This window comes from Anabrus simplex, chromosome 8 (genome assembly GCF_040414725.1).
Source record: "Anabrus simplex isolate iqAnaSimp1 chromosome 8, ASM4041472v1, whole genome shotgun sequence".
Classification (NCBI taxonomy): Eukaryota; Metazoa; Arthropoda; class Insecta; order Orthoptera; family Tettigoniidae; genus Anabrus; species Anabrus simplex.
The window spans coordinates 23820221-24973653 of record NC_090272.1 but is presented as its reverse complement, the minus strand read 5'-3'; the positions used below and the strand labels follow the sequence as shown (position 1 = coordinate 24973653).

At 40.6% G+C, this 1153433-nt stretch overlaps 3 protein-coding genes and 3 non-coding genes across 7 annotated transcripts; 3 read left to right on the top strand and 3 right to left on the bottom strand.

The window, feature by feature from the left end:
• Positions 1–45011: 45011 nt before the first annotated feature.
• sv (shaven) lies at positions 45012–228796 on the top strand. The gene is made up of 10 exons (XM_067152819.2): positions 45012–45105; positions 104651–104816; positions 131793–131990; positions 178266–178546; positions 210618–210703; positions 211844–212051; positions 214385–214483; positions 220837–221055; positions 223205–223324; positions 228624–228796. Exons 1-10 carry the CDS (start codon positions 45051–45053, stop codon positions 228794–228796), a joined length of 1605 nt encoding a protein of 534 aa, XP_067008920.2. The 5' UTR covers positions 45012–45050.
• Positions 228797–407375: 178579 nt separating this feature from the next.
• Positions 407376–407448, top strand: TRNAS-CGA (transfer RNA serine (anticodon CGA)). The gene has a single exon. It is a non-coding gene; the product is annotated as a tRNA-Ser (tRNA).
• A 51144-nt stretch (positions 407449–458592) lies between these two features.
• Positions 458593–1101814, bottom strand: Hgsnat (Heparan-alpha-glucosaminide N-acetyltransferase). Of its 2 annotated transcripts, none has more exons than XM_068228844.1 (13): positions 1101713–1101814; positions 771101–771246; positions 610354–610481; positions 584638–584777; positions 575869–576064; positions 557946–558053; positions 548083–548179; positions 547834–547998; positions 532718–532839; positions 526698–526867; positions 506664–506850; positions 492008–492120; positions 458593–458877 (listed from the first exon to the last, which is right to left on the bottom strand). In XM_068228844.1, the coding sequence occupies exons 2-13, from the start codon at positions 771239–771241 to the stop codon at positions 458696–458698; spliced, it is 1749 nt and encodes a 582-aa protein (XP_068084945.1). In that variant the 5' UTR covers positions 771242–771246; positions 1101713–1101814; the 3' UTR covers positions 458593–458695. The 2 variants fall into 2 exon arrangements, with proteins under 2 accessions (XP_068084945.1, XP_067009150.2); XM_067153049.2 differs by lacking the exon at positions 1101713–1101814 and adding an exon at positions 905980–906206.
• A 19212-nt stretch (positions 1101815–1121026) lies between these two features.
• Positions 1121027–1121098, bottom strand: TRNAG-UCC (transfer RNA glycine (anticodon UCC)). Its single transcript has one exon. It is a non-coding gene; the product is annotated as a tRNA-Gly (tRNA).
• Positions 1121099–1121303: 205 nt separating this feature from the next.
• TRNAK-CUU (transfer RNA lysine (anticodon CUU)) lies at positions 1121304–1121376 on the bottom strand. The gene has a single exon. It is a non-coding gene; the product is annotated as a tRNA-Lys (tRNA).
• Positions 1121377–1121577: 201 nt separating this feature from the next.
• Positions 1121578–1148024, top strand: LOC136879231 (caspase-1). Its single transcript, XM_067153039.2, has 6 exons — positions 1121578–1121653; positions 1121989–1122107; positions 1122348–1122598; positions 1136540–1136715; positions 1140916–1141039; positions 1141143–1148024. Exons 1-6 carry the CDS (start codon positions 1121651–1121653, stop codon positions 1141382–1141384), a joined length of 915 nt encoding a protein of 304 aa, XP_067009140.1. The 5' UTR covers positions 1121578–1121650; the 3' UTR covers positions 1141385–1148024.
• The last annotated feature ends 5409 nt before the right edge of the window (positions 1148025–1153433 follow it).

Here is a 1153433-nt window from a genome sequence, read left to right as displayed (position 1 = left end):
TCTCGCTATTCGTAATATATGTGCTGTGGGTCAGTATTTCTCCCAGAATATTATCACATAGAGGCTTTCGCAGGCGCAACGGTGATATACTTCTCTCATGCTGTAATTCAGCATACATTTTAATTGCGTGAGACTTGCAAAAAGTATTTCTCTCCCCCCCTTCCTCCAGGTAAAGTTAGTAAGGCAATAACAACTTCCATTTTTAAGTAACTGTGGGTCATCGTTCTAACAGGAAGTTTTATCCACTTACTTCAGGTAAATTACGGCCGATCATCCGTTTTACAAAGCTTTCCGTAAGAGTGGTGATGGTGATCATTGTTTTGAAAGGAACTACAACAGGCCCACAACCTTCTATTAACACTAATCAGGAGGAAAATGGAAGGGTTCAGACATTTCAAAAATGAAGGTATCGGCAAACGAAAGATAAGGGCTACGAAGGGCGTGAAAATGAAAGACTCCCTAGGCCTCGAAATCTAATACCCTAGGAGTCGCAAAAGGACCAAGGATGACCAGCAGAGGTCGGGTAGGAGAGATGGAAGCGAGGAGCCTGACACAAGTATAAGTGGAACTAATTTCTGGACTAAGCTAAGGGTCCTGTGATCGCAACCCATGCTCCCAAGTTGAAAGCCCTGTCAGGAAGTGTATACCGTGGATGTCGTTCTACCGCCTCCACCTACAGAACGTCCCCCCTAAGAGATTCCCACATTTTAAAGGTGGATGTTAACATCAAAACCCCATTGTCACTGATTCTTCTCTTCCAACCCTCCTTGGTAAACCCTTGCTATGTTTCGACCCGGAAGGTTTGTGAAGCCTAAGGAGTTTTGATGGGTTTAACTGCTCTTTCTTCCTGATCCTTCAAAGAATTAGTTATTTGGAACTAGAATCACAGACATTCAGCTACACTTCCTCAGGTGGAGAAGAGGGCTAAGACAAATAACACGTGATTCCTGAGTCAGTGACGGTGGAAGGCCCCTCTTCAAGCACAGAAGCTGGTCATCATCTCTAAATAAGTGTTGTTGTGAGATCCGCCTTCTCTGGAGCCTTATTGGCTATTCAAGTCTTGCTGGCACTCCTCCATCATGTAGTCGAGCCATTCGCCCTCAGTCAACATCTTCTTAATAGCTTGTAAACATAAGATAAGCGATACAAACAGCACACGGATCAGTATCTACATTACCTGTAATGAAACGGGCAATTAATGGGCTCGCTTCACAAACAACTCCTCTTCCGTCCACCCTCCTCCGTCAAGCTCCTCACAACAGATACTGGTATCAAATTAAAGAAGATAGATTTTTCAGCAATGCACAATGTAGCAAAAAGAAGTTGTAAGAAATTTCCCTTTTGGAAAATCAAATGAACATAAATACGTCTTTCAATAAAATAGTGACGCAATGTTACCTAGCAATCGTGCAGGCTGTGATGTAAATTATTCACAGATGGCCATGACATACAGATCTATGGCCTGTGTAGCTCTCAAGGTACTGTATCTAGGCAACATCAACTCATACATTTTGTTACATATTATTTCCTTACACAAATTTTCGGATGTCTCCGAGCTCTAAGATATATTTTTATCATAATAGCATTTTACACTTCATATACTGAAAAACATGTGGTACTATCTGTTGTGTAGCCATTCTTGACAAGTTAACTTTTGTAACTGCAGGATTTATTTATTTATCTTGTAGCAGCTATATTAAGAATCATAGACTATTAGAAAACATTTCACACAGGTATAGGCCTATAAGGGTTGCCCCTAGGTAGTACCAACGTCGTTGTTCCAAGAAAGAGAACATTGTTCATGTGTCGGTGCACGGCTGCGAATGTCGTATCGTCCGAAAGTTTTAATGTAGTGTTTTTACGTGCGAAGACAAACTAACTAGGTACGGTTTCGCCATAAATTCGTCCAAAAATGCCCAGAGTCTGTTACAGTATTTAGTTGATGGTGCCAGATGTTGGCGGACATTTACCGTCGTATGGAGAATGTGTATGTATCATGCTGTACGGTGTTCAGATGGTGTTGTGAACTTCATCATGGACGTGTAAGGTCTTGGCAAAACCAAGTCACGATCAGTGGACAGCTTGGTGAAAAAGAAAAAAAGAAATCAAAACAAACACTAGGTGATGTCGGTTCGCAAGCACGAACGTTGTAAGCTTGAGGAAGGCCTATTTCTCATCAAGTGGAATTCTGGGACACTCGCTTAAATCAACAAGGCGAAAATATTTCGGCAGATATGTCAGCCATACATCACTCCTTACTTCCTGCATGTTCACGTATTACAAACAATTAACCATTACAACAACCAACAAACGTCTCGACAGTTTAATTTAGACAACCCTTCCTCTGTATTTCCCTCCAGAAAGTAGTAACAGTCCGTGTGTTCGATATTTTGAGATGGGACTCCTCCGTCACACACAGAATGACCACACGAATCTTATTAAGTATCGACCATTTTTTTCTCGTCAGGTCAAACCTCAACTCTGAATGATGCAGAAGGACAGAAGTTGTTCTTCTCCTGAGATGAACTCTTCTTTCCACTGGACAATAAATGTAAAATTACTTTCCGCCAGTTTTTTAGCCTGGTGCAATAATAATAATAATAATAATAATAATAATAATAATAATAATAATAATAATAATAATAATAATAATAATAATAATAATAATAATCGTATGCCCTCAGTCCGGCTCTTTGGATGAATGGTCAGCGTCGAAGCCTTCGGTTCAGAGGGTCCCAGGTTCGATTCCCAACTTGGGCAATGACTTCAATTGTGTAATTAATTTAGCTCATGGACTGAACGTTTCTGTTAACACACTTCTTTTCATATACAGTACTTGCCATACATCATACCACAAAACACCACAGAGAAACACAATAGTGAATACTTACCTCCATTAAGGTTGCAGTTAGGAAGGGTATCCAGCTATAAAACTGGTTTAAAACAATAAGGGAAGAAGAAGTATATATTCAGTTACAGCGTGCAGGCTTTTACACCTTTTAGACTGCCTGATCCTAACTGCCCAATACAAGACCTCTGCCAAGTGTCCGACTCTGTACCACTGTTGTACAAAGAGAGCAATGGTGATGATGATGATGAACAAGAAAGGGCGGCGCGGAGCACCTGATGGCACCGCCGTCCCGACGCGTGACGCTGACGGATGGCCGCGGTGTACGGGTGGGAGGGAGCAGGGCCGCGAAATTAAAACAAGTCTTTCCCCGGCCCTCTCCCGGGACCCGACGGGACGCGCCTCATATTTCACGGGCAGTGACTCCATCTCATGAGCAATCAAAAAACGGGAGCACCCAGCGTCACGCATATATCATGTGGTGACATTTCATAAGCATCTCCTTACTTACCAACACACTTCGTACACTCGCAGACAAAACAAAAACTGTTTTATATGGACCCTCTATTATTCGGTAACTTTCCTATCACGGGAAATTCTTCAGTGCCTTCATTTCGACAAAAAAACTAATGAATATCATTCTAGAATGAGGGGAAACTGTCAAACGCGGACACGGAACCCAAAATATCCCTTTAAGGGAAAACCTTTTCTCCATTTCAGCCCTCCTTCTTTCATGCATTATTCCTTTATTTATTTACTCGTATGTCGTGTTTCTCTGCTCGTTTTCCCCATTCATTTTACTTTCTCTTTCTAAATAATAATAAATTAATAATAATAGTAATGTTATTGGCTTTTGGTCCCATTAAGAACTTTTACGGTTTTCACCGACGCCGGGAGGCCGGAATTTAGTCCCGTATAAGTTCTTTTATACGGAAGTAAATTGCACCGACGATCCGACACTCTACCACTGGTGTACAAAGACTGCTATGCAGCACTTAATGGCACGTGACGATGACTCATGGCCGCGGTGTACGTATTTGAGCACCTTCAAATAGCACCGGACTGAGCCAGGATCGAACCTGCCGAGTTGGGGTCAGAAGGCAAGCGCCTCAACCATCTAACTCAGTCCAGGTTTCTCTTTCTTCTCCTCGTTCCTTACCTCCTTTGGTTCTGCGATTCATCCATTTTACTTTTTCTCCCTTTCCTCCTCTCCTTTCTTTGTTCTTTCCTTTCCCATTCCTCTTGGTTGTTCTCCTCCCCTTGTTTCTTTCTTTAATCCTTTCTTCATACATATTCATATTTCTTTACAACTATTTTCCTGTCTTTGTGTCTGATTTCTACCCATATGTCTCTGGTTCGATACCCAGTGAAGAAATATAGTTCTCCTCTCGAATGTCGGCCAACGGCCATAGCCGTGTTGAAACACCAGATCCCGTGAGATCTCCGAAGTTAAGCAACATTGGACGTGGTCCGGAGTTGAATGGGTTGCCACGCGCTGTTGGTGGGGGGGGGGCGGGCTAAGGGAATGGAGGAGCGGAAAGGAACTGGGCACCCGACCGTACGTAAAATTCCGGCTCAGTCACACCTCTGCGGAGGTTCGGTCCTGCCTTCGAATGTCGTGAGTCTTAGGAAGAGAACCCATCTGCAAATGCAAGGCTAGGTCCAAAGTGAGCCAGGGAAAGCAACAGTAGCAAAGATAAGTGGAAGATCTGATCTACTTTTCAATTACCCATTTCTTAGTTTTCTTTCCTCACTCCATGTCATCCCCAGGATTAAATCAGGAGGTCTTTTAAGGCCTTCCTTCTCGTATTACTGAAATAGTCTTATCAGTGACAGATTCTCACCCCGCAAGTGAACTACGTATATGTGAACAATGTCACTTGAGAGAGACTAGTTGGTGTGGTTTACAGCGAGACACGAACCCTTGCCAAAGAGGTGTTGACACGTGTCACACATGTTGGCAGGCTCTGAGCTCCGCCGAGCGTATCGCCAGTGTGTGAGGTCTCTACGTCTGGTTCACATCCAAAGGGCCTAACCAACTACTCGGAACCAATTTTCTGCTCGTTTTATGGCTGCCTGCTAGAGCGGCGACATTCGCCTTAAAGACAAAATGTTGTATAACTTATGAATGTAACAGAGTCTTTAGTAAGGCTGCGCTCATAAATCTCACGCAGGCTAAATGTACACTTCCTTGTCTGGAAGCCACTGCCAAGATCGCACTTATACCTCAAGTCGATACGGTGAGAGCCCTCGCGGTTCGGCTGAAGAAGATTAGTGTACATTTCACATCCAGGTGGTACGCCAGGTGCGACGTGAAGTACATTTCTGATCTTCACTTTCCGTGAAACAGTGCCCGTAGGCCGGTATTATTTAATTCATTTCACCGTACAGAGTCACACAATCTCTGCATTGTACCCATAATTATTGGAGTTGTGAAAATATTTACTAAGTAGTAAGTCATAGTTTCCAGTGTCGAATGAATTAAATGTAAGTTGAAAGCCCTTCAGTGTATCGAACACACTACAGCACACCTGTAAGAAAAGACACTATTAAACAAAGAATGACATATTTCGTTCTTAATAGAACATCATCAGATCATATAAAGCCACGCTCAATATTTTGAAATATTTATCTCTATTTCTTTCTAAACATCTACGAGTTTGAAATTTGGAACTTATATTAACGACGTCCTGCCTTGTCTCCCCTCCAGCATTCCATCTGACGATCTTGTTTTAAGAACGAAACGTCATACTTGTGTCTTTTTTACAGGTAAATTATATTGAACTTATGTGTTACACAGACTGATAAGCTATTAAATTAAATTTTAAAATATTTATGCCAAAAGCTATTAAAATGCAACCGGTAGGAGTTCTCATGTGGCTTTCAAAAGTATCAAAATATCAAAAGTATCAAGTTTTGTAGCAGAGATTACGTTCGTGTCAAAGTGAAATTTCGCTCTTAAATATTGACAAGACTAAGTTATAGCGCATGCCTGTACTTTCCGTGTCACATTCACCATGAACTATTGTAAGTGAAATATGAACCTATTTATGTATTATATGTTTCAGATATCTATTTGTGCATTTTAAATGATGTTACGGCAAATAATAATTGTATATTGTGATGAAATAGTAATAACAGTAACAACTATTTACACGTTGTGGTCTTCGTTCCTGACAAGAAATCTGACGGGAACGATACACCACAAATTCAACCCTCCAAAATCAACGTTGTCAGTTGTGTACCTTCTTTCTCTGTGGACAATGGTGCTGTTACGAAGGCCTTCAGATGCTGCTGTAATATCCGGGAATGTGCATAAGGAGAAAAGGAGAGGGACATGAAATGTGGCAATAACTGGAAACATTTCCCTAACAGCACTTGTAGCTGTATCAGTGGAGGTTTCTTATGTCGTGAAACGGAGTCTTTTGACATAAGTATGTCCTATTGCTGGAGGTCATCCGAAAATTTGTGTATCGTGACGCGACAAAATGTGTGACGGAAGCGTAACCATAGCAACCGTTGCAGGCTATGTCTTATGGCTGGTTGCCATCTCAGATTGTCAACAGTTGATGGATGACAAAGACCGGGAGATAAATTTACTACCATTTCACTTTTTCAAAGGGCAAAGTGATTTCTTTTTAATTAAAAATTTATGTTATATTAATGAAACAACAACATTCGAGTTTAATCACTCGGTAGTGGACACCAGGGATTAGTGGAAGTTCCTATAGAAAGTAACGACTAGATTTCGAAAATAAAATGTCCAAATAAATTTATTTAATTTTCACGGACAACTTCTTCATTTTAGCGCAGTGTTTTCATGAAAAGGTGTTTCGAACGCCCTGAGGTGCTGACATTTTATTACTTACTGGACATGACGGCCACGTATTCAGCATCTTCAATCATACCACCGGTCTGAGCATCTTAGGCTTCGGACATGATGGCCCTGATCCACAGAGGTGTGGTCTACTGCTACACAGAGATTTATTGTACTTTATTACTTCATTCTTACATCTGTACAAGTGAATTCTCATTGTTCCGTTTGAAACAAGCAGTATTTGCCAACCTGTTGTAACCTTTATAGATTTCTCTAACAGTAAGAAAATGTTAATATCTTCAAAATACCAGTGCGATTTTAATGCACTTTTGAGTATGCAAGTCCTAAGGATATTAAAGGAGCATATGACAACATTCAAGGAAGTATATTGATTAAATATATGTTCTAGTAATAGTAGTAGCAGCAGCAACACTATACTTGTGTATACAGAAAGGATAAATTTCCATTTAGGTTGATATTTAAACAGGAAGGACTTGCAGTAGAGATTAGTTCGCCTCAAAAAGAAATATGGCGTTAAAATATTCACAAATAAACTACAAACAATTTAAATGTGTATTATCACTAACAAAAATACCATACTGCATTGTGGAAAAGCTAATAATCCTGCAATATAAATGTATTACCGAGGAGGTGTATGTAACCTAATTTAAACCGTGGTCTCGCTTGTCAAAGTTCATGATACATTTCAATGACGACTCTTGTAAATTTCTTCTAATACGTTATTAGCAATGCGCATTATTTTGGGGAAAATAAAGTTACAACTCAACACCTTACAAGAACCTTTACAAATATGTAAGGAGGTATTAAACTGTACGTTTGCGGAATAGCGTCTAGCGTTCTACGGCTAATCTTGGTAGATAATTTATTTGTCCTGGCAAAGTTATGGACAGCCGTCTCGGTCTTACGCTTAACCGTAACATAATCAGAACGAAAAACAACTAATAAAAATCATTAAATGTAACCTATCATAGACTGTGTAGCACTACTGAGCAACTACTTGTATCCTACACTAAAATTTAAAGGCACAATATTACATAAAATGAGTACCGCTTTCAGGATATAAGGTTGTAACATAAAATGAATTTTGCGAAACAAATCTACTGAGGCCGCAATTTGGAACTATACCAGTGCGGGTAGCCCCGTCTACAACAAGACTTTTACTTGGGGTTGGTCATGTAGGTAGAAACGGCCCACATGGCTGAAGCACGTGGTCGGCGCCGAAGACAGGAGACGGCCGGCGAGCGTGACTGTGACGCCTATGGGGAGTTAGTGATCCAAAGAGTGATCATGCCAGCCACCGTGCAAATATCACAGCGACTGCCAGCTGGGGTGAACTCAGTCGTGTTCCTAAGTGTGCTGTGAGTGCACGTGTCTTTCATATTTGTACGTAAAACTACTCAATTGTCTCGTGTGTAACCCTATCGACTGAGCTACATTCACTGGCAGAGATCTGCCAACAAGTCTTGGACACAGCGAGGTGTCTCCGTAACTTAGCAGTGCAGCCAATCGTCCGACAAAAGAGGAATCGAGTGTGACCTTTCATCGCTTGGAAGGTAGGAACCTGTTTAACGTACATTGTCATGAATATTACTGCATCCTAGGAAAATAATAATAATAATAATAATAATAATAATAATAATAATAATAATAATAATAATAATATCATCGTCATCACCATTATGGGTCCGGCTCCATGGCTAAATAGTTAGCCTGCTGGGTGTTGACCCAGAAGGTCCCGGCTTCGATTCCTGACCGGGCCGGGGTTTTTTACCTTACTTTGGCTAACTCGTCTGGTTCCGAGGTTGGGGGAGAGTGTGCCGTCTTCATCACTGGAAATCATCTTAGACGGGGCCACATCCTCACAGACATACAGGTAGCATATGGACCGTCTATTAGAAAAAGACCTGCAAAAGGTCTCTCCAGGGTCCATTATCATTATCGTGGTTCTTTCTGCTCAATACTTGGTCATAATTTGTCCTATTCTTACGGTCGGATGCCCTTCTTGACGCCAACCCTATGTGGAAGGATGTAATTACGCTGACATGTTGGTAGTGCGAAGTGTTTTGTGTAGATTATGACATGTGTATTAATGCATACCGAAACACCCAGCCACCAAGCCAGTGGCGCAGTTAAAATCCTCGGTCCGTTCGGGAATCGAACCCGGCCTCTCCCGATGCGAAAGACTCTGCAATGAACATTCAATCTGGAAAGCGGACTACTCCCACCATTAACAATGATAATAATGACAGTGATTATTTCCTTTGCCATTTCACCACTACGAGTTGATCCTGTAACTTTGAGGCTTCGAATGCTCTATTACATTGGTATCGGAAAAGAACAAGAGTTGACCAAGGGAGGTTGTAATTGAGAAGCCTGGTGTAAGTAATTTGAGCGCACATAACAAAACCGACTACCAAAAATCCAAACCAAACCAAGCCCCATGGCGCAACAGCCCCGAGGGGCGATGGCCTACCAAGCGACTGCTGCTCAGCCCGAGGGTCTGCAGATTACGAGGCCTCGTGTGGTCAGCACGACGGATCACCTCGGCCGTTGTTCTTGGCTGCCTAGACCGGGGCCGCTATCTCACTGTCAGATGTTTCCTCAATTGTAATCACGTAGGCTGAGTGGACCTCGAACCAGCACTCAGTGGCAGGTAAAAATCCCTGACCTGGCCGAGAACAGAACCCGGCGCCTCCGAGTAAGAGGCAGCCACGCCCCTACACCGCGGGATCGGCTACAACCGACTACACTTTAATTCATATGAAATTGGTGAGTGTGTTGGGTTTCGTTAAGGTTCTTATGTTGTAAACTATTAGACCGAATGTTTGAAATCACTGAATAATCTCTACTTTACGACTGGGCAAGTATGTTAAACGGTAAGTAGGTACATTGCTTGTAAGGTGCCGCTGCAGGTGACTGGTAGGACACACTGTACTGCATGGTGTTGTTCTCACGTAGGCACAATCATTTGCATTGCGTTACAAAATGTCTTATCAGTGACATGGTCCAATAATCTCGGCTCAGAACAGTTCCACGAAGGCTCGTCGCCGACTAATAAGAAGAAAGGGAACAGTACACCCGCCGTGTAGAGATGTCATGTGGGAGATAAGCTGGCAGACTACATGCAAAGTGAAGAGTCCCTAAAAACTTTCTCGTGAACTTACGTCACGTTCATCTATTGTTAAATCTCTCCGTCAACGGGACGATGATATCTTCAGAAAAAACTAGTGCAGTGCTGTAACACTTGTCTACCAACTCATAAACAAAACTATAAATTCTTGTTAATCGAAGAAAGCAGCATTTCACCCAGGGTGGCAGCGAGCTGCTCAGTTGCTGTTCAGGGAGCACCAGGGGAGATACCGTCGTTTTGCCCGCCAAAAACCACTATGCGAAATATTTGAGTTTACAAGATTGGCCTTTAATGTTCTGCCATCGATGGGTCAACACTGTGCGAGAAACTTCAAATAATTCTTGCTCTTAATGATTGTGTGCTGCGGGTCAGTATTTCTCTCACAACATTGTTTTTACAGGCGTTACGACGATAAGTATCTTCATTTGTATGAATGCCCGCCGTAAGTTTCACATTAAATCTGAAGTTCTCAATATGGAACTACAATTTAACCTCAACAATTATGAACATTTTATCAACAAGAATGGAAGTGATGTCTCAAGGACACACTGACCGACAATGTGCTGGAGAGGTTTGGCAAACCAGACGATGAGCCCACTGCCACTCTGCGTGGAACACTGGTATTTTCACGATTAATAACACCTAAAGATTTGAAAACTTCCCATTCTAGTTAATAATTTATATGGTAGCAATGATATTAAATTATGGTCCCCTAGGAACATATTTTTTTATCAATATAATTTTTCTTTTAAACTTCAAATTCTTACTTCATCCTTCAGTTATATATCGGATTAGATTTACTGAAATCGAGTGTCGGCTCATTTCAATTTGCTTTTGTTTGTTTGTTTGTTTGTTTGTTTGTTTGTTTGTTTGTTTGTTTGTTTGTTTGTTTGTTTGTTTGTTTGTTTGCATGCTTGTTAAGGCATCATGGGAATATTTCTCGAAGCACGCTCATTAAGTTGGTGTTGCAAGTTCTGAGAGGGTTCAAAGTACAGATTGACAAATCTCTTCTTAAGTTGTCCAGTGCACGATTTACAATCATTGAACTCATAAGTTTTTAACGTGCGACGAATAATAAGGTAGATATTTGCGAATAATATACTTCCAGTAAACTTTCAAATACCTCCGCAATTATTACTTCTGTTTGTCCGGCTCCATGGATAAATGGTTAGCGTGCTGGCCTTTGGTCGCAGGGGTCCCGGGTTCGATTCCCAGCAGGGTCGGGAATTTTAATCATCATTGGTTAATTCCGCTATCATGGGGGCTGTGCTGTCTCCATCATCATTTCATCCTCATCACGAAGCGCAGGTCGCCTACGGGAGTAAAATCAAAATACCTGCACCGGGCGAGCCAAACATGTCCTCGGGCACTCCCAGCACTAAAAGCCATACGTCACATTTCTGGAAATATTGCGAAGGAACACTAAAACATTTGAAACGCTGAGACAAATGCCACAGTATGCATCGCATTTGTGCTGAATTCTACAGCAATAGGACACTTCTACATTATGCTGTGATCTGCACCTTGGTTATCGGCGGTCTCTTAACAATTCATTCTCGAATCAAACCTCCTAATATCGTTGCCATAAGACCTATGTCTGTCGGTGCGACGTAAAGCTAATAGCAAGAAAACCTCCTAATTCCCTTGTAGAACAATAGCCGAGTAAGAGATACGTACTTTTCTATTTCGACTGCTTGGCAAACCTCTACACAGAACTCATTAATATAGTTGTCATGATGGCGAGTAAATCAGAAGGGCAGCCATGCAGAAGTGCACAGCATCTGCTCAAACACTCGGTGTCTGTCGGGGAGAAATTCTGCTTCAGAGTTCAGCGACGTACGTAGGACAGAAATTTATGACGTCATTTCACTTGCAATTCTTCATACAGTACAAATTTAGCCATAGCCATAGGAATTGTCATTACTCTGGATACTTATTGTGAAAGTATTATTATATTAACCTTCGAGTTTCTCCTATTAACAAACTTCTAAGTAAAACCTATTTTCTCTAATATTTATTTGTATTATTTTGAAGGAATCAACTATTTGTCTTGCCACAAAATGAACTAGAAAGAAAATTATTCAAAATATTTTTCCCTACTAATTTTGTTATATACGCCTCCTTCTAACAATTATCCGTTGTCGAGATTCCTCTCTATGTTCAGTAATACTGTAATAATTTTTCTTCTAGTTTTCGTTCCAGATTGCCTTCCACTCAAATACCAACTTTCATGCCAATAAATTTCAGCAGGTTTGGTGTGATGCTTGCACAAAGGGGCAACATTGAAATTAAAGTACTGCATTGGTCAGCCCATCACATAAAATAATAAAAATTATATTTAATTTATACCATAATATTCCAACAACGTATATCCTTATTAATTAATGGCTGATGATCGCATTAAGAAATCACGACAATAGTCCAATGTTGGTGCAGAATTGTAGCTTTTCGGAGATCTGTGTGAACCTTGTTCTGTTTTATTAGATTATTTTACCCCTAATGCATGATTTATTCCCATTTCTCTATTTTGTTACTTCTTGTTCTCGGCAATGTGATGGTTCTTACCTTTGAAATATTATATTCTCTCACAGTACACACAACGAACAGGTATAGCATCTTATTCTCTCATCTAATTCCGTACATTCCATCACAAAACACGTGCTTTCTGAAAAAGTGCCTAAATTTTGGAATGGCTTGCTAATATTTGTAAATGCGTAACTAATACAATACCTGGCGAATCTCAATGAAAACTCAATGAAAAGACGTGAATTAAACACAGGTGTTCGGAGGAAGCAGTGTCTGTGTTTCTAGGGCAGAAATATGGTGAATGTAATCTTCAACTTTTGACTCGTATTGTACTAGCCAAAGCTTTGAAATGTACAAACAGAAAGGAATTGTTGTGCAAATAATTCAAATAATGTTTCAAGGTGGTAATATTCTCCAAGTTTTATCCCTTTAAACCGCTTATCTGTCACTTCCCCATGGAATTTATCATACAAAAACCCGATAGATGATTGCCAGGCATGTTGTTTCGAGGAATGACATCCGCCACTCCTTCTTAATGGTGGAATCTCATCTTCAAGCTCGTGATTGTCTTATCTGCTCATCAGCGACTTACACCTGTCGCTGCCTGTGAAGTGACCGTTTGTGTCTTGTCCGGGTAAGAATTCAGATGTGTATTTTTATAATTACACCTTCTATAATGTGGAGCCCATTACTTGATGTATATCGACACTTCTCGTCCACCATTAGTGGGCGATGACGCAAAGCGTAACACGGCTGCGTGAATGAGAGGGGTCACAACAGGTCACTTACAACGGCCTGAGAATACATTTAATTTGTATCGATCAAACATTAGGTCCACCTTTGAAAGAGCTAAGAACACTTTATTTTTATTACATAAAATTCCTGTGAAAACCAGGTTAACTAGATCAGTCTTTTATGGACAGGAAACTGAACAGAAATACCACATATATGGCAGTGTAATTGTATTTAGTTAGGTATTTCGAATTGAACGTCCATGCATTACGTGTTCAAAAGCAAGCAAAGGTGACCTTTTGGTACGCGAAGGTTGACATTATAATAAACGCCAATGAGTATATGGTTTTACGTGGAATCCGAACCACCTGCACGTCAGTATCTGTTACAAAAATCCCACATGCGTTAGCTGGGCTTCAAACCACGACTACCTTGGTGAGAAGCCAGTACCTATGCCCTTGAAGTATGTGTTAACACACAGTCTGATTTTGATAGTTTAGATCTTGTTCGTCTGCCGGATTTAATGTCCTGTCAGTATCTGTCCATGTTTTCACTTCTGGAGATGCGCATTGCCTGAGGTTCACTCAGCCTACACCGCTACACGTAAACGCACAGAATTATTCACATGTTTCAGGGGCTTAGAAGACAAGAGATCGAGCACAGATTATTTGATTGTTCCCCTCTTAGTAGCCTCTTACTGCATGCAGGGGTACTCCACCCACAGGGGAGAGAAATGTTTCGATAAATCAAAATAAAGATGAGCGTATCAACAAAAGATTGATGAGGCTAATGCATTGTGAGAAAATTAAAAACATCGTTCTAGAGCTCGTAAATATAATGCTTAATCAAATTATTATTATTATTATTATTATTATTATTATTATTATTATTATTATTATTATTATTATTATTATTATTATTATTATTATCTTCTTAATCTGTTTACCCTCCACGGTCGGTTTTTCCCTCGGACTCAGCGAGGGGTCCGACCTCTACCGCGTCAAGGGCAGTGTCCTGGAGCTTCAGACTCTGGGTCGGGGATACAACCGGGGTGGATGACCAGTACCTCGCCCAGGCGGCCTCACCTGCTATGCTGAACAGGAGCCTTGCGGGGGATGGGAAGATTGGAAGGGATAGACAAAGGAACACCACTTCCAGGATGGCTGAGGTGGGAATCGAATTCATCTCTACTCACTTGACCTCCCGAGGCTAAGTGGGCCCCGTTCCAGCCCTCGTACCACTTTTCAAATTTCGTGGCAGAGCCGGAAATCGAACCGGGTCTCCGGGGGTAGCAGCTAATCACACTAACCACTACACCACCTTCCACTCCTGAGAGGTACTTGATGACCTATACGCAAGACTCCTAGCAGTGCAGGAAGAACAGACACTTCTCGTCATTCTTCAACTTTAATCACAGTGAATCCCGTGTGTCGCAGATGTTACTACAGACTGTGACTTTTCGCCTGGGAACTACTTGTCATCAGTAGATACATTTTTTCACGAAGTGTCGCAGCGTTACTCTTATCGATTATTCTGCCAACGTCTCGAGAGTTTACGACAGACGATAAAGATCGAGTAAGTCCGTCTGCCAATAAAAATGAAAAGTATTGGATTAGGATATCAGCATCCGTCAATACACAATACACGTGGGAAAACAAACAGGCAGCACATATTAAAACGTAGGGCCTACTGCACCGCCGGCGAACCTCGGCCGGGAGAAAGCAATGATATTTCAGATGCCTTATAATATTATTAATAATCATTATTCGAATAATAATAATAATAACAATACTAATAATAATAATAATACTTGTTTTATGTCTCACTAACTATATGTCATTTTCGTGGTGCCGGAATATTGTCGTTCAGTAGTTCCTTTGTGTGAAAATAAATCCTCTAATAAGAGCTCGACGTATTTGAGCACCTTCAAAACACCACCGCACAAAGCCAGGACCTGCCAAATTGGGCAGAGAAGGCCAGCACTCTACCTCCCGAACTACCCATCCAGACTCATTCCTCCAATTCAGCCAACCTCTTGTTTTTGGTTCCTTTTTTTCATTATGGATGTCTCCAGTATTTCTTCATCCGTTGACTATGTTCTTTTCTTCTTTCATCCGACCAGACAGCCGCACGCTTTCTAACTTTCTCCTGAAAACCCCTGAACTTTCGAATCATATTGCGAAATGTTAGCCTGTCTAGAATTTATGTTTTCGTATTCTTCATTTCTGCTAAATTATTTTCCGTTTGGACAAATCAACTTATTAGTGTTTTGGGATTTTGTCGAAATATTCAAATATATGTTTTTAGTTTCTCTTTCCGGATTTATTCGGACCAAACGCCCGTGAAAAGAAATTCTTCGGTAAGGTAACTGTTGGCATGTTGGAGATCAAAGTTCCTGGAACATCCCCTTATTCAATTTCCTTATTACCTCTTCTCTACTCCCAGCTTTTCCTGGTCTAAGTATCCTCCTTAGCACGTAACGTTCCTTTTTCTCCAATTATTCAATTTTTCCGTGTAACTTTAAGGTTAATAACTGCTCTGTATAAAGAAATTTAGGTTTTATATTAGTCTTGCAGAGTTGGATTTTTGTTCTTATAGAAAGTAATTTTTCGTTGTGTTACGTTAGTTGATAAGCCAATTCTGTTCCCTGATCTCTATATATGGAAAAGGTACCATTTATTAATTTATTAATTACAACAGTTTTAATCTCTTATTAGATGCATATAGATAATTCTTAACATTATTTATCCTGAGTTAGTTTCGACACAGTAAAGAACAGCTATGGATAAACTAAGTCAACTGAAAATAAATGGTTTCCACTATACAAATCCTCGAGAGGCAGTAATATCTTTGTTGAGCGTGTTCATCACCCAAAGCTCACTTACAGATGATAACTTTAATCTAATCTAAGAAGTGGAAAAAGGAAAATTGTATAACCGTGCAGACTTGAACCGAATTCTCCGGACATCTGAAGACTCCGACTTGATTTACTGGTAACACTGTCTAGATACTTATCTTCATAAATATCCAATTCACCGGGCGAGTTGGCCGTGCGGTTAGAGTCGCGCAGCTGTGAGCTTGCATTCAGAAGATAGTGGGTTCGAATCTCACTGTCGGCAACCCTGAAGATGGTTTTCCGTGGTTTCCCATTATCACACCAGGCAAATGCTGGGGATGTACTTTAATTAAGGCCACGGCCACTTCCTTCCAACTCCTAGGCCTTCCTTATCCCATCGTCGCTATAAACCTATCTGTGTCGGTGCGACGTAAAGCAAATAGAAATATATATATATATAGGCCTATATACAATTCAGTGCCAAACAACTCAATGGGATACCGTCTATGTTGGTAAAAACGTAAAGTCGTGTCCACACTCCCAGTGGAGATGAGCTGTATGCACCATTTCAAGCAGACACACTAGCATTCTGCCATTCTTAAATTTCTGGCAGTACTGGTAATCGAACTCGGGCCCCTGAGGATGATACCTAATAACATTAACCGTTAATAATTTCGTGTGGCTATTTCTAGCCGGGTGCAGCCATTGTAAGGCAGACACTAAGATGAGGGTGGGCGGCATCTGCCATGTGTAGGTAACTGCGTGTTATTGTGGTGGAGGATAGTGTTATGTGTGGTGTGTGAGTTGCAGGAATGTTGGGGACAGCACAAACGTCCAGCCTCGGAGTCATTAGAATTAACCAATGAAGGTTAAAATCCCCGACCCGGCCGGGAATCGAACCCGAGACCCTGTGAACCGAAGGCCAGTACGTACACTACGCTACGGAGATGAGCTGTCATTTTCACTGAAACCTTTAATGGGAAGGAAGGTTTTCAGTTCAAATTCCAAAGATGGTCGTATTTTCAGCCCCTTTACAGCTTAAGCTACCTGTTAGATATTCAGAATATCTGTATTCTATTCTGATCCTTAGAGTCCTAACAAAATAACCGCTGAGAGACGTGACAAGTTTGATGGTCAGATGTTTGACGATGGAGCCGCGCCGCCAGCTCATGGTTGCGTAAGGAGCGAATATCCGCCGTACATGGCGATGGGTAGGGTAAAAATACACAATCTCGCTGAGCGAGAATAAAGATCAATCAAAGAAGATGAGTATCGGTCAACATGTGTTCCAGGATCGTGATCCAGGTAGGCGCCAAGAGCAGATAAGGTGGCGCTCTGCGGCAGGAATACTGTTACCCAATTAGCCGGCAGTGGGTGGACTCACGTATCCAGGTTACCGCTCACTCTCATTGTTAGTTACTGAATGGCTGAGTTGCCGGGTTCGTGACGTAAATGAAGTCCTCCGGGACAATATTTCTATACCTGGGCACCGCTTAAAATATGCATCAGTTACAGAGATGTTAAATAAACTAATAACATAATTAACGTAGAACAGGTTTCCTCAGGGGAATTATTTAGTCAAAAGCAACACACACACTGCGTTACCGACAGCGTGAATCCTGCCGTGGTCATAGTTATCATTAACCATTGTTAAGTACAAGTTCGTAGTGAGAAAAACAAGCCTCTTTGAATATTTCGTTCTATGACGTAATTGCCTTCTTCCCGCACTGTGCGGAAAATGAACTGTCATTACTTTCCGACTAGTTGAATTTCGCTTCACAGTGACGTAACCTCTCCGCCAGATTGCAGCACCATATCAGCCTTCACCAAAATTGGTGTCTCTTGGGTCCCTGCTGACAATACTCACTAATGTATTGTATTTATTTCCGATATTGGTGTACTCAGCCGATTAAAATACGAAATTTCTCGTGAACTGTTGAAGACTATTTATCATGCACTAATTGAAAGCCACCTGAATTACATGATTCACATCTGGGCATGTTGCAGTAAAGAACAATTTGAAAAGATCAGTATCTTACAGAAAAGAGCACCGAAAATACTCTTCAACTTACCCACCTTAACACCAACCGCACAGGTCTACCAGTATTGTAATGTGCTGTCACTAGATGGTCTTCGTAAAGAAGCTTCAGCTATTATGTTGTATAAATTGAAAAATGGACAAACTCATTCGAACACACTTTGCAACTTGAATTCTGATATACATTCATACAGTACAAGAGGATCTAATAAAATTCACTGTAAATCATCAAGGTCTACTAAGTATGGCACTAATTCTTTATGGCATTTCTCTGTAAAGTTTTCCAATAGCCTTCCTGAGCATATTCGAGAAGCCGTTAAATTACCCATCTTTAAAACCAAGCTTGTTAATTTTTTAAAAGTAAAAATGCCAAGCCTATAGAGTATTGATTTAGTATACTATATCACTGCTGTTCATATTTGATTTATATCACTATGATACCTGATTATTATTATTATTATTATTATTATTATTATTATTATTATTATTATTATTATTATTATTATTATTATTATTATTATTATTATTATTATTATTGCCAACGGCCGTAGCCGTGTTGAAACACCGGATCCCGTGAGATCTCCGAAGTTAAGCAACATTGGGCGTGGTCAGGAGTTGGATGGATTGCCACGCGCTGTTGGTGGGGGTAAGGGAATGGAGGAGCGGAAAGGAACTGGCCACCCTACCGCACGTAAACTCCGGCTCAGGAAAACCTCTGCGGAGGTTCGGACCTGCCTTCGGGCAGAATAACCCTTACCCCCTATTATTATTATTATTATTATTATTATTATTATTATTATTATTATTATTATTATTATTATTCATTGTATAGTGTATTATATTTTTGTCCTAGAAGTTGATGTTCTCAAATCTCATCTTTGTTGCCAAATGTTATTATTATTATTATTATTATTACTATTATTATTATTATTATTATTATTATTATTATTATTATTATTATTATTATTATTATTATTATTATTCAGTGTACAGTATATTATATTTTTTGCCTAGAAGCTGATGTTCTCAAGTCTCCTCTTTGTTCCCAAATATAATTAATTGTAATGCACCATTATGAGCCTTGGCTCAGCTGCCTCTTTTGAAATAAATAAATAAATAAATAAATAAATAAATAAATAAATAAATAAATAAATAAATAAATAAATAAATAAATAAATAAATAAATAAATAAATATCACATATATCATACTGTAGAATACCATTACCATTTATTTATTTATTTATTTATTTATTTATTTATTTATTTATTTATTTATTTATTTATTTATTTATTTATTTATTTATTTATTTTCCAAGAGCCTCCGTGCTCAGGCGGCAGCGCGCCGGTCTCTCACCACTGGGTTGCGTGCTTCAAATCCCGGTCATTCCATGTGAAATTTGTGCTGGACAAAGCGGAGGCGGGACAGGTTTTCCTCCGGGTACTCCGGTTTTCCCGGTCATATTTCATTCCAGCAACACTCTTCAATATTATTTCATTTCATCTGCCATTCATTACTCATTGTCCCAGAAGAGTGCGACAGGCTTCGGCAGCCAGCACAATTCCTATCCTCGCCGCTAGATGGGGGCTTCATTCATTCCATTCCTGACCCGGTCGAATGACTAGAAACAGGCTGTGGATTTTCATTTATTTTCCAAAAATTAATTCAGGTACGAAGGACCATGTTTACGAATCCGGTAGCTTACTGTACTGTACTGTTGACTGTTGATTAAAGTAACATTAATTATGATGTTGTATTAACACATAAGTTAACTCCATGTACACAGCTCCTATATCTTATACAAATATTGGCCTGTGATTTATATTACAACTACTACACAAGCTTTCCTTTCGTCCCTGAAGGGGCTCTAGACGGTAACGCCGTCTCTCTGGCCAGGAGATCAGTTACGGAGAAGGAGATACTCGGAGAAGGTTAGAGTGTTGGTGGCCGTGGCCTATACTAGGAACTGTCCAGACCTTCGCCTTACTGCAGGAGAATGGAAAACCCAAGATAAAAAACATTCTCAGGACAGTTGACGATGGGGACCAGCCTCTCTTCGTCTCCCGAATTCAGAACCTGTAAGCCGCGTCTACTCAAGGACGTTTCATTTTGTTTGTACATCTTGTTTAGTTCAACGTAACTTTGTGCACTAACTTCATTCAGAACTACATTAGCAGATGAATGTTAAAATAAAGGCTCTTATACAAAATCCACTTCTGAGTTTCACAATAAGAGAAAAGTGAACGCGAAATTTATATTTTCCGAACTGTCTGTAATAACTTAATTCCATGTGTATTTCAATTGTTCACCTCATTGGTGTAGTTGTTAGTGTGATTACCTGCCACCCCCAGAGGCCCGGCTTCGATTACCGGTTATGCCATGAAATTTGAAAAGTGGTGCGAGGGCTGGAACGGAGTCCACTCGGGAGGTAAACTGATTAGAGAGGGGTTCGTTTCCCTCCTCAGCCATCCTCGAAGTGGGTTCCAGTGGGTTCCCACTTCTCCAGCAAATGCCGGGATGGTACCTAATTTAAGGCCACGGCCGCTTCCTTTCCTCTTCCTTGTCCATCGCTTCCAATCTCCCCAACCCCACAAGGACCCTGTTTACCATAGCAGATGAGGCAGCATGGGCAATATACTGGTCCTCCTCCCCCGTTGTATCCCCGACCCAAAGTCTCACGCTCTAGGGCACTGCCCTTGAGTCGGCAGAGGTGGGATTCCTCACTGAGTCCCAGGGGAAAACCAATCCTGGAGGGTAAACAGATTAAGAAAGAAAGAAAGAAAGAAAGAAAGAAAGAAAGAAAGAAAGAAGTGTATTTGAATTTCCTTGTTTTTACTGTTGAATTAACTGAATTTTCAAAAATATGCTGAATTGCAATTGTTTAAAGAGAGGATTATTTCGCAATATACTAACTTCTCAGTGGATCACTGAAGCACCTGGATTGTCGGCTCCAGAGTCGAGTGTTCGAATAGTGAATCCTGAACGGAGCATAGCAATGTTTGAATGGTGGGAAATGAAATTAGCATCAAAATGTGACAAAAGCGTGTCACGTATTCATAGCTCAGTGACACCTCACTTTGGCCCGATATGACCTAACCTATACGGTGTACAGATAGATAAGTACATGGTGCTGATGGCTTCCACAACAAACGTGCTAATTGTGGTGGGCGGTTGTAACACTTGTCGCGGTATATTTCTGAGAGACAGATGGTCCTATTTCTCAGTCACGCTCGGCGGGCCGCACACATGCGTGAAGACGCGCTCCCTGTACCATTACCCAACTGACTGAGTACCTGTCTCAAGACTCTATTAAAACTAATAAAAGCTACCGCAATCACAGCTCTTTGAGCTATTGACGTCTGCTGCACCGCAATGGCTACCCAAATCACATACTTGCTGTAGATATGTATATCTCACGGCCGTGTAGCTGTTAGCTAGCATTCACCAGATGGGGGCACCTCTGAGGATGGTTTTCCGTTGTTTTCCATATTCATAGTAGGCTTTACATTAATCAAATCACTGGTCATTTTCTTCCTCCCAGTCGTCCAATCCAATAGTTGCCATTAGGAATCAGTAGCGAAGAAAAGGGTAGTTCTCTAGATGCACTCAGACGTCATCCTTCTGTTCTGAAGATAATGGGTTCGATCCCAGATGAGATCGGAATTCACTCTGTGTCAGCAGCTAACAGAACACGTAAGGAACAAACCAGACTCTCATCACCTTGCTGTCTCATAAAATCTGCAGCAATTTATGGTATTTTCAATTTAAAATTGCATTATTATTATTATTATTATTATTATTATTATTATTATTATTATTATTATTATTATTATTATTGTTGTTGTAATTATTATTATCATTATTCAGACTTTCGAACACCTATGGGGTCGCGGATGCGAACCGTGTCCGCGTGGATTTGACCCTGTTTCACTGCCGCATGCCCCTCTCGACGGCAACTCTAGCTATCATTATTGCGTGTTTCTGTGCTGGTCGATAGTGCCGTGTGTTGTCTGAATATGAAGACGAGAGTATAGGGGCAAACACAAACACCAGTCCCCGGGACGGAAGAATAAATCGGACTCGATTAAAATCCCCGACTCGGCCCGGAACCGAAGGGGAACCCTCTAAATAGAAGGTCACAATGCTGACCATTCAACGAAGGAGTCGGATATTATTATTATTATTATTATTATCATTATTATTGTTGTTGTTGTTGTTGTTGTTGTTGTTGTTGATGTTAACGTGTGCAATTTCCTAAGCTTTTGCAATCGTGATATAACCACCGTTTCTTCACAGTGTGGCAGTGTGCAAGTACAAATCTCTCCTAGCGCACCGTCACCGCACTGTCCTACACGGGAGTGTCTCAATGGCACACTAGCAATCAGCGTCTTTGGAAGTTGTAGCGATCCAACTGATAATATAGTGACGATCCGTCAAAGAGCCCATAAAATTATTATCGTAATATTCTATATTTTTCTGGTGGTTCCTCGTAACTCGTCCCCTGAATAGCCGTCACATTCCCAACATAAACATTATTTTTTATCAGCGGATATAGCCCTTTACAAGAAGAAGACATTGCAATCTGTACAAGAGACAAGAAGCTAAGAAATAGCTGTCATTTGTCTCTGCAGTAAGGCCGACAAGAGAGCATTAACAAATGAGGAGACACTCTCCCGCGGTCACTCGACGGTGAAGAGGATGTCAAAACACTCACATTGTTACGATGAAAAATCAAATATGTCCATTAACAACATCGCTCGTGGTAAATAGAGCTTTAAGCTGGCCCAATGATTGCTGAGCGGTTTATCACTAACTGGCATTAACAGCCGCAAAGTGACAGCTTTCTTGACTTGAAGTCAAAGGTTCTGGACACCCTAATAAGTGCAAAGGAACGCAGGTTCAATGGCGGGCCTTAGATCAAGGAAATGACTACAGTGAAAAATCAGTTTTCAATGATATTCCTCCGGTTGATGAGAACATGCTGCTTAAACTGTACATTCTCGATAAATGGGTAGTGATCCCCACATAACAGCAACGAAAATTCAAACTCACACACGCCTGACATAGGCCTACGTCCTGGAAATGAAATAATAATAAGAAGAAGAACAACAACAATGAAAGGCCATGAGGAAAATTCTTGATCCAGAAAAAACTGAGGACAGATACCGACTAAAATCCCCAAAAAACCAAACCCCATGGCACTACAGCCCTTGAAGGGCCTTGGCCTACCAAGCGACCGCTGCTCAGCCCGGAGGCCTGCAGATTACGAGGTGTCGTGTGGTCAGTAAGACAAATCCTCTCGGCCGTTATTCTTGGCTTTCTAGACCGGGGCCACTATCTCACTGTCAGATAGCTCCTCAATTCTAATCACGTAGGTTGAGTGGACCTCGAACCAGCCCTCAGGTCCAGGTAAAAATCCCTGACCTGGCCGGGAATCGAACCCGGGGTCTCCGGGTAAGAGGCAGGCACGCTACCCCTACACCACGGGGCCGGCTGAAATCCCAAAAAGCAACAGAAAAACAGCCCAACCTGGCAGCAGATATTAGAAAACGAAGATTGAAATTTTATGGACACGTTCAAAGACGCCCAACAACAAGGCTTACACAGAAGATCAAGACAGAGAGCACCTTCAGTACCATTGCAGGTAGTGAACTGGAATCGAACCCTGCAACTCGGGCTGAGAAAGACTGTCCTTCAGCTACTCAAACCGGCAACAACAGAAAAAAAATCACCAGGTTTTCCTAATGCGGTATAGCATATTACTAGGCAGTTCTCGCAAGGCAAGCACAGCGGCAATAGTTGACCTTCAGCTCGGGTCCGAACCTAACTGACAATGTTTAATGATGTTTAAGTCCATGCTGCATTTCAGAACTTTTAAAATTTGATTGTACCTGTTGAGAAGTATGTTCATACTGAACTTGTCTGAATACCCTATCATTTGATGAGGAAATCCGAGACAGATTGTTTAGAAGCAAGCGATCAAATGTGATGCGCATTGCTCAAGGGCATTTGGAGGCAGAACCAGGGTGAGTTTACTGGCAGTAATGCATGCCAGCCTTGAACAATGTATCCAGCTGTAGTTCGACAAGGGCAAACAGACAGGCGGGGAGAGAAATGTCACCCTCTAACGCCGGTGCACTGTATAGAGGTGGCTAGCTGAACAGTGCCATGCCTCTGGAATCGATCGCAGATAAAACAAAGAAAAATTCAACTTGTAATTATTCGTGATTGTGATATCGTGATTGCTGCCACTTGATAAAGCCTCTAAACACTGACCGCAGCTTGAGTTAACTTGATGATTAACATCGCAATGTATTCGATATGTTTACAACCGGCAAATAATGTACACAAAACCATGACCCAGTCAAACACAGACCGAATATATGTATATTTGGTTTAAGAGGCCTAAGAAGATTCTACGAGAAAGTAAGCCTTAAAGTATGTCCCTTAAGACAACTCTTCATGCTAGTCACGTAGTCTAGGGGTAGCCAGTCCGATTCTTTCTCAGAGGCCCTGAGTTCGATTCCCAGACAGGTCAAGGATTTCCGTCTGAATAAGAGGTCTAGTACGAGGTCTATTCAGCTTAGGCTACATAATAGCAATTGAAGAGTTACTTGACTGTGAGATAACCCTGCCGATCTATGAAGCCAAGAATGATGACCGAAAGGATTCGTCACACTGACCACGGATCACCTTGTAATCTGCGGGCCTTACAGTTTGATCAAGAGATCCAAGAGTTCATGATTACCACAAACATTATTAAAATGTAAATAATGCAATCAGTCTCGAATATTACAGTGTTTGAGGAAAGTTCAAAAGAATGATAGAAATAATTGGTCAAAAATGTTACTGTCATTTCAATATCTGAGTCTATAAATCTAAGAATAACGGCCGATAAACCTTTCTGGTGGACCTAGTGTTTACAGTGCATCATGTCCTATGATATAGGCCAGAGCAATCTTGTTACTTTCATTGATCTCTCTTACTCTAATCCTTGGCTTTAACAATATGAAAGTGACTGAGGTATGAGTAATGCTAGTAATACCATTCCTTATGCAGCCAGTCCCATAGGGTCCGCTGATGCATGCATTTCAGTGGGATTGGCAGACTGAGCAACTTCTGGCTCGGTGGGGAAAGCAACTAGAAACTACCTCACTCGTCATTTCCCTACTTCACCTCTTCAGTGATGCCTAGTCCATCTATGACACCTAAATGAGGAGCTGTTGAGGATCCAACCAACCTTCGGGCTGAGGACTGAACGTAGCGCTGACAACGTCTCTGGTTCTGCTGGTTGCGTATACTGGAAGCCTTACAATTTCTCTCCTTCAAGAGAATTCTTGGCCTGTGCGGAAATAACTTAAACTTTGAAAATATAAAGAATCTCCTGTTAAATATTTTGATTTAGTATTTAATAAATGTCACTGCATGGCATTCCTTCGTTTCTTTATTTTCAACTAATTATGTCTACGTGTAATGTTGAGCCTACAATTATTTATAATGCATGAAAAGGAATTCCCCCTCAAGATTCGGTCTCAAGACGAAATTATTCCCTTCCGTCACAATCTCGAGTGTAAATTGAAAACGAGAGAATTCCGTGAGAACTGAAGGTGCGGTGTGTGCCTAAAATAGCTCCCAGATGTATTGTTTCCTAATACATAGGTGTGGCAGATGGAGCCAGGCGATACGGACATGGACAAGAGATTCCATTTCGTTATGTGGTAAGTGGAATATTATTAAGATATTTTTTGCAGCCTCGCCGGTAAAAGTGAACAGGCGCACTCGTTATGCATGGTCTATTAACCAACAACTTTCCAAAACGTTCAAAAATCATTTTCTGTTTCTGCTTGATTCAGGTGGAGATTTGCATGCCGTGGTCCCTTTGTCGTGATGACGGATTGGCTGGCCGGAGTCAATCAAGCGAGTCAGCGGCCGGGTCAGAAGCCTTCTGGCACGTTCTAGTCACACGTATCATTACTAGGTCAATTGAATAGTGGAGCATACTACAGGGGGCGAGGTCACTCCGCTCTCCAATTAGAGCTAGTGCGTCGTTCTTCATCATTACGTTCTGACAAGTGACTGCAAGCTACAACGTTAACTTACACACACGATTTGCTCTCAAGGAATGCAGACAAGGTAAAATTTCATCAAAGAATAACGTCATGATCTGAGGTCACCCAAGAGTTGGCTATATCACTGGTAATGGACCTTTAAGATTTTTCACAGAAGACTGAGTGAACATATGAGGATAGATGGTTTGACAGCATCAGGGTGGTAGGCGACACGATGGTACTACATGGCAGAAGATCGCCCAGACGTTAGAAAATCGTGGATGAGAAGGGAATAATTAACTTTCAACTCCAGATGACCGAGTGAAAGATCAACGTATTGCAGCTCGGTTCAACGGACCGCCGGTTCGTTACCCGCGCGAACCGACGATTTCAATTGTGTGCGGTTAATTCCTCGGATTCGGGGGCTTAGTGTTTGCGATCATACACTACTAAACGTACATCACTCCACTTACGATTGCTGCGAACAAGGACATCCATGTGTAAAATTAGACTTAATCGACATTAGTAATGCATATTAGGAATCTGAAAAATTGAGGCAAAATGTCAACACAACGACAAATTACATTGCTACCATCCTTCAAGGAACAGTTCGATATACATGCCGACATGCTGTAGTAAAAGCTATGGCTGGTTACTTTTCTTAAAGACAAGCTCACATACTCTTCAATAATAGTTTTGTCTAATACTATAGATAGTTGCTTATATTAAAGACAAGCTCGCATATTGTTGAATTAAAAGTTGGTCTGAAGCTATGGATTGTTTCCTCATTGAAAGACAACCCCACATATTGTTGAATTATAAGTTCGTCTGATGCTTTGCCGAGTAAAGTCTCTTGATCCACAGTCAATAGAGGCTGACAATGGAGGGGTAGATCTGTTATTGTTAGTCTAAAGGAAAACAGACGAGAGAAAAATAAGGCAAGCCAGCACTTAATGCAAATTGTCTGCTTCCGAAAGTTTAATTTGATTAATGTCATGTGAGAGGAGCTGCGTCAAGCGGCAAATAATCGATGTTGTGGCGTTCAATTAAAGCCGACAGCACTCGATTGAGTCAACAATCGACCCTGCAGGAGGTGTCATTAAGGGGTACAGCTCCATGAACTGCAATTACTTTGATATATACCAACCTCATATATTGGAAATTAATTAAATAATAATAACGGAAGAGTTCTCGGTTTGAAACTGGACAACAACAGTAAAGACTTGGACTTAGCTGACGTTCACTTACGTACGGTAGGCTGACTATCTCCACGTCTATGGAACCAAGTACTGACACGTCCCTATCTGGGCTGGTGTGATATACAAATAATAATAATAATAATAATAATAATAATAATAATAATAATAATAATAATAATAATAATAATAATAATAATAATAATAATAATAATAATAATAATAATAATAATAATGTTATTTGTTTTAAGTCCTTCTAACTATTTTACGGATTCGGAGTTGCCGATGTGCCAGAATCCCCCCCCCCCCCCAGGAGTTATTTTCCCTGGCGGTACACCTACCGACACAAGACTGGCGTATTTGAGTACCTTCAAAAACCACTGGACTGATCTTGGATCGAACCTGTATTACGAAAACACGAGACTTGTGAAATCGTAGTGTTAAGTTCAAGGGCCAGAAATAAAAGGACTCAACTCGAGAACAAACAGTCTCTCAATATCCTAATAAGAATATCCTCACCGTGATACGTCCACAGAACACATGAATCACAAGTTACAAATCTACAGTTAAGTACAATGACTACCACTTTTTGTTAACTATGCTAATTAAAATCCACGTTTGAAGCCAATAAAGATCTACTTTTGTTCACACAAGTCACAAAATAGGTAGTATTTATGACTTCATACTGAGATAAAGAAGCAACAATCCAGGAAGGAGTGAGACAAGGTTGCAATTTGTCCCCCTCCTTTTCAATGTTTATATAGAACAGGCGGTAAAGAGGAATTTGGAAATGGAATCACAATCCAAGGAGAGGAACTCAAAGCCCTGAGCTTTGTTGATGATATTGTTATTTTATATGAATTTGCGGAAGATCTTGAGGAATTGCTGAATGGTATCGACAGAGTCTAGGAGAAGGAGTAGAAGATGACAATAAAGAAATCCAGAAGAAAAGTAATGGAGTGCAATTGAACGAAGTCAGGTGATGCAGGTATTGAAGTCTTTAACGAAGTAGGTGAATATTGTTACTTGGGTAGTAAAATAACTAACGATGGCAGAAGTAAGGAGGACATAATATGTGGACTATCACAAGCAAGGAAGGCGTTATTAAGAAAAGAAATTTACTGACTTATAACATTGATATAGGAATTAGAAAGATGTGTTTGAAGACTTTCGTCTAGAGTGTGGCATTGTATGGAAGTGAACATGCACTATAACTTGCTCAGAAAGAGAATATAAATTATTGAAATGTGTGGTACAGAAAAGTACTGAAGTTGAGATGGTTAGATCGAATCACTAATGAAGAGATACTGAATCGAACGAAGGAGATCGATTTGGCTAAATTTAATAATAATAATAATAATGTTATTTGTTTTACGTCCCACCAACTACTTTTTAAGGTCTTCGGAGACGCTTGGCTAAATTTGACGAGAAGAGAAGATAGAACACATCTTAAGACACCCAAGACTTTTTCAGTTGATTTCTGAGGGAAATGTAGGCGGTAATAACGGTAAGATATGAATATGACGAACAGATGGACGATATAGTAGTTATGTGGGAATCAAAGGGTTAGCACGAGATAGGGTGGCATGCAGAGCTGCGTCAAACTAGTTTATGTGCTGATGACGCAAGCAACAACAAAAACTGAGATAAATTGGCTCTTAGCAAACAAATGTAGCCTAGTGACAATTTAATAAACATTCAAACTTTGAGATAGTTGTATATTTCTAGTTACTGGTTATAACACCGAACCCATGGTTTTTGCCGTATATCAGGCTAAACACACCATGTCGGTGAAATGTAAGCATGAATCCATTGTGGTTGACTATCACACTCAGCAACGGGGGTTGCGGGCTTGTCGAGCTGATGCTGAAAACAGCGAGTATCACGTGTCACAGCCAGGATTATCCCATCACCCTCTTGCTCGCAGCATTAAGCTAGCTTTACAAGTGCGGTGAAATGGTAGTTACATCTGAGCTACCCCGAAGAACAGCGCACCACGTCCTGACTGCGATAATCCTTAGTTCTCACATGCGAGCTTTGCCGTCTGGGTAGGTATAACAGAGGAGACACTGAAAATGTGAAAAGTGATCAAAATTCACATTTTAAAACTTGATTTTTCACTGCTTTGAATAGAAGTTTTCCTCAATACAATAACATGGAAATGAAAATTACCGGGTCAGGAATGGAATGAATTAAGCCCCATCTAGCGGCGAGGATAGGAACTGTGACGGTTGCCGAAGTCTGTCGCATCTGTCGCACTCATCTGGGGCAATTATTGACAGGTGAAATGATATTGGAGGGTGTTGCTGGAATGAAATATGGCAGGGAAAATCAGAGTACCTGGAGAAAATCTTATCCCGCCTCCACTTTGTCCAGCACAAATCTCACATGGAGTAACTGGCATTTGAACCGGTGAGAGGCCGGCGCGCTATTGCCTGTGGCACGAACATATTAACTCTAGGGAAGGAGAGAGCTGAGGAGTGTACTGGGACTCACAACAGAAGATCATGGCGCTGTGCGAACAACAGGGAGACCTGACCCGCATGGTCTCAGCAATAGGATCCTGACTGCGACAGGTAGAGGGAAGGAGAGAGCTGAGCAGTGTACTGGGACTCACAACAGAAGATCATGGCGCTGTGCGAACAACAGGGAGACCTGACCCGCATGGTCTCAGCAATAGGATCCTGACTGCGACAGGTAGAGGGAAGGAGAGAGCTGAGCAGTGTACTGGGACTCACAACAGAAGATCATGGCGCTGTGCGAACAACAGGGAGACCTGACCCGCATGGTCTCAGCAATGGGATCCTGACCGCGACAGGTAGAGGGAAGGAGAGAGCTGAGCAGTGTACTGGGACTCACAACAGAAGATCATGGCGCTGTGCGAACAACAGGGAGACCTGACCCGCATGGTCTCAGCAATAGGATCCTGACTGCGACAGGTAGAGGGAAGGAGAGAGCTGAGCAGTGTACTGGGACTCACAACAGAAGATCATGGCGCTGTGCGAACAACAGGGAGACCTGACCCGCATGGTCTCAGCAATAGGATCCTGACTGCGACAGGTAGAGGGAAGGAGAGAGCTGAGGAGTGTACTGGGACTCACAACAGAAGATCATGGCGCTGTGCGAACAACAGGGAGACCTGACCCGCATGGTCTCAGCAATAGGATCCTGACCGCGACAGGTAGAGGGAAGGAGAGAGCTGAGCAGTGTACTGGGACTCACAACAGAAGATCATGGCGCTGTGCGAACAACAGGGAGACCTGACCCGCATGGTCTCAGCAATAGGATCCTGACCGCGACAGGTAGAGGGAAGGAGAGAGCTGAGGAGTGTACTGGGACTCACAACAGAAGATCATGGCGCTGTGCGAACAACAGGGAGACCTGACCCGCATGGTCTCAGCAATGGGATCCTGACCGCGACAGGTAGAGGGAAGGAGAGAGCTGAGGAGTGTACTGGGACTCACAACAGAAGATCATGGCGCTGTGCGAACAACAGGGAGACCTGACCCGCATGGTCTCAGCAATGGGATCCTGACCGCGACAGGTAGAGGGAAGGAGAGAGCTGAGCAGTGTACTGGGACTCACAACAGAAGATCATGGCGCTGTGCGAACAACAGGGAGACCTGACCCGCATGGTCTCAGCAATAGGATCCTGACTGCGACAGGTAGAGGGAAGGAGAGAGCTGAGCAGTGTACTGGGACTCACAACAGAAGATCATGGCGCTGTGCGAACAACAGGGAGACCTGACCCGCATGGTCTCAGCAATAGGATCCTGACTGCGACAGGTAGAGGGAAGGAGAGAGCTGAGCAGTGTACTGGGACTCACAACAGAAGATCATGGCGCTGTGCGAACAACAGGGAGACCTGACCCGCATGGTCTCAGCAATAGGATCCTGACTGCGACAGGTAGAGGGAAGGAGAGAGCTGAGCAGTGTACTGGGACTCACAACAGAAGATCATGGCGCTGTGCGAACAACAGGGAGACCTGACCCGCATGGTCTCAGCAATAGGATCCTGACTGCGACAGGTAGAGGGAAGGAGAGAGCTGAGGAGTGTACTGGGACTCACAACAGAAGATCATGGCGCTGTGCGAACAACAGGGAGACCTGACCCGCATGGTCTCAGCAATAGGATCCTGACTGCGACAGGTAGAGGGAAGGAGAGAGCTGAGCAGTGTACTGGGACTCACAACAGAAGATCATGGCGCTGTGCGAACAACAGGGAGACCTGACCCGCATGGTCTCAGCAATGGGATCCTGACCGCGACAGGTAGAGGGAAGGAGAGAGCTGAGCAGTGTACTGGGACTCACAACAGAAGATCATGGCGCTGTGCGAACAACAGGGAGACCTGACCCGCATGGTCTCAGCAATAGGATCCTGACTGCGACAGGTAGAGGGAAGGAGAGAGCTGAGCAGTGTACTGGGACTCACAACAGAAGATCATGGCGCTGTGCGAACAACAGGGAGACCTGACCCGCATGGTCTCAGCAATAGGATCCTGACCGCGACAGGTAGAGGGAAGGAGAGAGCTGAGGAGTGTACTGGGACTCACAACAGAAGATCATGGCGCTGTGCGAACAACAGGGAGACCTGACCCGCATGGTCTCAGCAATAGGATCCTGACCGCGACAGGTAGAGGGAAGGAGAGAGCTGAGGAGTGTACTGGGACTCACAACAGAAGATCATGGCGCTGTGCGAACAACAGGGAGACCTGACCCGCATGGTCTCAGCAATAGGATCCTGACTGCGACAGGTAGAGGGAAGGAGAGAGCTGAGCAGTGTACTGGGACTCACAACAGAAGATCATGGCGCTGTGCGAACAACAGGGAGACCTGACCCGCATGGTCTCAGCAATAGGATCCTGACTGCGACAGGTAGAGGGAAGGAGAGAGCTGAGCAGTGTACTGGGACTCACAACAGAAGATCACGGCGCTGTGCGAACAACAGGGAGACCTGACCCGCATGGTCTCAGCAATAGGATCCTGACTGCGACAGGTAGAGGGAAGGAGAGAGCTGAGCAGTGTACTGGGACTCACAACAGAAGATCACGGCGCTGTGCGAACAACAGGGAGACCTGACCCGCATGGTCTCAGCAATAGGATCCTGACCGCGACAGGTAGAGGGAAGGAGAGAGCTGAGGAGTGTACTGGGACTCACAACAGAAGATCATGGCGCTGTGCGAACAACAGGGAGACCTGACCCGCATGGTCTCAGCAATAGGATCCTGACCGCGACAGGTAGAGGGAAGGAGAGAGCTGAGGAGTGTACTGGGACTCACAACAGAAGATCATGGCGCTGTGCGAACAACAGGGAGACCTGACCCGCATGGTCTCAGCAATGGGATCCTGACCGCGACAGGTAGAGGGAAGGAGAGAGCTGAGCAGTGTACTGGGACTCACAACAGAAGATCATGGCGCTGTGCGAACAACAGGGAGACCTGACCCGCATGGTCTCAGCAATGGGATCCTGACCGCGACAGGCCTCCTAGAACAAACAAACCCACTACAACCCTGAAGGGCAGTGGTCTACCAAGCGACCGCTGCTCAGCCTGAAGAGTTGCAGATTACGAGGTGATGCATGACGCATGACCAGTGCGACGAATCCTCTCGGCCGCTATTCTTGGCTTTCTAGACCGGGGCAGCTATCTCACCGTCGCATAGCTCCTCAATTGTAATCACGTAGGCCGAGTGGACCTCGAACCAGCACTGAGGACCAACTTGACCTGGCTGGGAGTCGAACTCAGGGCCTCAAGGTGAAAGACAGACACGCTTCCACTTGTTTGAACGTTCAAGTTATGAGTCGAGCGCGCAGACCGATGTTCCCACAGAATACTGTTGACCGCAATCTACCGGCACCTTCAGATATACAACTGGCGTGAATAGGCATTGCAGAAATAAAATATCTAGTTAGTATGAGCTTGAAATGTTACTCTTCACGATTTATTTCCCAATTCTACATAAATATACTCAGGTATCTCCTGTTCCAAATAATTTTCCCCCACGGAGGCACATTTATAGTTCTGTTCTGACAACTAGCGCCTGCCTCGCTGGGCAGAAGGGAGTACGGGTGCGGTTGCCATGGAAACGTGTCTGCTGTTAGCGTAGAGTCGCCAAACCTTTCACTTCTCAGTTAGATACAGGATATAGCGTTCTGAACGAGCACAAGAGGGAGAAGGAGAAAGGAATTTGGCAACACAGCGCAACGTCACCACAGTAGGCCCTCCTTCTGTGCTAGCTGTCAGAACGCTTCTTTCAATATCAAGACTATACATGTGCTCCAGACGCGCGGGACAAGTCTCACCATGCTCGGCCACCTTGATTTTTGAGACACTCTCAATAAGGGATTACTCGGTGATTGTGGACGTTTTGGAATTCTGCTAAGCTGCGCTATTCTCTCAAATACGTTTTCCATAAATTTGAATCCATGTATTATCGATATATGGCGACATTGCACATTGCAATTCTTCACAGTATAATTCTCACAGATTTCAATAAATGATTTAATTTTGCCATACAGGCTACGTGTGTAATCCTTTGACAAGTATCACACAAATATGAAACCGTACTGGAGTCCAGTGCCACAATGGTGCGCAGCATGGAGATTTTAGTATCTCAACATGGCAGCTCTCACACTGGTTCTTCCTCTATAAAAGTAAATATCAAACAATACAGTCGCAAGCATAGTATAGACACTATTTTCATTTTAAAACTTCATTATTGTTAATAATAATACTCTTATTGAATTTATGTCTCACTAACAACTTTTACGGCTTTCGGAGACTCCGAGCACTTTCAAATACCACCGGACTGAGCTAGCATCGAACCTGCCAAGTTGCACCTTAATTAAGGCCACGGCCGCTTCCTTCCCAGTCCTAGCTCTTTCCTGTCCCATCGTCGCCATAAGACCTATCTGTATCGGTGCGACGTACAGCCAATAGAAAAAAAAAATGCCAAGTTGGGGTTGGAAGGCCATGTCTCAACCGTCTGAGCCACTCAGCTCGGCATTTATTTCTGTAGTTTGAATCCAACCGTAGGCAGCCCTGAAGATGGTTTTCCGTGGTTTCTCATTTTCACACCAGTCAAATGCTGAGGCTGTATCATAATAAAGTTCATAGCCATTACCTTTCCAATCTTAACCCTTTCTTATTTTCTTGAAGAACCTTCGATGTGTTAGTATGATGTTAAACCATTAACAACTACAAAAAACGCTTTGTTTGTAGTGCAGACCAGCCCATGTCAAAATAATTGAACATATTCAGGAGCTGTAAAGGGTTAATCGAGAGCGCGTGTAAGCTCACCGTCAAGACTTTATTCCCTGCTAGCTCTCGTCCAGAACTTGAAATGGGCCTGCTTGGCTTTCAGCCCTCCCTCTCCCTGTTACTTCCTTTATTGCCACCCTCACCACATAAACATTCCCACTTCTGAATGAGCTCTCCATCCTCATCCCTCGCAAGTCAAACGTCATTATTGCCTCCCCTTCCCCGAGAACACGTCTTCAGTTCTTTGATGTGTTCCTCCCCTCCCAGTTCGGCTCGCAAGCAGAAAATTCTTTCTCAGTGTTGTCTCAAAAGAGATTCTGTTTATGGAACGTCTCACCTTTTCTCCCGTAAAGTGAGTTATTCGCTCACTTTTGTCGAGGTAACATGACAACGGATTATTTTCTCGTCTTCAAAATTTATGTTCCACTCCTTTTCAGCTTTGGTGATCTCTCGAAATCTTAGAGTGCAGTCAACATGCAGCATTTGAAGTGTCAGACCGTACGAGTGTGTATTAGTCTTGTAGTTATTGCAAATTAGCTCTCGTTGACGGGTTAGTTGTTATGATTGAGTGACCGCACAGCCCAACTAATAAACATTATCCATCACCACGTTAATGACAATCAGACAGTCTAATGTTCAACTTGTTGTTAGTTAGCAGGGGGTCATCCGTTAATGCATATAACGAAACAGTGTGGTGTGACGGAAGTGTTACCTAGCAACAGTACTTTGAGAGCTGCACAGGCCATGGAACTGTATGTCATGGCCGTCCATCAATACTTCATATCACAGCCTGCACGGTTGCTAGGCAACATCGCGTCACACATTTAATGAAAGACGTATTTATGTCATTTAATAACAGTTGATATGTGTAACTTGATCTTTACATTAGCATATCTTTAAAACCGAGAGACTTGGCCGTTCAGTTAGGGTAGGATAGCCGTGACCTTCCATTCTGGAAATGGTCGGTCAGCAGCCCTGAAGATAGTTTTCAGTGATTTTTCCATTTTCACACCAAACTTTACCCACTACCTTTCTGATCCTAGCCCTCTTCACTTCTTGCGTCGCCGAAAGCCCCCGATGTGTTGGTGCGACGTAAAACCTCTGGGCGAAAAATAAAAATAAAGAATGCGTGATCGTTGCAGTTGGTAAGCAAATAAAAACATCGAAGTGGAAGAGATAATTTCAACCTTGGTTTTGTAATACCCAGACAGTTCGTTACAACAAGGACTGAGTAATGTTACCTCTACATCAGCGACGCTCGTCCTTGTTCTTCGCACAACTTTTACTACCGTACGTATAGTTCTTCAGTTCAGCGGAGAAACCTGACTGAACATTAATACCGAGTTTATAGGTGTTCCCGTAACAAACATACCAACACATAAACAGAAACAAACAAACACAGACAGGCAAACGAGCAAACATACAACAAAGAAAAAACAGACAGGAAAACAAACAAAAGCATACAGACAGGCAAACGAAAATAGAGAGGCAATCAAAAAACAAACATAAAAACAAAAACTAGGAAACAAGCAAACAAACAAACAGACATGCAGACGAACACACAATCAAACAAACAGACATACAGACAAACAAACACTCACACGAACAAAGTGATACAGGTCTATAGACAAACAATCAAGCAAACAAATTGCAAACAAAGAATCAATCAAACAAACAGACGTACAGACAAAAAAACACTCAAACAAACAAAGTGGCATAGGTCTATAGACAAACAATCAAAAATTCACATCAAGAAACAGACAGAGCTACATTTCACGTCTTATATCGAATCCTGGATGAAAATAAAAATGTAGGCCTATGAAGCAAGAAATTGACGTGATCTGATGAAATTATAAATTTATTTATTTATATAATCAATATCATGTTATTCGTGTTAGATCAAAAAGTATCTTCCTAGTTATTGCAGACACCAGATTAGTAAAATGATATTCTAGCTCAGAAAACCACAATTGATGAGACGTACAGAAATTATATTCATATATTATCATCAACATCGTCATACTAATTTTTTTTTAAATTGACAGATATCACGTGCCTTCCAAAAATAGACACTCAGTGCGCATGGCTGGTCAAAGAACATCACTCATCAAATGTATCTAAAATAGAAAATAGTTAGTGATTTTTTTAAAGCTAACATGGAAATTTTTCATTCACTTTCCCACCAAAATCCGATGTTCTAGAAGTCAATACTCTTAAAACTGGGATTATAAAACCGTATCGAGATATTTCATTTTACTTGATCGCCGGCAATGTCGGTGGCTTCACTACCCTTGCATCATTGATGATGCTGCTGGAGAATGAGACAAGGATGGGAAAATCCAAACCACAATTACACGCAATACAAACAAGTCTAACCCGATACTTCCTCGTCGGCCTCTTGAGAATGAATTAGCAGTAACCAGAGCCCCCTGCGAGATACTTGAGAAATCACCTTCTTATTGCTCTGTTCTGTAACCGAAGAATAGGGCACATTAAGAGGCCATGAGAAAGAGCTTGTAGCAACAACTTCTCTTTCCTTGCAACAGTTGCTAAAAAACTCTTTATACCTTCTAAATTCTACAGCTGCAGCTTACGACGTCTTTGGGTATTGGGTACACTTGCCATTTGATTTAAAGTCCAGAGGCACACTCATACGATTCAGACACAACTTTGGAAATAAAACTTAAATACTTACGAGAGAATGACACTGTAGTTGCATAATCTATGTAAGAATAAAGCAATAAATGCACAATAGGCGAGGAAGGTCAAAGCATCTCCTACCCATAGCTTTGACACTTAGTAGAAGAGATTTGTAGGATGTATTTTCTCCCTGAAGTCAGCCTGGCACTCATCAGTGTGAGACATCCTCTTAGGATATGATAAGAATTCAGCTTTCTCTCTTGTAATACAAAACCAGTAATTTATTTAAAATAGAAGAATATATAAATAAATAGAATATAAAGAATATAATAATTAGTTCAACATGGCGCCAGATTGCGCAGTTGTGTGATTAATGTTTGATTGTTTTCTAAAATGAATGACGTTATCGTTTCCTTCTTAGTACACTTACAAAGCAACGTGAAAGAGAAAAAATGAGGGCGTTCTCAGTCTCGAATTACCAATCAATAAATTAATACGTATTCTCAGCTTAGTTGCGCACTTTCACAGGTTCCCTTTTCTATAAATATGCTTTATATTCTTCTCCGTAACCACACTGCAAAGGTTTCCAGCAGACTTCTACCTTGTACAAGCTTTATACCGAACGAAAGAACGCCGTGGACTGGACATAGTTCATAACGTGTCATTTTCTCTATTTTCTTCACATTTCAATACGATAACATTCAATATATTTCTACATAACATATGTAGTGTCTTACAAACGTAAATACGTTCATCCTTATACACTCTTAGGACTTTCAGCGTTCAATCTGCAAGCCGCAGTGAATTAACTAAACACCTCCACAATCCCCTACTATTAATTAACTCTGCACACTCTTATCGTCAAATCATTTAAAAATCTAACCACCCTCACATTGGCCTTCCTCTACGTCTATTACTCTCCGAGGATGTGTCCATTATTGTCCACGGAAACCTATCCTCCTTGATACGCCTCTCATGATCTCACAACCGAAGTCGGTTTACACGTAGGTACATTTCCACCTATCCTGTTAGTTCCTTGTCTAAACTTTGTCTCCTCATTGCGAGTCTCTCCTCCCATTATTTCCACCTGCTTATACTAGTTATACTTCTCTCTAACTTATTGAAATGACTGCCCCCTTCTTTCTTTCTTTCTTTCTTTCTTTCTTTCTTTCTTTCTTTCTTTCTTTCTTAATCCGTTTACCTTCCAGGGTTAGATTTTTTCGGACTCAGCGAAGGAATCCACCTCTACTGCCTCAAGGGCAGTGTTTTGCAGTGTGAGACTTTGGGTCGCGGGGAATACAACTGGGGAGGTGGACAAGTACATCTCCCAGATGGCCTCACCTGCTATGCTGAACAGGAGCCTTGCGGGGGATAAGAAGATTGGATGGATAAAGAAGGAAGAGGGAAGAAAGCGGCCGTGGTCTTAACAGGTACCATCCCTGCATTTACCTGAAGGAGAAGTGGGAAACCACGGAAAACCCCTTCGAGGATTGCTGAGGTGTGAATCGAACTCTCCTCTACTCATTTGACATACCGAGGCTGAGTGGAACACAGTTCCAGGCCTCGTGCCAATTTTCAAATTACGTGGCAGAACTACGAATCGAAGCCGGGTCTCCCGGGGTAGCAGCTAATCACACTAACCACCACAGCACAGAAGCGGAAATAGTGTCCTTAATACAGAAAACCTGCCCGTGTTGGGACAGAGTATGAGCATTTTAAGTTACTATGCCACACTCTATAAAGCAACTCGTATGAATTTCTCACTATCTTTAATTCTTAACGTAGGTACCCAAGGTGGGCGCGTGCTCTGCAGCTGTCCGAGTTCGATGATGTGTCTCCGCTACTGAATTAAGTCCTCTCCTACACAGCGATACGTTTATGACGATAATACTCTCTTAATAGACAACTATGCAGGTAGGTCCCAGGCTGGCCCACGTTACAATGGGAGCTGCTTCACAATGGTTAGGAACACCTTTTGAAACGTTTGACAATAACAAGAGACTGGCGGAGTCAAGTCTATAGTCCAAGGTGACTGAGGGTTTCCAATACTCAATGACATTGTGTAGGGGGCGAAGAATGTAGCCGCAGTTCATTATACTGTGTACAGCTTGGCCGGCTCATCAGCTGGACCCTAGCTCGGTAACTGCTGGCTGCATTTAGGTTACCGTTCATTGACATTCTCAGAAACACAGACAGAAGTGCAGGGATTAAGTTCAACTACGTCCGAAATGCTACATTTTCAACATTATTATTATTACTAATATTAATGTTATGCGCTTTACGTCCAACAAACTACTTTTACGGTTTATCGAGACGCCAAAGTGTCGGAATTTAGTCCCGTAGGATATCTTTTACGTTACAGTAAATCTACCGACACGGGGCTGACATATTTGAGCACTTTCAGATACCACCGGACTGAGCCAGGATCAAACCTGCCAAGTTGGGGGTCAGAAGGCCAGCGCCTCAACCGCCTGATCCACTCAGGCCGTCTCTTCTTCTTATTATTATTATTTAGGATGTGTATTCTTCCAGGATGGTAGTAAAGTATAGTAAGGGAGATTGAATCAAGGTGTAGTAAATCTAATGCAGTGAGCTCTCAGTTGCCATCAACAGTAAGTTATTCGGTAAGAAGAAAGTGAGCTCCCGGACGAAATTATCTTTACATCGGTCTGTTTTCAGACCAACTTTGCTTTACGGGAGCGAAAGCTGGGTGGACTCAGGATAACTTATTCATAAGTTAGAAGTAACAGGCACGAAAGTAGCTCGAATAATTGCTGGTACAAACAGGTGGGAATGTTTCCAGGAGGGTCCTCGGAAAGGCTAAGTTAGGAACGAATTCAGTGAATGAAGGTGTACGTATGTATCATCTTTGGTGGTCGAGTCATATGAGGTGAATGGAGAAGGATAAGTTACCTGGAGAATAATGCACTCGGTCATTGAGGGTAAGAGAAGTAGAGGGAGACCTAGACGACGATGGTTAGGCACAGCTTATAAAGATTTTAAAATAAGAGGTATAGAACTAATGAGGCCACAGAACAAGTTACAAATAGGGGATTGTGGAGACGTTTAATCTATTCACAGAGGTTTGCAGACTGACCGCTGAAAGGCATAACAGACTACACTGTATATGTATTATTATAATTATAATATGTTCCGCTTCCTGAGTGAATGGTCATCGTCGTGCCTTCGCTCCAGAGGATCCTGCGTTCGACTCCCCGCATTCGGGTATTTTATCCGTGTCTCGTAAATTCCTTTGGCTCGGGGACAGGGGGTTTGTCTAAATACACACTCCTACATATACGTGCAACACATCACAATACCAACCACCACAGGAGAGACGTAATTGTGAGCCAGGTAAGCATATGCTATATATTTCGCATCTGAGATCCAAACAGATTGTGGCAATAATAATAATAATAATAATAATAATAATAATAATAATAATAATAATAATAATAATAATAGAATAGCCTAAGCTATTGTGTGAAGTTTTTTATCTGATACTATTTAGGCTACCTGTATGTCAATTTCGACATTCTGCAATACTCCACAAGATGGCAGAAGAACAGAGATTCTATTTGGGGACCAATAGCTGAGTTTTCCTTCATTTTGTGTAATGTGTCACCAGAAATCTTTAGTATGCCGTCCTGATGCCACAAGGGTACTGAAGTGCCGGTACCTCAAACTCAAAACTTCCAGTAATTCTGCCGGCTTCATCTCGTGATCTTGGGAAAAGGTTGCCATCACGCATTACGAAATCTGAGTTTTCCAGTTGCCTCCAAGCAGCCGTAGGCCTACTTCGAATTAAGAAATTCTTAAGAGAAGTCGGAAAATCGAACATGGGTCTATTTGTACAGAAACAAGGAAGAAGTTGTTCTAACTCATTAATGAGAAGCTGGTATTGTACCCTCAAAGACACTCCTGGAAAGTGAGTGTTGGCCTAGGAAAATTTAACCAGGTCTACTTCGTCACAGAATTACACAAGAATGGAAAAAAGAAAATAAGACACGTGTCCTGAGAACGAAGAAGCCGTGAAATATTGGAATCTGGTGTGAAAGAGGGACCGTGAACAAAGCCAAGCCCTGTGGTCGCCGAGTGTGTGTGTGTGTGTGTGTGTGTGTGTGTGTGTGTGTGTGTGTGTGTGTGTGTGTGTGTGTGTGTGTGTGTGTGTGTGTGTGTGTGAACTTCCTGACCACATGTCCTCCTCCGTTCTCCCACAACGATCAGTGTCCGTGAGACGATCACACCGCGAGCAGGGGAGTAGGGCTGGTGGCCTACCCCGCAGGTACACGGCCACTATCAGAACTTGACTCCGCTGACACTAGTGATGGCTAAGATAATAATAATAATAATAATAATAATAATAATAATAATAATAATAATAATAATAATAATAATAATAATAATAATAATGTCGTGCGTCTATTGCCAGCCTCTTGCAGACCTTATAAGGTAGACTCTCCAGCGAGGGTGGACAGTGTCTGCTGTGTTTTAAACTGACGGATAGAGGACAGTGTCGTGTGCAGTGTGCAAGTTGCAGGAATTCTGGGGACAACCACTCTGTCTCCAAGGCAGTGAAATTAATCACTTCAGATTAAATACCATTGAACCCAGGGCCCCGGGGACCGAACGCCAGGACGCTGACCACTCAGCGAAGGAGTTATACAATAATAAGTTGACTGATGGTCATGTGCCTTTAATAATAATAATAATAATAATAATAATAATAATAATAATAATAATAATAATAATAATAATAATTATAATAATAATAATAATGGCTTTACATCCCACTAAATACTTTTACTGTTTTCGGAGACGCCAATGTGCTGGTATTTAGTCCCACAGGATTTATTTTACGTGCCAGCAAATCTACCGACATGAGGCTGACGTATTTGAACACCTTCAAATACCACCGGACTGAGCCAGGATCGAGCCTGCCAAGTTGGGATCAGGCCAGTGCCTCAACCGTCTGAGCCACTTAGCCCGGCAATGTGCCTTGACTTCGCTAGACTGGGTCCATCAGGTGTTCTAATGAATTTCTATACACAAAGTGTCTAGCCCGGAAATATTTTCACGGAAGCAGAACGTCATCACTGAAAGGCACTAAACTCCCTCTGGTAGAGTGTCGGCCTTTGAATCAAAAGATCATAGCTTCGAATCTGGAAGAGGTAATTGAATTATTGAATGACGTAAAGAAAATTTGATTTAACACTCCACGTCTGCGCTGAAATAAACTCTGGTATTAAACTCGATGTTTGCTCGAGAATAACGAATAAAATGCAGGTTTCTCTGCCATCTGCTGGACTCAAACTGAACGTCGATATTGACACTATGCAGCCTAAATGCTGTCAAATCCAAATGCCATTACACAGTAGATGAGACATTATTATTATTATTATTATTATTATTATTATTAGTAGTAGTAGTAGTAGTAGTAGTAGTAGTAGTAAATTGGAACGATCAACGAAGTTATCCTTGATATTTGCTGTGCTCCTCCACTCACTAGTACGTACTATTTCGTCAAAGAGACAAAAGTAAAGGACAGACACTCTTGAAAGTAAAGTAATAAAGGGTAAGACATGTCGTAGAAAATGAGGACAGTATGGGTGGTTTCCACCTTTCTGTAAGAACAGCCTTCAAATCTTAGTGCTTAGTCCAGGAGAAGAGGAGGTCGACCTTGCCACTGGGGATGTGCTGTAACAGGTAGCTTGGGAAGAACTGCGGCGGTGCGGTGTGCTCTTGAAATCCACACCGTGTGCTGCCAGCCTGCGAGACTCTCACAGTAACACTATCCCACCTTCCGGCCACCCACTCTCCCTGCGTCCACATCTCCCAACCTCACGCTGGGTTCGTACCTCGGCACTACATGTCAAATTTGTGTGGGACAAATTTACAATAGAAATAGGTTTCTCGTAGATGTCACAATATTACTCCCAGTTTTGGCACTCTCTCCGAAAATATATTTTGAAAAAATCGTGAAATGAAAAGAACAGGATTTTGAGAGTCTTCGTAACGAAACCTGGACTTTTCTTCCAAGTTGTAACTTGTCGTAGTTTTATGTTTCTAACGCTCTAGTAATATTGCCATTCTCTTTCTCCACTCAAATAATATACAGTTTTTAAAGAGTACATAAGAGCGAGATCCCCTGTACGTGTTGACATGGGAGTTGTCAAATCAGCTTGATGATGAATATTGTAATATTTCCGAATTGTACTTGTTCTCTAACAGTCACTTAAATAAACTGAGAGTTCACTAGAAAAGAATGGAAAAAAGATAGGCATTTCTCTGAAAGACCTCCTAAGACACACGGAAATCGGTTACAAGACCGTATTGAAGGACATTTGAAGAGAAACCTGGGATAAAAGTGGATTTGGGCTAGTCGAGAATAGTTTTCACTACCACCTGATAGTGGAATTTCACTGTAACTCCTCATCCTTGGCGCTGCTCTATATAGATCGCCGGGCTGAGTGGCTCAGACGGTTGAGGTGCTGGCCTTCCGAGCCCAGCTTGGCAGGTTCGAACCTGGCTTAGTCCGGTGGTATTTGAACGTGCTCAAATACCTCGGCCTCGTTTCGGTAGATTTATTGGCACATTAAAGAACTCCTACGGGTCAAAATATCGGCACCTCGGCGTCTCCAGAAACCGTGAGAAGTAGTTAGTGGGTCGTAAAGCCGATAACATTATTATTACTATCTAAGGGTCCAAGGAACGTCCAGTCTTAAGACTTAGCACACAAAAGGTAATAAGTATATATTATGCATATAGCACCTTCCCCCTGACTGCCCCCCCCCCCCCATTTAATTCTTTCATACTATCATTCATCGAGGAGTTAGAATGTTTGTTCTTCCTACTACAGATGTTAAGTTGGCCTATTGATCACGTTAATTTCAGCCTTTAAAAACGATCGGTCATATTTATTGTACGAACTTATCTTCTATCGTTCTCCCCCATCCGACCTCTGTTGATCTACTCTTGACGTTAGGGATTCTGAACTGCTGTCTTTCATAGTTCTCCCCTTATTCTAGTAGACACTACTGCTAGTGACAATCCCTGAGCGTTCAGCTCACGTGGTGGCTGTGGTAGTCAAGGATACAGCCCCGCCCTCTCAACAACCCCCGAGCTGATCTTTGACTGCGGCCAGCCAATGGCGGCGTGCTCTCTGATGTGCGGCAGGCAGCGCGCGCCGCTGTCCCCCCTCCCCCTCTCAACCCTCCACAACAATATCATCACGGTATATACTGGTATAACCTTATAGCATGGCGGGCAGGGTTTGGGGATTGGCGGAAAAAGACGACACTGTTGCTGCTTCAAGGGTGTAAGGGGGGAGAATATTACGGTCTCAGAAAGCTTTGCACCACTACTACAACACTCTGTGTCTGTGTGAGTCAACTAGGCGAGGAGATGGGGAGGTTTTGGTTTTTATTATTATCTGGGTATGTGTCCCCCCCTTCGCTGCCTCCCTCTCCCGGCCAAGCCGCGACTCTTGGCACGGCAGATCTGACACACACTCAGCAGTTCAGTGCATGCCTTCGGAGGCCCAGCTCGGCCTGGTCACGCATTGAGTGACGTCACGAGGGGGTAGCCGGGCGCCCACGCCACGCGGATCAGCACACCTTAGCGGCGAAACCCTAAAGGAGCCAAACAACAGGTACACGGTGCCTCGGGACTCGACAGTGAAATTAGTGTGCTCATGGACCACGTGTGTTTCTCTGAACCGCACCACACCTGGCGTAATGTGACACTGTTTGAGGATTAGTGTTTGACATTATTTTGTGATCGGTGGAGCAAAAGGACGGACTGTTTAGTGTTCCACGGAGTTGACGTATTGTGGGACTCGGGTAGTGCGTGTCCGGCGTCGGTCAGGCGTCGCTCTTAGTCGCCGTCAACCCGTCAAGTTAAGCCGCCGTCCACGCTGGATCCGTCCAACTTCAGCCTGTTCTCTTTCCGGCCGCCAGCCATGGACCTCACCACCGCCTACCGCTACAACCAGAACATGATGGAATACTACACTTGTGAGTTGACCTTCAGTTGTCTTCTTCCTCAAACACAGGAAGCATAATAGAAGCCCCATCACATTATAAAATAGCAATTTGTTTATTTTGTATTTATTTAGCTGCGCCAGTGGCTCGGACGGTGGAGTATCCCAGCCTCGTGTCGAAATATTTACCGAAAAATTAAACAAATTTTTCTAGACTAAATTACGCACCTCGCGTCTCCGAAAACGAAAGAAGCTGTTAGTGGTACACAAAACAAATAACATTAAATTTTACTTACTTATTGATTATGAAGATAAGCGGTCAGGCTACAAAACCTTGTGCCTTCCGATGAGATTGCCAATAACTATAAGTTAATCAAAGGCTGCTTTAAAAGTTTAAGCTTAAATCTCTAGACAGGTCCCAAACTGACCCCGAGAATTCCACCTCGACAATATAAATATGACACGGAAGTGCAATTAAGGAATTTATTTATTTATTTATTTATTTATTTATTTATTTATTTATTTATTTATTTATTTATTTATTTATTTATTTATTTATTGGTACAAATAGATGGGAGCAATGACTAAAGGACACTCGGAATTAGGGATGAAAATGAGTGGATACTTTACCGGAGAGAATAATCGGCATGATCGTTGAGGGTAAGAGAAGCAGAGGGAGACCAAGCTGCTGATGACTAGTCCTCGTTTTTAATTATATTAAAGATACGCCTGTGGATCTGGACGAAGTGATAGAGCTAGTTGTTAACAGAGGGTTGAAAAGCGGCTCCATTCTTTGGCAGAGGTTTACTAATCCATAATAAATAGTGATTTATTTATTTATTTATTTATTTATTTATTTATTTATTTATTTATGTATTTATTTATTTTTTTATTTATTTATTTATTTATTTACCAGGAAGGGTAGATCCCAGGCTTGCAATTCCGCGGACATCAATTAGGACTCCCAATCGAGAGCAGGAGAAATTTCGTCCATAAACCTCCATTTAGGTACCAATATTATGCTTAAAAATTACAGTGAACCTGTGTGTGTAAACACTATGAGCTGAATTTCCTATTTAGTCTTTACGAAAAATAGGCGTTTGGCCATCTTCATGTCCATAAACTCTATTTTTGAAATTTACATTAATAAATTGCAGAAGAGACCTATGGGAACTATTATGATTACTCTGGAATGAGATGAATTATTTCTAAATTGCCTTGAATAACTTGGAAAACACGGACTTTCTTCTTTGCATTCATTTCGAAGTAAATAAAGACAAAGAGTGTGTTATGTTCTTCAAGCATATTCACGAATCGTGACACTCTTAAATGTTAGACTAAGAACTTATAAAAAATATTTATCTTATTCGCAGAAGCTGGCAGAGTGAACGCTGAAACGTATAGCAGTCTAGGCCTATTGGCCGTAATGATGATGTTGTCGATTGGAAGTACTTTAGACCTGATATTATTATTATTATTATTATTATTATTATTATTATTATTATTATTATTATTATTATTATTTCAGATAAGGCCTGCTAAGGACCACGTGTTAATTTCAATTCAGTTCTTCATACTTTGTTGTTTTCTCTTCCGTTCCTTCCAATATGTTTTCATCCTTTCACTATGCTCTTTCCTTCTGTCCTTAGACCACTTCGCACCAGGCTTCTTGTTCAATCTTCCTTGGAATCCTGCCATACTTATTACCCTATTTCTAAAAATTTCTCTGTCCATAGTTTCTTCTTCTCTTATGTTATTTCTTTCTAAATCTTTCTTTACTTCTTGAATCCAGCTAGTTGTTGCCTTTTTGTCCCAAAGGTACTTGAAATTCCTTTTTGTTAATCTGGAATCATCCATTCTGTAAATATGTCCAAAAAATTGCAGTCTCCTTTTTCTTATGGTTTCTGTTCTGTTATTATTATTATTATTATTATTATTATTATTATTATTATTATTATTATTATTATTATTATTATTATTGGTGGAAGTAGCACTCCTAAAGTTAAGTAATGAAAATCTTTCTCCCCTCTCCTTAACACAATGTTTCAATGATTCTAATTGATTTTATTCTTGTGATAATAAAACACATGAAAGTTATTTTTGGCGAGATTATACTTGTCCTTCAATTTGGACTGGTGCAGATATTTCAAATACATTATGAAATACTAATAACCGATTCATATAAATTATAAGGTGAGAGATGACGTTCGAAGTCACGCTTCTCTTCAGAATCACTTTAGTAAGAGATATTATGGCCTAAGGATAAACTGCTCTCAGAAGGAATAACATATTACTGTCTATCCAATAGTTTTCTATGAATATACACACTGCTATGAAGTAAATCGCCAAAACTATGTCAAAGTAATTATTTCTTACATATGAAAGATTCGCAGTCCCGTAACGTTTTTCTTACTTTTCAGAACCTACTCATCTACACACTTAGGTGAAGGTCGTAACGAAAACAAATGGGTAAATCTGAAACGACCTTTTGATTATAAATTAAAGATATATATTAAAACAATTGTGGAAAGTAAAGGAAAGTTTCTAGCAAATCCGCCGTCCGGCCCCATGGCTAAATGGTTAGCGTGCTAGCCTTTGGTCACAGGGTTCCCGGGTTCGATACCCGTCAGGATTAGAAATTTTAACCATTATTAGTTAATTCCCCTGGCACGGGGGCTGGATGTATGTGTCGCCTTCATCGTCATTTCATCCTCATCACGAAGCGCAGGTCGCCTACGGGAGAGCCGAGCATATCCTCGGACACTCCCGGCACTAAAAGCCATACGCCATTTCATTTCATCAAATCCGCCTTGAAGTAATCTTACACGGCACGATCAAAGGTATGACATAATCGTTTCGAATGTTGGAAGTTTGTAAGTGAGGGAGAGGTCATTTAAAATCCATACCTTTTTAGATTTTTCTACCGGAAATGTTCTACGAACATGGAGAGAAAGAGGAAGGGCGGTCATTTAACAATAAATTATGGAATTGGCAAGTAAATTTACAAGAAACTATAAACACATATACACACTCGACTGGTAGAACTCTGCATGCAAACACAAAGATATCGCTGTAGCCATCTTTGTACTTTTGGCTGCTGATCACGATCTGCTAGTTTTGATCCTAGAATGATAATTAACACATCTCCCGAGTACGTATCTCTAGATCTGCATCTTGTTTTCTTCCGAAATAAATTACTCTAGTCACAAATTTCCCGTTTCTTACAGCCTGGCCTAATGGTTTTCTGAAGTTCAGTAATTGATGTTTTTCTTACATCAGACATGTTTAAAAAGCCTTGTTTTATTTCACATCTGTCCACTCAATTTCAGCGTTAATCTCCAAATCCTTTAGAAAGTTTTGTCCATCTTTCGCTGTATGAAACGAATGTTACACTCCGGCGAAATGTTCATTTAAAGATATCTTCTTAAGTTTTATAATTGAGTTCATACTGCGTTATAATCGAGAATATGGCCCTTACTATCACAAGATCTTTCTTTCAAGGGCCATTACTCTAAGCGTACACATAAATTTTGATGAACATAATGTCACAGAAAATACTTTCAAAATGATGAAAAATGGCATGTACTGTATATCATCGCCACTGATCAATGCTCAGGTGTCCGACCCGTTGGCTGAACGGTCAGCGTACTGGCCTTCGGTTCAGAGGGTCCCGGGTTCCATTCCCGGCCGGGTCGGGGATTTTAACCTTAATTGGTTAATTCCAGTGTCACGGGGGCTGGGTGTATGTTTTGTCTTCATCATCATTTCATCCTCATCACGACGCGCAGGTCCCCTACGGGAGTCAAATACCAAGACCTGCACCTGGCGAGCCGAACCGGTCCTGGGATATACCGGCACTAAAAGCCGTACGACATTTCATTTCATCACTGATGTATCCTACTTTATATCGGATATCTTACCACAAAAAAGCGTGTTATTATCTACAGCTATATTTGACACCTGCATTGAGATCCAGACTTCAAAGATAATAACGTATCCGTACTCTAACAGATGGAGATTGTAATTGTGAAGATGGTTAAAATAAATTAAATTGACGATTTTCATCGATGCTAGACAAGACTAAAAGCAAACAGATTCCTGTTAATGTAGACCGACCTGTGGACGAAACCATTTGTCAAGATTGTGCAGATTTTACTTCTTAGTCGGTTGTAGGTACCAAAAATCTTCTTGTTTCTCTCATTTTTACACAGTTATCATTACTGCCAGCAAACGACGTTATCGTGTTACTTTATATAAGAATTTTCACTATTGAACATCGCTTACCGTTGTTCTTCATTATAAGGTTCATAAGTGTACACTCTGGGCAGTAATCCAAGAGCCACGTGCTGACTGACGAGAGACACAGAGTACGCAGTGCCGCTAGGATAAAGAAGAACGTGTGTTGATACATCTTCTCTCCGATAACCTTAGCCTTGGCGTTGTCGTGCTCATCCTCGCGAGGCTGTCAGACTAACTTCCTTTGAAACTAAATTTGTTTGGTTTTTATTCTTTTCATGGAAACTTTCATTCATTTTTACCATCTCTTTCAGTATGCTTTAAACATGCCTTACTTTCTTTATTTCATCAATCATAACATATCGTGAACATCTGAGAATTTTTCCAATCCACCCCTTCGTATGTAAATCATTTCTATATAAATAATGTCTTCTTACATTGAAATTACGTTTTTCCTTTCTAGACTCCATACATTCTTCTATATCAGGAATTTGTATAAATTAAGACAATATCAGGTATGTTATTTACCAAAATACGAAACAGAACTAGAAAGTTTCAAGCTGAAAAATGACTAGCGATCGTTTGTACTTATTTTTAGATAAACCGCTTTTCTTGTTAGGAACACATAACTCACGTAATGCTGCTTCACATCTCATCTTAAAATATTAATTTAATGAATGTCCACTATCATCTCATGAATAAGTTACTGACAGTTTTAGGCATTTATTCCTTCGTACGCATGCCGTCAGTCACTTCAAAACTCCAATCATGCGATGTTTGGTAACAAATCCCTTGACTTCTTGTAGTCAAGTTCACGAGATTCCATTCATATAAAGAATCATTCCTTATATAATGAAACATCTATGGATTACAACAGTTTGGAATAACTATTGTATAATGAAGAATGATTACACTAAAGAAACCGTTGCTTTGTCCATCTCAAACAGTTCAAATAAAAATTAACTCAAATGTTGAGTTCTTGCGGCTCAGTTTTGAAGTCGTAAAACTATTCCAAAGGCCTCAATCCAAGGATTACCTGCCAATGTTTCCGAATTATTAATCAATGTATTAATTAGATTAATTAATTAGTTACTTTTGTATTTGTATATAGACCGTTCGTCTACAGTATCTATGTAACTTATATTCAACGGAAAACTATTTCTTTACATAAAAATATGTGAGCAAATTATTTATGTGGTATTGACTTTTCTAATTTAATAATTATGACTGGACGATCAAATCCACTGCACTTTTGCCTCTTTGAAACATTTCCAATTCTCCGACTAGGCACCTAAATGAGTAGAAATATGAAAGTAAGTTCTAATAATTCTTAACATAGGAATCCGTCCTGACATCCTTCAAAAACTTTCAAAGTAACAAATCAAATGTTCACACGGGAACTGTAAACTTGAAAGCTTGTTGCTAAACAAGATCCTCGACAGACATACGCTTCACCCTCGAGGTTAATTCACAGTTTCCCTTTCTTTCGAAGTCTAGTGTATCTTACAAGCCCTGTACAATTTTCACTCTCTCTCGACGCATTTATTTTCGTCTATGTCCTTTATATTATTTTCTGTGATGTTACACCAAGTAAGAACATATAGGATGACATTGTACATTCTCACAGCCTTCCTTCCTGCAGCACAACTGATGTCCTATTTGAATCCTGCTAGAGTTCTTCTCCTTCGTCTTCTGTGTACTGTGGCCAGTCTCCCGAATGTTGAGATCACTATGCAAACACTTCTTATTTATTTGAACATTACATCAATTCAATATAAGTCCATACTTTGATTATTGTGGCCCGTTTGCACGGGAATTGTCCTTCAGTTACGTCTTTCGAAATAAATTTAACGATGAAAGTTTTGTCGCAACTATGCAGATATGACGGAGAAGACTTCCTTTTAGTTATTTCCGAAACAAGTTCGAGTACTCTAGACAAGCAGGCGTGATGACGATAGATCGGGCGTGAACCTGCCGATTACTGGACTTCATTCCACATTCTGCCGTGCAGGGCGCACAGCCTGTGTTATGCCCAGTTTGAGCTTTTCTTGTTCCAGCAGAAGCGAGGCGACGCGACGCAAGACGAGGCGAGGCGTCGGTTCTTTAACGCAATTACGAGACCGTCGCGGGCCGTTGTTGAGCACGGGCGTCCGCGCTGAAGAAACAGCGGAAGAGCGTCACACTGGGCTGGACGCACTTCGCGCTCAGCGGGCTGCACTTGGTTAGGACCGCAAGTTCTCCAAGTAACTGTGTAGCGGGGTCTGTTCTTCTGCTCTGCGTTCGATCCCAGCTGAGATATGTCGAAGTTGAGGATGTTTGAGCCCATAACTCTGTTTCACGTGCTTCTGGCGTGTTATAGAAATAATATGAATAAAATTCAGATATTCCTACTTCCCTTAAAATCAATAACAAATGAAACGACTGTAAAGAAATAGTATTTTGTTTTACGATATTATATTCTGGTCAACCAGATTTTGTAGATTATCTTAGGTTTAGCAGTTTTTGTACTTCGAAGAACCACACAGTATCTCGCGGGATTCCTAGTCAGTTTATATCTCCATCCTAAACATTTAATTTTATTGCACGTTACAGGATTTATTTTTATCCAAGTGACATCGTCATTTCCTTTGATATATCGTGAAATTACAAATAAACAAAATTTACTTTATATGACTCAATACAATGAAATTAAATGTAACCAAATCCAAACTAATTTCGTTTGATCAAATCTGAATCGTTATATCGATATCGCAAATAAGTTACAGGTATCTCCTAAAAGGAAATCTTGGGTATTGTTTACAATGGCAGCGGCGGTAGTTGTTGCTCAGAGGAAAATATAAACAACCAAATCAACAAATAAAGAAGAATGAGTTGCATTCTCAAAGAAGGAAGGTCAATGCTAAACAAGGGAAAAAATAAGCAAAGAAGGGTTCCCTACAGTTCGCAAATTAAATAACGCAGCGTTCGATATAAATTATGGCAGTACTGGTCAATAAATTTTGAATACAAGAAGTTAAACTAATATCCTTAACACAAGCACGCTTGACAGGAGGCTCAGTTTCAGCCAAATCTCTGAGTCTGATGTTATCTGCAGAAAATTTATTTAGCTATGAGCCACATTGTTGTCGCGAAAATATTAATATTTAATTAATTGATTATTTAAGATTAATGACGCACGAACTCAGAATTGTACGTGTAATACTATGGAGTTAACTCAGGATAATTCTAGATCCCTGTCCTGTCGTAAATTATATTGGATGGAACATCAACAAAAATATTAATGCATGATTCAACTTATCTAGCAAAATCATAGACTTACAAATGACTTTGTAAACATAGATAGGGAAGCTTAAATTCGATTGTATAACTCACGCAAAAATAAATAAGGCTATGCAGAATGTTTTCATAGCAACTAACCGAACAAAATTGACTTCAAGATTCTTCGTTACTTTAATGCTCACAAAAACTAGTTTGAATAAAACAATCGTCATTTATACTATCGTTAATTCATTTTTCCTTGATAAAGAGCTCAGGAATTGGAAGAAAGAAATTCGTTGAAGATATAACTAGGTACGTAATCAAAATGCTGGGTAAACAAGTGGGCACTCAGTGCGCTGCAAATCACAAATTTCATTTTTATATTTCAGTTTCTTTGTTTACAAATTCTGTAGGCACACTTATAAATTTCTTGTAGTAGTCTAGACTCTTGCGGTTACCTTGGATATCACGTACATTTTAAAAATCTTATATAATTTGTATAGCGGAGTTCGGTCAGATCGGCCGTAGTAAAGCAAAATTTGAAGAATGGCACATTTTGAGAATGATTTTCACAAAACTTATGTATTTACTGAAACAACGAGTAATTACCTATGTTTATTTAGTACATCAGAACAATATTACATATATGTATTTATTTAGAACTAAACGAACACTTTCACCATGTGGAGGCTGCCAAAATCGACGACGCATATTAAGGTCACATGTGACAAGTCAAAAAATCTAAATATTTACAAGTATATTGTAATGTTTGTCTATTAGGTATAGTCGACACTACGAATGTATGTTATGTCACAGCATCGACAGAGACCCTTTCAATGAATACAGGATTAATTTGTGTAATGTGGACAGTTCCTTTGCCAGAAAAGTATCATACTCCAACCCAATCACTTCGACATTTCCTAATCCATACTTCTGGTGATAGAATTGGATGGCAGGTTCCTAGATTTACTTTCTTTATTCATTGACGTCATTTGATTGGTTGGAGCTGGATTCGAATCTATTATGTAAGCATTCCAATTATTGTTGAAGGCGATCATATCAATCCGCCGGGAGCTTCTGTTCCATGTGCAGAGTGCCCGCAATGCCGCTACGTCTGGTATTGCGTATCAGCTCCCGTGGCGACAGGACCCAATTAATTAACTTAACATTACTTTTAATACTTGGAGCAGTCCGGGTTGTTCTACAGCAATTCTGAAATCGTCCCTGAACTCACTGGCGATAACTCTGAAAATAATACAACTTCAAAGTAGTAATAGTAGCACTCACCGTCAAGAAGCCTGTCTTCCAAACACAGCGAACTGGGTACTGGATGGTGCTATTAAACGTATTCACTGCACATTTCACAACCTTGACTAAATATGTAAAGTAATGTTCCTCAATCCCTTTTGTAAATGAACCACCTCACGCTTCAAATATTTGTGAAACGCACCCATAGTAAATACCATAATTATAACAAAAATTGATTTTAAAGCGTAAAAACCGTCATTAGAGTTACTATTATAATAATTGACATACTGTATTAATTTCATTAAATCATGACATTCAAAAAGAGGCCCCGGGTTTGATTCCCGCTCAGATCAGCGATTTTTACCTGATCTGACGGCTGGTTCAAGGTTCCCTCTGCCTACGTTATTACAATTGAGGAGCTATCTGACGGTGAGAAAGCGGCCCCGGTCTAGAAAGCCAAGAATAATGGCCGAGAAGATTTGTCGTGCTGACCACAGGACACCTCGTAATTTACAGGCCTTCAGGGGGTTTCTTGGTAGGGCATGGCCCTTCGGGGTTGTTGCGCCATGGGGTTTGGTTTGGTTCCTTTTGGTAAATAAAATTACAGTAAAGTTCGTTAAAACTGAGTAATTAATACAGTGAAAAGAAGGTAATGACAAGTAAATCTGGGCCTGTTTTCGTAATATAGCTGATTTGATCCATTCCTATTTGAACACCTTCTAGGTTTGAACGCTTCAGTTAGATACGAGAGGAAGGGAAGAAGTAACGTCCAAGCGATATCCCGGAGAAGGTAGACGCTTGCAGATTGTATCTAACGTGTTTCTCATTATTCTGTACATTTTCTCCTTCATTTTACTGTTTTGTTCCGGACTTGTTAACTGAGCTTTGCGTTCTACCTTCATTTTATCTTGTACAAATCTTTCATTTAGCTTCGTTCTCTCAAGTTTTATAACACTGCGGAATATTTCTGTAATAGAGAGGTACCAGCCCAAACTTATCCACTGATGAAGACACAAATTGATTGATAAATACATAAATAAATATCCTGGGATGAAAGTTGTACTCCTTCAGATGTCTTAGAGGACGTAACCTCCCTCCCCTGTAGGGCAGTAGTTAAACAGCTTGTGAGCGAGTCGTCTCACTTTCCTCAATTTCTGCTCTTTTCTGTTATTTGAAGTGTGATCCGTCTTGAGTAAACACGGTCACTCAAGCAGAACAATGTGCAGCGAGATAGAGGAAGAAGCTAGAAAACAAAACCAAGAAGGAATTATTGTTTAATCAGGTTTATCCTCTGTATGTGAATTGAAGCGTAAGACAAGCCACGATTTTACTTGCATGAAAAGTGGAAAAGGCCAAAGAATTCTAAATGAATACATCGTTATCTCCCAGTCTTACGTCATAGACCGACAGAATGCTATTTTCGAGTTTTTATAGATTCAGATCTGCCGACCAGCCAAACAAGTTGCAGAAGGGAATTCATGGGTCCGTTGATTGACCCGTGAGATGTTGTCTCATATAAAGGCTGGTAGCTATAATTGCGCCAGTTATCTCTATTACCTGGTGAACATCTTACCCCAGCTCACCTGATTATCATAATGGGTAATCGAACATTCCTCGAGCATCCCCGCTACAAGTTCAAGAGGTCAGCTGTGAACACAATATGCAGTAGAAAATAAAAATATCTGATAAGCGCACTTCGGAATCTCCACAGTTCACAGCTAGAGTCGAGTATCCTTCTTCTTCTACCTGGCCGTCTTCTGTGGCAGTCGCTAATGTGAAGATTCCGGCTTCATGACTAAATGGTTAGCGTCCTAGCCTTTGGTTACGGAGGTCCAGGGTTCGATTCCTGTCAGGGTTGGGAATTTTAACTATAATTGGTTAATTTCGCTGGCACGGGGGCTAGATGTGTGTCATCTTCATCATAATTTCATCCTCATCAAGTCGAGCAGGTCACCTACGGGAGTCAATTCAAAAGATCTGCACCTGGCAATCCGAACCTGTTCTTGGACACTCCCGGCACTAAAAGCCTTCGCCATTTCATTTTTTCAGTAATGTGAAGTAATTCCACTTTTACGTACCGATGTCATTCGTTACACGACATCTACTACGAATAATGTAAAGAGAGGAATTCAGGAGACGTGGTTAAAAATTTTAAAATCGAACCCGGAGCGCTCGGAACTAAAACCACTAGGCTCCAAGGTGCCGGACCGGAAGTACAGTGAAGTATCCGAGATAATTAAAAAAATCATTAGATTTTACGTCACACTGGCTTGTTTTGTAGTTTTCGGAAACACCGAGGTGCTAAAATTTTGTCCAGCCAGAAAATTTAACAACACCTATTTGTCGTAATTCAGGACTTTCACATACCACCAGACTGAGTCGTGTTGAAATCACCCAGCTTACGCTCAGAAAGCCAGCGTTCAGTCGAGATAGACTCTATTTTAAAAATGAGAACATGGTATTGTATAAGTTTCTCGCTGGTACACGTTTCTCAGAAACAATTGTTTGTTGTACGTATCTACGGAGTGTTTGTTTGCATGGTAGATGAGTTATATTTTGATAATGACTCAAATTAAAATTAAATGTAATAAAATACATGGGCACTTCATGATTCTTTTCGAAAGCCTATAAATCATTGACTTAAATACGGCCGAATGAGTTGCTTGTTCGGTTACGATAGGGCAGCTGTGAGTCTGCAATCTGGAGGTAGTCGTTTTTAACCACACTGTCGGCAGGCCAAAAGATAATTTTCGGTACCTTAATTGATGATGATGATGATGCTTGTTGTTTTAAGGGGCCTAATGTCGAAGGTCATCGGCCCGGTACCTTAATTAAGGCCACGGCCACTTCCTTCTTACCCCTAGCCCTTCCCTATCCATAAGTCCCATTTATTTTGGTGTGGCGTAAAGCAACTTTTAAATGAATGACTTTGATGGCATAACGCTGGTTTTATGAGTCAAAATTGGTGGGTTCGAACCCACCTCAGTCAGGTGATATTTGAAGATCCTGAAAAGCGAGCTTTGAATGGGTAAATTTTGCTCCACGTAAAAGAATCCAACAGAAGAGAAGCTTGGCACCTCGGCATTTCTGAAAACTGAAAACATTGTCAGTGATATTTCAATCCAATAGTATAAATAATATAATAATAATAATAATAATAATAATAATAATAATAATAATAATAATAATAATAATAATAATAATAAAAAGCCTCCGTGGCTCGGGCGGCAGCGCGCTGGCCTCTCACCGCTGGGTTGCGTGGTTCATCCCAGTCACTCCATGTGAGATTTGTGCTGGACACAGTGGAGGTAAAACAGGTTTTTCTCCGAGTACTCCGCTTTTCCCCGTCATCTTTCATTCCAGCAATACTCTCCAATAGCATTTCATTTCATCTGTCAGTAATTAATCATTGCCTCGAAGGATTGCGACAGGCTTCGGCAGCCGGCACAATTACTATCTTTGCCGCTAGATGGGGCTTCATTAATTCCATTCCTGACCCGATTGAATGACTGGAAACAGGCTTTGTATTTTCAACGATTAATAATAATAATAATAATAATAATAATAATAATAATAATAATAATAATAATAATAATGTAATTTCGTGTGGCTATTTCTAGCCGAGTGCAGCCCGATGAGAATGGACGGCATCTGCCATTTGTAGGTAACTGCGTGTTATTGTGGTGGATGATAGTGTTATGCGTGGTGTGTGAGTTGCAAGGGTGTTGGGGACAGCACAAACACACAGCCCCCGGGCCACGGGAATTAACCAATTAAGGTTAAAATCCCCGACCCGGCTGGGAATCGAACCCGGGACCCTCTGAACTGAAGGCCATACGCTGGCCATTCAGCCAGCGAGTCGAACAATAATAATAATAATAATAATAATAATAATAATAATAATAATAATAATAATAATAATAATAATAATATGGTGTCAGCTATCGAACTCATTGTACTTGAAGATCCTGAAAAGCGAGTTTCGAATGGGTGGATTTTTCGACACGAAAAAGGACTCCAATAGGACAACATTTTGGCACCTAGGCATTTCTTAATTTTAATTTAGGCTATCTGGTTGTCAGTTCCCACGTTCCGTTTCACTCTACCAAATAACAAATTAAACCTTATCTCTGTGGTTGAGTTCAAGTAATTTTGTTGGATAAACACGAAATGTGTCACTAGAGATCGTCTACATGGCGACCTTGTACAGGTTGGTGTGTTCAACCTCTGCAGGATCTGAACGTACGATCTCGGAGTCCGGAAGTCTACCACATGTCCACAGTCTCCAATGTGTTCGTCCCGCTGAGCTGACAGCAGAGTGCGGCGGTCCTGCCGAAGAAAGAGCGCCAGTCGGAATGGATCTTGGGGGAAAGAAAACCAGACCCGGCAGATCTAATTTAGTGGAACAGGGGATGTACTTATTGGTATTCTATAGCGCTGCTCGCACATAATGGAGAGCGGCTGTATATCTAGATAAGAGAGGGGTGGCCATGTTCTCGATCTGCGAGATAAGACTGCCAGCTCCTATCATAATCACGAGTTGGGTGACCAGTCGGTAAAAATATGTGTTGTCAAAACATTTACAGCTCATAACTGCCCAAGAATTCTTGTGTGATAAACTTCTCACCCAGCGCTATTGATTTATTTCCGTGCCTGACCATAATTTTCAGTTTGTAGATTTCTGAAGATTTTGCACTGAGGTACACTACAGCTGTACTTTCATTTATTTCTCATTCCCACATACTCATTTCTACATTCCTTTCATTTTATTTACTTATTTAATGCGTTATTATCCTTCAGAGTTGGTATTTCCCCCGGACTTAGGGAGAGATCCCACCTCTACCGTCTCGAGGGCAAACATTTGGTCCGGCTGACGAGAGTGGGGAGGAGGACCAGTACCTCGCCGAGGCGGCCTCACATGCTATGCTGGTAGGAATAGGCAATGATGAAGAGGGGAGAAAGTGAGCGTGGCCTTAAGTTAGGTACCATCTAGGCATTTGCAAGAAGAAAAAATGGGAAACCACCACTTCAAGGATGGCTGACGTGGGAATCTTTATTTTTTATTTTTTATAAATTGCTTTACATCGTACCGACACATATAGGTCTTATGGTAACGATGGTACGGGGAAGTGTTAGGAGTGGGGTGGAAGCGACTGTGTCCATAATTAAGGTACAGCCCCAGCCGTGGAAATGGGAAACCACGGAATACCATCTTCAGGGCTGACCCCGTTCCAGTCTTCGTACCACTTTTAGAAATTTTGTGGCAGAGTCGGGATTCATACCCGGTCCTTCGGCGGTGGTGGCAGCTAATCACACTAACCACTACATCGCAGAGTCCTTTCATACTTTGGTAAACCATTAAACCTATATAACGAATGAGGCGACTTATACTGCATTCTTTTTTTAAAAGAGCCGAAGCTTTTGAGAGAATTTGTTTTAACTCTAGTTGATTTTGGTACCATTTACGAGTTCCTGTATAAAACATAGTACTATGAATGCCTCTCTTCCTCACAATGTTCAACAAAATCTCACTAAATATATTATTTCTCATTGTTTCCAATCGCAATATTTTTCATAAGGAAATTTTCACTCAGTGTCCTTACTCAAAACAGAACTAAATTGATTAAGAGTCTTTTCCTAAAAAACTCCTTTTATGCACATAAATATAGTCTATGTATAATATACGTGATAATATTTCAGCTTAGAACTCTTACCAGAAAGGTTCTGTCATCTGAGGTTCTGTGCTGCGGGTCAGTATTATCACATAGGTCTAGCCTATTTCCAGGGGCAATGACGATACATACTTGGCTGTACAGCAAACGAATAATACAATAAAAGATTTTATTTTTAAATAATATTTCCTTGATATTTTACTATTATTTCACTAAAATTTAGATTTAGTTTAGTTAAAACTATTTTTATTTGAATCAACAGTTGTAGGGAAAGCGTTTAGATATTAATAGATTAGAATGCTAGCCCTCACAACGGTTCTGCAGTGAGATATGGATTATCAGAACCCCTAAAATGTATACAACACACCGACAAAACTACTGAACGTACTAGATGATGCTTACGAGTTGCTTAAATACGTTTGCGTTGTAATCTCCCTATTCACCAGTCAAAAGGGATCTGTAGAAGCAAACACAGACAAAAATCTAGCTAAAGCAATATAAACTGCATTTGCTTAGCAACTGATGGTTGATGCAGTAGCTGCCTGTCTGCGATAAGCTTCCGTACAGCGTACAGTGTGATTGTTTCTTATACCGTAATAATTGAACGGTTTATTCCGTTTGATGGCTTCTGAATTAAGTATTGAACAGCGTATTTTCGTGTTCTGCATTTTAAAATGCAATTCGCTCCGAAATGTTGAAGATTCATGAGGCCGAATTGCAGAGAGCGACCCCGAATATCAACACACGGTACAACGCTTATCCACAGGCTGAGGAACATCATTATCAACATTCAGTGTAATGGTGCAATTTTTGTTGTTTTCACATAAATATGTCTTATGGCTAGGGGTCACTCGAAAATTTGTGTAACGAGGCGCGACAAAATGGGTGACAGGAGTGTAACCATAGCAACCGTGCAGGCAGTGATGTGAGGTATTCTTACCTAGCAACCGTGCAGGCTATGTCTTAGGGCTGACGCTCATCTAAAATTAGCAGACGTTGGTGTACCGCCTTGACCCTGATAAAAATGTATGATCATTTGATTTTTGAAAAGGGAAAAGTGTTGTTTTCCTACCTGCTTTTTATCTAATTATTTATTAAAGCTGGTGATATTTCTTCGGGCGTCCGGGGACGCCGTAACGGAGATCACGTGCTCGTTTACCGACAGGTGGCGTGCAGGAAGTACAAGCTGTTTTATTTTCTTATATTATTTTTGTAATTCTTGCATTCTTTCTATGTATCGAAAACATCTCAACTCTTAGGTAAATCCTCACTTCCTTGTAATATAAGTAACTATTTATACATTAGATTATAGCCTCCTAAACCGTAAGAATGTCACCGCCTGTGTAACTTTATGGCACGACGTACTCCACAGTTTGAGTAATAGTCTTGTACTCCATATTCCTGATAGACAAGCAATGCTTTCGCCCAACTTCTTCTATCGTGAGGAACACCCCGAGTCTGCTGCCTGCAAAGGGAGTCCTATAACAATGCCCCCCTTACGTGATGGAGTCACCAAACCAGATGCATTCACATGTCATTGGCGGAGAGAGATATGGGGGAAATTCTTTCACCCTCCCTGTACAATCCTCAGTACATCAAGGTTAACCAGTGAAGAGCTGCACACTCAACATCTGTAGTTAGAAAGTGAGTGAGTTCATAACTTTCTGCCAGCAGATTAACGAGTGGTAAATGTAAAGAGTTGACGTAAAGTTGAAGATAACCGCCGAAGTGGTATTTGCTAATGTACTTTGTAAAATAATACAGTGTTTTCAGCTCGAATGTTGAATTACGATACCAAGGTAAGCACATTGCTCTAAAATACATGAATTCTAAAGTAATAGTAATAATAATAATAAGGATGTAAAACGTGAGAACATGATTCTCAGTTGATTTTGGTTATCTAATGAACGTAGTTAAATATAACATTACACAACAACATACCTGCAAAAAACATTATTAAACATTATGTACTTTTATCCCTTGTTTATATTTAACCTGTGTGTTCGACAGGCTTAAGAGCTTTTAAGTTACATTTTCTCTAGAATGTCATAAGAAGTGATAATGTTTGTTTGTTTATTTTGGTGATGACAGAAACAGAGCTTTGACGACCCAAGAAAGATTTCATAATGGTTATTAGTGCTTTATCACAGTGTGATGAATACGGTTTCATTCATTAAAATAATGAAAGTGGAGTCTTGCAGTATTACAGTTGCTTATAGAACTCAAATGTTACCAACATTTCGTCAGAAACATCCTTCAACGCATGTAAAACATTTACATACCAGATGCTTACATAGTTATTGACCCTTCTGTCCGATTCGAGGTTGGTCTTCAACAAGCTGAGGAGGTGGATAAAGAAATGAAAGCTATCCATGAATCTATCGTTAATCATTTTAAAGACAGATGTAAGCTCAAATGTAATAGGTCTACTCAGAAGAGCACGAAGTGCTATACCTCGGTTTTTCTTTGAGAAGTTTCGAAAAATATATCATATTCCACTTGTGTACGATATGCGACAGTCATCATAGTACTAGGAAATAGTTTTCAAATTCTGAATCACCATCTTAATCCACACTTCCAGGTGTTGTTTGAAATTCATATCAGATTATTATATTTTAATATTGTAATTATAATTTTAATTATTATTGTCATGTGGGTATACTGAGTCCTTTGGGGCTACCTCCATTGGGAACCAATTTTGTAAATAAAAAATATCGAATCACTCTTGAATGATATTGATTCTTTCATGGATAGCTTCGATTGTTTGAACTCTCACCGTCGCCACTTGTGACGTGATAAACTACTCTGAATGACATTTAGACTCGTAACCTAGTAGCAGATTGATGCGTCCCTCAGGAACTGAACTACGTAGATGTCAAGAACCATTCCAATAACGTATTTATCTCTCTACTCCCTTCTTCCTTATCATAAGGAGTTTATTTTACTGTGTCCAGAAAGAGGGATGTACGTCTGCAGATACATCGTCACTGACTCATTGGTTGCCAATACCGTGTCAAAATTAGGGATGAAGTAGTTTGCGCAACCCCTGTGTTGTATCAGTCGGCGAGACAGCGTCTTAGCGGGCGCCGCGACGCACAGTGTGGTCAGCTCTCGCAGGTGGTGCAGGGTGGGGGGAACGTGCCCGGTGTGAGACTCTTTCAATCACAAGACGATGGTCTAGTCTGTGTTCGTGTTCCTCATGGCGAGCTGTCGTGATGTCAACACTCCACCTCCTGCTGACAGCTACTACTCGTACCTACTGGCGCTGCATCGCACCCTGCTCAAACTAGGTGACGTCAGTTTGTTTTACTACGTGTTGCATGTTAAAACCGCATAATATTGCATCCCTCTTTTTCTCGAATACATCAAATAAAACTTCACGTGGATACTTCAAGTATCGAAACCGTATATTCTTCGAAATGTATTTTGAGGAAAAACTCGTTTGTCTGGTAGATCAGATTATAGGTCGAAAACAATATCACATTTATAGCTTGTGATTTACTTCAAATTAAAAAGAAGTTTGTATTTGTATGCATTCACATGCACTATTTAATGTTTGCTTTAAAATTAATTTCGCCTGTCCAAAATATTTAGAAAAGTCTCTGTTGTTAATAGGTCCCGAGGATAAATGTTACTGAGGAATTTCAGGTTGCATTAACAGTACACATTCTTACTACAAGTTTACTAATACATATTTCTGGAATACTTAATATTTAAATTTTAAAACGTTGTACATCTATAATAATTTGTTTAGAAAATGCATGTTGGTTTGTAATGTTAACATTAGTTTCCTTTTGCATTTTTAGTTGCTTGTTATGTTACTGAGATTTTTTCCCTCTAATTATGTTTATTATCTTTTTAGTCTACAGTTTAAGAATGGTTGTCTTCGGAAACAATCTAATGGAATTTGGTGGGCAAGTTTAAAGGTGTATTTCCGTTTCTTAAACTATAAAATAAAATATTAATAGGCATAACCATAGAAAAAATCACAGAAAAAATATGGGAACATAGCTTTTCAGTAGCTTTTGGTGCAAAGAATGATTAAAAAAAATCTGTACGATTCAAGTTGTTCCCCAGTGGAAATCAAAGAAACATTGTTCAATATTATTTCTTCTCACAACAACAAACGGTAAGCCTATGTGCAACAAATAATGTCTACATCACTTCATGAGATTAAAATTCAATATAAAGCAATGTTTTGTTTACGTATATATAATTCTTGTACACTTATCACTGTTATATTTTAAAACCAAGGATTTTTCAGTGTAAATGTGTGACATATTTGCGTCTTATCCCTCAAACATCTTCGGACTCAATCTCACTTCATTTGTATGATATGGTTTCAATTATATATAAACGTTTGCCCATATCGGCTTTGAACATAGTTTTGTTGTTACAACTACCTTAGTTGGATGTCCAAAACCATACTTACAACATCGCGATTCTTCATGTTTCATTTGTCCCTTTGTCAACATTTTTTGTGTCTCCCTTCTCTAACAACATTTCTTCGTATTCTGGTTACAATACTCCTCCATCATTCAGACAGTTGTTTTGGTAACTGAACATAAAATTAAGAAAGAGATAATAAAGCTTTAATATATTACAGTTTTTCAAATATTTACAACTACAACATTGACACATTGATCGTAATTATCTGAACTTTACTAGGAAATTAACATAAGTCTGTAAACGTGGAACTTGAAATGGTATAAATTAGAATGAAAAATGAAGTCTTCATACGATTTTAATCAATTGTTTCAGAGACGTTAAACAATAGAGAAAAGAAAACAGAAAGAAAAACAAAACACAGCGTTAGTTTTCTGTGTGATTATTATGGCACTTACCGTATATCTCGTATCACACCAAATGTCGTCAAAACTTCCCAATTTTAGGCTCGTAAACGACAAAAATTTGTATTAAGATATACCCGGATAAATGATGCAGAACTCAACAAGGAACACAGCACGTTCTTAAAATTGTTCACATTGATTTATGACTATCCTTCAAAATCACATCACAGAACTGAAAATTCAATTTTGTCCTTATAGTTTATTTTGTGCAAAAATTGTCTTCACTTCCTTACACACGATCAAAGTGCAAGCCAGGCTGAAACAAGTAAAAGATATTAAAATTACTTTTTTCTTCGAAGTGTTATTTCAAGATCATCTACTATTTAAACAAACACACTGATAATTAATTATCTGATTTATGGCTGAGGAAGTTATTTTGAAATTCAGAATACTTTCAATCAGTTCACATCGTTCCCCACATTTTTTTCGCTTATGTTTCCATGGACTTCACTATCCAGGAGCGACGTGCGTTGTTGGAATTTGTGTTCAAATTTGGCGACAAGCGGACGATGACATGACTTGTGAGATTGGTGCCGACATCAAAGTGAGAGTTTGTTGACAAGCAAATATTTATCCACTGAAAACATAACTATGTGTTGTTAACGTAATAAAAAGCTTCTAAACAAGTCGTATACTTGTGAGTAATTTGTATTGTTATTCAATGGTGCAATTCACTGACGTGCATGAAACAAACAAAAGGTTTGAAATGTTTTAGACATGCCTGCAATAAACTCGTCCTTTCAAAATGTTGTCTAGAACGTTGAAAATGTTCTTATGCTAATATTTTTTGAAATATCCACAAAAGTAAACGCATTAAAGTGGTAATGGCCTAGTAGTGAGTTTCACTTCAGTTTAGGATAATGTACAATAATATGTTGTTGTCATATCTTCAAAGCACTCTTGTAACTAAATGGAATACCTTGAGACTCAGGCACTTTTGAAGCTACGTGGCATAAGTATACATTGTCTATGAACCTAGAGGAAATGTTTGCGTAGCACTTCACATTATAAGGAATTTTTATTTACCTCTGCATACAATTAGTTTATCCCTTTATCTTCGGTACTTTGTGTGTTTCCTGCTCGCTTCTCCACACACCGATGTGTTATCGTGGAAATTATCTTACCTATGTTATAAAATTCTTAAATGTGTTCCTGTGGTAAGTAAATTATCTTCCATAGATAGGAGTGACTATAATGTTCAAATTTTGCACGATGGATATGTTCAAACAATTTTTTGAGTTTTGTTTATGCAATGAGGTGCATGTCAAGTATAATTTAAAACTACATACACAAAAATGAGACATGAAACATAATATATTACATATCTGAGTTATGCTTTGTATGTAATTAAAGTATTGTAAAAATAAAAGGCGCTTGAAACGTGCCGATGATCGGGTTTGTCCGTGTTGCTCATGACAATGTAATGCATGTGCAAGTGAAAATAGCACCTTGTGAACAAACACTCCTCAGATGAGAAGTTCTGCAAATAGAATTTCCTACATTTTACGCTTCATGCATTTTTGCCGTACAGCAAATAGCAGACTCTCTTGCTAAATCTCGGTCGTTGTGAGTCATTCAATCAGCCATCACTGACGGGTTGTATAACCAGTTGTAAATAAAAGAGAATTACTTTAAACTCGAGGATTGTTATTGTCCTGGTTGTTATTCAAAGTAGGTGGCCGATGAGAACTCCATTAACATGTGGTCGCATGTAATCCCTCCTCCACACCACATGGCTGCGGATTATTTGATAAAAATCAGCACTCGAACCCGAGATAAAACACCAGATATTAATGAAAGTGTAGGGGGAGTATTGAGGCTTGTTGAAGGGCGAGGATATTGTTAGTGACATTTAGCTGCCTCATAACATTCACCAGAAGATAATCTCTACTTTATCCTATCAGCAAGTACCAGCCCCTAGGAACAGATGGAGTAAACTACAAGTGTAAAGAGGAAGTTTCTATGTAGAATACTTTGTAATAGTGATAAAAGAGAAGTTTAAATCACGAGTGATTCGTTCAGTCATGAATTGCATTATTTCTTTCATCATTCGAATATTTGTGAAAACCAGAATTTCAGTTAGTTACTAAAAATGTAATTGCGAAATTTAGTTGTATGCAGCATGTTTGGACACGTTCATGAAATGTGGTGGTAGTAAGTTTTAGTGGTTACTAATGTAACGATATTATCAAGAAACCCATCATCAGCTCAATCTGAATTAATTACACACTTGCAAAACCAGTCAGACTCGTGATTCACGATTTAAATTAATATTTCGGTAACAGTTAATGAAATTTAACAGAAAAAATGTGATTTCAAAGCTTTTAGTAATTCTGAGGTAACAATTTGTTATGTAGCTTTTTTTAATACTGTGAAATATTCACCTTCATTTTGTAGGTGTTGTAGTTAATGGTGACAAAAAGGAAGTTTGTCTAACAGAATACACATTTTGAGCCTTGAAGGGCTGCCTATCCAACAGGGTGTGTCTCCTGTCACATACAACCAGGTGGTGAATCTCAGGTGATGTTGAAGATACTGAATATTGCCACGAGGACGTAGTGGTGGTGGTTATTGTTTTAAGGCGAAGAACAGCTGGGCGATGAGGGGGAAGGGGTTTAACACATGGAACAATAAAGGTATCTGTACAAGGAAGGGAAGATGGACGGACACCTCATACCACCAGGGCAGAAGAGAACATGATTTGACAAAGACAGGTCAGACAGCAAAGATGAAAGTGAGGAGTTGGAACAAGAAATTCAGCTATAGGCTAGGTGAAAACCAACCCGCGCTCCCAAATCGATAGCTCCTGGGTGTTCCCTTGCAGTAGACTCTTTCGGCAGGCAAGTGAAACCCCACTCACAGGTCAGTGTTCTTGGCCACCCCGGCCTTGTCATATCAGGCAGCTCTTCAGCTGGCTTCACAAAGCAGAGGAAACCCGTTCCAGCCCTCAGTTCAGAATTAAAACCATTGGAGAAACCTCCTTTCAAGAGACAGACAACACTCCGACGGGCACATATATGATAAAAGTCTGCATGATTTACTTATAAGGATGTGGGTACGATTTACTGTCAGGAAGTCGGCAGGAAAATACGGCATTCCGTTTCAATCAGACATTATGTATAAAAAAATTATAAAAATCAATGTCAACATGGTCTAATATCTCAGAAGAAAGGTACAGCTTATCAGTTGACATCAGCCGTCAAAACTGTCACCTGTGAATAAAGGATCAGACCTACAGTGTTACTTGGAATTCAAAGCGAGCTAGTTTATGCTTACAGATTGTTGAACAACTTACAACCATATAGTTAGCAGGAGAAGTTAATTAGACGCCACCATTTTCGTTAAGAACATTTCAGATAGAAGTAATACAACTCCGAAGATATTGGAAAGTTAGTAAACATGTAATAATCGCAATTACGAAGCCGTATGACACACAAAAGAATCATGACAAAAACCACCGCCAGTGGAACAATATTTTCATGTCAGCAATGCTCGGCGTTGATATGAACTTAGCAACAAAAATTGAAATTCATGACTATCCTTGTTATCGTAGACGGTGCGGTAAAAATGTATAAGACATATCGATGGCTTACTTCTAAAACCTCGTATCTCTCAATGCACTTCCTACCCATTTTCATCCTTAAGACTGGTCACGCCTCCCAGCCACATATGGATGTACAGTCCATCCGAACAATTTTCGTTGTGTTTATTTTCCTATGGTAATGTGTAAAGGAAAATGAACCTCAAATACGTTAAACTGTAAGAGTGCTTAAATTCGCCACGAAAACAACATCCCTACAACACTGTATGGTAAGGTCTATTTTCCTTTACACGTCTGCACAGGAAATGAACACTACGAAAATGGTTCTGATGGATTGCATATAAAAATGTGGCTGGGAGGCGTGACCAGTGTTAAGGAATATAATGGGTAGGAAGTGCATTGAGAGATACGAGGTTTTAGAAGTAAGCCGACGATATAATTCTATATAACTTTAGTCATGTAGTATTTATCGACAGGACCACTAATAACATAGATATTTGAGAATTAAATTTTAGGCCTTCCCCTAAATTACCATTTCGCTCAGCATAAAATTAGTTATACCCGACACTGTAGTGCCTCATTCCCCGACTTTAGATACTGATTTTCATTTGATTATCTTCATTCATTTTCTCGTGATGCGCGAACATACATATAGACAGACAGAAAAATGAAAATCCACAGCCTGTTTCCAGTCATTCGACCGGGTCAGAAATGGAATGAATGAAGCCCCCATCTAGCGGCGAGGATAGGAATTGTGCCGGCTGCCGAAGCCTCTCGCACTCCTCTGGAGCAATGATTAATGAATGACAGATGAAATGAAATGATACTGGAGAGTGTTGCTGGAATGAAATATGACAGGGAAAACCGGTGTACCCGGAGAAAAACCTGTCCCGCCTCCGCTTTGTCCAGCACAAATCTCACATGGAGTGACCGGGATTTGAACCACGGAACCCAGCGGTGAGAGGCCGGCGCGCTGCCACCTGAGTCACGGAGGCTCTCCAGACAGACAGACAGACAGACAGACAGACAGACAGACAGACAGACAGACAGACAGACATGATGGAAAATTAAAAATGCATTTCTTTATTACCGTGGACACGTCGGATATAGAAATACCATTATTTTTTTATTCTGAACAATGTAGAGACAAAACTCTTGTTTAATGTATAGCTATAGTCTAACTATTGCCTTTCCTTCAAGACCTCACTGATATTCGTCTCTCGCTATGAAGCTGCCACAACGTATCATATAAAGCCGTCTCGGGAGCGTAATGAAAGTTATCACATGTGTGCCTCCTTCCCTGAGTGAGACTAAGTGGTTGTGAGCGCTAAGCCAGTCGCACGAATCATTGCCGTGAGTTCGAGCGGTAAGGTAATGGTATTACCGTGTGGTGTGCTGTCAGGGGGCGTTACAGACAAACTAGTGGTAGGAAGCGAGAAATTTGTAAAGTACTCCCCAGTGCACCTCTGTCATCCCACACCGCATCGCAGCTGGCAGCGCTAGCGACTGGTAAAAAGTGAAGAACGCTACGCGAACGTTGTATGAACCAATCAGGATGCAGAATGAATATTTCTTGCAGTTGTGCCCCACACGGACACTGATGTGAGCGAACGAGCCGTCTACGCGATTTGACACCTGCTGGGGATCGATCGCGTGACTCGAAACTTACGTGAAAAGGGATTTTTTGTGAACAATTTGCCGCAGGCTTAATTTATCTAGCACCCAAATTATAAGATGCAGTAGGTGAAAGGACAATAATGCATTTTTTCAACCACGAAATATGGCAGAGCCACCGATATTCGAACATTGGTCGTGTGGGCAAACCTCCATCTAATCCTTGTGCTAAAGACGCCTCCAATAATAATAATAATAATAATAATAATAATAATAATAATAATAATAATAATAATAATAATAATAATAATAATGTGTTTGTTCGGCCCTAAGGCTGGTTGGATCCTAAACACCTCCACCATTATCTGTTATTAGCTAAATGAAGAGGCGTACTAGGGAAAATAGCCATGAGGCGTTACTTTCCTCACTGAGCCAGAAGTTGCTATTAGTCTACATATCAGTCTGCCAATCCTACTGAAATGCATGCACCAACCGACCCTATGAGCAACATTTTCACACAATTAATAACAGGGACTGGCTGCATAAGGATTGGTATTACTAGCATCTTTCATACCTCAGTCACTTTCATATTGTCAAAGCCAAGGATAAGACTGAGGCAGATCAATTTCTGTAGCCTATACAAGAAGGCATAGTGCACTGTAAACACTAGGTTTTGCTAGCAAAGGCACATAATAATAATAATAATAATAATAATAATAATAATAATAATAATAATAATAATAATAATAATAATAATAATAATTTGTTTTACATCCCACCGACACAGACAGGTCTTATGGTGACGATGGGATGAGAAAGGCGTAGGATTTGGAAAGAAGCGGCCATGGCCTAATTAAGTTACAGACCCCAGCATTTGCCTGGTATGGAAATGTGAAACCAGGGAAAACCATCTTCAGGGCTTCCGACAGTGGGGTTGGAACCCGCTATCTCCCTAACCGCACGGCCAACTCACCCGGTGAGTAACGTACAACACGTGGCTACGCAAGCTGACAAGGTTGCGTGGTCAGTAGGCTGTTTTTGTTATAAACACGTTTATTTTATTTCATAACACAATATTTTAAAACAGGGAAGTACTCCTTTATTTTGTGTTTTCAAAACATTTCTTTCCAATAAACATTGCTGGGACCATATTGATTACAAAACTAGCAATACATACGACAGCGGACAATGCAGCATATTACCGGGATTACAATTGAAATGCAAATCGATGTTCTACTTTCAGTGAGAATCTGGTGCGGATAAATTGATTAACATATTAACACAAAGGAAGGTTCATACAGGGACAGTGCTCAGTGATTTTGTCCTAAAACCCAATAAGCAGAGGATGCTATGGAAGTATTATCTCCCTTTCCTCCAGCGGAAGTAAGTTTTTCACTTACTAACTGTTGACGAGTTAGTTACAATTCAAATTGCAACAGTAATGTCACCTAACGGATACTGAAGAGACAAAATATGCCTCAACTAAGTTTAATTTTATTGTTGATAAGTTTTGGGGTTTAGAACATTGTAGGCCATCATGTTTGTTTTCTTCCGGCTTGATAATATGACAGCATTCCAGACCAAAGTTTCCCCTCCCCTCTCAACATTCTTGGAGTTATCATTCTTTTGAGCTTCTCCTCTCTATTATTATTATTATTATTATTATTATTATTATTATTATTATTATTATTATTATTATTATTATTATCTGTTAGACAAGGCTGCAATATTTCTGCTTTGTTGTTTATAATTTACGTGGATCATCTGCTGAAGGGTATAAAGCGGCAGGGAGGGACGGCTTAGTCTTAAAGGTAACTGTGCAGAAAGCCTGCAGTCTACTGTGTTGGAAGTTGAAAATATGTGTAATGGGTACGATACGAAAATTAGGACTTCCCAGACTAAAGTGATGCCAGTAGGTAAGAAACGTATGAATGTCAGATTCGGAATACATACCTGGAACATGTAGATCATGTGTATTCTTCCAGGTTGCTCAGATGGCTGCGTGCCGGCCTCTCACCGCTCGGTTACGTGGTTCAAATCGCGATCACTCCATGTGAAATTTGTGCTGGACAAAGCGGAGGCGGGATAGGTTTTTCTCCCTGTATTCCGATTTTCTCTGTCATCTTTAATTACAGCAACGCTGTTCAATATCATTTCATTTCATCCGTCAGTCATTAATCATTGTCCAGAGCAGTGTGACACCCTTCGGCAGCCGGCACAGTTTCTCTCCTCGCCGCTAGATGGGGGCTTCATTAATTCCATTCCTGACGTGGTCAAATCACTGGAAGCAGGCTGTGGATTTTCATTCTTCCGGGATCAAGATGCAGCAAAGCTATCGCAGTGAGTTCATAGTTGTGATCAACAGCATTCTGTAAGAAATAATTCATCTCCCGGACAAAAATGTCTTCACACCGGTCTGTTTCGAGAACAACTTCGCTGTACGGGAGTGAAAACTGGGTGAACTTGCACTAACATTATTAAAGGTTGTACAGCTCTGAAATTATGCATTCCAGGACCAATGTTGTCCTGCACTTTGCTGTATAAGAGGAATCAATTCCTGAAAGTTTGCGCGTCAACTTTTGAGACATTCTGTATACAGGGTAGAACAATAAGGTAGGCCAAAAGTTTTCCTCACGATCCCCGAATCAAAGCATGTATCAATGTTAACATGTTGAACACGTGGTGTCCGTGCGTCTTACAGCCCGGTTATCCTTGAAATTAAATACTGTACCGAGTTCGGATAAATTGTGTTCAGTGGTTTTCCCATGACTCCATAACAAATAGGCAGACAGATAAAAATTAAACTGAATTTATTTGCAACGTTCTATACGTAATCGGAAATATGAACGAGGAATGGGACAAAAATTATTATTGTGTCTCTCTTCTCGGCCTTCTTTGTTGAATGATGAGCCTTCGGTTCAGTGATCCCCGGGTTCGATTGCCGGTACGGTCAGGAATTTGAACTTACATGGTTAATTCCTCAGGCTCGGTGTCTGAGAGTTTGCGCTCGCCTCAGTTCACATCTTCAGTTGCATACCGCACACCACAAAACTAACCACCACATTACATCTCCTCACGCGTCAGAAAAGACATCCGGCCGTAAATCAGGGCCAAATACACACACAGTACCGAGCCCAAGAAAGGGGTAAATGATTTAGAAGTAATAATAATAATAATAATAATAATAATAATAATAATAATAATAATAATAATAATAATAATAATAATAATAATAATAATAATAATAATAATAATAATAATAATAATAATAATAATAATAACTGTTACCGTGGTTTGGTGGATCGGCAGAGGTAAAAGAAGGTGCTGGGATGAATAGGTCTCAATATACGAAATTAAAGTTAATTTAAAATTTAACAAGGTTATATTTTCTTTTCAAGATCAAGAAATAACAAATATAACAGGTACTTAGTAGCCTAGCAACAAATCGAGAATGTACAATTACAGTGTTACAGGATTTGGGCTCCGAGAGCCAGACACACAATTCTTGAGCAATTAGCCCAACTTTAGCCAAATACCAGGTTTGACAAAGGGACAGAAAACCCCAATCATGCCCAGGAGCACTTGCTCCCTATTACTCAGTAAAGCCTGCTAGAGGCACACAGAAACCAAATTTAAGAAAGAGCAACCCGCTCTCAAAGTTCAAGCCTATCTAAGGCCACACCAAACTCCACCTTCAAGCTGTCCTCCAAGCACATGAAAACAGGGGTAAAAATACCCAACCTACTGAGGCCTATTCAATAAAGAAACAAGACAAATTACATGGCCCCCAAAATACCAACTTGAGAGGAGGCGTAACTGCACTCCTAACACTTCTTTAAAACCTATTTGGCACTAGGCCGCTTATGCAAGGGCTAATCCCATACTACGGAGGTGACACGATAGAAAAATGTTATGACATTACGAGTAGAAGGGAAACTGTTATAAAAACGAAGTCACCTCAAAACAAAATGAATGGGAGCTCGAGAGGGCTAGGCACTCTCTATCCCAATTTGTAGTTTAAAGAGACAGAATTTACACCAAGAGTCTTTTACATTTTAGAGGAAAGTTACATGGTAAAGGCTTCGAACCTGCCCCGAGAGTTAAACTGCTGAGCTAGCAAGGAAAGAAGTTATTAAAAGGCCATTACCTTATTGGTGAACTGCTGCCCGACGAAAGAGGCGCTTCCCGCCCCCTGCTACATAATTACACTTTGAGAGATGTTACTGAAGTGGCCCGGAGACCAGAAAATCAGCAGTTTATATACCCTCGTGGAACATTCGAGACCTTTCATGAATGATAACACCCGCCCACAAGCTTTTTATTGGACGGCCAAAAGATTACATGTCAAAACTGGAGAAGAAAACCAGGATTGATGGAAAATTAATTACAGAAATTTACGATTGGCCAATTTCAAAACTGGCGGAAAGAACGGATTAACATTGCCAACTTAAACAATTTAATAAAGAACAAACTTATGAATAGCAAATTTCTTCAAAAAAAAGGTTCCTTCACTTCGCACTAGGGTGCACCCTTGTAGTTCTTAAGTAGTGTCATCTAGAAGAGAATGTTCACACTTCTTGCTACAGAGAAAACAAAAATGAATCGAAACTGACACAGTTCAGAACACTTCAAAATTTACAATAGCGACATCTTCTGATAAACTTTAGAATTAACATGGTTGTTAGAGTTCAGGCTTCCTCCAGAAGAGGAGTTTCAACTGGCGCAAAGTTTGAATAAGCGGAGCGGAGGTGTACCACCTGCTACAATAACAATAACAATAATAATAATAATAATAATAATAATAATAATAATAATAATAATAATAATAATAAAATTAAAAGCAACTACTAAATGGGTAGAAGAAACAAAAAAGATATGGAGGAAGTTGTTATTAATCCAAAAGAAATCTCTAACAGAGATATGTTTCGAGCTAAATTAGATAAATTTTAGGGGATCCCAGGAAAAACAGAAAGTGAAGTCCAAAAATGTAGTCAGAGGAGGGGAAATGATGAAGAAGTTCTGGGAGAATAGAAAAGGACTAACCAGCAAGTCAGCTGTTTACCGTGGTCCAAAGTACGCGAAATCGAATAAAGAAAGAAAGAAAGAAAGAAAGAAAGAAAGAAAATAATAATAATAATAATAATAATAATAATAATAATATTGATAATAATAATAGTAATAAAAAGTAATAATTATTATTATTATTATTATTATTATTATTATTATTATTATTATTATTATTATTATTATTATTATTATTATTATTATTATTATGTTATCTGTGTTTGGGTCGCACGAATTATTTCTACACTCTTCGGAGAGGCCGAGGTGCCGGAATTGAGTCACGCATGAGTTCTCTTACGTGCCAGTAAATCTACCCACACGAGGCTGAGGTACCACCGGACTGAAACTGCCAAGTTGTGGTGAGAAGGCCAGCGCCTCAAATCAGCCCGGCAGAATAATTATGTCAATCTTAAGTAGTGGGTGAATAAGATTATTTGTCTCATTATGCTCCAATAGATTCAAATTACGTGTAAGGTGAAACTGGGTGCATCTTCTCCTCTTGCAGGGATAGCGGAACTGTTGAAGATAGCCTATCATTTAGACTGAAAGTCGGAGCACGTGCTGAGATGTTCCCCTAAATCATTGAGTAATGGAACCGTTATAGGTAATAGCAGACGAGAGTGTGATAAACACTGGAGATAGTGGTGTGAAATTATCTGGTAATTATGTTACGTGCCTTCTCCTTGCCCGTGATTTACAAACATCTGTTACCGACAGCTGTTGTGGATTAGCAGCGAGCTCTCTCCAGTACTGCGCCGCGTATGCTAAGAGAATCGCAGTGAAGGAATTACAACAATCAGCCTCGTCTGATACTGAAGTAGTTACACTCAGGAATACCAATACCTCACACACGCCACAGTACCTACTATGGCCTGAAGCCCACTTGTTTTGCGTCTTTTCCCTCTTCTTACTCGTTGCTTTCCATTGTTATTGTCATTCCACTCTTATACAAACGTTTGGACCTCGTATGTCTAAAATTCTCCTCCTACCCTAATGACGGGCCATGGCCCCAGCCACAGTTCTCCGGAACACTTTTCGTTGAACTTTAAATACTCTATACTGTAGGGGTTCGTAAATACGTCACCAAACATTCCTGCAGTACGGGACTGTAAGGTTCATGTTCCTCTATACATTACCAAAGAGAAATGAACACAACGAAAAACCTTTCTCATTGAATTCGTATGTGGATGTGACTGGGAGGCGTGACCAGACTTAAGGAAAATAATGGATAGGAAGTGCAATGTCTGATACGCGGTACTAGAACTACACCGTCCAAATATTTATTTTACGTGGGATGTTATCATGAAGCTGCCCTCAGAGAGAGTTACTTCGCATTAAAACCGTGAGATCTTTATTAGCGAACAGTCTCAAAGAAAAAAGCGTTGAGCTTCATGAAGAAGTCCACTGTGCAGTAAGTAACCGTCGTATTGATATAATTGTCTTCAAACGGAGACAAAACAAAGCAGAAATCATTAACTCTACGATAAATTTTGAAGACTTTATTTCCCAGCCTGATGACGTAGATAAAGAAAAACAGGATATATGTTCGCCAACAATACCGTACCTCCAGAGAGCCTACAGCGTCAGCGTGCTAGAGGGACCATCCCCAGAAATGTTGTTGAATGGCGGAAATCGTACACACTGGGCAGAAATATTCAAGACAAAAGTGTTACCACGATTGTGTAATTCTCAGTAGCAATAATATGGAACCATTTCTATTTATTGGTGTAGGAATAAATAAATAAATAAATAAATAAATAAATAAATAAATAAATAAATAAATAAATAAATATGTGTAATTCCATGCTTTCCGTTATCATGTCTCCAATTTTAGGAACATTTACTCTCTAACAGGAGAGAAGTTAAAACATCTCTTTATCTAATTAAACAGTTTTCCGTGACAGTTGAAAGACGAGTGGGCATGGTATTTCCTCTTAATTTCTAATTTCTAATCGCGCCCCCGTGTCTCGTACGTTTTATCTGAGCTCATCAGCCTAGCGGTACAAATCTGGGGGAGCACAAGGCTGTGTTATCAGTGGCTGCGATCACCGGTGTAATCAAGAGCCGGTGTAATTAGCACGTGTTAGAGAGAGCGCCCCTATTACCGGGAACATTGTGGAGATCACACACACTACTGGCTAGCGTCAACATGGCCCCCTCGGCCTCATACGCTGAAATAAAGAAGTGAATTCCCTGAAATTACCAGTTCCTTCGCCTCTAGTCCAAGGCTCCATTGGTTCACCTCACCCTTTCAGACTTAACTGTACCGGATCCTCAAATCCAACCTTCCTTGGTCATTTTCTGTTCTTTTCCTACACTAACGATAGCAGATCTTTGAGGGCTAGGGAATCGTTCATCTTCGGCGCCTTTCCCATTGCCTCCCCATAATCTCATTATTTAAAGTGTCGGACCTTTTCCTTTCTGATTACAGTTAAGAGATGAGCGTTGCTCAGTTGTACTTTCTCGTCAAACGATAACCACAACTTCCACCATCACCACCACCACAACCACCCCCTCTACACACATTTGTTTTCTTACCTGGCTTCATTTAAGGGGCATCTAAGGAAAAACGGGCCACCTCCCAGAACTCATGATCACACAATCACAATCAGCCAATTCTATCAGTGAATGACGTGGTCTGTTGAAGTCTGCAACTCAGATAATTGTTTTTCCTCACACAGCGGTCTTGAGTAGTGTTTTGCTAGATTACTCCGGCCATCTTTCGGACGTCCTTATCCCAACTATCTGACAGCCTTCGTCTTGGTGTCTGTCTGTCCCTTGGGGTCTACTGGTCCGTCTATCGACCTTTCTTCGGGCTAGCTGCCCTGCCCACTGCAATTTCAAAGTGTGCACCCTGTTGATAATGTCACCAACCTTTGCGACTGCTCTTATACCATCAGCCTTCATTCCATCATTTCCTGTAAATTTGAACATTGACCTTTCCATGCCTCTTTGGGCTGTTCTTAATTTCCGTTTGATAAATTAATTCACTGCCGGAAGTATAGTAGACCATTCCATATCTCAAAATTAATCACCAGAACTTTCTTCAGGTCCCCAAAGACGTGAAAATCGCATGGAAGATCTGCTCTTCAGGGAGGTTGCTGAAGAGTTTCTGAAAGATATTCCTCACGGTGTTGGGAATGTTGGGGTAGGCGTTGTCACGAACCGGGACAATGCCGGGACGTTTTGACTTTAGCGTGCACCTCACTTTCTGTGATATGTCTTCACTCCACTCTGGTTTGATTGTGGCCCCTTGGTGCCGTTGAATAAGGACATTCGTGGACATCGGGTTGCATCGGTCGCCGACATGTGTGACTAGGTACAGAGAATATGGTTTCGTCGATACCCCAGCAGTTCTTTTATGACAAGTATTGAGTATCTCAAGCTCACTTGTCCGCAAATAAGAAAGATTTTGGAAGATATTCAAGGTCACGGCGACATATCGTCCATCTCGAGAGCGTGTACCGAATACACGTTATAACTCCTGTCAGTGAAATAAAAATAATTTTGTGCAGAATATAGTGAACTAAGTAACGGTGTAGGGTTGTCATCAGGAAGGGTGTCTTGCCGTGAAACTATATTCCTAATTTTAGAAGAACCGTTCTGATAGCTAGAGCAGGGGCGGAGGGAGGCATTTACTGCCTGCTGGCTGGACAGCAGGAAGTAGGGGTATGGTTGCTATGGAAACGTGGATGGACCCACTGCGGTCGCCATGGAGACGAGCCTTCTGTTCACTTGGAGTTCCCAGCAACGACACCACAGTAGCCCTTCCCTTCTGCGCTAGCTGTCAGAACGCTTCTTTTAACACTAGGACCATATGCCAAATCCATATTAATTGCCGACCCCAATAAATTTAGGAAACATCCAGGAAGAATAAGATAACGTGTTGGCTAACAAAAGAGGCGATGTGATGTGTTCTCTCTTTCTTATTTGATACACATCATAGAAAAGAGAACCTACGTGGTTACAGTGGGTTTAATTCCAACTGGTGCAGGTTCACCTGATGGTGGCTTCTTTCCATCCATATCTCTTGAAATACCTTCTAAAATCACAAGGGGTATGTGAAGTAAAAGCCAACTCCAAAACAGAATGAAGTCATGGTCACCACTGGTCATATTATTCTGGACATCCTTAAAATCAAGGAGGGTTGTCCTTTATTCTTTTCAATTTTAAAGAGTTTTTCATGAAATAATATTTCGTGCAAACAACGGGCATTACACTTACTTCTATACTATTAAAGAACGCATTAGTTGTATCATCAGTTCCGTGCACATTTTTCTGGTGATCCAGAGTATATTTGAGAAGCATTTTTTGAGTTTCTTCTACATGAGGTTACATCATGTGAAATCAGAGTACAATTATGTTCTGTGACACAGTGGAATAGGCGCTAGTTCCGCTGACAGAGCCAAGTGTCTGCTAGAAGCTCTCTGCTAAATGATGCTTGGCCTGCTACAATTAAAGCTAACTCCGTAATTAGTGTTTGAATTAAATAGCGTGGACAGCGCTCCTGGAGGCAACGCTCTTCACCATGTGTTGCACACGTCCCTTCTACCGGATAATAATAATAATAATAATAATAATAATAATAATAATAATAATAATAATAATAATAATAATAATAATAATAACATTAAATTCAAGCAATGTTAATGGTAAAGTAGAGCGTGGATTATGCTTGTGTCCTGCAATTAGCGTAATGAATTCAGCGTAGAATATTTAGCGTGGACAATGTGGTAACCAGGCAACCAGTGTTCGTCATCTCTTTACACTGCCTGCTATATACAGGAGGTACAAACGGCGCCGTGTTTTGAACGAGTTTCCACTGTCTCCTCTAGGTCACAGCAAAGCCCCTCACACGCGATAACGTCACCAAAGGCAGCGGAATTGTTCTCATAATACGTGTCTTGTGAATATTTACAGCCATAACGTTGTATGTTGGATCAGCTGCCATATTTTTGAACGTAGATCATGATGCTACATTTATGTTCGATTTATCGTAACTATTTATCTCCCCTGTGAGTGGAGTGAAAGGATGCGTTATCTGCATCCCCGGCGCGTTGTAAGAGTCTACTAAGAGGGGAGCAACCAAACAATCTGTACACGCGCTCTCCTTCTCTAAGCCTAAAAACATACCTATGATTCTATCTTTTTGCGCATAGTGGAGAAATATTTTACAACAATGCAATGACACTAACAAGCAAAATATTTACAGCATGTTATAATCGGACTTAACTCACTCCGTAAAGGAACATTCACTTATCCCAAGCAACAAATACCGAGAGGGAAAACTCGGACGTATTTTAGTCTTCATTCATATTTACAATGTTCGGCTCTACGGCTAAATCGTTAGCATGCTCTCCTTTGGTTCAAGAGTCTGGGTTCAATTCATGGTCGGGACGGGGATTTTAACTCTGCTTCGTTAATACCCACCGCTCGGGGGCTGTGTTATACGGCGCCAGCTCCAGGTCTCTCCGGACGCCGCATGCCATTATTATTATTATTATTATTATTATTATTATTATTATTATTATTATTATTATTATTATTATTATTATTATTATTATTATTAAAATAACGTTTACAACGTTTTTATAATTATTACTACCAGTATTAAAATGGTATTTTCTAATGTAGTTACTATTAATGCTAATACACGCGTAAACATCCTTATTTCTCACTCTCTGACGTTTTAAATACACTAACACTGGCTTCTGGTAACAACGTAGTACACTCAGTTTTGACCAAGGAGATTCTCAGGAATACCATATTCTACGTTAAAGCGTTCTTCTCCCTCTCAATGGTGTGTCTGCTTTCCTTTGTGAGTCGGCTGTGTGGACAGTGCACTATTTCATCTGGCTGGAGCAAGAAGCTGTACGATAGTCGGCGGTGACTTGTAGCTACAGGGGGCTTTGTTTCCGGGCACCAGCTCAATCCAAACAAATGGTCTTACCGATATGTAGTGGGGATAAGCTTCTTGGAACGTGGTGTTATCGGAAGAAATTCGTCATGTCTCCAACCTCCACACATCCTCGTGCCTTCTTCATCCCAGAACAAGAGAGGGTGCATGGTATTGTACTGTACATTCCTTACATTTCGTATTTTATCGGACTTAATGATCAGCAAAATCTTATTCAACCTCCATGTAGGCACAAAGGCCCCGTGGTGTAGGAGTAGCGTGCCTGCCTCTCGCTCGGAGGCCCCGGGTTCGATTCCCGGCCAGGTCAGGGATTTTTCTCTTGACCTGAGGATTGGTTTGAGGTCCACTCAGCCTACGTTCTTACAATTGAGGAGCTACCTGACTGTGAGATGGCGGCCCCGGTCTCGAAAGCCCAGAATAACGACCGAGAGGATGCGTCGTGCTGACCACACCGCCCCTCGTAATCTGCAGGCCTACGAGCTGAGCAGCGGTCGCTGGGCACTCCAAAGCCCTTTCAAGGGCGTTAAGTGCCATGGGATCTGGCTTGGTTTTATGTGGGCACAAACCCTGCTGATGCCCGTAAAAAACATTATTTCTGTAGTTCTAATTTCTGAAGAATATTGTACCTGCGAGGTAGGCCTACTTATACAGTACCACAGGTATGCATGTGGGAGTCATCAGAATATTGTACCTGCGAGGTAGGCCTACTTATACAGTACCACAGGTATGCATGTGGGAGTCATCAGAATATTGTACCTGCGAGGTAGGCCTACTTATACAGTACCACAGGTATGCATGTGGGAGTCATCAGAATATTGTACCTGCGAGGTAGGCCTACTTATGCAGTACCATAGGTATGCATGTGGGAGTCATCAGAATATTGTACCTGCGAGGTAGGCCTACTTATACAGTACCACAGGTATGCATGTGGGAGTCATCAGAATATTGTACCTGCGAGGTAGGCCTACTTATACAGTACCACAGGTATGCATGTGGGAGTCATCAGAATATTGTACCTGCGAGGTAGGCCTACTTATACAGTACCACAGGTATGCATGTGGGAGTCATCAGAATATTTGTGTAAAATGATGCGACAAAACGTGTGACCGAAGTGACGTCACATTACTCATTACCGTAGGCCTTGGTCCCCAAAGATTCTGACGTAGAGTTGCAGTGAGTTTCATTTACTGAAAGACATAATCATGATCATGAGATTTTCGCAAAGGGAAACGTTTTTTTGGAACTATACATTAGAAATGTATTGCGCAATTTTGTGCATTTCCTGTTAGGTAAGTGATATTGTCACATATTCATGACAAAACTACTACTGGTAATTTTGAATTCCTAATTTAGTTAAAACATGAAGAGAAGAATGCAGGTCTATTCCTTCATCCCATTTTTCTAGTATAACTCTTGTTCTCGCCCTGGGATGGTACAGCTCTTTCCAGACATAACTCTAGAGGAGGTGGGGCAGTTTTAACCCTCGTGCCATTCATAAATCTCTGCTAGTACCGGGAAACAACCCCCGATCACCGAGAAGCGTAACTTAATAGCGTTGGAGGCGGAATATAATAGAGCTTAAAGTTGGACACTGAGTTACAGTAACTACACTTCTACTGTAACGGTGCGTGAATACATCACAACGCGGTACGGCAAAGTCCAATTTCTTTTACTGAAAACCAAATAAAACGAACATTGTTCTGATGGACTGGCTGGGAGCCGTGACCAGTCTTTGGATAGGAAGAGCATTGGGAGATACGTCGTTTTGCTGTTACATGAAACATACTAATTTTGTGAATTATTATCAAAGGATTCCAAGCAAACAAGCTTAGCATGTGTGCCCTTGTCAAGTAGGACGGTAGTATAGAATAGGAAACTCTCGATCGTGCCGTGTCGTAACAACACACCATTGTCTCTATTTAGGTCATTTCGGGTGAACAATCGCGGTGTAGCTAAAGTCGATTACAAGTAATTAGTGGGATTGGCGTAGCGGGAGAAATCTTTGGTTCCGCTCAGCCAGTTACGCATCTCGTGGTTCGTGCAAGATAATTCTTGTTAAACCGTAGTCCAAGTTCATCGATCAGCTGTCCCATATCAGCAGATCAGCTCTCGAGACGGCTTCCTGTCTTCATAGATCCTCAACTCGATGTTGGTCTGTTATGGCACGAATTCAACTGACAGAGCCCGTCTGTCGTGGCAAATCAATATTTATACAGTAACTGGGCTATAGGGCTGCTAGCGGCATTACCTACACTATGTATAGGGTCAGAAGTTAATAATACCAGCTACGCCAAAGTTAATACAAATATGGGAATATTAGTCCATTATCAGCTCTAACATGGTCATTTATTTATTTATTTATTTATTTATTTATTTATTTATTTATTTATTTATTTATTTATTTATTTATTTATTTATTTATTTATTTATTTATTTATACCCTTTATTCACAGTATGCTCCATTACATGACAGTAATACTACATGCTTTGAGTAATCATATTAATTACAAATGTAACTTATTCTAATTAAATGTGAGATACATCCTTCATTTGATGGCTGTTATGATATGCATAAGTAAACAAAATAATGATATAATGTAAACAAAACTACATACTTTTTTCACCGTTGTTCAAATATAATTCATTTCGTGAAACGTCAGAAACATGCAAAATAATTTTCGACTAACCTCCTTTTGCTCACTCGCCATTACACTATATCTAAAATATCTTGAATTAAAACACTTCTTTCTCTCCCAAGTATTCACAATGAAATAATAAATAAATAATCAGGAATAACATTTCACGCAACATAGTTTCTGTTAGGCACGTAAATGAGCGAATGATGTGGGTAGATTTGGCAGTTGGAGGTATTAGGACGAGAATTGTCTCAGTGTATTCACCATGTGAGGGTGCAGATGACGATGAAGTTGACAAGTTTTATGAAGCATTGAGTGACATCGTGGTCAGGGTCAACAGCAAGGATAGAATAGTGCTAATGGGCGACTTCAATGCGAGAGTTGGAAATAGAACTGAAGGATACGAAAGGGTGATTGGTAAATGTGGGGAAGATATGGAAGCTAATGGGAATGGGAAGCGTTCGCTGGACTGCTGTGCTAGTATGAGTTTAGCTGTTACGAATACATTCTTCAAGCATACACAATGGACGCTAGGAGTACCAGATCCATAATAGACTATATCTTAACAGACTTTGAATTCAGGAAATCTTTTAGGAATGTACGAGTTTTTCGGGGATTTTTCGATGATACAGACCATTATCTGATCTGTAGTGAACTAAGTATCCCTAGGCCTAGGGTAGAGAAAGTTAAATCTGTCTGCAAACGAATAAGGGTAGAAAATCTCCAGGACGAGGAAATTAGACAGAAGTACATGGATATGATTAGTGAGAAGTTTCGAACAGTAGACAGTAAGCAGGTTCAAGATATAGAAAGTGAATGGGTAGCATACAGGGATGCTGTAGTAGAAACAGCAAGGGAATGCCTAGGAACAACTGTGTGTAAAGATGGGAAAATGCTAACATCTTGGTGGAATTATGAAGTGAGAGCAGCCTGTAAACGTAAAAAAGAAGGCTTATCAGAAATGGCTCCAAACAAGGGCCGAGGCAGACAGGGATTTGTACGTAGATGAAAGAAACAGAGCGAAACAAATAGTTGTTGAAACCAAAAAGAAGCCATGGGAAGATTTTGGTAATAACCTGGAAAGGCTAGGTCAAGCAGCAGGGAAACCTTTCTGGACAGTAATAAAGAATCTTAGGAAGGGAGGGAAAAAGGAAATGAACAGTGTTTTGAGTAATTCAGGTGAACTCATAATAGATCCCAGGGAATCACTGGAGAGGTGGAGGGAATATTTTGAACATCTTCTCAATGTAAAACCAAATCATCCTGGTGGTGTTGCAAACAGCCAAGCTCATGGGGAGGAGGAAAATGATGTTGGTGAAATTATGCTTGAGGAAGTGGAAAGGATGGTAAATAAACTCCATTGTCATAACGCAGCAGAAATAGATGAAATTAGACCTCAAATGGTGAAGTATAGTGGGAAGGCAGGGATGAAATGGCTTCATAGAGTAATAAAATTAGCGTGGAGTGTTGGTAAGGTACCTTCAGATTGGACAAAAGCAGTAATTGCACCTCATAAGCAAGGGAATAGGAAGGATTGCAACAACTATCGAGGTATCTCATTGATTTTCATACCAGGCAAAGTATTCACTGGCATCTTGGAAGGGAGGGTGCGATCAGTCGTTGAGAGGAAGTTGGATGAAAACCAGTAGGGTTTCAGACCACAGAGAGGCTGTCAGGATCAGATTTTCAGTATGCGCCAGGTAATTGAAAAATGCTACCAGAGGAATAGGCAGTTGTGTTTATGTTTCGTAGATCTAGAGAAAGCATATGACAGGGTACCGAGGGAAAAGATGTTCACTATACTGCGGGACTATGGAATTAAAGGTAGATTATTAAAATCAATCAAAGGCATTTATGTTGACAATTGGGCTACAGTGAGAATTGATGGTAGAATGAGTTCTTGGTTCAGGGTACTTACAGGGGTTAGACAAGGCTGTAATCATTCACCTTTGCTGTTCGTAGTTTACATGGATCATCTGCTGAATGGTATAAAATGGCAGGGAGGGATTCGGTTGGGTGGAAATGTAGTAAGCAGTTTGGCCTATGCTGACGACTTGGTCATAATGGCAGACTGTGCCGAAAGCCTGCAGTCTAATATCTTGGAACTTGAAAAGAGGTGCAATGAGTATGGTATGAAAATTAGCCTCTAGAAGACTAAATTGATGTCAGTAGGTAAGGAATTCAACAGAATTGAATGTCAGATTGGTGACACAAAGCTAGAACAGGTCGATAATTTCAAGTATTTAGGTTGTATGTTCTCCCAGGATGGTAATATAGTAAGTGAGATTGAATCAAGCTGTAGTAAAGCTAATGCATTGAGCTCGCAGTTGCGATCAGCAGTATTCTGTAAGAAGGAAGTCAGCTCCCAGACGAAGGTACTTTTACATCGGTCTGTTTTCAGACCAACTTTGCTTTACGGGAGTGAAAGCTGGGTGGACTCAGGATATCTTATTCATAAGTTAGAAGTAACAGACATGAAAGTATCAAGAATGATTGCTGGTACAAACAGGTGGGAACAATGGCAGGAGGGTACTCGGAATGAGGAGATAAAGGCTAATTTAGAAATGAACTCTATGGATAAAGCTGTACGCATAAACCGGCTTCGGTGGTGGGGTCATGTGAGGCGAATGGAGGAGGATATTTTACCTAGGAGAATAACGGACTCTGTTATGGAGGGTAAGGGAAGTAGAGGGAGACCAAGACGACGATGGTTATACTCGGTTTCTAACGATTTAAAGATTAGAGGTATAGAACTAAATGAGGCCACAACACTAGTTGCGAATCGAGGATTGTGGCGACGTTTAGTAAATTCACAGAGGCTTGCAGACTGAACGCTGAAAGTCATAAGAGTCTATAATGATAATGTTTGTATGTATAATAAATGGTCAACAGTTTGATCACTGGCAATACATGGACATGTAGACTCATTAAAATATAATAACTACAACTACCTTATTCACCAAATGTTGGTGACAGCGAATATTCTTACAAGTAACAACTGGAAAATCGAGTTCATCATGATTAAGGTTTACGCTGGTAACTACAGTAACGACTCGGGGACCATCGGGCCATGGAAGCAGAGTACGGCAGTGAGATTAGCGAGTGTTACAGAAAAATTCCTAAAAGTGTTTTGATTAAGGATTTGGGAGATGAGACCTTAAGATAATGGCAGAGAGAATAGTATGAAAACACGAAGGGTTCAGTAACAAAATAATTTTTCCCAATGTAATAGACACACTTTCCCAACATAATTATTTAACGCCAAATTTCACAGCAACGGTAATGGGTCATGTTATCGCTTATTGTTATCGTTTTAAAATGTTAGATTGTCCCATATGTAAGGGCTGTCCAGCATATACAATGTCCTTATTGCCCAATGCTTCACTGGATGGCTCCGTATGTGAGGAAGAAATGTCTGTTCAAAAGGTATTATTTCCACTTCAAATATTTTCAGTATTTCATCCACAAGCATTTCAGTATTTGAATATCGAATGGCATGAGCAATCCAGAGCAGGAAGGTATAATTCCTTAAAAGTGGAACCAAACGCGATCATAGGTACCTTTAATTATACGTTTCCTTGCGGTTTGCACAACTTTCTTGGGGTGGAAATTGTCCCTTTTCAACAGATATTCCTCAAATCTAGTGTTGTTTTGCTGTTTGTTCATGCGGAAGCAAAGTGACTAGGTACGGTTTTGCCATGAATTCGTGCAGAATTGCTCAGCGTTAGTTATTCAGTTTTGACTGCAGATGGTGTTACCATCGTATGAAGGATGAGTGTGGATCTCGCTGTACAGTGTTGGGAACTTCATCATGGATGAGTAAGGACGTACCGAAACCAAGTCAGGCGCAGTGGATAGCCTGGGAAGAAGGGATGCAGCTGAAGAGTGGTTCCAGCACGAACCACTGACGTTCACTTGGGTGTCTGTCATAAGGTGCGACTATATTTTAGCAGATGTATCACCCATACTTACTTCGCGGATGTTCAGATAATCCAAACTATGCACTATTACAGAAACCAGCGTGCCTCAGTTTCATTTGCGCACCCCTCATACTGTCTGTCTGTCTGTCTGTCTGTCTGTCTGTCTGTCTGTCTGTCTGTCTGTCTGTCTGTCTGTCTGTCTGTCTGTCTGTCTGTCTGCCTGCCTGTCTGTTGATTACTTATCCCGAAGGCTGATTGTTTGCTCAGTGTCTCCATCATCATAGTTAGCTCAGATGTCAGTGAAGGGACGTACTAGGGACATAGGAGTGAAGATTTTCCCGTTACTTTCCTCACCGAGCCAGCTATTGTTTTCAGTCTTCCAGCCCACTGAAATGTAGACACAAGCTGACTCTTATGTGCGCAATATTCATACCATCCATAAGAGGGACTGCCTGCATTAAGAATGGTGTCACTAGCATCGCCCACACCTCAGATGCAATAGAAAAAACGATCTTGATTAGCTCATACCTGGAGACCTGTAAACACTACGGCCAGCCTGAAGTGGCAGATCCACTGACACTATCAGCCACGGACGGCCTTGGCCCGTCCAGCGATGCTGCTCACCCCAAAGGCCTGCGGGCTATGCCTGGTGAATTCTTTCGGCTTTCTAAAGCGAAACTGCCATCTCACCGTCAGATAGCCTTTCGCGTCCAGGTAAAAATTTCTGACATGATAAGGAATCGAACCCGGGTTCTGCATGTAAACGGCAAGCGGTCTACCCGTACAACATCGAGCTGGCTTTTATCAGTCCATTAACACCCAGTAAAGTAGTATTTACAGTATATTAAGATATCAAGAAGACGACGGTGGTGGAAGTACAATTGGACAACATTAGCGGGTGTGGTGATTACTGTTTTAAGGGGAAGTAAAATTGGGTAACCATTAATATTACTCAGAAAGAGAAAAATACTCTCTAGGTCTTGAAAAGCTAATACCGTCGAGACCGGAAAGGAACAAGAGTTGACTGAGGAAGCAATGCCGGCTAACATCAGGTGGTGAGCACAATGTCTCTCCACTTGCTACGTTTCTATGATCGAAAATGAAGTTCCTAGTGTCTTAGAGATTTGCGATTTCCGGCTGGTGAGAACAGGCCGCTCTGGAGTGAAACCCTGGTACCCTTACGATTGAGCTTTCTGCATTCATTTAACGTTCTCAATCGGAAGCAAAAAATTCCCTAAGGGAATTGGTAAGAATTGTACTGTGGTGGGAAGTTGTTTATATCCCGTGTGTGAGTGTGGATAATCGTGAATAGAAATTCAGTTGTATTGTTTCATGTCATAATGAAATCACACGAACTGTTATGGCACATTTGGAAACAATAAACTGTTGTTTGTTGCTCCATCTGACCTGGCTATTGTGCGGATCAACACGTATCCTATCACAGCCACGGCAATCACATTCAGGATGCTTTCCGCTCCTCCTTCAGATCAGAGAATGTTAGTTTCCTCCGCTACAAAAACATCCTGCAACTCTGTGGTTTCGGGTAATGTTGCTATCATGAATTCAATTGATTAGTGAAATGAGAATTGGAGAAGTGTGTGAAGTTGTGAAGGAGTAAAATACGAACTAGAATAAACCTTGGATTCCACGGCACCTTGGCCGCACCATGACACTTATCTTGGAGGCGTGAGCATTTTTCTCACACCATCAAAATGGAAGTGGAAGATAAAGTACTTCTTATTTACCTGTACATGCGGTTAACATAACCGAAGAAAGCAGAGAAATCAGACGGGTCAAGAAAGTGCATATTTTGCACACTGTGCTTTGATCTTCGATAGAACTGAGACAAGTTGACTTAAATATTTCTTATGTCTGGCGGTCACCTCAAAATCTGCGTCACGAAATTAACGATATAAAATATGTAAAGCGATGTTTCCTAGCAACCGTCTAGGCTGTGATGTGAAGTATTGATGGATGGCCATGACTGAGAGACGTTAGAGTAGATATGGTCGATGTGATCGTGTAGGCTGTGATGTGAAGTATTGATAGATGGCCATGACTGAGAGACGTTAGAGTAGAGATGGTCGATGTGATCGTGTAGGCTGTGATGTGAAGTATTGATAGATGGCCATGACTGAAAGACGTTAGAGTAGAGATGGTCGATGTGATCGTGTAGGCTGTGATGTGAAGTATTGATAGATGGCCACGACTGAGAGACGTTAGAGTAGGGATGGTCGATGTGATCGTGTAGGCTGCGATGTGAAGCACAGATGACTCAAAGAAGCCTCACTTGATCGTACTCTAAAGAAATGATTATTTCATTGGTGGCAGTTTCATAGGTACTGAGTCCATGTTCCTTACAGATATCTCGTAAACAATTCGTTAGACGCAAATAAATTGATCGTTCTCAATTTCAGTTTCATTTATTGAAGACATTTAAGACCATTGCATTTTCCCAAACACATATATAAAACCATATTTGGAGAAAGTTTTCTGTGTAGAAAGAAAAATGGTCACCAGTTCTTCCCAGTTTTTCTCTTCAAACCCCTATTGGTGTGGGGCAACGTGTGATGTGAAAACATTCATAAGGAAGAAATCCGTCAGAAAGAAAATATTTCCCTAAACCTAAACTCAACAGCACCCTCTGCGGTCGTGGCTTCGACATACTCAGAAAGCTTCAGTCTGAAAAGCAAAGGTGTTGAGGCTGAGAGAATTGTTTGTCCGCGATCAGCCGGGTCTGAGGCGCACTAATTCTGGAACGGTTCACACACAGAGGGTCTTGTTCGCGGCTGGCTGGTGCTGCGGCCTAGAATACGACACAACACAGCTCTTGTGTCCCCCGGGCCAATTAAGAAACAACTTTTCACTGCAAAGCTCGGCAATTAAGGGAAGCAGCCTGTGTGGTTGCACTTCATATCCTCGAATAATTGAGAGACCACACAACAGTGCTAAGTAGACAATTGAACGTGAGGAATGTCGGCCTGCCTTTCATTCTTAATTGCGGTTAACGTCTGTCGTTAATGAGTTATTAAAGAAATGACTACCAGTGCGAATTAACTACGTACTACTGCAACTGTATATCATTCTTACAAAATGTTACACCTCGCAGTATATCTCGTCCGAGGCAAACATCGGGTCGAGCAGTGAGCCGTCACAGACTTGATGAAGAAGTATATGGTTGCGTTCTTTATTTTTGACATAAATATATCTTATGGCTGAGGTCATCTGAAAATTTGTGTAATGTGACGAGACAAAATGTGACGGAAATATAACAATAGCAACCGTACAGACAGTGATGTAAGGTATTGCTACCTAGCAACCATGCAGGCTATATCTTCTGGCTGGTTGCCATCTGAAATTAATTATTTATTTATTTCATGCCTTCATATGTGGCGAAGTTAAGGCTCACGGCCCTCTCCTACACTAAACACTATAATAAACTTCATAAAACAGAATAATGAAATCATATAACAAAACATAAATCCTAACCTCATTCATTCTTCCATTCATACAAGCTGGTTATACATTTAATAGGTAATCTCGGCAAGACCACTTGTAAGAAGCTAAAGAATTGCAATTTCTAACACTGACTGGAAGGGAATTCCATAGCCTTGCACCAGACACTTGAAAGAAGCGGTTAAATGAAGATGAGCGATGCACAGGAACTGAGAGTGTAGTAGTCGATCGTGTGTTGTGTTCATGAGAGGAGGAGAGTAAATTAAACTTTGAGGATAAATACTGGGGTTTAGATTCATTCAACAGAGTTGCAGTGTGAAGATGTCGTAGTTCATTGTTTTTTAACCAGGAGAGAATTTCATAATAGGAGGGGGGGGGGGATATGAGTTGAAAATTTAATTGAAAATATAAACCTAATGCATGAGTTCATTGCCCTCTGTAATTTTAATGTTTGTTCCATGGTGGCATCAATCATTACAATATCACAATAATTTAGTATGGGAAATATGAGGGTCTGGATACGTTTAATCTTCATGCTTAGTGGAAGAAGTGAGTTTTGAGAGGGTGAAGTGACAAGTGAATTTTCCTACAGATGCTTGTTATGTACTCACTCCAATCTAGTGTATCACTTTTGATAATCCCAAGATTCTTTACCGACTTCTGAAATGGTATAGCTACACCAAATAGCAAAAGTTAAAGCAATAACTTATTATTAAGGATATTTAACTGCCTTTGTTGCCCTATTATAATAGCTTGTGTCTTTTTAGGATTAATTAATAAACAGTTCTTATTAGAATGGGAGCTAATTAGATTTAAAATAGAATTCATCTGATGAATTCCAAACTCAATATCAACAGCTTTACAGTGATAATATATTTGTAGATCATCTGCATATAAATGATACTTACAGTTACTGAACTGAGAAGATATATCATTGATATATAGAGTAAACAGAAGAGGTCCAAGCACAGATCCCTGTGGGACACCTGTTTGCTTCGTCTTCCAGTCCGTGGTCAAGCAAAGAGCTGAATAGCAGAGGGACTCAGATTAAATATTTGTAGTTTCGCTAATAATATGTCAATATTTACTGTGTCAAACGCACTACTGAAGTCAAGTAAAATAAGTATAGTCACTTTCCGCTCGTCTATAGCTCGTCTAACGTTGTCTGTAATTCTTAGTAGTGCCGTCCCTGTGTTATGACCTTTCTTGAAACCAGATTGGAAGGGGTCACGCAGATAATATTTTTCCAGGTATTGTACAAGTTGGCTATATATAAATTTTTCTACAGCTTTAGACAGTGCTGAAAGAATGCATACAGGACGAAAGTCAGACGCTACATTAGCTGGCGACCTTTTTGGTACTGGGACAACTTGTGCACCTTTCCATTTTGTCGAAAAATAACCACGGGAGAGGTACGCATTAATAACCGGCAATATTATATTCATAATGTTAGTAATAAAGAAAATAGGGACTCCATCAGCCCCCGTTGCATGGGATTTAATTGAAATCAGTTCTCGTCTCACTTCAGACTCTGAAACAGTTCAAAATTCGAAACATGGGCGATCAGATGATTGTTGTCGTACTATAGACTTGATGGTGGCCTGCACTATATCGTGTTCAGGAGTAAAAGCATCTATTGAAAAGTGTCTATTAATCTCGTCAAGCAGTATTTCTGGTTTAACATAGTTCATAGGAGGCCTTCCAATACCTAATGTACGAAGTTGTCGCCAAGTAATATCAGCGTTTATATTATTGGATAGACGCCGGAAGTAATCGAATTTCTTATTGCGGATAATTTGTTTAATTCGATTTCGCAGTACACGGTAGTGTTCAAATGTGTCAGCTGATAAATTTCGTTTGTAACGTCTATGTATCGAATCACGCTGAGCCATCAGAGATTTAATTTCAGTTGTCAGCCACGGACAGGGCGGGCGTGTTACTTTCACACAGCGCTTGGGAGCATGCTTATTGTCCATGTTAGTTCTCGTTCATGAATATGTCCATGAATATGAGAATTAATATTTTCCAGTTTTTCATCTATATCATTCATTAGTATTATGTCACCCCAACGACATTTGCATCTTGTTTTAGGTGATGGAAATCTATAAATTTAAAGTCTATAAAAGTCACGTATTTCGACCTATATTTAGGAACTCTTACCGAATACGCTAAGTATATAAGGTCATGAGTTGATATTTCAGGAACAGGTATTTGACTGTGTTTAAGAACCTTGTGTGGATTATTGATTATCATAAAATCAATGAGTGTATCAGAAGAGACGGTGGAAGTACGAACGTGGTTAATTGGTTCCGAGGGCAATATTGTCATGTCACAAGAGAGAAAAATATTTCGAAAACGTATTGTTTCACTAGTCCGAGTTAACAAATTTGTATTAAAGTTGCCTAGTATAACCACGTGTTCATAAGATGGTAAAAGGCGATGGATGACCATGACCGGGAGACATATCTATAATAATATATAAAGAGGTTAAAGCTTGTTTGTATGTAATGGATAATCTTAGGAACTACAGGACCGATTCTACAAATTATTTTGATAATGTAAATATTAATTATCCCTGAGGGACATGGGCTGTATTTTATTTTAAAAACAATTTGAGATGGTGGAAGTGGCCACGGGGAGAAATACAAAAATACTAGGCTAATTTAGTCGAGTAATCGAATTTGTCGTACATGGACAAGACAAAGCTCAATTTAAGAACCTTGACGTGAAGTGCAAAACTCGACAAGCTCTATGGGCCCAAAAATCATGTTTTAAGGCCCTAAAACCAACCGTTATGGAGATATAGGCACAACACTACCCCTGCTCTAGGAGTCGGATAAGAAATGAACTGCCGTAACCATGGCAACGTCAGCTCCAAGATTCTACAGTAGCGAGATTATCTACAACATAATATCACAAAAACCTAACATGTTACAGATATGAAAACTAGTATTTAGAATCTCCTTTAAAAATAAAGAAACCCTTTATTTTTTTCGACTTAAAAGAGAACTGTTTCTCACATGCAGAGTTCCATGTCGCATGTTCCAGATTTAGCTCTGCCATTAACCTTGTCATCTTAGCCCCAAAAGGCAATCCCACAAACGTAGTTTACAAAGAGGTTCTGGGGTAAATAAAATGCAATTTTTCCGCGAGTTTTAGGAATTTTCAGGTAATGTCTTAGTGCAGTACCGAGGAACAATGACTTTTTATCACCTTACGAAATCCTCGCGAGCGAAGCCTTAGGTAACAGCTAGTTTATGATAATTTGATTTTCGCAAAGGGAAAAGTGGTTTCTGTTTTAGAAAGCTTCCTTCGCCTGTGTCATCCGGGGCAGTTCGCTCCTTATGTGGATCAGCGTAGGAGTATTGGCCTCTCTCAGATCAGGCAGAGCTAGTCGAAATCTTTCAGGTCGGAAAGAATATTCCATCCGACACTCCATTTCGTAAAAGATATCTGGTGAAACAGTTTGTGCATTCCTGAAATTTAAAGGAAGGGGAGAAATACTTATCCATAAACCTGAGTAGAGTACAGTTACTCCACCATCGGAGAGAGTAAAACGGAACGTCTAAATTGACACGCAGGATGCCTGAATGGCGTTTAATCAGAATGTATGCAGCTGAGGCCACATTCTTCTTCTTCTTCTTATTATTATTATTATTATTATTATTATTATTATTATTATTATTATTATCATTATTATTCCTTAATGGGTCAACTAGGAATCACGATAAGTTCCATTATGCGTTCTGGTTTTAGTGAATGTTCTATTGAACCAGTAGGTTTTCATTAGCTTGCTGTGTCCTTTGTCCGCGTCTTCCTTTCGTGGGCCCATTTCTATGACGTCTTTCTTGACGTTAACGTGGCAAGGAATTGTTGTTTTTGGTTTTGAAAGAAATTGTTAAAAATGCTTTTTGTCCAGCGAGAGTCGCCCATCCATCGTACGTGGCCCTAGAAGCGAGCTCTAAGTGTGCGCATTATGTCCGTGATCTTTTCTTAGAATAAATTATTATTATTATTATTATTATTATTATTATTATTATTATTATTATTATTATTATTATTATTATTATTAAATCTATACGTGACTTTGGTCGTAATGAGATGTGAAGGGGTTAGGACACAGAAGGTGGTAGCCGATTCCTTAATTAAGATACTGCCTTGATATTTACTTGGTGGAAAGCACGGAATACCATTTTCAGAACTGCCGAAGGTGGACCTCGAACGTACAATTTGTCAAAAATCCCACATCACTGATCGAGATTCGAACCACGGCTATGTGTTTGCTGTATGAGCTGGATGAATGTTCGAGACAGCACAAACTCCCGGTTCCTGACACAAGGGAATAAACAACTCACGACTTGGTCGCGAGTCTACCACAGATCCCCGGATTCAGCCAGCTTTCTTACACACGAGGTCCATACCTGGTTCATTTCCGGCATCACTCAAACCTAAGGACTGGGAACATGGTGAATATACCTTATTTTACATGTGTAATTCGTTCCACAAATCTCCAGTCTCATGATCCTGTTATACAGCGTAAGATAGCGCCCTCGTTTATGAGACCGAATCTTTCATCAGTGGGAGAGCTGTAAAACCTCCTGTGCAGTTCCTTCAGGTTCAATAAAATATTTGGTTTGTATCTGTACAACTTGTGTTATGTGATGTCGCTGTTTTAAAGGTCCCACGTCCCTCTTCTAATGACCTGCAATATTAGTGGGTCACTGAGAGGCGGGGCTTGGCACGTGAGGGCGTAAGATCCGCGCTCACAGGAAAATGTTCTTCAGCACCTGATCCCTTCCTTTGACGTCGTATGAATATCGGAAGAAACTGAAGGAATATTAACGAATAATTAAACCCATTACATTGTCTTTTATTGACTTTCAAGTATGTAAATAAAGCTCGTGAAAACTAGGTGACTATACAGTCAATTTTACCTTTCTGTTTTCTATTCTAATACAAGTATTTGGAATAACGTTCCATTCACTGCAGCCGAAACATACCTGTAATTTCTTTACTTGCCATGCAATTTGTCTGTTCCAAAGATATTCGCACCGTTTTTCTTAGTATTTATTCTTCAGTTCTGTTCAGGCAGAAGTTCGGTAAATCTCAGAGCCAAAACTTAACCACTACTTGTGAAGTAGCAAGCCTGGTTTGACTGGAGTAGACCACAACACGTCCTCCAGCGGATGTGCCCAGTAGCAACCACAGCGGGTAATCACAAGAAAACAGATTCATTCATCTGGGGAGAGAAAAAAAAGGAGGAATAATTTTACATTCTTGTTCAGCGGAAGAGCGTTGTTTATACGGAGGTGAGGTGTATCAGATTAACAGAACACGAACAAGTACTTTACACATTAATGTATGGACTGTAATGTGCAACGCTACTGGGTGGAGAAAGTACTAGATGCAAAGGAAAGGGTACTACTGGAGATTGTGTGGAAATGTGAGTGGCACATGTAGAAAGCTGTGACACCAAGAAAACACTATAGTGTAATAATAAGGACCGAAATGTTAACTAAAGCGCTGTTCGAGTGATACTTTGATGGTTTCCGTTTCTTCAATACTTGTTAAGGTCTTTCTACCTTCAGAAAAAGTCCTTACGTTAATCTTTAATAAATAAACTTTTCCCTTTGCAGAAATCTAATAATCATGAACATGTCTTTCAGTAAAAGAAATTCAAACATTGATGACGATAGCCGCGACCAAAGCGTACGGTAACGTCACACACATTATCGGATGATCCCCAGCCATGAGACATATTCGTCTCAAAAGTCACGCTACCCAACGTTGAAAACACTCCAGGGACATGAGCTACGAACTTCAGGTAAATAAAATATAATAAAGCATGAGGATATATTATTTATTTATTCATAAAATGTACAATCGTTTTCTTAAACATCGTTATCCGGTCTATTAGATTAGCAGTTTGACTTTTTTTAAGCACTACGAGCACTAATGTGAATCAATGCATCGTTTTACTTAAGCACCACTACGAGCGCTAATATGAATCAATGCATCGTTTCACTTAAGCACCACTACGAGCGCTAATATGAATCAATGCATCGTTTTACTTAAGCACCACTACAAAACTACAAAAATAAAACGTAAATCACTTTCTCGCAATTCGTTATAGGTTCCCCTTAGCGATTTTTAACGTACTCCACGTGTTTAGCTATGATGCCTTGGTACCTGAACTCAACAGCAAGAAGGCGAAATGCGGATGCTGCTCGCTCGTTTTCTGATTAACTACAATTGATCAGTTGGGCAGGACTCATGTTGCAGTACCTCTACTTAATAATACTTTAAGCACAGTTACGTGTTACATAACATAGAACACAGGTGAGATCTACCAGTTTTTATTAGTACGTTACTGTTGAGTTTACTTTAATTATTTATGTAACATTTTGTTATCGGAATATCTTTAGTATTAACTGCAGGTTTTACCAGTGATTACTCTCCCCTGTTGCTGGTACTTCCTGTTTGGGAGTAAACATCATTCATTCACTCTAGATCTGTAGCAACTTCACTTACAGTATAAGAAATAATATCGACGATTTCGGAAACTGTACACTCTCGATAAATCACGAACAAGTGACAATGTTTGAACTGTATCCTACCATTCCCCTTCTCCATAATCAACTGGAAAGACAAAAAGAATGAAGCAGCATTGGAAAGAGTAGGTGAAGAATGGATGGCAATACTGAAAAGCATTCAAAAGAGAAAGAAGGATGGTAAAGTCACTGTTTACGAAGGAAATGTTTATTAGCACAGGCACTGGAATATTGATGGGAAGAAAGAGGTATCAGATGATGGAATTGTGAAAATTAATGGAAGATACTGGATGACTAAAGGGAGGGCAGAAGACACATCGGCTTGGAAAATGCATCCGAAAACCTGCTGCTAGGCAGAGAAAAGCTGATGATGACCATAATCAGTGTGACGAAAATTTAATTTCTAATCACTTTTCTATACGGTGTTAAATCGGAACATTGCGTTCTTTGGCTCTGGTATCTGTTGTTAACAAACGGTTAACCTATTTGGAAGACTAGCATCTTGGTTACACGTCCTATTTGAACTAGGAACATGTAGCAAATGGAGCTTACAATTCACTGTTCAATAATGACATGTAAATGAATTTACCGTTCTTTAAATCAGAGCTGTTTTCTTAACGCTATATGAGTCTGCATAAAATTTGAACGTGGCAATGTTTCAGATCCATCTATAACAAAGACATGACAAAGACTGCCGGTTGAGTAGACTCTCACAATACCGCGCAACAGCTGTCTTCCTAGACTTGACACCATCTTGATAATACGAATTAATTAGCTATTTGACTCCAGTTGCGCGTGGAATTGATCAGAAGTGTGTTTTATCTCGGTACATGCAACAGCCGATGAAGTGTTTCTGCTCCGTGAATGCAAACGATCATAAAAAATGAGTTGTGGCCATTAAAGGGTCCTCCTTACTCCCTCAAGGGGCCAGACTGCTGCTCATTCATTTCTCTGTATACATGACATCTGAGTGCAACGATAATACACTTAGAGGCTTTGTTGTACAGGGGAGGGCGATGTTGAATACTGCAGCCATATTGCAGCCCTCCACAACAGCTCCGGGTGGTAGGAAGCAGCCAGTCAAGATTGATATTTAAAGCACTCTATCATTCTTCCGACCATTTTATCCAGCTCCCTCAGCATTACTGTACATATCTAACGAATGTAACTGCCTCTTGGCCGTATAATGGCCAAGACATTGAAATGAGAGCCCAAATATGCTGTAGTCCTTACGTAAAAAAAAAAAAAAAAAAGCGTGGAACTTCAGATAAAATTTCCCAAAACTTTACTAGTCTCCTGAATCATTTCAACGAGATCCTGAAAACAGATCTATTGGGCATATGAAGCAATGATACTGGGCATTAGAAACGTGTTCATCTCACTTTGAAGTTAATTCTACTGGAATTTGTAAGCAGTTGTATGAGGCTTTGGAAATCGTTTAGCCGACCTTGGAATAAATCGTATTGGCTTAGGAAAAAACTCTATTGGTCTTTGCAAATCATTCTTTTTTTTTTTTTTTTTTTGCTAGTTGCTTTACGTCGCACCGACACAGATAGGTCTTACGGCGACGATGGGACAGGAAAGGGCTAGGAGTGGGAAGGATGCGGCCGTAGCCTTAATTAAGGTACAGCCCCAGCATTTGCCTGGTGTGAAAATGGGAAACCATGGAAAACCATTTCAGGGCTGCCGACAGTGGGGTTCGAACCTACTATCTCCCGAATACTGGATACTGGCCGCACTTAAGCAACTGCAGCTATCGAGCTCGGTGCAAAACGGGATTCGTATTTATTTATTTATTTATTTATTTATTTATTTATTTATTTATTTATTTACTCGTATGTATCCGAGGACATGTTCGACTCGCCTGGTGCAGGTCTTTATATGTAACTCCCATGGGCAACCTGCACATCTAGATGTAGGATGATGATGATGATGATGCTGATAATGAGGTAGGGAGAGGATGAAACCCGGAATTAGATTTTAGCCTACTCTTGTTAATAACACCAAGGCTTTGCGTCTCCATTGGACGAATGAATCACCAGCGCCGTATGACCTCACTCCATATTAACACCGTGGAAAGGTTTGGAACTGAATCCAGGCTTTTTGCACGTAATCTGGTGATTATAAATTGTAGGCCAACTTTCTAATGGCGAAAATGTTTCCCATAACGGGACTCGGTTTCAGACCATATAGTCTTATTTATTTATTTATTTATTTATTTATTTATTTATTTATTTATTTATTTATTTATTTATTTATTTATTTATTTTACACCGCAGGAATTAATGTCCCAATTACAGTGACAACTACGTTTTATAAACTACATTTAACATGGCGGTATTTATATCTAAACTATATTCTACAATTTTATCTAATCTAATCATCTATAATATTAACATCAAACATCAAAGTATTTTCTAAACGCTAAACAGCCTTATATTAATGTGGTGAAAAAAACACGACAAAGTAAACTGAAACAAGAAATGAAGTAATCTATGTACAAGCATAATATTATAGAATTTCACTTTACAATAGATCAGGTAGTTCTTAGACTCCCCTATTTTTACGACTTCATACTATGGCGCGCTGAAATTCAGTTGGCAGACGGAATTCAGGGCCATTTTTATTCTGAATGGCACTATTGAAGATACTAGGTCCTAAAATCAAATGAACTGTACTGGCTCGGAGAACAATTCTACGAACAAACGTTATACCCGGCCTTAGACGTTAGATGTATCGTACAATTCTGAAGAGCCCAATGGATAGACTGTGTCACTGAAAGGTATTTTTCTGCGCCGGGAAATTATGTGAAGTGTTAACGTTCATCAAGATATTAGAGAAGAAGGTTATCCTGGGCGGAGAATCTGTGACAATGGATCAGCATCCACGACATGGGATGCGCAAACATTACATATTTAAAGTGACTCTATGCCGGAGTAGTTTCCTAATATTTTGAAATGCATAACTGTTATATTAAATCCAGCAAAGTGCATGCAAATGTACTGTAAGGAGAAGAAATTCACTGGAGGAGACGTTTCATGGTATTCGAAAGTTACCGTACTGTATTCATCAATCCACTGCTCACTTGTAGAGAGAGCCTACTTCACCTTAATACAATAGTGTAGACATTTTCTTGAACTAAAACAAGCTCAAGAGAATATCGAGACGATTTTTAATTCTCTTTCATAGCGCCAGGATGTTTCCACTTTAAACTTGAGGTTGTAGACGTGCGAGTTTTTTTCAGAGAAAGTCACAACTTTTGCCAAGCAAGGCTCTGACGACCAGCATACAAATTGCCGTACCTCTCTTGGCTCGTGATATTTTCGTATTCTTCGCGTTCGCTCCAACAAGTATACTTATACCTGACACCAGTACACATCACAAGTCCTCGCTTCGACTCCAGACAAGGTTTAATCTGTAAAACAAGTCACTCAGTGTCAATTCTTTCTGTAGGAATTACACTAATCTCCACAGAACAAGCGCGGGTCACCTTGTGCTTGGAATTCTTAATGAGGAGCAACATACTACGCATTTCTTACTCATTCTCCTTTACATCATTTCATAGTAATAATAATAATAATAATAATAATAATAATAATAATAATACGTAGAGCTGCATGGCTGACATATCGAACTCAAGTTGACGGGTTCAAACCAGCCTGGTCCTTAAATATTTGAAGGTGCGCAATTCAGCCTAGTGTTGATATATTTACCGGCATGCTAGATAAAATTCCGGCATTTTGGCATCTCGGCATCTCAGCATCTCGATGTCTCCAGAGACCGTAGAAGTAATATTTGGGGGATAAAACCAACAACAGTTATTATTATTGTTGTTGTTGGGTCATCAATCCATAAAGTGGTTTGATACAACTGTCCATGTCACACTATCCTGTGCTAAACTTTTCATTTCTACGTAGCTATTACATCCTACATCTGCTCTAATCTGCTTGCCATATTCATACCTTCATACCTTCTTACCACCTACACTTCCCTTAAAAACGAACTGAACAAGATCTGGATGTGTTTAGATGTGCCCTGTCATTCTCTTCTTCTCGTCACATTTAGCCAAGTCGATTCAGTATCTCTTTATGCGATATTCGATCCACCTCACCTTCACCGTTCTGTAAGACCACATTTCAGAAACTTCTATTCTCTTTCTTTCTGAGCTAGTTATCGTCCATGATTCACTTCCATACAATTCCACGCTCCAGACATCTTTTTAATTCCTATATCAATGTTCGAAGGGAGCAAATTTCCTTTCTTAAGAAAGGCCGTCGTTGCTTCTGCTAGTCTGCATTTTATGTCCTCCTTACTTCTACCATCGTTAGTTATTTTACTACTCGAGTAACAATATTCATCTACTTTCTTTAAGACTTCTTTTTCTAATTTAACACTTCCTGCATGACCTCACTTCGTTCGATTGCACTCCATTACTTTTGTTTTGTACTTATTTATTTTCATCTTGTACTTCTTACTCAAGACTCCGCCCATACCGTTCAGCAATTTCTCTAGATCTTCTGCAATATCAGATAAATAATAATAATAATAATAATAATAATAATAATAATAATAATAATAATAATAACTGGTGTGTACCATTACCATGACACGAACAGGATTTCGGCTTAAAACAGAGATAGTTATGCCGCCGTCTACATTCATCTTTGTCTTTAACTGGGCCAAGAATTTTTCCTAATATCTTTCCTTAATTTCCCATTTTTCTATCAGGCCTTTCTTGTTCATATCAAGGCTTCCCGCTGCATACAAAGCCTGTGGTTTTATGACTGTAAAATAATGTCTGAGTTTTGCGTTCAAGGATATGGATTTTTCTTTGTAAACGTCTTTGGTCAGTTGATAAGCCATTTACATTGTACTCATGCGCAACGCGAAAGCTTCTTTTTCAGAGATGTTTGGTTCTATCCACTCACCAAGATATCTAAATTTATATTTTCGTTCGATTGACCCTGGTTTACTGATAGCTCTCTTGGTGCTGGCTTGATGTTAGCTATGAACTGCGTTTTCTCCAAAGAGATCTGGGGGAATGCTTTTTCCACCTGCGCCTTGAAGTCGTTAATTTGCTTTGTGCCCATGTCTAAAGAATCAGAGAAAATTGCTAGATCTATTATTATTATTATTATTATTATTATTATTATTATTATTATTATTATTATTATTATTATTATTATTATTATTTTAACACTGAGAAAATAGAAAATATTTTTCAACGAATCTCAGTTGAACTGGTATTTTCGCGACTGCTGTTCCCGGTAATGGCCTCTTCGCGCTACCTCCAGGCCCTAGCATAGCGGCGCGTGCGCAGTCAACCATTATATGGAGCATGCCCGACCATTAACGTTCCTTTAGACCACAATGATACTCCCCCTGGTGTTTTGTCACATGCGATCGTGTGATTCACCTTAATTGCACGCAATTTTAGGTTTCCCGTGTTTGGTTTTTCTCCTCCCCGAATGCCTACGTCCAAACCATCAGTGATTCTTCACACTTCTCCAATCTTCCAAACTGGACTACATTCGTGAGTTATAATGCGCTGAAATTAACTTCAAAATGCACTTCGCAATAGACTGCTTCAAATATTTATTTTCGTATAATCGCCATCCTCTAAAGAATTCTCCTTCCTTACGAACTGATAACTGATCAGTTTTAAGACGGATCGTCGTGCACGTGATGAAAGCTTGACGCTCTGATGTAAACTCTTACAGTCGTTCGAGTCCATTCTAATGTTGTTGGGATTTAATGTTCAGGCTCAAACTACTAAGATTTCCACGAGGGTAAGTGCAATTATGTATCACTCTCTATAGACAATATGCTTCAAGATAAGAAGGCCGAGTCAAACATCAAGATCCTGTTTCCACGGCCCTCATAACTTAACAATAGCAGACAATGAATGACCATGGTCTACAAAGCAGTTAGTTGCCATTTTGTCGAGATTATTTGGATGTTTCGCTATTCCTGTGACCTCTTGATAGTGAGCCTTCTGAAAATGTAACGGAGCTTACGCCTGGCAGATTGCTCATGTAAGACCTCTCTAATCATATGGAGTAACCATTCTTCTTCGTCAGAAACATTTAGAAATCTCCAAAAAGACCGTTATGCCTTTCAGCGTTCAGTCTGCAAGCCTCTGTGAGTTTACTAAACGTCCCCACAATCCTCCATTTGCAACTACTGCTGTGGCCACATTAAGTTCTATACCTCTTATCTTTAAATCGTTATAAACTGAGTCTAACCATCGTCGTCATGGTCACTCTCTCGACTTCTCTTACCCTCCATAACAGAGTCTATTATTCTCCTAGATAACCTATCCTTCTCCATTCGCCTCACATGACTCCACCACCGAAGCCGGTTCATCCATCGAGTTCCTTCCTAAATTAGCCTTTATCTTCTCATTCCCAGTACCCTACTGCCATTGTTCCCACCCGTTTGTACCAGCAATAATTCTCGCTACTTTCATGTCTGTTACTTCTAACTTATGAATGAGATATCCCGAGTCCACTCAGCTTTCGCTTCAGTTAAAGAAAGTTGGTCTGATAACAGACCGATGTAAAAATAGTTTCGTCTGGGAGCTGACTTCCTTCTTACAGAACACTGTTGATCGCAACTGCGAGCTCACTGCATTAGCTTTACTACACCTTGATTCAATCTCACTTACTATATTACCATCCTGGGAGAACACACAGCCTAAACACTTGAAATTATCGACCTGTTCTAGCTTTGTATCACCGATCTGACATTCAATTCTGTTGAATTTCTTACCTACTGACAACAATTTAGTCTTCGAGAGGCTAATTTTCATACCATACTCATTGCACCTATTTTCAAGTTCCAAGATATTAGACTGAAGGCTTTCGGCACATTCTCCCATTAAGATCAAGTTATCAGCATAGGCCAGACTGCTTACTACATTTCCACCTAACTGAATCCCTCCCTGCCATTTTATACCTTTCAGCAGATGATCCATGTAAACTACGAACAGCCTTGTCTAACCCCTGTAAGTACCCTGAACCAAGAGCTCATTCTACCATCAATTCTCACTGAAGCCCAACTGTCAACATAAATGCCTTTAATTGATTTTAATAATCTACCTTTAATTCCATAGTCCCCCAGTAAGGCGAACATCTTTCCCCTCGGTATCCTGTCATATGCTTTCTCTAGATCTACGAAACATAAACACAACTGCCTATTCCTCTCGTAGCATTTTTCAATTACCTGGCGCATACTGAAAATCTGATCCTGACAGCCCCTCTGTGGTCATTATTATTATTATTATTATTATTATTATTATTATTATTATTATTATTATTACTTTATTATTATTATTATTATTATTATTATTATTATTATTATTATTATTATTATTATTATTATTATATTAGCATTGTTAAAGGGTTATCTATACCTGAAATATCTCTTACTTCCTCCTTACAAAATACCATTGATTGTAACTTTGATCACATGTCAAGAACAAGAAGAAGAATATGCCATCATCATCATCATCATCATCATCATCCGGAGACAATACACATGTTAAATGCACCTGTCCCAACTTCGTGTTTTTTACCTGGTATTGCGATGTAACGCGATGTTCTTGTTTGCCTCAGGTCATGGCGGTGTGAACCAGCTCGGCGGAGTGTTCGTCAACGGCCGGCCGCTACCTGACGTTGTCCGGCAGAGGATTGTGGAACTTGCGCACAACGGTGTTCGACCCTGCGACATCTCAAGACAGCTTCGAGTCTCGCACGGCTGTGTCTCCAAGATCCTCTCAAGGTAAGTGTTAACTCTGTTGCAGCCTCATACATGCCCACATCTATCACACATGCAACGCTCGTGTCCAACCAGCAGATCAGAAGTGTTACCAACGCTATTTACGGCATAGTATACATCCAATCGTGCCCATTTTTCTTACTGGTACATTGTGTAACGTAACGCGACAGTATATGTGTAAAGGAACTGAAACCACAGCAACCGTGATGTAAGGATGGCCAGGAGCCCTGCAGGCTGGTGGCGGCAGCCGTTCATAGAAGGCCATGACCGGGAAATATGTTCATGATAACTTGATTTTCGCACAGGTAAAAATGTTTTTTGTGGCTCTGTCTGTAACTAATAAGTATTGCGTGATGATCGCGGGATGAAATCGTTCGCTGATTGGAGAAGAAATATTAAGAGTTATTATTAACATTGAGTAAGATATCTATGACAATGACAGCATAATATTGGAAAATGCCTCCTTGTCAGGAAACAGTTGTAAAATTTCGTTTAGGGACACTGGAAATCTAATGTTGTATCTTTAGATACATATTGCGAGATGTTCAGGCTTACATAAATTGCTTTCATAGACCGTGAGAAATATCTCAGGAGAGAACCAGTTCCAGCTGTTTGAAGACTAAACTATTCTTTAAAAGGTTAACACATCAGGAAGGAGACTTTCATCATTTAAACGAAACTCCATAATGAGGTACAATTGGCATTGTACATTGGAATAATATTCCGGATAATAATAATTAACCTAGTGAGTTGGCCGCATCTTATAGATGTCACCTTGCATTCGGGTGATGGCGGGTTCGAATCCTACCACTGGCAGCAATGAAGATGGTTTTCTGCGGCAAACACTGTGGTTGTAGCTTAATAAAAGCCACGGCCGCCACCTTCCCAGCCCATTCATCTTTCCCTCCTTGAATAGCCGAAAATCTTCAGTGTGTTAATTCGAAAAACGACTATTAAATGCTAATAATAATAATAATAATAATAATAATAATAATAATAATAATAATAATAATAATAATAATAATAGAGTTTTCCACTGTGCGGGCGTTTTGATTTGACACCAACTAGCCCGCCTGCGTGTCAATTTTGACGTTCTTTTTATTCTACCAGATGATAGAGAAACCGGATCTTTGTTGGTCTATCTCCGATTGAGTTTTATTTTTGTCAGGCAAACACCAAGTGTGTCACCAGAAACCTTTTATATGCTGGCATCGTACGACATGGAGGGAAAGGGCTATTTTTGCCCTTCAAACATCCGACTTCCTCTGCTGGGTTTGACCCACGATCTTCTAGACCCGGAGGCCGATATTCTTCTGCTGATTCACAGAAGTGTTGAAATGGCGTGCCGGGATGTGTCCAAGGACTTCGGTTTGCCAGGTGCAGGTCTTTGGATTTGACTCCCGTAGGTGACCTGCGCGTCATGATGAGGATGAAATGGTGATGAAGACGACACATACATTCAGTCCCCATGTCAGGGGAATTAACCAATTATGGTCAAAAGTACGGACCTTGGCGGGAATCGAACCCGCGACCCCTGTGACCAAAGACTAGTACGCTAACCATTTAACCTTGGAGCCGGACCAGAGAAGCACTTACCTACTGGGATACAGAGGTATTCATTCTCCTGTAACCTTGTTAAATCTAATCTAAACAAAACAGCCTTGTAAGGGAACAGCTGGTGAAGATGTCGCGTAGTCATCTCATTCTGAACAAACATATAAATATAAATAATAAAGGAATAAAGTCAGTGATGATGACACTCAACAATCGTGCCCCTCTAGCGTGGAATCTCCTAATGCCAGGGAAATGTTCCTTGCCTCTTTCTGTAATAGATTCGTGTCTCAGCTGCAGTGCGAGCGCTAGATACCAATAACTTTGAAATGCTTGACCATGACGGATTAAGAACACACATTATATAGTATCGAGCCTTTACGGCCAATTCTCCGTGTAAATTGATAAGATTAACGCCCTTGTGGCGCTGTAAGCACGTTCTTGTTATAACAACACGGCTGAGTACAGTCCTGTACACCAAAAAGTGGAGCAATAATTAGCTCTTCCTTGGGTGACGGCATTAGGTACATTACCTGCAAATTTTTCCAGCATTCTTTAAGCATTCTGTTCCGATAATTCCACTCAGTTTACTTCAAAGCTGCTGCCAGTTCATTAAAACGGCATAATCCTATTCAAAGAAACTTGTTGAGGTGAATGAGAAATGTAAATCATAGGGTTTCAGACTTGATATCAGGTAACGTACTGAACACCAAAATTACCGCGCATTACTTGAGTTCCGCTGCAGAGTGGCAATCTTGACCTACTCGTTTCGTAGTTAAGAGGGTTGCTTCTTCTTCACCTAGTTCAAAGTAGGCCTATTACTGGATCAAATTCTATATAGTTTACATGACTTCGTACAGATTTTTTATTTTATTATTATTTCGTACCAGACTTATTCTTCCCAAAAAGAGACTTCGAGCTGCACGAATGAAGAATAAGAATGCCTTTAACTTTCCCAGGTATTTCTAGGGCCGCCTCATATTCATCAATGTGTATATAGTGAATATATGATATGCAATTTTAATCGAGAAACTAAATGTAATTCCTAATGTATTTGATTTAATAATTTTTCTACAATGAACAGTTGTTATTTTTTATATGTGATTGAAATATTCTGATATATAAGCTGTTGATAAGAAGAAGCGTTTAAACAAGGCGAAACATTTCAGCTTGAATAAGAATAATTGAATAGTATTGATGGTCTCTAATGACTAAAGCTGGCTTTTGAAACATTAGCAGGGAATTTAAATTAATAGCAGCATTTGTAGGAATTACTCGTTATATGTTCTTATTCATTACTGTAATACGATACTCATGAAATGAATGTTCTAAAACACACAAATTATTATTATTTACATATATTTCCTCTGGTTGAATGTGAAGCCATATTTTTGGCCGCATGTCAGATCTGAAGGTCTCTATGGAATTTACAACTAGCGCCCTCTCCAGTAATATTAATTGCCTCCGTGTACGTTTGCGTCACTCCAGATTCTTGGCTGAATGGTCAACGTCGGTATCTTCGGTTCAGCGGTCCCGAAATCGATTTCCAACCGGGTCGGGTATTTTAGTCAAGGCTCGTTAACTCCCCCGGCTTGGGAGTGGGTGTTTGTGTTGTTTTCAATACACTGCTAATCATTTACACTCAACACACAACACAAGCACGTAATGGTGAACACGTCCCTCCATATATATTGCCGTCAGGAAGGGTATCCGTCCATAAAACGGGTCCGGGTCCAAATATGTGACAAACGCCTTCCGACAGTGTGGAAAAATCGGCGGGTGGAGAAGAAGTAGGTGCTGCCTGGCCGAGGCGGTAAAGACGTGCTCGGTTCGCCCGGAAGGACGTGGGTTAGAATCCCCGTCAGGAAGTCGTAAAATTTAAGAAACGATATTTACACTTCTGGATCTGTACATGGTCCTGAGGTTCACTCAGCCTGCAGCAAAAATGGGTACCAGGTTAATTCTTGGGGGCAAAGCCGACTGGGCGTAGATCTAACCACTCTACCCCATAAAGTGCCAAGGTTACGAATAGTGGAAGCCTTTACCTTCTACTTCTCCAAGGGCCTTCATGGTCTGTACGGTTTGCTTTGTTTTATTTATATAAATATAGATACAGACCATTCGAAGAGATTTGTCTTAACTGTTTCAATGTGGAAAATGTTCGTTTCTTACGGTTTAAACTCTAGTCTGTAGGTATCGCCGTCGTAGTGGAAAAGAAGTATTTTAGAACTCAATACCGTATCGCAGCATGTTTCCATCACCCTCCTATAATGTGTAATGCAATGTAGATATGTTAATGGACTTGGAGATCGCCTGTGTTCTATTTTCACGAAATCGAGACTGTCCGAGGCATAAACAACCGTAGCGAATCGGCCACGAGAACATCTCAAAGCAGTGAGGAGTGGATATTTTAATGATGGAGGCGAAGCGAGACCAATGCTATGTCGATAAGCCAGCGTCCAGGTGGCAATTAGACGCTCCTAACGTGACGGCGGTCTGATTGATTCTCGACGTCGAAAACAGACAGTGAGATGAGCTTGTCTGATTTCTTAAAACATGAGAGGTGCTGCTTGATTACCACCGAATATCAACTATTAATTTACATAACTATCCGTAATATGCCTTCATTCCTTTTAGAAACTCGTGTTTGATATAGTAATAGACTTTCAAGGGACCGGATACAACCAAGTGTCAGTCGAGTGAAGTGGAAAATGCAACAAACGTAATTACGCTTATTTTAGATTGTACAGATTTACTTTCAAGCCTGATTTTAATGTGCAGAATTATATTTCATAGAACCAGTGATGGTTGGGGTGGTGGAATACATCCCCGGTATCCCCTGCCTACTCTCAACTAGGGAGGGTGGGTTGGTGATCACTGGCATTGCTTTCATTCGTGTAAGGATCCTAATTTGTACCTCTCCCATCTGACCTCCGTTGTTAGGTTTGCGAGGTCTCGGGAGTCCTTCATTTTCACGCCCTTCGTGACCTTTGCTTTCTTTCGCCGGTACCTTAAGTGACAGACGTCTTCCACTCTCCTTCTGATTAATGTTGAGAGAGGATAGATGCCGAGTTGAACTTCCAAGAAACAGACTACATGTACCTCGGTCATGGCTGCTCATTTTAGATGACCACTTGCCATCAGACACAAGCTGCACGGTTGCTATGAGACGAGTCATTTCTGTTTGCCCAACACACACTTTCTAAATTACGTCCTCTGTACTGTTGTATGGATGTGAGTGGATCTTGGATTATTAACAGTCAAGTCGTCCGGATCCTAGGCTGGATGGTTAGCGCATTGGCCTGCGATTGAGAAGCCCCTGGGTTCGTTTTCCGACCGGGTCGGGGATTTAAGCGCGACTGATTCATTCTTCTGGATCGGGAACTGACTATTTGTGTTTGTACCAACACTCCCCTCTTCATATTCAGACAACGCACCACAGAAACACGCAATAGTGATTACATTCCTCCAAACAGTGCATCCGTCCAAAAGCAGGGCCAAATATACATTGCTACATAGTTCGTAGCCACAACCCCACACGGGTAGAAGAAAAAGACTCCTAAATATTCTGTGTTCGGCTCCTTGTTTTAATGATCAGCATTGGGTCGGCGTCTTAGAGAGTACAGGCTTCGATTCAGGTCGTCAGTGATTTTAGCCACATCAGATTTTTTTTTTCTCGGTATTTCCGTTACTCTCAATACGGAAAGTACACCACACTGCCAGCCAATGCAGAAAAAGTTAATAATATTTCAGGAACTGCTTCCACCCACGAAACAGAGCCAAGTCCATACGTGTGATACATTTCGCAACCGCGTGGGGAACAACGGCAGAAGAAGAAAAGTTCTAAAGACTATTTTGCTTATAATATTATTATTATTATTATTATTATTATTATTATTATTATTATTATTATTATTATTATTATGTGCGTATGGACCCAATGGATCACGCAAAGCTCTAACGATTCTGTTTTCTGAGTTGCCAAACAGCTCTCATCCTTTCTCCGTGGATCCTTTTTCGTTCTTCTGTCCACTTTGCTCCAGTCTTCTTTTTCACTTCGTTCTCTGGTTGCACTTTCCATCCATTAATTTTTTTCCTATAAAGGTTTCTGTCCGCGGTGTCATTTGGGTTTATCTGGGCTTTTTCCAGATCCTTCTTCACTTCTAGTACCCATGGAATATTTTTTAGATGTTCTATGTAGGTGAGAATCTTGTGTGTCAGTCTACTTGCCGGCAGTCTGCGGACGTGCCCATAGAATTTCAGACGTCTTTTACGGATGTCTGCTGCAATGTTGGAATGCTATTATTATTATTATTATTATTATTATTATTATTATTATTATTATTATTATTATTATTATTATCATCATCATCAAGAAGACTCGGTGGGTCAGGCGGTAGCTCGTCGGCCTCTCACCGCTGGGTTCCGTAGTTCAAATCCCGGTCAGTCCATGTGAGATTTGTGCTGGACAAAGAGCAGGCAGGACAGGTTTCTCTCCGGGTACTCAGGTTTTCCCTGTCATCTTTCATTCCAGCAACACTCTCCACTATCATTTCATTTCATCTGTCAGTCATTAATCATTGCCCCAGGGAGTGCGACAGGCACAATTCCTATCATCGCCGCTAACTGACTGGAAACACGCTTGTGGATCATTACATGACTTGAGTTACCGTGTGCAAGCATTTCTATTTCAAGTATTTTAGAATACCTACGTGTCAATTTTGACGTTTCATTTTACTCTACTAGATGGCGCAGAAGGCTGAGTTGTGACCAGTTCTGTCCAGTAGACAGCAAGTGGATCACCAGAGGTATTTTACATACCGACATCGTGATGGACATTCTCCCACTACCGTTGAAATTCAGCTTACGCCACCACTGATCTACGAAGGAAGCTAACATAGTCAGATATGATGACGTATAGTAGCTGTAGTGTCTATGCTCGGAAACATGTTAATCGAATTTAGTCACATAAATATCATCTAGGCTCAGTTTTAAAAATAAAGCACAAAACAAATTTATGTACAGAAAACTTAGGTTCATATTTTCTCAACCTGCATTCCGCGTATCAGGGTTCTTGATACTAAAATTCAAAATATTATTATTATTATTATTATTATTATTATTATTATTATTATTATTATTATTATTATTATTATTATTATTATTCGATTTTGGCCATCTAAGTACCACGGAAAGTAAGTATTCATCTTAATCCTTTTCTTGACTTCCAATAGTTCTTCATCCTTTCACTTTGCTGTGTCCTCCTCTCTTGTGTCCGTATATTATTATTACCTTTCCTCTATTGCTTCTCCTGGAAATACTTCAAATTTTTTATCAATCTTCTGAAAGTTGTTACGTCTTGTATTACGTCGTCTGTTATTCCAATCTCTGTCATATTTTTTCTTACTCGTTGGATTCACTGGTTCCCATTTCGTTTTGTCATTCTACTGTTATCTATGCTCATTATGTAACTTACAAATTTAATTATCCTCTTCCTGATCGTGTCCAACAGCCTTTCATTTCCTTCATCCTTGCATAGATCTTCATTCCTCTTCTTCCTTCGTTTTCAATGGTCCCCAAATTTTCCTCAATATTATCCTTTATTTTTTCTCTACCTCTTCTATTTCACCAGCTTTCATTGGCAACATGCATTCTGCGGCATACACACTCTCTGGTTTGATTAGTGTTGTAGTGTTTAATTTTAGTTTTCCTTGAGGGATTCTTGTTATCGTAGGTATATTTACTGAGTTGATGTGCTAGTTCGAGTTTTCTTGCTCTTTATCTGTTTGCTATCTTACCGACTCCATTAACCTGAGTTATTTCACCTAGGTATTTAAACTTATTAACCTTGTTGATTTTCCCGTACTCTGGTTTTAGCACTGTGGGTGAATCCCTAATATTTGACATGAATTCAGACCAACTTTTCCTTCTATTTATTTCAGAAGGTTGTATTCACTGTACGGCAGTCTCTATACTTCCAGAGAGAATTGCTTTGTCATCAGCAAAGGCCATTATTATGAAGTTCACTATAGATATTATTATTATTATTATTATTATTATTATTATTATTATTATTATTATTATTATTATATTTACGACCCAGTAACTACATTTACGGTTTTCGGTAACACCGCGATGTCGGAATTTTGTCCCGTAGAAGTTTTTTTAATGTGCTGATAAATCTACCGACACGAGGGTAACCTTCAAGTAACACATGGCTGAGTCAGGTTCGAACCTGCCAACCTGGAGTCAGAAGAGCAGCGCTCTGACTTCTATGCTGCTCATCCCGGCCATTATGAAGTGTCTGGTACTAAATAAAATATTAATGGGTTTAAGTTCAGTTTTGTTTATATAAACAGAAGTAAAGGATTCGGTTCGGGAATTGAAATGAATGTCCTCTTATTTTTTAGAACCAATAATTTTGTTGCTGCGTTCTGATCAAATTACCTGACTGAAACATGAGATTGACTGGTGGACAGCTGACAACGCAACCAGAAATATTTAATATATCAACAATGATAAAATGGACTTCTGGTCATCTTAAGAAATCGACACCCTTGTCTGGAATATAAGCCGAAAAACAGGAATGAGTTGCCTAATGTACCCACTGCAAATGTAGCAAGTTTTGCATGTTACATGACTGTTGATTCGTCACGGAGCTTCTAGTTTTATATGAAATCTGAAGCCCAAGAATGTCAATTATATTTCAAAACTCCAACCGGAATTGGTTGAGATTCGAACCCCGTCCTCCTTCGTCACAAAGCCATCACGCTCCTACATACATATCAACGAAAGTGTACTCTTGACAATATGATAATCCGTACTGGAAAGAAAGTACACAGTTGAATGTTAATGATTCCTCCCCTAATCTGTCTTGTATCGCAGACCCCTTTATCACCCCCTTGATTCTAGCATGAGATAAACTGAATAAAACATGCATCCAGGATCAACAGTATTGGGTGTCGTATACCCATATGGCGTCTCGGTGTAGCGAGGCGTTCTTGCGGAAGTCCGAAATCTGTAGAACATCGTAACCAATATTACTGTAGGTAATGGAATAATCAATAGTTCCAGGTGGACTTCCTCCACCCCAGATGGTCAAATTACCGGCTACCACGTGCCCAAAATTTATTCCCCGATTTTATTGGTGCTGTATTGTTATTTTGAGAACGAAGAAATGTATGAAATTTATGATTATCGTCTTTACTGTTTTGTGTTGCCATGATGATTTCCAAGATCCGGAACAAATAAGTATCCTCAATAAGAATAAGTAAAAGAAGATAACTTTGTATTACAGTTGACTCATTTGCTCTGTTAGTAGGAACAAGAGCAATACAGCTGAGTGGACTCCGGTTCGTCAACATTTGTACAGCTCCTGCATACTCATGACAAACACAATTTGTAGTGACTGTCATGTGTTCCTAAAGCAGAAAAATGGGGCAGTTTATCGTGAAATATACATAAAAATCGGTATACCAACAACCTAAGAATTTTTTCTGAATATTTACCTCATCCGCCACGCACTGAATATTGAGCAACCTAATCTACAATTCGCGTCAATTTCAACACGGTCGACTATCGCTGAAATATTATCGAAATGAGATCATCGCACTCGACAGGAAGTTATCGAAGGTGATTCGCAATGGTTTTCCATTTGCAACCTAAAGCGTAGTATTTAAAAGGCAGAGAATACATCTGATGTGGCGGCAATTTACAAGGCAGTGCATAAATCAAATGTGGTGGCAAATACAAAGAGATTTTCGGAAGCGACGTTATCACATTGGTAGGTATGCAATTAAATCGAGTAAATAAATACCTGTGTTATTTTCATTTTATTCATATTGTTTATTAAACATTTCATTGAGTAAATAGTCTTGCCAAATACAACCCGTGATTTCTGCGCCCTGTGGTTTTTACGACCCACTAACTACTTTTACTGTTTTCTGAGACGCCAAGTTGCCGGAATTTAGCCCGCAGGAGTTCTTTTACGTGCCAGTAAACTTACCGACACGAGGCTGACGTATCTGAGCACCTTCAAATACCACCGGACTGAGCCAGAATCGAACCTGCCAAGTTGTAGTGAGAAGGCCAGCCCAGGTGCGGAATTATTGACATGATGATACACAGTCATAACATTACCCTTGATAATGTGTTCCTTCCTTAGGCCATGTTTGTACCAAGGATCTTTACAATTTTGACTTATACGTTAAGTATTCACCTCGAATTTAAGTTAAAAACTACGGAACAACTTTCTAAGATTGGGGAGAGTTTCCGTTCTCAGTTGTGTCCCCAATGCTACTGTGGCGGCTGTGTCAGTGGTCACAGGAGCCGCTTGTTCTCGCCCAGCCAAGCCTGAAGAATGGCCACCTCTCTTATAGACGCTGCTGACAGTCACAAACGGCTCTGTCTTGTCGCTTACCACTCCAGTCGAAGGAAGTACAAACATTTCAGTTTTCTTTTCCATCCACACAAATTGTATCGCTGTAATTAGTTCTTCCTCTCTTCCTGAATATCAGTGGGTTCCTCACATTGTCGCCCTGGATATTCATGCGTTCATGTTTACGAGTCCGATGAAAGGAATAGATCGTAGAGAAGAAAATAACACAGAGTCTCTAGGATCAAACATTATCCGCACCTCTGGGCTGGTAAGTAAACTGTACAGCTAGAAGTAATTTTCAAACTATTATTTTCTTTACAAGTTTAGTATGATTATTTTTGGAATATGAATAGCGAGGAGAAAGAAGTCTACATGTAAAAGAGTCTCTTCTAAAGAAAGAAAACATGTGTGTTCCTTATTTCACTCCTAAGACTAAATCACAGATAAAATGAAATCAAAGAGTTATATGCAAAAGACATTCAAGAATAAATCATACTATGGACTGATTTTGAAGTAAGGTCGAGACGTTGTAAGTCTCAATAACTTCAGATAACAACAAAGAAAGCAATCTCCGTACAGGCCATGAAGACCATAGGAGGGGTGAAAGGTGAAGGCTTCCACTATCTGTAACCTCAGTACTTGGTGGGGTAGAGCCTGACCGCCTTTGGGCGCAGGAATTAACCTGGTACTCATTTTTGGCGTAGGCTGAGTGAATCTCAGAATCTTGTGCACCTCCGGAAGTGGAAATCTCGTTTCTTAAATGTTTCGACTTCCTGATGTCATTCCAGGTGAATAGAGCAGGAAGCCCTTTGCCCAGTTCTGCCTCCTCGTAAAACAATAACCACCACCATCTTTTGGAAAACAGTCCATTTGAAACTCCATGTGATCATCTAAAAGAACTCTGGTGACCCATTTCGTGTTTACCTGACAAAAATTATTTAAAATTTAGCCGTAGGTAGCCCAAGAGAGATCCGGTTTACACTGCCGTCTGGTAGCGTAAAACAGAATTGTTAAACTGACAAGCAGGCAGTGTATATGGCAACAAATCCAAATGTCTGCACAGGGTATTATTATTATTATTATTATTATTATTATTATTATTATTATTATTATTATTATTATTATTATTATTGCCTTGGCTTTAGTGGAGATTCAGCGGCTGCATTTGCGTGTACTGAAAGTAGGAAAGCGCGGAAAATCGTCTTAGGATTGCTGATTAGTGTGTTCGAGCCGACAGCTTAGAGTTACAAGAGCCGTACCGCGTAACCATCTCACTCGGTTTCATGAAACTTGCGGTTCTATAGATATAACATGTCATGTGTACGTTTCTACTGAAAGAGATTCCCTTCTTAAAAACGTCACATGCTGGGAAATCCAGCTGTGAGTTCAAAAGTCTGCAAGGGGCTGCAACACATGTGGCTACTACAGTGGGGCTGTTGTTGAGATGGGTGCTCGTAGCCGATCCGTAACGCGTAGTGCCACAACACATCATTATCACCAGTTGTCGTCGGCACCGCATCTTTCCACTTTACACCAGGGAACAAGAATGTTATGAATCCTTGAGGCAAATATTTCTGCCCAGACTGAGAATACTCCCGCACATCGCACCTGCCTAAGCACTGCTCGTTCAGACATGTCGAGGAAAGTGCTACGGTCACATCCACTACAGTAGTTTGCAGTTTTAGATTGGGTATCGCCTTCATTGCTGGTGAGTTTGGGGCTCTGAGTCCTTGCTTACACTCTCATCTTCATAACGTGACCTAAACGTTTAAGTTGAAATCAAACCGTGGGGACGGGACATTTAATTTCGAAACTCCTACATGCATTGGCCGGTATTCGAACCACAGTTGCCGTAATATCACCCAACAATCACGCTCATGTGGATATTATTACTTTCTATTTTACGCCCGTAGGCGACCTGTGCGTCGTGATAAGGATGGAATGATGATGAAGACGACACATACACCCATCCCCGTACTAGAGAAATTAACCAATGATGGTTAAAATGTCCCACCCTGCCGGTAATCGAACCCGGGACCCCTGTGACCAAAGGCCAGCACGCTTACCATTTAGCCATGGATCCGGACATTATTATTATTATTATTATTATTATTATTATTATTATTATTATTATTATTATTGCCGCACGATATCAGTTGCCGAGTTGGAGGACATCCAAAGCTGTATGCTCGCTACCAGAAATCTTTAACATGTCAGCAACAATCAAATGGATGGCCTAGACATTTTCTGTCCTTCAAAAGTTGACTGCCTCATCCGTAAAATCCGTGAACTCGGGTTTAAGAGGTGGACACTGTACCATTGATCTACAGAGGCAGATCGCAAAATAAAGGAATGAGTGTCTTCCTGGTTGCCTATGTTAATCATATCCAGGGTACAATTGCATTGCGGAACAACCGGCACTCAGGAGACACAAGTGTGAGCGCTAACAACGCCCCGGTGAACTGGGCTGCAACCAGTTCACTCACTAATTTTATTTTAATTATAAACCACGGCATTCGTTTAAAATTGAATTTTTCCATTAATAAATTCCATAATGCAATGTTCTGGTAGCTGGAATATAATTCATTTTACCGAGCTCATTAAAATACAGCAAATCGGTCAGTCGAAACCGAACCATTGTTTTTGTCGCTGATAGAACTGTCTCTGTTTCCGTACAGACGAGATGTGTTCAGCGAATCCATTCCTCATTTACTAGCTTCAATATTCAGGGGTATAAGATGGCACTAGCCTGTAATTGCCCACTTCACATCACCTGGCACAAGACATATTATATTATATTATATTATATTATATTATATTATATTATATTATATTATATTATATTATATTATATTATATTATATTATATTATATTATATTATATTATATTATATTATATTATATTATATTATATTATATTATATTATATTATATTATATTATTTCTTCGTTTTTCGAAGTGTCGGATCCCTTCCATGTTTTCCCTCTGGTTAGTGTTAATAGTAGATGGTTACCCAGTTGTACTTCCTCTTAAAACAATAATCATCACCATCACCACTGCCACCACTCACACTCTCTAAGCTTCATTAAACGCATTTCAATCCAGATTATCTATCATTGAAGCTCCCAAGACTTTGCCTATACATAGATGTCACGTAATGCCCGTAATATTGAACTCGATTTCCTTCTGAGATCTCAGATGTATCGACTTTGTCTTCAATATGAGTAAATGGTTTAGAATGAAGAAACGAAGTATCAACAATAACATTTCTAACTGGACGCTTTATTTCGAGCATAATTATAACGTGGAGCAAACTCGACCGGTATGTCAAAACTGGCGACCGTGAAAATAACATATTCCCGTTCAAATTTTGAAAAGTTCCAACATTAGCAGTTACCGGAGTTTTACATTAGACGGTCTCCTTAGGCTCGACGATTTTAGATATTTATAAAGGAGTCATATTTCTTATCATGTCCATTTGGAGACATGGCAAGTTTCGAGTCATACTTATTGTGGAGACTTCCTGGCTGGGAGAGGGGGTCGTAAAAAGCGTGCGCTGCGGCACGTGCCTTGTAGATGCACAAACGCTGTAACAAGAGGATTCCATTCTTCCATTAAGCGTGACGACCCATGCATATGCATGTCGTGCACTTGAATATGGAGATGGCTTCTTTTGTGGCTATCACCAAACTTCCGTCCCGCTTTTGTGTGCGCGATGTATGATCTTCTAGTAGCCTGACCTACATATCCCCCAAGGTCCTCCCTTCAAACACCGAAACACCACATATTAACACACGCTGTAGGAATCAGTATCAAGCAGTTCCTGAGGACATCTTCTTGGTAGAGACCTTTGGTGAACAATAAAGATAAACGAGTACGTTTCAATCTCTCGCACAAAGTTGTCAAAAAAGGATAGGCTGCTGCATCACGGAAATGACTTGGAAAATTACTCTAAAATAGGATTAATTTCGTTACTTGATCATGAGCCCCCTTTTTAAGTTCCTGGCCTGTCCACGATTTTAAGTTCTAGAACTGGGTTCATTCAACCTCGTTAGATCCAACTGAGGACCACTGTGATACGACAGGCTCAAGACAACATGCCACTCCAATACCTGAAGGCCATTTGTCTGGTGAAGACCCCGAATGTATGGCCTGCTAGCAATAGTTCTAAAATGCATTTGGGTGTGACGAGCCGATCGAACTGATTGCCCGTAATTTGGTGGATCTCCCAGATAAGTTCGAGGATTTTAATCCTATTCTTACATTTCAGATGAAGTCATCTGAGATCAAATAAAAAGCTATCAGATAATGAAAGGCAGAACGGGCAGCTGCCATATTGGCACCAAAAGGCCTTAATTTTACCGGTGTCATATTAATATTACTTTCTTATTTATTACTAGCTGAATTACCCGCGCTTCGCTACGGAACGTCATTGACATAAATCTTTCGAGCTGGGGTGTCATCCGAAATCTATGTATCGAGATAGTGTCTTGTAACAAAATGTGTGACGGAAGTGTATCCTAGCAACCGTGCAGACTGTGATGTAAGGTCTGGCCAGACAATGTTACCTAGCAACCGTACAGGCTGTGATGTAAAGTACGGATGGATGGCTAGAAAATGTTATCTAGCAACCGTACAGGCTGTGATGTAAAGTACGGATGGATGGCTAGACAATGTTACCTAGCAATCGTGCAGGCTGTGATGTAAAGTACGGATGGATGGCCAGAAAATGTTACCTAGCAATCGTGCAGGCTGTGATGTAAAGTACGGATGGATGGCCAGACAATATTACCTAGCAACCGTGCAGGCTGTGATGTAAAGTATGGATGGATGGCCAGACAATGTTACCTAGCAACCGTACAGCCTGTATCTTATGGCTGGCACTCATCTGAAATTAGAAGCCGTTGATAGATGGCCGTGGCCGAGAGGCATAAAAGACATATTTATTATCATTTGTTTTTCGCCAACGGGAAATTTGACACCTTTTTAATCCTTAATTTGTTGCCGAACATAATGGGACAAGGGAATCGCCCACTTCAGTATAGTTTATCCTTTTATGTTCCTTCTCGTCTACTCTTTTGTCTCCTATTTATACCAAAATAACAGTAGCTAGGTATCGCTGAAATTTAACATTTCTAATGTCCTGGGATTAGTTTAGTTTAAAATGCCTCTTAATGCGATTCTGTCGTGTCGTCAAATACTCTTTCCAGCGATACAGAGTGTAGAAAGTACAAGTTTTCACTCCATTCCTTCATCCATTTACCGAGTTCCTTTGAATAAATTATATTTTCCCATCTCTTTTCTTCTCGTCTCACCTCTCTCTCTTGTCCCAAGAAGCTCCTCACTGTTAACACTATGAATCTAAGGTATAATTTACGTTTCCCTGTTCCTTTGGGCAGCTCAACCTCGCTAAGAAGGAAGATAAATTCATATTCCCGAAGACATCGTTATCTAAGAAACAGGCCGTCTTTAATGTAACCGCGCCGTCCCCCGCCGGAAACAAAGCGTGGACCAGGACGTCCTGCCCCACCGCGCCGTCTTGCCTTGCGCCGTAGCCCGATATATAGCGGGCGGTCATCCACTTGAGAAGGCTAGCACTTCCGACACACAAGACAATGGCCAGAACAATGGCGTTTTTATTTAGAACAACACTGGCTGCGGTTCTAGCAGCACTGGACACGGCGGTCAGGAGGAAATATTCACAATAATAATAATAATAATAATAATAATAATAATAATACAACCTGTTTTCCAGTTACTGACAGGGTCAGGGATGTAAGGGATGAATCATATATAGGCTATTAGTACGATGGGGTCGCCACTCCCAAACTGATTTATTAATGACTGATAGATGCTATGAAATGAGAATGGAGAGTGTTGCTGGAATGAAAGATGCCAGCGAAATCCGGAGTACCCGGAGAAAAACCTGTCCAGCCACCTCTTTGTCCAGCAGAAACCTCACATAGAGTGACCGGGATTTGAATCGCGGTATCCAGTGGTGAGAGGCTGACGCGCTGCCGCCTGAGCCACGGAAACTCCAATAAGAAGAAGAAGAAGAAGAAGAAGAAGAAGAAGAAGAGTTTAAAAAAAAATTCAGATAGTACCGGTATGCCTATGGATTTTAAGAAACATCAATTGTAGGAATTTAATTATTTTTTTCTTCTTCTTCTACTTCTTGTTTTTCTTTCCAAAACCCCGATGGTGTAACGGATGTGAACGTTATCGCATATGCAGATTTGGCTCCGTTTCACGGCCGGATGCCCTTACTGACGCCGACCCTAGATGGAGTAATATATTAACTATTCCTCTGTGGTGTTTAGGCGGTAATCCAGTGTGTTGAGTATAAGTCAGGAGGAATGTGTAGGAGCAAACACAAACACACACCGAGCTCGATAGCTGCAGTCGCTTAAGTGCGGTCAGTATCCAGTATTCGGGAGAGCCCCACCGTCGGCAGCCCTGAAGATGGTTTACCGTGGTTTCCCATTTTCACACCAGGCAAATGCTGGGGCTGTCTCTTAATTAAAGCCACGGCCGCTTCCTTCCCATTCCTGAGCTTTCCCTGCCCCATCGTCACCATGAGACCTATCTGTGTCGGTACGAAGTGGAGCAAATAGCAAAAAAAGTACACAAACACAGAGCCCTTGAATCGGTCACCAGACACAGTTAAAATCCCTGTGGGACTCGAGGTTTTGTTTCCTAAGCGACACCTTGGTCTTGGGACGAGACTACAAAGCTAGTTGTAAACAAAGGATTCTGTAGATACTTGGTTAATTCACTGTACGCTGAAATAAATAACAATCCATAAAGCATAATGTATATATTTCATTATTAATTTACTTATTTCCTTCTTCCTTAATCCGTTTACCTCCAGAGTTGGATTTTCTGTCAAACTCAGCGAGGAATCCCACCTCTACCGCCTCAAGGCTAGTGTCCTGGAGCGTGAGACGCTGGGTCGGGAATACAACTGGGCAAGAGGTCCAGTACTTCGCCCAGGCGGCCTCACCTGCTATGCTGAACATGAGCCTTGTAGGGGGGTGGGAAGATTGGAAGGGATAGACAAGGAAGAGGAAAAGAAGCGGCCGTGGTCTTAAGTTAGGTAACATCCCGGCACTTGCCTGGAGGAAAAGTGGGAAACCACGGAAAACCACTTCGAGGATGGTTGAGGTGGGATTCGAACCCACCTCTACTCAAGTGACCTCCCGAGGCTGAGTGGACCCCGTTCCAGGCCTCGTACCACTTTTCAAATTTCGTGGCAGAGCCGGAAATCGAGCGCTGGCTTCCGGTGGTGACACCTAATCACACCACAGAGGCTTGGCAGAGACATCAGTTCATTATTTTTTAATCCCGTTCTCTTACCCAAGCACTCGATCCTCGCGCTTTTTCTCTCTGTGTTTTCTCAATTTAAGATCGCCTCACTGATACAATCACGACCTCTCCCTCTCCCTCCCCCACCCCCACCCTACCCCTCTCCGGTAATGCACTTTTTCTCTTGTTCCCTCCTTTTAAAAATAAAAAGACGCAGGAGTAAAAAAATGAGAGAAGGGAAACAATTTTTATAACCGCGTGTGTGCGGCCGGCCGCTGTCCCCAACCCACCCGCCGCGCCGGAACTGCGCGCAGAATCAAGAGGAAGTGCATTCATTCGTTATGATGTGTTCTGGTGAGGTCGTGACAGCTAAATAATAATTTTCTTATTCTTGTCATTGTGCACATTATCGTTATGTGTATCATCCCCCCACTGAACAGGCTCCCCGCTACTAACAATTTGACTACTCGTAAATCTCTGTGATTTAATGCCTTCGATGTTATTATATTGAGAGAAAATAGCTGCTGTCAGCGGTGTAGGCCACGGCTATTCAATTAGATTTCCCGACGGGCCACTTCGAAAAAGTCGTGCCACACTTATTGATTACAAAGAAGTTGATAACATGCGCGTAAATAATAAGAATATGCAAATTGATTGTACTGAAGATTTTCCGTAAACTGCATATTTACAAAATACGTAAATAACGCCATCTTCACGTTAACTAATGTTAAAGGCAGCCTTATGGCTGGGGCTCATCTTAAAGTTAGCCTGACGGAAGTGTAACCGTAGCAAACGTGCAGGCTGTAATGTAAGGATAGCCAGACAATGTTTACCAAGGAACTGGGCAGGCTGTAATGTAAGGTATGGATAGATAGCCAGACAATGTTTACCAAGGAACTGGGCAGGCTGTAATGTAAGGATAGCCAGACAATGTTTACCAAGGAACTGGGCAGGCTGTAATGTAAGGTATGGATAGATAGCCAGACAATGTTTACCAAGGAACTGGGCAGGCTGTAATGTAAGGTATGGATAGATGGCCAGACAATGTTTACCAAGGAACTGGGCAGGCTGTAATGTAAGGTATGGATAGATAGCCAGACAATGTTTACCAAGGAACTGGGCAGGCTGTAATGTAAGGTATGGATAGATAGCCAGACAATGTTTACCAAGGAACTGGGCAGGCTGTAATGTAAGGATAGCCAGACAATGTTTACCAAGGAACTGGGCAGGCTGTAATGTAAGGTATGGATAGATAGCCAGACAATGTTTACCAAGGAACTGGGCAGGCTGTAATGTAAGGTATGGATAGATAGCCAGACAATGTTTACCAAGGAACTGGGCAGGCTGTAATGTAAGGTATGGATGGATGGCCAGACAATGTTTACCAAGGAACTGGGCAGGCTGTAATGTAAGGTATGGATAGATAGCCAGACAATGTTCACCAAGGAACTGGGCAGGCTGTAATGTAAGGTATGGATGGATGGCCAGACAATGTTTACCAAGGAACTGGGCAGGCTGTAATGTAAGGTATGGATAGATGGCCAGACAAAGTTTACCAAGGAACTGGGCAGGCTGTAATGTAAGGTATGGATAGATCGCCAGACAATGTTTACCAAGGAACTGAGCAGGCTGTAATGTAAGGTATGGATAGATGGCCAGACAATGTTTACCAAGGAACTGGGCAGGCTGTAATGTAAGGTATGGATAGATGGCCAGACAAAGTTTACCAAGGAACTGGGCAGGCTGTAATGTAAGGTATGGATAGATGGCCAGACAAAGTTTACCAAGGAACTGGGCAGGCTGTAATGTAAGGTATGGATAGATGGCCAGACAATGTTTACCAAGGAACTGGGCAGGCTGTAATGTAAGGTATGGATGGATAGCCAGACAATGTTTACCAAGGAACTGGGCAGGCTGTAATGTAAGGTATGGATGGATAGCCAGACAATGTTTACCAAGGAACTGGGCAGGCTGTAATGTAAGGTATGGATGGATAGCCAGACAATGTTTACCAAGGAACTGGGCAGGCTGTAATGTAAGGTATGGATAGATGGCCAGACAATGTTTACCAAGGAACTGTGGAGGCTGTGATCTAAGGTATGTATGGATTGCCAGGCAATGTTACCTAGCAACCGTGCAGATTATGGATGTAATTTGATTTGATTTTCGCAAAGGGAAAAGTGGTCTCTTTCTTTTTTCCCTAACTTTGTCAAACTGAGGTTTAAACGATATCAGAGCAAATCCGGGATGAATTTTGTATGGGGCAAAAGGCCGATTCATCAATGTATGTTCACCTAAACCCTAGTTATTAAGAACAACGCAAGTTTCTTCATATTTGTGAATAATTTTGAATTATTATCAATCTAAAAATAAGAATTCGTATTTCTTGGAAGGTGTCACACAATGCAGATGACCATTTCAGATTAGGCCTAATCATTTTCAACTGAAGAGGTTTTTCACTGATTCTGAAGTATAAGTTGTTTGCTTGTGTTAAAAAATTGTCCTTCAAATTTGAATGTATTCTTTATCAACTTCATTACTTCCTGGTGCAGATTTTCACTTCCGAGAAGAGGATAGTTATTGTCGTTCACGGTAATGATTGCCACCTATTTGAAACAATTACCGTATAACTGAATAACTAACATATATACACACAATGGATATTTTATCCAGGTCAGTCTTGAAGGTCTGGCGGGCCGAAAGTGAATAGGAAGTGTCTAAGCCTTTCCGCGAGTGAAGGCGGAAAACCACAGAAAGCTGATGGTAGTGTTCGAACCCACTCGTTTCCCAAACGCAGAGATTGACTCCAGAACCGTAGTGTGTTAATGCACGCGGCTACTCCGTTCAGTAACTAAAATTTATTCAGTTTATCCCAGTTGTTTCTGAGATTACTGGAGCCATTTGCTCATTTTGGTTCTGATCGGTCGGATGCCCTTCTTTATGAGATGGGGGTGAGTAAACAGCAAATAAGGCACTGAGTTAATCACGCCTACCTGACATTTTTCTTTGCCGGATATAATCTGCAATATATAATAATAATAATAATAATAATAATAATAATAATAATAATAATAATAATAACGCACCGTGCTGGTGGTGTTGTTGGACTCTTCATTTGTCGCATTAACGTCATCCCGGTCGGAAAGTGCTCCCGCACTGGGAGAGACAAAGAGGAAAAAATCAAAGTTGTGCGGCAGACAGCAGCACTATAGCTTTTCCTTTGTTGCGAGTCAAAATAATGCGCGCCACGGTTTGTTAGAGCTGGATAGGATATCCTTTATAAATGGCATTAATAATTAACGGAGATATAAGTAACTCCACACAGCAGACACGGTTATAGATGAAACTTGGAAATGGGAATCAGTGTGTACTCGTGGGTACAGTCACAGCTCGCTACAAGTGGATCACTTGCTTGATGCACGCGGTAGTTGACAAGAAGAATAATTTTTCCCCGGACTTGTTACTTGACGTAAGTGATCACGGATATCGTGGTTAGCAGTCCAGTGTTCTTAGTGTCGATCAACGTGGCACAGAGCAATGATGCAGGTATTGAGAGGGGCCGGGCCCTGGAACTGTTTAGAATGTGCTCCCTCTCTTGATCAATGATTGAATGTCGAACTCCGGATGCCAAGTTTGTGGGTTCAGAACCAGCCAGAAGTAGTCGAATATTTTATGTGGGGGAAAATCAGTTCGACAAGGATTTCTAGTGACACATTTTTGTATTTAGCAAAGCAAAGTCATCTCCGTACAGGCCATGAAGGCCCTCGGAGGGGTGGAAGGGAAAGGCTTCCACTATCCGTAATTTCGTCAACTGATGGGATAGAGTGGTTAGCTCTACGCCCAGCCGCCTTTGCCCCCAGGAATTAACCTAGTACTAATTTTTGGTGTAGGCTGAGTGGACCTCAAGACCATATGCACCTCCGGAAGTGGAAATCTCGTTTCTTAAATTTTTCGACTTCCTGACGGGGAAACGAACCCTAGTCCTTTCGAGTGGACCGAGCAAGTGTTTACCGCCTATTTTATGTTTACATGACAAAATTATTTAAAATCATTCCAACGCAGTTCCGATATCTCTGTTAGAGTTTTAAAAGACACGGAGATAGCTTAAATGGCATCAAATCAAAATAATGCAACACGCTAGTTGAGGCTATCAGATTCTTATTATTATTATTATTATTATTATTATTATTATTATTATTATTATTATTATTATTATTATTATTATTATTCTGTCTCGTATGGTTGGCTTTAACTGCTGGCTTTCCACCCGGAGGGCCGAGATTCCATTTCCGGTCGATCACGCCTGGAATTTTCGCCTGCAAAATTTAAAAGTGTCGGGAAGGGGCGTCCTACCTTAAATCCCCTGTTAAAAACCGAAGAATGTGAGCCATGTTGCTCCAGGGAGCCTTAGGTATATCTGGGATAAACTGAAGAAAAGCACATTAAATTGAAGGGATGTCTCGTATTGATATAACATTACACTCAAGAGATGTTGCGTGCAAATCTCACCGTCGACAAACCTGAAGACGATTTCCTGTAGTCTCTAATGTTTACATCAGGCAAACATGTAACATCTATAAATACCATTGCTGCTAACTGTCCAGAAGTCTCTCGTATCACAGTGTGGCGAAGAAACATCGCTTCCCGTGCGACTGCAATAATAATAATAATAATAATAATAATAATAATAATAATAATAATAATAATAATAATAATAATAATAATAATAATAATAAATATGGTAACTCAGTTCAGAACAGTCCCTCGCGAAGCGAACAGAGAGAGGACAGGAGGTCGTATCTCGGAACGTTGAACAGGAGGGCGTATCTCGGAACGCTAAATTAAAACACTATAACACGGTAATTAAGCCTGGATTATTATAAACATCAGAAATCCTGATCATTGGATGCCGATAACCAATTAATTTTTTTTTAAAACGAAATTACTTCAGAAAATCTTTGGCCCAGTATGCATGGAAGTTGTGTCAATGAAAAGGAGGTCTCCTGTGTTATATCAGGCACTGTTAGAGAAATATTATGGTCATATTAAAAGGATGGACAATGTAAGACTTACTAAAAATATATTCAATCATGCCTACTCACTAAAAGTCAAGAATAATTGGATAATAGACATTGAAAAATAACCTTCAAGAAATGATATGGGACAGGCCTAGCTTGAAACTTGTCACTGACAGGAGTGACTTTAAACGTTCCTCACAGGTGTTCATTCTCGAGCGTCATCACTCCACTACACCACTTCACATATAGTTGTTGATCATGCTTCTTTTCTTTTCTTGTGCAACATTCAGAGCCGTAAAATAAATAAATTATTAAACTAATTATTAAATAATAAATGAATAATACTTTTTGCTTTACATCGCACTAGACAGATAGTTCTTATGTCGACGATAGGATAGGAAAGGCCTAGGAGTTGGAAGGGAGCGGCCGTGGCCTTAATTAAGGCACAGCCCTAGCATTTGCCTGGTGTGAAAATGGGAAACCACGGAAAACCATCTTCAGGGCTGCCGACAGTAGAATTCGAAGCCACTATCTCCTGGATGCAAGCTCAAAGCCGCGCACCTCTAACCGCACGGCCAACTCTCCCGGTAAAAAATAAATAATAAACAAATGATTGAAAATGAAAATCGACCGCCTGTTTCCAGTCATTCCAGTCTAGTGGCGAGGGTGAGAATTGTGCCGGCTGCCGAAGACTGTCCCACTCCTCTGGGGCAATGATTAATGACTGGCAGATGAAATGAAATTATATTGGGGAGTGTTGTTTGAATTAAAGATCACAGGGAAAACCGGAGTACCCGGAGTTAAACCTTCCCCACCCCGCCTCGAGCAGAAATCTCTCATGGAGTGACCGGGATTTGAACAAGAATCACGTGACGTGAGAAAAACCTCCGGCCAAGAAGTAAATGAGCCTGTGTGCCCCCATCCCAAGCTTTGTGGCTGCAAGTTCCTCACCCGATAGGCAGATGGATTCGAATCCGCAGTCGGCCATCAACGAAATGGATTTCCGTTTCAACATGTCGGGTGGTACCTTTCTAAAGGCCACGGATACTTCCTTCCCATTTCCAGCCCGTACACCTACACCGTCATCCAGCGGTACACGGAGCTCACCCCATGGGGTGTACCAATAAAAGCAAGCACAACATGTCCTTGGACACTCGCGGGACTAAAATCCGTACACTGTAATTCAAGCTGACTATTCTTTCCTATAGTTTATTTATTATAACTGTACTTCCTGCGATGCTTTACGAAACAGCTTAAATTACAGGAACACAGTCCTGCTCCACAAGAACAAGTATTACGTGTGAATCATTTTTTGCAGTTCGTGAGACGAAAGTTCGCTTTTCGAATGTCAGTGAGGGAGAAGGATAGATGCCGGAACCTCCCCCGGAGCTGGAGCAACCCTCAGCACAACATATATATGAGTAGTGGAAGTAAATGAAAGCGTTACGAGGAGCTGAAGTGCCCCATGACGGCGGAGCTACGGCTGTACCCTAATAAGTCTGATAATAACATTTGGGTAGGCAGCTCCCTGGGGTACTCCAGCTTTGTTATGAAAATCGACAGCACGAGTTGAGTACGGGAGACGACTTTGTAGCCGAAGCTTTGTAAAATAATAGCATTTGTAAAGTTGTAATGTTATTCGTTGCGGCCTGGAGATCGCTCTTGTGTTTTCAATATTCTGCAGTGTCGCATGGGACTTGGCAAGCAGAGATCCCCGATAAAATATCATCACAATACGATTATCGACTGCAAGAGGCAAGCGCAAGGAATTAACCACATATTGTATTGAGTAATTGGCGGGATGGGGCTGGAATGAGATAAGTTCTTAAAGCATTGCCAATCGTTCTGACAATGAATAACAACGTGTGATATATTCTACCGATACTGATATTGTCACTTATTATTTGTTGTTATTTTGCCTGCTAGACTGGCTCGGATTGATCAGTTATTTACAGATAATTGCACAGCTACAATACACTCACTGTATTGTCATTATTATCATAAAATGATTCCTTGTCTTTTTTTCCCACAACCTGGGGCATCACAGTGTGAACTGTGTCACATATGCAGACTAGGTCCAGTTTCACCGTAAGAAGCCCTTCCTTTTATTAGGACGAACATAAAAACCTTGTTCCCAAAGCAGAGAAATTAAAGACGTGGTAGTGGTGGTGATTATTGTTTTAAGGCGAAGTACAACTGGGCAACCTTCCTCTATTAACACTGATTAGTGATGAGTAGAAAATGGAAAGGATCCGACACTTCCAAAAAGTAAAGGTATCAGCCAAAGAAAAACAAGGACAACGAAAGGCGTGAAAATGAAAGACTCTGTAGGATTCGCAAACCTTATGCCGTTGAGTTCGGAAAAGAACAAGAGCTGAACAAGGGAGGTCGGCTAGGATAGACGAAAGTGATGAGCCTGACATAAGTAAATGAAAATATACCAAAATCTGTTTGGAGATCCATGGTCGTCACCTGACGCTGCTAATATTAAAGTCCTCTTTTAGTCGTCTTTTAAGAGAGACAGGAGATGTTATCTACCATTCCCACCCACAGAAGGACCAGAGGAATTACCCATGCGCAGTTTAAACTTCAGATCCGGTTGAGAATCAAACCCGGGGTTTTCTGAACCAAAAGCGAACATTTTAACCATTCAGCTAAGCAGCTGGACTATTATTATTATTATTATTATTATTACGCGGAGTGGCTTCGCGTGTTAACGCGCTACGGCTATGCAGTCAAGCTCTGCATTCGGGAGGCGAGTGGCCTCGAACTCCACAGATGGCGGTGCTGAGAATTGTTTTCTGTTGTTTTCCACTTTCGCTTCCAGAGTTCCTACTCATTACCTACAGTTCCTTACGCAATTTCATTCACCATTATTCATTGCATCTTTCTGAGCTCGTCAACAGAGGAAGGCTAAAAATCTGCGTTTAAAATTCATTTCACCTCATCTGTAAGGACTAAGAAGCAGACATGTATACACACACCCACACACTGTGGCCGGCAAGGCTCTGTCATTTAGTGTTCAATATTGTACGAGTATTGTCATGGAATTCTCGCTCCTCATAGTATATGTGCTGCTGGCCAGTATCATACAGCAGCCTTCGCAGGCGCAAGGATGATTGTTTTATTGGGAGATATCCCGATGACAATGTCTAATTATATTTTTTCCTTCCGTTGACTAATTTTAATACCTAAATAACAGCAGAAAATGGTCCTACCGTTTCCAAACGTACATGTTTTTCTCTATGTAACACTTCGATATATACACCCAGATAAAAAAAAAGCATTCTGCCTAACTTACGAGCTCTAGTTATCACTTCTCAGACCAGCGTGAAACGGGAACCATAATTAGTTATTCTCATCGTAACACACATAAGTTTGGTGTTTTCTGAAACACTAAAGGAAAGAAACACACATTTTGATTTCATTCATCTGTTAAATATTTCCCCATCATTCAAAGCTGACGACATATTGTTACTTGCGAAATGGGCCTAACAGAAAATTGACCAGAAAACCCCGGGTTTGATTCTCGACCGGATCAGGAGTTTAAACTGCGCATGGGTAATTCCTCTGGTCCCTCTGTGGGTGTGAATGGTAGATAACATCTCCTGTCTCTCTTAAAAGACGACTAAAGGATGTAGCAGCGTGAGGTGACGACGTTTCGTTTGTCATCTTTGGGATGCTCGTGTAAGACTGACGACTAATCGTAATGTCTTAGGGTCTTAGTTCATATTCCGTCACCAGCCTAGTATTCTCTAATTCAAAGCAGTGAGGCCTACTACTTTACAGCATTGTTATGGAGGAAATCTGATGTTCTCTGTCCTTGCGAAATTAATGGAGAATAGTTGCTAAGAGTGGAAATATATATTTTGTGCATTTGAATACATCATTAGCATCGCCATCGACCAGACAAGTATCAGACTATGTGGTCAATTACGGCCACACTCCAGCTTTTCGTCCGACTTCCAAAAGATCTTTTCCCACCGGGTACATATTGTAGGGTTTAGTTCGTATTCTCCTTCTGTCCATTCTCTCAATATGCTTCTTTCAGTTTTGTCTTTGAGTGTCTACGTACTAAAGAAAATCGATTTTTTAGCTAAATTAATATGAGTTTTACATGTTCATTTTATCCTTTCTTCATGCCAACACTTTGGATTGAATCAGGAGCTTGATATAGACACTTGGTTGGCTTATCATTACTTTTCAAACATTTCAGTTTGCATTCATTCTTCTTTCAGCTACACCTCCTAGTTATTGTTAATATTAGTCAGTAAACTATCGTGAGAATGTGAAATATTTTTGACATTATTCTCACAAATGCAGTGCCACACCCTTCATGTTTCTACTGTGAGGTACCGAAGTAAACTACTGAATTTCTCATAACCAATTCGAATGTACTATTACCAATGGAGTGGTGAGCAGAAAACCAAGAACCGAGGTCAGTATGCAGCTCGCAAGTGAGGCTGCGCCTTGTATGGTTCCAGCTTCTATTTCGGGGCCTTGCAATGGAAAGAGGCAACGTTTTTTGTATGTGGTCTTCTTGTAGCACATTTTCTGTCACCAAAGTTTCAAGGCAAGTTTCGGTATGAAGGGTAAAACACTTCTCTTTAGAAGATAATAATTGATTTTGTGAAATTATATTTGTGAAGATCGTATTATTTGCTGAGCTTACAAAGTGGTTTTCTAGCTGTTTTCCAGCAATGTCTAACAATGGTACTTTCTTTCCAGGTACTATGAGACCGGCAGTTTCAAGGCGGGAGTTATCGGCGGCAGCAAGCCCAAAGTGGCGACCCCCCTCGTCGTGGAAGCCATTGCGAACTACAAACGCGAAAACCCGACCATGTTCGCCTGGGAGATCCGCGACCGGCTCCTGGCTGAAGGCATCTGCTCCCAGGACAACGTACCGAGCGTCTCCTCCATCAACCGGTGAGTCTACTGCTTCTCGTGTCAAACAGTTCCTTCATTTTAGGCATGTGATTGAAACTCCTGATCAAGAGAGAACTCAAACCGGAATACTGTAGGGATCTTTTTTTTATAATCTTGTTTACATCCTACCGACACAGGTAGTTCTTATGGCGACGATGGGGCAGGAAGACCTATGAGTGTGAAGGAAGTGGCCGTGGCCTTAATTAACGTACAGCCCCATAAAATGGGATACCACGGAAAACCATCTTCAGGACTGCCAATAGTGGGGTTCGAACTCACTATCTTCCGGATGCAAGCTCATAGCTCACACGGTCAACTCGCCCGGTGCTGAAGAGATCTGGGACGTCATCTCTACGCCAGTGAGCTATAGTGATTTTTCTCCCCTTTGACATTTCGTGAGGCCATTCAGAAAGAACATCATAAACATTGTAATGTAGCTGAAAGGAGCTATTTATTTAATCAGTCCAGCACCCCTTGCCCTTTCTCTGAGAGCACTTAATCATCACGGGACTCACAGATGTTCCTCCTGAGGTGCGAGAATCTCCCCGTGGGACCTTTGGACACGTCCTCGGGGACCAGCAAATGGATTGTAGGGGCCTGCTGGGCCCTGATAATACACAGCCAATTTCCTGTAACTGATTTGAAGAGATTCCAACCCCCTACTCACTCCCCTAGCTCTCAGTGAGCTTGCCACCCCCCATCACCACGACATAACAACAATAATGTAGTTGATTGCATGGATAAGATCGTCGACTTCGTGCAGGCACTTAACACACGTTGAGCTGCATGCATACTACCACCAAAGAAGTCCTTGTCGGAAGAACTACAGAGGAGTAATAGTAGTAGCCTGTGTGGCTCAGACGGTTAAGGCTATGGTCTTCTGACCCCAACTTGGGAGGTTCGATCCTGGCTCAGTCAGGCTCAAATACGTCGGCCTCGTGTCGGTAGATTTACTTCCGCGTAAAAGAACTCCAGTGGGCTTAAATTCCGGCACCTCGGCGTCTCAGAAAACCGTAAAAGTAGTTAGTGGGATGTAAAATCAATAACATTATTATTAATAATTATACTAGTAATAGTAGTTGTAGTGCAGTGACCTGTAAAGGTAAGCACCCTAGAAACTTGGACGCAGAGAACTTCATACCAGGAAGGTCACCTGTTTATTTGAAATTCATCAAACTTCTGCGACGGTACTGACATGAGAAGGAGTGCACAGTGTTTAGAAACTCCTGATCGAAATCGGAACCGAATAAGTGCCTTACGAAATGGCCAGAGAGGACGTCTTTTCACAAAGCGATGATCTACGTGTTTTGAGTTTTCTGAAAGCAGAATTTATTTTTTACGTCAGTGATTGAGCAAGTGTTAAGGAACTGTTTTAAAATTAAGGAAGAAATCTCTGCTATTAATGCGAAGCAAACATGCTTGTAATATTGCATGATTGTTGATTTCGTGATTAGAGCCATGAGACGTCCAGTGTTAAGTGGAATATGAACCATAAATGTGTGGCCGTTCATAAGTAGAAGAACCACATTCACTGGTAGCGATTCGAACCATGGTCGAGGAAACCAGTGACCATGTCATTCCGATCTCACGCATTTCGTGTTCTAAGATTGGGAAGTCAAGTGTAGTGGAAAATGAAAATAGATAAAAATTAATGAGTAATGTGAAACTTCGTGGCAGGGAACCTGGTACCTCCATAATCACTAGAAGAACTGAAAATGTCCATCACTGCCGAAGGAGGCCGGATTAAAGGGTTCAAATTTGTGGCCCGAAACCAAAACAGCGAAAGTGAATTCCAAGCCCATAGCATCGGTAGACTACTACAACTCTGGTTGATTGCTCCTTCAGACAGTGGTGCCTCGGAAAAGGCGAACGGATCTCGCAGCCCTCGGTCAAGATATCGTATATCAAGCGCACCTCACATGAAAGTGTTTGTGCAGAATTGGAAGATCTTGTTCATAAAACTTCTCACCTTCTTGGCAGAAAATTAAATCGAAGCCACACCATTTCGGGTGAAGCTGTCGTGCTTTTATCGCCTCGGCTAAGTAGCCGCATTGTTAAGAAGAACAATAAATAGATAGATATATAGATAGATACGGGTAGAGAGGATACAAATAAAAGAAAAGAAATTCTTAAGAAATATCCTGGACGACGCCAAAATTCTGAGGACCGGGCGAGTTGGCCGTGCGCGTAGAGGCGCGCGGCTGTGAGCTTGCATCCGGGAGATAGCAGGTTCGAATCCCACTATCGGCAGCCCTGAAAATGGTTTTCCGTGGTTTCCCATTTTCACACCAGGCAAATGCTGGGGCTGTACCTTAATTAAGGCCACGGCCGCTTCCTTCCAACTCCTAGGCCTTTCCTATCCCATCGTCGCCATAAGACCTATCTGTGTCGGTGCGACGTAAAGCCCTTAGCAAAAAAAAAAAAATTCTGAGGGCGAACAGTGTTGCCAACACAGTGGTTTTTCCACTAAATCTAGGTTGTTGTTTTTTTACACTTCGTCAGTGGGTAAATTTTTATACTCTCGGTGGGTAGTTGGAAAGCTAGTCTTTTTTATGTTTACGTCACTGGACACTTTGGTGGTTTTTCAGTTTACGTTTCATGCACAATGATATTGAGTATAATAATGTAAATGTTGATATTTCAGTTCTTGACGTTGACAGTCGTGATTAAATTAAAAGGCGACACGGGGAAGACCTGAACTGTTGGCGGAGCTGAGATGTAAATAAGGAAGTAAGGAACGTCTTTCTTTCATAGTAAAGTGTCACAAATGCGCTTAAGGTTGTTGTAGAGTCTTTGATTTCTCTTCTTGTTACTTGGACACCAACGCAAAGATTAGTTGGAAAAAGTATGCTTGGTAAAATAGTCTCAAACCATGGACATCTTCAATTTCTGGTGTAATGTGATCAAATACTGCCATGCAAGTAACAACAACCTATTTCAGGAGTTGGCAAAATTTTCCGCGCCTGTTATTGCCATGGCCAATCGGAGAGAAATTTTAGTAAAAAATGACAATACGACCCGAAGTTATAAACAAATAATTCTGCCATATGAGCTACCAAACAAGAGACTCCTACTCTGTGCCTACTATCGCAAGTGTCAGTGATCCCGGACTGTTAGATGAATTCACCTTGAAATATATTCCCGCAAGGATGCACTTCATTTTCATTTTGAAGTAGTATTTACGTAAAACAACAAAGCTTAAGTGGGGAATGGGGCGGGCTAGTGTTTTCTGGTGGTTTTCAAGCAGTCCTTTAGTGGGTAATCTTATTCCACTGTTGGCAACACTGAGGGCGAATATCACCTGGGATCAAATGTAGAGATGTACTAAAATAAAAAACATTTCCCTTTGTGAAAAGCTATGGATCATCACCTGACCAGCAATGTGCAACTCTACGTCAGCAAGGCCTACAATAACGACTGAAAAATGTTGTTGTTTGTTGCTACTCGCTTTACGTCGCACCGACACAGACAGGTCTTTTGGCGACGATGGGATAGGGAAGGGCTAGGTGTGGGAAGGAAGCGGCCGTGGCCATAATTAAGGTACAGCCACAGCATTTGTCTGGTGTGAAAATGGGAAACCACGGAAAACCATTTTCAGGGCTGCCGAAAGTGCGGTTCGAACCTACTATCTCTCGAATACTGGATACCGGCCGCACTTAACCGACTGCAGCTATCGAGCTCGGTGAATGAAAAATGAAATGGCGTATGGCTTTTAGTGCCGGGAGTGTCCGAGGACAAGTTCGGCTCGCCAGGTGCAGGTCCTTTGATTTGAAGTCCGTAGGCGACCTGCGCGTCATGATAAGGATGAAATGATGATGATGAAGACGACACATACACCCAGCCCCCGTGCCAGCGAAATTAAGCAATGATGGTTAAAATTCCACACCCTGGCGGGAATTGAACCCGGGACCCCTGTTACCGAAGGCGAGCATGCTAACCATTTAGCCATGGAGCCGGACACGATAACGACTAATGTGACGTCACTTCCGTCACACGGTTTCTCGCGTTACGTTAGAAAAAATTTCGGATGCGCCCCAGCCATAAGACATATTCATGTTAGTTTGAAAAGTTTTCACTTTCTGTGAGGAAGCGCCGTCTTTTGTTGTTGCATTATCTCTCTTAAACACCAGAAAATCACGCAGGATTTTGGATCATCTTTTGACATGGAAATGTACCATTGCATGGAAAACTGCAGGTGCCTATCGGACTCTGCTTCAAAAAGAACCTATACGGGAAAATTGATCTTCTGAAAAGAGTAATTAAACGAAATAAGGTGGTACAAAGAGCGAAAAATTACAAGTGTCAACCGTGGTCCTAAGCGTTAGAAATGGTGTAACATGTTGAACTCTTGAACGCCAAAGTGTCGTGATTTTGCCTCACAGTGGTAATAAATCTCGTGTTGTTGTGAGCCCCTAGTTGACAGCTGTGAGGTAACGTAAGTCCATGTTAGAGCGAGCGGCTCTTCCTGTACCTCACTTTATCTCCAGCCAGCCACCAGACCGCCATTTTGTGGTTCCAGAAAGCCAAACGAGCGAGACGGCGACGACCGAATGAAATGTCGGGTGGTGGAGGAGACGCCGGGGGAAGGCGTCGCGCTCTTTCCCCTCTTCAGCGTCCCTCCCTTACTGCCTGCCTGCGCTCTCCGTCCTTTCGAGCTGCTCCTTCTCAGCCCACAGTCGGGCATTAAATAAACAAAGTTGTGCATTTGTGTAACCAGATGTTAAAACACCACTTGACCCTGTGATCAGCACATTAAACAAAATTGTTGATTTATGTAACCAGATGTTAAAACATCTCTTGACCCTTTGATCACCACATTGAACAAAATTGTGGATTTGTGTAACCAGATGTTAAAACATCTCTTGACCCTTTGATCACCACATTGAACAAAATTGTGGATTTGTGTAACCAGATGTTAAAACATCTCTTGACCCTGTGATCAGCACATTAAACAAAATTGTGGATTTATGTAATCAGATGTTAAAACATCTCTTAACCCTGTGATCAGCACATTAAACAAAATTGTTGATTTATGTAACCAGATGTTAAAACATCTCTTGACCCTGTGATCACCACATTAAACAAAATTGTGGATTTGTGTAACTAGATGTTAAAACATCTCTTGACACTGTGATCAGCACATTAAACAAAATTGTTGATTTATGTAACCAGATGTTAAAACATCTCTTGACCCTGTGATCACCACATTAAACAAAATTGTGGATTTGTGTAACCAGACGTTAAAACATATCTTGACCCTGTGATCAGCACATTAAACAAAATTTTTGATTTATGTAATCAGATGTTAAAACATCTCTTGACCCTGTGATCACCACATTAAACGAAATTATTGATTTATGTAATCAGATGTTAAAACATCTCTTGACCCTGTGATCAGCACATTAAACAAAATTGTTGATTTATGTAATCAGATGTTAAAACATCTCTTGACCATGTGATCACCACATTAAACAGAATTGTCGATTTGTCCAACCAGATGTTAAAACATCTCTTGACCCTGTTAAGTGTTATCATTATAGACGTAGGGAGACGTAGAGAACGATAGGAAGATAAATAAGGAATAAAAGGAATAGACAGGATATGAAGGTGGCGAAAAAGAATGGAAAATGGAACATAAAAAGGAAGATGCTGGTGGACAAAGAAGGGACGGAAAAGAGAAATAACTAAGACAGAAAGGGCTAATATACGAAGAGTGGAACGAAGGAAGAAAGAAAGGAATAAAGAAAGAATGAAAGAAAGATAGAACATGAGTAGGATCAAAACGAGGGGAGAAGGAAGAAAATAAAATGAAAAAGAAGGAAGCAAGAAAAGACAGAAATGAATAAAAAATAAATAACATAGAAAGGAATCAAAATAAATAAGGAAAGGAAAATAAAATAAAGGAGGAAGTTTATGGGGAAAATGTTTAAAAATATGAAGCAAAAACCAAAAAGGACGAAGATAGACTGGAAGAAACGAAGGAATCGGCCAGAAGGATGAGCAGTTTTAAGAAAGAAAAAGGCAGGAATGGAATGAATTTTATAGTAACTAGCAGAAAGAAAAAATAAAGGCAGAAGAAAGAAAAATGATAAAATAAAAATAAGAAAGAGTAAAAGGAAGAAAGGTAACAGGATAAAAAGAAAATAGATAACGGAGGATGCAAATAAAGAGACAAAGAATGCGACAAAAATAAACAATGAAAGTTAAAAAGAAATAGAAGTAAAAGACGAAGATATAAAAGAAATAATTTAAATATATTAAGAATAAAATAACAAGAGAAGGTCAGAAATCCACTTACTATAGGCCTCCTCCTCCTCCTGTAGGAGGCTCAAGGTTGTTCAGCATCAAAGACTTGAATGTCACGCAAATTCGTTATACAACTTCCATCACTGCCACCGTAACAAAATAAAATATTCAGGAGTACAATGCTGCTAATTCCTTGGAGGAGCCTTCATTGCTGCAATGTCCCTTCAGCCAGGGAGAGAGAAGTACTGTTACATATCAGGAGAATATGGAGGACTCCCATTATATAATAACAAGACATTCCTGGATCAACAAAGACATATGTGTTTATGCATTCTCATGCAGCAGGAACCATTGTTGAGTTGTCTATAGAAAACATAGGCAATTGGTCAACACAGACGACGGTAATAACTGTGATACAATATTTTCAAAATTGTAGAAAATTAAGAGGAAAAGACATTGTAACATTGAAGGTATTTTCGTCTACAACACCTGGGTAGATTGGAGGAATTTCTAAATTCCATTTTCGGTAAGTGGCCGCGTCATGCTGATGACTGTAAGTGCTGTGATGGTAATTATTGTTTCAAGAGGAGGCAAGCATCCTCTATTAACACTCAAGTAATTGAAAGGTAAAATGGAAAATGAAGATATTGGTCAAAGAACGGAAGGGCCACGAAAGAGTCCCTAGGTCTCACAAACCTACAAACAAGAGTAGGAAAGTGGAAGCAATGCTAGACTCACCAGGATCCCAATTTGAGAGACCCTGCCCTCCTTTCAGTCAGGACAGACATGGGGACACCGTGGATGTTATGTGCGGCTCCGATAGGGCCTCATGACTGTAGGTACACGAATCAAAATAGCGATAACAATTTCAGCAATAGTTTACTCCTGAGAGGTTCAAAATTCCGACACCTTGGCGTCTCCGAAAACTCTAACAGTTTAACTTATTCAGCCGATTCTCGCGGAGTTCTTCCTTGCGTTCTTTTGTCCAAGTTGTGTTGGTTCCAGTACTTAACATAAACATAAACTACGTAGTTGTTATTTTGTCTGCTAATCGCAGATTATCCTGAATGCAGTTTTCGCCTGCATACTTTCGCCTGTGATGTACATCCGCTACAGTTCACTTCAATTGTTCGTGATTTTCAGTGAGAGGGTAATTTTGAGAATTATTTTCATCAGTCTATGATTATTAAATGTCTTTTGGTTTTTACATATTGCTTTACGTCGCACCGACACAGTAGGTCTTATGGTGACGATAGGATAGGAAAGGGCGAGGAGTGGGAGAATGCGACCATGGTCTTAATTAAGGTGTGAAAACGCGAAACCACCAAAGAGACCTCAGGGCTGCTGATAATGGGTTCGAACCGGCAATATGCCGAATGCAGGTTGACAGCTACGTGACCCAAAGCACGCAGCCAATCTCTCGGTACTTTATAATAATAATAATAATAATAATAATAATAATAATAATAATAATAATAATAATAATAATAATAATAATAATAATAATAATTATTATTATTATTATTAATATTATTATTATTATTATTATTATTATTATTATTATTATTATTATTATTATTCTGCGCGAATGGGTCACTTAGGACCACGCGGAATTGTCCTGTGGTTTCTTCTCGTCTTCCTCAAATCCCCTCGTGTGGACAATTTTCCTGATTACATTTCTATCCTGCAGATTTGGTGAGCTCTTTCTCTACTTGCTTGTACCATTTTGATCTCGTAAGTTTGATTTGAAAAAAATTGTGTGAATCGGACCAGTCAGCCGCGCAGCCGGGAGTTAGTGGGTCCGAATTTCACCGTCGGGAACCCTGAGGATGGTTTTCCGTGGTTTCGCATTTTCACACCAGGCAAGTGCTGGGATCGTGTCATAATTAAGGCCACGGCCGCTTCCTTCCCACTCCTAGCCCTTTCCTATCCCATCTTCGTCATAAGACCTATCTGTGTCGGTGCGTCGTAAAGCAAACTTTTAGGGGAAAAAAAGAAAATGTGTATTCGATAAGTAAGTCCGTTGTCGTTCATTCTTTGAAATGGCTTATAAATTGAATTCGTCGCAGTCTCACTAAATCAGTAAATTTAGATATTTTAAAATATATTTCCGATTTGGGTTTGTGCTAATGAATTTCATTTTTGATTCTTGGCGCTAAGATTTTTCCCATGATTTTCCTTTCTTTAGTCTCTAATTGTTCCTTTAAATGTCAATTGAGCGTTTCTGAAGTATAAAAGAGCTTCAGGTTTGATCACTGTTACGTAATGACGAAATTTACTGTTATAAACATTCTTTGTGTGTTGGAAACCAATTTCCATTTTCTGAATTATTATTATTATTATTATTATTATTATTATTATTATTATTATTATTATTATTATTATTATTATTATTATTATTATTATTATTATTATACGTGCCAAATTCACGAGTTGTCGATTTTTTCATCTTCATGAATTCAATATTGATTGAAATTTAAAATCCGATCTTAACATATTTCAAATTACTTTATTTCAGATAATATTTCTAGTAGAATTAAGGAACACAAATTACGAGATTATTTCCCGCTCGATGGCGACGATGCACCTACTTTCTTTCTTGTTCCAAGCTCGGCGCGAGGTCCATTTCCTGCAGCACCCTCTCCGTCGTCCCGCCCGGACTATTGATCAAAATGGAGCCGGGAGGCGAGTCAAGTTGAAGGAGGCTCCGGATTAAGAAAACATTCGCAACTCAGGTCCGTGAATTAAGTGTAGAACTGATCCTCCACCAAGTGGGTACAGCCAGCGGGCCAACAAAATAGACACCAGCATTGTCCAACAGGATTTTAAAACTAAAATCGAACCTTTAGTTTTACCAGGTTATTAATATCGTAATTATGTCTACCAGAGCTCTACATTTCCGTGAATTCAAGTCAGAGGGATGTGATTTTTATCTCAAAACTCCAACGTGCATTGGTGAGGATTCGAACTATGTTATCCCTGACGGTGTCACATACTTACCTCACTCATACTTTAAAGTGTCATTCCATGTAGGTAAGACTAGTGAAAATTACAATATTTTACACGTAGGTCAATTTTCCTCCGTCGTGCACAGGTATAATGGATATAACAACCCAGCATATCGTAAATCAGCTGAAGAGAGTTCGTATTTTCTTTCCTAAATTCATTGAATGGCAATAATCTTAGAAACATGTTTCAAAGACGAATACAATATCACTGCGGCGAATTCAATTTTTAAGCCATTTGGAAAGAACAAACTTATTTATGACATACACAACTTTCTGCATGTCAAATGTACGAGATAAAAATGGTTTAAGCAAGTAGAGGAAGACCTAACTGAACCAGGATCATTAAATCTGGAGGATAGGAATATAATCAGGAAAATTTTCCAGACAAGGGGTTTGAGGAAGACGAGCAGAAACCACAAGACGTACTTGGTCGGAGGAACAGAAATCACAACAATCGATTAAAATGAAGAAGTACTGGACAAGACGGAAAGCTCAATAAATGTTGATGCCGCATGGTTCTAAATGACCCATTCGCGCAGAAGAAGAAGTAAATAATCTGATAGATTTTACGTTCCTCTAACTTTTATTTATCATTTGGGGAGAAGTTTGGCTGCCAGAGTACGTTTTCACAGTTATTCTTCATTCCAGTAAATCTACCGACTCGACTCTGCTTTATATGAGTGCCTTCAAATACCTCCTAACTTAGCCGGGATCGAACCCGATAACCTTAACACGGAACACCAACGCTCTTCCGTCTGAGCTATTCAATTCAGTTTTGCGAATAATACTTTCGTTAATTATTGTTTATCAAACGACATTGTGGCAAATCTATGATAGTTGTTTTAAAAATAATAGATCATAGAATTTCCTTTTCTAATGTCTCAATTTTAAAGTGTATAAATTCTATATTACGTACGAAAGAGTGTAGATACATTTTATAAGAAAGAAGAAAATGTACGGGAAATTCTGCCGCCAATATTGTCGTCTATCCTTTAGCTCAATGTTCTTTAGGGATGGTTAACTGGTTTTACTTCCCCTTAAAACAGCACCACCGTCACTCGGCGTTGCCATCGCACGTCCCAATTTTGAGCATTGCGGATGTTGTGGAAATTATCCCCCTTCATACTCTAATAAAGTTAAATGAACTTGTTGCCTACAATATCACCATCATATTATTTGTATTGCATGTGTTTCAAGGTTATTTTGTTTTTCGTGAAAATCTTCTCTCCACGTTATTATTTGTCGTTGTTATAAGGAAGAGAATGAAGTAGACGAGAGAGACGGGGATTTTTGCATGGTGGGCGCCTAGTGAATGCGAGTGCAGGCTTCACACATAACAGCACTGCTCGTTGTGCTGCGTACCACGTCGGGCGTTCACCAGACTGATATAAGCACACCTGAGTGGTCCTAGTGCAGCTTCTCATTCATAATTCATTCTTCACCCTGCATTTCAATATTCCTCAAAACTTGTATTTCATGGAATTAATGAATAAAAACTATAAATGTTCTTTTCTCAAAATCAAGATAAATGGAATTCAGCACTTTTGTTTTCTTTATTAGGTCCAGTATGACATCGTCTCCTCACTTTCTGGATATCTGAACCACTTGAAGGATCTTGTCACAAAAAAAACGAAGCGTACTCTTGTACGGAAGAATCTTTGTCAAACATTGTACACCTCTTCCTGTGCGTAACTAATTATTTCTTGTCGTACTCTTTGATATATTGGTATAATTCACACTTTGCTCATTTTGTTATAGAAATAGTTCATAGCACGGTTTGCTGGTAAAGTGCCGTCCTTCAGATTCCTATAAGACAGATTAGAACCCTCCAGGGTTATTGGTGATATTGAAGTCCATCGGGCTCTACATGCTGTAGGGACTAGCACGTCAGCAAATAAAGGAACAAGTCTCTGATGACTTTATCGGTGATTCACCCAAATTATCACAAATTCAGCCTAAATAGTGTCGAAAAGGTAGCTGAAGTCAGACGATTATTATTATTATTATTATTATTATTATTATTATTATTATTATTATTATTATTATTATTACTATTATTCGTTGGGGCCAACTAGGACCACTTTAAGTCTTGTTACATTTGGCACTTTGCTTCGCTTTCTTTTGAGCCAGAATTCCCTCATTCTCTGTGAGTGAGCAGCTTGCGTTCCTCTGTTCAGGTGGTACCTTGTCTTCTTTTCGGTTGCTTGTCTCGGATTATCCCACTCGTCAGTATCTTTTTTCAGAAGAGATCTCTACTGAAGGCGTATTCTGGTTTTATGTGCAGCATTTGGAGGTCTTCCTTGCGTATAGAGTCAAAAAGGTGAAAGATCCGTTTAGTCAGCCTGTTTCTGTTCATTCGTTTGAGATGAGCGTAATACCGTGGCCGTCTCTTACGGATGTTTTCCGTAATTTTCTCTATTTTACAGTACACTTTTTTTGTTGGATTTTTTAATAATATATGCCATTCTTGTAATTGGATCCCATGACACTTCTGATGATTTTGCCCTCTTTTTCCTCCGATTCTTCGAGGAAACCTTTATTAGCATTTAGGGATACGGTTTAGGCTGCATACGTAACTACTGGCTTCGGAACAGTTCCATAACGATGAAGTTTAGTATTTAGGGACAGGCATTTTTTGTTGTAGATTGAGCGCAACGTTTGATAGTCTATTTCATGTTTGTGTACTCGTTCCTGGAGTGCTTCATTGGCCAGTCTTTTTTCATTATGATGTCACCAAGATACTTAATTTTTTCTACTCGGTTGATCTTCCCGTATTTTGTCTGGAGTTTTGCTGGGGCATCTTTGATGATAGTCATTACTTCGGTTTTTCAAAAGATATCTGCAAGCCAGTTTGTTCAGCGGTTTCTTTAATCCTAGATTATTATTATTATTATTATTATTATTATTATTATTATTATTATTATTATTATTATTATTATTATTATTATTATTATTATTATTATTATTATTATTATTATTCATGTCATTGCTCTTGGCCAGTTGCCAGTGTTCCTTCTTCTTCGATCGATGCCTTCCTTGTTTTCGAATTTAGCTTTTCTTGGAAAGCCTTGTGGTCTTGAAGTTTCTTCTTAAATGGATGCCCTCTGGGTACATCATGTGTGATGCCCATCTCCTGGCGATGTGTTCCTACCTCACTGAACCAGGCCCCTTTTGTCTTCTTATTCCGGAAGTAGAAGTTGTTCGCTTGTCACTTGACCATAGAAAGCAATCCTTCTCTTCCGTTTCGTATCGGTTATCTCTTCCACGTGAAAATACAGTTCGTGGTTGTGTCGTATTGTGCATTCACCAATGTCTTCGATAGGACCCAAGATTTGCCTAAGAATCTTTATTTTTTTGATCTCAAGTTTCTCAATAAGGCCTCTTTTATTATGCAGGACACTCCGATGCAAAGAGGGCCTCCGGACGAATGACGGTGCGATAGTGCCTGGGCTTGGCGTTCAAGAATATTGATCTTCTGTTGAAATTACTATTGAAGTAATTACAGTGTGAATCTTGCCCATCTCCTTGGCTGAATGGTCGTCGTCGTAGTCATCGGTTCAGAAAATCCCGGGTTTGATTCCCTTCCGGGCCGGGTAGCTGGGTTTAGTGTCTATCTTCGTCATAACACACATCCTTTTATTACACTGCCAGCCACATAGGCTTGATGTTAAGAAGGCCATCCGGCCGTAAATCTGGGCTTTAACCGCATGAAGTTTTGACACAAAATGACTGAGAGAAATACGGTGAGAAGAAGAATTATAATGTAAAAGAAAGTGGTTCAAAATTACGAGGAAAGTGAATGTTTGGTACAGAAAAGGAAAACCATGTACAAATGGGTGTAAACGAAATCCCATGGTGCTATATCTGAGACTGCGCATAGCATGCGATTCTTATTCAACCCGAAGGCCTGCAGTTTACGAGGTTACGCATGGTCAGCGTGACGAATGCTCTCCGTCGTTATTGTTGACTTGCTATATCGCGCCGCTGTCTCATCATGAGTTAGCTATCACGTAGGCTGAATGGACCTCGAATCAGCTGTCAAATGTAGGTAAAAATCCCTGGCTTGACTGGAAACAGAACCCTCGACCTCCGGATAAGGGACAGGCTTACCACCGCTAGACCACGAGGGCCGTTGACAGAAAGATTCTGGTATAAGTTGGTTGAAGCTATGTCGACCAAATGCAAGGGCGGAGAATCCAGGATCTCACAAGTGTAATGCGTGCTGCCTACTTCAGGTTTCTTCATGTTGATACGCAGAAGGACATGATGGCGCGCTCGTAAAGTCGTGGTGGTCTTGACGACAAGAGTCTTAATGGTCCTCAGCTTTAAATCTGGATTTAATGTTCTCTGTGATGGCGAGCTCTCCCTTTAAGACCTGCCAGCCTGGCTACATAAAATCCCAACTGAGTTCTTCTTTCTCGAGCAAGCAAGACGGCAGCAGAGGGGGGAGGGGATCAATAAGAAGTAAGCCGAGGGTTTCCGGTGCGCGCTGCAGCCACTTTACTGGAGGGGAGATGCACTCCGACGCCTCGCCATGCCGTACCGCGGTTCGCTCCACTTCCTACCGACGTTTGAGGCTCACCTGGCGCCACGCAAGCGTGAGCCTTTGTGACGTCACTTTGGGCAAGTACTTAAAGGAATCTCAAGGAGTTAAGAAATACAGAGCATTACTCGTGTTCAAAATATTTAACTCTGGGCCCTCCTGTAGATCAATGGAAGTCATGGCCTCTCCCACTCCCCGTCTGGCATCATCATCAATCATCACTGCCCAGCTTCTTCTTCTGAGGACTTAGATGGTCAAACGTGACACACAGACACAGATGTAAAGCGCAAGCGTGTTCTCCGTCGCGATCATAGTTAACACAGTCAATCACTTCCCAGTATTATTGCCTAAAAGACTTGAAGAAAAGATGACATGAAGGCTGGTTTCTATACGAACTCAGTGCGAAAATACAGAGCTCGAATGCATTCGCTGTTAGCTGTAGAGGCATTAAATTGCACATCTCAGTGTTAAATCATACCAGTAGAGAACAATTAGCGTATGAAACTTTAATGCTTAATATTGTAAATATTTACCTTTCTAAAGTAACAGCAACTTAGATCATCCTCAGCAGCACTTTCTTGATGAATTCCATCAGGTTCAGAGAACTTCCTCTTTATCGGATCCATTGCACATGCGTGATGTGTATTAACACAAACAGCCAATCCCCAAGCTAGAGGATTTAGCGAGACGCGCCTGAGTCTCCAACCATACCGACATTCGAACCCCGGACCACTTACCAACAATCTGGACGTATATTAAGAACTCAGATCTAATAGCCACTTGTGTAGTGTTTCACCAACAAGTCTTTAGCAACACTCCACATGCAAACAAAGCGGTTGCTATTACTTTGTGTATAAAGATTTAAATCAAAAACTAAATTAAATTGGACTTGTAGAACTCCTCCCAGTTCGAGTCCCACTGCCGACTATCTGTTGATCGCACGACCTAGCGCAGGGCCAGCTGCGGTCAGGAGATGTTATCTCGGACGTAGCGCTTCGTGAGACTCGATCCGCGTTGAATCAACAATTTCACTTTCAGATATCAGCTGTTTGATCACCGTATAACATGATCCGATGTTACGTTCTCTGAGGTCCTCCCGTATCAGCCGCTACTGAGTTACTAACAGTTAAGGGGAATGCTTAGTTCATACTTATTTCTGGTGTTGTGGACGTCTTAAGCGTGGTCAAGAAAACATCGGATTACTGTTATTATCCCACATATTACAAAATACCACACTTAATGAGAAGAATTGCATTAATCACAATCAGGACGATCATGAAGATACGCAGCTAGCTCGGTGTCAGCGTTAAGTTAACGAAATCATGTGAGGCGCCAGGGCAAGACAGTAACTACCAGAATTTTACGTAGGAGGGCTAATTTACTAACACGAAACTTACGAGAGACTACGACTCGCATCTCCACGGTTTCGCTTGGATTCTTCAGGAAGATACGGTATACTTCGGCACCGTCATAGAAAGTAGGGAACAGATGCTAGAATTACCACCGCCGTGGATTTGGTATATGCTCTAGTAAGGAAACTGACAATGAGCTCATTTCGAAACCTATCTTCCCATTTTGCTGAAATCATCTGGGCTACGTTCTACAGGAAGCTTACTTAGCAGCAAGTTTTAACTGGGAGGTTCCGAAGTGGAACCTTGAACATGACGTTTGAAAGAAGTGAGTTAGCAGCGGTTGGACATCCGCGAAGAGTCCCAGATACTCGATTAAGTGGCTTTCGAGCAGTATGCATGCAATTGTTCCTCCAGTGATCAGAGCTGGCAATACTACTCTGCACCTCGAGAATCGAGTTTCTATTTCGGAACAATCTAGTGAAAATTCCCAGCTAATTTTTGGTAGGTGACTTGCTGTAGGGCGTACACAATTTCGGAATTGTTTAAAGCAGGTTTCCATATGAACTCATTGATAGTTCCCCTGTTAGCATCTAGATCATCAACCACCTGACGGCATTAAGCGTACGAACAAGAGAAAACCAGACAGTGCAAACGCATAGCCGTATTCTCAAGAATTTTCAAATTATTGTAGAGTTCTGCCAGTTTCGTAGAATCCAGTGTCACGTATCGCACCCTTCGTGCATGTTCTTCCTCTAGACACACAATAAAACGAGACCATTTGCCGATTTTTTGAAATTATTTTTGATATTCTTATAAATGAGAAAATTTTGTTTCCGACATTCTCACATTCGTATTACGACCTTCTAGTTTCTCGTCACTGTTGATAACGTGATCATCATCACCAGACATACAGTTCTATGTGGAAGCCGAAACACACGGACTGGTATTCTATTTCAAAAATCCCAGCTTTATAAACCGGGATTCGAGCCATGGTGGCTTGTTCAGAAGTCAGTAATGATTCAACTTAATTATTTGTTTTGCCTGTCTGTATAACTATACACGCCACCGCACTTTTAACTTATCATTACTTTGGGACAGAATACAGACTTAAGCACAATCGATATATAGCAGTCGGCTGTATAATTGGTAAGTATATGATCGTTTAAGATCGCACGTATCCTGACATATGTTTTATCATTTATTATTGTTATTATTATTATTATTATTATTATTATTATTATTATTATTATTATTATTATTATTATTATTATTATTATTATTATTATTATTATTATTATTTCGTGTCGATATAAAACTACATACATAGAAGCATAGACCTGCATTATAGACTCTCATGCCTTCCAGTGTTCAATCTGTAAGCTTCTGTGAGTTAATTAGCTCTGTTGCCTCGTTTAGTTCCTCACCTCTTATCACTAAAAGTCAGCTTGCTATGCCTATACTTCTCTTCCCCTCCATTCATCTCCAACATAACTTATCCTTCTCTCTTCACCTCACATCACCCCTTCCTCTGAAGCTGATCTATGCTTCAACCATCGAGTTTATTTCTAACTTGAAATTTATCTCCTCATTTGCCGTTGTTCTCACTTGTTTTTCCAGCAATCAGTCTCACCACCTTCACCTTCTTCTAACTTTAAATAATTAAATCAAATGAAAATGTCGAAAAAATCTGCTAGTTGTTCTGGTGGTATAAATAACATCTCACCTGAGGGATCATTTTATTCGTAAAATACTGAATACGAAGTTTCTTATCAACGTAATTTCCTTTTCAACACACTCTATCCGAACGATATTAAAAGCTGTTCTGTTTTCACAAACACATCTAGAATGATAATTCTGTATTTCGTTCTGCGACGCGCTCGCAGACATTGTGGCCAACCTGCTCCTTGATATCGCGGCTGTTCCTGATAGGGCGAGAGCGACTCTAAGGAAGGCCCCAGCCTTCCCCACAACTTTTATGTCTCACTTTTATTATCCCCTGCCATCTTAGCAGCCTGAGGGACAGCGAAATGGCCGCTGTCGCAAAGGAAACTCATCACAAGTGTTCCGCCTTCTCTCCTCTCGCCAGCACTGGCTTCTGTCTCCATGTAGCTGTAATATTATTAAATTTCGATCACATAAAATGTTTTCCCTCTGACAGTCAAATTTGAGGTTCTGGGGAGCCAGCAACCCACTTTATATGCGTGGTGTTTCTTGAAACTTGGCGAGAATAGCAATGAAGAGAGAGAACTTAGTCCGTGTCGTGTGGGTTGCGGTGGAGACAGGAGCTCACAAATTAACATGCCAGTGTACATTTCTTTTTTTGGGAAGCTCCTAGCGTACACGTGTCTGTTTACATGTTTGAGAATTCTGTACTGTCTCTGCATTTCGTGGTTCAAATACTGGACTTTGCCTCTCTGAAATAAATTCATCAAACTTATTTCCCTTGTACCATTCAGGCGGTAGTGCACCGGCTTCTCATCGCTGGCTTCCGTAGTTCAAATCCCGGTCACTCCGTGTGAGATTTGTGCTGGACAAAGCGGAGGTAGGACAGATTTTTCTCCGGGTACTCCGATCTTCCCTGTCATCTTTCATTCCAGCAACACTCTCCAGTATCATTTCATTTCATCTGTCAGTCATTAATCATTGCCCCAAAGGAGTGCGACAGGCCTCGGCAGCCGGCACAATTCCTATCCTCGCCGCTGGATGGAGGATTCATTCATTCCTTCCATTCCTGACCCGGTCAACTAACTCGAAACAGACTGTGTATTTTCATAGGAAAGTGTTAGTAGAATCAATGCTAAGCAATGTTAAACAGATCCCACACTCCCGACTTGAAATCCGCTAGAAGAAGGGGAAGGAAAACAGGCTAGAAGGAGGTGATCATTGCAATGCTTCCATCCCCGAGAATTTAACAAGAAAAGTGGCTACTTTTCTCTCTACGAATGTTAAATCTTCTGTAATGACTTGTCCGATTCAACACTGAGTAACTCTCCAATGTTGTGGACAAAAGAAAGGATAATATTTTTCTCTTGAGGACCAGATGCGCAGGTAGCGTGGTGCACAAAGGACAGTTTAACAATAGGTGAAGAGCAGGGTGCTGTTTGGTAGAAATGAACAACTCACGAGAAATATTAAGTTAAGTCTAAATAAGCTCCAGCTGAAGTGTACTGTGTGTGTACATAATGGATGACATCACTGAGAGAGAAGGAGGGGAGGGGGAACTCGCGATGTTAAATCTGGTGGAAGTAACGGACCCTGGGGATACGACATGCAAGGGGACTGGCCAATGGCGTGGAAATAAGAGTGTCAGGCTAAACAGTTGGCCAATAAGCACTACTTCTGGTATGAAATATGCTCGGAGTGATGACAGCTCTATCCCGGCTAATAGCGAGCGACAACTGTTGAGGCTCCAAGACCTGTGGACATCTTGATAGCCTGTCCTCTGAATACAAACACGATCATTTGGGGCGGTGGTGGAGGTGATTACTGATGTACAACTGAGCAACCATCCTCTATGAAGACTAATCAAAGGAAAAATAGAAAAGGTTCGACACATAGAAGATTGAAGGTATCGGTAAATGAAGGACAAAGGCCATGAAGGGCGTCAAAATGTTAGCCTGGATTCACTGAAGGATCGTGCTTAAGAAATGTAGAATTGGTTAGTTCTCTGTCGCTTTCCTCAGTGAGCCAGAAGGTGCTATTACATATCAGTTCACCAAGCCGACTGAAATCCATATTACCCCATGAGTGACACTTTATCGCCATTTATAAAAGCAATTGACTTAATTATACATTGCGTTTCTAGTATCGCTCATACCTCAGTCACTTTTTCATATTGTTAAAGCAAGGATATGACTGAAACAGGTCATTGAAAGTGACAAACTTGTTCTAGCCCAGACGAGGAGAGAACACGATATGTCGCCGTAGATTGTGAGTGTGTGTGTGTGTGCTGTCTCCAACGTGTTGCAATTCATACACTACACTCAACACTACGGTAACACGCCATATCCCGGACGTCTACTCTGTAAGTGGCGAACCACATTGGGAATACCAAAATAAGTGTTCTTTGTCGCTGATATCAACCTCATGGCATGCAACGGATTTGGAGGTCAATTCATCAACCTCGCCCAGAATCGAACAGTTCAACGTTGCCGTAGTTCGGATAGAAAATACTAGGACGGATAAGGAAGCGGAGTGGTCTTAATGACGGTACAGGCTACCGTGAAACTTGAAAACCATGGCGGGGTACAAACTCACCATCCCCCGACCCCAAGTCTACAGCAGCACGACCTGAACCACTTATACAATTCGCTCGATAAACCTCACATCTAAGATACGGAAAGTTAGCGTGCATCCTAGATAAGATTGACAGCGTTAAGTGGGAGGCTGTGCGGTGAGCAGCAGGTGCCGTGTCCCTCTGCCGGCTAACAGGATTACCACTGCTGGATTGGCCGCTAACGTTGAGTGAGTGCCTCATGAAGAGGGAGGGTCGCCCCTCTCAGCACTTCATCACTGATGTAATAATGTCTGGAACAACCACGAGGAGTCAAAACATACAGTACTATGAACTATAATTATTCTTACAGATTTCCCTTTGATACTAGCAGGTGTTTCAAATCTACGTTAAAGTGTGAGTAACTTACGTTTGGGTGAAAAAGTCACAATTCACACTTTGTCATGGATTTGCATTATGGCTGATTTTAATTTTTCAATTAAAAACCTTTTTACATCAAAATTATTGTAAAATTTTACAGACTATTTTCGATGGCCATTTCCCATAACATTCATCTTAATAAGAATCAAAAGTTTTTAAAAAGAACCAAAACCGGTAAGGAGTGAAGTAAGGCTGCAGTCCGTTTCCTCTTTTTTTCAGTGTTTATATAAAGAAGACGTAAAGGAAATCAAAGAGGAATGGAAACTGGGTCACAATCCAAGGAGAGGAAGTCAAAACTCTGAGATTTGCCGATGATATTGTTATTTTTCTGAGAATGCAGAAGATCTGAACAAATTGTTAAATGGTATGGTCTTGGAGAAGGAACAGAAGATTAAAATGAATAAAGTCAAAACAAAAGTAATGGAGTGCAGTTGAACGAAACCAGGCGGTGCAGGAGATATTAGATTAGGAAATGAAGTTCTAAAGGGAGTATATAAATATCATTTCTTCGATAGTTTAATAACTAACGATGTATAAGTAGGGAGGATATAAAGTGCTGATTAGCAAAAGCAAGAAAGGGCTTCCTTAAGAAAAGACATTTGCTCACTCCGGATATTGATATAGGTATTAGAAAGATGTCTTTGACGACACACACTCGTGTGGAAGGTGGCATTGTATGGAAGTGAAAAGTGGACAAAAACTAGCTCAGAAACCATGAGAACAGAAGCTTTTGAAATTTGGTGTTACAGAAGAGTGCTGAAGTGAACAGATACTTAATCTTACTGGTGAGAGGAGTAAAATTCGGTAAACTTTGACGAGAGGAAGAGATACAACACATATTGTTCAATTGTTTTTGAAGGAATTTCAGGCGTTAAGAACGGTAGGGATAAAGCAAGGTGTGGATATGACAAGCAGATGTAGGACGTAGTAGTTACGTATAAATGGATAGGGGCATGGAGGGCTGCATCAAATCAGTCTAGGGACTGATGACCCAGCAACAACAAGAACAAGGTACTTTAATTAAAATACTAAGTCATTAATCAAATTGGAATTAATAGAATATTTGAATAGGTTGTGCCTGTATTAATTGTTGTACCCTTCATTTGAATTTTGAAAACGTTATACAAACCTAGGACCCCAAAATTAAACCTTTTGCATTCTGTTTGTAAAAATACTGTAAACCATGGGCATTTTGTGTGTAGTCATAATCAGGAAAAGATTTTAGATTAATAACGTTTGTCTAACGTTCAATTTGCCTGGTGTGAAAATGGGAATCTCTGGAATTCCTTTTCACAACTACGTGATGTAAACCGTGTTGATAATTATCTCGCCGAATGAAGAAGAAGAAGAAGAAGAAGATCTACTTACAATTTTATGGTGGAAGAAAGGGCTGGGCCAAAGCCCTACTAAGTTAAAACCCCAGGAGCCACAGGAACTCATCTGCTGGAGTCTACAGTAACACATCATCTCCTCAATGTAGCAAGTAGCCATCTCACCGATCCTTTGAACTTCTGCGGACGTGATATCCCACAAGATGTGTTCTTGTGGACTAGAGGAGCGAGGGTATTAGATGAAAGGTCTCTAACACACAATGAGATTATACTTGGCTAATGTAGAAGCTAACTCGGTTAGGTCTGTCTTCTCTGGCCCTGCCTAATTAGGAGAGCACTTAAGCAGGCAACAAGACATGCCGTGTGTCCTCAGTGATTTGTCTCTCCGCCCTCGTCACTTTAATCAGCTCTGACATCTCACAACATGGACGTCAGACGCAATTTTCTCCACATAACTGAGTTGCGATATGCTAAACCACAAGTCCGCTGGAGATCCCTGGGGACACATACACACGCATTTCCATAACCGACAACCGATCCCGACAAGACCCAGGCAGGTATCCAACAGACGTCCCAGCGCCACCAGTCAGAGGAAGCTTGCCGATATCGGGATCATAGCTAGGACCTCAAGTTTTATAATGGAATGTGAATCATAGGAGCCTTACTCTGAGACAAAAAATTAATCTCAAGTAACTTAGAAAGATGTCCTTAACATTTCTATTTGAATGAGCAAGGAGGAGATTTTTTTTAAATATCTGGATCTTCTTTCGGCTCGCTTATGCAAAGTCTGTTGTCTCATACACTTGAACGTCAGAGGAAAGAAGCAATACGATACAAGGCTGGACTGTTGTACGATCAGTTACTATTGCTTATCGTTCGGCTAAATGGTTAGCGTGCTGACCTTTGGCCACAGGGGTCCCGGGTTCGATTCACGGCACGGTCGGGAATTTAAGCGTCATTGGTTAATTTATCTGGCAATTTCATGCTCATCACGGGAGTTAGATCAAGAGACCTGCACCTGGCGAGCCGAACTTGTCCTGGGACACTCCCGGCACTAAAAGCCATACGCCATTCCATTTTTCATCATTCGGTTCTCTTTGAACGTACGATAGTATCACACACACAACAGTGTACCCATAAGAAGAAGAAACGACCAAAATATGTCACATACGATAACAACATCAAAATCGTCGTTTCTGCATTTACGACCATAATCTTATCTCGGCAATAGAGTGTAAACTTTGTTGTTGCTAAACTCTGCTACAGATATTTTTTTTAAAGTTGCTTTACTTCGCACCGATACAGATATGCCTTATGGGGACAATGGGAGAGGAAAGAGCTAGGAGTCGTACGGAATCGGCCGTGGCCATAATTAAGGCACAGCCCCAGCATTCGCCTGGTGTGAATGGGGAAACTACGAAAAACCATCTGAAGGGCTGCCGACAGTTCGATCCCACTATCTCCCGATCACTGGATGCTGGCCGCACTTAAGCGACTGCAGCTATGGGGCTTGGTCTACTGGCATTTAGGCTATTACTAAGGAGCAGGTAAAATTTTCTAGAAAACTTCAAATTTATTAAAATTGTTATTTCAATATTTTGCCATAAGATCTATCGGTACACCTTCTGTGGTTTTCACTTCCTGCACTTCCTGTCGCGAGCAATGTGTCTCCGTTATTTAACTTAAAGTCAACTGCAGTTGCTTCTGTTATGTCATAGAAAAATAAATCCCCTACAAGCGCTCAATTTCTATTTCAGTAGAGTATTCCTGTGTTCCAGGAAAATGCCCTTGGTGAGATAACCTGCCCTAAATGCTACGTCATTCGCTGTTGACTTTAGGTCCCACTAATTACTTTTCCGGTTTTTGGAGATGTTGAATGAGAAAGAGTTTATGTTCAGTTTGATTTACGTCGCATAGGTACATATAAGTCTTATGGCGACGATGGGATACGAAAAGGCTATGCGTGGGAATAAAGTGACCGTGGCCTTAATTAAGGTATAGCTAAAGCATTTTTCTGGCATGAAAATGGGAAACCACGGAAAACCATCTTCAGCTGCCGACAGTGGGATCCGAACCAACTCTCTACCGAATGCTAGCTGAGAATAAGTTTTATAAATTTGAAGTATATAATTACTCAGTAAATTCTGTTTCCTTGGCTAAACAGTCAAAGCAGTGTATTACGTTTCTGAGGATACCATGTTTGATTACAAGCCGAGCGTCGGGAAGGGTTTCTGACCGTAAAACTACATCATATTCATCTCTGCTTTCTCTCAATATGAAAAAAATTCGCAGAGCATAAGAAGAAGGAATTGCCTTGGTAGTGTGTTGTATGTAAGCGCAGATGAGAATTAAGACGAGCACAAAAGCCAGTCCTCGACCCAGAAGAGTTAGCAATACACAGTGGCGATGATGCCACTCGACTACCGTGCCCCTTATCACACGATCCCTCTGTCTGTGAAAGCGTCTTTGTACGGTTTTGTTGCTTAATTCACGGAATTCTTGTCGGGCTAATTGGCTCAGATCGTTAAGTCTCTGGCTTTCTGAGCCCAAGTTGACAGATTCCATCCTAGCTCAGTCCGGTGGTATTTGAAGGTGCTCAAATACGTCAGCCCTATGTCGGTACATTTATTGGCCCGTAAAAGATCTCCTGCGCGGCAAAATTCTGGTACGTCAGCATCTCCGAAGACCGTAAAGTGGTTATTGAAACGTAAAATTATTATTATTATTATTATTATTATTATTATTATTATTATTATTATTATTATTATTATTATTATTATTATTTCTCGTAATTTCCGGCTTCGGCGGTTTAAGTGTGGCAATTCCGTACCGTAGTGTTTTACACCAATGACGGGACACACTAGTGTCTAGGCGACTGTTCGCTCTGACATACGCGCGCTCCTGGAGGCAGGCTATCGAGCGGCCTGTGAATGGCCAGCTCTTATATACAACATCCATCACAGCAATTGATGAACTGCCGCCCTGCTCGTTGACCCTGCTGCCAGGTAGCACACAACTACACCGTCACCATGCTTCCTTGCAGCCGCTCTCTTCCAAACAACTTTGAATTGTGGAAGAAAGCAAAGAATTTATCAGTTCCTCTTCACTGACGGATTCCTAATAATACTGTGTTATGGAAGAAATCAAAGGTTCCTCTTCTGTGGAGTATTCCTGAGATTACTGTGCTGTGGGGGAAATTATAATTTCCCTTAACACCTCTTTAATTTCTTCCACAACACAGTATTATTAGGAAACCACCAGTAAAGACGAACTGAGAATCTCTTTAATTTCTTCCACAACTCAGTATTCTTAGGAATCTTTCAAGTGATGACGAACTTGTAGATACATCGCAATCTTCTCCAAGGCAATTTTCATTGGAATGTGTCATGAGAAGAATACAATCTAGCTCTAAAGTATTTCTCACGAAAGGAAAATATCATAAAAGAACCCATGGAACTCGTGAACATAATACTTCCGGGTATGACAGACTTGGGCTGGAGCAAGGAGAAGCCTGCCACAAAGTAGTGGTGACCACTGCTTGTCTCACAAGTGTTGTGAGTCCCTGCGGGTAACGTGCATGCTTCGTGTAGCGGGATGTACTTCTATGCTGTAGCTATATGATCCAACCATCCTTCAGAATGAGGAATGAACATATCTACGTACGAGCGTGGTTACCTTTCGACCCGCATGGCCGACATTCGATTCCCTATCGATAATTTATTGGAGTATCAAGAGTAATGTGAAGAAATATTCTTTTATTTACTTACTGACGTATATTATTTCATTTTATATTGAAGTAGGACCATTTCTCTTCAGTGCGATGTTCCTTGAGGTATGTGGGTTGGGAAGTTGCTGCTTAATGAGTAGCATTTGTAGGTAACTCTCAGGGGCTCACAATATTTGAGTGTGGACTAGCTACAGTGATTCGTCCTTCAGCTTATCAGTGATACAATCCCCTATTTTATTCTCCGTATCTGACCTCCGTTGGTCGACACTTTTTCTCTTCCAGCCCTGACGATATTATCTTTACGAGGTCTGGACAGTCTTCTGTCCACTTCCTAAGCCAGCACGTTCATTCATTGAAGGGATAAAGCTAGTTTAATCCCTCGTTCAATAGAGGATTATTGTGTCGTGGTATTTTCATGAAAACACAAACCAATAGCTATCTGTCTTATGATTGTTGTTTCTTAAACTAATTACCAATAATATTTCGAGAATCTCGCTTGCATTTAGCGGTACTAGAATGACGACTTTCTCCGTGAAACGCTTGAGTCGAACTGGGAGGCCAAAGTGGAACATTTTAACAATTGTCCTGAGATGTGCAGTCACATTTTTGACGGTGTACGCTGGCCGACACCCTTGGACCGTGTTAGTAATGTCAGCAGAGAATAATACGTGCTTGAAAGTCAAGAGGGAAAGTTAGAGCTGAATAGAAAACCGCAAGCCCTTTACACGTACCTGAGAGGTGTTTTGTGTCCCCAGCTTTACCTGGACTTTAAATGGCTACGTGTGAAGTGGCTAATATTAACTTCATTCACTACGCCACTGTTGCTCTTATACCTCGTTCGATCCCAGCTGAGGTATGTGGCATTCGAGAAAGTGTTACCAACTCATTTTCTACTATACCCACACAGAGCATCGAAATGTTCACTTTCAAAGTCCCTACTTTGAAAGAAAATTGTTATGCAAATAAACAAAATGTATGAGAAAACTGAATGTAAACAAGAAAATAATTATTTAAACAAACGCCTAATACTCACCGATATACATAAAGGCAAAGACCTACGGTTATTTGTCAACATGGAATCTGCTTTAAAGAAATATAAGTTGTTATTATTATTATTATTATTATTATTATTATTATTATTATTATTATTATTATTATTATTATTATTCGTTGCCTTTTCTCAATTATCTCGGCTTGGTACGTGATCCTGTTTTACGGCTAGATGGAGGGATGTGTTTCTCTGGGTGTCGGTAGTGTCATGTCTTGTAGGAATTAAAATACTTGACCTGTTAGGGAGTCGATCCCGCAGTGGTAATTGTGGTGGTGGTGGTGATTTTTCTTTTAAGAGGAAGTACATCTAGGCAACCATCCTTTACATAAGACTAATTAGAGAGCAAAAATGAAAATATCGGCTAAAGGCAAACAAGGGCCCAAAGAGCGTGAAAATGAAGTACTCCCTAGGCCTCGAGTGCTGTAATACTATCGGAGTCGGACAAGAACAAGAGTTGACCAAGGGAGGTCGGATAGGATAGATGAATGTGAGGATCCTGGTACAAGTAAGTGGAAACAACGCCAGGGCTCAGCTAACGACCTCGTAGTCGCGAACCGACGCTCCCAAGTTAAGAGGCCCTGGGGCCTCTATTAGTCGCCTCTTACGACAGGCATGACCATAAAGTCAAGGACGTTGACCAGCGAAAATAAGTCAATAAATAAGAAGAAGAAGAAGAAGAAGAAGAAGAAGAAGAAGAATACCGAGTAAGTGGTCGCGCGGCTTGGGTCACGTAGCTATAAGCTTGCATTCGGCAGATAGTGGGTTCGAACCCCACTGTCGCCAGCCCGTGGTTTCCCATTTTCACACTAGACTAATGCTGAGGCTGTACCTTATATTAAGTCCATGGCCGCTTCCTTCCCAGCAAAGCCCTTTTCTATCCTTGAGCAACCGAAAACCGTCATTTCGTTAAATTAGTAGCAAAAAATCAAATGAACTTTGTCGAATATAACCGAGTGCTCCACTGGAGATGCCAGCCTCAGCCGTCGACCATTGATCCAGCGAGATATCTCCTTAACCTGTGAAATCTCTTCCTACGTCAAGAATGCTTTTATTATCTTGTAAAATATTGACCTATTCAGGACGTAAGTTATTTATCATAAGTACCTTATATAGATACTAGTGGAACAACTTACACGGGCTATAGGCACAAGAAACTTCGATTTAGTAACTTTTCATTCGAAAAAAATCTTTAAAATTGGTTATAATTTATTTTTCGTTATTTTTGCATCAATAAAGACTTTACAGTTCAATACCAGTTTAATTTCATTGTCACAAAGAAATACTTTGAATTTATTGCATTAAGAAAATACATTTTCTCAAGAAATGAATGCTTAAAAGTTCACATTTATGTTACTTTTCGTAAATTGCTATCCTCCCATGGACTCGGAAAACCGGGGAAAAGGAGAAATTTTATTTTCTTTCTTTTGAATAAAGCTAGCCTCTGTGATAACAACACCTCACACACCTTGGCTTCTTCTCCTGCTCGTACAAGTGCAGGTCTTTTACCGGAACCCCCACATCTCCCACACCACTACAGCAACCTACACAAAACCACTAGACTAGAGTGCACGAGGCTACTAGCAAACACAAATATCAGTGACCTGCGATGGTTAGTTGTGGCTGCAAGGTGAAATACACGAACACACACTTATAAGATTTCGTCCTATAAACCTCCACCTTGCCATCCCGTCTTCCAAGTTTCACAACCTTAACATTCGCTAATATGGCCCTATAATGCATATCTCAGGGGAGCGACCAGAAGCTACTTTAAGCGGCAGGTATTTATCTTGGATCTACTCCCCACCAATCAAAGGGCTGCTCTTCCTCCCTCCCCTCCTAGGCGCGACTTGTCGTGCGTCACAATGTGTCCCCCTGGTGCACTTAAAGGTGGCGCTATTGCTCCCTCCAGTGCACTCAAGACATTCTTCTTACAACATGTAAAGTTTTACCTTTATAAATCGCCTCCCAGAATGGAGGAAAAGTCGCGAGCTCTACTGCTATCGGCCAACTCCACTAACTACTATTCTGACTCTTATGCTTGTTCCCTAATTTATTGTTCTATGGTACTTCTCATTATCGCAGCCCCTTCATATGTCCGACCCTAAAGTTGGTCTCAAATTTAGTGCTCAAGCACGGTTATGTGATCGACCTTACCATATTGAGACTCACTCTGCAATAGTTATTTTATTTTTATTTACTCGGTAAAAGATTTAGACACGATAGGAGAGAATTAGGTTCTTTGGTTACGTGATGAGCAGAGTTACATAACGAATCATCAATCGTATTTACAACAGCAAGACTGGCAACTAGTGGATCGAAGGAATACTGGTGTGGTGATTATATAACACTATATAACACTAATCTGAGAGTAAAAATGGAAGGGATCCGACACTTCGAAAAATGAAGATATCGGCCAAAGAAAGACAAGCCCCACGAAAGGCATGAAAATGTAAGACTCCTTAGGCCTCGAGTGCTCTAATACTGACGGTGTCGGAAAAGAACAAGAGTTGACCAAGGGAGGTCGGATAGGATAGATGAAAGTGAGGACCCTGGCACAAGTAATTGGAAGCAATGCCAGGATTCAGCTAAGGGCCCCGTGGTCGCCAACCCAGCTCCACAAAGTTCAGAGCCCCTGGGGCACCTGTTAGTCGCCTCTTACGACACACACGGGGTACAAGGTTTCCCATAACAATCGTTTTTCACTCTCTCTTTTGCTACTTGCTTTAGGTCACACCGACACAGATAGGTCTTGCGGTGATGATGGGATGGGAAAGGCCTAGGAGTGGGAACCAAACGGCCGTGGTCTTAATTAAGATACAGCCCTAGAATTTGCCTGGTGTGGAAATGTAAAACCACGGACTGCCGACAGTGGGTTTCGAACCCACAATCTCCCGAATGCAAGCTGATAGCTACGTGAACGAAGGCACTTGCTCATGGACTTCTAGGCACTAGGTATGATGGAATAGTTACCTCTACGCCCGGCCACCTTTCCCCCGAGGAATTCAGCCGGTGCTCGTTGTTGTTGTAGGCTGAGTGAACCTCAGGGTCATATGCCGCTCCGGGAATGAAAAATCCTGTTTATAAATGTTTGATTTTCTGAAGGGAAATCGAACCCATGTCCTTCCAGGTGAACAGAGCACGCCTTTACGCCTCGACTAAAACATTCCGCACCTTCGATTTACAAATCGCCTACTTCGAACAGTAACAGAGAGAAATGAATAGCGCACTATTTAAATCAGGGCATTTTCATGAGTCAAACACACAAATTAGATCTTTGTTTACGTAGGTGAAGCTGTGGGAAATATCAAACGTGTCTGTGTATCAGCGAACCTCTGTAAATACATCGTAAATATTAACCACTCTCCATTTCTTAGTCGAGTGCGGCAACAGTAAATTGACTGATATGACAAAAATGAAATGGCGTATTATGGCTTTTAGTGCCGGGAGTGTCCGAAGACAAGTTCGCTGATATGACAAAACTCTAGTATGCAGTCATTATCTCTCTTTCGTTTCTACAGCTTTCCTCTACCGTGCATTCGTACACCTGTTCTTTAATTATTGCATTTTAAATCAAATTACAAGACGATTAAATTCTTAGATTTACAGAAAACGTTTTTCGACAGCCGTGTTAGGTGTACTTCACTTACGTGACAATTCTATAAGAGGTAGATAATCGCTTAAAATAACGTTCTTATTCTTATTCCTTGCCTGCTGCCATTTCTTGATGGATACAGTACTTTTGTATCCATCTCTTGGCACAGGCCAGAGTAAAGTGTGGCTTTCACCGAAGTCCCAGTCTCATCCATGGCTGTGACAATATGGATGCTGCTGGGGTATGGGTGGTGCTGAGTAATGACATTCAGAACACGACTAGTGCATCTGTGTGTTATGAAAGGTGTTGCTCATAGGGTCAGTCGTGCTGCAATAGCACTTTCTGACCCAGTGAGGAAAGCAATGGCAAACTACCTCACTCCCCGTCTTGCCTAGTACGCCTCATTTTGGTGCTGCTATTGGTTTTTGCGGTTTCCTTATAACCGCATAACCTTTGGTGGTGCTATTTGAGGATCCAACCAGCCTCTGGGCTGATGACCTAACAGACAGACATTCTTATTCCTCTTCGTCCTCGTCTCGCGGTCGGAGCTAATGTGGCCTCCTGACGTATTGACCGCTGCATGTTTTGTAGTGTAATGTGTTGTATGTACGTGAATAAGACGAACACTAACAGCAACTACCCAAGCTACAGATTGATATCCACCACTCGATCCGGAAATGAACCCAGGTACCTCTCGATCAAAAGACTCCAAATACGTTTATGAGGTGTATGATTATTGGGATTGTTGTTTGTATTACAGACTTTGCTCGAAAAGGACTTTAGTTTCAGAGGAATGAAGGCAGAACTCTGAAAATAAAATCCCCGGTACATGGACAAGTCTGCTGTCCACTTTTGCTATGAACGTCAGGATGCACAGAAAACGCTACGAATACAAGCAAAAAAAAGAAGTTTTCATTCCACTCCACAACTCTTGCTAAGTAAAGAAAGGACATGGCCCCGTAAATCAGCCCTTTGTGAAGGTGAGGGCGGCAGGTGTTGGTCAAGCAGGCTGAAACAATTAAATGGTTCACGTTATCAGTAGATTAGCGCTCGAGAGCATTACAGAAGCATGAATGGGCTATCGGTGTCGGCCAAAGTAAACCAGATAGTGCGGCGCGACAGATGGCGGCGAACCCTTCTTCCTTTGTGCTACCGGCATCTGGTCGAGCCCTCAGCATTGTTTGCTAAATGTTCCCCCCCTCACCCCGCGCTGCTCAGCCACACCGCGGCTTCATTACACTCAAAAATACCTGAGCGTTTACATTTTTAAAACCAAAAAACGTGTGTACCTCGTTCTTTCATCTGTGACTGTGCTAAACCACTGCCAAAATAGATTAGAATAGTAGCCTTCAAGTGGGGTAAAACTACTGCGCACCTATAAGCTGGGTTCGAATGTCACAAAGAAAGAGATATTAGAAAAATGTCTCTACATCTCGAGTCTTTCCAGTCGCCCAAGAGTTCCATTCAAACGCGTTCTCAAGCGGTGAAACAGCTGTGGAATGGGTGCTGTGCTTCTTCCTTATTTTTAAAGGGAAAAATATCGAGGTTGTAATCCCTTGCTAGAGCACTCCATCACGGATTAGGGCCTCCATCCTGAGTCAGAGAGCGTTGCGTAAACACAGTACAATATTTCAATAATTATAGCTGCCACTTCATTTCCGTAGCGATGTAACCATGCATTAATAAATTGTACAGTACGTATTTTCGGTGATACTGGTATAGGAATGCTGTGAAAATGGGAAACCGCGAAAAATTATGCTCAGGATTACTTAATCTGGAGTTCATACCCACCGCCACACGCCCCAAATACAAGCTCATACCTATGAGGGGAGACGTAAGAAAACATCCAGGGTATCCTTTCCCTGTAGTAATACGAGATTGACAGGGTAAACAGAGCCCAGCTGAGTCAGGCATTCCAACCACTTCCTGGTGCCAGACGCCTCTTAGGTCTGCGAGTTCTTCCGGATCCGTAAGTAACCGCTAGTTCCTGTGTTTGATTTTAACCTTCAATGCTTAGTTTCTCTGGTTTAGTGACTGCGGATTTGAAAGTTGTCAGCAGTAGTTTTTACCCTCACACGTGGACCCGAACAAAGCGTCTCGTTATATTATTCTAAGAAACAATCTTTACATTCATCTTTAGCCTTCTTTGCCTTGACTCTCTGTCAGTAACTTTCTCGACTTCCTTCTTCAATTCTTCTGTGTAGGACCTCTCCTTTCTCACTGGTGTATCAGCAGTCTCTCGAAACCGCGGTACGTTTTGACGAGTTGTCCAAATCGATTTCTGTCTTTCATATCGTCTTCCGGAACTCCCACCTTAGTCAAGTCCAGCCTCACTTCCCCAAACAATTTCACCTCCGTCTTCTGAAGAATTCAAAAATTCTCTTCATTGGTCTGTTACTGTCCATTCTCAACAAGTGTCCATAGCTCTTGCACTCTTCTCTTCCTCATCAATTCAACCACTTCTTCTGTTCTTTGACAGAATTATTTGTTAGATTTGAGCTGCCTCTCCCCATGTGTTACATTTTGGCCTAGAATTTTTCTCAGCATTCTCCATCCTGAGTCAGAGAGCGTTGCGTGAACACAATACAATATTTCAATAATTATAGCTGCCACTTCATTTCCCTAGCGATGTAACCATGCATTAATAAATTGTACAGTACGTATTTTCGGTGATACTGGTATAGGAATGCTGTGAAAATCTTCAAGTCCACCTTTCCCAATCACATTACTGTTAATATATAAGCACAAAGTACCTATATTGCTTTCATTCATTTACCGTTCGCTTCCTTTCTGTCTTAAGACCAGGTTGTTCCCGCCTTCTTCTTTGGTCTTTCCTCTAGATCAACTTGCCATTCTTGAATTTTTGATCTGAACATTACACCGTTTTGGACACCTGCTGGTGTGATTTCTCCCTGATTCAAATCGATTTTAATTACGCGAATCCATTTCATTGTGATTATTTTGGCCTTACTCCTGTTTTCATAGAACTCAACTATTTGTTTTGTAAACCTATCCGGATGAATTATTTTTTAGTATTGCCATACAACCTCAACCTGCGTTTTCTAATGTTATCGTTAATATCTGTATATTGTTTGATTTCCTGTCTCCTCTGAGTCGGTAATGTCCGACGGCGAGCTTTGAGCCTAGATTTTTTTTATGATTTTGCGTTCCTTTTTCTCAGTGTCCAATGTCTGCTTTCCTTTCTATTCCTTCTATGCAGTCCTTCGTACCCGCACTCTTCCTTAATCCCTCGAAGGGTTATTTCTTCCTTTCGCACTTTTGATCAATGCTATCGTTATCTAGTCATAATTTTCCTTAAAACAATAGTAAATCAGCTGGGCTCAGGTATCAGAATGCTTGTTTCAGAGTCCGAGTTGCTGGGTTCGATTCCGACTCTGTTCGGTGGTACAAAATTATTCATTTCCGGGCCCATGTTGTCCTATCGTCTCTCTCTCTCTCTCTCTCTCTCTCTCTCTCTCTCTCTCTCTCTCACTCACTCACTCACTCTATGAGGAATTCACTCCTGAAGTTTGACACACACTGTATAAAACACGTTTTAAGAAATTATAAAAAAGTACTAAAAAATTGAGAATGTGGAATTTATTTAAGGCGCAATTTCGACAGTTAGAGAAAAGAACAAGTCGTGGCGGTTGCAATAAAGTGCCACTTGTCAATGCGGAATGGATCAGTTGTACAGCGAGAGGAAGACGCCGCTTGGCGTCGTACGACTCTCTCCATTGGCGCGACGCATTAGAGTTGAAATAGAAACAACTTGCGGCCTACTCCATTCTCTGCGGTTTCTCTGTAAACATGTAAACTTTCGTGGTGCTATTTGAGGATCCAACCTGCCTTCAGGCTGAAGACATAACAGACCGTTTTCGTGCTCGCGCTGAGAGTGTTGATGGTGCTACAGTACGGCGCACTGTGGCAGTAACCTGATCCCCGCCGCCTAGCCCCTCAATTAAGTAATGACGTGATTAATACGAGCGGAGTCTGGCCTTCAGTGGCCGCCATGCTCGCCTCGCCGATCAATCATCAATTTCCCTAATGAATATCAAAGCGAGCCGCGTGCGCCCCGACCATTAAAAAGCAGTTGGCACACGTGGTCCGCGCGTGGCGCGGTGCGGGGGCGATCATATTTCGGTTACGCCTTGTCCCGTGTTAAAGGCTTACACTCAAGTGCAGATTAAGTGTGAAAATAACGGGACGATGGTGAATTATACAATAGCGCGACGGCTACCCACAGCGTCACTACAAGTGGTGACAATACAGCAGGATTGCCAACCTCTCTTAGTTGGGTTGAGTATTGGAGAGAACTACTTTGCGGAAGCGCTAAGACGGTAGGCTCTGAAATTGAAGGTTTTGCTACTGAAAACGTAACGACCAAGCAAGACGGGGATGCGGTTCGAGACGGGTAACTGTCAGCTTGCTTTGGGGAGATCATTGGTTCGAACCCTCTGTCGGCAGCCCTCAAACAGTAAAAACAATAAAATAGTAAAATCCGAACTTCACTTTGGTCTAAAACGCAAAATGACTGGGGTGAGCTGAAGATGCTGGCAGTGCAGGTCGTCAGCCCCACGTTCCAGTCATTTACCAAACACTCATTTGTCCTGTATTCATGCAGAGTAGAAGTTAACAATAGGGGCCGCGCGCTAAAGGAAACACAAAATCAGTCATTATCCTGTTTATAATTATGTATGAATTGATTGCGCTGCTGTTGATGAGCGCTGAACCAAAACTACTGTGTTATCACAGGGTGTTCCACAATTCCATAATACAATTAAATATTTATTAATCATTGAATATTCCCGGTCCGAACAAAAAAGTAGTCGTGCATACATGATGCCATGCATGTATTATTACAATTTTATTTGTTTGTCTACAAAAGAATTACATGGATAGACGTTCAAATTGCAGTGACGGATCACTGCACTGCACAAAAATTCACCATAACATTCCTATAGAGAGGTTTAGAACTTAGTGGTGCTGAATATTTTTGGGCAATTTTCGGGTCAGATTCGTACTATTGTTGATGTTTCACCCCATTCCGAGGTGAACGATCTCAGTATTTACCTCTTGTCGCAAAGGTCACTTGTATACAATATGTGCTACTTGTAAGAAGTGGTTATACACAAATACCGTGCATCCACTCATTCATCACAAGAATTCGCTGCGTAAGGAATGACATCAGTCATACCCAAGTCACTTTCATACTGCCAAAGCCAAAGAGGATGATCCAGCAATTATGATACAGTGTTGTTGCTTGGGATCATCACTCCGCAGACTGGTTTGATGCAGCTCACCATGCCACCTCACCTTATGCTACAAGTTTCCTTTCTACTTAACTACTACATGCTATATCTACTCTAATATTCATTTCTCGATTCACCTCTATCGTTCCTACCACCTATAAATCTTTTAAAAATATACATCCCTGAAGATGGTTTTCCGTGGTTTCCAATTTTCACACCAGGTAAATGCTCGGTCTTTACCTTAATTAAGGCCCGGCCGCTTCCTTCCAACTCCTAGGCCTTTCCTGTCCCATCGTCACCATAAGACCTATCTGTATCGGTGCGACGTAAAGCCACTAGCAAAAAACCTACCGAACGAGTTCGTCGTGTCTCAGGTTGTGTCCTATTACTCTGTCTCTTCTTCTGCACAAAGTTTGTTAAGTTGTTTTCCTCTCATTAATTCCATTCAGCTTCTCCTCATTCATCATTCGATCTACCCCTCTCACTTTCAGCATTCTTCTCTAGCACCACAAACATTGAAATGGACTTAAGAAGGTCTTCAAATGTAAAGATGAGAATGTTATTTAATCTTCGACCCCTCATCCATCGATTTTCTTTTCTTTAGTTCTGTTGTCATCTTATCTTTTATTCTATTGTGACGTGCTTTGTGGTTATTTCTCTATTCGACATTATTCGACTCTTTTCTTCTCTTATAAGTTCTAAGTCATTCCGATCTAAGAACGAGCCTTAACGTGACGGACGGCGTTGTTTAAGTTGACAATCAGTATCAGCGTGGAATACAATTTTTCGGAGGATATATTTGATCGAATGCAACACTTTACAGCGCATGCGTGAACTTCGCCGTGGTCGTAGTTACTGCAAACCATTGTTAGGTGGAACTCCAGAGTGTGAGCTGATTTATAAGGAGTAATAAAGACAAACGCCCTATAAATAGTTAAGTAAATAACAATAACGTCCAAGCTTTAGCTCTTGGTAATTGGTATTTGGAATAAGAGAAAGTTCACATAAAATGGAGTGATTAAAGTGTGATAATAAAATATTATAGATAGAAATGTTCATTTGTATGTTTGTGTCTATTAACTGTTGCAAACCTGACCTGTTCTATGCGTGCTATTTTCATGAACACTGTTATTATTAGAGCCTGGAGGTTTAGGCGGTAAGTGCAAACTAATTTCGCTGTAAGAAGTTACCCGTTCTTCCGTAATGTAGCGAGAGTAACATACATTCTAGGGGAACTGTTGGGGGCTATCCGTAATCCTTCTGCAAAACTCATAGCATAACCGTTGTGCAGGCTTTAGCATACTACTTACTCTCTTCGGAATATTTACACATTTAAATTGATAATCAATGTTTAAATGCATAACCTCTTGAAATAATTTGGAAAAATATTTCGTGTTTACCGCCCTAATACCTCAGTTCATTGTACCAAAACAGATACAATTTTTCCACTTGTTTTTCCAATAGAATTTTCCAACAATTCTCACCCTCTCGGGGGTTGTGAATAAAAAGCATTCAGTTAAATGCGGAACATGTTCATTGGAACCGTTTTTGGAGCTTTTAAAAATACGGCAATAAAGTATCTCGATACAATGAAACTGTAAATATAAAAGCCCACGCGGGCGATGTGTTGTAACGTCACGTCGCGTCGGCCTGACAGACAGTAGGCTTGTTTTGTTGTTCCGCTTGCGTCCGAGGTTTGTAAATTTCAAGCGTCATTGCTTTCCTTCCTCCCCTTGCCCCGCAGGCCAACCCTCCATATTTTCCAAATGAGCATCATTACAACAGTACATAGCCAATACAATATCCCCATACTAATTACTTTTAATGTGCAGACCACATCCTGACGTGTTTCCGCCATGCCATTCCCTCCCTTCCTTTTCCCGAATTGTTGCTTTCCGTCAATTTATATTTCGTTGTGTTGTATTTATTAGTGTCTCATTACATAAACATTTTGTTTGTAGCAGGTTTTACAAAAAAAAAAAAAAAAGAATAGCATGAAGCGAAATAACAATGGTTGTGGCTATTTAAATGTGACGCAACAGTAGTTCATTCGTTTTGACAACAATCGCTAGTTATAAATCGTAAATGTCAATGTACCAGTGTGACGTCACGTCCCCTGACCCGCGCGCCACCGAGTTACACAGGAAACACAAACGCACATAAATCATGCGAACTATCGCCGACATAGGAACTGAAGGTTTTTAACAGGTGCTCTGGACATTCAAATAAGTTCCCAAAACAATATCAACTAGCAATGATTTACTGGAACAATATCTTTAACATGTTGCATTTTCCTTTCTATGACCTTGCTGTTTGTGATTAACCTAAGTTTGTTCTTGTGTATAACGACTAGGGTGCGCCCACTCTAACAGAACACGGCAGTTTTCTGGTCATATTCTGATGCTCACGGGAGACTCAGTGGTGGTGATTATTGTTTTAAGAGGAAGTACAACTAGGTAACCATCCTCTATATAACACTAATCAGAGAGAGAAATGGAAGGGATCTGACACTTCGAAAATTGAATGTAACGGCCAAAGAAAGACAAGGGCCACGTAGGGCGTGAAAATGAAAGACTCTCTAGGCCTCGCACTCTCTAATACCGTCGGGATAGGATAATGGCAAGAACTGACCAAGCGAGGTCAGATACGATAGATGGAAGTGAGGATCCCGGCACAAGTAAGTGGAAGCAGTGCCAGGATTCAGCTAAGGGACCCGTGGTCGCTAACTCACGCTCCCAAGTTAAGAGCCCCTGGGACCCGTTTGAGTCGCCTCTTACGACAGGCAGGAGATACCGTGGGTGTATTTCTACCACCCACATCCATAGGGGGCACGAGAGACTCATCTCAAGGTAAATTTGAAGAAAAGTTAAAATATGGAAAGAAATACGAAGAAAGCTAAATATACTTCCATTAAATTCCGCATATCGCTGACCATTCCATTAAGAGTTTCAATATCGCATGTATGCAAGAGGGGTGTACCAAAACACGTAGAGTACCACAGTCTTTTGGAGCCATTCCTTGCTTGAAACTGCACTGCATCACAAAGCTTTGTCCCACACCCATCTGATTGATTCGTAACCTCTGAATTCCAGAATGAGGATTAAAATGATTCATTGTTAGTTATTATCAGACACCGGAGTTTTAGGTTAGATGGAAACTAGGTTATTTTGGTTTTTAGCAAGTGCCCGCTCTCCCGTAATGTGGCGCGAGTAGCATAAACTCTAGGGGTTCTGATGGGCTGCTGTCTGATGCGCTCTCATTTGAAAGTAGACTACCTGCTGTCTTGTGATAGTCTATCATTTTAAATCGGAATGGTGAGAGTAAATGTGTGTGAGTATAAAATATAATATATGAACCAATAGGAGGAGAGGTAACGTGTTAAATGGACCTAGGATCTTGATGTAGAAAGTAGATGTGTTTATCTGTTTATGCATCTGGAAATACATAGCACCCAAAGAATGAAAGGAAATGAGAAATGTCTTCAATTTTTAACGCATCCTTACGTTCCTCGACAAAAGGTACAAGGAAAGAGAAATGTTAAGAAGCTTGGGTAGAACGCGGATTTCGCCGACAGTATTTAACTAGCGATTGTGTTTAATGTCTCATTTTACAGATAAGAGAGGTGGCTACATTTTACAGATAAGAGAGGTGGCTAGATTTTACAGATTAGAGAGGTGGCTACATTTTACAGATAAGAGAGGTGGCTACATTTTACAGATTAGAGAGGTGGCTACATTTTACAGATAAGAGAGGTGGCTACATTTTGCAAAAGAATTGAAAATCTGAAACGTAGTTTTCATGAAAATAAGACACACTTTGTGACGTCACACGCGGTCAGTCTGCGTTACAATAGTGACAGCCGATTGCAGTATAGAACAGCGAGTACATTATGTTGTGTAACTCATGAAGAATTCTGTGAGTGGAGATAAGGAATTTTCCGAGTAAGAGATAGAAAATTTTGATAATTTACATAATTTGGAATCACCAAGAGCCATGGATACTCTCGTAAATTGTAAATTAGAAAATGGCAATTGGATGACAGTGCACGGTGAAACTTTAGGACCAGCGTCCATTGAGTGCCTGCGGTGTGGTAATTCTGTTCTGCTCTGCGGGAGAAACAGTAGAAGAACAGTTCGGTTCGCTTTCTAAGTGGGGGATTGCATCATTAAGTCGGTCGGCCCAAACGCGGACTACTTTCCGTGTTTCTAGTATCCAAGAGGTAGAATACCATACAGCTCTGATGGAATTTATAAATCTGTATCCTATGAAATACTACCTCTTATGAATTTGATAAAGAGACAGTAGTGTAGACAAGAAGTCCTAGGTTCAATCCCGCAGGCCAGTCCATGAAGTGCTGGAATGCACCTGATGTATTCGGTACCTCATGATTCACTTCAGCAAACACTTGTGGTTTTACATCGAGGTTCCGACACTATGTTTAACTTACCCATACATTCAACTACCAAGCGTCTACGCTAAAAACTCAGTAAATTGAAGGCATCCCTCAAAAAACAGGCCAAATTCGTTTCACGACATCATTCAGAACCTCAAAACATTATCTTCACGTCCAACTAAATGTGTTTTAATATAGAGCCACGAAATGTATTGCTATTTATTAATTTGGGAGTTATTTGCGGTGCTGGAAAGGGCTCCGATTATCTTTCTGATGTGAAGAGTTCAGCTGACATGGGTCTCCTGATTGCTTATTTATAAGGCTATGAAGTCGCAATCTTCAGTGAGGCACCTTAGAACAAGAAAGTGCTCGTCCATTTCACTGCCAGGCACAAGACACAAGTCTGAAAAGTTTTCCTGCGTACATCACGGGAACTAACTGGATCACCTGAAAAGGTGAGAGTACGGTTTTGGCTAACCATGATACCTAACTTCCCGATAAAATTTACAGTAACGAAACGCTTACCAACTGGCTACAATGAAAGTTGGACTGTATGGGAATATTTTAATGCAATGAGAGCAGCAATAGTCAGCTTCAAAGTCAACCTTACGAGATGGGGCTAACAAGTGTGACTGCGGCGAACAACAAACAATGAAACACTTGCTTCAAATGTCCGATGTGTCCATTTTCTTTTGCTGAAGATTAACTGTTTCAGGTAGCACAGAACGTGGTTAACACTGCAAAATATTGGTCACGATTCGTCTAACATATATCTGGTGTTTCAAAGTAATATTTGGCTGTGTCTAAGATGTTTTTGATACGAGAATAAATAACACCTTTCATACCATCCATACCTCAGTAGCCTTGAGACCCAGACCTCAGTGGAATTTGCATTTCACTCCGACCACTGTCAGATGCAAAAATATTACATTCATCAAGAAACGTCAGGAGTCAGGTCACTGCATTATTAACAAATAGTTATTAAACTAGTCATTAGTTAATTAGTTCACAGTGAACGTAGTGCAGGCTGGTTGGGCGGAGAACGGGACAATTTTCTAAATCAGCGAGGTGGCTTGCTTATTGAGCCCACGTCACGCCACGCTGCAAGTCAACAGGTGCAAACAGTGGGGAGATAGAGTGCTTACAGGGAAATTAATCAAACAGGTGACAAGCAAGGCAATGTTTTGCAAGTGATTCATTTAACTCGTGCGGCTAATGAGCACGGCTAGGAGTGGGACACGATAATAATAATAATGATAATATAGCCACGTGGTACCAAGGAGCAACGCGAGTTTGACAAATGAAATCTTTACTGACTCTCTAGAAAAGAAACCAAGGAGGCCAAGTCCACTGATGTGGAAAGACACTTCTTGTAAGAAGTGGGGATTCCACGTGGCGATATTTGGGACGTGACCCCCTCAAGATGGGACTTAAATCACGCCAGAGTTTCCAAGAAAAGCTTGAAACAGGCGAGACGTGGGTTGAAGAAGGAAGCAACAGCACGACATTAAATGCACCAGTAAAGTTCGTAGAAGAAAACATTTGGAATAATGTGGTCCATAACTGTCCGAAATAATAATAATAATAATAATAATAATAATAATAATAATAATAATAATAATAATAATAATAATAATAATAATAATAATAATAATAATAATAATAATAATAATAATAATAATCTCTCCTTCTAAAATAAAATCATGTCATACGACAAACACCCACACACATATTTCAACAAAGTCCAAGAACAAAAGATTGAAATAGTTAAAGAATTCAGTTACTTGGAATGCTGTATAATGCAAAGCAATAAACTTGAACTGGCCTTCCAACTAACGATAGATAGATACATCAAGAAATCCCTTTCATAGGAGTCCAACATTAAACATTGAAAACAGTGATAAACCATAACACCATACGCAGCAGAAACACTAAAAATGAATTCCAAAGGCCAGATAGAGAAACTCGAGCTAAAACAAGGGAGAAGTTTTAAGGAAGATCATAGGACCAAAATTTCAAGACAATACATCAAGAATAAACACACTACAAGAAACTTGAAAAACTCTGAGATACTATGCGAAAAAGAAGGATACATTTTTACAGTCATCTTCTCAGAATGAATAGATTGACCAAACAAATCTTTGGCTTCTTCCGTAACCGCAAAGCAAAACCCAACTGGTTTAAAGAAACTGAAAAGGACGTAGTAGAATTAAAAATTACAGAAAATTCGTTTGAACAGCTAAAATAATAACTAAGGACGAAAATATAAGGTTCCAAGACAAATCTACATTGAAAGCCAAACCTGTTATCTCAGAAGACGAGAGAAAGAATGGAGAAATACTGGGCACTAAGGAAAGTCCCAAAGAGGGTGAAACGAAAGAAGGAGAATAAGAATAGGAAGAAGCATTAAAACATGCTTTGTATGCAGCGGAATGCGTTGCTATGAACAAGAAAGGCCTGATAGAAAAATTAGAAATTGAAGTAAGAAAGCTGTTAAGGAAATGTCTTGGCCTGTATAAAGGCAAACGCGGTCTAGAATATCAAGAATAACGGCCGAGGGAATTCGTCGTGCGGAGCAGCGGTCGCTTGGTAGGCCAAGGCCCTTCAAGGGCTGTAGTGCCATGCGGGGGGGGGGGGGATATAAAGGCAAAGATGAATGTAGAAGTCGGCGTAAACATGAGCTATATTCTCTGGTGTCATGCGGAGGAGGAGAGTTGGTTCAAGCGGGTGGAAAGGGACCTGCAGGAGATGGGGATCATTATGAAGGTATAAAAGAAGAGAGAAGGAGGAAAGTAAAAAAATACCAGTTTTTTTTTTCAAGAAAGTCCAAAGTTGAAGACGGAAAAGACGTGGACAGAGGAAAGGAAAGAGCAAGACCAGAAACGAATGAAGGATCACTGGAGAAAAACAGCTGAAGTAATAATAATAATAAGAAGAAGAAGAAGTTGGGTAGAAGTATCGTAAGACGATTTTGTCTTCATGGCAGACTGTACAGAAAGACACCGATCTGATAATTTGCAGGTAGTACTCTCAAAGAAATAGCTGTCTTCAATATGATATTTTATTTTCTAACGTCACACTGAATGTTTTTCGCGACGGAAGGATGAGCAAGGGCTAGGACTGGGAAGTAAGGGGCCATGGCCTTGGTGTGATCCTGTGTCCTAGCAGAGTTCACAGTCAGCATTTCAAGATAGTCCGATCTGTATTGCAAACCACGGACATGCGGTAATATCACGGCCACATTGATATTAACGGCACGACTTGACAGGGATAAGTGAGGAGAAGGGCTAAGCTCTTCTCAAGTCTGATGCGACACAGTGTACCAAAAGAGCTGCTGGCAGTGAAAGTGCAGTATGTGGTGTGGGTAGAGAGCTCAGGTCCACGATCTGACCCCACACATCACGACCTACAACATTTCCTCCAGTGGCCAAGTTTCACCGCTCTGCGTATTCCTGTCTTACGTCACTTGTTATTCCAAACAACAAGATTAATCGTCCTTCTTCTCATTAACCCACATTAGACTGGCGTTCTGTATACAGGACACCTAATATTAGAATTTCTTCTGGATCTTCTCAAATCGCATCTACTTAAATCGGGTGCTACTTGGTGGTGGTGCTGCTGCTGGTGGTGATAGTAATTATTATTATTATGTCCGACTCGTTGGCTGAACGGTCAGCGTACTGGCCTTCGGTTCAGAGGGGCCCGGGTTCGATTCCCGGCCGGGTCGGGGATTTTAACCTTAATTGGTTAATTCCAATGGCACGGGGGCTGAGTGTATGTGTTGTCTTCATCATCATTGCATCCTCATCACGACGCGCAGGTCACCTACGGGTGTCAAATAGAAAGACCTGCACCTGGCGAGCCGAACCCTTCCTGGGATATCCCGGCATTAAAAGCCATACGACATTTCATTTTCATTATTATTATTATTATTATTATTATTATTATTATTATTATTATTATTTCGTATAGGCCGAGTGGGGTTGGTGCCCAGTAATTGGGCATCCTCTGGCTGTGTTGTTCCTTCCTCTCGTTTGTCCAGACGGTACCTGTCCTCCTTCTTTGTGTTTGTCCTGGAACCTCCTTTCTCCCCCCCCCCAGTTCCTGTAGATCTTTGTTTACTCCCATCAACCACGGTGACTTGGCCTTTGCCAGTACACGAGAAGCTGGCTGATGAACCTGGGGTCCTTTCCCGGCCACGTCCGCGATTTTTTCGCAGTATTTGTAGATCTCTTGTCCGACTCGTTGGCTGAATGGTCAGCGTACTGGCCTTCGGTTCAGAGGGTCCCGGGTTCGATTCCCGGCCGGGTCGGGGATTTTAACCTTCATTGGTTAATTCCAATGGCCCGGTGTCTGGCCCCAACATCCCTGCAACTCACACACCACACATAACACTATCCTCCACCACAATAACACGCAGTTACCTAGACATGACCCTCATCGGAGGGTCTGCCTTACAAGGGCTGCACTCGGCTAGAAATAGCCACACGAAATTATTATTATTGTAGAGCTCTTGTTTGGGGCGCCTTTTTTATTGAATACCTTCCTTGATTGGTCCTAATATATTCTTCTTGATCCATTCTGCCCAACTTATTAGCACTTTCTCGGTTTTTCTTCTTCTCTTCATCCATTCTCTGAGTTCTTTGTTACGTTGTACAGTCCATCCTGCACTTAGTCTGGTGGGCTTTATGAATTAAGGCTCTGAATTTGATCCTATCTTCAATGGTTTCTTCATTATTGCCAATTTCATTTAGGTCTTCACTGATTTCTTTGAGCCTCTTATTGTGATTTTTCATTGTCAAGTTTAAAATTTTCTTTGTGAGCCTGTTATTATCCATTCTTTATAACTGACTATAAAATTTTAATCGTCGTTTCCTGATTGTATCTGTGATTTTTTCTGTAGATTGGTACTTTTCATGTGATTTCTTTTTCACCCAAATTCCATTTTCGCACTTTGGTGCTAAGATTTTCTGAGTTGTAATTTTGAGATGGACGACGGTAGATTCATCTGATTACCATGATGGTCCTATTACACTATCTGCACTGAAGGTTAATGGTAGGGAGTCACGAACGTCGAAAGAGGGCACGGTTGGACTATGTCTTATGATGTCGGCATGCAAAATATCTCTTACATGATACCAAACAGTATTTCTTATCCTCCTAAGTTCCTAAGTCAATACATCAGTAATGTTCAGTAAAACACATTGAATTAAAATGACATTAAGATTAAAATTATGGAATATGCATTAAAATATTGCTAAAAGTTCTTGATAAAGTAAAATGGAAGGTACGAAGGTGCATATTTTGTTGTGGGTTCCAGTCTCTATCCTGCATGACTCAGCCTCTTGTCGACGATTAAGAACTCGAATATTTTGCGTCCATATGTCTATGAATAGGTCGGAGGTCTCAATTACAGATGTTTTTTCATGACAGGAACCGTCAATAACTATGATCTGGAATGGAATTAAAAATTAGTTAGAAGTAAATGTAACTGGATTAACTGCGTTAAGAGTTCTGCTGAACATTTAGTGTTTACCAGAGAGAATTATAGGGTCGATGCATAAGTTCGTGCGATGTTCTTTTGGCTTGGCAACAATGTGGCGTGAAGGGATTGCTTCTCGTTGTTCCGTTGTTTTAACTGAGTTTGGAGTCCGGCTCCACGCGCTGGCCTTTGGTCACAGGGTTCCCGGGTTCGACTCCCGGCAGGGTCGGTAATTTAAACCACCATTGGTTAATTTCTGTGGCACGGAGACTGGGTGTATGTGTCGTCTTCGTCATCATTTCATCCTCATCATGACGCGCAGGTCGGCTAACGGCGTCAAATCGAAATGCCTGCACCTGGCGAGCCGAACATGTCCTCGGACACTCCCGGCACTAAACGCCACACGCCATTTATTCATTCAACTGAGTTTGGAGTTTGTGTGTTGTGAAACACAGTTTTTCTTGATTGTGAACGTATTATTTATGCATATTCAGACAAACGGATATGGAATGTCAAGACACGTTTTACTCTTTGAGTTTAACCGACGATCCAGTGCAGCAGAACAATTTGTACAGTGCACGGGTATGAATCAATTGCACAAAAATGGTCTTCCCGCTTTCGAGCAGGACGGTTTGACCTGTCTGATGATCCACGTTCTGGAAGACCTTCAGAATTTGACGAAAATCGCTCGAATGTGTTGCTTCATGAGAATCCTCGTCAAAGAACGCGGGAAATGGCGCAAGTGTTTGAATGTGATCAGTCAACTATTGTACGCCATTTGCATTCGATGCTAAGTGGCAGAAACAAAAATCAACGCGTAAACATCTGTTCTTGGCTTCCTTGTGATAGGCACGAAGCATTCCTTTCGAACATTGTCACCGGTGACGAGAAATGGTGCCTGTATGTTAACATGAAGAAGAGGCCCATCACAACTCCCCTTGCCAAGGACAGTGCCCATCGACAGAAAATCCTGTTGTGTGTTTGGTGCAACAAAGATGGCATTCTTCACCATGAACGTCTTTCGAAAAGCGTAACGATTACCTCTGCTGTGTATAGTGACCAGCTAAGACGGCTTGCCGTTTCTATTGGCAATAAAAAACAAAGACAACAACCAGTCTTATTGCTCGTCCGCATACAGCGCAATCGACCAAAGGTGTGATCGCTGAACTTGGATTGGAACCTCTTCATCATCCTCCGTATTTTCCTGACTTTGCCCCCTCAGATTTCCGTCTTTTCCGCTCTCTTTCTAACCACATTCAGGGGCAATTGTTTCTGACGAAGCTTCACTTGACCAATGGCTAACAGATTTCTTCCAGTCAAAACCAAAACATTTCTACAGGCGAGGCATTCAACTGCTACCTCAACGTTGTCAGATGGTCATAGAGAATAGAGGTGAATACATCACTGAGTGACTGTGAATGTGAGTTACAGTGCGTGACAGTGACAGTAAAATCAAATAAATAAAGTAAAATATAAAATATAAGAACCTCACGAACTTATGCGTTGACCCAATAATTTAAAATGAAAGCAACATCTCCCAGTAGAGTTCCAGTTCCTCTGCCGTTTGTAGCTCATGAAATGAAAGCCTCTTCACTTTCAGATGGGGATCGAACTCGCGACCAATAATGTGTTATTTGTTTTCAGAATTGTGCGCAACAAGGCGGCGGAAAAGGCAAAACACGTCCACCAACACCAGCAGCAGCAACAGCAGCAGAGTGGTGGTGGTACCGGAGGTGGTGGGGGTGGTACGGGGGCGGGCTCTGTATCGGTCATCACGCACGCCCCCGCTAGTTCGGTGGCACACCACGACCCCCAGCGACCTGGAGCCTACAGCATCAACGGCATCCTGGGAATCCCCCAGGGTCAACAGCCGGACCCCAACGGAAACAGCATCAGCAAGCGCAAGAGGGACGACCAGCATGCAGGTAAGTCTTCTGCTTTACTCACTGAGTCTGTGGCGTTGGGTTGCTGACCTTTCCATTATCGTCCACTTCTGTGCTTTAAATGTATCATCGCAAAACAAAACTGTGTTGATTGGTGCTGTTCGTGAATTTAAGATTCTGAATAATTTCCATTTCAAAACAATTTGACTTGTCTAATTGTAACAATGATAGATAAGTGAAGCTAGAAATAGAAACGTTCACCTTAGCGACAATCAAATGATCATAAATATGTCTCTCGACGATGGCCGTCTATCAATGGCTGCTCATTCCAGATGGCAAGCAGTCATAAGAGGTAGCCTGCACGGTTGCTAGGTAACATTGTCTGGCCATACATCCACACCTTACATCACAACGTGCACGGTTGCTAGGTAACATTGTCTGGCCATACATCCACACCTTACATCACAGCGTGCACGGTTGCTAGGTAACATTGTCTGCCATACATCCACACCTTATATCACAACCTGCGCTATTTCTATGGTTACACTTCCGTCACTCATTTTAACGCATTACGTTACACAAGTTTTGCAACGCAAACAGTCCCTTCTCAAATGCACTGTTCTTACTGATACCTCAGCTTCTTCCTTACTTTTACTGCCACGAATGTGACTGAGTCTTCACTGGAAGCTACATCTCACTGTGCCAAGAGACAGATGAACAAACACTGCATCCATCAAGAAATTACAACACACCTACTTAGAAAGTGAATCCCTCACACAAATATGAGTTCATAGCAGGTTTGCGCCAGTATTGTCATGGGGGTCACGCACGGCAGATGCTAGTGCACATAAAACGCTGCACATATTCATTATTTGAGCCTCATTTACATCAATCATGGGTACGCAACATGCAGATCGCGTTACTGTGCAGAGTTAAAATTTTCATGGATTTTAAAATATCAGCCTTGCTAATAAGATGATGCAATTAGCATACTATTTTACCAATGGGATCACATCACGTGCAAGCCAACAAATTTCACACCCGTCATCATCATTTCCTATTCAAATAGCTTGGTTAACACATCATTTCCCAGACGTGTTATCGTGGGATAAAAGCGAACGCCAGTTTTATAACTAAGTTTGTATCTAGTAGGTATTAATTATCATACTAGTGGACAAAAACTGGATATCTATGAATTTGGCGGCATTGATTGAATTATCTAGTAGGGCACTGACATATCATCTGCACTGTCAGCTACAGTATGTTGATCGATGATTATGTTAATGATTTCGACATGACGGAAGAGGGGGAAGAGGGAGTTTTAATAAACACGTGTATCGTTAGCCGGAACAATGAACTAAACACAAACACGATCATCTCAACAATAAAGTCACTTGTGGCGCACGGCCAGCGTAATCAACAGCCGTATAGCGCACGCGTGTCATCACTATCGTTACCACAAAACATCAGATTTTAAACGCTGTTAGTAATAATAGCAATAAACAAGTTGTAAATTCTGCCGAGATAAAAAATATAGCATTCCACCTTTCAATACACTTTTAAAGACAACCTTACAATAATGATACGTAAATGAAAGATATTTTTTCCACCAGTACTTGTTTCGGTTCTATTGAACTATCATTAGTTGGCTGACAGTTAAATTGACGAAAGACATTCTAACAATTACTAGAAAATGATACACAAAAGGATGGTGTGTAATGAACAAATAAAGAGTACATTAAAAAGGAGAGTTGAAAACAGCTACTAATAGACACCGCATCATGTGGGCGATTCTATACATCTACCGACTGATTATTGGATGATATAAATTCTTTCATGGATTACGTCGAATGTGGACCTGAAATGAGTATAATGTGTTCGTTATAATATTATTTAATTAAAAATAAAGAAATTCAACAATTATAAAAGACAATAATGCTCTTTACGTGGAACAATTACTTTCACGTATTCATTTTAAAATTTGGAAATTCCGGGCGAGCTGCATCTCACTTTTAACTCTCGGAACGTGCAGCCGTGGCCCAGGTGTTGAGCACTGGCGTCTCTCCATCTGGACGGCAGGTACAGTGGACGCTCACTTTTCCAACTCCTTCGCCTTCAGAGAAACCAACTTCTCCAATTTCATTCCCGGAACAGAGCATAGTCATGGGGCTAATTGAGCGTACTACAGAAAAAAAAAACACCAAATTAATTCGTGGGCCAGAGGTGACCAGTCTTAGAGAATGGGGAAGGTATACTTTAGGACATGGAGACTTCCTGCGCGTAGACGGGATAAAGAGATGTGTTACTTTTTACTTTACTAATAAATATCAGGTAATAGCATATGAACTGCTCCATGACGACTGTTCGAGTTATTTTCACAACTTGAAGACTTGTGCCGTTGAATGATGATTTATTAATTTACGATCGATATCTTCGTTGGCTGGCTGTCCGCCAAGGGTAGGTCTTAAAGGACTGGCGGTGCCTTTGTCCCCCTAATTAGTGCCTGTTCCCTCCCCCTGGGGGACTACACACCGCACCCCCTACCATCACACAACACGTGTTATGTCCTCAAACACACGAACCAGCCATATCATCTACACTTCGCCACTCTTTGGGGGTATCATTTTATTCTGTAACGTGCTTATGTAAAGATCTTCGCGTTTGAGATTTGACAGATTTACGATTTTTCAGACATTTTCAGTTAAACAGGGTTCAGACTTGTAAATCTTCAATCCTTATTCAGTAAACTTTGATTAGAATGCAATCTTACTAAAGTGATTAACAAATATATTCTAGCCCGTACAACGGTTCTGATATGAGATTTGCATAAACAATAGGCGTACACCTATTAGAGCCCCTAGAATGTATGTTACTCTCGGTACATTATGTACGAGGTTACTGCCCGAAAGCGCGAGCTCTATCTGTCTGAGAAGTCATCAAAAGCAGTAGTGAGACTGAACTCTTTCCCCTGCCTCAGTTGGCCAACATGGATTATTAATATTCCATTCGAGGTCAGCGGAAATGTCGATACTGGGAAGTCGACGTGTTTGCGTTGGAAAAAGATATTTATTGTCGCCGTTTTCTGCTAGCATTTCCATGAATTATTAAATAAAACAGTCCTAGGAAGAAAGAAAATCACTAAATTTCCATTAGAACATCACTGTTGAGCTAGACAAGAAAATAAGTCTTTTGAAATCCATTTGACTGAGTTACATTTAACGGAGTACAGCATGATTGTACTTTTCCGCAGTCCGCAGTTGGTCAATGTTCAATGTAAAACTGATTTTAAAAAGGGTGATTCGTAGTTACATTATTTCAACAGGGAACACAAAATATTTATTTGGATGTGGTATTCTTCTCTGTGCAAAATTACATTATAAAGTATACGTACAAGAAAACTGCTGCTTAGCTTCTTTAGGAAGGTAAGTTGAATTGTTGACAAAGAAACATAATTTTACATGAGAACTGTTCTACATTGTCTAACGGCTTGTTAATGGAGACGTGTATTGGATGTGTGGACCATGGAGAACCGGCTAGGAATCAATAAGCCGTACTATCTTCCCCCTGCAGACATCCTCTTGGGACGGCGAGGAACCTTTGATCTGGCGCTCCTTGCGAAGCGGATAATGCGGGAAAATCTACATGCAAAGCTGCCACAGCGTACGATCAACTCAAGCACTTGATATCCTCCGTCCCAGTACTTTGAAGTGATTTTGAGAATTCCACTCTCACTTCACGAATCAGCCTTACAATTTTTCTGGGACGTCATACAGTTTGCTACCAACTCATGTATGTAGTTGTTGTTTGTTGAACTGTACTCTTGACCGGATTTCTCAAGAAGTAATAAGCGCTGAAAATGAGTAATCGAAACAAGGAACATGTAACATAGCGTCTAGGCCGTTGGTCTTTCAGACGATTTTAGTACGAGAACAGGCTTGCAAGACGTGTTACCTCCCACCGACTTAGCTAAAACTATATGTGGTATTTTTCAGTGATTCACTTGGCGCTTCAGTCAAACAGTAATCTGACTACCTGAATATTGTGAACGAAATTATATTAATTTGGTTTGGCAAGATTAAAAGTATCATATATCTTCCATTTGGCTAGAAAATACAATATTATAAAATGCAACATTTGCAAGTACAAATTAAAATAAATGCACATTAAAATGAAGTTTCACTGGAATTCAGGTAGAAGTAAGACCACTGCATTGAGAAAACTCGAACTGCTGGAGAATGTATAGTAGGCCAACTGTATCTCTAAGAAAACTTCACGTGTTTTGATAATGTGTAACGTAGTCTCCAAGATTCAGTGCGAATAAATGGAAAATGAGGCTATTTCCGAGTAAAACTTTACTAAGCGGAAACTGCCTTTAGCGGAAATATTTCGGTCCCGTGAGATTCCATCGAAGACAGGATGAAATGTAAGTATGTGTGTATGTTCTACATCTCATCCAAACCACTGGAACAATTCAAACCAAACTTCGTACACATATGACTTACTATCTGGAGAAAAACACTGTGGGGATAAACCACCCCTAGCATACATAGGAGGATGATAATGATGATTATAATGTATTAACTTGAGCTCCTTCTATGATCTTTATAGGTAGGTAATAATTTGGATATTGGTATACATAAGTTGAATAACTTAAATGTTCTTAACAACACATGTTTGAAAAACAACAGGCCAGAACTTCAGACATTATCTAAGAGAAATTTGGGGTGAATTCTCGAAATATTTGTTTGGACATACATTAGACTTCATATAATCATAACCACAATTTCCAATAATTAATAATTAATGAGGAATGGGACAGTTTCCCACTGGTTTCCTCACAGAGCCAAACATTGTTACTACATATCAGTCTGTACATCAACCTATCCTACTTGTGACATTTTCGCAACGTTTATTAAGTGATATAAAATATTTTAGAAATTTTTGACGGGAAAATAATGTTTCGTGGGAATTAGAAGCAGACAGCAGGGTGTTTCAAGGAAGCCACTTTATGCTGTATGAGCTGCATGTCAGCATGTATTGTAAACGTTGTACTCGGCCAGTCTTTGGAGCGTGTTTGATTTATGTGCCCGGGCCCTTGGAGTACAATGGTCGCCTCTTCTCCTCTCGTGGATCCAGAAGGCCGTGAGCTACTGTAATCAAATTGTTGTTACAGCATCATAATGACGGGGGAGCGTTCTACATGACCAAACCGAAACAATATCGCCCTGTCTAACTTTAACGGTGATCAGTTAATATCGCTCTCGAAAACTGCGGCGCATGCGGCACTGTGAGGAGTTGTCCACATCATTTGGAACTGTATACTTGAGCTTCATTATGTCGCCCTAAAACCTCATCAAACCTACTCACAATGTATTTCTCCATTTGTTACTTAGTGCATTTTCGAGTTACAAATAAGAAAGACATTTATCACGCAAATAGTTAATTTGGTTTTTATCCATGAAGCTTCGTAGTTCACATCATCCACCACCCACTAAATCCCAACGTAGTCTTTTCTCTATGCTATCCAGCTGGTGTTGCATGTGAAGCAATAACGTTCCAAACTTGATAACACAGGATTTATCGCTTTCTTGGAAGAATTTGTAGATGGTTGAACATAAACTCACTCGGCGGGTTCCTGTGCGGTTAGGGACTCGCAGCTGTGAACTTGTATCCGGAAGATAGTGGATTTTAACCTCACTGTCGGCAGTCCGGAAGATGGCTTTCCGTGGTTTCCCATTTTCACACCAGGCAAATGCTGCGACTGTACCTTAATTTAGACCATGGCCACCTCCTTCCCATTCCTATCCCTTCCCCACCCCATCGTCGCCATAAAACCTATCTGTCTCGGTGCGACGTAAAGCAAATCTTAAGGAAGAGGTAACATAACCTCGTCTTCAGTGTCTGTAATACTGAAAAGCCCGATTTCTTAGATTCACAGAGAATTCATAAATATTCAGACTGACTTATAGAACACACAACTTTTCGTCCCTTAAACTGATAGTGAAGACATCTAAATGTATACAATGGAAATCTAGTGAAGGTATTTACAGGAAATAAATCTTATCAGACCATTAAAACCAAAGATGTTTCTTTTAATGCGTGTTTCGAATTTAAAACACCATTACTGGAGCGTCTAACGAATTAACCCTCCGTTCATATCTTTGATAGTGAAAATGACATGAGTAAATGTTTTATTAATAACTGTAGTGTTCTCTTTGAATATTAAAATGTTTGTATGCAATAACGCCGTGGTATGCCATGACACTAGCAGGCTCTGCCATCATCTACCAGAGTACACTTAATGTTCTCATGCAACAGGCTTTGGATGGCTGAAAACGCCTATATACATCATCTGTTAAATTTACAGAAATTAGCAGGCTGTGGAACAGTTCTGTATTCATCCACTAGACTGAGGATCAGTTCTACAGCACTGAAGAGATACCGAGACACCATGTGCATTCATCCTCATGTTGATGCATTCTCTTTGCCGCTAATTACAAATGTGTCGTGGTGCTATTTGAGCTCCTGCGATGACCGGAATGGCAAGACGTTCGATTAGTTGATCCAGCTTGGAATCGAAGCTGTGGACTCCTCCTGAAAGTTCATTACTGTAAGGAAACATATTGTCATCAAAATCAGCGAAAAACCATAATCAAAAGCAAATTATACCACCTATGAAAGTTGACTGTTAAATATTTGAGTGCAGTACCAGTAATGCCCTCAGTTTATTTTGACGCTGCTAATTGATGCTACACTAACTCTTGCCAGGGGTCCTGTGTTCTGTGCAAGGCGTCATACACCTACGCACTCCCTAACCAGTCACGATCCTAACTTTTACCGCGCCTCTTCCTATAAATAATACGTTGAATTTCCGACATAACCTCGAACAACCTGTGAATTACACATCCTGCACCCAGTTGCCATTATTAATGGACAAGTGAAGTCGAAATCTACCAAGAAGGCGACAATTAATTACCCTCTCGCCGGAACAGGGAGCTGAGATATTTAACAGTATGTGTTGCTGGGTCAGAGGTGGTTTTGTGGACGCTAATCCCAGATATACTGTAAGTATTTGGGATTAAATAATAATAATAATAATAATAATAATAATAATAATAATAATGTTATTTGTTTTAAGTCCCACTAACTACTCTTTTACGGTTTTCGGAGACGCCGAGGTGCCGGAATTTAGTCCCGCAGGAGTTCTTTTACGTGCCAGTAAATCTACCGACACGAGGCTGACGTATTTGAGCACCTTCAAATACCACCGGACTGAGCCAGGATCGAACCTGCCAAGTTGGGGTCAGAAGGCCAGCGCCTTAATCGTCTGAGCCACTCAGCCCCGCAAATAATAATAATAATAATAATAATAATAATAATAATAATAATAATAATAATAATAGTAATAATAATGAAATCGTTCCTAGAAGCTTCTGTGAGAACTGAAAACAATATTCAATCTAAATATGTTTTATTTATTTATTTATTTATTTATTTATTTATTTATTTTGGTAGCGTTCGTGGCCTTAATTTAACTGCAGCTCCAGAATTTCCCTGGTCTTAAAATGGGAAACCACGGAAAACCATCCTCAGGGCTGCAGACGTTGGGATTCGAACCTACCATCTCCAGATTGCAAGCTCGTATTTTCTGCAACACTTTCAAATATCGGAAGTTGTCCCTAAAGGATCTGGCGACAGTGCAGCCAAACAAGTGATCCAATGTGAGAGATAAGTTACTTGAAGGCTCTCATCACACCCCTGAAGTAAGATCTGGCCATCAGTGTTGATGATCTCGGTGGTGATTTGCAAGTCGTTCACGGGTGACGTCTCCTCAGTGAACCGCACTCATCTGTGAGATGATGATTTGGAACGTATTTAACGCTATATATAAAGTTAAGGTCCACTCGCTACATACAGTATATAGCGAATTTAAAAACTGCCAGTAGTGTGTAAGGAGGGAAGTGGGAGTGGGAGGGGGTTGTATTGTTCCGTACCCCAGCTCAGGCGAAGCGGCCGACAAGCGACCCATTCAGTGAAGTCAGGCATCGGAACGGCTTCTTAGGGCGGGCTACGTTCGCTTGCAGAATAGCACGCAGTGGCTACAGTGTCCAGTCTGCAGCTCACCCACACAGCTTACTATTACACATTACAAGACTTGCTCCGATACTTCAGTTAACAGATTTGTGGAATCTTTAAATGTTCACATCATGAAATGTCAGTCACACTGCTTAATTCGAAGTCGTATAATTCAGTAATGAGTTACCGCAGGCACTGTGGAAGAAATCTGGTCCAACACAATCTTCTACATATAATTTTGTAATTGATGAAACTCCTAAACCTGGAAGCATTAGTTTTGGGCAGTATCTTCCATATATCATATCGTGAGTTTATAAGCGAAACACAAAGTCAAAATCTCCCTTCTCAGAAAAACTGGTTTGAAAGTTTTCATTCATTCCTCAGAATAAGAATAATTCTCTTTAAAATGATGCAATGGTTTTGTTAGAGTACGGTACTGTTAGGAGATCAGAAGAATGCACATGCCCGGTGAGGCGACGGGGTTCTCACCAGCAGAGCCAGTGACACAGTGGTTACCATAGCAACTTCGCTACTATCCAGGTGACTTAATATTATCTTCTCTGACAGCTCTTCGCTCTTGTCAGTTGTAATCCAGCAAACTCCAAAGTGTGAGTCAATGTTTTCGTGTAGCAGATACGAGCAGATAAGAGCCGATCTGTCTGGGCAGAACAGGAAGTACGTGCTTCCAGGCCACATTCCTCATTCCTGCATTCTTTTCATCTCTCCACAATACCTACTATCGCTATACAGACGAGGCTGAGACCACCACAATCAAGTGCAACCACAAAATAGCTGTGTTTTCAGTCTATAACTATTATATCGCATCCAATGTTTATATTTACTTCCAATTAATGTGTCGTTTTAATTGAGTTGCAACGTTTTCATTCTTTAACCGACAGTACCCAAACGCCTGCCGATACGACATTTGTCTCGTAAAGAAAATTTTCCAGACCAAAATCTTGAAAAGCCACTTCCAGCATGTCCGATCTATTAGAGCATCTTCACCATAAACAGTCCAGTTCCATGGATAAATGGTTAGCGCGCTGGACTTTGGTCACAGGGGTCCCAGTGTCGATTCCCGGCAGGGTCGGGAATTTTAACCACCATTGGTTAATTTTGCTGGCACGGGGGCTGGGTGTATGTGTCGTCCCCATCATCATTTCATTCTTATCAAGACGCGAAGGTTGCCTACGGGCGTGAAATCGAAAGACCTGCACCTGGCGAGCCGAACATATCCTCGGGCACTCCCGACACTAAAAGCCATACGCCATTTCACCATAAACAGCAGAAATATAATTTTAGGTTTGTGCAGCGGTTTTGACCTTGCGAAAATTAAATGTGCCTTAATGTCCTTTAAACTTACCACGCCGACAAATACCTAACTAGGTAGTGTAATGGATCTTTGCGTTATCAGAGTTAAAAATCGAAGTTATTGTTCTACCATTGGTTGAGGTGTTCTCGACAACTCCTCAGTTGTTGCTGTGTAGCGAGTGTGCAGCTTCATCAGGCGAATATTCGTGGTTGTGCGGAATTTACTTACGATGCCGCATTTTCTCACTCAGTATAATAATGACAGTTAAATTAAATACATTTTGAAGTAATGAAAAAATACATCAAAAATATTTATGAATTCCTTCAAATAAGTAGATTCATCTGTTAGTAGCTTTTAAGAAACAGGCTGTTGAGAAGGAATCTGGCTCAGTGTGTTGTGTTGTGTGAAGAAATGCTAATGGAGTAGTGATTGGCTGCCGCGAAGTCCCCCCACCCTCGTAAAGCCACAAACCGTGTACACCCCCTCCAGTTTCAAATATTGTGCACTGCTCATTTTCTCCCGTCGCGCGCCTGCTCTCGACCGGAACGCGCACACGTTTCCTGATGAGCACAATGCACTCCCTTCGCTCAAGATGGCGCTCCATTCATTACAAAGCTTCCATTAATGGTCTGACATCCAGAGAGGATAAGGCAAAATCTCAGAAATAATACAGCATGGGAAGCCGAAATATCTCAACGTGTTAGGTATATATCTCACGTACGATACTCTGGGATGTCATAGCGTAGTTAGTTCCGAAACCTAAGTCGATATATTTTCTGAATTTCGAAACTTGACATCTCTTAAAAGTACACCACAATCGAAATGATACTAAAACATTATTATTATTATTATTATTATTATTATTATTATTATTATTATTATTATTATTATTATTATTATTATTATTATTATTATTATTATTATTATTATTATTATTATTATTATTATTCCGGGATATCTGTGGAACAGCAGAGGTGAAAGAAGGTGCCGGGATGAATGGGTCTAACTACAGAGTCAAAGTTAATTTAAAATTTTAACACAGGTTATATTTTCCAGAAAACAATAGAAATTTGATAGCTTTTCACTTTAGGGAAATTACAAAGACATAGCAATCTAAAAACAACACTTAGAAGGATCCAAGAATTTTAACTCTCTTGGGCTAACAGCCCCTAATTTTACAATTTCGAGCTCCTAGCTCAACGCACAAATTTGTTGAAGGGCAGAAATCCCCTAATAACATGGAGCACTTGCTCCCACTTTACAATGTCAAGCCTCCCAGAGGCATTCTTACAACACTAGAAAAGAGCTGACACGCTCTCAGTTTTTCAAGCCTATTCAAGGCAATATCAGACTTTACAATTACTTGCCATCAAAGCACAACTTACACAAATTTATTTATTTATTTATTTATTTATTTATTTATTTATTTATTTATTTATTTATTTATTTATTTATTTATTTATTTATTTATTGTCTTGTTTTATATGGCGGGACTCAGGCTATGAAGCCTGCTACAAAGAAACGGGTGTATCTCGTACCCAACCTACTGGGCCTTAGCAGAAAAAGAACAGGTTAAGTAAATGGCCCGAAACACCAAGCTGAATGGAGGTGTGTACTTGCACTCCTAAATATGCATTCTTAAAACCTAAAAGGCACTAGACAGATGAAACAGGAGCTAATCCCAAACTATGGAGGTGACTCGTATAATAATAATTTAAGACATTACAGGAAGGAAGATAACCAGTTACAAAACGTAGTCACCACAAACCGATATGAAGGGGAGCTCGAGAGGGTAAATCACTCTCTATCCCCGAATTACAGTTGCAGATTTTATGAAGTTTTTACATAAGCTGGCAAAAAATTACATTTTTAGAAAAGTAGGTTACATGGTAAAAGTTTCGGACCTTTCCCGCGGGTTAAACTGTTGAGCTAGCAAGAAATAAAGATGTTAAACGGCCATTACCTTGCTGAAGAACTGCTGCCTGATGACATAGGCACCACCCGCCTCCCACTTCACATACACACACTCAGTTAGATGTTGATCAAATGGCCAAGAGACGTGGAAATCCGCAGTTTATAAACTCTCGGGGAAAGTTCGAGACCTTTCATGAATAATCAATCCACACCCTCTCACTTTTATTGGCGGATACAAGGTTACACACAAAATCGAAGCAGAAACCCGTGATTGGTTAGAAATTAATTACAGAAATTAGGGATTGGCTGAATTCAAAACTGGCGGAAAGAAAAGATCAATATTGCCAACCCCAAAATGAATGAACATAATTTAGTTAAGAACAAACTTATGAATACAAAATTTCTTCAAATAAAGTTCCTTCACTTCGCATAGTTTTTGTAGTGACATCTGTTGCAGAAAGTACAAACTTCCTGATAAATGGTAAAGAAAACGCGTAGAATTGTATACAGTACTGGAAACTTCACTATTACAAAATTAAGGAGGTGACATCTTCTGAGGAAGAGTTTAACTAGATTTAGTTCCAAGTTCTGTGTTTCTCCTGTAGAGGAGTTCTAAGTCGCGCAAGATTTAAATGTGCGCTGTAGTGGTGTACCGCCCGGTACAATTATTATTATTATTATTATTATTATTATTATTATTATTATTATTATTATTATTATTATTATTATTATTATTATTAGTTTCGTGTCTACCACCTCTGGTTTGCGATTGCACAAGTTTGGTGGAAGATCTCTGTTTCATTTCTTTTTCATCAGAACTACTTCATCTTCTGCCAAGAATACTCTGCTCTTTCTCGTTTCCTCGAAGGACAGGTCCTTCATTTCCGCATCTGTTCTGTTTCGCATGCATTCTGCCCTGATTTCACACTTTTCTAGATCTCGATGGACTTGCGTTTCCATGTTCTCCTTGAAAGTGAGAATCCTGTTGGTGAGCCTTTCTGGTTCCATGCTTTATTATTATTATTATTATTATTATTATTATTATTATTATTATTATTATTATTATTATTATTATTATTATTATTATTATTATTATTATTAAACTTCTCGTAAGCCGCTCTCCATTTGTTATTTAAAGTAAGACGCATTAGGAATTAAAATATTGCCGGTCTGTAAGGGGCGGGATAACGAACCCAAAACTGCTCAACTTGGTTACAATAGGGTGTCAGATAATAGACTCTCCAGAAACAGGGAGACCATGTGAATATGGCGGGAGCTCTAACAATATGTGAATGTGTTCAGAGTGCGTGACAAAGGACGCTCGCAGAGCGCCGGCACAGACGGAGAGGGAAGTCGGCCCGCTGTAGGAGACTTGCTGTAGTTCTCAGCCGGAAGGAAGGACCAACAAACGATAATGTCTCCATAATAATAATAATAATAATAATAATAATAATAATAATAATAATAATAATAATAATAATAATAATAATAATAATATATTCTGGAAGGAAAATGTGTTGGCATATGGATAACCTACGCCAGTATCAGTTCAGCCCCAAGGTGTAGGGACCAACGCGTCCGCCTGTCACCCGGCGCCCCGGGTTGGATTTCTGGCCGGGTCAGGGGTTTTTAATTGTAAATTATTAATATCCCTGGCCTGGGAACTGGGTGTTTTGTCGTCCTTAACATTTCCTCACATTTAACACTTTACACTTCCGCTGTTACAATTACACACAGGTTCATAACATATGGTGTAAGTAGTGGAAAAAGATATTTAGAGGTCGACGCCACGGACAAATAGCATTTTTAAATCAACTTACTTCTTTTGTCTAGAGTTCAAAAACATGCATTACTTGGTCGGAGTCCTTATTATTGAGTTCCAAATATTTCGTCTTTGGGCCTAGAAAAACCGCTGTGTGATAATATTTTAGCTTAGAACTCCGACCAATAAGGTTCTATAATCTAAGGTTCAATACTGCATGAACAATATCGTTCTAAGTGGTACATGTGCTGCGGGTCAATATTTCTCGCCTCAAAATTAGCACATAATGGTATTTTGAGGTGCAACGATGATATATTGGTATGAATTCGGGGGAAGGAGCAGGATTACTGTGTATTTTTTCTAGTGGTTTAACATCGCGGTGACACAAGGGAGGACGATATTACAATGGGAAAGCGCTAGAATGAGGAAGGTTACGAGTCTGATCTTGATTAAGGTGCAACCCAAGCATTCGTTGTGTGTGAAAACCACGAACTGCTGACGCTGACGCTGGGATTCGAATCTACTATCTTCCGAATATAAGCTCAGCTATATGGCCGTTCTATGGGATAGCAAACGAGCTTTTGAACCAATCGCTTTTGAGTTAGATTTTATACACCTGCAGCGATAATAGCATCTAGCGGAGATGACTGGTAGCGGAAGACAGAGAGCACATCGCGACAACGATCAGTGTACTGTTATTATAGCCGAAGACAGAGACCACATCTCAACAACGATCAGTGTACTGTTATTATAGCCGAAGACAGAGACCACATCTCAACAACGATCAGTGTACTGTTATTATAGCCGAAGACAGAGACCACATCTCAACAACGATTAATGTAACGTTATTGTAGCCAATGACAGAGAGCACATCTCAACAACGATTAATGTAACGTTATTGTAGCCAATGACAGAGAGCACATCTCAACAACGATCAGTGTAATGTTATTGTAGCCGAAGACAGAGAGCACGTCTCATCAACGATCAGCGTAATGTTATTGTAGCCGAACAGAGAGAGCACATCTCAACAACGATCAATGTAACGTTATTGTAGCCGAAGACAGAGAGCACATCTCAACAACGATCAGTGTAATGTTACTGTAGCGGAAGACAGCACATCTCAACAACGATCAATGTAATATTATTGTAGCCAAAGACAGAGAGCACATCTCAACAACGATCAATGTAATATTATTGTAGCCAAAGACAGAGAGCACATCTCAACAACGATCAGTGTAATGTTACTGTAGCGGAAGATAGAGAGCACATCTCAACAAAGACCAGTGTAATGTTATTGTAGCAGAAGACATAGAGCACATTCCAACAACGATCAGTGTAATGCTATTGAAGCAGAAGACAGAGAACACATCTCAGCAAAGAGCAGTATAATGTTATTGTAGCAGAAGACAGCGAACGCATCTCAACAAAGACCATTGTAATGTTATTGTAGCAGAGGACAGAGAGCACATCTCAACAAAGACCAGTGTAATATTACTGTAGCAGAAGACAGAGAGCACATCTCAACAAAGACCAGTGTAATGTTATTGTAGCAGAAGACAGAGAACACATCTCAACAAAGGCCAGTGTAATGTTATTGTAGCAGAAAACAGAGAGTAGATATCAACAATGATCAGTATAGTTTTATTGTAGCAGAAGGCAGAGAGTAAATATCAACAACAATCAGTGCATTGTTATTGTGAACGAAGACAAGGAACATATTCCAATAGCGATCAATAGAATGTTATTATAGCCGTAGACATAGAGCACATTTAAAACAAAGACCATTGTAATGTTATTGTAGCATAGGACAGAGAACACATCTTAACAAAGGCCAGTGTAATGTTATTGTAGCAGAAGACAGAGAGCGCATCTCAACAAAGACCAGTGTAATGTTATTGTAGCAGAAGACAGAGAACACATCTCAACAAAGGCCAGTGTAATGTTATTGTAGCAGAAGACAGAGAGTAGATATCAACAACGATCAGTGTAATGTTATTGTAGCAGAAGACAGAGAGTAGATATCAACAACGATCAGTGTAATGTTATTGAGAACGAAGACAGAGAACACATCTCAGCAAAGGCTAGTGTAATGTTATTGTAGCAGAAGACAGAGAGTAGATATCAACAACGATCAGTGTAATGTTATTGTAGCAGAAGGCAGAGAGTAGATATCAATAACAATCAGTATAATGTTATTGTAGCAGAAGGCAGAGAGTAGATATCAATAACAATCAGTATAATGTTATTGTGAACGAAGACAAGGAACATATTTCAATAGCGATCAGTAGAATGTTATTGTAGCCGGAGACATAGAGCACATCTCAACCAAGACCAGTGTAATGTTATTGTAGCAGAAGACAGAGAGTAGATATCAACAACGATCAGTGTAATGTTATTGTAGCAGAAGACAGAGAGTAGATATCAACAACGATCAGTGTAATGTTATTGTAGCAGAAGACAGAGAGTAGATATCAACAACGATCAGTGTAATATTACTGTAGCAGAAGACAGAGAGCACATCTCAACAAAGACCAGTGTAATATTACTGTAGCAGAAGACAGAGAACACATTTCAACAAAGGCCAGTGTAATATTACTGTAGCAGAAGACAGAGAGCACATCTCAACAAAGACCAGTGTAATATTACTGTAGCAGAAGACAGAGAACACATCTCAACAAAGGCCAGTGTAATGTTATTGTAGCAGAAGACAGAGAACACATCTCAACAACAATTAGTGTAATGTTATTGTAGCAGAAGACAGAGAACACATCTCAACAAAGGCCAGTGTAATGTTATTGTAGCAGAAGACAGAGAGTAGATATCAACAACGATCAGTGTAATATTACTGTAGCAGAAGACATAGAGCACATTTCAACAAAGGCCAGTGTAATGTTATTGTAGCAGAAGACAGAGAGTAGATATCAACAACGATCAGTGTAATGTTATTGTAGCAGAAGACAGAGAGTAGATATCAACAACGATCAGTGTAATATTACTGTAGCAGAAGACAGAGAGCACATCTCAACAAAGACCAGTGTAATATTACTGTAGCAGAAGACAGAGAACACATTTCAACAAAGGCCAGTGTAATGTTATTGTAGCAGAAGACAGAGAACACATCTCAACAAAGGCCAGTGTAATATTACTGTAGCAGAAGACAGAGAGCACATCTCAACAAAGACCAGTGTAATATTACTGTAGCAGAAGACAGAGAACACATCTCAACAAAGGCCAGTGTAATGTTATTGTAGCAGAAGACAGAGAACACATCTCAACAACAATTAGTGTAATGTTATTGTAGCAGAAGACAGAGAACACATCTCAACAAAGGCCAGTGTAATGTTATTGTAGCAGAAGACAGAGAGCACATCTCAACAACAATTAGTGTAATGTTATTGTAGCAGAAGACAGAGAGTAGATATCAACAACGATCAGTGCAATGTTATTGTAGCAGAAGACAGAGAGTAGATATCAACAACGATCAGTGTAATGTTATTGTAGCAGAAGACAGAGAGTAGATATCAACAACGATCAGTGCAATGTTATTGTAGCAGAAGACAGAGAGTAGATATCAACAACGATCAGTGTAATGTTATTGTAGCAGAAGGCAGAGAGTAGATATCAATAACAATCAGTATAATGTTATTGTAGCAGAAGGCAGAGAGTAGATGTCAATAACAATCAGTATAATGTTATTGTGAACGAAGACAAGGAACATATTTCAATAGCGATCAGTAGAATGTTATTGTAGCCGGAGACATAGAGCACATCTCAACCAAGACCAGTGTAATGTTATTGTAGCAGAAGGCACAGAGTAGATATAAACAACGGTCAGTGTAATGTTATTGTAGCCGTAGACAGAGAGCACATCTCAACAACAATTAGTGTAATGTTATTGAGAACGAAGACAGGGAACATATTTCAGTAGAGATCAGTTGAATGTTATTGTAGCCGTAGACATAGAGCACATCTCAACAACGATCAGTGTAATGTCATTGTACCCGAAGACAGAGAGCGCAGCTCAACGAAGACCAGTATATGTTATTCTATCTGAGGGCAGAGGACACATTCCAACAAGAATCAGTGTGACGTTATTGTTGATCAGAACGATGTTCGGCGGTGATGGACTTCACACTAAAATAATTTTAAATTTGTGAATATATCTCTCACCGCTGATCTGCATTTAGGGCAGACGCCAAAGTGATAGATTCCATATCTGTTGTCTATCTTGTCTTTCCTTAATAATTTCGAAGAAATTGGAAATTTATCTAATATCTCCCTTGGTAAATTATTCCTACTCCTCTTCCTGTAAACGAATGGTTGCCCCAATATGTCCTCTTGAATTCCAATCTTATCTTCATACTGTGATTCTCTGTACTTTAAAAACACGAATCAACCTTATTCGTCTACCAATGTCATTCCACACCATCACTCCACTGTATAGTAGACATTTACCAATTATTATTATTATTATTATTATTATTATTATTATTATTATTATTATTATTATTATTAATGAAGATAGCACGCGCTGCTGTGTCGAACATTCACTCCCCTTCAGCCTATTTTCTCCGGGCTACTGAAATGTATTTTTTCCCATTAATACAACCCCTTGTCGTACAAGATTTTATTGCACGTAACAATAGACTTTTATTGCTGTCCATTCAATGGTCTCTGCCATATGAGGAACAACTTGCAGCCATTGTCATTACGCTGCATTCAAATGTTTTGCGACAAAGTGAGAATATTTTTCACATTTTTTGTTTCACCTGGAATGGTGCCATTTTAAAGTGCAGCTATTTTGTTTTTACACACTTTTAAAAAACACGGACAGGAAAGGCCTGACAGTTTACATTAAAACACATATTATTCTAGACTGTGTTATGTAAATGTGGGGCTGACCTCTGTTCCTTGATCCAAACGAATATATTCACTTTACTGCCGTGAATAGCAAGTCCAGCATGTTAATAAAATAAGGGGAAATATTCAAGTATTATTATTATTATTATTATTATTATTATTATTATTATTATTATTATTATTATTATTATTATTATTATTATTATTATTATTATTAAGAGGAAGGCTCCTCATCCGACACACAGTACACCACCAACTCCACCACAGGAACACACAATCGTGAATACATTCCTTCGCGTCGAGTTGGCTTAAGGAAGGGCATCCGGCCGTAAAAGTGCGTCAACAGTTCCCACCCATGGGATGTGCTGGGGTGAAAGAGGAAGAAGAAAACACAAACTGGTTTTATTGTGACTGTGAGGTATATGTTGATCGTTGTGATTACTGCTTTAGGAGAACATACGAACGAAACATCATGACGCAACAGCTGCGAAAGGCCTTGGCCTACCAAACGACCGCTGCTCAGCCCAGAGACCTGCAGAGAACAAGGTATCGTGTGGTCAGCACGTCGAATCATCTCGGTCATCATTCTTGACTTTCCAGACTGGGGCCGCTATATCACCGTCAAATAGCTCCTCAATTGCAATCACGTAGGCTGTGTGGACCTGGAACCAGCCCACAGATCGGGGTAAAAATCCCTAACCTGGCCGGTAATCGAGCCCGGGGCCTCCAAGTAAGGGAAGTTCAAGTGTGTAATAATTCCCTATTGACACCAAGCAAGGGAAAACATTGAAGAGGTGCGACACTTTAGAAGAAAGGAAGAAATGGGACAAGGGCCTGGGGGGCGTGAAATTGAAAAACCGCCTAGGTATCGCAAACAACAGGAGTTGAACAAGAGAGGTCGGATAGGATAGCTGAAAGAGAGGAGCCTGACACAAGAAAGTGAAAGCAGTGCTAGACTGACCTAGGGGAATCACGGTTACCAACCCTTACAACAGGCAATGGGTACCGCTAAATGATAAGAGAGTCCTGGGAAGAAAGCGACCGTGACGGGGTGCCTGGAGTGAAAATGACAAAGCACGGCAAACTTTCTAGGAGGCTGATGTTCAAAAACAGTATCGCTCGAATGCAAGCTCAGTGCTGCACAGTCAACTCAATCGTTGGTGGAAGAACCCACCTGAGGAGCGCGTGTGAACTTATCATCCTCTCTCCTTCTGTCCATCCTGTACCTTGCCTTTTACTTGATCAGCAAATTTGTGTTTGTTTATGAGATTTTGCGAATTTTTTCTGTCTTGCAAGATTTCTTAATTTACACCAATTTCCTGGAGATCTTTGTTTATTTCTGTAAGCCAGTTGTGATTTTTTTAACATACTGCGAGATTTAGTATCTTCTTTGTCAGCATATTGTTATCCATCCTGATCAGGTTACCATAGAATTTTAATCTTTTCTCTACAGGTGTCTGTGATTTTTTATGTTACCTGATAGATTTCCTGTGATTTCCTTTTCACTGAAATGTCATTTTCGCATTAAGGCCCTAGAATTTTCCTCTCTTGTTTTCGATCATTTTTTTACTTGCGTTCGGCCTTCAATTATCAGAGTTTCTGATGCATAAAGGGAAGAACAAGATTATTATTATTATTATTATTATTATTATTATTATTATTATTATTATTATTATTATGATTATTATTATTATTATTATTATTATTATTATTATTATTATTATTATTATTATTATTATTATTATTATTATTATAGATATTAGTTCATTTTGAGTGCAATTTGCCGTGATTGAATTGTCGTACTCTCAATACAGTACTAACACCCCCCTGCCTTCCACACTCCACACTGGTGGAATTAGGTCCCCCACTCTGAAACCACTTCACGCATTAAAACAGTGCATTTCTCCGCAATAGGGACGCTTTCGTCGCCGATCTGCTCATTGATTGGTCTCCTCCTCCTCCACCTCCTCCTCAAAAGGTAAGCTTCGAGTACTTGTCGCTGTTGGCGCTGGTGTCGCGAGACGCAGTCTTCCATGTCATTGATTCTTAGCTGAAACCTTATCAAGCTCGGATAACAATACGGCAGCCATACGCAAGACAAAACATCGCCACGCTGATGGACATCGCTGGTATTGTAGACAAAGAAATCTTGTGATGGTAACCACATGACTTCGAGCTGAGTACCCAGTATCTTCCACTACTTTTGTCACTTTTCTGTCTCTCCATTCCAATACTTCTAGTTCAGTTCTTACTCTTTTAAAAACCACACTGAGGCAGTCTGCTATTCTGTTCTTCATTCGCTCCTTGTGGTGCGAGTCTGCTATGGCCACTCTCTGAAAGGTAACTTCTACGTATTCACTGGCGATACATCTCGTACCATCAAAGGCAAATCTTCACCGTTCACCTGCGGACAATATTTTTCCACTAGCAGCTGATGTGCGACGCCATTAACAACACTGTGGTCGACTGTAATGTTGTGTGAATTGTCAGCATAGTGGCATTCGGTTGAGAGGGCCCAGGTTTTGATTCCCTACCTGGTCGAGAATTTTAAACTTTGCACGCAGACACAGTTCGTTAGTTAGTTAGTTAGTTAGTTAGTTACCCATACAATTCCGATGTTGCCCACCCCCGTCGGCGGGTCTGCCTTGCAGTAGAAGGGATGCTCCAAACAAGCAATAACGACAATAAATTATTAATATTAGTCCCAGTAATAAAAGTATAAATTATTTTCGGTCCCACTAACTACTTTGAGGTTTTCGGAACCGTAAAATGAACTCCCTTATGAGTTCTTTTACGCGCCATTATTTATTTATTTATTTATTTATTTATTTATTTATTTATTTATTTATTTATTTATTTATTTATTTATTTATTTATTTATTTATTTATTTATTTATTTCGCTAGTAGTTGAACGTCACACTAACACATTGAAGGTCTTCGGCGACGCAGGGATGGGAAAGGGCTAGGACTGGGAAGGAAGGTGTTGGTAGTGGTGGTGATTATTGTATTGAAAGGAAGTACAACTACGCAACCATCCTCTATATATCACTAATCAGAGAGAAAAAAATGGAAGAAAACCGACACTTCGAAAAATGAAGGTATCGGCCAAAGAAAGACCTGGGCCAGGAAGGGCGTGAAAATGAAAGACTCCCTAGGCGTCGAACGCGCTAATACCGTCGGAGTCGGAAAAGAAACAAGTGTTGACCAAGGGAGGTGTGATAGGATACATTGAAGTGAGGAGTCTGACACAAAAATGTCGAAGCAGTGCCGGGACTCAGCTCAGGGCCGGTGATCGCCAACCCACGTTCCCAATTTGAGAGACCCTGGGGCCCCTTTTAGTCGCCTCTTATGACAGGCAGGGGATACGGTGGGTGTTATTCTACCGCCCCCACCCACAGGCGGCCTTAATTAGACTCAGATACAGGGTAAGAAAAAGGGAAATCGCGGTAAACCATCTTCAGAGCTGCAAACATTGCGGCTCGAATCCACTATATGCTGACAGCTCCGAGCCCTGCACTTTAATAAAGGCCGAGGGCCCCTTCCTATCCCATAGTCTCCATCTGTGTGAGTGCGACGTAAATCAAATAATAATAATAATAATAATAATAATAATAATAATAATAATAATAATAATAATAATAATAATGAGAAGAATAAACGACTGCTGCTCACTCCGAAGGAGATGAAGCGTGCTTAGAGCGTTCAAACCTCCCGGCCATTTTTCTAGGCCGAGGTCACTACCCACCGTCAGACAGCTCCACTACTGCTCGCACGCAGCCTGAGTAGACCTCAGATCCAGGTAAAAATCCTTGTTTTGGCCGAGATTCGAACCCGGAGCCTCCGGGTAAGTTGAAGGGTCGTTACCCTAGACTGATTAGATTCATTTTTTTAAAACTACAGGTTTCTCTGTTTTGCTAACTTAATAACCTATAAATTGCGAACGAAAGAACAGTTCTAAAGGTGAACACATTACTGAAATCCTTTAAGTGGTTTTCGATACTAGGCTTCGTAAAGAGTAAAGCAGAACGTGGAAATTGACGCTGAGGCAGCCCGAATGGCGTTGTGCAGTGCAGCTGAGGCCATACGATTACTTTTGGCTGTCGTATACGAAATTAAAGGAAAGTCATATCTGAGGGTTAGAGTAAGTAATGAATGAGCTAAGATCTGCCGTTTCGAGTTACACCTCGCCTCTTGCTGACACGGCACACGTGGCGCAGCTCTGCGGGGCCGCATCAAATTAATAAACGAAGTACATGCCGCGTGTCTGACGGATGGCATTGTTATCGCTAGTGCACCATCCACGGGCGGCGTGATATCTGATAGCAGCCGTCACTCACAACATCATCAGCATTATTAAAATCCAATCGAACGCCACTTATATATTACGTCACACAGCCATCGCTTTTCCGATTTCATTAATTCCCCGACATTCAACTGTCAGCCGAGATATTTTAACACTAGAAAAATTTCATGTTTCATGCTATCTGTCATTGTTCTCTAATCAGAGCTTTAGATTTTTAAAATATATGCAAATGATACGTCCTAGGTTGTGGAATAGTATTAACAAAATAGTATTTTACACTTATTGAGAGCGCCATTCTGTTTTCACCTCTTTAAATACAGTAATAGGAAACGTATGATAATGTTCCTCTCTTTTCATTGTTTGTCCAACCCTTGTCCCTTTTCCCTATGCGGTCCGGTTTGAGGTGAGATGAATCTGCCGTGGCGGTTTTTTATGATGGTGCCCTTCCTGACGTCAACCTCATCAGAGGAGTTAATGAGATTAAATGAATGACTTGATGTATGATAGTAGGGATAGGGTGAAACCCGGTGCCGGCACAAAGCCTACTCCTCGCGAATAGCACCAAGGGGTCTGCTCAAGGCTTAACGTCTCCATCCGACGGACGAATCACCATCAACAGCGTCATATGCCCTCACTCCATATGAGCGCTGCGGAGAGGTTTGTAATTTAATCCAGGCTTTTGGCACGCAATCTAGTGATTAGAAATTGTATACCACCACCTCGCCTACCCTGCCGGCCAACATTCTGATGGTGAAAACTTTTTCGACCAACGGGACTCGAACCGGCTAACCTCGGTGTCAGACCGTTTAGAATTCAGCACCTTAACGATCACGGCCATCAGGCGGGCGGTGCTCTTTTTTCGTTATTGGGACGAAAAAGTAGCAGAAAGCTCATTATTATATTAAATAAAATATGTGCAAATAATAATAATAATAATAATAATAATAATAATAATAATAATAATAATAATAATAATAATAATAATCTTTATTTAATTCATTCATTCTTTCCTTCTTTCTTTCTTAATCTGTTCACCCTCCAGGATTGCTTTCTACGTCATACTCAGCGAGGGATCCCACCTCTACCGCCTCAAGGGCACTGTCTTGTAGCGTGAGATATATGGTGGTGAAACAACTGGGAAGGAGAACCAGTACCTCACCCTCGTGGGCCTCACCTATTATGCTGAATAGGGGCCTTGTGGGGGTGGAGGTGAGAATATTGGAAGGGATAGACAAGGAAGAGGGAAGGGAGTGGTCTGTGGCCTTTAGTTCGGTACCATTCCGGCATTTGCGTGGAGGAGAAGTGGGAAACACGGAAAACCACTTCGAGTGTGGGTAAGGAGGGAATCCAACCCCCCTCTAGACAGATGACCTCCCGAGGCCGAGGGGACCTCGTTGCAGCCCTCTTACCTTTTTTCAAATTTCGTGGCAGGGCCGGGATTCGAACCCGGGCCTCCGGGGGTCACAGCTAATCACACTAACCACTACACCACTAAGGCGGACCTACAATAATAATAATAATAATAATAATAATAATAATAATAATAATAATAATAATAATAATAATAATAATAATAATAATAATAATAATAATCTACCGTTTACCACGGGTGTGAACTGGTAAGGGTGCCAGCTCAGGGTTACGAGTGAAGACCTCAGAAGAAGGACTTCAGTACGGTGTCGTTGGCGGAAGAGGCAGCCCAGAAAGGCGGTTACAAGAGTGAGCGTTCCCTTCTTACAGTGCCATTGAGAAAGAGAACGGGAAACCACCTAAATTAATTTCCCCAGGATATCATGATTGGATCACAGCCGTGATCGAACCTGCCGAAAGCGAGAACGACCTATCTTTATCTGCCACCCCTCCAAGGGAGATGACTTACATCGATTTACATTGAGCCACACTTCTGACAATCATCCAACCTCTCATTCTTTATTTACCTACCCCGACCAGATTCAGTAAACAAGCCCCTCCGTAGACATTTACTTTCTTCCATCTTTTCCTCTAACATGACCGCCACGTGGACGACCTGACCATCTGATTGTCTAGTAACGAAAACGAAATGTTTCCTATATGACAAACTAGACCTCATGATGTCAAGTGGCAGCTGCTCAACTCCAAGACCTGCAAATTACGAGCTGTCGTGTGGTCAGCGCGACGAATCCTGTCGGTCCATATTCTTGACTTTCTAAAGCGGGGCCACTATCTCACCACCAGGTAGCTCCTCAGTTGTCCCATTTAGGCTGAGTGGACTTGGAACCAATCGTCAGATTCTGGTAGGGTTCCTTTTTCCATATGGCTATTGTTAGCCTCTAGCGAGGGTGGGAGGAGAGTGTTGTGTGTGCTCTGTCGGTCACAGTAATGCAGGGGTCAGCAAATACCCACTGGTCTAACATCGCACTAACACATCGAAGATTTTCGGCCACGCAAGGATTGGAAAATGTTATGATTGGGAAGGAACCGGCCGTGGACCAGCCAGCCTGGTGTAAAAATGGGAAACCACCGAAAAACGACTGCCGACGGTAGGATTCGAGTCCACCGTCTGCAGGTCACTCCACTAGAGGAGCTAAACGTTTTACATGAAAATTCCTCGACCAGGTCAGGAATCGAACCCGGTAGTTGGAATCGAGCTCAGGTCTCCTGCTAAAGACGCAGTCTCGGTACTCACAGACCACACCAGCGTTCATTATAAATAAAACATTGTTTTTGGTTGCACATTTCATTATTTAACAATAATGGTTCGAGAAATGAATTGTGATTAACAGAGAAAGATTATGGGTGCCATTATTCTAGTGTTTAAAAAATGGAACATGAGCCCGGGTTTTCAATTTCAGACTTCAAGGGCGGGGGGGAACAACATACTCAGCACTTTTATTTCATTTTTAACGACACATTCAGTAGTACAACGGGCAGTTGTATATATGTGTACATGTATCATTGTAACTCTCCTCCTAATAATATTATATATCCTACACCACCCTTCAAAAACACTCCCCCCTATAAAATCCCACTCGATCATCATCATATAATGCAGGCTCAACACTCGTAATCCAATTTCCCTCTCTCCCTCCCCTCCGCGCTTCCCCTGCGGGCACTGCGAACAATCTAATCACAATTTTGCAGGCGGTATATGTGCCCAAGCGAACATCAGAATGTAGCTGCTACTGGTCAATTGAAACGCGGGCGGGAGAGGGTGAGGTGGGGGTGATGTGGTGTTTGCTGCAATACTAGGCCGGTACACTTGTTGGGGCATTATTTTAATTGGATCGACTCATCCCGGAGCGTCTGTGTGAGTGTGTATGTGTAAACTCCCATAGGAGACATTGCAATCTATTGAGGGAACGAGCTGGTGTGAGGGGTGGGGGGGAATAACAGTGACCATCAGTAGCAGGCCCATGCAAACATTTGGGCCCGCTGGGAGGCCTTTGTTTAGAACACGATAGCCTCTAAATAGAAATGGACATCATTGGAATGGATTAATTATCTCCGACCAACAATGATGAATGGCCTCGCTAAATGTGAAGCTCAAGGAAAGCGCAGCAACATCGCTCTCTCAAGGAGAAGGGACGCGAGCTGTAATTAAGACTGAATCACAAATTATTTGTTACTCCCCGCTGTTTTCATCATAATATTAATCGCCTCGTTGACCTGCTCCATACTAGTTGTTACGGCAGGGGTTCTCAGGTGACACCATAACATCAGGATACATACAAGGTAAATCAAAACTTCAGGAATAGATTAATCTCCATGCGTGCATTATGACAGGTGGTGGTGGTGATTATTGCTTTAAGAGGAAGTACAACTAGGCATCCATCCTCTACGTAACACTAATCAAAGGGCAAAAATGGAAGGGATCAGACACTTCGAAGAAAGGAAGGTATCAGCCAGAGGAAGACAAGGGCCACGAAGAGCGTGAAAATGAAAGACTCCCTAGGATTCGCAAACCTAATACCGTCGGGGTCGTAAACGAACGAAGAGTTGACCAAGGGAGGTCGGATAGGATAGATGAAAGTGAGGAACGAGGCATAAGTAAGTGGAAGCAATGCCAGGACTCGGCTAAGGGCCCCATGGTCGCCAACCCACGCCGCCGCCGCCGCCGCCGCCCCCAACTCACAGGGGGGTTACCGGGAGACATATTTATGATCATTAAATTTTCGCAAAGGGAAAAGTGTTTGTTTTTCTTGTCTCTATATCAGGAATCCATTCCTGAACTTTGCCATTGAGTTTGGTACACTCTGTACAGAAAGGTAGGAACATTGTAGGATAAACATGACAGATCAAGAGAAAGAAAACAGAAAAGTACATCGTCATTCAATGCCATAGGTTCTCTGCTAATCAATCCCAGTTCTGCTGCCATCTCTTCTCAGCCCTCAGCTTCCTAGCTTCACGCTCCTGACAGATCTCGAGTCTTAACTGGGAGTGTAGGATAAGAAGAAACCATTATGACCACTGGAAACGAGTAGAGACGGAGAGATACAGATTAATGCGTGCGGTGAAAGGTTGATGAAGCTCACTCTTTGGCGAGTTCTCTATGAAGCGATCTCTTGCCGGAGAGCATGCATGCAACCCGCTACTCTTCCACAAGGTTTATCGCTCAGGTGCTTCTGGAGCCGTCAAAGCGAATCGTTTGACCTTCTAATATCTTCTCTGTTGTTAATTTATGAGGATTGGGACGTCATGATCAACAGCCCTAGGTACTTATCTGTCCCAGTGTTTGTATTGGTAATTAAACTAGAATATATTGGGATGGACATAGTGATCACTGTCCACTCGGGTGGCCTTCTGTTCATAGAGCTTTGGGTTCGATTTCTGAATAGACTGCGCCGGAGACGTCTTTCTCTAGCTCTGTCTCCGGGCGCTTGTGATCGTCTTCAAACATATACCTACAGCACTTCACACTACCAAAGAAGCATACCTCAACATTGGATTGGCGTTTGGAACGGCCTTAAAAATAGGCCTAAACTAGTTGAAGTGCGGTTTGGGTCGCGTAGCTGTGAGCTTGGATTTGTGGGTTCGAACCCCACTATCGGAAGCCCTGAAAATGGTTTTCCTTGGTCTCCCATTCTTAAATCAGTAAAATTCTGGGGCTGTACCACAGTTAAGGCCACGGTCGCTTCTCCCCACCCCGAGTCCTTTCCGATCCCATCGTCATAGAGATTTGTCGGTGATACGTAAAACCAATTGTAAACAGGCCTAATTTAAATTAGTACTGACCGCAGATAAACGAGAAAACATGCTCTAAAGAAAGCAGAGTTGACCGAGCTCGGATAGTGAAGATACCTGGCGCAAGTAAGTGGAAGCAGAAATACATTATACTGTACGAGTAAGTGAATTCTTCGAGCATTCCTACAGCACTGTGTGCTAAGGTTCATCTTCTTTTACACACAAACATAGTAAAATGAACACGTATCCATATGTGGCTGGGAGGCGTGACCAGTTTTAACGGAATTAATGGACAGGGAGGGCATTGTGACATGCGACGTTTGGTTTCTTTAACAGTGATATCTAATTAACACTGAAAAAAAAATTATAATCTACTTAACGTAAACTCGTGTCCTAATCCTGAGGTGGTGCAGCCCCCCCCCCCAATGAACGTGAGATGGATATAGCATTGTGCCAACATACCAGACCTAATGCCTTTCTTAAACTTATGGCAGTACTGGTAATGGAACCCCGACCCCGGAGGACGGCAGCTAATAGCGCTAACCCTTACGCTAAGGAGGTTGGATTTTTTTTTTTTTTGCTAGGGGCTTTACGTCGCACCGACACAGATAGGTCTTATGGCGACGATGGGATAGGAAAGGCCTAGGAGTTGGAAGGAAGCGGCCGTAGCCTTAATTAAGGTACAGCCCCAGCATTTGCCTGGTGTGAAAATGGGAAACCACGGAAAACCATTTTCAGGGCTGTCGATAGTGGGATTCGAACCTACTATCTCCCGGATGCAAGCTCACAGCCGCGCGCCTCTACGCGCACGGCTAACTCGCCCGGTGAGGTTGGAATAATAATAATAATAATAATAATAATAATAATAATAATAATAATAATAATAATAATAATAATAATAATGTAAAAATGGGCGAAGAGACCCAAATATATCAAACAGAAGTATCAAAGAAGAGAAAGAGTGGTTGAACTGATGAGGAAGAGTTCTATGGACACTTGTTGAGAATGGGCATTAACAGACTGACGAAGAGAATCTTTGAATTCTTCAGGAAGAGGAACAGAGAGCTGAAAATGTTTGAGAAGAGAGGTTGGACTTGACGAACATGGAGGTTCCGGAGGATTATATCATGGGCAGAAATCAATTTATAGAACTCGTCAACAAGTTCCGTGGTTTTCATGAGACTGGGAAAACATTCGTGAGAAAAGGAAAGTCCTCTACAGAAGAAGGAAGTAGGATAAAGGATGAAAAGACACTGGGAGAGGGTGAAGGCACAACCCGACTCGTTGGCTGAATGGTCAGCGTACTGACCTTCGGTTCAGAGGGTCCCGGGTTCGATTCTCAGCCGAGTAGAGGGTTTTAATCGCTTCTAATTCTTCCAGCCCGGAGACTGGGTGTTTGTGTCCGTCCCAACACTCTCCTCTTCATATTCACACAACACACTACACTACCAACCACCACAGAAACACGCAATAATAATTAGATCCCTCCATATAGGGTTGGCGTCAGGAAGGGCACCCAGCCGTAAAACAGAGCCAAATCCACATGTGCTACGCAGTTCGCACCCGCGACCTCACAGGTGTGGGAAAAGCGGTAGAAAAAGAATAAGAATAAGAAGAGAGTGAAGGCACAAAAGGTTAAAAATACTGCAAGGATTGTCAAACGTAATCCATAGACGGCCGAAACAAATGTAATAATAATAATAATAATAATAATAATAATAATAATAATAATAATAATAATAATAATAATAATAATAATGGCGTGTAGTCCCCGGAGAGGCCTGATGCAGGTCTCTTCAGTGGACGCCCTCTAAAAACCTGCGCGTCTGTCAGGAGGGAGCTCTACATACAGTAAGACAAGGTCTAATGCTGGAAACGGTAGAGTCAGCCAGCCGCCTGGGCCTGAGGAATTAACCAATGACAGTTAAAATCTCCGACCCGGCCAGGAATCGACCCCAGGACCACTTGGATCAAAGCGCAATATGCTGACTACTTACCTATCGAACTGGACAGTACTGACAAATTACTGTATATTGATAATCATAAGCTGAATAAGGAAGAAGATGGACTAGAAGTATATCCGCCGTCTTCTTGTCCCCCGCCAACACTTCCAGCAGCTATAAATCCTGAAACTACTGTTTGTCAGTGAAGTGTTCCACGTTAGAAGAAAAAAGACAAGAGACCGTTTAACAAAGCGATGTAATAAGCGAAAATGAACCATCTCGACAGGAAGAAGGGCTGCTTTCCTTTTTTCGTTTTTCTTCCTTCCAAGATTTTGGTGGTTCCGTTACTTGACCGCATAGCGTCGCGCCGGAAAGGCAGCCGATCCTTCATTGAGTGCAGCTCTGAAGTTAAACTGAAGTTCCTAAAGGGGAGGGAGACCAAAACCCGCACTTCCTGACTAATCCTTTAACTTTCACCGCTCTTTGTACAGCATCCGCCACGCCCCAATACTTCGTCACCATTAAATTAGCAGATTATGATTGTGATTTTCCAGAGACCTTATGAAATCATCTCTTGGACGTAGAACGAAGATCCGATATTGTACGACCTATACCAAAGAATTGCTCTTCTTATTGAGATATGTGCAGCGGGTCAGTATTTCCCCTACAGACCTTTTGAGATACGTAGGATTTGCAATCTTATCGACGAAACACAATTTTTCATTTCTGCATTTTGATGGCTTACTTCTAAAACCTCCTACGTCCCAATGCTCTTCCTACCCGTCATATTCCTTAAGACCGGTCACGCCTGCAGCCACATATTCATATGCAGTCCATCCGAATAAGTTTCGTTGTGTTCATTTTCCTGTGCTAATGTGTAAAGGAAAATGGGCCATATTGTACGGATGTCTACAGCCTCTGTACGTGTTACTGTGACTGGGAGCGTAGTTTGAACACCAGACAGCTCCTAACTCAGCCTGACATTCCTTTCGATTACTTGTGACAGGCTGTTCAGGTTCTACTCTATCACCCGACCTCTCTTGGTCAATTTTAGTTCTCTGTCAGTTCCGACAGTATTTACCTTTGGAAGGCTTAGGAAATCTGTCAGTATTACATATTTTGAATTCCGTTTCTTTTGCCGAAACCATTTCAATCTCCATCTTGTTTCCTCCTCGTCCTTCGCATATCCTCATGTCAGTCAGCCTAATCCTTAAGTTGTTGTTATTTAGGTCATCAGTCCATTGACAGATCTCCATGCCACCCTATCCTGTGCTAAACTTTTCATTTCTACTACTACATTCTACATCTGCTTTAATCTGTTTGTCATATTCATGTCTGGGTTTACCCCTATCGTTCTTACCACCTACTGTTCGCTCAAAATCTAAATGAACAAGTCTTGCATGTCTTAAGATGTGCCTCATCATGCTAATTCTTCTTCTGGTCAAATTTTGAATAGTTGTTCTTCTCTCACCAAATCGCTTTCGACCGGTGGAGTTGGCCGTGCAGTTAGAGGGGCGCGGCTGTGAGCTTGCATCCGGGAGACAGTGCGTTCGATTCCCACTGTCGGCAGCCCTGAAGATGGTTTTCTGTGGTTTCCCATTTTCACACCTTAATTAAGGTCACGGCCGCTTCCTTCCAACTCCTAGGCCTTTCCTGTCCCGTAAGACCTATCTCAGTCGGTGCGACGTAAAGCCACTAGCAAAAAAAATCGCTTTAGTATCTCTTCAATTCTGATTCGATCTACTCACGTCACTTTCACCATTTTTCCCTAACACCACATAATCAAGAGCCTGTATTCTGAGAGGGTTATCGTCCACGTTTCGCTTCCATACAATACCACGCTCCAGACGAAATCTTCATGAACATCTTTTTAATTCCTATATCAACGTTAGAAGTGAGCAAATTTCTTCCTTGATTGTACCAGTTTACATTCTACGTCCTACCACCAAACTAAAAATATGCATCTACCTCCTTTAAGACTTCATTTCCTAATATAATATTTCGTCGCTGCCGGGACAAAACGTCCTATGTGATAATATATACTCACCCGCATCACGTACATCATGTCTTGACAATATTGCACCTTAGATGACAGAACCTTACTGGTTTTGTCCCGGCAGCGACGATTTCCTGCATCACTTGACTTTGTTCTCCTTCGAGACTGCATCCACATCATTCGCCAGCTTCTCCAGATCTTCTACAGACTTAGATAAAATAACAATATCATCAGCAAATCTGAGAGTTTTGATTTCCTCTCCTTAGATTGTGATTCCCCTTCCAAATCCCTATTTGGTTTCCATTACCACCTACGTAAATAATGAAAGGAGAGGGGATAACTGCAACCTTGCCTCACTCCTCCCTGTATTGCTGCTCTTTCATAGCCCTCGATTCTTATGAGTCTAAGTCATCACAATTATTATAAAATCCCAGAGTTTAATTAAAGTCTGCTCGTTATGTACGAGCTTCAATTGAACCTGTGACCTCTAAGACATAGAAAGATTCATTAGTCAAACAAACTGACAATTAAACGTACATTTCATTTCTAGGGGCTGTTATTCCTAATCCTAACCGCACCAGGCAGTACAGACACAGCTGATGCTGAATTAACATGCATAAAGTGCATGGGACTGTAAACCGCAGTTCCCTCCAAACCACGGAAGATAAACAATTGTGTTTTAGAATAGTGATAATGATTTATTTCGTGATCTTAAAAAAAGAAGTGTATCTACTCCTCCTCACTTCTAATCGTGATTTAATGACCTTGTGTGTTGTTTTGTTCCAGACGAGAACCGCGATCTCAACGGCCATCCCGAGGACGAGATTAAACGACAGCGAACGCAGTACAATGGAGACCAGCTCTACTCGAACGTAAGTTTGATTAACACTCTCTCGAAATGGGATACTGTAGTCTACGTTAAACGTAAATCTTTTTCTTTTCTGGTCGGTTTTTAATTAGGAATACCATATTTTGGCCTGACGCAAGTGATATTTAACTCAGCAAACGGCAGCTCATAGATTGGGTGGGTGATCGTGACTACACACCAGTCACTTCATTGTGTGACTCCAAGTAACCCCTCTATATCACAGCGCTTCCTATTTGACATGGACTTATAGACACGAGTTTACATCAGGACTAACAAGGACACGTACTGAAGTGTCCCCTACCGGTTTTTCTTGAATTCTGCGTATGACGAGGAGGGTCAAAACACAAGATATTTTATTTCCTGTGGAAAGCATATTAAAGGGGTGAAATCAAACTTCTAAAAGTACGCTTGTAAGGAGGAAATATTTACTGTTTCACAAGATATAGAGGAACCTCTTTCAATGAAAGCAAATTTTGGGTGAAGAAACAACACCTCATATGTCACACTGCTCTCCCTACCCATTATTTTCGTAAAGACTTTTCACGCCCCCCAGCCACACATGCATATGTAGTCCATTAGAACAACGTTCGTTGTATTCAGTTTCCTATGTGAGCGAGTAAAAAAATGAACCTTAAACACAGTGTACAGTAAGAGTGCGTAAATACGTAACGCAAACTTATATTCCTGAGTAAGGTACGGTAAGGTTCAATTTTCTTTACAAACATGCGTAGGGAAGTGAACACAAAGAAAATTGTTCTGGTGGGACTACAAATCCATATGTGGTTGGGAGGCGTGACCGGTCATATAACGGATAGGAAGAGAGTTGTCACATGCGAGGTTTTGTGTCTTCAAGGACGATGTGTTTCGCTTCCCTTAAAACAAAACTGACGTGGTTTCTTGTGAATAACCACAGCTGGGCCTTCAGAAAAAATCAACTTTTCCTTGAGTTTGTCCCGTTTTAAGCGAAATAAACACCAAAGTATAACTCAAAACAAAACCTTCATTGTTGTGTAGGAGTTAATTATTGTTGTCTGTTATAAATCACATCCTATTTGAAATCCAAAGGTAAGTAAACTTGAGAGTGAATCATGGTCTAAGCAAGGCAAGAACAAAAAGATGAGCCTCTTATCGTTTACTGTTGCAGCTGTGGTCTAGCAAATGGAGCATAAAGGACGAACACAAACTGCTGTCCGAACTGGGCAGTGGCGCGGCGAACGGCGGATCCCCGTATTACGACGCTCAGCCTGGCTTCCCCGCAGTCACCACTACGTCCGACCTGTACGACAGTATTAGCACCATGACGCAGGCGCAGAGCGGGCCAGTCTACACACCGCCCATCGGCACGTCGCTAGGTGAGTACCGCCCATTTGTTTATGTCCCTCCGGGCATAGTCTACATAAAGAAGTGAATTAAATAACAGCATCATCATCATCATCATCATCATCATCATCATCATACTTCCTCTCACCATCCAGATACAACCGAATAGATATGAATGTAGTTCCTATCTTCCGCCTACTCCTCCTCATCGCCGTCTGCTTATCTAGATTTCGTAGTCGAACGCTGATTTTATCCACGTTTATCTATCGTAAATCAGGTATTCTTCGGTGTCTCTTACCATTTATTTGCTATTTCCACAGTTTGTTTAGACCTTCTCAATCTGATCATGCGTTTAATATAAACAAACCACACAGTCTATCTTCTATTCTAGCTCTTAATTTTCGTCATTTTTAATTCTGAATGAATTTATTTTAAGTACCGCCCATAATCTCCTATAATGTAGTATTAATGGATTTCAGAAGGTTATTTTGTCCTTACAGAAATACATATTGAATGTTCATTCGCTGAAACAACCACACAATCCGTGAATAATATTTGTTTCGTCGTTGTACAAATTTCAACCACTAATGTTACTACCACGCAGCCGTACTCTCACGGACTGTTATAACAGGCAGCGTAGTAATTACCGCTTCTCCTGTCCTCTCTTATCGCCTCATTCACAACACAGTCGTTCTGTTTGAACATAAAAATAACGCCTTTTGGTAATATCATATAAATGAATAAATAAACAAAAAAAGGTATTGAGTTAAAGTTCATCTACAAACGATTTGTGTTACTGTGAAGCTTTAGACCAATAAGTTTACAACGGTGATCCACAGTTGTAGCTTACAATACTGTAAAATAACGCCAACACTGTAACCGAAATGAAAATTTACATTAAGTGACAGACCAAGTTATACAAGAATGTATACTACACTTAAGTTAGATATTTTCTTGACCACAGTAATTATATAAAGTGTGTCAGTAATTACTTTATGAACCACATCAACCTCAAATCCGAATACATAGAAGAATTTACAAAACATTTATTTTCAGTATTTAGAATTTACATGTATTGTCTAAATCACAAATGATCCACTGCTCGCCAGTCATGTTTCGAAGCTACACAGTTGGGAAAATTCTACCGTAGTTTCTTGTTATTACTGAAATATATACAATCGTATTTTGTAGTTTCCTCTCATGCTCTGCTATAACTCACTACTCCCATATGTTTCCAACAGGAATAAGAAACTCTCACTTGCACTTTAATCTTCCGATAACTTCCAAAGCTGATACTAAATGCTTACTGTCTAGTGTTCGGGAAATATCTGGATTCTGTTCGATAAGAGGCATGCTCTTAAACGAAATAAATATGAATGCAAATAATAACCAGTGTTCGGTTGTTCTCTCATGGTACTTTCTTCTTTTTTGAAAATCATCAGATTACTCAGGCGACGTTTTAAAAGTGCTGTACAAATCACACATGAATTTCTGTTGTAAACTCGTGTCAATAAATGCCGATGACTACCCAATCCGTTAAGGAAGTGAAAAGAACGCACACTTCATGGATCAGAAATGCCACTTTAGGTCGCTATAAATTCCGTATCTGAAAATATAATATTGTGAGCAACATATTATAATTATTCATGTAACTGTCACATTAGTGAAATTCGAAATTCCTAAACGATCTATAATTCTCCGAATGATTGCAAAATATTTTATAAAAGTAAAAAATAATATATTCTTGTCCATGCTTTGATCCCTCAACAAATTCCACACAAATCTAGTCAGTGATTTCTTATTAATATCATATCATTTCCTTACACCGCTTAAAAATATTGTTCTTCGCTGATGTATCTACAAATTTTATGAAAGTTTGGAATATTCAAAACATGCTGGGGATATTTAGGATCACTGGTTTTGGGTAAGACTTGCCGTCAAATTCGATTTTATTATTTTTGCTTGACCACAGTAATTATATAAATTCTGTCAGTAATTACTCTATGAATCACCTCAAAGTCACCTCAAATATGAATACATAGTATATGTTTATAAAATTTATTTTTTCCAGTCACAGAACGGTTTAGAACTCCATAGTTCCTTATTTATTTCCCAAAATGAATTTGCCATTCCTACCCGAGAATGTTTCATATTTTCGCATGATGACTGCAAAAACTTAGGAAAGACAGCATTAAAAAATGCCTGCATTTTTATGAATGTTCACTTTCTCCTGCTTGCTAGTTTATACAATGTTTCTTATCGTTGTGAATTTTTGTTTTAAGTTTTAGTTCTAGAGCATGTCTTGTTGTGTTTTGTTTGCTGTTTGTGTGTTGTATTGATATGTTGGGTGTCCCTCCCGAAACAGGACCCGGATCTCTTACACCCCTGGCCCCCATCAGCATGCAGGAAATGAAGTTGGGCTCCGCCAGTGTGCTCGACCCTTCAATGTCGCCCTATCAGCAAGGTGAGACTACATTCAGTGCGACAATCATACCCCTCAAGATGGGCATTTCGAAAAATCAATTCTCTCTTAAGACTCATAACATTAAAATTTCAACTCTTGGCATTACAATCCTGTATTTAAGATACCAAAAAATTCACTAAAATATTTTAATATCCTCATGGAAATAGATATTATATTATTCACATAGATTAAATTCAGTTATTCAAAAATTTCCCTAGTAGAAGATGAGTTTTGACAGAGTATATTGGTGATATTTAGGAAAGAAATATAACAATCGAAAGCTTCTCCTTAGCGGTCATATAAATGACTAGAGGTGATTTAGCACAGCCAAGCAACAATCTTCCACAAATATATAAACTGTGGATCACAAAACACATTTCTTAACTCATGTTTTACACAAAATTTAGCTAAGATCATTCTTTATGATATTTATCGGCCAAGCGTTCAACAAATCGAGTGTTAATGGATCGGAGGGTAGCGCGGTCGGTATTATCACACCCCATAGTCCCACTGCCCTTGCTCTTAGCTGTCTGTCGCTTGCTGCATGCGTCTCCTCATCAGCTAGCATGTTTACAGTAGACTTAGACTACTTTTACACTGTGTGCATGACTCTATCCTCGACTACTAATGATTTCTTTCATCTTTAGCATTCTAATTTTCCACCTTCACCATATTACTGATCAATGAACATCATAACGGAATAATGGCCCATTTTACCACCGTATATGTGATTTTCAGATTGAATAGTCGTATTTCAATAAGCCCACAAACGTATAAATGGACCAGACATGTTCAAATAGTTTGTAAAGCTTGATATTGACAGAGCAAGTCACTCTGGGCAATGTAGTGTGCACAATATCTTCTCTCTCACCAATGCGTGTAATGAGGGTAAATTGTTTCCTTGAAAATAGTTAATCACCTAATTCATTGATTAAGATTTTATTCAAAATAAGCGTTCATTAAGTTTTTCAAAATTCACCCCCTCCTCCCGAAGACTTCAAAGAATTTAAGAGACTTCTTAATTATCATCCAATTATCAAATTACACGCCAATCTTTTCTAATTTTAATATCTTCCAACAACAGAATTTACAACAGTTCATTTCATTTAGATAATATAATATTCCAATATATTCAAACTAAAAATACATCATTATAAAAATGCACATTTGTGTCATACTCATGTGAGAAAATACTACCTACTTGCATATCTTCTTACAATTTAATTATTTGTGTGCTATCTGATATCATCTAGGAAACTTTGATTTTCAAGGAAGCCTTCATTTGTTTGTAATGAGCGGTCGTGTCTGACTGAATAAGAGTGACAAGCATTATCCCGCTGAAAGAACGACACAAATATGTTCACTCCCGTTTTGACTTCGGAATGCAGAGAATATTTTACTTCTTTTTAACATGTCCATAATATCGAGTAATAAGAGATCGTCGAGTATTTTGTTAAACTGTTGCTCTGGTGAACGGACTCAAGTTCGAAAGAGGCAATCAAGAAACAACTTTAGTGTTAATAGTCTGATAAAGACTCCACTTAGACATATGATTTCCTACCAATAAATTCCTGTGCTAGATTTCTATTTTGCATAGAATTCGCGTTATGTCGATTATTGACAATGTATTCTTTACCAGATTCAGGTACGTAAAATTGTATATAATATAAGTTAACTTGATATCTTATCAATTTTACAAGATGATTAGGTTATGTTACACCTGCAACACCGCGAGCGCTTAGAGAAAGGTGAAATTGAATTGAATGTTATGATGATGTGAACTTCAAATGCTGTTTTGTATTGCCTAAGGAAACGGTAATGAATTGGTTAAATTTAATTTGCCATGAAATCGAAAAACAGATATCTCCCTTATTCATAAAAAAATATTAATCAAATCGAATGCCACAAATCCTGTAGAGTCGAGTTTAGCGATGTCAAATTTTCCGCTTATTACTGCTGCAGATGCACTGCTATGTGGATAACATAGAAAAAGAGCTTCGTTATGATTTGGCGAGCGGTGGTTCATGTTTAAGTTTGTAGATTTATGGATAAAGACAAAGTTAACTATAGAGGTGATGAATATATCATCTGCAAACCGAAAATTCACCTACTTTGACAAGCTGAGAAATAAATCATTTATAGGTTTCTTTTGTTGCAACCCAGCCTTAAACAGTTGAATACCAGCAAAAACATATTATATACTAAATCTATTCAAGTGGAACACCATAGATAATAGAAATAAAACAAAGAAATCGTCGTTACCGGGACAAAACCTCCTATGTGATAATATTTTTGGAGATATACTGACCCGCAGCACATACATTATGGAGAGCGAGAATGCCTTGAAAATACTCACACAATATTGCACCTTAGATGACAGAACCTTACCGGCCAGAGTTCTAAGCTAAAATATTTCACGATAAAAGGTTTCTTTCCCGGCAGCGACGAAATGCAGAACAAAATAATGGAATTTGTAGAAGTAATTAACAAGAACAATTAAAGACACAAAGGAGCGTTCGAACACAGAGAAATTTTAATCTCTTTGTACACGTATGAAAGGAAAATCAGTAAAATACCCATTTCACGTAAGATCGTAGTGTATAATCTGGAATATAAGCCTCTCTCCCAGGTGATTGTAAACATTATGTTTCTCATGTTCTTTTGAATATTTGATTCTACTTCCTCAGACAAACGCAGTTTTCATTTAGAACCAACAGATAATTCGCATTAATATGTTCGTATATTAGAGCGCGTCAAGCAAATGGAAAGACCCAGCAAAACGCAGCTGTCGTTGACCTCATCCTACCTAGATTTCGTTCTGAACAAAAGTTACTGAGAAATACATTTTTATTCCGTAACATTTCTTCGTAAACGCAGTATCAACAGAGATATTTCCATTCTTGTTTCATACATCCTGCAAACCCTCAGTGCATTGAGGAATTTTGAAATGTTATATTCAGTACCTACACATGTGTCCTTAGGTGATTACATTCTAAATACAAAGTTTCGTTGAAATTTCTCCAGGAGTTGTACCGTTGTAAGCCCACAAATTGGCAAAATCACGCACAGAAACACAAGCACATACAAATGTACTTTCTCGCCCAACGGTCTTAATAAAACTCCAAAGTCGACGTGAATTCGCAAAACAAGCGAAGTTTAAATTGTATACGCGTACGTTATATAATAATGACGTAAAAATAATTTATGTTTGGATAATAAATGGGATAGTAACGAAAAGTAGATTAGTAATTTATTGCTTAAGGTAGGATGAGTGTAATCAAAACTGTATAACTACACATGACTTCTCATTACTAAACACCTCTTTTAGATGTTATTATTACTTTACTTTTATTACTGTTACTTCTTCTCTAAATACCTTAGACTCTTCAAACAAGCAAAAGCATACACGTAATTACTATAATTTGAAATTCGGAATTTACGCTATAAAGTTTCATTATTTTGTTATGAGCAGCGTTCTATTTCCACTTAGACTGTAAAACAATATTGTCATTTCATTCACCATGTTTAATTTATGGAACCAACAACGCAAGGAAATGTTAAAGTAATATTTGATGCTTGTTGTTTAAAGGGGCGTGATATCCAGGTCATCCACCCAAATAAATATTTAGCGTACGATCTATATCGCCGCTTAAGAAACAATACCGCCCATCTGACAATTCTCTTCCAATCCATTATTTTCCTTGAGACAGCCACATATGGATATTCAGTTTGCCAGAACAATTTTCGTTGTGGTGGTGTGTAAAGGAAAATGAACCATAAACACATGCTACTCTAGGAGTTGATAAATATGGCATACATACATCTCTATAGTACGGTAGGATAAGGTTCATTTTCCTTTACACGTGAGGATAGGAAAATTGTTCTGATGAACTGCAAATCCATATGTGGCTGGAATCTTAAGGAACATAACTGACTGGAAGAGCAGAGGAGGTATTTTTTGTTCCTTGTATTTCTTCCTATCCGCTCATATAACTTGTGAGCGCTGATGATCTGTTCCTTGCTATTATACATCAGCTAACCTAAATGCTAACTTACTGTCTTGTCTATATGTGTTTGTAGCTAATCTGTTATTACAGCATGTGCAGTATTGTCTTGTTCTAGTGGCATGCCAACTAGCAGCGTCGCCAACTTGAAACTATGCCAAACTGAAATATAAAACATCTGCCGCCATGTTGAGTCTTAATTCCTGCTTTAAGACAAAAAGATAATATTTATGATCCGCCGGTTATAAGTGGTGTGGTCAAGAGTTATTCTGCTGCACGCAGAGTCATATAAATTATCTCAAGGATGTTCTAAAAATGCTACAAAACTATTAATTGAATAAAACCTACTTATTTATGCGATGTATTTGCAATTCTTGACTTTGATATGGTGGCAGAAAGACTATATCTAGATAGTTCTTTTCTAAAGGAATAATTTCTTTCACCATGACAATACGGCAGCTATTTCTGTGATTCCTTACATATAACTGACACTTAATTAACAATGCTTATTATTAACGTTCTTTTTCCCAAGGAAAGAAACTTACGTTACTTGATTGGGAAATTATTCCTTTAGTAATAGCTTTTAGCCGCTCACTGTGACCTTGCTAATGTATTTGTTTTTGTTTTAACGTGTACTGAAAAGACTTGGGATCAGCCACCACAAGAAGAGATGTCTAACTTGTCTTAAACTAACGATATTTCTTGCGTGATACGCATTTCTATCGACACTGAAAGACTGAAGTAATATCATTAGTCTAGATAGTTACCTTTTTAACTCATATTTACCAACGGTAATTAGTGCTAATTCAATGGAAAGAAAACAATCAAAACTAAACACAAATCACACCTACCCAGAATTTCAGATAGTATCTGCCTAAAACATTGACTTTATTGTCTTCACATGGTATGCCTCTGTGAATCCATAGAATTCTCCAGACATAGTCTTCCCACACACACAGGGAACCCTCCTCTACCTCTACCCACTCCCAAACCCATCCAATTCTTGGACATCCATATTCGTCATAATCTAAGGGATGTTTCACTATTCTAAAAGCACCTCTGAGATCTGATTATGTACCTCTATGTTCCCTTGCGTGTGTCCCGCGTTACTCTGTAACAATAAAAGGAGACGAAATGAAAATTCCTTGTTTTGTGAAATGTTATAATTTAGTAAAATTTTAATTTTTCCCCAAGCGTGAATCGTGATCATTTCATTCGCATATACTTCACGTCAATATAACAAAAGATAAGAAAATAACTTAATAGCTCTTACGTGGACGCTAAATTATGTAACAAGAAGCACATAATAAGCATTAAATTAAATTAGTGATATGAAAAGCATATCAACAACTCTTTGATCATAAATAACTTTACCTTTCCGAAGGTTTGCTGACCACTTTGCGTTCTGATTCCAATATCCCACTTACAGCGGAATGTTAGTGCTTTGTTTTGTTCGCCTAAAAACCCCAAGATCATATCATCAGAGAGTAGATCCTCTAAACAGGATGAGCCAAGATTGGTTCAACCGAATGTGTGGATTAAAAGAAAAGGATAATGAAAAGTTTCGCTCTCATATAAATATTTCCTGTCATTGTGTTGCTATCTCAACGTCCTTCAGTTAAAATAACCTATGATATATTGCAATATTTTCTTTAGTACCTCGTGTATAGCTCGAAGGTACGGTAATCGACTCACACGTGCGTGGACATAAACATTTGTGAACATTCTTAGTTTCTAAATAGTTTTCGTTACACACTTTTGGATTCAGTCAAAACTTGTAACACTTATATTCTTGTGTTATGTCCAGAAATAGCAGCTTAATATATAATAATATTCACCTGTCATTGTAGACATCATATCACCTTTTCCTTTGTTATTCCCACCAAGGCAACCATCACGTTAAATCCCAGGTCAATCAGAACCTAAAGACACCCCAGGAGACAAAGGGGTGCAAATCATACTGATATTCATTATCTAAACAGATTTCATTTTAAGTTTTGTCTTGTTTCCCTCGAAACATATTCTAAATTAAGTACATATACACTGCAAACACACACACACACATTGATATATGAAAATTATGATGTTGCTAAAACAGTAAAATTTTTGTGCATTGTGCTTTTGTCACAAATATGTTTATTGGAATTAGGAGATAATATACCGCAAGATGTCATTTAACATTTGTTATTTTTAAATTATTTTTAAAATATTGAACACATACATGATTTTAATATTATTTTAGAAACAATGTATGAGTAAGTTCCTGGAGACGGTGGCTGATCACAGGTATGCACGCTGCATGATTTGTTTGTCCGTGGCTTAGAGTAGTGTTTATGTTTTGCACGGCAGAGAGCAGCACGTATAACGGTGTTAGCACGAGCACGGTGGGGGACGCAGGATCGTCCCCCGGACTCCCCCTGTCCCTACCCGCCGACCCCGCGCCGCCTGCACCCACGCCGACTGGGGGTGCAACGGACCCCAGCTCACTGACTGTGCTTCAGCCCGCCAACAATAACACAGCTGTGCCCTACTCTGCCATGCTTCCTAGCTTCGGCCATTACTCCACAGGCAAGCAACAACTTTCGAACATATTTATTTATTTATTTATTTATTTATTTATTTATTTATTTATTTATTTATTTATTTATTTATTTATTTATTTATTTATTTATTTATTTATTTATGTTAAGGATAATATTCTAGGAATATCCCTGAAACGAAATGAAAGTAGTAGAAAGTCAATTAAGAATCGTAAGACATATCTTTCAGCAGGTTTTGTTGATAAAAACGTGTCCATATATTGAGGAATAGGTGAAGTTCGCAATATAAAGGAAAAATTGAAATATAGAATTTGTAGGATTTTTTCCTTTATCAGTTTCGACTCAGAAACTAATTTTGTGTAAATGAATTAATGAACTGTCTGAAAGAGAAAACATACGGTAAGAGTATTACACCTGAAGAAGAAACAAATTAATTAAACTAATTACAATTTGTGGAGGAAGTATCGCACTTTTCCTTGCCCCTGAACAAAGTAATTTTAACTAACCGCTTTTTAGAAACATCTATTCCCTTGTCTCAAACTAACTTTACTGTTTGTATCTTTGTATCCAACAAAGTACATATCCTGTGAAAAATGTTATTATTATTTTGCGTTCTAGTAAGTAGTTTTATATACGTGTAACTAAATAGTGATTAATGTCTTAATAAGGAATGGTTTATAACAAAGAATCTGAAGTACAATATATGCGTTGTAATTACAAACTTAATTTCTTAATTTCTTAAAAATGAAAATATTGCCCTAAAAATATATTATAAGTCGAATTCAATTTTTATGATTACGAGGTACTGATACAGCTGCTGAAAGTTTGATTTTTGAAATATTTCAAAGTAATACATGTATAAACCTGATTCAGTTTTATGTATTATTAATATTTATAATATTCTCTCTTCCATCAAAAAATCATACCTCTTCATAATCAAAACTTCAGTGACGATAGAATTTGGGCTAATTTCATTTCCAGAAGTTTGAGTATAAGGAAGTAATATTGAAACACAAAATCCAGAATTAAACATATATTCTGTTATAAAATATCACTCAAACAACATACAACAATTGCTTCTTTCAGTGTAATCTATTGGCTCTTAATCAATTCGAGATAACTAGTTTAGTGGTAATTTTCAACTATTCTGGGTCAATATGGGAAGAATACTTCTGATATCTGAAAATGTCAAAAGACAGTTGTAAAAATATCTAAAATTGTTTAGACTTTGCCTTGAACATAAGACCAGTTAAAATGACTCACTGTATTCAGAATATTATATCCGGATATACTGAATAATCAATCATTGTGAATGAAAATCATTGATTTACAGTAGGTCATACTCTCGAAAAGGAACATCAAAAGCAATTTCAAGATCTCCCTTTTAATAATCTAAGAGGGAAATGTTTCACCATTTACTCAGAATTGCATTTAAAATTTAGATTCAAAATAATATTTTGAGCTCGAAGTTCTTTGCTCAGAGTTGAAAGATGATTAATCCATATACATGTAAGTGCAAATGAGTTTTATTTGGAACTGGAAATTGATTAATTTAATACTTGTAGGATGTTTATCAATCGGAGGAAATATCACGCAGAAAAGAGAATTTAGTTAATCGCTAGGAATTGTTATTTGTACATGAAAACATGTTTCTTCTTCTTCAACATATAGAATATTTTTCAAATATTTTCTTTTTACTTTTAATTAGACAAGTTAAGATGAATGTATTCTAAAATTAGTAATTATTTACTTAATAAGTGTAAGTTAAGTATCCTTCGGAACAATTTATACAGTTAATATATAATTCATAAGCATCATAGTCTACAAACTATATTTTAAGTAAATTATTTTAATGATAGTATAATTTCAATATCATCTAAATTATCTTAAATTATTGATGATTTAATCTTATCACTTTGAGTAGTAAATGTTGTTATTCTTTGTAATTTCAAAATGTTAGTGAGTACTTTAAATTGATTTTATTTTAAGCTTAGTCAATCTAGGTGACCTCCAACTATGGGGAAAGCAGGATAAATGTTCATTGAAATGATAAATGAAAAATAGGTAAATAATTCTAGAATATTGTAGGTTAAACTTTATAATGATGTGGACATTTTTCAGGTATTTTATTTTTGTTCTATTGAGATTGAGATGTGTTTTGTTTTTGTTTCTGGCAGTGGGAGGTGGCGCCGTTGGTGGTGGAGTAGTGCCGGTCAGCGACTACTCCTACTCATCCGCCTACACGCAATACACGACGTCGTACGGCTCCTACGGTTATGGCGCAGGCGGGTTGCTCAGTAAGTAAACAGTGAGTATTCGTCGCCAAAGTTTTCGTTTACATCCGCACTTGAGTGCTCGAAATGACCGGACGACTCCACTGCTAATTGAAGCTCATCGAGGTTTAGATTACAGCCCTATATGATTAGCAGGAGAAAACACTGTCACATGGTTCAGTTTATAAATGTTAGATTTCCTCAGTCTGTCACAGGATGGAATTAATTCAGAAAATATATGAAGAAGAAAATAAATAGAACATGCCTGAAAAAATATATAGACTTCTCTCATGCTTTTTACTGTTGGACTGAGTGGTTCAATTTCCTCCGAGGAAAGAAAATATTCCTATTTTGTGTAAAAAATCACGTATTATGTTTCTTTCATCACACAGAATGTGCGTGTTTTAGTCGTCAATCCATACACAGGTTTGATGCCACTCTCCATGCCACCCTAACCTGTGCTAATCTTCTAATTTCTTAGTAACAGCTACATCTTACATCTCCTGTAATCTTTTCATTTTCATACATTGGTCTACTACTACTGTTCTTATCGCCTACACTTCCCTCAGAAACTAAGTGAACAAGTTCTGGGTGTACTATCAGTCTCTTCTTCTCGTCAAATTTAGCCAAATCGATCTCCTCTCACCAATACGATTCAATATTTCATTCGTGATTCTATCTACCCATCTCACCTTCAGCATTCGTCTGTAACGACGTTTATTTTTTTTCTTTCTGAGCTCGTTATCGTCCATGTTTCACTTCCATACGATGCCACGCTCCGGACGAAAGTCTTCAAAAACGTCTTCCTAATTCCTATATTAATGTTCGAAGTGAGCAAATTTATTTTCTTAAGAAAGGCCTCCCGTGCTTGTACTAGTCTGCATTTTATTTCCTCCTTACTTCTCTCACAATTAGGTATTCTACTACCCAAGTAACAATATTCATCTACTCTAATCTAATCTAATATTCCCTGCATCACGTGACTTCGTTCGACTGCACTCCATTACTTTTTTTAGGAGTCATTTATTTTCATCTTGTACTCCTTCCTAGAGTCTTTGTCTATACCTTTCAGTTTTGAATAGACAGTATATTATTCAAATGTTTTGTTATTCAGGAATTTTCTAAATGTATTTTATATTGAATTAGTTGTCGACTAAACAGTTATATATTCATGAATTCAAAACTGAGCAGAAATATATTTCACTTTCACACATTTATTTAGTTTTATTATTCGCAGACTAAACACATTAAGGGTACCTGGACATGATGAGTAATCAATCATTCTTCTCTTGGTTTTCACTTCTCTGAACAGAGAAAGTTCTTACCACTGCTACTTCCCCTCAGCCGTCAACTAATATTACACTTCCTTAAGTGGCATTTATTACATTGTTTTGTACAATTTGGTCAGGAAGCATAAGAGTTAGAGCATCCAAACTCAGAACACATTCTTAATTGCCTAACATCTACGAGTAAATCTTGAAAAAATATTCCCTAAAATATAATTTAGTATGGAACTAACCACCTCCAATTTCTTTAGGTAAAGTATATTTTTGGAAGCCCATGTTGATAGAGTAAAGTAATTTTAGACACCCTACTGTTGTACCAAAACGAGAAAAGCCGCTCACAGCAGAAGACTGAGATTGCTGGTGTTTTGTGTGATAAGCGCATGCCAGTTAAACTGAAAGGCAAGGCATAGAAAACCACAACCCTGCCTGCCCTCATGTACGGCTACGAATGTTGCGCGAGGCTAGCGAATGCACGCCTCAGAGATGAGGATGCTGCGATTGTCGGCGGGCATCACTCTCAATGAGAAAGTTCTCAATTAGCACGAGAGATGATCTTTTAAAGTTGTGCCCATCAGTGACACGATGGAGAAAAAACAGCTCTGCTGGTACGGTCACGTCAGAAGAAGAAATGAACACTATTTAGAACAGAAAGCTCTTGCCATCGAAGAGCCGAAGGGCGTCCTAAGGCGACATGGAAACGAACTGCTGAGGCTGTCTAAAGGAAAAGTGAAGTGCCATACAATCTGGTGCAAGAACGTCGGACCCTGAGTGAGCTCAGGAATGTCCGTATTATGGATACATATACGACCAGAGAAGAAGTAAAATGGATGAATTCAGCCTCTTGAAAATGGACCACCCAACCTTCCAAAATTAGACTGAAACAAGTCTAGATATGAGTTGGAGCCCCATGGTAGCCACACCCTGAACAGCAGTACACTCGGCTCCGTACTGCGGGTAGCATCTGCGCCTGTCATTTCAAAGACACCAATAGTCTAACAGTGCTGTGACGTTCAATGAAACATCTAGCTTACCTGCCTTCATGAACAAGGTACTCTCTATGACAGGGATAAGCAGTCAGGCAGTGGAGATTCGATTCCAGGTGTCGGCAATTTTCTCTTTCCACTTCAGAAAGGCGTTGTTGGCCTACTACCTATTTCAAGAACTGCGGCGGATTATAGGTAGAGTCTCACTCTCATGATCCAAGTTCGGGGTTCAATTCTGGTTGAGATATTTGAATGATGGTCAACAATTTAGGCACTAGATGTTCTTGACGTGTGGCGCACTCAGCCAAACAATCCATCCAGTATCCACTTTCATTGTTAGAGAGCAGCATAATCGGAATGCCGAACTTTGTAGCCAGGCCACATAGATGGCAGCACTTCAGATCTGTAATTCGGTTGCTGAGATCCAACTATTACGTCATTATTATTATTGTTATTGTTATTACCGAATATCTTCCTCCTTTTTCATTGGTCTGATCACCTTGATATTTTTTCCACTAATTTCATTCTGTTGGCCTATCTCACCAACGATGAAACTGAATATTCTGTGCTATACGGTATCACGAATTTCTACGCCGTTTCTAGTGGACCATCTGATGAATATTGGGAGATGGTGGTGGTGATTATTGATTGTTGTGAATACTGTTTTAAGACATCGAAAAATCAAGACATCGATCAAAGAAAGACAGGGGGCACGAAGGGCGTGGAAATGATAATAATACTATTTGCTTTACGTCCCACTAACTACTTTTACCGTTTTCGGAGACGCCGAGTTGCCGGAATTTAGTCCCGTAGGAGTTCTTTTACGTGCCAGTAAATCTACCGACACGAGGCTGACATATTTGAGCACCTTCAAATGGCACCGGACTGAGCCAGGATAGAACCTGCCACGTTGGGGCGAGAAGGCCAGCGCCTCAACCGTCTGAGGCACTCAGCCCGGCAGCGTGAAAATGAAAGACTCCGTAGGCCTCGGAAACCTAATACCGTCGGGGTCGGAAAAGAAGAAGAGCTGACCAAGGGAGGGTAGATGAAAGTGAGAAGCCTTGCAAAGGTAAGTGGAAGCAATGTTAGGACTCAGCTAAGAGTCCCGTGGGCGCCAACCCACTCCCCCTAAGTTGGGAACTGAACCATCTGGTGAAGATCTTCAACAGTCAAGGGGTTTTGAGAAGAGAGAAAGAAAGAAAGAAACCTAAGATTTTTGCCAAACATCAAGTTACCCAAACTGCTCTTGAGGTTACAACACAATAACTCAGAAATGTATCTGTAGTAGTGTAATGAATGCTTGAGAATTTATTTAGAGAATATCTGCAACTCAAATTGTATTTCTTTTGACTATTTAGTGAGTAAGTACATAATCTACACATAGAACAACATCTCAACAGTACTTGCGCCGTAGACTCTCAATATGCCGGCTTCATCAGAATCCTGCTGATTGTGTGCTCCGTGGTCAATGGTATACTGCGCTGTTCTGACGAACTTATATTAAAAACAATTGCACACAGGTGACAACACGAGACACGACAGACAGACAGACATCTGTTGATTGGTTCAACTAAACAGTCGTACTGAATCTTGCTTACATAATTTGAGATCCAGTCTCAAATGGACAATGTTGGAAATATGGTTCGTTTGGAGCATTTAATTCAAATACACGTATGAATTATATCCGATCAGCTTCAGGCCGTTAAGATGCTCTCGGGTTCGTTTCCAGGCTAGATCGGGCGCGTCTGGACTTGGGAACTGGGTGTTGACTACGAACCACCTCAGAAACACACAATGGTGAATGATTTCCTCCACGAAGTTCTAGCGTCTGGAATGGCCAGCTGCAGCCAGATTTGAGACATAGTTCGCAGCCACAATTCCACCAGGATACGTAGAAAATACGAGATTGTGTAATACGAGATTTGAACCACAGATCTCACAAAATATCTTTAAAATAATAATGATTAAATATGGAAAATGCTTTCCGACTCACTACTTGCTAGATAATATGTAAGTTTTGTCTAGGCAAAGTGTCCTCAGTGTATCTATTCACACACGTCTCAACAGGCGCATCAAGTGATATTATTTTAATGGTCATTTCGGGCACCGGGACCTAGCACTTATTCCTCTTCCATCCTTCCTTCACCTTCTTTTGCCCACCTCCAAGCACCAATTCAGTTCGTTTTGTACACCCCTCAGCTTCATATCCAACAGCACGATTATAATGTGGAACTGTGTTTTGTTATCAATTCGCTTTTGAAGGATCTTCCTTCGATCTATGCATTTCGTATGTATCTTGTGTTCAATTTTCAAAAAATGCCCTTGTTCATTTCTCTTTGGTTACATTTCGTCTAACCCTCATATTAATCCTACAAAATAAAATAAGTTGCCAATTGGAAGCCTTTTGTCCTTGAATGTCTGCCGAAACTCATAAACATTTCGTCGGTAAAGAAACAATCAATGCTCTTCCTATCCGTTATTTTCCTTAGGGCCGGTCATGCTTCCCAGTCACATACGGATATGCAGTCTATCAGAACAATTTTAGTTCGGTTCATTTTCTGATGCCGATGTGCATAGGAAAATGAACCTTGCCGTACTGTACTTTGTATGTTTGCGTGACACATTTACGCACTCCTACAGTATAGTGTATTTAAGGTTCAATTTCCTATGCGAATCTGTAAAGGAAAATGAACACAACGAACATTATTTTGAGGGACTACATACACATATGTGGCTAGGAGGCATGACCAGTGTTTAGGGAAATAATGGATATGAAGATCATTGGGAGATACGAGGTTTTATAATTAGGCCATCGATATTATATTCGAAATTGATAAAAATAATTCGTTATGAACACTCGTAGAATTAAACACTTAATTGCTAGCAAAGAAATTCACTCTAGACAGACATATTTGTTATGGCAATACTACGACCGTAAAGAATAAAGGTTTCTCCATAAATTCGAGCACTTAAAAATTCTTATTTGGGTGAGACGAAATGGAATACCAGAGACGTGTTGTACCGTGTGATGACATGTTTTCTTTCTGTTGACAGGCGGCTCCTCCTATTACCACTACGGTAACCAGAATCTGTTCTCGTCACACAGTGGTGAGGCGCGCTCCCCCATGGCCGCGACGCGGGCCAGTTCCGGCGCCAGCGCCGCCTCACCCACAGGCAGCGCCTGCATGAAGAGCGAATTCATCACCAGCGACTTGCTGCTAGGCTGACCAAACGAAACCAAAGATACCACCTTGCTTCAGCTCATCGCAAAAGAAATACATCTCTAACCCTAAAACGACGTAGTGGAAGTATTAACAATATTGTTAGAGAACCACTTGATGCAGTGTCATACAGTTCAGTAGCCGGTATTTATATGCTCTCATGATTTGATTTTTCACCAAAGATAAAAAGAAAAATCATCTTTCCATTCGGAATAAGTATGCAGAATTAACCAAATAGTAATTTTGGAGTTAAAAATTAAGTTTCTTGCACATCAAACGTGTACCTTTGGATTGATGTGTCTCTTTTCTTATAATGTTGAAGATTTCTGTGATATAACTCATGTCGATCGATTTACATTTACATCTCTAGGACACGAAATTATATCACTTATGAACATACATTAAAATTAATTGAGAAAACGCATGAGAAGTATTATATCTTAAAATGATATCTCAATCTTAATTATTAGAGCATAAAAGTCCATGCTGTAGATTTCAAAGAATATTACTGTAAGGAAGAAAAGAACATTCACAATAACTCTGATCTGAAACGTTCTATTTGGGAATTTATTTCTTCTCGAACTATTGCTGAAGTATTAAAAAGAGAAAACGATTTGCTTTTCTTTCATAACAAACTTCATCAATTTTGTTAATCATTTCCAACCATTCGTTAAACGTAGCTTGGGACATTTAAATCAATAACAGCTCCTTTATTTTCAAAAAATTGTGATTTTAAACATTCTTATTTAAAATTGTATATAAGATATTCAGCAATTTCGATGATAATATTGAAGAATAGTGTTCTTCCTTCAGAATGTCCTTTACCTCTACTATGAATAGACCTAGTGCCCAGTTAAAAGTCGATAACGCCTTCCTCGAGCGGAAATGAACGCTGTACGATGAATTTCAAACAAGCAGAGTAAATTAAGAATTCATGATGACATTCCTTTACAAATTTGTATTTGCGCATTGGTAGTTGGTAGTTTCTGGAAATAGAAATTCTGGAATTCAGTCTTAGCTGTGAAATTTTTCTTCATCCAAACTTTTTGGTTCCAGTGAACGAAAACCACAAGTTATATATAGAAAGATCTGTTATCATATCTTCTTCTAATGTTTTGGAATTTTAATTTCAAAATTCAACATCATTGCGATCGCTTAGGAACATGTTATCCACTCTAGAATTATAAACCTGCAAACGAAAATTGTTCGACGAAAAGTTTCAAAATTGAGCATATTCATGTCACTATTACATTTACAGTTGATAAATTAGAAATATGTGCACTACATTTCTGAAAGTTAAAGGTCTGTTGCATTCGGAAAAAAATAATTTTAACAGGTAAAGAATTGTTGTAAAGTAAATACAAATTTATTACAACTTACAAATTGAATTTTTCATTATTTATTCACTAAGTAATATTTATTTGACAAAGTAGTCAAGCTGTTTAACTTTTTCTAGTCGTGCAATTACCACCGTTTCGCCCCAGTAGCACCAGACTCATCAGTTCCAATATTCTGGCGGATAATACACCATTGAGACACCACTGCAAGCTTCCAATGTAGGATAATGCAGTGATGGTGCACTGGGGGAGATAAATTCCCGTCTTTGTCTTTTGTTTCAAAGTGTTAATATTTACATAGAACATCTTGAGGTCTGACTTTCAGAATGTAGTTCAATAAACTGTCACTACAGGTCATTGATAGTTATGAAAATAACTGTCTACTGATCTGTAAAGTGTGCGCCGAAAAAATGTACCATTGGCACCTGTCAGGTTAAAAAAATACTTCGTCTTGTGAGTGGTTATTATAATAAAGAATTGGAAAAGATTAGACAAGAATGTGCTTTTCAAGTCTCGTCCAGCAACATCACTGTGGCTTCTCGTCGTCTCCTAGAACTGTCAACTCTACGGTTATCAAATTAAGACTTTAGACCAACTCCAAGTGTTTTATGCAAAATCCATGAATGAGTTCCACATGATGCTGCATGGAAATTGGATTTGCAGGATCACCAGCATAAGTGCATGGCAAACACCACGAACATCCTTGTTGTGTATTTCTTTTGGGAGAGCGAACAGTTCGTTGGGGAGGTGCTGTGACTCTGTATCATGTAGATACTAGCTCGGTCTGTAGACTTAGGTAGGTAGAGAAACTGGATGTTGGACGAAGTTACAGAAAAAGAAACTGCCTCATCAAAATGTAACTCACGAAATATTTAATTTAACTTTTTTGTTACATAGTGAAAATGATTGAAGAAGAAACAGTGTGATTGAAGACATTTAATGAAGATCCAATTATTTTATTTTTTTGTATACTAAAAGCCAAAGACTCGTTTATTATCAGTCCTCTCCCTGCCTCATTTCATGTACATATTATTGCTTAGTTTTACGGTTGGTTTCACCCACACGCACTCGCACGCACCATGCACTTCCGCACTTACGATAAACCAACTTGAGGCAACGGAAGGCAAAACCAAGTGTCACAAGTAAAGTGGATTTATTGTTGATCATGTCTCACTGTGTTACTTGTTGTATACCACCACACACGTCTCCTGTGTTCTTGACAGCACCGTCATTGGCAATCGCTCACTCTGTTGTTTTCGTCTCGACATCTTGAGAATCAGTAACTTTTCAGACCTCATTAAATTCCCAGATATTTTTTTGGAAATATGCTCGAGTGCTGTTGTAGATTCGGTTAGGTAGCAACATAAACACAACATTCTTTTATTGAAATATATGTCAGTTTATATAATTTTCTTTTGGGTGTCCTCATAAACACCACACTACATATACAAATATGAAACTACTCCTAGGAAATTATCTTAACTCTGGTTTCATTCATAAATCATGTTGGAACACAAGGAATACTGAAAGATGCACACTTCAACCTTCGCCAGCTTTGAAATATTGAACAGATTTTTGACACAAATGAAATTGCAAGTTCACATCAAGTAATCAGCACACATTAATAGTCACAGCATTATGAGAGTTAAACAAAGTTTGCTTTTCGCGTGTTTTAATTTATTTTCAATATTAGTTTCACATTCCTTTATTGTAAAATGAATAATTTTGTAAGTATTCCATTAATTTTGGTGTATGTAAAATAAAAACCGATTCTTTTACATTGTTTTAAATGTATTTTAGAACCGAGGATTTTATATGGAACGGACAAGATGACACAAATTATTTGTGTTATATTAATTGTTTTGATTTTGGATCTCATTGTTTATTACATCTGCCAAAGCCTTGCTGAACTATCTATTACCAATTCATTTGCTTAGAACAGCGTGCAGTAACTTTCTTATTATATATCAGCAAAGCCCTCATTGTAGATTTTATTATCTTAATGAAATATTCGTTTAAGGTACAAATCAATACATTTTAGAAGACAGCACGTGTGAAAATCGTACTTCTTTCAGTGTATATTCCTAATATTTACTGCTATTTTCATAGTAATGATGCTTCAATGGCTTATTCCAAAATAGTTTTCAAATGTAAAATATACTTCTAAAAACTATTTAACATCTCAACATTACGTGACTAATTTGCAATCTTCTGGAGTCATTTCAATAGATCTTCAATCACTTAAATTCTTATGTCTGCATATCTTCATATATCACTATACTTTACCGTTAATGTAACTCTGTGTTACTGTGTGTAACTGAGGAATAAAATTACTAATAACAAATCTAAACACAAATTCACAATACCTAAATTATAACATAGAACAGTTTCAAATTGTTGCATTTTAAATTATATCAAATATTAGTCCCGTTTCTGTCAAGAAATTGTTCATTCTATTTTTTCTATTTGAGTGTATTTTTTTGTTGTAATTCATAAAATGCTAAGGTTTAAAATTCAGCTATAATATACTCTATTGAGAAAGAAGAAATGTAATTTTAAAGTCCTAATATTCTTTTCATTGTCGTAGGCAGTTAAAAATTTAGGTACATTGCAGAAAGAGATATTGTTAAGAATAAGTTTTATTTGTATTGTAATTTTTCATTATATATAAAATATGTATTATTTAGTTACAGCAAGTGCTTTTAGGCCAACTGTAACAAAATAGAGATATCTTGCTGCTTACAACTGATTTCTCCTCAAAATCTTGATGGCACATACTAATCAAGTAAACACTGTGTTACCACAACAATAAATCCACTTTTATTTAAACTGATTGTATTCTAGGATGATTCTTCCTGCCTATATTATGTACCACAATTCAGAATGGAGGTAGAATTTCCAGAATATTACCGTGAGTTCTCTCAACACATTTCGATAGAAAATCATACTTACTTGCATGATAAAGGAATAATTCAAGTCAATCAAGTGTTTTTCATGGCCTGTCAGATTTTACATCAACTTGATCAATCTCGATCAATATTAGTAATAATATTATTTCCATAGCATTTGAAGTATTATAATTCTTTGTGACAGATTTTTTAAATCATAATTCAGAAATCAACATTCTTTCAAATGAAACACATATCATTCAGGGAACTTAAGAATATCTTCGTAAACCTTGCACTCAAACACCAAGTACAAGGTTTCATTCAACTGGTAAAAATCTGTCCAACTGACACCAGAGCAGCCTTCTCGAACATGGGTAAGAAGCACTCAAAAATGATGTTGTGAAAGCTGTTGGTTTGTTGATCGGACAGATCACGGAAGAATCATGAACGTTTTTTCTTTATTTCCATGACCTACGTTGACACAAAATAAGATGTTGATTCTCGATTATGGATTGAGATGCAGGTTTGTGCAATTATAAATCAATTTCCTGAAATATATGACTTGTGAATCTTGTTAACAGACTGGGATATTAAATAATATGCTGTTAAGAGAAAAACTTATACAACCGATTTCAGTCCTAGTCAAAGAGTGAAAAAAACTGCACTCTTAACACATACAGCAAAAATTAGTGTTTTATGTAAAGAAAAGAGAGTAATGTACTTAAAAAGATAATCCAATAATGTTTATTTATTATTTTATTCAAGTTTTCTTATGAGAAAAACAAATATGTGTAATATTTCTTTCTTTTTTACCAAAGAGTTGTGACGCAATATAATTCTGTGTTTTTAACAACTTTGTTTTTCATGTTATTCGTAGTATAATTTTTTATATTCGAAAGAACTTGCATCACTTTTGTTTGTTCTTTTTTTTAAAAACTGACAGTTCCTTGTTTGCCTCTTGCCGTGCCCCGTCTCTTGCCGCGAAGCCCTCCTCTGTCCCTCCATTTAACCTCTCCTTTTGTTCCTCCCTTTCCTGACAGTCACGTGGTCTGACATTATGTAGGCTAGACATAGCAGATACAATTATTGTAAAGAATTAAAGAAATATCTGATAATAGTTCTATTTATGTTGTGTTTTCATTTTTGTGGAGTATTCAGACTGAAAAGATGATTGCCACTTTGTCTCATCGAATTGTAAAATTAAATCATAATTTATGAAATGGTAACTTTCTTCTTTATGAGACCCAATCCTTATGCGGTTCAGATTTCTGATTTCCTCGCGCAAAAATCTAACAATAACGAGAGATGCGCAAAATGTCGCTTTATAGATTTACCATAAGTTTTACCTTCATAGTAGACATTTGATATCAAAATCTCATCAGTTGTTTTATGTTGCCTCCCAGCTTTCTTCATGTGGTACTTTTAAACCAGATAAGTTATTAAAATTGCAGGTGATCATATCAATAGGACCTTAAGACTGGAGGAAACGAATATTGTCATTATCAGTTGGCTTTCGTGAGTACATAACTGCTTATAGATTTCTTGGGCTCGAAAGGAACCTTCCTTCAGGACCAAGTGCGTCACTCTGGTTTTTCTCAAGATCTATAACAGTCGATGGAGTTGGAAACACAGATATTATTTATAATTATCTTCATAATCATGTTACATGAACTCATCATCCAGTAAATTTCATCAATATTGCATTCCATCATTAACAATATTTCTAAGTTAATACGAAGTCGCTTTAACACAGTATTTTTGTTATCACCTGCGGTTTCCTCTATTTTGAGAAGATTCATCTGAAACTGGTGTGGACGGCCTCTCACATCCTACAAGAATATGAACGTGTTACTGCACAGGGAAACGTTGTTCGCCTTCAATGTAACAAGCGTAAACCGCCAACAAGAGAGATGCTGCGATGAAATACTACTTGACTCGTGGAAGAATTACATTCTTAAATTATAAGTACATGGCACAGGTCACCCTTGACGCAGAATTGTTGGTTTATATCTGTACGGACCATCGAGTTATGAAGCCAGCATATTCCGTGATTAGACAAAAAATTAGAAGTAGGCGTGTTCGAGTTTTATGAGATTACTTATTTCACGAACGTAAACCAAAACTTCTACAGTTTGAGGAATACAAACCTTACTTTTCATTTGATATACTTATCTACTGTAAATAATAACAAAAATATTCCATTCACAATGTTCCAGGTCACGTTCAATCACTATACCTTTTCGTACAAATGTTGTCTTCTTCTTGCGGGTAAGGTGATTTAGTACAGTCATCCAGGCTCACATTGTCGAACTGCGGATAGAAAAGGAGTTACTCATTCAATAGGACTTAACGAGAAAAGCGCACAAGAGTATCCTGAGCATTGAGCAACATTACACGTATTAATCAAGAGAGGGGCTGAATGCAACGACAATTTCAATGGGAATACGCATTAGGTACAACACATTCCGCACAAAAACGTAGTGATGTTTATAACCGACCCTATGCTGCTTTACTACATTAACTTTCTGCTGCGTCACATCTTTGTTCACTGCCTATTTCCACGTGAAATGAAATGGCGTATGGCTTTTAGTGCCGGGAGTGTCGGCTCGCCAGCTGCAGGTCTTTTAATTGACGGCCGTATGCGACCTGCGCGTCGTGATGAGGATGAAATGAGGATTAAGACGACACATGCACCCAGCCACCCGTGCCAGCGAAATTAACCAATGATGGTTAAAATTCCCGACCCTGTCGGGAATCGAACCCGGGACCCCTGTGACCAAAGGCCAGCACGCTAACCATTTAGCCATGGAGCCAGACATTTCCAAGTAACGTGATTAAATACGCAATGTATTCAAGAATGGATTCCTCAAGGTACGACCAGAATCCTTTTAAAAACCGTTAAAATATGACATTGAAGGTAAACTCAATACACATTTCCACCGTTCCTTAGATATACACATTGTACGTTATCTCTCGGAAGTTGAAGGTACTAACAAAAGGAGACGAACGGTGGTGGTAGTAATTATTGTTTTAAGAGGAAGTACAACTAAGCAACTGTCCTCTATGAACACTAGTCAGAGGGAAAACATGGAAGGGATTGACACTTTGTAAATAAAGATATCTGCCAAGGAAAGGCAGGGGCCACGATGGGCGTGTAAATGAAAGACTCCCTAAGTCTCGGAAATCTGATCCCGTCGGGGTCGGAAAAGAACATCAGTTGGCCAAGAGAGGTCGGATAGGCTATGAAAGTGAAGAGTCTGGTACAAGTAAGTGGAAGCCATGCCCAGACTCAGTTAAGGGTCCCATGGTCGCCAATTTACGCTCCCAAGTTAAGAGCCCCTGGTCCCTCTTTTAACCGCCTCATACGACAGACAGGGAATAACGTGGATGTTATTCCACCACCCGCACGCGCAGGAGGAGAAACGAAGGGCTGTGAAGTGCGAGAAGGCCTTACAAACCTAATACCGTCTGAAGAGAACAAGAGATCAACAAGGGAGGTCAGATACTGACCCAGTACCGAACTGGCTAAGTTAGCCCCTGGGTAAATGTCTAAGTCGTATTTTAATTATCTCACGTAGACTCGGTAAACTAAGGACATCTTATTCATAAGCTGGAACTAAAGGAAGCGAGAATGTTTGCTGCTTGAAACAGGTGGCAACAATGGCAGGAGATTATTTGGCATTTGATAGCGTTTTCGCAAAAAGGGATCTTAATTCTACCCAGTATTGAAGGAAGAATAAAATTTAAAAGGATTTTTTCTTCATGTGGATGATTTCCTTAATTTCCTTTTGAGTTTTTGTACCTATAGAAATCATCAAATGATGTTTGATAATAACGGAGGATAATTGTGGCATTACTCTTCCGTCTGGAACACTCATATTTGACCCCTATTTCCCACAGCCTACACCATAATTCCTTCATCTGAGCCTCACACAATTCACCAATTACGATTACAAAGGTGATAAAGATCATGGCAACAAAGTGAATGTTTAAGTTTTGGATTCCCACAGAACAGTTTCATATGATTTTTCTTTTCGTAAAGTAAAACGGCTATTTAATTTTGTGAACAAATTCATCAACTACATTTATTCTTGACATTCTTATCATTTATTGTGGTGGTGCTGATAGCTGGGAGCCATCAGAGCGAAAATCTAAGAGGCCTAATATTGCAAATAAAAGGAATGGGCCACGAAGGGCGAGAAAGGTAAGGACTCCCTGGGCCTCGCTACCATCTGGATCGGAAAAGAACAAGAGTTGACCAAGAGAGGTCTGATAGGAAAGATGAAAATTACAAGAATCCACAAATAAGTAGAAGCAATGCCAGAATAAACAAGAGAACCCCTAGATCCCCCTTTTAGTCGCTTTTACAACAGCCAGGGATACCGTGGACGTACTCACCCGCAGTGGGTGTATCATATGTAACCTAATTGAATATAGGGTGCATGTACTGTAGTCCTGAAAATGCAATTCCCTCAAAAATTCGATGTTAAATGATCTCTAAATTAAGAAAGAAAAATAATATAGAATAAAGTTTTGTATTAGTTCTACGTTGCTTCGACTCAAACAGGTGACGATCGAACAGGATAGCGCTACTACTGGAAAGGAATTCAGCGTCGCCTTAATTCAGATATGACATGGAGTAAAAAATGGGAAACAGTGGGCTCGAAAAACGACATTTATTTATTTATTTATTTATTTATTTATTTATTTATTTATTTATTTATTATTCGCTAATCGGCCAACTAAGAACCACAATAGTTTAGTTATACTTCCTGGCGTTTGTTGAATTTTCGATTCATTCAATAGGTTTTCATTAGATGGCTGTGTCAAGCACGGCGCATCCATTTCTCGTCTAGAGAAGTCTTGAGAGTCACGTTTTCTGGTCTTTCCTGACGTTAACGTGCTGGTGGTGCTGATTACTGTTCTTAGAGGAAGTACAACTAGGCAGTCATCCTCTATATAACACCAATTAGAGAGAATTATGGGAAGGATCCAACACTTCGAAAAATGAAGGTATTGGCTAAAGAACCACAAAGACCACCAAAAGTGTGAAAATGAAAGACTCGTCAGGCTTCCATATGTAACACATTCGGGGTCGGAATAGAACAAGAGAGATCAGATACGATAGATGAAAGTGAGAATCCTGGTAAAAGTGGAAGCAATGTCAGAATTCAGCTAAGGGACCCTTAATCGCCAACCCACGCTCCGACGTTAACAGCTCCTGGGCCCTTTTTAGTAGCTTCTTACAACAAGCAAGGAATACCTTGGGTGTTATTTTACCGCCGCCATCCATAGCGGGGTGACGTTAACGTCACAGGGAACAGTTGTTTTTTTGTTTAGAGTCAAAATTGTTAAAAATGCGTTTTGTTAATCGAGAGTCGTAGTGTTAGGTGACAGTACAATTGAGTTCCTAATCTTCTTTACCTTAGAATTGATTTTCTTATGTAGACCCCATTTTTATAGTTTGGCCCAACTACTGTATATTGTGGATAACATTTCCCTCTTTTGGCTCTAATTTAGCAAGCGCACATCGTCTTAATATAGGTAATGATAAATTTTAGTATTTATAGAATATTATTATTATTATTATTATTATTATATAATTCGCTGGGGCCATCAAGGACCACGTTAAGTCTTGTTGCATTTGACACTGAACTTGGCCTCCTTTAGAGCCCAAATTTCCCTCATTCTTTGTGAGTCGGCCTGCTTACGCTCCTCTGTCGAAGGGGCACCGTGTCTTCTCTTCGGTTGCTCGTCTCGGTTTAGCCCGTTCGTCAATATTTTCTTGCGGAAGAGATCTCTGTTAAGGGCGTCTTCAGCTGAGATATGTAGCATTTGCAGGTCTTCTTTGGTATTTCTAAACCAGGGAATTGTGGTTTTGGGGTTTGAATCAAAAAAGTGAAAGATTTCTTTAGTTAACTTTCTTCCGTCCATTCTTTTCAGATGACCGTAAAATAGTGCCCGTCTTTTTCTGATTGTGTCGGTAATTTTCTCTATTTTGGTGTAGACTTCCTTGTTGGATCTCTTTTGATGGATTCCATTTCTGTACTTTGATCCCAAGATTCCTCTCACAATTTTGCGTTCTCTTTTCTCCAGTTCTGTTCTTCAAGGAGTCCTTTGTTGGTATTTAGAGACAGGGTTTCGGCTGCATATAGAACTACTGGCTTCAGAACTGTTTCATAGTGACGTAGCTTGGTGTTTTGGGAAAGACATTTTTTGTTGTAGATTGTGCGGGATGTTTGGTAGGCTATTTCCAGTTTGCGTACTCGCTCCTGAAGTGCTTCTTTGTCCAGTCCATTTTTCATGATGATCTCACCCAGGTATTTGAATTTGTCCACTCGGGTGATGTCCCCGTATTTTGTATCGAGTTTTGGCGGAGCCTCTTTGATGTTAGTCATTACTTCTGTTTTCTCAAACGATATCTGCAAACCAGTTTGTTCGGCAATTTCCTTTAAAATTTCAACTTGAGCTCTGGCGGTTTCTATGTCGTTTGAGAGAACAGCAATATCATCGGCAAATGCTAAGCAGTCTGTTGCGATCCCCTTGGATTTGGTTCCTATTCTCAATGGACTGTAGTTGGTTTCCTGTAATCTCACCCGCCAGGTTCTGATGATCTTTTCAAGAACACAGTTGAAGAGTATAGGGGATAGCCCATCACCTTGTCGGACTCCTGTTTTGATGTCAAAGGAATGTGAGAGACATACGTGGAACTTCACCTTGGATTTTGTATCGGTCAGGGTGGCTCTAATTAATGCCAGCAGTTTCAAATCAACTCCAAATTCATTTAAGATGTTTAGCAGGACTTCCCGGTCAATGGAGTCGTACGCTTTCTTAAAGTCTACAAAGACAGACACATACTGCTTGGACCTTAGTGTACAATATCTGATGATCGTTTTGAGATTTTGGATCTGTTCAGCTGTTGAGCGACCTTTTCTGAACCCTCCTTGGTATTCACATATTTGATGTTAGACTTGTGCTTCCAAACGCTCCAGGATGGCAAGTGATAGAATTTTGTAAGTCACAGGTAGCAAATATATTCCTCTGTAGTTGTTGATGTTCTTCATGCTGCCTTTTTTGTGTAATGGATGGATCAAAGCTATTTTCTAATCTTCGGGTAGGGTCTCCTTGTTCCAAATTTCTTCTATTTGCTTTTGCAAGATATCAAGTGATGCCTCTGGGGCATATTTCCATAGTTCTGCTACTACTGAGTCTTCCCCCGGCGCTTTGTTATTTTTCAGACGGGCAATGTGGCGCTTGATTTCATCTCTGTCGGGTGGTCTGGAATCTGGGTACCTGAGTAAGGGTTCCTTGGTCTCAATGGCGCTTTGCGGTTTAGAGCAATTAAGTAAATTCTTGAAGTAATCTGCCAGAATGCTGCAATTTTCTTCATTTGACGTCGCCAGTGTGCCGTCCTTTCGCTCAAAGCATAGAGATGGTGGTTTATAGCCAGTGAGTTTGCGTTTGAAGGCTCTGTAGTGCTCTCTGCTTTCATTCTTCCTAAAGTTTTGTTCTATCTTTTCAATGAGAGACTTTTCGTATTTACGTTTCTCAGTTCTGAACACCCTAGCTGCTTGGGCACGTTGGCTTTTGTAGGTTTCCCAATCATTTTTTTTATTTCGTAGAGTAGTACTGTTTCCACGCATTGAGTCTTTCTTGGAGGACTGATTCGCAGGTACCATTCCACCAGGCATGCTTTTTGCTTCTCTTGATTTCTGCAACGTCTTTGGCGGCCTCAACAAGGAGACTTTTGGCGTTGTTAAAGTCACAGTCATTTGGTCTAGCCTTCTCCTGAAAGTCCTCGACCCTTTGCCGAAGTTTATCATTGTCGAAGAGTGTGATCTGTTTGGTTGTCTTCCTTGTGTTTGCGGGAATTGGTTTGAATTTGATAAGAGACATATAATGATCTGGGCCACATTAATGCCTTTCTTTACCTTGACATTCATAATCTCAGGGCTGTTTCTCCTGGAGATTGCAACATGATCAATTTGGAACTCTCCGAGAGCTTGGACGGGAGAACGCCAAGTTATTATTATTATTAGTAGTAGTAGTAGTATTATTATTATTGTTATTACAGTACAAAACAACCGTACGACATCTTACAGAAATGTATGATATGATTTATTGCAACAGACTACTACTTAGAACACACAAGCTTCCTCCCTATAGCAATTACCGTAAACACAAGAAACATTAGAAGTAAATCCTTTGGAAGAAGTAGAAACGGATGACCACGTAACTGACTAAGGTATTTAGGAACATTTCTCTTAAGGTCTGTAAGTCTGGTTCCTAAATATACGAATAAAGACTTAGAGTACAAAAGCAACTAACGTAATACAGGTGCTGGTGAGGCCGAACGTTTTGCAGAAAACAAGGAAAACCCCTCAAAAGGTGGGTGCCAGTGAAGCAAGTCGGCGCGCTAGATGGTGGGTAATTACATATTATTATTATTATTATTATTATTATTATTATTATTATTATTATTATTATTATTATTATTATTATTATTATTATTATTATTATCTATGAGTGGAGTAATTATGCCACGCAAACATACATTCCTAAAGTACAGTTATGTTCATTTTCTTTTACACACACCCATAGGAAAATGAACTCAACGAAAATAGTTCTGAAGGACTTCATATGAAAATGTGGCTGGGAGGCGTGACCAGTCTTAAGGATAGCAAGAGCTTTGGTTTTGGAATAGCAAAGACGACATGTGATGTAAAATTGCTTATGTGTGTATTTACATTTTTAATTTTTGCCGTTTTCTGTACCTTTTTTCAACTAAATTAAAGCACTTTTTGCACCATTTAAATGAAAATTTAGAACCTAAAATGTTTATCCCTAGTCATTACGTTTTGAGCACATCACGCGATCATGTTGCTTCAGTGGCTCCCACCGTTCGAGACTTCTGCCGAAATCAGCAAAGAATTTAAGGATTGTCTGGCTCCAATCATTAAATCAATGACAGTCATCCTGTAGACTCTGGAAAGTATTTCTGTTAAACATCATGTTAATAAACGAAGCATTACTTGTCGACTAACCCTCAGAATATCATAATTTTCTGATCATATCGAATACCATAAATAATGGCAGCTGTTTTATTTCTAATACTCCATCTAAATTTTTGCAATTCAATACTTATTTTTGTCGGATTTTAGTCACTACATGATCCCAATCACATCTCAGTCTGTAGTAACAAAACTCTTCACACGGACAGAGCACTGCTAAACTTCGGTCCGTAGAGAAACTCTCTTTAAAGGATGTATTGAGGTCTCCAGTCTCTGTTTACTTGTACAAAGAGATGGCAACAAACCGGACTTAAAAGCAGCGAACATAGCAACAAGAGAAGTGTAGTAACATGTAGCCTATAGTAGACTTAATGGTAGTCTGTGGTAGCCTGTATAGAGGTTTCCCACATCTTTAAAGAGCATGATAGTTGAATGGTCTGTGCACGATCCAAAACTTGACATGTCTACTGTACCAGGAAAAATTGTGGGCAAAGGGCATGAGTAGGACCTCAGGGAGTGGAACTGGGTTTTGGAGCCGATACAGAGAAGGATAGTCTCGCAGAGCGAATAATAGATGGTAAATAACTTTTTTTCAAAACAATTTATTAATTTCTCACCCTGCGGTATGATTGTTGACTCAAAATTTATATTGAAATTAAATGTTGAAAATAATCTTCTTGAAAAAAAAAATGGCATAAATATCATTGGTTTCAAAGTCTTTCATATGTGTGAATTTCCACCTAAAGTCTTTTTAAACCTAAGCACACTTTTATAATGGTAAATGGATATGAGAAATTATTAAAAGTTTTCAGTTCTCAGTTCGTCAATCTCGTTATACAGCACACTTGAAATCCTACAGTCTTTCTACGAGAAATGAAATTGAAATTAAATTTATCACTTTTGAGAAATTATGGAAATTGTTCACACGCGACACTGAAGTTTCACTGTTCAAAATAAATGAAAAAGTTTAGTCAGTTTGTTACTCACTTATGACAAGAACTGTTGTTACCAAATGTCGAAAGATGGACATCTGGAATGTTCCATGTAGAATCAGGATCGGCGATGTTGACGTTCCCGATGAGGTGATGACAGCTGGAACTGTTGAGTTTCGCACACGAAAATTCATTTAGTGCGATTGGTTATCACTTACACTGTTGAACACTATTTATGGCGTATGAAGAATCACAGTCCTTTCTGTACTAAATACTATTTACAGTCGTTATTGAAACGTTCTTAATCACACAGTTCACACTTGAAGAAAAGAAAAAAAAAGAAAGCAAGTCGATAAGCACAGTCTGTGAACACAGTCATTAAGTTAGATTTTCTGCTAATCCTGTTATATTAACTCAGAAAAGTTCTTACTTTTTCATTCAAAATATTGATGTGACGTGAATAAAGAAATATAATGCAATACTCGAGGAAAAAAAAATAAGTTCTGGTGATTCTTAAGTATTAGGCTCTGTAGAAGTTTAATGTTACTTGACGTTGCCTAAGTCCACACGTAATGAAATAGTTAATATTTGTACTCCAATAAGTTCACTCGTGTTACAGTCTTAAATGTCTTTTTAGGATTATATTGTAATCGCGACGCGACATACTAACTGCAGTGCGACGTCCTTTATCGGCGATAGAATTTCGCGTTCTGGAGATACGACGAAAGTACTTCTACCGTGACTGCGCGAACATACTGTACGCGGACCGGTCTCTTCACTATCTCACTCACACAGTTGTCTGTTTGTCCTTGTACGGTACTGTACTGTACTGCACTGGTTTGCGGGCTATCTGGCCTTGACATATATAGATACCAGCGCAGGGAGGGGTGGCAGCTCTCTCTCGGCCATGTGACCGTAATTACGTAATTTCGTTGAGACTTTAAATTGTTATAACTCAACAACCGTTTGATGAATTAATTTGAAATTTACAGGGATTAACTTTTATGATGTTTGCTATAATTCAGCGTTTGTCCCGTTGAAATTGGTTAAGGTGTTAAAAAGCTGTTAAAAGAAAAATTCTTTCGAGAAATATCTCTAGGGGAGGTGAGCTTCGAGCGACAGGTGACGTCACTTGACTCCACCTAGCGTACTCGTAGGGTCTGGCACATACTGGAACATTCTTTACATGGATGTTCGTACGTCGGTCGGATCTTTAATGCTGGAAATAACATTTCTTTCAATTAATATGGACCAGGACCTAGGCCTTCCTGGTACACTACATGTATATGTATATGTATATTCTTAACTCATTTTGTCATCTAGATATTGTCGGAGAAGAAACAGTACCTGGTATGTCACAACGCTCTTCCTATCCATTATTCTCCTTAACACTGGTCACGCCTCCCAGCCACATATTGATATGAAGTCCATCAGAACAACTTTCGTTGCGTTCATGTTCCTATGTGAAAGTGTAAAGGAAAATGAACATTAAATACACTATACTGTAGGAGTGCGTAAATACGCCACGCAGACATACAAAGTACGGTAAGATAATATGATACTGTTGTGATAATATAATTAACAAACATTTGAAAATATATCACAAATTGAATATGAATTACACTTGAAACAGGCTTTCAACGTATTAGGTCGTGTTACGTACATGTAGTACGTGTTGAAGAGATGTTAAGTACAGAACAAAAATGGCCAGCCGGACAACAGTGGGATCCGAACCCACAACCTCCCGATTTCGCGTCCGCTGGCCATTTTTGTTCTGTACTTAACATCTCTTCAACACGTACTACATGTACGTAACACGACCTAATACGTTGAAAGCCTGTTTCGATTACAATGCGGTCGTGAAAATTCAATATTAATGAATTACACTTGTTCTTCTAAAGTTGAGTAACTTTTTCAGCTTATTGCCAATAAATTATATCGATTCGTTAACTTGTTACGTTTCTTCTAACTGCAAAATCATTAATCCAGCGCCGTGACAAACAACATTTTATGTCACATAATAAAGAACGTAAATATATAAATCCCCCTGAGTTCTAACCCAGGAGCAAGCTACATAAGTTTGACTGTGAGAGAAACACGTAGTTTCCAGATTAATCCCTGCTACTTTCAGATAAATCCCTCGACAATCGCAAAAGCTTTGTTACGCTGACGCTGTATAATCCCATGAACCAGCAACAGTTTCATGTAGTTAGGATTTCCCCTAATGATAAAATTGAGTTGAAATATTCAGAGGAGACTTTTTAATTACTGCAATCTATAACTGAAACGAAGTCTCTACAGTTGGAATAAACAGATTCAAGGAAGTAGCTAATAAATATATCGTTTTAGAACCAGGAAACAAAGACGAATGCAAAACTATGGTATGTGCGATTGGAACAAGAAATCTGCACCTGAAAGCCAACATTCCATATTCATTCATGGAATTGAGGTAAATTTTCCATGGAATGAATTGTTAGATTGTGTCCTAGAGCAATATCCATCTGAAAAGTAACCTATTACAGGAGGCCTTGAAGATTTAAAGAAGTGCTTTTTGAGAGATGGCACCGTGAAATACGCAGTTTTTGAAGTTACCCTGCCATTCTTGAACACTGAGTCTTACAGAACTAGACAGAAAGTTGAAAAGGACATCTTGAGTTGGCGTTACCATGGTTCCTTGATCAGTCTCCAAGAGCGGAGACTTTTCTGGAAATATTTCGGGAACGGTTGATTTTATGGCCTTAAAATGTTGTTTTCTGCGTCTCTTATGGGACTTAACAAGTATTCTTTGTCACAGTGATGAACTGTGTCTGGTCCTTCTACGACAATTTCAATATTAAACCTATTTCATTTTATAATTATTTTGTTTTGTGCCCCTTTACAACATGGAGTTCAAATTTCAGTTTGACAATATAACTAGCTCTGCGACCAGTCCGAGTGATCAGTGGAGGCAAACAAACACGTTATAGACAGAAAAGAGATGTAAGTTCGGTCATAGTTTCACTATGCCAGTCATAGCACTTGCCCACAGCAGCGTCGTCCAAGTACAGTCATACGTAGTGCAAAAATTATTAATTGACAATATTTACTTCCAACGAAAGCTTAGTGCATAAACAATTCCTAAACTTGTTATTTCTTCCAAATCAGAACAAGTTTTGTTCTTTATTTCAACAGGCTAAACAAGCATTTATTGAAAGTCAAACGTAAGCTGGCGGATCTCCTGGTTCAGGAACCCGATGCTTCCAGGCTTCATGTTTCCCATCTGATCTCAACTTAGAGGTGGTGGTGATTATTGTTTTAAGAGCAAGTACAACTCGGCAACATCCTCTATCAGAGGGAAAAATGGAACAAATCCGACACTTCGAAAAATGATGGTATAGGATAAAGGGCCACGAAGGGTGAGGACTCTCAAACCGAACACCTTCCGGGAGTTGACCAAGGAAGGTCGAATAGGATAGAGCCTGGAACAAGTAAGTGAAACCATGCCACGATTCAGCTTAGAGCCCCGTGGTCGCCAACCCACGCATCGAAGTTAATGGTTCCTGAGGCCCATTTTACTCGCATCGTACAATAGGCAGGGGATACCGTAAGTACCACCACCCACTCCTCGGCCTTGGCATATTTGCTAAAAGTGGGTCTCATTGTGGACCTAACCATCTACTTCTATTACAAGGGTGAAACAATCATTATATGTGAAAAAGATAAATATTCCTGCCCCGGTCAGGTTACTACTAAAAGAAAATTACGTCTCCATTGTAGTTCCCATCGTATTCTTAAGCGAGCAGACATCGTGCTTAAAGACAGTTTAGAATCTGTTAATACATGGCTTGATGATGAAAACTAGACACAGGCATATTTAGCCTAAAGGCATGGTGGTGTGGGAACTCCTAAACCCGGTGCTGTCTCCTTTCCTTCTTTCTTAGCTTGTGCAAATGGGACGTTTGATTTTATCTACTCAATATTTATAAAAGCTTTATTGCAGTCAAATGGCCATGCAACTCATTCCCCAGTAGAGTATTTCTTAAGAGATTTCGTCAGGCCGTGGTATCTCTCAGAAAGATTCTGACATCTAATGCACATGCATTCTTGGCCTAGTTCATGAAAACAGAGTTTGTAATGGAATCCATGCTCAGAGATTCTTGTGATTACATGCTTCATTTCGTAGCCACCTTGTGTCCATTCTCTGTTGATTATGACATGACAAGAGTAAAATTCCTCCCAAATATTGGCTTTCTTTATATGAAGTTCTTGTAGAAGTTTCACATTTGCCGGTATAACTGGCAGGCACGGTCGTAATTCCATTTTCTGCAAGTAGAACAACTCTGTTGTCAGTTCGTATACTGACCGAGAGGGAGTGTCCTTTGATAAACAGAGTGACGGAACAAGTTGGCTGTGAGCTTTTATTCGTAGGTTCGAACCCCAGCCATCAAGATAGTTTTCCGTGGCCTCTTCCTTCCCACTTCTAGCCATCTTCTTTCCCATCGTCGCCATAAGAACTTCTGTGTCGGTGCGACGTAAAACAAACTGTAAAAATAATGTTCCTTTCCAACTGGGAGAGTGTCTTTAGTGCTAATATAATAATTTCGTGTGGCTATTTATAGCCGAGTGCAGCCCTTGTAAGGCAGACCCTCCGATGAGGGTGGGCGGCATCTGCCATGTATAGGTAACTGCGTGTCATTGTGGTGGAGGATAGTGTTATGTGTGGTGTGTGTGTTGCTGGGATGTTGGGGACAGCACAAACACCCAGCCCCCGGGGCCACTGGAATCAACCAATGAAGGTTAAAATCCCCGACCCGGCCGGAAATCGAACCCGGGACCCTCTGAACTGAAGGCCAGTACGCTGACCATTCAGCCAACGAGTCGGACGTCTTTAGTGCTAAGTCACGGTGATAAAGTCTATCATCTGTCCGAGAAGCTTACTGTGGCATTCCCATTCCACAAGATACGGGGAATCATTAGCACAAGTTGCGTTTTCGAGAACTTTCTTGCGTCTTCTACCACCTTGTCAGATAAGACTCTGCTAGAACGAGAAGCACACTCGTGGCTTCTCCGAACATTGGAACACTAAAGAGTTATGTAGCATTACGTCTGCGCTGTTAAATTTACGTCTCTCATAAGTTTGATTACAGAATTTCATGCTCTGAGTTGTGTCAAGTGCGATTGAAGATAATCAAGACGCTGATCAGTCAATGGCACTATTACCAGAGCATTAACATCAATATCTATCCAAGGAATACTGGAATATATTGAAATAATTCGATATGACGGTAAGTGGCCAGATGGAATAACCTAGTCACATACACCATCTACATCCCGTTTTGCAGAAAGCGATGCCCATAGTAAGCGGATAACAATTTGCCCACCTGGTATCCATGATCGTTAAAGCGTCGAGTCCCTTGGTGGGAAAAATACAACATCAGAATGTTGGCCGGCAGAGTAGGAGAGGCCTATACAATTTATACCCACCATATTGTGCGCCAAAAGCCTGGATTCAGTTCCAAACATATCCGCAATGTTCATATGAAGTGATGGTATACGACGCTCTTGATGGTGATTCGTCTGTCGGATGGAAACATTAAGCTTTGAGCAGAGCCCCTTGGTGTAGGCTACGTGCCCTCTCCCTACCTCATTATCATAATCATCTCACACTCAGACACGCGTCTCTGCACCTGGCGAGCCCAACATGCCCTCGGACACTCCCAGCACTAAAAGCCATGCGATAAATAATTAACAACATCTTTGTTGATTTTTTGAGCTCTTGGAACAAAGAAACAAAGGATCTAATTTCAGAGATTGTGAAAAAGTTGCAGGTCGTAAACAGTGTAACTGAATGTCTGAGGCAAAGCATTGGAATCGCCAATCAGCGTGGTAGGGCAGCTAGCATTTTGAAGAGGTTTCTAGATTCTACGTCCTTGGCTAGTGAATGTTTTCCTTTGCTCTGTAAAAATTCAGATTTTTCCCTGTTAAAAAATAGGAATCACTTATAAGTTACCTTTTAAAGAAGTAAATTATTATTATTATTATTATTATTATTATTATTATTATTATTATTATTATTATTATTAGTAGTAGTAGTAGTAGTAGTAGTAGTAGTAGTAGTAGTAGTGGTAGTAGTAGTAGTAAATATGGCCTCAACTCCACGCAGGCTGTAAGAGAAATATTCCTCGAACATATTTGTCGCGGCGATGACATTTCGTGGTCTGCACGGTCAGCAGACTTATAAGGTTGCCTGTTAAGGCTGGTTGGATCCTCAAAAAGCACCAACAAAGATTATGCAGTTATAAAACCTCTGAACCTATTGCTACACCATAATGAGGCCTTACAATGTATGTGAATAGTTTACCATTGTTTTCCACGCTGCGCATGCTTCCCAATTGTCAGTGTCAACGTTACACTAGCAGTCTCTATACCTCTTCCTCTGGCCTATAATACAGCGGTAAGACATACGTAGGATCCTATGATTTGACATAGCGTGCATCCCATCGAAGATGATCTTGAGCTAACTTAGCCTCTATTTTCATATTATCAACCACCTCCGGAACGCTGATGTATGTGTTAATAGAAAATTGGGTAGACTAAACTGAACAAACAAAAATTACTGACATCGAACAATATTTTAAAGCACGCTCCAGAAAGAACCTTGCGGTATGTTGGAGTGAGTTGTTGTGGCACAGGATTTGTAGTGCCATGCTTCACATTGCAATGTTAACTATCTAACCAAAGCAAACAGGTAAATGCAGATAAGCTATATGACCTCAAAAGGCCTATTAAATTTCGTTTCATGAAGGTCTGAAAGAAATATCATAAGGAAGCGAATTACATATTGAAATTGACGGCCACGCTTATGCAGATTAACTAGGATTCAGAAAAGGAAGTTGTGGCATTGGGATACATAATTGAGAAATGTTATAGATTGTTTCTTTTCTTTTTTTCTTTTGTTTGGCCAGTAATCATTTCAGTTATTCTCTCCATTTTAGTGGAATAAAATTTCTCGCAATAACAGTTAATATGAACATGTTAATACACATTATCTACTTAGAAGAGTTGAACAAGTTATGTTACGGTATTAGTGAGGTTCAATATCATTAATACATTAATTATAAAATATTTCAAGGCAAAGATTATTATTTTCTTATTATTAGCAAAGTGTGGTGGTGGTGATTGCTGATTTAAAGGAAGTACAACTAGGCAACCAGGAAAAAAGGGCAGAGGTCGAAGAATGAAGGTATCGGCAAAAGAAAGACAAGGGCCACGAAAGGCGTGGAAATGACTCGTTAGGCTTCGAAAACATAATTGCGTTGAAGTAGGAAAATAACAAGAGTTGGCCAAGGGAGGTCGGATAGGATAGATGAAAGTGAGGAGCCCGACACAAGTTCTGTATGTGGAAGTAATGGCAGGACTCAGCTACGGGAACTGTGGTTGCCAACCGACGTTCCCAAGTTGAGAGCCTAAGACACCCGTTTTAGCGATGTCTTACGACAGACACGGAATAGCGTCGATGTACTCCACCTCTTCCACCCACAAGGGAAAAAGAAGAAGCTTGGGTGTGGATCGCTGTAGCTTTTCCCGGATACCTTCATAAAGTATACTTGTGAATCTCCGATAACTGATTATATGCTTTTGAGAGCACCCAAAAGATAACCAAGTTTTTGAGTTCTTAGGACGTATTTCATCAATTACAGATCCTTATTTTTTTAATATACTTGCCAAGAATATGGATCTAACAGCGCCTCCTAGAGAACAAGGCCTGGCAATACGAATGAGAGTAGCTGATGTTGGGCCGCTTGGTCTAATAGGACGCGTTTCCCTGTTATGTGTGTTTTTCATCGATTATATTAATCTTAATCGAGTCTTGTGTGTTAACATTCGCTTAATATCCCTATTAGTGTAGGTTGAGTTAAAGGTGTTAGTACTTATAAATTGTTAATATTAATAAATTGTGTGGCCGCCACGTGAAGTTAGAACTGAGTTTATTTTTAATAGTGTCTTGTTGTGAATTGCGATCACTGTTTTTCAAATTATGGATAACGATGCCTCAGAAATGCAGTGTTCCAAATTGTAAAGGCAATTATCGCACTGGCCCTAAAGTGAGTGTTTTCTCGTTTCCAACTGACGACTCGGAGAGAGCTAAGTGGTTAAGAGCTATTCGCCGGGATGATTTCGTTCCTTCTAAAAATGCAAGGGTAAGTCTTAGTTATTAGTGTATTATATATGATTTCAATCATTCAGTCACTTAAGTTGTGGAATGGTCCTTGAAATGGAGCCCTGTGTTGTAGGTGTGCGAGCTCCATTTCAAAACTCATGAGGTTGAATGGACGACCAGCATGTATGATGAGAGAAATGGGAAACTATTGACTGCACTTTTATCTCATCCAAGGTTTGTGGATAGGTCTCTTATATCTTTGCTATTTATAAATGAAATAGTAGATTTTTTCGGAGTGATTTATATCTTACTGATTTAAGCACTTGCTGTATTGAATTGACCAGTTATTACATTTAGTTTGGGATGTGCTGAGTATTCACATTACTTTATAGGACTGCTGTTGTGGGTACAGTGATATTCTTGTGTTGATATGAAGTATTTATTATTAAATGCATAATACAACACAAAATTGTCATAACTTCATCTCATGTATTTCATAGGATATTTTACTACTTATGATTTTAAAAAAACGTAATACTGACTACTAACTCTCTCAATGTAATGGTTGGTTACCTTTGTTAATTTAAGAATAGCAATATTTTTGTTTGAATTGGTAACAAGTGTCTGAGTACCTGTGGCAACACAAATGCTCCATCACTCAAAACTGTGGTAATTGTGCTACTTGTTTTGCAACAATTATCATCCAATACAAGAAGTGCTTATACTGGGGTGGGTTTGTAGGTTTCAGAAACTCCTGCCTGGTATGTGTATGGTATTATTGAACTTCTGGTATGCTTGTGGAATACTTGAGTATGTAAGCTGAGGGGGTTTGATTTTAACTTTGTACATGCCATTTTATTAATTATGTTGATAATGTGAAAATATTTAGAAGTTGCTTGAGCTATTCTTTAATTTTTTGGGCAACAAAGTCTCTGTATCTACAGTATGTACTTCTTGACACATTGCCAAATTTAGTAGCTGTATTTTCCATAGTAGTTTCTTTAGAGCCGCCTCTGTGGTTAGTGTGATTTGCTGGCACCCCCAGAGGTCCGGGTTCTATTCCCGGCTCTGCCACGAAATTTGAAAAGTGGTACGAGGGCTGGAACGTGTTCCACTCAGCCGCAGGAGGTCACCTAAGTAGAGGTGGGTTCGATTCCTACCTCAGGCATCCTAGAAGTGGTTTTCCGTGGTTTCCCACTTCTTCTCCAGGCAAATGCCTTGATGGAACCTAACTTAAGGCCACGGCCGCTTCCTTCCCTCTTCCTTGACTATCCCATCCAATCTTCCCATCCCACCACAAGGCCCCTGTACAGCATAGCAGGTGAGGCCGCCTGGGTGAGGTACTGGTCATTCTCCCCAGTTGTATCCCCTGACCCAAAGTCTGAAGCTCCAGGACACTACCCTTGAGGCGGTAGAGGTAGGATCCCTCGCTGAGTCCGAGGGAAAAGCGACCCTGGAGGGTAAATAAATTAAGAAGAAAAAGTTTCTTTAGAAGAGAACACGGTAATAACACAAGAGCACTTTTATTTTAACGTATTTATTGCCAGGTGTCATGTTCTCAGGGAGTGATGTTACATTTGAGAGGGCACCTTTTATGTTAAACAGGTATTTAACAAATACTGTTCATTACCTTGGTGGCACATATCCTACAACCATCCTTTTCTTTTGTCTGTGGTAAGCTGAGGCTTTCTCATTTTTTGAGTACATTACTAATATTAGAAGGCTCCGTGGCAAAGACGGCAGCGCGTCGGCCTCTTACCGCTGGATACCGTGGTTCAAATTCCGGTCACTCCATGTGAGATTTCTGCTGGACAAAGCGGAGGCAGGACAGGTTTCTCTCCGGGTACTCCGGATTTCCCTGCCATCTTGCATTCCAGCAACACTCTCCATTCTCATTTCATAGCACTATCAGTCATTACTAAATCACTTTGGGAGTGGCGACCTGTCTATGACCCGGTCAATGACTGGAAAACAGCTTGTAGGTTTCCATTTTCATTTTTTTCACTATTATTAATTACTGAGTTGATGAACCTCTGTGAATTCCATTGCAAGGGAATGTGTAAACACTGAATTCAGGGCTAATCACTGTAAGTTCCTTCAGTAGTAAACATTCCTGTGTGAGTAATTGTGAATTCAATTATGAATTTCCTCTTCCAGCATTATAGCCTATTCACACTTTGGTTATGAATTTTCTCTTGTAGAAAGTACTCCTTCCAGCTTTTGTTATTGCATGCAATGAATGTAACATGCATCTGTGAAAAATTGGGGGTTGATTACTTAATTGATCTCATGTGTGTCGCCGGGCTGAGTGGCTCAGACGGTTAAGGCGCTGGCCTTCTAACCCCAACTGGGCAGGTTCGATCCTGGCTCAGTCCGGTGGTATTTGAAGGTGCTCAAATACGACAGCCTCGTGTCGGTAGATTTACTGGCACGTAAAAGAACTCATGCGGGACTAAATTCCGGCACCTCGGCGTCTCCGAAGACCGTAAAAGTAGTTAGTGAGACGTAAAGCAAATATCATTATTATTATTATCATGTGTGTCATATCTATACAATGCAGCTGGTTCATAAAGCATGATATGAGTACTTCAGTGTGTGTTCTGCTACATTTTTATTAAGTAATGGCAGGCATGCAAGTTCTTAATATGATTTCTTAGGATTTTAACAATTAATGTCCATAGAGATGTCCTTTTATATTTTATTATATCTTGTTCACCCCATGTCCATTTCAATTTTAAGCAACCTGGTGAAGTTAAATTGAAAACAATTTCAGAAAGTGTCTGCGTGAAGGTCAGTTCAAATGTTGTCCGACTCGTTGGCTGAATGGTCAGCGTACTACCCTTCGGTTCAGAGGGTCTCGGATTCGGTTCCCGGCCGGGTAGTAGATTTTAACCTTAATTGGTTAGTTCCAATGGCTCGGGGGCTGGGTTTGTGTAGCGTATTTAGCATTAGAAATCATCATAGTCAGGACCCTCATCTTCACAGACATGCAGGTCGCCTAATAGGCCGTCTACGGGAAAAAGACCCGCACCAGGCCTCTCCGGAGGCCATGCGCCATTATTATTATTATTAGTTCAAATGTTATCGGAATTGGCATGCTACTTTTCAAATTTAAGTTGATATATTTTATTAAAAAAAATTTTCCGGTTCAATTTCAATGTTTTCCCCTGTTCTGGTTATTTGAATCAGGGTCCAAAATCATATGAGTACATTTATACACAATTGGGAATGCGAATATAGTTTACTTGATGAACAAACTATTGTTGGCATGTACTGTAATCATTCTCTTTGCATAACAGCCAAATTTTGTGAGCTCCTCAGCCCCTTAATTTATGTTAACTTCTGTTGTAAAAAAAAGTTTACCTGGTTTCATGACCGACAACACTGAACATTACAGCTTGTATGTTCCTGGACTGCTACTAATATGCTCTAAGTAAGGTCGTTTATGCGTTATTATTTTTACTTAATAGCTTTTGCTGTACTTACATGTTGTTTTTGATCTTTTATCTTTCATCAACAAGTTCAGTTTTGTGAAAGCTTTTTCTTTTCTTTCTAGTGGCTTTACGTCGCACCGACACAGAGAGGTCTTATGGCGAGTTTTGTACAAGGAACTGATCATTTTTGACTCTTAAATATACGAAAGAAAGTGTCATATAGGCATATTATTAAAGCTGTTCAGTATTAAGACTCTTAAAAAAAATTGAATTCTAATTTTTTGGGGGATTTTTAATTGTTCTTCCTAATTATTACGGTATATTACTAATTTCGCTTCCGATATGCTCGCCTACGAGAAAGAATATTTGTAGAATGTAGTTTAACCAGCGTATTTTTCAATCATCGTAAGGAATTAGCTTCATCTACTATCCACTCGTGATGTCACGAATCTAGGAGGTCCTGGATCTAATATCTATTGATCTAACAACCAATACTTTAAATACAGAAGCTACAGTTCACCTCATTAACCTAATTACTTTAATATTAGTAAATCATGCATGTGTAGCGTAACATGTCATTTGCCTCATGTGGGTTGAACTGACGCATTGTATCTGTACATAGAGTACATTTTTTAAAATACAACGGTAAATGAAATTAAATGGCTTATGGCTTGTAATGCCGGGAGTGTCCAGGGACATGTCCGGCTCGCCAGGTGCAGGTCTTTTGAATTGATGTCCGTAGGCGACCTGCGTGTCGTGATGAAGACGACACATACACCCAGTCCCAGTGCCAGCGGAATTAACCAATTATGGTTAAAATTCCCGACCCTGCCGGGAATCGAACCCGGGATCACTGTGACCTGCAGCCACCACGCTAACCATTTAGCCATGGACCCGGACTATGTAATGATTAACCTTCCCCTTTAACAGATTACCAATCCTTATTAGCGAACATTAAGGGACTGTGCTATTGCTAACAACCCTGAGTTTTGTACCGTTCATACAATCGTAACTATAATTTAGCGTTTTAACGAAAGCATAGAATTTGAGATATTCCGATAAACAGGTAATATATTTTGATAATATAAATGTGAAATTAAAGTCGCATTTGCAAAGACTTAATCGCAGTAAGTTTGATGCTGGAGGCAGTCATAAGACAAAACCCACATATAAGTGCTGATAACAAGCACGCCTACACACGATGAATTGTTGTCCAAACCGTAAGGAAATATCTACTTGCAATATTACTGAAGTGGATATTTAGGAGGCTGTCTTTTCCCTTCCTAGATCCAAAGCTCTCAAATGAGACGGTAAATCGGGTAAATACACCAACCAAAACAGGTTATACCAAATAGGTTACCTAGAGCTTATACATCAGTGAATCATTCCATTAGCAGTGAGCTTAGTCTGCCTGAGGCGCTGACGAATGAAGTGCATTCAGTCTTATGCCTAGAATCTAGGTCCCGCGATACCCTAGTCACTCCAGTGTCAGTTTCGTGAAGGAAAAGGCGTACAACAACTGAGACGCTTCTGACTCGTCAACGTTTCCTCGCTATTCCTCGACCATTGAATCTAATCCCAACCCCTGTTCTAACACAAATGTTAATCTATTAAAATGAGAGATTACGGAATGGAAAAATAAAATTTGAGAAAAATATGGATGACAATCATCTTTCAGAAAGAGAACACGAATTTACAGAATTCCTTGCCCAAGCGATTTGTTTTCGTTGCGCCTAGAAAAAACCGCTATGTGGTAATATTTCAGCTCAGAACTCTGGACAGGTATTGCATGAAATGATACATGTGCTACTAGTTGTTTTCTTCCTGGACCTGAGCAGCCTGCTCGCAGGTATTATGAACTGAGGAAAGACAGGAAGAACCTAAATATTCAGAGGAAAGTGAACACAACCATCAAACCCAGAAAGGCAAACAAAGAGCGATGGATCTAAGAGACAAACAGTCAACGCAATATCAGTATTACAATCAGAGGAGAAAAGCAGTTTATCTTGTTCTTGGCGATAGTGGACCCCAATGCGAAATTCCTATTTAAGGTATAGAACATAATTGAGACCTCACATGGGAAAGGCACCATGTAAAAAAATATCGAAATTTAGTTTGTTCGTGGAAAACGTAGTAAACGCTCATGCCAATGGCATGGAAAAGGTAGTAATTAGCTATAATGTTTTTTGCCATGCGTTCAAAGTCAACCGCGTTTAAACCTTCTTTATAACTTGAAATCTCGAAGCTGTTCTTTTTCTGAAAGAGTTCTGGTTCTTCTTGTTCCGGAAAAATGCTATGTTCCGAATAACAGTTGCAAAATAACTGTCAAAGGTTTAGGCAGTAGGGAATTAGAAAATATTAACGAACCTCATAAATGCTGTTCCCTCACCGTTCGTACTTTCAGTGTCTGTAGAAAACGATGCGCGGTTCTTAAACACCTAGACCAATCAAGACCGTTGGAGTCGCTCTTCGAGTTCAGGCAATACCGAGCAATGTTCTTTCGGAACAGGGTATTGTTAGAATAATTCCCCTGAGTGCAGGCGATACCGAACACTGTTCTTTCGGAACAGGGTATTGTTAGAATAATTCCCCTGAGTGCAGGCGATACCGAGCAATGTTCTTTCGGAACAGGGTATTGTTAGAATAATTCCCCTGAGTGCAGGCGATACCGAACACTGTTCTTTCGGAACAGGGTATTGTTAGAATAATTCCCCTGAGTGCAGGCGATACCGAACACTGTTCTTTCGGAACAGGGTATTGTTAGAATAATTCCCCTGAGTGCAGGCGATACCGAACACTGTTCTTCCGGAACAGGGTATTGTTAGAATAATTCCCCTGAGTGCAGGCGATACCGAACACTGTTCTTCCGGAACAGGGTATTGTTAGAATAATTCCCCTGAGTGCAGGCGATACCGAACACTGTTCTTTCGGAACAGGGTATTGTTAGAATAATTCCCCTGAGTGCAGGCGATACCGAACACTGTTCTTTCGGAACAGGGTATTGTTAGAATAGTCCCCCTGAGTGCAGGCGATACCGAACACTGTTCTTTCGGAACAGGGTATTGTTAGAATAATTCCCCTGAGTGCAGGCGATACCGAACACTGTTCTTTCGGAACAGGGTATTGCTAGAATAATTCCCCTGAGTGCAGGCGATACCGAACACTGTTCTTTCGGAACAGGGTATTGCTAGAATAATTCCCCTGAGTGCAGGCGATACCGAACACTGTTCTTTCGGAACAGGGTATTGTTAGAATAATTCCCCTGAGTGCAGGCGATACCGAGCAATGTTCTTTCGGAACAGGGTATTGTTAGAATAATTCCCCTGAGTGCAGGCGATACCGAACACTGTTCTTTCGGAACAGGGTATTGTTAGAATAGTCCCCCTGAGTGCAGGCGATACCGAACACTGTTCTTTCGGAACAGGGTATTGCTAGAATAATTCCCCTGAGTGCAGGCGATACCGAACACTGTTCTTTCGGAACAGGGTATTGCTAGAATAATTCCCCTGAGTGCAGGCGATACCGAACACTGTTCTTTCGGAACAGGGTATTGTTAGAATAGTCCCCCTGAGTGCAGGCGATACCGAACACTGTTCTTTCGGAACAGGGTATTGTTAGAATAGTCCCCCTGAGTGCAGGCGATACCGAACACTGTTCTTTCGGAACAGGGTATTGTTAGAATAATTCCCCTGAGTGCAGGCGATACCGAACACTGTTCTTTCGGAACAGGGTATTGTTAGAATAGTCCCCCTGAGTGCAGGCGATACCGAACACTGTTCTTTCGGAACAGGGTATTGTTAGAATAATCCCCCTGAGTGCAGGCGATACCGAACACTGTTCTTTCGGAACAGGGTATTGTTAGAATAATCCCCCTGAGTGCAGGCGATACCGAGCAATGTTCTTTCGGAACAGGGTATTGTTAGAATAGTCCCACTGAGTGCAGGCGATACCGAACACTGTTCTTTCGGAACAGGGTATTGTTAGAATAATTCCCCTGAGTGCAGGCGATACCGAACACTGTTCTTTCGGAACAGGGTATTGTTAGAATAGTCCCCCTGAGTGCAGGCGATACCGAACACTGTTCTTTCGGAACAGGGTATTGTTAGAATAGTCCCCCTGAGTGCAGGCGATACCGAACACTGTTCTTTCGGAACAGGGTATTGTTAGAATAATTCCCCTGAGTGCAGGCGATACCGAACACTGTTCTTTCGGAACAGGGTATTGTTAGAATAGTCCCCCTGAGTGCAGGCGATACCGAACACTGTTCTTTCGGAACAGGGTATTGTTAGAATAATCCCCCTGAGTGCAGGCGATACCGAACACTGTTCTTTCGGAACAGGGTATTGTTAGAATAATCCCCCTGAGTGCAGGCGATACCGAGCAATGTTCTTTCGGAACAGGGTATTGTTAGAATAGTCCCCCTGAGTGCAGGCGATACCGAACACTGTTCTTTCGGAACAGGGTATTGTTAGAATAATTCCCCTGAGTGCAGGCCAATGTTCTTTCGGAACAGGGTATTGTTAGAATAATTCCCCTGAGTGCAGGCGATACCGAACACTGTTCTTTCGGAACAGGATGTCCCGGCGTACTGTTCATTTAAATATCAGTTCCGAGTTCGGAACTGTTCCAAAATAACTGTTGTGTTACTTTGTCCATCTCTATTTATATCTGTTATAGTAAGTCATATTGATATTTCAGTTAGCGGAATGCCTCTGAAAACTACTCCCAATAGATCTCAGAGAATTAGAGTAGGTGAAGCTTTATCTGACACTGTAATAATTAAGAGGGGAATTCCTCAAGGTAGTATTATCGGACCTTTATGTTTTCTTATATATATAAATGGTATGAGTAGAGGAGTGGAATCGGAGGTAAGGCTTTTTGCGGATGATGTTATTCTCTATAGAGTGATAAATAACTTACAAGATTGTGAGCAACTGCAACGTGAACACGAGAATGTTGTGAGATGGACAGCAGGCAATGGTATGTTGATAAACGGGGTTAAAAGTCAGTTTGTGAGATTCGCAAATAGGAAAAGTCCTCTCAGTTTTAATTACTGCGTTGATGGGGTGAAAGTTCCTTTTGGGGATCATTGTAAGTATCTAGGTGTTAATATAAGGAAAGATCTTCCTTGGAGTAATCACATAAATGGGATTGTAAATAAAGGGTACAGATCTCTGCACATGGTTATGAGGGTGTTTAGGGGTTGTAGTAAGGATGTAAAGGAGAGGGCATATAAGTCTCTGGTAAGACCCCAACTAGAGTATGGTTCCAGTGTATGGCACCCTCACCAGGATTACCTGATTCAAGAACTGGAAAAAATCCAAGGAAATGCAGCTCGATTTGTTCTGGGTGATTTCCGACAAAAGAGTAGCGTTACAAAAATGTTGCAAAGTTTGGGTTGGGAAGAACTGAGAGAAAGAAGAAGAGCTGCTCGACTATGTGGTATGTTCCGAGCTGTCAGCGGAGAGATGGCGTAGAAGGACATTAGTAGACGAATAAGTTTGAGTGGCGTTTATAAAAGTAGGAAAGATCACAATATGAAGATAAAGTTGGAATTCAAGAGGACAAACTGGGGCAAATATTCATTTATAGGAAGGGGAGTTAGGGATTGGAATAACTTACCAAGGGAGACGTTCAATAAATGTCCAATTGCTTTGAAATCATTTAGGAAAAGAATAGGAAAGCAACAGATATTAAATCTGCCACCTGGGCGACTGCCCTAAATGCAGATCAGTATTGATTGATTGATAGTGACTCAACCATCTGAGCACTCAGACCAATAAAATTTGAGAAAGAGACCATGTCTCTATTATTACACTTCCGCACATGAGTCACAACCCATTTTACAAAACAAATTTCATTCAAAATGGTAAGTCATTATTAACAGCATCTTGACATGACGTTCATACTAGTTCTTTACTTTCAGAAATAGGTACTACGTGTGGCCAACAATGCTTCCAGATGAAGATGCCAAAATAATCCGAGAGGCTAAAGATTTTCGACCATTTCGTGTAATCATGATGACGCCTGGGGATTTTAGTGACTTCGCCATGGAAAGCAAGAGATATTTATATACTCAACGCCTCAATATTAGCGCTGTGAGCTGGATAAGGATTTCAAGGGCCGAAGTACCCTCAGTCAAGTCAGGGCAATCATTCAGCGAGTTAGAACAGTGGAAGCAGCACAATATCCTCTAAAGAGGACGGTCCCATCACGCGATCAAACACATACAGTCCTTACAACCACTTGGAAGGAGACTAGCCATCAGCGACCGAAAAGTACTTATTGGCTATGCTGGATTTCTTGGATGAAATATATCATTTGATTTAACGTGAAACATACATGTCAGCTGACAAACTGGTGAATCAGAGATTTTTCACAACATATTGTATCACACAATTTGTGCCTAAATCATAATTAGCATAAACGTGTGTGCTTAATCAATCAATCAATCAATCAATCAATCAATCAATCAATCAATCAATCAATCAATCAATCAACCAATCAAGCAAGCAAGCAAGCAAGCAATCAATCACTACTGATCTGCATTTAGGGCAATCACCCAGGTGGCAGATTCCCTATCTGTTGTCTTCCTAACCATTTCTTAAATGATTGCAAAGAAACTGGAAATTTATTGAACATCTCCCTTGGTAAGTTAGTCCAATCCCTAACTCCCCTTCCCATAAATGAAGATTTGCCCCAATTCGTCCTCTTGAATTCCAACTTTATCTTCGTATTGTGATCTTTCGTACTTTTAAAGACACCTCTTCTTTCTTCTTTCTTCTTTTCCTACCGCTTTTTCCCACACATGTGGGGTCGCGGGTGCGAACTGGGTCGCACATATGGATTTGGCCCTGTTTTACGGCCGGATGCCCTTCCTGACGCCAACCCTATATGGAGGGATGTAATCACTATTGCGTGTTTCTGTGGTGGTTTGTAGTGTGGCATGTTGTCTGAATTTGAAGAGGAGAGTGTTGGGACGGACACAAACACCCAGTCCCCGAGTCAGAAGAATTAATCAGAAGCGATTAAAATCCCCGACCCGGCCGGGAATCGAACCCGGGACCCTCTGAACCGAAGGCCAGTATGCTGACCATTCAGCCAACGAGTCGGACCGTACTTTTAAAGACACCACTCAAACTTATTCGTCTATTGATGTCATTCCACGCCATCTCTCCACTGACAGCTCGAAACATACCAATTAGACGAGCAGCTCGTCTCCTTTCTCCCAAGTCTTCCCAGCCCAAACTTTGCAACATTTTTGTAATGCTTCTCTTTTGTCGGAAATCACCATTTTTTTAAATTCTTGAATCTTGGTGAGGGTCCCATACACTGGAACCATACTCTAGTTGGGGTCTTACCAGAGACGTATTGTCCTCTCCTTTACATCCTTATTGCAACCACTAAATACCCTCATAACCATGTGCAGAGAACTGTACCCTTTATTTACAATCATATTTATGTGATTACCCCAATGAAGATATTTCCTTACATTAACACCTAGGTACTTACAATGATCCCCAAAAGGAACTTTCACCTCATCAACGGAGTAATTAAAACCGAGAGGACCTTTCCTATTTATGAAACTCACAATCTGACGTTCAACCACGTTTATCATTATACCATTGCCTACTGTCCATCTCACAACATTATCGAGCTTCATTTTGCAGTTTCTTACAATCTTGTAACTTATTTATTACTCTGTACAGAATAACGTCATCTGCAAAAAAGCCTTATCTCTGAATCCACTTCTTTACACATATCATTGATATATACAGGGTGAAGCGAAATTAGCGCAGCGCGACTCCTCACATGCCAGCAATAAAAAAGTGTCTCTCACAAACTTTCGTCCTGATAGTATATCCGGCAGAAAAACGACGTTGAAGAGTGGCAATCTGGCAGCACTGTAACCACATGTAGGTAACTACCTCTGTCAGCACATGGTAGTCGTGCTGTACAGGTGGTGCAGTGGATAGCATGCAGGAGGTCGAGTGGTCCATCCTGGGTTGATGCGTATCTTTTATATTTCGTAAATGTAGTCCAGGTGGTACGGTATCTGACATCATGTTTTTTTTGCTATTGGCTTCACGTCGCACCGACACAGATAGGTCTTATGGCGACGATGGGACAGGAAAGGGCTAGAACTGGGAAGGAAGCGGCCGTGGCCTTAATTAAGGTACAGCCCCAGCATTTGCCTGGTGTGAAAATGGGAAACCACGGAAAACCATCTTCAGGGCTGCCGACAGTGGGGTTCGAACCCACTATCTCCCGAATACTGGATACTGGCCGCACTTAAGCCACTGCAGCTATCGAGCTCGGTGTCTGGCATCTTAATCGTTAACAGCGATTGCAGCGGGTCCTCTAGAAACCATTTGCACTTACATACTACGGTCCTACAAATGGACGAACATTCGTTTTCATTGGTCAGTTTTGAAAGACGCCCTTTCCACGTTACAACGTGTTCAGCGTTACTAAATTTTGTAAATGTAGGATACACGTGACCTAAGAAACGGTGTCTTACTGTATGACAGTATTGTAAAGTCCGATGGAAATTAGCAAATAAAAAAGCGCCTCAACCCAGGATCGAACCCTCGACCACCTGCATGCTAACCCAAAATCTATCCTCTACACCAACTGTACAGCCCGCCTATTACGTGCTGACAGAGGTAGTTAACCTACATGTGTTTACAGTGTTGCCAGATTGCCACTCTTCAACGTCCTTTTTCTGCCGGATATACTTGCAGGACGATCTTTTGTGAGAGATATAATTTTTATTGCTGGCATGTGAGTAGTCACGCTGCGACGCCCGAGTGCGCGAATTTCGCTTCATTCTGTATATAAGAAAACATAAAGGTATAAAAGTACTGCCTTGAGGAATTCCCCTCTTCATCATTACAGTCCCGCCGAGTGCAGGCGATACAGAACACTGTTCTTTCGGAACAAGTTGTTGCTAGACCCGTCCCGCCGAGTGCAGGCGATACAGAACACTGTTCTTTCGGAACAAGTTGTTGCTAGACCCGTCCCGCCGAGTGCAGGCGATACAGAACACTGTTCTTTCGGAACAAGTTGTTGCTAGACCAGTCCCGCCGAGTGCAGGCGATACAGAACACTGTTCTTTCGGAACAAGTTGTTGCTAGACCCGTCCCGCCGAGTGCAGGCGATACAGAACACTGTTCTTTCGGAACAAGTTGTTGCTAGACCCGTCCCGCCGAGTGCAGGCGATACAGAACACTGTTCTTTCGGAACAGAATCTTACTAGACCAAACTCACTGGAGTGCAGGCGATACAGAACACTGTTCTTTCGGAACAAGTTGTTGCTAGACCCGTCCCGCCGAGTGCAGGTGATACAGAACACTGTTCTTTCGGAACAAGTTGTTGCTAGACCCGTCCCGCCGAGTGCAGGTGATACAGAACACTGTTCTTTCGGAACAAGTTGTTGCTAGACCAGTCCCGCCGAGTGCAGGCGATACAGAACACTGTTCTTTCGGAACAGGATCTTACTAGACCAAACTCACTGGAGTGCAGGTGATACAGAACACTGTTCTTTCGGAACAAGTTGTTGCTAGACCAGTCACGCCGAGTGCAGGCGATACAGAACACTGTTCTTTCGGAACAAGTTGTTGCTAGACCCGTCCCGCCGAGTGCAGGCGATACAGAACACTGTTCTTTCGGAACAAGTTGTTGCTAGACCAGTCCCGCCGAGTGCAGGTGATACAGAACACTGTTCTTTCGGAACAAGTTGTTGCTAGACCAGTCCCGCCGAGTGCAGGTGATACAGAACACTGTTCTTTCGGAACAAGTTGTTGCTAGACCAGTCCCGCCGAGTGCAGGCGATACAGAACACTGTTCTTTCGGAACAAGTTGTTGCTAGACCAGTCCCGCCGAGTGCAGGTGATACAGAACACTGTTCTTTCGGAACAAGTTGTTGCTAGACCAGTCCCTCCGAGTGCAGGTGATACAGAACACTGTTCTTTCGGAACAAGTTGTTGCTAGACCAGTCCCGCCGAGTGCAGGCGATACAGAACACTGTTCTTTCGGAACAGGATCTTACTAGACCAAACTCACTGGAGTGCAGGTGATACAGAACACTGTTCTTTCGGAACAAGTTGTTGCTAGACCAGTCCCGCCGAGTGCAGGTGATACAGAACACTGTTCTTTCGGAACAAGTTGTTGCTAGACCAGTCCCGCCGAGTGCAGGCGATACAGAACACTGTTCTTTCGGAACAAGTTGTTGCTAGACCAGTCCCGCCGAGTGCAGGTGATACAGAACACTGTTCTTTCGGAACAAGTTGTTGCTAGACCAGTCCCGCCGAGTGCAGGTGATACAGAACACTGTTCTTTCGGAACAAGTTGTTGCTAGATCCATCCCGCCGAGTGCAGGTGATACAGAACACTGTTCTTTCGGAACAGGATCTTACTAGACCAAACTCACTGGAGTGCAGGCGACACGGAACGCTGTTCCTTCGGAATAGGATGTTGCTATACCAATCTCGGTGGCCTACTCTTCGCCTAGTCTAATTCTCTGAGTTGTATTTTCTAGAAACAGAGCCACCCATTCAGTCACTCCTTTGCCAAGTCCATTTGCACTCATTTTTTCTAGTAGTCTCCTATGATCTATCCTATGAAATGCCTTAGGTAGGTCAATCGCGATACAGTCCATTTGACCTCCTGAATCCAGGATATCTGCTATATCTTGCTGGAATCCTACAAGTTGAGCTTCAGTGGAATAACCTTTCCTAAACCCGAACTGCCTTCTATCAAACCAGTTATTAATTTCGCAAACATGTCTTATATAATCAGAAAGAATGCCTTACCAAAGGTTACATGCAATGCATGTCAAACTTAATGGCCTGTAATTTTCAGCTTTATGTCTATCACCCTTTCCTTTATACACAGGGGCTACTATAGCAACTTTCCATTCATTTGGTATAGCTCCTTCAACCAAACAATAAACAATACACTTCAGATATGGTACTATATCCCAACTCACTGTCTTTAGTATATCTCCAGAAACCTTATCAATTCCAGCTGCTTTTCTAGTTCTGAACTTTTGTACCTTACTGTAAATGTCATTGTTGGCATATGTAAATTTTAATACTTTTTTAGTATTGGTCACCTCCTCTATCTGGACATTATCCTTGTAACCAACAATCTTTACTGAATACTTCTGCCGTTTGAAGATTCTCGCATACACACTCCCCTTCTTCATTAAAGATTCCTGTAGTGTCCTTCTTGGAACCGGTTTCTGCCTTAAAGTACCTATACATACTCTTCCATTTTGACTAAAATTTGTATGACGGCCAATTATGCTTGCCATCATGTTATCCTTAGCTGACTTCTTTGCTACTGTACATTCAATTTCCTAGTAAGTTCCTTCAATTTCTCCTTACTTCCACAGTTATTTCTAATTCTATTTCTTTCCAACCTGCACCTCCTTCTTAGCACATTTACTTCCCTGTTATAATACAGGGTGACCAAAACTCGACGGCAAAAATTTAGGAATGGGCTCCTCATATGGAGAGAAGAAAGAAAGAAAGGTGATGACAGCGTGGACCCGGAAACGTATACTTACAGATTTATTCAAACTTTTGTACATTTACACCGTACAGCAGCTGAAACACTTTGAGCATGTATCAGATGAAATGTTCAAAGTGACGACCTTCAGCTTGAATACAAGCCTCCGCACGTCGTCGCATGGAGTTACGCACGCGATCAAAAAAGCCTGGTGTAGTGCGTACTGCCTGAGAGGTTGTCGCAATGCGTTCACATAAAGTTGCTTCATCAGGAACAGGAGTCGCATACACGAGAGACTTAACGTGTCCCCACAGGTAAAAGTCTAGTGAGTTCAAGTCAGGAGAAGGTGGTGGCGGCCAAGCAATCCGTCCTCTTATACTTATCCAGCGCTCAGGAAGATAGGTATTCATGTACGTGCGGGCGTGTTGTTGTTTGAGACATCAGTCCATAGACTGGTTTGATGCAGTCCTCCATGCCACCCTATCCTGTGCTAACCTTTTCATTTCTACGTAACTACTGCATCCTACATCTGCTCTAATCTGCTTGTCATATTCATACCTTGGTCTACCCCTACCGTTCTTACCACCTACACTTCCTTCAAAATCCAACTGAACAAGTCCTGGGTGTCTAAGATGTGTCCTATCATTCTATCTCTTCTTCTCGTCAAATTTAGCCAAATCGATCTCCTCTCACCAATTCGATTCAGTATCTCTTCATTCGTGATTCGATCTATCCATCTCACCTTCAGCATGCTTCTGTAACACCACATTTTAAAAGCTTCTATTCTCTTTCTTTCTGAGCTAGTTACCGTCCATGTTTCACTTCCTGCGGGCATCGTGCAGGAACACCATCATGTATGACGGTGTTCAAGTGGCATGTTTTCCAAGTAATCAGACAATTCGTGTAGTTCTGTCCAGTAAGCCTATGCGGAAGAACGTAGGGTCCGAACAAGGAATCACTAGCAATGCCTGCCCAGATGATAATGGCGAACCTCTGTTTACAAAACGATTGGACGATTGTATGAGGACATGTAAATTATTACTAAAATTAATTTGTGTTAAAAAGTTTGAATAATTCTCTAAGTATACGTTTCCGCACCCATGTTGTCTTCTCTCTATGTGAGGAATCCATTCCTAAATTTTGCCGTCGAGTTTTGGTACATCCTGTATAGTGGATATTTACCATGCCTTATATCTCTCTATATGAGGAATCCATTCCTAAATTTTGCCATCGAGTTTTGGTACACTCTGTATAGTGTATCTTTACCATGCCTTACCACTTTTAAAGGTATAAACCTATTTTCACATTCCTCAACAATTGCTTTAAACCCAGAGTCTGTTTACATTTTTATTTACCATTTTCCAGCGATCATAGTTACTTTTTAAAAACTACCTCATGCCTGTTTTATCAGCCATATGGTACTGCCTAATAGTCCTAATTTTGATACCTTTCTTTCTTTCACATTTATTTTTAACAACGAACAAACAGCTTCATGATCTGTAATACCATTTAGAACTTTAGTTTATCTATAGAGCTCATCTAGTTTTACCAACACTATGTCCAGAACATTCTTCGTTCTAGATGGTTCCATCACTTTTTGAATCAGATGCCCTTCCATATTAAGTTATTTGCCATTTGTTGGTCATGCTTCCTGTCGTTCTCATTACCTTCCCAATTTACATTTGGTAAATTGAGATCAACCGCTACAATCACGTATCGGTTCCCATCGCTTATAAGCTGATTATCTTATCAAATAATTCTGAATCAGCGTCAGCGCTACCCCTTTCCGGTCTGTACACTCCAAAGACATCAAGTTGCCTATTATCTTTAGAGATGAGCCGTACTCCTAGAATTTGATGTTTGTCACCTTTAACTGTTTCGTAGCTTACAAATTCTTCTTTTACCAGAATGAATACTCCCCCTCCTACCATTCCTATCCTATCTCTACGATACACACTCCACTTCCGTGAGAACATTTCTGCATCCATTATATCATTCCTGAGCCATTATTCAACTCCGATTACAATATATGGTAAGTATGTATCTATTAAATTACTTAATTCTATTCCTTTCTTTACAATACTTCTATAGCTCAGCACTAATATTTTTATGTCATCCCTACTTGATTTCTAGTTCCCTGTACCCTTATCACCACTACCTAGGTCACCCGTTTCCCTGAATGTACCTCCCTATAACCATTCTAAACCAATTTCCTAATTTATATGTACCACTTCGGTTTAAGTGAAGGCCATCTGAGCGCAGATCCCAATCTCCTACCCACCCATTAATATCTAGAAATCTCTCTCCCAGTATCTCACATACCCACTCCATAGTCTCATGTTTAACTGATAGTATTTAAGTGATAACTACATTACTCCTTGATTTTACATTATTTATTTTCAGTAACATGTGCTTCAGAATGTTGAAACAACTATTTTTTCTTATCCTCTAAAATTCACATTTTATGACTTACTGTCTTGTCAATGCCTCAAGTTTTACCATATTTTTTTGGTCAGTAAAGACTGTATCAGAAGTTTATATTCAAATCAATTACCTGATACTCAGAGAATCATTCTAGATGATACACATCAGCATATCATTTCGGAAAAGAAAATTCTATCAGGAAGTAGTGGTTGATGCATCACCCTACCCTGATTACGTGTTAATGAGAGTTGTCAGGGAGGACATGGTTGCTGATGTAATTGCTCGTATGGCCACACACATGCACCACTCTGCTTCAAGAAAGTAAGAACATATGTAGATATGAGATGTCAAGCTCAAATTGGTGGCCATTCACTTCTCAGAAGATTGATCGAGCGAGTTTTTGACTGGAGGTGTTCCAAAGAGGTTTCACCTGGCGCATACTGAACACATCCATATTACAATACGCCAAAAAGAATAGAAGTAATGCCACTATCTTTTTCTTGACATTCACAAATCCTTCGACATCGTAGGCTGCGAACATCTTAGAAGAACATTGAAAAATCCCAAAGCTCTCTCAAAATGTTCTTCTCTGGTTTTTCCCTGCACACGAAGGAAATCAAACACAAAATTGAATGTATCCATAATAAAACCAAGCCCATACCGCTTATAAGAGGCGTTTGACAAGGATGTCCTTTATCTCCACTACTATACAATCTTTGAAAGGATCATATTCCTGAAGAACTCAGCGAGGAGCCTGTTCCAAGAGAATAGAGTTTCCTCTAACACCCGATCTTAAGCCGTTAGCAGTCTTTGGCTTCGCGGATGATACCGTCATCACCGGCAAAGGTAAACAATCTGCTCTCGAACTTGTCCGAATGGTGGTTGAAGGATTCAATGAGAGTGGTTTGTCCAAGTCAGTAAGTATCAATATAGTTCACGATAAACTCATTGGTAACGATATCTCAAAAAGCGGGAGTGAATTTTGACAGTATCATCACATTTAACTCTCAAGCTTGAATAACTGATCTAAGATGCAAGTTAGAATATCTTCCATCCTCACCTCACGTGCAAATTAAACAAAACCTCTGTATTCTCAATACCTAAATTTGTCCATCTGTTGTATGCCATTTCCAAATAATTCCCTCCGAGCAAATTCCTGTAAAATTCCTTGAATACTCAGATGAAAGAAATCTTACGAATTCACGCTCATATGCCGCACACCATGCTACACAGTCCTAGGAAATTCAAGGTATTAGGACTATTCCGTTCATGTTCGGAGGTTGTTATTTAACGTATTAAAGCCCTTAGAATACTCTTTAATTCCAGAGATCCTTACATAGTAAATGCGCGAAAATCAAAAGAAGAAATGGAAAGGCTTCATCTAACACCAGATGACAGAGAGGTGAGTAAAACGGATCGTATTTTTAGATCCCCAGGAAATAAGAACCAAGTTAAGAGAAGTTGAGTTTAGAAAGTGGTGTGATCTCCCACAGAAAGGGAAAGGAGTTACCCTTTTTCGTCAACACCTTCCAGTCAAACAGTCGCCTTCTTGTAGCGAATGGCGTGATGCCCTGAAAATGAGCTATTCCGGGCAGGACCATAGACGGCGCCATTCTCACGTCATCGATGACTGCTCGCATGGAAAATCTCTACGAAATGCAGGGCGTCATAGAATACGATCTGCCGTTGCTCAAGCGTCAAGGGACTCAGCGAGGAGGTCCATGGTGTGTCTGTTACAGGTAGCATCCGTCGAAATGACATGACAGCCTTCAAAAACCATCCGACGAGATTCGAAACGTCCGAAACATAACAATGAGGTTCACGAGGAAAAGAAAGCAATATACCGTCAATGAAGAAACAATAAGTCGTATGTCATTAAGAATGGTCGCGCCTCCCAGCTACATAAGGATATGCAGTCCATCAGAACAATTTTCGTTGGGTTCACTTTCCTATGCAACGGTGTAACGAAAAATGAACATTAAATACATTATACTGTTGGGGTTCGTAAATACGTCATGCAAACACACATTCCTACAGCGGGGTTGAATTTCCTTTACGGGTAACCATAGGAACAGGAACACAACGAACGATGATCTGATGGACTATACGTCCATATGCGGCTTTGAGGCGTGACCAATTGTGTTCCAGGCATTTATCTAAACTAAGCTTCTTGTCACCAAGTTCAATTTCGTTAGAAGTTTGGTTACCTTTCAACCTTCTGATTCCTCGAATTCAGTTATAAGGCGAAATTTGAGGTCTGTGAAAGGTGTGTTGGGTAATTGTTGGTTCAAAATGTCGCTTACAAGTTCCACGATATCAGGCTCGAGCGATCCTATTATGTAATTAAATTTTGTCAATTTCGCCATAATGCCGGCTGTAACGAATTGTGCTTCGATTTGCATCAGCGATATTTTTACTTGGTATTTTTATCGAGACACGTGCGATATGTGCATTCCTGTTCTCGGACATGCTCGGTGTTAGGCACACCGCACAACACGTGAATGCACGCCTCATTATTTATCACGTTGGGGTCACCACTGTTAGAGTAGCCTAACTTGATTCGTGATTATAACTCCAGTCCTGTTCACGCAACATTAACAACATTGGTTACCGTGCCAGCGTTTGGTCACAGCGGTCCCGGGTTCGATTCCCGGAAGGGTCGGGAATTTTAACCATTATTGGTTAATTTCTCTGGCATGGGGGCTGGGTGCATGTATCGTCTTCATCATCATTTCATCCGTATCACGACGCGCAGGTCGCCTGGCGAGTCAAACACTCCCGGTACTAAAAGCCATACGCCATTTCATTTCAACACGTGTTACCACCTGCATTACTGCCCTATGCTTATTTCTCGCAAACGACTGACCGACGACGTGATGGGGGTGGGGGGCGGTAAAAGAACATCCTGTCGAAAGAGGAGACAAAAAGTGGCCCCAGGGGGTTCTGTACTTTGGATCGTGGGTTCGCGATCAAGGAGCCCTTAGCTGAGTCCTGGCATTGCTTCCACTTACTGTGGGAGGCTACTCACTTTCATATATCCTATCCGACCACCCTTGGTCAACGCTTGTTCTTTTCTGATCCCGATGGTATCAGAGCACTCGAGGATTAGGGAGTCTTTCATTTTCACGCCCTCCTTTGGCCGATACATTCATCTTTTGAAGTTTCGGATAACTTACATTACTTCCTCTCTGATTAGTGTTATACAGAAGATGGCTGACTAGTTGTACTTCATCTTAAAACAATAATCACCACCATCACCGCTCGCGCTGCACAAGGCAGCCAACCTCTCGACTTAGGAACTAGACCATTGGTCTGGATTGATTATGGTAGGGCCTGGACAAGGCCATTGGTCTGGATAGGTTAGGGTAGGGCCTGGACAAAGCCATTGGTCTGGATAGGTTAGGGTAGGGCCTGGACAAGTATATTGGTCTGGACAGGTTAGGGTAGGGCCTGGACAAGGCCATTGGTCTGGACAGGGTAGGGTAGGGCCTGGACAAGGCCATTGGAGTAGTATAATTGGATGGTTCGGGCGCCTACCCCGCCTCAGGGCTCCCAGGGGCCCCTCCGCCTCCGCCTCACGGGAGGCCCTCCCAGAGGCCCCCTCCGCCTCCGCCTCACGGGGGGCCCTCCCAGAGGCCTCCTCCGCCTCCGCCTCCCGAGGGGCCTTCCCAGAGGCCTCCTCAGCCTCCCGCGGGAAATTTGAATTTGTAAACAAAGCCACGTGCTTTTTGACAGCTGTCATCGACAACAACGCATCGCTAACCTCACTGCTGCCATCTTGACGGGCCTAAAGCACAGTGGTACCAACTTAACCTAACTAGCGCGATATTTGACTTGGTAAACAAATCCACGTGTTTTTGACAGCCACGTGCTTTTTGACAGACAACAACGCATCGCTAACCTCAGTACTGCCATCTTGACGAGCCTAAACCTCAGTAGTACCAACTTAACCTAACTAGCGCGAGATTTGAATAGGTAAACAAATCCACGTGCTTTTTTGACAGCTGTCATCCGCCATCTTTAAACCACAGAGCACTGTGCTGCCCTCTTTATCGCAGTAGCTGCAAATTCGTCACCTGTCATCCGCAGTGCTGCCATCTTAACGGGCCTAATCCTTAGTGCTACCAACTTAACCTCACTAGCGCGAGATAAACAAATCCACGTGCTTTTTTGACAGCTGTAATCCGCCATTTTTAATCTATAGAGCACAGTGCTGCCCTCTTTAGCTACTTACCTTTGAAATGTGGTGGCGGATAATTTGAAAAATGCTTTTTGACAGCAGCCATCTTTGAGCACCGTGCTGCCATCTTTAGCTAGATACCTGTGGTGGCAGGCAATTCCACGTGACAGCAGCCATCTTTAATCAAGAGGGCACCGTGCTGCCCTCTTTGTGGCGGTGGCAAATTTCACGTACTCTTGTTTGGAAACAAACTCACGTGCACTCTTTAGCTAGATACCATTGAAATGTGGTGGCGGCAATTTGAAAAATTCTATGTGCTCTTGTTTAGTAAACAAAGCCACGTGCTTTTTTTGACATCCACCATCTTTAATCAATAGAGCACTGTGCTGCTATCATGCGGGCAATTTCGTCAGCTGTCATCCGCCATCTTTAATCCACAGAGCACCGTGCTGCCCTCTTTATGACATGTAGTAGCGGGCAATTTGAAAAGTTATGTTAGCTGTCATCCGCCATCTTTAATCAAGAGAGCACCGTGCTGCCATCTTTAGCTAGATACCTTTGAAATGTGGTGACGGCAAATTGAAAAATTCCACGTGCTCTTGTTTAGTAAACAAACTAACGCGCTTTTTGTCAGCTGTCATGCGCCATCTTACATCGCAAACCTCAGTGCTACACTCTTTAGTTGAAATATGGTGGCGGATAATTTAAAAAGAAAAATTCTACAGCAGCCATCTCTCGACGCTAATTGCACAAGATGATGGCTATACATGACTCCTTAAAGGTGCTTATGCAAGATGGCCGCTATACATAGAATCTTATGAGACGCCCATGGGATGCTTGCGCAAGATGGCGGTTATACAAGGCTCCTTATGAGACACCCTAGGGATGCTAACGCAAGAAGGCGGTTGCTCTTATGAGGTGGCTTAAGGGTCCTTGCACAAGATGACTAGAGACGCTCTAAGGATGCTTGTGCAAGATGGCGGACTCAAGATGGCGGCTATACACGACTCCTTATGAGACGCCTTCAGGGTGCTTGCGCAAGATGGCTGCTGCTCTCATGAAGAAAGCTAGCTTAGAGGCTAACGTGTCATGCTAGTTCGATTCATTAAATTTGGGGCTTAAATGCAAAATGTTAAATATCTCGAAAACGGTGCATCGTAGAGCAAAACGGACAACATTTTTTCTGCCCAATACCTCGATCCGCAGTACGAGGAACAAGAAAAACATAGTCTAATAATGAGATCAACGGTTCGGTTCCTAATTAGGCCCTTTGGCATTCGCTCTGTTTTAGCTTGTATTGAAGCAAGTCTTCGTAACATGATCAGGTCTAGCTATGGTAGAGAGTATAACGTGCCGTGCAGGTTCGATTAATTAAATTTGGGGCTTAAATGCAAAATGTTAAATATCTCGAAAACGGTACATCGTAGAGCAAAACGGATAAAAAATTTTCGCCTGATACCTAGGTTTTGCAGTATCAGGAACAAGAAGAACATAGTCTAATGATGAGATCGACGGTTCGATCCCTACTTAGGCCCTTTGGCATTGGCAGCTAACTAATTCTACAAGATGGCGGCTATACATAGCTTCTTATGAGGCAGCTTAAGAGCGCTTGCACAAGATGGCTGCTGCTCTTATGAGACGCCCTAGGGGTGCTTGCGCAAGGTAGCAGCGACAAGACGGTGAATATACACAGCTCCTTATGATACGGCCTAGAGGTGCTCACACAAGAAGGTGGCTGCTCTGCATCGTGCAGGTATCTTTACAGCACTAAACCTCATACCTTTGAAATGTGGTGGCGGGTAATTTGAAAAATTCTACGTGCCTTTTCTTAACAGCAGCTATCTTTAAACAATAGCGGCTATACATAAGCTGTTAAGGCCTCCTCTTATGTCAAGGCATAGCTCTATCGAACAAGTTTAAACCTGCATCGGGAGAGCTAGAGTAACACGTGCTGCAGTGATGATGTCATTATGCATGTTTAGACTTGCAAATCACTAAAGAAACATAACAAGACTAGAATCGAACACTGCACTCTATGCCGTTAACTTTATCATGTGATCGTAACATTGATTGAAGTGTTTAGAACACTAAATAAGTGATCAAGACTAAAATAGAACACTGTACTCGATACAACATGTGTTTAGAACATGTCAGGGGATACCTTTGTTCTAAGAAGATTAGATTACCGCACATTCCTTGTAGGGCTAATAGGCTAAAGGGCTAATGGGCAAAAGGGCTAAAGGGCTAAAGGGCTAATGGGCTAAAGGGCTAAAGGGCTAGGGTGCCTCTCCTCTCTTTATCCGGGCTTGAGACCGGCTCTACAACTAGAGGCGGAGTTAACACCCTAAGGAAGGAAGAATGTTGGGAAATAATCTATACGAATATAGCTACTCGGTCGGCTATATACTACAGATGGATGACTTACGTGAGGGTAAGCGCTTACTTAATAATACCTATACGACGTAATTCATGCTCTATTTCAAAAATATCTTCTTTGTACTGTGTGTAACCAGCATCGTGATAGGCTCTTAGCAGTTGTAAACGTTTTACGAGTACGTTGGGGTCTTTACAGTATCTTATATCTACATAGGGTAACAGAGGCTTGTTGTGAACTTTGAGTCTATATGCAGACAGTTGATGTGTAGAGACTTGTTTTGATGTAATACGTGCTTCAGCAGTAGCGTTTCTAGGTACAAACTTAACTTGTTTCGATAGCGATGAAGCGTTGAAATTTCCTTCTTCTTTACCTTGCATCTCTTCTTGAGATGTTTGCACTGCGACAGAACGTGTAGTAGGCTTAGGAAATGAAGTAAAATCATCAAGCTGTAATGGCAATGAAACATTAAGATTTTCTTCTTCTTCTACTTTCCCTTTACTACTGTTTTGATCAACATCATTATCCTTATTATCATAATCATGATCTTGCCTCTCTTTATCTTGAAGTTTGTGCTTAGTAACAGAACTTGCAGCAGGCCTAGACAACAAGGGAGAATTAAAAATCTCTCGCAGAGGTGTACTTTTTAAACATAAATCAGTGTTCGCTGGAATATGGTTGAGCTCTTTGTATTTTCTTCCCGATGAAGCTACATTACACGCGGCTTCATGACGTTGAGCGTTGTATGCGTTCTTGAACTCTCTTCTACAATGTTTGCATTGAAAAATTGTCCTACATGATATCTCATGACGTCTCCTGTGATAGCTTCGGGAAAATGCTTTTCCACACTCTTCGCAAATATACCTAGAAATAGGTTTTTCCATGACGGACTTTTATCTTCTGCTAACAGATTCTTCTTTAAATCTACTTGATATTTGTTACTCTCTACTTCGATGATGCGAACAGCTTAGCGATTAACAGTAAAGTGACACAAAAGCGTATAACCAAGGTAACAACAGTAAGGTTTAAGCCCATCAAGATGGCAAGAGTGAGGTTAGCAATGTTCTGTTGTTGGATTTTAAATTCCGCGCTATAACATGCATAAGGTGGCAGCCTTGAGGTTTACCGCCGTAAAGATGGCAGCAGTGAGGTTAGCGACGCTCTATTGGCCTTCAATGTGAGGTTAGGGTCCGTCAAGAAGACAGCTGTCAAAAAAGCACGTGGCTTGGTTTATTAAACAAGAGCACGTGGCAGTGACGTCACGGTCACATAGTATGCTGCTTCAGCATGCAACGTTCAATGTCTACACCTACGTAGTTAACACTCTGCTATGTTTACAAGATTTTTACACATAACTATTGTTATGCTTTAGTTGATGTATGCATTATCAAAAGGTGATATGTACACGCTTTTAAACCTTGGTATTCTTACTGCTACTATGTTCGCAAGATTTTCAAAGATCGCTATTCTTTGTGCTTTAAGTTCGTTCGCACAGGTCATGCTAAAGTTGCAGCGCAAACACATGTGAACGTTGTACATTCTAGCGGGATGTGTTTAGTACGATAGTTGATGCATGCAAAATCAATAGGTGTTGTGTACACACTTTGAAACTATTCTTCGTGCTCTAAATCCGTGCACATAGGTTATGCTAAGATAGCAGCACACTCTAGCGGGAGAAGTTTTGTACTCTAGTTGATGCATGTATAATCGATAGGCAATGCGTACACGCTTTTAAAACATTGCTATTCTTATTGCTGCTGCTATGTTCGCAAGATTTTTATACATCAGTATTCTTTATCCTTTAAGTTCACGTGTATAAGTTATACTAAGTTAGAAGCATACTTATAAGGTTGTCGCACACCCTAGTGGAAGAATTTTAATACGAAAGTCGATGCATGCAATATCGATAGGTGATGTGTACACGCTTTGAAATATAGCTATTCTTTGTGCTTTAGCTTTATACACATACGTTAGCAATACACATATGCGATCGTTGTACACTCTGGCGGTAAAAAATAGTCGATGCATGTAAAATCAATAGGTGATGTGTACACGCTGTTAAACATCGTTATTTGTTGTGCTTTAAGATCGCGCGTATGGCGTATGCCTGCGAAATCGATAGGTGATGTGTACACGCTATAGCTATGCTTTGGACTTTACATTTATGGGTATAGGTTATGCTAAGATAGCAGCACAATCTAGCTTAAGAAGTTTAGTACGAGATTTGATGCATGCAAAATCAATAAGTAATGTGTACACGCTTTGAAACATGGCTATTCTTTGTACTTTAAGTTCATGCGTATAAATTATGCTAAGATAGCGGCAGAATCTAGCGGATGAAGTTTAGTGCGATATTTGATGCATGTGATATCGATAGGTAATATGTACACGCTTTGAATCTTGGCTATTCTTTGTACTGTATGTTCATGTGTATAAAATTATGCTAAGATAGCAGCACAATCCAGCGGAAGAAGTTTAGTACGAGAGTCGATGCATGCAAAATCGATAGGTACTGTGTACACGCTTTGAAACATGGCTATTCTTTGTACTTTAAGGTCATGCGTACAGGTTATGCTAAGATAGCAGCACGATCTAGCGGAAGATGTTTAGTACGAGGGTCGATGCATGTAAAATCAGTAGGTGATGTGTACACGCTTTGAAACATGGCTATTCTTTGTACTGTAAGTTCATACGTATAGGTTATGCTAAGATAGCAGCCAGATCTAGCGGAAGAAGTTTAGTACGAGGGTCGATGCATGTAAAATCGATAGGTGTTGTGTACACGCTTTGAAACATGGCTATTCATACTGCTGCTCTGTTCCCAAGATTTTTAAACATAGCTAAAACTAATGCTGCTCTTAACGACGTAGAGCTAAGGATTGATTACGTGACCGTGACGTCACTGCCACGTGCTCTTGTTTAGTAAACCAAGCCACGTGCTTTTTTTGACAGCTGTCTTCTTGACGGACCCTAACCTCACATTGAAGGCCAATAGAGCGTCGCTAACCTCACTGCTGCCATCTTTACGGCGGTAAACCTCAAGGCTGCCACCTTATGCATGTTATAGCGCGGAATTTAAAATCCAACAACAGAACGTCGCTAACCTCACTCTTGCCATCTTGATGGGCTTAAACCTTACTGTTGCTACCTCGGTTATACGCTTTTCTGTCAGTTTACTGTTAATCGCTAAGCTGTTCGCATCATCTAAGTAGAGAGTAACAAATGTCAAGTAGATTTAAAGAAGAATCTGTTAGCAGAAGATAAAAGTCCGTCATGGAAAAACCTATTTCTAGGTATATTTGCGAAGAGTGTGGAAAAGCATTTTCCCGAAGCTATCACAGGAGACGTCATGAGATATCATGTAGGACAATTTTTAATGCAAACATTGTAGAAGAGAGTTCAAGAACGCATACAACGCTCAACGTCATGAAGCCGCGTGTAATGTAGCGTCATCGGGAACAAAATACAAAGAGCTCAACCATATTCCAGCGAACACTGATTTATGTTTAAAAAGTACACCTCTGCGAGAGATTTTTAATTCTCCCTTGTTGTCTAGGCCTGCTGCAAGTTCTGTTACTAAGCACAAACTTCAAGATAAAGAGAGGCAAGATCATGATTATGATAATAAGGATAATGATGTTGATCAAAACAGTAGTAAAGGGAAAGTAGAAGAAGAAGAAAATCTTAATGTTCCATTGCCATTACAGCTTGATGATTTTACTTCATTTCCTAAGCCTACTACACGTTCTGTCGCAGTGCAAACATCTCAAGAAGAGATGCAAGGTAAAGAAGAAGGAAATTTCAACGCTTCATCGCTATCGAAACAAGTTAAGTTTGTACCTAGAAACGCTACTGCTGAAGCACGTATTACATCAAAACAAGTCTCTACACATCAACTGTCTGCATATAGACTCAAAGTTCACAACAAGCCTCTGTTACCCTATGTAGATATAAGATACTGTAAAGACCCCAACGTACTCGTAAAACGTTTACAACTGCTAAGAGCCTATCATGATGCTGGTTACACACAGTACAAAGAAGATATTTTTGAAATAGAGCATGAATTACGTCGTATAGTATTATTAAGTAAGCGCTTACCCTCACGTAAGACATCCATCTGTAGTATATAGCCGATCGAGTAGCTATATTCGTATAGATTATTTTCCAACATTCTTCCTTCCTTAGGGTGTTAACTCCGCCTCTAGTTGTAGAGCCGGTCTCAAGCCCGGATAAAGAGAGGAGAGGCACCCTAGCCCTTTAGCCCTTTAGCCCTTTAGCCCATTAGCCCTTTAGCCCTTTAGCCCTTTTGCCCATTAGCCCTTTAGCCTATTAACCCTACAAGGAATGTGCGGTAATCTAATCTTCTTAGAACAAAGGTATCCCCCGACATGTTCTAAACATATGTTGTATCGAGTACAGTGTTCTATTTTAGTCTTGATCACTTATTTAGTGTTCTAAACACTTCAATCAATGTTACGATCACATGATAAAGTTAACGGCATAGAGTGCAGTGTTCGATTCTAGTCTTGTTATGTTTCTTTAGTGATTTGCAAGTCTAAACATGCATAATGACATCATCACTGCAGCACGTGTTACTCTAGCTCTCCCGATGCAGGTTTAAACTTGTTCGATAGAGCTATGCCTTGACATAAGAGGAGGCCTTAACAGCTTATGTATAGCCGCTATTGTTTAAAGATAGCTGCTGTTAAGAAAAGGCACGTAGAATTTTTCAAATTACCCGCCACCACATTTCAAAGGTATGAGGTTTAGTGCTGTAAAGATACCTGCACGATGCAGAGCAGCCACCATCTGGTGTGAGCATCTCTAGGCCGTATCATAAGGAGCTGTGTATATTCACCGTCTTGTCGCTGCTACCTTGCGCAAGCACCCCTAGGGCGTCTCATAAGAGCAGCAGCCATCTTGTGCAAGCGCTCTTAAGCTGCCTCATAAGAAGCTATGTATAGCCGCCATCTTGTAGAATTAGTTAGCTGCCAATGCCAAAGGGCCTAAGTAGGGATCGAACCGTCGATCTCATCATTAGACTATGTTTTTCTTGTTCCTGATACTGCAAACCTAGGTATCATGCGGAAAAATTTTATCCGTTTTGCCCTACGATGTACCGTTTTCGAGATATTTAACATTTTGCATTTAAGCCCCAAATTTAATTAATCGAACCTGCACGGCACGTTATACTCTCTACCATAGCTAGACCTGATCATGTTACGAAGACTTGCTTCAATACAAGCTAAAACAGAGCGAATGCCAAAGGGCCTAATTAGGAACCGAACCGTTGATCTCATTATTAGACTATGTTTTTCTTGTTCCTCGTACTGCGGATCGAGGTATTGGGCAGAAAAAATGTTGTCCGTTTTGCTCTACGATGCACCGTTTTCGAGATATTTAACATTTTGCATTTAAGCCCCAAATTTAATGAATCGAACTAGCATGACACGTTAGCCTCTAAGCTAGCTTTCTTCATGAGAGCAGCAGCCATCTTGCGCAAGCACCCTGAAGGCGTCTCATAAGGAGTCGTGTATAGCCGCCATCTTGAGTCCGCCATCTTGCGCAAGCATCCTTAGAGCGTCTCTAGTCATCTTGTGCAAGGACCCTTAAGCCACCTCATAAGAGCAACCGCCTTCTTGCGTTAGCATCCCTAGGGTGTCTCATAAGGAGCCTTGTATAACCGCCATCTTGCGCAAGCATCCCAAGGGCATCTCATAAGAACCTATGTATAGCGGCCATCTTGCATAAGCACCTTTAAGGAGTCATGTATAGCCATCATCTTGTGCAATTAGCGTCGAGAGATGGCTGCTGTAGAATTTTTCTTTTTAAATTATCCGCCACCATATTTCAACTAAAGAGTGTAGCACTGAGGTTTGCGATGTAAGATGGCGCATGACAGCTGACAAAAAGCGCGTTAGTTTGTTTACTAAACAAGAGCACGTGGAATTTTTCAATTTGCCGTCACCACATTTCAATGGTATCTAGCTAAAGATGGCAGCACGGTGCTCTCTTGATTAAAGATTGCGGATGACAGCTAACATAAATTTTCAAATTGCCCGCTACTACATGTCATAAAGAGGGCAGCACGGTGCTCTGTGGATTAAAGATGGCGGATGACAGCTGACGAAATTGCCCGCATGATAGCAGCACAGTGCTCTATTGATTAAAGATGGTGGATGACAGCTGTCAAAAATGCACGTGGCTTTGTTTACTAAACAAGAGCACATAGAATTTTTCAAATGCCGCCACCACATTTCAAAGGTATCTAGCTAAAGATGGCAGCAGGGTTGCTCTCTTGATTAATGATGGCGGATGACAGCTAACAGAAGTTTTCAAATTGCCCGCTTCTACATGTCATAAAGAAGGCAGCACTGTGCTCTGTGGATTAAAGATGGCGGATGACAGCTGACGAAATTGCCCGCATGATAGCAGCACAGTGCTCTATTGATTAAAGATGGTGGATGTCAAAAAAAGCACGTGGCTTTGTTTACTAAACAAGAGCACATAGAATTTTTCAAATTGCCGTCACCACATTTCAATGGTATCTAGCTAAAGATGGCAGCACGGTGCTCTCTTGATTAAAGATTGCGGATGACAGCTAACATAACTTTTCAAATTGCCCGCTACTACATGTCATAAAGAGGGCAGCACGGTGCTCTGTGGATTAAAGATGGCGGATGACAGCTGACGAAATTGCCCGCATGATAGCAGCACAGTGCTCTATTGATTAAAGATGGTGGATGTCAAAAAAAGCACGTGGCTTTGTTTACTAAACAAGAGCACATAGAATTTTTCAAATTGCCGCCACCACATTTCAAAGGTATCTAGCTAAAGAGTGCAGCACTGAGGTTTGTGATGCAAGATTGCGGATGACAACTGTCAGAAAAAAGCACGTGAGTTTGTTTCCAAACAAGAGTACGTGGAATTTGCCACCGCCACAAAGAGGGCAGCACGGTGCCCTCTTGATTAAAGATGGCTGCTGTCACGTGGAATTGCCTGCCACCACAGGTATCTAGCTAAAGATGGCAGCACGGTGCTCAAAGATGGCTGCTGTCAAAAAGCATTTTTCTAATTATCCGCCACCACATTTCAAAGGTATGTAGCTAAAGAGGGCAGCACTGTGCTCTATAGATTAAAGATGGCGGATGACAGCTGTCAAAAAAGCACGTGGATTTGTTTATCTCGCGCTAGTGAGGTTAAGTTGGTAGCACTAAGGATTAGGCCCGTTAAGATGGCAGCACTGCGGATGACAGGTGACGAATTTGCAGCTACTGCGATAAAGAGGGCAGCACAGTGCTCTGTGGTTTAAAGATGGCGAATGACAGCTGTCAAAAAAGCACGTGGATTTGTTTACCTATTCAAATCTCGCGCTAGTTAGGTTAAGTTGGTACTACTGAGGTTTAGGCCCGTCAAGATGGCAGTACTGAGGTTAGCGATGCGTTGTTGTCTGTCAAAAAGCACGTGGCTGTCAAAAACACGTGGATTTGTTTACCAATTCAAATATCGCGCTAGTTAGGTTAAGTTGGTACCACTGAGGTTTAGGCCCGTCAAGATGGCAGCAGTGAGGTTAGCGATGCGTTGTTGTCGATGACAGCTGTCAAAAAGCACGTGGCTTTGTTTACAAATTCAAATTTCCCGCGGGAGGCTGAGGAGGCCTCTGGGAAGGCCCCTCGGGGGCGGAGGCGGAGGGGCCCCTGGGAGCCCTGAGGCGGAGGCGGCGCCCGAACCATCCAATTATACTACATATTGGTCTGGATAGTTTAGGGTAGGGCCCGGACAAGGCCATTGGTCCGGATATGGTAGGGTAGGGCCCGGGCAAGGCCATTGGTCTGGGTTGGTTAGGGTAGGCCCTGGACAAGGCCATTAGTCTGGATAGGGTAGGGTAGGGCCTGGACAAGGCCATTGGTCTGTATAGGGTAGGGCCTGGCAAGGCCATTGGTCTGGGTGGGGTAGGGTAGGGCCTGGACAAGGCCATTGGTCTGGATTAGTTAGGGTAGGGCCCGGACAAGGCCATTGGTCTGGGTGGGTTAGGGTAGGGCCTGGACCGGGCCATTGGTCTGGATTAGGTGGGGTAGGGCCTGGGCAAGGCCATTGGTCTGGATAGGGTAGGGTAGGGCCCGGACAAGGCCATTGGTCTGGGTGGGTTAGGGTAGGGCTTGGACAGGGACATCGGTCTGGATTAGTTATGGTAGGGCCTGGACAAGGCCATTGGTGTGGATAGGGTAGGGTAGGGACCGGACAAGGCCATTGGTCTGGGTGGGTTAGGGTAGATCCTGGACAGGGCCATTGGTCTGGATAGGGTAGGTTAGGCCTGGAGAAGGCCATTGGTCTGGGTTGTTTAGGGTAGGGCCTGAGCAAGGCCATTGGTGTGGATAGGGTAGGGTAGGGTCTGGACAAGGCCATTGGTCTGGGTTGGTTAGGGTACGGCCTGGACAAGTCTATTTGCCTGGATAAGTTAGTTTAGGGCCTGGACAAAGCCATTGGTCTGGATAGGTTAGTGTAGGGCCTGGCAAGGCCATTGGTCTGGATAGGGTAGGGTAGGGCCTGGACAATGCCATTGGTTTGGATTAGTTAGGGTAGGGCCCGGACAAAGCCACTGGTCTGGGTTGGTTATGGTAGGGCCTGGACAAGTCTATTTGTCTGGATAGGGTAGTGTAGGGCCTGGACAAGTCCATTGGTCTGGATAGGGTAGGGTAGGGTCTGGAGAAGGCCATTGGTCTGGGTTGGTTAGGGTAGGGCCTGGACAAGTCCATTGGTCTGGATAGTGTAGGGTAGGGTCTGGACAAGGCCATTGGTCTGGATAGGTTAGGGTAGGGCCTGGACAAAGCCATTGGTCTGGATAGGGTAGGGTAGGGCCTGGACAAAGCCATTGGTCTGGATAGGTTAGGGTAGGGCCTGGACAAGGCCATTGGTCTGGATAGGGTAGGATAGGGCCTGGACATGGCCATTGGTCTGGATAGGGTAGGGTAGGGTCTGGACAAAGGCATTGGTCTGGGTTGGTTAGGGTGGGGCCTCGACAAGTCCATTGGTCTGGATAGGGTAGGGTAGGGTCTGGACCAGGCCATTGATCTGGGTTGGTTAGGTTAGGGCCTGGACAAGTCCATTGGTCTGGATAGGGTAGGGTAGGGTATGGACAAGGCCATTGGTCTTGGTTGGTTAGGGTAGGGCCTGGACAAGTCTATTTGTCTGGATAGGTTAGGGTAGGGCCTGGACAAGGCCATTGGTCTGGGTTGGTTAGGGTAGGGCCTGGACAAGTCCATTGGTCTGGATAAGGTAAGGTAGGGCCTGGACAAGGCCATTGGTCTGGGTTAGGGTAGTGGGCCCTGGACCAAAATGACTTTTCTTTTTGCCGTACTACAGCAGTTCATTCTATGTGGGTTACTGGTGAGGAGATGAAATACTTTTTTCTTGCTAGTTGTGAAAAGTTTAATTAATTAAGAATGTCGGATCAACACCACCTATAGAGAAGGCCGTCACAGCGCTAAAGCCGAATTCGTCATGCCATTCGTATCGTATACCCTTTGCCCGGATTATTTCAGTTCGAATTTACAGTTAGCTACCACACACACATCCAATGTTCTTACGGTATAAAGAAACGTTAAGGCGGGTACTCACTAGGAGGCTGCAACATTCAACGCAACGGTTGCTACAACCATATTTTTCTAATGAGTACGCCTTGAGCTTCGTTGCTGCAACTGTTCGCAGTGAGGCGCGCTGTGCTCCATCTGGTTGTCGGTATTCCGGCGAACACAAAGCGGCGCGCAGTGAGTTCGTTGACGTGTTCCAGGCACATTTCGTAGTCAGGACGCGCAGAGATCATGGAGTGTACTGAGGAATCCCCTCTAAATTTAATAGAATTATTTCGATATTCTACATTATTATGGGACCTTTCAGTGAACTGCCAAATGATTTCAATATCAATGACGACTCATACAAAAAATAACGTTTAATGAAATGAAATAAAATTAAATGAACCTTAACTCTATGTAATCTTTTAATTCGCTGAAGTTTGCTTGACACACTTGTGGTACAAGTTTACTTATGACTACCGCGCGAGTTGGCCGTGCGGTTAGGGGCGCGCAGCTGTGTACTTGCATCCGGGAGATAGTGGGTTCGAACCCCATTGCCGGCAGCCCCGAAGATGGTTTGCCGTGGTTTACCATTTTCACACCAGGAAAATGCTGGGGCCATACCTCAATTAAGGCCACGGCCGCTTCCTTCCTAGTCCTAGCCCTTTCCTCTCCCATCGTCGCCATACTGTGTCGGTACGACGTAAAGGAAATTAAAAAAATATTTATGACTTGCTTGGACATTCTGAAGAGATACTGCAAGCTGGTGAAGCTGTCACCGGTGGCTAAAAATCTCAAAGTAAGTGCCAATTTATCTTGAACAGATATAGCTTTTATAAATTTCGTGTCCCTTGTTTTTATTTTCGGTTCAACCAAATTTAATAAATACTCGAAATCGATCGGTGATATACGAGTGAAATTATTAAAATATGCTCTTATTTCTTGCGATTTCAAATCCAGAAGCAAATTGGAATTAGCTTTACCTTTGTAAACGTCACCTTGCCACCAACGACGGGGGTGTTTATAGTCCTCGATTAGGTAATGCAGCACTTACGACGAGTGTACTGGACGACAGGGTTACATTGAGGTTTGAAGAACGTACACATTATACAAAGTTGCAGCAACCTCCTAGTGACTACCCGCCTTATTACAGCTGCGATTACTGTAAAGTTTTTTTCTGCAGTGAAACAGGTGATGGTGCTGCTGCCCATTCAAGCTTAATAAATGCAAATGACAGGGGAGGACTGTGTCATCCACACAGTGATGTGGTACTGTGCACATCATACTGTTTCATAATGATGAATAAACTGTTACAAAAGGATTTCAAAACAATGTAATGTAACAAAGGCCAATATTCTTCTTCAATCCCATCCACATCATTTCCATCTGCTGTTCATTCCACAAATATACCAACATCACACTCCTTGTCTTCTGCACAATCAGCGTTAGCAGTATCCAGTTCCATAAGAGACTGAAGTCGCAATTTATTTTTAACTTTATATATTTGCCTGAGAGATTTATTGTACTGACCTGCAAGTTGTCGATATTTACCAAACCGAGTTCCCAAGTTATCTGTCTGCAATTTTCCAGGCAAGAAAAAGCTGTGACCTTTCTCAGTGAGAAAATAATTTGCCATTTATGATAAACCCTTTGTAGAGAGAGTCAGTGCAGTGTGCGTCTCTACTGAGTCTTCCATAAGAATTACTAGACTTCCAATTATCTAACCATTGCACTGACTTCTCTAAATACTCAGTATGATATGAGACTGTTGTCATAGGCTCCTGAAAAGGATTGCTGAGGCGTTTACCTTTCCATAGGGTTTTGACATTTACTATGTCCCACCACATACAGATCATTTCTACAAAATTTGCTGTACTTTCCCAACATTCTAAGTTTTTCTGAGGTCCTATTTCCTTCAGGGCAATAGCTAGTGGATGATTACAAATTTTCAATGTCAGTGTTATGCAATATTATTGGCGTTCCAAATGTGTTGGATACAAAGCTTGCAGCGTCAGAAAGAACATATTTCACTTCAGGAGGATCACTAAGAAGACACACTGATTTCATGTTCAGAGCACTGTTATTTGCAATAACTGCTACTAATTCTAAGACTATTTCTTACAGACCAACGATTATTGTTTTCGTAGTGTTAAATAATTCCTCACCATGAATATTAGTGACAGGTTCAATATGAACAACATCTTTATCATGTGAAATTATAGCATGGACCATGAAATAATATGCACTTGTTGCTCATTCATCACTGTTCATCGCAATACCTATCACCCTGACCTGTTTGAATTCTAACTGGGGTTTGATATGAACCATATTCATTGACAAAAGTACTAATTTGTCTTCTGGAGACAGTAATGGAAATTTACTCTTCATATAGAGCACTAAAATTATAGATATGAATATTAGCGTCACAAAACTGTAACTTTATACCACGGTACTATATTCTGTATCCGGGGCTTGCCAGGGAAAGTAATTAACAATTTGCTTTACGTCGCACCGACACAGATAGGTCTTATGGTGACGGTGGGACAGGAGATGCCTAGGAGTGGGAAGGAGGCGGCCGTGGCCTTAATAATTAAGGTACATCCCCAGCATTTGCTTGGTGTGAAAATGGAAAACCATGGGAAACCATTTTCAAGGCTGCCGACAGTGGGGTTCTAATCCACTATCTCGCGGATGCAAGCTCACAGCTATGTGGCCCTAACCGCGAGGGAAACTAATAGAACAAGGTAAACACTCCCTTGCACATGTTGTGACGTGTATTTTTCTTTACCAAATAACAAAATACGTATCTATACCCATACGCTTTACATTCTATATTTATGTGTTTTTATTTGTTTGTTTATTTATTTATTAGTGCCTTCTGTACAGTGGCGAAGTTAGGGCTCCAGGCCCCCTCGTACACTTAACCACATACTAATCAGAATATTAAATTAAATACTGTGATACTTAAAGTAGTTAAAACTACATAAATTAATAGAATTGAAAGTAAACTTAAATAAATTACTAACTTAATTAACATTAAAACTAATTAATATTAAAAACTCTTAAAAATGACTAATATTCAGGCAAGCACACATTCATACTTCAACCATTCAGTCAGCTGTCCTCAGCAGGTAGTCTCGGCAGGTGACCTTAAATCGTGATTTTAAAAGAAGTTACTTTCTCTGACCTGAACTGCCAGAGTATTCCATAATCTGGCGACAGTCACCGCAAATGATCTATTAATTTTATTTGTGCGGTGCAGTGGAATAGAAAGAATGAATCTAGTACGTGTATTTAAGTTGTGAAATGATGATAAAAAGATGAATTTAGATTAAATATACAGTGGCTGACTTTCAGCTACCACTCTAAACACCATCGTTAAAGTGTGTAGCTGCCGACGTTTATCAGACATCAGCAATGAAACAGCCTGATAGTATGGGGTGATATGAACATCGTACCCGATATTGTTAATAAATCGCAGGCAGGAATTGAGTGCTCGTTGAAGTTTAAGTGTTTATTCTCTCGTCATGTCAACTAAAACAACGTCACAATAATCAAGAATAGGGAGAATGAGTGTCTGTATTAGTTTGGCGTGCAGCTCAAATGGAAATACATCCCTCTGCCGTTTAAGAAGGTGAAGAACTCCAAAAATCTTTTTACGAATTTCTTTCGTGTGATCAGACCAATCAGCTGTTTCATTCATCATTACGCCGAGATTTGTAACCGTTTTACCATGACGAATAGAATACCAAGTGTGATCACTCCGCTCTCTTAACATTGTAGTTGGTGGCCCTGCCGGAGTGTGGCGCTGTAGTCGCAATGTACCAGCTGCAATAACACGTGCGCCAAACTGTCGGCGTGAAGTCGTGCTAGTAATTTTAACGTCTATTTCTTTGTTTTAATATTTTCTGAAAGTCTATGTGCAGTGCTTTGTGTGTGCAATCAACAAGTTTCCTATTATTTCGGGAAAATGTCGTATTATTTCGTTTCTGGTTGTAAATCGGATAACGGAAGGAAGCGATTTTTTACACCACCAAAAGAAAATAATCTGTTTGCGAAGTGGCTAGAGTTATTCCGCGGAAAGATAATTATAAAGGCGGATTGTTTCGTTGTGAATGGTGAAAACGATGGACTTCCTCGTGTGAGGTAGAAATTAAAACCAGGAGCGGTGCCTCATCTATTTCCAAATTTACCGAAATATCTATCCACTGAGGTAAAATCGCGAAAGGCACCCAGTAGGAAAAGGAGTGAGGATAGTAACAAGAGGATAAGGAACAAGAACCACGAAGTGAGTGAAACAGTGATGAGAACAGTAGGCGGTGAAGTTCAAAGTCAGCTTAGTTGTAGTCAAATTCAGGGTCAGTCTAGTTCTCTTATCGATGCCGAAAAGACAATAGTGTCTGTCAAAAGGTGACTAAAGAATGCAATTCGTATAATGCGAGCTAAATGCAGTCTTTCCTCAGCCAAAGCTAGGATTATTTCCTACAGGGGCAGGTTAAGATCACAGAATTTCAATTTAAAGATTGTAAATTTCTTAGTAAAAAGCAGAAAATTATTATAGACACTATGTTATAGAAATGCCAAGTAAAATCTCCCAATGGTATGAGGTACAGAAGTGATTTTCTTTTAGAGAATGTATTACTTAGAATAAAATCACCTAAAGGATATAACACGTCTGCGGCATAATTTGTTACCTCTTCCCTTACAAAGCCATTTGAGGAAACTCCGCAAAGGCCTTAAATATCCCTATGGTGTAAATCCTCATTGCATAAGTGCTATTTCAGATTACTTCAAGGATGAAATGGACGATAATAAACGGTATAGGATAGTTATATTCGATGAGGTTGAACTAAGAGAAGAGATTCAATTTATTGTGGGGCGATATATTTTACGTGTGTCTTGACTCGATTGAGGCAATTTCAGTTGTGTCATCAGGAGGTGGCTGTTGTATTGAACACACTTTGAACATTATTCCAAAACTGGTCTACCACTATTTAGATTGCCCATTCGTCTTCAGAGCGAGATAAATCCACAGAGAACTGCAAGCCGGACAATCTGCTAAGTCTACTTCTAAACTATCGAAAGTGGCCTCAAACTAGTTTTGGCGAGTAATTTACTTCATTTAATTTATTTTAGAAAAGTGTGAAGTGTTATTTACAATATGGTGTATGTTTAATGTACTCTGTTCAAAAAGTATTCTTTAATTATGTAAAGCACAATATTGCTTTCGCTTTTCGTAATGTTTCAATTTATTTCGTGTGTTCTCTTATTAAAGTTCAAAGATATTTCTTCGTGGGGACTGAGAATATTATTTATAACTCTCTGACAGTGTTATTCATATGTTGTATTTGATTATTTGCGTATCAGTGTAAAACAGCTGACCGGGTAGCATTGGTGTTAAGCTCCACTAGCGCCGCTCTGTGGGAGCGCGCTTGAACTCGGTGAGTGATCTCACTTGGTATTCTATTCGTCATGGTTTTACTGTAGTGTTACCATTCAGTAGGATAGGCGGGATTGCGACATTGTTTGAGCAGCTCAGTACCGTAATTTTCGTGATCCAATTATGATTGCCTGAGATTTTGTGCAGTTTAGTATAAGAGAGTTTCGTTGTGCATATACACTGAGTTGTCGAAAGTCATTGTTAATATCTTGTCTTGCAGTGTCGATATATTTGTACCGAGCTCGATAACTGCAATCGCTTAAGTACGGCCAGTATCCAGTAATCGGGAGATAGTGGGTTCGTGCCCCACTGTCGGCGGCCCTGAAGATGGTTTTCCGAGGTTTCCCATTTTCACACCAGGCAACTGCTAGGCTTTTTCTATCCCATCGTCGCCATAAGACCTATCTGTGTCGGTGCGACGGGAAGCAAATAGCAAAATAGCAAAAGATATATTTGAAGATTGTCAGCATAGAGGCGGTGTGTGTTATTTCCTGTCACAGATGGTGATATAAATACAGAAAATTAGGGACCCTGAAATACTGCCCTGAGGGGCAACACTAAGTTTCATTTTCCATTTAGAGGCTTTGTCGTTTAATGTTTCACGATATTGAAGGTTACTCAAATAAGAACTAAAAATCTTAAGCGCAGCCAGGTCGAAATTTAACAGTTCCATTTTCTTTATCATAGTCGGAATTACTATAGTGTCAAAGGCGCTACTGAAGTCAAGAAGGATAAGTATAGTGAGCAGTCGTTTGTACATAGCGATTCTAATGTCTTCAGTAACCTTCAAAAGTGCTGTCGCGGTACTATGACCCTTCTTAGATCCAGATTGCAAAGGGTCCAAAAGAGCATTTTTATTTAGGTATTCCAGAACTTGCTCGTATACTAAACGTTCAAAGGCCTTAGAAAGCGCAGGAAGTGTGGACATAGGACGATAGTAAGAGGGTGATTGTGGGTCTAAACTCTTACGTACCGACATAATATTGGCTGTTTTCCAGACAGGAGGGAAAGTTCCGTTTAGTAAACAATAGTTCAATATGTGCGTCAGTATAGGCAGGACAGCACCCATAATGTTATGTTTAAAAGTAATAGGAATTTCATCTACACCTGTAGTCTTTGATTTAATCGAGTACAAAGCCTTTTTAACCTGATTTTCTGCGACACTGTGAAATGTGAATGGTGGATTGGCTGGAGGGGAAGGCGGTGAGTCGGTGCAGTTAATTAAGGTAGGTTGAATATTTATTCTACTAAAGTAATCGTTCAGTTCGTCAAGTGGAATGTCAGGAGTTGTCTGTCTGTTGACGTTTTCCTATTCCCAGAGCTCTAAGTTGGTCCCATGCGCGATTAAAATTGAAGTTGTTAGCTAAATTGCTGAAATATATACATTTTTTTTATTTCTGATTAACTGCTTTGTGCGATGTCTTAAGATGCGGTAAGATTCGAACTCTGTGTCATCTAGGGTTTGTTTATAACGTCGAAATAACGAGTCACGGTGGGCCATCATTCTCTTAGCTTCATCATCTAGCCATGGACAAGAAGGGCGAGAAACCTGTATTCGACGTGTGTGTGTGTGTGTGTGTGTGTGTGTGTGTGTGTGTGTGTGTTTCTTTGCCGCATTATTTGTATAAAATGTCACTTCTTTATTGCTTTTCACATGACCATCATTATAATAACATTACCGCATTTATTCTAAACCAGAATATTCCATCTTTACTCAAACTGTTTATTCTTACATTCATTTCACTTGTACTTGTATATGAAATGCTGCTGTTATGTTGGGATGGGAGTAACAGAGGTACCCCCCCCCCCCCTTTTTTTTTTTTTGCTATTTGCTTTACGTCGCACCGACACAGATAGTTCTTACGAAGACGATGCGATAGGATAGGTGTAGGAATGGAAAGGAAGCGGCCTCCGCCTTAATTAAGGTATAGCCCCGGCATTTGCCTGGTGTGAAAATGGGAAACCACGGCAAATCATCTTCAGGGCTGCCGACAGTGGGGTTTGAAACCACTATCTCCCGATTACTGGATACTGGCCGCACTTAAGCGACTGCAGCCATCGAGCTCGGAGGTACCCCTTTTATTAAGAATTTTATATATAATGTATATTAATATTAGCCTCCAGTGTCCGACTCATTGGCTGAATGATCAGTGTTGAGGCCTTCGGTTCAGAGGGTCCGGGGTTCGATTCTCGGCCGGCTCGGGGACTTTAATCGCGTCTGATTAATTCTTCTGGCTCGGGGACTGGGTGATTGTCCCAACACTTTCCTCTTCATATTCAGAGAACATACTACACTACTAACCACCAAAGAAAGACACAACAGTGATTACATCCCTCCATATAGGGTTGGAGTGGGAAGTAAAACAGAGGGAAATCCATATGTGCGACACACTTCGCACCCGCGACCCCACAGGTGTGGGAAAAGCGAGGAGGAAGAAGAAGAAGAAGAAGATTACTTTTAGCTTCCGGAATCCGCATGAATCCGCCACTCTTACTGGATCCAAAGACACTCAGGTCCCTTTCTTTTTTTTCTTTTTTTTTCTTGTTTTTTTTAGATATTCTATACCACCTAAATTCTGAAAGTTTGGACACCTATCAAAATACAATTCTGGATGAATGCCCCCCCCCCCAAACTGAAATCCTGGCTACGCTACTGGGTGTAGTAATATGAAAAGAAAGGTGATTGTGGTCCAGGGCTAAGTATCCTAACATGTGTAAAGAAAGGTAATTGTGGTCCAGGGCTAAGTACCGTAACATGTGTAAAGAAAGGTAATTGTGGTCCAGGGCTAAGTACCGTAACATGTGTAAAGAAAGGTAATTGTGATCCAGGGCTAAGTACCGTAACATGTGTAAAGAAAGGTAATTGTGGTCCAGGGCTAAGTACCGTAACATGTGTAAAGAAAGGTAATTGTGATCCAGGGCTAAGTACCGTAACATGTGTAAAGAAAGGTGATTGTGGTCCAGGGCTAAGTACCGTAATATGTGTAAAGAAAGGTAATTGTGGTCCAGGGCTAAGTACCGTAATATGTGTAAAGAAAGGTAATTGTGGTCCAGGGCTAAGTATCCTAACATGTGTAAAGAAAGGTAATTGTGGTCCAGGGCTAAGTATCCTAACATGTGTAAAGAAAGGTAATTGTGATCCAGGGCTAAGTACCGTAATATGTGAAAAGAAAGGTGATTGTGATCCAGGGCTAAGTACCGTAACATGTGTAAAGAAAGGTGATTGTGGTCCAGGGCTAAGTACCGTAATATGTGTAAAGAAAGGTAATTGTGGTCCAGGGCTAAGTACCGTAATATGTGTAAAGAAAGGTAATTGTGGTCCAGGGCTAAGTACCGTAACATGTGTAAAGAAAGGTGATTGTGGTCCAGGGCTAAGTACCGTAACATGTGTTAAGAAAGGTAATTGTGATCCAGGGCTAAGTACCGTAACATGTGTTAAGAAAGGTAATTGTGATCCAGGGCTAAGTACCGTAACATGTGTAAAGAAAGGTAATTGTGGTCCAGGGCTAAGTATCCTAACATGTGAAAAGAAAGGTAATTGTGGTGCAGGGCTCAGTACCATAACTAATCCAGACCAATGGTCTTATCCATGCCCTACCCTAACCAGTACAGACCAGAGGGCTTACGCCCCCAGACCCCCTTTGCTTGCCGTTTGCGACTTCAGACTGGGGGCTTACGTCCCCAGACCCCGTTTGCTAACAGATGGACTAGTTCCTAAGTACAGTGGTTGGCGACTTTGTGCTTCGTCATCGGCGAGTCGTCTGCGAGAAATAAACATAGGACAGTCATACCGCGCGTAGATATTGCCGATGCAAGCGGGCACCATGGTAATAATGTTGCGTGAGATATAACTTTTAATCCTTTGGGTGTTTCGCAGGAATAAAATCCTCCCGATGAATAGTTCTAATCTATTTTAACCTCAGTTCTTCATTAGCGGGGAAGAAGAACACGTTCTCTTTTGGTCCGTTGGTCACTTTTACAATTTTGCACACTGCACTTATGAGGCATTATGCCTTTTACTGTGATAGGTAGGACTACCACATAAATTTTCACGCACTAGTCAAAAACTACACTTTTTCACTCATCCAATAAAAATAACATTCAAAACACGCTGCCAGCTGTTTACAGTTCAGATAGGACGTAGCAGCATGACGTCACACGAGGATCGTATTTGTATTACTAGGTCTTCTCTATAGGTGGTGTTCTCGGCAGACAGCGCCTCGAGATCGAGACAGCAGTGCATCTCTCCATTGTTCATAAATACCTGTGCAATTCTATTAACATGTTCTTCTGTATTATACATTGCTTTACTTACAGGCTTTATTAGCTGAGCTTTTTTACTCCGTGAGCTGGTAACGCTATGTACTTGTGATACGTTACAACGTACTTTACGTCAGCCAATAGCAATGCGAGTAGCCATAGCAGCAATGGAACATCGTGTGCACTGCTCTTCGTTGCGTTATAAAAGTAAATGTACTTCTGGGGGTGAGCGTGGGTCCCTGGACATGGGAATGAACACATCTCTTCTCTAAAAGGAATTCCACATAAGTTTTGCATCCTTTCTACTTCATCACCTCATTATAAAACTTGCGTGAATAGGTCTGGAATTTTACCCCACAGTCAATAAACAAGCACATATGAATAACTGTAGAGAAAATTGCACAATCTTAAAAAAGCAAAGAGAGAATGTTTGGAGTTGTTTTAATGTAGATGGTGCCACCACACTATAAATACATCAGATGTAGTTCTAACTACGATTCACGTTTGGCACTTCTGCTGGTGGTGCCTCGCAAGGCCTGTAACGTCATAAATACATCACCTTTCAATAAAGTATATAATAGGTTTTGTAGCGCTCTTATCTCCAGGCCGATAGCCACGTAATGACTTCAACTCGTATGTGGACCAATAACAGGAAACAAAAACCGAAAATGGTGTCAAATTTACCTTTGGAAAAATCAAATGACGGCTTTCAGTAAATAAAATTCTAATTGATAACGATTAATTTATTTGCATTTAACGGATCGTTTTCGAGAGACTTCTCTACGGAATTTCGAGTCGACAAGTGCAGGATTCAGTGCAGCGAAAAGGAGAAATTGGCTCAGGACTTATGAAACTGCCACAAATGAAATCAGCTTTTTAGATTATGATGATGAGGTGATGCGTCTTTGTCTCTCAGTTATGGCTATCCAGCAAGACTTCACATCACAGCCTGCACGTTTGCTAGGTAACATCGCGTCACACATTTTGTACCGGTATTTTCAAGAAGCAAATGCTTCACTTGACCCCCAGCTAGAAGACATATTTATATCAAAAACATTAGCACTACTCGTGACCTGCAGAACATTTCACGTAATATCGTTATTCAGGACACGGAAAGACTGAACTGACGACCTCTAGTATAGCCAAAGTGGTTCATCAGTGGATCGTTAGTTTCAAAACTGCAAAGATCAACTTTTGGAAGACTCATGGTCGGCTCAACTGACTAAGCGAGTACAGGCGACTGTAATTTATAGGGAAAGTCTTGTTCGGAACCACCGTCTAACGCTCTGTCCTCATCTCCTCCATTTATCGTCATCAGATAACCACTATTAAAAAAAGAGGACACCGAATTATTAAATATTTGTTGTTATTTCTGTAGCTGACTGCTCACGAAATAATTAGCAATAATTTCAGACAAGTAGATGGTTTATACCTCGTGCACCGCTGATAGGTTAATGTACTGAGGGTTACTTTCAAAGGAACATTGAAATAGAAATGTGAAAAGAGCTCTGATCTTACACCGATGAAGAGTTGTGCTCTAGCAGTAGCAGCATATGATGTATTTTTGAGGTGAGCGCAGGCGTGGTATATTGTCTGCGTGGATACAACCACTATCCATATTCATGATGACAAACAGGCTTTATTAGAGTGTGCGCTCACACACTCCGAACTCGAGAGAGTCAGGCCTTTGTTCAGCCGACCGCAGACCCATTAGGAAGGGCCACTTACAGAGTCTTTCCACATACCCCTCTGCCTTTTATAATAGACAGCAAAGTGCCTGTAATGTATACACGGAATTTTGAATCAAAACACACATACAGTACCCACCAACAACAACCCCATTGAGAATACCCGTCGATAAAGTGTGTCTCTTCTAGTCAGAGATGTCAGCACGTGCGGGTGGCTTTCTTCTTCAGCAAAAATATGGATCTTTTGAGGGTTGACCAACTTTTCCGTATTAAAGTTCATTGTGTGGCGAGAATTTCTCTCATAAAACGGGATGTCAGTTTGAAAAGTTGAGCGAGATGAAAATAGGGAATATTTTAAACCTTACTGCTTCATAATACAGTCAGATAGCGTACACACACACACACGCGCGCGCGCGCGCGCGTGTGACAAGAGTTGACGCGTCTGCTAATAAGAACTCTCCTCGAAAATATTCAATATCACCAAGACAAATAGACACACTTGTAGAGGGTTCGGTTTCGGGTGGCTCTGGAATACCAACCTGTACGATAATTTTGAGACTGGTACGATGTACGATATCAGGTCGTACGATAGAGATGGGCACTGTCGACTGATTGGGTGATAGCATCTTCAAACTGTCGAATGTTTTCTGTCGAGAGTATTCTTTGCATGTCGCAAGTAGTCAGTCGTTCCATGACAAAACACAGTCGAAACTCTCCGCAATAAAAATGGACAGTGGTACTTTTATAAATTAGCCTTTTTTTAATGTGATTGCCCAATAATTAGAAATATCTAGAACAGACACTTATTGAAACTGTTACGGAGTTATCCGTGGAAGGCAGAGGTGAAAGAAGGTGCGCGCTGGAATGAGTCTAACTACAAGTTCGAAAGGTGAATTAAAATTTCAACAAAGGTTATATTTTCAAAACTTAACAGTGGTGACATAGAATTTGAAAACTTAACAAGTCAACAACAAGCCAAAATCAGGTACAAAGAAATTACAAGTGTTAGGGGATAATTACACGATCTGGGCTTCGAGCCCCACAATGACAATCCTTGAGCTATTAGCCCAACTTGACCAAGGTACAGAATTAAACAAAGGGGCAGGAAACCCCATCATGCCAAGGAGCACTTGCTCCTAATTACAATGTTAAGCCTCCTAGAGGCGCACAGAAATCAAATTTAGGAAAGAGCAGACCTGCTCTCAATAGTTCAAGCCTATCAGGAGGTCATAAGCAGACCTTACACTCAACTGCCCTTAAGGCAAACTTATAAATCAACAGAGGCAACTTGTACCCAATCTACTGGGCCTTAGTGTGCAAAAACTAGGTTAATTTAAATGGCCCAAAACAAAAGGATGGAGGCGATTACTTGCACTCCTACACTAAAGTTTTGTTTTAAAACCTATGTGGCGCTAGGCCGATAATACAGGGGCTAATCCCAAGCTAGGGAGGTGACCCGTATGAAAAAACTTTAACACATTAACGAAGAGAAGAAACGGTTACGAAAACGTGGTCACCTTAATTTCAAAATGAAGGAGAGCTCAAGAGGGTAAAGCACTCTCTATCCCCGCTTTACAGTAAAAGATATTTGTAGTTTTTACATAGACTGAAAGGAATTTACATTTTAAAGAGATGGGTTACATATTAAAGGTTTCGAACCCTCCCCGAGAGTTAGACTGCTGAGCTAGCAAGAAATAAAGATGTTAAAAGGCCATTACCTTGTAGAAGAACTGCTGCTTGAAGAAAGAGGCGCTTCCCGCCCCCTGCTACATATCCACACACTAAGCTAGATGTTACTGAAGTGGCCCCGAGACAAGAAAATCAGCAGTTTTTATACCCTCGTGGAAAATTCGAGACCTTTCAGGAATGAGTAGACACACCCCCTCAATTTTATTGGGTCGCTAAAAGTTATACATCAACATCGAAGAAGAAAGACACTATTGGTCAGAAATTAATTAAAGAAATTCGGGATTGGCTGAGTTCAAAACTGGCGGACAGAAAGATTAATATTGCCAACCCCAAAAATAAAAGAACAAAATTTAGTAAAGACAAAACTTAAGAATACAAAATGTCTTCAAGAGAGTTCATTCCATTTCACCAGAGTGTATTACCATAGTTATTTTTGGTAGAGACATCTGTTAGAGAATGTTCACACTTCTTGATCAATGAAAAACAAAAGCAAATCAAAAACACTCAGTGACCTCTTCTGATAACTAGTAGAGTTAGTTCAGTGGTTAAAGTTCCGGGTTTCTCCAGTAGAGAAGTTTAAATTGGCGCAAGATTTGAACTTGCGTCGCGTAGAGGTACAGAAATAATACAAATATTGAGAAACTTACAAAGTCATTCAAAGGGACACCTTTACAGCCGAAAAGGCAACTGCACTCCACATACCCTTAGTGTATTTTTCCATGGGAAGCTCACCCTTGACATTTACCACGAGAGTATTGTACCTTGGCCACGCATCTGAATATTGGACTTAAATAATTGCAATCACACACACACACTGTCAAAGATCCCACTGTTACAAAGTTATCAGAGGATTTAAATTACGCACTCATCCATGGTCCGGAACTAATAAACAGAGATGCTCCTAACCAACATCATACGAATGGCCTAAATGATTTAATGGAGATTGCTATCTGAGATATACCAAATGACTATTAACAGATAGTTTCATTCGGTTCCGTATCGCAGTGACGGGACTTGGTTTGTAAAGTAGCCGACTGTTGCGATAGTTGAAACTATCGACCAGTTCAATAGTTATTAGTCGTTAGTACAATCGTACAACACTGGCAAAACATGAGATCTTTTTGAAAGCTGGTGATAATATCGCCCATGCGTTATTGCACGATTGTCTGTCTTGTTCCTACGCTTATGACCGTTATGATGTACATGCAGTACCATGAAGAGACACCAAGAAGTGGTAACTCTTTCGTAGTGGACGGTAGTGTGGTAACAATGGACATGCAAAGATGACCGCATACAAAAGAATAGTAAGCCCCTGTGGGGGTGGGAGCGGTGATGTACAGTACATCCACATTACTCCCTGCCTGTCGTAAGAGGCGAATAAAAGGGGCCTCAGTAGCTCCTAACTTGGGAGTGTCGGTTGGCGACCATAGGTACCTTAGCTGAGCCCTTGGATTGCTTCCAAATATTTTTGCCACGTTCCTCATTTTCATCTCCCCTATCCGACCTCGCTTGGTCAACTCTTGTTCTTTTCCGACCCCGACGATATTAGATCATTCGAGGCCTAGGGAGTCTTTCATTCTCACTCCCTTCGTGGCCCTTGACTTTCTTTGGCCGATATCTTTATTTTTCACAGTGTCAGAGCCCTTCCATTTTTTCTCCTCTAATTAGTGTTAATAGAGTATGGTTGCCCAGTTGTACATCCTCTTGAAACAATAATCACTACCACCATCAAAATAATTTTATGTTAGTATTTGGGTGAGAAATAATGTATGTGCTGCATATGTAACTGGTGAAAGTAAAGACATTCAAGTGATAGTAATATATTGCAATACCATTCAGAGTTTCATACAGCATTATTACAGAATGAAATAAGCTTTTATATCTTTTTAATTCTGAAACTCCCTTATTGTACAGTTATCCCCGACGAGGAATACTTGATTTTTCTTTGCAAATACGGTACAAAAGGTGATTTATTATTGACAGTGAATTACGTAAAAACACATAAACATACGTTTCAAAAACGAGATAGGAATACCTACACGTAGGAAGAACTGTTATGATAGATCCTAGCGCACTGAAAAGCAACCCAGTCACCTCGTAACAACTGGCAGGTTTGTGACATAATTGTTGCCGTTAAAATGATGTCACAACTCAGTCGTTTTGAATTTCAAAAATCTTACAAGCCAACAGTAGAAAAGTGCGGTCATTATCGTCATTCCCTTTCAAGGGGAAAGATGCTTGCAGATAAATCAGAGATACGAGACCTTCGCTCTCATGTTATGTCTTAAGCACCCCGTAGACGGTCCGTCTTAGCGTCAGTCTTACCCGCCCAGTGTGTGGTAGAATTTTCATCCCTGTACCGTCTTTGGCTTGGCTCGAAGTGAATCTGGCAGCGCCTGATTTTTCTGTGCGTGTACAGGTAAGTCGGCGAGCAAGTTGGAGCGTGTGTGGGGTTTTCAGACTTAGCGTCAGTTTTAACCAATTGCTCCTACAGTGCAGTTCGCTCGCGGGTCATAATTTCGGATTTAAGAATCATACCTCGAGCGTTTCTAATGGAATTCATACAGCTATACCGTTGTAATCCGTGCTTGTGGAAAATGATAAGTAAAGAGTACACGGATAAAAACAAAAACAAAAAATGTTGCTTATGGACAGTTACGCATAAAGTTGTCGGAAATTGATCCCGAAGCTACGAAAGAAGCATTGGTAAAAAAATTAATTCACTTCGAAGTTGTATTCGAAAAGAACTGAAGAAAGTCAAGGAGTCTCAGAAGTCAGGCATTAGTACAGATGACAATTTTATACCAAGTTTTATGGTACTACGAGGACCTATTGTTTTTAATGTATCAAGAACTTCCCAGACAGAGTGTGAGCAGTTTGGATTCCAGAAAGAGGTAAGCATAAATAAACTAACGGTATTTAGTATTTTGTGATTGTTTTCAGCTTTGATAAGCACTGTTACAATACCGTGTCTCTAAATAAGGAATAAAATGCATGTTATTAATACTGAATTTAAAAAGATCTTAACTGATTCAAGAACTGTACGTCATTGATTACGTCAACATGCTGGAATTTTTGAGTACGTTTCTTCAAGTGCATAGTGATTAATCGATGAGAGATGTAACAAATGGAGATATTCGCTATCTGACTGCATTTCTCTAATACACTGAATATGCGTGCCTTTGTTTCTCCATCTTTAACTCGTTTAATTATTTCTAATATACCGGTCACAGTGTATTTCTTCTTTTTATTCACCTACTATTGCTCTGTTCGAACGGACATAAGGAAATACTTTGCCTTCATTGCTTACTGTAGATGTTATCAACCCTAGGGTATTTACGTGGAGGATTCGTGGGATTCCACATCCAGAAATAGTACAGGTATCTGAAAAATTCCTTTCAACACTGAGGGTGAGCAAAAATTGTTTTCAGCTCTGAAAAATTCTCACTGCAATGATATTGAATTATACTCCAATCATATGTTAATTGAATATCTATTGTTGAGACGGGAGACATGAGAGAGTCCGGGTTATATCCGATTCTGCTGTATTAATTATTATTGGGGGCGTGAACCCGCAGTGGCTTAGCTGCTGGCTTCTCACCCAGGCGTGCGGGGTTTGAATCCCCGTGACTGCAGGGTGGAATTTTTATCTGAAAAACTACGTGGCGTCAGGAAGGGCATCTGGCCTTAAACTCCCGCCCAAAATTCCAAATGAGCCAGAGTGAACTATGCGGAAGATAATTATTATTATTACTGAAGAAGATTATAATAATAAGAAGAAGAAGAAGAAGAATGAGAATAAGAATAAGAATAAGAATACGAATAAGAATAAGAATAAGAATCGTATGGCCTCAACTACCGTGTGCAGACATTTCAATTTGACGCCATCTGGCTGTCTGCTCGTCAATTTCGACGTTCCGTTTTACTCTAGGCCACCGCTAGATGGCAGACCGCCGAAACTCTCTTGGGCGTCTATGGCTGAGATTTAATGAATTTTGTCGGGTAAACACCAAATATGTCACCAGAGATCTTTTACATGCCGACATCGTACGACATGGAGTGTCGAATGGACTTTTTTCCGCCCTTCAAAAATCCGACTACCTCTGCCGGGTTTGAACCCGCTATCTTGGGATCCGGAGGCCGACACTCTACCGCTAATCCACAGAGGCAGCTAAGAAGATTATAAATTAACGATACGCACCTCCGTAGTGTAATGATTAGACAATTGGCTGCCGTCCTCGGGGCCCGAGTTCGATTCTCCGTACAGATTTGATGAACACCCCTACACTACATTTGTACATCAGGTAAGGAGAGATAATGATGATAATAATAATAATAATAATAATAATAATAATAATAATAATAATAATAATAATAATAATAATTACGTTCCAAATGCTAAATCATAAGATATGTTTTTACTTATTAAAAAAAATATTTTACAATAGTATACACTACGAGTCTGCCTCTTACCCCGAGACTCGGATTCGATTCCTCGCCAGGTCAGGGATTTTACCTGGATCTGAGGGCTGGTTCGAGGTCCACTAAGCCTACGTGATTATAATTGAGGAGCTGTCTGACGGTGAGATGGCGGCCCCGGTCTAGAAAGCCAAGAATAACGGCCGAGAGGATCCGTCGTGCTGACCACACGACACCCCTAATCTGCAGGCCCTCGGGCTGAGCAGCGGTCGCTTGGTAGGCTATGGCCCTTCAGGGCTGTTGCGTCATTCGAGGGGGGGGTCTGTTATACTTATACGTAGGAAAATGAACACAAGTCTGATGGACTGCATATCAATATGTGACTGGGAGGCGAAAAAAGTCTTAAAGAGAATAATAGGTAGGAGGTGCATTGTGACATACAAGGTATTGTTTCTTCAACGATGACATGTAATTTTTACACATATTAACATACTAGCTGTAGAACCAGGCGTACCCTGGAGAGTTTTTGAATGTTTGCCTTTAGGATTTGTATTGTCGTAAATTCTGTGTGAAGTGAATTTTTGTAGAATTCATTATTGAGACGACGATTATTATTTTACGATCTATTATGTAGTTCTAGAGTTATTTATGTATGTTCGATTTCATATTTTAGATTATTTTATTTTCGAGTAAAACTTTGTCCTCGTGGAAGCCCGAATTGACTGGGAAATATTTGATCCATTCAATAAACAAGTATATTTGTATGTATCCACCCATCGCACTCTACCCTGATATGGCATACACGACACCAACTATCGTTAAGTCGTTAAGACTGCCAACAAACAGCCTTTCAACCCCAAAATATGTGGATTCAACACTGATATCGATCATATTAGACTATTTACTTCTCACCCCATCTCACCTTAAACGGTATCTAGAGCGTCACAATGTCCATGCCGATGGGAGCTGAACACGGACTTCAACGACGTCCGGAGTGTCACTTCGTCTCAGCGACCACGAAAGCTATGGATTCGACACTATTTTTGATTATTTTTACATCTTAATCCTTCCCACCCCATCCCTAGGCGTGCTCGGGTTACCATACCTCCTCGGAGTTTGTCTCCTGATAGTAAGTGTACCAAGTTTGGTTGAAATCTATCCCGTAGTCCTGAAAAGTATGGATTCAACACTAATATCCGTCGTTTTTAGTTACAATTATATTTCGCCCCCTCCTCTAGGGCTGCTAGGGGTGTCTTGCCCCCAAGGATTTTCTCGGATAGCAGGTAATATTTTTACCAAGTTTAGTTGACACCTATCCTGGAACATACATACAAACGTCCATAATCTCGGTCATTTGAACATTTTCTCTTCATCCCTTCTCACGCCCCTGCCGATTGGGGCTCAACTTGGACTTAAACGATATCCGGAGTGTCACTATTCATTTCAGCGACCCCATTCTTTTGAATGGATTCGACACTATTTTCGATTATTGTTATATTCCATACCCCTCAACTCCTGTCCTGTACAAGGTCTTCCGAGATGTTGTTTTCCTGGAGATCTGTTTCAATTTCACGAAGCCAGCTGTTCTTATTATTATTATTATTATACTTCACTCCCCCCTCCCACACCACCAAAGGGTGCCGAAATTGTATTTTAAAATTTCCGGAGTGTCACTATTCATCTCAGCGACCCCCATACCCATGGATTTGACACTACTTTCAATTATTTTAATATCACACTCCCCCCTCGCCCCCCCCACCCCAAAGGGGACTGAACGGACTTTAAAATCCGGAGTGTCACTATCCATCTCAGTGACCCGGAAAAGTATGGATTTGACGCTATTTTCTATTATTTTTATAACTCAGCTCCCTCGCCCCCCACCTTTAAGGCTGCTTGTGGTGTCTTTCCCCCACGATTATTGCCTCATGATACTAAGTCATAAGTGTTCGCTCCAATGCTTTAGGAGGTGATGCAATACATACATAGACTTGCCTTTGCTCGTTGGGAACACCTAGTTGCTCTTCGTTAGACTCGTGTCTTTCCACTACTGACATTCTATATTTTTTAGAGTTTCTTAAATATTTTACACATCTGCATTTCTCAAACTGGGCAGACCTATCAAACTTGGCCCTATGACATGAAAGTACATCTCGATCACAGCATGTTGGATTGCTACTTCAAAATAATAGATCAAGAAAGGTACTTCATAAAACATGGTGGCGTATTCCTCTTTGCCTACATACAACATTTCCTACTGTACTATCAAGATAAAGCGTAAGCTGCTGTCGCCTAGCAACAATCTGTCCATCAAGTCGATCCAATCTTGGTGCGGCTTTGAAATTTAATAAAATTATATAAAATTACTCATCATAAAAAACTATCCACCGGATTTCGTTCAAACCACCTCATGAACACTCTCGGAAGTAATAAGAACACGTTATGAAATTTTGAGCGAAATCGGTCCAGTAGTTTCTGAGTCTACTAATCTCAAATATACCAACATCCAATTTTATTATACGTGTATATGTAGATTTCTTACCGGACTATCATAATATAGTGTAAGCTGCTGTCGCCTAACGACAATCTGTCCATCAAGTAGATCCAGACTTGGTACGGCTTTGCAATTAACGTAAATTAATTACATAAAATTACTCATCATAAAAACTACCAATCGGATTTCATTCAAACCACTTTCTAAACCCTCGGTCTAGAACAAATTGCGAAATTTTCAGCGAAATCGGTCCAGTAGATTTTGTGTCCATTCGAGACATACAAACAAATATTCCATTTCATAGATAGATAGATAGATAGATAGATAAACGTGCAGGGAACCGAGTCTAGAACTTAACCTTCCTCCCTCAAGGCCGAAATTAATTAATGCAACGCCTCTGGGACAAAATAATTTTGCACCTCCTTCCTTAAACTTCATAAAATAACATGTCCTGACTGACTGACTGACTGACTGACTCATCATCCCCGAGCCAAAACTGCCGGACATTAAGAAATGAAGTTTTGGGGATACAGTTATATTACCGTGTAAGTGCTCGCTAAGGAAGAATTCTTCTTGGTGAGAGGAGATTGATTCCATCACTAAGGGGGTGAAATGTGGGAGAGGGCTGAATTTTTAAAATGGTGTATATCTATATCTCAAAGATTGAAGATGTTACAGACATAAAAATTGGTAATTGGAATCTCGCTTAAAAACAAAGAACCGCGTTTTTTGTTTCGAAAATTCACTTAAGGAGTGAGGGGCTGAAAAATCAAGGATGAGTTGAATTATTTCTCGAGGATACTTATACATCAAAAACTGAATATGCTACAAACGTAAAAATTGGTATCTCCTTCAAAAATGTGTGTGTTTGAGTCATCAGTCCATGGACTAGTTTGATGCAGCGCTTCATGCCACCCTATCCTTTGCTAACATTTTCATTTCTACGTAACTGCTGCATCCTACATCTGCTCTAATCTGCTTGTATTCATACCTTGGTCTACCTCTACTCTTCTTACCGCCTACACTTCCTTCAAAAAAATAACTGAACAAGTCCTGGTTGTCTTAAGGTGTGTCCTATCATTCTATCTCTTCTTCTGGTCAAATTTAGCCAAATCGATCTCCTCTCACCAATTCGATTCAGTATCTCTTCATTCGTGATTCGATCTACCCATCACACCTTCAGCATTCTTCTGTAACACCACATTTAAAAAGACTCTATTCTCTTTCTTTCTAAGCTAGTTATTATCCATGTTTCACTTCCATGCAATGCCACGCTCCAGATGAAAGTCTTCAGAAACATCTTTCTAATTCCTAAATGAATGTCTGAAGTGGGCAAATTTATTTTCTTAAGAAAGCTCTTCCTTGCTTGTGCTAATTTGCATTTTATGTCCTCCTTACTTCTGCCATCGTTAGTTATTTTACTATCCAAGTAACAATATTCGTATACTTCCTACTTATATCCGTCTACTTCACTTCTATTTCATTTCCTAATCTAATACTTCCTTCCTCGCCTGCCTTCGTTCCACTGCACCCCATTACTTTTGTTTTGGATTTATTTACTTTCATCTTGCACTCCTTACTCAAGACTTCGTCCATACCATTCAGTAACTTCTCGAGATCTTCTTCAGTCTCAGATAAAATAACAATATAATCTGCAAAACTCAAGGTTTGATTTCCTCTCCTTGGATTGTGATTCCCTTTCCACATTCCTCTTTGATTTCCTTTACTGCCTGCACTATGTAGACACTGAAAAGGATGGGGGACAAACTGCAGTCTTGCCTCACTCCGCTTCTTTTTCAAAACCCTCGATTCTTATCATTGCAGACTGACTTTTATACAGATTGTAGATAGTTCTTCGTTCTCGGTATCTGATCCCAATCACCTTCAGAATCTTAAGTAGCTTGGTCCAATCAACATTATCGAATGCATTTTCTAGATTTATGAACGCCATGTACGTGGGCTTGTCCTTCTTAATTCGATCCTCTAAGATCAAACGTAAAGTCAGGATTGCTTCACGTGTTCCTACATTTCTTCTGAAGCCAAATTGATCTTCTCCCAACTCATTTTCAACTTGTCTTTCCAATCTTCTGTAAATAATACGTGTTAAAATTTTGCAGGCATGCGATACTAAACTAACGGTGCGGTAATTTTCACTCTTGTCAGCACCGGCTTTCTTGGGAATAGGTATTAACAACATTCAGCTGAAAATCGGGTAGCACTTCTCCTGTCTCATACGACTTACACAAGAAAAGGAATAACCTTGCTATGCTGGTTTTTCCTAAGGCAGTCAGTAATTCAGAGGGAATGTCATCAATTCCGGGTGCCTCGTTGCTATTTAGGTCTCTCACAGCTCTGTCAAACTCTGACCTCAAAATTGGGTCTCCAGTTTCATCAGCATCAACAGCCTCTTCTCGTTCCAGAACCAAATCATCTACAACTTTACCTTGATACAACTGTTGGATATGTTCCTGCCGTCTTTCTGCTTTGTCTTCTTTCCCTAGAAGTGGCTTTCCATCCGAGCTCTTAATATTCATACCCCTAGATTTCCTTTCTCCTAAGGTTCCCTTGATTTTCCTGCACGCAGCATCTACCTTTCCTAGGACCATACAACCTTCGACATCCTTGCACTTCTCCTTCAGCCATTCTTCCTTAGCTATCTTGCACTTTCTATCCACTTCTTTCTTTAATCACCTGTATTCTTTTCTTCCCTCTTTATTTATACCATTCTTGTATTTTCGTCTTTCATCAGTCAGGTCTAGTATCTCCTGAGTTATTCACTGATTCTTAGTTGACCTTTTCTTCCTTCCTAACATGTCTTCAGCAGCCCTACTGACTTCATTTTACATGACTATCCACTCTTCCTCTATTGTGTTTCCTTCAGCCCTTTCAATTAGTCCTTGTATAACATGTTCTTTGAAACAATCCCTCACACTCTTTTCTTTCAACTTGTATAGATCCCATCTCCTTGCATTCCTTCCTTTCTTCAATTTCTTCAACTTCAGACATCATATCATGACCAACAAGTTTTGGTCAGAGTCCAAGTCTGTTCCTGGGAAAGTGTTGCAATCCAACACCTGGTTTCTGAATCTCTGCCTAATCATAATGAATTCTATTTGATACCCTCCAGTGTCTCCATATCTCGTCCACGTATACAGCCGTCGTTTGTGGTGTTTGAACCAAGTATTGGCAAGGACTAAATTATGATCAGTGCAGAATTCAACCAGCCGACTTCCTCTTTCATTCCTTTGTCCCAATCCGAATTTTCCTACTGTATTACCTCCTCTTCCTTGGCCTACTACTGCATTCCAGTCTCCCACCAAATTAGAGTCTCCTCACCTTTTACATAGTGTAGTAAGTCTTCTATCTCTTCATATATTCTTTCGATTTCCTCATCAACCGCTGAACTAGTAGACATATAGACCTGCATTATTGTGGTAGCCATTCGTTTGGTGTCTGTCTTGTCGACAATAATTATTTCACTATGCTGGTCGTAGTAGCTCACCCGCTGCCCTATTTTCTTGTTTGTCTGTTAGGTCATCAGCCCAGAGGCTGATTGGATCCTCAAAAAGCACCACCAAAGGCTATGCGGTTATAGGGAAACAGCAAAACCCAATGGCAGAGCCCAAATGAGGCTTACTAGGCAAGATGAGAAGTGAGGTAGTTTGCCAATGCTTTCCTCACTGGGCCAGAATGTGCTACTGCAGCACGACTGATCCTATGAGCAAAACCTTTCATAACATTCAGACACTATTTGTGCTCCGAATGTCATTATTCAGCACCACCCATACCCCCAGCAACTTCCATATTGTCACAGCCATGGATGAGACTGGGACTTCAGTGGAAGCTACACTTTGCTCTGGCCTGTGCTAAGAGACGGATACAAAAGACTGCATCCATCAAGAAATGGCAACAGGCGGCCCTATTTTCTTATTCATTATTAAATCAACTCCTGCATTTCCCCTGTTTGTTTTTGTGTTGATAATTCTGTAGTCGCCTAACCAAAACTCCTGCTCTTCCTGCCAACGTACTTCACTTATACCAACTACATCTAACTTTAGCCTATCCATCTCCCTTTTCAGATTCTCTAACCTACCACAACGATGTTAAAAATTAAATAACTGGAAAGGAGGTTCAACCTATTCAATACTCAAAAGAAAGAAACGTAGCAATCACATTTCTATTTGAATGGGACCGGTTTCGACCTTAGTCTAGGTCATCATCAGCCATAAAAAACATGTAAAATGTTTAAGAATGTTGTAGGTCAGTTTTTCACTCTGTTAGGCACAAAGACACGACATCACATTCTGTTCTGCACAAAGTCACAACATTAACAATCAACTTGCAACATGTGAGGAGAAGAAATGTTTTTTCTGGTACAACTTTGGAGAAATTTGGGGGTAAGATTGTAGGATATGCATTGATTCAGGAAGTCGATGTCTTTTCCTAATTTAGCGATCTTGATCTTAAGGCCCATGTAAGAGAAGGCTTTTTGTTTAGCTTGGTTAGCTTGTGCATTTAAAGATAAAAATTTCATTGTTCCGTATTGAAATTATTGATGTTAAAAATTAAATAACTGGAAAGGAGGTTCAACCTATTCAATACTCAAAAGAAAGAAACGTAGCAATCACATTTCTATTTGAATGGGACCGGTTTCGACCTTAGTCTAGGTCATCATCAGCCATAAAAAACATGTAAAATGTTTAAGAATGTTGTAGGTCAGTTTTTCACTCTGTTAGGCACAAAGACACGACATCACATTCTGTTCTGCACAAAGTCACAACATTAACAATCAACTTGCAACATGTGAGGAGAAGAAATGTTTTTTCTGGTACAACTTTGGAGAAATTTGGGGGTAAGATTGTAGGATATGCATTGTTTCAGGAAGTCGATGTCTTTTCCTAATTTAGCGATCTTGATCTTAAGGCCCATGTAAGAGAAGGCTTTTTGTTTAGCTTGGTTAGCTTGTGCATTTAAAGATAAAAATTTCATTGTTCCGTATTGAAATTATTGATGTTAAAAATTAAATAACTGGAAAGGAGGTTCAACCTATTCAATACTCAAAAGAAAGAAACGTAGCAATCACATTTCTATTTGAATGGGACCGGTTTCGACCTTAGTCTAGGTCATCATCAGCCATAAAAAACATGTAAAATGTTTAAGAATGTTGTAGGTCAGTTTTTCACTCTGTTAGGTCGAAACCGGTCCCATTCAAATAGAAATGTGATTGCTACGTTTCTTTCTTTTGAGTATTGAATAGGTTGAACCTCCTTTCCAGTTATTTAATTTTTAACATCAATAATTTCAATACGGAACAATGAAATTTTTATCTTTAAATGCACAAGCTAACCAAGCTAAACAAAAAGCCTTCTCTTACATGGGCCTTAAGATCAAGATCGCTAAATTAGGAAAAGACATCGACTTCCTGAAACAATGCATATCCTACAATCTTACCCCCAAATTTCTCCAAAGTTGTACCAGAAAAAACATTTCTTCTCCTCACATGTTGCAAGTTGATTGTTAATGTTGTGACTTTGTGCAGAACAGAATGTGATGTCGTGTCTTTGTGCCTAACAGAGTGAAAAACTGACCTACAACATTCTTAAACATTTTACATGTTTTTTATGGCTGATGATGACCTAGACTAAGGTCGAAACCGGTCCCATTCAAATAGAAATGTGATTGCTACGTTTCTTTCTTTTGAGTATTGAATAGGTTGAACCTCCTTTCCAGTTATTTAATTTTTAACATCAATAATTTCAATACGGAACAATGAAATTTTTATCTTTAAATGCACAAGCTAACCAAGCTAAACAAAAAGCCTTCTCTTACATGGGCCTTAAGATCAAGATCGCTAAATTAGGAAAAGACATCGACTTCCTGAAACAATGCATATCCTACAATCTTACCCCCAAATTTCTCCAAAGTTGTACCAGAAAAAACATTTCTTCTCACATGTTGCAAGTTGATTGTTAATGTTGTGACTTTGTGCAGAACAGAATGTGATGTCGTGTCTTTGTGCCTAACAGAGTGAAAAACTGACCTACAACATTCTTAAACATTTTACATGTTTTTTATGGCTGATGATGACCTAGACTAAGGTCGAAACCGGTCCCATTCAAATAGAAATGTGATTGCTACGTTTCTTTCTTTTGAGTATTGAATAGGTTGAACCTCCTTTCCAGTTATTTAATTTTTAACATCAATAATTTCAATACGGAACAATGAAATTTTTATCTTTAAATGCACAAGCTAACCAAGCTAAACAAAAAGCCTTCTCTTACATGGGCCTTAAGATCAAGATCGCTAAATTAGGAAAAGACATCGACTTCCTGAAACAATGCATATCCTACAATCTTACCCCCAAATTTCTCCAAAGTTGTACCAGAAAAAACATTTCTTCTCCTCACATGTTGCAAGTTGATTGTTAATGTTGTGACTTTGTGCAGAACAGAATGTGATGTCGTGTCTTTGTGCCTAACAGAGTGAAAAACTGACCTACAACATTCTTAAACATTTTACATGTTTTTTATGGCTGATGATGACCTAGACTAAGGTCGAAACCGGTCCCATTCAAATAGAAATGTGATTGCTACGTTTCTTTCTTTTGAGTATTGAATAGGTTGAACCTCCTTTCCAGTTATTTAATTTTTAACATCAATAATTTCAATACGGAACAATGAAATTTTTATCTTTAAATACCACAACGACTCAAACTTCTAACATTCCACGTTCCGACTAGCAGAATGTCAGTATCCATCTTCCTAATGATCGCCCCCTCTCGAGTAGTCCCCACCCGGAGATCCGAATGGGGGACTAGTTTACCTCCGGAACATTTTACCCGGGAGGAAGCCATCATCAGTACATCATTCATACAGAGAGAGCTGGATGTCCTCGGAAGTTAGTTCCAGCTGTGGTTTCCCGTTGCTCAGCCGTGTAGCAGTATCAACACATCTAAGTCATGTTGAGTATTATTACAAGGCCATATCAGTCAATTATCTAGACTGCCGCCCTTGTAACTTCCGAAGGGCTGCTACCCACTTTCGATGAACCATTCGTTAGTCTGGTCTCTCGACAGATACCCATCCGATATGGTTGCACCTGCGGCTCGGCTATCTGCTTCATTGGGACGCGCAAGTCTCCCTACCACGGCAAGTTCACATGGTTCGCACGGGGTACTTTAAAAATAAACGAGTATTTTTATTTTCGGAAAATCTGCTTAATGTGGGAGGGAAGAAGTGAATGAGTTGAATTCTTTTTGTGAGAATATTTTTATCTCAGAAACTGAAGACGTTACACACGTGGAAATAGGTATTTTGAATCTCCTTCAAATATAAAGAAATACTTTTTTTCGAGTTGTGAGAGGACCATTTCTCAAATATTCAGTTCTATGTCTCATGTTCCAGAGCTGCTCTGCCAGTAGCCTGGTCATCTCAGCCCCAAAGGCAACACCACAAGCGTAGTTTACAAAGAGGTACTATAGTTTGTATAGGCCAACATTAGCGATTTTCAGATAATATTAGTGCAGTGCCGAGGAACGATTACTTTGATAAAATTGCGAAATCCATGCGAGCGAAGCTAGTAATGAATAAAGAAATGCCTCAGAAGTCCTCCAAGGTAAAATATCAAACATTAATACAATTAAATAATAATAATAAATAAACTAAATAATCAATTAAAACAGAGCAGAGACATAAAAGATAAGTTTAAATGAACGACACAGTATCAGGAATCAACGAAGAAATAGTTACACAATCAAATTAACGGACCGCCCCTTAGAGCGATACAATCTCAAGTAAAACTTGCCAAGTTGGCAACCCAGGAGTTGTATTCCCCGTTCTTAGTAGGTAACACAATCTAAATGAAGTGCGGTGTTGCCCTCGCATCACGTTAACGAGTACTCTCAGACCAAACAAGGGTTGAGACAAATTGTATTTAGCAAGCAAGTTGTGTGAAAAATATTACTTTTAAATTACCGTGCCTAGTATGAGGGCGCGGTTTTACACGACGCATGATTTAAAATGCAGATTTCTTGCTCTGGGATGACTTTCGGAAGTCTTCTTCGTACGGGGATCATTGTGTTTACACCTATGCAAATTTTATAAACAACGGTGACTTTTTATGATTCTTTGTTGTCTCCCCCATAAACAGAGCGCAGAGGAAGGTCCGACCGTCGGGAGATTCCAACAATTAGTAATGACAGGAAAGAAAAAAAGAAACTAGAAAAGGTTCATCTATAGAGAGAGCTTCGCTATCTGCGCTTGCAAGTAGTGCTTTTTTCTGTAAATAAAAAGATATAGTGTTGGTTCTCACAGTCACTTCCACACTTTCAACATAAACCCTCGCCGTCTGCAGACCGCTTGTTACTTCGACGACTTCTAAGGGGCCACGAGGGCACACATTCTCTTCAGACCCAATGTCCATATGCGAGGACAAATACATCTGAATAATAAGCAATTCGAATCCCATATTCTCACTGAATACTAACATTTTCTAACTCGTCTGTGTTCATTTAACAAAAGTGATGATGGAGCAGTGAGAATTTTCGGTATTCCTGGTAAAAGTTCCATCCTGGATGTGAAGGACAGAGAACCATTTTTTGTTCCAATCAGAAGCAACAATACAAAACCTGCTTGTTATAGTGTACCATACCTTCTGTTTCACTTCCTTGAAAGCGAGTTTGCAGTCCAGAGTGACGCCAACGTATTTGGCGTGGAAGCGTTGGTACAATAAAACACCTTTCCTTGATTCGTGAACAAAAACAAGCACAAAAGAGCTGATGTATCTGTCCTAAAGGGAATTTTTTGAGCATTCAGAACAAACAATACATTACAAAAACGAAGTATTAAATGCAATCTACAATTTATAAACAGGACTGTTTTTCCAAATCAGGTATATATGAACTCAAAAATGCCTTGAACGAAATTGTCATGCCACATATATCGACCAAACAAAACGTAATTTCCACTTCGGATACAAAGAACACAAAAACGCAGTTAGACAGAACAGACGTCTTCTGCGAACAGATTTGTAAAAATGCCCATCATTTTACGGACATCAGCGCAAATCATAAAATATTTCACATCGAAAATCCTTAAATGTAAATGAGGAAACAGAAAAACACATTGCGAAAAAACCAACTAAATTAACCTCAAAGATCACGTGCACGCAAGAGATTCCCCACAGTTCACTTTACTAAATTAAATCACAACAATTCAAACTTCATTAAATTATATAAAGCATTAATTCACTGATGCTCATTCAATATCCCCGTAAATAATTTCCAAATCAATTTAAAATGAGATAGTAATAATAATAGACTTCAAGGACAGTCGATGACGTAACGGAAGCTGACGTTATGGCAGGGCCGAACTAGTGAAATGAATGGAAGCACAGGAGGGGCACCCAGTTCAAACATTTCAACAATTAGTAGGAAAGTGAACACAGAATTTGAACATAAATGTTCTTACACTTGTTCATGATATTCTTCAATAAAACAAAAGTGTTACTGATGATGTCCTTTCAAGAACGAAATGTGTTATTCTGTCGCTCGTTAAGACGCTTCCTGTTCAATTCGTACATGAAAAGAACTTGCCTCTTCCAAAATGTCAAATGTATATAAAAATGTAATTTAACTGGACCGTCTCATGTGTGTGTGCGAGTGCGGGTAAATGAGTGAAAGGAAGTATAGGAACACGGGAATGGTCAAATGAATGAATGATTACCTAACTATCGGTAGAAAGAAGGAACGTTCATTCATTCATATCCTAAAGGTAAGGCCTTGTCGCTGCAACCACATTTGTCTCTCCTCTGCTGAGCGTTTCAGGTCAACATATTTTTTTCAAATTCAGCCTGTCCATCACGGAATCCAGATATTTCTTCCTAGGCCTTTCTCTTCTCTTCTTATCCAGAACTTTTCCTTTCAGCATAGTTGTGAGGAATGTGTTATGCCGAAGTGTGTGGACAAGGAATTTGGTTTTCCTCTTTTCAACAGTGTTGATCAATTCCCTTGTTTCATCTGTTTCCTTAAAGACCCTATTCTTTGACTTTTTCTCTGTCCAACTTATTTCCAGTAACCTCCTCCATATACACATTTCCATTGCTTTCAGGCGTTTTATATCCTGTTTTGCTAAGACCCATGTTTCGCAAGCATACACAAACACACAAACATTTTGGTAAATTCTTCCCTACATTTAATGTTAATGTTCCTGCTTGTCAGAAGCTGTTTCTTGTTACTGAAGGCTCGTTTAGCTAGAGGAATAGTCGTCCTGATTTCTGTGGTGCACCTGTTGTTCTGAGTGATAATGCATCACAAGTAGCAAAATTGACTTACTTGTTGTACAGTTTCATCACCTACCTTAATGTTTATTGGTATCTTCTCAGCTGATTTCTTGACCACTAATACTTTTGTTTTCGAGGTGTTCAGTTTCAGTTTTGATTCTTTCAGTGTTGGTGTTAAAACTCGTAGCATTTTATTTATTTCTCTCTCGGAATCTGCAACTAATGCAATGTCATCGGCAAACCTTATACGAGTAGTAGGAAATTATATATACACCTTGCAGAGTACTATTTAAGTATTTTGTAAACTATGTAATTAATATGTCATCTTAAGACAGGTCTAGGGAACATTTTGAATGTCCATGGGGGCTCATCCTTTTTCTCTAGACCTTCCATGTCGTGAGAACATCTTGTTTTGAGATGAATCTGCGGGGAGATAGTTATTTCTGTGGGTAGGATGACAACAGACGGTGTGCCCAGGCCGGTTTCTTTCTAAGTGGAACATCAAAGAAAGTAAGGCATCAGCCAGACTGCAGCTCCATAGCGAATTTAATTGAAGGATGGTGCTGATTTAGGTGACATAGAAAGGGATAAGATTTGTCAGGGTCTTCATTCCAGACGACAAACGTATCGTCAACGTACCTCCACCTAACCATTGGTTTCATGGACGCCAAAGATAGCCTTCACCTCAAAATGCTCCATGAATAAATTAGCCACCACCGGCGAAAATCGACTTTCCTTGGCCACACCATCTCTCTGTTTGTAAAATTGCCCATCCCACAAGAAATAGCTACTATAGAGTATGTTTCTGTGGTGGTTGGAAGTCTGGTGTGATGTGCTGTGTGTTATGTGTGTTATGAATAAGACAGACACCAAAATCCAGGTCCACCATAGGTAAGAAATATCGGAATCGGAAGAGATGGACGTTATTTCACACGATGACGTAATTACCTTCTCCCCGCACTCAAAAGAGTACGGAAAATAGCCTTTACCGTACTGTAGTTACTTCCCGCACCGCTTTATTAGAAACTGTCCCTGGGTGGTTGAACTCCGCTTCACTGTGGCCAGTTTTTATGACCAGATGTGGTTATAATCCCTGACCTGGCAGGAACTGAAGCCAGGGCCGACTGAATAAAAGGCATCGCTATCATTCATCCGAGTCGGATAATAATATCGTCGCTTCTGTGCCAAAACCAGGAATGTGACAATTCTCTTCCAATCCATTATTTCTCTTAAGAATGGTCGCACCTCCCAGCCACATATGGATATCCAGTCCATCAGAACAATTTTCCTAGATTTAATGTTCCTACGATAACGTGTAAAGGAAAATACATCGTACTCTAGGAGCTGGTAAATATGTCATGCAAACATACATTCCTACAGTACGATAGAGTAAGGTTAATTTTCCTTTACACACGTGTCTGGAGGGAAATAATGGATAGGAAAATCATTGCCACATTCGCGGTTTTGGCACCGCAGCGACGATATGGTCTCAAATACAGTGAGCAGGCACTTCAACTTGACACAATTTAGGCTACCGGAGTTCTATCGGGCGATCTATGGCTGAGTTGGTAAACCTCAAATGTGTATTCTGAGATAGTTTAGATGCCACTTCATACGACATCTAGTACGAATGGACTATTTTTCGACCCTTCGAACATCCTAATATTGGAATTCAAAACAGAGGGATCTATTATAAGTTACCGTACAGGGGAGCACCAAGGTCAGTTTCCTTAGCAAAATGTCTGCCGCTTTGCTCAGTGCGCTTCATGCAGCGATTATCAGCCGAATTACAAATACGAGACAATAAATTGGCACGAAATGTATTTTCAGTAAACATTCTACACTTCACCTAAAGTTTTTGTTGATACAGGAAGCAGCTCAGGTACTACAAAGTTCTCGAAAAAAGAATCAGGTGCTAGTATTCCTTTACTTAAAATTCCTCCCTAGACAGGAATACTTGGAACATTGAGCTCTTTCTCCACTATCTCAACGGGCATTGTGCCGTACCAATACACATATTTATGGTGATTAACACGTCCATTTACTTCGAAGTTTGCCTCATCTGTCTATAAAATCTATCGATAAAATTTGGATCTGCTTCCCTCCGGATTACAAACAACTCACATAACTCAGTTCTTCTGTCATAATCATATTCATGCAATGCGTGAAGTAATTTAGGGTGAAGAGGCTAGAATTTTGCATTTTTTAGGATTCTCTGCAGGTTTCTTCGAGATTTTCCCAACTGAACAGACGCCTTCCTCGTTGATTTAGGAGGAGTTGCTCAGCGACTATTTGAGCATTTTCTTTCTTACGGATATTACGTGGTTCATCGGATCTAATGTTTCCCGTTCTTTCAAATTTGTGGTTCTTCGCAAATATTGCCGAGTTGGTAACCTCGTACCAAAGTCTTTATGAATTCTGGAATTCTGTTTTCCATAGTTCCATCATAATAAGCGTGTAAATTAATTGTTCATTAGTAAACGTGTCTGCAGCCATTGCAAAAAACGTTATACAAGAGAACAGAACACGTACTCCACCTAATAATAACAACAATTAATGTTGACTCAAGATTGATGGAGGATCGTTACTTAGTTGTAGGCCTACTTCTTCTTAAAAAAACAATCATCGCCACCACCATCACGATTGACGACGGAAAGTGTTGTTACGGAATTAAACCTAAATCTAAGCAGTCTTCTTTCTTATTACTGCATAAGGTGAAATGGCTTTCGCCCCACTCTGAATACGTTTTGGCTGCATTCATTATATAAATATGTCTTACAGCTGGGGTCCTCCGAAAAATTGTGTAACGAAATATTGTCATGTAACAAAATGTGTATCCAGACAATGTGACGTAGCAATTGTGCAGGCTGTGGTGTACGGTATTGACGGACGGCCAGACAATGTTACCTAGCAACCGTGCAGGCTGTGATGTAAGGTATGAATGGATGGTCAGACTAAACAGGTTATAATGATAATAGTTGAAACTCTCGAAAGTGCATAGCTTTCCGACGAGACAGCTCCACTAGCACTATCTAGCGGCTCGCAGTGTAAAAACGTACAGCTGTTGACTGTTCCTTGTGGCTGCTATGACATAATACCTGAACCAGAGATCTCGAAATTTCACCTGTACACGAAAATGTTTTGGTTTTAAGTTTTAAAGGAATTATGGAATAGGTTTTCATGTACAAAATGTTTGATCTGGGGTTATAACATTTTATTAATCACGAATAAGGCACGAAAATTAACATCCATTTTAGGCCTACAGCTAGACCAAAATTACTGGAATTTTTATGTGATAGACTATTGTCTACAATTTTCACATAAGTCATGAAGAGTGACAACTTAGCCTACTGTTCACATGCTATTTTCCACAAATTAAAGTTTAGTCATGACAAATTTCTGTAACAATTTGCATACAACTACAGGCCAGGCAACCATGCACATACCATAATTCTGTGGTGAAAAGCCAAAAGTTGTTATGTTCTAGGTTTTGCCAGATGCTGGTAGTATTTCATGTGCTCCATATTCCACCAGAAGATGATATGTCTACTCCTTATAGTAACTGAATAAATGGCAATGGCAAGCTATGATATGTTTGAGCATTACAGTTTATGGTGAAACATATCAATTTTTGGCAGGATTATTATGTTTTGTCAATATACGTTATGTTCTGTTTATCTCATTGTAGGATTCCATTGTTGTTCAAAAATATTTCGTGTGTTTCCATTTGTTCATTGTAGACCGACAACAATGTTTCGTTGTCGAAGGAATTTAAGGAAACATACTGAAGTTTATCGTTTCCTTTCTTGTACCTATTTCACTATGGGGGAGAGAGCTGAAAGAATTATGGCCATTTGTACTTCACCTAAGATTGATGGCAGTGAAGGTAAATATAATAATAATTCACTAGGTTTCAGAAATGTAGTTCATGCCTTCATCATACAAATTAATTGAGGTTATGCACTTCTTTTGCCTACAGAATTCTCTGACTTGTCGATTTCTGGATCAGAATACATGCCATCGGAAGGTGAATCTGAGGAATCTGAGATTTTCCACTTCCAGAACTAGTAACAAAGAATAAAAATGGTGGAAATCCAGGTGTGTGAAAGTAACGGGGGGAAAATAGAGAATCGTAATGTGCTTTCGACTGAGGCGGAAGAGATCACATCTTCAGTTGGCCTTAGTACGCGTACATCTGCAGCTGATCCTATTTTGTACTGTGGTAAGAGTGAACTTGATAGCGGGACAGGTGATGAAACTGAAACTATCAACGTTAAGGGAAAAGAGCTGAAAGAAAAAAACCTGAAAGCACGGGGTGAAATTTATGTTGATAGGCAAGGCAAGGTACGTCCAGGAAAGGTGTTTATTCCGACTGATAAATGTTGTAGGAAAGAGTGTACGAATAAATGCAAAGAAAGTGATCAGAAATCGATATTTACTGAATTTAATTCAATTTTTGACCCTCCTGTTCAAGAACTTTTTTTAGCAATGGTATCCAGGTCACAGGACAAAAGAGAGAAAGGAACGGACGCGAAAAAAGAGACGGTGGCTTTCATGATAGGACTATAACTGTTCATTTTTTGTTCCTGTGAATAAAGTGCCTGTAGAAGTTTGTAAGACATTGTTTATGTCAGTTACTGGAATTAAAAGGGGTAAAGTTGATGTGCTAATACGCAAGAAGAAAACTAATTTAGTTGGTAATGTAACGCCTGATCAGAGAGGAAAGCATGAACCTAGTAACGAACTAGTTTCTGAAAGGGGAGAAATACTACCTCACATCAACAGTTTTCTACAGTATGAAAACCATTATTGAAGACGCCATACCAGTTGCAAATGCTTACCACATCATCTTAATATAACCAAAATGTATGAACTGTGCGTGAGTAAGAAGAAGGAGAACGGTGAGCGAGATGTGTTCCGATCAACAGCACTCGGATTGAAGCATCCTAAAATAGACACTTGTAAAATATGTGACGTGTTTCAAATGAAGCTGAAGAGTTGTAAACAGGAAGACAAGGATATTATTAACAATATGATGATCATTTAGATTTAGCAGATTATGCATACAAGAGCAAGGAAAAAGATAAGAAATTAGCAGCTAAAAATAATGCAATAAAAGTACTGGTATTTGACATGCAACAATGTCTGCCAACGCCTGTGCTGAGCAGTAATATAGTTTATTACAAATTACAGCTGTGAGTATACAATGTAACTGTTAGAGATTGTGGTGAAAGAAATAATGAAACCGAGTGTTTTATGTGGCATGAGGGAGTAGCAGGACGAGGATCAGAGCAAATTGCATCTTGTTTGCACAAGAAAATAATGTCCATACATAACACAGTGACACATCTCACACCTTATTCCGATACTTGCGGTGCACAAAACTGGAACATCAATATGGCAATGATGATGTGTGTTGCAGTCGAAAGCCATCCCTCTCTAGAAATAATAGATCAAAAGTTTCTATTACCTGGTCATACCCATCTTGAGTGTGATGTGGACCATGCTCGGATAGAACGATCAGAGAAGAACAATCCATTTGAAATAATAGTACCCAGAGACTGGTATAATTTTGTACGCTCTGTGAGAAGAAAGGTACCAATGAAAGATGGGTACTCTTATTCACATTTGCTGACAGATAAACCCATTAAACGAACAACGGATACAGAGGGCAATACTGTGAAGTAGTTGCAAATCAAATGGTTGCGATACAAAGAATTTGTAGATGTAGAATTTAAATACACCCTTGATCCAGATATACCGTTTCAAGTTATGGACCGAAGGCGGAATAAAAGCGGAAGACAGTCAAGTGTCCACATTCCTCAAACTTATTCCGGGCCAGCCCGGGCCAGCTCCAATCAGTCAAAAGAAGAAAATGATTATTTTGTCGCTGCTAATCTCATCAGTCCAGAATGTCACAATTTCTATCAAAACGTAGCCACTAGTCATTCTGCATCAGATAATATCCTTCCATGTTCTGATTCATCATCAGGAGAGGAAGAAGAAAACTGAATCAGGGTTTCCCCTCGGCCTATGTCAAAAGGAAAACAAACTGAAGTTCAAAAGTTACAATGTTTTCAGTGCTGATAATGTCAAAATTGGAGGTTAAACGTTGAAATTTATAGTAACATCTGCCTCAACCTAATTTCTGGATAGCACTCTACCCTGGTTCAGTTTCCTCCACACACTTTCCCCACATGTCTAACCATGGAATCCCCCATGACCAGAGGTTATGGATGTCAAATGGACCGTATCGCGATTGACCTGTCTAAAGCATTTGACGGTGGATCATGGGAGACTACTGGCAAAAATGAGTGCAATTGGACTAGACAAAAGAGTGACTGAATGGGTTGCTATATTTCTAGAAAATAGATCTCAGAGAATTAGAGTAGGCGAAGCTCTATCTGACCCTGTAATAATTAAGAGGGGAATTCCTCAAGGCAGTATTATTGGACCTTTGTGTTTTCTTATATACGAGTATATCAATGATATGAGTAAACAAGTGTAATCAGAGGTAAGGCCTTTTGCGGATGATGTTATTCGGTATAGAGTAATAAATACGTTACAAGATTGTGAGCAAACTGCAACGTGATCTCTATAATGTTGTGAGATGGACAGCAGGCAATGGTTTGTTGATAAACGGGGTTAAAAGTCAGGTTGCGAGGTTCACAAATAGGAAAAGTCCTATCAGTTTGAATTACTGCGTTGATGGGGGTGAAAGTTCCTTTTGGGATCATTCTAAGTACCTAGGTGTTAATATAAGGAACATAAATAGAATTGTAAATAAAGGGTACAGATCTCTGCACATGGTTATGAGGGTGTTACGGGGTTGTAGTAAGGATGTAAAGGAGAGGGCATATAAATCTCCGGCAAGACCCCAACTAGAGTATGGTTCCAGTGTGTGGGACCCTCACCAGGATTACCTGATTCAAGAACTGGAAAAAATCCAACGAAAAGCAGCTCTATTTGTTCTGGGTGATTTCCGACAAAAGAGTAGCGTTACAAAAATGTTCCAAAGTTTGGGCTGGGAAGAATTGGGAGAAAAAAGACGACCTACTCGACTAAGTGGTATATTCCTAGCTGTCAGCGGAGAGGTGGCGTGGAATGACATTAGTAAACGAATAAGTTTGAGTGGCGTCTTTAAAAGTACGAAAGATCACAATATGAAGATAAAGTTGAAATTCAAGAGGACAAACTCGGGCAAATATTCATTTATAGGAAGGGGAGTTAGGGATTGGAATAACTTACCAAGTGAGATGTTCAATAAATATCCAATTTCTATGAAATAATTTAAGAAAATGCTAGGAAAACAACAGATAGGGAATCTGCCACCTGGGCGACTGCCCTAAATGCTGTGAGTACATACATCACACCCTCGCACTATATGTAGAAGTGAGAGATATTATTGTCAGTATTCGATTATTATTATTATTATTATTATTATTATTATTATTATTATTATTATTATTATTATTAGTATTAGTAGTAGTAGTAGTAGTAGTAATATTATTAGTAGTAGTAGTATTTCAGTTGTATATTTTGTCATTAATATTTGTAAGCTGGAAGGTCACCATATGTGGTATGAGTAATTTGTTTTGTACAACGGCTGGAAAAACATTGGTAGATTGAACTTGGAAACTTTGCGTGAGTAATGTGTATATCCCAGTGTTTGATGAGATGGACTTTTTGTTGTAGTCGGAAAGTTATATGACTCATATGCACTAATGCATTAATTAACATGTCTTTAATGGTCTGCTCTGACGTAGCATCTCTGGTCAAATAATATCCCATAATTTGCTTGAAATCGAGGTACTATACCCTTCAGGGCACATCAATACTGTAGGATCATACCTACCTGCTCATCTTCTCTTGCATACGGGCACCAGCTCAGCTGCAGTCGGCAGAAGTGGTCGATAGTTGGGTTCTTATGACGAGAGGATCATGGGGAACTCATACACTACATTAAACTACGAAATGATGAACACTTTCGCTGTAATCAGAATTTTGAGCATAAGTTTGTATTCATAACTCAAATTATTTACAATGATTGCACCTGGAGTGCCCAAATAAGTGCGCCAAAGGCTCACATCTACAAATTAAAAGGAAAACAAAGAAAATACAATCTGGATGATGACGTTATGCTGAAGTTTGTCGATCTGTGAACCAAGAAAGATCGGATGTGTTCCCTCATATGGAAACTGCATCCCTATGTCTGCGACATAAAATGATATAATGGTAGAATTAAGGATACCCGCAGATATTACCGCTATTATGAAAATTTCCTCCCATACCGGGATATTTATCTACAAAAAAAATTAGCAGCACAATAAGTAATAAAAATAAACTCAGATAACCTATTCTAGCACCCTCAATATCCTATTTACACGGACGTGAACCCACGCCCACCAGGCAGAACTTTGTGTCAACATGGCAATCATATCAGTAGCATAGTGCCAAGATCACATTAGTAAAATACGCAACCCTAAGAATGCGAATCAAACAAAAAAGGAACAGGAGGTAAAATGGTTAAAATAAATGACGCACTGTGTTTGCAAAAGGCTTCTCTGCCAAAGGAGAATGACCTACCTCCAGAGCGATTTAAAAATGGCCGAGCTCACCCCAATACAGAGCAGGCGAACATTGACCTGCAGTCAGGTCTGGAGCCCCCTCCCACATCAAAAAAAACTTGTAAACAAACTACCGCTAGACGTCTTACCCTACATTCTTTCACAAAGGGACTTACAAGCTTCTACACATAGCAGCAAATGGCCACAAAATAAGTGAGGAAAGACACATCTCACACACGCACCTGACTTCATTTAATCACCCACACGGGTCGCAGTTAAATCACATAACATGTTCTACCATACTATCACATCAAACCATCACCGTGAATATGCGGCGTGTCAACAGTAACTTTGGGGGTCAGAGGTTCAAACCCAACGTTTGGCAGAGTAGCACAGAGTCGAATAGCGTTGAAACCTGCGCCTCCGCTATAGTTTACGCCCGTCTAAGGCACGTAAATAGAGCCCCTTAACTAAATAAATACCATCGGTATGCATACCTTACATTACGCAGATATGTCTGCCCTTCCCTTGGAATATAATGGGAATTACACATAGTGATCCTAGTCCTACAAGGAAAATGTATTTAACGACCGACCCAAAGGAAAATATCCGATCTATCGTACTCAAATCAATACATATCACTAGGCACACTACCTCTTGCCGCGATAACAAAAATTACCTCATTGTCTGCTTTATATAAAGATGAAAAAAAACAAATCTAACTACTCTTACCCTTAGATATATCAAAACAATCTTAATACGCAACCTGATGGGCCACAATCAAATCCTATATTAATATTTACACGTTTAATTCTACTATCTCTGCGTGACACCTTAACTCTACCATATGTCTAGTAATTCATGGTCCACTTATCTCATTGTTGATCTCCTCCTCTCTCCCTCCGGGTAGGCTAGCATGATTTAGCCCATCACGGTAGAGGTCTCCGCCAGGGTCGATTCATGGAGTCCGGTCTTCCTGCCCCGCTGGCCCATGGTGCTGTCTTCTTCTTGAGGGATGCATCGTTCAAGGTAGCGTCTTCGAAGCCACGTTCTGAAGTTCTTGCACCTCACTCCCCTCGGAATATCTCGACTTCTTACTACAATGAAATATTCACTTTAAACACAACGCCACATTCTGGACATGTATTTAGGTTGAGCTAGCACACAGCGCTAACACTTTGCAATACACACTCCTCGTCCTCCATTCTCGTATAACTGCATACTCGCTAACTTGTGCACTGTGCCACAAACTATTTTCTGCTCTAGAGACTATCCACTCGGTTATTGTGGTTTTATGCCCGCTTAACTTGGATTCAACAGTCTATCAGAGGATAAATATAGACCTCCTTTAGCCTATTGTCCACACTTCCTCGGCCCCTCGGGAGCTTCGCCCCTACCGCTATTTATCCGAGTCTACAAGCATGGCGTTCTTTTGTTACTGATACCATTAAGCACACGCGATCTCATTGATAGGTATCTGAACATCGCGCCACCTATAAATCCACCACCTGTAACTCTGTAAGTCACCGATCCACTGGATCAAAGTTATCGCACTGTAATAATTACACACTGTCTTTGTTCTGAACAAAAGGTTTCTGGCGCAATCTAGGCAGACGTGCGACGCGTGCTGGCAGCAATATGATCGTCAACTGGATGATCTCCCCCCCATATCACTCAGCTTTTATATGAGGCAACACACCAAAGGACGCCAGGGAAAGTCCCGAGAAACAACTTGAGTCTGGAATGTGGCCACTACAGAGCTTCCCACGGTAGTTCTGCTTGGTACATATTTATAGATCTCATTCTATGTTAATAAACCTAGAGGTATCTATAGCTTCGTAAAATTCTAGCAACCATTTCCATCTTTTTATTTTCCTGAAAAACCTTCAATTACGGGAATTACGACTCAATTTCAGTAATGTGGTGGGCCTGTCTGCTCCTGCTAAAAATCTCTGTTAAGATGGTAGGTCTCTCCCCCAGACAAAATCCCATCTCTCTTTCTCTCTTCCTCACATATTCTTTCTTCGTCACACATGACCACGCCTTGCATCGGGAAATCACCTTCTCGCTTCCCCCTCTCTATATAGCATCACGCCCTCACAAGCGGCGTCCTACTGCAAACTTTTTACTGCGTTAAATATCCATTCTCGCAGTCAGATATAATGGTACAGTACAGACCTCTATCCATTGTGACCATGGCCTGATGACATAACTCTCTTTCAGTGACATTTAAGTCGGACAAAATTTCTGAACCTGTGTCTACAAACCCTTCGAACAAGTCATTTTGAGCACTATAGGTCAACAGACACTTAAGAGACATTTCATCGATTACAGTACCACAGATACGACGTTTTCTCGGGATTTCACATTTTCACACTTGTATGTATGTTGAGTCCTCGGATTTAAGGCTGGTTGGATCCTCAACAGCCATCAGCTGTCATAGATGGCCTAGGCATCACTGAAGAGGCGTACTAGGGAAGTGAAGAGTGAGGTACTTTCCCGTTGCTTTCTTCACCGAGCCAGAAGTTGCTATTACATATCATTCTGCCAAGCTCACTGAAATGCATGTAACAACCGACCCTATGAGCAACATTTTCACACCAATCATAACAGGGACTGGCTGCATAAGGAATGGCATTACTAGTATCGCTCATACCTCAGTCACTTTCATATTGTAAAAGCCAAGGATAAGACAGAGACAGGTCAATGAAAGTAACAAAATTGCTCTAGCCCATACCAGAAGACTTAGTGCACTGTAAACACTAGGTGCCGCCAGCAAACAGTATGTCACACATTTCAATGAAATCAGCTGTAGTAGCTGCAGAAGGTGGTAGAGAATTAAATTGAACATGCACCTTTACGCTCCAAGCAACAGAATGACTGAACAGCTAAACACACTCTCATTAGTGAAAAGGGAAGTAGTGAAATACATTGTTTTGTTAACGTTTGGGCTAGTATGAGCACAATGGTTCAATCTTTGTTATAACATCTTCATTTTCACCCTCAACTTGTAACCGTGCCATTCATACCAGGCTTTACCTCTGAATTTTGTAGCCAATTTCTCAATGACCCAGTAGTAGGTAATCAAAAGTATGTCTGCAAGAACCTGTATGATTTTGGAGAACAGAAATGCAGGGCCAAAGCAAAATTCTTATCTTTATCTGAGTATCTCCTCCCTTGAGCCTTTCTGCCCTTTAGTTTAGCCTGGAGTTTTATAAAGTTATCTGCTATATCTCTACAAAAATTACCTTCACATCACTAATATTATTCTTTTCTGTAGTTTTACTTCTCATTTTAGTATGATTTAAACTATTTAGCCCAGCGTTCAATACACAATTCTGTTTCTTATATCTGGACAGTGTTTTTTGCAATTCTCTGCACTTTTTTGCCATTTGTGAACACTTTGTGGACTTTTCCTTAAATTTGAAGGTGTCATTACTCACCACTTCACTTTCACCACCCACTGTTGTTTCTGACTGTAGTTAATCTTCTCTATTCCTTTCCTTTGGGATTTTCCTGGGATTGATGGCAAACTGAGGGGATAGATCCAGGCCAAAGCCTGAAAAGATCAATTAAAAATGAAAATGTAATAAAGTTATATAAAGTCTACATAACCTCATATCCTAATGTGTTCGAAATACTTACCCCTGACATAACAAATTATTTTTCTAAATTATTTCTGTACAAAATAAACTGAACATATAACATAACTTTTTATCAATTTAATGTTCTTTTGAATATACCATCCAGATCTGCTCGTCTGTTCCGAATAACCCACTGCTTGCATCTAATAAAATCAGCAATATAAATTAACTTAATACATCACTTTCTACTGCCGTAAAATCAAGTATTCATTTTATATAAACTTAATTTGTGTAAACATCAATCTAATCAAACATATAAACTCGTACTTACATTTATTTATTTTTCAGGAATCTGTAGGAAGACTTTGAAGCACATGGCCCTCTGTAATTATAGCAACCGTATATAGCGCAAATACTGCCTATTGCAGACATATTTTCTTTAAACAATTAATTAATATTAACGTTTGTCACTGAATTACTTCACAGCTGTTGATGCCCTGTTTAACGTCTACACTGCGAGCCTCTAGAGTGAGCCACAGTCGCTGTCGTAAGTTTTCACGCCTACTTTCCGCTATTATCTTTATAACGTATTTGGTCAGACAAAGTTACCTAGCAGTGATAATAATAATTTCGTGTGGCTATTTCTAGCCGAGTGCAGCCCTTGTAAGGCAGACCCTCCGATGAGGGTGGGCGGCATCTGCCATTAGTAGGTAACTGCGTGTTATTGTGATGGAGGATAGTGTTATGTGTGGTGTGTGAGTTGCAGGGATGTTGAGGACAGCACAAACACCCAGCCCCCGGGGCATTGGAATTAACCAATTAATGTTAAAATCCCAGACCCGACCGGGAATCGAACCCGGGACCCTCTGAACCGAAGGCCAGTACGCTGACCATTCAGCCGACGAGTGATGTGAAGTATGGATGGATGGCCTGATAATGTTACCTAACATACGTACAGATTGTGTCTTTGGCTGGTTGCCATTTGAAATTTGCAACCGTTGGTGGATAGCCATGACCGAGAGACGTATAAGACATATTTATGATCGTTTTATTTCCCCATAAGAAATTTGATACCATTCATAATGCAATATATGCATAACTATGTTAAGAACTGAAAGGAGGACTCACTGATGAGTGTACTGTCGTCTTGAGCCGAGAGCTCGCCAAATAAATACCCTTCTCTGAGAGCAATCAGTATGCATTATTGCTTTCGGAGCGGAAACATTAGAGCGACTCATGAAATTCGATTCATGTGACTTTTTGGTGGCAAGCAAGTCCTCTTTCTCTCTCACTCACTACTCAATTCCTTTTTGACTTCCTTCGTTCGCTCGTACTTACTCACCCTCTCTGGAGAGAGAGCCACGATTAATAGCACTCCCCCTGTCCCGTTCCCACAGAATTGTCCCCTGGATTTTCTTTTAAAGCTCGACTTTAAAAAGGAAGTGATTTTTTTCCTGAGAAATTGCGGCAAAACTCGTTTCTGTAAGATCCCCGTCTCTTTCTAGCCGCCAGAGTCGAGATTTCTCTCGTGTCACTTGGCGACCCTTGAGCATCACTCTCTTCTCTTCCATTACTTCCTTCTTCCTTCCGTTTATCATTCACCCCGCTTACCTCATTCAACGCTTAACGACAGCATTGCCAAAATATGAGGACACATTTTTAACATAATTGCCCTAATGCCTTTATAAATACGGTCGGCGTGGGCTTGACTGCATTGCCATTGCCGAAGTAGAGGAGCTGACACTTCTGAATAGCGGACACCTTCTAAAACCTCTCTTGCTAGTAATTAGGGATCCAATGTTTGTTCCCTTCATTTATTCGGAAGCCTGACTGGTTGTTAATGCAATACCGGTGATTCTGGTTACAGATGCATGGTTTTTAGGAGTCATAAAAATTCATATTTCGGGCTTATTTTGACGTTAGGTTATATTTTGACTTTTTTTAATAATGCGTCATATTTGTCATATTTGGGCGGTTTGGTTGCAGTTCTAGCTGTTAATTACAGTAGTAAGCAGGGGAAAGAAAAAACTCCTATCTCGATTTCTGTCACATAAATAGGCGTCATTTAACATTATTTTATACGTCACGGCCCGAAAAAGGAATTCAGTACAAGATGATGAACGCAATAAATTTCTAGGAGGAGGTTTACGAACAGAGGAAGAGAAAACCAAGCCCAGACATCATCTACAGAGAAACAGGATTTCGTAACGTAGTGAATAACACTTGCGAGACGTGGCTTCCAGAGAGGTCTTATCTCTGGTTGACTCCCATGGGCGACCTGCACTTCTGCTTGTTTGGTGGTGGTGATAGTGGCGTATTTAGGTATAAGTCAGATAGGACCGAGCCTAGAGCGGAAAATGTTGAAAGCAGGCGCAAATTGCGACGGGCCATTGTTATAATGATTAAGTAATATGTTATAAATAAATAATTTCTTCATTGTAAGTTTAAACTGTAAGCATTTGTAATGTAATACACACAAGTGCCCAGAAAGCTATTTTATCGTTGTCGGGAACTTGACGTAGGTAAGAACTATCGGAATTGGGAGAGATGGGTGTTATTTATTTCATTACTTCCCGCAGTGTTTTCTGATTGGTTAAACTCCGCTTCACAGTAACGTAAACACGAATGGTCAGAGATATTATGAAGTAGCGAACACCAAATTTAAACTTGCTGAATCGTTTATCCACCTGATTGCAGCACCGTGGTACCGTGATGTCTGTGTATTCTCAGTTGCATCACCATGTTCAATATTGTACGCATTCGTATTACCTTCATTAACCAACGAGCGGAGGGCCATGTTTACGAATCTGGTATCTTAGTGGACTGTTCACTGCTTCAAATACGATGTATTCTGATGTTTTATTACCACGTTACTCCACGTACACACCAAGACCAACTACAATAAATGAGACCTTAATGCAGCTATCGATATTACCTAAAATGGCGCCGCGTCCAGTTTGTTCAAATGTAAACATGTGGATGTGCGAAGCATCAGTTTAGTTCTTTCTGTCGGTTTGGTTTGATCAGGAAACTTTAGTATAATGATGTCTTTATTGACATTTGGTTTTAAAACTAATATAATATAACAGGGCGTGTCGGCCGTATTGCGTGCCTGGATGTAATTCCTATTAAAGCAGATCAGATCAAGTGTAGCCACCGGAGAACTCCAAGTCGATTCTCCTACTGAGAGAAAAAGGATTATCTGAAGTGTAACGCAGGGAGTACAACACTTACGTGAATTGTAACCTTGAGACCGGTTACACAAACATAATTAAATCATAATAGTAATTTATGATATTTTTTAAAATTTAAAAACACACTAAAAACATTAGAACACACACTTGAAGCTGCGTAAAACGTAAACAGCAGGTTGACAAACGTGACAACTACAAAGGATGTGGGAACCCTACGAGGTAGAGGAGCGTATCACTTGTAAAAGTAATCACCCTTGGGCAATTTCTTTTAATAAATAAACAAAACCAAAATAAAAGGACGCACCAAAAAGATCAACAAAAATCAACTAATCAATTGCGATATCAAAGAAATCTTTACATAATGACCTTTAATGAGGGCTAATCCCATTTTAACAAACTGAGAAAATTGGAAATGTAAAAGCTTAAAACAGGAAAAGGAAAGGGTGAGATATAAAATCTTAACACAGAGGCACAATTAAATTGCTTCTATACTAAAAACACTTCTAGTAAAGAGCATAGATTTAACCTGCTTGAATTAAGAGAAGCTGGACTACGGGAGGCAAACCCGAGGAAACTTAAACTACATGATCGTCACAGGGTTTCTGAAAAAGGGAAAAGGGAATTGCCTCAAAAGATAACATTGTAAATGCTTAGCTGAAAAACTAAGTCATTTCTAAGATTAAATGGCGAACGTGAATTCCGAGGGCAAACTCCTGCGCACTAAGGAAAAATTACATTTAAATTAAGTTCATGTCCGAAAAACAAGAAGAAATAGTGCTTACCTCGAGACAGGCATCCCATAACGGGAGTGCCATCGCTCACAGTGATGGTCCGAAGCACCAACCTTCGCTCCCACGAAGGAGCGGATGAGATCGAAAAGCCGGAAATGGTGCAACCATCGAGGTAACCAATGAGAATACAGAATTTAATCTCGACTATCACATTCACCCATAATATTCTTTGTTATTTTTACCAATTAGAAGTCTCTTCGTTTACGCTTACCAATGTTCGAGATGTTTCTATTATGCAACTCTAATTTCGCCACTAAAAACGGCACGTGTCTCTATAGTCTGTTTCACAAGTTAGTTACATAATTTTGAAACTCACAACTACATAATAGTTTAAACACAACAATTTTCCAAACACAATTTTTCCAATGTTCAAAATGTTCATAAGTCCGAAAACAGAATTCTTCCAAAACAGATATCTTATACAAATAACTGTTAAACAATAAATGAATGTTTCAGCACAATAATTGAAGAGGCTTCGATCATTTCCCCACTGCTGTACCAAGTCCGGCCACATGAATCAGAATTAGACATACTGTTATGAGAGAACTGAAATTCGTAAAAGGGTTATGTTTCTAATACATTTCTTGAACGAGCTAGGCTATTATATTTTCTGTAAAAGCGTATGGAAATAGAAAGGTCATTCAAATAAGGTAACTTAGGGAGATCCGGACATGAGGGAGAACTCGACACTTTTAAGCTTAGCGCCTCTGGTAACCACAATACTGCCCAGGTCAAACTTGCAACTACATTTACTGGAGCCGTATGGTTTTGTGCTCATGGTCATCCTGTTAGCTGAAGATTATCACTATAAATACAAGGCATATGAACAATTGAATGTGAGTAAGTAAGTGATATATGATTTAAAAGTAACTTGCTATAATATCATGAGTAAGTTGTGTAACGAAATAGGTAGATATGCGATACTTTTAAGATAATGTTTTAGGTTAGGCGCACAAAGCAAGTTTCGGAGAAGCGGTGATGTCATTTCCAAATCGCCAAACCTTCAGCTTGGTAGGTGTTGCGACCTCTTGCCTGCCAATGAAACTCGGGGAGATCTAGACACGATAAGCTGGGAGATCTCGACAGTGTCGAATCTCCCTGAATCTCTAAACCGGGATACATTTTTGAGGACATGGTTTAATGGTGCGTTAATACTACAGTTTAGTAGGGGTAATAAATGATGCCAATGTAGTGTATTAGGAAATTTATAATATTTTTGTAATGCGATATTTTTATATTAATGTTTGTATTGTTAAGTTAAACTCAAATTACGAAGGTTGGAGACTGATGATAAAGTAGAAGTTTCGCATTAATAGTTTTGCATCCAAATGGTTATAGGTGGAGGTTGCCACGGAAATATGTGTACAAAGGTCTGCTTGGACGATGGAATGCAGAAGATATGGCTGCTGCTATTAAGGACGTGAAAGAAAATGGAACTACTTTAGCAACAGCTACGAAGTATTTCAGTATTCCAAGCAATACACTCAGATCCAGAATACTATCTAGTATATCTACCAATAGAAAATTGGAAAAAGAAGCAACAATTGACAAAGCTATGGAGGACCAGTTAGTCAATCATCTTTTTCATCTCGATTCTAAAGGGTTTGGGCGAACAGTGACCGACTTATGAGAACTGGCGTTTAGGTTCACTCAGAGGAATGGTGTTAAGAAGCATATTTAAAAAACAAAAGGCAATGGTTGGATATGACTGGGTTTTTCAAGAACCTGGTAATATTTTCAGTGTCAATGAAACTGGTGTACAGCTCATATTTAAGGCAGGGAAGATTATCAGTGAAAAAGGAAAGAAAAACGTGTTTCATACCACCACGGCAGAAAAGGGATCTACGGTAACAGTAATGGTGTGTGGCAATGCTATTGAATATGCTATCCCACCCTTTGTTATTATGAAAGGGGTAAGACAAAGGTACACTCAAATGGAATGCCCAGTGGATCAGTTGTTCAAATGTCCGAATCAGTGTATATGACCACTGACGTATTTTCATTATTCCTTGATCACCTCAACCGTTACAAACCTCGGGGCAGGATTCGGTTCATAATCGACGGACACACAACGCACTGCAAAGATCCGGATGTGCTTGATAATGCATCAGCTTTATGAATAGAGATGTGTTGCTTCCCACCCCCCGGCACGGTGACTTCACAGGATTATCGGGAAAATTTAAAGAATAGGAAACACGAAAATGAAAAGAATCCTTCAAATCGAAGGACGACAACGAGAACTCGGCGTGCGCAACGCGGAAGCTAGTTTCTTAAGCAGTCTTCGTTGCTCTGAGAATGACTGCGCAGTATGTGACGACAATCGTAATGAGGCATGGGTCCAATGTAGTGTAGAATGCAGGAAATGGTTTCACGAGAGGTGTGTGGAAAATGGAAACGATGAGCAGTTTATATGTATCCACTGTGTACAATAGTTGCGTAACTATTCGGAGGTCCTACCTAGTGTCAGGTTCTCCCTAAGTGCGGAAGAAGTGGACATTATTGCATGCTTTATTTATTTGATAATTTAACATGTTATGAAATGGTTTTTTCATTAATAATAGAAAACATAAACTAACTGTGTACAAAATCACCTGGGAAGTAATTGAAATATTTTACAAATAAAGCATGATCAAAATTACAGGTTTTTGCTTAGCGGGTCGAGATACCCCTAAATTACTATATATGTTTTTCTAAAACAAGTATTGACTTATAGGAGGAAGAATTACGGACTGGAATAATTTTCCAATGGTGCCTCCTACTGTATCTACAACAATTCGATAAATTTCCAACATTTAAGAACAGACAAGATAAATAATTGAGAGGTAATCTGCCACTTGGACGACAACCCTGAATTCAGATCATTGGTGACTGACTGATTAATTGAAATGAAACTGCCACTCTTTGAAATGCATGAGATATTTCCAGGACTGTTATTGTAGAATGCAATCCTGGACCATACTAGTTCATAGAAAAGGCGTATATTTTGAATTTTCCACATAATGCTTATCTAAACATAGGCTATGTATAGATAGCATTGGTTCTATTATCCCAAGTAAAGCATTCGTGAATGAAAATAGAGGTACAGAAGATGAAAAGTATTGCGTATGGCAGAAAATAGAGTTGATGTCGGTTTTCATTTTTTATCCATTAAATAAGATATTCTAGATATTCCATGCTATTTTTGTCAACAGACACCATATAACCTCATAATTGACGTTTTACATGTAATGCGTGTACTTGAGGTCTAGTGATACAATTGGTGTTCTGTATAGCTGTATGTCATTAGTGATCAAATATGTTTCTTGCAAGTAGGCCTCTGCATTACATGTGTCTAGTGTCCATATTTAAATTTAAATGTTCTATATTTTCAGATGGATCTCCATACTTTGTTATTTTACCTTAACATGATATATTTAAATTTGTACGTTATTATTGACAACTTAGCAGTTCAGTACCATAATGTTTATGTATCACAGGCTTGTTTACATTCAACCGATGCGTCGGCCATGTTGATTTGTATTAAGGTCTGATACTTTTGTAGATGGTCTTGTACACACCTACAGTATCATATCTTTCATAGCAACACACTCACAACAAAACAACAAAACGTCACTGCATGAGTCAAACATATAATAGATGATCCGAGTGGTGACGTATCGGTATTGTTTATAATTAAGTAGGTATTTAATTTTAAATAAGTAAATTCATCATAATCTTACTATATATATAAATGGATGTATGTGTGTGGGTGTGTGTGTGTAAATGACACATCTCCTCCTCAACCATGGGGCAATTTCAGCCAAACTTGGTACACTTATGACTTACTATCTGGAGACGAGCACTGTGAGGGTAAGCCATCCGTAGCACCCTTACGAGTGGGGGGCAGGGGGGTAGGTGTAAAAATAACCGAAAATAGTGTCGAATCCGCAGTTTTCGGGCTCGCTGAGATGAATAGTGACACTCCCGATTTTTTAAAAGTCAAAGTTCAGCTCCCTTTCGGGTGGAGGCGAGGGGGATTGAGATATAAAAATAATCTAAAATAGTATCAAATCCATAGTTTTCGGGGTCGCTAAGATGAATAGTGACACTCCCGATTTTTTAAAAGTCAAAGTTCAGCTCCCTTTTGGGTGAGGGGCGAGGGGGGATTGAGATATAAAAATAATCTAAAATAGTATCAAATCCATAGTTTTCGGGGTCACTGAGATGAATAGTAACACTCCCAATGTTTTAAAACTCAAAGTTTAGCCCCTTTAGCGTAAGGGGGAGGCGGGAGTGAGATATAAAAATAATCGAAAATAGTGTTGAATGCATATTTTTCTGGGTCGCTCGGATGAATAGTAATATTCCGGATTTTTTAAAGTCCAACTTCAGCCCCCTTTGGCGTAAGGGGTGAGAAAGGATGAAAAATAAATTGTCCAAAATGGCAGAGATAATGGACGTTTGTATGTTCAAGCGTGGCTATCAACCAAAATTTTTGCAAGTATGACTTACTGCGTGGAAAATGTACTGTGGGAGTAGTCGCCCCTAGAACCACTAGGAAGGAGGGATATATAATCCTTATTAATAAAGGAAGTCAGTTTGAAGTGATCTGTACATAATGTAGTGTGTATATATTTATAAATTAAGGTATAAAAGTGAAAACAGGCGTAAATTAATGAGACACTTCCAGGCATCTTAGAAACTTAAAACTTGGTACCAGACAAACTGATGACTTCAGGATCCCTAGAAAAATCGAAAATTCTCAAACTTTTCTGGGAGTTTCAAATTTTCATAAGAATGCAGTCCGATATATTTATCCAAAACGATAACCTATAGGTTATGGGCTTAAAAGTCTCCTCAAAGTCCTAATTTTTAACCCCCCTCCCTTTTAGCCTCTAAACGACGGAAAAATTACGAGATGTTTAAAATTTTTATTTTTTACCCCCGTAAAATGTCGAAATACGAAGGCAATTTTAATGACGGTGCAGACCTTCCTTTCGAGGTATTCAGTGGCTAAACGGTAAATCGGATCACAAAACGGGTGCCACAATCTCGTTCAATTTGGAGTGATCTACAACTTTGATCCTATGACTTTTTGTCGTATCTCTATCCCTTATACGTCAAATTTGACTCTATTTCTGGATTGTACGTATATTTTGCAATTTTTACACGTATAATTGATGATTTGAATCACTTACAGAAAGATAAGATCTACACGAATATTGGCCCACCCCGAAGCAATATGTGAGGCAAATTCTATGTTTGAAGCTGTCACATTAATATCTGAAAAGTAATGCAATGTATGAAAACCTTACACCAATTTCACCCTATTCCACGTTTCTAAAACAATTTTAACTTTTAAATAGATGATTTGCAAGAAAATATCACAGGAACAGCCATTTAGATCGCTAAATGAGATCAGAGGCGTCTTATCGTACAATCCGTTTTTCGATATGATTCACCGTTTAGCAGCAGTTATTCTGTAAATGAAGGTAAACACGCATATACTTCCGTATGTCGATCGATTTTCATTCATTGAAGTTGATTTGTAGCGATCTAGAAAGGGCGTGTCTTCCATTGTAATCAATACTTTACAAACCGATAGTGACTATCAGCAGGTGGGCGTCTGCTATTGTTATCAGTACTCCCCACATCGACTTTGACTGGCAGTAGGAATGGGGTCCTCTCCAACTACTGTGTATCATTGTAATGAACAATTCTCTTCTCGATTTGACTAACAGGAGGCAAAGGAGTGTGCATTTTTTCAAAGCACTTTTACCCGATTCTGTTTGTCAGTAGGCAAGAGTGTCCCCCCCCCCACACTTATAAGCAAATTACCCATCTAAAATGTGACTGACGTTACGCATTGTGGCCTGCTATTATAATGGAAACTCACCAACTAGGTGTGATTGGTAGTAAGCTGACTGGCATTAGGAAAATTGATCTGGCATTATAATGATAACAACACAACTCAATTTAGACTGGCAGTAGGGAAGGTTCCTGCCATTATAATAAAAATTCTTCAACTGTAATCTGTCTGGAAGTAGGAAATGGGGCCTGCCATTGTAACGAAAACTCCCCAAATCGATTGTAGCCGCGCAGTAGACAATGGGGCCTGCCGTTAAATGAAAATCTCAACTTCTTTGTGAATTGCAGTAGACAAGTGGACCTGCCGTTATCATCACAACTCCGCAACTCGCACTTTACATCGGAACATCGTCTGTGGACCTCCCTATGCTGTTTCTCGGATAACGCCAAGAGACATGCAATTTTAAATAATCTTATTCACTTCATGTACAGTAATTTACTTCGATATCCGTATACAGTGTAGAATACCGTAGCGAAGCACGGGTACATTTGCTAGTAGTTTATGAAATAAAATATTTTACACAAGAGCCACTAAAGTGATAAGTTTACGTTACTCGGTTCTAAATTGCGTGAACACCTCACTCATAACGTAAAACGTGGATGTTGTGTAAATAACTGTTGTGTCGGTATTATTTTTACTGTCAATAAAATGGCTGAATAAAGCAATAATATTACATGCGTTAGGCCTATATATTGTGCAATTGAACACTCTTTCATTATTCATTTTATCATAATCTCGTACGACATTTAGGGTATAAGGTAATTTAGGGACATCTCCACACACTAAGTAAAAAAACTGTAATTTTGATCACACTTTATTTACAAATTATTTCAAGTATTTTCCTGGTGATTCTGTACACAGTTAGTTTATATTTTCTGATATTTTGGGGAAAAAGAAACATTACTTAACAATTTTAAGTATCAAGTAAATATGCAAAAATGTCCACTTCTCCCGCAAGTAGAGAGAATCTGACACAAGATGAGACCTCGGAAGAATGATACGCAGTGGGTACATATAAACCGTTCATCGTTACCATTTTCCACACACACCTTGTGGAACCAAATTCTGCATTCCGCACTACATTGGACCCATGTCCGATTACAGTTGCCATCATAGAAATAGTCATTACATACTGCGCAGTAATATTTGAGCCATTAAGGCCTGCTTGAGGAACTAGCTTCGCGTAGCCAACACACCGAGTTCTGGTTGGTGTCTTCCGATTTAAAGGATTCTGTTAATTTTGGCTTTTTCACTTCGGCAGATTTTCTCGGTAATCCTATGAAGGTACCATGGCCGGTTCTAATGCTCTTCTTCCTTTTCGATTTCCAGATCGTGTTCTTAATATCGGAATTGGGGACAGTTCCATGATTGAGCACCTGACTAATACTAAAAACGTTTTCATTCGTCCTCTGAAGTAGGAGGCGAGCCTCTGAGGCCGGGAGAGTTGTTACGGTGAAGGAGATGCACGGAGAAGGTGAGGAGGTTGGCGACCGTGGCCTATACTAGGCATTCGCTTTAGTGCAGGAGAATGGAAAACCACGGAAAACCATTCTCAGGACAGCCGATGGTTGGGACTAGCCGTGAGGTCCAGGCTTGTCCCGTCTCCCGAATGCAGGGGCGTAGAGCCACGGTAGAGCCGTGGCCACCCCTCCTCTTTGAGTAGTACTCTTTGAGCACCTGATTGTTAATGTAGGTGAAGCTTCATATTCCTCTGATAGTGTAACAGTATTGGCATCATATACTACAGTGGTATTTTCTCCAACATGTACGCGAGTTGAACCATTTTCATCCAACGCAAGTCATATTAAAAATGTCATCTTGGAGGATATCGGGATTGTACGGTCTTCGATATCTGTAGGTGTGATGTTGGCGTTATTGTGATCAGTTTGGACATGTTTGATCCAAACCGTTGTCGTCTTTAATGTTTGTGAGCACATCAATACTTTCTTTGTAAGTCGGTTGTCATCTGGCCTCATATTAGCCATGTCGATAAAATTTCAATCGTCGTTTACTGAAATCTGTTTCAATGTTTGAGCATTGTTCTGTGATCTTGTGCGATTGTAGACGATATCCTTCATCTGTAAGTTTTGGGCTAAGGATTTTTCGGATGATTTGCCTTTATTTATTTATGGTTCACTAATCGGGAAAACTAGGGACCACGAAGTTTCATTATACGTTCTACATGAAAATGAAATGAAAACCCTCAGCCTGTTTTCCAGTCATTCGACCAGGTCGGGAATGAAATGAATGAAGTCCCCATCTAGCGGCGAGTATAGGAATTGTGCTAGCTGTCGAAGCCTGTCGCACTCCTCTGTGGCAATGATTTCACTGGCAGATGACATTAAATAATATTGGAGAGTGTTTCTGGAATGAAAGATGACAAGGAAAACCCAAGTACCCGTAGAAAAATGTATCCCACCTCCACTTTGTCCAGTGACCAAGATTTGAAACACGGTACCCAGCGGTGAGTGGCCGACGCGCTGCCGACTGACCCACGGAAGCTCTATACATTCTACATATATTATTATTATTATTATTATTATTATTATTATTATTATTATTATTATTATTATCTGAGTGATGAGTGCATAGACTGGTTTTATGTAGCTCTCCACGCCCCCTTATCCTGTGCTAACCTTTCCATTCTACGTAACTGCTGCATCCTACATCTGCTCTAATCTGCTTGTCATATTCATACCTTGGTCTACCTTTACCGTTCTTACCGCCTACACTTCCTTCAGAAAACTAACTGAACAAGTCCTGGTTGTCTTCAGGTGTGACCTATCATTCTATCTCTTCCTCGGTTCAAACTTAGCCAAATCGATCTCCTCTCACCAATTCGATTCAATATCTCTTCATTCGTGATTCGATCTACCCATCACACCTTCAGCATTCTTCTATAACACCACATTTAACAAGCCTCTATTCTCTTTCTTTCTGAGCTAGTTGTCATCCATGTTTCACTTCCATGCAATGCCACGCTCCAGATTAAAGTCTTCAGAAACATCTTTCTAATTCCTATATCACTGTTCGAAGTGAGCAAATTTCTTTTCTTAAGAAAGGCCTTCTTTGCTTGTGCTAGCCTGCATTTTATGTCTTCCTTACTTCTTCCATCCTTACTACACAGGACACAGGCAAGTGTTGCAGTACACTGTACTAGTTCCCGTCCGATCTTACGTTGAAGTATTTGTTAGATGTGGCTTGAAGGTGACAACCAGATATCTGGGATCCAGAATAAGTGTCCCTTCACACCGCACTGTCACTTTAAATCTAGTCTCGCGGGGTGAGTGGCTCAGACGGTTGAGGCGCTGGCTTTCAGACGCCAACTTGGCAGGTTCGATCCTGGCTCAGTCCGGTGTTCAAATAGGCTACGTCAGCCTCATGTTAGTAGATTTACTGCCACGTAAAAGAACTCCTGTGGAACTAAATTTTGGTACCTCGGCGTCTCCAAAAACGGTAAAAGCAGTTAGTGGGACGTAAAGTCAATAACATTATTATTATTAAATCTAGTCTGTCGTATAATCAGGTGGAAAAAGCATACCCCTGATTTAATAGCTTGTAGAAGCCATCTGTGAAGATAACTGTGTTATAGATACATCTGACTCATACAGACTGAAGAGAGTTGATGCAGTCTATGACCCGGGGTAGTTCGCGTTGCTTTCCTCTCTGAACCAGAATTTTCCCTCACATACAATTCCATCAAGCACACTGAAATGCAAACACCAGCCGGTCCCATTGTATACAATCCATCCAACAAAGAGACTGGTTGCATAAGGAATGGTATTAGCATCGCTCGTACCCCAGTCACTTTCCCCTTGTGGATACATCCCCTGCCTAGGGACCAGGGACTCTCGGCTTGGGAGCGTGAGTTGGCGACCACGGTTCTCCTAGCTGAATCTGGCATTGCTTCCACTTACGTGTGCCATCTCTTCACTTTCGTATTTCCCGCCGGACCTTCCTTGGTCAATTCTTGTTTCTTTCCGAGGTTTTATAAGGCTAGAAAGTCTTCCGCTTTTATGCCCTTCGTGGCCTTTCCCTTCTTTGGCCAATACTTCATTTTTCGAAGTGTCGGACCAGTTCCATTTTCCTTCTGGTCATTAGTAATAGCGGCAGTTTGCCCGGTTGTACTTCCTAGTATAACTACAATCACCATCACTAGCCACTTTGATCTTGTCTAACCCAAACATGAGGCTGAGACAGATCTAGGAAAGTACCAGACTACCACTTCCCTGTAAACACCACGTCCCATCAGGACTGGATAAGAGTTATAGCCTACTATTAGAAGAAACAAAACCTTGTATACCAAAATGTTCTCCCTATCTATTATTTTCATTAAGACTGGTCTCGCCTCCCAGCCATATATTATGTATATGGAGTCCACCAGAACAATGTCCGTTGTGCTACGCTGACGTGTAAGGGAAAATGAACCTTACCGTAGCCTATTGTAGAAATGTATATTTGCATGAAGTATTCACGCACTTCTACAGTATAATATTGTACCGTATCCTGTCACATATTCGGCCTAGCTCAGCGTAAAAGCGCGTGGAACGTCCGGATGGGGGCAATAACATCTCTACTTACTAAGGTATACTAAAAGTATACGGACAAGTAATTCGTATATATAAAACTAGTGAATGAGAACGCAGGTAATCGGGTATAATAGGTTTATTGAACTAAAACATAGGTTTGAAATAATACTAATTAAATAACAAAAGCAAACAAACGAATAATCGTCCATTATCTTGGTCAAAGAAAGGGATACGCGCATTTATATTAATGGACATAATTAACAATCGTATGCAGATTGAATTGGGTAACGAACCCGAGTAATGTGAATCATTTTACATAGAATATGAACAAGTTACTTTACTTAATTATGTGGTCTGCCTCGTAAAGTCCTTAGTTCTTTGCCCGAAGACTTGATCTGAAACCGTTCATGAGATACGAAATAATATCCGGTACACTGGTAATTGGCCTAACTTACATATGTACATTCCAAATACACGGACTCAAGTATATAAAACACTTGTTCATGACTGCATCTAAATTACCCATTAGCAACAGATAAGGACAGAACCGTGCTTCCCTAAAATTAGCCAACGGGCTAAGCTATCGCCGTTACTCAGTAAAGGACATTACAAGACAAAAACAATAAATGCACTGGACAACAATAAACAACACAAGGTAAATATACATAAATCGCACCTGCAAAATAAAACACACACAAATATGCAGTGAAGTTGATAGATGCGCCGGGATTCGATCCCAGCATACTCAGACTCCGAAGATTGCATGTCTCACATAGACACAACATTCCAGCCTGACTCCACCCGACAGGGGACATCACCTGGTTAGCAACACACATTTAAATAACTGGGCTTGCAGTCGGCAGTTCATGCAAATAACGGTACTCATTCTGAGCTCGGCGCACAGCCTGCAGCTGACTCAGGCTTTCTCTACCTGGAAGACAAATAACTGGTCGTGGCTTCATCAACTTCCTTGTTTCTGCACAATGACACAAAATTCCCTCTTACAAAAATAACACACAGCCCACACATTCACGCGCATAATAACAGGCTGGCTTAACTAAAACACATATAAATCAGGGCTCCCAGTAAAACACCATGGCTTCGTAGCTTTTCTTATATCATTACAGCCCCGTCAACATCTCACGGCAATTCTAGCCTCACATATAAAACATCCTTGGTTCGATAACCGTTACATTCATGGACTTGGCTGCCACCAAGTTGAAGACCATGTTCTGTAATCAACGGTGAATATAACTCTACCGTACAACTCCTTGCAACTGAAAATTTCAAGCTTCATGCATAGAAAACATCCTGATCTTATGCAGTCTCTAGTCTACTCCGTACAATATAGCGACGTTGTTTGCGCGCAGCCCATTTTGTATTTATATATAACACTTAGCTCTGGGCCTAAACATGCAAACAGCCCTGAACGTATTTAATTTTTACTTAAACCGAGCAAAGCAAATGCCTCACTGGCTTACATTTAACCATTTAATTACATTATTTAAGAATGAACTAGTGCAACAAATATGACTTCACATGCTTATAGAATAGAAGGACTTAACTTAGCAGCCATCTCTCCATCAGCGACGAATCACATGAACGCTATGGCGTGTGTGCCTAGCCCATGATAACGACACTCAGCACAGGGATGAAGGTCCTCGCCTCTAGGCCTGGATACATCTTGGTGGTCATCTGCTTGATCCTGGTCGTGTCTGGAATTTCGGGAATCACTTCAGAACATCTACTTCACCGCTTAGCCTGATCGTACACAAGATTTCAACCTTAGGGTTAGGCTACCACTAACTATAGCCTCCGCGCAAATGTTAGCCCAATCTGTGCGGCACTAATTATGGGATCTACCCCGGTTGAAATCAGTCCTTGACAGCAGTTGTATTTTACACGGCTCGCTCACGTTACTACCACGATCCGCGTGCACATTATAAATGTTTATACTACTTAATATCGTTACTAACTCTTGTGAGCTAACTCACGGCGACTGATAACAGTTTCATAAATAAATGGATCTAATAAGTTCGTGAATTACGCCACGCCGCACCTGGCGTTTCAGAACAGTGAATGAGTATCAACTAGAACTGACTATCATTGACGACTGACTATCACTCACGACTGAGAATCACAGAGAGCTGAGGATCAATGAGAGCTGTAAAACGAATGAGAGAGTTACTCCCTTGAAGCAACCTTTTATAGCCTTAAGAGGACGCCGGGCTCGAGTTAATTCCCCGTCTAAAAACTGCTTTCCTTTGTGACTGCCTACCAGATGTCAACGGCCACTCCTGCAAATACGCACTTCTCTATACTCAGCGCAAGTAAATAATATTATCGACTCCTGGCATTCGATAATTCTGTTCTTAATTATGTGCGGTCTCAGATCTGTGGAATTAGCATAGTAGCGGATTTGTTGATTTAAATTCATATGTTTCCAGCCCTGGAGAAGAGAGGTTTGTCAACCTGTAACAATTGTTCTGTAGATCCCCTCGTATAAATCTCACCCCCCTCCGGGTTGCTGCGCTTGGGCTTGGTGTTTTAGTAGGGGACTGCTTGAATGAAATCACGGCTTCTAGCCCAATTCCAAACTCGGAGAATTCATTCCTTCCGGAGCAATATGGGGTTCTCACGGCCTATGGCACGGCCATCTAGTGTTCCTTCCTTCAATCCCTGCAACTCTATGACGCTTTGGAATAAAATTATGCCACAGTAATCTTTTAAATAAAGTGAAGCATATTACAATATGGTTCAATATATTTATGGTTCATTTTCTTTTACACCTTTGCATAGAAAAACGAAGACAACGAACATTGTTCTGATGAACTGCATGTGCATGTGTGGCTGGAAGGCGTGACAAGTAAGGATAATAATGGACAGGAAGAAAATTGTGACGAGGCCTACGAGGTTTGGTTTCCTCACTGACGTTATGTTTGAGTTTGTCCAGCCGTTTGGTCGCAGTAACGACTACGAGACAATCTGAAGCTATAAGTCCTACACATTGTAGGGCCTACATAATATGCACTGTACTCCCGCGAGAGCCGTTGGTTGTTATCGATACCGTACATATATGTATATAATAAGAGATTTGTCTGTACATTGCTCAGAATTTAAAAATAAGGGTATTCACGCTGTGTGAAAATGTAGTTTAGGGGAAGGCCTAAAATTTAATTCTCGGATATTTATGTTATCGATAAATACTACATAACTAAAGTTGTATACAATATTATTAAATTGCCGATCGTTTATGTCTTATACATTTTTACAGTACCGGCTATGATAACAGAGATATTCATGAATTTGTAGTTTTGTTGCCAAGTCCATATCAGTGCCGAGTCACAAGAAAATGGGTAAACAGAATTTAATGAAAATTGGTATATAAAGTAGGGAAATATGGAACTACAGTCTACGCTATAAATAGTGTTATAAGATGCCCTAATATCACAGAGTCGGAAGAAAACTAAATGTGAAGACCTACAATATAGAAAGCTCACACAATTGATCAACAATAACATTACATCGACCATTGTTTCTTGTGATGTGCTCGATCCTCCTATACTGCCTGCTCTGTGCGAGCCTTTTTGCGACTACGCGGCGACAAAATTTGTCCGCCAGATGGCATCCATAGACGCACAATGTTCTAAACTTATTCTAATGACGACAGCCTACAAAACACTGTGCAGTGTGGTCATATGCTCACTGAAGCTCGTAAATTACATCACTAATATTAAACATCGATAATATTACCTGTTTGAAGTCGCAGTTGTCCTCTTCATAAACAATTTAAAGATTTTCTTGGACGAAGGCTTGGAGTGGTACCGTACTTTTTGTGTTCTTGCCAACGCAATATCAAATAATAGAGGTCTTACGAACTTGGTTAGGATAATAGCACTAACAGTTTGCTGATGTTCTTTAACCTCACACTGTAAAAAAACACATTCTGAAAGTTTTTCTATTTGTTTTACGTCGCACCGATACAGAGAGGTCTTATGGCAACGATGAGATAGGAACGGCCTATGAATGGGAAGGAAGCGGCCCTGGCCTTAATTAAGGTAGAGCCCCAGCATTTGTCTGGTGTGAAAATGGGAAACCACGGAAAACCATCTTAGGGCTGCCGACAGTGGGGTTAGAACCAACTATCTCCCGGATGCAAGGTCACAGTTGCGCGCTCCTAACCGCATGGCCAACTCGCCCGGTTTTCTGAAAGGGAAGACGTCGCAGGTCCTCGTATTACGCTCGTACGTTTGAAGGACTTCGACAATAGGGCACAGCAGCGTAAACGAACTCTTGCAGATGCTTCACCAGAGCAACAAAACAAGGTTTCGGGTATCGAACTCCTCCTCTGTCCTGATGTATAATCAGTTCCATTTAGCGGTGTCGAAGCTCTAGGCAGTGAGATGTCGTTGACATAAATGCCACACTCCATCCTCTCTTCAACAACACAAACCTAGTACTCGCAAATGAGGATTTGATTTCCTGTGTCTAGTTTGACTGGAATATTATCGTCTGTATATCTGAGGTTGTCCAGAATGTCTAAACATGAACAATTTTATTTTGTGATTGCCCGTCACAATTCTTATCACAAAGAATCCACTATCCTCCACGGCTTTAATCACCTTCTGAAAAAATCCGCAGCCTGTTTCCAGTCATTCGACCGGGTCAAGAATGGAATGAATGAAGCCCCCATCTAGCAGCGAGGATAGGAATTGTGCCGGCTGCCGAAGCCTGTCGCACTCCTCCGGGGCAATGATTAATGAATGACAGATGAAATGAAATGATATTCGAGAGTGTTGCTGGAATGAAATATGACAGGGAAAACCGGAGTATCCGGAGAAAAATCTGTCCCGCCTCCGCTTTGTCCAGCACAAATCTCACATGGAGTGACCGGGATTTGAAACACAGAACCCAGCGGTGAGAGGACGGCGCGCTGCCGCCTGAGCCGCGGAGCCTCCATCACCTTCCGAAATAAGGTGTAAAGGCAAAGGTGCAAGAGTAATCTGAGGATATCCAATTACTTCCGTTATTAGGTCCTTGCCTAGATAAAGCCGACAGCCGCTTTTCTCTTAATTCCCTTCTAGACGGTATTTCATGGAGTCGTATCTTCTCTGGCTGCGAACTACCTTGCCGCGATTGGCAAAATGGTACACAACAGTTGAATATTTCGGGGAAAGAATCTGAAGTTTCAGTTCTACGAAAAATATACCTTGCACGAACGGAAAGAAACAAGTTACTTTTGAAATATCTATAAGCATAACATGATTAATTCATTTCACAGTTCGAAATAACTCCGGTTTTCACACACATTCATGCACCAATAACACAGTGCTACACCTACACTAACAGCGAAGATTGTGCGTCTACTGCTGCACTCTTACGGCGACTTGGAGAAATATTGGTAGTCGCGCCTTCCTGTGTTAAACTAGTGGCATAGAGCAGGCAGTATAAGAGGATCGAGACGGCGGTGGCTTTATGTCTTCTGCTGCCACTCATCTCCGATAGATTGGGTTACTGCTGCGTACCGAGTATAACAGCCTGCATGAATACTGGCGGAAAGTAGCTGGGGAGTTATATCTCTCTCTTCTTTAGCATGCCATTCCTCTGGTTCATAAATTTTCTGATACTACCGGTACGTAACACACTGGTTCATCATAGCATTCCAGCTATTCGATCCCTACTGTTGGATCGGCACCGTTAAAAGTGAGAAAATGTGCGAGTTTTCATTTGATAAAGTATTTTATATGATAACATAGCTTTTACTCGCTATATTCCTACTGACGTCATTGTAATGACCTATGTTAACTTGAGTTGCGAAAACCACAAAAACAGTCTTTCTGAGAATTCCATAGCGAAGCAGGGGTACATCAGCTAGTAAATATCATAAAGCGTGCTCCCTCGACTGAAATTAATTATTCCACTATTAGGTAAATTTATTTCATTTCATTTCAATATAGGCACCTGAGCCAAGGCTCTTCTTGGTGCAATACAAATAAATGACAATGGCAGCTATATTCACAATCTGATTACAAAATAAAATACAGTAAGTATATAATTTAACATGGTGTAAGAGATAAGATAGGACAAAGCTTCCTAACCATAATTACCATACTACTTCAGGTATTTAGTTACATTACTCTTGAAGATAGATAAAGTTGGTAACATTTTTATATTTTTTGGAAGCGAGTTATACATAGTTATAGAAAAATGCCAAAGAGAGTTTTGACCATAACTAGTGGAATGAACCTGATTGTAGTGAATATTATAAATAATTCTTGTTTCATAATTATGAATCTGTGAATTGGTAATTACTGATGTGTTTGAGCGGACTAATTTGTTTTGAATTTTATAGATCATAATTATAGAAGCCTTTATGCGGAGGTTTGGAAGTGATAATATATTACAATATTTATACAGATCTTTAGTCGGTGTCAGAATGGGCAGTTTGAAAATTATTTTTAGTGCTCTCTTCCTAAGAACCTCTACCTTTCCAAATAATTCTTTATTACAGCATGCCCAGACATGTATCATATAAGAGATGTGGCTTTCAATAAGAGCATAGTAAATACCCTTCAACAACCCACGAGAAAACTTATATCGCAATCTACTGAGGATACCAATCACAGGGATAATTTTATTACAAATAGTCTCCACGTGATTACTCCACGACAGATTTTCATCTATAATCAGTCCTAAGAATTTAGTACTGTGCACTTTCATTACTCTTTGATCGAAGAAAAGCAGATTTTAATCCTAATTTAATACATATAAAGGTTTGTGAAAATTTATGTAGTTTGTTTTTGTTAGATTGATAGTTAATCGGTTGGAATTAAGCCATGTTTCAAGTAATCGAATATCCTGCTGCATATTTTGTTCAAGTTCATGATTGCTAGAGCCTGTATAAAAAATATTAGTGTCATCAGCAAAAATGGATAGTCTTCCATTTAATTTAAGGTGACCAATATCATTAATGAAGATAAGAAACAATGAAGGCCCAAGCACAGAACCCTGATTCCACCACCCCTATTATGTGATCTAGAGCAAAAGAGACCATCATATTGTACCGGAAACACCGCTACGAGAGAAGTTCGAAGTATGTTTGTTGAACTTCGCGCGAGATGGAAGGTAGGCAGCCCGCCGAACGCAGTGACGTACCCAGTGAGTGACGTGGCTGCCGTAAGCCAGCTATCCGCGACCATATATGGTAATGATCCAGCTCGTCCTCAAAAGTACATTTTGAGCTAATTTATCGCTATTTTGACATTGCCAACTTAAAAGCCTCTACAATGGACATCATCTCTTCAGATTTCAAGAAAATCCACCGAGTATTATAGAAGTTATAAGGGTAGATAGTACCCGAGTTCTAGACACTTCCATGCGAACGTGTATAAAAGGAGGCCCACCCGACCTACGAATTCAGTGTGTCTGTCACTCCGCCGTCTCTGTGACACGGATGACAAGAGAAGTGTTGTGCGTGTCGAACTTCTAGTCGACAGTCTGCGAAATCCAAGTTCGGTATTTTCTCTAAGTGTTGTATCAAGACTTTATCATATTCTTGAAGTGCCTGAATGGGACTTTACTTTTGAGAGCATCGTATTGGAACTTTGTCATATTGCCACATTGGGACTTTGTCGTGATTATACTTTGATATTTTCTTAAAGTGCCATATAAGAACTTTTTTTTTTTTTTCCTGAAGCGTCTCATTGGAACTTAGTTATTTTCGCCAAGTGTCGCGATAAGACTTTATTATTTTCTTAAGGTGACGTACTGGAACATTGTCATCGAAACTTTATTTTCTTCGAGTGTCGTGTTGGGACTTTAACATTTCGACACGTTGGAACTTTATTTTTTTCGAGTGTCGTGTTGGGACTTTAACATTTCGGCACATTGGAACTTTGTTATTTCTACACATTGGAACTTTTTTTTTGAAGTGCCACATAAGGACTTACTTATTCGACGACGATTGAATTTCACGCGTGTTGTGTATCACATTGAACTTACGTTTCGAACTTATTCGAACTTATATTTTTGAATCGATTTCTGGAACATTGAACTTAGGGGACATTCAACATTACGTTTAATTGTGAAATATGCAATGCTTTCCAAGTGCTGCACAGGGACTTATGTTTCGATTCTTAAAGACTGTGACAATTCAGAATACGCATATCGCATTTCCCGAAAGCCTAGAACTTTCCAGTATTTTGAGTGATCCATAATTTATGAAGTCAGACTTTTTCTTTCGAATATTATTTTCTTTAATGGCTATTCACTTCGCTTATTAATGCAACAGGACAGTTTCCGAGTGCTACTTATTCAGTTCATTGCCAATATGTTTTAAATCTTCAGAACTATGCATTTAGGACTGCAGTGACAGTAATCCTCTAGAACATTCTGACTTACAGTGGGCTTGCATTATGAACCTGCATTTCTACCAATACTTGTTCTTCGAGTGATTATTCCAGAACATTTTGATTTAATATCTAGAGTGCAGTAACCATAATTAAAGGGTCATATCTGTTCAGACAGTGCCCTGAATGTGTGGAGTGCCGTGCAGGAAATTCAGGTGTGAATTACGTCTCGAATCGAACCCAGGAACGTGTGCCAATCTTCGAGATATTCCAGAACGTCGGGGCATTCCAGAACGTCGAGACTTCCAGAACGTCGAGACATTTCCAGAACATCCAGACATTCCAGAACTCCTCATCCGAGCAGGTGTGGTCGCTGCCCAGTCGATGTCCAGCACCATCCCAGGACTTGGAGGTACCAACCAGCCACGACACTTCCACGCTGCTGTACGAAGGTGATATGAACTTGCTTTTGATGATCAATAAACTCAATTTATCAAAATAATCTCTCAAATTGATAACTATACCTCTCTCTGTACCAGCTCCAATGATAAAGCCACTCCCTAGGTTAAGAATCATGCTCGTTCATTTAATATCAAGCGCCTTAAAGATATGAACACATTTTTACGGGTACAATATCCATTTAGATTAAAATATTTTTCTTCCTCAGGGGAAACCCATGTTTCAACAATTACAATGATTTCAGGATATTGTGCTTCCTGTATTGTATAAAGTAAATTACTCCACTTATTACGAATACTTTGGGAGTTGATGTACAGAAATCTAATTCCATCTTTGTTAGTAAGCTCCTGTAGTTCACTTAGTTGGAATTCAGAACCTTCCATAAAAAATAATGTTGATTTTTCATGTGTCTACAAGTAAATAGCCTACCTAAGTCCTAAGGGGAAGAGAGAGCTAAGACATCATCTATGTTTTTGATATGTATAATGCTGGAAGTATCATTTCCCCTTACAAAAATTCTCCCATCCCTTGACCACACATACTTGAAGCCTTTCGCTCTAAGAAGACCTTTAGATTTAGCTGTTAGGTGGTCATTGATGTAAATAGTATGGTTAGTGGCATTAATATTAAGTGCAGTGGATGAAAGTTGCCTAACATTTTTCTTTGCAACCATAAGTTCATGCTTCTTCCATCTATTCACGAACTTAACCACAATAGGTCTAGGCAGAGATTTATTGGATGTTGGAATTCTATGAGCAATGTCAATGTCTGTTTTATTGATTACACAGCCAACTGTTGACCCAATATTCGTGACTAATTTATATACATCTTCACTTTGTAGTTCTGGTATACCATGAATTTCCACGTTATTACGTCGTGAGTATTGATTAAGTTGATCAATCTCGTCACAAGATTTCGATTTCATAGTTTCAAGTTCTAGTTGCAGTTCTTTTATTTTTGTATCTTTTTCATTCACTACCTTTCTAAGATCTTCAATAATCTTCGTATTGAAGTCGATGCTGTCCTTAAGCCTGTCAATTACTTTATCGATTAGTCGCTCAAGGATACAATCGAAGAACGTAGAAGTACTCAGTATTTCACGAACAGTTGATTCTAGATTGTCAAGTCCACTTTCAGCAACTTGGATGTTAGTTTCGTCCACTTCGAGACACTTTAACTGACCCTGGGTATCCATCATGCTGCTGTTCTTGTTCTTATTCTTTTGCTTTTGCTTATTCCGTGACATAACCTACAATTACACTACCACAAAACGAGAATAAGAAATTATATAATTACACAGCACTTTAAGGTTAGCCAGCAGAACGTGATTTTTCCTTTCAATAGTCACTAGGAAATGTACATTGCTATAACGTTGGAAAGCTTCAAACTCCTTTAATTACCCGCCACAAACACTATTTTAAGAGACAAACATACATCACACAATATTACAGCCGCCATATTTTCCCTGGTTGTTCTTCATTCATATCCCATTCTACTAACTCAAACTTCCACCTACAATTAATATTGTTACAACATTTTGACTGAAAAGAACACATCGTGGTTTATGAAGTCGACAGTCCCCCGCAGCTTAGCATAGCAGACATTTCCCAGCTACCTGCGGCAGCCCCCCCTCGGGACAATTCATCTGTCGTGTCTCTTGTTTTAAATACGTCTTGGTTTGCCGACGGACCATGAAACGACCGAGAGACTCCAAGTTTTCTCTCTGAACTTGGCGAGTCCCTCGGGCTTCCTGCGATGGATTCCTTCAGGACTCTTAAACAAATAGAACCAAACAAGAAGAGGGAAGAAACAGTCGTTATTCTTGTGCCAGTGTTGTTGGGCCATCCATTGTTGCTGCGTCCACACATTTCATTAGGAATTACAGCAGCTAACTTCTACCGGAGTCCTCCAATTCTCTAAAAGTACTGGAGGACAAGTACAGTCGTGAGGAGAACAAGTCGAAAAGGTGAAAGAAATCTATATTAAGTTCAATTCATTTGATGAAATGTATTTGTCTCTAAGTTTCTGAAGCTGACCGCACTCAAGTACACCAAGAAAAGGATTACAATATGTAGGCCTACAATCATTGCAAAAATCAAATAGTACTGATAACATTTGAGGACTTGAAAGAGAAGTAACTACTAAAGGGTTACACTTTGTCCCTCCCCACTTTTCTGTACACATCCAGAGTGTACGAAACCCTCGGGCAGAATTCCTCACAAAGAAAGATGAAAACGATTCATGGCTGGAGCTGAAAAGCACATATTTTAAACATTTAATGTTCTGAAGTATTGAATCAAGGCCCTTCGAACGGCATAAGAAAGAATTAGGTCAGCCCTCTCTTTATGCTAGTAAACACTGCTACGTGCAGCGCAATCGGAGGAGGAAATCATTAAGTAAATGACTTGCTGCCTTCGTCGGTAGATGCAGAGTGGGTCTCGGCAGCAGTTGGTCCGTGGTCCGATCGGCCAACCGAGCAGAGGAGGCGTGGGCACGGCTCTACCGTGGCTCTACGCCTCTGCATTCGGGAGACGGGACAGAGATGGACCTTACGGCTGCCCCCAACCGTCGGCTGTCTTGAGGATGGTTTACTGTGTTCTTCCATTTTCCTGCACTAAGGCGAATGCCGGGACAGTTCCACGGCCGCCAACCATCTCACCTTCTCCGAGCATCTCCTTCACCGTAACAAATCTCCCGGCCTGAGAGACGGCGTCACCGTCTAAGAGGCCCGCCTTCCCATTTAGGGGAGGAATAAAAACGTTTTAGTAGTAGTTGCTCGCATTCAGCGCCGTATTCCTTACTTAATGTTGGTCGTAAGAGTCGTAAATTGTATAGACGTCTACTACAAATGACAACCTCATGCCATAGCGTTGGATTTTATGCACGAAATACGGCAAATGAAAGAGAATCCTTGCGTTCAGTGTTGTAGATTATATTTGTGCAGGATATAGGTGTTTTCATGTGACAAAATATCAGGTCAAATATTGTTTATGGATTGCTTTACGCCCTATTAAACTGTCTACGGGGCTGAAAAACATTGCCACTTTTTCTGAATTCATTTTAAACATCATTTATCAAATTAAAATTGACCTTCCACTAGCAAAAATATAACCCGAGTAGCTGCTTCACATTAATATAGTGGGTTTGTTAAGTTCTATTTGAGTAATGACAGTTTCTTTCTCCTCAAAAGTAGTTAAAACTTATTTCATGCCTTTCAGCCCCGGCCGATTGAAATGTAACAATTTATGTTCGGGAAAGCGTAAGTTTTCTATTTGTTTTTCGTCGCATTCACTTAGATAGGTCTTATGGCAACGATGGGCTAGGAAAAGGCTAAGACTGGGTGGGGGGGGGGGGAAATGACCGTAGTCTTCATTAAGGTGGGGTTAAGGGCGGATGACCTATTGTAGACGTGAGGCCCCTTTAAGCAACAAGCATCATCATCATCATCATCATCATCATCATCAATTAAGGTGGGCCTACAAATAATGCCTGGTAAAAGTGGGAAACCCTCCAGCGCTGCCTACTTCTCGAATACAAGCTGACAAACACTCGAACTGTAGAGCCAACTCGTTCCGTAAATACTGCTCAGTTATCCGTTTCTAATATAGATAGCATGGAGTGAAATCCGAGATGCTTCTTACACGTGTAATCATGTTGACCTGAACACAAATGATTCCTGTAGTCCCTATCATAGGCAGCATCACGGTGGTGTTCAGTGTTTGTGACTGTGGTAGGTAGGCTTGTAACATTTTACTGGCGGGGCGAGTTGGCCGTGCGGTTAGGAGCGCGCAGCTGTGAGCTCGCATCCGGGAGATAGTGGGTTCGAATCTCACTGTCGGCAGCCCTGAAGATGGTTTTCCGTGGTTTCCCATTTCCACACCAGGCAAATGCTGGGGCTGTACCTTAACTAAGGCCACGGCCGCTTCCTTCCCATTCCTAGGCCTTCCCTGTCCCATCGTCGTCATAAGACCTATCTGTGTCGGTGCGACGTAAAGCAACTACCAAAAAAAAAAAAAAAAGAATAATAATAATTTGTTGTTTCTCATAATTAATTGTTGGTTGTCTGACTCGTTGGCTAAACGGTCAGCGTACTGGCCTTCGGTTCAGAGGGTCCCGGGTTCGATTGCCGGCCGGGTCGGGGATTTTAACCTTAATTGGTTAATTCGAGTGGCACGGGGCTGGGTGTATGTGTCGTCTTCATCATCATTTCATCCTCATCACGACGCGCAGGTCGCCTACAGGTGCCAAATAGAAAGACCTGCACCTGGCGAGCCGAACACATCCTGGGATATCCCGGCACTAAAAGCCATACGACATTTCATTTCATTTCACTGTTGGTTATTAGTATACTGTTACGGCAACGGCCGTAGAAGTGTTGACACACCGATCTTGTGAGATCTCCGAAGTTAAGCAACATTGGGCGTGATCAAGATGTGGAGGGTTGCCACGCGCTGTTGGTGGGTGGTAAGGGAATGGAGAAGCGAAAGGAACTGACCACTCTACCGTACGTAAACTCCGGCTCAGGTACACCTCTGCGGAGGTTCGGACCTGCCTTCGGGCAGAATACACCCGTACCTTACCTTAGTATATTGTTACCGTTACAGTGTAAATGTACATAATATTTAGCTTTTAACTCATCTTCATAGACCAGTGTTTACGACCATACTTGTATTTGAGTTACTTTATTATGATTTTTTTTTCTTGAGTTTTGCTTTCATTGTACATTATAATGTGTTTTCCATATCAGTAATTTAACTTAGTTATCTTTGATTTCATAATATACATCTCTCTTATGCAGGTATGTACTATTTTGTAATGTACATAGTTAAGTGTAAGAGATCTAACGTCGCCACTGCTTGAGTCAAATAAATAAATAAATAAATAAATAAATAAATAAATAAATAAATAAATAAATAAATAAGTCGCATTATCTTGAGCCAGAGCACTTTTTTCCTGAACGGTGTATATGACTGCTCTGCAACTCTGCCCGGAACTCAATGCGAAAGCCTTCACTCCTGACAACACAATGTTCCAGCGGGTGTAAGACACGTAGGCCTATTTATTGCCACATCATTCTTGACAAATGTTAATAAAATAATGTAACCGTATCAGTGAGATGTACTGGAGTGAACTATGAATTCAGGCCGCGTCGCGGCGAGGGCCACGTAGCTGCGGGCTTGCATTCGGGAGATGGTGGGTTCGAATATGGTTTTACGTGGTTTCCCATTTTCACACCAGGCAAATGCTGGGGCTGTGTTTTAATTAAGGCCATGGCCGCTAACTTCCAGATCCTACTCCTTTGCCAACTTTACGTCACCTAAAAACGTCAAACATAAAACTTTACTCTAGTTTCCAGAGAGAAATTGTAACTTATTACAATTGTGAAGGTTTCAGTGGTTCGGCCTGTGTTATTAAAATATTTTATTGATGCTGTTTTCCCCTCTGTAGGTGGAGGCGTTAGAATACATCCACGGTGTTCCCTGCCTGTTTTAAGATGAGACTAAAAGGGGCCCCAGGGGTGAGTTGGCGATCACGGTCCCCCGCCATGAGTCTGGCAGTGCTTCCACTTGCGTAAGGCTCCTCATTGTCACCTTTCTTGTTCACTTCCGACACTGATTATTAGATTCCATTTTTCCTCTGATTAGTGTTAACAGAGGTTCGTTGGCCGGTTATACTTCCTCGTAGAACAATAATCACAACCATCGCCACCACGATGCTTGTTTGGAAAATAAGTATTAATGCGGAAAAATAATTAATTCCCTTGGGAAAAATTGAATGATCATAAATATGTCTTTGTATAAAATGTGTGACATGATGTTACCTAGCAACCGTGCGGGCTGTGATGTGAAGTACTGATGGATGGCCATGACATACAGCTGTCAAGGTACTGTTGTCAGGTAGCAGCGCGTCGCATCACACTGTCTCATTACACAAATTTTCGGATGACCCCCAGCTTAAAGACATATTTGTGTCAAAATTATTAACCTTCTTCAGCTTGTCACACTTTCTTTTTTAAGATGAAAATCTTAATCTACTATTGATCTGAATTCGAACCTCAGCCTTCCGGGTGGCAAACCCAGTAGCTAAGCCACTGAGCTAATCAGTCTCACACACACGCACAATGCAAGAATTGTACTGTAATTCACCACTGAAGTCAGCTGTGCAGGGAAAGTGGCATAAGGATTCAATTTATCGCCGAAACATTTATCGAAAATGCACATGCCAAATGTTTGGGTTTTTTTCGGAGACCCACTTGATCAAGAGCGGTGATATCATGCGGGTACGCGGCTCGTGGTTGTAGCGTACGGTGTGTGCCTAGGAAGACAAACACTATAGCCAGTCCTGACCCGGCCGGGAATCGAACCCGGGACTCTCTGAACGGAAGGCAACGGCGCCGACTATTTAGTCAAAAGCTGGACAATAATAATAATAATAATAATAATAATAATAATAATAATAATAATAATAATAATAATAATAATAATAATAAAGTGGAAACTACTACAACAGGAACTTAGAACTTTAATCAGAAGATGTCACCACCGAAATATTATGTAATTTTGTTGTTGTGCAGTTTCCTAAACTGAGTGAATTTATCCTTGTTTTGTTTGCCATTCATCAAGAAGTTTGGACAATTTTCTACAGATGGCAACACTAAAAAAAATTATGATCATGCCCTCTGGTGCAAAGTGAAAAAACTTATAATTTAAAGAAGTTTTGTATTTCTGGGTTTTTGTAACTGATTGATGTTCATTTATTTTTGGGTTGGCAATATTTCCATTTTCTTTCCGCCAGTTTTGAATCTAGCCAATCACTAATTTCTGTAATTAATTTTCAACCTATCACAGGCTTCTTGTTCAATTTTGAGTGTTACTTTTGAACTCAACCAATAAAATTGAGAGAGTGTGGCTAGTTTAGTCTTGAATGATCTCGAACCTTCCATGAGGGTTTATAAACTGCGGCTTTTTACGTTTCTTGACCAATTGATAGTCGTCTATCTGAGTGTGTGGGTGCTTAAGCAGGAGGCGGGCGGCCTCTTTCGTCGGCAGCTAGAACATCTACAAGGTAATGGCCATATAACTATATTCTTTCTTGCTACCTCTGCAGTTTAATCCTTGGGAAAGGTCCGAATCTTTAACTATGTACCCTGCCTTTCTAAAATGTAAATCATCTTTCGGCTAATGTAAATACTTAGTAAATTCTTTAAGTGTAAATCGGGGATAGAGAGTGAATTACCCTCTCGAGCTCCCCTTCATATTGGTTTGAGGTGACTACGTTTTATAACTGTTTTTCGTTCTGTAATGTGGTAAAGTAATTTCTATACGAGTCACCTCAGTAGGTTGGGATAAGTCCCTGTTTCATCGGCCTAGAGCCCTTTAGGTTTTTAAGTTTTCATTGTCTTGGAGCGCAGTGTATGCCTCCATTCCTTTTGTGTTTGGGCCAGTTCTGTCCAGTTCTGTTCTTGTCCATGAAGGCCCCTTAGGTTGGGTCAGTAGCGTAGCCAGGATTTCAGTTTGGGGGGGCCCATTCATCCAGAAATTTTTTTTTTGATAGGTGTCCAAACTTCCAGAATTTAGGTGGTGTGGAATACCTAAAAAGGAAATGAGTGTCCTTGGATCCAGTAAGAGTGGCGGATTCCGGAAGCTAATTGTAATATTCTTCTTCTTCTTCTTCTTCTTCCCCGATTTTCCCACACCTGTGGTGTCGCGTGTACGAACTGTGTCTCACATGTGGATTTGGCCCTGTTTTACGGCCGGATGTCCTTCCCGACGCCAACCCTATATGGAGAGATGTAATCACTGTTGTGTCTTTCTTTGGTGGTTGGTAGAGTAGTGTGTTGACTGAATATGAAGAGGAAAGTGTTGGGACAAACACCCAGTCCCCGAGCCAGAAGAATTAATCAAACGCGATTAAAATCCCCGACTCGGCCGGGAATCGAACCCGGGACCTTCTGAACCGACGGCCTCAACACTGATCATTCAGCCAATGAGTTGGACTCCAGAAGCTAATATTAATATACCGGTACATTATATATAAAATGTTTAATAAAAGTACATTCGTTAAAATTTCTGGGGTGTCTGGACCCCTTGGACGACCCCCCACAGGGTACCTCTGTTACACCCATCCCAACATAACAGCAGCATTTCATATATTCCGAGCACAAGTGAAATGAATGCAAGAATAAACAGTTTGAATAAAGATGCAATATTCTGGCTTAGAATAAATGCGGTAATGTTATTATAATAATGGTCATGTGATAAGCAATAAAGAAGTGACATTTTATACAAATAATACGGCAAAGAAAAAAACACACACGCGCGCGCGCGCGCGCGTCGAATACAGGTTTCTCGCCCTTCTTGTCCATGGCTAAATAATGAAGCCAAGAGAATGATGGCCCACCGTGACCCGTTATTTCAACATTGTAAACAAACCCTAGATGACACAGACTTTGAATCTTACCGCATCTTAAGAAATCGCAGAAAGCAGTTAATCAGAAATAAAAAATGTATATATCTCCGGAATTTAGCTAACAACTTACATTTTAATCCCGCATGGGACCAACTTAGAGCTCTGGGAATAGGAAAACATCAACAGAGACAGACAACTCCTGACATTCCACTTGACGAACTGAACGATTACACTACCTAACCCCAATTAACTTCACCGACTCTCCGCCCTCCCCTCCAGCCAATCCGCCATTCACATTTCACAGTGTCAGAGAAAATCAGGTTAAAAAGCTTCGTACTCAACTGAATCAAAGACTACTTTTATACATAACATTATGGGTGCTGTCCTGCCTATACTGACGCACATACTGAAATACTGTTTACTAAACGGAACTTTCCCTCCTGTCTGGAAAACAGCCAATATTATACCGGTACCTAAGAGTTTAGACCCACAATCACCCTCTGACTATCGTCCTATGTCCATACTCCCTGCGCTTTCTAAAGCCTTTGAACGTTTAGTATACGAGCAAGTTCTGGAATACCTATATAAAAATGCTCTTTTGGACCCCTTGCAATCTGGATTTAAGAAGAGTCTCTGTACCGCGACAGCACTTTTGAAGGTTACTGAAGATATTAGAAACAAAGCAAAGTCATCTCCGTACAGGCCATGAAAGCCCTTGGAGGAGTGGAAGGTAAAGGCTTCCACTGTCCGTAACCTCGCCACTTGGGGTAGAGTGGTTAGCTCTACGCCCGGCCGCCTTTGCCCCCAGGAATTAACCTGTTACTCATTTTTGGGTTGTAGGCTGAGTGAACCTCAGGGCCATATGCACCTCCGGAAGTGGAAGTCTCATTTCTTAAATTTTACGACTTCCTGACGGGGATTCGAACCCACGTCCTTCTGGGCGAGCCGAGCACGCCTTTACCGCCTCGGCCAGGCAGCCCCTAGATATTAGAAACGCTATGTACAAACGACTGCTCACTATACTTATCCTTCTTGACTTCAGTAGCGTCTTTGACACTATAGTAATTTCGACTATGATAAAGAAAATGGAACTGCTAAATTTCGACAAGGCCGCGCTTAAGGTTTTTAGTTCTTATTTGAGTAACCGTCCGCCTCTGTGGTGTAGTGGTTAGCGTGATTAGCTGCCACCCCCGGAGGCCCGGGTTCGATTCCTGGCTCTGCCACGAAATTTGAGAAGTGGTACGAGGGCTGGAACTGGGTCCACTCAGCCTCGGGAGGTCAACTGATTCGATTCCCACCTCAGCCATCCTGGAAGTGGTTTTCCGTGGTTTCCCACTTCTCCTCCAGGCGAATGCCGGGATGGTACCAAACTTAAAGCCACGGCCGCTTCCTTCCCTCTTCCTTGCCTATCCCTTCTAATCTTCCCATCCCTCCTCAAGGCCCCTGTTCAGCATAGCAGGTGAGGCCGCCTGGGCGAGGTACTGGTCATACTCCCCAGTTGTAACCCCCGACCAAGAGTTTGAAGCTCCAGAACACTGCCCTTGAGGCGGTAGAGGTGGGATCCCTCGCTAAGTCCGAGGGAAAAACCGAACCTGGAGGGTAAACAGATGATGATGATGATGATGATGATGATGATGATGATGATTTGAGTAACCGTCAACAGCGTGTAACAGTAAACGACAAAGCCTCTAAATGGAAAATGAAACTTAGTGTTACCCCACAGGGCAGTGTTCTACGGCCCCTAATTTTTTTGTGTTTATATCAATGACACACCATCTGTGACACGAAATAACACACACCACCCCTATGCTGACTATCTTCAACTATATCGACACTGCAAGATAAGATATTAGCAATCACCTCCGACGACTCAGTGTATATGCACAACGAAACTCTTTTATACTAAACTGCACAAAATATCAGGCAATCATAATTGGATCACGAAAATTACTGTGCTGCTCAAACAATGTCGCAATCCCGCCTATCCAACTGAATGGTAACATTATTCCCTACAATAAAACGGTTACAAATCTCGGCGTAATGATGAATGGAACAGTCGATTGGTCTGATCACACGAAAGAAATACGTAAAAAGATTTTTGGAGTTCTTCACCCTTTTAAACGGCAGAGGGATGTATTTCCATTTGAGCTACAGGCCAAACTAATAGAGACATTCATTCTCCCTATTCTTGATTATTGTGACGTTGTTTTAGTTGACATGACGAGAGAATAAACACTTAAACTTAAACGAGCACTGAATTCCTGCCTGAGATTTATTTACAATATCGGGTACGATGTTCATATCACCCCATACTATCAGGCTGTCTCATGGCTTATGTCTGAACGTCGGCAGCTACACACTTTAACGATAGTGTTTAGAGTGGTAGCTGAAAGACAGCTACTGTATATTTCTTCTAAATTCATATTTTTATCATCATTTCACAACTTAAATACACGTTCTAGATTCATTCTTTCTATTCCACTGCACCGCACAAATAAAATTAGTAGACCCCAGATTATGGAATACTCTGGCAGCTCAGGTCAGAGAAAGTAACTTCTTTTTAATCACGATTTAAGGTCACCTGCCGAGACTACCTGGTGAGGGCAGCTGACTGAATGGTTGAAGTATGAATGTGTGCGTGCCTGAGGATTAGTCATTTTAAGAGTTTTTAGTATTAATTAGTTTTAATATTAATTTAGTTAGTAATTTATTTAAATTTACTTTCAATTCTATTAATTGATGTAGTTTCAACTATTTTAAGTATCTCAGTATTTTTTTTTCGATTAGTATGTGGTTAAGTGTACGAGGGGGTCTGGAGCCCTAACTTCGCCAGTAATAAATCAATAAACAAACAAATAAATAAATACATAAATATAGAATGGAGCGTATGCATATACATACGTATTTTGTTAGTTGGTAAAGAAAAATACACGCCACAACATATGATAGGTAGAGTTTACCTTGTCCTATTAGTTTCCCTCGCGGTTAGGGCCACACAGTTGTGAGCTTGCATCCGGGAGATAGTGAATTCGAACCCCACTGACGGCAGCCCTGAAAATGGTTTCCCGTGGTTTCCCATTTTCACACCAAGCAAATTCTGGGGCTGTATCTTAATTATTAAGGACACGGCCGCTTCCTTCCCACTCCTAGGCCTTTCCTATCCCATAGTCGCCATAAGACCTATCTGCGTCGGTGCGACGTAAAGGAAAAGCACCGTAATATAAAGTTACAGTTTTGTAACGCTAATATTCATATCTATAATTTTTATTAACGTGCCAAAAACCAACGACATGGAGCTGTTGCAATTTTAACACCGTTTCAAGGGCCACCGACCAAAGCCGGGATTTGAACCTGCAAACTTGGACTCAGAATGACAGCGACTCAACCAACTGAGCCACATGAAAAGGAAGCGTTCGTGATTATTGTTGTAAATAGATGCAGTTAGTATTTTTACAATGGTTTTATGAGGAGCATTTATTAAGGCGTACGTTTTCCAACTGTCTTAAATGCACGAGGTCGGACAGAAGAACTAGCTGGAAGCTAAAGAGGCCTGCAGAGGTGTCGCTTCCTTCTCTGTTCACTTTTCCAAACCAAACTCCATGGCGTAACAGCCCCAAAGGGCCATCGCCTACCAAGCGACCGCTGTTCAGCCCGGAGGCCTGCAGATTACGAGGTGTCGTGTGGTCAGCACGACGAATCCTCTCCACCGTTATTCTAGGCTTTCTAGACCGAGGCCGCCATCTCACCATCAGATAGCTCCTCAATTATAAACATGTGGGCTGAGTGTACCTCGAACCAGCCCTCAGATCCAGTTAAAAATCCCTGACCTGGCCGGGAATCGAACTCGGGTCCTCCGGTAAGAGACAGGCACGCGACCCCTACACCGCGGGGCCGGCTGGTTACTTTTATGTCTTCTTATTTTAAAATTTGACTTAAGGCATCCTGCATTCGATTCCCGGCACTGACGGAGTTAAGAAAGGCATGGGATGGGGAAGATACAGCCTTGTTTTTGGGTGCATTAGAATTGGCCTTGAGTCTCCCGTAATCGAAATATCTACGACCTGGAAGGTAGTCACCTTCACGGGGCGTAGTACCAAAGAGGCTCCTTTTTATAAGAAGAAAAATTAAATGAAGATTCTACTTCCTCACAAACGAAGAACGACATTATCAATTTTACGAACAGTTTCAGTAATGCAGCCGGTTTATGTCAAGAGTACAGAAGCTATGATTGTACATGGTAACAATCAAAATCATCAGTATCTACTAATTTCGTGTGGCTATTTCTAGCCGAGTGCAGCCCTTGTAAGGCAGACCCTCCGATGAGAGTGGGCGGCATCTGCCGTGTGTAGGTAACTGCGTGTTATTGTGGTGGAGGATAGTGTTATATCAGTATCTACTGAAGATCCGTCACCGCACTCGGTGTCCGGCTCCATGGCTAAATGGTTAGCATGCTGGCCTTTAGTCACAGGGGTCCTTGGTTCGATTCCCGGCAGGGTCGGGAATTTAAACCACCAGTGGTTGGGGCTGGGTGTGTGTGTTGTCTTCATCATCATTTCATCCTCACCATGACGCGCAGGTTGCCTACGGAGTCAAATCAAAAGACCTGCACCTGGTGAGCCGAACATGTTTTCGGACACTCCCGGCACTAAAAATCATACGCCATTTCATTTTTTTACCGCAATCAGTAGGACAAGCTTTATTTTCATATCCACCAGGCGAGTTGGCCATACGGTTAGGGGTGCACAGCTGTGTGCTTGCATCCGGGAGTAGTGGGTTCAAACCCCACTGTCGGCAGCTCTAATGATGATTTACCGTTATTTCCCTTTTTCACACCAGGCAAACGCTGGGGCTGTAACTTAATTAAGGCCACGGCCGTTTCCTTCCCACTCTTACCCCTTTCCTTTCTCATCGTCGCCATAAGACCTACGGTGCGACGTAAAGCAAATTCTAAATAAAAATTTAAAAAATATTTTCACAACCCCTTCCAAGGAAAAGTTGTATCAACGCTACTGGCCTGGACTTACACCCCACCAACTGAAATTATGTTGTGGGTACGCCACTGCATCCACTCACCATTTAAGGTACAAGGTAAGCCAGAAGAATGGTTGGATACTCAAGATACACCACCGTAAATGATGGGATTATGGCTCAGAAGTATAAAGAAAGGTAAAGGACGGGATCTAGTGTTTTAAGTAGAATCCGTGTCAATAGAACGTGACTTCCCATTTTTAAAACGTGTCATGCATCGACTGCGATTCAAGCCTGGGCCGTCCTGTTGAGAAGATAGAACCATTGGGACTGAGTTACCACGCCCGCCAATTACAAAATACTTTCCCGCACTTTTGATAGCGCCATTTGAAGTTCCAATCCGTTCCCTGGCATTTGACAAAATATATAGGGCTGCCTATCGAACTTAGGCACGAATCCGCAATTGTCTTGCTACTGTTAGAATTTTAAAAATACATTTTCACAACTTACCAAGGATGCGCATAGTTCTGGCTTCTCAGCGACAAAACGGCCCCTCTTCAAAAAATGAGGAATTAAGTGCAGATCACAATCCTTTCACAGTTTTCCCAACGCTGCAACTTAAACACAGCACATCTCTCAACCATAGCACAACCCGAGGATCCTTAGGACACTGTTGTTTCCGGGAACCGATGTGCAAAAGCTGACACGATGTTGTAAGCTTGCAGCTGTTTAAGGCCGTGGCCCCCGTTTTCTCGGTGATCACGTTCTGGCTCCCTACTGAGTAATCCCTTGCTAATTGCCCCTTCACTCATGTCTTGACATTTGTGAATACACCATTACATTCCCAATACTGAGGCCTCTACAGGGAGGTATCCCCGCGCATCACAATCGTAAGGGTTTTCCTTTCATTCAAGTAGTACAAATATTGAAAATTATGTACGGCCCCACTGAGCCTTGCTAGTAGTTCTTTGTCGTCACGTTAATTTAAAATTTCTGCGTAAGATTTTAAGTTGTTCGTACCGTACGTAAAACAACGGCTGATCCTCGCTCTAGTTTCAGGAAACATTTTGCCCCCCTGCCCCCCTCCTTGGCTACGCCAGTGGGTTGGGTATTAAGTTGTGCCTTGAGAGGCCAGTGATTGCCTTGAGTAGGCTTGGAAAACTGAGAGCCTGTTAGCTCTTTTTCTTAAGTTTTTGTAAGGTTAACGAGTGCCTCTAAAAGGCTAGAAATTGTATTTCGGGAGCAAGTGCTCCATGAATTAGGGGATTTCTGCCCTTGAATAAATTTGAGCTGGGAGCTCAGAAATTGTAAAGCGAGGGGCTTGAAGCCCAGGATCTGCAAAGATCACTAATCTTGGATTTTACTAGGCTTGTTTCAAGATTGTCATTGTACCTGATGTTTCATTGTTATGAAATATTGTTAAGTTGAAGTTCTAAAAGAAACATAACCTTTGTTAAAGTTTTAAATCAATCCTTGATATCGTAGTTAAACCCATTCAAGCCCTCACGTTCTTTAACCTCTTTCTGATCCACGTTTATCCCCGTAATAATAATAATAATAATAATAATAATAATAATAATAATAATATTAATAATAATAATAATAATAATAATCTATGCTGTGCAAGCATTTTCATTTGACACCCTCCACGTTGCCTACGTTTCATTGTTGAGCGATAGATGGCTGCGTTTTAATTAATTTTGTCCAGTAAACACCAAATGTGTCACCAGAGGTCACCATACGACATGGAGTGTCGAATAGACTACCTCTCTCGTGATCTACCACTCACATAGCTAGCTGTACTGAGAATGATACTCCACACTCTCCATCTACAGGAAAGTGCTATGCTGTAAGTTAACCTATTTAAAGACCTGAGGTACCAGCATAAATCGCAGCACTAATACTCACAGACACGTTTCGCAAGTACACAGGAATAATGGCTCCAGTTTCCTAAAGCTTCTACAACTTCAATTACTCATTTGAAATGCCACCATCGTTCCGTTCCTCTCATACTTCCTGCTCTACGCCACTAGTTTTACACAGGAAGGCGCGGATACCTATATTTCTTCAAGTCGCCGTAAGAGTGCAATCGTAGACGCACAATCTTGTATGTTACTGATTCAGTGTGAAAAGCTCAGTACAATGAGTAAACTTGCCTGTTCACTTCCGTTTGTACAAGTGATATTTTGTGCAGAACTGTGAAATGAATTAATCATGTTATGCGTATAGACATTTTAAAAGTTATTTGCAAGTGTATTCGTTTTCTTCCGTTTGTGCAAGTTATAATTTTTTGTAGAACTGAAACTTCAGGTTTTTCCCCGAAATATTCAACTGTAGTGTACCATTTTGCAAATCTCAGCAAGTTGGTTCGCAGCCAGAAGAGATACGATTCCATGAAATAGCGTCTAGAAGGGAATTGACAGAAAAGTGGCTGTCGGCTATGTCCAGGCAAGGAGGCAGCTGGATATCCTCAGATTACTCTCGCATCTGTAGCCTTTGCACCTGTATGCCTTATTTCACAAGATGATTAAAGCCGTAGAGGATCCTTGTGATAAGAATTGTGACAGACAATCACAAAATAAACGTGTTCATGTTTAGACATTTTGAACAACCTCAAATATCCAAATGATAATGTCCCATTCAATCTAGAAATAGAAACTCAAACCCTAACTTGCGGGAACTTGATTCGTTTTGTTGAAGAGGGGATATAGTGTGACATATGCGTCAGCAACATCTCACTGCCTAGAGCTTCGACACCACTAAATCCTGGCAGCTTATTACTGTTGTACAGAAGTTGTCTTTAATGTAATAAGTTTTAGATTTGAGTATATTCCTTCAGAATATAACAGATAACGGAAATTTTTGTCAAAAATATTGTGGTAATCAGTCCTAAGTTGCCTTTTTAAAATTTGCTTTTAATAATTCTTTGTTAATAAATTCTTTGATTTAAACATATACTGGTCTACATTATTTCACGTTATCTACATAGCTTGGCCTGTAATATTGATTACCCTTATGCGTCCGTGAAGATGAAGACATCGAACGATCCAGCGCCAAAGTAAGGTTCACGTGAACGTTTAGGTACATTTCAGCGCCCAGGCAGAGTCAAGAACCCAAAGGCCGCTTCATCATGCCACACAAGGGATGCAGTATATACCCACATATGACACATGACAATCATTAGTAATAAATACATTACATCTGACGTAATACGGTACAGTCTTCAATGAAACAGAACGTGTTTTACCATACTTTGGGTCTATATTTCACTCCAGTGGCACATATTAGTTATATTACTCTCCGTTTACAGGTACTAGTGATATATCTTGTTTTAAATTTATTTATAAGGAAAGGAAAGGCTAATGAAATATAATAAATGTGCTCTTAAGAAAAGTTTGTGTTTTTTAGATTTTTCTTTTTCATTTCTGTTGACTATGCAGCACATGCATAAAAGTATATGGCAAGAAATAGCAGTACAAATATTGTCTTCACGTAGAAAGTTTGAAAGATATGCCTTCCCTCAATCATTCCTAGACAATAAACACAGACTTCATTACTGTCTTTCATGATGCATATGTTATATAGAGAGTCCTCAAACACGAAATAAAACTACTCAAAATAACTCGCTGGAATGAATAAACTACATTTTTAATCTCACACAAGAAGAGTAGTATAAGTGACGGGTTCTGCCGCCACCTCCGCCGCAGGCCCTCCGCAGAGGCCTTCTCCTCCCGCGGGAAATTTGAATTTTGGCGGGAGATTTTAATTTTGGCGCGAGATTTGAATGTGTAAACAAAGCCACGTGCTTTTAGCTCTTATTTTGCTAGTTGCTTTACGTCGCACCGACACAGATCTTATGGTGACGATGGGACAAGGAAGGGCAAGGAATGGGAAGGAAGCGGCCGTGGCCTTAATTAAGGTACAGACCCAGCATTTGCCTGGTGTGAAAATGGGAAACCACGGACAACCATTTTCAGGGCTGTTGACAGTGGGGTTCGAACCTACTATCTCCCGAATACTGGATACTGGCCGCACTTATGTGACTGCAGCTATCGAGCTCGGTCCTGCTTTTTGACAGCTGTCATCCGCCATCCTTAAACAACAACGCATCGCTAAGCTCAGTGCTGCTACCTTGATGGGCCTAAACCTCAGTGCTGCCATCATTACGGCACTAAACCTCACGGGCAATCTTCGCGCGAGGTTTGAATTTTTAAACAAAGCCACGTGCTTTTTCGACAGCCACGTGCTTTTTGATGATCAATCAATCAATCAATCAATCAATCAATCAATCAATCAATCAATAAATACTGATCTGCATTTATGGCAGTCGCCCAGGTGGCAGATTCCCTATCTGTTGTTTTCCTAGCCTTTTCGTAAATGATTTCAAAGAAATTGGAAATTTATTGAACACCCATGGTAAGTTATTCCAATCCCTAACTCTCCTTCCTATAAATGAATGTTTGCCCCAGTTTGTCCTCTTGAATTCCAACTTTATCTTCATATTGTGATCTTTCCTACTTTTATAAACGCCATTCAAACTTATTCGTCTATTAATGTCATTCCACGCCATCTCTCCGCTGACAGCTAGGAACATACCACTTAGTCGAGCAGCTCTCCTTCTTTCTCTAAATTCTTCCCAGCGCAAAATTTGCAACATTTTTGTAACGCTACTCTTTTGTCGGAAATCACCCAGAAAAAATCGAGCTGCTTTTTTTTTGGATTTTTTCCAGTTCTTGAATCAGGTAATCCCGGTGAGGGCCCCATACACTGGAACCATACTCTAGTTGGGTCTTACCAGAGACTTATATGTCCTCTCCTTTACATCCTTACTACAACCCCTAAACACCCTCATAACCATGTGCAGAGATCTGTACCCTTTATTTACAATCCCATTTATGTGATTACCCCAATGAAGATCTTTCCTTATATTAACACCTAGATACTTACAATGATCCCCAAAAAGAACTTTCACCGCATCAACGCAGTAATTAAAACTGAGAGGACTTTTCCTATTTGTGAAACTCACAACCTGACTTTTAACCCCATTTATCAACATACCATTGCCTGCTGTCGATCTCACAAAATTTTCGATGTCACGTTGCAGTTGCTCACAATCGTGTAACTTATTTATTACTGTATAGAGAATAACATCATTCACAAAAAGCCTTACCTCTGATTCCACTCCTTTACTCATACCATTTTATACGTAGGTGGATCAAAAGGTTAGCTGCACTAATGCGCCGCAGCATTGTGCTGTGTGTCGCAAACGTGGGCATGGCGAAGAAAGGGACAGACACAGACCACACGTCTGTTAGGCAGGTGGCTGTGGTGTCTCGTCTAGTATTGTGTGAATAGCGGCCAAATGTAATGGCGCGTCAACTGGACGTTCACTCCAAATATGAGGTTCGTGCGACAATCCGATTCCTATGGGCCAAAAGGAAGAATTGCTGGGATATTCATCGTGAAATTAGTGCTCTGCATGGGGAGCGGGTCATTCCCCGGCAAGGTATCGTAAAGTGGTGTCAGCAATTCGAAGCCGGACGCACGGATATCACGGACAACAACCTCGAAGGCACGCCCGCAACGCGCAGGGCCCGTGCAAAGGGTAACAGTGTGAATGCGATCATTAGACAGAACCGGCGCATTAAAATGAGAGAAATGTCGTGTGGCAGTGTGTTCGCCATTGTTCACGAGGGCCTTGGATATCGTAAGCTGTGTCAAAGATGGGTCCCACGTCTTCTCACCGATGAGCACAAGGGACAACGTTTCCAATCCTCCCTGGCATTTTTGCAACGCTATGCCGCAGACGGCAACGGGTTTCTGCGGCGAATCGTCACAGGCGACGAAACGTGGGTCCACCACTTCACCCATTAAACGAAGCGATCATTAATGGAATGGATGCACCCCACATCACCACAACGAAAGAAGGCCAAGGTTCAACCTTCAGCCGGTAAGGTTATGGCGACAGTGTTCTTTGGCATGGAGGGTTTGTTGGACGCGGAATTGATGCCGAAAGGAACGACGATCAACGTGGCATCGTATTGTCAAACGTTGCACCGGTTGCGTAAAGCGATTAAAGAGAAGCGCCGGGGGGAATTGAGCCACGGTGTGATTTTGTTGCACGATAACGCAACACCTCACAAGGCCCGCCAAACGAGAGAACTGCTACAGCATTTCAAGGGGGAGGTCTGACAACATCCATCCTACAGTCCCGTCCTAGCGCCATTTGACTTTTATTTGTTCGGTAAGCTCAAAACGGAGCTCGGTGATCGACGTTTCCAGACCGATGAGGAGGTGAAGGCCGCTGTCTCCGAGTGATTGTAGAACGCAGGAGGAAATTTCTATGCATCCAGCATCGACAAGTTGGTTGTGCGTTCGCAGAAATGTTTGGAGTCTCTTTGAAGCTTTGTGGAAAAGTGACGTTACAGCGTATGTCGTTATAGTCGTGTTGCTGTTGTATAGGTGGTGTAATAAATGACCATAACTGGGAAGTGAAACTTATTTTCTGATCTGCCCTCGTACATATAAGAAAACAAAAAGGTCCGATAATACTGCCTTGAGGAATTCCCCTCTTAATTATTACAGGGTCAGATAAAGCTTCACCTACTCTACAGTAGCTGACAGCTGTCATCCGCCATCTTGCAACGCTAACCTCAGTGCTGCCATCTTAACGGCACAAAACCTCAACAACAACGCATCGCTAATCTCAGGCGCGGTAGTGGTGGGGAATTTAAAATCCACGTGCTTTTTTGACAGCTGTCATCCGCCATCTTGCATCGCTAACCTTAGTGCTGCCCTCTTTACGGCGCTAAGCCTTATCGTGGTGGTGGGTAATGTAAAATCCACGTGTTTATGACAGCTGTCATCCGCCATCTTGCATCGCAAACTCCAGTGCTGCCCTCTTTACGGCACTACCTTTGAAATGTGGTGGCGGGAACTTCCACGTACTTTTTGACAGCTGAAACGGCCATCTTTATTCAACAGAGTATCGTGCTGCCATCTTTAGCTACATACCTTTGAAATGTGGTGGCGGGCAATTTAAAAAATTCCACGTGCTTTTTTGACAAGCTGCCATCTTTAATCAACAGAGCACCGTGCTGCTATCTTTACGGAACTAAACCTTACGAGCGGGTAACTTGAAAAATTGCACGTGCTTTTTTGACAGCTGTCATCCATGAAATGTGGTGGCGGGAACTTCCACGTACTTTTTGACAGCTGAAACGGCCATCTTTATTCAACAGAGTATCGTGCTGCCATCTTTAGCTACATACCTTTGAAATGTGGTGGCGGGCAATTTAAAAAAATTCCACGTGCTTTTTTGACAAGCTGCCATCTTTAATCAACAGAGCACCGTGCTGCTATCTTTACGGAACTAAACCTTACGAGCGGGTAATTTGAAAAATTGCACGTGCTTTTTTGACAGCTGTCATCCATGAAATGTGGTGGCGGGCAATTTAAAAAATTCCGTCTGCTGACATCGGCCATCTTTAATCAACAGAGCACCGTGTTGCAATCTCTACGGAACTAAACCTTATGAGCGGGCAATTTGAAAAATTACACGTGCTTTTTTGACAGCTGCAATCCACCATCTTGCATCACAAACCTCAGTGCTGCTATCTTTAGCTACTACCTTTGAAATGTGGTGGCTGCAATTTCCACGTGCTTTACAAACCCATGTGCTTTTTTACAGCGACCATCTTTAATCAACAGAGCATCGTGCTGCTATATTTAGCTACATACCTTTGAAATGAGGTGGTGGCAATTTGAAATTCTATGTGCTTTTTTGACAAGCTGCCATCTGTAATCAACAGAGCACCGTGCTGCTCTCGTTATCGTAGTAGTGGGAAAGTCAAAAAATTCTATGTGCAGCTTCGACCATCTTTAATCAACAAAGAATCGTGTTGCTATCTTTAGCTACATGCCTTTAACATGTGGTGGCGGCAATTTGAAATTCTGTGTGCTTTTTGACAAGCTGCCGTCTGTAATCAACAGAGCACCGTGCTGCTATCTTTAACTACATACCTTTGAAATGTGGTGGCGGGTAATTTGAAAAATTCTGTTTAGCTATCATCATTAAAAAGTAAAACGTTATTGCATACGCCAACCTAACCTCTCATCTACCATCCTAAAGCAGACTATCCTTAGTTTACGACAAGATGCACTTGCCGACGCTAATTAGCGCTTAGAAGTTGCTACACAAGATGGTAGCGGCTGTTTCAGCCTCCTCATCCTCCTCCTCATCCTTCTCCTCCCCCTGTACCTCCTTCGCCTCCTCTACCTACTCTTCCTCCTCTGTCAAGGCATAGCTTTATCGAGCATGCATCGCCAAAGCATGAGTGTGCAACGATAACATCACTGTGCATGTTTAGACTTGCGGATTACAAATGAAACATAAAAAGACTAAAATCGAACACGGTACTCGATGTTGTTAACTTTAACGTGTGATTAGAACATTAATTGATGTGTTGAGAACACTAAATACGTGATCGAGACTAGAATCGAACACTACTCGATACAACATGTGTTTAGAACATGCCAAGGAATACCTTTGTTCTAAGGAGATCAGATCGCAAAAGAAGTTATTAAGACTAGAATTGAACACTGTACTGGATATCGTTATCTTCAACATGTAATTAGAATCAAATAAGTGATCAAGACTAGAATCGAACACTGTACTCGTTACAACATGTGTTTAGAACATGTCAGGGGATACCTTTGTTCTAAGAAGATCAGATTACAAACGAAACATAACAAGACCAGAATCGAACACTGTACTCGATGTCATTAACTTCAACATGCGTTCAGAACATTGTTTGATGTGTTCAGATCACTAAATAAGTGATCAAGACTAGAATCGAACACGATACAACATGTGTTTAGAACATGTCAGAGGTTACCTTTGTTCTAAGAACATCAGATTACAAAAAAGCATAACCAGACTAGAATCGAACACTGTACTCGATGTCGTTAACTTCAACATGTGATTAGAAGAGTGATTGATGTGTTTAGAACATGATACACGATACAACACGCGTTCAGAACATGTCAAGGAATACGTTTGTTCTAAGAAGATCAGATTACAAAAGAAGTGATCGAAACATAACAAGAATAGAATCGAACACTGTACTCGATACAACATGTGATCAGGACATTGATTGATGTGTTTAGAACATGATACACGATACAAAATGTCTGGGGATACCTTTATTCTAAGAGGAAAAAATAAGACTAGAATTTTTAACAGCTTGCGCAAGATAGCAACTGTTATAACCTCCTTTTCCTCTTCCTGCTCTGTTAAGGCATAGCTTTATCGAAAATACAACGCGATTTTATGCATAAGACAGTACACATATCACGTAGCCAACTCGCTCAGTAAACGATATAGCAAAAGTACAAATTCAATTATTTGCCTAGTACGAAAATCAAAAGAGTATTGAAACACACTGTGCACATACTGCGTAGCCAACTCCCTCAGTAAACGATATAGCAAAAGTACAACTTCAATGATTTGCCTAGTGCGAAAATCAAAAAACTATAGAAACACACTATGCACATACTGCGTAGCCAACTCGCTCAGTAAACCATATAGCAAAAGTACAAATTCAATGATTTGCCTAGTACGAAAATCAAAACTATAGAAACACACTGGGCATATACTGCGTAGCCAACTCGCTCAGTAAACGATATAGCAAAAGTATAATGATTTGCCTAGTATGAAAATAAAAAACTACGGAAACACACTGTGCACGTACTGCGTAGCCAACTCGCTCAGTAAACGATACAGCAAAAGTATAACTCCAATGATTTGCCTAGTGCAAAAATAAAAAACTACGGAAACACACTGTGCAAATACTGCGTGGCTAACTAGCTCAGTAAACGATAAAGCAAGAGGACAACTTCAATGATTTGCCTAGTGCGAAAATTAAAAACTACTAAAAACTTTACCGCGTAGCCAACTCGCTCGGTTAAACATACCGCACAGCTAACACACTCAGTAATGGCATATACACGGATAATCGACTAGAACACTGCTATACATCATGCGAAAATCAAAAACCATACTGTGTAGCCAACTCGCTCGGTCATACATCTTTTTTTTTGCTACGGGCTTTACGTCGCACCGACACAGATAGGTCTTATGGCGACGATGGGATAGGAAGGGCCTAGGAGTTGGAAGGAAGCGGCCGTGGCCTTAATTAAGGTACAGCCCCAGCATTTGCCTGGTGTGAAAATGGGAAACCACGGAAAACCATCTTCAGGGCTGCCTACAGTGGGATTCGAACCCACGATCTCCCGGATGCAAGCTCACGGCCGCACGCCTCTACGCGCACGCCCAACTCGCCCGGTGGTCATACATCTAACACGCTTTGTAACTGCAAATACATCGCTATATGACCAGAACACTGATACACGCATACACGTCACTCTTTTTCGAAACACACGGACAATAATAACTGCGAGTTACTACATCTAAGGTGCTTACATGTTTAAAAAACGGAGGAGGAAAAGAATAAATCATATTTTTTTTGTATGCATGTTGTCTCCTCCAAGTTATAAGCTCAAATGAGGGCAGTACGGTGAGCTTCTGCTACGGCTTGCGGAAACGTGAACGGTAGTGACATGTCATCTCAGCAAATAATACGCATCACCTTGTTGCTGCATACACGCAAGTCAGACACTTGCAGAAATAACACGATGGATACCGCGATTCAAATCCCGGTCCTAGCGTCAAGAAGGGTATCTGGCTAGATCCTTATGTTTCCTGTAATGACACGTTGTCGGGAAGACTGACGATCGCGCAGGAAAGGGCTAGGAGCAGCTAGCTACCCCCTAGCATTTGCTATCTTCAGGGCTGCCGAAATGGTTTTCCGTGGTTTCCCATTTTCACACCAGGCAAATGCTGGGGCTGTACCTTAAATCAGGCCACGGCCGCTTCCTTCCCACTCCTAGCCGTTTCCCGTCCCTTCGTCGCCATAAGACCTATCTGTGTCGGTGCGACGTAAAGCAACTAGCAAAAAATAAAGATGGCAGCTTGTCAAAAAAGCACAAAGAATTTCAAATTGCCGCCACCACATTTCAGAGCTATGTAGCTAAGTATAGCAGCACGATGCACTGTTGATTAAAGATGGCCGCTGTCAAAAAGCACGTGGGTTTGTAAAGCACGTGGAAATTGCCGCCACCACATTTCAAAGGTAGTAGCTAAAGATAGCAACACTGAGGTTTGTGATGCAAGATGGTGGATTACAGCTGTCAAAAAAGCAGGTGCAATTTTTCAAATTTCTCGCTCGTAAGGTTTAGTTCCGTAAATATAGCGGCACGGTGCTCTGTTGATTAAAGATGGCGGATGTCCGCTGACGGAATTTTTTTAATTGCCCGCCACCACATTTCATGGATGACAGCTGTCAAAAAAGCACGTGCATTTTTTTTACCCGCTCGTAAGGTTTAGTTCCGTAAAGATAGCAGCACGGTGCTCTGTTGATTAAAGATGGCAGCTTGTCAAAAAAAAGCACGTGGAATTTTTTAAAATGCCCGCCACCACATTTTAAAGGTATGTAGCTAAAGATGGCAGCACGATGCTCTGTTGATTAATGATGGCCGCTGTCAGCTGTCAAAAAGCACGTGGAAATAACCACCACCACATTTCAAAGTTTAGTGCCGTAAAGAGGGCAGCACTGAAGTTTGCGATGCAAGATGGCGGATGACAGCTGTCAGAAAGCACTTGGATTTTACATTAACCACCACCACGATAAGGCTTAGTGCCGTAAAGAGGACAGCACTAAGGTTAGCGATGCAAGATGGCGGATGACAGCTGTCAAAAACACTCGGATTTTAAATTCCCCACCACTACCGCGCCTGAGGTTAGCGATGCTTTGTTGTTGTTGAGGTTTTGTGCCGTTAAGATGGCAGCACTGAGGTAGCGATGCAAGATGGCGGATGACAGCTGTCAAAAAAGCACGTGGCTTTGTTTACAAATTCAAATATCGCGCCAAAATTCAAATTTCCCGCGGGAGGAGGAGGCCTCTGCGGAGGGCTTGAGGCGGAGGTGGCGGCAGAACCCGTGACTTATACTACTAAGATGTATCTAGACGCCTCGTGTGGTAATCCAAAAGCGTTGTCGTTGGTCAAATGAGATCCTAAGCGTTAGGTTACATTGCAGTGCATCGGAGACAGTTGTAATATTTAAGAATCCTGGGTACCTGATTGCAATAGTATCATCGTACAGTTCATTAGTCCTACTACTAACTAGGAACAGTATTTGATGTTAATGAATATCGAATACAGTCAGAGAATAGTACCAGCACATCAGTAAGTAAACTGAGTTAGTAGTATAATGGGAGAGTTCTGGCGCCTCCTCCGCCGCACGCCTCCGCCCGCCTCCTCCTCCGCCGCCGCCTCCGCCTCCGCCGCCGCCCGCGGGAAATTTGAATTTTGGCGGGAAATTTGAATTTTGGCGCGAGATTTGAATTTGTAAACAAAGCCACGTGCTTTTTGACAGCTGTCATCGACAACAACGCATCGCTAACCTCACTGCTGCCATCTTGACGGGCCTAAACCTCACTAGTGCCAACTTAACCTAACTAGCGCGAGGTAAACAAAGCCACGTGTTTTTTGACAGCCACGTGCTTTTTGACAGACAACAACGCATCGCTAACCTCAGTACTGCCATCTTGACGGACCTAAACCTCAGTAGTGCCAACTTAACCTAACTAGCGCGAGGTAAACAAAGCCACGTGCTTTTTGACAACCACGTGCTTTTTGACAGATTTGTAAACAAAGCCACGTGCTTTTGACAGCTGTCATCGACAACAACGCATCGCAAACCTCAGTACTACCATCTTGACGGGCCTAAACCCCAGTAGTGCTAACTTAACCTAACTAGCATGAGGTAAACAAAGCCACGTGTTTTTTGACAGCCACGTGCTTTTTGACAGATTTGTAAACAAAGCCACGTGCTTTTTGACAGACAACAACGCATCGCTAACCTCAGTACTGCCATCTTGATGGGAATAAACCTCGGTGGTACCAACTTAACCTAACTAGCATGAGGTAAACAAAGCCACGTGCTTTTTGACAGCCACGTGCTTTTTGACAGCTGTCATCCGCCATCTTTAAACTACAGAGCGCTGTGCTGCCCTCTTTCGTCACCTGTCATCGGCAGTGCTGCCATCTTGGCGGGCCTAAACCTTAGTGCTACCAACTTAACCTCACTAGCTCGAGATAAACAAATCCACGTGCTTTTTGACAGCTACGTGCTTTTTTGACAGCTGTCATCCGCCATCTTTAATCCATAGAGCACAGTGCTGCCCTCTTTAGCTACTTACCTTTGAAATGTGGTGGCGGATAATTTGAAAAAATGCTTTCTTGACAGCAGCCATCTTTGAGCGCCGTGCTACACTCTTTAGCTAGTTACCTTTGAAATGTGGTGGCAAGCAATTCCACGTGACAGCAGCCATCTTTAATCAAGAGAGCGCCGTGCTGCCCTCTATGTGGTGGCGGCAAATTGAAAAATTCCACGTGCTCTTGTTTGGAAACAAACTCATGTGCTTTTTTTGACAGCTGTCATCTGCCATCTTTAATCAACAGAGCACAGTGCTGCACTCTTTAGCTAGATACCTTTGAAATGTGGTGGCGGCAATTTGAAAAATTCTATGTGCTCTTGTTGGGAAACAAAGCCACGTGCTTTTTTGACAGCTGTCATCCGCCATCTTTAATCAATAGAGCACCGTGCTGCCCTCATGCGGGGCAATTTCGTCAGCTGTCATCCGCCATTTTTAATCCAGAGAGAACAGTGCTGCACTCTATGTGGTGGCGGCAAATTCCACGTGCTTTACAAACCCATGTGCTTTTCTGACAGCTGTCATCCGCCATCTTTAATCCAGAGAGAACAGTGCTGCACTCTATGTGGTGGTGGCAAATTCTACGTGCTTTACAAACCTATGCGCTTTTCTGTCATCCACCATCTTTAATCTAGAGAGAACAGTGCTGCACTCTATGTGGTGGTGGTAAATTCCACGTGCTCTTGTTTGGAAACAAATTCTACTCGCTCTTCAGCTGTCATCCACCATCTTTAATCAAGAGAGCACCGTGCTGCCCTCTTTGTGGTGGCGGATAATTTGAAAAAATTATTTTCGACAAGCAGCCATCTTTAATCCAGAGGGAACAGTGCTGCCCTCTTTAGCTACTTACCTTTGAGGCGGTTAATTTGAAAAATTCTTTTCGACAAGCAGCCATCTTTAATCTAGAGAGAACAGTGCTGCCCTCTTTAGCTACTTACCTTTGAGACGGTTAATTTGAAAAATTCTATTTAACAAGCTGCCATCTTTAATGAAAAGAGCATCGTGGTGCTATCTTGCGGGTAATATTTTACGTCACAGCTGTCATCCACCATCTTGCATTGCTAACCTTAGTGCTGCCCTCTTTAGCTACTTACCTTTGAAACAAAATATCTATTTGACAAGCTGTCATCCGCCATCTTTAATCTAGAGAGAACAGTGCTGCACTCTATGTGGTGGCGGATAACTTGAAAAAATCTTTTTGACAAGCAGCCATCTTTAATCAACAGAGCACCGTGCTGACATTTTTAGCTACCGCCATCTTACATCGCTTACCTCGCTGCTGCACTCTATGTGGTGGCGGTAAATTCGAACAAGTTTAATCACGCATCGGGAAAGCTAGAGTAAGCACGTGCTGCAGTGATGACGTCATCATGCATGTTCAGACTTGTCCGTTTTCTTAAGAGTAAGTCGGTGTAAAGGAATGTGGTAGCGGTAAATTCGAACAAGTTTAAACATGCATCGGGAAAGCTAGAGTAAGCAAGTGCTGTTGTGATGACGTCATTGTGCATGTTTAGACCTGATCGTTTTTCTTAAGAGTAAGTCGGTGTAAAGCAATGCAATAAGTACAACATTTTTTGAATGCGATCAAATATTTATTTACAAATGTACTACAACAGTATTCGTTTTTGCTGCTGACAAGGTTGGTGTGCTTCTTAACAACGCATGCTTCTGAAATGCCTCCTGCAACATTCAAATTAAACAAAGCATTTAGAAGTATATTATACTAAGTATGTTATGCTTTACAGAGAAGATCATATACTTCTTACCTTGCTGTTATTCCTTTTCGGAATCATCATCATCATCATCATGAGGTACTAGAGAAAGTTCATTCATACACTGTGTACAGTGTTCAATCCTCGGATTTGGTCCATCCCAATCATCATCACCATTTTCTTCTCGATGCTTGTAATGTCGTTCACAAGTTCTGCATAAAGCTACTTCGATTGACATCTTACTGTGTAGAGAAAGGATGTCCCAAAAATTATGTACGTAAGAGGCAGCGTACGTATATAAAAATCCTGGTGGTAAGTATTGAATAAGATGTTTCGGCATCGACGATCTACGTTTATAGAACATCTTAATAGCCTCACTCACTCGTGAAACATAAATAAGATGTTGCGTATGAGCATGCAAACAGCATGCACATTTACAGTTTTGTTCCATAGCGTACGATGTCGAAGCACACACTAATGAAAATGATAAAGATCTATTCTTATTTATAGTCTCGTAACAATATTCGTTAGCGGATGGTAAGTAACATCACTCATATGAATAATAAGACAATAGGCTGCTGTGTTAGCAGGAATGTTTTCAGATGTTTCAAATTCTAAACGAATATCAACTGGAGATTCTTTTATAGATTCTTCGTGATAAGAGCAGTCTATAACTACAATCGGTGCTTTATTTTTAAATTCTTGAGGTGTAAATAGCGGACGATCTTCTTTCTGATAATACGATGATTGAAATTTACAAAACATGTCATAGAGCATCCCAAACTTATTTTTCTCAAAGTTAATGTCGATGTTTTCGTAGGGATACGTAATTCCATTGAGATATAGTCTAACGTGTCTTAATTTGCAGTGATCAAACAGTGAGCTATCTTTTTCGTGATTGAATTTACGATTAGTTTGAAATCCAAAAATAATGTACAAGGGCTTCTCAGTAAAACGTGATGTTTTAACAGCCCAGCTATGCTTGTTTGTAGGTGGTAACACAGGATATTCATGCAGCTCCCAACTTCTAAAACGTATAGGTAATGGTGTATCATTTTCTACAATCTTGAGCAATCGAAGTTTTTCACGATCAGATAAGGTTACATGTGGGATCCGCCACAGTATACGATGCAGTGTTATTTTCGATTCTACAGGTGTTTCTACTGCTTTAAGAGAATTGTCATCACTTCGATCACGGATTAGAATAAGCTCTTGTTTTACGTTGATTATAATACGTGTAAAGTCTTCTGCGAATCCAAAAATATGTTTCAGTGATAACATACCCGTAAAAGTTCCATCCTCATTAATCATCCAGTTGTTAGTAGCTTTTGGACACCATCCAGCCATCCGCAAAAGATTACTTTCTTCATCACAGAAAGAAGGGTAGAGTTTCATTGCGCTTGTAATACCAACATTCTTCGTTCGATCTATTTCAACATTATTTACTTCATATCGCGCTTCAGAAAAGAGAAAAGCTAGAGCATGGTTGTTTAGTTGTGAAGTGCTTGGTCCACTTCCATCAGACTTTTCTAATCGTCCTTCAATATAGAGGTAGCTTTCGTGTGGTAAGGTGTAAACATCTTGTTGATTAATAATAAAATGAATTTCATCATTGTTATTTAATCCAAACGTAAAAGGTTGATAGGAATGAAGCTCACTTCGTACTACACCTTCACGACTTTATACTGTATTCGTAATGTCTAGCATTTCTTCCATTCTGTTGTAGTTGTGTATATCCTAAATCTTGGAGTATCTGCTTATGGGTATCTGTTAACTCGATGAGTCTCTGCACACATGTAGTATGTCTTCGGAATGTACACCGTGTTTTATAGATGGTTTTCATACTGGTTTAAGATGTAGTTTGTAAGCTATGTACGCGTGCTGATCTAAATGAATAAGCTGATTATGTTTATTTACAAGTCTAAGAGTAATGTTGCTAATGTGTTTTACAGACACAGGATGATAAAGAACTACTGCTGGTTTCTCACAAATAGTATATCCACGTTCCTCTGTAACAATAAAGTCGTGCAGGACGTGCGAAGGTTGTAGATTACTATTCAAGTCTGTAATAATATTACAAGTAATGTTCACATTATAATCATCGAAGAGTTTTATAGGTTGATCAGACTCGTAACGTACGTTCGGTAGGAGCTCCCTCGATGAAAATCCAAGCAGTGATCCAATCGAATCAGGTTGTGATTTGAAGTCAATCTTAAATGATGATTCAATAACACATTTATGCGTAATGTTGCTTATAGTGATTGAGAACTTGTAATTATGATTACTAAAACTATCTTCCCCAAACTGATCAATTAACGTACTTTCAATATAGTCGTGAATATCATATACTGTATAACTACCTGAGGGTAGTGTTAGCACATACTCATCGTAATAGAACTTGTTTAAACCATCACGCACATTATAGATTTTATTGTAGCTTTCAAACGATACTAGTCCAAGACTATGCGGCTGATAACTAAGTTCGATTGGTGGATTAAAATAGATGGTTGTTTCAGGTCCTTCTCCACGTACAGCAAACGTTCTTTCACTGTTCGTCATCACGTAGATACTAATACACTTTCTCTACTGTCTGGGTTTGATATAAGAACATAAGACGTAATCGTCCGCACATGCGTGTATTAAAGTTTTGCACACGGTTTTTATTGTAAACAATGACTGCACTGCTTCCGAAATAACGTATGAGCTCAAAAGGAGGAGGTAAATCTCCATAGCTATCAAAATACCATACTTTAGATTTACGTTTTACATAAGCAACGTAATGAGTTCCAGGTCCACGACTGTCGTCCAAGTTAATTACGGCACTTTCACGTTCACGTGGACGTGCTGGTAGTTGATCGCGCATATACACTCCTCGAAAATAATGAATTCCTAGTTGTTTAGCAAACGTAAAAACTTCATCATGCGTTAGAGCTCGATATGGCAGTGCATTCAGTAGACGTTTTTTGGAGAAATGTAGATACCAAGCCCTTTCTTGTATGGCGCTAGCTTCATGTTCACACCTTTGCCTCGTAACGCAATTGCCTCCATCGTCTTGTTATGACGTTCACTCTCTTTCAACTGTTGTTTCGCTTCTTCTACAGCTTTGACAGTTCTCGCTACAGCACTAGCACCACCTAGCAATGACCCTAAAGCTGCTAAGCCAGCAAACAGCGCAGGAAGAAATCCTCCTCGTTTTGGTACAGGAATAATTCGCGCACGTTTACTAAATATTGCTCTGCACTTTGGAGAAATTCTCGCTCTTGCTGCGCGTAACGCCTTAGTAATAGCTACACGAGGATTGTATTCCCCTCGAATAGCTTTTTGCGCAGCCTTTATAACATCTTTCCATCCAACAGTTTTTACTTTCTTCTTCTTCTTCATGTCGTTTGGATATCGTTGTTTCACCATGCTGGACACGACTTTACTAGTCAAGAGCAAATCATAAACTAACCGTTGCCTCTTGTTTCGTTTAATATATATATATATATTACTATTACGTACTTTATGATTCAGTTATCATGAAGATTATAAAGCAGCAAGACACGCTACCTGTTACCGACATTGTACCACATCTCTTACCTAGTTCTAGTACAACTACAAGAAAACGTCATGGAACGTTGTTTCCTTTTACTGTTCGATGTATTATATCAGGTCCGTCGGGATGCGGTAAAACAAATATTTTACTCACACTTATTACTTCTGTAAATGGTGTACGCTTCGAGAATATTTACGTTTTCGCAAAGTCACTCTATCAGCCGCTATATACTATTCTACAAACTGTAATGCACGATCTAGTTAAAGATGGAATAAGATATTTTAAATTTAATTCACATGAGCAAGTACCATCACCAGACGATGTGCTTCCTAATTCTCTAATGATCTTTGATGATGTTGCAACAGAACAGCAAAACGTTATTCGTGCATTCTTTAGTATGGGTCGACATAAATATGTTGATTGCATCTATTTGTGCCAAACCTATTCTCGTGTGCCCAAGCAGTTGATACGCGACAACGCAAATGTTATTGTGCTTTTTCGGCAAGATGAGCGCAACATGCGACATGTGTATAACGATCATGTTAACACTGATATGACATTCGATGACTTTAAACGTATGTGTGCTAAATGTTGGTCATTACACCGTTACAGCTTTTTAGTTATTGATAAAGAAAGTGATGTACAGCATGGACGATATCGCATGGGTTTCGATCATTTTATATGCATTAACACAGAATTACAGTAACTACTTGATTAAAAACCACCATCATGTTAACATCTAGCAAGGAGATCACAAAACATATCATCCAAGCTCGAAACAATATTCGACGGAAATTTAAAGAGCTTAAACGTATTCAAGCAGACACGGATTTATTTTTAAAAACACAACTAAGTACACCACTCAAAGAAATTTTTAATTCTACTTCATTACCGCAGTCTACTTCAAGTTTTGCTTCTATGCAAACATCATATCATAAAGAGAAGCATGAAGAAGAAAAGCATGAAGAAGATACGGAAGAGAAGAAGCAGGATGTAGATCAAGAAGAGGAAGATAAGGAAGAAGAAGAAGAACTTAATGATGCATCACCATCTAAGCGTGTTGAGTTTTTAACTACAGATGTTATTGCAGAAACACCTACTACATCGACGCAAAATCTACCATCTTTGTCTGAGGTGATGATTACACCAGAGTATCGCAATCAGTTTAGAACTTTTATTCAAGATACCTATGGATCTCTCTTTGCACCTTATATAGAAAAACTTTTTACAGGACAAACTGACACTACCTATGGTATTCGCTACGAAGATGACTGTTTCCGGATAGGAAATTCAAATGTTAAGATTAATAGCAACAAACTCATTGTAAAAGGTGTTACCTATAAACCTACGAAAGGACTCTTAGAACTTCTTTTCTCACGAATACCTGACAAGGATATAATTTTACAAGATGATCTTAAAAAGTATAAAGCAATACTTTTTGCTACTGATGCAACACGACGTAATTACAAGAGAACAGAACCTGTAAATGCGAATAAGAGTTACAAGTATCGTGAGTTTATTTCTAAGCTGTTTCCGACTGCACGTAGTCTAGACGTTATCTACAAGCCTTTGTTGCCGTATGTGGATGTAAGATACTGGAATGACCCAAACTTACTCGTTGAACGATTACAACTTTTAAGAGCATCGCAAGAGGCTGGTCACACTGGTCACGGATCAGAAATTCTAGAAATAGAAAGAGAACTACGTTATGCCGGTATTATTTTGTAATGGCTCGTCAAGAGAAGATCTCACCTGTAAAGGTAAACATCGCACATGTGTTACATAAACCAGCACGTCGCACCTACTGTCGCAGACGCGTTATTACACGAGGAAAAGATGATCTCTGGCAAGCAGACTTAGTAGAAATGATTCCATATGCTTCTAGTAATAAGGGCTATAAGTATCTACTTACTGTTATCGATGTGTACTCAAAGTTTGCTTTTGCACACCCCGTGCGTTCTAAAACAGCAGCTGAAGTTAAAGAAGCATTTAAACATATTGTTGAAGAATCGAAACGCTGCCCAAGGCTTCTTCAAACTGATCAAGGTAAAGAGTTTTACAACAAGGATTTTTCTTCTTACCTCAAGTTACTTGGCATTCAACACTACTCTACGTTCAGTAATCTCAAGGCAAGTGTTGTAGAACGCTTTAATCGTACACTCAAAACAATGATGTGGCGAGAATTTACAGCGCAAGGTTCATATCGTTGGATTGATCTGCTACCTAGACTTTTATCTACCTACAACGATACACCTCATCGCACTATCGGAACAAAGCCACGTCTTGTTACAAAGAATACACCTCGTCTAGATGCTATTCATCTTGTAATTAAAACAGCTGATCCACGTCGCCATCGCTTTAAAGAAGGTGATTTCGTTCGCATCAGCAAACACAAGTCTATCTTTGCAAAAGGATACACACCTAACTGGAGCACTGAAATTTTTCAAATCAGAAGTGTTAAGCTTTCTAATCCAGTTACGTATTTACTTCGCGATCTCAGAGGACAGCCTATTGAAGGAGGATTCTACATCGAAGAACTGCAGAAAACAAAATATCCTGATCACTATTTAGTTGAACGTGTTATTCGACGTCGTGGCAATAAACTGTATGTTAAATGGCTTGGTTTTAATAACAGCTTTAATTCATGGATTAATAAAGAGGATGTACTTTAAATCTTATGTGTGTTTTCTTTTAATCCTCTACGTTTCCTTTCTTCTAATTCACTAGGACATGCTGTAGGATTAAACAACACCTGTAATATGTTTTGACAATTCATATTTATTTTAGACTATATACATACATTTTTATCCTTTGTTCATGTTACGGTCTTTGACACTCAGTTTTCGTTTTATTACACCAACAACGACAAGTGCTGCTATATTCTTCTGAGCAGCTAAAGCACTAGGTAATAACACACAGCATAACTTTATGAAGCAGATTTTAACAGCTACACGACATACAGGCAGCATGTAACTACGTATCAGGCGAATGTGTTCTAGGGCCGCAGGGGAGATGAAGCACGAAGAAAAGAAGATCAATCACTCTATTGATGAGTCCACGCCCAACATGCTTCCTCATCTTTCTCCCAGCACGTTTCTTCACCTTTTCCTTGTTTACTCTCTCCACAGCCATGATAAGTGTTTATAAGCGAAGACAACTCGTTAGTTTTAGGTCCGTGATACAGTTTAATTAGTTGACATGTACGGCACTGTCTCACAGAAGGTCTTCTAGCTAAACTCACGTGTTCATGATGTAAACTACACGTTTGAAGCTCTGACAAAACAGGATCTTGAGTCCACTCACGAGGCACCTTATCCCAAATCTTCTTTACAGCATTCGCAGCTACATTGACCAAAAATGCCTTTGGTAATGCATTTAACTCTTCTTCAGTAAAAGTGTTTAGTTTCTTTTTGCATGCATAAAACTTTACGATCGCCTTTTCAACTGCGTTACACTTAGTATCTGTTAGAAATGACATGATGTCTTTACTCTACAAATGTTTCTTTTACACTAAGGTTATTTCGACACTGCACTTTACATATGTTGTTCACTTCCCGGCATGCACTGCGACACAACCAATCAAAGAGCATACCTACATGCTGTAAAGACTGTTTAGTTGTTTCTCTGCTATGCTCTTTCGGAAGAGTTTTAAATGATGGGCACCCCAATTCATGCATGTCGATAACTTCACACGATGATGGTAGAAAATCACGCAACCATTCTTTCTTTTCACAACCCTTTAAAAGAACAAGATCTGCTCTTGACAAATGTGCATTCATCATTAAAGGTAGAAAACGATAAGGTATTCCTTTTTCTTCCCACTTCAAACCTAAATTGTTTTCAATCCACTCAGTCTGCTTTTTATCTTCATCTGTTTGCAAACAGTAAGGAAACGGTGGACTAAATACTAAACTAACAAGTTTTGGAGCCCAAAACACACTGCAATCTAACACAGCCACCTCTTTAAACACAAATTTGTTTCCATTTACTTTAAAGCCTTTCACATCAACTATTAATGTTTTCGTAATGTTTGCACTCTACACTCTATCACTGTTTCTCGAAGACTAAACCTTTTAGTCAACGAACGGGTTTAAACATGCACAATGACGTCATCACAACAGCACGTGCTTACTCTAGCTTGCCCGATGCGTGATTAAACTTGTTCGAATTAACCGCCATCACATAGAGTGCAGCAGCGAGGTAAGCGATGTAAGATGGCGGTAGCTAAAGATGGCAGCACGGTGCTCTGTTGATTAAAGATGGCTGCTTGTCAAAAAGATTTTTTCAAATTATCCGCCACCACATAGAGTGCAGCACTGAGGTTTGCGATGCAAGATGGCAGGTGACAGCTCGTCAAAGGTAAGTAGCTAAAGAGGGCAGCACTAAGGTTAGCAATGCAAGATGGTGGATGACAGCTGTGACGTAAAATATTACTCGCAAGATAGCACCACGATGCTCTTTTCATTAAAGATGGCAGCTTGTTAAATAGAATTTTTCAAATTAACCGTCTCAAAGGTAAGTAGCTAAAGAGGGCAGCACTGTTCTCTCTGGATTAAAGATGGCTGCTTGTCGAAAAGAATTTTTCAAATTAACCGCCTCAAAGGTAAGTAGCTAAAGAGGGCAGCACTGTTCCCTCTGGATTAAAGATGGCTGCTTGTCGAAAATAATTTTTTCAAATTATCCGCCACCACAAAGAGGGCAGCACGGTGCTCTCTTGATTAAAGATGGTGGATGACAGCTGAAGAGCGAGTAGAATTTGTTTCCAAACAAGAGCACGTGGAATTTACCAACACCACATAGAGTGCAGCACTGTTCTCTCTAGATTAAAGATGGTGGATGACAGAAAAGCGCATAGGTTTGTAAAGCACGTAGAATTTGCCGCCACCACATAGAGTGCAGCACTGTTCTCTCTGGATTAAAGATGGCGGATGACAGCTGTCAGAAAAGCACATGGGTTTGTAAAACACGTGGAATTTGCCGCCACCACATAGAGTGCAGCACTGTTCTCTCTGGATTAAAGATGGCGGATGACAGCTGACGAAATTGCCCGCATGATAGCAGCACAGTGCTCTATTGATTAAAGATGGCGGATGACAGCTGTCAAAAAAGCACGTGGCTTTGTTTCCCAACAAGAGCACATAGAATTTTTCAAATTGCCGCCACCACATTTCAAAGGTATCTAGCTAAAGAGTACAGCACTGTGCTCTGTTGATTAAAGATGGCGGATGACGGCTGTCAAAAAAGCGCGTGAGTTTGTTTCCAAACAAGAGCATGTAGAATTTTTCAATTTGCCGCCACCACATAGAGGGCAGCACGGTGCTCTCTTGATTAAAGATGACTGCTGTCATGTGGAATTGCTTGCCACCACATTTCAAAGGTAACTAGCTAAAGAGTGTAGCACGGCGCTCAAAGCTGGCTGCTGTCAAAAAAGCATTTTTTCAAATTATCCGCCACCACATTTCAAAGGTAAGTAGCTAAAGAGGGCAGCACTGTGCTCTATGGATTAAAGATGGCGGATGACAGCTGTCAAAAAAGCACGTAGCTGTCAAAAAGCACGTGGATTTGTTTATCTCGAGCTAGTGAGGTTAAGTTGGTAGCACTAAGGTTTAGGCCCGCCAAGATGGCAGCACTGCCGATGGCAGGTGACGAAAGAGGGCAGCACAGCGCTCTGTAGTTTAAAGATGGCGGATGACAGCTGTCAAAAAGCACGTGGCTGTCAAAAAACACGTGGCTTTGTTTACCTCATGCTAGTTAGGTTAAGTTGGTACTACTAAGGTTTATTCCCGTCAAGATGGCAGTACTGAGGTTAGCGATGCGTTGTTGTCTGTCAAAAAGCACGTGGCTTTGTTTACAAATCTGTCAAAAAGCACGTGGCTGTCAAAAAACACGTGGCTTTTATTTACCTCATGCTAGTTAGGTTAAGTTGGCACTACTGGGGTTTAGGCCCGTCAAGATGGTAGTACTGAGGTTTGCGATGCGTTGTTGTCGATGACAGCTGTCAAAAAGCACGTGGCTTTGTTTACAAATCTGTCAAAAAGCACGTGGTTGTCAAAAAGCACGTGGCTTTGTTTACCTCGCGCTAGTTAGGTTAAGTTGGCACTACTGAGGTTTAGGTCCGTCAAGATGGCAGTACTGAGGTTAGCGATGCGTTGTTGTCTGTCAAAAAGCACGTGGCTGTCAAAAAACACGTGGCTTTGTTTACCTCGCGCTAGTTAGGTTAAGTTGGCACTAGTGAGGTTTAGGCCCGTCAAGATGGCAGCAGTGAGGTTAGCGATGCGTTGTTGTCGATGACAGCTGTCAAAAAGCACGTGGCTTTGTTTACAAATTCAAATCTCGCGCCAAAATTCAAATTTCCTGCCAAAATTCAAATTTCCCGCGGGCGGCGGCGGCGGAGGCGGAGGCGGCGGCGGAGGCGGAGGCGGCGACGGAGGAGGAGGCGGGCGGAGGCGTGCGGCGGAGGAGGCGCCAGAACTCTCCCATTATACTACTTGAGTTCATTCCATGTCTCCAAAGAAATAAATGCATATGTAACTCGTTGTCCAACTCACGAGTTTACAGATTAGAAAAGTCGCACATTTCAACAGCTACGCTACTTGAAGAACTACTGTGGGACGGGCTCCGGCACATTGTGGTCTCCGAGAAATGTACAGAGGGGCGGCTTGCAGACTGAACGATGAAAGACATAACGGTCTATAATGATGTACGTATTAATAAATTATTTATTTATTTATTTATTTATTTATATTTATTTATTTACTAGCAAGATACCCGTGCTTCGCTACGGTATTATACTGAAATTTATAATTGAATGCTTATTGTTTTAGATATATAATCCGCCGAAATTCGCGATCTGACTCGTTTTCTATTATTTTACGGCACGTTTCCTCCCATTTTTCAATCTTCCTTTCCAGCAATCGATTTCGTACTTCCCGGGCTAGGCTCAGTTATTCATCCCGGTCAGTTGGGTCCTTAAATCTTTGCCATCTTTTCCTATAATCATTTTTAATATGGATAAAATCCTTCAGGAGATCCGGCGTGGTGCCATATTGGGTGCCTTGGCGGCACTGAACCCGCGGCCGGACTGCATTCTTAGTCATTACCCGTCCAGGAGCCGTTTCCAGCGCGGTCCGCACATCTGACGACGGTCCGGAACATTATTATTATTATTATTATTATTATTATTATTATTATTATTATTATTATTATTATGTGTTGCTGGAATGGCTGATGACAGGGAAAACCGGAGTATCCGGAGAAAAACCTGTTCCGCCTCCGTTTTGTCCAGCACGAATGTCACATGGAGTGACCAGGATTTGAACCACGGAACCCCCAGCTGTGTGAGGCCGGCGTGCTGCCGTCTGAGCAACGGAGGATCCTTATAAGTACATTGATAACAGTAAAATCAATTGGTCTCACCTCCTTCTACACCCCACCGCCGTTAAGTTTATTTACCGCCAACCGCCCCCCCCCAAAAAAAAAATTAGAAGAAGGGTTGTTTCTTTATGTTTAAGGGAGATTCCAAACACCAATGTTCACGTCTATTACTTTCAGTTTTGAGATATAAGTATCCCCATAAAAATAATTTACTTTTTTCACTTCATTTCACACTACTACCCGCCCCCCCTAGTGAATTTTCCCGCAAAAAATACTTGTTTCTTTAATAGTACAGGATCCTCTAAATACCAATTATCACGACTCTAACTTCTTCAGTTTTTGATTTATGTGTCCTCATGAAAGGAAGTCAACTCTTTACACTCCCGCCCTCCAAGATGGTTTCCCCCCCAAAATGCGTTTTTTTGTTTTTAAAGGAGATCCAAATACGAATTTTGACGTCTGTAACAACTTTAGTTTTTATTAGATGTATGTATTCTCATACAATTAAGTCAATTAATTTTTCAATTCTTTCACCCCCCCCCCCCCACTTCATTGCATTTTCCGTGAATACGTTTCTTTACTTTTAAAGCAGATTGCTAATATCAAATTTCACGTCTGTAACATCTTCATTTTTGAGATATCAGTAGCCTTATTAAAATAATTCAACGCCATTTTCAGTCACTTTTACCCCCCCCCTCCACCCAAGTGGTATTTCCGAAAACTAAAAATACACGTTTCTTTATGTTTAATAGAGATAAAAAATACCATTTTTCACTTCTGTAACATGTTAAGTTTTTTTAGTTATACTGTAAAAATTCTCATTTTAAAATTTCACCCCTTTTGAGTTCCCCTTATGTGGAGTTTCCAGAAACAAATCACCTATGTTTCTTTACATTTACAGGAGATTCCAAACACCCACTTTTTACGTCTGTAACATTTTACGTTTCCAAGATATTCTGTAGATATAGTCTTTCAAAAAATTCACCCGGATTTGTCACTGCTGTTTAACCGCCATTAATTGGATTTTCCAAAAACTAAAAAATACGTGTTTCTTTATTTTTAAAGGTGAATCCATATACAAATTTTCAGTTCTGTAATATCTTTCGTTTCTGAGATATATGTATCCTCATTAAAGGCATTCAACCCATTTTCACCATTTACCCCTCCTATTGGGATTTACAGGAAACATTAAATACGTGTTCCTTTATTTTTAGAGGAGATTCTAACTACCAATTTTTACATCTGTAAATTTTAAAGTTTTAAGATGTAGACACACTCATTTTAAAAATTTCACCCCCCTTTTCACCCCCCAATATTTGGATTTTCCAAAAACGAAAAAATACGTGTTTCTTTACTTTTAAAGTAGATCCCAAATACCAATTTTCAGGTCTGTAATATCTTCAGGTTCTGAAATATAAGTAGCCTCATTAAAGGCATTCAACCCATTATTCACCCTTTTACACCCTTCCTCTTGGGATTTTCCGAAAACAAAATAATACGTGTTCCTTTATTTTTAAAGGAGATTCTAAATACCAATTTTTACATCTATAAACTTTAAAAGTTTTGAGATATAGATACACTCATTATAAAAAATCACCCCTTTTCACTCCCCATTAATGGGATTTTCCAAAAACAAAAAATACGCGTTTCTTTATTTTTAAAGGAGATCCCAAACAGCAATTTTCAGGTCTGTAATATCTTCAGGTTCTGAAATATAAGTAGTCGCATGAAAGGCATTCAACCCCTTTTTCACCCCTTTTCACTCCCCCTATTGCGATTTTCCGAAAACAAAAAAATACGTATTTCTTTATTTTTAATGAAGATTCTAAATATCAATTTTTACATCTGCACACTTTAAAAGTTTGGAGATATAGATTCACTCATTTTAAAAATTCACCCTCTTTTCACCCTCCGATTAATTGGATTTTCCAAAAACAAAAATATGCGTGTTTCTTTATTTTTTAAAGAGATCAAATGTACCAATTTTCAGGTCTGTAATATCTTCAGTTTCTGAGATATAAGTACCGGTATCCTGATTAAAGGCATTCAACCCATTTTTCCCCATTTTCACCCTTTTTCACCCCTCCTGTTGGGATTTTCTGAAAACAAAAAAATACGTGTTTCCTTATTTTTAAAGAAGATTCTAAATGCCAATTTTTACATCTGTACACTTTTAAAGTTTTCAGATATAGGTACACTCATTTTAAAATTTCACCCCCCTTTTCACCCCCTTAACGACGGAATATCCAAAAATCCTCTCTTAGCGAGCACCTACATCTTAATATGAATATATCCACAAAATTTCATTCCTATATGTCCAGTAGTTTGGGCTCGGCGATGATGAATCAGTCAGTCAGTCAGGACAAGTTATTTTATATATATAGATTTATTTATTTATTTATTTATTTATTTATTTATTTATTTATTTATTTATTTATTTATTTATTTATTTATTTATTTATTTATTTATTTATTTCTTATAACTGTTATTTTTATTACCATTGTCCCGTTGAGGAATACAGCAGCCACACCAGGAGGCTATCTACATTGATCGTGGAAGAACTGTGGTACAGTCGCGTCCATTGGACCCCCAGCCAGCAACATTTCTGTTGTAGCGGAACACACTCTTTCGTCCCTCAGAACACTTTTGTTTGGACTTCTAGTATCACGTTGTTGCCACTTGGCGGCTCATATTTCGTTCATTCGCTTTCAAGGCGCTCCACAAAAAACTCAGACACAGTTGCCCTAACGAACAGTAAGCCGATAGATGTTTGGCAACAACGCTTCTTGTTTCTTCTTTTTTCAGAAGCCCAGTTGCATCACTTGGAGGGTACCTTTTTGAAAGGCGTTCCGCGCACTTTCATGCCGGCTGAGCTTTCAATGATCATAGCGACTGTATATCGAGACCACAGATTATCCATCCGAGACATTGGTTCTCGTGTTGGACGGAATGCAGCCACAGTAATGCAAGTATGAAATCGGCGAGACGGGGGGACGAACTGGCCAATGCGAAGAAACCCGACAGCCTCGTCGCACTTCCGAACATGAGGGTACACATCTTATGGGCGTAGCTATTATGGGTCGTACAGCTACATCACAAACACTCTACCTACGAAGGAACCTACAGATACATCACAATTTAGGTATGTGAAACCACCCGTACTCTCCGACATAGTCTGCAGCATCGAGGTACCGTATATTATTTCAAGGCACTCTAGTTCCAGCTAAAATTTACATTGGACGTGATCAAAATTCTGAGAAGAATGAAGAGTAAAGAAGAGATGGAACTGAATGAAGATGAAGAATAAATGAATTTGGGGTGATCAGGAGAAAAGAGAAAACGAAGATGCAATCGAAGGTGGCAATGAAACAATTTAAAAAGATTGTGGAAAGATCAACATACTTCTAGGAATCTGAAAATAAGGGTGGCAAACTGTCGAGTATTTCTCATACTAATGTATGGATGCGAGTCGTGGATCTTAACAAGGACATGGAAAAATAGATTCAACAGAAATATTTTGCTGAAGAAGGATGTTAAGAATTCCATGGACTGATCAACGCACAAATAACTACATCCTAAAAGAGCTTAAAATTGAAAGGAGTATCTCAGGCCAACTTCGCCTCCATGAGCTGAAATACTCTGACGATGTAATGAGAAGACCAGAAAATGTGGAGCTGTTGATCATGCAGGGAACAACCCAGGGACAGAGCCTACGAGGAAGAGTCCAAACAAGATTAGCAGTACATGTGGAAGAACAATGTGTGACCTAATAGAGCAAGTCAATGACAGGGAATCATGGAGAAGAATGATCTAGGATATCACAATGACCACCACAACGCCTACAAGACGTCAGGATTGAAGAGAGAGAGAAGAATAGCAGAGAGGCTTAGGAGTTGTTCAAGCATCAGACTGGCGAGAAGATAAACAACTTTGTAACTGGATCAGACAGTGAATGAATATGGCAGTTTATTAAGGTAGAATTACAACTAGCATTATACTGTATATGTGCCTTTGGAAATAAGACGATATGAGCATACATAGTAAAGTAAATGTAGAGATACAGATTAACACGAAAACGAAATAAGAAGGTAATTCTAGAGAAGGCCAAAGTTGCTAAAGAGAATAAAAGTAAAAGAATGGACAGGCATAACAGATCGGGATGGAATTTTCAAACATTTGCAAGGAGATACATAACAACGATACGTGTGGAAAGTAGTAATGGGAACATTACGGAAAATGAAAATACTGTTGAAGATAACGCGCCCTATTTCTTGTAAGAGACTTACATCATTGCAGCAGTACATACACGAGATACACGGACAATGATAGCTGGTAGAATGAGGGCCTTGAAAAGAATAAAACCTCGATGCTGAAGGCAATCTGTCTGTCTATCTATCTATCTATCTATCTATATATATATATATATATATCTGTCTGTCTATCTATCTATCAGTCTATCTATCTATCTACATATCTGCCTACCTAGCAACCTGTCTCTCAATCTATCTATTTTCTAAAATTTATCTGTATGTCTATCTACAGTATCTACCTGTCTACATATCTATCTATCTATCTATCTATCTATCTATCTATCTATCTATATTTACCCATCTAACTATCTACATATCGATCCATATACCTATCTGCATAGGCCTATCTATGTATATTCTTATCTACATATCTACCTGTCTGCACATCTATCTATCTACATTATCTGTCTACCTACATATCTATCTACCTAACTACAAATCTATATATCTACCTGCATACCTGTCTATCTACAATCTATATATCTATCCACTTATCTATCAGTGAGGGAGTATGATGTAGTTGTAATACCCGTAACAGCCTGGCCCACGGGATGTGTATCCTCCCGTTCATTTGTGCTCTAGCTGTTGGGATTCCTTCACGTCGGTCAGTTCGTCCGCCCACGACTCACATACTCCACATTCACACCACTGTGGCCGTATTCCATCCAACACGGGTACCAGTGTCTCGGATGGTTAATAATCCACAGTCTCGAAACGCCACAGTTTTTCTGCGATCAAAGGCGATAACCCACGGGTGTGGCTGCTGTATTCCTCGATGAGACTATTTCTTTCTTTGCTTCTTTGTTTCTTTCGATTCCCTGCCAAGTTTACAAAGCATGTAGTTGTATAGGTAGGGGGAGGAGTACAGTACCCCTGCCTGTCATAAGAGGCGATTAAAACGCATAAGCTCAGAGGGTCGCCGCTGTGTGGAGCACTGTACTTCCTCATAAAGCAATAACCAACCATCAAAATCTGCGAGTTATGCTAAACTGTGGTGGCAATCCTATCAGAAAGAAAAATTAGGTTCTGGTTTTTTTCTTAGCAGGAATATTCCGTTAGTACCAATTCCTATATTTCTATGGACACAAAGTCATAGTCAGTGTTTTAGTATATAAATTTAAACAAAAGTGCCAACTCTACGTGAAGGATCGCGTCTATCCTCGCTTTGACATCTATACAACTAGCAGGTTGTAGTGGACACACATAGCAGGGACGATTATTTCCAACAAAATGTATTAAATGATCCGATTTTCCACTGTTCCCTCTATTCGTAGTTTTATTTCATGTCTGTAGGTTGGACGTCTCTCTTAAACAGAATGCTAGTTAGTCTTTTAGAATACAAGTCTGCGGTTATCGCTTAGTTCTGATGAAGGTAGCTCACTGGATCACTTTAGACTTTAAATAAACAGTTGTTATTTCAACAAGTGTTCAAGTCATCATACCTTTATGCAAAGTTGAGTCATTTGATCCATTCCCTGAATACATTTGGAAAATAGCCTTTCCAAACCTTTTTTCATTTTTTGTAGCAATTTCTTTCCTAATTTTGCAAGTTCATCATGAATAAATCTGCACTGACATGTTGAGATGCGTTTCTCGTCAGGATCAACACTTCTTCACACTGATGATCAAACAAAAGTAAAATGTTAAAACATATTTTTAGATAAATGTTTTCAGAATAATTAATATTAATATTATTACAACAATAAAAATATTGACAGTGACTAAGAACTCAACGTCAAACTAAATATATTGGTCCACACACCCCGTACATTCGTATTATGTAGTAATATTAATAATTGATTTCTGGATTGGTGCTCAATTACAATAATAATGGCGTACGACCTCCGGAGAGGCCTGTGGCAGGTCTTTCGAGTTGACTAACACAGGAGCGACCTGTGCATCTGTCACAATTGAAGAATTCCTAACATGAATTCTTATGTTGAGATGGCCTCTAGCCCAGGGTCGGCCAACTGGCTGGCGTGTAATGTAAGACAGACCGTGTGACGTCGGAGAGACCATGTGACGTAAGAGCGCAGAAGGTGGGGAGCCGCTGTCGTAGACTGGAGACGAAGAGACAGCCTCGCTTTGTAGTAAACACGTGAAGTGTCATACATGCTGGTGGCTACGGCTTTTATAGACACTTTTCACAAAAAGCCACACAAATCCTTATTTAAAAATGTATCTCTTAGTTCTCTATCACACTGTAAATCTAACTCTAATTGTAGGTCTAGATCAACGTTATCTGCAACAACTGAAAATGGCGTGGTCAAAAGTTGAATATAAGATTCCAGACACTCCAAATTGTTAAATCTACGATCAAATTCCGAATAAAGGTTTTTTTTATTATTTTGACATACCTATTAATATCCTCAGCCGTATGGTGTTAGTGGTACAGTATATAAGTATGGACGAACCGGGCACATCACGGTGCGACAAGCTATCTACGCCTCCGATATTTTTATCTTTACGGGAAGATCTATATTTATTTGTTGAAAATGATAGGATTGCTACAGCTAAATGTTTAGTTTGTAGAAAAGAGCTACAGTATGTACAAATATATAATTTACAACGCCACTACAGTTTGTATCATGTTGCAGATTATGATCATGATCAGTATCAAGGCGAGGAAAGGGTACGTGTAATTACGGAACTAAAAGGTAAATTAAATAACCATGTCGAGCATTCGATGAGTGAGTCAGCAGTTCGACTGAGTTATAAAATTTCATATTTAATTGCAAAGAAACTTAAATCGTTCAGTGGTGGTGAATTCGTAAAGGAATGTTTAATTCTAGCAGGTGAGGAGTTTTGTCTAAATATCATTCATGAGTTCGAAGCTACCAGCTTGTCAGCGCACACAGTGTCGACAAAAATTCAAGACCTATCTGATGATGTCCACCTACAATTATTAGAACTGACAAAAAGCTTCCGGGCATATCCTTAGCAATTGACGAGGGCACAGATATTTCTGACACGGCTCAGCTAGCCGTTTTCGTACGAGGGGTTGACAAAAACTTTACAATTTGGGAGGAAATACTGGATTTAGCGCCTGTGAAGAATACCACGAAAGGCATCGATATTTTCAACTGCATTGTAAGTGTTGTTGAAAATTCTTCTTTGCCATGGAACAAACTAGCTTCAATAGCAACCTTCTATGGTAGGGCGCAATTCTGGAGTAGTTGGGCTCATAATATTTTAAAAAAAGGTTTCCTCGATTGCATACGTTTGCAGCGAGAATGTTGAGTATTTTCGGTTCCACGTATGCCTGTTTACGAATCTTTTCTATTTTAAATCAACAAAATCAAAACATTGAAGCCAGTTGTCAGATCACGATTTGAAGTGTGCTCTTAAACTTAGTGTTTCCTCAAACATTAACTCCAAATATTGCAAAACTAGTAAACGAAACAAGAATACAAAGATCAAAGAAACCCACGAGTGGCAACTGAGTATCGATATCATGAAATAAAACGTATGTTTTGAGTTTACAGATTACTCTCTGTACTGTTTGCGTTGTAAAGCCGTGCTGTTTGTTACTATTAGCACTATTTTTGCAGTGGGTGATATTGTAGAACACAGCAATTTTGTGTATAATATCAGTTCCGAAGATTCGCCGTAAAAAAGCTAGTTTAGTTTGTATATGTAGAAATAAAGTTGCTTTATAACATATGTTAATTCATAACAAAGTTACGTTACAATAAATTATGCGGAGAGAAATATGTACTACACATACCGCATTGTACTACCTGCAGCCCTTGGGCCTCCCTCTACGAATGAAGTTGCGCTTTCCCTCGCCCCTCTAGCCCTCACTTCTCAGTTACAGTATTAAGTACTTCGTTTCGCTGCCCGAGCAGAGTGTGTGACGTGTTACCTGACATCACACGTACACGCAGTTGGCTGACCCTGCTCTAGCCAGAGGAATAACCAACGAAGGTCGACCTGCCCGACCTGGCCGGAATTCAAACCCCGTTTCCATTCGACCAAAGACCAACCCAGCAGGATAACCAATTAGCCATGGACGGGGATCATTACCTACTTAATCTTGAAGTTAAAAATGATATAACGGCATTTTGGTGGAGTAAAGTGCTCTATACTTCAATATGACGTCATTTCTGCACCTTGCACACCGTTCCAAATTGTAGGATATTATAACATTTTATACATTTGAACTCACGATTTTGTCATCCTGTGTAAACAGTTCATTTGTCCCCGGTATTTTATACTCTCAATTAGGTGATTGCCTCATGGCATTATTACTTTATAGTGATGCCCGGTCATTGCTAGTGAGTACATATCAACAATTGATAAGCAGAATTGAAACTATACAAGATTAATTCAACTATTATTATAAGATAATATAGAAACACTATGAGGGTTGAGCCCTGATGACCGACCGCCTCTTGCAGATCAAGAGGTGACGCCCGGTCATCATGACGCAAACTTTTGAATGTTATTCTTACGTTTCACGAACGTCTTGACGTCAGATAGCTTCTCAGTTCGTATCACAGAAGCTGAGAAGACCTCAGTACAGCCCCAACATCCAGGTAAAAGTTGTTAACATCGTTGGGAATTGAAGACTCGCTAGCCACAGACCTATAAGTGCCCCACGAGTGGCTCCCTTTTCCCCACTTCTAAAAAGGAACCAGTTCGTGAGATTTACTTGAATTCATTACCTTTAGATGATCCTGGTGATGCTGTCCTCAGAGAGTCGGCTTCAATCCTCGCTGCGCGAAGTATATTGGATGTGAATCTGGAAGGAACTTCAGCATCTCGAGTGTTACTAAAATACGAATGCGCTTTACGATCGCCATCTCCGTAGCCACTCAACTCTTCAGTACCTTGTAAGGACGTAAAGTCACTCTTGGTCATCCGCTTCTTTGCTTCTTGAGAAACATACAATTGGAATATCCAGTAATTGGACACACCGATAAATGATTGCTTCAATGCTATTTATTGCGGTGAGTGCGAGGCGAAATTCTCTGCCGTTGACATTTTCTCATTTTGAACTCTAACAGTTGACAGACTCCGATCATTTCTCTCCTCGTGGACTATTTCGATAAGTACATCTCTACATTCAACACACGAGCCCTTGTGGTAAAATACATCCACAGCTTCCTCTGCGACCATAAGCGGTAAACTTCCAGGGGTTCTCGACGTGGAACATGAGTGTGGTGACCAAGGGCAAGGCTCCTCGTATTAATCCTTTCTATTCGATCTCACTTGATCAATTCTTGTTCTCTTGCGACATCGACTGAATAACATTCTTCGAGGTCACACCCTTTCATTATCCCATGCGTTCATTCGAAGAATCGAACTTCCGTTATATCTTTTGATAAAAATCCAGAGACGGTTGTTTTCAGCTATACATTAGAGGAAAAGCACTCCCACTGCCACCACCACTTTTATTGTATGTTTGCCGATAAGATTCACGAGATGCATTAATACCGCCAACACATTTTCAAGAAAGGACATTGAGATTGAAGTGACATCAGATGTAGTTAGGAATATGTCAATGTCATACGGATTGCCAGATAGATTCAGTTAAGGTCTCCTAGTTCTTCTTAGCATCCTTCTGTTCGTACAGTGTCCTTCGTTAAACCACTGCTCAACTGTATCGTCCACGTACTCTTGTACCTTCGAAACAATCCATATTTCTTCTCGGTAATGAAGACTCGTACTCGTAAACTGCCAGTATGACACGCGTGTTTAGTACACGTCGAATGGAGATTCCTCGTTCACTACTCTTCATTCGTCCTTTGACAGAGCTCGTAGTATCTTCTGTCCTTTGGAGATTATCTAAGGGTCTCAAGATATTGCACAGCGCCTGTTGTAAACCTTCTCTTCATATGTCGTACAATTCACAATGAGATAACAATGATGTTTGAACGCCAGCTACAACATCACCTCATATAACGGATGGAACTCAGGATGTGCATTCATATCACCTTCTGGTATAGGCTAGCTATAAGACTGAGCTCCAGTAAGAGTCTATGAAGTTCATAAGATGTGATGATCTACAGAACACATTACCGACAATGTGTTCCTGGTGAAATCACGTTACTTATATCGTACAGCCGTTGAGAGGCACATGAAATCTAGTAAAGTGTTTTCATAAGTTACCGTGCAGATTTCTTAGTCATCATTGTACTGATCTGAAAAGTGGTTACTACACACCGCACCACTCCTTGTCGTAGTCTCAGACACTTCAGCAGGATGAGCTGAATAAACGTCGACCATCTGCAACAAAAGGAATACAATAGCGAGATGAGAGCGAAGAACTCCGGGCAGGATTTAAGTTTTGTGTGGCGGTTGAAGTCGTCACTTTAGGTGGAATACGATTGAGAGAGCCTTTGAATTTCAAAAATGTTGTGTACGTTGCCCGTGTGTCGGACCGCTGCCGCTTTAGTGGAAATCCAGTGACAGTGTCACTCACCTATCATGCACTCAAGCCTTAGAGAAAGAACAGAAGTCAGTCTGGGGACAACGTAGTCGCAGGAGGTGTCGTTATCTAAATCTGTTTTTAGTGTGGACCCCGTTAATTAATTTACAGTGTCAGACGTTTCACGATCATTACAAGAAGAAAACATTAGATGAGAGGAGACACCGTACTATTTGTACTGAAGAGCAGTTCTACCAGACTAGGGGACCTGACGCGCACGATAGTAGGTTCTCGTGCACATGTTTAGTTTCGTTGTTTGACCTAACACAATATAAGTGGCTGTTGTTTCCGGGAAACAGTAATGGGGATCTGGAAACAAGTAGGGACGAAATATAAAAGTGTTTAAATATAGAAGTATTGTAAAGAAGAGAACCGAATTAAGTAATTTAATAATACATAATAATATTTACTAATCATGTATTGTAATAGGAGTTGAATCATGGCCGGGAAGTAATATGGTGGATGCAGGAATGTTCTCAAGGACCTGGAGTGTTTACCTTATCGTAGGGACAGGATAGGCAGGAGGGGAGAATTCATTCAGGTGAAAGAATAATTTGTAATTATGGAAATGTTATAGATGACAAAGGTGAAATTCTAGATGTAAGGCTCATCTCTAAAAATAATACGCAACTTGATGTTTTTGGAGTGTACAGATCTGCAAAGGGTGACGCAGATGCTGATTCGGAATTATTTGATAAGATAATCAGCTACGTGGGAAACAGTACGGAAAAGAACATAATTGTAAGCGGGTGATCTCAACTTACCAAATGACGATTGGGAAGGTAATGCGAAGGACAGGAAGCATGACGAACAATTTGCAAATAAGTTAAACTGGGAAGGACAGCTGAATCAGAAAGTGCGGGAACAAACTAGAGCGAAGAATATTCTGGACGTGGTGTTGGTAAAACAGGTGAGCTTAATAGAAAAACGGAAGTACTAGATGGTGTTAGAGATCATGAAGCTGTTTTTGTCGTAATTAAAAATGAATGCGATAGAAAGGAACGTCATAAAAGAAGGACTAGGGGACAGTACCCTTTGTCTGAAAAGACAGGCATGAGGAAGTTTTAAAAAAAGTGATTTTGATAAGTGGAAAGCGGTAAATAAACATATAAACAAACTGTGGGATGGGTTTAAATCAATTATGGAGGTATGTGGAAACAGGTATACACCTTTAAAGGTGATAAGAAATGGAACAGTCCCGCTAAAGTAAAGAGACTAAGAACGATGTCCAGGTTGGAAAGAAATAGAGTTAGAAATGGTTGTGGAAGTAAGGAGTAACTGATAAAAGTTACTAGGAAATTGAATCTAGGGAGGAAGTTAGCTGTGGATTACATGATGGAAGCATAACTGGCGGACCTACAAATTTTATTGAAAAATGGAAGGGTATGTATAGGTACTACAAGGCAGAAAGAGGCTCCTAGAAGGTCATTCCAGGATACATTAATGAACAAGGGGAGTGTGTGTGCGAGGATCTACAAAAGGCAGCAGAATTCAGTCAGCAGGACGTAAAGATTGTTGGTTACAAGGATAATGTCGAGATAGAGCAGACTAATACTAATGAGATATTGAAATGTGTCCATGATAACAAAGACATTTACAGTAAGATACAAAAGTTGAAAACTGGAAAATCAGCTGGAATAAATATTTCTGACGATATACTGGAGACAATGTGTTACGATACAGTAGCATAACTGAAGTACTTATTTGATTATTGTTTGGTTGAATGAGCTATACTAAATGAATGGAGAGTTGTAATAGTCGCCCTTGTGTATAAAGGAAGGAATGATAAACATAAAGCCGAACATTACAAGCCAGTCTGTCTGGCATGTAGGCATTGGCAAACACATTACTTCTGATTATATTAGACATGTTTACAAAATTAGTAACTGGCTCGATAGGAGGCAGTTAGGGTTTAGGAAAGGTCAACTTGTAGGATTCCAGCAAGATATAACAAATTACTTAGATTCAGGAGGACAAATGGACAGTATTGCGATTGATCAATCTAAGGCATTTGATAGGGTAGATCATGGGAGACTAGTGTAAAAAATGAGTACAATAGGGCTAGACAAAATATTGACTGAATGTGTGGCTATATTTCTACAAAATAGAAGTCATAGAATTAGAGTAGGTGAATCATTATCTGATCCTGTAATCTTTGGGAGGGGAGTTCCTCAAGGCAGAATTACTGGACTTTTATGCTTGCTTATGCGTGTGTGTAAATGACATGAGTAATTAACTGCGGATGATGTTATTCTATATAGAGTAGTAAATAACTTATCAGGTTGTGAGCGACTGTAAAAAGACCTCGACGATGTTGTGAGATGGGCAGCAGGCAATGGCATGATGATAAACAGGTTTAAAAATCAGGTTGTGAGTTTCACTACTAAGTAAATAACTCTGTCTTAATTAGTGCGCTCACGGGATGAAAGTTCCTTACGGGGGTCATTGTATGTATCTAGATGTTAATATAAGGAAAGATCTCCATTGAGGTACCGGTAATCACATAAGGGGATGGTAAATAAAGAGCACAGATCTCTGCACATGCCTATGAAAGTATTTCAGGGTTGTAGTAAGGATGTAAAGGATAGGGCATGTAATTCTCTCAATTGACATTTGGTAAATTGAGATCGCCCGCTACGATCACGTTCCATATCGTTTCCCACAAAGCTGATTATCTTATCAAATAGTACCTGATCAGCGTCACCCAGGTCTGCACACTCTAAGAACATCACTTTGCTTGTTGCCTTTGGAGATGAGCCTTCACCTATAATATAATGTTTGTCATTTTTTCTGTATCTTACAAATTCTTCTTTCACAAGAATGAATACTCCCCCTCCTACCATCCCTTTCCTATTTCTACAATAAACACTCCACACTCGTGAGAAAATTTCTACATCAATTATATCATTTCTCAGCCAGTTTCATTACAATATTTGGTAAGTACTGTATATACCTATTACATTACTTAATTCTATTCCTTTCTTTACAATACTTGTACAGTTCAACACTGACATTTTTATGTCATCCCTCCTTGATTTCTATATCCCTGTATTCTTATCACCTCTCCCTACTCCACCTCGTATCCCTGAATGTACCTTCCTATATGCCTTCTAAACAAATGCCCTAACTTACAAGAAACACTGCGGTTAAAGTGAAGGCTATCTGATCACAGATCACTGTCTCCTACCCACCCATTAAAATCTAAAAGTCTCACTCTCTCTTTCCCACAATTCCACTCCATAGTCTCATTGCAATCCGCGAACAACTTCCCTCCTACACAGTATATCTCTGCCCCCTTAAACTTTACCCGCGCTGCATTTACTAGAACTCACACATCCCTGGCTATGTTGGTACTTATACCTGCTTATCTTAAGTTGTCGGTATCAACGTGAAAATGTATCACAGTTCTAATTTCCTCAAAATCTGCCTTAACTTAATTTCTGGATAACACTCTACCCGGGTTCCCTTTCCTCCACACAATTTCCCCACGACCAGAGCCTCAAAGTTACGCACCTCATTTGATTCGACTCAGTATGAAGAATGTATACCTTTTCATTGTGATTTGACTCACATTCATGTGTGTCTCCTAAATCATCCAGACAACTCAAGTTCTGAGAGAAATGCTTCAACTACCAGAGGCGTGTTCCCCCTGTGGGTGGGGTCGGTAGAATAACACCCACGGTATCCCATGCCTGTCGTAAAAGGCGACTAAAAGGGGCCCAGAGACTCTGAAGTTGGAAGCGTGGGTTGGCGACCACGGGGCCCTCAGCTGAGTCCTGGCATTTATTCCACTTACTTATGCCAGGATCCTCACTTTCATCTATCCTATCCGACCTCTCTTGGTCAACTCTTGTTCTTTTCCGACCCCGACGCTATTAGGTTTGCGAAAGCTAGGAAGTCTTTCATTTTCACGCCTTTCGTGGCCCTTGTATTCCTTTGGCCGATATCTTCATTTTTCGAAGTGTCGGACCCCTTCCATATTTTCCCTCTGATTAGTGTTATATGGTTGCCTAGTTGTACTTCCTCTTAAAACAATAATCACCACCACCAGCACAGGCGTGTGTAATACGACTGAACGTTCTCTCCATAGCAACTCCAGCAATAATCCAACTTCTTAACATTGTTGGTAGATGTTTATTTAAAATATATTTATTAACACGGATAGTTTTTACGCGAGTTGTATGAAAACATTATTTTATTTTAATCATATTGTTACTTTTAATGCTTAAGGTACCGGGTTGGTGGATGGTACAAATTATATTAAAACGATATAAAATATTATATACAAAACAAGCTATTTTTTCCTTATAGAGCTCCCGGTAAACTATATTATATGCCCTTCCATTTGGAGCTAACATACAGAGCCTATAGTGTGTTTGCCTTTCGACTCAAACAATCCACGTACAAGGAGAAGCACCGTTTCCGAAGATCGAGTCCTACAATTCTAAGCGATTGCCCTTGTGCATCTTTGATGCTCATAGTGAAACTCAAGCAAACGGGGAATTGCAGACGTATGAATTGAAACGTTATATCCAAAGGGGAGATTTCAATCCGCCCCTGGTACGTCCAATCATAATGGTGGCTTCAACAATATTCAGCATCAGTTTCTTGACTGAGAGTCGTGTCTCGTTGCAGAGGGAAGGAGGATTCGTATACCTGAGAAGGACAATCGGTGCCACAATGGTCAGCTCGAAGATGTTCGAGGGTACTCCAAGTGACTTGACTCCAAGTTGTTCAAAAGCTCTCTCGTGTAGTTGACAGCCCCATCTGTATTATATGGCGTGTCGATCGACTTGTAAATATGTAGAACACGGGGTAATTCTTGCAAAAGGCGACGTAAAGCCCCTAGCAAAAAAAAAATTCTTGCAAAAGTTGCATGCTAAAGACGGTGACAGCTTCTTGGAGCAAAAGTTGCCCTTTGACACCGCCATGAGTGATCAGTGCCCCCAGATCTCCACGTCCCGTAGATTTGGCTGGGCACTGAACATATACAGAGCCAAACAATTCCGGATATGATGGACTGTCCTATGCCATGGACTTAAAATGACATCTTGACTGATATATGTATTACTATTGCGTTCTTTTAGTTTTCTTTTTATAAAATTGGCTTTATGTCGCTACGATGGGATAGGAAAGGACTAGGAGTTCGAAGGAATTGGCCGTGGCCTTGATTAAGGTACAGCTCCAGCATTTTTCTGGTGTAAAAATGGTAAACCTAGTAAAACCATCGATAGGGCTGTCGAACCCACTACCCGCACGGCCAACTCTCAGTCGGACACACCTCGACCATGCCGCGTCTCACTCACTGTCGAGGAGTATGGCAACTTTTGCTACTTCCCCGAGTAATTAGAGTATAGTGAGTCATTCGGTGACGAAGAGATCAACCGAGCACTGGCGAAATTAAAGTGAAAGATTTTTGTAGTAGTAGTGGTACGATATATTCTGAGAGGAGAGGCAGAAATTTCTCAGACCACAAAAATCCTATGAATGGAGGAAAATGAGTAATTGAACGGTAGAACTTGTTTCAAAGGAAACAGGAATGGGTGTTCTCTGCATAAATAGATACTTCAGACTTTAAAGGGGACGGTGTGACATTGGTGGTGGTGGTGGCTGGATAACAAGACTCTTAACTCTAATGGAAAGAGAAAGCGTTCGAACTTCGATCCTGGAGGAAGAGAGAGGCCGAGTAAGTTGGCCCTGTGGTTAGGGTGGCGCAGCTGTAAGCGTGCATTCGGGAGATAGTGGATTCAAATCGCACCGTCGGAACCCCTGACGAGGATTTTCCGTGGTTTCCCATTTTCACACCAGGCAAATGTACCTTAGGCCGTTACCTTCCCAGTCCTATTTCTCTCTCATCCTTCCGTCGCCGATAACCTGCGATGTGTCGGTGCGACGTTAAACAAGTAGAAAAAAATAGAGAGAAAGAAGCAAAGTTCACCAGAGAAGTTAAAAAGGAAAGACGAAAGTAAACAGTGAGGTTCAAGTAAGTGAAAGATCTGTGGCCACCAACCCACGTTACAACCTGTATGTGTATTCTAGCAGCCACAGTCACAGTAAGAGAGGATCAACAACGTCGTAAGAAGGCGCATTAAAATGAGGCTTCCATCCTTGCAAAACGGAATGAGGCCTCTGATTTTTTGGGAGATTCGACTGACAAGACGCCAGGTTGCACAGCACTAATAGCCCTAGTACCGGGCACACATCAACAGAACTAGGTGATAACGAAGCCACCTCTTTAGTAACCTGCTCAGCTAATTCATCCCCTGCTATGCCATGTGTAGCCTGGCTACGAGGTTGTGGATCTTTTGCACCAACGGGTATTGGGAAAGCAGCAAACACCTCAAATCGCCGGATCCCTCGAGAAAATGACGTCGTTCGCGAACTTGCGCAAACCGCAGAGCTTTTAGAGTGGCAAATAAATCCACGGTGTATAGGCTGCAGCATCCCACATTGTGCCCTGTCTATCAATACTAGTTCCGCGTTTTGAACAAAGCTCTGGATGTGCAGCTTCTATTACATTGTACCGTCCAACCACTTGCAGGCAGTGTATAATCCCTCCATTAAATCAGCAATGAAAAGCTAGCACTAACATTGAAATGATACCTTATTGCCAAGCTGTTCGTAATAACTGTGAAGTTTTATATCATAACGTGAAAGAAGGAATGCCAGCACTAAAAAGTACGACGCGCCAATCAATATAACCAGAGTTATATTGTAGAATAACGAAACTAGTGATATAATATTGTGTACAAATGATGACGTCAATCTTCAGCTCAACAGAGATTACTGGAATAATCCCTAGTTCCAAGGAATGAAGTTTTTAAATCAACGAAAATTAAAGCGACTCTAAACGTTTTAATCAGCGGGTTATTTTCTGATTAAAAAAATCGACGGAACGTGGAGATAAATTGTAATCGAAATAGACTTTCAACGTATTAGGTCGTGTTACGTACAGTACGTGTTGAAGAGATGTCAAGTACAGAACAAAAATGGCCAGCCGGTCACCAGTGGGATACGAACCCACAACCTCCCGATTTCGCGTCGGTTGCTCTACCAATTGAGCTATGGTGGGTGGCCTAGCTCAGATCCTTTCAAACAGAATAAAGATGGCCTAGGCCACCATAGCTCAATTGGTAGAGCAACCGACGCGAAATCGGGAGGTTGTGGGTTCGTATCCCACTGGTGACCGGCTGGCCATTTTTGTTCTGTACTTGACATCTCTTCAACACGTACTACATGTACGTAACACGACCTAATACGTTGAAAGTCTATTTTCGATTACAATGCGGTCGTGAAACTTCAATATTCATAAATTGTAATGTTAAATAAGACTTTCAAAATAATAAAAATAACGGGAATTAAGAAAATGATACCTTACCGTTTAGGTTGTTGAACATTAACTTCGAACCTGGTAAAGGACAATATGAAACGACAATAACATATTCTTAGTAAACTTAGACATTTTTAAGAAATAAAAACGGAAAGGGAATTATAAAGTAGCTGGTACCGCAAGCATTGGCATTCTCATTGTCGGAACGATGAACTTGAAAGACTTTTCATTGGTCACGCATGTGATGTAGATTTGTTTTACAGGTTGCTTTACGTCGCACCGACACAGGGAGGTTTCATGGCGATGGTGGGATAGGAAAGGGCTAGGAGTTCGTAAGCTGCCATAGCCTTAACTAAGCAACAGCCCAAGTTTTTGCCTGGTGTACAATGTTATACAAAAAAAAAATCACTTATATGAATGGTGATGAAATAGACAAAGATGTGCCAATAATGTTGCTTAGAAACGTGGTAACCTTCAAAAAACCTAGGAAAATGACGGCTTGAATTCACTTCACTACTACTGAAAATGCTTATTTTTTCACTTTCATACAGTTTCTTTCTTCCTTTCTTTTTTTCCTTCTTTCTTTCTTTCTTTCTTGATCCGTTTACCCTCCAGGGTTGGTTTTTACCCTGGGTCTACTTTGGGTTGGACCTACAACTGGGGAGGAGGACCAGTTCCTCGCCCAGGCAGCCTATACTTCTATGCTGAACAGAGATCTTGTTGGGGTTGCAAAGATTGGAAGTGATAGACAAGGAAAAGAGAAGGAAGCGGTCGAGGCCTTAGGTTAGCTACCGTCCTGGCATTTGCCTGGATGACAAGTCGAAAACCTCTGAAAGCTATTTCCAGGATGGCTGAGGAGGGAATCGAACTCCAACTACTCAGTTCATTTCCCGAGGCTAAGTGGACCCCGTTGCAGCACTCGTACAACATTTCAAATTTCGTGGCAGTGCCTGGAATCGAACTCGGGTCTCAGCGGGATGGGGGGAGGGGGTCTGGCAGCTAATCATACTATCTACTACACCGCAGAAAAGACCCCGTACATCTTTTACGCTTTTTATTCTTTGAAAACAAAGGGCCACGATAACGTCTCGCGGCATCACTGCTATGCTACGACAAACTGACAAAACGAAATGTAACATTTCCCGACTGTTTGTAAAGTAAAGTAGATGGCTCTTCGTGTAAGAGTATGAACTTACCTTCGTAGATGAGTAGTATACCACACCTCAACTCCAGAGAGGAATCATATTGCTTGATCAATTCCACGACCGATACCAGGTTAGTCATGATGTTAAGCGGGACAGATCACTAACGAAATTCTGCAATATGTAGCTCAAAATGTGACGTTATGTAGCTCCATATTCAGTATTATAATACTGTCCTACCCCTTAGTAAAATGGTCATTACCATAGTAATTAACATACGCACTGTTGCTTTGTGATTTACCGGGCGAGTTGGCCATGCGCGTAGAGGCGCGCGGCTGTGAGCTTGCATCCGGGAGATAGTAGGTTCGAATCCCACTATCGGCAGCCCTGAAAATGGTTTTCCGTGGTTTCCCATTTTCACACCAGGCAAATGCTGGGGCTGTACCTTAATTAAGGCCACGGCCGCTTCCTTCCAACTCCTAGGCCTTTCCAATCCCATCGTCGCCATAAGACCTATCTGTGTCGGCGCGACGTAAAGCCCTTAGCTTTGTGATTGTTCTCCACAACACATACTGATCGTCAGTAGGCTAGCAGCATACATAGGCTATGGACTAGAGATGGCTGAAAAATAACGTAGCAGTTACTTTGTCACAGTCACATGCCTGTCACTGTTAAAAATGTAACGAGGACAAAAATAACAGGTTGCCGAGTAACGACAACAGAATAACGTACTAATGAAAACAGTAACTGGGAAGTGGGAACTGTCACTAGTAGCAGCTAAAGTACTAATGAAAACAGTAATTGGGAAGTGGGAACTGTCACTAGAAGCAGCTAAAGTACTAATGAAAACAGTAATTGGGAAGTGGGAACTGTCACTAGAAGCAGCTAAAGTACTAATGAAAACAGTAACTGGGAAGTGGGAACTGTCACTAGAAGCAGCTAAAGTACTAATGAAAACAGTAATTGGGAAGTGGGAACTGTCACTAGAAGCAGCTAAAGTACTAATGAAAACAGTAATTGGGAAGTGGGAACTGTCACTAGAAGCAGCTAAAGTACTAATGAAAACAGTAATTGGGAAGTGGGAACTGTCACTAGAAGCAGCTAAAGTACTAATGAAAACAGTAACTGGGAAGTGGGAACTGTCACTAGAAGCAGCTAAAGTACTAATGAAAACAGTAATTGGGAAGTGGGAACTGTCACTAGAAGCAGCTAAAGTACTAATGAAAACAGTAACTGGGAAGTGGGAACTGTCACTAGTAGCAGCTAAAGTACTAATGAAAACAGTAACTGGGAAGTGGGAACTGTCACTAGTAGCAGCTAAAGTACTAATGAAAACAGTAACTGGGAAGTGGGAACTGTCACTAGTAGCAGCTTACAGATACAGAATGTGTTCAGATAGATGAGTAGTATAGCACACCTCAACTCCAGAGAGGAATCATATTGCTTGATCAATTCCATGAGCAATACCAGGTTAGTCATGATGTTAAGCGGGACAGATCACTAACGAAATTCTGCAGTATGTAACTCAAAATGTGACCTTATGTAGCTCCATATTCAGTATTATAATACTGTATTCCTACCCCTTGTAAAATGAGAGTGCTTTTGTAGGATATTGCTTTAATAATCACGAGGTAGTGATTCATAAGTACACAGTACATAGGTCAGGCCGCTGGACAGGCTTAAGTCATAGAGGAAATTGAGATATTTAATACTAAAAGGGTGTTGGGTAATAAGCATACTTTCGACAACATACCATATAAGTTCTGGGAAAAGGAAATTGGCGTTCGGTGTCGCCATTAAATTTGAGATTATATGATTCTACTCTAAAAATGAAATGAAAAATTTAATTTGGTAGAACAAAATATTTTCTTGAAATAATTTCAATAAAAATAGTAAGAACTGTTGCAATAAAACAGATGAGAATATGAAATTATGACATTGCAACTGAAAGAAACTAGGCATGAATTTGAATTCTTCTTGACCGGACATTTAACAATTATACACGAAAATCATCCCTCACTGGTTCACTTGACTGTACCTTCAACACTTTGAGTCTTAATTACGTATAAACACTGTACATAGTTCAGTCTTTTAAGACTAGTAAATATTCATTAAGGGAGCAGCAGCATCTTCTTATCCTTCTTCTCCTCACCTAGTTGGAGCTTCCAAACCAACTCGTTCCAACCGCTCGGGAACTCTCCTACGAGGTCTCCAACCTGTCTGTCACGACACGCCAACCTAGTGAACGATGGTGAATGGTTTAGGTGAGGATGTGGAAAAAATCGGCTGTAGCCTATGGGTAGGAACTGTCCTGGTGTAGACCACAGAAAACCCTCTCGGGACAGCCGACGGTACGGTTCGAACCCACTTGCCTCCCGAATGAAGAGAACTCGGCTTATCGTCAAGCGCGGCACCAAGAGCGCCGGGTCTTGAAAATCAGTGCGGATGTTGTAACTCACGGTCCAAAAGAGTTAGAATTTTCATGTGTGACCACAGACTGCCAACCCATAAACCATGAGATAACATTCTTTAGAGATATACTCAAGAGGATAAATTATGAACTTTTTATGAATCAGATCTAATTAATAAAGTACAATATAAATAGTGGTAGTACTACTGGTGGTGGTGGTGATTATTGATTTAAGATGATGTACAATTGGGCAGCCATCCTCTATTAATACTAATCAGAGGGGAAATATCGTTGGATATGACAATTAGAAAAATTACGTTATCGGCCAAAGAAAGACAAGGAACACGAAGGGCGTGAAAGCAATCGATACCTAATACCGTACCATGTGAGTTGGCTGTGCTGTCAGGGGAGAAAGTGGGTTCGAACCCGACTGTCTGCAGCCCTGAAAATGGTTTTCCGTGGTTTTCCATTTTCACACCAGGCAAATATGTTCCTTAATTAAAGCCAAGGCTACTTCCTTTCCACTCTTAGCCCTTTCCTATCCAATCGCCGCCACAAGACCTATCTATGTCCGTGCGACATATAGCAAAATTGTAAAAAAAAAAAAAAACTAATAACGCGGAGATCTGGAAAGAACAAGAGTTGATCAAGAGAGGTTGGATAGGATAGCTGAAAGTGAGGAGCCTGGCACAAGTAAATGGAAACGATACCAGGATCAGCTAATTGTCCCGTGGTCACCAACCCACTTTCCCTAGTTCAGAGCCCCTGGGGCGTATTTTAATCGCTTCTTACAACAGGCGAGTGTTATTCTACCGCTCCTACAATATCTTGTGATTGAGAATAAAGTAAACAAATGAATCGCTTCAATCATTAGATCATGAGAGATACTCTTGCACTTGCATTTCTCTATCCTGATCTTTAGAGAACCCCCCCCCCCCCTCCGCCGGTTGATAATAATATTTTCATTGAAGTGTTTTTCCTCTTCTGTTTTAACACAATATTTCAACAATAGGTGACTCTATAACAGATTTTCATTGTTCCCTTGATATCTTATACAACATTGTTGTTAGTACTGTTATTGCGTCTATCGTCGGTAATAAAGTCATGTCGAAGAAACGGGTTCGTGGAAGTTCACTCGAAAGGGTGGCTAATGAAGATTTGCTTGAATATCCGCATACGGTACCTCACTTGTGATTATGTTCCAACGAGCCTATAGTCAATGGTCACAGAAGTGGGAGGAAACAAAGAGCCACAAATGTAAATTTTACTCAACGATTGAACAGAAACACCCGCGACGTCCTTGGTTTGCGCAATGGAACACTCAACGACGATTCATCTCGACTATCACTCGAATGCGCTTCAATCACGGACGTTTTAGAAGTCACCTTTATCGCATCAACGTAGTGGACACACCATACCGGTACTGTGCCTGTGACGGCCAGTCGATTCAGGACCTAAACCATCTCCTTTTTGCATGTGCTCATTACCACCAACAGCAAAATTTGTTTTGTCATAGCCGACTACAGTTACAAGCCGGAGTTATGTAAGTTTGGCAACGTCCAGTGGAGGCCAAGGCGAAAGCGCGGGATCTATCCGCGTATGTTGATGTCTAGTGAACTTCGTCTCGTGTTTCGTTTAATTTTTCACGGAGAGTATATATAACAAGATACGGGATAGAATAAGCATACGTAGAGCCTATTATCGAAATAATGTGAAGGCTAAGCAGGGCTGAGTAGCTTGGACTGTAGAGCGGCTTTCTAAGCCCAGCGCAGTCTGGTGGTATTTGAAGTTGCTCAAATACGTCAGCCTCGTGTCGGTAGATTTACTGGCACGTTAAAGAACTCCTCCGGAACAAAATTCCGGCATCTTGGCGTCTCCCAAAAACCGTAAAAGTAGTTATTGGGACGTTGAGTCAATAACGTTATTATTTGTGAAGGTGCGGACTGAATTTGGCTTATTAATAAAATGTTTCGTGTCAGATGCCCAGAAAATGTTGTTTCCATGTATCGTAACAACTAGCATTAAGAAAAGGTTTTGTTACCTCGTTTAGTTTTCCTTCAGACGAGGAATTAAAACGAAAATGGATTTGTCATTTTAAACGGGATAATTGGGAACCTGGGAAGGATTCAGCCGCATGCATAAAACAAGTCACAAACGAAAGTTTTTCAACAGGGGATAAAATCTGTGATAGTGAAGTCAACGTAACTATACTACTACCGAAACCTACTGAACTTCTTCCTGATGGATGTCCAATTATTTTCCCAAATTTTCCAGAAATATTTGTCATCGCAAAGTGTTAAAAAAAAAAGATCCTGAAGGTAGCAGCCTGGAAATGCAGAGTAGGGTAAACAAGAAGATGGATGATATGCCAAATGTAACCCATTTACTCAAAATTCACCAAGACATGAATGTCACTGTACAGTATGTTATCCGGTGTTGTTAGAAGAAATGACATGTTTAGTAGATGGTAACATATCAAAGTGGTCTCAACTAAATGCGTCTTTATTAAATTATATAGGAACCACTTCTTGTGGTGTTAGTGTTAAATGTGTACAAATAAATCTATTAAAATGCTTCACAATCGCATAGACTATCGTGAGATAAGCACTGAAAGCACACTCTTTGTCTTGCCTCATATTTTTGAGGGAACAATAAAAACTTTGCACTAAAAGGGCCGGGCTGAGTGGCTCACTTGTCAGGTTCGATCCTGGCTCAGTCCGGTAGTATTAGAAGGTGCTTAAATACGTCAGCCCCGTGTCGGTCGATTTACTGGCACGTAAAATAACTCCTGAGGGACTAAATTATTATTATTATTATTATTATTATTATCATTATTATTATTTGCACTAAAAGGAAAAAGAGTTAGGCCCTACAAAATGTTTCGTTTGGAACTGTGAAAGCAAATTATTTACTGCCAAGAAAGTTTTTTGAAGAACTTCAGAGGTAGGTTAGTGGTGCCATCACATTGTGTTATGTGTATCTGCAGAACAGTGGTATACGAAGACTACCTGGATGGTGAAAATAATAAAGAATTGATGTTCTCTCTATCCTGTGCTGCTTTAGGAAGAGATGACAATCAACAGTTCTGGCTTGAACGCCGTCATTGTGGGCGTGACAATAATGGTGCGATAGATTGTTTATTGTCTACATTTTCCAATGTCGTGTTAAATAAGTGCTGAAAGTAGATAAAAAACACGAGTCATGTCAGAAGTGAGGATAAAAACACTAAGCGAAGGAAGTTGTCATCGCTCCACAATAATTGAGCTTGTGAGTACTGTTCTTAAAGTGTTTTGTTTTTATTCATGTAAAATGTGTATTTGTAACTTCAGCAAATGCATGTACTGATGTGTGTGTTTCTTAGTACCATTTTACGAAGAGTGTGCATTTATCATAGTAATCGTGTTCTAAATGTAGTGAATATGGGTGAAGTCATTCAAAATCGGACACGCCCCCTTTTCTCTCGGCCTCCGCTTGACAGATAGATACAGCGTTGCCTAGCGTACCTTCCGGCTTTAACTGTAGATGGCTCTGGTTTTGTACAGCTCTGCTTCACGCTAAGCAACAGTTACCAACATGTGTAAATACACAACTGGCGACCAAAAACAAACTACTTAATGACTACTACTTAACAACAACTTTTCTACAAATTTGTTTGATTTTCTATGGAGATGTATGTGATTTTAATATGTCTTTTGTATGTATATATATTGTACCGGGAACACCGCTACGAGAGAAGTCCGAAGTATGTTTGTTGAACTTCACGCGAGGTGAAAGGTAGGCAGCCCGCCGAACGCAGTGACGTACCCAGCGAGTGACGTGGCCGCCGTAAGCCAGCTATCCACAACCATATATGGTAATGTTCCAGCTTACCCTCAATAGTACATTTTCCGCTACATTATCGCTATTTCGACACTGTCATCTTAAAAACCCTTACAATGGACGTAATCTGTCAAGATTTCAAGAAAATCCACCGAGTATTATAGGAGTTATAAGGGTAGATAATACCCGAGTTCTAGACACTTCCATGCGAACGTGTATAAAAGGAGGACCACCCGACCTACGAATTCATTATCTGTCACTCCGCCGTCTCTATGACACGGGTGACAGGAGGAGTATTGTGTGTGTCGAACTTCTAGTTGACAGTCTTCGAAATCCAAGTATTGGAACTTCGGTATTTTCTCTAAGTGTTGTATCGGAACTTTATCATATTCTTGAAGTACCTGATTGGGACTTTGTTATTTTCTGCGAGCATCGTGTTGGAACTTCGTCATATTGACACATTGGAACTTTGTTATTTTTCGTGTGTCGTGATTGGACTTTGATATTTTCTTAAAGTACCATATAGGAACTTCGTTATTTTTCTGAAGCGTCTCATTGGAACTTAGTTATTTTCGCCAAGTGTCGCGGTAAGACTTTATTATTTTCTTAAGGTGACATACTGGAACATTGTCATCGGGACTTTATTTTCTTCGAGTGTCGTGTTGAGAATTTAATATTTTGACACATCGGAACTTTATTTTCTTCGAGTGTCGTGTTGGGACCTTAATATTTTGACACATTGGAACTTTGTTATTTTTGAAGTGGCACATAGGGACTTAGTTATTCAACGACGATTGAAAAGACTTTGAATTTTCACGAGCGTTGTGTGCCACACTGAATTTACGTTTCGAACTTATTCGAATTTGTATTTTGTGAATCAATTTCTGGAACATTGAAATTTTCCGAGCGTGTAGGATGAACTTGTGCCCTACCGACATAAACTTTCGTGTGAACGATATGACTTGTTTTCCCAAGTGCCTCATTAAACGTCTTCTAAAAACTGTGGAACTTAGGGGACGTTCAATATTACGTTCAATTGTGAAATATGCAATACTTCCCAAGTGCTGCACGGGGACTTGTGTTTTGATTCTTATCCTTCTGACAATTCTGAATACGCATGTCGCATTCCCAGTATTTTGAGTGAATCCATAATTTATGAAATCAGAGTTTTTCTTTGAAATATCATCGACGGAACAGGACAGTTTCCGAGTGTTATTTATTCAGTTCATTTCCAATGTGTTTTAAATCTTCAGAACTATGAATTTAGAACTGTAGTGACAGTAATCCTCTAGAACATTCTGACTTACAGTAAGCTTGTGTTATGAACTTGCATTTCTACCTGTACAAAGTCAAAATCATCTTGTTCTTCGAGTGATTATTCCAGAACGTTTTGATTTAATATCCAGAGTGCAGTAACAATCATTAAAAGGTCATATCTGTTCAGACAGTGCCATGAATTACGTCTCACATCGAACCCTGGAACGTGTGCAAATCTTCGAGACATTCCAGAACGTCGAGACATTCCAGAACCTCGAGACATTCCAGAACTCCTCATCCGAGCAGGTGTGCTCCCTGCCCAGGCGATGTCCAGCGCCATCCCAGAACTCGGAGGTATCAACCAGCCACGACACTTCCATGCTGCTGTACGAAGGTGATATGAACTTGCTTTTGATGATCAATAAACTCAATTTATCAAAAGAATCTCTAAAATTGATAACTATACCCCTCTCTGTACCAACTCCAATGATAAAGCCACTCCCTAGGATAAGATCCATGCTCGTTAATTTAATATCAAGCGCCTTAAAGATATGAACACTTACGGGTACAATATATATATATATATATATATATATATATATATTTCACACTGTGACAATGACTTGTAATGGATTGTTAAGTTCAAACCAGCGTACTGTAATATCCAGGTGGCTGTTTGGTCTTAACTGATTTAAAGCCAAATAATTTTTTTTAAAACTGTAGCGAACAATAAATTCGAAAATATTCCTCATTCTTTCTCATGACTTTGTTCATATTTTACGTTACTGCCACGCGTTTTCGTAGGAAAATATAATGTTAACATGTCGCTTTAAACGTGTGAACAGAGCCATGTTACTTCGCATAAATTCCTGAAGGAAACATGTCATCCACTGCAAATTCCCGTTCGAAATGTCATCCTCCTTTACAGCTGTATAAGGATGAAAACAACTTTTAAAGTACATAATTTGCACGAATAGTTTAGATGTTATGACCGTTTTAGTCGGGGCGGGTCACTAACAACTCCAAAATTACCACCAAATGCATAAAATTCCTATAATACTTCTAACACGCAATATTTCTGCCCAAATAGTACATTTCGCTACTGCGATGCATATAACTGCAGCAAAAGGATAATAATAATAATAATAATAATAATAATAATAATAATAATAATAATAATAAACATGGTCACTAAACGAAATAATTATGAGAAAGTGTTAGGCAACGTGTAAGAATGTAAGAACGAAAATGGATTTTTCTTCCTCTTCCTCGTTTTGTTTTTCATGTTTATTCTTAAGTAAGATTTTGAAAATCAGGTGTCTATAGGTTTTGCTGCAGTGACTGTTCTTGCTCATATGCAGGTCAAACAGGTCGTTGCTTCAAAATCAGGTACGCAGAACACGTCAATGCAATAAAATATAACAAGTTTTCTGCAGTAGGCCAACATATGAAGGATTCTAAACATACCTTTACTGAATTCGATCAAGATATTGAGATATTGGAGGTCGTAAACAAAGGTCCCTTGGTTGATGCTACGGAAAATTGTTACATTCACTTGGACCAATATTTTAATGCGGACCTAAATTTAAATGACATCTCCGAAAAACCTAACATTTTGTTTAATTTTCTCCTAACTGTAGCTCTATCTTTCGTATTATGCATAACACTTTCTTACGTTACGCATATCCTACGCTATACCCACCATAGTTCCCTTCTCTCTCTTACCTGTTTCACCTCCTCTTGTCCTCCTACCTTTTTCTTTTTCTTTTCAACCTGACAATGTATTTAATTTTATTTTCAACCTTCAGTTCCCCTTGTTTCTTTTTTGTATTATTTACTTTTCTTTATTCTTCTTTTTACTCTTTTGACCCCGCATTGAACTGAGAAAAATTCCCTTGATGTTCTTATTAATATTACAACTTCCACCTTTTTTAAATACGAGTATATTTCAATATTCAAATTTAAAAAACTATCCGCAGCTGTACTACAGTTTCCATAGAAACAATTTACAACATAAAAAACAGGCGACTGTTCACAGTTTTTTTTTTCGAGAATAATTTTAATGTTTATAAAGGAACTTTATACCTGTTTCATCCTTTGTACTCCTGATCAATTGTGACAAGACTTTTTATTTACTATATATTGTGAATTTTCCTACTCTAAGTATAACTCAGGACTTTCAAGATTCCATCTTGAGTTTAATAATTATGTTATGTTAAAGTGTCGTTCTAATTGTGACTGTCATATTTATAGAGAAACTCAATATGTGGTTCGACCTTTGTATAACATTTCATTTATGACAAGACTTTTTATTTATTTGAGAATCTTACGGTTCTAAGTCGAACTCAAATCTTTCAATGTTCAAAGTTGAGTGAAAAGAATTATGTTAAGTGTCGTTCTAATCGTGACTTCAAGATTTTGAATATTTAATTATTTAAAGTTTTCTCCAGATACATTTAGGGTCATCATAAGTCCCATATTAAGAGTGTGTATATGTGTATTGATTTAATGATGATGTGTTTATTTACGATTGCCTGTTCTCATATTTGGCTGAAGATGACGTTAACCAGGGTCGAAACTAGTTCCAAGTAAATGATATAACTTATTTAGTTTAATAATAGTATTGAAAAGGTGCATTTTTAATTTTACTTATCTATTATTCTCGGTTCAATACGGACTTATAAAATGAAATTCTTAAATTTAACCTTTTGCAGTCTCACATAAAATAACAATATCATCGGCAAATCTCAAGGTTTTTATTTCCTCTCCTTGGGTTTTGATTCGCTTTCCAAACTCCTCTTTGATTTTCTTTACGCCTGTTCTATATAAACATTGAAAAGGAGGTGGAACAGACTGCAGCCTCGCCTCACTCCTTTCTGGATTGCTGCTTCTTTTTCAAAGCACTCGATTCTTATCACTGCAGACTGATTTGTATATAGATTGTAGTTAATTCTTCGTTCTCGGTATCTGATCCCAATCACCTTCAGAATCTTAAAGAGCTTGGTCCAATCAACATTATCAAATGCCTTTTCTAGATCTACAAACCATGTACGTGGGCTTGTCCTTCTTAATTCGATCCCCTAAGATCAGACGTAAGGTCAGAATTGCTTTCTTCTGAAGCCAAACTGATCTTCTCCCAACTCAGCTTCAAATTATCTTTCCATTCTTCTGAAAATAATATGTGTTAAAATTTTGCCGGCATGAGATACAAAACTAATGGTGCAGTAGCTTTCTTGGGAATAGGTATAACAATATTCTGCCGAAAATTGGATGGCACTTCTCCTGTCTCATGTCTTACACACTGAGTGGAATAACCTTTCCATGCTGGTTTTTCCTAAGGCAGTCAGTAATTCAGAGGGAATGTCATCAATTCCAGGTGCCTTGCTCCTATTTAGGTCTCCTACAGCTCTGTCGAACTCTGACCTCAAAAGTAGATCTCCCATTTCATCAGCATCAACAGATTCTTCTTGTTCCAGAACCAAATCATCTACATCTTTACTTTGATACAACTGTTGGATCTGTTCCTGCCATCTTTCTGCTTTGTATTCTTTCCCTAGAAGTGGCTTTCCATCTGAACCCTTAATATTCATACACGTCGAATTTCTTTCTCCAAAGGTTTCCGTGATTTTCCTGTATGCAGCATCTACCTTTCCTAGGACCATAAAACTTTGACATTCCTGCACTTCTACTTCAGCCATTCTTCTTCAGCAACCTTGCACTTTCTATCCACTTCATTCTTTAATCGCCTGTATTATTTTCTGCCCTCTTCATTTCTAGCAGTCTTGTATTATCGTCGTTCATCAATCAGGTCTCATCAAACTGATTCTTAGTTGATCTTTTCTTCCTTCCTAACATTTCTTCAGCAGCCCTAGTGACTTAATTTTTCATGACTATCCACTCTTCCTCTATTGTGTTTCCTTCAGCCTTTTCATTTAGTCCTTGTACAACATGTTCCTTGAAACAATCCTTCACACTATTTTCTTTCAACTAGTCTAGATCCCATCTCCTTGCATTCCTTTCTTCAATTTCTTCAACTCCAGATGGCATTTCATGACCAACAAATTGTGGTCAGAATCCACGTCTGCTTTTGGGAAAGTTTTGCAATCCAACACCTCGTTTCTGAACCTCTGCCTAATCATAATGAAGTCTGCTTGATACCTTCCAGTGTCTCCAGGTCACGTCCACGTATACAGCCGTCGTTTGTGGTGTTTGAACCAAGCATTAGCAAGGACTAAATTATGATTGGTACAGAATTCAACCAGCCGACTTCCTCTTTCGTTCCATTGTCCCAATCTGAATTCTCCTACTGTATTACCTTGTCTTCCGTGGCCTGCCTCTCTATTCCATTCTCCCATCACAATTAGATTCTCGTCACCTTTTACATATTGTATTAAATCTTCTCTCTCTTCATATATTCCTTCGATGTCCTCATCAACCGCTGAACTAGTAGGCATATAAACCTGCATTATTGTGGTGGGCATTGGTTTGTTGTGTACGGTATCTTGACGACAATAATTATTTCATTATGCTGGTCGTAGTAGCTTACCTGCTGCCCTATTTTCTTATTCATTATTAAACCAGCTCCTGCATTTCCCCTGTTTGATTTTGTTTTGATGATTTTTTAGTCGCCTAACCAGAAATCCTGTTCTTCCTCCCATCGTACTTCACTTATACCAACTTCATCTAACCTAAGTATATCCATCTCCCTTTAGAGATTATCTAACCTACCCCAATGATTCAAACTTCTAATTTCCACGCTCTGAGTCGCAAAATGTTAGTATCCATCTTCCTGATGATCACCCCCTCTCGTGTAGTCCCCACCCGGAGATCTGAATGGGGGACTAGTTTACCTCCGGAATATTTTACCCGGGAGGAAGCCGTCATCAGTACATCATTCATACAGAGAGATGCATGCCCTCGGGAGTTAGTTACGGCTGTAGTTTCCCGTTGCTTTCAGCCGCGTTGCAGTATCAACACAGCTAAGCCATGTTGAGTATTATTACAAAGCCATACCAGTCAATCATCTAGACTGCTGCCCTTGCAGCTTCCGAAAGGCTGCTACCCCCCTTTCGATGAACCATTCCTTAGTCTGGTCTCTCAACAGATACCCATCCGATATGGTTGTACCTGCGGTTCGGCTATCTGCTTCATTGGGACACGCAAGCCTCCCCACTGCGGCAAGGTCACATGGTTCGCAGGGGAGGGAACATGACTTTGCATGTTTGTCAGTAAATATGGTTGCCTGGCCTGTAGTTGTATGCAAATTGTTACAGAAATTTGTTATGACTAAACTGTAATTTCTGGAAAATAGCATGTGTACAGTAGGCTAAGTTGTCACTCTTAATGACATATGTGAAAAATGTAGACAGAAGTCTATCACATGAAAAATCCAGTAGTTTTGGTCTAGCTGTAGGCCCAACATAGATGTTACTTTTCATGCCTTATATAAAAACAAGAAGAAACAAACCCCACGGCACTTAACGCCCTTGAAAGGGCTTTGGCCTGCCCAGCGACCGCTGCTCAGCCCGAAGGCCTGCAGATTACGAGGGGGCGTGTGGTCAGCACGACGCATCCTCTCGGCCGCTATTCTGGGTTTTCGTGCCCGCGGCCGCCATCTCACCGTCAGGTAGCTCCTCATTTCTAATCACGTAGGCTGAATGAACCTCGATCCAGCCCTCAGGTCGAGAGAAAAATCGTTGACCTGTCCGGAAATCGAACCCGGGGCCTCCGGGCGAGAGGCAGGCACGCTACCCCTACACCACGGGGCCGCCTCATGCCTTATTTCGTGACTAATAAAATGTTATAACCCCAGATCAAACATCTTTGTACTTGAAAAGCTATTCCAAAATTCCTTTAAAAGTTAAAACCACTGCATTTTCGTGTATGGGTGAAATTTCGAGATCTCTGGTTCAGGTATTATGTCATAGCAGCCCCAAGGGGGAGGCCTAAGATTCACCGCCATCTAGCACCACGCGTGACGTCACGCAAAGCCGAACATAGCCGACTCCGCTCTGACCCAAAACAGTTTACTGTAGCACCCGACAGGAGCCAGCGGCTGCGCGCGCGCTGGGACTCGTATTAATGTAATAATTTCAGAAAATACCGTGCTGAAATATACACTTTCACTGTAGTACTTGTGATGACAGCTGTCATTATTAAAAGTAATTGAGGTATATTTTAAAATTCGAAGTTCTTTTTCTTTTCAGAAATATAAATACAAAGTACGCAATAAATTTGATATTAATCAGCGTGATAGGAATATACCATAAAATTATTTTATTCAGGACTGTTCTTTTAGTTTGGTGCCTTTAGTCAGAATCCTTGAAAAACTCTCTGTAAATAAAGAACATTCACTGTTACAAAAAGAATATTTTCATGACAGCAAACGATATGTTTAAAATTTAGTGTAACACTATTGTTAAAGTAAAATGGAGATTCGTTTAGATACCAGTTCTCAATAAATAATGTAACTGTACAAAAATAATATACACAATTTTATTCATGAATAGCTAGTTATCTCGCTAGAAATGATGTTAATCTCCGTTTAAACCCAAACCTCGTAATTATCTCCGTTTCTGTTTATATCTCCATGACAGTCAGAAGGTGGTGGTGATTATTGCTTTAAGAGAAAATATAACTGGGCAACCATCAACGCTTAACAAACTGATCACAGGAAGTCCGACACTTCGACAAATGAATGAATCGGCCGAAGAAAGACAACGGTCACACAGGGCGTGAAAATGAAATGCTCCATTCACAGATGTAATACCTCCGGGATCGGAAATGAACAAGAGTTGACCAAGAGAGGTTGGATAGGACTGATGAAAGTGTGGAGCCTGGCACAACTAAGTGGAAGTGATGCCAGGACTCAGCTAAGGACCAACCCACGCTCCCAAATTGAAAGCTGCAGGGACCCGTTTTAGCCGCCTCTTACGACAAGCAGGCGATACCGTGGATATATTATACAGACCCCGCAACCTCAGAGGGTACCGGGTGAGTTGGCCGAGCGGTTAGGAGCGCGCAGCTGTGAGCTTGCATCCGGGAGATAGTGGGTTCGAACCCCACTGTCGGCAGCCTGAAGATGGTTTTCCTTTCCCATTTTCACACCAGGAAAATGCTAGGTCTGTACCTTAATTACGGCCATGGCCGCTTCCTTCCCATCGTCGCTATAAGACCTATCTATGTCGGTGTGACGTAAAGCAGGTTGTAAAAAAACCTCAGAGGGCTCCATGAAAGCCGTCATATATTACGAACAAAAAGCCTACACAGTACTTCAGTGAAACTTTAATATTAAAGATTTCTAGGTTGGATGCTAATTCTGAATTTTTAAAAAGTAATGTGCAAAGCTATAACACAAACAAATGTTTATTTAACACATATTATTCTACGCTGCTATACGCTCCGTAGCTTATGGCCAGCGTCAAGACGCCCATTTCAGAACGTCATAGGTTCGATTCCCGGCCGGGTCGCTTTTTAACTGCGTCTAGTTAATTTAACTCGGGGACTGGGTATTTTCTTTTCTTGCTAATGGTTTAACGCATTAACGCACTTTCAGGGCTGCGACGGTGGGATTCAAACCCACCATCTGCCGCAAGCAAGCTAACAGCTGCGTGACCCTAACCGCATGGCCAACTAATTCAGCACTCATAATATTGAATATATCCCTCCACATATATTTGGCATTAAGAAGGGCATCCGGTCGTAAAGCAGGCTCCAGTCCACATGCGCTGCACAGTTGGCACCCGATTTCACAAGGATGTGATAAAAACGGACGAAGAATAAGAAAATTCCATGGCACTGTTGCTTTCCTATTGCATCTGTTATAGCTATGCACATTATTTTTCAAAATTAAGAATAGTTTTTTTGTTGTTTAAAGGGGGCTGTCAGCGAGGTCATCGGCCAAATTCAGAATTAGTATCCAGTTTAGAAATCTTTAATGTTAAAGTTTCACTGAAGTACTGTATAGGCTTATTGTTGGTAATATATAACGGCTTTCATGGAGCCCTCTGAGGTTGCGGGGTCTGTATAATATAATATCCACGGAATCCCCTGCTTGCCGTAAAAGGCGGCTAAAAGGGGTCCCAGGGGCTTTCAGTTTGGGAGCGTGGGTTGGCGAGCACGAGGCCCTTAGCTGAGTCGTGGCATTGCTTCCACTTAGCAGTGCCAGGCTCCACACTTTCATCAGTCCTGTCCAACCTCTCTTGGTCAACTCTTGTTCATTTCCGACCCCGGCGGTGTGAGATCTGCGAATGCTACGGAGTATTTCATTTTCACACTATTTGTGACCCTTGTCTTTCTTTGGCCGATACCTTCATTTGTCGAAGTGTCGGAACTCTTCCTATGATCAGTGTTAAGTGTTAAGGCTGCCCAGTTGTATTTTCTCTTAAAGCAATAATCACCACCACCTTCTGACTGTCATGGAGATATAAACAGAAATAGAGATAATTACGAGGTTTGGGTTGAAACGGAGATTAACTAAAGACATTATTTCTAGGGAGATAACTAGGTATTCATGAATAAAACTTGTGTGTATTTTCTTTGTACGATTTTATTATTTATTGAGAACTGGTAACTAACCAAATCTTCTTTTTACTTTAATAATAAAGTTACACTGAATTTTAAACATATCGTTTGCTGCCATGAAAATATTCTTATTGTAACAATGAATAAATAGTCTTTATTTACAGAGAGTTTTCCAAGTATTCTGTCTGAAGACACAAATCTAACAGAACAGAACAGTTCTGAAGTTCAGCATTATGTTTCCAATAAAGTGATATCTATATATATAGAATAAGAGTTTTGCCTTACATTGCTCAGAATTTGAAAATAATGGTATTTCTGTATCGGTCATGTACAAGAAAATGCACTTTTTACTTTTCCGTAATGTCTGTCTGTCTGTCTGTCTGTCTGTCTGTCTGTCTGTCTGTCTGTCTGTCTGTCTGTCTGTCTGTCTGTCTGTCTGTCTGTCTGTCTGTCTGTCTGTCTGTCTGTCTGTCTGTCTGTCTGTCTGTACACGCACCACGAGAAAACGGTTGAAGAGAATTTAATGAAAATCGGTATGTGAAGTCGGGGGATGAGCCTCTACAATCTAGGCTATAAATCACTTTACTCACGCTGAGTGAAATGGTAGTTTAGGGGAAGGCCTAAAATTTAATTCTCAACTATTTATGTTATTAGTGGTCGTATTTTAAAGAAAATGGGTATGCAAAGTTGGGGAATAAATTGCTACAATCTAGGCTGCCAATAATTGTATTCTCGCTGAGAAAAATGGTAGTTTACAGAAAGGCCTAAAAATAAATTCTCAAATATTGTTGTCATTAGTAGTCCTATCTTTATGAAAATCGGTATGCAAAGTCAGGAAATAAGTCGCTGTAGTCTAGGCTGTAACTTATTTTATTCACGCTGAGTGAAATGGTAGTTTAGGGAAAGGCCTAAAATGTAATTCTCAAATATTTTTTATTAGAGGTGTAATCGATGAATGCTATATAACTAAGGTTATATAGTATTAAATTTCCTATTATTCATGTCTTATACATTGTTACCGTACTGGCTATGATCACAAAGATATTCATGAATTTGGATTTTTGTTACTAACTCCATATCAGCGCCGAGTAACGAGAAAATGGGTAAACAGGATTTAATGAAAATCGGTATGTATAGTCGGAGAATAAGAAACTACAGTTTACGGCATAAAATATTTTACAAATCACAGAGTCGAAAGAAAACTAAATGTTTAGGCCTACAATATAGAAAGCTCATAATATTGATCAACAATAACGTCACATTGACCATTGTTTGTCGTGATGTGCTTTGTCTTCTGTTGCCCCTCATCTCCGGTAGATAGGATTACTGCTGCATACAAAGTATTTTTATTTGATTTACGTCGCACCGACATAGATAGGTTTAAGGCGACGATGGGATAGGAAAGGTCTAGGAGTGCCTTAGGCCTTAATTAAGGTACAGGCCCAGCATTTGATACGTGTGAAAGTGGGAAACCACGGAATACCATCTTCAGCGCTGCCGACAGTGGGGTTCGAATCCACTATCTCTCGGATGCAAGCTCACAGCTGCGCACCGCTAACCACACGGTCAACTCGCCCAGCCGTACAGAGTGTAACAGCCTGCCTGAATATTGATGAGAAGTAGTTGGGGAGTTAGATAACTTTCTTCTTTAGGATGTCATTCCCCTGGTTTATAAATTTTCTGATACTACTGGTACGTAACACACTGGATCATCATAGCATTCGGGCTATTCAATCACTACTCTGAGGCACTGATTGGAATGAACAGTGTGCATAATTAGCGGAATAATGGCAGATGAGTGTTCGTGGCAATCTGCGGCCTGGTCATCCCAGCTCTGGAACTTTGGACTATTAGATTGGCACCGCAATCTAACCGCAACACTGTTCGTTAAAAGTGATAAAACGTGTGGCTTTCCATTTGATCGAGTATTTTATATGATAGCATTGCTTTTAATCGCTACATTCCTACTTACGTTTTTGTAATGACCTATGTTGATTTCAGTTAGGAAAACCACAAAGTCAGTCTTTCTGAGAATCCCGTAGCGAAGCACGGGTATATCAGCTAGCCTATATATATAAAATAAGAGTTTTGTCTGTACATTGCTCAGAATTTAAAAATAATGGTATTTCTGTATCGGTCATGTACATAGTAACAAGAAAATGCACTTTTTACTTTTCCGTAATGTCTGTCTGTCTGTCTGTCTGTCTGTCTGTCTGTCTGTCTGTCTGTCTGTCTGTCTGTCTGTCTGTCTGTCTGTCTGTCTGTCTGTCTGTCTGTCTGTCTGTCTGTCTGTCTGTACACGCATCACGAGAAAACGGTTGAAGAGAATTTAATAAAAATCGATATGTGAAGTCAAGGGATGAGCCTCTACAATCTAGGCTATAAATCATTTTACTCACGCTGAGTGAAATGGTAGTTTAGGGGAAGGCCTAAAATTTAATTCTCAACTATTTATGTTATTAGTGGTCGTATTTTAAAGAAAATGGGTATGCAAAGTTGGGGAATAATTTGCTACAATCTAGGCTGTCAATAATTGTTATCACGCTGAGAAAAATGGTAATTTAGGGAAAGGCCTAAAAATAAATTCTCAAATATTGTTGTCATTAGTAGTCCTATCTTGATGAAAATCGGTATGCAAAGTCAGGAAATAAGTCGCTATAGCCTAGACTGTAAATTATTTTATTCACGCTGAGTGAAATGGTAGTTTAGGGGAAGGCCTAAAATGTAATTCTCAAATATTTCTTATTAGAGGTGTAATCGATGAATGCTACATAACTAAGGTTATATAGTATTAAATTTCCTATTATTCACGCCTTATACATTGTTACCGTACTGGCTATGATCACAAAGATATTCATGAATTTGGATTTTTGTTACTAATTTCATATCAGCGCCGAGTAACGGGAAAATGGGTAAATAGGATTTAATGAAAATCGGTATGTATAGTCGGAGAATAAGAAACTACAGTTTACGGCATAAAATATTTTACAAATAACAGAGTCGAGAGAAAACTAAATGTTTAGGCCTACAATATAGAAAGCTCATAACATTGATAAACAATAACGTCACATTGACCATTGTTTGTCGTGATGTGCTTTGTCTTCTGTTGCCCCTCATCTCCGGTAGACAGGATTATTGCTGCGTACAAAGTATTTTTGTTTGATTTACGTCGCACCGACATAGATAGGTTTAATGGCGACGATGGGATAGGAAAGGTCTAGGAGTGCCTTAGGACTTTGTACCGGGCGGTACACCTCCGCGCCGCTAATTCAAACATTGCGCCAGTTGAAACTCCTCTACTGGAGAAAGCCTGAACTTTAACAACCAAGTTAATTCTAAAGTTTCTCAGAAGATGTCTCTACTGTAAATTTTGAAGAGTTCTGAACTGTGTCTTTTTCGATTTATATTTGTTTTCTCTGTAGTGAGAAGTGTGAACATTCTCTTCTAGATGGCACCACTTAAGAACTACAATTGCGCACCCTGGTGCGACGTGAAGGAACTGTTTTTTGAGAAATTTTGTGTTCATAAGTTTGTCCTTTGTTAAATTTCTTTCAGTCATTTTTTGGGTTGGCAGTATAACCCTTCTCTTTCCGCTTGTTTTGAATTTAGCCAATCCCGAATTTCTTTAATTAACTTTTAACCAATAATGTGTGTCTTCTCCGATATGGATATGTTGCTTGATCCTAGCCAATAAAGTTGAGGAGGGGGGTGTGGGTTCTCATTCATGAAACGTCTCGAATTTTCCGCGAGGGTATATAAACTGCTGATTTTCTGGTCTCGGGGCCACTTCAGTAACATCTCTCATTGTGTAATTATGTAGCAGGGGGCGGGAAGCGCCTCTTTCTTCGGGCAGCAGTTCAACCATCAGGTAATGGCCGTTTTATAACTTATTTTCTTGCTAGCTCAGCAGTTTAACCCTCGGGGCGGGTTCGAAACTTTCGTCATGTAACCTATATTTATAATGTAAAAGACACTTGGTATAAATTCTGTCTCCTTAACTACAAATTGGGATAGAGAGTGCCTAACCCTCTCGATCTCCCATTCATTTTGTTTTGAGGTGACTACTTTTTTATAACATTTTTCCTTCTACTCGTAATGTCATAACATTTTTCTATCGTGTCACCTCCGTAGTATGGGACTAGCCCTTGCATAAGCGGCCTAGTGCCAAATAGGTTTTAAAGAAGTGTATTAGGAGTGCAGTTACGCCTCCTCTCAAGTTGGTATTTTGGGGGCCATGTAATTTGTCCTGTTTCTTTATTGAATAGGCCTCAGTAGGTTGGGTATTTTTACCCCTGTTTTCATGTGCTTGGAGGACAGCTTGAAGGTGGAGTTTGGTGTGGCCTTTGATAGGCTTGAACTTTGAGAGCGGGTTGCTCTTTCTTAAATTTGGTTTCTGTGTGCCTCGAGCAGGCTTTACTGAGTAATTGGGAGCAAGTGCTCCTGGGCATGATTGGGGTTTTCTGCCCCTTTGTCAAACCTTGTATTTGGGTAAAGTTGGGCTAATTGCTCAAGAATTGTGTGTCTGTGTCTCGGAGCCCAAATCCTGTAACAACCGTAATCGTACATTCTTGATTTGTTGCTAGGCTACTGAGTACCTGTTATATTTGTTATTTCTTGATCTTGAAAAGAAAATATAACCTTGTTAAATTTTAAATTAACTTTAATTTCGTATATTGAGACCTATTCATCCCAGCACCTTCTTTCACCTCTGCACATCCACAAAACATCGTAACAGCCTTAATTAAGGTACAGGCCCAGCATTTGACTGGTGTGAAAGTGGGAAACCACGGAATACCATCTTCAGCGCTGCCGACAGTGGGGTTCGAATCAACTATCTCTCGGATGCAAGCTCACAGCTGCGCACCGCTAACCACACGGTCAACTCGCCCAGTCGTACAGAGTGTAACAGCCTGCCTGAATATTGATGGGAAGTAGCTGGGGAGTTAGATAACTTTCTTCTTTAGGATGTCATTCCCCTGGTTTATAAATTTTCTGATACTACTGGTACGTAACACACTGGATCATCATAGCATTCGGGCTATTCAATCCCTACTCTGAGGCACTGATTGGAATGAACAGTGTGCATAATTAGCGGAATAATGGCAGATGAGTGTTCATGGCAATCTGCGGCCTGGTCATCCCAGCTCTGGAACTTTTGACTATTAGATTGGCACCGCAATCTAACCGCAACACTGTTCGTTAAAAGTGATAAAACGTGTGGCTTTCCATTTGATCGAGTATTTTATATGATAGCATTGTTTTTAATCGCTACATTCCTACTTACGTTCTTGTAATGACCTATGTTGATTTCAGTTAGGAAAACCACAAAGTCAGTCTTTCTGAGAATCCCATAGCGAAGCACGGGTACATCAGCTAGTATATATATATATATAAAATAAGAGTTTTGTCTGTACATTGCTAAGAATTTGAAAATAATGGTATTTCTGTATCGGTCATGTACATAGTAACAAGAAAATGCACTTTTTACTTTTCCGTAATTTCTGTCTGTCTGTCTGTCTGTCTGTCTGTCTGTCTGTCTGTCTGTCTGTCTGTCTGTCTGTCTGTCTGTCTGTCTGTCTGTCTGTCTGTCTGTCTGTCTGTCTGTCTGTCTGTCTGTCTGTCTGTCTGTCTGTCTGTCTGTCTGTCTGTCTGTCTGTCTGTCTGTCTGTACACGCATCACGAGAAAACGGTTAAAGAGAATTTAATGAAAATCGGTATGTGAAGTCGGGGGATGAGCCTCTACAATCTAGACTATAAATCATTTTACTCACGCTGTGAGGGAAATGGTAGTTTTGGGGAAGGCCTAAAATTTAATTCACCGGGCGAGTTGGCCGTGCGCGTAGAGGCGCGCGGCTGTTAGCTTGCATCCGGGAGATAGTAGGTTCGAATCCCACTATCGGCAGCCCTGAAAATGGTTTTCCGTGGTTTCCCATTTTCACACCAGGAAAATGCTGGGGCTGTACCTTAATTAAGGCCACGGCCGCTTCCTTCCAGCTCCTAGGCCATTCCTATCCCATCGTCGCCATAAGACCTATCTGTGTCGGCGCGACGTAAAGCCCCTAGCAAAAAAAAAAAAAAAAATTAATTCTCAACTGTTTATGTTATTAGTGGTCGTATTTTAAAGAAAATGGGTATGCAAAGTTGGGGAATAAATTGCTACAATCTAGGCTGCCAATAATTGTATTCACACTGAGAAAAATGGTAGTTTAGGGGAAGGCCTAAAATGTAATTCTCAAATATTGTTGTCATTAGTAGTCCTATCTTGATGAAAATCAGTTTGCAAAGTCAGAAAATAAGTCGCTATAGTCTAGGCTGTTAATTATTTTATTCACGCTGAGTGAAATGGTAGTTTAGGGGAAGGCCTAAAATGTAATTCTCAAATATTTCTTATTAGAGGTGTAATCGATGAATACTACATAACTAAGGTTATATAGCAGGGCTGGCCACAACGAGGCTCGCGAGCCGCATGCGGCTCTTGAGTCAGTCTTGTGGAATCTAACGAGATCTCGCGGCTGGCGGCAGTCAGTAGCAGTGATGTGCGGCTTAACGTCATTAGCGCTGTAGGTCAATGGTAAGAATGGATGGTGTATATAGTTCCGGCGCCTTCTATTTGATAATGCTTTGAGCGGGAGAGTGTGTCAGTGAGCCAGTGTCGTGAGGTGAAGGCAGTCGCGTTCATGTGTAGGCAGTAGCGGGTGTCGATACTTTTCTGTGTGCAGTTGTGTGCTGTTTCAGTACAGTTGTGGCTTGGTGTCCGAACAGTTGCGATGCTGTCTAAGAAGCATAAATATGAAGAGGGGAATTGAGCTTTTAATACCGACTGGGAAGAAGAATTCGTTTTTGTAGAAAGAAACGGTAAGCCAATGTGTCTTTTGTGTCCAATAACTTTGTCACAGTTCAAGGCCAGTAATTTAAAATGCCATCATGACATTAACCACAGCGGTTTCAATAAAGATTTTCCTGTTGGCCATCAGTTAAGGAAAACCAAACTGAAATCACTAAAGGAAAAAATTCATGGTCAGAGTAGGGTTATGTCAATTTTTACCTAGGAAGAAGATTTGACAACCGAAGCTGGCTTCATCTTGGCTTTTAATACTGCCAAAGCAAAAAAGGTTTACGTAGAGGGGGGGGTTTATTAAGAAGAACATGGCACAAGTTATTTCTGTTTTAGAACCCGAAAATAGGGAACTGCAGAAACTGATCGACGAAATGCCCGCTGCTAGACACACAATAGAGAGGAGAGTTTCCGTTATTAGTGCGAATATTTTAAATAATTTACAAAAAATCTAAGCGAGTGTTCAGCAGTAAGCCTGGCTCCGGACGAGCCTACTGATATCAAAGATAAACCACAACTAGCCATATTTGTGAGGTATGTGTCAAGGGACTTGCAAGTGGTGGAAGAACTTTTAGACCTGGTTACTTTGAAGGATACTAAACATGGTTGTGACATTAAAAAGCCCTGGATGGTGTTTTACAGTGCCTATCGGTAATATTGTCAGCATTGCTACTGATGGCGCACCATCTATGACTGGCACGAAACAAGGGCTTACTGGGCTTTTAAATGCTGACACATCATTTCCTGATTTCCTACCTGTACATTGCATTATTCACACGGAACATTTAGCAGCAACATATTTTCAGTACCCGCATATTATGCAGGTAGTTCTAAAATTGTGAACTGTATTCGCTCATGTGCCAAAACACACCGACAGTTAAAATCATTTATAGAAGATATGAACAATGATGAGCTTCCTGATGATGTACCTTGGTACTGCTTAGTAAGATGGCTATCAGTAGGCAATGTTCTTGACAGATTTTTTGAATTACTTGATCCTATCAAACAGTTTATGGAAGGAAAATCATTCCCTGAACTTAATGACCCCCAGTGGTTGTTAGATTTGGCATTTTGTTACAGATGTGGTCCAGCATTTAAAAACGCTAGACATATATTTACAGGGAAGATAGCGCTTTGGGCCGGAGAGTGTGTCAATGAGCCCGTGTCGTGAGGTGAAGCCAGTCGCGTTTACGTATAGGCCTAGACTGCATTTAGCTTTCATAGGAAGTTGAAGCTTTTGGAGAAAGACCTTCAGACTAAAAAGATTTCTCACTTCAAATGTTTGAAGAAATTCATGAAAGCCTTCCTGACGTTCATTTGGAAACTGAAGATTACATGAGTAAAATGTCTGGCCTTGCTGAAGAAATCAATGGCAGATTTAATTATTTGAGATTACTTAAACCTTCATTTTCATTCCTGGAAAATCCTTCTTCTGTTGATGTTGTGGGCGATGGCAGTCCTGTTTCATCACCAATAACAAAGGTTACAGCAGCTATAGAGTTGGAGCTACAAGAACTGCAAGAGGACGACGGACTAAAACATGGGCGCCCGCAAGGGGGGCAAGGGGGGGCACTTGCCCCCCCCCCTGGAATTCTAAAGATGTTGATGTTCAATTGTTTAATATCATACCAGATTATTTCATAAACTGAAATTACTGACAGTTATCTAGCATATGTTATAACTGGAAGTTTCTGTAAACAATTTAATGTTGCTGACGTTATATTGGTTTTTATATTCAAGAAAATTGTTAATATGCCCCCCCCCCCCCTGGAAAAGATCCTGCGGGCGCCCATGGACTAAAAGGACTCAAACGAAGTGGCATTTATACCATAGAATTTTGGAAGAACGTTCCAGAAGAAAAATACACACTAAAAAACAGTGTGTCAAAAGACTAATCTCAATCTTTGGGACTACTTATGTGTGTGAATCACTGTACTCAACGATTAAGTTCATTAAGTCTAAATATCGATCTGAACTAACTGACGAACATTTAAGTGAAATTGTGCGAACTGCGCTTACCAATTATCAGCCAGATTAACAGCAGAAATGAACACTCAAAAAGCACTTCTCAAAAGTAAAATCTCATTCCTTGATGTGTACCTGAAAAATAATGTTCTGTGTAGTGTAGAAAAAAAAATAATGTTCCTTCATATGTTATAAAATGAAAAAGCATGTCTTCATTTTATAAACCATTTTCTAAACAGGCTCCCAATTTTTTATCTCCTAAATTTGCGGCTCCCAGAAGTAGTGGCCACCCCTGTTATATAGTATTAAATTTCCTATTATTCATGTCTTATACATTGTTACCGTACTGGCTATGATCACAAAGATATTCATGAATTTGGATTTTTGTTACTAATTCCATATCAGCGCCGAGTAACGAGAAAATAGGTAAACAGGATTTAATGAAAATCGGTATGTATAGTCGGAGAATAAGAAACTACAGTTTACGGCATAAAATATTTTACAAATCACAGAGTCGAGAGAAAACTAAATGTTTAGGCCTACAATATAGAAAGCTCATAACATTGATCAACAATAACGTCTCATTGACCATTGTTTGTCGTGATGTGCTTTGTCTTCTGTTGCCCCTCATCTTCGGTAGATAGGATTACTGCTGCGTACAAAGTATTTTTTATTTGATTAACGTCGCACCGACATAGATAGGTTTAATGGCGACGATGGGATAGGAAAGGTCTAGGAGTGCCTTAGGCCTTAATTAAGGTACAGGCCCAGCATTTGACTGGTGTGAAAGTGGGAAACCACGGAATACCATTTTCAGCGCTGCTGACAGTGGGGTTCGAATCCACTATCTCTCGGATGCAAGCTCACAGCTGCGCACCGCTGACCACACGGTCAACTCGCCCAGTCGTACAGGGTGTAACAGCCTGCCTGAATATTGATGAGAAGTAGCTGGGGAGTTAGATAACTTTCTTCTTTAGGATGTCATTCCCCTGGTTTATAAATTTTCTTATACTACTGGTACGTAACACACTGGATCATCATAGCATTCGGGCTATTCAATCATTACTCTGAGGCACTGGTTGGAATGAACAGTGTGCATAATTAGCGGAATAATGGCAGATGAGTGTTCATGGCAATCTGCGGCCTGGTCATCCCAGCTCTGGAAATGTTGACTATTAGATTGGCACCGTAATCTAACCACAACACTGTTCGTTAAAAGTGATAAAACGTGCGGCTCTCCATTTGATCGAGTATTTTATATGATAGCATTGCTTTTAATCGCTACATTCCTACTTACGTTTTTGTAATGATCTATGTTGATTTCAGTTAGGAAAACCACAAAGTCAGTCTTATGAAAATCCCGTAGCGAAGCACGGGTACATCAGCTAGTTTAATATATAAAATTTATTGTGTAGGTGTATTTGGTATTTATATTTCTGAAAAAAAAAACTTCGAATTTTAAAATATACTTCTGGTTATTTCCAACAATTTTCAATAATTATTACTACTGGGGATGATCTCATGTCATCATTTATAAAATGCGTGCTACAGTGAAAGTGTATATTTCAGTATTTTCTTAAATTATCACATTAATGCGAGTCCCATTGCGCGCTCAACCGCTGGCCTCTATCGGGTGCTGGAGTAAAATACTGTTTGGGATCGGAGCGGAGTCGGCTATGTTCGGCTTTGCGTGACGTCACGGGTGGTGCTAGGCGGCGATGAATCTTAGGCCTCCCGCCACAAGGAGCAGTCAACACCTGTTCGTTTTTACACTGCGAGCCGCTAGATAGTGCTAGTGGCACTGTCTCGTCGGAAAGGTATTCACTTTCGAGAGAGTTTCTGCTCTTATCTTTATAACCTATTTACTTTATGATAATCGAATCGAAACTGTTACTTTAAATGCATGAAAATGAAATTACCATATTCTGCTGATGATTTGAAAAAGCTGAGAGATAATATAGATGCAATGACGATTGCAGATTTAAAGCGGAATAGAAGAAAAAGGGTGAAAAATTATCCGGAAAGAAGTGAGTTAACTGAAAGGGAAGGACTAAAAGTAGCAACTTTTCTTTTAATGTTTTTGTTAAGATTGAATTCTTTATGTGCAAATAGCTTTTTGAAAACATGCGTAATATTGCACCCGCCCCCTACCCTATGGTCTCCGGCGTTAAATCTTCAGGGTCGCTTACGGGTTAACATCAAGTGGGTATCAAACATAAAAATAACTTAGCGGCAAAAAGGGAAGGAAGAGACGGGTGTCATATCTATCTTAGAATGAGAACAAGTTTTTTAAAGTTTAAATTAAATGGGTTCATTAAATGCCGGCCCCGTGAAGTGAGGGTAGCGTGCGTGCCTCTTACCCAGAGGCCCCGGGTTCGATTTCCGGCCAGATCAGAGATTTTTACCTGGACCTGAGGGCTGCTTCGAAGTTCACTCAGCCTACGTGATTAGAATTGAGGAGCTATCTGACGGTGAGATAGCGGTTCTGGTCTCGAAAGCCAAGAATAACGGGCGAGAGGATTCGTCGTGCTGACCACACGACACCTCGTAATCTGCAGGCCTTCGGGCTGAGCAGCGGTCGCTTGGTAGGCCAAGGCCCTTCAAGGGTTGTAGTGCCATGGGGTTTGGGGGTATTAAACCCTGATGATTATGAGAAATGAAACATACAGTATATACAAGTGGTTTACAATAATTGATTCCACATCGTTGTGGATTATTTTAAAATCTAATATTGAGGGATAAGACCGAGTATCTACCATTCGTAAAGCAAATATGTCACGACTTAACGTTTACGAAAACATTTGCCATAAATCACTGAAGCTATTCTCATATTACTGGGCAATTAAATTAAACACTCAATGCAGAAAAGCCTGAGTGACGCTTGTACTACCACAAATTGGTTTCCCAATGGAGTAACTTAACATGATATGAAACAAACTACACAAGCATCAAAAGTCTTGGGTTCAGATCGAACCTTCACCTAAATACACAATTTCGCCGCACCAATGGGTAACAACCATTATCGACGCTGAATAACAACACAAACAAGACACGAAACACAAAAAAGAAACACACATGAGAAACACACATTTTTATGTACACAAAGCATGTGAGATGCACATCATTCATCCCAACACTGTGAGATAACTGTTCAAAAGCCCAGGACCGAAGACATGTCCACGATGTCTCCAGAAATCCTGAAACCCTACTAGCCATTTAATATGCAAGAAACAATAATAAAGAAAATATTAAGTACAGAACACCGGTTCGCTTATTACTGGAGTAGATCTAAATCAGTTGAGGCAATAAATCAATCAACACATTCGCAAGATCAAAACGCCAACCAGGCTAAAGGTTCACGTTAGGGTCGAAGCTCACACAAAAAATTACTGCACACGAGTCTTGCACAAAAAAATACTGTTCTGGTCAGCCAACCCTCGCAGCGGGCTAGGCTAGGGACATCCAACCGTTCGTTAAAGGAAGAACAAATATCGTCCGTTTAAAAATACACATCACATTCACCCGCAACATATCGTTATCACCACGAGGTCATTCCCCATTCGTCTCTCTACATGTGCAATTACAATCAGACAACAATATCTCACCGTGAGTCCTGACTTTGAGTCATCCTAAGTACGTAAACCACATCTCCGCACGTAATCTCACACACAGCTGATCCAATGGTAGTCAATCAAATACGTACCAGCCCCGGCGTGAGCAATTCCTGAGGAGAGCGGAGGGTATACGGTACCCTCACAGCTGAATTTCTTCACTGACACAACTAATTTTACCAAATACCACTAGGCATGCATACTAACTACGCTGGTACATCTGAACATCAAGACATCGGCTTTATTACGATTATTAATGTTAATATTATTACGATTATTATTATTATTATTATTATTATTATTATTATTATTATTATTATTATTATTATTATTATTACTATGGATCCTTTAAAATGAGTATACTCCTGTCTGACGTGCCTAAGCGATTTACATATCACACACGCATTAATCAAAACAACACACACGGTAATAAAAACAACACACGCGTGAATAAAACAACACACTCGGCAATTAAAACAACACAAATCAAATGAAATAGTCTCTAGCTAAATATATCATTGGAGGGTAGGTTCTCGGACCTCTGGGCGACTCTCACAGTTGCATTTCTTCACTGACACAACTAATTCTACCATAATACCACTAAGCATGCATACTAACTACGCTGGTCAAATTCCAGCTTCCCCTACATTATCAAATCCAGAATCTATCAAACTACTCATCATAGAGAACTATTAATGAAACGTAAAAATCCCCAAATGAAATGGAAAGTAAAACACTTCCCCAAAAATAAACTTACCCATATTTGCAATTAAAGCCACTCAGACTTGTTACAGAGGAAAGACTCTGTGCTCTGCTTTGGCACATTTATATTTAAATAAAATTGAATCCCTGACATTTTATACCTGCAGTTTTTACAAAAATAATCCTGTACCCCAACGCCATGCATAAAGAATGGAGCTACTCAGAGTATATCCCTGGATACACCTTCGTCAGCTCAGGTTTAGTGCCGGCTCATCTCCACTGTGACGGTCGCTGGTTCCACATGCTGACTCCATCGTCCTTGGCGAATGGTAACTCGTCAGTTATCTAGGCACAGGTTTTAATCCACGTTACGCACGTCAGCTTCACCACGCACAACCCGACGCGATCTTTGATTAGCAAGTCCCGAATCAAAGAATATTGATACAAGGTATTACGATACGACCCGCACAAGAATATCCACGGCTCAACACTGAGTTAACCCTGTAACCCTGTATCTTACGGAACAGTTCATTTATTACTACGCGTCCCCGCAGTCATCTCGGGTAAGCGTTGGAGTAGTAGTAATAATAATAATAATAATAATAATAATAATAATAATAATAATAATAATAATAATAATCAACTGAGGGAACAAGGAAAATGGTCAACGGCCTCGACGGCATAAGAGGATTCATCCCGATGGCGGAGAGGGCGGAAGAACTGACTGAAATCCACTTCGCGTCTGACTTGCAGCAAGCGGCAAAGTGGTCAGCGTCTGTTCACCAGAGGTGCGGCTGGAAATGTATGTTCTGGAACTATCCACTCCAGTCCTATGAAACTGGACTACGGTCCAATACTTGGATAATCAAGTACCATGAGGCGTGGCAGAAAACAAATTTGTACCCCAGGTGGTAACCAATCCACTGCTGACATTAGCAGCACAACCAGACTATCGGATTCTGGGGAGTCTGGCTGGACACGCAAACAGAGGGAGTCGGAGACCTCTGGCCAACTTCGCCCAAACAGCAAAACATTTTTCGGAACACTGAACATAAATTCTCTCTTGCGGGCAGGGAAGTTGTACGAACTAGAGCAAACCCTAAATGATCAAAAAACAGAAATACTGGCACTCCAAGAAACGAGGCTGACTGACGAACACGCAATGGATTTTGGGAATTACAGACTCTTCAAAAGTAAAACAGACAAACAGATTCTCAAAAACACACCCCATTTAGGAGTTGCATTTGCAGTCAAGAAGAGCATACTTAACTCAGTAATAGGTGTGAAATGTGTAAACAATAGGCTAATGAAAATCACCCTAAAGTGTGCAAACAAATCATACACACTGATCAATGCACATATGCCAGTCAATGAAGACAATAAAACAGATCGCGAGAAGGTAGACAAATCCTGGGAAATACTAGAAGAAACAGCATCAAAAATTCCTCAAAACCACGTCAAAATTCTGTTAGGAGATTTCAACGCTCAGCTAGGCAAGGAAAGGAAATACAGGAAAACAGTTGGAAAATTCCCAGCACATAAATGGACGAACCAAAATGGACGGAGATTAGTCGAATTCTGCAGGGCATTCAACCTTAAAATCATGTCGACTCACTTCAGGAAGAAACCTTCTAAACAAATGACATGGAGATCACCCAACTCCCTCTTGGGCGAGTTTCAAATTGACCACGTGGCAATTTCGTACCCAAACCACAGAGAAATTATGAATGTCCAAGTAAGGAAGGGTGCAAACATAGACTCAGACCACTATCTGACAAGAGTCAAACTACAGTTGATACCCTAAAGGTCCAGAAGAAGGAAGCAAATAATTCCGAAATTTGATACCAGTCGGATCCAGCCATCTCTCACCGAAGAATTAGAGAAAAAGCAGTCCAACAATTGGCAGCAACTCAAGACCAAACTAATTGAAACAGCACAAACACTGATTCCTCTGCATAAAAGAAAAAAACACCCTTGGTGGAACGCGGACTGTGAACACGCCATCCAATCCCGGCAGAATGCATACAATAAGTGGAACAGCAAAAAGACCGATAAGAATCACAAAATGTTTTTGGCAGTCAGGAAAGAGGCAGCGAAATTAATCCGACAGACCAAAAGGAAATTCGAGAAAGATCAACTACTGGAAATTGAAAAGGACTTCGAAAAAAACCACACACGAAATTTCTACAAGAACTTCAAAACAAAGCTAACAGGGTATCAGCCACAAAACCTTTGCTTTAAGAAAGTAAATGGGCAATTTGCACTGAACAATCAAGAAAACTGCACCGAACTTGCAAGGTATTTTGAAGAACTGCTTAACTGCCCAGAGCAAACACAAAGATTTCCACCGCAGGAACCTGACTTCACAAACCCAAATTCAGTACCACCGGATGAAGAAGAAATTACCAGACAGATAAAACGACTTAAAATGAATAAAGCTGCAGGTGAGGATGGGATCATAGCAGAAATTCTCAAATCAGCAGGCCCAAATACTATAAAAGAATTCACCGGTATCATCCATGAGATTTGGGAAACAGAACAAATTCCTAAGATTGGAAAAGTGCACTCATTCATCCTTTACATAAGAAAGGAGACAGAACAGATGTAAATAACTACAGAGGAATCTCATTGGTATCTGTTGCCTACAAAATTTTATCTCAGTGCCTTCTCGATAGAGCCCTACAGCAACTAGAACAAAAAATTGGAGAATATCAAGCAGGTTTCAGACCAGGCCGTTCATGTCCAGAGCAAATTTTGAACCTAAAGTTAATCCTAAGGCATCAGTGAATTTGTAGCAAAAATGTAGTTTGTACTTTTGTTGATTTCAAAAAGGCCTATGATTCAGTTGATCGTCAATCACTGTTTCAGATATTAAAAGAACAGGGTCTAGACCGGAAAACACTCGCAATTGTAAAAGAGACATTGACAGACACAAAATCTAAGGTTAAATTCATGGGGGAAATCTCAGACCCTTTTCCGATCAAAACAGGAGTAAGACAGGGAGATGGGCTCTCTCCACTACTATTCAACTGCGTCCTTGAAAAGGTAATACAGGAATGGCGCAAACAGAAGTCTGCCCTCAAGATTGACCAACCAATCACTCTTGGTAGGGGCAAATTAGCAGTAGACTGCCTGGCATTTGCGGACGATCTGGCAATCTTAACTCGTGACGTTTCAACAGCCATAAACCAGATCGAACTCCTGAAAGAAACAGCGGAAAAAGTCGGCCTCCAAATATCGTTTGAAAAAACTGAATACATGACCTGCAGCAAAGAAGCCCCTAAATTCATGGAGACAAAATATGGCAAAATAAAACGGGTCCGGCAATTCAAATATCTCGGTGAAATAATTCAGGAGAATGGAATGGAAACAAAAGCCAATGAAGTTAGATGCCAAAAAATGGAAACTGCGTATAGACTCACCCAAAATATCTATAACAAAAAGTGTCTCTCCAAGCATGCTAAACTAAGACACTATAATACAGAATGCCTCTATGGATCAGAGACACTAATTTTGAACAGGAAAACTGATCTAGAAAATATTCAGAAAAAGGAACGCAAGATCATTAGAAAACTTTTAGGCCCAAAACTCGTAGATGAACAGTACCGCCTTAGAGGGAAACAGGAAATCAAACAATTTTCTAACATTCACAGTGACATCAGAAAACGCAGATTAAGATTCTTTGGACATATAAAAAGGATGAACCCAGATAGACTTACCAAGCAAATAGTTGAATTTTATGAAAACCGAAGTAAAGCTAAAACGGACACAATAAAATGGATTGGCGAAATTAAAACAGATCTCAAACTGGCAGGAATTACACCTGAAGACATCCAAAGCCGGGTTATCTTCAGAACCAAAGTTCATAAGTGGCAAGTTGACCAAGAGGAAAAACCAAAGAAGAAGACCGGAACAACATGGTCTCAAGAGAGAAAAGAAGCACACAGCAAACGAATGAAGGAAGTGTGGGCACAAAGAAAGGCAAATGCCTGTCTCTAAGTACTTTGCGTAGTCCTAATGGGCTCATTCGCAATATATATATATAATAAAGTTTACGAGTTTACACAATATGTTCAAAACTCTCCACGGTTTGATCACTCACTTATTTAAGTCTCGTGTATTAATGCAGCACACATTTCACTTGAATTAAGCAGTTTTTAGTGGTTTTCAAATACATTTCACTAGACAAAGGAAAACTGGGAGTTCGCCTAATCATAGGTCCACTCTTCGCAAGAAGAAAGATCCAAGTATGTGGGGTGGCGCTTCTACGGCCTTATAACAACTAAGAGACTATCCCCTCTCAAAACTCTCATGCAGCCTGTTCTCGGTCTAACAGAGACAAAATAGTGCGATAATTAGGTGACCAGTAACCTCCTAACGTAAATGAGACATATCCGTACGAAATCCGATCGTGGGATCTCTAGTAATCAATAGATATATTTCCTCAATTTCTCCCCTCCTCGTGGGAATCCCCTTGTCGATTAGGTGCGAAGAGATAAACCAGATGGCCTCCAGTACCGTACTTTTCCGTCGTTTAGTAGTAGATTATTATCAGAAAGGATACCACGCATTCTAAATAAATTATCGAATTACGACCAGCTCTTCTGGATCAAAAGGCAATATGAATTTCATTAATTCTTTCAGTGTAGATGATCAGGTTGGTCATGCTGATTTAAAGATGGTTCCCATATTTCGATTCGAAAAAGTTTACCTCTCCCACGCGGCTACAGCATGAGGTGGAGATAACTTTTCCTAATATTCATTTTGGTGGTTCCCTGGCTCGGCCCCACCCGTAGCGTCACAAGCTTCGAACTCCCGCGAGCTCACCACTATGCAAAGAAAAGCTTGCCCAACTAGATCATAAATAAAGGAAGATTTTGGAATAAAATTTATAGGATTGTTTCATCTCTTGCCAGAAATTTGATAGTTATTTATTTTAAGTTTCTCTTCTCAAAATAGGATCACGTATGTGACTTAGATGATTAATCTCGACCAAAGGTCCTCGGTTCATGTCCCTGACGGGTACAATATATTCTAGGTTAGAGGTGTACATAAAGCACGATATTCGTACGACTGCAGTAAGTTACCAGAGGCATCCAGTACTACTTAATTGAATTTCCCTTCAGCGCAGAAAGTCTGAAATTGATGGTGCTCCAGTGTCACATTAGGTCACTCTGTGATACAGGGTACACCACCGCACACGGTGTTATGGCTGCTTCCCTATTTCTAAATGTTTTTGCTCTCAGGATTATTTCCAAGTTGCCGGTGCCAGTCCATGAAAATATTTAAGGTACAGTCTTCTCTTTCATCTAAAATTATTAAATAATACTGGAAATGAAAATTCTCAACTTGTTTCCAGTCATGCGACCGGGTCAGGAATGGAATAAATGAAGCCCCCATCTGGCGGCGAGCACAGGAATTGTGCCCGGCGAAAAACCTGCCCTGCCTCCGCTTTGTCCAGCACAAATCTCACATGGAGTGACGGAGATTTGAACCACAGAACCCAGCAGTGAGAGGCTGCATAAGCCATTGAGGCTCATTGAATAATAATAATAATAATAATAATAATAATAATAATAATAATAATCATAATAATAATAATAATAATAATGAATGTTATTGTTTTCTCGCCTCACTGCTTTTATGGTTTTCGGAGACGTCGACGTGCCGGAATTTTGTCCCACAGGAGTTATTTTACGTGCCAGTAAATCTATCGACATGAGTTTGGCGTATTTGAGCACCTTCAAATACCACCGGAGAAAGTCAGGATCGAACCTGCCAAGTTTGTCTGAGAAGGCCAGTGCTCTACCATCCGAGCCACTCAGCCCAGCTTAATTTATTTAAATAGGTCATATTAACTAATCAAAACATCACTAACTTATTATAAACCAAAGTTATTTCTTAATTAGTTCATTATCTTCAACTGCAAAATGCTTCATGTTATGCCACACTTTTATTTTTTAGGTCCTGTCTATGAAGCACATACAACCACTTTTTACAGAAGGGCTCCTCCTTAGGAACTTGATGAATACGATTGAACTTGATTTTGAAACATTGGAATAGTGCAATAATCAGGCAAAACCGTTTTCTTCTTTCCTTTTCTGCCATTACGATATATTGAAACTTAAAATTCATCAATTAACTAAGCAGGTTCCATTAAAAACGTAAAGGAACAAATGATGATCGACAAGCGCATACCGTGTACCACTCATGAGACATCTATCGGTAATGTTTCAGGACGTCCCTATTGAATAGATTAAATATCTACCGATCCATATTTAAAGTTATTTTCCTTTTGGTCCTAATGCTGTAAATTGTATATATTGTGCATATTACTTTATTCTTGCTATCTTGTATACGCTAATAATAATAATAATAATTTTCTCTGCTCTGATTTTCATACTTTTCATTCTTCTTGTTCATTGTATCAAGTTGTTCTTATACTTTTGTTTGTTCTCCAGACCGCAATATTGTCTGCAAATAGTAATAACTTCATCTCCCTATCCCATATGCTTCCCTTGTCTCCTTTACAATTTTTTCCATAGCCATTAGAAACAAAAAGTAATCATGCACAAATATTAGTTTTGTAAAGTGGATGAGATCAGAGCCATTTACCTAATTTCAAGTGGATGACTGTAACCGTCTGCAGTTATCTGGTGCAGTACAAGAGTGCCCTCCATCTTTGTCTATCCAGGTACATTTCTTACTCACTAACTTGGCGCCGTTCCATTCATCTTCCTTCTAGGTCCTGCTTTATTCGGCTGACCCACCATTTCCTTGGTCTGCCTCTAGGTCTTTTGCCTTCCAGTTCCTTTTCTAGCCATTTTCTTACTGTCCTCATTTGATCCATCCTTTTTACACTTGAGTCTTGATGTTCGCTTAGAGACTGTAGCTGTGTTTATAGAAATTATATGAGTATGAAGTTTGCTTCTCAACACTTTCATTAGCTAGTATCTCTGTTTAAACTGTGATGGTAAGATCTAGCTATTGCATACAAAATTTTGAATTTTCAGGTTTTGCTTTGTTTTTATGCTTAGACAATGAAGAAGCACAAACGTTGGTGTATTAATTCCTCGGACTGTTTTTATTTCATATGCAAAGATTTCACAATTTGTAATCTAAGGAAACCGATTACAACCTGAACATGCCTATTGCCTGTATTTCGACTGCCTGCTTGGTGACCAAAATATGGCATGAACAAGCAACTTTACAAACGTAAAATTATGTGTATCCCTAATTCAATACATCATGTTTTAATATTTAAAATAGAAAAAGCATGTTTCGACTTGTTTGAGCCATCTTCAGTGAAAAAGGGGCGTTGAAGTAATTTACATAATTCAAGCTAAAAATGTGCCACAAAACATAATGAAGGAACAAATGAAAAAACAAAAGAGAGACATGACGGAAATAAAAAAGCACAATATACAATATTTACAACACCATATGGAGCAATAAACAATTCGCTGCGATAAAATTCAGTGAAAACATGGGTTAATACAAAACATAATTGAATCTAAAATCTGTGTTAACCGAAAAAGAAAAGAAATGAAAATAAATGATACAGATGGAAACAAAAATTGAGTGCACATAGCGAGGTTGCGGACCTCTTAATCTATAAAATTTTGGTCTTGTAACAATTCGAAACAGGATGAGATCACTGTGTCGAAAATTCAGGCCGAAAGTCAGTCTTGGTAGAAAGACCATCATATCGAATGACTAGGAGGGGAGCGAGAGCAAAAAATTTTGAGAAACCAAGCCTGAGATAACGTGCAGGCAAAATGCATGTGACAAGTGATGGAAAAACGCCGATGAAATTTAAAATTTTAGAACAGCAACATTCTCAATTTTTTCTCAATCTAGCGGTCCCATTCTCGATTATTGTTTCACAATGTTGGCTGGATTGTTTGCCTTATTTTAAAAGGTCGGGAGGGCCGCGATAAAAATAGAGAAACTGTGTTAGAGAAGATGACAGATGCATGGTAAACTGTAAGTGACCATAGTGGAAACCGTCAATGAAGTTCCAATCTGAAATGGAAAAATGAGGTTGTGTGAGACACTTGGGCTGCTAAGCAAAAAGTGTAAAATGTGTGTGAAGAAAGCTTTAAACTTACGATGTTTAGAAAGTGGTTGTCCTCTCGAAACGGCCTGGCCTTCTCAAAGTTAACGGTCCCGTTCGTACGATTGAGTCTGTTGTTGGCTCAGCTGTGTTTGCGAGGATGGAAGGAGCAGAGGGGGAAAGGGGTGGTGCAGGGGTGGTGGGAAGAGGGTGGGGAGGGGGGAGTGGTGGTGAGTTGGAGGTGGGCTTGTTTATATTATGGAAGTTCTGGCAAATATATGGAATGAATGTTTCAAGTAGAATGTTTTTTTATTTCATTAAAATTGTGAGAGGGGTTCATGAACTGATCTAAATCGATGTGTATGCTCTCGAGAATGCTGAGCAAAATGCTTTTTGCTCATAATGCAAGATCTTAATTTCTTTATCTATTGAAGTGTATTCGTGGCAGGTTGCTTAATCATGTTTACTCATAGCTGAAAAACAATTATATTTGAGAGTGCTGTGATGTTCAGCGTATCTTATGACAAAATTGCGGCCTGTTTGACCTATATAGCTGGAACTACAGGATTGGCATTCTAAATTGTAAATTCCGGAGTTCAAATATCTATTATTAATGTTGATATTGTTATTGTTGACAGTGTGTGGATTGAAAATGAGTTTGGAGTTGGTGTAAGAGGTTCAATATGCTATTTTTATATTGTGTTTTTTTCTTTTTTAATATTAGAAATTTGGTAAATGCTACTATTATTGAAAGTGAATTTGGAAAACTTTTCTTTAGGAGTGGAATCATTTTCTAGGGCAGTCTAGGGCCTGCTCTTATATCTATTGATGATTCTGCTGATGAAGGTTTTACTGAAACCGTTGTGTTCTGCAATATTGAAAATAGTATTAATTTCTTTTTTGTAATTCTTGCAAGATAAAGGAACAGTTAATGCTCTGAGGACCATGCTATTGTAAGCTGTTCTCTTATGTATGTCTGGGTACACAGAGGTTTTTTGGACGGCATTGATGGTGTGGGTGGATTTCCTGTATATATTAAAGGATAAAGTGTTGTTGCTGTTGCGCATAAAGGTTAAGTCCAGGTAATTAAGGGCATTATTGTTTTCTGTCTCTATGGTGAATTTTATATATGGGTCAATGGAGTTGAGAAATTCAAGTACTGCGTTGCTGTTAGTAACGTGGGAATCTAAAATAACAAACGTGTCATCTATAAAGCGTGGATACAATTTTACTTCAGATGTAGGAATTCACGACGACATCAGTTTGGTACGAATGACGGTTTACAGCCCGATGTTACACCAGCTACCCAAACCAAATGGAGAAAAAGTATCAGAGTGGGAACATTAAATATCCTGATATTGACAAACAAAACTGAAGAGCTGGTCGACCTCATGGAAATGAAGAAACTTCTGATCATGGGCCTGAGTGAAACAAAGTGGAAGAAAACTGGGAAAATGAATATCAGACTGGACTATAGTCTCTACTGGTCTGGAAATGAAGTGGAGTCTAAGAATGGAGTAGGATTTTTTACATACATAAAGACATAGATGCTTGTAGTGAAGTTGAGTTTGTTAGTGAAAGGATAATTAAGTTATTTGTGAACTTAGGAGGGAAAAAGTACAATATGATCAAAGTCTATGCCCTACAGGTAGGATGCTCCAAAGAGGAAAAGGCCAACTTCCTTAATAACTTGGAAGAACACACTGAGTATGACAATCTAATTGTAATGGGTGATTTTAATTCACAAGTTGGCTCACAATGAACAGGATATGAATCCATACTGGGCCCTCATGGAATGGGAAACAGAAATGAAAAGGGAGAATATTTGCTAGATCTATGCACGAGAAACAACCTGATAGTGAGTAACACTTGGTTTAAGAAAAGGGACTCCCATAAAAACACAAGATATACTTGGGATGATAAAATAGGTACAGTAATAGATTATAATCTGATAGATCAAAATGAATGGAAAAATGTCAATGATGTTAAGGTCATTCCAATTGAAGACCTTGGTGGAGACCATAGACTGTTGGTTGCAGTTATTGCAGAGGAAAGACCTCCCAATGTTTGTAACAAAAGAGTCCCAAAAATAAAAACTTGGCGTCTAACCGAACCAAGTGTAAAGGAAGAATTCAGGGAAGGTTTCCGCAGGTTGCTATCGAGAGAAGAACTCAAATTGGTATATGAAGAATGGGATACTCTAAAGAAGGTTGTGGTTGGTACAGCAGAAAAAGTATGTGGACGACGGAGTCAAATAAGAAAACCTAAAGAAACTGCCTGGCGGAATGATATTAAAAAGGCTATCAACGGCAGAAACCGTGCAGGAAGATCCTTATATCAAGCAAGAATGCGTGGAGATCAACATGAAATAGAGGAGAAGCTGTCACTTTACAGAAAGAAAAATTACAGGTCAAACAGTTGGTTGTAGCTGAAAAGCAAAAATGCAAAGAAGATCTGGCTACCAAACTAACGCAGGATGGAAATAAAAACCTGTTATACAGTATTGTTAAGAATAGAAGAACTCAAAATGAATCCATCCAATCTGTATAACTTCCTAATGGTGAGGTGACTAGGGATAAGACCAAAATATGGCAGGAGTTCCAAAGGCACTTTGAAACTTTGCTGAACTGTTATGAAAATGTCACTCCATTAGACGACGAACCTTATGATTTTGGCAGCACAAATACCACTAGTCTGGCATGGTTGGAAGTAGAGACAGCAATATCTAAGCTGAAAAAAACACATCAACTGGATCAGATGAATTAAGTGTTGAGATGATCAAAGCACTAGGAGAGGTAGGACATCAGTGGATGTACAGGGTACTAAATAGAATCTGGAAAGAGAATGTAATACCCAATGACTGCAAGAAAGGAGTCATCATCCCAGCGTCCCAGCCATATTAGAACTTAATTATGAGTGCAGTAGAAATGAAATTGACACTTAGGCCATTCTAGGCTCAATTTTGAAGTACAAGTAACAAATTTAGAAGTGCAGTGATAGACAAAGTAGCACTCAAATCGTGCGACTTAGTAACTTAATCCAGATATATTTACAGTGCTTTGTGTGGAATAGCTATTAACATTCCAGTGAACTTTCTAACAAGATTTAACTTTTCTATTATAAGAAGTGCTATCAATGATGTGGGATAATTTTTTTGTGTTAAATGTCTTGGAGATTTTTCTTTTTGAGAAAGTTTGAATGACTTTGAACATGAACTTTTGACCATTGGACAATAATGGTGATATCTGAATTCTTTTCAAGTGATTTATGATTTTCTTGTTGCTTGGTTTAAATACATTACCATCAAAATGGAAAATATTTTAGCTGCTATTGAAGCTCTTAAGATTAGCTTAAATGAACGTATTGCCAAATCGCATGCTCAAGTAGGTGCTGATTTACAAGCTCGTATTAACGAGGCCAATGCTGCAACTGCTCACTTAGGTACTACTTTAGAATCTCGTATTAATGAAATTAACACACGTATTAATGAGGCCAATGCTGCAACTGCTCAATTAGGTACTACTTTAGGATCTCGTATTAATGAGGCCAATGCCGCAACTGCTCAATTAGGTACCACTTTAGAAGCTTGCATTAACGAATCGAATGCTGAAACTACAGCCAACTTAGAAAGTCGTATCACACAAGTAACTAAAATAATTAATACCAAGTTTACCGAAGTTAATGCTAATTTGGAAAATAGGCTTACTAAAGCTGGTTCTGAGATTGAAAAACGATTCTCAGAAACTAATGCGAAGATTAATTCTAACTTTACGGAAATAAACGAACGCATCACCCGTGACTTAGAAACAGTAAAACAGGACCTTAAACTACAAATAGCTGAAGACTTAAACGCTTCGTTTCCTACTTCACATCAATTGATTAAGGAAGTTGAAAGCTTAAAGGCAGAATTTAAAGAATCCCATGGTCAGTTATCACAGGCACAAGCAAAAATAGCCTCTAATCAGGATAACATCCATGAATCTTTTAAGACTAACTTCCAGAAAATAAGTAATGAGGTTAATTTACTTAAAACAAAGCAGGAGGAAACAGATAAGCATGTAAAACCCAATTAGATAGCGCACATACTCAAATCATTCGCATAGGCCGAGACGTAAATGAAGTGAAGCAGGGCCTGGAAAAGGAAGTCCAGAACGTGGAAAACTCCATCCGTCGACAAGTTAAGACTATCAAGGTCGAATTGCAAGGAAAAATAGAGACCATTGATAATAGGATATCTCAGGTGGAGAAGGTGGTGTCTACACACCAATGTCAAGGGTCTAGCGGAGATACTTCTAGCATTTCCACAGTTTTAAAATTATCAGACTCAGACCTGCAAAATTTTCCGGAAAGGAAGAGTACACAGCGAAAGAATTCCTTCTCAACATTGAAGAGTAATTTCAAGAGAATGAAGTACGATCCGATCATCAATTGAGGATAGCTTCTAAATTATTGGAAGGGAAAGCATTAAATTAGTACACAGCATTTAAATTTAACATTAAAACCTATGATGAGTTCAAGGAGGCCTTGTTGAAGAGGTTTTGGAATTCAGAAATCCAATATTTGATTAAGCTACAGTTGTATTCCAGAAGATATAAAATAGCAATTAATTCCTCGCGATAATCAGACTTTCTCATTTCTCAATTAAAGAAGATGCAATTCTTTGATCCTCCTTCGCCAGAACAGGAGTTAATACAGGTAGTAACTTTACAGTTCCCGGCGCACGTACAAGAAATTCTTGTGGCAGCCAATGTTCAAGACCTAAAACAACTTGATGATTTATTAAGGAAACTTGACATTGCCCATACACAAAATCCGCCCAGGGTTACTAAGACGAAAGAGGTTGCAACCAACCATGTCGAAGTTAACAACCCGCCGAGATCGAATCCCGAACCCCGTGAGGAAGTAGAACCACGGAGAGATTCGTTATCTCATTTCCGGCGATTTAGGAGATGTCCATACGGGCAAAGTACGCCTTACAGACGTAATCAAACGTGGAAGAAACCTATCGAGTCGCTTTCTCGAGATGGAGATTCGCCGAGAGCCAAGATCGAAAGAAGATGGAGAGAAACTCGCGAATATATCCAGAACCGAAGGCGAGAGGAAGGATTACCTGGCGCTACCTCTTTAGAATATCAAGAGCACGCCATAAGACAGAATACGACGCCTGCAATAAACCCTGAATCGACAGGCGCAATAAAAAACTTTGATAACACCATAATGAGATTGCCTAAAAACCAGAGTAGAGGGGAAATAATTTGTGTCACTAACATTAATTACTGGTACTTGGATGACTCAGATCTCTTGTATATAGATCCCACTCCTACAACACCAAAGGTCCAACGAAGTGTTCCAGTTATTAATATTACTTCGGATACCCTTTACGTAACTGCCTTAATCGATTCTGGAGCTCAGGCTTCATTAATTGTTGAGAGGTTAATTGAGATGTTGAAGGGGGAAGAAGACATGTTATTGATACCAGTCGCACAGATCAAAATTAAAGGGATAGTACCGGACAGTCATATCAAGTGTAAATTTCAAGCTTTCGTTACATTTGACATTGAAGGTGTCTAGTTCGAGCATATATTCCTAGTCATTTCACCGATGAAATTCAACGTCATCCTAGGGTCAGATTTCCTAGCCAAGTATGGGGGAATCATTGATTATCCTGCCAACGTCATACGATTTTTAACATCGACTCTGTAGAGTTGCAGCTGGTAGACTGTAATAGTTTGAAGTGCCAAGGTCTGGGTATCCCATTCATAGAAGCCGGAGGCAAGATGAGCGATGCTCTGCCTGTCGATGAAATAGATTACGAAGAGGGTAGACCCGGTCAAGAGGGACCCGTCGAGGGCCAGGAAGTGCCCATTATTGAGGATGTGTTCGACGAAGGTCGTGATCACTTCATATTTCTCACCAGTGCGGCTGAAAGCCCAGAGTTCGATTTCCGCGTGGCAGAGACAACTCGACAAATATTTGAGAAATTTCCTGAGGTTTATGATGACAAACCCGGCGTTATTAGAGATTTTGAATAGCAGTTGAATGTTAAGGACACCTCTCCTTATAAAAACGGCCATATCCAGTTCCTGAGAAGTACCGAGAGGAAGCCAGGACTGTGATCAAAGAGATGGAAAACAACGGTATCATTTCTAAATGTGCCACTCCGTATCTAAACCCCCTGGTCATTGTTAGAAAACCGAACGGCAGTCTGCGTTTGTGTCTAGACGCACGAATGCTCAATGATAGGCTAGTGTTGGAACATGATCACCCACCTTCACACAGGGATGTCATCCGGAAATTTAGAGGCATGAAGCTCTTCTCTACTATGGATATGACGTCAACTTATTTCCACATCTTATTGGCAGAGGATAGCAGGAAATTTACAGGCTTTATTTTTGAGAACGTAACGTATTCATTCAATCGCCTCCCTTTCGGGTTCAAGAATTCGGGGGCAGTTCTCATCAGGGCTCTTGAGAATCAATTATCCGATGAGATTAAAGAAATCGCAACGATTTATGTTGATGATATCCTGATAGCTTCGGAATCCTTAGAGAAACACATTGAAGACATCAATAAGGTACTCAGCGAACTCAAAAACCAAAAATTTTAAGATAAATGCCGGTAAAAGCCAGTTTTTAAGACAGAGGTACTGTTTTTGGGTCACCTCATTAGTGGAGACGGGATCAGGCCTAATCCGGCCAAGATTCAGAGCATTTTGGATTTCCCGAAACCCACAAAAATTAAACATGTGAGACAATTCCTGGGAATGTGTCAGTTCTTTGCACAGCATTGCTCAGATAACACCAAGACAGTGGCACCCTTGCAGCTGCTGCTCAAGAAAAATAACAGGTGGAAATGGTCAAAGGAATGCGAGGAGGCTTTTTCCGAAACGAAGAAAATGCTTCAGGGAAGCGTACAGTTAGCATATCCTAACTTTGAATGGCCCTTTTGCCTTGAGTGCGACGCCAGCTCCGTGGGCATCGGTGCAGCGCTGTACCAAATCGATCCTGAGAAGCCTGTTGTCCGCATCTTCATTTCATTCATGAGCAGGAAGTTGAGACCACATGAGAGATCTTATATTATCACGGAACTTGAGGCTCTTGCTATTGTGTATTCCTTGTTGTACTGGAGGAAGATTATATATGGGTATCCCGTGATCATCTACACGGATCACAAAGCCCTCACATTTATCATGTCTTCTTATCTAACTAGTGAGAGAGTAACCCGGTGGGCGCTCTTTATTCAGCAGTTCAACATAACTGTCATTCCACAGACCAGGAAAGAAGAACGTCCTAGCTGACGCTTTAAGCCGCAATCCGGTCTTTGTCGTCACTAGTCATCACATAAAAGTTATGAGCAACGAAGATGAGGAATTTCTTAGGAAATTACAGTACTTACCTCTAACACAGGGGAGAGATAGAAAGTCCCGAGAATTGATACGATTTTTTAAGGGTTTGATTCCTGCAAATGACGATGACTATTTTCGCATCTCACAGTTGGCTCAATCTTTTTGCTTTCATGATGGATTGTTATACAAGTATCTTGATCATGCCAAAACCAAACGCCGAATTTATGCTCCTCCGCGCTTAAGGCCCAACATTATCTGGCACTGTCATTCAATATCCGGACATGCCGACACGGATAAGGTAATGATGATCATAAAGGAATTGTTCACATGGGAGTACATGAGACGTGATATTAGAAACATTCTCCGAACTTGTGATGTCTGCCAACGGACTAAGCCTAATAATAGATTACTGAGGGAGTTTCCGAAGCCACTTCTTCCCGAAAGACCCGGTGAAATACTGTCTTTAGACCTATATCGGCCGCTCCCCAAGGCGAACCGCGGCAACAGGCACATTGTGGTGGCAGTAGATGTCTTCTCTAAGTATACGATGCTACTGCCCATACAGAAGGCTAATGCCGGAAATATCCTCCGAAGGATCAAAAAAAGCATTATTCCAGAAATGGGGAAACCGGAGTTCCTACTCACCGATCATGGACCCCAATTTACATCTTTGGAGTTCCAAACGGCACTTGAAGAACTCGGTATAAGACATATTATGAATTCCATTCGACACCCAGAGGCTAATCCCGCTGAGAGAATCATGCGCGAGATTGCAAGGTTTTGCCGTTTGTATTGCAGAACTCAACACTGAAAATGGATCGAAGTCTTACCCGTGATGCAGCAATGTGTTAATTCAACCGTTCGTGAGTCTACTCAGGACATCCCCATGACAGTACATAGGGATGTCATGCCTGACAGGCCATGGGACCAAGTACTACCATCACCTCAAGATCCAGCAATCACTCATCAGACTCCCGTGGACGCAACAAGGGAGAAACTCAGACACGCTGCTAGGATTAGGGAGAACCGATACCGAAATCGCGCGTTTCGACAACCACTTAGGGTCAATGATTATATTTTGATAAGAAAATCAGCCGTTTCGCACCCCGAACTTCGCATATATGCAAAGTTTTGCCCATTTTATGTAGGACCATATAGAATTGCAGAGGTTCTCGAAAACGGGGCATACAAAATTAATAAGCTGGATGGAAGCATCGAGGGCATTTACAATGCAGCCAACCTAAAGAAATATTTCAGGAGAGAACATCATTAAAAGAAAATCCTATCGAATTTTCTTTTCCCCAGGAGGAACTAAGTCCCCGTAATGGAAATTTAAAACTTACGCGTTACACTCCAGACCAGCAGCGAAAGACTGACTGAACAGCGAGCAACAGCTGTGTGCGTGTGACGTAGAACGAGTGACGTCACAGCCTGCCTCACCGCAACACAGAGAGCCTGGACTAGTGTGGAATGTTCCTCGAGTTTCTATGGATAATAACTTTCCCCACAATAATAACTAGATAAAATTAACCACATCATCGTGAAGCCCAATCCTTTATCTACGTTCCTGCAAAGTTTCACGTAAATCCGACATGAGACGACGAAGTTATGGAATGAGATGTGAAGGCACAGCACTGCTTCGCTTAGCAGATCAGTGTGTGTATGTGCGCACATGGCAGTGGAGTTCGTGCAGTCGGTTCGCGAGTACCGCGATATAGCGTGAAGCGGCCGTCATACTTCGAGTCCGTGGACTTTAACTCAATCGCGACGAGTATGAACTTGTATGAGTTTCTTTAAACTGTGAGCGGTAAACTTCTGCTCCAACGGGGCGTGATATAAATTGTGCTTCATCTGAACATCATCAAGTGACTGTTTATTCTACACGAGTGTCTAAGACTTGTGAATATTTTCAAGTGCTCATAATTTAAAGTTTAATGTTGTGGACAGGATTTGAAACAGTTTGCTCCTTACAAAGTATTGAATACTTCAAGTTAACGAGACTGTGCTTTAATTCAGAATTACTCAAATTACAAGCATGACTGCGTCACTAATTTACCATTTCATGAACTGTGTAAATATTTGTAGGTAATGAACTGTAGGCTGTGTATGTGAACTGTACATTTCAATTCCATTAAGAACTGTACATTTAATTTTTCTACGATCATTCAGCTGTGCGTTTTGATTCTATGAACAGTCGAACCGAGGACTGTTAATACATGATTAATTTCGTTTTATTTTTATTTCATGTCATTACCAATGCGTGAACAAGTCTGAATTCACGAGTGAAGCATCCTTATTTTTTCCAATCCAATTGATTACATTGAATGGTGCTTCAAACTAAGAACTAAATCGTGTGGCATAACTTCACATTATGCCAAGTGCCACAAACTTTAAGTGACTATTTTGAAATTCGACGATAAGTTTCGAGTGGATTTTCATTTTATGAGTGTTAAACTTATATGCTCATTCAGAAGCAGTTTTTTGCATTAACTCGCCCCAAGGCTTAACGGTGTTCATTCACGTTCATCATTTACAACGCCCTTCATCAGCACCGTATGGATCTTCTAGACGTCGAATGGATCTTCTAGAACTTCCATCGAGGGAGGAATGGTGGTCCACTGGTATGGAAAGGAGAGGAGCTGTCGGAATCCAAGGACATCGCCAACCCTAAGGCGAGGAACACTTTCTACTGTGTCTTCTGTACAGAGGTAACATAATTTTGAACTTATTAATAAAGCCAGAAAAAAATTTTGAAAGATTTTCTCTAAACAAACCCTCTCCCTCAGTATGCACTTCAACAGATTGGCACACGCCCTGCATTTCTCGTACTCACCGAAGTACCACATTTACTGTTTTTTCAATACAGTATATGTAACTCTTAACTTGGCCTGAAGATATTACAAGTTAGCACCGGAAAGAGAAAAAATACTACAAGGCAGTGATGTAATTGTGAGACACTTGGAATTGCTAGTAATTAAACTCAGACCATATTTTTCTGCCTGTGGTTGAGAAAAATCTCCTGGGTTAGAAATCCCTTCTTTGAAACTAAACATGAACTGCCCTCTCCTGAGGAAAAAAATTGATGATATGGGTGGAGAATCAGATGGAGTGGGACATTAAGCTCCAGGAAGTTCCATGAATGTATCACAACTCCAGATCACTAATTAATATTTTGTATCCATGAAATCCCCTATACCCGACAATTTCTAGAAGGAAAATACTGCGTTTAATTCCTTACATAACAACATACCTGTGTGATTAAAAGAAATAAGTTTCATAATGATAGATCCGTATTGAACTGTGATTACAATAGAGTAAAATAATATATTATTATTGGTCCACCTTTTCAATACAAAATGAAAATTACATAGGGACTAGTTTCGACCTAGTAATAGGTCATCATCAGCCTGAAGTAAATTAAAGCGTAAATATCGAAGAAAACATAAACAATGTAAACACAAGTACAGTCTTTTTAAAGGTACATACCATGTGGGAAGTTGAGTAGAGATATATTAAAAATAATAACTCTTCCAATTGACGAAGCACTGAGCGGAAGTTATGTAAAGTTCGGTGCGCCGTATATTATAAAAGACCACTGTGCACTAAATGATGTAATAAAGAAGAATAGTAGGTTGAACGCTGGCTTCTTCTTAGCTGTTGTATATTCGAAGAAGATTACGTCGTATTTTATAAGGTATTGATAGACGTCAAAATACATGGATGTTGGAAAGGCTCTTCAGTTTTTTGGAACAAGGCAATTGTTGCGCGTGGAGGCTTAGGAAACCAGAGAAGCGCTATATTATGTTAAAAAATAGAGATCCTTAAAAAAGTCCCGTGCGTCGTATAAATTGTGGAAATGGAAATCGAAAAAACTTGGTGTTTAAGCGATAATGTTGTTCATTCAGAGATCAATTGAAAATAATCGTAACATTGTCTTCTCAAGATGTTTATAAACTAGAATTAATAGACGATGCGAAGTATGATACTAGGAGAAAGCTCTTCTGCTTCTGGAATCTTGAAGGACGATGGATGTTTCACGAGGTGGAATAACATATATGGAGTTAAATGAAGGTGGATATAAATTTGATTCTGAATAAAAGACAGTAAGATTTTTATTTTTTTTAAAATATATATTTAGCTGAAGAGAGAAAAAGGAGATGCTTTAGCACCAATTCTATTTAACCTGGCACTAGAATCAGTGATTAGATAGTTAAGGGTGGACACCAGTGGAACACTTTTATACAAAACAGCTCAACTAGTTGGACATGCTGATGATATTAATTTGATGGGAAGAACAACAAGGACAGTTAAAGAAGCATTTGAAGACTTGAGTAGAGAAGGCTAAGAGATTGGACTTAAGATCAATGAACAAAAGACTAAGGTAATGGTGCAGGCTTGGGGAAGGAAGTATACAAATGACCAACTTGTCCCTGAAAGATCCAAAGTGGAGGTGGTGGATGAGTTTAAATAACTTGGTGTACATCTAATCAAAAAGAATGAGGAAATGGTAGAAATACAGGCAAGAATTCAAGCTGCCAATAGAGCATACTTCACAGAGTACTACCTCTTTTCAGAAGTAGAGATAAAAACCAGAGCCTAAAAGTTATTCTATACAAAACCCTCATTTGCAGTATAGTGATGTATGGAAGTGATACATGGACCCTCCCAAAGAAACACATGGAGAAGATAGATTCCTTCGAAAGGAAAATCCTGAGGAGAATCTATGGACCCATCTATGGACAAGGGGAATGGAGAATTAGATATAACAATGAACTATATTCTCTGTATGGAAAGGCACCCCTGTCACATGCCATTCAAATTAAGAGACTTAAATGGGCAGGTCATCTAATTAGGATGGAAGAACACCGAATCCCAAAGAAGGTATTCTTAGGAGACTTTGGAGGAGGAAGGCCTGTGGGAAGGCCACGTAACAGATGGGGAAGATGGTGTACATCAGGACACAGCACACATCCTCAAGATCCAGAATTGGAGAGTTGCTGCGCAAGATAGACAAGTTTGGCGGAGAGCAATTGGGGAGGCCATGACCCAAAAACGGACCGTCGCGCCATAGGTAAGGTAAGGTAATTTTTGTATAATATATCAATAAGAACTTTAAACTTCCAAATTCCAGTCAGGGGTGTCCAACCAAATATGTGAGGTATTACAATAAGTTTAATAAGATATGGTATCATATCTACAGAACTGAGAGTGATGGGGGGAAAAAATGGATGACAGATTCAAAATCAGCATGGCCTAATTACTATCAGTCAGGTAATTTCATGTCAGTTCCTTGAAATATTTTCAAATTTGTGACTCACAAAAGGAATAACAACACCATCACTTTATCACAATAGTTTATTAAATTACACATTACATTGAGCTTCATATGATAACATCAGATACACTTAACTTTATGTACACAGCTTACATGACTACAGTATTATATAGACAAGAAGAACTTGACGTGGTGGAGCCAGATGGCGATGATCACCCACAGTGCCGTGCCCCACAAATTCTCCAAAAGCAGTATGAAGTGAGTATTCATCACACCAAAAGCCCAGTGCCAGGGGAACACAGAGCTTGTCATTTCATGGCCAACGTACATGATGGTAGCATTCATACCTGTAAATGAAAGACCCATCATTGTATTCACTCCCTGCTTCATACAAATGTATTTATCTTTCTGCCTACATAACAAGATGCAATCACAATAAAAGAATCAAAATAAACCCAATCCTACTTGTCTCATTAAGGACCCAAATCCTGTCAAAATGACTGTTGTCAAATCAGACAGTCTGCCGATACTGTGTGTCATGTAGTCAACTTTCCCAGTCATATTCCTAGGCTTTCATACCAAGTTTTGCTGCTTATTACATCATACAGCTCTTCAGTTAACCTCACGAGACTTGTAAAGCCAGTCTCAGTACCCTACTCCAGAATTCAAATTTTTTAACAAGCCACGAATTGAAAGTGGGGCCTCCTTCCACACCACAAGACTGGACAATGATAATCATACAAAGTAAAACCTTGGAGTAATTAAAATATGATCAACATTTATATTTTTGTCCCAAATGATACCGGTATGCTTTATTACACAAATATGAATGAAAATAAATAAAAAACAGGAGACAGCTCTTCCCCAACTGCTAACTGAAAGTGAAAAACATAAGCTGACTCTTAATAAACAGCAATAAACATCACAGAGCTTTAAAAAATTGATAAATTCAATGTTCAACTTTTGTAATGATTTTTATCTTAGATTCAAGAGAACAAACGACTGAAAATAGAATTATATACATAGAAAATGCTGACATGTTCTTAATGTGTATAGTGAGCCTGCCTCTAACTAGCAGGCCCCAGGTTCGATTCCCGGCCAGGTCACAGAATTTTACCTGGATCTGAGAGCTGATTCAAAGTCCCATCAGCCTTTGCAAGAACAATCCAGAAGCTTTCCAACGGTGTGACGGCGGTTCCGGTCTAGAAAGTCTAGAATAATGCTCAAGAGGATTTGTTGCGCTGACCATGTGTCACCTCATAATCTGCAGAACTTTAGGCTAACTAGTGGTTGTTTGGTAGACCAAGGGGTTTGGTCTTTTTACTTTACATAAACTCACAGAGTAAAGAAAATAAGTAATTTCAGGGCTGTAACAAGTACAGAACAAAAATCAAGAATGATAGCATTAACTAGTTTAAACCAAGAACTCACCACATTAACCCTTTAAATTTCTTTGGGATATATTCTTCCCACCTAGGATACGCCAGTGCTCCTGGGATATATCTAGTTCCCAACGTGCAAGGATTATATAGTTTCATGTGCTGGACACAGGAAGTGCATAAATTGCCTCAGTCATATATTTACTCTTTGACCAGCTAGTCAGATGTTACCAGGTGGGAAATATATATATACCTCTGGTTGCTTGAAGTTCTTTACAGAAGATGCTGTGTTGTACCGGTAATCGGCGAGTCTGAAGCAATTTATTGAAAACCTAAGCCAAGGAGGAAGTCTAATTGGTAAGAATTGTTTTCTGTAACATATACACAACTAATATTATGCTTTAGTTTTGCGCCTTGAATCATTGATTTACAGTTATAAATGTTAAATGTCAAGTACCGGTAATGATTCAGGTTAAATTTTTGGTTACAAATGTTTATGTTTCAGAAATAAATTTGAATGCTACAGATCACAAGTATCGGACTGCATATCAGTGAATTACATATTTAGTTGTTTGTGTATGCAATATTTTGTTGTTCTCTATCGTGGCAAAGTTGTTATAGCAACTTGAAGTCATGTATGCAGATTTTTCACACCAGTTTATCAGCATACACACCTTGGTGTACATTTGAAGGCTGTAAGGTACACTTTAGCATCTGGGTATGATACAAAAGAACATGTTTACACGCTTATTTTGTAGATTTCCCGTATTTATTGCCAAGGAATATGGAGAATATTGCGAAGTGGCTAGAAGAGGAACTTCCAGATGAGCAGGCGATAGCGATGCTAGTGATGCTGAAAATTGCTCACTCAGTTCTGGTAAGTTTATTTAGCAGTTAGCTTGACTATTAAAATATTATTACTGTATAGTGCCAACAATTGCAGTGATGGCATTTGGATACATGAAGATGGATGAAAAATTGAGTTATAAGCTTTATATTTTCTTTCTCTTAGGAAGGAGATCTAATTCACAGCCAGAAATGGAACCTTCCACCAGTGGTGAAGGAAGAACGAAGAGGAAATGCTGTAGGTCTCTATTATTAGAACGACCTGAGTCAGATGATTCTGAATCAGGATTATCTGACAACTTGCTGGCTGATCCAGACCGCATACCTGCTTCTTCAACAGCGGAAAGACGTCCATTATTCCCTGCTGTTGTGCCAGACAGTGACTCAACCCTTTCTTCAGAAGACGAATTACTCAACAGTGACACTGCTATGAGAAATACTGGAGAACAAAAGCCTCAGCCAGAAAGTTATGCTACTTGTGCAAAATACTACGTATTTTACTAGGTGGGAAATTATTATCCCAATGAACACCCCGAGAATGTCAGCTGTCGGGAAGTGGCAGTGGGATATATATTTCCCACCAAAAATATATCACTAAATGAATATGATTTTCTAAAATAAACATGTATGTATGGTAGTCTACTGTATTTGATTCTAAATATACAATAAAGTTGATTATTTTCAGTCTCCCAGTCTTTTGCAACTTAAAGGGTTAAGTTCTGCTTGACCTCATTTTCAACACAAATACCATTTACTGTCTGTAACAATCCTTCTTTTATACTATAAAATAATCTATCAGTGTTATTCACACTTTTCTATCTAAACAAACATGTTTGGTTTATTTCTCTTGGAATGATTCAGTAATATGAAGAAGAAAGACAAGTGCCAAGTTTTATGGAATAGTGCAGCACATCAGTATTTCAGGAAGTTAAAGGAAGATCCAATCTGATTGTTGACGCCTCAGGACCATGCTATTGCACTACCACTTCTCCTGCGTCCATGTGGATATCGTCCGACTCTTGCTTTCTTCTCAAGAATGTGATGACTGACAGGTTTTCTTGCTGGCCAGAAGATGTGCGGGGCCGATGACCTCGATGTTAGGCCCCTTTAAACAACAAGCATCATCACCATCATCAGAAGATGTGCCACTCACAGACATTACTGCAGAAACAGTTGCCAGCACACCTCTTTCATTACGGATCGCACGTTTTGGTATGGCAAAAGTCATCATCACAGAGGACAGCAGTTCAGCTAGTTGTGTGTCTCAAAACTTTGGCTCGTTGACAAGGAATGCAAGTCTTAGCCCACAGCACAAAATCTTGTTTTAATAAGGCCAACCAAGTCTACTGAGTCTTTAATGTCAGGACGGGCTACGTTATATAGCAAGCGTACAATACCGGTCAGTAGGCAGTAGGAACATACAACCGCAGATTAGCGATGGAATCATTACAAATTAATTCAGATCCATTGGGTAACACCAATGTGATGAATTTCAAAGAACAAGATGGAGACTTTGTGACACCGGTGAGTTCCACGTCATTTGCCTTTAACTTGGCAATCTCTTCTCAGGAGACACAGTACTTTCAAATAACAGGATATCCAAGATTCCAGAACATGTGTCGACTGCAGTATTCTCTCCCCCAGGAAGATACCACATCTATGTTGCAAAATGACTGAGGTAATCCAGGTGGCAGAATTGTCAAGTTGTTTCTTTATTTGGGTGTTGTTTGAAAGCAAAAGTTCATGGTTTGTGGCCTGAATATAGTGAACTGTTTTCCCTCCAGGAGATAGCAAAACTATGTTACTGCATGATAAACTAGCATGATAAATTCAGATCATTTATATATATATAATTTGAATTGAACATGTAACACAGCATTGTGAGAAAACCGCAATACTAACGCCTATGTACTATATTATATATCAAAAGAAAGGTATCCTTCTCAGGACTGCTAGAAAAATATTATTTATTTCATTAAGTCCTTTATTCGCATAAAATAGTCATTTATTTGAATAATACAATGCTTAGGTCCTGCAGTTAACTGTATTTGCCAATAGATGACTATGAAAGTTGTCTCTGCAGATCTTTCTATGTTAGTCCAATAGATGGCTCTGTAAAATCAAGTTATCACAAGAATGTAATTTCTTGCTCCATGTTGGTTCTACTAAGCAAGAAATAGAAAGGAATCCATCTCAAGATATTATTTGACTCAAATAGTTAGTTAGTCACAAAATACAATGCTGTTGGCTTTTCATTTAACTGTATTTGCCAGTAGATGGCTGTGTGAGTGTATCGATGTGTGTTCATGTGGTCCACTGATCTTTCAATGCTATGTTTCATCAACTGCAACGGGAGTGCGCTGTCCATGCACAATGTTGGCCATTTCATTACATGCACACACAGTGCCATTGTACCAGTAAATGGGTAATCTCTCAGATGGTGGTTTTGTTTGTGGTTTCTCCAGTGCATACTAGTGATGGGCAGTCTGAAATGGGGTCTTGAGATTTCTTGAGACTAGCGCAGGCACTATTTCTCATGAGAAATTTCGAGAGATCTCCCCACATTGTGTGGTAAGCAGCGTGTCATAGGCCTACAGGTAGACGGAGTTGAATGTTGTTTGTGCCGAGTATGCAAATAGCCAACCACAGGCCTTCTCCATTCCAGAAATACGTGTCAACAAGCGACTAGGGCATTCATTTCTTTCATTTCTACTGAGGTTTATTTTGACGTAGTACTTATAAAGGATATGCATTCTGGCACTCTATGCAGCAGTAAGTACACGAATGGGTAGGCTAAGTAGAGAAACTGATGGCTACTGTAGATGTACATTGTTATCACTCGTAATTTATCAGATCACATTGACCAGTGCTTGTGTTTGCTGACATTATAGTGATGAAGGAAATAGTTCCTTACAATGTTGTAGAGTATTCACATCCAAATTAGGTACTTTGGTATATGATGGTGCAATATGTAATTGTGTCTAATCGTATGCGACAGCTTTGAGACAATGTCTGAAATGCAACGTAAGTCATAGATGTGGGATTCTTTTGAAGAGATGCTACATATCACAGTCCACTGTGTTGTTTGTTCCAAATAAGTAAAATACGTCAGCAAAAATATTCGACACTCAAAAACACATATCACAGACAAGACTTCTGGCCTGGTCTGCACACTAGAAATTACCCTCTCGACAACAACTGCGAGCTGTCCAGGTAGGTGTACATCCTATCTACAGTTATTAACAAATTATAGCCTACAGGGTTATTCAGCTAAGATGTCCACCTCAAATAAGTTGTGAACCATTTAAGATACTGACATTCTGTTTTTCACTTTCACTAATGATATTAAAGGCTCATAGTTGAAGATGCAGTACTTATCCAGGCTTTTGACAAACTTTATTGGCACACACGTTCCCGTATGAGAACATTATTTCATGCAATAACTGCTGCTATCAAGCTTAAGCCTGTTTTACATGATCATATTTTTGACAAATTCAAGACTTCACAAGTTTACTTCTCAAATCACTTGCAATACGTGGGAAGTCTTAAAAGTGAATTAGAATGCGTTCTAATTGATCAAAGATTTGCCAAGTCTTTGACAGAACTGACCAATGGAATTAGAGTATTAACAGTATGTGCTAGGCATGCTGGGATTGCCAGGAAGAGAAATGAAAACAACAAAAATGTCTTCATCTTCTAGACTGAGGAATTAATTGCTAGGTGTGAGCCACATCCCTGCCTCACTGGCCTCCATTCAGTCATCATCATCATTGTACAGTTCCAGTTTCCCGGGTACTGTTAATGGGCCTCTTCCACTTCTTCCTGCCTGCGTGGAGTACCACAATAAAATGAATAAAAGAGCAGCGTACGAAGAGACTGCAAGAGAAAGTGATGGTGGTGGTGGTGATTATTGTTTTAAGAGAAAGTACAAGTATTGCAAGAGAAATATCTCAAGGAAGTGGGCAACTTTTATCTTTATTACCGTACAGTAATGTAAAAGAAGAGCACACATACATGCAGTTTCTTATCTTCTTTTGTGAAATGAGTTATATTCCTGGGAGAGGATGCCCAAGAAGGTGTGCTTTTCTACGATGACTGCAGATGTCAGAGCTCGAACTAGGGATCAAGTTAATAATTTCCACAATAGGGAAAGAAGTTCGTTGGCTCCGAACACTATTTATGACGAAACTTCAATTGAATTGTTCAGTGTAAGGTTATTGAATATAATCTGTATGCACTGCCAAGCATGACATTTCACTCCAGAATTGTTAAATGGATGTTTTAATTCGTATTGACACAATGGTTTGGTTATTTTCAACAACCTTACCTTAAAGGTATGATGCTACATTATGATGATTTCATGAACCATATAGGGTAGTCCTTGCATCTGTCTTTGCTAACCATAGCCATGTTTCAGCTTTAAAATTCAGGGGATGATTCATTCGTACATTTCAAATTTACTACCAACTGAAAATTGTCGAGCATTATCTGGCCAGCTTTACGTGATGGATTCAAGTCTTGCAAACAGAATTCATGTTTCCTCTATCGTCAATTTCATTTTTAGTCTTTGTTCACAGCTCTTGCTGCGACAGGCCACTAGTAGGTACTCTAATTGTATCAAGTTTCAGAGAGAGGGAGATTTGGAGAAAAATGTGAGTGGCTATGGTGCTGCAAGGAAGCTGTAATAGCATAGTCCAAGGCATCAATCATTAAGGAAAGATCAGCAGCGGGGTGAACAATTAGGGTAGCATTCGCAAGATCTACCCTTAACTTCCTGAAAGATTGATGTGCTACATCATTCCACAAACCGGTAGAAATTTACCAGTCCCAAAAATCTGTGGAGTTCTACTACTGTTTTGTGGCAAGGGAAGTGTTGAATCATTTGTATTCTATAAGCAAGTGATGAAATTCCTTGGTTTTCAGATGATAACGCAACTTGCCAAAGACAGTTTCTGCTATGTTGATGTGACGGCAACTCAGGAGCTTAAAATGTTGTTGGAGATGGGCCACATGCACTTCTTCTGACACAGATGTCATGAGAATGTCATCCATTTATGTATACACAAAAGGAATATCACACAAAGTGATATAGATGAATAGTTGAAATGTTTGAGCTGCATTTCACAATCCAAGTGACATATTAAAAATTCAAAAAGACTGAATGTGGCAATGGCGGCTGTTTTGGGAACATCTTCAGTGCAATGGGAATGTGGTGGTATGCATAGATTCATAATTCTTGGATGTAGGTCATCACTTCAGAAAGTCTTTTTCTAAACTAGTGAGTCTATCATCCTGAGGTGGAGGAACAGCAACATCAGTGCTATAAACAACTGTGTGGGCATTGTAATTTCCAAGATTTGTTGGCCTTGGTATCTGTTGCATCTTGATTAGCAGCTAGAATGGATCTTGCATTAGTAGGAACTAGTTTCAAAAACATAGTTTTTAAGAAATTATCTGCGATTTGGGAACTGGCGAGTGCACACATCTCCCTTAAGCAAGACTGACAGTTTCTTATCACCCAATTCAGTTCAACATCTTCATGGCCTCAGCTACCATGTGCAGGCATTTTAAATTGATGCCATCTGCCTGCCTGCTCAGCTGTAATGCCCAACAGACTTTTGGACTATCTCTGCTGGGTTTGAATCTGCTATCTTAGGATCTAGAGGCCAACATTCTACCATTGAACCACAGAGGCTTTTTCACAGAATTGGCTATTCAAATCCTAGATATAAGGGACAGGATAATGATCTGGTACGGTAATGGTGCTTAAAATATTGATAATCTCTGAAGGATTGCCAAGATTTTCATTTTTATTATCAGAACAAGGTGAAGAGGGCTTGGCCAGCAACTCTTCAAAGGTCTTCATATATTTAATACTAGTTTCGCTTGAGCTAATTTGTTGGTGGTAAACATCTTGCTTGTGCATGCAAAGGAGGTTCTGTAGTGTTGACTGCATGAACTGTTGTTGCAGGTTGATTGTTCTCTAGAGCAGTTTGGGTACCTCTTTAGTAGATTGAAACATTGTGATGGGGTTTTACAATATGAATAGAAATTTGCTTTCTGACAGTGGTGGAACCTGTCTTAGAAACAAGAGTTTCTTTGTCCGACAAATTCTTAGACTGAATGTCTGCCACCAGCCCATGAGGACTTGTCGAATATCAGCCATAGAAAGTTTCTGTGCAGACCTACCTGTAGGTGCACCCTATGTCTATATTACCAATCAATTTTCAACATAGACTTGTCAATCATGTCCATATTTCTTTTTGTTCTGAATTGGAGGAAGGAATGACACATCTGCTCCAGCATCAATCAAAAAACTGAGACCAGTGTTGTGATCCGTTATGAACAAGTGGTGAGACAATTGGGCATCCTCACTTTCTGCCACCCCATGGCCTATGAGTTTTCTGAGGAATTGTTATCCATTTAGATGGTGAATGAGCAAGGTCAGGTACATTTTCTTCCATTTATTTTAATTTATAGGGGTACCAGCAAACAGAATGAGTAGATTTTTTTTGCTAGTTTATTTACGTCGCACCGACACAGATATGTCTTATGGTGACGATGGGACAGGAAAGGCCTAGGAATGGGAAAGAAGCGGCCATGGCCTTAATTAAGGTACAACCCCAGCATTTGCCTGGTGTGAAAATGGAAAACTATCTTCAGGGTTGCCGACAGTGGGGTTCAAACCCACTATCTCCCGGATGCGAGCTCACAGCTGGACGCTCCTAACTGCATGGCCAACTGAATGAGTAGATGAATAGTATGGCAACTTCAATCAGGTTTTTGATAGTGACCAATTTCGTAATTCTGCGATGTAGGTCATCAGTTTAGAAAGTTGTTTTCTAAACTAGTGAGTCTATCATCCTGAGGTGGAGGAACAGCAACATCAGTGCTATAAACAAGCTGTGTGGGCATTGTAATTTCCAAGATTTGTTGGCCATGGTATCCATTACATCTTGACTAGTAGCTAGAATGGATCTTGTGTTTATTTATTTATTTACATTTTATGGCCTTCATTGGACCACTCTAGCCAACTTCATACAAAGATTTTTTTCAGTTTCCTGTCAGCCCAAGGTACGTCTTCATTCTCTCGGATCTTATCTTTCTTTCTTCATTGGAAATCACCCTTCCTATTGTCCGTTTGTTGATCCTGGTTTGCAGTCGGGTTTGTTTGTCTGTGTTTTTCTTGATTTTGTCGGTTTTGTTTCTTAGATCTTCTACTGTAATTTGTAGTTCATCCATATCTTCCTTGATTTCTATAATCCACTTAATGTTGCACTTACTATTCCATAATTTTTCTATTATGAATAATAATAATAATACTTTATTAATGGTAATACCATTTTACACAACAACAGAGAAAAATAAACAAACAAACCACCCAAAAAAGAGAGTTCAGTGGAGTATAAATAGAAAAATATGTACAGATATATACACAGTTATATTATAAGTAATCACAGGAAAGTAATAGTCAGTTCTGGAGATTATGTAAGTGATTTCTAAATTTTGACAATGAGCAGTTAAATATATCAATATCCACTTTGTTTAGAGATCTTGACATTCGTTCAATTGGCCCATTGAATGCACAGTTAGTTCTGTGCCAATTTGAAGACAATGTATTCTTGAACCTCGTGCATCTGTATGTTAATTTTTTTCAAGGAGTTATGGACAATTCACCAAGGATTGAAGCAATTTAGAAATGAAGAGTGTATCCAATAATTCACTGCGTTGTGACAGGCTATGCAGATTTTAAGGACTGTTGTAGGGATGTATAATCAACATTTTCATATGAGAATCCTGCTCTAAATGAATATAAACGAAGAAATTTATGTTGTACTGAATCTAATCTATGGATAGAGGTCCGATGAGAAGGGTTCCAAACAGGTGTACAATATTCTAGTATAGGGCGTACCATAGACACATACAGCAATCATATGTAGCTAAGTTTGAAAATTCTCTGGAATATCTAGTAATGCAAGCCAGCCCCGTGGTGTAGGGGTAGCATGCCTGCCTCTTACCCAGAGGCCCCGGGTTCGATTCCTGGCCAGGTCAGGGATTTTTACCTGGACCTGAGGGCTGGTTCGAGGTCCACTCAGCCTACGTGATTAGAATTGAGGAGCTATCTGACGGTGAGATAGCGGCCCCGGTCTAGGAAGCCAAGAATAACGGCCGAGAGGATTCGTCGTGCTGACCACATGACACCTCGTAATCTGCAGGCCTTCGGGCTAAGCAGCTGTAACTTGGCAGGCCAAGGACCTTCAAGGGCTGTAGTGCCATGGGGTTTGGTTTGGTTATCTAGTAATGCAACCCAATCTTTGTAAGGATTCCTTACAAATATTTTCAATATGTTCATTAAATGATAGGTTATAACTGAATAAAACACCAAGGTCATTAACTTGTGAAACAGGAGTTAGAATGTTGTTGTTACTAAATTTGTACTGAAGTTATATTTTCTTCTTGGTTTAAAAAAATGATATTATTTTACATTTTTCCTAATTAAGTTTCAACCCATTTCGAATACAGTACTTTTCCAGATGATGTAGATCTTCTTGAAGTTTCAAACAATCAAGTGGACAATTAATTTCCATAAAAATGTTTGCATCATCAGCAAACAAAAGCAATTCAGAATTCTTAAGTATACTTTTAATGTCATTTATATAGAGAGTAAAAAGAAAGGGCACAAGGTGAGCCCCTTGAGAATCTCCACTAGTAACAATAATAGGCACAGAAGAATGATTCCTTATTTTAACAATCTGCAGGTGATTTTTAAGATACGATTCAAACCAGGAGAGGAGAGAGAGGAGAGGCCAATTAATTCCGTAACCTGTTAGTTTTTGCAGCAAGATACCATGGTCAACGGTGTCAAAAGCTTTTGAGAAGTCTGTATAAATGCAGTCCACCTGAGAGTGATTCTCTATTGCATCCAAGAGGAACTGATAGAATTGTACCGGGAGGTACACCTCAACACCACACATTCAAAACTAGCGCCTAAATGAACTCCTCTAGTGGTAAACCAGTGAAAATGAAACTACACCAACTTAGAACTTTACTCAGAAGATGTCATCACAGAAATAACTGGAATTTTGCTATTGTGCAGTTGCCTAAACTGAGTGATTTTATCCTTGTTTTGTTTGCCATTCATCAAGAAGTTTGGACATTCTTCTACAGATGGCACTACTAATAACTATGGTCATGCACCCTGGTGCAAGGTGGAAGAACTTATCACTTAAAGAAGTTTTATATTTCTGTTTTTTTTTTTTTTTTTATAACTGATTGATGTTCATTTATTTTTGGGTTGTCAGTATTTCCTTTTGATTTCTGCCAGTTTTGAATCTAGCCAATCCCTAATTTCTGTAATTAATTCTCCACCTATCACAGGTTTCTTGTTTGATTTTGAATGTTACCTTTTGAACTGACCAATTAAATTGAGAGGGTGTGGCTGGTGTAGTCTTGAATGATCTCGAACCTTCCCTGAGGGTTTATAAACTGCGGCTTTTCACATTTCTTGGCCAATTGATCAACGTCCATCTGAGTGTGTGTGTGTGTGTGTGTGTCCTTAGCAGGAGGCGGGCGGCCTCTTTCGTTGGCAGCTAGTACATCTACGAGGTAATGGCCACATAACATCTTTCTTTCTTGCTAACTCTGCAGTTTAACCCAAGGGAAAGGTCTGAATCTTTAGTTATGTAACCTGCTTTTCTAAAATGTAACTTCTTCAGGCTAATGTAAAAACTTCATAAAATCTTTAACTGTAAATTGGGGATAGAGAGTGAATTACCCTCTCGAGCTCCCCTTTCATCTTGATTTGAGGTGACTATGTTTTGTAACAGTTTTTCTTCCTTTTCATAATGAATTAATTTAACATTATACGAGTCACCTCAGTAGTTTGGGAATAGCCCCTGTTTCATCGGCCTAGAGCCCTTTAGGTTGTTTTAGGTGTTCATTATCTCAGAGCGCAGTTTGCCTCCATTCTGTTTGTGTTTCGGGCCGTTTACTTAATCTGTTCTTTTCCGCAAAGGCCCTATAGGTTGGGTACGAGATACCCCTGTTTCAAATTGTAAGTTGGACCATGGAAGGCCAGAGAGTGTAATATTTTTGAGATTGCCTCGAGGAGGCTGAAAGAAACGGAGAGCCTGCTAGCTCTTTCGCAAGTTTTGTGACTGTAAAGTGTGCCTCTAGGAGGGTAGATATTGTGATTTAGGGAGCAAGTGCTCTTGAATTAGGAGACTTCTGCCCCTCATTAAATAATACCTCTTCCTCTTGTAAAATTGTAAAACTAGGACCTCAAAGCCCAAAGTGTTAAGCTTCTGAATATTGGAATTTTCCCAATCTCCTTTAATGATTGCTATTTGTACCTGTAATATTGTCATGAAAAATTGTTAAGTTTGAAGTTCTAAAAGAAATACAACCTTTGTTAAAGTTTTAAATCTATTCTTGACATCGTAGTTAGACCCATTCACTCCAGCACCTTCTTTCACCTCTGCTTTCCACGGGCCCCCCCGAACAAAAATAAAAGAAGATTGCTACAGGTTGACCGTCCTGAAAAGAATCCATGCTGCTCATCAATGATGATGTTTCTAAAGAGAGGTGTGATCTTGTCCAGAATTATTAAGTCAAAAATTTTGGAAATATGAGAAGAAATTGTAACTGGTCTATATAGTTTTATGTCAGTTTTATCACCATTTTTGAAAACTGGACTAACTAATCCTTTCCTCCATTCCACTGGAAAAACACCTTGATTTAATGATAAGTTGAACAGATAAAAATGTGCTTCACATAAAATAAATGAGCAGTACTTGAGCAGGTAAGTTGAAGCACCATCAGGTCCTACAGTTTTCTTTAATTCCAGAGATATCTGTTTGTTGTAAATTTCTGCCTTACTAATGTTTATATCTGACAGATTGACAGAAGAAGGATAATCATATGATATGTTATTACTATTCTGATAAGAAGAATAAACAGATGAAAAGTGGTTAGCAAAAAGATTGACAATATTTTCTCCAGTATCTTCTGTAGCTTCATTAAGATGCATTGTTGAAGGAATATTATTACATGACCTTTTATAACTTAGATATTGCCAGAATTTCTGTGGATTGGAAGTAATACTTTGTTCACAGTTGGAGACATACATTGTATAGCAAGATTTGGATTCAGACTTGCATTCATTTCTTAATTTCGAGAAATGCTGATAATTACTGTTGAGATCTGATATTTTGTACCTCTTGTGTGCTTTCTTCTTTTCAATAATCAGTGATTTCAATTTATGATTATACCACATTGGGAATTTCAGAGTCTTAAATTCCATACAGGGATGTAAAATTCCATGCCATTCTACTGCTTTATCAATTGATATATTTTTTAACATCACCTTCCAGCTGAACTTTGACAGGTAATAATTTAGTCCATTATAGTCACCATTTAAAAAATCAAAATCCCGTTCTCTGGTGTCCTTATTAGATGTCCAAAAAATGAAATGCATTTCTTCCTGATTGTTCTCATTACTGGTTCTATTTCCTTGTAGACTGTTTCATTAGAAGCTACTCTCTCAGTGTCCATCTTTTTGATATGGTTTGTTGATGCACATTCTAATGATTCTTCTCTCTATCTTGAGTATTTTGTCTATTTGTGCAGTGTTAGTTGTTTTGAAGATGGTTTCACTTGCATATGTTATTTCTGGTAGAGTAACTGTTTTGTAGTGTTTTCATTTCATTGCTATTGACAGGCCCTTTTTGTTGTAGGTAATCTTTGTGATATATTGTGTTCTGGTTAATTTATTTATTCTGTTATGCCATGTTGGCTTTGTGTTGAAGTTATATGTTATGATTTCTCCCAGATATTTAAATTTATCTACAATTTTGATTTCTTGGTTTCCTATGGCAATTTTGTTTATGAGTGGTGGGTCAGTTAAAATGATTAACATCTTTTCAAAAGATTTTCCAAGACCAATTTTATGTGCTATTTCCTGTAGTGATATAACTTCTTGTCTGGTTTCCTGAACATTGTTGGACAAGAGAGCAAGGTAATCAGCAAATCCTAGGCAATTTAAACTCATATTGTCTTTAGGTCTTCCAATATGGATGTCCTTTGTGTTAATCTTGTACCATTCCGCGATTATATATTCCAAGCCACACTTGAAGAGCAGTGGTGACAAGCAATCTACTTGTCTTAAACCTGTTTTGATGATGAATGGCTCAGAAAATTCCTCTCTGAACTTGACTTTTTGATTTAGTGTTGGTTAAGGTGAGTGCTATCAATTTGACTAATTTTGGATGGAGCCCGAAATTTCTTAAGATTTCTAACATTGAAGGTCTATGGATACAGTCGTATGCTTATTTAAAGTCCACGAAGGTTATTGCAAGAGGTTTGTTTTGTTTCTTGTAATGTGCTATGGCTAATTTTAAAGTGATCATTTATTCTGCACAGTTTCTTGCATTAGTAGGAAGTAGTTGCAAAAACATAGTTTTTAAGAAATTGTCTGTGGTTTGGGAACTGGCAAGTGCACACATCTCCCTAAGCAAGACTGACAGTTTCTTATCACCCAATTTGATTTCTGTCAACAATTGTTTCACTTTTCACCCTTCTGTGAACCGATTGACAATGGTTTGGAAATTAGATCGGAAATTAACTTGCTATCAAGAAATCCAAGTACATCATGACACTTTGTTATTTCATTGCTTATGTGTGCGGTAACAAATTGAAAGTCCTCTTGTGAAAACCATATTTAACATTTTTATGCCAAAATTGTGGATTTTTTAAACTGCCGCACGTGCTGCTTCCATTCTAGTTGTCGAATTGATTGTAGGTGGATTCGACATCTTGTAGTGTAATGAAAACGAGTGGCAAAATAGTAGCGTACAATATGTGAAATGTTCAGTACTGACTTAGCGTCACGAGTCACCAGTTATGTGTAATTCCTTCAGTAATATCCATAATAATGTTCACAATGAAGCAAATAAAGATTTAACAGAGTGTACAAGATGATATCTGAAGCTAGGTTCCTCAGTCTGCAGAAACTAACGTTGAATAAATAACGTTTAGAAAATACCTGAAAAAGATTCAGCTTCATTAAAACAGAATGGCATGTTTCATTTTTGGAAGAACATCATCACATTCTATCAAAGAACACATTTTTAAATATGTAATCCTCTAAAGCTCATTAAATCATTTGAAACTGTTTAAAATATAACAGTAATAATATATTTGATTACTTCTGGAGAAAAAAGACTACTACAGCATGGATTAAGGTAAAGAAAAAGAATATGGAAAAGTTAAACATCTCAGAGGTCCAACTGTTTGAAAGGACTAAGAATATCGGAAGAGCCTCAGCGGATGAACAACAGAAGCTGGCCAGCGAACGCATGCAGGAGTATTGGACACAGAGAAATCTGCACATGAAAAGAATGAAATGTTATAGCATGATTCTAAGTGATCCATTCACTTGTAAAAAATATAATAATATGAGTAATAATAATAGAAATAACCACACCCGGGTGACTGGGGTGGGACATTGATGATGATGATGATGATGATGATGATGATGATGATGATGATGATGATGATGATGATGATGATGAATATTTCTTTTTACTGCTTTCTGTTTGGGGCGTCGACCTAGATCTAGGTTTCTCATGGGTGACGGACGTGTGTAAAACTGGCTCCTCAGTTTCAGTGAATTAGAAGGTGCTATTCTAAAGGGTGCTATATAATAAGTGGTACACGAGTGTGTGATACAGTGTTGAATCAAACCAGCGAGTATCAGTCATTGTAACAATCAGTTCACCAATATTAAGTAGTGATTTCTCAGGCAATATGGGCCGTAGCAAGCGCAACACAGTGACCCGAGCAGTAGTGCCAACCGCAGCAGTGCCAATCCTGTTGAAGAGGCAGTCACCAGGATACTAAACGAAACCATCAGCTCTGGTAAGTTCCTTGAAAAGATAGTAGCTGCCATATCGGAGTGTGTGACAGAACTCGTCATAAAAGAATTAGAAAAATCTCTCCAGTTCAATTCTGAAATTGTGGCAGAATTGAATGCAAAACTCAAGAGCAGGGATAAAGAAATCCGTGAAATGAGGGAAGACTTTGCTGCAAGATGTGACTCACTGGAACAATACAGTAGAAGAGCTAACGTTAGAATTTTTGGGGTACAGGAAAGTGTAAGTGAAAATATGGACAAACTTGCGATAAATGTTTTTAGGGAGATAGGTGTGATTGTGAATTTGCAAGACATTGATAGGAGTCACCGAGTCAAACCTAAATCTCCAGGGAAACCTCGGCCAATCATTGTCAAATTTACATCATATCGAACAAGGCAGGAAGTGTTTCGCAATAAGCAAAAATTGAAAGGTACCCCAGTAACTATTCGCGAGGATCTAACCTCCACCAGGTTGTCAATTCTTAAGGCAGCTATTCTCCGCTTTAATCAGAGCAATTGTTGGACCTCGAGTGGAGACATCATTATTAAGAAACCAGATGGCAGTAAAATTAGAATTAACCGGCTGAGTGACATTCCTAAGGACAGTGACAGCAGTTAAATGTAACAATTCACTGAACTGAGTGCATCGAACTGAGTGTTTATATTCCTAGATTAGTCCATATTTATTTCTCTCAAGATCGTTAAATTTTATCTTAGAATAGTTTAATGAATTATCATGAATTATCATCCCCACTCCCCTCACCCTCTAGCGCAAACCTTGACCAAAGTACAGCTAGTATCCTCAAGAATTTCGTCTTGCAACATCCCAGAGCCTTACACGTCTGTCATATAAATGCGCAAAGTATATTAGCAGCCAACCGAATGGACGAGATTGTAGAAATATTCACTCCACCTGTTTTCCATGTCCTGCTAGCGTCTGAGTCATGGTTAACAGATAATAGCCTGTCTTCTTTGTGTCATCTTGAAGGCTACTCGCTTCAGAGAAATGACCGCACTTACAAAGGGGGTGGAGGGGTATGTGGCTATTTCCTAACTAGCCTCAAACCAGGCAGGTATGAGAGAAAACCAGAATACATGCTCGTAGAAATAACGAACGGGATTAAAGCGCTTGTAGGAGTAGTTTACAAACCTCCAAATACAGGTCACTTAGAGGATTTTGAAGCTGACTTAACTAAATTACTGCCGGACTACCCTCACACAATAATTATGGGAGATTTCAATATGGACTTAATTGACGCAACTTCTTCTGAATCCACACGACTCAAAACATTGTTTCAAGCCTATAATATGGAAATCTTACCTCTCTCTCCGACTCACCATACATCTCATTCGCACACACTATTAGATCTTATAGTTACCAGCAACTCAGACAGAGTCCTCAATGTTGGTCAAACCTCCGTACCTGGTATATCTGCACATGACGCAATATACATCTCGTATAACCTCCGGCCACCGAAACCCTCCCAGAAATTTATCACCTATCGACCATTGAAAAATATAAATAAAGATAGACTCTTAGAGGACGCAGGCAAAATACCCTGGCATGACATAACGAACTATAACAATCTAGATGACAAAGTTGACTTCTTTAATAGCAAAGTAACGGAATTATTTGACAAGCATGCCCCAAAGCAGCGAACAAGAATATCAAAAGGACCCTCCTCGTGGTTAAATGATGAAATTAGACAACTTATGAAACAAAGAGACTGCACTCACAGACAGTACAAAAATGACCCTACCGTACAAAACTTTGACGAATATAGGAAGTTACGAAACAAGACAACACAACAAATACGAAATGCTAAACTGCGACACGCTTACAGTTTAATTATGCCTGACGGTAGAACAGCAACGACATTTTGGAAATCTATTAATAAGCTTGGACTTACGAAGAACAAGACCAGAGAAGAAATTACAGTACCTCTCGAGACTCTTAACGAGTACTTTACTGCTAACTGCTCCGCAGTACGACATGACGACAAACAGAGACTTATGAATTATTATGGTTCACACCCTACTCCTGACAGAGAGAAATTCTATTTCCATCACGTGACACCCCTCCAAGTCAGAAAAGCAGTCCTCAGAATAAGCACGAAAGCAAAAGGAATTGATGACATTGGGACTGACATGGTCAAACTAATTCTTGATTGTATATTACCAACCTTAACTCATATAATCAATTTCTCTCTTCTATACTCCACATATCCAACTCTCTGGAAGAAGGCTATTGTGCTACGTCTTCCGAAAAGTTAAATGCCTTCGAACGAGGGAGACTCGTCCAATCTGTATTTTATCAGCTTTATCAAAAATCTTAGAATATGTAGTCCATACACAAATGTCTGAGTACTTTTGAACATACAATCTCCTTAATCCTCTCCAGTCTGGTTTCCGACAAGGACATAGTACAACTACAGCCTTACTTAAAGTGACTGAGGATGTTAGACAAGCAATAGACAGAGGACGATTCACAGTTCTGGTACTACTAGATCACAGTAAAGCTTTCGACAGCGTAGACATTGACATTTTACTTGTAAAGCTGAGGGCTCTACATTTTTCTCAGAGTACGATTGCTTGGATGCATTCTTATCTTCACGGACATCAACAATGTGTGAACGGTAATAATGGAATCGTTTCGTCGTGGCGTCACGTGAAGAGAGGAGTCCCTCAAGGCTCTGTACTTGGTCCTCTTCTTTTCGCACTCTTTGTGAATGACATATCATCCAATTTAAGACACTGCAAATACCATATGTACGCTGACGATCTTCAACTCTACACCGACTCTACAGCACAAGACCTCCAGGAAAATATCAACTTACTAAATATTGACTTACAGTCTGTTAGTGATTGGTCTGCTGCGCACAGCCTGAAATTGAACCCTAGAAAGTCGCAAGTAATCCTTCTTGGCCATCAAAGTCAAATAACAAGTATAACTAAACGTCCGTTGCCAAGAGTAATCCTACAGGATGTTCCAAATCCTTTTGTATCACAAGTGAAGAATCTCGGTGTTATCATGGACGAACGCATAACTTGGTCTGCACATGTCTTACATATCTGTCAAAAAGTTTACTCAGCTTTACATTCTTTATACAAATATAAACATATATTTCCAATAAAGCTTAAAAAGAAATTAATTGAAGCCCTTGTAATGCCACATTTTGACTATTTTGATGTTGTTTTCAATGACATCAGGCCACTATTTTCCCTAAGGCTACAGCGCACTCAAAATGCATGTGTGAGATATATAAGCAATTTAAGAAAATATGACCACGTGTCACCAACTTTCCTAAAATTAGAGTGGTCGCGACTCCATGTTCGTTGTAACCATCATACTTTGTCTCTCCTCCATCAAGTTCTTACTACATCTTCCCCATCTTACCTTTCTTCACGTTTCCATTACTTCTCAAATGTTCATGACAGACATACAAGGGCTCAAACATCCAACCTGCTCATCATCCCTCACCATCGAACTGCCGCATATAACAGCTATTTCTCGGTGTCTGCCGCACAAGAATGGAATCGTTTACTGGACGACGTCAGAGGAATACCAACTACAGTGTCATTTAAAAGAGCATTAAGAGGTATAACAGGATGCGAGTGACCTGTGAATTTCTGGTCTTTCAGTGATCATGCTACTACAATATCATTACTAGCTATTTCTTTCTTTCTTTCTTTCTTTCTTTCTTTCTTTCTTTAATCTCAAGTTTCTCAATAAGGCCTCTTTTTATTATTATTATTATTATTATTATTATTATTATTATTATTATTATTATTATTATTATTATTATTATTATTATTATTATTATATTTTATTATATATAATTCACAAATTTACAATTGGGTTTATGAGCTTCTTCAGTACAATGTACATGGAAGAAGTACTATTTGGTACATACGCGCATATGCTTCATACATATCGGTATATACTTAACATTGTTGACAAATAGACTTGACAGATATTGATGAGATATTTACTATATATAAACGGCCATAATTAATTAGTGGACGATTTTCATTAGTCCTCTGTGTATGGTGGATGGTTCATGCCAATAAACTTTCTTACTATATGGCAAGTGGCCAGTATTGCTGCTTTTTGTAAGTCTCTGTAAGTGAGAGGGTGGAGATTAAGGGCTTCAATGCTCCTGTGTAGTGTCATTGTTATAATTTAATTAAATCCAATCACTACTGGAATTATGATAGCATTGTTGAGTTTCCACATGGTTTTTATCTCTGTGGCCAGATCGGTGTATTTGGAAATCTTCTCTGTATGTGTTGATTGAAGGTTGTGAGTATTAGGGCATGCTATGTCAATTATGAAGCAGATTTTCTTGTTTTTATCTACAAAAGTTATGTCTGGTCTATTGCAGGTAATAGTTTTATCAGTGATAATACTTCTATCCCAGTAAATTTTGTAATGTTCACTTTCCAATACTGATTGAGGTTTGTACTTCCAATATGCCGTGGTACAATGGATTAGGTTACTTTGTCAGGCTAATTTCTGGTGAATGATTTTTGCAATTTGGTCGTGTCTGTACTTGTAGTCAGTGTTTACCATTAATTGACAACCTGAGGTTATGTGCTGGATGGTTTCTGGAGATGTATTACATCGTCGGCACAGATCTGAATTGACAGACGGATCATGTAGTATATGCTTTCTGTAGTTCCTTGTGGCAATGACTTGATCTTGTATGGCGAATATGAAGCCCTCTGTTTCTGGGTATATATCCGAATGTGTCAGCCACTCATGCGACGCTTGTTTGTCGATATATGGCTGATTTAACTCATTTGGATACCACCCATGAAGAGGTTTCTTTTTCCAGAGAATGATCTTTTCCTCATCTGTGGAGAATGGCATAGTAAGTGAAGCCGGGGTGTTCATATTGAGGGGCGTAAAACCGTTATCTGCCACAACCATTGCACTATGTAGGGCTGAGGTTTCTGATTTATGTTTGAAGTAGCACTTTAGTGATGTAATTTGTTCTCTGTGTAATTTCTCAAGGTCTATTAGTCCACGGCCACCATCAGAACGAGGCAGAGTGAGTCTTTCTGAGGCTGATTTTGGATGATGCATGTTGTGTTTTGTCAGTAACACATTCACTTTCATTTGAAGATCCTTTAACTCCATTGTAGTCCACTTTATGACTCCAAATGAGTATGTGAGAACAGGTATAGCAAACGTGTTGATGGCCTTAACAATGCTTTTTCCTGTGAGCTTAGAACGTACGATTCGTCTTACTTGTTCAATATATATCAGTCTCAATGCCTGTTTTGTGTCCTTGTGTTGAATCCTGGCTGATTGGTTATATCCAAGATATCGATATGTTTCATTTCTTGTCAGTGGTGAGATGTCTGTTGCTTCAGAGTGGATGCCCTGTGCCGAGAAAGAGCCCCTCCTAATTGTCTGAGTAGCACAATTATTGAGTCCAAATTTCATGCAGATGTCTGTGGAGAAATTGTGGGTAATTGAAACAAGGTGTTCAAGTTGTCTTTGTGATGCAGCATACAGTTTCAGATCATCCATATACAACAGATGTGAAATTTTGTAAGATTGTTCTTTGCTTATTTTTGATAGTGAATCCATATGTTGTTGAACTCAGTAAGTCTGATAGTGGGTTCAGAGCAAGACAAAACCATAGCAGACTGAGGGAATCCCCTTGGAAAATGCCTCTTTTAATTGGAATGAGGTCAGTTACTACACATTCTTCTCCGTTGCGGAGGTTAATAGTAGTTTTCCAAGTCTGCATGGTAGTTGCTAGAAATGTCACTATTTTAGGATCAACTTTATATACTCTAAGGACCTCAACAAGCCAAGAATGTGGTACTGAGTCAAATGCCTTTCTGTAATCTGTGAAACAAGTGTGCAAATTTTGGTTGTTATGGTATGCTTGTTCCATGATTATACTATCAATTATTAATTGTTCTTTACAGCCTTTTGTGAACCGTTTGCAGCCCTTTTGTTCCTCAGCGATGATGTAATTGACCTTGCAATGATTCTGGATTCTATTTGCTACAAGTGATGTTATAATTTTGTATAAAGTTGGTAGGCATGTGATTGGTCGGTAGTTAGCAGGATTTGCCGTGTTGTTATTTTTAGACTTTAGGTACGTGATTCCTGTAGTGAGAAAGTGTGGGAGGGCATCTGGTTTACTGATGAAAATTTGTATGTGGTAGGTGAGTAATTTGTGAACACTGGTGAATTTCTTATAATAGTAATTATGTATGTGATCTATTCCTGGGGTCTTCCAATTGTGTAAATTGTTAATCGCTGTTACAACCTCCTCTAATGTGAAATCAGCTTGGGTCATGCTTTCAATATTCTCAGCTTTCTTCTTGATAGTTTCAAACCAATGCGCCTCTTCATTATGTTGTATGGACGCATCCCATATAGTTGACCAGTATTCTCTTATGCTCTCCGCAGTTGGTATCCCATTGCTATTCTGCATGTTAGCTGTCTCAGGTGTCCTAAGTTTGTTGTAAAATAGTTTCTCATTCCCATTAAAAAGAGGGTTTTGTGTCTTTCTTTCCATAGCCTTAGTATAGCGCTTGAGACGTTTAGCAAGGGCAGTTAGTTTTTGCTTCATTGTATCTAAATGTTCGGTAATGAGAGAGTTTTCTGCATCTTTAGTAGAGTGGTTTTTGGTATTCCTCAATATTTTCCTTACGTGATTGCAAAGCCGAGGACTTCGATGACCATTGGTGTATTGAGTAAGTCGAGTGATGTTCTGTCGTAGGTCTTCAATTCGTGATTTGAGTCGGCGCTGCCATGGTGGTTCTCTACGTATTCGGCTCATTGACCTACTTGCATATCTTACTTTTCCCCCATTTGCCCTGATTGCTGCCACAGCAGCACAGTAAATTGCAGTATGTACCTGGAGAAATGTCTGGTGTGTTTCTAAATATATTGGTAGAATGTTGGTATTCAACTTTTCAATTATTTGTGTGAATTTCTTGGTTTGCTTCTGCCTGGGTAGTAAAGGTCTGAGCGTGGGATCTGTACCTTCAAATTCAATAAGTGCTCTTTGGAATTCATCTTCTATTTCAGTTTGCCATTCATTTTCTGTATTATGTTGGTATGTGTAAACTTCAGTTTCTTGGAGGTTTTGTGGGGCCATGGTGTTGGTGTATGCAATTCTTTCATGCTCACCTGAAGGTTCCAAGGGACCCATTAGCTCAGTTTCAAGTTCCTGTTTTAATCTTACTGAGAACTGTTTCTGGTATAAAGTTCTTCATGACAATTGCGCGTCTTTGATCTGCTATTCGTTGTTTTGAGACCTGTGTGTTAGGATACTGTGCTTTGAAAACCGCGTATAGCTTCTGTCGATAATCTGTCATGTCCTTTTCCAGCCTGGTAACTCTATAGTAAGCCCTCATTATAAACTCATTGATAGAATTTTCCCATTTCATTCGAGTATGGACTTTTCACCCTTTGGTGGTTGCATCTTCTGCAAAAGCACCGTCAGTGGTTGTTAAGAGGTGTTGCGCAACACTGTGTTCCTTGGCTTCGGCGACTGTAATTTCTTTGGGATTCCTCCCGGTAGGAGGCCGTCTGCTCGCCATCCTACCACCACTGGCTTGCATGCTGTCACTCCTTGCAGTGGTTCCAAGAGTGCCCTGGCGATCCCCAGGCAGCGGCTGTTTTCCGAGCTTATTATTATTATTATTATTATTATTATTATTATTATTATTATTATTATTATTATTATTATTATTATTATTATTATTGCTGTTGTCCATGCCCGGTTAGCTTCCGTGGGGGTCACGCACTGAACTGAGTAAGTGCTTGGCATAACTTCACGGAAGACACTGGGGCGGGGGGCCTCAACCCCGACACGGCGCGTCCCATATGGCTGATAGGGAATGTTCCTGTAGATATGCAGGACAGGTGTGAATAAGGCTTAGCCAAATAAACACCCGTGGATCAACTGAGGCAAAAAGGTCTGCAGTCAACGGTCTCGATGGCGGATGAGGATATTTCCCAACGGCTGAGAGGGCAGAAGAACTGGCTCTACGGCTAACAACCGTAGTTCTAACCACGGACAGAGTAATCTGTCCCACCAAGCATTACCATGAGGTAACATTATGCATGATGGAAACACTTTCAAGGAAAACTACCCCAGGTGGTACCCAGCAATGGAAATCCACCGTCGCACCAGGCGGCGCAAACAAGCCTTCGGATTCTGGGGAGCTTGTACCAACATGCAAGATGGAGTCGGAGCCATCTGGTAGCCATACTGATGACGTACTAACGACAAACACAACTAACCTAAAACAAAATCTAAGGACAATTTGGAACTATCAACATACAGACTCTACTTAGGACGGGGAAATTAAAACGGACTTTGGATGAAATGGAAAATCAGAATATTCTAATACTAGCAGTGCAAGAGACGCGTTTTACTGATATTAATACGTTTGATTCAGAAAATTATAGAATCTTTAAGGGTAAACCTGGACGAAAAATTGGAAAAAATCTGCAGCAACTTGGCACAGCATTTTGTGTAAACAAAAGGGTTATTGACTCCGTAACGGACTTCTCTTCTCTTTCTGATAGACTCTCCACTCTAACACTGAAATGTGCAAACAAGAGATACACACTATTCAATGCACACGCCCCCATAAATGAAGACAACAGAAACAATCCTGATAAGGTGAAAATATTCTGGGATCAATTGGAGAATGAATTGCTAAAGACGCCAAGCAATCATGTCAAAATTCTGATGGGTGATTTCAACGCGCAGGTTGGGAAAGAACGTCAGTTCCAAAAAATAGTAGGTGGTTATCCAGCTCACACCAGAACAAATACGAATGGGAAGAGACTTATTGACTTATGTGAGACATTCGATCTTAAATTAATGTCCACGTACTTCAAAAGACTGCCAAGGAAAAAGAAAATGTGGTGCGCTCCACGGAAAGACCTAGGTGAATATCAACTGGACCATGTTGCAATTTCAAGGAGAAACACTAAAGAAATTATGAATGTGGTAGTACGGAAAGGAGCCAATCTTGACTCTGATCACTTCTTGACCCGCATAAAATTCAAGCCGTTACCGCTAAACAAGAAGAGACTCTCTCCGAATGCGTCAATAAAAGTAAACCATGAAAAACTTTAAGAAAACAGAAACGACTTTCAAAGACGTATGTGGGAGAAGAAAATGGAGACTTGTGAGGATATTCGAGAGAATATGGCTAATATAGCTAAGGATGTTGCACCATTGCGACGAACTCGCAGACACCGATGGTGGACTACAGACTGTGATGTAGCAATTGATTGGAGAGCTGCAGCCTATAAAGCATGGTACGCAGATAAAACAGAAGATAAATTTGAGACATACAAAGAGGTACGCAAACAGACAGCAAAGATCCTCCGGCAAGCCAAAAGGAATCAAATATCTGAAGAAATTCGAAGTATTGACACGGAATTTAAGAAGAACAATACTAGAAACTTTTATAGGACCTTTAAAGAGCACATACATGGATATCAACCATCTACCATGGGATTTCGAAGGAAAGATGGAAAATTGGCAGTGAATAAGAATGAAAATTGTGAGATATTAGCTACATATTTTGAGAAATTGTTGAACTGTGAAAAACCTAAAAATAAATGGCCAAAAGAGGATCCAAAGCAACGGAATGAAAACTCAATACTCCCTGACGAAAAAGAACTCCGTGAAATAATTACAGACTTAAAGAACAACAAAGCTGCAGGGGAAGACTCTGTCATAGCAGAGATGCTGAAAAGTGGTGGATAAATCACAATAACAATTTTAAGGCGAGAAATGGAAAAGATATGGGAAATGGAGGTAATCCCTGAAGATTGGAAAAATGCTATCATTCATCCTCTACACAAAAAAGGTGATAGAGCAGATCCTAACAACTACCGCGGCATTTCCATCACATCTGTAACTTATAAGACACTCTCTAAAGCACTACAGAGGAGACTTGTGGAACAAGTGGATCATCAACTAGGCGAGTATCAAGCGGGATTTAGGAAGGGAAGATCGTGCGTTGATCAAATCTGGAGTCTGAAACGTGTACTAGAGAATCATCTCTCAAAGGATCTGGTAGTCGTTTTTGTAGACTTTAAAAAGGCGTATGATTCAGTCGACAGGGAAGTGCTATTCAATATATTAGTGGAATTTGGAATTGACGCCAAAACAACAGCAATTATTAAGCAGACTTTAACTGGGACACATTCGAAAGTTAAGTTCATGGGAGAGAACTCCAAGCAGTTCGAAATTAAAACAGGAGTCAGGCAGGGTGATGGATTGTCACCAATTCTTTTCAACTGTGTGTTGGAGAAGATTATCCGGGAGTGGGAAAAAGAACTGGACAGAAAAGGATTACTTAACCAAGTATACATTGGAGGGTCAAAAAGTGGTGTCATGATTAATTGCCTTGCCTTTGCTGATGACGTTGCGCTGCTATCTAGGAATACTGACACAGCAATAGAACAGCTGAATGTACTAAAACTACAAGCAGAAAAAGCAGGACTACAGATTTCTTTCGAAAAAACTAAATATATAACAAACATCAAAACAGCCCCTCGGTACCTGAAGACAGAACACGGTAAAATAGAAAGAGTTGATAGCTTTAAATATTTGGGTGAAATAGTGCAATTGAAAACAAATGAAAGAGAAGCAAACAACACCAGATGGGAGAAAATGGCTGCGGCATTTCGTAGGACATATCCTATATACAAGAAGAAAACCATCTCCAGACGAGCTAAACTAAGGCACTGCAATACAGTGATTAAAACGGAATGTCTGTATGCTAGTGAATGCCTCCAAATGACAGGAAAAGCGGGACTGAGAGAAGCTGAGAAATTTGAAAGAAAGATCCTTCGCAAAATAATGGGTCCAAAGATTGTGGATGGACAGTATAGGCTGCGAGGAAGGGAAGAACTTTACCGAGACAATGAAAGGCTAACTGAGTCCATGAGAAAACGGAGACTTAAATTCTATGGGCATTTATTTAGAATGGATGGGAAGAGACTAACGAAAAGGATTTTCACAATACTAGACAGCAGACCTAAAGTGTCGGACAAATGGTTCAGGGAGGTGAGAAAGGATCTCAGACAGGTGGGACTAAATTCGGAAGACATCTCATACTGAACAAAGTTTAGGTCAGTGATCGACAGATTTCAGGGATTCCATGACGAACCAAAACTTAACCGTGGGTGGACGGACGAAAGAAGACAGGCTGAAGTTCTGGGCTGTGAGGAAGGCTTCCAGAAACATGTAATTGTTATCTAACGTGGTCTCTAATGGCCGTAAACGAATATATATATATATATATATTATTGCTGTTGTATGTATGTCTCACTGTGGTGGAATTTTATTTCAGTTGTATTTTGATTGTGTTTTAATTGTGTCTTCTAGTATTAATTACGTTAGTATTACTTATGATGCTTATGATTTTAATGTATGCTAATTGGTTTAGTGTAAGAGAAGGCCCAATGGCCTTAACTATGCCAATAAAGACATTTATCTGTCTATCTATCTATCTATCTATCTTTTGCCCCTACTTGCACCATATGGTATGAACCTGCATGTAATTGGAATTGCGGAAGAGTAGAGTGTTGAATGTGAGGAAAGGAGCATTAAGGATGGCACAAATACCCAGTCCCCAATCCAGGGATATTAATCATTTACAATTAAAAACCCCTGACCCGGCCGGGAATCGAGCCCGGGGCTGCCCCCTACACCGCAAGGGCAGACATGATGAATAATAGAACTGCAAGAAGACATGTGACATATTGAAACAAGTCATCTGGCGCAACACCAGTGACGGTGTATTGGACAACATTGCACCTCCAGGTGGACCAGTGAGGAGAGAAGAACCGCAAGAGGAATACTTTATAAATTATAACATTTCAAGAATTATTAGAACAGTGGACACTGGTTTTAAAATAATGGTTTTACACTTCTCAGTAATATTAATCAATTCATTACTTTTATTTTTATTTTTGAAATATGTGATTTGATAGAATCTGGTGAAGAAAATGTATCATTTGTTTATGTCATTTCGGCCAACTAAGGACCACATCATTTCAACTGTCTCCTTCGTCGGCTTTAACATTTGCCTAGTACTGTACTCCTGCATCTGTTGCTGGTGTTGTTCCTTTCTTTCTTGGTGCACATCTTCCCTGTTTTCAACTTTGGCTTTTCTTGGAAACTCTTGTGGTCTTGAAGTTTCTTCTTTCTCAAGGATATCACCATGTGCGATGCTCGCCTCTTATAGATCTTTTTCTAGCTTACTGAACCAGGCCCTTTTTGTCTTCTTTTCTTGCAAGGACACGAAGATGTTGGTTGACCTTGCAGGGCTCATTCTTGTCACGTGACCACGGATAGCAATCCTTCTCTTCCTCATGGTATCACTTATCTTTTCTACGGGGAAATAGAGCTTGTTGTTGAGTCACCTTTTATATTCACCTTTGTCTTTGATGGGGCCCAAGATTTTCCTCAAAAAACTTTCTTTCTTTCTTTCTTTCTTTCTTTCTTTCTTTCTTTGATCTCAAGTTTCTCAATAACGCCTCTTTTTGGTCATTGTAAAGGCACTCTGCTGCATAGAGGGCCTGTGGACAAATGACTGTGTGGTAGTGTCTGAACTTGCCGTTCATGGATATTGATCTTTTGTTGTATACACCCTTCGTTAGATAGTATACCATTTCCGTTTTATTCATGTGTGACATGAAGGTTTCTTTGTCAGACATGTTGGATTCTGTCCACTCACTTAGATATTTAAACTTTCCTACCCGCTTGATTTTTCCTGGCCCACATCTGGCTCTTTTGGTGCCTCCTTTATGTTTGTTACAAACTCAGTTTTCTCAAATGAGATCTGAAGACCTTCTTTCATTGCCTGTGTCTTAAGCTGCCTGATTTGTTTGTAGTTGTCTGTAGTGGGTCAGAAAAGATTGCTAGATTATCTGCAAATGCAAAACACTCAATTACAAGGTTTGCGTTCCTCCAACCCAGTCTGACTCCACTGTTGACCCCTTTATTTCTCATTTCCTTGCACCATTTGTGGATGACTTTCTCTAGAACACAGTTGAAGAGTAGAGGTGAGAACCTGCCTCTGAACCAGTTATTGTCCATGTTTCAGTCCCATACAGAATCACACCCTGCACAAACAACTTCAGAAATATCCATGAAATACGTGTCTTTATGATGTAATGACAGCTGATAATATATTATGACTAGCAGTTACCCGCAGCTTTGCCCACGTGGATTTCTTAATTTGTTAAAAGTATTCGTTCCTCCGTACTGTACTAAGACATTATCTGAAAATCCCTAAAGTATGTAATCTCACCAAAAAAATTGAGTTTTATTTACTCCTGAAACTCTTTGTAGACCATGTTTGTGGTAAATGACCATGTACATGTGAGAAACAGTCTTCTCTAAAGTCAAAAAAAAAATTCCTTATTTTCAAAAGAGATTCCAAATACGTATTTCCACGTCTGTAATATCTCCATTTTCTGAGGTGTAAGTATCCCCATAAAATTAATTCCACCCCTTTATCAATCCTTCCCACCCCTCCCCTAATTAAGTGGATTTTCTGAAAACAAAAAATACATGTTCCTTAATTTTTAAAGGAGATTCCAAATACCAATTTTTACATCTGCAACATCTTCAGTTTTTTAAATACAAGTATCCTCATAAGCAGAATTCAACTCATCCTCTATTTATTTTCGCCCTCCCCCTTAAGTCTATTTTCCTAAAACAATAAAATACATGTTTTCTTTATTTTTAAAGGAGATTACAAATATAAATTTTCCTCATAAAATATAATTCAACTCTTTTTTCACTTAATAATGAATGTAGGTTTTCGTGGCTCATAGTATTAACATAAATAAATAACATGCCCTGATGAAGGCCAATGCAATTTGGCTGAAAGCTTGGCTTCATTAAATAAATATAGTGGCTTTAATCCAGTATTCATTTATTTATCTTTTTTCACTTCTTTTCACCTCTGTTAAATACCTTTTCTGAAAGAAAAGTTCCTGTATTTTTAAAGGAATTTCCCAATACAAAGTTTCATATTTGTAACATGTTAAGGTTTTGACGTATACTGTAGATATTCCAGTACACAATTTAAAAATTCACCCTCTTAAGTGATTTTCTGAAAACAAAAAATACGTGTTTCTTTATTTTTTTAAAGATGGTTCCAAATACCAGAAAAATACGTGTTCCTGTACTATAAATGAGCTTCCAATAATATCAATTATAACAACTGTAACATCTTCAGTTTTTGAGATATATATAACCTCACAAAAAGAATTCAGCTCCTTTTTTCACCCCACCCCCTAGCCAAAATGATATTTTCTTTATTTTTAAGGGAGATTCCAAATGCATCCGGGAGATAGTGGGTTCGAGGCCCGCTGTCGACAGCTCTGAAGACATCGTTTCCCATTTTCACACCATGCAAATGCTTGGGATGTACCTTAATTGAGGCCACGGCCGCTCCTTCCCACTCCTAAGCCTATCCCATTGTCACCATAAGAGCTAATTTTTTTGGTGCAACGTAAAACAAAATGTAAAGGAAAATAGATTCCAAATACCGATTTTTACCTCTGTAACATTCAGTTTTTGAGATATAAGCATCACCATAAAAGGATTCCATTTTTTCACTTGCTTTCACCTCCCCCCCCCCCCCCCCCTTAAGTAGATACATGTTTCCTTATTTTTAAAGGAGATTCTAATTACCAATTTTCACGTCTATAATATCTTCAGGTTTTGAGATATAAGTATCATCATAAAAAGAATTCCACTTCTTCATTTATTTCCACCCCTCTTCCCCCTTAAGTGGACTTTCTGAAAACAACAAATATGTGTTTCTTTATTTTTAAAGGAGATTCAAAATACCAACTTTCACGTTTGTAACATCTTCAATTTTTTAAATATAAGTATCCTCATAAACAGAATTCAACTTCTTTACTTATTTTCACCCTCCTCCTTAAATCTATTTACTGAAAATTTTAAAAAAATACGTGTTTCTATTTTTTAAAAGGAGACTGCAATACGGTACAAATTTGACATCAGTAACATATTTATTTTTTGTAGATATAAGTATCTTCATTCAAATAATTCAACTAACATCTTCAGTTATTTAGATATAAGTATCTCATACAAAGAATTCAACTAATTTTTCAATTCATTCACCCCCCCATTAAGTGGATTTTCGAAAAACAAAAGAATAAGTGTTTCCTTACTTTGAAAGAGAATTCCAAATACAAATTTTCATGACTCTCAACATCTTCAGTTTTTGAGATATAAGTATCTTCATAAAATAAATTCAACTACTTTTTTAACCCCCCAGCCCTGTTAAGTTGATCCCCCAGCCCAAAAATGCGTGTTCCTTTTTTTCTAAAAGAGATTCCAAATACCAATTTTCGTGTCCATATCACCTTCTATTTTTGAGATATAAGTATCCTCATAAAAGGTGTTCAACCCCTTGTTAACTTCTTTTCACACCCTTAACCCGCGATCAGTCGCCTTTTTAGGTGGAACCTAACATCTGTATTTCTCTTATAAAATCATTAATTTCATGTTTATTTTCACTTTTATTTTAATGGTTTTATTGTATACTGATAATTTTAACATATTTTATTACTTTAATTGAATACGACATAGCACCAGCTGATAGAAGTAGGCTATAAACGTATCAGCTTACTTACTAAATCACAAATACAATTTGGAATATTAATAAAGTCTATAGTACATTGTTTTACAGTCTAAAAGATAGGTTACTTTATCCTATGGTATTAATGATGTTGTTGTTGTTTTTGTTTTTGTTTTGCTAGGGGCTTTACATCTCACCGACACAGATAGGTCTTATGGCGACGATGGGATAGGATAGACCTAGGAGTTGGAAGGAAGCGGCCGTGGCCTTAATTAAGGTACAGCCCCAGCATTTTCCTGGTGTGAAAGTTGGAAACCATGGAAAACCATCTTCAAGACTGCCGACAGTGGGATTCGAACCCACTATCTCCTGGATGCAAGCCCACAGCCGCGCGTCTCTACGCGCACAGACAACTCGCCCAGTAGTAATGTTATTATCAGCATTTCCACTCAAGCAACACATAACTATTCCCAGGAAAACTCATGTGATCAATGTAATTTTCAACTAACAACCAGCTAATAACTTGCTGTCTTTGGCTTACACTCATATTGCCGGTTATAACAATAAATATGAAACAAACTGAAGAAAATCACACACACGTGATCACTCGTGCTGTTAGGTCTCCCCTATCGCTATTCACTGGTTACACACACACACACACGACTGCTCGCACTGTGAGATAGCAACTAACACAACGCGTGACGCGCTCTTTCCCCCACTCTTTGCTCCCCTCCAAAATATCACAGCTACTACACAAATACATCATGGCGAGCTCAAAGGACCGAATGAGACATTTTCAAATGGACATCGATTCAAAGCTAAAGAGAAAAGAATTGTAGCAAAATTAGTAGAAATGTTACATTGAACCTCATAGCGTGAGTGATCGCAAGTTAAGGGGATTTTCTGGAAAAAAAAAAAAAATACTTGTTTATTTTTAAAGGAGATTCTAAATACCAATTTTTACATGTTTAAACTTTTAAGTTTTCGAGATATGGATATGCTCATTTAAACAATTCACCTGCATTTTCATCCCCTTAGTGAAGGAATATCCAAAAATCCTCCCTTAGCGAGCAACAACACTGTAATATACATGTATCCCCAAAATTTCATTTCTTTATGTCCAGTAGTTTTGGCTCAACAATAATAAATCAGTCAGTCAGGACATGTTATTTTATATATATATATATATATATATATAAATTATGTTTTAAGGGTTACCAGAATTGCAGCTAAAAGGTGGGTCTAAACTGATAGTGCCAGTATCCAAAGAGCAGGAAAGATAAAAAGTGAAAGAATGAAAGAGTACTAGGAAGAAACCCATAAGTTTTATGTGATCTACAATTGACCAATATTGGAAGTAAAAAAAGAAGGCTTTCAAAATACTCATTACAAAAGTAATGAAACATCTCAAATTTTTTTAAATGCAGCACTGTTTCAATGAAATCTGGGTAAATAAATGATCAATTAAAATATCTCAAATTGAAAGGTAACAATCAATGTCACAAAATCAACCAGAGTATTATAATTAATTACTGAAAAAAGGTGGGAAGCTCGGAGCAGTTAGCTGATGATGTCTTAATTGATCATCCTACCAACCCAAACAGTTCCCTTAAAAATCATTATGCACGTTCTCAGTTTTCAATGAATGAACATTTAATTTTAAAAATGAAAAGTTACCGTACCGCACAAGAAATATGTCTTTACCTGGATAGTAGAATGGAGCTCCACTCCACCAGTGTTTGACATCAATGAGGAAATAGCAGAATGATAGAAGGTAGAAAGCAAAACATGATGTCACAAGCACAAAGGACAATGACCTGAAAATAAAAAAATACCAAAGTTAGAAATTATTTCAGAATGAAACTAAATATTTCTCAAAATAATATAGGTCAATTAAAAGTATGGATGCACTCAGAATCTTATCCCAGCTGTTTCTAAATGAAAATAATATTATAATAAACCCTTTCATTGCTTATCACTTCACTCCTGTTCTGTCAGAGAGGTCAAGCAGTTAGATTTTTCTGTACTTTTGCCTTCCAGAATGGATTTCATGGTGTTCTGTGGATCTATGGATCTCATTACAGGGAATTCCAAGAACTTGCCTCTTATAAAGGGTTGCTATATGTCACAGATTTCACAGATAATCTCCAATCTTTTTTAGAAGAACCTCTCCAGGTAGAAAAGACAGAAGTCTTTCTTGTAGTCATTTAGAAGTTTTGAAAATCAACTTTGGCTAGTTTAAATTTACTGCCAAATATCTAAAAGTCATCAATCAATCACTATTGATCTGCATTTAGGACTGTAGCCCAGGTGGCAGATTCCCTACCAATCATTTACCTGGTCTTTTCTCAAATAATTTCAAAGAAGTTGGAAATTTATCCAACATCTTCCTTGGTAAATTATTCCTAACATTAATTCATTATCCTATAAATTACTGTAATATGGTATTTGGCCCAATTTGTCCTCTGAAGTTCCGACTTCCTTTAAAATCTCCATTCATGTTTATTCGTTTACTAATATCATTCCCCTCCATTTGTCCACTGACAGCTCAGAACATCCCTCTTATTACAAGTAATGAAAATCATTTTTGGTCCGTATTGAACATATCATATAATGTATACAAGAAAATATTTATTATTTTGCCACCCTCTTAGTCGAGCAGCTTGTCTCCTTACTTCCGAGTCTTTCCAGCACAAAGTTCGTAACATTTTCCTAACGTTACACATTTGTCAGAAATCACCCATAACAAATCATGCAGCTCCTTTGGATTATTTCCAGTTCTCATATCAAAGAATCTACTGAGGGTACCACCATACACTGGAACCATAATCTAATTAGGGTCTTGCTGGAGACTTATATGCCCTCTCCTTTACATACTCACTACAACACCTAAATACTCTCATAAACATATGAAGAGATTTGTAACCTTTATTTACATCCTTCTTTACACGACTTCCCCTATGGAGATCTTTCCTTACTTTAACCCGTAAGTACTTACAGTGATTCCCATGAGGTACATTCACCCCATCAACACAGTAATGAAAACTGTGAGAACTTTTCCTCTTGGTGAAGCTTACAAGCTGATTTTTCACCTCGTTTATCATCATGCCATTGTCTGCTGTCCATCTTGCAACATTGTCATTACTTTATACAGTAAAACATATTCCAGTCCTTTATTCATATCATTTATGTATGTATTATATGAAAACATAAACATCCAATAATATTGCTTTGCAGAAGCTCCTCTTAATCATTACTTTAATTCTCTGAGTTCTATTTTCTAGAAATTTTGCCCATTCAGTCAATCCTTTGTCTAGTTGAATAGCCTTCATTTTTTTCAATAATCTTCCTGTCTAAGGCCTTCGAGAGATCAGTAGCAATACAGTCCATTCGACCTCCTTCAATGTAAAGCAGATATATATCTACAAGTTGAGCAGCCCACCTGGTGGCCATGATCGTTAAGGCGTTAAGTCTAAACGGTCTGATGCCAAAGTTAGCTGGTTTGAGTCCCATTGGTTGAAAAAAATGTCACCATCAGAATGTTGGTCAGCAGGGTAGGGGAGGTGGAGATATACAATTTCTAATCACTAGATTGCGTGTCAAAAGCCTGGATTAAATTCCAAACCTCTCCGCAGTAGTCATAGGGAGTGAGGGCATATGACGCTGTTGATGGTGATTCGCCCGTCGGATGGAGACGTTAAGCCTTGAGCAGACCCCTTGGTGCTATATGACAGGTAGGGTATGTACTGCCACTGGGTTTCACCCTCTTCCTTCCTACTATCATATATCACGTCACTCATTTCATCTTATTAACTCCTCTGATGAGGTTGAAGTCAGGAAGGGCAACCAGTCATAAAAACCTGCCATGACAGATTCATCTTACCTCACCTCATAACCGACCCTGTAGAGAAACAGGACAAGGGTTGGACAAACATATATCTACAAGTTGAGCCTCACTTGGATAACCTTTTCAAAATACAAACTGTCTTCTATCAAACCAGTTAGTAATTTTGCAATGAATATAATCAGAAAGAATGCTTTCCCACATCTTACATGCAACCTGACTGACTGTTATACCCTTTCCTTTGTGCACTGGAGCTATTATAGGAACTCTCCATTCATTTGGTATAACTCTTTCATACAACAGTACCTAATCAAATAAATGCCATATTTTACGCGAATAATCCCTGCACCCTAATTTCAGGAAGGCACTTTTTTTTTTTTTTTTTTTTTTGCTAGGGGCTTTACGTCGCACAGACACAGATAGGTCTTATGGCGACGATGGGATAGGAAAGGCCTAGGAGTTGGAAGGAAGCGGCCGTGGCCTTAATTAAGGTACAGCCCCAGCATTTGCCTGGTGTGAAAATGGGAAACCACGGAAAACCATCTTCAGGGCTGCCGATAGTGGGATTCAAACCTACTATCTCCCAGATGCAAGCTCACAGCCGCGCGCCTCTACGCGCACGGCCAACTCGCCCGGTAAGGCACATTTTGAAAAAAAAAGACATGAACTAAAATTCTTTCCATCGAAAGAGAAATGTAGGCATAAACAAATATTTCATGTCACTCCATGAGGTCCACATGGTCTTTACGCAAATATGAACATGTACATTTACGGATATAGCTGCTTTGCCTGAACATATTTGATATGATAAAAATACATTATCACTGCTATAAAATATATTTGCCATGAAAATTAACAAGCAGGCCTACTTACTTACCCACTAACCACTGTCATTGATTTTCACCAGCTAACTTAACATTAAAAGCCTCCAGATCTAGCGGGGAAACTTCTGAACTGGCAACACTGGGTCCACGCACATCTACACATGTTTCGCATCATAGCAACCCTGTTCAGATTCATATAAACAGTATGAAAACCTACAACCTGTTTTCCAGTCATTGACCGGGTCAGGGATGTAATGAATGAAGCAGATATACGCTGTTAGTACAATGGGGTCACCAGTCCCAAAGTGATTTATTAATGAATGATAGATGCTATGAAATGAGAATGGAGAGAGTTGGTGGAATGAAAGATGACAGGGAAAACCGGAGTTCCTGAAGAAAAACCTGCCCCGCCTCCGCTTTGTCCAGCACAAATCTCACATGGAGTGACTGGGATTTGAACCACGGTATCCAGCGGTGAGAGGCCAAGGCGCTGCCATCTGAGCCACGGAGGCTCTCATATAAACAGTAATACCTCATTAATTCAAAGTTGTTGTAACGCAAAAATCAGACTTTGAATTAACCACCAACTCATAATTCAGAAATGCCAAACCTTGCCACAGCATCAAAAAATATTCTAAGACCTGTTACTGCATGCAGTTAACCTTGATACATGGTTTAAACCTTCAAATTAAACAGAAAAAAACTATTTCCAACATGTATTCAACAGGGTGTATTTACAGTATTAAAATAATGCACTTGGATAACTCACTGGCAAATATAACCTCACACAATGAAGGAAGGGAAAAAACTATCCAAAGACAAGGACAAATTATGCTGACTCCCCTAAGCAAGTGCTTTATTTTTTTATTACTGTACTGTATGCATTTTGTACTTGCACAGAAAACGTCTGACATCCTTAAAACGTCGTGGCTTATCGAACTTTCCTGTGATGAGGGGAGGAAGTATCTCGTTTCCGTCTGCATTGCAACACATTAGAGTGACCCCATCCTTTTACAATTTCCCAGCCTGACACTTCTCTCCTTTAAAACCATAAGTCCGTTTGGGCTCAGCATAAAAGAAAACAATGCAGTTTTATCGCCATTGACAATATTGTTCGGTGTATACAAATTGATTATAAGTATGAGCCATGCTTTTTCATCAAATGTCAACATCGGCAGTGTTGTTGGATTTTGCTTCTCCAATGCTAAATACAAAAGAATTCCGATTTCACTGGAACTTAGCAACTATGGAGCACACTGTAGGCACACCGAAGTGAGTAAAAGTGTGAAAAGCTACCTCTGAGTTAAGATGCGTTTATCATGACGTGGAGAAATTTTGAATTTAAATTACTCTGTAAAATACTAATTTTTAAAAAATGTAAAGACAGTTCTGAATTTAAAGTCTGAATTTCAGTAGTGGGACCAACATTGTTGTTCAAATTATGAATTATTTGTATTTAAAATTAAACAATTTCAATAATATGCAAAACCATATCTCATGTTTTTGGAAACGAGAGCTTCTTCAAATTAGGTATGATTTTGAACTGGCTGATTTCTAATTATTGAGGTTTTACTGTATTTGTAATAGTTGCCAGGCATTTGTTATCTCCTCGCTAGCAGTGAATTGATGCCAACATCAAAAACTAGGTTATCCAGGAGCGTGTTGTCAACCTCCTCTGTGTATTGTAAATAAAACCCACAGCCCAATTTCTTAACTCAATTTTTTTTTTTAATATGTGGGGATTACGGCATTTCAGATTTGATACTATATCCTACCTTTAGTATATCCCCAGAAATTTTATAAGTTCAATTGTAGTCATCATAAACAATCATGAAGGTTGCCATTGATGCTTTCATGGCCCATACTTATAGACATGATATAGGCTTTTGGGCTTATGCCGTGTCAAGAAAATAAGGTGAAATTCTTTACGTTTCGCAAAGAACTGTGCTTTGTGTGGACAGTCGAGATTCTCTTCTGATTATGCAAAGCACAATTTTCTGTGAAATGTAAAGAATTTCACCTTATTTTCTTGACATGGCATAAGCCCAAAAGCCTATATCATGTCTATAATCATGAAAGTATACCTTACTCTTCGACAGGATATTGTTGAAGACTTCTTCTCACCTTCATGGAAAAATATTGAAGAAGCATCGAAGTGGATGCCTGAAATTAAACTTAAAATTGGATGAGAGTCTTCTCTTTGATTAGGTTGCAATATTTATATTTCTCTTGTCCGAGTCCTTGGCTAAATGGTCAGCGTTGAGGCCTTCAGTACAAAGGATTCCAGGTTCGATTCCCAGCCGGGTCAGGGATTTTAATTGCATCTGATTAATTCTTCTGGCTTGGGGGATGGGTGTTTGTGTTTGTCTCAAGCCTTTCCTCTTCATATTCAGACAACACACTACACTACCAACCACCACAGATCACTTCCCTCCATATACACCCTGCTGGTGACAGGAAGGGTATCCGGCCGTTAAACAGTGCCAAATCCACATGTGTGACATGGTTCACACCCGTGACCGCACAGATGTGGGAAAATGCAGTAGAAAAAGAATATATATATATATATATTTCTATTTTTACAGTTTAAAAAAGTTGAAATTTTTTTTTTAATCCAACAAGAAGTAGTTTTCTTTTTATGGTTGTCTTTCTGGGAAACAGTATTCTGAACTTCTTAAAACTGTAGGGTGTTATTTTTTGTTCCTGTGCACAATTCAACTATAGAGAGGATGGGGAGGGTGTTGAGTGTCAGCTCGGCTGGGAAGTGGTGCACAGCAAATAGAGGCCAATGGGAAACATCCATATAAAATTATACATCTTTCACCACAACTATTTTCTTCAAACTCAACATTTTTTCATATCGACATGAGCTTTTAAGCTAGTTCTGCACAAGAGATTTTTAATACATCTGTCATATTGAAGATGGTTTATTTTCTCAAAATATTTGCCATTTACTATCCTGAAAATGTAAATAGAAAAGAACTTCTTATTAGTGTTTACATACAGAAAATGGGACTTTAGCGATAAGTGTACCAGTAGCTGAAGGTGGTCCAATGGACTGAAACCGGTCCTACTGAAATTTTTTTATGAGTGTTTAGTTTGCAATTAAAATTGTAAAATATATTTGTATTGACTAGGTGGATGAATAAATACAAAGTGTTATACCGTAAATATTTTGTGAATTCTAACATTTTAATTCCAATTTTATAAATTCGAAATGTGAAGTTATATCAGTGACAACAAGTATGGTTTAATGTGAGAATGAATCTGCATTTGAACAATTAGCTCTGCAGTTTTGGGTTTAATGTCTGATAATTTCAATATTAAGTCACTCCCAAATTCAAGTCAATTTCTTAACTTGGATTTCAAATATTTGAGGTGGGAGAATGGATTTTCACACAGACAAGTAGTGAAGAACACAGTTCAGCAGCTTTTCTAGTCAGTCATGATATACTGTATAACCAAAAGTCAGTTGGTTGTAATTGTGAAAACTGTAATTTTAATGAGCTGTCAGTTGTAAGTACTGCCAGAGAATCTTCTTCTTATTCGCTGATTGCACATTGGTGAATCCACATCATATTCATCCCTCACAAAGATACTCCCTTACTGCAAGTGTAGTTGCTCCAAATGTGACTTGATGTTGAGAATTTGCTGTGGAACATTCTCTTTGACAACTACCTGCAATGTATTTAATGAATGATGGCAGACAACATCACTATTACACAGGCCAAGAGCATTTTAGATTTTAAGATTTTGATTATAGAACATTAAAATATTGTGTGTTTTGATCCCATGATCCCACTTTGGGAATCACTGATCTAAGGAGATCCAGCATCTTGACATAGGTAACACACAAACCATTCTTTAAATCCAACACTTACAGTATCTTGTAATGTTTATAAGGGAACTTTCTAGGAAACAATTTTCATTTTTATAGTTCATTGCAAATAACAGCATATTGTGATTTTTTTTCAAAATAATATTTAAATCTAAATCATTCTCAAAACAGTTTTGGTCAGTTCTGATTCACCTCTGAGGAAGCAAAGCAAACTCTTCATGAGACATACACTTTCCTGGCAGTTGGTCCCTTTCACAGAATTTCCCTGTGGGTGGGGGAGGGCAATAGAATAACACCCACGGTATCCCCTGTCCATCATAAGAAGCAACTAAAAGGGGCCGCAGGGACTCTTAACATGGGAGCGTGGGTTGGCAACCACAAACTCTTAGCTTCCACTTACTTCTGCCAGGCTCCTCACTTTCATCTATCCTATCCGACCCCCCTTGGTCAACTCTTGTTCTTTTCCGACCTCTACGGTACTAGAAGTGAGAAAAGCAACGGGAAACTACCTCACCCCTCATTTCCCTAGTACGCCCCTTCAGTGACACCTAGGCCATCTATGACAGCTAATGGTGAACCTGTTGAGGATCCAACCAGCCTTCGGGCTGAATACCCAACATACATACGGTACTAGAGCGCTCAAGGCCTAGGGAGTATTTCATTTTCACGCCCTTCCTGGCCCTTGCCTTTCTTTGGCCAATGCCTTCATTTTTCAAAGTGTCGGATCCCTTCTATTTTTTCTCTCTCATTGGTGTTATATAGAGGATGGTTGCCCAGTTATACTTCCTCTTAAAACAATAATCACCACCACCACCACTCTTTCATAGAACAAAAACCGAAAAGAATATCATAACTACTGTACTTAGAATTAGAGTTATGATTGTGGTAATGTGAAATAGGACTTTTTGAATAAAATATTGTTATATTTCTTTTCTATAACATTCTCTGATTTAACCATAACATTTCTTAGCAGCAACAAGAAAGAAAGAAACAAACAAACACCTTGGAGCTACAGCCTTAATGGCCTTTGGTCTACCAAGCAACCACTGCTCAGCCCGGAGGCTTGCAGATTGCGAGGTGATGCATGGTCATCACGACATATCCTTTGGCTTTTTAGACCAGGACAATAGAAAAAAGTACTGAACGATTGTCAACATGTGAAGTAGTGTACAAGGAAAATAATAATAATAATAATAATAATAATAATAATAATAATAATAATAATAATAATAATAATATATTATTAATATAATTCTCAGCAAGGGCCAGGAAGGGCATGAAAATGAAAGACTCCCTAGGCCTCGAGCACTCTAGTACTGTAGAGGTCGGAAAAGAACAAGTGTTGACCAAGGCATAATATAATATATTATTATTAAAATAATTAAATAATGGAGAAGCTGTGCAGAACAAATCATCACTTTAAAATTAGCCATAGCATATTACAAGAAGCAAAACAAACCTCTTGCAATAACCTTAGTGGACTTTAAAAAAGCTTACGACTGTATCCATAGACCTTCAATGTTGAAAATATTAAGAAATTTCGGGCTTCATCTATATTAATCAAATTGATTGAACTCACCTTAACCAACACTAAATCAAAAGTCTGAGCCATTCATCATAAAAACAGGCTTAAGACAAGGAGATTGCTTGTCACCACTGCTGTTCAACTGTGCCTTGGAATGTATAATGAGGGAATGGTACAAGAGTAATCCAAAGAACATCCGAATTGGAAGACCCAAAGACAACATAAGTTTAAATTGCCTAGGTTTTGCCGATGACCTTGCTCTCTTGTCCAACAATATTCAGGAAACCAGACAAGTTATATCACTACAGGAAATAGCACAGAAAATTGGTCTTGGAATATCTTTTGAAAAGACAGTAATCATGTTTACTGACCCACCACTCATAAACAAAATTGCCATAGGAAACCAAGAAATCAAAATTGTAGATAAATTTAAATATCTGGGAGAAATCTATATATATATAAAATAACTTGTCCTGACTGACTGACTGACTGACTGATTCATCATCGCCGAGCCAAAACTTCTGGACATAAAGAAATGAAATTTTGGGGATGCGTTCATATTAAGATGTAGGTGCTCGCTAAGAGAGGGTTTTTGGATATTCCATCGCTAAGGGGGTGAAAAGGGGGTTGAAATTTTAAAATGAGTGTGTCTATATCTCTAAACTTTAAAAGTTTACAGAAGTAAAAATTGGTATTTAGAAACGTCTTCAAAACTAAGGAAACACGTATTTTTTTGTTTTCAGAAAATCCCAATAGGAGGGGTGAAAAACGGTGAAAAAAGGGTTGAATGCCATTAATCAGAATACCGGTACTTATACCTCAGAAACTGAAGACATTACAGACCTGAAAATTGGTACTTTTGATCTTTTAAAAATAAAGAAACACGTATTTCTTTGTTTTTGGAAAATCCAATTAATGGGAGGGTGAAAAGGGGGGTGAATTTTTAAAAACAGTGCATCTATATCTCAAAACTTTTAAAAGTTTACAGATGTAAAAATAGGTATTTAGAGTCTTCATTAAAAATAAAGAAACACGTATTTTTTTGTTTTCGGAAAATCCCAATAGGAGGGGTGAAAAGGGGTGAAAATGGATTGAATGCCTTTAATGAGGATACTTATATCTCAGAAACTGAAGATATTACAGACCTGAAAATTGGTACTTTTGATCTCTTCTAAAAATAAAGAAACACGTATTTTTTTGTTTTTGGAAAATCCAATTAATGGGGTAAAAAGGGGGGGTGAATTTTGAATATGAGTGCATCTATATCTCATAACCTTTAAAGTGTATAGATGTAAAAATTGGTATTTAGAATCTCCTTAGAAAAATAAAGAAACACTTATTTATTGTTTTCGGAAAATTCCAATAGGAAGGGTGGAAAACGGTCAAAATGGGTTGAATGGCTTTAATGAGGCTATTTATATTTCAGAACCTTAAAATTGGTGTTTGGGATCTCCTTTAAAAATAAAGAAACACGTACCGGTACTTTTTGTTTTTGTAAAATCCAATTAATTGGGAGGGGGGGTGAAAAAGGGATGAATTTTTAAAATGAGTGCATCTATACCTCATAACTTTTAAAGTTTATAGATGTAAAAATTGGTATTTAGAATCTCCTTTAAAAATAAAGAAACACGTATTTTTTTTGTTTTCGGAAAATCCCAATGGGAAGGGTGGAAAAGGGGGAAAGAGGGGTTGAATGCCTTTAATGAGGCTACTTATATTTCAGAATCTGAAGATATTACAGACCTGAAAATTGATATTTGGAATCTGCTTTAAAAGTAAAGAAACACGTATTTTCGGAAAATCCAATGAAGTGGGGGGGGGGGGGTGAAAGAATTGAAAAATTGACTAAATTTATGAGAATACATACATCTAATAAAATCTAAAGTTGTTACAGACGTGAAAATTGGTATTTGGTTCTCTTTTAAAAACAAAGAAAACCGCGTTTTGAAGGGGAAACCATCTTGGGCGGCGGGAGTGAAAAGGAGTTGAATCCCTTTCATGAGGACACACAAATCAAAAACTGAAGAAGTTAAGAGTCGTGATAATTGGTATTTAGAAGATCATATACTATTAAAGAAACAAGTATTTTTTGCCGGAAAATTCACCTTGGAGGCGGGGGGGGGGGGGGGTGAAAGGAAGTGAAAAGGGTGAATTATTTTTATGGGGATACTTATATCTCAAAACTGAAGGTAATAGACGTGAACATTGGTGTTTGGAATCTCCTTTAAACATAAAGAAACCCGCCTTCTTTTAATTTTTCTTGGGGTGGGGGGTGTAAATAAACTTAATGGCGGTGGTGTGTAAAAGGAGGTGAGACCAATTGATTTTACTGTTTATAATTTACTTACAAGGAGCCTCCGTTGCTCACTCGGCAGCGCGCCGGCCTGTCACAGCTGGGTTCCGTGGTTCAAATGCCGATCACTCCATGTGATATTCGTGCTGGATAAATCGGAGGCGGGACAGGTTTTTCTCCGGATACTCCGGTTTTCCCTGTCATCATTCATTCCAGCAACACTGTCCAATATTTAATTTAATTTGTCATTCATCGCTCATTGCCCCAGAGGAGTGCTTCGGCAGCTGGCACAATTCCTATTTTCGCCACTAGATGGGGCTTTATTCATTTCATTCCTGACCCTATCGAATGACTGGAAACAGGCTGTAGGTTTTCAATGTAGTTATTCTGATCATAAATCGGTCATTTTTAATCTTTCCTGTGTTCGATTTCTGCAGCCATCTTTTCCTTCGGAGAACATTCTTAGATTACAGTAGACTCTCCTGGCATATAAATAAAAATTTAAACACATTTGAAATAAACGATAGGAATGAGATTGACCGTCAAATTATTCACCTCTATAATAAGGTCAATAATGCACGGAAGTATGTCATTCGTATCGCCAGAAATCCCGCACACTTGCCTATGCGCGACAATGGTGCTGGTCACATTGTCAACAATGACAATGGTAGCAGATGTAATTTATCGCCAAGTAGCGGTCTTGCATCTTGCTGTGGGGTCCAGAATATCTACTGATAATAATAATAATAATAATAATAATAATAATAATAATAATAATAATAATAATAATGTTCTGGACCGTCGTCAAATTGTGCGGACCGCGCTGGAAACGGGTGCTGGCCTGGTAATGACTACGAATACAGTCAAGCTGCGGGTTCAGTACCGCCAAGGCACCCAAGACGACACCACGCCGGATCTCCTTCAGGATTTGATCCATACTAAAAATGCTTATAGGAAAAGATGGCAAAGATTTAGGGACCGAACTGACCGCGTGGAATACCTGGACCTACCTCGGGAAGTACGAAATCGGTTGCTGGAAAGAAAATCGAAAAATGTGAGGAATTTTCCCATAATCTCTCAGAAAACCAGTCAGATCACGAATTTCGGCGGATTATATATAAAACAGTAAGCATTCAATATCAATTTCAGTATAATACCGTAGCGAAGCACGGGTATCTTGCTAGTCATAACATATAACCTCAATGAAAAGCCAGCATGGCATAAGAGAATAAATAAACTGAGCAGAGCACAATATGTCACCAAGAATACCTACAACAAAAAGGCCTGTCAATAGCAACAAAATTAAAACATTACAAAACAGTCACTCAACCAGAAATAACATATGCAAGTGAAACCGTCTTCAAAACAACTAACACTGCACAAATAGACAAAATACTCAAGATAGAGAGAAGAATCATTAGAATGTGCATCAACAAATCATACCGAAAAGATGGGCACTGAGAGAGTAGCTTCTAATAATACAGTCTACAAGGAAATAGAACCAGTAATGAGCACAATCAGGAAGAAATGCATTTCATTTTTTGGACATCTAATCAGGACACCAGAGAACAGGATCATCAGGAGAATAATAGAAAAATTATGGAATAGTACGTGCAACATTAAGTGGATTACAGAAATCAAGGAAGATATGGATGAACTACAAATTACAGTGGAAGACCTAACAAACAAAAGTGACAAAATCAAGAAACTCACAGACAAACAAACCAGACTGCAAATCAGAATCAACAAACAGACAATAGGAAGGGTGATTTCCGATGAAGAAAGAAGGATAAGATCAGAGAGAATGAAGAAGTACTGGGCTGACAGGAAACTAAAAAAATTCTTTGTATAAAGTTGGCTAGAGTGGTCCAATGAAGGCCATAAAATATAAATAAATAAAATAATGAAGATGAAAACCTACAACCTGTTTTCCAGTCATTGACCGGGTCAGGGATGGAATGAATGAAGCGAATATAGGCTATTAGTACGATGGGGTCGCCACTCCCAAAGTGATTTATTAATGAATGATAGATGCTATGAAATTAAAATGGAGAGTGTTGCTGGAATGAAAGATGACAGGGAAAACCAGAGTATCCAGAGAAGTCCTGCCTCCACTTTGTCCAGCACAAATCTCACATGGAACGACTGGGATTTGAACCATGATATCCAGCGGTGAGAGGCCGACGCGCTGCCATCTGAGCCACGGAGGTTCTATTAATATAATATATAATTATATTATTATTATTATTATTATTATTATTATTATTATTATTATTATTATTATTATTATTATTATTATTATTATTATCAAGGATACTTCCTTCAAATAGGACCATTTACTAATATTCTCTGAAAGCACAAGTATTCATAACTTTGCACGTGCACACTGATTCTCAGCAACCCATTTGCAACAACATTGGTAGCCTGTGTGCTTCTTTCTATGTGTTTGAAATATTTGAAATAATCAAAGACCCTGCTACATGTAGAATACAGTCGGTTTTCCAATAATTCTTGACAACAAGAAAATTTACATCACCAGAGATACATCATCAAATCTGTGAGATGTGCAGCTCAAAGCTACAAGTAGTGGCAGTCTTCATGAGCGAGTGTTTTCAAAAAAGGTCGACAGAACATGCTTGATGCCCCATGCTCATGCTGGTCACTTGTAATCACTAGTGACACGTGTTCGGTGGGCAAGAAAATTCAAGTAAACAGATGGTTTAATATATTTCAAGGAAGGGTTCTAAAGATGGTTTCATAGGGATATAAAACAAAGAGATGTGCCAGTGCTCTGAAATTTTTGAGCCAATACACTGCACGAAGGGATGAATTATTAGACCACATCATCAGAGGACAAGGTGTGAGACTCCTAAATCCAAGCAATCAGTGAAGTGATGACACACATCTTCACCAAATACAAACAGTCATTTTCAACTTGCAAGATTATGGTAGCCACCTTTTTGGACATATGTAGGTGAACTTGAGGCCATGTGCGACAAAAATAAACAATGAGCATGGAAGAAAATTGTCAGACCTAGAAGTTCCATCATGCAGTCCTTAACAGACCCCTCTGTCTGTAAAAGTCATGTTGCTTCACAACTATACGAGGCCCATGCTGCTGCTCCAATGCAAACTCTCACTCCTTTTGCAGGTATCAATTGGATCTACTGCCCCTAGTGACTACCATGACTTTCTGCATCTGAAGAGGTTCCACATCAACAATGAAGTGAAAATGAATAATCAGAATTTCCTCTCCTTGCAAGCAGCAGGCTTTGATGATGAGGGTGTGCATAAATTTATTACACTCTAAGACAAATAACAATGGAAACTATGTTTGTCTAAGTAGTGGAAGGTGTATAGAATCTGATAATAAAATAAATCACCCAAAGATATTTATTCGTAAATGGTCTTGAAAACTTCTGAAATATTCCTCTAACATCTTCAAGGATCACTGGATCTGCAGGATACACACTGACTAGGGTTATCACGTATAGCATGACATAAGTACTGAAAGTGATGAAAGTAAACAATGTTACTGTAACAATTTAGTTCATGCATCAGTAACCAAATTGGTGTAAAAAAAAATAATCAGGAATTCCAACCAATCACAACTATCTGTGGCCACAATGTTATCATTTTTATGTTAACACTTTTATTTTTTCACACTTACGTGCACTTGTTTTTTTATACAAATTCATCAGAACAGCACTAAAACATCTTTACAGTATACTTTTGACATACTCTGGCTCAAAGAGTTTAAATATTCTCTGATTAGGTTACAGCCAGACCATGACATAACCAAAGCAAACATCGGTAATTTCAATATGTTTTATATTTATTCACTTTTATTATCATCATTTATTTAACTTTGTAGTCAAAATAAATACAACTGCAGATCCAGATTCTCTCTACATAAATTCTGGAGTTGACTTTCTCTTACTACTGACAATTAAACTTCTTGAGACTAAAAGGCATCATATAACTCTAAATATTCCAGTTGGCTATTATACATTACAAGCTTGATGGGTATACTTGCCAGAGATTCTTGTTGACAGGGATCCAACCACCTTCCTTACTTGCGAGACATAGGACTCCTCCCACAATACCGCACATAGAGCCCCACACCATCCAGCGACTGATACGCCCCTTCCAGTTTCTGTGCAGCACTAAAATGGTCCCTGCCTGAACTCCAAGGAACACTTGGAATATGGAGAGGAGACAGCCTGAAACACAGCAAGAGAAGACAATCTCAAAAACACACAAAGTTTTTGTAGGACAGGAGCACATCTCTGTGAAAGTGGAGATTAATATCAAAGACACTACACAAGAATGGCCCTTTGCCATAGGATAATGTGCAAGGATAAACTCACCTCTAAACATTAATTTTACATTTATGGTCTGGTGCACATTCACAGACAACGCCATGACCCCGAAATCCTTAACTCTTTCCTCAACTGTTTCAATTCCAATATTACAGTATCCATTTCACAGAGTAAATCTTCTAACCTGTCATACTCTCCCACCTGTAACAGTCCTCATCTATGCTACATCAAGTAGTCCCTTGCCAACTGTGGAGCATTTGCTAAATCTCTAGATCTTTCACTACCAGGCTCCATACAACTGATAGGTCTTATAAAAAGTTCCACTAAAATTTAAAATGAGTTCTGAATATAGTTCATTTAAGGACCAATATAATTAAACAAAGAAGAAGAAGGAGCTTCCATTTGCAGGCATTTTGATATGATTCCATTTAAGCTGCATCCATGTCAATTATGTCATTCCGTTTTACTCTATCAGATGGTAGAAAACTCAGAACTCTTATCTGGTGACCTATTCTCATCTTCTTGTTCCTGGGTGCAGCAGTGGATCATTGACCCTGATCCACTTTGGCGCTTCATAGATACTACATTACGGAGGGCTTGTTACATCACAACACATTCCAGGTTTCAATGAGACCACCTCTAACCTGCAGAACAGATGCTGCCTGCTGAATTTCAATGATATTTCGACCACTGCAGGACCAGCACCCAACCATAGGAGTTCCTCCGCTAAAAACTGTTGCCCCCTTTTGAGACTCGGGTTATTTAACACCGCCCTACACTTGGTGTTGTGTCACTGGGTGCATGGTCTACTCAATCCCTTGGCTGGCCATCTTCGTACAAGATGGAGAGACGAATGGACTTCTTTCCCCTGTTCGAAAATCTACGGACCTCTGCTAGGTATGATCACAGGATCGTGGGATTCAAAAGTTGATATAGCTGTGCAAAAGAGATAGCTAGTAACAGATAATTCTGCATGCTTTATGATGAAATGCACAGCATATACTCTATTTACAACTTTAGATTTATTCAGAAATTCACCCTCTTTCTACAAGAAAAGTACTAGTGGAGATTTGAATTGAAGACATATTTCCTTTATCTTTTCAATTTTTCTTTCTAACCTCTCTTTTTTGTATCTTAAGCAGGTTCTTTAACCATTTTCGATGCTTCCAACAAAGTAAAAGTGTCCAATAAAAGATTTTTAAGATAAAGTATGTACGAGAAGTCAAAGTTGACTGTGTAGGCAAGGTTGGTCAAGGTCAAGTTACTGTCAGTTGAAGAGAAGCACTAGGATAAAAAGATTGTTTCTCTTGTCGTTACATCTTGATCATCTGCTCAATGTGTTATAAAGAAGCAATGCAAATCCATCCACAATTGTTTAAAGTGTGTACTGGTATTTGTATGAGTCAGTGTGTTCCAAAACTTAGATGAGAATACTTTTAAGAAAACACAGAAAACATGGATCTCTTTAACAAAGACCATTAGATAAACAAGTCTAACCAAATAGATTCATGATTTTCTCATATCTGTTGAGTTTTAATACATTAAAAGTTGCCTGGATTTAAAGCCAAAGGGACAGTTCATGAATTCTGACGACGAAGTTGTTTGCAAAAATGAAGGTCTGTTTCATCTTGTGAGGTAGCAATTGATTGTGTCTAGCCCCTGGAGAGACCTGGTCGAGGTCTTTCTATTGCACGTCGGGAGTGTGTGATATGATGACAATGAGATAGGGAGAGGGTGAAACTTGGTGTTAGCACATAGTCTACTCCTGCCGTACAACACCAAGGGGTCTGCTCAAGGCTTAACGTCACTGACTAGCAGACAAATCAACAGTAACAGCGTCATATGCCCTCATTCCATATGAACACTGAAAAGAGATACAGAGCCCAATCTAGCTCTTCTACTCTGCCAGCCAACATTTTTGCACTAATGGGACTCAAACTGGCTAACCACAGTGTCAGACCACAAAGCCTTAACGATCATGGCCACTGGGTGGAATAAATGAAGTAGTCAATATCATGTGTCCAATAATCATTAGAGCATTTACTATCAATAACCGGTATATTATTTTTATTAGTTTTATAATCTTGCAAGTTTTGTCAGTTTCCATGACTATTTATGATGAAACTAAATTTCCATTTACATGATATTAATTTAAATTCACTGAAGAAATCAATAATATTAAAGATAAAGGTTAATGTACTTGGTTACAGAGTTCAGCTACACAGCTGCTCATTTTTAGAAAAACCAATAAGTACTTAATAACTTAAATAATTTCACACAAATTTCCATGTAGGAATTAGGTACAATATACTAGTACAGTTCTGTGTTTGTTACAGTATGTTTGATAAGAATGTATGATGTTTTAGAACAAACTGAAAATTCATTCAGCAGCATAAAAGTGCATCAAAATGATGGTTTTGCACATTATAAAGATTTGGAACAAAATTGATGGCATAACTTACAAAGTTCTGATGCAAAAAACTTATCTCATTTTAAATTTGTGCACTTATTAAGTTTTTGGAACTGAAGATTCGTATTTCAGTAGTTACTTCTTATGATGTTGATATAAAGGGAAAAGCAGTACAGTATTTTATAAGTTAAAACAGCCTTGCTAATGGAGGGTGCAACAACTACAGAAGAAAAAGAACATTATCTCAGCATGGATCCAGAAATGCTTGGTGCTGTGCTGTGGGTTACAAGTACACAAGAGTACATTTGGAAGCCATGTGCAGTTGTTCAGATAATGAAGCCTGCACTCTACACATGGTATTACAAAAATATGTAACACACATCTCGAATTTTTTTTCCCAGCAAATGAAGGTTCTTAAGTAAACACCGATCCTACTTGTGGTACTTAATAATACAGCAACCAAGCATTTCCAGGTCCATGTTGATATATATGAGGAACCATGGCTCAAGTTTGACCCACTTTCTTCATTACACCCAGCATATTCAACATTTTTTCAATGAGCAGAAAATAATTAGAGGTAATTGCATTTTTCTTTTGCTTAAAAGAATCGGAAAGGAAGAAACAAGTGTCAAGTAAAGTCGCATAGAGACAGGAACATCAAAAGGAACACATAATAGGATGAAGACAATAACGAGTCATGTGGGAAGAGGGTCATAGAAAGGACAATAACCATTCTTCATACCCTGCCGTCTTCAAAAGATTGGCTCTCTCCCCATCAATCTCAGTTTTCTCATCTCCACTTCCCAGTTTCATCAGTAGGGCAGGCATCAACACTCATCTTGACAGATTTTCAGTCTTAATTTTTTAATGTCCCACTAACTATTTTTACAGTTTTTGGAGACACCAAGGTACCGGAAGTTTGTCCTACAGAAATTCCTTTACGTGCCAGTACATCTACTGAGATGAGGCTGATGTATTTGACCACCTTCAAATACCACCAGACTGAGCCAGGACAACCTGACATGTTTGGCTCATGTCAGCCTCGCTTCTTCAGTCTTGAAGTGGGAAGTGTAGGATAAGAAGGTTGATTTTTTTGTTTTTATACAATCTGCTTTACATTGCACTGAGAGATAGGTTTTATGGCAATGAAGGATAAAAGGAAAGCTCCTTGAAAGTGGTGGAGTGTGATATGTCATGTCATGTCATTATTGTTATAAATATGTAACAGTTTCAAGTAAAACAGTACCCAGTAACCCTCATCACAAGAAAATGACCAGCCATGAAAGCTTGCACACATTAATTATCAAAAAATAAATGTGTGTCCTCTCATGACAAAATTTTTGTTTATGTTTATGTTTTAAATCAGCAAAAAAGAAAAGTAACATAGGTACATAAATCATTTCACTAAAAGTTCCTTGTACAGTTCCTTCTTCACACATAGTGGAGTAGAACCTCTATAACCGAGGGTTAATTTCATACAAGACTAAAATATTGTCATGGTCATAGCAGCCGCCATGTCAACTGGCAGTGGGCCCAGCCCGGCACTGTATAGACCCACCCCTTATGCTTCAACTGCGCCAATCACTAGCAGCGCTTAAGGCTAGGCAAGTCCCACTCGCTTCCGCTTGCGGTCCTGTAGCAGAGGAGTATGGAAATGACTCCACGATTAATCTGGAGTGTTCCATATCACGATGTTCCTGGATCCATCCAGCATCCGGACAATTCTAGAAGAGCCAGCGCAGGTATATAAGAGAGGAACAACCTGCCTGGAGTTAGTGAGAGTTAGACTGCATTAGAAGTTGGTGTGGTTCAGTCGTGAGCAACTGCCAGTGTAGTGAAGTATGTGAACTGCCATGATTATCAGACTAGTGTGCTACAGTGAGGACTGTCGGCGAAGGAGAGAACGTGTAGCCGTGTGACGCGGGACCTTGTGTGCGAGTGTAAAATTGTGCAGTGTGAGAACAAGTGAGAAACGAAGGGCGAGAGAGCGCACGAACTGTGTAAGTTTGTGTTATGAGCCAAAGTTGTGTGTAGTCTTGTGTAGTTTAGTGCATAGCTAATAAATCTTAGTATTGAAGCTACCAGTCTAGTGTTAAATGATCATACTACCCCGCCAACTCGTTACAATATTAGTGTACAACTAAAGTAAATTTCACAATAACTTTACTACACTGCAAACATTGAAGGATGCAAGCACTGTTCTTGCTTTTTAAGTAGCACGAAGTTCACCTGTGTATGATGACAAGCAAATAAATAGTGTGTACCACATTTACCGGTCAAATTTTTTAAATAATTGTTTCCGAATTGACCCCAATAGTCTCCACATTATCTCATTTAATCAGGGTTTTACTGTATCAAATGTTATTCTCATTTTGGAAATTATAGACAGCACTACTCTGAACAATTTAGCATGCAATACAACCATCAACATTAGACCATGCTTATTTAAATGATGGCATTTAGATTAGCGACCAGAGCCGTCACATGGATGGGGGTAGGGGGGCGCCGCCATGGGTAAAAAAGGATATTTTATGCGTTTCTAGTCTAATTCTACAGACGACTGTATTGGTCTCTGTGTTATACAATAATACAATGGACGCATGGCTGAGTGGGCACAAATTCTCTCTATGTGTAATGTACTGTAGTAACTGTGTATACTGAGCAGCACTGTCCACTGTGGTAGCAGATGTAGGATCGTGACTCATCGGCACCGGCGAGTCGACATCAACACCCCAGTGCGCGTCGGACACTGCTTACACTTGCCTTGGTTACTTGGGTTTATAGTGACATTGATATAGACACACCGTTGCTGTCTACGCCAATTGCTAATAGTTTATTCTTCCGTGCGTTACGAGCTTTATGAATACTGAGCGATGTTGTTGTGAAGTGCATAGTGATAGTGATTAGTGGAAAACTCAAGCATTATGTCGAAAAAGTTGTCAGGGGCGCAAAGGAGAAATTTGTACAAGGAAAGAGAGTTAGCGAATGAGGCTTTATTAAGTGCCAAAAATAACTAATTTATTTAAGACTAATACAATACAAAATGTTGCCGTGGCTGAGACCAGTACGTCTGCACCTAGCTGTAGTTCCTCTTCACAAAGTAGCAGTCAAGAGGCCAACGACATTGAATTTGTACCTGTACCTTCCCCTACTGATGATACCGTTACAAGTGATCGTGACCACAGTATTCGTGATAGTGATAATGGCAATAAAAGAGTAATAGAACTGTCAACAGACACTGAAACTGAATTTATTTCTAAATCGGAGTAGGTGCCGGTGATTACTTTAGATCCTGCAACGTGGCCAGGGCACATTCGACATGATGAGGTTGTTTTGAAAGGGCCGACTAAATATTCTAAAGAAGACCATGCTTACCCAAAAATTACGAAAATAGGCACTTTTCAAACCAATTTCGGTATCAGATTTTGGAAAATGGAGAAAAAGTATCAGGGCGATGGTTGATTGATTTAAGAAAATCAGATTCTGTCTATTGTTTCTGTTGTACATTGTTTAATCCCTCATCAAAGTCACATTTTGGTTAAGCACTGGCTTTTAACTACTGGAAAAATTTGGCAAATCTTTTAAAATCCCATGAGTTGTCACCAGACCATTTAAAAAATATGGCTACGTGGTTTGAAGCAGAAAAAAGAATTAAAGGAGACACATCAATCAACCAGGACATCATGAAGCAAATTGAAATTGAGGGTCAGCATTCAGAAGAAGTATTGTGTGGGTTAGTGAAAATTACTTTATATCTAGCAGAGCACAATATGGCTTTTCGTGGGTCATCTTCCGAAGTTTTCACAAAAAATAATGGAAACTTTCTTGGACTTGTACAACTTTTAGGAAAATTTGATAGTGTAGTAATGGAAAACTTAAGATGTACAACTAACAAAGAAATACAATTTCATTTATTAAGTGTGTCAATACAAGATGAGGTAATAGCTATACTAGGTGACCCAGTAAAGCGAAGTATCTTTACGAAAATAAAGGAAGCCAGATTTTTTCTGTTATCCTTGATTATATTCCAGACATAAGTCACAAGGAGCAAGTTTCATTAACGATTTGCTACGTCGCTGAAGATGATGATGGGAAGATTCAAAGTAGAAGAAAGCATTATAGCGTATCGAGTTGCCAAAGAAACCACTGGAGAAGCTCTCGCTGACTTGCTGTTCAAAGAAATTGAAGAGTGTGGTTTGAACATGACAAACTGTCATGGTCAAGGATACGATAACGGCACCAACATGGCAGGTGTACATAAAGGAGTTTAGCCGGTGTACTGGGAAACTTTCCTTTGGCTGCATACATAACTTGTGGGTGTCATAGCCTAAATCTAGTAATCGCTGACGGAGAAAAATCATCAGTTAAGTCTACATCTTTATTAGGTATTTTAACGTCTCTTTACCATCTTCTCTAGTTCAATGAAGCGCTGGTGTGTAATATGCGACCATACTAAAGTACTTAATTTAAAGCAAGTGTGTGAAATGCGTTGGGAATCACTCATAAGCATAAGTGTTGTTCAGGCTGTTAGATACCAATACGCGGAAGTTAGGAATGGATTGGTTGAGTTAGGTGACAAAATTGATGACCCCCAAACAGCCTTTGAATTTCAATCTTTGACTAATCGGATGGAAGACTTTTTTCCTTCATCATAACTTTGATCTTGTGGAATGAGATTCTTTTTGAAGTTACAGTATAAGTCCGCTATGGCAAGTACGGCATAAAATGAGAACCCCGTTATAACGATAGGTTTCGTCCGTCCCTTCGAAATTCCTATATTAAACTGTGTATTATCCTTCGGTTACAGTGAGAACCTATCACTGACGCATCCGTTATTACGAGCGATTATGCACGCTCCATTTTTCCGTTGCCGATATTTATGCACCCAGTCATTATACTGTATGCGATCGAGCATCTTCGGTACCGTATCGTTTTTCTCGCTATGCCCACCAGCGAGCTCTCTCGTCGACATTCGAAGGCAATGTCGGAGTCGATTAGTAATACCCGCCGACTGCTCTTCCGCGAGCAAAATGAAAGGGGAGAACATATTTTCGTAATAAATGCGTAAATAACCTGTCTCATAGCCGTTGTTAACACATTAAAGATAAACGCTGAATAAACGATCGCTTAATTTTAATGCTAAATACCGCAATTAAATAAGAATGAGATAGGCCTACACCTCAAAATATGGCAGAGTGCGTCATTGATTACGAGGTTCGTTTATATTTTCTCGCGTCCGTTAAATTACGGAAAGGCTATTATCATGTAAATTTATAGCGAGAAGGTCATAATTTCTCTACTTCCGCTTGAAGTATGTTTTCATCATACATATGAAGGGTGCAGGGAAAGAAAGAGCTAAGTCACATTTTTAAAATTTTGAGTAGATGGCATTTAAACATTTTAACTCTGCTTACCAACTATATTTTCTAAAGTGAATATCAGTTATTGTTATTTCCTACTAGATATATCATTTTTACACAATTTAACTTACATCTGGTGTAAAAACAACATTCTATGTTCGGAAAAATGAACATTGCTCTTCTAACTACACAACAGAAGGGGAAAGAACGGGGCTATTCATACAGAGGGTATGTGGTAAAAATGGTGCTCCATCCATTATTTGACAATTTTTCAGTTTTATTTAAAGTAATTTACATACTGTATCATAACTATAATTATTATGGAAATGATAGTGAATGTGAACGGACAATCACATCGGCAAATAAACCAACACATTTCTATTTTAATTATTATTTTAAGGAGGAACTTAAAAAACTTCGCTTATTTTACCAACAATTTGTACAGTAGACATTTGTACATTAGTAGAAATTAAGAGTATTGATTCATAGTGAACCGTAGATGTCACTGTTTAACTTCAAATCAAAATCAAATCAAAATCTCTTTATTTGCAAATGATGTGTCTACCTCGGTGGCAAATGGTACACTAAAATACATTATTGTCAAGCACTAAATTTTAAATTAACAAGAGACAAAGAAAATTTTCCTAGAATACAATATTATACAATTTACGCTAATAATTTGTTCTATTAAATACATACATCATCCTTAATAAATTTATATTGTTTACAAAATTCTACTTATAATATCTTACAAACATAGTCAACTCATATACAGTATGTGAAATTACTTCTAATAATAATATACAACTTGTGATAGTACATATATCACACCCCCCGAATTATATGTAGAAGGTAGAGATATTATTGTCAGTATTCGATTTCTATTATTATTATTTCATTTGTATATTTTGCCATTTATATTGGTAAGCTGGAAGATATCCACATATGTAGGTATGAGTAATTTGTTTTGCACGAGTGGGAAAACATTGCTGTAATAACTCTGGTCATTTGAATGAGTCATATGGCTACCCCAGTGTCTGTTGTGATGTACTTGTGTCAGGAAATTCCATTACTCATGTATATATATCCCAGCCTGATGAGATAAGCTTGTTGTTGTACCAGGGAAAATTTGGTGATTCATGTAAAACTCCCGAGTGTTTGTTTATCTCTTGGGAGAAGGGAGAAGTTCAGGGCATGTCTTGACAAGAGGTTCGCTCATGATTGGCTGGCAAGCACCAATCCAGACGTCTTATCTGAGAGGAGGGGGATGTTGATGTCTATAAAGGTTGATGATACGGCGGCAACCAAGACATTGTATGGAACATTATATGGAAGATTGTAAGGAGACTTTGATGAGAGACATTGTAAGGGTGATTGTAGAGGTGATTGTACAGGAACGAGAAGGAAGATAACTACAACCAGTGACATTGTATAAGAGAACTACAACTGACGCACTGTACGGGAAGGAAGTGGTGCTGATACACGGTACTGGAGTGACACGGCTGCAATGGACTGGACTTCAAACGTTCGTGGAGCGTAGTCTAGTTATGTGCGTGGAAAGTGGCTGATTGTGGAGAGTGCTTGCGCATTAAGTATTGTAGCACTTGTGGCGGCCTAGCATTATATGTTGGTGAAAGCTATCTCAGACTTTCCATAATTTATGTTGAGGATAGACAGACGTGTGTATATATCTTTACAAGTGTTAAAATATGTGAACACAGTAGTACAAGGTACAGTATCTGTGTGATGTGATAACTGCCGATTATGAGAATCGGTAAGTCGAATTGATATAGAGACAGTGAAGGGTATTTATCTTCATACATGTACATTGTTCATCGGACTATCTACAAATGGTAGCTTAGTTCTCGCTTTCGTTTTCCCACGGTTTTCATTATTGTTGTTGTTGTAAATATGGAGTCTTCCAGCAATATTTTATGTGTGTATTATATGTATAATGTTGTATGTTGATGAGGTGCTCATGCACGGAATTTGTTCAGAATATAGTTAGCTATTTTAGAAACAGTGTTATTGATGAACCTAGGTGCAGTTCCCACCTAATTAGTCGTTTTCAGGAGGTTAGGTAAGGCCTGCAGCAGATGTACCAGTACGCAGCATTATGTACACGCCCTGGGATATAAAGTTTATCATGCTCTTATCTAAATTCGAGGGATCCATTCTGGTGAACTCTGGCGCCCATACTACGGACATTTCGGTTAATTATGCTTATTAATTTTATTAAGTTTTTGAGTAATTTTATTTATATATTTTTATTCATGATTTATTTATCAGTAGTCATCAACTTGTTACAAACTGGTATAAGATTAAAATTAACTTCACTCCACTCCTACTCTCTCGGGAGTGCTTGAAAGAATGCTTGGGCCTTTGGTCCACAGAATTTTGCCAGGTGTTGCAAGTCGTCATACTTTGCCTTAGATATTGGGATGGAACCTGAAACAAAAAGTAATTCGACCATAACTCACTTTGCTCCTCATGTGTAACATTATTTTCCATTGGTGGATACGGGGTTACATAGTAATATAAATTTAACTTACCAGTACAGTAGCTACGTCCTGGCAAGAAGAATTGTCCTTTGGGAAGCTGCTTCTGGTTTCTGGAAATCATTTCCTGATCAGTCCACTCCCCCGTGTATGTGCAGCGGAACTTTATTCCTCTGTCATTGTTGTCCAGAACAATCTCGCGAATAGGTCGAGTGGGGAATTTCTTCTTGTAGAACTGAGAGAGGTGCACTGTCCACTTCGCAAAAATGAAATCACTTATGGCAGACGACGTGGCAAACGGTTCTTCCGATGAATGAAGGAGCCGAACTTGAAAAGGTGAGGGGTTTTCTCTGGCTGTGCTGAAGACGTATGCCCAGTCTTCAGGGGTTTCAATACGTGCCTTTTGGTTAACTAGGCCCATGTTGCGGTCACACTCCATGTAACTGTGACCTCGAATAGGGAACGTTACTTTGATTGAATCAAATCTCTTTTCAAAATGAACAAGATAGTGAAGAAATCGAAAGACAGTGTGATTCTTATTTTGTCCTGAGCAAGGGTCACAGAATATTTGAATGTCTCTAATTTTCATGGGCAGATGATTATAAAAACAATCATGCAATAACGAACAAACGTCATCACTGCCTTTCTTTCCTTCAACTTCTGTATAGAGATAAAACTGACTTTCAGCACAGGATAGTCTATGAATATTGAATACTGGTACATAAAGAGACAGCTGTCTCTTGTAATAAGCATCATTAGTTGGTATGTTACGGATAAGCAGATTTCTACCGTAATCAATACAGATTGCTTCTGTTATGCTTGAACGTTTACAACGTATCCGCGCTTTCCGTTTTCTGGCATAGAACGTGTCAGCCCTTGTAATATGGACCCTATTTCCAACTGAAAGTCTTCTTATTTCATCAGAAATTTGGGCAGCTCTAGCAAAGTCCCCACAGTTTGCTTTTTCTTTCTCTAAAGTGGTGACCTTTGCTTTGTATTCATCGCAGGTAGAACAAGTGTCCGTTCGTGGGTATCCAAAACTGATATTGAATTCATTGTTGAATACTGAATGGTAAATTTCATACGAAAACTGGATCGTAGGATACTTAGTTTTAAACATACCATACATTCTCTTAATATTGAGATCTTCAGCTAAGTATGCTTTTTTGGTGTCTCGTATACCATACTGACTGTTTTTTGAGGGAAATGATTTTATATATTCACGAACAGCATCTAAACTTTCTTCCGGAATCTTCCACGGCCGATTGGAATGCTTTCCTCTCATGTTTTTTGGACTTATACCGGTGATTTTAAGACCTCTTACCAGCCGCTCGACCCTCTTTTTACCACTGCCATGAATTGCAAGGAAAGCTTTACGGCATACATCGTAATCATTCGTTACACCAGCACATCCCCTCACTCTGTACTTGTACGTGGCTTGTTTGGCAGTACTTGCTTGACCCTCCAAGTTTCTAGGCCGTCGACGAGCGACTGGTAAGACAGAAATGAGACCGCATAGGTATGAATCTTGGATGTCCCTGCTTAGCATGAGATTAAAATTCCTTAAAATGGTTTTCCTGTTTTCCTCACCAACCACATCAAAACATTTCATCTTACAATTGCAGTTCTGCCCCATTACATGACTACTTAGGTTAAGTTTGGTCCTGACCTCTGACATTCTCCCATGACGAGTCCTTTTCTTAGTTACCCTGTGCTGATCATCCTTATTAATTGAAGAATCTGATAGTTCACTTAAGTCACACATATTGAAGCATTAATGAACACTTTCTTGCTGAATAATTCACAGAGACTCCTAGAACAAACTCTTACACATTAACTAACCTCCAAATGGTACAGTGGAGGGAAATAATAATTAATATGACAGGGCTGGTAACTTAAAGGTTCAAAACTACGTTTAAGAGCCTGTTTATTCCCTGACTTACTGGACATGACCCCTTCTTTCCCAGTGCACTGTTTCTTGTTTTTGATGTATTTGTGGACCTAGCTCCTTCTTTCCAAATCCACCTGAGGTGTTGTTTAGGACCGAGATTAAACATCTCATTCACATTAAAAAATTAAAAAATGGACTTAGCCCTTTCTTTCCCTGCACCTTACATATAGTACAGATAAGTTAGGATATGTGACGCTATTTGAATAACAAAACTGAAACGTTTGCCACAAAATGCGATCGATCATCTTCGGTACAGTATAGTTTTCGCGCTATGTGCATTTGCGAGCTCTCGCGTCAACATTCGAAGGCGATATTGGAGTCGATTATTAATACCCGTGGGGCCGATGATCTTCGATGTTAGGCCCCTTAAAACAAGCATCAAGCAGTAATACCCGTCGACTGCTTTTCTCAAAAGAAAATTCGAAATGAAAGAGGATAAGACGTTTTTGTAATAAATGCGTAAATAACGTGGCCGATAGCAGTTGTTAACACGTTAAAAATAAAGGCTGAAGTAGACGATCTCTTAATTTTAATAGTATACCGTATACTGAAATTAAGTAAGAAAGTGATACACCTCAAGATATGGCAGGGTACTATCACTGATTTCTGAGGTTAGTTTATATTTTCTCGCGTCTCATTAAATTTCGGAAAGCTATTCTCATGTCAGTTGTTAGCGAAGAGGTCATCATTTCTCTACATACGTTCCAAATAGGTTTCCATGATACATATACGGTTAGGTTAGGTGATGCTGTTTGAAAAAGAAAACTCAAATGTTTGCCACAGAAGCCTCTGGAGTGATACCGTATTTCCAGTGGCGGCTCGTGACAAAATTTTTAGGGGGTTCACAACATTTTTGTTCATGTCTCAAATCAGCAAAAATGTAACATAGGTACATAAATCATTTCACTAACAGTTCCTTGTACGGTTCCTTCTTCACAAATACTTTGGTAGAACCCCTGTAACCGAGGATAAATTTTATACGAGACTAATTTGTTAGTGTAGAACAGTAGCAAAATTCATAATAGCTTTACTGCACTGCGAACACTGAAGGATGCGAGCACTATTCCTGGTTTTTAAACAGCACGAAGTTCACCTGGATATGACGAGAAGCATAGAAGGAATGTGTACCGCATTTACCGGTAAATTTTTTAAAATAATTATTTCCGAATTGACCCCAATAGTCTCCACATTATCTCGGTTAGTCAGGTTCTACTGTTTCACATGGTAATTATTCTCATTTTGCAAATTATAGCCACTACTCTAAACAATTTAGCATGCAGTACAACCAACAATACTAGATCATGCTTATTTAAATGATAGGATTTAGATTAGCAACTCACGTAAATACTGATTATTTGTACAGGAAAGCAATCCCTCTGTCCTTCAATCGCGCAAATTTCTCAATCACTTTACGATTGAAGTCACTGATGATGTTGACAAATATCTTCTCAATAGCATGCATAGCCAGCGCTGACAGTCGTTCTCCAGTCATGGTGTTCCTCAGAAACGTTTTAATTCGTATTCAAAGTAGAAAAACACCTCTCGGGCTCCGCTGTCGTAATTGGGGTTGTGACAACAATTCGGAGTAATTCGCATACTTGTGGAAATGTGTCCCTATCTAGTTCATTGTCAAGCAGAAACTGCAACATGAAAATGGCCCCATCATCTTTCTGAAAGCCATTTCTCATATACAATACTTCTAGTTCAGTCTTCAGCTGTGTCTTATTTAGGCAGGGATACATATGCGCCACTGCATTCAGTTCTCTTTCTGGAAAAGAGTCTGAATAGATACCAAAATGCCTATTCAGAATTAGGGTACTAGCGAAATCTGCCGGTAATGTAATGCAATAGTAGCTCCTGGGAGGCTGTGGCTAAAGGGGAGGTGGCGGACCCTTGTGGTCAACTGTAATACTGCCACTGGGTTGAGGGTGGCTCTAGACGACAAGGCACGTACCTTACCGTGCTCCTCGCTAATGGGAATATCAGTGCAGAAAAACATGACGTCATCTGCTTTGCGCATGCGTATAGTCTTCAGCACAATAGCGCATTATCCAGTGTGCTCGCTGCACTGTCAGTCAAAACGAACAACTGTCGGTGTAACGGAGCTACGATATAAGTCGATTGTCGAAATCAGGTCGAAAGAAAATAATGAATGCGTAAATATGTAATAAAACTGGGTGTTCACGTGCTCCTGTGCTCCTGAGAGCCCACCGCCACTGCGTATTTCTTCGAATCCAAGACGACCTTTTTTTTTTTTTCCCTCAGAATTTCTTGTGAAAAATCAAGGGTCGTTTTGCATTCGCGGCCTGATAGTAATGAACACCACTGGCAACTACCGCAGTAACCACGCTTTTTCCTTTCACCTCGCCCCCCCCCCCCTCCCGCGCGCACAAACAAAACTCGTTGACAATAAACGGCCGCCTCTTTATCATAGGCCTACGCATCGCTAGCCACGGCGACCGGTCGTACAGTGCCTATGTGTAACGTCACTGTATCTCGGAAAATAGTGAAGAGAGAATGACATTCTACTTTCCTCTACAAAAACGTTTCTCAAATCTGCAGAATGGCATCAAGACATGCGAGCCTTCGAATTCTTAGAAAGGCCACGGCTATCAATAGCAGAGTTACAACGCGTCTGCTGTACCTGACGCTTAGTAAAAGTAAGTTTTATAGACAGCAGGAATAATTTCGTGATGGATCGTCGTATTGTAAAGATACGTGGAGCAGGTATTGCCGGAAAATTTTCAACGGGTTCTCGTCGATGTGATGATGCCAATTTTAAGTTAATGGCTATTAAACACTCGGAAATGTATAATAATGTGCAGCCGCAAGAAAATACGGCATAGCCCTAATTAAAGCCCATATTCGGCGTAACCGTGAAGACAAAGATAGCTTTAAAATTCGTACTGCACAAAAAATTCATTCAGTGGCCCGCAACAAGGACCCTTTAAAGAAGTTGAAGATGAAATTGTGCGGTATGTGCACAAAAATGCATGGGCGGAATTGCCATACCGCGGCGCAATAAACTCGTTCGTTGACTTTCAAAGTCCGCGATTAAGACCTAGGCTATACATCGCTAGCCGCTGAAGTTGGCCGAATCTGGCAAGCAAGACGTGCGTGTAGCGGCAGCCAGTTATATCTGACGCTGAGTGAAAGTAACAGTTTTATAGCAAGCAAGAATATTTTCCTGGTGGATCGTCGTATTGTAGAGGCGTGGAATGTGTGTTGCGGGCACATTTTCAACGAGTTCCCTTCGATATTATGATGCCAATTTTAAGTTAATGGTTATTAAACCCAGTGAAATAAAGCATAATTTACAGCCGGAAAAAAATACGGCATAACTAAAGCCAGTGTTCGGCGTCTACAGTCTAAAAATGCGTACTGTATAAGAGAAGACTTTCATATGATTTTACAAAGCACTTTTTAAGCCCGATTAATTTTTTTGAAGGAAAAAGTTGTAGTCGTCTTGGATTCGGAGAAATACGGTAATATTTATTTTTCAGAATGAAATTAAACATACACTTTCACATAGTATCGGATTTCGAAAAACAACAAACAAGTAAGACGCAGTGTGAATATTATCCACGAAATCTCAAATTTTGAACAAACTGATTGCCATTTCATACTGAATTTAATGTGTATGGGGTTTTCCCCGACTTTTACAAAAAATCTGATATAACGACAATCCGATATAGCGAGTAAATTTTTCGTCATTATGGATTCTCGCTATAACGGACTTCTACTGTAATTTGATCAGTGAAAGCATTCAAGGAAAAGAGGTAGACATCAGAGACTGTTCTGAAAAGTTCAATAAGTGTTTGGAGTTTTTAAACAGATTTAGAGAGAATGGATATGTGGACGCAGTAATCTCCGCTAAAGAAATAGCTGCTGAACTTGGTATCAAACCTGTTTTTCCCCAGAAAAGGATTTGTAAATGAAAACACATTTTTTTTCTGTATGAGGCATCTGAGGAAGTGCAATCGTCACCTGAAGAAATCTTTATTTATAAGAGAAGTTTTTTATCTATTAGTGGATAAAGTTTTGAACTCACTTAAGAAGAACTTTTACATGTAAGTTCGATTTTGAATCATGGAAAGAACAAAGTCACACCAAAAGAAGTCTTGTGTATAATCATAAACACAAACAGTAAAGATTTGTTTACAAACTCATGGGTCACATTAAAAGTGTTACTAACAATACCCGATACAGTTGCTAGTGCCGAAAGAAGCTTTAGTAAGCTTAAGCTTATAAAAACGTATTTGCGCTCTACAATGGCACAGGAACGGCTGAACTCTCTCGCCATTCTAGCAATAGAAAATGACACTGCAGAAAACCTCGACTTTAGAGAAATTCTGACATTTGCTCATGCAAAAGCCAGGTGAATGCCTTTCAATGTTTGAAGTTTGTATATAGACGACAAGAAAGAGCACCAAAGACAAGAGCAAATAAAGAAAAATCAAAGATTGTATTTTGTATATAAATAAATCATATCTTATTATCTGTATACAAAATATGTAGTGGAGGGGGGTTGGTCCATGATGCTGTTATTTATAATAGCTGCTGGTTTTCATAGTCTGGAACACGGCATGTCAATAGGTGGTGGATAATGGAGTGGCTCTAAAGAGCTAGGGTATCATCCCCCGAACCAAAACTGGAACAAACAAAATTACGAGTTTTACCGGGGGTGGGGGGCGCCAATTTAAGCCTTGCCTTGGGCGCCTACATACTACACGATGGCCCTGTTAGCAACTCATGTAAATGTCAAATTATTTGTACAGGAACACAAACTGAATGTCCTTCAATCACGCCATTTCTCAGTCACTTTATGATTGAAGTCAATGATGTCACTGATAAATCTCTTCTCAATAGCAAACATAGCCAGCGCTGACAATTGTTCTCCAGTCATAGTGCTCCTCAGAAATGTTTTAATTCATTTCAAAGTAGAAAAACAGCTCTCAGGCCCCGCTGTTGTCATTGGGGTTGTGACAACAATTCGGAGTAATTCACATACTTGTGGAAATGTGTCCCTGTTTAGTTCATTTTCAAGCAGAAACTGCAACATGGAAATACCCCTATCAGCTTTCTGGAAGTCATAAGACACAGCTGAAGATTGAACTAGAAGTATTGTATATGAGAAATGACTTCCAGAAAGCTGATAGGGCCCTTTCGATGTTGCAGTTTCTGCTTGACAATGAAACCACTGTATTTAGTTCTCTTTCTGGAAAAGAGTCTGAATAGACTCCAAATGCATGCACATCAAACAGACTAGAAGCCAGTAGGTGAAAATGGAATGAAAATCATTCTTCCATGTGAACAGTTATTACATCACATACTTCTGGGAATCTATCACCTGGGCAACTGCCCTAAATGCAGATCAATAGGAATTGATTGATTCTTTAGCAGCTGCTGAATGATCTGAGGTTTCTCGCCTCTTTTGAGCGAGCTGATCATTGGAGGATATATCAGCATCCAAATCCATGGTGCAATCTCTGACTTTCTCAACATGCCTTGGGAATTCTGAAATATGTTCTTTCACTTTAACTGCATCGATATTTCTGTGCTGCAGTAATATGAAAAGAATGTCTGCATGTGGCATCAGATGGTAAAGGAATTGTAGCCAAAACATAAATTCCGTATCTCTCAAGCTCTACAGAAGCCCAAAGCTCTGCCAACATGTGACATCATCAGTATGAGATGAATTTCAAATTTCTTCGAGACATACTATTAAATTGTCCGTGTTCTCATAAACGGTTTGGACCAAATGAGCTGAGAAATTCCATCTGGTGGTTGTAGTCTTTGGAAGCCTCTTCTCTACTAGCAAATCCAAAACTTTTGTTCTCTGTACTGATCGAGAAAAGAATGTCAGAAAGGCTGTTAAGTTAGAAAAAAAGATCCTACACAAACTATTTACAGATGCCACTTACCATAAAATTAAATTGAACTGATGGGCATAACAATGGATTAATATCACCCGAAGTTAAATCTCGTTTATTCTGGCCTGCACTCCATTTCTACCCCCACTTAATATTGCTGTCCATTGTAGCATTGTCCAATAATCTTCTGTCTGTGGCTACCCACTTGCCGTTCTAATTCTGCATGAAAAATTCTAAAATTAGATTCTGCGTCTTGAGCTTTCAGGTTAACAAAAAACCCAGAACCCTTCTACCGGTACCCCACCAACTTCGAATCTATAAGCAATAACCATTTGTCGCAGTGTAAAAACGTCTGTCGTTTCATCAGCCATAACTGCCAAATAATGAGCGGCATGAATCACATTAGATATTTCATCTCTGCACATGCTCACTTTGAATAGTGTGTGAAGTACCTTTGAAAACAGTAGCGCTTTCCAAATGCTCTTTCATTGCATTGTCAATAGAATTTACAAAGTTTACCAGTCCCCTGAAAATCCCAGGATTATCAGAAGTATCGCTTTCATCATGGCCATGCAGGGACAGTTTGAAAGCTCCACAAAACTTCACACAGTCAATTAATATGGACAGTATATACCTATTCGCATGGACTTGCTCATTATATTTCTTAATCGAATCACGGTACGCAGAATCCAGTTGCATGGTGATATTGACACCGCCTAGCACAGAGAATTCAATACTTGCATTTTTGTGTGCATGACAATTTTCATGTTTATTTATTTTTGCACTCAAATAAGCAAGGTCTGTGCACCCAGTTGAATTCCATACTCTTCTTTCTTTGTTTAAAAATAAACAGGACAAACAAAACAGCGCATTCATTAATCTACATCCACATTTCACTGGTTAAAATACCTGAACTGAATTCATTTACTCTTACACAAAGAATACCATGGTCACATAAACCATACAAGCACAGAAACAAAATGCAACACTCAAATTAATTTCACTTGAAACGATTTTTCAACCTCTAAGTAAAGCAAACTTCTTCCCACAATTACAAACATCTGTTCACAACGAACTAGAAAAATGCCTATTCAAAATTACTAGCGAAATCTGCCGGTAATGTAATGCAATTGTAGCTCCTGGGAGGCTGCGGCTAATCGTAATAGGGGAGGTGGTGGACCCTTGTGGTCAACTGTAATACTACCACTGGTTTCAAGGTGGCTCTACACGGTAAGGCAGTGCTCCTCACCTATGGGAATATCTGTGCATAAACCATGACGTCATCCGCTTTGTGCATGCATACAGTCTTCAGCACAATAGCGCACTATCCAGAATACTTCCTGCACTGTCAGTCAAAACGAATAACTGTCGGTGTAACGGAGCTTCGATATTAGTCGAATACTTTCGATCGATTAACAAAATCAGGCCGAAAGGAAGGAAAGTTTTAAATTATCCATGAATGCGTGAATATGTATTACAAGTGGGTCTTCACGTGCTCACGTGCTCCTGAGAGCCCACCACCACTGCTCAATAGCTATTACAGAAAGAAAAAAAGAAAAACAGGGAAATAATTATAATCATTACACACACAAAAAGGAAAAAAAGTAAAGATGAGAAAATGGCAAACACAAAAGAACAAGGACAATGTGAACTCACCTACGATTCCTTCAGGATCAAAAGGTCCTGCATTGTAGACCTTGGCAGCAGTAGGATGCTGATAGATGTGCTCTGGACCAAGAATCATTTTATCTATGTATCCTGTAGCACCACCAATACAGTCCTTGTAGATACCATTGTCGTGGTTCCCTCCAGGTCCCATGTAACCCCTGCAACCACATAACAACACACACATCAGGACACAGAACTGACATGGAAATGGTAAATATAATAAGTATGGAGATGCAATAAAGAAAGGAAGAGAAGAAACAATCTACCAAACTAATAATGCAATATTTCCAAGTCAAGAATTATTTCAAAATATTGGTCAGTAAAACTTGTCTCATCTATGCTATACAATTCTTTTTTGTACGAGAAGTAGGTATGGAAGAAAAAATAAACTCTGTCCAAATATTAATCAGTAAGAGAGTTCACATAAAATCTATTTTTCATCCAACATACCCACTTTTCTGTTATACGTTGTTAATTTTTTTGAAGAAAATTTATTTTCTGTGCTTTAATTTGTCTCCTCAAAATTACATGCAGCTAATTATTTATTGGAGTAAATCTACACCAAAGACAGAAAGCTCAGAAAAGAGACAAGAACATTTAAAAAAAAAAAAAAAGAAAAAAGAAAATAGACACTTCAGTATAGTCAGAAGGGGCAATAGAAGAGTTAGACTTCACAGTTCAACAGATGATCCTTCACCTCATCAATTCCAGTTCTTCTCAGCCTACAATCAGGTTATTTCTATGTCCAAGGTTCATCCACTCTCGTTTGAGGAGATTACCAACATCCTAGTGTATTCCCACAAGTGCAGGGAACTTGGCACACCACTTTATTTGATAAAATGCATCTTCAGGCCGCAGGCCAATGATTTGGAAATCTTTACTGATGGTGTACCTCTGCTTTCTCTGCGTGGTCACCGTCCTTCAGTTTCCAGGCGGCAAGTTGCTTTGGCAACGGCAGCGGGTATCACCCTCAGGACATGTCCGTAGCATGTCCATGTCTCAACTTTTCCATAATTATTGGTGCACACTAAATTGTTTCCAAATAGCGTTATTGCTTACATGGTCATGGAGAGAGATACCCAGTATCCACTTCTCTAAGGCACAGAGACTGCTGTCTGTCGTTGCTGCCCAACACTCAATACCATTTATTTGAGCTGTATTGGCATTTATTGTAACATATTGTTGTTGTTTCAGTCATCAGTCCATAGACTGGTTTGATGCAGCTCTCCATGCCACCCTATCCTGTGCTAACCTTTTCATTTCTACATAACTATTGAATCCTACATCTGCTCTAATCTGCTTGTCATATTCATACCTTGGTCTACCCCTACCATTCCAACTGCCTACACTTCCTTCAAAAACCAACTGAACAAGTCCTGGGTGTCTTAAGATGTGTCCTAACATTTTATCTCTTCTTCTCGTTAAATTTAGCCAAAGCGATTTCCTCTCAACAATCCGATTCAGTATATCTTAATTCGTGATTCGATTTATCCATCTCACCTTCAGCATTCTTCTGTAACACCATATTTCAAAAGCTTCTATTCTCTGACTTTCTGAGCTAGTTATCATCCATGCTTCACTTCCATACAATGCCACGCTCCAGATGAAAGTCTTCAGAAACATCTTTCTAATTCCTACATCAATGTTTGAAGTGAGCAAATTTCTTTCCTTAAGAAAGCTCTTCCTTGCCTGTGCTAGTCTGCATTTAATGTCCTCCTTACTTCTGCCATCGTTAGTTATTTTACTACCCAAGTAAGAATATTCATCTACTTCCTTTAAGACACCATTTCCTAATCTAATATTTCCTGCATCACCTGCCTTCGTTCAACTGCACTCCATTACTTTTGTTTTGGACTTATTTATTTTCATCTTGTACTTCTTACCCAAGACTTCGTCCATTCCATTCAGCAGCTTCTCGAGATCTTCTGCAGTCTCAGATAAAATAATGTCATTGGAAAATCTCAAGGTTTTGATTTCCTCTCCTTGGATTGTGATTCCCTTTCCAAATTCCTCTTTGATTTCCTTTACTGCCTGTTCTATGTAAACATTGAAAAGGAGGGGGGAGCAAACTGCAGCCTTGCCTCACTCCTTTCTGGATTGCTGCTTCTTTTTCAAAGCCCTCAATTCTTGTCACTGCAGACTGATTTTTATACAGATTGTAGATAATTCTTCATTCTCTGTATTTGATCCCAATCACCTTCAGAATCTTAAATAGCTTGGACCAATCAACATTATTGAAAGCCTTTTCTAGATCTACGAATGCCATGTAACGTGGGCTTGTCCTTCTTAATTTGATCCTCTAAGATCAGACAAAGTCAGGATTGCTTTCTTCCGAAGCCAAACTGATCTTCTCCCAACTCAGCTTCAGCTTGTTTTTCCATTCTTCTGTAAATAAATCTTACACACTAAATGGAATAACTTTGCCATGCTGGCTTCTCCTAAGGCAGTCAATAATTCAGAGGGAATAGCATCAATTCTAGGTGCCTTGTTCCTATTTAGGTCTCTCACAGCTCTGTCACACTCTGACCTCAAAATTGGGTCTCCCATTTCATCAGCATCAACAGCCTCTTCTTGATGATGATGATGATGATGATGATGATGATTGTTGTTTAAAGGGGCCTAACATCTAAGGTCATCAGTCCCAGCCTCTTCTTGTTCCAGAACCAAATCATCTTCATCTTTACCATGATACAACTGTTGGATATGTTCCTGCCATCTTTCTGCTTTATCTTCTTTCCATCTGAGCTCTTAATATTCATACACCTAGTTTTCCTTTCTCCGTAGGTTTCCTTGATTTTCCTGTATGCAGCATCTACCTTTCCTACGACCATAAACCTCTGACATCCTTGCACTTCTCCTTCAGCCATTCTTCCTTAGCTACCTTGCACTTTCTATCCACTTCATTCTTTAATCGCCTGTATTCTTTTCTGCCCTCTTCATTTCTAGCATTCTTGTATTTTCATCGTTCATCAATCAGGTCTAGTATCTCCCGAGTTATCCACTGATTCTTAGTTGATCCTTTCTTCCTTTCTAACATTTCTTCAGCAGCCCTACTGATTTCATTTTTCACGACTATCCACTCTTCCTCTATTGTGTTTCCTTCAGCCTTTTCATTTAGTCCTTGTATAATATGTTCCTTGAAACAATCCCTTACACTCTTTTCTTTCAACTTGTCAAGATCCCATCTGCTTGCATTCCTTCCATTCTTCAATTTTTTCAACTTTGGATGGCATTTCATGATCAGCAAGTTGTGGTCAGAGTCCACGTCTTCTCCTGGGAAAGTTTTGCAATCCAACACCTAGTTTCTGAATCTCTGCCTAATCATAATGAAGTCTATTTGATACCTTCCAGTGTCTCCAGGTCTCGTCCACATATACAGCTGTCGTTTGTGGTGTTTGAACCAAGTATTGGCAAGAACTAAATTATGATCAGTGCAGAATTCAACCAGCTGACTTCCTCTTTCGTTACCTTGTCCCAAACTAAATTCTCCTACTGTATTACCTTTTCTTCCTTGGCCTACCACTGCATTCCAGTCTCCCATCACAATTAGATTCTCATCACCTTTTACATATTGTATTAAATCTTCTATCTCTCAGATATTCTTTCGATTTCCTCATCATCCGCTGAACTAGTAGGCATACAGACCTGCACTATTGTGGTGGGCATTGGTTTGGTGTCTATCTTGACAACAATAATTCTTTCAATATGCTGGTCATAGTAGCTTACCTGATGCCCTATTTTCTTATTCATTATTAAACCAACTCCTGCATTTCCCCTCTTTGATTTTGTGTTGATAATTCGGTAGTCACCTGACCAAAAATCCTGTTCTTCATGCCAACGTACTTCACTTATACCAACTACATCTAACTTTAGCCTATCCATCTCCCTTTTCAGATTCTCTAACCTACCACAACGATTCAAACTTCTAACATTCCACGCTCCGACTCGCAGAATGTCAGTATCCATCTACCTGATGTGTAGTCCCCACGCAGAGATCCGAATGGGGGACTAGTTTACCTGTGGAATATTTTACCCAGGAGGAAGCCATCATTAGTGCATCATTCATGCAGAGAGAGCTGCATGTCCTCGAGAGTTAGTTACCGCTGTCCTTTCCCATTGTTTTCAGTCATGTAGCAGTATCAACACAGCTAAGCCATGTTGAGTATTATTACAAGGACATATTAGTCAATCATGTTGTAACATAGCCCACCACAAAATTTCCACCAACACATTCAGGTCATACTAACTCTTGTTTGCATGTAACCACTGACACTACCATCACCTTGGAGAGACTGGAAAATGTCCACATGTTTCACCCCCTTTGGGCCTTCTTCAGTCATAAAAATCAAAGTATGAAGTTAAAAAGCATATGACTTAAACACTATAAACACAACATTAAACGATTCTTTATGAAAAGTTATTTTTGAGGTTCTTGTCATGAAAAATATTACCAAAATTCTATATAGAGGAAAAAACCACTCATTCTTGAACCTTTAATGTGTAAATTGTCTTGATTTTTATGTGGTCATGTGACAGTGGTTATATATATCTATGATCTGTTACATCACAAAAATAATCGTAATATGTTTTAATTCTTCAAGTTTCTTTTACATATATTGTGTATTGACTACAATGAACCTTTTAGTTATATATTTTCTTATACTATACAGTCAATTGAAACCACCCAAACATAACGTTCTGATAAGTGGTATGTTCTGTGCTTTGAGCGGAGGGATTGTGTGGTTTATGATTAGAAGACAAAATAAGCTTGTGTGGACCTTTAAAGGTAAGAAAGATCCTAACATGAAGATCAAGTTGGAATTCAAGAGGAAAAATTGGGATAAATATTCATTTGTATAAAGAGGAATTAGGGAGTGGAATAATTTATCAAGGGAAATATTCAATAAATTTTCAAGATTTTTGAAATAATTTAAGAGAAGACTATAGGGAATCTGCCACCTAGGCAACAGATCAATGATGATTGATTCAGGTAAAGATCCTTACTGCATAATCATATGAAGAGACCTGTAACCTTTATTTACAATCCACAACCTGACTTTTCACCCCATTTACCGTCGTACCATTGTCTAATGTCCATCTCACATCTTCTTCTTCTGCGTGAATGGGTCACTTAGGACCACGCCTTGCCCAATAGTTCTTCGTTTTAATTGACTGTTGTGATTTCTGTTCCTTCGATCAGGTACTGTACATTGTGTTGGTTTCTTCTCATCTTCCTCAAATTGCCTTGTGTGAATCATTTTTCTGATTACATTTCTGTCCTACAAATTTGGTGATCCTAATTTAGTGAGGTCTTTCTGTACTTCCTTATACCATTTTGATCTAGTATTGTGTATTCTATAAGAGAGTCCAGTGTTTTGACTATTTCCAAATGGCTCAAAAACTGAATTTGTTGCAGTCTCATTGTATCAGTAAGTTTAGAAATTTTTGAAACTTTTAAATACATTTCCGAGGTGTATACGTTCTAGATGTCTTTCAACACGTGTAATAATAATTAAGCAAACATCCATATTTGTCGCTCACCAATCTTCTGAGGAGATACCGCATACTTTGATGCAGTTCTCCTCAACATTGTATCCTAAGCCAGTCTCTTCATTACTGCATAGCTAGCACCCTGCAAAATCATTCCTAATTCCTTTATCATCCTGATCCTTTGGTCTCCTTTGGCCATTTTTGTCCCATACATCTCACTCACAAACTAAACGAACAAGTTCTACACGTCTCAGAATGTGATCAATGAACCTATTGCCTAATCATTCTCCTCACACCTACTCGGTCCAATACTTCTTTGTTTGTGATCCGAATGATCCATTCTCCTACAATACCACATATTAACTTTTGTTTCTTTTCTAATGCTAACCTCTGTTTTACGTTCCACTTGTTTTTTCCACCATTGGTTATTTTACTTTATAGGTAGTAAGGGAAATAAATTTATATGAAAATAAATGTATATTTGATACATTAAAGACAGAGTCCTATAGGCAGCTTACATGGGACATCCTGGAATGGACATCAGGAATGTTATGGCACAGTGACCTGCTACAACCCCCAACATGATGACCCACTGGGGAAGAAGAATCAGGATATCCTGAACAGCAGCTACAACCTTCATCTGGAACAGAGCAAGATATTTTTTATCAGAAGTGATCCAAAAATGTGTTTCAGTAATGTTATTATAACTGTTCACAAGGGAAGGGAAATTTCATAAGATAGAAGAAAATCAATATCACTGTAACAATAAACCAGGGCAGAACTTCTCCTCAAATATAATAATAATCCCATAACAGCAGTAGATAGATAGATAGATAGATAGATAGATAGATAGATAGACAGATAGATAGATAGATAGATAGATAGATAGATAGATAGATAGATAGATAGACTTGTTGTAATTGGCAAAGTTAAGGACAGTTGTACCTGTCCTATACTTAAACAGTGAACACGTAAGTATCATAAAAAACTGAAACAAACTACTATACTACTGTGCTATCCTACTGTACATAACAAATCTAATATGCTACACAATATACAAAACAAATGGACATTTTGCTTCCTAAATACATAAAAAGTTAATACCGGTACTTATGATGAAACTAGCATTTAAATCTAAGAATTTCATTTTTGTCCGTATTGAACTGAGAATGGAAGATAGGAAACTTAAAAGGGTCCAACTTTTCAATACAGAAATGTTATAGTTTATTTACAACATATATTTACACTTGGAACTAGTTTCGACGCTGTTTGGCGTCATCTTCAGCCAAAATGTGGGAAATAGGCTAGCATGTAGACATTTATATTACATAAGGCGTTACGCAAGTAGTGAGCACAGCTCTTGTATGCGAGTTAAGGTCTTTAAAATGTAAGAAGTTGAGGCCTAAATAACGTTTGATAAACTAAATATAGCATTGAGCGACACTAATTTATACAGGCCAGTATTAATCGATAACAGTGGACTTGTAAATCTGTATGAATTCGCTCTAATTATTTTGTTCGAGTTTCAGATTGAACCCAAGATGTTGCCTATATTTGTGAATAAGAAAGTCCATATAGAGGAGATGTTCGAGTAAACCAGTAGGATCCTGGTGGATCCGCACCCTGCCGAGATGAATGAGATGGCTGAAAAAATAACCTGACGACCAATACCTGTGGAGAAGCGAGGAAGTCAGATGAGGAGTCGAACCTTGCCCGTAGATGCTTATAGTAGAAGTAGATCTTTTTAACTGTCACACAGGTGATCAGTGGTTTAGTTGGACCGGAACACCGTTCCGGAAAATATTTTCCCGCTTTAGAATGACATAACTTTTTACATTCAGTAAGAACATCTTATAATCTATACATAGCGCCGAAACGTCATGGGTGTACTCTAGCGGACTAATATCGAACCTTACGATTTTACAGTATGTTCATAAGATATGGTCGTTTTCACACTCCCGGGCGGTTTTCTGGTTCTCTACACTGCTATTGGATTCGGAGAGCGAGAAGTGAGCACAGCAGCTTTCTTCCACTCGTTATGTTTTTGTGAATCCAAGTTTTATTTTATGTGTTGTTCAATGTCTTGCTGTGAAGCAGATATTATGGATTTTCTCTGCAGTCAATGAACATCAATAGCCCCGTAGTACCTTCAAAGTTTTCTAGTGGCTATGAAGGTGAGTTGTGAATGTGACTATGAGTTTACTGAAGTGGCTGGGTTCAAAAAAAGTGCTGGGAATGAAGATGAAGAATCAAAGAATACTGAAAAGGTGTGTGATGACTCAAGTAAAAACGAAACTGAATGTAGTTCCGAGAACATTAGTTTCATTAAAGACGTGAGTATAAAGACAGAGCCTGGGTTAAATGTTGCTGAAATGTGTGATGCAGATTCAAGAGAAAATCTAGGTTATGGTTGTTCACCTTCTACCATCGACTGTGAAACTCAAGGACCCAGCTACCGAAAACAAGATTATCCAGACTGTTGGAACGAGTCTCAGTACCCTTATTTTTTGTCAGAGAACAAGTGGTTATTTGCAGAAAATAAAAATTTATGTTGCAATATATGTAAAGAGGAAAGTAAATTATGATTTTGAGTTTCTAAAGGGGCAGGACTTAAGCTAGTAAAAGTATAGAAAGAATGAAAGGTTCATCCCAACGGAAATAATATTAATCAACAACAAGCAAGCAAGCCTTCGGAAAAAATATTTGAGCACAAAAATTCAGAATATCACAAAAAGCTATGTTACAAAAATCAGAATTTATTAAAAATATATTTGAAAATTGCTTGAATACTATGAATATTAAACTCCTAGAAACCACCGTTCGAGTATTTCGAACAGCATATTCAATTGCGAAAAGAAATAGATCCTTCGTAGACCTACAGGCTTATGCTGAGATTCAAAATGCAATCAATTGCACTATAAAAGTCTATGAGTCAATGTGTAACTCACCTTCCAGAGATTACTACATAACAGTCCTTAAAGCAGCAGAAAACAAAAAAGTTTAGAAACATACGATTACATGATTCTAAGAAAGTTGTAAAAATTGACAGAAAGCAGTTTTTCAGAAGTCTTGTGGGCAATTTAAATAACAGGCTTATGGAAAATGGTTCCAGCTCTAGTCAGCAGAGACATGAGAGAATGACAAAAGTCATCAGTGATTCAAAGGTACTGTACAAAAGTAATTGGCCCTCCACTTCTACTTGGGATATCTAATATGGTGATGAGAGTTTTGGAAACCTTTGTGACTTTTTCCACATGACAGACAAGGGGAGGTATATTAATGATTTTAGAAAGTATGCCGAGACCAAGGAAATTCCAGTTGCCTTTAATCAAGACTATACAGACCATTCCCATCTCTTCAGCAGAAGCTGAAAGAGCCTTCAGTACCATGAATGAGATCAACACCGAAAAGACAAATATGCTACCGGTACTGGTTACAAGATCAAGCGGACTCATTTTCATAAGCAACGTTGGACCTCCTGTGCATATATTTAACCCACAACCATATCTCAAGTTATGGCTACGAAATGGGAGACGTTCATCTCATGAAACAACTTGTCAGAAACATGAGGCCGCTGATTTTGTCACCCAACACGAGTCCATTTGGAAATTGCTGAATTGCTGAGTTCCTGTAAATATTTTGTTCCAACTAAATCACTGCAGGTGATATAAAGTGAAATAACTTGAATGTTCTAACGTGCTAACGGTGTTGGTTTAACGTCATATAATGCTACTGCGTATATTAGAATAATGTTTTCCGTCGGTGAATATTAGGGTTAGGCGATTTTTCCTGCGTTGTTTTCCGTGTTAGTGGAACAGCTGTGAAGTGAGTGTGATCTTGAATCCTACAGGTAAGTTTGAAGTACCGATGTGTGAGATATTTGATGTGGTGATCTTATAATATGAATAATTCCGCGGAGTGTTGTGATATGTTTTGTGGATCGATTCATTGATGGTTGTATGAATAATAGTGAAGCTCTTCAAAGATATTTTAGCTCATTTATGTAGGAAATGATGAGTATTTTAGTTATGTGGTGGACATTGTGTGGCGTAAAATATGTAGGGTCATCTAGAGGTACGGTATAGTTGACGGTATAATCAGAGAATGATTTATTGAGTGGTGAATTGCGGTAGTAATTTAATTCTTTGAGATGGCCAATGGTTAGGATAGTGTTATTGAGAGGTATTTCCGCCGCGTATGTTTGAGTTTATTAGATGAGCGAGTTTCGTAGCGTTGATTGAATGCTTTTCGAAGAGATTGGTTAGGCATACGAGCTGACTTGAGTTTAATTTGGTATCACATGGATAGCGGAATGTATTTTACGAACACACGAGTAGGATCTTCGACAAGCTACTCGAACGATAATTAGATTGTGGGAGTATTGTCACCTGTACTGTAGATCAACTTGTAGCATTGCTAGATGTAGTAAGTTGGCGCTGTAGAAGTATTTTCCAGCAGGATGGAGTGGAGCCGATGCAACGCAGATCGTCTGGCATTTGATCGTTCACTTATTTATGACAGTAGTTGGTACTTTATTTCAGGTGCAGCCATATGATGCCGTTGGTTGGATGGAGACATGGATTTATTTATGGAGCAATGATACTATTATTATGTATTTGAAGGATTTTTTTGTGTGTTTATCATGCGCCGTTAGAAAATTCAAGTTATTATTCAGTTAGTTAGAAGGTTATAATGAAGTAATAGGAAAAGTAGAGCAGGGAGGGCAGGTTCGTCTATAGAAATGCAGTTTTATTAGACACATTTCCTCCCCTCATCCTTCTCATTGCTTCAAAAGCAAACCAGTTTGAAGTATAAACTTCGTCCGCTCCCGCACCCAACTTATGATTTTTTTTCCAGTACTCGACTGTACTGGGAGCGGAGGGACGCTAGGTTTTTTATCAATGCATTCGCGGGAACAATGAAGGATAATTTAGAATTCCTGTAAAATGTCGGCTTTCTTCGCTTTATCCCTGCATTCCTTTTATGAGACATCTCATAAACAAGGCCTATCTATTATATCATTAATTAAGTCCAAAGTAATCTTGCTCCACTCCATTTCTGACTACTATAAATTTTAGTATAGTGCACAGAGAACGACACACGTGCGCGTATCGGTACCAGTACTGTATTTGTAGCTTATAACAAAGAGAATGAGTGTTGCGGAGTGTTGTAACTATAATCCTACTTCACGAGAAGCACGTCGTTTGCATCGTTTGGCTATCTGTTGACATGGAACCGGAAAGGAAGTTGCCGAAGCTGTGCCAACATCTCACGAACAACGAATTGACTTGACATGTTTTCCACTTGGAGCGGAAACACGCCAACATGTTAAAAGTGTTAACCTCAACATTCTGAGTTAACATGCAAAGTCAATTGGAAGACACAATCACAATATACATATCAATTGTAACATGTTAAATTTAACATGTTGGTGTTAAATGTTAATCAGTGGAGACCGGCCTTAATAAATACGTCAGCGAATGAACAAACAAGATGAATGAATAGAAACTGAAATTGCTGATTTTCCATTATATTAATTTACTTTTATTTAAGTGAATCAGTGTTGTGTAATGATGAGATTTTAATTTAATGACTGACAATTATTTTTCAAGATGGACTTGATTCTTTTTATGCGGTACGATAAGAGATGCACAAGGATAATTTATTTTACATTGCACATTCAGTTGTTCAATTGTAGTCAGTTAATTTCATTTTATTAAAATTATTATACTTCCAATTTCTCATTGCAACTTTCATTTATGCCTAATTTATGTTAACTCATTATTTCGAGACTGATGTTGGATCATTACCAGGTTAATCATTGATAGGATGTGACCGCTTTCTTTCCGATGGGCCATGCCCTGAGTGGAGGATCATGTAAACCACTGAATTCTAGTTGAGCGCATTATGAAATATATTATCATCTTCGAACTAGGCATCCCACGAACGGTCACAATATATATACACATACATTCTCATACATATAATTCAGCTAATTTTTCAATTCTTTCACCCCCCTCGCCCGTTAAGTGTTTTTTCCGAAAACCAAAGAATACGCATTTCCTTTTCTTAAAGGATATTCCAAATACCAATTTTCACGTCTGCAACATGTTAAGTTTTTGAGATATACTGTAGATACGCTAATTTTCAAAATTCACCCCCTTTTTCAGTTCCCCTTAAGTGGATTTTCCTAAAAAATATTTTTGTTTCTTTACTTTTACAGGAAATTCCAAATACCAGTTTTCAAATCTGTAATATGTTACGTGTCTGAGATAATTTGCAGATACAGACTTTTTAAAAATTCACCCCTTTTGTCACACCTGTTAAACCCCTATTGATCGGATTATCCAAAAACAAAAAAATACGTGTCTCTTTATTTTCAAAGGAGATTCCAAATTTCAATTTTCATGTCTGTAACACGTCCAGTTTTTGAGATATAAGCCTCCTCATTAAAGGTGTTAAACCCCTTTTTCCCCTTTTTTCACCCCCCCCTTAATGGAATTTTCCGAAAACAAAAAATACGTGTTTATTTATTTTTAAAGGAGATTCCAAATGCCAATTTTTTCATCTGTAAACTTTTAAGTTTTTGAGATATAGATATCCTCATTTTAAAAATTCACCCCCCTTTTCACCCCCTTAGCGACAGAATATCCAAAAATCCTCCCTTAGTGAGCATCTACATGTTAATATGAATGTATCCCCAAAATTTCATTTCTTTATGTCCAGTAGTTTTGGCTCGACAATGATGATGAATCAGTCAGTCAGTCAGTCAGTCAGTCAGGACAAGTTATTTTATATATATAGATTAATGGAAATAATAACAACAACAAGCATACTATTGTTTACAATTTAATGTTGAGTACTTGAAATTTCTCACATCCAGAAAAGGTTGGGTACAGGGTGACCATATTTTTAATGTAAAAAGACAGGACATTTCTGAAATAAGGAAAAAAAAAAAACAAGACAAAATCAGGACACTAGTTGCAAAGAAACTACGATACATACAGTCTATGACTGCACTGCTTTACTGAGATAAATAAAAACTAATATTTACATATAAGAACGACATATATTTTAATAACCTACTTAAAGGGCCTACTTATCATGGCACTGCATCATGTTATAATTGATCAAGTTTATCAAGAATTGAGTCATAATTTAAAATATCAAAAAATTGTTTGAATGTTTCCTAACAAGTAAACCAGCTGAGTATTATTCACCCCCCTCTACCTCGATGTTATCCTTTGCATGTAGTTGCTTCACTGTTCACAACAGCCATTTATTGAAGGAAAACTTCCTCTGTGGATGTGTGGTAGATTGTTGGCCTCTGAATCCCAAGGTCATGTATTTAAGCTTGGCAGAGGTAGTTATATTTTTGAAAGGTGAGAAATATCCATTAGGCTTTTCATGTCGCATGATGTCGGCACGTCAATGATCTCTTCTTCTTTCTTCTGATGCTGTCTCTCAAAAGAGGTTGGCAACCATCATGGAATCATGTTTCCTATTTCATACTTACTGTGTATGAAGATAAAGAGTCTGGATGATGTAAGACTATAGACGAAATGGAATTTTCCTTCAGGCAGGAATAAAGTTCACCCGGTCTAGAAAGCCAAGAATAACGGCAGAGAGGATTCATTGTGCTGACAACACAACACCTCATAATGTGCAGACCTTTGGGCTGAGCAGCCGTTGCTTCATAGGCCATGGCCCTTCGGGGCTGTTGCGCCATGTTATTTGGTTTTAGGAATAAAGTTCAATTTTGATTCCTTCTACTCATATGTAATGGAAAGACTTTCACTAACAGAAGCCAAGATTAAGATTAAGACGATCATCACTTATCACCAGAATATTAAAAGGCAAATTACTGATGCAGAGAATTGTATGAGTTGCCAATGGCTGCGATGGGCCCAATCCAGTTGCAGTGTTGGGTAGAGCCATAGTCAACAAGCCGGAAATCCCGAGCTTTGTGGAAACTGCGAGTACATTGAAACCCGATACAACGCACGATATTGAATAGATGGGCCTTCTCATCCTTGTTGATAGTGATAAATCATCAATGAGGACCAAAATGAAATTCATTTCATATGACAGCAGTACTGTGCAGACTGGTTCTCATGTCAACTGGTGAACACATTAACATCTGAAAATTGTATTATTTTTACTACCTGCCACATCATATCATTTAATTTCCAGTAATATGAAGTTTGCAACAACAGAAAAATCTTATTACATCTTTGTTTTCGGGAACATGAAGTCATGCTTAGGAAAGAGCACTTTGAACCAATTGAACTGTCCGTCCAGGGCGAAACACGACTGCTAAATTTGCAAAGATCTTTGGAATTTACAACAATGTATCAAAACGAGATAACGAAGGGGCTATTTTAGTTTAAAGCAGCTGTCCAATAGCTATACAGTGGAACCTTGCATTGCGAGCATAATTCGTTCCGGCAACATGTTTGTAATCCAAATCGCTCGTATATCAAAGCAAATTTTCCCAGAAGAAACTATTGAAACTCGGATGATTCGTCCACAATGCAAAAACATTTATTCGCATAACATTTCTAAAACAAAATATAACATAAAACAATTAAACTGCACTTTACCTTACAATAGAATCATTTTTGGTGTGAGGGAGACGAGAGATGACATGAGAAGAGTTACTGTGTAGCACGAATTTCACTAACGGAATCACTGCTATCGGTTGGCTCATTGGAAGTGTTTTCTTTTCGTGCAATTTTAATGAGGAACCTGTCCAATGACTGTTGCTTTTGTCTCTTCTTGAGGATTTCACGAAAATGTGACATTGCATTGTCATTGAACAGATTCATCCACTGTAATCATCTCCTTCTTCCGACCGAATTCCTTTTAAGCCTTCTTTTCGTTCACAGGGCCCATCGTTGCAGAACAGTTATATCACAGATGACAGAAACAAAACATGGATACTCGTACGGTGTTGACTATGCGAGCGAGGCACGCCAACTGAAGTCCAGCGCGGGAAATGATTACACACACACTTTCCCAGGAAAGAAAGTGGCAGGGGGAGGTGAAAACAAAGGCACAGGGGAGGTGGAAACGCACATACACGTGATGCTCGTATTGCGAAACCTCAATCGCTTATCAAGTCACAATTTATTTAAAATATTTTCTCGTCTTGCAAAACACTCGTAGACCAAGTTACTCGCAATCCGAGGTTCCACTGTAGTACTATGCAGATCTTTCTGCCAAGTTGCCAGAGTTGGTCAACAAACCCACCCCTCAGGTAAGTACACAGCCAGAAGCTCTCTTGCTTGCTCTGCTTACACAATACAAAAGTTTAATCTTCATATGGATTATCATAGTACCAGGAGGAAAGCACATCTCTGGGGTCCGCAAAGGCAATTGTAATGGAGAGATTTATCGTTAATGAGAGTTTCAAGATGGCGGGCAATAAGCAACTAGCTGTGTGTGGTTCGTGCATAAAATCAATTACTGCCGAAGACGACTACATCATCTGTGACGGTAAGTGTCATAGAAAACATCACAGCGCGTGTGTTAAATTAAATAAATGGGAATTCAAGACACTAATTGAGGACAAATCAAAGAAGTGGTACTGCGGCAAGTGTGATAGTGTGAATGGTGATCTGGCTGTAGGGCCGAGTGACCATAAGCTTGGGGATATGGAATCTGTAGTTAGGGACATCCACAAAAGGTTGTGTAAACTAGAAGGAATCGAAGCTGAACAAGCGGAAATTAGAAAGTCGGTGACCTTCTGTGCTGAGAGTTTTGACGATATTAAGCGTCAGCTGCACAAAATAACTGATGACTTTAAAAACGCTATGGCAGAAGTAGCGGCATTGAAGTCTAAGGTTGCTGTCTTCGAAAGGGAAAAGACAATAGCAGACGAAGAAGTCTCTAAGCTTAGACAGGAAAATCAAGACCTCCAACAGTACGTCCGGAGGAACAACGTAGAAATTCATGGACTGCCTCAGCTTGGTGACGAGAATCCAGTCGCAGTTGTGAAAGCACTTGGCAATGCACTCGGTGTCGAAGTGACCGACAGTGATATTGATGCGTGTCATCGTCTACCCCAAAAGAAGCAGGAACTCCCTCCTCCTCTCCTTGTAAAATTTTGCAGCCGGTTAAAAAAGGATCAGCTGCTCGCAGCAAGGAAGAATAAATCAACACTAAGCTCAAAAGATTTAGGTATCCAAGCAGCTAACCGAGCTGTATATATCAACGAACATCTGACATCGGGGAATAAATATCTCCACAAGATGGCCAGGGATCTACGGCAACATGGATATAAATATATTTGGACAAGGGACTGCAAAATCTACCTACGTAAGAAGGACTGAAAACCATCGATCAGTGCGAATTAGGAGCATTGATGATATTAGAAAGTTGCAGAGCGAAGACACAAGTGTAACGGCACAGCCAAGATATCATACCAACACTCGTTAATGGCAGTACCTAAGTGTTACAACAAATATTCCATTTTTCTATTAGGCTGTTATGAAATACAATACGATTCCATAAATAATTTTGTTTTACAGAACATCAGTTCATATACAGTTGCTTCTCACCTGGACGGAAACTGCTCTACTGGCCCGTCAAAATCTTACAGTGCGGTTAGGTGCTTGTACCTAAACAGCAGGAGTATCCGAAACAAACTTGAGGAAATAGAAATTCTGTTGCACATTATAGGCCAGGTAGATATATTGGTTGTGACAGAAACTTAGGTAAAAAGTGAGGAGGCGAAATACTATAATATACCAAATTATAGAAGCATCTTTTCACACAGAGACGGCAAAGCTGGAGGTGGCTTAGGTATTTACATTTCGCACTGTTGGAAAGCAAATGTGAAAATGAATTGTGAACTTGATCATAGCTTGATATGGGTTGAAATTTATAGGGATAAATTTAGTAGTAGTAAATATAAAAGTATTGATTTAATTGCAGGATATAACCCAAATAGGAATAATGCCATACCATTTCTAGCATCCCTCGAAAATTTTCTAAGTAAAACAACTAACAATTTATGCCTATTTTTGGGTGACACGAATACTGATATCTTAACTAGTGACCAACTAAAAAGAAAATACATGAACCTGCTTTCTTGCTATGATTTCGAGCAATGCAATAATGTATATCCAACACGAATATGTGATACCACAAGCACTTTAATAGATCATGTGTCTATAAATAATTCTGGAATATATTATTATTTATCAAATGTTGGTAGCTATATAAGTGACCATAATATATTAATATTTGATATTCTTTTGCCAAATTCTAAATCTCCATCACAATCGCTTGAACTGAAAAGGCTGAAAGCAACTAATGTAGACCAAAATAATGATAGACCTGAAAGTAGTAATATCACTGAACATAACACAAAAGTCATAAACAACACTACTAGTAGAATTGACATAATGTATAATTCCTTTATTGACCAGCTACCGCTTGGTACACAAAAACAGAAAGCACAAAGTCATCGAACACAAAGAACTGGTAGCTTGCCATGGATATCTTCTGAACTTCTCAGTCTTATTAAGTGACGTGACATTTTACATGCAAAACTTAAAAATCCCACCCTAAAGAATAACATCAATCTCAATCAGGAATATCGCAGGTGTAGAAATAATGTGACAAATCTAAAAAGGAGCTTAAAAAACAAATATTACTCTGAAAAATTTAGAATTCATAACAAGAACCCAAAGGAAACATGGAAAATAATCAATGAAATCATACATAACAGAAAAACAACAAAAGGCGATAATTGTACATCTCTAGAAATAGATAACAAGATAATTACAGACAGTCAGGAAATATGTGAATCATTAAATTTATATTTTACAAATATTGCTAAAACCCTGGCTTCAGCAATCCCTCCCCAGAGCACTGAAACACTTGCAGTTCCTAGTTACTTGAACTCATTTTACCTATATCCAACTGATGAAACAGAAGTAAGATCTATAATATCAAACCTAAAAAGCAAGAGTAGCTGTGGGCAGGATGGTATAACTGCCAACTTTCTAAAAGAATTCCAGGATTCTTTAAGTGGGATGCTAACAGATATCATTAACGAATCCTTGGCATCTGGTACATTACCTAGTGAGCTAAAAGTAGCTAAAGTAGTTCCTGTCTTCAAGGGTGGGGACGGGAGGAATCCTAGTAACTACAGGCCTATCTGTATTCTTTCCATAATCTCCAAAATATTAGAAACTATTGTTAAAAAGAGACTTCTCACTTTTTTAAACAAAAATAATTTCTTTTACAATGCACAATATGGCTTTCGTGAGAACTCTAACACTGAAATAGCAACCGTAGATCTCATAAATATGCTGCAAGAGTCAATAGATTTTAATAGTTTTGCTGGTGGGTTGTTTATAGATCTAAAGAAGGCCTTTGATACAGTAGACCATGAAAGACTGTTAGCTAAATTAGAGAGAACAGGAGTTCGTGGTGTTGCATTGAAGTGGTTTGATAATTATCTGTCCGATAGAAAACAGTATGTAGTGCTGAAGAACTGTAGGAGCTCAGCAATTAGGGTAACCCATGGCGTTCCACAGGGGTCAGTATTAGGGCCGATTCTCTTCCTAGTCTACATCAATGATATTGCAGCTTGCCGCTTGAAAGGACGTATCACACTGTATGCCGACAACACAAACTTGTTCTATACTGGTAGTAATATAGACTCCATTGTTAAGGATATGCAGGAAGACCTCCAATACTCTGTGCTTTTGGTTTCAAGCAAATAAATTAACTATTAATGTGCAAAAGACTAATTATATAATAATGACAAAACAAGATCAGAATGAAATCCCACACAGTAAAATATATATGCAGAATACTGAAATAAAACTAGTTAGAACTGTCAAATATCTTGGGTTGGTGATTGATAGGAACTTGAACTGGACAGACCATGTTGAATACATTACTAAAAAGATCACACCTGTTGCAGGAATTTTAAAGAAACTTAGTTATCTTATCCCACAACATCTTCTAAAACACATCTACTACTCTTTAATTCATAGTCACCTACAATATTTGAATGTAATCTGGATGCGCTGTAAGAAGTCCGACTTGAATGAGCTAATGGTAGTACAAAATAGAGCTGTTAGAAATATACTTAATCTTCCCTACTTAACTCCAATAAAATATCTATACCTAAGTGCTAAAATACCACCCCTAAGCATGAGTGCAGAATTCAATACAGCTGTACTCATGTATAAAATAAAACATAAATTTATACAACACAACACTACATATACTCTGAATTCTGACAACCATCCATATAGTACTAGGCATGCAAATGACTTTGCCTTATACAATGTTTGCTCTTATAAATATGGTATAAACAGCTTGAAGTTCTCTGCGATCCAGTTATTTAATAACATCCCTGTGGAGATAAAAACAGCACCAACTTTGGCAAAATTCAAACAAAGAGTCAAGCATTATTTTTGGGAAAGGTACAGTGCTGTTTAAATCAAAATATCAGATGTCATTTAAGGCATTCTCCCAAACAATCTTGCAAACTGTCCGGAACTATTCTTGTACCTCTACAACTTTTATGTTATGTAAATGTAAATACTCTGTAATCTGTTCTTGTACCTCTGCAACTCTGTGTTATGTATATATATACTGTAAATACTCTGTAATCAATTCCTGTACGTCTGCAACTGTTGTGTTATGTAATTGTAAATAATCTGAAATCTATTCTTGTACTTCAGCAACTCTTATGTAAATGAAAATACTCCATAATTCATTCTTGTACCTTTGCAACTTTCATGTTACGTAAATGTAAATACAGTCAGAAATAGTTCTCTGTAATCCTCATATTGATGATGTTCATATTTTATATATTGTATGTGTTTATATGTTCAACCATTTACTAATTATCTTATATACACAAACTATATTTTGATGTGTAAGTGCCCGCCAGTATGTAATGTCCTGTACAATTCCTATGTATGAGCCTGCAGGCTCGTTGGAATTAAGTGAAATAAATGAATGAATGAATGAATGAATGAATGAATGAATATTACATTGAATTAATGCAATTAATGCTGGGAACAGAATATTTTATTATTGTATCAATTATCATTGTATAGAGATTTCACTGTACGTTATTACTCTGAGTTAAACAGTGGCTGAAACTGCACGTTTACAGTAATGAATTGAAAAAAAATCAGCCCAAGTATTCTAATCCACAATTATTTGTTTCTGATTTGTATGTGCATACAGAATCAGCTTGAGCTGTCAGTGAATTATATCAAGAAAAATATCCTAATGACTGAGTTCAAGATTATAATGTAATTCTTAAATTAGCAAACGAGATTTATAAGCTGTAACAAATTTTAGGAGAACAGGGAGCATTCAAGATAAGAAGAGATGAAGATGATTATGCATAGTACACACAGAATTAGTTCTTGATAACATTAGGCATCACCTAGAAAATTTGCCCAGAAAATCTCTTCAGCATCTTTCTCAGCAGTCATGGTTTTCCTACAGCTCTGTCTTGGTGTACAGGGAATGAAGTTTTTGCATTTTTCCAGCAAGACTCTGTGACACTTCATACAGTCAATGCTTCAATATGAACAAGTAAGGAAGTGTCTGATGATAGAATTATCAGTAACAACATCTGGATCACCTGCTCCTCCGATCCAACCCACTTTGATTAATATCTCTGGGGTTCGTTAAGGAGAGAGTGTATAGAACAATTAATTCCATATGTGTACTGAAGAGGATTATCCGTCAAGAAATACATCCAATTTCAGCAAGCGATTAAGAATATGAAGAAAGTGTTGGAATATGAAGGAAAGCAGGGTATGGGTAAGAATACATCTTTTTAACCGATTCCTGTTTTGCAATATTGTTAGCCAATGACTAGTATTGAAGTTATAATTTGATAAAGTGTGGACCCGTGTTGCTGACTGGCCATGAGTACAGGCTGCGTGGTTCACCCTGAATAAAACCACCCATCTTCCCTTTTACTCTACCAAAGATCTTCCCAGCCATAAGGCATGTGCCTGCCTGGTGTCCATCATCGTTAAGGCATCAAGTCTTTGTGGTCTGCCACTGTGGTTAGCTGGTTCAAGTCCTGTTAGCGGAAAAAACATTTCGCCCCCAGAATTGGGCGGCAGGGTAGCAGAGGTGGCCGTATGCAATATGTAATCACTGGATTGGGTGCCAAAAGCCTGGATTCAACTCCAAACCTCTCTGCAGTGTTAATATGGAATGAGGGCATATGACGCTGTTGATGGTGATTCATCCATCAGGTGGAGACATTAAACCTTGAGCAGATCCTTGGTTTTCTTCGACAGGAGTAGGCTATGTGCCAATACCAGGTTTAACCCTCTCCCTACTTCATTATCATCATCCAAAATCCAGGCATGGAAGTCGCCCATGGAACGTCAAAGAGAAAGACCTGAGCCAGGCGAGCCAGACATGGACACTCCTGGCACTAAAAGCCATATGGTAAGTATCCTGTGCATGTCTACACTTTTTTTTTTTTTTTTTTTTTTTTTTTTGGAGTAGGTATGTTGACAAATGGCAGGTGTTTTAAAATAAATAACAAATTCTTCTTAATTGAAGGTTGAAAAAGAAATAATCCTGCAGTTGAATGTCGAGCCTAAACTAACACACAGCTCACCTTGGGTGTGGCGCAGTTACGGCACGTGAACATGATGGCTAGCGTGGCCACCACGAAGTAGACAACACCAAACCTCTGGAGCACACCAAATATCCTTATAGTCTCCAGTCTGCTTCCGTTAATTGTGTTCAGCATGACTCCAAGCAGGAACAAGATGCACGCTCGCTATAATGAAGAAGAGGTATCATATGCTTCATCAAAGTTGCAAATGCTTAAATATTTCGAGAAGAGTTCAAGAAGAAGACTTACGCGCAGCACACTGAAGAACATCTTGCAGCGAGAAACATTCTTCTTTAGCTGCGACGTCACTGAAATGGGAATGCAGACCCCCATGATCCACATAAACCTAGAACACATATTCATGAGACAATACTCCCTTTAAAAAAAGGTACGATTACTCAAATAATTCATTGATAACAGACTTAGTAAGTTATATTACAAGTATGAACTAATGAGCTACACCACCAACATGAGGACGACGAAGACGACGACGACGACAACAACAACAATAATAATAATAATTTGTTTCACATTACACTTCCCCATGAATGATAAACATGAGTTTCGGGTAACTACTTGAGTCACCAGTTTACAACCAAGGTTGTGAGCTCTGGAGAGTTCTTCCAGCCGCCCTTAACCTGGGGTACAGATGCTGACCTAAGGCCGCCCAATCTGGGAACAGACGCCTGGGGAATTTTATGTTCTTCAACCAAGATTCAATTCTTGGAGGTAGCTCATCCACTCTCTCTGCCATTGGGAGATTCTACTCTTCATTCGCCATTGAGACCGTTGACCAGTTTTCACCTAGTAACCCTAGGCAAGGTTTGCCCCTTCCGCCATCTCCACCGTACCGAAGGTCATCTTCTCCGCCGTAGATGCCGTTGAGGACTTCACCTATAACCCAGGCTAAGGGCCCTCCATATTTATGACCCCTGGAGAGAGGGTGTCCCAGTATTTTAAAGCTCCCAGGAATTGGGCTACGCGTTGGTCCGCGGGTTGCATTAGGTATTTCAACCAGCCCTACAAAGTGTAGGGGCCCTCTATCTGCCACCTGGGGACATGCTCTGTAGGGATTGGGTTCCCCTGGTTACTTTCGGAAGTTAACCTCACCCACAAAGGCTGAGGTTATTTCCGTAATAAGTAAACCAAGTCGAACATAATAAAGGAAACTGAGAAGGACCTACGAGAATTCCAAATTACAGAAGAGATGCTTGTAGATGGATCTACAAAGAAAATAACCAAAGATAAAATAAAGAGGTTTCAGGACAGGGTGAAGCCCAAACGACTATACAGAATTTCTGAAGAAAAGAGGAAGGCAAGATCTGAAAAAATGAAAAAGTACTGGGGAGACAGGAAAACACGACTCACTAATCATTGACAGATCTATAGTACCCCAAAGAGTGTGAAACGGACAAGAATAATAATAATAATAATAATAATAATACAGGTAGCAGGTAGGGACCCTCTTCGGAGGCAGCACTACCCAGGGAGTGGCACCCCTACCTATGCGAGTCCCAGAGCACAATGACCCGGTGTGTATCATCTGGTAAGGGTCCCAGCTCAGGGTTGCGAGTGAAGACCTGAACGGAATCTACAGCGGAGAAGTTGAACTTCGGAACGGTGGAGATTGCGGAAGAGGCAGCCCAGTACTCAGGGAATTGTTTGAGTACACTATTTATCAGCAGCGTTTGTCTCCCATGTTAGGGGCGGCTGCAAGGTGCTCGGTCAACGGTCTCGAAGACGGAAGAGGAATCTTAATTCTCAACGGCAATGAGAGCGGAAGAACCTAGTGGAGTAGAGCACGAAAAAATAATCATTTCGGACTTACAATCCGATCTTACTTTGGAAGCTAATTCCTTCCTTCACAAATCACAACTTCATTCGCAAGATGGAAATGTCACTGAAAGAAAGCACTACCCCAGGTGGCAGCTCGGCAGAGAAATCCACCATTGCACTATGCAATGCAATGGGACCTAGGATTCTGGGGAGTCCCAACATCTGCGAGAAAGACGAGTCGGAGCGTCTTGAATCATCTTCCAAACTCAAATTCAAGAAGAACTATTTCATTGGAACAATAAACATCAACTCACTTACCAGAATCGGAAAACAAAAAGAACTAGAAAAGCTTTTGGAAAAAAATCGAATCCAGATCCTAGCTGTACAAGAGACAAGATTCCTGGAAGAAAACATCATAGACATCAACCAATACAGAATATTCAAAGGAAAGCCGGCAATTAGAACAACCACCAATGTGCCTCTGCTTGGAACCTGCTTCTACGTAAACAGGAAGGTAGTAAACAATGTCACAGACTTCACATCAAAATCTGAAAGATTGTCTCTACTAACTACTCGTATTAAATGCAAGAATAAGAGGTACACTCTCATCAACTGTCATGCCCCGATCAACGAAGACAACAAGAAGAACCCACAGAAAGTTGATGACTTCTGGGATCTTCTGGAAACTGAAATCATCCGGATACCCAAGAGCAACATAAAAATCCTGCTGGGAGACTTCAACGCACAGATTGCGAAGGAACGAAAGTACAGAGACATCGTAGGAGAATATCCAGCACATAAGAGGACAAACAAGAATGGGGAAAGGCTCATTGGACTCTGCAAAGCTTTTCAGTTGAAACTTATGTCAACACACTTCAAGAAACTCCCAAGAAAATCAAAGACATGGGTATCTCCGAATCCCGAACTAGGGGAATTCCAATTGGATCACGTAGCGATAACAAGGAAAAACTCAAAGGAGGTGATGAACGTAAAAGTAGGACAAAAGAGAGACCCACCTAAAATAATGAAATACAACACAAACAAAATGAACATCACTGAGGACATCATTAGAAACTTCAGGGACGAAATCCGGACCAGCAGAAAGGGGAACTGGCAAGAACTATGCACAGGAATCAATGAAGCCGCAAAGAAAACACTCGGGCAAGCTAGGAGGAAAAGAGAAATATGGTGGAATGAAGAGTGCGAGGAAGCTCTCAGGAAGAGGTCCGAGAAATGGAGAAAATGGAAATGCTCCAGAGGAAAGGAACAAATGGAACAATTCAGACAACAGAGGAAAGAAACGTCCAGGATATTTCAAAGGACTAAACGATCATTTGAAAGAGCTCAACTGGAAGAGATCCAGACCGACTTTGTCAAGAACAATTCCAGAGACTTTTATCAGACCTTCAAGAGAAAACTCAAAGGATACCAAGCGCCAAGTTTGAGCTTCAGAAACGAACAGGGTAAAATCGGACTGAACAACCAAGAAAACTGTGAGATATTAGCCAGATACTTCCACACTCTCTTGAATTGTCCTTCCCCAACCTCTAAACTAGAATTTCCAGAGATACCAGAGAACTCAGAAGATGACGAACCACCAACAAAGGAAGAAGTCAAGGAAGCTCTTGAAAACCTCAAAAACAACAGGGCAAGTGGAGAGGACTCAATAACGGCAGAAATGTTGAAATGGGCAGAACCGGAAATCTTAGATGATCTTCACCAAATGATCAAGGAAATCTGGGAGAAGGAGACAATCCCAGAAGAATGGAAAACAGCACTTATCCATCCGCTGCATAACAAAGGGGACAAGCAGGATGTCAACAACTATAGGGGCATGTCCCTCTTCCTGATCGCCTATAAAATTATCTCAAAACTGCTTCTTAATAGAATAGAAGCGAATCTGGACCAACAACTAGGGGAATACCAAGCAGGGTTTAGGAAAGGGCGCTCCTGTATCGAACAAATATTCAACCTGAAGTCAATACTCCCCCACAGAATGTTGAGTGGTAAGAAAACTGTGGTGTCGTTTATAGACTTCAAAAAAGTCTTTGATTTGGGCATCTCTCACAATCATTTGAAATCAAGACAGGTGTGAGGCAAGGGTATGGACTATCCCCACTCCTATTCAACTATGTCCTAGAAAAGATAGTGAGAATATGGAACTCAGAACTTGAACATCAAGGGATAATCCCGATCTGTCTAGGGAGAAATTCAGGTGGGATTAAAGTTGACTGCTTGGCTTTTGCTGACGACTTTGCTATACTATCAGAAAGTCCAGAGGTCGCAACCATCCAGATTAACCTCTTGGAAAGTATCGCCAGCCAAATAGGACTGAGGATCTCAGCAGTAAAGACCAAATTCATGACAAACATCAAAGATGGACCAAAATTCCTAGAAACAGAGATAGGACGGATAGAAAGGGTCAAGAAGTTAAAGTACCTTGGTGAGACGATACAGGAGAATGGACTAGAAAAAGCTGCAGTGGAAGATCGGATCTCAAAAATGGAGAGAGCATATATGGCTTGACAAAAAACATCTACAATAAGAAGTGCTTATCTTGGAATTCCAAATTAAAACATTACAACACCGTGGTCAAAATAGAATGCCTGTATGCCAGTGAATGCCTGCCCATGAATTACAAGCTGGAGAAGCTAGAAGTCCTGGAAAGAAGAATCCTCAGAAAAATTATGGGAGCTGTCCAAACTGAAAGCGGATGGAAACTTCAGAGTAACAAAGAAGTTTACCAGAAGGTGGAAAGAATCTCAGAGACCATGAAGAAAAGAAGGCTGGCGTTTCTTGGACATCTATACAGAATGAACGCAAACAGACTTACCAAACAGATATTTGATTACTTCTGGAGAAAAAAGACCACTACAGCATGGATTAAGGAAACGAAAAAGGATATGGAAAGGTTAAGCATCTTGGAAGACCAGCTATTAGAAAGGAATAGGTTTAGGAACACACTGAAGAATTTGGAAGGTGTTCAAGCCGCAGGAAGAACTAGGAAGACCGGAAGAGCCTGGACAGATGAACAACGGAAGCAGGCTAGCGAACGCATGAAGGAGTATTGGACACGGAGAAAACTCCACACGAAGAGAAAGAAATGAAGTTGTAGCGTGATCCTTAGTGGTTCATTCGCTTGTAAAATAATATTATTATTTCAGACTCTTTCAAGATAAAGAAAGGAGTTCGGTAGGGAGATGGGCTCTCGCTCCTGCTCTTCAATTGCGTCCTTGAAAAAGTAATCTGTGAGTGGCGCAATGAAATTAACGATGGGCTTCAAAATGGTGTGAGATTGGGTTACAAGAACATGAACCTTTCAGTTGATTGCCTAGCTTTTGCAGGTGATCTAGCAATTTTCTATGATTCTTTGGACATGGCTACAAAGCAAATTAATCACCTCAAGACACAGGCGGAAAAAGCAGGCCTCCAGATATCTTTGGAGAAAATGCAGTTCATAACTAACATCAAGGCAGCACCAAGAGAGCTAAAAGTAAACCAGGTGGCAATCAAACGGACAGATAAGTTCAAGTATCTTGGCGAGTAGAGAGAACCAAACATCTCTGAAAAGGAAGCTTTCGCACCACGCAAGAATAAAATGGAAATGGCTTATCAACTGACCAAAGACATTTACAACAAAAAGTCTATATCCTTGAACGCAAAACTCAGGCATTACTGTACTGTCATAAGACCAGAGGCTTTGTATGCAGCGGAATGCCTTGCTATGAACAAGAAAGACCTGATGGAAAAATTGGAAATCAAAGAGAGAAAGATCTTAAGGAAAATTCTTGGCCCATTTGAAGACAAAGATGAATGTAGACGTTGGCAAAACCACGAACTGTATACTCATGTCCAGAAGATCTGTGATGTCATGCGGAGGAGGAGAATTGCAATTTATGGCCACTTGCTAAGACTGAAACCCACACGACCATCAACCAGATCTTTACCTATTTTTAAGATAAGAAGACCCAGCCAACTTGGTTTAAGGAGGTGGAAAGGTACCTTCAGGAGATGGGGATCACTTATGAAGATATACAAGAACGCAACCCACTCAGGAGAAAACTAAAAGACCACCAGGGTTTTCAAGAAATGCCAAAGTTGAAGACGGGAAAGACGTGAACGGAAGAAAGAAAAGAGCAACACCGGCAATGAATGAAGGAGCACTGGGCAAAGATCAAAGCCCAGAGAAGACAGATGAAATAACGTGGTCCTTAGTAGACCGATGATGATAATAATAATAATAATAATAATAATAATAATAATAATAATAATAATAATAATAATAATAATAATAATAATAAGTTTAGGGGTGAAACCTCAGAGATATTTGAAATTAAAACTGGACTACAGCAGGGAGATGGGCTCTCTTGGCCGAAAAATCAAAACAAATTGCTTGGGTTCCACTGACGATTTAGCATTACTAGCAGTGGACATAAAAGAAGCAAAAACCCAGATATCAGAACTTCAAAACATTGCAAATAAAATTGGCCTCAAAATATCATTTGAAAAAACAGAAATTATGCCCCAGAAACCAACACAACTAAAAGAAGTTACCATAAATGCTAATATATGAAAAACTCTCAATCCAAACAAGAACAAATAGATTAGCTAAAGCACAAAAATTAACATGGGATATCTACAAAAAGAAATGTCTATCAATAAATGCAAAAATAAAACACTACAACACAGTTATAAAACCGGAAGCTACATATGCAGCAGAAACACTTTTTCACCTGAATAAACAATCAAAGACTGACAGACTTCAGAAAATTAAAAGGAGGATTGGAAGAACCTGCATCAACAAAAAATACCAGAAAGATGGACAGTGGTGGTTAATACCTAACAAAGTCATGTACAAAGAGCTAGAACCCATTACAGATACTATGCATAAGAGGAGACTGGGATTCTTTGGACATATCATGAGGATGCAGGATTCGAGGCTTCCGAAACAACTAGTACAACACAATCTCGTATCAAAAAATACCACAACAGGATGTAAATGGATCAGAGAAGTAATAGAGGATCTGATGGAAATATTATATATATATATATTGCGAATGAGCCCATTAGGACTACGCAAAGTACTTAGAGACAGGCATTTGCCTTTCTTTGTGCCCACACTTCCTTCATTCGTTTGCTGTGTGCTTCTTTTCTCTCTTGAGACCATGTTGTTCCGGTCTTCTTCTTTGGTTTTTCCTCTTGGTCAACTTGCCACTTATGAACTTTGGTTCTGAAGATAACCCGGCTTTGGATGTCTTCAGGTGTAATTCCTGCCAGTTTGAGATCCGTTTTAATTTCGCCAATCCATTTTATTGTGTCCGTTTTAGCTTTACTTCGGTTTTCATAAAATTCAACTATTTGCTTGGTAAGTCTATCTGGGTTCATCCTTTTTATATGTCCAAAGAATCTTAATCTGCGTTTTCTGATGTCACTGTGAATGTTAGAAAATTGTTTGATTTCCTGTTTCCCTCTAAGGCGGTACTGTTCATCTACGAGTTTTGGGCCTAAAATTTTTCTAATGATCTTGCGTTCCTTTTTCTGAATATTTTCTAGATCAGTTTTCCTGTTCAAAATTAGTGTCTCTGATCCATAGAGGCATTCTGGTTTAATAACTGTATTATAGTGTCTTAGTTTAGCATGCTTGGAGAGACACTTTTTGTTATAGATATTTTGGGTGAGTCTATACGCAGTTTCCATTTTTTGGCATCTAACTTCATTGGCTTTTGTTTCCATTCCATTCTCCTGAATTATTTCACCGAGATATTTGAATTGCCGGACCCGTTTTATTTTGCCATATTTTGTCTCCATGAATTTAGGGGCTTCTTTGCTGCAGGTCATGTATTCAGTTTTTTCAAACGATATTTGGAGGCCGACTTTTTCCGCTGTTTCTTTCAGGAGTTCGATCTGGTTTATGGCTGTTGAAACGTCACGAGTTAAGATTGCCAGATCGTCCGCAAATGCCAGGCAGTCTACTGCTAATTTGCCCCTACCAAGAGTGATTGGTTGGTCAATCTTGAGGGCAGACTTCTGTTTGCGCCATTCCTGTATTACCTTTTCAAGGACGCAGTTGAAGAGTAGTGGAGAGAGCCCATCTCCCTGTCTTACGCCTGTTTTGATCGGAAAAGGGTCTGAGATTTCCCCCATGAATTTAACCTTAGATTTTGTGTCTGTCAATGTCTCTTTTACAATTGCGAGTGTTTTCCGGTCTAGACCCTGTTCTTTTAATATCTGAAACAGTGATTGACGATCAACTGAATCATAGGCCTTTTTGAAATCAACAAAAGTACAAACTACATTTTTGCTACAAATTCTCTGATGCCTTAGGATTAACTTTAGGTTCAAAATTTGCTCTGGACATGAACGGCCTGGTCTGAAACCTGCTTGATATTCTCCAATTTTTGGTTCTAGTTGCTGTTGGGCTCTATCGAGAAGGCACTGAGATAAAATTTTGTAGGCAACAGATACCAATGAGATTCCTCTGTAGTTATTTACATCTGTTCTGTCTCCTTTCTTATGTAAAGGATGAATGAGTGCACTTTTCCAATCTTCTGGAATTTGTTCTGTTTCCCAAATCTCTTGGATGATACCGGTGAATTCTTTTATAGTATTTGGGCCTGCTGATTTGAGAATTTCTGCTATGATCCCATCCTCACCTGCAGCTTTATTCATTTTAAGTCGTTTTATCTGTCTGGTAATTTCTTCTTCATCCGGTGGTACTGAATTTGGGTTTGTGAAGTCAGGTTCCTGCGGTGGAAATCTTTGTGTTGGCTCTGGGCAGTTAAGCAGTTCTTCAAAATACCTTGCAAGTTCGGTGCAGTTTTCTTGATTGTTCAGTGCAAATTGCCCATTTACTTTCTTAAAGCAAAGGTTTTGTGGCTGATACCCTGTTAGCTTTGTTTTGAAGTTCTTGTAGAAATTTCGTGTGTGGTTTTTTCGAAGTCCTTTTCAATTTCCAGTAGTTGATCTTTCTCGAATTTCCTTTTGGTCTGTCGGATTAATTTCGCTGCCTCTTTCCTGACTGCCAAAAACATTTTGTGATTCTTATCGGTCTTTTTGCTGTTCCACTTATTGTATGCATTCTGCCGGGATTGGATGGCTTGTTCACAGTCCGCGTTCCACCAAGGGTGTTTTTTTCTTTTCTGCAGAGGAATCAGTGTTTGTGCTGTTTCAATTAGTTTGGTCTTGAGTTGCTGCCAATTGTTGGACTGCTTTTTCTCTAATTCTTCGGTGAGAGATGGCTGGATCCGACTGGTATCAAATTTCGGAATTATTTGCTTCCTTCTTCTGATGGAAATAATAATAATATTATTATTATTATTATTATTATTATTATTATTATTATTATTATCAACAACAACAGCTGATAATCTTTTTGATTTCCCCCCTTAAAACACCAACCACCACTATCAACAAAATATAATTTACGTTGATTGGAGGAGAAAAGAAAAAATTCATGAACTCCTTGTATTGCTCCCTCATGGTTCTGATGATTTCTTCTGAGACTTTCTGAGTCTCAGGAACTACGGGGTCCTACCCAGAATCATTAAGAATTTGTGCATAAAAGCATGAATACTTACATTAATGTCTAATTTCCACCTTTACCTTCGAAGTAGTAACTGTGGACTTGAATACAGCATTTCCAACTATTTTCCTATGTTTGGAAGTACAGTATTTGCAGAAGTTTCCTGATTTCAGAGTGTTCAGCATCTCCTGCGATTCCACTTGGATCTCTTCTTAATAAGAGTTTCATTTTAGGGAAGAGATAGAAGTCACAGAGGCGAGCAGAAAGGGTGAAAAGTGGTGGTCGTGTTGTTTCTTATCAAGAAATCTCTCACAATGAGCAAGGTACATGCACGCACATTGTCATGATGCAGTAACTAGTTCCCATTGTTCCATATGTTAGGCACTTTGAGCCTCACTCATTCCCTCAGTCATCTCAAAACATCTGTAAACTTCCCAGAGCTGTGCACAATAACAGTCCACCCAAATGTTTGTCATCTTCCACAGATGCCTGGCCTTCTTTGAAACACTTAAATCTTGGCCACCAAAAGCCTCCTTTAGCATCTTATGGGTTTCAGACACAGTTTTACTGAGCCTGAAGCAAAAATTAATGCAGATTCTTTGTTCCTTGACAACAGCCATTTAGAAATTGATAGAAGCACAAGAAGGTGGTGTAAAAGAATAGCACCAAAACTCAGAAACACAAGTTGACAGACTAACAGTTTAAACATACATCAAGAGGCATCAAGTATCAGAACTTGTTCACGGGGGACATTCATATTCTCAAACTTCTGGGTAGCAACTCGTGAAACACTGGGAATTTTCATGATACTCACCACGGGAAAACAAGATCTGCAACATGCAGCCCATTCCATGTGGCATGCTGAAGAACAGCATAACTGCCAGCTCCATAGTTAACGAAGATCATCAGCACTATACTTATCCTGAAAAAAAAAAAAAAGAAAAAACCACAAGATTAGCATTAGGATTCCTGTAAACATAGGGTAATGGCACTATATATCGAACACCCTTTAAATATCGAACACTTCATACATCTCATTGCAAAATAAGGATATTGAATAAGTTTGCATAACATCTGAGATTTCTAAATTCACCCCTCCAAACTTAGCTTTGTCAATCGATAGGATGAAGTCGTTACCATGTTGGCAAGCACGAGAAAGTCTCAGAACTTGGAGTTGGCGGGATTTCTTCTTAAGAAGGTATCCTTTAAATAATAGGTTGTATTAACATACATACATGTTTATTAATTTCTTGTGTTGTGAGTTTTCACCTATCTTCATATTTATTTCTAAAATAAAATTCTATTCGATATTTGACTCCCATTTTATAAAATCAAAAGGTCGTTCAATAAATGAGGTTCATTTAAGATAAAAACAGCCCTTAATATCGAATGCCACTGAAAATGAATAGGCCGTTTATGATTTTAATTTGTAGTATTGTTTTCTTTAGCGCCAAGTCCAGATTTCTGTGGTTGTGGCTGTAATTTAAGAGGGCCTGAATTTGAACCCTCATTGGGTATAGTTAGATTTCTTTCATGATGTCTTGTGTCTGTTTAATGCCGTACGTTGTGCTAATCACTTTATTTAACAATCCTGTCGCTTTCCAAGTATTCTCGTTGTCGGCAAATAAAGTGGCGGTGACAAGAAGGGACGTGCGGGGGCAGTTGCTCCCCCACTATTTGAAAAAAATGTATTACATTTTAGCTATTTAATACTAGAAAGCAGAAAATTATCGTTTTTGCAGTTCTTGCTTATTTTCCTTAACTACTGCTCAAAGCTTGACAATGGTCAACATTAAGACGTCCAACAGGAAAATATCCCAAAAGCAGTTCAACAGGTTCAGTCCGGTATGATGTCCCAAAGGCAGGCATCTAAAACATACCAGATCCCTTTAACTAACTTAAACGACAAACTATCTGGACGTCAGAAGATTCAGACTGCCCTTGGCTGGAAGCCGTTCCTGAGTCCACGAGAAGAAGAGGCCATTAGTGAATGGGTAATCAACATGGCTAAGAGAGGATTTCCATTGAAGAAAAAGAATTTACTTGACACTGTTTAGAAAATTGTGCAGTCATCAGCAACGAGCAAACCGTTTAACCATGGAAGACCAAGTAAAACCCGGTTTGAGTGTTTTATGGGATGGCATCCTTCCCTGTCTTAGCAGAAGGCTGAAACCATTAGCAAGGGCTGGGATGCTATCTCGGAAGAGAGAATGTGTGGTTGGTTTGCTGGACTGTCGTGCTACCCAGAATCTGAGGATGTAAGATCAATTATGGAAGACCCAAGCAGGATCTTCAATGCAGATGAGAAAAATTTTCTGTTCCATGAGGTTTCAGGAAAGTACCTTGGAGTCAGAGGGGAACAGCTTCAACTTACAGTAACCTCTAAACAGAAGGAAGGCATAACAGTGCTCAGAAATTTCTGTGCCGATGGGCGTTGTGCCCCAGCAACGATCGTCTCCAGCAACATACGACTTGCAACTTATCAAAGATAGTGTACCTGAGCGTTGGATCAATGAGAAAACTGGAAATGGCTGGATGAAGGCCTCAATGTTTCCGAACTTCCTTCAACACTTTAGGTCATGGCTAGAGGTACAGAAAATTACACATCCTGTTACTCTATTTCTTGATGGACACAGGAGTCATTTATCCCTTCAAATCAGTGAATATTGTCATGACTTTAGAATAATATTGTGCTGCCTTTTCTCTAACGCCACCCATCTTCTGCAACCAGCAGATGTGTGGATATTTGTACCTCTAAAGAGCATGGAAAAGTGTTCTTCAAGGCGAGAAAATAAAAACCCTCGGTGCATCAGAAACCAAGGTAAATTTTTCATCCATGTTAAAGGAAGTTTGGGATGATGTTGTTAGGTCAGATATTATGAAAAATGCCTTTCGTAAGTGTGGTCTCTCTCCACTAGATCCCAACGCTGTGGACTATACAAAATGTGTTGCAGATATTTTGAAAACCCCAGGGGGAAGGCAACAGCAAGAGAGGATGAAGGCAGTCCTTCATCCCTTTCCACTTCCAATCAGAAGTTAAAGTTTGTGCTTGATGACCTGGAAGAATTCTTGCTCCTCGTATTCTCGATAAGTTCAATGACAAACTAACGAGAGAAGTACCCCTGCTCGAACGGCTAAAACCGACTGGAACTGCGCTTGACATATGAAGATATATCTGTTCTACTACCCATCAAGGGCATTTATCTGTAAAACCCTGCATCGTGCACAATCAATGTTTGGAAGTTACAGCGTACAAAGATTGCAGAAACACAATTTGCAGCAGAAACTACCATGCAACAGGGACTTCGGACCATAATAGTGACAAGAAACAGATGTGGTGCAGTATCATCTGGCAAAAGGTTGAACACGTGCTTGCAACAAGAACTCTTAACACATGCAGTACCGTGTTGACACAGTCATCTTTCCCACATTAGAAGATGCTGTGTTGTCCTTTATTCGATGTCGAAGTGTAAATCTGGAGTTTTAATGAAGCGATTAAAACACAGCGGAATGGAAGAGCATGCACACTTAAACGAGGGTAACATGTAGACATACTACATTATTACAACATAAAAATAATTTAGAAGCCTCCACCTTATCAATACAATATTTATTTACTATAATGCAGTAAATTCAGTACCGGTTTCGACCCCTATGGGGTCATCCTCAGCTGACACACATTAAAATGGTTTCAAAAACATCACATGTAAGACATTACACCTTCATACAACTGACCCAATTAAACCAAACGTTAAAAAGTTGCTTATTAAAATAGTGAATGGTTCTTTTTCTTTGGCTTAAAAAGAAATGAGGTGATTAGGCATATCACCTGATTGTGCCTAATCTATTGAACATCAAATGAAGTTTACACTTGTTTACACTAGTGTTTGTAAAATTGTTACATATTTACAGCATTTATCGTCTTTAAGAATATGTATACATAAAAAGTTTTAGACCCGATGTAACAGGCTGGTTAAAAATGGATGAAATGGTAAAAACAAGTAAAATGGGTCCATTTTTTGTTCTAATTTGTACTGTTTGTTATTGCTGCATTCTTCTCCTTCTTCTTTTCTAGCCTATTTCAATCCACTGCTGGATATAGGCCTCTTCCATGTGCTTCCATCGTCTTCGGTCTTGAGCCACTTGGAACCAGCGTGTTCCAGCCAACAGCTTTACGTCGTCGAGCCATCTCTTCAGGGGTCTTCCAATGCTTCTCTTGTGTCCCAATGGTCTCCAGTGAACAATCCTAGAGGTCCACCTGTTGTAGTCTTGTCGAGCTACGTGTCCTACCCATTGCCATTTTAGTCTTGCTACTATCTCTAGGATGTCTGTTACATTAGTTCTTCTCCTGATGTCCTCCGAACCTATCTTATCCCTAAGGCTGATCCCTAGCATCTGTCGCTCCATGGCTCGTTGTGTTCGCTGAAGCTTGCGAGCACTTTCCTTCGTCAGAGTCACCGTTTCCAGACCGTAAGTTGTAACTGGCAGCACGCACGTATTGTAAACCTTGGTCTTCAGGTTAATTGGAACATCCTTGTTGGTGAAGATGAATCTTAGTTTTCGGAATGCAGTCCAACTCATACCTATTCTGCGAGGAATTTCTGCACGTTGGTTGTCTTTTCCAAGTTTTATCTTGTGTCCAAGATAGATGTACTCATCGACAGCTTCTATATATTGGTTTCCCATTTTAAGCGGTCGACTCTCTGGGCTTAGTATTTTCGTTTTATTAATGTTCATTTCCAAACCAATCTTAGCAGAAGCAGTTTTTAATTCTTGGATCATGCTTTCTAGCTCATCTAGATTTTCACTAATGAGCACAATGCCATTGGCAAAACGCAGGTGGTTCAAATATAACCCGTTGATTTTTATTCCTTTATTATCCCAATGAAGGGTTTTGAATACATCTTCCAAGGCAAGGGTAAACAGCTTTGGAGAGATTGTGTCACCTTGTCGAACTCCTTTGCCAACTGGGATTTTATTGGCGATGAGGTCTTCGTCCACTCTGACTACCATTGTTGCTTGATCATAAATGTTTTCCAGAAGCTTTATATACCTTGAGTTTATCATGGCATTTTGAAGTGCCTTCATGATTGCCCAGATCTCCACTAAGTCAAAAGCTTTTTTATAATCAATGAAGGCCAGATGAATCTTGATGTTGTACTCAGTGGTTTTCTCAAGAAGAAGATGAATAGTCTGGATGTGTTCAACAGTTGAGAAACCTTTACGAAATCCCGCTTGCTCGGCAGGTTAATAAAAATCCAGTTCTCTTGTGAGGCGGCTGGTTACAATTTTAGTCAGGAGCTTGTAAAGGTGTGATAACAAACTCACAGGACGATAGTTCTCTAAATTTTCCTTATCACCTTTCTTGAAGAGAAGTATCACTTCAGCATTTTTCCAATTTTCTGGTATTCTTCCAGAGTTAATACACTTGTTCATGAGTATTCTCACGGCTTCTAGCAGATCTCTTCCACCTAATTTCAGCATTTCATTCGTTATTTTATCCTCCCCCAGAGGATTTTTTATTCCTTAGTTGTTTAAGAGCATTTTCAATCTCAGCAGTGGTTACTTCCGGTGTTACTTCATGTGTATAATTCTGGGCTAGTTGTTCATCACTGGATGGTTTATTAATGGTTGATGTATACAGCTTGTAGTAGAAATCTCTAATAACTTCAGTAATGTTTTGTCTATCTGTGACTATTTCTCCATTTTGGTTCTTAAGTTTTGTAATTTTTGGTCTTCCTGTAGACATGCTGTTCTTTAAAATCTTCATGTTTTTATTTTCTTCAATTGTCTGTATGATTATTGCTGCATTGTACTTGTAAATTGGTAAGTACATGGTGTATATATGCTAAAGTTGAGGCTTATAATTGCTTTTCATTCGTTCCAATTTTCCTTGACTACCGGTACTGCTAGTATGCAGGTGATGAAGTTATCTTGATATACAGATGTTGTTGTGAAGAATTGCGTGTGCCATTATTAAGTTAAATAGTGCCTATTATGAACTGAATTTCATTTGATATGCCGTACATCTTGAGGTAAGGTTTAAATTATGTCGATGTTAGCCAATGTACATTTGTTCTGGTGATAGCGTGAGGGCTTCTTTTATGTTGTAGAATATGATATGTTGAGTGCTGGCACTGTGTGCGCTGCACGGCTGCACGTCGAGATCTGTTACGTGACGTAACACAATTATAAGCCTCAACTTTAGCATATATACACCGTGTACTTACCAATTTACAAGTACAGTGCAGCAATAACAAACAGTAAGAATTAGAACAAAAATTGGACCCATTTTACTTGTTTTGACCATTTCATCCATTTTTAACCGGCCTGTTACATCGGGTCTAAAATTTTTTATGTCTACATATTCTTAAAGACGATAAATGCTGTAAATATGTAACAATTTTACAAACACTAGTGTAAACAAGTGTAAACTTCATTTGATGTTCAATAGATTAGGCACAATGAGGTGATATGCCTCACATAACAAGTACTTTTTAAGAAAAAGATCCATTTACTATTTTAATAAGCAACTTTTTAACGTTTGGTTTAATTGGGTCAGTTGTATGAAGGTGTAATGTCTTGCATGTGATGTTTTTGAAACCAATTTAATGTGTGTCAGCTGAGGATGACCCCATAGGGGTCGAAACCGGTACTGAATTTACTGCATTATAGTAAATAAATATTGTATTGATAAGGTGGAGGCTTCTAAATTATTTTTATGTTGTAGTAGCAATCAATACGGAAATGAAGCTAATAGATTATGATACTACATTATTTACAATGTTCTCACATTGCAATAGCCCAAAGTCAAATGCCACGGTGATCACATTATCAAACAAAGCAACAGGAACATCCACATCATAACCTGCTCTTTGCCATGCGTATGTTAACATAGGTCTGCATCTCGGTGTAAATAGTTGGTTGTAGATGACGGAGTGAAGACGGATGATGAAGTATCGATCATGTAACGTGGCCTGCGTGGTATCTATTTGCAAACATACAAAATCAACAAGACGTCTGACATAGAGCTTGTATTGCCTAAAAGATATACATCCAGAGTTTGACAGTATTTGGTTGTCTTTGGTGGCAATATCTTTAATGTAATATCTTTATTTGGAAAACATTCTTCAATGATGCAATATTCTTTGTGTCCTGACCAGGAACTGCAAAGTAATAGACCTCCCTCACCAACATGTTCAGCGAGGACTGAATTAAAGAAGCTCTTCATATGTGCTTTAGTCATTTTTCCACTTTTACTCGCTTCAACGTGGATGTTCCATGGACACACTGCTGTCAGTTTCTTTGCAACCTGCGAACCAAACGTTCCATCCTTTTCCTGCAGACAAATGTAAAGCTTGTTCGCTAATTTGCCATTCATGGACACAGCCACATCAATTGTGGTAACTATGCGTAGAACTATGCACAGACTGTACCAGACCAACTGTTGATTTTTCCCATCTACTTGAAAGTGTTCCAGAAGACGTTAGTTCATAAAAAAATTGGCTCTGATCACTATTCCACATGCATTCCTTCATTATATTCTCATCTTGAATAAACATGTTCATGTCTGCCACAAATGTTTTGCTGATTGTGTAATAACATGCTCTTCTTCAATCTCTTTGCGAGCCATGAACGTAGTGATATGTCTAGATGAAATATTATATTTGTCTTTGAAGACCCTGACAAAATGCAAGGAAGCTTTAAAATTGTCCAGAGAAACTGCTCTAGCGGCCTTCAGAGTCCACGCTTGAATGTGCCAGTAGTGGACCACTGATCCATTATCTCTAGCTCTGTCAAATTGTGCTTTTACGGACTCTTTTAAAGCCTTTAATTTTAATGTTTTGTTTCCCTTGAACAGACCTGGGTCTTGCCTTTTGTGCAGCACATAATCTAAAATAACTTAGCAGTTTGATTTTGACCTAATGCAGCTATAACACTTCATTAGTTTCTGATAAGATTTGTAACCATGATTATAATAATCCTTATTAATGTTGTCCAATGTTCGTATCACACTTGTTCGTACAAGTTTTTGCGGTGAAGGAGCAAAATCACTGTCATGTGTAGTTCCTTCCGTTGCTGGATTGTCGGTACGGTTGGAACCCTCATACTCATGTGCTGTTTCCTCTAGACCATCCGTCTCACAGTCACCATTACTCTCCAATGTGTCGGTATGTAGTTCTGTTACAGGTCCATTGTATTTCTGCGTTACGATATCATATGTGCCAACGGCCATAGCCGTGTTGAAACACCGGATCCCGTGAGATCTCCGAAGTTAAGCAAGATTGGGCGTGGTCAAGAGTTGGATGGGTTGCCACGCGCTGTTGGTGGGGAGTAAGGGAATGGAGGAGCGGAAAGGAACTGGCCACCCTACCGCATGTAAACTCCGGCTCAGGAGCACCTCTGCGGAGGTTCGGACCTGCCTTCGGGCAGAATAACCTTTACCTTACCTATATCATATATCATACATGCAAATGACCCATCCTCCACTCCACTTACACACTTACATTTTCACTATCCAGTGTGTAGCGTCAGCATACCTTTTCGCGCAGCAACTTCACATCATTCACAGGGTTGATTGCCTTCCATCTACTCATGTCGAACATTTGTGTGTGCACTATACTACAACAACTGCAACTGACTAACAGGCATTGCGTGTACAGCTCAAAAGCAGCACAGCCTGTGCGCTGATTATCAGATGGCGCTGGCGACCGAACACGTACTTTTACAGATTTTTTAAAAATTTCGTATGGCTATTTCTAGCCGAGTGCAGCCCTTGTGAGGCAGACCCTCCGATGAGGGTGGGCGGCATCTGCCATACGTAGGTAACTGCGTGTTATTGTGGTGGAGGATAGTGTTATGTGTGGTGTGTGAGTTGCAGGGATGTTGGGGACAGCACAAACACCCAGCCCCCGGTCCAATGGAATTAACCAATGAAGGTTAAAATCCCCGACCCGGCCGGGAATCGAACCCGGGACCCTCTGAACCGAAGGCCAGTATGCTGACCATTCAGCCAACGAGTCGGACACTTTTACAGATGAATGGCCTTGATAGGTATTGACATAGGTACAACTGTATACTTTTAGCCCACTTTCTGTTGGTTTTAGCCATTCGAGCCGGGGTACTTCCCTCGTAAGACGTGATGGAATAAAACAGAATGAAGGTGAAACAGATTTGTATACTTATTGTAAAAGTGTTACAACTCGGTACAATGAAACACGTGAAACAATATTGGCTAATCAGAATGAAACAATGACGTACAGTTCATCAGAAAATGATGATGATTAGGGAAGAGATGATTTCACACAGAATGATGTACATTTAGAGATCTTCCTGGTGCTGTCATTTTGAAGAGTGGAGTAAAAGTTCACTAGCCGAAATTATTGAATGAGCATGAAATTGCTTCAGAACTTGCTTGCTCGCCCACCTCAAGTAGTAGCGAGGATTCTTTCAAAGATTTTCTCAAAGTTCCTCATGTACTAGAAAAACCTTACCAGTTTAGATTAAGGAAAACATATGCAATATCTTCAAAGGAGTGCCACGATGAATGGAAGAGAAAGAAAAGAAACAAGGAAAACTAAAGACCTGTGGAATGATAGAGATAAGAAACTAATTTTTGTGTTTCTCAGGATATTTTAATGTTGCCTCCTCCACTTTTGTGATTTATATTTAAGAATCATTCTATTTTGTTCATGTTATTACAATTATATGTCTATAAAGGTATATAGTAATTTACAATAAATATTTCTGTTCAGTATTTAAAACCTTGTCGTTCGATATAAAAAATCATGTTCGATAAATAAATAAGACCTCACTGATCGATATATAATGTAGACCGTTTGAAATATGGAAGATTACAACTGTTGTGTTTAAGGGCACCTCGAGCCTACAAATTATACATTTTAAAAGTCTGAACAGGCTAGTTGCAACCTATGGATGTTCTGTTAAAGTTTTATAATTACTTCAGAGGTATGTTCTTCACTGGAAAAAAATACTGATCAATAATTCATAGAGATAACCTTAAGTGTTCAATATACAGGATGTTAGGTGTATACGTGCAGATATTAAGCTAGTCGGCTAAGAAAAATACATCTCATAATATATGCTATGTACTTTTTACCTTGTCCTATTAGTTTGCCCATAACTGAGCCAAATATTTCAGGAACTAATGTGCTTTGAACGGCCGTAGCAGGATACGCCGGTGATGTCATTCTGTCCAGTAGCCGAGCGGAAGTACAGTAGCCGAGTATAGGGCTTGTTGAACCTGTTTCTTATCGCAGGCCAACACATGTTGTTGTGCACTTCCCCTAAAGGCTTGGCAAGTAGAAGAGGATGACTCACGTGCCAGGTCACTTGCTGTACTCGAAAACCGGTGTAGGGTACTCTGTGTGAAAAGTACACAGAATCCTTACAGTGACGTCGAAGATCCGTACAAGCACATACGTGCGAATCAAGTGTTGTGTATTTGTGTACGATTTTTAAGACGTCAATGGCATTACTCAGTGATCCAAGCTGACAAAATGAAAGAAAATGGTTAATAAGTAAATGAAATATGGGCGCAACATTTCTGTGCTGTTATTGCGACAGTCTACGATGAATTTCTGACAATAGACAATGCGGGTTGTCTATGGTTATTCATAAACTTTTTAGGTCATTGAAAGGACGGTGGACACTGAAAGAAAAGGCTATAAGTATTCAGTGAAATTGTTATTAATGAGACAAATTTCAAAAACCGTAGTTGCATCCATCGTGAACATTGCTCGAAGGAAAAAGACCTACTGTGGAATTGCCGCCGGGCATTTCTAATAGAAGGCTTATTCTTCTTTTTCCTAATCTGTTTACCCTCCAGGGTTGGTGTTTCATGGGACTCAGCAAGGGATCCCACCTCTACCGCCTCAAGGGTAGTGTCCTGGAGCGTGAGACATTGGATCGGGGATACAACTGGGGAGAATGACCAGTACCTCACCCAGGCGGCCTCACCTGCTATGCTGAACAGGGGCCTTGCGGGGGTATGGGAAGATTGGAAAGGATAGACAAGGAAGAGGGAAGGAAGCGGCCGTGGCCTTAAGTTAGGTACCATCCCGGCATTTGCCTGGAGAAGGGGGAACTACGGGAAACAACTTTCAGGATGGCTGAGTTGGGAATCGGACCACCTCTACTCATTTGACCTCCCGAGGCTAAGTGGACCCCGTTCCAGCCCTCGTACCACTTTTCAAATTTCTTGTCAGAGCTGGAAATCGAACCCGAGCTTCGGGGGTGGCAGCTAATCACACTAACCACTGCACCACAGAGGCGGACGGAAGGCTTATTACTGAACAGTAAGTACCGATAGGTAAAATGATGACTGTAATGGACCCGTTTAATTAGAACTTCCGTAAAAGTAATATTACTACTACTACTACTGCTGCTACTACTACTACTACTACTAATAATAATAATAATAATAATAATAATAATAATAATAATATCTTTGCGTTCCACTAACTAATTTGCACGGTTTTCGGAGACGCTGAAATGCCAGAATTTTTTTATCGCAGTATTTTTTAATGCAAATAAATCTACAGACACGAGATTGACGTATTTGAGCACCTTCAAATACCACCGGACTGAGCCAAGACCAAGCCTCCTAAGTTGGGTTCAGAAGGCCAGCACTTTACGCAGTGCTGCACCAATCATCTTGCCGGGCTGAGTGGCTCAGACGGTTGAGGCACTGGCCTTCTGAGTCCAGTCTTGACAAGGTGCTCAAATACGTCAGCCTTGTGTCAGTAGATTTACTGGTACGTGAAGAACTCCTATGGTACTAAATTCCTGCAAATCCGCATCTCCGAAAACCGTGAAAAGTAGTTAGTGGGACGTAAAGCCAATGACATTATTATCATCATCTTACCTGCACAGTTCATAGGGGTATCTTACCTGGAGTTCCTCATAGGTACGTTATTAGAGCTTTCAGAGGACGCTCCGTTTCGACTACGCCGAAACATGTGGTTTTTACACGATGGTCCACCACCTGATATAAGCCGCTTACTGCGTGATCATTTGGATCAGTCCTTTGGTCTATGGCGAATAGGACGACATGGACCCATCAATTGGCCCGCCAGATCTCCAATGGATATTACGGAAGACTGGTTTCGGAGAAGTGATTTTCTTTTGTTAGTTGCTTTACGTCGCACCAACACAGAGAGGTCTTATGGCGACAATCGGACAAGAAAGGCCTAGGAATGGTAAGAAAGTGGTCGTGGCCTTAATTAAGGTTCAACCCCCGCAATGCCTGGTGTGAACTTGGGAAACCACGGAAAACCATCTTCAGGGCTGCCGACATTGGGGTTCGAAGCCCCAATCTCCCGGATGCGAGCTCACAGCTGTGCGCTCCTAACCGTATGGCCAACTCGCCGGGTACGGAGAAGTGAAGCCTGCAGAGTAGTCCAGGGAGGTCACTTGAACAATTGCTACGTGTTTCACATTGGTATGTCAGATGTTACACCATTTCTGCAGTGTATTGAGTTGGGAGTTCAGTTCTCAATCGATGTAGTATTTTGAGTCTCGATAGTTCGATATTCTCATAAATCCGAACAGAAAAATTGAAGTACCGGTAACAAAAATTATAAATCTAGAGTTTCAGTTCGCGATTGCCTTGTACGTGGCGCAAGCTGAACACAACACACGGAAGACGTGCTTGTTAAAACGCCAGATATTGACCTTGAACACAGCATGGCAGTTCTTCATTCTACACTGTACTGGTTTGGGTACATTGCGTGTGTGTGTCTGTTGATGTGCATGTTTGATGTTTATACACAAAACCTGTTTGTCACACTTTGTCCTCTAGTGCTAACCACAATACGAAGATTCACCTGACTCATCGCAAAGAGACCTGGTTCTGGTCTTACGCATACTATCCTGTAGTAAACTACTGCGAGCGATGTAGGCACGGGTGAAGTACATTTCATCTTGTTTCCTCTTACACCACGCATATTTTACTATTTTCTTCCCTGCCTTTCAGCTCCTAATGACTTGTTAATAATAATACCGGTAATGTTATTTGCTTTACGTCCCACTAACTACTCTTACTGTTTCTGGAGGCGCTGAGGTGCTGTAATTTAGTCTCGCAGGAGTTCTTTTTACGCGCCAGTAAATCTACCGACACGAGGCTGACTTATTTGAGCATCTTCGAATACCATCGGACTGAGCCAAGATCGAGCCTGCCAAGTTGGGGTCAGAAGGCCAGCGCCTCAACCGTCTGAGCCACTCTGCCCGGCAGCAAAAAATATTATTATTATTATTATTATTATTATTATTATTATTATTATTATTATTATTATTATTATCGGGCGAGTTGGCCATGCGGTTAGAGACGCATGGCTGAGAGCTTGCATCCCGGAGATAATGGGTTCGAATCCCACTCTCGGCAGCCCAGAAGATGGTTTTCCGTGGTTTCCCATTTTCACACCAGGCAAATGCTAGGGCTGTACCTTAATTAAGGCCACGGCCGCCTCCTTCCAACTCCTAGGCCTTTGATATCCCATCGTCCTATAAGACCTATCTGTATCGGTGCGTCGCACCGACACAGATAGGTTTTATGGCGACAGATATAACTAAGGACTAGGATCGGGAAGGAAGCAACCGTGGTCTTAATTAAGGTACAGCCCTAGCATTTGCCTGGTGTGAACATGAAAAACCACGGAAAATCATCTTTAAAGCTGCCGACAGAGGGATTTGAAGCCAGTACATCCCGAATATTGGATACTGTTCGAACTTTAGCGACTGCTACTATCAAGCTCGGTGATGATTTAAGAGTGGATTTCTGCCGCTGGTTAATTGATTAAGCACTCAATCCAGAATTTCTGTCAAGTGTATTAGTGACACATGAGGCAATTTTTATAGAAGTAGTGTTTAATATTTAGTATACCAAGGCAAGCTCTAGCACCGGCTCTCAATTAATATCTGGATGGATGCAGTGGGAAGTCTGTCTCTTTGACCAATCGTCTTTTTATTAGCGTTATTTTGCTTTACGTCCCACATACTATTTATACCATTTTCTGAGACGCTGAGGTGACGAAATTTCATATCGCAGGAGTTCATTTACGTGCCAGTATTTCTACGACACGAGACCGACGTATGTGTGCCCCATCAAATATCATCAGACTGAGCCAAGATTGAACCTGCCAAGTTGGAGGTCGGAAGATAAGGACCTCAACAGTCTCAGACACTCAGACCGGTACCAATCACCTTACTTGCATAAATTTGATCGGTGTAGCTTTCCTTAGGGTGACGATGGGACGGGAAAGGAAGCGATTGTGGCATTCATGACGTTACAGCCCCAGCATTTGCCTGGTGTGAACATGGAAAACCACGGTAAACCACCTTTAGGGCTGCCGACAGAGGGGTTGGAACCCACTATATCCCACTCATGAGCTGTGGAATATCCCCATTCAATAGGACAAGGCAGTTTCCAGCACCGGTTCTAATTAATATCAGGATAGGTGTAGTTGGAGGTCGGTTACATCTTTTTATTAATGTTATCTTGCTCCTGTACAGTAGATACAGTACGTTACTGGAGCTTTCAGAGGAGGTGTCGCTTCGACTACGCCGAACCACGTGGATTTTACACGATGGTGCAAACATTTCCTCAACGGTAGACAGGACGATGTGGAACTATCAATTGGCCAGCCCTTATTCCAGTGGATTGTTATGCCTGGGGGGACATGAGAAACAAAGTATACCGAACTGAGGTAACCACTTCGGATGACCTCCGTGAACGTATGTTTAAGCACCAGAGGATATTCTGAACCACAGTGGTGTCTTGGCTCGAATGACAAGTTGCTTTACGTCGCACCGACACAGATAGGTATTATAGCGATGACGGGGCAGGTAAGGGTTAGGAGTGGGAGGGAAGCAACCATGGCCTTAATTAAGGTACAGCCCCAGCATTTGCCTCGTGTGAAAATGGGAAACCACGGAAAACCATCTTCAGGGCTACCGACAGTGGGGTACGAACCCACTATCTCCCGAATACTGGATACTGGTAGCACTTGAGCGACTGCAGCTATCGAGCTCGGTGTACCAGTAAATATACCGACACGAGGCTGACGTATTTGAGCACCTTCAAATACCACTGCACGGGGCCAGGTTCGAACATGCGAAGTTGGAGTCAAAAGGCTGGCACCTCAACCGTTTTAGCCACTCAACCAGGCAGGAAGCACGAAATGTAGGTACGTTTAATTTACTTAGTTGTATAATATGTCCATTTTTCGTTTGAAACAAAACGTTCGATGTGCTTCGATAATTCAATTCTGATTCTACTCATATGGATATCCTATGCCATGCATTTGTTCGTTGGCGCAAGGAACTGTCTTCCTTCTTCTACCTTTACGCAATGCACAACGGGGATCGTACCGCATTTCAGGTCCCAACGTGCGTATCCCAACCAATAATTATATCACACGCTCGTACAGGTCGCGCACCGGCACAGGTTTTCAGGTCATTTCCATACTCACTAGACCACAGGGCTGACGACCACAGATATCCCTATCCCCTAAAGGACGTAACAGCAAATGAACCAGTATTAACGCTGAGAATTCAATACATCTCCAGGGTCCGAAACCGATAACTAGTGTTGTCTGAAACCCCTAAGACGGAAACTAAATACTAACAACAACAAACCAGTCTGGCGATAATGTAACGTAACATGTTGTAGACTGGTAACACATAACTTAAATGAAAAAATCTCAATCCAAGTAAGAACAAATAAATTAGCTAAAGCACAAAAATTAACATGGGATATCTACAAAAAGAAATGTCTATCAATAAATACAAAAATAAAACACTGCAACACAGTTATAAAACCGGAAGCTACATATGCAGCAGAAACACTCTTTTACCTGAATAAACAATCGAAGACTGACAGACTTCAGAAAATTGAAAGGAGGATTGGAAGAACCTGTATCAACAAAAAATATCAGAAAGATGGACAGTGGCGGTTAATACCTAACAAAGTCGTGTACAAAGAGCTAGAACCCATTACAGATACTATGCGTAAGAGGAGACTGGGATTCTTTGGACATATCATGAGGATGCAGGACTCGAGACTTCTGAAACAACTAGTACAACACAATCTCGTCTCAAAAAATACCACAACAGGATGTAAATGGATCAGAGAAGTAAGAGAGGATCTGAAGGAAATAGGCCTTACAACAGAAGACACCAAAAATAAGATAAAATTGAATACAAAACTCAAGAATACAAACCTCCGCTTTACCCTTACACAAAACAAACCAACAACACGCACATTTTCAACTGAGGAAAGGGCACGAAGATCGGAGCGTCTGAAGAAGTACTGGGAGGACCGCAAAGCCCGAACAATCCCTTCAAAGAGACCTGAACGACGGACTGACTAAAGTGATCCTATGTGGTCATAAAAGAAGAAGAAGAAGAAGAAGACTGGTAGCCTTCAGCTGTTACCGTAGGTCAGTTGCTCGTAAACATAAAACCAGTTTGGCAAGTATATTACGTAACATCTCGTGGCATGGAATAGGGAGCGCTCAGCTGTCACAGTAGTACATTTGCTCTTAAACATAAACAGAACAGAAACCAGTTTGGCAGGGATGGCGCGTGACTTGCCTGTTATCAAAGGAAAGCTATTCATTCACAAGAACAAGGCATACTACCTATTCTAAAAACATCGTACCCCTTTGCTCTCAAAAATAACTTCCGAGGATTACTAAAAGTTTGATATATAGTGGTTCGTCACATCGTTCTCTATTGCTACAATAAATATCTGCACGTATACACCTAACACTCTGTATAGTGTCACAACTCTGACTTCATGACCCATCACTTACTGTAACTAAATAACAAAACAAACTGTCACCAGTAATAATCAAATGTTTTATTGAGAGAACGTCAGTTTTATGGCATTATTTTCTCATACTCAAAGGTCTGCTGAGAGCAAGAAAGTGAAGAGAAACTTCATACATAGTTCTAAATTCAATTACTATTTTGAATAAGTCAATCTTCACCACTCTTGTTCTTAATTCTAGGAAGTCTTGGAACATTTAGTTTCATTATGTAATAATGATAATGATAAACACATGATTTTAGCTACTTGTCCACTCTTATTGGAGATGAATATATTACATTCTTTGAGTAATTATTGCCATTATGTAGTAGTTTGGGTCATCAGTCCATAGGCAGCTTTCCATATCTGTATAACTGTTGTACCTAGCTTATACCTCTTCTTATCTCACTGTCATTACACTGTCTCAATCTCCCTCTACTTTTCTTATCCTCTATAGTGTCTAGATGTATCAAGGTGTGGCCTATCAATTTTTATGCTTTCCTGGCCCAAGATTCTCAAATAATTCTTCTCTGACCAACTTTTCTTTTTTCTTTCTTAATTTGTGATACCATCTACCCACTTTAATGTCACATTTCAAAAGCTTCTCATATTTTTCTGTCTTTAATAATAATAATAATAATCATCATCATTATGATATGACCTCAGCTACTGTGTGCAGGCATTTTGATTTGATGCCATCTGAACTGCCTGTGCTTCATTTTACTCTGTCAAATGGCAGAGTGTACCAGATCTCTCCTGGGTAATCCGTGGCTGAGTTTTATAAATTAACTTTGTTGAGTAAACACCACCAAATAAGTTACCAGAGGTCTTTTACATGTCAGCATTGTACACCATGGAGTGTATAATGGAGATTTTTCTCTTTTTCAAAAATCGAGCAACCTCTGCCAGGTGAGACTCCACCACCGATCCACAGAGGGAGCTTCTGTTTCACTTTGGTACAGTGCCACACGTCTTTCAAATATGTAGTTTGAGATGAGTAAATTTATTTTTGCACGTAAAACATTGTTTTTCTTGGACTAGTCTGCTATACAGTGAAGTTGTCTTTCTTAGTCATTGTCCATTATTTTCATCTTGTACTTTATCAACATTTGCATTGGTTTGGTCCAAATTATTCTTAATGCAATTAGTGCTCTATCTATTGAGCTATAAGTAGGCCTAATATTTATTTAGTAAATTACTTTCTACATTTTTTACCATGTATGGAATTTTCCTTCGACTGCAAATTTTCCAGAAAAATCAGAAATTAGTAGGTGGTAGAATAGTTCTACCATGCCATCATCCCTATCATATGAACATATAAAAATGTATGCACTTCATTATTTTGGTCATAACTGACTTCCCAAGTAATATTCTGTTTTCATATCTGTTAATTTCCTTTCATGATTCATCTTACCTTTAAATGCCACAGTGTTTACCATTAATGATGTTACATAGCTAAACACTATAGATATGTTCATAATTTTGTAACAACAACAACAACAACAACAACAACAACAACAACAACAACAACAACAACAACAACATCAACAACAACAACAACAACAACAACAACAATAATAATAATAATAATAATAATAATAATAATAATAATAATAATAATAATAATATTCATAATCAGGAGTGAGAAGTGTACTGGAACATAAAATTACAGACTGAGAAAACCCAACAAAAAATGTGTCATAGGTCACGTATCTGATCAACATTGCAACCCCAACTCCTGAGGACATCCAGAAGATGATCAGGGAGAACTCTCCCATGGAATTGATGAACTCTTGAGAAGTGATTCCTAGAGTGAAATGGTTACACTTATTAAGAAATCAGGAGAACGTTGTTCGGAGGATTACTCTGTTTGACTTATCACTCAGCAGGTTACTAAAAAGCATACCCTCTAAAAGTATCGAGGGATTTAACTCTCTTCTTGGCAGCAGGCTGGCCGGCAGCTTTATCTTCAGGTGACCTCATCTCATGACCTATGGGAGAGATGGTGGTGTGCTTGTGATTGCCCCAGCGCCTCACCGCAGCTGCAATCCCGGAGCAGATCACCCACAGCACCAGGAGTCCCAGTACACACAGGAGGAGGGCTGAAAACAAAATGTTACGATAATCAGACACGTGTCATAAGATCAGAACCTTTCAGCTTACTTGAAATGTTAAGGAAAACTAATCTTAAACTTTTAATTACAAATACATTTAAAGTTTTAATTTACTTTTTACATAGATTATATTTTGAATTTTAAAACATTTCTTACTTTTCTACTTTCAGATTAACCTAAGGAAAAGTGAAATTCCAACTACTTATTTTAAGTTTAAAATAACATAATTCTCTCATTAATGAAAAAGATGTCAAGCAGCTGAGAAAGGTACATCACAGACTTATAGAAAGAAGAATTAAAATATTCATGTAACTATCCCAACAAAAAACACAAATGATCTTCTACCAGTGACAGTGGGGATCACTACACTTGACCTGATAGCTGCAGCAAACAAAACATTAAATAGAACTGCATTTTTATTCTGCACGGAACTTAACATTGTTTATCCTACAATACCATCCATAGATAACATTACGCAGTAAGGCACTCGATGAATTTGTTTACTATCTTTATCCTAAGTGTCAGCCATCTTGTTATAATTATGCTGCCATGGAAATCATAAAGAAGACGGGCAGTCTACGTGCTTTCACCGGCATTGCCTAGTGTTACAAGTAACAACTCTCATTACAACTCTCATGGTATTATCCTTGATATCTATGCCTAATTGCCTAGTGTGGCGAGGTCCAGCTGCTGCCCTCTAGGTTCCTGTGGTGGAGGGATGATGTGGTTTTGCCACCAATTTAATGAGGCACTGAAAACATTGCTCAGTGAGAAAGCTCCAGGCATTGAGAATCTATCAATAGAAGCCCTAAAATACGCTGGTGATACATTTTGTGAAAAACTGTACAGACTAATGTAGGAGTAGTCAATCTATATGGAGGATACATGGCCACAAGAATTTCTTAATTTAGTCTTAATATCATTTCTAAAGAAAACCAACAGAAACAAATGCAAACTGCACAGGACGATTAGTTTGATACCACATGCATCCAAGATGGTATTACATATTACAAAGAGAAAGCTAAGGCCAAGTTGTTCATTTCACCATGCATCTTGCCTTAGCACAACATACTGAAGCATTCTCCTCAGCAAACTTCCTGGGCTACATGAGCATTGAATATTCGTGCATATACCACGCATCCTTTTCAATGGACCTTGGTTGTCTGTTCACACGAATGCTGCTTTACATGCACTTGTCAAGTCCGACATCATCCAGTCTGTTTTGGTACTACAAAGAAAGGACATTCAAGAAAGTTCACACCCAATTAACAGTGAGCAATATAATCATGGCCAATTCTGCACATTATATTCCCATTTGAGGGTAGACAGTAATAAATTGATGGCTCATTATCTTCTTTTTCTTCTTCTCTTGAGATAACATTGGATCACTTTAACCAACCCTTTGGGTTGTCGATTTCTTGGCAGGAACTGTCCAAGCCTTGCGAACCTCCCCGTACTTCGTCTTGCCATTTCTGCAGCACCTACTGGGTGAATCGAGTAGCACAGTAGTTGCTGTTGCCAGTCAGAAGCCTGAGGAAAGGAGCAGGGTTGGCTCAATACCGTAAAATGATAGATAAGGAACATCTTGAGGCAACCTCTAAGGCTCAATAACTTAGTTATAATTTTCTCAGAACTTCATCTATCACCAACTCATAAATCACACTGGATCACATCCAGACTTGTAACTTGGGACCTAGTCCCTTGACAATCAACTTTGGAAAGTCTTCAAAGGAATATTCCACCATCTGAACTAAATGCTCAGAGAAGGCTCATTATCATTTATTAAAATATAATTATTATTTCTACATTAAAGCCACATTCATATATTAACAAGTATTTAACAAAAAACAAGCTTTCAGCCAAGAATGCATTGCTCTACTGCACCCTCTTGCTAATCTCCAAGTCCAGCCACCACAAATTTTCACATTGCCTTTCCCTCGTCTTTCTCCTCTTGATATCATGATGGTCTTGCTTTTCTCTACATGGATTTACATATACTTTCCAATTTTCTCATTCAGTGCATCAAAGTTGTTCTCTTACTTCTTTTCTGTTCATTCCCCAGACTACTATATTGTCTGCAAATAGTAATAAATTCTCATATGCTTCCTTTGCCTCCATCAAAATTTCATCCATAACCATTAGAAACAAAAGAAGTGACAGCACATTCTTCTGTCTTAGTCCAGTTTCATTTATAAACCATTCCGTCTTTCCAACAAGAGTCTGTACGCTTCTGACACAACTATTGTACATTGCTTGCACCACTTCTACAGTTTGTGTGGTACCCAGTCTCTTTTTGAGCATGGTTTCCCAAACTTTCTCCCTGGGAACATTAACATATGCCTTTGTTAGATCTATGAATGTGGGGGTGAAGCTGATTCCTGCTCATTGTGCCCCTGCATAAGTAGTCGGAATTGAATTTCCGTTACCTAACTGAATGTCAGTATTCCAGAAACAATACAATTCATTTAAGATGAGTAAGATGTTTTCCAACAATCGGGAAAGGCTTGTATCAGAGCCAATCATTACAATTATTTCTGTAAACATAGAAGGATTATCAATATGTAAAGAAGAGCTATACACAACCTTTGTTATACCCACAAATGTGATTTATTATGTGTTCAGGAAACACATAAGAACATTCATCAATGGCACCCTAAGATCCGAGGAATGAAATTAGTGGCCGAAAGACCTTACGGCCAGTATGGTAGCGCCATCTTTGCCAAACCAGATCTTAAGATTCTTACGATTTCCATCACAGAACAAAATAACGTTGAAATAATTACTGTAGAAGTTAGTAACCTTGTAATTTCCTCTTTTTACAAGCCTCCCAGTGAGGTATTCTCATTTAATCCTCCTGCTAATTTCAGCAGTCAGAAACCATCTGTTATTGTTGGTGATTTTAATAGTCAAAGCACTGTTTAGGGCTATTCTCAAGATGATTCAAATGGAGATGCCGTACTAGAGTGGGCAGAACTGCATCGACTATCCTTGATCCATGATAATAAACTTCCTCCATCTTTTAATAGTGGTAGATGGCAACGTGGACACAACCCTGATCTTATTTTTGTGAGGGAGGAATTAGCTAATAAAAGCATAAAGTCAATTTGTACACCAATTCTTCACATACAACACTGCCCAATTATGTGTCAGTTGGTACCAGCAATCCGCCCACACACCGTGCACTTCAGGTGAAGGTACAATTTCAAGAAGGCAGACAGACTGGCAAAAATTCACCACAATGCTTGATGAGAAGGTTACAACAATTGATCCCGTTCCAGAGGCATATGAAGAGTTCTTGGAAGTTGTCGAGTATTGCTCCAGAAAAGCTATTCCTAGATGATGTAGGACCAGTTACATTCAAGGCCTTACCTCTGAGACATCCACTTTGCTGAAGGAATATCAAGACTTTTTCAAAGAAAGATCCTTTCAGTGGCGAAACTATACACAGCAGACAGCGTGTTATTTCCTCCATTTCAGAATCCAAACATAACCATTGGATTAAATTAATGGAAGAGCTGGATATGGGAAGAAACTATCACAATGCATGGAGGTTACTTAGACACCTCGGTAATGACACAACTAAGACCTTAGTACATAGTAACATTTCTGCAAATCAAATAGCTAGTCAGCTCGTGGAGAGCGTGGAGAGCTGGGAGAGGATCAAAACAAAAAGAAGAAAAGCTGATTAATCAGGAAAACTGCATTCTCTCTAACCGGTTTGCTATGAAAGATCTACACAGAATGCTGAATAAATGCAAAAATGGTAATGTCTTGATGACATTTGTATTGAGCAACTCAAAAGATTTGATCCTGTCAGTAAGCAACAACTGCATCAAATATTGCAAAATCCCTAAACTGTGGAGAAAAGCAAGAGTTATAGCAATACTTAAACCTGGCAAGAACGCAAGTGATCCGAAGAACTACCGACCAATCTCTTTGTTGTGCCAATTATACAAAATCTGAGAAAGAATTATTCTGGACAGACTATCTGAAGTGATAGACCCACTACTCATACCAGAACAAGCCAGCTTTCGACCAGGGAGAAGTTGTACTTCCCAAGTACTGCACCTCACACAATATATCGAAGACGGCAATGAAAACAACAAAGTCACTGGAGTAGTATTTGTTGACTTGACATCAGCCTACGATACAGTTAATCACCATATACTGCTTCGTAACGTGCACAGTATAACTAAGGACTATAAACTCACCCAAATGACTGAGTGCTTTCTACAGAACAGAAGGTTTTTTTGTTGCCTTTTGCTTTCATAGCCCGTACTTATAGACATGATAGTGTATAGGCTTTTGGGCTTATGGCATGTCAAGAAAATAAGGTGAAATTCTTAACGTTTTGCAGAGAACTGTGCTCTGTGTCCTCAGAAGAAATCTCGACTGTCCACGAGAAAGGCTTCTTAAACAATGACACTTCGAATTTGGACGTTATAATAGAAGTGGAAATGGTACGTTCATTCGCCACCAGATGGCCCCCAGAACGTGGCACAATGCTAGAGTTCGAAGCGGAATCTGACTGAACCATCACAATCAGACTAAGTGGTTCAGAAAACGTGTTTGTGTAACATATGACAGGTGTAAGACATAGACACAAGCCTGGAATGAAACATCAGGCGACGAGGAACGTACGAATTTGGAAACACCGAGACAAAATAACAATAACAGAGCCGTTGGGACTGGGGTTCTCTTCTGCCATCTAAACCATTGACCGTGTTCTCCTTTTCTCTAAATTTCTATGGCATTTCCTACACAAAGGCTTCACCTGGTCTCCAAAGAGAGGACCCCTTCGCCTGCAGCCATTGGCCCTGCCTTTGGGTGTCAAGTTTGGTAATGGCCGCTTAACCCTCGGTCAGACAGTCACAGGTAGTACAAGACACACATTGTAGCAGGATGATCCTGACTTGACCTCCTCCTTATCCCTGGATAATTTAAAATTGGAAGCCATAACAACAGAGCAGGCTTCACTGATTAAGGACTATGTATTTATTGTTCAACTCAGAATGGCAAACAATACTCAGCCCCAATTCTGATGTGTAAAGTGGATGTAGAAGCTCCCCAGGTACAGTGGTTCCAGTTTCTGAAGGATACCGTTCCTCAAGCTAATTCTGCAAGCAGAGTTAGTTATGTGCTTGTTGAAGGAGAGTGTCTGGCCAATAGTTACTCCAAGATCGTGGGAATGTGAGGTAAGGGTGTGACATTCAGAGTTACATGAAGAATTGACTGAGCTTGTCTATGGTTTAAGTGGAACAGGTAATCAAGTGACATTCTTTTGATGTTGTTCCATTTCCTTTGGTATTTGTTTTTGCTTGTAATTTCTTTTTGATTTTGTATGTTCTTACCATTTTGTTCAGTCTCCACCCAAGAATGACCACAAAAATCTGTTCAATGTTCTGCTTATTTGGCAGTATTTATGACAAGGCATTCTATATGTTTAGATCCATCTTCTCATATCTTCCATCAAATATTTCGTTGCCATAACTGTGATATGAGAAGATCCCACGGATCCCACCCTGTTCTATCAGTAGACTAACAATAGGCACACTTTACTGCAGTAATGAGACAAATTCTATTTACACTGACTGACAGAGCAAATGCAACACCAAGAAGGAGTGGTTCGAAAGGGATGAAAGTTGGGGAAAAAACAGAGATGGCACGGACGAATAATTGATGTTTATTTCAAACCGATATGCAGGTTACACAATGCGCACGGCATCGACTCAGTAGGATGTAGGACCACCGCGAGCGGCGATGCACGCAGAAACACGTCGAGGTACAGAGTCAATAAGAGTGCGGATGGTGTCCTGAGGGATGGTTCTCCATTCTCTGTCAACCATTTGCCACAGTTGGTCGTCCGTACGAGGCTGGGGCAGAGTTTGCAAACGGCGTCCAATGAGATCCCACACGTGTTCGATTGGTGAGAGATCCGGAGAGTACGCTGGCCACGGAAGCATCTGTACACCTCGTAGAGCCTGTTGGGAGATGCGAGCAGTGTGTGGGCGGGCATTATCCTGCTGAAACAGAGCATTGGGCAGCCCCTGAAGGTACGGGAGTGCCACCGGCCGCAGCACATGCTGCACGTAGCGGTGGGCATTTAACGTGCCTTGAATACGCACTAGAGGTGACGTGGAATCATACGCAATAGCGCCCCAAACCATGATGCCGCGTTGTCTAGCGGTAGGGCACTCCACAGTTACTGCCGGATTTGACCTTTCTCCACGCCGACGCCACACTCGTCTGCGGTGACTATCACTGACAGAACAGAAGCGTGACTCATCGGAGAACACGACGTTCCGCCATTCCCTCATCCAAGTCGCTCTAGCCCGGCACAATGCCAGGCGTGCACGTCTATGCTGTGGAGTCAATGGTAGTCTTCTGAGCGGACGTCGGGAGTGCAGGCCTCCTTCAACCAATCGACGGGAAATTGTTCTGGTCGATATTGGAACAGCCAGGGTGTCTTGCACATGCTGAAGAATGGCGGTTGACGTGGCGTGCGGGGCTGCCACCGCTTGGCGGCGGATGCGCCGATCCTCGCGTGCTGACGTCACTCGGGCTGCGCCTGGACCCCTCGCACGTGCCACATGTTCCTGCGCCAACCATCTTCGCCACAGGCGCTGCACCGTGGACACATCCCTATGGGTATCGGCTGCGATTTGACGAAGCGACCAACCTGCCCTTCTCAGCCCGATCACCATACCCCTCGTAAAGTCGTCTGTCTGCTGGAAATGCCTCCGTTGACGGCGGCCTGGCATTCTTGGCTATACACGTGTCCTGTGGCACACGACAACACGTTCTACAATGACTGTCGGCTGAGAAATCACGGTACGAAGTGGGCCATTCGCCAACGCCGTGTCCCATTTATCGTTCGCTACGTGCGCAGCACAGCGGCGCATTTCACATCATGAGCATACCTCAGTGACGTCAGTCTACCCTGCAATTGGCATAAAGTTCTGACCACTCCTTCTTGGTGTTGCATTTGCTCTGTCAGTCAGTGTATATTGAACTACAAGAGACCAATTGTAACCATGAGCTGTGAAGTGCTGATTCACACTTGGCAGCAGCAGAGTCACAGCTTAGATCACATATATTTCGGGAAGTGATATGATAGTTACAGCTACAATTCTTCTTTCTCCTCCTCTCTCCCTTAATGTGTTTGTTATGGCTAGGAAACTAGTAGAATTTATTGTTTCATTTTCTCCTTCACATGTCTGACTTTATGAAAGATACAAACAATTCCATGAGCCTTAGATGTTAATTTCAGAGCCCGTCCTTCAATTTGATGCCAGTAGAACACCGCAGTATTCGCATCTCTGTTACGTGCAAGTTAACCATGCTTTGGTTTCCTGATCCAACATTCAGAGCCATACAGAAGAGCAGGACGTAGGTCAGATTTAGATGCCTTGACCTTCGATTTCACCAGCATGTGTCTGTAACATAATGACTCCACTTAGAATATGCCATTGCACCCAAATGACACTAATTTTGTGATATTTAATGTCAACATCTGATGTGGCATCAGTAGTGATAACGGATCCTAGATACTTGAATTTCTCTGCCGTCATTAGTGGTTTGCCATCCAAGGAAAAAATACATTGGTACTGTGGTCCAACTTGTTCAGGATTTTCAAAATTACACCACTGATCTCAACATGTTCAATTCTAGTACTGTTTAACATATCTCCAAGACTGTCCTGTCTTGACCTCATCTTGACTCTTACTGATTAAGACAATGTCATCCACGTATAGGATTGTACAAGGGAAGACTGATATCAATTTTTCTGTCGAGTAATTGATGGAAGTATTGAACAGCAGTGGGCTAATCTGTCTGATGACCATGATCGATAAGGAGTTAAGTCAATATCATCTGACACCATGTTTAGCCAGTTAGAGTTCTGCTGGTTGGAAAAAAAAATCACCACTAGAAAGTTACTGGGCATGGTAGAAGAGATGGTGGTATACAATTTCTAATCACTAGATTGCGTGCCAAAAGCCTGGATTCAATTCCAAACCTCTCCACAGTGAGTGCATATGACGTTGTTGATCGTGATTCATCCGTCCGATGATGATGTTAATCAATAGGAGTAGGCTATGTGCCAGCACTGGGTTTCACCCTCTCCCTTCCTACTACTATACGTATGATTCATTTCATCTCTTTAACTGACATCAGGTCATAAAATCATTTCTCTTCATACGCGATGCCACAGAGAAGCGCAATAAGGGTTTGACATACATACATACATACATACATACATACATACATACATACATACATACATACATACATACATACATACATACATACATTGAACAGCAATGGGCCGAGTGCTGATTCTTGTTACATGCCTACTTCAACAGGGAAGCTTTCCGAGATTCCAGATCCACTTTAGATTCTAGTTGTTGATCCGCACATATATCTCTGAGACTTTTTCTACTCAGAAGGCAGCCCAAACAAAATTTCTATTAAATTACTATCGACATTTTACGAAGGCTAACTTCTGCTCTTATTCAGTTAAGAGGACGTGACAACACTAGGATACAGGGAGGCTCTCTTACGGAAGTAAATGTTGACGGGCTCCAGTGCTGTGTCCAGCTCGCAGATTGTCTTCGAAGATCCTCCACCCCCACCGTCGTGGATCCGTAGGTCGTACACTCCAAACTCGCCCAAGTCTGCGTCCATCTCGCAGGCCACACCACTGCACAGACAAAGAAAAAATTATTACAGATCTGCTCTTGTATCAGTAAAATTGTCCAGAACATCAGATGCACATAACATAGCTCAGTCATACCTACTAAGGTCAATATTAAGCTGTCATTTTCAAGAGCAAATATGAAGGTGACACAATCAATTAGGTAAGAAGGCATGTTATTATGTAAATTTACACTACTCTTGCATGCATACATACCTTTAAACAGATTATTTGTACAAATAATACCCATCTAAACCTGTTTTAAATCATGGTCATGGTGAGAAATAGTGGTCATTCGCCTGACGTTGAAACGATGGCTTGCTACAGTATACTGTAGTTTCCTAATCCTCCTTTAAGGAGGACTTGGTGGGTTCTATCTTGGGTCAGTCTGGTAATATTTGAAGGCACTCAAATATGCAACCTTGTATTGTTAGATTTACTGGCAAATAAAACAGAGACAAAATGTCTATGTCTCCAAAAACCATCAAAGTATTCTGTTGGATGTAAAATCAATAAACTGGGTGAGCTAGTGTGTAGCTGTTAGCTTGCATTTGGGAGATGTCAGCAGCCCTCGAAATAATTCTCATTCTCCGTGGTTCACACCATTTTCATTCTTTAAGTCAGTGCAACGTAAAAGAAATAGAAAAGAAAAAATAACATTCATGTATTATTATTATTAATCAGAGAAAGAAATGGAAGAGTTCTGATGCATTACGGAATTGGCAAATGAAAGGGGAGAACCACAACGAGCATGAAAATGAAGGAACCTGCTAGACCTCGCAAACCTGATATCATCGAGGTGGGAAGAGAACAAGAGTGGAAAAAGGGGAAGATGAATGCAAAGAGGCTGGCACAAGTAGAGGGAGCGAGCTACAAGGAGTTCTTTGGCACCAAGTTTTAACTTTATAGGATTCCTGGAAATGCCTCATTAATTCATATCTATTTTCAATAAAAATAATATAATTGGTTTGCTCAGGTTCCTTTGCAGAACGATCAGCATTGAGGCCTTCGGTTCAGGAGGTTCCGGGTTCTATTTCCGGCCGGGTCGGAGATTTTAGTCAATTCTGATTTATTTTTCTGGCTCGGGGAGTAAGATTTTTTACAATTCATTTTACGTCGCACCGGCACAGACAGGTCTTATGGCGACGATGGGATAGGAAACGGCTAGGAGTGGCCTTAATTAAGGTACAGCCCCAGCATTTGCCTGGCCAACACACTCGGTCCTGGTTGTTCGTGTTTGTCCCAACACTCTCCTCTTCAAATTCAGACAACACACCACACTACCAACAACTACAGAAACTGGTAGTAGCGATATTATCCCTCCAGGAAGGTTATTCGGCCGTAAAACCGGTCCAAATCCACATGTACGACGCAGATGTGAGAAAAGCGGTAGAAGAAGAACAACACTGTGCTCGTGCTCCATAAAGTAGTTGTACGAAGTGTCTGGCACGGCTGGCAGGGAGTGAACATCAGGAGCAACTTTCCATCACTGGTCGGTACTTTGACGGAAATCGTTAGGCCTAGTTTGTGTAAGCTGGACGAGAAATAGGCGAACTGTGTTGAATCATAAAGTAATGTCGTTCACTTACGTCTGAATCATTGTGGACGGAGGTAGAATGTTATATGAAGCTGTTCCTATCACTTTGGAGATCCCCCTGTGAGTGGGGCCGGTAAAATAACAGTCACGGTATACCCTGCCCGTCTAAAAGGGGCCTCGGGGGCTCTGAACTTTGGAGTGTGGGTTGGCGACCACGGGGTCCTAAGCATTGTTTCTACTTACTTTTGCCAGCCTCCTCACTTTCATCTATCCTGTCCAACCTCCCTTGGTCAACTCTTGTTCTTTTCCGACCCCGACGGTATTAGAGCAGTCGAGGCCTAGAGGGTCTTTCTTTTTCACGCCGTTCGTAGCCCTTGTCTTTCTTTCGGAATATCGGGTCCCTTCCATATTTTACCGTCTGATTAGTATTATATAGAGGACGGTTGCCTAGTTCTATTTCCCCTTAAAACAATATTCACCACCACTTCACTATGCAGAGGGCTTTTTTTTTTTCAATTGGCTTTATGTCGCACTGACACAGATTGGTTTTTATGGCGACGACGGGATAGGAAGGGGCTGAGTGTGAAGGAAGTGTCCGTGGCCTTAATTAAGGTACAGTCCCAGCATTTGGCTGGTGTGAAGTGGGAAACCTCGGAAAACCATCTTCAGGGCTGCTGACAGTGGGGTTCGAACTTACTATCTCCAGAACGCAAGCTCGCAGCTCCGCGCCCCTAACCGCACAGCCAACTCGCTCGGTGCAGTGCTCGAAAAGAAAAGTAGGTAAAACAGTTTCAAGTGAACGTTGTTGGACAGGTTATAACTCCTCCTTAAACGAAATCACCACCACCACCACCACGACAGCCTATGAGTCAAGGGTTGATGTTTGTAATGCCATCTAATAAAGCATATCTCAAATAACAGTAAATCACTTTTCTTTTCGGCTCGGCGATATTAACGTTTTCATCAAATACAGTAGAGACAATACGCGACACTCGGCGAGATATCGAGGAACAGCTATTAGAGCTCTCTCTAGCGGATTGACCTGAGAACTACTGATTCTGTCATAAGAGCACGTGTATTTGTGTGTGAAGTTTTTGGAGTTATACAGGGTGTTAGGTGTATACGTGCAGATATTTATTGTAGCAATAGAGAAAGATGTGACGAACCACTATATATCAAACTTTTAGTAATCCTCGGAAGTTATTTTCGAGAGCAAAGGGGTATGATGTTTTTAGAATAGGTAGTATGCCTTGTTCTTGTGAATGAATCGCTTTCCTTTGATAACAGGCAAGTCACGCGCCATCCCTGCCAAACTGGTTTCTGTTCTGTGTATGTTTAAGAGCAAATGTACTACTGTGACAGCTGAGCGCTCCCTATTCCATGCCACGAGATGTTACGTAATATACTTGCCAAACTGGTTTTATGTTTACGAGCAACTGACCTACGGTAACAGCTGAAGGCTACCAGTCTACAACATGTTACGTTACATTATCGCCAGACTGGTTTGTTGTTGTTAGTATTTAGTTTCCGTCTTAGGGGTTTCAGACAACACTAGTTATCGGTTTCCGACCCTGGAGATGTATTGAATTCTCAGCGTTAATACTGGTTCATTTGCTGTTACGTCCTTTAGGGGATAGGGATATCTGTGGTCGTCAGCCCTGTGGTCTAGTGAGTATGGAAATGACCTGAAAACCTGTGCCGGTGCGCGACCTGTACGAGCGTGTGATATAATTATTGGTTGGGATACGCACGTCGGGACGTGAAATGCGGTACGATCCCCGTTGTGCATTGCGTAAAGGTAGAAGAAGGAAGACAGTTCCTTGCGCCAACGAACAAATGCATGGCATAGGATATCCATATGAGTAGAATCAGAATTGAATTATCGAAGCACATCGAACGTTTTGTTTCAAACGAAAAATGGACATATTATACAACTAAGTAAATTAAACGTACCTACATTTCGTGCTTCCTGCCTGGTTGAGTGGCTAAAACGGTTGAGGTGCCAGCCTTTTGACTCCAACTTCGCATGTTCGAACCTGGCCCCGTGCAGTGGTATTTGAAGGTGCTCAAATACGTCAGCCTCGTGTCGGTATATTTACTGGTACACCGAGCTCGATAGCTGCAGTCGCTCAAGTGCTACCAGTATCCAGTATTCGGGAGATAGTGGGTTCGTACCCCACTGTCGGTAGCCCTGAAGATGGTTTTCCGTGGTTTCCCATTTTCACACGAGGCAAATGCTGGGGCTGTACCTTAATTAAGGCCATGGTTGCTTCCCTCCCACTCCTAACCCTTACCTGCCCCGTCATCGCTATAATACCTATCTGTGTCGGTGCGACGTAAAGCAACTTGTCATTCGAGCCAAGACACCACTGTGGTTCAGAATATCCTCTGGTGCTTAAACATACGTTCACGGAGGTCATCCGAAGTGGTTACCTCAGTTCGGTATACTTTATTTCTCATGTCCCCCCAGGCATAACAATCCACTGGAATAAGGGCTGGCCAATTGATAGTTCCACATCGTCCTGTCTACCGTTGAGGAAATGTTTGCACCATCGTGTAAAATCCACGTGGTTCGGCGTAGTCGAAGCGACACCTCCTCTGAAAGCTCCAGTAACGTACTGTATCTACTGTACAGGAGCAAGATAACATTAATAAAAAGATGTAACCGACCTCCAACTACACCTATCCTGATATTAATTAGAACCGGTGCTGGAAACTGCCTTGTCCTATTGAATGGGGATATTCCACAGCTCATGAGTGGGATATAGTGGGTTCCAACCCCTCTGTCGGCAGCCCTAAAGGTGGTTTACCGTGGTTTTCCATGTTCACACCAGGCAAATGCTGGGGCTGTAACGTCATGAATGCCACGATCGCTTCCTTTCCCGTCCCATCGTCACCCTAAGGAAAGCTACACCGATCAAATTTATGCAAGTAAGGTGATTGGTACCGGTCTGAGTGTCTGAGACCGTTGAGGTCCTTATCTTCCGACCTCCAACTTGGCAGGTTCAATCTTGGCTCAGTCTGATGATATTTGATGGGGCACACATACGTCAGTCTCGTGTCGTAGAAATACTGGCACGTAAATGAACTCCTGCGATATGAAATTTCGTCACCTCAGCGTCTCAGAAAACGGTATAAATAGTATGTGGGACGTAAAGCAAAATAACGCTAATAAAAAGACGATTGGTCAAAGAGACAGACTTCCCACTGCATCCATCCAGATATTAATTGAGAGCCGGTGCTAGAGCTTGCCTTGGTATACTAAATATTAAACACTCCTTCTATAAAAATTGCCTCATGTGTCACTAATACACTTGACAGAAATTCCGGATTGAGTGCTTAATCAATTAACCAGCGGCAGAAATCCACTCTTAAATCATCACCGAGCTTGATAGTAGCAGTCGCCAAAGTTCGAACAGTATCCAATATTCGGGATGTACTGGCTTCGAATCCCTCTGTCGGCAGCTTTAAAGATGATTTTCCGTGGTTTTTCATGTTCACACCAGGCAAATGCTAGGGCTGTACCTTAATTAAGAGCACGGTTGCTTCCTTCCCGATCCTAGTCCTTAGTTATATCTGTCGCCATAAAACCTATCTGTGTCGGTGCGACGCACCGATACAGATAGGTCTTATAGGACGATGGGATATCAAAGGCCTAGGAGTTGGAAGGAGGCGGCCGTGGCCTTAATTAAGGTACAGCCCTAGCATTTGCCTGGTGTGAAAATGGGAAACCACGGAAAACCATCTTCTGGGCTGCCGAGAGTGGGATTCGAACCCATTATCTCCGGGATGCAAGCTCTCAGCCATGCGTCTCTAACCGCACGGCCAACTCGCCCGATAATAATAATAATAATAATAATAATAATAATAATAATAATAATAATAATAATAATATTTTTTGCTGCCGGGCAGAGTGGCTCAGACGGTTGAGGCGCTGGCCTTCTGACCCCAACTTGGCAGGCTCGATCTTGGCTCAGTCCGATGGTATTCGAAGATGCTCAAATAAGTCAGCCTCGTGTCGGTAGATTTACTGGCGCGTAAAAAGAACTCCTGCGAGACTAAATTACAGCACCTCAGCGCCTCCAGAAACAGTAAGAGTAGTTAGTGGGACGTAAAGCAAATAACATTACCGGTATTATTATTAACAAGTCATTAGGAGCTGAAAGGCAGGGAAGAAAATAGTAAAATATGCGTGGTGTAGGAGGAAACAAGATGAAATGTACTTCACCCGTGCCTACATCGCTCGCAGTAGTTTACTACAGGATAGTATGCGTAAGACCAGAACCAGGTCTCTTTGCGATGAGTCAGGTGTATATTCGTATTGTGGTTAGCACTAGAGGACAAAGTGTGACAAACAGGTTTTGTGTATAAACATCAAACATGCACATCAACAGATACACACACGCAATGTACCCAAACCAGTACAGTGTAGAATGAAGAACTGCCATGCTGTGTTCAAGGTCAATATCTAGCGTCTTAACAAGCACGTCTTCCGTGTGTTGTGTTCAGCTTGCGCCACGTACAAGGCAATCGCGAACTGAAACTCTAGATTTATAATTTTTGTTACCGGTACTTCAATTTTTCTGTTCGGATTTATGAGAATATCGAACTATCGAGACTCAAAATACTACATCGAATGAGAACTGAACTCCCAACTCAATACGCTGCAGAAATGATGTAACATCTGACATACCAATGTGAAACACGTAGCAATTGTTCAAGTGACCTCCCTGGACTACTCTGCAGGCTTCACTTCTCCGTACCCGGCGAGTTGGCCATACGGTTAGGAGCGCACAGCTGTGAGCTCACATCCGGGAGATTGGGGCTTCGAACCCCAATGTCGGCAGCCCTGAAGATGGTTTTCCGTGGTTTCCCAAGTTCACACCAGGCATTGCGGGGGTTGAACCTTAATTAAGGCCACGACCACTTTCTTACCATTCCTAGGCCTTTCTTGTCCGATTGTCGCCATAAGACCTCTCTGTGTTGGTGCGACGTAAAGCAACTAACAAAAGAAAATCACTTCTCCGAAACCAGTCTTCCGTAATATCCATTGGAGATCTGGCGGGCCAATTGATGGGTCCATGTCGTCCTATTCGCCATAGACCAAAGGACTGATCCAAATGATCACGCAGTAAGCGGCTTATATCAGGTGGTGGACCATCGTGTAAAAACCACATGTTTCGGCGTAGTCGAAACGGAGCGTCCTCTGAAAGCTCTAATAACGTACCTATGAGGAACTCCAGGTAAGATACCCCTATGAACTGTGCAGGTAAGATGATGATAATAATGTCATTGGCTTTACGTCCCACTAACTACTTTTCACGGTTTTCGGAGACACGGATTTGCAGGAATTTAGTACCATAGGAGTTCTTCACGTACCAGTAAATCTACTGACACAAGGCTGACGTATTTGAGCACCTTGTCAAGACTGGACTCAGAAGGCCAGTGCCTCAACCGTCTGAGCCACTCAGCCCGGCAAGATGATTGGTGCAGCACTGCGTAAAGTGCTGGCCTTCTGAACCCAACTTAGGAGGCTTGGTCTTGGCTCAGTCCGGTGGTATTTGAAGGTGCTCAAATACGTCAATCTCGTGTCTGTAGATTTATTTGCATTAAAAAATACTGCGATAAAAAAATTCTGGCATTTCAGCGTCTCCGAAAACCGTGCAAATTAGTTAGTGGAACGCAAAGATATTATTATTATTATTATTATTATTATTATTATTATTATTAGTAGTAGTAGTAGTAGTAGCAGCAGTAGTAGTAGTAGTAATATTACTTTTACGGAAGTTCTAATTAAACGGGTCCATTACAGTCATCATTTTACCTATCGGTACTTACTGTTCAGTAATAAGCCTTCCGTCCGCCTCTGTGGTGCAGTGGTTAGTGTGATTAGCTGCCACCCCCGAAGCTCGGGTTCGATTTCCAGCTCTGACAAGAAATTTGAAAAGTGGTACGAGGGCTGGAACGGGGTCCACTTAGCCTCGGGAGGTCAAATGAGTAGAGGTGGTCCGATTCCCAACTCAGCCATCCTGAAAGTTGTTTCCCGTAGTTCCCCCTTCTCCAGGCAAATGCCGGGATGGTACCTAACTTAAGGCCACGGCCGCTTCCTTCCCTCTTCCTTGTCTATCCTTTCCAATCTTCCCATACCCCCGCAAGGCCCCTGTTCAGCATAGCAGGTGAGGCCGCCTGGGTGAGGTACTGGTCATTCTCCCCAGTTGTATCCCCGATCCAATGTCTCACGCTCCAGGACACTACCCTTGAGGCGGTAGAGGTGGGATCCCTTGCTGAGTCCCATGAAAAACCAACCCTGGAGGGTAAACAGATTAGGAAAAAGAAGAATAAGCCTTCTATTAGAAATGCCCGGCGGCAATTCCACAGTAGGTCTTTTTCCTTCGAGCAATGTTCACGATGGATGCAACTACGGTTTTTGAAATTTGTCTCATTAATAACAATTTCACTGAATACTTATAGCCTTTTCTTTCAGTGTCCACCGTCCTTTCAATGACCTAAAAAGTTTATGAATAACCATAGACAACCCGCATTGTCTATTGTCAGAAATTCATCGTAGACTGTCGCAATAACAGCACAGAAATGTTGCGCCCATATTTCATTCACTTATTAACCATTTTCTTTCATTTTGTCAGCTTGGATCACTGAGTAATGCCATTGACGTCTTAAAAATCGTACACAAATACACAACACTTGATTCGCACGTATGTGCTTGTACGGATCTTCGACGTCACTGTAAGGATTCTGTGTACTTTTCACACAGAGTACCCTACACCGGTTTTCGAGTACAGCAAGTGACCTGGCACGTGAGTCATCCTCTTCTACTTGCCAAGCCTTTAGGGGAAGTGCACAACAACATGTGTTGGCCTGCGATAAGAAACAGGTTCAACAAGCCCTATACTCGGCTACTGTACTTCCGCTCGGCTACTGGACAGAATGACATCACCGGCGTATCCTGCTACGGCCGTTCAAAACACATTAGGTCCTGAAATATTTGGCTCAGTTATGGGCAAACTAATAGGACAAGGTAAAAAGTACATAGCATATATTATGAGATGTATTTTTCTTAGCCGACTAGCTTAATATCTGCACGTATACACCTAACATCCTGTATATGCGTTTTCATTGAGGTGACATAATTAAATAGTAGGGTGTGTCATTTCTTGACATCTCCTCTCAACATGAGGGGAAAGGTATGTGCTCTGTTTGGCTGCAGTAACTATGAAGTAGAGAAGAGTCTTTCTTCCGTTTCCCTCGTGACAAGAAAATGTAAGTAATATTTTGTTTGCATATAATATATTCTTCCAGTGACAAAGAGATGTTTATACTGCTTCATAATCCTCTAACCTGCTCGACCCATATTTTAACTGGCTTAAAATATAATACGCATATTTTATTGTATAATGTAGCAGTTAATCTTCAATACCGATGTGTTGTTGTAGGTGTGATCTGTGGGTTTGATTTAATTCAGGAAAATACATATGCATATGAGTGTGGCTGGTTGTGTTCCAAGCTACCCCATTTGGAATGCCGTAATGCGTTGTCAAGCTCTGAAGAAAATATAGGTGATTTAAGAAATGTACATATTTTGTTGAAACAATATGATGATGCAAATTTGATTTACCCTAATGTAATGGCATTATGGCAAGTATTGCTTATAGGGAAAGTTTGAATGTTTTTGAGGCTAAATTTATAGATTTTCTTTCTGTTAGTAGGCTTCAAGTTAAAAGGAAAATTGTCCAGCTCTTAAATGTAAATTCATTGAATCATGTGTGTAAGGAATGTGCCGATATTTTTGTTGACAAGTGTTTTAATATGGTGATACAATGCTTTTAAATGAGAAAAAAGAACAATCTAGCCGTGAACGTTCAGGCAGGAATTCTAAAGCTAAAAACGTAATGCATAAATAAAACATCAAGCCCTTTCACAGCAGTCCATTTCACATCTTGATTATATGTCCAATTTCAGTCTTTAAATAATAACCTGTTAAATAATTCTTAATTCATTTATCCAGAATTGCTTTAGCAACTTTGAAGTTAATATCTTAGTAACACTTTCTTTCTAGACGTAATTTATTTATCCATTTCCGTATATACGCCGGCCCCGTGGTGTAGGGGTGCCTGCCTCTTACCCGGAGGCCCGGGTTCGATTCCAGCCAGGTCAGGGATTTTTACCTGGACCTGAGGGCTGGCTCGAGGCCCACTCAGCCTACGTGATTAGAATTGAGGAGCTATCAGACGGTGAGATAGCGGCCCCGGTCTAGAAAGCCAAGAATAACGGCCGAGAAGATTCGTCGTGCTGACCACACGACACCTCGTAATCTGCAGGCCTTCGGGCTAAGCAGCGGTCGCTTGGTAGGCAAAGGCCCTTCAACGGCTGTAGTGGCATGGGGTTTGGTTTGGTTTTATTTCCGTATTGTACCCGCTCAAAACTTGAGTCCCAACCAGCATTTATCTCAGGGAGTGTTACGGTCCGAATCTATCGCAACTAATACACAATAAAAAATATTTTGAAATGTAAGATCTCCAACTAAATGTAAGGGCGCCATCCAGTCAGTACTACAGGGTTGAACGGGACACTCTAATCTTTAACTTTAGGGCTCATCATCAAACATACAAATTATATATACATATTCAGATCAAAGGGAAATTATGAAGGCTCCGTCCTAGGAATGGGGACGGATATTTAATCGGTCACCAAGGGTTTACTATTCTACAAGAACAAGAACCTGGAACTGTTTCCTTGCAAATGCTAAAGGAGCATTTTATTTAAGTAAACAAATCCTTTTTATACACACAATCAAAATCTGTTGACCCTTGATTTGCCGGTAATTTGGGAAATTATTCCTGAAAAATGATTACATAATATTTATCACTTTTGACCACCCTTCCATTTGGGTGGTGGAACCGTTGATATCTGAAGGTATCAGATTTACCTTCGTTAACACCATGACCATATTTGGTCATGGACCATTTACCTGTTGGCTAAGTGGGCGCGATCACATGGACTATGTTATCGCCTCCACTTTGATTGAGATGAGACCAACCCGGGAAACTACAAACTCTCCCCGGGTTCCTAACCAAGATATGCTAATCGTTAGTTGAAGGAAACGACAAAGCGACTCTAACCTAATGGCCCAGATGTAGGGATTTGCCTTCATTTTACAACTATTAACTTAACTTATTATTCACAACACTTGACATTATTACGTTAATTCGCCAGCTGACTTCCCTAGTATCATTCATCATCAGCATTCAAAATAATAAAATAAAATAAAAATATTAAAAAATATTATTATTATTATTATTATTATTATTATCAACATTATTATTAATAGTGGAAATCGTGATTATCGTAACCCGTAATCATCCTCGCTATAACACTTCAACTTCTCGCTCTTATTATTCTCATCAAAAAAATAAAAATAAAAAGTAGCTTCCTTTTTTATTCTTCTTCTCCTTCTTCAAATATTCTCATTATTATTATTATTATTATTATTAGTTAAAAATCTCAAATTTTTCATTTCGACTCCCAACATCATTATTATGTCCAAAATATAAAAAAGTAAATTCTTCTTCCTCAAAAAAAACTAGCTTTTTTAAAAAATATTATCATTATTAAAGTGGTTTGAAACTTTCAATATTTTCAATTCAATTCCCACCATCATTATTGTTTTCATAAATTAAAAAATTCTTCTTCTTCAAATATTTATAATTATTATTATTATTATTATTATTATTATTATTATTATATTATTATTATTATTATTATTATTATTATTATTATTATTATTATTATTAATTTAAAAAAATTAATTTCGCTTGTTACACGGTAGTCCACTCTTAATATGTTCAACGCATAACCCCTTTTACAATTCCGATTTATTTTGGCACTAATCAATCCAGATATGATTTACTTGGATTATTATTATTATTATTAATATTATTATTCTTTCGAGAATTTTTATGTTTATGCCCCATCTTTATAATTTAGTCACATACGTTCTCTCCCAAACAGAAATAACCAAGATCCGAATTCACATCGGTCGGGACATAATAGTTTTCGAACCCGCAACCTTATATTCGTACTGTCGTTAATTCATGGAGACCATATGCTCCTAAGACAATTCTCAAATCCCATAACACCTCGCAGCTGGGCAAATACCTCCAATCTCTGCAAGTGTTAAATTATTCCTTCCTTTTACATTTTGAAGTCCATTTATCCATCGGAACTCTTCAAAACATTTTCACTAATTAACCCTCACCGGGCGAGTTGGCCGTGCGCGTAGAGGCGCGCGGCTGTGAGCTTGCATCCGGGAGATAGTAGGTTCGAATCCCACTATCGGCAGCCCTGAAAATGGTTTTCCGTGGTTTCCCATTTTCACACCAGGCAAATGCTGGGGCTGTACCTTAATTAAGGCCACGGCCGCTTCCTTCCAACTCCTAAGCCTTTCCTATCCCATCGTTGCCATAAGACCTATCTGTGTCGGCGCGACGTAAAGCCCCTAGCAAAAAATTAACCCTCTGTGTGTGGACTCTATTCTGCCACTCAATACACCGGTATATAAATACAACCTCTATGTGGGCCTTAAGATCCATCTATTTCTTCATCAACATCAGTACAATTCACTTACATTTCGGGCCGGATTTCTGTCCCACAAACTCCAAATCTCAACTTTTGGCTCAAATCACTCTGGGCCTCAAACATAGCGTGACCATATTATCAAAATGCCTATCTCGTTTCTACCAAAATTTATTTATGATTATTATGGAGTCCAAAAAAACGTTAAATCAACAATTAGTGTTAAAATCGGATTCACTACCCAAATTAAATACTCATGCCACATATTATCTCCACATTTAAATTACTTTGATTTGCCATATTCTATCCAACTAGGCCCGTGCCTTTATTCTCAAAGATTATTATTAAACACGCCTTTACACATTACCCAATATTAATTTATTACTCCGACACTTCTACCGATTATTATTATTTTGTCCACTGGCGAACTTCGCGATATTTACAAACAAATCAATGGACTTCATTCCGTCCCACAATAATTTAAATCACTTGGCAACCCTACCTCTGGATTATCTTAACCACATGCCTTAATATCTATAAAAGTTCCGATACTGGAAAAACACTTTGGAAGCACTTCTAAATGAATATTAACATTATCTTTACGTGAAACGTGCTCCATATCATATCAAACAACTCAAGCACTTGAATGAACAACTCAACCCTACTATACTCTATTTAATAATCAAAATTATGATGAGTGCTCGATCTAATCATGTACATATTAATTTGTCCCTTTGTCTATCTATCTTTGAATTTATACGAGCCGGAAACGGCTCGTTTCACAATCAAGTTACCATGATAAAATAATATGATTTCCTCCCCCCTAACGATAGCAATCTACAAATATTTGAAAAGGTTACTCATCTCTGCCATTGTAGTCTGCTAAAACCGGACATGGAGCCTAGCCCCTCCGGTTTTTAGCACTGCATTCCACTGGTATTCATGCCACCTCGAAGAATTCATCCTTGACCCTTTTCAACTTTACACATTTTGAATAAAAACAAATAAAATAACTGTTGCACTTTGGAATAATTTCCACCCTAAATTCTACTCACAAATTTTACACTCTCGGCCTTGTATCTAGCCCACTTAATGCAGATATACATTCTTCATTCCTTTCCCGGACACTAGGAACATGGGATACCTCGGGATCCACTTTACAACGGCCCGTGCGCGCACTTGAATTTCCCGTCTCACGTTCGTGTAGCTGACCAGGTATCAGTTTAGAATCGACTGTTTACTAGGTGACATAAACACTCGTGACCGTTCTCACGTAACGCACTTCCTAATCTGTTGGTAGAATCTCACACTCCGTAAGTTATGCTTTACTGAGTCCTGTCTATTTGAAACACTTCATACTAGTATACTGCTCAAGACTGTAATATGAGCTACATCACGTCATGAATCACTGTACTATGTAACAAAATAATACTTCGAACCCTACTCCACGAGTAAGTACACACACGCATCCCTGGCGTAAACACGGCTCGAACAAATTATCAGAAGTTGTCACGCACCCCAGGCGTGGTATCCGCTCCGACCGCTTTGTCAAAAGTAGTTGTTAGTCCTTATCCACGACCTCATATTTATACTTGTATCCCCTCTCTTCCGAGTTCAGAGGAGGTCATCTTGGGACGCGCAGTCCCGATATCTTCATACGACAATTTGCGGTTTGGCCCGTGGCTTAAATATGATATCCAATGATGTAATTATGTTCTCAAATGCTCTATACCAATTCTCAACTATTATCGTTCGCTGGTAATGGATATATTTGCGAATTTAGCTGCCGTATCCCGGCCTGGGATTTCGCGCTCTTTTGTGGCGTCCTTTGCCTCCAGCCAATCAACGAATAGCGTCCATGAATTCTCAGAATTACACCATGCAATCTCCCGCAATTATTAACTTTTTATAACTTTTATAATATAGTAAGGCTCCTAAATTCCACCTTATTCTGAATTGATAACTCACTCCCTTCTATCAGTTTAATCCGCGGAGTTAGCCTCCCTAGTGCTTCTTACAATACGAAGTTGTCGCCTTGCTTTGGTCAAGTGAATTTTTCCATTGGTCCACCTAAACCACGTGACCGGGAAGGCTCATATTTTTTTCTTCCAGTGCCAACCCTGCGTTCAACTCCCGCTAGTACATGGAGATACCCCTACGTCATTTCTCAGAAATTTGCACCCAGCTGTCTGCGCTGTCGCCACTACCTATTCTGCTCGGGGCTATGAAAACTTTCCGCAACTTGTCAACAACTCGTGCCTTTCTCTTTCCCCTTCGTCACCATTTCTGAGAATTCTAATTCTGCCGTTCATTGTGTTTGTTAATCTCAGCGGAGACAATAGTCTGTCCATGTTTCACCATACCATCTCGGCCTGGCCTGCACTTACTGTATGTACAGTACGATCTTCTCGCTTCTGAAAATGAAATATATATTCCTCCATAAATAATTACAATTGCATGACGCTTATCACACCCCCACCAGGGCGCAGTATATACATTTCCATTGATATTTGAATTTAGCGCGAATTTTTAGGTCAAGCCACTAGGAGCACCACTTGCGACTTGTCTCCCATTTTAACAAGGCTAAATCCGGAAGTGTCGCGTATTGTCTCTACTGTATTTGCTTTCATCCCCCTCCCCCAACCTTTTAGGATTTCATTTTACCCGCACTCGTTCCATCCGTTTTTCTTCTCATTTTGATAGCCATCGTCGTCTTTCTGACCCGAGCTCAGTGGCTCAGACGGTTGAGGCGCTGGTCTTCTGACTTCAACTTGGCAGGTTCGATCCTGGTTCAGCCCGTTCGTATTTGAAGGTGCTCAAATTCGTAAGCCTCGTGTCGGTAGATTTACTAGCACGTAAATGAACTCCTGCGGGACAAAATTCCAGCACCTTGGTGTCTCCGAAACCATCACAAGTAGTTAGTGGGACGTAGAGACAATAACATTATTCTTATTGTTATTTTATTATTATTATTATTATTATTATTATTATTATTATTATTATTATTATTATTATTATTATTATTATTATTATTATTATAAGCTCTGCATTCGGGAGACGAGTGAGGTCGAACCCCAGCATCATCTGTCCTGAGAATGTCCCATTTTCACTTCTAGTCAAATGCCGGGCAGTTCCTATTCACAGGCCAAACCTCCTTACCCTCCGGCCGTAAAATCATGCCATATAATTTCATCTCGCCTCATCTCCGACGACATGCATACGTCTTCCTGATGAATATAAGCGATTTTTGAGGTTATCAACCGCCACCATCGCCAGTTCGCTCGTTACCATGGCGACTGAACAATGTCACCACTACAGCGATGCTCGCTCACCGTTGATGGACTTGATGATAAAAATGTAAATTCCTGAATATCTCCATTGTTATAGCACGCAAGTTAAAATGTACCCATTAAAATTAATTGGAAATAGATTGTCTATAATTATTGTATTGTATGAAAATTCACAGCCTGTTTCTGTCATTCAACCGGGTCAGGAATGGAATGGATGAAGCCCCTATCTAGCGGCAAGGATAGGAATTATACCAGCTGCCGAAGCCTATCGCACTCCTCTGGGGCAATGATTAATCAATGATAGATGAAATGAAATGATATTGGAGAGTGTTGTTGGAATGAAAGATGACAGGTGAACCGGAATACTCGGAGAAAAACCTGTCCCGCCTCCGCTTTGTCCAGCACAAATCTCACATGGAGTGACCGGGATTTGTACCACGGAACCCAGCGGTGAGATGCCGGCGCGCTACCGTCTGAGCCACGGAGGCTTCAATTATTGTTATGTATATGTTCTAAATAGAAGTAACACTATCGAAGATAATTGGACTTATGTGAAACAAGCAACAATCATTAATATTTCCGTTATTATTCCTCGCATGGTAAATGTTCTATGTAAAACTTAGAACACTTTGAAATACCTGTAAAAACATAGGCTATTAGTAACAGAATGACATGTTTCGTTCTGCGGGAACATCCTCAAACCCAACCAAACCAAATCAAACCAATCCCCATGGCGCAAGAGCCCAAAAGTGTCATGGCCTACCAAGCGACCGCTGCTCAGACAAGGCTGTCGTGTGTCCTCTCGGCTGTTATTCTTGGCCTCTATATCATTGTCAGATAGCTCCTCAATTGTAATCACGTAGGTTGAGTGGACTTCGAACCAGCCCTCAGTTCCAGGAAAAAATAAATCCCTGACCTGGCCGGTAATCGAACCCGGGGCTTACGGGTTAGGGGCAGTCACCCTAGCCTTCACCGCGGAGCCAGCACAAGAACATCCTCAGATTCTATCAAATCATTTGTAATCATGCGTATATAATGTGCGTTGCCTAAACTTGTCAATGATTGTGAAGGGGTGATACTATGAACAAGTGGGTTCGAGTCCCACTGTCGGCAGCCCTGAAGATGGTTTTCCGTGGTTTTCCATTTTTACACCAGGCAAATGCCGGGGCTGTACCTTAACTAAGGCCACGGCCGCTTCCTTCCAATTCCTGGCCTTTCCTATCCATCGTCGCCGTAAGACATATCTGTGTTGGTGCGACGTAAAGCAAATAGCTAAAAACTATGAACAAGTGTGACAAAGTCCGATATTGACACTTCAGTATATTTGAGTTTTCTGTACTTAAAATCAGCTTTGGTTTCACGTCCGTTATCTCCAGCGTCCGAGCTTGGACTTATTTCAGATCGCTGGCCTTGATATTGGATTGCTAACACAAACGTGTCTGTAGGGAGGTAGGGAAGGCAGAGAAGAAGACAACTCTGTTCAGCGGACAGACAGATGTACGGCTTTATGTGCCTTAGAAAGTGAATTCATGATCATGATTATTGGAATAAATTAATGTGCAGCAATGAACTACTTTGTGTGACTTTACATTAGTGATAACATAATAGCCTACAAAACGGTCCCGATATTTTTTACAGGTATTTTTTTTGCTAGTTGTTTTACGTCGCACTGACACAGATAGGTCTTACGGCGACGATGGGACAGGAAAGGGCTAGGAGTGGGAAGGAAGCGGCCGTGGCCTTTATTAAGGTACACCCCCAGCATTTGCCTGGTATGAAAATGGGAAACCACGGAAAACCATTTTCAGGGCTGCCGACAGTGGGGTTCGAACCTACTATTTCCCGAATACTGGATACTGGCCGCACTTAAGCGACTGCAGCTATCGAGCTCGGTTACAGGTATGTTATAGTGTTCTATGGTATTTCGTGTTTCGCCAGACTGGAAAAACTTTTATCTTGGTCCCCTCAATATTGCTACACCACAGTAGGGTGGGCACAAACTCGCTTCCCCCAGATTAGTAAGGACAAGTATCAGCGAGCGTTTTGCTTTTGTGTACTAGGACTGGCACTACTGCGTCTCTTAGTGTGGTTTGGACTGGTTAATGGTAACATAGTTTTCGTACGTCCTTTCTTGTTGTTGTTGTTGTTGTTGTTGTTGTTGAACGCCACCTCATTTGGTGTTGTTGTGAGGGTGATCTTGATCAACATTTCGGTGAATGGATTCGTCGCCATGGTACAACAGATTGGCCACCACGTTCATGTGACCTCACCCATTGTGAATTTTTCATGTGGGGTAATGCCAAAGAAAAAGTGTTTTCTGAGAAACCGGAAACAGCTAATAGAACTATCATTCGAGGGATTGGATGCCAATCCTATGTTGTGTTATGATATTTGCAAATCATTGCTGAAGAGATGTACTTGGTACCGGTACATTGAACATGGGGAGGGGGACAGTTTGTAACAGTATTCGAAGTAAAAATGAGAGTCTGAACGGTTTGTCAACTTTAGTCACAGTCACGTAGATTATGTTATTTTATTTCTTCACATATTGGGGAAAGTGACTTTGTACCGAACTTAACTACACGAGTTTACAAAAATTCTGTTCAGCCATTTGCTCGCTTTGTCGGCACAAACAAACAAACATACTGACAGACCGACAAAAATGTATCTGAACGTACTTTCGACTTTTGTACACCGGAGGAAAGAAAATTAATGAAGTACGAATGTTTTTATTGTTTTGTTGTCTTTTTTGCTAGAGGCTTTGCGTCGCACCGACAAAGATTGGTCTTATGGCGACGATGGGATAGAAAGGGCTAGGAGTGGGAAGGAAGGGGCCGTGGCCTTAATTAAGGTACAGCCCCAGCATTTGCCTGGTGTGAAAATGGGAAACTACGGAAAACCATCTTCAGGGCTGCCGACAGTGGGGTTCGAACCAACTATCTCCCGGATGCAAGCTCACAGCTGCGCGCCCCTAACCGCACGGCCAGCTCGCCCGGTGAAGCATGAATGAAGAATCCGAAATGTATAGATTACATTATAATGTCATTTATATATAATTATGTTTTGGGTGGTAGGCTGTTGGAATACTCAGCAATGGCTCATGTAGAACCACTCTCTATGTGTGTCCATCCAAAACAAATAAGAGACCAGAATATTGATCCAACTTACTCTATGTGTTGAGAAAGTTTAAGTCACTGAGAATTGCTGACGGCGTCGATCATATATGCAAACAAGGACATAAACAGAAAAGTGAAAACACCTGTATGAATGATGTGAGAGCTTTAGAACATTAGAGGACATAAAGAGTTTTTGTCTCTTCTTCTTTTCATCACGTTGAATGATGAGATCCAGAGAGACGTACACCAGACTATCGGGAATGAGAAAATGAAAGCTATGCTTTTTGTAGATGGCTTCAAAGAACAACAAGGCCAGGGAGATGTACGAAACCAAAGAAAGCCATCTTCAGAGCTATCGTTTGAGCCAACCACCTCACAAACATTTCCCTCGGTGGATCAGTGTGGAGTGTCGGCCTCCGGAGACCAAGATAGCGGGTTCAAGCCCGACAGAGAGTGTTGGATTTTTGAAAGACGGACAAAAGTCCATTCGACATTCCATGTAAAAGTTCTCTGATGACACATTTGGTGTTTACCGACAAAATTAATTAAAACTCAGTCATAGACTTCCACCGTCTGGTAAGAGTAAAATAGGGCGTCGCGCACAAGCAGCCTAAATGGCGTCAAATTCAAATCCCTGTACACGGCCTATATTTAGTGATGGGCTGCGAGTGGACTCGCGAAGAATCGAGGTACTCGAGTCCGGACTCGAGGCCGAGGGCGCTGCAGCGTTATCTGCGAGCTGTGTATGGAAACAACACGATGCATAATATTGCAGGTAGACCAAGGACAGGTATTGGTTCCGTTTCCCAATAATGCACAATGATGCACTGTACAAACTAATGTTGCGATGCGGTAATGAACATCACTTTAAAGAAGTGTGTACACAGTCACCCTTTGGAACAGTCGTTAATCCCGAAGCATACATACAGTACCTTACCGAAAAAGTAAGTACTATATTATACGGCGGGACAAAATACCGGAGGTGGAAACAATATAATTATGTTATTCTTGGATACCTCACCAAATGCCCAGAGCATTCCTTCAATCAATTTAACGTTGTGGAGTTGAACTAGGACGTGCATTGTTCTACTGCGTAACAAAATATACAGCTGAACATGTACATTGTGCTATATTTACATAAATGTATAGGCCTACACACAAAACCTAATTGTAACGTAAACTAAGGAACGTGCAGACACAGGTGCTTATGTACCACAATATCACCAGCGCACAGCCCGGTTCCATGGCTAAATAGTTAGCGTGCTGGCCTTTGGTCACAGGGGTCCCGGGTTCGATAAGCGGCAGGGCCGCGAATTTTAACCATCATTGGTTAATTTTGCTGGCACGGTGGCTGGGTGTGTGTGTTGTCTTCATCATCATTTCATCCTCATTACGACGCGCAGATCTCCTACGGGCGTCAAATCGAAAGACCTGCATCTGGCGAGCCGAACATGTCCTCGGACACTCCCGGCACTAAAAGCCATACGCCATTTCATTTTATCGGCGCACAGTGTGAAATTTTAGAGATCAGGCAGGAGAAAAGTACATTTTCGACTAATCTTCTATTATAAAGGGCATTATTTGACGCTCTTGACTTCCTTTGGCCAATACCTTAATTTTTCGACGTTTCGGATCCCTTCCATTTCTTCTCCCTGATTAGTGTTATATAGAGGATGATTGCCTAGTTGTACTTCCTCTTCAATCACCACTACCACCACCACCACCCTGGAGGAAGTATGTAATACCTACAATGAATAGTTAAATTATGTTCCTAATCTTCACTCCGTATCTCAAGTTACCAAAGGCTAACCTAATGGGCGATATAACTTAATGCAATGTCCTCATCCCGAGGTGGTGCAGCTCCTTTCAGGAACACTCCCATGTACCATTTGAACCACATACCAGCCCTTCTGACATTCTAAAATTTTTGGCGGTACCGTGAATCGAACCCAGCCCCCAAGAATGGCAGCTAATAACACTAACCGTTACGCTGCAGAGGTACTGTAATGGAAGCGCCCAACTAAATATAGACGAAGGAGACAAAGAAGAATGTCATTGTGTGACAAACTAAACGAATGGCATTTCGAAACAAATCTGTTACGGTCTTACACTCGCGTGTTTCACGTTATGGTCATCATTTACTTGGCTGCTGTAATAGTACTTAATGATTGGGGTATTTATTCCGACTACTCGGCTACAGATCGCAGTTACGGATCGTGACGTCACCGTGGAGACTCGAGTACTCGGAGAGGCTCGATTCTCGCGAGTCCAAGCGTCACTCGCGCACATCACTACCTATATTTGCCTTCCTTTGTGCCTATTTATTTCACTTTTATTGTGGGCTTCCTTTCTAATTTCAGACCAAGTTGCTTCGGTCTTCTTCGCTAGTCAACTTGCCATTATTTTGTGAATTTTGCATCTGAAGATTAGCCGGTTCTGGACATCTGCTAGTGTAATTCCTGCCTGTTTCAGATCAAACCATTTAATTGTCTCTGCTTTAGCTTTACTCCTGTTTTCATAGAATTCGACTATTTGTTTTGTAAGTCTGGGTGCACGTTTTTATGTGTCCTTTTATGTAGCCTGCGTTTTCTAATGTCACTGTGAATATTAGTGTATCATATTATTACTGTGATGAAGAATACTATGTCTACTTCTGCCTCTCACTCAGCTTTAGAAGAACTTCAAGGTTAGGTGTAGTGGCCTTCAGGTCAAAAAAAACCGAGGTTCGACGCCCGGACGAACTGAAGATTCGTTCCTTTGGTCTTACTACACACAACATTTCAAACCCCGTCAGAAAAATGAAATACATCCTTCTCCAAAGGGTTGCCAATAGGAAGGGCATCAGGCCAGTAAAACTAAGCTTAATCCATATATAGTGCTATTTATTTGTTGGCGTACGGCTTTTGGTACCGGTAATGTCCGAGGATAAGTTCGGCTCGCCAGATGAATGGCTTTTGATTTGAACTCCCGCAGGCGACCCGCGCGTCTGATGAGGATGAAATTTTGATGAAGACGACACATGCACCCAGCCCCGTGCCAACGGTTTTAACCAATTATGCTTAAAATTGCCGACCCTGCCAGGAATCGAACCCGACACCTCCGTGATCAAAGGCCAGTACGCTAACAATTTTGCCATGAAGTCGGACATATATAGACATGATGAAGTCGTTCCTAGAATAACGACAACAAAAATTCGGCCATAATACAGTTCTGGCAGACGAAAACAGAACGTCGAAACTGAGATGGAAACATCCTAAATGGTGTCATTTGAAAACGCCTACACAGTGTAGTTGAGACAAATTATAATTATTTATCTACTGCATGGATGTGTGCATGTATACTTGACGATCACCAAGTAGGCCTATCACATTATTTCTATGCTACGTATTTAATATCAGAAAGTAAGGTTCCTCTCTACTACTGGTGCCCTTAAGATCAACGTGAAAAAGACACACTGTTACATGAAATCCTAAATGTCGTGAGGCCTGGTTCAGCCCTTGTGAGACAGACCCTCCGATGAGGGTGGGCGGTGTGTGATGAGCATAGGAAAGTGGGCGTTAATGTGATGGAGCGTATCGTTGTGAGCAGATTGTAGGAGAGTCACGAGCAGCACGAACACCCGGTCCCCGAGTGAGTAAAACTCCACGATTCGATCAGCAATCGAAACTAGGATCCCGAGAACCGAAGGCCAAGACGCTAGTCAGTCAGTCACGGAGACGAACGTTTATATAGTTGATGATCGATGCATGACTTGCGGAAAGCTCTTGGATAATGAGAACGGTGAAACAAATTTAACACCACTTTCTGACCGGGAAGTGCCTCCGTGGCTCAGGTGGCAACGCGCCGGCCTCTCACCGCTGGGTTCCATGGTTCAAATCCCGATCACTCCAAGTGAGATTTGTGCTGGACAAAGCGGAGGGGCGACAGGTTTTTCTCCGGGTACTCCGGTTTTTTCTGTCATAATTCACTCCAGCAACACTCTTCAATATCATTTCATTTCATCTGTCATTCATTAATCATTGCCCCAGAGGAGTGCGACAGGCTTCGGCAGCCGGCTCAATTCCTATCCTCGCCGCTAGATGGGGCTTCATTCATCCCGTACCTAACGCGGTCAAATGACTGGAAACAGGCTGCGGATTTTCATTTCTGACCGGGAAGTCATAGTGTACGGCCAACTTTGAATCAGGAAAAAAAAAACGGGCTTAGTGGTTGGTCCTCTGAGTCCAAGTTCGATCCTCGTTCAATCCGGAGCTATTTTAAGGAGCTCAGATACCCCGTCCTCGTATTAGTAGATTTACCGACTCGTAAAAATAATTCCTGTGTGTCAAAATTAGATAGATAGATAGATAGATAGATAGATAATGCCTTTATTGGTGGCGAAGTTAGGGCTCGAGGCCCTCTCTTACACTTAACCACTAGATGAGTATACATATACATAACTTATAATTTCGAATACAATATAACAAATAATACTAATAGCAATAGCAATAATAATAATAATAATAATAATAATAATAATAATAATAATAATAATAATAATAATAATAATAATAATGAAAGAATCCTTAATTTTAAAATACACAAAATAACGTACTCTTAAATAATGTAACTGCAGTAATCCATTCATTCGTCCCATTCATTCCTTCATTCACTCAACAATTATCCAGCAAGTCAGCGGGATCTACCCAGCAAATGCTCCTGGCAAGCCACTTTAAACTTGCGATGAGAAGGATTTTCTCTAATGTTCGCAGGTAGCGAATTCCATGACCTAGACACAGAGATTATGAAGGAGCGGTTGTACACAGCAGTGCGGTTTACAGGTATGGCAAGAGAGGAACCAGATCTTGTATTGTGTTCATGATAGGACGAGAGGTAAGAAAAAGATGAAGACAGATAGTCGGGAGTATTGTGGAAAGAACTTTGTGCAGAAGTGATAGCATGTGAAGTTCACGGCGCTGGTGCACTCGAAGCCATGACAGCTCCTTATAATAAGGTTATTATTATTATTATTATTAGCGTATGGTAACGTACACAAAACAATACAAAGATTAAATATAAATGAACAGTAAGCACAAACCATTATATACATAATTATAAGATATACACATAACATTGAAAACAATCATGCAAGCAAAAGGGTTCAAAGATTTAGATCCAAATTCTCTAGCCATTGTATGGCCTCAGCAGAAGCCACCACAAAGTCCTGGCTAGATCCAGCGAATGCCCTTCCAATGCATTCGGTGACGATATGGTCGATAGTCTGTTTAACTGCCCCGCAGTCACAGGCTGGGTAAGATCTCATACCCCATTTAAACATCATTGAACCACATCTCCCGTGGTTAGTACGGACTCTGTTGAGGGCTACCCATGTCTTGCGGGGTAAATCAAAGCCAGCTGGAAGATTCTTATAATTGAACAATGCCCGCCATTGAGTCGGAGCTACGCTGTTCCACTCTTGTTGCCAATCTGCTTTTGGATTGAAATCCCTTCTAACAAGTTCCTGTGCTGTTTGAATAGGAGGAGATCTTGATTTGAGGCGGCTGAATCTGACGTTAGCATCTTCATGGATGGGGAGATCAGGATTGGTTAATATCTTGCTGTATTCTCTAAACAAGTTGTTCAATCTTCTAATTCTAGGAGGTTCTATGTGGCTGAGCACTGGCAACCAGAAAAGAGGAGTAGATTTTACTGTGCCACTTATGACACGCATTGTTTCATTCAGGACCGTGTCCACCTTTTTAGCATGAGAGCTGTTGATCCATACCGAAGAACAGTACTCAGCTGTGGAAAGCACCAGCGCCATAGCTGAAGTACGCAAAGTAGATGCAGAGGCTCCCCATGTGGAGCCAGCAAGTTTGTGAATGATGTTGTTGCGTGACCTTAATTTGGCTGCTAGGTTGGTTAGATGTTTCCTGTATGATAGCGTTCGGTCGAGAGTAACTCCAAGATATTTGGGGTTGGCATTGTGAGGGAGAAGACTTCCATTAAGTGATACTTTCAAGGTGATATTCGCTTGCCGGTTATTTAAATAAGGTGATATATGAGCATCATATCGCAGATTAAAGATATATCTTATGCAGCTGTTCAGGCTGTTACGGCATATCTGCGGCTCCGAAAACCTTAAAAAACGCAAGTGGGACGTAAAAACAATATTCTTATCTCGACAGATTATTTGCCACCCGACAAGTCGTAGTCGAGGAGCTAAGTCTTCACGAAACGTAAAGAATTCCCACTCTTTATTTCTCTGACACGGCAAAATCCCAAAAGAGTATCAAAACTCAGCACCGTAATCAGCTGAATGCTGTACTATAAAAACATTAATCCTAGCGTGGGGATACATATTAGCACAATCGATGTGTAGGCTACTACTAAAAAATTACATTTATTCTGTTCTTGATTAGTACATATTGCATATAATGCAATGTGGGTGGCAAAAGAATGCCCTATACCATGAAATAACTGATGAAATAGACATACGCTATTTAAACATACCACGAATCAAGAATTTTTTCTTTCAGTTCGATTTACGTCGCACCGACGCAGGTAGATGTTATGGCGACGATGGGGTAAGAAAGGGCTACGTGTGGGAAGGAAACAGCTGTAGCCTTAACTAAAGTACAGCCCTAGCATATACTTGGTGTGACAATAGGAAAAACCGGGCGAGTTGGCCGCGAGTTCAAGAGCACGCGGCTGTGAGCTTGCATCTGGGAGATAGTGGGTTCAAATCCCACTGTCGGCGGCCCTGAAGATGGTTTTCCGTGGTTTTCCATTTTCACACCAGGCAAATACTGGGGCTGTACCTTAATTATGCCCACGGCCGCTTCTTTCCTACTCCTAGGCCTTTCCCTATCCCATCCTCGCCATAATACCTATCTGTGTCGGTGCGACGTAAAGCAACTAGCAAAAAACAGAAAACTATAGGAAAACACGGAAAACTTTTTCAGGACAGTGGGGTTCTAACTCATTATCTTCCCAATGCAAGCTGACAGCTACGTGAAATCAAGGATAAAGATGTGCAGATATGTTAAATATTTGGCTAAAGTACGTACCTGTAGTTTTCTGCAGGCACAGTAGGGGCAGAACCGTCCGTCATTATCCGCCATTTGTGCCGGTATTGTGTACTCCACTTGAAAGGTTCCTTCACTTCGTCGAGAGCCAAGTGTCTGGAGTATGGGCACTGAAACAGACAAGACACATAATCAACACTGGGACGAATTCACAACAAACTCTCTAAATTAATCCCACCTTCTTTCGTCTACGTTGACAACAGTAAAATTCAGACTCATTAGCCCTTAACTGTATGTCACCAGATACAATTTCCTCGAACCAAATTTGATCCTACCGTGTTGAAAGTACTAATTTACTTAAAATAGCATTCCTAATTAGTTAATTGTCTTCAAACACAGTGTACTGTCGTGAAATTAATCAAACCAAAGGGAATCGATTAAAGTTCCCGGGGCTGATGGCCTAGATGTTAGGCCCCTTTAAACAACAAGCATCATCAACATCATCAAAGTTCCTAGACCCGCGTTGAATTCAAAAAATTCGCTATGCTGTGTGAATGGTGTGTATGCGATGTAAGATCAGGATCCAGAAACTACGAGATGGGTTGGAAGATCAAAGCTAAGGTAGCTCAAGTCAGTGGAGAAGATCTGAAACTCATGGATTTAAGGAACTGCAGAAGGAAGACCCGAGATCGTAATGACTGGAAAAACACTTTGAAAAAAGACCAAGTTTCAACGCGGATTGAGGACTTGCCATAGTCTTTTTAACATATCTTTATAGAAGCTGCAATATATGTGTTTGAATAAAAAACCAGCAGTTAAAGTGAACGGAAGGATTATTCAGTGTGTCATATATACAAATGACTATCCAACAATAAAACACCCATGGAGAGAAATCTGTACACCCTCCCAGCTATCCTAAAAGATGTCAAAATAAATATACATTTAAAACCGCTAGTGGCTTTACGTCGCACCGACACAGATAGGTCTTATGGCGACGATGGGACAGGGAAGGGCTAGGAGTGGGAAGGAAGCGGTAGTGGCCTTAATTAAGGTACAGCCCCAGCATTTGCCTGGTGTGAAAATGGGAAACCTCGGAAAACGATCTTCAGGGCTGCCGACAGTGGGATTCGAACCCACTATCTCCCGGATGCAAGCTCACAGTTGCGCGCCCCTAACCGCACAGCCAACTCGCCCGGTCATTTAAAACTAAACTCATGATCAAGCGAGAGTTTTTCAAAGAGTACAGTTGTACATTTGACCTCAGGCGATATTCGCCCGCAGAATTTTCACGTGGGCCGTGAATATTTCGTGAGAATTTCCTCCCTTTAATTTGGATTCTATCTCACCGTGATGAGTGAGGGCCAAAACGATTTTATTATTATTAATCACGATTTTGAGAGAGTCTATTCATCATTCCTCACAATGCAGGTTATCTGAAATATGTCAAGTTTTCCCTTTTTTCGGAGTGTTTTGTTATTTCCGGTTGGAATCTGTAGGGGCTGAACGGCTAAACGTCTGTATGGTAACGTAGCGCGCAAAAACACGCGAACTGCTTTTCATTCCCGTTGAATTCAACATTCACCAGTTGCATTGCCTTTCACTGCCCCTATCAACAGCCATCTTGTATGGCGGTACAAGGCGATAATAAGAAAGAAACAGGAAGTGCCTGGTCCATAAATAAGAAAACAACACAACTTGCTGACAACAGGTTCTTGATCGAGCCCCGAGAAGTCAGCACGCGTTGGTCTGGTGATTATTTTTCTATTGCAAAGTTTTGCACTTATAAAACGAACAAGAAAAGAACTCCAACTCTTGCAACAGGGTTGCATTCCCTGGTACACCCTGACTGCCGTAAAGGGCGACTAAACGGGGGATCCCAGGGGCTTTGAGCTTAGGAGTGTGTGTTAGCGACCACGAGACTCTTAGCTGAGTCCTGGCATTGCTTCTACTTACTTGTGTGAGGGTCCTCGCTTTCAAGCAAACTTACTCGAGATCAACTCTTGTTGTCTTCCGACCCCGACCAGTATTAGGTTTGCGAGGTCTTGGGAGTCTTTCATTTTCACGCCCTTCGTGGTCCTAAGCTTTCTTTTGCCGACACCTTTATTCTTCCAAGTGTCGGACCTTTTCTATTTCTATTATAAGTTTTGTATTTTATTTTTACATTTTGTACCGGGCTGAGTGGCTCAACTTGGCAGGTTCGATCCTGGCTCAGTCCGGTGATATTTGCAGGTGCTCAAATACATCAGCCTCGTGTCGGTAGATTTACTGGCACGTAAAAGAACTCCTGCGGGACAAAATTCCAGCACCTCGGCGTCTCCGAAAACCGTAAAAGAGTAGTTAGTGGGACGTATAGCAAATAACATTAAATTATTATTATTTACAATTTGCTTCACGTCGCGCCAACATGGCGACCCACTATCTCCCGGATGCAAGCTCACAGTAGCGCGCCGCATGGCCAGAGGATGGTAGCCAACTCGTACTTTTCCATAAACAACAATCACCACCGCCGATGAGATAAATCTGCGGCTCCTTGCCTAGCTGGTCAGCGTACTGGCCTTCGTTTCAGAGGACCCTGGGTCGAGGATTTTAAATATATATGGTTGATTCCACTTGCTCGGCGTTTGTGTTCGTCTTGATACACTTCCCTTTTTCACATACAATACACCACGCCATTGCCGCCGCATAAAGACGCAATAGTGAATACATAAGAGTTGGCGAGAGAAAGAGCATCTGGCCGTTAAACTAGACTAAATCACAGCAAGTGTCGAACCCAAAAATTAGTAAAAAGCCAGGAAGAAGAAGGGATGAGGTGAATATTCTTGGCTTGAATTAGTACTCAATTATTTTGAGTTATTAGATTACGTACATGTCACGGAGAATGAGCGCCGCTAACGCAGTCAATCCCGGTGAAAAACGAACTAAAGTTTTGGTGCCTCTTCTTTGTTTTATTAAAACTCCCTTTCGTATTCAATCGTCAGTTTTAACAACCCCAAATTGCATTGCCTTTCTCATAGCTTCGGTCACCAGATTGCAAATATCAGGCTATGTTGACTCGAATGCCCATATTGACATAGGATTTATATTATTATTAATAATAATAATAATAATAATAATAATAATAATAATAACCAGAGCGGGTGGCCGCGTGTATTAACGCGCCACGACAATGGAGCAAAGCTCTACATTCGGGAGACGCGTGGGTTCGAACCCCACCATCGGCTGTCCTGAAAACTGTTTTTTGATTATTCCTATTTTCACATTCAGCCAAATGCCGCGTCAGTTACTACTCATACGCCACATCCGTTTCCGTCCACCTCCTTACGCAATTTCCATCCACCATCATTCATTTCATGTTCATCAGCTCCCCAATAGAGGTTGGCGTGTGGAAGAGCATCCGGCCGTAAAACCATGCCATATAAATTCATCTCACCTCATCCCCGACCCTGCGTCAGGAAACGGGTCTAAGAGGTAGACATATGATTATTATCATCGTAAATCACATACTCTGTTGTGCGTGAAACTGTAGCACAAAACGAAATGCTATCACTCCTTGTTTTTATTATTATTATTATTATTATTATTATTATTATTATTATTATTATTATTATTTAATCGAATAGCACTTTTACAGAGCACGTTAAATCAATACTTCAATTCTTGCTATATTCCTTCTTCCTCTCCGCCCACTTTCCGGAGCTGTTGTATGTTATGCGGCTGCTTTCTCGCTGGTTGTACTTAAAGCTGATGCACCGTGCTTCCCTACGGAATTCTCAGAAACGACCTTCTGGTTTTCCCAACTGAAGTCAACATAGGTCATTAGGCCTACAATGACGTCAGTAGGAATGTAGCGATTAAAAGAAATGTTATCATATAAAGTACTCGATAAAAAACACACATTTTCTCACTTTTAATGGTGCTGATCTAACAGTCCGAAGTTCCAGAGCTGAAGTGACCAGGCCGCAGACTGCCGTGAACACTCTTCTGCCATTATTCCGTTAAATGTGCACATTGCTTATTCCAATCAGTGCCTCAGAGCAGGGATTGAATAGCTGGAATACCATATGAACCAGTGTGTTAAGTACCAGTAGTATCAGGAAATTTATGAACCTGAGGAATGGCATGCTAAAGAGAGAGGGAGAGACATCTAATTCCACAGCTACTTCCCGCCAATATTCAGGCAGCCTGTTATACTCGGTACGCAACAGTAACTTCTTATATCGGAGATGAGTGGCAGCAGAATACACAAAGCACATCACAACAAACAATGGTCAATGTAATGTTACTGTTGATCAATTTTATGAGCCTTCTATATTGTAGGCCTTCACGTTTAGATTTCTTTCGACTCTGTGATATTAGGGCATCTTATAAAATTATTTATAGCGTTGACTGTAGTTCATTATTCCCCGACTTTACATACAAATTTTCATTAAAATCGGTTTACCCATTTCCTCGTGGCTCTGCGCGATCGGAAATTTAATAACACTATATAACTTCAGTTATGTAGTGTTTGTCGATAGGACCACTAATAAAATATTTGATAATTAAATGTTAGGCCATCCCCTAAACCACCATTTCACTCAGCGTGTATACATTTATTTATGGCCTAGATTGTACCGACTTATTCCCCGACTTTGCATACCGATTTTCATTAAATTCTCTTCAGCCGTTTTCTCGTGATGCGAATACAGACAGACAGACAGACAGACAGACAGACAGACAGACAGACAGACAGACAGACAGACAGACAGACAGACAGACAGACAGACAAAACTTAGGGAAAATTAAGAAGTGAATTTCCTTGTTACTGCGGACACGGCCGATACAGAAATACCATTCTTTTTTTAATTCTCAGCAATACGCATGGTGTGTATTATATTCTCCACATGTACGTAGATTTCTTTGTTAGATCGTGGTCTGTTACATTCTGTTTCTGTTGTCCTTGGACCAAGAATGCTTCTAACCAGTCTTCTTTATATGTTCATAATTTTTGTTTATTTCACCTCTCTAGATTAGTTTTAGTGTTTCGGCTCCTCACCACGTATTATTATTATTATTATTATTATTATTATTATTATTATTATTATTATTATTATTATTATTATTATTATTATTATTATTATTTCTTCTACCGGTTTTCCCACACCTGTGGGTTCGCGGGTGCGAACAGTGTCGCACATATGGAATTGGCCGTGTTTTAAGGACGGATGCCCTTCCTGACGCCAACCCTATACGAGGGATGTACTCACTATTGCGTGTTTCTATAGTGGTTGGTAGTGTGTTATGAGGACTGTGGTGGGACCAACACAAACTCCAAGTCCCCGAGCCACAAGAATTAATACAGCAAGAATAATCCGAAACACACAGCCATTATTGGGACTGCATCAACGTCCACTTATGGCCGTGGCGAGAGGACACAGGCTCCCGGTAAATGACAGTGAAAGCCACCAGTGGCTGTTTCTGACAGCCAGCAGTCAGTGTAGCTTGAAGGGTCTGTTAGTGTATGCATTTCAGAGGGATTGGTTGACTGAGACGTATAGTTTCTTTCAGCTTCGCGAGGAAAGCAGCAGGAAATCACATCAATTGTCATTTCGCTAGTTTGTCGGGCTGAGTGGCTCAGACGGTTAAGGCGCTGGCGTTCTAACCCCAACTTGGCAGGTTCGATCCTGGCTCAGTCCGGTGGTATTTGAAGGTGCTCAAATACGACAGCCCCGTGTCGGTAGATTTACTGGCACGTAAAAGAATTCCTGCGGGACTAAATTCCGGCACCTCGGCGTCTCCAAAGACCTTAAAAAGTAGTTAGTGGGACGTAAAGCAAATAACATCATCATCATTTTGCTAGTTTGTTCGTCAGTAACGCCTAACGTTTTTACGACAGCTGATGGTGGAGTTTTTGAGATCCAAACAGCGTTAGGGCTCTCAATTAAACCATACTAACCTACGTTTTATCATAGCTGACCAGTTTATACTCAAATTGAGTTGAGGTCGACAGTCTTTTCCCATGCTACACATGCCTTCGTTATATTGTACGTATAGTTCTGTCCTAGGTATACCCATTCACCGATCTATCGAGAACCGCAAGTCATTTGTCGCCTCCGTCAGTCACACCTAGATTCTTACAGTATATACAAGAACCAACTTAAAATCGATCATTTTTAGAACATCGCAATGTTGGAAGATTTAATTTCTTCAGCTTGATGCCAGATATTTGTGATATTTGGCGCCACATGACTTTCCAGGTGAACATTTCACCCAAGAATCTACCAGAATATGAACCTTAGCTATCTGAATGAAAAGGAAGCAGTTAATCCACTGACCCTAATTATGTCCTTAGCTGTGTGTGACATTTAACTGCAAGTAAAATACGTTTCACTTAAAATGCACGCGAGTGTATGGTCGGACATAATAATACGTTTCATAGTTTCATGGTAAAGCTCTACTTTCCACGTCATTTTCAAGAACGTACACTTATGATAGTAGACGTAGTGTAGAATAAACTTACAATCAGGAATTATATGTATCCACTGTATCGTCTATATTCTATGCAGATAGCTGCTAATGTCTAGCAGAATATTGAGATATAGCTATTTGCTTAACGTCGCACCGACATAAATAGGTCTTATAGTGACGATGGGATAGGAACGGTCTAGGAAGTGGAAGGAAGCGGCCGTGGCCTTAATTAAGGTACAGCCCCGCATTTGCCTGGTGTGAAAATGGGAAACCACGGAAAACCATCTTCAGGGATGCCGACAGTGAGGCTCGAACCCACTATCTCCCGATTACTGGATACTGGACGCACTTTAGCGACCATTGAGAGACAGAGAGATTAACGTGGCATTGTATATTACCTCAGTGGATCAGATGATCCCTATAGGCAAGAAGGTGATTTTTGATGGGCCATTGTTGATACCACTCAACCTTAGGAACTGTTCCGCTTCACCACAAAATGGTAGTAAATATGAACATCGAATATGACTTAGATGGCACGACTTTAGCGGAGTATATATTACTACGGGAGCTACTGTACGTACTCGGGACGGTAAAGGTGTAATCGGTTCATCCAGAAGGGTGCAGGATCGATTCCCTGTCAGGAGCCGAAGCATAAAGTATAGAAACGAGACTTTCGTTTGTGAAGAGACCCATCCGAACCTACACCAGAAATGAGTACCAGGGGCGAGGTGGTCGGCCACCGCATTTATGCCAAGGTTGCGGCTGGTACAAGGTTTTACCTTCCCGTCTTCCAGGGACCCTCGTGGTGTCAACGGAATAGAAAAAATAACTATGTTTCCTTCGATTGTTTGTCTGGTCATAAATGTTTAGTCGTAGATGTTTTGTTGCGAAGGTAGTTCGTTCGATTCTGACTGAGGATAATGATCTTTGAGGATGTTTGGGTTCCGGTACATTAAAGAAATACAGTTCCGAAACCTCGGTGCCTGCTATGGTCAGTAACAGTTACATTTCTGTCCTTAAATCGGAATGTACTTGTGAGATCGATGAAGACAGATAAGGTTCGCAGCCACCTCGGGCGTGACAGAAAGCGCTCTTCTGTTTTCAACAGAAATAAACGACAAGACTGTTTCACCCAAGAAAGTTCAATATGTCTTTATGTAGATCAAAGTGCGGAGAAATGTTGCTGGGCAGCCAATATGGTCCACTCTCTCTCAACAGTTAATATTCGTCCCACATTTCCAAGTCGTGATTCAGGAGCAAGAAATAAAGGAGGAGCAATGCCACGGCTAACAAACGTGATCGTGGGCACTTTCTACGTTGTGCCTTCCTATTTACATGGACAGACGAAAATCAAGTCAACGACCGAGATACAGTATGTATATTCTTCATGCCGACACTACGTTGTCTTTTCTTTGCACTTTTCATTAGCCTATGTAAAACCGACACAGATAGGTCTTATGGCGACTATGGGATAGGAAAGTGATAGGGGTAGGAAGAAAGCGACCGTCTCCTGGTGTGAAAATGGGGAAACTACAGAAAACCATCTTCAGGTTAGCCGAATTGAGGTTCGAAGCGGTTATCTCCCGTGACGCAAACCGCACAGTCACTAGCTCGGTTTATTTTAAAGGGGAAATACCTTCACATCCTCTTTTAACTGTAATGGGAAGAGGTTCGTCGTTTCAGAGAATGTAGGTAACGACAAAGGTTAAGAAAGAATCGTGAAAGTATGAAAATGAACTACCGTCAGGTTGAACAGTGAGCGGTGCACGTCGCGTAGCTGTGGGTTCGGATACCACCGTCGGCAGCCCTGAAGGCGGTTTTCCCATTTTTACATCAGGCTGTATTTCACCGAAAACCTTCCATGTGCTGGTGCGAATTTGAATCGGCGAGAGCCTTCCCGGACGCGCTTACAGCGGGATGTAGATGAACCCGGGAAGAGGTGAATGATCCGACCATCCACCGGGATCAAGAGTTAATGGTGCCGGTATTGGTGTTTATTGTTTCAAGAGGAAATAAACTCGAGCAACACTAATTTTGGGAAAAAACCGGAAGAGGTCCAACACTTAGAGGATGGATTTTTGCTTTTTATTTTTTACGTTGCACCGACACAGATCGGACTTATGACGGCGATGCGATAGGAAAGAGCTATGAGTTGGAAAGAAGTAATCGTGGCCTTAATTAAGGTACAGCCCTATGGCTTTTCTCATGATTTCTTTAATCTCGAACTGTTCCTTTAAATTTTCATGATGTAAATTGATGGTTTATGAAGCATAAAGAGCTTAAGGGTTGATCACTATTAAGTAATGCTGTTATTATTATTATTATTATTATGTCCGAATCGTTGGCTGAATGGTCAACGTATTGGCCTTCGGTTCAGAGGATCCCGGGTTCGATTCCCGGCCGGGTCGGGCATTTTAACCTTAATTCGTTAATTCCAATGGCTCGGGGGCTGGGTGTGTGTGGCGTATTCAACATTAGAAATCATCCTAGGTAGGGCCCTCATCTTCACAGACATGCAGGTCGCCTAATAGGCCGTCTACTAGAAAAAGACCTGCACCAGGCCTCTCAGGAGGCCATACGCCATTATTATTATTATTATTATTATTATTATTATTATTATTATTATTATTATTATTCCTACCACTGAAGAGTAAAGTAGAAGTATTCGGTTCTCGAGAATTTTTCCCTGATGGCATATCGAAAGTCTTCGGCGACGCAAGGAAAGGGCTACTATTGGAAAGGTAGCGGTAGTAGCCTTTGATGAGGTGCAACTGCGGCAATTGCCCGATGTGAAAATGGGAAACCACGGACGATCATCTTCACTGCTGCCGACGGTGGGATTCAAAATCACCATCCCCGAATATAAACACACGGCTACGCGACCCGAGCCACGCAGCCAAATAGCTCAGTTCATCAAAAATGAACAAAACAATGAAAGACGGGCAGAATGACGGAATATGATAGTCAAGAAACTGAATGGCTTCCTCATTCCTGGGGTTCAAAATAAGTACAGTACAAGATTTAGTCGAGAAGAGTCGAAGAGGATAGAGTGGCATACACAGCTAAACAGAAACCATGCCCGACTTAGCTGAGATCCTAAAATCATCACGCATGTCTCACAAGTTGTTAGCTATTTTGGTGGGTGCATGTGTTGCTAGCAACAAGGCACAAATACGAGTCCTTTCAAGTGCAGTCATTCCGTAATTAATAACGAGCGGTAATTTTCTGATACAGTAATCAGTTATTGCTTTGAGGACTGGTTTACTAGCTTTCTTTACACGGTGTGGGGACGAGGGAACTACCATCATACTGGAACGAGGAAAAAAGCTTCGGAATCCCTGGATGATGACTGGATTATAACCGCACTGAATATCACTCTGGGTGCAGTCACTCAGAAAACTCACCAGTTGATCCAGTCCGAGCAAACGCCTATGTGCTAGAGGCTATACCAGTAGCGACAAGGACGCGAGACCAAAATAAAAGAAGGTGGACCAGGCGAAAGAGAAAGCTGTTGACTCACTCACGGGGATGCAAATGAGAACTGTTCTGTTATTCTGGAAGGTGAAAGCCACGACAATGAAATACACTGTGCAATATGCCATAACACATTGGCAAATTCAGGCCACTATTCTTTTTAACCACACTATTTATATAACAATTTTGAAGTTTATTTGTTTATTATTTATTTATTTATTTATTTATTCATTTATTTATTTATTTATTTATTTATTTATTTATTTATTTATTTATTTATTTATTTATTTATTTATTTATTTATTTATTTATTTATTTGTACTGATTAGTGGCTAAGTTAGTATACTCGTGGTCCCCGCTTACACTTTACCACATTAATGTGCAGTAAAAATTAAATTATGAAAATAATATAAAATAGCAATACAAAACATATGCAGTAAAAGAACCACTGTAAAATAATATGGACATATGATTAGTCAAACTACTAACTTACTGAGATTAATGTAAATTTATTTATACGCACACGCTGTCACCACGACTCACACCATTGGTTTTTGGTTTCATGAGTACTTTCTGTACGAAGACTTGAAAGGGGTTAAAGATTTTATACTAAGAATATTTTTTGGGACAGTGTTCCACAATCTAGTTTGTTCCCTTCACAATAAATGAGCGATTATAGGCTGCTGGCCTACTAAAGAGCATGGCAAGGGTGGTAACAGAGCGTGCATTGTGCTGGTGAAAATAGGAAAGGTACGTAAATGTTGAGGACAGTTAGGAATCTGAACACCAGAACGGATAATTATCACAGATGATATGTGCGGCCATCGATAAGAATCAGCTTACTGTCTTATGTCTCTTTGATTTCTGTAAGGCATTTGACTCTGTTTACCACGAGTTGTTTCTTGTTAAGCTGAAGTCCTAAGTCGTGGTTTGAATCATATGTCTCATAGATCACACATAGTTACTTTTCTTGACACCGGGCGAGTTGGCCGTGCGCGTAGAGGCGCGTGGCTGTGAGCTTGCATCCGGGAGATAGTAGGTTCGAATCCCACTATCGGCAGCCCTGAAAATGGTTTTCCGTGGTTTCCCATTTTCACACCAGGCAAATGCTGGGGCTGTACCTTAATTAAGGCCACGGCCGCTTCCTTCCAACTCCTAGGCCTTTCCTATCCCATCGTCGCCATAAGACCTATCTGTGTCGGTGCGACGTAAAACCCCTAGCAAAAAAAAAAAAAAAAAAAAAAAAACTTTTCTTGACGGACGATCCTCTAACTGGGAACCAGTAATATTTTACGTACCACAAGGATCAGTCTATGGTCCATTCTACTTATAATAATAGCACATCATCTGAAGTGCCTTTCACGTAAATGCTGATGACTTACAAGCTTACTTCCATTTTAGACCCACTAACGCACCTCTTTGTATAAAGCACGTTAATCACGATATTTTTCAACTGGCCGAATGGAGCGTAAATCATAACCTTCTATTAAATGTGACTAATACCGACTTATTTGCATAGGTTTCACCAAACTTCTGAGAACTGTTGATCTCAACTCCCTCCCAGGTATAAAGGTTCTAGACACAGATATCCCTTACAGTGACGCCGTTAAGAATGTAGGTCTAATTTTTGGCAGAACCTTCACCTGATTTGATCACGAGTCAAATGTAATCAGAAAAGTTGTGCCATCCGTGCGAAATCTACTTGTCGAAAGTCTGATGTTCGCAGTCATTGAATGTGTTTCAGACTTATATAACCTTTTATCTGAAACTTTGAACATCAGATTACAGATGCGGTGTTAAAGGCATGTGTTCGTTACGTTACAAATGAACACATAACCCCCTATTACATACAACTTGACGAACGTGGCTGTTGCTATGCACCAGGCTCCCCTTCTAGCTTTATATGAATTTAAACGTACACAGTCAGTGCATGACAGAGAGAAAAGGTTTAGAAAGAACACTTAAAATTCCCATCCATCAATACCAATAAGTTTAACAAATCTTTTGTTTGCGTGGCATCGCGTATTTTTAACGGCTTTAATCTTCACCTTTCATAAATACCACTAAATGTACTCAACTAAAGCAGTCCCTAACATTTTCTTCCTAGAGGAGTGTGCAAGGAGTTGAGCACAGGCAAGCTTGTGTTTATCAATCACAAATCCGGTTATTTCTTAGACAACTGTTTTCTTATTCTTCTTTTTTTGCTATTTTCTTTACGTCGCACCGACACAGATATGTCTTTTGGCGACGAGGGGATGGGAAAGGCCTAGGAATGGGAAGGAAGCGGCCGTGGCCTTAATTAAGGTACAGCCCCAGCATTTGCCTGGTATGGAAATGGGAAACCACGGAAAACCATCTTCAGGGCTGCCGACAGTGGGATTCGAACCCACTATCTCCCGTTTACTGGATACTGGCCGCACTTAAGCGACTGCAGCTATCGAGCTCGGTCTTATTCTTCTAGTCGCTATCCGTTTCGGATGCCGGCAACCATTTTGGCTGTGTCTTCTCCGTTGTGAGCTGCTTGGAGTAACTCTGCCGATGTGACAGGAAAGGGCTAGGAGTGGGAAGGAAGCGGCCGTGGCCTTAATTAAGGTACAGCCCCAGCATTTGCCTGGTGTGAAAATGGGGAAACCACGGAAAACCATTTTCAGGACTGCCGACAGTGGGATTCGAACCCATTATCTCCCGAATACTGGATACTGGCCGCACTTAAGCGACTACAGCTTTCGAGCTCTGTTCTGAGGTTTTTAGCCATGAGATTCGTCTCCTGCCAACACCTCTCTTTCCAAGTATGTTTCCTTGCGGGATTTCTTGCAGTAGATGGTATCTGCTTCTGTTTCTCATGATGTGACTGAGGTATTGTAGCTTTCTCATTTTTACAGTGGTCAGTACGTCCTTATATTTTATCATTCTTCGAAGGATCTCTGCATTTGTGACATGATCTGTCCATGACACTCTTAGTATCCTTCGGTATAACCACATCTCAAAGGCCCCTAAGGTTTTACTGAGCGACTTCGTTAAAGTCCATGTTTCAACACCGTAATAGAGAACAGAAAAATATATAGCAGCGAAGGAGTCTCATTTTTGTAAGTCATGACTTTTAAACAGTTTTCCCATCTTGTTGAACACAGTCCTAGCTTTTCCAATGCGGGACTTCACTTCAACCGGAATTATCCCATTGATCATTAACGATGGTACCGGCATAACTGTATTTCCGGACTCGTTCAACAGGTTTATGGTCAATTACTAGATGACATGCAGGGATAAAGTTTTTACTTATGACCATAACTTTGGTTTTCTTTATATTAATGTCAAGACCGTATTCATGGCTGGTGAATGCTACTCTTTCAATGAGATATTGTAAACTTTCTAAACTATCTGCAAAAATTACAGTGTCATCTGCATATCGAATGTTGATTATCCATTGTCCATTTAAAAGCACTCCCATTTGTATGTCATCCAATACTTCCCTGAAGATATATTCTGAATAGATGTTAAATGGCAATGGAGACCCTGTCGTACACCCCGTTGGATATGTACGTCTTCCGTATTTTCCTCTCCAAGTCTAACAGAAGCAGTCTGATTCAAGTATAAGTTGACAATGATTCTTAGATCCTTATCATCTAGACCAATACTTCTTAATATTTAAATCATCTTGTGATGTTGCACTCTATCCAAGACCTTCTGATACTCAATTAAACAAGCATAAATATGACAATTTATGTCTCTACATCGCTGAAATAGTACTTGAATGCTAAATAGAGCTTCCCGTGTGCCAACTACATTTCGGAAACCAAACTGTGTAGGTGAAAATTGATCTTCGCAGAGTTTGTATATTCGTCTGTGAAAGTTTCAGCAAATGGTTCATAAGGCTTATCATTCTAAAACCGCCATATAAATTAGTTCCGGTTGGGTAATGCAATAAATTCTGATTTTACCACTCATAAGGAATGTTGCCATAATCGTAGATGTCATTGAATATTACAGCCAGCCACTTCACATCGTCCCCATTAAAAAGTTTAAAAAACTATACATTGATCTTGTCTGACCCTGAGCCTTTGCCTTCTTTAATTACCTTTATTGCTGTTCGTACTTCCTCTACTAGAATACTTGGTCCTGTTTCACAGTTGTTGTCCGGAAACAGTCGTTATATATATATATATCCCTTCCATGTATGTTTGATTTCTTTTAAGTCGACTATGATTTTTCTTCACTGTCTACCAGCTTGTTTTGCTAACTTTACGATGAATGTTGAAATCGTCATGTTTTAGTTGTAACACTTCAATTTTCCCTGCATTTCGTGTTCTTTAGCTTCTCTTATTGTATTCCTGATCTCCTTATTAATGTTTTTATATTCATTGGTGTTACGATTTGCTATCCTCCTCCTCTCCATTAATTTAAGGATCTCGTCAGTCATCCAGGTCTTCTTTTTGACAAAATTTGTTCGCAGATGTTTATCTTTAATTAATTCCATTGTGTATTTTAATGTTTCAATTTTCGCTTCGGTGCACGAATTATTAAGTACTGTGCTTAGTACGTTATTCAGTTGTAGTTTAATTAGATTTCTTGTGGAGGGTTGTTTAAGATTTCATAAATCATATTTCGTAATCACTTTCTTTAAAGTTTTCTTCAACCTAATTTTAAAAACACCAACTAAAGGATTATGATCTGAGTAAATATCAGCGCCGGGGTATGTTTTCACTGAAGTACAACTGTTCCTGTATCTTTGGTTTACCAGGATATAGTCAATTTGGTTTCTAACAATATGTTCAGGTGAGTCTCTCGGAGAGTTCCAGGTATACAGGCGTCTGGGTGGAAGGGTAAATACCGTAATGTATTTGATATCACAAATCCATGTTCTCCAACAAATGTACTAAGCTGTTCCCCTGTTTCATTTCTTTCACCAAGAATTCACCTTCAGAACCTCTCCCAATTTTGGCGTTGAAATCCCCCATTATGATTGTGAAATCACGTTTTGATACTTTTTTCAAGACATCCTCAATCTGGGAATATAGTTCTACTACTTCATCGTCACTCTCATCTGTAGTAGGAGCATACACCTGGATGATATTCACTTGCGCATTTATTTAAACTAACATCAGCCTCTCTGAGATTGGAACAAAATTAGTAACACACAGTGCAACTGATTTGTATACTATAAGCCCCACAGCAAAGTGGAACTGTCCATCAGATGTTCCGGAATAATACACTCGATGTTCATCTATCTATCTATCTATCTATCTATCTATCTAGGTGTTCTGCCTTATGGCAGGTCTTGTCATGGGATGAACCTCTTCCACTGTTGCCTGTCCTGCGCCAAGTTTTTCATGTCCGAATATTTATTTCCTTGGATAATGTCCAACATTTGATATTTTTTTCCTTCCTCTTCCTCGTTTGCCTTTCACCATTCCTTCTATTCCTTCTTTCAGTAAACAGTCCCTCCTCAAACAATGTCCGATCCAGTTCATTTTTCTCCTTATAATGGTTTGTAACATACTTCGTTCTTCTCCAACTCTTCGTAATACCTCCTCATTCCTTACCCGGTCTTCCCATTTCACTCGTTCTATTCTCCTCCATACCCACATCTCTAGTGCCTCCAATCTTCTCTCATCTTTCTTTCTCAATGTCCAAGTCTCTGCGCCATACAGCGCTATGCTCCAAATGTAACACTTAGCAAGTCTTTTCCTCAAATCTTTGTTTAGTGGTCCACAAAATAATTTTGATTTTTTCCTAAAGCCTTCTTTTGCTATGGCAATAGCATTTCACTCACATCCATGATCTTAATCTCCATTCTTTTCATTTCCTGGATTGCATTGTTAACTTTTCCTGATTTTGCCAGTGTCTGTACATTCCATGTACATATCTTAATACTCTCACTGAAATAAATCTTCTCAACCACACCTTTGTTCAAAACTGCCCCCTTACCCCCACCCCCGGAGATCCGAATGGGGGACTATCTCCGGAAACATTTGTTTTGAACACAGCCATGATGTGTTACTAAAGGATATCCGAAGATCCTTAATGCAGTAGTTCCTCGTTGATTTCTGCATCTTCATGCCGTTGGCCAACCTGTAGAGCATCCGCCTTTTGCCCACGGGGAAGAGAGTGCCCTTCCTTCTACCCGCTCATCCAACCTCTGAGGAGGTTGTTGATTCTTGGTAAAAGGGGATCTCCTTATCCCGGGAGATTCTCGGTCCCTGCAACCGTTCGACGCTTACTGCTACAGCAAACGTTGCCCCCTCTCTACCACGGGGGGTGAATGTCAGGATTTTCCCTTCTACGAGTCTAGGGCCATTAGGCATTTCCAGTACTTTTTGTTTTAATCACTGCTATTTTCTGGCTTTCAAAATAATTTTTTTTCTTTCAAACTTTGTATATAGTGCATGTCTTAATTTTACTCGATTTAATATCCGTACAAGCACATCCCCAATGTAAATCTAGTTTTAAGTTTAATGTTCAATTTAATATTATAATAATTTAGTTAGTGCTCTTAAACCTGTATCTTATAATATGAAGGGGCTACATAAAGGTGCTTTTCAGCCTCAGTGGCATGTAAATCATCAATAAATGTAATTCCATAATCTCTCTCTCTCTCTCTCACACACACACACACACACAGAGAGAGAGAGAGAGAAAGAGAGAAAGAGATATGCAGAAGTCCGCTCGCAGAATTTAAAAGATAATCGCCAAAAATTTACGTTCTAATATGAAAGTTTCAAAATGGTAAAACTTCGTATTATTTTGCAATGACTATTACGTAATTACACAGCAATTTTACAAGTTTGACCTGAACCCGCCGATTCATCATTTTCACCTGCCAGAAATTTTCGTTCGCCTCCGAGCATGTAGGTGCAAGCAAGCAGGCGATATTGCATCGTTTGTGTACTGTTGTCTGCTGTCTCTCATTTGCTAGTTTTGTTTAAGAAATTACGTATAATAAGTTCTTTTCAGAAAACAGCGGTATGTGATATAACAGAAGCACGTTCTCCTTCTTTGAGAAAAGATTAAATATTTCAGATACATAACTCGCATAAAATCTACCCACAGAAGCACAGTACTATTGAAATAATAATAATAATAATAATAATAATAATAATAATAATAATAATAATAATAATAATAATCATAATAACTGAATGGCTAATAGATAGATAGATATATAGATAGACAGATAGATAGATAGATAGATAGATAGATAGATAGATGATAATGTATTTATCCTGGTAAAGTTAGAAACAGCTGTTTCTATCAAACATTTAACCAGTAATAGAATTAGATTGATAAAGAACTAAGTACACATCTTAAGAATTAGTAAGAATGATAAACCATCTGCCACGGCCATTGACACAATATGTGATAGTACATATATCACATCCTCGCACTGTATGTAGAAGTTAGAGATATCGTTGTCAGTATTCGGTTTATTATTATTATTATTATTATTATTATTATTATTATTATTATTATTATTATTAGTATTTCATTTGTATATTTTGTCATTAATCTTTGTAAGCTGGGAGATATCCACATATGTAGGTATGAGTAATTTGTTTTGCACGAGTGGGAAAACATGCTATATTGGACTCTGGTAATTTGGATGACTCATGCGGGCATCCCAGTGTCTGATGAGATGTGTTTGTTGATGTTATTGTACTAGGAAAGTTCTATGAGTCATGTGATATACCCCAGCGTTTGTTTATTTCTTGGGACCAAGTATAAGTTCAGGGCATGGTCTTGACGAGAGCATCACTCATGATTGGCTGGCAAGGACCAATCCAGTCATATCATCTGAGAGGAAGGGAGAAGCGGATGTTTATAAAAACTTCGACATCACTGTTTGAAGGAGCCACAACTGACACACTGTACGAGAAGGAAGTAGTGCTGATATACGGTATTCGAGTGGCACAGCTACAAGGGACTGGACTTCAAACGTTCGTGAAGGTAGTCTTGTTATGTTCGTGGAAAGTGGATGATCGACGAATTGCGGAGGGCGTACGCATTAAGTGTTGTAGTACTTGTGGAGTCCTGGCATTATATGTTGGTGAAAGCTATCTCAGACTTTCCATAATTTAGGTTCAGGATCGATAAGCGTGTGTTGCTCAAATGTATATAACTTTGCAACAAGTGTTAAAGTCTGTGAACACAATATTACGAGGTACAGTATCTGTGTGATTTTAGAAGTGCTGATTATGAGAATTGGCAAGTGGTATTGATACAGAGACAGTGAAGGGTATTTATCTACATGTATGTACATGTTTCATCGGACTATCTACAAATGGCAGATTAGTCCTCGCTTTCGTTTTCCCACTGTTTTCATTGTTGTTGTTGTTGTAAATATGGAGTCTTCCAGCAATATTTTACGTGTGTGTTATATGTATAATGTTGTGTGTTGATGATGTGTTCATGCACGGATTTTGTTAAGAATATAGTTAGCTATTTTATAATCAGTTCAGTTATTGATGAACCTAGGTGGAGTTCCTACCTATTTAGTCGTTTTTAGGAGGTTAGGTAAGGCCTGCAGCAGATGTACCAGTACGCAGCATTATGTACATGCCTTGAGATATATAGTTTATCATGCTCTATCAAAATTCGAGGGATCCATTCTCGTGAACTCTGGCGCCCATACTACGGACATTTCAATTAAATACTTTTAATTTAATTTATTTCAATTTTATTTATTCAGTTATTTATTTATATATGTTATTCATGATTTTATTTATCAGTATTCATCAAACGGTTACGAATAAAACCCATTCAAAACTGCCTTCTCAAGAAATCACACCGAAGTAAGTAGGTAGGTAAGAAAAGTGGGACTGTAGTGGTGAGCCTCTATATATTCTGTGCTTATTTGCATCTCTGATATACATTTTCTATTCAAAGTTTTATAGTTTGTGTTAGACTTAGTTTTGCTTCAACTGTTGTGCATATGTCAAGGAAATATAGTCTTGATTAAAGACAATCTCAAAATACTTTTAAAATTTGCATCGGATTAACCTGATCGATAGCTCGCCTTGGTACGTTTCACAACAGAAAAAATTCGTGGCCACCAAAAGGCGTTCAACAACAACAACAACAACAACAACAACAACAACAACAACAACCACAACAACAACAACAACAACAACAACCCTCCCCTTCTTAGGCTGAAGACCGCCCATGCTTGGCCGGGCCGTTGCATTCCGTGCATTGCACATTGGTTTTTGCACCTCTGGTCCGAAATAATAATAATAATAATAATAATAATAATAATAATAATAATAATAATAATAATTACGGCTCCAAAACTGAATGGTCAGGGTAGTGGTCCTTGGTTCAGAGAGGCCCGGATTCGATTCCCGACCATGTTGGGGATTTTTCCGCGTCTGCTTAATTTCTCGAGCTTGGATAAGCACAAGAAAGATATTTAAAATGATTATACAGTAAGAGGATGCCGCTTAGTCTGAGAGGAAGAAAGTAATTCACAGAGGACGCTCATGATTAATAATAAATTAGCTCTCGCTGGAAAGGAATCACTGTGTAGTAGAAAACACATGGCAAAAGATCACATTATTATTATTATTATTATTATTATTATTATTATTATTATTATTATTATTATTATTATTATTATTATTATTATTCCACCACTTTTCTCGCCTCCTTGTGAGGTGGCGGGTGCGAACTGTGACGCACATACTGTATGTATTTTGCCCTGTTTTACGGTTGATGTATTTCCTGATCCGAAATCTACAGTGGGGTGATAATGAAATCATATTAACTTATATTAATCAATCAATCAGTCACTACTGATCTGCACATAGGGCCGTCGCCCAGGTGGCAGATTCCCTATCTGTTGTTTTCCCAGCCTTTTCTAAAATGATTTCAAAGAAATTGGGAATTTATTGAACATCTCCCAGGGTAAGTTATTCCAATCCCTAACTCCTCTTCCTATAAACGATTATTTGCCCCAGTTGCGTGTTTCAGAGGCGATTAGTAGTGTGATGTGTTGTGTGTACTGAGCGGACTGTATTCAGACAAAGCTCCTGAGTGACGCGGTTAAAATCCCTGAACCGATCGGCAACAGAACCCTGGAACCTCTGAACAGAAGGCCGCGACGTTGATCAACCAAGGAGTTGGGTATTATTATTATTATTATTATTATTATTATTATTATTATTATTATTATTATTATCGAAAAGCATCTGCCTCAGAACAGAAGAACTGTCCCTTGGTTTACTTTCAATACTCACTTTTCATGAACCCGAAACATGTTTGACTTACTGATGAATGGGATAGAGCTAGCCAACCGGATTCCATCGTTAATGCTACGTTTACTTCTACAAATAAACACTACACTAAAATAACCATAAAGTCAATAGATGTGAGCTAAAAGGTCAAAGTTGACCTGTTGTGGCACTGAACACCTGTTATTCCAGTTGAATGCCGCTGAGCTTAGACAAGTAGCTGAGCTGCAGGTTTTCTCGTCCACATGTGTGTCACTGGCAAACGTGCGGTGTGGACACAGCAATGAGTGGCTGGAGGTGGTCCTTATACTGGACCAGTTCCTTTAAATTGTTAGATAAAACACAGGAAGTTCCAACCAACACTGGCATAGCAATCAGTCACAGCTAATCTGCAGATTCCCTATCCATTGTATTTTTTTTTTGTTAGTTGTTTTACGTCGCACCGACACAGATAGGTCTTACGGCGACGATGGGACAGGAAAGGGCTAGGAGTGAGAAGGAAGCGGCCGTGGCATTAATTAAGGTACAGCCCCAGCATTTGCCTGGTGTGAAAATGGGAAACCACGGAAAACCATTTTCAGGGCTGCCGACAGTGGGGTTCGAACCTACTATCTCCCGAATACTGGATACTGGCCGCACTTAAGCGACTGCAGCTATCGAGCTCGGTCCCTATCCATTGATTGCTTACTCTTTTCTGAAGTGATTTCAAAAAGTTGAAAATTTATCCAACATTTCTCTTGGTAACTTGTAGCCTCCGTGGCTCAGGTGGCAACGCACCGGCCTCTCATCTCTGGTTTCCGTGGTTCAAATTCCGGTCACTCCATGTGAGATTTGTGCTGAACAATGCGGAGGCGGGACAGGTACTCCGGTTTTCCCTGTCATCTTTCATTCCAGCAACACTCTCCAAAATCATATCATTTCATTTCATCTGGCATTCATTAATCATTGCCCCATAGAGGATGGTTGCCTAGTTGTAACTTTCTCTTAAAACAATAATCACCACCACTACCACTAATCACTGTCCCAGAAGAGAGCGACAGGCTTCGGCAGCCGGCACAATTCCTATCCTCGCCGCTAGTTGGGGGCTTCATTAATTCCATTCCTGACCCGGTCAAATGACTGGGAACTAGTTGTGGATTTTCATTTCTCTTGGTAAATTCTTCCAATTATTTATTCCTCTTCCTATAAAAGGGTATTTGCCTCAATTTGCCCTCTTGAATGCCAACTTTATTTTTATATCTTTCCTACTTTTAAAAACTCAACTCATGTCATTCCACTCCTCTCTCCACTAACAGCTCGGACCATACCGCTTATTCGAGCAGCTCGTCTCCTTTCTCCGAAGTCTTTCCAGCCCAAAGCTTGCACCATTTTCGTAACGCTACTCTTTTATGGGAGATCACCCAAAATAAATCGAGCTGCTTTCTTTGGATCTTATCTAGTTCTCGAAGCACGTACAGTACTCCTGGTGAGGGTTTCATAGCTTGAGACTTTCACGCACTCCCCTTCACAACCCCTAGATGACCTCATAACCATATGAAGAGAGCTGTAATCTTTATTTACAGTATCGTAGTTGTGATTATCGTAATGAAGATCTAGGTACATACAGTGATCCTCCATGAACACAATCATTAAACTTCCTGTACAACCGGACTTTTCACCCCGTTCACCATTGTCAAGGTCTCACAGTCCTGCATCACTCTACACAGTTTTCTAGATCTTTCGCCACCATTCAATCAATCTTTTATCTATTCCAATAGCCCTCATTTTCGTCAGTAGTCTCCCATAAAAGCAGTCCATTTGACCTTTTGAATCTAGAATATCTGCTATATCTTGCTGGAATCCTGCAAGTTGGTCCTCACTGGAACAAAAATTCCTAAACCCAAAACTCTCTTCTATCAAACGAGCTAGTAATTTCGCAAATGTGTCTAATGTAATAACAAAATATGCTTTCCTAGAGCTTACATACGTGTAGCGGACTGGCCTGGAATTATCCGCCTTATGTTTATCAGCCTTTCCTTTGTACACTTTGGCTACTACAGCAACTCCCCATTGATGTAACTGCTTCATGCAAACAGTAATCAAACAAGTACTTCAGATATGGTACTATATCCCAACTCATTGCCTTTAGTATATCCCCAAAAATCGCATCCACTCCAGCACCTTTTCTAGCTTCCGACTTTTGTATCTTCCTTACGTCCTACTAACTACTTTTTTACGGTTTTCGGAGACGCCGAGGTGCCGGAATTTAGTCCCGCAGGAGTTCTTTTACGTGCCAGTAAATCTACCGACACGAGTCTGACGTATTTGAGCACCTTCAAATACCACCGGACTGAGCCAGGATCGAACCTGCCACGCTGGGGTCAGAAGGCCAGCGCCTCAACCGTCTGAGCCACTCAGCCCAGCGTACATATCTTTATTATCGTTGGTAGATTTCAGTACTTTGTTAATATTAGTCATTTTGTCTACCTGGACGTTATCCTCATATCCAACTATCTTTACATAGGCTACTGCTGACTAAATACTTCTGCCTCCTGTAATCATTCGCATACTTGCTTCATTGTTAATGATTCCTGAAATGTCATTCCTAGAATCAATTTCTTCCTTAAAGTACTTATACATACCCTTCCATTATTCGCTGAAATTCATGACTGGCATTAATGTTTGCCACCATGTTACCCTCAGCTGTCTTCCTCGCTAAATTCAATTTCGTGTAATGTTCCTTGAATCCCTCCTTACTTCCACAACCAGTAATGTTTTCCTTTCTAACATGCACCTCCTTCTTATTTATTTATGTGTTTGTTTGTTTGTTTGTTTGTTTGTTTTACATTTTTTTCAATTTATAAAGAAGCAGCTAGCCTGAATTAATGTACAGTCCCAGAATTTGCCTGGAGTGAAAATGGGAAACCACGAAAAACCATCTTCAGTGGTGTCAACTTGCGCGTTTGTCTGGAATGGTCTGTTTCTTACAGATCGTCATCATTATTGGTATAAAAGAAAACAGGGTGTTGAAGCTGAAACCTGGACATGACGGTTCGCTGAACCTCACCGACAATTCAAGGGTACAGTCGAAAAAATGGGCATGAGTCAAGAAAACGAAATTTTACAGGAGACAAGGAAAGCTTAATACTTTCGAATGCTTGATGGATGTATAAATGTCATCATCCTTGGATATACAGTAGTTTGTAGTTCAATGTGAATGTGTTCGTGTCAGCATTGCCATAAATTTTTCGAGGTAGTTAAACGAATGGTAGTGTGTCCGACCTGAATTTAATAGCAAGGAAATCTCTTTATATTCATCCATGTCACAATTTGTTTTTATTAAGAGGTGCTCTGGATGCTACCCAGACGTTACATAAGTTTGACAGTCGATTCACTTTAATATCTAGGATGTTGCATTTTCTTCAATCAGTGTCTGTCGTATACTGTATGTTACTCTGCAAACTTATGCCCAGAGTCCTGTTGATCAAGGAGTTACAACTACAGTTGGACAAGTTTCTTCCTTATAAGTTTTGTACGCTACATCTCTTAACTTGAACTCAGCAATGGGATGTTTGTATACAGAGGTGTTACATTCAACGTATCCGGGTGGGTATGATTGTGTTTGGTAATGTTGAATCTGACATGTATGAAACTTACTATACTCATTTTAGGAAATAAACCTCACTCGTGCCCGTTTTTCTTCTTACTCTCCCTAGATGCTTCTTCAACGGTCCAAAGATATCAGGTCTGAGTAGGATGGTCCAGTAGAACCGTAGAACCTCTTGCTTGCGGTTGGCTGGGTTTGCCTGGTTTATAGTCCAGCAGTATGACATCTCTTCACAGCTACAAAAATAGTTGTCTATGACTTTCTCAAGTGTCTTTACGCCTCTTAGACACAGAAATCGGATCATTCTATGTGTCACAATATTAGACCAGCCCCACCACCTTACTCATTTAGGGTCAGTTTAACTCGTGTGCGATGCAGTCTGGAAGCGGAGCTGTACAGTACCTGTTCTAAGCTGGTGGGAAAACGGAAATTAAATAGACCCCATTATTTAACTTATAGACCCGGCTACGTATTGTGACTGTACCCAATGGGTAACGAAGATTGGGGATACGTAACATTAGTGTGAAAGAAATACCTGTCCGACAGAACAGCGTGGTTAACTCTGTTATACTCAAGGCGAACTGGATGTAAGTAGACCGTATGCAGAGGCGTTGCTCCAAATGATAGCCACAACTTGACAATTGCTTGCTCTGCTGCTCCGAAAAATATATAGAGCTCCTATACTCCAGCTAGTGAATTCAATTCCAGTTTATTCGTATTTTACACATGAATTTAACCTCATCTGTCGCATAATGAATGACAATTCCAATGTTCATTCAGGTTGTACTAAACTCTTGCCATCTGTGAGTGGACACTGAAGACTCTTGAAGGAGTGAAAAGTAAAAGCTTTGTAACCTCGACACCAAGTCTTAGACCTTGTCCACCTTTACCATCGACCGAAGTACCCTGGTCTTTCTCACTAATGAGATCGCAATGAAGCATTCCCCCAGGTGTTGTCCCAGTTGAGTTTCGGCGTCAAGGTGTAACTCTGCTGAAGATGTTATTATTTAATTCCAATATAAGTATTACCCAGCCAGCGAATTGTTGCCGGTGGCGGAAATCGGAACTAATGCGCTCCGCCCAGCTACACGCCTGCGATAGAAGTGCAGTTGTCGCCAGCGAAACTTCATCGCATGTCGTGTGAGTGAATGATTCGTGCTGGGTTGTGCACTGTGCGTTGTAGATTAGTGAAGCCATGTACGTAAGTACGTACGTAAGTGAAAACAGTTAATAGACTATATTGTTCATTGAGCAGTGGAGAAGATGTACTTTAACATAATAATAGTACATAGTACGAATAATAATAATAATAATAATAATAATAATAATAATAATAATAATAATAATAATAATAATAATAATAATAATAATGGAAACGTCGAAACAGAAAAGGGGAGAAATGGACTCATTCCACGGAGAAAACGATATAGGCTACAATGTCATGCAGTTTTGTAAGCAAGAGAAAAAAGAGAACAAAGTAATTATACCTCTTCAAAAAGCAATTTTAAGGGCGGCACATATGGTTGGCAAGTCCGAAAAAAACCGTAAGAAATATTTTGAAAGACATTGAAAAGGCGGAGCAAACCGGCGAAAATGTTACAACACCACGAAAAAAAAAAACGATCAGAAAGAAAAGTGATTTCTATTGATGACTTTGATAAATGTCGTATTCGTAGGAAATTCCTCGAGTATTATGAACAAAAGAAAGAAATTCCAACGCTGCGGAAACTGCTTGTATTTGCGAAACATGAAATGCAGTTTAAGGGAGGGAAGGAAACTTTCCGGAAAACTGTAAAGGAAATTTTTTTTTGTGGGCATTGAAATGGAGAGTCCCAGGGCGTAAACTATGCCCTTTTACTCATCTGTTTCCTAGGAATAGCCGATGAGTCGGAAAATCGCAATCATGCACTGGCGGGGGAGAAAGCGATCTGTCTTGTAGGCTTAAACCTGCAAATCAGAGGAGAAAACCCCCTCTTCGCTGGGTTATTGATGTCAATGAATTGAAATCATTGGGTAAACGGAGAAGAAGAAGGAGCATTCTTAAGAAACGGGGCTTTTCAGGGTGTAATTTCGAGGTATTTATTGCGTGGGTAAAATTAAAATTTGGAAAAGGCCGAAATGGTTCACTTAAGACCGGTCATACAGGAGCCAAGGGCCGCGATACTTGTAACGAGTATTCGGCTTCTTGGTCCTAATGACCTGTTTTAATAATGCAATGCCCTGATCAGTAGACTGGGCTTGGAGAATTCTAGCCCTGGTCATCCTAGTTAGCTTGTTTATCTGAGTTCTAATAGTCGGAATACGGACTTCTGTACGTATCTTCCTATTAGATCTCAGAAGCGGGGCTTTTGTCATTTTTCTGAGTATTTTATTTTGGAAAACTTGTAATTTTGAAAGAGGAGTCTTGGGAACATAGCCCCAGGCCTCGCACCCATAGAGCAGTATGGGCCTGACACATGCTAAATAGAGCTTTCTCTTAATGGAAATCGAGATGTATCTATTATAAAGCAGAGGTGCCAGGTTTGCCACACGAACCCATGGTCGTTGCAGAGCCTGTTCTATGTTCCCTCTCCAGATAAGACTTTTGTCCATTGTTAGGCCGAGATACTTGATTTTATGAGACCAGGACAGGGGGGTATCGTGTAAAATAAGATGACCAAGGCTAGGCCTTCGTCGAGAAAAAATAATTGCTTGGGTCTTGCCAGCATTTATTTTAATTCTGTTCCGAAGGCACCACTTCTCGAACAGAGAGATCCAAGATTGCAATATGGTGATGGTATCTCTGTTTCTCCTTTTAGAGGCGTAAACAGCTATATCATCCGCATACTGCTGGATTTCTACTCCCTGCCACTGGGTAGATCATTTACGTATAGGGCGTAGAGTATGGGGGAGATTTTTCCACCCTGAGGGACTCCAGCTCGTAGCCTCCGAGGGGTGGATTTTTCTACATCTACAGTAACATAAAATTTCCTGTGTGTTAAATAGGACGTTATAATTTTGATAATATAATTTGGAATAACATGTAGGTCCAAAAGTTTGGCTATTAAATTTTCGTGCCAGACGGTGTCAAAAGCCTTCTCTACATCAAAAAATACCGCTGGCACGCTACGCCGTATGTTAAATGATCTACAAATATACTGCACGAGGCGCAGCGCCGCTAGAGGGGCGCTGCGCTTCGACCGGAACCCAAATTGCTCCGGTCGCAGTATATTGTGGGCGTTCAGGCAAGCATTGAGGCGGTTTAGAATACGTCTCTCGAGTATCTTAGAGATGTGGGATAATAGGGTTATAGGTCTATAATTTTGAGGGAACAATCTGTCCTTCCCCGGTTTAGGAAGGACGACTACTCGGCCCGTCTTCCAAACCTTGGGGAAGTATCCCTGCTTAAAACATGCCGAAAAAATGGTTGCCAAAAAGATTACTGCTCTGTAGGGCAGAGATTTAATTTCTTTGTTGCTAACCCTATCATCCCCGGGAGACTTTTTCTCGTTTAGGTCTTTAATAACCCTGCGGACCTCTGCAGGCGTTACGTCAGATATGTCATTGTCAGGCGTCCATTGTTGTAAAAAAGATGAGACCTTTCTGTGTATCTCTCGGGTCCGTAGTTCGTTATTGTCGTCGTCATCGTCAGAAAGATCGTGAGGTACACTTTGACTTTCGATTGTATCAGCGAAGGCCTCACCTTTATCGTAAGGGAAGAACGCTAATCCGTTGCGGCCATGAATTGCACGCCTGGGGGGGGTGGGGGGGGAGGGGCGATTCAGAGAACGAGTAACCGGCCAGAACTCGTGATCTGATTCGTTTTCAGTGAGGGTACGGCAGAATTCCTCCCATCTTTCCACCTTTCTTTCCAGTAAGCGTTTTCGGACTTCTTGAGCGAGTTCGCGGTATTCCGCTCTGTCCGCTGGGTCCCGAAATCTTTGCCATCTTTTACGACAAGCATTTTTAATTTTAATTAAATCCTTGATAATTTCAGGAGTGGAGTCATCTTGGCAGGCTATGCGGCTTCCCATATTAAAATTATTATTATTATTAATATGGGAGGAATGACGTATCGTATTCCCGCCATGTTGCGTGGGCGTACGATTGTCATTGTTGCCCCTATCGCTATTTACTGAATTTTGAGCAGCATTCAGGATGTATTTACGGGCGTTTTACATCTTATTAGTAAGATGCTCCACGGCCCGGTCAATATCATCCCGGCTGTTAATTTCGAAAGGTTCAAGGTTTTTGTTAACATGCCAAGTGAACTTATTATAATCCAAAGATGAGTTTAACAATGGAAAAGATGGCTCAGATAACCTAACCCAAGAACGATGAAAGAGAATGGGGTCATGATCTGAATTTAATTCCCTAGGTACTGTAAAGTTTATAGGTTGATTATAAAATTTTGTCACTGCCACGTCTATGACATCAGGACGCGAACCATCACTGGGATACACACTACACTGTAAAAAAATGTTGGCACCATGAAGACGTCGCAGGGGTTATGACGAATCACAGTCCAGGACAACGAGCTATTGTTGTCCATGCGGGAGGGAGCAGATTTCATTTATGATTCAAAATCCAAATCACAAGATTACCATAATGAAATGAATAGCTGCAACTATCAGAAATGGGTAGAAGATAAACTTATTCCAAATATTCCAGACGAGAGCATAGTTATCGATAACGCGCCCTATTATACTGCGCAAGTCAATAAAGCCCCCACTAATGTATATCGTAAGGCTGAAATGGTAGACTGGCTTACTCAGCATAACATATATTGTGATCCCACTTGGAGACGAGATGAACTTTTGAAACTTATAACACCTAATAAGCCAAAATCGTCATATAGAGTGGATACAATGTTAGAACAAAAGGGGTTTACTGCCTTAAGGCTAGGGGTTTACTGTCTTAAGGCTCCCTCCATACCATTGTGACCTTAATCCGATTGAACTTATTTAGAATTTGTTAAAACAAAAGATTGCTGCTAAAAATGTCTCTGCTATTAGCTTAAAAACCCTAAAGGAACTGACCAACACTTTTTTACGTGAAATCACTCAACAGGACTGGGCAAAAGTTTGCGAAAAAGTACGAGCAATTGAGGAAAGTTATTGGTACAGGGATGGGTTAATGGAGGAAGCCATAGAAAACATCATCATAAATGTTGGCCACGATAGTGATGATGAAAATACAGATGAAAATGAGTGTCGTGACAACACTGAACAAAGTGATATGGATACTGATACTGCAAGTGAACCTGGTACGGACAGTAGTGGGAATCGTGAGTCCGACACAGCTGATGAAGAACCTGGTATCTATTCTGTGTGTGCAGGACCATCATCGTCTAGTACAATGTGGTACTGTTCTCATTGTATGACTGTACATGCGTTCCCCCTCTTGCCTCTCTCCCGTCCGCGGCAGCCATGCCGTGGCGAGCTGACGTAATGTATACACAACAGCCGCGCTCCATGTCTAGCGGTAACAATTCCCTGGTGGAGTACTACTGTGGAGGCCCTCTCAACGGCCGACCCAGTCAATGTTGCATCCTGTTTCCTACGGTTGTTGAACAGCAAAGGGAATTATCTGCTGTAGACGTTATATTTATAAGGAATTGGGTGACTTCGTCCTCAAAAATTGACGCAAAATTAAAAAAAAATCCGTTACAGATTTTTCAGAAGTAAATTCAGTTTCAAGTGTTAACCCTCTACTGCATACTGTTGCCATTAGGCAACAAATAACTTTTCACCTGTGTAAATGGATACATATTATAGACAGAGGTAGTTTTACGGCACACCTTCAAACCTTCAACTGTACAGTCAATTAAACACATATCCCAGTGATGCCTTTTTTTTTTTTTTTTTTTCTTAAGACAAAACAGCCCTACAACCGAAGGTCAACCCGTCAACATCCACGCGAACCAACCACCGTTTATTTTACGTGGGCCCTCCCCATCATATTACCACAGGCTTCAGGAGTACCTCTGGCTCAACCTCAAAGACATTACCAACCTACGGTCGTGCAAGTATACTTGCGCCCTGCAGTACGTACCCATGGCCAGTAGGCAGTAATGTTTGGTCTTTGAATGTTAAAAGCTTCGCGTAAAATCGTGGAAAATCGTATATATCGTATATATATCACATACATATACATCACATACGAGTGTTAAGCTATTAGGCCCAGTTAAGAATTGGTGGTATATCTAAACCACTGAGCGTATGTTGAACATTAAAGCTTGAAACTTTCTTCACCAAACGGAAACGAAAAATAATTCATGCAGTAGAGGGTTAAGTTCCTTTTATTTATGTTATGGATTTTAGTAGTTTAATGAATGATAGAATTTAAAAGTGATTATGTTGCGAAGTGAAAAACACAGCTGTACCACGAACTGCATCTAATACATATTTCGCATCATCTCTTTATTAGGTACGTTGTCCGTTTAACCAGCCATTTCGTTATCCTACCAAAGGTCCGGTCCGGAGCAGGCCGGTTAAGAGAGCGTCCTTTGTACGTGGTATTTTGCATATGGAAACAAGATTTGGTGTTCATCCGTTGAACCAACAAAATCTGACAGCAATGCAGAAAATTGCATCATGTGTGCACTGATTCATGATAATATGAGGACGACAACGATTACATCATACACAAAGTTAATAACTTTATTTTCTCGAGAGAAGAAGGTGCTGTATTCTAGAGTTGGTGGGCTGCTATTATGACCGCTACCATTTGGTAACACGTCTCATTTTATAAATCAATATTTTATTGTATCTAATAGCCAAAAGAATGAATATAGGCAAGGTAAAAACGAATATAGAATACATTATAAGTGCCAGTTTATCGTCGCCATAAGACCTATCTGTGTCGGTGCGACGTAAAGCAACTAGCAAAAAAAAAAAAAAAAAAAAAAAAAAGTGCTAGTAGGCTAGTCCTTACAACAGAAAGACGTCAAGGACTAGTCCTTATGATGGAAGCCATGTACGGCGAAGCGTGTGACCGTGTGTCTTAATTCGTAATTTCCCCCGCATCCAAACGTTACAGGTCATTGCGTCAGTGATGTAAAAATCCCACCAGATGTCTCTCTTCTTTGCTTGCAGGTTCTGCATGAGTTGCACGTATGCTGGTGTTGACTGTAGCGGAAGGTGGAGGCGGAGCTCTTCCACGTAATATAATTCACGTGTTAGTTCGTAAACTAGTCTTGATGGCGTGTATTTTGAGACACACAGAACCTTCAAGAAAGTCGCCTTTAGTTTTTCTAGCTTTTCCAGGTGTTTCAGCTTGAGGTGTGTCCAGATAGGCTATTCTCTAATCCGTATGTTGTCCGACTCGTTGGCTGAATTGTCAGCGTACTGACCTTCAGTTCAGAGCGTCCCGATTCCCGGCCGGGTCGGGGATTTTAACCTTCATTGGTTAATTCCAGTGGCCCGGGGACTGGGTTTTTGTGCTGTCCCGAACATTCCTGAAACTCACACACCACACATAACACTATCCTCCACGACAATAACACGCAGTTTCCTACACATGGCAGATGCCACCCACCCTCATCGGAGGGTCTGCCTTACAAGGGCTGCACTCGGCTAGAAATAGCCACACGAAATTATTATTATTATTATTATTATTATTATTATTATTATTATTATTATTATTATTATTATTATTATTATCCGTATGTTACGACAGGTGTAACCTTGAGATGGAAGAGTTCCAATGCTGTTTTGACGGAGAGTTTCCTCAGCTGTCTGGTGTCATTCATGGCCCTCGTAGCCGCGCCGATCCTATCGTTAACGTGGAGCGTAAATATGTTGCTAGTTGTCTGGAGTGTCACGTAAATAGAGTTACTTCCTTCGAGACTACCTGTGTGATATCTACCGTCGCGATGATGAACAGTAGTGGGCTTAGAGGGTCCCCTTGCAATACACCGGTTGTTTGTTCTATTGGGATTGATGTTGTGATCCCATCGCTTATCTCTATGTAATTTGAGGCCAGGATGTTCGCGATAAGCCGTTTTGTATAGCTGTTTCTTCTCATTTGTTTCCCTAACTTCTCTATGATGATTCTCCTATTGAGCGTGTCGAAAGCCTTGGAGAAGTCTATAAATATGGCATGTAATTTTCCTTTTGGGACTGCCAGGACTGTCTCGATATCATTTAGAAGGCACTGGATGGCCTTTGTTGTAGATCTTCCTTTCCTGAAGCCAAATTGCTCCTCCGGGAGCTTGGGGTTGATTTCTCTGTTGAGGCGTTGACATAAGAGTTTTGTTAGAATGTTGAATAACGCGCATTCTAGGGCGTTGCCTCGATAGGAGTTTGGGTCCTCGGTGCTTCCCTTTCCTTTATACTCGTACAACAGTTTTACTGTGGACCTTCTCCAGCTATGAGGGATACTTCCTAGCCTGAGACATTCATTCAGGAGGGAAGTTATTGCTTCCTTCAACACTGGGAGAGCGATTTTAAGGTGCTCATTGCATATATTGTCTGGGCCACAAGCTTTATTATTTTGGAACAGAGGATAGCGGCCTTTACTTCCTCAATTGTGAATATTTCCATGTCGAAGTCAGAGTCTCCCTCGATCTCGGGGGTATCCGTTGGTCGAGTATCCTTGTACTGCAGTACATTGCTAAGGTGAGTCACCCATGTCTCCATAGGGATGCTTCTGCAGTATCTTAGTTGCCTTGGATTCAATGCTATGTATGGGCACTGATCTGCTGCCGCTATCAGCCTCCGCTCCTCTTACTCCTGATACCGTTCCTTTGTTTCTTTTATGAGGGTCTTGTATGTCTTCCTATGATTAGAATATTCCCTTAGATGATCATCAGTTGGATCTTTGAGAGCTGTGTGTAGGGCATCCAATGTGGTCCTGCGAAGTCACTAACAGGCTTCGTCAAACCATGGTTTCGATTTTCTTGTTATGGCGGCCTCTGGTATGACTTCGCCCTGTAAAAGATGTTCGAGCATGTTTGCTGCTTCGTCAAGATCTCCTTTCCGAGAAACACGTTCACTACAGGACTAAGGGCTGTGCGGTATTTATATAGTTGTGGACGAGACCTTGCTGAGGAGGAAGAGAAATAATGCCTGGTAAATGAGGATTTTAAAAATCTAAAGTGTCATTGGAATATCGCGCGGCCTTGTCGGGACAGGAAGCAATACAGAGTACATCAGCGGCTGACTGACACTTCAACAAAAAGTTAATATGACTTGACTGCGTGTTACCGACTTTCTAGTCCACCAAGGCTAGTTGTCTTGGGCAACGCTCTGGAGAAAGGAGATGAAGAGTTATGCTTAACATTACTTCATTCTGTTGGTAAATGGAGATAAGTTGTGATCACTTCTCGAAACAGTTCAACCTGCAAAACAATCAAATTTCGTATACGGCTCCGCATACAGCAAGTCGCACACTACATTACAGAACAATGTCGTAATTATATTTCCGTAATGACATAGCCCACCTGGTGGCCATGACTGGTTAGCCGGTTTGAGTCCCGTTAGTTCATCATCAGGGTAGGAGAGGTGGTTATACACAGTTCCTAATCACTAGATTGCGTGCCAGTTCCAAACCTCTCCGTGATGTTGATATGGAGTGAGAACATATCACACAGTTGAATGTGATTCGTCCGTGTCGGATGGTGACGTAAAGCCTTGAGCAGACAACTTTGTGTCATTCGACAGGAGTAGGGTATGTGCCGGCAGCGGGGTTCTTTTTTTTTTTGCTATTTGCTTTACACACAGATAAGTCTTATGGCGACGATGGGACAGGAAAGGCGTAGGAATGAGAAGGAAGCGGCCGTGGCCTTAATTAAGGTACAGTCCCAGTATTTGCCTGGTGTGAAGATGGGAAACCACAGAAAACCATCTTCAGGGCTGCCGACAGTGGGCAGTGGGGTTCGAACCCAATATCTCCCGCTCCTAACCGCACAGCCAACTCGCCCGGTGCAGCAGGGTTCATTCTCTCCCTTCCTACTATCATATATCACGCCATTTATTTCATCTCATTAACTCCTCTGATGAGGTTGACGTCAGGAAGGGCATCCGGTTGTAAAAACTCGCTACAAAGTTCCATTTTACTTCATACCCGACCCCGTAGAGAAACGCGACAGGCGTTGTACATACAAACATATAGATAGCAAAACAAAACAATCTTCTACTTATACAACATACTACTGCTAATAATAAACTATATATAATAACATTTCCTGACTGACACATTCATCATCGCCGAGCCAAAACTAATGGATATAAAGAAATGAAGTTTTGCGGATACATTTAAATTACAGTGTAAGTGCTCACTCGGGAAAGATTGTTTAATATTCCGTCGCTAAGGGGATGAAAAGGGGGTGAATTGTTTAAATATATCTATATCTCGAAAATTTAACAGTTTACAGACGTAATCCCCTTTAAAAATAAAGAAACACGTACTTTTTGTTTTCGGAAAAAACACCTGATGGGAGGTAAAAAGGACTGAAAAAGGGGTTGAATTATTTTTATTAGGAGACTGATATCAGATACAGACGTGAAAATTAGTATTTTGAATCTCATTTAAAAATAAAGAGACACATATTTTTTGGTTTTCGGGAAATCCACTTAAGAATTTTTTTAAAAGGACCGAACCAGGGGATAGTACCGGTATTCTTTTTATGAGGAGTTGAATTTTTTATGAGGATACTTATATATGAAATTGTGAAGATGATACAGGCGTGATAATTGATGTTTGTAAACTTTAAAACTAAAGAAATACGTACTCTTTTGTCTAAAAATCTACTTAAAGGGATGAAATAATTCAAAAATGAGTGAATTCCTTGTATGAGGATACCTAAATCTCATACCTGAAGTTGTTACAGACGTGACAACTAATATTTAAATTTCCTTTAAAAATAAATAAACACGTATTTGGGGGGTAAAATCAACTTTAGAGGGGATAAAAATGAGTTGAACTTTTCTTTTTATGAGGTACTTATACCTAAAAAAAAACTGAAAATGTTACAGACATAAAATTGGTATTTAGAATATCCTTCATAAATAAACATGTAGTGTTTGTTTTCAGAAAATCCACAGAAAGTGGTAAAAAGGACTCAAAAATGCTTTGAATTTTTTAGGATACTTATTACAGATGTGAAAAACTGGTATTTAGAATACCCTTTAAATATAAAGAAACGTACACACATACATTATCATTATAGACTGTTATATGCCTTTCAGCGTTCAGTCTGCAAGTCTCTGTGAATTTACTAAACGTCGCCACAATCCTCGATTTGCAACTATTCTCCGGACCACCGTTTGAGCAGACTAAAGCGGAAGTGAGTGTATAGACCAGGGGATGGCGCGGGCGACAGGGGCAGCGCCTACGGTGTTGTAACACGGTGGGCGAGGGGGCAAGGGGGGTGCGCTACTCAGCGAGTTTTGGCAATGGTGCAGTCAATGCGGAGCTGCCATACTTACTCACTCAGTGGATGTCCTGAACACGCGGGTGCAATTCCAAACATAGTCTGTTTAATACAGCAGTGACAGAATTATATCAATGTGCTTCGCTTTTACAAAAACAGTTTATGTGCGTATTGTGTGCTAATTCATAATTCTTGTAGTCTCCTGTACGTTTGTAGGTTTCTTCTTACTCATTATTGGATATTATTGTGCAATGGATCTGAACAAAAATTCACCAGACTGTTATCAGTTGAAGAAGAAACGCAAGATTTTTACGTCCGACGAGAGAAATATGATTCTGTCTATTTATAAGCATTTCCGAGCGAATAGTATTGACGGCGGGATTAGTTTACCTCGTGTACTGACCCCGGCTCCGATTCCGACTGAGGTGTGCAGCCACTCGATAGTGACACAGATTAATTACTGCCGCACAAGGTAAGCTGACGCTGAAACCTCCTGCATCTGTCTATCTGTTAGGTCATCAGCCCAGAGGCTGGTTGGATCCTCAAATAGCACCCCCAAAGGTTATGCGGTTATAAGGAAACCGCAAAAACCAATGGCAGCACCAAAATGAGGCGTACTAGGCAAGTCGAGGAGTGAGGTAGTTTGCCATTGCTTTCCTCACTGGGTCAGAAAGTGCTATTGCAGCACGACTGACCCTATGAGCAACACCTTTCATAACACTCAGATGCACTAGTCGTGCTCCGAATGTCATTACTCAGCACCACCCATACCCCAGCAGCTTCCATATTGTCACAGCCATGGATTAGACTCGGACTTCGGTAGAAACTACAGTTTACTCTGGCCTGTGCCAAGAGATGGATACAAAAATACTGTATCCACCAAGAAATGGCAGCAGGCAAACCTCCTGCATAATAATAATAATAATAATAATAATAATAATAATAATAATAATAATAATAATAATAATAATAATAATAATAATAATATGTAGTACATAATCCTCACTTCTCTCGCTTATTCATAAGTCGCCCGTGAGTAGCAGCTCATTTCAATCAGGAATCAGGCCATATATTTAGATAATAATAGTGAATAATAAATAATAAAAGATTATATATATTCACAAATAATAGTAATAACTTAATGAATGTAATGCTTACTGTTTATGTCCAAAGAATTCGTTCGGAATGTTTTAAGCGTGAAATTGTAGTTAGTACTGCACCCATAAGCGAATTTACGTAATTTACAAATTAAAAGTTGAATATTTCGCATATCGAATACTACAGTAGGCTGTGAGAGCTAGCAGTCACAAAGGAACTTTCTGGCGCCAGTCAGTCGGCAAGGAAAATCCTCGAAACTCTTCTTAGAGCACGAGCAACTTGTAAACCGCCCTGAGTACTGCATCCAATAAATTTTATGGTTCCGCCTAGGAGTGACAACTTTCTACTTGGTTCTCACGAGAAAATCACGCGTTGAGGCCTGACCTACTTAGAAGGACAAAGAGACAACGATAACACCCACCAACCCTTGGGAGGAAATGGAAGCATCCACGCTACGAAGAGCGCGAAAGTCTCAGCCAATCACAAAATTCTAAATTTGAATGTCCTGTCATAGCGGGAATCTACAGTCAGTATTTCGCTATCTGAAGCCCGGTGTAGTGGTGAAAAACAGTGTCCTGACTTCCTAATAATATTTGAAAATTTATCAGTGGGAAGGTGTGGTCAATTATTGGCTAATTAATAAAATTTTAACTTCACACGGAAGAGTAGTATCGCCCAGGAAATGAACTGTCATGGCGGGAAGGAGCCATTCGCTGGAAGAAAATAACGCCGGTGACGCGCGCCGTCGTGTGGATTATCCTGTGATCGTTTCCCATGGCGCAATATAACAAGTAAGTCAGACCGAAATTAGGAAGATTTTGTACATAAATTTTGAAACTTTAACCTACGGATGTATGATGAAGCGCTCCCAAGTGCTGGATCACTACGCCACATCCCTTCCACAAAACTATTTTCAAGGTGGGGGGAGAACTCGTTACATAACCAGCGAGCAGGGTGCTGAATCTTCAGTGTGTTCAGTGTGACAGTGTGACAGTGGCTGTGTGTTTCACTGTGTATCCTGTGTTCGTGGGTTAGTTGAATCTTCAGTGTGTTTAGAGTGTGTCAGCTAATTCAGTTAGTCAGCTTTGAACTTTACTTTTGTCTGGTAAGAAAGCGATCAGAGACACTTGTTGGCATCCGAGTGAGCCATGTATTTTACTTGGGAGAGCAACATTTCAGAAATGAACACTTTAAAAAACTTTACTTTACTTTGAATTTATGCAGGGATAACAGGCAATAGCTACACTTTCAACACTTGGCTTAAATGAACTCACATTACGAATCGAGAGGGACAAGTCCATGTTTCAGCGTAGCTGCATGAAATTCTAATCCACGTGTAGTTTGACATTTGTTGGAAAGCTATTTTATTCTTCATTTTGGAGGACGATCAGCATAAATTTCTCCGTATCATTGGAAACTGTACTTTAGCTTGCTTTTACCACTTACAATAAACTGTTTGGCAAGCGAGATGTTTTTCGGGAGAAACTAGTTAAAGCAGACAGGGAGCAGAATGTCTTTTCATTAATGAAAGGCCGCTGTGTTAAAGACCTTGAGCAAACTGTTATGTTCCGAAGGGGTGAACGATCGGTAAGCTGTAAGTAAACAACTGAGAGAGCGGTGTGCAGATCAGCAAGTGTTCTTTCAGCAGGTAGCGGAGAGGAAACTTTCGACTTCACGTCAGGAGTCTATGCAGTGCTATCGTCTAATCTTCACTGGAGTGCGAGGAAATGCGTGTGTTATGTTAATGTAAGCGTGTGTAACGCCATGATAAAAATGTATCAAGTTTGCGTGTGTGAAAATTTGGAATACCACATCAGCTTCAAGATGGAATTCTAATTCACCATGACGGAGCCCGGAGGGTGATCCAACATGCCTCCATCACCCAGGTATGAGCATCAATAAAATAATGTAAATAAATATGTAGGACCGTGCCTAATCGATGATCAAATGTAGCTTAGACTGTTAGGTAGGATTGTAAATAATTCACATTTTTATAATAATAATAATAATAATAATAATAATAATAATAATAGTAATAATAATAATAATAATGTTGCACTTTCAGCTAGGGTTATTTGCGCACTTCCTTTACGTAGATGTCTTCGCGTATTGTTATGGATTATTCTGTACTATGTCACCTTGACAGTTTAGGATGCTATATTATTTGATCTCAATGAGTGTAATGCCGATTTAATTATAATAATAATAATCATCATGTTATTATATCGTTGGTTTTGAGTGATATTTCTGTTGGAGTTGTGATTTTGTAGACGCCGCCTTGTTGATTTTAATGTTTATTTTGCTATTTTGCGCATTCAGCTTGTTTTATGTTGTGGAATCATCCTTCAGATGACCGTTTCCGGTAGTTCTTATCCCGTGTATTTTGCGACGATTTTGGTGGACGCGAGTATTTATTTCTGTGTAGTTGCGGTTACACATTCTTCAATAGCTGTTTTGAGAGGCAATCTCGTCATTTTTCAAGAAACAGGTAGTGCCAGGAAGCCATTGATGAGTCAGCTCTGATATTTTGTGAAATGTGAAGCAGAGAATGATCTAGAGATCGAGCTAAATGAACAATATCCCTGATGATCTACGTTGATAATGGAGATGTGATATTTGGACCATGTCATGAACTGTCGTAAGAAATAGTGATGTGCACGACAGATATTTCGCCCGCCGGATACGAGCGAGGCTGTATTATGAGGTACTACGTCGAGAATAATGATGAGTAAATAGATTTGAGAGATGAATAATTTAACCAAGAGTGTTAAATATGTTACGACATGGGTTAAGATTGTAGGCAGAAGCCTGTATTTTGTCTCAAATAATTCCAGGGAAAGTAGATGCTCGGCAAATATGCTAGCCGTAGTACATGTGAGCAGAGCGACGAGTCAATGTGTATTTTGATAGTCATGTAAAGTCATGGATGATATGGAATAGCAGTAATTATTGTCCATAAAGGTTAAATAGTGTCGTGGCCAGACATTTGTCGTCTGAGGTTAGAGATTGCCGTCAAATTCACAATATCTTGCGACTCGTAGCGGGGTAAAATTTTTCTGTAGCTCCGATATTTTGCGCATTTCATCCTTATTAATTTTCAGTAGGCAGCGATGTTGGGATCTAGTTTTGTTTATTTATTATCCTTTCTTTGTGTACCTTTTATTACCCTTTATTTGTAGTATGTGATCGTATGTGAATTATTTATATTTGATTTGATGTAAATAGATAGGTGTAGTTAGGCTAGTTTTGATTTCTGTATTTTCTTTGGTTGGAGCAGTGTTTCTCCATTAACAGATTTAATTATGTAAATAAGATTTCATGTGTTAGGATAAGGGATCATCGATTAGGTCACAGTCAAAACCATAGTAGTGGTATGCTCATACCAGGCATTCAGTAATTACCAAACCTTTTAAAAAAATCCACTACATTTTAATTAGGAAATGAAGCGATCTTTAATAAACCAGTTGTATAATAACTGCCGCAAATGAATGAGGTAAATAAGATGGCATCTGCCTCCATCTAGTGGTGGTACCACAAATAATGAGTTCATAATGAAATGCAGTCAGCGGCAAATTAAGTAAAATTTTAATGTACAAGGATCGCTTTCATTTGAAATGTAAACATGGGGCACTTGGCCTAATCATTTGGATTATTTTAAAGAAGTCCAGGCTATCACAGTCATGCAAGTGAAGTTTAAATAATTAGATGAGTAGTTGTAACACTCAGGTTCATGTTTCAGTAATTTTCTTTTCAACCATGAGTAGGTGTTTGAATATGGCAGTGGTTACGTGGTAATTGAAGTACGATGTTCATGGCTGTTTCATGGAATTTTTTTTGTTACACATGGTTAGTGCAGCCCATGATTATTTAAAAGTTGGGTGTTTCAGAACTAAGCCACATGTGTTTAAGATTTGATAAACACCTCTGAGTCAGCGTTGATTTGATGACGTAATTAATTAATTATTTATTCAACTACATTAATTGATTTTTGAGTGACATTTTCTACGTAATACAATTCTGTATTTCAAATGAGATGGTGTTTTCTGACCAGAGTTTTTGAATTTATTCACGTCATCGTCTTGAAGACAGTGTCAACATAGTCTGGAATATTTTAAAGTTTGATCGACTTTCAGTCAGTTTTATTAGGGAGACAATGGTGTTATTGTAAGGCAGATCTTCAATCCTTTTTTTAATTTCTATTTCATTACACTTTGTTTACATTTTTCACCAGTTTAGTTTACTTTTTTTTTGGCACTTTGCACTTTATTCAATAAATCAGTTTGTTATCTAAATTTTAATTCAGTCTTTGGGTACAGTCATTTATAGTTAGTTTACCCCGTCTTTTCATTTCCTCACTCCCTGATCGACGTGTGGCCTATCTTCGGGGATACCATCGGACGGTCCGCGACTGAGGAAGAAGGGTCTACATGCAGCGGTGAGTATCATTTAAATGTCATTTATTACAGGAGCAGCCGGCGCACAGAAGAAGGAAGAAATTCACCGCAGTTGTTGCCTTGAAAAGGGCACAGGGGCCGGAGTGAGGAGTGAAAAGCGTGGCGCCCAACGTGGGGCCAGATTTGCTTATCCCCGGGACTTTGCACTTTATATTTAATTTATTTTTGTACCCAGACTGACAGCCATGAACATAGGTTTACTAAGTGTTTATAAATATGAATGCTGTGATAGTACTGTTTGACAAGTAGTGGTATTAACTATAACTGACATGTTTTGTATAATTTTATCCAAATTTAGGATAAAATTGTGTCTTGCATGTGTTGGAAGTATTGTTGGGGAACCTGAAGGTCTCAGTCGCTTCTCTCAGTATACGAAATGTCGATTAGTCAGGAGCAGTGGGACATGTTAATAAAAACAATTAACGATTTAAGCGTAACAACTAGCGAGTTGAAATCTAGTCAGGCCGAACTATCAAACAAAATAGAAAGTAGCCAGGCAGAATTAGCTATTGAACTTAAAATAAATCAAGATGAGTTAAAATCCAGTCAGGCTGAACTTGCAAACAAGGTAGAAGTTAGCCAGGCAGAATTAGCGGCTAAGATTGAAAATAGCCGAGCCGAACTTGTAAGTAGCCAAAACGCGCTTGCAGATAAAGTAGAGGCAATACAAGAACAGGTATTAGTAGAATTTAAACAGTGCGAGGAAAAGCTCGAGCAGAAATTTATAAAGTGCCAGGTCGAATTGAAGAAAGAATTACAGGCAAACCAGGACAAGCTTATGCAGGCGTGTAATGCGAACAGGCAGGAGACAATGGAAGAAATAAGGAAATTAGCGGATGTACAGGCGCAAATACAAGAACAGTTAGATAGCCATAGCGCAACGTTTAAGGAAAGTATGAGGGAAACCAGAGCTATGATACAAGACCAAGGAAAGGACTTACCTCAAAGTATCATATTCTTGGAAGAACGCATAGATAAAATAGAGGACGAAACCAAGAAAGAAATGAGTAAGGTATGCGTGCAGGTTGGAGAGACTCAGGAGAAAATGAGTAATGAAATCGTGACCCTAAAGTCAGAAACCCAGGACATTACAAAGAAGTTAACAGAACTGTCGGAGAAAATAGCAGAGACTGAGGGTGAGATTGCACTTAATGAGCAATCAATAAGACAGGGGCTTAACGAGGTCATTGAGGGAAAAATCCAGGCAATTAAGACCCAGGGCGAAAACCTGTCGACCTTGGTTAAGCTGCTGGTAGACAAACAGGCTGCGGAATCGCAGGTAGTAAACGAAATAAGGGTACAGCCACAGTGTAAACAAACAGAGAGCGAGCCGATGACACAGGAATTCAACGTGGAAAGAACAATGCCGGAGAGTACACAAAGAAATGAAGCTTCCACCCAGATAATTAATATTGTGCGCACAAGTGACGATCAACCAAAGAAATTTAGTGGGACGTCACAAATCACCCCGAAAGTATATCTTAGGGAATTAAAACAATATTTCCAAGATATAAAAGTCCCAGAAGACAAGAAACTACGTGTTGTAGAAAAATACCTTGAGGGACAGGCAAAGACATGGTACTATGGTTTCGTGGACACGTTTAAGACATTCGAAGATTTCGAAAAAGCTTTCCTCGAAAGGTACTGGTCCTTGTCAACTCAACAAGCACTCAGAATGGACTTGTACACTCGCAAGTACATGTTAACACAGCCCACACGTTATCTAGACTTTTTCTTAACTCAATTAGTGAAACTTAGACAATTAGACTCCCCTGTGTCTGACGCAGAAATCGTTCAGACAATAATCAAGCAATTTCCGCCGGACGTGCAGCGAATGCTAATTACGGCGAGGGTAGATGATCCAGCTCAAGTGGAGGCAATTTTAAGGGAGCTAGACGCCACATCAACCGGTAATGTACCGCAGAGAGTGACTAGGCAGACGCAAGAGCATAGGGCTTACCTAGCTAATGCCACAAGTGAGAATACACGAGGCAACGCGCAAGTAAACGGCCCGAATTCAGGTGCTGTACCGCGGCGAGATATGAACACGAGACGCCAGGAGGAAGAAACACAACGTCCGTGGTACCGAAGACCTAACTATCCAGACAGGCGACCGAAATATCAGGACAGGCAGCCATACCAAAGGAGGTATCTATCACGGGATAGAAGGCGATGGGAAGATAGAGGAAGAGACAGACCTTATTATCGTGACCGTGAAAGAAGATGGGACGAGAGAAGAAATTACCAGCGAGATAGGAACTCGGACCCGAGATACCAAGAGGGGCGCCGATATATTAATGATCTGAATAATAAACACCAGCGCGATCCATGGAAACAGGCAATCGAATCCCAGGATATGAACCCGGATATCACGGGAGCCGAAAGCCTCGAGTTCCAGCAGGCAAGAAGGAGAGCAAGCGAGGATAGCAGGCCGCTCAACCCTAATGTACCAACGTACGAGGGGACTGGTGCTAAGAAAAAACTTCAATTTCCAATTAGTAGCTCCATCAGACACTGACACAACCGCACATTTGACCATCGAGAATGAAGAGTGGGAAGTAGCACAAGTAGATTCATGGATAGCACAGCCTGAGGACTTATTAAATGATGAATTCAAACAGGAGAGCCCACAAATTTTACCTCTACCTGTGATTAAAATCAAAATTAATGGAACAAATATTTTAGGACTTTTAGACACTGGTGCTAGTATCAGCATTATTTCGAGGACTCTGTTTAATGACTTGAAAGAGAAAATGAACTTACCTGAGATCCCGGTCTCGACTGTAAAAATAAAAGGGATCGTGCCAGACAAGGTGACTACCTGTAAGTCGCAGACATACCTGGAGATGACAATAGGAAGCTCAACCTACAGTCATACATTTATTATAATGGCTAGAGTTAACTACAACATAATTCTCGGAGCCGATTTTCTCAGGGAAACGCATGCCGTCATTGACCTTGCAGGGGGCGTTGTGAGATTCCGAAGGAATGGAGGTCATGACAGGGTTGCAATAAATCCGGAAACTGATGAGGAGGACGAAGCGGATAACAGTACTGACGGAGAGTTCCACGATACTTTGGGAACCGAGCATGCGGATGAACAATTAAATATTTTGGACCATGAGGGGATTTTTACAGACATTTTTATAGCAGATACTGCAGAAGACATCGAGAAATTAATTAACGACAAGGTTGCAGAATTCAAAGGAACAAAAGAACAGAAAGATAAATTAAGAGTTTTCTTAATTGATCATCAGGCCGTATTTGACTCCAAAGTGGGCCTAATACCTAATTTCACGTACGCTTTCAATGTTTTGGACTGGGAACCATATAAACGAAAGCCGTACCCAGTGCCAGAGAAATACCACGAGGAGGTCAAACAAATAATTAAACAAATGGAGGAAAACGGGATAATCTTGAAGCGACCCACTCCGTACGTGAACAGCCTTGTCATTGTAAATAAAGCCGATAATTCCCTGAGGCTGTGTTTAGACGCTCGCCAATTAAATTCCAAATTAATCCCAGAGAATGATCAAGCCATGCCTATTAAGAACGCAATTCGTCGATTTAAAGACATGGAAGTTTTTACAGGTGTAGACCTGACCAGTTCCTTTCACCATATCCTTCTGCATGACAAATCGAAATTACTAACAGGGTTCATGTTTGATCAACAGACCTATGTTTTTGAAAGGCTTCCCTTTGGGACGAGAAACTCAAGTAGTGCGCTGATACGAGCACTTGACAGGAACCTAACGGACGAAGTCAAAGCAGTTACCACTTTGTACATCGATGACATGATAATAGCGACTAAAACCTTTGAAGAAAACCTCCAAAATTTAGGTAAACTGTTCAAAAACCTCATAGAAACCGGATTCAAGGTGAATATCAAGAAATCACACTTCTGTCAGCCGGAAATCCTATTCCTAGGATACGTAATAGACGGCAAAGGAATCCGACCAAACCCAGTAAAGTTAGAAGCAATAAGCAACTTCCCTAGGCCTACCAAGGTAAAACACGTTCGCCGATTCCTTGGTATGTGTCAATTCGTTAGGGAACACTGTAAAAATTTTACTGAAGTCGTAGCACCACTCCAAGACCTGCTACGTAAGAACAACAGATGGAAATGGACGCAGGAAGCAGAGACAGCGTTCACAAATACTAAAGAATTGTTAGCCAGGAGTATAAAATTAGCATATCCTGACTTTAACAGACCATTCATCCTCCAAACGGACGCATCTAAAGTTGGTATAGGTGCAGTCTTATTCCAGGAACAGGACGATGAATGTAAAACCAAGGATTATTTAGGCTTTTATAGTAGAAAACTGAGGTCGCACGAACGGAACTACACAACTACAGAGCTGGAAATGCTAGCTATAGTCCAAGCCCTACAGCACTGGCGAAAAGTTATTTATGGATTTCCAATCGTCATAAGAACCGACCACAAAGCTTTAACGTTCATGTTAAAGTCAGCTGTTTCATCTGACAGAATTACTAGATGGTCACTGTTCGTGCAGCAATTTAATTTCACCATTGAACACTGTACAGGCAAGGCGAACATCTTAGCTGACGCCTTAAGCAGGAACCCGAATAAACATGAAGAGCAGGTAAATTATGTGGACTTAACACAGGAAGACCGAAATGTACTGCTCCGACTGAGCCAGTTGCCAACCTTTCAACAGGCTGACCCAACCTTACAGCCGATTATCCAGTATTTCCAGGGAGCAATTCAACAAGGGGACCCTCGTTATGACGAAATTCGCAAGGCCGCAGAAGAATACAGGTTGTTAAATAATCAGTTGTTAAAATATGCAGATAAGGACCATACAAAATTAAAGATCGTAGTTCCGAAAGAATTACAGGATGAGTTGAAATGGCATGTACACCGTATTATTGGGCACGGAGGTATTGATAAGACCGTCGCCACAATTCAGGAAACCTTTACCTGGAAAGACCTTAGGAAGACTGTCAGAGATGCAATAATTACATGCGACACTTGCCAACGTGTGAAGGCAAACTCCTACCTTGTAAAACAGAAGCCAATTCCCATTCTACCGTCAAAGCCCCGTGAGTTATTCGCGATGGATATTTATGGAAAAATCCCGAAATCACGGAGAGGCAATCAGTTTATATTAGTCACCATGGATGTATTTTCGAAATTTACAAACCTTTCTCCAATGCAAAAGGCCAATACTAGGTCAGTTTTAAGATGCATCAATAGGGAAGTAATTCCGGCTATGGGAAAACCGGAGAAATTATTAACAGATCACGGAACACAGTTCACCTCCGCAGAGTTCAAAACAGGTTTACAGCAACTAGGAATACAGCATGTTCTGAGTTCAACACGTCACCCAGAGTCGAACCCGGCAGAAAGAGTAATGAAAGTCATCGCAAAATTCAGCAGAATTTATATCCCAGAACAGCACTGGCGACGGGTAGATATTCTTCCATTGATCACTGACTGCATAAATAATACTGTCCATGAAGCAACAGCAAAAATTCCGGCCACAGTGCACAATGGCTTACAACCGGCTAGACCTTGGCATCCAGTCGTCAATTGTCCACCTGAACACCTATTATCTCCGGAAGTGTGTACACAGCAGGTACAAAAGCGTTTAAGAGAGCAAGCTGACCGCAGGCTAAGAAGGGTTCGGGGAAGAAGGTTTCACAGGCCATTAAGAGTAGGTGAAATGGTATTGATCCGTAGACCAGCCATCTCCGATCCTGAAAGGAGGTACTACGCAAAATTCGCACCATTGTACATCGGTCATTACCGCATTATTCAAGATATGCAAAACAATGCATATAAAATTAGAAGTTTAGATGGAGAAAATGAAATGGTTATGAATGCCTCAAAACCCAAAATATATAAATCAGCACCAGGCGCAGCTCAAGTGAATCTCGTGGAAAAACCAAGGAGCTCAAACGCAGGAGAAGACACAAGTTCCGGCACGGAAGAAGAAGATGATGATGATGACCCGTGTACTGAAGCAGAAGAAGATGATGATCAGGAAACCCTATCAACGAACCCAGGAGACGACAGTCATTTCGAGATTGAGACAGGTCAACAAACAGAAGAAAATTGTCCGGAATGCGAACAGAACTCAGCCGAGATACTGGCAGTCATGAAACAGATTGCAGATGACCTCGAGAAAGAGAACAGAGGTTTAGAGAGAGAAATCAGAGAAAAGCTCAGACATAAGCACAGGTATACTTCATAGTCAGAAGTATACATTCGCTTATGGCTGCAAGTATGTGTAAATCATTGGTTGAATTGAGAAATCTTCCACTATCGCGTAAGATTTCTAACGTCATAGGGGAGCATTGCACCCATAAGCGAATTTACGTAAGTAATTTACAAATTAAAAGTTGAATATTTCGCATATCGAATACTACAGTAGGCTGTGAGAGCTAGCAGTCACAAAGGAACTTTCTGGCGCCAGTCAGTCGGCAAGGAAAATCCTCGAAACTCTTCTTAGAGCACGAGCAACTTGTAAACCGCCCTGAGTACTGCATCCAATAAATTTTATGGTTCCGCCTAGGAGTGACAACTTTCTACTTGGTTCTCACGAGAAAATCACGCGTTGAGGCCTGACCTACTTAGAAGGACAAAGAGACAACGATAACACCCACCAACCCTTGGGAGGAAATGGAAGCATCCACGCTACGAAGAGCGCGAAAGTCTCAGCCAATCACAAAATTCTAAATTTGAATGTCCTGTCATAGCGGGAATCTACAGTCAGTATTTCGCTATCTGAAGCCCGGTGTAGTGGTGAAAAACAGTGTCCTGACTTCCTAATAATATTTGAAAATTTATCAGTGGGAAGGTGTGGTCAATTATTGGCTAATTAATAAAATTTTAACTTCACACGGAAGAGTAGTATCGCCCAGGAAATGAACTGTCATGGCGGGAAGGAGCCATTCGCTGGAAGAAAATAACGCCGGTGACGCGCGCCGTCGTGTGGATTATCCTGTGATCGTTTCCCACGGCGCAATATAACAAGTAAGTCAGACCGAAATTAGGAAGATTTTGTACATAAATTTTGAAACTTTAACCTACGGATGTATGATAAAGCGCTCCCAAGTGCTGGATCACTACGCCACATCCCTTCCACAGAACTATTTTCAAGGTGGGGGGAGAACTCATTACATAACCAGCGAGCAGGGTGCTGAATCTTCAGTGTGTTCAGTGTGACAGTGTGACAGTGGCTGTGTGTTTCACTGTGTATCCTGTGTTCGTGGGTTAGTTGAATCTTCAGTGTGTTTAGAGTGTGTCAGCTAATTCAGTTAGTCAGCTTTGAACTTTACTTTTGTCTGGTAAGAAAGCGATCAGAGACACTTGTTGGCATCCGAGTGAGCCATGTATTTTACTTGGGAGAGCAACATTTCAGAAATGAACACTTTAAAAAACTTTACTTTACTTTGAATTTATGCAGGGATAACAGGCAATAGCTACACTTTCAACACTTGGCTTAAATGAACTCACATTACGAATCGAGAGGGACAAGTCCATGTTTCAGCGTAGCTGCATGAAATTCTAATCCACGTGTAGTTTGACATTTGTTGGAAAGCTATTTTATTCTTCATTTTGGAGGACGATCAGCATAAATTTCTCCGTATCATTGGAAACTGTACTTTAGCTTGCTTTTACCACTTACAATAAACTGTTTGGCAAGCGAGATGTTTTTCGGGAGAAACTAGTTAAAGCAGATAGGGAGCAGAATGTCTTTTCATTAATGAAAGGCCGCTGTGTTAAAGACCTTGAGCAAACTGTTATGTTCCGAAGGGGTGAACGATCGGTAAGCTGTAAGTAAACAACTGAGAGAGCGGTGTGCAGATCAGCAAGTGTTCTTTCAGGCAGGTAGCGGAGAGGAAACTTTCGACTTCACGTCAGGAGTCTATGCAGTGCTATCGTCTAATCTTCACTGGAGTGCGAGGAAATGCGTGTGTTATGTTAATGTAAGCGTGTGTAACGCCATGATAAAAATGTATCAAGTTTGCGTGTGTGAAAATTTGGAATACCACATCAGCTTCAAGATGGAATTCTAATTCACCATGACGGAGCCCGGAGGGTGATCCAACATGCCTCCATCACCCAGGTATGAGCATCAATAAAATAATGTAAATAAATATGTAGGACCGTGCCTAATCAATGATCAAATGTAGCTTAGACTGTTAGGTAGGATTGTAAATAATTCACATTTTTATAATAATAATAATAGTAATAATAATAATAATGTTGCACTTTCAGCTAGGGTTATTTGCGCACTTCCTTTACGTAGATGTCTTCGCGTATTGTTATGGATTATTCTGTACTATGTCACCTTGACAGTTTAGGATGCTATATTATTTGATCTCAATGAGTGTAATGCCGATTTAATTATAATAATAATAATCATCATGTTATTATATCGTTGGTTTTGAGTGATATTTCTGTTGGAATTGTGATTTTGTAGACGCCGCCTTGTTGATTTTAATGCTTATTTTGCTATTTTGCGCATTCAGCTTGTTTTATGTTGTGGAATCATCCTTCAGATGACCGTTTCCGGTAGTTCTTATCCCGTGTATTTTGCGACGATTTTGGTGGACGCGAGTATTTATTTCTGTGTAGTTGCGGTTACACATTCTTCAATAGCTGTTTTGAGAGGCAATCTCGTCATTTTTCAAGAAACAGGTAGTGCCAGGAAGCCATTGATGAGTCAGCTCTGATATTTTGTGAAATGTGAAGCAGAGAATGATCTAGAGATCGAGCTAAATGAACAATATCCCTGATGATCTACGTTGATAATGGAGATGTGATATTTGGACCATGTCATGAACTGTCGTAAGAAATAGTGATGTGCACGACAGATATTTCGCCCGCCGGATACGAGCGAGGCTGTATTATGAGGTACTACGTCGAGAATAATGATGAGTAAATAGATTTGAGAGATGAATAATTTAACCAAGAGTGTTAAATATGTTACGACATGGGTTAAGATTGTAGGCAGAAGCCTGTATTTTGTCTCAAATAATTCCAGGGAAAGTAGATGCTCGGCAAATATGCTAGCCGTAGTACATGTGAGCAGAGCGACGAGTCAATGTGTATTTTGATAGTCATGTAAAGTCATGGATGATATGGAATAGCAGTAATTATTGTCCATAAAGGTTAAATAGTGTCGTGGCCAGACATTTGTCGTCTGAGGTTAGAGATTGCCGTCAAATTCACAATATCTTGCGACTCGTAGCGGGGTAAAATTTTTCTGTAGCTCCGATATTTTGCGCATTTCATCCTTATTAATTTTCAGTAGGCAGCGATGTTGGGATCTAGTTTTGTTTATTTATTATCCTTTCTTTGTGTATCTTTTATTACCCTTTATTTGTAGTATGTGATCGTATGTGAATTATTTATATTTGATTTGATGTAAATAGATAGGTGTAGTTAGGCTAGTTTTGATTTCTGTATTTTCTTTGGTTGGAGCAGTGTTTCTCCATTAACAGATTTAATTATGTAAATAAGATTTCATGTGTTAGGATAAGGGATCATCGATTAGGTCACAGTCAAAACCATAGTAGTGGTATGCTCATACCAGGCATTCAGTAATTACCAAACCTTTTAAAAAAATCCACTACATTTTAATTAGGAAATGAAGCGATCTTTAATAAACCAGTTGTATAATAACTGCCGCAAATGAATGAGGTAAATAAGACGGCATCTGCCTCCATTTAGTGGTGGTACCACAAATAATGAGTTCATAATGAAATGCAGTCAGCGGCAAATTAAGTAAAATTTTAATGTACAAGGATCGCTTTCATTTGAAATGTAAACATGGGGCACTTGGCCTAATCATTTGGATTATTTTAAAGAAGTCCAGGCTATCACAGTCATGCAAGTGAAGTTTAAATAATTAGATGAGTGGTTGTAACACTCAGGTTCATGTTTCAGTAATTTTCTTTTCAACCATGAGTAGGTGCTTGAATATGGCAGTGGTTACGTGGTAATTGAAGTACGATGTTCATGGCTGTTTCTTTGAATTTTTTTTGTTACACATGGTTAGTGCAGCCCATGATTATTTAAAAGTTGGGTGTTTCACAACTAAGCCACATGTGTTTAAGATTTGATAAACACCTCTGAGTCAGTGTTGATTTGATGACGTAATTAATTAATTAATCATTCAACTACATTAATTGATTTTTGAGTGACATTTTCTACGTAATACAATTCTGTATTTCAAATGAGATGGTGTTTTCTGACCAGAGTTTTTGAATTTATTCACGTCATCGTCTTGAAGACAGTGTCAACATAGTCTGGAATATTTTAAAGTTTGATCGACTTTCAGTCAGTTTTATTAGGGAGACAATGGTGTTATTGTAAGGCAGATCTTCAATCCTTTTTTTAATTTCTATTTCATTGCACTTTGTTTACATTTTTCACCAGTTTAGTTTACTTTTTTTTTTTGGCACTTTGCACTTTATTCAATAAATCAGTTTGTTATCTAAATTTTAATTCAGTCTTTGGGTACAGTCATTTATAGTTAGTTGACCCCGTCTTTTCATTTCCTCACTCCCTGATCGACGTGTGGCCTATCTTCGGGGATACCATCGGACGGTCCGCGACTGAGGAAGAAGAGTCTACATGCAGCGGTGAGTATCATTTAAATGTCATTTATTACAGGAGCAGCCGGCGCACGGAAGAAGGAAGAAGTTCACCGCAGTTGTTGCCTTGAAAAGGGCACAGTACGTTAAAATTGTAAAAGCCTCCGTGGCTCAGGTGGCAGTGCGTCGGCCCCTCAACGCTGAGTTCCGTGGTTCAAATTCCGGTCACTGCATGTGAGATTTATGGTGGACAAAGCGGACGCGGGACAGGTTTTTCTCCGGGTACTTCGGTTTTTCCTATCATCTTTCATTCCAGCAACACTCCCCAGTATCATTTAATTCATCTGTCAGTCATTAATCATTGCCTCAGAGGAGTGAGACAGGCTTCGGCAGCCGGTTCAATTCCTATCCTCGCCGCAAGATGGGGCTTCATTTATTCCATCCCTGACCCGGTCATTGGCTGGATAACAGTTTGTAGGTTTTCACATTTAAAATGTAATTCAGTAAATTAATTGTTTAAAGATGTAAGCCGTTAAAAAACTGTATGGGATTCTAACACGCATACGTTAATGTATTATTTTAAATTCATTCGAGGTTCAATCCGTGATCTGTGCTGTATTATAGTGGTGGAGTACAACTTTGAATCGCGCGCCGGCTCATTTGGCAACCACGGCGAGTGTGACGAGACAATGATGTCACTTCCGCTTTAGTCTGCTCAGAAGGTGGTCCGGAAAATAGTGTTGTGGCCTCATTTAGTTCTATACCTCTTATCTTTAAATCGTTAGCAACTGATTTTAACCATCGTCGTCCTGGTCTACCTCTACTTCTCTTACCATCCATAACAGAGACCATTATTCTCCTAGGTAACCTATCCTCCTCCATTCGCCTCACATGACCCCACCACCGAAGCCAGTTTATGCGTACAGCTTCATCCATCGAGTTCGTTCCTAAATAGCTTTTGTCTCCTCATTCCGAGTACCCTCCTGCCATTATTCCCAACTGTTTGTACCAGCAATAATTCTTGCTACTTTCATGTCTGTTACTTCTAACTTATGAATAAGATATCCTGAGTCCACCCAGCTTTCACCCCAGTAAAGCAAAGTTGATCTGAAAACACCGATGTAAAGATAATTTCGTCTGGGAGCTGACGACTTCCTTCTTACAGAATACTGTTGATCGCAACTGCGAGCTCACTGCATTAGCTTTACGATACCTTGATTCAATCCCATTTACTATATTACCGTCCTGGGAAAACACACAACCTAAATACTTGAAATTATCGACCAGTTCTAGCTTTGTATCACCAATCTGACATTCAATTCTGTTGAATTTCTTACCTACTGACATCAATTTAGTCTTCGAGAGGCTAATTTTCATACCATACTCATTGCACCTATTTTCAAGTTCCAAGATATTAGACTGCAGGCTTTCGGCACAATCTGCCATTAAAACCAAGTCGTCAGCATAGGCCAGACTGCTTACTACATTTCCACCTAACTGAATCCCTCCCTGCCATCTTTCAGCAGATGATCCATGTAAACTACGAACAATAAAGGCGAAAGATTACAGCCTTGTCTAACCCATGTAAGTACCCTGAACCAAGAACTCATTCTGCCATCAATTCTCACTGAAGCCCAATTGTCAACACAAATGCCTTTGATTGATTTTAATAATCTACCTTGCAAGTTATCGCCAATATTGTTTATTTTATTTATTAACGATATTTTAGAGGGGTTTGGGGCAGAAAATTGGGCTGTACCAGTAATTAATGGTATGGAAGTACCAGGACTGATATTTGCGGATGATGTGTTATTGATGACGCTTACTTCAGGGGCGATGAATAGGGCCTTAGAGTCAGTGACGCTATTTGCGAGGAAATGGGGAGTGAAAATTAATGGAAATAAGTCTAAAATATTGGTAGTACAGGTGGACAAAAGAAGAAAGATAGAAGGGAATTGGGTAATTCAGGGAGAAAGATTGGAACAGGTAAGGAAGTTGGAATATCTAGGAGTTATTTTTAATGATAAAGGAACTTGGAGTGACCAGATCAAAAGAGTGAAATATAGAGGATTGGCAGCCTTAGCCTCAGTCAGAAATTTGCTACTCAAGTACCCGGGGATCAGTTATAAAACACTGAGTCTCGTGTTCAGGTCGGTAATCGTTGGGAGGGTATTATACGGAGCAGAAGTTTGGGGGCTGGATGAGAAAAGAGAGGAACTAAGAAGGATTGTTAGTAGTTTTGCTAAGTTAGTGATGGGCTTACCGAGGTGTACAGCAAATGTAGGGGCGGAATTAATGTGTGGGGAGGATTTGGAATCAGAGGGTGTGAAAAGAATAGTTAGATACTGGATGAATTTAAAAAGACAGGAAGGTGGGAGAGTTTTACAGGCAGCATATGTACAGCAATTTAAGAGCATGTATAAGGGTGGATGGTTAGAAAAAATAAAGGGATATTTGGAGAGGATAGGATTAGGACACCTGTGGGGGGAGGTTTGGTCAAGGACAGAAGTGAGAGGGATGAATATACTGGAAAGGAGAATTAGAGATATCCATAGGCAGAAATTATTGGGGGAAAGCAGACTAAGAAATTCGCTGACTGTTTTGACGAAAATAGAGGAGATAGCAGGGTTGAATATTAGATACGTCGATAGGTCAAAACGATATGGGATGATGTGGCGGCTTTTAGGTTTGCCAAGGAATACAGGCTGGTTACAGGGGAGGGATAAGACAAGGTGTGTACTTTGTGGAGATGTAAATGATGAGTTTCACTTGCTAAGAGACTGTGAGGTAACGAGGGGGTTAAGACATGGATTATTGAGTGCCGAGCATCGGGAAATATTGGGGAGAGGGGATGAGAACGCAATACTGAGATGGATTATTAAACAATGGGAAAAAGGGGGTGAATTGAACAGGTATTTTTGTGCGACAAAAAAGGCCTGCGAGAGTAAAATGAAGGAGAGTGAGTTAGAGGGTGGGCAGGAGAATAGGGGGGTGGAATAGTTATCTGTATAAGGGAAGGGGATAGTATGTTAAAATTCTAATGGATTACGGAATATAGGGACTGAGTACTTAGTTAGGTGGAGTTGGGTAAGAGGACAGGATTGCATGGTCTGTTTGTTTTAAAGTTAGCTGGTATGCAAGTGCTGAAATGCTGAGTGTTGTTGTTTGATCATGGATCGGGTGTAGGTCAGTAACAAGAATGTGACAGAGCATAATAAGGACACTGGATGAACACTGAGTGAGTGAACTGCTTCAGCTAATGACTGCTAATTATTCTTATTATTATTATCCTTATTATTATTATTACTATTATTATTATTATCCATTTTATTATTATTATTATTATTTATTATTCATTTTATTATTATTATTATTATTATTATTATTATTATTATTATTATTATTATTATTATTATTATTATTATTATTATTATTATTATTATTATTATTATTATTATTATTATTATTATTATTATTATTATTATTATTATTATTATTATTATTATTATTATTGCATGTGAACATGTATAGGGGCGAAGTCGCCTGTTATGTTCAATAAATGTATGTATGTATGTATGTATGTAATAATCTACCTTTCATTCCATAGTCCCTCAGTATAGTGAACATCTTTTCCCTCGGCACTCTGTCATATGCTTTCTCTAGATCTACGAAACATAAACACAACTGCCTATTCCTCTCGTAGCATTTTTCAATTACCTGGCGCATACTGAAAATCTGATCCTGACAGCCTCTCTGTGGTCTGAAACCACACTGGTTTTCATCCAACTTCCTCTCAACGACTGATCGCAACCTCCCTTCCAAGATGCCAGAGAATACTTTGCCTGGTATACTAATCAATGAGATACCTCGATAGTTGTTGTTCCCTTGCTTATAGATAGGTGTAATTACTGCTATGTATCCAATCTGAAAATTCCTTACTAACACTCCATGCTAATTTTACTATTCTATGAAGCCATTTCATCCCTGCCTTCGCACTACACTTCACCATTTCAGTCTAATTTCATCTATTCCTGCTGCTTTATGACAATGGAGTTTATTTACCATCCTTTCCACTTCCTCAAGCGTAATTTCACCAACATCATTTTCCTCCTCCCCATGAGCTTGGCTGTTCGCAATACCACCAGGAAGATTTCCTTTTACATTGAGAAGTTCAAAATATTCCCACCACCTCTCCAGTGATTCCCTGGGATCTATTATGAGTTCACCAGAATTACTCAAAACATTGTTCATTTTCCTTTTCCCTCCCTTCCTAAGATTCTTTCTGTCCATAAAGTTTTCCCTGCTGCTTGACCTAGCCTTTCCAGGTTATTACCAAAATCTCCCCACGACTTCTTTTTGGATTCAACAACTATTTGTTTCGCTCTGTTTCTTTCATTTACGAACAGATCCCTGTCTGCCTCGGCCCTTGTTTGGAGCCCTTTCTGATAAGCCTTCTTTTTACGTTTACAGGCTGCTCTCACTTCATCATTCCACCAAGATGTTCGCCTTTTCCCATCTTTACACACAGTTGTTCCTAGGCATTCCCTTGCTGTTTCTACTACAGCATCCCTGTATGCCACCCATTCACTTTCTATATCCTGAACCTGCTTACTGTCAACTGTTCGAAATTTCTCACTAATCATATCCTTCTGTCTAATTTCCTTGTCCTGGAGATTTTCTACCCTTATTCGTTTGCAGACAGATTTCACTTTCTCTACCCTAGGCCTAGAGATAATTAGTTCACTACAGATCAGATAGTGGTCTGTATCATCGAAAAATCCCCGGAAAACTCGTACATTCCTAACAGATTTCCTGAATTCGAAGTCGGTTAAGATATAGTCTATTATGGATCTGGTACCTCTAGCCTCCCATGTGTAGCGGTGAATAGCCTTGCGCTTGAAAATGTATTCGTAATTGCTAAAACCATACTAGCACAGATGTCCAGCAAACGCTTCCCATTCCCATTAGCTCCATATCTTCCCCACATTTACCAATCACCCTTTCGTATCCTTCAGTTCTATTCTCAACTCTCGCAATGAAATCACCCATTAGCACTATTCTATCCTTGCTGTTGACCCTGACCACGATGTCACTCAATGCTTCATAAAACTTGTCAACTTCATCCTCATCTACACCCTCACATGGTGAATACACGGAGACAATTCTAGTCCTAATTCCTCCAACTGCCAAATCTACCCACATCATTCGCTCATTTACGTGCCTAACAGAAACTATGTTGCGTACAATGGTATTCCTGATAAAGAGCCCTACCCCAGACTCTGTCCTTCCCTTTCTAACACCCGTCAAGTACACCTTATAATCTCCTATCTCTTCCTCGTTATTTCCCCTTACCCGAATATCACTTACTCCTAGCACATCCAGATGCATCCTCTTTGCCGACTCAGCCAGTTCTACTTTCTTTTTTCCATAAGCCCCATTAATATTGATAGCTCTCCATCGAATTCCATTTCGTCCGCCAAGTTGTTTCCAAGGAGTCCCTCGCCTGTCAAATGGGAGTGGGACTCCACTACTCCCATACGTCCGAGGCTTGCTTAAAATGTTCTGAGCTCGGTAAATTCATGAAGTAGGATGCTACCCTACTTGCATATAGTCCAAGTGAGGATCTCTCCTCTCACGTGTTATGGACCACCGGTGAATTGTATAGTCCTAGCCGCCTGAGCACAAGGAGGGCCATGACTCAGAATATGTCCAAGATGCCCACTCCCATTCCATAGCAACTGTTATCCCGCTCTCAGGACCACTTACTAGGCCACTCAGCCGTTGCCCATGGTTCACGAACTAGGACGTGACTACAGTATTTTTTTTTTTGTTTCCGCAAATTCCACCTGAGGGGAGGGGGTGGAAGGACTGAAAAATGGGCTAAATACCTTGTATGTGGATACTTACATCTCAAAAACGGAAGATGTTACAGACATTAAAATTTGTATTTTGTATCTCCTTTATAAATAAAGAAACACGTACTTTTTGTTTTCGGAAAATCCACTCAGGGGAAGGGGACTTGTAAAGAAGTGCAATAGGGGTTGAAGAATTTTTATTATGATACTTATCTATATATATAAAATGCAACGTTCTGACTGATCGTATATCAAAGCTCAGGCAAAATTACTCTTCATAAACTAAGGAAGGGTTTCAAAAAATTTCCAACTCTAAGGGGATTAACGGGGGTGAACACTAAAAAACAAAATATGAATTACTTTTAAATCGTTTTTTCGAACAAAATTGAAATACAACTCAGTGGTTGCTGCTTTATGAACTGGATGTTAAATAACACAAGTTTAGAAACAAAATTCAGTGGGGGTTAACATCCGAAAAGAAAAAATATTCATTTCTCTGAAACCGTTTGACGTATGAGGTTGAAATTTCTCACGACGATTGCTTCTATATGTCTTAAATTTTAAATAAATCGTTTTTTTAAAATAATATGCCCCCAAGGGGTTTCAACTCGAGTGGGGTGATAGGCCTAAATGCACATATCTTTGAAACCGACTTACATATGAGATTGAACTTTCACACGATGGTTGTCCTATATGTCTCAGATATTAAATAATAAGGGGTCTTAAAATATTACACCCCTAAGGTGTTTTGACTAGGGGGTTGGGTGTGAACCCCGAGGACAAAAATATCCATTTCTCTGAATTGCTTGATATACGAGGTAGAATTATCACATGGTGGTTACTCCCCAATGTCTCAGATTTTAAAAAAGATGTGGTTTTCAAACAATGCACCTCTAAGGGATTTTAATTGGGGATGATGTCCGATGATAAACATATTTATTTTTCTGAATTCGTTCGAAGTACAACGTTGAAATTTCAGATGATTGTTACTCTTGTATATCTTATATTTTAAATAAGAAACAATATATTCCTAACGGCGTTTCGACCGGGGTTTGAGGCTTGATGACAAAAATATTAATTTCTCTGAAACCGCTTGAAGTGCTAGGTTAAAATTTCATATGATGGGTGTTCCTATACGTTTTAGATTTTAAATAATAACGGGTCTTAAAAAATACACCCCTAACGGATTTTGGTTAGAGGGTGTAGACCTATACCAAAATTATTCATCCCTCTAAACCGTCTGGCGTATTCATTTGTAATTTTACAAGAACTTCGGTTATCGTGGGTGTCAGATATGATAGATTCAAAATATTTCAAGTACATAAGGATTGGGACCATTTACAAGTTGTTGAAATTCTAAAACTAAGTTTTCACAGCCGCCAAGGCACTCGACCGATTTTTCTATTTCTCTTCTTTATTGGCAAAGAAATGTATTTGCAAAACTCAGGGGTTTAATTGAAATAATTCTTAAACTTAGTGCACGACTGGATGAACAGTTTTTGAGACTGTATACTATTAATGGTACCTACGTATTCTTGCGCACGTTGAATGTATGATTTTTACAGTCGCCCGGGTGTGGTTAACAAGCCTCTTCCACTCCTTTCTGTCCTTCCACTTTTCCTGCTCCATTACTTCCGCCACATCCAATCCAGCTTCTCTAATGTCCTTCCAAGTCTGATCCATCCACCTTATTATCGGTCTTCCTACTGGTCTCTTACCCTATCTTCTCTTTCCAATTCCCTTCTTGCTATCCGCTCCTTTCCCATTATTTTCACATGTCCCAAACATCTCGGTCTTGCTTTATGAATGTTCTGTACTAACGGTTCTATATTTAGCTCTTCTCTGATTTTGATATTTTGAATTCTATCTTCTCTTGTCTTTTTAAACGATGTTCTTAAAAATTTCATTTCTGCTGCTTGGATCTTACTATCTTGTCTCTTATTAGTTACCAGCGTTTCTAGTCTGTATGTTACAATTGGTATGAAATACTGTTTATATAATGTTAATTTTGTTCTCTTGGGTACTTTGATAATAATATGTTGTACCTTTACTTAGTCTGTTATTCATTTCAGGGTTGATTTCATTACTTCCATTAATAATGCTACCCAGATATGTAAACTGTTCTACATTCTCTAATCGTTCTCCGTCTATGTTCACTTGGCTTCTCTTCTTCTCTTTTCTACGGTGCATGACTACAGTTTTATTTTTACTAAGTACCATTCCAAACTCCTTCCGATTTTCATTCCATTCCATTATGTCCAGTCTCCATTGTACTTCCTTTTCTCCCTTTACACAAATCACATCATCTGCAAATACCAAAGCATTCACTTCATCACTACTGATACTCTGTTTTACACGTTTTATTATTTCATCCATCAATATAATAAACAATAATGGCAGCAGTGCACTTCCTTGCTTCAGACTTTTTTTTTATGAAGTGTTTCAGAGTCACCACTCCCCACTTGTACACTGCTTTTACTCTCATGATACATTTTTATCTTGTTAATTAATGATTTAGGTACATTCCTTTTCAGTAGGCATTCCCATACATGTTTTCTCTTAACTGTATCATAAGCTTTTCCCAAATCCAAAAATACGAAAATGATCTCCTTGTACCTTTCCGGATGTCTTTCCATTATAGTTCGCACTGTAAATATCAAGTCTATCGTTTATCTATTCGGTCTAAAGTCATCTTTTTCTTCCTCTGTGTTTCTATTATATCCCTGTCTTTGTCTATGACTTTCTCCATTATTTTTAGCCCATGTGATAATAAGGTTATACCTCTATAATTTTCACACTTCTTCCTATTTCGTTTCTTGAACAGTGGTACAATGCTTCCTTGTTGCCTATCTTCAGGTATCCTTTCATCCTATCTTATGGCATTGAGGCCTCTTTATATCCACTGTAGTCCAATGCTTCCTGCTGCCTTAATCATATCAGCACTGAATTCGTCTTTTCCACTTGCTTTACCTTTGGTCATTGCTTTCGATGCCCTTTCAAGTTCCAGCCATGTTATCGGGTTCTCTTCTTTTCTCCATCTATTATTTTCCACTTTCTTATCTCCTTCCTCTTCCGGGCAGTCATCCTCATTATAAAGTTTTTCAAAATACTTTGCCATCACCTTCTGAAGACCCTTTTCGTCATGTAGTATGGATCATCTTCACTCTCTAAGGCCTTGATTTTTCCTTCATTTATTCTTTTCGATTTTATTACTCTGTATAATAGTTTCTGATTTCCTCGACTATCTTGCTCAATTTTGTTGGTAAACTCTCCCCAACATTTCTTCTTTTCTTCCTTGATACTCTTCTTTACTTGTAGTTTCAATTTTTTGTATTCCACATGTAACTTTTCTTATTCGCATCCCTCTGATACGTTGTTTGCTTTTCCTTATCCATTTCTTTCTTCACCTTTTTCCTTTCTTTTATTTCTTTTTTATTTTGTCTGTCCACCACTGTGTCTCCTTTTGCTTTTGTTTTCCCGCATACTTGCTGCTTCCACAAATGTCTGTCTTAAATTGTCCCACTCTTCTTCTCCACTTTGTATTTCCGTGTTAGGTAAGTTCCGTTTTATACAATCTAGAATGTCATTCTTTTATCCTCCTCCTGATCTTTGGTTTCGTCTTCAATACAATTTTAGGGATTTTTACTTGTTTTAATTCCACAATTAATAATCTATGATGACCTTCCATACTTTCACTGGAGTTATCTTCGTATTCATGACGTATCTTCCCATTCTCGGTCTGTTATTATAAAATCGATGAGTGTTGCATTCTGCCCATCCCAACTATATCAGCTGATCTTATGGCTATTCCTCTTCATAAACCATGCGTTTTTTTTATTATCATGGTATTTCTGATACAAAAGTCCAACAGTTTCGCTCCATCTTCATTTCTATCACCATACCCATGTGGGCCCAGAACATTTATCCCATTCTATCAGTTCCCACATGAGCATTCAGATCTCCCATTATCATGATCCCATCTCCAACAATATGTTTCCAGTTGCCATTGGTTGTGGCATCATACACAACCCATAACCCGGCTCAAGGGAGATAGGGTCATCTTCCCTATCCTTCACTTGAGTAATTCTTGTCTGGCGCATCCACGTTGCGGGGGTGGCATCCTCCACATCAGTAGACCGGTGTGAAGGAGAGCTAAGTTCAGGCAGGGACCCAGTCTCACGGGGTATAACGTGGAACCCATGCCCAGGGTTACGGATGAACACCTCAACAGCATCTTGCCCTCTCTCTATAAACACAAAATTCTTTCTTAGATTTTAAATAAGAAGTTGTCATGAAACAATTACACCCCTAAGGAGTTCTGACTGGGGGGTGAGGAATGATGACAAAAATATGCATTTATATGAAACCGTTTGAATTAAGATGTTAAAATTTCAAATGATACACTAGGTGTTAAATAACAGAAGGCTTGAAACAAATTTAACCCCTCAGAGAGTTAAATGGGGGGTTAGATCCGAAGACAAATATACTTTCCATCCTCCGAAACGGTTTAACGCACGAAGACAAAGGTTCCAAGTAGCTGTATACATTTTAAATCGTAGGTGTGAAATAGGAAATAGTTTTAAACGTTCCACTCCTAAAGTGGTGAATACGTTTAGTTGCGGAAACGAAATTATTCATCCCTCCAAAACCGTTGAATATACAAACTTGTAATTTTATAAGAAGGTTCTTCTCTTATGTCCTAGCTGTAAAATATCGTATACTTCAAAATATTTTAAAGAGGTTTAGGTGGTGATTCACTCTCAAAAGCACAATATCCATCTTTCCGAAACCGTTCCAGACACGAACTTAAAAATGAAATGAAATGAAATGGCGTATGGCTTTTAGTGCCGAGAGTGTCCGAGGACATGTTCGGCTGGCCAGATGCAGGTCTTTTGATTTGACTCCCGTTAGGCGACCTGCGCGTCGTGATGAGGATGAAATAATGATGAGGACGACACATACACCCAGTCCCCATGCCAGGGGAATTAACGAATCATAGTTAAAATTCCCGACCCTACCGGGAATCGAACCCAGGACCTCTGTGACCAAAGGCCAGCACCACGGACTTAAAATTTTTACATGAAGAATAGTCTTCTATACACTAGATATTTAAAAACATTCACCCCCTAAAAGGCATTCATTCCTCCGTTACGTACAAAATCAAAATGTCACAGGTTGGTCGCTTTTACGTCCCAGATGTTAAATAAAGATATGGTTTAAAATATTCCAAATCTTTTGTACGGGGTTCAAATGACAGTTAGATCATAAAGTAAATAATCATTCCCAAAACCGCTTGACTTACGAACTAAGGGTGGTATTTTATTGGCTCAGCCGAGAATAGACTCTCCAAAGTGTAAAACTTTGAATAATAACTTTCAGTTTAAAGCCGTAGCGAAGCTCGGGTATTTTTCTAATAATAATAATAATAATAATAATAATAATAATAATAATAATAATAATAATAATAACCCTATGGTCTCGTGGACAGACATTTGACTTGATGTAATTTAAGCTGATTATGTGTCAATTTCGCTGTCCGTTGTCCTAATGACAGAGAAACCGCAACTACTTAGCTCAGTTTTAGCTTTATATGACGTTGCTTTACGTCGCAGCGACACAGATGGTCTTATGGTGATGATTGGACAGGAAAAGGCTAAGAGTGGGAAGGAAGCGTCTGTGGTCTTAATTAAGGTACAGCCTCATGATTTGCCTGGTGTGAAAATGGGAAACCACGGAAAACCATCTTCAGGGCTGCAGACAGTGGGGTTTGAACACACTATCTCCCGAATACTGGATGCTGGCCGCACTTAAGCGACTGTAGCTACCGAGGTCGGTTAGTTCTAGTTAATTTTGTCCGGTAAACCCCTGAGATATTACGCATGTCAACAGTGACGTGGTGTGCCGAATGTATAATTTCCATCTTTCAAAATTTCGACTACGTCTGCCGCGTTTAAACTCGTGACCTTACGATCGGGAGACTGACACTTTAGCACCAATCCACAGAATAAAACACAATAAGATCAAAATAAAAGGTGCTCGGCTCCTTGGCTGTATGGTCTTCGGTTCAGAGGGCCCCGGTTTGACTCCCGACCAGGTCGAGATTTTAACTGCGTATGGTTAATTCCTATGGTTCGGGGACTGGGATTTTGTGTTAATCTTAATGCACTTCTCTTCATCTACATACAACACTCCACACTACCGGCCGCCACAGAAACATTCATTAACATAGGATTATATCCACATCAGTTGCTGCCTGCGACGAACTGGGAGAAAGCCAGGGACAAGAACAAGAAGGAAAATAATGATAATAATACAGGTTATTCGCATATATATAAAAGACAGTTTTCTGTTTATCGTACATTATCACAGACAATTCAATATTTGAGAATAATAATAATAATAATAATAATAATAATAATAATAATAATAATAATAATAATAATAATAATAATAATAATAATAATAATAATAATAATAATTGTACCGGGCGGTACACCTCCACGCCGCTAATTTAAAATTTGCGCCTGTTGAAACTCCTCTGCTGGAGGAAGTCTGAACTTTATCTACGCTATTAATTCTCTACTTTCTCAGAAGATGTCACCACGTGGAAAATTTTGAGTTTTCGAACTGTGTCATTTTTGATGTGTTTTTGTTTCACTTGAAGTAAGAAGTATGAACTTTCTCTTCTAGAGGACACTACTGAAGATCAACAATAGTGCACCCTAGTGCGAAGTCAAAGAACTATTTTGTTGGAGAAATTTTTATTTCAAATGTTTGTCTTTGCTAAATTTTTTTTCAGTTATTGTTTAAGTTGGCTGTATACCCCTCTCTTTCCCCTTGTTTTGCATTTAACCAATCCCGAATTTCTGTTATTAATTTCTGACCAATCATAGGTATCTTCCCCCAACTTGAATATGTTGCTGTATCCTACCCAATAAAAAGTTTGTGGGAGGGTGTTCTTATTCCCCTAACGCCTAGAACCTTCCGCGAGAGGATATAAACTGCTGATTTTAGGGTCTCCGGGCCACTTCTGTTCCATCTTTCAGTGTATTAAATACATAGCAGGAGGCGGGAAGCGCCTCTTTCCTCGGCAGCGGTCAACAACAAGGTAATGGCCGATTAATAACTTCTTTCTTTGCTTGCTCAGCAGTTTAACTCTCAGGGCGGGTTCTAAGCGTTCCACCATGTAACCTTTTCCTAAATGTAACTACTCCTTTTATATATTCTCTTTTAAAGCTACATACTGGGATAGAGAGTGCTAACCCTCTCGAGCTCCCACTCATATTGTTTTGAGGTGAACTTATTTTTCTCAACCTATTCTTCGTTAATGTAAAACAAATTGTTCTCTTCTTAAGTCACCTCTTTAGTATGGGATTAGCCCTTGTATTAACGGCCTAGTGCCAAGTAGGTCTTAATCAAAGTGTATTAGGAGTGCAAGTTCGCCTCCTCTCAAATTGTTATTTTAGAGGTCATTTAATTAACCTCCTTTGCATTTAATAGACCTCAGTAGATTGGGTATTTTACCCCTGTGTTTATGTCCGTTGAGGACAACTTGAAGGTGGAGTTTGGTGTGGCCTGGGAGAGGCTTAAATTCGAGAGCGAGTGGCTCTTTTGAAAATTGAGTGTTGTATGCCTCGTGGAGGCTTTTCAGTGTAATTTGGAGCTAGGGCTCCTAGGCATGAATGGGGTTTTCTGCCCCTCTGTTGAAACTTGTGTTTGGAGGTAAAACTGCGCTGATTGCCCAAGCATTGTGTTTTTAGGGCTCGAAGCCCAAATCCTGCAAATATTGTAACTACCCTTGGACTTGCTACTTTGTACCTGCCATGCTTGTTATTTCTTTGTTTTTGAAAAGAAAATATAACCTGGTTAAATTTTAATTAATTTTACTTTAGTAGCTTGAGACCCGTTCACCACCCCGCACCTTCTTTCACGCATAACTACCACAAAAACACGGTAACAATAATAATAATAATAATAATAATAATCAGGGCCGAAGAACTGCTAGATTCAGAGCTGCGTGATTACCAAGGAGGTTTCAGGAAAGGACGGTCATGTGTGGAGCAGATTATGAATCTGAAATATGTCCTTTCATATCTTAAACTAAGGAGCAAACCTTTTATAGTAACGTTCATCGACTTTAAGAAGGCCTGTGATTCAATTGACAGAACTACCTTAATTCAGATCTTAAAGGAATTTGGCTTGGACGGTAAAATAAGAGCGACCATACAACAGACTCTCACCAACACCATCTCAAAAGTCAAGTTCAGAGTAGAGACTTCAAATGCCTTTGAAATACAGACAGGAGTTAGGAAGGGAGATGGTCTCTCACCTCTGTTGTTCAACTTCGTTTTTGAGAAAGTGATCCGTGAAAGGCGCAGAGAAATGAGTTATGAAGGAGTCGAAAGCGGAGTCAGACTAGGCCAATTGACTGTTTAGCATTTGCAGACCATCTTGCAGTTTTTGCTGATTCCTTGGATGTGGCCACGAAGCAGATCAACCAGCTTCCAGATCTCCTTTGAGAAAACGAAATTCATTACAAACATCAAACTGGCGCCAAGTAAGGTAGAAGGGACTCGCGGAAAAGTCAAGCGGGTTGAAACATTTAAGTACAAGTATTTTGGTGAATGGGTAGAACCTAACATGTCCGAAAAATAAGGCTTTGCATCACGCATGAATAAAATTGAAACAGCTTACCATCTGACTTAAAATGCCTATAACAAATGATCTATATCTCTGAATGCACAAATCAAACACTATTCCACTGCCATCCAGCCAGAGGCTCTATATGCACGGAAAGTTTCGCCATGAACAAAAAAGGCATGATGGAGAAATTGGAGGCTAAGGAAAGGAATATTTTCAGGACAATGGCGAGTTTAGGAGACGGCACAACCAAGAGTTGTACTCACATGTGGAGAAAATAACCGGCGTGATGCGGAAAAGGAGGATTGTATTTTATGGACACATGACCCGAATGAAGTCAACACGGTTAACCAACCGCATTTTCACTTTCCTCCAAGAGAAAAAGGCAAAAGGGGCATGGTGCAGTGAGGTACAGAAAGATCTAGGATCTCATTTGAAGATATCCAGGAGCGTGACCCACTTAAGAAAAAAAACTCCATGAACATCCAAGTTTCCAACCAAAGCCGAAGCTGAAACTGGAAAAGCATGGAGGAAAGAGCGAAAGGAGCAACGACGTGTACGAATAAAGTTATACTGGACCAATATTAAAGCTCAAAGGAAACAGTTGAAATGACGTGGTCCTTACTTGGCCGAGACAAAATAATAATAAAAATAATAATAATCATGGACATAAATCAATTTAGACAACTCGTCAAAGTTATGTGGCTTCGAGAAGACTGGGGAAATGCTAGGAAAAGGAGGTCCTATACGGAAGAACAGAAGAAGGAAGTTGGAGAAAGGATGAAAAGATACTGGTAGAGAGTAATGTTTTTTGTTTTACGTCCCACTAACTACTCTTTTACGGTTTTCGGAGACGCCGAGGTGCCGGAATTTAGTCCCGCAGGAGTTCTTTTACGTGCCAATAAATCTACCGACACGAGGCTGACGTATTTGAGCACCTTCAAATACCACCGGACTGAGCCAGGATCGAACCTGCCAAGTTGGGGTCAGAAGGCCAGCGCCTTAACCGTCTGAGCCACTCAGCCCGGCACTGGTAGAGAGTCAAGGCAGAGATTGTCAAACGCGGTCCATAGACCATTTCCTTCATTTTAAAACAAATTAATAATATTCATCATCATCAAATCATATATTCATAAATACATACATCTTCGTTCAAGATTGTTATGATTATCAGCGTTCAGTTTACAAGCCTCTGTGAAATACGCGGGCCTTTCCATAATACTCTATTTTCAACCAGTTCTGTGATTTTGTTTAGTTCCACAGCTTGTCATTAAGTCATTACAACCTTAAAATCGTCTTGAACTCCTCTTTTTCTCTTACCCTCCACGTTTGACTCCATTATTCTCCTGGGTAATCTATCTTCCATCCGTCTCGCATGTCCCCACCGGGCTGTACCCTTGCAGTGAGTTCGAACCCCACCGTCAGAAGCTCTAGACATGGTTTTCCGTGTTTTCTTATTTTCACACGAGACTGTATCTTCATTAAAGCCACGGCATTTTCTTCCCATTGTCACTGTTAGTACGATATTAAACTGCCAGTAAAGAAGATAAGTAATTGTGTAGTTAAGGATCACATACAAAGGACTATAATCCGCTCTCAATAAATAGGTGGTAAGATTATACAATGCAGCACAATACAATTGAGCATAACACAAAGAATACAATGCAATACATTCTGGAGTGGAATGAGAACTCTGATGATAAATGGTAAACTCCATGATGTAGGCTACTCATAACAACCTCGCCAACCATGAAGGGGAAAGGGAGAAAGGGTAGCATACATTATTTAAGACAGAGTAAAGCCAACCTCACATAATCTTTAACAAAACGAAAAATGATGTAATGCAAGGTACTCTGTAAGGGGAAAGAAAACGATAATAAACATTATAGACAAGACTATTACAAGACGTAATTTCTTAAATAACACATCATGTATAACCTGAAATTAAAACTAATTAAGGTGTCTCCTGACTATTGAGCGACCTAAGTTATCATAATTCTGAGAACTGTATGAATTGCTTATGTGTGCGCATAAAAGTAAAGGATATATCAGACGTGGATGCACGATGCTGTGCCTTAATCAAGGCCACGGTCGTTCCTTTCCCACTCCTAGCCCTTTCCCATCCCATCGTCGTCAAAAGACCTACCTGTGTCGGTGTGACGTAAAAGGACAAGGGGAGATTTTTGTTTTATAATATTTATTGTAAGTAATGTTATTGCTAGTATCCGTCTTTCTCTTACTTTAAGCCACTGACTTTGAATAAAGTATGGAGTTGTAACTAATCTAACACAAGCTTTCTATATACGTTGAAGTTTGATGTTAAGGACTTACTCCATACTCCAATAGAAGATGTTCAAAGGGACTCACAGGTAACCTGCGAATGTTTATTGGCATGCAGGAGATGTTTCTTCGAAGTTGATGAATAATAGAGACTGCTTTATTGGTAGTAATTTGTATGTGTTCTGTCCAAGATACAGTGCTGTCCATTAACAGTCCCTGGTTTTTGATTGAACTACTGTCTGATTTAACAATATTATTGATTAAGTAAGAGGTGGGTTTCTTATAACAACAGAACTGAGTGATCTTGTTTGGTCAATCAGAATGAATTGCGTTTTCGAGCTATCAGGAGTAAAACTGTGATCAATAACACTCTAACATTATCATTCGTATTTTGAATAGCATCAGGGATGTGTATCGCAGGAATAATACGTATATCTATATACATAAGACTTTTATTTGTACATTGCTCAGAATTTAAAAAATATATATTTCTGTATCAGTTGTGTCCACAATAACAAGGAAATGCACTGTTTAATTTTCCGTCACCTCTGTCTGTCTGTCTGTCTGTCTGTCTGTCTGTCTGTCTGTCTGTCTGTCTGTCTGTCTGTCTGTCTGTCTGTCTGTCTGTCTGTCTGTCTGTCTGTCTGTACGTATGTATCTACTGTATGCTACTAGCTAGTTGTTTTACGTCGCATCGACACAGATTGGTTTTATGGCGACGATGGGATAGGACAGGGCTGGAAGTGGGAAGGAAGGAAGGAAGGAAGCGGCCGTGGCCTTACTTAAGGTACAGCCCCAGCATTTGCCTGGTGTGAAAATGGGAAACCACGGAAAACCATCTTCAGGGCTGCCGACAGTGGAGTTCGAAAATACTATCTCCCGAATACTGGATACTGGCCGCACTTAAGCGACTGCAGCTATCGAGCTCGGTTGTACTGTATGCACGCGCATCACGAGAAAATGGCTTGGAGAGAATTCAATGAAAATCTGTACGTAAAGTTGGAGAATGAGCCACTACAATTTGGGCTATAAATAATTTTATTCACGCTGAGTGGAATTTTAGTTTAGGGGAAGGCCTAAAATTTAATTCTCAAATATTTATGTTATTAGTGGTTCTATCGATAAATACTACATAACTAAAGTTATGTGACCTTCGCGGTGGGGAGGCTTGCGTCTCCCAATGAAGCAGATAGTCGAGCCGCAGGTACAACTATGTCGGATGGGTATCTGTCGGGAGACCCGACTGACGAATGGTTCATCGAAAGGGGGTAACAGCCTTTCGAAAGTTGCAAAGGCGACAGTCTAGATGATTGACTGATATGGCCTTGTAATAATACTCAACCTGGCTTAGCCGTGTTGATACTGCTACACGGCCGAAATCAACGGGAAACTACAGCCGTAACTAACTCCCGAGGACATGCAGCTCTCTCTGTATGAATTATGTAATGATGATGGCTTCCTCTCGGGTAAAACATTCCGAAGGTAAAATAGTCCCCCATTAGGATCTCCGGGTGGGGACTGCACGAGAGGGGGCGATCATCCGAAAGGTGGATACTGATATTCTACGAGTCGGAGCATGTAATATTAGAAGTTTGAATCGTTGTGGTAGGTTAGAGAATATGAAGAGCGAGATGGATAGATTAAGGTGTAGTTGGTGTAAGTGAAGTACGTTGGCAGGAAGAGAAGGATTCTTGGTCTGGCGATGACAGGGTTATTAACACAAAATCAAACAAAATCAGCGGGTTAGCTACTACGACCAGCATAGTGAAAGGATTATTGTTGTCAAGATAGACATCAAACCAACGCCCACCACAATAGCGCAGGTCTATATGCCCACTAGCTCAGCAGATAATGAAGAAATGGAACGACTATACGAAGAGATATAAGATTTAATACAATATGTAATAGGTGATGAGAATTTAATTGTGATAGGAGACAGGAATGCAGTGGTAGATCAAGGAAGAGAAGGTAATACATTAGGAGAATTCGGACTGGGACAAAGAAATGAAATAGGAAGTCAGCTGGTTGAATTCTGCACCAATCATAATTTAGTCCTTGCTAATACTTGGTTCAAACACCACAAACGACATCTGTATATGTGGATGAGACCTGGAGACAATGGAAGGTATTTTATGATTAGGCAGAGATAAAAAAAAAACAGGTGTTGGATTGTAAACCTTTCCCAGGAGCACACGTGGACTCTGACCACAACTTATTAGTCATGAAATGCCATCTGAAGTTGAAAAAATGGAAGGTAGGAAGGAAGGAAGGAAGGAAGGAATGCAAGAAGATAGGATATAGACAAGTTGAAAGGAAAGAGTGTAAGAGGTGGTTTTAATGAATATGTCGCAGAAGGACGAAGTGAAAATGCCGAAGGAAACACAAAAGAGGAAGAATGGACAGTCGTGAAGAATGAGGTCTCTAGGGCTGCTGAAGAAATGCTAGGAAGAAAGGAAAGATCAACTAAGAATCAATGGATAACTCAGAATATACTGGACCTTTTTGATGAACGACGAAAGTACAAGAATGAAAACAAAAAAAGAGGGCAGAAAAGAATACGGGCGATTAAAGAATGAAGTGGATAGAAAGTGCAGGTCAGTTAAGGATGAATGGCTGAAGGAGAAGTGCAAGGATGTTGAAGGTTGTATGGTCCTAGGAAAGGTAAATGCTGCATACAGGAAAATCAAGGAACCCTTTGGAGAAAGGAAATCTAGGTGTATGAATATTAAGAGCGCAGATGGGAAACCACTTCCAGGGAAAAAAAGACAAGGCAGAAAGACGGCAGGAACATATCCAACAGTCAGTACGTTTACATTGGGATTGAGATCGATTTGAGTACACTTATCGTATTAAATACGATCCGCGTTTACATGTAATTGAGTATCGTATTGAATCCGCCAGGCAATATCGACGTATACGAACGATGCAGAATTGTAGTAAAATCGATATCACCTCTTAGAATTTAAAAACGCCAAATGCAGTACAGTAGAAGCAAATAGTAGAAGCCCAGGAGATAACTTTCAGTTTTGAAAGTATGTGTGGTATTCAAAATGGAACTGGTGCATTAGGTGGAACGCGCATTTCAATTTTACCCCCAACAGAAGGTTATCGTGATTTTGTTAATCGCAAGGGCTGGCTGTCTTATAATATGATTGCAGTTGCTGATCATTTATACAGGTATTTACTGGCTTATTATATTTATTATTTCGACAGAACTTTGATGATGACGATTTCGTCAGAACCAGCCAGAACAAACATGGAGTGTGTGCGCAGTCGTTTTCAATACGATCTCAGTACGATCTGCGTTTACATGGAACTCAATTCGAACCGAGTACGATACGATCCCAGATTTTCCCGTATCGTCCTTGAGACTCAATCCGAACTGAGTCTTCGTTTACATGGCGTTTTCAATACGGATCGATCTCAATTCTGCATGTAAACGTACTAAGTTGTATCAAGGCAATGACGTAGATGATATGGTTCTGGAACAAGAAGAGGCTGTTGATGTTGATGAAATTGGAGACCCAATTTTGAGGTCAGAATTGGATAGAGCTTTAAGAGACCTAAACAGGAACAAGGCTCCTGGAATTGATAACATTCCCTCTGAATTACTGACTGCCTTAGGAGAAACCAGCACGGCGAGGTTATTCCACCTGGTGTGTAAGACGTATGAGACAGGAGAAGTGCTATCCGATTTTCGGCAGAATTTTGTTATACCTATTCCCAAGAAAGCCGGTGCTGACAAGTGTGAAACCTACTGCAACATTAGTTTAGTATCTCATGCCTGCAAAATGTTAACACTTATTATTTACAGAAGAATGGAAATACAAGTTCAAGCTGGGTTGGGAAAAGATCAGTTTGGATTCAGAAGAAATGTAGGAACACGTGAAGCAATTCTGACTTTACGTCTGATCTTAGAGGATCGAATGAAGAAGGACAAACTCACGTACATGGCGTTCGCACATCTTGAAAAGGCATTTGATAATGTTGATTGGACCAAGCTATTTGAGATTCTGAAGATGATCGGAATCAGGTACAGAAAACGAAGAATTATCTACAATCTGTATAAAAATCAGTCTGCAGTCACAAGAATCCAGGGCTTTGAAAAATAAGGAACAACCATAAAGGAGTGAGGCAAGGTTGCAGCTTGTCCCCCTCCTTTTCAATGTTTATATAGAAAATGCAGTAAAGGAAATCAAAGATGAATGTAGGAAGGGAATCACGATCCAAGGAGAGGAAATCAAAATTCAGAGATTTGCTGATTATATTGTTATTTTATTCTGGAGGAATTAGAAATTGCTGAATGGTATGGACAGAGTCTTGGGTAAGAAGTACAAGATGAAAATAAATAAGTCCAAAACGAAAGTAATGGAGTGCAGTGTAACGAAGTCAAGTGATGCCGGAAACATTAGATTAGGAAATGAAGTCTTAAAAGAAGTAGATGAGTATTGTTACTTGGGTAGTGATGGAACAAGTAAGCAGGACATAAAATGCAGACTAGCACAAGCGAGGAAGGCCTTCCTTAGGAGGAGAAATTTGCTCACTTCGAAGATTCATATAGGAATTAGAAAGATGTTTTTGAAGACCTTCGTCTGGAGTGTGGCGTTGTTTGGAAGTGAAATATGGACGATAACTTGCCCAGACAGAAAGAGAAGAGAAGCTTTTGAAATGTGGTGTTACAGAAGAATGCTGAAGGTGAGATGGATAGATCGAATCACGAATGAAGAGATACTGAATCGAATTGGTGAGAGGAGATCGATTTGGCTAAATTTGACGAGAAGAATAGACAGAATGATAGGACACACTTTAAGACACCCAGGACTTGTGCAGTTGGTTTTGGAGGGAAATGTAGGTGGTAGGAACGGTAGGGATAGACCAAGGTACGAATATGACAAGCAGTTTAGAAGAGACGTAGGATGTAGTAGTTAGGTAGAAATGAAAAGTTTAGCACAGGATAGCCTAGGGTGGCATGGAGAGCTGCATCAAACCAGTCTGAGGACTGATGATTCAAAAACAGCAACTAAAGTTAATTACATTTTGGATCATTCATGTTTTATAAATTTTACCATACCGGCTGTGATAACAGAGATATTCATGAATTTGTATTTTTGTTACCGAGGCACGAAAAATGCATAATCAGAATTTAATTTTAAAATCGGTATATACAGTCTGAGAATAAGAAACTACGGTCTAGGCTATAAATAATTTTGTTCACTCCGGATGAAATGGTAGTTTAGGGGAAGGCGCCTAAAATTTAATTTGTAAATACCTATGTTATTGGTCCTATCGAAAAGTACTACATAGCAAAAGTTATAGAAATTGCGATCATTTATGTTTTATACAGTTTTACCGTACCGACTGTGATAAGAGTGGTATTTCAGAGTCGGAAGGAAACTAAATGTGTAGGCCTACAATATCGAAAAGCTCATAAAATTGACCAACAAGAACAGTACATTGACCATTGTTTGTTGTGAAGTTCATTGTCTCTTATGCTGCCTCTCACCTCCGATAGATGGGATTACTGCTGCGTATCCAGTTTTGTTTTCAATTGGCTTTACGTGGCACCGACACAGATAGGTCTTATGGCGACGATGGGATAGGAAAGGCCTAAGAATGGAAAGGAAGCGGCCGTGGCCTTAATTAAGGTACAGCCCCAGCATTTGCTTGGTGTGAAAATCGGAAACCGCGGGAAACCATATTTTGGGCTGCCGACAGTGGAGTTCGAACCCACTTTCTGCCGGATGCAAACTCACAGCTGCTCGCCCCTGATCGCACGGGCAACTGGCCCGCTCGTACCGAGTATAACAGCCTGCCTGAATGTTGGCGGGTAATAGCTTCTTCTTCAGCTTGCCATTCCTCTGCTTCATGCATTTTCTGATACTGCTGGTACGTAACGCACTGGACCATCATAGTATTCCAGCTATTCGATTCCTACTCTAATGCGCTGATTGGAATGTGCAGTGTACGCACTTAACGCAATAATAGCAGAGGAGTGTTCACGGCTGTCTGTTATTCCAGCTCTGGACCTTTGGACTGTTAGATCGGCAGCGTAGTACCGTTCGTTAAAAGTGGGAAAATGTGTGGTTTTTCATTCGATCGAGTATGATAAGATAGCATTGCTTTTAATCGTGACATTCCTACTGACGTCATTGCAATTATCTATGTTGATATCAGTTGGGTAAACCACTAAGACAGCCTTTCTGAGGAAGTAAAAAGGCAGGTGGAGAGTGAGTATCTGCCATTATAATGAAAACTCCCCAACTTGATTGCGACTGATATTAGGCAGGAGAGCCTACCATGACAATGAACATTCCCTAACCCAGTCTTCACATGAGAAAAGACGTTTGGTGACTTCACCATCGCGTTTCTGGGGTAACGTTAAGAGCTATGCAATGTACTGCAATCTTACTCGCAACGTGTACACTATATAATGTCGAATTCTGTATACAATGTAGAATTCCGTAGTGAAGCACTGGTACATCAGCTAGAAATTGCATAAACTTGCAGATCGCCGGCAAACATATGATATTAAGCATACTGAATGTCAGGGGCGATTTCTCCGAGCATGCTACGCTTGCTGCGCAAGCGCAATATTTTTCTAAAGCAGGCGAGTTAAAAAAAATACAATATGTACCGTATCTGTAATAGATCTGCATTATACAAATCGCATGTTGCATATATCTTGGCGAGTCCTGCGAGGCTTGCTCCTGTCTTTAGGAGCTTCAGCGGAGCTGTCGACACAGCGAGAAATGTATGCGCGCGCAGGTTTCTTCTCTCCAAGGCCGGTTGCAAGCTGTCACATTTATAATGTGTAGTTGGAAGCTCTGGTCTGAGAGCTACAGATCTAGTGTATTGTGTCAGTGAGTAGTGTACTGTAAGTTCCTGACCATCTATTCTGAATGATTTGACGTGCTGCAATGGGTTCCGAACCGTGCATTATTGACAGCTTGTTATCAAATCCATTTTCTCGGAGGACTATCCAAGAGAAAACAGACATTATTAAGAATGGCAGGCGCTGCCAGACTTAAAGACATAGCACAGGGAGAAAAATAGAGAATATGTACGTTCGTTCTCTGTATGTATGTTGGGTAGTCAGCCCGAAGGCTGGTTTGATCCTCTGTAGCTCCGCCAACAGCTGTCATAAACAGCCTAGGCGTCACTGAAGAGGCGTACTAGGGAAATGAGGAGCGAGGTAGTTTCCCGTTGCTTTCCTCACCGAGCCAGCCGTTGCTATTACACATCAGTCTGCCAAGCCCACTGAAATGCATGCACCAACCGACTCTATGAGCGATATTTTCACACCATACATAACAGGGACTGGCTGCATAAGGAATGGTATTACTAGCATCACTCGTACCTCAGTCACTTTCATATTGTCAAAGCCAAGGATGAGACTGAGACAGGTCAATGAAAGTAACAAATTTGATATAGCCCATACCAGAAGACATAGTGCACTGTAAACACTACATCTCGCCAGCAAAGGCATATCTCAATATAATAATACGCACTGTTTGACAGGGTCCAAGAAACTGAATAGACTATTTGCTGGCCGTGTTTACTATTTTCTGCTGATAACGGTGTATGGTGTAAAAGTGGCTTTGACAATTTGAACACCTTGACACTGTCCATTACAAGGCATGAGAAATCTGCAAACCATATGAAGTGTTTCCTTGGGCTGTGGGCGTACAAGGATCGACCACCAGCTGGATGAACAGAAAGGCATCAGTGACCAACTTCATAATGAAAAGGTAAAGAAAAATCGTGACATACTTAAACGAGTGATCGATGCAGTGTTTTTTTTTTAGCAAAACAGGAACTACCATTTCGCGGACATGACGAGTCTGCAACTTCCGTAAACAGAGGGAATTACATCGAACTTCTACAAATTATAAATGAATATGATCCTCTTCTGGCAGTTCATCTGAAAGACTCCACCATTTTTAGAGGGACGTCGTCTGCAATCCAAAATGATTTAATAGCAGAAATAAGTTCAGCAATTGTGAGAAGAATAAAGGAGAACCTTAAACAAGCAACTTTTGTGGTAATAATGTTAGACGAAACGTCCGATATTATTAATAAGTCACAACTCTCTACTTTACTCCGTTTTGTAGATGAAAGTGGTGAAATTCAAGAGAGGTTTCTTGGTATTGCTGACGTTAGTAAAGATCGCACTGCTGGAGCCCTCTTAAATCATGTTCGTGCTATTTTAAAAGAGTTCAGTTGTGAGGAAAAGATTGTGGCTCAAACATATGACGGTGCTGCTGTCTTAGCCGGTCATGTGAATGGGCTTAATAAACTACTTCAAGACCAGTATCCATATGCGACATTTGTGCATTGTTATAGCCACCTATTGAATTTTCACACTACAGCAGTCTGCTTCAAAAATCAAAGAATGTGCAATTTTCTTCCAAACAATGTCAGGACTTGCTGCTTTTTCTTTCAAAGTCTACAAAGAGAACAGCTGCTCTTCGAGATTTTGTTCAGAAGAAGTTGCCAACAGTAGCACCAACGACATGGAATTTTGCTTCACGTCTTATTAATACTGCGAAGGAATATTATGATACGCTGGTGAAATTCTTTCAACATGTACAGAATACTTCAGACGACTGGGATGAAGACACTACATTGAAAGCACAAGGATTTTTGTTCTTCTTACTTAAGTTCAACACTAGATTTCTGCTGGCAGTGTTCTCCAAGATTTTTTCATTCTGCGATACTGTATTCAGTATTTTACAAACAAAAAGTCTGAATATTCAGTACTGTGGCAAGAAGGTTGGGGAGCTCTTTTTAAATATCCAGTCTATGAGAGATGAAGATTTTGATAGTTCGTATGGACATGTTGATACTGAAATTGATGTTTATGGAGGATAGCTGTGCTCTAAAAATCGAAGAATTAGTGATGAACCAGAAAATCAAAATACAAACGTCTATTCAATAAAATTATTGACAATGCACTTGTCCAAATAGGAGAGCGTTTTAAATGCATAAAGAAATTTGTGTTCTTCTTGCTGTTGGATTGTGATTTATTTGAGAAGCACAGAAATAGGTTTCCAAACAGTGATGTTACTGCCCTATGGGTCATTTTTCGACATTGTTCGCTTAAAAACAGAATTAATTGTGATGTATTCATCTTCTGATTTTAAAGAGAAAAGTGTTTCAGACTTAATGCAGTTTATGCATACTAATAAATTGTACATGGGTATGCCAGAAATGTTCAAGCTCATCAAACTTGTACAACAATTCCTGCTACTACATCCTCTGCAGAACGTTCTTTTTCAACACTGAGACGCATTAATACATATTGCAGATCGACTCAATGCCAGGAGAGGATATCTACATTAGCTATGTTGTCGATTGAAAAAGGATTGCTTGCAAAAATTAGATTACAGCCCTCTTTCTATGATGAAGTTATTGATGGTTTTGCAAAGAGAAGCCGCAAAGTAGAGTTTTTTTTTTCAAGTAGGAAGATTTAATAAATAGTAGCAATTTTTCTGTGTACATAGTTTGACGTTCACTGGCTTGTCATGATTTCTTAATAATTATAAAATGTGTCTGATTGTTATTCTTTTGGCCATTCTTGTAGGTGTGACATAACCAGTTTGAATGCATGTTCATGTAACCGATGATTAAAATGTTCATGTGATTTAGCGATTATTGGGTTTATAAATTTTATTCATTCAGAAATATGCATGTCCCACCCCACCAACTTTCACGAATGGAAGAGCAAGCCTGACTTTCATGACCAGCATTCGCCCCTGCTGAATGTATGCAAAGGCGACGCTACAATATGTCAAAAATAGAAATGGTGCGAGAACAGATCCTTGTAGTACATCAGACTGAAATAATACAACATTGGAACAACATCATCAATCTTTGATGGCGGGACTTTAGATAAATCTGGAACCATTGAAATAACTCTGTCAGAAAACCCATTGTGGTAAAGCTTATAGAGAAGGGGTCCATAATGAACACAGTCAAATGGCTTGTTTAAATCAAAGGGGGAAACGGGAGTTAATTTACTTTTGTCCATGGCAAGACGATTGTCAGTAACTCTTGACAATGCTGTGACTACACTACAATCTCTCTTAAAACCTGACTGGTAGGTGTTTATTATTTTACGTTCGTGAAGATATAAACATACCTGGTCATGAATAATATTTTTAACATCCATGTGTATAGTAAGTGGGATATTCATAGGACGTATACCACTACATACCTACGGTTTGAATACGTTAGGAACTGCTTTAATGTTTGCAAGCTTCTATTTGGTTGCGAATACAGAATTCTGGAGGGAGTAATAAATTATAAATATGTTCGATAAATGGTAGCGTATTATGGAGATAAAAACATGGGATTATTATCTATTATAATCTCTTAGCCTTAATTCCAATAGATGTGATTTCCTTTACCACAACTTCTGGGCCAGTATACTGGAAATAATATTTATGGGACGAAAGTATTGAATGAGACTTACCGCGTAGTATTCGTAATACGGTTAATATCAGTGAGCACGGAGGCGTTAACAAGATCTGACAGGCCACGTGTCTTGCTTCGGAACCAACGACAGGAGTGCTTTCTAACGATCATGAGATGTTTTAGCATTCTGAAATAGCTTATGCATATATTTCAACTTTTCGTTGCGAATATTAGTTTCGTACGATTACTGAGCTTCCTGAAGGCATCATGATCTTCTGAATCTCTGGTTCTAGCAGGTTGTTTCCTGGCTTTGCCATGGTCTTTCATAATATTTCTTTCACTTGACACTGACTTGCTTTTAACCGTGGACGTGTTCAGTGGTGCATATTTGTCGTATAATGTAACTGTTCGTTAAAGAACGCAACAATCATCTACTGTATATTGTGTACTGAAAATACTTTGTACCATGGTACTGTACTTTCCTACCATCTGGATCGAAATTTTTAAAATCTCGAAGTTTAAATTGATCTGGAGTATTTTTTGTGTGTTGCCAGAGAACGAACACCATACAATAAATCATTATTGGAGAAACCAGGAGCTAAATGTTGGTTGTAGTACTTCAGTAGACATGACAGAACATTTCGACAGTTACATCCAGAGTGGACTCGCATGTAGATGTTCGGCAGGTGTTATTGAAAGGTATGCTTGTGATATAACATGAATATAGCATAGAGCATAACATTTCAGTTTCATAAGCACCACTTCCAAGGCGTGCATTAAGAACCCCCACATACTTCTAATTGAAAACATGACAGAGAATATCACCTAGGAATGTTATTAGTGACAGTCCCGAAGAGCCTTGGCCTACCAAGCGATCGCTGCTCGTCCAAAGGCCTGCAAATTATGAGGTGTCGTGTGGTCAGCACGGCGATTCCTCATGCTCGTTATTCTTGGCTCTCTAGAACGGGGCTACCATCTCATCGCCGGATAGCTCCTCAATTGTAATCACGAAGGCTGAGTGGACCTCGAACCAGCCCTCAGATCCAGGTAAAAATCCCTGACCTGGCCGGAAATCGAACTCCGGGTCTCTGGGTAAGAGGGAGGCACGCTACCCCTACACCGCGGGACCAGCTAAATAAATAAATAAATAAATAAATAAACAATCCTGGGCGTAAGCGACCGGTTCAGTATCCAGCCTCCTCCCCTCCCCAAGTCAACGAATCATTGGTTAAGCTCCTAAGTTGGAGTTAACGTTCAAAGATCTGTACAAAACTACTTCTCGACTAGTTCAGACTCATTTACAAGCTTCCCTTCTCGAGCTCTCTTTTCAATGAGTGTTGGGAAGACGCTCAACTGCACTGAACAAATGAATCTACCGAACTGTCCATGCTGTCTGAACACAGTGAGCAGAAACGAGTCTGGACAGATCGAGCAGTTCGGAAACTCGGAAGTTCAAGTAACTGTTGCCACATGCACCAGTTCTCCGAACATCTTGTTCGTTTAGCCACTGCAAGACACATGGCAACATCTCGCAGTTTGATCACTCACTGAATGAATGGTTCGGTATACCGAGCCTGTTATCGAGTTTCGACTTTAGGTAGACACACAGCTAATATTATTATTATTATAATTAATAAATAATAATAATAATAATAATAATAATAATAATAATAATAATAATAATAAAAAGATCTTGATTCAAAGACATTAAACCTCAACAAGCAAACACTCACTGATACAAAATCGAAAGTGAAATTCATAGGAGATATATCAGATTATTTTGAAATAAAGACCGGTGTCCGACAAGGCGACGGACTGTCACCCTTCCTATTCAACTTTGTCCTAGATAAAGTCATTACAGAACGGGAGAAAGAACTAAAAAATCAAAATCACTGGAAACCCACTCAACTCTAACGAAGAAAAGGTGACATGAAGATGATCTGCTTGGCTTTCGCAGACGACGTAGCGATGCTAGTGGACAGCGAACTCAGAACAATCAAATACTGTAGATGAAAGTCCTCAAGGAATGCGCTGAAAAATGGGCTACAAATCTCAATCGAGAAAACTGAGTTAATTTGCGATAGACTGAACAGAAAATGCGGACAGATAAAACGGGTTCCACAGTTCAAATACCTCGGTCAGCTTCTAGAACCAACAGGGTTAGAAAAGGAAGCACAAGAAAGTTCGTCTACAGAAACTCAAGAGAGCATATAGGGGAACACGCGACATTTGCAACATAAAGCGCATGTGCACACTCACAAAGACATACAGTGATCGAACATGAAATACTGTATGCGAACGAAACGCCGAATCTCGACAGAAAATGAGATCTGGAGAACATCCTGGAGAAAGAACGAAAGATCATGATGAAAATTCTTGGCCCAGAATAAACGGAAGATGGATACAGCTTGAAATTCCGTAAAGCAATAGAGAAATTATCCAATCTGGCAGCAGATATCAGAAAAAAGGGAGATTAAAATTCTATGGACACGTTCAAAGAGTCCCAGCAACAAGGTTTGCACACAACATTATGACACGAGCATACCAAGCATCCAAGAAGTCAAAAAGACCTGGAGAAAGCGCAGATAGAAATGTCAAACATATTAGATATGAATCTCTTCAGTCAGAAGGTAAACAGATGAGAACCGGGCGAGTTGGCCGTGCGCGTAGAGGCGCGCGGCTGTGAGCTTGCATCCGGGAGATAGTAGGTTCGAATCCCACTATCGGCAGCCTTGAAAATGGTTTTCCGTGGTTTCCCATTTTCACACCAGGCAAATGCTGGGGCTGTACCTTAATTAAGGCCACGGCCGCTTCCTTCCAACTCCTAGGCCTTTCCTATCCCATCGTCGCCATAAGACCTATCTGTGTCGGCGCGACGTAAAGCCCCTAGCAAAAAAAAAAAAAAAACCAGATGAGAAGTACAGCCAGATAATGGAGTTCCAAACAGAGTAGGAACTGTGTGGACTGAAGAAAGGAACAGAACCAACGGATATTTTTTTAAACTTGCTTTACGCCCCACCGACACTTGTGGCGACGATAGGATCTTAATCATTTTCGTCAGGTAAACACCAAAATGTGTCACCAGAGATCTTTTGTACGCCGAGATCGTACAACTACCTGCATTAGGTTTGAACCCCTGATCTTGACATCCGGAGACCGGCACCATAAAATCTTCTCAGAAATGGAGTCTTACGGCTTGACACGACACATCTGAATCACCATCTGCTCTCATTAGACGAGCATTTCTGCAATAATCGTGCGATATGTGATGTTACAATCTCCTCTTGCCGTCAGCGTTCACACGATTTCTCAGAATACATATTCATAATAATTAGTGGGTTGGATTTCTAGAAGGCGTGTCGTGCGTGTCCCAGAAGCCGAAGCTAAATCAAATCTCCTTTTCCCTTGAGACAAGATCTACACGTAGCCCTTAGGAGACACAGAGCCTGCCGACTTCTCTTGTCACATCAGAGGCTGAAGAGATCGAGTAACGGCCACAGTGGAGTTCACTACGTGAGCCTCAACCCGAAGGCTGGTTAGGTACCCAACAAATTCACTATCAGGCATCATAGAAAGTCTTAGGCGTTAGAAAATGCAAACTAGATACCGGTATATCAATAATGAGGCAGTTCCATCTTCATTTCCTCGCCAGGTAGATTATACCTGTGAGACACGAAAGTAACAAACTTGTTCTAGCCTATACCAGAACACTATATCTCACACGAAAGGAATCTGGGCATTACAGCTGGGTATCGTTGTTCAGATCAAGAAGGACCTTGGAGAAGTGAGGTAGAGTGGTTAGCTCCATGTCCTCTCGTACGATAAAAAGGAAGAATTCGCAGTCTTCGAAGAACACTCAGATAATAGAAAAGCAGTTCCCATGTAGGTCATGGAGGCACCTGTAGATATACTCGTTACCTCGACGGAATAATAATAATAATAATAATAATAATAATAATAATAATAATAATAATAATAATAATAATAATAATAATAATAATAATAATAATAATAATAATAATAATAATTTGTTTGTTTGTTTGTTTGTTTGTTTGTTTGTTTGTTTGTTTGTCCAACCCTGGTGCCGTTTCTATACAGGGTAGAGTATGAGGTTGGATGGATCTGTCGTGGCGGGTTTTTACGACCGGATGCCCTTTCTGACGACAACCTCATCACAGGAGTTAATGAGATGAAATGCATGACGTGATATATGATAGCAGGAAGGGAGAGGGTGAAACCCGGTGCCGACACATAGCCTACTCCTGTCAAATACCTCCAAGGGGTCTGCTCAAAGCTTAACATCCCCATCCGACGGACAAATCACCATCAACAGCGTCATATGCCCTCATTCCATATGAGCACTGTGGAGAGGTTTGGAATTTAATCCAGGCTTTTGGTACCCCGCCGGCCAACATTCTGACAGTGAAAATTGTTTCGACCAACGGTGCTCGAACCGGCTAACCACGGTGTCAGACCGTTTAAACTTCAATGCCGTAACGATCATGGCCCCAGGTGGGCTTAATAATAATAATAATAATAATAATTATTATTATTATTATTATTATTATTATTATTATTATTATTGACAGAGAAACTATATATAAAATAATTCGAGAATTTGGCATAAAGTCTAAACTGGCAAATCTAATCCGTGAAACACTTACAGACACAGTCTCTAAAGTGAAATTTCTGGGAGAGATATCACAGCCTTTCAAAATAAAAACTGGTGTACGACAAGGCGACGGACTATCCCCAATTCTTTTTAATTGTGTCCTAGAGAAAATAGTGAGAATTTGGAACGAAAAACTTATTGAACTCAACATTTCACCGATAAGGTTAGGAAGAGGAAACAAAAGGATTGAAATAAATTGTCTTGCATTTGCAGATGACTTTGCAATACTTTCTGAAAATGTGACATCTGCTGTAACCCAAGTAAATGTCTTGGAAAGAATCGCCAGCAGAACTGGCTTAAGAATTTCTGCAGAAAAAACAAAATTTTTAACAAATATTTGGGATGCACCAAAATTTCTGAAAACAGATATTGGCCAAATAGAGAGGGTAAAAAAATTCAAATATCTAGGGGAAATAATCCAAGAAAATGGTTTAGAAAAATCTGCAGTAGAGGAGAGGGTACATAAAATGGAGAGAGCTTATGGTGTCACCAAAGATATCTACAATAAAAGATGCCTATCCAAAAATGCAAAAATAAGGCATTACAACACAGTAGTGAAGCCAGAATGCCTATATGCAAGCGAGTGTCTGGCATTAAACTATAATTTAGATAAGCTAGAAATACTAGAAAGGCGAATCATGAGGAAAATATTAGGCCCACAAAACACAGCAGAAGGTTGGAAATTACGAAGTAATGCTGAAATATATCAAAAAATAGAAAATATTATTAGATGTAATGAGGAAAAGGAGACTTATGTTTTTTGGACATTTATATCGAATGCAAGATAGTAGATTAACCAGTAAGATTTTCAGATATTTGTGGAGTAAGAAATCAACGACAAGCTGGGTCAACGAAGTAAGAAAGGATTTAGAAAAAAAACAATATAACAACAGAAGAAATAAATAATAGAGAAGGCTTTCGGTTAAAAGTATTGAAAATAGAAGGATTCCAAGGTAGGAAAGTAAAAACGACTGGTTCAAAGTGGTCTGAAGACAGAAAGAAGAAACATAGTGAACAGATGAAAGCGTACTGGAAGAAAAGGAAAGAACAAAGAAGAAGGAATTGAAATTGGCACGTGGTCCTCTGGTGGCCCATTCGAAAGAATAATAATAATAATAATAATAATAATAATAATAATAATAATAATACACCTCCGTGCATTTGAACTGAGCGCTTTTTAGAAGGCCATCTGTGTTATCAATCTGAAACTACGTACTGGAAGAAGTTTGGACCTTTAAGCTTCAGTAGTCTCTACTATCGACTTATGTGCCCCCTCTGGTGGGAGGACGGACAATTAATTTTTTAAAGGGAATTTAATATTGTCTAAGTCTGTGAACCTGAAGTGTTTGTAGATTGTCTTTTGTGTGCTAACGTTACTAGCACTTCCATCACTTCCTTCTTCCTTAAGTTATTAACCAATCAGAAATTTTTGTAAATATTTTTGTAGCCAATAAACATTGGGGGTGTGTACCGGCCATCTGCCTAGAGAGTTCTGGAACTTTCCCCTTTGCTATATAAGGTGGGCACTTTTGGGCCATTTTGTCTTCTTCATCCCTCCAGTCTAGAGTGCATACTGTGTTAATGGAGGCAGGGGCAGTCTTGCCCGTCGTCGGAAGCCCCACCAGCTCAAGGTAATGCCAGACATCTTACCGGTATGTAATAGCTCCAGAAAGCTAATTTGTGGGGAAGGTTTGAAAATTCTTTCTTAATGTAAATTTCTAAAGTTTAACATCACCTTTGAAATGTTAATTGCCAGGCAAGTCTAAGGACTCTATTCAAATCCCTGCTGGGAAATATGTAACTTAGGGAGTAAAGAGTGTTCACCCTCTATTACTTCCCATTCAGTTTGGTATGGTGGTGACTATGATTTTCTAAAACTCTAAATTTCTTCAAAACATTTTTGGAACTTAATATACCGGGCGAGTTGGCCGTGCGCGTAGAGCTTGTATCCGGGAGATAGTAGGTTCGAATCCCATTATCGGCAGCCCTGAAAATGGTTTTCCGTCGTTTCCCATTTTCACACCAGGCAAATGCTGGGGCTGTACCTTAATTAAGGCCACGGCCGCTTCCTTCCAACTCCTAGGCCTTTCCTATCCTATCGTCGCCATAAGACCTATCTGTGTCGGTGCGACGTAAAGCCCCTAGCAAAAAACAAAAAAAGGAACTTAATTTTTTTCGCCATCTAGTCACCCTCTGTAGTATAGGCTTAGCCTCTGTAATTTCGGGCCATAAGGATGCTAAGTGTCTTTCAAAGTATTTCAAAAGGAGTGCAAGTGCTTCGCCTCCTAGTACTTGTTCATGGACGATTTTCTTAAACCTGTTCTTTCTGTACAGTTAGGCCCATAGTACGTGATTGTTTTTAAATATTTATTAGTATAAGAGCTGACGAGCTCATCGTAGTTCTATTTAACTGTTATTTGTTGTTGTTCATCAAAGTTTAAAGTCCAAAAAAGGAAAGAATAACATTTCAGAATTTAGTGTTTTAAATTATGCTCTCGTCCTTTCTCTGTCCACCCATTCGCGTCCGCGCCTTCCTACACCTCTGCAAACTACCGAAACACGGTAGTAATAATAATAATTTCATGTGGCTATGGCTATTCCTGATAAGGGCGGGTGGTATACGACGTCTTGTTGCGATGGAGCTCATCCCGAGGGGGTCCAGCCCTCTGCAGCCACATGCCAACCCTCCCTACGTCCGGCTCTATGGCTAATGTTGACCTTTGGTCCTAAGGGTCCCGGCTTCAATTCACGTCCGTATTGGGGATCTAACTCCCTGGCTCACTGGCTGGGTATATGTGCCGTCTTAGATATTAGAAATCATCTTAGGTACGAACGACCTGCACTATACACCATTACATTTCTGACAGTACCGGTCGCTATGTCCTCAGCGCTGAAACCCATCTCGTTAGCAGTGGATATCTCCTTCCTGTATTTTTCGACTTAATGACTTTCCGGGAGAACGTAGAACGCCTTCACGACATCGGCTAGGCAGTCCTGCTATCGGCTAAAGAAATGAAAGTGTCATGAACGGCGAGAAAATGAAATACTCTCTTGGTAATACCACCAGTGTCCGAGAGAGATGAGACAGGAAAGATGTAAGAGAGAAGCCTGGCGTTAGTAAGTAGAAGCAAGGCCAGATTCAGCTTGGAGCCCCGTGGTCGCCAACCCACACTTTAAAGATGAGTGCGATGGTGCTTATTGTTTTATGACGAAGTACAGCTGGACAGCCATCTTATATTAACACCAGTCAGAAATAAAATGGAAGAGTTCCAACGCTTCTAAGACTCCCACATGAACCTAATATCGTCAGGGTCGGAAGATAACAAGAGTTGGCCAAGTGAGACCAGACAAGTTAGATGAAAGTGATACAAGTAAGTGGAAGCTCCGAAGTTCATAGTCCCTACTTCCCCTTTTAGTCGCCTCTCACGACAGGCGGTGGATACCGCTACTACCCGCAGGATTAGAAAATGGAACTTTTCCCATACCTCACAAACCCAAGATGTTGAATCGGAGAAGAGTAAGGATTAAGGAAGATAGGTAGGGAAGGAGAATGGAAGAGCGGCCCAGGCTGCAGGCACGTCCTTGCATGAGTTGATGTTTAATATGTCATTTGAACAGTGATATCACGACATCGGTTTCCAAGATGAATTATCCTATAGAAATCACGTCACTTCCAGAGAATCATACAGGAAGCGCTTGAAATACAAGGACGCCAACGTTGTAATCTAGAGGGGTTTATCGTTCTATGGCCACTTTGAACTTCAAAATATGCTAGTAGCCACCAGCTGATTGTTCTCATTGTCGCTTGCAGTAACATTTGGTATAACTCTCGTGTTATGACACACACTACCACAGTTTCTCGTGTGAAACGTTGACATATTACCATTCCACACTTCCAAACGCCTGGCACAATTCCAACATAAAATTGCTTAGGCGGTTTTACAATTAGTACTGACCCTGAAGAAGAAACTATTTTCCTTCTTCTAAGCTTCTATTTTTCAACGAGATAGGACTTGCTGGTCCGATAATGCCTTTCTTGTTGGCTCCCATCAAGATAAACATTCAATTGTTCACAATTCCTACAAGCCTTCATCTTGGTTTCGGCCCTTCTAGACTGGACACACCGTCCAGAGTTCACTTCTCCAATAATACTTCAATAACTTCGCGCAATTTTCATTAATTTCTTTCAGATCGGCATTAGGAGAAAACAATGACTGAGAAGGAGGCGGCCTGTTACAAAAATAGGAAACCATGAAATACCAAGCAAGATTGAAGTTTTACGCGATTACAGCCACGTGGAATACAGAGATGTGACTTTTCTTGTCAAAAATCCCACATCCATTGGGTTCAATACGAGCGGCGGCTATCACGCTCCCTCCACAGCTGCTGACGATGGGGCTCGAACCCACAGTCACCCGAATTGCAAGCCACACGAGCCGTACCGCATTATTATTATTATTATTATTATTATTATTATTATTATTATTATTATTAATATTTATACCACGCTAAACATCAATAAAATATGAACTGTATCGAACATGAGCACTTGACTTCAACACTATTACGCGTTTCTGTGAAGATTGCTAGATTGATGTGTTGTGTACTGAGACATGCACTCCTCGAATCACAAGAAGTAACTAGACGTGGCCCAGTCGAGAGTCGACTCCGGGACCCTCTGAACTGAGGACCATGATGCTGACCAATGAACTGGACGTTTGGAATATACACTCATGTTCATAAACACCAGAACACATTGAAAGACTAAAGATATGTTCGTATTCACAAGACATATTCTGAAGAAATGATTAGCATTTGAACCATGTCGGCAGTTTACTGTCTTCGGATCTTTTACGATATCTCTTTCCGGACAGAGAAACTCGTTATTTGTGAGCTCACTTGAATCAAGCTGGTCAACAGTTCTGTTTGTGTATGGCTGTATGCGGCTGGGTTTGACGTAATGTCGGAAGTGGATTAGATCATTACAGCGTACTTCCTGCCTGGTACCACTCAGATACACTGCAGATATCTCAGCAGACAGGAATGTAATGCCTCGGGACCTAGTTAATGCTTAGCTTGTGATTAGAAAAGAAAGCACCCATTAACTTGACTACTGAAGTGTGCGTGTTGCATGTGAAAAACTGCATTATGCGCAGCGGTGAGGGAGAGTTACGTATGGCCGAGCCTCAACTGCTTGTGGCACTGCTTTCTCTCCTCTGTGTCAGGCTCCTCCCTTTCATCTTCGAAGGCGATCTTCCAACCTGTCCAGCTAAACCTGTAACAGATTACTCCTCTCAGTTCCTTGTCCATGATTTCTACTGTACCGTTCCCGTCTTCCGGCGTCGTCGGAGAGCTGCGTGTTCGGTTCGTAAAAATATGATCAGGGCTAAAATATCCCAGGATAAATTATACCATAGGTATGTGAACGGGAAACAGTAACATAATTCCGAAATAAAATACAAAATAGAGGGTAAGATAAATTTATTATCCAAGAAAACATTATTGAAACTCGAAAATCGATTAAAGATATGGCTCAAATAAATGCTAGAAATTCCAATATGTGCCGTGCACATACATAGCACAAAAATTATTACAAGTCACAAAAAGACGGACAATATCCCGTTTTAAAATTAAAATATTTACAAAATAAAAACAACAACCTGGGGAAGAAATTCACACTTCGCATCGAGTCAACGCAGTTAAATTCATCTTATCGAATCCTGGCGGATATCATTCATTTTACGGTTATAGGACATACGGCGACAGAATAAAATTATGCTAAATCCGATCCATAATAAAATTATATGTGCATCACTTATCTACAAATCAATGTTCCAGGGTCCCTAACTTATAGCTACACTGAATTTACTAACAGACTGCTCTGTTACAAATTGGATGGCTTGAAAGCCTACTTCCCAATAAAATGAGCTCCGGAATCATATTTAAGAACTAGTCTTTATCAACGATGACAATGACATGATCAGCAATAATACATGTAACACAAATTAATATAAAATAAACACTCCAGAAAAACCTGTAAAATTCATGCAAATAAAATAAACAAAACATCTGTGTATCCGTAATCTGAAATACAAGCAATAAGATGCTAAACTCCTTCATATTGAAAAGAACACCGAACTCCTGGCTCAGCTATCCATGTGTTGGTCTTTCACTTAACACGTCGTATTTTAAATCAAGTGACACTTCTAATGCTCCAGCTATGAAACATCCTGCCTCGCAAGAAAAGACACTAACTAATTGGATTGGTAATTCCTGCCTGTGAGATTCAAATATATATTGGAACATAAATTACCGCTGCCATTCACTTCTCTGTTCATTAAACTCAACTTAAGGCATCACAATACACATTCATATGGCCTTAAATACATATTCCAATTTAACACGGTTATTATATATGATACACGGCACATCTGACCTAACACTTCGGAATCCATGAGTTCGACTCTCATAATAGTAATGAACACTCAAGACAAATCAAGCCTCTCTCTCTTATCATGCAGCTAACACCATTATATTTTCCCCTGTATTCATTACCAGGCACTTCCGTCCTGTATTAACCACACATTGTAATCTCAGTATCAGGCTAATCTTGCCTTTTTCTCTTAAGTTCATAACACAATACCAATCAGCTAGTTCTCTTTGCCGATCTAAAAGATACTAGTTCAACGGTGCACTTTCACGCTGGTTACAACTGCCATGCACTCCTGGCATACATGCTTAAAAAAATTCCCTACTGAAATTTACTCCCAAACAAGCTTTAGGCTGTGAAGCCTTCTTAATAAGAGCCTACATCTTATTTAAAAAATGGAATACACAGTTACCTCTTGACATACATATATCCTCATCTACACTTAATAATTTCCCTCTTTCCCATCTAATAAAAAGTACATAAAATAATATACAAACATCAGGGTTCAAACATGCATCTTCCCTGAAGCATAACATTAAACTATAAAAAGAAAACATAGCTTAGCCACAAAAGGACTGACATTTACATTTAAACTACAATAGGATCGAATTAGCCTAATTTCTTCTATCTAAACATGCCTATAATTATTTTAAGATGAACTTAACTGGTGTCGTCTCAGCTTCTTCATGGTTCCAGGCCGCTCTGTCTGCAAAAATTACGCCATTATTGCAACAAACTGCATGGCGTTACCAAATACACTGCAGGTCCTTTCTTCTACCATCATCTTTGAGATGTGGTGCTTCGCACACAACAATAAATTGAACCGAAACGATAACGACGATTCGCATACGTTCTTCGCGATACCGAACGCGTACCGATCAGAGAATTTGCACTATACAGATGCAAATTACATATACGGGTTTGGAAATATCGATAGTAACTATCGTCTTAGTTATTGCCAATCCCGTGCCACAACCGCACTCTGGCATACTGCAACATCATACGTGATCTTATCTACAGCAAAGATAATTGCTTTGTTAACTGTACAATACTCTCGTGATTACAATATATCATTTGCATTTAGGTAATTGCATATACTCATAAAATAACGTTTCAGCTTTCATAAAAGTATGTCTACTTGTTTGATTAAAACTCGTCACTGTAAAAGTTACTTCCACATAACACTGGCTTAATATAAGAAACACCGACCCGCGCGGTTAGCAACTTCAAAGCAGAGTGAGCTTCCCATCTCAAGAAACTGCTGCGTTCACCAAACTTCCGGTATTAGTAATATCATCGGGATTTCACTGAGATGATGACGCCATGGCTCAGCCGCTTGCGCAGTATTATTATATTATTATATTTGCCTTTATTTGTAGTGGCGCTGACTTAATAGAAATATATTAATTACATTATTAGTTCAGAATTAAGTACTGTAAGTGTCTACAGGTAGTTTATAACGTCTAACTTGCTTCTATTTCATATCAAAAACGTGGAGTATGGCTTTATAACAGATTGCCTAATAAAATCAAGAATAGTGCAGGACTGTAAATCTCGAAGTTGGTAGGTCTGACTTCATTTGTTCTGGATATTCCTATCATTCCGCAATTTCGCTTCCAGCGCTGTGATAGGTCTCTTTTGAATCGGCCGCTCTCAAACACTCTCGTAAATTCCCCGATTGACTCATATAAAATACCCGAGCTGCTCGCTGTTGCTATGAAAGATAACAGGTTAATTCTGAAGCCACGCGCTGCCGAGATCTTGTATTGCACAACTTCCTCATTACACCATGACTCCCTTCGTATATTAAATGCACAATATTACACCATCTTACCTACATTATTCTTTGGGGCATATCTGATATGGCACACTACATTAGTATGTAACAACTTATTTCCAAGTAATCCTAAATTGGTCTCTCCTCGCCTGGGCAGTATTAGTCCATCTGTATAGTTTGAATACAATGCGAAAGGCGAATGTCAACATAGCTCCAGGTGAAGTTTCCTTCAGGTCTGTAGGTACACTTGCGACGAGAGGGTACAATTGTCCATTTCTTCGGAACTTTGCTAAAAACGCTCTGTCAAGTTATCAGCCCGAAGGCTGGTTGGATCTCCAAACAGCTTCATCAAAGGTTGTGCGGTTATAGGGATATAGTGCAATGTAAAACGCATGCTGAGGAGAGAGAAAGTTTGCCATTGCTTTCCTCACTGGGCCAGAAACTGCTACTGCAGTATGACTGGCCCTCTGAGTACAGTAGCACCTAGTCCTGCTCCAGCCATACTTCAGCAGCTTGCAAACTGTCGCAGCCGTAAGTGGACTAAGACCTCGGTGGAAGCTACATTTTCCGCTGGTTTCAGTCGAAAGACAGATCCAGAAATACCGGAAAAATTAACCGAAGAATATTTCCTTTTAAAGTGCGTCTCAAAGAGGAGCGAAGGTCGATATAACAGCTAGGGGCCGGGCAAAAATCGAGTATTACCCGGAAGAGCAAAATAAACAGGAGCGTCTTATCAAGGTAGTAGTCTCAGCTGATCACTTTTTGTATTCGCTGAGTTTACTCAGTGTTGCCTTTAAGGTACCGCCAATTACCCCTCAATTGCCATGGACAGAGAGATTCACAATGTCAATGACGAGGATTGAACGCCCATGCTGCCCACGGGGTCGAGCCAATGACCTCTTCATTACTACTGATTGTCTCCTCACTGCCTACTTGCATCTACAGGTACTCCTAAAATGTCGAGTGGCTTGCACGTTTTGGTGAAACTCGATCGATGACCAGACTTATTTCATTCATTGAGTCTGAGAGTATTACATTTTATATAATTACACTCATGTTCACAAAAAAACAGAACACCTTGAAGGACTACAGAGAGGAAGTTCATATTCACAGGACATGTTCATTAGTATGTTCTGCAGAAACGATTAGCATTTCAGTCACCTAGGTTCAGCAAGTGTCATGTTGCCTAGTAGGCACTGGGTCCTCCATGGGCACTGATAACTTGTTCCATGCGTGATGGCATCGACGCATATAAGGCGCAAATGGACTCCTGGGGTATAGCCATCCGTACTGCATTCATCTGGTTCCACAGTTCATCTTTGGTGTTTGGATTTGGGTCACAGCGTCGCACCCGTCGTTTCACAATATCCCACACATTTTCGATTGGTGACAAGTCCGGTGATCGGGTGGGCCAGGGCAACAGTCTGACATCCTGTGATAACAAGAAGGCACGTGTTCGTGCAGCAACATGTGGTCGCGCATTGTCCTGCTGAAATATGGCGTCTGGGGTGTCGTGCAGAAAGGGTATGACTACGGGTCGCAGAATGTCATTCACGTTGGTCAAACTGGTCACAGTGCCCTGGACACGCACCAACTGTGATTTGTGATTGAACCCAATAGCACCCCACACCATAAGGCCTTGAGTTGGCGCTGTATGTCTTGTGTGAATGCAGTCAATGTGATGCCTCTCCCCTGTCTGTGGCGAACCAAAATGCGGCCATCATGTTCAAACAGAATCTGGATTCGTCCGAAAAGACTATCTGCTGTTATTTCTGCCCCCAGTGACGTGGTTCCATACACCATTGCAGTCAAGCATATTCATGCACACTAGTCAAAGGTAGGTGGAGGAGTGGGATGACGCGCCGGTAACCCAGACCGTAATAAATGGCGACGGACTCTCACTCCTGATAGTGTATAGTACGATGTGGTACACTGTTCCACTGTTGCGCCAGAGCCGAGGAGGATGAAGATCTGTCCTGCAATGCCATTCGGATGAGGTGTCAACCTTCTCGGGGGATGGTCTGCGTGGTGCGACTAGACCATCTCGTCGTGTTCTACGGCCTTCTGTGAACCATTCAGTACACACCCGTTGTACTGCCAACACACTTCGTCCCACCGAGCAGCAATTTCCCGGATGGATGCATCACGTTCTCTCATGCCAATAATGCGCCCTGTTTCAAACTCAATCATTTGACGGTACGGTTCTCGCATCCGTCTGCTCAAGTCACACTGATCCATTACCTTCGGTTTATAGCGACAAATCGCCGTCACTTGCCTCGGTAAATAAATATGGGTATTATGGTAGTCAGGTACAGATGGAGCGGTGCCCTGCTGGCCACTTACATAACTCCATTCTTCTTCTTCTTTTTCTACCGCTTATCCCACACCTGTGGGGTCGCGGGTGCGAACTGCGTCGCACATGTGGATTTGGCCCTGTTTTACGGCCGGATGCCCTTCCTGACGCCAACCCTATATGAAGGGATGTAAGCACTATTGCGTGTTTCTGTGGTGGTTGGTAGTGTAGTGTGTTGTGTGAATATGAAGAGGAAAGTGTTGGGACAAACACAAACATCCAGTCCCCGGGCTAGAAGAATTAATCAGAGACGATTAAAATCCCCGACCCGGCCGGGAATCGAACCCGGGACCCTCTGAACCAAAGGCCTCAACGCTGACCATTCAGCCAATGAGTCGGACACTTACATAACTCCATTATTTAAGGTTAAAGTAGTATTTACATAATTGTCCCGTCTGCGAGTAGTTAGAGTGGTATTACCTAAACAGACACACTTGTGGCGAGCTTCTTCGCTGGTCGGTGAGCGCAGTGGTCTTCCACATAGGCTCGGCGTCAGAAAGGTCATCCGGCCGTAAAACGGGGCAACTGGGAAAATGTAGGAACAAGAAAACTCTTCACATATCTCATATTAGGCCCTATTCATGTTCTTCAAAGAGACTCCGTGGCTCAGGCGGCAGCGTGCCGGCCTCTCACCGTTGGGTTCGGTTGCAAATCCCGGTGACTCCATGTGAGATTTGTGCTGGACAAAACAGAGGCGGGACAGGATTTTCTCCGGATACTCCAGTTTTCCCTGTCATCTTTCACTCCAGCAACGCTCTCCACTATCATTTCATTTCATCTGTCAGTCATTAATAATTGCCCCAGAGAAGAGCGACAGACTTCGGCAGCTTCATTCACTTTATTCCTAACCCGCTCGAACGACTGGGGATTCTTTTAATGAGATGTGCGATAATAGCTGTGAGGGGAGGCGGTAGTTTAGTGGGACGGAAATCGGGAGCAACATCATACTTCTTACAGAATCACATACAAGTTACAGGACGCAGGTGTGACCTTGCATTCGAGAGATAGAGCGTTCGAATCCCACTGCCGGCAGCCCTGAAGATGGTTTTTCCGTAGTTTCCCATTTTCATAGCAAGCAAATGCTGAGGCTGTACCGTAATTAATGACAAGGTCGCTTCCTTCCCGCTCCTAGCCCTTTCCTACACCATCATCGCCGTAAGACCTATCTGTATTGATACGACGTAAAGCAACTTGTAATCATAGTACATGCATTCAATAAATGTTATAGCCTGCTAAAAGAAAATGTCACTCAAGTTTTAAATTAGAAGCAGTAGTGTATTGCACTTTCTCCCAGTCTCCGCAGAATAGTGACCTACTTGGTGACCTCTGAGTGGTTAACGGGAGCCGAGATAGACTTGATCTGGTGTTCTCAATACCCAGTTATCGAGCTCTTAGAACACTACTGGCCTCTGGTCAATGCACCAGCGTTCCCACGTGCAGTACCTGGACTATAACAGTTCGCATATCTCAACATTAAGTTTGGACTACAGACCACGAACCAGATTATCTCTCTGTAGAGCACATTTAATTAGATTACTATACTAAGACTATGGTCGAAAGACTCTCCTCCGCGAGGCCCTTTCATTCTGGGACATTTACTTCTCATAATCGTTCCATTGAAATTGAAATAATTTATATTTCAAATACTTCTCCTCACCTTCAGATTCAGATCACGTGACTCTGTGGCTCAGTGGTAGAGTGTTGGCCTCTGGATTCATAGGTCACGAATTCAAACCTGGCAGAGTTGCTTTACGTCGCACCGACACAGATAAGTCTTATGGCGACGATAGGACAGGAAAGGGCTAGGAATGGGAAGGAAGCGGCCGTGGCCTTAATTAAGGTACAGCCTGGTGTGAAAATGGGAAACCACGGAAAACCATTTTCAGGAATGCCGACAGTGGGGTTCGAACCTACTATCTCCCGAATACTGGATACTGGCCGCACTTAAGCGATTGCAGCTATCGAGCTCGGTCGGACGGATCTCTGAAGGGTGGCACTCTATATCGAACGATGTCGACCTAATCTCTGGTGTTTACCCGACAAAATGTCTGACTCGTCGGCCGAATGGTCAGCGTACTGGCCTTCGGTCTCGAGGGCCCCGGTTCGATTCCAGGCCGAGTCGGGGATTTTAACCTTCATTGGTTAATTCCAATGGCTCGGGGCTGGGTGTTTGTGCTGTCTCCAACATCCCTGCAACTCACACACCACACATAACACTATCCTCCACCACAATAACACGCAGTTACCTACAAATGGCAGATGCCACCCACCCTCATCGGAGGGTCTACCTTACAAGGGCTGCCCTCGGCTAGAAATAGCCACACGAAGAAAAAACCCGACAAAAATAATTACAACTCACCTATTAGTCGTCCAACAGAATTATGTTTTCTCTGCTATCTTGGCAGAGTAAAAAGGAACGTCAAAATTGGCATGCAGGCAGACTAAATGGCATCAAATAAAAATCGCCGCTCTGACCACGTGGCGCTTCAGTATCCACAAGCTGGGTACCATTCCTCTTGATAATCCAAGACTCTTCATTGGGCTGTTCCACCATCACGGGTTTATTTCTTGTTTGCTCGTTTGTTCGTTCGTTCGTTGTTTATTCTTTCGCGCATACATTTATTTTACAGCGAAGAGAGTAAATTCCTTTCATTCTTATGTCCTACCTGATAAATGCAAACCTAGCCGTCTATTTACAAATTCCCTTCATAGACAAAAAAAAAATATACACATTCCTATTAAAGATTATATTTAAAGTTAGATTTATCTATTCATCCAACTGACTACATAGGTCTGTACTGAAATAGACATACGAAAATTGCTAGTTATTTTTAACCGAGACATTTTAACATTCCCAGTACAAACAACATGAAAAAATATAGGTGCTGGTGATTTTTGTTATATCACAAATCACATAACCAAGACGTAAACTTGTAAATAAACAAAGCAGAATATAATAATAATAATAATAATCATCATCATCATCATCATCATCATCATCATCATCATCTTCCTTAGCGTTTGTCCCTCATACTGATGTGGTCCACTGTTTTGGCTCTCCGTCACCACTTGACACGATCGAGTGCCTGATCAGCGTGCAGGGTGTCAAGCCAACTCTGCCTAGGCCGTCCCATCTACGTTGCAAGGTAAAACCAGTCGTTGTCAGATCGAAGTACACGTCCGTATCAGCGTAGACTTCTCTCGTCGTTTCAGCGATTGACGTTACTCCGCAATGCCTGCGAATTTCGTCATTTGTGATATGATAATGCAGTGTGAGGCCAGATGCCCGCCCGAACACCTTTTCTTCCATGACAGAAAGTCGTTGAGACACTTATTTTGATTAAGACCAGCCAAGATAACCGAGGGGACTACAGACTACTTGAAACGTTGTGGAATCTTCCTGTCACACAGTCCACCACGCACTACGCAAACTGTGAGGGTTCCGTCAGCACCAAGTGTTGAGACAACGTACATTTTTTTGGCATTCAGTCCGAAGAACCATGCAACCAGTTCTGTCGAAACAGTAAGGGGAAGGTGGGACATAACATTTCGCGCCATGGGGCTTATCATGGCCAGTTTCTCTACTGGACGGCAGGCCACGATGAAGGAAGATTGAGGATGGTTTCGACAAAACTAACAGAGTTGAGGTTAGCCTCGATTTAAAACTGAATTATGGGAAGTGAGTTATGGTATCAGAACTTACACGACAGGGAACTTCAGTTAGTTGGGCTGTGAGCGCTTGTTGTTGTATTTTCTAAAAGCCAACCTCACCGGGACCTGCGATACAATAACATTAATTCTGTGTAAATGGCTTGGATAGCATGCATGTCCGAGCCTCATCCCAATGATGGGAGTCATGTGTCTTCGGTGGGGTGCTTTCGTACGTTGGAAGGTAGTCCACTCCTCGTATGCTTCATTTGCCTTGTTCGGTCGAAGTCTGTATACGGCAATTGTATTTCTTGAAACAGGCGTATAGAATTTACTTAAAAGTCCTTGTTTGATGGTACCCAAATCACTTAGATATGTAGTGAGATGAAAATAAAAACCTACAACCTGTTTTCCAGTCATTGACCGGGTCAGGGATGGAATGAATGAAGCAGATATAGATACGATGGGGGTCGCCACTCCCAAAGTGATTTATTAATGACTGATAGATGCTATGAAATGAGAATGGAGAGTGTTGCTGGAATGAAAGATGACAGGGAAAACCGGAGCACCCGGAGAAAACCTATCCCGCCTCCGCTTTGTCCAGCACAAATCTCACATGAAACTACCGGAATTTGAACCACGGTATCCAGCGGTGAGAGGCCGGCGCACTGCCGTCTGAGCCACGGAGGATCTCATCTAGTGAGATATTCTGTTTCATTTAAGTTGAACCGTAGGCTAACTTCTGCAAGGCGGTCGTTCCAGGCTTGGACTTGATGTTGAAAGTCAGTCTTATCTTCAGAGGCCAACAGCACATCGTCAGTACACAGTAGAGTTCAAGGTTCAGTTTTCTGCCGATCTTTTGTGATAATATCCACGACTGTGATGAACTGGAGAGATGAGAGGGCATATCATTGATGTACTCCCACATAAACAAGATGCTGGTGGTGAGGCTGACAATTTATCAGAAAATGTTATCGATGGTGCGTTCAAAGATCTTCATCGCATGTGATTGAAGGCGTACTGGGCAATAGTTGCAACATTCAGCAGCAGTTCCAAATCAGAACTGTGATACACTACACATCCACTCGACTGCAATCCTTCTGTCTTCATTGCTCTTGTTAAACAAACCTGTCAGCCACTGAGTTGAATCCCAGTGCTTTGAATTCCACAGTTCTTTAGGTAGATTGTCTGGTGCAGTTGCCTTTCCATGTTTCTTCTTACCCAATGTCTCAATGACCTCAGCCTCGGTGATCGATATAACGAGTCCCTGTACAGGTGTGGACTCGGGAGTTGGAGAATGTGGAAACTCCTCATTGCTAATTTCTTTAAAATCACTTTCTTTCCATTGGTGTTTTTCGCCGTTAGTTTCATAAAATAATTCTGTGTCAACTGTCTGCGACGCTGCTTAGCACGTCGGTTGATTTCTCGATCGCCAGATGGTGTGTCTCAGTGGCGTATACTGAGGGCTACCAAGACTATCGGTGAAACACAAACCTCAATTGAGAACGATGGAAGTCTAAAGCACATTATAATGTACAGTGACTCGCATTATTATTCGGACAAATATGATTTATTACATTTTCATTTTATTAGTGATTTCAGTAATAATAAGTCACTGATATAAATTAAATACAAGTTTATGTATGGAATATAAAAACTAAACATCCATCATTCTTCTAATGAACACTGTCAATGAAAATATCGTATCGTATCGTAATCTGTTTACTCTCCAGGTTCGGTTTTGCCTTCGGACTCAGCGAGGGATCCCACCTCTACCGCCTCAAGGGCAGTGTCCTGGAGCTTCAGACTCTGGGTCCGGGGATACAACTGGGGAGGATGACCAGTACCTCGCCCAGGTGGCCTCACCTGCTATGCTGAACAGGGGCCTTGTGGGGGATGGGAAGATTGGAAGGGATAGACAAGAAAGTGGGAAGGAAGTGGCCGTGGCCTTATGTTAGGTACCATCCCGGCATTTGCATGGAGGAGAAGTGGGAAACCACGGAAAACCACTTCCAGGATGGCTGAGGTGGGAATCGAACCCACCTCTACTCAATTGACCTCCCGAGGCTGAGTGGACCTCGTTCCAGCCCTCGTACCACTTTTCAAATTTCATGGCAGAGCCGGGAATCGAACCCGGACCTCCGGGGGTGGCAGCTAATCACACTAACCACTACACCACAGAGGCGGACCAATGAAAATATAATAATTAAAAACAAAATAAAAACAAAACTAATATTGCATATTGGGACACTTTTCTTTTTACTTATGATTCTAAAGGTTCAGCGTCTGGTTGTCTTTTCTTTCATTTTAATTACTTCTCTGAGTCGTCTTGGCACGCTCTCCACTAATTTCCGGGTGTAATTGGGAGATAATCTTTTGCCACTCTTCTTGAAGTGGGTGTTTCAGTTGTTCTGTAGATGTGATTGTTGTTCTTCTTATTTCTTTATCAAGTTTGTCCCAAACGTTCGCAATCACATTCAAGTCTGGCGATTAAGGGGGAGGATGAAGCACCTTTGGGCAATTAAACAATAACCACATCCTTACATTCCAGCCCATATGCTTTGGGTCGTTATCTTGATAAAACTTAAAATGTTCACCAATCCCCATATTTCTGGCACTGAAATGAAATGTCGTATGGCTTTTAGTGCCGGGATATCCCAGGACGGGTTCGGCTTGCTAGGTGCAGGTCTTTCTATTTGACTCCCGTAGGCGACCTGCGCGTCGTGATGAGGATGAAAATGATGATGAACACAACACATACACCCAGCCCTCGTGCCATTGGAATTAACCAATTAAGGTTAAAATTCCCGACCCGGCCGTGAATCGAACCCGGGACCCTCTGAACCGCAGGCCAGTACGCTGACCGTTCAGCCAACGAGTCGGACATTTTTGGCATTATTTTTCATATTGTCCCTCAGTATTCTAAGGTATTGAAAGTGGCCAATTTTACCCTCAATAAAAACCAATTCACCAACTCCATTCGTCGACATGCACCCCCATACTATTACATGTCCACCGCCATCCTTCACAGTTGCTTTCAAAATTTTCTCTTGAAGCTCAGTATTATACGTCGCCAAACTGTTATCCTCTCATCAGAATGAAATATGTTAAATTTACTTTCATCAACAAATATAACGTCATTCCACCACTCAATGTCCTCTCTAACTTGCTCTTTGGCAAACAGTATTCTCTTTCTTCGATTTATTTGATTTATGAAGGGCTTCCTTCTTGCAATACGGCCGTGAAAGTTACCTCTTCTGAGCACTCTCCATATTGTTTTGGGATGCACTTTCTTTCCGGTGTCTGCGGCAATCTCCGTAACGAGTTTTGGAACACTTAACTTGGGTTCCTTTTTTGTCTTTCTGGTGGTATAACTCTCTTCTCTCACAGAAAAATGTTCTTGGATGTCCCGTATGCGGTAGATGTTCAATCCTATCTTCCTCCCGGAATCTTGTGATAATATCAGAGACTGTACTTTTCTTCATTTGTAACATTTCAGCAATTTGACGACAACTTTAACCTTTCGCATGGTGGACAAATTACTAGCTGCCGCTGTTCGATTGTACTCTCTCTTTCTCTGCGGGCGATTTTCTCTTAAGTTGTACACAGTACCCTAACTCACTGAATGTTTACGTTCATACTGCCCTTGGCTCTTCTACACACGACTTCTGCATGGCAACTAACTTGTGTCCGAATAATTTTGCTGAAGCACGTTAACTGAGTTCTGAGGTTCCAGGGTCACTGGTTCTCTCCTGTTAACTAAAAGTACACATTCCAATGCCGTGTTGAATCTGTCAAATTGGGTTCTGTCAGAAATTAGTTTGCGTGTACAATATTTTCTCTGAACCATAGGGCCAGTGTGTAGCAAAGGCTATAATTAACGTGTCCGTATAATTATGTGAGTCACTGTAAGTATCTGACACTTTGTTCCATTTTCAAAACTTCAGTGAGAAAAAACGTCGCACGTATTTCTGAGAGCTAAGCATCGGAAGCTGATATCGCAGCCCAGACTCTTCGTCCCTCTCCCCTCTACTCTCCCATAGCTGCTTCCTGTGGTATATTGGACGGGAGCGGGGACCGGGGTGGGGGTGGGGGTGATAGATGTTTCGGTCCGTCAGATCGCCACTACTATCAACCATGCGTTACTAATAGTATATACTTCCTCATTTCATACTCATAATCATATAGATAACAGAGTGCTGGTATTTCACTCCCGTTTCCTTCTACATCCTTATAGGAAGACGCGACAGGGCTGCTGGTATAGGAGCAATAGTTTTATTTTTATAGGTACAACTGCTAAAATGAAATGCAATCTTTCAGGTTCTCTTTTGTTGGTTGGAATCGAACCGGTGATCATGGGCCAGACACCACCACTGATCTCACTAGGAAGCTAATAAACCAGTGAACGATGGGTACGACCGCTGTAATATTCAGCATTTGTATTTAATAATATGCCGCCTCTGTGGTGTAGTGGTTAGTGTGATTAGCTGCCACCCCCGGAGGTCCGGGTTCGATTCCCGGCTCTGCCACGAAATTTGAAAAGTGGTACGAGGGCTGGAACGGGGTCCACTCAGCCTCGGGAGGTCAACTGAGTAGAGGTGGGTTCGATTCCCACCTCAGCCATCCTCGAAGTGGTTTTCCGTGGTTTCCCACTTCTCCTCCAGGCGAATGCCGGGATGGTACCTAACTTAAGGCCACGGCCGCTTCCTTCCCTCTTCCTTGCCTATCCCTTCCAATCTTCCCATCCCTCCACAAGGCCCCTGTTCAGCATAGCAGGTGAGGCCGCCTGGGCGAGGTACTGGTCATACTCCCCAGTTGTATCCCCCGACCAAGAGTCTGAAGCTCCAGGACACTGCCCTTGAGGTGGTAGAGGTGGGATCCCTCGCTCAGTCCGAGGGAAAAACCGAACCTGGAGGGTAAACAGATGATGATGATGATGTATTTAATAATAATAATAATAATAATAATAATAATAATAATAATAATAATAATAATAATAATAATGAGAATCCACACCCTGTTTCCAGTCATCTGACCGGGTCAGGAATGGAATGAATGAAGCCCCATCTAGCGGCGAGGGTAGGAAGTGTGTCGGCTGCCGAAGCCTGTCGTAATCCTCTGGGGCAATGATAAATGACTGACAGATGAAATGTTAATGTAGAGTGTTGCTGGAATGAAAGATGACAGGGAAAACTGGAGTACCCGGAGCTAAACCTGTCTTGCCTCCGCTTTATCCAGCACAAGTCTCACATGGAGTGATCGGGATTTGAACCACGGTATCCAGTGGTGAGAGGCCGGCGCGTTGCGGCCTTAGCCGCGGTGGCTAATAAATAATAATAATAATAATAATAATAATAATAATAATAATAATAATAATAATAATAATAATAATAGTGCATGGCATCTGTGTAGGGTTGGTGGTGTCCTAATGAGGATAAAATGAATGGCGAAGACGTCATAAACATCCAGTCTCCCAAGCCAGGGGAATTAACAATATGAGGTCGTTGATTCTGAAAATTGATCCAGGGCCATCGGACCAAAGGCAAGCATTCTATCCATTTAGCCACAAAGCCGGACTTTAATTTGCTAAACCTTCGACTACCATCGCCACTGATCAGAGGTTGAGCATTGGCAGCAGCAGAGGTCAGGGCACTAGCTTGTGAAGCAAAAAAAAAAAAAAAAAAAAAAAAAAATGGCGTATGGCTTTTAGTGCCGGGATTGTCCGAGGACAAGTTCGGCTCGCCAGATGCAGGTCTTTCGATTTGACTCCCGTAGGCGACCTGCGCGTCATGATGAAGATGAGATGATGCTAAAGACGACACATACACCCTGCCCCCGAGCCAGCGGAATAAACCAATTTTGGTTAAGATTCCCGACCCTGCCGGGAATCGCACCCGGGGCCCTTGTGACCAAAGGCCAGCATTGTAACCATTTAGCCATGGAGCCGGACGCTTGTGAAGCAGATTTCACAACACAACCGGCTTCTCCGTTGGCTACTGGCTGCAGCTCAAAACGCTGAAGGCTTGGCGTTCACTAAACCTACCAGCGGGGTAACCTAAGTCTACTGGTAGCCCAAGTCTTGATCCCAGCATAAGCCACTGATCAATCAATCAATCAATCAATCAATCAATCAATAAATCAATCAATCAATCAATCAATCAATCAATCAATCAATCAATTGATCGAACTCCTGGGTGGGTGCATTAGAATAACACCCACGATATCTTCTGCCTGCCAATCAATCAATCACCACTGATCTGCATTTAGGGTAGTCGTCCAGGTGGCACATCTCCTAGTCTTTTCTTAAATAATTGCAAAAAATTTGGAAATTCATTGAACATCTCCCTTGGTAAATTATTCCAGTCCCCAACTCCTCTTCCTATAAACGAATATTTGCCTCAATTTGTCCTCCTGAATTCGAACTTTATCTTCATACTTCTTTCCTACTTTTAAAAACACCACTCAAGCTTATTCGTCTACTTATATCATTCCACGCGAACTCTTCACTGACAGCTCGAAACATACCACATAGTCGACCATCTCGTCTCCTTACTCCCAAGTCTTCCCAGCCCAAAGTTTGTAACATTTTTCGTAACATTACAACTTTGTCGGAAAACACCCATAACAAATCGTGCTGCTTTCCTTTGAATCATTTCCAGTTCTCATATCAAGTAGTCCTGGTGAGGGTCCCATACACTGGAGCCATACTTCAGTTGGGGGTCTTACCAGAGACTTACACGCCCTGTCCTTACATCCTTACTAAAAAAATCAAACCAAACCCCATGGCACTACAGCCCTTGAAGGGCCTTGGCCTACCAAGCGACCGCTGCTCAGCCCGAAGGCCTGCAGATTACGAGGGATCGTGTGGTCAGCACGACGAATCCTCTCGGCCGTTATTCTTGGCTTTCCAGACCGAGGCGCCATCTCACCGTCAGACAGCTCCTCAATTCTAATCACGTAGGCTGAGTGGACCTCGAACTAGCACTCAGGTACAGGTAAAAATCCCTGACCTGGCCGGGAATCGAACCCGGGACCTCCGGGTAAGAGGCAGGCACGCTACCCCTACACCACGGGGCTGGCTACATCCTTACTACACCCCCTAAATACTCTCATAACCATGTGGAGAGATCTGTAACCCTTCTTGATAACCTCCTTAATATGATTTCCGCAATATACCTTGCCCTGTACTATTCGTTAGTTTCTAGTCAAACAACCAGTACCCTTCTTCTTCTTCTTCTTATTCTTCTTCTTCTTCGTAATCTGCTTACCCTCCAGGGTTGGCTTTTCCCTCGGACTCAGCGAGGCATCCCTCCTCTACCGCCTCAAGGCCAGTGTCATGGAGCTTTAGATTCTGGGTCGGGGGATACAAATGGGGAGGATGACCAGTACCTCGCCCAGGCGGCCTCACCTGCTATGCTGAACAGGGGCCTTGGTGGGGGATGGGCGATAGGAAGGGATACATAAGGAAGAGGGAAGGAAGCGGCCGTAGCCTTAAGTTAAGTACCATCCCCGCATTTGCCTGGAGGAGAAGTGGGAAACCACGGAAAACCACTTCCAGGGTGGCTGAGGTGGTAATCGAACCCACCTCTACTCAGTTGACCTCCCTAGGCTGATTGGACCCCGTTCCAGCCCTCGTACCACTTTTCAAATTTCGTGGCAGAGCCGGGAATCGAACCCGGGCCTCCGTGGGTGGCAGCTAATCACACTAACCACTACACCACAGAGGCGGACACAACCAGTATTAACAACGTTAATATTACGGAAATTACCTCCAGAAGACGTCCGACTCGTTGGCTGAATGGTCAGCGTACTGGCCTTCGGTTCAGAGGATCCCGGGTTCGATTCCCGGCAGGGTCGGGAATTTTCACCACCATTCGTTAATTTCCCTGGCATCATCATTTCATTCTCATCACGACGCACAGGTCGTCTTCGGGCGTCGAATAAAAAAAGACCTGAACTTGGCAAGCCGAACCCGTCCTGGGATATCCCGGCACTAAAAGCCATACGGCATTACATTTTATCTCCAGAAGACCAGAAATGAATGCTAGTCGAGATAACTAGCATACTCGCCATGCTAGTTATTTCTCTTCTACCAGACGTAAAGTTTGTGGGAGACGTTTAATATAATTTGACTTGCCTTGTGGGTGGGGGCATTAGAAAAACACCCACGATATCTCCTGCCTGTCGTAAGAGGCGACTAAAAGCGGCTCCAAGGACTCTTAACTTGGGGAGCATGGATTGGCGACCACGGGGTCCTTAGCTGAGCCCTGGCATTGTTTGAGCCAGGTTCCTCACTTTAATCTGTCCTACCCGACCTCAGTTGATCAACTCTTGTTCATTTCAGACCCCGACGGTATTAGGTCACGAGGCCTAGGGAGTCTTTCATTTTCATGCCCGTAGTGGACCTTTTCTTTCTTTGGTTGATACCTTCATTTTTCTAATTGTCGGATCCCCTCTATTCCCCCCACCCCTCTGATTAGTGTTATCGGAGGATGATTGCCCAGTTGTACGTGCACTTAAAACCATATTCACCACCACCGCTATGACAACAATGGTACCCACCACATTCTCTATGCGGTCCGTTCTTAATGTTATAATTGGCGGCTGCCATAATATCCTAATTTGAAGGGGGTATGCGAAGTAGCTCGTTTGGGAAGAGCTTTCGCATTACTGGCCATCCGCATGGTCGTTTGCAAGACTACTTTTTATTCATTCTCTCTCGACCGCGCGTCAAAATTTCTTTTTTTATTTTATTACCTTCTCCATTTTCTACCTTGAAAGCCTTGCAGGCGGCCATGGACCGGGGGTGACAGTGGCTCTTGAGCGGCAGTGGTCTAGCGCCGGGGATGTCTTTGTATGACCGCGACAGGCTAACCAGTGCCGAAAGGAGATATGGGATTGCCTGGTGGGTTTAGGGAGGTTTCTCATAACTTCTCCTTTACGGAGGGGTGGAAGTAGCTGGCAGAAGACTAGCCTTTGCACCTCAAGTTATTCTGTACTCTTGTACTAGGCTATGTTCCTGCGTTAGTACTCGCTTGTCGGTCATTTGTCCAAACAGGTAGGTCACCACGGGCTGTGAGGCGGGGCAGAGCCTCACGGCAACACCCCCCCCCCTCCCCCCGCACCAAAAGACACATGCACAGCTCTGTTCTCTTTATCTCACCTAGAAAAAGGCAAACCTTGTCGAACTGGGCTGAGCGATGACCGTCCGACCAGGCCTCCAGTGATTTCCATCTCTTCGCATCGTTGAGGAAGCACGAGGATGAACGTCATGACGTGGCTTCAGAGACTGGAAGCAGATTTCTGTCTTGCCAACATCGATGTCTTGATGTAGAGGAAAAAGAGCTTGGATAAGAATAGTGAGTATGTTGAATAGCAATGTGTACTACTATGTATTATTTTATGTGCCTATAAAATAAAGTTTATCCGTGCAAGATCTTGTTTCCTTCTTTTTTTAAGGTACATTGCACTTATAACACATGGTACCCGACATCCTTGAAGGGTCTGCCTTACAAAGGCTACACCACTCTTAGTAATAAGCTATACAAATACACCTTGGGGTGTACAAAATTCCTTGTACTTGTGGCAAGGTATACATTAGGCAAACTTTCCGGTTCCATTAGTACTCGTATCAAGGAACACCAACGTAATAACAGTCTCAACCAGCCAGACAAATCAACTACTACTAACATGTTTTCATTCCTTCCTTGCAGAAGAGGTTGAGCCTCTTAGACGGTTACGCCGTCTCTCAGACCAGGAGATGCTTGGAGAAAGTGAGTGGGTAGGCGTTCGTTGCCTATACTAGGAACTGCTTCGGCATTTACCTTACTGCAGGAGAATGGAAAACCACGGAAAACAACTTTTAAGACAGCCGAATGTGGGGACCAGTCCCTCTCCGTCTCCCGAATACAGGGGCGTAGAGCCATGGTAGAGCCGTGGCCATCCCTCCTCTGCTCGGTTGGCCGGTCAGAGTGCAGAGCTGTCGGACCACGGACCAGCGGTGGCCACGTGTGGGCCCACACTCACCATGCATCCGCCGACCCGACGTTCGAGCTCTTACCCACAGTAAACACTTCAGGTCTGGGATTTTACGGGAAGCTGTGGAAATACGTATTTCAACAGGGACACTCTCTGTCACTTACGTAATAGGCCTACGTGGTTGCCAGCCATTAAGAATTTATATAGGTGTCCTTTCACTATTATTATTTATTTCCGATTATTTCCAAATTCGTATTCTCCTCATCACGAGATAGTTCACACTAGCCATCTAGTGGAGAACGAGAGTGCTACTTACTACTGACAACGGTAAAGCATTCTTAAGTTCAAGTGATTGAAACCTTCATTCATTTTTAGAGAAGTCTTGCTCGTGAACAGACGTGATTATATTTTCAAGACGCAGAGCAAAGTTCTCTGTGAAAAAAAAAAAAAAAAAATACAAACTATTATTATCTATATAATATTATCATCATTCATTGTGCAAAATTTGAATTACCAGTATACTTCATTTCAAGGAAAGTGTGCACATCCTTCGCCGTCCAACGGTTTTCTACACTGATACATCAGTCACGTAGGGAAAAGTGTGCTGATCAAAATCCGGGAGGTTTCACCTCGGGACGAGCCCATCATCGACGACTTCCGTATTTCTGATTCACCGTATTTTGAGTGAACTCCAGAACATTAGATGCCATGTTTCAATACCCGTTTTATAGCCCGGTCATCACCTCTTCGACGACCAACGTCACCACCACCACCAGCACCATTACCGACTTCAAACAAACAGCCGAAATTGCCTACCGTTCGGCTGTGATGTCCAGCTACGCTGCTCTTAATTATCAAGCCAGATATATTCCTGCCACACCAGCTCCACCTTTAGATAATTCAAGACCGCAATGTCACGTTACGAGTCTGGCTCCAAGATCAACTCCAGAACAAGTACCAGCCACACGGCCCCTGGAAGTGGCCTCGGAACGGATCCCTCAACCAGCTACGTCGCGTGACCCGTCGCTCGTAATGGAAGTCAACACGCAGAGAGACCTTCCACCTGCAACCACAACCACTACAACCACCACACCTACTCCTCCCCAGCTCTCCTTCATTGCTGAATCCGGCACCAGATGCCCTATTAACCACTCCCGTTTACTTCAACAAACTCCGTCAGGTACTCATTCCTTTTTACTTTCCCATCCCTCCCCTGCTTTCCAATCACCTCACGCCATATTTGCCATTCTGCTTCGCTTCAGCATGCGCCGGGAGGATATAGCAGACATCCGGAAAAACTACATCATTCAGGTCAACGGAGATGCTGCTGCCAACCTGCTCACTACAATAGGATCTCATCATTTCGGTTTAAGCACCCCCGCACCCTTCAACGCCTCCCACCCCCACCCATTAAAGCTCCGCCTACTCCTACACGCTATCGACTCCTCAGCTGCGTAATACGAGGTGTAGACCCCTCTATTACTGAAGATAACATCCTCACCGAACTTAAAGCCGAAGGCATCCCAGCGAAGAAGGTATTCAGGATAAAGAACTCAACAGGACTCACCTACATGGTTCGAGTCCTACTGCCGACACCCGAAGACGTGGACCGAGTGCTGGCCAGCGGAGTTTAAATCTACAGACACTATCACAAAGTGGAGCCATCCCGAGCCCCGCCACTACAATCCATCAGGTGTGAGCGATGGCTCTCATACAATAACCACCCTATCACTCAGTGCTTAGCAAAACATCTTGTATGCGGTCATTGCAGCCAACAACACTCTACATCCAGGTGCCCCAACACCCGTCAACCTCCCGTGTGTCACACTTGTGGAGGCAATCATCCAGCATATTCACGCCGTTGTAGAAGCCACCCTGCACCTCCCCAGAACCGACCTGAGCTCAAAGCTCCTATACGAACCATCGGCATGCCCACACCATCCAACCGTTCCCTCTTCTCCGCTTCTTCACCGTTTCCCTACTGAATATTTATCCCTACCACAGGTCGTTATTCCTCACTAATCTACAAGCCGCGGCGAACCATTCAATCTCCATTTCTCAACCACTTACTCGGGCTTAAACTCCCACTTCAGTTTCACACCTCTTGAAACTCTCGTCTGAAAGCACTTCACATTCTCTAACTCCAGCCAATAAGCTCCATCCTTCATTAATTTCTTCACTCATAAATGTAACCACTCAAAATTATGATACAAACTTCTTGGTGTGTCAGTGTGCTAGGAAAAAATTATTTTTGTGTTTAAATTCAGTTTTTTGTTTTCATACATGTCCTTCCAGACGTAGGATGGCAAGGAAATTCCTAGTATACAATTTGTTCAAACTTTATATTGTATGCACGTTCTATATAAAAAACAGAGGAAAAAAGAAAAGATGAAATAAGTAAATAAAGCGTAAACTACTTAGGCATACGCAAAATCCCTCTCCCATCTCCTCCTTCTTCACATCCTTTACCCACCTCCTTCTTCCATCACATCTCTCCAACCCGCCTGCATTTCTTGGCCAGAGAGAGGGCGTAACCCTCTAGGTGGCCCGCCCCACCCCTTCAGGGTGGGGAATGAAAACATTTATAGATAGAGAAATAGGAAAGTGTGTGTTAGGTGGTTACTTACACTAACGCGTGTACTTCATGTACATCGTCCTTTAATTGGTCAGTTTCATCTGTAAATGGTGTGAAGGAATGCAGTTTATCAAGTTTCCATTGACTCAAGGTAAAGTAAAACTGGGCAACCATCCTAAGCAAAATATGAAAAGTTCCAACAATGCTTAGAAAGAATGTATTGTCCAAAGAAATACAAGCATCATAAAGGGCTTGAAAATGAAAGACTCCCCAGGTCTCGGAAACCTAATACCGCCGGGACGGAAAAAGAATAACAATTGACCAAGGGAGGTTGGATAAGAAATATGAAAGCGAGTAGCCTGACACAAATAACTGGAAGCAATATCAGGCTCAAAATTGCTACAAAAATGAAAGCCTCTGGGACCCTTTTAGTCGCCTTTTACGGCAGGCTAGAGATCCCGTGAGTGTATTCTACCGGCCCCACGTGTTCCTGTTCTGTTACTAAATTCATTAGTCAGCCCGTACCGTAGTTAGGTCTAGTTTTACGGCTGAATATTCTTCCTGGCGCCAATGCTGTGTGCTACGTCATCAGTATGTGTTGTTTCTGTGGTGGATGGTAGTGTGATGTGTTTTGTGTATATGAAGTGTATGAAGATAATAATAATAATAATAATAATAATAATAATAATAATAATAATAATAATAATAATAATAATAATAATAATAATAATAGCCTTGTCTACGGCCATCTATGCCAACGGACTTGTAAACTCCCAAAGAATTTCGTCTTCTGCAGTTAGATGCCTCTAACATCGATTTGCTAGCTCACTCTCACGCACTAAAAACGAACGTAGAACTTAGGAAATTTCACTTTTGTTATTAGTAAACCTTTTTCTGAAGACTGTTTTTTTTAATACATCGAAGTTGTCAACACTTCAGCTGGTTTCTCCTCTACTGTATTCTATCAGATGCTTGTAAATATGTTCTCTAGCCAATCAAAACCGGGGTTGTGTACAGGAATCCAGCCTATCAGCAAAGTGTGGTTCAATTTAATCGGGAAGCTTCCCCTTACGGAACTACATAAGCAGGGCACTTTAGGGCCGTCTTGTCTGAATTGCTCCAGTGCCTGGGAGTGTGACTTGACGGAGGCCTAGGAGGCAGGGGCGCGGCCTGCTTGAAGAACATCCAGCGATACAAGGTAATGGCAGAATTTTCTTTAACATGTGATAGCGCATGCGGGTAGTTTGAAGGGAAAGTTTTAGCCGTTTTCTTTTAATGTAATTTTGTAAACTGGTGGTTTAAATGTAGGATTTTCGTCGAAGTCTGAGAACTCTGCTTCTATTCCCTACCGGGAAATATGTAATGTAAGGGAAAGAAGAGTGGTGACCCTCTGCCGTCTCCCATTGGGTGACTAAAGTTTTCAAACTCTAAATTTTGTAAATCTCGTCTTGGCTCTGAAGGTTCTTCCTTTAGTCACTCTCTTGTAGTATGGGATTAACCACTGTATCTTTGGGCCGTAAGCCCACTTAGGTTTTTAGTAATTTCTATAAAAAGTGTTGGAGTTTCGAATCCTTGCCTTTTGTTAATGGCCGCTTATATGCAACCTTTTCTCTTTTCCTGTTAGGCCCATGTAGTATGAGTAAATATGCCCCTGTTTATCTTGTATTATCCATAAGGCAACTGTTCTTCGTTGCAGCTCAAAATGCTTAATGCAGTCATCAAGCGAATATTAGGGGAGGCAAATCTTGTTTCTAGAGCCCGTTCGTTTAGCCGGCATCGCTCTGAAAATACCGGTAACTCTTGCAAACTTTTCGAGCAGATTGGGCCTGGTCAGTGCATGTCGCGTACAGGAAACGCTCTAGCCTTTATCAATTCCGTACCTATGGGTCGAGTCCTTGACGAGCTAATATCCAACTACACGATGGCAGGTCGCCTGTTGGTCCGCGGGAGGTATTTCTTTTCCCTCCACCTCCTAACTGCCCCTAGCGGACACGCCCTCTAGCTGTTACAGGCTCCGCCGGTGGAATAATAATAATAATAATAATAATAATAATAATAATATGGTTGTGCGTCTCTTGCATTACTCTTAGAGTTTTCTGAGACGCCATGGTGGCGGAATTTTGTCCCGCATGAGTTCTACGTACCGGTGAATTTACCGACACGAGGCTGTTGTAGAGATACAAAATGATCTGGTCACTAAGTCAAGTGTAACGGCTGAGGCCTCCCTTCTGTAATACCCTGACTTCGACTTCGAGTCGGACAGCAAAGAGGAAGGTTCAGAAGACTATAGACCAACCGAGCAGTACAAGTAGCTAAATCATATACAAAAGTAATACTGCATTATTAACTGGTGGCCGTGATCGTTAAGGCGTTGAAGTTTAAACGTTCTGACACCGAGGTTAGCCGGTTCGAGTCCCGTTGGTCGAAAAATGTTCACCATCAGAATGATGGCCGGTAGGATAGGAAGGTGGCGGTATACAATTTATAATCACTAGATTGCGTCCCATAAGCCTGGATACAATTCCAAACATCTCCGCAGTGCTCATATGGAATGAGGGCATATGACGCTGTTGATGGTGATTCGTCTGTCGGATGGGGATGTTAAGGAATAGGCTATGTGTCGGCACCGAGTTTCACCCTCTCCCTTCCTACTATCATATATCACGCCATTCCTTTCATCTGATGAAGTTGACGTCAGGAAGGGCTCCGGTCATAAAAAACCCGCCACGACAGATTCATCTTACCTCATACCCGACCTCGAAAAGGTTTGGACAAACAAACAACTAACTTAACTGTTCAATGTGCCGGTAATTCTAGGGACTGCCTGGCGGAGGCAGTATAGGCGTGCTCGAGTCAGCGAGAAAGACGCGGGTTCGATTCCCCGACAGGAAGTCGAAAAAATTATGAAACGAGGCTCTGAGCTTCATCTGCCTACACCAAAAATGAGTACCTGGTTAATTCCTGGGGACAAAAGGCGGCCGGGCGAAGAGATAACCATTCTACCCCACGAAGTGCCGGCTACGGATAATGCAAGGCTTTCCCTTCCACCCCTCCAAAGGCTTCCATGACCTGTACGAACCTGTGCCGGCAATTTTACGGTATGCTTACTCTTGGTACGTATAGGATGATCAACTTGAGCAGAAGGGGAAGGATGCCTATTACTTCTTCAAGATCTCCAATGAGCGCCAGATACTGTACAATCAGAACCAACAAAAACGATTTGTACAACTTCCCTAGCGCCAAAAGGAAAACTCTGTTCCAAGAAGCCAACTCTCAGCCCACGATTCTACGGTACATCTAGTGAGCCTCGTATCTATCAGCCCTTTACATAACAGAAGAGCAACGTGGGAAACCATTTTCTTGTCGTCATCACACACTTTTACACCGCATGTCTCCTCTCTATTTGCAGGTGGTTATTCAATTTAATGGTTTATTAGATATTGATGTATCCACCATATTGTTGTTATGGCTAGCTTGGATTCCAGTATAGGCCTACTAACGTCACTTGAGGCTCTTTGAGTTTACATGAAGTTCACGAGTTAGGATCATAATATCTAAACTGCAGATTTGAATTTATTTTAGCGGATCAAAGAAGCAGCATAATGAGTGTTAAGATAGACGAAGGCAAAGAGACATTTCTTGGTTTAATTTCAAGATCTCCATGTGAGCGCCAGAAGAGTGCTTTCAGACTCAATCAAAACAACAACGAACTTTTCTACAACTTCGTTATTGCCAAATAGAAACCCAGTGTTTATGTGCTTATAGACTTTATTTTCGTCATATTATTTGGAGAATTATTATGTTCTTTACTCACTAATATAGTCTAGTAGTTCGCTTGGTGGTCTAAATAGTCTGACGCCGCGGTTGGCCAGTCTGAGTACCGTTGGTGAAAATATCAGCATATGATGCTGCTGATGGTGATTCGTCCCTCACATGGAGACGGAAAGCCTCCAACAGTCCCGCTGGTATTATTTGATCGGAGTACGCTATGTGCGGACATCGGGTTTCACCCTCTCCCTACTTCATTATCATCCCCGTCCACCTCCGTAGCGTAACGGTTAGTGTTATTAGCTGCCGTCCTCGGGGGCCCGAGTTCGATTTCCGGTACTGCCAGAAATTTCAGAATGGCAGGAGGGTTGGTATGTTGTTGGAATGGTACATGCAGCTCACCTCCATTGGGGGTGAGGCTGAAAAGAGCGGCACCACCTCGGGATGAGGACACCAATTTGAGTTTGCATCCCCTTCCCCACACTCAAACGCGCAAGTCGCTCATGGGAGTCAAATAGAAATACCTGCAGCAGGTGAGTCGGACACTCCCCGCACTAAAAGCCATGCGCTGAATAAAACTAATATAGGCGTACTAAAGGCGAAGGCGTTGACGTCAGTACTGGAGTATGGAACAGCGAAAGGCTTAATGATTTCAATCCTAGAAGTAGTGCGATATAGTGTGCGTGGAATACTGCAGACTAGTGTGTCAAATACAAAAGTTCAGCTGTCGACTAGAAAATTCCTCTTATTAGAACAGACGTAAAGTAAAATGAAGGTCGGGTAAAATATTCCAAAGGTAAACTAGTCCCCCATTCGGATCTCGGGGTGGGAACTACACGAGAGGAGGCGATCATCAGGAAGATGGATACTGACATTCTGCGAGTCGGAGCGTGGAATGTTAGAAGTTTGAATCGTTGTGATAGGTTAGAGAATCTGAAAAGGGAGATGGATAAACTAATGTTACATGTAGTTGGTAAAACTGTAGTACATTGGCAGGAAAGATTTTTGGTCAGGCGACTACAGAATAATCAACACCAAACCAAACAGGGGAAATGCAGGAGTTGGTTTAATAATGAATAAGAAAATAGGGCAGTAGGTAAGTTATTACGACCAGCATAGTGAAAGGATTATTGCTGTCAATAGACACCAAGCCAATGCCCACTACAATAGTGCAGGTCTATATGCCTACTAGTTCAGCAGATGATGCAGAAATCGAAAGAATATATGAAGAGATAGAAGATTTAAAACAAATGTAAAAGGTAATGAGAATTTAATTGTGATGAGAGACTGGAATGCAGTGGTAGGCCAAGGAAGAAAATAGAGAAGGAGAATTTGGATTGCAACAAACGAATGAAAGAGGAAGTCGGCTGGTTGTATTCTGCACCAATCATAATTTAGTCCTTACTAATACTTGCTTCAATCACCACAAACGACGGCTGTATTCGTGGCCGAGGTCTGGAGACACTGGAAGGTATCAAATAGACTTCATTATGATTCGGCAGAGATTAAGAAACAAGGTGTTAGATTGTAAAACTTTCCCAGGAGCAGGCATAGATTCTGACCGCAACTTGTTGGTTATGAAATGCCATCTGAAGTTGAAGAAATTGAAGAAAGGAATTCAAGAAGATGGGATCTAGACAAGTTAAAAGAAAAGAGTGTAAGGGACTGTTTCAAGGAACATATTGCACAAAGACAAAGTGAAAAAGGCTGAAGGAAACACAATAGAGAATCGTCGTCGTGAAGAATGAGGTCTGCTGAAGAAATCATAGGAAGAAAGTAAAGATCACTTCAGAATCAATCGATAACTTAGGAGTTACTAGACCGGGTTGATAAACGACGAAAGTACAAGAATGCAAAAAATGAAGAGGGCAAGAAGGAAAACATGTGATTAAAGAATGAAGTGGATAGAAAATGCAGGACAGCTAAGGAAGAATGGTTGAAGGAAAATGCAATGATGTTGAAGGTTGTATGATCCTAGGAAAGGTAGATGCTACATACACGAAAATCGAGGAAACCTTTGGAGAAACGAAAACTAGGTGTATGAATATTAAGAGCTCAGGTGGAAAACCACTTGTAGGGAAAGAAGACAAGACAGGAAGGAAGATGACAGGAACATATCCAACAGTTGTGTCAAGGTATAGACGTAGATAATATGGTTCTGGAACAAGAAGAGGTTGTTGATACTTATGAAATAGGGGGACCCAATTTTGAGCTCAGAATTTGACAGAGCTGTGAGAGACCTAAATAGGAACAAGGCACCTGGAATTGAAATACCCTCTGAATTACTGACTGCCTTAGGAGAAACCAGCATGGCGAGGTTATTCCATTTAGTGTGTACGGCGTATGCGACAGGAGAAGTGTTATCCGATTTTCGGCAGAAATGTTGTTATACCTATTACCAAGAAAGCCAGTGCTGACAAGTGTGAAAACTACCGCCGATTAGTTTAGTATCTCACGCCTGCAAAATTTTAACAAGAATTATTTACAGAAGAATGGAAAGACAAGTTGAAACTGAGTTGGGAGAAGATCTATTTTGCTTCAGAAGAAATGTAGGAACATGTGAAGCAATCCTGACTTCATCTCTGATCTTAACGGATCCAATTAAGAAGGACAAGCTCACATACATAGCGTTCGTACATCTTCAAAAGGCATTTGATAATGTTGATTGGACCAAGCTATTTGAGATTCTGAAAGTGAACGGGATTAGATACCGAGAACGAAGAATTATCTACAATCTGTATAAAAATCAGTCTGCAGTGATAAGAATCGAGGGCTTTGAAAAACAAGCAGCAATGCAGAACGGAGTGAGGCAAGGTTGCAGTTTGTCCCCCCTACTTTTCAATGTTTATAGAACAGGCAGTAAATGAAATCAAAGCGTAATTTGGGAAGGGAATCACAATCCAAGGAGATGAAATCAAAACTTTGAGATTTGCTGATGATATTGTTATTTTATCTCAGAATGCAGAAGATCTGGGGAAATTGCTGAATGGTATGGACATAGTCTTGGGGAAGGAGTGCAAGATGAAAATAAATAAGTCCAAAACAAAAGTGTCGGAGTGCAGTCGAACAAAGTCAGGCGATGCAGGAAATATTATATTAGGAAATGAAATCTTAAAGGAAGTGGATGAATATTGTTACTTGGGTAGTAAAATAACGAACGATGGCAGAAGTAAGTGGGGCATAAAATGCAGACTAGCACAAGCAAGGAAGGAAACTTGTTCACTTCGAACGTTGATATAGAAATTAGAAAATGTTTTTGAAGACTTTCGTCTGGAGCGTGGCATTGTATGGAAGTGAAACATGGACGATAACTAGCTCAGAAAAAAATAGAGAATAGATGCTTTCGAAATGAGGTGTTACAGAAGAATGCTGAAGGCGAGATGGATAGATCGAACCACGAATGAAGAGATATTGAATCTAACTGGTGAGAGAAGATCGATTTGGCTAAATTTGACGAGAAAAGGAGATAGAATGATAGGACACATCTTAAGACACCCAGGACTTGTGGAGTTGGATTTTGAAGAAAGTGTGCGTGGTAAGAACGGTAGGGGTAGACCAAGGTATGAATATGACAAATAGATTAGACCAGATGTAGGTTGCAGCAGTTACGTAGGAATGAAAAGTTTAGCACAGGATAGGGTGGCACGGACAGCTGCATCAAACCACTCAAACAACAATAACAACAACAACATGGTAGAAATTGTTTAAGGCGTGCATCCCTGTTGGTGAACTAGTTGATGTTCGTTCGGTAATCTTGGACCAATAGTTTCTTAGAACTGAAAGTACAAAATGGGGATTAAAACATGGAGTCTTCACGTGCAGGTTTCCTTAACGAGGCGGAGTTGTCACCGACCCCAGTCAGGATCAATCTTCTACCCGCCATCTTGGGAAGAGAAGGACAACAACTAACCAACTCTGCCACTATGCCCATTCACGTCATGAGATGAAAGCAATGAATCTCAATTCCCTACAAGATAAAGATGCCGACATATACCGGGTGCGCCAAAAGTCACGATCGGATACTTTTTAGAGTGACATGGTCCTGAAGAGTTGTCCTGGGTTGAAAGGAATGTCTATGCCTCTCACATAATTCGTCTGTTTCTCGACAGAACTAAGGAAGATCTGAATACTGTTTACACTGTGGACTGTACGAGGTCAGCCACTCGACTGGTCTCCCGGAAGTCCGAACACAACAGAAAGTGACAACAGGTTGTGGCCCATTATATAACAAAAGATTAATCGAATTCGTCTGAACTCCATTGAGGGTTTGAAAGGGGAGATAGTCCGTGTCCTCAGACAAACAAACGCACACGGCTGTGCGTCAAGTGTGATGGTCCATACCAGAGTCCTCGTTCGCTCTTTGATGACTCAGTTCACAGCGGTTTCTGTATTGATCGTCAATGTTCACAACAGTATCATACAAACACCTGATCGTGATTTTGGCCCACCTTGTTCAAGATTGAAGTTTATAATCAGCTCCTTTTGAGGGCAAAATTCCCGCACCTTTGTATCAATGGAGCGATAGCAGTTGGAGCAGCACTTGAGCTCAAGTAGGCCTCGTTCGATTCCATATCGGCCCAGTGGCATTTGAAGGTGTTCAAATATTCCTTTAAGGCGTAGTGGTTTCGATTGAAACCACCTACAATTGTATTTTATATCTTCTTTATGCCTCAGTGGTACCATTTGAAACTACTTGCATTGCTTCTGTGAGGTGCTGTTCTCAGGTTATTATTTTTGGAACTGATGAAATCGGATGATATGTATAGAAATTCCATGGAGATATTTTGTGCTTGAAGCATTGTGTAGCAGTTGTTTTGAAAGTGTAATTTCCTTTGGTGTAATTTGATTTGATTGTTTGGATTTCAGGTACGTTTATTGTTGTGATATCTAAGAACTAATTGAAAATAATAAATAGATGACATGAAGTTTTAAGTTTAGATACATTATGGAAATGTGGACTGGTTCCAATTGAAACCACTGCAGTTTACCGCATGTCGAATAACATAACCTTACATTTTTTCAGAACAGAATGTTGAAAAGTAAGTTAGGCAAGAAGGAAATAAATGACTCTTGGAAGATATTACGTCAGTTGAGGAATCAGAAGACGATGACAGTGATTCAGGGCGTGGTATGGCGGAAGATGCTGACGAGAGTGATAGTGACGTGCGAATAAGACCAAAGACACCTGACAGTGATAGTGCATTAGATAGCGATGACACTGATGGCTATTTCAGTAGTGAAGATTATGTAGGCCTACCTCTGTCAACATTAGGAGGTAACTGGAGCAAAAATCACTGCGATAAGAATAACCGTCTGAAGGATTTTCATAGAAATGTTGTCTCTGGCCTAGTAGGAAGTTAGTTTTAAAGACTCTCCTGGCCCATCTACCACTCTAAACTGATGAGTGATGAGTTTTAAACCTCAAGTGGCACCAAAGGAAAGAAAGTCTGAAGCAAAACACATGACAATACAATGGCTCTTCAAAACGCTGCGGATACTGCAGTACGAAGAAGGCACCTCACAGGACAACATGGTCATGAACGACATGTGGGGTCGTTTGTGCCTTTCCTGTGACAGGAACTGTTTTCTCTCTTTCCATCAGTGATTGTTTATTTAGTGAAGACTGAACAATACATTGTGTCTCATGTAAAAGTAAAAGTTTGTGTAATTTGAGTAAAAGACTCGTACTGTTAAGCAGTTGTCTCAAATGAAACTATCCCATAATTATTTGCATTTTACTGAAACATTTTTTAAGAAATATTACTTTGTTTCGATGACTCGCATATATAATTGCCAATTTTCCTTTCAAAATTTGAAAAAAAATAGATCTGTGCCTCAAAGAGATATGCGAGCCTCGTGCCAGCAAAACTCCGGCACTTCGGCGTCCTCGAAAGCCTTAAAGGTACTTACTGGATTGAAAACCCATCAAATTTCGATTTAAGTTACCTAACATCCCTGATTAGTTGCTGCTTTATAGCTTAGTTGATCTAGTGTTCTGATTGTTCTCCTGTCCAACTTCCGTGAGATCTTTGTCCTTCAATAATGGTTTTCTGTCAGTGGAAGGCAACGGGAAACCACCACTGAAATTATCCCAAGAAAACCCCATGGCTTTACTCAAATTAAAATGTTCCGGAGTTTCAGGTTCCCCGTTCGGATCTCCGAGGGGAACTACTACGTATGTTGAGAGAAGCCTCAAGAAGAGTACAATGCTGCAAGGAACAGTACTGTTTAGGAACATGGAATGCGAGATCCATGTATCAAGGAAAACTGAATGTAGTCAAAAGAGAATTGGAGAGAATTGGCATCGACATATTGGGAATAAGTGAAATGAGATGGTCCGGAATGGGAGAGTTTATTTCAGATGACTACACGATATACTTTTCTGGACAAGACAACAACAGTAATGGAGTAGCCTTCATAGTCAGTAACAGAGTAGATAAAAATGTAATGGGTTGCAACTATAAAAATGATAGAATGATGTCCATCAGATTTCAAGTCAACCTCTCAATGTCACAGTCATTCAAGTTCATGCACCAACCACTGATGCTGAAGAGGGTGTTGTTGACTAGTTCTATGAACATTTACAAGAATTACTACGGTCGACACCAAAAAAGGATGTCGTTTTCATAGTTGGAGACTGGAATGCCAAAGTGGGAAACCAAATTGTAGATGGTGTAACAGGGAAATTCAGTCTTGGTACAACAAATGAAGCAAGGCAGAGACTCCTAGAATTCTGCTGAGACAATACACTTGTTATTACCAACACATTATTCCAACTACCCAAACGACGTCTATACACTTGGACTTCACCAGACGGCCAATACCTGAATCAAATTGATTACATAATTTGTAATAGTAGATGGAAGAGTGCTATTCAATCAACTACGACAAGACCAGGAGCTGATTGCGGATCAGACCATGAACTCTGAATTGCAAAATTCCGGTTGAAGTTGAGGAAAACAACTAAAGCCACCTCATCGTACAGATATGACCTTGGAAGAATTCCTTGTGATTATACAGTAGAAATCACGAACAGTTTTAATGCATTACAGGTAGAAGACAGAAACCCTGAAGAGCTGTGGACAGAAGTATCCTCTGCTGTCAAGGAGGCAGCAGAAAAACACATTCCCAAGAAAAGGAATAATAAGAAGGCCAAATGGTTATCGGATGAGGCACTTCAAATTGCAGAAGAACGAAGGAGAGCAAAAATCAAAGGGGACAGATCAGCAATGACTGAATTAAATGCAGAGTTTCGAAAATTAGCTAAAAGAGATAAGAATATTTTCCTTAATGATCAATGCAAAGAAGTTGAAGAAAATAACCGAATGGGGAAGATGAGGGATCTCTACAAGAAAATTAGGGACATCAAAGGAAAATTCCAGGCAAAAATTGGAATGGTAAAAGATAAAAATGGTAAAGATCTAACGGAAGCAGAGGACATTAAGGAAAGATGGATGGAATATGTAGAAGATCTGTATAAGAAAGAACTGTGTGTTATTGATAATGAAGTTCATGTGCCCTTAGAACCAGAACCGGATATTTTAGAAAGTGAAGTCAAATGGCCCCTAGGGAATACTGCTAAAAACAAAGCAAGTGGACATGATGGAATTCCGGTAGAAATATTCCAAGTAATTGGAGATAGTGCAGTGAAAGTTTTGTATTCCATATGTCAGCAAATATGGAAAACCCAACAGTGGCCAAAAGACTGGAAATGTTCAGTATTTATCCCAATTCCAAAGAAAGGAAATTCTAAAGAATACTCGAATCGCCGAACAATTGCACTTAGCTCACACGCTAGCAAAGTCATGCTTAAAATCTTACAAAATAGACTTCGCCAGTATGTAGACCGAGAGCTACTTGAAGAACAAGTTGGATTTCGGAAAGAAAGAGGGACCAGAGATCAAATCACCAACATCGGATGGATAATGGAGAAGGCAAGAGAATTCCAGAAAGATGCGTATTCTGCTTTATTGATTATGCTAAAGCCCTTGACTGTGTCGATCATAATGGATTATGGACGGTACTAAACGCATGGGAGTAACAGATCATATCATTAACCTCATACGGAACTTATACTCTGACCAAGAAGCTACGGTGAGAACCATATATGGAACAACTAAATGGGTCAAGATTCAGAAAGGAGTACGGCAAGGCTGTATACTGTCACCTTACCTTTTCAATCTGTATGCGGAACACATTATGAGGAATGTGGGGTTAGATGAAGAAGAAAGAGGTATTAAAATAGCTGGGTTAAATATAAACAACCTGAGATATGTAGATGATACTATCCTGATGGTAGAAAATGAAGACTTAAAAACCCTCTTACTGAAAGTGAAAGAAGAAAGTTCAAAGGCTAGACTAATGTTGAATGTCAGGAAAACAAAAATTATGGCAAATACACCTGTCAATTCATGGGATGTAGGAGGAGAAAAATGGAGGCTGTCTCCGTTTTCAATTATCTTGGCTCACAGTTTTCTGGTGATGGTGACTGTACCCATGAAATCAAATGACAATTGCTATTTGGTAGAAAGGGAATGACCAATCTTGACAATATCTTAAGGAGTAAAGACGTAACATTAACAACAAAGATCCGTATAGTAAGGGCTATGGCTTTTCCAGTTGTGATGTACAGATGTGAGACCTGGACCATAAGAAAAGCTGAACGCCGTAGAATAGACTCCTTTGAATTGTGGTGTTGGAGGAAAATCCTTAGAGTCCCATGGACTGCGAAGAAAACAAATAAGTCAGTTTTACAGCAAATAAAACCCGAGTGTTCCTTGGATGGCCTAATCCTGAAACAAAAACTAAGCTACTTTGGACACATCATGAGAAGACACAATTCATTAGAAAAGACCTTAATTGCTGGGGAAGATCGAAGGCACAAGGAGAAGAGGGCGACAAAGAATGAGATGGATTGATGGCATCACAGAAGTACTAAATTCCAGCTTGGTAAATCTTCGGGAGGCAGTGCAGGACAGAAGAAATTGGCGTGTTTTAGTTCAAGGGGTCAGGAGAGTCGGAATCGACTAAACGAATAGAGAGAGAGAGAGAGAGAGAGAGAGAGAGAGAGAGAGAGAGAAATAGTTTTCTCCGGTCTCTCTTCTGACCGTTGTACCAGTTGGTTACAATTTAACTTTCCCTACTTAACCGTCTGTATGTGTAAAATGAGTGATAGCCTGCACAGGAAACTTCGTGTGAACATTACCAAGGACACGACGAAGAGAAATAATAATGAACACTTTTAATGCGTTGCCATGTTTTACAATGTCCTGAACGTATCACGCTACAAAGTGTGCTCTGTGTCCGGGACAGTAGGACAGCTTGCTATTCCGCTGCACGAAGCATCTCTTGACACGCTTCTCTTCAAATCGGCATATGTGGGAACGTTGCCCCCAAGAAACCCTGTCTTTCAGATCCCGATGAACCAACGAAATCGTACAGCCCATAATCTGGACATTATTCCTACCGAGTCTGTACGCGTACTACGAATCGTTTCCTGTCCACGTTGGGTTAAGTAGGGAAAGTTTAATTGTAAACACCCGGTGCGATTTATAAATCTCACTTTTGTCCCGTACTGGCATCATCAGCTCAACTAAGGTTAGGTTGAAGGAAGAATCCCATGTTCCAACACTTATTTGTTTTTTACTGCTAGTCTATGTTATTATAAAACATGTTACAGCTTAAAATCGAGTTACATTATTTAGAAAAATGCATGTTTCGTTCCTAATGTGGAACATCTTCAACTAAAAAAGGAGTCCGACGACGTACGAGAAGAAGTAAACATAGCGGGACCGGCCGAAAGACTCCCTTCAACACCTTCAACCTCAACTTCGGTTATTCTTAAGGAGTTCCCCCGGTCATCGTATTTTAAATTTACATTTTAAACATTTTAAGTCTATCCTCAAGATATTTAAAGGACATATTTCTCCAGCATTTTCAAGAAACAAGACCCCTTACAAACGGGAGATTGAAAATTGACTTGTTGAGTGTTTTGGTTCAACATGACGGGACATTTTACCTCATCATCATCATCATCATAAGTGTTTTTATTTCGTTTGTGCCGATTTTTGCACACTTTTTTAGTAAAAAACTCGTGTCCTCATCCCGAGGTAGTGCAGCTCTTTTCAGGCACACCCCCATTGGACGTGAGCTGCATGTACCATTTCAACCACATACCAGCCCTCCTGCCTGTTCTTAAATTTCTGGCAGTACCAGGAATCGAACCCGGGCCCCCGAGGACGGCAGCTAATAACACTAACGTTACGCTACGGGGGCGGCCACTTTTTTAGTTGAAGATGTTCTGCATTAGAAAGGAAACATGTACATTTTAAATAATGTAACTAGATTTTAAGCTGCAATATGTTTTATAAAATACATAGACTATTAGTAAAAAACAAGTAAATATTGGAAGGTGGATTCTTCCTTAAACCTAACCCTAGTTTACCTGCTCCAATATCATCAAAATATAGCAGAATTGTTTTCTTAGCAAATAATAACATTCTTATTGCATAGCATTAAAAATAATTTGCTGTGTCCCGTTTACAATCCTATCCTCAATGAATTACGTATTAACGTAGACAGCGCAGTAACGAAGGGCCTACCTAGAGCATATTGCCGGACAAGACACAGGTACCCAAAAATTGTATGGGGCTGATAGCCGAGATATTCTTTGTCCTTGTATGAAACTGTAACAACTCTATACATTATTATTTCAAACAGATTGAGGTTCACATTTTGTAGGACAAAGCATTAAGTCGGTAATTATCTTCCAGCCACACTCTTACGGCGTGCGATGTCATAATGCATTCTTTAGTAAACATAAGAGCCCACGAACAATCGTTCCTTGTAAGTTGTGGTTTGACGTTCAATGAATGGAGTGCAAGTCCTTTCATTCATTAACTGCACCCAACAAGGTCATTCTAGGGTCACACTTATTCCAAGCCGTAATTGGTAGAGACTGGGGACATTAATAAAGAGCTCATCGCTGCTACCCACATCTGGCGGTCAGACCATAACATAGGGTGCGCCAACATGTTGATCCGTAAAACAAAGACATTGTACCACGGTACGTTTATTGTGGATCGTCATAAAATATACAAATCCGTAATAATATTTAGGACTCAGATATCGATGATACGCTGTAATGTTTATCACGTGTACTTTACAGAAGTATGTAAAATAAGACAGATTTCTGCCTTTTATTAATGCGACAACACGGTTTTTATAAGACATATAAAGGCTTACTTTACCATTTATTTGGGAAACTACCTCACTCCTCCCCTAGTACGCCTCTTCAGTACCGCCTAAGCTATTTATGACAGCTGTTGGCGGAGCTGTGGAGGATCAAACCAGCCTTCGGGCTGAATACCCAACATACAACATACCATTTATTTCATTAATGGGATAAAAGTGCATTTTTAGTCGTATAACAGTTTTGCCAGTTCTCCTGGCATTATTCACATATTTTGTGCCGATAATTCCAAGTGAAAAGCCTCCGTGGCTCAGGCGGCAGCGCGCCGGCCTCTCACTGCTGGATACCGTGGTTCAAATCAAGGTCACTCTATATGAGATTTGTGCTGGACAAAGAGGAGGCAGGACAGGTTTTTCTCCGGGAACTCCCGTTTTCCCTGTCATATTTCATTCTAGTAACACTCTCCATTAACATTTCATTTCATCTATCAGTCATTTATCATTGCCCCAGAGGAGTGCGACAGGTTTCAGCAGCCGGCATATTTCCTATCCTCGCCGCTAGATGGGGCTTCATTCATTCCATTCCTGACCCGGTCGAATGACTGGAAACAGGCTGTGGATTTTCATTTTCAATTCCAAGTAATTGCTTTTGTTTGGTTGTTTTCCATATTCTTTCCTTAGAAATATTTTATGTTTAAATGAAGTCTGAAGGTATTTTCATTATCATTAAGTTGGTAAAATAGAAAGGATAAAAGAACATTAGGATTATGGTCAGTTCCTTCTGGTCGGCCCCACCTACACCCCTTCACCCCTCCCAAACATTGACTGTTAATTGATTCCAACCCCGCTATTGCCAGGTAGAAGCTAATTCTGAAAACATTAGTGGCACATAGGATAGGTGTTGAATATTTTCTCAGAATCATTTCGTTTTTTATAGAATGAAGTGTGAATTCAGTTACTGTAAATACATTTTCTTGTTTTTCGCGGGAAATATTAGTTCATTAATGTTTTATAAGGTGAAGACTCTAGCATGGCCAACAGGAGTTGAAATTCACCTTTCTTTGTAGGGTGATCAATTAAAAACATCTCTTGTAAGCTATTTTTGGACAATATTTAATTTCTTTTGCGCTAGATATCCGAGGTCCTATATCATATTTTGGTATATTTCAGGGCATATGTGCGTGCATGTTTGCAGAGTTTTTAGGCTACAGAAATCTGATCCCTACTAACGTTATAAAGTTTGTATACGCAGGGCAATCCTGGGAACCACTCAACTGATTTCCCACCACGGATAGTACCAACAACAATATTATCAGCCAATGCTAATAATGACTTCGTAAAATAAAGATATCGGCGAAGGAAAGACAAGGGCCACGAAAATGAAAGGCTCTCGAGGCTTCGGAAGCTAACAGCGTAGAGGTCGGAAAAGAACAAGAGTTGATCAAGGGAGATCAAACAGAATATATGAAAGTAAGCACACGTAAACGAAGCAATGCCAGGACTCAACTAAGGGCCCCGCGGTCCCCAACCCACGCTCCCAAGTTAAGAGCCCCCGGAGCTCCTTTTAGTCGCCTCTTACGACAGGCAGTGGATGCCGTGGGTATTATTCTACCGCCCCACCCACAGGGGGTGTGCATCAGAAGATACGTCAAATTAGTTGTGATAACGTAATGGATTCAAGTCACTGATATCAGAACATCGCGCGATCAAATCCACATTGTGAAAAATCACGCGATCACTCATCATTATGCTTCGTTTTCTTGTTCCATGTTTACAATTATTAATATGACAATTACGCTGCTCTACATCATCCACATGCTGGAAAACAATATTTTCAGCCATTGCAGAATCTGCTTATAACGGGAAAAGGGAAAGTCAAAATGCATGGGGATTTAACGCGGCAGATTTAAATATTCTTTGGAAACCTTTCTCTCTCCTCAAAGCTCGCTATCTACTAAATCTGTGCGCACGATCCATGTGTTGTTGGCCCATAAACTAGGTGAATGTACATGTACATATTTCACATCCTTATATTACATAAAAATCCTACATCAGATACAACTCGACGCCTCGTGGTCGATACACATCCTAGGGAGGCAGCTGATAGTAAACGTTTTGTGTTAACATTGAGAGTTCTTACACAATGCGATGAGAACAAGAATTCCTCTAAACGTATAATGTCTTCAATTATTTGAAATTACACTTGCTGGAGGCAAGCCAAATACGACTCAAGGACCTCGCCTTGTCACAAGGAAATTTGCTCTTAGCTAATACCCCTTCTTGGTGTAAGGCACTTCTACATTTCCTCGTGGTGAAACACGTTCATGATTGCCACTTACAACCAGTCAGAGGTTCAAGACAGGTGTTGGTCATTGCTGCCTTAAACCAAGACTATCAGCAACTACGGAACATTTATTGAGAGGCGATATTGGAGGTGATCATAGTTTAAAGGGAAAGTACAGGCTGGGCGAGAAGACACCCTACCGAGCCCGTCGGTTATGCGGTTCGGGGCTAATTGTTGTTAGTTTGCATTCGGGAGATGATGGGGTCGGAGGCTCAGAATATGGTTTTACGTTGTTCCCATTTTCATACCAGGCAGATTCTAGGGCTACACCTGGAGGCCGTGCTCGCTTCCTTCCTGTCGTATCCTGTCATCGCCGTAAGAACTGTCCGAATCGGTGTGACTTAAAACAAGTACGGAAGAAATGAAGACACCGGACCCCATCGTGCCTTGTACCAGCAGCCCAGTGATCGCGTGGGAGCACAACAAACAGCGAATGCTGTGTTGTTTGTGGTTGTTCAGTGGCAATTAGTTGAAGACAAGCCGCGGGGTGGACGAAAGGTATCGCGCTTGAAAACGTGTGAAGCCGAACAGCAGAGCTCTACACTCTAATATGCACCAACCAACGTCACCAACAAGAGAAAAAGTGGAAGAACTCTTGGACCAGTTAGATACTATTCAACAAAATCTCCCACGAAATCAAGTCAAAATTTTCATGGGTGACTTGAACGCAAAATTTAGCGAAGAAATATTGATATCAAACGTAACACCATCGTGATCACAAAGGAATAACAACAGCCCCAAAAAAGTGATGAAAGGGTGTTTGTAGGCTGTACAGCTCGGGTACCATGGTCACCAGTCCGCACCCACGAGATGCGAACTCCTGAGAGGTCCCAAGCCTCCAGTACCTATAGATCATTCCAATGTTGCTCTTATGGACCTACAACGAGCGAACACATCCCCTCTTAGACACCCATAATTCCTGGTGATTAAGGAATATTATAATGTAATTTATACTGTATTATGAAAGAAAGAAAAAGGATGCGGCATTTTTTGCCCGTGCATTATTAAGATAACTACTGAAGCTTTTCTATTTCATAAATACATTCCCAGGGAGAAAGCACAATGGCGGAAACAGACACAGCTTGTTGCCTTCCTTCTGTGTCGCTCTGGTACACGTTACTCTGTGAACCCTGGCGGCTCATTACAGCGCGTACTTGTCTTGTGTTGAGTGAGAGTAACGTGTGCGATTTCTTTCTTCGATGTTAACAGAGTGATTATTGTGCTAACGAAAAAACCAAAGTAAACTGTGCTTCATTTGCAGCTTATATTCTGCCCCCTTTTATCTTGAACTTAAAAACTGAATTTTACAAATTTATGTGCTACCGTTATCCCGTAAAGCTGTTGAGCACAGCCGATCGAAACGGCAACTCTGTTGCTATAAGACCAATACTCTGTTCTTAATATGCAATGATCTAACAGGAGGAACTTTACAAGAAATTACACTTGCTGATTATTATCATATAAAGAAGATATTCAAAGACAAAATCATTTTATTTATAAATTGATAATAATCCGCCAGAGACCAGGATTATGAAACTGGTTAGCAAAAGTACCATCTCTAATGTTAGTGTGTACAGTGGAGCCAACACGCTCGTTGTCGTGCTGCATTGCTAGATGACAGTACAAACAGATTTCATTGACAGGATCACAAGGTTAAAAACATCAAATGAGGAAATTAAATTAATTTGTTCACTAGCGAAGAGAAAAACTCCACTTCGAAATACACTGTATTGAAGAATAACAAAGCAGGAGGACATCCTGTGTTTTAAGAACGGTGAAGGGCTGTACACAGCCTATTTCGAAACGTGCCTTGGAGCCATTACTTTTAAAAGACGATCTTCTATAAATGACTAACAAATAAGTTTGAATCTCAAATATCGCTCTAAACATGTTCAAGGCTAGAATCTGGTTTTTACGCTCCGTACAAAATAATATCCTAGACTGGAACCAGAGGGAACTATACACTGTGACATTCAAATTAATACTGTTGTTCGTTTTATAGTTTACCTCTGGTTTTCTTTTCATTGATTGAAGGCTATTATTATAAACGAACTTTGTTCATCGCCTGTGGAACTTATGTCATCGATTCTAGTGAAGACAGAACCAGGAAAATTGGCTTACTTGGTCGGTTGCAAAACAAAACAGCATCCTGCATAAGTTTTCCTTAACATACCTCCAGCTCTGTCTCTTGCTATTTATATACGGATGCAGTGTTCTAGCACCTGCCCCAATGCACACAAAATGTAGCTTCCACTCAAGTCTCAGTCTCATCCTTTGCTGTGGCAGAATCAGAGCTGCTGAGGTATGAGTATCGACCTTCAAAGCACGACTGATACGTCTCACGGTCAGTCGTGCACCAGTAAATCTGTCCTAGTGAAGAAAACAATGATTAACTACCTTACTCTTCATTTTGTCTAGTACATGTCACCATCGGGTTTTGCGGTTTCCCCAACAGTCTCTTTGATAGTGATATTTGAGGATCCAGCTAACCTCCGGGATGAAGACATAACAGACAGAGACCACTACCACTGTCATCATCATATACATCATCGTTCCTCCTGTCTAGTAGTGGAGTCTGCTATGAGGCTCCATTGTCTGTATTTCATTCGGTTGTGACACATGCTATAATAATAATAATAATAATAATAATAATAATAATAATAATAATAATAATAATAATAATAATAATAATAATAATAATAATAATAACAATAATAATCCAGTACATGGAAGGACCCCTCGGTGCCTAAACGAACAACCTATGATAATCTAAATTAACTTTCAACGTGTAGAATGCGAACGTGAAAATTAAATAACCTGTGATAACTCAATTCCGAATAAATTCTCAAGAAACTAAAACTGGGAGAAATCATTCAACTTTGAAGATTAAACCGTGAAGTAAACAAAGAGTGAAACTCTAAATTATTTAAACCCTATAGAACAATCTGGAACAGGTATGACAAAACTAAATATTCCAAACGGAAAACCAAGCCACTACAACACAGCAGTCAAACATCAAGCATTACAAGCATCGGGAAACTTGATCATTGGAGGCATATCACTAATTGGACACAGAAAAGTAAGAAAGGAAAATCCTACATAAAATTTTTGACCCAGTCTGCACAGAGGAAAACTGGATGATAACAAAATCTCATGAGCTATGTGTGCCTTCTGAAAAGATCTCAGACACTTTCAGGAAAACGCGATTGAAATTCTACAGTCACGGTCTAAGAATAAACAATGTCACTCTGACCAAAAGAGCTCTCACCCCAGCCCTCTCATTGAAAGTTAAGGAAAACTGGATAATTGAAACTGACAGAGACCTAGAGGAAATCGTCATGACAAACGAAACTATACAATTACCAATTAGCAGACAACTCAAAACAGAATTAATGGAACCTGGACAGAAGAACGGAAGAAAATTTCAGCGAGAATTTGAAGCGATTTTTGGGAAAATAAGAAATTAAACGCATGAGCTAAATAGGTTTCATCGTGTTCCTCATCTGAGCATAACGACGTTAATAATAATTGTTCCGAGGTATCTGTGGAACAGCAGAGGTGAAAGAAGGTGCTGGGTGGAACAGGTCTCAACTACGAAATTAAGGTTAATTTAAAATTTAACAAAGGTTATATTTTCTTTTCAAGATCAAGAAATAACAAGTATAACAGGTACTCAGTAGCACATCAACAAATTAAGAATGTACAATTGCAATTTGTTAATGGATTTGGGCTTCGAGCCCCCAGACACGCAATCCTTGAGCAATGAGCCCAACTTTACCTACGTAGAAAGTTCAACAAAGGGGCAGAAAACCCCAATCATGCCAAGGAGCACTAGCTCCCAATTACCCAGTTAAGCCTGCTCGAGGCACACAGAAAATACATTTTTAAGAAAGAGCAACCCGCTCTCAAAGTTCAAGCCAATTCAAAGGCCACACCAAACTCTACCTTCAAGCTGCCCTCCGGGCACACAAGAACAGGGGTAATGACACCCAACCTACTGAGGCCTATTCAGTAAAAAAAAAAACAGGTTAATTATATGGCCCAAAATTCCAACTTGACTGGAGGCGTAACTTGCACTCCTAATACACTTTTACCTATTTGGCACTAGGCCGTATACACAAGGGCTAATCCCATACTAAAGAGGTGACTTGTATAAGAAGACTTTATTACATTTAAAAAAAGAAGAAACGGTTGTGAAAACAAAGTCACCTCAAAACAATAGAAGGGGGAGCTCGAGAGGGTTAGCACTCTCCATCCCAAATTGTAGTTAAAGAGCCGAAGTTTTACCAAGTGTCTATTACATTTTAAAGATGGGTTACATGGGAAAAGTTTTCGAACCTGCCCCGAGGGTTAAACTGCTGAGCTAGCGAGAAATGAAGTTATGAAACGGCCATTACCTTATGGATGAACTGCTGCCCGATGAAAGAGGCGCTTCCCGCCCCCTGCTACATAATCACACTAGGAGAGATGTTACTGAAGTGGCCCCGAGACCTAAAAATCAGCAGTTTATATACCCTCGTGGAAAATTCGAGACGTTTCATGAAAGATTACAACCCGCCCACAAAATGTTATTGGGTAACAGCAAAAACTAATACACCAGATGAAGAAGAAACACCTTATTGGTGGAAAATTAATTACAGAAATTCCTCATTGGTCAAATTCAAAACTGGCGGAAGGAGAAGAGTTATACTGCCAACCCAAACAATGACTGAAAGAAATTTAACAAAGAACAAATTTATGAATACCGAATTTCTTCAAAAAAAAGTTCCTTCACTTCGCACTAGGGTGCACAATTGTAGTCCTTACGAGTAGTATAATTGGATGGTTCTGCGGCCACCACCACCACAGGCTCCCAGAGGCCTCCTCCACCACCACCACAGCCAGAGGCCTTCCAGAGGTCTCCTCCACCACCCGCGGGAAATTTGAATTTGTAAACAAAGCCACGTGCTTTTTTACAGCTATCATCGACAACAACGCATCGCTAACTTCACTGCTGCCATCTTGACGGGCCTAAACCTCAGTAGTACCAACTTAACCTCACAAGCGCGAGATTTGAATCGGTAAACAAATCCACGTGTTTTTTGACAGCCACGTGCTTTTTGACGGACAACAACGTATCACAAACCTCAGTGCAGCCATCTTGACGGACCTAAATCTTAGTGGTACCAACTTAACCTCACTAGCGCGAGATTTGAATTTATAAACAAATCCACGTGCGTTTTTGACAGCTGTCATCCGCCATCTTTAAACTACAGAGCACCGTGCTGCCCTCCTTATCACAGTAGCTGCAAATTCGTCACCTGTCATCGGCAGTGCTGCCATCTTGGCGGGCCTAAAGCTTAGTGCTACCAACTTAACCTCACTAGCGCGAGATAAACAAATCTACGTGCTTTTTTGACAGCTGTCATCCGCCATCTTCAATCTACAGAGCACAGTGCTGCCCTCTTTAGCTACTTACCTTTGAAATGTGGTGGCGGATAATTTGAAAAATGCTTTTTGACAGCAGCCATCTTTGAGCACCGTGATGCCCTCTTTAGCTAGATACCTGTGGTGGCAGACAATTCTACGTGACAGCAGCCATCTTTGAGCACCGTGCTGCCCTCTTTGTGGCGGTGGCAAATTCCACGTGCTTTACAAACTCTCGTGCTTTTTCTGACAGCTGCCATCCGCCATCTTGCATCACAAACCTCAGTGCTGCACTCTTCAGCTAGATACCTTTGAAATGTGGTGGTGGCAATTTGAAAAATTCTATGTGCTCTTGTTTGGAAACAAAGCCACGTGCTTTTTGTCAGCTGTCATCCGCCATCTTTAATCAATACAGCACTGTACTGCTATCATACGGGCAATTTCGTCAGCTGTCATCCGCCATCTTTAATCCACAGAGCACGGTGCTGCCCTCTTTAAGACATGTAGTAGCGGGCAATTTGAAAAGTTCTGTTAGCTGTCATCCGCCATCCTTAATCAAGAGAGCACCGTGCTGCCATCTTTACCTAGATACCTTTGAAATGTGGTGGCGGCAATTTGAAAAATTCTATGTCTCTTGTTTGGAAACAAAGCCACGTGCTGTTTTGACAGCTGTCATCCGCCATCTTTAATCAATAGAGCACTGTGCTGCTATCATGCGGGCAATTTCGTCAGCTGTCATCCGCCATCTTTAATCTACAGAGCACCGTGCTGCCCTCTGTAGTAGCGGGCAATTTGAAAAGTTCTGTTAGCTGTCATCCGCCATCTTTAATCAAGAGAGCACCGTGCTGCCATCTTTAGCTTTGAAATGTGGTGGCGGCAAATTGAAAAATTCCACGTGCTCTTGTTTAGTAAACAAACTCACGCGTTCTTTGTCAGCTGTCATCCGCCATCTTACATTGCAAACCTCAGTGCTGCGCTCTTTAGATACATACCTTTGAAATATGGTGGCGGACAACTTAAAAACAAAAATTCTACATCAGCCATCTCTCGACGCTAATTGCACAAGATGGTTGCTATACATGACTCCTTAAAGTTGCTTATGCAAGATGGCCGCTATACATAGGTTCTTATGAGACTCCCTTGGGATGCTTTCGCAAGATGGCGGTTATACAAGGCTCCTTATGAGACGCCCTACGGATGCTTGCGCAAGATGGCGGTTGCTCTTATGAGGCGGCCTAAGGGTCCTTGCACAAGATGGCTAGAGACGCCCTAAGGATGCTTGCGCAAGATGGGGGACGCAAGATGGCGGCTATACACGACTCCTTATGAGATGCCTTAAGGGTGCTTGCGCAAGATGGCTGCTGCTCTTATGAAGAAAGCTAGCTTAGAGGCTAACGTGTCATGCTAGTTCGATTCGTTAAAATTGGGGCTTAAATGCAAAATGTTAAATATCTCGAAAACGGTGCATCGTAGAGCAAAACGGACAACATTTTTCTGCCCAATACCTCGGTTCGCAGTATGAGGAACATAATAGAATAAGAAAAACATAGTCTAATGATGAGATCAACGGTTCGGTTCCTACTTAGGCCCTTTGGCATTCGCTCTGTTTTAACTTGTATTGAAGCAAGTCTTCGTAACATAATCAGGTCTAGTTATGGTAGAGAGTATAACGTGCCGTGCAGGTTCGATTCATTAAATTTGGGGCTTAAATGCAAAATGTTAAATATTTCGAAAACGGTGCATCGTAGAGCAAAACGGACAACAATTTTCCACCTAATACCTTGGTTTGCAGTATCAGGAACATGATAGCATAAGAAAAACATAGTCCAATGATGAGATCGACGGTTCGATTCCTACTTAGGCCCTTTGGCAATTGCAGCTATCTAATTCTACAAGATGGCGGCTATACATAGCTTCTTATGAGACAGCTTAAGAGCGCTTGCACAAGATGGCTGCTGCTCTTATGAGACTCCCTAGGGGTGCTTGCGCAAGGTAGCAGCGACAAAACGGTGACTATACACAGCTCCTTATGATACGGCCTAGAGGTTCTCACACAAGATGGTGGCTGCTTTGATGAAGAAAGCTAGCTTTGCATCGTGCAGGTATCTTTACAGCACTAAACCTCATACCTTTGAAATGTGGTGGCGAGTAATTTGAAAAATTCGACATGTTCTTTCTTAACAGCAGCTATCTTTAAACAATAGCGGCTATACATAAGCTGTTAAGGCCTCCTCTTATGTCAAGGCATAGCTCTATCTACCTGCATCGCGATAGCTAGAGAAAGCACGTGCTGCATGTAGGATAATTTTTCAATGCAAACATTGTAGAAGAGAGTTCAAGAACGCATACAACGCTCAACGTCATGAAGCCGCGTGTAATGTAGCTTCATCGGGAACAAAATACAAAGAGCTCAACCATATTCCAGCGAACACTGATTTGTGTTTAAAAAGTACACCTCTGCGAGAGATTTTTAATTCTCCCTTGTTGTCAAGACCTGCTGTAAGTTCTGTTACTAAGCTTAAACTTCAAGATAAAGAGAGGCAAGATCATGATTATGATAATAAGGATAATGATGTTGATCAAAACAGTAGTAAAGGGAAAGTAGAAGAAGAAGAAAATCTTATTGTTTCATTGCCATTACAGCTTGATGATTTTACTTCATTTCCTAAGCCTACTGCACGTTCTGTCGCAGTGCAAACATCTCAAGAAGAGATGCAAGGTAAAGAAGAAGGAAATTTCAACGCTTCATCGCTATCGAAACAAGTTAAGTTTGTACCTAGAAACGCTACTGCTGAAGCACGTATTACATCAAAACGAGTCCCTACACATCAACTGTCTGCATATAGACTCAAAGTTCACAACAAGCCTCTGTTACCCTATGTAGATATAAGATACTGTAAAGACCCCAACGTACTCGTAAAACGTTTACAACTGCTAAGAGCCTATCATGATGCTGGTTACACACAGTACAAAGAAGATATTTTTGAAATAGAGCATGAATTACGTCGTCTAGGTATTATTAAGTAAGCGCTTACCCCCACCTAAGTCATCCATCTGTAGTATATAGTCGATCGAGTAGCTATATTCATATAGATTATTTCCCAACATTCTTCCTTCCTTAGGGTGTTAACTCCGCCTCTAGTTGTAGAGCCGGTCTCAAGTCCGGATAAAGAGAGGAGAGGCACCATAGCCCTTTAGCCCCTTAGCCCATTAGCCCTTTAGCCCATTAGCCCTTTTGCCCCTTTAGCCCTTTAGCCTATTAGCCCTACAAGGAATGTGCCGTAACCTAATCTTCTTAGAACAAAGGTATCCCCTGACATGTTCTAAACATATGTTGTATCGAGTACAGTGTTCTATTTTAGTCTTGATCACTTATTTAGTGTTCTAAACACTTCAATCAATGTTCCGATCACATGATAAAGTTAACGGCATAGAGTGCAGTGTTCGATTCTAGTCTTGTTATGTTTCTTTAGTGATTTGCAATTTTAAACATGCATAATGACGTCATCATTGCAGCACGTGCTTACTCTAGCTATCCCGATGCAGGTTCAAACTTGTTCGATAGAGCTATGCCTTGACATAAGAGGAGGCCTTAACAGCTTATGTATAGCCGCTATTGTTTAAAGATAGCTGCTGTTAAGAGAAAAGTACGTAGAATTTTTCAAATTACCCGCCACCACATTTCAAAGGTATGAGGTTTAGTGCTGTAAAGATACCTGCACGATGCAAAGCTAGCTTTCTTCATCAGAGCAGCCACCATATTGTGTGAGCACCTCTAGGCCGTATCGTAAGGAGCTGTGTATAGTCACCGTCTTGTCGCTGCTACCTTGCGCAAGCACCCCTAGGGAGTCTCATAAGAGCAGCAGCCATCTTGTGCAAGCGCTCTTAAGCTGTCTCATAAGAAGCTATGTATAGCCGCCATCTTGTAGAATTAGATAGCTGCCAATGCCAAAGGGCCTAAGTAGGAATCGAACCGTCGATCTCATCATTAGACTACGTTTTTCTTATGCTATGTTCCTGATACCGCAAGCCTAGGTATTAGGTGGAAAAATGTTGTCCGTTTTGCTCTACGATGCACGGTTTTCGAGATATTTAACATTTTGCATTTAAGCCCCAAATTTAATGAATCGAACCTGCACGGCACGTTATAGTCTCTACCATAGCTAGACCTGATCATGTTACGAAGACTTGCTTCAATAGAAGCTAAAACAGAGCGAATACCAAAGGGCCTAAGTAGGAACCGAACCGTTGATCTCATCATTAGACTATGTTTTTCTTACTCTATTATGTTCCTCATACTGCGAACCGAGGAACTGGGCAGAAACATTTTGTCCGTTTTGCTCTACGATGCACCGTTTTCGAGATATTTAACATTTTGCATTTAAGCCCCAAATTTAATGAATCGAACTAGCATGACACGTTAGCCTCTAAGCTAGCTTTCTTCATAAGAGCAGCAGCCATCTAGCAGCACGGTGATCTCTTGATTAAAGATGGCGGATGACAGCTAACAGAACTTTTCAAATTGCCCGCTACTACATGTCATAAAGAGGGCAGCACCGTGCTCTGTGGATTAAAGATGGCGGATGACAGCTGACGAAATATCCCGCATGATAGCAGCACAGTGCTCTATTGATTAAAGATGGCGGATGACAGCTGTCAAAAAAGCACCTGGCTTTGTTTCCAAACAAGAGCACATAGAATTTTTCAAATTGCCACCACCACATTTCAAAGGTATCTAGCTAAAGAGTGCAGCACTGAGGTTTGTGACGCAAGATGGCGGATGACTGCTGACAGAAAAAAGCACGAGAGTTTGTAAAGCACGTGGAATTTGCCACCGCCACAAAGAGGGCAGCACGGTGCTCAAAGATGGCTGCTGTCACGTAGAATTGTCTGACACCAAAGGTATCTAGCTAAAGAGGGCATCACGGTGCTCAAAGATGGCTGCTGTCAAAAAGCATTTATCAAATTATTCGCCACCACATTTCAAAGGTAAGTAGCTTAAGAGGGCAGCATTGTGCTCTATAGATTGAAGATGGCGGATGACAGCTGTCAGAAAAGCACGTGGATTTGTTTATCTCGCGCTAGTGAGGTTAAGTTAGTGGTACCAAGGTTTAGATCCGCCAAGATGGCAGCACTGCCGATGACAGGTGACGAATTTGCAGCTACTGCGATAAAGAGGGCAGCACGGTGCTCTGTAGTTTAAAGATGGCGGATGACCGCTGTCAAAAAGCACGTGGATTTGTTTACCGATTCAATTCTCGCGCTAGTGAGGTTAAGTTGGTACCACTAAGGTTTAGGTCCGTCAAGATGGCTGCACTGAGGTTTGCGATACGTTGTTGTCTGTCAAAAAGCACGTGGCTGTCAAAAACACGTGGATTTGTTTACCGATTCAAATCTCGCCCTAGTTAGGTTAAGTTGATACCACTGAGGTTTAGGCCCGTCAAGATGGCAGCAGTGAGGTTAGCGATGCGTTGTTGTCTGTCAAAAAGCACGTAGCTGTCAAAAGCACGTGGATTTGTTTACCAATTAAAATCTCGCGCTTGTGAGGTTAAGTTGGTACTACTGAGGTTTAGGCCCGTCAAGATGGCAGCAGTGAGGTTAGCGATGCGTTGTTGTCGATGACAGGTGTCAAAAAGCACGTGGCTTTGTTTACAAATTAAAATTTCCCGCCAAAATTCAAATTACCCGCGGGAGGACTAGAGAGGGGGAGGAGGAGGGTGGAGGAGAGAGGAGGAGGAGGAGGCTCTGGGAGGAGGAGGCCGCCGAATCCGCCTATTATACTACTCTTACGTAGTGCCATCTAGAAGAGAATGTTTACACTTCTTACTACAGAGCAAACAAATACAAATCGAAACAAGCATAGTTCAGAACACTTCAAAATTCACAGTAGAGACCTCTTCTGAGAAACCTTAGAATTAATATGGTTGTTAAAGTTCAGGCTTTCTCCAGTAGAGGAGTTTCAACTGGCGCAATGTTTGAATTACCGCGTGGAGCTGCACCGCCCGGTACAGACCCTTCCCCCCCCCCCAAAAGTCCTTCCAAGGGGGTGACACAGGAGAAAACAAAAATTTGTTTAAAGAAAAGTCCAAGTTTTGATGTTGATATAGAAATTAATTGCAGAAGGATTCACAAAAGTTGCATTCATTTTTTCCGTATGCGAAGTTTTCTTAAATTGATTTGATCCAGTTTCAAAATTCTATTTAGTAGCTTTTGATGAAATGTCTTTATGCTTGTAGTAGTTGAATTCAGAAAAAAAAAAATTTAATTCTTGAGAGGAAAATAATTTTCTAAGTTCACCAGATGTTGCAGTTGAATCCAAAAATGTAGTGATTGTAGATATGGAATGTCCATGTAGCTGGAAAAGTACATTAGTTGCCAATTACTTTGACGGCGAGACCAGCCGCAGCAGCTTGTGTCCAGAGGAGGCCGCTCGGACCCCTCAAGTACCCTGAGATACCGCTCACCCGCACTATGAGAGGGGTAGTGGTAGTGAAGCACGCCGCACACGCGGCGATTGTTTACAGGCCGCGGGCAGTTTGCAGGAGGTGCGCCGCACATCAGCCTTGGCCGGGAGGAGGGCTCCGGCTCGCCGTACACTGGTTGACCTCACTGGAGTAGATCGGGCCCGTGCTCCACTACAGTAGCGGTACGGCGCCGCATGGCTGCGGGGGCACTGAAATATTAAGATCTCGGCGGCAGAATTTTGTTGGACCTTAACGATAGTAGGGTACAGTCTTTGTGGTGAGGTTGAGGGGCCAGCGGCGTGGAGGTTTTTATTTCATTTTAATTAGCCACTGATGTGTTTGAGCAGGAGACGGGAGCATGGTAATGGCCGTGGCGAAGACAGGATAGCAGTTTAACTGGTCGGGGAAGGTTGTACAATGAATATTTATATACAAGGAACCTGATTCAAAGGGCAGAAGGCCTCAAAAATGAAACAAAAAATATAACCTTCACATTTCTTTCAGAATTATACGGAGAAAGTTAGCACAGAAATTACACACGTTTCACCTGCGACAGGTGAACACTAAGTATCCTCTCGGTGGCTGGGTTGTTTAGTAATAAGGTAACGGGTGTGAGGAAATCGAGAATGATACACGGCCCATGAAATCTGGGGGCAAGCTTGCCCTAGGGAACAAAATTCTTGACCATAACGTGGTCGCCTACCTTCAAATGGGTGGGTCTCCGTCCACGATCATATCTTTCCCTAACCTTTTCATGAGACACTTTAAGATCGGCCTTAGCCTTCTTCCAAAGATCTTTAATGTTATCAGGATCTATTGTCTCAGGTAGAATATCACTAAGGTTAGAGAGCGGCGTTTTGGGAACAAACTTGAACATCAAGGAAGCTGGAGTAAACTTATGATATACATGAAACGCCAAATTCAAAGCAAAAGCTAACCAATGCAAGGACGTGTCCCACCTAGAATGATCGTCGTGATGATAGGCAATAAAGGCCGACCTCAGATTACGGTTGACCCGTTCCGCTAGAGATGGTTGAGGATAATAAGCAGAAGTAGTCACATGCGATATAGACAGATCAAAACAGAATTTACGAAAGAGATTGGATGTGAAAGCTTTAGCATTATCAGACACAATATATTGACACGGACCGAAAGAAGCAAAAATGGAATTTAAACAAGAGATAGTGGACTGCGCGGTAGCCAGCTTAGTGGAAAATAACCAAGAAAATCTAGTAAAGCCATCTACACACACAAGGATGAATTTATTGGCATTCCCCTTTGACTGGGGAAAAGGTCCTACGTAATCGATGTAGAGACGTTCCATGGGGCGCGACGCTTGATGAGAAGACAAAAGCCCTTGCTTAGTTGACATGGCAGGTTCACTAAGCCAACTTGATTTACAAGATTTTACCAATTCACGGATTTCTCCGTCCATACCCTTCCAGATGAACATTTCACGAATCTTTTCTCGGGTTTTGAAGATGCCTAAATGCCCCCCTAATGGGGTCTCATGATAATACTTGAAGATCATTGGTACAAGAACAGCTGGAACTACAACATTCATTTTTTGATCCTGCCTCGACGGGCAATATAAAACACCATTCCTCAAAACATAAGGGACGACATGTTCCCCAGAAGAAAGGGTTTCCATTATCGGAGCCAGCACTGGATCTTCACGTTGATATTTTTCAATATCCCTAAACAACATGGGAGCATCAGTCAGAATGGCATAAACCTCATGTAGTAGGGACTCGGGAGGTGAAGAACTATGAACCTGTTCAAGGGGCACTACATCATTCGAAAACATACGGCTTAGTCCGTCGGCCACAACATTTTCAGTACCTCTTATATGCCTAACATCAAATTGGAAGGCAGAAATTCGGATGGCCTACCGGGCTATACGACCAGTACGACGCGGCCTACCTAAGACCCAGCCTAAGGCTTGGTTATCAGTCTCCAAGTCGAACTTGACATGTTCCAGATAGAGCCGGAACTTTTCTAAACCAAATAAGACTGCCAAACCTTCGAGCTCATACATGGAATACTTGGTTTCTTGAGCCGATAGAGTCCTAGAGGCATAGGCGATGGGTCGCCTCCCTAGTTCAGTCTCTTGAAGAAGGACTGCAGCTACCGCCGACGACGACGCGTCGGTTTGGACGATGAATTTCTTGGAGAAATCGGGCATAGCCAGAACAGGGGCATTACACAGAGCTAATTTGAGATCTTCAAAAGCGGCTTGTTGAGAAGGTCCCCACTCAAATTTGACGCCTTTCCTACGTAGTAAGTTCAAGGGCGCCGCTCTATTGGCGAAATTTGGAATACATTTCCTGAAGAAATTCACCATACCAATGAACCTAGCAATACCTTTGATGTCCTTGGGAGGCTTGAAATCACGGATGGCCTGTGTTCTAGAGTGATCGACTGCAACACCATCGGGCGACACAATATGCCCTAGGAATGACATAGAAGGCTTAGCGAAGGCGACCTTGGACAACTTCACAGTTAACCCAGCCTTACGAAGGTGATTGAGAACTTCTTTCAGATGATCTAGATGTTCTTCGAAGGTCTCCGAAAATACGACGACATCATCAAGATAGTGGTACAAGTACTCAAATTTGATGTCGGACGAGACCCTATCTAGCAGTCTAGTGAGCACAGCTGCTCCCGTGGGGAGCCCTAAAGGCACGCGGTTGTACTCATATAAATTCCAATCCATGGCAAACGCTGTAAAGTGCTTGGATTCCTCTGCTAACGGTATCTGGTTATAAGCCTGATTGAGGTCTAAGATTGTGAAGAACTTCGCTTTACGAAACCATGAAAAACAAGAATGAAGGTCTGGAAGGGGCACAGATTGTAACACCACCTTCCGATTGAGAGCCCTATAATCAATCACAGGCCTGAAGCCAGCTTGGGGTTTCGGGACTAGAAAAATAGGCGAAGAATACGCCGACTTAGAGGGCCGAATGATACCGTCCTTTAGTATCTGATCGATGATTTCCTTCAAGGCTTTCATTTTAGGTGGAGACAGCCTATAAGGCGGAAACCGGACTGGAATCGAATCCGTAACCTCAATCTTGTATTCAATAAGGTCAGTAACACCAAGATTATCAGAAAACACCTCTGGAAATGACTGACACAACTTACGAATACTATCAGCCTGCTCCTCAGGTAGATGTCTAAGATCTAACAACATCTCATCCTGGGTAGGCGAAACAGATGAACATGACACAGAACTACATTTAAGTAAAGGAATTTTGACATTAGAAGCATATTTGAATGTGCACGCCTTGCTCTGAAGATCGAGCACTAGACCAGTATATGACATGAAGTCTGCTCCCAATATAATGGGGCAAGACAAGTGCTTTGCCACCAATAGTTTAACCTTCCAAGTAAATTTAGGAATACGAATTTTGGCCTTTAAGGAACCTAAAATTTCTAATGGAGAAGAATTAGCCGAAACATATTGAACCGAAGACGAGCAAAGATCAGGAAGTTTACAAATAGATTTTAATTTGCAATACCACTCAGCCGAAATAATCGATCAAACACTGCCAGAATCTAAGAGAGCAGTAACGGGTTCATTATTCAATTCGATTTTGAGAAAAGGAACAGGTGCGGGGGTATCCGCCGCAATCCTAAGACTTTCTTTGGGACCTTCAAAATAAATTTGAAAACTGAGTTTTCCCTGAAATTTCGACATGTTTACTTGGGGCTGAGCCTCGGACAGAGGAGTTAGTCGACTCAGCCGAAGCCATTAGTCACTTATTATTATTGGCCTTGGTGAAAGTTGCACCAGAAGTTGAGCAGGAGGGGGTGCTGCTAGCATTAGGGCAGTTCTTGGCAATATGTGAAAACGCGCTGCATTTAAAACAGCCTTGAGATAACCCTGCTCCATTCCTCGTCCCACTAGATTTAATTGATGGGCACTTGTTCCGAAGATGATCGGGCGACCCACAAGCATAACATTTACGGGCGGTGACTGGTCGGCGAGGAGAAGGCCGAAAACTACTAGAGGATGGGGGGGGGGTTCTTTCGCGACGCGCAATGTATCAGCATATCTAACTCCTTCGGCTGAGACTGCCATAGCCTCTAACTCGGCAAAAGTTTGCGGACGCGACGCAAAACACAAGTATGGTCTGTACGATGGAGAAATACCTTCCACAATTGCCTGTACAATCTGATCTTCAGGGGAGTGAAGAGCAAATACCCTAGTATAGAATTTGATGTCTTGAATGAAGTCTGCCAAGTTTTCATCAAATCGCTGCACTCCATAATAATATTTCTGAATTAGAGATGACCTAGCTCGAGCTGGAATCATATTAGCTAACAGATGGGCGTGGAAATCTTCTAGGGATGACTGATCCGCAATTGCCCTAACTATTTTGTCTGAGAGGACACCAATGGAATAACGGTAAATTCTCTGAAGGATTTGACACGGAGACAGAGAAAAAACAAGGGCATGATCTTGGAATTAAACTAAAAACCTTAAGAAAGCAATGACATCAGTAGTGGAGTTAACAGAAAACTTGGAAATACCTCTAAGTAATATGCTAATGGATGGGGTAAACTGCTGAAACCGGGTGACATAGTAGAAAGGGGCCTAAGTGGCGGAGAAGCCGATTCCGCAGGTGCCCTATTTAACACAAAGGGTGGAATGGACGTGCGACAATCGGACTCAGTTCCTAATGGGGCAGATGTTCGTTGTGTAGTCGCCTCAGTACTACTTCCTTCCTCTTTAGAGGAATCCTCCCCATTTACGATATTTACGACCATAGGCTGGTCGATTTTGAGAGTCGCAGATCCAGATAACAACTGACTAACTTTACTAGACATTTTGGACAAGTTTTCAGCAAGGGCACTAGCTTCATTACCCTGAAGATCATTTAACTTCAGAGACAATAGATAACATACCCTGTTATAAAAGTGGTACAACCTGGCCTGTACTCTTTTGAGTTGATTAGGAGATGGATCACTTACTTCAAAAAACTAACTACAGATGCTAGCTCAGTAGTATTATCATTGATCGTGGAGAGAGCGACGTCAATCTCTTTCTCTCCCAAAGTTGGGATGGTAATCGGCAAATCAAGGGAATCTTTTAGCTTATTGGAATCGACTGCAACCGTGCCTCCAGATTGAACGTTTCTGAGAGATGGTTCATAAATTAATTCTTCTTTACGCAAATAGAAAGGATGGAGAACCTCGCGAGGGCCGGACATGATGACAGAAAATGTTTAGAAAAAATCAAAAAATTCCAGCAACTGAGAAAATTGTTGGAGTTAGAATTAAAAACAATGTTTAGCCGTCAAAGGGAGCTAAATTGAGACCCATTCAACCACGCTCTTCTACCACTTGTTCCGAGGTATCTGTGGAACAGCAGAGGTGAAAAAAGGTGCTGGGTGGAACAGGTCTCAACTACGAAATTAAGGTTAATTTAAAATTTAACAAAGGTTATATTTTCTTTTCAAGATCAAGAAATAACAAGTATAACAGGTACTCAGTAGCATATCAACAAATTAAGAATGTACAATTGCAATTTGTTAATGGATTTGGGCTTCGAGCCCCCAGACACGCAATCCTTGAGCAATGAGCCCAACTTTACCTATGTAGAAAGTTCAACAAAGGGGCAGAAAACCCCAATCATGCCAAGGAGCACTAGCTCCCAATTACCCAGTTAAGCCTGCTCGAGGCACACAGAAAATACATTTTTAAGAAAGAGCAACCCGCTCTCAAAGTTCAAGCCAATTCAAAGGCCATACCAAACTCCACCTTCAAGCTGCCCTCCGGGCACACAAGAACAGGGGTAATGATACCCAACCTACTGAGGCCTATTCAGTATAAAAAAACAGGTTAATTATATGGCTCAAAATTCCAACTTGACTGGAGGCGTAACTTGCACTCCTAATACACTTTTACCTATTTGGCACTAGGCCGTATACACAAGGGCTAATCCCATACTAAAGAGGTGACTTGTATAAGAAGACTTTATTACATTTAAAAAAAGAAGAAACGGTTGTGAAAACAAAGTCACCTCAAAACAATAGAAGGGGGAGCTCGAGAGGGTTAGCACTCTCTATCCCAATTTGTAGTTAAAGAGCCGAAGTTTTACCAAGTGTCTATTACATTTTAAAGATGGGTTACATGGGAAAAGTTTTCGAACCTGCCCCGAGGGTTAAACTGCTGAGCTAGCGAGAAATGAAGTTATGAAACGGCCATTACCTTATGGATGAACTGCTGCCCGAAGAAAGAGGCGCTTCTCGCCCCCTGCTACATAATCACACTAGGAGAGATGTTACTGAAGTGGCCCCGAGACCTAAAAATCAGCAGATTATATACCCTCGTGGAAAATTCGAGACTTTTCATGAATGATTACAACCCGCCTACAAAATTTTATTGGGTAACAGCAAAAACTAATACACCAGATGAAGAAGAAACACCTTATTGGTGGAAAATTAATTACAGAAATTCCTCATTGGTCAAATTCAAAACTGGCGGAAAGAGGAGGGTTATACTGCCATCCCAAACAATGACTGAAAGAAATTTAACAAAGAACAAACTTATGAATACCGAATTTCTTCAAAAAAAGTTCCTTCACTTCGCACTAGGGTGCACAATAGTAGTCTTTACGTAGTGCCATCTAGAAGAGAATGTTCACACTTCTTACTACAGAGCAAACAAATACAAATCGAAACAGGCATAGTTCAGAACACTTCAAAATTTACAGTAGAGACCTCTTCTGAGAAACCTTAGAATTAATATGGTTGTTAAAGTTCAGGCTTTTTCCAGTAGAGGAGTTTCAACTGGCGCAATGTTTGAATTAGCGGCGTGGAGGTGTACCGCCCGGTACAACAACAACAACAACAACAATAATAATAATAATAATAATAATAATAATAATAATAATAATAATAATAATAATAATAATAATAATAATCAGTATATAGATTGTGTCGTCTCCGTGGCTCAGGTGGCAGCGCGCCGGCCTCTCATCGCTGGATTCCGTGGTTGAAATCCCGATCACTCCATATGAGATTTATGGTGGACAAAGGGGAGGTGGGACAGGTTTTTCTCCGGGTACTTCGGTTTTCCCTGTCATTCTTCATTCCACGACCAATGTCCAATATCATTTCATCTGTCAGTCATTAATCATTGCCCCAGAGGAGTGAGACAGGCTTCGGGAACCTCGCCGCTAGATGCGGCTTCATTCATTTCATTCCTGACACGGTTGAAACTGGAAACAGCCTGTGGATTTCCACCTTTTATTTTAAACTATAGATTTTAACCCTGACACGGTTGAAACTGGAAACAGCCTGTGGATTTCCACTTTTTATTTTACACTACAGATTTTAACGAACACCAAAGAAGTGTCCAAATTTTAACCCTTACCGGCTAAAAATGTTTGGTGGCTAGCATATCTCTCTACTCATATTTATTTTTCTGAAAGGTGTGAATGTATTGCTGTTTAGTCTTAAGGTTAAAGATACTACTCTGAAATCGCAAAATAAAATACTAGACACGCATACTTTGCAATTTACTCGTACTGTTTCCTCACTTTCTGTATAGCACGTCTCAAAGAGAGTAACTTTTGGTACTTACAGTCGAAATTAAAATGCGATGGTGACATTGGCGGTGAAGCGCGAGCAATTGAGGAGTTGCATGCAATAACAGCGTAAGTAGACTTACGTTATTTTGAGAAACAGAAGCTTGAAGTTTATAAATGTTCTGAGTTAAATGTTATATTAGGAATCAACCTGAATTTCATTTAAAGACATTTAAAAGAGCCAGGAAATGTATTTCCCGAAGAATTTTATTAATCTGTTAGCTAATAAGAAAGACAGAGTTATTTAAAATTTCCTTTTATACGCTGTTATTGCATGAAGAGCAGGAATATTATATTTTGCAACCTACTAGTATTGATCAGGGAGTTAGGAAAGCATGATCGCCCACTATAGAGGAACAAAAGTGGCTGTTTATCCTAACTCAGTTCTCCAAAATGTCTAAACTTACTAAAATTAGGAACAAATTCCGAAAAGAAAAATCCAACTAAGAAAAGTAAAAAAATTACGTTTATTCTTTATTTAATATTAACCTTTTTTCCTTTATTGCGTAAAGGGCCGAGAGAAGTTTGTTACAGTGCTCTCCCCAACTACGGTATTAGGCTACGGTAATTGCCCCCCCCCCCCAACAGATATTTGAAATGTTATAAAATTAGAAACATTCCTTTCTGAACAACTTTTATTCCTATTTTCATTTAAAAATTATTCTCTCAGCCTAAACCTTACTTGTTTTAAATACTCAAATACCGCATCATTGACCAAAATCAGGATAATTCATCTTCACATGCTGCATTAGCAGACTCTAGGGGATCATTACACACAGACATGACCTTCACATACCATTCAACATTTTCAGGTTTTAAGTATTTCATTAGTGAAAGAACATCATCCCTTTTGTCTGCTTTTACACCACACTTTCTTACATCAAGTAGCCTCAAATCATTAAAACTGAGAAAGCTAGCATTCCTCTTTAAGAATGTAAATGGCACATAGCTAGGAGTGTAGGACTGTGACCCTGATACAACACCATTATGGTAATAAAGTCGCACAAACTTCTGTATCATGAATCTGTTGCTTTTAGCAGAGGGCATTCTTAGAAACATAGGTCGAAGTGCTGATACCCACTCTTTTATTAAATGTGACGCCATTACTGCACTGAAGGGTTCTGGATGCTTCCTACTGTCCTTCATGATGTTCAGATATTCTTCACAAGTTTCTATGCATTCAACCTGTTTTAGAAGAATGCCATATTTCCCGAAGTTCCTATCACACTGGCTAAAAGAATGCCCTCTAACAGGAAAAATATGTTCAATCTCAACTTTCAGATCTTTCGACAACCAAGCACTGAACATTACCATAGCATTATTCTTATTTTGACCACCGCATGAGTCGGACAAGAGCACAACTTTCCTTTTGATGGGCATTTCCTGTAGTTTTCTTGTTAAAAAGTCGTGTAAAAAAGAGCACACTGAATTGGGGTTCTTTTTAGAGTCACTCTCCAGAAAGCAATAGAAAGCACTACTACCATCATTGTGACAATGCACATTAAAGTTGTAAAGCCACAACAAACGCTTATAAAATTGAGCTGTCACGTTAAGCCGAGGTAAAGGCAGGTTTTGAGCATAGTCAAATTCAACCACGAGAATATCGCTGTCCTCATTTTTTACACTATTCAGTAGCTCTTTCTTTAACCCACTGTATGCCTCAACTCGCTTTTTATGGTAAACGTAATGGTTTTTGCAATCATGATCAGGGTTTGCTTTGAGATATACCTCACATTCTGCACAGTAATCACAGGTATCTGTCTTTGGTTGTCGGAATGAATATTCAGAATTTTCCCTGAAGTACTTGTGATATGCACTATACCCTACTCTCAGAGGTTTACTCACCTTATCATAATAATACTGCTTGAAAGCTGTATATAATTTCACAACGTTTAATTCAGGGTTCTCAAAGTACTTCCTGTTTGTTTTTGCCCTGCTGTAGTGAGCTTCCCGATGAGGAATCAGTCCCCAGTGTTCTTCCACAAGCTGCCAGACATTATCTGCAATTTTATTCGGACGGTTGTTGTGTTTTCCTCTACGATCTTCCAGAACAGCACCTATAAAATTGAACAGTAGTCAGGCCTTATTCAAACAGTAACTATGACAAGCACATCCATACATCCATAATAACTTTACATACCATATTACACTTACCTGTTCTTAAGGATTGTTGCACGGTCCTCAGTCGCATTTCTGATATTTGGAATAGAGAAAGCAGAAATTGTCTACAAACAGGCATCTCATCATGCTTCACTTTTATACAGTAACTCCATATATTATCTCTATTTTTAGATCGGTTATGCTTTTGAAAGATTTTTTTCCTTTTTTTCATATAACCCAGCAAAACTGCATCCTGAAGTAACTTGTCACCAGCCTCCCAAAATGATCTAAAGCTATTCTTCTGATCTTCATACGTTACAGTTTCAAAACACCTGAAAAAGATGTAAAATGTAAGAACAGCCCTCCTTCACAACACCACTACATTAATAAAATGAAACAACGTTCTGATTCATTACATTTATTAACGCTAGGTAGACTAAAGCCAACCGAACTTGTAAAGAAGAACCTACCTTTTCCTGCAACATTTATCCACTTTCCTAAATTTCTTCTTTCCGATTTCCTTTCCACTTGTGAGAGAAATGTAACTTCTGCCACTGTTTCTTGCACGCTTTACAATATTTCTTTTCCAAGTATCAGGATCTTTCATCCTTTTTCTTCCTCTGCACCTGGGCTTAAAACTGTCGTCTAAACAGGCAGTATCATCAAATACTTCTGAATCACTGCCTACTGATGTATCAGAAGTGACGTCAATAGAAATATCGGCACCAGCCACAAAACCTTCTCTTCCACTCGCTGACATCTTCTCCAGCCAAAGAACTGGCGGCAACAGATCATGCCGCTCGTGAAGCACGCCTCATCATGCAATAACAGCGTAGCGCATGGTACCAGTTTTAGTGAGCTCCTGACCTCTAGCGACACCCTAGCGAACTAAGACCTGGATAGGGTTGTAGTGAAAGGACCGGGAAATTCGAAAACGGTATTCATGCAATAACAGCGTAAGTAGACTTACGCTGTTACTGCATCTAGCTCCTCAATTGTAATTATTACCTGGTTACGATGGAGGGTAGTCACAGGAGTCTTGTGCGATATAAAAATGCTGATTCAGCTTCAGTTTCTCAAATCTACAGAACGATGAGCCGCTATATGGAACAGAGGCCACGTGGTCAATTGGAGTCTCCGTACTCGACCATAAATGATGAAATAAGACTGCAGACGAGGATCGTGTCTGTCACTGATCAGATGTCGTCATGTCGTTCACTCTGCGCCGACCACTCGACAGCTAAACGTCCTCGCGGTGGATGCGATTTGAGATTAGCATAAAAACTCACTATAACCTTGAGAATAGATAGCAATACACTTCAGAAAAAATGCAAATACGAGGAGAGTTATGCAACCAGGCAAACTTATTCAGCGGAACAATTGTTTTTTTTTTTTTGCTAGTGGCTTTTACGTCGCACCGACACAGATAGGTCTTATGGCGACGATGGGACAAGGAAGGGCTAGGAGTGGGAAGGAAGCGGCCGTGGCCTTAATTAAGGTACAGCCCCAGCATTTGCCTGGTGTCAAAATGGGAAACCACGGAAAACCATTTTCAGGGCTGCCGACAGTGAGGTTCGAACCTACTATCTCCCGAATACTGGATACTGGCCGCACTTAAGCGACTGCAGCTATCGAGCTCGGTCGGAACAATGTTAAGAAGATAGAAGGTCTAAAGCAGGGCCTCTCAAACGCCCAAAATCTCACGTGTGCAAATCGAGGCGCAGAGACTCCGTCCACTGTGCATCGGTCCGACTCGACTCAACTCGGCTTGACTCGGATGGTGTAGTGTGCTGAGAGCGACGAAGCGTTCGCTGATAGACGGCTTGTTTATCAGTGAAATAGATAAGCAAATTCAACAACATAATAATCGAGCAACCTGTTTCGAAGAAAGCAAAGACTTCCGAAAGTCCATTTCAATCGAACTGGGAACTTTCGTATTTTCTTGTTAGTCGTGACGATAAAGCCAAATGTTTAATCCGTGGGACAACAATTATGTAATAAGTTAATCAAAAATATCTATTTTTCCAATACAAAGGCGTTGCTCAAATTCTACGAGAATTTGTCGAAGGAAGATTTTCCTAAGCTGCATCGAGAAGCAGCTAAGATTATTTCTATGTTTGGTTCCACATGCATATGTACAAGGTAATTTGTCCTGTTTTGACTTGTACGAAAACTAGATTGCGTGCGAGTAGGCCTATTTCTGATTGTAATTTAAAGAAGGCTCTCAGAAATGCTGCCAGCCGGTCCCTTGTTCCAGGCATAACTGGTATCATTGCAAAGGTAAAGGAAAAGAAGAGCCAGAGAAGATAAATTGTCTGCTGAAACCAAGTTGAAAGAAGCGTGTTTTAACACCGGTAACATTGCCCCATACAACAGTGTCACCGCTCACCGCACATAAACATTTCACAGTGAGGGGAGAATCAGCGGGGAGGGTGGAGAAGGCGAAGACAGGCCGAACGGGTGGAGACATGTGTAGGGGAAGTTAAGTGGGGGTTTGCACTCTGGTCAACCTAGTGAAGTCATCTCCTGCACCTTGCGCCGTGCAGTGCACGGGCGCATGGACCCTGAGAGGCCCCGCTCTAAAGCAAGGGGTGCTCAAGGGCCACATTGAAAACCTTACACATGATCGCGAGCCGCACTTTATTAATTGGCCAATTTTCGTAAAATTCCGCAGTTCAACTGAAATGAAGTTTTAATAATTTTAATTGCTTATCTTACAATTGCATAAAAGAGTGAAATTAAAAACAAACAATATTATACCCGGGACATTGCAATTTGGAAGAGAGCTCCCGTCATTTCGTTTAAATAAATATTTGACAAATGACAAAAAAACAGGAAAAATATATAAAATGAAATTAATAACGTAGTCAAAACAAAACTTAAAGAAGGTCAATTTAGTGGGAGTAGAGTGAGGAAAACAATGACATGAGGTTGTAAGAGCTTTAATTACCAGCAATGTAATTCCCAGCGAGTGTGCAGCACTGTGAATCAGCCATTACTGCCAACAAGAGAAGAACGAGGAATTGAAGCCGCTTTTAACACCAATGACAATTAAAGTATTTCTTGGTATTCATTGCATGCTACACTGCATAAAATCTCCACAGTGACGTTGGCATGGAGTTCAAGATTTGGTACGGATCCCATAGCCATTTTTATAATGGCATTTGTGAGAGCTCGTTTTTCATTGAACTTTGGATTTTTATATTTTTAAATCAAAAATAATCTATTCAGACCAAGTGAATACTTAACAACAGGAAACGATATTAAAGAATGAATTAGTTCTGACTTGGGTCTATAACCGGTATAAAAATATATTTTTGAATGAGCTACGAAACATTTTTGGTAAATTTTCATCACATTCCTTGAAATACTTTTAAACGCCCTCCCGGGCCACAAAATACGGATTCGCGGGCCACATGCGGCCCGCGGGCCGCTATTTGGAAACACCTGGTCTAAAGCAAACACCTCGATGAACGTGTACATTCACTAAAAGATTTACGACAAGAAATGGGTTGACTTGTTTTACCCCTTGCCAAACTCAGCAGTCCTTTGTAATCTTTGAGAGTGCGGCTGGATGAACAGTAGTAGTTTTGCCTTCAGTGGCAGCTCATATCAATTCCAAAGATCATGAACTTCTATACAGGAGCGATGTTGCCCAAGATCTAATAAGATCGTAAGTACTGCTGTTAACGCGCGCTTTTCTTTAAAAAGAAAAAACCTAGCTCAGATGACCACCACAGGAAATTCTGATGCCGGAACACATCCCATACACGAGCGTAAAAGATCTACACTAGAATGGGTTTCTCCCGCATAAAATTTCTCTAAAACGTTGTCTGGTCGAGTCGGTAGATTTAGTGGCACGTAAAAGAACTCCTGAGGGACAAAATTCCGACACCTCGGCGTCTCCGAAAACTATAAAAGTAGTTAGTGGGACGTAACACCAATATTATTATTATTATTATTATTATTATTATTATTATTATTATTATTATTATTATTATTATTATTATTATTATTTGTCGCCGGTTTAAATGGAACGTGGTGTGTCGAAGGAATGCGCTGCTATTAAACTTGTTAGGATCAGGACCTCAGAACATCGCTGCATAGGCCTATATGTTATTGTTACATAGACAGCACGACAAAGTGAGAGATTTTGAGCAGGAAAATAGATCTGTAGAGCGGGAAATTCTGTTCCAGTTGTCAAGGTCTATTCCTTTATGTAACTTTAAAATACACCTGTTAGTGATTTGATTAGCAATGATTTTGGGGCAGTGTAGCGGCCAAGTTTTCCGATGTCTCTTGGAGCCCATGCGAGAGTGCTGCCACACGCTCCAAGCCAGGTATCTCCCATTCATCAGTGTATTTTAAAGTTATATAAAGAAATATATCTTGAGAACAGGACAGAATTGCCCGCTCTACAAACCTATTTTCCTAACAAGTACAGTACATGAGTATATCTAAATATTGGGGTCGTAATATTTCTGTATCGCTCGTATAATAGAAGCTAAAATAGTATGTAGTATGAAGTATTGATGTTCTATGGGCATTATATTAATATCACATTTTATTAACACAAACGAGGATACTAAGAAATGGAAGTGAATCATGAGTTTATCTGGCAAACAAGGAGATAGCCAGTGCAGCTCAATGGACAAAGGAACAATAGAAGCTAGGAGTGATGATCCACTGTACTGTGTTATCATATTCTGTGCCTCTTACCGTGGTTTCTTATCATCCAACAGTCCGATCAACAAGGAGCGGGTAGATGTCAATGAAACTCGGGGAATGATCAATTAACATCTCCTTAATAGTCGTTTAGCGGTAACAGCAACGGTATGACCTTACGTATGCAGATAGTTCTACATTTGATGAGAAAATGTATTAGAGATAGCTGGTGTTTAGGCGAAGTGGCGCGTGACTGGCATGTCGTCAGACGGCGTACAGCCCACGTGAGTAATAACTGGGCAAAGGATGGGTAAAACACGAGATCTGAGTGTAGACTTGTAGGCTATTCCATCTCCAAAACGTGCAGGCACTGGATTTTACAAGCGTAGAACTATCTGCATACTACCGTTGATTTTACCGCTAAACGATTATTAGTATATGTTAAATGATCATTCTCTCGAGTTTCATTGACATCAGCCCGGTCCTTGTTGGTCGGACTGGCGGATGATAAGAAACAAATGCATGTGTCCCAAAACTGTACTAAGAGCTACAGAATGTGATAATACATCACTCCCAGCTTCTATTGTTCGTTTGTCCATTAAGCAGGCGTTTATCGAACGGGCCATCTCCTTGTCTACCAGATAAACTCATGATTCGCTTCCATTCCTTAGCATCCAAACACTAAGTCACAAGTCAAGAACACAGATTTAGAACAGCCGTATAATAAATACATTCCCTAACATTTCGAATTTTCTACCTACAAAATTTGCTATTATTTACTTGGTTGCTTGTTTGTCAGTTTGGTGACATTTATATGGCGATAATGAGTCTCTTATTTAATGAAAAAATCGCCTTTTTTCTTTTACCCGAAGAATGAAGGTTCCTAGAAAATGAACGTCAAGGGTTCCCACAATTCGTAACCTGGGCACTATGTGAAATAGACTGCTTCACCTTAGGCCTTAGGAATTAACCTGATGTTATTTTCTATTGCATTCGTGGAGAACCCTTGGTAGAGAGCCATTCGAGATTTCCTAATGGAGAATCGAACCCGGGTCTTTCCGAATGAACGGAGCAGGCCTTTATCACCTCGGCTAAGCAGCTATTGGGGACTCGCTGGAATCTTACTGCTGTGCAGGTCGGAGAAGAACAAGATTTGACCGAGAAAGATCTTACTTATAAGACGCGATGTTATTCAGTGTCGAGTCCTCAACACCAAGAATGTACAGAGGTTTTGGGCGGATGGGGGTGGGGTGGGGAGAGGAGTGCTAGCTGGGGCACTGCAAAAGGATAACGCAAATATTTCTACAACATGCACTCCTGATTAATACATAACAATAGGCTGTAGGACAGTGTTGCCAATCACGTCATGACATACTATTGTTATATTCATGGTAGAGGTTATTTTCAGGAGCGAGAGAACGAGCATTACCTCATAAGGTAAGATCGTAGGAGAAAGAAGGAAGAATGTGAATAACGACTAAACACAAGAAAGGCGGGACCTCGGAAAACTAATACCGTCAGTGTTCGCCAAGGGGAATGTGACAGAAAGGAGCCTGACGTAAGTAAGACAGTCATGCAGATGAGAATGCCTTCTCAAAGAAACTGAACAACCAACACTAGAAAAGGTATCACAGCTGTGTAGACCATACGTTCTAGCATTGTTACACAGTGAGAAAAATTAATGCATTTATAGTACATGTATAAGGAGCCTCCGTGGCTCAGACGGCAGCGCGTCGGCCTCTCACCGCTCGATTCCGTGGTTCAAATCCCGGTGACTCCATGTGAGATTTGTGCTGGACAAAGCGGAGCCGGAACAGGTTTTTCTCCGGGTACTCCGGTTTTCCCTGTCATATTTCATTCCAGCAACACTCTCCATTATCATACATACATACATACATACATTATCATTATAGACTGTTATGCCTTTCAGCGTTCAGTCTGCAAGCCTCTGAGAATTTACTAAACGTCGCCACAATCCTCGATTTGCAACTAGTGTTATGGCCTCTTATCTTTACCTCTTATCTTTAAGTCGTTAGAAACCGAGTCTAACCATCGTCGTCTTGGTCTCCCTCTACTTCTCTTACCCTCCATAACAGAGTCCATTATTCTCCTAGGTAACCTATCCTCCTCCATTCGTCTCACATGACCCCACCACCGAAGCCGGTTTATGCGTACAGCTTCATCCATCGAGTTCATTCCTAAATTAGCCTTTATCCCCTCATTCTGAGTACCATCCTGCCATTGTTCCCAACTGTTTGTACCAGCAATCATTCTTGCTACTTTCATGCCTGTTACTTCTAACTTATGAATAAGATATCCTGAGTCCACCCAGCTTTCACCCCAGTAAAGCAAAGTCGATCTGAAAACAGACCGATGTAAAGATAATTTCGTCTGGGAGCTGACTTCCTTCTTACAGAATACTGCTGATCGCAACTGCGAGCTCACTGTAGCTTTACTACACCTTGATTCAATCTCACTTACTATATTCACATCCTGGGAGAACACACAACCTAAATACTTGAAATTATCGACCTGTTCTAGCTTTGTATCACCAATCTGACATTCAATTCTGTTGAATTTCTTACCTACTGACATCAATTTAGTCTTCGAGAGGCTAATTTTCATACCATACTCATTGCACCTATTTTCAAGTTCCAAGATATTAGACTGCAGGCTTTCGGCACAGTCTGCCATTAAGACCAAGTCGTCAGCATAGGCCAAACTGCTTACTACATTTCCACCTAACTGAATCCCTCCCTGCCATTTTATACCTTTCAGCAGATGATCCATGTAAACTATGAACAGCAAAGGTGAAAGATTACAGCCTTGTCTAACTCCTGTAAGTACCCTGAACCAAGAACTCATTCTACCATCAATTCTCACTGAAGCCCAATTGTCAACATAAATGCCTTTGATTGATTTTAATAATCTACCTTTAATTCCATAGTCCCCCAGTATGGCGAAGATCTTTTCCCTCGGTACCCTGTCATATGCTTTCTCTAGATCTACGAAACATAAACACAACTGCCTATTCCTCTCGTAGCATTTTTCAATTACCTGGCGCATACTGAAAATCTGATCCTGACAGCCTCTCTGTGGTCTGAAACCACACTGGTTTTCATCCAACTTCCTCTCAACGACTGATCGCACCCTCCCTTCCAAGATGCCAGTGAATACTTTGCCTGGTATACTAATCAATGAGATACCTCGATAGTTGTTGCAATCCTTCCTGTTTCCTTGCTTGTAGGTAGGTACAATTACTGCTTTTGTCCAATCTGAAGGTACCTTACCAACACTCCACGCGAATTTTACTACTCTATGAAGCCATTTCATCCCTGCCTTCCCACTATACTTCACCATTTCAGGTCTAATTTCATCTATTCCTGCTGCCTTATGACAATGGAGTTTATTTACTATCCTTTCCACTTCCTCAAGCATAATTTCACCAACATCATTTTCCTCCTCCCCATGAGCTTGGCTGTTTGCAACACCACCATGATGATTTCCTTTTACATTGAGAAGATGTTCAAAATATTCCCTCCACCTCTCCAGTGATTCCCTGGGGTCTATTATGAGTTCACCTGAATTACTCCTTTTTCCCTCCCTTCCTAAGATTTTTTATTACTGTCCAGAAAGGTTTCCCTGCTGCTTGACCTAGACTTTCCAGGTTATTACCAAAATCTTCCCATGACTTCTTTTTGGATTCAACAACTATTTGTTTCGCTCTGTTTCTTTCATCTACGTACCAATCCCTGTCTGCCTCGGCCCTTGTTTGGAGCCCTTTCTGATAAGCCTTCTTTTTACGTTTACAGGCTGCTCTCACTTCATCATTCCACTAAGATGTTCGCCTTTTCCCATCTTTACACACAGTTGTTCCTAGGCATTCCCTTGCTGTTTCTACTACAGCATCCCTGTATGCCACCCATTCACTTTCTATATCCTGAACCTGCTTACTGTCTACTGTTCGAAACTTCTCACTAATCATATCCATGTACTTATGTCTAATTTCCTCGTCCTGGAGATTTTCTACCCTTGTTCGTTTGCAGACAAATTTCACTTTCTCTACCCTAGGCCTAGAGATACTTACTTCACTACAGATCAGATAGTAGTCTGTATCATCGAAAAATCCCCGGAAAACTCTTACATTTCTAACAGATTTCCTGAATTCAAAGTCTGTTAAGATATAGTCTATTATGGATTTGGTACCCCTAGCCTCCCATGTGTAGCGGTGAATAGCCTTATGCTTGAAGAATGTATTCGTAACAGCTAAACCCATACTAGCACAGAAGTCCAGCAAACGCTTCCCATTCACATTAGCTTCCATATCTTCCCCACATTTACCAATCACCCTTTCGTATCCTTCAGTTCTATTCCCAACTCTCGCATTGAAATCGCCCATTAGCACTATTCTATCCTTGCTGTTGACCCTGACCACGATGTCACTCAATGCTTCATAAAACTTGTCAACTTCATCCTCATCTGCACCCTCACATGGTGAATACACGGACACAGTTCTTGTCTTAATTCCTCCCACTGACAAATCTACCCACAACATTCGCTCATTTACGTGCCTAGCAGAAACTATGTTGCGTGCAATGGTATTCCTGATAAAGAGCCCTACCCCAGACTCTGTCCTTCCCTTTCTAACACCCGTCAAGTACACCTTATAATCTCCTATTTCCTCATTATCTCCCCTTACCCGAATATCACTTACTCCTATTACATCCAGATGATCCTCTTTGCTGACTCAGCCAGTTCTACCTTCTTTCTTCCATAAGCCCCATTAATATTGATAGCTCCCCATCGAATTCCATTTCGTTCGCACAGTTGTTTCCAAGGAGTCCCTCGCCTGTCAAATGGGAGTGGGACTCCGCTACTCCCATAGGTCCGAGGCTTGCTTAAAGTGTTCTGAGCTCGGTAAATTCATGAAGTAGGATGCTGCCCTACTTGCACATAGTCCAAGTGAGGATCTCTCCTCTAACGGGTTATGGACCACCGGTGAATTGTAGTCTATAGTCCTAGCCGCCTGAGCATAAGGAGGGCCACGACTCAGAATATGTCCGAGATGCCCACTCCCTTTCCATAGCAACTGGTATCCCGACTCTCAGGACCACTTACTAGGCCACTCAGCCGTTGCCCATGGTTCACGAACTAGGACGTGACTACAGTAACCCACAAACATGAACCATTATCATTTCATATCATTTATCACTCATTAATAAATTACCTTGGGAGTGGCGACCCGATTGTAATAACAGCCTATATATGTTTCATTCATTCCATCCCTGACCCGGTCAATGACTGGAAAACAGGTTGTAGGTTTTCATTTTCGGTACATGTATATACGGTCCGACTCGTTGGCTGAATAGTCAGCGTACTGTCCTTCGGTTCAGAGGGTCCCAGGTTCGATTCCCGGCCGGGTCGGGGATTTTAATAGCTTCTGATTAATTCTTCTGGCTCGGGGACTGGGTGTTTGTGTCCGTCCCAACACTTTCCTGATCATATACCACACTACCAACCACCACCGAAACACGCGATAGTGATTACATCCCTCCATATAGGGTTGGTGTCAGGAAGGGCATCCGGCCGTAAAACAGGGGCAAATACACATGTGGTACGCAGTTCGCATCCGCGACCCACAGGTGTGGGAAAAGGGGTAGGGCAAGATGATGAAGAAGAAGAAGTACATGTATATACGATAAACAGATACATTAATATCTATACGATATTAATAATTAATTTAGTTACGTGTTTATTTAATCTTTTCTCCAGGTCAACTGGTTGGATCTGAAGCGGGAACTTGTTATTGATACTTTGTTAGCATATGGTCCTTTCTCTTCTTCTTCTACCACTTTTTCCACACACTGGTGGGAACATGGGAGTGTCGATCTGGCCACATTTTACGGCTCGATGTCCGTACTGACGACAATCCTATGTGAGGGGATGTTTCTGATGTGATGAATGTTAATGCAGCTGGGCGTATTAACATCAGAGTTAGCAGTAATCGCTGTTTTCACAAAATGTCATTTAGTTGCTTATGATATAGTAACGGACACACGGTCCGCCTCTGTGGTGTAGTGGTTAGTGTGATTAGCTGCCACCCCCCGGAGGCCCGGGTTCGATTCCCGGCTCTGCCACAAAATTTGAAAAGTGGTACGAGGGCTGGAACGGGATCCACTCAGCCATCCTCGAAGCGGTTTTCCGTGGTTTCCCACTTCTCCCCCAGGCAAATGCCGGGATGGTACCTAACTTAAGGCCACGGCCGCTTCCTTCCCTCTTCCTTGTCTATCCCTTCCAGTCTTCCCATCCCCCCGCAGGCCCCTGTTCAGCATAGCAGGTGAGGCCGCCTGGGCGAGGTACTGGTCATTCTTCCTAGTTGTATCCCCGACCCAATGTCTCACGCTCCAGGACACTGCCCTTGAGGCGGTAGAGGTGGGATCCCTCGCTGAGTCCGAGGGAAAAACCAACCCTGGAGTGTAAACAGAGTAAAAAAGAAAGAAAGAGACACATATCGCAACTCTGGCACACACAAGGCGTCGCGCACTTGTTCATTTACTCCAGCTTGTCGTGTACTATTGGCCAAAAATGGAGCCGGAATAGAGCCGGAATAAACAAGTGACGGTGAAGGGGTGAAGGAATTTCCATTTTGAATAAATTATCCTGAACAAAATGTAAACACGAATGCGACATCCGATTTTTGTTTGGCAGCAATTATGTTGAAAGTTTGTTAAGCCTCACTTAGTGATGATAGCCAATTAGTTTCTCTGTGCTAAAAAGCTCAAAATGGAGTAACGTATTTCTTCCTTGCAAATTTGAATATCATTTCAGACCCATGTCAGTGGTTTCCTAACAACTCGCGTTCTATGAAGGAATCGTAACTAATTTTACTGATTACTTATTGAAAAAATAATTAGAAATAACTGAATAAAACATTTCTTACGTAACTCTAATAAATTGAGTCCAATGACTTCTTTTTTTATATCTTTCCCATCACTGGTTAAGACGAACACACACCAGGGAAACTAACTAGACACTGTTAAAATCCTTGACCTGGCCACGAATGAAATCCAAGACCCTCTGAACCTGAGGTCTCAATACTGACCGTTTATCCAAGGAGCCCGACTGTTGATGTTGATTTTTCTTCTTCCAGCGCTTTTCTCACACTTGTGGCACTCCTTCTTCAGCTTTTGCCGGCCACGCAGAGATGAAAATTTCGGCCATAATCGACCGAGATTCGAACCTCAGCCTCCAGGGTGGGAAGCCCGCAGCTAATAAACACGTTCTTGTTTCCGCTATACATTGTAGTTTTTGTTAAACTTACTTACTGTACTTCAATGTAAGTATTTCTGAGAAGAACATGCATGTGATTACGATATGGGATGTGCAGAGGGGGAGGGGCACCAGAACCAGCTTGCACTTACCTTATAACATTCTTGAGAGAGCGTGTAGAGCCACAGTCCAGGAATTTGCGAGGTGACGTTCACATAGGCCTCGTCGACCCCCAGCTGCGTGAGGTTGAGTCCACGGAACTCGGCCACCCCGGGGTCTTCGATCCACGACATGAGAGCTGGAAACAAGAAGGTTCGCACTGTACTAACTGCCACCTCTCATTGTCCACTCACAACTAACCAGACCACACAAGACAAGACAGCTGACTAACGGAACCCGCAAACACCGCTCTTGAACATTATACCCGGCGAGGTTGAAAGCAAGGCCATTGATAGCACAGCCAGCACGGTGAACCTTGAACACCATTCAAGATCTGTTCAATTTATTTCCTAGAAAACCCTGAGCATATCAATTAGTATGGTAATAATATAACAGTAATTCATGAATATCTCAGAGGCAAATAGCCAACTATTTCCAATGAGCCTCCAGACTTGAATAGTCTCTCTTATTCTTCTTCTTCTTCTTCTTCTTCTTCTTCTTCTTCTTGAAAAGTTTTCATTCCCCGCCCGAATGACGGGGCGGGCCCCCTAGAGAGTTACGCTTTCTCTCGGGCCGGGACTCTCCCTTATCTAAAGAATTCTCTCTCTTAAAATGTTCCCCAAGCGGATTTATTTTACTGACTGGTGGTGGTGATGGTGATGGTGATGGTGATGGTGATGGTGATGGTGATGGTGATGGTGATGGTGGTGGTGATGGTGGTATTTGTTGTTTTAAGAGGAAGTACAACTCTGCAGCCGTCCTCTATTAACACTAATCAGAGAGAAAATTGGAAGACTTCCGACATTCGAAAAATGAAGATCTCGGCAAAAAAAAGAAAAAAGGCAAGACCCATGAAGGACATGAAAATGAAAGATGCTCTGGGCCTCGCAGACCTAATACTGTGCCGGACTGAGTGGCTCAGACAGTTCAGGCGCTGGCCTTCTGACCCCAACTTGGCAGGTTCGGTCCTGGCTCAGTCCGGTATTATTTGGTGCTCAAATACGTCAGCCTCGTATCGGTAGATTTATTGGCACATAAAAGAACTCCAGTGGGACTAAATTCCGGCACCTCGGCGTTAGTGGGACGTAAAGCAAACACCATTATTATTATTATTATTATTATTATTATTATTATTATTATTATTATTATTATTATTACCTAATACTGTCAAGGCCCAGAAAAGAATAATTGACAAAGGGAGGTCGGACAGGAAAAATGAAAGCGAGGAGCCTATAGTGACAATAAATGGGAATGCAAAATGGTACGTTAAAAAAAAGGCGTTAGAGCTGCATTGGCAATAGCGAACCCTTAAATTCATTGGACAAAGTCAACCTCCAGGTACGGGTAAGTGGAAGCTCTGTCAGACTTAGCAAGGGGACCCGTGGTTGCCAACCGCGTTTACTAACTGGCTGACCGACATAGTTAAGATAGTGGTGGTGGTGGTTATTGTTTTGTTTTTTGTACAATTTGCTTTACCTCGCACCGACACAGATAGGTCTTATGGCGGTGATGGGATAGAACAGGGCTAGGAGTAGGAAGGAAGCGACCGTGGCGTTAATTAAGGTACAACCCCAGCTTTTTGCCTGGTGTGAAAGTGGGAAACCACGGAAAACAATATTCAGGTCTGCCGACAGTGGGGTTCCAACCCACTATCTCCCGAAAGCAAGTTCACAGCTGGGCGCCCCCAACCTCACGGCCAACTCAATCAGTGATTATTGTTTTAAGAGGAAGTACAACTGGGCAACCATCCTCTATTAACATTAATCAGAGGGAAAATGGAAGTTTCCGACATGTAGAAAAATGAAGGTATCGGCCCAAGAAAGATAAGGACCACACCGGGCGTGAAAATGAAAGACTCCCTAAGCCTCGAATGCTCTAATATCGTCGGGGTTGCAAGAGAACAAGAGTTGACTAAGAGAAGGCAGACGGAGGAGCGTTACTAATAACATATTTCTTCGTGTCAGTCGCAACAGAAAGCTTTTAAAAAAATTCATTCGAGTGAAAGTAGGGCAAACATCGCAAACCCACTTACCTAACCGCATGAGTAAAATATCATTTGACTTACGGTGCCATGGGAAAACATTCATTTAACAGGTGTTCGGGATCGGATAATGTTCGAGAGAGAATATTTTATTTATTTATTTATTTATTTATTTATTTATTTATTTATTTATTTATTTATTTATTTATTTATTTATTATATGCGTTAGGCCCTCTATGGAGCACGTAGAACCATTAGTTAGCATTCTTCTTCTTGTTTCTCTTATCCTCCCAAACCTTCTTCATCCTCACACTGTGAGTCTGTCGTCTTTCTTGAGTCCATGCCTCCTGGAGTTTCAAGTTTCTTGTACATTGTCTGGCTGCAAAGCTGTGCAAGTTAATTTTGTGTCTAAATGTAGCCCGTGTAGTTGTCAGTGGGTCAACTCCGACTTCTGCGAGATCTTTTTGGGTGTCAGCAAGCCACCGTACTTTATTTTATCGGGTTCCGCTGATAATGAGGAAGATTTTCTTGGTTAGTCGCGAGTCGTCCATTCGTGCTAGATGTCCGTAGAATTGCATACGTCTTTTCCGGGCGATTGAAGTGAATCTTTCGGTCAGCGAGTAGAGTTCTTCCGAGCTTTTTCGCATCCATATTCCATCTTGGAACTTAGGTCCAAACATTTTCCTAAGTATTTGCCGTTCCATTTTCTCGATGCCATTGATAATGATGGTCAGTGTTGATGTTTCAATCGCGTAGAGTGCTTCAGGAAGAACTACTGTATGGTAGTGACGCAGCTTGGCTTGGAAGGAAAGGGATTTCTTATTGTAGATATTCCAGGTGACTGTGTAGGCTTTACGTAATTTTTCGGCACGGATTTTGTTGGCTATCCTGTCGTTACCAGTGCTTCCGATAATTTCACCTAAGTACTTGAAATGTTTAACTCGTGTGATATTGCCATATTTGGTCCCAAGTGATTCCACACTGGTGTTCTTGGAGTCCATGTATTGTGTTTTCTCATATGATATTTGGAGGCCAGTCTTAATAGCAACTCATGCAGATTCTCAAGAGCGGTTCTGGCTTCCTCGGGAGTGCGAGTGATTATTGCTAGGTCGTCAGCAAAGGCAAGACACTTAATACTGATTCGCTTATCTCTCGTTCCCATATTTATCCCGTGTACTTCTTTCTCCCATGTTCTAACGATCTTATCTAGTACAAGATTGAACAGCAGTGGAGATAATCCATCACCCTGCCTCACGCCTGTTCTTATCTCAAATGATTCGGAGATTTCGCCCATGAATTTCACTTTAGAAGTTGTGTTAGTTAAAGCCTGTTGGATTAACTTCGTTGTTTTGTTGTCAACACCATATTCATGAAGTACATCTAATAGGGTGACACGGTCAATCGAGTCGTAAGCTTTTTTAAAGTCAACAAAAGTGACCACTGTTCGAATTGATTGGCGATGATTGGAGAATCATCTTGAGGTTCCAGATCTGTTCTGCACACGATCGGTGAGGTCTGAAGCCCGCCTGGTATTCTCCAATCTTCCATTCTATCTGTTGTTCTAATCTGGTACGGAGAGCACAAGAGAATACTTTGTAAGCAATTGAGAGGAGAGAGATACCTCGGTAATTGTTCGGATCTGTCTTGTCACCCTTTTTGTGTAGAGGATGAATCAAAGCAGCTGTCCACTCTACAGGTATGATTTCGCTCTCCCATATATCCGCAATGATGGCTTGTAATCGGTCAATAATGACCTCACCTCCGATCCTGAGCATCTCGGCAGTTACACCATCTTCCCCTGGTGCTTTGTTGTTTTTCAGATTTAATACAATATTCTGTATCTCGTCATGTGTTGGTGGAAGTGAGTCATGGTTTGGGGTGGATATGCTGAACTGCAGTTTTTCGGCAGGAGGTTCACAGTTATGTAACACCTCAAAGTACTGCTTTAAGATGTCACAGTTGGCTTTTGTATTCGGCTCAAGTGTTCCATCGATGCGACGAAAACAAATATTAGGCCTAGGGGGTTTGTAGTTAGTCAGTTCTTCTCTAAAAGTTCTATAGAAATTTCGAGTGTTGTTCCTTTTGAAATCGTAATCAATTTCCGACAATCTATTGAGGTGGTAGGTACGTTTAACTCGTCTAATAGTTTTGGCTGTTCGCTTCTGTATTTCTATGAAGTTACTCCAATTTTCTGGTGTTTGGTGACTATGCCAATTCTTCCAGGCTTGCATGCGGGATTCCAGAGCTCTATCGCAATCGGCAGTCCACCACCTGTGTTTACGTTTTCGTGGAGGTTAGCCAAGTTTCTTCTCTGAGTCTTGAATGGTTGCAAGAAGGGTGTCCCATGTTTCTGTGTTAGTCTGCATTGATTCCATGAATTCCTGTGCGTGATCTTTTAAGTATTCTGGATCAATGCGTGGTATTTTAGGTTTCTGATAACTTTTCCGGTTAGGTCTGAAGCGGACTTTGATTTGTGAAAGATGGTGGTCGGACTCTACGTAACCCTTGCGAACTCGCACATTCATGATTTCAGGAGAGTATTTTCTTGTGATGGCTACGTGATCAATCTGGTATTCACCTATGTAGTTGATTGGTGATTTACAAGTGGTCATTTTCCACGGAGGTTTCTTAAAGTGTGTGGACATTATTTGGAGGTTAGCCATTCTACATATGTTGATTAGGCGATGTCCATTGGCATTAGTCTTCTTGTGTGCTGAAAAGCACCCAATGATGCTTCTGTATTCTCGTTCCCTGCCGGTTTGTGCATTGAAGTCCCCAAGGAGAATTTTAACGTGATGCTGAGGTATCATGGTGAGTGCTCGTTCGAGTTGCAACCAGAACTTCTCAATTTTGTTTTTGTCAGTTTCACTGTTCACCAGAGCGTGTGCATTAACCAGTGTGTAGGCTTTGTTAGCACATTTAATCATGAGTAGAGAGAGACGTTCCGAAGGTGATGTAAAATTTATCACCGAGTTCTGTATGCTGTTATGTACTAGGAATGCACTGCCCAAAATATGTAAATTACTATTTCAGAGTTTAGTTGCAGGCCTCCCCTTATATATTCGATATCCACAGTGATCATAATCACGAAATCACGTTTCTTGAACTGCAAGAATAAAAATTCTAAACTTGTCACAGGTATCAGTCACAATCTTGAGTCTGCCTGTTTTAGCCAGAGTCTGTACGTTGAGTGTGCCAATGAACTGCATTCTCTTGGGTTTCAGAAGTTTTGGGAAGCTCTGACTCTTCCCTGCATGATGTCCTGGTCCCCCAGAATCCGAATGACCAGGTTCGCCTTAACTGTTAGCAGTGCAGGCCTGAGGTAGTTGCTTGTGTTTCCATCATGCTAAGTTCGTCAGTTGTAATCGAGCTAGCGAAACGAGAGGTTGTATTGTGCAGTGAGTGCTGAGTGAGAAGTATGAATATTGCTATAGAGCAATATCGCGTGGCCATAGGTCGATGGCACGGGCGAGTGAAGTGTGTGTGTACGCCAAGTGATAAGGTGCATTTACGAAAATCTGGGCTTGAGGGAACTATGATGGTAGCAGCAGTGGTGGCAATTCTTCTGATAATAGGAGGCATAGAAATGAACCCTGGACCAACGGGTTCATTGAGCTGGGAGGACATAGATAAGATTAGGGAAATAGTCAGAGATGCTTGCCAGTTTGAGCAAACGAGGGAGTTAATTCGCGAGCTGAGAAATAATATGACAGAAATGAAAGACTGTATAAAAGAAGAGAGAAGAATTATGACAGAAAAGGTGGTGGAAAACTCTAGGGAAATAGAATTATTGAAGTCGAATATGAAGGAGATTGAAGGAGAAACTGATAAATTAAAGTGGCAACAGAAAATGACTATCCAGGACGCAAAGAGGAAAAATATTTTCATATACGGCATCCCAGAGAAGGAAAAGGAGGATTTGAATGATCTAACGAATAAAGTGTTGGATATCATAAATAACCACATAAAGATAAATTGTAAAGAAGAATATATTGATGAAATCTATAGGCTGGGGAGAGTCAAAGGGAAAATACCTATTAAGGTTAAGTTGATTTCTGCTTTGAAGGCGAACAAAATTATCCTCAATGGGAAGAACTTGAAAGGAGAAAGGATTTGGGTAAGAAGAGATATGGATAAAGAGACAATCATGGAACAGAGAGTCTTGCGATTTCACCTAGTAAAAGCTAGGAACTATGGACTAAAAGCATACATAAGAGGTAAACGTCTTATAATAGGTGACAGTAACTGGTCGCGTATCTGGTCAATTGCACAGCTACGAGAAATGGATAGGCAGTTGAGTACATCACACCAGGAAGTGCAACGGCCTGTAGAGGAAGGAATGTGCCAGTCAGCTGCCTGCACAGTGGCTGATAACGTACAATCTGATGACAACAGCGATCTGCATACTCTACAAAGGAACAGAAGACGGCAGAGTGACGAACACCTAGTGGAGGAGGATGGACAAACAGCTGACTGTCGAGTCGACACGAATCCAGGAAGTAGCGGCACACCTGATGACAGAACCAAGACTCTGGCTGGGAAAGGTAAACCCTTGAGTGTAATAGACTTATGGATTAGAAAGGGCAAAGGACAGAAATACAATTTAGACAAAGAAATAGTTACTTCACCAGAGGGTAGTATTATAGAACTGGAGAAAAAGAGAATAACTAGAAGTAAGACAAGCAACCCCTCTGAGGGTAAAAGTAAGAAATAGCTAGAATGGAATATTGGTATGGTCAACATTGAAGGTTTATTGAGCAAGTTAGGAAATGAACAGGTGAAATTGTTAATGTCAGAAATGCACATCATTACCTTTGTTGAGAGTTGGATAGCACCGGGATATGAAGTACATATTGATGGTTTTAAAACGTATAGTAAGGCAAGGGGCAGGAATGCTCGTAAAGGTAGGTGGTATTCTAACCTTGATAAGGGAAGAAATAAAGGAGAAAATTGAAATAATAGAAACAGATATTGAAGAAATACTTTGGGTGAAAACAAGGGTAAAACAGAAGAGGGAGGTTAATCTATGTTTCGGTTTTGTATACAATCCTCCCGAGGACTCGACATTGGCAAACAAGGAATTCTTCACAGAATTAGCACTAGAAGTAAACAGATTAAGGAATATATATGAAGACATAGGTATTGTAATAATGGGGGACTTTAATGCGAGGATTGCAGACTTAAAACCAATTTATAGTAAAGAGGCTGAGGAAATAATAATTAGAAAACGAATTAGTCAAGATAAAGTTTGCAATAACTATGGTGGAAAACTGTTAGAATTATGTGGTACAGAAGAACTCTATATTTTAAATGGGTGGTGGCCAGGAGATGAACTGGGTAATTTAACACAGAAATGGGTGGTAGTGCAATTGACCTAGTATTATGTTCTAGAGAGGCATTACCACTCGTTAAGAGGATAAATGTTAAAGGTTGGGGAGAATTGCATCACTTACCCATAATTATTAATATGGTAAGCACAGAAGAGAATACTGGGGGGAATTATATAAATAATATTAAAGAGAGGCCAGTGACAAAATATATATGGAGAGAAGACCTCAGCGCAGAATTCAAGGAATATTTTGAAGGTAGGTCCTTTGAAATGATCAAGATAGGAATAAAGTCCGCGATGGAAGATAATAAAATAGACGAGGCGATAAAGCTATTAGAAAACTCAATACTGATGGCAGGACATAAGATGCGGGCTCGGGAGGTAAGAATACAACGAAATAGTGGGTGGTACAATGAAGAATGCAGAAAAAAAATCAGAAGTTATGAAAGCCCTAGACACATTCAGAAAAATAGGCGGGCAGGAACCAAGAACTGCATTCTGTAGCAAAAGAAAAGAGTATAAAGAATTATTGGAAAAACTAAAGTTTTGTGGCAGAAGAAACAAACTAACAACTTAAACGGAGAGGCTCTGAATAATAATACTAAGAAGGTATGGCTTAAAATAAATCAAATTTGTAAGGATAGAAAAAATATAACCCAGGTAAATATAAGCCATAGAGAATGGATGAATCACTTTAGTAAATTATTAAGTGGTGAAGATAGTTGAAAAAAGGATGTTCAGAAGAGGGAAATCTCGAGAGGATTGCGGTGCTCCCTGCCCGATTTAGATAAGGAAATTTCAGCCGCTGAAGTAAAAAAAATATTAGAGAAAGGGAGGAAAGGGAAAGCAGGAGCAATTTCAGGAATAAACAATGAATTCTGGAAGGAAGCAAGCAAAAACAGCTTTATCCTAGCTAGTATAGTAAAAATATTTAACAAGATCTTCGAGGGAGCAAGATTCCCTAAATCATGGCAAGAAGGTATCATCTGTCCTGTATACAAGAATCGTGGAGAGAGATCTAACCCAAGTAACTATAGAGGGATTACGTTGCTAGATTCTTTAAGCAAGATATACACAGGGATATTGGCAAAAAGATTAATGAATTGGGCAGAGGAGTACTCGATCTTGTCGAGATTACAAGCAGGATTCAGAAAGGGAATGAGGACTAGTGACAATATAATGGTAGTTAAAACAATATTAGATAAATATATCAGAAAGAAAAGAGGCAAGTTGTACATTACCGTAATTGATTTAGAGAAGGCTTTTGATTCGGTGAGTAGAAAAGCTGTTGCCCATAAGTTGTGGCAGATCGGAGTATCAGCTAAAATTATAAGAGCAATTGATAATATATATTCGGAATTTAAATGTTCAGTCAAAGTTAAGAATGGTTTAGTAGTGGGAGAGATAACTTCTAAAGTGGGCCTTAAACAAGGGTGTAAACTGTCCCCCATATTATTTTTACTGTTTATTAACGATATTTTCCACTCGAAAGAATTTGAAAAAGGAGCTTCTCCATGTCTTGAGTGCCAAGATATTCCAGGCCTAATCTTTGCGGACGATATCATTCTACTTGCATTAACACCCAGCAAGAAGCAAAATAGTATTAATGAGGTAGAGAACTACTGCAAAGAGTGGAATTTAAAGGTTAACCCACAGAAAACCAGAGTAATGGTCTGTAAAAGGGGTGTTAAGCATTCTAAGAGTGAACAGTGGTGGATGGGTAGGACAAAGTTAGAAGTATTTAAAAAAATCGAATACTTAGGGACGATTATAAGTAGTAATGGAAACTGGTCTGACCAAATAAAAAGATCCAAAATGAGGGGAATAAGTGCCTTGGCTGGTAGCAAAATATTAGATAAAAAGATGCCTAACGTAGAATACAAAATCCAGGAAAACATATTTAATGCAATAGTTAAAGCTAGAGTACTGTATGGATCAGAAATTTGGGGAGTAGATCAGGGAATTGTAGCTTTAGATGTAATCGTTAGCAAATTGGCCAAAATAATTATGGGACTACCTAACTGTACTGCAAACAGTGGAGTAAGAATGATGTGTGAAGGGGTGAGTATGCGAGCTGAGATTGCTAAGCGAATAGTCAAGTATTGGTTAAGATTAAAGACTGGGGGAGGTGGTGAAATATTAGGCTTAGCCTACCATCATCAAATGAAGCATTTAAACGAAGGCTATTGGGTGGATGGGGTGAAGAAGCTTCTAGAGTACATAGGAATGGGATCATACTGGGTGACTAATATTGAAATGGATGACAGGAGATTGCATAAGAAAGTAGTTCAAAGAGTGAAAGATATAGAAAGACAAACAATTAGGACAGAATGCAATAGTAAGAGAACACTAATAGTATTTTGTAAAATAAGTGAGAATATGACAATAAGGACACAAATGTTAACAAAAAGGGTAATGAGAGGAATAATCTGGTGGCTGATGGGAGTGTATAAAAATAAAGCTTTAAGAGAAAAAATGACGAAAATAAATGTATTTTACGTAATTCAAATATGGAAGTGGCTCATTTGATTAAGGACTGCAAAGAAACAAGAAACATTAGAGAGAAATACATAGAAAGGAAAAAATTGGATAAAATTCTAAATGAAAATGAACTGTACACACTCTCTAGTCTATTAAGCAGAGAATGGAAGAAACCGGGAAAGATAGCCAAATTATTTAATATTATGAGAGGTATTTGGGGGAAAAAAATGTAAAGAAAACAGAGATAATTACATGTAGCTACGTTCAAAGATATATGTAAGCAACTATTAATGAATATGTCTGTGGTAGTAGATTATAACTGAATATGGTACAAGTTACAAGTAAGTGACAGTTCGAAACTGAACAGAACCAGTGACATGTGATAGTGATGGATGCGATGATCAGACGGCCTCTCCCCCGTAGTGGTGGCCATCCTTGGATGGAGGCGGAGGGGGTGATGTCCGTTCATTGTTTTCAATCGGTCGTGTGGAATTAATATATTCGATTTATTCACAGATATGGAACATTATATAGTATAACTCACTAATAAGTAAGGGCGACAATAATTATAAGTTTAGTATTATGTTTCGTTTTTTATATTTGTTCAGTTTTGTTTCTTTGTTCCTTAGGTATTGTATATTTCTAATTAGTAGATTCAATTCATTGATATGTAAGCCGTACTGTATACCTTCTAATGAGATTGTTGGTTGTTTGTCTGCCCGTTTTATTTTATTTTGGTTTTATTTTAGTTTGGTTTTGTTAGTTTGCTTGTTTTTGGCTGCGGACATACAGTAGAGTTGGAAGAGGGGGGGACAGGCCTGACCTATCTCAAGCTAAAGTGTTGATTCGGTACGTCTGCACATGTAAAGTAGAGTAAAGTAGTGAATAGTGTTAGGTTAGAGGAAGTAAGTTGTCAATGAGACAGTGAAAGATGAGCCGAGTTATGGAATCCGTCTCGGCAGTGAAATACAGGTGTGACAGCCTACATGTAGAGCTAGGCAATCCGCACACATGTGGGTTGTTACAGGAAGGAGTGATGAGGAAATAACATTGACAGCTTAAAGGGTCTATGAGGTATCGGTTTCCGAGCCTCATGAGACATGTCTGGTCGTGACATCCCAGGGAAGGGTGGTAGCAGTTCCTCACCAGGGGTGATGTCGCGGCCAGACAGATGTAGGATAGATTTAGTATATATTCATGTAGTAAAGTAGTTGGTTTAATTAGGTGGTGTGTTGTATGTGGAGCTGGCGATCCGCCCATGTGCAAGATGATACAAAGTAGATTTAGAAGTAGTTAAGTAGTATATTCATGTAGTAAAGTAGTTAGTTTAGTAAGGTGGTGTGTTGCATGTGGAGCTGGCGATCCGCCCATGTGCAAGATGCTACAAAGTAGATTTAGAAGTAGTTAAGTAGTAAGTAGTTAGTATCTAGCTATAAATAGTCTGTGAGTGTTTATTTTATTGGAACATTGTAACTGGGCGAAAGCCTGTTATGTTCAGTTCAATAAATTCAATACAATGCTAAGTTCGTGGTTGATGTTAGCTGGTAGGCGTGAGCCCGGGACGGATGAATCATTCATTTTGATTCACCCTCATCGTAAGGGTTGTTAGTTCATACGGGTAGCTGATGTTCTGCTATGATGTTTATTATTATATTATCACAGACCACCAAGATGGCTCCCAGCAGTAGGCTAAGATCTGTTGCCTTAGAAACGCCTCAAAGGAAGAGTGGAATTATATATCTAGTTGGTAGTATCTATGGAGACCAAGAAAATTTATTTATTTATTTATTTATTTAATTATTTATTTATTTATTTATTTATTTATTTATTTATTTATTTATTTATTTATTTATTTATTTATTTATTTATTTAATTTATAAATATTTATTAGTATATGGCTTGTCATGGCGCACCATGAACGGACCGCGTGAGTAAAACGAAGGTTGCCACACGGTATCATCATAAGCGACATGTGTCTCATTTGTATTTAAATGCTGATCGCTTGCGCGGAAGCGCCACTAGAGGGTGTACATGTCCCACCCTCATTTTTAGATGCAAGACACCGAATAAGGCCTTAGTATTAGTGTGAGCTAAGTTGAGGGAATACGCAGCATGCCTCGACAACCCATTCGACAAGCCTTTGGCCAGATTGACGAGTTAAGGAAGGCCGCATCGTCGCACTGAGGGAGGTAGGTTGGACGTTTTGGCGCCTTACTCGCCACTTAAACCGTTCTCGAAACACCGTGCGTCGGTGTTGGACGCAGTGGGAACGTAAGGGAACTCAGACGCGTCCAGATGGCACAGGTCGACCCCGGCGGACCACCAGTTGGGAAGATCATTTAATCGTACAGCAGGCTGTAAGCACTTCACGGACATCGCCACGGACCATCCAAAGGCATGTGACGGCATCTGTGTCCACCAGCACCAGGTGACTATCAGAGCAAGATCTGTCGTCGCGACACCCACCATTACGACCTAAACATCGCCGAAGACGTTCGAACTTCTGCCAGGAACGGCCAGCATGGCAGCCTGCGGATTGGCGACGGGTGCTGTTAAGCGACGTATCACTGTTTTGTCTGGATACAGACGACCGCCGAATTCGAGTCTGAAGACGCCCTGGCCAGCGCAGTGATCTATGCTTCATTATAGAGCGGCACATCACGCCATCGAGAGATGCCATGGTGTGGGGTACCATTATCTACGATTCCCGCTCCCCACTGGTGGTGAAGACGCAGCGATACGCCCAGGAAATTCTGCGATCGTGTGTGCTTCTATTCCTGGTGCGTCTCGACAACTACGCCTGGCTTCACATAGCGTGGGTATTTCCTTGCTTCCTTTCATGGCCAGTAAGTTCTCCAGACCTCGCGCCTAACAAGAATATTTTGGACCAGGCAGGACAGCAATTTCGGCAGATCTGGAGGATCCATGCTATGATTTTCCTCAGGAAAACATCTGACGTCTATATGCCTTTATGCTCGACTGTAGCGCCGCCTGTCTCCGAGCTACAGTTGGTCCAGTAACATTCTAAGTATATCCTGCGTGAGTTTGTTACTCTGCAATAAATGCTTGGTGTGGTACAATATTTTGACCTTTACCTTATACTGCCATGCCCTGTACCTCTATATATAAGTACGAGGCCTACTCACCGAACATTGAAAATAACACTCTATAGTGGTTGGTATTCTTCCTAAGAAAATGACGATTCGCAAGTATGTAGAATATGTGTTGCGATTGTCGAGGTGTCTCAATATTACGAGGAGCGTGTCTGCTTCTGCTTACAAGTAGGCAACTATCAACATTAATCGGACGGAAAAATAGGAGAGGATGAAAATAATTTCTAGGCAAGCGGCCTCTGGAATGAAGAATCAAAAACTATGCAATTCCTGCTTACCATAGGATGCATTATATTTCTAATACACCATAAGGTTTTTAGACCAACCCTATAAAACCTGGACTCACCTCACGGAATCTTCCCAGTTTCCCCCTGTGGGTGGGGGTATCCCTGTCTGTCGTAAGTGGTGACTAAGAGGGTCCGGTGCCAGAAGAAAACATGAGATCGGACAGGAACGAGGAGTCCAGCAGAAGTGGGAGGTATGTGATAAAATGAAACTAAAACCGCTTAGGCCGGAAGAGAACAAGAGTTGACCAAAGGAATTCAGCCAAGAAAGGTGAAAGGGATAAGTGAGGCAGAAGTAAGTACAAGCAACATCACACTCAACTAGAGGCCCCTGGAGGTGCCACTTTCAGCCACACCCTCACGACAGGTAGGGGATACAGCGGATAGATTCCACCCCCGAATCTACAGGTAAAATAATATACAGTAAGTGTCGCAGTCTCTTGTCTATAAACCAAGTCGCAGCAACAACATAGTTCATGACCAAAAGCAGAACTGTGTCACATTTAGTTCTTATCTCGTCACACTCGCTGGAGTATGTTACTGCTGGGTTATCGTGATCGGAGTGCAAGTCTAGGCAACCATTCTCTCTTCTCAGAAAATATTTCTACTCCCGCGAAAAATAAAGGTATCGGCAGAGCCGGGCTGAGTTGAGGCGCTGGCCTTCTGACCCCAACTTGGCAGATTCGATCCTGGCTCAGTCCGGTGGTATATGAAGGTGCTCAAATACGTCAGCCTCGTGTCCGTAGATTTGTTGGCACTAAAAAACCTCCCGCGGGACGACATTTCGGCAGCTCTGCGTCTCTGAAAACTATAAAAGTAGGTAGTGGGACGTAAAGCCTATACCATTATTATTTATTCTTAACGTGTCGACAGAAGAAGAATCCTGACATAGCTAATACAAAAGATGTGAGTATCCTTGCACAAGTAAAAGCAATTTCAGAATAAGGAAAGCCCCCTAAGATCTACTAGACAGCAACTACTGATCTACAAAAAAAGGGGCCGCTTATTGAACAGGACTCCATATGTAGGTAGCTCAAAGCATCGGAAGCGGAAGCATTAATTCATAAACGCGATGCAGAATGATTTGAGTGTTTACTTATATTAGTACTCAAGATACCCGTGCTTCGCTACGGTTTTAAACTGAAAGTTATTATTCAAAGTTTTACATTTTGGAGCGTCCACTGTCAGCTGAGCCTGTAAAATACGCCCTCTGTTCGTACGTCAAGCGGTTTTAGGGGTTTGATTATTTATTTTCCGATCTAACACTCATTTTAACTCCATACGGAAAAATTTGAATGTTTTAAACCCTATCTTATTTAACATCTATGAATTCAATTTGTGAACTTTTGACTTCGTACGTCGGACAGCAATGGAAAAATTAATACTTTATAAGGGGTGAATGTTTTTAAATATTTATTAACATCTTACAGAAGACCACCCGTCTGAAACGGTTTCGGAAGAATGGATATTGAGTTTCTGAGAGTCAACCACCATCTAAACCTCTTAGAGGAAAAATATTTTGAAGTATACGATATTTTACACCGAGGACATAAAAGAAGACCCTTCTCATAGATTTACAACTTTGTACTTCAAACAGTTTTGGAGGGATGAATAATTTCGTTTACGGAGCTAACTTCATTTAACACTTTAGGAGTGGAACGTTTAAAAATATTTCCTATTTCACACCTAGCATTTAAAATATATACCGATATTTGGAATTTTGTCTTCGTACGTTAAACCGTTTCGAAGGAAGGAATGAATAAATTTGTTTTCGGATCTTAACCCCTATTTAACTTTCTGAGGGGTTAAATTTGTTTTTACTTAACACCTAGGATATCATTTAAAATTTTAACTTCGTAATACAAACGGTATTATATAAACGCATATTTCTGTCATCATTCCTCACTCCCCAGTCAAAACCCCTTAGGGGTGTATTGTTTTAAGCCCCTTCTTATTTGTATCCTCATAAAAATAATTTAAGTCCTTTTACACCCCTTAAAGTTGATTCCCCCCCCCCCCCCACAAAATCCATGTTTCCTTATTTTTAAACGAGATACCAAAAAATAATTTTCACGCCCATATCATTCTTCGTTCTAGATATAAGTATTCTCATACAAATAATTCAACACATTTTTCAATTAATTTACCCCCCCTTAAATGGATTTTCCGAAAACAAAAGAATTCGTGTTTGTTTAGGCTATTTCTAAAGGAGATTTTAAATAAAAATGAGCATGTCTGTAACATCTTCTGTTTTTGAGATATGTGTCCTCATCAAAATAATTCAACCCCTTTTAAGTCCTTTTTACAACCCCTCCCCTTAAGTGAATTTTGCAAAAACAATAAATATGAGTTTCTTTGTTTTTAAAGGAGATTACAAAACCAATTTTGCTCGTCTATAATATCTTCAATTTTGGAGATACCAGTATCCTAATAAAATTAATTCAACCCCCCATTTTTCAGTCATTTTACCCCCACCCTCAGTTTTCTCCCGAAAATAAAAAGTGTGTGTTGCTTTATTTTTAAAAGAGATTAAAAATACCAGTTTTCACGTTTCTAATAAGTTTTTTATATATACTGTAGATGTGCTCATTTTAAAAATTCAGCCTCCTTTTCACACTCTTTGCGACGAAATATCGAAAAATCCTCTCTTAGTGGGCACTTATATTGCAGTATAAACGTATCCACAAAATTTTATTTCGTTACGTCCAGTAGTTTTGGCTCGGCGATGATGAATCAGTCAGTCAGTACATGTTATTTTATATAAAGGCTAGCAAGATATCCGTGCTTCGCTACGGTTTTAAACTGAAAGTTATTATTCAAAGTTTTACATTTTTGAGAATCCCCTGTTAGCTGACCCTGCAAAATACGCCCTCAGTTCGTATGTGAAACGGTTTTGGGGGAATAATTGTTTATTTTCTGATCTAACACTCGTTTGAATCGTATACGGAATGATTTGAATGTTTTAAACCCGACCTTATTTAACAACATGGATATAAAAGCGACCAATCTGTGAAATTTTGATTTTGTACGTCAAACAGTAATGGAGGAATGATATTTGTTTAAGGGGTGAATGTTTTTTAAATATGTATAACATCTAGGACATAGAAGACCATCCTTCATTAAAAAAATTAATGCCTGAAACGGTTTTCTGAAGAACTGATATTGTATTCTCGAGAGTCAACCACCATCTGAACCCCGTAGGGAAAAATATTTCGAAGTATACGATATTTTTCACCCAAGACATAAAAGAAGACCTTTCTCGTAAAATTACAACTTCGTACGTCAAACAGTTTTGAAGGGATGAACCTTATTTAACACTTTAGGGGTGGAACGTTAAAAAAATATTTCCTATTTTACACCTAGCATTTAAAATATATACCGCTATTTGGAATTTTGTCTTCGTACGTCAAATCGTTTCGGAGGAATGAAGAAATATATTTGTTTTCGGATCTTAATACCCATTTAAATCTCTGAGCGGTTACATTTGTTTCAAACTTTGTTATTTAACACCTAGGATATCATTTGAAATTTTAACTTCATAATTCAAATAGTTTAATATAAATGCATATTTTTGTCATCATTCTTCACCCCCTAGTCGAAACCCCCTTAGGGGTGTATTGTTTTAACTCCACATCTTATTTGTATCCTCATAAAAAGAATTCTTCACGTCTATAATATGTTCACTTTTTTAGATATACTGTAGATATGCTAATTTTAAACATTTATCCCTTTAACACTTCCCATTTAGTGCATTTTCAGAAAGCAAATTATGCGTGTTCCTTTACTTTTATAGGAGATTCCACATACCAATTTTCACGTATGTAACATCTTCAGTATTTGATATATAAGTACATAAAAATAATTCAACACTTTTTTCACTTCATTTCACCCACCCCGCCCCTTAAGTGGATTTTCCGAAAACAAAAAATACGCGTTTCTTCATTTTTAAAGAAGATTCCAAATACCAATTTTCATATCCGTAACACCTTCAGTTTTGGAGATATAAGTATCCCTATGAAAAGAATTCAACCTCCTGGCTCAGTCCGGTGGTATTTGAAGGTGCTGAAATACGACAGCCCCGTGTCGGTAGATTTACTGGCACGTAAAAGAACTCCTGCGGGACTAAATTCCGGCACCTCGGCGTCTCCGAAGACCTTAAAAAGTAGTTAGTGGGACGTAAAACAAATAACATTATTATTATTAAAGAATTCAACCCCTTTTTCAGTCCTTTTTACAATCACCTTAAATGAATTTTCCGAAAACAAAAAAAAACTGTTTCTTCATTTTAAAATGAGATAATAAATACCAATTTTCATGTCTGTATTATGTTTAGTTTTGGAGATACCAGTATCCTAATAAAAATAATTTAACACCCTTTTTCAGTCATTTTTGTACCCCACCCCCCAAGTGTTTCTTACGAAAACAAAAAATATGTGTTCCATTATTTTTAAAAGAGATTAAAAATACCAATGTTCACGTTTTTTATATATACTGTAGATATGCTTATTTTCAAAATTCACCCCCTTTAATACTTCCCCTTAAGTGGATTTTCAGAAAATGAATTATGCGTACTTTTGCAGGAGATTCCAAATACCAATGTTCACGTCTGTAACATGTTACGTTTTTGAGACATATTGTAGATGTACTCATTTTAAAAATTTATCCCCCTTTGTCACTCCTGTTTACCCCCTCTTAAGTAGATTTTCCAAACAAAAACAAAATACATGTTTCTTTGTTTTTAAAGAAGATTCCAAATACCAACTTTCATGACTGTAACATCTTCAGCTTTTGAGATATAAGTCTCCTCATAAAAGATATTCAACGCCTTTTCCAACCCCACCGCCTCTAAGAGGATTTTCCAAAAACAAAAAATGTGCGTTTCCTTACTTTTAAAGGAGATTACAAATACTAATTTTCACATCTTCAAACTGTTCAGTTTTTGAGATATAGATACACTCATTTTAAATATTCACCCCCGCTTTTCGCCCCCTTTGCGACGGAATATCCGAAAGTCCTCCCTTAGTGAGCACGTACATTGTAATATAAATGTATCCTCAAATTGTCATTTCTTTATGTCCAGCAGGTTTGGCTTGGCAATGATGAATCAGTCAGTCAGGAAATGGTATTTTATATATAGATAGATTAGTGTAATTTTGCCACTTTAACATTGGCTTTATGGAGATATTTTGGTATTTTCAACATATTTGTGTGCAATGTGTGTTTCTCAGTGATTCACTCTTCCCCAGTTTTCTTTAGAGAGGTTCCGTGAATTATATTTATAATTGTGAATCCCTTTCTTCTGTTTAATTATCATTAAATAATAACGTACATCTAAAATTGCACGTTAACATTTGTATAGGAGTTGATGGACGAGCTTTAGTCTAAACAGTTTTGACATTATCCCAGTAGTCAGCATTTGAATCTTCAAAGCGAACAATAAGGCAAAGATATATCATTCCACAAGTATTCCTTCACCAAGTTTAAATATTATTAAAGTCGTGATGAACTCAGTTTAATTATATAATTTTAACAAACATGTTTATAGGTACAATATTCTTTGCTGGATCATGTTCAGGGGATCACCGAGTGTAAAATATACACTTCTGATATTCTGTTTTATGTTCCATGAAATGCTATAGATTTGAGCAATTGTCAGGTTGTTAGAATTTTGTCCAGGAGTTCTTGAACGTGTCGGAGGCCAATGGCACGGAGTTTTCACATTTAAACATTTTCAAATGCCCCTGACCTCGGCCAGGATCGAACGCGATACCGGTATGTAAAAAACAGAAGTGCAACGATTAAAAACACGCCAATGAAGATATTGGTGGTGATGATTATTGTTTTAAGAGGAAGTACAACTAAGGAATCATCCTCTATTAACATTAATCGGAGAGAAAAAATGGAAGACACTTAGAAAAATGAAGGTACCGGCCAAAGAAAGACAAGGGCCACGATGGGCGTGAAAATCAAAGACTCCGTAGGCCTCGTTACCTAATACCGTCGGGGTCGGAAAAGAACAAGAGTTGAGCGAGGGAGGTCGGATAGAACTTGGCAGGACTGAGCTCAGTGAAGAGCCTTTGTGGCCCCTTTTAGTCACCTCTTACGGCAGGCGGGAGATACCGTGGGTGTTATTCTACCGCCCCCACCCACAGGAGGAACGCCAATGAAGTCGGCATTGAATATTCACGAATAGTCTATATATATATATATATATATAAGTGAAACTATGGATGTTTGTTTGCTTGTTTGTTCGTCTGTTTGTTTGTTTGTTTGTTTGTTTGTTTGTGTGTCTCGAATGGACTCAAAAACTACTGGACCGATTTCGCTGAGAATTTCACAATTTGTTTTTATTACTCCTGAGAGGTTTATGAAGTGGTTTGAACGAAATCCGATTGGTCGTTTTATGATGAGTATTTTCAATTAATTTAATTACACAGCCACACCAAGTTTGGATCAACCTTGATGGACAGATTGTCGCTAGGCGACAGCGACTCACTCTGTATCATGATAGTCCGGTGAGTAATGCTGTAGACACGCCGCCATGTTTTATGTAGCACCTTTCTTGCTAGGAGGTTCATGAAACTAGGCAACTCATTGCTTGTTATTTGGAAATGAACAGTGACACTCTGGATATTTTTTAATTCAAAGTTCAGCCCCAATCAGCATGGAGCGAAGGGTGGGGGTGAGAAGGGGGTTTAAGAGGAAAATGTCCAAAATGACCGAGATTATGGAGCTATGTGTGTATGTTTCAGCATAGCTCTCAACCAAACTTGGTACAAAAATGTCTTACTAACTGAAAAAAAAAAAAATAGTGAGGGGATAAGATACCCCTAGAACCCTTAGTTGAAGGAGTGAAATATAAAAATAAGCAAAAACGACCAATATTAGTGTCGAATCCATAGTTTTCGGGATCGCCGAGATGAAGTGACACTTTCGGATGTAATTTAAGTCTCCATTGGAATGAGGTGAAAAGGGGTGAAAAAGAAAATGTCCAAAATATCCTAGATTACGGGTGTATGTGTGTATGTTTCAGCATAGCTCTCAACGAAAATTGGTACACATATGACTTACTATCTGAAAAAATTACTGTCGGGGTAAGGGGAAGGGATGAATGTAAAAATAATCGAGAACAACCCATATTCGTGTTGAATCCGTAGTTTTCGGGGTCACTGAAATGAACTGTGACATTCTCGGTTGCGTTTAAGTCAAGGTTCAGCCCCAGTTGAAATGGAGGTTAAGAAGGAGTGAAAAATAATGTCCAAATTGAGCGACATTATGGTTGTTGTTGCAGTATACCTCTTAACTAAACTTGGCACACATAGCATGTAGTATGCGGAAAAGGAGAACTGTGCGAGTACACCCCTAGCACCCCCAAGGGTGGGGTTGAAGTGCAAAAATAATCGAAAAGGACCTATATTCGTGTCGAATCCATAGTTTTCAAGGTCGCGAGGTTATTGGTGACAGTTTCAATGACAGTTGGAATCGTGTACATCATACCTGTACATGACGCGTAAATAGGTTCTGGTATCACTTAATTTTCTTATTTGTTTGAAAGGATTACGTTCTTCCCAGACAATCAGTGGACTGTCACAAAGACAACGTGAAACAAAATAATCTAAAATAGAACTTAAAATTAGACGCACAGCAATAACCATATCGCTAAAATATAGTTCGTAAAACATCAACGTCACAAGAGAATTTCACTTCACTCATAATTAACAGGTAATACAAATCCTGAAGTAAGCATTCCAAAAGTACCCGGGTAGCGCCGGGTGCTACATCTAGTGATTATATACAAACAGGGGAAAGTATTATAGTATTATAGTTTTAACACCTGTCCGTAACTTTCTACTCTTTCTGAGACGCCAACTGGTGGTGGTGATTATTGTTTTCAGAGGGAGTACAACTGGGCAACCATATCCTATATAACACTATCAGAGGGAAACAAGGAAGAGGTTCGATCCATCGGACGATAAGGGTATCAGTAAAAAAAAACTTAAAGGGTCACAAGGGCGTGAAATGAAAGACACACTAGGGTTCGAAAGGCGAAGAAAACAACAGTTGACCAAGGAAGGTCAGATAACAATGATTAATGGATGGAATTAAGTGGAAGCTACACTAGAGGAAGCAAGTTGCTTTTCATCGCCTGTAACGACAGACTGTAACTGCTCAAGACTGCCGTGCAGCTGTTCCTTGGCGTATTACAGGAATGTACGCGACTGCAAAAAGATCTCGACAAAGTCGTGTGATGGACTGGAGACAACGGGGTGAAAAGTAAGTTTCATCAAGAGAAACAGTCCTCTCTGTTTTAATTACTGTGTGAGGCCCACCTCATGGGGATCTAGGTGTTGATATAAGGCAAGATCTTCATTGAGGTAATAATATAAATGGGATTGCAAATAAAGGCTATAGATCTCTTCATATGGTTATGAGGGTATTTATGGGTTGTAGTAAGAATGTAAAAAGGAGGGCGTATAAGTTACCGGTAAGACTCCAATTAGAGTGTTCTCCAGTGTGTGGGATTACCTGATTTGTTCCGGCTGATTTCCGACAAAAGAGAAGTGTTACAAAAATGTTGCATACTTTGAACTGGAAAGACTTGGAAGTAAGGAGATGAGCTGCTGGACCAAATCGAATGGGTCAGTGGAGAGATTACTCAGTCACTGCTGATCTGCATTTAGGGCACTCGCCCAGGTATCAGATTCCCTATCTGTTGTTTTCCTAGACTTTTCTTAAATGATCGCAAAGAAATTGGAGAATTATTTAACTTTTCCCTTGGTAAGTTATTCCAATCCCTAAGTCCCCTTCCTATAAACGAGTATTTGCCCCTATTTGTCCTCTTGAATTCCAACTTTATCTTCATATTGTGATCTTTCCTACTTTTAAAGACACCACTCAAACTTATTCGTCTACTGATGTCCTCCCAAGCCATCTCTCCACTGACAGCTCAGAACATACCACTTAATCGAGCAGCTCGTCTCTTTTGTCCCAAATCTTCCCAGCCCAAACTTTGCAACATTTTTGCAACGCTACTCTTTTGTCGAAAATCACCCAGAACAAATCGAGCTGCTTTTCTTAGGATATTTTACAGTTCTTGAATCAAGTAATCCTGGTGAGGGTCCCATACACTGGAACCATACTCTAGTTGGGGTCTTACCAGAGACTTATATGCCATCTCCTTTACATCCTTACTACAACCCCTAAATACCCTCATAACCATGTGCAGAGATCTGTACCCTTTATTAACAATCATATTTATGTGATTACTCCAATGAAGGTCTTTTCTTATATTAATACCTAGGTACTTACAACGATCCCCAAAAGGAACTTTCACCCCATCAACACAGTAATTAAAACTGAGAGGACTTTTCCTATTTGTGAAACTCACGACCTGACTTTTAACCCCGTTTATCATCATACCATTGCCCAGTGTCCATATCACAACACTATCGAGGTCACCCTGCAGCCGTTCACAATCTTGTAACTTATTTATTACTCTGTACAAAATAACATCATCTGCAAACAGCCTTATCTCTGATTCCACTTCTTTACACATATCATTGATATATATAAGAAAACATAAAGGTCCAATAATACTGCCTTGGGGAATACCCCTCTTAATTTCTAGTCCAATTGCACTCATTTTTGCCAGTAGTCTTCCATGATCTACCCTATCAAATGCCTTAGATAGGTCAATCGCAATACAGTCCATTTGACCTCCTGAATCCAGGATGTCTACTATATCTTGCTGCAATCCTACAAGCTGAGATTCAGTGGAATAACCTTTCCTAAACCCAAACTGCCTTCTGTCAAACCAGTTATTAATTTCGCAAACATGTCTAATATAATCAGAAAGAATGCTTTTCCGAAGCTTACATACAATGCATGTCAAACTGACTGGCCTGTACTTTTCAGCTTAATGCATATCACCCTTTCCTTTATACACAGGGGTTACTATAGCAACTCACCATTCATTTGGTATAGCTCTTTCAACCAAACAATAATCAAATAAGTATTTCAGATATGGTACTATATCCCAACCCATTGCCTTTAGTATACCCCCAGAAATCTTATCAATTCCAGCTGCTTTTCTAGTTTTCAACTTTTGTATCTTACTATAAATGTCATTGTTATCATAGGTAAATTTTAATGCTTCTTTAGTATTACTCACGTCCCCTATCTGGATATTATCCTTGTAACCAACAATCTTTACATACTGCTGGCTGAATACTTCTGCCTTTTGAAGATCCTCGCATACACACTCCCCTAGTTCATTAATGATTCCTGGAATGTCCTTCTTTGAACCTGTTTCTGCCTTAAAGTACCTAAACATACCCTTCCACTTTTCACTAAAATTTGTATGACCACCAATTATGCTTGCCATCATGTTATCCTTAGCTGACTTCTTTGCTAGATTCGATTTCCTAGTAAGTTCCTTCAATTTCTCCTTACTTCCATAACCAACTCTATTACTTTCCAGTCTGCACCTCCTTCTTAGTCTCTTTACTTCTCTGTTATAATATAGTGGATCCTTACCATTCCTTACCACCTTTAAAGGAACAAATCTATTTTCAAATTCCTCAACAATTGCTTTAAACCCATCCCAGAATCTGTTTACATTTTTATTTACGATTTTCCAGCGATCATAGTTACTTTTTTAAACTCTCTCATGCCTGTTTTATCAGCCATATGGTACTGCCTAATAGTCCTACTTTTAATACCTTCCTTTCTTTCACATTTATTTTTAACTACGACAAAAACAGCTTCGTGATCACTAATACCATCTATTACTTCGGTTTCTCTATAGAGCTCATCTGGTTTTATCAGCACCACATCCAAAATATTCTTTCCTCTAGTTGGTTCAATCACTTTCTGAATCAGCTGCCCTTCCCATATTAACTTATTTGCCATTTGTTGGTCATGTTTCCTGTCGTTTGCATTACCTTCCCAATTGACATTTGGTAAATTGAGATCACCTGCTACTATCACATTCCTTTCCATATCATTTCCAACATAGCTGATTATCTTATCAAATAATTCTGAATCAGCGTCAGCGCTACCCTTTCCCGGTCTGTACACTCCAAACACATCAAGTTGCCTATTATCCTTAGAGAAGAGCCTTACACCCAGAATTTCATGTTTTTCCTCCTTAACTTTTTTGTAGCTTACAAATTCTTCTTTCACCAGAATGAATACTCCCCCTCCTACCATTCCTATCCTATCTCTACGATACACACTCCAGTTCCGTGAGAATATTTCTGCATCCATTATATTTGTACCGGGCGGTACACCTCCACGCCGCTAGTTTAAAAATGTGCGCCACTTGAAACTCCTCTGCTGGAGGAAGTCTGAACTTTATCTACGGTATTAATTTTCTACTTTATCAGAAGATGTCACTACCTGGAAATTTTGGAGTTTTTGAACTGTGTCATTTTCGACGTATTTTTGTTTTGCTTGTAGTAAGAAGTGTGAACTTTCTCTTCTAGAGGACACTACTGAAAAACTACAATGGTGCACCCTAGTGCGACGTGAAAGAACTATTTTTTTGGAGAAATTTTTATTTCAAAAGTTTGTTTCTTGTTAAATTTCTTTCTGTTATTGTTTAAGTTGGCTGTATACCCCTCTCTTTCCCCTTGTTTTGTATTTAGCCAATCCCGAATTTCTTTTATTAATTTCTGACCAATCGGATGTATCTTCCCCCAACTTGAATATGTTGTTGTATCCTACCCAATAAAGAGTTTGTGGGAGGGTGTTCTCATTCCCCTAACGCCTCGAACTTTCCGCGAGAGTATATAAACTGCTGATTTTAGGGTCTCCGGGCCACTTCTGTTCCATCTTTTCGTGTGTAAAGTACATAGCAGGGGGCGGGAAGCGCCTCTTTCTTCGGCGGCAGTCAACAACCAGGTAATGGCCGATTAATTACTTCTTTTCTTGCTTGCTCAGCAGTTTAACTCTCGGGGCGGGTCCGAAGTTTTTCCATTATGTAACCTTCCTTAAATGTAAAGGAACTTGTATCTATTCTATCTTTTAAACTACATATTGGGATAGAGAGTGCTTAACCCTCTCGAGCTCCCACTCATATTGTTTTGAGGTGAACTTGTTTTCTCAACCTATTCTTCCTTAACATTATGTAAATTCGTCAATTTCTAAAGTCACCTTTTTAGTATGGGATTAGCCCTTGCATCAGTGGCCTAGAGCCAAATTAGGTTTTGAAACAAATACATTAGGAGTGCAAATCGCCTCCTCTCAAATTGTTGATTTAGAGGTCATGTAATTAACCTTCTTGTCATTTAACAGACCTCAGTAGGTTGGGTATTTTACCCCTGTGTATATGTCCTGAGAGGACAGCTTGAAAGTAGAATTAGGTGTGGCCTTTGACAGGCCTGAATTTTGAGAGCAAGTTGCTCTTTTCCCGAAAATTATGTTTTCTGCGCGCCTCAAGGAGGCCTTACTGTGTATTTTGGAGCAAGTGCTCCTAGGTATGAATGGGGTTCTCCAATCTCTGTTGACACTTGTGTTTGGGGTAAAACTGAGCTGATTGCTCAAGGATTGTGATCGCGGGGCTCGAAGCCCAAATCCTGTAAATACTGTAATTGTACTTTTGTTGCCTTGCTACTCTGTACTTGCCATATTTGTTATTTCTTGATTTTGAAAAGAAAATATAACCTTGTTAAATTTTAAATTCACTTTAATTTCGTAGCCTGAGACCTATTCACCACCCCGCACCTTCTTTCACCTCTAACTACCACGGAAAACTCCGTAACAATATTATTTCTCAGCCATGATTCAACTCCTATTACAATATCTGGTAAGTATATATCTCTTAAATTACTTAATTCAATTCCTTTGTTTACAATGCTTCTACAGTTAAGCACTAACATTTTTATGTCATCCCTAGTTGATTTCCAGTTCCCTGTCCGCTTAACACCGCTCCCTAGGCCACCCCGTTTCCCTGAATGTACCTGCCAATAACCCTTCTAAACAAGTTTCCTAACTTATATGTACCACTGCGGTTTAAGTGAAGGCCATCTGGGCGCAGATCCCTGTCTCCTACCCACCCATTAGAATCTAGAAATCTCACTCCCAGTTTCCCGCAAACCCACTCCATAGTCTCATTTAAATCCCCTATCACCTTCCAGTCAGTATCCCTCCTACACAGTATTCCACTGATAACAATCTCCGCTTCCTTAAACTTCATCTGTGCTGCATTTACCAGATCCCACACATCCCAACTATGTTGGCACTTACACCTGCTTGCCTTACGTTGTTAGTACCAACGTGAAACACTACCACCTTCTCCTTTCCCTCCTTTCCCCCTTCCTTCTCTTCTACTTTCCTCAGCATCTGCCTCAACCTAATTCCTGGACAACACTCTACCCTGGTTCCCTTTCCTCCACACACTTTCCACACATGTCTAACGATGGAATTCCCCATGACCAGAGCCTCAACCCTAACCACCTCATTTGATCCCCTCCCCTCCTGGTCAGCCCCATCTTCTCTCACTGCTGCAGAAGCTACTTCCTCCTCCCTTTTCTCCCTCCCATGACCCTATTCCACCTGTCTTTTCCTTTCCGCTACACTACCTCGGAATGACATTAGTACACGAATAAGCTTCAGTGGATTTTTTTAGAGTAGTCGACTTCATAAAATGAAGATAAAATTGCAATTCAAGAGTGCAAATTGGAACAAATATTCGCTTATAGGAAGAGGAATTAGGGATTGGAATAATTTACCAAGGGAGATGTTTCATAAATTTCCAACTTCTTTGAAATCGTATAAGAACAGACCAGGTGAAGAACCCGCCACTTGGTCGACAGCCCTAAGTGCAGATCATTGGCGACGATTTTCTATATCCCTTATGTACAGATTGACGACGCCTCGAACATATTTCTCTATTCGCTTCGTTGTATTACAAGTATCTCCTCTCATAATCGTCACGTTTCTACAATTTTCACGGTGCATCCATTCAGAAACCGCATGTGTAGGCGAGAATTACAGCGATATCTTCGGGGCAAGTCATTCATTAATATCTCAAGGTTTTGATGAACAAAAGGAAGGCGACATTATTATTATTATTATTATTATTATTATTATTATTATTATTATTATTATTATTATTATTATTATTATTATTATTATTCTACGAACAACATCGCCCTTGTTCTTCATATCAGCAGACTTCGTACTTTCACACAATACCAAGGAGAAAGTTCTCCCTGAACTGTTGTTTCGAGCCATTTATCAGTTCGCACCTTAAAGTGAGGTGATCCTCAGTGAGGTCACCGAACAAATGTTTTTCTCACGTTAACTGTTAAGCGAGTAGCCGTGGAGATGGAATCTGCCTGGTTATCCTTGGGTGTTGAGATAATAATCCACGATGCGATGCACTGCGCCAAGAGCGTTACAGTTCTCTTACTTCCCGTGATTTCAGGTACTAGTGGTGGAAGTGATGATGGTTTCAGGAGGAGGTATATGGGTATATTAGGGAACTATCCCGTCCGGCTCCATTGCTAAATGGTTAGCGTGCTGGCCTTTAGACCAGAGAGCCCCGCGTTGGATTCTTGGCTGGGTCGGGAAGTTTAACCTTCATTTGTTAACTCTAATGGCACTTGGTAGGCTAAGGCACTTCCACTGGCAAAGGGCTGGTTCGTGCAGGCCTACAGGCTGAGCAGGCCGCCTTCATCATTAGAATCCATCATGGGTAGGGCCCCGTCCTTGTAGACGCACAGGTTCATAGTATTCACGTCCCATATTTGTTTACTGTGCACCCTTCTGACTATATTTCATCTAATCCTAACGGATAGTTTCAGCAATACTTACCCGCAGGCCGCCAGACCACTGTTGAGCGGCAAGTCAAATCACAAACGATTTATTTCAGACTTGGTCTTTTGAACTACACGCAACCTGTCGTCTTTTTCATTTTATGGTGGATCGCGAAGACGAGCTTAGAATTAGGAAGCTCTTAAAGAATGTAGAGGAAGAAGAACGCATCAGAAACAAAGTTCTACGGGAAACAGGGCCTAGTCCTTGCGCCTCTCAAACACAGTGCAGCATAAGTCAGTCGTATTATCTCCCAGGAGCGCACTGTTTCATCTTATGTCAAATTAATGTGTGCAGGGGTAGGCGAACTGAAGTGCCCACGGTGTGTGACGTACTTTTTGTGTTATTGTTATTACAAATATTCCGATATTATTATTATTATTATTATTATTATTATTATTATTATTATTATTAGAAATACTATAGTTAATAAGTTTATAGTATATCAGTATCCACTTCACTTCATTTTGCAACGTGTGAATAGTTTTTAATAAACGAAAAATAAAATAATTCTATGTAAACAGTAAAATTTAATCCCAGAACAAATACTAGAAAACTAGTAAAAAACAAGACAGTAACGCGTCATTTCAAACAACCCGGTGCAAGACAACCTCCCGGGTTAACTCTCTCTCGAGTGGGTGGGTGTCTGTGCCAGCTGTATCGACTTATGGAGTGATTTTCCAACCAAAGTTTTCAACTGGTTGACCCATCTGCCGTGGGCCGCTTTCCACCTACTATCCCCTACATCACCATGTTTTGCATGACACCGTGCCCCCGTGCGATGTGGCCAAAGAATCTCTTCTTCTGATGAGCTTACCCTGCTCTTCAAGCTTTCTCAAAACATGGTATTCGGAGGACTCGGAGATAGACCCGCATTTCAAAGGTTTTGGCTTTGTTCCTATCTGCTTCCCTAACGGTCCATGTTTTCGCAGTATTGACCTGACGGAGTTACGCCCTGTCCTTTTATATTTTAACCATCTTGCCAGTCGCGGTTGTAACCATTGCTAGCCTTCTGCTCGGTGGCGGCGATAAGGACCCCGCAGACCCCGCGGCTTGTGAGGATCCCCTGACTGTTTCTTAATTCAGTAGCTGAAGAGTGATTTTACATATTGATAAAGCTACAGCACACAACACAGTATTATTTGTATTGCAGAGGGTTATTCCAAACTTGGACAGTCGTAGTGCAGAGTTTCTTTCCTCAATAGGAGTACAGTAGTTATTTTTGAAAGCATGTGGGTTTCCGAACCTGTTCCAATAATAACCATCCCTTTCTGCCACTCACAACAATCAGCAAGGCTTTTGAAGTAATTAGCCAGTTCTGCGAACCCAGTAGTCAGCGATGATGCGATAACAAAGACATCCTCCTTGTCTGAACTCTAAATAATGAAGTTGCGAGCCTTTTATAACTCTCGGCAGTCAGTGTAGCTCAATAAGCCAACGATGGACCGTTAAGTTGTAAATAGTAGTAAATCATTTGGTCCTCGGAACGAGATTATTTCTTAATATTGTGGCGGTCAGCGTGTTTTGGTTACTATAACTGGAATATGCATTTCTTGTGTGTGTGTGTGTGTGTGTGTGTGTGTGTGTGTGTGTGTGCGCGTGTGTGTGTGTGTGTGTGTGTGTGTGTGTGTGTGTGTGTTCGTACCATATACGCGTATTACTTTAATTCCTTCGAATTTTAAAACTAAACTGTGTATTATTATTATTATTATTATTATTATTATTATTATTATTATTATTATTATTATTATTATTATTATTATTATCGTTGCTGTTCGTTGTAGTAATATACAACACAGTCCTACGAAACAAACTTGTAACTTTCCTTATCAGGAAACAAGGGGGCCATTTTCAATTATTGCCGGAGGGGCCCCGAGCTTCTTAGCGCCGCTACTGCTACCAAGGAGCATGGCGAATGATTGAAGGGACTTCCTTTTGACCGGATAGCAGTGCAGTGTGCGCAGCGCACAAGAAAAGAATGATAGCGGCGTCTTACTGCTTGCGTGAGACACACACTGATGCTTCATATCGATGTAAACATTATTTACGATGTAGGATTTGAACTATCAATACTACGATCCGTTAATTGGCAGGCTGATGTTGAATACATGAGCTACGTCACAGCTGTGAGTGAGACTTGTATTAAGAATGCCTTCAGAGTACGTTACTCGTCCAATTTGCTGTTTTGTACGCTCTCCGCGTCACTGTATCATAGTTATAAGCGTTAATTTCGCGTTTCGCTATACCCGGTCCCTTGGTACGACACATGGTAGACGATAAATGATTGAAAAGAATGTCACATTTCTCTATAGTCAGTTCGCAGGACAATAATAATATTCAAAATCGTTTACAGGATGTGCACCATACGGGGTGCTAACAGAGAAATATCGACCTTACGACACACGTGTTTTGGGCTGCAGAGCAAAATATTGGTAGGGGCTGCTGATTAATCCAGTATATTTCTGAATGAGCACATTTTCGTCTTTCTCAGATGATGTCTTGATCATCCTGTTCAGCCCTCTGTCCTCGTGTCCTTTCACCGACCAGTGCCAATGAGTTGCCTCGCCGTCCAGTGGTTGAGTTGTTTATAGATTTCTTTGCAGCATTCTCCATCCATTTCTTTGCTTTCGACTATGACTTATTGGTATCTGCAATCACTTGTCTTGCATCTTACTGAAGGTTGTGTTGAAGCTCCTTGGATTACCATGCATGTTCTGATGGGCCACTCAGTCTTCCTGATTGAGGGAAGCTTGATCGCACAGACTGTTATCAGAAGCTTGTGGTCTGAGTCGCAACTTGTTCCTGGCTTCACTTCGGCTGATGTTTTCCATCGTCTTCTCACAAGTACGTAGTCGATCTGGTTCTTGAAAGTTTTGTCTGAGTTAACTCATGTCGACAATCAGCGTGTTGTGCGAACTGAAGCAGTCATTCCAAGCTCTCGTTCCTTTCTTCTGTTCCAAATTTTTCACAGCGTCCCTTAGGTGGTCGTCCTCTCCTGTACAAGTGACTTCAGCATAGGAATCGTCCGCAATGTACACGGTTTCTTTACGGGGGAGTTTTTCTATGTCCTCTCCGATCTTTCCATACAGCCCTTCAACCTCTTCATCTGTTGCATGTGATATGTGCATGTACAACTATTACATAGACATTTTGTCGTTTAGCTCCAAACTTTTCATCATTCTGTCACTGATGGGTTCAGAAGCGAGGAAAATGATGGAGGAGTCCATAAAATTCGAAGAATAAAGGTATCGGCAGAAAGGGAACGGCCATGAAAGGCGTGGAAATTAGACACTCCGTGCCTCGCAAGCCTAAAAGGATTTAGGTAGGAAGAGAACAAGAATTGGCCAAAGGAGGTGAGATAGAAAAGATAAAGGTCTGGTATAAGTACGTGGCTGATTGGTTAATTTCTCTGGCACGGGGGCTGGGTGTATGTGTTGTCTTCATCAACACCATCATCATCATCATCATCATCATCATCACGACGCGCAGGTCGCCTACGGGAGTCAAATAGAAAACCTGCACCTGGAGAGCAGAACATGTCCTTGGACACTCCAGGCACTAAAAGCCATACGCCATTTCATAGCAACAAGTCTTCTCGCACTTCATCATCAGATACTTTCACACCGAGCTTGATAGCTGCAGTCGCTTAAGTGCGGCCAGTATCCAGTATTCGGGAGATCGTGGGTTCGAACCCCACTGTCGGCAGCCCTGAAGATGGTTTTCCGTGGTTTCCCATTTTCACACCAGGCAAATGCTGGGGCTGTACCTTAATTAAGGCCACGGCCACTTCCTTCCCACTCCTAGCCCCTTCCTGCCCCATCGTCGCCATAAGACCTATCTGTGTCGGTGCGACGTAAAGCAAATAACAAAAAAAAAACTTTCACATACAACGAAAGTGCGTTGCACATGTCAGAATGTCACTATTCACCACATTAAATAAAATATTACAACAGAAATCTTCCTTTCGAGGAATTAAACAATTATAATCGACGTTTTCACAGAATAATATAATAAAGTAGGCCGACTGAATCATCAAATAACTTCAAATACAGTGGGGGACATAAGTATTCATACAGCCTGATACTGACATGAAATTACTACTTGTCTCATTTACACAGTTCAGATCATTAAAATATAAAAGGGAGATACTTCATTACTGAACATCGTAAACGACACGACGTAAAGGAAAAAGGTTTTAAATAATATCGAAGTACGTCATTTGTCTGGATTAACCCAGTGACATAAGTATTCATACACGTGGTTTCTCCTTCAACTGCACAGGCAGTAGGTACGTGCCCAGCAGTTGTTGGCTAGACTACCGAGTACAAACTGATATTGTTATCCCAATGGTGCGCAAGACCAAGGAAACTGCGGTTGCTGGTACAGCTCCATAATCTAAATAAATCATATTCTGAAATCACAAATGTAGCAAGTAGAAGCCGTGCTACAGTCCAAAGTGCCATACAGTGATTTAAAACAAACAGAACCGTTGTAAACAGCAACAGATCAGGCCGACCATACAAACTGACGACTCGAGAAAGAAGGATGATAATGAAAACCGTCATGAAGATCCGAAGATAAGGGCGACGGAAATAAAAGGCTATGTAGAATAATATTATGGTAAACAAGTCACAAGTAGAACTATCAGAAGAATCCTTCATCGCGCGGAGTATAAAGCTAGGATCCTTAGGAAGAACCCTTACATTAGTAAAAAAATCAAATAGCCAGATTTCAGTTTGCCAATGAGTATGCAGGAAAAGGTCATTTATTTCGGGACCGAGTTTTATTTAGTGTCGAAAGTATATTTAATATATTTTTCAACGATGGACGAGTGTTGATCTGGAGATACCCTAATACTGAGATGGACATCAAAAATATCCAGCCGGGCTGAGTGGCTCAGACGGTTAAGGCGCTGGCCTTCTAACCCCAACGTGGCAGGTTCGATCCTGGCTCAGTCCGGTGGTATTTGAAGGTGCTCAGATACGACAGCCCCGTGTCGGTAGATTTACTGGCACGTAAAAGAACTCCTGCGGGACTAAATTCCGGCACCTCGGCGTCTCCGAAGACCTTAAAAAGCAGTTAGTGGGACGTAAAGCAAATAACATTATTATTATTATTATTATTATTATTATTAAAAATATCCAAATATCCAGGCTGCTGTGAAGCATGGAGAAGGTGGAGTAATGGTATGGGGCAGCTTCAGAACTTGTTTTCATTGATGGAATTATGGACCGATTTGGTTACCTGAATGTACTGAAGGAGAATTTGTATCAGAGTGTCAACAAACTTGGCATTAGGGACAATTTCTATTTCCAGCAAGATAATGACCGCAAACATACTGCAGAAATTGTCCGTCTCTGGCTGTTCTATCATACACCGCACACCTTGCAAACATCAGCTCAGGCCCCAGACCCAATCCAATCGAGCATTTACAATAAACAAAGAAAATAATAAGATCCACCTTTTCAATACTATATATTATGTGAAAATTTCTACATTTCTGTTAAAACAGAAATATAGAAATAAGGTGGATCTTATTATTTTCTTTGTTTATTGTGAATCTTGATTCAATGCGGAACTGAAGTATTGAACCCGAGTGACTTAGGCCCATAATCAATCATGATTTGATCGGTAAAATAATATGAGACATTTATTGAAATACAGAGGAGTGTATTTGAAAATATTTCGTTTAGGTAATGTCGAAATCAGAGCGAAGGAAGGACGACAGACTGGAGCCTGACGGATTAGCTCAACCCGACAACTTTTAGCTACTTCACAGCAGGGAATATCATTAGTTGGCGTACAAGGAAATACAGAGTCCACAAATAAGTCTTGGTCAGGAAGAAGAAGGGGGAGAATCATACAAAGAAAACTCACCACATGAGTAAGACCTTGGGATATTTTTGGTAGGACGGAAATTCCATGACCTCATGGAAAATTACAGCGGCTGAGTGTACGTTCGCTAGCCTAAGTTCGAGCAGGTGGAGATTTAAATCACGTGACCGCTTGCCGGCCAATAATAAAAATTTGATGGGAGACTCAGTGATACCATCTTAAGGAATGATGGATGAGATATTTTCGTAACTACAAAAGTATTCAGTAATAAATTAATATGAGTACGCGGATGAATGTAATGAATTTATTAGGGGTCACGCATGGAAAAATAATCAATACTTAATGGCAAATTAAATAAATTGAAGGCTGGATTTCTTGGAAACCAGACAACTTGAATCTCATTGGCTGAACGAAGACCACGTTGTCAGGGACGCTTACGAAGGCGCGAAATGTGAGGAGCGAAATCCATCCATATCTCCTAAATCTGTGATCACCTGGAGTTCATATTTTATCCAGCAGATATGCTAGCGGAGTGGATTAATTTGATGTAAATTTTAACTTCCAATTCGGAGTGCAAGTACCGATATTAAAAATCCACCCCCTCCCTAAGGGGCATGACGTCAACAAATCCGCGGGAAAAAGGCTTCATCCATATATACGGAGCTGAATTGACGGTCGCCAGCCACTTGTCTTGAATCGTTGGAGCTGAATTGACGGTCGCCAGCACACGTGAATTGAATATCGGGAGCTGAACTGTTGGTCGCCGGTAACTTAGAATTCTACGGACGTACAGTCATTTAATGGCGCGAGCATCCGCCAGTGTTTGTAAAGTGTGATCGCGCTCAAGCAACATGTTAAATCTGGAAATAGTTAACGTAGGATAGTGTTTGTTATTTATGAATAATCAGTGACGTAAAGTAATTACCCTGCAAGAGAGTAGTATAAAATATATCACCATAAGTACGTACATAATAGACTGTGTGACGAACAGTACTTTAAGGAAGTAGTAGCCTGTACTTAGCTATACCGAACCGATGTCATGAACACGTCAAGAATGCCGTATAAATCGGGCGTATCGCGACGGGCGAAATAGTTGACACCTCGTCGTACGTGTCCAGGTCCATTGTGCGGTAGGTGGACGAAGATTAAATAGTGTAAATATATTAAATTCTTGGGTCTAGGATAGAAATTTGTTGTATCCAAATTAAAGTATACAGTGTTAACGTAGTAAATGGTGAAGGTTTTTGGTAATCAAGATATGAGTGTAAAATAATAATGTGCCAGGAAATCTTTTGTGAAACTACGCCATCAAGGATGGAGGAGTAAAACGCAGAGAGGGGCTGGATGGAGCCTCTCGTCTGCAAAGCTGCAATGGAATACCGATAACTAAGATGAGTACTAAACTGTAAAATATATTTGGGAAATGTTATCGTGATGGGAAAAATGGGAATAATTTGATTATACTTGGTTACCTTCTGTAACAAGATGGGTCGCTTAACGACCCCATCCTAAATTTGTAGCACGGACAGTAGTAAATCATAATAATGTAAATAATCGGGTCTTTTATGTATTCAGTTTGTTGGAGATGTAAATTTGTATATATAGTGTAGTACGTTAAGTCATGCATGCATTCATAGTTTCTTTGTAGTCGATAATTTTCTTTACATTTGATTTTGATTATGCTAGTTAAATAAGACCCGATATGTGCTTTTATGTTTTGTCAATTTTAACGAGCCATTTAATGACATGGAAGGAAAATCCAGCTTCGCCATACCAAGAGTGTTTTGTTGAAATTAATATGGTCATATTTTCAAAGTGAAGTTGTTAAATTTGTGAGATGCGATTAATATAATATTTCCAAGTAAATCATATCTGGAGTGATTAGTGCCAGAATAAATTGAATTTGTAAAAGGGGTTATGCGTTAAACATAATAAGAGTGGACTACCGTATTACAGGCGAAATTATTATTTTTTTAAATATTAATAATAATAATAAATAAATAATATAACTATTTTTTTTAAAGAAGATATTTTTTTATATGATTCGGGGATAATAATAATTCATGTGATCAAGTGTTGAGTTTATTGGGAATCATTTAATGACGGGATGTCGTTTTTTTTTATTCGGAATTAAAGTGCGTGATAACTTAATTTGATCGATTAATAATATTGAAATGTAGATCGGTGTTAATAATCCGTACATGTTAATGAACGTGTGGTTTAAATTACGGTCCAATATTTTTTTACGTATAAATGTCGCGTTTTGAAGTTGCGATTCATTAGCCGGAACATGTAGTGCTAATATTACGAGACCATGATTGTCAAATTTTGGTAAATATAATTTCAAGATGTTACGATTATTTGTGGAGAATGAACTAAGGCATAGATCCAAATGAGATAGAAAATGTGAAAGAATTTGCAGTCAGATAATAAAAGGTCGTACGATGTCCGAAATGAATAAATAAGTCAGTTGATAATTCTGTGAGGAATAAATAAATGAATCGAGGAATATTGAGATAGAGAGGAAAATAAATTCCGTACGAGAGACACTTAGGATATTGATATGAGTGTAAAATGTACGGGCAGTGTCACAGAGAAATACTGAGTTACGCAGCGGGTAGAATTCGAACCCGTGACAGCATGTACGAAATAAATAGACTGTACAGCTATTCGTTGAGATACAACGGATCTAAGGATAATGAGAGTTCAGATTCCACATAAATGGTCGTATATTGTATTCATTGTAATAACGAGCGAGGGACAATCATGATGTCGTGATAATAATAATAATAAATATTGCAGATAAAGGATTGGACCGCCTTAATTAATTGAGCGTTGATAACGATGTTAAACGGGAATCTAATTGAGAATATGCAACCGATAATAATAATAACAATGTAAGGACAATGTTAAATCATCGCGGTCGGATTAATAATAATAATTGTCATAATAATAACTGTAATGATGTCGTTGGTTGATCAGTGAATTAATTTGTAATTGCGACCGATATCTTAATATATAATTTGGCGGAGGTGACCGGTCCATTAATAATAATAACCTCTTAAGTGACGTGAATAACAATAATAATATCTTGAGTCACCTATTAATTAATAATAATAATAACCACGAGAGGGATATAATAATAATAACAGTAATAACCATTTGTGTTTGCATCCCGCATAAATATGATGATATTAATCAAACGTGACAGTGCCAGGAACCGTTGCATAATAATAATAATAATAATAATAATAATAATAATAATAATTTCGAGGATGATAAAATCGTGGATTAAATTGTTTGGTGACAACGTCCCTCTATTCGTATGTTTGAATAATGAGAATGATAATATTAGAGTCTTTTGGTATCTTTTTATTGTACGGTTTCCGTACGGGACGATGTTACAGTCATACTTGCGTGTTTGTTTACTTCGCTCGCGATGCGAGGGGGGCCATGGCCACGGTATTTCCCACCGCTTCTCGTTATCTCATCTGTGTCAGTAGTCTACTGAGGCTAACTGGTGACAATTCAGATCACATGTAAATAATATGTATATGCTAATTCATTGGTATGGCATCAGCTGGATATCGTAAGATAGGAACTGTCCGTGGAATCCAGTTTTCGCATTTCACGAGAAACATTACCCAGTCCGAGTACCGGTCTCGGAAAAATGTATATAGCCGGAGTACATCATCTTAGTTAAATCGGGAAGCCGACCGTAACATGGGTTATGCTCGGGCTCCCGATAGAAGGAAGCTATATCCTTGAGTAACGGTTCGATTCAAATGGAATCGATCCGTAAATTATACCTCCAAAATGTCATTTTATTTCAGAAGCAACGCAGCAAGATATTGATACCACTTGCGGTATGGCAAGTGATTTATATATGTAACATGTGTGTAAATTCAAATATCGTTGCCACGTGTATCAAAGTTTTATACGTCAAATGGCGTAATAAACCGCTCCTTCTGGCAAATTATTTCAAAGGAAACCACTCTCATAATCTTTTTATTGTAGTTAGATAATGCCCTTTTTAAAGTAACAGTCACTTCCTAGTCCTATCATGGAGTCCTTAAATTCAAGTTACAATCGAGCCTTCCCCCTTTTAATTTTAAGTTGCTCCGTTCATCCCCGTGTTCTATTATGCCGTTATATTTATATTTGATGATTTAAATAATGAACCGACACCCCTGAGATAAATGCTAGTCTGGGACTCGGGAGGTGGACGGGTGCAAAATGGCTGGCCCAAAGTGGGGCTTTAAGAACGGCAAAGTGTTGCTTTAAGAACGGCAGAGAGGCCAATTTTATTGCTAATCAATTTTTATATTTTTATACTTTTTTTCAAAATTTTATATTTTTAAATTTTTGATTTTTATTAATTGATGACCGCATCACGGTCAAGTGTGTGTTCACTTGTAACGTAATATCATGCTAGAATAAGGTTAGTTTCGAACGGAGCTAGATTTGACTAGTGTATTATTATAATCCATTGCTAATCTCTTCAAGTTTGGCAATGATTCAAAATTCAATAAGCTCGAAGATTTGATGTTTCTCTTTTTCCCATATGAAATTTAATATTATTTTGGTAATTCAGGACTCCATTTAAATGTCATTGGACATGAGATGAATATTATAAACAGGGGTTTAGGAAGGCTTGAGATGGTAAAAATTTTACTGAGCACCAGTTCAAGTTATTATTTAAAAAGAGGTTGAGATGGTATAAATTTAAAATTAACGTATTTCAGGGCAGGAGATTTCCAACTTCATCGTTGTTTTTAATGTTGTTGTTGTTGTTATATTGGAGCGGTTTATTGTGAAATCTTAGGCGCAAGCCAGCATTCAAGTTGAATGACCTGCAAATGTAAACAAGTTTTATAGTCAAAATTTTTTTTTGTTAAATGAAAGTTAGTGTAGGGGTATAATGTCATAGGATAGGGCCTAGACCCAATAGCGTATTCCTTCGTGTGCAGCAAGGCGAGAGGCCGATCGGCCCTTTTGCTTTCTCAAGAAAAGTTATAATGTCTGACGACGGTGGGGAGCGATCCCAGGACAAAGTGGTAGAAGGACAAGGAGAGATGAAAGCTCTCACGTTAGAGGATTTAATGCGGAACTTAACTCTGAACATGGAACGTAGGTTCGATCAAGTACAGGCTAATAGTGTTTCATTAGAAAACAAAATAGATCAAGTACAGGCTAATAGTGTTTCATTAGAAAACAAAATAGATCAAGTACAGGCTAATAGTGTTTCATTAGAAAATAAAGTTGATCAAATGCAGGCTGATAATGTTTCAACTAAACATGAACTTGCAGAACAAATGAAGGTTAATAGTGTTTCACTAGAAAACAAAATAGACCAAGTACAGGCTGCGTGCGAAGTTAATAAAACAGAACTCAAGGCACAAATAGATGCAGTTCAGGCCGCGAGCGTAGCGATGGGACAGGAACTTAGGGACAAATTAACTCAAGTCCAGGAAGCATGTCACTTCGCGAAAGACGAATTAAAAGTGCACATGGATGCGTACATTACCATCGTTAATGAAAAGGTTGACCGCGTTAGAGATGAGGCTCAAATGGAACGCGCAGAAATTAAGGAAAAATTGAACGCTAGTGTCAAGGAACTCGCCGCTCTACGATTAACTGACAGAAAGGACATAGAATCACACATAGAGGAAATTCGGGATGAATGTCGGAAGGAGAATGACATCGTCCGGGGACAAGTCGAAGAAAAATGCGCGCAGATAGCTGGCACCTTGGACAAGCATGACAAGGGCATGAACGAGTTACGTGGGGAAGCCGCACGTACACTTGTCATCGTAGCAGGACTGAAAAACAAAGTCGAAGAACTAACTATAAATTTAGAAGACCGTAGCCAGAGAATAACTAAGTGCGAAGACGCAAACTTAGCGTTATTCCAGCGGACGGAAGATCTAATCGAACAGGGCCAATCATTTGCCGACACGGAAGTTCGCCTATTAGAACAATGCAAGGCGTATAATGGGCAAAATTCCGGCACAAAAGAAATAGCCAGTTGTAATCCCGACGGAATGGATGACATCCGAAAAGACTTGGAGATGTTGAAGGCTAGGTTGGAACCATCAGCGTCTAGCCAAGATTTTAACCTCCAATATCGCGAATACGAACCCCATGATAACCAGGGGATTCATAAGAAAGGAGGCCTATCCCATGCTGATACACACGGTTTCAAGTTTGAAAACAGAGAAGGGTCGTCTACGTCATCAAGTGCTATCCCGACATCGGTGGTACACGTCATTAAGATGTCTGATGACAAGCCACCAAAGTTCGATGCCCGTGGGCATATCACCCCGAAAGGTTTCATCCGGGAAATCGCCGGTTATATAAATGAGAATAAAATACCAGTAGAGCGACAACTGCGAACGGTCGAGAAATTCCTAGACGGAGCACCAGCTGTATGGTTCAGGGCTTTCTTGTATACTTTTGAAGATTTTGAAGGATTTCGGCGGGCTTTTCTCCAAAAGTTCTGGAGTATTCAGGAACAGCAGGAGTTAAGGCTGGAAGTATACTCCAGACGATATGCAACATCTTCACCAACGAAATTCTCTGATTACTTTGTGGCACAATTTCACAAGCTACGAGAGCTTGATAATCCAATGAGCGAAACAGAATTGATTAGCGCCATTGGAAAACAATTGCCATTCGAGGTCCAACGAATGATGATAGCGTCAAATGTCCAGACAGCTGTCGATGCGGAGGCTTTATTACGTCAATTAGACCTCACAACGCATCATTCAAACCCAAGACAAATTAGGAGCAGGGACCAACAGGTGAACAACATCGAACGGACAATCGAACCGAAGACCACTAGTACGAAGAACCAGGGAACTAGTACGGATCCGGAACCTCGTCGAGCATATAATACGGAGTGGAAGCCGCGACAATGGATGAGACCAAGGAATTTTGCGGAAGGCAACCGGCAAACCAACCAAGGGAACTTTCGAGCTGACAGGGGATACCGGGGATTCCAGAGAAGTAATTATAGGCCGTATCCAGCTAGGAATCAAGGGAACCCGAGATATTACCAGGGAGGATCTCGTCAGGAAAAGGATGACAGATACCAAGAGTCTAGGCGGTATATAGAAGAGCTGAACAAGAGAAAATGGAAGGAGGCGATCCATGATCGGGGCCGTGATGAGGAAGCGACAGGAGCGGAGAGCTTGCAGTTCCAAAGAGCAAGGAAGGGTGGCAGCAACTTGAACCCAAATGCACCGACGTTCGATTCGGGACAAGGAAACAAAGAGATGTGACTAGAAGCAGAGGATGAACGAGAGGAAGCAGATGACGAGCCGGAAGAAGATGATGTCGAAGAAGAGGATGAAGAAGATGACGGAAGGGAAGAAGAAGTCCAAGTAATCCATACACCAATTGAAGCAAGGCCATGTCCAGAGTGTGGAGAGATAGACAGAGACGTGCAGGAATTTGTCAATGCGATCCATGATATCGAAAGACACAACGAGGAATTAAGGTTCAGGAACCAGATGTTGAGAGACGAAATCAATAGCCGTCGCAGAACAGAGGATCCAATGTCAAATCATGATAGTGATGATATGGACACATCATAAAAAAAAAATCTCATGATGCTCACTAGATTTTTTTTTACCTGGGCAAGAGGAAGATGAACCCGAGTGACTTAGGCCCATAATCAATCATGATTTGATCGGTAAAATAATATGAGACATTTATTGAAATACAGAGGAGTGTATTTGAAAATATTTCGTTTAGGTAATGTCGAAATCAGAGCGAAGGAAGGACGACAGACTGGAGCCTGACGGATTAGCTCAACCCGACAACTTTTAGCTACTTCACAGCAGGGAATATCATTAGTTGGCGTACAAGGAAATACAGAGTCCACAAATAAGTCTTGGTCAGGAAGAAGAAGGGGGAGAATCATACAAAGAAAACTCACCACATGAGTAAGACCTTGGGATATTTTTGGTAGGACGGAAATTCCATGACCTCATGGAAAATTACAGCGGCTGAGTGTACGTTCGCTAGCCTAAGTTCGAGCAGGTGGAGATTTAAATCACGTGACCGCTTGCCGGCCAATAATAAAAATTTGATGGGAGACTCAGTGATACCATCTTAAGGAATGATGGATGAGATATTTTCGTAACTACAAAAGTATTCAGTAATAAATTAATATGAGTACGCGGATGAATGTAATGAATTTATTAGGGGTCACGCATGGAAAAATAATCAATACTTAATAGCAAATTAAATAAATTGAAGGCTGGATTTCTTGGAAACCAGACAACTTGAATCTCATTGGCTGAACGAAGACCACGTTGTCAGGAACGCTTACGAAGGCGCGAAATGTGAGGAGCGAAATCCATCCATATCTCCTAAATCTGTGATCACCTGGAGTTCATATTTTATCCAGCAGATATGCTAGCGGAGTGGATTAATTTGATGTAAATTTTAACTTCCAATTCGGAGTGCAAGTACCGATATTAAAAATCCACCCCCTCCCTAAGGGGCATGACGTCAACAAATCCGCGGGAAAAAGGCTTCATCCATATATACGGAGCTGAATTGACGGTCGCCAGCCACTTGTCTTGAATCGTTGGAGCTGAATTGACGGTCGCCAGCACACGTGAATTGAATATCGGGAGCTGAACTGTTGGTCGCCGGTAACTTAGAATTCTACGGACGTACAGTCATTTAATGGCGCGAGCATCCGCCAGTGTTTGTAAAGTGTGATCGCGCTCAAGCAACATGTTAAATCTGGAAATAGTTAACGTAGGATAGTGTTTGTTATTTATGAATAATCAGTGACGTAAAGTAATTACCCTGCAAGAGAGTAGTATAAAATATATCACCATAAGTACGTACATAATAGACTGTGTGACGAACAGTACTTTAAGGAAGTAGTAGCCTGTACTTAGCTATACCGAACCGATGTCATGAACACGTCAAGAATGCCGTATAAATCGGGCGTATCGCGACGGGCGAAATAGTTGACACCTCGTCGTACGTGTCCAGGTCCATTGTGCGGTAGGTGGACGAAGATTAAATAGTGTAAATATATTAAATTCTTGGGTCTAGGATAGAAATTTGTTGTATCCAAATTAAAGTATACAGTGTTAACGTAGTAAATGGTGAAGGTTTGTGGTAATCAAGATATGAGTGTAAAATAATAATGTGCCAGGAAATCTTTTGTGAAACTACGCCATCAAGGATGGAGGAGTAAAACGCAGAGAGGGGCTGGATGGAGCCTCTCGTCTGCAAAGCTGCAATGGAATACCGATAACTAAGATGAGTACTAAACTGTAAAATATATTTGGGAAATGTTATCGTGATGGGAAAAATGGGAATAATTTGATTATACTTGGTTACCTTCTGTAACAAGATGGGTCGCTTAACGACCCCATCCTAAATTTGTAGCACGGACAGTAGTAAATCATAATAATGTAAATAATCGGGTCTTTTATGTATTCAGTTTGTTGGAGATGTAAATTTGTATATATAGTGTAGTACGTTAAGTCATGCATGCATTCATAGTTTCTTTGTAGTCGATAATTTTCTTTACATTTGATTTTGATTATGCTAGTTAAATAAGACCCGATATGTGCTTTTATGTTTTGTCAATTTTAACGAGCCATTTAATGACATGGAAGGAAAATCCAGCTTCGCCATACCAAGAGTGTTTTGTTGAAATTAATATGGTCATATTTTCAAAGTGAAGTTGTTAAATTTGTGAGATGCGATTAATATAATATTTCCAAGTAAATCATATCTGGAGTGATTAGTGCCAGAATAAATTGAATTTGTAAAAGGGGTTATGCGTTAAACATAATAAGAGTGGACTACCGTATTACAGGCGAAATTATTATTTTTTTAAATATTAATAATAATAATAAATAAATAATATAACTATTTTTTTTAAAGAAGATATTTTTTTATATGATTCGGGGATAATAATAATTCATGTGATCAAGTGTTGAGTTTATTGGGAATCATTTAATGACGGGATGTCGTTTTTTTTTATTCGGAATTAAAGTGCGTGATAACTTAATTTGATCGATTAATAATATTGAAATGTAGATCGGTGTTAATAATCCGTACATGTTAATGAACGTGTGGTTTAAATTACGGTCCAATATTTTTTTACGTATAAATGTCGCGTTTTGAAGTTGCGATTCATTAGCCGGAACATGTAGTGCTAATATTACGAGACCATGATTGTCAAATTTTGGTAAATATAATTTCAAGATGTTACGATTATTTGTGGAGAATGAACTAAGGCATAGATCCAAATGAGATAGAAAATGTGAAAGAATTTGCAGTCAGATAATAAAAGGTCGTACGATGTCCGAAATGAATAAATAAGTCAGTTGATAATTCTGTGAGGAATAAATAAATGAATCGAGGAATATTGAGATAGAGAGGAAAATAAATTCCGTACGAGAGACACTTAGGATATTGATATGAGTGTAAAATGTACGGGCAGTGTCACAGAGAAATACTGAGTTACGCAGCGGGTAGAATTCGAACCCGTGACAGCATGTACGAAATAAATAGACTGTACAGCTATTCGTTGAGATACAACGGATCTAAGGATAATGAGAGTTCAGATTCCACATAAATGGTCGTATATTGTATTCATTGTAATAACGAGCGAGGGACAATCATGATGTCGTGATAATAATAATAATAAATATTGCAGATAAAGGATTGGACCGCCTTAATTAATTGAGCGTTGATAACGATGTTAAACGGGAATCTAATTGAGAATATGCAACCGATAATAATAATAACAATGTAAGGACAATGTTAAATCATCGCGGTCGGATTAATAATAATAATTGTCATAATAATAACTGTAATGATGTCGTTGGTTGATCAGTGAATTAATTTGTAATTGCGACCGATATCTTAATATATAATTTGGCGGAGGTGACCGGTCCATTAATAATAATAACCTCTTAAGTGACGTGAATAACAATAATAATATCTTGAGTCACCTATTAATTAATAATAATAATAACCACGAGAGGGATATAATAATAATAACAGTAATAACCATTTGTGTTTGCATCCCGCATAAATATGATGATATTAATCAAACGTGACAGTGCCAGGAACCGTTGCATAATAATAATAATAATAATAATAATAATAATAATAATTTCGAGGATGATAAAATCGTGGATTAAATTGTTTGGTGACAACGTCCCTCTATTCGTATGTTTGAATAATGAGAATGATAATATTAGAGTCTTTTGGTATCTTTTTATTGTACGGTTTCCGTACGGGACGATGTTACAGTCATACTTGCGTGTTTGTTTACTTCGCTCGCGATGCGAGGGGGGCCATGGCCACGGTATTTCCCACCGCTTCTCGTTATCTCATCTGTGTCAGTAGTCTACTGAGGCTAACTGGTGACAATTCAGATCACATGTAAATAATATGTATATGCTAATTCATTGGTATGGCATCAGCTGGATATCGTAAGATAGGAACTGTCCGTGGAATCCAGTTTTCGCATTTCACGAGAAACATTACCCAGTCCGAGTACCGGTCTCGGAAAAATGTATATAGCCGGAGTACATCATCTTAGTTAAATCGGGAAGCCGACCGTAACATGGGTTATGCTCGGGCTCCCGATAGAAGGAAGCTATATCCTTGAGTAACGGTTCGATTCAAATGGAATCGATCCGTAAATTATACCTCCAAAATGTCATTTTATTTCAGAAGCAACGCAGCAAGATATTGATACCACTTGCGGTATGGCAAGTGATTTATATATGTAACATGTGTGTAAATTCAAATATCGTTGCCACGTGTATCAAAGTTTTATACGTCAAATGGCGTAATAAACCGCTCCTTCTGGCAAATTATTTCAAAGGAAACCACTCTCATAATCTTTTTATTGTAGTTAGATAATGCCCTTTTTAAAGTAACAGTCACTTCCTAGTCCTATCATGGAGTCCTTAAATTCAAGTTACAATCGAGCCTTCCCCCTTTTAATTTTAAGTTGCTCCGTTCATCCCCGTGTTCTATTATGCCGTTATATTTATATTTGATGATTTAAATAATGAACCGACACCCCTGAGATAAATGCTAGTCTGGGACTCGGGAGGTGGACGGGTGCAGTATGACATTATTAACGTTAAATCGAGCATTTATGGAACGAGCTGGCGAAAAGAGTAAGGAAGGTTAAAGGAAATTTACTACAAGAATGGAAAGCAATTGGTTCCGAAATAACAATAACATTGGTATATTCCATGCCAAAACGGCTTACACAAGCCATGCATAACCAAGGAATGCATACCGCGTATTAAGAAACTATTTGGTGAAAGTGTTACTTATAGAAACAACATACGTTTGTTCTTGCACGAATACTTATGTCCCACGTAAACATGATATTCCAATGAGTAGTAATTTTTATTTAGTAAGGAGTCATTTTGTTTTGATTTTCAGTATGATGTATATGTTTAAGTCGAGATGTTAATAAACAGATGCCCATTACTTGTATAATTAAATCTGATAAAATATTGTTTCCATATAAACCCATCTGTGTGAATACTTATGTCCCGCACTGTATATTTTCCTTTTCCACAACAAACAAAGTAATTTCTTGACCAGAATCGCTCAGCTTAGCAGCCGCCTACAGATCTCATGTAGGCTACGATGCAAACATTCAGAAAAATAACAATAAGAGACTGAATCATTGTAGGCTATAATATACCTCACATATTGGTTTAAGGTTGCTTTCTTTTTGGAGTAAATGGTACAAGTAGTGAGGCAACAGGTCGGCTGTGCGCCAAGCCAATAACCGTGACAATTTAACAAACACGTCTGAAGCATGGTTCATAAAACTCGGCAGGCCAGACAATTGCGTGAACTTAAAAATATTTCCAGTATGTCACTACTCCTTCTTCGTTAAAACAGGTGACACGTTTCCATGCGCAACACAGAATATTGTAAATCCATCAGTCGTTGACATTCGGCTATCACAATTATTGTTTTAAGAGGAAGTACAAGTGGGTAACCATCCTCTACACTAATCAGAGGAGAAAGGGCAACAGGTCCCACCCTTCGAAGAATGAAACTGTATGCAAAGAGAAGACTATGTAGGCGTGAAAATACAAGACATCCAGGCGTTGGAAACCTAATACCATCGGGGTCAGAAAAGAACAAGAGTTGACCAAGGGAGGTCGGATACGATGGATGAAAATGAGGAGCCTGGCACAAGTAAGTGGAAGCAAAGAGGAAAGTAACGTGAATAAGTACCAGAGTTAGCTAGCAGCGTGCGGCCGCCAACCCGCACTCCCAAGTTAAAACCACAATGTTAGGCCCCTTTAAACTCTAAGGAATAAGTTAAAACCCCTGACAGGCAGAGAATCCTGCAGCCCGGGCATACGATATACTGTAAACTTGTTTCTGTCCACTGCAGACACCGTCGTTAGTCGCATATAACACAGTTTGCCGCATTCGGGTTTAGGGTAGCATTACGGGCGTGCCCGACGCGAGATGCATGTCATTCGAAAATACATGGAAAATACATGGATAAAAGGGGTCGGCCTTCGTATCATTTATTTAAAAACAACTTCATAAAGAATCGTTGTATTTCAGTTCATGACTATCAAACTTTGCGAAACTAAGCAATGAGAATAACATGTGATAACCCAACGAAGAGCTGACAAAGGAAGTCCGGATGAAAGTGAAGAGACTGGCGTACGTAAGGGGCCTGAGCCCAAACTCGGTAATATTTCTTGGGTCCGGGCCCGATCCGTACCCGCGGCCATGGTCCGGCGGACGCTTTTCGGGTTGAATACACATCAGAGTTCTGCGGACGCGCCCGACCCGTACAGGGCTCTGAGCCTGAAATTCGTGCGTACGTTCTCGCATCTCGTCCTTGGGGGAGCTTGCCGGGCTGAGTGGCTCAGATGGTTGAGGCGCTGGCCTTCTGACCCCAACTTGGCAGCTTTGATCCTGGCTCAGTCCGCTGGTATTTGAAGGTGCTCAAATATGTCAGAACTCCTGCGGGACTTAATTCCGGCACCTTGGCGTCTCCGAAAACCGAAAAGTAGTTAGTGTTCTCAGGAACACCTGGTATCACAGAATTAGATTAAAAGTCACAGTCGCTTTTCCCCAAGGGGATTTTGAGGTTCATTGGGAAGCCGCATGTGCTGACACACTACCGTAAGATTAGTAAAGAGATCAATTTCTCAGCCTGCAGTTCAATATTTCAAAGAACTTTACCAAATAATTGATGTTAAAGTATACTTTGTCGTGATAGGCACCCATGATTATAGGAAGTATAGTCAAAGTCAACTCCGTACAGGCTACGAAAGCCCTTTGAGGAGTTGAAGACAAAGGCTTTCCGTAACCTCGACACTTTGACTCCAGGAATTAACTTGGTACTCATTTTGGGTGAACCTCAAGGCCATGTTCACCTCCGGTAGTGAATATCTCGTTTCCTAAATGTTTTGACTTCCTGACGAGGGATCGAACCCACGTCCTTCCGGGTGAATCGAGAACGCATTTACCGCCTCGAACATGCAGCCGCTAATGGAAGTATAAATACGGTAAATAAATATAGCTTCCTACCTAACGCATATTTCTAACATATTCAACGTATGGTTAACTGTTTCATTGGTCCACTCGTTGGTTCGTGCTGTTCTGTCTCTTAGAACAACAATCATCACTATTCATTCATAATTTCTTCCTTCCTTTCTCTCCCCCTTCGTCTTTAATCTAGGTTATCAATTAAACAAACAAAGGAAGCTCGAATTTCTTACCCGGAAAGTGCTCCACACCACTCCTGACACATTTCTGTGTATGTTGAATCAGTGCTGTCAGGAATGCACGAGGTACTTCGAGTTGCGAATAGTGAAATAACGGCCGCCTCGTGGTCTCCATTGCTTTCTCTAACTTTCAAGTAACTATCAAGGCACATATCACTAGAATGATAAAGGTAAGTTTTCAGTAAACGAGAGTATAACAATTATCCACCGCCTTGCTAAGAAGGCATGGTGTGGCAACTTCCAGGGAGTTTGCTCCATAGGAGTGGCACGCTCTAGGTCATCTGGATCATTTATTTCATTTCGTTAATACAAATCATGAGCATACAGCTGACAATGTCGCACCTGGCAGACATATTAGTTTGATTGCCGAAGAATCGAAATACATGGGCATAATAGGTAAGGCAAGAGACCAACTCCCAGACCGTATGGCGGCGGAAGTAGCCGGACTGCTGGTTTTGGCGAACACGAAAATATCACGTGCATATTATATTGACGGCGGCAATTTAACGTGATAAATGTATCATCATAAGAAAAATCACTATTGCACGTATGAAAATGCTTCGCCAACAACTACCCATCACATATAATACACAAGAATCATATATATTCGCACAGTAAAACAGAACAGCTAGCTGATTATTTAGAAATTTCGCTTAGTCAAATAACAGCCCGCCTGGTGGCTACTTAAGGCGTCATGTCTGACACCGTGGTTAGCCGGTTCTGAATCCCGTTGTTCGAAAAAAAAAAAGTCACCATGAAAAAGTCGGGTAGGAGAAGTGGCGGTATACAATTTATAATCACTATATTGCGCGCCAATAGTAGATTCAATTCCAAACCTCTGCGTAGTGTTCAAATGGTGTGAGACCCCTTGCTACTATTCGACAGGATTAGGCTATAGGGCTATGCCGGCACAGGGTTTCACCCTCTACCTCCTTATTATCATATATCATGACATTAATTTCATCTCATGTACTCCTGTGATGACCTTGACGTCAGAAAGGGAATCCGGTCGTAAAAAAACTCGCTACGAAGATTCATCCCACTTCACAGCCGAGACCCGACCCAGTAGAGAACTGGGAGAAGGGGAAGTTTTGGACATACAGTAACAATACGGCACTCGATAGTCCAGCACGCATCAGAGATAGATTTCCCTCCTCAATTTTCCCGTACAACTCACATCGCATGGCCTGACGCTTCGTTAAACACCTTTGTGAAATTCGTAGAGAGGAGCTGACATGAAATGGCGTACGGCTTTTAGTGCCAGGAGTGTCCACGGACATATTCGACTCGCCAGTAGGCGACCTGCGCGTCGTGATGAGGATGAAATTATGATGATGACGACACATACACCCAGCCCTCGTGCCAGCGAAATTAACCAATAATGTTAACATTCCCGACCCTGCCGGGAATCGAACCCGGGACCCCTGTAATCAAAGGCCAGCATGCTAACCATTTAGCCATGGAGCCGGACGTAGAGAGGAGCTAACAATGCGACATTGTTGTAGTTACGAATCTCCTCATTAAACAAAATACTTTTCGTCAAAAAAGCTCTTTCCAAGAAACGAGTCCGACATGTTCCACGCCCTGGATATCATCAGACACCTATGCTAGGCCTATAAATGATTCAGACTGAACTGTACCACATTCTTGGTTTTTAACATTTTTTATTTCATTAGAATTTTGTTCTAGTTTTTTGAAAGTCATGGGGATTTTTTTTTTGTTTCATAATAGACCTACAAAAAGTTATATACTGTATATTGAACTGTGCTAAAACTTTCAGCCTTAAATGATTTATCAGTGCAGGACAGTATTTGATTTTTAATTCAGTTTTATTTATACAGTTCAGTACTACGAGGCGAATCAAAACGTAAATTTTACTAGCTCGCCGCGAGAGCACGCTGTGTATCGTGACCGTGGCCAATGCGGAGCAAGCTACAGAAACTGCCGGAACGTCCGATAGGAAGGTTGGGGTCGTGTTGTGTGTACAGAGCGGGCAAGGCTCAATGACGCGTCAACTCGATGTTCACTCCAAATCGAAGGTGCGGGCAACGATCAGATTTCTATGGGCTAAACGGCTAAGTGGCGGGGAAAATTGAGCGCCGGTGTGATTTTGTTGCACGATAACGCAACACCTCACACGGTCCACCAAACGTCCGAACTGCTGCAGCGATTCAAGTGGGAGGTATGGCAACATCCTCCATACAGTCCGAACCTAGCGCCATGCGATTATCATGTGTTCGGTAAGCTGAAAAAGGATCTCAGTGGACGACGATTCCGAAACGAAGAGGGGGAGGGAGGGGGCAGTCTCTAGGTGGTTTCATAGCGCTGGAGATAATTTATACGCATCCGAAATGGAAAAGTTGGTTGACCTTTCCGAGAAACGTTTACAATCTCCCGAGGACTATGTGAAAAAGTGAACTTACCTTGTATGTTTTCACAGCCGTGTTGCCTATGTGTAGATGGTTTCATAAATGGCCATAACTTAGAAAGTGTAACTTAGTTTCTGATTCGCCCTCGTGCATCCTTTTAATTTTTTAAGGCAATACTATATTCTGTTGTGTTAAGGCGCGTCCAGACTTGTAACAGAACATCGTAACGTAACCGCGTCGCGCTCCTGTCTGGACGGTACTGCGTAACCTCGTCGCGCAACCTTAGCCCGCAACATGAACGATACGGAACGAGGTTCGCTGCGTTCCACTGCTTGTCGGTTTTCACGCGTCACATCAAAGAGCTGCGCGCACGGAAGTTACAGCAAGCTTGGACGTACACAGGATCTCGGCGCGTAACACACATTCGCCTCTGTTTGCTTGATCAGTAAAAATGTTGTGGACCGAGCAAAGCACACTGCATTTTATTGAAATGTACAGAGCTAAGGAAATGTTGTGGCTAACTAGCCATCCCAGGCATTTCAACAAAATTTTAAGGAATGACCACTTTCCCCATCCACTCCATTCTCCGGTTCACTCTACATATTCCCAATATCCCCATCATGCTGCACAAACAATGTTCATCAGCTGCCGAACCCATCACATTTTCAAGGTTACACCGTTTCAACACCCACTCCTTCAGCTTCCTTATCCTCACCGAATACTACTACTACACCCAATTCTCCTCACTCCAACTCCAACTCCAATCTGTCCACTGAGTCAAATACAGTAAGCAATTCCCACGATGTGGATATGGATTTTCAGGACTTGATTAGACATACAAAGTAGTGTTTCTGTGTTGAATAAACAATTAAAATAGATAATGTTTGATGTATGAAACATAGAATATCCCAGCAATTAATTGCTTACTTACGTTTATATTTTCGTTTAGTGCTTCAATCAGAGCTTGACACATTCCGGTACGATAACACTAATCGACTGTATGAATATTTTGAAAAGATACTGCAGACTAGTGTTTGAATCACCGGTTGCTAGAAATCGTACTGTCACAGCCAGTTTCTCTTGCACCGAGATAGCCTCTCTGAATGTGGTATCCTTCTTAGCAACTTTAGGCCCTATCAAATTGATGAGGTGGAATCTCTCGCTGAGTCTGAGGGAAAAGCCAACTCTGGAGGGTAAACGGATTAAGAAAGAAGGAAAGACATGTATTATTATTATTATTATTATTATTATTATTATTATTATTATTATTATTATTATTATTATTATTATTATAAATTTTATTATGGAATTTCTAATATGTTCTCATGTAATAAGATACGTATTTCCGTTTCGTTGCTGTCATTTTTATTCAATTAATGTGAGTATAGCTATGCAGTATAACTTAACCTCTACAAATGATGTTATGATGTTATGCCAAAATTATGTTGAAGATAACTACATTCATATATTGCCCATGTAAATTGTGGTTTATTGCGCGTTTCTCTTCTTTTTAAGACTGTACCCCGCTGCTAGTCCAACAACTACAACAGCTGTTTGCCTTTCCTCTATGTTAAAACGAAATGCTATCAAACCTTGCCAAATCTTTTCAAATCTTATCAAACCTTCAGCACTGTTGAACAGTCTTTGACAAGATTTGACAAATTTCTTGTGAAATGTTGAACTGACAGGAAAATGTAATGGTGAACAACACGCACAAGACAGTGGCATTTCCTGCCCCAGAAGTTCAGGCGTTGTTATAGATTAAATTTATGAATTAAATATAAGTCCACACATTCCTCCACACCCTCCCCGAATTATTTTGCAGAGAATTACGACTTTCTTTCAAAGATGAAATGTGTATTTCGGCCAGTTCAGTCACTTCACCGTTGTAAAATCTTATATACTGTAATAATATAATATTGTAAAACTAAAGTACAGAAAACCGTCGTCAGGCCTGAAAATCGCTGAGCAGGGTCGGCTACAGTCAATCACTTGTTTATTTTCACTTGATGAAAACCGTTTTTAATAATTGTTTTACTATACTTTCACTACCCATATTGAAACATTTCAACATCCGACTTGATTGCCTAAGCAATAATACTCTTGCGCGGAACTCGAAAATAAAAATCAACACAAAGCGTTGGAAACGGAAACGACGCCTTGGTCAGGTTCAGCAAGTAAAATGTTTATAATGCCCACTAACTGTCTGCAACTTCATGTCAGCCAGCAAATTTGAACCACCATGTGTAGTTCTACGTGAATATAGCTGAGTTTGCCACCATCGCCTATGTTTCCGTGTGGTTGCATAATGCAAATAAATATACGCTGCTGCAGCTAAGTCCATCTTTCAAAGCTGCACTGTCTCAACTGGCGGAACGCTGGTAGGTTACGCGTTACGACCTGCGGCGCGGGGTAGAAAAGTTTACCTCGCAACCGCGGTGCGTAAGATTGCCCCGTTTAACCTTGGCGCGCGACGTGGTTACGTTACAGAGTTAGGCGCGCATGTCTGTACCCGCCTTTAGACAAATAACAGTTATTCGTTTCTGTAAACTAAAAGTATAGTTTTTATTTATATCTCGTTGCTTACACCAGATTTTGAAATACGCTATGAGTACGAACTCAACAACTACTAACAATTCAATTATGAACTAAATCTGGTATTGATTTCATTTATTTACACCAGGTTTGTCTTGTCAATCATCATTTACGACTATCGCCCATGTGGCAGATTTCCTACCATTCGTTTACCTAGTCTTTTCTTAAATGATTTCAAAGAACTCGGACAGGGCAGAGTGGTCTATACGGTTGAGGCGCTGGCCTTCTGAGCCCAACGCGGCAGGTTCGATCCTGGCTCAGTCCGCTTGTATTTGAAGGTGCTCGAATACGTCGGTCTCCTGTCAGTAGATTTACTGGAACGTAAAAGAACTCCTGCGGGACTACGTTCCGGCACCACGGCGTCTCCGAAGGTTGTTAGTGGGACGTAAAGCAAATAACATTATTATTTATTATTCAAAAGAACTTGGAAACCTATCGAACATTTCCCTCGATAAATTATTGCAATCCGTACTTCTTCTTCTTGTAAATGAATATTTGCCCCACATCTTCCTCTTGAATTCCAACTTTTCATTCCTACGTTTAAAATCTCCACTCAGGTTTGTTCGTCTACTAATGCTCGGAACATCCCTAGCAGGTCAAGTCTCCCCATCCTAAAGTTTGCGATATTTTCGTAACACTACTCTTTTGTCCCGCCTTTGCTGGCAGGACCTAGTGTTTACAGTGCATTTTGTCTTCTGGTATGTGCTAGAGGAATTTTGTTACTTTTATAAATCTGTCTCTGTCTTATTCCTGGCTTCGAAAACATGAAAGTGACTGAGGTATGAGCGATGCTAGTAATGTCAATCTTTATGCAGCCAGTCCCTGCTATGAATGACGTGGAAATGTTGCTCATAGAGTCGGTTGGTGTATGCATTTCAGTGGGCTTGGCAGCCTGATATGTAATAGCAACTCTGGCTCGGTGAGGAAAGCAACGGCAAACTACCTCACTCCTCATTTCCCTAGTACGCCTCTTCAATGATGCCTAGGCCATCTGTGATACCTGATGGCAGATCTGTTGAGGATCCCACCAGCGGCATCGCTGACGGACTGAACATACATACATACATACATACATACATACATACATACATACATACATACATACATACTCTTTTGTCGGAAATCGCCTTGAACGAATCGTGCTGCTTTTCTTTGAATCTCTTCCATTTCTCGTATCAAGTAATTCTGGTGTGAGTCCCATACACTGGAACCATACTCTAATCACGCTCTTACGAGAGATTTATTCGCCCTCTCCTTTACATCCCTACTGCTACGCCTAAATACTCTCATAATCATAATTGTCTTTCCGTCCGATCTCCCTTAGTCAACTCTTATTTTCTTCTGATCCCGATCGTATTTGGTCTGCAATGCCTAGGGAGTCTAATTTTCGTGGCCATTTATTTTGGCGAAACTTCGAAGGGTCGAACCTGTACCTTTCCACTTCTGATCAAAGTTAAGGTACGAAAGTTCCCGACTTCAACACCAATTGCAATTCTTAAATCTCAAGCCAGGTTTCGATTAGTGGCAATATGGCGCGGAGCACGGTCCATGCATGAATTCAACGTGATCGTGCATGTCAGTGTAAAGTAATCATTGTGAAAGAAGTATTTCGAGTCTATGTGTGATCGTTCTCCGGAGTTTCAATAGTGATAAGGAAGTATATGAGTCTCTCAGTTCTTTAGCTTGGAAATTTAATATACTAAATTAGGCTATTTCCTGTAATTTCCTGTTTGCATGTGGTCCCATATAGGTTAAGTGTCTTTGATATTTGTGTTTACGTAGTAGTAGTAGTAGTAGTAGTAGTAGTAGTAGTAGTAGTAGTAGTAGTAGTAGTAGTAGTGTCGTTTTGGAATGTAACGTTCATAGATTAACATGGGTCGGTCGTGTTATGTATCTCTCTGTAAGCCAAATTACGACAATTCTTCGGGATCTTCTGCCTTCACATTTCCGAAGAATAAAGTCTTACGAGAGAAATGGATTCCGTGCTTTCATCGCAAGAATTTCATTGTAATTAATAAAACTTCCATGAGCATCAAACATCTTGACTATTGTGCGTGCAGAGAGAATGGTGAACCAATTCGCAATCCTAGGAGCATTCCTGAATAGGCGCCTGATGCCTAACCAACCGTATTCGACAATTAGCCTTCGTATAACAACTAAGTCTACCTCGAGAAAGAAAGCGTAAACAGCAATTGCTACAAACAAACGAAGAAGCATTTAAACGTTAGTGTGAAGGTAATTTTCAATCTTTCACTACAAAGTGAAGAAGACAAAAATGTGAGCCCATTCAGTGTGATTGCGAAAGACTATAGTGTTCTCTTCTTTCAAACTTTAAGACCAAGATATTCCATCAATATTAGTGAGTTTTAAAGTGGCGAGTGATCTAGAAGTGCACGTGAATTTTAAAAACATTGCTTTATCTGCAGAAAAGTTTATATCAGGGTATGAAGGACAGGATGGCCTGAGGTATGACAGATGGAGAAAATTTGAACTTCTGTAAGTCGTATTAAGTTAGTAATTATGAATATAGTAGCACTAAAGTGAGTGAGATAATTCTTATTTTGGTAAACTTTCTAAAACAATCCCTTGATTTAGATTGCGAAAAAAGAAAAACTGAAACTCTCTTTTTCAATTTGCTTTACGTCGGACCGGCAATGATGGGATACAAAAGGGCTAGGAATGGGATTTCGATTTATCGGAATTCTTTATCTACCCTGCAGGTGAAGTCAAAGGATGCATTATCTGTATGCCGTAAGAGGCTACTAAGAGGGGAAGAATCTGCACTAGCTGTCTCATTTTCCCAGCCATCCGTGTTTCTATGCTTTTCCTTGTAATGGAGAAAATGTATGAGTACGACTTTAGCACGTCACTTCACGGTCTGCAGTGTAATGACGGCATGGTGACGGGTTACGGCCCCAGAAGGCCACAAGGACTCACCTTGGGTTCCTAAATTGAGCTTACTATTGTTCCATTCACTTGTGTCTTTTACAGGTTTTAGGAGTACGTTTTTCCTATATAATCCCCCTCACTTGACTCTTATTCTGTGCTGACCCTGACTCTAATAGCTTCCTTTGGACATTTTATTTTCATCTTTCATGACTGCTTTTTTTTTAAACCGAAGTCGTCATTTATGGCTAATAAATTCGTCTTTATTAGGATACGAGTGACCATGACATTAATCAATACGTATAATGACTATGGTATTGTATTCGCATTGCCCTTTGCGTCATCCCAAGGACTTCCAACGTGTGAACGTGGTCAACTCTTGTTCTTCTCCGGTGTAAGGTTTACGAGGCCTCAGGGCCTTTGTGGCTCTGCCCTTCCGTTTGCTGATGTCCTCATTCATCCAAAAGTCAGAAGCCTTTAATGTCTTCCACTGACTAATGTTCAGAGGAAACCGTTTCCTAGTTTTAAAGCAATACTCACCACCCCGCTTGGTCAAACCTTCTCTGGTATCAGGTCAGTGTTTTTTATTTTATTTAATAACGCATATCAGTTTCAGTTCAATTTAGCTATTGTCACATTTTTATTAGGATTTCCTTTCTGTTATTTTTGTCTTCAACATGACTATTATTTTGAAGTTCTTCTTCTACTTCTTCATATGTTTACCCTCCAGGGTCGGTTTTTCTCTCGGACTCAACGAGGGATCCCACTTCTACCGCCTCAAGGGCAGTGTCCTGGAGCGTCAGACTCTTCGTCGGGTGAGATACAACTGGGTAGGAGAACCAGTACCTCGCCCGGGCGGCCTCACCTGCTATGCTGAACAGTGGCCTTGTAGGGGAATGGGAAGTTTGGAAGGGATAGATAAGGAAGAAGGAAGGAAGCGGCCATGACCTTAAGTTAGGTACACTCCCGGCATTTGCCTGGAGGAAAAGTGGGAAACCACGAAAAACCACTTTCAGGATGGCTGAGGTGGGAATCGAAGCCCCTATATTCATTTGACCTTGCGAGGCTGAGTGGACCCCGTTCCAGCCCTCGTACCACTTTTCAAATTTCGTGGCAGAGCCGGGAATCGAACCCGGGCCTCCAGGGGTGGCAGCCAATCACACTAACCACTACACCACAGAGGCGGACATTTTAATATTGAATCAGCTTTAGATCGTTAATATGTATGTGGTTATGGGTAAGAGAGGGCAGGAGCCCTATGTTCGCCTTGGACAATCTGCGATGCCTATGGAGTCTCATTCATATATCCATCTTGACTCATTCTTTGATTTAATATTATTGCGTTTATCTCCTACTAAATATTTTTATGTTTTTGAGAGAAGCCAATGGGCCGGAAATTTTACACCGCAGAAGTCACGGTAGTTTTCATGCCTGCTCCCGTATATGGTCCCGAATGGTGAGCAAGGCAGAAGAAACACGATCAGCAAATTCACACCACAGATATTCGAATGCACAGATAGTCTATGCATGTGAAGTATGAGGGGCGGAGTTTCCTTCGGTATCACCACTATTAGTTGTCCGGCTCCATGGTTAGCGTGCTGGCCTTTGGTCACAGGGGTCCCGGGTTCGATTCTCGGCAGGGTCGGGAATTTTAACCATCATTGGTTAATTTCGCTGTCACGGGGGCTGGGTGTATGCGTTGTCTTCATCATCATTTCATCCTCATCACGACGTGCAGGTCGCCTACGGGCGTAAAATCGAAAGACCTGCACCTGGCGAGCCAAACATGTCCTCGGACACTCCCGACACTAAAAGTCGTATGCCTTTTTTTTCTTTTCTTTTTTTTTTCTTTTTTTTTTTACCAATTGGTGAGAAACGGAAGGAGAGACAACTCCGCTGGCATAGGCGTGAGCTCGAACATCTTGAAACACATCATGACCCGACGATAGGTCGTGCTCGGCTATTTCTGACTTGTCTGGCTGGTTGAGACGGATATTTCTTTAGTGTTCCTTCATTCGAGTACCAATTTACCGGTATGTTAAGGAAATGTACATATACCTTTCCGCAAGTAAAGGGAATTTCGAACACCCCGTAGTGTAGGGATAATGTTTCAGTGGCGTATGCTGGGATCAAGACGTGGGCTACCACTAGACTTTTCAATGGTTGGTTCAGTGAACGTCAAGCGTTTTGAGCTGCAGCCAATAGCCAACGGAGACGCCTGCTGTGTTGTTATGGCTGCTTCACAAGCAACTGCCCTGGCCTCTGCCTCGGCCTATACTCAACACCTGATTAGTGGGGATGGTAGCCTAAAGTTTACAAATTAAAGTCCTTAGCAAAAGTCTCGCTTTGTGGCTAAATGGATAGAATACTTGCCTTTGGTCCGATGGCCACGGTTCAGTTCTCAGTATCAACTCCCTCGTATTAATTCTCCCGGCTTAGGGAGTAGGTATTTATGACGTCTTCGCCATTCATTTCATTCTCATTAGGTTACCACCAAGCCTATACAGATCTCATGCACTATTATTATTATTATTATTATTATTATTATTATTATTATTATTATTATTATTATTATTATTATTATTATTATTATTATTATCAAATAAACATTTTGAATTCTATAGCGGTCGTACCCATTGTCCACTGGTTTATTAGTTTCCTCGGGAGATCAGTGGTGGTGTCCGGCTGTTCGATTCCAACCAACATTTCATTTTAGCAAATCTACCTATAAAATTGCTTTGCTGGCAGGACGTAGTGTTTACAGTCTACTATGTCTTCTGGCATGAGCTAGAGCAATTTTCTTACTTTCATTGATCTGTCCCAGTCTTATCCTTGGCTTTGACAATATGAAAGTGACATGAGCCATGCTAGTAACGCCATTCCTTCTGCAGTAAGTCCCTGCTATGAATGGTGTGAAAATGTTGCTCATAGGGTAGGTTGGTACACGTATTTCAGTGGACTAGGCAGACTGATACGCAATAGCAACTTCTGGCTCGGTGGGGAAAGCAACGGGAAACTACATCACTCCTCATTTCCCTAGTACGCCCCTTCAGTGATGCCTACGCCATCTATGACTGCTGATGGCGGAGCTGTTGAGGATCCAACCAGCCTTAGGGCTGAAGACTGAACAACAACAACAACAACAACAACAACAACAACCTATAGAAAGAAAACTATATTACACCTATAAGAGCAGCCCTGCAGTGTCTTCCTACAAGGATGTAGGAGTAAACGGGAGTGAAATACCAGCACTCTGTTATAAGTGAGTCAGAAGTATGAGGCGAGGAAGTATATACGATGAGTAATGCATGGTTGATAGTTCGCAGTGGCGATCTGACGGACCGAAGCCTAGCACTCTTAGCAGCAAGTACGCGAGGCGGGTCGAAGGGAGACGGACGAGAGTCTAGGCTGCAATATCAGTCTCCGATGCCTTGCTCTCAGAAATACGTGCGACGTTTTTCCTCATTGCTTTCAAGTTTTTTTAATAGAACAATGTGTCAGATGCTTACATTATAATGTGCTTTAGATTTCGTTTGTTGTCATTTGAGGTTTGCGCTTCACCAATAGCCTTGGTAGCCCTAGGTATACGCCAGTGTAATTTGTCCTCGCTTTTACCTAAATTGTGACCATATTTTTCTTTTTGTTACGGTGCCAAACTTAGTAATTCGGTCTGTGGTGTTGTGGATCATTCTCATGGATAGATAATGCCTTTTTTATTGGCGAAGTTAGGGCTCAAGGCCCTCTCTTACACTTAACCACTAGATGAGTATACATGTACATAACTTATACAGTAATTACAAATATAAATAACACAAATAATATTAATAGCAATAATAATAATAATAATAATAATAATAATAATAATAATAATAATAATAATAATAATAATAATAATGTAACTACATTTGTAGACTTCAGGAAGGCATACGACTCCATCGACCGTGACGTGTTGCTTAACATCCTTGCAGAAATGGGAGTCGATGAGAAACTGCTGGTGATAATAAGGGCAACACTAATACCTAATCCAAAGTAAAATTCCAAGGATATCTCTCTGAACCCTTTGAGATCGAGACAGGCGTTCGACAGGGAGATGGGCTGTTACCTCTTTTGTTCAACTGCGTACTTGAGAAGGTAATATAGGAATGGCGAAATACGCTAAAAGAAAGAAACCTTTACAAACCCGTACGGATTGCGACAAACGGAGTGTTCGCTGATGATATAGCCCTGATGACAGAAAATTTCGAAAGTGCAACAGAACAGATCAATGTGTTGAAGGAAGTAGAAGAACAAACAAGTTTACAAATTTCCTTTCAAAAGACAGAAGTAATGTCGAATATCAAAGATGATACGACACATGGGGAATGGATTCAGCAAAATAGCAGCAAGAATCAAGAAAATGGAAGTCGCTTTCCAAACCACCCGCAACATTTACAGCAAAAAGTGCTTTTCCCTGAACACAAAAATTCGTCACTACAACACTGTCATCAAACCAGTATCGCTGTATGCATCTGAATGCCTTATCCTATCCGAGAAATGTTTGCTTGTGGATTTAGAGAGGAAAGAAAGAAAGATCCTACACACCATACTTGGTCCAAACTACAAAAATGGCATCTACATTAGAAAATCCAGGCAAGAAGTATACTCTAAGTTAGAGAAGATCATGGACGCAATGCGTAAAGGCAGAGTTCGCTTCTACGGTCATATACGACGGATGATCGACTCTCGATGGACGAAACGTATCTTCAGTATATTTGACTCAAAACCAAAACCGGCAATGCCATGGTACGTTAATGTCAAGAAAGATCTTAAAGAACTGGGCCTACAAGCAGAAGATGCACAAGACCGAAATCTTTTCAGAGCAGCCATCAAGACTTTTGGGACTATCCGGGACGAAAAACGGGCAACTGATGCTAAATGGACAGAGGAACGTCGTGCTAAACACAGTGAGCTAATGAAGACGAAGTGGATCAAGCGAAAAATGAACAAATGGCAGAATGTAAAGTGAGGCTTATCGTGGTCCCTAGTTGGTCGATTAGCGAAGTTGAATGAGTGAATGAATAATAATAATAATAATAATAATAATAATAATAATAATAATAATAATAATAATAATAATAATAATAGAATCCTAATTTTAAAACACACAAAGTAAAACACACTTACAGTAAATGACGTAACTACAGTGATCCATTCATTCATCAAATTCATTCTTTCATTCTCTCATCCAGCAAGTCAGCGGGATCTACTCAACAAATGCTCGCGGCAGGCCACTTTAAACTTGCGATGAGAGGGATTGTCCCTAATATTAGCATGTAGCAAATTCCATGACCTGGACGCAGAAATTATGAAGGAGCTGTTGTAAGCAGCAGTGCGGTTTATAGGTATGGTCAGGTAGGAGCTAGATCTCGTATTGTAGTTATGATAGGACGAGAGGTAAGAAACATGTCAAGAAAGATAGTTGAGTGTATTAGTGGAAAGCATTTTGTGCTGAAGTAATAACATGTGAAATTCACGGCGCTGGTGCACTCGAAGCCACGACAGTTCCTTATAATAAGGTGATATATGAGCATCATATCCCAGATTAAATATATATCTTACGCAGCTGTTTAGGCTCCGGTCCAGTTTCTTGTTACCTATCTGCGTCGGTGTGACGTAAAGCCCCTAGCAAAAAAAAAAAAAAAAGTTTCTTGTTACTGTCGCAGGTTATTTCAGTCAACACAGTGTCACAATAGGCAAGTATAGGTAGTATGAGATAATGAATTAGTTTTACTTTGAGTCGAACCAAGAATACATTACAGAATCGCTTCAGAGGATATAAGCATTTGTGTACTTTATTACATGTGCTTATCACCTGTTGAGTCCAATTTAGTCACTAAAGTAGAGTACGGTATGATTTTATTGTTTAAAATGATTGGGGAGATGTCCCGTTGCTTGAGGGAATATAGGTTTTTACTGGTACCGATGATAATAACTTGAGTTTTGTTCGGGTTTGTTAATAAAATGTTTTTATTTGCATAGTCACTAAGATGATGTAGGTCGGAATTTATTTTAATAATTGCAGTATCAATATCATTCGGTTCTGAATGACAGTAAATTTGTACATCATCTGCGTACACTTGTAATTTGCAGAATTTAAGAGCTTTTGATATATCATGAATTTGGATGATAAATAACAATGGTCCAAGGACCGACCCGTGAGGGACACCGAGGGTCTTACTTTGCCATCCTGAAGTCACACTTCCCACTGTCCCACGTTGCCGGCGATATTCAAGGTAGGGGGAAAAGAACTGAAGCGACACACTATTCAAATTTAGTTCTCGAAGTTTCTGCAGTAGTAACTGAGGGTTGACAGTGGCGCGTGGGTAAAGCGTCTGGGGGTTCACTGCTGTCGAAAATAATGTGTTGAGATTTATTGTTACTTGATGTTTACATAGATGTAAAATAGTGACATTGCTTGATTAGAAACGCGACTTTCCTTTGAAGGGACACGGTTACAGCTCGAAGAAGTTACCAGAACAATGAAGATGAAAGACAGAGAATATGAGGTGCAATTACTTAAAGCTGCTCCAATTTCCTCTGATTTTGGAGACGTTGCTTGCGTACAAATAACTTCTTCAAGAACGTGTTAGACAGACTACTTTTGTTTATGTATTGACGTATTTTGCAGTTTACTTTTCATAAAACACGTATTAATAATGACAAGCTCCAGGAGCTCTCAACTTGGGAGCGTGGGTTGGCGACCACGGGGCCCTTAGCTGAGTCCTGGCATTGCTTCCACTTGCATCAGTCCTCTCACTTTCATCTAGCTTATCCGACTTCCCTTGATCAAGTCTTGTTCTTGTTCTGTGTGCGTGGATGTGTCGAATTCCTAATTAGCTGCTTTGTTCTGTTTCTCAGAATCCTGTACCGCTCAAAATCATCTGTGCCATGCGTCAGTTTGTATTGTCTGTACAGTTTGCTACAACTGGCCATAGCAGATCTTATCGCGGCCGTTGGCCATGCGGATGAATGGCGGGTGATTCTCACCTGTTTCTTTGGTGCGTGCTTGTCCAATAATTCCAGTACCAGTGAATTGAATTTGTTTACTTTAGAGTTTATGTTCTGAAAATTACGTATACTGTCCCAAGGCAAGCTATATGCATCGTGGCGCAGTTTATTCCGGTCCATATGTCGTAAGTCTCGTATTGTAATGTAGTGTCCGGCTCCATGGCTAAATGGTTAGCGTGCTGGCCTTTGGCCACAGGGGTCCCGGGTTCGATTCCCGGCAGGGTCAGGAATTTTAACCACCATTGGTTAATTTCTCTGGCACGGGGGCTGGGTGTATGTATCGTCTTCATCATCATTTCATCCTCATCACGGCGCGCAGGTCGCCTACGGGTGTCAAATCGAAAGGCCTGCACCTGGCGAGCTGAACATGTCCTTGGACACTCCCGGCACTAAAAGCCATACGCCATTTCATTTTGTAATGTAGAGTAGTGTGTACTTAGGTATTCGTATAGAATAACACATGTACAATAGGTCACGTGAAGAGATGCCAGGAACAGGGATATGTCCGTGCTTAATTGTTTCTGAGGTTGATTTGTCACAAGATGCCTGTGATGTTTGCTTATTCTTCTTTTGGGATGCATCTGTATATCGTTGTAACCATTACCCGTGAACATGACTCCTCCTGGATAATTAACGGCTCACAAATTGAAAATATGCATTGAGATGGTGATTTGTGTGGGCAGGCTTGCAATAGACGGTGGCCCTCAGAAGCCGTCCGGTTTCTTTCTTACCAGAACATTCAAGAAAAGAAAGCATCCGTCTGACTCAATCTCCATCGTGCATTTAATTGAAGAGTGCTGCTGGTTTAGGTGGTCTGGGAGGACCGTCTGTCCACATCACAAATGTACTATAACATACCTCCACCAGATATTCGCATTGACAGACAGCGAAGAAAAGTCCTTCTCCTCAAAAAGACGTTCCGTGAAGAAATTAGCCACCATCGGTGAAAGTTCCACAGCCATGCCCGCCCCACAAGAAATAGCTAGCGATAATAAGGTCTTTCGAGATGACGCCGTATAAGCGACCTGCGCGTTTATGAGGATGTGGCCCTGCATATGATGAATTCCAATGATGAAGATGGCACACACACCCGGCCCCAGAGCCATTGGAATTAACCAATTACGGTTAAAATCCCCTGCCCGATCGGGAATCGAACCCGGGACCCCTAGACTAAAGGCCAGAGCGTTAACCATTTAGCCATGCAGCCAGACACCTAATAATAATTGTACCGGGAGGTACACCTCAATGCCGCGCATTCAAAATCAGCGCCTTAATAAACTCCTCTATCGATCAAAAGGTGAAACTGATACTACACGAACTTGGAACTTTAATCAGAAGATGTCACCACTGAAATATTATGAAATTGTGTTTGTGAAGTTTTCTAAACTGATTGAATTTCACCTTGTTTTGTTTGCTATACATCAAGAAGTTTGGACATTTTTCCACAGATGTCACTACCAAAAACTCTGATCATGCACTTTGGTGCAAGATGGAAGGACTTATAACTTTCGTATAAGTTTCGTATTCCTAGGTTTTCCATAACTGATTCTATGTTCATTTATTTTTGGGTTGGCAATACTTCTTTTTCTTTCCGCCAGGTTTGAATCTAGCCAATCACGAATTTGTGTAATTAATTTTCAACCAATCCCGCATTTCTTGTTCACTTTGAATTTGCCAATAAAAGGGTGTGTACGGTTTAGCCCAGAATCCTCTTGAACCTTCCCCGACGGTATATAAACTGCGGCTTTTCATGTTTCCTTATCATTTGATCGCCGTCTTTCTAAGTGTGTGTGTTAAGGCAGGAGGCGAAGCGGGGCGCCTCTTTCTTCGGCCAGCATAACATCTACAAGGTAATGGCTATCTTTCTTGCTGTATCCGCCAATTAATCCGAGGGGAAGGTCCGAATCTTTAATTATGTAACAAACCTTTCTGAAATGTAAATCTTCTTTCGGCTAATGTAAAAATTTCATAAAGTTTTAACTATAAATCGGGGATAGAGAGTGAATTACCCTCTCGAGCTCCCCTTCATCTTGGTTTGAGGTGGCTACGTTTTCGCAACTTTTCGTTTCTGTAATGTATTAAAGTTATTTCCATTCGAGCCACCTCAGTAGTTTGAGAATAGCTCCAGTTTCATCGGCCGAGAGCCCTGTAGGATTTTATATTTCATTATCTGGAGCGCAGTGTTCGCCTCCATTCAGCTGTGTTCGGGCCGTTTATTTATCCCGTTCTTTTTTCGCAAAGGCCCAGTAGGTTGGGTACTAGATACCTCTGTGTAATACTATTTCTATTTGTAATTCGTGCCTTGAGAGGCCAGAGAGTGTTAGATCGTGATGTAATTTTGCGTCGTGTAGGCTAGAAGAAACTGAGAGCCTGTTAGCTCTTTTCAAGTTTTGTAATAGTAAAGTATGCCACTGGAAGGCTAGGTATTGTAAGCAAGAGCTCTTGAATTAGGGGTTTTCTGCCCTTACCTAAATAATACCACTTTCAATTGTAAATTTGTAACCTGCGGGCTTGTAGCCCAGAATTGTTAAGGTCTGAATTTTGAATTTTTCAATTTTTGAAATTGTCATTGTACCTGTAACCTCATGTTGTTCACTCAGTGAAAATATTGTTAATTTTGCGATTTAAAGAGAAATACAACCTTTGTTAAAGTTATAAATTCAATTTTGATGCAGTAGTTAGATCCATTCAACCCCGCACCTTCTTTCACCTCTTTCTGCTCCACGTATAATCCCCGTAACAATAATAATAATTTTTACGTTTTTACGATTTTCAAGATGCCGTGTGCCGGAATTTAGTCCCGCAGGAGTTCTTTTATGTGCCAATACATCTGCCGATACGAGGCTGACGTATTTGAGCACCTTCAAATACCACTGAACTGAGCCAGATTCGAACCAGCCAAGTTTGGGTCAGAAGACCAGCGACTCAACCGCCTGAGCCACTGAGCTCGGCTGAAATAGGTCAGCAATGCCCTCTGGGAACAGATGCTCAATGAGAGACATGAACGAGTCAATCGACACTTTAATGAACAAGGATTCCACATCAATGGGCTGAAGGGCTATCGTTGACAACTCATTGATGAAATGCAGGCAGACTCTAACGTACAGTTCTCTACGTACTATGTGAGGCTGAGGCAATTTGATTAGATATTTTTACAGAGTGTACATACGAGAACCTATCTCAATAACTATTCGTCTGAGGGGGACGTCGTTTTTGTTGATGTTACTTTAATCTTGACTAAAATGCGTCCTCCAGAGTCAAACATTTAACTTCCTTTTTTGGAATTGATGAGTTTGCTGTCTATTCTGCAACTCCTGTGAACAGAATGATTTTGCTTAGAGCTAATATGGCGGCATCGCTTTCGATACAATAGCGCATAGTGAGCCATCTGGTGACGATGTATTTTTGGCCCCAGGAATTAACCTGGTACCTGTTTTTGGTGTAGGCTAAGTGAACCACTTCAGAAATGGATACCGGTACCTTGTTTCTAATGTTATGACTTCCTAACGGGGAATCGATCCCCCACACTTCCGGGTGAATCAAGCATGCCTTTACCGCCTCAGCCTTTGACCAAAGAGGGGACTGAACAGGCTCCAATTATGATGGCGGTAGTGAAACTGTCTCGATAAACGGTGGATAAATAACTACAAGGCCTGTCATTATCAAACACTGTGACTGTAGTGAAGGTTTAGTCTAGGTTTTTGGAACGGCCGGCCTGGTGAACGGCGCCATATCCGCAGCGCATAATCACGCCATTAAGTAACATCCTGCCGCTAACAGCGCAGAGAACTTCCCGCCATTGCACCGGCTACGAAAATCATAATGAAACATGTATGGAAACATTCTTCTCCGTCTTATTTGAATATACCGTAATTAAAATGTTATCTCGGAATCGCGAAACTTCACTTCACCTAAACGGTTCGAGCTTTTGCTTCACAAAAACCGTGTTATACTGTAATTATAAGAAATACACTAGTGAAACCCCACTGATTTGGTGTATTCTTTAATTACTTCCGAGTATTACGCACTGTATATATCTCGCATAAGTTGGTACAAGACAGACTCCAATCCTCAGACAAGACCGACTCCAATCCTCAGACCTTAATGCTACTCTCGATCGTTCAAAGATGGCGAATCGAGTAGCCGAAATTGTTGGAAATGCGGGTTTGTTTTGGTTTGTTGTTATCGTATGTAGTCGGTGTAATTTTATTAAATTTGACGATAAATGTTAGTTTCTTTGTAGAATATAAGTGTGCGAGTGTATTTATATGAGTCGGTGGGTACATAGGATCTGTAATTATACGCAGTAATGTGAGAATGTGCTTGTTTTGATCGTATTTGTACTCATTAAAAAACATGAGTGCACTAGGAGGACCAGTTTTTAGTATAACTATGGCAATGCCTCTCATACAACTATTCTTAAGTTTCCTACGAAATAGAACATTAGAAGAGAAATCGATTAGGAATATACATCGTGATTATTTTGAAGTCCATGGCAGAACCGTAGCGTGCATACATCATTTTGAGAATAGGTCTGAGGTTAGGAAATCTAGTTCTCTACTTCCAAACTATTCGTGTTCCTCGAAAAATATTAACTTAGATAGAATATAATTGATATTGTGTTATTCCGTCAGTGTCTATGTGCTTCAAAGTGTCTAGTGATTAAGATGCAAGTGTATTTTACAATAATCTGTGCTTTGCCTGCGGAAATGTTTGGCTGGATCTTGGAGTATAACAAAACTTATAAGCGTGACAGATGGAGCAATCTGTATACTGTTACACAAAAGAAATAGTGACTTAGAGGGATTAGTTGGGTTTGTAACGTAGGGTTTTACACTACCAACACCTTCCGATTCATGCTGTGGCTATCAGTTATCAAGCAGACTGTGCCGAACTGAAGCTCGTGCATGTGGTTAAATATCAATGTTTAGTCAATAGAGTTTTTCCACTCATGTTATTTAATGGGTAAAAACCTATTAGGCTATATCTTTAGTGTCTGAACGTTTCATTACTAAGGTTACTATCATTGCGTGAAGTGCTGTTATGCCATATGTCAACATTATATTAACATCATGTTAACATAATCATTTCGGGTGTACTTGATCTGAGTGACACCGAGCTCGAAAGCTGCAGTCGCTTAAGTGCGCCAGTGTCCAGTATTCGGGAGATAGTAGGTTCGAACCCCACTGTCGGCAGCCCTGAAAATGGTTTTCCGTGGTTTCCCATTTTCACACCAAGCAAATGCTGGGGCTGTACCTTAATTAAGGCCACGGCCGCTTCCTTCCCACTCCTAGACCTTTCCTGTCCCATCGTCGCCATAAGACGTATCTGTGTCGGTGCGACGTAAAGCAATTAGCAAAAAACTAGCTATGATCTGAGTGACTCAGACGGTTAAGGAGCTGGCCTTCTGATCCCACGTTGCTGGATTCGATCCTGACTCAGTCCGGTGGTATTTGATGGTGCTCAAATACGTCAGCCTCGTGTCGGTAGATTTACTGGCACGTAAAGGAACTATTGCAGGACTAAATTTCGGCATTTCGACGTTTCCGAAACGCGTAAAAAATGTAGTTAGTAGGACGTAAAACGAATAACATTATGATTTCGGGTGTAATTCCCATTCATTGGGTGGTGAATTTAAGAAATTATCTATCACTTCAAAACTCAGGCAACAAGTTATGTTTGTGTTTCACAGTTCTCATGAGAGCGAATAAATCGAGGAATTTTGCACCTTAATTTATTTTGAAACATTCAAAATGATGTTAGAAATATCATTTTAACAGTTTTATCAAGTATTTTCATCTATCCAGCGAAGTGAAATCTAAGAGAAAACGTTATTTGACGAATTGAAATGTCTAAATAATCAGCTTGTTGGTCTCTTTTCTAGTAGAATATATGTGATTCTAGTTGATTATATGTGATGCGTACTTGTTGGCGAAGCAATTTCATACGTGTAAAAGTGATTTTCCTTACGATGTTACATTTATCATATTAAATTACGGCCGTTTATATAAAATGCACGTGATATTTTCGTGTTAGCCAATACCAGCAATTCGGCTACTTCGGCCGCCATGTTTTTCTTATATTACGGTCTGAGGATTGGAGTCGGTCTTGCCTCAGACCTTAATGCTACTCTCGATCGTTCAAAGATGGCGAATCGAGTACCCGGACATGTTGGAAATGCGGGTTTGTTTTGATTCATTGTTATCGTATGTAGTCGATGTAATTTCATTAAAATTGACGATAAATGTTAGTTTCTTTGTAGGATATAAATGTGCGAATGTATTTATATGAGTCAGTGGACACGTAGGATCTGTAATTACACTAATAACACGCAGTAATGGGAGAATGTGGTTTTTTTAAAATCGTGTTGTGAACCAGGTTTAAGTCTAACTATAGCAATGCCTCTCATGCAACTGTTCTTAAGTTTTCTACGGAATAAAATATTAGGAAAGAAATGGATTAGGAATATACATCGTGATTATTTTGAAGTCGATGACAAATCTGTAATGTGCATACATCATTTTGAGAATAAGTCTGAGGTTAGGAAAGACTTTTCTCCATCGAGCTAGAAAGAGGACTCTTTCTAGCTCGTTGCTTTTCTTTAATTCCAAACGGTGAACCTATTCGTGTTCCTCAAAAAGTGTTAATTTACATAGAATATAATTGCTATTGTGATATTCCGTCAGTGTCTGTGTGCTTCAAAGTGTCGAGTGAGTTAGATGCAAGTGTATTTTACAATAATCTGTGCTTGCCAGCGGAAATGTTTGGCTGGAGCTTGGAGTAAAACAAAACTTACAGATGGAGTAATCTGTACACTGTTTCACAGAAGAAACAGTGATTTGGAGGGATTAGCTAGGTTTGTAACGCAGGGTTTTACACTACCAACACCTTCCGATTCATGCTGTGGTCATCTGTTATCAAGCAGACTACACCGAACTGAAGCTTGTCCATGTGGTTAAATATCAATGTTTAGAGTTAACAGAGTTTTCTGCACTCATGTTCTTTAATGGGTAAAAACCTGTTATATCAGTATCCGAACGTTTCATAGGTTACTATCATTGTGTAAAGTGCTGCTATGCCATAAGTCAACATTATGTTAGTATTACCAGGGCCGTTCATTGGGTTAACACAATCATATCGGGTGTACTCGGGTTGAGTGGCTCAGACGGTTGAGGCGCTGGCCTTCTGACCCCAACTTGGCAGGTTCGATCCTGGCTCAATCAGGTGGTATTTGAAAGTGCTCAAATACGTCGGCCTCGTGTCGGTAGATTAGTGGCACGTAAAGGAACTCCTGCGGGACTACATTCCGGCACGTCGACGTTTCCGAAAAGTACAGTAATTAGTGGGACGTAAAGCCAATAATATTATTATTTCGGATGTACTTCCCTTTCATTGGGTGCTGAATATAAGAAATTGTCCATAACTTCAAAACTAAGGCAACAAATTATGTTCCATAGTTTTCACGAGAGAGAATAAATTTACGAATTTCGCATTTTAATTTTTGAAACGTTCAAAATGATGTAATAAATATCATTTTAACAGTTTTATCATGTATTTTCATCCATCCAGCGGAGTGAAATCTAAGAGAAAACTTTATTTGACTAATTGAAATTTCTAAATAATCGGCTTGCTGCTCTCTTTTCTAGTAGAATATTTGTGATTCTAGTTGATTATATGTGGTGCGTACTTGTTGGCGAAGCGTTTTCATACGTGAAAAAGAGATTTTTCCTATGATGTTACATTCATCATGTTAAATTACCGCCGTTTGTATAATATGTACGTGATATTTTCGTGTTAGCCCATACTAGCAGTCCGGCTACTTCGACCGCCGTATTTTTATATTACGGTCTGAAGATTGGAATCGGTCATGGTTGGTATTCATGTAGGCCTATCGAGGTGAATTACTGTGTGAGCGGTTCGTGCGTAAATGCAACAAGACGTCGGCAGTTGTTGTACAAATTGTCACTGAAACTGCAAATGCATTGAATACAAATGATGCATCCAAGACAGAGTGGGTTCGAACTGCACTGTCGCCAGCCCTGAAGATGGTTTACCGTGGTTTCCCATTTTCACACTTTAGTTACGGCCGCTTCCTCCCAGCCCTTTCTATCCCGTCGTCGCCATAAGAGCTATCTGTGTCGGTGCGACGTAAAGCAGATGATAAAATATATGTAAAGGAAGACAATGCCCTTTCGAATGAGGAAACTAGTGATCTATGTGCATCTTGTACAAGTAATTCACAAAAAAAAAAAAAAAAAAAAAAAAAAAAAAATTACTTCAGAATTTCACAACAGCTATCATGAATAAGTGAATTAAGTTTAGTTTTTATTATGTCTCTAGCCATTGAACCCGTCTTTGTTACATTAAAGTTACATCGGAATCACGAAACTTCACTTCACGAGCACTAAACAATAAACGGTTTGCGTGGCAGGACACTGTTAGCAGACCATCTCCCTGCTCGGCGATATTAGGTTATCCGAGGTCAAGGGAGTCTTCCATTTCCCCTCCTTTCATGACTCCCTAGATTATTATTATTATTATTATTATTATTATTATTATTATTATTATTATTATTATTATTATTAGCAGCAGCAGCGAAGATAGGGTTGAAAATACACTGAACAAAATAGAAATTGCAACACCCAGAAGGAGTGGTGCTACATTGCTGCAATTGAACATGATTACACTTTCAGGTCCCTCTGACCGCAAGTTTGGACAACAGCCAATACAGGATGTGCCCACCACGAGCTGCAATACATTGATGAATTCGTCGAGGCATGGAGTCAATAAGGCCCTGGATCGCTTCCTGAGGAATTGTGGCCCATGCTTGCTGCACTGTACGGGTCAGTTGTTCCAGAGTTGTGGGTGGCTGAGGACGGCTGGCCAGTTGTCGACCCATCATGTTCCACACATGCTCAATAGGACTGATGTCCGGGGATCTGGCGGGCCATTCTAAGGTTGTGATGTCGTAAAGAACTTCTCTGGAGATGCGTGCAGTGTGAGCCCGGGCATTGTCCTACTGAAACATCCCATTAGCAATGTTCGTCATCATAGGGACAATCACTGGATTGAGTACCCTATCAACGTACCGTTGAGCAGTCATAGTGCCCTCAATAAGCACTAATTGTGATTTCACATTAAAGCCAATAGCTCCCCAGACCATAATGCTTGGTGTTGGCCCTGTGTGCCTCTCGACAATAAGATCTGGGCGGCCCCTCTCCCCAGTACGACGGCGCACACGATTCTGGCGATCACTGCGGGCAAGACAGAAGCGCGATTCATCACTAAAGGCGACCCTATGCCTTTCGTCGACCCACGTCGATCTTTCTCGCCACCAGGCCAGCCTCGCTGTTGTGGGGTCAATGGAACGCCTTCTGCAGGGACACGGGCTCGTAAGCCAGCTGCACGCAGGCGATTACCAACTGTTTGTTGTGTAACGTGGGTTACCACAGCTGCTCGAATTTACGCTGCTGTTGCATGGAGTTCCATCAGGGCCATCCGAATGATGCGGCGATCCTCTCTCACAGTTGTCTGTCGCGCTGGGCCTGTGCCAGGTCTACGAGTGTGGGTACCTTCATTTGATCACTGCTGCCATACACGTTGTACCGTAGATGCCTGTCGGCCAACACGTGCAGCGACAATCCAGCCTCACACAGCCTAATTATCCGAGCCCTCTCAAACGGCGACAGTTGTTCATAGCGTGCTCTTCTCTGTCGTCGAGGCATGTTTGACGGGGAACACTTCACTGCACAGACTGCAAGTCAACTACGCTACACCAGAGTCCGTATACTGGAGTTGATTCCTCCGCGACCAATCACGTGGGGAGACCTGTAGCAACAATCCAATGGATCTGAAACTTTGAACGTTTACATATCTACATGACATCGTTCCATATCTTGAAAATCAACACAAACGACCAATGCCTTCATGGTGTTGCAATTTCCATTTTCTTAAGTGTATGTTTTGAGGAAACAGAAATGATGCCATCCTTTAATGTTAACACTCCACAATTATTAAGTAATACTCTGAAAATAAAAGTTGTAAATAAATTTAAATATCTTGGTGAAACTGTCACTTGGAATGCTAATGAAAAAGCATCCATAGATAACAGAAGTATAAAACTGAGACGACCACAAGAAATTACATGGCCGAGTTACAAAAAAACAGTCTCTTTCAATTAATGCTAAATTTCGCCATTATAACTCCGTCATCAAACCAGAAACAACGCATGCAAGTGAAACATTATTCAAACTTAATACCCAAGCAACAACAGACAAACTGAAGAAAGTGAATAGAAGAATTATTACTAAATAAAACATCAGGTTGACGGCCAGTGGAGACTTTTACCAAGTTCAGTAATTTACAAGGGAACGGAATCAATTATTGACACGATGAGAAAAGGGACGATTGCATTTTTTGGACACATGTATCGTTTGCCAAATTTTAGACTCCTAAATCAGCTTTTTGATTTCTTTTGGAATAGTAAAACAAAAGACACTTGGTTTAAAGAAATACAAATGGATTTGGATGAATTGAAAATTACTACAGAGCACATTGAAAATACGGAAGAGAAGAAGATTCTAAGCAACAAATATACAAAACTATCACTTGAAACATCAAAACGTAAGCAGTATGTTATATCAGCAGAAGAACGGGCTGCAAGATCGTCTAGAATGAATAAGTTTTGGGAAAAGAAGAAATGATCAATTTTTTTTAAATGAACAATTTTTAAGTACTTATTTCTTAAAGATGTTATTGTATAAGGTTGATTCTGAAGCTCGAATGTGGGTGTAAACAGTGTAAATAAATAATTAACCCACGTCTCCTTCCATGGTCATCATCGTATTCCTGATCAAGATGAGGTGATGACCATAGGACAAACCACCATCGCCATCTAACTCGTTACGATGAACAACTTTTCCATGTCAGTGTTGACGGACTTTGCGCTAAAAATCTACATTTTTAAATATCTTTTAGCATAGCTTACGAGGTGAACATGTTTGAGGTAGGCTGAATGGCCTTCTGACCCCAACTTGGCAGATTCGATCCTGGCTCAATCCGGTGGTATCTGAATGTGCTCAAATACATCAGCCTCACGTCGGTAGATTTACTGGCACGTAAAAGAACTCCTGCGGAACAAAATTCCGGCACCCTGGCGATTCCGGAAACTATAAAAATGTAGTTGGTGGACGTAAAACCAGTAACATTATTATTATTATTATTATTATTATTATTATTATTATTATTATTATTATTATTATTAGCCCGCCTGGTAGCCATGATCGTTAAGGCGCTAAAGTCTGACACCGAGGTTAGCCGGTTCGAGTTCCGTTGGTAGAAAAACTTTTCACTATCAGAATGTTGACCGGCAGGGTAGGGGAGGTGGTGGTAAACAATTTCTAAACACCAGATTGCGTGCCAAGAGCCTGGATTAAATTCCAAACCTCTCCGCAGTGCTCATATGGAGTGAGGGCATATGACGCTGTCGATGGTGATTCGTTCGTCGGATGGGGACGTTAAGCCTTGAGCAGACCACTTGGTACTATTCGACAGGAGTAGGCTATGTGCCGGCACCGGGTTTCACCCTCTCCCTACTATCATTATATCGCGTCATTCATTTCATCTCATTAACTCCTGTAATGCGGTTGACGTCAGGAAGGGCATCCGGTCATAAAAACCCGCCACGACAGATTCATCTCACCTCATTATTATTATTATTATTATTATTATTATTTTACAATTAGCTGTACGTCGCACCGACACAGATAGGTCTTATGGCGACGATGGGATAGAAAGGGCTAGGAGGAAACGGCCGTAATTAAGGTAAGGCCCCAGCATTTGCCTGGTGTGAAAATGGGAAACCACGGAAACCATCTTCAGGGCTGCCGACAGTGGGGTTCGATTATTATTATTATTATTATTATTATTATTATTATTATTATTATTATTATTATTATTATTATTATTATTATTATTATTATTATTATTATTATTATTATAAGCCTCGTCTACCGTCTGCAGGCATTTGACACCATTTAGGCTGTCTGTTCTCGATTCTGAAGTTCTGTATCTTTTGGTTTCTGTTTTGTTTTGTATTACAATTTGTTTAACGTCGCGCCGACACAGATAGGTCTTATGGCGACGATGGGTTAGGAGTGAAAAGGGAGGAATCAACCGTGGCCTTGATTAACGTACAGCCCCAGCATTTGTCTGGTGTGAAACTGAGAAACCACGGAAAACTAGCTTCAGGGCTGCCGACAGTTGGGTTCCCGAACGCAAGCCGCTAACCACGAAGCCACTCGCTCTGGTTTTTCTCTACCAGATGTTAGTCTCTGTTGGGCGATCTTATTCTTATTTTTCCTGCCATTTTCCCATCACCTGAGGTCGACACTTTGTATGGATTTAGCCTATTTCACGGGCAGATACCAACCGTGTGTGGAGCGATGTATTCACTGTGTGGCTGATAGTGTGTGTATGACAAGTACCCAGTGCTGGTGGTGATTATTGTTTTAAGAGGAAGTACAATTGGGCAACCATCCTCCATATAGGCCTAACACTAATCAGAGAGAAAATGGAAGGGGTCCGACACTTCGAAAAATGAAGGTCGGTCAAAGGAAGACAAGGGCCATGAAGGGCGTGAACATGAAAGACTCCCTAGGCCTCGCAACCTAATACCGTCGGGGTCGGAAAACAACAAGAGTTGACCAAGGGAGATCGGATAGGATAGTGAAAGTGAGAAGCCCGGCACAAGCTGAAGCAATGACAAGACTCAGCTCGTGCTCCCGTGGTCGCCAACATACAGTCCCATGATGAGAGCCCTTGGGGCTCCTTTCAGTCGCCTCTTACGACAGGCAGGGGATACCGTGGGTGTTATTCTACCACCCCTCCCACAGGGGAACAAATACCCAGTATCCGAGCCACAGGAGTTAACGATACGGCCCGGCCGGGAATCGAAACCAAGACCCTCTGAAAGGAAGTCCTGCGCGCTGATCAACGAACCAAGGAGTTCTAAACACCAAACACGTCGACATCGTATGACACGGAGTGCAGAACTGACTACCACTGTCGCGACCCTCGGACCTCGAGTCCGCAGCCCCTTGGATATGCCGCCATCCTTACTGTTGTGCCTGTACTTTTAACTGGTCATAAATTCGACAGTAACAGTTCTCTTATCTGCTTTCCGTTAAAAAGAATAGCAGTGAAAACAGATGACCCTGAATGGATGGTAAAATGTTGCATATATACTTAATAAGAGGTGTGAAGCACATAGGAACTCAGTGTTTCTGGCCGTGGAAAAGAGAAATGTTCTCTCAGGACCTCTCCCTAGAATCCAGGAATCTCACCTCTAATGGTATTAATATGCATAATGGGTATTCAGCCTGAAGGCTGGTTTGATCCTCAACAGCTCCGCCAATAGCTGTCATAAATAACCTAGGCGTCAATGAAGAGGCATACTAGGGAAATGAGGAGTGAGGTAGGTTCCCGTTGCTTTCCTCACCGAGCCAGAAGTTGCTATTACATACCAGTCTGCCAAGCCCACTGAAATGCATGCACCAACCGACCCTATGAGTGATATTTTCACACCATTCATAACAGGGACTCTGCATAAGAAATGGTATTTCTAGCATCGCTCATACTTCGGTCACCTTCATATTGTCAAAGCCAAGGATGAGACTGAGACAAGTCAATGAAAGTAACAAATTTATTCTAGCCCATACCAGAAGACATATACTGCACTGTAAATACTACATCTCGCCAGCAAAGGCATAGTCTCGAAAAATGTTAATGATCTGTGGCCGTTTACGGTTATGTTCTTTATTAATGGTTCTCCCTCCATCTGGAAGTCTTGCCAGGAATTCTTCACTTCGAACTTCACCAGTTATATCGCGAATGTTTCGTGATAGTGCTTCACACGGGCGTTCTTATTCTTAAGGGGCTCCGGTGGGGTGTATCTTACCCAAACAAACTTCATTGCATCTTTTTTTTTTTTTTTGCTTGACGTCGCACCGACACAGATAGGTCTTATGGCGAGGATGTAACAGGAAAGGGCTAGGAGTGGGAAGGAAGCGGCCGTGGCCTTAATTAAGGTACAGCCCCAGCATTTGCCTGGTGTGAAAATGGGAAACCACGGAAAACCATTTTCAGGGCTGCCGACAGTGGGGTTCGAACCTACTATCTCCCGAATACCATTGCACCTTTTCTCAACAACTAATTAAGCTATATGTCTGAAACCTATGATGGTTTACTATACTTGAACACAGGGATTTTCAAACGTGTCGTTTTGGTTTGGCAGATTTTTTTAATACTCCATTTTTTTCACTTTTGGAGTTGCTGAACAGTCAATAATTCACACTCTACGAGATATAATACAATATCCCTGTGTTAAAACACTCATAGAAACATAGTTTCAAGGCTGTAAAAGATTCAGGAGATTCATACAGGTACGGTAGTTTCCGAGAAAAGGTACACTAAATCTTTCAAAAAGTAAACCTACGGGAAACTGCTGTCATATAACATGCGTCGTATGGATCATCCTGATAACTTTCTTCTGGCCTTCTCTTTAATTTTCTTCTCTTCTCTCGTGTCTTGTTTTCCAATTCCCTCAACGCTTTATCTGAAGCCCTAACCTTTCCTTGTCAAGCTTGTACATGACTTGTATGGTGTGATACACAACGCTAATACTAAGTTTCTTCAATGCCTTACACCTTGACAAGTTGCCATTTTTAAAAGTCATTGCAGCACCGTAACCACCGAAATAAGAGCATTAATTGATACAAAAACTGTTTTTTGGAATTCTTGACCAAATAACACTGTTGATTTTGGGTACGACCATGTAAACACCTTTTCAATAATTGTACATCAGATAGGTCACTCGAAACAGGCCTAACTTTCTCTATGACAGCATATCGTAAACCATCCTTGTGTACAAATACTTGGCCTACTGCTTGTGCTTCGTTGTACTTACACCATGTATCAGTTCCTTTGGGGCAGAGTCCGTGGTTCGGTACAGAATCACTTGAAGCAAAGCTGCGAAGACTGCCACGCCCACACTGCTTTCTCTAAAATCTTTTTTTAAAGCATTTCTAGGTTTAAAAATGTATTTATTATACACCAAATAAAAGAGGACATTCCAAAGATCAATAATCAGCAAAGAAAAAAGTGATAAATTTCATCATTTTCCACCATACCAGAGCCCCGTAAGTCTACCTCAACTTCTATTCCCTTGCCGTACGATGGTCGTGCTGTGTGCATTTGTTACACTTCCGAACATCGCCAGTATATGTTTTCCCCATTCCTATTCCTGGTATGGAACTGGTATATATAGCCGAAAAGTACTAAAACATTCGTCTTTCTCTGTGATGCAATGCCTTCTGCCATTATCACTAATATTTTACTTTTTAATTTATTTATTAACAAGCTGCTTTACGTCACACCGACACAGATAGGTCTTATGGCGACGATGTGATAGGAAAGAGCTAGGAGTGGGAAGGAAGCGGCCGTGGCCTTAATTAAGGTACAGCCCCGGCATTTGCCTAGTGTGAACATGGGAAGCCACGGAAAACCATTCAGGCTGCCGACAGTGGAGTTCAAATCCACTATCCTCCGAATGCAAGCTCACAGCTGCGCGCCCCTAACCGCACGGCTAACTCGCTCGGTTATGTTTTTAAATTGAGCCAATGGTAATTGTTTAGCAACATATGCAGCGTAACCACAGTCCGACATATTAGCTGAATGGTCAGCGTTGAGACCTTCGGTTCAGAGGGAGCCGGGTTCGATTCCCGGCCGGGTCGGGGATTTTAATCGCGTCTAAGTAATTCCTCTGACCCGGGGGACTGGCTGGTTGTGTTTGTCCCAACACTTTCCTCTTCATATTCAGACAACACACTACACTACCAACCACCACAGAAAGACGCAATAGTGATTACATCCCACCATATAGGGTTGGCGTCAGGAAGGGCATCCGGCCGTAAACAGGGTCAAATCCCCATGTGCGACACAGTTCGCACCCGCGACCCCATAGATGTGGGAAAAGTGGTAGAAGGAGAAGAAGAAGAAGAAGATATGCAGCGTAACTACAATCAGTTTAAAAACCAATTATTAGAAACTTTCTACCGACTGTACACATATTTGCAAATGGAAATTATCCTTTTGTATATCGCTATTTGGACATGCGTACATTTTAGTGTGGACATTCGTATATGTGGATGTTCTTGCCTTTCGGACATATTTGCTATGGACTTTTACTACATTTCTTTCCTTTCTTCCCTTGCGGATCAACGTTATGTGATACCAACTACACTTTCTTCCATCAACAGAGAAGTTGCTAGCCTACATGTGATCATTACTAATCCCCTACCTCACGATATGACCTCTACCGACGTCCGTGATTGAGGAAGGCGCTACTAATCATATAGTTAGTGTGTCGCTGGGGCTACGACCTGTTCATTAGAACCGTATCGCAACGTTAGCTCCATGTGAATTAAAATCCCAGTTTATTTTGGAATCTCTGGGGCCTCAAGAAACGGTGGGAAGAAGTTGAAAAGACGTATTATCCTCAATCGAATGGCCATGATTAAATTTTCAACTATTTGGGTTGACCAGGCCGATGGTCAATCAAACCACCATAAACTTAATGGTAACAGTCACTCCGCTGTAAAATAACATTTATGTACCTACTTAAAAAAAATATAGCAATTAGTTGCTGAAGTTTTCAATGGAGCGGAGGAATTTCCTATGTTAAAAAATACTTTAAAAGGGAAACTGCCTAACGCGGAAAATGAAACCCTTCTTGAGACCAGTTGCGTTAGGAACCATTAACCCCACCCTCACTGACTGCCTTCTTCAAGGACCCCAGAACATATCGTAGTACTTTCTTTTTGTGCTACAGAATATTAAGAAAGATTCCTGACCCCTGACCCTACTGGACTGTAAATAGTGTACCATTAAATCTTTCACCCTTCTTGCACATAATACTATCCTCCACCACAATAACACGCAGTTACCTACACAAGGCAGATGCCGCCCACCCTCATCGGAGGGTCTGCCTTACAAGGGCTGCACTAGGCTAGAAATAGCCACACGAAATTAAATTAATTAAACCCTTCTTGCAATGTGGCGTATCATTCTAAATTTTGTGCTGGCAAGCAATTAGTAGAGTACAAGTGGAAAAACAACACTGTAGACCGTAGTGATTTCTTAATTCAGTTCGTACTGTATTTTTGCGACACAATAAAAATGTCTTCTAAATATAAGACGCTAGAAACTAGGAGAGACCGCAACAATATGAGTTGATTCAGAGAATAAAACTACCCTCTTTCAATTTTGTTATTTACCGGGCGAGTTGGCCGTGCGGTTAGGGGCGTGCAGCTGTGAGCGTGCATCCGGGAGATAGTGGGCTCGAATCCCACTGTCGGCAGTCCTGAAGATGGTTTTCGGCGGTTTCCAATTTTCTTTCCTATCCCATCGTCGTCATAAAGCCTATCTGTGTCGGTGCGACGTGGCCTTAATTAAGGTACAGCCCCAGCATTTACCTGGTGTGAAAATGAGAAACCGCCGGGCTGAGTGGCTCAGACGGTTGAGGCTCTGGCCTTCTGACCCCAACTTGGCAGGTTCGATCCTGGCTCAGTCCGGTGGTATTTGAAGGTGCTCAAATACGTCAGAACTCCTGCGGGACAAAATTCCGGCACCTCGGCGTCTCCGAAAACCATAAAAGAGTAGTTAGTGGGACGTAAAGCAAATAACATTATTATTAAAATGAGAAACCACGAAAAACTATTGTCAGGGCTGCCGACAGTGTGGTTCGAAGCCACTATCTCCCGGATGCGAGCTCACAGCTACGCGCCCCTAACCGCACGGCCAACTCGCTCGATAGGTTACCTACGAGAATAATGGACGCGGTCATGTACCGTAAGAGAAGTAGAGGGAGACCAAGACCAGGATGTTAGACTCAGTTTCTATTGATTTAAAGATGAGAGGTAGAGAACTAAATGAGGCCACAGAACTAGTTACAAATAGAGGAATATGGCGCGTTTAGTATATTGACAGGGGCATGCAGACTGATCGCTGAAAGGCATAACAGTCTACAATGTAGATGCATGAATGTTATGGTTCCGACAGTGGGCTTGGTGAAGGTCAGTCTCTCTTTAGGTTCTTCGGCACTAAGGAGTTTCTACAATAATAATTCACCGTTAGCAAGTCGAAAAATTGAAGAAACGAGATTTCCACTTCCGAAGGTGCAGGTGGCTCTGAGGTTCACTTAGCCTATACCCAAAATGAGTACCAGGTTAATTCCTGGGGGCAAAGGCGGCCGGGCGTAGAGCTCATTAAGCGCCGAGGTGGAGAATAGTGGAAGCCTTTACCTTCCATCCCTCCAAGAGCCATCATGGCCTGTACGGAGACGACTTGCTTTTTGCCTTCCTATGTAAAATAGTAAATATTACAACCATAATATTTTGGTGTATTCATCTACTGTACGTATTGTCATGTTGTCAGAATATTATTCTCGATATAACTCGATGCAACTTTCAAACAGAACTATCGATGTATTTCTAGTGCATGCACAATTTCCACTCCGCGCAACTATTAATTACACACCTACCTGCCTTTGATTTTACGGCAAAATAAATATTACCATTAAATTTAGAAATATTAATATTGATCACTCACCAAGGTTTCAATTGCCTTGTAACATTTGACAGAACCTGGCAAAATCTAAAAACGAAGACATCTACACCAGTGTCCAAAAGTTAAGCATAAGTTACGAGTAAGCAGGGCAACAGGAAATAGACCGCAAATCGCAGGACATATGCACCTACCAACCTTACGTGTTCGCTCTGTATAGGAAAGAAGTGTTCCCTGCTTTGACTACCGGCGTAACCGGCAGGTAAACACAGCCAGTGCCTGCGCCCTATATTCCCTCAGTCGTGTTTGCCCTGTTATAGTGTGCGAAGTGTAGCCTCGTGGTGAACGTGGCAACATAATGGCACAACGACGCCATTTGGGCCCCGTTTTGCAGGGTAGAATACTCGGCCGCCTGGAGTCAGGCCAGAATGTGCCACAAAGTGTCATTTTCAGACTTTGGAGACGATTTCGAGACACAGGAGATGTTAGTCGTAGGTCAGTACCAGGTCGACCATGGGTAACCACCTCACAGCAGGACCTATATCTGGCCTTAATCGGAGTGCACCTGCAAAACAATTGTTGGCGGAGCTTGCAGCCGTCTCAGGAGTTGCCGTTTCCCGGCAAACTGTGTACCGGAGGCTCAGAACAGTAGGGCTGTTTGCCCGACGTCCAGTGGTGTGCGTCCCGCTCACTCCAGCACAGAGACGGGCCCGTTTACTGCGGAACCGTCAACATCGAAACTGGACCATGAATTTTGGAGGTATGTGCTCTTCACAGATGAGTCCCGCTTCAGTTTGCAGAACGATTCCCGTCGCACATTAATCTGGAGAGAACCGGGTAGCCGATACAACCACAGGAACATCGTGGGGCGGGACCAGTATAGTGGTGGTGGCGTCATGGTGTGGGGCGGCATCATGTTGAATGGCCGTACGGACCTGCGCATCTTCATGGGTGGTCCGAGGAACACTGTTAACGCTCGGAGATACAGGGATGAGGTACGGAGACCACATGTTCGACTCCTCAGAGGTGCGGTTGATCCAGACGTCCTCTTAATGGACGATCATGCCCGACCGTACCGCGCTGCTCTAGTGAATGATTTTTTGGCTGGAGAAGATATTAATTGCATGAACTGGCCAGCGAGGTCTGCGGATCTGAACCCTATAGAACATGCCTGGGATACATTGGGGAGGCGAACTGCATCCCGCCAGCCTCCACCAAGGTCCCTCCAAGACCTTCGCATTGCCCTTTCGGAGGAATGGGATCGACTGCCACAAGAGCTCTTGGACCATCTGATAAAGGGCATGCCACGTCGCTGAGAAGCGTATGTGGCCGTTAGGGGAAACCATACACCCTATTAACAACATATTTTGTTGTGGAAGACATTGCCAAGTATTGTTAGTTGTTGTAAAAGGTGTACCTTAGCTATCAGAACCTTTCTGACACTGTTTTCTTGGACAAGTTGTGTGACATACGGTGTGTAATTCAGCTTCCGTTTGTTCAGCAATCCGTCTGACATTCCTATCAGGTAGTATGGCCTCGTTTAGTGATTATGCTTAACCTTCGGACACTAGTATAGTTGAATATATGGTGTTCTTCGCTTTTCTGTACGGCTGTGAAAACTGGAATGTTAAAGCCAAAGATAAGCGACGAATTGATGCCTCCCAGATGTGGTGCTGGAGCAGGACGCTACAAGTGCCACGGACGGAGAGTGGAACAAAATTCGCGACCAACACGGAAGAATTAAACATCACTTCTGAAAGCCACCTCCGATTCTTTGGACAGGGAAGGGCAGAATTTATAAATGTCTGTTCTTGAAGGCAAAATGGGAGGATCAACAGCAAGTAAGTGGTCCGATCAAGTACGAATAACTGAAGACCGCTCTGGGTGATAAGGTCACGAGAGACCGGAGATGATGGTGGAGCCACCCTAGCTCAGGCCGGATGTCCTTCATGGTGCCAACCCTATGTCGTGTGTTTCTGTTGTGGTGTGCTCTGTGTATATGTCTTGATACAAACATTAAGCACAAATCCTCGAACCAGAGGTATTAATCATATGCGGTTAAAATCCCCGATCCGGCCAAAAATCGAACCCAAGACACTCTGAACCGAAGCCCGGCCCAATCCTTCCTCTGCTAATACACTACTTTACTTTAATCACCCCATCATTTCCAAGGTTATTAACAGCAACTGAAGACGATCAGGGTTGAGAATTTTAAGATCCAATAGACGCCTTTTTTTTACTTCACAGTTTGTAGGTGTTTTCCTGAGTACGAAATGCGCACCGTTCTTACAGCTTCAGGGATTTCGTATGTTTAGAAATTAATTTAATTTTAGCGCACATTATTTTAAATTAAGGCTTTAACACGAACCTTCAAAATTACGTACCAAACCCCAACATCCAGATAAGGACTTATTTCAACATGTAAGACTATATTTTTACGAAGTTTATTTTGATCAAATTAAAACTGTATTGTACGAAAATTGTTAGGCCACTACATTAATACATTCTAAAAAATGCAGTGATGGCAAAGTTGGTGCATGTAGGGTTCAACTTAATAACGTGACCCAGTTTAAATATCTGGCTTCATGTATCACCGTGGCGATGTCATAACACGAGTTACTGCAACATGCTCGCCAGGAACTCTCAATTTGGGATGGTGGTTTAGTGACCGTGGGCACCGTCACTGAAATGTACATGCTTCAGCCTGTCTAGTAGTCCCTCGGTCTGACACTGCGGTTAGATGATTTGAGTGCCGTTTCCCAGCATTAAAAGCCATACGCTATATAAATAACCATCAACATTTAATGCCGCATGAATGAAATGACGCCTAGGTTTTGAAGTACAGTACTCCGCACGTAAAAAACACTAAAAAGCAACTATCGCCGCCATATTATCTTGTGTTAATGGCTCATCACTGCTGCCAACTTGACTAGTTACATATTGAAATCACGAGACATAACCATCAACAAACCAACCTCAATAATGGAGGTTCCCTTACCAAGTAAATGATCAGTCAAGTTCCCTTCTTGAAAGTTACTATCACTTGTTGAACTGAAATGAAACACACAATATAACATATGCCGCAAGTCAATAAGAATACACTGAGTCTGAAAACCGTACTAAAGTCGAGGTTGACAACGAAATTTCCTTCCATTTCAACCGAATTGATCTCTATAGAGGAGGCAGCATTTGATTTCCTTTTCAGTGGAGTTTTTGAAGATTTTTCTTGCTTCCTGTACATCCCAGTTGAATTCTATACATACGAAATGGACGAATTTCGACTGTTTGTCATTTAACACCAACTGCGTTATTCGAACATGCTACAGGTGTTACCCAAACAGATTTACAATCCTAGAGAAAAAGAAAATATGCTTTACTTATTCCCGCAAATGTAACACCAATGATTTTAACAATACGACGTGGGAGTACGTATCGATACGTATAATCTTGCAAGTCACGAAGAAAATATAACTACACAGTGCCAACCTACAAGTTTAACAATAACTGTAAGACGTCATATCGGCAATTAGGGTCCCTAAATTGTATGGTTAGCGACACTGAATCGAACCCAAATAGTCAGAAAGTAACTATAAATCACTACCTTGAGTATCAACAGGAGAGAAGGAGTACATGCCAGGGAGTATACTGTGTGACAAGAAAATTCCTGCACAAATAAACGCTACCGTCTACTGCACAGTAGACACAGGAACACAGAGTGCTGGCCTCACAAGACCATGCAAGAAATGACGGCGCAGAAAACCACTTTGTGATAGGGCACGCTCATACTTCACAGCAATGGCCTCAAACACTTTGGCTGGGCACGTGAAACACGACACGAGCCAAGCAAAACTCAACCCATGAAACCCTACGGATCGGCTGAACCAAAAGCAACGATGGAGGAATGCAGATTCCTTGTAAATAGATTAAAGATGATGTTGATTGTAGTAAAATACAGGGCTTACATGAACTGAGTTTCCTGAGTATCAGCATACCACACGAAACGTGTTCTTGCAAGAAAGGAGTTTCATGTAGTTCCTGTGTGTTTACCATGATTAATGTACACTATAGAGTTCTAACGCGGAAATAAAGCGTTTCCGGAACCATGTCATCAGGTTATTCTAGAAGTCTCAATACAACCTACCACTTTGGAGACGTCCTTCCGAAGTGCTCTTTCAACAGCATGTAGGCTATATGATGAGAGGAATGTTTATAGGTAAATACGGCAGGTAACCTAAAAGTATGCACACCATCATTTTCATAGCACAGTATTATTCGTCTCCAGGAACGATGTGAAATTCTCCGCAGCATTGCTGGATTGATGGAAGCATATCGCGGTACAAACCCGCCATTAGCATGGTGAGATAAGTTACCTGATTCACTGGCACGGTGTCATGAGTCTCGGGGTCTTCAAAAATATATTTGGGACTTCTTTTTCGAATCTGGTTCCAACAAGATTTACCAATACGTGTACGGAATACTTTATCGATGTGTTCAGAGACAGATGGATTGGAAGGGGATCACCAGCGTTACCGACATCACTCAAATGGCCACCCCGAAGTCCCGATCTGACATGCTGTGATAATGCGTTATGCGGACACCGAAAGTCGCCCACAATTGTTATCAGACAAGCGAGGACCTCAAAGACGCTGTTCGAAATGCATTTGCTTCCATGATGCCAGCAATGCTGCGGAGAATTTCACATTCTCCTACTGCATCATCACACGTCTGCCATCCACGCGGGTTCTCAACTTGATGTATGCTATATCGACATCGCCAAGGCCTTCGATACCGTGGATCATGCGCTTCTTTCACACAAACTTTTTCTGAGTGAAAAACTACAGCGTGTGGTCCTTGATGGATGCAGTTCTTCTCCTACCACCATCTCTGGTGTTCCGCAAGGGCAGTGTCCTAACTCTTCTTCTTTTTCTCCTGTTTATAGATGATCTTATCGATACTGTTTGCCACCATTCATATGAAATCCTTCTCTTTGCGAATTATTGTAAAATCTTCAAGCAGATCGATTCTCCCACAGATACAATTCGCTTGCAAAATGCACTTGATTCACTGTCACGTTGGTGTACTAAATGGCGTCTTAAATCTCATCCCTCCAAGTGTTCCACCATTTCATTCACACTTCGTAAATACGCCGTAATACGATAATATCACCTGCTGAACCTATCGATTACAATTCTTGATAATCAAAAAGACTTGAGAGTATATTTTGACAGTGATTTTTTGTTTGTTTCGCACATAAACAGCGTCACCTGACTATGTCACTCCGTGGTTTACTCTAGAGGTTTTCTGACATCACAGATGTAAATGCCCTCACAGCATTTTACGTTTCCTGTATCTTACCGACTGTCGAATACGCCTCTCCAGTCTGGTCCATTTTTACTTCTTCAAATCTCAGCCACCTTCACCGTGTACAATCTTTCTTCTGTGAGACCGTCAGAACCAGGATCCCTGCCCGTCGCAACTTGAACACTAACCAAGTGCTTGGAAAACTAAAACTCAAAACTCTTTCCGGTCGGAGGAAAGCAGCTAATGGTTTATCTATGTCTCTAGAATTAGTTTCCTTATTCCCCCTGCACGTCCCTTCCTGTATAATCAGAATGAAGTCCCTCTACCATATTCTTTACTGCCGTCTTTCTCTCACCCAAAGGTCCTTTTCTGTACGTATTTCAGCAATGTTTAACACCTTATCTATCAACAAGAAGCTAGATATCTCCGTATCGTATCCTTCTCTTTGTTGTGATATTTCTCATATACGGTAACTTAATTTTCCTTCGTGTTATTTTCTGTCTCTGCTCTTGTTTTAAGTGTATTTTCCTTAATTTACGTCGATGTTTATGTAAATATGTAATATATAGGATTGTACAATTTTTATTGAGCATATTTGTGTCCTTTGTAAATGTTCCTAGATGTTTCATTTTAGATTATTAACTATTGTACATCTCTCGAATCCTTATAATTCGGCGTTATGCTGTTGCTGACGCTCCTGGAGGCGAATAACACTGAGCCGTGCACACAGATAGCCTAGAGTAAGTGGTGGTTACCTGTACACCCTCCTCTTGTCGTATACAAACTGTTGAAAGAACACTTCGGACAGATGTCTCCAAAGTGGGTTAATGAGACTTTTGCAACATCCTGTATATTCATTTTCTACATGTGAGGAATGTGCCCTGAATGTCTGTAAGGATGTAAAGGAGATGGCATATAAGTCTCTGGTAAGACCCCAACTAGTTTAAGGTTACGGTGTATGGGACCCTCACCAGGATTACTTGATTCAATAAGTGGAAAAAATCCAAAGGAAAGCAGCTCGATTCGTTCTGGGTGATTTCCGACAAAAGAGTAGTGTTACAAAAATGTTGCAAAGTTCGGGCTGGGAAAACTTGGGAGAAAGGAGAGGAGCTGCTCGACTAAGTGGTATGTTCCGAGCTGTCAGTAGAGAGATGGCGTGGAATGACATCAGTGGACGAATAAGTTTGAGTGGTGTCTTTAAAAGTAGGATAGAACACAATATCAAGATACATTTGGAATTCAAGAAGACAAATTGGGGCAAATATTCGTTTCTAGGAAGGGAAGTAGGGATTGGAATAACTTACCATGGGAGATGTTCAATAAATTTCCAATTTCTTTGAAATAATTCAAGAAAAGGCTAGGAAAACAACAGATATGGAATTTGCCACCTGGGCGACTGCCTTAAATGCTTATCAGGATTGATTGATTGATTGATTGATTGATTGATTGATTGATTGATTGATTGATTGATTGATTGATTGATTGATTGATTGATTGATTGATTGATTGATTGATTGATTGATTGATTGATTGATTGATTGATTGATTGATTGATTGATTGATTGATTGATTGATTGATTGATTGATTGATTGATACACTCTGTAGGTATCAAGGGATCAACTGACCACGCGTTGAGAAACTTGGCTACCACGTTCCAACTTTCGAAATGCTGCTGGAATGTCGAGACCGGTTCACATATTCATGAGTGTAGATCAGTATGCGACATTCATCAGGTATCTATCTCGTACAGTTTATAGGCCGGGTTTCATCACGTAACCTTCATTTACATCATAAAGCGTGGCCAATCATTTATCACCACTGAGACTACTCCAAGTAGCAAGCGGTTAAATGTCTGGCCATGATGACTAGTCTGAAAGTCATCCAAACTGGAATGTAAAGTTGAACCAACCAGCACGTAAAATGTTGAAAGAGTTACGAAAGTCAAGGCGATTTGACCAACAACAGTTCCAGCTCCCTGGTTGAATGGTCAGCGTAATAGGGCGCCTGGTTCGACTCCCGGCCGGGTCAGGGATTCTAACTTTGAGTGGTTAATTCCTGTAGCTCGGGGGCTGTGTTCGTCATGTACATAAAACACGCCATAGAACACTCAATAGTGAACGCTTCCGGCCGTAAAAATGGGCTAAACCCAAGTGCCGACACCAGGACAGGAAGGAGGAGAAGAAGAAGAAGAAGAATGAAACATGAGTACAAATTTACGAGCATCAGTAGACTGTTTACCTGATAAATTATTTCCTCATAGAAGCCTTCTGGTTTCAGTCTACATCTCCGTTCAAGACGGTTTGCACTATGAGCTGCCCGGATTGGATTTCTGGTACTGCCAGAAATGTAAGAATGGGAGGAGGTCTGGTATGTGGTTAAAATGCTACATGCACCAGCTCGGTATGACGACACGAGTCCCCCTGTCGGCGAGGGCGGTAGTAAAACCCAGCCCCCGAGCCACTGGAATTAACCAATGAATGATGAAAAACAGTAGTGGTTGAACATGAGCTACATTTCAGTATGATGGATGTCCGACTCGTTGGCTGAATGATTAGCGTACTGGCTTTCGGTTCAGAGGGTCCCGGGTTCGATCCCCGGCCGGGTCGGTCGCAGCAAAATCTCACAGTTTTCTATTCATTAAAGTATAGATAACTCCTCCAAAAACTTTCGTTACAGAATTGAAAGTCAACTCAAATTTGTATAATTACGTAGCTCTTGGACATTCTGTACCTGACTTTTAAGCGCACTGTCCGGACAATAATAGAGTCATTTTGAGCAAATGCCACATAACCTTCACGCTAAAGAAATATTTCGTTCTGACGTCCTTACTGAACCCTCACATAAAAACTCGCTTCGCCTCGCCAGAATATTATGCCCTCACGGACAAGAGCCACTTTAGGCCTTCGGTAAGATAAGATAACCGGACAGCGCGACCTTTCAATACTTAATTACTGTACCGAAGAGTTTTATAAACAAGACTCACAGAAAATGTGCACCAAAGACAGCGGTGGAAAATATTATTTTTGGCCGGCTGGCTGCTAGAAATTACCCACTGGGCGTTCGTGCCTTTGTCTTTCTTTGGCCGATACCTTCATTTCTCGAAGTGTCGGAACCCTTCCAATTCTCTCCCTGATCAGTGTTATATAGAGGATGGTTGTACTCCGTCTTGTACCAGAGTGCCGGCCGCTGGTTCCCAACACTGAGGTGCACTGCTTCATGTCGTACGATCTCCGGGGACACATTCGGTCTTCACCCGATAAGCTTCATTTTAAACCGCCCAATAGAGGTCCGATTTCTCCACCGAAACGGAATGTCGAAACTGACACGCAGGCGATCCAAATGGCACATTAAGATGCTCGCACACGGTAGTTGAGACCACACGGCTACGTAGTGTGGGAGAGGGTTGGTAAGGTGATACACGTTTGATTCCTACCAAGGCGGCCTTGGTTCGAATCCTGCATGTGTGATTTTTAAAATAGAAAATCACGACCCTATGGTTTCCTCGACATACTACAGAATGTTCCATAGCTCATAATTAGCGAGCTAAAAATGAAAAACTATTAATTTTGATGTGCTAAAAAATCTTAAAATATATGATAAAATGTAATAATATTCTGCTTTAAATATCACATAATCACTTGCGTTCAAGAGGTAAATAAGTATAAAGTTGTGTATTAAAATATGGTGCTACCAAACGTGCTCCTAAAGGCAAATGGATGTCTGTGTAAGGAAAAGTACAGTACGGTATAATAACTTTGATGTGCCTGACTAGATATTATGGTATTTACAAAAACGGTAATGTTTTGTTTAAATATAGCATAAACAGCCACAGGACGTCAGATGTGCAGACAGGAATGTCACCAACACTAACGTCTTCAATTTTACCAACACGACCACCCTCCAATACTTTAGCAAATTCACACATTTTTTTAACCCTCCGTTTTTACAGAACAAATTTTAATATTTGACTTTTAACAGTCCCTGTACCTGTGAAGCCGGGAGTAAATCCAATTAATTTTAAACAGCGTAAGTCCATAAATAGGCAAAACATTCAGAAATTGTTAAAAATTGTTTAAAATAATACCGTAATCCTTAAATGAGAATATGAGCACCATTTTATAAGGCAGAAGCATTTTAAATTTTACTGAGTGATAAATATTGCCGGTTTATGTGCTTATTATGGATTTTCTTAAAGTATGTATTTAAATACATTTTTGTGAAAATATGTTTTTATGTGAAATAAGATTAGGTTTTAACGGTTGTGGATACACAATAGGAATAATAAACATTGTCAATTTTATTAAAACATGCGCAAATAAAATATGTAATTACACAAAAATCCGCCCCTACTCATAACCACGACATGAAAGCCATTCAAAACGGTAAGTTAATTTACCTTTCATTTCATGTGTGAGTCTAATTACTAAAAAGGGACAGTCAGATATAGAGGAGTGTCTGGTTCCTTGGCTGAAAGTCAGCGTCGAGGCCTTCGGTTCAGTGGGTCCCGGGTTCGATTTCCGGTCGGACGAGGTATTTTAGCCCCGTCAGGTTAATTCCTGTAACTCGAGGAACACACTCCTCTTCAAAACTCACAACTCATCACACTAACAAACACCCCAGACCCTTCACGGTCCGTATTGATAATTTGAGGACACAAGTATGAAGGATTAGTTTTTCACGTAATCAATACTTTATTTTACAAAGTGTTTAGAATTATTCACATTTAAAAACAGTACCGGTTTCGACCTGTAAATAGGTCATCATCAGCTGTTGATGAACCTGCTTAATAGTGACTGTACACAATAAAACATTACTAAAATTAAACAATAATGCCTTATTCTAATATAATACTAATGTTAAGATATATACATATGGTACAATTAAGGGACTTTGACTTGCTGGAGTCCCATTCAAATATCTATGCTGTATGCCAACATTATGTCAAAGAAGGTATTTACATATGGTACAATTAAGTAGCTTTGACTTAGTCCCATGAATGCCACATATTCCGAAAATTGTATAGCTGAGAGGTTAAAAATAGGGTGCTGTTCTTAGAGAACAAAGGGTCGATGAGGTTTTGGTGTCAAGTTCAAATATCTATGCAGTATGCCAACATTATGTCCAACTGGTGTATGGATAGAATCAACGTGCATTATCGGGCCGCAATTTGCGGGGAACGTTGCGTTCAGTAGATTCAGGTTCTCTAACTTGTTTATCAGGTATTATGTTCATTCTTAGTCTATGTCGTTGCTGATAGCGTTCCCCGCAAATTGCGGCCCAATAATGTACGTTGATTCTATCTATACAACCGTTGGACATAATGTTGGCATACTGCATAGATATTTGAACTTGACACCAAAACCTCATCGACCCTTTGTTCTCTAAGAACTGCACCCTATTTTTAACCTCTCAGCTATACAATTTTTGGAATATGTGGATTTCATGGGACTCCAGCAAGTCAAGGCCCTATAATTGTACCATATGTATATATCTTAACATTAGTATTGCATTAGAATAAGGCATTCTTGTTTAATTTTAAGTAATACTTTATTATGTAGCGTCACTATTAAGCAGGTTCATCAACAGCTGATGATGACCTATTTACAGGTCGAAACCGGTACTGTTTTTAAATGTAAATAATTCTAAACACTTTGTAAAGTAAAGTATTGATTAGGTGAAAAACCCATCCTTCATACTTGTGTAAACACCATAGAAACACGCAATAGATAGGGTTCGCGTCAGGGACAGCATCCGGCCGTAAAACAGGGCCCGGTGTGGAAAAAGCGGCAGAAAAAAGAATCTGTCCTAACTGTAACTGCCCCTCTTCCGACGTGCATTTTCATTTCCGCGCGGGCGGTTAGAATGTCTACTGAAGTTTGCAAAGCGATGATGCAAACTGCATACTAAATCGCTGGCAATTGCTCTTGATTGAGGCATGTTAAGGGAAGCCCACACCAACAGTTCCATCTCCACCCCAAGGCTACCAACTGTTCTGCTTCAATGCCATTCACATGCTAAACGAGACATAATCTCCAATTAAAACTAGGAGCGAGCAGGCGGGAAGTTGAGGACGGGAAGTTGTCTGGGCTGGGCTACTTTCATAAGCTGGTATTGCCGTGCCTTACCTCTGGGTTACTGCCATTTAATAATAATAATAATAATAATAATAATAATAATAATAATAATAATAATAATAATAATAATAATAATACCGGGCGAGTTGGCCGTGCGGTTAGGGGTGCGCAACTGTGAGCTTGCATCCGGGAGATAGTGGGTTCGAACCCCACTGTCGGCAGCCCTGCACATGCTTTTCCGTGGTTTCTCATTTTCACACCAGGCAAATGCTAGGGTTGTATTTTAATTAAGGCCACGGCCACTTCTTCCCATTCCTAGGACTTTTCTATCGTCATACGACCTATCTGTTTCGGTGCGACGTAAGGCAAATTGTAAAATAATAATAATAATAATAATAATAATAATAATAATAATAATAATAATAAAGATAAAATTGAAACGGCATGTGGAACATTTTCAGACGTATATTTTCTTTAATAAATTGGAGAAATGATTCTTCCTTCAGGTTTAGACAGTTTGGCCAATACAGAAAGGGCCTCGAAATTCCAGAAGGAATTTAGACCAACATGGGATCACTACAATAAACGAGTAACGTCATGCATTACAAAACAGTTATCCTACCGGGAGCTCTATATTCATCAGAAACCTTAACTTCAGGCGGTCATTCAAAAATTGCATGTATTGAAAAACAAAAACGTAAAATTCTTAGGAAAATGTTCGGCTCCACACAAGAAAATGGAATTTAGATCAAAAGGCAAACTGCAAACCTCTATAGTCACACAGATAGTTTCATCGATACTGTACGGAGGCGTTAGAAATTTTTTGACAAGTTTTTTAGGATGGATAGTAATAGACTCACAATGTAACAACGTCCCAAAACAAGAGAATCAATTGGCTGGAGGAAACAATAGGGGACCTGAATGAATTGAACATCAGAGAAAATATCATGGACCTCAAGGGGTTGCCTGGCCGAGGTGGTAAAGGAGTGCTCGGTTCATCCGGAAGAACGTGGGTTCGATTCCCCGTCAGGAAATCGAAAAACAAATTAAGAAACGGGATTACCACTTCCGGGGCTGCATATGGCCCCGAGGTTCACGCAGCCTACACCAAAAACGAGTACCAGGTTAATTTCTGGGGGCAAAGGCGGCCGGGCGTAGAGCTAACCACTCTACGCCATCAAGTGCCGAGGTTACCCTCCACCCCTCCAAGGATGTTCATGACCTGTACGGAGATGACTTTGTTTTTCGCTTCAGGACCTCAGTAAATAAACACACACTTGTGGTGAAAACTAGCAGCAGGACTGGTACAAAGTGGTCAGATGAACGGAAGAGGCAACACAGTGAATTCATGAAGAGATTTTGGAAGAATAGGAAGGCGAAAGTCATCAAGCCAATGAACAAACTCCAACGAGCTCTATGAGTGGGCATACAGAAATAATAATAGTAATAATAATAATAATAATAATAATAATAATAATAATAATAATAATAATAATAAAGCGACCGGGCAAGTTGGCCGTGCGCGTAGAGGCGCGCGGCTGTGAGCTTGCATCCGGGAGATAGTAGGTTCGAATCCCACTATCGGCAGCCCTGAGAATGGTTTTCCGTGGTTTCCCATTTTCACACCAGACAAATGCTGGGGCTGTACCTTAATTAAGGCCACGGCCGCTTCCTTCCAACTCCTAGGCCTTTCCTATCCCATCGTCGCCATAAGACCTATCTGTGTCGGCGCGACGTAAAGCCCCTAGCAAAAAAATAATTAATAATAATAATAAAGCGAGAGAGATTGTAACACGTGGTTTCCCATTTTCACAACACGCAAGTGCTGGGGCAGGCCACGGTCACTTCCTTCCCTGCCCTGGCCCTCCTACGCAGAAAAACCTTCTGAGTTAGTGTTACGATAGAGCTCAAGCAGGAAACACAATTATTATTTTAAATCAAATTCGTTGCGACAGGATTTACCGACCAGCCTGTTGCCACAGTAGGACATCGGGCAGTTTAGAGCTACTGCCAGTATGAAGTGAAGCCGTCCCCAACGTAGTCGCTCAGCTGGAGTACAGAGGCTACATCTAATGGAATTTCAGTAGCATATCCTCTACTGAGGGCTCATCTGCCAAAAGCTGCTGGCTCTTGAAGGGAGTCGCGTTATTTTCCGCCGCCCAACTATGAGCCCATACGAGTTTCAATAACATGTCATGTTGTAGTAGGGCCTAAAGCTAATTTAAAATAGAAGCAAATTTGTGACGATGTAAACCCTTTCTTTTACCTAGACACCAGGCTTCCATCCTCCAATTAACATCCGAAGGTGTTACGAAGGATGATCCGCCGAAACTCAGATAATATAATTCGACGACAATGAAGCGATAAATAAGATAGAAGGTCTTAATAATTGAGTGACTCAACCTTTACAATACAGTACAGTGTAATTCCTTTTCACTTTATTTTAAAAAGGGACATGTTTCGTCTCTTCCTTGTGAGACATCTTCAGTCTAAATACATTATAATAATAAAAACAAGATATTCTTAAACTAAAAAATGATGACATCCTTAAAATATTTAAGAGTCAAGATGACTCTTGACAACATGAACTGTTCTTAAAACTGTGTTTGTATATGGCATTTTAAGGATAAGTCATTGTTCTTTAGTGTTAAGAATATCATGTGTTTATTAAAATATTTTTAGGCTGAAGATATCTCACAAGGAAGGGACGAAACATGTCCCTTTTAAAATAAATTAAACAGGAATAACATTGTACTATATTGTAAAGGCCTTCGATCTTGTTGAGGCTGACAATATGGATTAATTATGAAATTTATTTCTTGTGAAGCGATAAAGTCATTGCTGTTTCATTTCTGTGCCTTCCTTCCAGATTACTATTGAATATTAAACACCTTTCGCTCGTTAAAACTATCTACTACCGATAACTTATTTCACATGGGGCCCGTGTTTTCTGCCACAGGGACGAACTCGTCTGATAGCACCTGGTTTATTACTCGTCGTTGCCTGGTACTGTTCATCCTCAGTGAAAAATGGATCTCCAGAACAGAACAACATCTCAACTCTCTGCTTTACTCAAACTATCGGCTAACGAAAGGAAAGTGCAGGTTTGTAAGTGAAAAGAACTCGGTCCATCCTTAATATGATCCATTGTGGTCTGTTCAAGTAGGGTAAAATCCAATCCCACACGTATGACTGACGCCATCACTTAACATTGTATGATTACATTTTTGCTGACCAATTACTGTGCATTCTACACAGAACTCAAATTAAATCAGACTACGTATCCACTTATCTTGCAACACTTATCTAGCATCTGTCAGAATTGACCCCCTAATGATATCTTCCAGATGCCTGGTAATATTTCCATCTGATGACCACAGAACGCATCTCGACATTAAATCCCCTGTAAATGTAAAATAATTTCAGAAATGTATATATGTCCAGTTATTCAGAGATTCGTCACCAAATACAATGTTGTGAATTAGAGCATTTGGTTGTCTTTGTGTTCAAGCTTTTATCTCTGGCCTCTTTCCCCTTCACACGGATCCCAATTTCCAGTACTTGGTCAGTGGCTGTATTTATGTCACTTGGACAAAAGCGATAATAATATATCTGTAGATCATCTGCATTAAATTTAATATTTCAGCTATATGTCATTGATACTGATCAAAAATAGTAGTGGACCCTAACCTGAACCTTGTGGGACACTCTATTAATGGACATAACTCAAGACAGAAATCATGGATTCCATGGCATGTTTTTAAACTATAAAAAAATAGTGCTATGTTTAACTACTCTATATAAATAGTACATATTATAAATGGCCATTTCTAGAGATGAACATACTTTTAAATTAATTATTATTAAAGTTTAGATGCAATTTTGGAGGTTTCAAAATGAAAAAATAGAATTTGTAACAATATTAAAGATAGATTTTGTCTTAAGTTTCTCTCTAATCATAAGTATGATTATAATGTGCTTTTAATAATAAATAACTATTAAAATACAGTACACGGAGTTCAGAATAATTTTTAAGAAGTCGTTGCATTTTTTCATGAGCTCTAATACTTAATTTAATCATTTAAAAAACAATCCTACTTTAATTTGTTCTTCTATCTCCATTTCCGATAAGCAGTTTGCCAGTTTTGCTGAGTTATAATGTTTTTTGTCAACTGTGTAACACCCGTTACAATTCCTGTAACACCCGTTACATTCAAACTAGTGAAATAACAAGAAAAATAGTGAGTGTCATTTATTTTTAATTATATGTTTAGTTTATTGATTTTCCTCAACAAATTGGTTGCATTCGTGTAACGCCCGTTACAGTATGCATTTTTAATATTTAAAATACCGGTAAAGTTTTATTTCAGAAAATAATAGCCCATAGTACACACAAAAGTAAGAGCTATCTTTTGCTGTTGATGAGATTTTGATCAATTGTTATTTCATTCTCCAAATTTGTCTTTTTAACTGTTCAACTGTAACACCCTTTACAATGGAATGCCTGAAATAAGAAACTAGACCGGTCATTAAATAGCTATAACTATGTATTAGGGTTAATATTAGAATTATACGAGTATGCCAGATACTCACAAGTATCAGGTTAATACTGAAAAAGTACAGCCATTTGTACAAAGTAACTAAAACGTTGCCGGGATGATTCTCATACCAACTTTCCGTAGAGGCAGTTTTCAGTTACCGGACTTACATTTTCACAAGACCGCCACTGATATTTCCCTTATTTTTCACTATGTTATCACAAACACATTGTATCAACTTCCTGATCGTCGATTATACACTTGGGTTTCACCTGGTGACAGTGAACATCATGTTCCTACTGATTACACCCTCATAAATTAGAGGTACAGAAACTTCATTAAAAGAGTTATTACACACCCAGGAGCAGATAGATGTTCTGATCATAATCCACTAGTTGCTGATGTACAACTAAAATTGAAAATGTTACAGAAAATAAAACATTCCAGCCGAATTGACCAAAGAAAATTGCTGAACAGTGAAATAAAACAAGAAGTTGCAAAAGTAATTAATGAAGAGCTAAGACAAGTATCATTGAATAGTCAACAGGTGGAAATCCAGTGGGAAGAGGTAAAAGAAGCTATTCAGAAAGTAAACAAGAAATACCTACAGTCTGATAAAAATACAAAAAAAGAAGTGGATGACGGATGATATCTTGGACTTAATGGAAGAACGCAGGAAAGCTAAGAACAATAAGGCTTAATACCGTCAGATACATGGTCAAATTAGAAGAGAAATTAGGAAGGCAAAACAAAATTGGATGATTGAAAAATGCAAAACATTGAAAATTTGGAAGAAAAACGTGATGCCTTCAATATGCACAAAATTATAAAAGAAATAACTGGAATTTTCAGAAGAAAGATGCCTCTTGTTCTAGAAGATAATTCAAGGAAACCTATTATAAATCATCTTGACAAAATTAAGATATGAGAAAAATATATAGAAGAACTCTTCTTTGACAATCGACCGAAATTAAAGGAAAATCGTGAATGCTCAAATGGACCGAGCATTTTGAAATCGGAAGTAATTCATGCAATGAGCCAATTAAAAGATAGGAAAGCTTTAGGCACAGATGAAATTCCAGCTAAAGTTATGAAACTTATCAATGAAGAACAAATTAATAAGAGATAGTGGAACTTTTAAATAACATCTATAACACCGGAAAATTACCTCAAGATTGGCTAACCTCTACTTTCATTCTCCTTCCAAAGAAAACAACCTCAAAGAAAGTGGTGAATATCGTCTCGTTATTCTAATGAGCCATTTGTTAAAATCTTTCTTAAAAGTTATCCATGCTCGTATAAGAACGAAATGTGAGGAAAACCTGGATGATACCCAGTTTGGATTTCGGAATGGATATGGAACGCGTGAGGCTATTTTCAGTTTAACGACTCTTCTTCAAGAATGTTGGGATCAACAAAAGGATGTCTTTGCCTGTTTCATAGATTATGAAAAGGCTTTTGACTAGAGAGTAAAACATACTGAACTCATCAGACTACTGCAGCAAACTGGAATTGATGATAAAGATATAAACATTATTGAAAACCTGTATTGGCATCAGAAGGCTGTGGTGAAGGTTGATGATGATACAACGGGCTACATAGAAATCCGACGAAGAGTTCGTCAAGACTGTGTTTTATTTCCGTTGTTGTTTAACATCTATTCAGATGCCATATTTAAGGCAGCATCAAGCGATTTGGAAGTGGGAATTAAAGTAAATGGAGAACTAATAATTAATTTGCGATATGTAGATGACACAGTAATTCTTGCTAATGGTGTTGAAAGTTTGCAACTATTCCTGGACAAAATTAATATAGTTGGGGAAGAGATGGATCTAAACATCCAAAAAACAAAAAACTGAAGGTTTTCAGCAGAGGAAGAAATAATGCTACTTTGAAACTTAAAGACCAACATATTCAACAAGTAAATAAACTTAAATATCTTGGTTGTTGGATAACGGATGATTTGAATTCAGACCTAGAAATTAAAAGCCGAATAGAAATTGCAAGATCAACATTCAGGAAGATGAAAACATTGTTGTGTGATGATGCATTAAATTTAAAACTTCGGCAGCGTATGGTGAAATGTTATATTTGGTCTACTCTCCTTTATGCGGTTGAAGCTTGGACGTTAAAAGAGGCCACCATCAAAAGACTGGAAGCCTTAGAACTTTGGCTTCATAGAAGAATGCTTAGAGTCTCGTGGATTGACCATGCCACCAATTAACAAGTACTACATAGAGCAAAATGCAAAAAAGAACTGGTAACCACCATCAAATGCAGAAAAATTGCATACCTAGGGCATGTTTTGCGTGGTGAAAAATACACAGTTTACGTCTAATCTTGAAAGGCAAAATAATTTAATGTTATTTTCTTTACGTCCCACTAACTATTTTTACGGTCTTCGGAGACGCCGAGGTGCCGGAATTTAGTCCCGCAGGAGTTCTTTTAATGCCAGTAAATCTACCGACACGAGGCTGTCCTATTTGAGCACTTTCAAATACCACCGGACTGAGCCAGGATCGAACCTGCCAAGTTGGGGTTAGAAGGCCAGCGCCTTAACCATCTGCGCCACTCAGCCCATCGAAAGGCAAAATTGAAGGGCGCCGAGCAGTAGGCAGAAGGAGAACAACATGCCTTAAGAATATTAAAGACTGGACAGACATAAAAAGTACCGAAGAACTGTATCGTGTTGCTGAAGACAGAAAAGCACTCGCCACATTGATCGCCAACGTCCGGGAGACTGGGCAGGGCACATAGAAGAAGAAGATAGAACAAAGGAGTTTGCAAATAAGATTCTAATTAAACATTGCCATGGGCAATTTTTCTGTAAAACCAACAGTAAGAGAGATACATAGAGTTTTATGCTTCAGGCCCCCTCTGAAGCCCCCTCCTACTGAATTGTTTTCAACAGAGTATAGCTAAGAATCTACTTGCCCCCATCCTAAACTTGGATGTCAAATACATGTGCGTTTTCCCGTGATTGCGTAAAAGACAAACAGACAAGCAGTCAAAAATAAATTTAACACGACATGGACTATTATTGTCCTATGTGGTGTAATAACCAAGTATCAGGTTAATATTCAGAAATAACAGACAGATATTTAGAATATATTTCTGATATCCCCTCATGGAGTGATAGAGTATCGCCTCAGGATCCAGAGATCACAGGTTCAAACCCATCAAAGGTAGTCGGATTTTCGAAGGACAGAAAATAGTCTCGTCGACACTCCATGTCGTACGATGTTGGCATTTTAAAGATCACTGGCGACACATCTGGTGTTTACCAATAATAATAATAATAATAATAATAATAATAATAATAATAATAATAATAATAATAATAATAATAATAATAATAGCTATTTAATGCTCGGTCTAGATTTTTTATTACTGTCTTGAGTTATGTCCATTAATACAGCGTCACATCAGTCAAGGATAGGTAAGATGAGAGAGCAAACAAGTTGTATCTGGCGTATTGGGAAAATAGTTGACAAGTATTTCAATGGATAGAGGGATTTGTAATTTTTTGCGGGTACCTGTTACGTGTTCACTCCAATTTAACATCTCGTTCATAACAAATTCAGATTTCTTCTGATACCAATAGGGCTTATTATAGATCAAGAAGTATTAGGGGTGATTAATAAACGGTTTTAATAGCACAGTCTCTGGGTTCCTGAAGGCCGGAATTAATTTGGTCGTTGGCTGTATATATGTCACTTGATCTTTAAATCATCTGCATTAAATAGAATGTTTCAGCTATGTCGCCGATACCAATCAAAAATGGAAGTGGACCATAACCTGAACCTTATTCCGCCATTTGGAGCTCATATTTGCCGGCGGCCAGTGAAGTAACAGCGCTGTTTCGAAACTTGTACAGACATATCTGGGGACTGACTGCCGGCCAAAACAGCTGAGGCCACTGAAGGCCAGTCACGTGTGGCTGTGTGTTTGTATTTATTGTGGTAAATCATAACACAGGCCGTAGGTTAGGGATTTACTCTGCATTTTCCTTGTCCGTTTGGCGTCTGTACAATTCCCGATTTTGCCATTGCAGACTTAAAATCCTGGTACGATGGTCTAAAGACACGGTGCACTCAGGCTCGTATGAATATCTGAGAAGAGAAGTAGCTACGAACTTCACCATCCTCCATCCGAGGAGTAGTTTTGTGAGGTTTTCGTGCGAATTTCGGGATGTTACCAATACACAGAGTACGGATCTTCCTTCCTGTAGGCGACCGTATAGCCTATGTAATGCATCACATATTGTAACTAAAAGATGTTGATTAGGAAATATATAATACAGTTAGTCCAATATTACAGTAAAGTATAAAATAAACACATTCAATTTTTCATGTTTCTGAACTGTGTACTCAAAAGTACGACGAGTTTTCATCAAAGTCTACGCTTCCATTCGAAGGAAGGAAAGTGAGTGGTGTTAGATCACAGCCATTCATTATTACGTGAAATCCGAACCAGAAAACATGACGTTTTTCTAAAATCCCACAACTCTTGATAGGGTTCCGTTTCACGTCAGCCTAACTGAAAAGTCTGTGACAATGCCACTCGGTTATTACGCCCCTTTTCCATTTGAATTCACGGGAATCAAACCCAGGCCACTTTTGTAACAATGCCACTTGAGGTATAAAAACAAATATTATAATTACCGTCGGTCTTAAGAGAGTGTATTTAGACTGCTCAGAAGAAAACATACGTACAGTTAGTCATTTATTCATATAAACGTACATATAATCATCACATTTTCATGATGGATTGTCACCCCTCTCAAATTGACAGTTTGCAGTTGGTGGTGATTATTATGTTTTAAGGGGAAGTGCACTTCCTGGTTTTTAGTAATAAAGTATTTCTTGCGTTACTCTTTAATACGGATACGTTGCCAATAAACTTGCGTAGCTATATTGTTAAGTTACGAGAGAGGTGGCCTAGCAGAAGCTATGCTTAGGTCACCCGGAAGGACGTGGGTTCAATTCCCTGACAAGAAGTTGATATTTCCATTTCTGCAGTTGTATTTGACCTTCGGATTCAGTCAGTGTACGAGCATCTCAGAACGAGGTTAATAAACGTCTTAGGATGACCGTGCTGGGGGCGTACAGCTAACCTCTCGATCCGTCTTAGCGCCGAGGTTACAAGTTGTAGAAGCCTTTACCTTCTACTCCTGTCAGATACTTTTTAAATTATGTTAGGGAAGTGACAAGCAGAGTTTAGGGCAATTATAGTGAATATTACATCCAGTAATACAACGACAGCTAAAGATTTTAAGGATAGCAACGTAGTTGCGAGTGAATGAATCTATTTATGGTAACTATTTAGCAAATATCTTATACAGAAAACAAAACTTTCAGTACGGAAATGTTCTATTTCCGCATTTAAACACTTTGAGCCACAGTCTCCAAATATGTCAGCTGTCGGCTTCATAGGAGTAACCCGGTTACCTAAATGTAATAATGAACATGTTCAAGTGCGCTAATTTGATGAATTTATATAAAAACAAGTGCCCGTAGGTGGGATAATAGGTACTTCCAACACGCAGCTCTCCACATACATATCACACTATCGGCATCGATTATGGGATTAATACATGAATGGGCTGTGCTGGAATACATTCTCGTATCTTTATAAGAACTGACATGGAGGAATGTCCTCTTCCTCTATGGAACCGGAGTAACATATTAATAAATAAATAAATAAATTTATTCGTGCCAAAAATAACAATTCCTCTTCATCTTCAATGGTGATGATCGCTATCGCTTTCCGTGTTATAACCTCAATGCACCGCACGGAAGAAGCAGTGTGCATGTACAACTCAGTGCATTCTCTAAACCATTGGTTCTCAACATCTGTGGGCCTTCCCCCTGTGGGCGGGGGCGGTAGAATAACACCCACGGTATCGCCTGCCTATAGTAAGAGGCGGGTAAAAGGGGCCTCAGGGGCTCTGAACTTTGGAGCGTCGGTTGGCGACCACGGGGCTCCTCACTTTCATCTACCCTATCCGACCTCCCTTGGTCAATTCTTGTTCTTTTCCGACCCCACCGCTATTAGGTTTCCGAGGGATAGGGAGTCCATTTTCACGCCATTCGTGACCCTTGGCTTCCCTTTGGCCGATACCTTCATTTTTTGAACTGTCGGATCCCTTCCATATTTTCTCTTCTGATTAGTGTTATATAGAGGATGGTTTAGTTGTACTTCCTCTTAAAACATTAATCACCACCACCACCACCACCACCAACTCTGTGGGCCTGTGTCCCCTTTTCATCAGCAAATTATTTCACGCCTTTACACCCCCACTCCCTAATGAATTACTGATTTACAAAAGTTCTACTTTTCTGTTGGGGTTAATATCTCAAAAATATTTTATAATGCTTTTATTATTACAATATTAATTATGAGTGCTTAATACATAATATTGCATGGTTCAAAGTGATGATTATAATGCAATCACTTTACAAAGAAAGTCATAAATAACACAAATAATAATGAAATGAAATGTCATATGGCTTTTAGTGCCGGGATATCCCACGACGGGTTCGGCTCGCCAGGTGCAGGTCTTTCTATTTGACACCCGTAGACTACCTGCACATCGTGATGAGGATGAAATGATGATGAAGACGACACACACACCCAGCCCCCGTGCCATTGGAATTAACCAATTAAGGTTAAAATCCCCGACCCGGCCGAGAATCGAACCCGGGACCCTCTGAACCAAAGGCCAGTACGCTGACCATTCAGCCAACGAGTCGGACACAAATAATAATATAATAAGAGAATAAATATGGAGGATTCTACACTCATTGCATTTAGCATTTCAAACTATATCATTTGATTTGATTTTATAAGAACAGAATGAATGATTAATGAGAGGGCTGGCACAGTTTTTCTTTGTTTGGTTCCAACTGTGATAGTGCACACCTCAAATCATTTTCAACAACTAGCCGTGCTGGGTATTTTGATTTGATGTACGCCAGCGTAGAAACTCCAGTTTCACATAGATATGTTGATGGAAACTACACAATACAATTTGAAAATAAAATAACAATGTTAAAATTATTTTATTTCCAGTAAATATATCATATTTACCAGTTGATTTGTTGCTTTATCTTTATTTTGTACATTTCTTGTACACGTAGAAAATGTTTGTGTAAAAAAATAATGTTATTTGCTTTACGTCCCACTAACTACTTTTACGGTTTGCGGAGACGCCAAGGTGCCAGAATTTAGTCCCACATGAATTCTTTTACGTGCCAGTAAATCTACCGACACGAGGCTGACGTATTTGAGCACCTTCAAATACCACCGGACTGACCCAGGATCAAACCTGCCAAGTTGGGGTCAAAAAGCCAGCGCCTAAACCATCTGAACCACTCAGCCCGACTGTGTAAAAATTATAAATAATGCAATCATTTTTACTATACTTCATGATAAAAATTATTGTATTTTTATAATTTTGTATACATATCATTGCACAATTCATAAACACGAATTTCTTGCTCCAACGTTTCTAAAACGCATAATAATTTTAGGAAAAACGTTTTTCTGCGTGTACGATTTTGTGGTGACGAAGAAAACTTTTCGTAGTAAATTATTTTCCTTGTCACAACTTTTTACTGTTTAGCACATTTGTGTGTGGTTTTCACTGCAGACCACGCCTCCCCTAAAATTTGACGCAAGTGTGATAAACTGATATAACCTGAAAACAATATTCTCTCATCCATGGGTAAATAAAGCAAGTATCGAGCGAGCTCGAATTATTATTATTATTATTATTATTATTATTATTATTATTTACGATTATAATTATTGTTCAGGGGATACCGTGGTGGACAGAGGTGAAGGAAGGTGCGGGCATGAATGGATCTATCTACGACAGTCAAAATATTAATTAAAAATTTAAAATTAGCGTTATATTTCTTTTTTCGGTTATCTTTTGGTTTTTTCAAAGACTAACTTTATAATTCAGGTACAAAAGTTCATAAGATAGGGTAACAATTTTAGGATATCGAATAACAACAACATTGAGCTAGAAGCTCCCTAATTATACATTCTCCATGAGCGCTGCAGCTCCTTTAAAAAAAAAAGTCAAGGAGACGAAATTACCAATTTCTTTTACAGAGTATTCAAAATATAGGGGCTGCCTGGCCGAGGCGGTAAAGGCATGCTCGGTTCGCCCGGAAGGACGTGGGTTCGCTTCCCCGTCAGGAAGTCGTAAAATTTAAGAAACGAGATTTCTACTTCCGGAGGTGCATATGGCCCTGAGGTTCACTCAGCCTACACCAAAAATGAGTACCAGGTTAATTCCTGGGGGCAAAGGCGGCCGGACATAGAGCTAACCACTCTACCCCATCACGTGCCGCCGTTAACAATGGTGGAAGCCTTTACCTTCCACTCCTCCAAGGGCCTTCATGGCCTGTACGGAGGTGTCTTTGTCTTATTCAAAATATACTGTACCATGTTTCAAGAGCCTCTTTTGCTCTACAAAATTATCTAGGAGACCACTCTCCAAACATTATACCACACCGGCCTTCCATTACAGAGAAGGAGCGTTTTTGTTTTATTAAAATTTTACAATTGGAAACCTAGTTCCAGAAAGGTCCGGGCCTATCAAAGGCACCACCTTCATTTTACAATGTGTGTATGTTGGGTATTCAGCCAGAAAGGCTGGTTGGATCCTCAACAGGTTCACCATTAGCTGTCATAGATGGCCTAGGTGTCACTGAAGAGGCGTACTAGGGAAATGAGGAGTGAGGTAGTTTCCCGTTGCTTTCCTCACTGAGCCAGAAGTTGCTTCTGCACATCAGTCTGCCAAGCCCACTGAGATGCATGCACCAACCGATCCTATGAGCAACATTTTCACACCCTTCTTAGCAGGGACTGGCTGCATAAGGAATGGCATTACTAGTGTCACTCATACCTCAGCCACTTTCATATTGTCAAAGCCAAGTATAAGACTGAGATAGGTCAATGAAAGTAACAATTTTATTCTAGCCCATACCAGAAGACATAGTGCACTGTAAACACTACATCTTGCCAGCAAAGGCAACATTTTAAAATACAAACAGTATTCACTGTCTTAGACACTCAACAGTCTAACCTCTTAACATAAAAGAATGAAATTGAATTTTACAGGAGTATCGAATACCCATTCTACCGGGCCTTTGTGGAAAACAACAGGTTAAAGTTACTGGCCCAAAAATCAAAATGATATGGAGGTGGACACTTGTAATACTTGAAATTTGCAATTAAAAGATTAAAACCCTATTTGGGCTTCTGGCCTGAAGTTACAGAGGCTAAGCCTAAACTACCGAGGTGACTAAATGGAGAGAATATTTAAATTACAAAGATTTCAAACTTAAACAAGTTACAAAATCATCGTCACCTCAAAATCAAGTTGATAGGAAACCCGAGAGGGTATCACACTCTCTATTCCCTGATTTCGGCTAAATTCTATCGACTTGTTTCAAAGTTGCATTTTAGAAAATTAAAGTTACATTAGTAAAGATTGGAAACCTTCCTCTCGAGCTATCTTTCAAAGACTATCACTTAGATAGGGATGCCATTACCTTGAGCTGATGCATTACTCTGCGATGGACGAGGCTTCCCGCCTTCTTTACACACACACACACACACACACACACACACACACACACACACACTAGACTGGAGCGATGAATAAGACCACCTGGTCGAAAAATGTGCCAGCTTTTATACCCGAGAGGAAAAATCCAGAAAACTCTGGGGTAAGGCCCGACACACCTCCAATTTTCATTGGGTAATTAAATAGATACAAGATAGATGTAATTGGCTGAAAAAATACAAAATTGTCTATTGGGCAGCAATCAAAGTTGGCGGGAAGAGATAGAAGTGTTGTCAACTTGAACGTACCAAAAACAAAGAACAATCAACTCAGTGTAGTAAACCTTAAAATAAAAAAATACTTAACAATTTTAATAATTCCTCTTCATACCAGAGGACATAGACATAGTTTGTAGTAGAGACATCTGTTGACAAAAGCTCAGACTTATTGTATTAGTTGTTGCAACTTTAGGATGGCAGATAGCGTTCTTCCAGGCGTTTGATTTACATGAACGAGGTATAATTATTATGACTTGCAATGTATGGCTATGAAGTGTTTACATCCATTAAGTATTAGTATTATTATTTACATAGTCGGATGATCGCATTGTTTGTGAGGTTATGTCATGAAACATGCACTGTATATAGACATTTATATGACTTCAGTTAATGTAAGAACCTGTATATAATGTACAGTATTATTACCTGTATATATGATTTGTAATCCACTACAGTATTGTGAAACACACTGTAACATCCAGAATGGCACTAGGTAGACGAGAACTATGGAGAATATTCTGTACATTATATCTATGTATTAAGCACTCTAGAATTTACGAGAAGGTACTTTGTAACATATCTTTCTAGAAGCCTGGCCAGGCAGCTATATAAGTAGGTGGTCTTGATGGTAGAGACGAGTTATTGCTTAGTTGCAGTTATGGTTTATCAGGAGTTGTATAGTAAGCGAACCTTTTCTTGAGCCCTAAGCTCCATAGTGATGAATGGGAACTAGTGCTCAAGAAAAGGTTCGCGTACTATACTTGTGACCTCGTTTCCGACATGTTTGTAAACAGTCCGTAGTCAATTGTTTTAAGGTGCTAATCTCCATGTGGCATGTGCTTAGTGATAGGCAGTTGTTAAAATGGTGGTTTGCTGATGTTTTCGGAGTGAAGTGTTTTGTTTGCGACGGCAGTGATTAAGGTTATGTATATTTAATCTGTAAATAATTGTGAATAAATCCGGGTACGCAAGTTGACAGCATTTTGTGTGCGTCTTTGTGGATACTTCAAATTCTCCAACGCCTCCTCATGAGGGCGCGCCCCCGAGGTGCAGTGGACCATCAGCGACCGATGCCAAGAGTTGTTAGAAAGCCGGACTGTACTATACATGAATGCTATTTTGATTGTGTTGGAAAGGGTGTTTCGTGTTTCGCATGATCAAGGCTGTGCTGGAAAGAATCTAATACGAGAACGTAACACTGTTGATTTGTTCAAGACTTGAACTTAGTTCCCGATATTCTTACAATGGAGTCATGAGCTAAATAGTCATTTAAAACTGTTCTAAAAGCAAAGAAGTTCACTCACCGTATTACTGGCAACGTGTACATAATCTTCCGTCTTAACTATCCAAGAAATCTCTAGGAATATTCACCGTATGAATCAGTGCTCGACTGGTAGAAGAATATCAACAGTTGTCTATCGCCAAATGTTATCATTTCTGCGACAGGTGGAAAGCTTCTAACTCAGACAGATTAGGTCTAATCTTGGATCCAGTTGAGCAACCCCTTGGATTCAACATACCAAGGAAAGTCTGGACGTCAGTTAACAGAATAAGAACCCAACATGGCAGATGTAAGTTCTGGAAACACAAATGGAAGATCGTCGAGGACCCTTACTGTAACTGTCCAGATGTACCTCAGACCATCCATCACCTCGTCACGGAGTGCCCACACCGTAAATTTTATGCCACAGTGAAGGATATCCACGAAACCACCGATGAAGCTATGATGATAAATCGCCGGTGAACAGACTCTTCAACAGGGCCATTCAGAAAAATAATGGCCTTGACTTCAGTCTGCCAATGCGCGAGTTTCTAACTGAACTGTATCGCGCAATTGTATCCAGTCATTAAAACAGGGGAAATTGTACGGTGGCGTTCTCTAATATTATGCTTGTGCGTGCATTGCATCATTTATTTTGTCATTTTACTTTGTCGTGTGTTGTTCCACCGTATTAATATAAGGTTCTTCAGATTTTAGAAAAATACTTTGATATTTTATATTAATATTAGATTAAGATTAGATAAAATTGTAGAATATAGTTTAGATATAAGCACCACCATGTTAATTATTGTAATTTACACTGACTGACAGAGCAAATGCAACACCAAGAAGGAGTGGTCAGAACTTTATGCCAATTGCAGGGTAGACTGACGTCACTGAGGTATGCTCATGATGTGAAATGCGCCGCTGTGCTGCGCACGTAGCGAACGATAAATGGGACACGGCGTTGGCGAATGGCCCACTTCGTACCCTGATTTCTCAGCCGACAGTCATTGTAGAACGTGTTGTCGTGTGCCACAGGGCACGTGTATAGCTAAGAATGCCAGGCCGCCGTCAACGGAGGCATTTCCAGCAGACAGACGACTTTACGAGGGTATGGTGATCGGGCTGAGAAGGGCAGGTTGGTCGCTTCGTCAAATCGCAGCCGATACCCATAGGGATGTGTCCATGGTGCAGCGCCTGTGGCGAAGATGGTTGGCGCAGGGACATGTGGCACGTGCGAGGGGTCCAGGCGCAGCCCGAGTGACGTCAACAAGCGAGGATCGGCGCATCCGTCGCCAAGCGGTGGCAGCCCCGCACGCCACGTCAACCGCCATTCTTCAGCATGTGCAAGACACCCTGGCTGTTCCAATATCGACCAGAACAATTTCCCGTCGATTGGTTGAAGGAGGCCTGCACTCCCGGCGTCCGCTCAGAAGACTACCATTGACTCCACAGCATAGACGTGCACGCCTGGCATGGTGCCGGGCTAGAGCGACTTGGATGAGGGAATGGCGGAACGTCGTGTTCTCCGATGAGTCACGCTTCTGTTCTGTCAGTGATAGTCACCGCAGACGAGTGTGGCGTCGGCGTGGAGAAAGGTCAAATCCGGCAGTAACTGTGGAGCGCCCTGCCGCTAGACAACGCCGCATCATGGTTTGGGGCGCTATTGCGTATGATTCCACGTCACCTCTAGTGCGTATTCAAGGCACGTTAAATGCCCACCGCTACGTGCAGCATGTGCTGCGGCCGGTGGCCTCCCGTACCTTCAGGGGCTGCCCAATGCTCTGTTTCAGCAGGATAATGCCCGCCCACACACTGCTCGCATCTCCCAACAGGCTCTACGAGGTGTACAGATGCTTCCGTGGCCAGCGTACTCTCCGGATCTCTCACCAATCGAACGTGTGGGATCTCATTGGACGCCGTTTGCAAACTCTGCCCCAGCCTCGTACGGACGACCAACTGTGGCAAATGGTTGACAGAGAATGGAGAACCATCCCTCAGGACACCATCCGCACTCTTATTGACTCTGTACCTCGACGTGTTTCTGCGTGCATCGCCGCTCGCGGTGGTCCTACATCCTACTGAGTCGATGCCGTGCGCATTGTGTAACCTGCATATCGGTTTGAAATAAACATCAATTATTCGTCCGTGCCGTCTCTGTTTTTTCCCCAACTTTCATCCCTTTCGAACCACTCCTTCTTGGTGTTGCATTTGCTCTGTCAGTCAGTGTATATGACGTAGTTGCCACTGTAATTGGGACACTAAAACCTGTAGGGTGCAATAAATAAATAAATAAATAAATAAATAAATAAATAAATAAATTAAATAAAATTTGACAGTAGTACTGCAATGATCAGTCCTAATTTGCACATAACGCCATATGTAATAAATAAATCGTTTCCGTTTCCATTTGATCGCACCTCCGTGCACAGCCCTGAAACATCTATACCGTGTATACTCGACCACAGAGACTGCGGCTCACAGAAATAAAACAGTGGGCTATATTTCGTGCTGTGTATTTCATTTGTTTTATTTTCATTCAATTTTATCATCATTACTTATATAATTTTGTAGCCATTCGCTGAATAGCAACAATAAATACAACTTGAGCTCCGGGTTTTTTTTTTTCAGATAAATTCTGGACGTCTCACTATATTACTATAGATCACGTGCTCCTTTCAGTCAGGAAGGGCATCCGGCCGTAAAACACGCCATATAATTCCATCTCACGACATTCCCGACCCCGTATTAGGAAACGGGAGTAAGGGTTAGACATACGTTCCAAATATGCTTCATGCGACGTGAGGAGGAATGAACACTCAGGATAGCCGCTGTTCATACTTCGAATCTCCGAACGAAGCATCTTGCGAATACTAAAACAAAGATGGATCGTTAAAGAATTGTACCACCCGAATTCATACTACCCGTCTCAGAACCGTTTTTATACTGGATTTTGTTTTTAATTAGACAATTAGCATTTCCTCAGAGGTTTTCAACTTTGAAGCGTTGGTGGCGACCACGGATCTCCTAGCTGGGCGTTAATTAACACACACTCCTCATTTCCACATTTCCAATTTGAATTCTCTTAGTCAACTCTTTCTACCTCTGGCGTCTCCGAAAAAATAAAATTAATGTGTGAGGTAAAATAATAATAATTATTAATATCATTACTTCCTGTCTGCTACGATTAGCATCGAGAAGGGAAGGTCCCAGCAGTATCCGACTCCTTGGCTGAAAGGTCACCGTAGTGACCTTCGATTCAGAATGGCCGGGCTGAGTGGCTCAGACGGTTAAGGCGCTGGCCTCTTGACTCCATCCCGGCTCAGCCCGGTGGTATTTGATGGTGCTCAGAAACTCGGCCTCTGTCGGTAGATTTACTGGCACGTAAATGAACTGCGAGACAACATTCCGGCCCATCGCCGTCTCCGAAAACCGTCAAAGTAGTTAATGGGGCGTTTATTATTATTATTATTATTATTATTATTATTATTATTATTATTATTATTATTAATCGGTTCAGAGGGTTCCGGGTTCGATTCCCGGCCATGTAGGGGATTTTAATCTTAAAATTGTTAATTTTCTGGCTCGGGGACTGAGTAGTTTTACTGTCTACAACAGCTCTGCACATCATACACCACACACAATACTATCCTCGGAGGGCCAGCACCAAGCTAACAATAACGTCACTTAAACATCATCACACCATCGTGTTCTGGTAAATACAAATAGGTATTGTTATGTGCCTCTCTAATTGCTAGTATATCGGATTCTTTTTATGCAAGTAGCTGCTGTCATTTAGCAACTGATCGAGCATTTTTGATTTGTGTACGTCTTAGTGGTTCAAGTTCGTAATCAACAGTTAACATCCATGCCGTTAAGAAGCAGCCATGCGTCAAACGTTACTCTTCAACGACTTTACTCCAGTCAGGACGAGTCACTGCCGGTTCAAGTGTTATCTTTAGTTTCAGCTCCATTCTTTAGTCCATCAGTAATTCAAGACCATCTGAGTACGAAGGCAGTCAATCGTTTCACGCACTCTTACAACTTCCTCCTGTGTTTCTCTGAGATTCCAAAGGTAACCTGTTTCTCTTCTACAAGCCCGTCTTTTAAACCATCGTTAAGTGTGTTTCATCAGTTGTAATAATAAATATATAGTTCAATGCGTAAGGCAGTGTTCCGAAGTCCTCCAAAATTTAGGAAGTTCGACTGATTAAAAAAACACTTCCCTTTGAGAAAATCAAATAATCATAAATGTATCTCTCGGTCATGGGCATCCAGATGACCACCAGCCAACCGACATATTTATGTCTAAAGATTCAAGAAGTCCGCCTCTGTGGTGTAGTGCTTAGTGTGATCAGCTGCCACCTCGGAGGTTCGGGTTCGATTCCCGGCTTTCCACAAAATTTGAAAAGTGGTACGAGGGCTGGAACGGGGTCCACTCAGCCTTGGGAAGTCAACTGAGTAGAGGTGGGTTCGATTCTCACCTCAGCCGTCCTGGAAGTGGTTTTCCGTGGTTTCCCACTTCTCCAGGCGAATGCCGGGATGGTACCTAACTTAAGGCCATGGCCGCTTCCTTCCCTCTTCCTTGCCTGTCCCATCCCTCCACAAGGCCCCTGTTCAGCATAGCAGGTGAGGCCACCTGGGCGAGGTCATTCTCCCCAGTTGTATCCCCCGACCCAATGTCTCACGCTGCAGGACACTGTCCTTGCGGCGGTAGAGTTGGGATCCCTCGTTGAGTTCGGGGGAAAAACCGACCCTGGAGGGTAAAAAGATTAAGAAGAAGAAGAAGATTCAAGAACATACGGAATTAGGTGAAAATTACCGGATCATCCTCCGTAATTTCATCGATAAAGTAACCAGGTGGAAGTATCCATTGGTTTGAATACAGTATCTGTGTTGAATTCTTCTTCAGCTGCTACTCGGTTTTCTTTGGAAACAGGTCATGAACGAGTGAGTGTGCGAGGCTCCCGCATGTTGCCTGAACCAAGATATCAATAAGCTACAGGACGGATCATGTTGTTTTCAAAAGGATTCTAGGTCTTCATACCATACTTGAACCAGAGTTATACTGTGATGAAGAGCATCTATAAAGATGGGAAGGATGAAGAACCAGCATAGATTAATGAACAAATATTCGTTTTCTTTTTCTTCCTTTTCTAGTCATGGGACGTTGGCGATCATTCTGGCTATTATGCCCGGCTGCAGAAAAGCCAATCAAAGTTTGACTGGAGTTTGATTGGCAATGAGTGTGGGTTTGATTGGCAATCATCCTATGTGAGTTGCAGAAACAGCAATCAGTGTTTGATCGACCAGCAAATTCATGCTGATCAACCACTGATGAGTGCTTGCAGTCTTTAAAAACGGTTCTGTATGAGTTGCGCCGAGTAAAATTTGCGCCGTGGAGATTCCCCGCCGGGAGTAGAAGTGGTTTGACAGCTGTCTTAAGCATCTGCTACCTGCGCTGCACCGCAGGGGGTTATTTCCAAGTTCAAGGAATGTCTGTGAGATTTTGAAATTAATATATAAAAAATATTATTCACTCTATCTTTTTTTTTTTGCTAGTTGTTTTACGTCACACCGACACAGATACGTCTTACGGCGACGATGGGACAGGAAAGGGCTAGGAGTGGGAAGGAAGCGGCCGTGGCCTTAATTAAGGTACAGCCCCAGCATTTGCCTGTTGTGAAAATGGGAAACCACGGAAAACCATTTTCAGGGCTGCCGACAGTGGGGTTCAAACGTACTATCTCCCGAATACTGGATACTGGCCGCACTTAAGCGACTGCAGCTATCGAGCTCGGTATTCACTCTATCAATGTTGGTTTCTTGCACATTTAGAAAACCTGCATCGTATTTATATCAGTGGGTGAAATGTGTATAACTACGTAGTTTGACTTAATTTACAAACCAAGTGTGGAAACATGGAATCAGTCTTTCAGTCCTATGAAGAATATCCACAGCCTGTTTGTAGCTAACTGAATAGAATGAATGAAGAATGAAGTACCGCTAAAGGAAGAAAATACTGCAGAATGTGAGATCTGACGTGCTTTTGCGGACAAAGTTTAATGGATGGCAGATGAAATGTAGCGAATTTGTTGAATAAAGAATGACCAGTGGAAACAGAAAAAAAAACTGTCTCACCCTACGTTTCCCCGAAGTAATAGGGCTCAAGAATGAACCATGCTTATCGCATGTTCCACGATTTGTCATTTAATTATGCTTCCTTCAGTTTTGTCTTTCAATGTTTACATGTGTCAGTCTAATGACGTCCAGTAGGGAGCAGCACACGCTATGTTTTTATTTGTGAGGTCGTTTGTTTTGCTGAGCGATAATTTTTACTCTGTGGAGTTCTTCTGCTGTTCTATGTGGGACGGTTACTAACAATGGCTGCCGCTATGTTTGGTGTGGCATTTTTATGCTTTAAATATTCATTCAATGTGTTCAAGCCTGGACATTTCACGCTAACTGCTATTCGATTTTACCATTGATAATCACAGGTATGTGATAGTTGGTTTATATTTAAATTTGGTGACGATTTATTCCCGGTTACGGTCGATGGCATACATCTTTCCGCTCCGTCATACGATGTGCTTTGAATGAATGTGTTTGTGGTCTTGTAGTGATAATTAAATAAGGGTCTCTCTGGTTATGATTTGGTGCACTGCGTGCTTTAATACTGCGTGATCCTCATGATGTGCCCCTTGTCTAGACCACAGGAGATACCAATCCAGGTTGTACAAGGCGCAACATGCCAGTGATGTGAATAAAGTAATTCTGACCTTATGTGTAATTGCACGCCGCACGCAAACATTTGAGTACGTGAGACCCACTGATAATGACCGTGGAGTCATAATTTATGGTTTGTATTTGACTACGAAATCTGAACGGCCGTTCGTGTTTTATTTTCCCGATACCCTGATTGTGTATGCGTGAATGTGGTGTGCATGGGAGTTTGGATGTGTGGGGGAGGAAACGATGATATGTCGATCGACCTTGTATTTATCTTTCAAATTCTGCGCCTTGTTTGGTTCTCAGCGCAGAGCTATATATTTTGTTTATTATTCATGGCTGATGCTCAGCTTGAGTACCCGCCATGTTGGTTTCATATTTGCGCATGGGCGTACCTATTCTATTCTTTGATCTGTCTTGGCTTTGATTGGTCCATGGAGGCTGTGCTCAGTCTCATCTGTCGTTATTCTTATCTGCCTTTTGTTCTCCGGCACGGCTTATTGTTGTGCTAACGTTTCGCATTGTTAGTTGTCTGATGTAATATGTGGTGCTCTGGTGCAGTGCCTTGGATATTTGAATCCTGGTAAAACGGGCGACCTGGTTGAATAGTTTATGATGAAAGGAAGCTGCTGGTATTGTAATAGCGATGTGTCGAGGAGCAGTGAGCATTTTAAATTACGTATCAATATTTTTGAAGAGTATTAGCTTGAGTTTTCACGCCATGTTTCAACTATGTGAAAAAGAACAAGGTATGTCCATGAATATTACGATTGATTTCCTTATTCATTTTGTGTGATTTGCTTCTCTTGGTTTAACTTTTTTTCTCTCATATTTATTTAATAAATCCCCTGGTTTAAACCATTTCTTCTTTTATTTCAAATAGATGTAGTCTTGCCCTTGTTACCTGATTACAAGGGGGGGGGGGGGTTCAGCTCAAGGTTATGTCTGCGCCTTGCCCAGTCGGCACGATCCGGGCCTCAAATATTGTTCCCCATGAATATTTCACTAAAGTATTGCTTGGATCGCTGATTTATGTAGTGATAGATGGGATGGGTGTGGCTCAAGAATGAACCATAGCTACTGCCAAAGAAAGGAAATTGTGTGCCCTGGCGAGGCCTGTCGCATTCCCTGGGTATAGAAGATTAATAAATGACAAATGCAATTGTTTCAAACAGTGATGCTGATATAAATATGAAGAAATCAGAAATAATGTTTTGAACGCCAGCTTTGTCCAGCATAAACGTTATCTAAAGTGATCGTAGATTTAACCCCCGGAGCAGTGATGGGAAGCGCACGTTCCATCAGCGTCAAGAAGGAGCCCTTTTAATCTTAACAATAACTGAAATTTACAGTTTTCCGTCGCAAATGTTCATTCTATCAGCGTTGTTTCATTCCCTGTGGAATTCCCAAACGTAATGACCACGGCGCAAGTTTTACCGATTTTAACACGGCGCAACTTTTACTCGGTGCAACTCATACGACACCTTAAAAACATCTGATTAAACGTTTCAATGATAAATAAATTCAAGTTCTTGGTCTTACGTAGTCGTACATATAACTTCAATCTTGAACATGGAACGAGTTAATTTACATCAAACAAATCTTGAAAGAAATACTTATCTCTGGCATATTAATATCCATGTAAACCCAAACTTTTTAGAATTAATAAACCAACGTGACAAAACTTCAACCCATCTGCAGCATGGTTGTTTACTCTTTTGTAATTTTGCCCATCCGTTTGTTTTTGTTTATTTTATTTTTTCAATTATATGCAAGTATCCCTCAACTACATTAATTAATATGGCTCTATCATTCAACGAAAAATTTGGCCCTCTCACTTTCTTCACTCATATTATCGAAAATTAATTAAATCAAACGAAAACCTTAAAATCCGCTCTGTTTTAACCTTTCTGAAACACGATCAGGATTAGCTGTTCCCTGCTTCACTGCCACTAGACACCAAAGAGGATAAAATAAACACCATCCTTAAGGAATCAACACGGCAGTGGTCACTAATTGCGCTGTTGCCACATTTATTTCTATCTCGGATCTTCAATCAGTAAATTGGAGAAAGTTGATCGGGGTTTAGGTTTTCTACAACGCACTCTGGAATTAAAGTTGATTGGCAATCAGGTGATCTGCCATTAAGGAGTGATTTGATGGACCTTTCTGTAACCGGCCATAACTTCTGTTGGTGGCTGTGCCGAATAACGAAATAGTTGACTGTCCGAACCACTGTCGCAGGTTCTCCAGCCAGGACCTCTCCTTGTATTGAGCGTGTGACGTCTTGATCTGAACAGCCCTGCACACATCCTGGTCAATGCATGATCGTTGTCTATTCTGTCTACCCAGCTGATACGAAGCATGCGACGGTAAACCCAGTTGTTATTATGAAAGTTAATCTTTCATTGCTAATTGTATGATCACCTCATGGCACAACAGCCCCGAAGTGCCAGGGCCTACTAAGCGACCGCTGCTCAGCCCTAAGGGGTGCAGATTAATGGTGGTGGTGGTCGTGATTATTGTTTTAAGAGGAAGAACAACTAGGCATTCATCCTCTATATAACACTTATCAGAGAGAAAAAGTGGAAGGGATCCGACACTTCGAGAAATAAAGGATTCGACCAAAGGAAGACAAGGGCTGCAAAGGGCGTGAAGATGAAAGACTCCCTAGGCCTCGAGTGCTCTAATACCATCGGGATCGGAAAAGAACGAGAGTTGACCAAGAGAGGTCGGATAGAATAGATGAAATTGAGGAGCCTGGCACAAGTAAGTGGAAGCAGTGCCAAGACTCAGCTTAGAACCCAGTGGTCGCCAACCCACGCTCCAAAGTTCAGAGCCCCTTCTAGTCGCCTCTTACGACGTGCAGGAGATACCGTGGTTGTTATTCTACCGCCCCCACCCACAGGGGAGCCTGCACATTACGAGGTGCCGTGTGGTCAGCACGAAGAATCCTCTCAGCCGTTATTCTTGGATTTCTAAACCGGGGCCTTCTTCTCACCGTCAAATGGCTCCTCAATTGTAATGAAGTAGGCTGAGTGGACCTCGAACAAGCCCTCAGATCCAGGTAAATTTCTCTGACCTGGCCGGGAATCGAACCCAGGGCCTCCGGGTGAAAGTCGGGCACACTACCCCTACACACATTTCATCATAGAGAATTCTAGCTAAAAATACAAACGACATTATAGAAAAGTGAATCTAAGAAAGTGGCATTATAGAGAATTCTAGCTAAAAATACAAACGACATTTTAGAGAAGTGAAGCTAAGCAATACAAGTAACGAGCTCGAAATGATGGTACCATAATAAGTCTAGTTGTCCAGAGTCCCTTAGATACATAGTTACGTGAAAATGTGCTTCATTAGACTTCTGGACGTTAACTCCCACCCATAATTTGTGTTACCATCGAATAGAAAATCTTTCACCCCACATAACAGTACGACTGAGGTAGACATTTTTTTTCTTTTTACAGTTTGTTTTACGTCGCACAGACACAGATAGGTCTTATAGCAACGTCGGGATAGGAAAGGCTTAGGAGTGGGAAGGAAGCGGCCGTGCCCTTAATTAAGGTACAGCCCCGGCATTTGTCTGGTGTGTAAATGGGAGACCACGGAAAACCATGTTCAGGACTGCCGACAGAGGGGTTCGAATCCACTATCTCCAGGAGGCAAGCTAACCGCGCGGCCAACTCGCCCGGTCTTAAAAAAATACCAAATGTTTTGAAACATTGCTATCTGTGTCGCTAGACGACCACCGAGACAAATTACCTCGCAATAAACAATATCAATAACATAACAACCGTAACATTTCTTGATGTAGAGTAAGCATTTGACAAGGTTGAGTGGTACCAAATTATGACAATGCTAGGAGAAGCAGAACAGACGAGTTGCCTGCGATCTCTACCGAGAAGATGTGGCTGTGATAAGATGCGGCAGACATCGGACAGGGATGTGCCCTCTCACCAGTACACTTGGATATCCAGAAAGCTCTTGATAAGAGAGAAACTAGGGCATTTAGGAGGGATTAAGAACCAAGGAGAGAAAATTATGTGCTTAGGTTTGCAGATGGCCTTGCAGTAGTGCCAGAGAGTGTGGAGGAGTTGAAGAAAACGTTGGAAATAATGAGTACAGCATGAAAATTAATACGGACAAGACAAGGATGTCTGTCTGTCAGGCCATCAGCCCAGAGGCTGGTTGGATCCTCAAATAGCAACACCAAAGGCTATTCAGTTAAAGGGAAACCGCAAAAACCAATTGCAGAGACCAAATGAGGCGTACTAGGCAAGGATAGTTGTGGTAAAGTGAACTCGTGTGGTAATTTCAAGGTGTTGCAGCTTTTTTTCAGGCACACACACAATGTACAGTAACATATCAGCCCTCCTGTCATTCTTAAAATTCTAGCAGTACCAGGAATCGAACCCGGACCACTGAAGACGGCAGCTGATACTGCTGACCATTGCGATATGGTGGCGGACATACTTGTGGTAAGCAGGCACCGTACCAGAGCTGAAATAACTCTGCATGAGAAACAAGTTGATAACATTGGAGAGTTTACTTAAATATAAGCATGTAGCAGCTGATAGAAGACGTAAAAGAAAGTAAATCTCTTCACATCTAACAACATTCACTAGAGACTAAGTAACTCGTCATACGGTACTGTATGTGTGAAGCATGTTCCTCTATGGAAGTGAAATCTGGACACTAGATGTGACAGAAAGAAGAGTCGAGGCATTCAAGTTATGGTCTTACAGAACAATGGTCGAGATATCCTGCACAGATAAGAGTTAACAACCAAGAAATACTGATTTGTGAGACTGAGCGTATTGGCTGTGCGGTTAGGGTCACGTAGGTGTGAGCTGGTCGGTTCGAATCCCACCGTCGGCAGTCCTTAAGATGGTTTTCAGTGATTTCCTATTACCACACCAGGCAAATGCTGGGGCTGCATCTTAATTAAGGCCACGGCCATTACCTTCCCAATCCTAGCGCTTTCTCATATTTGCGTTGTCGAAAACCTTGGGGGGGAAGGCAGAATTACGGTACTAAGAAGAATAGGAGAAACGCCATGCTTGACACAGTACGTGAGGAAAAGAAGGAACATCTGGACTGGGCACATAATCAGGCATGGGAGTCTACTGGAGGGTTCTGCGGAGGGAACAGGCAGCCCAAGACCGAATTACATCGGCCAACTAGTGGAGGAACTGGGCTGCCAATCCTGGTGCAGGACCGCGACTCATAGAGAACTGCTGCCAACCAAGCTATATAGACGTAATGAGTAATGATAAATAAGTTAATCGGTACCGGTATTTATTTATTTATTTATTTATTTATTTATTTATTTATTTATTTATTTATTTATTTATTTATTTATTTATTTATTTATTGAGGTGTGAATTGCCCTGTTACTGTAGCTGTCATCCGGTGCTTGGAAATAAAATGGTATGTATTGACTTAATGTATTTCTTTTCAATCACACCGGGCGGCATTGTTACGAAAACCTAGCCGGAGAGCCCCTCACCCTGTCCCCATCTGTATTCCTTTTATTTTTGTTACTGTTCAGAGATGATGGTTGTCTAGTTTACTTCTCCTTAAAATAATGATTACAACCACCATTGTCGTTAAAACAAATGCTTCAAGAAGTGTGTGGACTATGCGTACCTATTCCGTACTATATATTATAGGTGTAAATTAACGGCGTAAGATATATTATTTTAATTATCCTCGTACTTTACAGGTTGTAGATCACAGTTAAAAGTTATGAGGGCCAATAAAACTTCATGCTATGCATACGGCATAAGCTGCACTTCAATATCGAAACAGTTCTCACGAAAGCCACCTGATTTAGGGAATAGGGTCGTTATTTCCAACCGATTACTCCGAGTATGACTCTCAGTTCTGCCAGCAAGGACTGAACAGGGATGGACATGAATCTTACAAAGGAACTGTGCCACCTGGAACACAGCTACTGAAAAAAAAAAATATATAAAAGCTTATTTTTGTTGGCAGACTGGCAGACAGTGTTTAATAGCTTTTTTTATTGGCGTTGTTATTATTAACATTATTCCGTCTCCTTGGCTGAATGGTCAGCGTACCTCCCTTCGATTCAGAGGATCCCGGATTCGATTCCCCGCCGGGTGCGTATGATTAATTTCCTATAGCTCCGGGACTAGGTGTTTACCTTTATCTTCATACATTTCTCCATTTACATAGAACACACCACAATAATACTAACCACCAGAGAAACACGCAACAGTGGATAATTTCCTCCACATAGTGTCGGTGTCAGGAAGAGCATCCGGCCGTAAAACAGGACAGAATTAAGTACCAACCCAAGTAACTGGGAAAGAGGCCAGCAAGAAGAACATTTGATTATTGCTACCTATTAATTTCATTTAAAAATGTTTACGACCCTGAAATAAAGATGATTTTAGACAATAAAAAATAAAAAAACAAATAATTCCTCCCAAGACTTCGAGCTTTGTGCAGCTTTCCGACAAAAGAAAATGAAATTATAATTAAAAATAGGAGAGAAAATGTTCATGATTGAATACAAAAGTATAACATTAATAACTCGCATCATGGCTAAATGGTTAGCATGCTAGCCTATGGTCCAGAGGGTCGCGGGTTCGGTTCCCGGCCAGGTCGGTGTTTGTCCTGTCCCCAACATCCCTGAAACTCACACATAACACTATTCTCCACCACAATTACACTCAGTTACCTACTCATGGCATATGCCGCCCACCCTCATCGGAGGGTCTGCTTTACCCGGCTAGAAATAGCCACACGAAATTTATTTTAATAACTCGCAAGTTATGGGTATGATGTTTGGTGCGCGCGGAACAAGCACAAAATGTTTCGACTCTCTACGACTCTCCCACAAGAAATGTCAACTGCGATTTTGAGAGATTCACTCCAAACTTTGCAATATCATATGTACCGTATAACTTAAATTTGAATAAATGGAATCAATAGATGAATTTACATAGTTGCTACTTCTTTCCTCTTTATATTTTGCTGACATATCCTTACGGATTAATCAATAGGCTGAGTCGGGCAGCTATTCTCAGACGATTCTCTCTCTCTCTACAATAACATTTCATTATTTTATTTATTATCAATTTTGTTTCCCTGAGCTGCAAAACATTAGTGCATGCATAGCGGAAGTATAGATATGTAATTTGAAACATCTGACCAGCAGTTTCCGAAATGTTCTTCAAACTCTTGTTCAGCAAATGTGAAATAGATAATAGAAGATGATAAAGTAGCAGCATTTTTCTGTACTCTTTCATGGCTCTATGTACAAATCATTTAGGCTTCAATCCATACAAAGGTAAGAGTAGTTTAAAATTTAAATAAATATACAGTCGAAGCCGTTCATCGCTTATTACGACATATCGCATATATCGGCGTACTTCTTGTTTTATCACATGTTCAAAGAAATGCATCGACTATAATGCCCAATGTTGATTTTTGTTTGTTACGTATTTGGGGATTCTGACAACAATGTAAAGTTTATTTTCAAGTTTTTGTTTTCAGTAGATTATAGATTTCAAATCACTCCGTCTGTTAAACAGTCAATGCAAATATCACTATAAATATGTCACATGTCACAAAGTAAAGGGAAAGTGTTTCATATTGAAGAAAAGTCGCAAATAACATGGAGATTACAAAAAAAATATCAGCGTCGCCAAGTGATTGCGTGTATCATACTCAACCATTTCTACTATTTAGAAGGACGAAGAGAACATCTCATTTATTATCCAAGACCGTGTGCGACATTGTTGATCAATTTACATTGTTGCTACTTCTTTCCTCACTTACCTACACACAGTATATAAAATAAGAGTTTTGTTCTGTACATTGCTCAGAATTTCAAAAGGATGGTATTTCTCTATCAGTCGTGCCCACAGTAACACAGAAATGCACTTTTTACTTTTTCGTAATTTCTGTCTGTCTGTCTGTATGTATGTATGTATGTATGTACACGCATCACGAGAAAGCGGCTGAAGAGAATTTAATCAAAATCGATATAGAAAGTCTGGCAATAAGTCGCTACAATCTAGGCCATAAATAATTTTATTCACGCTGACTGAAATGGTAGTTTAGGGGAAGGTCTAAAATTCAATTCTCAAATATTTATATTATTAGTGGTCATATCTTAATGAAAATCTATATACAAAGTCGGGAAATAAGCCGCTAAAACCTAGAACATAAATAATTTTACTCACGCTGAGTGAAATGGTAGTTTAGGGGAAGGCCTGAAATTTAATTCTGAAATATTTGTTATTAATGGTCGTATCTTAACGAAAATCGGTAGGGGAAGTCGAGGAATAAGTCGCTACAATCTAGGCCATAAATAATTGTATTCACGCTGAGAAAAATGATAGTTTAGGAGAAGGCCTACTATGGAATTCTCAAATATTTATGTTATTAGTGGTCCTATCTCAATGAAAATCGGTATGCAAAGTCGGGGAAGAAGTCGCTATAATCTAGGCCATAATTTATTCACGCTTGTGGCTACTCCAACCACTATTCTTATACCTTCATGTCTTCCACACAGTATAAATGACATTTGTTTGAGCGCCAGTTGCTTTTTTAAGAAAAACAACAAAATTCGGTAGAGCATACCTCTTATATCAATTATCTCAAGGCGTGAGGTGATAAACTCACATATTTGGCAATATACAGGGATATGGATCAGGAAAATATTAAATTACTGTTGCATTTCCACAATTGAGGATTGTACATGGAACTGGAATCACTTATTATAATTAAAATAAAACTGAGTTTATAACTATAATTTACGTCACAATGAACAATCATTGACGTCTTTTAATTTAACAAAAGAAATATATCGTGAGATTTGCGGTACTAATAAAAGGAAAATTTAATTTAAACAAAAAAAGCTATTGGCATGAACTTGAAGTGAGATGTGATATCGCCGCTGATTACATTCTTCTTCATGTTATGAATGCATAACATGTCTGATGCTTTAATTACCTGATGTCGGCATACACCGCTGTTGAACTTGAAATTCTTGGGAAAACCTCTGAGCTGAAGTCGGGAGCCGTCTGCTGTTATCTTCTTATATAACAAGGAGTTGGCCTACATACCATGTACGCGTGTAGGGAGCTCCAATGTAATTACGTCCACTCAATATATTATAAGAAATTTGAAAATATTATTGAAACATCTTGTGAAGTCCATCCTCACAAGAAGATGATGTTTCTTTATCAGCATAGTACCCGTCTCTGCTCGGATACAACCACCACTTGTAGACTTCCTCGATTATTACTTCTTCAAACACAACTCTTAGCTCTGACCATCACTCGAAGACCACTTCTTCCATTTGATACATCTGACTGTTACATATTATCTGATAGATATGATTCGAATAATATGAACTGAATACTATGAACTGAATATGAACAGAATACCTCTCCCCACCGTCGCCTCGACTTATATAACCTCGCGATGACGACTCATCTCCCTACTCACTGTCCATCCCTTCCACTTCAACATACAGTAGCTGGCGAATACTGACACTTGGTCGCAACCACGTGCCCACGCACTGATGTCATCAGTCAAGTGTTGTCTAAGCGTACCCAAGCGGATTGAGAATGACTAAGCTGAATGCGTCACCGGAAAATCTACTTGCACAGTTAAACATAGCCTCGATTGCAAAATACTATGCCAGCTCATCTAGCCAAAGTTACAAGCCACAGCCTGACAATATGAAACCAACAAATCTCACTTACTACAATACAGAATAATTACAAATAAATTTCACTTAACCTATGATTAAATACAATAATATACGTGATACCTAATTATTACAGTCTAAATGATGAGAAACAGAATATATAAAATCTAATGAATCGGGTTAATAATAATAATAATAATAATAATAATAATAATAATAAATACTGAATGGAATCTGTAACCCTGTTGTACGGTTACACGCTGAATGAAATGGTAGTGTAGGGGTAGGCCTAAAATTTAATTCCCAAATAATTATGTTATTAATGGTCGTATCGATAAATACTACATAAGTTATGTAGTATTATATTTCCGATTATTTATGTCTTATACATTGTTACCATACCGGTTATTGTCAGAGATATTCATGAATTTGGATTTTTGTTACAAGTCCTTATCAGCGCCGAGTCACGAGAAAATGGGTTTACAGGATTTAATGAAAATCGGTATGTAAAGTCGGAGAATAAGGAACTACAGTCTACGCTATAAATACTTTTATAAGACACCCTAATATACAGAGTCTAAAGAAAACTAAATGTGAAGAACTACAATGTAGAAAGCTCATAAAATTAATCAACAATAACATTACATTGACCATTGTTTGTTGTGATGTGCTTTGTCTTCTGTTGCCACTCATCTTCGATAGATATTGTCCGGCTCCATGGCTAAATGGTTAGCGTGCTGGCCTTTGGCCACAGGGGTCCTGGGTTCGATTCCCAGCAGGATCGGGAATTTTAACCGTCATTGGTTAATTCCTCTGGCACGCGGTCTGGGTGTATGTGTCGTCTTCATCATCATTTCATCCTCATCACGACGCGCAGGTCGCCTTTGGAAGTCAAGTTAAAAGACGTGCAACTGGCGAGCCGAACATGTCCTCGGACACTCCCGGCACTAAAAGCCATACGCCATTTCATTTCCGATAGATAGGATTACTGCTCCGTACCGAGTATTTTTTGAACATTTGCCTTACGTTGCACCGACACAGTTAGGTCTTATGGTGACTATGGGATAGGAAAGGGCTATGAGTGTGAAGGAAGTGGCCTTGGCCTTAATTAAGGTACAGCCCCAGCATTTGCCTGGTGTGAAAATGGGAATCCACGGAATAACTATCTCCCGGATGCAAGTACACAGCAGCGCGTCCCTAACCACACGGCCAACTCGCCCAGTCGTACAAGTGCAACAGTCTGCCTAAATACTGGCGGGAAGTACCTGGGGAGTTAGATAACTTTCTTCTTTAGCATGCCATTCCTCTGTTTCATAAATTTTCCGATACTACTGGTACATAACACACTGGTTCATCATCAAAGCATTCGAGCTATTCAATCCCTACTCTGAGGCACTGATTGGAATGAGAAGTGTGCATATTTAACGGAATAATGGCAGAGAAGTGTTCACGGCTTTCTGTGGCTTGGTCATTCCAGCTCTGGAACTTTGAACTGTTAGATCGGCACCGTAGTACTGTTCGTTAAATGCGAAAAAATGTGTATTTTTTTCATTTGATCGAGTGGTTGATGTGATAACAGTGCTTTTAATCGCTGCATTCCTACTGACGTTTTTGTAATGACCTATGTTAACTTCAGTTAGGAAAACCACAAAGTCAGTCTTTCTGAGAATCCCGTAGCGGGTACATCAGCTAGTTATTTTATATTTTGCTGACATATTATTGCTGCACGTACTGTGTAAGCGCCTCTCAGTCCCATACAGTACTTACTTCACTTATGATGTTTTACTTCATTGTTGTTCATTAAACATATAAGTGTGCAGCCTAAAACTTATAGATATGACATTTTTAGCAAGAAAAGAAGTAGACCAGTTTATCGCCAATAACGACCATTCGGAGTTGTTATAACCGGTTTCGACTGTTTATAGTAATATGTTACATCGGCTTGAAGGTATTAAATGATGAAAGAGTAGAGACGTTACTTGTAGTTCGCCCATCAGTCCTTATCGTAACTTTTTATTTATAGTTAAAAACAAAAATTGACATAAACCACAAACACTACGATGTATTGTATACCATACGAAAATTAGCTTGTACATATATTTTATTGCATAACAGTGGCCTAGTTGGAACGCATCTCTCGTCAGTCACCCTAAACGTGATGTACCACTTCTATTGCAGCCGACGGCAGGGATGATATGCAACAATTACTGTAGATCATAAAACACTGAATGTTGTTGTATAAACACTAAATGTGTCATAAGAAGAACCCGGATTTTTAGGTTTTAAACTATTTAATTCCTTGCTAGTTAAACTGCAGTATTTTAACTTACTTATCCATTTCATTACCATTGGAGTAAATTACGCGAATCTTATAAAACCTAAAAATAACTAAATAAGACGTTAAAACCTAAAAAAAAACTAAATGGGCTATTCAAGACAGTATTACGTTATTTTGAAATAGAAGTACCAAATATTAATGAAATTGAATGATTTTGTAAAAAAATAAACATTATGCACGAGTTTTTGAAATGACTCCATGGTTTGGAACTGGAAGTGGTTTGTAAGTATAACTAGTGCGAGCGAAACAACGTGATACGATACTATTCCACTAGCGTACAGCACAAATCACTGACCTGTATCTAGAAGGTACAAGCCCGCCTAACTTGCCAGCTTCAGTGCAGTCGACTACCGCCAGCTGTTTAACTCTATACAGATTATTATGCGACAGACTAAAATTAATTTTCCCTATAAACCAATTTATTATTGAAGGCAGTTTAAGAAGCTTACGCATCTCAGAAGTAGCGATGCCTAAAGGCAAGTCATCTCGAAGTTGGTTGATTCGCCAGTGGATTGGTAACGATCCGGACTTTACTACAGATGACAAAATTATATTTTGTCAAGTCTGTTTTTTTTTGCTTTACGTCGCACAGACACAGATATGTCTTACGGCGACGATGGGATAGGAAAGGCCTAGGAATTGGAAGGAAGCAGCCGTCCCTTAATTAAGGTACAGCTCCGGCATTTGCCTGGTCTGAAAATGGGAAACCACGGAAAAACTATCTTCAGGGCTGCCGACAGTGGGGTTTGAACCCACTATCCCCAGATTACTGGATACTGGCCGCACTTAAGTGACTGCAGCTATCGAGCTCGGTAATATCCGTTTATGTGAAGCGCTGGTTTCCGCAAACGTGTTGTGGAATACGTTGACCATAGCTTGCACCGTCCGAGATGCTCTTCGCATTCTTTGGCCAAGAGAAAAACAAGATGGCAAGTTTTTACTTCTTTTGAGTGATAGTGCGGCATATATGATCAAAGCTGGTGAAGTATTGAAGAGTTTCTACCCTAACATGCTGCATGTAACTTTCATAGCCCATGGTTTACACAGATTGATTGATAGATAGATAGATAAAGCCTTTTTCTGTGGCGAAGTTAGGGCTCTTGGCCCTTTCTTACACTTAACGACACACATATTGTTATTATTCCATACAATGACATTGATTAACTTAAAATACCAAGAACTACAAATAACACTAATTTTAAGACAAATGAATATATACACGCAAAGAAGAAAGAAAGAAAAAGTAACTGCCTACATAATACAGGTTTGAAAAAAAAATCAATACACAACGAAAGAAATACGAATGTAAAAATACTAGTAAGCTTAATAAAAATATTAAATGAAATTTAACTAATTGTATCCTTGCAAGACTAGATCTAAGTTAAACACTGTACTTATTACTAGCTATTTTCAGGCTACTTCTACTTCGTAAATACAATATGGATGTTTTTAACTTAATTTAAATTATCATATTAAACCAATATTTAATTTATTGTGCAATAATCTCATATCATTTTCACACACAATCACTCGTTCCACTCATACAGGTACTGTACCTTGCTGGAAGCACTTAACGAGGAACTGCTGGTAGGAGATTTTAAATATACATTTTGATGCAGCATCCTTGATGTCTTTGGGAAGAGCATTCCACCATCCCGAAGCGGTGATAGTAAATGATCGATGGTATGTGGTTGTTCGGTGGACAGGTATTTCTAGGAGGGACACTGAGCGAGTATCATGGAGATGTAAAGAACCAAGGTGACGAAAATTGCTGGAGAGATAAGCAGGGATGTCTTCCGAAAGTACCTGGTACACAAGAGTATTTGCATGTAGTTTACGCCTGTCGTCTAGTCGTAACCAAGATAATTGTTTGTAGTAGGGAGAAACTCGAGCGTCATACCGTAAATCCATAGCATATCTAGGACAAGCATTTTGAATGCGTTGTAGTTTCAAGCTTAATTCATTTGTTATATCCGTAAGAATTACATCACAGTAGTGGCTGAAGAGGTTAGAAATAATTTTCCATGAGTAAATATTGTTTCTTCTGTGAGAAAGTTATTTCTTAAAGCTCCTAGCTGCATTCTGTTGCCTCAACCTCCTCTTCCTCCCAAACCCATCATCACTCGTTGGGGGACATGGCTCAATGCAGCCCTATAGGCTACTATGCCAATCACTTTGAAGACATTAAAAATGTTATAAATTCTTTTGATGTCGATGATGCACTCTGCATAGTGAAGGCTAAAACAGCTTTCACGAACAAGAACGCTGTTTCACTTGACTTCATTAGGGCACACTTTGCTGATCTTCCTGCAGCTATTGAGCGTGTTGAGTCGGTATCGTTGCCATTAAAAGATTCAATAGAAGTTGTGAACTCCATTTCGAAGAAGGAAATACCAGGACCGGTAGGTGAAGCCTATTTACTCAAGCTCACCAAAATTCTACAGTGGAACCCTGGATTTTCAACAATGAACAGTGTGTCTGCAATACAGTACTTCAGGGAGAAGTTACTGACGAGGTACCATGGGGACCGAGAGCTATTGCTTCAATGACGCTTGCTCCAATGACTTCTTGTTGTGTGGAGCGTACATTTTCCTGCTATAAGAATATTTTGGAGATAACAGAAAAAGTTTTACTCTGAAAAATCTGGAAATGCATTTAGTTGTACAATGTAACAGCAAGTGAAAACTGTGTTCTATGCTTCTGAAAATGTTTCTTGAATGTATAATATAACTATTTAAAATAGTTTATTTAATCCGCCTTGATCAATACACTCATTAAATGAAAGAAAAACTATTTATTAAAACAAACATGTTTCGGGAAATCTCAACCATTCCCTTCCTCAGTGGTAAAAATTCTAAATCTATTAAACAATGTCTTTGCCGGCTGGCATTTAGACTAGTCAATACGGACCAAACACAATATTAACCTATCATGGTTCATGTTTCTTGATGCATTGGAAGTGACAAAAATTTAACCTAACCTGCTTACTGTCTACTGTTCGAAACTTCTCACTAATCATATCCATGTACTTCTGTCTAATTTCCTCGTCCTGGAGATTTTCTACCCTTATTCGTTTGCAGACAGATTTAACTTTTTCTACCCTAGGCATAGAGATACCTAGTTCACTACAGATCAGATATCTTCCTTTTTCTCTTCTGATCAGAGTGAAGGGGGTTGGTTGTCTCGTAGGCCTACTCCTCCCTCCTCACGACTACTACCACCATCCTCCTCCGGTCAACGGTACAAAATCACTTATTCTATTACCGAGCTCGATAGCTGCAGTCTCTTAAGTGCGGCCAGTATCCAGTATTCGGGAGATAGTGGGTTCGAACCCCACTGTCGGCAGCCCTAAAGATGTTTTTCCATGGTTTCCCATTTTCACACCAGGCAAATGTTGCCTAATGATGCTTAACTTGTACGCTTGACGGCCATACCACACTGTTATACTGAACGCACTACGAGGCACTTGCTATATGCTGGAAGTTGGCGGGTTCGATTCCTGCCCAATCCGATGGTCACATACGCCTAGCTCATGACTGTAGATTTACTATCACTACAACATTCTGCCCCTGGAGGTCTCAGAAAACCGTACAAGTATTTGGTGAGAAATGATACATTATCACGTGCGAGTGAAGGAGATTGTTGTTTTAAGAGGAAGTACAACTGGACAGCCATCTTCTGCCTTGGTGTCGGATTAAGCCCTGTTTTACGGCCGGATGACAACCCTGCATGGAGCACTCGAGGCCTAGGGAGTCTTTCATTTTCACACCTTTCGTGTCCCTTGTCTTTCTTTGTCCGATACCTTCATTTTTGGAAATGTCCGCCTCCTTCCATTATTTCCCTTTGATTAGTGTTATATAGAGGATGGTTACCCAGTTGCACTTCCTCTAACAATAATCACCACCACCACCTGACGTGTCTAGCACACACGTGTTATTTTTCACATCATTCGAAAAAAATGCTGACATATGTAGTGCCTTATTTTACACCAGGACCAACTTTTTATAACACCGCGCGAGTTGGCCGTGCGGTTAGGGGCGCGCAGCTGTGACCTTACATCCGGGAGATAGTGGGTTCGAACCCCCCTGTCGACAACCCTGAAGATGGTTTTACGTGGTTTTCACACCAGGCAAATGCTGGGGCAGTACCTTAATTAAGGCCACGGTCGCTTCCTTCCCACTCCTAGGTCTTTCCTATCCCATCGTCACCATAAGACCTATTTCTTATCGGCAGCCCTGAAGATGGTTTTCCGTGGTTTCCCATTTTCACACCAGGCAAATGCTGGGGCTGTACCTTAATTAAGGCCACGGCCGCTTCCTTCCAACTCCTAGGTCTTTCCTATCCCATCGTCGCCATAAGACCTATCTGTGTCGGTGCGACGTAAAGCCCCTAGCAAAAAAAAAAAAAAGACCTATTTGTGTCGGAGCGACGTAAAGCCAATTGTAAAAATATTTACAAAATAAAAAATTGATAACATCAACCAAATGAAATACAGTCACTCGCAACAGTACAAACAACACAATTACGCAGGTTACAAAATATATTAATTACACACACGATAATACTGGTATTGGTTTACTGTGCTACAAACTATTTTTATGCGTTTTGGGCATACTGATGTGCCGGAAGTTTGTTCCGTAGAAGTTCTTTTATGTGCCATCTACTGACACGGGGCTGATGTACCTTCAAATATCAGTAGAATGAGTCGGAATCGAACCCGGCACACACCGAGTAAATACACAGAAATGGTGATCACCATGCCCTTACTCCATAAATGAAATCACTACAAATAAATACACGTGTTCAGACATTTAAAATCGTAGGAAATCTATACTGTCACACGTAATTATTTGAAAACACGTCTCGAACATATTACCTAGTGCAACGGAACTATGTGCTCTGCAAGTATTAAAGGAATATACTTGCCTAGAACTATCGATTGATTTTTAAATGGGCGTTTGTCATGCTTCTGGTTGAGTGTGTCAAAACTTCCGTTTGTTTTTGAACGGGAGCATATCACAGAGATTTGTAGACGTACATACGCCGAACTGAGTGACTCAGTGGCTTTCTGACCCCAACTTGGCAGGTTGGTGGTATGTGAAAGAGCTCAAATTTGTCAGCCCCGCGTTGGTAGATTTAAGGACACGTTGCGTGACAACATTCAAGGCACCTGAAAATCGTAAAAGTAATTCGTGAGACGTAAAATAAGGCCCAGCTACTATCGTACTCTGATTCCAAGAGTAGTATTATAGTTTTCCCTAACATTAACTCCTCTGATGAGGTTGATGTCAAGAAGGGCATCCGGTCGTAAAAACTCGCTACGAACATTCATCTCACTTCATACATGACCGGGCGAGTTGGCCGTGCGGTTAAGAGAGCGCGGCTGTGAGCTTGCATTCGGGAGATAGTGGGTTCGAATCTCTCTGTCGGGCAGCCCTGAAGATGGTTTTCCATGGTTTCCCATTTTCACACCAGGCAAATACTGGGGCTGCATCTTAATTAAGGCCACGACCGCTTCCTTCCAACTCATAGGCCTTTCCTATCCCATCGTCGCCATAAAACCTATCTGTGTCGGTGCGACGTAAATCCACCAGCAAAAAGTAAAATAAAACTCATCCATGACCCCCACGACCCCGTTGAGAAACGGGACATGGGCGGATACACCGAACAACTGAAGTGTATGTAGTAGTTTTTTTACGTCGCAACGACACAGGTAGTTCTTATGGCGATGATGGGATAGGAAAGGGTTGTGGGAGTGGGAAGGAAGAGGCCGTGGCCTTAGTTAAGGTACAGCTCCAGCATTTGTCTGGTGTGAAAATGGGAAACTAAGGAAAACTATCTTCAGGGCTACCGACAGTGGGGTTCAAACCCACTATCACCCGGATGGAAGCTCACAGCTACGCGCCCCTAATCGCACAGCCAACTCGCCCGGTAGTGATAGTAGTAGTTGTAATACTTTGGCTGTTGAGATACATTTATGTGACATGTAATTAAATTTAGTTAATTTTCGTTATGTTTATATGACATGTAAATAAATTTAATTTCAGCTGTTTTCTGTATTATATTTTTAAAAGTCCGACTCTGCTGCCACCCCCGGAGCCCCAGGTTCGATTCCCGGCTCTGCCACGAAATTTGAAAAGTGGTATAGGGGCTGGAACGGGGTCCAGTCAGCCTCCAGAGGTCAACTGAGTAGAGGTGGTTTCGATTCCCACCTCGGCCATCCTCGAAGTGGCTTTTCCGTGGTTTCCCACTTCACCAGGCAAACGCCGGGGTGGCCGCCTGGGCGAGGTATTGGTCCTCCTCTCCAGTTGTATCCCCCGACCCAAAGTTTCACGATCCAGGACATTGCCCTTGAGGCAGTTGAAGTGGGATCCCTCGCTAAGTCCGAGGGAAAAACGAACCCTGGAGGGTAAACGGATTAGGAAAGAAAGGCAGAAAGATATTTTTAAAGTCACAGATTGCATCTTTCTAAAAGGCCGGAAAGCAGGAAACAACGGAACTTGTTACCCACTTCGACTTGGAACACTCGGCCAATATGATAGAAACACTAAAGGTGTTTTAAAATATATATCTTTAGGTTTCAAATACGTTTTTTTTTTTTCATGAAAATCTAGTTAATTTGATAATGCACCCCTTTAAAAATGATTCTATTAACACTATATTTTAACACAGTGCACTGAGAAACTGAAAACAATACTGTAAGTTACTGTATATTGATTTCGTCCACCACCACGGCACATGGCATGACATTCCGAAGTAACTCTCATCTGATAAAACGTCACAGGCTGCTTTGCTTACGAGAAATTATCTGTATCAGCATAACCTTGATCTAGTTCAAGTAGGAAAATATTATCATAGAATAAAGAAGACTTGAGATTAAAGGAGAAAAAGATAGCGATAAATGCACACTGGTTACCTTCCATTGCGTTGTGTTGTTAATCCAGATGTCACGTTATCTGTAGTGTCGAGGAAGATGTTCCCCCATAGTAGGCCGGCTCAGAACATCATGACTGTGCCTTGCACTGTGGACGACCTTCGATCTGGCTCGCTGTGACTAGACTGCTGCACGGAGCTACCGAGACGAAAGCACCACAGCACCAAACACGTAGAACTGTTGAATTGAGTTAGAAAGTCTGATGCGAGCAAAGCAACCTGTTTTGGCACGAGACTAACTCCCCGGCGTGACGTAACGGGATACGCAGTGCCTTCATGAAAGTAATTGTTACAAAACAGAGGGAGGGAGGGGAGACTGCGCGGAACATCTTCACAATATCCCCCGCCACTTCTCGCTCCCACACTTCAAAAAAACAATAATGAAGCCCTGCGGAGGTCACATTGTAGCCTATGTTTCCGGGTGAACCAAATGTTAATCGCCTGTCACATTGCATTGACACATTTTTCTTTCCCAAATTAATATACAATTTATAAATTGAGAATTAAGACAGGAGTTCCGGTACATCGGCCTTTATGTTTTCTCTTATATAAATGATATCAGTAAAGAAGTGGAATCATAGGAAAATCCTTTTGCGGATAAAGTTATGCAGTATAGAGTTATGCATAAGTTATAGGATTGTAAGGGATAATGCTGTGGGATGGACAGCGATTGTAGTATAGTAAACGCAGTAAAAAGTCAGTTTGTAAGTTTCACTTTCAATTACCGTATTTATGGAGAGAATATACAGTTGAACTTCGTCGAAAATGCTTCGAGTTATCGACAATTGGAGGTACAGAAAAACGCGCATACTATTTCTGCTCCCCCATAACTTATAATAATAATAATAATAATAATAATAATAATAATAATAATAATAATAATAATAATAATAATAATAATAATAATAATAATAATAAATGTCAACAACTATAGGGGCATCTCCCTCCTTAAAGTCGGCTACAAAATTTTCCCTGCATGCCTCTTGAAAATACGAGGTAATACAAGAACAACTCGAGTATAAGATTTGTGAATATCAAGCTGGGTTACGCCCTTACAGATTGTGCACTGAACAGATCCTCAACCTCAAAACTGCTCTTAAATTCAGGGCCCTCTGAAACCTCCCAATCATCTGTACCTTCGTAGATTTCAAGAAGGCTTATCATTCAATTGATCGTCAATCTTTGTTCAGCATCCTGAAAAGAACAAAGACTAGACTCTAAAATGCTAAACTTGACCAAACAGACCCTCACTGACACGAAGTCAAGAGTGAAATTCATGGCAGAAATCTCAGACCAATTCCTGATAATAAAAAAAACTGGTGTTCGGCAAGGAGATGGATTGTCACCCCTCTTCTTCAACCTCGTCCTAGATAAGGTGATGAGAAAATGGGAAAAGGAACTGAAAGCGCAAAATAGCTGGAACCCAGTAAACACTGGGACACAAAAAATCAAGCTTGAAATTCTAGTCTTTCAAGGATGGGTAGTGACAGGATCTTGTAGGCTACTGGCAGAAGAGAAATTCCACGGTAATTGTTCACATCTCTTATATTTCCTTTCTTGTGTAAAGGGTGGATCAAGGCTAGCTTCCCGTCCTCTGGTAGTTGCTTTTTTTCCCATATATCTACAATGGTTTGGTGTAGGATGTCAATTGCTTCTTCCGGGGCATGTTTCCACAGTTCCGCACAGGAGAATCCGATTGTTCCACACATTTTCTCTTATTTCTTATATACTCATTTTCACTGTCCGTTTTTTCAAGCTGTCTTCTCTTAGGAGCTTTCCTAAATTTTAAAGTGACTTGTTTGTGTTTGGGGAACTCTGTAAAAACTGAAGGGACTTTATTAGGCAGGAGTGTCTTTTTAGATGTACTTATACTAAAGTCTTCTTCTCTGAAGTGTTTACTGCACACCCTCGATTTTTCTGTAGGAACCCAGAGAGATCCCGGTTTGTCTCCTCTGCGAGATATAGCCACCGTTCTTTTAAAGCACTATTCACTGGAAACTTGTGAAATGAAATTCCACTACCTTTAATTTGTCGTGAATGACAATAGGGAACACAGCAATAAACCATGATTGAACCTGCGAGTGCTTATTATCACAAGAATACACACATTCATAACCAACTCAATACACACGTTTAAAGGCGCGAACCTGGTAAACAGGGGGCAAGGTAGCGATCCTAGCGGCCCACCAATGAATTGCAGTGTGACCACTTCTACAGCGTTTTACGGGCTCTATTTCCAGGCCTTGTATTATAGCGTAGGCAACGTTTTTTACTGTCGAGTGTGCCATCGGTTATTTTTATTTAAAATCATCACCTGACTTCATTTAGTTTGCATTGCGCATCCACTGAGTGTTTCATGATTTTATTTTGCAAACATCACTGAAAATTACATTTTTTTTGCTAGGGGCTTTACGTCGCACCGACACAGATAGGTCTTATGGCGACGATGGGATGGGAAAGGCCTAGGAGTTGGAAGGAAGCGGCCGTGGCCTTAATTAAGGTACAGCCCCAGCATTTGCCTGGGAAAATTACATTTAAAAAGCAGGTAAAATTTAAGAATGAGGTATATTTTTGCTTTAACCTCATACAATTTGTAAAAAAAATATGGCCGTAGAATTAATTGAGACATATTTCTTGACTTTACGTCTGATCTTAGAGGATCGAATAAAGGACAAGCCCACGTGCATGGCGTTTGTAGATCTAGAAGAGACATTCGATAGATAATGCTGAATGGACCAAGCTATTTGGGATTATGAAGGTGACCGAGATCAGATACCGAGAAAGAAGAATTACCTACAATCTGTATAAAAATTAGTCTGCAGTGATAAGAATCGAGCGCTTTGAAAAAGAAGCAGCGATCCAAAAAGGAGTGAGGGAAGGTTCCAGTTTGTACCCCTACTTTTCAGGCGATAAGGGAAATTAAAGTGGAATTTGGGAAGGAAATCAGAACCCAAGGAGAGGAAATCAAAACCCTGATATTGGCTGATGATATTGTTATTTTATCTGAGACTGCACAAGATCTGGAGGAATTGTTGAATGGTATGGGCAGAGTCTTCGGTAAGGAGTACAAGATGAAAATAAATAAGTCCAAAACAAAAGTAATGGAGTGCAGTCGAACGAAGTCAGGTGATGCAAGAAATATTAGATTAGGAAATTAAGTCATAAAGGAAGAAGATGAATATCATTACCGCGGTAGTAAAATAACTAGCCATGGCAGAAGTAAGGAGGATATAAAATGCAGACTAGCACAAGCAAGGAAGGTCTTTCTTAAGAAAAGAAATTTGCTCACTTCGAACATTGATACAGGAATTAGAAAGATGTTTTTGAAGACTTTCGTCTCGAGCGTGGCATTGTGTGGAAATGAAACATGGACGATAACTACCTCAGAAGAAAAAAAGCTTTTGAAATGTGGTGTTACAGAAGAATGCTGAAGGTGAAGTGGATAGATCGAATCACGAATAAAGAGATATTGAATCGAATTGGTAAGAGGAGATCGATTTGGCTAAATTTGACCAGAAGAAGAAATAGAATGATAAGACACATCTTAAGACACCCAGGACTTGTGCAGTTGGTTTTTGAGGGAAGTGTGGGCGGTAAGAACGGTAAGGGTAGACGAAGGTATGAACATGACAAGCAGATGTAGGATGCAGCTGTTACGTGGAAATGAAAAGGTTAGCACAGGATAGGCTTGAATGGAGAGCTGCATCAAACCAGTCGGTGGACTGATGACTCAAACAACAACTTCTTCATTAAAGCGTAATGTTAAAATATCCTATGTTGCTAGATGTCCGACCTATTTATTACATGTTAAAAACATTCTATGTTGGCTAACGTCAACGTGCCACTGAAGTGTTGGCGTGTCACTGTTACTTTCACGGCCGAACATTATTGTCGTCAATCACACTGTGTATAACAAAAGCATACGGTAATCATGGCGTGAGGCTTGGTGCAGGTCTTTTCGAGTTGGGTGAGGATGCGCTACTGATGTTTATTTTAAGAGGAATTGCAACTTTTGTAACTGTTAGCTTCTTCAGTCTGCCGAAACGAATTTTGAATAAATAAATTTATGAACTGCCTGGAAATACGTCGCTGAAAACCTTCGATGCGTTAGTGCTACTTTAAACCAGTTGCAAAAAAAAAAAAACTACCTGAAAAAACAGAATTACACCTGACAAAGAAACAAATTAATTAAAATAGAATGACATGTTTCGTTCTTGGAAAACCATCATCAGATGCTATCAAAAATGTCATTCTATGTTAATTAAGTTATTTCTTTTTTAGATATAATTCTGTTATCTTAATCTTTTCTTTTTCAAATAGTTTACACATTTCTTTATTCAAAATTAGTTTTGGTAGACTGAAGCTAACAGTTATAAATGAACTGAGTCAAAACTGAAAATAAATGGCTTCAGATATCACACACACAAAAAGTGCAACTTGGCAACCATGCCCTCTTAACAAACTAAATGGAAGCAAAAACGTGAAACTTGGCAACCATGCCCTCTCAACAAACTAAATGGAAACAAAAAAGTGCAACTTGGCAACCATGCCCTCTTAACACATTAAATGGAAACAAAAAGTGCAACTTGGCAACCATGCCCTCTCAACAAACTAAATGGAAACAAAAAGTGCAACTTGGCAACCATGCCCTCTTAACAAAGTATATGGAAACAAAAAAGTGCAACTTGGCAACCATGCCCCCTCAACAAACTAAATGGAAACAAAAACGTGAAACTTGACAACCATGCCCTCTCAACAAACTAAATGGAAACAAAAAGTGCAACTTGGCAACCATGTCCTCTCAACAAACTAAATGGAAACAAAAAAGTGCAACTTGGCAACCATGCCCTCTTAACAAACTAAATGGAAACAAAAAAGTGCAACTTGGCAACCATGCCCTCTCAACAAACTAAATGGAAACAAAAAAGTGCAACTTGGCAACCATGCCCTCTCAACAAACTAAATGGAAACAAAAAAAGTGTAACTTGGCAACCATGCCCTCTTAACAAACTAAATGGAAACAAAAAAGTGCAACTTGGCAACCATGCCCTCTCAACAAACTAAATGGAAACAAAAAAAGTGTAACTTGGCAACCATGCCCTCTCAACAAACTAAATGGAAACAAAAAGTGCAACTTGGCAACCATGCCCTCTCAACAAACTAAATGGAAACAAAAAAGAAAACAAACGTACATTATTTAACCGAGGGACGAGTTTGAAAATGAAGTTAAAAAAATATTTTATAAAAGCGAAATGTACACAAGCACATCAAGAGGGAAGGTGAGTAACATGTCATGTCCAGGGACACGAACCTTCATCAAGTAGCAGTACATAAGTAACACATAGTGATTACTTTGGTAACTCAATCCATTGGCCGTGCTGTCTGAGCAGCCAAGTGTTGGGGTGATATAGAATGACAGTTAAAAACAGAGTTGTGTGAGGTCAAGAGGTCTCACGAGGAAGTCGATACGGACAAATCTAAATAGTCACGTCCTGTCGTCTGGAGATGGCAAGAAAAGGGGGTAGTTTGAAGGATACCATACTTAAAATTAATGGGCGACCCAACTAAGTGAAACGGGACGCAGAGTCATGTTTATGATGACAAGTATTAGAAATGGGGGAGTTATTTTATGAGCATAGGTTTAAGGGCGAGAAGTCAAGTTCATGTTAATAAATATTGCCACGTGCATAGCTTGGAATTTTGTGATACATGGGGGAGGTGGTAGCACCAATGGTAAGCCAGTAAGGCCTTATCTAAGAGGAGGGGAGACCCTCATATCATATTGCTAGTCCCTTTAAATACGTATGTAACTGAAGGAACAAGCGTCTTATTGCATTAGTCTTCGCTTTGGAAGCCTTGCCTTCCGTTCGCGTTAGGGAATCGCGACCGATTCTCCAAGCGGTCTCGCTACTTAGAATATTTCTTAGTAGATCAGGTTGAACGGTGGTGCTAACACTTGGTATTCACCATTCATACTTTGATTCTCGACTTAAGCCCTAGTTCTTCTGGGTTTTATCGTATTTGGCAACTTAAAGCTGAGGAATCTCTGTGAGACTCCACGATACTCTGTTTTTAACATCGCTTAGCATTTCAGTGGTACTCTAATATTTTAGAGTCCACTTGCATTTACTTGGAGTAGCCGTTCTGAGGAAGGCTAGTTCCAGTACATCACAATACGTGACCAACTTCAATTGTACGTGTACTGTATATTCTCGTACATCATCTGTCAATATACGCACATATATAGGAAATCATATGAGTTTCAACTCTTAACAACCAACTTACCTAACGCCTATAAATTACCATCTTATATCCCTTTCGTTTTTAGTACTGTTTTTAGCTATCAGGTGATTCCACTCACCGCTCGGCGTCTCACCTGTTGGCCGGGATACGACAAACAGAACACGAACACTCTGCCAGATAGGGTGAATGACGAGATTAGCAGTAGTCGCGTCATCGGCTCGAGCTTTCCTTGCAGGGCGAGGATCCGTCCTATACCAGAGAGATCGACGCATTCTGTGAGGATTCCAGTGGGCCACAGTGAATTCGGCTCCACACGAACACACTAGGAAAAAGGTTTTCCCTCTTTAATATCAGTGTTTAATTTAGGCCGGAACGGCGTTCCAGCACCTCCCAGTGATTTTTTTGCAGTGTTTTAAGGGGGTTGTTCAATAAAAATTTGCTGGAACATACTCCACACCGGAGATTTAAAACAGTACCCTACACGTATATCAAATCGTAACGTAACTATAATTCTCAGCTCTTTATATTAAATCCTGTAGTTTTATTGTTTTAATTATAAGAAATTATGTTTTAAAAACCCGAATTTAAGAAAATTATTATTTTTTTTTTGTTTTTGCTAAGTGTTATCACAAGTTTTCAAATATAGAAATTTGCGACTTTTATTGCCACAGTGGGGATGGGGGGCGTATTGTTTGAAATGGGGAAAAACGTGTAGGTATGCGTTCCGGCACCTAAAATTTTATAAATTAAGCATTGTTTAAAATGTACACAAAACTCAAGTCCCTCACCGTCCAGGTCGTAAAGAGGACCTTCTCCATTGCTCTCAGCTTACGGGATGGCTAGCCACTCCGATTATCAGGACGCCAAGAAGGTTGGACTTAGCTACGTACAAATATCCCTAGTAAGTACGTTTGAAAGTTTATGTGGGAGAAGTATCGCTTCTCTCGTAGATTGATCCAAAAGTTTGTTGCGTGGAAAGCCACGCAAAGGTGATTCGGATGATAGCATCGCCAAACCTGACTACTAGTATGAAATATAGTGTTAAAGACTGCACAAATACTCAGTCCACGAGCCAGACGAAATAACCAACCAAGGTTAAAAACACCGATCCGCCCAGCGATCGAAACTGGAACCTCTTGGGCAGGCATGCTAACCACTTACAGAGCTGACAGAGCATACGGTTGTAATAAATGACAAAAGTTCAATGTCAGAAGATAAACTTCGGAGAAAAAGGAAATAAGAAAGCGAAACAGCGATATGTAAATGAGATATGTATGCACCTGGCTTACAGATCGGTGAAGTATGCACAACAGCTGTATGACGAATACGAAAATATGTACTTGACGTTCTGAACGAAATGTTTCATAGAGTGGAACGGCCTTTTACATGTACCTTCTCGCTACGAGCAAGCCAGAGATTTTCAGCATTCTTCGTTTGAACGGCAAATGAAATATCTTTATGGAAGAGAAACACTCCCTCAGAAGGTTCAGAATAGAAAATACACATCATCATCATCATTACGAAGACGCTTCAAAAAATAAGGAGGGGCTGCCGGGCTGAGGCGGTAGAAGCGTGCTCGATTCCCCGTCAGGAAGTTGAAAAAATTAAAAACGATACTTCCATATGGCCCTAAGGTTCACTTAGTCTACACCGAAAATGAGTACCAGGTTAATTCTCTGGGGACAAAAGCGGCCGGGCGCAGAGCTAACCAATCTACCTCACCAAATGCCAAGGTTAAGGAGAGTGGAAGACTTTACCTGCCACCCTTCCAAAGGCGTTCATGGCCTGTACGGAGATCAGTTTTTTTTTCCGTAAGGTAACAAATCTCGCAGGGAGAAACCGTGTTTAACAGGCAGATATAGCAGCATGACACTGACAGGCATTACTTGTCCAAACACTTGTTCCAGCTGCCGACATGGAAGAAATCTTCTGAGACTGATTTGGTGATAGTGGAATCGTGGTTGAGAGAAGGGGTGGGTAATACAGAAGTATTTCCAGAAGGGTATACAGTCTATCGTAGAGACCGAGGAGATAAAATGGGAGGGGGAGGGGGTGTTTATTCTGGTGAAGGAAACTTATTGTTCACATGAATGGTTTACTGATGAAAGGGATGAAATATTAGGGATAAAATTAGTTTGTGATAATATGAAGGAGGTGGGAATTATAGGAACATATAGGCCTGGAAGAGAGGAAAGAGACCTGGAAATATTTGAGAAAATAAGATTATACTCATAAAAACAATAATGATATGGTAATAATTGGGGGAGATCTATACTTGCCTGAAGTTGAATGGAATGGTCCTGCAAGTGAAGCCCATGAACAGAAACTGGCAAATAAGTTAATTTGGGAGGGAGAATTTACACAAGCAGTACAAGAACCGACTCGTCTCAATAACTCGCTAGATGTATTCTTGGTTAAACCATGGGAAATTGTTGATAACACTGAGGTAATTGAAGGAATAGGTAACCATAAGGCTGTAATAATGGATGTAGGACTCGTACCAAAAATGCTTAATAAGAGGGTCACACAAGACAAGAAATTATACAGAAGAACTAAAGTTGATGAATTTGGGACTTACCTTAAATCACAATTCAGTTTTTGGATACGTGAAGGGAATAATGTGGATACACTTTGGGCTAAATTTAAAGGAATCATTTGGGAAGGAGAGAAGAGATTTGTACTTGTTAAGAAGGATAAAATGACCTCAGACCCTGTTTATTATACAAGGGAAATAAGAAAATTAAAAAGAAAATGTAGAATAGTAAACAGGAAAATCAAAGAGGGTAGGAAGAATAGAGAAACTAGAAAACAGCTAATGAGGGAACTGAATAGAGTGAAAAAGAAAGCAAAAGAGAATTACTACGTATATGAACGGCATACTTCAAGAGGGTAATGACCACAAAGGGAAATGGAAAAAGCTGTATTCATATATTAGGAATCAAAAAGGAAAAGGAATCCAAATTCCTACAATGGTGGGAGAAGGGGGTGAACACTATTTAACAGATACTGAGAAAGCAAATCTATTTAGTAGGGAATTCAGAGATCCGGTAGGAGTAGATGCTTGTCAGGAGGTGGAAACCATAACAGAAGATAGAGAGGGAGAGACACATAGGGAAACAAGTAGTTTCTCATTCACAAATGAAGATATTTTCAGAGAAATACAACTGCTTCAGCATGGAAAAGCAGCAGGAAGTGATCAAATTACTGGGAAGGTAATTTGGGGTGGTACATAGTGCCTTATTTAAAATTTCTCTCTGACTATGTCATAAATAATAGTGTAATACCAAGGGAATGGAAGGAATCTATAATAATACCAATTTATAAAGGAAAGGGTGATAAAAGGAAACCAGAGAACTACAGACCAATCATCCTGACCAGTATAGTTTGTAAAATACTGGAGAGTTTAATAGCCAAGTACATCAGAGGGATATGTGATGATAAAAATTGGTTCATGAGGAGCCAGTATGGATTTAGAAAGAAATTTTCTTGTGAGGCACAACTCGTGGGATTTCAGCAGGACATATCAGATCAGTTGGATTCAGGAGGCCAGTTAGATTGCATAGCCATAGATCTTTCCAAAGTCTTTGATAGAGTGGAACATATAATATTATTAAAGAAATTGGAGGGAATAGGATTGGGCATAAGGGTTATACGTTGGAAAAGAATATTTCCAAATTCAAGGGTTCAGAAAGTCAAAGTAGGAAATAATATATCACAGGAAGAGAAAGTTTGGAAGGGAATTGCAAATGGTAGTATAATCGGTACGTTACTTTTCTTAATATACGTAAATGATTTAGGGAACAGTATAACATCAAAAATAAGATTGTATGCAGATGATATAATGGTTAATAGGGAAATAAATAACATTGAGGATTGTTCAGAAACAAAGGGACCTTGAGAGTATCCAAGAATAGGTTGAAGAAAATAATATGAAGATTAATGGAGGTAAATCAACTGTTACAACATTTACAAACAGGAGTTTTAAAACTGAATTTGAATATACTTTGGATGAGGTAGTTATCCCAAAAGATGGCAAGTGCAAATACTTAGGTGTGAGATTTGAAAGTAATTTGCACTGGAAGTGTCATGTTGATGACATTGTTGGGAAAGCATACAGATCGTTACATGTCATCATGAGGCTACTTAAAGGATGCAACAAAGAATTAAAAGAAAAAAGTTACTTAAGTATGGTTCGTCCATTATTGGAATATGCAAACAGTGTTTGGGATCCTCACCAAGAATACCTAATAAAAGAACTAGATGGTGTGCAGAGGAAAGCAGCAAGATTTGTAACAGGGGATTTCAGGAGAAAGAGTAGTGTATCAGAAATGTTAAAGGAACTTGTATGGGAAGAGAAGAGAGAATTATAGGATTATATACAGCCTATACAGGAGAAGCATGGAGAGAAATCCGTGAGAGGCTTCAGTTGGAAAATAATTATATTGGCAGAACTGACCACAGGTACAAAATTAGAAGGAATTTTAGCAGAAGCGATTGGGGTAAATTTTCATTCATTGGGAAAGGCGTGAAGGAGTGAAACAGTTTACCAGGGGTAGTGTTTGATCCTTTCCCAAAATCTGTACAGATATTCAAGAAGAGAATAAACAGAAACAGAGAAAATAAATGAAATTTTAGAGGGCATTCGACAAAAATGTGTGTGATTAAATTAATTCCGTCCCCTGGTCTATGGAGACTGGACAGCCCAAGCAGGGGACTGCCTGTAGGGGTGAAGTACAGTGGGGACTTCGAGGGCCCTGGGGCCGTCACGGTAGCTGTGAAAGCCCTTCAGGAACTCTGAAAAGTGGAGGCAAAAGGGGCTCTGGTTAAGACGCAGCAGGTCGTTATGCTACTTAGGTTCGAAAATGGGTAAAATATAAATATGTAAATAAATACAATGTTGATTTTAATCTTATACAAGACTAGCTGATGTACCCGTGCTTCGCTACGGGATTCTCAGAAAGACTGACTGTGTGGTTTTCCTAACTGAAATCAACATAGGTCATTACAAAAACGTAAGTATGAATATAGCGATTGAAAGCAATGCTATCATATAAAATACTTGATCAAATGGAAAGCCGCACGTTTTATCACTTTTAACGAACAGTGCTGCGGTTAGATTGCGGTGCCAATCTAATAGTCCAAAGTTCCGGAGCTGGAATGACCAGGCTGCAGATTGCCATGAACACTCATCTGTCATTATTCCGCTAAATATGCACACTGTTCATTTCAATCAGTGCCTCAGAGTAGGGATTGAATACCCCCAATGCTATGCTTATCCAGTGTGTTACGTACCATTAGTATCAGAAAATTTATAAACCAGGGGAATGGCATGCTAAAGAAGAAAGTTATCTAACTCCCCAGCTACTTCCCATCATTATTCAGGCAGGCTGTTACACTCTGTCCGACTGGGCGAGTTGACCGTGTGGTTAGCGGTGCGCAGCTGTAGCTTGTATCCGAGAGATAGTAGATTCGAACCCCATTGTCGGCAGCGCTGAAGATGGTATTCCGTGGTTTCCCACATTCACACCAGTCAAATGCTGGGCCTGTACCTTAATTAAGGCCTAAGGTACTCCTAGCTCTTTCCTATCCCATCGTCGCCTAAAACCTATCTATGTCGGTGCGACAGAAATAAAAAAAAATACTCTGTACGCAGCAGTAATCCTATCTACCGGAGATGAGGGGCAACAGAAGACACAAAGCACATCACGACAAACAATGGTCAATGTAATGTTATTGTTGATCAATGTTATGAGCTTTCTATATTGTAGGCCTACACATTTAGTTTTCTTTCGACTCTGTGATTTGTAAAATATGTTATACCGTAAACTGTAGTTTCTTATTCTCCGACTTTACATACTGATTTTCATTAAATTCTGTTTACCGATTTTCTCGTTACTCGCCGCTGATATGGACTTAGTAACAAAAATCCAAATTCATTAATATCTTGGTGATCATAGCCAGTACGGTAACAATGTATAAGACATGAATAATAGGAAATTTAATACTAACCTTAGTTATCTAGCATTCATCGACTACACTTCTAATAAGAAATATTTGAGAATTACATTTTAGGCCTTCCCTTAAACTACCATTTCACTCAGCGTGAATAAAATAATTTACAGCCTAGACTATAGCGACTTATTTCCTGACTTTGCATACCGATTATCATCAAGATAGGACTACTAATAACAACAATATTTGAGAAGTTAAATTTTAGGCCTTCTCCTAAACTTCCATTTTTCTCAGCGTGAATACAATTATTGATAGCCTAGATTGTAGCAATTTATTCCCCAACTTTGCATACCCATTTTCTTTAAAATACGACCACTAATAACATAACGTTGAGAATTCAATTTTAGGCCTTCCTCTAAACTACCATTTCATTCAGTGTGAGTAAAATGATTTATAGCCCAGATTGTAGCGGCTCATCCCCTGACTTCACATACCAATTCTCATTAGACCACTAATAACATAAATAGTTGAGAATTCAATTTTAGGCCTTCCCCTAAACTACCATTTCACTCAGCGTGAGTAAAATGATTTATAGGCTAGATTGTAGAGGCTTATCCCCCGACTTCACATACCGATTTTCATTAAATTCTCTTCAACCGTTTTCTCGTGATGCGTGTACATACATACATACAGACAGACAGACAGACAGACAGACAGACAGACAGACAGACAGACAGACAGACAGACAGACAGACAGACAGACAGACAGACAGAAATTACGGAAAAGTAAAAAGTGCATTTTCTTGTTACTATGGACATGACCGATACAGAAATACCATTATTTTCAAATTCTGAGCAATGTACAGACAAAACTCTTATTTTATATATATAGATGTACAGTATTATTAGAAGAAATTTCACATACTGTACATGAGTTGACTATGTTTGTAAGTACAGGAGATATTATAAGTAGAATTTTTTAAACAATATAAATTTATTAAGGATGATGTGTGTGTTTAATAGAAAAAAAATTAGCGTAAATTGTATAATATTGTATTCTAGGAAAATTCCCTTCGTCTCTTGGTAATTTAAAATTTAGTGCTTGACAATAATGTATTTTAGTGTACGATTTGCCAGCGAGGTAGACACCTCATTTGCAAATAAAGAGATTTTGATTTGATTTGATTTGATTTGATTTGATTTGATTTGATTTGATTTGATTTGATTTGATTTGATTTGATTTGATTTGATTTGATTTGATTTGATTTGATTTGATTTGATTTGATTTGATTTGATTTGATTTGATTTGATTTGATCTGCGTACAGTCCCCGAAAGCACGTCATGCCGACTTGCTGAACAGCCGTCTCGAACACAGGGCTTTCTGAACCGACCAATCAACCAAGGAGGCGGACATGAAGGCAAGACGAGTATGCAGCTCTAAGTATAACATGAAATTACCGAGCGAGTGGCTGCGCGGTCTGGATCACGTAGCTGTCAGCCTGGCTTCGAACCCTATTGCCGGCAGCCGTCTAGTCTGACCCTCTACTACCTCACCGGTCTATGAACAGATCGGTAGATGAACTATCCGTCTAGTCTGACCCTGTACTACTTGACCGGTCTATGAAATGATCGGCAGGTGAACTATCCGTCTAGTCTGACACTCTACTGGTTGACCAGTCTATGAAGTGCTTGGCAGGTGAACTATCCATCTAGTCTGACCCTCTACTACGTGAACGGTCTATGAACTGATCGGTAGATGAACTATCCGTGTAGTCTGACCCTCTACTACTTGACCGGTCTATGAACTGATAAGCAGGTGAACTATCCGTCTAGTCTAACGCTTCACGACTTGACCGGTCTATGAACTGATCGGCAGGTGAACTATCCTTCTGGTCTCATCCTCCACTACTTCACCGGTCAATGAACTGAACGCTAGATGAACTATCCGTCTAGTCTGACCCTCTACTAATTGACCGATCTATAAAATGATCGACAGATGAACTATCCGTCTAGTCTGACACCCTACTACTTGACCAGTCTATGAACTGATTGGCAGGTGAACTATCCGTCTAGTCTGACACTCTACTACTTGACTCTACTATTTCACTGGTCTATGAACTGATCGGTAGATGAACTATACGCCTAGGCTGACCCTCTACTACTTGACCAGTCTATGAACTGATTGGCAGGTGAACTATCCTTCTAGTCTGACGCTCCACTACTTCAACGGTCTATGAACTGATCGGCAGGTGAACTATCCTTCTAGTCTGACCCTCTACTAGTGGACAATTCTATGAACTGATTGGCAGGTGAACTATCCTTCTAGTCTGACGCTCCACTACTTCAACGGTCTATGAACTGATCGGTAGATGAACTAAACTTCTAGTATCACCCTCCACTAAATTGCAGGCCTATGAACAGATCGGTAGATGAACTATCCTTCTAGTCTGACCCTCTATTACTTGACCGGTCTATGAACAGATCGGTAGATGAACTATCCTTCTAGTCTGACCCTCCACTACTTGGTCGGTCTATGAACTGATTGGCAGGTGAACTGTTCCCCTAGCTTGACCCTCCATTACTTGACCAGTCAATGAAGTGATTGGCGGGTGAACTATTCTTCTAGTCTGACCCTCCACTACTTGACCGGACTATGAACTCGACGGTAGTTAAACTATCCTCCTAGTCTGAATCTCTACTACTTCACCGGTCTGTGAACCGATTGGCAGGAGAACTATCCTACTAGTCTGACCCTCTGCTACTTGAACGCCCTATGAACAGATTGGCAGGTGAACTATCCTACTTGTCTGACCCTCCACTACTTGACCGGTGTATGAACCGATTGGCAGGTAAACTATCCTACTTGTCTGACCCTCCATTACTTGACCAGTCTATGAACTGATTGGCGGGTGAACTATTCTTCTAGTCTGACCCTCTGCTACTTGGACGCCCTATGAACAAATTGGCAGGTGAACTATCCTACTTGTCTGACCCTCCATTACTTGACCAGTCTATGAACTGATTGGCGGGTGAACTATTCTTCTAGTCTGACCCTCCACTACTTGACTGGACTATGAACTCGACGGTAGTTAAACTATCCTCCTAGTCTGAATCTCTACTACTTCACCGGTCTATGAATTGTACGGTAGATGAACTATCCTTCCAGTCTGACCCTCTACTACTTGACCGGACTATAAACTCGTCGGTAGATAAACTATCATCCTAGTCTGAATCTCTACTACTTGACCGGTCTATGAACTGATTGCCAGGTGAACTGTCCTTCCAGTCTGACCCTCCACTTCTTCACCGGTCTTTGAATTCATCGGTAAATGAACTATACTTCCGTCTGACCTTCCACTACTTGACCGGTCTATGAACTCTTCGGTAGATAAAAGTCCTCCTAGTCTGACCCTTCAATACTTTACCGGTCTATGAAGTCATCGGTAGAAGAACTATCCTTCTAGTCTGACCCTCTACTAATTGACCGACCTATGAACTGATTGGCGAGTGAAATATTCTTCAAGTCTTACCATCCACTACTTTATCGGTCTATGAACTTATCGGTAGATAAACTCCTTTCTAGTTTGACTCTCCATTACTTGAACGGTCTATGAACTCATCGGTAGATAAACTAACCTCCAAGTCTGACCCTCTATTACCTGAACGGTCTATGAACTCATTGGTAGATGAACTGTCCTCCTAGTCTGAATCTCTACTACTTGACCGGTCTACGAACTGATTGCCAGGTGAACTGTCCTTCCAGTCTGACCCTCCACTTCTTTACCGGTCTTTGAATTCATCGGTAAATGAACTATCCTTCCGTCTGAACTTCCATTACTTGAACGGTCTATCAACTCATCGGTAGATAAGCTATCCTCCAAGTCTGACCCTCCACTACTTGACCGGTCCATGAACTCGTCGGTAGATGAATTACCCTTCTCGTCTGACCGTCCAGTACTTGACCGGTCCATGAACTCATCAGTAGATGAACTACCCTTCTCGTCTGACCGTCCAGTACTTGACCGGTCCATGAACTCATCAGTAGATGAACTACCCTTCTCGTCTGACCGTCCAGGACTTGACCGGTCTATGAACTCATCGGTAGGTGAACTACCCTTCTCGTCTGACCGTCCAGGACTTGACCGGTCTATGAACTCATCGGTAGATGAACTACCCTTCTCGTCTGACCGTCCAGGACTTGACCGGTCTATGAACTCATCGGTAGATGAACTACCCTTCTCGTCTGACCGTCCAGGACTTGACCGGTCTATGAACTCATCGGTAGATGAACTCTCCTCCTAGTCTGACTCTCCACCTACATTACCGGTCTAAGAACTCATCGGTAGATGAACTATCCTTCTAGTCTGACTCTCCACTACTTGACCGCTCTATAAACTGATTGGCAGGTGAACGATCCCTCTAGTATTTATTTATTATTTATGAGACATGTCTGTAACAGAGTTAAACCACAAATAAGACAGACATTGCAAAATAAAGTACAATTATATACATTGCAAAACAGAAAAAGATCACGAAAAATTAATTACAGATTTTGAAAAAATACAACAATAAATCATATACATATCAGGATTAGATAGTGCTGCAATTACTGGCTCTGATTCCATAAGTAGGAAAAGCTAAAACTTAATGTGCAAGCAGACACATATATGAACAGGTCAGGTGCATGATTAAGAGTGCACCCTCCACTACTTGACCGGTCTATGAACTGATTGGCAGGTGAAGTATCCTACTAGTCTGACCTTTCACTACTTGACCTGTCTATGAACTGATTGGCAGGTGCACAGTCCATCTAGTCTGACCCTCCACTACTTGACTCTTCTATGAACTGATCGGTAGATGACCTATCCTTGTAGTCTGACCCTCCACTACTTCACCGATCTCTGAACAGTTTGGTAGGTGAACTATCCTACTAGTCTGAACCTCCACTACTTGACTGGTCTATGAACTGATCGGCAGGTGAACTATCCGTCTAGTCTGACCCTCCCCTACTTCACCGATCAATGAACTGATCGGTAGATGAACTATCCGTCTAGTCTGACCCTCCACTACTTCACCGATCAATGAACTGATCGGCAGGTGAACTATCCGTCTAGTCTGACACTCCCCTACTTCACTGATCGATGAACTGATCGGCAGGTGAACTATCCGTCTAGTCTGACCCTCCCCTACTTCACCGATCAATGAACTGATCGGTAGATGAACTATCCGTCTAGTCTGACCCTTTACTACTTCAGCAGTGTATGAACTGATTGGCAGGTGAACTATCCGTCTAGTCTGACCCTCCCCTACTTCACCGATCAATGAACTGATCGGTAGATGAACTATCCGTCTAGTCTGACCCTCTACTACTTCAGCAGTGTATGAACTGATCGGCAGGTGAACTATCCGTCTAGTCTGACCCTCCCCTACTTCACCGATCAATGAACTGATCGGTAGATGAACTATCCGCCTAGTCTGACCCTCTACTACTTCAGCAGTGTATGAACTGATTGGCAGGTGAACTATCCGTCTAGTCTGACACTCTACTACTTGACCGGTCTATGAACTTATCGGTAGATAAACTACCCTTCTAGTTTTACTCTCAAATACTTGGACGGCCTATGAACTCATAGGTAAATAAAATATCCTCCTAGTCTCACCCTCCACTACTTGAACGGTGTATGAAATCATCGGTAGATGAACTGTCCTTATACTCTGACCCTCCACTAATTGACCGGTCAATGAACTGACTGGCAAGTGAACTATGCCTCTAGTATTAATTAATTAATTAATTTATTTATGACATATGTCTGTCCAATCACAGAGTTGCACCCCAAATAAGACAAAAACACAGATTCCATAAGTAGGAAGAGCTAAAACTTAATGTGCAAGCACACACAAATGCGAACAGGTCATGTGCATGATTAAGCGTGCACTCTCCGCTACTTGTCCCGTCGATGAACTGATTGGCAGGTGAAGTATCCTACTAGTCTGACCATCCACTATTGGCCGGTCTATCAACTGATTGGCAGGTGCACTGTCCACCTAGTCTGACCCTCCACAACTTGACTCTTCTATGAACTGATCGGTAGATGAGCTATCCTTGTAGTCCGACACTCCACTACTTGACTCTTCTATGAACTGATCGGTAGATGAGCTATCCTTGTAGTCCGACCCTCCACTACTTGACTCTTCTATGAACTGATCGGTAGATGAGCTATCCTTGTAGTCCGACCCTCCACTACTTGACTCTTCCATGAACTGATCGGTAGATGAGCTATCCTTGTAGTCCGACCCTCCACTACTTGACTCTTCCATGAACTGATCGGTAGATGAGCTATCCTTGTAGTCCGACCCTCCACTACTTGACTCTTCTATGAACTGATCGGTAGATGAACTATCCTTCTAGTCTGACCCTCCACTACTTGACAGGTCTATGAACTGAATGGCAGGTGAACTATCGTACTAGTCTGCCCCTCCACTACTTGACCGGTCTATGAAATTATTGGCAGGTGAACTGTCGTTCTAGTCTGACCCTCCACTGTTTGACTCTGCTATGAACTGATCAGCAGACTAACTATTTATCTAGTTTGACCCTTCACTACTTGAACGGTCTAAGAACTGATTGACAGGTGAACTGTCGTTCTAGTCTGACCCTCCACTGCTTGACCATTCTATGAAATGATTCGCAGGTGAACTGTCCTCCTAGTCTGACCCTACTCTACTTAACCGGTTTAAGAACTGATTGGCAGATGAACTATCCTACTAGGCTGACCCTCTACTACTTGACCGGTCTGTGAACGCATGGGTAGATGAACTACCCTAGTCCGACCCTACACTACTTGACCGGTCTATGAAGTGATCGGCAGGTGAATTGTCCTTCTAATCTGACCCTCCACTACTTGACCGGTCTTTGAACTGATAGTCGGGTGAACTATTCTTCTAGTCTGACCCTCCACTAATTGGCCGGTCATGAACTCATTGGTAGATGAACTATACTTCCTTCTGACCCTCCACTACTTGACCGGTCTATGAACTGATTGGTAGGTGAACTATCCATCTAGTCTGACCCTCCACTACTTCACCGGTCTATGGACTGTTTGGCAGGTGAATTGTCCTTCTAGTCTGACCCTCCACTACTTGACCGGTCTATGAACTGATCGATAGACGAACTATTTTTCCTTCTGCCTCTCCACTACTTGACCGGTCTACGAACTGATCGGTAGATGAACTGTCCTTCTAGTCTGACCCTCCAATAGTTGACCGGTCTATGAACTGATAGGCGGGTGAACTATCCCTCTAGTCTGACCCTCCGCTACTGGACCGTTGGATAACAGATTGGCAGGTAAACTGTCCTTCCCGTCCCACTCTCCACTATTTAACCGGTCTATGAACTCATCGGTAGATGAACTATTCTTCCTTCTGACTCTCCACTACTTGACCGGTCTATGAACTGATCGCTAGATAAACTATTCTACTAGTCGGACTCCCTACTACTTGACCAGTCTATGAATTGTTTGGCACGTGAACTATCCTACGTGTCTGACCTTCCACTACTGAACCGGTCTATGCACTGTTTGGCAGGTGAAATATCCATCTAGTCAGACCCTCCAGTACTCTACCGCTCTATGAACTGATTGGCAGGTGAACTGTCCTTCTAGTCTGACCCTCCACTTCTTTACCGGTCTTTGAACTCATCGGTAGCTGAACTATCCTTCCAGTCTGATCCTAAACTACTTGACCGGTCTATGAACTCATCGGTAGATAAGTCCTCCTAGACTGACCCTTCAATATTTTACCGGTCTATAAAGTCATCGGTAGATGAACTATCCTTCTAGTCTGACCCTCTAATAATTGACCGGTCTATGAACTGACTGGTGGGTGAACTATCCTTCTAGACTGACCCTCCACTACTTGAACGGAGTATGAACTCATCGGTAGATGAACTATTCTTCTAGTCTGACCCACCAATACTTGACCGGTCTATGAACACATCCGTAGATGAACTCTTAATCCTTCTGTTTCTCCACTACTTAACCGTTCTATGAACTGATTGGCAGGTGAGCTATCCATCTAGTCTAACCCTCCACTAATTCACCACTGTATGAAATGATTAACAGGTGAACTCTCCTTCCAGTCTGACCCTCCACTATTTGACCGGTCTATGAACTCACCGATAGGCGAACTATTTTTCCTTCTGAATTTCAAATACTTGACCGGTCGATGAACTGATCTTTAGATGAACTCTCCTTCTAGTCTGACCCTCCACTACTTGGTCGGTCTATGAACTGATAGGCGGGTGTCTAGTCTAGTCTAGTCTGACCCTCCACTACTTGACCGGTGGATGAATTGATTGGCAGGTGAACTGTCCTTCTAGCCTGACCCTCCAATACTTAACCGGTCTAAGAACTCATCGGCAGATGAACTATTCTTCCTTCCGACTATCCTCGACTTGACCGGTCTATGAACTGATCGCTAGATGAACGATCCTTGTAGTCCAACCCTCCACTACATGACCGGTCTCTGAACTGATTGGCAGGTGAACTATCCTTCTAGTCTGACCCTCCACTAATTCAACGGTCTATGTACTGATCGGTAGATGAACTATACTTCTAGTCTCACCCTTCACTACTTGACCGCCCTATGAACTGATCGGTAGATGAACTATCCTTCTAGTCTGACCCTCCACTACTTGGTCAGTCTATAAACCGATTGGCAGGTGAACTGTCCTTCTAGTCTCACCCTCCACTATTTGACCAGTCTATGAACTGACTGGCGGGTGAACTAGCCTTCTAGTCTGACCCTCATTATTTGACCAGTCTCTGAAATGATTGACGGGTGAACTATCCTTCTAGTCTGAGTCTTCACTACTTGACCGCACTATGAACTCATTGGTAGATAAACTAAACTCCTAGTCTGACTCTCTAATACCTGACCGGCTAATGAACCGATTGGCAGGTGAACTATCCTACCAGTCTGTCCCTCTACTACTTGAACGGTCTGCGAACAGATTGGCAAGTCAACTATCCTACCAGTCTGACCTTCCACTACTTGGCCGGTCTATGAACTGATTGGCAGGTGAAGTATCCTACTAGCCTGACCTTCCACTACTTGACCGATCTATGAACTGATTTGCAGATGCATAGTCCATCTATTCTCATCCTCCACTACTTGACTCCTCTATGAACTGTTCGGTAGATGAACTATCCTTGTAGTCTGACCCTCCAATAGTTGACCGGTCTATGAAATGATTGGCGGGCGAACTGTCCTTCTAGTCTGACCCTCCACTACTTGACTCTTCTATGAACTGATCGGTAGATGAACTATCCTTCTAGTCTGACCCTTCATTACTTGACCGGTCTCTGAACTGATTGGCAGGTGAACTATCCTAATAGTCTGACCCTCCACTACTTGACAGGTCGATGAACTGAATGGCTTGTGAACTATCCTACTAGTCTGACCCTCTACTACATGACCAGTCTACGAACTGATTGGCAGGTGACCTGTCGTACTAGTCTGACCCTCCTCTACTTGCCTCTTCTATGAACTGATCAGCAGACGAACTATCTTTCTAGTGTGACCCTTCACTACTTGAACGGTCTATGAACTGTTTGGCAGGTGCATTGTCCACATAGTCTGGCTCTCCACTACTTGACTCTTCTATGAACTGATCGGTAGATGAACTATCCTTGTAGTCTGACCCTGCACTACTTAACCGGTCTAAGAACTGATTGGCAGATGGACTGCCGTCCAGCTTGACCCCCACTACTTCACCGGTCCATGAACTGATAGGCAGGTGAACAGTCCTTCTAGTCTGAACCTCCACTACTTAACCGGTCTAAGAACTGATTGGCAGATGAACTATCCTACTAGTCTGAACCTCTACTACTTGATCGCTCTACGAACTCATCAGTAGTTGAACTATCCTAGTCCGACCCTCTACTACTTGACCGGTCTATGAACTGATAGGCGGGTGAACTATCCTACTAGTCTGACCCTCCATTATTTAACAAGTCTACGAACAGATAGGCGGGTGAACTATCCCGCTAGTCTAACCCTCCACTAATTGGCCAGTCTATGAACATATTGGTAGATGATCTATTCTTCCTTCTGACTCTACACTAGTTGAACGGTCTATTAACTGATTGCAGGTGAACTATCCATCTAGTCTGAGCCTCCACTACACCCGTCTATGAACTGATTGGCAGGTGAACTGTCCTTCTAGTCTGACCCTCCACTACTTGACCAGTCTATGAAGTGATTGGTGGGTGAACTATCCTTCTAGTCTGACTCTCCACTACTTGACCGGACTATGAATTCATTGATTGATAAACTATCCTTCTAGTCTGACTCTCTACTACTTTACCGGTCTATGAACTGATTGGCAGGTGCACTATCCTACTAGCATGACCCTCTACTACTTGACCGGCCTATGAACAGATTGGCAGGTGAACTATCCTACTTGTTTGATCCTCCACTACTGAAAATGTCCATGAACTGATTGGCAGGTGAACTATCCGTCTAGTCAGACCTTCCACTACTTTACCGGTCTATGAACTGATTGGCAGGTGAACTGTCCTCCTAGTCTGACCCTCCACTTCTTTACTCTGAAATCATCGGTAGAAGAACTATCCTTCCAGTCTTATCCTCCACTACTCTACCGGTCTATGAACTCATCGGTAGATAAAAACTCCTCCTAGTCTGACCCTCCACCATTTTACCGGTCTATGAAGTCATCGGTAGATGAACTTTCCTTCTCGCCTGACCCTCTACTAATTGACCGGTCTATGAACTCATCGGTAGATGAACTATCCTTCTAGCCTGACCCTCCAATAATTGACCGGACTAGGAACTCATCGGTAGAGGAACTATCCTTCTAGCCTCACCCTCCACTGCTTGACCGGTCTATGAATTTAGCGGTACATAAATCATCCTTCTAGTTTGAGTCTTCACTACTTGACTCTTCTATGAACTGATCGGTAGATCGGTGAAGTATCCTACTAGTCTGACCTTCCACTACTTGACCGGTGTATGAACTGATTGGCAGGTGAACTATCCTACTAGTCTGACCCTCCACTCCTTGACCGGTCTATGAACTTTTTGGCAGATGAACTCTCCTCCTAGGCTGACTCTCCACTACATTACCGATCTATGAACTCATCGGTAGATGAACTATCCTTCTAGTCTGACTCTCCACTACTTGACCGCTCTATGAACTGATCGGCAGGTGAACTGTCCTTCTAGTCTGACCCTCCACTATTTGACCGGTCTATGAACTGATTCGCAGGTGAACTATCCATCTAATCTGACCCTCTAGTATTTATGTATTAATCTATTTCTAACATATTTATGTAACAGAACTGCACCCCAAATAAGACAGACATTACAAAATATAGTACAATAATATACACTGCAAAACGGAAAAATATCACTTTAATATAAGTACAGTTTTTGAAAAGTTATAATTAAAAAATAGAAGAAAATATGATAAAAACAACAATAGCTTATATACAGATCAGGATTATATAGTGCTGCAATTACTGGTTCCTGATAGGACGAGCTAAAACTTTATGTGCAAGCACACACATATGCGAACAGTTCAGGTGCATGATTACGAGTATAGCCTCCACTACTTGCCCGATCTATGAACTGATTATCAGTTGAACTATCCTACTAGTCTGATCCTCCACTACTTGACCGGTCTATGAACTAATTGGCAGGTGAACTGTCCTTGTCTTACCCTCCATTACTTGACTCTTCTATGACCTGATCGGTAGTTGAACTATCCTCCTAGTCTGACCCTCCACTACTTGACCGGTCTATGAACTGATTGGCAGGTGAACTATCCATCTAGTCTGACCCTCCACTACTTCACCGGTCTATGAACTGGTTGGCAGTTGAACTGTCGTTCTAGTCTGATCCTCCACTAATTGACCGGACTAGGAACTCATCAGTAGATGAACTATCTTTCTAGTCTCACCCTCCACTGCTTGACCGGTCGATGAACAGATCGGTAGATGAACTGTTCTTCTAGTCTGACCCTCCACTACTTCACCGGTCTATGAACTGATTGGCAGGTGAATTGTCCTTCTAGTTTGAACCTCCACTACTTCACCGGTCTATGGATTGATTGGCAGGTGAACTATCCATCTAGTCTGACCCTCCACTACTTCACCGGTCTATGAACTGATTGGCAGGTGAACTGTCCTTCTAGTCTGACCCTCCACTATTTAACCGGTATATGAACTGGTTGTCAGATGAACTATCCTACTAGTCGGACCCTCTACTACTTGACCGGTGTATGAACTCATCGGTAGATGAACTATTCTTCTAGTCTGACTCTCCACTACTTCACCGGTCTATGAACTCATCGGCAGAAGAATTGTCCTTCTAGTCTGACCGTCCACTCCTTGACCGGTGTATGAACTGTTAGGCGGGTGAGCTATCCTTCTAGTCTCACCCTCCACTACTTAACCGGTCTATGAACTGATTGGCAGGTGAACTTCCTTCTAGTCTTACCCTCCACTACTTGACCTGTCTATGAACTGATTGTTAGATGAACTATCCTACTAGTCTGACCCTCCTCTACTTGACCTGTCTATGAACTGATTGTTAGATGAACTATCCTTCTAGTCTGATCTTCCACTACTTGACCGGTCTATGAACTCATCGGTTGGTGAACTATCGGTCTGTTCTTACCCTCCACTACTTGACCAGTCTATGAACTCATTGGTAACTGAGCTATCCTTCTAGCCTGACCGTCCAGTACTTGACCGGTCTATGAACTCATTGGTAACTGAGCTATCCTTCTAGTCTGACCCTCCACTACTTGACCGGTCTATGAACCCATCGGTAGATGTACTATCCTTCTAGTCTGACCCTCCACTACTTGACCGGTCTATGAACTCATCGGTAGATGTACTATCCGTCTAGTCTGACCAGCCACTACTTGGCCGGTCTAAAATCAGCGGTAGATGTACTATCCTTCTAGTCTGACCCTCTACTACTTGAACAGTCTATAAACTGATCGATAGATGAACTATCCATCTAGTTTGACCCTCCACTACTTGAGCGGTTGTTGAACTGACCGGTGAATGAACTATCCGTCTAATCTGACTCTCCAATATTTGACCGGTCTATAAACTTATTGTTAGATGATCTATCCTTCTAGTCTGACTCTCCACGACTTGACCGTACTACGAACTCATCGGTAGATGAACTACCCTTCTAGTCTGACTCTCCACTACTTGACCGGTGTATGAACTGTTAGGCGGGTGAGCTATCCTTCTAGTCTCACCCTCCACTACTTAACCGGTCTATGAACTGATTGGCAGGTGAACTTCCTTCTAGTCTTACCCTCCACTACTTGACCTGTCTATAAACTGATTGTTAGATGAACTATCCTACTAGTCTGACCCTCCTCTACTTGACCTGTCTATGAACTGATTGTTAGATGAACTATCCTTCTAGTCTGATCTTCCACTACTTGACCGGTCTATGAACTCATCGGTAGGTGAACTATCGGTCTGTTCTTACCCTCCACTACTTGACCAGTCTATGAACTCATTGGTAACTGAGCTATCCTTCTTGCCTGACCGTCCAGTACTTGACCGGTCTATGAACTCATTGGTAACTGAGCTATCCTTCTAGTCTGACCCTCCACTACTTGACCGGTCTATGAACCCATCGGTAGATGTACTATCCTTCTAGTCTGACCCTCCACTACTTGACCGGTCTATGAACTCATCGGTAGATGTACTATCCGTCTAGTCTGACCAGCCACTACTTGGCCGGTCTAAAATCAGCGGTAGATGTACTATCCTTCTAGTCTGACCCTCTACTACTTGAACAGTCTATAAACTGATCGATAGATGAACTATCCATCTAGTTTGACCCTCCACTACTTGAGCGGTTGTTGAACTGACCGGTGAATGAACTATCCGTCTAATCTGACTCTCCAATATTTGACCGGTCTATAAACTTATTGTTAGATGATCTATCCTTCTAGTCTGACTCTCCACGACTTGACCGTACTACGAACTCATCGGTAGATGAACTACCCTTCTAGTCTGACTCTCCACTACTTGACCGGTCTATGAACTACCTGGTGGATGAACTATCCGTTTAGTCTGGCTCTCCGCTATTTGACTGGTCTATAAACTGACCAGTAGATGAACTATCCGTCCCACGAACCTACTACGCTGGCGTAGCAGGGGGAGAGGATACTCCCACGTGGCGCGTCCCAGGTGGCGGATAGGGGGGTCCTAACCGGTTTGCCGGGGAGTTGAGGGAAATAAAATTCCTCTCGCGGACCAAATACACAACCCCCTGTGGGTGGGGGACGCGGACGAAGAATACACCACTGTATCCCCCGCCTATCGTAAGAGGCGACTAAAAGGGGCGACCAAGGGATGATTGTATTAGAACCTTGAAACTACTTGTGATTAGTACCACCACGTGGGGAACACCAAAGGTCGCAATTACTTGCTTGTAGTCCACTATGTCAGGTTCTAAATAGGTTTGTGATTAGTAGCACGCAGGAGCACCGCGCGGTCAGGCTCTTACGGTACCTGTGATTAGTAGCACTTTATGAGCGACACCAGGGTTCTGGCTTGCCTATGCTTAGTACCCACTATATAAGGAACACCACGGGATAGTACGAGTCCCTGTGGTTAGTACACTTATGTGATGAAAATCATAGGTTTGCGTTGCCTGTAAATGGCGCCGCGATGTGCGAAACACCATAGGTCTGTATTACATGTGCGAATTTCATTACCTGTGAGTAGCAGCATATTGTGTGGTATACCGCGAGTCTGCGATACTTTTGACTGGTACCGCACCATAACAAATACCATCGTTCTACTTTCCAAGCGATAAGCACCATTACGAGAGGCCGATGACCTATATTTTGGACCCCTTTAGCTTGCAAGCGTCATCGATTCAGTATTGAGCTATAGAAGCACTCCCTTGGTCAGTATTACTATTGTTTTCCGTCAGTTTCTGAGACTGAGGCATTACCGAGCTCGATAGCTGCAGTCGCTTAAGTGCGGCCAGTATCCAGTATTCGGGAGATAGTAGGTTCGAATCCCACTGTCGGCAGCCCTGAAAATGGTTTTCCGTGGTTTCCCATTTTCACACCAGGCAAATGCTGGGGCTGTACCTTAATTAAGGCCACGGCCGCTTCCTTCCCACTCCTAGTCCTTTCCTGTCCCATCGTCGCCGTAAGACCTAGCTGTGTCGGTGCGACGTAAAACAACTAGCAAAAAAAAAAAAAAAAAAAAAAAAGAGAGACTGAGGCATTGCGGGTCGGCTCCACTGATTATTTTAACTTCATATCCATCCATTCATTCTTCGTCCTTACGCTTTGAATTCTGGTCAGTGGAGGATTTTGGATTTTTATTTTGTCATTGAATTTCGTCTCATTTCGTACCATCAGGGGCCGATGACCTAGATGTTAGGCCCCTTAAAATAACAAGCATCATCATCATCATCACCATCATCATCATCGAACTATCCGTCTAGTCTGACTCTCCACTACTTGACCGGTCTATGAACTGATCGGTAGAAGGACGACACCTTTTAGTCCCTCTTGTAATCAATCTTGGCTAATGCCCCGCGAACTTCTAGGGTATTTAAAAATCCATTCAATTCGTTTCAGGAACTGTCTAGTGAAATACATAAAAACAGTTCTTTTCTTGATTTTACGGGCCATACTCCTGTAATGCTTGAATATAGTGGCGTTGCGTGACCGACCACATTTGGACGGAGCAATAATGTTTCAAATCTTTCAACTCCCTACGACGATTCTGTAAAAGGCAATGCTACTAATAATAACATCAAGTTCAGTTACGATGTTATTAGTTTATGTGACCAAAGTTCGAATTCACTTGAATTTAATGATAGGAAATCATATGTCACGCTGGGTCCAATTACATTCATCATAGGAATTTAACATTAGTGTTGTTTAATTACACAACGGACTACCTATTGCCCCTCGACTTTGCATAGAATCTCTCTCTATAAAATTCAATGTTTATGTGTACTTTCATAATTAATTCTGGTTTAGGCGGATTTTTCTCAAACTGCTTAAAAACTAATGCGCGGTTTTTTCAGTATGCTTATGACGGGAAAACTACTGGAGGTTTTCGAAAAAACTGAACACTAATGAGGAATTGAACTAGAAATACCTGGCTAATTGCGTGTAGCACTCTGTTTCACTCTGATGACGATGGCAATGCGGAGTGGCGGAGACTCCACAAGATACTGAAGATCTGGGAAGTTCCATGAGCACTGCCCAGCCTCCCGTAATTGCTCGGGGCAGGGTCAACGGTGTGTACATCTCTCTGGACAGAATCCCAGATATGCTCAGTAGAATTGAGGTCGGGTGATCTTAAGGACCAGGCGAGCACGTCCGTGGAGCAGTCATCGATCCAATTCGGGAGCGACTGAACAGTGCATTGTCTTTTTTCTTGTTTTGTTTACAAGTTGCTTTCCGTCGCACCGACGTGACGATGGGATGGGAAAGGACTAGAAGTGGGAAGGAAGCGGCCGTGGCCTTAATTAAGGTACAGCTCCAGCATTTGCCTTGTGTGAAAATGAGAAACCACGGAAAACCATCTTCAGGGCTGCCGACAGTGGGGTTCGAGTCCACTATCTCCCAAATAGTGGATACTGGCCGCAGCTACCGAGCTCGGTGTGCATTGTCTTACTGCACGTGCAGGTCTCCTGATCTGACAGCAGGTTCCTGTACCGTTCATCGTTTGTCGGATGTACCAGGCTTCCCATTTCATCTCTCATGAAGAGACCCCGTACGATGACACAACGCTGACAAAACGCATCCATTGCCTCCAGTGCTTGGCGAAACATTCGTACCCAGCCATTTGGCGTGTACAAACTGCTACCACGACTCAGCTTGGGGAGTTCAATGGTGGTGTGCCAATGTGAACAGTGGTACCCAACTGGGACGATGACACTTGTTTGCTATACCCTTGTCAACAACAATTGAACCTAGCGATGGTGGTTTTGCCCGATCTACGTACTCATGGTACACGGAAGGCCCATTGCCTGCACAATCCCGCCTTCTGACTCCAACTTGGCAGGTTCGTTCACGGCTCAGACCCGTAGTATTTGAAGGTGTCTGCCTCGTGTCGGTAAATTTACGGGCACGTAAAAGAACTCCTGTGGGATTAAATTGCAGCACCTCCGTAAAAGTAGTTAGTGGGACCTAAAAACTAATAACGGGAGATTAAATAGCCCATACCGAAAATCTGGCCGAGACCTCACCTGCGCTCACCTATTATTCACACGGCCACTACGAGGTGGGGATGCCAACACTCCAATATTTAGCTCTAATTTTCAATAGTCTCCCAGGCTCCCACATTTTAGCCTATCTGGACCCTTTTTCTCCCTTATTTTTCATTATGTAAAACTGTCTTTAAACATTTGCCACATAATCGCAATTTTGTAAAGGCAAAAGCGAGAATTGAGTTTTGTTGTGATATTGCTCCCATTTAATCGTTTATTTGTTTACGTAGGCAACGCTCCAAATACTGAATACGCAGCTGAAAATGACTAGCAACGAAGAAGATCAGACGGGATGATTCGAGGATTCAATCAGTGAAATCTAATTCATACAAAGCAAGCTGTTCAGTCTGCAAACGTGAGTTTAGCATCGTACATGGCGGAAGTAATGATTGCGTGCAGTACATGTAAAGAAAGGTAGGCCTGTTAATTAATTTAAGAGGTCCAGACGAATATTTCATTATATTTAACCACTTGATATCTAAGCCTTATTTCTGGAGAAATTTCGTAGTTTTGTAATTGAACTCTTATTTTATAGGCCACAGCAATAAAGAGAAAGACACTAAACCTCGTGTAAGATAACCAGCTTCTTCAACTCTCAAGTCCAAATTTCAGCACAAAAATTATTGATATTAGATCTGTTGCTGGTGAACTCTCATTAGTCTTCCATATTGTTAAACACAACAGCGTGGACTGCAGTATTAAAACTTTCTGAGGACGTATTTAACGACTCTTATATCTCAAAATGTATATATTGTGGTCGAACAAAGGCTGAAATGATTGTGAAAAACATCTTAACGCCTAGGAGTGTGAGTGATCCTCAAATCCACAGATGCTTCGAATTATCTTAACAGGAAACTGTTACCTGTGATAATTAGAGATATTTTGACACCTTCAAAGGAATTCAAAACAAGCTATTGGATTTCAATGAAAAAGCGAATAAGTGCAACTGATATCTACAGTTTATTGATGAGTGTTCTTAAATCACACAATTTGAGTCTGGACAATATGTCTTTATATTGTGCTGATGGTGCTGTTGTCAAGTATGGGAAGCATTGTTCACTTATGAAATTACTGCAAGATGACAATTAAAAAGGTCAATCATGCTGTACATGATGCCATGAAATATGCATCACATAGTTTAGAGGTAGATGTTGATATTGAACCCATGACCTTTGTGTCCCAAGAAATTTTGAGTCTTAAAGTTATCGCATGAGGCTCCATATTAATCATAATGAAAAGCTCGAATATGATATATTTATCTCGCAGAGGCGACACGAGGCATGAAGGTTGCCACTTTCTTTCTTACGCTATGAGATGTTACGTCACTCGCACGTGTCTAGGGTGGATGGATACAGAATAAAGTGTTGGTTAAATAAATATATTTATTAAAAGGAAGTAGCAGTGAACATAATGTAATGACTGTCCTGTAATTATCTGTATGACAATTGGTCGTTAGTACTACAGATTTGAGATTGCTAAGCAGTTTCCGAGAGAATTTTGTGAAAGACGCGCATGTCTATTGAACCCACGCCACGTCGTCAGAATATAGTGCCTATCAAATGAGGTCATTTAACCAGTCCATTTGGTACGAGATAATTTTAAATGTGCATGAACAATGTCACTAGCAATTTAGCAAGTACTTGCTTACAGTAAATGTTTGTTGTTTTAAGGGGCCTAACATCAAAGGTCATCGGCCCACTTACAGTAAAAACTGCTTTAAATACATTTCCACAAGGTCGGAGAAAGTACGTAAAATTTCTTGGCGGCAAGAAAAAATGCCTAAGAGAGGGGATGGAAACCATAAATAAAGGGATGCGCCGTCCTAAAATCCCCCTGCACTAAATAATTGGAGCTCGTGAGAGAAGGTCATACTGTTGAGTAAAATTGATCGGCGAGTAATAGACTAAGTCCTGCAGAAAGTTAGATTTTGGCCGATGTGGCCGGAGTATTGTCTCCAAGTGGAGATAGTTTTTGTTCAGTAGAGTGTTAATCATATCTAAAGACGGTCAACTAAATTCCGATGTAGCATTAGTGAAATTCAAATAATATTGTGTTGAAAAAAAGAAGATATCCGGGTGCGGTCGACAGTATTCGTGTTCGGTCCGCGAAAATATCGAGTGAAAGATATTTCTTTTTTTGTGCCTTTATTTCAGGAAACAAATATGAATAAAATAAATGTGAAGCCAGAAGTGTTGAAATGGCAAATATCGGAAGGTTGCTGGTGAGCTGATACGATGGAAGCTGGCGTGCAGTTAAGGTAGGTGAAATGCAGCTATCACCGCTTATGTATGTTTTATGATGTCACACTTATATTTTGTAATGGGTATTTATGACGCAGTTTGGTCACCCATTTGTTTCGAGAAATGTCAGAAAATATGATGAAAGATCATTTGTTTTTGTTCATGCTTGGATAGTATTTATAAATTATTACGAGTGCCATGTAATTTGTTGTAAATAGTCAATTTGAGGGTTATGAAGCGATATAACTTCTAAAGTAGATCGTCATTTCTTGAGCTTATTTCCTGTATTTTGTGGTGTCAAGTTAAGATTTTTTGTCTGTCTGTTAGGTCATCATCCCAGAGTCTGGTTGGATCCTCAAATAGCACCACCAAACGCTATGCAGTTATAGGGAAACAGCAAAAACCAATGGCAGAGCCCAAATGAGGCGTACTAAGCAAGATGAGGAGTGAGGTAGTTTGCCATTGCTTTCATCACTGGGCCAGAATGTGCCACTGCAGCACGACTGACCCTATGAGCAACACCTTTCATAACATTCAGACACTATTTGTGCTCCGAATGTCACCACCCATACCCCCAGCAACTGCCATATTGTCACAGCCATGGATGAAACTGGGACTTCAGGGGAAGCTACACTTTTCTCTGGCCTGTGCCAAGAGACGGATACAAAAGTACTGCATTCATCAAGAAATGGCAGATTTTTTTATCTGACGTAATTTTTTTCGGTTTGAATTATGACGGAAGTGCTGCAAGAAATCTGTGGTTACCCATTTTCAATCGGGTGTAGGCGCGCTGTCGTGTTGAGCAATGTAGATCGGTGAATATCTGCCACGAAGGGACTACTATTTCCATGTCCGTTTAAACTGTGGATGACTGACAATAAATAACAGTAAAGTTTGTCGGTCATTTTTGTGAAATCCAGTTCAGTAGTACGAGGTCACGTTATGCGAAGATGTTTCATTATTAGAGTACTGTGTGTAGTTATGCGTTGTGGATTCTAGGGATTATTATTCCATTATTTTTGTCATTGAGATTTGTCGTGTTTGAGGCAAGAGGTTTAAGTCTTGTTAGATGTGAGTTGAGGTAGGATTTTTGTGAATCAGGTAGTTGGAAGCCTGTAATTATGCCGGGAGATTCTGCGTGAACCCGAGGAAGTTATTTGTATAATGTTTGAGATGGAAATCGTGAGGGAATCCACATAAGTGTGTGACGTGTATAATTTTGAATGACATCTTAAAGTAAATTTCTGTGCATAATCTGTTTGGGACAGGAATGTCATATTTGTAATTTTATCAGCGAGATCGGAGATTTCATTCTTTTGAGACCAGTTAAACGTGGCTTACGACAGGGGTTTTCAGTCATAGTTATGACAGCGGATGGGAGCATTCCGCTAGACAGCTGATCGGAGAAGTCGCCGCTGGGGGTAGATAACGGTATATTTTGTAACCTGTCAACGTGTTAGAAAATCAGACCGTGTTCGTAATTTTTGCAAGAAACCAATTGAAATTTTCATCCATGAGTAACGAACGTGTATGTTATTAGATAGCATTCTATAATATTAACTTATTTAACCGAGATCTGAACGTATATTTGAAACCACGGAAGTTAGACTACAATGAGCGAAGTTTACCATTTTCAGGGTGTCCAAAATAGAGTGTTGGTGGTAGTTATTGATTTATTTGTGAGGGGTGCACAAAGCCTTATGTAAATGTCATGATGGGATGTGACAGTATTTGGCTTACATTTTACGTCGAGTTGCTTATGCAGATTTTTAGTATTAAATAATTAGGGTTATCCAAGTGTGAATAATTGCTAGTGTTAGATTAAACTTATGGTGTGATGTCATGAAACAAGATATAATACTGGAAATAAAAGAATATGTAAAAAAATCCAGCTGCAGGATATCTTTTTTTTTGCTAGTTGCTTTACGTCGCACCGACACAGATAGGTCTTATGGCGACGATGGGAGAGGAAAGGCCTAGGAATGGGAAGGAAGCGGCCGTGGCCTTAATTAAAGTACAGCCCTAGCATTTGCCTAGTGTGAAAATCGGAAACCATGGAATACCATCTTCAGGGCTGACGACAGTGGGGTTCGAACCCACTATCTCCCGGATGCGAGTTCATAGCTACGCGCTCCAAACCGCACGGACAACTCGCCCGGTCTGCACGATATCAAGCGACGATAAACATTAAAAATAAAACGTAAATACATTTGAGTAGGGACTTGTTAAAGAAACCATTCGTCCGCGGAGATAGAATTTGTTGTGAATTAGAATTTATAAAATAATTTCAATATATTAAATTATTAAACTCAGTGGAAACCGCATTTGTGAAATAACTTAAATCCAAGTGATTAACTTGAAGATGTATTCTGGAAATCTTAGTTTATTTTGCTGGGAAAGTTCAATTATTAACGTAACGCTTAAGGGGACATGTCCGAATGTAATGGATTTTACTGCCGCAAAGTATTGTGAGCATTGTTGTTGTTGTATTATTTGACTTTGATTGAGCATTAAATGTGCTGGGATTAGTAAATTGGAAACCTCGGTTATCAACCTATGTAACTTAATTGTGTTTAGCCTTCAGCTTAGAAGCTTGGATGGTCATGGGGTCATCAACCTCAGTGACTTATATTAAGGCCATATGCCATTATAGCATCATTTTCCTTGCGGCCATCATCCACAATGACTTTAAAGTAAATATAAGTTTAGATGTTGGCCCATGACATAGTCGCAGGTCACATCGATTCAATTAAGGGTCCATACCGTACAACTACTGCGTGGCACATGCCGATTGGACTGCCTTAATTATACCAAGAATCCAGAGTTAGTGTTACGAGCGCTGGACCATCACGAACCATTATGATGGTACATGTAGTCTCACATGGAAGCCGAATTTAAGGATTTCCAGACTTTCTTTTCATCACTCTTAATTTGTGACAAATAGTTCTAGTAAGGATGCCCACCAGGCAGTTAAGTCAAAGCTTCTCAAACCAGTATACCTCTCCTCTGCGTTGTAATTAGTGTTGCGTTGACTGGACAAGAAGAGTTCGAATAACAATGTTGATTTCTGAATCTTCCTCATTAAAATATTTTTAAATAAGCCACAATTTTTTTCTAGAGTCGATCTATCATTTAAGTAGATATATTAAGATACTGAAACCCACTTTTTACCTCAGCAAGTGACGAAGAACCCGTTAACGACCGAAGAGACAGATCTCATGCTAATTGCTGATAGGTAAGGAAGGTAGGTATCCTTTATGGACCTCCCAAGAGTTCAATATGTTAGTGCTGAAAATATACAGTCACTTTTCCTATTCTGCCAAACGAAGACATACAATGACATCATTTTTTAATTTGTGAATGTCGGAATCCTTCGCCATGTTCCAACTAAGTGGCTTTCGCTTACACCTGCTGTAGAAAGCCTGCTGAAAACCTGGAAGCCCACAAAAAGTCACTTTAGAAGTATGAATGACTGTCCGAAAATATTAAAAAGTACGATGATGATGATGACGATGAGAAGGAGGTTGAAGCTTACTTAAGTTTTTTGTGCATATTGGTAGTACCGTATTTTCCTTATTTCCTCTGTTTGAATTTAAACAGTTGTAACAGAAGAAAAGTGTACGCGCCACTATAACAATGTGGGGTTTCAAGTTATGCATCAACTGTCTATTCGCCTTATTAAAAGACTTGATTCGCCAATTGGTATGTGGCGTTCTGTAACATCCGGCTAAGAGACATCGCACATCGTTATGCTGTCCCTGAATATTAGCTGGCAAGCTGATTAGTGGCCATACGTTCGATACACAGTGCTCGGCACTCTTAATCTCATATTATGACAACGAGAACGCAAAAAATACTTGCGTTATTGTCCGTGGAACAGCTGGAGGAGATAGAAAGTAGAATTGAACGGAACTGATCACCGGTATGTAGTACCAGTTATTGCTGTAGGGCCTACAATGCTTTATCATTAGTGCATGCTTTTTTTTTACTGTATCACAATATACGTGTACAGTTGCCTGTTTGGATTCAAGTAATTTAATTTCACCAAGTAGTTTAGTAATAAATACAGCATGGTCATAAGCTTTCATTAAGTTAATAATTAATTAAAAGTCATCCAGTAGGTATGCTAGCACAGGTGGTAAAGGTGTACCTGGAATGATGTCGGTTCAATTCCTCATCAGATATTCAGAAATGAAATGGCGTAGGGCTTTTAGTGCCGGAAGAGTCCGAGGACATGTTCGGCTAGCCAGGTCTTTTGATTTGACTCCCGTAGGTGACCTGTGCGTCGTGATGAGGATGAAATGATGAAGGCGACACATACACCCAGCCCTCGTGCCAGATAAATTAACCAATGATGGTTAAAATCCCCGACCGGCCGGGAATCGAACCAGGGATCCCTGTGACCGAAGGCCAGCATGCTAACCATTTAGCCATGGAGCCGGACAGGTGATCAGAATTTAGGAATTATACTACCACTTCTTTTTCTGCTATTTGTTTTACGAGTTCGACACTTATTTGCTTGTATGTGAATTTTTTATATAATAAAATAGAAATAGGTCTTAAAAACCTAGTATTTCGTTGCTGGTTCTTGGTTATTAACAACAAAATCTCACATAGTGGCGCTTAACTTGTTACGTAACTGCATGTTCCGTAGTCCTGAGCATCAGCAAGTTAATAGCCACAGTTTGGTGCAAATACGGCCAAGTTAAATTTGAGGAAAATATTGCACTGAATGAATTTTCTTCTCAATAATTGCATTACGCGCACCACCTTACATAACTACATTGATTTATTTTGACGAAAATGTCTCTTATAACATGGTATTAAATATGAAAACCTTTGAATGCGTTTTGCTCAAAACTACGGTTTGACGTATAGCCGCATGATGCATAACACAGTCCAATTATAATACTGAAAATAATTTCATTCATTTCTATGATTCTTTGTATTCATAGTTAGTCAACAGTTGTGAGGCATCTGAAAAAATGTGTTTGTTATCAATGTGTCTGGAAAAGGATGTCGAATTTAGTGATTTGCTAAAAGCTGTTGAATGTCTTAATTTAGAGAGTAAATGAGGATGTATGAAGAATGTTGTTGTTCCAGAGATGTTTTAAAATGTGTAATCTTTCTAGAAGGTAATGTTTGCCAGAAACGGGTGTTTACTACTTAAAAGTTTTAATGTTAAAAATTTGGAAAAACTTATTAGTAATAATAATAAAGTTATTGTTTTTACGTTGTAACGGTTCAAATCCCGTTACAAATATTTCTCTGTATTATTATTTTATTCGTATTATTATTACTATTATTGTAACTATTATTATTATTTGATTCACTTCTGCAATCTGATTTCGCTACGTATTAATTAATTATCGCTTGCTTCATTGTATTTAACTTATCGTGTGTGTGTGTGTGTGTGTGTGTGTGTGTGTGTGTGTGTGTGTGTTAGCATTAAAATCATGCAGAGTGAGAGTTGCTGCCTAATGTCAGATATGGATATATTTTGTGAAACCTTTTGACATTGCAACATATGGTGCAACACTGTTGCAGTAACTGTCGAGTCATCGCCCTGTCATTATATGCATTAAGAACTATGAGATGATTCGGGGAGTTCCTACTTTGTTTGAGGCTACTTCATCACAGTCTGTAACACTTTGGAGCTGGGTGGGAGTGATGTCAAGTACTCTTTTAGAGATGACATGGGTGTGACAACTGGTGCCTATATACAGAAGACTATCCTATAGCGGCAATTCAATTGGAAGGAGAAACTTGCCATGGAGTGTTGTAGTCAGATGGAAGTGGACTCTCAGTGAGCCGGTCAGTGAGACGGATGGTGAACAGTGAGTGGATACAGTTCCTTGCCATCAAGAGTACTACTGAGACATGGACACGTAGTCGTCAGTGACCAAATGGATTATATGTTCGGAATGAGTTTTCGTGTATCTGCTCGGTCGAGTTCTTGTGTCACCTCGGTGACAGCCGAATACTGAGTCGTCTTAATGCAGACTAACAGTTATCAGTGAATTACTTGTAAAGTTGATTGTGAAGTGTGAATATAATTTCAGGTCATGCTATAAATCGTTTGTGAAACTAAAAGGATACATCACCAAATTAGGTTTGAGATACCTACAGCTGATACCAATTCAAAGGAATGCGTCGTAATAACACTCAAAGTGTTCAAGGTACAGTCAAGTGAAACAGTGAGGGATATTTCTTGCACAACTTTTAAATGTCCGGTCAAGAGGATTTCAAATTTAATGCCTAGAGCTTCTTTCAGTTGTAATTTCAGATTTTTATATTATCATCTATATTATAGCAGCAAACCTCGCCATTTAAATGATAAATTTAGAATATATTTTATTTAGTATCAAATACAGTTAATTGTTTTATTTCCATGGTAGATAAGATAACCTCAAACTTTGGCTGGGAAACTAAACGACAACATCCTTTTCCCAGAAACTATATGTTTTGCTGTCAAAGAAAGCTTATTACCTCCCCTAGAGATATTCAAGATTCCCTAATTGTATCCTCGTTACATTTATTTGTAGCTGGCACCCATCAACAATTGTATGTGTAAGTAATCAAGTAAGTACTAAGCGAGAGTATATAGTCCGACAATTGAGTATTTTATTTCATGGATATTTTAAATTTGGTTTTAATTTTAAAATCAGTGACCAACCACAACGTCCCACTAACTACTTAACGATTTTCAGAGCCAGGAAGTTATGCTCATGCAGGGATAGTATTTTTTCTAATGAACAAAAAGTGGACAGATGTTCGAAACAGAAGCACAACATATCTGATCAAATCTGAACTGCAAATTGTAACAAATTTTGAATACTTATTTAGGGATTTCTTTCAGTTTGTTAGAAATGATGCAAGGCTTTTGAGGGAGGCATAATCAGTATAGAAATATGATTTTAAAAAGTAAATTATTTCTAGTATTTAAACACATTTCTTAGTGTATCAGTACAGGCATGATTTTTTTCGCATTAACGATACACGCAACAAAAAATAATTTGAAGCGATTTTGCGACATCTTTACAAATCATATGTTTCTGGTTAAGAAAATATGGATATTATGTTCGTCGATTAAAGCGATAAGATCATTTAAAAGCGAAATTCAATCATTTCGCGATAAGCGCGATATTACAGCGAAAGCTGTAGTGAATAACGAACTTGACATTTTGTTCCAAGATTATGTATGAAAAGAAACGGAAGAGCGAAGAAAGATTCATCAACAGGAAAGAAATATGTTATCATTAATGTCCTGAAAAATCTCTTTATGACATGGCATCAAAGAAAAGGGGTTGGCTCCAGGCTTCTTGCCAAACAAAATATTTGGAATGTTGTTCTTGTGGTGGCTGGTAATCCCACCCCAACCGGTCTCCTCACGGCATTGTGCAATCCTGGAATCCCTAATGACGTCTACAAGCAGCACAATTGACTGGTGTATTTCGGCTTCGTGGTCAGGTAAAATTAAGAAGGTGATAACAGACAGTAGCGAAGATGTGTCGCTCGACAAGTGTTACGGTGCAAAGCAGAGCTAAACAGTTTGCGAGTGAAGGTTCATCCGTTTCGGAAAGCAATATTTTAATGTGTATATTTTGTAATGTTCGTATCCAGTGGGAGAAAAATGATACTGTCTCAAAACATTGTTTTAAAAATAAGGAACATTCAGAACGTAAATTTAGCACTGGAACAAGAAACGGCAGGCAACAATAGAACTCTCATTAGATATGCGAAAGAAAGCTAAGAGTGAAAAAATAGAATTTATTCACGAAACAACAGCGATGCTACTCAAAGCCAACATCCCGCTGGAGAAGGCAGACGGCCCTGCAGTCCGGAAATGACTTCAAAAGTATGTACCATGTATGTACAGTCTATCAATTAAACTTCCACAATCAACGATCAGTGATAGTAATGAAACCTTTAATGATTAATTTTAGAATTTCATTAAAGCGATACTGCAACATCTATTTTGCGAAATAACGCGACAATTAGTATCCTTCTCGCGAAATCGTTCAAAAATTAATGCGAAAAAATCATGTCTCTATGTATCAGTAACATAAGCACCTTTCATGCTATCAATTTAAACTTTGATAAGGTATGTGTTTTGTATGTCTTTACTGAGTGCCTGCAGAGTGATTTACGTGCCGTTCACAACTGAACAGTCCGACTCGTTGGCTGGATGGTCAGCGTACTGACCTTCGGTTCAGAGGGTCCCGGGTTCGATTCCCGGCCGGGTCGGGGATTTTAACCTTCATTGGTTAATTCCAGTGGCTCGGGGACTGGGTGTTTGTGCTGTCCCCAACATCCCTGCAACTCACACATCACACTATCCTCCACCACAATAACACGCAGTTACCTACACATGGCAGATGCCGCCCACCCTCATCGGAGGGTCTGCCTTACAAGGGCTGCACCCGGCTAGAAATAGCCACACGAAATTATTATTTTACAACTGAACAAGTAGTGTTTTCTATTGAAATGTTGTCCAGTCCCTAATGTCCCGTATTGGCAACCCTAGTATGAGATCTAACGACATCGCAGTCATGAACCACGCTGAATTGGGCCGAACACAGCATCATCATCATCATCTTCCTTCCAAGTATTGGGCCATGTGACCCGTTACGGTCTTGCATTTTACTTTTTGCAAGACTTGAAAGCAATCAAATGTCCTTCCGACGGGTTGCTAGCCTGAAGGAAGTAAGACCATTGGTGGGGCTGCCACCTCTCAGCTAATGGACTAGCTGAAATCACAGCATTTCCTCCATAATGGATGTAACGGTTATACCGCCGTGACTCTGTCAACAGGGCTGGGAACAGGTTTTCATCTCGGGAAGGTGAGGTTGGCCTTTGGGCAGGAGAGGTTATGTCATAATCATCATCATCATCCTTCCAAATACTGGGCCATGTGGCCCATTACGGTCTTGCATTTTCTTTCCATCGCTTCATTGGACGTCCTATAGATCTCTGTCCTCTTGGCTGATAGCGTAGGATCTCCTTTGGTAGTCTTTCAGATTCCATCCTTTGAACATGACGTTTCCAGTTTTCTTGGTAATCATAGATGTAATTGATTACTGATTTCACATTCAGTCCCTTAAGCACATCTTCATTTCTTATACGATCCCATTTCGTATAGCATGCTGTTCTGCGCATGAATGTCATTTCACGTGCTGTAATTCTGGAAATGTCTTGAGTTCTTATTGTCCACGCCTCACTGCCGTAGCAAAGGGTTGGTCTGGCTAAAGTGTTATAAAGACGTAAGCGAGTGTGTTTCTGGACAAGAGATGGCTTCATGATATGATTTATGATTCCTGTTGTTCTGGTAAATTTGGTTATTTTTGCATAGATATCAATTTCCCCTTGGTAAGATAAATTGTATCCCAGATAATTGAATTCGTTGACTCTTTCCAAAATTTTATTATCTAAACTGATTTTACTCGGGATAGGGTCCTTCCCCTTAAAGGCCATTATTTTGCTCTTTTGTGGTGAAATTATCATGTCGAATTTTGAAGAGACTTTCTGGAGATTAAATACTGACCACTGAAGATCATCTTCTGATGATGCTACCAATGCAACATCATCAGCAAAGAGTATGGCATCTAGATGTGTGAGATATCTGCTGACTGGGATTGATCCATGCCTTTCGTGCCTCCATTCCTGTATTATGTTGTTCATATAGATCATGAACAACAAAGGAGAAAGTCCACAACCTTGTCTCACACCTCTGCTGATCGGTTTCCATTCAGTCTGATGATTACCTAACTTTATTGCAATAAGGTTGTCACTGTACATGTTGTATATGTTATCTATTAACTGTTGTGGGACATTACCTTCTGCTAAGATATTAAGAAGTCTGTTCCTGTTAACTAGGTCAAAGGCTTTCTTAAAATCAACAAATGCTATGTGAGTTTCCAAGTTAAATTCCCTGCGTTTTTCGACTAAGATTTTCAAGGTAAAGTAAGCATCAGCACATGAGCGCCCCTTTCGAAATCCATGTTGTTCATTTCCAATCACATTTTCATAATACCTGAATAATTTTTCTCTGACAATATTTGAGTAAATTTTGTAACCTGAGTTGAGTATACTTATCCCTCTGTAATTACCACAATCTTTCACACTTCCCTTCTTATGAAGAGGAATAACTATAGCTTTTTGCCAATTCTCTGGTGGTCTGTTGCCATTCCAAATTAAATTGATGAATTTGAGAAATCTTTGCTTGAAGATGTCACTGGAATACTTGAATAATTCTGCATTTATTGAATCTTCTCCAGATGCTTTTCCATTTCTAAGTTTTTTGAGTATTAGCTCCAGTTCTTCGAGTGTAATGGTTTCCGAAGACTTGTTAAGAGATGTTGGCAGAAGAAATGGCTCAATATTTGAACCTCTCCAAAGGTTCCAGAAATAAATGAGCCACTCCGTTAGAGGTATTGCATTAATGCGTATGTCTTCTTTTACATCATTATTTAGTTTCTTGAGTATTTTATAGGTCTGTGGTTGTGGTCTTGTTATATCAGTCTCCAGTTGTGAAACAAAGTTTTCCCAACTCTTTCTGTGCTTTTTCCGCACTTCCCTTTTTGCTATTGCTCTCTTGTGGTGATACTCTATTTTATCTTCTAATTTGCCAGTTGACAAAAAAAAATTATAAGCATTTCTTTTGTCTGAAATAACCTTTTCAATCTCTTCATCCCAGATTCTTAAATCCTTTTTCCTCTGCCATTTTTTCGTAACTCCCAAACTCTCAAAAGCAGACTGCTTTAAAATTGAACACAAATTAGACCACTCCATTTCCACGTTGTCACTAACTGGTGTCATCTGTGTAAGTTCATTAAGTCTGTTCTGGTACAGCCATTTTATACTGGGGTCTCTTAATAGGTTAACCTTGTAAGAAGTTTTAATTTCTTGTGTTGTTTGTGTGTTTCTTTTATACCATCTAGGCCTCAGACGAATAGGTGCTACTAATAGATAGTGATCAGTTTCCAATTCAGGGCCTCGATAGACTCTTGTATCCAAGACTAAATCTGCCAATTTACCATTACAAATTATATAATCTATAATCGATTTCTGATTTCGTGCAGACCACGTATACTTGTGGGTGTCCTTGTGTGGGAACATTGTGTTCATAATCTTTAACTGATTGAAGACAGTGAAATCTATTAATTTCGTTCCATTGTTATTACGGGTTGTTTCTCCATGGATTCCGATGTGATTCTGAATTTTCTCATTACCAACTCTGGCATTGAAGTCTCCCAGTAATAGTAGCATATCTTGTTTGTTAATTTTATTGACTATCTTTTGCAGATCATTATAGAACCCATCACTTTCGTTTGAATTGCCCTCCACTAGAGCGTATACCCCTATAACTGTAAGATAACCCCTGAATAGTTTTAGCGCTATCTCTAATTCGCTTTAACTTCTCATCAGTGTGTTTAGAATCGACCCGCTCAAGAATACTGGAGGCATGAAACAAAAGATTCCGTATGTCTCCCGCACATGAATTAGGTACTCTGAAAGTTGACTACTTGTTACGCTTTTGCGTAATCTATGCGCTTCGAAATTACATAATGGCACTAGGTGGTAAGTGAAAGTTTTTCATAGAAATGTCATCGAAGCCATTACCTTGAGAGTCGATGGTAAAGCCGAAACGGTATTTATTCCTAGGATTCCCCTTATACTGACAAAGAAAGTCTTACATTCCGATTTCGTTGAAAGTTTGTATGCTGGTAGCTGAGGTAGTGAAAACTGTATTCCAAAAGTGAAAACCGTACGTGCCCAGATTAATATGTACCGGAAATGTTCCTTTTAACGTTGAAAGTGGTGAACATACCAAGAGGAAGCGCCGTAGAGTGGCTCGTGGCTGAGGTAAAGTTGAGAGGAATAATTTAGGAGTAATATTTTTTCATTGTTTTACGTCGCACCGACACAGATACTGTATGTCTTATGGCGACGACGGGATCGGAAAGGCCTAGGAATGGGAAGGAAGGGGCTGTGGCCTTAATTAAGGTACAGCCCCAGCATTTGCCTGGTGTGAGAATGGGAAACCACGGAAAACCGTCTTCAGGGTTGCCGACAGTGGGGTTCGAACCCACTATCTCCCGATTACTGGATACTGGCCGCACTTAAGCGACTGCATCTATCGAGCTCGGTAGGAGTAATATGGAAGACATGACCTAAACAAAAACATCCATTGGTACCGCAGTTTTCCTCGCAGCTGGGTATACTTCTTATCCTGGAAGATGTTTAACGATTACATTTTTACTCTAAGGAGACGTTGCCAGTCGATCTGATCCGTTTTCAGTAAACTTGCGTATATTCGATATTTGGTATGTGGATCATGAGCTTCTGAAGCTAACAGCTTGCTCGCGGCAAAGTGTGTTCTTTGCGGAAATTTGTTGAGTGTTGAACTTGCGAAGCGCTCAAGAAATATTCAAATTCTATCTTGTCAGAATTGGGTGGAAGTTGACAAACTGCAGTCCTGTCTCACTCCATTTCGGGTTGTTGCTTATCTTCCATAGCGCTCAATGCAGACTGACATTTTTACAGGACACAAAAATTATGCATTATACAGTATTTTACACAGCTTGTATTTTGCAGAGTGTTTCGATAAAGGTAATATTAACGGGCCCGATCAAGTGGGTGTGCAGTTTTGGTCACGAAGTTACGACTTGCATGCGGGAGATAGTTGGTTCGAACCCCACTGTCGGCACTCCTGGTTTTCCATGGTTTCCCATTTTTACACCAGACAAATGCTGGGACTGTTCCTGAATTAACGCCAGGGCCGCTTCCTTCTCATTCCTAGCCCTGTCCTTTCCCATCGTTGCCATAAGACCTACCTGTGTCGGTGGGACGTAAAGCAGCTTGTAAAATAAAATAAATTAACGGAGATATGTAACACTTCTTATTACTGCTATGTCACTGCCCGGATGTTAACACCAACCAACAAATCAACAGGCAGACAGAAAGTGAGCCGAATCTATTTTCGAATTTTGTATGCTTAATCTCAGGTACATACCAAGCATGACACAAAAACTGGAAGTGTACAGATACAATTACAATTTTATTTATGCAGATTTGTTAGGGTTTTAAAGGTATACATGTTACGGTTCGCGGTGACAGTGGTATAGGAAAATGAGTAGAGCACTCATACTCTCTGTCTGTCTGTCTGTCTGTCTGTCTGTCTGTCTGTCTGTCTGTCTGTCTGTCTGTCTGTCTGTCTGTCTGTCTGGTCATCAGACCGACGCGATCGGTGGTTGGATCATGGTTATAGGGAAACCGCAAAAACAGATGGTGGCACCAAAATGAGGCGTACTAGGCAAATGAGGAGTGAGGTAGTTTGCCATTGCTTTCCTCCCTGAGCCAGAAAGTGCTATTGCAGCATGACTGACCCCATGAACAACACCCTTGATAACACTCAGACACACTGATCCTTCTCTGAATGTCATCACTCAGCACCATCCATACCATAGCAGCTTCCATATTGTCACAGACTGGGATTTCAGTGGAAGCTACACTTTGCTCTGGCCTGTGCCAAGTGACAGGTGGAAAAGTACTAAAACCATGAACGGATGACCACAGGTGTAAATTAACGTAGTACACTAATGCCACGAATTCCTTTTCGTACCGCGTAGCGAATTCGCTTGGTTTAGGTGTAGCTGAGTATCATCAACCACCCATCTTAGCTTTGGCCTTCCAAGATTCCTCTTACCTCTAGTTCGCATCTATACGAATTTTGGGATTCTCTGTTTTTTCAGCCACTCTTGATATCTGACAATCACCTGTCTGCTTGGTGACCACGGTCGTTAAGGCGTCAAGTCTGACCCTTAGTGGAAACTATTTTCATCATCGGAATGTTGGTGGTGGTATACAATGTATAATCGCTAGATTGTGTGCCAAAACCCTGGATTAAATTCCAAACCTCTCCGCAGTGTTCATTTGGAGCGAGGGCATATGACGCTGCTAATGGTGATTCGTCCGTCGGATGGGGACGTAAAGCGTTGAGCAGACCCCTTGTGTTGTTCAACAGGAGTAGGCTATGTGCCGGCACCGGGTTTCACACTCACCTTACCACAATAACACCATCTCACAGTCAGACACACACGTCACCCATGGGCGTCACCTGCACCAAGTGAGCCGAACATGACGATGGACACGGCCGGCACTAAAAGCCACACTGTTACGGTAAGGGCTCCGGTACGATCCCTAGTCAGGAAAACGAAAATTGAAAAGAACAAGATGTTTATCGAGGTTCACTCAGAGTACATCAAAAATGAGTACCGCGTTAATTCCTGGAGACCACCAAGCGAGTTGCCTCTGTGGTTAGCTGTGAGCTTGCACTCGGGAGATAGTGAGTTTGAACCCCACTGTCGGCAGCCCTCAAGATGGTTTCCGTGGTTTCCCATTTGCACACTACGTGAAAGCTGTGACTGTACCTTAATTAAGTCCATGGCCGCTTCCTTCAACTCCTAGCCCTTTTTCCTATCCCGTCGTCGCCATAAGAGCTGTCTGTGTCGGTGCGACGTAAAGGCGATTGGACGTAAAGCTATCAAAGTTACGAATAGTGGAAACCCTTACCTTCCAGTCCAATTTACAAGTTTTTTACGTCGCACCGACACAGATAGCTCTTATGGCGACGATGGGATAGCGAAGGGCTGCGAGTGGGAAGGAAGCGGCCGTGGACTTAATTTAAAGTACAGACCCAGCATTTGCCTGGTGTGAAAATAGGAAACCACGGAAAACCACAGCAGTGGGGTTCGAACCCGCCATCTCCCGAATACAAGCTGATAGCCACGTGAACCAAACCGCACAGCCACTTGTTCAATATTTCGTGATGTATCTCTGGTGGCAAAGTTCAACTGTATCAGTTGAACGAAGTTGCAAATGTGGAGGTAGAGATTCATCGATATTTCGTTCGATCGATCCCGGCCACTCCGTACAGGTTTCCTATTTCGCCGGTTGTTTAATGTAGAGCCAAACGATGTTAGCTTTGTTCTGCTTTGAACATGACTGGTTCATCTTTGTCACATAATACCGTTCTTCTTTTATCTTCCGTCCCATGTAACAGGCTGATCGACTGGTGGGGTTTGATTTTCAGGCTCTACGTCGCAGTTATACTAATAACCATTCTCTTGTTTCTCCGCAGTCCAGACTGGAAACACGAACTAAAATAATAATAGTAATTATGATTATTTATCTATTTATTCATGCCTTGACAAGTGGAGAGTTAGGACTCTCGGCCTTGTCTTACACATTCTTGATTCACGATGTATTAACCCTCAAACGGTGAGGTTCAACTTTATGTACGTAAATGGTGCGATGGGGTCAAAACTGGCACAAACATAAAAATGTACATATGCTAAATGTGTAAAGACCAAAGATATATTCACAGTGACAATATCACAAGTTATTACTTAGCCCATGTGAATAATTACCTTAATTAAGGCCAAGGCCGCTCCCGTCCCACTCTTAGGTCTTTCCTATGCCAATGTCGTCATAAAACCTATCTGTGTCGGCGCGACGTAAAAGTAAATATATATAATAATGAAAACAGAAATAAGAGTGGTGGTGCTGATTATTGTTTTAAGAGGAAGTACAACTAGGCAACCATCCTCTATATCAGGGCCATCCAAACAGCGCTCCCCGAGCGCTAGCGCTCTGGCCGCGCTCCAAGCCAGTGCTCCGAGCGCTTTGGGGAAGGTAGTGGTGGGAGAAGCTTGGCTGGCTGAGCGAGCGGTCTGCCCGCCGCGCCGAAGAGAGCAGTTGATCTATCAGTCGTAGTCTAGTCTACAGTGACTCTATACATATAGTGTAGTGTCACTGTAGTCTAGTCAATGCGCTTTGTTAACAACGTGTAACTAAATAACTAAATCAGTTTCGCAGTTGTCAAGGCTGAACACCATACAAAAAAAAAAAAAAAAAAAAAAGAGTGGTGAAGCAGCAGCCTTCAAAGCAGAATGGGAAATTTCATTTTTCTGTACAGCTTATAAAGGGCATGTCAAATTTTTAGTGTGCCACCGAAATTTAATGTGTTTTACAAAAGCACAATTTGGAACGGCACTACAGTGCCAACCACAGGGATGATTACGGTGATCTGACAGACGCCATTCGCCAATCGAAGTTGGAAGAATTGAAAGAAAATTTCAAGCAGCACTGTTCTGTAAATATTATTGTTTTAATTTTTAAATGCTTGTTTACAAACGGGAATGAAGAAATGATTGAATTATCTGAAGAACACTAAAGTTGTGACTTGCCGTATTTTTGTCTGACAGATGATTGAGGAGAGCGAGGTTGGTGGACCCATTTTACGAACAAGCTACAAATGTTCGCCGCGAATTGGGAACATGCATCATTTTCAAAAATATCTTTTTTGAAAAGTACACCAATGAAATAGTACGTAAACGTATTACATTGTGGTATGTTGCCTTGTTTTCTACCATTAAAAAAATATTTAATAGTGCCTTTCCGCAAGGCGAGTGAAACGGCCTCTGACGTAAGCGGCGCGCTGTGACGTCACGATCCAGTACCGCATGGAGCTCTGCCAGCCGTTGTGCATCAGCCGTTGCTAAAAGCCGATTGTTTATTATTCATGATCGCGAATAACTTCGAAATGACAGAAGAAAGGTTCAAAACAGCACAGTCAGACAATCTACCATGTGTAGATGTCATCATTCTTGAAAAATGTGACTTTTGTGGGCGCAGAAATTCGCGGATAACAAGCAAGTTTGTAAGTGGCGTCCTTTATATACGTGCAATGTACTGTAAACCATAGTATTAGGATAACAGCGAACCTGGATAGACGTCACATCACTTTCAACATTTCCTTCTAGACTGATTCCCCTATTAAAGAAAAACATTACATTTTCGGGCTTTCAGCATTAGTAAAGTAAGAAATCGGATTTCAGCACTAACATAAACATATAGGTAGCATTATAGTACTAGTCCGCTTCTGTGGTGTAGTGGTTAATGTGTGCCACTCCCCGAGGCCCGGTTTCGATTCCCGGCTCTGCCATGAAAGTTGAAAACAAATAGTACGAGGGCTGGAACGGGGTCTACTCAGCCTCGGGAGGTCAACTGAGTAGAAGGGTTTCGAATCCCACCTCAGCCATCCTCGAAGTGGTTTTTCGTATTTTCCTACTTCTCCTCCAGGCACCTAAGGCCACGGCCGTTTCCTTCCCTCTTCCTTGTCTATCCCTTCCGATCCTCCCATCCTCCGACAAGGCCCCTGTTGAGCATAACAGGTGAGACCGCCTGGGCGAGGTAATGGCCCTCCTCACCAGTTTCATCACCATACTCAAAGTCTCACGTTCCAGGACACTGCCCTTGAAGTGGTAGAGGTGAAATCCCTCGCTGAGTCCGAGAGAAAACCAACTCTGAAGGATAAACTGATTAAGAAGGAAAGAAAGATCATATTACTGTAGGTCTATAACCTATCATTTCTGAAAAAAATATATATTTATGGTTGGGGCAACTGGCCTACCCACTTCCGGGGCCCATGAAAGATAATTAAATACCTTTGTGGAGGGAAAAAGTTAAACATGATAAAGATAAATATGACTTCATCTAGTTTTCTCAAGTTGGGCTGAGTGGTTCAGACGGTTGAGGTGCTGGCCTTCTGACCCCAACTTGGCAGGTTCGATCCCGGTTCAGTCCGGTGGTAGTTGAAGGTGCTCAAATACGTCAGCCTCGCGTCGGTAGATTTACTGGCACGTAAAAGAACTCCCGCAGGACTAAATTCCTGCACATCGGCGTCTCCAAAAATCGTAGAAGTAGTTAGCGGGGCGTGAAGCCAATAACATTAATTACATTTGGCTTTTACAAGCTGAGCATATCAGGAAAGAAAAGTGTCCTGGTGACATTTTAGTCGCTCAATACAGGAATGTCTTTGGGTGCTGTGACTTTTACTTTCCTTTTTTTTTTTCTTTTTTTGCTGTTTGCTTTACGTCACACCGTCACATATGGGTCTTATGGCGACGATAGGACAGGAAAGGCCTAGGAATGGGAACAAAGCGGCCGTGGCCTTAGGTACAGGCTCGGCATTTACCTGGTGTGAAAATGGAAAACCACGGAAAACCATCTTCAGGGCTGCCGGCAGTGTGGTTCAAAACCTTCTATCTCCCGGATGCGAGCTCACAGCTGCGCGCTCCTAACCGCACGGCCAACTCGCGCGGTAGTTTTACCCTTCGGTTTATTGACTTGGCTTGTATAACCTAAAACTTAGGCTAAGGTGAATAATATTTTAAACACCTACATCACTATTTTCACCTGTGTGCAATTATGTTATTCATTTCATTAATATTATGATAATTATTATAATTGAGCAATTTTAACTTATAAGACCCCAACAGACAAGCATTGGTTTTGTGTAGAGTTATACATTTGTTAAATTCACGTAGTTTCCTTTCATGATGTACACGCCTATTCTTTGTTACATTATAGAGTATTTAGATATAGCCTAAATTTCTTTAGCAATTAAGCTCTTCAATAAAGACATACATAACTGTCCCATGCCAAGATATATTGGTAGAATTAGAGCTGTCAAAATGGTTCATAACCCCTTTGATTTATTATCTTGACATGGATCACCCAAAACATAGGTTAGGTTTGGAGAATACTTTAATAATCAGCATTATTTAATGCACTGTTTATTACTTTCATATTCCAAGATGTAATTGAAGCATTTAAATAAAGCATCATACATTAAAATTTAAAGTTTTTCCACTAGAACAGCTGACATGGAAAAGTGATTTGAAAATTCAAACAAATTCATCTTACGTTAAAATCTTCAAAAAAATAAACTGTAGACTTTTCCGATATATCACCAGTATTTCTCCGGCTCGCCAAAATCCATTTCTCCCTAGTTTTAGCGTCTTTGGAACATGTATAAACAATTTGTTTGGTATGGTATGCGATGTGCTATTGCACATCGGAACTCTACACCATTTACAAGTTTTCTGCCTCACTGTCTGCGCAGGATTCATTTTAAGTCTAAAATATATCACTCAGATTATTATCCAATGTATAGACTTCGAATTTAACCATACTAGACACTAACGTAAAGTAGAAATACGCGAAGTGTATCCTGCTTCTCACAGCACACTATGTGTTATTTCGTCTGCTAATTCAGTCAACCTGTACGATGACGTCAGACCAATGAGATCGCGTACTTGCGTGACGTGACATTTTAGTAGATTTTTATCATGTTTGGAGTTATTATGTGTACATTCTGATCACATTTTTGAATTCTGCATGAAATTTTGAATCAGATTAGCATATTTTTAATTAAAACCCCGGATCATGCATGTTCCCTATTGCCAAAGCTGGGAAACCCTTCACGGAAGGGAATGTAACCAAGGACTGCCTAATGGATGCGGCGGCATGTATTTGTCCGATGGAGCTAGTTGAGAAATTTGATAAAATCTCTCTTTCTCCACAAACTGTGGCTCGCAGAATAGATGACATGGCCGTTGATATGGAAAAGCAATTAATGGAGAAGGCAGCAAATTTTGTATCATTTTCCATTGCCCTCGACGAATCAACCGACATTGCGGACAAAGCTCAGCTCGTTATTTTCATTTGAGGGGTGGATGACGATCTTCGGATTATCGAGGATTTCCTAGACTTAGTAGCTCTCAAAGACACCACTATCGGTTTCAATATTTTCCAAGCAGTGGAGGGTGTTTTTGAGTCAATGGGATTAAAATGGGAGCGGTTGACGAGTGTAACAACGGATGGAGCTCCTGCTTTACGTGGCCTACGCACGGGGTTCCTCAGCTATGTAAATTTTTTTTTTTGCTTGTTGCTTTACGTCGCACCGACACAGATAGGTCTTATGGCGACGATGGGATGGGAAAGGGCTAGGAGGGAAGGAAGCGGCCGTGGCCTTAATTAAGGTACAGCCCCAGCATTTGCCTGGTGTGAAAATGGGAAACCACGGAAAACCATTTTCAGGGCTGCCGACAGTGGGGTTCGAACCTACTATCTCCCGAATACTGGATGTAAAATTAAACATGGCTGAGAGCAGTAGTACCCTAATGGCGTCGATCCAGTGCTTTATACACCAGGAGGCAATCTATGCAAAAGTCGCCAAACTTAAAGACATAATGGGAACAGTTGTGCGAATGGTAAATTTTCTTCGCTCCCATGAACTCACGTACCGTCAATTCAAAGAGTACTGGGCGAGTTGGCCGTGCGGTTAGGGGCACGCAGCTCTGAGCTCACAATCGCGAGACAATGGGGTTCGAACCCCACTGTCGGCAGTCCTGAAGATGTTTTTTGTGGTTTCCCGTTTTCACACCAGGTACCTTAATTATACCTTAATTAAGGCCACGGCCGCTTCCATCCCATTCCTGGGCCTTTCTTGTCCCATCGTCGCCATAAGACCTATCTGTGTCGGTGCGACGTAAAGCAAGTAACAAAAGAAAAAAATCAGAGTTCTTGGGTGACATCGAAGCGGAGTATCCGGATATCCCGTACCATACAGAAGTAAAATGGCTGAGCCACGCGAAGTGCTTAATCAAGCTTTTTGTTTGCGGAATGCAATAGATACCTTTTATGACATGAAAGGGTGGCCCGAAGTTCTTTTGCGTGATCCTAAGTGGGTGGCGGACTTGGCCCCTTTAAGTGACTTTACTGCCAATCTGAATACTTTGAACACTTCGCTTCAGGGCGACAAGCACATTATCTCCGATTTGGTGGAAAAAATTCAAGCGTTCGAAAGAAAATTGATTTTGTGGGAAAACCAGTTGCGTGCAAGGAACACAGGACATTTTCCATTGCTTGAAACAGTGAAATACGCTGCCGACTTTGATGAGTATGACATGACATATTTATTGATGAACAACACAGGCGTTTAGCCCCAATACATGTTCACAATAGAGTCTTACCTAAGCCACCCTACAACTAACTAAATAGCTGAATAAATAAACAAATAATATAATAATAATAATAATAATAATAATAATAATAATAATAATAATAATAATAATAATAATAATATAATAAAACACTAATAATAAAGGAATAATAATATTAATAATCAACTGGCCAACGGTAGATTCCCTCGAACCGTTTGCCTTACTTGCAATATATCTCATATGTGATCCCGGGGCAAGACTACACCTTCCACCAACTGTTCTTTCTTACTCAGCACATTCCCACACCGCCATTGTTTTTCTGTTTGACCTACTCTGCTTTGTGCTCAGGCCAACCATGCCTATGTTTACCTTCAGCATTTTCGTCAGCTTTATTGTTCCCTGACCTACTCCAAAATAAACTACCACAGCAACATTACACAAATACATACCAAACCAGCCAAAATAACAACAATATTCCGTCATTACATTCCAATCCACCATACCACAACTTTCACAAAACCTCGGTAATATTGCTTCATTTCATTTCATTCCTTCATAACACTCCATAATAACATTGAAATTTCGGCAATCATATACCAACACCTCTCCAACAACATATTTCTTCGTCCCTTCTGCACAAACAAACCAAAATTTACAAAATGATAATAAATCATCTCTCTCCAACTCTAAAAATTCAATACTCATACCAGACACAATACCACCTCCCAACTCCTACGAATTCAGCCGTAAATAAACCATCTCGATACCAAACCATACCTCACCTCATAACCACATTTCCCACACCTCATTTCTATATATACCACTTCTACTTCTCCGACAATTACACTCACACAATCTATTTAACAGACATATCACATATCATAACTTATTCAATTTACCCTACACTCATACTCCTCCTATTACCCATCATAATTACCTACCGAAAACTCCATCTTCCACCAAACCAAAATTTACAAATAGCCAAAATTACATTACTACAACTTCATACTTTTCCAACACCACCTTTCAACATCTACAAATACCACCCACTCGTATACCATCATCACATTCAATACAACTTACTCATGAGTACTCCACCACTTCTCCATACCTTTCCAACACCACATTTCAACATTTACCACCTCTACTTCCAACACCACATTTCAGCCCTAGCACACACTCGTCCTCACAACATTTAATAACTTACTTACTCGCTATATTACAAACAAACCTAAATTTACAAAATGATAATAAACTCACCTCTCTCCAGCTCCAAAAATTAAATAGTCATGCCAAACACAAAACCACCTCCCAACTCCCACGCAATCATCCGTAAATAAACCATCTCAATACACATAATAGCAAACCATACATCACCTAATCATAAATACTAAGCTTCCAGCCCTAACACACACTCGTCTGCCATCACTCCGCATTTATACCAGTCACCAATACAATACAAAATGATAATCAATTACAACTTCAACTCCACCTAATAAAACACCTCAAGACAATTATTCAAACAAAAACACCACTTCTCCAGTCTTATCCCTTTCCACACTTAAAATCTATTCTTCATACTTTTCCAACACCACATTTCAACATCATCACGAGTACACCCCCACTTCTCCATACCTTTCCAACACCCCATTTCCACATTTACCACCTCTACTTCCAACACCACATTTCAGCCCTAGCACACACTCGTCATCACAACATTTAATAACTTACTTACTCGCTATATTACAAACAAACCAAAAATTTCAAACACCAATACAATATACCACCTCCCAACTCCCACGCAATCATCCGTAAATAAACCATCTCAATACACATAATAGCAAACCATACATCACCTAATCATAAATACTAGGCTATCAGCCCTAACACACACTCGTCTGCCATCACTCCGCATTTATACCAGTCACCAATACAATACAAAATGATAATAAACTCACCTGTTTCCAGCTCCAAAAAATTAAATAGCCATCAACACCACATTTCAACCCTATAACATAGCATAACTTAAATACTAAGCCTTCAATACTTCCAACACTACACTTCACCCTCTTATACCACCATTTCTCCCACACCACATTTAAACTCTGTAACATATCATAATTTGCTCAATTTGCCATACACTCATATTCATCCTATTACCCATCATAATTACCTCCCGAAAACTCCATCTTCCACCGAACCAAAATTTACCAATAGCCAAATTACAACACTTATCCAACACCACATTTATCATCACTCCTCCAGCTCCAAATAACAACAAACTGCCATATACCACCACTTCTCCAACACCATCTTTCAACCCTTTAACATATCATAACTTGCATACCACTTCTCCATCACAACATTTCAGCCTCCACGCCCTTAATTACTTACTTACTCACTATATTATTGTTTTTTTACTACTTTTAACCTAGCTCTCATCATATTGTCCGTATATCTTCTTCTATCTCTCCCTATGCTCAAACTCAAATTCTGTGCGAGGTACTCATAGGTTAACTTTGGTCTTACTTTTATACCCTGATCTTGTCTAACTACACCACTACACCCAGCTCTCTCGGCTTCTTGTTGCTCGTTCTCCTTTCCCTCAATACCCCTTTGTTCTTCAGCCTCTCTCCTGCATTGTCCGTCCACTGCTCTTTCCTTACCGTTGTTCGTACTTCCACTTAGCACCTCGCTCTGTCTCTCTTGACACTTTTCAGAACTACTTCCTATAATTACACTTACACTGTTACTTCTTGTATTTTGCCTATTCTCTCCACTACTCGCTGCACTGCTCCCTTCTTCTTCAGCCCGCTTTGCCTTCATCTCTAAGTCCATACTAATACTGATATCACTTCTCACTTTCCTACCTTTCGTTGCACTACTCACTTTTTCTTCGTCTTCTTTTATCCTCCTGTCTAAGTCAATCAGTCCATTTACAGTCCAAATTTTCTTCCAATTTCTGCCTGCTACCACTAGCTCTTGCCCTTTAATAGTCGCTCTCAAACCTTGATTTATTGCACGAAACTTATGTTTTCTAAGTATTTTCTCGTTCCTAATCGTCTCCCATCCAACGTCTCTCTTGATCCATATTTTCTCTCTCTGCATGTTACTCGCATTTTTTACCACAGCATCAGCCATCAACGTAGAAAACAGTTCTAGTTTGATAGGCCTTTTGCCCCTAATTTTTCCCACCCTCTGCACATCATCTATATCTACTTCACTAAAATTGAGTTTCAACTTCCCCTGTATTAAATCCACAACTTTGTAAGTTGTCAGTACTTTGTCTTCTCTCAACTCTTCAGGCACACCATAGATAAATAAGCACTTCTTTCTTCGATGTACAGTATTTGCTTCCACTTCTATTTTCAGCTTCAAGTTTTCCTTTTCTATTCGTCCTATTTCCTCCCTTAATGCTGCCACTTCTCCGGTGTTATGTCTCACTTGCACTGTTATGCCTTCCGTTTTCTCTCTTAACCATACCTCCATTCTTTCAAATTCCCTGGTTTGTTCCTTAATCATATTTTTAATTTGCTCAAAAGGGCCAACTTCTTCCACCGCCTCTTTTACAGCTCTTTTGAATGCGTCCATATTTTCCCTTTCTTCATTTCTACTAGGGGTCGGGCCTGGGTTCAATTCGACCCCCCCAATACATAGCAAAATTAAAATCACCGCCGCTGATAGCAATAATTCACCTTTTCTCTCCAAATCCATATAACACCTTCCTAATTTCATTTCTTCTTTCTTCATTCTTCTCTGCCATCCTCCTACCGTCGCCCTGTACTGCTCTATACTAATCATAGTCGGCACACTTCTCCACAAACTTCCAGCTCTCGGCACTTTCACCCACACCTCCCACTCCCGGGACCCTCCGCTCAACGCGACCTCACTCGTCCGTGGCTTAGGCAAGACTGATGTTGATGAGTATTTGCAGGTAATTTGCCAATTACAAAAAGAGTTTGAAAAGAGATTTTCAGAATACAGAACTTCAAGCGGTGTTAGATGTATTCCTTCGACCATTTTCTCTTAGTGCAGACAGTGCTCCACAGCTATTTCAATTAGAGTTGCTTAAACTGCAGTGCAATGTTCGTCTTAAAGATGGCTTTGTAATGTCACGAAGTTTAAAAGAATTTTGCAGCGCCTTTCCGCAAGAAGAATACCCCCTTTTGTATATTTTTTTTTCTAGTTGTTTTACGTTGCACGGACACAGATAGGTCTTACGGCGACGATGGGACAGGAAAGGGCTAGGAGTGGGACGGAAGCGGCTGTGGCCTTAATTAAGGTATAGCCCCAGCATTTGCCTGGTGTGAAAATTGGAAACCACGGAAAACCCAGGGCTGCCGACAGTGGGGTTCGAACCTACTATCTCCCGAATACTGGATACTGGCCGCACTTAAGCGACTGCAGCTATCGAGCTCGGTCTCTGTTGTATAAACATGCATGTAAAGTTCTGTCAATGTTCGGCTCAACGTGCATTTTTGAGTGTTCCTTTCGGTTCTTAAGTTTACCAAAAGTAAACATCGTGCAACGATAAGCGATAGAAACTTGCGCAATTGTTTAAGAATAGCTGTGTCCAGATAATATATTGTAGGCCTACTCAGTTTGGAGATGATTGTTTGCTCCAAAAGTAAAAGCTCGTGAAAACGACTGACCAAAAGTCACTCAATGTCTGTACTATCTGTTCATATCGGTATAACGTTGTTGAATTTTCCTCTCAGATGTGTTCAAATTTCAGTTTTGAATAAATCACATTACTGTATTCTTTACTTAGCACTTGATTTCGTTTCCTGCATATTCCATACGTCGGAGTACCTTTCGATTTGTAGATGCGGTATATTTTTACGGCAAAATAGCCCTATCAATATGTCAACAAACCCACAAAAGCCGTCGGACGCAAGACTGTACGTACGTATCTGGTCAGCGCGGTCCGAACATCATCCGTCTCAGGTCTCCTCGCTGCCACACTGTAGTGGTGGTAGGGGAAGGAGCGCTAGTCTGACTGCCCAGTGCTTCCCGAGCGCGGGCGCGCTCTCGGAGCGCAATGGCTGGATGGCCCTGCTCTATATAATACTAATCAGAGGAAAAAAGGGAAGGGATCCGACACTTCGAAAAATGAAGATATCGGTCAAAGAAAAACAAGGGCCACGAAGGGCATGAAAATGAAAGACTCCCTAGGCCCCCATACGTAATACCGTCAGGGTCTGAAAAGAACAAGAGTTGACCAAGGGAGGTCGGACAGGATAGATGAAAGTGAGGATACTGGCAGAAGTAAGTGGAAACAATGCCAGGACTCAGCTGAGGGCCCTGTGGTTGCCAACCCACGCTCCAAAGTTCAGAGCCTCAGAGGCCCCTTTTAGTCGCCTCTTACGACAGGCAGGGGATTCCGTGGGTGTTATTCTACCGCCCCCATCCACAGGGGGGAACAGAAATAAGAACCATTTTTTTTCTACTCTTCTTTAATTTCGTAAGCAATGAAAGAAAGTACTTCACAATCTGTTCTCCAGACACCCGCAACGAACAACGGAACGGCACTTTTAACACACTGGACGGCTGCAAGCGACACGTACGGTATTGGATGGTCTGATCCACCAGTCTCTTGCATTGTTGACATCGTAAATATCATTTCGTAAACCGTTCACAAAGTCTGGAAATTCAGGATCAGTGATAAAAACCTTTTCTCAGGACCATAACAAAGCTGAATATAAACATGCGAACGTCAATATTTTGCACGAAGAGATGAGGCGTATGGCGCGAAATTCGTAAAATACACTGACTGACAGAGCAAATGCAACACCAAGAAGGAGTGGTCAGAACTTTATGCCAATTGCAGGGTAGACTGACGTCACTGAGGTATGCTCATGATGTGAAATGCGCCGCTGTGCTGCGCATGTAGCGAACGATAAATGGGACACGGCGTTGGCGAATGGCCCACTTCGTACCCTGATTTCTCAGCCGACAGTCATTGTAGAACGTGTTGTCGTGTGCCACAGGACACGTGTATAGCTAAGAATGCCAGGCCGCCGTCAACGGAGGCATTTCCAGCAGACAGACGACTTTACGAGGGGTATGGTGATCGGGCTGAGAAGGGCAGGTTGGTCGCTTCGTCAAATCGCAGCCGATACCCATAGGGATGTGTCCACGGTGCAGCGCCTGTGGCGAAGATGGTTGGCGCAGGGACATGTGGCACGTGCGAGGGGTCCAGGCGCAGCCCGAGTGACGTCAACACGCGAGGATCGGCGCATCCGCCGCCAAGCGGTGGCAGCCCCGCACGCCACGTCAACCGCCATTCTTCAGCATGTGCAAGACACCCTGGCTGTTCCAATATCGACCAGAACAATTTCCCGTCGATTGGTTGAAGGAGGCCTGCACTCCCGGCGTCCGCTCAGAAGACTACCATTGACTCCACAGCATAGACGTGCACGCCTGGCATTGTGCCGGGCTAGAGCGACTTGGATGAGGGAATGGCGGAACGTCGTGTTCTCCGATGAGTCACGCTTCTGTTCTGTCAGTGATAGTCACCGCAGACGAGTGTGGCGTCGGCGTGGAGAAAGGTCAAATCCGGCAGTAACTGTGGAGCGCCCTACCGCTAGACAACGCGGCATCATGGTTTGGGGCGCTATTGCGTATGATTCCACGTCACCTCTAGTGCGTATTCAAGGCACGTTAAATGCCCACCGCTACGTGCAGCATGTGCTGCGGCCGGTGGCACTCCCGTACCTTCAGGGGCTGCCCAATGCTCTGTTTCAGCAGGATAATGCCCGCCCACACACTGCTCGCATCTCCCAACAGGCTCTACGAGGTGTACAGATGCTTCCGTGGCCAGCGTACTCTCCGGATCTCTCACCAATCGAACACGTGTGGGATCTCATTGGACGCCGTTTGCAAACTCTGCCCCAGCCTCGTACGGACGACCAGCTGTGGCAAATGGTTGACAGAGAATGGAGAACCATCCCTCAGGACACCATCCGCACTCTTATTGACTCTGTACCTCGACGTGTTTCTGCGTGCATCGCCGCTCGCGGTGGTCCTACATCCTACTGAGTCGATGCCGTGCGCATTGTGTAACCTGCATATCGGTTTGAAATAAACATCAATTATTCGTCCGTGCCGTCTCTGTTTTTTCCCCAACTTTCATCCCTTTCGAACCACTCCTTCTTTGTATTGCATTTGCTCTGTCAGTCAGTGTATATAAGAAAAGTAAAATACACTATACTTATGCAAATGGTGAGCTAGGGTCTATAATGGCATCACGATTATTTCATCACTGGGTAAACGGACAGCACTAGGGAAAAGACGCCCCAGTCTTCTGCTGAGGGTGAGGTACAAGGAGAAGCGAGGTCCGTGGCAAGGACCCCACCTCACCATTTGAGAGTTAAATGTGCCTTTAGTCCCTTTTCTCGATACGGGGTCGGGGATGAGGTGAGCTGAAATGCCGTTCCTACGTGAGGAGCTAATGAAGATGAAATGAATGATGGAGAATGAAACTGGGGTGGAAATAGTCGGCTGTAGCCTATGGATAGGAACTGTCCGGCATTTGTCTCCAAGTGTGACCACAGGACGGCCGACGGTGAGGTTCACCCACACATCTGCCGAATACAGAGGTCGGATACAGACATGCGTCGCCACTCCACTCGGCACGTTCGATAAGACGACGATTGAGTGAGGTTTAAACATTTTAATCTACAATAATAATAATAATAATAATAATAATAATAATAATAATAATAATAATAATAATAATGTTATTGACTTTAGGTCCCACTAACTACTTCTGTATGGTTTTTGGAGACCCCGAGGTGCCGCAATTTAGTCTCACAGGAGTTCTTCTACATGCCAGTAAATCTACTCACACGAGGCTGACGTATCTGAGCACCCTCAAGCACTACCGGACTGAGCCAGGATCGAACCTGTCAAGTTGGAGTCAGAAGGCCGGCGCCTGAACCGTCTGAGCCACTCAGGCCGGCAAACTATGAAAAACAGAAAAGATGATAACTTATTGAATAAAACATAGTCCGCCTCTGTGGTGTAGTGGTTAGCGTGAAGAGTGCCATTCCCGGCTCTGCCATGAAATTTGAAAAGTGCTACGAGGGCTGGAATGGGGTCCACTCAATCTCAGGATATCAAATGAGTAGAGGTGGGTTCGATTCCCACCTCAGCCATCCTCGAAGTGATTTTCCGTGGTTTCCCTCTTCTTCTCCAGGCAAATGCCGGGATGGTACCTAACTTCAGGCCACGGCCGCTTCCTTCCCTCTTCTTTGTCCATCTCTTCCAATCTTCCCATTCCCCCACAAGGCCCCAGTTGAGCATAGCAGGCGAGGCCGCCGTGCGCAGGTACGGTGCTGACCACACGACACCTCGTAATCTGTAGGCCATCGGGCTGAGCAGCGGTCGCTTGGTAGGCCAAGGCCTTTCACGGGCTGTAGTGCCATGGGGTTTTTGGTTGTTGCGGTAGAGCGGTAAAGCTACAAAAAGTCTCTCAGGGAGGTAAAGGTTGACTGTTTACCAACTTCAGCGGGGTAATCATACTTTTTTGAGATTTTGATTCAACACCACACAAGAAAACTTTCACCAAAGGAACAATATTACATGTGTATTGCAATTAAATAGAAGTAAGGCGTGATTATGCAATTAAAATCGTTTACCACTCAACTACACACTTAGATACCAATAGACACTAAAGAGACTGCCAGACTGGTGAATATTCGCGGCAAGCGGGTGAATCATCCCTCGGTGTCCATGATCTTGGCAACAAATAAAACCAAAAAAAAACTCCTGCTACCCTCCCTCACAGCACATGCAAAATACCCGCCACTTGGTATCGACGAATTATATTTTGTGCGTATTTCCGCTAAAAATATTGTTAATAACTTAAGAAAATAAAGGAAATAAGTGGCTGATAAAACAACAGGACTTGTACGAATTGATTGTTTTAATAATTTCTAGATTTTGTTTTATGGGAACTGTTTGTGGCTGCTTCGGATCTTTACGTACGTTAGCACTAATACGGTGCTTATCAACTTGAAAATGTTCGGATGACTGCGATAAGAGGAGACACTGAATTAGGAATGAAATGATTCAACTGCATTCATGGTTTTCGTTAATTCGTTAATAATTCTGGTGTCACCCTAAGGCAGGGGGAAATGCAGCATCGTCATAGATGCAATTATCACAGGTATAGTCAGAGAAGTCATCCAACTTGCCATAATTAAACCATATGTGAAAGAGACGTTTATGTCTTCGATTTACAAAAAAGAAAGCCAGTGTAGACTAAAAATGTCCCTACTTCTGAACACTGTACAGGTCCTACATAGTCCAAGTTCCTGTATTTTTCGGTACTAGGTTTGGCATAACTGGAAAGTATTTAACAACGCGTGGTACACAGGGGAAGAACTTGACGTACATACCCTAGATCGTTCAAAATCAAAAACGATGATTTTCGGTTGAAAATGTTAGCCCTTTTATTTTAAATTCCTTCGATATTAGTAAATACATAATATGTGTAAGTGTCAGCCTGTTTATTAGGCAATAAAACCGAATAAGTGACATGAAATTTCATTTCGGTAGCCATGCAAGGAGAACATTTGAAGGAAGAAAGCAGGGCAATACTGAACAGTTCCATCGACATACACTTTGTCACACGAACAGAGAAATTGTAAATTTGTGTCACATACATACATACATACATACATACATACATACATACATACATACATACATACATACATACATACATACATACATACATACATACATACATACATTATCATTATAGATTGTTATGCCTTTCAGCGTTCAGTCTGCAAGCCTCTAAGAATTTACTATACGTCGCCACAATCCTCGATTTGCAACTAGTGTTGTGGCCTCATTTAGTTATATACCTCTTATCTTTAACTCGTTAGAAACCGAGTCTAACCATCGTCGTCTTGGTCTCCTTCTACTTCTCTTACCACCGAGCGAGTTGGCCGTGCGCGTAGAGGCGCGCGGCTGTGAGCTTGCATCCGGGAGATAGTAGGTTCGAATCCCACTATCGGCAGCCATGAAAATGGTTTTCCGTGGTTTCCCATTTTCACACCAGGTAAATGCTGGGGCTGTACCTTAATTAAGGTCACGGCCGCTTCCTTCCAACTCCTAAACCTTTCCTATCCCATCGTCGCCATAAGACATATCTGTGTCCGTGCGAGGTAAAGCCCCTAGCAGAAAAAAAAACTTCCCTTACCCACCATAGCCGAGTCCATTATTCTCCTAGGAAACCTATCCTCCTCCATTCACCTCACATGATCTCACCACCGAAGCCGGGAAGCCGGTTTATGCGTACAGCTTCATCCATCGAGTTCATTCCTAACCTTTATCTCCTCATTCCGAGTACCCTCCTGCCATTGTACCCACCTGTTTGTACAAGCAATAATTCTTGCTACTTTCATGTCTGTTATTTCTAACTTATGAATAAGATATCTTGAGTCCACCCAGCTTTCGCTCCCGTAAAGCAAAGTTGGTCTGAAAACAGACCGATGTAAAGATAGTTTCCTCTGGGAGCTGACTTCCTTCTTACAGAACACTGCTGATCGCAACTGCGAGCTCACTGCATTAGCTTTACTACACCTTGATTCAATCTCACTTACTATATTACCATCCTGGGAGAACACACAACCTAAATACTTCTAGCTTTGTATCACCAATCTGACATTCAATTCTGTTGAATTTCTTACCTACTGACATCAGTTTAGTCTTCGAGAGGCTAATTTTCATACCATACTCATTGCACCTATTTTCATGTTCCAAGATATTAGACTGCAGGCTTTCGGCACAGTCTGCCATTAAGACCAAGTCGTCAGCGTACGCCAAAATACTTACTACATTTCCACCTAACTGAATCCCACCCTGCCATTTTATACTTTTCAGCAGATAATTCATGTAAACTACGAACAACAAAGGTGAAAGATTACAGCCTTGTCTAACCCCTGTAAGTACCCTGAACCAAGAACTCATTCTACCATCAATTCTTACTGAAGCCCAACTGTCAACATAAATGCCTTTGATTGATTTTAATAATCTACCTTTAATTCCATAGTCCCCCAGTATAGTGAACATCTTTTCCCTCGGTACCCTGTCATATGCTTTCTCTAGATCTACGAAACATAAACACAACTGCCTATTCCTCTCGTAGCATTTGTAAATTACCTGGCGCATACTGAAAAGCTGATACTGACACCCACACTGGTTTTCATCCAACTTTCTCTCAACGACTGATCGCACCCTCCCTTCCAAAGATGCCTGTGAATACTTTGCCTGGTATACTAATCAATGAGATACCTCGATAGATGTTGCAATCCTTCCTGTTCCCTTGCTTATGGATAGGTGAAATTACTGCTTTTGTCCAATCTGAAGGTACCTTACCAACACTCCACGCTAATTTTACTACTCTATGAAGCCATTTCATCCCTGCCTTCCCACTATACTTCACCATTTCAGGTCTAATTTCATCTATTCCTGCTGCCTTATGACAATGGAGTTTATTTACCATCCTTTCCACTTCCTCAAGCATAATTTCACCAACATCATTTTCCTCCTCCCCATGAGCTTGGCTGTTTGCAACGCCACCAGAATGATTTCCTTTTACATTGAGAAGATGTTCAAAATATTCCCTCCACCTCTCCAGTGATTCCCTGGGATCTATTATGAGTTCACCTGAATTACTCAAAACACTGTTCATTTCCTTTTTCCCTCCCTTCCTAAGATTCTTTATTACTGTCCAGAAAGGTTTCCCTGCTGCTTGACCTAGCCTTTCCAGGTTATTACCAAAATCTTCCCATGACTTCTTTTTGGATTCAACAACTATTTGTTTCGCTCTGTTTGTTTCATCTACGTACAAATCCCTGTCTGCCTCGGCCCTTGTTTGGAGCCATTTTTGATAAGCCTTCTTTTTACGTTTACAGGTTGCTCTCACTTCATCATTCCACCAAGATGTTCGCCTTTTCCCATCTTTACACACAGTTGTTCCTAGGCATTCCCTTGCTGTTTCTACTACAGCATCCCAGTATGCCGCCCATTCACTTTCTATATCCTGAACCTGTACTTCTGTCTAATTTCCTCGTCCTGGAGATTTTCTACCCTTATTCGTTTGCAGACAGATTTCACTTTCTCTACCCTAGGCCTAGAGGTACTTAGTTTACTACAGATCAGATAGTGGTCTGTATCATCGAAAAATCCGTGAAAAACTCGTACATTCCTAACAGATTTCCTGAATTCAGAGTCTGTTAAGATATAGTCTAATAATAATAATGCTATTTGTTTTACGTCCCACTAACTACTCTTTTACGGTTTTCGGAGACGCCGAGGTGCCGGAATTTAGTCCCGCAGGAGTTCTTTTACGTGCCAGTAAATCTACCGACACGAGACTGACGTATTTGAGCACCTTCAAATACCACCGGACTGAGCCAGGATCGAACCTGCCAAGTTGGGGTCAGAAGGCCAGCGCCTTAACCGTCTGAGCCACTCAGCCAAGCCAGTCTAGCTCGAGCAGTCGAGGAGAGAGGTTGCGTAGCGAAGTGCGTGCTGTAAACATGGTTGGCATTGAACAGTACCGGGCCGCTATTGGGAGATGGCAGGCAAGGCAGAAGAAGGAGGTCAGGAATGGATTGGTGACGGACGGATTGAAAATGAGTGAAGCGGTGCTGGTGGTGACAGTGATAGCAGTGTTACTGGTTATTGGGGGGGTGGAAGTAAACCCAGGCCCAAATACCAGTGGAAAATATAGCACGGAGGATTTGGCCGCACTCAGGGTGGTCGTAAGTGAAGTGATGCAGGAAAAGTGTCAATGGGATAAGGTGCAGGAAATAAAGGACATGATGGAGGAGCAGAGAAGGGAGATAGGGAACATGAAGAAATGGCTTGAAACGAAGACAGAGGAATCGAGCAGGAGAGTGGTCAATAACGAGAAAGAAATCGAGTTATTGAGAGGGGAAGTGAAGCATCTGAAAGACGAGGTGATGAAGATGAAGAAAGAAGCGGAGGGGTACAGGCAGGAGAGATTGAAAAAAGCCATATTTTTATATGGAATTGAGGAAGGGGCGAGAGAGAGCAAGATTGAGCTGATATTTAAGGTGGTGGAAGCTATACGTGATGTTATGAAGGTAAACTTTAGTGAGGTAGACATTGATGATGTAGAGAGAGTTGGTAGAATCAAAGGTCGGAGGCCAATTAGGGTTACATTGTTCTCAACCCTAATGGCAGATTCTGTGTTAAGAAACAGCAAGAATTTACAAGGGCGGAAAATAGGGGTGAAAGGAGACATGGGAAGAGAAGGAAGTGAAAACGCGAAGATCTTGAATAGGCACCTTTGGAGAGCGAGGAACCAGGGGCTAAAGGCCCGAATAAGAGGTCTGAGGTTGGAGGTGACGAACGGGCGATGGGTCAGAGTTCATTCAGTTTCTAAGCTAAAGGAAATGGACGAAAACGAGAGGGTTGAGAGTGGTGAGAGGTCAAGGCAAGATGGGAAGAAGAAAGAAGAAAAGAAGAGGAGGAGGGACGTGGCAGGAGAGCAGGGCATCTCGGAAGAGAATGGGCAGTGCAGCCGGGAGACAGAAGACCAAGATAGTGAAGTGGACGGTGAGAGTGGACCGCAAGAAACTGGGAGAGGAGAGTGTAGTGGTGCAGTGAGTAAGAAAGGACAAAGGGAGATGGTTTCAGAAGTCCAAAATAGTGAGGGGGAGAGTGGGGGTGAGCAGCAAGAAGAGGTGAGTGCAGGGTGCAGTGGTGTAGCGAAAAAGAAAGGTCAAGAGGAGACAGATCGACAAGAAGGTAAAAAACTTATGAGTAAAGTCAGGAGTAAGAGCTTAAAAGACATATGGGGAAAAGTACGTAAAGGGATGGAGGATACAGAGGGAGAGAGGTCGATAAATACTAGAAGTAAGAATAGAGTGGGAGACCTAGAAGGGAGGGAGGGAAAGTTATAACAATTTTGGAAGTTAGGATGTGTGAATATTGAAGGAGTAAGGAGCAAATTAGGAAACAAGAAAGTTAGGGAAATAATTGAAAGTTTCGATGTTGTGGCACTCTTAGAGACGTGGTTGGAATCAGGGAGGGAGATTGCATGGAAGGGGTTTAAGATAAAATATAAATATAGAAGAAAAGAGAGGAATAAGGGACGAGCACCAGGAGGGATGATAGTTCTAATTAGGGAAGAAATTAGTGAAAGAGTAGAGGATATAGAGACCGATATGATGGAAACCATATGGCTGAGATTGAATTTGGGAGAGAGAGAGGGACGGAGGAAGAAAATAAATCTAGCTTTTGTTTACTGCCATCCTAGTAATTCAGAATATGCAAATAAATATTTTTTTGAAGAGTTATTGGTGGATATTGGTAGGATAAGGGGAATGTATCCAGGGGAGGAGGATATGTTGTTATTTGGGGATTGGAACGCGAGAATAGGAGAACAGAGCCCAATTTATAGTAGGGAGGATGGAATGTGTTTGTTAGAAAGCAGAAGGAGTGAGGACAAAATTACAAATAGTTATGGAGAGAAGCTCCTAGAGATGTGTGCTGTGGGAAACTTGTATATTCTGAATGGGTGGATAGAGGGTGACAGGACGGGGAAATTGACATATGTTACGGAGAAAGGGGGTAGTGTGATAGATATGGTTCTGAGCTCGGAAGGGATGATTGAGGAAGTTGTAAGTATGGAAATAGGAGATTGGATTGAGTCACACCATTTCCCGGTGAGGGTTATGCTGAAAAGAGAGGTAGAGAAGCGTACAATGAAGGAAAATGAGACAAAGGATAAACGAGGGAGGGGTTATAATAAGTACAAATGGACAGAGAAGGTGGGCCGGGATTGGAATAGGGTAGTAAAGGAGGAGTTACATCTTCTGAAATATGGGTGGGAAGGGGCGTTAGAAGAGAATGATACTGATAAAGCCTTGGAATTGTTGCTACATCCAATAAAGATGATAGCGCAGAAGGTGAAAGCTAGAAAAGGAAATAAGAAAGAGGGAGAAGAATGGTTTAATAGGGAGTGTGAAGGATTGCGGAGGAGGGTGATGGACGCTTTAGGAGAATATAGAAGGAAAGGTGGAAGCCAAGAAAGGGAGTTTTTCTGTAGATTGAGGAAGGAGTATAAAAAGAAAATTTCTGAGACAAAAAAGACGTGGTTAGAGGAACAAATGGAAGCCATAAATAATGACTGCAAGACTAACAATTTTGAGAGAGTCTGGGATAAGATTAATATAATTATTAAGGGTGGAAGGAATATGGAGAGAACGAGTATTGAGGAAGTGCAATGGGTCAGGCACTTCGAGGAATTACTAGGAAAAAAGGGGGGTGATAGATGGAGAGGTTCGGGAGAAGAAGTAATTTGGAGTAATAGGGGAGTGGCAATTTATGACTTGGATAAAGAAATCACAAGAGAGGAAATCCGGGGAGTGATAAGCAGAGCCAGAGCGAAGTCGGCCGGGGGGTGTAATGGTATAAATAATAAGTTTTGGAAGGAAATTAGTAAAAATGAGATAATGATAGAGGGCATGGTGAAACTATTCAATAGGATATTCGAGGGAGGAAATTACCCTAGGGAATGGGAAACAGGAATCATATGCCCTATATACAAGGGAAAGGGTAGTAGGAACGATGTGAACAGTTATAGGGGTATATCTCTGTTGGATTCTCTGAGTAAAATATATACTGGGGTGCTAGCGAACAGAATAAGTGGGTGGGCGGAAGAAAATGGAATTTTGACAGATTACCAAGGGGGATTTAGGAAAAAGAAAAGAACAGTGGATAATATAATGATAGTAAAGACTATTTTAGAAAAGTATAAGAATATGAATAGAAGTACGGTTTATGTAGCAGCAATAGATTTTGAGAAAGCTTTTGATAAGGTAAATAGAGAGGCCCTACGAGAGAAATTAGGTAGGCTAGGGATTTCGGAGAAGATGTTGAGGGCAGTGGAAGGAATATACAGGGACGTCAGGTTTTGTGTAAAATTGGGAGAAGGGAGAATGAGTGGACCATTAGAGTCCAAGGTGGGTTTAAAACAAGGTTGCAAGTTATCGCCCATACTGTTTATTTTATTTATAAACGATATTCTAGAGGGGTTTGGGGCAGGAAATTGGGCTGTACCGGTAATTAATGGTTTGGAAGTGCCAGGACTGATATTTGCGGATGATGTGTTATTGATGACGTTAACTTCAGGGGCGATGAATAGGGCCTTAGAGTCAGTGATGCTATTTGCGAGGAAATGGGGATTGAAAATTAATGTAAATAAGTCTAAAATATTGATAGTACAGGTGAACAAAAGAAGAAAGATGGAAGGGAATTGGGTAATACAGGGAGAAAGATTGGAACAGGTAAGGAAGCTGGAATATCTAGGAGTTATTTTTAATGATAAAGGAACTTGGAGTGACCAGATCAAAAGAATGAAATATAGAGGCTTGGCAGCCTTAGCCTCAGTCAGAAATTTGATACTCAAGTTCCCGGGGATCAGTTACAAAACACTGAGACTCGTGTTCAGGTCGGTAATAGTGGGGAGGGTATTATACGGGGCAGAAGTTTGGGGGCTGGATGAAAAAAGAGAGGAACTAAGAAAGATTGTTAGTAGTTTTGCTAAGTTAGTGATGGGCTTACCGAGGTGTACAGCAAATGTAGGGGCGGAATTAATGTGTGGGGAGGATTTGGAATCAGAGGGTGTGAAAAGAATAGTTAGATATTGGATGAATTTAAAAAGACAGGAAGGTGGGAGAGTTTTACAGGCTGCATATGTACAGCAATTTAAGAGCATGTATAAGGGTGGATGGTTAGAAAAAATAAAAGGATATTTAGAGAGGATAGGATTAGGGCACCTGTGGGGGGAGGTTTGGTCAAAGACAGAAGTGAGAGGGATGAAAATACTGGAAAGGAGAATTAGGGATATCCATAGGCAGAAATTATTGGGGGAAAGCAGACTAAGAAATTCGCTGATTGTTTTGACGAAAATAGAGGAGATAGCAGGGTTGAATATTAGATACGTCGATAGGTCAAATCGATATGGGATGATGTGGTGGCTTTTAGGTCTGCCAAGGAATAAGGGCTGGTTACAGGGCAGGGATAAGACAAGGTGTGTACTTTGTGGAGATGTGAATGATGAGTTTCACTTGCTAAGAGACTGTGAGGGAACGAGGGGGTTAAGACATGGATTATTGAGTGCCGAGCATCGGGAAATACTGGGGAGAGGGGATGAGAACGCAATACTGAGATGGATTCTTAAACAATGGGAAAAAGGGGGTGAATTGAACAGGTATTTTTGTGCGACAAAAAAGGCCTGCGAGAGTAAAATGAAGGAGAGTGAGTTAGAGGGTGGGCAGGGGAATAGGGGGGTAGAATAGTTATCTGTATAAGGGAAGGAGATAGTAGGTTAAAATTTTAATGGTTTAGTGTATATAGGGACTGAGTATTTAGTTAGGGGAGTTGGATAAGAGGACAGGATGGCATGGTCTGTTTGTTTTATGATATGTCAGTAATTGTTATTCATTGTAATTTTATTAGGTTATGATGGTAACTATTTGTGAAGACTGAAATAGGGTAAATAATTTGTGAAGGCTGAGACGTGGTAAGGGTGAAGTGATAAATTTATTGTGATATTTGGAGTTGACGCTGATTGGTAAGTTTTATGATATGTCAGTAATTGTTATTCACTGTAAATTTATTAGGTGAATTATTTGTGAAGACTGAAATGTGGCAATGGGGAAGTGGTATATTTATTGTTGATGTATATAAGAGAGAGGATAGCATGATAGTGTGGTATGAGATTGAGAGGTGGTATATGAAGCGATGTGTTGGTATTGAAGGGTAGATGTATTAGCTTTTGGTTTGGTAGGAGGTTATTTAATGCTAACTAAGTGAGTGTTAAGAGGGACAAGAGTTTTGGATGGTAGAGATTGGAATGAGGTGTTGGTGAAGAGATGGTATATGAGTGTTTGGTATTTTAAGGTGAAGATGGCCTGGTATCTAGATACGATTAAGTTAAGATGTGTCATATTGCTGAAATGAGGTGTTGGAGAAGTGGTGGTATAAAATGGTCGCAGTTATTGAGGACTATGGTGGAAATATGGTGAGAAGCGGTGTTAAGCGGTGTTATTTGGTAAATCTGAGATGTTGTAAATTTAGATTCAGTGGTGTATTGTGGAAGGTATATGAGGTGGATCTGGAATGGAAATTGTGGGTAAGAGGTGGTATCTGAATCCGGGAGTTTGTATGTAGATGGTTTATTTATTGCTGAATTATTTTAGATTTATCGATTGAAACAAAATGTGGTGTGGGAGAAGTGTTGGTATAGGCGAAGAGGGTTTGGTAATGAGATGGTTTAATTTATTGCTGAAACTTTTGGAGTTGGAGAGATGATTGTATTAAGTGCGGGTTGGTAAATGTAGTGTATGATGGATTGAAGGGCAATTGAGGAATGTTGGTTGTTATGGTATGGACAGAGAGTAAGTTAGAGGACAATGAAGATGACGTATGTGCTGAATCCACAAGGACACGTAATGAGTGGTGGTTGCGATAGCAAATGTAATGCTGAGCATGGCTTGGGTTTTAAAATGAGATCAAGCATGGCTAAATAATGGACTAGTTGCAACATGAGAGGTAGTAATGCATTGAAATAAAAGTGGTATTTAAGGTAAGTGTGGAGGGAGACCAGTGTTGAAATTCGATTGTAAGTTATTATGATTTTCTGCTGGGTTAGGATTGTGTTATTTATTGTTGTGAACGTGGAGGACTTTTGTTTGTGTTATGGCTGGTTAGAATGTAAGTGCTGACTGTCGATGTTTTGGTATTGATCGGGAGTATGTCAGGGAAAATGAATGTGACGAAAGTTGCTGTAGGCATAAGGACAAGTGATGAGTCGGCTGGATTCTCGAGCCGAGGACTGCTACAGAATTGTTATTATTTTTGTTATTATTTATTCCTATTATCTCTATTATCATCATTATATTATTATGTATTTAGTTATTATTATTATTATTATTATTATTATTATTATTATTATTATTATATTATTATTATTATCATTATTTTATTATTATTTTTTTTTATTATTATTATTATATTATTATTATCATTATTTTATTATTATTTTTTATTATTTTTTTATTATAATTATTAATATTGTGTCTTATTGCTTTGTGAACATGTAATGGGGCGGAAAGCCTGTTTGTTCATAAATAAATACTAATACTAATACACTCAGCCAAGCAAGATATAGTCTATTATGGATCTGGTACCCCTAGCCTCCCATGTGTAGCGGTGAATAGCCTTATGCTTGAAGAATGTATTCGTAACTGCTAAACCCATACTAGCACAGAAGTCCAGCAAACGCTTCCCATTCCCATTAGCTTCCATATCTTCCCCACATTTACCAATCACCCTATCGTATTCTTCAGTTCTATTCCCCTGGCCCTTATTCAGGTCCCTTTTCCTGCCACTGTAATATGTTTACTAAGAAGATCAGATACCAACATTTACCTAGCATTTGCCCAATTTTTACATAATACTGATCTGAAGATCTGAATGAGACACTTATCGCGTGCCGTGAAGTGCATAAATGCGTCGTGTTTCGTTTGTGTTGAGATATTTCATCTGTTGCACGAATTTTAGATATAGTGTTCTTTTATATACAGTGTGCACGCTACGTATTTATCCATGTCCATGTCAAATACGGTGGACAGCTACGGTCATGCTTATTGCGAGCTTATCCTGCTGACCTTTAACCGTGCGGGAACAGGTTCACATCCGGAAGCCGGCAGTTGACAGAACTCCTTCAGAATGCTGCCCTCCGTTCCTCCACAGAAGAAATGTCTCAGTTTCTCACCAATCGCGCTTTAAATTCTTTCAGTATCTGGCGAGCGAATATCTGATCCACTCTACGGCTCCTCCTACTTCTGTGACTCTTAATTCAAGAACAACCTCCATAGCCATACGTGCATGCATATCAAGTGTTGGGTGACGAATTGAATGCTGTAGCACACATGTTGTATTACTAAACAGCGATGATTTCTCTGGTAGTGGACTGTAGTTTGGTTAAGCACGTGATAAGACCATAGGGCCGAGTCATGCATCAATATTACACGTAAATAAAACTTTTATTACAATTAAACATGATTAACAAAAAGCATATAAATTATTTACACATTAACAATAAACTGAAATGCCTGGATGGCTATTGATTAGAGGCCATGTGGCCGCGAATGCATCTCTAGCCGACATGTTGTCTTGTTCGAGTCTGTCCCTTTTTCTTGCCGGAAACCAAATGCATTCTGGACACTCAATAGAGACGCGGACAAGACCGCGCTCTGTATAAATTTTCTAAGAGGACGGAACATTCTCCCCTCTGTTGATTGCATTCAATCAAGACAAAATACAGTTTCAATGAAAATAACACTAACATAAAACAAAATGTCATCAGAATACAAATACATAATAACAAATGTTGCACTTAAATGAACGCCAATCACTAATTAACATAGATAAAATGAAACAGAACTGTACACTGGTGTGCAGGCTGATGCATTGTTTGTTTTGTTCACAGTTGCACAATGAGAGTTTTTGAATTGTTCATTTTGTTAAATGACTGTACAGTATAACTACAAATACAACTTTATACACCAATCAACTCACTGACACTGTAAGGAATCATATTGTAATTAAAAAGAAAACACTACTCGATGGGAAGGGGACACAACTTCACTATTGGTCTCTTGCAATTTTCATGAGCAGTTTTTATGGTGACTGCTCGCACAAGTCCATCGAGACCTGGGTGAAGTTCCTCAACCACACCTAGTCTCCACTGAAGCGGGAGTAAATTGTCCTCCTTGATAACCACCACTGCTCCAAGTTGTATACAAGGTTGCTGGGAGGCCCACTTTGGCCTGTTTTGTAGTTGGGTTAAGTATTCCTTATGCCATCTGGTCCAAAAGTGTTGCACCATTTGCTGCATTCGTTTCCATGCTGAAAGTTTATTGCTGGGTACAAGTGTCAGATTGGATTCAGGAATGGAATTCAAACTGTTTCCAGTAAGAAAATGACCTGGAGTCAAGGGTTGAGGGTCAGTCGGATCTGAGGATAGGACTGTAAGTGGACGAGAATTTAAACAGGCTTCAATTTGTGTGAGCACAGTACTAAGCTCTTCAAATGTTAATGATGAGTTTCCAACAACTCGATGCAAATGATATTTAACTGACTTGATGCCAGCTTCCCATAATCCTCCAAAATGGGGTGAACGAGGTGGAATGTAATGCCAGTTGATACCCTTGTTTGCCAGATTGCTTACAACTTCCTCTTGATGCTGCGGTGATGCCATGAATTGGTGAAGATCTTTTAATTCTATATCGGCTCCAATAAACGTAGTAACATTGTCACTGTAGATATCTGCGGGCTTTCCTCTTCTGGCTATGAAACGGCGAAGTGCGGCTAAGAAGGCATCTGTAGTAAGACTGCTGACTACTTCCAAATGTACAGCCTTTGTCGTGAAGCAAACAAATAGTGCGATGTATGCCTTAATACGAATATTGCTCCTCTTGTTAATTGGGCGAAGTAGAATAGGACCTCCATAATCAATACCACAAACACTGAATGGACGTGCTGGTTGAACTCTATGCTCAGGATAGTCAGCCATGAGTTGATGACTAGTTACGCCTTTCAATTTGTAACATGTGACGCATTTGTACACTTGCTGTCTGGCTACATTTCTGCCATTCAGAATCCAATAACGTTGACGAAGGGTTGCTAACAACAATTGTGGTCCTGCATGAGCTTGTTGTAAGTGTTCATGTTTGACAATTAGAGTCGTCAGGTGATGTTTTGATGGTAACAGTATTGGATGTTTGGATGAAAACGGAATCGATGCATTCTTCAACCTGCCTCCGACCCTTAGAATATTGTTGTATAAGAAGGGACATAGGTTCCTTGTCTGGTTCTTCTTAGAGACTACGCCTCCGTTTTTCAGGTCTCCAATCTCTTCTGAGAAGGCTGCATTTTGTGCAATACGAATGCAGACTTCTAATGAATGTTTCAATTCTTCAACATTTAAAGGTCCAATTTTCTTGTCCCTGGCATGCTTAGTGTTATGCAAAAATCTGTAACAATAAGCTATTACTCGTTGCAGTCTTATTAATGATGAGAATTTCTCAATAATAATTTCAGCTTGTGTCACTACTAATAGTGTGGATGATTGTCGCTGCTCTGCTATGCTATGTTCTGCGGCCAATTTAACTCAGAAGTGGACAACCAGGTGGGTCCTGACCACCAAATGGTTGAGTTTTGCAGATCTGCTGGTCTGACGCCTCGAGAAATCAAGTCCGCTGGATTATCTTGTGATGGTACATGATGCCAGTCACTAGTGTTCGTTGATTGTTGAATGTGAGCTACCCTATTTGCTACAAAGGTCTTCCAACGTGATGCTGGTGATGCTAGCCATGACAGTACGATAGTGGAGTCTGTCCATAAATGTGTTTCATTAATGGCCAAGTTTAAGACTGGCATGGTTTTGTGTACCAACTGAGCTAATAATGCTGCACCGAGAAGTTCTAGAGTAGTAGGTTCGAACCCCACTGTCGGCAGCCCTGAAAATGGTTTTCCGTGGTTTCCCATTTTCACACCAGGCAAATGCTGGGGCTGTACCTTAATTAAGGCCACGGCCGCTTCCTTCCAACTCCTAGCCCTTCCCTGTCCCATCGTCGCCATAAGACCTATCTGTGTCGGTGCGACGTAAAGCAACTAGCAAAAAAAGAAGTTCTAGACGAGGAAGAGTGACTCGTTTAACCTGAGCTACGCGCGATTTAGAGCATAGCAGTTTGACTGATACTTCACCCTCCTGATTCACTGACCGAAGGTAGATGCATGCGCCATAAGCTCGTTCGGAAGCGTCTGAAAATCCATGAACTTGAATATTTGCCAAGTCACCCTCAATACGTGGCGTTCTACTTGTATATTGTCAATGTGTACTAGCTGCATTTGTAATTTTGCCCAGTCTGATGCTAATGGATCTGGCAGTGGGTCGTCCCAGTGAAGTTGATGTAACCATAAGTCCTGCAAAAATATCTTGTATAGTATCACTAATGGGCTGATCAATCCTAATGGGTCAAATATAGATGCTACAACTGACGTAGTGGTGCGTTTAGTAATGTTACTGTTCCCTGGAATGTGTTTGATTCTGTTTGCCACTAAGAATTTGTCTGACGTAGGATGCCATGATAATCCTAAAGCTTGTATGGTGTCATCATTATCAAACTGGAAAGGTAAGTTAATTTCTCTGTCTTCAGGTGGAACAGCAGCAAGTATAGCTTGATGATTTGAGCACCATTTCCTGATGGGAAAACCACCTTTATTGAGTAAGGCTATGAGTTCACTTTGCAATTTTAATGCTTCAGCGATGTTGGACGCACCACACAGGGCATCGTCAACATAAAAATCCCTTTGTAAAACCGTTGATGCCAGTGGAAATGAAGTTGCTTCATCTTCTGCCAATTGTTTGAGGCACTGTGTTGCCAAATATGGAGCTGAAGCTGTACCATACGTGACAGTCAATAGTTCGTAAGTCTTGATAGCTGTTTGTGGCGATTCCCTCCAAATAATTCTTTGCAACTGCGTGTCATTTTCATGAACCCGAACTTGTCTGTACATTTTCGTGATGTCTCCCGTAAATGCAATGTTGCGTGTCCTGAATCTCAACACAATGGAATAAAGGTCTTGTTGTATAGTAGGCCCTACTAACAATGTATCATTAAGCGACACTCCAGTAGTAGTTTTGGCTGATGCGTCAAAAACTACTCTGACTGATGTAGTTGTGCTTTGTTTAAATACTGCGTGGTGTGGCAAGTAATAATGTTCAGAATCATTTGTTGCATGTAGGCCTACCTCCCTCATGTGAGATAACTGTTCATACTCGGACATGAAGTTCGCATACTGTTCATGCAATACTGGATTTTTCTTGAATTTTGCTTCCAGTTGTTGAAATCGTTGTGTTGCCATATCACGAGAATTGCCCAAGGGTGATCGAGTTTCTTTACGAGGTAACCTGACAACGAATCTTCCTTCAGGAGTGCGTGTGGTGTTTTCCTTGAAGTGCTGTAAACACTGTTGTTCATCCTGAGTTTTAGGTTTAGTGTGCAATTCTTCTATTTCCCAAAATTTACGAAGTTGCGTGTCGAGTTGATCTTCCTTTTTGACAAAGAGAGAAGTGACTGTGTTGCATGCAGGATGGCTGTTTGACTGAGGGCATTTACCAGAAATTATCCAACCCAGATGAGTGTCCTGCAATACCGGGTAATCACCTGCACGTTTTTTTCCCATCTGTCTTTAAAATGTTAAAGAACATCTCTGCACCAATGATTAAATCTACCTTGCCTGGACTGTAGAATTTAGGATCTGCTAGTGTGATGTCATTAGGTAGGTTCCACGATTTGTAGTCTAACTCCATGGAAGGCATTTCTCCTATGATGGCAGGAACCACTAAACAATTTATGTTAGTGTTAAAATCTGATGTTGTGGACTGGAGGTGAATATCCACACTGTGTTTCAGAATTGATGAAGAATTGGTAATGCCTACAATAGAAGTGGTGTCTTCTTTACATTTTAAATTTAGTCTGCTGACAGTGTCTGTAGTAATGAGATGAGTCTGACTGCCGCTGTCCAAGAGTCCTCGAACCTTGCGAAATTTACCACTGTGATCCTTGATTTTGACAATAACTGTGGATAACAACACATATGGTTTGTTTCGAGTACATGGATGTTCATTCTTGGTGGTTGTGTGAACGTTGGCAAATACCACCTTGTTGTTAGAAGTAGTTTCGTTAGTTGTACTAGACTTGTGATTTTCAAGATGTAGTAATGTGTTGTGGGCCTTGTTGCATTTGCGACAGTGACTGGATGTACACTCTGACGTTTTATGTGATGCTCTAAGACAATTTAAACAGAGTTTGTTGTCACGAGCATATTGAATGTGATTTGACACTGTTAACTTGAGAAATGCTTCACATGCAAAAAGTCCTGGTGTATGACCTTGTTTACAATAAGAGCACTGATTGTTAATGCATGCAACATGTGTATAGGACGACGGTTTTTTTCTTGTGTGAGCTTTCTTTACTACCGCGCACCTTGACTTGACTGACAGATGTTTGCATGCTTTCAAGGACTTGGCAGCGATGTTCAATGTAAGATGTTAATTGTTTGAGGGAGGAATGTTTGTTGGCGTTTGCTTCTAGTTCCCAGCCCCTCCTGGTTTCATAATCAAGATGATCAACAATATGTTGTGATAATATTACTTCTTCGAGAGGAGTATCTAATTTCAATGCTTTAAGTGCTTGTAAGTTGCTTGAGAATGTGCCGATGAACTGCCTGAGGTCTTCAGCGGTTTCATTCTCCACTGTTGCAATGTTTAAGATTTCTCTAACATGCTTTGCTGCTATTAGTCTCTTGTTTTGAAACCGATCACATAATAGGTTCCAAGCTATCGTATAGTTTGTTTCAGTAGTTGGAAGGTTCTGAATTAATGCTTTAGCTGAACCTTGAACTGCTCCTAGTAAGTAGTGAAATTTCTGAATGGTTGCTAGACTGGAATTTTCATGCACCAATAGTTTGAAATTATCTTCAAACGACATCCAATCTTCATAGTTACCACTAAACATGGGTAGTTTAATCGCGGGTAATTTGATGTTGATATTTTCATGCGACGAATTGGAAGTGTTACTTCTGGTACTACCGGCATTTTCGTGTTGGTCTGGCGACAATAATACCTGCATTTTTGCCTTCAAACTGTACACAATGTCATCTACTTCATCTCTATCTATCCCATGATCTGCTAGGTTTTGAGTAGTGTCGTACTTTTCGACGAAAGTTTTGACTTTTGTGATTCTACCTTTCAGATAACCCCGTTGCTTGATCAGCTTTGCGATTTCGTTCTCGTCCATCGTAAAGCACTGGCTCACACAAATGTAAATAATGCAAGGAAAAGGTAATTAAAGGGAATCTGACCTTGTAAACTGAAGAGTCCCACGTTGCATTGTATGTTTCCAATCCTGCGGATATTTCACACGCGTTTCACTTTTACCGTGTAATATCCGGCCCGGAGGACCAAAATGTTGGGTGACGAACTGAATGCTGTAGCACACATGTTGTATTACTAAACAGCGATTATTACTCTGGTAGTGGACTGTAGTTTGGTTAAGCACGTGATAAGACCATAGGGCCGAGTCATGCATCAATATTACACGTAAATAAAACTTTTATTACAATTAAACATGATTAACAAACTGCATATAAATTATTTACACATTAACAATAAACTGAAATGCCTGGATGGCTATTGATTAAGTTAGAGGCCATGTGGCCGCGAATGCATCTCTAGCCGACATGTTGTCTTGTTCGAGTCTGTCCCTTTTTCTTGCCGGAAACCAAATGCATTCTGGACACTCATTAGAGACGCGCACAAGTAGTTTTCTAAGAGGACGGAACACCAAGATACTAAAACTAAGTGGGAATAAGCCATCAAGCTCGCAGTTTGCTGTGACTGTTGATATCGTGATATAAATGCGGTAACCTCAGTTTGCTGTGACTGTTGATATCGTGATATAAGCGCGGTAACCTCAGTTTGCCGTGACTGTTGATATCGTGATATAAGCGCGGTAACCTCAGTTTGCCGTGACTGTTGATATCGTGATATAAGCGCGGTAACCTCAGTTTGTCGTGACTGTTGATATCGTGACATAAGCGCGGTAACCTCAGTCTGACTTGACTGTTGACATCATGATCATAAGCGCGGTAACCTCAGTTTGCCGTGACGATATCGTGATATAAACGCGGTAACGTCAGTTTGACGTTGATTTCGAATCACAGAGACGAGATAAATAATAATGTTATTGATTTTACGCTCCACAAACTACTTTTTGACAGTTTATGGAGCAGCCGAAGTGCCGAAATTATGATCCGCAGGAGTTTCTTTTCGTGGCAGTAAATCCACCGACACGTCCGGCTCCATGGCTAAATGGTTAGCATGCTGGCCTTTGGTCACAGGAGTCCCGGGTTCGATTCCGACATGTTCGGGAATTTTAACTATAATTGGTTAATTTCGCTGACATGGGGGGTAGGGTGTATGTGTCGTCTTCATCATCATGCCATCCTCATCACGACGCGCAGGTCGCCTACGGGAGTCAAATCAAATGACCTGCATGCCGAACTTGTCCTCGGACACTCCCGGCACTAAAAGCCATACGCCATTTCATTTTTTCCTTCATCTACCGACACGAGGCTGATGTATTTGAGCACCTTCAAATACCACTGGACTGAGCCGGAATTGAACCTACCAAGTTGGGCTCAGAAGGCCAGCGCTCTACTGTCTGAGCTACTTTACCCGGCTAGGGACGAGACTTCAAGTGCATTGACCAGGTTTCGAATCACGGCTGCAATAACGAGAAGCCAACACGATGTCACAGCCTGTTTGTCACTTCATCAGCCCGAAGGCTGGTCGGAAACCGCAAAAAACCGATAGCAGCGTCATGAGTGATACAAGGCATGATGAGAAGTGAGGCCGTACAGCCCCAGCATCTCCCAAGTGTGAAAATGGGAAACCACGGCAACCATCTTCAGAGCTGCTGACAGTGGGGTTCGAACCCACTATCTACCGAATGGAAGCTCACACCTGTACGCATTATTATTATTATTATTATTATTATTATTATTATTATTATTATTATTATTATTATTATTATTATTATTATAACGATATCCTTACTCGTATTAGGCCCTACTTGGCAGGGGTCTGACACTTCGAAAAATGATGTATCGGTCAAAGAAAAACAATGGCCACGAAGGGCGTGAAAATGAAAGCCTCCCTAGACCTTGCAAGCTAATGCCGTCGGAGTCGGAAACAAGAGTTGACCAAAGGAGGTCGGATAGGACAGATGAGAGGAGCCAGACAGAACTAAGCGGAAGCAATTCCAGATCTCAGCTAAGGACTCCGTGGTCACCAATCCACGTTCCCAAGTTAAGAGGTCTTGGGGCTCCTTTTAGGCGCCTCTTACGGCAGGCAGGGAATACCGTGTATGTTATTCTACCCCAGCCCCGTGACAATGGGATGAACATTATTGGATGAGGCGGGAATTGAACCCAGGGATAGTCGCTCTATCTCTACACCTATGTTCTTGAAAAGCCAATTGTAAAATATTTAACTTTATTAATGGGCCTATAGTTTCTAATAAATGGCCGAACAGTACAAACAAGCCTGCTGACTGTTGAATTTTCAGCCCAGAATTGGTTGGATGCCAACCTGTTATAAAAATTCTAGGCATCACTGAAGAGTATGGAAATGGGAAGTGAGTTTGTTTCCCGTTGCTTTTCCATTCAGACTTATCAGTCTGCCGAGCCCACCGAAACACACACAGAACCGATCTTACAAGTCATGATAGGGACTGGCAGAATGAAGAATGGTGTGACTACTGTTCCGAAAGGAAAACTTAGTGCATGAAGAAATTCACGGCATAAGTACTTCTGCTAAAGAACTTGAGGTAAAAATGCAGTATGACATCAGTTTATTACAAACTTGGCTTTCGAACAATAGACTATCCATCAATCTTAGCAAGACCAACTACATGATTTTTCACAAGCCCTCATGTGCAACCCCTCTTGATCTTACATTAATATTTTTCGTTCATCCTTTACCAATACAATTTACTAAATTTCTAGGTTTAAAAATAGATGAAATGCTTGACTGGAACGAACAAGTTAAAACATATGCAAAAAAATAACTCCAGCAATTGGAGTGCTTCACAGACTAAGATATAAATTCAACCGCCATCTATTTATCATGCTCCTATTGAAAGTCATCTGACTTATATGATTCATGTTTGGGGATGTTGCAATAAGGACCTCTTTGAGAAAGTTGCCATTTTACAAAACAAAAAAGCAATAAAATACTTTACAATTACCGCCCTTAACACCTACGGATTACTTGTATAAGAAATGCAGACTTCTACCACTCGACATGTTACGTGTTATGAGAGAGCTTCAGCTATGATATATAAAATTAAGCATAATTTGGTTCATAAAAACACTATCTGTATCATAAATTTTGACATACGCTCATATAACACTCGAGGAGCAGAGAGAGTCCATACCGAATTTGTAAAAAAAGTAGTAAGTATGGTTGTAACTCGTTATGGCACTACTCTGTGAGGGTGTACAATACTCTCCCTAAACATATACAACAAGCAACGACAATTTCAAAATTTAAAAAAAGACCTTCAAGAAATAGGGATCACACACGAAGACATCCAGGAACATGTTCCTCTCCAGAAGAAAGTTCGAGCATACCAGTGATTCCAAGAAAAGCCGAAGTTGAAAACAGGCAAGAAGTGGACTTATGAAACAAAGGAGGCTCACGGGAATACTGGCAAAGAATTAAAGCTCAGGGATGCAAACGGTTGAAATAACGTGGTCCACAGCTGGCCGAAACGAATAATAATAATAATAATAATAATAATAATAATAATAATAATAATAATAATAATAATAATAATAACCCGTGTGGGGATTTACCGGTTACCTCCATCGGGCGCGTCCCATTGGAATTGGGGAAGCTCGCTGGCTCTGCCGCCAGCAGAGTCAGAGGGTAGTAGGGAAATAAAATACCACCGTGAAAAAAAAACGGGTCCCTTGCCAGGGTTACGGCGAAGACTGGTAAATGACCAGAAGCCAGAAAACATCTTGAGGCAAACTCTAGGGCTAACAACCCTAGTTGTAAAAGGATGGGTACCCGTCCAAAGCAAAGTCAAGTCAAAAAGCATGATGGCACAACATTGCAAGAAACATACCCCAGGGGGTAAATCTTCGGATAAATCCCTCGTCGTGAACGCCACGGCGCACGAGTCTCGTTCGGATTCTGGGGGAGACTCGACATCATGCAAGAGACGAGTCGGAGCGTCTCGGTGTACCCCGAAGAGTCAAAAACTCAGGCCAAAATCTAAAACCTTTCTAGCAACTTTCAACATAAATTTACTTACACAAACTGGCAAGCTGAAAACCCTCACCAAAGCTCTTCACGAAAATCAGATATCCATAGTGGCCCTACAGGAAACAAGGTACCCAGATGAAGAGATTTTTGAATCTGAAGGCTACCGATTTTTCAAGAGCAAAGCGCAAAGAAGAATCCTCAATGGAGCTGTGATGCTTGGAACCGCGTTTGCTGTTAGAACCAAGATCCTTAAATCGGTTGCAAATTTCGAACCTGTGAATGACAGATTGTCTATACTCACAATTAAATGCGCGAACAAAACCTACGCTCTTGTTAACGCACATGCTCCTACAAACGATAAGAACAAGTCTGATCCAGACGAAGTTGATAATTTCTGGGACCTACTGGATGAAAAATTGAACAAAATCCCCAAACACCATGTCAAGCTTCTTTTAGGTGACTTCAATGCCCAACTATTATTTATTATTATGCTATTTTGCTTTACGTCGCACCGACACAGATATGTCTTATGGCGACGATGGGATAGGAATGGCCTAGGAATTGGAAGGAAGCGGCCGTGGCCTTAATTAAGGTACAGCCCCGGCATTTGCCTGGTGTGAAAATGGGAAACCACGGAAAACCATCTTCAGGGCTGCCGACAGTGGGGCTCGAACCCACTATCTCCCGATTACTGGATACTGGCCGCACTTAAGCGACTGCAGCTATCGAGCTCGGTCAATGCCCAACTAGGTCGTGAGCAGAAGTACAAGAAAGTTATAGGAAATTACCCTGCTCACAAAAGAACCAATCCCAACGGCAAAAGACTGGTGACCATTTGCGAAAATCACAACCTGCAAGTCATGTCGACCCACTTTCGCCATCTACCAAGAAAGCAAATGACTTGGCGTTCTCCCGTCCAAGCTCTCGGAGAGTTCCAAATTGATCATGTTGCGATCTCCAGGAGAAACAGCCCTGAGATTATGAATGTCAAGGTAAAGAAAGGCATCAATGTGGCCTCAGATCATTATATGTCTCTTATCAAATTCAAACCATCCCGCAAACACAAAGAAGACAACTAAACAGATCACACGCTTCGACAATGATAAACTTCAGCAAAGGGTCGAGGAGTTCCAGGAGAAGGCTAGACCAAATGACTGTGACTTTAACAACGCCAAAAGTCTCCTTGTTGAGGCCGCCAAAGACGTTGCAGAAATCAAGAGAAGCAAAAAGCATGCCTGGTGGAATAGTACATGCGAATCAGTCCTCCAAGAAAGACTCAATGCGTGGAAACAGTACAACTCTACGAAATCAGAAAATGATTGGGAAACCTACAAAACCCAACGTGCCCAAGCAGCTAGGGTGTTCAGAACTGAGAAACGTAAATACGGAAAAATCTCTCATTGAAAAGATAGAACAAAACTTTAGGAAGAATGAAAGCAGAGAGTACTACAGAGCCTTCAAACGCAAACTCACTGGCTATAAAACACCATCTCTATGCTTTGAGCGAACGGACGGCACACTGGCGACGTCAAATGAAGAAAATTGCAGCATTTTGGCAGATTACTTCAAGAATTTACTTAATTGCTCTAAACCGCAAAACGCCATTGAGACCAAGGAACCCTTACTCAGGTACCCAGATTCCAGACCACCCGACAGAGATGAAATCAAGCGCCACATTGCCCGTCTCAAAAATAACAAAGCGCCGGGGGAAGACTCAGTAGTAGCAGAACTATGGAAATATGCCCCAGAAGAATCACTTGATATCTTGCAAAAGCAAATAGAAGATGTTTGGAACAAGGAGACCCTACCCGAAGATTGGAAAATAGCTTTGATCCATCCATTACACAAAAAAGGAAGCATGAAGAACATCAACAACTACAGAGGAATATCTTTGCTACCCGTGACTTACAAAATTCTATCACTTGCCATCCTGGAGCGTTTGGAAGCACAAGTCGAACATCAAATAGGTGAATACCAAGGAGGGTTCAGAAAAGGTCGCTCAACAGCTGAACAGATCCAAAATCTCAAAACGATCATCAGATATTGTACACTAAGGTCCAAGCAGTATGTGACTGTCTTTGTGGACTTTAAGAAAGCGTACGACTCCATTGAGCGGGAAGTCCTGCTAAACATCTTAAATGAATTTGGAGTTGATTTGAAACTGCTGGCATTAATTAGAGCCACCCTGACCGATACAAAATCCAAGGTGAAGTTCCACGGATGTCTCTCGCATTCCTTTGACATCAAAACAGGAGTCCGACAAGGTGATGGGCTATCCCCGATACTCTTCAACTGTGTTGTTGAAAAGATCATCAGAACCTGGCGGGTGAGATTACAGGAAACCAACTACAGTCCATTGAGAATAGGAACCAAATCCAAGGGGATCGCAACAGACTGCTTAGCATTTGCCGATGATATTGCTGTTCTCTCAACCGACATAGAAACCGCTAGAGCTCAAGTTGAAATTTTAAAGGAAATTGACGAACAAACTGGTTGGCAGATATCGTTTGAGAAAACAGAAGTAATGACTAACATCAAAGAGGCTCCACCAAAACTCCATACAAAATACGGGGACATCACCCGAGTAGACAAATTCAAATACCTGAGTGAGATCATCATGAAAAATGGACTGGACAAAGAAGCACTTCAGGAGCGAGTACGCAAACTGGAAATAGCCTACCAAATATACCGCACAATCTACAACAAAAAATGCCTTTCCCAAAACACCAAGATACGTCACTATGAAACAGTTCTGAAGCCATTAGTTCTATATGCAGCCGAAACCCTGTCTCTAAATGCCAACAAAGGACTCCTTGAAGAACAGAACTGGAGAAAAGAGAACGCAAAATTGTGAGAGGAATCTTGGGATCGAAGTACAGAAATGGAATCCATCAAAAGAGATCCAACAAGGAAGTCTACAGCAAAATAGAGAAAATTACCGACACAATGAGAAAAAGACGGGCACGATTTTACGGTCATCTGAAAAGAATGGACGGAAGAAAGTTATCTAAAGAAATCTTTCATTTCTTTGATTCAAACCCCGAAACCACAATTCCCTGGTTTAGAAATACCAAAGAAGACCTGCAAATGCTACATATCTCAACTGAAGACGCCCTTAACAGAGATCTCTTCCGCAAGAAAATATTGATGAACGGGCTAAACCGAGACGAGCAACCGAAGAGAAGACACGGTGCCCCTTGGACAGAGGAGCGTAAGCAGGCCCACTCACAAAGAATGAGGGAAATTTGGGCTCTAAAGAAGGCCAAGTTCAGTGTCAAATGCAACAAGACTTAACGTGGTCCTTGATGGCCCCAGCGAATTATATAATAATAATAATAATAATAATAATAATAATAATAATAATAATAATAATAATAATGGACAAAAGAAACAGAGCAGTAAATCCTACAAACTAAGTAATGTACAGTGGTCGTATATATTTGTAAGGGTTTCCTCTTCTCTAAGACTGCAACGTGCGAGTATTTAGAAATAAGGTATTATTGTCTTGTATATATTTTGTAAACTCTGCCAAATTTAATCCTTGTATTGCACCGTTAACAGCCCCCTTTCTTAAGTAAATAAATAAATAAATAAATAAATAAAACGTCGATTGGCAGCACACGGCGAATCGAGATGATGGGCTACAGAAATAACAAGAAAGGATTCATTATCGATTCCACTGTGAGATTGGAGGACCATGCAGGACAGCCGACAGTACCCTTCTTCAAGCAGAAGTACCAGCTTGACAATATCAGAAATATATAATTGATGGTTAGAGCTCGTGGTACCATCCCAGACTTCTTTATAACATTCTGGAAGGAGTTTTAGTTCTCTAAAAAAAACAGTAGCGTAGCCAGGATCGACGGCTTGGTTACAAACATGCATACATACATACATTATCATTATAGACTGTTATGCCTTTCAGCGTTCAGTCTGCAAGCCTCTAAGAATTTACTAAACGTCGCCACAATCCTCGATTTGCAACTAGATAATTAAAAAGGTATGGGAAACAGGTACAATGCCGGAGGACTGGACACTAGCAAATATATGTCCTATACATAAGAAGGGGTCACGCATGCAATGCAAGAATTATCGAGGTATATCCTTACTGAGTATAGTATACAAAATCCTCTCTACAGCCATAACAAAGAGAGTTAGTAGTAGAGCGGAAAGAATTATAGGGGAGTACCAAGCTGGTTTCAGACCTGGAAGATCGACGATGGACCATATTTTCACCATGAGAATGACTCTGGAAAAGACATATGAATACAACGTTCGACTAGGGCATCTTTTTATAGATTTTAAACAAGCCTATGACAAAGTTAAGAGATCGACATTGTGGGAAACAATGAAGGAGTTTAAATTCCCACAGAAGTTAATAAAATTGACTAAGATGACCCTGGAGAACAGCAGAAGTCAGGTAAAAGTGCAGGGAAGTCTGTCAAGATCTTTCAGAACCGAAGAAGGCCTAAGGCAGGGAGACCCCTTATCACCAGTGTTATTTAATCTAGTGTTGGAGAAAGCTGTAAGATCAGTAACTACTAATCCGGGTGGTAATATTTACAATAGACTGATCCAAATTTTGGCTTATGCAGATGATGTGGTGATATCTGCTAGAAGTAACGAGGCACTTACAACTGCCTTGAGGGAGATGAAAGATGCTGCTGGGTCCTTGGGCTTGGAGATAAGTGACTCTAAATCTAAATATATGGTAACAGAGAGAAATGGAAGGAACCCTGAAAAACTCTAAGTGGATGGTTACACCTTTGAAGCAGTAGATAGCTTCACATATCTTGGCTCAGTAATAACATCAGAAAATAAAGTTGAGACAGATATTGTAAATCGAATTAAGGCTGCCAACAGATCCTACAGGGCACTGAATCCCGTTCTGAGAAGTAAAAACTTAAGCAGGAAATTAAAACTGACTCTCTACGAAACAATAATTAAACCAGTGCTTATGTATGGGAGTGAGGCATGGGTATTGACTGAGGCCACAGAGAGGAGATTAAATGTGTGGGAAAGGAAAGTACTGAGGAAGATATTCGGACCGGTGAAGGAGGGAGATTTATGGAGAATCAGAACAAATGAAGAAATAAGATTATTGTATAAGGAGCCGGACTTGGTGACATCAATCAAAATGAGACGAATTGGATGGCTGGGGCATGTACAACGGATGGAGGAGGGAAGACTTCCAAGGAAAGCACTGACAGGACACCCTGGGGGCAGGAGAAGGAGAGGTCGGCCCCGGATGAGATGGCTGGAGGATGTGGAGACTGATCTGAGGACCGTTGGAGTCAGGAGGTGGCGTAGGCGTGCCGAAGACCGGGATGACTGGAGAGCTGTGGTCAAGGAGGCCAAGGTCCTTAAAGGACCGTAGAGCCATGGAGTAAGTAAGTAAGTATAACAGCTCTTTTAGATTCAGGCAGTGTTTGTTCGATTATTTCGGCTGAATGGTATTCTAAATTGAAATCTGTTTGTAAACTACCTGACTATGTCTCATCTCCTGTTCAATATGTTTCGGCTAATTCATCTCCATTGGAAATCCTAGGTTCTGTAAATGTCAAAATTCGTATTTTTAAATTTACATGGAAAATCAAATTGTTTGTGGCTAAGCACCTGTCTTGCCCCATCATATTGGGAGCTGACTTCATTTCTCACACTGGTCTTGTGCTCGATCTTCAGAGTAAGTCGTGCACATTCAAATTTGCGTCCAATTGTAAAATTCCCTTGTTAAAGTGTAATTCTGTATCATGTTCATCTATTTCGCCTACCCAGGATGAGACGTTGTTAGACCTTAGACATCTACCTGAGGAGCAGGCTGATAGTATTCGTAAATTATGTCAGTCATTTCCAGAGGTGTTCTCTGATACTCTTGGTGTTACTGACCTTATTGAATACAAAATTGAGGTCACGGATTCAATTCCTGTCCGTTTTCCACCTTATAGGCTATCTCCGCCTAAAATGAAGGCTCTGAAAGAAATCATCGATCAGATGTTGAAGGATGGTATTATTAGGCCCTCTAAGTCGGCGTATTCGTCACCTATTTTTCTAGTCCCGAAACCCCAAGGGGGCTTCAGGCCTGTCATTGATTATAGGGCTCTCAATCGAAAGGTGGTGTTACAATCTGTGCCCCTTCCTGACCTTCATTCTTGTTTTTCATGGTTTCGTAAGGCCAAGTTCTTTACTATCTTGGAGCTGAATCAGGCCTACAATCAAATTCCCCTTGCGGAAGAGTCTAAACATCTTACAGCGTTTGCCACGGACTGGAATTTATACGAATACAACCGCGTGCCTTTCGGGCTCCCCACGGGAGCAGCTGTACTCACTAGGCTGCTAGATAGGGTCTTCTCCGACATCAAATTTGAGTACTTGTATCACTACTTGGATGATGTCGTCGTATTTTCGGAGAGCTTTGAAGAACATCTAGATCATCTGCAAGAAGTTCTCAATCGCCTTCGTAAGGCTGGGTTAACTGTCAAGTTGTCCAAGGTTGCCTTTGCTAAGCCCTCTATGTCATTCCTTGGGCATATTGTGTCACCTGATGGTGTTGCAGTCGATCATTCTAGAACACAGGCCATCCGTGATTTTAAACCTCCCAAGGACATCAAAGGTATCGCCAGGTTCATTGGCATGGTGAATTTCTTCAGGAAGTTCATTCCTAACTTCGCTAATAGAGCGGCGCCCTTGAACCTTCTTCGTAGGAAAGGCATCAAATTCGAGTGGGGACCTTCTCAACAAGCCGCTTTTGAAGATCTTAAATTAGCTCTCTGTAATGCCCCTGTACTTGCTATGCCTGATTTCTCGAAGAAATTCATCGTCCAAACCGACGCGTCGTCGTCAGCAGTAGCTGCAGTCCTTCTTCAAGAGACTGAACTAGGGAGGCGACCCATCGCCTATGCCTCTAGGACTCTATCGGCTCAAGAAACCAAGTATTCCATGTATGAGCTCGAAGGTTTGGCAGTCTTATTCGCCTTAGAAAAGTTCCGTCTCTATCTGGAACATGTCAAATTCGACCTGGAGACAGATAATCAAGCCTTAAGCTGGGTCTTAGGTAGGCCGCGTCGTACTGGTCGTATAGCCCGTTGGGCCATCCGAATTTCTGCCTTCCAATACGATGTCAGGCATATCAGAGGTACCGAAAATGTTGTTGCTGATGGACTCAGCCGTATGTTTTCCAACGACGTCGAGACCCATGAACCGGTCGACAGTTCATCACCTCCCGAGTCAATACTATCTGATGTTAATGCCATCTTAACAGATGCTCCCATTCTCTTTAGGGATATCGTGAAATACCAACGTGAAGATCCGACGCTGGCTCCGATAATGGAAACCCTTTCTTCTGGGGAACATGTTGTCCCTTATGTTCTGAGGAATGGTGTTCTATGTTGCCCTTCGAGGCATGATAAGATGATGAAGGTTGTCGTTCCAACTGTTTTTGTGCCTATGATCTTCAAGTACTATCATGAGACCCCATTAGGGGGGCATCTTGGAATCTTTAAAACTCGTGAAAAGATTCGTGAAAGGTTCATCTGGAAGGGTATGGACGGTGAAATCCGTGAACTAGTAAAAGCTTGTAAATCTTGTTTGCTCAGTAAACCAACCAGGTCCACCAAGGTAGGCCTTTTGTCTTCTCATCAAGCGTCGCGCCCCATGGAACGCCTGTATATTGATTATGTAGGACACTTCCCCCAGTCGAAGGGAAATGCTAACAAGTTCATCTTTGTATGCGTAGATGGTTTTACAAGATTTTCCTGGTTATTTCCGACTAAGCTGGCTACCGCTCAGTCCACCATTACTAGCTTAAATTCTATTTTTGCCTCTTTTGGTCCGTGCCAATATATTGTGTCTGATAATGCTAAGGCGTTCACATCAAATCTTTTTCGTAAATTCTGTTTTGACTTGTCCATCTCTCATGTAACTACTTCTGCTTATTACCCTCAACCATCTCTGGCTGAACGGGTTAACCGTAATCTCAGGTCCGCGCTTATTGCCTATCATCATGAAGATCATTCCAGGTGGGACACGTCCCTGCATTGGTTAGCTTTTGCTTTGAATTCGGCGGTTCATGAATCACATAAATTTACTCCAGCCTCTTTGATGTTCAAGTTTGTTCCCAACACGCCGCTCTCTAACCTCTGGTCTCTGAGTGACATTCTACCTGAGACAATAGATCCGGACAACATTAAAGATCTTTGGAAGAAGGCTAAAGCCAATCTTAAAGAGTCTCATGAAAAGGTTAGGGAAAGGTATGATCGTGGACGGAAACCCACCCATTTAAAGGTAGGTGACCAAGTAATGGTCAAGAATTTTGTTCCCGCGGGCAAGCTTGCCCCCAGATTTCATGGGCCGTGTGTCATTCTCGATTTCCTTACGCCGGTTACGTTGTTATTAAGTAATCCAGCCACCGAGAGGATATTAAGGGTTCACCTGTCGCAGGTGAAACCTGTATAATTTCTGTGCTAACTTGCCTCATATTATCTTGAAAGGAATATGAAGGTTATATTTTTTTTTTGAGTTTCACTTTTAAGGCTTTCTGCCCCTTCTATAATATTTTGTTTTATATGTATGCATTTTTGTAAAACCTGCCCCGAACCGTTAAACTGCCATCCTGTCCTTGCCACGGCCATTACCACGCTCCCGTCTCCTGCTCCACTCTACACAGTGGCTTATTTAATGCCATGGATATCTGCACGCCGCTGGCCCCTCAACCTCTCCACAAGCCTGTGCCCTCAAAAAAAAGGATGATGGTCCAACAATTCTGCCGCCTAGCTTTAATGTTTCAGTGCCCCCGCAGCCGCGCGGCGCCGTGCAGCGACTGGGATAGAGGAAGGGCCCCCTCGACCCCAGCGAGGACGACATGTGCACGGCGAGCCGGAGCTCTCCTCCCGGCCAAAGCTGATGTGCGGCGCACGACCTGCTACTGGCCCGCAGCCTGTATATGTTCACCGCGGGCGCGGCGTGCTTCTACACCTCTGCTCCCCTCATAGTGCGGGCGAGCGGCATCTCAGGGTACTTGAGGGGCCCGGGCGGCCTCCTCTGAATGCAAGCAGTGGCGGCTGGTCTGGCCGTTAAAATCATCAACGTTTGAAGTACATATCCAGCTATATGGACATTCCAGTTCAACCTTACTACCTTTTCTTGGGAATTCAACAGCAATATTTGGTGGACTTTGAAAATTTTTCTTCACTTTCAAGTATTAAAAGTTTTCCTTCTGAATTCAACTTCTACAAACATAAAGACTTTACTTCACCAGTTACAACAAAAATTTTGAAACTGAATCAAACCAAATTAAGAAAATCTTATAAATACTTCTGCAATTAATCTCCATATCAATATCAAAACTGGGACCTTGTTTCCAAACAAATTGCATGTGTCACCCCTGGAGGAACTTTTGGGGGGGGAGGTCTGTACCGGGCGGTACACCTCCACGCCGCTAATTTAAAATGTGCGCCAGTTGAAACTCCTCTGCTGGAGGAAGTCTGAACTTTATCGACGGTATTAATTTTCAAGTTTCTCAGAAGATGTCACTACTTGGAAAGTTTGGAGTTTTTGAGCTGTGCCACTTTTGATGTATTTTTGTTTTACCGCTAGTAAGAAGTGTGAACTTTCTCTTCTAGAGGACACTACTGAAAAACTACAATGGTGCACCCTAGTGCGATGTGAAAGAACTGTTTTTTGGAGAAATTTTTATTTCAAAAGTTTGTTTCTTGTTAAAAAAATTTCTGTTATTGTTTAAGTTGGCTGTATACCCCTCTCTTTCCCCTTGTTTTGTATTTATCCAATCCCGAATTTCTTTAATTAATTTCTGACCAATCTGATGTATCTTCCCCCAACTTGAATATGCTGCTTATCCCTAACCAATAAAGTGATTGTGGGCGGGTGTTTTCTTCCCTAAAACGCCTCGAACTTTCCGCGAGAGTATATAAACTGCTGATTTTTGTGTCTCTGCGCCACTTCTGTTCCATCTTTTAGTGTGTAAAGTACATAGCAGGGGGCGGGAAGCGCCTCTTTCTTCGGCAGCGGTCAACAACAAGGTAATGGCCGATTAATAACTTCTTTCTTTGCTAGCTCAGCAGTTTAACTCTCGGGGCGGGTCCGAAGTTTTTTCATAATGTAACCTTCCTTAAAATGTAAAAACCCTTGGTATCTATTCTATCTTTAAACTGCATATCGGGATAGAGAGTGCTTAACCCTCTCGAGCTCCCACTCATATTGTTTTGAGGTGAACTTATTTTTTTTCTCAACCTATTCTTCTTTAACGTAATGTAAATTGTTTCTTTCTTAAGTCACCTCTTTAGTATGGGATTAGCCCTTGTATTAACGGCCTAGTGCCAAGTAGGTTTTAAACAAAGTGTATTAGGAGCGCAAGTTCGCCTCCTCTCAAATTGTTATTTTAGAGGTCATGTAATTAATCTTTTTCTCACTTAATAGACCTCAGTAGGTTGGGTATTTTACCCCTGTGTCTATGTCCTGAGAGGACAACTTGAAGGTGGAGTTTGGTGTGGCCTTTGAGAGGCTTAAAGTTTGAGAGCGAATGGCTCTTTCTTGAAAATTGAGTGTTGTATGCCTCGAGGAGGATTTTCTGTGTAATTTGGAGCAAGTGCTCCTGAGCATGAATGGGGTTTTCTGCCCCTCTGTTAAAACTTATTTTGGAGTAAGGTTGGGCTCATTGCCCAGGAATTGTGAAGCCGGGGCGCGAAGCCCAAATCCGGTAAATATTGTAACTACATTTTGTTGACTTGCTACTCTGTACCTGCCATGCTTGTTATTTCTTTATTTTGAAAAGAAAATATAACCTTGTTAATTTTACATGAACTCTAATTTTGTAGCTTGAGACCCGTTCACACCCGCACCTTCTTTCACCTCTAACTACCGCAAAATCACGGTAACAATAATAATAATTGTACCGGGCGGTACACCTCTACACCGTTTATTTAAAAGTTGCGCCAGTTGAAACTCCTCTTCTGGAGGAAGGTTGAACTTTATCTACTCTATTAATTCTCTACTTTCTCAGAAGATGTCACCACGTGGAAAATTTTGAGTTTTTGAACTGTGTCACTTTTGATGTGTTTTTGTTTCGCTTGAAGTAAGAAGTGTGAACTTTCTCTTCTAGAGGACATTACTGAAGATCAACAATAGCGCACCCTAGTGCGGAGTCAAAGAACTATTTTATTGGAGAAAATTTTATTTCAAAAGTTTGTTTCTTGTTAAATTTCTTTCTGTTATTGTTTAAGTTGGCTGTATACCCCTCTTTTTCCCCTTGTTTTAGATTTATCCAATCCCGAATTTCTTTTAGTAATTTCTGACCAATCTGGTGTATCTTCCCCCAACTTGTATCTGTTGCGGGGTCCTATCCAATAAAAACATTGTGGGCTGGTGTTTTCATTCCCCTAACGCCTAGAAACTTCCGCGAGAGTATATAAACTGCTGATTTTAGGGTCTCCGGGCCACTTCTGTTCCATCTTTCAGTGTATTAAGTACATAGCAGGAGGCGGGAAGCGCCTCTTTCCTCGGCGGCGGTCAACAATAAGGTAATGGCCGATTAATAAATTTTTTCTTTTCTTGCTCAGCAGTTTAACTTTCGGGGCGGGTTCTAAGCGTTCAACCATGTAACCTTTTCCTAAAATGTAAAAACAACTGGTATCTATTCTATTTTAAAACGACATATCGGGATAGAGAGTGCTTAACCCTCTCGAGCTCCCACTCACATCGTCTTGAGGTGAACTTATTCTCTCAACCAATTCTTCCGTAATGTAATGTAAATTGCTATTAAGTCACCCCTGTAGTATGGGATTAGCCCTTGTAATAACGGCCTAGTGCCAAAGTAGGTTTTAAAATCAAAGTGTATTAGGAGTGCAAGTTCGCCTCCTCTCAAATTGTTTTAGAGGTCATTCAATTAACCTGCTTTTCATTTAATAGACCTCAGTAGATTGGGTATTTTACCCCTGTGTTTATGTCCGTTGAGGACAACTTGAAGGTGGAGTTTGGTGTGGCCTAGGAGAGGCTTAAATTAAAGAGTGTGTGGCTCTTTTGGAAACGGAGTGTTGTATGCCTCGAGGAGGCTTTACTGTGTAATTTGGAGCAAGTGCTCCAGGGTTTGATTGGGGTCTTCTGCCCCTTTGTTAAAATTTGTATATCGGAAAGTTGGGCTAGTTGCTCAAAAATTGTGAACTCAGGGCTCGAAGCCCAAACTCTGTAATCCCTGTAATTGTACATTTCAAATTGTGTTTCGGCTACTAAGTACCTGTTCTTTGTTATTACTTAAAATTGAAAAGGAAATATAACCTTGTTAACTTTTACATTAACTTTGATTCCGTAGTTTGAGACCCATTCACGCCCGCACCTTCTTACACCTCTACCTACCACCAAAACTCGGTAACAAGTGGTAGCAGAGCGTGGTTGAATGGGTCTCAATTTAGCCCCTTTTGACGGCTAAACATTGTGTGTTCCGAACTCTAACCATTTTCTCAGTTGCTGGAATTTTTTGATTTTTTTCAAGTTGTTCTGTCATCATGCCCGGCCCTCGCGATGTTCTCCTTCTTAACTATTTGCGCAAGGAGGAGTTGATCTATGAATTGACTATTAGAAATGTACAATCTGGAGGCACGGTTGCAGTAGACACTAACAAGCTTAGAGAGTCCCTTGATTTGCCCATTTCCATCCCCAATTTGGGAGAGAAAGAAATTGACGACTCTCTTTCCACGATCACGGAGAATATTACTGGGCTAGCTTCTGTAGTTAGTTTTTTTGATGAAAATGATCCGTCTCCAAATCAAATTAAGCGTGTGCAAGGCAGGCTATATCATTTTTCGAATAGGGTTAACGATCTGTTGTCTCTAAAACTGAATGACGTTCAGAGGAAGGAAGCTAGTACGCTCCTGGAAAATATTTCCGAGTTATCTAGTAAGGTCACTCAATTGTTAACTGGGGAAGTTCCTCCCAAATCTGATGAACCCACTATAGTGAATCCAGGTAGTGAGGAAGCGCCTCCCAAGGGAGAAGTTAATAGGATAACCGTTGCTGCTCAAACTATCCCTGCCCCATTGGACAACGAATCTGAACGTCGTGCATCATTGAGTAACATCCGTTCTGAATTGACTTCCTTGCCATTGAAACCTTTACCTACTATGTCACCCGGATTTAGTAGCTTGCCTCATCCATTGGCAATGTTGCTCAGAGGTATATCCAAGTTTTCTGTTAATACCACCAGTGACGTAATTTCATTTTTAAGATTTCTAGTGGAATTTCAGGATCATGCCCTGGTTTTTTCTCTGTCTCCATGTCAAATCTTGCAAATTATCTATCCGTATGCTATTGGTATTCTCTCCGACAAAATAGTAAGAGCCATAGCTGAACTGTCATCTATTGAAGATTTTCATGCACACTTGCTTGCAAACTTTATTCCCGCCCGCGCGAGGTCATCTCTGATTCAAAAGTACTATTATCGAGTACAGAGGTTGGATGAAAACTTGGCTGATTTCATACAAGACATTAAGTTTTATACCAGGGTGTTTGCTCTTCACTTCCCTGAGGATCAAATTGTACAAGCTATTGTGGAAGGCATTTCACCATCTTATAGGTCATACTTGTGTTTTGCGGCGTGCCCGCAAACTTTCTCTGAACTTGAAGCGTTGGCCGTCTCAGCGGAAGGAGTTAGATACGCCGATTCTTTGCGTGTAGCGAAAGAACCCCCGCCTTCCTTTAGTAACACTCGGCCTCCACCTCGCCGACCAGTCACGCCCCGTAAATGTTATGCTTGCGGGTCGCCTGACCATCTTCGCAATAAATGTCCATTAGTCAAAAGTAGTAGGGCAAATAATGGAGCTGGTTCAGCACAAGGCTGTTTTAAATGTGGGGCCTTCTCACATATCGCCAAGAATTGCCCAAACTCAAATAGCACCCCCTCCTGCTCAACTTCTGGTGCAAATTCCACCTATGCCAATAATAAAAAGTGACTAGTGGCTTCGGCTGAGTCGACTAATCAATCTTCCCGAGACTCAGCCCCTAGTAAACAGATTGTAAATGCAGAGAACGATCAGCCTTCAAGTTCATCTTTTGAATGCCCTAAAGAATGTCTTAGGATTGCGGCGGATACCCCCGCACCTGTTCCTTTTCTTAAGATTGAGGTAAATAACGAGCCTATAACAGCTCTCTTAGATTCAGGTAGTGTTTGTTCGATTATTGCGGCTGAATGGTATTCTAAATTGAAAACGGTTTGTAAACTTCCTGACTATGTCTCTTCTCCTGTTCAATACGTTTCGGCTAATTCATCTCCATTAGAAATTCTAGGTTCCTTACTGGTCAAAATTCGTGTTTTTAAGTTTACATGGAAAGTTAAATTGTTTGTGGCCAAGCAATTGTCTTGCCCCATTATATTGGGAGCTGACTTTATTTCTCACACTGGTCTTGTGCTCGATCTGAAGTCTAGGTCGTGCACATTCAAATTTGCTTCTAGTTGTAAAATTCCACTATTAAAGTGTAATTCTGTGTCATGTGCTTCTATTTCGCCTACCCAGGATGAGATGTTGTTAGACCTTAGACATCTACCTGAGGAGCAGGCTGATAGTATTCGCAAACTGTGTCAGTCGTTTCCCGAGGTGTTCTCTGATACTCTTGGTGTCACTGACCTTATTGAATACAAAATTGAGGTTACGGATTCGATTCCTGTCCGTTTTCCACCGTATAGGCTATCTCCACCTAAAATGAAGGCTCTGAAGGAAATCATCGATCAGATGTTGAAGGACGGTATTATTAGGCCCTCTAAGTCAGCGTATTCTTCGCCTATTTTTCTAGTACCGAAACCCCAAGGAGGTTTCAGGCCTGTCATTGATTACAGGGCTCTCAATCGGAAGGTGGTGTTACAATCTGTGCCCCTTCCCGACCTTCATTCTTGTTTTTCATGGTTTCGTAAGGCCAAGTTCTTCACCATCTTGGACTTAAATCAGGCCTATAATCAAATTCCCCTTGCCGAAGAGTCTAAACACCTTACAGCGTTTGCCACGGACTGGAATTTATACGAATACAACCGCGTGCCTTTCGGGCTCCCCACGGGGGCAGCTGTGCTCACTAGGCTACTAGATAGGGTCTTCTCCGACATCAAATTCGAGTACTTATATCACTACTTAGATGATGTCGTAGTATTTTCAGAGACTTTTGAAGAACATCTAGATCATCTGCGAGAAGTTCTCGATCGCCTTCGTAAGGCTGGGTTAACTGTTAAGTTGTCCAAGGTTGCCTTTGCTAAGCCCTCTATGTCATTCCTAGGGCATATTGTGTCACCCGATGGTGTAGCAGTCGATCATTCTAGAACACAGGCCATCCGTGATTTTAAACCTCCCAAGGACATTAAAGGTATCGCCAGGTTCATTGGTATGGTGAATTTCTTCAGAAAGTTCATTCCTAACTTTGCTAATAGAGCGGCGCCCTTAAACCTTCTTCGTAGGAAAGGCATCAAATTCGAGTGGGGACCTTCTCAACAAGCCGCTTTTGAAGACCTTAAATTAGCTCTTTGTAATGCCCCTGTACTTCCTATGCCTGATTTCTCGAAGAAATTCATCGTCCAAACCGACGCGTCGTCGTCAGCAGTAGCTGCAGTCCTTCTTCAAGAGACTGAACTAGGGAGGCGACCCATCGCCTATGCGTCTAGGACATTGTCGGCTCAAGAAGCCAAGTATTCCATCTATGAGCTCGAAGGTTTGGCAGTCTTATTTGCCTTAGAAAAGTTCCGTCTCTATCTGGAACACGTTAAATTCGACCTGGAGACAGATAATCAAGCCTTAAGCTGGGTCTTAGGTAGGCCGCGTCGTACTGGTCGTATAGCCCGCTGGGCTATTCGTATTTCCGCCTTCCAGTTTGATGTTAGACATATCAGAGGTACTGAAAATGTTGTTGCTGATGGACTCAGCCGTATGTTTCATAACGACGTAGAGACCCACGAACCGGTCGACAGTTCATCACCTTCCGAGTCCATACTATCTGGTGTTAATGCCATCTTAACAGATGCTCCCATGCTTTTTAGGGATATTGAGAAATACCAACGTGAAGATCCGACGCTGGCTCCGATAATGGAAACCCTTTCTTCTGGGGAACATGCTGTCCCTTATGTTCTGAGGAATGGTGTTCTATGTTGCCCTTCGAGGCATGATAAGTTGATGAAAGTTGTTGTTCCAGCGGTTCTTGTACCTATGATCTTCAAATACTATCATGAGACCCCATTGGGGGGGCATCTTGGAATCTTTAAGACTCGTGAAAAGATTCGTGAAATGTTCATATGGAAAGGTATGGACGGTGAAATTCGGGAACTTGTAAAAGCTTGTAAATCTTGTTTGATCAGTAAACCCACCATGTCCACTAAAGTAGGCCTTTTTTCTTCTCATCAAGCGTCGCGCCCCATGGAACGCCTGTATATTGATTATGTAGGACCCTTCCCCCAGTCGAAGGGAAATGCCAACAAATTCATCTTTGTATGTGTAGATGGTTTTACCAGATTTTCTTGGTTATTTCCGACTAAGCTGGCTACCGCTCAGTCCACCATTACCTGTCTAAATTCTATTTTTGCTTCTTTTGGTCCGTGCCAATATATTGTATCTGATAATGCTAAGGCGTTCACATCAAATCTTTTTCGTAAATTCTGTTTTGACTTGTCCATCTCTCATGTAACCACTTCTGCTTATTACCCTCAACCATCTCTGGCTGAACGGGTTAACCGTAATCTCAGGTCCGCACTCATTGCCTATCATCATGAAGATCCTTCCAGGTGGGACACGTCCCTGCATTGGATAGCTTTTGCTTTGAATTCGGCGGTTCATGAATCTCACAAGTTCACTCCAGCTTCTTTAATGTTCAAGTTTGTTCCCAACTCGCCGCTCTCTAACCTCTGGTCTCTGAATGACATTCTACCCGAGATAATAGATCCGGACAACATTAAAGATCTTTGGAAGAAGGCTAAAGCCAATCTTAAAGTGTCTCATGAAAAGGTTAGGGAAAGGTATGATCGTGGACGGAGACCAACCCCTTTGAAGGTAGGTGACCAGGTTATGGTCAAAAATTTTGTTCCCGCGGGCAAGCTTGCCCCCAGATTTCATGGGCCTTGTATCATTCTCGATTTTCTTACGCCGGTTACCTTATTGCTAAGTAATCCAGCCACCGAGAGGATATTTAGAGTTCACCTGTCCCAGGTGAAACCGGTGTAATTTCTGTGTTAACTTGCTTCATATCATTTTGAAAGGATATGAAGGTTATATTTTTTTTTGAGTTTCACTTTTAAAGCATTCTGCCCCTTCTGTAATATTTTGGTTTTAGATGTAAGCCTTGTGTAAAATCTGCCCCGACCCGTTAAACTGCCATCCTGTTCTTGCCACGGCCATTACCACGCTCCCGTCTCCTGCTCCACCTTACACTGTGGCTTCATAATAGTAAATGCCATGGATATCTACTCGCCGCTGGCCCCTCAACCTCTCCACAAGCCTGTACCCTCAAAGAAGATGATAGTCCAACACAATTCTGCCGCCTAGCTTTAATGTTTCAGCGCCCCCGCAGCCGCGCAGCGCCGTGCAACGACTGGGGAGGGGGATGGGCCCCCTCCTCTCCAGCGAGGACGACATGTGCACGGCGAGCCGGAACTCTCCTCCCGGCCAAGGCTGATGTGCGGCGCACGACCTGCTACTGGCCCGCAGCCTGTATATGTTCACCGCGGGCGCGGCGTGCTTCAACACCTCTGCTCCCCTCATAGTGCGGGCGAGCGGTATCTCAGGGTACTTGAGGGGTCCGAGCGGCCTCCTTTTGGACGCAAGCTGCAACGGCCGGTCCGGCCATCCAACTTCATCAACATCAACTACATGGACAGTCACTATAAGAGATAACTACATTTGGGAATTCAACAGCAATATTTGGTGGACCGTGCAAAAAAATTTTCTTCACTTCTAAGTATTAAAAGTTTATCTTCAGAAATTCAAATTCTACAACTTAAAGACTTTCATTCACCTGCAACAACAACATTTTGAAACTGAATTAAGAAATCTTGTAAATGCTTCTGCTATCTATCTTCGTATCAACATCATTACTTGGACTTTGTTTCAAACTGATTTCATGTGTCACCCCTGGAGGAACTTTTGGGGGGGGGGGAGGTCTGTACCGGGCGGTACACCTCTACACCGTTTATTTAAAAGTTGCGCCAGTTGAAACTCCTCTTCTGGAGGAAGGTTGAACTTTATCTACTCTATTAATTCTCTACTTTCTCAGAAGATGTCACCACGTGGAAAATTTTGAGTTTTTGAACTGTGTCACTTTTGATGTGTTTTTGTTTCGCTTGAAGTAAGAAGTGTGAACTTTCTCTTCTAGAGGACACTACTGAAGATCAACAATAGCGCACCCTAGTGCGGAGTCAAAGAACTATTTTATTGGAGAAAATTTTATTTCAAAAGTTTGTTTCTTGTTAAATTTCTTTCTGTTATTGTTTAAATTGGCTGTATACCCCTCTTTTTCCCCTTGTTTTAGATTTATCCAATCCCGAATTTCTTTTAGTAATTTCTGACCAATCTGGTGTATCTTCCCCCAACTTGTATCTGTTGCGGGGTCCTATCCAATAAAAACATTGTGGGCGGGTGTTTTCATTCCCCTAACGCCTAGAAACTTCCGCGAGAGTATATAAACTGCTGATTTTAGGGTCTCCGGGCCACTTCTGTTCCATCTTTCAGTGTATTAAGTACATAGCAGGAGGCGGGAAGCGCCTCTTTCCTCGGCGGCGGTCAACAATAAGGTAATGGCCGATTAATAAATTTTTTCTTTTCTTGCTCAGCAGTTTAACTTTCGGGGCGGGTTCTAAGCGTTCAACCATGTAACCTTTTCCTAAAATGTAAAAACAACTGGTATCTATTCTATTTTAAAACGACATATCGGGATAGAGAGTGCTTAACCCTCTCGAGCTCCCACTCACATCGTCTTGAGGTGAACTTATTCTCTCAACCAATTCTTCCGTAATGTAATGTAAATTGCTATTAAGTCACCCCTGTAGTATGGGATTAGCCCTTGTAATAACGGCCTAGTGCCAAAGTAGGTTTTAAAATCAAAGTGTATTAGGAGTGCAAGTTCGCCTCCTCTCAAATTGTTTTAGAGGTCATTCAATTAACCTGCTTTTCATTTAATAGACCTCAGTAGATTGGGTATTTTACCCCTGTGTTTATGTCCGTTGAGGACAACTTGAAGGTGGAGTTTGGTGTGGCCTAGGAGAGGCTTAAATTAAAGAGTGTGTGGCTCTTTTGGAAACGGAGTGTTGTATGCCTCGAGGAGGCTTTACTGTGTAATTTGGAGCAAGTGCTCCAGGGTTTGATTGGGGTCTTCTGCCCCTTTGTTAAAATTTGTATATCGGAAAGTTGGGCTAGTTGCTCAAAAATTGTGAACTCAGGGCTCGAAGCCCAAACTCTGTAATCCCTGTAATTGTACATTTCAAATTGTGTTTCGGCTACTAAGTACCTGTTCTTTGTTATTACTTAAAATTGAAAAGGAAATATAACCTTGTTAACTTTTACATTAACTTTGATTCCGTAGTTTGAGACCCATTCACGCCCGCACCTTCTTACACCTCTACCTACCACCAAAACTCGGTAACAATAATAATAGTAATAATAATAATAATAATAATAATAATAATAATAATAGAAAACAAGTCAAGAACCAGAAAATTAGATCCTGCCTACAAGCTAACACAGAACAGGTTTAATAAATAAGCGATATATCACAAGCCAAATCCGACGTTATAATTCGGTAATAAAACCGGAAGGATTGTACGCCTCAGAACATCTTGTTTTAAATTTTTGAAAAAGGGGAGCTGCAAGAACTCGAGAAGGAAAGAAAGATTCTGAGGATTACTGATGGGACTTGGAAGAAAAGGAGAAATGAGGAGCTCTACCAGTACACGGACACAATGTGGAAACGAAGGCTGAAATTCTACGGACACCTGGTGAGAATAGATGACAAACGGCTGGCCAAAATGATCTTCAGATAAATTAAAGCCCACCTCCAAGTGCGTAGAAGAGGTCAAGAGGGATGCGGAAGAAGCTGGAAATTCACTAGAGATGATTCACAATAGAAGAGAGTTCACAAGAAAAGTCGACAGTCCAAAATCATTTGAAGAGAAACGACTAAAATGGAGACACAATCGGATCATTTCCGAAGAGGAGAGAAAGGTGAGATGCGAAAGAACGAATAGTCTCTGACAAGAGAAGAGAAGAGAAGAGAAGAGAAGAGAAGAGAAGAGAAGAGAAGAGAAGAGAAGAGAAGAGAAGAGAAGAGAAGAGAAGAAAGACCAAGAAGCCTTAAAATCTATGAGGTCTACAGCTGGCCAAATTCGGAAACCAAACAAAAAAAATAAAAAGTAGAAAACATTTGGGCAAGAATTCAGCTTAACAAATTTTACATTTGTGACAATTTTATAAAGGATATATAACGCCTTATTTTGGATCATAGTCATTTTTGACTCATATTATCATTTTAAGGTCACATTTGCTTGTATATTGACTTGTATGTGTTAAACAACCGATTATTATTATTATTATTATTATTATTATTATTATTATTATTATAATTATAATATTATTATATTATATTAATTATTATTATAATATTATTATATTATAATATATTATATAATATATATAATATATTATATATAATATATATAATATAATATATATAATATATTATTATATTATATTATATTAATTATTATTAATTAATAATTAATAAATAATAATAATAATAATAATAATAATAATAATAATAATAATAATAATAATAATAATAATAATAATAATAATAATTGAACCGGGGGTACATCATCTCCGGCCAGTTAAACTTCGCGCCTTCTATAAGGCAGTCTAGCTAATCTACCTTAAACTGATGTAGTACAAGATAGTTTGGTTTTCAACTGTTAGATATCTCTACCACCGGTATAAGTGCCCCCTCTAGTGGGATAAACGATAATTAATAGTTAAGGGAAAATTGATTTTTACTATCGGCTAACCTTAGTTTCTGAAGATTGTTTTGTTCATGCATTAAAGTCGTCAACACTTCTGCTGGTTCCTTCTCCTATATCATCAACCTATCAGAATTTTGTAAATATTTTCTCTAGCCAATTACAATCGGCGGTGTGTATATGAATCCAGCCTATCAGTAAAGAGTTCTGCAATCTTCCTCACAAAAATATTATAAAAGCTGGGCGCTTTAGGGCCGTTTTGTCTTCCTCTTAATTGCTCGAGTTAAGTGAGTGCGGCGTGTCCTAACAGAGGCGAGGGCAGCGGGCGGTTCGGAAGGCCCAGCAAAACAAGCTAATGGTAGAATTTTCATAAACATGTGATTGCTCCTGCAGATAGCTTGAGCGAAAGGTTTCAACATCTCTTATTTCATGTAAATTTCTAAATCTGATGGTTTAAATGTCGTATTTTCGGCCAGACTGAGGACTCGGATCTACTCTTTACTGGGAAATATGTAATGTAAGGAAACAAAGAGTGATTACCCTCTGTTGATTCCCATTCAACTTGGTATGGGGTGACTAAAGTTTCCAAACCTCTAAAATTCTTAACACTTCTTTTAACTAATGGCTTTAGGCCTCGGAAGACCATACGGTCAGAATTTACAGAGTGAGCAAGATACAAATCAGCTGATGTTGGGCACCTATCGCAAATTGCGCGGGCCGTCGGCGTAAGCGGGGAGACTTCAAGGATTCATTGTCGACAAACCAGGCTTTTTTTCTATGCAATTTTAATGTGTTACAAACATAAAAACACGTACTTTCGTTGATGACATAAGTGAAGTACACCAGTCTGGAAGGATATAGTAAAAATAGTCTGCTACAATTGCAGTCAGAGATTTGAAAAGGGGAGTAAGATATCTTTCCACAGGTAAGGATTAAAATCTGTAACTGAAAAGACAGTCTTGATTTCATACAGTATCTAGACTGTCAGGGAAAACGAGTATAAGTCAGAAAATTACTAGTACTCTTCTCCCGCAGATAGATATTAACATGTTTACTTGTACCGTTGGGACCAAATGAAATATTAGGCCTAGACTTATTACTACATCGTGGACTTGTCTTACTTTGAACTTTTTTGACATATTCGTTTTTCCTGGTAGCCTAAATTTTTCTGGACCTCACAGCACAGCCGTAAGTCGCGCACCATGACTACGCGGCTGAGCCGAATGTCCGGATACAGAAAGTTCGAATCCCGGTGCTGACTGGCCATCCTTAGAGTAGTGATTTTCCCCGGGTTTTCCAATACTCCTTCCAGGAAAATGCCGGGATGGTACGTCGTTTAAAGCCCCACCCCAATTACCTGAATCCTAGACCTTAAAAGCTAGTTACATGGACTAGGTTATCTGACAAATTCAACAAACACCTACGTATAAGGGGATGATGGCCAATATGTCCCAAGCCACTCAAATGAAGTAATAACATCATTTATTTAGTGTAAGATATAAATGTTTGGGGAGGGGGAATAACAATGAGTGTGTGTGTGTGTGTGTGTGTGTGTGTGTGTGTGTGCGCTTATTCATATCTGATTGTGGCTGATAACCTAGATGTTAGGCCCTGTAAAACAATAATTATCATCATGCCTAAATGTACATCTGTAAACTAAATGTGAAAGTCTGTGAATAAGTGTGATGCTTGTTGTTTAAAGGGGCCTAACATCGAGGTCATCGGCCCTTGTAAATAAGTGTGATGATGGTGATAGCTGTTGTTTTTTTTTAACGACAGAACCTTTAGGTTACCACCTGCATTGATTGGTAATTTCAAAGTTTATTTGACGATAATTATTATAGGTGCAGTGGGGACGATTGCGTTATTATCGGTCACGGTTCTTGATTTGTAAGGCTTAACCAGCATAAAATCGGCATTATTAGAAATGCAGGTTATTGGTATGTTTTGTTGAGTTTATTATTTGCAGCACTGTGAAAATATTTTAAAAATAACTATTTCAGACGAATATTACGGAGAAAAATTAAACTTGTGAAATTAGGAGACAAGTAACTAAAATAGGTTAACAACGTGAGACCAGGAGCCTCCGTGGCTCAGACGGCAGCGCGTCGGCCTCTCACCGCTGGATACCGTGGTTCAAATCCCGGTTACTCCATGTGAGATTTGTGCTGGACAAAGCGGAGGCGGGACAGGTTTTTCTCCGGGTACTCCGGTTTTCCCTGTCATCTTTCATTACAGCAACACTCTCCTTTCTCATTTCATAGAATCTATCAGTCATTAATAAAAATCACCTTGGGAGTGGCGACCCCATCGTACTAATAGCCTATATATGATTCATTCATTTCATTCCTGACCCGGTCAATGACTGGAAAACAGGTTGTAGGTTTTCATTTTCAACATGATACCACTTCACGTCACCGTATCGCTTAACTGATACATAAACACATCAGAATATCGCACATATAAAATGATACTTAACACTTTTCATACAAAAAGGAACGGAAATATTTCTAGGGAATTGCATTTATCACCATCTTCAACAGTCTAAATCAATTAATCATAAACAGCACGTTTAAATCGGGATTTAAAAACACTTCGCAATGCTCTTCTTATGGAAGACCGCCTTGTTTTGCCCATCAGCTGATCGCTCAGAGCTTGATGTTGGTGCCACGCTTGGCCGGTAGAAACATACGGAGCGGCCTCTCTATCTATCTGTAAGCTCGAAGATATCAATAACCAACAGTTGAACATCGTAATTCAGGGAGGCTCCAAAGCCTTCCACACTCAATGAAATGACTTCTTACCAAGGAAATCAGTCCGTACATAACCTTACCGACAGTTCTACCCCATAATGTACCTAAGCAGTCTCAGATAAGTTATGCTTCTGTAATGCAGTTAACACCAAAAAAAGAACAGGCTATTATTATTGATGCTCACGACGGAATCCCAATAAGAGTCTGCGTCCTTGCTGTAGGAAAAATAACAGATCCAGCTAACATGCGTTATATATCTCGTATTTCAAACTCATGAATTTGCATACTCCTATCGAACACAAAAATTGTTCAGGAATTGTAACGCAATCATCCTGTAATTAGAATCAATAATATTGATCTCACTCTCAGACCGTTAATTGTAGCAAACAAGAGAGTGATATTATCCAATGTGTGTCCTATTTTAGCCAACACGGCCATTGAAGAACACTTACAACAACTGGGTATCAAACCAATGTCATCTATATCCAGCCTAAAGGCTGGAATTAATATTTCGGGATTCACACACATTCTTCGCTTCCGCCGACAACTATACTTTAAACCTGACTATTTCAATAAACTACCGAATGCACTGTAAGTATATTTTGACGGAACCAGTTATTGGATCTACACTTCCTCAGACGTTCCCACCTGTTTTATTTGCAAAGAAGAAGGCCACCTGGCCCGAGTATGTCCCTCACTACCTGAGATCCTAGAAGAAAAGAACCAGCAACCTAATCAACATTCAGTTTCCTCCAAGGCGGACACCTCCACCCCAGTAATTGCAACTATGAATCCTCAGCCAACTACTGACCCTCCGCAAATTATTGAACATTCTAATGACACATCATCTTCCTCTAGAAACCCCCCTCAACAGGACGTCTTCTTGAACTTGGGCACTTCAGTCCCAATATATGAAGTAAATAAAGAATCACTCATAACTAAACCTCAAGGAATAAAACGACCCTTGCCTTCAAGTGAAACTTCAAATAACATTCCCAAGGCTGATGATAATTCCTTCTTAGATAATTATTCTATCTCGGGAGATGACAAAACAGAATTTCTTGTTCTAGAAGAAACTAATGGAATTAAATCCCCTCAGTCTTGAAGAACAACTTCTTCCTGTTAAGGAAGTAATAGAAGCTAATCCCTCGAATTTTATTCTTAATTTCGTACAACTCAAAAGTTTATTTGAAAATACTAAAGGAACATCAGCAACAAATATCTTACCTATTGCATTATCTTAAACTTCCCATGCTGAAGATCTCATCGAGTCCCTGAATAAATTATATCCCTACTAAAAAGACAAAAAATTAAAAACCAGAGTACCAGACTTGTAAAGAAATTACTCACTGCCATAAACGGAGAAAGAAATAGGTCTGCCCCAGATCAGACAATCCCAGTAACTGATAAGGATCAAATCTAGTAAATACATCTCTTAAAAGCCATCATGAATTCTTGGATACTGCAGTGGAATATTAACGGATATTACCCTCAATACGAATATTTACAACTTATTAATGAACACAAACCCGAAATAATTAGCTTACAAGAAACTAATTTTCGAGATAGCTACGTAGCTAATATAAGACATTTCACAGCATATCACAAAAACCGCAACAATCCCATTTATGCAAGTGGAGGCGTTGCTACTTACTGAAATCGTACAGTGTCCTGTACAGCTCATTGAAATCATAGGTGCCTTTCTACCTCATTAAAATCACTTCTAAAGGTCGCGTCATTGGTAGTAGTATGGGCGATGGGGATCGAGCAGCGTCCGGCCAGAACGGAACCCGCGAAAGAGCGCCTGGAAAACAAAGGGAAGGCTGAACAGGAGCCAAGCCCCCGCGAAAAACCCCTCTCAACTTGCAGAGAGAGTTGGAGATATGACGCGACGCTGGAGTAGTCAAACACTCCCCGAGGTGTGGCTTATTTTTCCAGGGATCCAAACTAACAGAAGGAACTTCCGGTTTTTATGCACGTTTCACGGGTTCCAACGTCGAATTTTGGCGCGTAAAAATTATAAGATATTTTGATCGAGACATGGGAAAATTATGAGAGGCATATCAATGAATAGAGCTGAATTTTCTGCGTATCCCAGACTAAAAATATGGAATACTTTATTCAGGGGACGAAAGGTCACCAGATGTCCAGCCGTGACATATCGCAAACACATGTGAACGAAAAGCGTCCCCAAGCTAAGAGTCGCGTTCAAAGTTGACTCTACCCCCCAGATGACGCTAACGGAATAATTAAAAGCGGGAAGCAAATTACGTGAAAACTGCCGATCGTCGGGAGAGCACACTTGGTTCAAATAAGAGAGGAAAGAGTGGGTTACAATATGCACCATTTAAATGTTTTGAATTCCTGGGATGAAAGGAGCTGTTGTCCTTAATGAACCGTGAATCGTTTACGCCCATTGTCTTCCGGGGTGTAGACCATAAAAGCTGAGCTGGCCCTCGCTGGAGACAGTTCCTAGCGGGTCATTGAGAGGGGACAGTGTGTCCCGTTGTGCTCTAGTTTTTACAGTCCGAACCCTACTGACCGTATACTAAGACAGTGTTATTGTGTCCGTCGCGGCCGTGAAATACGAAGCCTTTGTGAACTGTGGACGGGAAGCCAAGCGAGCCTAGGCGAATATCTCTGTGCCGCATGTCATTAAATAAGCTGCGAGCATAATTTATAAACGAGTGGCGGATTTCGGCTATATACAATGCCGGCCTAAATGAGTCCGTGATATTAGTAAATTGGTATCACCCAAATTGCTACTCTAAGTCAGGGAGCTCAAGTCTCGTGAGCCACCCGATTCCTGCTGTGAACGCGCCCGCTGTGATTAGAATGACCTGCTTGTTCATGGTGTAAACTCTGTGTGCGTGTCGCGGTAAACAGAGGACCGTGTGACGAGTGGTGAAGTGTTATCCATTTGGATTACTCTGAGATTTCAGCTGTGAACGAGATATTCAGGATGTCGGACATGTGTGGACCAGGGCTGAAGAACAGCACGCCCGTCTCCAGCGCCGAGGCCATGCAGCAGTAAGCGCCGCCATGGGTCTCCTGTGGAAGGAAAAACCACGGCCACCAAACAGATGAGTGATGTCAAATAGCCTATAATTTTTCTTAGCACGTTAATGTAGAACCGGTAGCTGGATGAGCTTTCCTTTGTAATACCTAAATGTTGTAAAATAATGCATGTCCTAATATGGAAATTTTATTGTTCTTGATCATGTTAACGTAAAATTCAAGGGAAGCTAACTCCCCGCATAACCCATTTGTTTTCTTCTTAATGATTAGTTTATCGTGAGGGGTTATTCTTAGTAATGTGTAGAGTATCCTAGCAAGTAAGGGAGACAAGGATAGGAGAATATTTGAGTTCCCCTAGGGGAGGCTGGAACAATAGTAGAATAGCACGGAAAACCATGTCCAAAGGTTGTTAGTTAATGTCCAAGGTGGCTAGCGTTTATGCTGGGGAAACTCATGGGTCAATCAGACGATGCATGCGTAACTTACACATATAATAATTGCATGCAGCAAGAGAGAAGAGATCCTGTCCGAGAGATGTACATAAATACGTTATTTAGGTATAATAGTGAGGGACAGTTCGCGAGTTTCCCTTGATTCTTGATTATTTAACCAGAAATGCGTGGGGTTTTTTTGTCTGCCACCGGCTGAGATCCAGGGAAGCCAGAGTCGTATGTATGGTAGAAATATAAATATATGCATAACTTTGGGCGGTGAGCAAAGAAGATGAGGAGCGTGGAATTGAGGAATCATGAGAGTCCTATGCCCAAGGAAAGAAGATACGTGATATGGGACGTAATGAAAGGGCCGAATGCCCCGATAGTTTTATGATGAGATGATTCGGAAGTGATGGTGCCCATAGTCGGCGCTCTACGAGAAAAATGAGAATGTATGGAATAAATGAGTTTTCTTGGGAATTTTGCGGTAAGATGAATAAACAAATTAAGTGGGCCACAGATATGTGTCTTCGAGAAAGGAGGGCTGGACGTTGTGAGGGAGAGAAGAATCCGGCGTGGCCAATGAATGAGGAATGGTAGTATGAAGCGAATGACCGTCCCTTTCTATTTTTGTGAGTGCTCCTCGCGACAGAGCGGTCCCGCTGTGCTATTATAGTTAAGACTTGAGGCTCTGGATCTCCGCCGTAACTACTGGTTGTTTTAACTGGTTCAGCTAAGACACTTCTGTCAATGATAATATCACGGTGATATAGAAGGTAATTAATAAATAAGTAGGGATCTCCCCCAATATCCGGTAATATGAGACCGTAGCTAGTGTAGAGATTTTTTAGGAATGTACCTCTCAGTCGGAGTCATCTAGTTCGAGCCCAGGTCAGATGGGCTGAGGCAGAAGATACCGATAACCATGTTTTTCTTAAGGAATAGTCTCCTTTATGCATGAGGTGTATATATCTCTGTGTGTTTAGTATTTAATCTGCATTTATTTTGAGTTCAAACAGAACCGATGTTCAACGTTGTTTTGTCTTGGTGACAGATCAGGGAAGTCCGGAGATTTTAGCTAATGGTATGTGTGTTTTGTCTATGTATTATGTAAATATATGTTTTAATATGGTAATCATGTAGTGCAGGAACCGGTTAGTTACGTGCTAAGAACAGGAAATACTATGTGCACGGTATGATCTACAGAATATTAAAAGAAAATCATAAACGGTTTGAACTGAGGGAAAGATGAACGATAGCAATCGCAAAACCTCAATTATACCGTTGTGCAGATGACGCCCATAGGCGAGTCGAATTTTAAAGTGTTAATTATTTTCTTTTCCTCCCGTATGCGGAGAATTCATTGTATAGGGTTGTATCTATTTTATGTCATATTTTGAATAAATTAGTCTTTGTAACCCCAATTATATGCTTCTTGTCATTTGTAGCAGTGCTAAGCAGTATCCAGTAGACAGTTGAACCCAGAGAATCCTACTTTCAGATTACATAAGGCTCCATCTTAAGTATTAGTGCTTTTTCTTTCTTTCGAACGTACCCCCCCCCCCCCCCAAAGTGCTCGAGCTGCCGAGGCCAGCACAGAAAGCAGGAAGGGGAGCGGTTCGAAGCTCGTTAGGTAAGTCGAGCCGCTCCTCACTCTCGTCTCATCCGTGGGTGTTTACCCACTTATGTTGAGGCATTCTTTTGCGCGGGTCGTCCATTCGAGGCCCCGGAAGGGGTATATTACACACGTGACAATGTTCCTCAAAAAGAAATACCACCGAAAATCAATTTGGAAGCAGTAGCAGTTACCGTCTTTCTAATATTTTTCCTGTGCATCTGTAATGTTTATTCGCCCAGCAGCCAGAACATGGATTTAAATGAATTAGTAGATCTGATAAATCAACTTCCTAAACCATTCCTCCTCTCAGGAAATTTTAACTCCCATAACATCCTTTGGAGCTGCCTTTACACTAACACAAGAGGAAGAATAATTGAATCGTTGCTAGATTCTCAAAATTTTATCCTAATAGACTCGAATGGTCCTACTCACTACGCTATCCAGCATGGAACTTTTAGTAACGGTACTATAGGTCTGTGTCTGAGCACTTCAGATCCAGCAACGATGTGTATACAACATCAGCTAGCAAAACCCTTTTCAGAAATGATTATTTTCCTATCATAATAAATGGAAATAACAAGCCCTACCCAAAAGTACGCCCAAATTAATGGAATACTAAACATGCCAATTGGCAAGAATACAAAGAAAATATTAAGGCAGAGTTATATAGATTACCACCACCTACCCATTTCAAAAATTACAACATTGACTATATCGTAAGAGAATTCACCAATATCATACTTAAATCTGCAGAAAATTCTGTTCCAAGGACCTGATTCCTGTAAAGATGCAATTAAAAAGAAAAACCAAACATTCTACAAGTATAAACGCCATCCCACTTTAAAAAACAAATTGCTGTTCAAAAAAGTTGCGCTACAGCCCGAAAAGTCGTAAAAGAGAGTAAACAACCATCTTGGCTGACGAATGTGTCATCTCTTTTTCATCATACCCCACAAAACAAAATGTGGGAGCACCTACGAAAAATAAGAGGGCGTAAAAAACCCTCACGAATCATAGCCCTCAATAAAACGACTGGATCAGTTACAACTACACATCACGATATTGCAAATTCATTAGCAGAAAACTTTGCAAAAATTTCAAGTGATTCCAACTATGAACAAGAATTTGTATCCTCTCGTGAAGATTGTCCTGATTTACAGTCACACATCCATCTAAGTGCTGACCAATGCTACAACGATAATATCAGTATTACTGAAGTACTACTTGAGCTCAATAGCTGTCGAAGTACAAGCCCAGGCGTTGATGATATTATATATGACTTCTTGAAACAACTTCTTCCTGAAGGCCTAGCATTCCCCACTGAAATATTTAATTTCATTTGGACACAGAAAGTCTTTCCAGTCGCTTGGAGGAAAGCTATAGTCATTCCAATACCTAAGCCTGGCTGCGACCACATTTTACCAGAAAACTATCGACCAATAGCTCTAACCTGCACTATGTGCAAACTAATGGAAAAATAATTAAAAGTCCAAAATTGGTTCTAGAACAACAGAATGTCTTCACTGCAGAACAGTGTGGCTTCCGACAGTTTCACTCAACAGCTGACGCCTTAGTAGTATTAGAGGCAGAAATCCTGGATACCTTTCATTACGGACAACATCTCCTTGCAGTCTGCCTAGATATTCATAAAGCGTATGATATGGTGTGGAAAAATCACGTTATTAAAACTCTACTGCAACATAATATTAAAGGAAATATGATCAGCTTAATCTAAAACTTCCTGCAAGACCGACGCATTCAAGTTCGAGCTAATGGTGTCCTATCCCAAGAAGTCAGTTTAGAAAATGGTGTCCCACAAGGCTCAGTTCTGAGTGTAACACTATTCCTAGTAGTTGTAAATGGCATCACGTTATGCATTAACCCTCCAGTAAAGACCTGCCTCTTTTCTGATGACATGACCCTTTTTTGCAGAGTTCGCAACCTGTCAACCACCCAAAAAATATATACAAAATTCTCTTGAAAATATTGCCAAATGGGGAAAACACACAGGCTTTACCGTTTCTTCAACCAAAACTAAATGCATCTTATTTTCCAAACAAAAGAGTGATAGTAACTACCCAGAATTGTACCTCAAGGGAAACAAAATTGAGATAGTAAATTAAATAAAAATACTAGGAATGGCCTTTGACAGAAAATTAATATGGAACTCTCATCTAAAAACCGTAAAAAAGATTGCCTACGTCGAATTTATGTACTCAGATCATTGACAGCTAACAAATGGGGAGCAGATCTTCAGGTATTAATGTGCAATTACAGATCTATAATTCGCACCAAACTGGATTATGGTTCTATTATATAATAGTTCATCTACAGCATCCTCACTGAAAATGCTTGACCCGATTCAAAACAAATCTCTCAGGATTGCCTTGGGGGCATTCAAAACTACCTCTATCTCAAGTTTATTAATGGAAACTAATGAACCCCCGCCTCGGACTCGCAGAAAACAACTGACTATCAACTACGCAGTAAAGGTAGCGGCCTCTCGTTACTCCAGAGCACATGCTTATGTTTTCCCTCGCTATCAGCCTCAACACTATTCCTCGCAACAAAAGAGACATATACCCTTCCATATTAGGTTTAGGCAATAACAGGAAATTAATTCTTCAGTTCCCCCGATTGTTTCAAGAAAGCTGAACCACCACCAATAATAAAGCAAAGCAAAGTCATCTTCGTACAAGCCATGATGGCTCTCCACCTCGGCCTTTACCTTCCATCCCTCCAAGAGCCATCATGGCCTATGCGGAGACGACTTTGCTTTTTGCCTTCCTATGTGCAATAGTAAATATTACAACCATAATTATTATTATACAATCTTCCTGCAACAGCTGCAGGTTGCCCAAAGACAAAGAGTACCTTCACAACAATAATGGATATGGATACAATAGATAATGTGATCGTATGGATGTTAAATGTAGGCAGTCGAGTGAGGCATGTCAAACATTTATTTGAGGTCCGCAAGCATGGTTTTTGAAGATCATGATGGACTTCTTGAGTGTGGTAATGGCGATGTTATAGACAAAATCTCTATTTAGCCCAAAGGTATTGCAGAAGTTGACAAAAATGTAGGTATTGTTCCTCGAGCACCTAACATCAAGCCGATTACAGAAATGGATGAGAGCTTATATTTTCGCTTGTAGAACTCCACCGTTTCTTCTTAAATTCTTCTTTTTTCTGCATCGACCTCTTCCGGCTGGTTTTCGTTGGTCTCAAATCTAATTGTTGGATCAATGATGAAACCTTCAGAACAGGATGGCTTAAAAGCAATAATGTCAATGCGTCGGTTTCTTCCTCTGTTGGAGAGACCGTGTACTTCTTCATAGACATTATAACCTTGTCCTCTAAGAGCGTTAGCTATCATTCATCTGGCTAAATTATGACGTGAGGTGCGTAGTAATTCACCATGTGGACAGGCTCCCAGGACGTGTGAAAGAGTTTCGAACTCTCTGTGGCAACGCCGACAGAGGCTGTTGCCCTGGGATCTGCCAGGTACAGTACGCACAGCAGAGACATTGGCGTTCATTTTTATTGCATCACGCCATTCACTGCAAGGCTGAGTGAACCTCAGGGTCATATGCACCTCCGGAAGTGGAGATCTTATTTCTTAAATTTTACGACTTCCTCACGGGGATTCGAACCCACGTCCTTCAGGGCGAACCGAGTACGCCTTTACCACCTCGGCCAGGCAGCCCCTACCACGAATATTAGATTTAAATGAATTCAATAAAGAATCAACAGACAGTGCCGTATTTAAACAAATACTATCTTTATACACTGATGGCTCTAAGACCGAATATGGTAGTGGTTGTGTAGTTGTCCACCCCGATCACACAATGAAATATGCACTACCAGCTACATGCTCCATATTAACATGTGAACTGTATGCTATCCTAAAAGCTATGGAATCCATAAAGAGTTTCCCCCAAAAAGAACCTTTTTTTAATCCTTAGTGATTCTTTATCAACAGTAAAACTCATTCAAAATGCATCAACCTCAAATACACTGGTCTAAGACATTCCGCAGACTTACAATACTGTGGAAAACAAAGGACAGCAAGTTACCATAATATGGATTACCTCACATAAGGGAATCAAAGGCAATGAACAAGCTGACATATCAGCTAAAGAAGCAACTCGTCTTCCTGTACATGATCCAAACTTTCTAATTCCCCACACCAATGTCGCTCCTTTTCTTACTACAAAGATCCGAAAACAATGGTTAACTGACTGGACACGGGAACAACCCACAAGACTCCATGATATCAGGCGTGGATCTACAGATAAATTTGATGTTTCATTCCTTCTGCGTCGAGTACAAGTGTTCGTTACTAGCAAACTGACTCATGCACATTTATTTATTTATTTATTTTTTTTTTTTTAATTCGTTAGGGCCATCTATGGACCACGGTGCTTGTGTTTTAGCTGTTTCTTGAAGTCATCGTCGTTGTTTGCCACAATTGGTGTTCTTAGCGGCTGGTTTGGCAGCTGTTTTCTTGTTGGTACCTCGAGCTTTCCTGATGGCCCAGTAGTCCTTCATTTTCCGGCTAAATTCAATCTTACGTTCCTCAGACCATTTCCTGGTCTCGTCTTTTGGTCTGTGGGTAACTTCTGTGAGGGATGTTACAAAGGATTTAGTGTTAAGAGTTGTATGATAGTTACTCCGATCAGCTATGTCGTTTTGATTTATGTGGAGTTCCGAAAGGTCCTTCTCCACTTGCTTCATCCACACGAACCCAGTAGCTTTGCCCTTGTTAGCAGCCTTGAAGATCCTATGAGATAATCTATTTGAGTCCATTCTGGATAGGTGTCCGTAAAAAGCCAGTCGCCTTCTTCTGATGGCATCTATGAGATTTTCTTGGTGTTTATATATTTATTTATTTATTTATTTATTTATTTATTTATTTATTTATTTATTTATTTATTTATTTATTTATTTATTTATTTATTTATTTATTGCACACTAAGTGGCAACTACGTCAGATAATCTACAATTAACATGGTGATACTTATATCTAAACTATATTCTACAATTTTATCTAATCTCCTATAATATTGATATAAAATATTAAAGTATTTTTCTAAAAACTAAAGAACCTTATGTTACCTATAATATTGATATAAAATATTAAAGTATTTTTCTAAAAACTGAAGTACCTTATGTTAATATGATGGAACAACACACGACAAAGTAAAATGACAAAATAAATGAAGCAATACACGTACAAACATAATATTATACGACTTCACCTTACAATTTCCCCTATTTTTAGGACTTCATACAATTGCGCGATGAAGTTCAGTTACAAACTCACGCAATGGCAGACTGAAGTCAAGGCCATTATTTTTCCGAATGGCACTGTTGAAGATACTGCAGATCCTGTTTACCAGCGAGTTATCATGGGCACACGTCCTGGTTTTTCCATTTAAAAATGTTATGTTATTTCTGGAATTGAAGCGAGGTACATGGAAATTTAGGAGAGACAGTAATTCAGGATTATCAATAGCATAGCCTACAACTTTATAAAGAAATGTTACTGCATACTTCCGTCTGCGAATTTCTAAGCTCTCCACTCTGAAATTTAAAAGGATATCACTATAGGATACCATACGGGGATAGCAGCCAGTTTTTTTATATTGTAAGTATTTAAAAAAATTGTAATTTTTCAATCTGATAGACATATGATTGACACCTAGGGCTCCAAACGATGCTGGCATATTCTACTTTTGGTCTTACTATGGTATTGAACAGATGGATGCAAGTTTGTGTGCTTTGAATGGTTTTATATTCCTGTTAATGAATCCTAGGGTCTTGTACGACTCCATCTGATACCAATTCGGATGAATACGTCATAATAACACTCAAACTGTTCAAGGTACTGTTAAGTGAAACAGAAAGGAATAAATTTCTTGTACAACTTTTAAGTGTCCGGTCAAGAGGATTTCAAATTTAATGCCTAGAATTTCTTTCAGTTGTAATTTCAGAGTTTTATATTATCATTTAAATTACCGCAGCAAATTTCACCATTTAAATTCAAAATTTAAAGAATATATTTTGCTTAGTATCAAATAAAATTAAGTGTTTTATTTCAATGGTAGGTCAGATAACCTCAAATTTTAGTTTGGAAAGCAAACGTCAATATCTCCACCAATATGTGACACCTGTCAAAAAAGAAAAACTTTTCACCACATTTTACTAAAATGCCATCTATACGATCAACGAAGACAATTGTGTAATTTAAACCAGAATGATAGCATACCTGCCAACTTTTGAAAAGGGCTATCCGTAAAACTCACGCGCGACAAAAATCTAACGATTTTCGACGTACCCCGGCTTGACGAAAATAATGATACTTCTGGGCTACAAAATACAATAATTAATGCTTTAAACAGGATACTTCAATGCAATCATATCTACTTATATCATAGGCCAATGATTTGTAGACGAATATAACATTAAGATGAAATCCATGTTAAACAGCAGCAGACGTGGTGAATATTAGTTTGGAGCATACATAACTAAGCACAGATGCGATAACTGAAAAAGGCTTTACACAATAAAACTCATTTAATGTAACACAGGCAAGAAATAATATAATACACACACAGAATCACACGCTAGTTCGACTTGGAAGTCACAGTTGTGGCCTTTTTAGCTTCCTGAAAAAATCTTGAGAAAATGTTTTGTCATAACAGGAACCAGAACTCCTGGTCTTCAAAATAGAAATAGACTCCAGAGATTCATTGGACATGGATGATATGAACTCTGTTCTATTTTTCTTCACAAGGCTGAAATCAGGTTCACATTCTGCATTGCTATGGGGTATGGTGAGAATAGACAGCATTACTCTAGAAATTCGGTTATTCTTGAGAAGTCCATCAGCTCCACGAATTCTTGATATTTGTGCCCAACTGGAATCGCTTGCAGCATCGTGATTTGCAACCAAAGTGTCATCAACCTGTACTCATTCACCATCTCATCTGTAGTTTCATTCTCTTCCTTCAAAACATGATACGAAACCTTTCCAAGAAAAAAAAAAACGAATGGAAGAAAACTGTGCATCTTAAATTTTGTCTAACCTAGCAACTTCAGCATGCTTTAACACATCATCTTTGAGTAGAAACTTGTTGATGATGTAGTCACAGGCAGTACAAAAGTAGTCTCTCACTGATGAACAGAAAAGGGATTTAGCTGTATCCTGGAGATCATTCACAATGTTGGAAGTCTGAATGCCAATAACTAACTCATCATCACTAAAATCGTTGCGTCCACCATGTGCAATATTAATATCACACCCACATACCGTGCAAAAGGCAAATTTTTCTCAACTTTCTTCATTTCAGTATGCACGTAAAATCAACAGAATATGATTCTTTAAATGTCTGGAAGTACTGTTTCTTGCTGGATTTATTCATGATAATCTACAATCGGAATGTAGAGTATGAAAATGTCCGAGAACAAAGTGAAACATCAAAAGGAACCTGGACCACTGAACGTTATAAAAAATTATAACATAAATACTCAAGGCAGTCAAGCTCTTCATTAAAACATGTCAAAGCACACAAAGTCTTAACCAACAATTAAATGAACATGACACCCACCTCGCGAACAAGAAATATGCACATGGTAAAAAACGTACACACACAGGTGGAACTATTATTATTATTATTATTATTATTATTATTATTATTATTATTATTATTATTATTATTATTATTATTTATAACTTATTGGGCTTCGCTAACAGCAGTATACTCAGTCACTGGAACGAATGTAATTATAGTAGTCCAACGAATACAGGAAACTGCAAAGCACGAAGTTATAAAACACAAAAACTCGAACACTTAAAAAAATATCATAACCTTAAAAGGCCAAAACATTCTTGATTTTAGTATACACGGAAAATCAACAGAATTTGATTCTTTAAATGTCTGAAAGTACTGTTCGTAAACAAAGAACAACACTCGTGTGGTCAAAGACAATAGGTTAAATCACAATAAGCGAACGGTGCGGAACAAAGAATTTGCGGAGCAGAGCCAGTCGACACCTAACATTCACACGGAAGAGCTGTTATCCCGGCTTTAAATTCAATTCCAATAACGACACAAACATCACAGGGTTAACAATACCAATGATATCAAAGAATGAGTTATCGCTATCGTGGACTTGCCTTCAACCAAGCTTCAACCAAGACCGAGCGTGCTTCGACCCAAGCAAACAATCGATTGTACGGAAGTGGAGCGATTATCAAATGTTGTTTCAAATTTTTGTTCGCGAAGTCGTAAAATGACACTGTCCATCCGTAAAACTGTAAAATGCTGCTATTTCCGTAAATGTTACGGATAAACCGTAAAAGTTGGCAGGTATGTAATAGTGTGTGACATCTTGAACAAAGATACTCGGTTCGGTGTTAAGACATCATTAAGTTTTCTAGACAAACAAATCCATTCCGTGACATGTAATTACTGTCTGATAAATATGTACTATTGTTATTTTTGCAACTGTAACTCTATGTAATCAATGTAAGTTAAAGGGACAATAAATAAACTTTAAAAAGGCAGGTGGAGAGTAAGTATCTACCATTATAATGAAAATTCCCCAAATTGATTGTGACTGATGGTAGGCAAGAGGACCTACCATTACAATGAAAATTCCCTAACCCAGTCTCTACATGATAAAAGGCGTTTGGTGACTTCCCCATCGTGTTTCTGGGATAACGGTAAGATCTATGCAATTTAATGCAATCTCGCCCACAACGTGTACAGTACCTAACCTAGATTTCTGTCTACATGTAGAATTCCGTAACGAAGCACGGATACATCAGCTAGTCTTATCTATGATTGTATTGTTTCTAAGAGGTGTATTTGTCATCCTGTTGTGTGGTTGAAGAAGATATGGATTATGAGATACAAGACTGTACGGTATATGCTGAGGAATAAATACTCGTTCTGTGACCGGAGGAAATTGAGGTTCATGAAGTGGATGTGGGGTAGGTCTCGGTGACTTGTACTGATTGCCAGACTGGGCTGCCCGGCTCCATGGCTAAATGGTTAGCGTGGTGGCCTTTGGTCACAGGGGTCCCGGGTTCGATTGCCGGCAGGGTCGGGAATTTTCACCATCATTGGTTAATTTCTCTGGCACGGGGCTGGGTGTCTGTGTTGTCTTCGTCATCATTTCATCCTCATCACGACGCGCGTCCGGTTATGTCCGGCTCCATGGCTAAATGGTTAGCGTGCTGGCCTTTGGTCACGAGAGTCCCGAGTTCGATTCCCGGCAGGATCGGGAATTTTAACCACAATTGGTTAATTTCGCTGGCACGGGGACTGGATGGATGCGTCTTTTTCACCACCACCACCACCACCACCACCACGACACGCAGGTCGCCTACGGGAGTCAAATCAAAAGACCTGCACCTGGCGAGCCGAACCCGTCTTAGGACCTCTCGGCACTAAAAGTCATACGCCATTTCCATTTACAGACTGGGCTGGTGGGTATCTAATACTGGAATTCTGTGGCTGAATAAGTTGAAGAGGTTGTTGTTGTCGTCGCTCCACATGCTGCTGTACTTGTGAAGTGGTTGTGGATGTTGATGAGAAATATACTCTTGGTGTCGTTCAAAATGAAGAATGTTGCTCACTGGAGGCTTTGACGAGGTAACTGTTCCAATGGATGTCACATCTGATCGTACAGGGGCTGGTGGTAGTAGTGGGGTTATTACGTGTTTTGCTCAGAGGGAAGGGAATTCTTGGTGGCATTGCCAGTTAAATGTGGGCTTATTTACAGCCGTCGCATATCGTCGGTTATTATATAAATTGAATGCACTTTGTTGTGAAATGTTATTGTGAGCCATTAGATGTTTGATTTTGGTCGACTTTTTATATTCTGGACATTCCCGTTTGGTAGACAGATGAGGTCCTTGACAGTGAACACAGACAGGGACTACAGTTTCGGGACACGATCTTATATCGTGAGAGCCACTACAGCGACTGAACGTAGACTACTACGACACTGTGACGTAGAATGGTTGAACCGTAAACATCGTTCACATTGTAATACTGAGAGAACTTAAGGTTGAATGGCACAGCGTGCGCCGAGAATGTAAACATATGGTGGTAGGCACTGTGATTGGAACGTGATTAAGCAGACCGGTATTGGGCGGGAGTCCCCAGTCGATGATTGTAATATCGTGGTCGCCACGACATTTACATAATTTGATTGCCCACCCGAACTAATTGTACATATATGTATCATGTATCATATGTAATTTTATTCATTATTAACGTCCACCATCATAATTTATGTAACTGGTACGTAAGAACGAGAAATCATTTTTAATTGTAATATACACTGACTGACAGAGCAAATGCAACACCAAGGAGGAGTGGTTCGAAAGGGATGAAAGTTGGGGAAAAAACAGAGTCGGCACGGAAGAATAATTGATGTTTATTTCAAACCGATATGCAGGTTACACAATGCGCACGGCATCGACTCAGTAGGATGTAGGACCACCGCGAGCGGCGATGCACGCAGAAACATGTCGAGGTACAGAGTCAATAAGAGTGCGGATGGTGTCCTGAGGGATGATTTTCCATTCTCTGTCAACCATTTGCCACAGTTGGTCGTCCGTACGAGGCTGGGGCAGAGTTTGCAAACGGCGTCCAATGAGATCCCACACGTGTTCGATTGGTGAGAGATACGGAGAGTACGCTGGCCACGGAAGCATCTGTACACCTCGTAGAGCCTGTTGGGAGATGCGAGCAGTGTGTGGGCGGGCATTATCCTGCTGAAACAGAGCATTGGGCAGCCCCTGAAGGTACGGGAGTGCCACCGGCCGCAGCACATGCTGCACGTAGCGGTGGGCATTTAACGTGCCTTGAATACGCACTAGAGGTGACGTGGAATCATACGCAATAGCGCCCCAAACCATGATGCCGCGTTGTCTATCGGTAGGGCGCTTCACAGTTACTGCCGGATTTGACCTTTCTCCACGCCAACGCCACACTCGTCTGCGGTGACTATCACTGACAGAACAGAAGCGTGACTCATCGGAGAACACGACGTTCCGCCATTCCCTCATCCAAGTCGCTCTACCCCGGCACCATGCCAGGCGTGCACGTCTATGCTGTGCAGGCCTCCTTCAACCAATCGACGGGAAATTGTTCTGGTCGATATTGGAACAGCCAGGGTGTCTTGCACATGCTGAAGAATGGCGGTTGACGTGGCGTGCGGGGCTGCCACCGCTTGGCGGCGGATGCGCCGATTCTCGCGTGCTGACGTCACTCGGGCTGCGCCTGGACCCCTCGCACGTGCCACATGTCCCTGCGCCAACCATCTTCGCCACAGGCGCTGCACCGTGGACACATACCTATGGGTATCGGCTGCGATTTGACGAAGCGACCAACCTGCCCTTCTCAGCCCGATCACCATACCCCTCGTAAAGTCGTCTGTCTGCTGGAAATGCCTCCGTTGACGGCGGCCTGGCATTCTTAGCTATACACGTGTCCTGTGGCACACGACAAGACGTTATACAATGACTGTCGGCTGAGAAATCACGGTACGAAGTGGGCCATTCGCCAACGCCGTGTCCCATTTATCGTTCGCTACGTGCGCAGCACAGCGGCGCATTTCACATCATGAACATACCTCAGTGACGTCAGTCTACCCTGCAATTGGCATAAAGTTCTGACCACTCCTTCTTGGTGTTGCATTTGCTCTGTCAGTCAGTGTATTAGAATATTTCGTTGTAATGTCAAGACAGGTCTTGCGCTAACAGGCTACTTGGTGTTCCGCAATAGTCCAGGAAGGTTAATTTTGGACGGTTCTTGGAAACGTACGCAACAGTACGAGGGAAGGACATAATTTTGTTGTTGGGATGGTAAATCACCCCATATCACGTGCTCCTATCATGAGGGCTTTTTCTGTCAAGGACAGACACAACATCTATATATCGACAAGGTGGCGACGTAAATCAGCTCTCATTGGAACGAGATGTCATGTGACATCGAGGGAGGAAGTGGGAATGCGAAGAGGATTTATATAGATCCACACGGCGTGGTGAGATGCACAAACTTTGCCGTGGTAGCGAGTCTGACGCGGAAACCGGCAGATACTCCTTGTATCACTTCCCACTCTTCCCTGCTATCTCTTTCTTCTTCTTAGAAATAATAGCATGTCGGAGGCCATGTAGATTGAGTCGTTGGTCACGCGGGGGGAGCGGTCTTCGGGGCCCCCCCCGAATTAAAAAAAAAAAAGTGGTGAGATCATTCTGCATCCAGCTTTCTTGAGTCTCCATTCTCAGGTAGTCCACGGGCTTTTAGAGAGTCACTCTGCTATCTGAGTGCATGGCTTATGATGTGCTTATACTCAACATTTCTTATCGGATCTGTGAGACTTACTTAGATTATTTAGAAAGACAAGTTCATATAATATAGAGGGACTGGACGTTTTCCGTTCTCTCTATCCAATTAATTCCGATGTGGAATTTCATATTGTAAGGCTGGTACTATGTTTTTGGTACTCAGCAAAATAGGGAGTGATAGATTCAGGGTGGAATCCATTGCATGAAGCAGATGACGAGGATGATGCTGTTGGAAGAGGGACGACAACTATCAACCACGGAAGCAGACGACGAGTGAGCATTAGTAAGCCCTGTTATCGCGCGTGTTGTGTTTAATTGTAATCTGTCAGTAATTTTCAATTTTGGGAATAACTCGTTTTTACGGAATTTCGTCCTTTTATGGAATAAAACTTTTTTCTTAGTACATTATTAAATAACTTACTTTTTAGTATGTTCCCTATGTTTTTCCACATAATATTTAATGGTTAGTATCCTTACACCTCATTATAATCACATAGTCATAGTCTCATTAAATTAAGTTTAGTATTTTTAGATCTAAATTCGGTTTCAAATTAAATTTAATTTCGAAGCTTGGCGCCCAGCTTGCAATTGTTGTTAATTATCTATATCGTGACTCGTGGGCATGTTAATTACGATCGCCACTGAGGAGCAAGGTCTGAACGACAATTTATCTTGTCAGAATTTAGTTTGTTCTAGTGTTTGATCCGTTACATGCTTTCCTTGTAAAGCGAATAATGTTCACGTTAGGGACTTCGCATTGAGCTTCTTGTAAAAGGCCTTTTTCACTGAGTGAAATATCTACATCCTTAATCACTCCAAGCCTATGAATAGCACTGTGAGGGATATAACCATCAGATGTCTGTCTTTATAAATGGGAGATACTACTAGGTGATTAGCTATTGAATCTGATACAGTTTCCATACGTAATTGATAGCGTCCTGTTTTTTGAAATGTTTCGACGGGGTTTCAACTCGTTGGAGCTGACGAGCTCAAATTGTTATTGTTCTTTCAGAGTTTCTATTTATCAATTGGAATTAGAAGAAAAGGAAGGAAATAAAATTCCAAATTTGTTGTGTTAAGTTATGCTCTAGTTAATTTCTTGTCCACCCATTCATCCCTAACGCTTCTTACTCCTCTATGAGCCACGGAAACCCCGTATCAATAATAATAATCACCATCATCAGCTACCGTGATTTGACGTCATCTAGGTTACCTGCACGTCAATTTCGACGTTCCGTTTTACTTTGTCAGATGAAATGAAATAAAATGGCGTATGACTTTTAGTGCCGGGAGTGTCCGAGGACAAGTTCGGCTCGCCAGGTGCAGGTCTTTTGACTTGACGCCCGTAGACGACCCGCGCGTCGTGATGAGGATGAAGTGATGATGAAGACGACACATACACCCAGCCCCTGTGCCCGCGAAATTAACAAATGATGGTTAAAATTCCCGACCCTGCCGGGAATCGAACCCGGGACCCCTGTGACCAAAGCCCAGCACGCTAACCGTTTAACCATGGAGCCGGACTCTTTGTCAGATGACGATGTGTGACTGAGTTCTAATTCATTGCGTCGAATAGGCACCAAACGTGTCACTAGAGATATTTTACATGCCAACACCACACACCGACCATACCCCTGCTGGATTTGAAGCCGCGATCCTGGGATCCACAGAGAGCACTGATGGTGGGGTCATGTAGGAAGATAAAATAAGGTACCCGGCAATAGAGAAGCAGACGAAGACTTTAGACTCGTCATATAAAGATAAGGTCCGCCTCTGTGGTGTAGTGGTTAGCGTGATTAGCTGCCATCCCCGGAGGTCCGGGTTCGATTCCCGGCTCTGCCACGAAATTTGAAAAGTGGTACGAGGGCTGGAACGGGGTCCGCTCAGCCTCGGGAGGTCAACTGAGTAGAGGTGGGTTCGATTCCCACCTCAGCCATCCTGGAAGTGGTTTTCCGTGGTTTCCCACTTCTCCTCCAGGCGAATGCCGGGATGGTACCTAACTTAAGGCCACGGCCGCTTCCTTCCCTCTTCCTTGTCTATCCTTTCCAATCTTCCCATCCCTCCACAAGGCCCCTGTTCAGCCTAGCAGGTGAGGCCGCCTGGGTGAGGTACTGGTCATACTCCCCAGTTGTATCCCCCGACCAAGAGTCTGAAGCTCCAGGACACTGCCCTTGAGGCGGTAGAGGTGGGATCCCTCGCTAAGTCCGAGGGAAAAACCGAACCTGGAGGGTAAACAGATGATGATGATGATGATATAAAGATAAGAAGCGTGGCATTAAACGAGGCTAAATAGAAGACTATGAACGTACCAAGTTCATTCACAGAGGCTTTCAGACTGAACTTTGAAAGGCATAACAGTTTATAGAATAACGACAATACATTATCTTCGTAACTGTAATGGTTTGCTAGAAAATTGCACTTATATCGTGTTAAAGGAGAATTTAGAGCATGGAACTCGTACATCGAGCGATAATTGTACGCAACCAAGGCTTCCTTGGTTCGCATCCTTGTCAATGCATGTGCGATTTTTGATAAGAGGAATCACATTCCTTAGCTATGAACATGATATCAATAGTCATCTTGCCTATTTTGTTGCTTTAAAACACTGATCTAATTTAAGATTTTGATTAAAAATGGTAAAAAATGAATATTATTCATCATGAAAGGGTGACGAGGTCTGCACCTGCTTGAGAATTTGAAGGCAGAATTCAGTGCGTAGTAGTGGATAATGTAGCTGACAACAAAACTGGTACTACTACAGTAAAACGTTTTCATTCCTCCCGTGAAGGGGGAGGCGGGCCTCCTAGACAGTAGCGCCGTCTCTCAGGCCGGGACAGTTGTTACGTTGAAGGAGATGCTCAGAGAAGGTGAGGGAGTTCGCGGCCGTGGCCTATACTAGGAACTGTCCCGGCATTCGCCTTAGTGTAGGAGATTGGGAAACCAACGGAAAAACATTCCCAGGACAGCCGATGGTTGGGGCCAGCCTGTCCCGTCTCCCGAATGTAGAGGCGTAGAGCCACGGTAGAACCGTGGCCACCCCTCCTCTGCTCGGTTGGCCGGTCAGAATGCAGAGCTCTTGGACCACGGTAGAGCCGTGGCCACCCCTCCTCTGCTCGGTTAGCCCGTCAGAGTGTAGAGCTGTTGGAGCACGGACCAGCCGTGGCCACCCCTCCTCTGCTCGGTTGGCCGGTCAGAGTGCAGAGCTGTTGGAGCACGGACCAGCCGTGGCCACCCCTCCTCTGCTCGGTTGGCCGGTCAGAGTGCAGAGCTGTCGGACCACGGACCAGCCGTGGCCACCCCTCCTCTACTCGGTTGGCCCGTCAGAGTGCAGAGCTGTCGGAGACGGACCAGCCGTGGCCACCCCTCCTCTGCTCGGTTGGCCAGTCAGAGTGCAGAGCTGTTGGAGCACGGACCAGCTGTGGCCACCCCTCCTCTACTCGGTTGGCCCGTCAGAGTGCAGAGCTGTTGGAGCACGGACCAGCCGTGGCCACCCCTCCTCTGCTCGGTTGGCCGGTCAGAGTGCAGAGCTGTTGGAGCACGGACCAGCTGTGGCCACCCCTCCTCTACTCGGTTGGCCCGTCAGAGTGCAGAGCTGTCGGAGACGGACCAGCCGTGGCCACGTGTGGACCGAGACCCACTCTGCATCCACCGACAACGAAACGATGTAATAACATCACTTATGTTTCACTCATTCAATGGATGTAATTGTAAAGAAGCCCACCTGGTAGCCATAATCGTTAAGGTGCCAAGTCTATATGGTCTGACACCGTGGTTAGCTGGTTTAAGTCCCGTTGGTCGAAAAATATTTCACCATCAGGATGTTGGCGGCAGGGTAGGAGAGGTGGTGGTTTACAATTTGCAATCACTAGATGGCGTACTAAAATCGTGGATTCAATTCAAAACCTATCTGCAGTGTTCATATGGAGTGAGGGAATATGACGCTTTGGATGGTGATTCGTCCGTCGAATGGGGACGTTAAGCCTTGAGCAGACCCCTTAGTGCTATTCGACAGGAGTAGGCTATGTGCCGGAACCCAACTATCATATGGCGCATCATTCATTTCATAGCATCAACTCCTCTGATGATATTGGCGGCAGCAAGGGCATCCGGTCGTAAAAGATCGCTACGAAGATTCATCTCCCTTCATATCCCACCTCGTAGAGGTTGGGTTGTGTAAAAGTTTTCATTTCGAACCCGGACAGGGTACGTCGGGCCTGCTCTCTCAGTCTAAGGAGATTTGTGTTGGAGATGTGATTTACGGAGAAGGTGAGGTGGGTGCAGCCGTGCCTATAAAGAAACTGTCCTGACATTCGCGTTACTGCAGGAGATAGGAAAACCAAAGAAAACCATTCTCAGGACAGCCGACGGTTGGGACCAGCCCCTCCGCCTACTCTACTCCGTACCCCGCCGTCGGTAGATGCAGAGTGGCCACGGCTGGTCCGTGGTCCAACAGCTCTGCACTCTGACCGGCCAACGGAGCAGATGAGAGGTGGCCACGGCTGGTCCGTGGCCCGACGGTTCTGCACTCTGACCGGCCAACGGAGCAGATGAGGGGTGACCACGGCTGGTCCGCGGTCCGACAGCTCTCCACTCTGACAGGCCAGTAGTATAATACAGGGATTCTGCCGCCGCCACCTCCTCCGGCTCCCAGGGGCCTCCTCCTCCTCCTCCTCCTCCTCCGAGGGGCCTTCCCAGGGACCCATGCCTCCTCCTCCTCCCGAGGGGCCTTCCCAGGGGCCCGTGCCTCCTCCTCCTCCCGGGAGCCTACCCAGGGGCCTGCTCCTCCTCCCGCGGGAAATTCGAATTGGTAAACAAAGCCACGTGCTTTTTTTGACAGCCACGTGCTTTTTGATAGAGAACAACGCATCGCTAACCTCAGTACTGCCATCTTGACGAGCCTAAACCTCAGTAGTACCAACTTAACCTAACTAGGGCGAGATTTGAATCGGTAAACAAATCCACGTGCTTTTTGACAGCCAGGTGCTTTTTGACAGCTATCATCGACAACAACGTATCGCAAACCTCAGTACTACCATCTTGACGGGCCTAAATCTTAGTGGTACCAACATAACGTAACTAGCGCGAGATTTGAATCGGTAAACAAATCCACGTGCTTTGTTGACAGGTTAAACAAATCCATGTGGTTTTTGACAGCCACGTGCTTTTTGACAGACAACAACGTATCGCAAACCTCAGTGCTGCCATCTTAACGGGCCTAAACCTTAGTGTTACCAACTTTACGTCACTAGCGCGAGATTTGAATCGGTAAACAAATCCACGTGCTTTTTTGACAGCTGTCATCCGCCATCTTTAATCTATAGAGCACAGTGCTGCGCTCTTTAGCTAGATACCTTTGAAATGTGGTGGCAGGCAATTCCACGTGACAGCAGCCATCTTTAATCAAGAGCGCACCGTGCTGCCCTCTTTGTGGCGGTGGCAAATTCCACGTGCTCTTGTTTGGAAACAAACTCACATGCTTTATTCTGACAGCTGCCATCCGCCATCTTGCATCACAAACCTCAGTGCTGCACTCTTTAGCTAGATACCTTTGAAATGTCGTGCCGGCAAATTCCACGTGCTCTTGTTTGGAAACAAAGCCTCGTGCTTTTTTTACAGCTGTCATCCGCCATCTTTAATCAACAGAGCAGCGTGCTGCTATCATGCGCGCAATTTCGTCAGCTGTCATCCGCCACCTTTAATCTACAGAGCACCGTGCTGCCCTCTTTATGACATGTAGTAGCGGGCAATTTGAAAAGTTCTGTTAGCTATCATCCGCCATCTTTAATCAAGAGAGCACCGTGCTGCCATCTTTAGCTAGATACCTTTGAAATATGGTGGCGGATAATTTAAAAAGAAAAATTCTACGGCAGCCATTTCTCGACGCTAATTGCACAAGATGGTGTCTATACATGACTCCTTAAGGGTGCTTACGCAAGATGGCTGCTATACATAGGTTCTTATGAGACTTCCTTGGGATGCTTGTGCAAGATGGCGGTTATACAAGGCTCCTTATGAGACTCCCTAGGGATGCTTGTGCAAGATGGCAGTTGGTCTTATGAGGCGGCTTAAGGGTCCTTGCACAAGATGGCTGCCGCTCTTATGAAGAAAGCTAGCTTAGAGGCTAACGTGTCGTGCTAGTTCGATTCATTAAATCTAGGGCTTAAATGCAAAATGTTAAATATCTCGAAAACGGTGCATCGTAGAGCAAAACGGACAAAATTTTTCTGCCTAATAGGCCTACGTATGTTCGTAGTATGAGGAACATGATAGCATAAGAAAAACATAGTCTAATGATGGGATCAACGGTTCGGTTCCTAATTAGGCCCTTTGGCATTTGCTCTGTTTTCGCTTGTATTGAAGCGAGTGTTCGTAACATGATCAGGTCTAGCTATGGTAGAGAGTATAACGTACCGTGCTGGTTCGATTCATTAAATTTGGGGCTTAAATGCAAAATGTTAAATATCTCGAAAACGGTGCATCGTAGAGCAAAACGGGCAAACTTTTTCCGCCTTATACGTAGGTTCGCAGTATCAGGAACAAAAAAGCATAGTCTAATGATGAGATCAACGGTTCGATTCCTACTTAAGCCCTTTGGCATTGGCAGCTATCTAATTCTACAAGATGGTGGCTGCTCTTATGAGACACAAAATGGCTTGAGACGTCCTAGGGATGCTTACGCAAGATGGCGGACACAAAATGGTGACTATACATAGCTCCTTATGAGACAACCTAGGGGTGCTCGCACAAGATGGCGGCTACTCTTATGAAGAAATCTAGCTTAGAGGCTACTGCGCAAGATAACGGCTGCTGTTATGCATGCGGTGGAGGGCAATTTGAAATTCTATGTGCTTAATCAACAGAGCACCCTGCTGCCCTCTTTAGCTGAAATGTGGTGGCGGATAATTTGGAAAATTCTTTTGACAGCTGTCATCTTTAAACAATGGCGACTATACATAGGCTGTTAAGGCCTTATCATTCTCCTGCTCCTCCTCCTTCTCTAACTCCTCCTCCTCCTCCTCCTCCTCCTCCTCCTCCTCCTCCTCCGCCTCTTATGTCAAGGCATAGCTTTATATCAAACAAGTTTAAACCTGCATCGCGAAGGCAAGCGTGTGCAGCGATAACATTATTGTGCATGTTTAGACTTGCGAAACGTAAGAAGAGTAGAATCAAACGCTGTACTCGATACAACATGTGATCAGAACATTGATTGATGTGTTCAGAACACAAAATAAGTGATCAAAACTAGAATCGAACGCTGTACTCAATACATCATGTGTTTAGAACATGTCAGGGGATACCCTTGTTCTAAGAAGATCAGATTGAAACATAACAAGACTAGAATCGAACACTGTAATCGATGTTGTTAACTCCAACATGTGATCAGAACATTGATTGATGTGTTCAGAACACAAAATAAGTGATCAAGACTAGAATCGAACACTGTACTCGATACAACAAGTGATCAGAACATTGATTGATGTGTTCAGAACACAAAATAAGTGATCAAGACTAGAATCGAACACTGTACTCAATACAACGTGTTTAGAACATGTTAGGGGGTACCCTTGTTCTAAGAAGATCAGAATGAAACATAACAAAACTAGAATCGAACACTGTAATCGATGTCGTTAATTTCAACATGTGATCAGAACATTGATTGATGTGTTCAGAACACAAAATAAGTGATCAAGACTAGAATCGAACACTGTACTCAATACAACGTGTTTAGAACATGTTAGGGGGTACCCTTGTTCTAAGAAGATCAGAATGAAACATAACAAAACTAGAATCGAACACTGTAATCGATGTCGTTAATTTCAACATGTGATCAGAACATTGATTGATGTGTTCAGAACACAAAATAAGTGATCAAGATTAGAATCGAACACTGTACTCAATGCAACATGTGTTTAGAACATGTTAGGGGGTACCTTGTTCTAAGAAGATCAGAATGAAACATAACAAGACTAGAATCGAACACTGTAATCGATGTTGTTAACTTCAACATATGATCAGAACATTGTTTGAGGTGTTCAGAGCAAAAGTACAATTTTAATGATTTGCTTAGTGTAAAATAAAAAACTATGGAAACACACTGTGCACATATCGCGTAGCTAACTCGCTCAGTAAACGATATTGCAAAACTACAACTTCAATGATTTGCCTAGTGTAAAAATCAAAAACACACTGTACACATACTGCGCAGCTAACTCGCTCGGTAAACGATATAGCAAAAGTACAACTTCAAATGATTTACCTTCCATCATTCGTCTTGTGTGAAAATCAGTCGAACAAGTTATCGCATAAATATGTAACATGAAATATCAGTCAATCTGTTGGCATGGGTTACAAGCATGTAGCTTATGCGGGAAGTAAAATTAAACAGAACGCTAGTGCTATAAGAAATACTCTGCTTACATTAAGTCCCTAGCTGTTGAACAAGTTATTACATAAATATGTAACATGAAATATCGGTTCGGAAACATATTGTTTCAATCTGTTGACATGGGTTACAAGCATGTAGCTTGTGCAGGCGAGGGCTACTATGCAAAATGCTGAGCCGAAAAAAAATCGTGATAGGGTATGGAACCCAGGGGTTACGTCTTATCAGAAGGGCAAAAAGGATGAAAGGACTCTTCCTTCTCCTTGCCTTACCGCACATTCCTTTAGCTAATTGGCTAAAGGGCTAATGGGCAAAAGGGCTAATGGGCTAAAGGGCTAATAGGCAAAAGGGCTAAAGGAGCAACAACCTCATCGATCACTATCAGCAAGAACGCTTGTACTTTGGTAAGTGTAGAGAATTAATCTTTATTGGTAAATGGTTTTATGTTAAGAAAAAAGGAATGGAACCTAGGGGTTACGTCTTACCTAATAAAATCTCCGAGGTGCGATGAGTTACGTTTTTCTAACTTGTGTTTGGAACACTGAACTTTTCAAAATGATAGCAGAGAGGTTAGCAATGTTCTGTTGTTGGATTTTAAATTCCGCGCTATAACATGCATAAGGTGGCAACCTTGAGGTTTACCGCCGTAAAGATGGCAGCAGTGAGGTTAGAGACGCTCTATTGTCCTTCAAAGTGAGGTTAGGGTTCGTCAAGAAGACAGCTGTCAAAAAAGCACGTGGATATGTTTACCAAACGGGAGCACGTGGTCGTGACGTCACGGTCACGTAATCAATCCTTAGCCCTACGTCGTTAAGAGCAGCATTAGGATTAGCTATGTTTAAAAATCTTGGGAACAGAGCAGCAGTATGAATAGCCATGTTTTAAAGCGTGTACATATCACCTATCGATTTTACATACATCGACTATCGTACTAAACTTCTTCCGCTAGATTGTGCTGCTATCTTAGCATAACCTATACCCATAAACTTAAAGTACAAAGAATAGCCATGTTTCAAAGCGTGTACACATCACCAATCGATTTTGCATGCACCAAATATCGCACTAAACTTCTTCCGCTATCTTAGCATAACTTATACGCATGAACTTAAAGTACAAAGAATAGCATTGTTTCAAAGCGTGTACACATTACTTATTGATTTTTCATGCATCGACTGTCATACTAAATTTTTCCGCTAGATTGTGCTGCTATCTTAGCATAACTTATACGCATGAACTTAAACTACAAAGAATAGTCATGTTTCAAAGCGTGTACATATCACCTATCGATTTTGTATGCATCGACTCTCATACTAAACTTCTTCGGCTAGATTGTGCTGCTATCTTCGCATAACCTATGTGCATGAAATTAAAGTGCAAAGAATAGCCATGTTTCAAAGCGTGTACTCATCACCCTGAACTTGTTCCGCCAGATTGTACTGTTATCTTAGCATAACCTATAAGCACGAAATTAAAGCATAAAGAATAACGTTTAACAGCGTGTACACATCACCTATTGATTTTGCATGCATCGACTATTTTTTACCGCCAGAGTGTACAACGATCGCGTATGTGTATTGCTAACGTATGTGTATAAAGTTAAAGCACAAAGAATAGCTATAGTCCAAAACGCGTACACATCACCTATCGATTTTGCATGCATCGACTATCGTACTAAACATCTTCCTCTAGAGTGTACAACGTTCGCAATTGTGTGCTGCTACCTATGTGCGTGAACTTAAAGGACAAAGAATAGCGTGTACACATCACCTGTCAATTTTGCACGCATTAACTATTGTACTAAACTTCTACTAGAGCGTGCGATCATTGCTTGTGTGTGCTGCCATCTTAACATAACCTATGTGCATGAAGTTAAAGCACAAATAATAGCCAAGTTCAAAGCATGTACACATCACGTATCGATTTTGCATGCATCGACTTTCGTACTAAACTTCTTCCACTAGAACGTGCAATAATCTTATAAGTATGCTGCTAACTTAGCATAACTTATACGCATGAACTTAAAGCATAAAGAATAGCGATGTATAAAAATCTTGTGAACATAGCAGCAGCAGTAAGAATAGCAATGTTTTAAAAGCGTGTACGCATTGCCTATCGATTATACATCCATCAACTAGAGTACTAAACTTCTTCCGCTAGAGTGTGCTGCTATCTTAGCATAGCCTATGTGCACGAATTTAAAGCACGAAGAATAGTTAAGTTTCAAAGCGTGTACACATCACCTATCGATTCTGCATGCATAAACTATCGTACTAAACACATCCCGCTAGAATGTACAACGTTCACATGTGTTTGTGCTGCTACTTTAGCATGACCTATGCGAACGAACTTAAAGCACAAAGAATAGCGATGTTGGAAAATTTTGCGAAAATAGTAGCAATAAGAATAGCAAGGTTTAAAGGCGTGTACATATCACCTTTTGATAATGCATACATCTTCTACGAGAGCGTGCGACCATCGCTTGTATCTCCTGCTATCTTAACATAACCTATGTGCACGAACTTAGAGCATAAAGAATAGTTATGTGTAAAAATCTTGTAAACATAGCAGAGTGTTAACTACGTAGGTGTAGACATTGAACTTTGCATGCTGAAGCAGCATACTACGTGACCGTGACGTCACGACCACGTGCTCTTGTTTGGTAAACCACGTCACGTCGTTTTTTGACAGCTGTCTTCTTGACGAACCCTAACCTCACTTTGAAGGACAATAGAGCGTCGCTAACCTCACTGCTGCCATCTTTACGGCGGTAAACCTCAAGGCTGCCACCTTATGCATGTTATAGCGCGGAATTTAAAATCCAACAACAGAACATTGCTAACCTCACCCCTGCCATCTTTACGGCGGTAAACCGCAAGGCTGCCACCTTATGCATGTTGTAGCGTGGAATTTAAAATCCAACAACATAACATTGCTAACCTCTCTGCTATCATCTTGAAAAGTTCAGTGTTCCAAACACAAGTTAGAAAAACGTAACTCATCGCACCTGGGAGATTTTATTCGGTAAGACGTAACCCCTAGGTTCCATTCCTTTTTTCTGAACATAAAACCATTTACCAATAAAGATTAATTCTCTACACTTACCAAAGTACAAGCGTTCTTGCTGATAGTGATCGATAAGGTTGTTGCTCCTTTAGCCCTTTTGCCTATTAGCCCTTTAGCCCATTAGCCCTTTTGCCCATTAGCCCTTTAGCCAATTAGCTAAAGGAATGTGCGGTAAGGTAAGGAGAAGGAAGAGTCCTTTCATCCTTTTTGCCCTTCTGATAAGACGTAACCCCTGGGTTCCATACCCTATCACGATTTTTTTTGGCTCAGCATTTTGCATAGTAGCCCTCGCCTGCACAAGCTACATGCTTGTAACCCATGTCAACAGATTGAAACAATATGTTTCCGAACCGATATTTCATGTTACATATTTATGTAATAACTTGTTCAACAGCTAGGGACTTAAATGTAAGCAGAGTATTCCTTATAGCACTAGCGTTCTGTTTAATTTTACTTCCCGCATAAGCTACATGCTTGTAACCCATGCCAACAGATTGACTGATATTTCATGTTACATGTTTATGCGATAACTTGTTCGACTGATTTTCACACAAGACGAATGATGGAAGGTTAATCATTTGAAGTTGTACTTTTGCTATATCGTTTACCGAGCGAGTTAGCTGCGCAGTATGTGTCCCTGGGAAGGCCCCTCAGGAGGAGGAGGCATGGGCCCCTGGGATGGCCCCTCGGGAGGAGGGGGAGGAGGAGGCCCCTGGGAGCCGGAGGAGGTGGCGGCGGCAGAATCCCTGTATTATACTACTCAGGCCAACCGAGCAGTGGAGGGGTGGCCATGGTTCTACCGTGGCTCTACGCCTCAGCATTCGGGAAACGGTACAGGGCTGGACGTCACGGCTGGCCCCAACCATCGGCTGTTCTGAGAATGTTTACCGTGGTTTCCTGTTGTCCTGCAATAAGGCGAATGCCGGGACAGTTCCTAGTATAGGCCACGGCCGCCAACCCCCTCACCTTCTCCGAGCATCTCCTTCAGCGTAACATATCTCCCGGCCTGAGAGACGGCCTCACCGTCTTAAAAAGCCGCTATTAGGCGTGGGCGACTAGTGGCGTAACTGAGCAACTAGTTGCCGGCCGTCATCTTGTTGAGCCGGTAACTGCTCTGGCAACTTTTATTTGCTAAAATGCGTGACGGGGCATTGCAGTAAATGTAGCCTATTAGCCGTGGGCTAGTGGCGCAACTAGTCGCCCGATGTATAATACCTCCCCGCGCATACGGAAACGTCACTCAAGTTCGTGTTCTCACGCCAGCTTGACGTAATGCGGAAGATGGAACGCAATTGAGTCAGCGATCCGTATAACAATTATCTTTCTTCATTATCTTGTTCGGTCTCGTGCCGTGGTAGAGTGAATATTTTACTTATTGTGATAGTTAGTAGTATAATACAGGGATTCTGCGGCCTCCTCCTCCTCGGGCTCCCAGGGGCCTCCTCCTCCTCCCGAGGGGCCTTCCAGGGGCCCGTGCCTCCTCCTCCTCCCGGGAGCCTTCCCAGGGGCCTGCTCCACCCCCCGTGGGAAATTTGAATTTGTAAACAAAGCCACGTGCTTTTTGACAGCTGTCATCGACAACAACAAATCGCTAACCTTAATACTGCCATCTTGACGAGCATAAACCTCAGTGGTACCAACTTAACCTCACAAGCGCGAGATTTGAATTGGTAAACAAGTCCACGTGCTTTTGGACAGCCACGTGCTTTTTGACAGACAAAAACGCATCGCTAACCTCAGTACTACCATCTTGACGGGCCTAAACCTTAGTGATAGCAACTTAACCATACAAGCGGGAGATCTGAACCGGTAAACAAATGCACGTGCTTTTTTGACAGCTGTCATCCGCCATCTTTAAACTACAGAGCACCGTGCTGCCCTCTTTATCGCAGTAGCTGCAAATTCGTCACCTGTCATCCGCAGTGCTGTCATCTTAACGGGCCTAAACCTTAGTGCTACCAACTTAACCTAACTAGCGCGAGATTTGAATCGGTAAACAAATCTACATGCTTTTTTGACAGCTGTCATCCGCCATCTTTAATCAACAGAGCACCATGCTGCTCTCTTTAGCTGAAATGTGGTGGCGGATAATTTGAAAAATGCTTTTTGATAGCAGCCATCTTTTATCGACAGAGCACCGTGCTGCACTCTGGTGGTAGGCAATTCCACGTCACAGTAGCCATCTTTAATCAAGAGAGCACAGTGCTGCACTCTATGTGGTGGCGGCAAATTCCACACGCTCTTGCTTCGAAATAAAGCCACGTGCTTTTTTGACAGCTGGCATCCGCCATCTTTAATCAAGAGAGGACCGTGCTGCCCTCTTTGTGGTGGCGGCAAATTCGAAGTGCTTTACAAACTCACGTGCTTTTTTGACAGCAGTCATCTTTAATCAACAGAGCACCGTGCTGCTATCATGCGGGCAATTTCGTTAGCTGTTATCCGCCATCTTTAAACTAGAGAACACCGTGCTGCCCTCATGCGGGCAATTTCGTTAGCTGTCATCCGTCATCTTTAATCAACAGAGCACCGTGCTGCTATCTTGCGGGTAATTTCGTTAGCTGTCATCCGCAATCTTTAATCTACAGAGCACCGTGCCGCACTCTTGCGACCGCCATCTTTAATCTACAGAGCACCGTGACGCACTCTTTGTGGTAGCGGACAATTCCACATCCGTCATCTTTAATCTACAGAGCACCGTCCTGCTCTTTAATGGCATAGCTTTATCGAACATACAACGCGATCTTATGCATAAGACAGTACACATATCGCGTACCTGCATGTTTAGATTTGAACACACATACTGCTGTTAGAAAACCTACAGTTCGATGTTGTTGAACACTGCATTGCATGACTAGAATCAAACATTGTTTAGAATGAAAAAATTATCTTCTCAACATTCTTACTAAGCCGCTCTTCTTCCTCCGTCAAGGTACATCTCTATCGAACACGCATCGCAAAAGCAAGAGTGTACAAGTTTAGACTTGAACACATACTACCGTTTAAAAAACATATATATACATACTAGAGTTCGATGTTGCTCCTCTCAACCTACTTACTGAGCTAGACGATAACATACTTACGAATCTGCTCAACACATTCTTTCTTGACGTACTTACGCTTCTTCCTTGAGTGATATAGTTTTGAACAAAACTCTATCTTGCTAATAATGAGCGGGAGGAAGGTAATACCTAATCTAAAATAAAATATATGCCAATTCTACATTATTTATTTACATCTTGTATGTACAAGTTTTATCTCGAATCATTTTACCCTAGTGAGGTTTGCGTACTTCTCCTATTCTCGACGCAATTCTTGTATGTACAAGTTTAAACTTGTCGTACTACGCTCTCAGCGTACCTCTCCCTATCTTTATACAATATGTACAGTGAATTGTGATGTAAGACAGCTTAACGTATGTATTACAAAGTACACACCTCTAGCATAATGTTTTTCACACACACACATCTGCTTTATGTAAAGTAGTACCTATCAATACTACTATGGCCCCAGGCTAGAGTGTTGGTAGAATTTGGAATGACAAACCGTTTGCAATCATCATTATTAAGGGCTACCTTACTAATTAAATGAGTGTACAACTGGTGCTTCTTGCTTCTAATGACAGACATTTGCTTATGCAAAATAGGTGGATTACTTCTAATGCAATTGTTATAGTTTTCAAAACTAAGCTGATTCTGTACTACATTCTTTTTAATCCCCTTCAATCTCTTTATTTGTAGTTCATTTGGGAGTTTTATGCAATATGACTTGGATTTAGTACCTACAAATGAATCGATAATATTCCCAGCGCATTCATCTTTCATTTTACCTAGAAATTTTTTGTTCACTAGCGGTAGATGATATTGATTATTTGCAGCATAGTTACTAGTATCAAACCTACCCAAGTCTGGCTTTATACCATTGTAATAGTCATCAGTTTTGATTTGATAAATAAACGAATCGGTATCTGTGTAGAGCAATTGCGCATTACGAGCGTACTTCTTCATCATATAATCGTAATGGAATTCATACATGAGTGTTTTAGCCAATTCAAGTACTGCAAAGCCGACGTAGGTAGGTTTGTTATACTTAACCTTAACTAAATTTTCATCTATGATAGTACAGCTCTGGAAATTTGGTTTACTTATTAAATAGTTAGCACCATACCTTTTCTTAATATTTTCCCAGTTTGTAATCAATTTTACATCAACGCGTTTGTCAACATTTTCCATACTCTTACCAAACACACTGTTATTCATGAGCTTGTAGAAATCTTTCTCAAACTCGTTAACTGCATTTGTTCTTAAATTATAGTTCAGATCGATATATGGCTTTAGCCACGGTGACTGATTAAATTCTAGTACGCGATGAATTTTGGATAACTTCAAACCATGCTGCAAACACTGTTTTAAATTTCGTAATGAATGATATACTTAGATTTATCACACAAATTAGCAATTAGCATTTTCGTCGTTGATGCGATGTACGGGGACTTCATATTTTCAGGGCAGAATGGTAAGTCATTATGAGAAGTGTGTAACTCTTTAGAATACTGTAAGTCAACTTCGAGGAAATAGCCTTTATCAGCTTCATCGCCTAGGGCGTGCAGCTGTAAAGCATCAATTTCGCACTGCGTTTGCCAGCGGAAACCACTCACCGGTAGATGCTGACTCATCGCGCACCCATACTGATTATTAGCATCGAGATAAACAATATACTGAGATTCCTGACTAGAATCGAAACTCGGCATGTACTTATTATTTGCCTTAGAATACCGCCCACTGCACTGACTTAGACCGCTTCGAATAGACGATTTTATAAAGTGCGCCATATCAACATCGGTTAGCAGTTCCAAATTCACCTGCGTGAATTTTAACATGGCATTCCAACTTAACCCAGGCGCTGTAAAATACTGACATGGGTCAAGGCTGTAGGTTTTCTTGCAAACACAGCGAAAATTTTCGAAAACATTAGCTAACAAAAGTACATCCGTCTTTAAATATAAGTCTGAGTATTCACCTAGCGTTTGAATGTGGAACTGCTCCCAGATATGTTGTGCATGTAAATAGTCATCATCGCTAATATCCGCTGAATTCCGCGAGCCGTAAAAGGATTGTTTCGATGGTAAAGCACGTTCTTCGAGGCGTTCTAAGCAGTCAATATATTAATAACAAGAAACACCCTTACGCCGAAGTAAATTTAACTGCGCTTCTTCAGGAAAAACGCGTCGAATTTCCGTAAATTGTTCTGGCTGTAAATTACTAGAAAGTTTATCGAGGCTACCCGCCATAAAGCGAAACGAGTCAAGGAATCTCAGTTTTATAGAATGCTCCTCATCTACTTTTACAGACTTTGCAAATGCAATGTACCGCTCTTTGATCTGAGGGATCATATCTACTTTTTCATCTGAAGCTCCAAATTGCGAAACGATAAAATGTGAGTCGTAACCAGATAAGTTATGAAAAAATACAGGGATAAATTTTGGAACTCTGTACTTAAGATTACAGCTATTATGAGCGGCGCATCTGTAGAAACCAGTTAAATGATCATGATCAAAAACTTTAGGGTTATTTTCGGTAAATTCCTCATCACAAATGCCACATTTTATAGCATGTTCATGATCATTTAACTGAATTTCGGTGAGTGGTTTCATAGGAATATTACTATTGAGAATACCGCCAAGACGTACTGCATCACTTTCAAGTCTTTCTAAAAATACTTTAGCAGCATCAGGTCCTCGATACAGCTCTAACTTGTTAAGCGTACTATCATAACCACACTTGATGTAATACGCGAAGCTATACGGGACATGCACGTGCGTAGTATTAGTGAAAGAGTTGTCGGGATTAGGCGAGCATGTGCTGCATGGCTTGAGGATGGCTTCACAAAGTCTGCGTAAATCACGAAAGGTACCCACATCTGCTTGTCATTATTTGTAAATTTTAAAACATTATTGCCTGCAGTAGGTATCTCTATACGTACATGATTGCAGTCATTCTTGGAATGGTTCATTAACTGATCTTCAGTTCTAAAATACTGCAAGCATCCATCACATAGCCACTTTTTACACCTTTCTTTGGACAACTGACTACCAACAAGTTTACTCAGATTTTTAATCCAGCAAAAGTGGCTATTCTCACTGTCTTCGATATAGAGTAAGTTAACATGAGTACTCTTCTTATTACATGTATAATACAGAGGACCTACTACAGACTTTTTTCTACACCATACACATTAATGCTAATGTTATTTAGTTCTTCAAAGCGCTTAATATCCTTTAACTGCATAGGAAATTCTATACCATTGAAATTTAGACGCGTTGAATAGTGTGGATAAAATGATGTTCTTTTAGCTACGTCTGATTTAGCAGGATTTAAAGCCGACATCACCGCCCATGAAAAACATGCCTCGTCATCGTTTTGGATGTTTACAACAGCTTTTCTTTGCTGAATCCATGTCGGCAGCTCAATGTACGATGAACCTCGCAAGGGATTGTACTTATTGGTGTTAACTTCTAGATACAAAATTTCAACTAAAGCCCACCCTGATTCCTTTTCCTGAATTCCTCGCTCTTAGTTGAAATAATGTTCAAGACATCCCTAAGTACATCACCAAAATTAGTCGACTCACTTACTACAAAATTCTTCGTATTAAATGATTTAATGTCCGTTATTTCGGATTCATCTGTGCTCTTAATATACAACGCAAAAGGTTCGAAATTAACTTTAAATAACTTATGATTGGACAAAGTTTTAGCAAGAAGCTGTTGTACATCCGGTTGAATGCAATTTAAAAAGTGTTCAGTACTCTGAAACTTTTGACAGGTACGAATTCTGCAACTAGAAATCCTACTTTTAAATGCTGTATTAATTTCCTCGATGTTTGTGTTACTACCACTTCTACAGGCATTATTTTTATGCGTATTACTCCGTAAGTGACCCTGAAAATGTGAAGATGGTACATTAGTATTACAGTGCTCGCAGTAAATAGTTTGAAGTTCATGATTTTTTCTAGGTTTTTACTACTAGTACTTTCTACAGCTACATCCGTTTTTAGGCTTTATTCCTATTACCTGAGGGTTATAGTTGCAAGTAGATACCTGATGTACCTCTGCTAAGTGACCCTGGTATTGCTCCGCAATAGCGAAATACACCCCACAAACTTCACATAAAGCAGATGTTATGCTAGGGTGTTTTGAATTTAAATGTCGTTTGAGGTTATCTTCTCTCGTGAACGTCGCCTTACACTGCTCGCAGTGTAATGTATTTGATACCTGTTTATTCTTGATTTTTAAGTGCCGTGTCAGGTTATCCCGTCTTCCGAATGTTATGTCACACTGCGAGCAGGGAAACATGATGTCTTCAAGTTCTGGAAAGAGAACAACCATTAGAGATTAGACTAAAGTTGCGATGTCCGGAAGAAACCAAGTTTCAACCTATAGAGGTCAGACATTGCCGTGAGTTTTGAGAAGCAAACAGAGAGACATGAATGTTCTATACCTAACAAAGTAGAAGCACTCTTGTTGTTAAAACTATAGTAACTCAATGTGCTTCCCTCGAGTTGCAATGAATACACGAAAATTCAAATAATAACGGTCAACTGGCATGAGGATTGAAGAAAACAACTATTTATCAATAGACTAAAGTTGCAAAGTTCGGAAGAAACCAAGTTTCAACCTATAGAGGTCAGACATTGCTGTGAGTTTGAAATTATAAGATTAACCTCTTTTATAGCATGCGGATTAAAGAGCACAACTATTTATCAATAGACTAAAGTTGCGATGTTCAGAAAAAACCAGGTTTCAACCTACAGAGGTCAGACATGGTTGTAAGTTTGAAATTAAAAAATTAACCTCTTCTATAGCATGCGGATTAAAGAGAACAACTATTTATCAATAGACTAAAGGTGCGATGTTCAGATAAAACCACGTTTCAGCCTATAGAGGTCAGACATGGTTGTAAGTTTGAAATTATAAGATTAACCTCTTCTATAGCATGTGGATTAAAGAGAACAACTATTTATGATTAGACTAAAGTTACGATGTTCAGAAGAAAACAAGTTTCAACCTATGGAGGTCAGACATTGCTGTGAATTTGAAATTATAAGATTAACCTCTTCTATAGCATGAGGATTGAAGAGAATAACTATTTATCAATAGAGATTAGACTAAAGTTACAATGTTCGGAAGAAACCATGTTTCAACCTATAGAGGTCAGACATTGCTGTGAGTTTGAAATTATAAAATTAACCTCTTCTATAACATGTGGATTAAAGAGCACGACTATTTATCAATAGGCGAAAGTTGCGATGTTCGGAAGAAACCAAGTTTCAACCTATAGAGGTCAGACATGGTTGTAAGTTTGAAATTATAAGATTAACCTCTTTTATAGCATGCGGATTAAAGAGAACAAATATTTATCATTAGACTAAAGTTACGATGTTCGAAGAAACCAAGTTTCAATCTATAGAGGTTAGACATGGCTATGAGTTTGAAATTATAAGATTAACCTCTTCTATAACATGCGGATTAAAGAGCAAACTATTTATTAATAGGCTAAAGTTAAGATGTTCAGAAGAAACCAAGTTTCAACCTACAGAGGTCAAACATTGCTGTGAGTTTGAAATTATAAGATTAACCTCTTTTATAGCATGCGGATTAAAGATCACGACTATTTATCAATAGACTAAAGTTGCAATGTTCGAAAGAAACCAAGTTTCAACCTATAGAGGTCAGACATGGTTGTAAGTTTGAAATTATAAGATTAACCTCTTCTATAGCATGTGGATTAAAGAGAACAAATATTTATCATTAGACTAAAGTTACGATGTTCGGAAGAAACCAAGTTTCAACCTATAGAGGTCAGACATTGCTGTGAGTTTGAAATTATAAGATTAACCTCTTCTATAGCATGCGGATTAAAGAGCAAACTATTTATTAATAGGCTAAAGTTACGATGTTCGGAAGAAACCAAGTTTGAACCTATAGAGGTCAGACATTGCTGTGAGTTTGAAATTATAAGATTAACCGCTTTTATAGCATGCGGATTAAAGAGCACAAGTATTTATCAATGGAGATTAGCTTAAAGTTACGATGTTCGGAAGAAACCAATTTTCAACCTATAGAGGTCAGTCATTGCTGTAAGTTTGAAATATAAGATTAACCTCTTCTATAGCGTGCGGATTGAAGAAAACAACTATTTATCAATAGAGATTAGACTAAAGTTGCGATAGAAAAAGTTCGAAACATACCTTAAAATGTACGCGCTGCAAACTGTTACTCGGATGAATAAAATACGTGCGTTCAAGCCTGTAACTCGAACGATAATATTCTGGTCGTACCTAAAAAGAACAAACATATATGAATGTAGTTTAGGGTACGTCAGCTAGCCTAGCTATCTTCACAAACATGCAACTCAAAGTTCGATACATACCTTAAAATGCACGCGCTGCAGACTGTTACTCGGATAAATAAAATGCGTGCGTTCAAGCCTGTAACTCGAACAATAATATTCTAGTTGTACCTAAAAAAGAACAAACATATATGAATGTAGTGTAGGAATATGAAAGGGTACGTCAGCTAGCCTAGCTATCTTTACAAACGCACAACTCAAAGTTCGAAACATACCTTAAAATGTTCGTGCTGCAAACTGTTACTCGGATAAATAAAATGCGTAATGTCAAGCCTGTAACTCGAACGATAATATTCTAGTTGTACCTAAAAAGAACAAAAATATATGAATGTAGATGTTTATTACCTAGCGTAGAACTTGCTTTGCAAACAGTAACCAACAGTTCAGGCTTACCTTAAGTTGAAGGCTGAAAAATAATATTCACAGCAGACAGTACTTAGACGGTAAGTGAGGATGTGCACGCAATAAACACACACAAAGAACTAGGAGCGCTTCACGCAGACTGCAGCGAGTAAATATGCTGCTTGTTACCAAGCGGATATCATACTTGCTGACATCTGCAGTACAGTTGGAACTAAATATTTATGCAACTAGAGCTCTCCAGAATGCCTTACGCTGAGTTCTGCAGGCTGACGTATTTAACTCTTTCCGGTCTAACTGCGAGCTAGCTCGCAGCGGCCGAAGTTACGTTCAGGACGCGCTGCGGGCATAGCCCGTAGTAAGGTTTGACAATTCGCTAAAAATCGAGAACGAGCTATGCACGCATTCTGGTGGTTACATCGTGTTTCTTCATGTATTAGTTACGACAGTATTTAAGCAGATGGCAGTATTATATGTCAAAGTCAGAGAATTTACGATATTTTTGAACTGCATGCATCAGTAGATGTTGTCACTCAGTGAGCTCTAAGACACGATTTCTCGCGGCGAACATGTGCTTGACGAAAGTGATATTTTCGATATTTTATGATATAAGTTTATGCGCAAATGAATATATTATTGACATATAAATTCAAAACAATCTTGTATTTCATTATGATTGGTGATCGTTTTACGGCCTAGCGCATGTTCCCGCGTATATCATATTTGCGCGAATACGTAAGATTGTCTACATATTCGTAAAGTTGTCTGTTTAGAAGACGTATTTTCTCCTTCTCAGAAGTAGTTTGTGGTAAATGGAACAATAATTTTACATTTGAGTATCTTTCAACAAAATTCATCAATTAAAATAAAATTTCATAAGAGCTCCCATTTTCGTTATTGTAATTATTACTATTATTATTGAAAAATTATAGTTTTTATATCGTACTCATTATTATTGTTGTTTTGTAATTGCAATGCACATTTTATATTAGCGAAATAGGGTAAATATAACTGTATTTCAGAAAACTGTACTTGCTTAGTTATCCGTCAGACTTTTCTTCCATTCGCAAAACATGGTATAACATATAAACAATTTTAAAATCTTAAGTGATAGTTGACATGATACAAATAGCGCTTTTGAAAATTAGATTCTCAAACAAGCACAAAGAAAAAAGAATCATGCCAATATCTACTACAGGTACGGAGATATAATGTTTTAAAGATCCTTAAAAATGTCCAGTCCAGAACGTTTGTTAGGGATATTAAGGCTCAGACTGGAATGGGTTAAGCACTTAGCCGGGATCGAACCTGCTGCTGATGCCGAGGTGCTAGAATTTAGGAGTTCTGCAACGGATCGAACCTGGGAAGGTCAGCGCGCGATTGCAATGTTTGGGAAAAAACCAAGCTTCAACCTATAGAGGTCAGACATGATTGTAAGTTTGAAGTTATAAGATTAACCTCTTCCATGTCTACGCCTTCTAATCCTGGAGTGCTAAAAACCAAAGCATGAGTCAGCTAGCCTAGAGTTGCGATGTTCAGAAGAAACCAAGTTTCAACCTATAGAGGTCGGATATGGTTGTGAGTTTGAAATCATGAGATTATCCTCTTCCTTGTCTACACCTTCTAATTCTCCTATCGTAAAATGCTAAATACAATGAAGGTTGTAAAGGATACTTGGTTCGTTAACAGCTAACCTAGCTATTTCCAAATCAAAGACCTTTATTACCTAGCGTAAAAGCAGATGTAATAATACGATACGAAAGGACAAGTCAGCTAGCCTAGAGTTGCGATGTTCAAAAGAAACCAAGTTTCAACCTATAGAGGTCAGACATTGTTGTGAGTTTGAAATTATTAGATTAACCTCTTCTACGGCATGCGGATTGAAGAAAATAAACTCTTTATCAATAGAGATTAGCTTAAAGTTGCGATGTTCGGAAGAAACCAAGTTTCAACCTATAGAGGTCAGACATTGCTGTAAGTTTGAAATTATAAGATTAACCTCTTCTACAGCATGCGGATAGAAGAGAATAACCATTTATAAATGGAGATTAGCTAAAAGTTACGATGTTCAGAAGAAACCAAGTTTCAACCTATAGAAGTCGGACACTGCTGTGAGTTTACAAGTTCTACAAGCAGACGTATTTGTACTACGATTAAACGAGAAGGTTTGAGCTCAGCTCTACAAGCTGCTAATAATTTTAATGCGAACTGTACGCATGCAGTGGACTTCGTACTCCGCTGAGGCAAACACATTCCGGTAGGAGCTCGCTAGCCGGATGCAGCTTGCGTGTGTGTGTAGGCATGCTTGAAAAACACATCCCAGATATTTCTTCTCGTTCTAGAGTCTGCTTATTCGAAACCCGGTGCTAGTATATAGCTACTTGTAAGGCATAACACCTGAAATGCACTAGGAAGCAGCTAGCTGCTGCTCTCCTACTCCTAGTCCTGTTTTACGACCGGTTGCCCACTTCCTAACATTGGATTTTAAGTTGTAATAACCTATTTTACGGCCGGATGCCCTTCCTGACACACGAATCTGGTTTTTTACAGCTGATTTTAAATCACAGTTTCTTGAAATATTGTTTTACGGCTAGATACCCTTCCTAGCGCTGAAAGACCTGGATTTAGCCAGTTACCTTTCCTGATGTAACAACAAGCATGTTAGGTCTAAGTTATGCTAAACAAACAATCGCTATCTTACGCAAGCTATTCAAAACTGTAGTCTTGTTTTCTCTTAGAACAAAGGTATACCCCAATCGATGTTCTGATCATATGTTGTATCGAGTACAGTGTTCGATTATATTCTTAATCGCTTCTTTTAAATTATCCGCTACTACGATCAAGAGCGCAGCACGGTGCTCTCTTGATTAAAGATGCCGGATGTGGAATTTGCCGCCACCACATGTCAAAGAATAAAGATGCCAACACGATGCTCTCTTGATTAAAGATGGCAGCTTTTCAAATTGTCCACCACCACAGAGTGTAGTGCGGCGCTCTTTAGATTAAAGATGGCGGTCGCAAGAGTGCGGCACGGTGCTCTGTAGATTAAAGATGGCGGATGACAGCTAACGAAATTACCCGCATGAAAGCAGCACGGTGCTCTGTTGATTAAAGATGACGGGTGACAGCTAACGAAATTGCCCGCATGAGGGCAGCACGGTGTTCTCTAGTTTAAAGATGGCGGATGACAGCTAACGAAATTGCCCGCATGATAGCAGCACGATGCTCTGTTGATTAAAGATGACTGCTGTCAAAAAAGCACGTGAGTTTGTAAAGCACTTCGAATTTGCCGCCACCACAAAGAGGGCAGCACGGTCCTCTCTTGATTAAAGTTGGCGGATGACAAAAGCACGTGAGTTTGTAAAGCACTTCGAATTTGCCGCCACCACATAGAGTGCAGCACGGCGCTCTCTTGATTAAAGATGGCGGATGCCAGCTGTCAAAAAAGCACGTGGCTTTATTTCGAAGCAAGAGCGTGTGGAATTTGCCGCCACCACATAGAGTGCAGCACTGTGCTCTCTTGATTAAAGATGGCTACTGTGACGTGGAATTGCCTGCCACCAGAGTGCAGCACGGTGCTCTGTCGATTAAAGATGGCTGCTATCAAAAAGCATTTTTCAAATTATCCGCCACCACATTTCAGCTAAAGAGGGCAGCATGGTGCTCTGTTGATTAAAGATGGCGGATGACAGCTGTCAAAAAAGCATGTAGATTTGTTTTCCGATTCAAATCTCGCGCTAGTTAGGTTAAGTTGGTAGCACTAAGGTTTAGGTAGCACTAAGGTTTACGCCCGTTAAGATGGCAGCACTGCGGATGACAGGTGACGAATTTGCAGTTACTGCGATAAAGAGGGCAGCACGGTGCTCTGTAGTTTAAAGATGGCGGATGACAGCTGTCAAAAAAGCACGTGTATATGTTTACCGGTTCAAATCTCGCTCTTGTGAGGTTAAGTTGGTACCACTAAGGTTTAGGCCCGTCAAGATGGTAGTACTGAGGTTAGCGATGCATTGTTGTCTGTCAAAAAGCACGTGGCTGTCAAAAAGCACGTGGACTTGTTTACCAATTCAAATCTCGCGCTTGTGAGGTTAAGTTGGTACCACTGAGGTTTATGCTCGTCAAGATGGCAGTACTAAGGTTAGCGATTCGTTGTTGTCGATGACAGCTGTCAAAAAGCACGTGGCTTTGTTTACAAATTCAAATTTCCCGCGTGAGGAGGAGCGGGCCTCTGGGAAGGCTCCCGGGAGGAGGAGGAGGCCGCAGAATCCCTGTATTATACTACTATAGTTTATTTATTGAACATGGAGACATGAAATAAACTACAACAGCAAATGAAGGAGATGGCAAAATTATTCGAAAGTCAAATAAATACTGAAGACCATTTTTGAGGTAAAATGAAAACCGGTCACTTGGGATTCCAGAACTGAAGCTTACACTGACAAAATAGAAACACTGAATTCTTGGAACAGTATTTTACAGAACTTTATTCCAGAATTCGAAGCAAAACCCGTAGGCGAGAATACTCTAGGTGAGTATTATAATTTTTTTGCTAGTGGCTTTACGTCGCTCCGCCACAGATAGGTCTTATGGCGGGGATGTGGTACGAAAGGGCTAGGAGTTGGAAGGAAGCGGCCGTGGCCTTAATTAAGGTACAGCCCCAGCATTTTGCTGGTGTGAAAATGGGAAACCACGGAAAACCATCTTCAGGGCTGTCGACAATGGGATTCGAACCCACTATCTTCCGGATGCAAGCTCACAGCTGTGCGCTTCTAACCGCACGGCCAACTCGCCCGGCATGTATTATAAAACGTTTACTACTCTTATATGGAAATATGTAATACACATAAAAATTGTATAATCGTTTACATTTACATGTATCATTGATTCATTATATGGCTATATTAGTGAATTACAGCTCAGCTGGGAAACACTTGTTTAGTCTTGTGTGGTTTCCCGTTATTTCTCTTTTCTTTTTTTTTTTTTTATGATTTCGATCAATTCCTAAAATGACGACTTTGACATGCGCAGGTAATTGAAAAATTCACTGTCATCGTCATTTAGATCGTCAAACAATGTATAATACTGTATAATCCTCTAGTCAGTCGAGAAACAAATATAGGATGTTTCCACACTTTCCTACTCTTCGGACCGAGCTCGATAGCAGCAGTCGCTTAAGTGCGGCCAGTATCCAGTAATCGGGAGATAGTGGGTTCGAGCCCCACGGTCGGCAGCCCTGAAGATGGTTTTCCGTGGTTTCCCATTTTCACACCAGGCAAATGTCGAGGCTGTACCTTAATTAAGGCCACGCCCGCTTCCTTCCACTTCCTAGGCCTTTCCTATCCCATCGTCGCCATAAGACATATCTGTGTCGGTGCGACGTAAAGCAAATAGCAAAAAAAAAAAAAAAAAAAAAAAAAAAAAAAACCTACTCTTCGGTTTTTCCTTTTTAATAGAAGAGCAAGAAGAAGTAGTTCTTCGTGGGACGCCATTCTCTCAACTGACTATTCCCCGGTATGAACCGAGCAATTATTCACAAGTTGCGCCACTGATCGCCCGGTACTTAAATCCTCTGGCAACTAGTGGGCGCAAGTTGCGCCACTAGTCGCCCACGGCTAATAGCGGCCTAGAGTCCGCCTCCACCTTCAGTGGGGGAATGAAAACATTTTTAGTAGTAGTAGTGCCCCGTAGAGAAGGGTTGGACATACAATTAATATAATTAATATAATTAATATAATTGAAAAAATGAAATAGCGTATGGCTTTTAGTGCCGGGAGTGTCCGAGGACAATTTCGGTTCGCCAGATGCAGATCTTTCGATTTTGACTCCCGTAGGCGATCTGCGTGTCGTGGTGGTGGTGGTGAAGACGCATACATCCAGTCCCCGTGCCAGCGAAATTAACCAATTGTGTTTAAAATTCCCGACCCTGCCGGGAATTGAACTCGGGACTCTCGTGACCAAAGGCCAGCTCGCTAACCATTTAGCCATGGAGCCGGACATAACCCGGGACTCTTGTAACCAAAGGCCAGCACGCTAACCATTTAACCATGGAGCCGGACATAACCCGGGTCTCTTGTGACCAAAGGCCAGCACGCTAACCATTTAACCATGGAGCCGGGCATTAATGTAATTGCAAACAGTAGCGGCGATTGGGAATTAGAGGGGGGGGCGGGGCAAAAGAATATACAGACAACAGAAAGCCGGGTTGAGGGAGGGGGAGGGTGTTATACACATCAAAACTGAACAAAAAAGCTACAAAATGGTAAGTTTTTGATGCTCTTCGACCGAATTTCGACAGAGATGTAAAGTTTGACAGTTTAATAACTTGAGTGCGCCAATAATACTTTTTTGAGATTTTGATCAGTACTATACAATAAAACTTTCACCAAAGAAACAATGTTACACACGTATTATAATTAAATAGAAGTACGGCGTAATTATAGCATTAAAATCATTTAGTATCTGACTACACTCTAAGAAACTAACAGACAATATTAAAGAGACTGCCACACTGACGAATGCACGCGGCAAGCAGGTGAATCATCCACGACCTTGGCAACAAATATACGCCTGTTACCCTTCCTCTCCAACGTCCGTAGCCGTGTTGAAACACCGGATCCCGTGAGATCTCCGAAGTTAAGCAACATTGGGCGTGGTCAGGAGTTGGATGGGTTGCCACGCGCTGTTGGTGGGGGGTAAGGGAATGGAGGAGCGGAAAGTAACTGGCCACCCTACCGCACGTAAACTCCGGCTCAGGAACACCTCTGCGGAGGTTCGGACCTGCCTTCGGGCGGAATAACCCTTACCTACCCTTCCTCATAGCGTTTGCGAAGTCTCCACTACTTGCTGTGGCGCTATACAAATCGGTTAGCCGCGACGAAGAACATTTTGCGCGTATTTTCGATTATAATTTTGTTAATAATAAAAAATGTGCACAAATTGTTTTTTAATAATAACTATAATTCCTAGTTTCAGCAGGCTAAAATGGAATAAAAATGTAATGCTTCCTCTACAAAGTGAGGGGGGGGGGTCGACTGCTGCTGCTGCTGCTGCTGCTGCTGCTGCTGATCGTTATTTCACTCTCCCAGTTTGGGAGCGGGCCACCAGTCCTACTAGGGACTCTTTGGCCGAAGGTTAGGTTGGTTTTGGGATTTTGATTTGTTATTGAAAGTGTGCTATGGCACACGTGCTTTATGTTGTTGGTTGAGGTGTTCACTGGCGTGTGGATTTCTCAACAAGGCGTCACCCAATGTGAGTCCCGCACCGCGCCGCCCGGCTTTTGCCCAGCTATCCCCCGTTTATTGAAGCTTTTTGAGATACATATTTACATTATATGTTGTATTTTATCTTCTTTTAGAGTTTTTGCTCTTGATGAATTGATCATTATTAGTACATTAATTTCACTTTTCACAGTATGTATATTATTACACTTTCCACTGTGAGTTCTTTCTTGATGCTGTTTTACATTTTTCATTTTTGTTTTGTGTATTTGTAACATGTTGCGGAGTGTAATGTGTTGTATCGTGTATAACATTTATTCGAATCTGATTCATCGTAATATTATCCCTTAATTTTAAATTTTTGAGTTTTTATATTTGATGTTTTATTATTTAACAATTATTATAGTTGTGTTATGTGTTGTTGTTACATTTGGTAGTCATGTAGTGTGTTGTTTGTGTGTTTGTGTGATATATATATATTCCAGTCAGATTCACTGTAATAATATCTTTTCATTTTCAGTTTTTTTGAGTTCTTTTTCTTGCTGTATTTGATATTTAACAATTATTATGGTTGTGTCTGTGTTGATGTTACATTTTATAATCGTGTAGTGTGTTGTTTGTGTGTAGGGATATAATTTAATCATTTTGTGTATTGTGTAGCTGGGTGTTTATTTTAATTGGTGTATTTGTTCTTTAAGTGATGGCGATGGTGTCGTCTTCCATTCAGTACTATGTGTTGCCAATGGAAGGGTTTTTGTGAGGCCTTCGCCCTTTTTTGCGTCATCTGCACTGGTTTGTTGTAGTTTTTAATCGGTGTTTAATTTCGGGCGATGGGTGGGGTTGGGAAAAGGTAGGTAGTAGTGGGTGTTGGCTGTTGGTTTAGGATGGATTGAGCTAGCGGGGATAGGTTGATGGCTTCGGTGGGTTGTGGGAGGTTGCGGGAATTAGCATTTTTAAGGTATTGTAATCTGAGAGAATGGAGGTAGGAGCGAATGGTAGGGAATGTGTATAAATCGTTTATTGCTTCTATCCGAGTTTTAGGTCCGAGGCTGTGCGCAAGTCAAATGGCGTGTCGGTCTAGTTTTAGTATGTCTAGGTAGTGTATGGGATGGGCTGTGATCCAGGTTAGGGAGGCATAGGTTATGATAGGTCGGACAAAAACTTAATAAGTGTTTATAATTTGATTGGCTTTTAGTCCCCAGGTTTGACCTTTCAACCAGCGTAAGATGTTGAACCTGCTATATGCCTTTTTATAAATATTGTTAAAGTGTACATTCCATTTTAGATTGTTTTGAAACGTGATACCTAACCTAGGTATTTCAGGGTTGAAGTTTCTGTAAGCGGTTGATTATTAAGTGTGAGATGAAATTTGTTAGTGGGTCGGTATCTGCGGTTGCCGTTTCTAAAAACTATAAATTGGGTTTTGTTAACGTTAATTTTGATTTGCCAATGATTTAGCCATTGTTCCGAGTTGGTGGAGGTAGGGTTGTATGCGTGATTGGAGGGAGCGGTTGTTAGATCCAAGGGCGAGGATTGCCGTGTCATCTGCAAATTGATATAGTTTGAGTTGTGGGGGTGAGGGTTGGGGGATGTCTATACAATATAGGACGTATAATAGGGGGCTCAGAGGGCTGCATTGTGGTACTCCAGCTAATAAGGGAAATTTATATGATAAAGTGTTGTGGATGGTTATTTGAGTACTATGTCGGTTGAGGAAGTTAGCAAGGAAACGGATGATTGTGATAGGTAGTGGCAGATGTCGCAATTAAAAAATGAGTCCTGAGATCCATACTTTGTCGAATGCTTTTTCTACGTCTAAACTGATTAATGCGGGTCGTTTCTTAGGTGGGAGATATGCTGTAAGGGATGCTGCTGCCGATCCCCCCCCCCCCTTGCGCGCCTTAGTCGCCGCTACTGATTGCAACGTAGAAGTTGCTGAAGCTCTTCAAGTCTTCTTGCTCCGGCAAGGAAAATCTTGTGTCATTCCTGCTTCATGGATAGTTTATATCGCCAGAATGCATAAATAGCAAACAATGATAACACTTAGATAACGTGAGATATTTCATGGCCAATACAGTAGTACTCCCACTTGTCAACAGAGGGACGTACAACTGCGTACAGCTGCACTTGCACGTAGTTCCGTAACAGCTGAAAGATGGCGTTAACGTCAGTCGAGAGTGTCAAGGTCTGGTCACGCTACCACCATCCTTTGCGGTGGCGGCCATATTGGGTCTGTGGGCGTGTCCGGTGCAATGATGTGAGTTATTACTTGTATCCTGAAGGAAAATGGGATACTGTGTCGCACCAAATTGTCAAAATAAGACAACTGACGGAATTAGAGTGTTTCGCTTCCCGAGAGATAAGCAAAGGGGAGTTCAGTGGGTACAAAACTGTAGGCGTGGCAAATGGCAATCTACAGATAATTCCGTCTTGTGCGCGGTTAGTGAAGTTATACATTCGTATTATTGCTGAATAATAATATGTTTATATGAACGATGTTTTATATTTATAGGTCTTATTATGTATTTTCTTCTAGCATCATTTTGAAGAATCGCAATTTGAACTAAAAAGGGCAGATGGACGGAAACTACTCAAGTGGAATTCCATCCCAACAATTTTCAACGTCCCTAATCCACCCAAGTCTTTGACATTTAATAGGAAACCTCCCAAAGAAAGAGAATTGTCTTTCAAAACAAGCAAGAAAAGTAACAGGAAATGTGTAATAGTAGTATCGATGTTTCCGAAAATTTCCTTTTCATGTGTCCGGCTCCATGGCTAAATGTTTAGCGTGCTGGCCTTTGGTCACGGGGGTCCCGGGTTCGATTCCCGATTCAGGAATTTTAACCGTAATTGGTTAATTTCGCTGGCACGGGGGCTGGGTGTTCATCATCATTTCACCCTCATCACGACGCGTCGGTCGCCTACGAGCGTCAAATCAAAAGCCGAACTTGTCCTCAGATGCTCCCGACACTAAAAGCCATACGCTATTTCATTCCATTCCTTTTCATGTAAACTACAGACAGTACCTTTCTAACCCTGCGTGCAATGTAGAAGCGCTTCACAGATATTTGAAATGCTTGTTCCTGTTCATTTACGAATTACAATCACAACAAACAATAGGCCTATCACTTCAAACCAACAATTTGTGTCCAGCTTGCCATCATTACAGCAATTGTTAATAGCAACCTTATACGGTACCGGTACTGTAGTTATTATTTACAACTATATTTCATTCATCTTAAATGCTCTCTAGAGTACATTATATGGCTGGACAAATACTTAAAGATCACAACACTTGCTTCACTTGCACTAACCAACTACTGTAATTTAACGTACCGTAGCCTAACATAATATACTAATGTAATCCCTAAAATAGCCTAACCTAGGTTAACTTAATAGTGACTGAATTTCTATTTCTTATGGAATCGTGTCTACCAATGGCTTTAATTTTCTTCTGCTTCTTCTTCTTCTTCTTCTTAGTATTATTATTATTATTATATGCATGAATGTTAGGACTCAGCTAAGAGCCCCGTGGTCGCCAACCCACGCCCCCTAGTTAGGAGCTCCTGACGCCCCTTTCAGTCGCTTCTTATGACAGGCAGGGGATACCGCGGGTGTTATTCTGTTGCACACACCCACAGGGGGAAATCAATTTGGGTTGTGACTACGAGGCCCTTAGTTGAATCTTTACATTTCTTTCACTTACTTGTGTCAGGCTCTCACCTCCGCTGGTCAACACTTGTTCTTTTCCGACCGCGACGGCATTAGCACATTCGAGGCCTAGGAAGTTTTTCATTTCCACGCACTTTGTGGTCTTCATCTTTCTTTTCCCGATACCTCCATTTTCCGAAGTGTTGGACCCCTTCCATTTGTTTTCTTCTGATTAGTGTTAAGCAGGACGGTTGCCCAGGTGTACTTCCTCTTAAAATAATAATCACCACTACCACTTTGTACTATATAGCTGCATGGGTTATCAATAAACTAGTTAAGAGTAGCTAAGAACATCACTCTTGTTGCACATGTGCAGAGTATTTTTGCCTTAGAACCCAAAGAAATACCACATGAATGGATAACAGTCACCATACCTAATTTATGCACTCAACTCAAGAGGCATTCAGTGTTTGTCAACATACTGGGGTAACCTTTTAGAAACGCAGTATCAGTAATTACTTTCATAATCAAGAAAACGCTGAAGGTAATTTATTACAACTGTCTTGTAGTACTTTAAGTACAGTACTTCAAGTTCAGTATTTCATGTCGCGGTAATCGTAATACGACACAGGTACTGGACAGTTTTCTATGTTTCTGTCAATAAGATTACGTATTTGACAGATGATATTAATAAGAAACACATTAAGACCAAGTTGTAAGGAAGTAAAAGAGTAGGACATGAACTTTTCTGTTGATTCTTGTTTCTCAAAAAATAAAATAAAAAATGTCAGGCTCCGTTTTAATTATCTTCCTATTCAAATAGCTGTGAATGTATTCAAATCATTTAAGTGTTATACAGTTATATATACCGTACATGAACAGTCAGTAGCGTAGCCAGGATTTCAGTTTGGGGGGGGGGGAACTCATCCAGATTTTTTTTTGATAGGTGTCCAAACTTACAGAATTTAGGTGATGTAGAATACCTAAAAAGGAAATGAGTGTCCTTGAATCCAGTAAGAGTGGCGGATGCGTGCGGATTCCGGAAGCTAATAGTAATCTTCTTCTTCTCCTTCCCCGAGTTTCCCACACCTGTGGTGTTGCGGGTACGAACTGTGTCGCACATGTGGATTTGGCCCTGTTTTACGGCCGGATGTCCTTCCCGACGCCAACCCTGTATGTAGTGATGTAATCACTGTTGTGTCTTTCTTTGGTGGTTGGTAGAGTAGTATGTTGACTGAATATGAAGAGGAAAGTGTTGTGACAAACACCCAGTCCCCGAGCCAGAAGAATTAATCAAACGCGATTAAAATCCCCGACCCGGCCGGGAATCGAACCCGGGACCCTCTGAACCGAAGGTCTCAACACTGATCATTCAGCCAATGAGTTGGACTCCGGAAGCTAATATTAATATACCGGTACATTATACATAAAATGCTTAATAAAAGTACATTCGTTAAAACTCCTGGGGTGTCTGGACTCCTTGGACGACCCCCCCCCCCCCCCAGGGTACCACTGTTACACCCATCCCAACATAACAGCAGCATTTCATATATTCCGAGCACAAGTGAAATGAATGCAAGAATAAACAGTTTGAATAAAGATGCAATATTCTGGCTTAGAATAAATGCGGTAATGTTATTATAATAATGGTCATGTGATAAGCAATAAAGAAGTGACATTTTATACAAATAATACGGTAAAGAAAAAAACACACACGCGCGCGCGCGCACGTCGAATACAGGTTTTTCGCCCTTCTTGTCCATGGCTAGATGATGAAGCCAAGAGAATGATGGCCCACCGTGACTCGTTATTTCAACATTATAAACAAACCCTAGATGACACAGACTTCGAATCTTACCGCATCTTAAGAAATCGCACAAAGCAGTTAATCAGAAGAAAAAAAATGTATATATCGCCGGAATTTAGCTAACAACTTACATTTTAATCGCGCATGGGACCAACTTAGAGCTCTTGGAATAAGAAAACATCAACAGAGACATACAACTCCTGACATTCCACTTGACGAACTGAACGATTACACTACCTAACCCCAATTAACTGCACCGACTCTCCGCCCTCACCTCCAGCCAATCCGCCATTCACATTTCACAGTGTCAGAGAAAATCAGGTTAAAAAGGCTTTGTACTCGATTGAATCATAATATACATAATATACATATACATAAATTGTATACATAATATTATGGGTGCTGTCCTGCCTATACTGACGCACATACTGAACTACTATTTACTAAACGGAACTTTCCCTCCTGTCTGGAAAACAGCCAATATTATACCGGTACCTAAGAGTTTAGACCCACAATCACCCTCTTACTATCGTCCTATGTCCATACTCCCTGCGCTAAAGCCTTTGAACGTTTAGTATACGAGCAAGTTTTGGATCCTTTGCAATCTGGATTTAAGAAGGGTCACTGTACCGCGACAGCACTTTTGAAGGTTACTGAAGATATTAGAAACAAAGCAAAGTCATCTCCGTACAGGCCATGAAGGCCCTTGGAGGGGTAGAAGGTAAAGGCTTCCACTGTCCGTAACCTCGCCACTTGGGGTAGAGTGGTTAGCTCTACGCCCGGCCGCCTTTGCCCCCAGGAATTAACCTGTTACTCATTTTATGGTGTAGGCTCAGTGAACCTCAGGGCCATATGCACCTGCGGAAGTGGAAGTCTCATTTCTTAAATTTTACGACTTCCTGACGGGGATTCGAACCCACGTCCTTCCGGGCGAGCCGAGCACGCCTTTACCGCCTCGGCCAGGCAGCCCCTAGATATTAGAAACGCTATGTACAAACGACTGCTCACTATACTTATCCTTCTTGACTTCAGTAGCGCCTTTGACACTATAGTAACTCCGACTATGATAAAGAAAACGAAGCTGTAAATTTCGACCTGGCCGCGCTTAAGGTTTTTAGTTTTTATTTGAGTAACCGTCAACAGCGTGTAACAGTAAACGACAAAGCCTCTAAATGGAAAATGAAACTTAGTGTTACCCCACAGGGCAGTGTTCTACGGCCCCTAATTTTTTTGTATTTATATCAATGACACACCATCTGTGACACGAAATAACACACACCACCCCTATGCCGTCTATCTTCAATATATCGACACTGCAAGACAAGATATTAGCAATCACCTCCGACGACTCAGTGTATATGCACAACGAAACTCTTTTATACTAAACTGCACAAAATATCAGGCAATCTTAATTGGATCACGAAAATTACTGTGCTGCTCAAACAATGTCGCAATCCCGCCTATCCTACTGAATGGTAAGATTATTCCCTACAATAAAACGGTTACAAATCTCGGCGTAATGATGAATGGAACAGTTGACTGGTCTGATCACACGAAAGAAATACGTAAAGGGATTTTGGAGTTCTTCACCCTCTTAAACGGCAGAGGGATGTATTTCCATTTGAGCTACAGGCCAAACTAATAGAGACACTCATTCTCCCTATTCTTGATTATTGTGACGTTGTTTTAGTTGACATGACGAGAGAATAAACACTTAAACTTAAACGAGCACTGAATTCCTGCCTGCGATTTATTTACAATATCGGGTACGATGTTCATATCACCCCATACTATCAGGCTGTCTCATGGCTTATGTCTGAACGTCGGCAGCTACACACTTTAACGATAGTGTTTAGAGTGGTAGCTGAAAGTCAGCTACTGTATATTTCTTCTAAATTCATATTTTTATCATCATTTCACAACTTAAATACACGTTCTAGATTCATTCTTTCTATTCCACTGCACCGCACAAATAAAATTAATAGATCAGTTGTGGTGACTGTCGCCAGATTATGGAATACTCTGGCAGCTCAGGTGAGAGAAAGTATCTTCTTTTAAAATCACGATTTAAGGTCACCTGCCGAGACTACCTGCTGAGGACAGCTGACTGAATGGTTGAAGTATGAATGTGTGCGTGCCTGAGAATTAGTCATTTTAAGAGTTTTTTAGTATTAATTAGTTTTAATATTAATTTAGTTAGTAATTTATTTAAATTTACTTTCAATTCTATTAATTTATGTAGTTTTAACTATTTTAAGTATCTCAGTATTTTATTTTTCCGATTAGGGGGCCTGGAGCCCTAACTTCGCCACTGTACAGAAGGCACTAATAAATAAATAAATAAATAAATAAATAAATATAGAATGGAGCGTATGCATATAGATACGTATTTTGTTAGTTGGTAAAGAAAAATACACGTCACAACATATGCTAGGTAGAGTTTACCTTGTCCTATTAGTTTCCTTCGCGGTTAGGGCCACACAGTTGTGAGCTTGCATCCGCGAGATAGTGAATTCGAACCCCACTGACGGCAGCCCTGAAAATGGTTTCCCGTGGTTTCCCATTTTCACACCAAACAAATTCTGGGGCTGTATCTTAATTATTAAGGCCACGGCCGCTTCCTTCCCACTCCTAGGTCTTTCCTATCCCACAGTCGACATAAGACCTACCTGCGTCGGTGCGACGTAAAGCAAAAGCACCGTAGTATAACGTTACAGTTTTGTGACGCTAATATTCGTATCTATAATTTTTATTAACGCGCCAGAAACCAACGACATGGAGCTGTTGCAATTTCAACACCGTTTTAAGGGCCACCGACCCAAGCCGTGATTTGAACCTGCAAACTTGGACTCAGAATGACAGCGACTCAACCAACTGAGCCACATGAAAAGGAAGCGTTTGTGATTATTGTTGTAAATAGATGCAGTTAGTATTTTTACAATGGTTTTATGAGGAGCATTTATTAAGGCGTACGTTTTCCAACTGCCCTAAATGCACGAGGCCGGACAGAGCAACTAGCTGGAAGCTAAAGAGGCCTGCAGAGGTGTCGCTTCCTTCTCTGTTCACTTTTCCAAACCAAACTCCATGGCGTAACAAGCCCGAAGGGCCATCGCCTACCAAGCGACCGCTGTTCAGCCCGGAGGCCTGCAGATTACGAGGTGTCATGTGGTCAGCACGACGAATCCTCTCCGCCGTTATTCTAGGCTTTCTAGACCGGGGTCGCCATCTCACCATCAGATAGCTCCTCAATTATAAACACGTGGGCTGAGTGTACCTCGAACCAGCCCTCAGATCCAGGTAAAAATCCCTGACCTGGCCGGGAATCGAACCCGGATCCTCCGGTAAGAGGCAGGCACGCTACCCCTACATCGCGGGGCCGGCCGGTTACTTTTAGGTCTTCTTATTTTATAATTTGACTTAAGGCATCCTGCATTCGATTCCCGGCACTGACGGAGTTAAGAAAGGCATGGGATGGGGAAGGTACAGCCTTGTTTTTGGGTGCATTAGAGTTGGCCTTGAGTCTCCCGTAATCGAAATATCTACGACCTGGAAGGTAGTCACCTTCACGGGGCATAGTACCAAAGTGGCTCCTTTTTATAAGAAGACCAATTAAATGAAGATCCTACTTCCTCACAAACGAAGAACGACATTATCAATTTTACGAACAGTTTCAATAATGCAGCCGGTTTATGTTAAGAGTACAGAAGGTATGATTGTACATGGTAACAAACAAAACCATCAGTATCTACTGAAGATCCGCCACCGCACTCGGTGTCCAGCTCCATGGCTAAATAGGATGGTTGCCTAGTTGTACTTCCTCTTAAAACAATAATCACCACCACCACCATGACTAAATGGTTAGCGTGCTGGCCTTTGGTCACAGGGGTCCTTGGTTCGATTCCCGGCAGCGTCGGAATTTTTAACCACCAGTGGTTAATTTCGCTGACACAGGGGCTGGGTGTGTGTGTTGTCTTCATCATCATTTCATCCTCACCATGACGCGCAGGTCGCCTACGGGAGTCAAATCACAAGACCTGCACCTGGTGAGCCGAACATGTTTTCGGACACCCCCGGTACTAAAAACCATACGCCATTTCATGTTTACCGCAATCAGTAGGACAAGGTTTCTTTTCATATCCACCAGGCGAGTTGGCTGTGCGGTTAGGGGTGCACAGCTGTGTGCTTGCATCCGGGAGTAGTGGGTTCAAACCCCACTGTCGGCAGCCCTAAAGATGGTTTACCGTGATTTCCCATTTTCACACCAGGCAAACGCTGGGGCTGTAACTTAATTAAGGCCACGGCCGTTTCCTTCTCACTCTTAGCCCTTTCCTTTCCCATCGTCGCCATAAGACCTACGGTGCGACGTAAAGCAAATTCTAAATAAAAATTTAAAAAATATTTTCACAACCCCTTCCAAGGAAAAGTTGTATCAACGCTACTGGCCTGGACTTACACCCCACCAACTGAAATTATGTTGTGGGTAAGCCACTGCATCCACTCACCATTTAAGGTACAAGGTAAGCCAGAAGAATGGTTGGATACTCAAGATACACCACCGTAAATGATGGGATTATGGCTCAGAAGTATAAAGAAAGGTAAAGGACGGGATCTAGTGTTTTAAGTAGAATCCGTGTCAATAGAACGTGACTTCCCATTTTTAAAACGTGTCATGCATCGACTGCGATTCAAGCCTGGGCCGTCCTGTTGAGAAGATAGAACCATTGGGACTGAGTTACCACGCCCGCCAATTACAAAATACTTTCCCGCACTTTTGATAGCGCCATTTGAAGTTCCAATCCGTTCCCGGGCATTTGACAAAATATATAGGCCTGCCTATCGAACTTAGGCACGAATCCGCGATTGTCTTGCTACTGTTAGAATTAAAAAAAAAACATTTTCATAACTTACCAAGGACGCGCATAGTTCTGGCTTCTCAGCGACAAAACGGCCCCTCTTCAAAAAATGAGGAACTAAGTGCAGATCACAATCCTTTCACAGTCTTTCCAACGCTGCAACTTAAACACATCACATCTCTCAACCACGGCACAACCCGAGGATCCTTAGGACACTGTTGTTTCCAGGAATCGATGTGCAAAAGCTGACACGATGTTGTAAGCTTGCAGCTGTTTAAGGCCGTGGCCCCCGTTTTCTCGGTGATCACGTTCTGGCCCCCTACTGAGTAATCCCTTGCTAATTGCCCCTTTACTCATGTCTTGACATTTGTGAACACACCGTTACATTCCCAATACTGAAGCCTCTACAGGGAAATATCTCCGCGCATCGCAAAGTTGTTCGTACCGTACGTAAAACAACGGCTGATCCTCGTTCTAGTTTCAGGAATTTTTTTTTGGGAGGGGGCCGGCCCCCCCTGCCCCCCCCCCTTGGCTACGCCAGTGTGAACAGTAGATGCCCAATTAAATTATTTATGAAAAAGAGTCGGTATTTTGTTTTTATTTCAATGTACGGTACCGAAATCCTCTAAATTCGAATACACTTGCCTTTGGTTACGCTCGCTTAAAGACCCAATATGGCGGCTACATAAGAAGCATTCGTGATTTGACCTCCCTAGACAGACCTTGGAGAGTGTCTGTTCCCGAAGCAGCCGTATCAACTCATTGCTGTTCGCAACCCGTCCCTACGGTAACTGTCTCCATCTAACGAAGGCCAGGAGAACTTGTAACAGTCGTCTACTGCTCCAAACTTGAAATTAGAAACAACATAGCCAACCTTAGTGATTCGCCGTATAGCTGTTATCGTAGTCTGTTCAGCCATGGGCAGCTATAGGGACTTTTAAAATAATTTCCAATTATGATCACGTAATACTGGCTGCTGTTTTACGGACCCGGACGAAGTCCTGCTTATAGGCTACAGCAAAGTTCTCACTTTCCTCGAAATAAATTACACAACAGGTCACTGATGGTACGGCTATTTCTCACAGGGAGTAAAGAATACAGGGGGATGCCTTGGAGCTCTGAGAGTGAAGCCCAGTGACAGTGGTCTACATACATAGGGGGCGTGGGCGTAAATAGGCGCGAGAACGCATGCTCTTTTTTGATAATCAAATCTATCACAGCTCATTGAAGTGAATACGGTGTACTACACCCTTCCGGGCTTCGAATGGATGACCCACGCACAAGAATGCCTCCACGTAACGGTGTAAACACCCACGGATGAGATTGGATCGAAGAGCGGGTCGAATTGCTTAACGAGCTTCGAACCGCTCCCCTTCCTACTTTCTGTGCCGGCCCGGCAGCCTGAGCACTTGGGGGAGTGGTACGTTCGAAAGAAAGAAACAAATACTTAAGATGGAGCCTTATGTCTATAATATGAAAGTAGGATATCTGGGTTCAAATGCCTAGTGGATGCTGCTTAGCACTGCTACAAATGACAAGAATCATAAAATAGGGGTTACGAATACGAATTTATTCAAATATGACATATTAAGAAATTGACACAGCTCTATACAATGACTCTCCACATACGGGAGGGAAAGAAAATAATGATCCCTTTAAAATATGAGTCGCCCATGGGCGTCGTCTGCATAACGGTATGATTGAGGTTTTGCGATTTGCTATCGTTCATCCTTCCTCATTAGTTCAGACCGTTCATGAATTTTTTATATTATTCTGTCGATCACACCGTGAGATGATCTGATGTCCCTATTCACAAATTACTTGTTGTTCTTAGCACGAACATAACCGGGGCCTACGCTACATAATTTTCATATTAAAAGAAACATTTACATGATACACAAACAAACACACATACCATTTAGCTAAACCCCGGACTCCTCATCTATCACGAAGACCACGCAACGTGCACATAGGTTCTGTTTGAACTCAAAAATATATGCACATAATTACGAAACATACACAGATATACGGATATATACACTTCATGCACAAAGGAGAGCCATTCCTAGAAAGAAAACAGCATGGTTAACAATGTCTCCGGCCCAAGGCGCACGCCTGGAGCAGCTCGCTCAAGGGCGCCATCATAATCCGGAGTCGAACTGGCCGACTCCCGACCGAGAGGTACTGTGGGTTTCTGTAGATCCCTAGAATAGCTATAGTCTCATATCACCGGATATCTGGGGGAGATCCCTACTCATTTATTAAATACCTTTTAAAATCACCGTGATATTTTCATTATACAAGTATTCTTAGCTAAGCCATTTAAACCAAACAGAAGAGCACGAGTAGACCCAGAGCTCCAAGTCTTAATACGGCGGTACAAAGGGATCCCTCTGTCACGAGGGCGAGAGCCAGACATTCACAAAAAAAGGAAGGGCGGCCATTCACTTCGCACGGCCATTTCTCATTCATTGGCCACGCCAGATTCTTCTCTCCCTCACACGTCCACCCTTTTCATCTCGGGGACATATATCCATGGCCCACTTCATTTGCTTATTCATATTATCGTGGAATTCCCATGAAATACTCTTTTATTCTCTCCCTTCTCATTATTAACGCGGAACGTCGACTGTGGGCACGATCACTTCTAACTCATCTCATCGTAAATTCCTCGGGCATTCGGCCCTCTCACTACGTCTCATATCGCGTATCTTCTTCCCTTGGGCATAGGGCTCTCATGACCCCTTCAGTCCACCTTTTCACACTCTTCGCTCCTACCACAGGAAATATACCTATATTTAAATCTTCTGACCAAAGATTAGGGACTCCTGCCCCTGGGTCTAACCCGGCTATAGTTTAAAAAGGAACACTCCAAACCATTCTGGCCAATTAATCAAAAATCACGGGAGACTTGCACATGGTCACTCACACTACCTAAATAACACAACATGTACCTCTCTCGGTCGGGATTTCTTCTTTCTTGCTGTACATGCACTGATTATATGTGTAAGCTAGGCATGCATTGTCTGACTGACCCATGAGTTTCCCCGGCATGTACGACAGCCACGTGGGACAGTAACTACCAACATTTTGACATGGTTTTCCCTGCTCGCCAGCACTATTGTTCCAACCACCCCTAAGGGAAACTCAAATATTCTCCTAACCTTGTTCCCATATTTGCTAGGACATTCTACATATTACTAGAAATATAACCCTCACGATAAGCTAATCATTAAGAAAAAAAATGAGTCGTCCGGGAATTTAGCTCCCCTGAATTTACTTCAACTATCTAAAGATCAATAAAATTTCCATATAGGACATGCATTATCTTACAACATTTTGATATTTACAAAGAAAGCTAATCCTATCCCCCGGTTATGTGACATGCTTAGAAATTAGATTTGGACATCACTCATCTGTTTGGTGGCCGTTGTTTCTCCTTCCACGGGAGACCCATGGTGGAGCTTTAGTTCCGCATGGCTCCGCGGTTGGCGGCGGGCGTGCAGTCCTTCATCCCTGGTCCATACAAGTCCGACATCCTGGGGAACTCGTTCACAGCTGAAATCTTACAGTAATCCAAAATGGGTAACACTTTACACTCGTCACACGGCCTCTATTTCCAGAGTTTACACCACGAATAAGACGGTCTTTCAAATCGCGGCGGGCGCGTTCACAGCAGGGATCGGGTGGCTCACGAGACTCGAGCCCCCTGATTCAAAGTAACACTTTGGGTGATACCAAATTATGAATTTCACTGACTCATTAAAGCCGGCACTGTCTCAGCCGTATTCTGCTACTTCTTTGTAAATTATGCTCGCGGATTAACTAGTTTGACACGCAGCACAGAGACAATACACCTAGGCTCGTTTGGCCTCCCGTTGATTTCACAAAGGCGTGCTGGGCACAATAGCACTTTCAGTAAGCGGTCAAGGGTTTCGGACTGTAAACTGGAGCACCGCGGGACACAGTGTCCGTCTCAACGACCCGCAAAGAACAACTGTCCTCTGTGATGGCCAGCCCGGCCTATATTATCTTGCCCGCCGGAAGCCTGGGGGCGTAAACGTTCACGGTTCATTAAGAACAAGAGCTCCTTTCATACCAAGAATTGAAGACATTTAAATGGTGCATCTTGTAGCCCTCAGTCTCCTCTTTCATTTGAGCAAGGCGTGCTGGACCTACGATCGGCAGTTTTTATGCAATTTGCTTCCCGCCTTTGATTAATTCATAGCGTCCTTTGGAGGGTGGAGTAATCTTTTGAGCGCGACTCTTAGCTTGGATGACGCCGTTGTATTCACATGTGTTAGCGATATATTACATCTGGACAGCTGGTGACTTCATTTCTTCCCGTGAATAAGTTATTACATATTTTTAGTCTGGGAAACGCAGAAAATTCCGCTCTATTCAATGGTGTGTCTCACATAATTTTCCTATGTCTGGATCAAAATATCATTCCATTTTTTACGCGCCAAAATCCGACGTTGGCGCCCGTGACACGTGCATAAAAAACCGGAAGTTCCTTATGTTAGTTTGGAACTCTGGGAAGCTAAGCCACACCTCGGGGCGTATCTGACTACTCCAGCATCGCGTCCCCTTCTATCTCTCTCTGCAAGTTGAGAGGGTATTTCCGTGGGGGCTTGGCTCTTGCTCTGTCCCCCCTTTGTTTTGCAGGCGCTCTTTCGCGGGTTCCGTTCTGGCCGGACGCCGCTCGATCCCCTTCGCCCATACTGCTACCAATGACGCGACCTTTAGGAGTAATTTTAATGGAGTAGAAAGGCACATATCATTCCCATGAGCTGTACAGGACACTGTACGGTTTCAGTACGCAAATTGTAATTGTGGGAATTTTCAGATGCTAACACTGTACGACACGCTAATATGTAAAAGAGATACTAATATTTAGTTGATGTTGTAGCTTTTACAATGTCGCGTTGTGCATACGGTTGCAAGAATCCGAAATCCAAAAATATTCCTGGAATAACATTTCACAGTTAATATTCTAAGTATGTAGTACAGTACATTTACCTCCATTGTATTTCGGAGTCTCAGAAGCACCGCCCACTTTTTGTAAGAATTTTTAGGTTAGACTTCTTTATCGTCGATTTTCCTGAGGTTTCCTGTTCATGAAGAAAGGAGAGCGGAGTGGATTAAAGCCATTAGAAGGGAAAATTGGATACCTTCCCCTTACACCAGGATATATTCAGCACATTTCAAACCGGAATTATTTGATCGGTGCATAAAGAAAGTTGTTTTGAAGGTGAATGCAGTACCTACTATTTTTAAAGCGAACCCTTCTTACCTACAGAATTAGTACACTCGAGGCCTAGGGCGTTTTTCATTTTCACGCCCTTCGTGGCCCTTGTCTTCCTTTGCCCGATACCTTCATTTTACGAAGTGTCGGATCCCTTCTATTTTTCTTCCTAATTAGTGTTAATAGAGGATGATTGCCCAGTTGCACATCCTGTACGGTAGAATAAGGCCCACGGTATCCCCTGCCTGTCGTAAAAGTCCCTGGGGAGGTGGGGTTAGTAGGACAACACCCACGGTATCCCCTGCTTTTCGTAAGAGGTGACTGAAAGTGACCCCACGAGCTCTCAGATTGGGAGCATGGGTTGCAACCACGGGGCCGTTAGCTGAGTCCTGGCATTCCTTCCACTTACTTTTGCCAGGCTAGTTTTAGTATATCATGTCCAACCTCCGATGACCAACTCTTGCTCTTTTTCGACCCCAAGGCTATAAGAGGATTCGAGGGCTAGGGAGTCTCATTTTCTCGGCCTTCATGGCCCTTGTCTTTCTTTGGCTGATATCTTCATTTCTCTCTGATTAGTGTTAATAGTGGATGGTTGCCTAGTTGTACTCCCTCTTAAAACAATATTCACCATCACGTGTCGTAAAAGACGATTAAGGGCCTAAGGGTCTCTTAACTTCGGAGTGTGGGTTGGCGTCCAAGGGGCCCTTAGCTGAGTCCTGCATTGTTTCCACTTGTGTCAGAGGACGGTTTACTTGATGGTTTTACTTCCTATTAAAACAATCACCACCACCACCACTCCAAAATATGTAGTACCGTAAGCAATGTTGCTAAGCCCAGTTTGGTTATTTATTGCAGCCTAAAGCATTCAGATTGCGGTATGTCATTATTAATAGCCTATTCCTTATCGTTACTGATATGTAGTGAAGATTTGCACTGTTTTTAATATAGGCCTACTGGGTTTTTAGTACCGATAGTCAACTAGCGAGAGGGTAGATTTAAGGTCATGAGAAACGCTTTCTTAGAGCTTAGTAAAAAAAGCATTAATAGGTCTGTTTGCCAGAAAATTTTGCTACAATTAATCGCCGTGTTATTTTGAAACGATTCTACTTAATTGAGCGATTCGAAGTTTCCCTACTCCCGAGAAAATGTCTTAGTTTGTATATATCCACAACATAAGAACTGCCATGTTTTGGTAACCATGGGGGGCGTGGCCGTTGGCTTCAAGCGATAGCCACAGAGAGTAGTGTAGCGGGCAGCTCCCTGTATTCTTTACTCCCTGATTTCTCAGTGAAGATCAGCTTAGAGGAAGCCTGGGCACAACCTTTAAGAAATGAAAGTATGACAAATTCGGATTTGGGAATGCTGATATGAGACTTGCAACTGACGCTTTTACTATACCAAATTCACCTCGAAATTGTTTATCTATCCCCATCTTATTCCTTCCAATTGTACAGTACTACTACTACTACTACCACCACTACTACTACTACTGAAAATGAAAACCTACAACCTGCTTTCCAGTCAATGACCGGGTCAGGGATGTAATGAATGAAGCAGGTATATACTGTTAGTACGATGGGGTCGCCACTCCCAGGTGATTTATTAATGACTGATAGATGCTATGAAATGAGAATGGAGAGTGTTGTTGGAATAAAAGATGACAGGGAAAACCGGAGTACCCGGAGAAAAACCTGTCGCGCCTCCGCTTTGTCCAGCATAAATCTCACATGGAGTGACCGGGATTAGAACCACGGTATCCAGCGGTGAGAGGCCGACGCGCTGCCGTCTGAGCCACGGAGGCTGCCACTACTACTACTAATAATAATAATAATAATACTAGTTTAACGTGCTCAGGCTGACGGGTTGGATAAAGTTGGAATTCAAGAGGACAAATTGGGGCAAACATTCGTTTATAGGAAGGGGACTGGAATAACTTGGAATAACTTAGCAAGGGAGATGTTCAATAAATTTCCAATTTCTTTGAAATAATTCAAGAAAAGACTGGTAAAACAACAGATAGGGAATCTGCCACCTGGGCGATTGCCCTAAATGAAGATCAGTATTTATTGATTGATTGGATTGATTGATCTATCCTAGTTCAGTTCGATGGTACTTTAAGTTGCTCATACACACCGTCCTCGAGTCACTAGATTTACGCCGTGGGAAAAATTCCGGCACTTCGGCGTCTCCAAAAATAGTTTAAGCAGTTAATGGGACGTAAAACCAACCCTATATAGAGGGATGTATTCAGTATTTAGTGTTTCTATGGTGAGTGGTACTGTGGTATGTCGTGTGTTAACGAAGAGGTGTGTACTATGACGAGTAAACAGCCTGTCCCCGAGCAAAAGGACGCGGTTAAAATCCTCAACCCAGCCGCGAATAGAACCCGGGACTCTCTGAACCGAATGCCTCAGTACTGGTCATTCAGTCAAGAAACAGGACAGGTGGTGGCGGTAGTGGTGGTCGTGGTGGTGATTAATGTTAGAGGAAATACAACAATCAGAGGGGAAACGGAAGAGGTCCGACACTTCGAAAAATGAAGGTGTCGACAAAAGTAAGACAAGAACCACAGAGGACATGAAAATGGAAGACTCCCTGGGCGTCGTAAACCTAATACCGTCGGGGTTGGAAAAGAGCAAGACCAACGAGGGAGGTTGGATAGGAAAGATGAAAGCTAGGAGCCTGACACAACTATAAGTGGCCCGTGAGGTTAGCATTGCCCTTGTACGTAAGGGTATGACGTCATAACCTCACCTAGCAGTCAAAAACTTTCGGATTCGGCTACTCCAAGGGGGCTCGTCCGATTCGGCTCCAACAAAGTCGCCTGTGAGTTTAACATTGCCCTCGTACGTAAGGGTATGACGTCATAACCTAACCTAGCAGTCAAAAACACTCCAGATTGGCCAGTGAGGTTAGCATTACCCTCGTACGTATGTGTATGACATCATAACTTCACGTAAGGGGGTCAAAAGCACCCCAGATCATTCCCCTGACCAATTAGGCCCCTCCATTAGAGACTGTGATCTAACCCACGAAGTTAGGGCCAACTCCTCAACTGTCTGAGCCACTCAGTCCGGCGACAGATCACTTTGTCTCTCCTCAATGACAGTTACGTCATTTTTTATAGCAGAGTCGCGCAAACTAGACCGAATATGGACTGAGAGAGCGCCGAGTTTTACAGAGTAAGGGATGGGTTATTCACAACTCGTGCATATCACTCTAAATAATGTTCTAGCACATTATAGGACACAGAAAAGTACAAAACACCCTAAAATAATTCTTAACAATTAAGAAAGAAACTTGCATACAAAACTACAGGAATAAAATATCTGGATGCCTCGCTGTCTCTTGCATTCATTTTGTCTTTGTCCACCCTTGTTACGTAGGCGACGGGGAAACAAAATGCTCATAACAGATGCACGTACCGCAATTTGTTTTACGTCGCACCGACACCGTCTTGTGGCGATGATGGGATAGGAATAGGAGGGAAGCGGCCGTGGCCTTAATTAAGGCACAGCCCCAGCATTTGCCTGGTGTGAAAATGGGAAACCACGGAAAACTATCTTCAGGGCTGTCGACAGTGGGGCTCGAACCCATTATCTCCCGGAAGCAAGTTCACAGTCCCGCGCCTCTAACCGCACGGCCAACTCCCCGGTGGATACCGTACTAAAAACTATATTTGTTAGATATAAGATAGGTTATTGGTTTCAATGAGGGCAATAAGGGAAGACTATTCATAGAACCTGGAATCAACATAATTCACTTCTCTCAAAGAATGGACAAACTATTAGAAAGGCAACACATAGAACTCGGACATAAATAATACATGAAAGCTAGGCTCACTTTTTACTTTTGAAGTTATTTCTTTGGTACATTGCCCTAACCCTGACACACAAGTAGAGTACCAAAAGGTTTTGCTCATGGATATTCAGTTATTAAGATTACTCAAAGTTGTTTCGTAAAATCGCCCCAAGGCATGTGGTTTAGGAGATGGGAAGTCGAAGAACAATTGTTATGTGATAAAATGTTCGTTCTTTTGAAGAAAGGTAACCATAAAGTAGATTCTAGATTCTGGCGATTGCTGTTCTAGGGAAAAATGAATAAAAATAAAACGAGAATCTCAGCACCTCGCAGCATTTACACACAAATTTGGTCAGAAGAGAAGGAGTGAATTAAAAGGAAGCAGAAGCTATTCAGGTTCAGCTGGGACCACGTGGTCACAATGTCTTGTCTCCTTGTTCAAAATAGAGATAAAACTTACCAGAAAAAGTGGACTAAGAAAAATATACTCAATTATCTGTAATAAAAGGTAATAGGTCTTAACTCGACGCACATCTATCTCTGGAACGTACCTCTCAACAAAACTTTACATTTAGTAGAGGAACTGAAATATCATGTATCAGCAACGCACCGGTATCATTACGAAACACAGTTTACTCAGAACCACCAATTTATTAGATGACACCCATACCATTACAACACCGTCTACAAAGCTCCTAATGACTACAGTTCATTATGCTAATCGCTTCTTCATTATCCCTGAACAGTATATGTCCTTAAACCTTTTGTGTCCATTGAGGACTCGTTTATTAGTAACGAAAATCATCGCTATTTTATGAAGATATAAACAAGTTCGCACACTTTTAAAATTATTATTTAGAATAGATTTTTATGAATATACTCTCTCGCTCTGTCCCTCAAAAATTCATCCACAAATTATATCATACTGGAAACATCTGAGACCACATTAAAGCCACAAAAAGGATTGTAAATGTGCGAATAAACAAACTTTTTCACCATTTAAAAACATCCGTACCATACCTCAATTTCCATTAAAGTTCCTTTTTCAATGGAATGTAGTGAAATAACTCGTGGAAATGAAACTTGATATGTGCGATAGGTTATATCACATATTTAAAAACTATTTCCCTCTCAAAGTTAATTAGATTTAAAATCACTTATTATTCATAATTTATAATTGAAACAGACAACTTACTTGAATATCCTGTCGTAGTGCAATCAAATCCAACCATACTTCGCGTAAACCACTCAACTAACTGACAAGTACTGACAAAGTCAGATGGTGTGCATCATACAAGTCTCGACTGGTGTCAGTAACAACAATGGAAGCGTTCAGAATAACGAACATTCCCAAACAATACGGGTGTGTTCGATAATCAAATTAAATCTTCGGAGAAGAGCAGACGATCGTACAATAGACTCTTTGAGAAAGCTGACCGCGCTTTAATATGTTGGAACTGGCATCACTATGTAGAGGTTCCAAGGCCGTACCCACGGGGGAGATTAGAGGGTTTTAACCCTCTCCAAAATAAACATGAGCTTACAAATTTAAACAGCACATACGGGTTTTGAAATACGTATGTATGTTGGGTATTCAGCCCAAAGGCTGGTTGGATCCTCAACAGGTTCACCATTAGCTGTCATAGATGGCCTAGGTGTCAATGAAGAGGCGTACTAGGGAAATGAGGAGTGAGGTAGTTTCCCGTTGCTTTCCTCGGTTTTGAAATACAATATATTATAAGTATTATGAAAATTAGCATTTGCAAAATAAACAATTGAATTTAACCTATATAAGCTGTGCCAACTATCGTTTCTCTATAAATATACTTAAATTTACTGAAAACATAAATGGAAAATATTAATTTTGGTGATATATACGGATTGTTTGTTTTTAATGTTCTTAATACATTTTGCAAATTGCACTGCACGCTCGTGTTAAAGCGTGCGTTGCCTATCAGACCGCTATGATTGTTGTACCGGTCCACTAAACCCGGTAAGTTGTAAAAGAAACTGCTCTAAAACTATTTCAAACTTATCTTTCTGTAAAATCTATTTGAAAGTAAAGATATTAGTTAGTATAGTAAAGTTTTTGTTTTCGGAAGCCCCCCCCCCCCAAATCAATCCCCCTCTCAAATAATCCTGGGTACGACCTCGATAGGTTCGCTCTTCTTTATATCAGAGAAACCTTCATTACCTTCAACTTAGAAAATGTCCGATTCCGTGGCTAAATGGTTAGCATGCTGGCCGTTGGTTCAAGGGGTCCCGAGTTCGTTACTGGTTGGGACGGGGATATTAATTTTCGTTGGGTATTTCCTCTGTTAGACGTCGTTGTAGGTGGGGCCATATCCTCAAAGATGTGCAGGTTGCCCAAGGGAATCAGCTCGAAATACCTACACCAGGCCTTTCCAGAGGCCACACGCCATATTATTATTATTATTATTATTATTATTATTATTATTATTATTATTATTATTATTAAAGAGAACATTTTTGTTCCTGAATCATGTTTAACGTTAACTATATGAGATTAAATGCGTGTAGGGCTACTAACCTGTCGGTATTTCTACCTTCTGTGAAGACCTCTTACTAGACCAATGTATGACCGGTATGTTTTCTTTTGAATACAATATAACTTATAAGAAAGCTGTTCGAAAATCTGGAACTATTTTCTTGGTATATGTTCAGACTGAGCCGGCCCAATGATATAGGGTTGTAGAGTCATCCCCGCACTCGGTTTTCAGTCAGGTCAGGGACTTGAATCTCAGGGCTGGTTTGAAGTCCACTCAGCTTACATGAGAAGAATTGACGAGGAGACACCGGCCCCGATGTAGAAAGCCAAGGATAACGACCGAGAAGATTCTTCACCATGCGTCACTTCTTAATCTGCAGGCATACGACTACGAGGGTGTTATTCTTACGCTTGCTGTGTCTGAGGGACAAACCGTCAACAGTGACTACTATTGCCGGTTTCTGGAGCGACATCTGCTTCCGGCTATGCGGCGCACACGTCCACGTTTATTGCGAGACGATCGCCCTATCGTGTAGCATGACAACGCATATTGCCACAAACAATGAATGAAAACCTACAACCGGTTTTCCAGTCATTGACCGGGTCAGGGATGGACTGAATGAAGCAGATATAGATACGATGGGGTCGCCACTCCCAAAGTGATTTATTAATGACTGAAAGATGCTATGAAATGAGAATGGAGAGTGTTGGTGGAATGAAAGCTGACAGGGAAAACCGGAGTACCCGGAGAAAAACCTGTCCCGCCTCCGCTTTGTCCAGCACAAATCTCACATGGAGCGACCGGGATTTGAACCACGGTATACAGCGGTGAGAGGCCGACGCGCTGCCGTCTGAGCCACGGAGGCTCCCCACAAACAATGTCAAGCTCTTATTTCAACGGTGTCATTGGGAGGTGGTGGTAGTGATTATTGTTTTAAGAGGAAGTACAACTGGGCAACCATTCTCTACATAACACTAATCAGAGGGAAAAATGGAAGGGAACCGACACTTCGATAAATGAAGATATCGGACAAAGAAAGACAAGGGCCACGAAGGGCGTGAAAATGAAAGACTCCCTAGCCCTCGCAAACCTAGGTAATAGCGCTGTCATGTTTACACTATGAGTGTTTGGCTGTTGTTATGGTGATCTTTGGGGGGAAAAAAAAAGAAACAAGTATGGCGGACATTGGAATGTGTGAAATTGTGTTTTCGTAATATAGTGTTTATTTTATAGCAGTTGTGAGTGTTTATTATGTGATCAACTGGTTATACCTATACCGGGTAGGCATAGGTGCCTAACAAATTGTGGCGACCCTGCCAGGATACGTATTAATTTACACAACTTGTGGATTGTGTTGAAATGGAGAAGTTAACGAAAGCTCGGAGGCCGGTTAGAGCGACTTTTACGAAAACGTACAATTTGCTCTTGCAAAATTTAAGTCAAGAAATACAAGACGGCATTCATGAAGACACGTTGCAATCCTTGATAAATAAATTGGAAAGGTTAGGAAAGGAACTGGCACCGTTGGACGAAAAAGTGTTAGATTTGTTGCTAGAAAGAGAAGGAGACGACGAGTATGACCGTGAATACGAATCTATAGACAGTTTTAGAGACAAATTAGATGATGCAAGACAAAAATATGCCCTGTGGTTACAAGCCAATAATGCCAATGTGTTGGAAATAGTGTCAGGTAGATCAACTGTATCAGCTGAGAGTAAAAACAAAAGGCAATTGAAATTACCAAAGATAGAACTCGTGAAATTCGATGGGGAGGTTAGGAATTGGTTGGAATTTTGGGGACAATTTCGGCGCATCCATGAGGACTCTGAAATTGAGGATGAAGATAAATTTCAATACCTAATCCAGTCCACGAAGGTTGATAGCCGAGCTAGAGATTTAGTTACCAGTTTCCCCCCACTGCTGAAAATTACTCTAAGGCTGTAGAATCCCTTAAGGGTAGGTTTGGAAGAGAAGATTTATTGACAGAATTCTATGTCAGGGAGCTCATAAGTCTTGTAGTAAAAAATGTTTCTCTGACAAGGGAGAAGCCTATGCTTGCTAGCTTATACGACAAGTTAGAAGCACAGCTGAGAGCTTTAGAATCAATAGGCGTTACTCGAGATAAGTACGGCTCGATGCTCTTTCCGTTAGTAGAATCTTGCTTGCCTGAGGAAGTATTACGTGTCTGGATGAGGAGTTCATCAACGACTAAAACGGATCAGGATAATAGACATGCTGACAAACTGACCGCGTTACTTGGTTTTCTGAAGGGTAAAGTAGAGAGTGAAGAGAGAATTACATTCGCTCAAGCTGGTTTTGGACTATCTAATAAATCGAGGAGTGCTAAGATTAAAGAACGGGAGCGGGAGGAGCAAGGTTTAGCTACTGCTAGTGTACTTTTCGCTGGAAAAGGAAACAGTCTGGAGTGTGTCTTCTGTAATAAATCACATGACAGCAAAGGGTGTCATCTGGCTCAAGAATTGAACTTAAGGGATAAACATAAAAGTTGTCAGAGAATAAAGCTTGTTTTTCATGTCTGAAGGTGGGACATAGGGCTGCTAATTGCATTACGAAACTAAAATGTCTCGTGTGCAGTGATAAACATGAGGCTATTATGTGTCCCAAATTAGATGTAAATAAAGGGGGTTATAAGGGTGATGAGAAGAACCAAGAATGGGGTTCAAAGTTGACAGGTGGCCCAACTGTAACCCTTAACACCCAAACCAGTGATGTTTCGGAAGTACTGTTACAAACTCTTGCAGTTAGGTTAAATCATCAAGGGAAAGAAAGAACTGTACGGGCATTGCTGGATACAGGCTCGCAGAATCCTATCTATTGGAGAAAACTGCCGTGGAAATGGGGTATATTCTATCAAAGACTGAAAAAATTGAACACAAGCTTTTTGGGGGTGCTTCAATCGGTGCAAATGATCATAACCTGTATGAGATAGCTATTGTCAACCTACGTCATTCAATTTCTCAAAACATTAAGGTGCTGGGACAAAAGGTAATTTGTGGTACAATCCCACGTTTAAAAGGGGGTCCTTGGATGGATGAGATCAGAGAAAAGAAAATTTGGCTCTCTGATTATGGTCCAGAGCCATCGGAGATTGAGTTACTCATTGGTGCAGACATCGTGGGAAGTTTATTGACCGGGGAAACAATCAAGTTGAGGTCTGGTTTGGTTGCTGTTAGGACCACATTTGGTTGGACAGTGATGGGACAGCTCTGGAAGACAACTGAGAACTCTAACACAGTGTCTATGGTGAACTCTCTGTTTGTGAGAACGGCTTCTTTGGGTGAACTATGGAACTTGGAAAGCATAGGAATTTGTGATCCGACCGAGACGTTGTCGAAGAAGGAGATTGAAATGGCAACATTGAAACATTTCCAAGAAAATGTTAAGAAGATGAGGAAGGACGATATGAAGTCGCGCTTCCATGGAAAGAAGATCAGCAGCTATTGTCAGACAACAAGGATGTTGCATTAAAAAGACTGGTTTCTGCAACACACCGCTTAATCAAGGAAGAAAATTTTGAGAAGTACCAGCAGGTGCTCCATGACTGGCAAGATGAAGGGATAATTGAAGAAGTTGGCCAAGAAAGCTCTCAGGATGCTGGGTACTTTTTACCGCACCGAGGAGTTTTTAAGGAAGGATCGACTACAGCAGTGAGGCCGGTGTTTGATGCTTCATGTAAATCGAAACGAGGACTTTCACTCAACGACTGTCTGGAGAAGGGACCTAATCTATTAGAAGTAATTCCATCTATTTTGAACCGGTTCCGTTTAAACAGGATTGGCGTGATCTCAGACATAAAGAAGGCCTTTCTTCAAATCGCAGTCGCTGAAAGGGATCGAAACTTTTTGAAATTCCTGTGGTGGGAGAATTTTTCTGAGGGAACTCTTAAAATATACCGCCACAAACGGGTTGTTTTTTGAGTTAACTGCAGTCCGTTTCTACTTGGAGCGGTATTGGATCTTCATTTAAAGAACAATTCGTGCTTCCGTGAAACCGCAGATAAACTGAGAACATCTCTATATGTGGACAACTGCGTCACTTCCGTGAACACAGAAGAAGAACTTAAACAATTTGTGGATGAGTCGAGGGAGCTACTGTTGCAAGGAAAATTTGACCTAAGAGGGTGGGAGTACACCAGGTTGACTCTGGAGGATGAAGTACCTAAAGTGACACCTGTTTTGGGTTTGTTGTGGGACCCCGTAGCTGATGTTTCGTCATGTAAAATGGTGAAGTTGAATGACTCTGATGTTCTCACAAGGAGGACAGTTTTGTCAATGACTCAAAGTATTTTTGACCCAATTGGTTTTACGTGTCCGGTTTCCATTGTACCTAAGGTTTTACTACAGGAAAGTTGGAGAGAGAAAGTAAGTTGGGATAGTCCGTTAAGTGAAGACACCCAAATCAAATTCAATAAGTGGTTGAAGGAGTTGTCCTCTGTTGCTGAAATTAAAGTGCCTAGAAGATTTTCTAGTTGTGAGGACAAATCGTCATGGAGTATGCATGTATTTTGTGATGCCAGTCAAGTGGCTTATGCAGCCGTTATTTTTTTAAGATCTTTCAATGGAAAAGAGTTTGAAGTGCGACTGGTCGCAGCAAAATCAAGGGTAGCCCCCTTAAAGAAAATAACGATACCGAGACTGGAGTTATTAGCCTGCACTATAGGCTCACGTCTCGCTTTTTCTGTGAAAGAAAGTCTGAATCTGACGGACATCCCAGAGTACTTTTGGAGTGACTCTTCTTCTGTGCTATGTTGGATAAGAAGAGAGGAAGCTTGGGGAGTGTTAGTCACTAACAGAGTGAAAGAAATTAGATTATTATCTAATCCTAAGTGTTGGTTTCATCTACCAGGCACAGACAACCCAGCAGACCTACCTTCGAGAGGTTGCTCTACTTCGCAGCTGATTTCTTCTCGTTGGTGGGAGGGACCCGCTTGGTTAAAGTTGGAAGAGAACAGTTGGCCATCGCGCGTTGTAGAAATTAATGAAGAGGAGGTCAATGCAGAAAGAAAAAAAGGCCTTGTTACGACTACTATGCTTGTCTCCCAAGGAAAGCAGTGGTATTTAAGATTCTTTTCTCAGTATTCAAGAATCGTCAGAATGGTGGCCTGGATGCTGCGGTTCATCAACAATGCGAGAAAGGGCGTACAGCAGAATGTTGCTTCTGAATTGGATTATTTGGAAATTTCAATGGCGGAGAGAGGACTGTTGAAAATTGTTCAAGAAGAGAACTTTACTGAAAGGGACAACCAACAAACATTGTGCCTTTTCAAAGACCAACTGGGCCTCGTCAGGGTTAAGACAAAAATCACTAACAGGAAGGATGAATACGATTTCCGTACACCTGTTTTATTGCCATCAAATCACCCTCTGACTGAGGTGATAATCAGAGAACACCATTTGAGAGCTTCTCATGCTGGTGTTCAGATTCTACTCGCCATACTGCGGGAGCACTACTGGATACCAAAGGGAAGAAGAACAATTCGCAAAGTCATCAGGAAATGTATACAATGTAGAAGATTCGAAATGAAAAAATCAGTTCCTGAAACGCCAGCCCTTCCAGAAGATCGTGTGAGAGATGCAGGTGTATTTGAAGTGGTAGGAGTCGATCTTGCTGGACCACTATTTCTAAAATCCAAAGACTTTTTTTTTTTTTGCTAGGGGCTTTACGTCGCACCGACACAGATAGGTCTTATGGCGACGATGGGATAGGAAAGGCTTGGGAGTAGGAAGGAAGTGGCCGTGGCCTTAATTAAGGTACAGCCCCAGCATTTGCCTGGTGTGAAAATGGGAAACCACGGAAAACCATATTCAGGGCTGCCGATAGTGGGATTCGAACCTACTATCTCCCGGATGCAAGCTCACAGCCGCGCGCCTCTACGCGCACGGCCAACTCACCCGGTAAAAATCCAAAGACAAGGCTTGGATTGTGATATTTACATGTGCAGTTGTTAGACAGTGGCGGTTTCTGGTATAGCGCAATGGAGCAATGAACCTCCAGTTTATATCAAATTTTATTCAAATACTTAATATTCATAACTCCCTTGTCAATCTCGAAGCTCTTGCTTAGCCCATCTATCCGTAATATACTCGCACTGGCTTTCAATTCGTGTGAACTGCGCACGTTCCGTGGCTGGATACTTGTCTGGAATGAACCCCCTTCGAAGGCGCTCTCTCCGTCCATACCTGGGCGAAGGGAGTGGCGAGGTGCGGGGGGACATCGGCCGGCACGTAGGCTAGACCAGGATATCGCAGAAACAGATATCCTTGGTTTACGCATGCGCAATATGCCACTCTCTCTAGTCGTGTTGTCGGGGGTGTTGGGGCAAGGTAGACTGACCTTGTGTTGGGGTATGTGCTTGCCATCTGTTGCCCTTACAGGAATTCAACTACGTAACAGAAAATGGTGCACATAATTAGCGCTAGTGTTGAAGAGCATCATTACTGCCAGCAGTCACATAACTGCCAAATTCCAATTGATGTATTTTCCCAAATGTTGCCTTCTTTGGAATAATTACTTTTTGGAGAGAAAATTAACTTAAAAATCACCGAGGCAAAGAGTAGCGGGAATGTAATACCAAAGAAAACGCTAATTGCCTAGCCACAGGAGTTCTTAAAATTAAGTCACCAACATTGCGAACATGCATCCCCTAAAGTTTACTCTGTTTTTCAAGTGTGATGCTAGTGTTTACAACAGTTTGTAATAGTTATCATAATTCGTAATATTATTTTACGCTGTGCAAGCGTGTGAGTGTTTTTCTGCACTGTTGTGCCGTTCAGAAACGTAATTTTTAGGACATAAAGAAGTTATAATATTTTGTCCGTGTGTGTATTTTTGTGCACTGTAATTGCGTCCATAATTTTTGTTCCCGGCAAAGGTAAGGAGCTACATAATAAGTTTGAAGAGTGATACAATACTTAAGAAGATAACCTTTCCTTCTCTCTCTCTCTTGAGCGTAAACTTAAGATTAAGATTAAGGATGCCGGACGCCCAATGCCTGATTTGATATAACGAGGCATCCTAAAAGTAAAAGTAATGAAATCGTGCGTAAATTCAGATTGGATTTATACCGTATAAAATAATCGAGTGGATCTGTGGGTGCGAAATTACTAACATGTTGATTTGTTTTCCTTTTTTATGATTCATGAGTGATGAAAGCAAAGTGACTTGGACCAAAGTCGGAGTGGTAGATATAGGATATCTGCCCAAAAAATAATAATAAAGAAACACAGAAGTTCTAAATCTCATATGCTTGCCCAGTTACAATTCTATCCCCTGGGAAGACACGATAACCGTCAGTAATTTGACTGTGCTTACAGGCAGTCTGTGGAAAGAGACAACGACCAAGTACGGAAAATTCGTTATGTGCTGTGTAAAGTATGTGGCGCGTTTGAGATGGCACTGCGTGGGCATGACGAAACAAGTGAATCGTCGAATCATGGCATATTTCGAGGCCCCGTCAATTTTAATTCTGAAATTGACGTTGCATTAAGAGACCATCTATCCAAAGCTACTGTTTTCAAAGGCACCTCGAAAGACATTCAGAATGATTTGCTTTCGTGCATGTATGAAATCTGTCGTGAGAAAAAAAATCACCACAGCGCACTTCATTTCGGTAATCGCAGATGAAACCACCGATATATCAACTACAGCACAATTTGTTATCATTCTTCCCAACAGTAAGCCAGTTGAAATATTCTGGGGTTTCCTCTACCCTCTAGTCATGATGCTAAGACAATAGCAGAGTGTTTAAAATTTTCTTTGAGCGAAGTTGTGGATAATAGAGATAAGTTGATTTCACAAGGTTACGATGGAGCAAATGTAATGAGTGGTCACCATTCAGGGTGCAAGTTCTAATCAGGGAAGATTTTAGGCATGCACATTATGTGCACCGTTATGCCCATTCTCTGAACTTAGTCATGGCACAGGTGACAGGGGGGAGAGGAGATAGTGAGGGGGGGAGGATATTTCCTTCTGTTGAACCCCCAGTGACGAAAGTCACGCGCCGCCACTGTTGTTAGAGCAGTCCATTTTGAACTAGTAATGACTTTGTCGACTGCAGGGTTTTTACTAGCCCTTAGGCGCTTCATAGCCCGACGAGGCAGGCCTCGTGTGATTTATAGTGACAATGGGACAAACTTTGCTGGGGCTAACAAATTGTTCGGCAACATTGATTGGAAAAAAAAAAAATAGGTGCGGAAACATCGGTTACTAGAATCGAGTGGAAGTTTAGTCCTCCTTCAGCTCCATGGTGGGGTGGATTCTGGGAGCGCATTGTGCAAATGGTCAAGAAACTATTAAGGCGTGTTTTAGGCAAGGCTATCTTGACATATGAGGAACTGTTGACTGTTATTGCTGATTGTGAATCCGTAATTAACTCCAGACCCCTCACCTACATTTCAGAAAGTCGTGATGAATTGGTACCTCTAACTCCGTCAATGTTTCTTCAGGACATTCCCATGGTTGGTACTCCAGATTTAGACAAACTAGATCAGGTCAGTCTCTCAAGAAGATTCCAGTACCTTCAACAGCTGAGGAATGAACTGAGGAGAAGATTCTGACTGGAATATCTGGGTAGCCTTCTGTGCTGTCCATCGGGCAAGGAGCCTGATCGGCATTGGAAGGTAGGAGATGTGATCATCATTGGTAGTGATGACAAAAGAAGAATCGACTGGCCCCTGGGGAGAGTGACAGCTATATTTCCAGGTAAAGACAAAGTGATCAGGGTAGTTCGGGTGAAGACATCCTCAGGAGAACTCATCCGTCCTACGAGGCACCTTTATCCATTGGAGGTTGAAGGTGGGAGTGAGGAGATGGCCTTACCCAGTGATACGGTTCCTGAGATATTAAGTCTCGGCAGCCGCAACTTCACCAGGAGTGGAAGAAGAGTTAAAATACCTTCTCGCCTCTGTCTGTAAACATTGTGTTTTGATTGGTATCAAAAGGTGGGAGTATGTCATGTTTACACTATGAGTGTTTGGCTGTTGTTATGGCAATCTTTGGAAAAAAAAAAAAAAAAAAAGAAACAAGTATGGCAGACACTGTAATGTGTGAAATTGTGTTTTCGTAATATAGTGTTTATTTTATAGCAGTTGTGAGTGTTTATTATGTGATCAACTGGTTATACCTATACCGGGTAGGCATAGGCCCCTAACAAGCGCCGGGATCGGAAAAAACTCGGGGACCTCCCAGCCCGCCCGAGGACATGCCGTGGACCCTCCTGTATTTCTCCCTGCATTTAGTTTCTTCATGCGCCTTCTGGAATGTTCCATCTCTAGCCGAAACCTTAATATGCTAGGACCCCATCATCGAGGAATAAATACAAGGCCGCCGCGAGCGAAGAGTGGTTGTTGCGCTGGACTGAAGACGGCTGTTGGCTGCCGTCAGGGTATCGTCGGGCACGGAACGGAGTACTGTGTGTGTGCTTCTGTGGACTAAGGATCATCGTAGAGCACCTATCGGGAATGTACTATTACCTTCAATACACTTTCTCGCATTAAATCAATTAAGTCATTTCAAATTGTTTTACCGGGCGAGTTGCCCGTGCGGTTATGGGCACGCAGCTGTGAGCTTGCATCCGGGAAATACTGGGTTCGAACCCCACTGCCGGCGGCCTTGAAGGTGGTTTTCTGTGGTTTCCCATTTTCACATCAGGCCACGGCCACAGCCGCTTCTTTCCCACTCCTAGGCCTTCTCTACCCCATCGTCGCCCTAAGACCTACCTGTGTCGGTGCAACGTAAAGCAAAATTGTAAAAAAAAAAAAAAAGAAAAAAAACATGTTTTTGACAGATCCCTAACTCGTTTTCCCCTTCTCTGAGTTACCATGTATTTTCATATGATTCTTCAAGAAGTTGTCCTATTCAGCTATGAGTTCTAAAAGTCCCGTAAAGTTTTCATTTTCGTTTGAACTAAACATTTCACTGTCTTTTCCACTTAATAGTAAACCACGAATGCCAAGAAATGTAATGACACAATTCGACATAAAACTTGTTCCCAGTAATCACACTCTTGTAAGTACTGTTACTGCAAAGCATAGCCAATCTTTGGCTACAGGGGTGGTCCCGAGTTCGATTCCCGGTAGGGTCGGGAATTTTAATCATCATTGATTAATTTCGCTGGCACGAGGACTGGGTGTATGTGTCGTCTTCATCATCATTTCGTCTTCATTACGACACGCAGGTCGCCTACGGGTGTCAAATCAAAAGACCTGCACCTGGCGAGCCGAACATGTCCTCGGACACTCCCGGCACTACAAGCCATACTCCATTTCATAGCCAATCTTAACCAGCACACGTCTTCTCATTTCTTTGTGCATCCTCGATGATCATTACTACGCTCATGTGCACTGTGATTTTCCAGTCCAAAATCGCTGTTTGAAGGAATGTTCACTATGGTGAAATAGTTTTCAAGGACAGTCTAGCTCGAGCGGTCGAGGAGAGAGGTTGCGTAGTGAAGTGCGTGCTGTAAACATGGTCGGCATTGAACAGTACCGGGCCGCTATTGGGAAATGGCAGGCAAGGCAGAAGAAGGAGGCCAGGAGTGGATTGGTGACGGACGGATTGAAAATGAGTGAAGCGGTGCTGGTGGTGACAGTGATAGCAGTGTTACTGGTTATTGGGGGGGTGGAAGTAAACCCAGGCCCAAATACCAGTGGAAAATATAGTACGGAGGATTTGGCCGCACTCAGGGTGGTTGTAAGTGAAGTTATGCAGGAGAAGTGTCAATGGGATAAGGTGCAGGAAATAAAGGACATGATGGAGGAGCAGAGAAGGGAGATAGGGAACATGAAGAAATGGCTTGAAACGAAGACAGAGGAATCGAGCAGGAGAGTGGTCAATAACGAGAAAGAAATCGAGTTATTGAGAGGGGAAGTGAAACATCTGAAAGATGAGGTGATGAAGATGAAGAAAGAAGCGGAGGGGTACAGGCAGGAGAGATTGAAAAAAGCCATATTTATATATGGAATTGAGGAAGGGGCGAGAGAGAGCAAGATTGAGCTGATTTTTAAGGTGGTGGAAGCTATACGTGATGTTATGAAGATAAACTTTAGTGAGGTAGACATTGATGATGTAGAGAGAGTTGGTAAAATCAAAGGTCGGAGGCCAATTAGGGTTAAATTGTTCTCAACCTTAATGGCAGATTCTGTGTTAAGGAACAGCAAGAATTTACAAGGGCGGAAAATAGGGGTGAAAGGAGACATGGGAAGAGAAGGAAGTGAAAACGCGAAGATCTTGAATAGGCACCTATGGAGAGCGAGGAACCAGGGGCTAAAGGCCCGAATAAGAGGTCTGAGGTTGGAGGTGACAAACGGGCGATGGGTCAGAGTTCATTCAGTGACTAAGCTAAAGGAAATGGACGAAAACGAGAGGGTTGAGAGTGGTGAGAGGTCAAGGCAAGATGGGAAGAAGAAAGAAGAAAAGAAGAGGAGGAGGGACGTGGCAGGAGAGCAGGGCATCCCGGAAGAGAATGGGCAGTGCAGCCGGGAGACAGAAGACCAAGATAGTGAAGTGGACGGTGAGAGTGGGCCGCAAGAAACTGGGAGAGGAGAGTGTAGAGGTGCGGTGAGCAAGAAAGGACAAAGGGAGGTGGATTCAGAAGTCCAAAATAGTGAGGGGGAGAGTGGGGGTGAGCAGCAAGAAGAGGTGAGTGCAGGGTGCAGTGGTGTAGTGAACAAGAAAGGTCAAGAGGAGACAGATCGACAAGAAGGTAAAAAAATTATGAGTAAAGTCAGGAGTAAGAGCTTAAAAGACATATGGGGAAAAGTACGTAAAGGGATGGAGGATACAGAGGGAGAGAGGTCGATAAATACTAGAAGTAAGAATAGAGGGGGAGACCTAGAAGGGAGGGAGGGAAAGTTATAACAATATTGGAAGATAGGATGTGTGAATATTGAAGGAGTAAGGAGCAAATTAGGAAACAAGAAAGTTAGGGAAGTAATTGAAAGTTTCGATGTTGTGGCACTCTTGGAGACGTGGTTGGAAACAGGGAGGGAGATTGCATGGAAGGGGTTTGAGATAAAATATAAATATAGAAGAAAAGAGAGGAATAAGGGACGAGCACCAGGAGGGATGATAGTTCTAATTAGGGAAGAAATTAGTGAAAGAGTAGAGGATATAGAGACCGATATGATGGAAACCATATGGCTGAGATTGAATTTGGGAGGGAGAGAGGGATGGAGGAAGAAAATAAATCTAGCTTTTGTTTACTGCCACCCTAGTAATTCAGAATATGCAAATAAATATTTTTTTGAAGAGTTATTGGTGGATATTGGTAGGATAAGGGGAATGTATCCAGGGGAGGAGGATATGTTGTTATTTGGGGATTGGAACGCGAGAATAGGAGAACAGAGCCCAGTTTATAGTAGGGAGGATGGAATGTGTTTGTTAGAAAGCAGAAGGAGTGAGGACAAAATTACAAATAGTTATGGAGAGAAGCTCCTAGAGATGTGTGCTGTGGGAAACTTGTATATTCTGAATGGGTGGATAGAGGGTGACAGGACGGGGAAATTGACATATGTTACGGAGAAAGGGGGTAGTGTGATAGATATGGTTTTGAGCTCGGAAGGGATGATTGAGGAAGTTGTAAGTATGGAAATAGGAGATTGGATTGAGTCACACCATTTCCCGGTGAGGGTTATGCTGAAAAGAGAGGAAGAGAAGTGTACAATGAAGGAAAACGAGACAAAGGATAAACGAGGGAGGGGTTATAATAAGTACAAATGGACAGAGAAGGTGGGCCGGGATTGGAATAGGGTAGTAAAGGAGGAGCTACATCTTCTGAAATATGGGTGGGAAGGGGCGTTAGAAGAGAATGATACTGATAAAGCCTTGGAATTGTTGCTACATCCAATAAAGATGATAGCGCAGAAGGTGAAAGCGAGAAAAGGAAATAAGAAAGAGGGAGAAGAATGGTTTAATAGGGAGTGTGAAGGATTGCGGAGGAGGGTGATGGACGCGCTAGGAGAATATAGAAGGAAAGGTGGGAGCCAAGAAAGGGAGTTTTTCTGTAGATTGAGGAAGGAGTATAAAAAGAAAATCTCTGAGACAAAAAAGACGTGGTTAGAGGAACAAATGGAAGCCATAAATAATGACTGCAAGACTAACAATTTTGAGAGAGTCTGGGATAAGATTAATAGAATTATTAAGGGTGGAAGGAATATGGAGAGAACGAGTATTGAGGAAGTGCAATGGGTCAGGCACTTCGATGAATTACTAGGAAAAAAGGGGGGTGATAGATGGAGAGGTTCGGGAGAAGAAGTAATTTGGAGGAATAGGGGAGTGGCAATTTATGACTTGGATAAAGAAATCACAAGAGAGGAAATCCGGGGAGTGATAAGCAGAGCCAGAGCGAAGTCGGCCGGGGGGTGTAATGGTATAAATAATAAGTTTTGGAAGGAAATTAGTAAAAATGAGATAATGATAGAGGGCATGGTGAAACTATTCAATAGGATATTCGAGGGAGGAAATTACCCTAGGGAATGGGAAACAGGAATTATATGCCCTATATACAAGGGAAAGGGTAGTAGGAACAATGTGAACAGTTATAGGGGTATATCTCTGTTGGATTCTTTGAGTAAAATATATACTGGGGTGCTAGCGAACAGAATAAGCGGGTGGGCGGAAGAAAATGAAATTTTGACAGATTACCAAGGGGGATTTAGGAAAAAGAAAAGAACAGTGGATAATATAATGATAGTAAAGACTATTTTAGAAAAGTATAAGAATATGGATAGAAGTACGGTTTATGTAGCAGCAATAGATTTTGAGAAAGCTTTTGATAAGGTAAATAGAGAGGCCCTACTAGAGAAATTAGGTAGGTTAGGGATTTCGGAGAAGATGTTGAGGGCAGTGGAAGGAATATATAGGGACGTCAGGTTTTGTGTAAAATTGGGAGAAGGGAGAATGAGTGGACCATTAGAGTCCAAGGTGGGTTTAAAACAAGGATGCAAGTTATCGCCCATACTGTTTATTTTATTTATCAACGATATTTTAGAGGGGTTTGGGGCAGAAAATTGGGCTGTACCAGTAATTAATGGTTTGGAAGTGCCAGGACTGATATTTGCGGATGATGTGTTATTGATGACGTTAACTTCAGGGGCGATGAATAGGGCCTTAGAGTCAGTGATGCTATTTGCGAGGAAATGGGGATTGAAAATTAATGGAAATAAGTCTAAAATATTGGTAGTACAGGTGAACAAAAGAAGAAAGATAGAAGGGAATTGGGTAATTCAGGGAGAAAGATTGGAACAGGTAAGGAAGCTGGAATATCTAGGAGTTATTTTTAATGATAAAGGAACTTGGAGTGACCAGATCAAAAGAATGAAATATAGAGGATTGGCAGCCTTAGCCTCAGTCAGAAATTTGCTACTCAAGTACCCGGGGATCAGTTACAAAACACTGAGACTCGTGTTCAGGTCGGTAATCGTGGGGAGGGTATTATACGGAGCAGAAGTTTGGGGGCTGGATGAGAAAAGAGAGGAACTAAGAAGGATTGTTAGTAGTTTTGCCAAGTTAGTGATGGGCTTACCGAGGTGTACAGCAAATGTAGGGGCGGAATTAATGTGTGGGGAGGATTTGTAATCAGAGGGTGTGAAAAGAATAGTTAGATATTGGATGAATTTAAAAAGACAGGAAGGTGGGAGAGTTTTACAGGCAGCATATGTACAGCAATTTAAGAGCATGTATAAGGGTGGATGGTTAGAAAAAATAAAGGGATATTTGGAGAGGATAGGATTAGGACACCTGTGGGGGGAGGTTTGGTCAAAGACAGAAGTGAGAGGGATGAATATACTGGAAAGGAGAATTAGAGATATCCATAGGCAGAAATTATTGGGGGAAAGCAGACTAAGAAATTCGCTGACTGTTTTGACGAAAATAGAGGAGATAGCAGGGTTGAATATTAGATACGTCGATAGGTCAAAACGATATGGGATGATGTGGTGGCTTTTAGGTCTGCCAAGGAATAAAGGCTGGTTACAGGGCAGGGATAAGACAAGGTGTGTACTTTGTGGAGATGTGAATGATGAGTTTCACTTGCTAAGAGACTGTGAGGTAACGAGGGGGTTAAGACATGGATTATTGAGTGCCGAGCATCGGGAAATACTGGGGAGAGGGGATGAGAACGCAATACTGAGATGGATTATTAAACAATGGGAAAAAGGGGGTGAATTGAACAGGTATTTTTGTGCGACAAAAAAGGCCTGCGAGAGTAAAATGAAGGAGAGTGAGTTAGAGGGTGGGCAGGGGAATAGGGGGGTGGAATAGTTATCTGTATAAGGGAAGGGGATAGTATGTTAAAATTCTAATGGATCAGGGAATATAGGGACTGAGTACTTAGTTAGGTGGAGTTGGGTAAGAGGACAGGATTGCATGGTCTGTTTGTTTTATGATATGTTAGTAATTGTTATTCATTGTAATTTTATTAGGTTATGATGGTAATTATTTGTGAAGGCTGAAATGTGGCAATGGTGAAGTGGTATATTTATTGTTGATATGTGGAGTTGCGGCAACATTATTTGATATATGCGAGTGATTTGTACCGTTGCAGGAATATACTTTTGTTACTATCCTTGACACTATTACATCCTGGCCAGAAGTCAGAGGCGCATCAGGGATGGTGGGCGGGGGGAATAATCTATATTATTATTATTATTATTATTATTATTATTATTATTATTATTATTATTATTATTATTATTATTATTATTATTATTATTCCGTTAATTATCTCTGGTTAACCATAAGAAGGTGCGGCCCTCATAGAATCTGGACTATGTAAGGATGCAAACTACCCAGAGGACAAAACAGTGATACCGGCAGGAAAACAGTATAACAAAATTTATTAAGCAAGGAAAACAAACATCGAAGAGAATAGGAAAAATGTTAAATGTTTCAAAAACTAACATCCCTGAGGTTTACATTGACACGTGTCTCGTACAATTCACAGGGGACCAGCCCTGTTCACCATTTAACATACAGTGGACTCGAAAACAATAAATAACTCTGTTTACATATATCATCAATAATACGCCACTTCAAGTGACTCAAGAAGGGGGAGCACAAGGTCCCCCTAGCGACCATTCAATGGTTTCAAATGTTTCTTAAAAGAGCAAATGCTCTGCCCCACATGATTTCTTACACCTACTAAGGAGGTACAAACTTTCGAAAACATGCTCTAAACTGCAGGAATCAGAACGCATGGTTCGCCGAGAACTTGCTAATATACACTTGCCAGGTTTTAAACAACTTGGCCTTTAAAAAGCCTTAAACCAATCTTTAGCGCCCATCAAGGTGCTTAGAAGAAAAGAAATGTCCTCCCATCATCCACAAGTTCAATGAAGAGTCAGACGCTTACCTCCCATACCCCAAGCGGTCCTGGGTTCGACGGAGCCGTGCGGTGCTCGAGATAGAAAGAGAGCTAGGCACGAAGTGTCTTGTCTTGTCTTGATCGTATAATTTAATGGGCTTCGCTTGGGAGCGGTATACCCAGCCACGCATCCTCTAAACAAACCCAAAAGATGGAGAAGATGAAAAAGAATATGTAAAATGTAAAACAGGGAATAAGGAATTCAACTACATATCTACCACACAGGAAAAGCACAAGGACACAAGGTACTAGACTTCACGCCAGAGTGACCGATACTTGGCGACTTCTACCAATCACAAACAAGACCAGGTCGACACATAAGGGGAAAAGGAAAAACAACACCACCGAACCTACAGTAAACAATTAGTGTCATAAAGGAAATTCGAGTAACGGACATTGAAAAAATAGATGATTAATGGTAGCAATCGACGTTCGACACTGACAGAGGTTAGACGCGACCAACTTCATCCGAAATAATTGGTCCGGCGTGCACATGTGGTTAAGCCGCAAACGGACAAGATTCGTAATATGACGTCGAGTATAAGGATGTTTTGTAAACCACGGAGAACGTGGGACATTCGGGAGAATTGTGAATAAGTGCCGTCCTTTTCGACACGCGGGGTTACTCCACTCAGTCTGCCAAATCTGTCGTAGAGTCTCGCAACAACCGCTCCAAAATTCCATGTAGGGCAACATCAAATAAAACGCCACACCCTGACCATGCGCAGCAGCCTGAGCTAAACGATCAGCCTGTTCATTACCAGTGATATGGGAATGACCCGGAACCCAGATAAATTTAATCTGTTTACCTCGTTGATGAAGATCGAAACAAATTTTTTCTGAGATTCTGAATGTACCAATGAGAGCGGTAATTGGGATTGTGTAAAGCCTGAAGTACACTCAAGGAATCAGAAGCAATAGTGGCAGTTTCGAGGCGGGAGTACTTAACGTATAAGAGGGCTTGACGGATGGCGAAAGCTTCAGCCGTAAAGATAGAAGTCTCCGACGGGAGGGAGAATTGTTTACCTAGAACAAGATCTGGGGAGAAAAAGGCCGCCCCCACACCTGGGGGGGGGTACAAATTTTGGACCCATCCGTATAGAAGACTGGTGCTAATGTGTGAACATCCTGTGCCAAAATGTGATGGACATATTTCCGAGCACTTTGTGTCCGGGCCGGGCCAAAAGATGGGACCTCCCTGACGTGGGGAGTATCATGTCAGGGACATAGTAGTTTGCCTGAAAGGGAAAGATGTAGTTAGCTGTGGACGGGTTACGCAGAATAGAGTTGCGAAGATAGCTAAATTTCCAATAAGCCCAAGCCAGCGCGGGGAATCTGTGTAACGGAGTACCCATATCTTGATAATAGCGAACGAGCAAAGATAATTTAGGGATGAGAGTTTAGAGATAAAGTCCGTAGAAGAAACTTGGTTGCTAGCAATTTTCGCCGCAGATTTAAGGGGAATTCCGCAGCTTCAACCAGGGTGGCATTGTTGGGGGAAGATGGTAGAGCCCCAAGACAAAGTTTAACAAACTGTACTTGCAGTGAATCCAAGTGATTGAGTTTGGTCTTGGCCGCCGTGTCGATAAACCCCGAGCCATAATCCAAAGACGATCGAAGAATGTTACGATATAACAGAAGCATCGTACTAGGATCGGATCCCCAAGATCTATGTCGTAGGGCAACAAAGAGTGATTTTTTTGGAAAGGACTTATCCACCAGGTATTTGATGTGAGAGTGCCATAGTAATTTCCGGTCAAGGTAAATACCAAGATATTTAGTAGACTGGACTATCGGGATCGAAAACCCTTGGAAGCGAATAGGCGGGGGATCTGTACGCCGAGCCCAAGAGAAAATCATCGCACGACATTTGGCAAAAGATACCTCTAAGTTATGATCATGGAGCCACTTTCCAAAATCCAGTAACGTCAGATGTAATGACTTATAAACCTCGTCAAGTTGTGGATCATACGTGCTCTGCGTGTAATAATGTTCTCGAGGGACATCGAATAAATTGAGAAGAGAATAGGACTTAGGATATCCCCCTGAGGGAGCCCCGTAGAGGTCAGACGTGCTGAGATTTGTGGGAAGTGTTTGAGTTGAAGTGATCTGTGCCTTAGCATATTCAAAAGGAGATTAATAAAGAGCGGCGGAAAATTATAATTTAGCAATTTTTGGAGTAAAATTTTTAGGTCAACATGATCATATGCTCCCCGTAGGTCAAAGAAAATTGCCAACAAAGGTTCCTTCCGACAGCGTGCTAAACTGATATCTGTAACCAAAAGATGAATGGCATCAGAGGCAGAACGACCCAGGAGGAAGGCAAATTGATATTTTGGTAACAGGTTATAAAAATCGAGAGACCATTTGAGGCGTTCCAGAAGAATTTTTTGGAAAAGTTTCCTAAGGCATTGGCCCAGGTAGATACCCCGGTAACTATCAGTGAGGAGAGGATTTTTACCTGGTTTCAACAGGGGTACTAGATAAAAGTCATTCCATGTGGAAGGGGTTCGAGCCGTCTCAAGGCAATGATTGAAAATGTGAAGTAAATGTTGCCTAGCTAGAAGGGGGAGTTGCTTTAATACGGAATACGAAATCGCATCCCGTCCAGGTGTCGAATTGTTGGAAGTATTGATAACCAGATTTAATTCGTCTATGTCAATTGGGCTCATGAGAGACGAAAAGGTATTGGAACTAGGAGGGATAACGAAACCATACGGAGGGTCTACCGAATCCGGCGTGAGGTGATGAAAAAAGTTTATCAAAGCATCCATATTGAAATGTATAGTAGACGGTGGATTAAGGAGGCGGTTCGATAGACCAGCGATTGCTCTCCATATATGTTTGGACGGTGTCTGCCTATTTAACGAGGCAATGAATGTTTTCCAAGCTCGGCGGCGTTTATCATTAAAAACCTTTTTCGATTGTGCTACTATGACTTTATAATGTAAATAAGATTGGAACGTACCCAAACGTCGAAAAGAGCGCAATGCTGCTTTCCGGCGTGATATTAAGGCGGTGCATTCTGCGTCCCACCAGCGGGCATAAACGATAGATTTAGGTGGGAAATATGGTTGTAGTGGATGGTAGAGATCGAGATATTCAGTGATAATAGCTGTGAAGGAACTGTAGGACACCGGTTGATCTCCTAAGGCTGCAAACTTGTGGGCTAAAAAATGTTGAAACTGAGAAGAATTGAAGTTGCGCATTCGTCTGCTTACTTTAACCGGGGGTTGAGCGGCGGGGAGACCGTCAGCCAACCCAATAAAGATAGGGAAATGGTCACTGGAATGGGTGTCCTTGACGACCTCCCATTCCACACGGTGCGCCAGATTACACGAACAGATAGTTAAATCCACAGCACTTTTATTTGTAGAAGGGGGCGTAACGCGAGTAGGTGACCCATCATTCAAAATCCGTAAATGATGTGATGCCGCTAATTTAGCTATTTTATTGCCCTTAGGGCACGAAACGTCACATCCCCAACTCCGATGGTGCCCGTTTAAATCGCCCCCCAGAAGAAAGGGGTGCGGCAGGTGTGAGAAAAAAGTCGCCCAATCAGCATAAGTGCCTTGAATTCTCGGGGGGCAATAGATGGAAATAAAATGGATGTTGTTGATCACAATGGCGACCGCCTGTGTACCAGGTATTTTATACGTTAATGATACCGACGAGTATGATAGGCTGTTATGGACCAAAACACACGCCCCGTCAAAACCATAATTGTCATGACGAATAACAGTATAATGGGGTATATGAAAATGTTTGGCCGGAGCCAACCAAGTTTCACTAAGGAAAAGGATATGAGGTTTGTAAGAATCAATGAGTAAGAATACTTCATGTCTCTTGTGAACTACGCTCCGTGCATTCCACTGAAGAATGATCATGTAACGATATAAATGATACTAATGAATGGAGTAGTGACTGAACTTCCTCTTGCATGGTGAGGAGCATTTTAGACCATTTAGCATCGTTTTCAGCCGCCCGGGCATAGGCAGAGAGTTTGTTTGAAATAGCTGTAATGGTAGCCGATACCGGGTTCGAGGCCCGGGAACTGTCTTGCTTTGAGTATACAGTAGAATCTACATGCCTGGAAGTGGCCGGGAGGTTCGTCCCCGATATGGAAGGTATAGGATGTATAGCAGTGGTGACAGAGGGAGGCTGTTTGAGAAGAGCACGATATCCCTTGACATCGTAACCTGGCGAACGATCCGGACTAGGTGGAGGCGATGAAACAACCGCCGTAAATTTTCGCTTTCTCGGCGGCTAGGGTTGAGGAAACGACGAAGTGCTCGGAAGCGGAGGAAAGTTGTGTAAGGTCAAAAGGGGGTTGAATCTATTGGCTGTCGGAGTAAAAAAGGACTCTGAGGATAACTGAGGGACGGCCAACGCCTGCTGTTTTTTCAGTTCCTGTTGCCGTTTTTGTTCTGGGCATTGAAGGGAACCTACGGAATGTTCTCCTGAACAATTGAGACAACGTCGGGTAGAATTCTTACATTCTGTAGTTTCATGTTCATGTGCGCAATTAGAGCATCGAGGGTGTTGAGCCCTACAGTTTTTTCTGGTGTGGCCGTATCGTTGGCATCGCCGGCAAATCGTCGGCTGGAAAACAAATGGTTCGACCTGGGTACGAACCCGGTAGATGGAAATGAAAGCAGGGAGAGTCTGGCTGCGAAACGTGAGTCTAATGGTACCAGTTGGAATGTAACTGACGCGGCCATCCTGAAAGGAGCGTCGGTTCATTCGCTGTGCTTCGACTAATGGGGCAGTTGATTCAGCAACCTTACAAAGTTCCTCGACCGATAAATCTTTATCAACCCCCCGAATAACGCCTATCTTATAGATTGACGCAGAAGGAATAAACGCTTTAAGGTTTTTTCCTTTAAAATAGGGTTGGTGAGAAAATCGTTAGCTTTTGTTCGTGAATTAAACTCAATTTGGATCCTATGGCGACCTCGCCGAGCAATTTGAGTAACACCCTCAAATTTACGATCATAAAAAATTTTTCCCAAAGCCATGGGATGGATGCTGCCCAATTTCTTACCGTCAGCAATGGCCTCCACAAATACTACGTAGGGTCCCGTATGTGTCTCATCATATGTCTGTGTGTCAGGTTTCAGAGAATACACATCAACTGTAGGAGAGGGAGCACGGTTACTATCAGGTGGGGGTGGGTCATTTAACACGAGGGTGTTATCCAAAGAGAACTCACGACTATCTACCTCAATTGACTCCTCCTCCATACGCTGTCCCCCACTCGACTCCGCCATGAGGTTCGGAGGGAGTTGAGAAATTAATACATATAGTTACTCACAAGACTCCCACACCACTCCCAAGGAAGCGAAGAAACTTGAACACCTTACCAACACCGAACCTACTCGCACACTATACCGATTAATACGCTAGCACCGATAATCACGTCCACTCGCCACCGGGAACCAGCGCAAACTACCTTCCCAAGACTTTGACAGCTACCTAGGCACGAAGTGAACAGCTGCTCACAGCGAGTCCGCCCGACCTCGCCAAGCGAGGCAATCGCGCAAGGCGACTCGCGCAGGCGGCGTAAAGAGAGCACGGCGCATCCGCAGGGGTAAGGGAGGGAAGCAAGGGGAGAAAGCATAGGGCAGATCGCTCCTAGGGCGGAAAGCTCCTTTACCCTAGGGCCATAGTTTAGGAACATAATTTCATTTTGCCCGAGGGCATTACACAAGGGGACAAAATACCATACTTATGCATAAAATAATCAGTAAACATTAAAATAGACATAATAAATAGAATAAATTGAGAGGGGTAATCAAATTCATGGCTCAATTATTATTATTATTATTATTATTATTATTATTATTATTATTATTATTATTATTATTATTATTATTGTCATCATTTTTATTGTGTACTTTTATTGGTAACTACTAGACAATTATTTACAATTTGCTTTTACTTCGCTCCGACATGGCGACACTGGGATAGGAGAGGGCTAGACGCGAGAAGGAAGGGGCCGTGGCTTCAATTAAGGTACAGCCCCAGCATTTGCCTGGTGTGAAGATGGGAAACTACGGAAAAACATTTTCAGTGCTGCCGACAGTGGGGTTCGAACCCACTATCTCCCGATAATGGATACTGGCCGCACTTAAGTGACTGGAGCTACTGAGCTCGGTATTATTATTATTATTATTAATTATTATTTCTTTTCGTTCTTAGTTCGTTTACCCTACAGAGTCGGTTCCTCTCTCGAACTCAGCGAGGGATCCCACCTCTACCGTCTCAAGGGCAGTGTACTGGAGCTTCAGACTCTGGGTCGGGGGATACAACTGGGGAGGATGACCACATGCTGCTGCGCGAGTCTCCTCTACTTGCTGTGGTGCTGTACAAATCTGTTACCTGCGTCGAATGACATTTAGCGCGTATTTCAGCTAAGTAACTTTTTAATATTCAAAAGAAATTAAAGAATGAGGTGATAAGACAACAGGTTTTGTATACGTTGTTTCTGTTTTATAATTCCCAGATTTAGGTGGTTAAAATGAAAAAAATCTCCACAAAGTACGAGGTGGGGAGCGATTGCCCCCATCGCCCTCCCCCTTAGTCGCCGCTACTGACCATCTTATTTCTAATAGGACATAAATGGCAGCCATCTGTTTGCGAACGATAGTCAACATCTTCGTCATCTAACTTCTTCGCAAATGTTTCCTTATTCGCCTGGAAATAAAATGAAATGAGTAAACGGGAGGCCAACCGATGAGAGAAACTCATTGTGTTCAGTAACGCAGCCGCTAGCGGACTCAAATATTATCCCAGAAGAAAAATATTAAGGAGTTGGAAGAAACTGATGGAACAACTGAATTTTCTTTAATGATGAATAATTTATGTGATGCATTAACTAGAAAATTTCCAGCAGAAAGGATAAGAATAAACAGCCCAGATTTTGATACTTTAGAGAAAGGAATAGCATGGCTTAATTATTTGTAAAATGAACTCCCTATGGGCAGAATATATGAAGATACTGTTTTGACGCGAAGCACTGCACAGGGATTAAGAATAACACTAATGTCAACAATCGTTCTGGTAAAATATTTGCTTCACTCTTGTGATTTTGGTTATGTACTTTCGGCAAAATGTAACCAAGATTCATTATAGAAGTCTATTGGGATTATTAGAGCTGTCAGTGTACACGATGATCATCCAAAAATGCCAATATATTTTCAGTGATATAAAATGCTTTCTGTGTACACTCTACTAAAATCACCTAAATTTAGAAACTAAAGAAAAACCACATATAACAATGGAAGATTTCAAAACACTTTCACTTACAAAGACAATACCGCTGATGCTGATCTTAGGAACTAACTCTACAGTTTAATCAATGGAGAACCATGGGAATGCGACGACGTGATAGAAAATGACTATGGCACGGCTGAAGTTGTAGAATTATAAGGATTTGCAGTCAGACACTTTTCAAAATTCTTCACATGCTTACTATGAAAAGGTGCTTTAATGGCTACACAAGTAAACTCTATTTCTTATTTTTCTGTAGCAGATTTGGTAAATTATAAAACAAGAGGAAAAGAAGTACACCCATATATTCATTTATGCAAATTATCAACTGTTGGACATTATTTGGCACAAAACGTAACTTCCCCACCCGTTTTCGAAGACACCTTGTTCGATCTTATTGAAAATCATCAGTCCTCTTTTCTTCGCGCCCAGCACAAAGAAGATATGGTTGCAATAATAGTGCATTGTTATATCCTTTTGTGGATGAGGCAGTACTGCAAGCAGAATAATTCTACAATGGGACTTGAGACGAAGGAGAAGAGGAAACGCTCAAAGCTGTATGATGATTAATTCGGAAGAGGCATGTTGGCTTAATCGCCTAATTCATATTTTACATTTATAGTATCGTAGACTGACACTGCGGCTCTATGAAGGACAGACCACGATAGTAAATATCGGAGGAAGTATCCAGACAGCAAAAATCAGGAAAGGTGTAACGCAGGGCTGATCTCTCTCATCATACCTTTCCAATGTATTCATTGAAGAAGCCAGAAATAACTTTAAGGAAAATACCAAAGGAATTAACGTAAAGGTCTGCACACACCAACGCGGGACGCGGGAAGCGGGAGAGAGAGCGAAACCTACAAACCGCGGTCGCTGCGAAGTTCGTGCATGTACATTACGTCCTTCATGGCTATCTCTTTGAAGAAGTTCGTGATGGTTTCCTCACGTTCTGTTGCTTCCAGGAGTGAATGTAGCAGGCTGTGCCGATACTTTCTTTTTAGACATTCCAAAACGGCCTCATCCATAGGTTGTATCAAACGTGTTACGTTAGGGGGCAAAAAGCACGAATTCCATCACATACTAGTTCATGATCATCTGGACGTGCCCCTGTGTTGCCCAGCAATAAGACTGCTTTAATAGCCAGACTTGGTCTCAGTAGAGGGGACCCACAGTACGATGACATGGTGGAAATACGCAGTGAATGAAATGCTTTAGACGAATTATTTCAAATTTACGAGAATAAAAATTCAAATGCCACTCGGATTTGCGAGATTCCACTCCACTCGGTGTAATTTTGTTTCAGATTTCTAGCTACTGGAGATTCCTATTCTACAGTTGGTTACCGTTTCCGGGTCGGGTTCACATTTGGTGCTATTGTGCGAAATTTTTGCCAAGCTCTTTGTGACAGAATGCAAGGAATATACATGCCAGAACCATCTACCGAAATATGGATAGAATCAGCTCAAGCATATAACAGAATATAGCCATTCCCAAACTGTATTGGCAGTGTCGATGGGAAGCACGTTACTATAAAATGTCCGAGGAAGAATGGATCAAATTATTTTTGTTACCTGAAGAAATTCTCTATTGTACTTTTATCAATTGCTGGTCAAGATTACAAGTTCCTATGCATGGATATCGAAGGTTACGGAAAAAACAGTGATGGTGGTATTTTCCGGAACTCTGTAACGGGACAACGGTTAGAAGCGGGCGCTCTTGGTGTTTCGAAAGACAAACATCTTCCTGGACAGAACGTGCCTGCGCCTGATGTCATAATCGGCGACGAAGCGTTTCCTCTGAAAAGTTACTTAATGAGACCGTTTTCATATAGACAAGCAAAAGGAGACAAGCGCTAAGAAAATTACAATCATCCACTGAGTAGAGCAAGAAGGGTCATAGAAAATGCCTTCGGCATATTAGCACAGAAATGGAGAATTTATTACAGACCGATGGAAGTTCATGTGGATACAGCTAAGCTAATCATTAGAACAACGTGCATTCATCACAATTTCCTGACAGAAAATTCAGCATATTAAGAAGATTTAGATCCACCGGAATTAGGACTTGGAGCCTTTGAAAATGTTGACAATGATGCACGACGAGCATCCGCTGTAGCCTTCGCTGATCGTAAGAAATTTTTAGAGTTCTTTGACATGCATAACAACAGTGTATAGATAGTTTTAGTATACATATTACATGTATCTGGAAGTTTACGAACGGAGAAATGTGTGCAAAAACAGTCATAAGCAACAGTGATAATTAAAGAATTGATACTTACCAGGTATACGCAGTTCCTTTCCCATTTCGTCCCACAACATACCTTTCTTATTTATATTACTCATGTCGTAAAGCATTGGGTGTTTCTTTTTTTGATTTTGGCTAGTGGCTTTACGTCGCACCGACACACATAGGTCTTATGGCGACGATGGGATAGGAAAGGCCTAGGAGTTGGAAGGAAGCGGTCGTGGCCTTAATTAAGGTACAGCCCCAGCATTTCCCTGGTGTGAAAATAGGAAACCACGGAAAATCATCTTCAGGGCACTCTATCAACAGTTCAGTCGCCATTGCTACTGCCAGAATGAATGCGGGACGCGGGAAAACGCTGCATGCAGCGAACTAAAAATGGTTCGCAGCAATCCCGCCATGTAGGCGGGAGAGTGACGCACCGGTGTGAATGGATCCATATCCCGCTGTACTCATAACAGTTGACGGGACCGTTCCCGCTCCCGCTCCCGCTCCCGCATCCCGCGTTGGTGTGTGCAGACCTTAATTTGGCACCATATCCAATGCATTCTATTTGCAGGTGACATAGCCATTGTAGCAGACTCCGAGAAAGAGTTGTCAAAGATGCTGAATGTATTGTCATCAGCATTGTAAGATTCACGCTTAAACATTAATGTCAAGAAGACCAAGATATTAGTTGTGAGTAAAGATCCTGAAAGAATTCACACCAGCATCGAACTTACTGACAAGATATTGGAACAAGTCACCAGTTTCCCGTATCCAGGAAGCCTGATCACCTATTACAACAGCTGCAGCAAAGAGATCAAAAGGTGAATAGCACTTGTCAAACAGGCATTTAGTAATAAGATAAATCTTCTAATCAGTGCAAATTTATTAGGAAGGAATTTGTGATTCCCTTCATGTGGGGTGTAGGGGCTGCCTGGCCGAGGCGGTAAAGGCGTGCTCGGTTCGCCCGGAAGGACGTGGGTTCGAATCCCCGTCAGGAAGTCGTAAAATTTAAGAAACGAGATTTCCACTTCCGGAGGTGCATATGGCCCTGAGGTTCACTCAGCATCAAGTGCCGAGGTTAACAATGGTGGGAGCCTTTACCTTCCACCCCTCCAAGGGCCTTCATGGCCTGTACGGAGGTGACTTTGCTTTGCTTTTCATGTGGAGTGTGCTATTGTATGGCTGTGAATCTTGGACAATTACAGATCAGGATTGGAAACGACTGGAAGCGTTTGAGATGTGGGTCTGGAGACCAATGCTATGGGTTAAATGGATTGGAAAGAAAACAAACAAAAGCGTTCTGAAAGAAATTCAAGGGAACGATACAAAGAAGAAGAGCTAAATTCACTGGCCATATCTTGCGACATAACACATTTCTTACCAATCTGCTGGAAGGAAGATATTAGTTGTGAGTAAACGAAAAATGGAAGAGTATGTATAGGTACTTTATGGCAGAAACAGGTTCCAAGAAGGACATTCCAGGAATCATTAATGAACAAGGGGAGTGTGTATGTGAGGATCTTCAAAAGGCAGAAGTATTCAGTCAGCAGTATGTAAAGATTGTTGGTTACAAGGATAATATCCAGATAGAGGAGGTGACTAATACTAAAGAAGTATTAAAATTTACCTATGACAGCAATGACATTTACAGTAAGATACAAAAGTTGAAAACTAGAAAAGCAGCTGGAATTGATGAGGTTTCGGGAGATGTACTAAAGACAATGGGTTGGGATATAGTACCATATCTGAAATACTTGTTTGATTATTGTTTGCATGAGGGAACTTTACCAAATGAATCTAGAGTCGCTATAGTAGCCCCTGTATATAAAGGAAAGGGAGATAGACGTAAAGCTGAAAAGTACAGGCCAGTCAGTTTGACATGCATTATATGTAAGCTTTGGGAAAGCATTCTTTCCGACTATATAGGACATGTTTTTGAAATTAATAACTGGTTTGATAGAAGGCAGTTTGGGTTTAGGAAAGGTCATTCCACTGAAGCCCAACTTGTAGGATTCCAGCACGTTATAGCAGATATCCTGGATTCAGGAGGTCAATTGGGCTGTATCGCGATTGACCTGTCTAAGGCATTTGATAGGGTAGATCATGGGAGATTACTGGCAAAAATGAGTGCATTGGACTTGACAAAAAAGTGACTGAATGGGTGGCTATATTTCTAGAAAACAAAACTCAGAGAATTAGAGTAAGTGAAGCTTTATCTGTCCCTGTAATAATTAAGAGGGGAATTCCGCAAGGCAGTATTATTGGACCTTTATGTTTTCTTATATATATCAATGATATTGTAAAGAAGTGGAATCAGAGATAAGGCTTTTCGCAGATGATGTTATTCTGTACAGAGTAATAAATAAGTTAACAAGATTGTGAGCAACTGCAAAATGACCTCGATAATGTTGTCAGATGGACAGTAGACAATGGTATGATGATAAACGGGGATAAAAGTCAGGTCGTGAGTTTCACAAATAGGAAAAGTCCTCTCAGTTTTAATTACTGAGTTGATGGGGTGAAGGTTCCCTTTGGGGATCATTGTAAATACCTAGGTATTAATATAAGGAAAGATCTTCATTGGGGTAATCACATAAATATGATTGTTAAGAAAGGTACATCTCTCTGCAAATGGTTATGAGGGTATTTAGGGGTTGTAGTAAGGATGTAAAGGAGAGAAAATTTTTGTCTCTGGTGAGACCCCAACTAGAGTATGGTTTCAGTGTATGGGACCCTCACCAGGATTACTTGATTCAGGAAGTGGAAAAAATCAAAGAAAAGCAGCTCGGTTTGTTCTGGGCGATTTCCGACAAAAGAGTAGCCTTTCAAAAATGTTGCAAGGTTTGGGCTGGGAAGACTTGGGAGAAAGGAGACGAGCTGCTCGACTAAGTGGTATGTTCCGAGCTGTCAGTGGAGAGATGGCGTGGGAGGACATCAGTAGACGAATAAGTTTGGGTGGTGTCTTTAAAAGTAGGAAAGATCACAATATGAAGATAAAGTTGGAATTCAAGAGGACAAATTGGGGCAAATATTCGTTTATAGGAAGGGGAGTTAGGGATTGGAATAACTTACCAAGGGAGATGATCAATCAGTTTCCAATTTCTTTGCAATCATTTAAGAAAAGGCTAGGGAAACAATAGATAGGGAATCTGCCACCTGGGCGACTGCCCTAAATGCAGATCAGTAGTGATTGAAAAAAGGAAAAATCACTGGGAAGAAGATCAAGGACGACCCAGGAAAATATTCTTTCAAGAATGGGCACAGAGTCTTTATCAAGGTTCTTATTATGAAATGAAACGAGGAGCTGAGGACAGAAAAGAATGGTTGCATTGCCTTTAGACACTGATGATGATGATGATGATGATGACGATGATGATGACGATGAGTATCGTAGGGATCATTTTATACTGAAACATTAAAGGTTGTTGTTGAGAATGTACCCTTCGTGAATCAAAAATTAAAATACGCATTTTAGTATCTTTAAAAGGAAACTTAAAATAAGTCAACTCACCATCTGTGGTGTAGTGGTTAGCAGCCAGCCCCAGAGGCCCGGGTTCTATTCCCAGCTCTTCCATGAAATTTGAAAAGTGGTACGAGGGCTGGAACGGGGTCCACTCAGCCTCGTGAGGTCAACTGAGTAGAGAGGAGTAGTACACCAAAGTATGTTCTAAAACAATGGGTGCTGCTTCAGCATTTTTCCCTCGCTTTTTGAGTAGTGTAGCTATCAGGATTCTGAATCATTGATCTAGTAGTGTACCGAGCTCTATAGCTGCAGTCGCTTAAGTGCGGCCAGTATCCAGTATTCGGGAAAAAAGTAGGTTCGAACCCCACTCCCGGCAGCTCTCAAAATGGTTTTCCGTGGTTTCCCCATTTTACACCAGGCAAATGCTGGGGCTGTACCTTAATTAAGGCCACGGCCGCGTCCTTCCCACTCCTTACCATTTCCTGTCCCACCGCCGCCATAAGACGTATCTGTGTCGGTGCGACGTAAAGCAACTAGCAAAAACATCTAGTAGTGTTCCTATGAGGGTTCTTACCCAGGTTCAACGAACTCTCGGTGAGGTTAAAACGCTGAATAACGTCATAACCTTGCGTACGAGACCAAGCCTAACTTCACAAACTCCATTGGAGTAGTCTAACTGGTCAGGGAATGATCTGGGGTGCTTTTGACCCCTATGTGAGGTTATGACGTTCGAGGGCAATGCTAACCTCACTGGCCAACCTGGAGTGTTTTTCACCCCTAGATGAGGTTTCCCACTTCCAGAGGCAAATGCCGGGGTGGTATTAGGACAGTGACAAACAACCAGTCTCCAGGCTAGAAGAATGAATTAAACGTGATTATAATCGAACCCCGGGCCCTACGCCAGTACGCTGACTTCATCCTGAAAACCGGACTGTCAAATATACTTAAGCGCCTGAAATAAACATTTTAAAGATAATTTTCTAAACTTTATAGCAAAGAATTCAAATAACCCATACCTTTTTGTTGACACATTTCATTTTAAGTCTCAAATGTTTCCGAGTCCCACAAAATTTCGTTCTTAGTAGTTGTCACCCATCATACTTATCAATAAAAGATAATTATTTTTAAACAGTTCGTGGTGGTCAGTAAAAAGTTCATCCTTTTCTTAAAACTAATTCAGTTTTAAAACCGTTACCTGAGTCAGTCGATAAACAAAATCCAATCCCTAACTCAGAAGTACGAAAATAAATACTCACAAAGGGTACAGATTCAGAGCCACAGAAATTGGAGAAACACAACAGATATGGGGCTTTTATTTTCTCGCATGCACATTTTAGTTATTTTTGTTATCTCCACTTAAAAGGTCAACTTTCAGTAAATAAATGGAGGAACGGAGCGATATAGTTAGTCTAAAATTGTATTCGGACATCACAAGTTTCAGCATAGTACCGTTCTGACTGTCACTTAACTTGTTAATAGTTATAGTTCGATGGTGATATCACAAGTTACTTATTCTAGCATTACAACTGAGCCATGTTTGAATGGCTGTTTCATAAATTCACCTTTCTATTATTGTGGCTTATCATTGATTGACTTAACTATTTCCAAGGTTGTACTAGAGAGGGCAGCACCCTCAGTTGTGAACGCGGAAGGTCATTTTTTCCGGCGAGACTGTATCTTTATCTCTTTGACTCGAATGTTTGTTGTGGTTATGAGAGAGGAATATAATATGGACTCCACACTGATCGGAGTGGCTTTTCTGAGCTATAGATGGGTATTTATTAGATTTAAACTCAGCCTATACTGCCATCCTTCTTTTTATTTTGACAGCTAATATTGCAGGTACTGTGATCCTTGTTTTAATATATTTTTCCACGGTTCTGTAGTGATATTCTCCGCATTCAATTAAAGCTGATTGATATGCACCTTTTTGCTCTGCGGCGTGAATGGGCCGCGTGTTTTTTGCTGTTATTGTGATTGTGTGATGTTGGTAACTGGGTCTCTGTTCAATTCTATTTATGCGTGCTGCATTCTAATGTATTTTGCCAACAAATGAATGTATGCCCTGCGTGTCGACGCGGAGATCCATTCGTGTCGTACGGAGTGCGTAAGCTGATGGGTTTATGCGTAACCACTGGATCACTATTATTCTACTGCTAATTGTCTGCGCCGTGCACGCTATCTTTGACATATGTCAGACCTTTGTTTGTGACCGTGAGGGTCACAGAATATGAGTTTGTGTTCAACTTATTGACGGGAGCTACTACTCGCATTGTTTGCCGGTACCGGCAATGTCTGAATGTTAGTGTGCGTGTGTGTTGGTGAGTGAGGAGAGTGAAAAGATGGCGTATCGGTCAGCTTAAATTTTTCCCTTTGATCTTGTTTCCGTACCTTGTGTTTGGTTTTGGTACGGTGTTAATTATTTTGCCTTGGTCTCTGACTTAGCCGTTAGCTTGCCCACCAGGCCGCCATGTTTGCTTTCTTATATTCAGGCTATGAGCATGCCTGTGATTCCAATTGGGTTGCAATTTTGTTTCCTTGGTCCAGAGATGTTTTCTCTCTGTGCCATGCTGATACCTGTCTTCCATTATTTTATCTGCTCTGAGTTTCTTCTCCATGATGCTTGGGGATCTTATCTTTCTATAGCTATTGTTGTTGAGATGATGATGGAGTTTAAAGGACGCGTATGTAAACAATGTAATTAATCTCGTGGAAAGAAAGACCAAACTTATCCGTGTGGATTGTATTCAAATTAGCTAAATATGTAGTGAGATTACAATTGAGACGGCGAGCACGTCGTAAATTTAATATTAAGGTTGTTGTTTTGAGAAATGCTGTGTTAACGCATTTACGTTAGTACATCGACTGAACCAAATGAACGCTTGTTCGTATCTTTTTTATACTTTAAATTGCTGGCTTCAGTTTCTTTTTCTTTGAAATTTATTACATCAATAAACCCTCATTTAAATTTTACTTGAATTTTATTTCTAGTAGTATTAATCTCATCCCTGTTGTGCATTGCTGATAAGGGTTATTTCCAGTTCAGGGCTGTGTCTTAGGCCTTTCCTAGTCGCGGTCCACGCCTCGAATCTCTCGATGTCCGTATTATATTGTACCGTACCTAGGGGTAGTAACCCTCTAAGACGATGCCTCCATTCCTGTATAAACATCCGACTAACTCAGGTTTGGGCAGAGAAGTGGGTTGGTTGTCGATGGGCAAATCTAAAAGTCGAAGTTTCTCACTTAATTATAAGTAAATTACAGGAAAATGGAGGTATAACTCGAATGAGAAGCAATAATATGGGGTAGGATGAGTTTATTCACAAAATAACCCCGAATAATACTAACATAAAAAGAAAATCAAATAATAAAAACGATAATAACATTATCTCAAAAATTGAAAAAGAAATGGACATTAAACGTTAATTAATCAAACAATTAAATGCAAAATGAAAGTTCAAGCACAACATTAAATATTTGTGAACTTCAAAAATATTTTTCACGTGATTGTCCAAAGTTCATGTTCATACTAGTATACGTATGCGTATACAAATACGTATTCGATTCGCATGGAGTAACACGATGTTAAGTATCACATTGATACGAATTTTAATTTCGTAGAATCGTCACAAAGTTAACATAAAAAGAAAATTAAGACGCAATGGGACATTATATGAATTATGAAAAATACTAGTGGCATTTCCCTACGCTATATTTACAATGAACACAAATAAGCAAAGTATCTCAAATATATACATTGGATAAAGAAAAGGAAATCTTACATACTACACTGACTCGACGTGAAACGCGGTACACCAAAAGTTCTAGTGAGAACTAGACTGACCACCAATATTACTCAGCACTCGGGCTGTTCTCCATTAAACAACAAGACAACATATCAAAACAACACGAAATAGCACAAACACCATCCTGATTATCCTTTATTAAACATATGGAAAGCAATGGGCAACATTGCATTCTTCTGCTGCATTTGCGCACCCAAAAGCGCATTCATCCGTCTCATATTTCCTGCTGTACTGTGGGCTGAAAAGGAATGTTAGAACTCAATACTGCACAAAGGCTTGGTTACTGTTCGACAAGATTGTGTCACGGAAATAACATCTCATTCACGCTGTCTATGTAAACACGGCCGATAAGTAAACCTGTAAGTCGATCTCATATTTCCTCAACTGCACGGAAACTCACATACAATCGTGCTTCTTACTAGTATGCTACAATAATTTATCACACCCATCAGACTCACTGGTCTGGCATCAATTTCCCGTCAAGCCTGATGCTCAACATTCGTTCAGAAGACAATTGCAGGGCCATATCCACTGCACATCATTCTTATCACTTCATCAGGCATGCAATCGGCCTGCATAATCAACTTCATAAATCCGCATGCATTAAAACCTCTTATATTTCTTACAATCTCATCAGCCTTTCCCATTATGAATCCAGGTTCGATTCCCATACCAATCATTGTACGAAACAGTTTCCAACCTACATTGGAAGACTCCTTTCTCATTCAACGTTGCGATACAGCTCCACACATGTCAGCTCCTGAAATAACATGCGTCATGCAATCTAACTGTTACTAACTTTCTAAATGACCAAAATTAAATTGAATTTACTCTCAACGTAGCAAGTGTTTAACTCGAAAGTGGATGATCTTGTCAATCTAATCCTCCTATCTCTGATATACAAGAATATCGGAATAATACTAAGCTAATTATCATGCATAACGACACAACAAAATAAATCCTAGCAACTCCCTCATTATCCCATCTAACTAATCGTAAAATAAAATAAAAATATAGAAATTATGCATTCCTCTTTTATCCGTGTTTACAGCATTACAATTGTAAAATAAACACATGCCGTCAGGCAAAATTTACGTTAAAGAAAGATCCCTACACTAAACTTCACTAGTATTTAAACATTATTCATATAACATGCCAATTTAAAAACGTGCGTCTTATCTTGGACGACTCTCTGGACATTGGCAAGGGCTCAAATCCTTGCCATGGTGGTGTCTTACTCCATGTTGATCACTGCTTTAACACATGGAAACAATCTTCTTTCTTCTGTGGGCGGTGCCATCTTCTTGATGAAAGTTCCTGTACACTGCAACACAGAAGACTTTAGGTGAATGTCCCTTCACCGCTCGATCTGCACGTGCCGAACAAACCCTTGTTAGCTGTTAACTAAGCCAACATACTGATAAACAAACACACTTGAAATTAAACAATTAGGATTTCTATATACAGTTATTTAGAGCGACTCGCGGTTCGGTTCGAAAGTTCTTCGCGAAACGCGACCGACAGGACAATGCAATACAGCTGAGCGTTTCTTCTTCACTTTCCAGCCTACGGCTATTATTACCGTCTATTTATCTGGAGTAAAACTTTGCGCCATAATGAAATCGGCAATTTAGCACTGCACCAGTTAATCCAGTAAACTTCACGACTAAAAGCACAGTTTCTCGGTCGTAAAACCGTACACTGTTATATGTCTATCCAGGTGGTAACATTCACGCACCAGTATCAGAGCAATACCGAACAACGTTCACACCATGTCGGCTCCCACAATCAGAGTGATGCTCTCAAAGCTTGGGAGGCTGAAGAAGCTTGGCTAACGCCGTTGTAGCTATGGGATTCCCGCATGTTTAAAAGAGCAACCAATCAGTGTGCTTGCCATTCACAATGACTTATATATTAATTAAACCACACCATAAAACACACTCCAGACGATATAAAAATTTGACTCAGATTATTTCTATAGCGTATTCCTTATTATATTACACTTTCCGACCTGTGGAAATCCGTCAACTAACAGAACTGATTCCTTTATAGCGATATCTTCTTCATGCAATTGTCCATGTTGGTCAACCCGGGATATTAATTCCGCGCGATTGAGACTCCATATTTGCCACACCCATGCTTTCTAATTGGCTGAATGTTCCTCTTGGCCAACGTCTTCTACACGTGCCGAGATGTGCTAACCTCTGGTAACGCTAAGCCTTTCTCACGGTCCCGAGGAAGCATCGCGCAATATCCAGCGACTTTATGTTTCCATGGACTTCCGGTCTCAGCTATCCTGCGATCTACTACTTTTACCATGCCTGACTGAAATTTATTTCAATAAAATTATATAATATGGCAAATAATAATTTGAGCGTCTCTTATGGGCCGTCAGGATACGGCTCAATATTATGTCATATATTATCGGTAAGGGAGGGGTGCCCTACACAACACACCCAGAGGTTTCATGGGAACGTAGTTTAAAGAATACAATCTGGTGCCTAATAATATGCATACAGTTACGTACACGATTGATGAAATACAATTAACCTTTTCTTTCCGAAGTTTCTTCCATATGCATAGATAATATAATATTATTTCTTCTTCTTCTCCTTCTTAATCTGCTTACCCTCCAGGGTTGGTTTTCCCTCGGACTCAGCGAGGGATCCCACCTCTATCGCCTCAAAGGCAGTATCCTGGAGCTTCAGATTCTGGATCGGGGATACAACTGGGGAGAATGACCAGTAACTCGCGTAGGCGGCTTCACCTGCTATGCTGAACAGGGGCCTTGTGGGGGAAGGGATAGACAAGGAAGAGGGAAGGAAGCGGCCGTGGCCTTAAGTTAGGTACCATCCCGGCATTTGCCTGGAGGAGAAGTGGGAAACCACGGAAAACCACTTCGAGGATAGCTGAGGTGGGAGTCGAACCCACCTCTACTCAGTTGACCTCCCGAGGCTGAGTGGACCCGTTCCAGCCCTCGCACCACTTTTCAAATTTCGTGGCAGAACCGGAAATCGAACCCGGGCCTCCAGGGTTTAATATAATATTTCCCATTTAAAAATGTAGTTGTTTGGTTTACGTCCCACTAATTACTTTTACGGTTTTCGGAGAAAAAAGTATGTATTAGTGAACATATTTACACTTATATCTCAAAATTGTTACGAATAAATTATTGCTTACAACATAATGTCAAAGGATGACATTTGGAACTTACGAAAAAAAAGAAAGAAGAGGAGTTGCCCTCATATAAAGAATATTTGAAAAAATAATTCGTGACATACGGACTTGAAGAATGCAGTGAAATGGTAAATGAGACAAAATATGTGAAGTGGCCCCTATTTCACCAACATTACCCTCCCCCACCCCCAAAATGCATTATGGCTAGGTAACTTTGCAAATTAAAAATATTTTAAAAATTGTAAATAAATGAATTTTATGAAATGTTTAAAAAATCATAAAACTAAAAATGCAAGTTATAAATTAATGAAATCCACGTATAATGTATTAATTTTAATTTTGTGTGACTATTTCTAGCCGAGCGCAGCCCTTGTAAGGCAGACCTTCCGATGAGGGTGGGCGGCATCTGCCATATGCAGGTAACTGCGTGTTATTGTAGTTATGTGTGGTGTGTGAGTTGCAGGGACGTTAGGGACACCACAAACACCCAGCCCCCAGGCCATTGGAATTAACCAATGAAGGTTAAAATCCCCGACCGGCCGGGAATCGAACCCGGGACCCTGTGAACCGAAGGCCAGTACGCTGACCATTCAGCCAACGAGTCGGACAAGTAAACTCGTGTCCTCATCCCGAGGTAGTGCAGTCTTTGCAGGCACAGGAGGTGGGCTGCATGTACCATTTCAACCATATACCAGCCCTCCTGCCATTCTTAAATTTCTGACAGTACCGGGAATCGAACTCGGGCCTCCGAGGACTGTAGCTAATAGTGCTAACCGTTACGCTACGAAGGCGGACAATGTATAAATAAGAACACACTATTAAATATCGCACACAGGTTGCACTATTTTAAATTTAAATAATCAATTTTAATACATTCCGCCTCTTTGGTGTAGTGGTTAGTGTGATTAGCTGCCATCCGCGGAGGCCCGGGTTCGATTCGTGGCTCTGTCACGAAATTTGAAAAGTGGTGCGAGGACTGGAACGGGGTCCACTCAGCCTCGGGAGGTCATCTGAGTAGAGGGGAGGTTCGATTCCCACCTTAGCCATCCTCGAAGTGGTTTTCCGTGGTTCCCAACTTCTCCTCCAGGCAAATGTCGGGATGGTACCTAACGTAAGGCCACGGCCGCTTCCTTCCCTCTTCCTTGTCTATCCCTTCCAATATTCCTATCCCTCCACAAGGCCCCTGTTCAGCATAGCAGGTAAGGCCACATGGGCGAGGTACTGGCCATCCTCCCCACTTGTATCCCCGACTCAAAATCTCACGCTGCAGGACACCGGCCTTGAGGCGTTCCTCCTTCCCAGTCCGAGGAAAAAAAAACAACCCTGAGGGGCAGTAGCGGCGACAAAAGGGGGCGAGGGGAGGCAGTTGCCCCCCCCCCCCACTTTGTGGAGAAAAATGATTCCATTTTAGCCGTCTGAAACTAGGCATATAGGAATTTTTTTTTTTTTTTTTTTATAAAAGCACTTTGTACAAGCAATGTTTTCTTATCAGCTAATTCTTTACTTTATTTTCGTTAATTATTAGCGGAAATACGCACAAAATGTCGCTCGTCGCGGCTAACTGGTTTGCATAGCGCCACAGCAAGTAGTGGGGACTTTGCATATGCTCTGAGAAGTGGTACCAGGGGAATAATTTTTGCCAAGATCATGGACACTGAGGTATGATTCACCGACTTGCCGCGCACATTCGTCCGTCTAGCAGTCTCTTTACTGTTTATTAGTTTCTTAGTGTATAGGCCTAGTTAAATACTAAATGATTTTAACTGCATAATCACGCCGTACTTATATTTAATTGTAATAGATATATCGCTTTTATTTGCTGATGGCGGTTTCTTCTATACGATGATTTCTGCTGGCGATTACTGATTTAAGAGTAAGTTTAACTATGCAACGTCCGTTTTTATAGCCTAGCTGTTAGCGCTATTAGCTGCCGTCATCGGAGGCCCCGGGTACGATTCCCGGTACTGCCACAGATTTAAGAATAGCAAGAGGACTGGTGCAAGGTTAAAATGGCACATGCAGCTGACATCTATTGGGGGTGTGTCTGAAAAGAGCTGTACCACCTCAAGACGAGGACATGAGTTTTATCCAGCTCCATGGCGAAATGGTTAGCATGCTGGCCTTTGATCGAAGGAGTTCCGGATTCTAATCCTCGCAGGGTTAATTCTTCTGGTTCGGGGGCTAGGTGTTTGTGCCGTATTCAGAATTAGAATTCAGGTGTCCTATAGGTAGAGCCCTGCGTGGATATACAAAATATTATCCTCATCCGCGCCCGCGTACGCAAATGGTTATCCGCGGATATTGTAAATATTTAACTATATTACACCCAAGGTATTGAAACGGATTGATCTGTTAACATAATAGAACAGGCCTGACACCTGGCACCAGAACCCCTACAGTCACAGGTTCATGAGGGCGATAACTACCGACATACTGAGCGGTTCTCTTTCGGAAACGTCGTTCTTTCCTTCCACTAATTGCGGTCAGAAACCAGTTAGGCTTAGGTCAGATTTACGGCTTTATGGTCTCAAGGCTCTTTTATTAAATATCACTAGGGTTATTTCTTATTTAATCTGTTTGCCCTCCAGGGTTGGTTTTCCCCTCGGACTCAGCGAGGGATCCTACCTCTACCGCCTCAAGGGCAGTGTCCTGGAGCTTCAGACCGTGGGTTGGGGGATCCAACTAGGGAGAATGACCAGTACCTCGCCCAGGCGGCCTCACCTGCTATGCTGAACAGGGGCCTTGGTGGGGGATGGGAAGATTGGAAGGGATAGACAAGGAAGAGGGAAGGAAGCGGCCGTGGCCTTAAGTTAGGTACCATCCCGGCATTTGCCTGGAGGAGAAGTGGAAAACCACTTCCAGGATGGCTGAGGTGGGAATCGAACCCACCTCTACTCAGTTGACCTCCCGAGGCTGAGTGGACCCCGTTCTAGCCCTCATACCACTTTTCAAATTTCGTGGCAGAGCCGGGAATCGGACCCAGGCCTCGGGGGTGGCAGCTAATCACACTAACCACTACACCACAGAGGCGGACTACACCGTTTGTTATTCGCTTAAAATCGATCTATTATGCTAATAAAAACCGAAAATATCGATCTACATTGCTTAAAATGGATGTACTGATATTTTAACCACGGCGGTATAGCTGCGATAGTTCTCGTTCCTTCCGGTTTTCACTTAACAGTTTATGTTTTTGTGGGACACGTTTAGACTCCAACGAACTAGTGTACCGTATTCATCCAGCTGCATCTTCATTAAATTACATATTCCTCACCCAATAAATCATCTTCTTAGGTAAGTTGAAAGAACAGTATCTTATTTTATAAGCTGAGATTTGTTAATAGCTGAACAATGCGTTTTGATCGTGCTTTGTTTCGTTTCGTTTAGGAAGATTTCTCATCATGTCGAAGATGAAATGCACATTTAGGGATAAATTCCGAGAAAAATATCCAAGCTTTCGGAGAAAGGAGAGAAATAGACTAACGGTTGATTCTGTAAAAGGGATTGCAATGGTAAAATTTAATTGTAGACATATAAATTGCAAATAATAATAATAATAATAATAATAATAATAATAATAATAATAATAATAATAATAATAATAATAATAATAATAATAAATACATATATGTCCGCCTCTGTGGTGTAGTGGTTAGTGTGATTAGCTGCCACCCCCGGAGGCCCGGGTTCGATTCCCGGCTCTGCCACGAAATTTGAAAAGTGGTACGAGGGCTGGAACGGGGTCCACTCAGCCTCGAGAGGTCAACTGAGTAGAGGTGGGTTCGATTCCCACCTCAGCCATCCTGGAAGTGGTTTTCCGTGGTTTCCCACTTCTCCTCCAGGCGAATGCCGGGATGGTACCTAACTTATGGCCACGGCCGCTTCCTTCCCTCTTCCTTGCCTCTCCCTTCCAATCTTCCCATCCCCCACAAGGCCCCTGTTCAGCATAGCAGGTGAGGCCGCCTGGGCGAGTTACTGGTCCTTCTCCCCAGTTGTATCCCCCGACCCAAAGTCTGAAACTCCAGGACACTGCCCTTGAGGCTTTAGAGGTGGGATCCCTCGCTGAGTCCGAGGGAAAAACCAACACTGGAGGATAAATAGATTAAGAAGAAGAAGATAAATACCGGTACATACATACATTATCATTAAAGACTGTTATGCCTTTCAGCGTTCAGTCTGCAAGCCTCTGTGAATTAACTAAACGTCGCCACAATCCTCTATTTGCAACTTGTGCTGTGGCCTCATTTAGTTCTATAGCTCTTATCTTTAAATCGTAGGAAACTAAATCTAACCATCGTCGTCTTGGTCTTCCTCTACTTCTTTTACCCTCAATAACATAGTCCATTATTCTGCTAGGTAACCTCCATAAAAGTAAATGATACTATTTATGTCAACGAAAAGAACTGTTAAAAATGATCCAGTCCATGTACACGCGAACCACTACAACACAGAGGCGGCTGTTAGGCTGCTGACTTTTTCATATTTCTTCTTATAACAATAACCACTATTCCTATAACGAAGCCTACATAATTTGGTTAGTTTGCCCTGTGTGTGTGTGCAATAAAATTAGCACTAATTTATTCCCATGCAAAAAAAAAAATAAGCCAATGTATTTACCACTCCATGCCGACTGAAGCAACTCTTAAAGCATGCTGTAAAAAAAAAAAAAAAAGTGTGCGATGGCCGGGAATCGAACCCGGATCAACTGCTTGGAAGGCAACTATGCTCACCATTACACCACCATCGCACATACGAACATAACATATATTAGAACATACTGTAAACTGACTCAATCTAGAGTGTGATTTCTTCCTTTTCTTTAGTTGAGAATTTAAAGTAGTAATCTAATAAAAAGGAGACTACTAAGTCTATAAACTCAGCTTGCTTAAAAGAGTAGTTTGGAACATAATCGGAAGTAAAGGAAAACGCATCAAATTGATCTGCAAAACTTTCGCCCAACGTGGGGCTCGAACCCACGACCCTGAGATTAAGAGTCTCATGCTCTACCGACTGAGCTAGCCGGGCGACGGGCGATTGGGGGATTTTTATTATAGATAAGTAGAAGTATGAATGTGTTATTCCGCAGCTATAATATATTATTTCATTATAATACATAGTTACATTAATAATAAAGCAGTCAAATATTTCTAGAAGGATCAAACCATCTTCACATTTTAAACTTTTTCACGTCAGTTGAATGCACAGCTCTTATAGTGTAACGACCAACGTAGTGAAACAAAACTTGAATCATACGTCAACAAAAGAGCGATGCGGTGATGGTTTTGGGTCGCAAGTGGTGATGGTAGGTTTGAACTCTTTGTTTAGAAGAAGGAACGTACTAACAAATAGTAATTGTTATTTTCCTTGTAGCTAGTTTGTATTGATTTTTACAAATATCGTTATTCTGTACAGCAAGTATTTCAGGTTATTTTTCCTTACACATTAAATTATAAGGTTAAGTCATCATAAAAGCCAAGATTACTTGAGAATTGACGGTGATCTCTATTGCTTTTTTAAAGGCTAATGTATTAATATATAGCAGATTGTGGTAAATCCAATCTTATTTTGAATTGCTACGGATTATCTATGGGTGCATCCTTGTCGGCTTCTCTAATGCATCTGTATTTCGCACTATAGAATATGATGGGAGACGTTATGGATGTAACGAGCACGAATTCTGTTGTTCCTGATGACATGGATGGTAAATCTATGAAAGCTTCTGGGGACGCTGATGATTCCCGTGGCTCAGGATTACTGTAAGTGCAGAAAAACTGTCCTCTGGTAAACGTGCATGATAACATTTCGTTATGGTGTGGAGGTGTCTTCTGTATTTTTATGATGTTTTGTGGATCGTGATCGCGTGTTGATAATCATGTCATTCATTTACTCTTATTACTTAAAATCACGTTTTTAAATTTGTGCAAGTTGAATTTTTGGATTCTGTATGAATTTAGGTGTTTATTGTTTTATAATGTGGAATTATGCTACCATTTCAGTAACGGGAATGAAACATTGTTCGCCAAAATGCCAGTAGCTATGGATGCAAGATATTATAACATGGATCACAGAAGAAGAGGCCTTGCTGTTATTTTCAATCACGAACATTTTGACATAAGAACTTTAAAACCTCGTTCAGGAACCAGAGTGGATCGCGATAACCTTCAAGAAAGTCTAAAATACCTAGGATTTGAGGTCTCTGTGCATAATGATCTAAACTTCAAAGATATAACTAAAGTTATTGAAGAAGGTTTGTTGCTTTTTAATTATTTAAAAAAATATATAATTTCTTGTAGGCTATATATTTATGCATGTACTCGGTGTATAGTCCTATTAAAACAACTTGCGTGTTCTGACAACTTGCAGCGTGGTAGTTCCAGTTGGCAGTTACTGTGGCAACCAGTACAAGCGTGCCATTTAAACCAATCCCAGGTAGTCGCGCCCTCTCCCATTCCCTAACTTCCCTGTCTTAAAGCCCCCTTGAGGTGTCCGGCCCGAGTTCCACGTTGCCAATTCATGGGCCTTGGCTAACGAACAACAACTGCTGTAAAGGTAGTCAAGGACCATCACATGACGGATTATCAACACCAGGGAAAACTCGGCACTATGCTTCGGATTTCAGTAAAAAGATCGCAAAATTAAAAGCTATGCAAAATGACAAGTTGAAGAACGGACCTTTACCGATCATAACTTTCATCTAAAATTGCGCGCCGATACCTATGGAAGGGTCCGGCTGATTTTTTTTTTTTTTTTTTTTTATCCAAAGAAAAGCATGCTCTAGATACTTCTCTCATTCTCACCTAAACTTGAACCCGCAATATTGATGAGGCCAATCTAATTATTATTGGCGCTGATGTCAGTGGACATTTCCACGATAATGTAAATATAAAGACAGGTCATGGTTTTAAATCTGCCTTTCTGCTGCTGAAATCTACAAATCGTCTGGAGATCGACTGATAAAAGCCTAAGAGGAAGGGGAATGAGGAGTATGTCTTACGATATTTGAGCTGAAAAAGTTGCTGCTGAGCCACCTTGAATAATATGAACAATATTTCATATTATGCTAACGTTCTCCTGATTCCTGTTCAACGTCTAGCATAGAGCGAGAGGGTTTGATTGTTGTAGTAGTAACATCAGCTGGAACATGAGGCAACACAGTGCTCCCACACCTTTGCTCGGTGTCATGTGTTGCGAGCTGTCAGAACACACTGGTTGTTTTAAAGTACTGTAGTCAGTCAAATAGAACATACTTTTCACCTAGACTTGAAAACTACAGGGATTGTTGGCACTTAGCTGGTGCTGCTGCACAGGTGGGCTGGTGAAATGTTTGCTTTGTTCTCAAGTGGCAGTGATAGAGTGCATGCTTAGGCTGTGTAGTGAGCATGGTTTTCGTAAGCATGTGGAATGAGTGGTTTACAAGTAGAGTTCTTATCGAACGCACGTAATTAGTGTTGCATTCCGACACTTGTTGTTAAACATTATTTGTGGTATGGCGAGTAGGCCTATAGTATTTGGCAACTGATATTGCTAGTTGAGACATTTTTCCTAAAGAAGGAATTTTATAACAGAACTATTTGCACATTTCTGCAGAGTTTGCATGGTGCTGCAATGCCTTCAATAAAATACATAACCAATTTATTCAAGAAAATGGCAAGAAACAGCTTTGCAGATATTCAAGCTATAGCCCAAGGAAATCTTAATGCTGATTGATACAGGAGTGTGGCATTTCACAAAGGTCAGCATTATGGGGACTGAAAATGTTACACTTATGACTTTCAAAGTGTCAGTGGTTGATCAGTTAACACCACAGGATCCAGCTGCCAGCGTAAATTTCTGTCGGTAAATGCTGCAATCTATCCACGATAATATTGTCAATCCTTCTCTATTAATTATGATGGATGAAGCTTATATCCATATAAGTAGGTATGCAAATTCTCAGAATTCACGGTAGCTGATTGGCATACCTACATTTCTCATGTAAGGTAGATGCACCTATGCCTGACCTCTAGCTGACAACCTAAATTAAGATATGAAAAAAATGAGAATATCTCCACTCATACTTAATTTCTTTTTGCATCAGTTTGTAGTTTAAATGTCTCTCTTTGGAAGAAAAAATGAGTTGGCAGTAATTAAAGTTATGATCTAGATCTGCAAGTCCTTTGAATGAAGGGGAGCGTCAGCGAACAAAGTTTGGAGGGAACCTTAGCATTTTTCATAAAGAGGTTAGTGCAAATAAATAAGGTATTATATTTTGTTTATTGGGTTCAGAGAACCTTAGCATTTTTCATAAAGAGGTTAACGCAAATAAATAAGGTATTATATTTTGTTTATTGGGTTCTGTAAGTTAAATCAATGTTTGATAGTATGTTGAATGAATGTGTATTAATTCTATATGGTGGCTGAAGTGATATAAATTATCACGTAAATTATGGAAGGTCAGCCGATGGTACACCACAGTGGGGCCTTATACCTTTACCTGACAATTGCGCCAGCTTAGGGTGAAAAAATTATTTTGGTCTGTTTCAAATTAGAAACATTCAGTTTATATTAGCTAGATAGTAGATATGGTAGCCATGATCGTTAAAGGCATCAAGACTCTACTGGCTGACACCGTGGTTAGCCAGCTCGAATCCCGTTGGTTGGAAAAAAATTCACCATCAGAATGTTGATGGCAGGTGGTGGTAGGCCTATAAAATTTCTAATTACCAGCTTGCGTGCAAAACACCTGGATTAAATTCCAAATGCAGTGCTCATATGGAGTGAGAGCATATGACGCTGTTGATGATTAGTTCGTCGGATGGGGACGTGAAGCGTTGAGCAGGCCCGTTCATGCTATGCGAAAGGAGTAGGCTGTGTGCCGGCACCAAGTTTCACCTTCTCCCTTCTTACTATCATATATCATGTCATTCATTTAATCTCAATAACTCCTTTGATGAAGTTGATGTCAGGAAGGGCATCCAGTCGTAAAAACTCGCTACTAAGATTCATCTATCTTCATGCCTGATCCCATAGAGAAACGGGACAAAGGTTGGACATACATAAATACATACATACTAGCTAGGTATAATATTTCTTTTTTTTGTCATTCTCCAGTAAGGGAACCTGAAGCTGATCCCATGTGTCAGGTGTAGGCAGCTGATATAAACCATAACCCAAAGCTGTGTGTATATTTTATAAATTTTGTCACACCTATCTTTCAGGTGGCGATATAACCCTTTCAGACCGGAAAGAAAACTGGAGGTGTGAATTTTTGTTTGTACGTCAAGAACTGACTAAAATGCTCCTCAATACACATATTAATAGTTTATTTTACAAAATAAAAACTAACATCCGAAAAACAGGACCCACACAATTGTGCGTATCAAAATTCAAAACCTCGTATCACGTACGATGGTGTAGCTTCAAAATTTACGTTCACTAACCAATGTACACACTTCATTGAATATATTCCGGTATTCAGTAAAGCTTCTAGATTAATATAAACGCAATAAATAAATACTTTCGGCACTACTGCTTCCTGCCATCTCGCCGATCAACTGTGCTTTTTAAACTCTTCTTCCTTCGCCCTGGCGGTCAAGCGCATACTAAAATCAATTGAAATACACGCCACGTGTCCTGCACAATCACTGCAGTCCGGTGTAGCGCCGAAAAAACATCAAATACGGTCAGGGATAACGAAAATACGAACCCGCACAATTGTGCGTACTCGGTCTGAAAGGGTTATAACAGATCCTCAACAAAGTAAATTTCTAAAGTATTCACCGTCATCAGTGACTGCTGCATTGTATGAGGTGGAATGACGAATGGTAGTATATATGGCAGCTTCAAAGAAGGGGGTACCAAACACTGATCTTCTGTACAAGGCTAGGGGAAAGTATCCTGCTTATAATGTACAGAATATCTATAATGTTTAGGCTGTAACTTTTAAACAATGATTAGTTGATTAAAGAGTAATTTATTTTGTTATATCTTACAATCATATATCATACCCGGCTTCGGGCGGATGACCTTCAATGTTAGGCCCCTGAAAGAAAACAAGCATCTTCATCATCATACCCGGCTTGCTGGAGCGAAGAAATGATGATGATGATGATATCATACAATATAATTTGTGTCAGCTACAGGTACAAAAACACTCATTTGAAAAATTAATTTTAAGGGATAATTATTGATTACATGAATATTTTATTTTTATTTATCTTGTTAGGAACAGAGAGTTCTGTCTGATGGTACATAAAGATAATGTGTGACTTGTTTAACAAATTTCTTTCTCCAGATCATGTAAAAAGAAATTATTAAAGTATCAGCTACTGGTGCATCTACCTTAGTGTATGAAATTCCTCTTCACGATTAGAAAGTAGTTGGTTTGTGTGTCATTGCTGCATGGATAATAATTTCCCCCCTGTTCTTTTATTACGCAGTTAACTTGGAACTTCATGTGCAAAGCATACTGCAGCCATTTTTTGAAAGCCCATACAGTTCATCATTCAGTGCTTGGGTTAAAACAGTTGTTTGATGATGTAATAATTAGTGTCTACGGCAAAGCTTTACGTTGTGTTATGCAACATTAGTACCAAGAGTCACCACTTGCAGCGCAGGCAGGCATCTAGACTCTGTATGACTGTCGTTTGTTTAGTTCTCATGGAGGATGTGATAGCACAGAGCACAAGGCTGCCAACTTAGGAAGTAGGGACCATGCGATTGATTTACATTGTTAGGTGCTGCTAGAGACAAAACCACTGGACTGGGTTCAAGCAAACCGGGACTTAAACTTCCCAGCTTAGGGCCGCAAAGCGGTCGTTAGGCCTTGAACATTCCGTAGGGAGCGTATTCTGTTTGTTGGCAGTGAGAAGCTGAAGCATGCTGGATAGTGATAAAACCATTGGTGGGATTGGTTAGCTCTGGCTAGTGACAAAACCATTGGAATGGGATCAAGCAAAGAGAGTTTGAGGACATAAGCCCCCCCGGTTAGGTCTGCAAAGCAGCCGTTAGGCCTCCAGTATTCTATACGGTGATGTTAGGTATGCTGAATAGTGTTTAGTTTTTATTCTGCGCTGGTTGGTAATGGAATGTATTTCTCTTCATTGCTGGGAAAGACATCATATCTGATTATATGTCAGCCAATGGGATTGGTAGTAGCTGCTCAAGTAATGGAGAATGGTGCTTGCTAGATTTAATTAGGTTACAAAAGTAGATTCTGGGGATGGGCTGGTAGGCCCTTGGCTGTTGTAATGAACACATCTCTTCCGTAAAAGGAATTCCATGTAAGATTTGCATAATTTCAACTCCCTTATAATGTTTTTAATTTTGCATAGCAGATGGTAAAATTCTATCAGAATGGGCTTTACCCCCTCATTTCCCCGATTAAGTGTGTGTAATTTTTATTTGTGGGGAAATTTAAAACAAAAAGTGTACAGAAACAATCCACATACCTTTGAGGCCCTGGAGAATGAAATCAGATGACATACGTGAAACTTCAGAGGCAGTGATACAGCCAGAGTTTTGGAATATTTTACGCCAATGCAGTGTTTGTGTCAAGAATGATGGACATTATTTTCAACAGCTGCTTTGATGAAAGGCAAAAGATCCATATTAGTTTTTCAACTTTCATTATTAACTAATGATTTAGAACTACTGTAATGAAACTGAACACCCATGCTGTTACAGCTTACCAGTGAGTTGAGCAGGGGATTGTGGATAATTATCCCCTGCATAGTGCGGCAATTTTTCATTGCCCCTCCCCTGTAGATTTTTTTTTTTTTGCTAGTTGCTTTACGTCGCACCGACACAGATAGGTCTTATGGCGACGATGGGACAGGAAAGGCTAGGAGTGGGAAGGAAGCGGCCGTGGCCTTAATTAAGGTACAGCCCCGCATTTGCCTGGCGTGAAAATGGGAAACCACGGAACACCATTTTCAGGGCTGCCGACAGTGGGGTTCGAACCTACTATCTCCCGAATACTGGATACTGGCCGCACTTAAGCGACTGCGGCTATCGAGCTCGGTCCCTGTAGATTGCGTTACCTGTACGAGTACAGTACTCTTCGACTTCCTAGTTCATCCAGTTCAGTTCATAATTCAGAGAAGAATAAAATGCAACCAGAACAGTGGAAATTCAAGTTTAGTTAATTGCCCAGTATGAGTGTGATGAATAACCTTTTGTGAATTATGTTGCTTTATCCAAATTAAGCAATTCTCATGCAGATAAAACAGACTGAGATTTATTTCAGTTCCATACAGCACTGCATAGGAGTAACTTTGACAGATCAGTTATAAAGTGTTTATGACTCATGATCCCAAGATTGTGGGTTCAATCTTGGATGATGTAGTTGATTTGTGATGGACAGGAAAAATTTTTGACTCACAGTGTCTTAATTCTTGGCATGTTACTAAGACCTGTAATGGCACAGTCAGCATTCACCTCGCCAAGTTAACTTCTAAGATTTTATTTAGCGTATGGCAAAAATATAATACGCATTTGTACAGTACTGTATATAGGCCAACAAGAAACAAGAAAATCTATGAGCAACACATAATTGAAGGTCAAGTTCTTTAACCCGTGAGGGATTGCATCCAGTCTTTTCAATCATTTCTGTTTATTTTGATCAATCCTCCCGTGAACACTGTTTATTATACTTCCTACCCCTTGGTATCTTTCAGTGAACTCGTCCACACTTCTGTCACACCACTGTTAACGCTCTCCACTCCTTCAGTGAGTGACAAGGTGGCTAACCGGTCGTTTCGTTCGCACGTGACCCCTACGTTACCTGTCTCCGTTCTATTGAACTGTACGCGATTTATGGCGTAGACTTACTTATAAAATACGGAAAGTGCACTGCTATTAGGCCTACTCATTGTTGAGTAGAGGGAGAAGGAGCATTATCTAGATGTGTGTTAAATGATATTAAACCTCATTTTAAAAGTATTTTCCATAAACAGAACTTGAATTTTTATTTTCAATTTCATGAGCAAAAGGCAATCTCATTGTTATAATTATGTTAAAAACTGTTTGTCTCTGTTTAAATAGTATTATCTTATATTATTGTAACAATAAATAGCCTATTAAGTAAGTGCTTGGTGTTTTATTGATTTCCGGTCAAAACGACCGTACGCGACTCCTGATGTTACACTCAGCACGTGACCCCTTGCGGGTTAAGCCACTGTAAGCTATTGCTTCATCTGTAGGTATGAGGAAATCGCTCCAACTACAGGTAGACCTTGTTATATGCGATAGTTATGTTCCGCGGAATTGCCGCAAATTTGCGTGAATCGAGAGTAATTGTATTTGTAAAATATGAGGTTAGGTTTCAGTTTACTCCTATATTAAGTTTAAAATAGCAGAGATTCTTAGTATTTTTACAAAAAAATCGTGTTTTTGAAACGCATTTTAACCTTTTGACCGCCAGCCTCATATGCGTTAATCCCTTCAAAGAGACCTGAACGACGGACTAACTAAAGTGATCCTATGTGGTCATAAAATAAGAAAAGAGAGTATTTCATGATCAAAAAATGTTAAGAAAATAATATTGTTACTGCCAAAAACTGGATTATTTTAGAGAGGTGGTGTTTCCTATGCCACATATAAAAAAAATTGAGCCTTATGTACAATATTACAGTTACAATATTTTTATTATTAATATTATTATTACATTAACGTGAAAATTTCTAATCTCACATTATATGCAAATGCTGCAGTTTATTGAAAAAAAAATGAATGTGCAATTAGGCAAGAGTTTCCAAAATAAGCCCTTTTCATCAAGGTTGAAAACTTGCTTTGCATTATAGCCTTTTTCTGTCACAATTTCTTTAAACCTCTTCTTAAAATTCCTCTTCTCCAACCTCATCTGTTGCAGCAGCCTCTCCTGTCATTTTAATGTTGTGAAAGTCAAAACGATGCTTGAAGCGATCAAACCAACCTGAGCTCGCTGAGAAAGATGCTGGATCTTCTTCTTTCGTTAACCCCACATACAAGCTCTTGGCGTTAGCTTGAATAGCAGTTTCAGAGAGAGGAATTTGGTGGTGTTTGTGATGCTCAGTCTAATGGCTTAGCATTTTTCCATTCTTTCCATTGCTTTCAAGTAAGAATAGCTTGAATAGCAGCTCCAGAGAGAGGCATGTGTTGTTGGTTGTGGTGCTCAGTCCAATGGCTTAGCATTTTTTCCTTCGCTTCCGAGCGAGAATTGGTCACTCTAGTCACACTTAAGTTAGTAGAAGATTGAACAGTTTTTCGAATTGATTCCGCATTGTCACAAATAGTTCTCACAGGGGATTCACTAAGTCCCAATGCATGCTGAATGTCAACAATACGCTCACCTTTCTCATAGCGATTCAAAACTTCTTTGTTTCTAATGAATACGACTTTCGTACATGCTTCTTTCCTTCGGCAGGCACACTTTCTTTCCTTTTACCCGGCATTTTAAATACGAAACCTGTCAAGTGCAACTTCACAGCTCTGCTGACCGGAACTGACAATTCACGTTTCGACAAACATGTCAGAATATGCGCGTAGAGATGTGCTTGCCCCGTTTAACCTTGGCGTGCGATGTAGTGTTCGTTACAGAGTTCGGCACGCATTTCTGTACCCACCTTAATGCTTTAGGGCTGCCACATACTGTTAACAGATGGCAGTACTAGACTTAAAACCAAAATCACGTGCAGTACATGCGAAATCACGGATAATGAATCCGCGTATAACAGCGTTTACCTGTATCTAGTTAGGTCCACAAATTACCCTTGCGATATGGAGAGTTGTTTGTCATGGAGTGTCTCAGTTTTATACTGTTGTTGAGACATACTTTAACTTGTGAAGTGAGCCGTTGCATCTTCCACGATCTGTTCAGGCTCTCTTCAGAGTGGTCCACATCTTTTGCAGTATATAGAATCTGCTGCCAAAGTGCACACCATAGTAGATGTGTAGGGAAACATCTCTGGCAATTGACCAATGATCTCTCCATTTCTTCAAAAGGAAGTCGTTAGAGACCCAGTTAGTAGCACCATGTGCCGCAACTTGAGCCTCTGCAGTTTGAGAACAGGAATGTCTTTTAGGAAAACCGTTAAGTTGAGTTCCAGCTCTGCCACTATGTAACATTCCAAAATTAATTTAGAAGAATTGTTATGTAAGTCTTTGTCTTTGATTGATTTTTTATTTTGAACATCATGTAGGCTACCTAAATGACAATACGATCAGGAGGAGGTAAAATGTTCTTGTCTGGTGCGTGAAGTATAGGCTATCGATCCAACACGGCAGCAGCTCCGAAAAGGTTACAGGCTTGCCAACGTTGGCATTTTATTACTATTATTATTGTGCTTTTTCGGCCGCATTGGACCACTGTAGATCAGATGTAAGGCTAGTGTCAGACCTAAGACAAAACACTGGTTAATAGAGCAAACGCCTGAAAAGCCTTACATCTGATCTGTTTTTTGACATGCTCTATTGGTGGAAAAATATCTAATTCCCTCCTTGGGAACTTAGAATTTACATTTGGACCACTGTAGTCAATTTCTGTCCGATCTTCTATGATGTTTTATGTTTTTTTCTTTTCTGATCTTCCAGTATTTCTTCATTCTATCTGATCTTCGTTGTCGTTCTTCTTCTGAAAATACCCTTTTAGTTGTTTCTCATTTATCACATTTTGGTAGGAATCTAACTTCACGATTCTTCAATTTATTTACTTCGTTTGATTCTTTAAATCCTCTAGTGTTATGTCTGATTCTTTCATGTCTTCTTTTATTTCTTTTATCCAGACAGGTTGTTGCTTTTGTTCCCAAAGCTTTTCCAAAATTCTGCATATTAACCTGTCTTGAGGTGTTCTCAACAGATGACCAAAGAATATTCTCTTCTTTCTCATGAAATCTGTTATAGGTTCTATTTCCTGATATACTGCTGAATTTGGAATGATGCGCCATTCTCCTTTTTGGTACTTCTTATTAATGCATGTTCTTTCTATTCTTCTTTCTATTTTTAAAATTTTGTCTATGTTATTCTTTTGGTTTAGTTTAAATAATGTTTCACTTCCATAAGTTATTTCAGGTTTGACTACAGTCTTATAATGTTTCAATTTTGTATTTATTGACAAACATTTCTTGTTGTATTTCTGGTTACTTTTTGGGCTCTGGATAATTTATTCGTTTTCTCTGCCCAAGAAATTTTTTCATTTAAATTGTATGTTATAGTTTCTCAGAGGTATTTAAACTGTTTTACTATTTCTATTTCTTTCCCACATATCAGAACACTGCTTATTAAAAGGGGATCTATTGCTATTATTTTAGTTTTTTCGAACGAAATTGTTAATCCTATTTTTCCAGCAAAAGTTTGGAGACTTGTGATTTGATTCTGAGCTTCATTAAGGTTATTAGCTAGTAGTGCCAGATCATCTGCAAATCCTAAGCAATTTAGGTTAATTTTATCTTTAGTGTATCCAATTTTTATGTTTTTGTTATTGTCTTTATACCATTCTCTCGTCAAGTTGGCATTATACATAGGTTTCTGCTACAAAATATTGGTTTTAGAGAAGACCATTTGTCTGGATAGGTTAGGTCTAGCTAGTAATCCGCCTATGGATTGGAGTGGTAGAATACATCCACGGCACCCCCTGCCTCACGTAAGAGGCAACTAGAAGGGTCCCAGGAACTGTTATTTTGAGAGCGTTGGTTGGCGACCATAGGGCCCTTAGTTGAGTCGTGGCATTGCTTCCACTTACTTGGGCCAGGCTTCTCGCTTTCATCTGTACTATCCTACATCCCTTGGTCAGTTCTTACTCTTTTTTGACCCTGACAGTATTAGAGAATTCGAGACCTAGGGAGTCTTTCATATTCACGCTTCATGGCCCTTGTCTTTCTTTTCCTGATACCTTAATTTTTGAAGTGTCGGATCCCTTTCATTTCCCCCCTTGATTAGTGTTAATAAAGGGTGGTTGCCCAGTTGTTCTTCCTCTTAAAACAATAATCACCACCAACACCACTCTGGGTAGTAAGAAGACCATTGGGCTGGATTGGTTAGGTCTGGCTAGTGACAAGACCATTGGGCTGGGGGTAAGTAATGGGGATCTGGAGGTGAAAGCCTCCAGGTTATGGCTGCAGAGCAGCCGCTAGCATACCCTGGAGTCCAGCTAAAATGTAGCAAAAAGTTAGGTTATCCGATGCATCGTATCCACTACCTGCCATGTCTCTTTGAAATGCCGCTCATTTTCATTGAATGTGCTAACACTGTGGCCAAACATTATGCGAGCTCTATCGGAGACAATATAAACATTGCCTTTATCACAGCTGGCTAATATGAACATAGAAGATGGTTGCAATCTAGTTTGTCTCTCTCTCTCTCAGGTTTAATTCTTCTCTATGTTAGAACACTTTTTAGGGTAGGTGGGTTGGTACCGGGCAAGCATTGAGAAAGCTCTCCTCTCTGCTGCTTCAGGTATTGTAAAACATTTTTCTATGACTCCAATATCCGAACTGGTATCGAAGGTCTGCAGTGCAGTAGCTGAGGCTATAGTTTTATTATCATTGCCTAGAACAGTCGTGCTCACAACTGAATGGCTCCAGTGCATTATGGTGAATGATGTGAGGTGAGAGATTCAGGGTGGAGCCGCGCATGCTTTCAGCCTAGGAGCTCGCTCACTCTAAATCAGGGCCTCTCAAACGCCCAAAATCTCTCGGGTGCAAACAGCGGTGCAGAGTTCCTGTGCACAGTGCATCGGTCCCGCTTGGTTCGGACCAACGCTTCGTCTCTGGGCTACTCGGCTCAACTCAGCTCGGATTTTCAGTGCTAAGGAGCAAGTGAGGAAGAGGGAGACGGGGAGCGAGCGAGATAGGCGTGGGGAAAGAGAGAGACAGCGCTATTGCTCTAAATCGAGGAGTTGGGGTCTGCACTCTGGTCAACCAAGAGAAGACGTCTTTTGCACCGTGCACAGTGCTTGCACCCTGAGAGGCCCTGTTCTAAATCCAGCTGTGTATCAGCAAAGTAGCATGGGAGGATTTTTATTCCGTGAAAGCACACTGGCTCATTTAATTACAGTATACTCTAGAACCCCACTCTCACAGAGTCTTCAGTACAAAATGTCATAATATTTTTTTACTCAGAAATGGCTTGAAGTTTTTGGCCATTTGTTTGAAATGCGAGCGTTAAAACTCGCAAGGCATGAATTCCCTGAACAGTTCATGAATATTTTAATTGGTTGGTTAGTTTATTAATCAGTATTTGTACAGTATTTGGTTTGTCTGTGTAGATATAGTAATAATATGGAAGAATTAGTTATTGATTATTAGTACAATTAAGAAATTATTTTTTATTACTTGTGACATTGATTCAAACTTTGTGGAATACATAGGGTGGTATTGACGATACTCCTACATACCATATCCTGATTTAAAGAGAATTTCCTACAATTCTTATTAGCAAATGAACAATTGATAACGTCAAAAGATATGTACAGTAAGCCGTACGGTTACGGTACACAAACTGACCATCGCCAGTTTACTTGTAGGCGCCATCAAATGCTATTAGATATATTCATTAGGGTACAAGGAAGGAGTAGAGTTGTGGAAATGCTGTGCCTTTTTACAATTACTTGACATATATACAACATTGAACAGTACACTATATATGATTAGGAGAGCGCATGGCGACCATGTTTACTTGGCGACTGAGAGGTGATGATGTCATAGGATGCTGGAGAGAGACAGGGAATTAATATTTAAAAACTAAGTCTGAATTTTCACTACGCATAAGTGATGAATTTTAATTATTTAACATTTCACTGTGGACAAGAAAAATGCTCACGATATAATTATGACATCACACTACCCTTTTTTTGGCTTCTGTAAACATGAGATACACCTGCGAGAATGTGACGTGAGCCAGGGCCACCAACTCTTCCTCGCAGAATGAAGGGGGTATAACACCCGTTGTCCTTATGAGCTTGGGTTCATGTATATATACACAAATCCGTGGCACGTAACGTATTTACATTGCATGATTTTATTGTATTTTATTCCATGCTATTGAAATAGGCCACCAATTCGTAATCCGTAATGTCATATCCTCTATCGCTAAGTGGTTACGTTTGTTAGGTTGGTATACTTGTGTAGATCGAAGGTGGAGGGCCTGCAGCTCCATACGTCGCCATTACCATCACTTCGTATTAACAATACCGTTACTGTCAATTCAAGTTTTGATATTTATTTCATTAATCGCTCGTATGTGCACATTGTGCGGTATTGTGTAGTTAAGTAATTAAACAGTGATTCGTACTCCAAGGTGGATTTATGTGCGTTGTTTTTTAAGTGGTTTTTAATTGCGTATCAAAATGCAATGAAACTAATCTCGTGAGTGCTTTATAATTTAAGTATGCTGGCTGGCTTCGTAGAAAATTTCGGCAGTACGTGTAATGGATATCAAAGTAACCTTTATTAATCTGCGAGTACCATTTGAACACCTTACCTTACTACTCTTGATACTGTGTGAACTTGCAATGTAATATAGTCTGCATTTTAAATTTTCTGTGTAAATAGTAATATACTTTTGGGTGGGTCGGTGGGTCCCTGGCAAGCATGAAGGATCTCTTCTCATTGCTGCTTAACGTATCTTTCACATCGTTCATACATGCTTTTCTGATTTCCTGTGTTCGTAAATTGGGAACCTTAAATTGCTCCATAATAATCGGATGCTTAAGCGGTATCGAAGCAGTCTCTCATGTTTTGTTGTTTTGTTTTTAATGTCCAGTATTTTAATGGTTCGTTGTGATTTATATGGTGAATTTATATCATCATGTGCAATATTTGATGTGAAGTGATCATTTTATGCTATAATCCACGGTGTGTTCAGTTTGTATTTTAAATGTCAGGTGTTGGCCCATGACGTCATAGTTTCATCATGGCTGAAACTTAAAGAGGTTGAAGGGATGCACTGACTGTGAACTATGACGTCATAAATACGGCTACCATGCCAAGAAAGTCGTTGCACTTGGCAAATATTTTCATTTAATAATCACAAATTGTGAAAAATCATAATTTTTGCATCTAAGTTACTTCTTTAGATACGGTAGAATTCACCCTTTAGGTTAAAAAATTTCTGAAATCCGAATTGGATATAGTCAGCTTGTGTACCGAACCCTTTTCTTTTTTCCCAATGAATTATTGCATCTTCTATAATGTATAATTGCTGGCTGTTCTAAGATAATGATTTTCTCTCCCAGTTGCTGAAGCAGACCATTCTGACTGCGATTCTTTTGTGATGGCTGTTTTATCTCATGGGGAGTTGGGCATTCTGTATGCCAGAGACGCTCCATATAAAGCAGAGTCTCTATGGGCAAGGTTTTCTGCTGATAAGTGTCCACAGCTTGCAGGGAAACCTAAATTATTCTTCATACAGGTAACATACCTACTGCTTTCTTTCAAATACATTTTTGCACAATGGTTCATTAAAAACTGCAACGTAATATTTTTAATATTTTACTTTCATTCACTTTGTATTATGTTAATATTGTCATATGATTAAGTAATTAACCTTTTTAAATAGGAAACATATGCTGGAATACAGCATTATGTACAAGAATTGTTAAGTCAAACCACCTGAGTTGGCTGCTCCCCCTGTGGGGGGTATCACCTGCGGTATCACCCACGGTATCACCTGCCTGTCCGAAGAGGCAACTAAAAGGGGCCCCAGGGGCTGGTTAACATGGGAGTGTAGGTTGATGACCACAGGGCCCTTAGCTAAGTCTGGAGATTGCTTTCGCTTACTTGTACCAGGCTCGTAACTTTCATTTATCCTATCTGACCTCCTTTGGTCAACTCTTGTTCTTTTCCGACCCTGATGGTATTAGAGCATTCAAGGCCTAGGGAGTCTCATTTTCATGCCCTTCGTGGTCCTTGTCTTTCTTTGGCCAATACCTTCTTTCTTCCCTATGATTAGGGTTAATAAAGGATGGTTGCTCAGTTGTACTTCCTCCTAAAACAATAATCACCACCACTTGAGTTGGCTGCGCAGTTCATGTTATGTAGGTGTGAGCTTGCATTCAGAAGATGATGGATTCGATCCCCGCCGTCAGCACCACTGACCTATCAGACAGGAGGACTTTGTACCTCAATATGTTTTTAAATTCATTAATCATGATCATTGTCATTTCACTTCAAGATTTTTAATTTATTTTGAGTTATGTAATAATTGTTCTGCTACTGAAGATGGCCTTGAGAATAGGCTGAAACATGTATAGACTCTGTTCCATCTAACAAATGATTTGATTTGTATTGATAAGGAGGATTTTATAAATACTTTTTATTGTAAAGTGACAAATTTGTAAGCGATTTAGTATTTTTAGTGGTGTTCGTAATGAGTGCAACTAAGAAATGATATTATCAATCTTTTACGGAGGCATATTCTGCTGAATTTCCTTGTTTTATATGATCACAAAAAGGCGAAACATCCACATTCTGTTCCATGTGCTCGTGCTCACAGAGGAAGAACAGAATTAGTAAATCCGGAAGAGCATCCGGTCATAAAAACCTGCCACGACAGATTCATCTCATCTCATACCCGACCCCGTAGACAAACAGGGCAAGGGTTGGACAAACAAACATTAAATCTGTTAAACACATCTCCAATACAAAATTTAAGGATGGCAGTCAGAAAATTAATTCCTTTTTTACCTCTTGTGGAGCCGACCTTAATATAGTAAGAGCTGAATCCTTGTTCACTTCATATTTAATTGAACATGATATCCCGTTAGCTGCTGCCGATCGTGCTGGTGCTCTGATTAGGAAAATGTTTCTAGGTTCAGAAATTGCAAAAAAATATGGCTGTGGTGATACGAAAACCACACACACACACGTTTTGAAAGAAATGGCTACGGATTCAAGAAGTGAACTCGTTGATTACATGCAATGTGAACCATTTTCTTTAGCTACGGATGGGAGCAATAATAGTAATGCTAAGCTTTACCCTTTTGTCATCACCTGTTTTGTGGCATAGCAGGAAAAGATAGTAAGTTCAGTGTTGTCTGTCCCAGCTTTGGTGGGTGATTCAACGGGACGTAATATTGGTAATTTGGTAATTTTACAGTTAGTGTTAAAAAATACCAATTCAAAATTGTGTAGCTTTCTGTTCCGACAATGCTCCAGTCATGTTTGGGAAGAAAAAAAAAAATGGAGTTGCTGCTGTATTAAGGGAAGCACAGTCATCTGTCTTTGTACTGGTTGCTCATGCCATTTGATTAACTTGGTTGTTGAGAAAGGGGCAAGCAGTTTGCCTGTTAAAGTTGATGAACATTTTTACAATTTGCTTTACGTCGCACCGACACAGATAGGTCTTATGTCGACAATGGGATAGGAAAGGCCTTAGGAGTGGGAAGAAAGCGGCCATGGCCTTAATTTAGGTACAGTCCCAGTATTTGCTGGTGTGAAAATGGGAAACCATGGAAAACCATTTTCAGGGCTGCCGTCAGTGGGGTTTGAACCTAGATGCAGCTCACAGCTGTGCGGCCCTAATCGCACAGCCAACTCGCCCGGTGATGATGGACTATTAGTCGACATCTTCTGTTATTTAGAAAAAAGTTGTAAGAGGAAGGAATGTCTTAAGAAATTCCAAGAGCTTCACAACAAGGAAATGAAGAAGATACTGAAACATGTTTGCACAAGATGGCCATCGTTAGGAACATGTCTGCAGAGGCTGTTAGAGCAATGGGAGCCACTACTTGGTTTCTTTAAATATGAGGTGCTTGTTAATGCTCAGTACTAGCTTAATATCAGTTACAATCCCAAAAACCGAGCCTGGTAGTTCCAAAGACCATGAAACGCTACTGAGGCGTCAGAATTGGTCTCTCCTAAAAGATTTGCATGTGTCTCAAAATCTGAGACTCCTGTGCTAAAGAATACGAACATTATTCAAAATCGGGAAGAAAATATTTTTATGGATCTGTCATCAGGCTTAAATAAGGCATACTGTGCCTTCCTATATGCTGTCATTCCTTTATTTGAGAATCTCAGTTCTAAACTTGACAGTGCTTCCCCTCACATTCATAAACTACTAGAACTAATAACAAAAATAATCGTATGGCCTCGGTTACTGTGTGCAGATATTTCAATTTGACGCCATCTGGCTGCCTGCTCGTCAATTTCAACGTTCCGTTTTACTCTAGGCCTACTATTTGGCAGACCGAGTAAACCAAAACTATCTTGGGCGTCTATGGGTGAAATTGAATGAATTTTGTCGGGTAAACACCAAATGTGTCAGCAGAGATCTTTTACATGCTGACATTATTCGACATGGATTGTCGAATGGAGTTTTTTCCGCCCTTCAAAAATCTGATTACCTCTGCCGGGTTTGAACCTGCTATCTTGGGATCCGGAGGCCGACACTCTACCACTCATCCACAGAGGTAGCTTACTAGAACTAATGACGAACCTGTTAAAGCAGCTGCTTTCCAGATTTGTTAAACCAAAATTGATCCAAAGTTCCTTTTTAATAAAAGTTCCACACCATTCTATTGAGAATCAGAGAGACTGATGAGCCAGTCAATGAACTTGGTGATGAAACTTAATGTTAGAGATAAATCAATATTCTTTTCATCTGCCAGAGGTTACCTGTGCACAGCATGTGATTATATTATTAACAAGTTCCCTCTCAATTATGAAGTACTGAAACATGCAAAGGTTGTGGAAGATTTCCATCATTGCTGCCGAGGAAGGACAGTGAGTCGGTTGAGGATGCAATGAATGTGCTTCAGAACCAATTTGTAACTCTCAGATTGATGACTGTGCTACTGTTGAGAGTGAGAATCTTGACAGATGGCACCAAATGGGCTCGCTTGATGAACATTCGTGGAGCTGATGGTGTTACAAGTAACAACTCTGATGGTGTTCCCAAGTATGATAGGGTATCCAGGCTAACGCTTTCTTTTCTGACTCTACCGCACAGCAATGCTGAGTGTGAACGTGTGTTCAGCTTGGTGAAAAAGAACCAAAATCAGTTTAGGTCCTCAATGTCAAATGAAATTCTGGATTCTATTTATGTTTTGAAAACCAGAGGTACTGGTCCATGTTACTCAAGTAGTATTCCTCCAGAATTTCTGAAGAAAGCAAAGAAAGCAACTCCTCTTCATCTGTCCCCTCCAACATGTGATGGATAATAGCCTGCATACTGTGAACTTGACAAAATTTTGTAAATAAGTGTACATGTTTAGTTTAATTTTGATGTTGACATTCATATTGTGAGCCGCAAGTTTGAAGTGCAGTAAAACACTGTTTGTGTACTGTGTGAACTGTTTCCAATGTTAAGTGAAAACAGATGAGCATTCATCAAGATGTAACTTTGTGTATTTAATTTCAGGGGGTGATCATAACATGTATTTGACTTTTATTAGTATTATTTGTAATATCCCCCGTTGCTGTCCATTTTCACTATGTCTCAAAACTGTGCTATGCGTGTGTTAAAAAATTTCCACTTTAGGATCTACTGGATTTCTCTTTTTGAATTTTGGCAGGTATGCTTAAAGTGTACGGAAGAGCTAACATTCAGATGTAGCATTTATTTGGGACACTTAGTAACCTTTGTCATGATTTTGCATCTTCTTTACAGGCCTGCCAAGGAGATAGACTAGATCCTGGGGTTACCTTGCGAAGAACTGAGACTGATGGCAACCCAGTGTCTTACAAAATTCCAACACAAGCTGATTTCTTAATTGCTTACTCTACAGTTCCAGGTAATGAATGCAATCGACCACTAGAATTTCAAAAGTGTCTTTGTATATTTAAATATATTGGATGTTAATATTAAATCATTTCTGATACTGTCTTCCCTTTCAGGATATTACTCCTGGAGAAACACAACAAATGGTTCCTGGTTTATGCAGGCTCTGTGCTATGAGCTGAAGCGTCATGGTTTTTCTTTGGATATCCTCACACTGATGACCTTTGTTAATCAGCATGTTGCCATAGACTTTGAATCAAATTCCCCTCAAAGCCCGACAATGCATAATCAGAAGCAGATTCCTTGTATAACTACCATGCTTACTAGATTGTTGCTATTTTCTGAAAAGCAAAAGTAAGGTATACGATTATACCTCCCTGTTGTTCTGAATTTTAATTGGACCTTGTGCAATTTTGTACACTGAGTAGAGATTATATTACTCAAGATCCGATATGCTTAGTTTAAGTGACTGTCAGACAAGTGCATAGGCCTACTGAACCACTAATTGCAGAACAAAAAGAGAATCTGATATTTTTGTTTAATGTTAGTGTAAGTCTTTCTTTTGGTAACTTTTTTTTTTAAATTAATTTCTTTTGTATGCTTTTGCATATAAAGACAATCTATCAAGCTGTGATCAGTTAGAATGAAATGCTGTTTTGCTTATGGAATGTTATTCTATAATGTTCTGTACCTTAGAAAATAATCTCAAGTGAACTTACAGATAAGTTTTTAAAGTCACCCTAAACACAAGATAACATAGTTTTAATAACTTACTTGATAAAACATATTTTGTATGTCGTATACCATTTTTTTGCTAGAAACAACTTTACAGTTGCTACTTTTCTTAAAAGTGAAGATGCTATATATCAGTACTAGCTATACAAGTAGCTTGATCTCAAAGAACATATCAGATTTTTATACAAAATAAACACTGTTTGTTATGTCTCAAACATAAATGGATTGTGTTCTTAGTGCCTCTCTGCAAGTTGTGACATAAAGAAATATTTTTTCTAGTTTTGTTGAAATTATTTTCAAGAGTGTAAGGTCATGAGCTATATTTAAGTATGAAAATATTAGGCTACAGGTCTGTCTTTCTAGGTTCCATGGATGTAAAAAGTAATCAATTTAGTGCTCCTATAGAGAGTATTTTGGAAAATCGAACCTCCTCCTTGTGAGAATCAGTATAATACTCTAGTAAACATAATTTTCACCGTCCTTACATATTCTGTTGAAACTGTGAATTCATTATTTACCAGGAGAGCATCATAATGTTTCACTTGATCATATGCTGCTGCATACTGTTGGTAATTTACGTGACATTATTGTGCTAATTAATGCTTTTTTTTTTTTTTTTTCACGTGCTGATAAAATATATACATATATATGCTTGCACTATAAAACTCAATTTTCACATTTTCAGTTTCGATAGTGTACTTAGGGACAGTCAATTTAGATTTTTATTATAATATTCTTTCCCTCTCTGTAAACAGCCATGATAGTTTTGTTATTAATAAATGATTTAACACTTTTTATTTTAAAAAGATAGATTTATAATCATTTATAGAAACTGAGATCTTTCATGAACATTAAATGATGGTTTAAATTAATTAGCCCATAGACAGTTTTGATATAGCTCTCCTTTTTACCTTAACCTTTATTCACCATTTACTCAGTAGCGTACATCAACTCTAATACGTTTGTGATATTCATGTTTTATGCTCAATTTACTTCTCTTATCTCAACCTATCAAGAGGCACTTTACCAATCAATCTCTTTTTCTCATTACAGTAGAACCCTGCAAATCCAAAATTTTCCATAATCCAAACAGAATCTCAGATAGAGGGCAAAAATATCTTGTTTGCAATGTAAAGGGGTTCTACCGTACAGTAGTCTCAGTAATTCAGCCCTCTCAAGGCTGGAAGGGTGCCAGAGAATTAGAAGGAAAACAGATGGGTTATTGGTATTTACAACCTTTTATAGAAAAAAATATACTGTACATATTCAAAGAAGTTGATTTATGAACAGTCACATGCTAGTTTCTTACAAGTACACTTTTCTTAAACAATTGAAACTATGCACGTTTGTTGGTATCTACATGGGAAGTGAATTATATTTTTATAATATATAAAATTGTCTGATATAATATTAAATCTGAGGAACATACAATAACGTGCGCTAATTCTTTTGTGAGCTACTATACATACTAGTAATGTTTAGGGCTATACCTCAAAAAGATATTCAGTTAAGAACACTTACAACCAAGCAGATTGGCTGCACGTTTAGGATCACTTAGCTGTGAACTTGCATTCAGGATGGTTTCCTGTGGTTTCCCATTTTCACACCAAGCAAACGCTGGCCATAGCTGCTTTCTTCCCAATCCTAAATTTTTCCCATCCTTGTGTTACCGAAAACTTTTGATGTGTTAGTGTAGTATTATACGGCTAGCAAAAAAACCCCACTGGAATCAACAAAACATTACAAACTGTATTTTGGGAGGAAAAAAAAAAGTAGCCTATACATAGTAATTCTCAGTTAGAAAGCTGTCAATTGTTTGTTCCTTGCATGAAAAGAGTTTCTCAATTTTGTCCAGTCTATTACGGTTATCACACTTCACAGTTTACAATAATGTTTTGTGCTTACATTTCTCTGAGTTTGGCATTGTTTAAGCTACAGTTGATACATACACCTGCACAAGAAACAGAACCATTCATGTTGTAATAATAATCACGTGAATGACAACAAACAAGACAGTGGATTGTTTTAAAGGCCGCACTATAGTGAGTCACGATTCAAATCTAGATGTTTCAACTTACAGTAGAGTCCCATTAATCCAGATTCATTGGAACCAGGGCCTGTTTGGTTGGCAAATTTTCTTCATAATACAGCATTTCTCCACAAGTACTAACCAAACAAGAATAACTGACTGATATTCGTGGAGTGTTGGGTTTTATTCGTTTCTGTGTAACCAAATGCTTTGAAACCTGTTTCATTTCGTTAATTATTTTACTTCGGTTTCTGCTTCAAAATATCACCATACAGAGTGAATTATTGTTTTATATGAATAATAAGAGTAATTTTCATTCAGAAATGCATTACTTAATTTCATTAAAACTTTAATCACTTAAAATGTTTTTGTTTGAATTAAGAGGTTTTGCATCATCAGACTTCGAATTAATGGAACTACTGTAGTCTGCCAGGCAGGGGGGAAGGAGATAAAAGGCTTGATTTCTAAATGTGCCATACTGCTGAATGGCTAGCTTAGGAAGAATGCATTGTTTCATTAACTCTTTCATTTGTGACTAAATCTATTTACATTATATTACTTTCATCATTTTTCTGAAACACCACCTTTTTTGTTCTTTATTATCTTCCTTTCTGCTCCAGTTATCTACCATGCTTCTTTATTAGGTCTATTCTACCTTGTATTTGCCATTGTAGGTTATCTTATTTCCAGTATTACCATTTCCTAATCTGATATTTCCTGCATATACATTTTTAATTAATTGTGTAAATATGCTGCTTCCTTCATCACTCAGACATTGTCATTGTGTTCCTTTCAGTCTTGTTTCATGTCTGAAGGTGCTCTCATTTGCTAACATACACAAAAAAATTGAACAGGAATATTGCAGGAATATTACCATGGTGTGAGAAAAATAAGTTGGAAGAATTCTATACTATGTAGATCCAAGAAATATCTCAATAGGATAAAAGTAAATTTCATAGGTTTACCGTAGTACATACATTTTACAATTTGCAGAAAGGATAATTTTTTTCCTCCAAGTTTTCCTAAATATTGTTCCTTGGGCATCAACATTTGTTTAAATGTCAATATTATGCACCTGTGGAGTGTAAGCTCAATATATTGAACCTTGTTTGTGTGATCAGTGTAAAAATACAGTATAATATAACCTGTATATATAATTTAGATTTTGTTTATGCAGTATTAAAGAGTCATGCATCTCAAAAGACAAGAATTAATGTTGTCTTTTTTTTTTTTTTTCCCAACTTGTTATTAACCATTTAAATTTCATATAGAATTTTCCTCATGTCTGAAAATTTGGTGCCCTATATTGAAGAAATCCACCATGCAGAAGTAAGGTAAGATCCTGTTGCTGCTGCTTTGTGGAAATGTTAATTTAAGCTATATAGAGAAACAAGAACATTATTAGGAACATACAGCAGGAAAAACACTTACAGGTCAGCTTAAAAAGGAGGAGCAACAGAAAAGGAGGTGAGGACAAAAGCAATCTCCACATCTTCATACAGATCAATCCCAGTTCTTTTATATTTCTTCTCAGCCCTATCTGAAGACCGCGGTGGGCAGAAATTGTCCTTATCCTTTTGTGTTTGCCCTCATCTGATTCTGTCCTGTCATTGTATTTGTCCTATTCTCCTGGGTTTTTATGTTGCACTAGCATGTCAAAGTTTTTCGGCGACGTAAGGATATGAAAATAATAGGAAGGAACACCACCACCATTTGCCTGGTGTGAAAATAGGAAACCACAGAAAAACCATCTTCAGGGCTGCCGACAGTGGGGTTTGAAAATGTCAAAAACATGTCAGATGTAAGGCTTTTCAGGCGTTTGCTCTATTAACCAGCGTTGTCTTAGGTCTGACACTAGACTCATCAGAGTGGGATGTGCCTCTTACAAGGGCTTCTGATAAGTTCACCTGCATACACCCCATGGGTAGGGTCTGACACATCCCACTCTGATGAGTCTAGTGTCAGACCTAAGACGAAACGCTGGTTAATATAGCAAACGCCTGAAAAGCCTTACATCTGATATGTTTTTGACATTTTTGACATGCTCTATTGGTAAAAAATATCTATTTCCCTCTATGGGAATTTAGAATTTTCCAGTGGGGTTCGAACCAATCTCCCCTAACTGTGTGGCCAACTCGCTTGGTCCCCAATTTATTGGGACCGGCACTGGATATGGATATGGATTTGGCCCAGTTCTAGAGCCAGATGTTCGTTTGATGGTTGGTGTATATATGAATGAAGAGAAATATATTTAGACAAACAGCTGTTCCCCAAACGAGAGGAATTGACCATATGCTGTCAATATCCTCGATGCAGCTGGGAATCAAACCCAGAGCCCTCTGAACCAAGGAGCCGGACGTTTGTGTTTATCCTATTACATGCCCTTATCTTTCTTTATATTATTTGATTTATTTATTATTTGATTTATCATTTGTTTATTCCTTTCAATATTGACACGCTGGGTTCCTTTTGAGTTTGTCCTGTGTTTCTAGTTTTTTGCAACCTGTATTTATCTCTTTGTGTCGTCCCATTTTTCTGTGTTTATCTGGCTTTCTTCATCATATCCTGCACTTCTCACTGAAGAATTATCATCAATGTTGAAGCCCACCCACCTGATGAAACTAGAAAAAAGAAGCAAGCTCGTCAAGGGCCAAGAAGAACTGGGATTAATGAGGAGAGTGTCCATCTGTTTGAAGACAGCAGTATATGATGATGTTAACTCAGTGTAGTTGAGGTTCTAAACAGTTTATCTTAGACTTCACTGGTCTTTGACTCATATATCAGTATTGCTGGTGACACATGCTAAGTGCAGTTAAGTATTTGAAAAGAAACTGAGGTTCTTGGGATTAATCTCCACTGATGTCAATGTGCACAGATTGGTGTAATTATTCCTGGGATTTTCATGCCAAAGATATTACACCACTCTTGTAGCAATTTATCCACAATGTTAACATACTCCCATCCACTTTTGATTTCTTGCATGGTTCATTCCAGAAGTCTCTTAAATGCCCCAGAGAATGCTGTTTAGGTACACTATCTCTGATCTTTGAATGTCTCTTTAGATACTGGTGGCCTGTATGCGTTGACAGAGGATGTTGAAGTAATATGAACACCAGCCTATCTTGGTGTTCATTGACTCCATCCACACAATGGTCGTTTTTAGGGCCACCATCTATTCTCTGCGTAGATATGGCAAGAACATAGAATTTTAAAAAATTGTGACAGACAAGAAAGAAAATGGAGGGCAGGTATTTGAACTACTGCTCTTTGCCCAAGAGAATCACTCAGTTCGAGACATACTAATTACTGCTGAAGTAACACAATGTACAGTTCATTTAATGGCCAGTACATTTTAACTTGTTTGTATAGGCTCCGTGCACTGGTGGGAGAAATGTACCGCTGTGCTGTGAGTGGTGAACATTGTAAGTTAATGTGTTTCACCGCGTACATTACCGCTGTCATCTCAACGCGTGCTGCCTTTGCCGACTAAATAATAACGGGATTTCAGAGTGTTTTATGCAACAACAATTGGCCACGTTATTCAAAACTTGCAGAAAGTGGCCATGTAATAAATTTACAAGAAAAACAGTTCACAAGAAATAGCAACAGAGCAATAACTGCAAATGTGATCAGAAAGAAACATTGGTTCACTAGATATCCTACCATTTCACAATAGAGGCAACTTAGTAATTTATGTATTACTAGTGGTGATAACAAGATTAGTGTTCATATACACATTCAACAATGCTGTCTTCAGAAAAATATCCTTAGTTTTTTTTCAATATGATATCATGTTAGTGTAGATGAATGCTGCTAGGAAGGTGATTACTGTATAATCCCGAATACCACCCGCACTTTTACCCCCAAAACATTGGTTCTAAATCTTGGGTGCGGGCCATATTCAAGCCGTTCATTCTCGTAAATATTTACTACGTTTACATGGAGTATTGAAATAGATTTGAATATGGTTACCATACTCAATATACCACACGTAAACGGGCATTCAGGTCCTATTGTGTTTTAGTTGTGTTCTAGAAAATAAGATTGATTTTTCTCAATACGGTTACAGTGGCATGTAAACGCGAAATGTAAGGTTATGAAGTACGGTAAATCAAAGAATATGGGTAAATATGATAGCCGCTGCTGCGGATGTTCGATCCTCATTTGTTTCACAAGTGTTTTTGACATGCAGGGTGCGCAAATAGCTGATCTCGTGGGACATTGTACTTTGCGAGAGTAGAGACTGTTGGTTACGGAAGTCTACCTTGCTCACATTTAAGTTCCGTATCTGTCCCGTGAAAGTGCTGTCTCGATAGTAAGCGATGGATTCAAAACGCCATCTGTGGTTGTTTATTGTGCATCAGAAACTTAAAGTTGTTTTTTTTTTTTTTTTTTCCTATGGGCTTTACGTCGCACCGACACAGATAGGTCTTATGGCGACGATGGGATAGGAAAGGCCTAGGAGTTGGAAGGAAGCGTCCGTGGCCTTAATTAAGGTACAGCCCCAGCATTTGCCTGGTGTGAAAATGGGAAACCACGGAAAACCATTTTCAGGGCTGCCGATAGTGGGATTCGAACCTACTATCTCCCGGATGCAAGCTCACAGCCGCGCGCCTCTACGCGCACGGCCAACTCGCCCGGTTAAACTTAAAGTTGTAAGGGAAGCTGAAATATATGGAAATTGTGTCGTTGGCAGAAAGTACGATATCGATGAATCGTGCATTTGTGATTGGCAGAAGAAGAAGGAAAAACTTCTAAAAGTAACGGCGATCGCAGAGCGTTCCGCGGGCGGAGTGCAGTGTTTCCAGAAATTGAACAACGACTGCACAAATTTGTGATAGAAAAACATGAGTTAGGATATGATGTTTCTAGTGAAATGTGTCAATTGAAAGAACTAGAGATCTCAAAAGAACTCAAAACACAGGGTTTTTCTGCAAGTCGCGTATGGATCCGAAACTTTTATCGGAGAAAGAGATTGTGAATTCGGAGACGTACGTCTATTTCACGTCATCTCCCTGGGGCATATGAAGAAAAATTAACGGCCTTTCAGCGTCACATTATTCATATGAGGAAGAAAAATTCTTATTTGGTGTCGCAGATTGGGAATGCTGACCGGACACCTGACTATTTTGAAATGCCGTTGGAAAATACAGTGGATACGAAGGGTTCTAAAATTGTAACCATCAGAATAGGTGGTAACAAAAGGCAACGATTCACGATAATGTTGTGCGTATTAGTGGATGGAACCAAACTCCCTCCATATGTGGTTCTGAAAAGGAAAACACTTCCGAAAGGAAATTTGCTGTCCAGTGTTATTGTTAAAACACGAGTCCAGTTGGATGAACAGTGCGTTAGTCGAGGACTGGGTGAAGTGCGTTTGGCAACGTCGCCCGGGAGCTTTGTTACAAAAACGAAACATGCTTGTGTTGGACAGTTACCGAGGACATACAACTGTTACCGTAAAAGATATGATGAGGAAAGGAAAAACCGATCTTCCGATAATTCCCGGAGGACTCACTTCTATTCTACAGCTGTTGGATGTGTGCGTGAACCAACCTTTCAAAACTGCAATGAAACAGTTGTACACCGAATGGATATCTGATGGTGATCCCGCATTAACACCAGCCGGACGAGTGAAGAGGCCTGAAGTGGGACTAGTATGCAGCTGGATCAAGACAGCATGGACGCGCATTCGAAACGATCTAGTGTCCAAAAGCTTTAAGAAATGTGGAATTTCAAATTCAGTGGAAGGTAGTGAGGACGACTATTTGTGGACAGATGCCAGCGACGAAAGTTCCTATGGCGAAACTTCAGAGGAGGACGGTGAATTGTGAATAATCTGATTATTGGACCGATTTTATTTACGATTTTTGTGATGATTTTATTAATTGTAAGCTGTTTGAATTTATATTTGTGGTATATCTGAAGAAAGTTAAATAGGTATGCAAATTATTTGATTTTCAATTTTTTTTCTGTATTTTGCCATCTCCAATTTAGGGTGCAGGTCTTATTCAGTGGTGGGTGGTATTCGGGATTATACGGTACTTTTAAATTGTAATTATAATTAATTTTAAACATAACCGTGTTTTTTCCTTGGTAACAATAGTTATTATTTCATGAAGGCCAATAATTATTTCCATGAAATGTAAGCATATTTCAGCTGTTTATGCAGTTTGCTCAGAACATGTCACCTCGCGTAGGCTACTGATCGACCGTGTGAATGGTCTCGACCTCTCATCTCGAACATAGGGAAAGAGAACTACAACAGGGGGAAGAGAGTAGAGGAACTTTTCCTGATAAAAAGGCTCAGGCTTGATGTTGGACATCTTGAAATTCCTGATCTTGAAACCGCATGTACACTATCAAAAATTATGCATGAGAAGAAAAGTTCAGAATCACTTAAAGTTACCAATAAGTGATTATTTATATCGTGTGTCCGTATTTAAAATATAATCAAGTTCACCTCTCTAATATAGCGGTTGGCGGTACTAGCTGCCTTCCTGGGGGTCCCGGACTTGAATTCTGACACTGCCAGAAACTTAAGATTGGCATGAGGGTTGGTATGTGGTTAAAAACGGTGCATGCAGCTCGTTTCCATTAGGGGTATGCTCGAAAAGAAATGCACCACTTCGGCACGAGGACATACCGATTTAAATACGGGTATTTCTGTGAGCTATTGATATTGTGTAGTGGAGGCCTATTTATTGTGTCATATTATTTGTCTACTGCCTTTCCAAATCCATTTCGTTACTTTGTAACAGAATATTATAAAATTTCACACTTAGGTCTGTAGTACAGTACCGCATATTATTATTCTACTAGCGATAATTGAGACTATGGCGAAACAATACAGTGTGTATCTATTAGGATGTGTGTGATCTAATAAAGATGGCCTACTGCAGCTTGCTTTGCAACTATAACATTGCTATAATAATTTCTTTCTAATTATTAACCTATTTGTAAAATGGTTAAAATACTGTTGTAAAGAGTTATTTTGTATTGATTAAAATGTATAAATTCCTAATTACTTCATGCGATTTACTGCTATGATCCACCGTCTTTTCAAATGCATTTCATGAGGTCATGAAGAAAACCCTTGTATCACAGTATCTATTAATGCAGCCAACAACAAGCATATAGTTCTGCCCGAATGTTATGGTATTAAAAATAATCATCTGAAGACAGTATTGTAAAATGATTCTTTTTCTGATTTTCTTTCTTAATTAATGCATTTATTGGGTTCCTCTTTCGCGTTATAGCCAGTCGCTAATTGTTTTATGGAGTAAAGCCAAAACTATGAAGGATGATATATTAATTGTAAAAGGGGGTAAGATAAGAAATTAGCTGGAGAAACATACGTAGGTATTATACTGTGTCAAAAACAAAACAAAAGTTGGGATAGAGAATGTACAGGGACACAAGTTTCTACTCTTCACGCCAGTGCGACCCATCACGGCAGTTATCTACATCACAAACATGACCAGATCAACACATAGGGAATGTGGTGTTAGATTCTAATAGCTTTAGACAAAAACAGAAAGGGATTCAGCGATAGAGGGCCACTGTAAAATTATTGAATATATGTATGTAAACATCACACATATTCGAGCTTCTTATGGTCAGCTGTTGATGAAGGTGCCCCTAAGTAGTTCTCGTAATGTCCACCCGCAGCACCACATTGCTATACTCGCATCAATGTCCAGGGCCACACACAGTTGCTGGACATTCTTTCGTAGCCCGTTTTGGCACTGATGCTGAGCATTGCTGATGATGATGAAGAGGAAGGTATTGAGGGTAGCAGGCTATGATATCATGTATCATTGAATTAAGGAAAGCATTTAGCAATCTAATATTCTTAGTCTGGACAGAAAACCTGTAACGCCATTTTCTTATAACCATCATCATCCTCCATTTCCCTCATCCAGCTCCTGCTGGATTGGGATATGTATGGCAACTTTCCATTTTCCTCTGTCCAACCCCCATTGTTTCTCCATAACCCTGTTCCTGTCCAGATTTCTTCTAAAATTATACTATTCTTGTTCATTTTAAGCCACCTTAGTCTGGTCTCCATCATTCTGCTCCAGCATCCTTTCCTCTTCCATCCTCTTAACATGTCCAAACCATTAAGTTTATCCCTCTCCATTCTGTTGTAAAGCTTTTCCACTCTGATTTCCTTCCTGATATCCTCATTTCTTATTTCGTCTTTCCTATAATCATTGGTTCCTTCCGCGTGAAGCGCATAGGGCAGCAAGCTTCCACAGAGTTCTATTCAAAGCGGCGTTCTCGATATCATCCCACCTGATGTTAATTATTTGTAGGTTCTTTGAGTATCAACTGTCTGGTAAGCGAATAATACTTAACAGTTTAATGCATTTATCTGTTGAATCCTTTTACTGATCTCCATACCCAGACCTGCATACTTCCTAGGTGCGGTTTTTGAATGAAAGTTCCTTCATGTTTTTCTTTTCATTTATAGTCTTCCTCAATAAGGGATAAGAATCATGCATTTTCCAGTTTATATATATATTTAAAAAAAAAAAAACTATCACAACAACCATCACCATCTCGTTCATTAACATGCCTGAACAATATTTCCACATCAGTGTTGATGGACTTGGAAAAGAAAAACCTAAATTCATCAGCATCTCCATTATTATAACTCGCATGGTAAGAATGTACAGTATCCAAATTTTGTATAATTTGCATGCTGCAAGCTTTGTAGATAGAACTAATATTACTGGAGATATCTGGAAGTTGGTGAAAAAATGTTAGATTGTGAATACCTTGGTTTTTATTACCCGTAAGGTTGAAGTGCATAGAACTATACAATTTTTATAATGCACCTACTTTTTTAGATACAGCTAATATTAACAGAAATTTGACATTTCCTGTTTTGGTCTTGTTAACTACATATAATTTAGGTGTTGTTTATGCAGTATTAAAGATTCATTCATCTCAAAAGACAAGAATTAATGCAGACTAATGTACTCTTCAGATATCCCTGAACCTAAACACCGACTTTCAAGAACTTCTGTCAAACCATAATCCAGGTCGGACATCTGGCCACATCAACATGATTAGTAGGGCATGGATTTATAGGCAGTACAAATTTAAGGAATAAGCACTTGAAAACGTCAGTAACCAGTAATACGTGCTTACAATGGCACAAAAAGATCTATGATAGTGCTTACACCACTCTATGCAAGAATTTGTGTTAGAATCTCACATTTTTCAAGATTTTTAGGAGTGGAACTTTTTCTATTTTCATATAGAATATTTCTATACTGAGAGAAACTTCTTTCTACTTCACATGAAACAGCACCTGCAATATGTTGTTTCATAAAATCCATACATTTCAAGGATTACTTGTGCAGGAGTTTCTGGATTACCCTCAAATATTACTAATATATCATTACAATGATTTTCTATCCTAGATTACGCTGAAGCACATGCTGCAGTTTAGCATTCACTGGCTTGTGCTACATACAAAGTTGAGAGTTTCAAGTAAAAGTTTGCTTTTTGTCTCAAGTTTTGTGACTGCATCTAGGATTCCATAGAAGTGGAACTTTGATCACACCAGGTTAGCAGTCAGGCCTATACAAATACAAATTTGACAGTTATATGGCAAAAAGGGAATAAATTG

What these genes read in the sequence shown, in the direction of transcription:
- Hgsnat (XM_067153049.2), bottom strand. An exon ending in GTAACTGCGCCACACCCAAG is followed by an intron (nt 532,840 to 547,833) that starts GTGAGCTGTGTG and finishes GCTCTGTTCCAG; the next exon opens with ATGAAGGTTGTAGCTGCTGT. An exon ending in TCCATTCCAGGATGTCCCAT is followed by an intron (nt 526,868 to 532,717) that starts GTAAGCTGCCTA and finishes ATGTGGTTGCAG; the next exon opens with GGGTTACATGGGACCTGGAG.
- sv (XM_067152819.2), top strand. Translation starts at nt 45,051, where the DNA reads ATGGACCTCACCACCGCCTACCGCTACAACCAGAACATGATGGAATAC. An exon ending in GAGACCAGCTCTACTCGAAC is followed by an intron (nt 210,704 to 211,843) that starts GTAAGTTTGATT and finishes TTACTGTTGCAG; the next exon opens with CTGTGGTCTAGCAAATGGAG. An exon ending in AATGTCGCCCTATCAGCAAG is followed by an intron (nt 214,484 to 220,836) that starts GTGAGACTACAT and finishes TTTGCACGGCAG; the next exon opens with AGAGCAGCACGTATAACGGT.
- LOC136879231 (XM_067153039.2), top strand. An exon ending in TCCCGTGGCTCAGGATTACT is followed by an intron (nt 1,122,108 to 1,122,347) that starts GTAAGTGCAGAA and finishes CTACCATTTCAG; the next exon opens with TAACGGGAATGAAACATTGT. An exon ending in CTAAATTATTCTTCATACAG is followed by an intron (nt 1,136,716 to 1,140,915) that starts GTAACATACCTA and finishes TCTTCTTTACAG; the next exon opens with GCCTGCCAAGGAGATAGACT.